Source organism: Rana temporaria, chromosome 1, assembly GCF_905171775.1.
Source record: "Rana temporaria chromosome 1, aRanTem1.1, whole genome shotgun sequence".
NCBI classification, from domain to species: domain Eukaryota; kingdom Metazoa; phylum Chordata; class Amphibia; order Anura; family Ranidae; genus Rana; species Rana temporaria.
Window position 1 is genome coordinate 183,729,128 of NC_053489.1, and position 1,028,288 is coordinate 184,757,415.

A 1,028,288-nucleotide genomic window follows, 5' to 3' on the forward strand; every position below is an offset into this window, starting at 1 on the left:
GTCCTCTTTCCTGTATAGGGAATATTTCTCAATACTGCCTAAGGATTGCTCACTAATCTGTGTGCATGATTCATAAGACATAGCAATATAAAATAAACGTGTTAGTTCTGCAACATACTATGTAAGATGAAAGTATAACTAATGGCAAAACTTTTTATTTTATTTATTTATTTTCGTTTTGTCAATAGGAACGCCCACTCCCGCGGGATTCCCTACCCGGAAGCCACGGTGAATTCCACGGCTAAATGCTATCTACCGGAAAAAAAAAAAAAGGTCAGTGTCATTTTATATGCAGAACTGAGCTGGATGTAGTGTTAGAATTTTTTTATAGGGTGAACCTTCACTTTAAGTTTTTATTGCAGTCCGTACCCCCGTTTAGGAGATTCGCCCTCTATACTTGTCCTGTTTACCATTATCATTGAAAGTGAAAGTAAGAAAATCCCACATTTTGGGTTGTCCCCAGAAAAGTAATAGAGAGGAAATCCTCCAATGGGGACACTAGTTCTGGTGAATTGGGGGTCCCCAAGGAATTCACTTAATTTCAAGGGATTTCCTCTCACTTCCTGTTTGGCTCTGGGACAGGAAGTGAAGGAAATTCACCAAAATGGGACACAGATGTCCAAAAAAATCTGACAAGGGTTATAACCCTCTCTTGCTCTATCCAAAATGAAAAAAATAAATAAAAATTGCCTATACAGTAAAACCATGGATTATGAGTATTATTTGTTCCAGAAACATGCTTGTAATCCAAAGCACTTGTATATCAAAGCGAATTTCCCCTTAAGAAATAGTGGAAACTCAAATGATTCGTTCCTCGACCATTTAGTCATAGGTCCTTCAGTTTATAGTCCATATAAAAATTTTATAGCAATGTGATAGGTTGTGTAACCAAAAAATGTCCATCCACAAGGGGGTTAGAAGCAAAATCCAGCAGGAGCTACATAGTATAAAAGAGAAGAGAGGCGCCTCTAAGTGTAGCAATATGTTGTACCTTCATTAAATGTAACCATATTGCTACACTTAGAGGCGTCTCTCTTCTCTTTTATACTCAGTTGTGACATGAAGCTACTCTTATATCAAGACATCGCTTGTATATCAAGGCAAAATGTATTTCAGGATTTTGCTTGTCCTGCAAAACGCTCTCAATCCAAGTTACTCTCAAACCAAGGTTTTATTGTGGTTCTACTTTAAAGTGCTAGTAAGTCAGATTGGACACTTCTACCTACAGGAAAGGTTATAATAAAGGAATTTCTCCTGGATGTGCACCGTTCAGGTGATATTTACTTGTGACGTCACCGGTACATGCGCGCTGAAAGAATGGCGTGCCGTAAACGGTAACTCCCACACGTGGACGTGACATCATCGCGGCTTAGCCCAAGAACCGGAGCCTGCAAACCCATAAAGGAAGACTGGGTGAAGTCCTGTCATCCTTTGTTTCAAGGTAAGTCCTTCCTAATGTGCTAGTATGCGATGGGGCCCCTCCTCTCCGACTCATTGAAATGCCCCTTGTTCCGTGACCCAGACATGATGTTACTGTTAGAGGACACCCTCTTAGTCGTATCTTATGTTAAAGGGGTTGTAAAAGGTACAATTTTTTTCCCCTAAATAGCTTCCTTTACCTTGGTGCAGTCCTCCTTCACTTACCTCATCCTTCCATTTTTCTTTTAAATGTCCTTATTTCTTCTGAGATATCCTCACTTCCTGTTCTTCTGTCTGTAACTTCACACAGTAATGCGAGGCTTTCTCCCTGGCGTGGAGTGTCGTGCTCGCCCCCCTCCCTTGGACTACAGGAGAGTCAGGACGCTCTCTACGTTGCAGATAGAGAAAGGAGCTGTGTGTTAGTGGACGTTCTGACTCTCCTGTAGTCCAAGGGAGGGGGCGAGCACGACACTCCACACCAGGGAGAAAGCCTTGCATTACTGTGTGGAGTTACAGACAGAAGAACAGGAAGTGAGGATTTTTCAGAAGAAATAAGGACATTTAAAAGCAAAATGGAAGGATGAGGTAAGTGAAGGAGGACTGCACTAAGGTAAAGGAAGCTATTTAGGAAAAGAAATTGTACCTTTACAACTCCTTCAAGTAGGTAGAGCTGCTGTTTTCTCTCTATCTACCTTTTTCTTTTGTTCCCTTTCTCCCCCCCCCCCCCCCCCGAAATGTCGGCGTTCTGCTTGCAGTGCATTGGAATACATTATTCTATGCACACTGTACAATTTAGGTTTGTTCAGGTACACCTATGCAGTTGGTTTGTCTCCCCCTTTCCACTTACATGACAATTGTGTGGGGATCGGTGGAGGACCTGGGTAGTTACAATTGATAATTTGTACCTAACCTCTTGTTGCATACAATATCAGCCAATTGTATTGGAATTGAATTGTTCAGTGGTGCTATTTTTACATGTATTCTTTGTGAACATATGTCTGGATATCATTGTTCCACTATTTGCAATTTGTATATATATTTTTTCTGTGTACAAACTTAATAAAATGTAATTATGAAAAAAAAAAAAAAGTGATTGTAAAGGTGCTTTTTAAAAAATAAAATAACAAAGATGTCATACTTACCTGATCTCCACAATGGTTTTGCACAGAGCAGCCCCAATCCTCCTTTTCTGGGGTCCCTGCAGTCATGTAAAAAGTCTTTTAGAACTTGTTGTGGACCCCCACCTGCAAAACACTTACCTGATTTCTCTCTTAATTCAACACTGTCCCCGCTGCAGTTCTTCACTTCCTTCTCTCCCTGCTCTCACAGGAGACACAGGAAGCAATGGGAGGCATTGGCTCCTGCTGCTGTCAGTCAAATCCTGTGAGGAGAAGGCGGGTTTGTGTGTGTCAACCCGTTTCTGGAGAGTGCCCGCACATGTCCCTATAGCACACAGCTTGAGGAGGTAATGGACCACTGCATAGAGCAGCTACGTATAAACCACTTTTTTTTTTTCTTTCCTTTATTTCCTTTTTTTTTTTAAAGTGTATTTTTGTGCGTGTACTCGAGAGAGGAGCCGGACTGCAGGAGTTGGGAGTAGGCAGGCCTCCCCCAGAGGCAATCTGCCACCTTTCTCCATGCCCCGGGTGGCAATGGCGGGTGTGTGAGGGGGTCCTCCCACACAGCCCGCCCTACCTGCTCCGCTTTGAAGCCCAACGGGGCAGAGGGACTCCCTATAAGGGAGTGAGAGGATCTAGCCCGCTCAACCAGCCCCGTTAGTCCTTCGCCTCTCTTTTTTTTAGAGACCGCGTGGTCAAAGTGCGTGCATGTTAACTCAATTTCGAGTGCGTGTGTAAGTGTGGTGTTTTTTTTTGTGGGAGGGGGGTGGGCGTACTAAGCGCAGGCTTACCTCGCATAGCACACCCACCAGGAGCCGGGCTGAGACCACCAGACTCAATTCACATGTAGCCGACACCGGGATCCTTTTTTTATTTTAACTTTAAAGATTTACAAGTATAATCCGTTCCAGGAGAATGCTTGTAATCCAAAGCACTCACATATCAAAGCGAGTTTCCCCTTAGAAGTCAATGGAAACAAAAATAATTTGTTCCACATTGACTTCAATGGCAAGCAATACCGCATGTGACCAGAGGTGGGAGGGGGGCGACGGAGAGACTCGGAAATACTCAGCGATCGTTCGGTTGTCCTAGGAAACCCCTGGAAAGGCTCGGGAACTGAGTATTTACGATCAGCTCCGATCTGCTTCGATTTGCTCCTGCACCCACCCCACCTCTGGCCAAATGCGGTACTGCACACCGCAGAGGCTTGAATCCTGCTACGTTTTGTGAGGCAACACTCGCAAACTGAGTCAGGATTTAAAAAAAAATGATTGCGCGTATTGAGAAACGCTTGTTTAACCGTGTTACTCGCAATGCGAGGTTCCACTGTATAGATATTTTTACATAGTTACACTGAGCCAGCTTGGACCAATGTACTAGGCATATATCATACATTTTGAACTTTTCTTTAACAAATAACATACAGTATGTTTTCTCTCATTTGAGTCTTTTTGAAACATGGTGTATTTAACTCCATGTCAACATCCATGGAAATATTGTTAAAATGTACCTGTAATGTAATGGTACCTACAAATAATTTTCTCCTCCAGCAAGAAGGTTTGTTTGAAATAAACCAATATTCTACTTTACACTAGAAACTAAAAATAATTGTTGTCAGCATATAGCCATGGTTCTACGCATGGCTCCACGCCAAAAAGGTCAACACAGCTGCTGACATGAAGAACAATTCAAACTGAACCCTTCACAGGAAACATCAACCCTGACCTTTCCCCAGAAGACAGGAATGTTGTATAATGGAAATTGATACATCGGGAAGGAAAAAATATTAGCCATGAATCAGCAAAGCTCCATTATATGCTCACCTCCTACACAAAAGAAAAAAAAATCAATGAAGACTGGAAAATTATCCCCATAATAGCTAATTCACACATAGCGCAGTGACAGGTGTTTTACTCAGGGCTTTTTATCAGCAGGAACGTGGGGGAACGCAGTTCCGGCACCTCTAGCTCTGAATGTATGTAATGGCAAGGGGGGCTGGGGTGTACTGGAGGGTCTATTAATGCTGGCTTCTGGGGGATCTATTGTTGCTGGAAGGGATCTATTTTTACAGGGGTAGAGTCTATTGTTGCTGGGGAGGTCAGTTGTCGCTGGTAGAGAAATTACTTGGCACCAAAAATTGATACTTGGTTCTGAATCCATTACTGAGAGGTGGGTAGGGGGTGGAACCAAGGAATGGTGCCCAGAGGTGGTTAGGGAGTGGAACCAAGGAATGGTGCTCGGAGGTGGTTAGGGAGTGGAACCAAGGAATGGTGCTCGGAGGTGGTTAGGGAGTGGAACCAAGGAATGGTGCTTGGAGGTGGTTAGGGAGTGGAACCAAGGAATAGTGCTTGGAGGTGGGTAGGGAGTGGAACCAAGGAATGGTGCTCGGAGGTGGTTAGGGAGTGGAACCAAAGAATGGTGCTTGGAGATTGGTAGGGAGTGGAACCAAGGAATGGTGCTCATAGGTGGGTAGGGAGTGGAACCAAGGAATTGTGCTCGGAGGTGGGTAGGGAGTGGAACCAAGGAATGGTGCTTGGAGATTGGTAGGGAGTGGAACCAAGGAATGGTGCTTGGAGATTGGTAGGGAGTGGAACCAAGGAATGGTACTCATAGGTGGGTAGGGAGTGGAACCAAGGAATGGTGCTCGGAGGTGGGTAGGGAGTGGAACCAAGGAATGGTGCTCGGAGGTGGGTAGGGAGTGGAACCAAGGAATGGTGCTTGGAGGTTGGTAGGGGGTGGAACCAAGGAATGGTGCTCATAGGTGGGTAGGGAGTGGAACCAAGGAATGGTGCTCAGAGGTAAGTAGAGGGTTGGAACCAATGAATGGTGCTCGGAGGTGGGTAAGGGGTGGACACAACAGGTGACACGGAAGTAGGGAGTTCCTGCACCTATTCTCCAAGAAAAAAAGCCCTGGTTTTACTGCATTGTGATTGCATGTCACTGCAAGTACACACAGAAAACAATTGTGTCCCATTCACACTGCAACGCAGCCCGGATTGCTCTGTACAGAATCGCATTGGCACTGTACAGCATTACAGTACATTACGCTGCTGTACAGCCGCATGAATGAAGTGTAGTTTTGTACACTTCAAATAAAGTTTGTACAAAAAAAGGGAGCTGTGTGTGATGCGCTGAATCAAGCACCACACCGTTCCCCACTGCAGTTGGGAACAGACAGCTGCTGAAGAGGTAAAGCACTCTGGCAGCTGTCCATTCCTGTATGATTATAGCCTTTAAGAGAACTATCACCTGACTATACAAAAACTAAAGGTCAGCAACTACAAGTTGTTGATTTTTAAAGGGTAAGTAATTCCAGCATTTCATATTCCTGATATGTGCCTGCTGTACTTTAATGAAACAGTATCCTGCTTCTTTGTATTGCTTGCTTTTTGTGAAATCCCTGGTGATCCTGCCAGTCACTCTGCTTTCCCATTAAAAACTGACCAAACTAGGCAGGAGAGCAAAGCATGGTCAGTTCTCTAGCTATGCCGAGAACTCAGTCTGTTCTCCTCCAATGAGCAGACTTGTCCTGATACACCCTCTGTACAGCCATGCACTGGGAAGACCAGTGTGCTGTTGCTGCTTCTCCTTCCCTAGCTCTTACGCAGCTGACAAAATAAGTTCTGTGATCACTTAGATAAAAAAGCTATTTATAATGGCCCGGATTCACATACATCGGCGCATATTTATGCTGCCGTAGCGTATCTCTTTTACGCTATGCCGGTGCAGCGCACAGAGGCAAGCACTGGATTCACAAAGCACTTGCTCCCACTCGCTCTTAAAGATACGCTGGGTTTCCTCGGCGTAAGCCAGCGTAGGTGGAAGTGGGCGTGAGCCATGCTAATGAGGCGTGACCCCGTGCAAATGATGGGCCAAGCGCCATAGAAGTACTTAAAATAAATGGCGCATTCGCCGTCCTGTGGCCGCATCCCAGTGCGCATGCTCAGAATCCCATCGAAACGACTGCCTAAGATACGTCGAATCACTGCCTACAACGTGAACGTAGCCTAGTCATATTCACGTACAACGTAAACGACAAAAGATACGACGGCTTGTGTTCCCTGGTCCATACCTTTGCATGAGTTGCGCCTCCTATATGGGGAATAACTTTACGCCGGACGTACGACTTACGCAAACCGCGTATATTATGCGCCGGGCGCAACTACGTTCGTGAATCGGCGTATCTCCTTCATTTGCATATGTGCATAGAAAATCAATGGGAGCGGCAAATGCGCCCAGCGTAAATATGCGCCCACGATACGACGGCATAGTCAAGTTACGTTGATCGTAGGAAGCCTATTTTTAGGCGTATCTCAGATTGTGGGCACGGCGCACAGATATGACGGCGCATAGTTACACTTACGCGGCATATCTCGAGATACGTCGGCGTAAGTGCTTTGTGAATCCGGGCCAATGTTTTTATATCTCTAAACAAATGTTAATTTCTATTTTAAACTGAATAGGTTATTTTACATGGTGAGGATTTACATATACAGTACTTTAATCACTTCAGCCCCTGAAGATTTGGTTGCTCAATAACCGGGCCATTTTTTGCGAAACCGCACTGCGTTGCTTTAACTGACAATTGCACGGTCGTGCGACACTGTACCCAAACAAAATTGAGGTCCTTTTTTCCCCACAAATAGAGCATTCTTTTGGTGGTATTTGATCATCTCTGCCTTTTTTTATTTTTTTAGCGCTATAAACAAAAAAGAGCGACAATTTTGAAAAAAACATAATATTTTGTACTTTTTGCTATAAAAAATATCCCATTAAAAAAAAAAAAAGCTATTTTTTTTCTCAGTTTAGGCCGATATGTATTCTACATATTTTTGGCATAAGCCTATGTTGATTGGTTTGAGGAAAAGTTATAGGGCAAGATCCACCTACTGATACGCCGGCGTACTTTCAAATTTCCCGCGTGGTATCTTTGGTTTGAATCCTCAAACCAAGATACGACGGCATCTGGGTTCGATCCGACAGGCGTACGGCTTCGTACGCCTTCGGATCTTAGATGCAATACTTTGGCGTCCGCTGGGTGGAGTTCTCGTCGTTTTCCGTGTCGAGTATGCAAATTAGCTATTTCCGACGATCCACGAACGTACGCGCGGCCGTCGCATTCTCTTACGTCGTCTCTAGTCGGCTTTTTCTGGCGTATAGTTAAAGCTGCTGTTTTGCGGCGTATAGTTAAACCTGGCATGTTAAGTATGGCCGTCGTTCCCGCGTTTAATTTTAATTTTTTTTTTCGTTTGTGTAAGTCGTCCGTGAATCGGGATGGACGTAATTTACGTCCACGTCCAAAAAAATTACGTCCTTGCGACGTCATTTAGCGCAATGCACGGCGGGAAATTTAGGGACGGCGCATGCACAGTTCGTTTGGCGCGGGGACGCGTTTCATTTAAATGAAACACGCCCCCTACCCGCCCAATTTGAAATCCACGCCCTTACGCCGCGAGAGATAGACTACGCCCCCGTAACTTGCAGCGCAAATTCTTTGTGGATTCAAAGCTGCCAAAAGTAAGTTACAGCGGCGTAGCGTATCTCACATACACTGCGCCCATCTAATTGTATGTGGATCTGCCCCATAGCGTCTACAAAATAGGGGATAGATTTATAGCATTTTTATTATAATTATTTTTTTTACTAGTAATGGTGGTGATCTTTATTCGGGACTGCGACAATATGGTGGACAGATCGGACACTTTTGACACATTCTTGTGACCATTGACAATTATACAGCGATCAGTGCTATAAAAATGCACTGTGTAAATGTCACTCGCAGGAAATGGGTTCACACTAGGAGGCGATCAAGGGGTTATTGTGTTCCCTAGTGCGTGTTCTAACTGTGGGGGGGAGGGGACTGACTATAGGAAATGACAGATTGTGGTTCCTAGCTAGTAGGAACTCACGATCTGCCTCTCCTCACAGAACAGGGATTTGTGTGTTTACACATACACACGTCCCTATTCTGCCTCTCGTGCCCGGGATCGCGCGCGGCCAGCTTAAAGAAGACAACGTACAGCTGCGACAGCTCGCGGGATTTGCCGACCTGCGCAGAATAATGACGGCAGCTTGTCGGCAAGCGGTCTTGCACACACTGGATTCTTCACAAGGCTTCTGATCTTCTGCGATTCCATCTTGCATTCAGGAGTAGGCCGTCACTTTAGGATCACTCACAGCCACCCCCTTCTGCGCCATGTGTGATATTACAGACTGCAGGGAGACGGGTCCATAGCTTCTGGATATGTCTGACGTGTAATCCAAGAGGCTGCGGGTACATACCCCTTTAATAGCACAATTTACTTTGTTTTACAGTTGTTACTATATAGTTGTGTATATATACAACTGTAGCCAAAAGTTTTGAGAATTACACAAATATTATTTTTCATAAAGTCTGCTGCCTCAGTTTGTATAATGGCAATTTGCATACATTCCAGAATGTTATGACGAGTGATCAGATGAGTGATCATAACAAACTTAATCCCATAAAAAAACAATTCCACTGCATTGGTAAAGAAGGCCTCACGATGCCCACAAAAGTCCAGCAAACGCCAGGACCCACTCCTACAGTTGATTCAGCTGTGGGATCGGGGCACCACCAGCGCAGAGCTGCTCAGGAATTGCAGTAGGCAGGTGTGAGGGCATCTGGACGCACAGTGAGGTGAAAACTTTTGAAGGGTGGCCTGGTGTCAAGAAGGGCAGAAAATAAGTCACTTCTCTCCAGGAAAAGCATCAAGGAACAGGTACAAGGATTGCACTGCTGAGGACTGGGCTAAAGTAATTTTCTCTGATGAATCCCCTTTCCGATTGTTTGGGGCATCCAGATAAAACCTTGTCTGGAGAAGAAAAGTTGAGTGCTACCATCAGTCCTGTGTCATGCCAACAGTAAAGCATCCTGAGACCATTCATGTGTGGAGTTGCTTCTCAGCCAAGGGAATGGGTTCACTCACAATTTTGCCTAAGAACACAGCCATGAATAAAGAATGGTACAAAAACATCCATCAAGAGCAACTTCTCCCAACCATCCAAGAACAGTTTAGTGACGAACAATGCCTTTTCCAGCATGGTGGAGCACCTTGCCGTAATGCAAAAGTGATCACTAAGTGGCTTGGGAAACAAAACATCAAAACTTTGGGTCCATGGCCAGGAACTTCCCATGAGCAGGAACTTCCCATACCTTAACCACTTCCCACCCGGCCTATAGCCGATTTACGTCCGGGAAGTGGTTTTGAAATCCTGACTGGACGTTCCAGAACGTCCTGCAGGATTTCATGCCGCGCGCGCCGATCGGTGATGCGGGGTGTCAGTCTGACACCCTGCATCTCCGATCTCGGTAAAGAGCCTCCGGCGGAGACTCTTTACCACGTGATCAGCCGTGTTCAATCACGGCTGCTCACGATGTAAACAGGAAGAGCCGTTGATGGCTCTTCCTCACTCGCGTCTGACAGACGCGAGTAAAGGAGAGCCGATCGGCCGCTCTCCTGACAGGAGGGGTTCGCGCTGATTGTTTATCAGCGCAGCCCCCCCTCGGATAGCCACACTGGACCACCAGGGAAGCCCACCCTGGACCACCAGGGTGGGCCAAACAAAAAAATAAAAGGCTGAAAAAATAAATAAAAAAGCATTTAAAAAAAAATGCCAATCAGTGCCCACAAATGGGCACTGACTGGCAACATGAGAATCAGTGCTGCCCCACAGTGTCCATCAGTGCCACCCCACAGTGTCCATCAGTGCCACCCCACAGTGTCCATCAGTGCCACCCCACAGTGCCCATCCATGCCCAGTGCCCACCTATCAGTGCCCATCTGTGCCACCCATAAGTATCCATCAGTGCCACCCATAAGTGCCGCCCATGAGTGCCCATCTGTGACGCCCATGAGTGCCCAGTGCCGCCCATGAGTGCCCATCAGTGCCACCTATGTGTGGCCATCAGTGCCACCTATGTGTGCCCATCAGTGCCGCCTATGTGTGCCCATCTGTGCCGCCTATGTGTGCCCATCAGTGCTGCCTATGAGTGCCCATCAGTGGCGCATACCAGCGCCACCAATCAGTGCCATCTCATCTGTGCCCATCAGTACTACCTCATCGATGTCCATCAGTGCCATCTCATCGGTGCCCATCAGTGCCGCCATATCAGTGCCCGTAATTGAAAGAGAAAACTTACTTATTTACAAAAAAATTAACAGAAAAAATAAAAACGTAATTTTTTTTCAACATTTTCAGTCTTTTTTTAGTTGTTGCACAGACGTGATCAAATACCACCAAAAGAAATCTCTATTTGTGGGGAAAAAAGGACGCCAATTTTGTTTGGGTACAGTGTAGCATGACCGCGCAATTGTCATTCAAAGTGCAACAGTGCTGAAAGCTGAAAATTGGCTTGGGCGGGAAGGTGCGTAAGTGCCTGGTATGGAAGTGGTTAAAGTGATTGTAAGGCTTCATTTCCACTGGCGTTTTTACAGCCACCTTTGTTAGCCTTTTTTACAGCTTAAAAACGCCTGTCCATGTTTATTTTGTAAAAAAAACATTTTTTTTGTGAGCTGCAGCTTTAAAAATGCCGCGGTAGCGTTTTTGAGCGTTTTTGAGGGTTTTTTCGCGCGTTTTTGAGCGTTTTTTAACGTCTGGCGTTTTTACAGCTCTACTCTGGAGCTTCAGAACGCCCTGGTCCTGCGTTTTTTTTACAGCTCATGATGCCATAGAATAACATGGACAGGCGTTTTTAAGCTGTAAAAAACGCTCAGAAAAGTGGCTGTAAAAACGCCAGTGGAAATGAAGCCTAAAGGCAGAAGTTTTTTTTATCTTAACCACTTCCATACCGGGCCTATTTTGGCACTTCTCTCCTACATGCATAAATCATAATTTTTTTGTTAAAAAATTACTCAGAACCCCCAAACACTATATATGTTTTTTTAGCAAACACCCTAGGGAATAAAATGCCGGCCATTGCAACTTTTTATCTTGCACAGTATTTGCGCAAAAAAATTTCAAACGCTTTTTTTTTGGGGAAAAAAACAGTTTTGTGAATTAAAAAATAACAAAACAGTAAAGTTAGCCCAATTTTGTATAATGTGAAAGATGAAGTTACGCAGAGTAAATAGATACCTAACATGTCACGATTTAAAATTGCGCACACTCATGGAATGGCGCCAAACGTCAGTACTTAAAAATCTCCATAGGCGTCGCTTATTTTTTTTTTACAAGTTACAAATTTAGAGTTACAGAGTAGGTCTAGTGCTAGAATTGTTGCTGGCGCTGGTTTGAACGGCGTTTACATATTTGGGCGGGACTTACGCGTGTGTTCGCTTCTAAACGCGAGCTACCGGGGATAGGGGCGTTTAAAATTTTATTTTTTATAATTTTATTTTTTATTTTACTCGATTTCTTTTATTTTCACACTTTTTTTGTAATTTTTTTTTTTTTGATCACTTTTATTCCTATTACAAGGAATGTAAACATCCCTTGTAATAGGAATGTTTGTGACAGGTACTCTTTATGGAGAGATGCAGGGTCAATAAGACCCCACATCTCTCCTCCAGGCTGGAAAGCATTAGATCGTGAAAAAAAATTCACGGATCTAATGCTTTCAGCCACGAATGCGGCTGTGTTTACATTCCAGGACCTGGGCGTGACGTCATAACATCGCGCCCGGGCCTCCCACAATCATAGAGATGACTGGTGACCATCTGGTCACCAGTCTACTCTATGGTTTCCATCGGACGCCGGCGGATCGTTTCTCCGGGTCTCCGATGGCAAAGGAGAGCCCGGAGAAGCACCGGATGGCGGCGGGTGGGGGGGGCGTCTATAAGAACGATCAAGTGGCGGAACCGCCGCTATGATCTTTCTTATGGTGCAGGGATTCGCCGGCTGAAGAGATGGATATCTAAAAGATGCCTGTAGCTGCAGGCATCATTCAGATATCCCCACTGAAAGTCCAGGACGTCATATGACGTCTTTGGGCGGGAAGTGGTTAATGTATTCTATGCATTAAGAGAAAAAGCCCTCTGTGTGCAGCAGCCCTCCTAATACTTACCTGAGGTCCATTTAGATTCAGCGATGTTGCAGCAGTGTCTCGGCTACCCGGAGCTCCCCTTCTCATTGGCTGAGACAGTAGTGCGGCGCCATTGGCCCCCGCTGCTGTCAATCAAATTCAGTCAGCCAATAAATAGAGAAAAGGGGTGGGGCTGGGCTGTGGCTCTGTGTCTGAATGGATACAGGGAGCTGTGGCTCGGCTTGGATGCCTGCTTGCTGTGGGGGCACTCAACAGGAGGGAGGGGCCAGACGCACCGAACAGTGACCCCGAGAAGAGAAGGATCTGGGCTGCTCTGTGCAAAACCATTTCACAGAGTAGTTAAAGCGGTGGTTCACCCTTAATAACAACAATCTACCATTAAATCAAGCATAGTAGCGTGAGCTACAGTATGCCTTTATTTATTTTTTTGGCGCCGTACTCACTGTTTAATGCCATAGTGAAGTTTCAGACTCCCCGCGGGGAATGGGCGTTCCTATGGAGAGGGACGATGATTGACAGCCGGCAATAGCGCGTCGCGCTTTTCCGGAAATAGCCGGAGTAGGTCTCGGCTCTTCACGGCGCTATACGGCGCCTGCGCACAGACTAGGCGCAGGCGCCGTGAAGAGCCAAGTCCTATTTTGGCTATTTCCGGAGAAGCGTGACGCGCCATAGCCGGCCGTCAATCATCTTCCCTATGCATAGGAACGTCTAAAAGTCTAAAACGTCACTACGGGATTAAACTGTGAGTACGGGGCCAAAAAATAAAATAAAGGCATACTGTAGCTCGCGCTACTATGCTTGATTTAATGCTAGAAAAAAAAAAAAATTTAGGGTGAACCCCCTCTTTAAGTATAACATGTTTGATAATTTTAACAAAAAAAAAAGACTTTACGATCACTTTAATCCCAGTAAGAACTTAAGTGAAGGGTGAAAAAAAAGAAAATAGACAAATTCTGACAAACTCCAAGCATTGATTATACAAGAATGGGTTGCCATCAGTGAGGATGTGGCCCAGAAGTTGTTTGACAGCATGCCAGGGTGAATTGTAGAGGTCTTGAAAAAGAAGGGTCAACACCCTTTACCCAACACCAATCAGTTCCTATCAAAGCACTATGCCCTAAACAAAGGTGGACATGTGGTGGGATGGGTAGGGATACTTCAGCCCAGCAGGGCCGGTCAGGTGTGCACTGAGACCACCTAATGCCGACACAGGAGAGGAGATTAGGCACGATTTTGAGGTGTCTTCGATTTTTTGTCAAATAATCCACAAAATATATTAAATTGGGAATCGCATACCTCAAAACAATATATTGGATTTGACAGATAACTTTTTCGAAAAGAGTAACCTATGTGAACATATCTCCTGGATATGCCACAAAATATCTGTAAATTAAATAGACATGTAGCGTCTATGTACTTTACAGTACTGGTGCTAGCTAAATTTATGTGTAGATCAGAGTGTAGTTAAACTCTGATCCAGATAGTTAGTGGCAAAATGCGGTCTCTGTCTCAGCTTGGATGTGCTGTGAGTCCATTCTGCTGTACTGGGGTGTTCTTCCAGCCCCGGTGCTGCAGGTGGCAGCAGTGGAGTCGAGGTTTGGGTGCTCTTCCCAGCAGCCAATCACGGGGGTTTGTCTCCGCTGTGCATGCTGGGGAGGGATATTTATGGGGCAGACACCATTGGTTCTGGGTTCTTCTTCGTCGAGTGTGGCACCCACCTTTAGGGTGGCCAGTCCACGGCGCCCTGTCGCTATGCCTACATGGCCGGGGCGTGCGTGCCACGCGGTGTTCCTGGTTACGGGGCCATGCTGACCTGGAGCATCTGAACAGCGACGGGGACCCAGTGAGTGAGTGAGTGGGTTCCCATTCTTGACGATCCCAAGCTGTACTGTTGTTCGGTGGGGAGTCCGTCTGAGGAGCGCCATTGAGAGGCTGGCGGTCCAAAAGGGCCTGGATAAACCACCGAGGATCAAGGTAGCCGGACACCGAGGGATTGATCACCTTGTCACCAGGGCGGCAAGTTAAAGGAGATCCAGACGTAACTCAATTAAGGAGGGATATCTCCAATAATTCAACCCAGAGGGGACCTGTGGCAGAGGTATCTTCTGAGGCTCTTTGAGGAGGGTCTGTGGCAGAGACTTATCCTACAATTGTCCGAGTGATACTCCAGCTGCCAGGTCAGTGAGAGCGGTCTGTCCGGGTACACTAAACCCACTCCGGCGGGAGTGGTGAAAAGGAGTGTTACATTTGGGAGCAGGACTGTTTCCTATCATTACGCCTGAATCTGCTATTCTCCTATCTTCTTCAGCTATCAGCTTTACTTTCCTCATCACAAGTTTACTGTTTTTATCCGGCTGGGTAATAAAGATCACAGCAAAGAGCACCTGTCTGGACATTCCTTCACTTCTACTGCATGCAATACGCATCATTCACCCTCACCCCTAGGAATTTTGGAGGAGCCATGAGGTAACACGCCGCCCAAAAATCCAGCAGCTCCAATGGGGGTAATGCTACAGACATATAGGCAGTATGCTGGGATTTAAAGCGGGGGTTCACCCTATAAAATAAAAAAAAAATTTTTTTCTTCTAGCCTAAAATTCGGCATTGTAGCGCGAGCTACAGTATGCCGGTCTTAATTTTTTTATCGCCATACTCACAGTGTAATCGTACATAGTAGATTCCGACTGCCCACGGGGATTGGGCATTCCAATCCAGACGGAAGGTGATTGACGGCCGGCTCTGGCGCGTCACGCTTCTCCGGAAATAGCCGAAATAGGCTTGGCTCTTCACGGCGCCTGCGCATAGTCTGTGCGCAGGCGCCGTGAAGAGCCGAGACCTACTCCGGCTGTCTTCGGGGAGCGTGACGTGCCAGAGCCGGCCGTCAATCACCCTCCCTCTTGAAAGGAACGCCCATTCCCCGCGGGCAGTCAGAATCTACTATGTACGATTACACTGTGAGTACGGCGATAAAAAAATTAAGACCGGCATACTGTAGCTCGCGCTACAATGCCGAATTGTATGCTAAAATGTTGTTCTGCAGGGTGAACCACCGCTTTAAATCATTGCCAATGATAATCAACAGGTATATTTATACAGTATAGTAGAAAAACATAAGATGCAGCATGTTTATTTAAAAAGATCTATGGAGTAATCCAAGTATGAATGTATAATGCTAGCCTAATCGAAAGGCTAGAATGCAAAAAAAAGTAATACAATTTGATGGTGCACAGTTCCCAACTAAAAGGGAATATTGAGTAATATTGAGTAGTTCCCACCAAAACGGCCTTGACCTGTCGAGGCATGGACTCCACTAGACCTCTGAAGGTATACTGTGGTATCTGGCACCCATTCCAGAACCTTTTAAGTCCTACAGATTCCAAGGTGGACCTCCAGCACATCCCACAGATGCTCAATTGAATTGAGATCTGGAGAATTTGGAGACCAAGTCAAAACGTCAAACTAGTTGTGTTCCTCAAACCATTCTTGAATCATTTTTGCAGATTGAAAGGGAGCATTATCCCACTGAAAGAGCCCACTGTCATCAGGGACTACCGTTTTCATGAAGGGATATACTTGGTCCACAACAATATTTAGGTGGGTGGTACATGTCAGAGTGACATCCACATGAATGGCAGGAACAAGGTTTACAAGGAGAGCATTGCCCAAAGCATCACACTGCCTCTGCTGCTTTGCCTTTCTCCCACACTGCATCCTGGTGCCATCTCTTCCTCAGGTGAGCAAAGCGCGCACACCCCTCTATCCACATGATGTATAAGAAAATGTGATTCATCAGACCAGGCCACCTTCTTCCATTTCTCCATGGTCCAGTTTTGATGCTCACATGCTTATTGTATGCACTTTTGGCTGTGGACACGGATCAACATTGACACCCTTACTGATCTGTGGTTATACAGCCTCATACACAACAAACTGTGATGAACATTTTCTCTGCTTTCAACACATCAACTTCATGGACAACATGTTTATTTTCTGCTTAATATATCCTTTTGACTTTCAGATGCCATTGTGAGGAGAAAATCAATGTTATTCACTTAAAGCGGGGGTTCACCCAAAAAAAAATTTTTTTAACATTACATTCAGCCGAGTTGTCAAAATGACAATCGGCTGTTTTTTTTTATTTTATCCTCGTACATACCGTATTTTCACTGCCGCTTCCGGGTATGTCTTCTGCGGCACTGAGCGTTCCTAATTGATTGACAGGCTTCCGACCGGCGCATACAGTGCGTCACGAGTTGCCGAAAGAAGCCGGACTGCAAGTCGGCTCTATACGGCGCCTGCGCACCGACGTTCGGCTTCTTTCGGCAACTCGTGACGCGCTGTATGCGACGGTCGGAAGCCTGTCAATCAATTAGGAACGCCCAGTCCCGCAGAAGACATACCCGGAAGCGCCGGTGAAAATACGGTATGTATGAGGATAGAATAAAAAAAAACAGCCGATTGTCATTCTGACAACTCGGCTGAATGTAATGTTAAAAACATTTTTTTGGGGTGAACCCCCGCTTTAACCTGTCAGTGGTTATAACGTTATGGCTGATCTGTAATTTTTCGTCTTTGGACTTCCTCTTCATACTGCCTCCCAGACATACTGCCTGATTCCAGATATGTGGATGCCCCTTGTGATTCCGGGGACTTATGAAGTCACGCCTGAGTTTCCACTATGTGTGAGCTGGTGTTTAGATCTATAATTTTAAGTGCAGCTGTTCCCAGTGCCACACACACAGAAAGAGCTAGAGGGACAAAAAGCCAAAGCATCCTCCTACACAATGGTGATTGACAGTCAGACAGATAGTCCTTCTCGGGAATGGCTGCACATAAGATTGCAGTTCCGAATAGGAACACTCACGTAGTGGAGACTTCGGCAGAATCCCATAGGTGCTGGCAGGCACAGATGGCACCCACATATCTGGAGTTGGGCAGCACAACGGTGTGGGCAGTATGAAGAGGAAGCTCAGAGGAGAAAATTTATAACACCAACTGAGCATATAAGATCTGCTATAAGCGGTTCATTTAGCATAAAATACAAAAGGTGTACAGAAGTAAAAGTTTAACATTTGACAAGTACCGAATGTCGTATTTGCATTGTCCCAAAAACTGATGACCTCCTAGAAATTTAACCCATTTTTAGGCCCTAAAAATGGGTGAAATTCAGACAATGGTGTGAAAAATAAAATATATTTAATTCACTGCACGGATGTTCTATGGGTGAAACACCTTAATGTAGACAAAGGCAAGAAGAGAGAGGACAATGGGCAGACTAATTCAAGCTGACAGGAAGTCCACAACAAATAACCAATGCACAAAGGCATCTCTGAGTGCCCATTGTGAAAAACCTTGAGGACTTGTGCACAATGGATTTGCAGCGTAATTTCAAGTGCAAAAGCAGACACAGACAAGAGAAAATACTTTATTTTCAAGAAGACCTGTTTACACCAAGGACTGTGTTGCAGTGGATAAAGCCGCATACACACTACTAGTTTTTTTTTTTCATTTAGAAAAAAACTGACAGTTTAGGTCAGAGCCACTGTTCTAATTATGCAATGTTAGTACAGCGATGTCCCCTGCTGTTATATTGTGTATGGACAGGGGGAAGCCCCCCCCCCCACCTCCAGAACACTCCGGCCAGCAGACCTTTTTTCGGTCATGCCCCCTCAACAGAAGCTGGCCCGGCTGCAGTACACACAGGCTGAATGTTGACCAGTTTCTATTGAACTAACCTATGCCACCCAACATTCTGCCCGTGTGTATTGGGCTTAAGCCCTGTATGCTTTATTATATTTTGCACTGAGCTGCAGTTTGCCATTCAAGTCAATTTAAAGAAACCATATACAGCACATTTATCAAGCAACGTGCATTAGAGCATTCATTTGTGGTGTGAAACCAAAATGATGCACAACCATGAGGGCCTCCAATAAAGGGGTAGAACCGGCTGTTCTATACCAGGCCCAGGTCCCATCAGTTTAACAGGGGGTCCTGAGGAAGGGAGGAGGACTCTTCAAATATATTTGACTGCATGATTAGTAGTCCCACCAGCCGTGGCCCACAGTCATTAAAAAACAGTTCCCTGGGCACAATCAGTTCAGCAGCAGGGGTCATGGGCAGGGAGTGGGCTATTTACTCATTTTCAAAAGCAAGCAAAGTAATCTTCTGTGCTGTAACTCCCCACAATTAAGTTAAAGTTATGGCCTCTTCTATATCAAATTGTCAGGACAGAACTATGCATTGCATACTACCACATTATGTGAAGCTTACCTTAGAACAAAGCCCTTCAAGCGGTGAGCTGTCACCACTGACATGGCTTCCATCTTCACCCATCTTCCTTCCAGGTTTGTTGACTCCAGCTGTGAGACTAGCCAGAGCCGCGATAACGTCACTTCTACCGTTTACGGCACAGGACTTTGAAGGAACAGCCCGGGTGGCCGTTCCTTCAGAGCGCATGCGCCGGTGATGTCACCGGCTGCAAGTACAATATATAGCTCCTAAAAGGTGCATGTTTAGGAGATATTTACAGTACCTATAGGTTAGGCTTACCTATAGATAAAAGTCATGTATGGGAGTTTATTCCCACTTTAAGTTAACTGTTGGGAGCTTCAGCACAGAGGATTACTTTGCCCGATCCCCAAAATAAGTATATAGTCTCCTCTCTATCCCTGACCCCTGTAGCTGAACCAATGAGACACAGGGAACTTTTTTTAATTGCTTAAAAGGCCATAGCTGATGGGATTACTGTGCAAGTGCAACAAGGTATTTAAAGGCAGGAACTGACAGGCAGGCTATATGAAGCCCCACGACTTCTATTGGTGGCCATCGCTATGGAGATGGGACTGTGGCCTAGGCTACACTACACAACAGTAGTCTTCTTTCTGCTTAACTACAGGCATTCAAGGTTACTCACTTGTTGTCAGTACTTACAGCTTGACAGTCCCCTTACTGCATCACTAGTGGGGGAAGGGGGGTGTACTGAACCCAGGGACAAAAAAAACAACAACATGCACTCTGCATGGGCTTCACACGTGCACTTAACTTATATCTTGAACTTCCGTACCTCTGTACAGGATGGGGAACCTCTGCAGTATAATTCACTCCCAATGCTATGGTAGGCAGACCGCTGGCAGAAGGGGTGCCAACAACAGTCTATCCACAGGCTGCTTGGTAAACTTCTGTTACTCTAGGTGACCACTCTTCCTTCATATTACTCCATTCCACACCGTCATCTTCATACCCCAACATGTTAAGACCCACATGTTAGGCTATATGTGCCGTTACTTTCAATACACCTTTAATAACTTCAGACCAGTAATGGACAATGTTTCAATACTTTTACCATTCCACAGTCCAATGTACATGTATGTATGTCACTACTGCTAACTACAGGCTTGTGTGCTGCCCCGGCTTACCTGTAAAAGTGTAGGCCAGTAATCATAGCCTTTAAGAGGCTCTCCAACGCAAGTGAAAGTCCTTGGGAGCCATACTCCAAGTTGAAAAGTCTGTACATGTGGAAAGCAAAGCATGACATCCTGCTGCTTTGGGTCTCATCCTCTGTTTCAATCTCTTACAGGCCTCACAACCCATACTTGCGCTAGAACTTTCTACCAAAGGCTCCACCCGGGGAAGGAACTCTGAGCCGAACCACTGACTCAATTTATATCTCACTGGACAAGGGGTTTGGGTCCAGACAAAAAACCCGCCGAAAAGACCAAGAAACTTGGCATGCCATTAATTCCTACCCTCCTGGCCAGGACAACACCTTACTAACAGTTCCAACCAGCTCATATACAGACTACATCATTTAGTGTATACGGTTTATGATACTGTGTTCATCACTTGGATACAAGGGTGCTAGACTTTATTTTAATCGTCAAACAGTTGTCAAGCATGAGTAAATTTGATCACTTTGTCACTTGTTTATGAAATAAGCAACTATTTTTTTTTTTTTTTATATATAGAATTTATTTAGCACTAAGAGTTTTATTAAAGCAGAGCTACACTGTATCTGAGCACCACAATCTAAAAACGCAATTTAATTTATTTTTAATATGCAAAGAAAACTCACCCATCCATTCACATCTATGCTTTATTTTACTAAGAGATCAGTTTGAAAAACACCCCTAGCATTTCTGGTCCTGGCCATCTTGAGTAAGGGCAGATGATTCATGTAGCCTTTTCTTCTTGGAATCGATCGGCCCTTAACTCAGGCATGCAGGCAAGAGGGCATGCTTAGCTGAGAAAGCCCCTCCTCCTGAAGACTCTTGGGATATTCAACGTCATTTGCCTAGGCCTGGAAGATAGCAAGCAACTTAAAAAAAAAAGTTTTAAAGTTTAAATACAAGTAAATAGGATATGCCTTCCTATCTATTTCCTAATGCTAGCACCATAAGGATTAAAATAGTCAGTGTTGAATGTTCTGCTTTAAGCGCTTTAAAAGGGAGACAGTAAAGTTACAATGCAATACAAAGCAGGAGGGCTCAGGGGTCCCTGCTCATAAGAGCTTACAATGTAAAGTATGTGAATTCAGTTGCTAGCTAGAAGCAGCATAAGCTTCACTAAAGAGTTTTCAGAAATTGCCTAAAGGCAAACATAGTAAGAGATAGTCAAAAATTAGGGCAGGGAGTTGCAGAGGATCTGGAGAAGTCCTGGAGGCGACCATGGGAGGAGATGACAAGAAAGCTAGAGTGCAGGAGGTCCTTGGTGGAGCGAAGTGGACAGTTTGGTTGATATTTTGTGTTGAGATTAGTAATGTAGCTGAGGGCAGAGTTGTGAATGGTTTTGGGAGTTGTTATGATTCTAGAAAATTCTGTGGATGCTGCTGTAAAGAGCACTGACCACAACTCATCTGATGTCACAATAAGCTGTCACCTTCATATTATTACTCACAGCACATTGCCATGTCACATGAAGCAGCTACTCCTAACCAAGACAGAAATACTAACATGATGCAAGCACTGACTCTATGGATGCACATAGTGGAAAAGAAGACCCCATTCTTAACTCAGCTACTGTACATTTATAGGTGACTGGCTGCCAAATCTTAATTTAGCAGATGCCAGTATGCACATAGTTTTAAAAAGAGCTAATGTATATATCCTATATACCATTTAAGGCCTTATATTCATGGATGATAAAGGGCTGAAATTATGTCCAGGGTAAAAATCTGGGTTGTTTTCCCATGCCCGAGGAGCTGCAGTTGGCGCGTGAGTCTGCCATTCAAGCAAATGAATGTACACATCTGTACACTTGTAAATGTTGATACCTCTATGCATCTGCATTTACTCACACAAGAACATAAGAGGAAACTTTCCTAAAGGGAAATGTATGCATTTGGAAAACACATCATATGCATAGGTAAACGCCAATGCGCAGAAGCATTAGCATTTACAAGGGCAGCCTGTACGCTGAACCTGCAGCTCTCCAGCTACAGGAAAATGGAAAGCAATGTGGCACCATATCCATTTGTAGGTGGGTGGTCAGGTGGCAGTAAAATTACACATCACCCACCTGTTAATACCACCTCCTGGCTACCCGTGTGAAAGTAGCCTTACAGCAAACCTATTCAGAGGAAAACACGGGTTGACATTGCCCGCCTACCGTCTTCTAAAAAAGTGGATCGTCATTCTGCCATGTTGATCCTTTAGTATTACCTAAATAGGTATGCAGATCAGTTAGGTCAGAAGTCATTAATTTTCATGCAATTATTGCCAGTGGCTATAGCCGCTAGCAATAATCATTTCTCGTGGCCAGAATGGCTCCCTGCCAAAAGCTCCATAGTAGGGATTACCCCATCAACACAATGTTGACCCGTTTTTGTAGGAAAGAAAATCGCTCCATCTATTGCCAACTTTAAAGTATAGAAGAAACTGGGTTAGCATATGCTAAACAAATATACAAGAACCAAACAAATATTTGCTTTACACTGCCCATTTAATGAAAACTTGTAGAGCGTAATAAAGAAGCTGAGTTTGCTAAACTCTTTTTAAAAATGCAATTTGCCAGGACAGCATTCCATAGAGACAGCTGTGTGTGGCTTCTCATGAAAAGTAACTTGGAACATTTTTTGTTGGGAAGAATACATACTTGAATTTGTCAGATGTTAGTAAATGTAAAACATTAGAATTGGAAACACTGTACAAAAACACAATTTGTCTGGCTTGCTCTGTCTTTGATATGTAGCACACTTCTAGCATTGGACACTGGGCAAAGTTAGATTTTGGCTTCTTCTGTAGTCAAGGGAGCAGTGATTGTTCTTTTCTGTTCAGGGTTTCACAGGCTGGGAGTTTGTTCTAGAAGCTTCTTCCAGAGGTAGGGAGAAGCTTCTAGAACATAGGGAGGGAGATTAAAATTACCCACCCGAATATTTATCATGGCCTGGCTTATCCATTGAGAGGAGTGTCTAGAAGATGATTGGGGAGGCGATAACTAGTCTGAAGCCCTGAAAAGATTGTTCTCTCTCCCAGGATTCTAAGGCTTATGGCCCATACACACAATCTGAAAAATCGGGCTAAAAATTCTGCTTTCGACACAATGACTAGTATGGAGCTTTCGAGAGCCAATCACGACAGTTCATCCGATATTATTTTAATGGACATGTACGAAAAATGTTCTCGTATGATACCAGATCGTACGATTTTCATTTAATCAGTACAGTTGTCATCTGAAAATACAGTACAAATACACTACAACACATTACATCACTTCCGATTCTTTATTCTGTCGTACAAGAGTTTTCGTAACTTTAGTAAACTCTTCAGGTTCGATATACGACTAGCATGTAAAAAAAAAATTGACGATCTGTCGTCCAATTTTTGGATCGTGTGTACGGGGCATTAGGGGAGCTGCTGCTTTTCTGAGATAGACTGTGTAGCTGTTCTTGAGGCCTCAGCGGTGTCAAGGCTGGGAGCCTGGACTGATCTTCCGAGGAGCTAGCTGATGGATTTAACCATAAGGCAATGGGTCTGGGGAAGAATTGTTTCATTTACAGGACCATGTTTGATGGAAGCTGAGCAACTGTCCTGGGGACTTGTAAGTAACTACCCTGAACGGATTCCTGGTGACTGTATGCTTTTGGGATATAATGGCTCTCACAGGGTCTCCAAGTACTGGCTGTTCCCCTGTCCTCAGCAGTATCCTGGAGTGTGAGCCTAGAAAAGAGTGTCCTCTTGTTATTGTGCAGCTTTTTGGAATATCCAATGTCCAAACCCCTCTTTGGTTTAAAGTGGATGTAAACCCACATTCATTCTTTCTAAACTACTGCCATAGTGGTTATCTATAAGGAAATACATGCCTCCTGCATGTATCCTTACCTGTCAAATGTCTCCTCTCTGTCTGTCATGACACAAAAAACTGCAGATTCTGTGGGTGAGTCGGTTGTTCAGACTTTAGTGGGTGGAGTCATAATGTCAGTAGACTCCCAGCCCACCTCTACACCCCCCTTGTCAACACTTATTTTCTCCTGTGAATTTCTTACACTGAGCTTCTTCTATGAGCACTAACGTCCAGTCAAAACCCAGAAAAGTCAACACATGACTTCAGCATGCCCAGTCATGCTGAGGTGTTGAGCAGCCAATCTTGGGAGAGCTGTAGAAGAAAGGCGGAGGGGATCTGAAGTATACAGAATATCTATCAGGCTCCTGCATGAGATATGCAAGGAGGAGGGGATCTGAAGTATACAGAAGGGGCCAGATTCAAGAAGCACTTGCGCCCGCGCAACCATAGGTTGCGCGGCGCAAGGGCTTACTTGCTCCGGTGTAACGAGTGCTCCTGATTCAGGAACCTCGTTACACCGACTGCAGCCTAGGATGTGACAGACATAAGCCTCCTTATGCCTTCACATCCCAGGCTGCATTCTTGCGTTGGCCGCTAGGGGGCGCGGCCATTGTGATCGGCGTATAGTATGCAAATTGCATACTACCACCGATTCACAAAAGTTGCGCGGGCCCTGCGCACGCAAGGTACGGAGTTTCCGTACGGCGACTTTAGCATAAGGCTGCTCCTGCTAATAGCAGGCGCAACCAATGCTAAAGTATGGCTGCGCTTCCCGCTCGTGAAATTTAAATTTCACGTCGTTTACGTAAGTGAACCGTGAATGGTGCTGGACGCCATTCACGTTCACTTAGAAGCAAATGACGTCCTTGCGACGTCATTTGCCGCAATGCACGTCGGGAAAGTTTCCCGACGGAGCATGCGCTGTTCGCTCGGCGCGGGAGCGCGTCTAATTTAAATGATTCCCGCCCCCGGCGGGATCATTTACATTAGGCGCCCTTACGCAGGGCTATTTAGCATATCGCCCGCGCAATTTACGGAGCAACTGCTCCGTGAATCACGGGCATTTCAAAATATTTGCGTGGGCGCAGAGAAAAATCTTTGCTCTTTGCCCATCAGGCTCCTGCATGAGATATGTAAATCACCTGTCACTCATAGCGGGGGGGGGCAGGTTCTTGAAGAACTGACTACTATTTCTTTATCGTACATCACGGGACACAGAGCGGCATATTCATTACTATGTGGGTTATATGGAGTACCTTCAGGTGATGGACACTGGCAATCTCAAACAGGAAATGCCCCTCCCTATATAACCCCCTCCCATAGGAGGAGTACCTCAGTTTTTACGCCAGTGTCTTAGGTGTTGGTCATGGTTTAGCTCGCCTCCACATCCTTGGGATTAGGTGGGCTAACCGGTTCTGTCCAAAGGCCTCAGCGCTAAAGTGGTCAGTAACCGGACCCCAAACCAAAGGGGTATAGCCCATAATGCTTTTCTTTTTAGAGAGCTGGACCCTGGGCCCAGAACTTAGAAACCTTTGGGGGCCTAATGTTTCTGTTGCCAGAGTGCTATATGGGCCCAGGACAGTGGATCCTTCATAGGAACCCAGGGCCTGAAGGTCAATGCCCCACGGAGATGGGGGAAGATTGGGCCTCTTGCTTTGCAAAGTCCTGCGGCATGGAGCAGGTAAGTGAGGGGAAACTTGCGGAACTTGGTTCTTAGCAGGTTTTTCTGGGGGGTTCACAGGGGACATGCCTAAAGTTATGCGCTGCATCTGGCAAAGTAAGTCACATATCTTAAAGATAGGATGGCTCTATGTGTATTCCCCATAAAAGGTGAACTCCCTGGTAGTATTGTAACATTGAGAAAGAAGCCTGTGTGTGTGTGTGTGTGTAAAGAGAGCTGTGCTTACCTGCAAAGCCTCCAGGCGATTGCTGCCATGGTTTTTCCTCCTAGCCTGGAGACAGGACAAACTGCCTCCTCGTGTGGTCTCCTTCCCCCCAACCCGCCCCCCCCCCGCCGGCGGGCGCGTCCCCGTGATATGGGCGCAATTTCGCGCCGTTAGCTGAGGGGGGAAGGGCGGGCCAGCATGTTAAAGGAAGGGGCGGCCCTTCCATTTGTTCCCAGCTCAGTGTATGCTGGAACTGAGAGAGGAAGAGACCAGAGCGGCAGCACGGGGCGCCGAGGACACACAGTGGCCGAAACAGATATTACAGTCTTCAATAAGACTGTCCTGGAGCCTAGAGTTAGGCTGTTCTTTTCTATCTCAGCAGTTTTTTGGCAATACTACTAAGGGGGACAGAATGTTTTTTCTCTCTTGGGTTTGAAAAAAAAAAAACCATTAAAGGGAAAGAAGGCATTTTTTATCCCCCAAACGGGTTTTTGGGCAATAACTATTTATAGTTCCAAACACCGATAAGTTAGCGGGCGTACCTCGGTATTGTACCATGGCGTCTGGTTCAGAGGGTACAAGAGGTGGGGATTCCCCCAGAGAGTCTGAGGTCTCGGACAAAGTTATGCCGCTGCTTTCCCGAGAGGGAGCCTTGATGGGACCATCGGGATCTGGGGCTGGAGCTGGCACGGGTCAGTCCAACCCTAGGGTGGTCACGGACGAGGTACTGTCCACCTCCTTAAAGGAGATGGAAAAAAGAATGGAAAAGATGATAGCCAAGGCTATGCGGGGCAGAAAACGGAATAGATCTCCGTCGCCCGAGCGTGGACCCTCAGAGGAGGAGGTCCTTTCCGCAGGGGAATTGGACGACCTCTTGGACAAGGACCAAGCAGGTTCGGGGATCGAGGATCCGGATACAGGGGAGTCTGGGGCAGCCTCCCAAGGGGAGAGCTGGTGGGTTCAAGCCTTAACGGACTTGGTCCATAGTGCATTCAACTTGCCAGTACCAGATCTCCAAGTATCGACTGTTTCAGCTTTGGGCTCACTAAAGGCGCCTCAAAACAACGCAGTTTTTCCGATCCATCCTCTGCTAGAGGAAGTTATGTTCCAAGATTGGACCAAGCCAGATAGAATCTTTTTACCACCTAAAAGATTCTCTGCCTTATATCCTATGGAAGATACATTTTCCAAGAGCTGGGCAACCCCGGCGGTGGACGCAGCCATCTCATGTGTTAACAAATCTTTAACATGCCCTGTAGAAAACATACAGGTGTTCAAGGATCCGGTTGATAAACGCTTGGAAGCACTACTTAAAAGCTCCTTCACTACTGCAGGGGCAGTAGTGCAGCCAGCTGTGGCTGCGATTGGGGTTGCACAAGCATTATCGGATCAAACTAAGCAGATGCTTAAACTTATTCCTGCCCAGCAGGCAGAAGAATTTTCGGATGTCCCTAGGGCCATACGCTTTACGGTAGATGCGATTAAGGATTCTATCCAGCAAGCGTCACGTTTATCGTTATCCCTTATCCCTTATCCCTTATCCATATGAGAAGACTCTTATGGTTAAAGAGCTGGGAGGCCGAGCCCCCATGCAAGAAGCTCCTGGTAGGGAGGACGACTCTTCAGAGAAGACCTGGATAAATACATTCAGACCATTTCAAGCGGCAAAAGTACTCTTTTGCCAACCAAGAAAAAATTTCAGGGGCCTGCGTTTAAACGACAGCACTCCCCTGGGCAGGGGCCCTCTAATGCCAAACAGTATCGACGGCCTCCTGCAAGATCAAACTAACTTCAACAACAAATCGCAGGGACAGGCCGCTAGAGGCAAGAAGCAGTGGTTTCGCAAACCAGCAAAACCAGCCCCCAAGCCGACCTTATGAAGGGGCGCCCCCACCCACGAGGGTGGGGGGAAGGCTGCGTCTCTTTTCAGAGGTTTGGGAAGCCAGCATTCCCGACAGATGGGTACGGTCTTCCGTGGCTACGGGCTACAAACTAGACTTCCTAAAGTTTCCTCCTCCTCATTTCCAGGAGTCAAGGGTTCCAAACGATCCGGAGAAGGGAGCCGCATTAAATCATCTACTCTCCCAGGAAGTAATAGTAGAGGTACCAGTCCTAGAACAAGGGCTGGGTTTCTACTCCAACCTATTCATCATCCCAAAATCCAACGGAGATGTCAGGCCAATTTTGGACCTAAAGATGGTAAATGCATACCTAAAGGTCCGCTCATTTCGGATGGAATCCGTGCGGTCAGCAGCTGCCACACTCCAGAAGGACGACTTCATGGCATCCATAGACATAAAGGATGCCTACCTTCATGTTCCAATTTATCAGCCACATCAAAGATTTCTACGCTTTATGGTGGCTTCACGTCATTTCCAATTCGTGGCGCTTCCCTTTGGGTTGGCTACGCCCCCCCGGGTGTTCACGAAGGTCCTAGCTCCAATCCTAGCCAGGCTAAGGATCCAAGGGGTCACGATCCTAGCGTACCTGGACGACCTCCTAGTCATAGATCACTCGTCTCCTGGCTTGGAACGAGCAGTGGCCCTCACGGTCCAGTACCTCGAGAGGTTCGGCTGGGTCCTAAATCGAGAAAAGTCAGCATTCCAGCCCACAAGGCAGTTGGAATATCTCGGCATGAGGTTAGACACAGAACAACAAAGGGTGTTTCTACCTCTGATAAAGGTCAAAGCCATCAAGGTTTTAATCCTACTGGTTCTAAGCAAGAAAGAACCGACTATTCGCCTATGTATGCGGTTACTAGGCAAGATGGTGGCCACATTCGAGGCGGTACCGTACGCCCAGAGCCACACTCGCATCCTGCAGGCAGCCATCCTGTCAGCATGGAGCAGGAGGCCACAGGCCTTAGATATCCCTTTGCCGCTCTCATCAAGAGTCCGACAAAGTCTATGTTGGTGGTTAGACCCTCAGAATCTAGTGAAGGGGAAGTCTTTCAGCCCAGTGGCTTGGAAGATAGTAACCACGGACGCCAGCCTGACGGGCTGGGGAGCAATTTTGGATGGTTGCACTCGCCAGGGTACTTGGGCAAAGCCAGAGAGGCAGTTGCCCATCAACATCTTGGAGCTCAGAGCTGCTCGACTAGCACTCAGGGCTTGGACGTCCAAATTGCAGGGGTTCCCGGTGAGAATTCAATCAGACAATGCCACGGCCGTGGCATACATAAATCACCAAGGGGGAACCAAGAGTCAAGCCACTCAGAGAGAGGTGAGCTTGATTCTCCTGTGGGCAGAGGCTCATGTGCCCTGCATATCGGCAATATTTATTCCAGGAGTGGACAACCTTCAGGCGGACTTCTTAAGTCGCCAGACTCTGTTGCCGGGGGAATGGTCTCTACATCCACAAATCTTTCAAGCACTCTGCCAAAGATGGGGAGTGCCGGATGTGGATGTCATGGCATCGAGACTCAACAAGAAGCTAGACAGGTTCATATCCCGCTCAAGGGATCCGATGGCCTGCGGAACCGATGCGCTGGTTTGCCCTTAGCATCAGTTCAAACTTCTTTATGTATTTCCCCCGCTCCAGTTACTACCCCGCCTGCTGCGCAGGATCAGGGTGGAGCACATACCAGTCATCCTGGTAGCTCCAGCATGGCCCAGAAGGGCATGGTATTCACTAATCCTGAAGATGGTAGTGGGAGACCCTTGGACTCTTCCTCTACGGCCAGACCTGCTATCGCAAGGTCCGATCCTCCACCCTGCCTTACGGCATCTAAATTTGACGGCCTGGAGGCTGAATCCCTGATTCTCAGGGGTAGAGGTCTGTCTCAAAAAGTAATCTCTACCCTAATCAGAGCCAGGAAACCGGTCTCTAGGGTGATTTATTACAGGGTCTGGAAGGCCTATGTAGGCTGGTGTGAGTCCAAGCGATGGCTTTCTCGCAAGTTTACCATCGATAGAGTATTAAGTTTTCTCCAGCTAGGAGTGGACAAAGGACTGGCATTAAGCACAATCAAAGGACAGATTTCAGCTTTGTCAGTGTGGTTTCAGCGGCCGCTGGCCACCCACTCGCTAGTTAAGACCTTCCTTCAAGGGGTCTTACGTATTAATCCTCCAGTTAAATCCCCGCTTTGTCCGTGGGATTTAAATCTTGTTCTGTCAAGTTTACAGAAACAACCTTTTGAGCCGTTGGCTGAAATTCCTTTGGTTTTACTGACAAGGAAGTTAGTATTTTTGGTCGCCATAGTTTCCGCCAGAAGAGTATCGGAACTGGCAGCCTTATCCTGTAAGGAACCATATCTTATTTTACATAAGGACAAGGTCGTTCTCCGCCCTCATCCTTCCTTCCTACCGAAGGTTATATCCAGTTTTCATCTAAACCAGGATTTGGTATTACCATCCTTCTTTCCTAAACCTACTTCCAGAAAGGAAGGGTTGCTGCATACCTTGGATATTGTCAGGGCCATGAAGGCCTATCTTAAAGCTACAGAGAAGATCCGGAAAACAGATGTGTTGTTCATTTTACCGGATGGGCCCAAGAAGGGGCAGGCAGCTGCAAAATCCACCATCTCGAGGTGGATTAAACAGTTAATCACTCAGGCCTACGGCTTGAAGGGGTTGCCTCCTCCGTTATCATTAAAGGCTCATTCTACTAGGGCCATGGGCGCCTCCTGGGCAGCACACCACCAGATCTCTATGGCTCAAGTTTGCAAGGCGGCAACCTGGTCTTCTGTCCACACGTTTACAAAATTCTACCAGTTGGACGTAAGAAGGAATACTGATACAGCCTTTGGGCAGGCAGTGCTGCAGGCTGCAGTTTGAGACCCTCGGATTCCGGGGGGCTCCCCTTTGAGTTAAATTTAAAATTATTTTTTCTCAACTAAGTTGGATTTATTATGATTTGAGTATATCTCTAAATTAAATCCTTTTGTCTTTGGAAGATGTTCTCCCTCCCCTCATTGTAAGCATTGCTTTGGGACATCCCACATAGTAATGAATATGCCGCTCTGTGTCCCGTGATGTACGATAAAGAAAAAGAGATTTTTAATACAGCTTACCTGTAAAATCTTTTTCTTGAAGTACATCACGGGACACAGAGCTCCCACCCCTCTTATGGGGACCATTTTGGGAGGCATACTGCTTGCTACAAAACTGAGGTACTCCTCCTATGGGAGGGGGTTATATAGGGAGGGGCATTTCCTGTTTGAGATTGCCAGTGTCCATCACCTGAAGGTACTCCATATAACCCACATAGTAATGAATATGCCGCTCTGTGTCCCGTGATGTACTTCAAGAAAAAGATTTTACAGGTAAGCTGTATTAAAAATCTATTTTTCTCTGTCTGTACATTTTTATCTCACTGAAAAAAAAAGAGGACTGCTCAGAGCTGGATTAACTCTTCGTAGCAAGACTGGGCACAAATTACATGAAATCCTATACTGTACAAGGTGCAAGCCTTAATTCATTTTTTTTCCCGGTTACTATTAGGGTAGAACCAGCCATTACCAGTGGCTCCTACAAGGGAAGCGCTACAAATACATTGAGACACCGACCTGGAACAAGCACACAAATCAAGAAAGTTAAGACTTCTAGGGCCGGATTCAGAAAGCACTTATGCCGATGTATCTTCTGATACGCCGTGTAAGTGCACGGATGCGCCGTCGTATCTCTGCTCCTAATTCTTAATACAAGATACGCCTGAATTTTGGCAACATCCGACCGACGTAAGTCTCCTACGCCGTCGTATCTTGGGCGCATATTTACGCTGGCCGCAAGGGGCGCTTCCATTGATTTACGCGTCAAATATGTAAATGAGCGAGATACGCCGACTCACGAACGTACTTACGCCCGTCGCAGTAATCTACGCCGTTTACGTAAGGCGTACGTCCGGCGTAAAGTTAAGCCTCATAAAGCAGGTGTAAGTCATGTTAGGGTATGGACCAGGGAACAGCCGTCGTATTTTACGTTGTTTACGTAAGTCGTACGTGAATGGGGCTGGGCGTAGGTTACGTTCACGTCATAGGCATTGAGCCGTCGGTCGTATCTTAGGGAGTATATGCGACGTGATTCTAAACATGCGCCGTTCGGCCCTTCATTTACATGGGGTCACGCTTCATTTTAATAGATCACGCCCACTACCTTCCTACTTTGAATTAGGCGGGCTTACGCCGGCCAATTTACATTACGCCGGCGCAACAAAGGGAGCAAGTGCTTTGTGAATACTGTTCTTGCCTCTCTATGTTACGTTGGCGTAGCGCATATGAGATGCGCTACGCCGCTCTAAAGATGCGCCGATCTACGTGAATCCCGGCCCTAATCTGCATACTTGTTCAGTCAGTCACATACAAAGTACTACTTGACCAGCATGACGGCTGGACAACTAGAAGTTACAGATGGGAGCGACAACAGCCTCCATAAATCCTCATTACAGGTTTCCTTCATAGGAACTGTGGTCACTTTAAAACTTCTAAACCAACAAAAAAGTGCTTCACTACTGGCCTATAATTACAATGGGTGGCCTGACTGGCCAGTAGTCAGATGGTGCAGTCCCAGACTCGATCACATACGATTTGCAGACCACCACAAGTCTCTATGCACAAACATGTAACAGTACGTAAAGGTCCCCTAGGTGCATACCTTGCAGCACTAGGGTCCTGTCACGTCACCTGTGGCCAGGTGACAAGTGCACCCCATTGGGGTCAGGGATGCACCTCAGGGTAGTGAACTCTATAGCCAACTGCTGCTATCAGAGAGGGAGCGTGAACCCAAGATCGCCCAGGGCGCAGAGTCTAAGACCCAGCTTTGTGTTCACCAGAGCCTCTAGTGGTAAGGATGGCCTTCGCCGCAGCTGGATCCAGGTCGAGACCCCTGGGATCCCCTAGGTCACACTCCGCAGAGAGAGAGAGGGTAAGCAGCAAGCAGGACAAATGGAAGTGATGGGTAAGCCGAGGTCAGGGCAACAGGCAGACAGGGTAACCGAGGGACAGGCAAAAGGTCAAGGGCACAGGCAAACAGAAGAAGTCAGGGACGAGCCAAAAACGGTACACAGGGAGGTAATCGTAGCACACTGCAGACAGGAACTTAAGCAAACAACACTGTTGAACAGCACTGCAGGCCTGTAGTGCAACAGTTAACAGACTTCCTGGGATGGCCTGGGTGGGGCCATACAGGAAGTAGAGGAGATAAGGTAACCAGAACAGAGTCAGGCCTCCTCTTAATGGACAGATGGAAACAGGTAAGCTGCCAGACTATTGCATATCCATGACAGGTCCTTGGTTTGAATCTCAGCCAGGAAACTACCTGCATATTCCATCAGTGCTTGCGTTAATTCCTTTGGGTATGCTGGTTTTCCACTCACACTTGAAAAGACATGCTAGTAGGTCAATTGGCCCTGCTACAGTATGTGTATGTACGCATGTCATATGGGGACCTTAAATGGTAAGCTTCTTGAAGGCAGGACTAATGTTAATGTACAATATGTAAAAGCATTCCATAAATTGTCAAAGCTACATAAATACCTGTAATAAATAAAATGATTGCTGCTAGTTCCATAGTTGAAAAATGAACACAGGTTCACTTTAATAATGCAGCAATTTATGTATGTGTTATAGGTAAATTTTCATACGCATACTCATAACACACACACACACACACACACACACACACATACTAAATATGCTTTATTAAAATAGTAATAAATAAATAAATATTTTTTCTGCTTGATGTACATAACTTTTATAGGATTATATTTACATTTTTGTTCTAATGGTTTTGCATATTTTTAATAATAGGTGATTCTGGGGATGTCCTCTATTAATGGTGTTGTTGAGTGAATGCATTTCATTTGTCTTATCTCTGAAATTTATAAAAACATTAAAACATGCCCATTGGTCTGCTGTTTATTTCATTATCCAGTCAAAGACTAGTGAACGAACAAGACCTTTAACATTACTTGTTTACAGAAGAAAACAATCAGTATCTCTCTCTCTCTCAAAAAAAAAAAAAAGAAAAGAAAAAGAAAAAGATCCCATTTAAACAGGTTTCCATATACTGTATGGATTTCACCTGTGTGTTGAAGGTAAAGTTAATAGCCTGTTTTTGGATGTAAGAGAGTACCTTTACAGCAGTTTTCTAATGCTCTACAGAAACCCTAAAATATGGATCACTCTGAGGCTGGGTTCACACTATACTACACGACAGCAGTACTACTTTCAACCTACTTTGCTCTACGACATCTGTCCTACATTGGTCCTACTTTCATGAACAGGATACTACTTTGATCCGACTTTGTGATAGTCTGACTTGTTCTTTGACCAATCAAAACAACCCCAGAGTGAGATAAATTCCTTTTACTGCTGCTGTAATCACATGTCAGATGTCAAAAGTCGGATGGTTAGGACAAGGCTCCTACTTTGGTCCGACTTCAATGATATTCAATGGGCTGAAGTAGGATCAATGTAGGACCAAAGTAGTACAGGGAGCATTTTCAAAGTTGGACCGACTTGTGTAGGACCAGTTAAGACAGCTCTCATAGGGATTGATTTTCACACATCATGTTACATGAGCTCACAATGTAGGAGCGTTTGTCGGACCCAGCCTAATAAGCAAAACCAGATTTAATTTAGAAGCGTGGCCTTGCGTCCTCTCATTTCATCTATAGGTAGAGGGAGGAGTGCCACTGATTCTACCTAACTGCTGCCTTCCCAAATATAGTCTATAATTGCACATTAGAGGTTATAGGGCTCCAAGGGCAGTTTTGAAGAATGCTATACCAGTGCCTGCTGTTGCATCCAACTGACAGTTTTGTAACTTTGACTTCAGTAAAGGTAAACTTAAAAGTAGTTGTAAACCCTTACATATACCCAGTGAAGTGATTACCCTCAGGTGATACAGAGATTAAAACAAATCCCCCTACATAAGTTGTACTTGTTCTGGACTTTCTACAGATGTAGAGAAGACAAGACTAAAGTCTTGTCTTCTCTACATCCGTAGAAAGCCCAGAATTTAAAAAGCTTGTATGAGCTGTCAGAAAAAAAGGGGGCATAGAGCTGAAGTTACAATCTGCAGAGCTCAGTGAGGATGGCCCTGAGATCTGATTGGAGTAAAGCGACACACCCCCTTCAAACAGCAACAGGACTGAGGTGGTCAACCACAGGCTGTGTGCCGACGCTCTCGTTTGTGTCATCCTTTTCCTCTTGGTGTCAGGAAAACTTGTCAAAAGTGACTTATGCGGATAGCTGAGGAACAAAGCAGCAAACAGAATTGACACTTAGTGCTCTTAATTAAGACAAGTACACACTATAGAGGGATATGCTTTGTTTTCATTTCATGTCTGAGGTGTACAACCACTATAAAGTGTTACTAAAAACTCTGTTACCTGCCCCCCTCTTTCTAGGTAAGGCATGCCATCAGCCACTAATGTGATTACACTTGTTTAAAAAAAAAAGAACTAGTTGCTTTTTTTTTCTCTGGTCACGTGATTGCTCTTCCTACTTTAGCTGTAGAATGGCCTGGGGGTGGGTGGAGGAGCTGAGCCACAGAAGGTCATATGTCCTGTGATGTCGCTTTAGTTATCAAACTCCCTTTCCTTCCAGGCCGTTCAGAGGAGAGTATGCTGCCAATCAAGCTTAGGGGGTAGATTATATCCCTGACTGCCACTGCACTCTGCTCTGAATGGCCTATAATACCTAAATGGTAGCTCTGCCCACTGTAATAGCTCCACCTCCAATTGGGTAGGGATGAGAACAGTGATCACGTGCCCCCTAGTAAATAAGCCGTGCATAGTAATACACATTTTGCTTGCTTAGCCAAAAAAGGGGAGCATGCACACATTGGAAGCAACGATCTACAAGCTCATAGAGCCTGCAGATCATTGCCACTTGGAAGGAGGAAACCGTAGTAATGCCAGAATTACTTGGCAACTGCTCTTAAAGGAAACAATTCTATTAAAGCCAGCAACACACATAGGTAATAAATGTATTTAGGAAGATTTCTAGAGAGGATAGAGGAGGAGAGATTTTATATAAAAAATTGTTTTAGAATCACTTTGAAAGGCTGATTTTAGACTCTGTCCTGGTTCAGATAGTGTACATATTAACCTTCAAGAAAAAGTGTTGCTAAAAATTTCTGAAAATAAATCAAGCGTTGCATTTCATAATATTTTTTTTTTTAATACTGGCCTTTGGTTCGGTTTAAACAGGTAAAATGTTACAATATAGCAGTAATAATGGGTTGTACATAAAGAATACAAAATGTTTAATAAAGGATTGATATATGCTTAAGAACCGTAAGAATAGTACAACATCTCCGCTGCAATCTTTTGTACAAATAAAAGACTCTATGGTGACACATATGAATAATACCCAATGTGACAAGTTTCTTCATTCATCACAAGAGTGCGAGTGTTTAACAATAGGAGTAAAGTAAAAGGTCGAAGTCTGTTAAGAAAAGAGAAACAAAATATTTTATAATATATATATATATATATATATATATATATATATATATATATATATATAAATATAAAACACACACACACGACAAATGTATATATACACATGTCAGTATAATAAGACTAATCTGGCCCCAAGATCAAATATAGGCATGGCTTACCTTTCAATGTCTTCTCAAGTATCCATGGAGCTACAAATACCAGGAAAACGCTAGTATGTACATTTTAACACTTCCTAGTGCTATCAAAAGCTTGCCCGTGCCCTCTTTCCTCTTTATAATGGCAGATCACTATGATTGGCGGCCAAACTGGTCAATAGAGGGACCTGGGATGGAAGAGCTGCTCTAAACACTTCAAGAAGTGTTACAATTTGCATATTAGCCTGCCTTGGACTTGAAGCTTCTACAATGTTCAAGAAGACATAAAGGGCCAAATTCTCAAAAAACTTGCCTAACTTAACTTTCAGCAGTTAAGTTACACAGGCGTTAAATTTCTACCTAAGTGCCCGATCCACAAAGCACTTACCTAGAAATTACACGCCGTGTAACCTAAGTGCCTCCGTCGCAAGGCGGTCGTCTGATCGAGGGGGCGATTCCTATTTAAATGAGGCGCGCTCCCGCGCCGGACGTTCGGCGCATGCGTGTGACGTAATTTTTCCCGACGTGCATCGCGCGAACGTACTTTACGCCAGGCTTTGTGGATCGCGACGGGACAATAAAGTTGCGTCGGGTAAAAAAAAAAAATACGCGCCGGGAAAAAAAATTCGAAATTTAAAAAAAAACGCGGCGAACGAAAAAAAGGTTTGTTTTTACAAGGTCTAAACAGTTTAGGCCTTGTAAAAGCATCCCTAATTTTACGCATGCAAAACGTAACTTACGCAGAAAACACAAAGCTAAAAAGCTTTGTGGATCTGCCTAAGTACTCATTTGCATACGCAAAGCGGCATTTCGACTCGAAATGCCCCCAGCGGCAGATGCGGTACTGCATCTTAAGATCTGACAGTGTAAGTGTCTTACAGATGTCAGATCTGCTGCCTATCTTTGGAAAAATCCTTCTGAGGATCGTTTCCAAAGATAGCCACAGGGATACGCAGGCTGAACAGCAGTTCCGCCTGCGTATCTCCTTTGAAGATTTGGCCCAAAAATCCAAACAGCATTACTAGATAAAAGAACTGTTTTAGTGAAATAGTAGACGCAGGTGCGCAAGACAAGCAACGGCAAGAGAAATGCAGAGTCCGACACACCCCCTCCTCCCTCTGAATTTCTTTTCCTACAGGTACTCCTTTCCATAGGGGACAGAACTGTAAAATAAAATTCTAATGATAGATCTTCTATAAAAGTCAAACATTGCACATAATGTGACCTTTCAGAAACCTACCTAACCCTGTTTCCTAAGACATTATAACTACCCAAATACATGTATTAGTTGGTTACAGGTATTTTTAATGCTCACAGAAAAGTGCTGGATCAAATGCAGTTTAAATAAAATATATAGGCAGTGATTGTGGCATCAGAAAGTTCTGCACCAAAATCATGAAAGTTGTATATGCGCAACAGTTTTACATTCTTTCTCTACGACTGCATTAAATAAAGAATACTGCCATATCACTGGATATCCATATCAGTATATTAGGCTAATAAGACATATTCCATATTGGAGTTAATTTTGTCACATGTGCAAGTACTGCGTTTCAGCCAAAAGTCTGTCTGGGACAAAATTTGGTCACGTTTCATATGCATCGGACAGTTATACGAAACTGTCGCAAGTTGCACCATTTATTACAGGATAGTGAGACCAATTTCTAATGAGCGTCTACTACACTCTTTATGAATTCCAGGGACAGAATCACCTAGACTTTGACATGGGTATATGATCTATTTTGCTTCCCAAAATCTTACCATGTGCTATCAGAATTCTTATGTTTAGTGACAATACAGTCCGTCTCTTGGATATTTGCTTGGTGTGGGCGTTCTGCTTTATACTGCATCAAAATTAGAGACAATATTATAGACAAGAGCAATAAACAGTAATAATTCATTTCCCTACCCTCTGCTTAAACCATTCCACATATACAACAGTTGCCCTGTACTGTATACACTTGGTGTTCTATAGTTTCCTTTCATTTGAAATGCAACAAGCTGAAATAAAGTATATTTGTGGTGAGATGACTACAAAAAAATACCACATGCACTGTCCACCAAGAAAATTATTATTTATGTCCACCCAAACCAAATGTTTTTTTTTTTTTTCTAGTGTGTAGTTTCAATATACATACTGCCCTTTTTAAATCCCTTTTTATCAATTTATTTGCCTTGCTTTCAGTAGCAGACTTATTAAAACTGGCCCCAATTTTGTAGACGCTGTAACTTTTGCGCAAACCAATATTTTTTAACGTAAAAAATGTAGAAGAATACGTATCGGCCTAAACTGAGGATGTTTTTTTATATGTTTTTGGGGGATATTTATTATAGCAAAAAGTAAAAAAAGGATTTATACTACTCACCTATCCTGATGTGTACAACAGCATATCTTGTTGTTTACATTAAATTGTACAAGATTGCCCCAGAATTGTAAAAAAAATTTTTTTTTTAAATTACCACACATGAGTACATCATTTATTGCTAGCACACCTTATAAAGCCCCCCCCAAAAAAAGTGTGGTTTGCATTTAGGTTTTTAGGGGTCAGTTTTTCCATAGCAGGTTTCATACTTAATTCTGAGGGGCCCTCTAGTGCCAGAAAGCTAAAAACACAAAAATTACTTTAACATAGCATGGGGGTAAAATAAGTAGTTTGGGTTTCAATGTCTACATCCAGAAAAAGTGAACGCTATAGAAAAAAAAATTGTTTGCCATTTTTGACTTACCAGCTGGCTGGAGTTACAGTATGGGGTAGAAAGCAGACTACCAAGCTCAATATCTGCAACAAGCTGTCGAGACTCCACTAACAAACGCTGCAGTTTCATAGTTGGTGAGCACATATTTTGCTATGAAGGAACAATAATAAACACAATCAGTAATATTCTTTACCATAAAGTAATGCTTAAAGCTGAACCCCAGGTATGGTTCTTATTGCATAATTCCATTGGTCCAACTTCCATACCTGTGAGACCTCTGTGGAAGCAGAGAATCACTGTCGTGGCAAATACTACAGTGATCACTGCTGCCAAGTCCTGTGCCAAGTGGCTGCCCTTCTGCATACTGAACATGGGGTGGTTGCTACTCAGAGGTATGGTGAATAAATCATGCTCACTATCTCGGTCCAATGAGAGAACAACTTGTATTCATTATAAATAAATACAAAAAAATACAAGGTATTCTGTAAAAGATTGCTGGGCTGAGCGACCTCTTGAACATCGTGGGAGAGCAGCGTAAATAAGAAAGTAGAACACAGGAAGGGTGAATCAAGCTGGGATTCCAACCAGGTTTTTCTAAAGATTTCATCTTGGCGATAGAGAAATACTATAAGGTGTTCCTTTTTCATGGTCTCATTGATTCTGTGGTTGGAGGGGGGTGTTTCCACAGGGCTAGAATGCAAGCCTGTGCAGAATTCAGTAAATAGATCAATAATGAATTGATATATTTCTTAGTGAAGAAAGAGTGACCATGCAGTAGAAAAGTTTTTGGGCTGTTACTTAATAAGTTTATGACACCAAGTTTTTTTCCCAAAAATTGCTCAAAAATGGGGCACTCTCACAATGCAAGTAGTAGTTTGCATCTCCAACACACGGGGGGGGCATTGTGGGTACATTGTGTGGAAGGGATCTGGAGTCATAAGATCGGAATGCCCGACTTCACCTCTTGGAATTGAGATTCTCCTAAAGAGATGGGTGGCAGTGGGTAGGGGGAACATTATAGTAACAATTGCAATTTATGGCATTTTAGCCCAGCGAAGGTGGCAATAAACCATTTCCTGCAGTATTAAGGTGCAAAATTAGGAGGAAACGTAGTTCATTAAGCCAGTCAATCTATACAACACAAAACAATAAAGAGTATTCAGCACTGGGAATTTTTTTTATAATAATACAAAAGGATTTGCAAGCCAGCACTCAGGATAAATTCATATAAAACGTCCTAAAAAATCAAGTAAAAAAATAGTGAAGCGCAAAAAATATTAAACAATATGTGAGAAAAAATTGGAACATTTTGCCCCTCCAGGCCCGGTTGGAAAAGGGCAATCCAGTCTAAAAAGAAAAAAACAAGGAGGAACCAGGGTGGGGGGGGGGGGGGGGGGGACGAGCCCAAAAGGCAAAGGCCATAATGGGTACAGGGATTTTCAACCTGAGTGGCGTCCCTCTCTCAGACAACGAGACACGTGTGCTCGACAAAGGTTTAAAATTCGCCCCTATCCGAAACCTTAATAAATTTCAAACGTATGTTAAATGTTCAAAAGTATGTTCGAGGTTTGAATATGAAAAAATATTTTCTTTCAGATCCTATACAGAGAAACTTTTCTACATCTATCTCTAAACATTCCAATCTAAGGAATAAATCTGTCTTTAATCCTCAATGCAATGACACCAGGCATCTTGATGTGTTTAAAAATATGGGCCCAGATTCAAGAAGCACTTGCGCCCGCGCAACCATAGGTTGCGCGGCGCAAGGGCTTACTTGCTCCGGTGTAACGAGTGCTCCTGATTCAGGAACCTCGTTACACCGACTGCAGCCTAGGATGTGACAGACATAAGCCTCCTTATGCCTTCACATCCCAGGCTGCATTCTTGCGTTGGCCGCTAGGGGGCGCGGCCATTGTGATCGGCGTATAGTATGCAAATTGCATAATACCACCGATTCACAAAAGTTGCGCGGGCCCTGGGCACGCAAGGTACGGAGTTTCCGTACGGCAACTTTAGCGCAAGGTTGCTCCTGCTAATAGCAGGGGCAGCCAATGCTAAAGTATAGCTGCGCTTCCCGCTCGTGAAATTTAAATTTCACGTTGGTTACGTAAGTGATTCGTGAATGGCGCTGGACGCCATTCACGTTCACTTAGAAGCAAATGACGTCCTTGCGACGTCATTTGCCGCAATGCACGTCGGGAAAGTTTCCCGACGGAGCATGCGCTGTTCGCTCGGCGCGGGAGCGCGCCTAATTTAAATGATTCCCGCCCCCGGCGGGATCATTTACATTAGGCGCCCTTACGCAGGGCTAATTAGCATTGCGCCCGCGCAATTTACGGAGCTAATGCTCCGTGAATCGCGGGCAAAACGAAATATGTGCGTGGGCGCAGAGAAAAATCTTTGCTCTTTGCCCACGCAAATATTGCCCCGATCTACCTGAATCTGGGCCATGGTGTGTAGTGTGACCTTGAAGGTCTTCAGATCAAAAAGGTCAGGGATTCACAACACATCCGACGAGGGATTATGACATTGGAAAGGCACAATGACATAGTTATTTGGCCTGCAGACAAAGAGGGGGGGGGGGTTAGTGGTCCTCAGTAAGGTCTATTATCATGAAGAGATGAATAGACTTCTGAGTGATCGCAACACTTACCTATTATTGACAGGTGATCCTATGGTGAATTTTAAAAAGGAGTTGCACTCTTTAATAGAGGTAGGCAAAAGTAAAGGGATCCTTAATGATAAGGAGGTGGCTTATTTGGACCCGTTTTATTGTCGTACACCTATTATATATTTTTTGCCCAAATTACATAAGGATTCAGAACGGCCACCCGGCCGTCCAATTGTCAATGGAATTGACTCAGTAACATCACGGTTGGGTCAGTACCTGGATTTTTTCTTGCAACCATTGGTATGTAAGATGGAAGCATACCTTCGGGATACCAAACAAATTATCCAGATACTTGACACCTTACCCTGCACATCAAATACAATTTGGATTACTGCGGATGTCGGATCTTTATATACAATCATTGATCATGAAGCGGCTCTAGCTTCAGTCTTATGGGCATTAGAAGCTACTGATTTAAGCAGTCAACATGTTCAGTTTCTGTTGGATGGTCTTAGGTTCTGTCTCCTAAAAAAATATTTTTGGTTCAACAGGGATTTCTACTTGCAGCGGTGTGGTGTGGCAATGGGCGCCCGTTTTGCTCCCAGTGTGGCCAATTTATTTATGGCCCACCGGTAGGAAGATGTGGTTTTCCAACATCGGCCACTGCAACTTCTCTGTTATAAGAGATATATTGATGATCTGGTGATGGTATGGGAAGGCGATAAGCCCAGTCTACAGTTGTTTATGAACAGACTCAATGGTAACAACAGGAATATTGTCCTCACCTGGACGGTGGCCTATGACCAGATCACATTTTTAGATCTTGAGATTTTTAAAAAAGATCATAAGCTGCATACTAGAAATCATTTCAAAGCCACGGATCGTAATGGCTATATACCCCTTACAAGTTGCCATAAAAAACTATGGCTGTGTAATATCCCGAGAGGACAGTTTGTTAGACTCCGCAGGAACTGTACATTGGAATCAGATTTCCTTCTGCAGTCACAAGTGTTGGCCAATAAGTTCAAATTAAAGGGGTACTCAGTCTTCTATTGACCAGGAGATTGAGAAAGTAAGGGTCATGGATAGGAGCGATATTGTAGCGGATAAAGTATTGAACCCTACTAATAAGGAAGTTACCAGTAGCTATAAGATGGTGTTGGATTTTAGCATTCAACATAAAAAATTTGAGAAGATTGTGGCTAAGCATTGGCCTATTCTCAAGGGGGATGGAATTTTGGGCCCTGTTCTTCCTGACCACCCTCAGTTTATTTATCGAAAGGCACCTTCCCTTCGGGACTGCTTAGCCCTGGGGCGATTGATCCACCTACTACAGCTCAGCCAAAACTTTTCAGTTTTTTGTCAGGCTTTTATGCCTGTGGTCGTTGTGCGACATGTAAACATGCTAAAAGTAATATTAAAAAAAACGCAAATCTTTTTGCTCCTCTGTTACACAGATTGAATATCCGATTAAACAGCTGATTACATGCACCACTGTTGGTGTGGTGTATATGCTCGAATGCGAATGTGGCCTGCAATATGTGGGGCGCACTTCTCGTGCGCTCCATGTTCGTGTGGGAGAACACATTAGCAACATCAAAAGAGGGGTCAAAACTCATAGTGTCTCCCAACATTTCAGGAAATACCACCAACAAAATCCAAAAGGCCTGAAATTTTGGGGGATCGAGAAAGTTTCTAAGCCCTGACAGGTGGGGAACATTTTATCCGCCAATTGAGTCGTCGCAAATCCTATTGGATTTTCAAAACCAAGGTTTCATCACCCACAGGCTTAAACGTAGAATTTGATCTTAATTGTTTTATTTCCAATAGATAAATATTATTTGTTTTTTATTTATATTTTTATTAGTTTTTATCATTTTATGTTAATTTGTTATTAATTTATGTACCTGTATATTTTATGGTTTTTATATAAGTGTACAATTTGCATTTAAGGTGATCGTGGATGACGTCTCTTTTTAAATTTAATTAATAATTAATCTTATTAATTTTTGCAAATAGATTTCTTGCAATGAAGGGGTTAATATATCATTTTCCCCCTTTCTGTGTTTTTGCACAGAGGTGCTTTGTTAATTGTGATTTTAAAAAACAGGGCAGTGTGTTGTTTTGATGGGGTTCTCCCTCCCCTGTTATTTACATATATATGCCTTTATTTTTAAAATAATCCTTTTAAAGGTAATATAGAACAAAGTCTTTCTTAATGCAGACAGTGATCAGTCTGCATTTACTGCGCCTCTGTTTAATAGATTTTTCCTTTGCAGGTGCATCGTGGCAATCCCATTCTTACCAATCTGTGCCCTTGCTGCTTGTTGTGATGCAGTTCTGCTATGAGCCGTGAGTGGCTGCGTTCTTCGGGTGGTCCAAATGGCCGGTGTGGTGGTTGCCATGACATTGCACTTGCTATTTATACCATTATCAGCAGGACGTCGGCGTATCTCCCTGCCCCACGCTGAGGAAGTCCCGCCCACGGGACGTAACGCGTACGAGGGGAGGAGCTACACATGACGTCACCCGCGATCGCCACAATTTACACTCGTCCATAATATATGCCTGTCAGCTGGCACTCGGCATAGAGTGCCCTTACATGTGAGTGCTTTTAATGTTTAATTTTAATAAAAAACTGTTTCTACTGAGAGCATTAGATCTCTCTCTTCTTTGTCCCCTATGTTGGAACATTGCTGCTGTTTATGGGCTACTTGTTGATGCTTATGGAGCTGTCAAGCAACTTCTTGATTCACATTACCAGGACCTTGTGATTGATTTATATGCTCAGTGACCTTCTAAAGGTTAAGTCCTTGAGGTGAGAGGCCATCTTCATTCATGGTGGAGGACATCTATTTGGTCACTTATACATACCTGCACCACGTGATTGAAAAGCATTTGGATTTCTCTTTTTCACATTCACTTATGGACTTTTCTTCTTTAATTTTTTCTCACATATTGTTTAATATCTTTTGCGCTGCACTATTTTTTTACTGTAATCTATACAACACACAGTGATGCTGTGGGGGATCACTATTTTATTTATATATAATATATATATATATATATATATATATATATATAAATCTTGAGTAGTTGCAGCCTCCTTTTCAGTTTGACTGGTTTAGCTGCAAGTTACATCTTTAGCTGCAGGAGTTAAAGTGTAGAAAAAAGAAGAAAGAAGAAGTCCATTTAGTTCAACTAATGGAAAAAGATAAATAGAAATCTCAAACCCAGAGTCAATCCAGAGGAAGGCAAAAAAAAACACTTATCCTATCCTGTTTAATATTATTTCTTGATCAAACATAAAAGTAGTCTGTCTGACTGCAGGATACAGCACTTTCTCTTACACTCAAGTTTCATTAATATAAAAGAAAAAAAAAAAATCTTGCTATTATAAATGTCCTTTACATGTCAGAACTATGAAACTATCAGTTTATTTATGGGCTATTATAAACAATTTGTATGGCCTTCATTCCTCTTTAATCAGAAAAGGTACCTATGAAACTTTAGTTAGATAACCCGATAAGACTCTGGAAAACATACCTGCATACGCACATTAGGTCCCTATCTGGAATAATTTAGTGGTTTGATTTTGCATGATCATATCATGAATTTGGCAACCAAGTAAACAAAGGAAGTAAATGATTAACAATAAACTACATGATGCACAAGATAGTAAAGTAGAAATACTAAAATTAGGTGACCTGGCAATAATAAAAGCATTTCATCTTTAAACTGGATTTAGAACCATGACACACAGATAGTTATCGGCTAGTAATGTGCCACTCGTAACATTCTGTGAGTCCTCATTTGTTTATCACACACATAAATTACAGGGCACTTTACAAGGATAAACAAGGTCAAGGCAACTGGTTGTATGCACAGAAGGGCAGTGCCACCAACAGATGGCTGTGAAGCACGTGCAACCACATAAAAAACATGGAAACAATATAGGAAGCTCACCATCAGGATTTGAGAGTCGGTCAGAGTCACCTGATGGGTACAAAGTCTGCTGCTTTGCATAACCTGGTTTATGCATACTAGTACTACAGAATCACCATTTGTTTAATCTTTTCATTTCTAATAAATCTGTATTTTACTGCATCACTTTAGTGGCTCCACTTCCTGAGAAACTTCACTATCGATGCCAAATAGAAGCTAGTGTCCTTTTAGCAATTGAATGCTATGGTTCCTACATTACTATTGTGTCCTGTAGTGGCGTAGGGGGTGGCTGGAGGAACCGCAGCACATGGCTGGTGATCCCAGAAGTGTGAGATTCAAAAGGATTCTTCCAGCAGTGACTTCTCTGCAATATTGGAGCAACTGGCCATGTGAGAAACAGGAGAGGCCAGTAATAAATATTTTCTTTGCAGTGAGCACATTGTTGACTATTCTTATTTTAGCGACAGAGTCACTCTAAAGCAGAGGTCTCATATTTTATAAAAAGGGTAGTATTCAGGGACTTGTTTGTGACTTCCCCCATATACAGGGTAGGTTTAAGTCCAATGCATGACTTGTGGGATGTATTTTTGAATCTCGAAAATGCACTAAGAGTAAATTGTCCTTATCCCACTGCATGAATTGGCTCCAAACCAAATAGGCTGCAGCTGTGTACACAAGCTCTGCACCCCTAAGGCTAGGTTTACACTGATGCAAATTGGATAGGGATTTCCCCCCATCCAATTCGCATGACAGGTGACTCTGACCGACTCTCAACGGAGCCGATTCACATATCTCTGGGGCGGCCGCAGAGCGGATTGCAGAAGGGTGCTGTGCGTCTTTGGTTCCATTTCAGGTCCGAATTCAGGCCCAATTCGTCCCTGAAATGGAGAACAGGGACAAACAGTTACACACCGGACCTCTGCTGTAAGCTGTGGCCAAAGACAGTGTGAACCCAGCCTAAGGTGTTCTTACACCTGTCCTGAGGAAGTGGCCACTTTGATACCACAAAAATGCATTGTGATCGGCTGACATGCATTATACTGCAATTTGATGTGCATCAACATTTGCCTTAACAAATGTAGTGGCATCAGTTTTAATGCACTTCCTTTTATGTACAAAAGAACATAGGTGTGAATACGCCCTTAATCTGCATTTTTAAAAATTTTGGGAATTTCAACAATCAATGATATTTCATGCACACTCCAAAATACTGACTTGCCATTTCAAAGGTCCTGAGTCTTTAAGGCTTGACTGCATCAATGGAGCCTTTAGGTCTGATAAGATGTTGTAATGGACGCTTTGAGGGTTTCCAATGAACTCCTCTCTTTCATCAGAGACCAAAGAACTGAGGTTCAATGGACCACTGCTTGGGGAAGAAAAATGGTAGTGTCATGTCCACAATATTCTTCAAAGACTAACTGAATACAAAGCAAACAACAGCTTAAATTTTCCTTAAAAACGGTCTTTTTTTCTTAACTGTCCAGTAATGACTACAGGCATAAAACTCAATAGAAGCTGCATCACATTTTCAGTGTACAGCTTATCTGATGTACAGGTAAACTGTCAAAAATGTATTCTAAAAAAACATCAGCATAAAAAGGTTCCTGAATCTTAACCTACTGACTTTGAAATATATGTAACAATGTTCAATACAATAAAGATAATGGAAAATTCTTTATATATATGTACATACACATACACACACACAGGTGAAACTCGAAAAATTTGAATATCGTGCAAAAGTTCATGTATTTCACTAATGCAACTTAAAATGTGAAACTAGTATATGAGATATTTCAAGCCGTGGTTTGTCATAATTGTGATAATTATGGCTTACAGCTCATGAAAACCCCAAATCCACAATCTCAGAAAAATAGAATTGAGTGAAAAGGTGCAATATTCTAGGCTCAAAGTGTCCCACTCTAAACAGCTAATTAAGCCATAACACCTGCAAAGGGTTCCTGAGCCTTTAAATGGTCTCTCAGTCTGGTTCAGTAGGAATCACAATCATGGGAAAGACTGCTGACTTGACAGTTGTGCAGAAAACCATCATTGACACCGTCCATAAGGAGGGAAAGCCTCAAAAAGGTATTTGCAAAAGAAGTTGGGTGTTCCCGAAGTGCTGTATCAAAGAACATTAATAGAAAGTCATGTGGAAGTGAAAAGAAAAAGGTGCACAAGCAGCAGGGATGACCGCAGCCTGGAGAGGAATGTCAGGAAAAAGCCATTCAAAAGTGTTGGGGACTTTCACAAGGAGTGGACTGAGGCTGGAGTCAGTGCATCAAGAGCTTCCTCACACAGACAGATCCTGGACATGGGCTTCAAATATCATATTCCTCTTGTCAAGCCACTCCTGAACAACAAACAACGTCAGAAGCGTCTTACCTGGGCTAAAGAAAAACAGACCTGGTCTGTTGCTCAGTGGTCCAAAGTCCTCTTTTCTGATGAGAGCAAATTTTGCATCTCATTTGGAAACCAAGGACCCCGAGTATGAAGGAAGAGTGGAGAGGCACACACTGCAAGATGCTTGAAGTCCAGTGTGAAGTTTCCACAGTCTGTGTTGATTTGGGGAGCCATGTCATCTGCTGGTGTTGGTCCACTGTGCTTCATTAAGTCCAGGGTCAACGCAGCCGTTTACTAGGAGATTTTGGAGCACTTCATGTTTCCTTCCACAGATGAGCTCTATGGAGATGCTGACTTCATTTTCCAGCAGGACTTGGCACCTGACCACACTGCCAAAAGCACCAAAACCTGGTTCAATGACCGTGGGATTACTGTGCTTGATTGGCCAGCAAGTTCGCCTGACCTAAACCCCTTAGAGAATCTATGGGGCATTGCCAAGAGAAGGATGAGAGACATGAGACCGAACAATGCAGAAGAGCTGAAGGCCCCTATTGAAGCATCCTGGTCTTCAATAACACCTCAGCAGTGCCGCAGGTTGATTAGCTTCCATGACACGCCGCATTGAGGCAGTAATTGCTGCAAAAGGGGCCCAAACCAAGTACTGAGTACATATGCATGCTTCTACTTTTAAGAGGTCCGATATTGTTCTATGTACAATCCTTGTTTTATTGATTGCATTGCATTCAATTTTCTGAGATTGTGGATTTGGGGTTTTCATGAGCTGTAAGCCATAATCATCACAATTATGACAAATCACGGCTTGAACTGTCTTGCTTTACATGTAATGAGTCTATCTCATAGATTAGTTTCACCTTTTAAGCTGCATTAGTGAAAAAAAAGAACTTTTGCACGATATTCTAATTTTTCGAGTTTCACATATATATATATATATGGGTAAGAAATAAGAGGCGCTAGCACATATGTGTATACATAACAATAAAAAAGTGACCATTAAAGTGATGAGTGAATATCAAAAAATGTTGACAAAAATTAATCAAACAATCAAATAAATTCAATTATAAGTGACAGCCCCCAATTGGGGAAACACATATAAATGTGAATGGATAATTGATTATCGTGCAAAAAAAGTCCATAAGTGAAGTAGATGAGTGACAGATACTTGAAGGATGATGCAACTTGATTATTTAAAGATTTCCACCTTCACCAAAGCAAGATAAATCACCAAAAGTGCTCATGGATGGCACCTTACCGCAAGTTGTTGACCACTTTAACTAAAAAGAGGTCAAATTGGGCATAAGTAAAGATCAGATTCCAGGCTATATTCTTGTAGTCTTGATACCGCCACACTCCACACCACATGAAGCATTCAGAAAAGAAAGAAAATCGCCATAGAATAATACCGTTTATTTCGAATTAAAACAAAAGAACAACGCCAAATGGCCTCTTACTTGAAGGGGTGCCTTGCCCCAGCACTGAGGTTGAAGGCGTTGTAGTGAGTGGAAGGAGAGAAGTGATCCCACACCAGCGATGGAGCCTGCAGAGCCGCGTATAACGTGCGTTCCAGCTCTCTAGGAAGGAGAGCCAGCGGGACCAGGAAGTACGTCAGTCGTGCGTGACCTGTACGCCTCGACGTACGTTTTCGTGATTGCCACGTCGTCAGGAAGCGTTTATATATTTATATATATATATATATATATATATATATACATATATATTGCAATAGTAAGAGTCCCGGTCACAATAAAAAGGGAGCAAAAATGGACACAGAGTCTGCATGTCAGCGGACTGCAGAACTACACAGCATAGTTTTAAAAACGGAGAAAACTGTTTTGGCAGCTTTCTCCTGGTTTTTCTAAGTTCGGATGGGGCTGTGTAGTTTGTAGATCCTGCAGAGACTTGGGCGGAATGGGATCTCCAACCCTGTGTCCAGGTCTTGTGAACAACCAATATAATGAGGGACTGGTGAGAGCAGGTGGAGAGGAAGGTGGAGTGTGTGCAGCTGGCTGCTGTTTCAACACACTGTGTGTGGAAAGCTGTCTGCCCTGGATGACTACATCCCTGGTGTGGGGGGGACTTCGTGCCTGGCGGACTGGGAAGGCTGGTAGACCTGAGGTGGCTAGTGAGTCCAAGGCGGCTGGAGGAAGTCTGGAAGACAGTGAGCTGGAGAATCCTGTTGAGGCCAGGACTGGGCCAGGTATAGCAGGTACTGCAAGGCTGAGTGAGCCTGGGAGCCAGAAGGCTTGGTATTTTTCTTTCTATGAACATTACTGGAGAAGAACCCCTGCGTGGGAATCCTGTGTGTGAACTGTTTATTTTTGCCCTTTAAATAAAAAATGGGCTGCCATGCCCTCAAACCTAACATCTGACTGCTGTGGACTCGCTGAAAAACGCATTTACCATTGAGTTAAACCCCCCAATGTTTAATATATATATATATATATATATATATATATATATATATATATATATATATATATATATATATATATATATATATATACACACACATACACACACACACACACACATATACATATATATATATATATACACATATATATATATATATACACACACACACACACACACACACACACACACACACACACAGAAGTCGATTTACTAAAGGCAAATATACTGTGCACTTCAAATGCTTTTGATCTAGATCAGAGGGGAAGCTCTGCTGATTTCTATCATCCAAACATGTACAAGCAAAAGTGCTGTTTTTTTATTTTCCTTGCATCGGATTGTGATTGTGTATTCTTTGCAAAGTGAATCTTTACCTCCTTTACTAAGCTCTGGAACAAGCGCACTTTCAGTGCACAGTATATTTGCCCTTAGTAAATCAACCACATTGTATATACAAAATTATTCAAATGACTAGACGTGTTGTATATACAGTTGGGCTCAAAAGTTTGCATACCCTGGCAGAAGTTGTGAAATTTCAGCATGAATATTGAAAATATGACTGATCATGCCAAAAACTGTCATTTAAGGATAATGATCACATTTACCATTACCATTTTTTGGATCCTTTTTAAATCATAACAGAAATCACCCAAATGGCTCTGATAAAAAAAAGTTTATATACAGTGGAAAATTTGGCCTTGGTACAGACATAGAAGGTGGCACATCAGGAACAAAGATTGTCTCTGGACAGCCGCACTCTGAACAAATTGTAGCCTTTTATTAAAAGAAGGACAGCACTACAAGTCACAGCAAAATAAAATAAAACCCGTCTGCTGACGCGTTTCGCACTGAAACTAGTGCTTAGTCATAGAAGGTGGCACACCCAGGTTAAAATGGCAAGGTTAATTTTCACACATTTGTGGCTTTTTAAATCACAATTAGTGTCTGTGTACAAATAGTCAATGAGTTTGTTAGCTCTCACTTGGATGCCCTAAGCAGGCTAGACACTGCACCATGAGGAGGTAGAAAAAAAACAGTCAAAAGACCTGCTTAACAAAGTAATGGAACTTTATAAACTTTATAAAGATGGACAAAAATATAAAAAAAGATACCCAAAGCCTTTAATATGCCAGTCAGTACAGTTTAATCCCTTATAAAGAAGTGGGGCATCTTTTGATACCAAGCCAAGGTAGATCAAGAAAGATTGCAGTCACAAGTGCAAAAAGTAAAACCCACAGGTAAACCTCAGGAGAAATACAGGCTGCTCTGGAAAAAGATGATGTGGTTATTTTTAGGGAGCACAATTCATCGATACTTGAAAACAAAACAAAAAAAGAGCTGCATGGTTGAGCTGCCAGAAGGAAGCCTTTGCTGCACCAATGCCACAAAAAAGCCCAATGAGGCGTGTAATGGTGTTGTTGGGCATATTGTAACCAGGCTTTTTTGTGGAACTTGTGCAGAAAAGGCTTCTTTCTGGCAACTTGACCATGCAGCTCTTTTTTGTTCATCGCATTGTGCTCCTTAAAAGCAACCACGCCATCTTTTTCAAGGGCAGCCTGTATTTTTTCTTTGTATCCCAAACAATTCCTGTGGCAGTTGTGGCTGAAATATTTCTTGATCTACCTGACAATGGCTTGGTATGAAGAGATCCCTAAATGTTCCACTTCGTATTAAATGATTGACTGGCATATTCAAGGATTTGGATATCTTTTTATATCCTTTTCCATCTTTGTAAAGTTTCATTACCTTGTTACGCAGGTCTTTTGACTGTTCTTTTCTGCTCCACATGGCTTAGTATCTAGTCTGCTTAGTGCATCCATGTGAGAGCTAACAAATCTATTGACTATTTATACACAGACACTAATTGCGATTTAAAAAGCCACAAATGTGGGAAACTAACCTTTAATAGCCATTTCAACTTGTGTGTGTGCCACCTTCTGTGTTTGTACCAAGGCCAAACATTCCAGGATATGTAAACTTTTAATCAGGCCTTTTGGGTGATTTCTGTTATTATGATTTTAAAAGGAGACAAAAAACGATATGATAATAAATAAATGGCTTTAGGTGATAACTATCCTTGAATAAAAGATAGTTTTTTTTTTTTTGCATGATTAGTCATATTTTTAATATAAATACCAAACTTTCACAATTTCTGCCAAAGTATGCAATATTTTAAGAACAACTGTAAAAGTAACAATAGAGTAAAAAAAAATGTACAGTATTGACCATAAACATTCAAAGTCTGGTGTTCAACTAAGCCAACCTATATAGTTTTCTTAAAAAAAAAAAAAACACCACAACACACCATCTGTCTAACAATAATAGTACAATTGAAGTATGCAGGAAACAAACTCCTTGGCCTCTCCTCTTTGTTCATTTTGCCAGGTTAAATTCAACAGGACACATATCTGCCGCTTTGAATGTGTATTGCAAATAGGAAGCTATGGACTTTTCCCACAAGCTTCTGCAAATACATTTAGATCCAACCCCTTTCCTAAAAAAAATAATAAACAGACGTATTTAATTGGTTGTTTTGCATGTTTTGCAAGAACAACCTGTATGCTGCTATAGCTGATTTCCTTGTGAAAATGTTCTAGTTGCCTGAAGGTCATAGTGGTCCTTTGGCATCAGTATTTTCATAGTCAATAACCTGAACAAATATGCAGATCCGGTATTCCGATTTCACTCTGTGTCACATGCTTTATCTTTGTTCTGGGTCGGTGCCTGGAAGTACCAAAGCAACAGCCAGACAATACTATTACAGTTTTTTTTTCCCCCACAAATTGTTATAGTTATCTATATTGGCAAATACTTGATATAGCATTTATTGCAGTTTGTGTCAGACACTGTAGCAAGTCTTTAATGCCTGCAATACACCAGAAAGTTTACAGTATGTTGGAGACAGGGTCTCTTTGACCAAATGTAAATGTTCTACATCTAGTCATTAGTGAATGAAAGTATTCACTATAGTGCTGAAGCGCAGTGAGAGAGGAAGAGTGTGCTCATACCGGACCCACTTATTTTGCCCATTTACAGAAACTGAGGTGGACTGTGCACAATTGTTATGGTGTATAACTGAGGCAACTAAGGGATATTACTTACCTGGCATCTGCGTCTGTCTGTGTTTTCTCATTGGATTCCAAATTCAGATGAAGAAATTGTAAATCATGGTGCTGCTTCATGTAAATCTTTAACAAGATGAAAATCCATATGTAGCCAATATAAAAGCAATTGCCTTTCTGCTTCTATTTAAAATTTAAAGTGAAACGGTCAGGTACAAAATGTGTAAGCCAACAGCCCTGGTAAAAAATGCAAGCCCTAGGTCAGTTCATTGACATCTGTTGGGGCCCATTTTCTAGATGCAGGTCATATCTTGTCTGTAAACTGGGATTAAGCCCAGCCCCTTGTCATTCAACTGTCAAACTGATCTACAGTATCTGATGGAGGCTGGGGGTTTAGCGGCTCCAAATCCGAGAATTTATTTTCTTGCAGCCCAATTGCAGCAAATTGCACAGTGGAATGCTGAGGCCTCAGCTACTGCCTCATATCGCTTAGTTTCTCTTGTGTTTCAGGGACGCCCACCGCTGCTTGCCCTGGAGGGAATATCGGGGGGGTTGTTTTTTCCAGCATGCCCGCTATTGTGCTGTTGCTCAAAGTGTTGGACTGTCAAGACGGTAATGGGGGCTTCGTCCCTCACTAAATATACACCTATTTGGGGTAATGACGGCTCCCCTAGTTATTGACCCTGCAGGGCTTTTGGCGGGGGGAATGAGAGAGTTCTTACTCTCATAGATATATGAGAAGGGTTCACTTAAATCATTTAAACCCTAGGTGGTTATCTGTTTTTGTAGCTCCACCATGCTTTACATCAGGGGACTCAAACTGGTGGCCCTCTAGTTGTTGCAAAACTACAAGTCCTATAAGGCATTGCAAGGCTGACAGTTACAAGCATGACTCCCACAGGCAGAGGCATGATGGGACGTGTAGTTTCAAAACAGCTGGAGGGCCGCCATTTTTAGAACCCCTGCTTTACAAACTCCATTTTCTTCTTCCTGTTTGCTTTTCCTCAGTCCCAGTGTTAGATAGAGCAGTTCAAGTATTCCCCACTAAGGGTCTCATCTCCGGTACCTACTCGGCTCTATTAGAGAGCATGTTTCATAAATTTACATTTTCCCACCAGGGCCTAGTGGGAACAGGATATTGGGCCCATTTCTAACAATACTTAAGGAAGGGATTCTTAGGGTACTTCCTTCTGTGTCTATTTCGCCTTCGCACAGACTCCGACTTTTGTTTTTACAATGGGTCTATAGGACCCCGGAATTTCTGTGTGCTATTGGCTTAAGAGCCGATTCATCTTGCCCTAGATGTGGTAATCCTGGGTCCCCGATACACTTATTATGACTTTGCCCAAAACCCCAGAGCTACTGGGCGGAGGTTGTGAGCACACTTAATATGATTTTAGGTGTGGATCATCCAGTGGATCCTTTTGTATGTCTATTGGACTATATTGACTCTTCAGTGTATAAGCCAACAAAATTGATTACGGTTATGCATGCCCTATTTTTGGCTCGAAGACAAATAGCCCTAATGTGGACCTCCCATAATCCTCCGACCATATCCTATTGGATTTTTGATCTTAACAAGTGCATTTCCAATGAGCGACATATCTTCTGTCTTAGGAATTTATATAAGAAATTTGACTGAATTTGGTCACCGTGGTTAGCCCATATGAGTCCAGTATTGAGCTAGGTTATAGGTTTTTTTTTAACCGCTTGCGACCAGCCGCTTCATTTTTACGGCGGCAGGTGGGCTCTGCTGGGCGAGATCACGTAATATTACGTCATCTCGCGAGCAGCCAATAGGGGCGCACGCCGCCGGAGGTGCGTTCGCCCCTGACGCCGATCACTGGGCAACGATCACCGCCAGGCACCCACGATCGCTCGTTACAGAGCGAGAACCGGGAGCTGTGTGTGTCAATAAACGCTTATTGCGATTTTTTTTACGAAAAATATGTAGACGAATACGTATCGGCCTAAACTGAGGAAAACAATTTTTTTTTATATATTTTTGGGGGATATTTATTACAGCAAAAAGTAAAAAATATTATTTTTTTTCAAAAATTGTCGCTCTATTTTTGTTTATAGCGCAAAAACTAAAAACCGCAGAGGTGATCAAATACCACCAAAAGAAAGCTCTATTTGTGGTGAAAAAAGGACGCCAATTTTGTTTGGGAGCCACGTCGCACAACCGCGCAATTGTCAGTCAAATCGACACAGTGCCGAATCGCAAAAAGTTGCCTGGTCTTTCACCAGCAATATGGTCCGGGGCTTAAGTGGTTATATGTGGTTATATGGCTGTTTTTTCCTTCGCTATGGGTTTTTTGAGATATGATACCGTTTTTTTTTGCAAAGCCACTATGTGTCACATACACTAAGGCAGTGGTCATCAACCCTGCCCTACAGGGCCCACTAACAGGCCAGGTTTTATGTATTACCATGGGGAGAAGAGGTCTAGAATACTGCAATCACTGAGCAGCAAATTATATCACCTGTGATGTATTTCAGTTATCTTGCAGACCTGGCCTGTTAGTGGGCCCTGTAGGGCAGGGTTGATGACCACTGCACTAAGGTATTGGGATGGTAGGGTGGAATTGGCATCAGGAAGAGTCAAAATTAATTTAGAATCCAAGGAGCTGTATGAAGCTTGAGCTCAAAGTCCAGGGTCCTCAAAAAGGTATGAGGCAAATGATCTAAAGAAAGTGTAGGTATTTTAAGCAAGTCTGTCATGAGATATGCATGGGGGCTGTCATTAAGTTAAAAGAGTCAGAAATCCTTATTTGTTTTCACATTCCAAGTCAGTTATTAATACAGTACAGAAATAAGGCGGCCAGTGTGACAGACAAGCAGCTATCATCTTCAGACGTTGAAGTTAGAAAGGACAACCTCCATTTTTCTCAAAGAACATCGGAAGGTGACTGTACTTTACCAGAAATTTTAGTTTATACACTTTGGTGACACGACAGGTTCACTTTATGTAGAAAGAAAGAACAGTGAGGTAAATAACATTCAGATAAACAGGAGTTGTGAATGGCTGCAATGGCTTACTGAACATTGATCTATGCGATATTAAGTAATAAAATACTGGGTCCTCAGCACCCACAGCAGATGGTTTCCAGACACTTGCTCTCCCTAATCACCGCCCGGTACAATTTATAAGCTGTATAACTGATATCTGGAGACAGGTGGTCAAGAAATGTTTAAAAAGCAAACAGATGACTCATTGGACTTAAAGGTAACTTTACCAATTAAACTGCTGTTTAAAAGAAAAATAGATCGGTTTGAGATTATAAAAAAAAAAAAAAGTGATCTATATGTGATCCGTGATCTCATATCCTTACCTGCCGCAGGTTTTGCAGCTCTATGTCTGCTCTGTCTTGTTTTGATTTTGCCAACTGAAGAAGTTGATCTTTTCGCTTTTCTCTTTCAGCTATAACAAGAACAAATGATGCCGACTGTAAACATCAATTTCAGTGATTACATTCATGAAAACATTCATATACAGCATACTGTGTGCTGCAGTTACTGAGATAAAAGCTATGAGAATCATCAGTGCTACAGAAGAGATGGCTCATTTGTCTATTACTGGAAAGCTTTAGGGCGGATTCACACCAGCAGCTGCGCTAACCATACAGTTGCTGGTGTGCGCTGAGAGGACACGGTACTAAAGCACCATTTATGGCAAATGTCACCATTTGCTTTTTTCTTGTTAGAACTGTCACCATTGACATTTCATTTAGTGTGTTATAAGGGAAAAACTTTTGCGCTACTATGTTCTAATAAACCATCAACCTCCAGTGAATATAGTGAAAATATTTTTTTTTTTAATATAGACCGCAGTAAAAAAAAGCACAGTAAAAAGCTATGGGAGTAGTCCTTTGAGGGGCATTTATATAAGAAGTGCCATTCCTTGGAGCGAGCCGTTTCCTCTATATGTGGAATTACCCAAGATGTTTTGATGCCAAGTTTTGGACGTGGTTCTTAGTCTTCGCCTGGAACCTGGATGCCTTTACAGATCCATCAGCAGGATTCCTTATCTGACTTTCTGATGAGCCTTGTTTGACCCTTGGGTCATTGTTGGAGGTGAGCGGCCAATTCATAAATTTCGATGTTTGGATAGATGTTTTAGCTGTTTTTTCTTCTATCAAGTTATCTCTATGAGATTTTTGCCTTTATATGAACTAACTCCTACCATTGGGCTTTAGTTGGACTTATTTGGAAACATTTATTTATTTATTTGTATGTTTGGATACTCATCATATTTTTTCTTTGAGTATATTACTTTATGGCACATTATTGAATAAGCGCACCATTCCCATCTTATTCTTTTACATTTCATTTAGGTTCTATTCACACAGCAGTGTTGGGATACCGTGGTTTCTGCTGCTGCCTGCTGCACCGAAAAAGTACTTTTTATCAGCTCACACCACTGCAGTGGTGTGAACTGACACCAGAGGAAACAAGGCATTTGCCTTCTTTGCATTGGGATTGTGCTGGGCAAGGCTGGCAAGTACATCCCAACCCAAATGCTGTGAATGAGCCCTTTCTCATTAAAGCGGTAGTAAACCCCTTTTTTTTCCTGGAACCTGCAAGGTAAAGCCATAATGTGCTAGTATGCAACTTTATGTATGCATATGCACATCTACATGCCTATATGTGTGTATATGCAAGGGCTTTATGGAACATTTTGATCAGGATCTATCAACAAGATCCGGAGTATAAACATTAGGAAATTATTATGTCCGTGTGCAAGAGGCTTGACAGTTACTTGACTTCAGAGTGATGTGAGGTGTGCTCTTTGCATTTGAATACAAAGAAAATATATATATATAAAAAAATACAAGCCAATGGATCTTATGCCATGCTGTACTCTACCACACTGGAGGTAAAATGTTAACAAACTGTGCTCCTGATACCCAATTAATGATATCTGACATCTGGGGTAAACGGCTCAATAAACTTGACCATTAAAGTGCATCTAAACCCTCAAAGTCACAAATGTGATATATTGCAGCTTACTAGTCCTTGGTGTGGTGGCTGCATGTGTTTGTTTTTTTAAAGCCTTTACCTGGTAATTCAGTAAATATCACAGGACCTGTTCCTAGATGGCCATGTCGCTCCTCCGCAATCTATGGAGGGAGTCATGGTTGTCTCCCTAGGCTGCTCCCCTGATATGGACTATATTTCGTCATCTCGATTGAATCTATTGGTAGTTTACAGAACATAGCTAGTAAGGAAGATATTCTGTGCAGCTCACAGGAATTGACAAGGACACTGCTTTTCTGGAAATATTAACAAGTAATTTTTGTATTTGCTGAAACAGTTTCTAACTTGGGGAAAAAAAGGAAGGAAGGAAGGAAGGAAAAAGAAAACGAATGCAGACATCACATGTAAGCACTGTAAGCTGCAATATCTTGCATTTTTGTTGATTTTAGTTAGCCTTTAAGGATGGTGCCATGTTAAAATGTTTGTAGATTTCTGGGAAAACATGTGCAGAGATTAGAACTCAAGCCAAGTTAACATGTGTTATGCCTATGCAAAGAAAAGCTCTACTTTAAAATGCAAAGAAGTTATTAACAGAGTTCCTCAGGAACCATTTGGCGTCCTCCAGCATCCTCTGAAAACTGAAATAACAGCTCTGAGTGAACTGTTTGTTTATGCTGATTGCATTTTATGATCAGCGGTTTTGGTATAAGTGAGCTTTGGAATTGGCGATCAGCAAAACGAACATACTTATGGAAGAGGCTCACAAATTATTTATTTGTCTTTTTTATTCTTTGTTACTTTTTATTTAAATAAATACACTGACCTGCAAAGACCAGTTCAGCCTGTAAGTAGACACCTTCCTGTTTTAGGCGGATGATATCTTCCCTCTGCTCATTGTTTTCCACTGTCTTCTGGCTCAGGTCATCTTAAATGGACAAGTACAATTATTCTTACATGGTGAAGACAGTTCAAATTGAAAAACTGCAGTGAAGTTTATTCATAGAAGACAACATTCAATGGACATGGGTGCTGATGGGTAGTATAAAACAAGCCCCAGATACAACCCAGCATGCATAGCACAACTAACTGCATATATCAGAAGTTGATGAGTTATCGTAGAATTCAGAATCTCAGCTTTCAAATCAACAACTTTTAGGAGCCAGGGAATACTGTATATTTATACTACCTGGCTACTGTATTTGCCCAATCCCAGTCTAATCTTTTCTTTAACACCATCGGCACAAAGTACAGCACCATGATTTAATAAACAAATGGGTTTCGTTGTTTTCCCTAAAGGAAAATGTATTAGAAGAAATGATCTAATGTAAGGAAAAAAAAAAAGGGATTTGTTACCCATTGTAGGTATACAAGTTATAAAAAGAATTCCTATAATAGAAAATATTTGCCTTTTAGCTTATAAACTTCAGTCTTCAGCCCTTTTAGCTTGGGAGCGAGATCTCTTGCTTCCCTCATAAGCGTAGTTTCCCTATGTCGGGTCTTGCGTAATTCTGCCTCTAAATCCCTAAATCGAGATGTAAACTCTCCAATGTGTTCAGTTGCTTCTGTGATGTCTTTATCCTGCAATAAACAGGGACAGAACAACACATATTAATATTTGGCAAATTATATATATATATATATATATATATATATTACACACACACACACGCTATTTATTAATGAAGGAGTTGTACATAATACTGTAGGTTTCTCAATGTTTATTTCATCCTCACTTTTAGTATTAAAAAAAAAAAAACTACCAAGCTGTAAGGTCATAGGTGATGAAAAATCAAAGCCTTCAGTTTTGATCAGGGCTCTCAAGGTTGACCATTGTCCCAGGTTACAGACTAATGCTAGCTAGAGAAATGTTATACATTATGTACCTTCAACTTTAATAAAGTGGAAAGCTCTTCTTCTTGGGCCTGTAGTTGCCCAACTTGTGCTGATAACTTCAAGACCGATTCGCTCAAGCGTCGATTTTTACCCTAAAAAAAGAATAAAGGGGAGGGGGGTGTAAATATTTGTGGAACTGACACCATTTTTTTATATTCAGTCTAACACTTCCTGGTTCAGCCTTACTACTTCCTGGATCAGTTCCATGCCAATTGGATAGAGATGCTAATCCAATTCATTTTCTAGTGAGCAGGCAAGAGCAGAAATACCAAGGGAAACATTGCTAAACCTAAGAGCCATGCTACATTGCCCAAACAGGTTGCTAAGGACAACCAGGAATTGAGGAGATTGCTCACCTGTTTCCACTGCATTTCTCCCTCACAGACAGAAATACTGCAGAATCTTCTTCATCAGCCATAGAGAAATGCAGCGGAAACAGATGAGTATTTCTCTGGCTTCTATAGCGATAGGATTTCAACTTTGACATGAGGGTATAGGTATCCTGGCTGGGTCTAAACTGATGGCCAGTTTGCTACTTTTGACCACTTTCGATCCACACATTCAGCTACAGTACTTTGGGACAACTGGTGTAAACTGAAGGCAGGGCAGATGAATGTAGACATGAGTGGAGAAGTATGTTCTAAGGTCCAAACAGCAGAATTTTCTTTTGATGAAAAGACTGATCTCCAAAACCAACAACCCAGAATCAGGGCCGTCTTTAATGTTGATTGGACGCTGGGCAAACATTTTCTTGGGGCCCCCATATGCAATTTTGCTCTCCACCTGCTCTGAGACATACAATAAATATCAGCTAGACTTAAAATCAGTTTACTGTATCAGATCAGGCAGGGATTGCGATTGGTTGCCAGAGGTTACAGCATATCACTACCCCTTACTGACTGGTTGCTAGAGGTTACAGCACACATTACGGGTCATTGATTAGTTGCTAGAGGTTACAGCACATGATTTCTTCTTGTTCCCATTTACATATGAATGCTGCTGTTATTTGCATATGAACGACCGTTATTTACATGTAAACACAGGGTCTGCAGGCGAGTTATCTGTACACAATAGGGAAGAGCTGGGCAGCATTAGCAACACTTCACACTGAGAGATATCAGGACACAGCAAAGGACTAAAACTTCAAGGGACTTAAAAACTGAGATAGTTGGCAAGTATGAGGCAGCTGCTTTGGGCCCCACAACAATGACAGGGCCCTGGGCAGCTTCCCCTTTTGCCCTGCCTTAAAGTTGGCCCTGCCCAGAATCATTTCAGGCACAGCTATAAAATATAAAATAGGGAGGAGGATAAGAATTTGCATAAAAAAGTCATTTTTTTTTATTCCTTAACACTTGTATGAAAAGGGTTGTTTTCCTAACTATACATATGCGTTACATTATAACTTAGATGCAAACAGTGCTTCATACATTTATCCAAGATGCCAAAGCAAAAAAAGGACACCCCTCATGCAGGTAGGATCTGCATCTCTGTCCTACACCTGGCTTTGCCATAGTAGTGAACAATTGGCTCAGCAGAGTATGTGCGATATCACTGCAGATAAACAGGGCAAAAAAAATAAAAAAACACACACTTTTCTCTGGGGTGGAACAATAGTGATCAGAGCAAATGTCTAAAATTGCCCAAGTAATGTGATTATAACCCAATATATGGTTAAATATAAAATATACTAGAAAACACCTGTTGAAATTCCAAGGTGGTAAGTGGTCGTGCACTCCTAACACGCAAGCAAACATGTAAAGAGAAACAATCCCTGTGCTGCTGCAAAAGAAAAACCTTCATGCTCAGCGGATATATAAACCAAGAAGTACCACAGGATGAGACCATATTGATAGGCAACCCATGGACATGAAACATATTTAACCATACAGGTAAAAGAGTCTGCAGCTTTATTCCGCATTAAATGAATCTGTCAGGGCTGGCTCCTGCTATTTAGCTATTTTCTTTCAATGCTCAAAAGTTGCTCAGCTGTTGGTTAATTACCAGCCACTCATTGTTACCACAGTGATCTACCTGGTTACCATTAACCTGCCTCATTTGTCCAGCCTACAGCCAGCTTTTTGCTATTTAAACAGCTTAGCTTATTTCCTCCTTGCCCTTGCGTGGTCTATGATCTCCAGTGCATTCCTTCCGGTGTATGACTTGGCCTTGCTGACTTCCCTCTGATGCCCGTTCATGACTTTTGCCCCTCATTAAGCTGACCTCTGATTTCCTGACCAGGCATCCAAACCCTGGCTTCCGTTTTTGTTTTCAATTTCCTTTTTTTATTGTTTTATCTGGCTTCCGTTTTTGACTACATTCCTGAACTGTGTTATTTTTGCCATTAAAGGTGTGATTTTAACTACACTCTGTCTGGTTTATGGTTTCTGAAAATCCAGGTGTAGTATGAAAAAAATACAGGCCTTACACATTTCGGCATGTAGCCTTGAACATAACCATCATTTGGATTAAGGCTACACACTGAAATGCGCAAGCCTGTATTATTTTGTACTATACCTGAATTAATAAATTAAATTGCAAGATCGAGCTGCTGGCTTTTACCTTTATGGTTAAATATGTCTCAAGTCTATGAGTTGCCTAGATATATTACTAAACATATATTTTAGTTGGATATATGGTCTTACCCTATGGTACTTGGTTTATCTGCTGAGCGTCAAGCTTTTTTTTTTTGCAGCAGCACAACAAGTGTTTCTCTTTACATTACATGCCAATAGGTAGATTCACAAAGAGTTAGGCCGGCTTATCTACAGATAAGCCGACCTAACTCTGAATCTAAGCCGGCCTATGTTTAAGTGTATTCTCAAACAGAGATACACTCAAACATACCTAAGATAGAATGGCGCAAGCCAGCCTATCTTAGGTTGCAATGTTTCTTTTTGCCGCTAGATGGCGCTTCCATTGCGGCCGGCCTAGATTATGTAAATGAGGGGATACGCCGATTCCCGACGATTTACGAGCGTACGCCGGGCCTACACCGTCGATTTACGTCGTTTCCGTACGCGATAGGCCGCCTAAAGTTATTCCACCTATGAGGTGGAATAACAATGTTTAGTATGGCCGCCGTTCCCGCCGCGAGGTTCGAATTTTTTACGTCGTTTGCGCAAGTCGTCCGCGAATCGGGATTTACGTCGTTTACGTACGCGTCGAAATCAATAGGCCCGTACCGCCTACTTGCGCACTGGGAAATGTAGTCGCCCGGCTCATGCGCAGTGTAAAAAACATCAAAAAACGTGAGGTCAAGCCTCATTTCAATACTACACGCCCCCCTCCCAGTCATTTGAATTAGGCACGCTTACGCCCGCTCGTTTTAGGCTACGGCGTGGAAAATTTGAAGGTAAGTAGTTTGAGAATCACTTCTAACCTAAATAATTTTCGGTGGTGTAGCCTAAAAAGAGTAGGCTAGGCCGTCCTAATTTTAGGTGCCCCTACGTGAATCTACCCACAAATATTTTACCTCCAAGTCCTGGCAATGATTTTTGGCTTCTGTTGCTATGAGAGAAATGTCCTGAAGTTGCTGCTGGGTGTTTTCCAAATTTGTCCTGCGATCCTGGTGTTGACCTTCCAGAACATTTATCCTTTTGGTTAATGATTTGATTACGTTGTTCCTTTTCTGCAGATCATCTAATAATTAAACATACTTATCTCATTACTGCTACCATCAACATGTAATTTTCTAGCAATGTCTAAAATCAGCTCAGGACATGTGAAATTGTGGAGCCTCTAATGTAAACCTCGAACATCTCTGATGGGCTATTCAAGTTTTACTTAGTAAAAGTATGCAGAAGTTACAAGAGAAAAAAAAACACCAAAGATTAGGGCAAATATTATGATATCATCAGTGGCACTGACGCCAAACTAGTTCTAAATGGATTCCTTAACACATTTACAGAGCTTAAAAAAATCAGTGTTTACTGTGCATTTCTCCATACTATTTCCTCATATTCTAAACAGATGATTTTAAGAATAACTGTCATTTTTAAATATTTAAAATACATTCAAGTTTTTTTTTTTTTTAATACGGACAGAGGTTTGTTTGGAGAGATGTGTGTGTAAACGCAGATGCAGAAGCCATTGGCGTTTACCCAAGTACAGCCATGTACAGCCGCTCACTTGTACTGGCGACTGTACACAACCTGTGTGGCTCCCTGGGTGCCAGAAAACGTTTGGTATTTTACGCCTTAGCAGTGACAGGCAGATGCACAGATTTGACCAATTGATCTTTTTCCCTGGGTTACTGTTGGAGCATGAAGATTGTAGCTGTGTCCCATAGGGCCCTTTCACACGGGACGGATCCATGATTATCCGCCCCGTGAACCTCTGCTTGCTCAGCGGGGATAGTGCCGCTGATCCCCGCTGAGTATATTGTGGAATCAGGACCTACTCCTTCCCGCTAGCGATCCTTTTAGTGATAACTGAAGACATTGCCAGGACAAGGTCATCTAGAGCCCAGGGCGAACATGTCAAACTGCACCCCCCTCAAGATGTGTGAGCATTATGTGTCAGCAAAAATCCCCCCACAAAGACTCTGAGCATTAATCTGCATGATTACCCCTAAGCATAAATTCCCTCTCCTCCCAGTAAAAACCTGCCCCCTGCTGAGATCCATCCTTTCAACACAAATCTTTGCCCCCAATCTCCTAAATCCTCCCAGCTCAAATGCCCCCCCCCCTCCAAAAAAAATAAAATAAAAACGCCCCTCCTAGCACACATCATCTACACCTAAAAAAATTCCTGATATTCCCACATCTCCCCCCAATTAAAATCCTCCCTCCCAACATAAACCCCCCTAAATCACTACTCTTAGCACCCCCTCCACAAAATGTCCCTTTCTAGAACAATACATAGCCCCTGCCACCCCCCAAATTCCCCCTTTCAACACAAATCCTTCCCTCAATCTTCTTATGGTGCCCCCCACCTCACATGATACCACAGTGCCCAGGGCAACATCCCCTCCTGCCCACCCCTTGTCCCGGCCCTGACTGAAGATCTACATTGTGGCATCAGGAACTCCTCCTTCCTGCTAGCGATACCTCTAGTGATAACTAAAGATCTATATATTGGAATCAGAACCTCCTCCTTCCAGCTAGCGATGCCTCTAATGATAACTAAAGATCTATATATTGGAATCAGAACCTCCTCCTTCCAGCTAGCGATGCCTCTAGTGATACAGTAACTAAAGATCTGTATATTGGAATTAGGACCTCCTCTTTCCTGCTAGCGATACAGTAACTAAAGATCTATATATTGGAATCAGAACCTCTCTCCTACTAGCGATACCTCTAGTGATAACTAAAGATCTATATATTGGAATCAGGACCTCTCTCCTGCTAGCGATACCTCTAGTGATAACTAAAGATCTATATATTGGAATCAGGACCTCTCTCCTGCTAGCGATACCTCTAGTGATAACTAAAGATCTATATATTGGAATCAGGACCTCTCTCCTGCTAGCGATACCTCTAGTGATAACTAAAGATCTATATATTGGAATTAGGACCTCCTCTTTCCTGCTAGCGATACCTCTAGTGATACAGTAACTAAACATCTATATATTGGAATCAGGACCTCTCTCCTGCTAGCGATACCTCCAGTGATAACTAAAGATCTATATATTGGAATCAGGACCTCTCTCCTGCTAGCGATACCTCTAGTGATAACTAAAGATCTATATATTGGAATTAGGACCTCCTCTTTCCTGCTAGCGATACCTCTAGTGATACAGTAACTAAAGATCTATATATTGGAATCAGGACCTCTCTCCTGCTAGCGATACCTCTAGTGATAACTAAAGATCTATATATTGGAATTAGGACCTCCTCTTTCCTGCTAGCGATACCTCTAGTGATACAGTAACTAAAGATCTATATATTGGAATCAGGACCTCTCTCCTGCTAGCGATACCTCTAGTGATAACTAAAGATCTATATATTGGAATCAGGACCTCTCTCCTGCTAGCGATACCTCTAGTGATAACTAAAGATCTATATATTGGAATTAGGACCTCCTCTTTCCTGCTAGCAATAACTAAAGATCTATATATTGGAATCAGGACCTCTCTCCTGCTAGCAATAACTAAACATCTATATATTGGAATCAGGACCTCTCTCCTGCTAGCGATCCTTCTGGTGATACACCAACATTTTATTTTCTCTTTCTCTTCTGTAAGGCGACAATGCTTTCTCACTTTAAAATAATCTGAGAACCTCCAACTTCTGCACCAGTTATTTTGTATATGCCTACAGATATTAATTTGACGACTTGAGTTGTATTGGAATAATGCTTATGGCTGTTGACATTGACTAAATCAGCTAGGGGTAAAAAATAAAATGTACAACAACCTACTTTCTAGTCTGGCACACTTTTGCTCCAGTGTAAGAATTTTTTGTCGATCATTTTGCCAAGCAAGCAGCTGCCTTTGTTGCAGTGAAACAATATCATTGAGCTCTTTATCTCGATCCTTAAGCTCAGCAATCAGCAACTGCAGTTCGTTTTTTTGTTTCTGGATAGTAGAATTTTCCAGATCTGTGGATAAGAACTTTAGGAAACATAAAATAAAATAATCAGTAAATCTAAAGTAGTTATGGAGGATATATTTTGATGCCCATGTAGTGAATAGTAAGTATGACCCAGCTATGAGTCAAACAAAGTAATGTGTTCTTACATATACAGTATATGAAGGGTTTAAAGGGCCAGTCTACCTCTAAAGTTCAGTGAACCGATTCAGTGTTAAAATGTATTTCTACATTTGCAGTCACATTTAAGGAACCCCCACTATATGTTCATGTGCTCCTACATACCTAAAATAATGGGGGGGGGGGGGGGGACAACACCACACACATGAAAATATGGATCAAGATTTATTTACCATCCACCATCCACTTTTAGATCTGCCTCACCAACTAAATATTGAGGCCTTGGGTTCCCTACACATTGTCCTTCTTTTTACTCCTTTGGGTAAAGAAGGCCCAATATTTTCAAACCCTTCTCATCTCCCAAGACCCCCCCCCCCCCCCACACACACACACACGTTTTACAGGCGTATGATGTGTTTTTTTTTATTTATTTTTTTGTATGAGAGGAGCTATTGGACAGAAAAAAATGCATGTTAATGCATCTAAAGCACTAGCCTTGCTTAAAGGGCCAGGAGGCAGCGGCAGGAAGGTGTTAATATTCTGGCCAATCTAGTAAACAAAAGGCACCATGCGCTTGATGCGCCTAAACATGTTTGGAAAAACATGACTTAGGCCCCTTTCACACGACTCTTCCTGGACATCAGCGTCGCATGAAAAGTCGTACCCCATGAATCCCAATGATAACCATTCATATCTGTGCGACTTCAAATTAGTCCCAGTACTACTTTGGTATGACTTTGATGCGATTTGAGGTCCATAGACTTCAAATTTACACATGCATTCCCCGAAATCATGGTCAAATCGTGGCTGCAAAATCACAGTAAAATTGTGCGACTTTCAAGTCCCGCGGCGGTATGAAAGGGGCCTAAGGAGAGTTTTTGAAGCTTAGTAGTTACAGCAGAGTTTGAATAACTTTCAGTTGATCAGTTATTCTGTACAAAAGCAGGTTCTTCACACTCTGGCCCAGATTCTTGTACACTGGGCGTATCTTTGCGGCGGCGTAACGTATCCGATTTACGTTACCCTGCCGCAAGTTTTTCAGGCAAGTGCTTTATTCACAAAGCACTTGCCTGTAAAGTTCCAGCGGTGTAGCGTAAATCACCCGGGGGAATTCAAATTCGGCGGGTAGGGGGCGTGTATCATTTAAATGAAGCGCGTCCCAGCGCCGAACGAACTGCGCATGCGCCGTCTGTAAAATATCCCAGTGTGCATTGCTCCAAATGACGTCGCAAGGACGTCATTGGTTTCTACGTGAACGTAAATGACGTCCAGCCCCATTCACGGACGACTTACGCAAATGACGTAGCTTTTTAAAATTTAGACGCGGGAACGACAGCCATACTTAACATTGGCTGCGCCTCATATAGCAGGGGCAACTTTACGCCAGTAAAAGCCTAACGTAAACGTCGTAACTTTACTGCGTCGGCCGCGCGTACGTTCGGGAATTCACGTATCTAGCTAATTTGCATACTCAACGCGGAATTCGACGGAAGCGCCACCTAGCGGGCAAAAAAAAATTTCAGTTACGATCCGACGGCGTAAGAGACTTACGCCTGTCGGATCTAATGGATATCTATGCGTAACTGATTCTAAGAATCAGTCGCATAGATACGACGGGTCAGATTAGGACTTACGAGGGCGTACATGGCGATGCGCCGTAGTAAGTCCTTTAAGAATCTGGGTCTCTGTGTTTAGAATACTTAGTATGCGTTTTATTTTTCGGCAAACAAAGAAGTTGTTTAAAATATATATATATATATATATATATATATATATATATATATATATATATATATATATATATATACACACACACACACACACACATATACACACACACTGAATACTGCTGAATAGGTTCAGATTCACTTCCCAAGAACAAGAATGCATCCTGAAGACAGAGTGTCAGACTCCATCTTAGACAGATACTTTTCTTCTAGACTTCTAATTCAGAACAAACTAAAGGATTTTTTTCCCCCTAAATAGCTTCCTTTACCTTAGTGCAGTCCTCCTTCACTTACCTCATCCTTCCATTTTGCTTTTAAATGTCCTTATTTCTTCTGAGAAATCCTCACTTAATGCAAGGCTTTCTTCCTGGTGTGGAGAACGCCTCTTGAGGGGGGAGGGGGCGAGCAGGAGTGTCAGGACGCCCACTAACAAACAGCTTCTTTCTCTATCTTTAAAGTAGAGAGTGTCCTGACTTGCCTGCTCGCCCCCTCCCCCCTCAAGAGCTTTTCTCCACACCAGGGAGAAAGCCTCCCATTATGGTGTGTAGTTACAGACAGAAGAACAGGAATTCAAGATTTCTCAGAAGAAATAAGGACATTTAAAAGCAAAATCGAAGAATGAGGTAAGTGAAAGAGGACTGCACTAAGGTAAAGTAAGCTATTTAGGAAAAAAAAAAATATTTTCCTTTACAACCTCTTTAACCACTTTAAAACCACACGCCGTCATATGACGTCCAAAAAGGGGATCTGTTATCCCGGGTGGACTTCATATGACGTCCTGTACTTTGTGCGGAGATATCTGAATGATGCCTGCACCTAGAGGCATAATTCAGATATAATTTTCTTCCAGCGGCGATCCTGCGCCCCGTAAGAACGATGATAGCGGCCGCTTGATCGTTCTTATAGGTGGTGGGAGGGGACACCCCCCCTCCCGCCGCCATCCGGTGCTTCTCCGGGCTCTCCCGTCCCATCGGGGGCCCGGAGAGATAAATCGCCGTCCGCTGGATGTGCAGCAAAGAGATGACTGGTGACCAGATGGTACCCGTAAGTAAACAAACCGCAATTGCGGCTAGTAAGAATGAGATCTGTGAATTTTTCTTCATGATCTCATTCTTTCCAGCCTGGAGGAGAGATGTGGGGTCTTATTGCCCCCGCATCTCTCCTTAAAGAGGACCTGTCACACACTATTCCTATTACAAGGGATGTAAAAAAAAAAAAGTGTAAAAAAAATGAATAAGCAAAATAAAAAATAAATAAATATAAAATATTAAAACGCCCCTGTCCCCGGTAGCTCACGCTCAGAAGCGAGTCCCGCCCATGTATGTAAACGTCGTTCAAACCACACATGTGAGGTGTCGCCACGTGCGTTAGAGCGTGTGCAACAATTTTAGCACTAGACCTCCTATGTAACTCTAAACTGGTAACCTGTAAAAAATTTAAAGTGTCGCCTATGGAGATTTTTAAGTAACAAAATTTGGCGCCATTCCATGAGTGTGCGCAATTTTAAAGCATGACATGTTAGGTATCTGTTTACTCGGCGTAACATCATCTTTCATATTTTACAAAAAAATTGGGCTAACTTTACTGTTTTGTTATTTTTTAATTCATGAAACCATTTTTTTTTTTACAAAAAAAAGGCGTTTGAAAAATGATTGCACAAATCCTGTGCAAGATAAAAAGTTGCAATGACCGCCATTTTATTCCCTACGATGTCTGCTTAAAAAAAATATATATAATGTTTGGGGGTTCTGAGTAAATTTCTAGCAAAAGAATGATGATTTGTACATGTAGGAGAGAAGTGCCAGAATAGGCCCGGTATGGAGGTGGGTTTTAAAGCCCTGTATTGAAGTGGTTAAACAAAGGCATGCAGCCGCTCAGGGCCATACACATGCCATAGCAATTTACCATATGGCAAAAATTAAAGAAAGGGGTCTCATTCGGTGGGTGGTACTGCGGTTGAGCGTGACCAATTCACGTTATGGGGCCATGCCAAACAGGTGCAATGCGCATGGTTGTGGCACGGTGGGTCACCATTTCCAGGGTTAAAACAGGTTGTGAAGGTGACAAATCAGCCGTCAAACACTTTTGAAAAGTAATCCATTGCAAATTGCTTTTCAGGGGGTGGCAAGGGCTGTTGCATGTGAGAATGAGCCCTAACATGTGAGACACTCCTGTGTATCCGAATAACTGTCTGTACCTTTGGCGATGAAAGATCCGAGAGGTTCATAGGGCTCTTTGATGGTCACTTCCTCAGATAATGATACAGCTGTGGATGTATAGGAAAAAGCAGCATTAACACAGCAACAGTAAATAGGGATTTGGTTGTCCCATAAAATCTACACATACTTTTTTCACTTTAACAGCAGAGAAAATAGCAGGATGTGCCATCAGAGACTTTTCTAGACCCGGTCCAGGTCTAGCAATGCCCGTGCTTTGGACTCCTCTCAGTGGGCCAGATTCAGAAAGAGATACGACTGTGTATCTCCTGATACGCCATCGTATCTCTGAGTTCCGACGGTCGTATCCATCGACTGATTCAGAGAATCAGTTACGCATAGATATCCCTAAGATCCGCCAGGTGCAAGTGTTTTACACCGTCAGATCTTAGGCTGCAATTCCAGGCTGGCTGCTAGGTGGCGCTTCCGTATTTTTACGCAAGGAATATGCAAATGAGGATTTACGCCGATTCAGAAACGAACGACCACCCGACGCTTTTTTTTTTTGCGTTCGGCTTTTTCCGGCGTATAGTTACCCCTGCTATACGAGGGGTAGCTAATGTTAAGTATGGCCGTCGTTCCCTCGCCGAGTTTTGAAATTTTAAGTTGTTTGCGTAAGTCGTTCGCGAATACGGCTGGACGTAATTTACGTTCACGTCGAAACCAATGACGTCCTTGCATTACAGCAATGCACACTGGGATATTTTACGGACGGCGCATGCGCCGTTCAAACAAAACGTAAAAAATGCGGGGTCAACACAAATTTAAATAAAACACGCCCCCTACATCCCCATTTGAATTACGCGGCCTTACGCCGCAACACATACGCTACGCCGCCGTAACTAGGGGCGCAAGTTCTTTCTGAATAAAGAACTCGCGCCCAAAGTTAGAGCGGCGTAACGTATCTCAGATACGTTACGCGGGGCGGACAGATACGCCAATGTATCTGAATCCAGCCCAGTATCTCCTTATACTAGATAAGGGCCTGTTACAGCTGATCAGTCTTATTGTAGTTTATGGTGGCCGGAGCCTTAGAACAGATACTAGGTAAAGCCTGGTACACACGGGCCGAATGTCAGACGCCATTGGCCAATTCTACAGAATCTGGCTAAACATCCGGCTTCTGTCGAACAGGCATGCTAGAAAAACAGCTGCCGATCGCAATCCAATCAGTGCTGCAAACCAATAGCTACAATCACTGACTGGCGTGTTCTGGTGGGGGCACGCCTCCTGTCAGAGCACAGTAGCTCAGCGGTGGAGGTTGCTCTACTAACATTGCATGGTTAGTACAGTGAGCTCCTCCGTTTTTTTCACGTTCAACCTGTTTAGAGAGCTAGAGGGTTGTAACAGCAGGACTGGCATTGTGTACTATTTGGGGCATTCAGACTTACGTGAATACTGTCATGAATGCCATGAGGGGTAAACCATTGCGGATTTCTTTTTGAAAATGAGTGTTGTCTACCTGTTATGCTAACCCACTGGCTTCAGTACATTCTGAGACCCCATACACACTATTAGATTTTCTGTAGATTTTTGTCTTCAGATTTACCAAAACCATATAATATGAGGTCAAACCTTAAAGTGGAGGTTCACCCTATAAAAAAATTCTAACACTACATCCAGCACCGTGCTGCATATAAAATGACACTGACCTTTATTTAATTTTTTTGCCGTCGATATCGTTTAGCCGTGGAATTCACCGCGGCTTCCGGGTAGGGAATCCCGTGGGAGTGGGCGTTTCTATTGTCATGCCAATTGATTGACATGCTAAACGACGGCGCACACAGCGCGTCACAACTTCCCGAAAGAAGCTCGGGTCGGCTTGGCTCTATTCGGCGCCGGTACGCAGGCGCCGAATAGAGTCGAGCCGACCCAAGCTTCCTTCGGGAAGTCGTGACGCGCTGTGTGCGCCGTCGTTTAGCATGTCAATCAATTGGCATGACAATAGGAACGCCCACTCCCGCGGGATTCCCTACCCGGAAGCCGCGGTGAATTCCACGGCTAAACGATATCTACGGCAAAAAATAAATAAAGGTCAGTGTCATTTTATATGCAGCACGGTGCTGGATGTAGTGTTAGAAATGTTTTATAGGGTGAACCTCCACTTTAAGCGTTTTAATTTGTATGCAATCAGGCAGGCCCTTGCACTACATGGTTTTGGTAAATCTGAAGACAAAAATCTGCAGAAAATCTAATAGTGTGTATGGGGCTTAAAGCTTCGTACACACGATCCGAATTGTTGGTCAACCAAGCGTCTGATCATTGTCAAAAGGGCGTGTGCCAGGATCTTGTCTTGCATACTAACGGTACACAATTGTTGATCAACAAACACGAACGTAGTGACGTACTACAAGAAATTTCAGCTCTTAAACGCCATCCTTTGGGCCCCTTCTGCTAATTTCGTATTTGGTGAGCATTGATTCCGAGCATGCGTGTTTGTACTTTTGACTTTGTGTGACGGATATGTGTACTAGAGGTAGACCGATATGGGTTTTTCTCTGGCCGATACCGATGCCGATATTTAGAATTTGGGGCGGCCGATGGCCGATATATGATGCCGATTTTTGCGGCCGATGTTTTAGGCCGATTTTTTTATTTTTTGGCAGGTGGCGCTAATTGGCACTGGCAGATTGCACTGGATGGAACCAATTGGCAAAAGCAGATGGCACTGATTGGCAGGTGGCACTGAATGGCACTGGCAGGTGGCACTGGTTGGCACGTGGCACTAAGGTGGCAGGTGGCACTAATTGGCACTGGCAGGTGGCACTAATTGGCACTGGCAGGTGGCACTAATTGGCACTGGCAGGTGGCACTAATTGGCATGTGGCACTGGATGGTACTGGCAGGTGGCACTAATTGGCAATAGTTAGCACTGGCAGATGGCACTGGTTGGCACTGGCAGGTGGCACTAATTGGCAGGTGGCACTGGATGGCACTGGCAGGTGGCACTAATTGGCAGGTGGCACTGGATGGCCTTGGCAGGTGGCACTGGATGGCCTTGGCAGATGGCACTGGATGGCACTGGCAGATGGCACTGGGTGGCATTGGCAGGTGGCACTGGCAGGTGGCACTGGATGGCATTGGCACTGGCAGGTGGCACTGGATGGCACTAGATGGCATTAGCAGGTGGCACTGGATGGTATTGGCAGGTGGCACTGGATGGCGTTGCCACTGGCAGGTGGCACTGGATGGCATTGACAGGTGGCACTGGATGGCATTAACAGATGGCACTAATTGGCATTGGCAGGTGGCACTAGTTGGAATGGCATTGGCAGGTGGCACTGGATGGCATTGGCAGGTGGCACTGGCTGGTTGGCATTAGCAGATGGCACTGGCAGGTTTCACAGCACATAATGTAGCGGATAATGTGTGAAACTCTCTATACAGTTTCACAACTGCTGCAGAGAGAAAGAGGAGCTCAGATTCATTGCGATGTTGAAGGTGGGCGGGACCCGGGTTGGGCGGGGCTCAGCTGTCCACCAGCCAATGGGATGAGATCATTGGCTGGATAGCTGCTGAGTCCCGCCCACCCCGGGTCCCGCCCACCTTCAACATCGCAACGAATCTGAGCTCCTCTTTCTCTCTGCAGCAGTTGTGAAACTGTATGAAGAGAGAGTTTCACACATTCAGCTACATTATGTGCTGTGAAACTGTGAGAGCAGAGAGATAGAGGAGCTCAGATTCATCGTGATGTTGGAGGTGGGCGGGACCCGGGGTGGGCGGGACCCAGCAGCTATCCAGCCAATGATCTCATCCCATTGGCTGGTGTTGGACAGCTGAGTCCCGCCCACCCCGGGTCCCGCCCACCCCGACATCAGTCCGACAGCTCCATTCTCCTTCACACACACGGCACTGCTCTGCAGACAGTGTAGAGAAGGGAGGGGGAACCCCATGTTCCTCCTTCCTTCTCCACACTCTGCTGATGCAGATCTGCTAAATATCGGCCACATTTGGATAATAATCGGCCGATGCCGATTTCTCCAAAATGACTGAATATCGGCCCGATATATCGGCCGGCCGATATATCGGTCGACCTCTAATGTGTACTGACCCAAAAAAATCAGACATCAAACCGTTGTCAGACAAAATGTACTAGCCTGTCATCCAACATTTGTTGGCGGAAAATTGGACAACAATTGTCAAAAGGAGCGTACTAACGGTAATATTTTAGGACAGCAGTCTGTCAACAGACAATCCCCTGCCAACAATCGGATTGTGTGTACGAGGTTTAGGTCTCTGACCTGGAACAAACACGCAAATTAGGTAAGTTGGACAAAAAAGTTCGAATTTTTATCTTAGGGTTCATTTAGTCAATGGAAGCACCGATGTGGGGGGGGGGGGGTGAATGTGTTAAAGCTGAGTTCAATCCATGTTTTAGTTTATTAAAAGTCAGCAGCTACAAAAAGCATAGCTTCTGACTTTTAATAAACGGACACTTACCTGCCCCACGGTCCAGCAAAGTGGCCTGCCCGGAGGCTCGCTCCTCGACGCCGTCATCGTAACTGTGGGCACCCGGCCGTGACAGCTTACGGCTTCACCTGGCCGAAAAAAGGAAGGAAGTGGGACAGCAAGAGGTTACACACTCCCCCCCCAAAAAATGACATGCCAAACGTGGCATGTCAGGGGGTGAGGAGTGATTAAAGCAGAAGTTCCACTTTTGGGTGGAACTCCGCTTTAAGTTTACCATACACAGACAGATTTTCTTTTATTTAGCCCATAGGGAGAAAAAAATGATTTTTTGTACTCACCGTAAAATCCTTTTCTCTGTCACAGCTTCCTTAAATCTTGACTTGTGGGTTATGTTCCGTCTATTAGGAGAGGACTAGGCAGACGTGTTAGATATTTAAATACATGTAACTTTAACAGAGTTGAACAGCCCCGCCCAGGGGGCGGTCCCTCCGGTCATAACCCCTCACCCTGCAGCCAGCAGCTCAGTTCGTCAAAAAGCAGTAGAAACTTCACCCCAAACAAGCAGAGCTCCTCAACGGAGGAGGTGCTACCTCAAACAGCCGCCTGCAAAACCTTGCGGCCGAAGGAAGCATATGAAGATGCATTCACATCAACCTTGTAAAATTTGGAGAAAGTGTGAACAGACGACCAAGTCGCCGCCTTACACACCTGTGAGACATTTGATGTCGGAAAGCCCAGGAGGCACCAATTGCCCTGGTCGAATGCGCCGTGACAGGGAAGGGGGGCGCCCGCCCCTTAAGAGCATAGGCCTGTATGACGGTCTGCCTGATTCACAGAGAAATGGTGGCCGACGAGACCGCCAGGCCCTTCTGCGGACCAGACACCGCCACAAACAGGGAGCCGTAGCAGACAGGTACACCCGCCAAAGTATGTAACGCAGCCTCTCTGGGATTCTGACGGCCGAGGACCCAAGAAAGGAAGTACAATGTCCTCATTTAGGTGAAAAGCTGAAACCACCTTCGGAAGAAAAGAAGGCTGCGGGCATGACACCACCTTATCCTTATGGAGGTCCAAGTATTGTGACTTGCAAGACAAGTCCGCCAACTCAGAAATTCGTCTGACAGATGTAATGGCCACTAGAAAGGCCACTTTCTGAGATAGTGTCAAGAGAGGAATTTCTCTGATGTTCTCAAAAGGAGGTTCCTGAAGAGCCGAAAGCACCAGATTCAAGTCCCATGGAGGATGTGGTGGTCTAATTGGGGGGATCACATGTCGAACCCCTTGCACAAACGTACCCACCAGTGAATGGGTCGCCAAGGGACATTGAAAGAAAACAGCCAAGGCTGAAATCTGCCCCTTAATGGTGCTTAAGACAAATTTCTGATCCACTCCGCGCTGTAAAAACAGCAGGACCCTGGAAACCAAATATGCCCGTGGACGCCACTCCATCTCCTCTCACATAGAGATGTAGGCCTTCCAAGTGCGATGGTAGACCTTCCGAGAAGATGACTTTCGTGCCCTCAGCATGGTTGAAATGACCGAATCCGACAGACCTCGGTCCCTTAGTACCTGTCTTTCAATAGCCATGCCGTTAAAGCCAGCGACTGTAAAGCAGCATGAAGTATGGGACCTTGAGACAGAAGGTCCTCCCGTATTGGCAGCTGCCAGGGCGCATCCGCCACTAGATGCACGAGGTCCGCGTACCAGGAACGCCGGGGGCCAATCCGGAGTGATTAGAACCACCGGGTTCCCCTCGGCCTCTACTCTGTGGAGCACACGAGGAAGCAACTTCAGTGGGGGAAAGGCATAAATTAGCCGATACCGACCCCACGGGGCCACCAACGCGCCTGCCCAGGGATCTTTGGACCTGGCCACGAACCTCGACACCTTGCGATTGAGTCCAGAAGCCAGGAGATCCACGTCCAGCATGCCTCACCTCCGGCAAAGGAGTTGAAGCACCTCCAGATGGAACGACCATTCCCCTTGGTCCAGCATCTGGCGACTTAGATAGTCCGCCTGCCAGTTTTCTACACCCAGAATGTAAACGGCCGATAGAGCCGGCACGCTCCTTTCCGCCCACTGCAGGATGTGAGTGACCTCCGACGCCGCAGCCGAGCTCCATGTTCCTCCCTGATGGTTGACATAAGCCACCGCCGTGGCATGTCCGACTGGATCCTGATTGGACGCCCTTGTAGCCTCTGCGACCACGAGGAGAGACACAGCCTGATCGCTTGAAGTTCTGGTACATTAATCAGCAGGCAGGATTCGTCCGGAGTACAGCGACCCTGGGCCGACAGGACTCCCCAGACTCTCCCCCAACCTGTGAGGCTGGCGTTCATCGTAATCACAGTCCACTGGAAGGGAAGGAGCAACTTCCCGGAAGTGAAGAGCCGGGAATCTCAGCCACCAAATCAGAGAGGCCCTGACCAGGTGACTTACCTGAATCTGACGATCCAGAGACAATGGAGATTTGTTCCATTTGGCCAGGATCTCCTTCTGCAAGACTCGAGTGTGGAATTGAGCTTTTGGTACTGCCTCGAAGGAGGCTACCATGAGGCCCAGGACTCGCATGCAAAAACGGAGAGACGACCATTTGGGGGACTTTAACAACTTCACCACAGTCTGGAATGTCTGAAACTTCTCCAAGGGAAGGAAGACTCTTGCCTCTGAGGATTCCAGAATCAAACCTAGGTACTCCAGACGTTGAGTCGGTACCAATACCGACTTCTGAATGTTTAACACCCAACCAAATTCCCAGAGGGTCTGACTGGCTATAAACACGTCCTCCTCTAATTCTGAGCCAGAAGCCGCACTCAGAAAAAGATCGTCCAAGTAGCCAACGACAGCAATGCCTCGCTGTCTAAGCAAAGCCAGAATCGGGGCGAGCACCTTGGTGAAAACTCTTGGTGCTGACGCTAGGCCAAGGGGAAGAGCCACAAATTGATAGTGGTGTTCGCCTCTCGCAAAGCGCAGGAACCTCTGATGCCTGGTGCAGATGGGGACATGCAAGTATGTGTCCTTGATGTCCAAGGACGCCAGAAAATGGAGTGCAGCAACCACTGAACGAATTGATTCCAAACCCTGAACTTTCGAACCTTTACAAAGGCATTGAGGGCCTTGAGGTCCAAGATTGGATGGACTCCGTCCCTCTTTGGGACCACAAACAGATTCGAGTAGAATCCCTGAAACCTTTATTGCAGTGGCACAGGTAAAATTACCCCGCACCTCAGCAAGTCTTGCACTGCCCCCATTAAGGCAGTCTGACAAATCGGAGGGTCCCAGCTTATGGCGCGGCTCCTTCCCCTTAGTTGACTGAGGGAGAAGCGTGCTCTTACCTCCAGTGACATCCTTAATAATGTCGTCCAGCATTTCAGCCAAATCCGATACAATCAGATGCAATACCACGGCAGATACAGAGGCCCTGGAAATTAAAGGGGCCGCATCCAGGGTTGCATCACAGACATACACAAGTCCCTGTACCAACTGGTCGGCCAGTCTCACGCATTCAGGAGGAAGATGATGTTCCCCCACTGTCTGGTGCAAGATTTTAGCCCATTCAGTGAGTGCCTTGAGACACCAAAGTCGCAGCCAATATAGGCTGCAAAGCTGACCCCAGCATGGTGAACATGGAGCGGCTCACCGATTCGGACCTCCTATCAGTGGGGTCCTTAAATGCAGGGGTCCCCTCCACCAGGAGAGTGGTTACTTTATTTAACCGAGAGACCGGGGGATCAACGACCAGGGGAGAAGCCCATTTCTTTAAAAGGCTCTCCTCGAAAGGATAACGGACCGCCAAGCGCTGAGGCACCACAAAGGCCTTCTGCGGCCGTTCCCATTCCTTATCAATGAACTTATCAAAGTAAGATACATAAGGAAAAACGTACCCCTCCGTGGAAGTCTCAGCTGTATCCTCCAGCTTGAGAGAGTCCCTCACTGCATTGATAAGAGCACTCACAAGTGCCCTGTCTTGCTCTGACCCGAACGAGGGGTCCTCCTCACCAGGGAGGTCCTGGTCTGCATCCTCTGACACCCCAGAACCGGGGTCCTGTGCCGCAGCCAGGCCCGACTCTGAGTAAGAGCATTCCCCTGAAGATGGCTGAGGGAGGGGGCACTTTTTATCCCCCTTACGGCCGCACGCCGCTTCCACCCTGGCAACAAAGGACTCCAGGACTGCCGACAAGGTATCCATGGGAACCGCAGGTGCAGGGGCACCGGTTGTTGCCTCTGGAGTGTTTGGGGAAGAAAGGCCAGTTACTGACTCCACAATGCCCACTGACAGCAAGAAGGGCCACCCTTCTTGCTGCACAGACCGGGGGGGGGGGGGTTACCCAGGAGACTCACCACCCAGCAAGAGACCATTCAGCGCTGCCTGCTGCCTTGCTTCCGCACACAGTGTATGACAGAAAACCTCCTGTGAGGTGAATTGTGCTGCTCGCGCCGTTTAGAAAGCCAGCCAGCGCTAGAGGCCAAAACCCACTCCATAATGGCAGCCAGACGCCTCAGAAAACAGAAGGCGGACCACAAGAAAATGGTCGCCCGCAACGCCAACCTGCGTCACAGCGTGGCCGCGGAAAAATCGCTGCCAATGAAAAAAACAATGCAAACAGCAGCATAGTAAAAAAATGTGTCGGTGCGACCAAAATGGTGACAAAAGGCCGCCATGTGGACGAGAAGGCCACGGCTGAGGCTTCTAACGCCACAGACCCCCCCTCCCAACAGAAAGCTGGCCCCAACACCTCCATGGTCCCCAACCGGGACCTGGAGACCACCCACAGGCATATCCCGGTCACAGCAAGGCAGGAGGAGAAAAGTGACAGAGGGCAGGGAAAGGGAGGACAGAAGAACCCCTTAATCCTAGGAATGCCCAGCTGTTCCATCCTGCCGAGGCAGAAGGAACCGTATTTACCCGTTTTTGCATGACTGAGACAACAGCAGCCCAGTCATATGTGGACCCCGGAGCATGTAGCCCACCGGCCACCCCTGGATCCATGGGGTATGTCGTGGCCGACCCAGTGCATAGCTAAGGTCTGCTCACGCTCGATGGCCGGACTGGGGAGACTACAAGGATCTATAAAATCCAGCCTGTCACCCAGCCGGCAGTTGATAGAAGATTTCTCAAAAATAAAATAAGAAAAAAAAATTCTTCAGGACCTTGGGACCAAAGGGAGCCAGGTCCTACTCCTCTACTAGGCAGACAAAAAACTGAGCTGCAGGGTGAGGGGTTATGACCAGAGGGACCGCCCCCTGGGTGGGGCTGTTCAACTCTGTTAAAGTTACATGTATTTAAATATCTAACATGTCTGCCTAGTCCTCTCCTAATAGATGGAACATAACCCACAAGTCAAGATTTAAGGAAGCTGTGTTCGTCCACGGACGAAAAGAGAAAATGTATTGATTCAGTGTGGATGGTGAAATCTCCACTGCCGCCTACCGTATTAATCAGCCACGGCATCGATCATTTTCCACTTTCCAGTCAGTTATTAAATGTACTTTTGTTGCTTTCAGTGCCACACACAGCTTTCAAGAATGTCTGCCGAATCAGCCAAAATACAAGCTGTGGATTGCCCTGCAAGTACAAAAGTTGATTTAAAAATGAATTGAATTGGGTGGAAAATGAACGTCCGTCTATGGCCAGCCATAATGCACGTTTATCATTTATAAAGCGTAAGCAGTCCAGTGACATTGGAAAACCTCTCTGACACACAGACTTGTTTTGTTACCTTACTACAGGAAGCAGCAGCATACTCCTCTGCTGTGGAACTTGTCTTGTGGTAAGCCATACAAACTAGCCTGTATTAGGAAAAGCACAAAACTTGTCTAATTATGGCTGATGACGGCTGGGGTCAAGCTCTCTCTGCTTAACTGGATCTAGAAGCAGCTTAGAGATCTGCTCTGCAGCAAAACAGACATCTGCAATCAATACTCACTCTGAGTTTCTGAGATCTTCATTACATCAAATTCCAGCCAGCACTATTCAAGAAGGCGAGTAGGCGGGGTTATGAATGCCATAGACACACTGAACAGCTACTGTCCACTAGAGGCTGATCTACATTTACTAATATAGCAGACTACAGGAAAATGGTGGCTTTATTATTATTCAGGATTTATATAGTGCCAACAGTGTTTGCAGCGCTTTACAATATAAAGGGGGCAGTACAGTTACAATACAGTTTAATACAGAAGGAATAGAAGGGCCCTGCTCATGGAGCTTACAGACACAAGAGATTACAAAAAAGCGCATGCAGTAAACTATGAAAATAACAAAGTCCAAAGTACCAGTCCTATAAGCTTAAAGGGGTGGTTCACCCTAAAAACTACTTTTTTATTATTACACTGGCCCCCCACATTACAATACGATTAAGGCTATTTGTTTTTTTTTTATGCTGTACATACCTTTGTACAGCATATTCACCCGTGGCTTCCGGGTTGCGAGTCCCGCGAGAGTGGGCGTTCCTAACATGTCTGTGATTGACGTTTTGACCAAAAACGAGCTCCCCCGTCGCGTAAGCCGCGTCACGGTTGGCGAAAGGAGCCGAACGGCGAGTCAGCGCTATACTGCGCATGCGCAATGCCGTTTGGCTCCTTTCGCCAATCGGGGGGAGCTCGTTTTTGGTCAACGCCTGCGCAGCGACGTTCGGCTTCTTTCGGAAAGTCGTGACGTGCAGTATGCGTCGGTCGGAGGAACGTCAATCAACTAGGAACACCCAGTCCAGCAAGAATCATACCCGGAAGCCGAGGGATGAAACGGCGATAACGAGGTATGTACGAAAAAAAAAAAAACCCAGCATACCCACAGTGTAATCAGTCTTCTCAATGTATTGTTAGAAAAAATTTTTTGGGTGAACCTCCACTTTAATGCTTACCTGTCCCGCAGCATAAGTCAGCGAATTGCATTGCAGATCTAAGCGTGCTGAAGAATGTTTAGCATTCCACACTTCCTGGAGTGCTGCATGCCGGTGTTTTAACAATATGGGTACCCTATCAGATAGTGCCCGGCCTAGACTGCGCATGCGCAATTGGAGATCACGTAAATCTCAGAGAATGAACATCTGTTCCATCAGCTGTAGTTGGAGCATGCGCAGTTAACACGCCGCTCGCTCTATCAGATAGGGAAACCATCAAGATTGAACAGCGCTGGCCGTGCTCAAATACAGCAAGGGGCAGATGTTTTTTTCTAAGGGGCGGGTGTATTATACTTATCCACACCGCTCGCTGATAGAACAGCGCAGGCCGCGCTCACTCAATACAGCAAGGGGCGGATGGTTTTATCAAAGGGGCGAATATGATTGTAAGAGGCCGCGCTCACTGAATAAGCATAATACACCCGCCCCTTAGAAAAAAACATCCACCTCTTGCTGTATTTGAGCGCGGGCAGCGCTGTTCTATCTTGATGGGTCCCCCATCTGATAGAGCGAGTGGCGTGGATAAGCATCGGGAACGAGCGGTGTGTTAACTGCGCATGCTCCAACTACAGCTGATGAAACAGATGTTCATTCTCAGAGATTTCCGTGATCTCCGATTTGCGCAGTCCAGGCCGGGCACTATCTGATAGGGGGCCCATAATGATAGGACACCGGCGTCCCTCACTGTGCTCTCTGGTCATACCTCCCAACTGTCCCTCTCTCCTTCTCAGTTGTCCCTCATCCCTCATTTTGGACAGATGGCTTATATAATAAATGCAATGTTTAACTCTTTAATCAAAAGTGTTAGGCCTGATTCACACCTATGCATTTTTAGTGCTTTTTGCAGATTTGCACTACAGAACGTGTTCCATAGGAAACCATGTTAAATGGACTGCAGTGCAAATCTAAAAATGCATAGGTGGGAATCAGGCCTTACACGTCACTAAACCTATTATATACAAACCTTCTTAGCATTCCTTCAGATGGGAGCTGACATTAGGGTTGCCACCTCATCCCTTTAAACCCGAACACATGAATTACACAGGTTCTAAGGAAAATGTTATGCATATACGGCACCAAGAAGTTTAATTATCATCTTAATCAGCCACAGAACCTGTGTAATTCATATTTGTTCGGATTTAAAGGGATGAGGTGGTAACCCTAGCTGACACCTGTCCAGCGTGCAAGCCACCTTTGTTATTGCATCTCTGTCCACCCCACGCTGTACACACAGCCTATAGAGATGGATGCAGATGCAGGGACCGCACGTACATAGTCGTTTGCCAATATTTGACATGCATGCAAAAGAGGGTGCACGGATCTGAACGCAACTGTGCGTGCGTCCTGCACACATGGAAAACCTTAACATATGGCTGTGTCCATGCAGTCGCTGCATCTGCATTAACCTCTATAGGCTGCCTGCAGGCTACTTGGGGCACATGTAGGTGCAATAACAAAGGCAGCCTACACACAGGACAGGGTGTCAGCACCTGTCTGAATGAACCCTTATTATCACATTATTGTTTCAAAAGGCCATTAAGCGGGTGAGAAGGGATTTACCCATTTGCCCTAGGTGTTGCAGAGAGGACAGTCCTATTCTTGTGATATGGTGATGTCCCAAACTATTCCATTATTGGAAGCATGGGACTGACACCATCTCAACTGTACACATGGTCAAGGTTCTCTTAGATCCTAAAGTCTGCCTGTCGGGAGCTGTGGACAAGGAAATTTTCACTCCCTGATTAATATTGCTGTGCTTAGGCTTTTACAATATCTCACAAAAGTCACCATAGCCCTCACATTTTTGTAAACATTTTATTATATCTTTTCATGTGACAACACTGAAGAAATGACACTTTGTTACAATGTAAAGTAGTGAGTGTACAGCTTGTATAACAGTGTAAATTTGCTGTCCCCTCAAAATAACTCAACACACAGCCATCAATGTCTAAACCGCTGGCAACAAAAGCGAGTACACCCCTAAGTAAAAATGTCCAAATTGGGCCCAATTAGCCATTTTCCCTTATCAATGTCATGGGACTCAATAGCTTTACAAGGTTTCAGGTGTGAATGGGAAGCAGGTTTTTTAAATTTGGTGTTATCGCTCTCACTCTCTCATACATGGCACCTCAGGGCAAAAAACTCTCTGAGTATCTGAAAAAAAGAATTGTTGCTTTATATAAAGATGACCTATAGGCTATAAGAAGAGTGCCAAAACCATAAATTGAGCTGCAGCACAGTGGCCAAGACCATATAGCGGTTTAACAGGACAGGTTCTACTCAGAACAGGCCTTGCCATGGTCGACCAAAGAAGTTATGAAAAAAATGTATGCTGCAAGAAAAAACCCTGGTACATATATATGTACTGTAAAAAAGAGGAAGAAATTGCTGAGGTGGCTTATTCTTTTTCTGTTGGCCTCTCTCAATGGTGGGTGAGGGAGACTAAACTTACCTTTTTGTATTCTGCTTTTTTTTCCTTTTTTTATGTGTTATGGGACTTGACTATGTAATTTAGTGCCAATCTGTTATCTTTAAGTTTTCAAAATATGATACCATTTATTGGTTCTTAAAGGTTCGGGAGATTTGGCCCCACAGGTTATGTCATTTGCCATACTATGTTGACTTTGTGTACCGCTTAAATGTATGTTCTGGGTTCCTTATCTGCCATGTTTCTTATATTGAGTTTCTGATGATCAAAAAAGGCCAATACTTGATGGAAAAAAAGCAATGGGTGGGTTTAGTCAATCATTTTTTGCTTATTAGGTCTTCATGGGCATGCTACTGGTGGCATGGCAAGAGATGTGTCTTTTGCCTACACACATTGTACTAAAGCAGTGGTTATGAACTTATGAGATCAAGGGGGTTGTCAGAAACTGTATACTTAATAGAGAAAACAAGTGGGAGGATGGAGTAGTATCTGGCGGATACTGGGAGACGTTGGTTAAGTGGTGCATGAAGGACAAATGTCTATATATGTATGATGTACATTTGAACGGTTCTAATATCTGCTTGTACATTGGAAATTGTTGTTTATTTACTTGTTCAATAAACACCTTATTCACTTTATTCTTACAGGAGCTAAGCTTACAATCGCAAAAAATTGGAAAAAACATAAGCCCTCTTTCTTGGAAGCCAAAAAATTAAATCTCTTGGATAATGACTGAAGAAAAGTTAGCTAGCATTTTGAATGATACGGTTTTAAAATTTGAAACGATCTGGGGACCTTGGGCCAGATATATAGGTATTTATCTTACTCAGGATGCCTCTCCGATTCCCGCAAACACTGTAAATTAGGTATATAGCTTGTCTTATCCCCTTTCCTCCCTCTCTTCTTTGTCCCTTTTTTTTCTCTCCGACTTTTTTCCGCTTTCTTTTTATTTTTCTCCCCTTCTTTAGGGCAGCCTAGTGATGTTTTGAAGGGGATTTATCCTTATTATTATATAGATAATTTTTAGGGTTAGAAATAATAACCTTTGATTTTAGATATTAACCACTTGCTTACTGGGCACATAAACCCCCTTCGTTCCCAGGCGAAATTTCAGCTTACGGCACTGCGTCGCTTAACTGACATTTGCGCGGTCGTGCGACGTGGCTCCCAAAAACAATTGACGTCCTTTTTTCCCCACAAATAGAGCTTTATTTTGGTGGTATTTGATCACCTCTGTGGTTTTTATTTTTTGCACTATAAACAAAAAAAGAGCGACAATTTTAAAAAAATATATATTTTTTTTACTTGTTGCTATAATAAATATCCCAATTTCTTTTTTAAAAAAACTATTTTTTTTCTCAGTTAAGGCCGATACGTATTTTTCGGCATATTCTTGTAAAAAAAAAAAAAAATCGCAATAAGCGACTGGTTTGCGCAAAAGTTATAGCGCCTACAAAATAGGGGACAGAATTATGATTTTTTTTTATTATTTTTTTTTTTACTAGTAATGGCGGCGATCTGCGATTTTTATTGGGACTGCGACGTTATGGCGGACACATCGGACACTTTTGACACAAATTTGGCGCCATTCACATTTATACAGCGATCAGTGCTATAAAAATGCACTAATTACTGTATAAATGTGACTGGCAGTGAAGGGGTTAACACTAGGGGGTGAGGAAGGGGTTAAATGTGTATCCTAGGTGTGTTCTAACTGTGTGGGGGGAGGGGGGTGACTGGGGGAGGTGACCGATGCTGTGTCCCTATGTACAAGAGACACAGATCGGTCTCCTCTCCTCTGACAGCACGTGGAGCTCCACGTCCCTGCTGTCTTACCGACGATCGCGTGTACCCGGCGGACATCGCGGCCACCAGGTACACGTGATGCGCCGGGACAGTGTTTACCCGCTGCGCGCCCCCCAGAGGCGCGCGCGGGTAATGCTTTTAAATGACGTCCAAAGACGTCCAGTTGGCACTTGAGAGCCGCGCTGTTGACCTCTTTTGTCAATAGCGCGGGTCTCAAGTGGTTAAGGCCTGTTTATTTTAATCTAGCAACATAGGGTTTGGTTCAGAGTGTAATTCAGTATGTCGAAAGGATTCCGCTCCTGGTGCAGTTTGAACCCGATAGGGGCACCAGAAGATTATAAGTATCCTTATTTCTATTTAGTTCGATTATATAAGGATTTCTTTCTCTCTCTTACATCAATATATATATATATATATATATATATTTTTTTTTTTTTTTTTTTTTCATTGTTTAACTATTAATACTAACATATTTATTTACAATGTATGATTTTTTTTTCTCTCCTTCTCAAATCTGAAGGGGGGAGATTTGCTATCCCCCTCTCTCTGAAAGTCTTTTTTAGTTCCTGCTGACATTTACTAGGCTATGTCCATATTGATACGTATTGTGATTTATTGTAATTTTTTTTATTTCTGAAAATAAAATAATTTGAAAGAAAAAAAAATAGAGAAAATAAGACTCAGAGTGTGACTATGCTACATTTCTGTCTGGGCATATGCAGAAGACAATACAAAAGTCGGAGCATGTTACTTGAGGCTAGTGGGTGCTGGAAGCATGGATTCCAATGGGGTTTTCTTTTTTTTAAAGCATGTATGAATATTTGCTTTTGTCACACCGATTCTCCTCCTGGCCATTCAGGAAGCGATCTTATTGGTCTAGGACAGTGATGGCAAACTTTGGCACCCCAGATGTTTTGGAACTACATTTCCCATGATGCTCTTGCACTCTGCAGTGTAGTTGAGCATCATGGGAAATGTAGATCCAAAACATCTGGGGTGCCAAGGTTCACCATCACTGGTCTAGGAGAAGGAGACACACAGCCGCCATGATGCTGGAGATGCAGGGAAAACCTGACTGACTGACCCACCAGCCACCACTGTAAGATGGAGGGGGCATCCTCCAACTTGTCAGTCTGGGGGCAGCACAGGGTAAATGAGTCCACGACTGGGGGGTGTGGGTGTGCGCGGTGTGGGCTGGAGCTACGGAGGGGGTCAGGTCCTTCTGCCGCCCCTCGACCGATGGAACACCAGCCGCCACTGGTCTGAGGGTTGCACACCATATACCAAAGGGTGGCAGACTGGGCACAAGGATACTAAAGGCAGCCCCTAGTTCTCATGTCATAAAGTTGGAAGACATGTCTGTGGTTTCCTCTGTTGTCTTTGACACATTTGTGACATATGAGCCAGCAAAAGGAAGGACAGAACGCAGCCAGGTACTAGGCTCCAACACATCTTTCAGCAAGCTTAAAGCGGAGTTCCTGCCACAATTTCACTTTTTAAATATAAATACCCCTGTAATACACAAGCTTAATGTATTCTAGTAAAGTTAGTCTGTAAACTAAGGTCCGTTTTGTTAGGTTGTTACAGCATTTAGACACTTTATAAAATAGAAATTGACTGGGGCCATCTTAAGTGTGGGCATCATGAAGCCAGACTGTATGACTTCCTGGTTTTCAGCCTTGCAGATCTCGCACATGCTCAGTGCTGCACAAGCAGTGTCAGATCAGGTTTCAGCACCTGTGCTGTCCAAGTCACATGATTCTTTGAGACTGGGGAGTGCACAGACTCCTGGAAAGTTACACCCACTACATTCCCAGGAGTCTGTGCGGTGTAGGTTAGGAAGCATTAAGCACCTAGGTGCAGGAAGTGGGAAGATTAACTATTCTGCCTAGCAACAACACTTTGAAGGCATCTAAAAAAAATGTTTTTTTTCATAAAGGACTAATGACATTTTTTTTAAAACTACTGATGTAATGTTATATTTATGGGTGGAACTCCACTTTAAGCTGGCCATACACAGAGAATTTGTCAGCATCCTTCTACCATAAAAGTGTTGACCAAACAGTGCCTACATCCAATCGCATGCAGCCACTGTTTGAGCATTATAATAGCTGTGGGTGGTGGTTTTTAGAATACAATATCTGGCAGAGGAGATGCGCTTATCCACATCAATTAGCATGGGTGGGGGCAATCGATAGAACGCAGCATACAATATGCCCCCAACTGCCCATCTAAATCTGACCTAAGGGTGCACTTTTAGACTCAAGCACATCAGCCAAAAAAATCTTCTTATTTGTAGAATTGCCTTTGGATTTAGTTAAGTATTGCACAGTGAATCATAGCCTCAAAAGATCTGTGACAGCAGCAGAAAAACTACTCGCACATACAAGGAATGTTTTTTTTTTCTCACCCCAAAAAAACTGAGTAGATTTCACCTGTGGTCAGAGAATGCAGCCTGCAGTGTCAATGTTGTGTATGTGCTCCTAAACTACTATTTTCTAGTAATGTGAATCGAAGCTGCAATATCAAGACATGCCAGCAGATGGAGACCGTGCTTTTTCAACATGTCTTTTTCCATCTCCTGGGTCTTCTCTAGTCTTAAAGCTGAATTGAACCTAAAAAAACAAAAATGCTTACAGATAGGATTTTTATGACAGAAGAGACCCTAATGGTCTCTTCTTTTATAGCTGCTTCTCCCTGCCTGTTAACGTATACACTGAGCCGGGCATGCGCATATCAACATACATTTACGACACCGCTCTGTGCAATGAAGATTTGACTCCAGTGCGCAGTGATGTCATTGTGGCCGAGCAAAGTTTCCACAATCCAAAGCAAGAGAAGATGGAAGCGCCCGTGACCAATAGGAGTTCTTCTTGGGTCCCCTGCTGGCGCTCCTGGCTTCTACCCCCGCCAAGTGCACCCCATAGGAAGCTGCTTTCAATGGGGCAGTCATGCGTGCTTGATCCCCGAGCCAAGCCTGGTTCAACCCTGCCCCTCCACTGACAGGTTTTGACTGACAGCAGCAGGAGCCAATGTTTCCCACTGCTCTCAGCCAAGCCTGTCAGAGCCAGGAGAGGGTAGAAGAGCTGCTGCAGATGTGCACAGTGCTGGACACAGATCAGTTTCAGGCAAGTATTTAAGGGGGAATCCAATACTAAAAGTTTTTTTACCTTGATGCAGAGAATGCATTAAGGTACAAAAAAAATGTACCTTTAGAACTGCTTTAAAGTTGAATTCCAGGCATATATAAAAAAAACACTAAATAGTGCAGTTTTGTATTCAATTACAAAATTGGTAATTGTATATTTATGTGCAACTAGTTTTAAATACCAGAATTCAACTTTGTGTTAATCTTTTGTGTGTCCCTGTACAGTCACGGAGAGGAAGTACCAATAAGGCACTGATAAGAGGAGAGAGCAGTTTACTGAGCTGATCAAACTGCTGCTGCCCTTTCTCTGACCAATTATAGGCAGTAGGCAGAGGTGGCCAGACTGAATTTCATAACTTCCACGTCAACAACGCATAAGGGCCCAATAACCCCATTGTGAATTAATACATGCACAAGTAAAACCTTGGATTGCGAGCATAATTTGTTCCAGAAACATGCTTGTAATCCAAAGCACTTGTATACCAAAGCGATTTTCCTCATAAGAAATAATGGAAACTCAAATGATTCATTCCACAACCATTAAGTCATAGGTCCTTCAGTTTATAGTCCATATAATAGGATTACAGCAACGCGATAGATTGCGTAACCATAAAATGTCCATCCACAAAGGGATTAGATACAACATCCAGCATGAGCTACAGGGCATTAAAGAGAAGTGTAGCAATATGTTGCTAAATGTTGTTGTAACAGGATGATGTACTTTATTAAATGTAACCATATTGCTACACTTGGAGGAGCCTCTCTTCTCTTTTATACTCGGTTGTGATGTGACGCTACTTGGATATCCAGACATCGCTTGTATATCAAGTCAAAATGTATTAAAAATGTTGCTCGTCTTGCAAAACGCTCTCAAACCAAGGTTTTACTGTACTAGGAAGAGTGCCTGTACCATTTCTGGTAATGCATTGGACACACAAATTATGTGAGCAGACTGCAGTTCCTCTTTAAAGTATTTTTGTGCAGCAATCCCACCTCCCTTTTCTAGTATGTATATATATATGTGTATATATATATATATATATATATATATATATATATATATATATATATATATATATATATATATATATATTTTTTTTTTTAAATAAAAACAGCCTTAACTTGGTAAATGGATCACAGCTTTCCCACTTTATCCAGGATGTTGCAGAGCCATAAATCTGCAAACCTCAAAAATATTCCCCCTACCCTGCCAAAAAAATTATCAGTGTACTTAATGGCTCAAAAACCTTTTCCTTGACCAAAAATTAACCTGGCCATAGAAGGATCAATATTCAGCCATTTAGGGATTGGCTGAATTTCAATTCATCTATGGCCGTTCCCACACGACAGTTTTCATACTAACAATGGACTTCCAAAAAATCAGCAGCTGCCACCAATTGGCTACAGTGTTAATCATTGTTCTGACAGGGGAAGAGTCCCTGCTGTCAGAATTCAATAGCACAGTGGGGAGTATTCATCCATCTACCTTGCTTGTGTGGATGGGAGAATCTGTTCAGTTTATTTTCAATCAGCTTGCCAGCTGATTGAAAAATACCCATCTATTTGGAATTTTCCATTACAGTGACAATGTTCCCCAGAACAAATATGGTGAATCTCCCAGCAGAGCACAAAAAACAAAGGTTCCTTTATTCTGAAGACTGTCATGTCCTGTGGTTAAACTTTTACACATAGGGGGTTTCTTTCCTATATCATCAATTTGCAACTCATTCCTGATTGCAGAAAGCACATAAATTGTAAAACAGGCTTTGGAGATCTGGTAGCATTCCGCATGGTAACTTGCCCTCACCCTGTCCGACAAACTTTCAAAATCAAGAAAAAAAACAAAAAAAAAATTGAATTTTTTTCACAAGCCCCTGCAGCTGCATAGAGGGTTCATCATGTTAGCACAATACTTCTGTCCCTGGGATTTTGATTTTAAAGATCCAGCTTACAGAGGCGGTGAAAGTACCAGGAGTCCCAATAGTATTAATATCTTCAAAGAGAACTCACTGCGCTCAATCCAAGTGGATCCAATGTAAGTGTGAGTGTGGTGGTGCTATGGTTGAGACTCCTGCCTGTCATCAGATGCAACTGTATATAAACTCATCCTGGAGCTGTGCAATACACTTTATTGGCTTTGACTAAGGCCTTCTTTAGCTGAAACACATTAGCACTGCTGTATCAGATGTTTTTTTCTCAGTTTTCCAATAAAGTGGATTGTACAGCATCAGGACAAGGGCTGACTTTTATAAACCATTCCTGTTAATGGTTCAAACTCATGGTGGCCTCCAGCCATCTAGCAGAGTGCAGACTATGGAATTTTCTTTGCCGTTGCTCTACCTTGTATGGAAAGTAGTCCAAAAGAAAGAAGCTGCCAGCACATGCCAGAAAGTATGTGCACCCAAATATCAATCTGTTGTGGTGCAAGTTTTTTTTATATTGATGGAGTAAACGTTTGGTAAATAGATGCTAAGCCTTCCAGTTTCTCTGAAGACTTCAATAGAGTGGCCACCAGTTCCCAATCCTGCAGAATGGTTCTAACCCACCAGAAATTCCGGCAGCTGTGCTTTTACTCAACGCCCGCTGCTGGTTGATTTACAGTCTGACTAGTTACCAGCTGAGACTGGGACCTCTTGTAGCTTGTCACTTTGGTGACCTGTGACATGTAGCGGAATAGTAAATATATTGGCAGGATACACCGGTTTTAAAACTAAAAAAATTGCTGTGGCAATGCTGTTGACAGGCTACACATATATGCAACTCAAAATTCTCTGCACCGCTTATAGAATTGGAAAACAGATCCACTGCTGCAGTTCAGGCATACCGCCAATCAGTTTGTCACATCCCCATCTCACTGCTGTAGTCTTCAGGGCCTTGTAAGAATCCCACTGATGGGCCCAACGTGGACACCTGAAGGACAACAGCTTTTTTTATTTTATTTTTTATTACTTGGGTGATTAGCTAGAGGGATGTTTTTGTCCCAGGTTAATTTAAAAAAACAGTAGAGGAGAGAAAAAAAAATAAAAATAAAACATATGAATGTCAAAGACAAATAATAAAAAATAAATGATGTCATCTATTTAAAGTGATGTTTCATCTTCTCTCAGATCTGCACCAATAAATGAAGCAGACATTACGCAGTAATGACCAAAACCATTTTTATTAATCTAAACACATATCATGCGCTTGCATGAAGGAACTTGGTTACCTTAACTTCAGCATTTAAAAATAAAAACCAAAGGGTTGCTTTCTACAGTGGGGCAGATGCCATGAACGGGATAGTAACGTTTGACTGAGGACACATAAAGCTCTTTGAATCCTCGCTCACTTTGGCTATATTGTCTAGAATGTAACAGGCACGATGTTAGATCACTTCTTTACTTCTCCAAGGTCATCAATGCTTTCGTCGTCAACCTGTCAAGAGAAAGGGGGTTTTCATCACCTTACCAAATAGAGATTGTGACAGAGCTTTTCACCATTTAGACCGGGTTCACACCTATGCAAATTGGATGCAGTTTCCCTGCATCCAATACGCATAGCAGGAGAATGTGACTGGCTCTCTATGGAGCCGGTTCACATATCTCCGGGGTGGCTGTGGAGCAGCATGCACAGAAATGCTGTGCGTCTTTGGCTCTGTTTCAGGGCCGAATTCAGGAAAGATTTAGCCCCGATTCGTCCCTGAAACTGAGAACAGGGATGCACAGCGTTCCTGTGCAATCCGCAGCTGTTTCCAGTGTGAACTGAACCTTACAGACGACATTGAAAACATGTCCACATGCCTCACCACTTCAGAGAAAAAGCATTCAATTTGCACAGCTAGGCTGTGATATGCCAAACAACCCTATCAGTGGGAGGGGATGTCTGAAACAGGGCGTACCCCCCAATCTACATATTCAACAGGATCCATGCACAGGTTTAACACCAATTCACTGGCAGAGGATAACTTCAAAATGTATCATTTCAAGAATAAATGCTGTAGTGAAGACCATATGCTGCCTTTGTGGTTGTGTAGTAAGGCGAACCTGGATTGTGCCAACTTGGTAGAGGCAGGGCTTTAATTTCTCAAGCTAGAGCTGCCACCCACCCTGATGGCTGGTAATCTGGTGATTGATGGAGGAACAGTCAAGAAGCACCAGGAAAGGTTTAGGAAACATGAATGCACAAAGTAGATGAAGCAGGGAAGTGCTGGCACTTCAGCTTTCTCTTCAGCTACACTACACTACAGACATTGCCAAATATCACTCCAAATCGTATGAGATTTGAAGTCAGAGGCAGCAGTGCCTTAGATATTCTCACACTGCAAATATACAGCTATGAAGGTAAAGAGTACATAGGCATAGAATAAACATTGCTATTTTTCAGGAGCAAGTCAAGACAAAATGTCAAAGACATTTTTCTGTTCCTTTCCTACAAGAGAACACGTTTTTTTTTTTTTTTAATTCATGCAAAATAACAAAGCACCCTTTTTACACTGCCTTATTAATGGCTCATGTACATAGGTTTTATTTGGAGGTGGGCCATCTTTCTTCCCCATAAAAGAAACTGTGAACGCAAAAGCAACACACAAGAACTTGATTAACTAAATGATAAAAGTAAAGTAATTCTAAAGGTTGTAATAAAAAATTCGGTTTTACTTAGCTGCTTTGTGCAATAGTTTTCCACAGAGCAACTCCAATCCTCTTCTTTTTGGGTCCCCTGGCGGTCCCGACTCCTCCCCCCTGCCAAGTGCCCCCAATAGCAAGCCTCTTGCAGCACTCCTGTGATTGGAAATTGTCCTCTCACACACACAGAGCCACTCGACCTTGCCCTCTTCTTTATTGGGTCACTGGCTGTGACTGAAAGCAGCAAGAGCCAATGGCTCCCGCTGCTGTGTGAGCCAATGAGGGGACAGAGACCCAGGAGAGCCATTGCTCTCATGAACACTGCTAGATTGAGATGGGGCTCAGGAAAATATAAAGGGAGGCTGGAGGGGTAGCTGCACCCAGAAAGATGATTACCTTCATGCATAGAATGCATTAACCACTTAAGGACCGGACCAATATGCTGCCTAAAGACCCAAGGGGTTTTTACAGTTCGGGCTCGCTTTAACAGACAATTGCGCGGTCGTGCGACGTGGGTCCCAAACAAAATTGGCGTCCTTTTTTCCCCACAAATAGAGCTTTCTTTTTGTGGTATTTGATCACCTCTGCGTTTTTTATTTTTTGCGCTATAAACAAAAATAGAGCGTCAATTTTGAAAAAAATTCAATATTTTTAACTTTTTGCTATAATAAATATCCCCCAAAAACATATAAAAAAATTTTTTTTCCTCAGTTTAGGCCGATACGTATTCTTCTACCTATTTTTGGTAAAAAAAAAAATCGCAATAATCATTTATCGCGTTTACAAAATAGGGGATAGTTTTATTGCATTTTTTTTTTTTTTTTACTACTAATGGCGGCGATCAGCGATTTTTTCGTGACTGACATTATGGTGGACACTTCGGACAATTTTGACACATTTTTAGGACCATTGTCGTTTTCACAGCAAAAAATGCATTTAAATTGCATTCTTTATTGTGAAAATGACAGTTGCAGTTTGGGAGTTAAACACAGGGGGCGCTGTAACATTTAGTGTTCACTTTGTGTGTATTTACAACTGAATGGGGGTGTGGCTGTAGGACTGACATCATCGATCGAGTCTCTCTAATAAAAGGGATCACTCGATCGATGCGCCGCAATAGTGAAGCACGGGGAAGCCGTGTTTACATACGGCTCTCCCCGTTCTTCAGCTCCGGGGCGGCTATAAACGAATAGCCGCGCCGTCGTCCCGGATCGCTCCCCGAGGCTTACCGACCGCCGCATGTATCGGGGGGGGTCCCGATCGGACCCCCGACCCACGTCAAGCAGAGGACGTACATGTGCCTGTTCGTGCCATTCTGCTGACGTAAATGTACATGAGTAGGTCGGCAAGTGGTTAAAGGAAAAAACCTTCTGCCTCTAGAACCACTTTAAAGGAAGTCTAATGCAAGTCAAAACACCCGATTCTGATCTGTATGAATTACCTCTGGCCACTTTTCTTGTATTACATCGATAATATCATCTGTGAAGTCTCCCTGAATGATGATTTCGTCCTCCCCAGTCACTGAGGCACCACAGGAGAATTTCTGAGCAAAGAATCTTTGTGCTTCCTTGAGATCAATTTCTGTACAAAAAAAGAAAAAGGTTAGTGAATCTGTAGAATAGTCAGCAATAGCATATAAGATATACATCAGCTCTACAGAACTTTATACTTACCAAACGTGGCTAAACCGCATACCCTTGTCACATATTTTTTCTTTGCTCTAGGGATTTTAGCTATCGTAACCTTCTGTGGTACAGTTTTCTTCTTCTGTTTAATTTGTCCTCTGCCACCTGCACAGTTGTGAAACAGAAGGTTATATAGTCTTTTTGGTTATAGTTAGTAGATCATCCCTTTAATGAGAGGGGGTATATGATATAATGGTTACACAGGGTTTGGGGGCACGATGTCTGAACCGACAAACCTCACTTTTTCAGAATAAGTCAGCCCCAAAATATCGAATTCTATATTGTTTTTCCTAACAAAACCTACACTAAGGGGCTCGATTATAACTAGGGCTGAAACAACGAATCGATTATGAAAATAGTTGACAACTATTTTCATAATCTATCGGCAATGCGATTAGTTTGCCTGCATACAGAATGCATTATTTGTTTACATATCAGGAAATACAGTGTAGCACAGCACAGCACACCATCCATGTCAGTTAGTGCCTGAGAACTTGTTAATGTGAAGAGCAATGCCTCATGGGACATGTAGTCCTGGGCAGGAAGTGAGTGGCTCTAAAGGCAGAAGTTTTTTTCCCTTGCTATGGGTGTAATCTATATTACACTTTGCAGCTTGCTATTGAGGCAAGTATAACGTTTGTTTAAAAAAAAAAAAAAAAATTACTTTAACCACTTAACCCCCGGACCATATTACTGGTCAATGACCGGGCCACTTTTTGCGATTTTGGCACTGCGTCGCTTTAACTGACAATTGCGCGGTCGTGCGACGTGGCTCCCAAACAAAATTGGCGTCCTTTTTTTCCCCCACAAATACAGCTTTCTTTTGGTGGTATTTTATCACCTCTGCGGTTTTTAGTTTTTGCGCTATAAACAAAAATAGAGCGACAATTCTGAAAAATGTAATTTTTTTACTTTTTGCTATAATAAATATCCCCCAAAAATATATAAAAAAAAAACCAATTTATTTTTCTCAGTTTAGGCCGATACGTATTCGTCTACATATATTTTTTACAAAAATCGCAATAAGCGTTTGATTGGTTTGCGCAAAAGTTATAGGGCCAGATTCTCAAAGGAGATACGACAGCGTACCTCCAGATACGCCGTCGTATCTCTGAGTCTGGGCGGTCATATCTAAGCGCCTGATTCTTAGAATCAGTTACGCATAGATTTCTATTAGATCCGACTGGCGTAAGTCTGTTACGCCGTCGGATCTTAACTGCATATTTACGCTGGCCGCTAAGGGCGTGTACGCTGATTTACGCCTAGAAATATGTAAATCAGCTAGATACGCAAATTCATGAACGTACGCCCGGCCGACGCAGTACAGTTACGCCGTTTACGTTAGGCTTTTCCCGGCGTAAAGTTACCCCTGCTATATGGTGGCGTACCAATGTTAAGTATGGAAGTCGTTCCCGCGTCGAATTTTGAATATTTTACGTCGTTTGCGCAAGTCGTCCGTGAATGAGGCTGGACGTCATTTACGTTCGCGTCGAAACCAATACGTCCTTGCAGCATACTTTGGAGCAATGCACACTGGGAAATTCCTCGGACGGCGCATGCGCCGTTCGTGAAAAACGTCGGGTCACAAGTTATTTACATAAAACACGCCCCCCTGTTCCAAATTTGAATTAGGCGGGCTTACGCCGGCCTATTTACGCTACGCCGCCGCAACTTACGGAGCAAGTTCTTTGAGAATACAGCACTTGCCCGTCTAAGTTGCGGAGGCGTAACGTAAATCGGATATGTTACACCCGTGCAAAGATACGCCGAGCTATGAGAATCTGGCCCATAGCGTTTACAAAATAGGGGATAGTTTTATGGCATTTTTCTTAATATTTAATTTTTTACTAGTAATGGCGGCGATCAGCAATTTTTTTTGGTACTGCAACATTATGGCGGACAAAAAAGGAAAAAAAAATTCCTTTAGTGACCCTTTAACATGATTTACAGTCATTGCATAGTGTAGGAACTAATTAAACAGATTAGGTAGGCCCTTGTACTATATTGCTGTGAATAAGTATAGTATTCGAAAGATCAAAACTGAAAGAAAATCTGACTTTGTTTGGCCTTTTCTAGAGGTGCAAGAAACTAGCCTTAAAAGAATCCTTTATACTTATTTATTAAGTTTCAACTAAATAACCACAAACATGGCAAAAAAAAAAAAAGTATAAAATGACTGCAAACAGGAAAAAAAAATGTTTTTTAGAGAAAAGCTCTCACTGAATGATGCGCAATGACAAATTTGCGACCAAATGACAAATTTAGAACATTTTACCTCGTTTTTGTTTTTTCTTCTCCTCTTCCTCACCAGATAGCCCTAGGCCCTCACCAACAAATTCCTGTTTAGGAGAACTACCTTTAAATCAAACAAAAATACAGATAATACAGGGGGAAAAAAAAAACAGATTCAAGCACTTTTTTTCTACTGTGTCATGATTAAAAACCACATCAATATGCATCATTGCACATAAATTAACATTTGTTCTTCAAGCTCACCAAAGTATTGAACGCACATTTCAGTGTAATATAAAAATTCAAAACCAAAGTTTATAAAACCATGCTGTTAAAACCAGCGACCGAGAAGCAGAATGGAATAGGAAATCTGGTCTGTCTGGAAGAGGCCAAGGCTTGTCCGCCAGAAGTCCAAGTATCGCTGCGTACCATATTCTTCTGGGTCAATCAGGCATGATGGGAATCGCCAGAGCCATTTCCCTTCTCTTGTGCAGCAGTCTAGGAAGGATCTTCGTTGGAGGGAAGGAATAAACCAACTTGAATTGAGTCCAAAGGCTAGATGATCTCTGGTCTTGGCTACAAATTTGTTAAAGCGGTAGTAAACCCTGCTTGGTGATCATAAGGCTTACACCTGTAGGTATATAAAGGAATATCTCCTATACGTGCACCATTTAGGAGATATTCACCCTGCTTGCAGCCAGTTACGTCACTGGCACATGTGCTCTGAAGGTCTGACATACCGTGTCGGACCTTCAGAGCTTTGTGCCGGAACTGCATGGGAGTGATGTCATTGTGGCTCTGGCCAAACACATAGCCGGAGCACGTGAACCTGGAAGAAAGACCAGGGAAAGATGTCAGCCCTCAGCAGGTGACAGTACAGTGCTGGAGGGCTTCCTTCCAAGGTAAGCATTTCATAACGTGCTAGTATGCGATGCATACTAGCACATTATGCCACTGCCGTGCAGATGTCCCCCCAACAGCCACAGTTTACACCCACTTTAAGCTTGGTGTTCAATCTAGAGGCCAAGATATCCACACATCTGGCTTTCCCCACCTTTGACAGAGAATTTGAAAGATCTCTGGGTGTAGAGACTACCTAACCCCCCCCCCAGGTTTAAATATTGATGGTTTAGAAAGTTCACCTGCTAATGGTCTATTTAAAGGATGTGGATGGCTGAAAGCTGGAATGCGAGTTTCTGCCCAGAAGAGTATCAGACTTGTTACTCATAGGGCAGCTTGACCTCTGAGGACACTTTGATGTTTACGGAGGCCACTGCTATGGCATGGTTGATAATCTAAAAAGTCTCTCAGTTTCAGAATGTTCATGGGATGTTTCGACTCCTGTAAGGACAAGTACCCTGGACAGTCAGAGAATTGCAAATTCTGCCTCAGCCTACAAGCCCGACATCTGCCGTTGCCACCTTCCAGGGCGTGTAAAAGAAAAAAAAGACTTTCCCAACTCCAGAGCAGGATTGGAGATCTACCATGTCACGAAGAGCTTTGGCTGCACAGAAGCATTGGGCAATCTGAAGAATAGATTTGTTTGCTCCACATTGTTGTTATGTTGGTTGGAAGGGGTCTGGAGTGAAATTAAGACAAAAGGAACGGTCTGAAATTAGTCTAGTATCAAGCCCAGAACTTAGGGGTACCCTTTTGACCTGAGTGTCCTTGTGTGTGATCTTGGGGACCCACCTTTCAGCTAAGAAAAAAAATAATTCTGGGATGTGTTCCAGGTTAGACCCATGTACACCAGACTGTGAAAGGGCTGGAAAGCAGACTTGAAAAAGTTGATTGTACAGCCAAGGGTTTTATGGAATTGAATAGACCTTTAGACAGTAGCAGCCAAGTTTGTAAATCCTTTAGTGAGAAGTTGCCCAGGTAACTGACTGTCCTGGGTTCGCATAAGAGTCGGAAGTGGCGCAAGAACTTCTGTGAACACTCAAGGTGCAGCGGAGAGCCCAAATGGTAGGGTTACAAATTAAAGGTGTTGGTACCCCTCAGCAAAAAAACAGAGGCGATGCCAGGTAAACATGTGAATGTGTAGATAGGAAGCTTGTATGTCTAACTGATGCCAGAAATTCCACTTGTCTGAGAGAAGCAATGACAGATGTTGGTTTTAGAAATTTCCAGTCTAGTATGGTACGGATGCTGCAATTTTGTTTTGGGTGTGAACAGGCTAAGAGCCCATTCACACAGGGATGACTTGGGATCCGACGAAGTCGCCCCAAGTCGAGCTGTTGAGAAAAGCAATGGAAGTGAATGGAGCCGTGCTAATGTACACTACTGAAGTGGCTCCGACCTCAGGAAATGTTCTTGTACTACTTCAATCCGACTTCTAGGCGACTTGTAGGCAACTTGTACCCATTGATTTCAATGGAAGTCGCCTCAGAAGTCGGATCACTGTCTTAACAGAAGCAACAATACAGGAAGAGAACATACATTTCTCAGGCAAACCTCTCCCCCTCCTTCCCACAGAGCCGATTCTTGTTTGGCCACTGAAAAGCCTCCTGTCCTGGAGGCAACTTGAAGTTGCCTTGTAAGTTGCCTTATGTTGTGCTGTGATTCATACTCAAGTCGTGTCCAAGTTGCCTCCCAAAGTCATGCTGGAAGTCGTGTTGCCCCTGTGTGAATGGGCTCTTAAATAGAAACCATGAAAATGTTCTTCTGAAGAAAAATGACAACTACCCTGTACCCAAAGCTGGAAGACAAACCCCAACTCCAGGCCGTCTGCTACAGCTTGATATGTCTTTACTGTATTTATTATTTTTCTGTGTCTGAGTGCAACATTCTGTACTATAAGCTTTTTCAAGCTGGTTAGAGGCTGATTGCAGTATCATTTAGGGTTGTCCCGATACTTTTTTAGGACTGAGTACGAGTACCGATACTTTTTTTTAAATGTGTCTCCATATGCAGCCATGTCCCCCCACAGATGCAGCCATGTCCCCCCCCATATCCAGCCATGTCCCCCCCCCCATATCCAGCCATTGTCTCCCCCCATGCAGCAATGTCTCCCCCCATATGCAACCATTGTCTACCCCCATATGCAACCATTGTCTACCCCCATATGCAACCATTGTCTACCCCCATATGCAACCATTGTCTACCCCCATATGCAACCATTGTCTACCCCCATATGCAACCATTGTCTACCCCCATATGCAACCATTGTCTACCCCCATATGCAACCATTGTCTCCCCCCATATCCAGCCATTGTCTCCCCCCATATCCAGCCATTGTCTCCCCCCATATCCAGCCATTGTCTCCCCCCATATCCAGCCATTGTCTCCCCCCATATCCAGCCATTGTCTCCCCCCATATCCAGCCATTGTCTCCCCCCATATCCAGCCATTGTCTTCCCCCATATCCAGCCATTGTCTTCCCCCATATCCAGCCATTGTCTTCCCCCATATCCAGCCATTGTCTTCCCCCATATCCAGCCATTGTCTTCCCCCATATCCAGCCATTGTCTTCCCCCATATCCAGCCATTGTCTTCCCCCATATCCAGCCATTGTCTTCCCCCATATCCAGCCATTGTCTTCCCCCATATCCAGCCATTGTCTTCCCCCATATCCAGCCATTGTCTTCCCCCATATCCAGCCATTGTCTTCCCCCATATCCAGCCATCGTCTTCCCCCATATCCAGCCATCGTCTCCCCCCATATCCAGCCATCGTCTCCCCCCATTATCCAGCCACTGTCTCCCCCCATTATCCAGCCACTGTCTCCCCCCATTATCCAGCCACTGTCTCCCCCCATTATCCAGCCACTGTCTCCCCCCATATGCAGCCATGTCGCCCATATCCAGCCATTGTCTCCCCCCATGCAGCATTGTCTCCCCCCATATCCAGCCATTGTCTCCCCCCATATCCAGCCATTGTCTCCCCCCATATCCAGCCATTGTCTCCCCCCATATACAGCCATTGTATTCTATTTCGGTATCAGGGGTATTTGCGGGAGTACGAGTACTCCCGCAAATACTCGTAATCGGTCCCGATACCGATACTAGTATCGGGACAACCCTAGTATCATTTAATGGAATTCCGGTGTATATCAAAATAAGGTTGTCTTTATTAATAGCCCTATCTGAAATATACCCAATTATGATCAGATCATGAAAGGTCCTTTCATAGATTAGATAGAACAGCTATATTACATTCAATTACGAACAGATCATGAAATGTATATTTATACGCCGTAAAGTTCATGTTGACTATTTGGAGGCACCAGCTCAGCTGTGTATATCAAATGTGTAGGCTGTCATCGTATTATCTTAGCTGCTGGATGATTGATAACTGTCATTTAAAATTTCACTTTCATAACCAATAGGTCATTATGGTCCAGATCTCGGCATTACAGATTTTGTTTGATTTTTATTTGCGCACCCGATTTTGGGTGGACTGATGCTGTATTGTTTCCGTTTTTTTTTTTCCTATGGTTTGCAAGATCTGCTCTTGTTAAACAATGGCAAAAGATTTCATAAAAAAAGAATGAGCAAAACAAAAACAAACAAAAAAAAAAAATTGTGAAATTAGTAATGACAGAAAACTTCTGTTTCCCCAAGGCTGACATCCCAAATCAAGCAGGAAACCGACTAATTCATTTGTGGTGCTGCCATTTCTGTAACTAGCAGATTTCTCAAATACATTCTTGAGAGATGTAATGAAGCATATACATGGAAATCTCACCTAATGTAAGTTTTGAAAACTCGTTTGGGAAATTCTTTTCAAGCCACTGTCTGCACTTTGGTACATCTGGCATGTATTCACAGTACTACAAAACAAGAGAGATACAAAAAAAAGTGCATCAGACATTAAAGTGAACAAACTATTTTTTCTCAAAAACGCTGTATAAAGAATGTGGAAGAATATCCAAGAAGAGTTGATTGCCATTGCAGGTCATCAAATATACTACATTTTCGACTGGAAATCATTTGACACCACACAAAGTATTGGATGAACAGTGTGTTTCAATAGGAATACATTAACATAATGCCTTAATTTCGAAATCCAACCGATAGACAAATCCCCAGAGGAGTAACAATAGGGAAGAGGACTGTTATAATGTTAGGCCCCGTACACACGGCCGAGGAACTCGACGTGCCAAGCACGTCGAGTTCCTCGTCGAGTTCTGGGATGAAGCCGCCGAGGAGCTCGGCGGGCCGCCTTCTCCCATAGAACAACGAGAAAATAGAGAACATGTTCTCTATTTTCTCGACGAGCTCCTCGGCGGCTCCATCGAGCCAAAAGTGTACAGACGACAGAGTTTCTCGGCAGAATCCGGGTTTTGACCGAGTTTCTCTGTGAATTCTGCCGAGAAACTCTGTCGTGTGTACGAGGCCTCAGAGGTTTTGCGAAAAATAATTTCCATTTATATGTGATGGAGGAGGGGGGGAGTTGTTCACCGATTTACACAGCTTTTCTTAAAGCGGAGGGCCGCCAAATGTTTTTTTTTTTTTTAAAGTCAGCAGCTACAAAAACTTTCAAAATAAGGACACTTACCTGTCCAGGGCACCCGTGATGTGGGCACCCTAGGCCGACCCCCGTCGCTCGGTCCTTGGATGCTGCCGCCGCCATCTTCGGTAAGGGAATCAGGAAGTGAAGCCTTGCGCTGCGCAATCCAAATGGTCCCTGTTGTCTCCCAGAAGACGGCGGGGGAGTGACGCAGAATCTGCGGGGGTCTATGCCCGGAAGAGGGTGCAAATACCTGTATTATACAGGTATCTGCACCCCCTACCCCCTGAAAGTTGCCAAATGTGACACCGGAGGGGGGGTGTAGGGTTCCGAAAAGCGCAAGTTTCATTTTTGTGTGGACCTCCGCTTTAAACATGGCTATGATTAAAGTGATTGTAAAGTCAGCAGCCCCCCTAATACTTACATGAGCCCCCTCTAGATCCAGCGATATAATCGGCTGGCAGGGACTCCCCTTCTTATTGGCTGAGACAGCAGCGTGGCATTAGTGGTTCCCACTGCTGTCAAAGTCAGTCAGCCAATGAGGAGAGAAAGGGGACAGGGCCAGGTCACAGATCCATGTCTGAAAGGACACAGGGAGCTGTGGCTCAGCTGACCCATAGCAAGGTGCTTGCTGTGGGGACACTCAAGGAGAGGGAAGAACCAGGAGCACTGAAGAGAGACCCAAGAAGAGGAGGATCCAGGCAGCTCTGAGCAAAGACACTGCACAGAGCAGGTAAGTATAACAGACAGGAAGGAAGAAAGAAAGCTTTACAAACACTCTAAGGCTACACGGCAAAAAGCGTGAGCCTTGCATTTTGTACCACAACTGGATTAATAAATGTATTCATTGCAGAAGATCGAGCTGTCGGCTTTCTTTTATCTACATCTTTCCCTAAACACCCCTAATACACCAACGAAGCCCAACAAAGGTAAACTACAGGATATTTTTTATAATCTAAACAGGGCTTCAGATTAAGGTTGAACTTTAGAGGAAAAAAAATTCTAGCAGCAAGGCTTTCATTGCAGGAGAGACTACTGTATGCATGTAGGTCTTTGCAATAAATCCTGAATCTGTTGCTGTCACATACATAGGCATCAATTAAACTAAAATTTAGCCCCTAAAAGAAATCTTCTACTGAACTGAATATCAAAGATTGAGGCAAATGCCTAACCTACAGAAACTTATACTGAATATAAACTGACACGGACAGTACACTTTTTTTTTCCAACCAAAGTTGAAAGTATAATATCTACCGTACTTGTAATTACTAGGGTTGTCCCGATACCACTTTTTTAAGACCGAGTACAAGTACCGATACTTTTTTTCCAAGTACTCGCCGATACCGAATACCGATACTTTTTTTTTCAATGTCATGTGGCAGTTTGACAGATGGGGACTGATACGTGGCACTGACAGGTGGCTGGCACTGATAGGCACTAATAGGTGGCTGGCACTGATAGGTGGCACTTGTGGGCACTGAGAGATGGCACTAATTGCACTGATAGGTGGCACTTGTGGGCACTGATTGCACTGACAGGTAGCTGGCACTGAAATACTGCGAAAAATTACACTGAATTTATAAAAAAAATAAAAAATGCTGCAACGCCTATCTTGGTACATCCTGCACTCCGCTGCAGCAAGCAGCAGCATACATCTTGTTACACCCAGCCTATATAGACAAGATGTATGCTGCTGCTTACTGCAGCGGAGTGCAGGGTGTACCAACATGAGTGTAGGGACGTTCAGCTGTTGACATGTTACACAGACCCCTCCCCCTACAGTGCAGACCCCCCTACAAAACAGACCTCCTCCTTACAATATAGACCCTCCCTTACAATACAGACCCCCCCTACAATAGACACCACCCCTACAATAAAGACACCCCCCCTCCTACAATACAGATCCCCCCCCCCACTTCAGACCCATAATGTTGTGCACCCCGGCTGCTCAGATGACCAGCAGGTGGCATGGCGGTGACAGGGAAGCAGTGACACACAGGCTGAAGCCTGGCTTTGCGGGGGGGGGGGGGGGGGGGCCGTCACACCTGGGACCCAGCCGTGGCTCTGACAAATCTCGGCTGTGACTGTCTCACAGTCACACAGCCGAGCAGACCGCAGCCGCCTCCCCCTCCTCTGTGTAAACTACAAGTGCTGTTCGCCGTGCACAGCACTTGTAGTATACACAGAGGAGGGGGAGGCAGCTGCGGTCTGCTCGGCTTTGTGACAGTCACATATTGGCAGGCTAGTGCAGTATAGTGGTTGGCTACAGCAGTTTGGTGGCTGGCTAAGGCAGTATAGTGGCAGGCGAGGGCAGTATAGTGGCAGGCTAGGGCAGTATAGTGGCAGGCTAGGGCAGTATAGTGGCAGGCTAGGGCAGTATAGTGGCAGGCTAGGGCAGTATAGTGGCAGGCTAGGGCAGTATAGTGGCAGGCTAGGGCAGTATAGTGGCAGGCTAGGGCAGTATAGTGGCAGGCTAGGGCAGTATAGTGGCAGGCTAGGGCAGTATAGTGGCAGGCTAGGGCAGTATAGTGGCAGGCTAGGGCAGTATAGTGGCAGGCTAGGGCAGTATAGTGGCAGGTTAGGGCAGTATAGTGGCAGGTTAGGGCAGGCTAGGGCAGTATAGTGGCAGGCTGGGGCAATATAGTGGCAGGTTTGGATAGTGGCAGTCTGGGGAAATATAGTGGCAGTTTAAAGCAGTATAGTGGCAGAATGGGGCAATATAGTGGTTGGTTAAAGCAGTATAGTGGAAGGTTAGGGTGATATAGCTAGGGATGGTGATGAAGACTTCTGGGCTGCTGTGTGCACTCATCCCCTTTTCCCTTCTTCAGCTGCCAGATCAACCTGAGTAAAGGAGTCTGTGGGAGGAGTCAGCCACACCTCCGACCAACTGCGGCTGCCTTGGTAGCTAGTGAAGATCCCAGAGGGACAACCTAAACGTATTAGATGACAGGGGAGAGGTACAGCTTCTTTAGGGTAGGAGATCACAGCCGCGCTGGACTGACTCGGGGGGGTCCGTCGTCACACCCGGGACCCAGCCGCTGCTCTGACAAATCTGTCTCACAGTCACCTCCCCCTCATCTGTGTATACTACAAGTGCTGTGCGCCGTGCACAGCACTTGTAGTATACACAGAGGAGGGGAAGGCAGCTGCGGTATGCTCGGCTGTGAGACTGTCACAGCCGAGATTTGTCAGAGCAGCGGCTGGGTCCCGGGTGTGACAACGGACCCCCCCCGTCAGTCCAGCGCGGCTGTGACGACGGACCCCCCCCCCTCCGGAAAGCCAGGCTTCAGCCTGTGTGTCACTGCCTCCGTGTCACCGCCATGCTGCCCGCTGTCTCCACGCTGTCCTCTTCAGTCGCACCGGCCCGACACCCCCCCCAGCGTGTGCTGCCCGCCCCCTCTACAGCAAAACTCCGCCTGCACTCCCCCCGCCCTCTCCTGCCTTCCCCAGACACTGACTCCTCTCCAGCCACTCTACATAAAAAAAAAAGTATCGGGGAAGCATCGGGAGCATTTGCGCGAGTACGAGTACTCGCGCAAATGCTCTGTATCGGTCCCGATACCGATACTAGTATCGGTATCGGGACAACCCTAGTAATTACCCTATTGTTTCTCTCATTTGGGGATGAAGTGGCTACCCAAAAGATTGTCAATTTACTAGTGTTTAATGGATTACCAATTTAAAGCAGAAGGTCACCTAGAAGGGAAAGCTCTGCTTTTCTGCCTCTCCGCCTCCCACCTCTACTTTTGGCACATTATATATATATTTTTTTCCCTGGCAGTGGGTACCCGATTTTAACAGGCACTGGCACCCATTTCCACTTGGATCTCCTAGGTCAGGGATATGCAATTAGCGGACCTCCAGCTGTTGCAGAACTACAATTCCCATGAGGCATAGCAAGACTCTGACAGCCACAAGCATGACACCCAGAGACAGAGGCATGGTGGGACTTGTAGTTTTGTAACAGCTGGAGGACCGCTAATTGCTTATCCCTGTCCTAGGTGATAAAAGCAGAAGTCCCCCCTCCCTTCCTGGCTCTAGCCTCTGGGACACGGCACAGGTCTAAGGCTGCAGAACCATTTACAAAGAGCAGTGCGACTCATGCATACGCAGTGAGAAGCGGGCTGTGAGGCCTGCAAAGAGTCACAGCCGGCTTCCACACACTAAAGATGTCGGGGACCCAAAACCCAGTCAAGAACTGGCCCGGGTGAGGATGGCACTGAATACCTGGACATGCAAGTATCCTTTTATTTTTTTGTAATTCAAGCTTTTATTATCAAACAAAATACAGTTGACAATCACCACATATAGCAGGTATACATTGCAAAGAACAAATCGCATGAATGCATATGGTCAAAAAAGGAAAATGACTACAACAGAGAGAGAACAGCTGTAGATACACCGGCCTAGCACAGCGAAGAGGTAAGCGGTCAAGGGCTCAGGGCCTAGATAATGGCAAAGTGTACAGCTTTATAAGTATCTCAACCATAATACATATAACCGAGAGCTAACTGCAGTGCATAATATTCTACACAGATGATAGTAATAATATATTTTGTAGCGGCATGGGAAGCAAGGCAACCCAGTGGGGGGGAGGGTCCAAACACGGGGCAACCGAGAAAGTAATGCTCAACAGGATATGCTCCGTATCTGACTAAATTGCCCATGTTTGGACAAATGTGGCGGGGTGAGGAGGAGGAAAAGCATAGGGAAGGGGCCCAGGGGGAATAGGGTGGGTGAGAGGGGAAAAGGAGAAGAGCAAGAACAGCAGGGTCAGGTAAGTGAGGAAGGCAGGATAGAACAGAACACTCCGACCGGGAGACGGTGAGCGCCTACCAGGCTCAGACAGACTGCGCCACCTCCTGGAGGTAAGCGTCTGTATATTTGAAGTGGTGCCAAGGTCTCCAGGTCTCCCGAAAGGCCTCCTCCCTGTTATGCAGGCTGGCAGTGAGATCTTCCAAGTATCCTTTTATTAAGTCAGCGGCTATAGTATTTGAAGCTGCTGACTTTTTTTTCCCCCTCACACCTGCTTTATTACCACACTGTCCGAGGAATTCATAAAGAGTCTACGACACTTTAGAATTCTGGCATGCCACAATACGACAAATGTTAGAGCAGGAGATCAGTACATGAATGTGGAGGCGCACTGTGGCTAGTGTCCGTATGCTCCTGCACCTCCTGGGGGTGGAATTTTGTATCAGGGTTGGTAGAGCCTGATGAGGTTTCCCAGACACCAGTAAAAGTGTGAGCAGAGAGTTTTGGGGTATACCTAATGAGTAGCATAATAGGTATTAACATATGTATATACATCTTGCATATGTGCATGATTTTTTTACATTTCATTTTTTTTTTACACTTTATTTTATTACAAGAGGGTTGAAATGCCTTATGTCACAATATATCTAATATAAGTCTGGCAGAAGTGATCAGATTGGTTTACAGACGTATAAAATCACATCCATTTTCATGGAAAAAAAATAAATAAAAACACAATAGCTACACAATTCATGTCATTAAACGTTCCTTTCGAGTCTGCAGCAGCGTAATGTTCTGTAAAATTTATTGCAATATGGCAAACTGGATTTTGTTCAGGACAAGCAGTCATTCGCTAGGATCAAGCACTGTTACATCAAAAGTGATGTCACCATTATCCTGGGTCGCCGACACCAGTCAATTCAGTGCATGCTGCGATAGAGGAAGGAGCAACAACGGAATACTGCTAATCTTAGTATGGGAGGGGGTCCTTTACATAGACATGGTCACTTTGCCATGAATAGGAAAGCTGTCTCTTTAAATTCTGCAACATTAGGACATAGGGATGTTCACATTCTGTACTGTTAGAACTTTACTATAACCCCCACCAGAAAATCATTTAGCTTACCTCTGTTGGCAATGAACACACTGTAAAGAAAAAAACAAAAATAATGTAAGTTAAACAGTTTTTTTTTTTCCCCTTTTTTAGTAGACAAGGAAATATAAAGATCTAAAAATAAAAAAGTAGAACAAATCTTTTTTTTTCCCTCTTATGTAGTGACATCACCTTAATAGTGATCACTGCTTATCTTACCACTCTTTATTCCTAAGTCCTGACTGGGTGAGAATGTTGGAGTCAGAAGGAAAAAAAATGTAATATAAGAAACAGAGGGGGGGGGGGGGGGGTTGGAGCATGTCTGCAGGTCCACTTTAGGCTGTATAAGACCCCTTTCACACTGAGCCTCCCATAGCATCGGCGGTAAAACGCAGCTATTTTTACTGCCGGCGCTATGGGTGGATTTGCGGTGCATTTCGGCCACTAGCAGGGCGCTTTTAACCCCTGCTAGTGGCCGAGAAAGGGTTAAAACCGGACGCAATGCGCTGCGGGCGGTATAGCTGCGCTGTCCCATTGATTTCAATGGGCGGAAGCAGTGGAAGAGCAGTAAACACACCGCTCCAGAGATGCGGCTAGCGGGACTTTTTTTTACTGTCCTGCTAGCACAACGAGCAGCTGTTTGAGGGCGGATTGCAGGGGCTATTTTTTAACGCTATAGCGCCTGCAATAAGCCCTCAGTGTAAAAGTGGTCTTAAGGCTTAAGTTTGAAATAACTGAGCTGCAAACCCACCCTGACAGATGTTACTCTTTTCTTTTAATACAATGCAATGTATGTAGGTGCATTGCTATAGTGTGTTTAGGTGCTATTCAAAATGAATGACACCACAATGCATGCACTAGATGAGGGCATCTCAACTAGGGCTCCAGGGGTTGCTAGCGGATCCTTGAGCAAAGAGCAATCTCTGCCTCCCAGACAAGTTCCCACTGACACCACTGATTTTTTGCCATCTGTAAAAGGGATAATTCTTCCCAATTACCACAGGTGTAAGGTGCATTCTTTCCACTGATCATCACACTAATGTATCATGAGATGTACCGTATTTATCAGCGTATAACACGCACTTTTTTCCTCTGAAAACAGAGGGTAAACAGTGCTTGCGTGTTATACGCCGATATCATGTTTTACCAATAGGGGCGGGGATTGGGCGGTCCACCCCAGGAACCACCCATTGGGGGGGGGGGGGTTGTCAGGCCAGCCATCCCGCATACCCTCGTCCTGGAACAACCCTCCCTGCAGAGTCTGAAGTTGAGAAAAAAAAAAGTCACTTGCCAGCCCTTTCCACAGCGCTCCTCCTGTGTCAGTGTCATTGTAAAACAAAGCTTGTAAATATCTTTATAGCTCCGTTTTTTCTGGCTGCGCTCCTCCTCCTCCTCTGAGTGTAGCTTTTCTTGGAAGAGGAGAGCAGTCACATGACCATCTGTGTAACATCAGAGGAGAGCAGTCATGTGATCAGGTTAGTGAAAAAAAACAGAGCTATTGAGGAATATGGAAGCTTCAGTTTGCAATAGGAGTGACACAGGGGGAGCAGTGTGGAAGGGGCTGACAGTGATTTTTTTACTTAACTGTAGAGAATGCTGGCAGCACTGTCCCAGGAGACTGGGGGTCTCCTGGGAGTGCAGTGGGGCTGTGTACTAGATGGGGGGGGGGGGGGGGGAATGTGTACTGGACGGGAGGGGATGTATAATGAATGGGGAGGCTGTGTACTGGATGAGGGGCCGTGTAATGGATGGGGGGGGATGTGTAATGGATGGGGGGGGATGTGTAATGGATGGGGGGGGTGTGTAATGGATGGGGGGGGGTGTGTAATGGATGGGGGGGGGATGTGTAATGGATGGGGGGGGATGTGTAATGGATGGGGGGGATGTGTAATGGATGGGGGGGATGTGTAATGGATGGGGGGGGGTGTGTAATGGATGGGGGGGGATGTGTAATGGATGGGGGGGGATGTGTAATGGATGGGGGGGGATGTGTAATGGATGGGGGGGGATGTGTAATGGATGGGGGGGCTGAAAACATTTTTTCCTTAAACTCCCCTCTTAAAATTGGGATAAAATATAGTAATTTTTAGCAGGGTTTCCCAGAGATCCGAAAAGTTATTTCAAAAGGTCCCTCTGTTGAAAAAAGGCTGCACTAGATGTTAGTGTAAAAATAACTATCATGAAACCAATGTGCTGTCAGGAACATGTTACACCCTAAATAGAGATGGAACATGTTCTAAAGGCGAACTTTATAAAAGTATTTCCATATTCCCAACAAGCATTAAAACAAGACTTCTTGATAGTTATAGCAAAATGTGCACTATTACTTTGTGGCCCTGCTATGGGTATAAACATAAAATAATGCACACAAATACATTTTTGACAGATACCCTGTCCTAACTTACGTTGAAGGTACGGGGTACATCAGAAGTTCAACCCTCCTCCTCCCTTGCTGCCAGGCCAGTAGGGACCCGGCCGCGAAGCCGCAAGGCTTCACTGCTGGGCTCCCCTACTGGCAATGGCATCGGCACCACCCGACATCACAGGATTCCAGGACAGGTAAGTGTCCCAATATTAAAAGTCATTCCAGCCAATACGCCACTTAATTTCTCTTTTCCTTTTCTTACTTTCTCTTCATCCCTTTCTCTCTATTTTCCCATTCGCCCCTGTTGATAAATTATAAAATGCTCACGATGTGGTTTTCTGTGACCTATGGCCCTTTGTTTGTTCTTGTTATGTTTTTTGTATACTTTTGCCGCCGTATACACATTATTCCTCTCCCCTTGTTTTTATTCTGTACCCGTATACGTTTTGATGTTTATATGCAGAAAGTATGAATAAAAATATATTCAACCTAAAAGTGAAGGGGCTGCAATGAACCTCAAAGGCAAAAAACATGTGTTGTGAAGATGTTGAAGGGTGCAATTTACAAAGAATAGCACAGCACCAATGCTCATAAAAGGCATTTTACCACAAAGGCCTGGTGCAAACAAGCCATAAAGTCGTTTCCTATCAGTTCCTAAAAGCTCAGAAACACCTGGCATTTGTTTACATTAGAGGGCTGGCAGTCTGCTTCAGTGCCTTAGTGAATTTTAGAGACAAATCTCTCCACAATGCCTAATGATACGGAGGTGAATGAGGGCATGTTTAATGTTTGTTTAGAATATGGAAATACTTTAGTGTGCAAAGACTGGGCACAGGTTGCTTACGTTGCCCTCAACACATAAAAACATGTTAACACAACAATTAATTTGGGTGATCAGGGGCCTATTTGCTTGATTCCAAACAATAACCAGCTTTGCGCACACAAGAAAAATGATAGCACAGCCAGCCAAGTTCATACCTCCACAATAAAGAACTTTCATTGGATAATCCCCATCCACCTTGGGAATTCTAGATTCTCCCTTGAAATCCGAATGTGGCTCTGGATTCTCAGTTGCTGTATTAGCCATCTCAGAGATCCTGAAAAACAAGTCATTGCATTTCAATTTTATATTAACATGTATTATGACAATATTGCCCGGTAATGTTTTTGTAAATGCATTATATGTCTGTTACTAAAATCATACATTTGTATGAGGCTGGGTGTATAAGAGGGATTTTTGTCTGCGAGATCATGCTACACATATAATTGCATGTAGCAGTAACTGATTACATACATTTTGAGTATTGTGTGATCATGAGGGATTTATCCCTTCTACACACAATTCATTTTTTTCCTAGGAGCAGCAATCTGTATGTTTTTTTGTTTTTTTTTAACTATAATTTTAGGTTTTTGGCCAAGTGCATCCTTGGTACCAAAATGTCCTCTAGTCCAGCCTGTCTTTTACACTACCCCCCATCATTATGCAGGCTGGGCTCACAGTGCTTCAGTCCTTAAAGAAGTCACCAAGTCAGGTTGACGACTGCAAGAAAACTGTATGCTTAAAAGGGGTTATAAACCCCTTAGGGTTTTTCACTGCAGCATCCCCCCCCCCCACAAGACCTCCCCCTTTTTCTTACCTGAACCCCTCTCATTCAAGCAATGAGCACAAGCCCAGCAGCTGCAATCGCTGTCTCAGGTCCTCAATGGATAGATTGATAGCAGCAGGAGCTGCTGTCAGATCCATTGACACGAGAGACAGGGCCGAGTCCTGCTGTCTGTGTCAATGGACGCAGCAGCGAGACTCTGGAGCACGCCCGCATGAGTGCCACCATGAAAGCGGGTACCTGAGGTGGCACTCAAGAAGAGGAGAAGCCAGGAGTGCTGTGGGGGGACCCCAGAAAAGGAGAACCGGGGCCACATTTGTTATAAAAAATATAATTAAAAAAAAACCTTTACAATCACTTCATGTATTAAACACCTGGGGGCACTTTGGGGCTGGGTGGCTGAAATGCCTATAGATCTCCTTTCTCATGGTACCCCAAACATTACCATGTATTGTGGGGTGCACATTAGAATTTTTTTTTACATCTTTGTGTGTTGGCGGCCCATTTATTGACAGTGTAAATGGGCCCTTCATGTGGAAAATTCTGCGTGTGATTATTGGACACCAGCATGCTGGGACTACTAGTCCTACAACATGTGGATGGCTGTATATGTCCATCTTGTAGTCACTAGGGACAAGTGGCAGCAGCACAGGGTCTCCCAGGCCTTCCTATGAGCACATGCTGATTGGCAGTATATGCCCAATCACTGGCAGGCCTCAGTATGTACACGATGCCCTTTACACATGCCAGGCCCGATGATGCTGTGTGGGATGTCTAGGTGGGCTCCTATACCAGTGACAGCACATAAAGCTCGCTCCCCTCCTCCAGGACTGTCATCTACATGTACCGCCTGCTGCCATTCATAGTCTTTACTATCCATTACCCAAGAAGCCAGGCGCCACCGTCCGCTCAGCCCTACGATCCCGTTCACATGCAGATCACCGCCCCGTCCCCACGCCGGGGAAGCCGTCAAATGCTGCTTCTCCACAGCTCTCGCCACTTCCGTCGCCGTGACAAGCGCTTGCTCCAATATCAGCTTACTTCCGGTCGCCATCTTGGTACACCCAGGAGAACAGAGAAAACACAGAATTATCGGTTCAGTGAAGTGGTTGATTAGTAGAGTGCAATGTTAAAACTACAATCTCTGGCACCCTGCAAATTTATATATACTGTGTGTATTTTATTTATATATATATATATATATATATACATATATATATATATATACATATATATATATTTATCTATATATTTATTGTTAATTTTTTAGCAGTCTGGTCATAGTCTGTATTCCAGTTTTGTGAGATAGGAGAGAGAGAGAGATGCTGCTTAGCACCAATTCTGTTGGTAAAGGGCACACCCCCGTTTTAACAACCCTGAAGGCTGAGCCCTGGTTCACATTGATGCGATTTGGCATGTCGAATCGGCGGCAATTGCCGGTGTATTGTGACAGTTTGCTGCCTATCCTAGAATTTTTCCGGAAGTCACGTGGCGGCCAACTGCGCATGCGCGATGCGTTCCAAACGCAAAAGCGGTGCGTTTCAATGCATTCACAACAGTGCACACCAGTGAAACCTCGGTCGGCATCCAGGCTCTTTCCTTAACATCCCCGTGGATTGGAGGATGTTAAAAAAAGAGCCAGGAGGCCGAGCAAGCGGAGCGAGCCGTCCGAGCGAAGCGAGGACGTGAGGCCGACCGGCCACTTTCCTCTAAATCCACGTCGCCCTGAATGCCGGGTTCGCGGGCGTGTACTGTCGAAAATCCATTGGAACGCATCGCACTTGCGTTTGAAACGCATTGCGCATGCGCAGTTCGCCGCCACGTGACTTACACAGCATTCTAGGATAGGCAGCAAACTGTGACACTACACCGGCATTAGCAGCGTCCGAATTGCCAAAAGTAGTTCCTGTACTACTTTCAGGGCCGTCTTTACCGCAGGGCAAATGGGGCAGGTGCCCTGGGCCCTGTCACTGTTGGGGGCCCAAAGCAACCCCCTTTTTTTTTTTAGGGGTCCGGAGGCCCCCAGGGGCCCAGAGGACCCCAGGGCCCCAGATGGCAACCCCCCTTTTTTTTATTTATTTTTAAATAAAAAAAAAAATTATATATTTTTATTAACCTCTTGCCGACCGCGCTATAGCAAAAATACTGCTACAGCGCGGTCGAGTTACTGTGACAGGATGTCCCTGGGACGTCCTCGTGCACTTCCGCGTTTGCGCGTCCCCTGGGGCGCGCTCGCGGAAGTGTCCGTGCTCGCCGGGTCTAGAAGACCCGGCGCATCACGGATCACGGTAAATTGCCGCGAATCGCGGCTGTTTACCACGTGATCGCTCCGTCAAATGACGGAGCGATCACTTGTAAACAAACCGGCGTCATTTGATGACGCCGGTTCCTCCCTCTCCTCTCTGTACCGTTTGGTACAGTGCGAGAGGAGAGGAGAGGAGGGGGGGGAGCGCGGGGTGTCAGCAGCTGCTGTGGGCTGGATCTGTGACAACTGCAGTCACAGATCCAGCCATCCCTCCCTGCGCAATACTCTGCAGTACCATCAACACTCTGCAATACCCCATACTCTGCCATCCCTCCCTGCGCAATACTCTGCAGTACCATCAATACTCTGCAATACCCCATACTCTGCCATCCCTCCCTGCGCAATACTCTGCAGTACCATCAATACTCTGCCATCCCTCCCTGCGCAATACTCTGCCATACACCATACTCTGCCATCCCTCCCTGCGCAATACTCTGCAATACCCCAATACTCTGCAATACCCAAATACTCCGCAATACCCCAATACTCCGCATATATAATGTTTTGGGGTTCTATGTAATTTTCTAGCAAATAAATTGTGATTTTTCCATGTAGGAGAGAAATGTCAGAATTGGCCTGGGTGCTCCAGAACGCCTGATGGCGCTCCCTGCATGTTGGGCCTCTGTATGTGGCCACGCTGTGTAAAAGTTGCACACATGGGGTATCGCCATACTCGGGAGGAATAGCAGAATGTGTTTTGGGGTGTCATTCGTGGTATGCATATGCTGTGTGTGAGAAATAACCTGCGAATATGACAGAAACAAGTTATTTTTTTTTTTTTTTACAGAATTTTCGGTCGTTTTTCTTTTATAGCGCAAAAAATAAAAAACCCAGAGGTGATCTAATACCACCAAAAGAAAGCTCTATTTGTGTGAAAAAAAGGACAAAAATTTCAAATGGGTACAATGTTGTATGACGGAGTAATTGTCATTCAAATTGTGAGAGCACCGAAAGCTGAAAATTGGTCTGGTCAGGAAGGGGGTTTAAGTGCCCAGTGGTCAAGAGGTTAAAGGGACAATTTTTTAATATATTTTTATTTTATTTTTTATTAAAGGGCCATTTTTTTTTAGAGGTCTGGGGGTCCCCAGGGGCCCATAGTTCCCCAGGGCCCCGGATGACAACCCCCCTTTTTTTATTAAAAAAAATATTTTAGATATATATATATATATATATATATATATATATATATAAATGTTTATTATTATTATTATAGGACCCAGAGGTCCCCAGGGCCCCGGATGGCAACCCCCCTTTTTTTTATAAAAAACATTTTTTTTATATATTTTATTTCTTTTTTTTCTTTTTATATATATATATATATATATATATATATATATATATATATATATATCTTTTTTTATTAAAGGGCTCAGAGGTCCCCATGTGGCAAACACCCTTTATCTTTTTTATAAATGTTTATTTTTTTATTTTTGTTTATATATTTTTTTTATTTATTTTTTATTTAAGGGCCCAGAGGTCCCCATGGCCCTGGATGGCAACCCCCCCTTTTTTTTTATAAATGTTTCTTTATATATATTTTTTATTAAAGGGCCAAGAGGTCCCGGATGGCAACCGCCTTTTTTTTGTAATTTATTTTTATTAAAAAAAAATATTAAAGGGCCCAGAGGTCCCCAGGGCCCCAGATGGCAACCCCCTTTTTAAAATATATTTTTTATATATATATTTTATTTCTTTTTTTCTTTTTATTAAAGGGCCCAGAGGTCCCCAGGGCCCCGGATGGCTACACCCCTTTTTTATATATATTTTTCTTTATTTCTTTCTTTATTTCTTTTTTGTAAAGGGCCCCCCGCTTCTAAATTTGCGGCAGCCCCCCCCCCCTTCTCAATTTCAGGCGGCAGCACCCCCATCCCGGTTCTCTGCTCCAGGGGGCCCATGCCTGAAGTGTAAGTGGCCCCATAATTCCTGATGGCGGCCCTGCCTCCCGTTAAGCCCCTGTGCTGCCCACAAATCAGGCTGAAAATCATCAGCGGCACGCAGCCAGTGACAGTACTGCTTCCCTTCCCAGTGTTTTAAAATGTACAGCACCCCTGGCTTCCCTTTAGACGCACACTTCTCCCTTCCTGCCACTGGGTGCTGCTTGCATATAAAAGTGAATTAGAATGTGATTTTATAACATCCCCAGTTTGCTCTTCCTGAGGCTGACTTCTTCATGTCCTGCTCCTCAAGGTATGTCACTGTTTGCTAATCTATATTGTAAATAGAAGTTTTCTGTAGAGTGTGCCCAAAGTCTTTATAATATTTGATGATTCACTGCAGGTCTGGTCAGTGTTTTAAAAAGTTCCTCTATTTTACACATGGCATGGCATGGGGTCACAGCACCGTCTGTCCATTCTGCTTTAGCACCATGGGACCCCATGCCATGCCATGTGTAAAATAGAGGAACTCTTTAAATCACAGACCAGACCTGCAGTCCAGGCTGAGTAAAGTCTCAGAGTACATGACATTACTGTCTGTATTTAACTGCTTGATGGGCTTATTTTGGGCCTGGCTGGTTCACATGTATGTGTTTTGGCGGCCCACATTTGCGCAGGCACAGCAGCCCATTCATTTGAATGGGCCGCCATGCCTGCGTTTCCTGCAAAGAAAAGCGCATGCCTCATGTAATAGGCTGCGCACACGGCACGCCTATGCCCATCAAGCACTGAAATACAGCACTGTCTGTCCATTCTGCTGTCTGCTGTGACTTATCTGCAGTTCCCGCACTGTCAAACTTGCTGCATTTTTAGATGTTTAGGTCACGCTTTTAAAAACACAGTGCGTTTGTGTGTGCAAGAACTGCAGGTAAGTAGCATGGTGCAAAAGCAGAATGGATTTCAAGGCAACTGTATTTTTAAAATGCTGAATGCACCTTTTTTCTGCAGGAAACAAAGGCATGGCAGCCCATTCAAATCAATGGGCTGCTGTACCTGCACAAATGAGGACCGCCAAAACATACATGTGAACCAGCCAGGCCCAAAATAAGCTGGAGGGGGGCCCAAAAAAAATGTTTGCCCTGGGCCCAAACCATATTAAAGACGGCCCTGACTACTTTTGGCGATTTTGGGGTGCGATTTCCATTGACATTCGTGCAGAAACCCGTGCAGATGTCTCTGAAATCGCCCCCAAAGGAGTCAATTAAATTGTGCACGTTCAGCTGAAATCAATGTTGTACTGAGCAAAAAATGAATGTTGTACCCACTGCCCGGGTTCTCATGTGCATTTAAAGCGGGGGTTCACCCTTAGAGGGCACTTTTTCCCCTTAGATTCCTGCTCGTTTTCTCTAGGGGAATCGGCTATTTGTTTTAAAATATGTGCAGTACTTACCCGTTTACGAGATGCATCCTCTCCGTCGCTTCCGGGTATGGGTCTTCGGGAGCGGGCGTTCCTTCTTGATTGACAGTCTTCCGAGAGGCTTCCGACGGTCGCATCCATCGCGTCACGATTTTCCGAAAGGAGCCGAACGTCGGTGCGCAGGCGCAGTATAGAGCCGCACCGACGTTCGGCTTCTTTCGGCTACGAGTTACGCGATGGATGCGACCGTCGGAAGCCTCTCGGAAGACTGTCAATCAAGAAGGAACGCGCCCGCTCCCGAAGACCCATACCCGGAAGCGACGGAAGAAGATGCATCTCGAAAACGGGTAAGTACTGCTCATATTTTAATACAAATAGCCGATTCCCCTAGACCGAACGAGCAGGAATCTAAGGGGAGAAAAAAAAAAATTTAATAAATGGGTGAACTCCCGCTTTAAGAACGAAAAAAGGGGTGTTCCCCCTAGCAAGGGGGACATTTATAAGGATAAAGCAATAACAACTTCACCCAACACACCCTCCACACTCAATTGTCGGGGGTCTGCTGCTGCTGCGGACTTTGGTAGCAAGCGATGAAGGTGGAAAAACAATCCAGCATTTGGGTTTAGAAATCAAGTCAACCGGACTTTTGCCAACCTCCTGGGCTCCAGTTGACACACATTGAAGTTTGTGACAGTCAGAAGTTACTGTAGGAAGTCAACATTGTTTAGCACAATGAGTCATTTGGTGTGATGCCTCGATTACAGCCGGAGGAATATACTGTATACTACAGCAAATACCAGTCCAGGGGATCGCCCCATATGTGCATTTAACCTAACTAGCGATGGTTGGTCCAGTCCAAGGGGTGAGTGCACATCTATAAGGGGTGCACCCTATCTCAGCACCTAAGTAGCATGGAACTTTCCATCAATTTTATAAGCACCAGCACTTTATTTGGGACTCTGATATTTTCATGACTGTTCCAATTTTTCCAAGCACAAGCACTTTTAGGCCAGGTTCACACCTATGCGAATTGAGTGCGGCTTAAACCGCATCTAATTCGCAGGACATTTCAAAATACATTGTTTTCAATGAGGCTGGTTCACATTTGTGCGATGCATCCGCACTGCGTATTGCCTCCAAACCGCGTGCGTTTTTTATGTCTTGCGGTGCGGTTCAGGTGCGAATTCAGTCCCATTATCTTCTATGGGTACGCAGCTGAATTCGCAGATGTGTTCATTTCTCTTCAGTATTTGTCTCATTCAGTTCAATACACTTCCCCCCTCCCCTCTCCCAGGTCTCCAAATTCGCACCTGATCTGCAACTAAAATGCAGTTGATCTGCAGAACACCTTATAGAGAAATTCGCAAAGACAACAGAGCTCCAAAACGCAACGCACTAGTGTGAACCTGGCCTCACACTGGGGATTTTGTATCAGTGTTTTGCTTTTCAGTGATTTATCTGTTTATTTTAAAAATGTTATATAGCATATATTGCGGTTTTTCTCTCTCTCATTGATGAGGCTGCACTGATGGGCACTGGTGAGACGACACTGATGAGGGGGCACTAATATGCCGCACTGACGGACACTGATAGGTGGCACTGATGAGCACTGATAGGCAGCACTGATGGGCAGTGAAAGGCAGGACTGATGAGCAGGCACTGAAAGGCAGCACTGACTTGCATCACTAATGGGAACAGATTGGCATCACTAATTGGCACAAATTTGCATCACTTCTGGGCACAGATTGACATCAATTCTGGGCACTGTTGGGGCTACACTAATAATCAGGGCACTGATGATCAGTGCCCTAATTATCTGTACAGTCTTCCCTGTGAGGAGATGCCACTGGTCGGCGCTCCTCCCCTCACACTCTGTCGGTGTGAGGCGAGGAGAGCCCATTACCGGAACTTCCTTGTTTACATGTGATCAGCTGTGAGCTCTTTACTGAGATTTGGGTCGTGGGGACACAGCATGTGATCGCTGTACTGCACACCCCCTTCGGGCATGCAGTGAGACTCCCAGAGCGAGAGAGGATTTCACCCGCTGTCATTTGTCTATACGGCAGAATATAGTTAACCACTTAAGACCCGGACCTTTAGGCAGCTAAAGGACCCGGCCAGTTTTTGCGATTCGGCACTGCGTTGCTTTAACTGAAAATTGCGCGGTCGTGCGACGTGGCTCCCAAACAAAATTGGCGTCCTTTTTTCCCCACAAATAGAGCTTTCTTTTGGTGGTATTTGATCACCTCTACGGTTTTTATTTTTTGCGCTATAAACAAAAATAGAGCGACAATTTAGAAAAAAATGCAATATTTTTTACTTTTTGCTATAATAAATATCCCCCCAAAAATATATAAAAAAAAATGTTTTCCTCAGTTTAGGCCAATAGGTATTCTTCTACCTATTTTTGGTTTAAAAAAAAGAGCAATAAGCGTTTATCGGTTGGTTTGCGCAAAATTTATAGCGTTTACAAAATAGGGGATAGTTTTATTGCATTTTTATAAAAAAAAAATTTTTTTACTACTAATGGCGGCGATCAGCGATTTTTTTCATGATTGCGACATAATGGCGGACACTTTGGACAATTTTGACACATTTTTGGGACCATTGTCATTTTCACAGCAAAAAATGCATTTAAAATGCATTGTTTACTGTGAAAATAGCAAATGCAGTTTGGGAGTTAACCACAAGGGGGCGCTGAAGGGGTTATGTATGATTTTATCTGTGTTTCTAACTGTAGGTGGGTGTGGCTGTAGGAGTGACGTCATTGATTGTGGTTCCCTATAAAAGGGAACACACGATCGATGACGGCGCCACAGTGAAGAACGGGGAAGCTGTGTTTACACACAGCTCTCCCCGCTCTTCAGCTCCGGGGGCCGATCGCGGGACTCCAGCGGCGATCGGGTCCGCGGGTCCCGCGGTCACGGAGCTTCGGACCGAGTCGCGGGAGCCCGGCTGGGCACTTAAAGAGGATGTACCTGTACATGCTTGTGCCCAGCTGTGCCATTCTGCCGATGTGTATGTGCAGGAGGCGGTCCTTAAGCGGTTAAAGTGGACAATTTGACAATTGGTTTCAACCAAAGAGAGCAAAAATCAATGTTGAATCTAATGGGAACAAGTATATTTCTAATTGTTGAATTCTCTTCCAGCCAAGAAGGACTGGGGTTTATTTACTAAAGCTGGAGTGTGTAAAATCAGTCTCACTTCTGCAGAGAAACCAATCAGCTTCTAACCTCAGCTTCTTCAATTAAGCTTTGGCAATGAAACCTGGAAGCTGATTGGTTTCTATGCTTGTTCAAAATCTTATTAAAAAAGATTGATCAAAATTAAAAAAAAAATTCTACGAAAATCAAAATATTGACATAGTACTCAAACGAAAAGTCATTCAAAATGATTCTCCTTCAATGTGAAGCTGTTCCCTGGAATACTTCCTCTTTGCTACTAAATATCAAGAAGCTCAACAGAGGAAAACCACATTATTTACAATTAATAACCAAGAAATATCACAAAGAAATTTTCAAAGCCAAAAAATATAATTTTTCTAATATCATCGCAAAAGCCCTGAACTGCCCCCGCAAACTCTTTAATTTAGTCGCTCAGTCCATGAACCCAGCCTGCCTAGAGGCTTCGAATTGTGAATCACAAGAGTTTTGCAACGAATTATCGGATTATTTCATTAACAAAATTGAAAAAATCTGTGAAATTATTCAGCAAAATAGAACCTCCACCAAGCCTATCTCCATCGACACCACCAAAATATCAGTACTCTGCGAGACAGCACAGCGCCTAATGTTATCATCCCCACCAAACTGTTGAAAGAATGTGCCGATATTGTGGCACCAGCTATCACGCATCTCATAAACCAATCATTCAAGGAAGGCATGGTGCCGACCATACTGAAACAAGGCATAATCAAACCAATTCTAAAAAAAAACACCCTTGACGCCAAAGACCCAAACCATCGTCGACCCATAACAGGCCTAAACATCTTCTCCAAGGTAATGGAGAAAGCAGTTGTACAACAGCTACAACATCATTTAGACACCCACAAATTACTCGATCCGTTTCAATCGGGTTTCCGTCCGGGTCACGGAACAGAAACAGCACTTCTCAAAATATGGGATGACGCTCTTGAAGCAGCAGACGAAAGAGAATCTTGTCTTCTGGTACTGTTGGACCTAAGCGCAGCATTTGACACTGTAGACCACAAATTATTGCTGACTCGCCTAGCTGAAGTAGCTAGAGTTTTAGACTCGGATTTACCCTGGTTCTCCTCCTTCGTGGAACATGTAAGATATTTCAAAGGTGAACTTATCCTTTAACGCATTCTATGTATTAAGGTAAAAATCTTTTAATAGTAGCTCCCCTGCAGCCCCCCTAAATATTTATGTGAGCCTGATCTCGATACAGAAGCAGCAGCTCTTCTCCCCTCTCTCTGTCCTTATGCCTCGTTGTACGTCACCGCGTTTTTGACGGTCGGAATTGGGTGTGTCCGTGTGTATGCAAGGCAGCTTGAACGGAATTCCGTCGAAAAAAAAACAGTCAAAGTTTAATTCCGACAGAAACTCAGATCGTGTGTACAGGGCATAACAGTGAAAACCTGTGAGCAGGGGGGTGGGGCCGAGCTGGGCTGTGTGTCTGAATATAAATAAGTTAAAAACGGTGCAGCGCAATAAATGTAGTCCATAAACTGAATGAAGAAACAATGATGGAACACCCTGTGATTTGCAGGAAATCTTCAGGCGATAAGATTGTGACTCAACATGACATGTCCTCCATCATTATAAGAAATGCATTCTTATCACAGGGCTCAAAATTTCAAGCCCTGAGCTTCTAGCCAGGCCTCAAGTGTTACTCGCCACCAGTTGCCTCACCTAACCCATACACTGCCCCGCCCCTAATTCCGCCCCTAAAAACGCCCTTGTAGATTATCTCTTGGAATGACACTGTTAAATGTTTTATGCCGAATCAAGTTACACAATTAAATATTACAAACAACTACTTTAACAAAATGGGACAGGGCACTGAGCCAGACCAGAGGGACAGGCCACTGGGGCAAACCAGAGGGACAGAGCACTTGGGCAAACCAGAGGGACATGGCACTGGGGCAAACCAGAGGGACATGGCACTGGGGCAAACCAGAGGGACATGGCAATGGGGCAAACCAGAGGGACATGGCACTGGGGCAAACCAGAGGGACATGGCATTGGGGCAAACCAGAGGGATATGGCACTGGGGCAAACCAGAGGGATATGGCACTGGGGCAAACCAGAGGGACATGGCACTGGGGCAAACCAGAGGGATATGGCACTGGGGCAAACCAGAGGGATATGGCACTGGGGCAAACCAGAGGGATATGGCACTGGGGCAAACCAGAGGGACATGGACTTTTTTACTTCTGCAAATATTGCTCTCCCTCTTCTTATGTACAAGACTCCCTCCTCCTCCTCTGCCTTCTCTCTAGAACCAGATCTTTTCCCCCATTCTCTTGCTGTCTCCCCTGCAACCCCCATCCATCCTCCTCTCTCTCTCCCTCTCCTATTCTACCCACTCTCATAATCAGGAGCCCCTGTGTGCGGCTCCACACTTGCATGTCCCCACTTCCCCCTTTCATTGTCGGGCAGTGAGGAGAGGAGCTGCAGCACAGCGGGAGGGAGTACAATCCAGCACCGAGATTCACACACCTGCATAGCCATTGACACCACAACACAGCGCACACTGATACCGCACAGCATACTGCCGCTCTCTTGTCAGGGCAACTCTTGGTGAGCGCTGTGCTGCACTGCCTACCTGGGACACCCAGAGTGGTGATAATCGCAGTGCTCCAGCTCACTTGTTCCTTCCTGCTCTCTACTCTCCAGCTACATTGGTCAGGTTGGGAAGCCAGGCTCAGAGAGGTCATACTACCAGGTCCCATGGCTTAACGAGAATTGTAAGGAGAGCACCTGTGTACTGCTCTTTTCCTGGGCACACACCTTTCCTCTTCGGCCGCTAATCGCAGCGTGGCTCTAAGTGTAGGCACAGATTGGACTGTTGGTCATGCAGAACTGTTATCACTCGCCCCCAGCTTAAATCCACTCGCCAAATGCTAGCAGGCGAGTGGAAATTTTGAGGGCTGCTTATCAGATCAGGTGGACCTTTGGCACTTCACGAGATTAAATCTAAGATAGAATACATGATGCTGGATGAATGGCGATATCTACAGCTATCATTATTCATACCGCAACCTCTGCTACAACTTTGTTTAACTGAAAGTTCTAGGGGTAACATCTCTAAAATTTACAGATTTCTGCTGAAAGGAGATGAGCCGGAAACGCTAAAATATATAAAAAAATGGGAAAGAGAACTAGGAGTCCCAAGGGGGAAAACGACAGTAGGAAGGATACTTAACCTGACCCATACCTCGGCAGTTGACGTAAGGACAGCCGAGATGAATTTTAAATGTATTACGGGTTGGTATGCTACCCCAGACAAAACTAGTAAATTCAGTGAAGGGCTGTCAGCGGAATGTTGGAGAGGGTGTGCTGCAAGGGGAACGATGGCCCACCTATGGTGGGTCTGTCCGAAAATAAAAAACTACTGGAAAAAAATCCTGGCATTGATTAAGGTTATAACCAAGAAAGAGATAGAAGAGGACCCATGGGTTGTTCTTTTCCATGGGGGAGAAGAGACACTAAAAGAATATAAAAGTTCCCTGACTCCCCATCTGCTCAATGCAGCCAAGCGATTGATACCGAAGAAATGGAGGGAGGTGGAAAGCCCACAAGTTTGAGAGTGGATGGACTCCGTTGAGGACACATATAGGAGGGAGGAGTTGAAGTACGGGGCGGAGGAGGACTAGGTGGGTTCCAGGGACAGTTGGGTGATTTGGAAAGATTTTAAAAAAACTTGGAGTTTTGCAGAGAATCTGAGAGAACAATGAGAGATACAGATTTAATAAGGTCTAATTCTGCAAATGTGGAATCACGAGATGGTGGGGTGAGGGGGGGGATTGGTGGGGGGGGGGGGCTTGTAACGCAGGCTTAACTTTTCTTATCTTTGGCTGCTTATGGTTATATACTTTCTTTAAAAAAAAAAACTAATATAAAAAAAAAAAAGGCATATAAAATGTATTTAAAAGAATATATCTTTCCGCATATGATGCTAAACTTCTTTGGAGATGATGGGGGTCCATCTTCCATGAGAAAGTCACCAAGAGTGTTAAGTCTGAGCAAAAAAAAAAGAAAAAAAAAAAAAAGATCAGGTGGACCATTGACTGAACAAATGGTCAAAAACGCTTGTTTCCCACCACAGGGGAGATGGTATTGATGGGAGGAATCCAGCAGGTGGCATGCAGACATCAATAGGTAATAGATCGTGGATGGAATAAAGATAAAACACAATCTAAGTGTAAACTGGTAATTTATTCCAACAAGTATAAAACATCCAAAACAGGCACAGCGGGCAGATAAAAACAGCAGGAATGGTAAAAAAAATGAAGGTCACCTTACCTCATTGGTCACCTTACCATTAGACACCTTTCCCAGCATGAACCACCTTACACCCCCCCCCCCCCCCATCATTAGACCCCCTCTTTAGCATTGGGCCATTCATTTCTATTCATCCTAGCTCAGCTGCGGTGCATAGAAACAGGGGGGCAGATCCACAAAGATCTGCCCCCGCGTATCTGCTACGCCGCCGTAACTTACTTTTTTGGGTTTGAATCCTGGAAGAATTTGCGCCGTAAGTTACGGCGGCGTAGTGTATCTCTCGCGGCGTAACGGTGCCCAATTCAAATCGGCGAGTAGGGGGGCGTGTTTCATTTAAATGAAGCGCATCCCCACGCCGAACGAACTGCACATGCGCCGTCCCTAAATTTCCCACCGTGCATTGCGCTAAATGATGTCGCAAGGACGTCATTGGTTTTGACGTGGACGTAAATTAGGTCCAGCCCGATTCACGGACGACTTACGCAAACAAATTTTTTTTTTTAAATGATACGCGGGAACGACGGCCATACTTAACATTGAGTACGCTACCAAACAGCAGCTTTAACTATACGCCGGAAAAAGCCGACTAGAGACGACGTAAAAGAATGCGCCGGCCGCTCGTACGTTCGTGGATCGTCGGAAATAGCTAATTTGCATACTCAACGCGGATTACGACGTGAACGCCACCCAGCGGACGCCGAAGTATTGCATCTTAGATCCGAAGGTGTACGAAGACGTACACCTGTCGGATCTAACCCAGATGCCGTCGTATCTTGTTTTGAGGATTCAAAACAAAGATACGACGCGGGAAATTTGAATACTCGCTTTGTGGATCTGCCCCAATAAATGTAGAAATATATTAATTGCATCATAAAAATGTGCAAGAAATATAAAAAAAAATCAAGCTTCTTAAAATGGTATTTCGTTTTTTAAATAACAAACATGTCATACCAACCCACTCTGTGCAGTGGTTTTGCACAGAGCAGCCCTGATCCTCTTCTTCTTGGGTCCCCCGCCCACACTCCTGGCTCCTCCCCCTTGACCAGTGCCCCAATAGCAAGCTGCTTACTATAGGGGCACTGGTGCGTACTCGCTCCCGAGCCCTGCTGTATACGTCCATAAGACACATAGGGGGTTATTTACGAAAGGCAAATCCACTTTGCACTGCAAGTGCATTTGAAAGTGTATTTGGAAGTGCAGTTGCTCTAAATCTAAGGGGTAGATTTGAAATGAGGGGAAGCTCTGCTGATTTTATCATTCAATCATGTGCAAGCTAAAATGCTGTTTTTTTATTTTCCTTGCATGTCCCCCTCGGATCTACAGCGACTTTACTTCCAAAGTGGATTTGCCTTTAGTAAATAACCCCCATAGAGTGGCAGCTTTGCCCTGGCCCTGTCCCCTCCCCCCCCCCCCCTGCGCTCTCTCCTCACTGACACTAACTGGCTGTAATTGACAACAGTGGAAACCAATGGCTTTCGCTGCTGTCTCAGGGATTTCCGGAACAGCCGAGACTCTTGTGCACATCACAGGATTGAGTTTTTTTTTCACTTTATGGAATGTCACTGTGTGATATTCTAATCATTTCTATGTATGGTTGAGCAATCGCACATAAAAATGCAAGCTTGCACAGAGACCTACGGAGCGGTGAGGAGATTTTTCGCAGCTGTGGGGAAGTGTGAATGGGGCACAAAGAAATCCATTGTTTTCTGTGTGCCCTTGGAGAGAGCTGCATTATTCTTATGCAGAAAAGCGTAGCCTTCTGCTATAATGTGAGCAAGCCCTCAATCACACAATTAATGTTTTATAAATGGACCCCTAGGAGTCCAAGCTACTGAAATAAAATGAATTAGCTCCTAAAAAAAAAACGAGACCAAGCTGCTGAAATAAGACAATGTGCCAACTGTAATGAGCACTACAAAAACATTAAGAGACCAAACTACTGAAATAAGATTGACTTATGCCGCGTACACACGATCGGAATTTTCAACAACAAATGTTCGATGTGAGCTTTTGGTCGGATATTCCGACCATGTGTATGCTCCATCGGACATTTGCTGTCGGAATTTCCGACAACAAATGTTTGAGAGCTGGTTCTCAACTTTTCCGTCAACAAAAGTACTTGTCGGAAATTCTGATCGTATGTATGCAATTCCGACACACAAAAATCCTACGGACGCTCGGAATCAATTCGACGAACGCTCGGAATCATTAAACTTAATTTTTCTCAGCTCGTCGTAGTGTTGTACGTGACCGCATTCTTGACGTTCAGAATTTCCGACATTTGTGTGACCGTGTGTATGCAACAAACAAAGTTTGAGCCAACATTCCATCGGAAAAGAATCCACGGTTTTGTTGTTGGAAATTCCGATCGTGTGTACGCGGCATTAGACTTTATTGCTCTCCCTCTATTTTGCCACCCCATCTGGAGCCTGTGTTAACAGTGGAAAAATGTAGCTGCACAAAATACAAGTGCAATGTAATTAAAGAAAAGAGAAAATTCTGAGGGACACCAAGACAGTTGGACAGGAGGTTTGCACAGAGATGTGACTGAATGGGGGACAGTGACTTTTTCTATGACTTGACACATTTTAAATCAGTATGATCGCAAAATAATACATAATTTGTTAATTGATGACTCTGTTTTCTTTTAGGTTGAAGGTTAGCTTTACCTTTGTAGGAAAACAATTACAAATAAAAGATAATATAGCATATACATTTGTTACTGAAGCCGTATTTATTTGAATGGTATTAAAAATGTACATGTTCATCCGCTGACACCCGCGATCTCAAAGGGACCAATGTATGTCCCTTTTTCATCCGCACAAGGATGGATGAAAAAGCGGACATACGGTCCGCAGGTGTGAAAGGGGCCTAAGACAAAATAACAAGCTGTGGAAGAATTTTGTGTATCAGTTTTTATTGAAAGCATTGTTAATCTTCATGTTTTCATGCTATATGTAGGCCATTCTGTAAATTCTACATAGATGGCATTGTGTACATCTTCAGTTTTCCATGTTATGTAAGGGTGAAACCAGTAGAAGTCTTGTCAGAATGCCTGCTGTTTCTAATTCTTTGTACAACATAATAAAGTACATTTAAGGTAAAAGTTAACAGTTGTAGAATAAAGAGGGTTACAGGGTACATGAAGATAAAAGAGGGGGGGGGGGGCAAAAGGACTATTACGGTACTGATACAAAAATAAGAATGAAAATATAAATTTAAAACAAAAAAAAACAGAAAAGGGTACAGAAATAAAATGGTGACAACCAAATACAACACCAATATAGAGGTCCCCAATGGGGGAACAGAAAAATGGGTTGGAGGTTATAACGGTCTCAACTAGTTTCGTCGGGAGCATATCTAAAAATAATTGAACAGTCAATCAATGATTAAGTTAAAAAACAACAACAATATATAAATGGGGGACACTGGGCTGAGCTGCTTACCTAAAAAGATCCCGCAGAGTGAGGACAGCGGGCGTAACCAGACAGGGTCCCGTGTGGTAGCCATGGGGGACACATATGTAAGGAGACCTACTTGTCTATTATTAGTGGGAATGCTTTAATAAGCATTCCCAGTATTGATATTCGTTTTTTATTATTCTTCTTCTTAATTAGTGGGAATGCTTTAATAAGCATTCCCAGTATTGATATTCGTTTTTTATTATTCTTCTTCTTAATTTTAATTAGTGGGAATGCTTTAATAAGCATTCCCAGTATTGATATTCGTTTTTTATTATTAGTGGGAATGCTTTAATAAGCATTCCCAGTATTGATATTCGTTTTTTATTATTCTTCTTCTTAATTAGTGGGAATGCTTTAATAAGCATTCCCAGTATTGATATTCGTTTTTTATTAGTGGGAATGCTTTAATAAGCATTCCCAGTATTGATATTCGTTTTTTATTATTCTTCTTCTTAATTAGTGGGAATGCTTTAATAAGCATTCCCAGTATTGATATTCGTTTTTTATTATTAGTGGGAATGCTTTAATAAGCATTCCCAGTATTGATATTCGTTTTTTATTATTCTTAATTTTAATTTTAATTTTATTATTCCGTACGTTTTTTGGCTCTGCGTAACTTCTGCATACTTTCAGCTATTGAGACCATTCAACTTTTAAAATGTTCGTCTCATTCAGCTAACGATGGGACTTCTTCAAGTTTTTTTGTACTATTTATACTTTTTAAAATATTAAGCTTTTAGACACTTTTTTTTAACATTGAAGTCAATGAGAACATCCTTTTTCCTGCTTCAAAACACACGTTCTGCCAAAAGTTTCAGCTCCTTCATACTTTCACTTACAGACACCAAACAAACTTTAAAGCGGTCACAAAATATTCAGCTATCCAAACATGACTTTTTAGATTGATATCTTATACGGTTTTTGTGAAAACGCAATTTACGTTTAGTGATTTTTTTATCGGTTATAATGTAATCCTATGGAGCAGGTTTAGAGTGTGTCATGTGACCTTTAGAGTGGAGATCTTTGAAAACAAAAATTATCTTTAAAAAAAGGGCGAACAAATTGCTCTCACGCCCACAAGATCTACTTGTCATACACAATTTATATATCAAAACGTAGGTATGCTTGTCTGGTTTCAGGCAATGTGATCAGTTTTGCGATAGGCATTTGACTTTTAGTTCCAGGAGCTTCTAAAGGACAAGTGCCTCAAACGCCCTCCCATTGACCGTCATGTTAAAAAGTCTAAAAAAAATTCCTGCAAACACACAAAGACGCTCTTTTCTAAATCGCTGGCATGGCCACAATTTTAAGTTTATCAACATAAATTTCATATCGATGCGTTCACAAGGGCCGTGTCTTTCAAACGGTGAAGTCGCTGTATCGATCGCATGTACGGTTGTGGATTTATTACGTTTTGTTTGGAGGCGTAATTAATGTATTGGTCTGTGAATTAAAAGGCGTTTGTAATGGAATTTCTTTCCATAAATAGCTTTCTACCTCAGTGCAATATTCCTCCTCACTGACCTGGGGGGAGGAGAAACCTCTTGAGGGGGGAGGGGCGACCAGGAAGTCAGGATACTCTCTACTTTGCAGATAGAGAAAGGAGCTGTGTGTCCTAAAGATAGTGTAGTGGTTATGGTGAATGGCTTTGGTGCGGGCTCAGCTATTCAGCATTCCCACTCGCATTTTCCTCAGGGAATGCATTTTCTAGTTTTAATTTTATTCCGTACGTTTTTTGGCTCTGCGTAACTTCTGCATACTTTCAGCTATTGAGACCATTTAACTTTTAAAATGTTCGTCTCATTCAGCTAACGATGGGACTTCTTCAAGTTTTTTTGTACTATTTATACTTTTTAAAATATTAAGCTTTTAGACACTTTTTTTTAACATTGAAGTCAATGAGAACATCCTTTTTCCTGCTTCAAAACACACGTTCTGCCAAAAGTTTCAGCTCCTTCATACTTTCACTTACAGACACCAAACAAACTTTAAAGCGGTCACAAAATATTCAGCTATCCAAACATGACTTTTCAGATTGATATCTTTTACGGTTTTTGTGAAAACGCAATTTACGTTTAGCGATTTTTTCAGAAAATGGAATCGGTTATAATGTAACCCTATGGAAGGGATTTAGAGTGTGTCATGTGACCTTTAGAGTGGAGATCTTTGAAAACAAAAATTATCTTTAAAAAAAGGGCGAACAAATTGCTCTCACGCCCACAAGATCTACTTGTCATACACAATTTATATATCAAAACGTAGGTATGCTTGTCTGGTTTCAGGCAATGTGATCAGTTTTGTGATACGTATTTTAGTTTTAGTTCCAGGAGCTTCTAAAGGACAAGAGCGACAAAACCACTCTCATTGACCGTCATGTTAAAAATTTTAAAAATGTTCCTGCAAAACACACAAAGACGCTCTTTTCTAAATCGCTGGCATGGCCACAATTTTAAGTTTATCAACATAAATTTCATATCGATGCGTTCACAAGGGCCGTGTCTTTTAAACGGTGAAGTCGCTGTATCGATCGCATGTACGGTTGTGGATTTATTACGTTTTGTTTGAAGGCGTAATTCATGTATTGGTCTGTGAATTAAAAGGCGTTTGTAATGGAATTTCTTTCCATAAATAGCTTTCCTTACCTCAGTGCAATATTCCTCCTCACTGACCTGGGGGAGGGGAAACCTCTTGAGGGGGGAGGGGCGACCAGGAAGTCAGCATACTCTCTACTTTGCAGATAGAGAAAGGAGCTGTGTGTCCTAAAGATAGTGTAGTGGTTATGGTGAATGGCTTTGGTGCGGGCTCAGCTATTCAGCATTCCCACTCGCATTTTCCTCAGGAAATGCATTTTCTAGTTCTTCTTCTTCTTAATTTTAATTTTAATTTTATTATTCCGTACGTTTTTTGGCTCTGCGTAACTTCTGCATACTTTGAGCTATTGAGACCATTCAACTATTAAAATGTTCGTCTCGTTCAGCTAACGATGGGACTTCTTCAAGTTTTTTTGTACTATTTATACTTTTTAAAATATTAAGCTTTTAGACACTTTTTTTTAACATTGAAGTCAATGAGAACATGCTTTTTACCGCTTCAAAACACACGTTCTGCCAAAAGTTTCAGCTCCTTCATACTTTCACTTACAGACACCAAACAAACTTTAAAGCGGTCACAAAATATTCAGCTATCCAAACATGACTTTTTAGATTGATATCTTATACGGTTTTTGTGAAAACGCAATTTACGTTTAGTGATTTTTTTATCGGTTATAATGTAATCCTATGGAGCAGGTTTAGAGTGTGTCATGTGACCTTTAGAGTGGAGATCTTTGAAAACAAAAATTATCTTTAAAAAAAGGGCGAACAAATTGCTCTCACGCCCACAAGATCTACTTGTCATACACAATTTATATATCAAAACGTAGGTATGCTTGTCTGGTTTCAGGCAATGTGATCAGTTTTGCGATAGGCATTTGACTTTTAGTTCCAGGAGCTTCTAAAGGACAAGTGCCTCAAACGCCCTCCCATTGACCGTCATGTTAAAAAGTCTAAAAAAAATTCCTGCAAACACACAAAGACGCTCTTTTCTAAATCGCTGGCATGGCCACAATTTTAAGTTTATCAACATAAATTTCATATCGCTGCGTTCACAAGGCCCGTGTCTTTCAAACGGTGAAGTCGCTGTATCGATCGCATGTACGGTTGTGGATTTATTACGTTTTGTTTGGAGGCGTAATTAATGTATTGGTCTGTGAATTAAAAGGCGTTTGTAATGGAATTTCTTTCCATAAATAGCTTTCTACCTCAGTGCAATATTCCTCCTCACTGACCTGGGGGGAGGGGAAACCTCTTGAGGGGGGAGGGGCGACCAGGAAGTCAGGATACTCTCTACTTTGCAGATAGAGAAAGGAGCTGTGTGTCCTAAAGATACTGTAGTGGTTATGGTGAATGGCTTTGGTGCGGGCTCAGCAATTCAGCATTCCCACTCGCATTTTCCTCAGGGAATGCATTTTCTAGTTTTAATTTAAATTTTATTCCGTACGTTTTTTGGCTCTGCGTAACTTCTGCATACTTTCAGCTATTGAGACCATTTAACTTTTAAAATGTTCGTCTCATTCAGCTAACGATGGGACTTCTTCAAGTTTTTTTGTACTATTTATACTTTTTAAAATATTAAGCTTTTAGACACTTTTTTTTAACATTGAAGTCAATGAGAACATCCTTTTTCCTGCTTCAAAACACACGTTCTGCCAAAAGTTTCAGCTCCTTCATACTTTCACTTACAGACACCAAACAAACTTTAAAGCGGTCACAAAATATTCAGCTATCCAAACATGACTTTTCAGATTGATATCTTTTACGGTTTTTGTGAAAACGCAATTTACGTTTAGCGATTTTTTCAGAAAATGGAATCGGTTATAATGTAACCCTATGGAAGGGATTTAGAGTGTGTCATGTGACCTTTACAGTGGAGATCTTTGAAAACAAAAATTATCTTTAAAAAAAGGGCGAACAAATTGCTCTCACGCCCACAAGATCTACTTGTCATACACAATTTATATATCAAAACGTAGGTATGCTTGTCTGGTTTCAGGCAATGTGATCAGTTTTGTGATACGTATTTTAGTTTTAGTTCCAGGAGCTTCTAAAGGACAAGAGCGACAAAACCACTCTCATTGACCGTCATGTTAAAAATTTTAAAAATGTTCCTGCAAAACACACAAAGACGCTCTTTTCTAAATCGCTGGCATGGCCACAATTTTAAGTTTATCAACATAAATTTCATATCGATGCGTTCACAAGGGCTGTGTCTTTCAAACGGTGAAGTCGCTGTATCGATCGCATGTAGGGTTGTGGATTTATTACGTTTTGTTTGAAGGCGTAATTCATGTATTGGTCTGTGAATTAAAAGGCGTTTGTAATGGAATTTCTTTCCATAAATAGCTTTCTACCTCAGTGCAATATTCCTCCTCACTGACCTGGGGGGAGGGGAAACCTCTTGAGGGGGGAGGGGCGACCAGGAAGTCAGCATACTCTCTACTTTGCAGATAGAGAAAGGAGCTGTGTGTCCTAAAGATAGTGTAGTGGTTATGGTGAATGGCTTTGGTGCGGGCTCAGCTATTAAGCATTCCCACTCGCATTTTCCTCAGGAAATGCATTTTCTAGTTATTCTTAATTTTAATTTTAATTTTATTCCGTACGTTTTTTGGCTCTGCGTAACTTCTGCATACTTTCAGCTATTGAGACCATTCAACTTTTAAAATGTTCATCTCGTTCAGCTAACGATGGGACTTCTTCAAGTTTTTTTGTACTATTTATACTTTTTAAAATATTAAGCTTTTAGACGCTTTTTTTTAACATTGAAGTCAATGAGAACATCCTTTTTCCTGCTTCAAAACACACGTTCTGCCAAAAGTTTCAGCTCCTTCATACTTTCACTTACAGACACCAAACAAACTTTAAAGCGGTCACAAAATATTCAGCTATCCAAACATGACTTTTCAGATTGATATCTTTTACGGTTTTTGTGAAAACGCAATTTACGTTTAGCGATTTTTTCAGAAAATGGAATCGGTTATAATGTAACCCTATGGAAGGGATTTAGAGTGTGTCATGTGACCTTTACAGTGGAGATCTTTGAAAACAAAAATTATCTTTAAAAAAAGGGCGAACAAATTGCTCTCACGCCCACAAGATCTACTTGTCATACACAATTTATATATCAAAACGTAGGTATGCTTGTCTGGTTTCAGGCAATGTGATCAGTTTTGTGATACGTATTTTAGTTTTAGTTCCAGGAGCTTCTAAAGGACAAGAGCGACAAAACCACTCTCATTGACCGTCATGTTAAAAATTTTAAAAATTTTCCTGCAAAACACACAAAGACGCTCTTTTCTAAATCGCTGGCATGGCCACAATTTTAAGTTTATCAACATAAATTTCATATCGATGCGTTCACAAGGGCCGTGTCTTTCAAACGGTGAAGTCGCTGTATCGATCGCATGTACGGTTGTGGATTTATTACGTTTTGTTTGGAGGCGTAATTAATGTATTGGTCTGTGAATTAAAAGGCGTTTGTAATGGAATTTCTTTCCATAAATAGCTTTCTACCTCAGTGCAATATTCCTCCTCACTGACCTGGGGGGAGGGGAAACCTCTTGAGGGGGGAGGGGCGACCAGGAAGTCAGGATACTCTCTACTTTGCAGATAGAGAAAGGAGCTGTGTGTCCTAAAGATAGTGTAGTGGTTATGGTGAATGGCTTTGGTGCGGGCTCAGCAATTCAGCATTCCCACTCGCATTTTCCTCAGGGAATGCATTTTCTAGTTCTTCTTCTTAATTTTAATTTTATTCCGTACGTTTTTTGGCTCTGCGTAACTTCTGCATACTTTCAGCTATTGAGACCATTCAACTTTTAAAATGTTCATCTCGTTCAGCTAACGATGGGACTTCTTCAAGTTTTTTTGTACTATTTATACTTTTTAAAATATTAAGCTTTTAGACACTTTTTTTTAACATTGAAGTCAATGAGAACATGCTTTTTACCGCTTCAAAACACACGTTCTGCCAAAAGTTTCAGCTCCTTCATACTTTCACTTACAGACACCAAACAAACTTTAAAGCGGTCACAAAATATTCAGCTATCCAAACATGACTTTTCAGATTGATATCTTTTACGTTTTTTGTGAAAACGCAATTTACGTTTAGCGATTTTTTCAGAAAATGGTATCGGTTATAATGTAACCCTATGGAAGGGATTTAGAGTGTGTCATGTGACCTTTACAGTGGAGATCTTTGAAAACAAAAATTATCTTTAAAAAAAGGGCGAACAAATTGCTCTCACGCCCACAAGATCTACTTGTCATACACAATTTATATATCAAAACGTAGGTATGCTTGTCTGGTTTCAGGCAATGTGATCAGTTTTGTGATACGTATTTTAGTTTTAGTTCCAGGAGCTTCTAAAGGACAAGAGCGACAAAACCACTCTCATTGACCGTCATGTTAAAAATTTTAAAAATGTTCCTGCAAAACACACAAAGACGCTCTTTTCTAAATCGCTGGCATGGCCACAATTTTAAGTTTATCAACATAAATTTCATATCGATGCGTTCACAAGGGCCGTGTCTTTCAAACGGTGAAGTCGCTGTATCGATCGCATGTACGGTTGTGGATTTATTACGTTTTGTTTGAAGGCGTAATTCATGTATTGGTCTGTGAATTAAAAGGCGTTTGTAATGGAATTTCTTTCCATAAATAGCTTTCTACCTCAGTGCAATATTCCTCCTCACTGACCTGGGGGAGGGGAAACCTCTTGAGGGGGGAGGGGCGACCAGGAAGTCAGCATACTCTCTACTTTGCAGATAGAGAAAGGAGCTGTGTGTCCTAAAGATAGTGTAGTGGTTATGGTGAATGGCTTTGGTGCGGGCTCAGCTATTCAGCATTCCCACTCGCATTTTCCTCAGGAAATGCATTTTCTAGTTTTAATTTTAATTTTATTCCGTACGTTTTTTGGCTCTGCGTAACTTCTGCATACTTTCAGCTATTGAGACCATTTAACTTTTAAAATGTTCGTCTCATTCAGCTAACGATGGGACTTCTTCAAGTTTTTTTGTACTATTTATACTTTTTAAAATATTAAGCTTTTAGACACTTTTTTTTAACATTGAAGTCAATGAGAACATCCTTTTTCCTGCTTCAAAACACACGTTCTGCCAAAAGTTTCAGCTCCTTCATACTTTCACTTACAGACACCAAACAAACTTTAAAGCGGTCACAAAATATTCAGCTATCCAAACATGACTTTTTAGATTGATATCTTATACGGTTTTTGTGAAAACGCAATTTACGTTTAGTGATTTTTTTATCGGTTATAATGTAATCCTATGGAGCAGGTTTAGAGTGTGTCATGTGACCTTTAGAGTGGAGATCTTTGAAAACAAAAATTATCTTTAAAAAAAGGGCGAACAAATTGCTCTCACGCCCACAAGATCTACTTGTCATACACAATTTATATATCAAAACGTAGGTATGCTTGTCTGGTTTCAGGCAATGTGATCAGTTTTGCGATAGGCATTTGACTTTTAGTTCCAGGAGCTTCTAAAGGACAAGTGCCTCAAACGCCCTCCCATTGACCATCATGTTAAAAAGTCTAAAAAAAAATCCTGCAAACACACAAAGACGCTCTTTTCTAAATCGCTGGCATGGCCACAATTTTAAGTTTATCAACATAAATTTCATATCGATGCGTTCACAAGGGCCGTGTCTTTCAAACGGTGAAGTCGCTGTATCGATCGCATGTACGGTTGTGGATTTATTACGTTTTGTTTGGAGGCGTAATTCATGTATTGGTCTGTGAATTAAAAGGCGTTTGTAATGGAATTTCTTTCCATAAATAGCTTTCTACCTCAGTGCAATATTCCTCCTCACTGACCTGGGGGGAGGAGAAACCTCTTGAGGGGGGAGGGGCGACCAGGAAGTCAGGATACTCTCTACTTTGCAGATAGAGAAAGGAGCTGTGTGTCCTAAAGATAGTGTAGTGGTTATGGTGAATGGCTTTGGTGCGGGCTCAGCAATTCAGCATTCCCACTCGCATTTTCCTCAGGGAATGCATTTTCTAGTTAGTGGGAATGCTTTAATAAGCATTCCCAGTATTGATATTCGTTTTTTATTATTAGTGGGAATGCTTTAATAAGCATTCCCAGTATTGATATTCGTTTTTTATTATTCTTAATTTTAATTTTATTCCGTACGTTTTTTGGCTCTGCGTAACTTCTGCATACTTTCAGCTATTGAGACCATTTAACTTTTAAAATGTTCGTCTCATTCAGCTAACGATGGGACTTCTTCAAGTTTTTTTGTACTATTTATACTTTTTAAAATATTAAGCTTTTAGACACTTTTTTTTAACATTGAAGTCAATGAGAACATCCTTTTTCCTGCTTCAAAACACACGTTCTGCCAAAAGTTTCAGCTCCTTCATACTTTCACTTACAGACACCAAACAAACTTTAAAGCGGTCACAAAATATTCAGCTATCCAAACATGACTTTTCAGATTGATATCTTTTACGGTTTTTGTGAAAACGCAATTTACGTTTAGTGATTTTTTTATCGGTTATAATGTAATCCTATGGAGCAGGTTTAGAGTGTGTCATGTGACCGTTAGAGTGGAGATCTTTGAAAACAAAAATTATCTTTAAAAAAAGGGCGAACAAATTGCTCTCACGCCCACAAGATCTACTTGTCATACACAATTTATATATCAAAACGTAGGTATGCTTGTCTGGTTTCAGGCAATGTGATCAGTTTTGTGATACGTATTTTAGTTTTAGTTCCAGGAGCTTCTAAAGGACAAGAGTCATGTTAAAAAGTCTAAAAAATGTTTCTGCAAAACACACAAAGACGCTCTTTTCTAAATCGCTGACATGGCCACATTTTTAAGTTTATCAACATAAATTTCATATCGATGCGTTCACAAGGGCCGTGTCTTTCAAACGGTGAAGTCGCTGTATCGATCGCATGTACGGTTGTGGATTTATTACGTTTTGTTTGGAGGCGTAATTAATGTATTGGTCTGTGAATTAAAAGGCGTTTGTAATGGAATTTCTTTCCATAAATAGCTTTCTTCCTCAGTGCAATATTCCTCCTCACTGACCTGGGGGGAGGGGAAACCTCTTGAGGGGGGAGGGGCGACCAGGAAGTCAGGATACTCTCTACTTTGCAGATAGAGAAAGGAGCTGTGTGTCCTAAAGATAGTGTAGTGGTTATGGTGAATGGCTTTGGTGCGGGCTCAGCAATTCAGCATTCCCACTCGCATTTTCCTCAGGGAATGCATTTTCTAGTTCTTAATTTTAATTTTAATTTTATTATTCCGTACGTTTTTTGGCTCTGCGTAACTTCTGCATACTTTCAGCTATTGAGACCATTCAACTTTTAAAATGTTCATCTCGTTCAGCTAACGATGGGACTTCTTCAAGTTTTTTTGTACTATTTATACTTTTTAAAATATTAAGCTTTTAGACACTTTTTTTTAACATTGAAGTCAATGAGAACATCCTTTTTCCTGCTTCAAAACACACGTTCTGCCAAAAGTTTCAGCTCCTTCATACTTTCACTTACAGACACCAAACAAACTTTAAAGCGGTCACAAAATATTCAGCTATCCAAACATGACTTTTTAGATTGATATCTTATACGGTTTTTGTGAAAACGCAATTTACGTTTAGTGATTTTTTTATCGGTTATAATGTAATCCTATGGAGCAGGTTTAGAGTGTGTCATGTGACCTTTAGAGTGGAGATCTTTGAAAACAAAAATTATCTTTAAAAAAAGGGCGAACAAATTGCTCTCACGCCCACAAGATCTACTTGTCATACACAATTTATATATCAAAACGTAGGTATGCTTGTCTGGTTTCGGGCAATGTGATCAGTTTTGCGATAGGCATTTGACTTTTAGTTCCAGGAGCTTCTAAAGGACAAGTGCCTCAAACGCCCTCCCATTGACCGTCATGTTAAAAAGTCTAAAAAAAATTCCTGCAAAACACACAAAGACGCTCTTTTCTAAATCGCTGACATGGCCACATTTTTAAGTTTATCAACATAAATTTCATATCGATGCGTTCACAAAAGCCTTGTGTTTCAAATGGTGTAGTCGCTGTATCGATCGCATGTACGGTTGTGGATTTATTACGTTTTGTTTGAAGGCTACGATAACTGATTTTGCGTGTGGATGAAAGCGTTTCTAATGGTATTTTGATTCCCTAAATAGCTTTCCTTACCTCAGTGCAGTCCTCCTCCCCCACCTCATGTGGAGAAAGCCTCTTGAGGGGGGAGGGGGGAGGGGCGACCAGGCAAGTCAGGACACTCTCTATATTGCAGATAGAGAAAGGAGCTGTGTGATATTAGGCTTTATAAGTACTGAAGGAACACTGCTTGTATGTCCTAAATATACTGTAGTGGTTATGGTGAATGGCTTTGGTGCGGGCTCAGCAATTCAGCTATTCAGCATTCCCACTCGCATTTTCCTCAGGAAATGCATTGTCTAGTTTTAATTTTAATTTTATTCCGTACGTTTTTTGGCTCTGCGTAACTTCTGCATACTTTCAGCTATTGAGACCATTTAACTTTTAAAATGTTCGTCTCATTCAGCTAACGATGGGACTTCTTCAAGTTTTTTTGTACTATTTATACTTTTTAAAATATTAAGCTTTTAGACACTTTTTTTTAACATTGAAGTCAATGAGAACATCCTTTTTCCTGCTTCAAAACACACGTTCTGCCAAAAGTTTCAGCTCCTTCATACTTTCACTTACAGACACCAAACAAACTTTAAAGCGGTCACAAAATATTCAGCTATCCAAACATGACTTTTTAGATTGATATCTTATACGGTTTTTGTGAAAACGCAATTTACGTTTAGTGATTTTTTTATCGGTTATAATGCAATCCTATGGAGCAGGTTTAGAGTGTGTCATGTGACCTTTAGAGTGGAGATCTTTGAAAACAAAAATTATCTTTAAAAAAAGGGCGAACAAATTGCTCTCACGCCCACAAGATCTACTTGTCATACACAATTTATATATCAAAACGTAGGTATGCTTGTCTGGTTTCAGGCAATGTGATCAGTTTTGCGATAGGCATTTGACTTTTAGTTCCAGGAGCTTCTAAAGGACAAGTGCCTCAAACGCCCTCCCATTGACCGTCATGTTAAAAAGTCAAAAAAAAATTCCTGCAAACACACAAAGACGCTCTTTTCTAAATCGCTGGCATGGCCACAATTTTAAGTTTATCAACATAAATTTCATATCGATGCGTTCACAAGGGCCGTGTCTTTCAAACGGTGAAGTCGCTGTATCGATCGCATGTACGGTTGTGGATTTATTACGTTTTGTTTGGAGGCGTAATTAATGTATTGGTCTGTGAATTAAAAGGCGTTTGTAATGGAATTTCTTTCCATAAATAGCTTTCTACCTCAGTGCAATATTCCTCCTCACTGACCTGGGGGGAGGAGAAACCTCTTGAGGGGGGAGGGGCGACCAGGAAGTCAGGATACTCTCTACTTTGCAGATAGAGAAAGGAGCTGTGTGTCCTAAAGATAGTGTAGTGGTTATGGTGAATGGCTTTGGTGCGGGCTCAGCAATTCAGCATTCCCACTCGCATTTTCCTCAGGGAATGCATTTTCTAGTTTTAATTTTAATTTTAATTTTATTCCGTACGTTTTTTGGCTCTGCGTAACTTCTGCATACTTTCAGCTATTGAGACCATTTAACTTTTAAAATGTTCGTCTCATTCAGCTAACGATGGGACTTCTTCAAGTTTTTTTGTACTATTTATACTTTTTAAAATATTAAGCTTTTAGACACTTTTTTTTAACATTGAAGTCAATGAGAACATCCTTTTTCCTGCTTCAAAACACACGTTCTGCCAAAAGTTTCAGCTCCTTCATACTTTCACTTACAGACACCAAACAAACTTTAAAGCGGTCACAAAATATTCAGCTATCCAAACATGACTTTTCAGATTGATATCTTTTACGGTTTTTGTGAAAACGCAATTTACGTTTAGCGATTTTTTCAGAAAATGGAATCGGTTATAATGTAACCCTATGGAAGGGATTTAGAGTGTGTCATGTGACCTTTACAGTGGAGATCTTTGAAAACAAAAATTATCTTTAAAAAAAGGGCGAACAAATTGCTCTCACGCCCACAAGATCTACTTGTCATACACAATTTATATATCAAAACGTAGGTATGCTTGTCTGGTTTCAGGCAATGTGATCAGTTTTGTGATACGTATTTTAGTTTTAGTTCCAGGAGCTTCTAAAGGACAAGAGCGACAAAACAACTCTCATTGACCGTCATGTTAAAAATTTTAAAAATTTTCCTGCAAAACACACAAAGACGCTCTTTTCTAAATCGCTGGCATGGCCACAATTTTAAGTTTATCAACATAAATTTCATATCGATGCGTTCACAAGGGCTGTGTCTTTCAAACGGTGAAGTCGCTGTATCGATCGCATGTACGGTTGTGGATTTATTACGTTTTGTTTGAAGGCGTAATTCATGTATTGGTCTGTGAATTAAAAGGCGTTTGTAATGGAATTTCTTTCCATAAATAGCTTTCTACCTCAGTGCAATATTCCTCCTCACTGACCTGGGGGGAGGGGAAACCTCTTGAGGGGGGAGGGGCGACCAGGAAGTCAGCATACTCTCTACTTTGCAGATAGAGAAAGGAGCTGTGTGTCCTAAAGATACTGTAGTGGTTATGGTGAATGGCTTTGGTGCGGGCTCAGCAATTCAGCATTCCCACTCGCATTTTCCTCAGGGAATGCATTTTCTAGTATGGAATATAAGAATATATTAATTAACATCTTGGGGGCCAAACCTGGAGCAATGGGGATGTGTAACACGCGTGATCACTACATATTGGTGATAAAAAGGTTAAGAAGGTGAATGTGGGGATGGGAGTAAAACAAGGAACGAGAAAGGAGAGGCAGGGGAAAAGGGGGGGATGTAGGGGATGGGTACGGTGTGGGGGGGAGGGAAGGAGGGGCAGGGGCTAGGAAAACAGGGAAGGATGGGGAAAGGGAAGGAGCGAAGGTGGAGAAAATCAAAATAATAATGAGGATGATAAAAAGGATAAAAAAGATAAAGGGGTACCTGGATGGCAAGGAAGGTGGTAATAGAGAGGAGGGTCCCGGGAGCAGGAGCCCAAATGTAGCACATGTTGAGATACATGTGAACTCGGCAAAAAGATATAAGGTGAGTATGTGTAATGAGGGGGACCACTCATGGCCCCAAGGTGGCATCAGGGTAATGATGCTAACCAGTGATGCCTAGTGAGGGAAAAAAAGGAAAGGGGGGGTGTGTGAATGGTAGTAGAATGTACCAAGGATCAAAGCAGGCTAGAGGTAAAGAGGCGGGGCTAGAAAAGGACTTACTGTGGGCTGGATAGAGCCGCAACAATCCCGGGATCCAGCCGGTAGCGCTGGGAGCAGGGAGGTCCTATTTATGTGTCCTACATCCGGCGCTGCTGACCCACACAGGCAGAAGCCGCGTCGCAGCGTCGCCGGGAAGAGCCGTGCGCATGACATCAGTGCGGGAATTCGCACATACGCCATGCACCAGTGTCACAGATGTGAGGGAAGAGGCCCGCGCTAGGACACTTAACAGGTGAGGTGCAGCTCCAGGAGTAGAGCTGTGATCCAATTATTATATACTTAAATCTTAAGGATGATGGTACCTTTCATTATAGTATCTATATATTTTACCCCAGAGGCTCTCATTCATAGGGTACATGAAGAGTTCCATACTTGTATAAAAACATCCTGGTACAGTTATAGCCTTATTGTGTTACCTTGCTATTGCTTCTTGACTGAATTCAATAAAGAATTCTGTTGTAAAATTGACTATTTTATTGTGTCTGTTCATGTTTAACCACTTCAGTCTCGGAAGAATTTACCCCCTTTCTGACAAGAGCACTTTTTGCGATTGCACTCTGAATTGTGAGGTAAGGCAATCCTGTAATTGCATTGCACGCCACAACAAGAGTGGAGGGGAAGCCATTGTTTTGGATATCTTGAAGTGATTTCCATGCAGCACCGTAAGGAAGTGTTTGACTTACTAAAAGTGGGTGGAAGAACCCTTCCTGGGGGAATGTTTGGATTGCTGATAACCAAGGTGATGTTGATGGAGGTTTACAGAAGAATTATGGAAGGTGTATTAGTTTGGCAAAGCACCTTGAGCATATTACTTAACAATGGGCATGATTTGAGCTGAGGAGGGATAGCTTCTCCTAGTCAAGGTCAATTTTTAAGTTGTGCTAACAATATTAACCACTTCCATACAGGGCTTTTATACACACCTCCATACCGGGCCTATTCTGGCACTTCTCTCCTACATGTACAAATCATAATTTTTTTGCTAGAAAATTACGCAGAACCCCCAAACATTATATATGTTTTTTTAGCAGACACCCTAGGGAATAAAACTACGGTCATTGAAACGTTTTATCTTGCACGGTATTTGCGCAATAATTTTTCAAACGCCTTTTTTTTGGGAACGTCATTTTACAATGGGCCGGTATTGAAGTGGTTAACAGATGGTTCTAATTGGATCCATCTCTTTGAGTGTTGTTTGCTCCAGTTTACAACAGAGGGTTTGGAAATCCTATAGCCCCTTTGTTTACCTTTGTGAGTAAGATATCATTCAATCTGTGGGCCTTTTGGGTCTATAAACATTGACAGAACACTCTCTAGATTGTATTTAAGAAGGAAAAATCTATCTCTAAGGCCGCGTACACACGGTCGATCCATCCGATGAGAATGGTCCAACGGACCGTTTTCATCGGTTCACCACTGAAGCAGACCGATGGTCTGATGTGCGTACACACCATCAGTTCAAAAAACGAACGTATCAGAACGCAGTGACGTAAAACACAACGACGTGCTGAAAAAAACGAAGTTCAATGCTTCCAAGCATGCGTCGACTTGATTCTGAGCATGCACGGGTTTTGAACCGATGCTTTTGTGTATTAACCATCGGTTTTGACCGATGGTCAGCCGTCCATCGGTTAAATTTTAAAGCAAGTTCTCTAATTTTTGTCCGAAGGACAACAGACCGATGGGCCGTACACACGGTCGGTTTGGACCGATGAAACTGGACTTCAGGCCGTTTTCATCGGATTGGACCGACCGTGTGTACGTGGCCTAAGAAGAATATAATTGAAATGTTAGGTTTATATACTGCCTTCAGATATCTGCTGGTTGCGCTCTTACTAATCTGATCTTCTGATGTGATCTTATTTTACATGCTTACAACTTGTTATCTTCACATAACAGCTTTGGTGTTAAAAACCACCTTGCTATTTTATAATTGAAACTAGGAAGTCCTTGCTTTGAGAAACAAATGTTCTGGCTAAACCTACATATTTCTGGCAGAAATAATTATGCAATATATTGTGAAGAGTATTGTGACACACGTGAACTTTAATGGCATCCCCAACTTAGTCCGTAGGGTTCAATATTGAGTTGTACCACCCTTTGCAGCTATAACAGCTTCAACTCTTCTGGGAATACTGTCCACAAGGTTTAGGAGTGTGTCTATGGGAATGTTTGACCATTCTTCCAGAAGCGCATTTGTGAGGTCAGGCACTGATGTTGGACAAGAAGGCCTGGCTTGCAATCTCCGCTCTAATTCATCCTAAAGGTGTTCTCTCAGGTTGAGGTTTGGACTCTGTGCAGGCCATTCAAGTTCCTCCACCCCCAACTCGCTCATCCACCTTGCTTTTTGCACTGGTGTGCAGTCATATTGGAACAGGGAGGGGCCATCCCCAAACTGTTCCCACAAAGTTGGGAGCATGAAATTGTCCAAAATGTCTTGGTATGCTGACGCCTTGGGAGTACCCCTCACTGGAACTAAGGGGCCGAGCCCAAACCCCGGAAAAACAACCCCACACTATTACTATTCTCCCCTCCACCAAATAATTTGGACCACTGCACAAAGCAAGGTCCATAAAGACATAGATGAGCGAGTTTGGGGTGGAGGAACTTGACAGTCCTAACCTCAACCCGATAGAACACCTTTGGGATGAATTAGAGCTGAGTCAGTTGAAGCTGTAATAGCTGTAAAGGGTGGGTCAACTCAACGATGAACCCTACGGACTAAGACTGGGATGCCAAAAAAGGTAATGTGCATGTAAAGGTTTCACTTCCTACTACTCTGACTTATACCGTTCCCGCCAGGATTACACTGACGACTCCCTTTGGGACTATATTGACATTATAGAGCTCCCTATTTTGTCTGACACTGCCCGACAACAACGAGATGCTCCCCTGATGTTAGAGGAGCTTCAGGTGGCGATGGGTATGTTCCCCAACTCCAAGGGGAGGATGGAATCCCGATAGAGGTGTATAAGCAATATGGGGAACAATTATTGCCTAGACTGTTGGGAGTGTTTAATGAAGCCAAGTCAACCGGGTGCCTACCTCTTGCAGTTTTATTACTTCCAACTCCAACATGCAGTCAGGGCCCAAGTGGATGGGGGCGAATGGGTACAGAGTCCCACGCCAATTTTTAACTACATGAGAGGTGTAACCTCATTTAAAGGCTTAATTTCCTGCAGTTACTCTATGCTCCTCAGTAAATTCCTTCCTGACAATACGGCAGGCATTATATCAAAGTGGGAGAGGGACGTCAGAGCATTTGAGGAGGAACAATGGGAAGAGGCCCTTTTGGCAGTTCCCCTGTGTTCTCTTAATGTGGGATATCTCAGCTATACATATTGCTGTGTGTGCACTACACACTGGCTAGACTTGTAAAAATGGGAGTGCGAGAGGACCCTTCCTGTACTAGATGCATGAGGGACCATGGTGACCTGATCCACATGTTGTAGCGGTGCCCCAAAATGCATCTTTACTGGAAGGAGGTCTTGGATACTATTAACTGTGTATTTCAGGCGCAGCTTGCTGCACACCCTAAGTTGTGCCTGTTGGGAATTATTGACAATATCCCGGAGGAGGATCCTGTTAGGTTGGGGATAGCAAGAGCTCTTTTCCAGTCGAGGAAACGTATTCTGCGGCACTGGAAGTCGGAGGAACCCCCCGCGGTGAGGGAATGATAAAATCACATGGGCGACACTATTAGATTGGAGAAATACATATATCAACATAGAGGGAGTGTGACAAAATTTGAAAAGATTTGGGCAAGATGGTTGGAGGTTCCGGGTTTAGCCGCAGTTGATCTGATTATGGATCGTCTGCTTGTGTAAGGACCAAGTCATGGGTGGGGGAGGGAATATGGCACCCGGGATGACCCCCCCGTATGGTGGTCTTTTGTCCTGTGGTGGGACTCCTGTTTTCAAAAGTCTTGGTTATTATACTTTGGGCTGATTTCAACTACTGTGTATTTCTATTTCCTTCCAAGTATGTGTGATACCCTTTTTGATGCATTGTCAGAACTACATTTTCGGTGTAAACGTACACGGTTAAGTGTCTTTACCTAGAAGGTGTACTCTGTGTGAGGTGTTTTTTGTATGTCTCTTGTTCTTTTAATAAACGTCTATTTGATTTAAAAGAAAAAGGCTTCACTTCCTGATTCCCTTACTGAAGATGGCGGCGCCTCCTCCAGAGAGCCGAGGGAGATATCGGCTTTGCGTGCCGACATCGTGGGCGCCCAGGACAGGTAAGAGTCCTTATTTTAAAAGTCAGCAGCTGCAGTATTTGTAGCTGCTGACTTTAAAAAAAAATTGGCAGAGCTCCGCTTTAAATTGGTTGAATAGGTAAAAAGTGAGAACACTTTCACTGTTAATATGATTTTAAAGATTATGTTTTTATTTTTCAATGGCTCCGCTGCTCTTACTGAGTCCATTGAGGAGGGAGAGAGCAGCATCTCTGCTGTCATGCACAGCGCTGAACCTACTGTGGATCGGGCTCAGGTAAGTATGAGAGTAGGATGCTGGTTGAGTATCAATGCTTAGGGAGGATTTGAAGGCTATACTGCCTTCAGATATGTGCTGGTTGCGCTCTTACTAATCTGATCTTCTGATCTGATCTTATTTTACATTCTTACAACTTGTTATCTTCACATAGCAGCTTTGGTGTTAAAAACCACATTGCTATTTACCTGTTAAAATATTTAAAAGGTATTGGCAGAATTTACCCTTATCTGATATTTTGGTTTCTGATTTCCTTAAATTGGTTGCACAGTTAAAAATTGGGAACACTTTCACTGTTAATATGATATTAAAAGTTCTGTTTTTTTTTTTTCAGTGGCTCCTGCTGGTTTTGCCTCGTCCAGAGAGGAGGGAAAAAGCAGCGCCGCTGCTGTCATGCACAGTGCTGGACTGAGATCGGGTTTAGGTAAGTATAAGGGTGGGATGCTGGTTGAGTATCAATGCTGAGGGAGAATCTGAAGGTGGGGATGGAATAGTGTTGGCTGAAAGAAGGGAGGACGAAGGTAGAAAAGTAGGGGACGTCTTTATCCCAAGGGAAATAGTAGTTTCTGCGTTGGAGTCAGGGGCGGACCAACCATTCAGGGACTCAGGCACTGCCCAAAGGCCCCATGCCACTAGGGGGGCCCCATCAGGGTTGCCAGCCTTTTTACAAAAATCCCAAGATTATAGCTGACCCGCCTCTCCAGTACCCTTTCAGTGTGTATGTGTATACTGTGTGTGTGTGTATTCTGTGTGTATATTGTGTGTGCATATTGTGTGTCTGTGTGTATACTGTGTATGTATACTATATGCGTGTGTATACTGTGTGGCCCCATAATATATTGCCCGGGGGCCCCATAATCTCCTATTGCCCGGGGGTCCCATTAGTTGTCAGTCCGCCCCTGGTTGGAGTGCAAAAGGGAAATGCTGTGTGACTGGCTGTGCAGCAGTGAGAACTAGCGACTCCCCAGGGGGCAATTCTAAATTTCTGTACTAAATCTGCTCTAAAATGTAAATGCTAGCAAAATCTTTCTCTATGAGGAATATACAGTAATTGAAATATTGCAATCGGATATGAGCTGGTTGCATTCCTACTAATCTAATCTTCTGATCCGATCTCATTTTACATGTGCGGTTCGTAATGAGCAAACAGCTTATCTTGACAGCTTTTTTAAGGTGTTAAAAAACGTACTATTTTAGTTGAAATTGGGAAGTCCTTTCTTTGAAAAACAAAATGTTCTGTTTCATTCTGGCTACATCTAGACATTTCTGGCAGATTATATTTACTCTTTTGACAGGCGATTGAACCTGTCCTCTGTGCAGGGCCGATGTGTGTACAAGGGACGTACAGTCAGGGGAGGCAGGTGAGGCAGACCCATGAACATAAAAAAAAAAAAAAACAACTGAGCCTTGAGCGTCGAAGTTCAGTGACCTGGGATCACAGCTGAAGTCCCACCCCACCACTGGTCAAAATATAGGTCCAGAGATACAGGGCTTCTTGTGCAGCCTGTCAGAAGCTACAGTACATACAGAGCGGCCAGTTTAAATGCAAGCTGTCACACTCTGTTTGCAGCAGACTGAGAGGATGAGCTCACAGTGCTTCTCACTTCTTGTCAGAAGCACTGAGCTTAATGGACAGCTTGGAGCCTTGGACCAATGGTAAAGCACCATTGAAACAAGCTGTCCAATAAAAATGTAAATAAAAATTAATGCTGCGATGCGCGAACAGTTGATCAAAAAGATACTGGTATAGCCAACATAAATATTGAAACATAAAAGGCTGACATGTACGTAATATCTATAATAATATTAATGATCAATTAGTTCAAGTGAATATAAAGATTAAATAAAATAAAGTGACATGTGCATGCATAAGCCTCCGTGTAGAGCACACAGACAAAGTCCAAGAGAAGAATCAATGCAGTTCAATCTCCGTGCAATATGATGCAGATCACAGAAAAGTGTTGAAAGTATCCAGGAACCGTGTCAGCACGCCGCTCCTCCCTACGCCGTTTCGTCTAATAGCAGACTTCCTCCAGTGCCCCTGAAGGAAGTCTGCTATTAGACGAAACGGCGTAGGGAGGAGCGGCGTGCTGACGTCACCATTTGTCTCCTCGCTGCCATCCGGAAGGACGAGCGGTATGAGAGAGCCGGCCGGCTAAATACATATACAAAACGCCTACTGTTTTCTACCCAAATGTGAGTTCAACCGTTACTGTTATAATAAATCGTATGCATTGCAATACTGCTCTATATTTGGCTCTTTTCCTTTCTTTTAATATTATAGATATTACGTACATGTCAGCCTTTTATGTTTCAATATTTATGTTGGCTATACCAGTATCTTTTTGATCAACTGTTCGCGCAGCGCAGCATTAATTTTATTTACATTTCTATTGTGTTCTTTCTGACATTTATATTGCTGCAGCAGCATTTGGTTCTTATTAGATTTAATTATCTTGGGAGATCGGTGTGATTATCTACACCCATCCCACACTTACTTTGATCAGCGCAGTATTTTTTCCATATACACTTTGTCCAATAAAAATGCTGCAGTGGAGGCACTCCTCTCACTGCAGTGTCATAGAAGGGGAGATGTGTCTAAAAGACTACGGCCCGGATTCACAAAGCACTTGCGCCGACGTATCTCGAGATACGCCGCGTAAGTGCAAATATGCGCTGTCGTATCTGTGCGCCTGACTCAGAAACTAAGATACGCCTGAAAATAGGCTTCATCTGACCAACGTAACATGCCTACGCCGGCGTAGAGTGGGGGCATATTTACGCTGGTCGTATTTGGCGCTCCCATTGATTTTCTATTCACATATGCAAATGAAGGAGATACGACGATTCACGAAGGTACGTACGTCCGACGCAGTGCGCGTAAACTCATACGTCCGGCGCAAAGTTATGCCCCATAAAAGAGGTGTAACTCAGCAGCATCCATGCAAAGGGAACACAAGCCGACGTATTTTACGTAGTTTACGTAGGACGTGAATATGACTAGGCATAGGTTACGTTCACGCCGTAGGCAGTGATCCGGCGTATCTTAGGGAGTAGTTCGGACGTGATTCTGAGCATGCGCACTGGGATGCGTCCACGGGACGGCGCATGCGCAGTTGGCAATTGGTATCTGTCTGGCGCTCGGCCCATCATTTGCATGGGGTCACGCCTCATTTGCATGGCTCACGCCCACTTCCACATACGCCGGCTTACGCCTAGGAAACCCAGCGCAATTTTGGCAGCACTGGCTTTGTGAATCCAGTGCTTGCCTCTCTGCGCTGCGTCGGCGTAGCGTAAAGGAGATACGCTACAGCGGCATAAATATGCGCCGCTGTATGTGAATCTGGGCCAAAATGCTCCCTTCCAGCCCAGCCCTCTAAACTAGAGGGTAAAAGCATGGGTTTATGGGTTAATGATTTACCCATAATCCCATGTTTTTCTCACACAGTTAGGTGGGAGAATGAGAATCTGCTGCCTGCTGAAAATGCAATGTTTTAACCACTTAAGACCCGGGTAAAGGACCAGGCCCCTTTTTGCGATTCGGCACTGCGTCACTTTAACTGACAATTGCGCGGTCGTGCGACGTGGCTCCCAAACAAAATTGGTGTACTTTTATTTTGCCACAAATAGAGCTTTCTTTTTGGTGGTATTTGATCACCTCTGCGGTTTTTATTTTTTGCGCTATAAACAAAAATAGAGCGACAATTTTGAAAAAAAATCAATATTTTTTACTTTTTGCTATAATAAATATCCCCCAAAAATATATAAAAAAACGTATTTTTTTCCTCAGTTTAGGCCGATACGTGTTCTTACCTATTTTTGGTAAATAAAATCGCAATAAACGTTTATCGATTGGTTTGCGCAAAATTTATAGCGTTTACAAAATAGGGGATAGTTTTATTGCATTTTTATTAATATATTTTTTTTTTACTACTAATGGCGGCGATCAGCGATTTTTTTCATGACTACGACATTATGGCGGACACATCGGACAATTTTGACACATTTTTGGGACTATTGTCATTTAAACAGCAACAAGTGCTATAAAAATGCATTGTTTACTGTGAAAATTACAATTGCAGTTTGGGAGTTAACCACTAGGGGGCGCTGAAGGGGTTAAGTGTGACCTCGTATGTGTTTCTAACTAGGGGGGCGGGGCTGGACGTGTGACATCATTGATCGCCTTTCCCTATATCAGGGAACAGACGATCAATGACAGCGCCACTGTGAAGAACGGGGAAGGTGTGTTTACACACACCTCTCCCCGTTCTTCAGCTCCTGTGAACGATCGCGGGACTCCGGCGGCGATCGGGTCCACAGGGTCCCGCGGTCACGGAGCTTCAGACGGCTGGGCACCATTCTGCCGACGTATATCGGCGTTAGGCGGTCCTTAAATGGTTAATCAAGCTAAATCATATATTATTATGCTATATGTTATAACAATATAATTTAATATTTATCTACTTACTGGGAAATTACTGGTTGGAAGTTATAACTTCAAACTTCAGTAATTTTCCGTTAAGCCACCTGCTTAAAGGGTCACTAAATGATTATTTTTTTTAAATAACAAACATGTTATACTTACCTCCACTGTGCAGTTCGTTTTGCACAGAGTGCCCCTGATCCACGTCTTCTGGGTCCCTCGGCGGCTGTCTCTGGTCCTCCCCGCAATTAGTAACCACAGTCATGCGAGAGCTCGCATGGTGGTCACTAATTGCGGGCGCACTCCCGTAAAAAACAGCGAGCGTCCGTAGCCACTCACTGTATCACTCGGCACCGCCCCTCAGCGCGCCGTGTCACTGGATGTGATTGTCAGCAGCGCCAGCTATTGGCTGCGCTGCTCTCAATCCATCCGCTCTAGCCAATCAGCGGCCAGGCGGAGCGGCAAAGAGGATATCGGGGCCGCGCGGGACTTTCGAGGGGTCAGGTAAGTAAAACGGGGGCTCGGGGGGGGGGGGGGGGCCGGCAGCAGCAGATGTTTTTTCACCTTAATGCATAGATTGCATTAAGGTGAAAAAACATTTTTCTTTACAACTCCTTTAAGTACAGTTTTTGAAAATATAGTAAATTACCTTAAAAACAATATATAATAATTATTTGTATATTATTTACTTAATAATTAACCCCTTGCCACCCAGGCCCATTCTGACACTTCTCTCCTACATGTAAAAATCATCATTTTTTTGGTAGAAAATTACTCAGAACCCCCAAACATTATATATATATATATATATATATATATATATATATATATATATATATATATATATATATATTTAGCAGACACCCTATGGAATAAAATGGTGGAATAAAATGGTGGTCTTTGCAACTTTTGATGTTACGGTATTTGCGCAGCAATTTATTCCAACTTGTTTTTTTAAATCTCCATAGGCGACACTTTACATTTTTTTTTGTGGGGGTTTGGTTGCCACAGAAAGACAGTGTAGTCTACGGAGATACATTAAAGGGGTTGTAAAGGTAAACGTTTTTTCACCTTAATGAATTCTATGCATTAAGGTGAAAAAACATCCAACAATAAGGGCCCCCCCAGCCCCCCCGTTATACTTGCCTAACCCCTCGAAAGTCACGCGCTCGCCACCGACATCCTCTTCACCGTTGAGCCTGGCCGTTGATTGGCTACAGTGGATGGATTGAAAGCAACGCAGCCATTGGCTGGTGGTGCTGTCAATCACATCCAATGACGCAGCGCTCTGGGGGGAGGGGCCGAGTGATGCAGTTGGCGGCTATGGCCGCCGCTGTATCACAGGAGCACGCCCGCAATAACTCAATTAGGTATGTGGTTGTTTAAAGCACATGCACAGACTCATTAGGTAAGGCAAGTAATAAGTACCATATTTATCGGTGTATAACACGCACAGTTGTATAACACGCACCCTAACTTTAAGAGGAAAGTTTCAGGAAAAAACTTTCCACTACCATACCGCTCACTGTTACCATGCCGCCAGGCCCGGACTGGGACAAAAAATAGGCCCAGGCATTCTAAGCTGAGCAGCACATTTTTTTTTAAAACCAAATTACCAATAATGGCAACCGGTTTCTCTATGTATTTTAGTTATATTTAGCCTGCTTCAGTCACTGTAACTGACTGTGGATCTAATACAATCTAATACGATCTAATGCCCTACGTTAAAGACGGCCCTGGGAAGGGGGGGTATATATATATATAGTCGAACTGCATTGCTGGTTTAAAATCGTGCGGTAACGCAGTCCGACATCGAGGGGGGGTGGGGGGCGATTTGACAGACATCAGTGCGGGTTCATGCACAGATGTCTATTCAAATCGCCCCCGAAGTCGGCAAAAGTAGTACAGGAACTACGCAAAGTCGGCGTCGCACTGATTCAGACAGTACTATTGCCGGCAATACCCTCCAATTTGGCATGCGATTTGACATGTCAAATCGGCCCAATGTGAACGTGGGCTCAATTCAGGACACCTTTTGGGCACAAGAACTGTTCACACAATGTCTAACTGATGCCATCACTTTGACTTCTTCCACACTGATGTGCTAAAAATAGTGCCTGAAAGGTTCCTCTCAAACTTCCCCAGTATGCTTTCACACTGTGGCGATCCGCTTGCAGGACGAGAAAAAAGTCCTGCTACCATCATCTTTGGGATGGTTTGGATACACTACTCCCAAAACGCCCTGCCCATTTAAATGAATGGGCAGCTCTTACGAAGCGCCTGCAAAGCGATTCGGCAGCGCCGCTTTTCGGGTGCTTTTAACCCCTTCTTTGGGGTTAAAAGCGCCCCCCCTACCGCCCGCAAAGTAGCGCTGCTGTGCCGGTAAAGCGCCGCTAAAACAAGCGGCGCTTTAACGCTACCACGGGGTTGTCTAGGTGTGAAAGGGGTCCTTCAAACTTTGTTCAGCATCACTCACATTGTGTAAGACCTCTTTCATACTGAAGCGCTTTACAGGCGTTTTTTCACTAAAAATAGCGCCTGTAAACTGCCTCTTCTGTGTTTTCACACTGGAGTGGTGCACTTGCAGGATGGGAAAAAAGTCCTGCAAGCAGCATCCTTGGAGAGGTACGTGAGCGGTGTATACACTGCTCCTCTACCACCCCTGCCCATTAAAATTAATGGGTACCGCTTTCAAAGCACCATAAAAGCACTTTGAAAGCAGCATTAAAAAGCAGACGCTTTTAACCCCTACTGGGGGGTTAAAAGTACCTGCTAGTGGCGCCAAAGGGCTGCTATAAGGCTACTTTCACACTGAGGCATTTTGCAGGCGCTAAGCCTGCAAAGCGCCCTGAAAGAGCGGCTCCTTTCACTCCAATGTGAAAGCCCGAGTGCTTTCACACTGGAGCGGTGCGTTGGCAGGACAGTAAAAAAAGTCTTGCAAGCCGCATCTTTGAGGCACTGTAGGAGCGGCCCTGCCCATTGAAATCAATGGGCAGCGCCGCCAAAGTGCCTGCAAAGCACCTCAGGAGTGGCGCTTTGCGGGTGCTTTTAATCCTTTATTCGGCCGCTGGCTGGGGTTAAAAGCACCCCGCTAGCGACCAAAAAGCGCAGCAAAAATGACAGTAAAGTGCAGCTAAAAATAGCAGCGTTTTACCGCCGGCGCCTCAGTGTGAAAGTAGCCTAACAGCGGTAAAGCGCCGCTTAAACTAGCAGCACTATACTGTTAGTGACCCCTTTCACACAAGACTCAGCATGCTTTTATTATGAATAGTTTAACATTGACAGGCATTATAAAAAAATAAAACATTGGTAGCCAAGATACAGAAAAAAGAAAATTGACAGGCAAGATACAAAAAATAAATAAAAAATACATTGACAGGCAAAATGCAAAAAAATACTTTGGCAGTCAAGATACAGAAACAAAATGACAGGCAAGATGCAAACAAATAAATAAATACATTGGCAGCCAAGATACAAAAAAACTAATAAAAACACATTGGCAGGCAAAAAACAAAACAAAAAAAAACACTGGTAGGCTGGCATAGTGTCACTTACCTTTCCCAGCAGTCCAGCACATTTTACGACATCAGGCAGAGGAGGCCTCCTCCAGCTCCTCCCCCTTCACGGTCACATGACCTGTCCTCTTTATTTCCTCCTTCTGAGCTAAATAGATTCAGAAGGCTGGCTGGACGGCCGCGGAGGTGGCCGTGGAGCCAGCCGTAGTGAGCGGCACCGGCAAAAGGAGCAGCCCAGCTCGCTGCCTTCAGAGTAGGGAGTGGGACCCTGGCTGGCAGATAGAAATGCGGCTGTCGGCCGCGAAATCGGCCACGGGGCCTGCCGCGGATCCGACCGCGGAGTTTGCCGCGAATCCGACTGCAGAGTTTGCCTCAGCTGAGAGGACTGGGGGAGGGGAGATGTGACATGCCGCAGCCCACCGGGCATATGCCCGGTATGCCCTATGGCCAGTCCGGGCCTGCATGCCGCTCATCGACTGCTGCTACCATACCGTTCACTGAGTGACACTACCATACTGCTCCCACGCATCTAGCAAATGCACATGTGCTTGCGCCTGCTAAAATGCATGGTACCACAGTATGATTTTAAGAATTGTGCTAGCACCTTTTTTGCTTGTTTCATGCGCAATGCGCGGGAATGCACAAAACAGTGTGCATGTGCCTCGGACACACACCTCCTGGTGTGCCCTGAGATTGTGCGGAATTCTAAAGAGTGCCTTGACCAAAAAAAAGGTTGAAAAACACTGCACTCTGTATCAGGAGTTGTGGATATAGTCATTTGTATTAGGGGTTCCCTGATACTAGAATGTTTTTTCAAGGGTTCCTCTGCATTGAAAAAGTTGAGAAAGGATGATCTATCGCCTTACAAAGCCCTCAAAAGAATACCTTTGAATGGGCAATTTTGGAAGCAGCAGGGAGTAATCTTTAGAAATGGGCTCGGACGTGTTCGGGATACTAGTCCTAACCCACGTGCCCGATCCCGCCAGGAAGCCGACATTGCACACCACTAATCACAGGCTGTGAGACATTTCCCGATCTATACAGCTGCTGACCGGCAAATGTCTCACTGCCTGTGATTAGCATTGTGCAGTGTCGGCTTTCTGGTGAGATCTGGGCAGGTGGGTTGGGACTCGGATCCATAACACGCCCAAGCCCAATCCTACACATTAGGCTCCACATTTTCTTTAAGCCCAGGTTCACACCTATGCGAATTGAGTGTGGCTTAAACCGCATCCAATTCGTAGAACATTTCTAAATACATTGTTTTAAATAAGGCTGGTTAACATATGTGTTAACATATGTGCGATGCATTCGCACTGCGCATTGCTTTTCTAGGCATTGCGGTGCGGCTCAGGTGCGAATTCAGGCCCATTATCTTCTATGGGTACGCATCTGATTCGCACATGTGTTCAGTTCTCATTAGGATTTCTCTCATTCAACTCAATACACTTCCCCCTCCCCCTCCCTCTCCCAGGTTTGCAGCTAAAAACGGAGATGATCTGCTGAACAGTTTTCTTATCTCTTTGCAGAGATAACAGAGCTGGAATCCAACCTAAGAGAAGAGGAAATTCCTAATTCTGATCCAGCAACAGAACTGGCTGCTTCATATACCTATGGCCACTTCAGTTCATATCACTTTAGAACTCTTCTAATGGCAGGTGAGCTGACACCTATAGAGGTGATTGGCCAAGAGTTAAGCTGGCCATACAGTATACCATTTTCTTGTTCAATTTCCTTTAGATTTAACTTCAACTGTGTAGTACAAAAGCCTGCCTGAGTGCATACAAATTCAAAGTGTTTAGGTTTGACCTCATATTATATGGTTTTGGTAAATCTAAAGGAAAATTGTACAAGAAAATTGTATAGTGTATGGCCAGTCTTAGACGGTGTAGCAGGCTGCTACCAGAACATGCTGCCGCTGCATCAGGGACACAGAGTGGTGGAGTAGCGGACATGTCACTGACTGGTTTGGCCTCCTTAACGTTGGGGAGAATGCCACAGTCGCTGACTGGTGTCACCACCTGGTCATTAGGGAGAATGCCACACTCGCTGACAGGTGCGTTAAGGTAAGTTTTCAATCTGTGAAAAATTGCATGGTGTGGCTGCTGATTACATGCACATTAGTGTCAGCATGTGGAAGCTATCATATCTGTCAGACAGGGATCGGTTTGTGTGTGATTATGTGTGTGTGGGTGTGTAGGGCAAGGAGTCTAGCTTTCAGGATAGCTTGAGGAATCACAGAAGTATGTGGTAATAGACAGTCCTTGGAGAACGCCAGATTGTATGAAACATTTGTATCTGCCTGTTTGTATTGGGGCAGCTAGATTTGGGTAAATTGCCCTCTAGCAGTGACCAGTGATTTTGCAGACTATAACTGTTTCCCAGTACTGTTTTTTTTTTTTTTTTTTTTCTCTTCATTCCAGCAAACAAGGATTTTGCTCAAGTTAACATGTCATGGGCATGATTGCTTGGCACTTAAACTCCTGGTATTATATTATTGCTGACAGATTAAAGAGGAGGTTCAGTCTGTAAAAATAAATAAAAGTAAGCTGCTACAAATCCTAAAGCTGATACATTTTAATAAATTGACATGTAGCACTTACCCCCAAAGGAGCTGCTAGTATTTCGGGCGGCATTTTACCTCTATTTTCTCGCTGTCCAGGGTAGTAGAAGAGAGTTGAAAAAGTTCAGACTTCACACTTCTTTTCTAAGATTTATTTGCAGAACTTGGTTAGAAAAAAATAAGTTGTTGGAGGGGTGGAAGGGTAAATAGGTAGGTAGGTTCAGGTGCATAATCTCAATTAGGAAACACTCCTGTTTCCAGCAAACAGTTCTCGTCGCCACTCTAGCCAAAGTGGGCATTGCTCACCTGGATAGGTCCCTCTCACTGGCCTAGCAGCCGGAATGGCGCACGGAATAAAGTCCAATAAAGTCTCTGCCTCAGACCTTCCTTTATGAGGAGACACTTTTGGTCCAGAATCCCCTGACACAGGATTTAGCACCCGGATCTCTCCAGATTAACTTCTGTAGAACTTAGATCTGAGAGGCAATCACCATCAAGCCTCTCAGTGTATGGTGCATCCTTCAATTACGTTTCCAGGCCTTCTCCCAAGATACTAGCTTCTTGCATGGTCCTCTCCAGGATAGGTCCTCCCCTGGCTTCCTTCATCAAGCGGCTTCTTCCCTCCAGGACAGACAGCACAGGATCACCTTGAAAGTGCTACTGGGCATACTTAGATAGACCAAAACCCCGGACCAACATGGTCCCGGAGCCAGGATTCTGGAGCACGCACCCCTGACCAGGCGGGCCACAAGGTGGTGGGATGACAGACCGACGACCCCGGTCCAATGGCACGGTCTGCCCCTTAAGTACCCCTCCCCAGCATGCACAGCGGGACGATCACTCCCCTGATTGGCTGCTGAGGGGGACACCCAATACACCCTGACTCTGCTGCTGCCACCCTTGGCCTGGAATGGTAATAGCACTCCCAGGCGAACAATGGTGGTTACTCCCAGCACAGCCATGGCTGGAACAGAGGCTAAATTTCCCATAATCATATCTGTCAAAGTTAATTAACAACTCAGACCCCCTCTAAATTTTAAGCAGTGCCTGTTAGACAGGAGCAGGCCGCTACAGATACTTACCTGTCCAAGAATCCAGCACCGTTTTTCACTAGCCTCCAGGTACTTGGCGCCAGTATCCTAACTGTGGGTAGCCGGCTGTGTGGCTTTCAGCTTTGCAGCCGGCTGCCCACTGTGCATGCATGAGCTGTGCTGCACTTTGTGAATGGTCCTGTAGTCTCCTGGGATCTGTGATGTGTCTCAGAAGACTGCTGGGTGGGAGGGGGGGACTTCCGCTTGGATCGACTAGGCGATCCGAGTAGAAGAAATTGAAGAGTGCCTTCGCGCTAATAAGGATCCTTAATTGACGATAACCCAAAACAAAAATGGGGTGCAGCAAAACCTAATCGTGTTTACAAAACACAAGTGCAGAAATAATATAAAAGTAGGGGTTCTGCGCAAACCAACACACTGACGTGATAAGTGACAATGGTGAACCACTAATAAGTGTAAATAATAAAAATAAAAATATATTTAAAAAATATTAATAATAGAAACTATACGAACAATATTGTTTAAAAGAGCAGAGCTCAATCCATGTGAAATCAATAAAGTTCAAAAAAGTCCCAATAGTAATGTGCCAAGCTGCCAGATGAGAATAAAAGTGTAGCTGAGCTTCCACTAGGCGGATGGTTGACAGAAGTATGATCAAATCCCTCACCAGGCTCCCAGAACTCTTACCTCAAAACAAGAGATATAGGGCATCAACGAGATCCTTAGTGTCAATCCTCTGTTAGTAACCGCAAGAGTCTTCCCTCTAAGCAATCGCTACTGCAGCGTCTCCTCGGCCAATCTCTAATAATACTCCGAGCGGGGGGAGAGAGAGAGAGAGAACACAAAGGCTCCAATAGTGACGTATAGTAAAACTCAGGGGGAAGTTTATTAGAAAAACCTGTGCTTACATGGAACAATTTAAAATCGTGCAGTAATAAACGAGCGGCGTCCTCAGCGCCTGCTTACGTCACTCCAGGTGTACGTCCGTCCAATCCCTACACGTTACGACACGGGGGTCACGTGTCTTCGTCTGGGATCCGAGTGGAAGTGTGAGAGGGTACCTGTCACAACTAGGTACCCGCTCCCAGTGGCGTATCTAGGGTATGGCAGCCATTCCAAGTGCCATGGGCGCCATATGAAGGGGGCGCTGATGAGTGGCTGGGCAGCAAGGCACTTACCAGTGTCTGAGGCTCTCTTCTTCCCTCCTCCCGAGCATAGGCAGGGTCTCCTTTTCAGCACCTTTGCTAATGGATAATGGCAGCGCTATCCCTGCTGCGTTCAGCCACAGCCCTCCCCGGTTCTCCCAGGCTCTCCCATTCTATCTGGTCGGATTAAAACAGAAAAAGAAATACCGCGCTATGACACTAGAAAAATTTCTAACTAAGCTGCAACAACACAGTGTCATACAAACACAATACAAGTAGGGAGAAAGAGAAGTTGCGCTATTAAAATAAATTAAACTAAACAATCAATTGATAAAAAGAAGAATGGTATATAAAATTGAAAAGGCCCCAAAATTCAAAAGGAGATAGGACACATGAATGTAGGTTGTAAATTCAGTCCTTGTGTATCTATGAAGATATATATAAATGAGTTCATCAAATGTTGAATATAAGTTCATAGGGTGAAAGCATATGTGATGACCAACACCACTAAAATAAGTAAAAAAGGATGGAGGCTTACCAGATGGCAAGCAATAAAAACTTGCGGCTGCAAACCCCAGCCAGGGCCTTTTGATGATCCTCGCAGGGGGATAAGAGGAGATGGATGCTGAGACTTCCTAAAACGAATCCGCAGGATTGCAGCGTGTCACAAGAAAAACTCAATGGTGAAGTACAACAGGACCAGCACATAAAGGATTAAATGTGACTCAAGGGTCCACCACCACCAAACACCCTATAGATGGGAGGCTTACCAGAGCATAGTGCAGTACAAGCATGCGGCTAAACCCCTAGCCAGGGCCTTTGGGATCCTGAGCAGTAGTGATATATCCTAAGATCCTCCGGTACAGTGTGGTCAGTAGATACATAAAAAGAATGATATTGCCCACATGGTGAAGTACGTTGACATAGTTGCTTTAATAGTAAAAAAAATTACACTTACAGAACGAAGATAAAAACAGATAGAAGCCGGCCGGCTCAATCGAACGCCCGTCCACTCGGAACGAAAAAACGTCTTGCGTCAGCACGCTACCTTCCCGATGCACGTTTCGTCATAAATTGACGTCATCTGGGGCACGGGCGACGTGCTGACACTTCACATATAAATATACTCTAGCTAGAACCAAGCCTCGATCTGAGTCACGGGCTAAATGACCGCCCATGGTGGCCGCACTGGAACACAAAGCAAAAGAGCAAAACAGTAGAGGACTTTAACAAAACAAAAATTCAAAGGCCATCTTGTGGTCAAAAAAGTGAATGACGGTCTGAGCCCAATGTGTATGAAACACATTAAGCTATACCGAAAAAATTGTTATAATATATGGGAGAAAGAATTGGTCACCTTAAGCGAAAATTTTTCCTATATAGTCAGCAAAAAACCGAACACAATAAATATATGTTAGCTAAGAAAAAATGTTTGTGAGACATATGAAAAATAAGAATAATTATTGAAAATTTGGCTTATAATATTTAAATAACCAAATTTTAAAATAAATATAAGTGATAAGATGCATGAATTAAATGCAATTTATAATGCATAAGAGTAATCAGTTATGCACTATGTGAATAAGAAATGTGAATACATAAAAAAGTGTATTTTAAATATAATAAAAATAAAATAAAACATGGTGCTCCAAGAAGAAAAAGGGGAAATGAACATAAAAAATGTATATATAGAAAAAATATATATACAAAAGTAATATATATATAATATAAATATATATAAAAATTGTTATACAGTATGGTACTGACCCAATACTGTACCGTAAAAGAAATAAGGCCAATTAATTTTTTTAAAATTAGTGGGAGGCGGAGAAATTAGATTGAACTTAAGAATAGGTGATATTGTAATCCATCAATAGGCAGAAAAGCTCCTCACCCCTGTCTGACCAAGAACAGATATATAAAAAAAAGGCATAAAGGCCCCTAAAAGGCCAGCATGTGAGTCACCCCGTCACTCAGATCGAGTTCACAAATAACAGGGTAAACTAAAAATAAAAACAAACAATGACAGTATCATTAAAAGGTAAATTAAGAATTGTCAATAAAAGCGTTAACGTCAACCTCTATATTGAGTCCAAAAGGGGTATAACTTTTAATTTTGTGGATCCACTGCATTTCGGATTTGGAGATGCTCCTCACTAGTGGACTACCACGCCAGTGGGGGGCATATCTATCGATCCCCAAGATTGTTTTTGAGGGGTCCCTATTGTGAACCAAACGATAATGTTTTGATACCGAGTGGTTCAAAAAACCTGCTAGAATGTTGGTGATGTGTTCGTTAAGTCTCACTGAGAGAGCTCTCTTGGTTCTGCCCACATACTGGAGCCCACAGGGGCATTGAAGTAGGTAGACCACCCCTTCGGTCGCACACATAATGAAAGGTTTAATGGTGTGCTGTTCACCTGTGACCGTGGAGACAAATTGGTGCGTTCTTCTGTGAATGCAACCACTAAGGGAACACACCCGACATTTCCTACACTGGTAAAAACCAGTAAATGAGTTGAGGAAAGTAGTTTTAATAACAGGTGGCTCGAGAACATTGGGGGCCAATTTGTGTCTCAAGGCCGAACCACCCTTAAAGATCACCTGTGGGTTATCTGGTAAGACAGGGCCCAAAATTGGGTCATTCTTAAGGATGTGCCAATGTTTTTTTAAGAGTTTTTTAACACTGAAATGCTGGGTGGAAAAAGTGGTGACAAAAGGAACAACAGGCAACCTACTGTTATCACGTGGTTTAGTCCTCAATAGATCAGTCCTGTCAATACCCTTGACCTCATCTAATGTGGATGTAAGGGTACCCTGATCATAACCTTTTTCCAAAAATCTATTCATCAAAATAGCAGATTGCTCCAAAAAATCTGACTCGTTGGAACAATTGCGTTTAATACGCAAAAACTGGCTTTTTGGCACCGATTTCAGCCAAGAGTCATGATGGCAGCTGTCCGTGGGGATGTAAGAGTTTCTATCCGTACCCTTAAAAAAAGTGCTCGTACAGAAACCATCCCCTTGAACTGAAATTGTGAGATCTAGAAAATTGATGCTAGATTGACTTGCCTCGAAATTAAGGTGGATGCCTCTCTCGTTATTATTGAGAAATGACATAAAGGATTGAAGCTCTGCAAGAGGACCATCCCATAGGAGGAGGATGTCGTCAATGTACCTGGCCCACAGCTTGAGCTGGGGTTGACGGCAAACATAGACGACATCCTCCTCCCATATGGCCATAAACAAGTTGGCCAGGCTGGGGGCATATTTGGCCCCCATCGCCACGCCCCTGTCTTGCCGGTAAAACTGGTTTTGAAACCAGAAATAATTTCTAGTCGCAGCAAAATGCAATAACTCAAGTATAAAAAAAATGTGTTCATCAAAAAGACCAGAGTCCCGTCGAAGATAATATTCTACTGCTGATAAACCTAAATCGTGGGGAATCACCGTATAAAGTGACGTTACGTCAGCAGTAACAAGCCACATATTTTGAGAAGGTTTGAGGCTAGATAATAGATTAATGACATGCCGTGAGTCCTTTAAATGAGAAGGCATCTTGGAAACTAATGGCTGTAGGAAAAAATCTATATACCTGCCCACCCGGGATGTGAGGGAATCTATCCCACTCACAATAGGATGTCCCGGGGGGCAGGTAAGATGTTTGTGGATTTTCGGTAAATAATAAATAACTGGTGTTCTTGGAGCCTTGGGTATAAGGTAAAGTTTCTCTTTTTTATTAAGAATACCCTCCTTGTAGCCCTTAGAAATGAGTTTACCAAGCTGGTGGAGGTAAGAATTTTTAGGATCACACGCTAAAGGAGTATAGGTGTCTCTATCTCCTAATATTCTGTCCATCTCAGCCAAATAGTCGGTCCTATTAAGGACTACTATGCCCCCCCCTTATCAGCGGGCCTAATGACAATCTGTTTGTTGTCACACAGAGAGTCAAGGCCAGCTTTAAGGGTATGGTTAGATTGTGTTTTTTTGATAGGAAGACGATCTAAGTCCCTGAGGACAGTGTCCCTAAAGACTTTAATGGATGGGGCCGTACCCCCAGGGGGGTTGTACAAAGATGCATTAGAAAGACCTGTATGCTTAAAATCAGTGGCAACCAATTGATTCTGGACAATAGGGTTGGAAAGCATATACCTTTTGATGTTAAGCTTACGTATAAACTTATATGTATCCATGTAAGTTTCGAATTTGTTTAGTTTGCGTGGTAATACAAACTTCAAACCCTTGTCCAAAATTGATTGTTCAGCCTTATTGAGGGTTACAGTGCTAAGATTGAAAATGCCAGAAGGTGTTAGACTTTTTGCCTCTTTAAGTCGTAACCTTCTTCCCCCTCTGACTCCTCTATGGGGTCTCTGGCTCGTTTGATGCCCTGACTGGGTTTGTGAAAACCCCACTGCTGGGGATCCTGACCATAAGAACCAGGCCCACAATATGGATATTGGCCATTAGGGGGAGGTACCTGAGATGATGAATTGGCCCCCCTCGAATTGCCATGATAAGGGGTGATCTCCTTAGCATAGACATCAGTAGGGCCATCTCTGTCACGGAGGGGGTAAAATCTGTTTTGAATATCTAACTGATATTCAGTATCCCTATGAGCCATGGGAGGTGGTTCAAAGTGGGTGGGACCAGTAACATACCCATAGGGGGGAGGGTATGGGAAAGGCACACCCCGATAAGGTGGTATATAAGGTGGCGGAACACCCATAGGTGGTCGGATTGGCAGTGTAACGGACCTATGAACTATTCTGCCTACAGAGGACTGCATGACTTGTTACTGAGCTCAAAGGGTTAATTGTAGAGTGACTTTTTCACTGCTAAATGCTAATTGACGCTCTGTTGTGTATTACCAGTTAACAGCCTCCTGTCAGGTGTATGCTAACGTGATGATCTGTGAGTATGTATTGTTCTAAAGGTTAATTGAATTCTATTGAGAAAGGAATGTGCCCGGCCAGGTCATGTTAAGTGGATCTCGGTGCCGAAACGTCTAGAGACTGATTGATTCAAGGAGATGTCATTATTTCAAAGCATGTGTATTGAAGCCCCCCCTGTGTGAGGGGGGGGGGCGGAGAGTGTCATTGTCCCTGTAAGTTGTTGTAACCACATATAAGCAAAGTTAAATGTGCCAATAAAGTCAGTCTTGTTTGACCCTTCAACACGCAGCCTTGTCTCGTTCTTGATGGGGGACCCTCTCTCTCTCTGGATCTTCGGGATGGAATGATACCGGTTTTACTTGCATATCGCACTTTGCCAGGGAAAAGGACGTCTCCAACAGCTGATACCCTCTCACTAGCCCGGGTAGCCGTTACATTGGTTGGCAGCAGCGGGATGGTCCTTTTATCCAAAGAGCAAGTGCTGAATGGAGTCGCAGTACGCCAGGCTGAAAAGATCCACACTAAAAGATTTATTAGAGAGTCGTGATAGGAGCGCCAGCAACAGACCACGGAGGGAGCTGATAGCTGACCTGCTGGAGCTGGACGAAATGGATGGATCTATGGAAGGAACGGAGCCCCTTGCACCGGTCAGCGAAGAAGATGTAATTACTGGGATTGTACAGCGGAGATTATCCTTGTATCCAGAAACGTCCGTGGAACTAATCAACCAGCTGTTCCGGGAAGCAAGGGAAGAGATACAAACTAAGAGGGGACAAGAACTGGAACTGGTAACAGCGAGACAGCCCATTACACATGCAGTTCCTACCCCCCCACCCGCGGCTACAGGAAAGAAAATACCGTTCACTGCATTTAAAGCTTTTGTAGAAAGTGAGGAGGAAATCGATGGATATTTGGCGGACTTTGAGAGGCAGTGCTCACTACACCAGGTACCACCAGACCAATGGGTCACTATTTTGTCGGGGAAATTGTCGGGCAAAGCCAATGAAGCCTTTCGGGCTCTCGCTCCAGAGGATATTTTACAATATCAGCAAGTTAAAAAGGCGCTGCTAACCCGATATGCCGTAACGCCAGAAGCCTACCGCCGGCGCCTCCGGGAGTCCAAGAAGAAGGCTGTGGACTCCCACATGGAATGGGCCAACCAGTTACAAAGGGTGGCATCCCTTTGGGTCCAAGGGTGCAAGGCCAACACCAGGGAGGAAGTATTGCAGCTGTTCCTAATGGAACATTTCTTCCAAGACCTGGCCGCAGACATACAAGACTGGGTACGAGATCGCCGTCCCGCTAACTTAAACGAGGCGGCTCGGCTAGCAGATGAGTACGCGGAGACAAGGAAAGTAAGCCAGGGTACTACGCGGCTGGCTCAGAAGGTAGAACCGCGTACTCCAACCGTCACCCCACGCCCAGAGTTTCGGGCTCCAGTCCCACCACGTCCTCAGGGGCCTAGCAACTACCCCCAGGATTCGCCTAGGGTGACGTGCCATCACTGCAGCGACACGGGACATATTGCTCGTTATTGCCCTTTGAGAGCTACAGATAACAACTGGAGACGCACAACACCCAACACAGAGGTCACTCCATCACGTCCCTCTGCGGCCCACTGCCTGGAGACCGAGGGGGGCCCTGAGGAATGTCTGGGAATTTGGTATGAGGCAGACCCAATACAAGCTGCCTCTCCGGATAACCGTCAGCATCACCGTCAGGAGGTACGGGTGAATGGACAAGTAGCACAAGGTCTAAGAGATTCCGGGACTACTATCACTCTGATTCAAAAACATCTGGTAAAGCCAGAGAACGTGTCCACTCGCACAGTTGCCGTCCGGGTCGCAGGGGGTGCTGTATTTCGCGTACCCACCGCCCGGGTGCACTTAGACTGGGGAGCCGGGTCAGGAAAGACCACAGTTGGTATCATGGACAACCTACCTGCCGAGGTGGTGCTGGGCAATGACATTGGCCCTCTGACTTCGGCTTATTTACCTACACCTGCTGCTGCTTGTCCCGTGATCACCACCCGCGTTGCTGGAATCATCCCGCTTGCTGCTGAGAACCGGGTAAGACTACCTTCCCCAACATGTACTGTAGATCCGGCACAATATCACAGTCTAAAATGGGAATGTGACAAGTTGGCCAGTGAGAAATCAGAGATGCAACGACACTATGTCATGTATTATGAGATGTCCCGTGGCTTGAACATTGAAATGCACAAACAGGCGGAAATTGTCAAAAGATTAAATGGGATTTGCATCCAGGTGGTGCCGTATCTGTCCCAAGAGCATCAGCAACAGGTTTTGGGAGCCATTGAGAGAGCAAAGCAAGTGACTGTTCCAGAATTGAATTCCATTATTCACCTTCACCATCAGCTACCGACCTGGTAAGCCAATGGGAAGGCCGACGGACTGAACTTTTACCTTAACAGCAGACCGGACATCCCCAAGTTGACCCGAAAAGGATCAATCCGGGTCTGCCGGAGTGTTCCACAAAAGGGGAGTAGTGTAACGGACCTATGAACTATTCTGCCTACAGAGGACTGCATGACTTGTTACTGAGCTCAAAGGGTTAATTGTAGAGTGACTTTTTCACTGCTAAATGCTAATTGACGCTCTGTTGTGTATTACCAGTTAACAGCCTCCTGTCAGGTGTATGCTAACGTGATGATCTGTGAGTGTGTATTGTTCTAAAGGTTAATTGAATTCTATTGAGAAAGGAATGTGCCCGGCCAGGTCATGTTAAGTGGATCTCGGTGCCGGAACGTCTAGAGACTGATTCAAGGAGATGTCATTATTTCAAAGCATGTGTATTGAAGCCCCCCCCTGTGTAAGGAGGGGGGGGGGGCGGAGAGTGTCATTGTCCCTGTAAGTTGTTGTAACCACATATAAGCGAAGTTAAATGTGCCAATAAAGTCTTGTTTGACCCTTCAACACGCAGCCTCGTCTCGTTCTTGATGGGGGACCCTCTCTCTCTCTGGATCTTGGGGATGGAATGATACCGGTTTTACTTGCATATCGCACTTTGCCAGGGAAAAGGACGTCTCCAACGGCTGATACCCTCTCACTAGCCCGGGTAGCCGTTACAGGCAGCGCACAAAGAAGACAGAGGAACATCAGTTTATCCCTCTCCTCTGTGAAAACTGAGGCCTTAAGTGATGAAGATTTTATCACTTCCAGTATTGGTTCTGCATTTACCTGGCCCTGGAGGGCAGAGGAGGGATCAGGGGTCTAATAAACCCCAGATTTCTCCATAAAGAGGATATGTCACTACCCAAGATATCACAAGGGATGATAAATATTACTACTTTTGTTAGCTGTTTTTTTTGTTAAGGTTATCTGAAAGATGGGTTTCAAATGTTTCGACAGGGGAGCAGTTTCAGTGCTTGCCATAGGCGCTATTTTCACTAGATACGCCTCTGCCCGCTCCCCACCTCCAAAATGATATTCCAAGATAGGCTGAGGAGGACAGGAGGATGTCTTCAAGTAGAACTTCCCCTTTTGGATGGAGCTCCACTTTACATCACAAGCAAAGCATTTTTTTTCTTTTCTTTCTTATTTATAAAGTTCAGGACTAAAAAATACAATAAAAATATTTTAGTCAGGTGTAGCACAACCCTCGAAGGAGCTACTGGTTTAGATTTGGGCCTGCACTCTGCCTGTCAACCCCCCTAAATTTGTCTTGATCCCCCCTTGGCACAAATGGACAATAATGTGATTGTGGACACCGAATGGTCACACACAAGATATGGCTTAACCAGTGATAAGGTGTTTACAAAAGAATAGAACAATGGTTATGCAAAGAACATTAATTACATACAGCTCTCTGCAATTGTCACTGGAATACAGCTGATTCAGAATATCTCTGAAATTGTACCCAAATGACTTGATCTAAGTGAGAGTATGGTGGAGGAATCTCTCAATGCAATGACATCAGCACTGGGACACCTCTCCACCAGGTGTCGCATAAAACAGCAAAAACCACAATGCAATGCAAGCAGTTATATAAAAGAAACACATAGACTCCCAACTGTATGGCTCCCCCTAGTGGACAGTTCAACTGGTGTGTGTCCTGTAGTAACGACTTGTAGGAATGGAGAAACAGTTGGCTGTTCCTTTAAGAGTCAGTTAAGCTTCTGCTAGCTTCGTTGGTGCACTTATTTATTTGTATTCCAATAACAGGGTGGAAGAAAAGGCAAACACTTGATTCACACTACGTAGCAGTAAAACTGAACACTAATTTTCCCAAGGCATTGTATCGCTCTCAAGAGGCAGTGTGTCCCTGCTTGCGGTGCTGCAGACGCCAGCAAACAGAAGAGAAATCTATGAAAGTCACACTCCTGCGAGTCAGTTAACTATGTTGATGGGCATGTGCCCGCTCACCAAACAAGGCCTCGCTTCGCTGGTTTTCCTCAGTCCAGAACTTTCCTTCAGTGATCAGTCTTTCTGTAGCGTGGGGCCCCTGGTCCTCCGCACGGCCGCTCCCTGGAGACCGGTGAAGAGATGTCTCCAATGCAATGTGAGTTTCACCCGATCTCTCTTCGGTTTTGTCAGCGAAATTGTTCACAAGGATCCCTCTCAGGCTATCTGTCCTCTCCAAGGGTAGGCCCAGGCTTCTCAGACCTAGGCGCACTTACAGCAGGCCTCAATGCAGGCCTCCTGTTGGCTGGAAGGTGGCGTCCCGAGAGAGCGGGCTGAGTCCCACTTGTCTTAAATAATCCCTCCCATCAGGCTGTGCGTGGCGTATTGCACCTTGGTAGTACAGTGGTCTTGTGGGTATTGTAGTCTCAATTCTGCCCACATCAATATGGTCTCTGTCTTTGATACCACAATGCCCATAATGCTTTGTCCATGAATAACTAGACCAAACAAGCTTTAATACTCTTAGCATGTAACAAACACCAGAGGGAGCCAACTTCTATTAAACACAAATTGAAGTTCGTTAATATGCTTGTAATGGTAATACCTTGCTACGCAGGTAAACATGAAAGTATGACAAACAAATATTTCATATTTATCATTTTAAGCCAGCAGTTATAACTCTTGGCTCTCTATCAGGCTAAACTTTACTGATTTCCTGGGGATTTTTTTTTTTTCCTAGAGCTTAATAATTCAATCTCTGATTAAAAGATTGTGTAGCGCCATGCTCCCATTGAGTAGGCACTATATGTTAAATTCTAGTTGCCTGAGCTGTAGTTTAGCTCAGAATGTTTATGCTAAATTGTTGGTTCTGTTTCAGTTCAGCTGGGTTGCACAATTTCCCCCTTGACGGTAGGCGTCGCTGTTACCACAGGTCAAGGTTGGAAAGGCAGCAGGCTGGATGCATTGGGTATCTCTTTCCCAGAAGCAGCTCAGGGGGCGTGATCAACCCGCTGTGCATTCTGGGGAGGGGTACTTAAGGGTCAGACGCAGTTTTGGCGGGGTTTGTTTCCCGATCCTGACCTGATGGCCCTCCTGGCCTCAGCGATGTGTGAGCTGTTTTGTAGCCTCTGGGGCCGGCTGGCCGGAGGTCTCGCAACTGAGAGTAGGCCCAGGAGTTTCTGGGGCCTACTAATCCAGGGATGGTCCTTCGCTACCTTACCTACGAAAGGAAGTTGAACCAGTGGGATTCAATTGAAGGACGTACCCGGGCAAAGTTACCTCACTGTGCTGCTGGCCTGGCTGAAAGATTCTTGGCACGTGAGTCGTTTACTTTATTGGAACTATACAAAGTGTGCGACTGGTTACGTGATCTTATGGCAGAAGATCGTGGGACGGCCTGACAACACTTATCAAGTCTGCAGCAGAGACTTTGATGAGCTTCGCACCAGCTGCTAGGCCGGTGAGAGTAGGCCTATCTGGTGGTTGCTGAAATCTAGTGTGGAGCTGAGTTAATCCTCTGGATCTAAGTTGTACCCGTGATCCGCAAAGCAAAGGTATCTGAGTCTTTCCCCATCCCTCTACCCCTCTGTTGGAGAACTTTGTTCAATAAAACCTTGAAAGAGACTTTGTGTTTGGTGCAGACATTCTTGTGAACAACTCTTCAAGGAGAACCTCTGAAACGAGCGTATGGAACAGTAAGGTAACGGCAGGCCCAAATCTAAACCAGCAGCTCCTTCGGGGTAGTGCTACAATTGCCTTCCCCATTCTATCACGATACAGACTTTGAATTGGAGAGAGAGGTTCTACTGTGCTCTCTTTTGGAAAACCCAAAATGGTCTGTGAAACCAGTACGAAATGTATTTGTAACTAATACATAATTTTTTAAAGAAAAATTTACTAAAAACCATAACAGTTATGTTTAGTTATATGATTGGCCTGATTGGTCAAACTCTGTATGAATATGAAGACCAGAGGAGGGGTGTGGTTTTCTAAGCTCTAAATGGCTAGTCCAGTGCCTGACGATTTAGAACCTGGGAAAAGATGGAAGTGACTGTGACAGCACTATTAATATGCTTTGGTAATGTTATATGGGCTGTGGGTGTGAATGTGTCCTTCACATTCACATTCTTCCACCCACAGCCCATTTAAGCGTATAGTTTACCCAATTATTTTGGTGATATACATGGATTGTTAGAGGTAATAAATTAATCCACGCAATGGAAACAGAAAATATATTGCCAGTATGGTTCCAGTGAAAGAATTATAAATATAAATGTGTGTGTGGTTTGACGCCCAGCCAGGAATTTTATAAAGCAGCTGCCTCTATGTGTTTATTCCACTTAGGTGGAATAATGGATGAATAAATTAGGAAGTAGAAATGGCGCTACCTTATTAAAATCATAAATATTGGTGAGAAAAAATTAATAGTGATATTAATAAATAAATAAATATAAAATACAAAATAATTAAATAAGCAATATTCCAATACGTGCAATGATATTAGGTAAATGACAATTAAAATGAAAAATATTAGTTAATAAAGACTTAAATCCAATTGTGAACAAGTGAATACTATATATACGAAAGTCCATATGTGACTGTAATCTCTGTATCAAGGTGCTGAGTTTCAAAAAGTGCCTCGTGCCGAGTGCAGTAGTGTTAGCGTATTCCACACAGTGACCCCTCCAGCTGTGCTCTTATGTGGCCCGCCGCCCGCACTCACCAGATCTTCCACCCCCTCTTGGAGTGAAAAGCTTTCACAGTGTATGCCCCTGTGCGGCACTCTGGCAATATTTCATTCCCCTGTGTTTCCAGTGTTTAGCTCGTATATAAGAGAGTAGGAATCCCAATAGTGTGATACCGTTTAAAAAAATGTTCCTTTATTAGTAAAACTAGGTACTCACATTTAGGCAAAATTCAGCAAAGCATTTAAAAAAAGCAATTTTCGGAAGTGTGTCGTGACGTTGTGTCTGTTTGCTCGACCGGTTTCGTCCACCTGACGTCATCTGGAGCGCCCAGAAACACCACCAGGAACACAGGGAGACGAAATATTGCCAGAGTGCCGCACAGGGGCATACACTGTGAAAGCTTTTCACCCTAAGAGGGAGTGGAAGATCTGGTGAGTGCGGGCCACATAAGAGCACAGCTGGAGGGGTCACTGTGTGGAATACGCTAACAGTACTGCACAGGGCACTTGGCATGAGGCACTTTTTGAAACTCAGCACCTTGATAAGGAGATTACAGTCGCATATGGACTTTCATATATATAGTATTCACTTGTGCACAATTGGATTTAAGTCATTATGAATTAATATTTTTTAATTTTAATTGTCATTTACCTAATATCACTTTTATTGCACGTATTGGAAGATTGCTTATTTAATTATTTTTTATTTTATATTTATTTATTTATTTATTTATTAATATCACTTTTAATCTGTATTTGACTATATGTTGTCTTTTATTGATTTTGTATTTATAAAACTTGATATATTTTTCCATATATTTGTTTATACATTTTCAATTTACCTTAAATTAAAGTGGAGGTTGACCCTAAAACAATTATCTAACATTACATCCAGCATACTAACGACATGTACAGTATGCTGGTATTTATTTATTTTTTTGCTGTACATACCGTTATATTGTTATTTTCCCCCCGGCTTCCGGGCTCTGATTCCCGCAGGACTGGGCGTTCCAATTGAGAGGTTAGATGATTGACGTCTGATGAAAAACTTCCCATGGCGCATAAGGCGCGTCACCAGTTTTCCGTAAATAGCCGATCTGCGAGTCGGCTCTATGCGGCGCTATACGGCGCTTGCGCCCGGCGTGTAGAGCTGACTGCGCAGGCGCCATATAGAGCCGACTCGCAGGTCGGCTATTTATGGAAAACTGGTGAAGCGCCTTATGCGCCATGGGAAGTTTTTCACCAGACGTCAATCATCTAACCTCTGAAAAGGAACGCCCAGTCCCGCGGGAATCAGAACCTGGAAGCCGGGGGGAAAATAACAATATAACCGGTTTGTACGGAAAAAAATAAAAATAAAAATACCAGCATACTTTACATGTCGTTAGTATGCTGGATGTAATGTTAGATAATTGTTTTAGGGTGAACCTCCACTTTAACCTGTACCGAGATAGTCCAATTGGGGTGTCTTGGTTGGGGACGAAGCTCCAATTTTCTATATCTTAGTGCTTCTGATTGTCATGGGGGCTTTGTTGGCACTGCTGGCTGTCTTCTTTGCTTCTGGGCTGGTAAGGACATTTTAGCCTGTACGCATTGAAAGTGTATGATTTGAGCAATTGGCATGATACCACATGCAATCCATTCATTCACCCAGCCCCCTAGCATGCCCAGCTGAAGGGGAGGAAGAGAGAGCCAGGCTATGGGTGGCAAGTGACACACTACATCTGGTAGCAGGTGACGGTGGCAAGTGACACACTACATCTGGTGGCAGTGACGGTGGCAAGTGACAAGCTGCATCTGGTGGCAGGTGATGGGGGCACGCTGCATCTGGTGGCAAGTGACAAGCTCAGGGTTCCCACTGATTCTGCATTATGGTGAGTTGAACTATTTTATTATATACAGTATTAAAATGTAGTTATAGAAATAATGTGAGTCAATCATCCTGACACCATATAAAGCATGGTGTCGGGGTTATTTAAGTGCTAACATGTCCTTTGGAAGGATTATTTCATTTTCCTTGATCAGTGTTAGAAATTTTGAAAGAGCCAACAGGAGCTGCAGACTTTTACTGCTTGCAAGTTCTTTATTTATTTGGTTCCAAATCCCTACATTGCTAAGTAGTAGAGCTGTGATTAAAGTGATTGTTATGGTTTTTTTTTGTGTGTGTGTGTGTGTTTTTTATTTAATACTTACCTCCCCTGTGCAAGGGTTTTTGCACAGAACAGCCCGGATTCTCCTCTTCTGGGGTGCCCTGGTGGTGCTCCTGGCTCCTCCTCTTCATTGGGTGGCATCTGTGTGGACGTGCTCAAAAGTTTATTGACACAGACTGCAGGACTCTGCCCCACTCCCGGCTCCCGTGTCACTAGATTTGATTGACAGCAGCGGGAGCCAATGGCTCCTGATGCTATCAATCTATCCAATGAGGGGCTCAAGGGGGCAGCTGCAGCATTAAAGTTTTTTTCACCTTAATGCGTGGAATGCATTAAGATTAAAAACCATAAAACAATCCCTTTAATGCTGGTAAAATTCAGGATGTGGTTGGGCATGCTTGCAGTTTAGATATCTTTAAACTCAAAATTTTAGAATTACCAGTGATAAACTGTTGAGCATTATCCTCAGGTGTTGTGCCATTGACTTGCCATAGAAGCATTTATAAAGGGGAGAAGTTAGTAAGATGACCACACCCATGTGGGGGCGCTAGAAATATTTCTGCACCCAGGCGTCTGTGACCCTAGGTTCGGCCCTGCATGTCGGCACAAGAGGCGGACACTGCAGGAGAGGAGCTGACCAGCTGATGTCCAACAGAAAACAGCTGGAAGAGGGATGAGCTTTCTGCTGTGAGCAGAGACCCCATGTTGGAAGAGGCATCTCTGGAGGCACTACTGACTCTGAGAGAAAGTAAGTGCCAGTGCCACTGATCCCAACCCTACATCTGCCTGACTGAACCCCCCTCACATCTGCCAGGCTGATAGTCACTGACTGAACCCCCCCCCCCACCACCATCACCACTGCCTTTGACTGAAGCCCCTGCCCCACCACCACTGCCTCAGACTAAACCCCCCTCTCCCTACCACCACTGCCTGGGACGGAACCCCCCCCCCCCCCTCACCACCTCCACTGTTGCATTTAAATCTGACTTCCAAATACAATTACAGTTTTAATTGTCTTGATATAAAATAATGGATGTGGGGGCCTTTTGGCGGGCATAATTTTTTTTCCGTATATTTGCATGTAGTATGCTTTAAATACAAAAATTAAGCACACTTACAAAGAGAAGAAAACATCCTACTACAGAAAGCTTAACCAAAGTCCAGCTCATTACATAATTTCCATGTTTATAAAAGCACATAAGCGCGATATATCAATATTTGACCAAAGAAAGAAAGAGAATGGATATATTGGATTGTTCTTTGCTTCTGTGTCTAATTAAAGAAAACTATAGAAACAGCTGCTAAATGGGTGATAAAACTCACAAAGGAAAGGATGCATGAAAAGAACATGAGGATGGCTGGGCTTTTAAGAAAAAATAGCCTAGTCATAAAGAACACATAAACACGTTTTTATACTGCATATGCAGCTAATGTACAAAATCTGTTGAAACAGCAAGGTTTATATATTAGTACACCTTCTAACCCAGTTCGACAATGATGTGCCCATGCAGAATACCTGGACATCAGAAATGTAAGAAAAATGTAATAATCTTTTTCTTTCAGCTATAGTAGATTCAGCATCAGACATGTTTCGTTCACAAAGTCTATTGCCCCATACACACGATCGGTTTTCCCGTTGGAAAAAGTCAGATGAGAGCTTTTGGTCGGGAATTCTGTTGGAAAAAGAAAGAGAGCAGGTTCTCTTTTTTCCCCATCAGGAAAAAATCAGATCGGAATTTCCTATCGTGTGTACAAATTTCTATGCGCAAAATTCCGACGCATGTTTGCAAACAAATCGACGCATGCTCAGAATCTTAGAACTTAATTTTCTTGGCTCGTCGTACTCTTTTACTTCACTGCGTTCTTGGCACTCAAAAGTTCACTGAAGACAAGCTTGAGTGGAATTCCGTCGGAAAAAACATCCGTTTTTTTTCCGACGGGAAAACTGCTCGTGTGTACGGGACATAAGGCTGTATTTACACATGATTCCGCCTGCAATTTCAAATGGCTGCAAAATGCGTTTGCATATGCGATGTCATTACTTCTAACGGCATCCCAATCGCGCTGCAATTTTGCAGCGATTGTCGTGTGATCAATCGCACTGCAATCGCAATGCTTGTCACTCAAAAAGTAACATGAGCTGTTTTTGGGTGACAGAGCTGCGCTTTGCGATTTACCACATGCCAATCGCGGAAAAATCGCAGCGCAATTGGGGTGCAATTAGAAGTAATGGCGATCATGTGTGGATGCAGCCTTAGTAACGTGTAATGCCGCGTACAGACAATCGGACATTCCGACAACAAAACAGTGGATACATTTCCGACGGATGTTGGCTCAAACTTGTCTTGCATACACACGGTCACACAATTGTTGTCGGAAATTCCGAACGTCAAGAACGCGGTGACGTACAACACTACGACGAGCCGAAAAAAATGAAGTTCAATGATTCCGAGCATGCGTAGAATTTTTGTGCGTTGAATTGTGTACACACAGTCGGAATTTCCGACAACAACTTTTGTTGTCAGAAAATTTGAGAACCAGCTCTCAAATTTTTGTTGTCGGAAATTCCAACAGCAAATGTCCGATGGAGCCTACACATGGTCGGATTTTCCGACAAGCTCACATCAACCATTTGTTGTCCGAAATTCCGACCGTGTGTGTCCGTGGCATAAGTGTTCACATCCATTCAAATTCATGTAGCTATATTGGACAGGAAAATTCTGCATTTGACAGGAAAAGGCTGCCCTTGACCTGTTGTACTTGCATTTCAAATTCACCTTAATAGAACATGCTGGGGGGAAACATAAAGGCATCCTGTGTCATTATAATAGCATGACTGGCGTGTGCCACATTATTAACCACTTAAGAACCAAGCCCCTTTCTGAGATTTGGTGGTTTTTTTTGCTAGAAAATTAGTTAGAACCCTCAAACATTTTATATATATATATATATATATATATATATATATATATATATATACACACACACACATATTTTTTTTTCTAACATCCTAGTGAATAAAATGTCTATCACTGCAAAACTTTTTGTCACACCGTATTTGCGCATCGGTCTTACAAGTGCACTTTTTTTTGAAAAAATACACTTTTTTGAATTAAAAAATAAGACAACAGTAAAGTTAGCCCAATTTTTTTTATATTGTGAAAGACGATGTTACCCCCAAGTAAATTGATACCCAACATGTCACGCTTCAAAATTGCGTCCTTTCGTGGAATGGTGACAAACTTTTACCCTTAAAAATCTTCATAGGCGTCCGTGAATGGGGCTGGACGCCATTTACGTGCCCGACGAAACCAATGACATCCTTGCGACGTCATTTAGCGCAATGCACGCTGGGAAAATTTCCGGACGGCGCATGCGCTGTTCAAAACTTGCGGCGGATCTTAAATCAGATAGGTTACGCGGATCTAAAGATCCGCTAACCTATGTGAATCTGGCCCTATAACATTTGCACAAACCAATCAATATACGCTTATTGCAATTTATTTTTTACCAAAAATATGCAGAAGAATACATATTGGCCTGATAAGGGAAATTTGTTTTGTTTTACATCTTTTGTGGGCGGGGGGGATAATTATTATAGCAAAAAGTAAAAAATGTAGTTTTTTTTTTTTTCAAACTTGTCAGTCTTTTTTTGTTTAGAGTGCAAAAAAATAAAACCACAGAGGTGATCAAATACTGCCAAAAGGAAAAGCTATATTTGTGGATAAAAAAAAAGACGTCAATTTTGTTTGGGTACAACGTCGCACGTCCGCGCAATTGTCAGTTAAAGTGTCACAGTGCCATATCAGAAAAAATGGCCTGGTCATTAAGGGGGCAAATTTTTCGATCTTTAAGTGGTTAAAAAATGTACAAAGCACAAACAAACACATTTGTTTGTACAAATCACAAACAAATGTTTGTATTTATATGCAAAATGTTTTTTTAGCATATTTTGTATTCTTTTAATATTATCATTGTCTGCCTCTAGCACGTGCAGTCATTGTGCCATAGCTCCAAACTGTCCCTGATTTCGAGGGACTGTTCCTGATTTGGAGCAATGTCCCTCTGTCCCTTATTTCTCCTCATTTGTCCCTCATTTTGATCTGATCTTTATAGTTGTATAGTAACAACTATATGCACTTGTTATCTATCAAAAAGTGTTTTCCAGCGCTAAACCTTTCATCCAATTTCTAAATTGCTGCATTTGTAAATTCCAAAAGGAAATATAAAGGTATAGTAGTGGTATATAAAGAACTTGAGGGTTTAACCAATTTTGTTTTTTTGTACAATTTTCCTTTAACCACTTCCATACTGGGCACTTAAACACCCTCCTGACCAGACCAATTTTCAGCTTTCAGGGCTCTCACACTTTGAATGACAATTACTCAGTCATGCAACACTGTACCCAAATGATTTTTTTGGCCTTTTTTCCCACAAATAGAGCTTTCTTTTGGTGGTATTTGATCACCTCTGGGTTTTTTATTTTTTGCGCTATTAATGAAAAAAGACCGAAAATTTAGAAAAAAAAAGTTTTTTTCTTAGTTTCTGTGATAAAATTTTACAAATTATTAATTTTTCTTCATACATTTTGGCCACAATTTATACTGCTACATGTCTTTGATAAAAATAACCCCAATTTTTTGGAAATTATTTGGTCTGTGTGAAAGTTTTAGAGTCTACAAGCTATAGTGCAAATCATAATAAATTATCACATATGATCACACCTGATGTACTGAAGGCCTATCTCATTTCTTGAGACCCTAACAAGCCAGGAAAGTACAAATGCCCCCCAAATAACCCCTTTTTGGAAAGTAGACATTCCAATGTATTTAGTAAGAGGCATGGTGAGTTATTTGAAGTTGTAATTTTTTCCCAAAACACTTTGCAAAATTAAGATTTTTATTTTTTATTTAAAAAATTTCTCAAAAGTGTCATTGTAATAGCTTATTTCTCTCACATGGCATGTGCATGCCACAAATGACACCCCAAAATACATTCTGCTACTCCTCCTGAGTAAAACGATACCCCATGTGTGAGACTTGTTCACTGCCTGGCCACATACAGAGGCCCAACCTGCAGGGAGCGCCATCAGGGGTTTTAGGAGCATAAATTGCACATCTAACTAGTTGACAACCTATTACAATTTTGAAGGCCCTGGAACACCAGGACAATGGAATTGCCCACAAAATGACCCCATTTTGGAAAGCTAACACCCTAACGTATAATCTATGAGGCATAATGAGTCTTTTGAACGGTTCATTTTTTTCCAGAAGTTTTTGGAATATGTGGAAAAAAAAATAAAACGCATTTTTTTTTACACAAAGTTGTCCATTGATAAGATATTTCCAACACATAGCATGTACATAGCAAAAATGACACCCCAATATACATTCTGCTACTCATCCTGAGTAAAACGATACCCCATGTGTGAGACTTTTTCACTGCCTGGCCACATACAGATGCCCAACATGCAGGGAGCGCCATCAGGGGTTTTAGGAGCATAAATTGCACATCTAACTAGTTGACAACCTATTACACTTTTGAAGGCCCTGGAACACCAGGACAATGGAATTACCCACAAAATGACCCAATTTTGGAAAGCTAACACCCCAATGTATAATCTATGAGGCATAATGAGTCTTTTGAACGGTTCATTTTTTTCCAGAAGTTTTTGGAATATGTGGAAAAAAAATGAAAATGCATTTTTTTTACACAAAGTTGTCCATTGATAAGATATTTCCAACACATAGCATGTACATAGCAAAAATGACACCCCAAAATACATTCTACTACTCCTCCTGAGTAAAACGATACCCCATGTGTGAGACTTCTACACAGCCTGACCACATATAGAGATCCAACATGCAAGGAACACCGTCAGGTGTTCCAGAGACACATAGCATGCACATACCAAGAATTACACCCCAAAATACATTATGCTGAGCAAAGCGTAAACAAAAGATTACCTGTGGTAATAGTAGCACAGTTCTACACAGCAGGATAGCACTGGTCCAGGCAGCAGGCAGGGACTTGGTCAGCAACGGCATACACAATTGTCCAGGCAGGGATACTGCAGGTGGTCAGTTCATGCAACAGGCAAAGGCATGATGGCATAGGTCCTACAGGCAGCAGACAGAAGGAGGGCCTCGTTCAGGACAGAATGGGGACAGGGGTAGAGGCTTCTCCCACCCAAATCTCTTTGAAGCCTCCGGGCAACCAGACCCTAATCTAGGATGAAAAAACAAAAAAATAGTTTTCTTCATCTAGAAAAACGTTTCTGGAGCCCCTCACATATGTGAGACCCCTGTGTTGAATCCCACTAGTTAAGTAGCAGGGTACAAGATCAGTCCATGAGGCAGGCAAAAACATGGTCAAACAGTCTGAGGTCAGTTCCAGATCAGGCAGAGGCATTACAGAATCGTTACGCAGAAGAATGGTCGAAAAACAGTCCAGGGTCAATTCCAGATCAGGCAGAGGCATTACAGAATCGTTGGGCAGAAGAATGGTCGAAAAACAGTCCAGGGTCAATTCCACATCAGGCAGAGATATTACAAAATCATTAGGCAGAAGCGTGGTCCAATAACAAGCGGGGGGCAGTTACAAAGCAGGCAGTGGCATAAGGGGTGTGAAGGCAGGAACGGAGGATTACGTTTACCATACTAAACTAATACTTTAGTTTAGTATGGTAACGTTTAAAACAGTCAGTTACACAGAGGCCTGGTTGTGAAGGACACTCGGCACAATAATAAACTGTGTCTCATCTGACTCCTCCACTGGCACACACTTTACATTTTTTTGAGCTCGTCGGCCTGATGCTGTGGGAGGGACCTTATCCGGGAAGTGCCGTTCGGAGAGCCGACTTAGAACATCTGATCGGATGTTTTGGGGTAGGTTAGTCGGGAATATCAGGGTAGTGGTAATTTCCTCCAGGTAGCCAAGGAAGGGTAGGGGGTTTTGGGTGGACTTGCGGTAAATAATATGGGAGTTGTAGACGGCCAAATGAAAAAAATAAATTGCTACCTTTTGGTACGTGCGTCTTGTGGCAAGGTATGGTTCCAACATTTGATCATTTAAGTCGACTCCCCCCATGAACGAATTGTAGTCCCGAATGCAGGTGGGCTTTTGGATGATGGTGCCACGCCTTCTGCGAGTTTCAACAAAAGAATTGTTGTGGATGGAGGACAACATATATACGTCTCTTCTGTCCCTCCACTTCACTGCCAGAACCTCCTTGTTGCGCACACTTGCCGATTCCCCTTTCTTCAGCTTTGTATTCACAAGGCTTTGAGGAAAGCCTTTCCGGTTCTTTCTGGCGGTGCCACATGCTGGCGTCTTCTTCCGGTGCAGGTTGTGGAACAGGGGAAGAGACGTATAAAAGTTGTCCACGTACAGGTGGTATCCTTTATCCAGGAGGGGGTTGATGAGTTGCCAGACAACTTTCCCACTTGATCCCAAGTAGTCTGGGCAATCGGGGGGATTCAGCTGGGTGGCTCGTTCACAAAGTTTATAAACCTTCACCCCATAGCGGGCCCTTTTGCTGGGTATAAACTGTTTGATTTTAAGTCGGCCACAAAATTTTACTAGGGACTCGTCGACACATATGTTTTGTTCCGGGGTATATATTTGGGGGAATAATTCCGAAAAATAATCTAATAAGGGGCGAATTTTGAAAAGCATGTCAAAATTTGGGTCATTTCGGGGAAGGCACTGGGTATTATCATTGAAGTGGAGGAACCTCATGTTTATAAAATATCGGGATCTGGGCATTGTTGCGGAGAAAATTGGCATGTGGTAAATGGGGCGTTTTGACCAAAAGGAATGTTTTTCATTTTTTGGGTTGAGTCCCATGCAAAAAGTGAGGCCTAAAAAAATCATGAACTCATCCACTGTAAGGTCTCTCCACTGGAAGGGACGGGCATAAGACGATGTGGGATTGTTGGTGATAAATTGTTGGGCATATAAGTTGCACTGGGCCACAATGCTAGATAGCAGTTCCTCAGGGAAAAATAAATCGAAAAAATTAATTGGGGAAAAATTGGCCGTGTTTACCTGGACTCCTGGCTGGGCAGTGAAAGGGGGAATGTTGGCTTCTCCGGAATTTGGAGGAAGCCACAGGGGGTACTGAAGGGCATAGGGAAGGCTGGCATGGGTCCTTGGCCTTTGTTGCTGAGGTACTGCGGTGCTGGTGGATGGCAATTCGGTATAGGTGGATGGCACTTCGGTGCTGGTGGATGGCACGACGGTACTGGTGGATGGCACTTCAGTATTGGTGGATGGCATGTCGGTGCTGGTGGATGGCATGTCGGTGCTGGTGGATGCCACTGCCTCCTCACCAGAGCGCCTTCTTTTGGCGGGCTGACCATCTTCCCCCTCTGAGCCTGTCGCTGTTCCACTGGTGTAGACTGGCTCATAGTCTACGTCCGAATCCGAATGGTTATCAGAAAAAGAGAGCTCCCCATTGCTCTCGTCAGGTGCAGAAAGAATCTGATATGCCTCCTGTGCGGAATAACGACGTTTTGACATTGCTGGCGACTTCACAGGTGTGTGTGTGGCACAGATGTGCACTGAGGTGGCACAGATGGGCACTGAGGAGGTGTTACAGATGGGCCCTCATCACAGGTGGGTACAGGCGGTACTGATGGCACAGTCGGTACTGATGGCACAGGCGGTACTGATGGCACAGGTGGTACTGTGGCACGGGCGGTACTGTGGCACGGGTGGTACTGTGGCACGGGCGGTACTGATGGCACAGGCAGTACTGATGGCACAGGCGGTACTGATGGCACAGGCGGTACTGGTGGCGCAGGCGGGCACAGGTGGTACTGTGGCACGGTGGCACGGGCGGTACTGTGGCACGGGCGGTACTGTGGCACGGGCTGTACTGGTGGCACAGGTGGTACTTGTGGCACAGGTGGTACCAGGTGGGTACAGGTGGGCACTGATTGGGCACTGATGGGCACTTTTACACTGTAACTTTTCACTTTTACAATTTGTAGCAAACTCACAGCTTTCTCTCTCCTCACACGCGGTGTCTGTGTGAGGAGAGAGAGACGGCAATGAGAGATGATCTCATATGTTTACATTTGAGATCATCCGTCATTGGCTGTCCAGATCGCGCTGTAAATAGCCGCTGTGATTGGCTATTTACCGCGATCTGTGTTCGGCTGTGTCCAGGGGACACGGCCAGCACAGTAGTTCCCTGCTGCGCGCTCGTGAGCGCACTCGGGGAACGAGCAAAGGGGCAGCCGTAAAAAGACGGCCTGTTAGAGATTCAGAGCCGCGCTGTGGCCGTACAAAGTCGTACGGCCGTCAGCTAGTGGTTAAGGGGGCGTGGTAAAGGGTCCTAGTTCTGCATACTTTTGCTGATAGTTGTCCCTCATTTCCATCTCAAAAAGTTGGGAGGTATTATTTTGCATATGTCAAATATGATGAATATGAAAGCAAGCAGCACTGTTAGTACACATTGATTTACTAGGGAGTGTCGTGATAACTATGGAGTAGGGTTGCCACCTGTCCAGTATTCACCTGGACAGCTCGGGTTTGAAATCATGCATCCGGGTTTCAGACTGCCTGAAACCCAGACACATGATTCAAACTGGACTATGGCTTCTCAGCAAGGTTGCTGGCTGCAGTTGTCTAAGCTGAGAGTGTCTGTTACACTCTCTTTCACACTGCCCAAAGCCAGCACTAACAACCCCCCCAAAACACACACAGATGGGAGCAGAGTGAGGGCTTGATGTGCACCTCTTCCTCCTGCCCCTACCCCTCTGTGTCTGCCCACACTCCAATCTACGGCGCTGTGCTTCAGAAAAGGAACGTGCGGGCCAGAAATTTGAAGTCCAGCAGCCTCAGATACATCTGGATGAGAGGTTCGGACTGCCAAAAGGCGAGTGAGCTCACAATCCATCCCTGTCTGTGACTGACGTCTCCCCCCTTCTCTCTCTTGCCTCTGAGTGAGTACACTAAGTTAAAGCTGGGTTCTCAGAGCACCCCTTACATCAGAGTTCCCCTTTACACCAGAGGCCACGGTGTTCCCAATACATCAGAGTCCTCTCCATACATCAGAGTTCTCAGTGTTTCCCCCTAAATCAGGGTTCCCAGAGCATCCCATATGTTAGAGTTCCCAGTATTCTCCTGTACACCAGAGTCCCTCCTTAAAGTGAAAGGGAACTCTGGGATTTCAGATGTAAAAGGGGAACTCTGATGTAAAGGGGACTCTTATTATTAACTTATTAACATTGTTATTAACTTATTAACATATGATTAGAAATGCTATTTAATAGCAAAATATATGTATAGTTTATAGTATTATAAAAAAAATGCTGTGTGCCGCTAAAGTGTTCGGGGTTGACTTAACCACTTGAGACCCGCGCTATAGACAAAAGACGTCCACAGCGCGGCTCTCAAGTGCCAAGTGGACGTCTTTGGACGTCATTTAAAGTGCATTACCCACACGCGCCACTGGGGGGCGCGCATCGGGTAAACACTGTCCCGGCGCATCGCTGAAGAGCCGATGCGTGTACCTGGCGGCCGCGATGTCTGCCGGGTACACGCGATCGGCGGGAACACAGCAGGGACATGGAGCTCTGTGTATAAACACAGAGCTCCACGTGCTGTCAGAGGAGAGGAGACCGATCTGTGTCCCTTGTACATAGGGACACAGCATCGGTCACCTCCCCCAGTCACCCCCCTCCCCCCACACAGTTAGAACACACCCAGGATACACATTTAACCCCTTCCTCACCCCCTAGTGTTAACCCCTTCCCTGCCAGTCACATTTATACAGTAATTAGTGCATTTTTATAGCACTGATCGCTGTATAAATGTGAATGGTCCCAAATTTGTGTCAAAAGTTTCCGATATGTCTGCCGCAATATCGCAGTCCCAATAAAAATCGCAGATCGCCGCCATTACTAGTAAAAAAAAAAAATAATAAAAAAAAATCATAATTCTGTTCCCCATTTTGTAGGCGCTATAACTTTTGCGCAAACCAGTCGCTTATTGCGATTTTTTTTTTTTTACAAAAATACGTAGAAAAATACGTATCGGCCTTAACTGAGAAAAAAAATATATATATATTTTTAAATTGGGATATTTATTATAGCAACAAATAAAAAAATATATATATATTTTTTTAAATTGTCGCTCTTTTTTTGTTTATAGCGCAAAAAATAAAAACCGCAGAGGTGATCAAATACCACCAAAATAAAGCTCTATTTGTGGGGGAAAAAGGACGTCAATTTTGTTTGGGAGCTACGTCGCACGACCGCGCAAATGTCAGTTAAAGCGACGCAGTGCCGGAAGCTGAAATTTCGCCTGGGCACGAAGGGGGTTTATGTGCCCAGTAAGCAAGTGGTTAAAGAAAAGGTGCCAACCCTTCTATAGAGTTCATGTTTTTTTTTCATCTGATCAGGTGTGTTAATTGTTTGCTAAGTGATATGAATTTGTGGAGTGTTTACACTATGTGTTAGACTACAAATCTCCAGAGTATGTACTTGCACTGTTTCTATGAAATGCTCTCCCCTGTTTTGAAAAACTTGTGCCACAGCCAGCACCATTATCAGTACATCTAAATAGCTTTGGCACCAGAGTGTGAGAACTGACATTGTAACATAGAGACACTAAATTTAGAAGTCTAATCACTTCCAGGATCCAGGGAATCACAAAGCATGCAGAAAACCAGCTCAGTTCACTCTTCAGTTTTTCCTCTTTATACAACTTCCTGTTCTTCTGGCAGAACAGACAGCTTATGGTTCCTATCTATCATAAACACATAAGATAAGAAGGTTTATACAATGGTACTGGATGGATTGCAGTCATACCACAACCAGAGCAACTTCACCTGCTGCTTCTTTGAGGACCCTCTACTCTCCTACTTGCTTCCTCCAATTCTGATCATCATCTTTGTTTTGGGATCATTATTTAATGGCGTTGCTTTGTGGGCCTTTTGTTTTCACATTAAGACTTGGAAATCTAGCACGGTCTATCTCTTCAACCTGTCAGTGGCGGATTTCTTGCTCATAATCTGCTTGCCCTTCAGAACAGACTATTACTTGAAGAAGAAAATCTGGCTCTATGAAGATGTCCCATGCAGGGTGATGCTCTTCATGTTTGCGATGAACAGGGCAGGAAGCATCTTTTTTCTTACGCTAGTTGGCTTGGATCGATACTTTAAAGTTGTCTACCCACATCATAAAATAAACTCCATGTCCATCAAAGCCGCTGTGGTTACTGCCTGTGCTGTATGGCTTGTAGCTATCTCAGTGACTGCCTTCATTCTCACTAAAGACCATACTGGTGGGATCATGTCCAAGGAAGCATACTGTGACAGCTTTATTGTGTGTCCTGCAGACTCTTGGTGGCATGATCTCCTTTTTATTATTGAGTTTTTCCTTCCTCTGTGCATCGTCCTGTTCTGTTCTTACAGCATTATCTGGAAGCTCAGAAAGAGAAACTTGGACAGAGACACCAAGATTGCAAAAGCTGTCAAATGTATCTCACTTGTTGGGGTGATGTTCTTTGTATGTTTCCTACCAAGTGTGTCCTCCAGGATTGAAATCTTAAGACTCAAAGCATCCCTACAGGGAAATAGCTGTAGCATCTACAGAACTGTAGAGACTGCTTTCTTCATTACTTTGTGTTTCACATACATGAACAGTGTGTGCAATCCTTTGATTTACTACTTCTCTAGTCCTTCAATGAGAACTTTTTATTTGCAGATTCTATTAAAATTTAGAATATACTCTAAATGTTCCTGTCCAAAATCATGTGTATGCTTCTAAGGACAAATAGACAGCTATGGACCTATCCTAACACCAGCAGCGTTTCGTTTATAGGCGTTTTTCGTTTTTGGATATTTAAAAGAAAAAAAATGTTTCTAAACGCAAACGCGGCAAAACGCTTCTAAACGCGGCAAACCGGACGTTTTAAATGTGGGTTACTATCTTAATAATTTAGGAGCAGTTGTAAAAACGTGCCCTGTACATGGAGCCTTAAACTGTTATGGATAGGGCATATGATCTAAGAAGGTCATTACCTCAAATGTATTTTTTATTATGGGAGGAAATGCTGGTTGGATATAGATTGAAACCATAAAGAAAATGTAAACAAATATTCAAGAATGCATTATACAGTAGTGTCTTCTTTGTTACAGTGCATATTGTTACAGGTTTACGCTGTATGTACATATATATTGAGTCTTTGTTTGATTATAAAGCATATCTAAACCCAAAACAAAAATACATATAGGGCCAGATTCACAGAGGAGATACGACGGCGTATCTCCTGATACACCCTCGTATCTCCTGTCCTATCTATGCGGCTGATTCATAGAATCAGTTACGCATAGATAGCCCTAAGATCCGACAGGTGTAATTGACTTACACTGTCGGATCTTAGGATGCAATACCTCGGCCGCCGCTGGGTGGAGCTTGCGTCGTTTTCCTGCGTCTGGTATGCTAATGAGCATTTACGGCAATCCACGACGGTTTTCGCGTTCGTTACGTCGTCGCTAGTAATTTTTTCCCGTCGCAAATTTACACCTGCTTTAACATGACTTAACTTTAGTCGAACCATGTTAAAGTATGGCCGTCGTTTCCGGGTCGAATTTAAATTTTTTTTTTTTTGGCGTAAGACGTCCGGGAATACGAATGGATGCTACGCACGTCGCCGTTCTAAAAAATGACGTCACATTGCGCAAAGCACGGCGGGAATTTCTAAACTGAGCATGCGCAGTACGTCAGGCGAGGGGGCGCGCCTAATTTAAATGGTACCCGCCCCATGTTTACGATACACCGCCGCAAGTTTACAGTAAGTAAGTGCTTTGTGGATCAGGCACTTACACTGAAAACTTGCGGCGGTGTAACGTAAACGGGTTATGTTACACGGCCGCAATTATTCGTCAATCTGGCCCATAATGTATATTTTGCAACTTACCAATACTTAGATATGGTGGTTGCATTAGTTTTCTATTCTTATGTTATTTTTATTTTTCCTTTTACTATCACTTTGTTATTCAGCCAGTAACATGTTTCCTGTCTTAGTTATTCCCCTCTCCACGTAGAAGCAGTGTAGCACTTTTTAAGCAGTAACAGAAACATATTTTTTTCTTTTGGGATAACATGCTGCCACAACATCAGAAAATTGTTAAGCTGCGATATATATTCTTTGTTTTGGGTTTAGAAACACTTTAAGGATTTATAATTATTTTTTAAGGCCCAGATTCACGTAGAAGATACGACGGCGTATCTCCAGATACGACGGCGTATCTCCAGATACGCCGTCGTATCTCTGAGCGAGAGGCGTTGTATCTTGGCGCCTGATTCAAAGAATCAGATACGCCAGAATTTCTCTAAGATACGACCAGCGTAAGTCTCCTACGCCGTCGTATCTTAACTGCATATTTACGCTGGCTGCTAGGGGCGTGTACGCTGATTTACGCCTAGAATATGTAAATCAGCTAGATATGCCTATTCACGAACGTACGCCCGGCCGTCGCAGTACAGATACGCCATTTACGTTAGGCTTTTTCCGGCGTAAAGTTACCCCTGCTATATGAGGCGCAGCCAATGTTAAGTATGGACATCGGGCCAGCGTTGAATTTTCCGTCGATTACGTCGTTTGCGTAAGTCGTTCGCGAATAGGGCTGTGCGTCATTTACGTTCACGTCGAAAGCATTGGCTTTTTGCGGGTTAATTTGGAGCATGCGCACTGGGATACTTTCACGGAAGGCGCATGCGCCGTTCGTAAAAAGCATCATTTACGTGTGGTCACAATAAATTAACATAAAACACGCCTACATGTTCCATATTTGAATTAGGTGGGCTTACGCCGGCCTATTTACGCTACGCCGCCGCAACTTTGCTTTGTGAATACTGCACTTGCCTGTCAAAGTTGCGGAGGCGTAGCGTAAATAGGATACGTTACGCCCGCTCACAAATACGCGCTCCTTACATGAATCTGGGCCTAAATGTCTGGAATGACTTGTGGAGTGTTTCTACGAAGTATGCAAGCGCAATTATGTCTTTTACACGCGGTCAGAATTTCCAACAACAAATATTCGGTGTGAGCTTTTCGTCGGATATTCCGACCGTGTGTATGCTCCATCGGACATTTGCTGTCGGAATTTCCGACAACAAAAATTTGAGTGCTGGTTCTCAATTTTTCCGACAGCAAAAGTTCTTGTCGGAAATTCCGATCGCCTGTATGCAATTCCGACGCACAAAAATCCTATGCATGCTCGGAATCAATTCGATGCATGTTCGGAATCATTGAACTTAATTTTTCTCGGCTCGTCGTAGTGTTGTACGTCACTGTGTTCTTGACGTTCGGAATTTCCAACAACATTTGTGTGACTTGTGTGTATGCAAGACAAGTTTGAGCCAACATTCCGTCGAAAAAAAAAATCCACGGTTTTGTTGTCGGAATTGCCGATCGTGTGTATGCGGCATTAGGCTGGATTCACATCTATGCATTCTTTAGTGCTTTTTGCATTTTGCAGATTTTCACTACAGAACGTGTTCCATAGGAAACAATGGTAAATGGACTGCAGTGCAAATCTGCAAAATGCACTAAAAATGCATATGTGTGAATGCAGCCTTAGTGGCTCCCCTCTCCATGTAGAAGCAGTGTAGCTATCACTCTTTAAGCAGTAACAGAAACGTTTTTTTTATTTTCGGATAACATGATGCCACGACATCATAAAAATGTTAAGCTGCAAAATATATATTTTTTGTTTTGGGTTTAGAAACACTTTAAGGGTTTATAATTATATTTTAAATGGCTGGAATGACTTGTGGAGTGTTTCTACGAAGTATGCAAATGCTTTTAGAAATTTTGAAATTAAAATCAAATTCATAGTATTAAATGGCTGCTAGATAAAATAATAAAAAAAATTAGGACTGTTGATTTTATTTAAACGCAAATGGTCAGAATAGAAATATGGGAGCTGCCATGATTGATTTGTCTTTTGTTTACCTGTTGGGCCATTGACCTGGAACGAGCATTTGTATGTCTGGTGGTTCACCTGATGTGTTTATACTGGTACCTGGTCAGAAACTTTAAAGAGGGGGTTCACCCTATACATTTTTTTTTCTAGCATTAAATTAAGCATAGTAGCACGAGCTACAGTATGCCTTTATTTTCATTTTTTTGCCCCGTACTCACTGTTTAATCCTATAGTGAAGATTCCGACTCCCCGCGGGCAATGGGCGTTCCTATCCAGAGGGAAGATGATTGACGGCCGGCTCTGGCGCGTCACGCTTCTCCGGAAATAGCCGAAATAGGACTTGGCTCTTCACGGCGCCTGCGCATAGTCTGTGCGCAGGCGCCGTATAGCGCAGTGAAGAGCCAAGACCTACTCCGGCTATCTTCGGGGAGCGTGACGTGCCATAGCCGGCCGTCAATCATCCTCCCTATGGATAGGAACGCCCATTCCCCGCGGGGAGTCGGAATCTTCACTATAGGATTAAACAGTGAGTACGGGGCAAAATAAATAAATAAAGGCATACTGTAGCTCGCGCTACTATGTTTAATTTAATGCTAGAATGTTGTTACTGAGGGTGAACCACCGCTTTAAGTACAGGAGTCATGTGTGTTCTTACTTGAATTTTGGTGTGCTTTGTGTATTTCCTCCAGATCTGTGCAGTATTCCATTGTAAAATTTTTCCTATGTGCAGGAGCCTCCTGTAAAAAAATACCAATCACTGCTGCTCTCTACTTGTGCAGGGTGACTGATATTGACTCCGCCCCTCCTGTAGTTTTCTGTAGTGGGTGGACCTGCTGGGCCCCTCCCACACCTCTGCTCTCTGCTCAGTGATGATGGATGTTGGTGATAAGTTTGCAAAGTAATATCAGGGTTTGCAAAGGTATTTGGTGCACAGAAATTGGATTTATATTCTCTGTGGCTATTGAGGAATATATTTAACCACTTCAGCCCACGGAAGGATTTACCCCCTTCCTGACCAGGCCATTTTTTGCGATATGGCACTGTGCCGCTTTAACTGACAATTGCGCGGTCGTGCAAAGTTGTACCCAAACAAAATGTATATCCTTTTTTTCCCACAAATAGAGATTTCTTTTGGTGCTATTTGATCACCTCTGTGGTTTTTATTTTTTGCGCTATAAACAAAAGAAAAGAGAAAATTTTGAAAAAAAAAACACAATATTTTTTACTTTTTGCTATAATAAATATCCCAATTTAAAAAAAGAAATCTTCATCAGTTTAGGCCGATATATTTTCTTCTACATATTTTTGGTAAAAAAAAAACGCAATAAGCGTATATTGATTGGTTTGCGCAAAAGTTGTAGCGTCTACAAAATAGGGGATAGATTTATGGGATTTTTATTATAATTTTTTTTTACTAGTAATGACGGCAAGAGGGTTCTTTACTGTAAGAGCGGCAAGGATATGCAATTCCCTTCCACATTCAGTTGTCTCAGTGGGGAGCATCGATAGTTAAAAAAACTTAGATAAGCACCTGAACGACCGCAACATACAGGGATATACAATGTAATACTGACATATAATCACACACATAGGTTGGACTTGGTGGATTTGTTTCTTTTTTTAACCTCACCTACTATGTAACTATGTATGTAGCCCCAACTATTTTTGTCTCCATAACTCTGTATGTAACCACAGATTTTCTGAGGATTTAGAATCCCTCAAATCCTTCTGTCTCTTCATGTAATCCCAGACAGACTCAATGATGTTGGAGGCCAAACCGTCACATTCATGACTCCTTGTTCTTTACGCTGAAGATAGTTTTTAATGATATTGGCTGTATCTTTGGGGTTGTTGTCCTGCTACAGAATACATTTAGGACCACTCACACTCTGATGGTATGTATGGCATGATGGCTAAGAAGCTGCCTGTATTTTTCAGCATTAAAGCGGTTGTAAACCCGCATATACATTTTTTTTTTTTTACACCTGCAAGGCAAAAGCTGTAATGAGCTAGTATGCACCGCATATTAGCTCATTATGAAATACTTACCTCGGAACGAGGTGTAGGGAACTTACCTGGTCCACGCCGAGCCAAGCGTGTCTTCCGGTATTGCCGCTCCAGAGCTGTGATTGGCTGGAGCGGCGATGATGTCTCTCCCGCGCATGCGCGCGGGAGATTTCATTCCGGCGTGCCGGCCCATCAGCCGAGGACCCCCCCTGCGCATGCGCCGCTGCAATCAGCGGCGCATTGCGCCGTACAGCACAGGTTTAGGAGATATTATTTATACCTACAGGTAAGCCTTATTATAGGCTTACCTGTAGGCAAAAGTCAAAAATGTGGGTTTACAACCACTTTAAGGACCATAGGTCGGCCATGGAAACTTAATGCAGATGAAAGACATGTCATTATTACTTCCCTTGAACATAGGAAGATGTCCAGCAGTGCCATCAGCACAGAACTGGCAGAAACCAGTGGGATCCAGGTACACCCATCTAATGTCTAGAGAAGTCTGGCCAAAAATGCGTACAGCATTGAAATAAGGCTTAGTGACTTAACTATGCATGAAAACATAGGAACCATGGTGCAAAAAAATGGTAGCAGGTACTCTGGACTGATGAGTCAAAATCTGAAATATTTGGCTGTAGAAGGAGTCAATTTGTTTGCAAAGGGCTAAAGTGTGGTATAATCATAAGTGAAGCATGGTGGAGGTTCCTTGCAAGTTTGGGGCTGCATTTTTGCAAATTGAGTCACAGATGTGGTCAGGATAAATGGTGTCCTCAATGCTGAGAAATACACAGATACTTATCCATAATACGATACCATCAATGACCCCAAACATACAGCCAATGTCATTAAGAACTATCTTCAGTAGGGATGAGCCGAACACCCCCCTGTTCGGTTCGCACTAGAACTTGCGAACACATCAAATGTTCGTGTGAACTTTAGAACCCCGTTAAAGTCTATGGGACGCAAACATTTGAAATCTAAAGTGCTATTTTTAAAGGCTAATATGCAAGTTATTGTCCTAAAAAGTGTTTGGGGACCTGGGTCCTGTCCCAGGGGACATGTATCAATGCAAAAAAAGTTTTAAAAACTGACATTTTTTCGGGAACAGTGAATTTAATAATGCTAAAAGTGAAATATTACTTTAAATTTCGTACCTAGGGGGGGTGTAAAGTTAGCATGTGAAATATCGCATGTTTGTCGTACTTAGAACTGTCCCTGCACAAAGTGTCATTTCTGAAAGGAAAAAAAGTCATTTAAAACCGGATTTGCGGTAATGAATTGTCGGCTCGAGAGAATTCATTCATAAAAAAATTAAAAAAAGCGTGGGGGTCCCCCCAAATTCAATTACCAGGCCCTTCAGGTCTGTTATGGATATTAAGGGGAACCCCGCCGTCAATTTAAAAAAAAAATACGTGGGGTTCCCCCCAAATATCCATTACAGACCCTTCAGGTCTGGTGTGGATTTTAAGGGGAACTCCACCCCAATGTTTTTAAAAAAATGGTGTGGAGTTCCCCCAAAAATCCACACCAGACCCCTTATCCGAGCACGTTAACCTGGCCAGCCGCAGAAAAGAGGGGGGGACAGAGTGTGCCCCCCCCCCTCTCCTGAACCGTACCAGGCCATATGCCCTCAACATGGGGAGGATGTCCCTATGTTGATGGGGACAAGGGCCTCATCCCCACAACCCTTGCCCGGTGGTTGTGGGGGTCTGCAGGCGGGGGGCTTATCAGAATCTGGAAGACCCCTTTAACAAAGGGGACCCCCAGATCCTGCCCCCCCATGTAAATTGGTAATGGGGTACATTGTACCCCTACCATTTCACGAAGGAAGTGTAAATAGTTGTAAAAAACACACACACACCATAGAAAAAAGTCCTTTATTAATAAAAAAGAAAAAAAAATCCAGCGGTGGTAATCTACTCTCCGGTCCAGCGTAAGTCCCGGCTCCCTGCTCCAATGTTGTCTGTATCCAGCGACGGGTGATCTCCTCTCCGGTCCAGCGATGAGAAGATCGTCCAGGATCCAGGGCAGCATCGCTGGCCTCCTCTCTCCGCCGGACACAGCCCGGCGAATGACGCGGCTGGAGCTTTGACATTTCTTATATCGTCCCCCTCTGACGCACCCTCTGCTACGTCACTGGGGAAGTCCAGGCTTCCCCCATTGCGTCAGAGGGGGCGGGGTCATGTGACGTTGACCCCGCCTCACAAATATAAGAAATGTCAAAGCTCCAGCCGCGTCATTCGCCGGGCTGTGTCCGGCAGATAGAGGAGGCCGGCGATGGATAGCGCACATCTCATAGTGCAGTGAGAAAGATTTAAAAATGAAAAACAATAAAATATTACACTTACAAACAATGAGAAAGGGGATGTGGTGGGAAGCAGGATACTGGAGTGTGATGTCCGTGCAAGGAACGTCTGACTCCTTCTGGCCACAGACTGGGGAGAAGCATTGGCTGCTGCTGGTTATACCGATGCGGTAGGAAAAGATGACAGGAGCCGCCAGGGTCCAGGAATCGTCCAGAAAACCACCTGTAGTACAATGCAATGTGTGTGCGTACTTACTTGTTTTTTTGTTATATAGCTATTTATGCATATATATTTGAATGTCTAAAATGCTAAGTAGCAGCAGGCATAATGGAGTGTAAGTGTAGAGCAGCATCGCCGGCCTCCTCTCTCCGCCGAACACAGCCCGGCAAAAGACGTGGCTGGAGCTTTGACATTTCTTATATTTGTGAGGCGGGGCCACTGTCACGTGACCCCGCCCCCTCTGAAGCAATAGGGGAAGCCTGGACTTCCCCAGTGACGTAGCAGAGGGTGCGTCAGAGGGGGACGAGGTCACCTGACGGTGGCCCCGCCTCACAAATATAAGAAATGTCAAAGCTCCAGCCGCGTCATTCGCCGGGCTGTGTCCGGCGGAGAGAGGAGGCCGGCGATGCTGCTTTGGGTCCCGGACAATCTTCTCATCGCTGGACCGGAGAAGAGATCACCCGTCGCTGGATACAGACAACGTTGGAGCAGGGAGCCGGGACCGAGTAGATTACCACCGCTAGATTTTTTTTCTTTTTATTTATTAATAAAGGACTTTTTTCTATGGTGTGTGTGTGTTTTTTACAACTATTTACACTTCCTTCGTGAAATGGTAGGGGTACAATGTACCCCAATACCAATTCACATGGGGGGGCCAGGATCTGGGGGTCCCCTTTGTTAAAGGGGTCTTCCAGATTCTGATAAGCCCCCCGCCCGCAGACCCCCACAACCACCGGGCAAGGGTTGTGGGGATGAGGCCCTTGTCCCCATCAACATAGGGTTATCCTCCCCATGTTGAAGGCATGTGGCCTGGTACGGTTCAGGAGAGGGGGGCCGCACTCTGTCCCCCCCTCTTTTCTGCGGCCGGCCAGGTCAACGTGCTCGGATAAGGGGTCTGGTGTGGATTTTTGGGGGAACTCCACACCATTTTTTTTTTAATTTGGGGTGGAGTTCCCCTTAAAATCCACACCAGACCTGAAGGGTCTGGAATGGACATTTGGGGGGAACCCCACATCATTTTTTTTAAATTGACGGCGGGGTTCCCCTTAATATCCATACCAGACCTGAAGGGCCTGGTAATTGAATTTGGGGGTACCCCCACGCTTTTTTTTTTTATGAATGAATTCTCTCTGAATTGCCGGAGCCGACAATTCATTATAGCCGCAAGTCCGGTTTTAAATGACTTTTTTTCTTTCAGAACTGACACTTTGTGCAGGGACAGTTCTAAGTACGGGAAACATGCGCTATTTCACATGCTAACTTTACACCCCCCCTAGGTACGAAATTTGAAGTAATATTTCACTTTTATTGTTTTACTTTCAGCATTATTAAATTCACTGCTCCCGAAAAAACAGCCGTTTTTTAAAACTTTTTTTTGCATTGATACATGTCCCCTGGGACAGGACCCAGGTCCCCAAACACTTTTTAGGACAATAACTTTCATATTAGCCTTTAAAATTAGCACTTTAGATTTCTCCCATAGACTTTAAAGGAGTTCTCTGACCTAAAACTTTTAACCCCCGCTGTGCCCGGGCTGTAAAACTATACAAAATAAACTTTCACTTACCTGCCTACGATCCCCCGTTGTTCCGATATCGCCGTCCCGTTCTCCGGTCCCGGTCTCTTCCGCTTCCTGCGTGTCGGTGACTCATAGTGCGCTCAGCCTATCAGCGGCCGCAGCAATGTCCCGTCGCGGCCGCTGATAGGCTGAGCGCACTATGAGTCACCGACACGTAGGAAGCGGAAGAGACCGGGACCGGAGAACGGGACGGCGATATCGGAACAACGGGGGATCGTAGGCAGGTAAGTGAAAGTTTATTTTGTATAGTTTTACAGCCCGGGCACAGCGGGGGTTAAAAGTTTTAGGTCAGAGAACTCCTTTAACAGGGTGTTTCGCGACTTTTCGAATTTGCCACGAACACCCCAAATTGTTCGTTGTTCGCCGAACAGACAATGTTCGAGTCGAAGCTCATCCCTAATCTTCAGCATAGGAAGAACAAAGGATCCTGGAAGTGTTGGTTTGGCCCCCACAGAACAATACTGTGAAACAAGGTATTTAAGAATGAAAAAGTAAAATTAGGAAATGCCGATCAGTTACCAATTTATAGCATCATAAGCAGAGCTTTTTTTCTCAGAAAATAGGTGCAGGAACTCAACCACGACCGGTTCAGATTTCACAAACAGTAGAAGGGTCTTAAAGGGGCATTAAATACCAGAATTGCATTACATACAGGGTGCAGAGTTCAGGGGGTTACAAAGCTGTCACTTGTAAACACAGAAACCAGACTTCTGTGTTTACAAGTGATTGTGGTGAGCCGACACCAAAGGGTCTGAGGAAGAGGTGGTGGAACTGAGTTCCCCCAAGTTCCCCCTGAAAAAAAGCCCTGATCATAAGTACATCTCTGGGTCTCCCTATGACTATATCCTACCCCTTTTTTTGTTAACTGCCAGTGATAGAACTATGCCCACCTGTATGTTTAAGTTAAGTTCCAAGTTTGGCTGACCATATGCTAATACATTTTCAAATTAATATTTGTACGAACATTTAATATGAATATTCAATATGAAAATTCTCAGTACATTCCAGAACTTGAAAAATGTCATTCAAAAGTACTTCAAAATGTCTTTGCTTTTAACAATCGATTTTGGAATGAATGGACTTTAGTGAACAAAAACTACTGACGCTATTAAAAATGTGCTCCTTCCAGTATGCTTCTTTAGATTTTCTGATTAACGTGGTTAAAAATTAACAATTTGATTCCCACTAAAAATAAAAAAAAATCGAATGAAAGCTCTTATTTATTTATTTATTACTATTTATTTGGGAAGCGCGCATATACCACCGGTCGGTGGTGCCAAAGCGCTTTGTGACAAAATAGCCCGGATGTTCTGGCGTGGGGAGCATAATTAAAAGAGAAGGGAGAAGAAAAAAAAAAGAAATCAGCGAAGAAAAATTGGCCTAGGATTGAAATGCTTGGCAGAATAGCCAGGTCTTCAGCTTCTTCCTGAACGCATATAGGCTTCGGGAGATGCGAATGTTAAGCGGGATTTGGTTCCAGAGAGTCGCCCCCGCGGAGCCAATCCGTTTTCCTCCTATAGAAATTAGCCTGTCAATATTGCCAATGAGTAGAGCTTTGTCGGCTGAGCGAAAGACAGCGTCTAGGTATATAGTGTAGAGTCAGATCTGATAGGAACTGTGGGCCCAGCTGGTGGTAGCCCCTGTAGATCAGACAGAGGATTTTAAAATTGACCCGTTTTGTAACAGGGAGCCAGTGAAGTTCTTGGAGCACAGGGCTGATATGGTCTTGCTTTTGGAGATTGTAGATAAGCCTGGCTGCTTGATTCTGCACCAGCTGCAGTTTCTTAGACCATTTCATTGGAATGCCTAGTAGGACTCCATTTAAAAAGTCAAGGCGAGAAATAATTAGTGCCTGGACTAAGTCTTTCCTCTGGTCTTGGGTCAGGAGATGTTTTGCCTTGCGGATAAGTCGTAGAAAATGGGAGGCTCTCGAAACCGATTGTCTAACCTGGGGAATCATACTTAGTTTTTCGTCCAGGATAACCCCCAGGACCGTCACCTTATCTTTCGGATTAGGTGTCAAGCCCAACTCAGTGGGCCAATTTTGAAGAAAGTCAGTCTTGCCTTTTCCAACTATCATGACCTCCGTTTTGTTACCATTGAGGCACAGTTTGTTGATGGTCATCCAGTGGTAAATGTCGCGCAGACAATTGGCCAATCTTAAGGGCATGTCAGGGTAAGTTAGATCATCGGCTACCAACTGGACGTCGTCCGCGTACAAATGGAACCAGAGACCATGTTTAGCAATAATGTCGGGTAAAGGCCTAAGATAAATGTTGAAGAGAATGGGGGACAGGGCTGATCCCTGAGGGACCCCATTCTCCACTGTGGTAATCGGGGATAGAAAAGAGCCCATCTTAACTTGGTGGGTGCGAGCTGTTAAAAAATCACGGAACCAAGCAAGGGCGGTATCTCCCAGCCCGAAAGAGGACTCGAGTCTGGAAAGCAGGATGGAGTGATCCACGGTGTCAAAGGCTGCAGACAGGTCGAGCAGCACCAGGGCTGCCGACCCGCCCGCATCCACCACGTTAAGGAGCTTCTCTCGAGTGGACAAAGCTACCAGCTCGGTTCCCCTCCCAGGGCAGAAGCCCGACTGTAGATCATGGAAGAGCAGGCCATCCTCACAATGAGTTTGAAGCTGGAGAAGAGCCACTCTTTCGATAACTCTAGCTAAAAAATGAGAAGCTGAAATGGGTCGGAAGTTGTTAGTGTCGGTCGAGTCCAAGCCGGCTTTTTTTAGAAGTGGAGTCAGAAAGCCGTGTTTTAGAGTTGTTGGAACAATCCCATGTTGGAGTGAACGGTTGACGTAAATCATCAATAATGGTGTATAAGTTCTCCTGGATGAGCCAAGCAGGGCAGACTTCTCCGGGGTAGTAAGTAGTTTTTAATTTCAAAATCAAGGCTTCCAGGTCGTGGGTCTTTACCAATTCGAAACTAAGAAGTTTTTTTGGGCAGTGATTCGTGTTAAGAGGGGCTTGAGTGGGGAGGCCTGAAGAGTTGTTGGTACATTGCGTGAGGAGTCTTGATACTTTGCTCGAGAATCCCAACGAGATGTTGTTACATAGCTCTTGGGATGGCACAATGTGTGGCTGGAATCTTTTAGGGGCACAAAGTTCCTTCATAACTTTGAACAATTCAGATTGCTTGTTGTTTGCGTTCCTAATCTGTGTCTGGAGGAACGTTCGTTTTGCTGAACGAATACTTTTAGCATAGCTTTTACTAACAATTTTATATGCCGCAAGATCTTTGGTAGATCTGGTTTTAAGCCATTTTCTTTCTTGACGACGGCAGATGGTTTTATTGAGATGGAGAGAGTCGTTATACCAGGGTCTAGATTTTGTAAGTCTAGGTCTGTTTTTATGGATAGTCAGAGGAGCTAGGATGTTAAGTGTAGTAGTTAGTTTTTGTTCGAATAGTGAAATAGCCTTTTCCAGCGAGTTTGTGTCCCGTTCTGAGTCGTCCAGCGTGGCTTCTTTGCGGTCCAGGCGGGTTGACAAAACGTGCTGTTTTTGATAAGTTCGGGAAAATGAATTTGTGGTAATCTTTTTCAGATTTCGACTAGGGGGGCCTGAAGTCATTGTTTTTTTTGACATAGGGGAGCGTGGGACAAATTTGGGAAATTTGCAGCTCACCATTTTATGGTCAGACCAGGGGATGTCGGTGATAGTAAGATCCTCATAGGTGCAGTTTAATGTGAATAAGACGTCGAGCTGATGGCCTTTGTTATGTGTGGGTCCATTGACGAGTTGGGAAAAACCAAGTTCCGTCATATCCTGTAGAAGGAGGTTGGCGTTGGAGGCCGAGGGACAATCCAGCCAATAGTTTAGATCGCCTTGGACTATAATCCTGTCGGCCAGGGTTAGTGCCTGTAGAATGTAGGCGTTGAAGTCTGCAATAAAAGTGGCATCTCCTAAACCTGGAGGGTGGTAAATGGTAAGGAGGAGGACACTGTTGTTGTTATCGATCAGGCATCGGGTAGCCAGCGCTTCAAAGGAGGAAGCATAGGGGATGGACAGTTCGGTACATGCAATGGATTGGTCGAAAATGACTGCGACCCCACCACCCCTGCGGGAGCCTGGGCGGTTTTTAGTGATAATGTTGTAACCCTCTGGTAGCATGTCATCCAAAAGGGCCGGGTAGTCGGCTTTGAACCATGTTTCGGTGATAGATATAATATGAGGATGCAACCGAGAAACTAAAGATTCTATGTCGTGTCGGTTTTTCCCGGCTGATCGTACGTTAAGGTGTGCTAGATGTAAGAGATCGACTGATTTTGGGATGACTCTCCGGTTACTTGTTTGTGTCATAGTGGGGCATTTAACTTTCCCTATGCCTTCAGAGGCACAGAGGGTGGAGATGTGCAAGGGTAGTAGGGTCATGTGATTATTCAACAATCGTAGTTGACTAAAGTCATAATGCAATTTACCTTTGTGTATCTTGGTTACGCAACAGGATGGTGGCTGTAAGTCCTGGCAAGGTGCCCCGAGAGCAGTATAAGCAGTATAGTGGGCTGAAGGCTGTACCGGCTGGGCCCGGAGGGGCACAGAGGGGCTCGCCTCTGGCGAGCCTCCGGCACGCCTGGCGCGCGCGGCACGTCGGCGCCATTTTATGGGCGGGAGCCGAGTCCTGATTGGCAGGCGTCCTAGTTGCCTCTTCACATGCACAGCGCTGCCACCAAGGGAGACGCAGCGGCAGCTGGGGGAGACCAGGAGAAAGCTGGGGTGAAATAGCAGCAGATGTCAGCAGGAAACAGAAATCTTTTAAAACAGGAGTCCAGCACAGCAGGTAAAAAGTCACTGTTTGTCAGGAGGGCGTCGGCGCCATTTTATGGGCGGGAGCCGAGTCCTGATTGGCAGGCGTCCTAGTTGCCTCTTCACATGCACAGCGCTGCCACCAAGGGAGACGCAGCGGCAGCTGGGGGAGACCAGGAGAAAGCTGGGGTGAAATAGCAGCAGATGTCAGCAGGAAACAGAAATCTTTTAAAACAGGAGTCCAGCACAGCAGGTAAAAAGTCACTGTTTGTCAGGAGGGCGTCGGCGCCATTTTATGGGCGGGAGCCGAGTCCTGATTGGCAGGCGTCCTAGTTGCCTCTTCACATGTACAGATCCCATGAGGATCGGTACACGTCTCATCCGCTTGCTCAGCAGGGATCGCTCCGTTGATCCCCCCTGAGTCAGCAGATGACAGGGCGGTCCCCGTACACTGTGCAGGAACCGCCCTGTCAGATCTCCACTCTCTCCTATGGGGGGATTGGATGAACACGGACCGCCTGTCCGTGTTCATCCAATCCGCTCTGCAGACGGATGGAAAAATAGGATTTTCCTCCGTCTGCAAAATCGGACCATAGCGGGGAGGAACATGGATCCCCATGCAAACACCCTTCGATTTGTGTATGGTGTTAGAGCCAAATATCCACTTAGTAAAGTATCAATTATGGATGGAGGGAATCTTATCAGCCTTAAAGTGAGTCTCCTGAAGAAAAAGAATCTGAACTTTCAATTTATGCATACTTTACAAAATCTGGGATCTTTTCTCTGGTGAGTTATAGCCTCTGACATTTAAAGCTGGCCATAGATGGATTGAAGTTCATTCAGTCCATCGATGGTTACTCTCGCTTGACCCACAACAATCTAGTCATCAACTTTTGTCAAACAGAATGTTGGAAAATCTTGTAATGTATTCAGACAGGGGAGGAGTCATCTCGATTGTGCGGATGATGAAATCTGTTCATTTTCAATTAGCGCGCCGGCTGATAAAAAAAAAAAAACAATCCATCTATGTCCAGCCAAAACAGCAAATCTAAATCTTACCCATTTAACTAGCCAAAAACAAAAATAAAGATATTTTACAGGTCCAATGGGGAGCTATCTCCACCCCCCCTCAAAAAAAGGGAGGATGGGATAGGGAAGCAAATATAGATAAGACAAAAATAAGAAAGGAAGTGGACAGCATGTCCATATTAAAGTCAACAAAAGCAAAAAAAAAAAAAAAACAGTGACCAACAATAGTAGACGGAATAAAAACCTCAAAAAAACTCAAAGGGGTTCATCACCAGACCTCTCTAAAAGTGTCCTCACAGGCCTAGGCACAAGTGCACAGCCTACAGGGGAATAAAGGTTGTACATGGCTTGGGTATAACAACCGAGGTCCCTTCTGCCCACCCCTTGTCCCAGCCCTGGCTACAGACACTTGCCTGATGTAATTGACACCTTCACTCATGTCAAAGCCAGTAAATACTTTTAATACTTTGCTTTATTACTTGATTTGGGAGTCCATTGCCAGCCTCTATCTGTATAAATTGTGGTTTAGGTTTAGAATCACTTTAAGCAAGAACACAATAAATTGTATTTCAAGCTAAAAAAAAAAAAAATCCTATGCTTTACAGCTATCTAGAACTTCATTAGAGAGATTTTCTCTGACTTTCTGTACTGGTGACAACAGTTTACCAAACAGGAAGTGAAGGAAATCTGCAACAGGGACACAGATAGAAATAAAAATCTGACAGGAGTTCTAGCCTTCCCCTACTCTACAAAAGATAATAGGATTTTTGTACTCACTGATAAATGTTTTCCCTTAAAGGGGTTGTAAAGGTTCATGTTTTCTCACCTTCACCTTTACTTACCTGAGCCACTTTACCTGCTTGGCTCATCCCCGGCATCCTCTTCTCCACAGAGTCTCGGCGTTGATTGGATAAATTGATAGCAGCGCAGTCATTGGCTCCTGCTGCCAATCAAATCTAATTACGCGGCCGCCGGGGGGCGGGATCGAGTCATACATTTGGCATCTATGGACGCTGAGTGTATGACACGGGAGTGTACCTGCAAGGTAACCCCTCGGGAGAGAGCTTCCCAGAGGAGATTAGCTATTGTGGGTAGGAGCCGAGAGAGCCGCCGTGGGACCCCAGAAGAGGACAATCGGGGCCACTCTGTGAAAAATGAACTGCACAGTGGAGGTAAGTATGACAAGTTTTTTTTTTTTTTTTTTTTTAAAACAACGAACCTTTAGTACCACTTTAAGTCCATTGAGAAACCAAGAAAGTTATACACCTTCAGGTTACATGGTCACCTATAGGAAGATCAGACACTGTGAAACAAAAAAACTGCACGCCAGTCCAGGATAACCACTCCCACCACCAGAAAGTCTCAGTTTTTCTAGCAAAGCAGTACTGAGAGCCTGACCATAAGTACAGAATCGTAAGACCTGTGTCCTTCAATAGATTCTAAGAAAAGCATTTTTCGGTAAGTACAAAAATATCATTTTCTTTCTCTAAGGGGTTGGCAACAGCAAACAAATGCTAACAAGCCTACTAAATACAAAAGAAATGGTAGTTCATGAGGGACACATGTCTGGCAGTGACCAAAGTCACTGTAGGTGGGCAGCAGGAATGGACCAAAGAGTGGAGCTCTATGTATCTCTTTGCATCTTTAGTAGATTTCTGCAGTCTAGGAGAACTAGTAGATCCATTGTGAATCACCTTTATTAAGGTAGGCATTCACAGTATGTACAGTACTGACAGAAATATAGGATAAATGCTGATTAAAAATAAAGTGAAAAAGTACTGGTATATCACACACACAGACTATATGAAAGAATAAATAAAATAAAAATACTTTTATCTATTAGCCCTCAGCTTCCAAAAAATGCGTTGCATTCCATCACAAACCTGTGTAAAGGCTTATTAAAATGTGGATTTTTTTCTGCATCCATCGTAATACCATCAAGAAGGAAAAATGGTATGTTCCAAAATGAAAGCTGATTTTTAACTTTGTGCCTCGTAAAGTTTCACTGTAGTCTTAAGACTTTGAATATATTCCTGCAATAAATGACTGTGCTGCATAAATTATGCAAATAAAAGTTGTGCTAATTTTTTTTCCCCGTTTATCTAAATGAAGATCTACACAATAAACATATATGCACCCAAATTTGCAACCAAATTAAAGTGAAGCTAAACTTACTGTTCCTTCAAGGACCCTGTCCCTCTCTGGCACCCGCATGTTCTTCTGGGGGCCGGTCTTTGGACGTCGACATGACATCACTCCGGCGCATGCGCGGGAGTCAGTCATCCCCTTACACAGGGACTGTGTCGGCAATGCAAATTGAGCTATGTATTCAGGTGTATTTTAATAAAAAAGGAGACATTGCATGTCTCTTCTGTAGTAAGGAGCCTGCCTGCTCACAGTTTGTGTCAGCAGAACTTTAGTTCCCCAGTAAAACCATATATGTTCTTGACAAGAATTGTCCCACAACGGATGCTAATACACAAAAGGGGAAATGTGAGAGAAAATGTGTGTTTTAATAAATGCACAACAAAATATTTGGCATGGTGGTAATTGGCCAATTTAGATATGTAATCACTGAAGATTGGTATCTTTTATATAAAAATCTCCTAGCTGCAGTCAGACTTTAGTTATTGTTCTGTGTGTATCTTCCTTTTATCTGTACAGGGAAGACATCATATCTTGAAACTCTTTGAACAAGCAAGAAAGGCTGGACAATGATGGAAAGTTACATTGGGGACTGCCAAAACAGTAGCAACTGCACTTGCTGCACATTTGAGGACCCTCTTCTCTCCAACATACTTCCTTCCGTTCTGATCATAATCTTTGTGTTTGGGACAGTACTGAATGGCTTTGCTTTGTGGGGCTTTTGCTTTTACATTAAAGAATGGAAGTCTAGCACGGTCTATCTCTTCAACCTGTCAGTAGCAGATTTCCTGCTCATGATTTGCCTACCCTTTAGGACAGACTATTACTTGAGGAACATGACCTGGATCCATGGAGATATCCCCTGTCGGCTGATGCTATTTATGCTTGCTATGAACAGGACAGGAAGCATCTTCTTTTTAACTCTAGTAGCTACAGATCGCTATATTCGAGTTGTTTATCCTTATAGTAAAATCAACTTCATACCAACTAAGCTTGCGGCTGTTATTGCCTCTGCTGTTTGGCTTGTTACAATATTATTGACTGCCTCCATTCTCACAAAAGTCTATACTGGAAGGGACATGTCAACAAAAGCATACTGTGACAGCTTTATGGTGTGTCCTGCAGACTCACGTTGGCGTGATATTCTCTTCATCTTCAATTTTTTTTTGCCACTTTGCATTGTTCTTTTCTGTACTGGTTGTATCATCTGGAGGCTCAGACAACGAAACTTGGACAAAAATGTAAGAATTAGGAAAGCTGTAAAATGTATCATGCTGGTTGGGATGGTGTTCCTCATATGCTACTTGCCAAGCGTGTCAACCCGGATTGAAGTCTTAAGGATCCAGGCTTCTTCAGAAAGAAAGAAATGCAGTGTCTACAGAACCATTGATAATGCATTTTACATTACAATTTGCTTCACGTACATAAATAGTATGTGTAATCCTTTGGTGTATTATTTTTCTAATCCTTCACTCAGAAAATTCTATTTAAAAATTCTGCAATGCTCAAGCCAAACAGAGTCAGAAACAGAAACAGGACCAAACGACAATAATACCAGCATGACTCCAAGCAACAACCGGCTCTAGTAGCACACATGGCCACCTTATAGATGCAGTAATGATTAATTAAAGCGGAGGTTCACCCAAAAATCCACTTTTTGACATTAGCTGTAGCATACTGCTAACATCTGCAGTATGCTGTTTTTTTTTTTTTTTTAACTTGTACTTATCGTTATATGAGCCCTTGTTTTCCGGCTCCGATTGATTGATTGATTGATTTAATGGATTTATAATGTGCCAAATACTGACCCGTCAGGGCAGTGTCCCCCGAGCGGGGAATCCTGCGGGGAATGGGCGTTTCTAAGCGAAGAGGAGTTGATTGACGGCTGCTAAGGCGCGTCTTGGCCTCTGTTTAATCTTCAACTGCCATGATGCTGCACATGTGATCAGTTATGACACCAGCCATTGGATGGTTTGACAGTTTGGTTGAGAGCACAACCAATGTGACAGTTAGCATTCCCGGCATGCCAGGAATGTAACTGCTTTTTCAAACTGTTAAATTGATGGGTTTACTTCCGCTTTAAGGATGCTGGAAAGTTCATTTTGAGGGTGAACCTCCGCTTTAAGTCACATACTGTACTATGCATAAATAAATTGTCAACAATGCTTTGTGTTCAGGAAGCTACTTTGTCTTTATGGTGCTTTAAATATTTACTTATTTTCACACAGTTGCTAGATGCAGAAGATTAATTATTATAATGCTTCTAACATGATAACCCGTTTCTATTTAAGCATAGAATATTATTACCCAATTATCCTTTACCACAAATTCTGTGCTATGCTTATTTTTTTTTTACCTATAATGCTGATTAATTGCTGTTTTTTGTTTTACCTAAAATTTTAATTAAAGATTTAAGCAAAGCCTCTCACATCCTCTACTTACCAGGTCATCTAACCACTAGAACCTAGATTGTGTCTTCTATATTTCATGATTCTATCATGCCTGACGAGGCAGTGGCCCCTATCACTTGATTGCTGTACATAGCACGGAAATTAGTTACACAAAAATGGATGTCCCCTAGCCTCCCCCCACAGTACGGAGTGGTAAAACCAAGTCAGCACTGTTAACTTCCTAAAGATATTGACATAAAAAATTGTTTTAGAGAATTCAAGAAATTATGGAACCCCTGGAGTAGCTCCGTTCCATTTGACCGCAGCTAGCTTACTCCCCTTATGAGTGTCAGGTTGTACCCGACAATTATGATCTTAAAATCAACATACTTGGGCAGGCATACAGTGCTTCTAGATATTAAAAGAGGAAAGTTTTTGTTTTATTATTTGGAACAACTTTCCATCTTTATTTAGAAAGCACATAAAAATTGTAATGGCAAGACTAATGTTTGATATCCTAAGATGATCTGTGTGATGTGTTCATATCCGTATGCTTACTAACTGTTATTAATGTCTTGTTCGATAAAGTCACTGTATAATCAAGTCAAGCTTTATTGTCATTCTACCAGGGCTCAAGTCCTGCGGGAACGTGTGGGAACGGCCACTTTTTTCACAGCAGGAACTCAGTTCCCTTTGCAGGACTAGAGCAGCCAAGAGCAGCCGAGCCAATCCTTCACTAAGCGGCGATGCCCAGCTCTAGTCACTGTCAGGGGCAGGCGAACCTTAGTAATCCTTTATGTTACTGGCAGCTTCCTGTATATGGATTCATCAGGTAGTGTGCGGGTATTCAGTCACTTTCTCAATGCCGCAATGTCTCCTGGGAGCTTTTGTCATTGTTCCCAGGAGACATTGTGGAGGTCTGCCGCAAGTTATTGCGGGATTTAGAAAGAACTTGCGGTTTAGTAATTATGTATATCAGCGTATCATTTTTTTTTTTTTGGTGGGGGAGTGGATCTTGGGTGGGAGTTCCCACACTTTTTTCCCCAGGACTTGACCCCTGCATTCTACTACACATATGGTAGAACTAAATATCACATCTCACAGGGCCACGGTACTACATACAAAGTAAACATAATTATAAATATACAAAGAATAAAACACAGCAAAGAACTTAAAATACAACAAAAATTATAAACCTATACACATCTGGGAACTACATAACTGTACACATAGGGCCAGATTCAAAATGGACTTACGACGACATATCTCCACGTACGCCGTCGTAAGTCCGAATCCGAGCCGTCGTATCTATGCGCCTGATTCATAGAATCATTTACGCATAGATTTGGGCAAGATACGAGCGGCGTAAATCTCCTACGCCGTCGTATCTTGGGTGCAATATTTACGCTGGCCGCAAGGGGCGCTTTCTTAGATTTACGCGTCGAATATGTAAATACGCCGATTCACGAACGTACTTGCGCCCGCTACGCCGTTTACATTAGGCTTACGTCCGGCGTAAAGTTACCCCTGCTATATGAGGCGCAGCCAATGCAAAGTGGACGGCGGCACAAGCGTATCTTCTTACGTTGTTTACGTAAGTCGTACATGAATGGGGCTGTGCGTAGGTTACGTTCACGTCACAGGCATTGAGCCGGCGTAAGGTAGGGAAAAAATTAGATGTGATACTGAGCATGCGCGCGCATGCACCGTTCTTTAAGCGCGTCATTTACGTGGGGGTCACGATTGATTTACATAAAACACGCGCACCTCTTCCACATTTGAATTAGGCGGGCTTACGCCGGCCAATTTACGCTACGCCGCGGCAACTTACGGAGCAAGTGCTTTGTGAATACTGCACTTGCCCGTCTAGGTTGCAGAGTCGTAGCGTAAATAGGATACGCTATGCCGGAACAAAGATACGCGCTCCTACGTGAATCTGGCCCATACTGTGTATTTCTAAGAGTCTTTTCAGCAGCAAGTGGTTATAAAAGTGTCTAGTGCATATTCAAGAATAAAAAGGATGGGAAGTGGGTAAAAAAGAGGGGAAGTGTTAATCAATAACTTTGGTTTTATTTGTTCCGCATTGCTCATGCGGTTGTATGTCAAAAGCAAAAAGATAAATAAAAAAATATCTTCTTTAAAGTGGATGTAAACCCACTCTCATCCTTTCTAAACTACTGCCATAGTGCTGATCTATAAGGATATAGATGCCTCCTGCATGTATCCTTACCTGTCAAATGTTTCCCCTCTGTCTGTTATATAAACTGAAAAACTGCAGATTCTGGGGGTGGATCTGTTGTCTGGAGCTCTGTGGGTGGAGTCGTGATGTCAGTAGACTCCCGTTCTCCTCTACACTCCCCTTGTCAAAGCTTAAAGTGGATGTAAACCCACTCTCATCCTTTCTAAATTACGGCCTTAGTGCTGATCTATAAGGATATACAGTACAGACCAAAAGTTTGGACACACCTTCTCATTCAAAGAGTTTTCTTTATTTTCATGACTATGAAAATTGTAGATTCACACTGAAGGCATCAAAACTAAATATAAAAATAAATAAAATATATTTCATATTCTAGGTTCTTCAAAGTAGCCACCTTTTGCTTTCATTACTGCTTGGCACACTCTTGGCATTCTCTTCATGAGCTTCAAGAGGTAGTTACCTGGCACAGCACCCCATCAATCTCCTTCTTGGTCAAATAGCCCTTACACAGCCTGGAGGTGTGTTTGGGGTCGTTGTCCTGTTGAAAAATAAATGATGGTCCAACTAAACGCAATCCGGATGGAATAGCATGCCGCTGCAAGATGATGTGGTAGCCATGCTGGTTCAGTATGCCTTCAATTTTGATTAAATCCCCAACAGTGTCACCAGCAAAGCACCCCCACACCATCACACCTCCTCCTCCATGCTTCACGGTGGGAACCAGGCATGTATAGGTAGATTCACACACATTGGCCTAACTTTAGGGCGGCCTAGCCTAGCCTGTTTAGGCTACACCGCCGTAAATTAGTTAGGCTAGTAGTGATTCACAATCTACTTACCTGCTAATCTACGGCGGCGTAGCCTAAAACGAGCGGGCGTAAGGGCGCCTAATTCAAATTGCTTGGAGGGGGGCGTGTTGTATGGAAATGAGGCTTGACCTCATGTTTTTTGACGTTTTTTGACACTGCGCATGCGCCGGGCGACTACATTTCCCAGTACGCATTGCGGCTAAGTACGCCGTACGGGCCTATTGATTTTGACGTGGACGTAAACGACGTAACTCCCGATTCGCGGACGACTTACGCAAACAACGCAAAAATTTTGTACCTCGCGGCGGGAATGGCAGCCATACTTTAACATTGTTATTCCACCTCATAGGTGGAATAACTTTTGGCCGCCTAAGGCCTTACGGAAACAACGTAATTCGACGGCATAGGCCTGGCGTACGTTCGTGAATCGGCGTATCCCCTCATTTACATAATCTACGCCGGCCGCAATGGAACCGCCATCTAGCGGCCATCTGAAACATCGCAAGCTAAGATAGAACGGCGCAAGCCGGCCTATCTTAGCTTTGTTTAAGTGTATCTCTGTTTGAGCATACGCTTAAACAAACGCCGGCGTAGATTCAGAGTTAGGTCGGCTTATCTACTGATAAGCCGGCTTAACTCCTTGTGAATCTACCTAGTAGAGTCCATCCGTTCACCTTTTCTGCTTCGCACAAAGACACAGGGGTTGGAACCAAAGGTCTCAAGTTTGGACTCATCAGACCAAAGCACAGATTTCCACTGGTCTAATGTCCATTCCTTGTGTTCTTTAGCCCAAACAAGTGTCTTCTGCTTGTTGCCGTGTGGCAGTGGTTTCCTAGCAGATATTCTACCATGAAGGCCTGATTCACACAGTCTTCTCTTAACAGTTCTAGAGATGTGTCTGCTGCAAAAGGTGGCTACTTTGAAGAACCTAGAATATGAAATATATTTTCAGTTGTTTCACACTTTTTTGTTATGTATAATTCCACATGTGTTAATTCATAGTTTTGATGCCTTCAGTGTGAATCTACAATTTTCATCGTCATGAAAATAAAGAAAACTCTTTAATTGAGAAGGTGTGTCCAAACTTTTGGTCTGTACTGTACATGCCTCCTGCATGTATCCTTACCTGTCAAATGTCTCCCCTCTGTCTTTTATATAAACTGAAAAACTGCAGATTCTGGGGGTGGATCTGTTGTCTGGAAATCGGTGGGTGGAGTCGTGATGTCAGTAGACTCCCTGCCCACCTCCTGTGTATTCCTTACACTAAATTCTGCTATGATCACTAACATCCAGTCAAAATCCAGAAAAATAACCACATGACTTCACAAAAGGAGTGTGGGTGGGAATTAAAAAATAATGCCTGTCTCCAAGCTAGTGCATGAGATATGTAAATAACCTGTCACTCACAGCAAGGGGGTGGAACGGACTGAGTTTTTTTTTCTGTAAGTCCGTTTTATTTCACTGAATAATAAAAGAGAATTGCTCAGAGCTGTATTAACTCTGTGTGGCAAGACTGGGCATAGATGATAGGAAATCTTATACTGTACATTGTGACTTAAAAATAAATAAATACAAAATCGGGTTTACATCCACTTTAAAGATTCGAACAATGTGATTTTGTAAAGAGCAATGAAGTCTTCTATGGAAAAAGTGAAAAAAAGTGCGCTTATCTATAACAGTCAAAAAACAGCTGCAAACTCAAGATGTTTATACAAACAAAAAATACTATGAAAAAAGGAGTGGAGTTGCGCTAAAAATGTGTGACTTATCAAAAAATAGTGATCACTATAAAGTCCCAAGGAAAAGAAGAAAAATCTTCTTTAAACAAATGTAAACTGTGTGAAAGTTCTGTGAATAATCAAATTTCATATGAAATCACAACGTGAAGAGATATCTGGATCACTGCTCCCTGTAATTGCTGACCCTTACCAGATTTTCAGATCCAAAAGGATCAAGCCAAGCAAGTAGCCAAACACCTGGGCTGCACAGGAGATCAGAATCTTGATAAGGTCTTCCCAGCAGTCCGTCAGTGGAACATCCAGAAAGCAAACAAAAAATAAAACTAGATAGTGTGATATTGTCTGGTAATCACACACAAATACTCCCCCTGTGACTGGCAGACGGACAGTGTGACATGCAAACCACCACCAAAATACACACTGACCCTTACCAGAGCCCTAGGTATAGATAGATCAAAACCACAAGGGGGATATGGGCAGCCAATGGAAAAAATCTTCTCCCAACACAATCCTCGGATTCACCAAGATACACCAGGCAATCAGCAGTCATGGAGAAGAAAACTCACAATAGTGTGATAACGCTTAAGGCATTTATTAAGCAAAAACGTAGCACACTTACATAGGTAACTTTAAAAACAGCAAAAAGGATCCGGCCGGTAGTAGAACGTGTAGTCCTCAAATCTCGGTGACGTCAGTACGTCTGGGAGGAGACTAGACGAGATTTGAGGACTACACGTTCTACTACCGGCCGGATCCTTTTTGCTGTTTTTAAAGTTACCTATGTAAGTGTGCTACGTTTTTGCTTAATAAATGCCTTAAGCGTTATCACACTATTGTGAGTTTTCTTCTCCATGACTGCTGATTGCCTGGTGTATCTTGGTGAATCCGAGGATTGTGTTGGGAGAAGATTTTTTCCATTGGCTGCCCATATCCCCCTTGTGGTTTTGATCTATCTATACCTAGGGCTCTGGTAAGGGTCAGTGTGTATTTTGGTGGTGGTTTGCATGTCACACTGTCCGTCTGCCAGTCACAGGGGGAGTATTTGTGTGTGATTACCAGACAATATCACACTATCTAGTTTTATTTTTTGTTTGCTTTCTGGATGTTCCACTGACGGACTGCTGGGAAGACCTTATCAAGATTCTGATCTCCTGTGCAGCCCAGGTGTTTGGCTACTTGCTTGGCTTGATCCTTTTGGATCTGAAAATCTGGTAAGGGTCAGCAATTACAGGGAGCAGTGATCCAGATATCTCTTCACGTTGTGATTTCATATGAAATTTGATTATTCACAGAACTTTCACACAGTTTACGTTTGTTTAAAGAAGATTTTTCTTCTTTTCCTTGGGACTTTATAGTGATCACTATTTTTTGATAAGTCACACATTTTTAGCGCAACTCCACTCCTTTTTTCAATGAAGTCTTCTACCAGTATCAGCTTATTTATTGCTCATTTTGTTATGGATGTGAAGCTTTGACATACCAAAATATGTCTATCCAGCCTAACCCTTAAAACTACAAGTGATTTTGAGGTTTCTCCACCGCATTCATGTCATTCTTATGACTTTGAGGCTTTGTTCACATCAGTGTGACCTGCGTTCTGCGAGTATGGCATACCATTCATTTCAAGACGCTGCCCTACCCATAGAAGCGTGGGTAAAGAGGTCCTGGACCCCTTTTTTTTAAAGTCGCGCTGCATGGAATTGCACCATGTGGTTTTATTGTAACACAGGCATTTTGCCAATACATGGAGGTATTCTTAAAAGAGTTGTAAAGAAAAAAAAAATGTCACCTTAATGCAATCTATGCATTAAGGTGAAAAAACATCTGGTGCTGCCAGTCCCCCCCCCCCCCCCGAGCCCCTGCTATACTTACCTGACCCCTCAAAAGTCCTGCGCGGTCCCAAGATCCTCTTCGCCGCTCAGCCTGGCCGCTGATTGGCTAGAACAGATGTATTGAGAGCAGTGCAGCCATTGGCTGGCGCAGCTGTCAATCACATCCAGTGACGCGGTGCACCGAGGGGGCGGGGCTGAGTGATACTGCGAGCAGCTCGCTGTATCACGGGAGCACGCCCGCAATTACTCACCACCATGCGAGCTCTCGCATGACTGTGGTCAGTACTTGCGGGGAGGACCAGAGACAGCCGCCGAGGGACCCCAGAAGTCGTGGATCGGGGCCACTCTGTGCAAAACGAACTGCACAGTGGAGGTAAGTATAACATGTTTGTTATTTTAAAGGAACATTTTTTTTCCTTTAATAACCCTTTAAGAATTAATGACACCCCTGCATGTCTGCTAAAGAGCAGCATGTTTTGCCTGTGGGTCAGGAACGAATGTGATTTTGTGAGCGTTCCTGACCCGCACAAGTGTGAACCTAGCCTTAAACATTGATGTGATACTATTAACACAGTTGTTTTGTTACATACAGAGTACAGAATAATGTTCACAGCATTATAGGAAATTTGTGGTGAGCAAGAGACATGCTCATTTCTGGAAGTGAGCAACAGTCTATCTTTAGAGACAAACTTTGTGCAGTGTGTGGTATTACAGTAAAGGCAAGCCGGCTTCCCACATTAAAGATACTGATGCCAGGAAACTGGAGACTAGGGAAGAATTAGCCCAGGTAAGGATGGTGCTGGAATTTTGATACAGGATTAACATAGAATAAAAAAATGATAATAAAAACATTAATGTGCATTTAAATACCCCCTACTGAGTGTGGAACTGCATAAGATTTTTTTGTAATCCTATTAATTATAATGAATATACCATTTTAAATTCCAACCTCCATGCACATTAGTTCATTATCTTATGTTTTTGTAATTTGTAGTGGGCATGAGCACCCTTAGGAGATAAATGTGATCCTGTAAAAGGGCTGGTGTTACCCGAGGAAAAGAAACAGAAAAAGGCTGTTCTAATCACTACATAAGCAGACAGCATTGACAGTAAGGCCCCGTACACACGACCGAACATTTCTGCTGAAACTGGTCCGCGGACCAGTTTCAGCAGACATGTTCGGTCGTGTGTACGGCCGATCGGACAGGATTCCAGCGTACATTTGCCCGCCAGACCGTTTTCGAGCGGACAAATGTTTCTAAACTTGCTTAGAAACATGCCCGCTGGAATCCTGTCCATCGGACATGTTTGGTCGTCTGTACAGACTTACCGTACAAGTCCGAGCGGCCGCCATCCCTCGCATGTGTCGAATGACTTCGACGCATGCGTGGAAGCATTGACCTTTCAGCGTCGCGCACGTCGCCGCGTCATCGTCGCGGCGACGGCGCGAACACGTCACCGCGCTGTCTGTCCGCGCGGATTGTCTCTCATTTCTGTATGATGCTGTGTACAGCCATCATACAGAAATCTCCGGGCGGGCATGTCCGCTGAAAACGGTACGGCGGACCGTTTTCAGCGGACATGTTTACCCGTGTGTACAAGGCCTTAGAAGAATTCGAGAATATGACGTGCTGCCGGACTTAAATCTTTTGCCCATCGAAAGGAAGCATTAGCTGAATTTGATGACTAAACCTTGGTAGCTATTCCACAAAACCCACATCTCTTCCAAAAAGGGGAGAAAAACTCCACTGAGAAATCCATGTGAGATTAGACAAAAAGAGCACCAGCCAGTAATATTATGAATCTATAATTTATTGTGGATAGGATTGAAACAATAGGTAGATAAAAAAAGCGCCAATGTGTTTTAGGGGCTCAACAATTCACCAGGGTTGAAACAAAAGACTCTTGATAATTATAAAATTCATGATTATAATAAAGAAGTGTATATAAAAAAATTATTGATATATAATAAAGTTAAACATAAATAATTTCAAACATCTGTACCAATAGGGCACCGGAAAATAAGAGAAAATCTAAAAACACATAAATTCAGGGCTGTACCGTAAAAGGACTACGTTTAAAGGAACACTAAAGTTAAGTTTTTTTGTAAAATAACATACATGTCATACTTACCTCCACTGTGCAGCTCGTTTTGCACAAAGTGTCACCGAACCCTGTCTTCTGGGGTCCCTCTGCGGCTGTCTCGGCTCCTCCTCGCAAGAGCTTTCCACCTTCATGCGAGCGAGCTCGCATGGTGGAAAGCTTTTGCGGGCGCGCTCCTGTGGTACAGCGAGGCCCTGAGGTTTTCTTTTTCTTTTGGGTTTCACATGTTGAAGAGAAAACTGAATGAAGGAAAGACGCAATTTTGAAAATATAGCTTTATTTGGACCCATGTTCCCCAGGGGGTCAAATAATCTGGTGAGAATCAAATTTATTAACTTTAAGGCGACAAGTCCACAGGATAACTGCACTTTAAAGTGGAGGTTCCATCAAAAAAACAATTTTGCTTTAAACTCTAGCTTACGACTAAAAAATAATTATTATTTTTTTACTCATCTGGAAATGCCTGTTGCTATGCGGTCCCACGAAATCTGCCTTTGAAACCACCTAGGATTCTGACATCATCTCCCTCTAATGCTCCTGGGAATTGTGTGTCATCAATTCCCAGGATGCAGTGCGCTGTCCAATTATCACTCCCCATCCAAGACTTCCAGGAAGTAAGGGCCAGATTCACAAAGCAGATGCGCCGACTTAACTCGAGATACGCGGCGTAATTGAAATTTGCGCCGCGCGTATTTTTGCGCCTGATCCTCAAAACAAGATATGCCTGAAATTCCGTTTTTTCCGTCCTACCTAAAATAATTACACCGGCGCTTCTTCGCACGCAAAATATGATAGATTACGCCCTGTGCGCTTCTGTTAGTTTCCCGGCGGGAAGTTACACTTTATAAAAAGTGCCCTAATTTTACACCAGCCGTGTAAAGGTCAGCTACAGCAACACCATTAAGGAAGAGCTGAGCACACACACTTGCCAGACTACAATCTGTCTGCCAACATGCCAGGGCCATCCATGATCATAACTGCACTAGTGACTTTAGAGGCGCTAAGAAGGAGGAGGGAACGGAGGATGAGGAGGGCACAGGAGAGGATCTACCGCAGACGCCTAGATGTGTTTGGCATGGCTGCTTCTGAGGTGTATCGCAACTTCAGATTCAACCGTGAAGCCATCCTGGAAATAACCATAATCCTGCAGGACGATCTCACCAGCCCAACACAACGCTCACATGCAGTGCAGCCACTGATCAAGGTACTGGCAACACTGCATTTCCTTGCCACTGGCTCTTTTCAGCGCACAAGTGGAGGTGTGGCTGGGATGTCACAATCCTCCATTAGCAGATGTGTGCACTAGGATGTCCCTGCAATCCTCAGACGCATGGCCAATCAATTCATCAAACCCTCCCAGGAGGTCCAGCGAATGAACACAATAACCGATTTTTTCCAAATTGCAGGATTCCCATGCACCATCGGGCCATTGATTGCACACATGTGGCACTACAGCCCCCCCATGAGACAGAGCACATGTACCGCAATAGGAAGCACTGGCATTCAATCAATGTACAGGTGATAGTGGATGCCAAATGCCTCATATGGCACGTCTGTGCCAAATTCCCATGATCCAGCCATGACAGCTACATATTCCGTCACAGCAACATCTCCAGAGAATTGGAACAGAACGTGTATGGGGACAGCTGGCTGGTTGGTGAGTGACATGGGTGTCAGGTATGACTGTCCCCCCCCATGATGCAGACATCACGAGGGGCACATGCATGACTAACATCCTCCTGTCTTTTCCCTTCCAGGTGACTCTGCATATGCACTGGGACCCCATCTTATGACTCCATACCGGAATCCACAAACCCCAGGAGAAGAAAGATACAATGCTGCACACATACTTACCCGTGGAGTTGTGGAACGCACATTTGGCCTCCTGAAGTCATGTTTCCGATGCCTGGATAAGTCTGGGGGGACCCTGTTGTATTCCCCAAACTGCGTGTGCCAGATCATCGGGGGCATGTTGCATTCTGCACAACTTCGCAGTGAGAAGGGGCCTGGAGATTGACATACGTGATGACCTGACCCCCGAACCAGACAATCCCCCCCTAACCCAGGGTACCCCCTCTTCTGAGGGAACAGCAGCCAGGAGACGCCTCGCAGAAGGCATCTTTGCACAGTAAACACACACATTAAACATGTCACAATGAGAATGCATGAATGCACACCACTGTGGTCCCTAGCACAGACACATCACATGCACATCTAATTGGATTAGATCCAAGTACCCCCCCAATGGTACTTGGGAGCAGTAACGCCACGCCACGGCTCCAATTATGTCACTGTGCATTCATACACCATTCATGGACCTGGGATCACTTCTCCCTGGTCCTGGGGATCCCTACTCCACCAAAACTGAGGGTGACACCCTTATTTAATCAGGAATGTCACCCCCACATTCACACATCATTCACACACATTAAACAAATCATAAGTACAGTATAAAAAAAAAAAATATCAAAAGTACCCTGCAAAATTAACGGCAGCGGCGTAAGCTACGCCTGGGCCGCCCACGGGCACGGGCACGGCCAACCAGAGGAGCCTCCTAGGGGGGGGGTGTGAGCAGGGTAAGGAGGATCATCCTGGGGGGGTGGGTGAGCAGGGGAAGGAGGATAATCCTGGGGGGGTGGGTGAGCACGGGAAGGAGGAGCCTCCCCTGGTGACTGTCCTCCTGCTGGCCTGCCCTCCAAGGCCACTGCTATCCTGGTCAGACAGATTGTGAGGGCAGCCGCATTGGCCTGGCCAGCCCGGGTATTGTCCTGGAAAGCATGGGTCAGGGCACTCACCTCCTGGGCCACGCCTGTTGTGGCGGTCTGCAGGTCACAAATGCATGTGATGACCGCCAAGGAGTTTGTGGCCACATCAGTGAGTGACTCCTTAATTGTACCCAGGCTGGCCTCCATCTGGCTCAGAGTCTCTTTGATCTGAGCCAGATTGTGGGTCTGACGGGCATTGTCCCTCTGCAGACTGCCCGGCAGACGCTTGGCCACCCCCCTGGCCTCATGGGTCGCCATCCTGCCTGCAGCCGTGTCTTGTGGCCTGGGAGGAGGGGAGAGAGAGACCCTTGTGGGTTGAGGCCTGTTGGGGGAGGAGTGGGAGGGGCTACCCCTGATGGTGGCCTGACTGCTGCCAGCCTCAGGGGTAGCCTCACGGGTCAACAAATCCGATGCCAAAAGGACTTGCCTGGCAATCTCCATATCTTCATCCTCCACCCCCTGATCCTCCTCCCCCTCAACCTCCTCATGAGGGGAGGTGTGGCCACTCCCCTCCCCTGGGGACTCCTGCCATTCTTGGGACTCCTCAGCAGCCTCTTGTCCTGGGGATGGTGCAGCCTGGCCTGATGGCCCAGCAACCTCCTGGCCTGATGGGCCAGCAATCTCCTGGCCTGATGGCCCAGCAACCTCCTGGCCATCTGTGGAGGACACAAAACATTCACAGGTTGGAGGATCCACACACTTCGCACATCTTCCCTTCCCCCACCCACACATGCTAATCACCAGATAGAAAAAGCCAAAACTTACCTGTCCTCACAGGAGAATCTGATTGATAGCCAGGCAGGCCCACCACCTGCCGTGGGTGGAAACACCGGGCCACTGCCCATTCCTCCTCACTCAGCCTGAAGGGGCAGGGTGCGCCTCCTCCAGTGCCCCTGCCATGGGCATTGATCTTGGCCATCTTCTCACGGACCAGGCTCTTAAGATCGTTGATCTTCTTTTGTATCCCACAGGGGGTCCTCGTCTCCCCCCCCCCGCCGCATTGATCTGATCCGTAATTTTCTGGATGATCTCCTTCCTCCTGGCCGGGGGGGGTGTTCCGGCTCTCAGGGCCATGTAAATAACGCCCATATTGGGCGATGCCCCGAGCAAGAATCTGCTTCTCGATGCTGGAAAAATTGAGCTTCCTGCGCTTTGGTGCCATAATACCCACCACTCAGCACCAACAAAAAACAAACACAACAAACAAACAAAAATACTCACACAACAAACAAACAAAAATACTCACACAACAAACACAAAAATCAAACCACACAAGCAGACAGCTACTACAAATTCAAAAACAAACTCCGAAAAAACAAACAGAAAAAAAACTCAGAAAAAAACAATCAGCAAAAAACAAACACGGAAAAAAACAAACAGAAAATACAATCAGAAAAAACACACAACTACTACACTCTTCTACTCCTCCAAATCTTTTAACTAACACGAAACTCACCAACACACACCAACAGACGACAGAGCAGAAGCAACTTGCTCTAGGAAAGGGGAACACAGGGATGTACTTTTGCAAGGGAAGTGTGTTTGTCTGGGGCTTTTTAAACACAGGGCGATTCTCAAACTAAGTACACTTGGCCTTTTTCCTATCTCACTGATTGCGCCGAGCCAAGTTCTGCACATGCCCAGTGAGGTGCTGATTCGTGAGCGCATGCGCAGTACGGACGGCCCTTCATTTGCATGGGGTCACGGCTCATTACAATGGAGCACGCCCACTTCCTTCCCACTTGCAATAATTCCGCCTTACGCCTCGGGATTTAAGTTACGCTTGCGCAATTTGGGCCGCAAATGCGCTGTGGATACAGCACTTACGACAAAAAATTAAGGCGCCGTAACTTAAATGACATACGATTTGAGTAACTTAATTTGCGCCGCTGGTTGTGAATCTGGCCCTAAGTGCCTGTAGGCTTCACATTGCCCACAAGCAAAATGACAACGGTGTAGATATAGTTTTATAAACTATCTTTTTTGAATATCTAGATTTATATTATAAAAACGCAGGATGAAAGGACATACGTTTAAAAAATGCTAATTGTGGTTGGAACTCCGCTTTAACTTGGAACTTTTAAGTGCTGGTTGAAACCATACATTGGAGTTGATTTACTAAAACTGAGAGTGCAAAATCTGGTGCAGATTTGCATGGTAGGCAATCAGCTACTAACTTAAGCTTGTCCAATTAAACTTTGACAATTAAACCTGGAAGCTGGTTGCTTTCTATGCAGAGCTTCACCAGATTTTGCACTCTCCAGTTTTAGTAAATAAACCCCATTGCGTATCTGCCCAAAGAATGACTCCATCTATGCACTGAAAAATACCAAGATCCCTTGCATAGTTGTTTGAGTGTGCATAAGAATGTGATTGATCACACATCCGCAAAGACACTAGAAATCTAGAAATCTTTGCTGGTGCAAGAAACACACACAGGAGTGTGAGCTTGCAATTTTGTGTAGTGAACTTTGTATGTGCACTCCACCAGAGAAAGTGGCATAGCTCACAGAATGATAATAATAGGCCCACACCATTTATCAGATTATAATACTAGAGTCTACACACTAAAAGGATGAAACAAGTAATAAGTCAATAATCCAATAAAAGTCACACATTCCCAATACGGCAGCTGCCAGATGGCTGCATCCACAGCTATGCTCCTATGTAGAAATTATGACGATCTGTCTATTAAGTACATACACCTGCAATTATAGGACATCTGTACAGTACCATAAAGCACTTTCTTGTACATGATTTATAGAGCAAATATGGCACAAGTTTTCCGTATCATATCTTTAGAACAATATTTACTGTACTAAGCACACAGCATCGATGAACATTTATATATTTTGTTGTTAATGTGCTTTTAGTAAAGCACCCTATAAGGTTTGCATATTCTACTAAGCATATGCATTTCTCAGGAACTGCAAAGATTACAATGTGATATTGTTTTGTTAGGAAGATTGATAATGACAGCGACAAAAAGAAAGAATAAAAATGTTTTGTCTTTTGATTTCCGCTATAGACTAAAATAAACCATTACTCTTCCTAATGCCATTTATGTGAAATGAAATGGTTACCCGGAGCACTGACAAATATTTACTGTTAGTTGTTCACTTACTGTTTTTACTTGGCTTGTAAATAGTGCAATGGCAAAGAAATGGAATATAGGAGTCTTTGAAGTTGATTTACTAAAAAGCAAATAAAGCTGTTAGTTTAGCAAAATACATTTTCTTTAGCTTAGTAAATGAGGTAAAGCTCTTCTGACATTGTTATCCAATCAGGGCCGGCCTTAGGTGTTCAGGTGCCCTGTGCGAGCTAACCCTGTGGCGCCCCCCCCCCCATCTTCACCCCTCGCCCCCTGGTCACCTAAACATACACAAAGAGGAAAAAAATATTTGTAACAAATAATTTGTTTTAATTTAACTTTACATTACACAGCACCCTGCACCTCTGGACCCCTTTACATTACACAGCACCCTGCACCTCTGGACCCCTTTACATTACACAGCACCCTGCACCCCTTTACATTACACAGTACCCTGCATCTCTGGATCCCTTTACATTACACAGCACCCTGCATCTCTGGACCCCTTTACATTACACAGCACCCTGGACCCCTTTACATTACACAGCACCCTGGACCCCTTTACATTACACAGCACCGTGCACCTCTGGACCCCTTTACATTACACAGCACCCTGCATCTCTGGACCCCTTTACATTACACAGCACCCTGCACCCATTTACATTACACAGCGCCCTGCACCCCTTTACATTACACAACACCCTGCATCTCTGGACCCCTTTATATTACACAGCACCCTACATCTCTGGACCCTTTACATTACACAGCACCCTGCACCCCTTTACATTACACAGCACCCTGCATCTCTGGACCCCTTTACATTACACAGCACCCTGCATCACTGGACCCCTTTACATTACACAGCACCCTGCAGCTCTGGACACCCTGCATGTTACACAGACCCCCCTTCAGTGCAGACCCCCTTCAGTGTATCCACCCCTTCAATGCAGACCCCCCCATTCAGTGCAGACCCCCTTTAGTGTAGCCCCCTGTTCAGAGTAGCCCCCCCATTCAGTGTCGCATCCTCCCGTTCAGTGTAGCCCCCCTTGTTCAGTGCAGCCCCCCCGTTCAGTGTAGCCCCCCTGTTTAGTGTAGCCCCCCCTGTTCAGTGTAGCCCCCCCTCGTTCAGTGTAGCCCCCCCTCGTTCAGTGCAGCCCCCCATTCAGTGTAGCCCCCCCTGTTCAGTGAAGCCCCCCCTGTTCAGTGAAGCCCCCCTGTTCAGTATAGCCCCCCTCGTTCAGTGTAGCCCCCCTCGTTCAGTGCAGCCCCCCTTCAGTACCTCAGATCAGCACGGCAGCACATGCACAGCAGGTCCCCTCCCCCTGTTTACACATAAACAGAGAGGAGGGGGAGGCGGCTTCACTCGGCTGTGCAACATCCAAGATCGCACAGACAGGAAGCCCGTGGCCGCAAGAGGAGGGGATTGTAGGTCCAGCGGTGTAGCCACTGTAGCTAGCTCGCCTCTCCCTGCCTGTGCCAGTGTGCCGCTGCCTAAACCCGGGTTCCACCGCGGGTGTAATACAATCGCGGGGGGGGATGCCGTGTGGTATCAGGGGGCGGCTCGCCTCCCCCCTTAGTATGCCTCTTTGGATGGGCACCCCTGTTGCCTATGACGCCCTGTGCGGCCGCACACCCCAAAGGCCGGCCCTGCATCCAATCATGTGTGTGACAAACGCGGTGCCAGACCCCAGACGCTTTCACCAACGTGTGACAAATGGCTGGTCAAACTCACACCATACAGACACATGGTGATGACACTCTCATCCTGAACAAAGATTTTCCAGCTCATGGGACCACATCCTACAAGCCAGCAGAGTGCTCAACACTGGGTTTAATCAACAACTTGCCGACCGTCCCATAGCAGATTTACCACGGTGCGCAGGATCACATATATATATATATATATATATACGGGATTCTGCACTTCTGGGTGATTTTACACAGCGGGAGCAAAACAGTGGGTACTGCGGCCCCGTTGATTGTAAAGGAAACACTGACAGAATGCCAGTCTGCCTATGTAAACTGCAGATTGCTGTTCTGTCAGTACATAAGGCATGGATCCTGTGTGGCTGTAAAGCAGGAAAAACGATCCATGCCTTCCAGTAGTAAAAGCACCTTTCCCATTACACTAAAACATTAGCTAATCACACAGTTAATACTTTGATTGCCTCTGACGTTAACCCATTCCCTGTAAGTGTCATTAGTACAGTGACAGTGCATACCTTTAGCACTGATCACTGCAATAATATCACTGGTCCCCAAAAAAGTGTCAAAATTGTCAGGTGTCCGATTTGTCCGCTGCAATATCGCAGTCCCGCTTTAAGTCGCTAATCGCCGCCATTACTAGTAAAAAATTTAATAAAAATAAATAAATTGCCATAGTTTGTAGACGCTATGTTTGCGCAAACTGACCAATATACACTTATTGTGATTTTTTTTTACCAAAAATATGTAGCAGAATACATATTGCCTCAAATTGATGAAGATCTTTTAGTTTTTTTAAATTTTTGGATTGGATGTGCTTTAGAGCAGAAGTAAAAAATATTGTTTTCTTTTGTTAAGTTGTCAGTCGTTGGTTTATAGCGCAAAAAATAAAAGGTGCAGAGGTGATCAAATACCACCAAATGAAAGCTCCATTTGTGGGCACAAAGGACATAAATGTTATTTGGGTAAAGTTATGCACGACCATGCAAGTAACGAGGTCAGGCCAGGAAGGAGGGCAAATCTTCCAGAGGTCAAGTGGTTAACTAGGAAGTTAACCCGTTACACCGCCACCAGGTATTAGTGGTAATAACTGACCAGAATATCTGCAATAACACTTATAACTTTTAATAAATGTCTTTAACCACTTCATCAACCCCCGTACCATTTTACTGGTCAATGACCGGGCCCCTTTTTGCGATTCGGCACTGTGTCGATTTAACTGACAATTGCGCGGTCGTGTGGCTCCCAAAACAAAATTGCGTCCTTTTTCCCCCACAAATAGAGCTTTCTTTTGGTGGTATTTGATCACCTCTGCGGTTTTTATTGTTTGCGCTATTAACAAAAATAGAGCGACAATTTTGAAAGAAAAATGAATATTTTTTACTTTTTGCTGTAATAAATATCCCCAAAAATATATAAAAAAATAGGATTTTATGCTCACCGTAAAATCTCTTTCTCTGAGTTCATGGACGGACACAGCCTTAATCTTGACTTAGTGGGTATTAGCCTTCCTTTAGGACAGTGGTCTCAAAGTACCGGCCCGCGGGCCATTTGCGGCCCACAAACTGGTTGAAAATGGCCCGCAGGCAGGGCGGGGGGGGGTGCCGCAGAAGTGGGGGGAGTAGATTTCCTTCACATGCAGAGTAGCGCAGGAAGCGTCCCTGTCATAAGTTCACTTCTCAGTCTCACGCTGCGGCTGCTCCCCGCCCCCTGGCGCCCCCCTCTCTTCTCGTCCAATCACATTTGCTTGTGATATCACCTGGGATGGACGAGAAGATAGGGGGGGGGCGCCGGGGGGCGAGGAGCAGCCGCAGCGTGAGACTGAGAAGTGAACTTATGACAGACGCTTCCTGCGCTACTCTGCATGTGAAGAAAAAAACACAAGTAAACGCTGACATGTGCCGTGATTGTGCCCTGATTGTGCCCCATGAACCCTGAATGTGCCCCATGTACCCTGAATGTGCACTAATTGTGCCCCCATGTACCCTGATTGTGCCCCCATGTACCCCGATTGTGCCTCCATGTGCCCCATGTACCCCAATTGTGCCCCCATGTACCCCGTTTGTGCCCCATGTACTCTGATTGTGCGCCATGTACCCTGATTGTGCCCCATGTACCCTGATTGTGCCCCATGTACCCTGATTGTGCCCCATGTACCCTGATTGTGCCGACATGTGCCCCATTTTCCCCCGATTGTGCCCCCATGTACCCCGATTGTGCCCCATGTACCCCGATTGTGCCCCATCTACCCTGATTGTGAAGTCATGTGCCCCATGTACCCTGATTGTACCCTCATATGTCCCATGTACCCTGATGTGCCCCATGTACCGTGGATGTGCCCCATGTACCGTGGATGTGCCCCATGCACCCTGATGTGCCTTAATGTGCCCCATGCACCCTGATGTGCCTTAATGTGCCCCATGTACCCTGATGTGCCTTAATGTGCCCCATGTACCCTGATGTTCCTTAATGCGCCCCATGTACCCTGATGTGCCCCATGTGCTCTGATGCGCCCCATGTACCCTGATGTGCCCCATGTGCTCTGATGCGCCGCATGTACCCTGATGTGCCCCATGTGCTCTGATGTGCCCCATGTACCCTGATGTGGCTGATGTGCCGCATGTACCCTGACGTGCTCCGATTGTGCCCCATGTGCTCTGACGTGCCCCATGTACCCCATGTACCCTGATGTGCTGGGCTCTGTACCCTGATGTGCTGTGTCCTGTGCCCTGTACCCTGATGTGCTATGCCCTGATATGCCATGTGCCTTGTCCTGATGTGCCATGCCCTGTACCCTGATGTGGCCTGTTGTGCTGTGCCCTGATGTGCTGTGCCCTGATGTGCGCTGTGCCCTGTACCCTGATGTGCGCTGTGCCCTGTACCCTGATGTGCGCTGTGCCCTGATGTCCTGGGCTCTGTACCCTGATGTGCTGGGCTCTGTACCCTGATGTACTGGGCTCTGTGCCCTGATGTGCTGTGCCCTGATGGTGAGTGGTCAGTGTGTAGTGTAGTGGTCAGTGGGGTGTGTAGTGGTCATTGTGTAGTGTAGTGGCGAGTGTGTAGTGTAGTGGTGAGTGTGTAGTGTAGTGGTGAGTGTGTAGTGTAGTGTTCAGTGTGTATTGTTCAGTGGTCAGTGTGTAGTGTGCAATGTAGTGGTCAGTGTGTAGTGTGCAGTGTATTGGTCAGGGTTAATAATGCATCCACTGACACCAGTGCTGGGGGGTAAAAATGCGTCCGCTCACACCAGTGCTGGGGGTTAATAATGCGTTCGCTGACACCAGTACTGTTGGTTTTGAAGTTTGAAAGTTTGTATGCTGCCCCCCATGGCATATGAAAACTTGTCTTGTGGCCCTCAGGTAATTTGAGTTTGAGACCCCTGCTTTAGGAGTTGACTAGGCAGAAACTTATATTAAAGGTTAACTTATCATACACAACCTATAGCCCCGCCCAGGGGGCGGGCCCTCTGTGTATAACCCCTCTCTCTGCATCTCGCAGATCAGTTCGTCAAAAAGTAGTACAAACATAAAAAGGAGGGGAGGGTGCTGTGTCCGTCCATGAACTCAGAGAAAGAGATTTTACGGTGAACATAAAATCCTATTTTCTCTTTCGTTCATGGACGGACACAGCCTTAATTTTGACTTAGTGGGACGTCCCAAAGCAGTGTTAAAATGAGGGGTGGGAACAGCAAAAAAAATTTACTTCACCCCAAAACAGAGTTGTAACTCTAAACAGCCGCCTGCAAAACTTTGCGGCCGAAGAAGCATCCGAAGATGCACTCACATCAACTTGTAAAGTTTAGTGAAAGTGTGACCGGGCGACCAGGTCGCCGCCTTACACACCTGGGAAACAGACACTTGATGTCAGAAACCCCAAGAGGCACCATTGCCCTGGTCGAATGCATCGTGATAGAGAGGCGCCCGACCCTTTATGGCGTAAGCCTAATCAGGATCTGTCGGGTCCACCTCGAAATGGTGGCCGATGAGACCGCTGGGCCCTTCTTGGGACAAGCCATCGAAACAAACAATGGGGTGGATTCAGCAAGCAATTACGCCTGCGTATCCATAGATACGCAGCGTAATTGCTAAGTAGCGCCGGTGTATCGACTTTCTGTATTCAGAAAGCTTGATACGCCGACTGTAGCCCAAGATATGACTGGCATAAGGCTCTTATGCCGTCGTATCTTAGGCTGCATTCTTACGCTGGCCGCTAGGTGGCGTTCCCGTAGTGGTCAGCGTAGAGTATGCAAATTGCATACTCACGCCGATTCACAAATGTACGCGCGCCCAGCGTTCGAGTTTTACGTCGTTTGCGTACGGCACTTCCGTCGTAAGGCTACTCCTGCTATTAGGAGGCGCAGCCAATGGTAAGTATGGATGTCGTTCCCGCGTTTTTCGAAATTTACGTCGTTTGCGTAAGTGGATCGTGAATGGCGCTGGACGCCATTTACATTCACGTCAAAGCAAATGACGTGAACGCAGCATGCGCAGTACGTTCGGCGCGGGAACGCGCCTAATTTAAATGATCCACGCCCCCTACGGGATCATTTAAATTACGCGCGCTTACGCCGGCCCCTTTTACGAAACGCCGCCGCAAATTACGGAGCAAATGCTTCGTGAATGAAGCGTAGCTCCAGGAATTTACGGAGGCGTAGCGTTAAAACGGTACGCTGCGCCGCCGTAGTAGTGCGCGCCCCTACCTGAATCTACCCCAGTGAGTCTGAACTCCGGAACGGAGCAGTAACAGACAAGTATATTCTCGGAGCTCGGACAACGTCCGAGGAATGCCACGTCGTCTCCTTAGGATTCGATGGATGAGGACACAAGTATGGCAGTACAATGTCTTCCTTGAGATGGAAGGTCGAAATGACCTTAGGAAGAATCTAAGGCTGCAAATGCAGCACCATCTTATCCTTGTGGAAGATCAGATAGGGAGCCTTTCATGACAAGGCTGCCAACGTGTCAACAAGGGAACTTCCCTAATGTTCTCAACAGTGGTTCTGAGGCCCCTAGAGGTCATGGCGTTAAGCCATTGACTGTAAAGCAGGATGACCTATGGGACCTTGCGACAGCAGATCCTCTCATAGCGGTAGACGCCAAGGTGCGTCTGCTATTCAAATCCCCACGGAGGTAGTGGAGGACGAACCGGAGGGGCCACCTGCCGAACCCCCTGTAGAAATGTTCTCACTAGAGAGTGAGTCGCCAGGGGTCGCTGAAAGAAAACAGCCAGGGCAGATATCTATCCCTTAACCAAATAAGTCCGTGGATTCCACTTCATTTCCTCGCAAAGGGCTAAGTAAGCTCTCCAAGCGATAATAAATCCTCCTAAAGGATAACTTCCTAGCCTTCCTTATGGTAGGAATCACAGAATCCGACAGGCCCTGGTCTCTTAGTACCTGGCTTTCAATAGCTATGCCGTTAAGCCAGCGACTGTAAAGCAGGATGCAGTATGGGACCTTATGACAGCAGGTCCTCTGTCATCGGTAGACGCCAAGGGACTTCTGCTACTAGCCGCACTAGGTCAATCCGGAGCAATTAGGATCATAGGAATCCGGTCTGACCAGGTGGCTCATCCGGATCTGATAATCCAGGGATGATGGGCACTTGTCCCATCTGGACAGAATTTTCCTTCTGTAGCACTCATGTGTGAGATAGCGTCTATGGTACCGCCTCGAAGGAGGCCACCATGAGGCCCGGGACTCACATGCAAAGCGGAGTGACGACCCTTCTGGGATGTCAACTACCCCACCGCAGCCCGAAGGTCTGCAACTTTTCCACAGGGAAGCAAACCTTTGCCTTTGAGGAGTCCAGAATCAATCCCAGATACACTAGGCGTTGAGTCGTTACCATTACTGACTTTTGAACAGTGAGTCTGAACTCCGGAATGGAGCAGTAACAGACAAGTATATTCTCGGAGCTCAGACAGCGTCCGAGGAATGCCACGTCGTGTCCTAAGGAAGAATCTAAGGCTGTTAACGCAGCACCATCTTATTCTTGTGGAAGATCAGATAGGGAGCCTTTCATGACAAGGCTGCCAGCTCAGAACCCGTCTTAGCTGACATAACAGCCACTAAAAGGACCACTTTCTGAGAAGTGTCAACAAGGGAACTTCCCTAATGTTCTCAACAGTGGTTCTGAGGCACCTAGAGGTCATGGCGTTAAGCCATTGACTGTAAAGCAGGATGACCTATGGGACCTTGCGACAGCAGATCCTCTCATAGCGGTAGACGCCAAGGTGCGTCTGCTATTCAAATCCCCACAGAGGTAGTGGAGGACGAACCGGAGGGGCCACCTGCCGAACCCCCTGTAGAAATGTTCTCACTAGAGAGTGAGTCGCCAGGGGTCGCTGAAAGAAAACAGCCAGGGCAGATATCTGTCCCTTAACTAAATAAGTCCGTGGATTCCACTTAATTTCCTCGCAAAGGGCTAAGTAAGCTCTCCAAGTGCGATAATAAATCCTCCTAAAGGATAACTTCCTAGCCTTCCTTATGGTAGGAATCACAGAATCCGGCAGGCCCCGGTCTCTTAGTACCTGGATTTCAATAGCTATGCCGTTAAGCCAGCGACTGTAAAGCAGGATGCAGTATGGGACCTTATGACAGCAGGTCCTCTCTCATCGGTAGACGCCAAGGGACGTCTGCTACTAGCCGCACTAGATCGGCGTACCAAGGACGCCAAGGCCAATCCGGAGCAATTAGGATCATAGGAATCCTGTCTGCCTCCACTCTGCGAAGCAGAAGAGGCAGGAGCTTTAGAGGAGGGAAGGCATAGATTAGCCGGTACCATAGGTGTGCGCAGCCTATTGCATTAGGGTGTGCACCCCAAAACGCAAATACACTTGTGTGAGTCTGTGTGTACAGACACACACATGCTTCTAATAATGATTGCTGAGTATTTTATTTGTGCAGGCTTCAGTGTTATGTACAGAGTGCAGGGTTTAGGGGTGCGTTACAGAGTGCAGGGTTTAGGGGTGCATTACATACACAGTTCAGGGTGCAATAAGTACAGAGTGCAGGATTCAGGGCACGTTACGTACAGAGAGCAAGGTTCAGGGTGCATTATGTACAGAGTGCAGGGTTCACCATGCCATGGGAATGCCATGTTTCAGCTAAAAGAAGCCCGGAGTGATGGGATACAGTGCACTGTGTGCAGCCATGCATAATGCAGTCATAGCACCTGTGAACATCATTATGATAATGGTCACGTGTCTCACTGTAGTACTATACACATGTTGGAGACGAACCAGAAAAAAAAAAGTTTACCTTGATGCCCACTTGCAAGCCTGCCACTTTTGCTGCAGCTGAATGTGACAGGTACAATATTTTTTGCTGGGATGCAAAGCATCATAACTGCAGTTGCCTTTGCAGCATGGGGGTGGCAAAAACAGTTAAACAGGTGGTTGGGCTTCAGTTTTAACACACACACACACACACACACCTATGCATCCCAGCAAAAACTATCCTCCCTGTTGCATTCAGTGGGCACTGCTGCCTGTTGAATGTGACCCATTTAAGTGCAGCCTCTGATCAGTGTATTCTGCCAGTGTACATTGTCCTGGTGTGAGGATTCCTCCATGCACTTTTTCCTGTGGATGAAGAAATCTATTGATTTTTTTCAGCCTGCTGAAAAAAATAAAAAAATAAATCTTCTTTGGCCCCTTAAAGGACTGCAAAGAATGTAGCAGGCTAAAGAACAATTCAAAGAAATAAAAAGTACCTGGGATGTAAAGGGTGTCAGGCAGACAGTCAGCACGTGGAATGACAAAATATGTTAGCAGGGGCTGCAGGATGTGTGCCGTGGGGGAGAGAGCAGAAAGAAACAGAAGAATGGGAAAGGAGAGGGGGATCAGTGTGAGGCTGTCTGAACTACTGCATGATCTTACCTGCAAGTACTCCAGTGGGGCAGGCCGCAGGAGAAGCATTTGAAACTCCCAGTTCGGCCCCCTCGAGTCCACATCACTGCGTACAAACCAGTGGCTGTCTGGGTCAGACATCCCTCCCCCGTGCACTGCTGGCCGGAGATGTAAAGTGAGATGTCAGGCACCACAGAACTGTATCTCTCTGCTGCCGCGGCTGCCTGCACACGGTGCACAGTTAGGGCAAAACTGCAGGGATGCAGGGCGGGCGCCGGGCTGTGAGAGATGATGTCATCTCTCTGCTCTCTCACCCCTCTGATCCCTGATTGGCCAGTAGCTGCTCACACACTGTCACCGGTCCGAGCCGCACAGCTGCTCAACAACGGAGCCGATTGCCGGCTCTCTCACGCGCTGAGCCGCCCGACGACTCTCTCACTCACAAGCCTGTCCCTGGGTGTGCCTGGGCATTAGGGTGTGCCCAGGCACACCCCGTGCGCACGCCTACGGCCGGTACTGACTCCACGGCACCACTAACGCATCTGTCGCGTCCAGCCATGAGTTTCCTGACTGGCCACAAACCTCAATACCTTCCGATTGAGTCGAGCCGCCAGGAGATCTACGTCTGGTGTTCCCCATCTTGGGCAAAGGAGCTGAAACACCTCCGGGTGCAGAGACCATTCTCCTTGGTCCAGCATCTGGCAACACAGGTAGTCCGCCTGCCAGTTTTCCACACCCGTAATGTATATGGCCGACAGTGCCAGTATGCTCCTTTCTGCCCCCCGTAGGATGTGAGCGACTTCGACTTTGATGCTGCAGCTGAGCTACTTGTTCCTCCTCAGGGTCCGGAGGTCCCCAGGGGCCCGGAGGCCTACAGGGCCCCAGGTGGCAACTCTCCTTTTTTTATTTATTTTTTATAAAAAAAAATAATAATTTTTAATATATATTTTTTTTTATTAAATGACCAATTTTTTTTTTTTTTTAGAGGTCCGGACGTCCCCCGTATGGCAACCCCCCTTTTTTTATTTATTTTTTATAAAAAAAAAAAATCGAATATATTTTTATTTTATTTTTTATTAAAGGGCCAATTTTTATTTTTTTTAGGGGTACAGAGGGCCCGGAGATCCCCAGGGCCCTGGATGGCAACCTCCCACCCTTTTGTTTTTTTATAAATGTTTATTTTATTTTTTTTATATATTTTTTTATTTATTTTTATTAAAGGGCCCAGAGGTTTCTTTTTTATTATTATTATTATTATTATTAAAGGGTCCAAAGGTCCCGGATGGCAACCCCCCTTTTTTGTAATTTATTTTTATATAAAAAAAAAAAAATTGTGTATGTATATGTATATATATATATATATATATATATATTGTTTTTTATTATTATCTCTGCTCCAGGGGGCCCATGCCTGAAGCTGTGTAAGGGGCCCAATAATTCCTGATGGCTGCCCTGTTCCTCCTTGATGATTGACATATGCCACCGCCGTGGCGTTGTCCGACTGGATCCTGACTGGATGCCCTCGTAGCCTCTCAGACCATGTGGAAAGGCACAGCCTGATCGCCCGAAGTTCCAGGACCTTGATCAGTAAATGGGAATCCTCTGGAGCCCAGCAAACCCTGGGTCGACTAAACCCCCCAGACTCCCCACCGGTAAGGCTGGCGTCCGTCGTGATGACTATCCAGTGATAAGGAAGGAACGACTTCCCGGACAGAAGTGCCGGTGAGGTCAGCCACCACACCAGGGAGGGCCTGACCAGGTGGCTCACCCAGGTTTGGTAATCAAGGGATGATGGGCACTTGTCCCATCTGGACATCATTTTCCTTCTGTAGCACTCACGTGTGAGATAGCGCCTATGGTACCGTCTCGAAGGAGGCCACCACTAGGCCCGGGACTCACATGCAAAGCGGAGTGACGACCCTTCTGGGATGTCAAATACCGCAGCCCGAAGGTCTGCAACTTTTCCACAGGGAAGCAAACCTTTGCCTCTGAGGAGTCCAGAATCAATCCCAAATACACTAGGCGTTGAGTCGTTACCATTACTGACTTTTGAATGTTCAGTAGCCACCCAAGTGTCTGAGGGTCTCATGTTATAGACACGCTCACCTCAAATTCTGAGGTTGAAGCGGCCCTCAGAAGCAGGTCATCCAAGTAGCCCACGACAGCGATGCCACGTTGTCTTAGTAGGGCGAGAATTAGGGCAATCACCGTGGTGAACACCCTTGGTGCCAATATCAGGGCAAAGGGGAGAACCACAAATTAATAGTGGTCTTCCCCGACCGTAAAGCGCAGAAGTTTCTGATGCTTTGTGCATATGGGGATATGCAGATAGGCATCCCTGATGTTAAAGGATGCCAGAAAGTCCCCCGGCTGGAGGGTAGTAACGACAGAGCGGATTGATGCCATCCGGAATCCTTTTACCATCGCGAAGCCCTGAGGTCCAGGATAGAACGAACGCCCTCCTTCTTTGGTACAATGAACAGATTGGAGTAAAACCCCTGAAACTGATCCTGTACTAGGACAGGGATAACCACCCCGCGTTCCAGCGGGTCCGATGAGCCGGTAGTAGCTGGAATGTTGGAGGGAAAAAAATCTGTTTGGTGGGCAAGATAGAGGCTCTATCTTGTACCCTGATGAGACTACCTTGCAAACCCACCGGTCGGGGACCCGAGATGTCCACCGGGTCGCGAATTCGCAAAGACGTCCCCCCACCTGAGGGATGGGTGGAGGCGCACCTTGTTAACGAGTTTGTTGGGTTTGCGAAACCAGGGACGTCTCTGTCCCTGAACAGGTGCTTTATTGGCCTGTGGTTTTCTTCCCGCAGCGCTGGGAGGGCGAAAAAAACACTTGGGTGCGGTAAAGAAGGGCCCCTGTCACCGACGTGGCTCCTTCCCCTTATAGGTCTGTGGGAGCAAGGTGCTCTTACCTCCTGTGGCATCCTTAATAATGTCATCCAGGCAAGCTCCAAAGAGTCTGTCGCTTTTAAAGGGCAGGTCCATTAGGGCCTTCTTGGAAGTTTGGTCCGCCGACCAATTCTTCAACCACAGTAGACGGCGTAACAACACAGCCTGAGCAGAGGCTCTGGCCAGCAGAGGAATAGTGTCCAAGGCTGATTCACACACAAATTTTAGGCCCTGTACCAGTTGTTCTGCTAGGGCTACCTCGTGGGTGGAAGCGTGATGTGTTTGTAACCCATTGAGCAGTAACTTTGCCCACTCTGTGAGTGTCTGGGACACCAGCGCCCCAACTATGGTTGGGCGTAACGCTGAACCTACTACAGTGTATAGGTTACGGGATATCGACTCTGCCTTCTTATCTGCCGGGTCCTTGAAGGCAGGAGCCCCCTCCACCGGAAGGGTGGTAAGCTTGTTTAGTCTGGACACAGGACTATGGGGGGCGAGGTCCATTTCTTTAAGAAACTCTCCTCCAGTGGGTAACGTACCGCTAGGTTTTTAGGTACAAAAAAGTTTTTTGTAGTCTGTCCCATTCCTTGTATAAAAGTTTGTCTAAATAAGACACACAAGGGAACACTTTAGCAGTGCGGGTCGCCTTACGGAACCCAAAGGGGACCGGCGCTTCTGTTGCTTCTACAGACCCCTCTATTTTTAGGATATCTCACACTGCGGTGATAAGGTCACTCACCACAGCCTTCTCGCGAGCTGACCTGGGTCCAGAGTCATCCTTACTGTCTGGCCATTCTAGGTCTGCACCGTCAGATACCTCAGAGTCAGGGTCCTGAATGGTAGCTAGACCTGGCTCCGTATCTGAGTTGTCCCCAGAAGATGGGGGGTGCTTTCTAGACCCCATTCTTCCACGCGCTGATTCCACCTTGGCAACAAAGGCATCTAGGATTGCCAACATAGCATCCACCGATACATCGGGTACAGGGGCATCAATTGCCAGCTGAGGTGTTTCAGGGAAAGAAACGTCTGTTTCTGACGCCATGCTGCCCACACGCTTGACACAGGGATTCCAAGCAAGGTGGACAACCCACCCTCCTAACTGCAGCAGAGATGAGGGGTACCCCCCCCAGAGGACTCACCACCCTGGAACCAGCAGTGCAGTGCCGTTTAGCTGAGCTGCTTCTTTTCCGCTGAATATAACTGTCAGTCTGCTATCTACAAGGCTGCTGTCCTTATCAGCTTGTTTGCTAGTCAGCAACGTGTGTCTGTTTGGCTGCTGATTTATAAGATGGCCGCCGCTTAGGCACTAGAGGTCTAGCATACTGAGGCCCCAAAAGCATGACCGCCAGTGCTGTAATACTAGCATAAGCTACAAAAAAATGGCCGCCAAGTGTGACGCTAGAGGCCCCAGTTTCATGGAGAAATGCTGCCGGAGTATAGCCGTTCTAAGCGCCCTTCTTGGGGCGCACCGTGCAGGCCGCTGAGCGGCCGGGAGATGCGGTACAGTCCCCCCTTGGGCGCCGTGTGAGCAACACCTCCAGCGCTGGGCGGCTACAAGAAAATGTATATAGACCCCAGAAGTATGGCCGCCGAGCTCTGAGTAGAGACCAACAGTGGCTAAAGAGAAAATGGACGCAAGGTATACAAACAATGCAGCATGGTCACAGAAAAAATGGTCGCCAGACACACAGCAGCAGAATCTCTTATGCAGCTCTCTACATTGAAAGAGGGAAGCAGCAGCTGACAACATGGACACAAGTAAGCAATATCTATGCACTTATACTTTATATTGGTTCTCAGGTGGAGCTCCCCAGGGCAACCCCCACTTCAGCAGTCTAGGGAGGAGGGAAGGGGGAAGGAGGGGAGAAGGGAAATATAGAGCCCTTTACTCACCTCTCCAGGGATGCCCAGCTCTGTTTTCTTGCCGAAGCAAGGTAGTAGTACTTACCCTCCTGTGGTTTTATGCTGGAGCTGTTTTATGCACTTATGCACTGAACAGTGCATCTTCCGCATGGTAACAGAGATGACTGTCGGCCAGGCTACTGCGACTCGGCCCTGTAGACTGGTCTTTATGCAAGCCCTGGAGCGCATTGCTCACCGGCCACCTGTAGAGCGACGGTCATGTCGTGGACAACCCAGCGCGCAGCTACGGTCGGCACACACTCGATGGCCGAAATTGGGAAGAATACAAGGATCTAGGATCCAGCCTGTCACCCAGTCGGCAGTTAATCTTAGATCGCAGGAAAAAAATAAAAAATAAAAATCCAGAATCTTGAACTAACAGCCTTTAAGCCATGGGCCTGAAGGGAGCCATGTCTTCTCCTGAAAAATTATCTGCGAGATGCAGAGAGGGGTTATACCCAGAGGACCCGCCCCCTGGGCGGAGCTATAGGGTGTGTATGATAAGTTAACCTTTTATATAAGTTTCTGCCTAGTCAACTCCTAAAGGAAGGCTAGTACCCAAGATTAAGGCTGCGTCCGTCCATGAACGAAAGAGAAAACATTTTTTTTCCTCAGTTTAGGGCAATACATATTCTTCTACATATTTTTTGAAAAAAAAATCGCAATAAGCATTTATTGATTGGTTTGCGCAAAAGTTATAGCGTCTTACCAAATAGGGGATAGTTTTATGGCATTTTTATGAATATTGGGGCAAATCCACAAAAAACCTGCCTAACTTAACTTTTAGCAGTTAAGTTACACTGGCAGAAAATTTATACCTAAGTGCCCGATCCACAAAGCACTTACCTAGAAATTTTCGGCTGTGTAACTTAAGTGCCTCCGTCGCAAGGCGGTCTTCTCATCCAGGGGGCGATGACAATTTAAATGAGGTGCGCTCCCGCGCCGGACGTTCTGCGCATGCGTGTGACGTCATTTTTCCCGACGGGCAGCGCGCAAAATTACGTTACGTCGGGCTTTGTGGATTGCGATGGGACAATAAAGTTGCGTCGGGTAAAAAAAAAGTTACGCGGCGAAAAATAAAATTTGAAATTTAAAAAAAATAGCGGCGATCGAAAAAAAGGTATGTTTTTACAAGGTGTAAACAGTTTACACCTTGTAAAAGCATCCCTAATTTTACGCATGCAAAACGTAACTTACGCAGAAAACACAAAGCTAAAAAGCTTTGTGGATCTGCCTAAGTACTCATTTGCATACGCAAAGCAGCATTTCGACTCGAAATGCCCCCAGCGGCGGATGCGGTACTGCATCTTAAGATCTGACAGTGTAAGTGTCTTACAGATGTCAGATCTTATGCCTATCTTTGGAAAAATCCTTCTGTGGATCAGTTCCAAAGATAGGCACAGGGATACGCAGGCTGAACAGCAGTTCCGCCTGCGTATCTCTTTTGAGGATTTGGCCCATTTTTTTTTACTAGTAATGGCGGCGATCATCGATTTTTATCGTTACTGCAACTTTATGGCGGACACTTTTGACACATTTTTGGGACCATTGGCATTTTTTATAGCGATCAGTGCTATAAACACTTGTTCACTTACTTTCTAATCTTTTGACTTCACAGAGCAATCCGCACACACGGTCAAGCGTATCGGGCGTGTGTGACAGGAGCAGTCAGGCTGAGCATAGTGGTGGAGTAGGACGTTTCTCTCGAGTCTGCTCTCACCCAGGGACCAGATAGACAGTCAGGCAGACAGGTAGGCAGGTTCCTCCTAACCCCTGCTGCATGTAACAACTACAGCTCCCAGGACTAGGACCAGCTACTCTTATTCCTCCCCTGGGCCCCCTCTTTTCTCCGCAGACACCATCTCCAGGGAGTCTAACAGGTAAGCCCCTGTTCTCAGGGCTATCCACCTCCCCTGGGACTGTTGGCAACCGTCCTTTTCAGGACAAGCCGCTGCAACGGCCTAATCACTGCGGCTCACCCCCTCTCCTTTACCCCCACATTGCCATCCCTATTCGAGGCATCCCCCCCACTACCTCCCCGCCTCAGTTTCTGTCGTTTCCCAGACATCCGCGCCAGCCTGTGGAGATTCGCGGCGGCCGCGTTCTAGGAAAGACCGCTGCTTCACTCGCGGCCTAGCGGCGCGCCGCTTCTCACACCCAGCAATCACCTCCAAACTGCCCAGAAACCCCCCCCCCACCCCAGGAGGACCCCATCTTCTCCCAGTTACCAATCCAGCCTTCCCCTGCATCACCGATCCACCCAGCTGACAGACCCCAGCCTGGGTCCTGCTTCTTGATCGGCGGCCATCTTGGTACACCCCAGCAACGAGGGTATCTCTCACCCCCACTCCCTCCTTCACAACCCAAAATAGCACTTGATCCAGGGTTCGTCCGATCGCCCTTCAGGGGTCAGGAAGGATTTTTTTCCCCTGCCGCAGCATATTGGCACAGCACGGCCAGGTTTTTTTTTGCCTTCCTCTGGACCAAGCAGGGAGAGAGGATTCAGTGAATCTTCCCTCTATCGCCATTGAAAACCTCCCCCCCCCCCCGGTGTTTGGCGACTATGGTTAATCTGCGATATTCTGCAGAAACCATTTGGGGTCTGAGGCGATTTGCCGCAATACTACCAGCCATCACCAAAAAAGCCCTAAGAATTGAGCAACTACTGAGAATCGATCGACGATCGATTGTCAAAAATTTCAGCCATTTACCCCAGCCTAAGCAAATATCATGTGCCTTGATCAACACAAGATCGGCAGTAAAACACAGACTAGAAATCTATGATTTCATCCTACAATACGATTTAGACTACCTCTATTACAGAAAGCTGGCTCACAGCCGACTGTAACACCATTCTAGGAGAACTGGTGCCAGAAAACTATCGTATTATAACTGAAACAGAGTGGGGCAAAGAGGAGGAGGCCTGGCGGTGATCCACAAGATTCACTAAACCAGTCCTTCAAAACCCTCTTCCATTCATGGAAACCCTGACTCTGCAACTGCAAACAAATCCCCAGGAGACCGTCCGTATTCTACTCTCTATTCTACTCTCTAATCGCAGCTTCTGCCATCATTGACGGAGTTTATCTCCACTTATACCCTTAACAGCAAACAACTTTTGCTGCTCGGGGATTTCAACCTATGGGCCAACTCCTCACAAGATCCCGTTGCCGACGCCTGTATTGACCACCTGGAAGGATTAGGGCTACAGCAAATAGTATGTGGGCCCACACATGCTTCAGGTCACACGCTCGATCTTATTTTCAGACAAGATCTGGAAATAAACATTTTGGAAAATGAACCGTTGCCATGGACAGATCACCATGCAATTAAATTCATAATTACCAAAATCCCCCCCCCTTAACAAAAACATCAAAGCCAGTGACAACACACTGGACTAGATCTCAGAAGAAGCTCCATTCGGAACTCTTCAAAACCACATTAGGGAATAAAATAAAAACAATCCAACCACATCAAACGGCCTCAGAAACACTGGATGCCATAAACACAGCCCTATTACAATCAGCCAACTTAATAGCGCCAAAACGCAAAACCTGCATCCAGAAAAACAACTCCGGCTGGTTTAACAACCAGCTGTCGTTACTGAAGCAAGAGCGCAGAAGGGCGGAAGCCGCCTGGAAAAGAAGCTCTTCAGAGGAAAACCTCACCATCTACAAGGCAATAACAAGAAAATACCACAAAAAAATCTTCAATGCCAAGAAAAATTACTTTTCCAAGGCCATCACCAACGCCATAAACCGCCCCCGCGAACTCTTCAAGCTGGTCACTCAGACCATGAATCCAGGCTGTCTTGAAGCCCCCAATTCAGATACCCAAGAATTCTGCAATGAATTATCAGATTACTTCATTAACAAAATTGAGAGAATCCGAGAAAGCATTCAGCAAAACAATACCCCCCTCAACCCCCCCTGCTATCGTTCACACAATACCCATAGAAATTCACCACAATCAACAAAATTCACTCTGGAACCCATCCCCATCGATGCCACTAAAAATATCATCGGTACTTTGCGAAACAGCACAGCGCCAAATGATATTATCCCCACCAAACTGCTGAAGGAATGTGCCGACATCCTGGCACCTCCTATCACGCAGCTTATAAACCAGTCATTCAAGGAAGGCATAGTGCCCTCCCAGTTGAAAGAAGGCACAATCCAACCCATCTTGAAGTAACCCACCCTAGACCCCAAGGACCCAATTCCCCGCCGTACCATAACAGGCCTAAACGTTCTCTCCAAGGTAATGGAGAAAGTAGTGGTACAACAGCTGCAACAGCATCTAGATACCCATAATCTACTTGATCCATTTCAATCGGGTTTCCGTCCCGGACACGGGACAGAAACAACATTGCTCAAAATATGGGACGACGCTCTCGAGGCCGCAGACGAAGGAGAATCTTGTCTTCAGGTTCTGTTGGACCTAAGCGCAGCTTTCGACACTGTAGACCACAAACTATTACTGACTCGGCTAGCTGAAGTAGCCAAAGTCGCAGAAGGTGATTTATCTTGGTTCTCCTCCTTTTTGGAAAACCGATCACAAATAGTGAAATTGGGACCTTTCACTTCTGAAAAACGCACAGTGTCATGCGGAGTCCCTCAGGGGTCCCCTCTGTCACCGTTGCTGTTCAACATCTATCTTCGCCCTCTCTTTGAAATCATCAGTAGCCAAAAACTGCTTTATCACTCATATGCAGACGACACGCAACTGTATTTCCGCATTTGCAACAAAAAGGATCATCATCTCAGTCTAGAGACATGTCTCTCTTTGATAGAAAACTGGATGACAAAGAGTTATCTTAAACTCAACGGTGCGAAAACAGAACTTCTCCTGTTTCACGCCAAGCGTATGAATCAACTTGCAACAACTTGGACACCCCCGCCCATTCTGGGCCAAATTATCACCCCTAGCTCCAAAGTCAAAAGTCTTGGGGTCATTTTCGACACCTACATGACAATGGATGCACAAATAGGGTCAGTAGTCAGCGGATCCCACCATCTGATGCGCCTACTACGCAGACCTATTCCTTTTATTCCTAAAGAAGACATAGCAGTCATGGTGGGAACAATTGTGAACTCCAGACTGGACTATGCAAATGCCCTTTACCTCGGACTCCCAAAGTACCAAATCGCTCGTCTGCAAGTCGTTCAGAATACGGCCGCAAGACTTGTGACTGGGAAAAAACCCTGGGAATCAATCTCACCTTCACTGAGATCCCTTCATTGGTTGCCAGTAAAAGACAGAATTGCTTTTAAAGCACTCTGTCTAACGCATAAATGTATCCATGGGAAGGCTCCCCATTATCTATGCGAAAAAATAAAAGCTCACAACCCCAATCGCATTCTGCGATCCACCAACCAAAGTCTGCTCCAGATACCGAAAGCCAATTGCAAGTCCAAAGGAGAAAGAAGATTTGCGCTCCAAGGTCCCAGACTATGAAACGCTTTACCAACCAGCATTCGGTTGGAGGAAAACCACTCAGCCTTCAGGAGAATGATCAAAACTCATCTCTTTTGATATCAAAGGAGACAGGAACAACAAGCGCCCAGAGGCGATTTGGTTCGCATTTGCCGCGCTATATAAGTTTTTCATTCATTCATTCATTATGTTGTTGATTCCACACTTATTATTTTTTATTCATTCACCACATCTTTATGGTTTTAACATACTCACAGACATAATAATTGTAGGACAACCAGTTACATTAACACTGTACATAATTAGTACCCCCTTTTGGCCCTAATTCAAGTTACAGCCAGTTTTATAAAATTACAATTTATTTCAGCATGAGGGTGGGGATAATTGATAATCTTTCTTATAAAATGTGCTGTTTATGTCCATCACTGGTGACTGTGCTGTGTGAGGAAGTGGAAAGAGCAGATGCACAGGGAAGTGAATAGCAAAAACCCACCACTGAGTAATCGCTAAAACCAGTGAGGGTGGGAGGTCTGTGGGTCAGTAATAGTGAACTGCAATAAGCATAAATTAAATATTAACAAAATATACACTATAATTAAATTAAATAGTGAACATCACAAACATGAGAAGCATGTAAATCCAAACAGCTTAGTTGATGTGAATGGTGCCAGAAAGTTCAAATATAACACAATCCAGGTGGAGTCCCAGAAATCCCAGAAGAGGGAAGATGTGGGACCGTAATAGGTAAAAAAGGCAAATGACACAAATAAAGTCTTAAAACCCACCACTGAGTAATCGCTAAAACCAGTGAGGGTGGGAGGTCTGTGGGTCAGTAATAGTGAACTGCAATAAGCATAAATTAAATATTAACATACACTATAATTAAATTAAATAGTGAACATCACAAACATGAGAAGCATGTAAATCCAAACAGCTTAGTTGATGTGAATGGTGCCAGAAAGTTCAAATATAACACAATCCAGGTGGAGTCCCAGAAATCCCAGAAGAGGGAAGATGTGGGACCGTAATAGGTAAAAAAGGCAAATGACACAAATAAAGTCTTAAAACCCACCACTGAGTAATCGCTAAAACCAGTGGGGGTGGGAGGTAAGTGGGTCAGTAATGGTGAACAGCAATAGGCATAAATTAACATACACTATAATTAAATTAAATAGTGAACGTCACAAACATGAGAAGCATGTAAATCCAAACAGCTTAGTTGATGTGAATGGTGCCAGAAAGTTCAAATACAGTATAACACAATCCAAATGGAGTCCCAGAAGTCCCAGAAGAGGGAAGATGTGGGACCGTAATTAGGTAAAAAAGTCAAATAACACAAATAAAGTCTTGAAGTGCACTGTGAACGATAATAGAGGCCCAAGGGGGTATCCCGTGGTAGAAGAGCAGACTTCGGTGCGCACACCTTTAGTGGTGTAAAAGGCTCACCTCCAGGCCATAGCACGGACAGCCTAAAACCAATTAAACACTGTATGTTCACAGGCTCAGCAGGGTAGAGGTGACATCAAAATCTCCACATCAAATGGTCATGTTGAAAGTGAAAGACAAGGGCAGATATGGCATAATACTGTGACTGCAGGTATGGAAGATAATATATCACATGCATGTGCACTCACATGGAGGCCTATAGCAGTGGGCCTATCTCCTACAAACGGCGAGTCCGTGCGATCCGTCTTGATAGGTGCACTTCCTCTATCTTTCGTTACCACCTAGGCATTCACTGGGTGTTGGGTGCTCGGAGGGGTATGTAAACAAAAAACAAGAGGGAGGCAATGGTGCAGCTCCGCATAAAAGGTTTAATATAAAAGAAAGGGTAAAAAAAACTCACATTTCCAGTGGTAAGGTGTTTCCAAACAAAATGAGGGCCGTGCTCGTGTTCCTCCCGTTAGGATGTGTGGGGTCTGGTACTTCCTGTCCCTACGCGTGGCGTCACGTCACATGACTTCATCAGGGGATGGGTAATAGGTGTACCAGTGGGTCTTAAATAGGCCGTTGAAGTGTCTGCTACTAAGGGCGTCCGTCGGCCATTTTGTTGGAGCCCAATGTAATGTATGTAGCCGCCGCCACACATTCTCAAACATCTACAGATAAGCAGAGGTATGGCTGGCAGGCGGGAGATACAAACAGAGTGTAGCGGCTCTTAATCAGAAAAGACTTAAAAACAGTAATGGTGTACATTAAAACAAGGGAGATATAATGGACATGTGGAGATACATAAAAAGGGGCGGGGGGAAGAGGGGGGACGTGTGAGTCAAAGGCTGGATGGCTAACCAGCCGGGACAACGATTACAAGGTTTATGGAGAGATGTATTAGAGACGAAGAGACTAAACGGTGAAGACATTTTTAATCTGACTGATGCACCACTGACAGAAGAAGAGTTGGCAGTGCTTGATAAAGGTCTCAAGTACGCCCTAGTAAAAAATTTAGATAAATTTCAAACATACATCAATATTCAAAGATATGTCAGGAAACTGAATATCAAGAAATACATGCTGGAAAAACCTCTGTACACTAGAATTAGGGAAGAAAACTCAGTGGTACACAGCAATCTGAGGAACAAGTCCACGTTCAACCCCAAAATTAAAGACAATAAGCACACAGAAGTCTTTAAAAACTTGGTAACAGAAGAATTGAGAAACTTAAAAGTAAGAAAAATGGAAAACCCTAAACAAATAAAAATAGGTATAAAGAAACTCACTAAAAGAAAGAACCCATGAATAAGTCAAGTGGCTATTGACGATACGCGTGGGGGAGAAGCCGAGTGACGCGATCGACGGTCGAATCCGTCCTTCTGAGGAGATCGTAGCACTGAGTGGCGTTCAATGACTGATTGCAGTTGAGCCTGTTTACCATCGAGGTTCCTTGAGTGCAATCATTGTATTGCAGGGTTCATTTCCCATTTTATTACGTTATTTGCACCATATATCTTTCTTTTCTCCTTATGAGCGGCTGATATCCTGTGTTTAATCGGGGAGTCCAGAAGGGAAAGGTTTTTTTGCTATAATGACAGCTGCACACCAGAGGACTGTGGATCTCACACCTGTCTCCTATTAGCCTATGTACTGAACTGTGTTTTTTCCATGAACTATTTTTGCTGGTTCTATTAGAACTTTTTCACATTATAGTTTTTTAGTGGTTTTTGTTTATCTTTTGCACATATACCTCCCTGATTTGAGGTGTATGGGGTTCTTATTTATGTATATGGTATATATATATGTATGCAATTTTTTACTTGATTATCAGCGCAACACAATATTTTCTTATTTATTCACTTTGGTTTTGTGCACCTCACGTGTCTGCAGCTTATCTTTAGTATTTTATATGGTTTTAGTAATACCGCTGTAGTACCTTTTTACACACTAAAAGAAAGGACCTCGTTATCAGACCTTCCGACAAAGGTGGAGGGATTGTCTTGCTGACCACCACACAATACGACCAAGGTATGACTAACATTTTGGAAGATGAAAACACATACAGCAAATTATCTGGCAATCCAATCTTTAAATGGAAAAAGGGCTTGGAACAGGTGGTGCATCTGGGACTGAAGAAAGGTATCCTGGACAAGAGGGAAGCAAAATACCTGATCCCAGAGGCTTGTAAAACACCGATCATATATGCATTACCTAAGATGCATAAAGACAAGACCAATCCGCCCTTTAGACCCATAGTGAACGGCATAGAATCTATCACAGCGCGATTGGGCCAATATATCGATAAAGTCCTCCAACCAGCCGTTCAGGCAACAACAGCCTATCTTAAAGATACGAAGGAGATGCTTAAGCTGTTAGAAGGAAGACAAGACACCGGTCCTATACTGATGGCCACTGCCGACGTGTCGACTTTATATACGATCATACACCACTATCTCGCATGTGAAGCCACCAAATGGGGACTGCGCCAATACACAAAATCACCATGCATGCAGAGGAAATTTATCGTTAAAAGCCTGGACTTTTGCCTGAAACATAGCCATTTCTGGTACAAACAACAGTACTATCAACAAAACACTGGCGTAGCCATGGGGGCTAAATTCGCCCCCAGTGTGGCAGGGCTTTTTATGTCCAAATGGGAGGCAGAATCTGTTTTCTCCGAGCAACCAACAGAATTGTTGGTATACAAAAGGTATATAGATGATATCTTTATTGTATGGAGGGGAGAGCAGTGTCAACTTATCTCGTTCTTGGAAAAATTGAACAGCAACTCTAAGAACATAGGGCCATATTCTCCTAGATTTCCCGCGGGCGGCGCGTAAGCCATTTACACTCCGCCGCCCCAACCTACAGGAGCAAGTGCTGTATTCCCCAAACACTTGCTCCGTAGTTTGGGGCGGCGGAGTGTAAATGGCCCGGTGTAGCCACGCGTATCTATTGAGCGCGCCCCCGATTCTAACGAACTGCGCATGCGCCGGGCTTAAAATAGCCCAGTGCGCATGCTCCAGTTCTCGGCGTAAAACGTCAATGACGCCGACGTGTGCGTCATTGACGTAAAGTCGTATTCAAGAACGACTTAGGGAAACGACATAGCCGACGGAAAAACACGACGCGGACCCGACGCCATACTTAACATGGCCTACGTGGGACTTGCGTAAACTTACCCCTCATATAGCAGGGGTAAGGTTACGCTTACACAAACGATGTTATCGATGGTTACGCGACGCGAATTCGTTCAGGAATCGGCGTATCAGGCTCATTTGCATAAACAAATGAGACCTGAACGTAAACGCCATCTAGCGGCGGGCGGAGTAATTACATTTAAGATCCGACAGTGTAAGTGACTTACACATGGCGGATCTTAAGTGTATCTATGCGAAAATTATTCTAAGAATCAGTCGCATAGATACACGGGCCAAAAAAGAGAGATACGATGGAGTATCCTGAGATACTCCATCGTATCCTTACTCAGAATATGGCCCATAGTTCTTTCATGGCAGATAGAAGAAAAGCAGATCTCTTTTTTGGATCTAGAGATCTCTCATATTAACGATCAATATGCCACGAAAACTTATTTTAAAAGCGTTGACCGGAACAGCTATCTCCCAATCACTAGTTGCCATCACAGAAATTGGCTGTTCAACATACCCAAGGGCCAGTTGTTAAGACTCAGGCGAAACTGTACGAACACAGAAGATTTCCAGGTGCAAGCCACAATGATTGGTGAAAGGTTCTCCCAAAAGGGGTATGAAGAGAAATTCATCCAGGATAACATTGAAGAGGCCACTAGAATACCCAGGAGCAAGCTTCTAGAAGAAAAACAAAAATTCACTAATAGACCAGATGTTGTCCCTGTGATTTTAGATCATAACGTCCACTATAGTAAAATTGAAAAGATCTTCACGTGCCACTGGCACATCCTAAAAGCGGACAACAAACTTAAAGATGTTTTGCCAGAAAAAACTAAATTTATTTATAAACGTGCCCCCACACTCCGGGACCAACTGGTCAAGAATGTGATAGATCCCCCCAAGAAACAATTCACTTTCTTTTCGGGGAAAGGATTTTATCCCTGCAAGAAATGCTACGCATGTCTCCGTACTAAAAGACCAAACGAAAAGAAATCTACATTCCAATCAACCAGCAATGGCTCACAGTACGAAATCAAAGACTTTATTGGGTGTAACACAGAGGGTGCCGTATATGCACTAGAATGCAGTTGCGGCCTTCAATATGTGGGTCGCACAAAAAGGCCCCTTAAAATACGTATCAAGGAACATGTAGTTAACATCCAGAAAGGCTTTGACAAGCATAGCGTATCTAAACATTTCGATGCAGTCCATAATAGAGATCCATCACACTTGAAGTTTTGGGGGATTGCCCCTTATAACAGGCCATGGAGAGGTGGACACAAAGTGAGATCTTTGAGCCAGTTAGAATCTAAATACATTTACAACATGGACACTTTTGCCCCTAGAGGTCTTAATATAGAATTTGATTTGAACTGCTTCCTGAATGACTTCTAGCCCCTCCCTCTCCCCCACTCTGATAACGACACAGACATGGCCCCTTAATGTACCTATTTCTCACTATGTTCGTTTCTCTATACACAGACACATGTTGCTGTTGTTATTAGTTACCATGTTTGTTTGCTCTGGATATGTCACTCCCAGGTTGAATGTGTGTGTTCTGGTACCTCTATATCAGTAGGGGCTTCATATTATATGGCCCCAATTAGGTACTTCGCTGACACATCCTATATATATGTATTTTTATATATATATTTTTATATATTTTATATTTTTTTATATACTCCTTCACCCGTGTCTCTGATCCATTACAGGTAGTTTCTTTCTACCATTGACTAGCTGCCAATTCAATTCCACTCGCTGCTCTACAGCTGCACACATTCAGCTGACTGTGTGCTTATCAGTAATACATCTCTCCATAAACCTTGTAATCGTTGTCCCGGCTGGTTAGCCATCCAGCCTTTGACTCACACGTCCCCCTCTTCCCCCCGCCCCTTTTTATGTATCTCCACATGTCCATTATATCTCCCTTGTTTTAATGTACACCATTACTGTTTTTAAGTCTTTTCTGATTAAGAGCTGCTACACTCTGTTTGTATCTCCCGCCTGCCAGCCATACCTCTGCTTATCTGTAGATGTTTGAGAATGTGTGGCGGCGGCTACATACATTACATTGGGCTCCAACAAAATGGCAGACGGACGCCCTTAGTAGCAGACACTTCAACGGCCTATTTAAGACCCACTGGTACACCTATTACCCATCCCCTGATGAAGTCATGTGACGTGACGCCACGCGTAGGGACAGGAAGTACCAGACCCCACACATCCTAACGGGAGGAACACGAGCACGGCGCTCGTTTTGTTTGGAAACACCTTAGCACTGGAAATGTGAGTTTTTTTTTACCCTTTCTTTTATATTAAACCTTTTATGCGGAGCTGCACCATTGCCTCCCTCTTGTTTTTTGTTTACATACCCCTCCGAGCACCCAACACCCAGTGGATGCCTAGGTGGTAACGAAAGATAGAGGAAGTGCACCTATCAAGACGGATTGCACGAACTCGCCGTTCGTAGGAGATAGGCCCACTGCTATAGGCCTCCATGTGAGTGCACGTGCATGTGATATATTATCTTCCATACCTGCAGTCACAGTATTATGCCATATCTGCCCTTGTCTTTCACTTTCAACATGACCATTTGATGTGGAGATTTTGATGTCACCTCTACCCTGCTGAGCCTGTGAACATACAGTGTTTAATTGGTTTTAGGCTGTCCGTGCTATGGCCTGGAGGTGAGCCTTTTACACCACTAGAGGTGTGCGCACCGAAGTCTGTTCTTCTACCACGGGATACCCCCTTGGGCCTCTATTATCGTTCACAGTGCACTTCAAGACTTTATTTGTGTTATTTGACTTTTTTACCTAATTACGGTCCCACATCTTCCCTCTTCTGGGACTTCTGGGACTCCATTTGGATTGTGTTATATTTGAACTTTCTGGCACCATTCACATCAACTAAGCTGTTTGGATTTACATGCTTCTCATGTTTGTGACGTTCACTATTTAATTTAATTATAGTGTTAATATCTAATTTATGCTTATTGTTGTTCACCATTACTGACTCACAGACCTCCCACCCCCACTGGTTTTAGCGATTACTCAGTGGTGGGTTTTAAGACTTTATTTGTGTTATTTGACTTTTTTACCTTATTACGGTCCCACATCTTCCCACTTCTGGGACTCCACCTGGATTGTGTTATATTTGAACTTTCTGGCACCATTTACATCAACTAAGCTGTTTGGATTTACATGCTTCTCATGTTTGTGATGTTCACTATTTAATTTAATTATAGTGTATGTTAATATTTAATTTATGCTTATTGCAGTTCACTATTACTGACCCACAGACCTCCCACCCTCACTGGTTTTAGCAATTACTCAGTGGTGGGTTTTTGCTATTCACTTCCCTGTGCATCTGCTCTTTCCACTTCCTCACACAGCGCAGTCACCATCATTTATTTCAGTCACACATTTCTGGCCAGGACCGGTTCCAGGTAACTGCAGCAGTGCCCCCCCCCCCCCATAGTATTTAGCACCGATAGCGCAAGATCCCTTCCAATCTATGTCCATCACTGTCCCACATTTTACTTACTCAATTACTCTCTGCATTCTATTACAGGTGTTGCCCCTCTCTTGCCCCTCTGAAGGTCCACACGTGTGACCCCCTGTAAGCCCCTTCTTTAGGTTGGTCCTCGCCTGTAGGGAGAGGGGAGGGGGGGGACACCACATGAGGTTTTCCGGACAATTGCATACTTTATTCCTGGTTACATGTCACGCCATGATTTTTTTGAGCGGTAAATATCCTCACATTATTTGTATTTCATCTATGTCATCTATGTCCATTCTTTGTTGGAACCATAATATATTGTTTTGTAATTTCTGATATATCTTACCAGAGTACACATCCCCTGAAGAAGACCGTGATGGTCGAAACGCATCAGGATACTCATATGGAAGCCAATATAACCATGGCACATACTGTTACTGCGTCATATTGTTGATCATATCATAACTGTTTATACACTTTTGCAATCTTTTGTAACCAGAACTTACCCTTTCTAACTACTTATATGTTTTTTACCTATTGTATAATAAAAGGCAAGATTTTATACAATTCTACTTTCTTAATGTTATACACTATGTTGCTAGAAAAAACCCTGGGGGAACTTTTCCATGTTTGTTTTTGCAATTTTTGGGGTGTGCGGCCCTTGGACTCTCACTATATGCGTTTTTTCCAGTTCTACTAGCTCATTATGTCTCACTTACCTGAGATCAAAGCCCCCGATGTCCTCCTCGTTCCCCTCCGCCACCATGTACCCTTTTTGGACTGTGGGAGCAGTGTGCTCTTACCTCCTGTAGCATCTTTAATTATGTTATCCAGGGAAGTTCCAAAAAGTCTGACGCCCTTAAAGGGCAAGTCGATCAGGGCTTTCTTGGAAGATTGGTTGGCGGACCAACTCTTTAACCAAAGTAGACGGTGTAACATCACCGCCTGACTTGAAGCTCTGGCCAGCAGAGGAATAGTGTCCAAGGCTGATTCACAAATGAATTTTAGGCCTTGTACTAGTTGGTCAGCTGGGGCTACCTTGTTCGAGGAAGCCCGACGTGCTTGTAACCCATTGAGCAGCATCTTTGCCCATTCCGTGAGTGTCTGAGACACCAGGACCCCAACTATGGTTGGGCGTGCCGCCGAACCCACTACCGTGCTCAGGTTGCGGGTGTTCGCCTCATCCTTCTTGTCCGCAGGGTCTTTGAAGGAGGGAGCCCCCTCCACTGGTATGGTGGTTGGCTTGTTTAATCTGGACACAGGAGGGTCCACTATCGGAGGCGAGGTCCATCTTTTCAAGAAACTCTCTTCAAGAGGGTAACGCACAGCTAGATTTTTAGGGACTGAAAAAACCTTCTGTGGTTTATCCCACTCCTTGTATAAAAGTTTGTCTAAATAAGACACACAAGGAGACACTTTAGCAGTGCGGATTGCCCTACGGAACCCAAAGGGGACCGGCGCGTCTGCCGCTTCTGCAGACCTCTCTATTTTTTTAGTATCTTGCACTGCGGTGATAGGTCACTAGAGCCCTATTGCATGCTGACCTGGGTCTGAGATCGTTCTCACTGTCTGGGCGATCTTGGTCCGCATTGTCAGATACCTCAGAGCCAGGGTCATGAGCGCTAGCTGGACCCGGCTCCACATCTGAGTTGTCCCCAGAAGATGACGGGGGAGCTTTCTAGCCCCCGTTCTCCCACGCAATGCTTCCACCTTGGCCACAAAGGCTTCTAGGATTGCCGACATAGCATCCACCGATACATTGGGTGCAGGGGCATCAATTGCCAGCTCAGGTGTCTCGGGAGAAAAAGCATCTGCTTCTGACGCCATGCTGTCCACACACCTGATACAGGGACTCCCCTCCTAGCTGCAGCAGTGACAAGGGGTTCCCCCCAGAGGACTCACCACCCAGGAATCTTACTACTTGTAAAATTTCCTCACAAAAAAAAAATAATCAAATAAAACAACATAAAATTAAAACCAAAGAACCACCTTTTTGTATATTTTGTTTCAATGTTAGTGAAATTTCCTCACAAAAAAAAATCTAAATAAAACATAAAATTAAAACCAAAGAACCACCTTTTTGTAGATTTGGTTTCAATGTTAGTGAAATTTCCTCACAAAGAAAAAAAAAATCAAATAAAACAACATAAAATTAAAACCAAAGAACCACCTTTTTTGTAGATTTGGTTTCAATTTCATGTTGTTTTATTTGATTTTTTTTTTCTTTGTGAGGAAATTTCACTAACATTGAAACCAAATCTACAAAAAGGTGGTTCTTTGGTTTTAATTTTATGTTTTATTTAGATTTTTTTTGTGAGGAAATTTCACTAACATTGAAACCAAATATACAAAAAGGTGGTTCTTTGGTTTTAATTTTATGTTGTTTTATTTGATTATTTTTTTTTTGTGAGGAAATTTTACAAGTAGTAAGATTCTCATTATTGTTAGTTCAGTACAAACGGTGGAAGTTTACTACTGAAACGAATATCTTGCATTTTTGGTTTATTTTTTTTTATTTGATTTTTGGGTTAGTTCAGTTTTTACTGAATTGAGTGTTACACAGTGTAAACACTCCTCTATTTACCTTTACTGCTATTGAAAGCTTAGAGGTGTTCATCCTAATTGATCCTTGGGGGCTTCTATTGTTCCCTTTGTCTATTATTCAGACAAGGTAGGCACAATGCTCTGTTAAGGATAATTAGTTTTACACTCTAATCTAAAAAAAAAAAAAAAAAAAAAAAAATGTGTTAGAGACAGCTGAAAATATTGTTTTTATTTTAAACTGTATTTTTGGGGAATTTATTTCATTTTTTTTTTTTTTTTCTCTGCTTCTTTCTCCTTTACTGTAAATGACTTTATAGTAGAGGGGAACAATTAATTTAATTCAGATCACAAATTGTGCATACTAGCTGTTCATAATGGATGCCTGGCTGGAAAATTTTGTAGCAAAGTTTACTCTTAAACAGGAGAAAAATGATTTTGCCTGTGATACTAAAGTATTGGAAGAACAAGCAAAAGCAACCAAAAATAACAAAAAACTTAAAAATTTAGCCTTAGCAGCCATGTTTGCTGCTTGCATGTCTTTGAATGCTAAAATAAAGAAATTGGAAGGTATAGTCTGTAATAAAAATATTACAATTTCTGAAAGAGAAAAGGAGAATACAGCTTTAAAAAGCAAAGTACAATCCTTATCTACCCTTAATCAAATACTTAATGCCTCACAGGAGGAAAATTTAAAAAATTACAAATTGTCCCAAAAAGACGTGGTACAATATAAAAGCATGCTAATTAAAGTTGAAACTGAACTGGACCATGTAACTATTGCAAACAAAGTGTTGCAAGTTCAGTTACATGAACCTAACAAAGGAAAATTTAAAGTACAGGATGTGGCTAGCATACGAGAACACAGTAATACCTGTGCCTTTGAAATTGAGGAAGATATGGATCCTAGTTCGATTTCTCCTGTGGCGATGGGAGAAATCGCAAAGCCACAGGAAAATCGAGAAGGTCCCATTGTCATAGACTCACCAGACCATGGGGACCAGCTATCCAGAAATGAGGAGAAGGACAAGCTCCCCAGCATGGGTACTCCCCAGATCTTATCTTCCAATAAAGGAAATCAAACATTTTTAGGGTTTGATAGTGAAGGGAATGAGATGATTTCCAAGGTATACCCCATTCAACCGGTAAAAATCATTATGAATATGGCTGATGTCATTAGCAAAATTAGATCTTGTGAACACAATACTTCACATGTAACCATGAGAGATATTTTAACTGATTTTTCTTCTACTAAGAATCTTTTTCAGTACAATGACAATTTGCTTATAGCCACATGTGACAAAGAAAAGCATTTGCGGCTATTGGAGGAACTCCGACGGATCCTAGGAAAAACGGGACAGAAATGTAATCCCATTATTGGCCAAGCACAATTGTCGCAGGAATCTGTGTCTTTTCTGGGGATTACAGTGGCAGCAAACGGTAGTAAGATAGCCACGGAGAAGGTAAAAATCATCCTACACTTCCCTCTAACAGTGAGTATGCCCAATCTCAGATCTTTCCTAGGAGTGGTAAATTATTTGTGGGATATCATCCCTGATGGGGCGCATAAGTCCGCACCACTGTATGTTTGGGGGAAAAATAATACCCGTTGGCACGGAACTGAGCGACACACCAATCCAGTGCAGAAGCTTTAGCGCAAGCGCCAGTATTAGCCAACCCAGAGTACCAACTGCCCTTTCACATTGAGACTGCCATATCAGAGACAGCCCTGTCAGCTGTTCAGGCACAGGAAATTCAGGGGCAACAAAGACCCATATTATATGCTTCTAGAGCATTATCTCCTGTGGAAATGAAGTACTCTCTATGTGAAAAACACCTTCTTGACACGTTGTGGGCAGTTAAATACTACACATACATCATAGGACTTAACACAGTCATTCGGCACACCCTCTCTAAGTTTCTACTCACAGACAGAGTGGAAGATGACAATGTATTCAATGCCAGACAGGCCCATTGGGCTCTGTTGCTCCAAAATCAAGACATTAAAGTCAAACAAACAAATATTCTTTCCGCTAGGGCTCAGGGCCTCCTTTACCAAGGAATACCACATGAATGTGCTATCACTCCACAATCAGCGGCACAACACTTCTCTAGACCTTTGTCAGCAAATGAAAAGGTCCCGGAAAAGGCAGTCCCAATTTTCACAGATGGATCATGTTTTTACGTGGAGGGTTCCCCACATGCAGGATTGGGAATATATATTATCGATCCGCATGCAAAGACCCAAACATCAATCTTTCGGTCATGTCAAGTCAAATCAGCACAATTCACTGAGATGGCTGTGATTGCTCATGCCCTAGAAATGATGAAAGGGGATCAAGAAATTGTTTTATACACAGATTCTGCGTGGGTCTGTAAGGCTCTTACAGTATTTCTGCCCTTCTGGCACACCCACCAGTACATGTCCTCAGATGGGTCTCCACGTAAACACGTATTCCTGGTGAAATATATTGTGACATTGGTGCAAAAGTTGCCAGTCAAAACATGGGGGTGCAAAGTAAAAGTTCATACAGGCACTGCCCCATACTGGGAACAAAATGACGTAGCAGATTGCTTGGCCAAACAAGGAGCACAAGGGGGGGAGATCTGGGAAATTCCTTTGAATTTACTGGACTCAGTTTTGTGCCCCATTGTTTGTGCCTTCACAAAATTCTGCAACTAAATGTTTTGCTTTCTTCCCTTTTAGAGCCATGAAGTCGATGTGGATTGTGATCCTGCTCCATCTGATCGGACATACCAAAAGAGAGAAGACTGGACCACTCATCAGCGTGATCGTTGACCAGAATCCGGTCCACTGTCTAGAGGGGGAATCCGTCGTATTGCCTGAGGCCATTGTAGGGACTGCAGGGAAGCAAGTTTATTGGTGGAGTCCCATTGATAATAATCTAGTCTGGATTAATGGCGTTGCTGGGAATATCACGGACTACCAGAACAGAGTCATGAGTTTTCACAACGGATCTTTATTGATTCAAGAGACACGGTTGAGGGATGCCGGAGAGTGGAAATATTCTTTTGTTATCTCCATCCCCTTGTCCAGCAACACTCATGCATCCACTCTTCAGTACGTCCCAGGGAAAATTACCTTGCAGGTGTCCCCAAAGACTAACACCCCTACTCCTACAATTTTGTCCAAAAATACAGCTGCAATCCCCTATTACAAACCAACCTCCTTGGAATGCCCAACACTGCAAGAGGAACCACCTAGTGGCCTAACGGAAACCTCAATCCCTGGAATATTGTTTAATAACTTTAAGTTTATTCATGTGCAGGTGGTACTTAATTTGTCCCAGTGGAACATGGCCGAATTCAGCTCATGTGCCCGGACAAATGTATCTTTGTTTTACTCTTCCTTGCTAGTAGATTTTTTGCCTCCCATGCAAGCGAACTCAGGATCCATTTGCAGAACCAAACCTTTCTCCCCACAGGGGCATTTTCAGATCCAGAAAGGTAAAGGGCACGGACAGCATACTAGCATCCAACCCAGAACTTTGTGAAACTGACATGTCAATTTGGAACCAAGCCGATTTGACAGCGATTCGCCGGCATATTGGAAATGGTGAACAGGAAAAAGGTTCGGCAAGTGCTGAAACCAGTTCTGCAGGGTGTTGAGGGGCTTGCAGGGGAGGAAAAGTTTTTGTTATTTTGTTTTTTTTACGGTTTATAACATAAAGCTAGAGAGGATGGTATGGGCCAAGAGGTAATATGCACTGCGTAGGGAAATTTTATCTTAAAAGACACAGATCTTACACAATGGTATTGTACTCACACTAATACTAGTGGTGGAATGAATGTACATTTTGGAGACAAGTGCAAACCTTTGCCAGTTTCCACAATTCGAAGTATAGGGATAGTGACACCACACCCAAATAGAGGGCCATTTGCTTGCAAGAAAAGCCAGGTCACTGTGCACCTACCGTGACCTAATGTACATATCCTTCACAATGTCGCTGCCCGTGTTCCATCCACAAGAGGACTACTTTAACACAATGGCGTCTATACACTCCCTCGGATACCTCGAGAATGACGTGTACAAGGAAAGGCTGCACCTCCCCGAAATGCTCATTCAAGTTCAAGGGCGATGGAAAAGCACCGCATACTGCACTGTCAAAGACAATAGATACTTATGCCATTGTGATGTGTTTGAAATGGACACTCCAGTCTGTGGTCTAAACAATGACCCGGATCCCACAGCCAACGTAGCAAGGGACCCCCAACTGGAAAGGCCACGCCAACCACCTCAAGAAACCATTCCAAGTGAAATGGAGGCTAACTGCCCAGTGAAGTTGTCAAAATGGAGAACACCAAGCACAAGGGTCACCTACCACATCTATGGACTGTACGGTGTCGTTACCAATCACCAGACATTTCTCTATGGGGGTCAGTCGTGTCCAATACCCTATCCAAATTTTTGCTTCATTCCACATGAGTACAGTACTATTGGGCAAACTATAGAAACCCCCATACCAGTGTTGACATAAGACTATATCATTGAGAGTACCCCTGAGGTCCCAGATCCTAGCACATACATACCCCATGTTGATGTAAAAATGTATACTTTGTCAGTAAACCTCCACAATCAAATTAGTAATGATATGGTGAAAACAGAGGAAAGGTTGAATGAATGTTTACATGATGGGGATTTTAGCTTAGTCACCACTAGGACCTGGATGGAAATCGGAATAAAAGGTCTTCTCATATTGCAATGTGGGGTATTGATTTTCATGAGGCATGGTGATATATCTTGGCCGACTTCTAAAAATGGAAGAGGGAGAAACTTAACATTCTAATGGAGATTAGACATAAACGATTACTCACTTAAAGTGTGGCCTAGTCTCGTCTGTCTCAACTGGCCACAAGGGGTCATCTGTTGCCTGGGGTGAATCGTTAATGTCTAATCGCCATAATTGTACATAGATATAAATATATATTACGATAATTATAGATATGTCGTGGGGGAGAATTTCTGATAATTTAACTAGGCTGACAGTTAGAGCCTGAATATATCTAATTAGCACTCTCCGTATTTGATATGCATGATTGCTTTGTGAGAAGGTGGCCGGAGACGACCAGTCTACTACATCTTTTGAGATACAAAGCAAGTCAGGAAGAAATCTCAGTGGGAAAGGTAGACAATATGGTGTCACCTGGAAAAAACTGTACTCTTCCATGAATAGACCGGAAATTAACAAGCTAGAGGTAATTACTTCAAACCTATGCATAGCTAATAGATAAAAGGAAGTTGCCCATATTTGGAAAGGCAATTTTAGCCAATCAGAAGTGACATCTGGATTATAAATTCAGGGGGGTCTCATCAATAGAATTGGAGAGAGAGGATGAGATCTTCCCGGGCACGGGATGTCAGTAGAGGCATGTCTGTAGCAAGGTAACATCAGAATCTATCTTCTCCCCTGCACTTATCATATATCTTTGTCATAATTTGTTAGGTGTGATATTTTAGTGTGATGTACTTACTTTATATTTGCAAACTAACTTTTACTCCCTTAGTTTAAATACGGTATCTGTATGCAGTGTATTAGATAGCTAATATCTTTTCTCTAAATAAATGTGTGTTGTGTTAAAGCTGTTCACTCTAGTCACAGAACTCTCTTATTTTAACCATATATCATATATGCGAGATACTAAATCTTAAATATACAATATAAAAGCAACACAACCTTTGGAAGGAATGATGGCTGCGGCCGCAGCACCACCTTATCCTCATGGATGACCAAGTAAGGAGCCTTGCAAGACAAGGCTGCCAGTTCAGATACCCGTCTAACCAAAGTAATTGCCACCAGAAGAACCACCTTCTGGGACAGAGTCAACAAACGAATCTTCCGAATGTCCTCAAACGGAGCTTCTTGGAGCACCGAAAGAACTAAGTTCAGGTCCCATGGAGGCAGTGGAGGACATACAGGAGGGGCCACATGCCGAACCCCCTGCACAAACGTACGCACCAGGGAGTGCGCTGCCAATGGTCGCTGAAAGTAGACAGCTAGAGCCAAGATCTGACTCTTAACCATACTTAAGGCGAGAGCCTGATCCACTCCACGCTGTAAAAACAGCAGAATCCGGGACATCACATATGTACGGGGGGGTGCCACTTCATCTCTTCACACATTGAGATGTAGGCCTTCCACGTACGATGGTAAATCTTTCGTGAAGTGGACTTCCGTGCTCGTAGCATGGTAGAGATCACCGAGCACGACAGATCATAAGCTCAATAATGGCATGCAATGCCAAGCTGCGGTTTCCAAAGCGAGCAAAGTCCTTTCTTGTATTAAGAAAGGTATGGACTCCAGAGAGAGAGATATCATTTTGCCCCTGTAGAAATCATTAGTAAGACCTCATCTGGAATATGCAGTCAGTTTTGGGCCCCAGTTCTCAAAAAGGATATCGGAGAACTGGAGAAAGTGCAGAGAAGGGCAACCAAACTGATAAGAGGAATGGAGGATCTCAGCTATGAGAAAAGATTATAGGAACTGAATGAGACTGAATGAGAATAAGGGGGGATATGATCAACATGTACAAATATATAAGGGGTCCATATAGTGAACTTGGTGTTGAGTTATTCACTTAACGGTCAACACTGAGGACAAGGGGGGCACTCTTTACGTCTAGAGGAAAAGAGATTTCATCTCCAAATACGGAAAGGTTTCTTCACAGTAAGAGCTGTGAAAATGTGTAACAGACTCCCTCCAGACGTGGTTCTGGCCAGCTCAGTAGATTGATTTAAGAAAGGCCTGGATTCTTTCCTAAATGTACAGAATATAACTGAGTACTAACATTTATAGGTAAAGTTGATCCAGGGTAAATCCGATTGCCTCTCAGGGGATCAGGAAGGAATTTTTTTCCCCTGCTGTAGCAAATTGGATCATGCTCTGCTGGGGTTTTTTGCCTTCCTCTGGATCAACTGGGTATGGAGTTGGGTGTATGGGATTGTATTGTGTTTTTTATTTTGTTTGTTTATTTATTTTTTTGTGGTTGAACTAGATGGACTTGTGTCTTTTTTCAACCTGACTATGTAACTATGTAACCTCGGTCCTTCAACACCTGGCTCTCAACAGCCACGCCGTTAAAGCCAGCGACTGTAAAGCAGGGTGAAAGATCGGACCCTGCGACAGAAGATCTTCTCTCAGGGGTAGACGCCAAGGGATGCCTGCCACCAGACGCACCAGGTCTGCGTACTAGGGACGGCGCGGCCAATCCGGAGTGGTCAGGATTGTTGGTATCCCCTCGGCTTCCACCCTGCGCAGCAGGCGAGGAAGAAGCTGCAGAGGAGGGAAGGCATATATTAGGCGATAGTGACCCCAAGGCGCCACCAACGCATCCGCCCACGGGTCCCTTGACCTGGTCACGAATCGTGACACATTCCGATTGAGACGGGACGCTAGAAGGTCCACGTCTGGAGTGCCCCATTTTTGGCACAGGCTCTGAAACACTTCCGGGTGTAGCAACCATCAACCTTGGTCTAGATTTTGGCGACTTAGGTAATCGGCTTGCCAGTTCAGCACCCCCGGAATGTACACCGCCGACAGAGCCGGAACGTAACTTTCGGCCCACCAGAGGAAGTGCGCGACTTCCGTCGCTGCAGCCGAGCTTTGTGTGCCCCCCTGATGATTGACGTATGCCACGGCCATGGCGTTGTCGGACTGGATCCAGACCGGTCGGCCTTGCAGACCCAGAGACCACTTGGAGAGACACAACTTGATCGCTCGAAGCTCCAGTACATTGATTGGAAGGCGGGACTCCTCCTGAGTCCAGCACCCTGGGCTGACTGGACACCCCAGACACCCCCCCCAGCCGCATAGGCTGGCATCCGTTGTGATCACTATCCAATGGCACGGCAGAAACAATTTTCCGGTCCGAAGCACCGGGGATGTCAGCCACCACACTAGGGAGGACTTGACCAGTCGACTCACCCGAATCTGGTAATTCAGAGACGAAGGAAGTTTGTTCCAACGTGACAGAATCTCTTTCTGCAACACTCGAGTGTGGAATTGGGCATACGGAACTGCCTCGAAAGAGGCTACCATCAGACCCAGCACCCTCATGCAAAAGCGAAGCGACGCCCATTTCTGGGTCGCCAACCGTTGCACTGCAGATTCTGCAGTTTTTCCATTGGGAGAAAAACTCTCGCCTCTGAGGAATCCAGGACCAACCCTAGATATTCCAGCCGCTGAGACGGTACCAGTACTGACTTCTGCATATTCAGCAGCCAACCGAATTCTTGGAGGGTCTGACAGGTTATAGACACGTCCTCTTCTAACTCTGAGCTTGAGGAAGCTCTCAGAAGAAGGTTGTCCAGGTATCCCACGATAGCGATCCCATGCTGCCGTAGCAGGGCCAGAATTGGGGCGAGCACCTTGGTGAAAACCCTTGGTGCTGAGGCCAGGCCGAACGGGAGGGCCACAAATTGAAAGTGGTCCTCCCGACCGCAAAGCACAGAAACCTCTGGTGTTTTGCGCATATTGGGATATGCAGGTACGCGTCCTTGATATCCAAGGACGCTAGGAAATCCCCCTGATGGAGCGCTGCTATTACTGAGCGAATCGACTCCATCCTGAATCTTTGCACTTTGACAAAGCAATTGAGGGCCTTGAGGTACAGGATTGGACGGATCCCATCCTTCTTGGGGACTACAAACAGATTGGAGTAAAACCCCTGAAACCGTTCCGTTGAGGGAACCGGCACAATCACTTCCCTGGCCAGCCCCTGACAGATCCTTCAGGCGACATGGAGGAAGCCGGAGGTTGGAGGGAAAAAATCTGTTTGGTGGACAAGAGAGAAATTCTATCTTGTACCCCGAGGAAACTACTTTGCAAACCCAACGGTCGGAAAGAAGAGACCTCCACCGAGTCGTGAATTTGTGAAGCCGGCCCCCCAGCCGAGATGCAGGCGGGGCAGACCTTAAGGCGGAGGCAGGCTTGTTGGGCTTGCGGAACCAGGTGCGCTTTTGCCCTTCAGCGGACGACTTAGCACCCTGGAAACGTTTTCCTGCCACGCTTGGCGGGCGAAAAAAAACGCTTGGGGGTAGTAAAGGAGGGCCCTTGCTTCCGGCGAGGCTCCTTACCCTTCCCAGATTGAGGGAGCAGAGTGCTCTTACCGCCTGTGGCATCTTTTATGATATCATCCAGGGACGCCCCAAAAAAAGCTGTTCACTCTTAAAGGGTAAGTCAACCAGGGACTTTTTAGAAAACTGGTCTGCAGACCAACACTTTAGCCACACAAGGCAGCGCAGTACCACCGCGTAGGCGGAGGCCCTGGAGAGCAAGGAGCGTATTCAGGGCCGACTAACAGACACATTTTGGGCCTTGCACCAACTGGTCGGCCAGGTCCACAGAGAGCTCAGAAGCATTCTGCGCCTCCAGCTCCTGCACCAGGGCCTTAGCCCGTTCGGTGAGTGTCTGTGACCCGCACCGCAGTGATAAGAGCTCCAACAAATTCCTTATCATGCTTAGACCCTGAAGCAGAGTCATCCTCACTGTCCGTGTGGGCCAAGTCTGCATCATCTGACATGACAGAACCAGGGCCAGATGCAATAGCAGGGCCTGATTCCGTGTCAGAGACATCCCCAGAAGCAGGCGCAGGGAGGGTGCGCTTTTTACCCCCCTTCTGGCCACTTGCCGCTTCAATCCTGGCAACAAACGCCTCCAGGACTGCCGTCATAGCATCCATCGAGGCCGCAGGAGCACTAAGGGTTAATTCTGGCATGGTCGGGGTAGAAGCCTCTGGTTCAGACTCCATGCTGACCCACCTGTATATGCCACCTTAGTACTGCAGAAAAAAAACGTGACCCAGCGGTCACCCTCCTGGCTGTCACAGAGAGCAGGGCACCCCCAGGGGACTCACCACCCGAGAACAGGCTGTACTGGTGAGGCAAAGGGATACTACTTACCCATCCTGCAAACACCGGCTGGAGGCATTCCAGACAGACCAACGTCCGCAGGTAGATACGGTATGGCTGTCGGCCCGGTACACTGTAACACAGCCATAGAGACCGGTCATATGTGTGTCCTGTAGCATAAAGCTCACCGGCCGCCCCTGGAGTAACGGGGCATGTTGTGGAAGAGAAACACCCTGGTTATGATGGGGGTAAAATCTCCCGGAGGTCTAGTGGTTACATTTAATAATTTCAGAGCATGTGGCTGGTCACCAGCCTTTGGTATAGTTTGTTGGTAGAGTTTGTGCCGAGACTCATTTGGTAACCATGTCGGCTCTGGGCTGTCTACATCTCTTCCTGGATCATCAGCACCTTGTACCGCTTTCAATGTATCATTTGCCAATTTCCTATCTCCCCTTTTGTAGCAGAATATTCTCTCCATGGTAAAAGCTGGAACTTTGGAGACATGCCCTGTAGGTTTATGCTGTTCATATCATCGCTCAGTAGAATAGGAATAATTTTTTTCTTGTCAGCTATGGTGGTAAACATGACTGTCCATCCTCACTTCAGAATTAATAGGATTATGTTAACCCCTGGTGGTCCATGGTCGCATTTATACTCTGGACTGTTATAATATGACTGTCTGCCTATCTTAGATTTACTTCCTATTTAGTAATAGGAGAGACAAATAAATCACCCGGTGAGATCTTTAACTTGAACTGGGACTAAAGTTATAATCAGCTTGCATTATGTGTTGTCATCCAACTAATCATTCCCCTCATATTGCTCTGCACATGCTGCATTGTAAGACAGCTACAATTTTGTAAGGATAACTGAATCATTACATTCATGATATTGGTTGATTTTTTTGTTTATCTTCTGTTTCCTTCCATGTACTGGTACAGTTTTGACTATCATTGTTGTCACAGCCAAACATTTAGCAATGCGCTGGCTATATGAAACACCAAAGCCTTGCGTTTGCAGCAACTCTCATTACCAGTGTGACAAACCCATTGTCAATTTACATATCAAGTCTTTGCTTAAAAATAAAAGCCTAAACGGTGCCTGTAACTGTACAGAAAAAAAAAACCAAAAGGTACAAACAAGTACTGTTGAAGACTTCTGTGTTTGTCATGTTGCCAAGAGGACAAGTTCAGCACTGATGCAAAGAGAGATGTAGTTTTATGAGCGTTTGTGAAGCAACTAGGAAGGAAAACATTGGGGGAAGGGAGGACTTGGCACACTTTTCATTGACATGTTTAACTAATAAAGTCACGGTGCAGTACAATATGTGTGCTTTTTTCCCCTGAGCATTCTACAATTTTAAGTCCAGCCAGGGTTGCATTCGTATAATTAACCTAAATTTTAGGTTCAATAGGTTTTTATTGTCTTGGCAAAACAAAATACACAGAGATATGACAAAGTGCGAACCAGTAGGCACACTGGTGTAATAAGCTTGGATTGTATAATTGTTAACAATGTGTCCTAGATAGTATACATGAATACGTCGAAGACATGTCAATACCATTTGAATCAGTGTATGAAACTTGTGGCGTTCCATACGTGGTTCCTGCCAGCCCAGACACCCCAGTGGGAGCAAAACCGTGTCTTATGGGCTGGGGATACCGTCTTAAGTGTTGTTTACGTTAATGTAAGGTTTATCATCGACCCATTAATAGGGAAGTGTGTGGAAACCAGTATCCAGTACTTCTGGGTGCACAAATATAGGTATACATTTATGACAATTTGCATGGCATTGAGTAGTGCCTGTGTTCACAGGTAGAGAATTAGAATACTTGTATTTCCAAAATGAAGTAACGTTCAACCGAGTTGAAGGTGTAGATAAGAGAGAGGAAGGTAGCAAGAAAAGAGGAGAGACATAAAAAGGGAAGAGAGTATAGATGAGAGAAGGGGAGAGGTGGGGGTGTGGGGAGACAGCAAGCACCGCTCAAAAGGGATGACACAAATAGGGTTTCTAAGTGTTATTGTGGTTGGGCTCATGGGGGATTTTTATCGCCGAGATTCTATGTTTCAATTTCTCAGACGTGGAGTAATGCCTCCAAATGTCCAGGTGTTAGAGAATTTGTCCCATTTATCCAAGGCTTTGGCATGCATCTCCTTCATAAGCATGATATTTTTGATCTCACTTACCCATTCTAAAAGGGATGGGGGGGGGTGGTTTTCCAGTGTCTAGGAATTAATTGCCTACCTGCACTGAGAAAAAAAATTCAAGAGGCTAGCCTTCTGGGCTTTTATTGAGCCAGGGAGTAAAGATAGTAGGGCAATGGAGGGGGAGGGCGTTAGTGGTTTATCATACATTTCGGTGTAGATTTGAAAAATCTGTACCCAGAACGGGCAGATCTCTGTGCATTCCCACCAAATGTGGAGGTAGGTGCCTTTCTCAGAGTGACATCTCCAGCAGACGTCGGTGGCAGAGGGAAACATGACCTTAATATTAGTTGGAACTCTATACCACCTGGATACCAGCTTGAGATAGGTGACTTATGAGTAAATAGAAAGGCCTTGTGCCAGTCCTCATCCGATATGCCTATCCCTAGCTTCCCTGACCAGGCTTTGGTAAACTTAGGTAGGGTACCATGTGTATGATCAAGGATCAGACTATTAACCTAAGTTTTGTATACAATACATACACACAGAGATATGGAGACTCAGTTGGAAATCATTGTACCTTTATTCCAACCACCTGCTAATTATAAATGAATGAATGAGATACTTTTGACAACCAATCTTTATTGAAACCGATTTAAGAGATAAACATATAAAACCTTATAACAAACAAACATAAAACTTATTCCGCTGTGTAAAATAAAGCTTCTTTGAAATAATACAAGTGACTATGCTGTTTGTCAAACAATTCTAGTAAATGATGTATAACGTACAACGAGATTACAAACAAAAAATGTATATGGAGAAAAGCTTACATACACACAATCTATCCATGGGAAGGTGCACGTACAAGCATTAAAACCTGGAATAATAAACTTCATATTAAGTGATGCCTTGATTTTTTTTTTTTTTTTTAATGATTTTTTGTAACATTTTTCATGGACAGCAAACCACAGAAATAATATCCTGGCTCCACTGTTGTGCTTATTGAAAACACATATTTTTAAGACGTTTGGTCCCGTAGAAAAGTCTGTAGAAAAAAAAAAAAAGTTATTGTAAATAAATTACCACTTAATTCCATAGTATAATCGGGCAATAACAAAAGCAAGTATAATTCTGGCATTAGAAAATAAATATAGGTATTAACTGTGCAGTAAACAAACTCTTAGCTTTGTCCATATATACAATGGCAAGAAAAAAAGTATGTGATATGGCTTTCTGCACAAATTGGTCATAAAAATGTGATCTGATCTTCATCTAAGGGCCCTTTCACACGTGGCGGATCAGTAATGATCCGCCCCATGAACCTTCGTTTGCTCAGCGGGGATCGCTGATCGCAAGCAGGAAGTGTGGAGATCACAGCAGAACTACAGCAACTTCAAAGCAAAAACGAACAATGAGGACATGAAACCAGGACTGCAGTAAGGTAAAGGAAGCTATTTAGCTAAAAAAATATTTACCTTTAGTGATCCTTTAAGTTCTCCTGCAAAAAGTCTTGATAAACTTGGGAATTCATTTTTCCTTTCATGATAGCAATCCATCCAGGCCCTGACGCAGAAAAGCAGCCCCAAACCATGATGCCCCCACCACCATACTTCACAGTTGGGGTGAGGTTTTGATGTTGGTGTGATGTGCCTCTTTTTCTCCACACATAGTGTTGTGTGTTTCTTCCAAACTCAACTGTAAACATGCAGAAATGTTTTTTGGACAGCAGTGGCTTACTCTGTGGTATCCTCCCATGAAATCCATTCTTGTTTAGTGTTTTACATATCGTAGATTCGCTAACAGGGATGTTAGCATATGCCAGAGACGTTTGTAAGTCTTTAGCTGACACTCTAGGATTCTTCTTCACCTCATTGAGCAGTCTGCGCTGTGCTCTTGCAGTCATCTTTACAGGACGGCCCCTCCTAGGGAGAGTAGCAGCAGTGCTGAACTTTCTCCATTTATAGACAATTTGTCTTACCGTGGACTGAGGAACAGCAAGGCTTTTGGAGATACTTTTATAACCATTTCCAGCTTTATGCAAGTCAACAATTCTTAATCGTAGGTCTTCTGAGAGCTCTTGTGCGAGGCATCATTCACATCAGGAAATGCTTCTTGTGAAAAGCAAACCCAGAACTGGTGTATGTTTTTATAGGGCAGGGCAGCTGTAACCAACACCTCCAATCTCATCTCACTGATTGGACTCCAGTTGGCTGACACCTCACTTGCACTGTGAATGTTTACATGGTGTGTTCAATAAAAACATGGTAACATTTAATTATTTGTGTGTCATTAGTTGTGATTGTCTATTGTTATGACTAAAATGAAGATTAGATCACATTTTATGACCAATTTGTGCAGAAATCCATATCATTCCAAAAGGGTTCACATACTTTTCTTGCAACTAATATATATATATATAAAATAATACCCTTGCTATTAGGGTTGTCCCGATACCACTTTAAGACCGAGTACAAGTACCGATACTTTTTTCCAAGTACTCGCCGATAACGAATACCGATACTAATTTTTCAATGTCATGTGGCAGTTTGACAGATGGGGACTGATAGGTGGCACTGACAGGTGGCTGGCACTCATAGGTGGCACTTATGGGCACTGACTGGCGCTGATGGGCACTAATAGGTGGCACTAATTGCACTGATAGGTGGCACTTGTGGGCACTGATAGGTGGCACTTGTGGGCACTGATAGGTGACTGGCATGCTGCAAAAAATGACACTGAATTTATAAAAATAAATGCTGCAACGCCCATCTTGGTGCACCATGCACTCCGCTGCAGCAAGCAGCAGCAGACATCTTGTTACACCCAGCCCATATAGCTCAGGCTGGGTGTAACAAGATGTCTGCTGCTGCTTACTGCAGCGGAGTGCAGGGTGTACCAAGATGAGTGTTACACAGACCCCTCCCCCTACAGTGCAGACCCCCCTCCCCCTACAATACAGACCTCCCCCTTACAATATAGACCCCCCCAACAATACAGATCCCCGCTACAATAAAGACACACCCCCCTCCTACAATACAGACCCCCCCCCCCACCCGTAATGCTGTAGGCATGGCTGTGACAGGGAGGCAGTGACACACAGACTGAAGCCTGGCTCACAGCACTGGTATCGGGACAACCCTACTTGCTATAGATGTAGGCCATTTATGTACTTCATGAAGCCTGTCTGCAAAAATGACCAGAGAGGACATATCCTTGTCCTGCTTTGTTGCCAGGACTTTGCTAAGAGACTCGCATCCATTACAGCTCACCTCCACCATCACAGGCGTGATCACGCTCTCAAATGCTGAGCTCAGAGCTACTGCATGAGGGGAGAGAAAACGCATGTGAGAAGGTCAGAGAAGCAGCTTGTTCCTGTGATGTGGAGGTGAGCAGTAACAGCTGTGAGTCCCTTAGCAAAGTCCTAGCAACAAGGAAGGATGGAATAATGCAATCTCTGGGAGTTTGTTTTTTAGTTAGGCTTCATGAGGTAAGTAAATAGCCTACACCTATAGCAAGAAAATTAATAAACTTTGGACAAAATTGCACACTTTGTCATCTACAGACGGCCCTTATCTGAGTAGGCAGTGTTTTGGTAAAAGGTGAACTATGGCTTCAACTGTCATACCTTCACAAGGTCCAGGGATGTTGCATCTCTTGGGTAAGGTTTTCCACGACGATATAGGCATTCTATTACAAGTTCGGCAGCATCATCTAAACTAAAAAAAAAAACAAAAAAACGTATAAGCCACAAACATCATCATTTTCATTCTTCACTTAGGCTTTCCAGAAGGCATATATTTCATTATTGGTGTTCAGTATGGAATGTTCTTTCATTTCAGAAATACACGCAGTGGCAAAACTTTAGGGGTTGCTGCCGTCGCATTTGCGACTGGGCTCTTCCCCCAAGACCCGGCATCTCCCCCTGCACCTCTGGCTGGCCGTTTAGAGTGCAGTGTGGAGAGGTGGAAGGCAGCGATCGGCAGCTCTAGGGTGCCTGTGTGGGCGGTGGGATCTCCCTGGGGCTTGTAGTACTCTCTCTGGTGTCAGTGTATAAAGTGGAGAAGAGAGGGGCCTCTGACCCAGGCAGGTATTAGTATCACTTTCACTCTGCTTGTACACTGTTGCAGTCAGCTGTTTGGGGACCCTGATGTAAGAGGGGGATCTCTGGGGACCTTAATGTAAGGAGTGGATCTCTGGGGACCCTGAGGTAAGTAGGGAGGCTCTCTGATGTGAGGACGGGCTCTCTGGGGACCCTGATGTAAGGAGGGGCTCTCTGGGGACCCTGATGTAAGGAGGGGATGTCTGGGGACCCTGATGTAAGGAGGGGGGCTCTCTGGGGACCCTGATGTAAAGAGGGGGGCTCTCTGGGGACCCTGATGTAAGAAGGGGGGGTCTCTGGGGACCCTGATGTAAGGAGGGGGCTCTCTGGGGACCCTGATGTAAGGAGGGGGCTCTCTGGGGACCCTGATGTAAGTAGGGGGGCTCCCTGGGGACCCTGATGTAAGGAGGGGGGCTCTCTGGGGACCCTGATGTAAGGAGGGAGGCTCTCTGGGGACCCTGAGGTAAGTAGGGAGGCTCTCTGGGGACCCTGAGGTAAGTAGGGAGGCTCTCTGAGGATCCTGATGTGAGGAGGGGCTCTCTGGGGACCCTGATGTAAGGAGGGGGGCTCTCTGGGGACCCTGATGTAAGGAGGGGGGCTCTCTGGGGACCCTGATGTAAGGAGGGGGGCTCTCTGGGGACCCTGATGTAAGGAGGGGGGCTCTCTGGGGACCCTGATGTAAGGAGGGGGGCTCCCTGGGGACCCTGATGTAAGGAGGGGGGCTCTCTGGGGACCCTGATGTAAGGAGGGAGGCTCTCTGGGGACCCTGAGGTAAGTAGGGAGGCTCTCTGGGGACCCTGAGGTAAGTAGGGAGGCTCTCTGAGGATCCTGATGTGAGGAGGGGCTCTCTGGGGACCCTGATGTAAGGAGGGGGGCTCTCTGGGGACCCTGATGTAAGGAGGGGGGCTCTCTGGGGACCCTGATGTAAGGAGGGGGGCTCTCTGGGGACCCTGATGTAAGGAGGGGGGCTCTCTGGGGACCCTGATGTAAGGAGGGGGCTCTCTGGGGACCCTGATGTAAGGAGGGAGGCTCTCTGGGGACCCTGAGGTAAGTAGGGAGGCTCTCTGGGGAGCCTGAGGTAAGTAGGGAGGCTCTGTGAGGAGGGGCTCTCTGGGGACCCTGATGTGAGGAGGGGCTCTCTGGGGACCCTGGTGTAAGGAGGGGCTCTCTGGGGACCCTGGTGTAAGGAGGGGGGCTCTCTGGGGACCCTGGTGTAAGGAGGGGCTCTCTGGGGACCCTGGTGTAAGGAGGGGGGCTCTCTGGGGACCCTGGTGTAAGGAGGGGGGCTCTCTGGGGACCCTGGTGTAAGGAGGGGGCTCTCTGGGGACCCTGGTGTAAGGAGGGGGGCTCTCTGGGGACCCTGATGTAAGGAGGGGGGCTCTCTGGGGACCCTGATGTAAGGAGGGGGGCTCTCTGGGGACCCTGATGTAAGGAGGGGATCTCTGGGGACCTTGATGTAAGTAGGGAGGCTCTCTGGGGACCCTTACTGTCTGGTTTACTCGGCTGTCAATGGCGCCGGTTTTAAAAAAATAAACATTAAGAATCACAGTTTTTGGCGATCTGAATACTTTGAAGTGCAAAGGAGGGGTTTGGGGTCTTTTAGACCCCCGATCCCTCCGTAAATTCCTTGTGACAGCAATAAAAGTGATCATTTTTTTTTTTAAAAAACCACAATGTAAAAAAATAAAAAAATAAAACAAATTCTTTATCGTACACCACAGGACACAGAGCCTCTATTCATTACATAGTGGGTTGTATGGTCACCAGAGGTGATTGAACACTGGCACAACCAATGAAGACAAGTTCCCCTCCATATAACCCCTCCCCTAAGGGAAGTACCTCAGTTTTTTCGCCAGTGTCTAAGGTGTTGGCGAGTAGGATGTGCTGAAGGAAGCTCTGCCAAAGAAGCCCTTGGAGGGTAAAAGAGCTACACTCTCGGGTCCAAAGACGTCTAAAATTTTACACCAAAACTGGATGGTATCCAGGCCCCATGGACAAGGTGTTGCCTGTAATGTCTCTCTTCGGAGGACTGGGCTCTAGGGTCCAGCACCTTCACTCTATACGCTTAAAGTCCTGGCAGAGTCTTTTACAAGGCCCAGGGAAGAGGCTTCCCTTAAGTATGAACCCATATCCCTGAAGGTTGGCACACACACCCCGCCATGACGGGGGAAGATTGGTTCTGCTTGGCAGAAAACCTGCGGCAGGGACAAGGTAAGCCAGGAAAGAGTCCTACATTTTTAACTTAAGGACCTTTCCTAATTTTGGAGTAGGTGTCATATTTTCGGCCACCACTGGGCGGAGTAAAGAGCAGAGTTCCACTCACCATGCTCCAGAACAGTGTCAGTTCTCCAGACAAGCACACTCCTTCCGCTGCCAAGCTCTGCCTGGGACGGATGTCTTCCCCCTCCTTTCAGGCAAGTGTCAGGAGGCTTTTCCCTCATGCCTGAGCTCATGAGTGTGCATGGGTGCGCACACGGGCATGCCATTTCCCTATGGCTAATCATACAGGAAGTAATTTAAAAGGAGCCTCACAGGCCTGGAGCTTCCTTGATGGCAGAAAGCAGCATAAGGACACGTAAGATCCCCATGTGGTTGGCTGAGCACTCCCATAGACAGACATCTACTCTAGCATGAACCTGTGTGTTATTAATTGCATACTTATATGTAGATTGCTAAACTAGCACAGTAGTATATGCATTTTTTTGGTACCTTGGCTTTGCTTGGCAATAGGTCTTCCCAAAGAAGAATTTCTGGGACTAAAAACAAAAAAGCATCGCCGCCTGAGACAGGGGGCTCTAGCCGTGCCTGCTCGGTACCTTCCTCTCCTGTAATACCTGACGCACCTATACAGGATGAGCCATTACCTCTATCAGGAGTAGCAGCCTCTTCTGTGGTGCCGATGCCTGCATATGTCACTGAGGACACTTTGGCAACAGCCCTGAACAACTTAGAAGGGAGAATCGCTGTGTTAATTGCAAAGTCCTCACAAAAGGACAAAAAGCAAAGCAGATCTCCTTCTGTTGTTTTGGATCTCCTTTCAGAGAAATCTGAGAAGGATGAGGCCCCATCAGGGGATGAAAACTCAGAGGGATCAGTAATATCAGAAGAACCTTTTTCTGATTTCCAGGTTCTAAAGTTACAGGTGCAGAGTTATGATGAAGCAGTACGCTTTACATTCAGATTACCCTCTGCTGAATTGACTATCTAAGTTCATTAAAATCCCCGCTGGCTGCTTGTGCCTTTCCGATCCATCCTTTATTGGAGAATCTGATTTACGCAGACTGGAAACACCTAGATAAGCGTTTTTCTCCTCCAAGGAAGTTTGAAGTTCTTTATCCTATGAAGGACAAGTTTACCAAGAAGTGGAGTCTACCTTCTGTGGATGCAGCTATTTCTTGTGTAAATAAAAGCCCAACTTGTCCGGTGGACAATGCCCAGGTATTTAAAGATCCTTCTGAGAAGAAGTTGGAATCTTTATTAAGGTCTTCCTTTCTCCTGACGGGCGCAGTAACCCAGCCTGCTGTAGCGACAGTTGGTATGTGTCAGGTCTTAAAGGACCAGGTGAAACAGGGGTTGAAAGAACTGCCTCCGGAGAAGATCACATTTTGGGAGAATATGCCTAGGGCCTTAGGTTTCACAGTGGATGCCATTATTGATTCTATCCAACAGGCATCTCACCTTACGCTCCAGCTGGTGCATATGCACAGGATTCTTTGGCTAAAGCATTTGTCAGCAGAAGCTACATGCAAAATACTTTTGGCCAGTTTCCCTTTCCATGGTGAACGCTTCTTTGTGGATGATTTGGAAAAACATATCCAAAAGATATCGAGCGGTAAAACTACCCTTTTGCCAGAGAAGAAGAAAAACAAGCGTCCTTGTTTTAAACGTTCTATCTCACCGACTCCTGGAAGATCTGCCTCCAGCCAGTGGCGACTGCATTTTCAGCCAGCCACAAAGACTAAAGAAAACCAGGCTCAGAAGAACAAGAAACCGTGGGGTTCAAAAGCGAACAAGCAAAACCCCACAGCCTTTTTATGAAGAGGCGCCCCCGCTCGGTCGAGTGGGGGGGGGTTGCGGCTTCGGCAGTTTTCAGCGGCAAGGCAGACAGAGATTCAGGATCATTTCCGCAGTATCCCTAAGGTACAAGCTGGAATTTCGAGAGATCCCTCCTTACCGGTTCCGAAGTTCAAGGCTCTCCATTAAAAAGAAAATCCTTCTTCAAAGGATTGGATCACTTAAGGTCTCAAGGGGTAAATCAGGGAAGTACTCCTAAAGGAGCAGGGTTTAGGTTTTTACTCACACCTCTTTGTGGTTCCAAAATCAAATGGAGACGCGAGACCCATCCTGGATCTAAGATCTCTGAATCGGCTTCTGAACATTCGCCATTTCCGAATGGAAACTATCCAATCTGTGGTCGCCACCCTACAAGGCAGAGAATTCTTGGTGACGATAGACATCAAAGACGCATACCTACATGTGCCCATCTATCCCGCTCACCAAAAATTCCTAAGGTTTGCGGTAGAAGATCGCCACTTCAAGTTTGTGGCTCTGCCCTTTGGTTTGGCAACCGCCCCCCAAGTATTTACAAAGGTTATGGCTCCTCTGTTGGCAAAGCTGAGGGCATGGGGCATAGCAGTGGCGGGGGGTGGCAGGATTAGATCACGCAGTGCTCAATACAGTAAAATACTTAGAGCATTTAGGATGGATCATAAACCTACAGAAATCCTCCCTGCAAGCCCAAAGAAGGGTAGAGTATCTGGGCATGATCATAGACACAACCCAAAGCAGAGTATTCCTGGCAGAGCCAAAGATTAAGTCTTTAAGAGAATTGATCTATAAGGTCAGGGTGAAAAAAGGAACATCAATCCGCCTCTGAGGTTATTAGGGTAGATGGTGGCCTCCTTCAAGGCTGTTCCTTATGCCCAGTTTCATTCGAGACTACTGTAGAGCAATATTCTAGCTGCTTGGAACAGGAAAAGCCAAGCTCTGGATTTACCCATGCGCCCATCTCCGCAGGTGCGACAAAGCTTCAGTTGGTGGTTAAAGACCAAGGGCCATATTCTCATAGAAGTTACGATGGAGTATCTCAGGATACTCCATCGTATCTCCCTTTTTTGGCCCGTGTATCTATGCGACTGATTCTTAGAATCATTTTCGCATAGATACACTTAAGATCCGCCATCTGTAAGTCACTTACACTGGCGGATCTTAAATGTAATGACGCCGGCCGCCGCTAGATGGCATTTACGTGAAGGACTCATTTGCGTATGCAAATGATCCTTCTACGCCGATTCCCGAACGAGTTCGCGTCGCGTAACCGTCGCTAACGTCGTTTGCGTAAGCGGAAACTTACTCCTGCTATATGAGGAGTAAGTTTCCGCAAGTCCCACGTAGGCCATGTTACGGATGGCGTCGGGTCCGCGTCGTGTTTTTTCGTCGGGTACGTCATTTCCGTAAGTCGTTCTTGAATACGACTTTACGTCAATGACGCACACGTCGGCGTCATTGACGTTTTCCGCCGAGAACTGGAGCATGCGCACTGGGCTTTTTGAAGCCCGGCGCATGCGCAGTTCATTAGAATCGGGGCGCGCTTAATTTGAATACAAGCCGCCCCCTTGGAGATCCGCCAGGCTACGACGGGGCATTTACACTCCGCCGTCCCAACTTACGGAGCAAGTGTTTGGGGAATACAACACTTGCTCCTGTAAGTTGGGACAGCGGAGTGTAAGTGCCTTAAGCGCAGCCCGCGAATTTTTAGAGAGAATATGGGCCCAAGAACTTGTGGAAAGGAAGGTCCTTTCTCCCAGTCATCTGGAAGGTGGTGTCTACGGATGCCAGTCGGTTAGGCTGGGGAGCAGTGTTAGAAGAAGCTTCAGCCCAGGGTACCTGGGCCAAATCTGAAGAGAGCCTGACCATCAACATACTGGAGAATCTGGCAGTATACTTAGCCCTTAGAACCTAGACATACAGGTTAAAGGGTCACCCTGTTCAGATTCAATCCGACAATGCTACTGCAGTAGCCAAAGAGGCACCCGGAGTCGGGATGCCCAGTAGGTGAATCGGAATTTGACATGGAACATGTCTTTCTGCAATCATCATTCCAGGGGTAGAGAACTGGCAAGCGGACTAAGTCGCCAGCAACTGTCTTCAGGAGAGTGGTCTCTCCACAAAGATGTCTTTCAGGCAATATGCCAGAGATGGGGATCCCGGATGTAGACCTGCTAGCATCCAGGCTCAACAGGAAGTTGGACAACTTTGTGTGCAGGACGAGAGATCCGTTGGTTTACGGAACAGATGCTCTGATAATTCCTTGGGATCAGATTTCACTGGTCTATGCATTCCCTCCGATCCCTCTCTTACAGAGATTGCTGTGCAAGATCAAGAAGGAGGAAATACCAGTACTCCTAGTGGCCCCGAATTGGCCCAGGAGACCCTGGTACGCCGAGATCATAAATTGGCGGTAGGAACGTGGCGTAGTGGGTTCTTCCACTACGTCACAATCTGCTGTCACAGGGTCCAGTGTTCCATCCTTCCTTACAGAAGCTAAATTTGACGGTCTGACTACTGGGACCTACATCTTAAAGAAACAAGGCCTCTCAGGTCCAGTTCTTGCTACACTCATTAACGCTAGAAAGCCAGCCACCTGTCTTTTCTACTACAGTCTGGAAGGCATAGGATTCTCGCCTTTTGCCAATTAGGAGTGGATATCAAATTAGCCCCGAGTACCATCAAGGGTCAAATATCAGTCTTTTTTCAGAGACCTTTGGCATCTCATTCCCTAGTCCGGGCATTCATTCAGGGAGTACTGCGGATAAACCTACCTAATCAAGCCTCCCTTATGTCCCTGGGATTTGAACTTAGTATTGTCAGTCTTGCAAAAGCAGCCTTTTGAAACTATCCGCCATATTTCTGATTCTTTTGAGCAGGAAATTGGCCTTTTTGATTGCTATTCCTTCGGCTAGAAGAGTATTAGAATTAGCAGCTCTTTCTTACAAAAGAGCCTTATTTAGGTTGTCACAAGGACAACATTGTACTACGCCCCCATCCTACCTTTATTCCAAAGGTGGTATCGGCATTTCATTTAAATCAAAACATCGTTTTGCTTTCCCTTTTTCCTGAGCCTGGGTCAGCGGGGGAAAAGTTATTGCACTCTCTAGATGTAGTAAAAGTTTATCTGCAGGCAACTACCCAGATACGCAAAACAGATGTTTTGTTTATTGTGCCAGATGGTCCCAGGAAGGGCCAAGCGGCATCAAAATCCACCATTTCTAGGTGTAATTATTCAAGCTTATGGTTTAACAAGAATCCTCCCTTTTCAGTTAAGGCGCACTCTACCAGGGCAATAAGTGCTTCATGGGCAGTGCATCACCAGGCTTAGATGGCTCAGATCTGTAAAGCTGCTACTTGGTCTTCAGTCCATACATTTACCAAATTCTATCAAGTAGATGTGAAAGGACATGAGGATGCTGCCTTTGGGTGTAGTGTGCTGCAGGCAGCAGTATAGGGCATTTTGTCCGTAAGAGGCCTGCTTGATCTGTGTCTCCCACCCTTCATTGAGCATTGCTCTGGGATGTCCCACTATGGAATAAATAGAGGCTCTATGTCCCATGGTGTACGATAAAGAAAATAGGATTTTTAATAACAGCTTACCTGTAAAATCCTTTTCTTGGAGCACACCACAGGACACAGAGGTCCCCCCTTCTTATGGGAACCTTACTGCTTTGCTACAAAACTGAGGTACTTTCCTCAGGGGAGGGGTTATATGGAGGGGAACTTGTCTTCATTGGTTGTGCCAGTGTCCAATCACCTCTGGTGACCATACAACCCACTATGTAATGAAAAGAGGCTCTGTGTCCCATGGTGTACTCCAAGAAAAGGATTTTACAAGTAAGCCGTTATTAAAAATCCTTTTTTTTTTTTAAAGCGCCCGTCCCCGCGAGCTTGCGCAGCAAAGAAAATGCATACGCAAGTTGCCCCTGCATATGTAAACAGTGTTTAAATCGCACATGTGAGATATCGCCACAATAGTCAGAGCGAGAGAAATAATTCTAGCACTAGACGTCCTCAGTAACTCTAACCTGGTAACCGTTATTTTTTTTAAAGCTTCACCTATGGAAATTTTTAGGTACCGTCGTTTGTCGCCATTCCACGAGTGTGCGCAAAAAAAAACACTCACCTGTCCCACAATCCAGCAATGTGGCCACCCAAACCCTCCATTCTCTCCCCCGCCTGTCCAAGGCGCTGGCAATACTACTGTGGGCATCCGGCTGTAAAGGGTTCACAGCCGGGTGCGTATGTCTCACTGCGCCATCCTGTGATGTGTCCCAGAAGATTGCAGAGAGGAAGGGCGGCCCAAGCAGAAGTGGGAGCTTGTCAGAAATCATGATGCATCGCGTAATCAAATTGAATCGTTGGCCAGATAATCGTAATCTAATCAAATCGTGAGACCAGTGAATATGCGCACCTCTACCGCAAAGTATTACTTTATCTGCACACTTCTTAACACACTCTAATGAAAACCAGTGCAATCTAATACAACATTAGGAGTTCGCAAGTAAACTATGCCCACTCTTAAATTATATAATCATACTTAAAGAGGTTGTAAAGGTAAAAAAAAAAAATCCCTAAATAGCTTCCTTTACCATAGTGCAGTCCTCCTTCACTTACCTCATCCTTCGATTTTGCTTTTAAATGTCCTTATTTCTTCTGAGAAATGCTCACTTCCTGTTCTTCGGTCTGTAACTACACACAGTAATGCAAGGCTTTCTCCCTGGTGTAGAGAAAGCCTCTTGAGGGGGCGAGCAGGCAAGTCAGGACACTCTACTTTGCAGATAGAGAAAGGAGCTGTGTGTTAGTGGGCGTCCTGACACTCCTGCTCACACCCTCTCCCCTCAAGAGGCTTTCTCCACTCCAGGGAGAAAGCCTTGCATTACTGTGTGTAGTTACAGACAGAAGAACAGGAAGTGAGCATTTCTCAGAAGAAATAAGGGCATTTAAAAGCAAAATCGAAGGATGAGGTAAGTGAAGGAGGACTGCACTAAGGTAAAGGAAGCTATTTAGGGGATTTTTTTTTTACCTTTACAACCTCTTTAATCTCATTCTCCCCTCATTATAATTTTGCTTTGCTTAATGTTACAGCTAATCTCGTACTTTTCTTTTCTCAAAAACTCTATTCCTTTTACGCTTTCCTCTTTACTCTCATTTTACCCATGCTACTGATCTCAATCCTGCCTTTTTCCATATTTAAGACTAATATTACACAGCTTCCACCAACAAAAATCATGAAGTGCTCCCCAATTAAACACTTTGCCACCATTTTCAGCTTCATCAGGGCGTGACATGCTTCTTTGAAAGTGCACTGTGCAAATATACAAAGTACCAGTCACTAACCAAGCTGTACTATTCAATTTCCCTGGAGACTAGGCTCTTGCTATGCTGTCTGGCAGGAGTGTTGGGACCACAAGGCAGGCTGATTAGAATTAATAATCATTTGGCAAGCAGAGCAGTTCACATATATGTATTCACACTCTGTATTTAGCGGTTTGCCTGGAATTCAGCTTTAAAATTCGTTTGAAAAAGATACATTTTGACAAGAAATATGTATATTTATGTTATTATAAGAGGAATGTTATGCTGGCAGCATTTTATGTTACAGGATTTTAGCAACTTACCAGTTCCTGTTCAGCAGATAATCTGCCAGGTCTTTTACACGGTTAGAATTAATTGCCTCAGTTTTTAGCACATTGTAGCATTTTGTTTTCACAAACTTTTCAAGCTGTTTCCTCTTAATCACACTGTCCAAAATTAAAGCCTTTATCTGCAAGACAAGAAACCATAAAAACATTTGTGGATAGGATGCCAATGAAAACGTAAGTTCATGCTCTCATCTTAGTCTGCTCACCCCAGGGATAGTGAGAGCAGGACGCTCTCAAACGAGTCGGCTCTCCCCAGGGATAGTGCAGCCAGGCAGGGTCCACCACACCCCCCTAGCCAATTGATCCAGGGTTGCACCGATCGCCGTTAAGGGGTCAGGAAGGAATTTTTTCCCCCGATCGCTGCAGATTGGCACAGCACGCCGGGGGTTTTTCGCCTTCCTCTGGACCAATCGGGGAGAGAAGACTCAACGAGTGACGGCTCACTTGGACAGTCTTCCACCCATCACGTCCGGCGTCTCGCGGCTCTTCCCGCATCCGCGCCAGACCAGGCCTCATTCGCGGCCGCCGCAATTAGGAAAGACTGATGACAATGTGACTGGCGACAATGGCTAATCTGCGATACTCTGCGCACTCTATTCGGGGTCTGAGACAATTCGCAACAGCATTACCAGCCGTCACCAAAAAGGCCTTAAAAATAGAGCAACTTTTGAGATTCGATCGACGATCGACCATCAAAAATTTTAACTATTTAACCCAGCTCGAGCACATATCATGTGCTTTGATCAACACAAGATCGGCAGTAAAACACCGATTAGAAATCCACGATTTCTTACTACAAAACGATCTAGACTGCCTCTTTATTACAGAAAGCTGGCTCTCAGACGACTGCAACACCATTCTCGGAGAATTGGTGCCAGAAAACTATCGCATTATAACGGAAAACAGAATAGGGCAAAGAGGAGGAGGCCTGGCGGTGATCCACAAGAATCGCATTACAATCACTAAGCCAGCCCTTCAAAATCCTCTTCCATTCATGGAAACCCTTACTCTTCAACTTCAAACTTCCCCCCAGGAGACTGTTCACATTCTCCTCTGCTATAGGCCACCTGGGCCAAAATCGCAGTTTTTGCCATCATTAACGGAGTTTATATCCACTTATACCCTTAACAGCAAACACCTTTTGCTGCTCGGGGACTTTAATCTGTGGGCCAACTCCGCACAGGATCCCATTGCGGACGCCTGCATTGATCACCTGGAGGGATTAGGGCTACAGCAACTTATATGCGGGCCAACACATGCTTCAGGTCACACACTCGACCTAATTTTCAGACAAAATCTGAAAATAAGCATTTTAGAAAATGAACCATTGCCATGGACAGACCACCATGCAATTAATTTCATAATCTCCAAAATTCCCCCAGTGATAAAAGCACCCAAGCCGGTGACAATACACTGGGCTAGATCTCAGAAGAAGCTCCATTCGGAACTCTTCAAATCTACCTTGGGAAACAGAATCAAAACAATCCATCCACATCAAACAGCCGCAGATACACTGGACGCCATAAACGCAGCCCTGCTACAGTCAGCCGATTTAGTAGCACCGAAACGCAAAGCCTGCATTCGAAAAAGAAAGTCCGGCTGGTTCAACAACCAGCTGTCGCTTCTGAAGCAAGAGCGCAGAAGGGCGGAAGCCGCCTGGAAAAGAAGTCCTGCAGAGGATAACCTCATCATCTACAAGGCAATAACAACACGATATCATAAAGAAATCTTCAAAGCCAAGAAACATCATTTTTCTTTGGCGATTAACAGCGCCCTAAACCGCCCCCGCGAACTCTTCAAGATGGTCACCCAGACCATGAACCCAGGATGTCTTGAAGTCCCCAACTCAGACACCCAAGAGTTCTGCAATGAACTATCGGATTTCTTCATCAACAAAATTGAAAGAATCCGGGAAAGCATCATGCAAAACAATACCCCCCTCAACCCCACCGTCAATCAACCACAAAACACCCACAGAAACGCTCTACAATCAACAAAGTTCACTCTGGAACCGATCTCCATCGATACCACAAAAAATATCATTGGTGCTTTGCGGAACAGCACATCGCCCAATGATATCATCCCCACCAAACTGCTGAAGGAATGTGCCGACATCCTGGCACCACCCATCACACAGCTTATAAACCAGTCATTTAAGGAAGGCACAGTGCCATCCCTGTTGAAAGAGGGCACAATCCAGCCCATCTTGAAAAAACCTAACCTGGATCCCAAGGACCCAACTCACCGCCGTCCCATAACAGGCCTTAATGTTCTCTCCAAGATAATGGAGAAAGTAGTGGTACAACAGCTGCAACAGCATCTAGATACCCACAATCTACTGGATCCATTACAATCAGGCTTCCGTCCCGGACACGGGACAGAAACGGCCTTACTCAAAATATGGGACGATGCCCTCGAGGCCGCAGACGAAGGAGAATCTTGTCTCCTGGTTCTGCTGGACCTAAGCGCAGCCTTTGACACGGTAGACCACAAACTGTTACTGATGCGACTAGCCAAGGTAGCAGAAGTCGCAGAAGGTGATTTACCATGGTTTTCTTCCTTTCTTGAAAACCGATCACAAACAGTTAAATTGGGTTGTTTCACGTCGGAAAAGCGCACGGTGTCATGTGGAGTCCCCCAAGGATCCCCCCTGTCACCGGTGCTTTTCAACATCTATCTTCGCCCTCTCTTTGATATTATCAGTAGCCAAGAACTACTCTATCACTCTTATGCAGACGATACGCAACTGTATTTTCGCATCTGCAACAAAAAGGATCATCATCTCAGTTTAGAGAAATGTCTCTCTTTGATAGAAAACTGGATGACTAAGAGTTATCTTAAACTCAACAGTTCAAAAACAGAACTCCTTATGTTTCACGCCAGCCGAAAGAGTCAACTGGCAACAACCTGGACACCCCCGCCCATTCTGGGCCAAATCATCACCCCTAGCTCCAAAGTCAAAAGTCTCGGGGTCATCTTCGACACCTTCATGACAATGGACGCACAAATAGGGTCAGTAGTCAGCGGAGCGCACCATCTGTTGCGCCTACTACGCAGACTTATTCCATTTATCCCCAAAGAAGACGTAGCAGTCGTGGTGGGAACAATCGTGAATTCCAGACTGGACTATGCAAATGCCCTTTACCTCGGACTCCCAAAGTACCAAATCTCTCGTCTGCAAGTCGTACAGAATACGGCCGCCAGACTTGTGACTGGGAAAAAAAAATGGGAATCAATCTCACCTTCGTTGAGAACCCTTCACTGGCTGCCAGTAAAAGACAGAATTGCATTTAAAGCACTCTGCCTGACACATAAGTGCATCCATGGGAAGGCTCCGCAATATCTTTGCGACAAGATAGAACCTCACAATTCGAATCGCGTTCTGCGATCCACCGACCAAAATCTGGTCAGGGTACCAAAAACCAAATACAAGTCCAAAGGAGAAAGAAGGTTTGCTTTTCAGGGTCCTAGACTATGGAACGCTTTACCAACCAGCATTCGGTTGGAGGAAAACCACCTGACTTTCAGAAGACGAATCAAAACTCTGCTCTTTTGATGACATGAGACACGAACAACTAGCGCCCAGAAGCGATTCAGTTCGCATGCGCCGCGCTTTATAAGTTTTTCATTCATTCATTCATTCATTCATTCATGCATGGTACTTCGGGCCGAATCTAGCCAGTCTGATGTGGGGTGCAGTAAAAAAAAAAAAAAAAAAAAAGTTACACGGGCAGAGGATAGGAGGTCAACAGGGGAGTGTACAGGGGGTGAACAGAGGATGTATATGTTCTTAACCACTTAAGCCCCGGACCAATATGCAGCCTAAAGACCCAAGGTGTTTTTACAGTTCGGGACTGCGTCGCTTTAACAGACAATTGCGTGGTCGTGCGACGTGGCTCCCAAACAAAATTGGCGTCCTTTTTTCCCCACAAATAGAGCTTTCTTTTGGTGGTATTTGATCACATCTGCGGTTTTTAGTTTTTGCGCTATAAACAAAAATAGAGCGACAATTTTGAAAAAAATTCAATATTTTTTACTTTTTGCTATAATAAATATCCCCAAAAAACATATATAAAAACATTTTTTTCCCTCAGTTTAGGCCGATACGTATTCTTCTACATATTTTTAGTAAAAAAAATCACAATAAGCGTTTATCGATTGGTTTGCGCAAAATTTATAGCGTTTACAAAATAGGGGATAGTTTTATTGCATTTTTATTAATTTTTTTTTTTTACTACTAATGGCGGCGATCAGCAATTTTTTTCGTGACTGCGACATTATGGCGGACACTTCGGACAATTTTGACACATTTTTGGGACCATTGTCATTTTCACAGCAAAAAATGCATTTAAATTGCATTCTTTATTGTGAAAATGACAGTTGCAGTTTGGGAGTTAACCACAGGTGGCGCTGTAGGAGTTAGGGTGCACCTAGTATGTGTTTACAACTGTAGGGGGGTGTGGCTGTAGGAATGACGTCATCGATCGTGTCTTCCCTATAAAGGGAATGACGCGATCGATGCGCCGACACAGTGAAGCACGGGGAAGCCGTGTTTACACACGGCTCTCCCCGTTCTTCAGCTCCGGGGAGCGATCGCGACGGAGCGGCTATAAACAAATAGCCGCGCCGTGGTCACGGATCGCTCCCCGAGCGGACCCGACCTCCGCATGTAGCGGGGGGGGGGGGTCCCGATCGGACCCCCCACCCGCTAATAGGCGAGGACATACATGTACGCCCATGTGCCTGTACGTGCCATATTGTGGACGTATATGTACATGCGGGGGTCGGGAACTGGTTAAAGAAAAAAAAAATAACACTTTGGTTATTCACTGCATCCGAGCATTACATACATGCATTGGAACATACATTAAACAGTGTTCATTGTCAGGTGTCTCCTGTAGTTATTTAGCATGAGAATTACAGTACTAGGTAATACACCTGCACTAATATAAAGTCACCTGGAGGGTGTACATGACATAGGTCCAGTGCATCAAAAGGGCTCATTATCCAACGTGTGGTCTGCTTGATGTAAGGATTAGGGAGCTGGCCGGCCAGCCATCTGCCTCATATGTTCTGAAAGGCTTTGGTTCGTTTACGAACCTCAAATGTAAGTTTATACAGAGGTATCGAGTCATTAAATGCCCAAAAGGCAGTTCTTGGGGTGAAGAACAATCGGAAGGCCCAGTGCCTGTGAAATAAAGGACCCTACTTCTTCCCAGAAGGTCTGGACTAGTGAGCAGGCTCAGAAACAATGTAGAAAATCTGCCTCCTGGCCACACCCTCAAAACAGTCAGCAGCATATTATGTGGATATAAGTTTAGCGGGGTCGAGGTGTCGCAGTATTTTCTCTAGTTGTACCACTGTGGGGTCATCTAGGGAGCCAAACTGGGCACGAATGGCGTGACAGAGTTGGTAGTATAAGAATATGTATGAACGCGGTAAATCAAAGTATTCTCGCAATTGTTGAAAAGACTTAAACCCCTGTGCATCATAAAGGTGACATAAGTATTTAATCCCCCTGGAGTACCATCACTGTGGATCAGGTATGAAACTACATATTACAGTGCCACAACAGTCTCACAGACACAAATAAACCTCAGGACAATAGAAAAACACTTTTTTAATCAAAAGGTTTCCATTACACGTGTTTTTATGCACACAAAAAGGATATCTTTTTATCTTAGGCACCGACTGAACTACAATCCATTTATGGGCTTGGCTGGTTGCATAGAAGTCGATCTACTAATTGACTTCTGTATAACCAGCCTTAGGTAAAATTTACACTCAACCAGCAGCAATTGGTGTATTCTGATGGCAGGGAAGTCTCCCCACTGTCAGAACACAATACCTCAGCGGGAGTGATTCCCCATCCACCTTGAATGTGTAGATGAGGGAATCAGCTTTTTGTTTGTTCAACCTGCCTTACTGAACCGACCTTAAGGCTGGGTTCACACTAGTGTGAATTGGATGCAGGTTTCCCCGCATGCAACTTGCATGACAGAAGATTGTGACCGGCTCTCTATGGAGCCAGTTCACATTCCTCTGGGGCAGGTGTGGAGTGGATTGCGCAGAGGTCTCGTGCATCTTTGGCTCTGTTTCAGAGAGAACAGGGACACACCGGACCCCTGCTGCGAGCCGCATCTGGCTTAGATGTGAACACAGCCTAAAGAAGAAAAAAAACAGCAACTGTTGAGGCAATGGACAGCATAATGCATAGAGTGCAGGGATCATGAGTAAGTAAAAAACAAAACACCATATGGAGTACAGCAATAAGGATGAGTGCCACATTTACATAAGAGTCCTCCCTTAGATTAAAGTCCCCAGCTTTCCCACCTTATATCAGTGTCTCCAAAGTCCCAACTTATATCAGTGTCTCCAAAGTCCCAACTTATATCAGTGTCCCCAGAGTTGTGCCCCCTTACATCCGAATCCAGCAGAGTGCCCCCTTACATCCGAATAAAGCACAGTGCCCCCTTACATCAGAGTTCAGTTGCCCCCAAGTGCTAACTGGACATGACATTATCTGGGAAAGTGTGTGAAGCTCCTGGAAGAACAGGGGGGAGGATACAGATGGAGGAGAGAAGTGAGGGAGATGGGGAGAGTTCAGTGAGCGGCTCTCTCACCCCAGACCAGTATCTGCAGGCTCAGGCAGAGGCATCAATCTTGCAGCCAGGATGATCTGCTGTACTTCAAATCTCCCATCTACACATCCTCTTTCTCAGGCACAGGCTGCACTTGGGGAATTGCACCACCCCAGATCTACCCATTCTAACACTCTCAGAATATGATATAATCCTTAAAAAAATAAGTGTACGTTTACAGATATTTTGAAGAATATGTGAACATACAGTGTCCAACACTTACTCCACTTTTGTTGAGAAAAAAACACTGCCCTCTGGGTAGTCTATGTACAATGCAAGGACTGTAACAAACTTTTTTGCAGATTCCCAAATTTTGTTATTCTGAGAAAATCCCTGTGTGTGTCCATATGGTAAGTAAATCTAATGGTAGTAGTTTTATAATTATCAATCAGCTGCTGCATCTGCAGGGCTCTAATAAGTAAAATTGCAGGGTCTGCATCCCTTTAGATTAGGAATGCACAGATATATCGGTGGCCGATTCATATCGGCCGAAAATAGCCATTTTGGGTCCATGCCGAAACACATTTAAAATTGCCGATAATGACCGCCCTCCGTGGGCGGTACCATTTCGTATAGGAGGGGGCGCAGTTCTCATACACATGCAGCCGCCAGACCAGTATACAGAGCGCGGGCAGCGGCAGTGTACAAATTGTGTGCCGACTGCGCTCCACCGGAGTTACCTCCTAGCTCCATTGCCTGTATTTTTTACTCCCCATATGGGGGAGTCTCGTGGTGCAGTCCAGCGGCGTGACGTTGCGGCCGGAGGCGAGGGAGGACTCGGAGCGCTGGGCAGGGAGCTGTGTCGGAGCTGCCTGTGACACAGAGACTAGTCACACTCACGAGGAGCCTGCCTAGGAGGAACCAGTGTGCTGCTAAAAAAGTAAGCAGAACAGAAGAACCTGTTAGAAGTTAGAACTTGGATAGAACAAACAAAATGGCTGGATTGGGGGGGGGGGGGTTAATACTGACTGAGGTGACCAGCACTTTCTTAATGAAAAAATGGCAGATAAAAAAAAATGTTTGTGTGTTATTGAGCCATGCTTGCCTTCTCTGACTACCAAAAAAAACCCATCAATTGCAGCCTCACTGTGCCATCACACGCAGCCACTGTGCCCATCAAACGCAGCCACTGTGCCCATCAAACGCAGCCACTGTGCCCAAACGCAGCCACTGTGCCCATCAAATGCAGCCACTGTGCCATCACACGTCGCCACTGTGCCCATTCAAAAAAATTGTAATAGGGGGAAAAAAAAAGAAAAGTAATTTTCGGTTTGATTTTTTTTTTTGGTTTCGTTTCGGTTCTGAAATTTCCATTTCGGTGCACCCCTACTTTAGATTTGAATTCCTAAAGAGTATCTCATCAAAAATGTAATTTTTGTTGCAGGGGATGCATAATTTTTGATTTGTATCTTAGTGCAGACTTCTGAGAAACTTGGTGAAAGGCATTTTTAAAAACATTCAATTAAAATATGACTTGTGTAAGCAGTAAAGCATGCTTTGGAACCCAAGGTGTTTATCCTGCGCGAAACTGTTTTATCCCATCTTGTCTGATCCTCCCCTAGTTCCACAGTCCCCAATCCATCTGTTGGGGGTACTCTAGCAACACACACCAACCTGAGAATGTGTAGAGTTTTGGGGGGGGGGGGGTGCATGTGATCTGCACAGGACCAATCAGCACTGTCCAGAGGCAGGGCCGTCTTACTGAGCGGGCACCCCTGGGCACAGCCGGGGGGCCCCATGTTCAGCTGGGGCCCCATCAGAGCCAGACAAATAGCACTAGCCGGGGGAGATGCAGACTGTCGGTTGGTGTGCTCGGGACTAAGAAATTAGTACTGGGAAAGTCTGCTGTGGTATGGCCGACTTCAATGGGACAGTGTAGCTGTCAAATTCTGCCTCTGATGTCGGGGATGGGCGGGACAATCAGGTGTCCCGCCCCCTTCGTCAGGCAAACTGTCTCCCCACACACAGAGTGCCTCCTTGACCCAGCCCACCACAGAGGGGAACCCTGCTCCTCCTCCCTTCTCTGACCATTAGAGCAGCACCCTGCCGTCCTCTTGACTCCGCCCACCACAGAGCGCCATCCTGCCCCTCCCTGACCCCACTCACCACAGAGGGGAATCCTGCTCCTCCCTTTACCGAATCGCAGAACGGCACCCTGCCCTTCGTCCTGACTCCGCCCACAGAGCAGTGGGGTCCGGTGATCTCGCTGCTGATCAGCGGGATGAACGCCAGGGCCCCCAGAAGGGCCAAGAGTAGTTTGGCGATGGTCCAGAGGCCCCCTGTGGTGCGAGCCAGATCCTCTCCCTGCAGTCTCTGAACCCCAGGTGCTGGCAGCAGTGGAGTATGCTATAAGGGGGAACATCATCACCAAAGTCAGAAGATCGAGAGAGAGCTGCAGAGGGTGAGTGGCTGCAACTACCATGATGACAGGGGGACTACAACTACCAGGGGGACTACAACTACCAGCATGACAGGGGGACTACAACTACCAGGGGGACTACAACTACCAGCATGGCAGGGGGACCACAACTACCAGGGGGACTACAACTACCAGCATGACAGGGGGACTACAACTACCAGCATGACAGGGGGACTACAACTACCAGCATGACAGGGGGACTACATCTACCAGGGGGACTACAACTACCAGCATGGCAGGGGGACTACAACTACCAGGGGGACTACAACTACAAGCATGACAGGGGGACTACATCTACCAGGGGGACTACAACTACAAGCATGACAGGGGGACATCTACCAGGGGGACTACAACTACAAGCATGACAGGGGGACTACATCTACCAGGGGGACTACAACTACAAGCATGACAGGGGGACTACATCTACCAGGGGGACTACAACTACAAGCATGACAGGGGGACTACATCTACCAGGGGGACTACAACTACAAGCATGACAAGGGGACTACATCTACCAGCATGACACGCTGTAAATTAGATATATTGTACTTTCATTCTTGAGAGTAAATTGGGGCAACCTTGTAGGGGCCCCATAGCATCACTTTGCCCAGGGGCCCATCATGCTATTAAGATGGCCCTGTCCAGAGGGTCAGGGGTAATGCAGCTTCATAGGACAGTCAGGAGAATGAAAACTCCTCCTACAAGCTTTAACCAGCGCTCAGCCAGACACTGATAGAAGTCACAAGATGGCTATAAAACCACTGATGAGAACTGGTATTTAGCAGTTTATATTTACTAAAATAATTGCATTTCCGTGTGGAGACCAGATATAGTGAATGTAGGGTCCTGGGTTTAACAACACTTTAACACGGAACTTTACCTATAACAACTTGATACAAAAACAATGTTCTGCAGCTAACACACATTCCACATTAACCAATTCAGCCCCGGAAGAATTTTCCCTTCCTGGCCAGGCCATATTTTGCGATTCGGCACTGCATTGCTTTAACTGACAATTGCGCAGTCGTGTGATGTTGTACCAAAACAAAATTTATGTCATTTTTTCCCCACAAATAGATTTCTTTCTTTAGGTGGTATTTGATCACCTCTTCGGTTTTCATTTTTTTGCGCTATAAATCAAAAAAGTGCGAAAATGTTGAAAAAAATAAATAAAAATATTTTGTACTTTTTGCTATAATAAATACATCTAAAAAAAAAATCTCCATCAGTTTAGGCCGATATATGTTATTCTACATATTTTTGATAAAGAATTTTTTTTTATAAAAAAATAAAAAAAAATTGCAAGAAGCTTATATTGATTGGTTTGGGCAAAAGGTATAGCGTCTACAAAATAGGGGATAGATTTATGTCATTTTTCCTATTTTTTTTTCTTACTAGTAATGGCAGTGATCTGCGATTTTTAACAGGACTGCGACATTACGTCAGACAGATCGGACACATTTGACACTAAAAATAGCCACGGATTACTGTATAAATGTCACTGGCAGATAAGGGGTTAACACCAGGGGGCAATCAAGAGGTTAACCATGTTCCCTAGGTGTGATGGGACTGACTGGGGTAGGAGACTGAGCGGTGTTCCTATTTAGTATGAACATGCGATCTGTGTCCTATCCCCTGAGAGAACCAGGATTTGTGTGTTTACGCACACGCGTTCTGTCGTGAGCTATTGCAGGTGCCCGGAGGACAATAAAAAGATGAAGACTGAAGAAAGGTGTCCTGGAAGAAAGGGGATGGTGTGACAAGAAAGAGGTGTGCCTAATGAGTACAGTTCTTAATACCTCCACTGTTATGGTATGCACGAAAGGTGGGAAAGAAATCATGAAGCCACAAGTAGTAATAGACTACAACACCACCATAGGAGGTGTCGAAAGAGCTGACCAAGCAATGGCATTCAATCCAGAAATGAGGAAACAGCAAAAAAAGATCTTCGGGCATCTTGAGCAATGCCTACATTCTGCTCAAAAAGAGAATGACAAGCCTGTATTTCATTCTGACCTCATTTGGAAAGTTGCCGAACGTATCTTTGTGAACCACCAATCACCATCAATGGCTGTGAATAGAGCTGGCTGTTGTGCGGTTTGCGTTGACGACCAGTCAGGAGTTCCAGGTTGACACTTCATGGACTACATCCCACGAGTCAGTACCTACAAGGATGTGCTTGGTTTGTTGCTAGAAACGAAATGAGTGGGGGAGCACTTGCAGCAGCACTTCAGGTAGAAGAAGGAACTCTGGAGGAAACTAAAGTAAAAAACAGAAGGCGCTTCTAAGTGCAGTATTAATTCATAAAAAGCGGTTAAAACACTTACCATGTAGTAGATCAAATGAGCATCTCAGTCAACACAATAGGCATCCTGTAGAGTCCTTCGCCTCTAGGGGGAGGGAGAGCTGGCCCGGAGGTGTGACAGGAGAGGGAAAAGCAAGGAAGCAAGATAGTCGATGGACTTCCGGAACTACACTGGAACGTACAGGCCGGAGCTGATGTCAAGGGCCGGTAACGCGTTTCGGAGCATGAGCAAATCACTGCTTTATCAGACCTATGCGTATATGTGTGTATGGAATCGGCTTTTATGCAGCCAGAGGGAGGGGTGAACAGGAGGGGGATGGACTAAATGGGAGGTCTAATTAGTAAGCTCTGCCGGTCTATGTGCACAGAGCCAGCAATGGATCTGAAAGCATATATTACAAAGCCAGCAGTCAGAATGCATTGTTATATCTAATTATACCAAAAGAGCAAAGGAATTGTTTGCTATGCAAGACTGTGCTTCCTTTTCAGTCATACTTGTAACTGTCAGCCTTTCAATGCTTCATGGGACTTGTAGTTTAGCAATAGCTGGGGGGCCACCAGTTTGAGCCCCTGCCCTACACAAATAAGCACTAAGGAATGAGTGGTAATGGGTCTTTGGAAAAGAACTGCCAAGGCCAAAATCTGACCTTGATGGTACCTTGATGGTACTCTGGGCCAAATTTTTGTCCACACAATTTGAGAAAAGCCAAAAGGCATCCTACAGCATACTTGTGAGGGTGAAATGTATTTGCCTCACACAACGTAAAATAAGGCTGCTTTCACATTGCAGCGTCGAGCCGCGGTGACGGTATAGCCGCGCTATTTGTAGCGTGGCTATACCATCGTGTTTACCGTGATATTCGGGCACTAGCGGTGAAGTTTTAACCCCCGCTAGCGGCTGAAAAAGGGTTAATACCGCCCGCATTGCGGGCGGTATTACCGCGCTTTCCCATTGATTTCAATGGGAAGGCGCGGTATAGGAGCGGTGAACACACCGCTCCTATACCGCGGTAAAGATGCGGCTAGCAGGACTTTTGGAGCGTTCCTGCTAGCGCACCGCTTCAGTGTGAAAGCCTTCGGGCTTTCACATTGAAGACTACAGGGCATGATTTTTCATGCGGTATAGCAGCGCTATTTTTAGCGCTGTACCGCATGAAAAACGCCCCAATGTGAAAGGGGCCTAAGACTTCCAAGTCAGATAGTAAATCTTAGCCCTAAGAAGCAAAGGAATAACTGACTCCCCTGTCTCTCAAAACCCTGGCTTCAACAGTCAAGCTATTACATCAAAGTAAGCAACTGTTAATCAGGATGGAATATCGCAATCTGTTATGGGATGTCAGATTGATCCAGCAGAGTCCATGCCTCATCCACTAACAAGTTTACATTGGAATACCATGTATTTTTTTTGGGCCAAGCTGAAGAGATCAATATTACACCTTTGGGTGAAGGCCCCACTCCTGCAGATTCAGGCGTTGCATGCTGAGAAAGTCCATCCGCCAATTTTCATGCCAGGAATGTGTACTGCAGACAGGAAGGGAACATGACTTTTGGCCAAAGCAAAAATAAGATCCATTTTCTCCTGAGCAGTGCAACTTCTGATTTTTCCCTCAGGTTGATGTATGCAACTGACATGTCATTGTCCAACTGATACGGAAGACCTCCTAGTTGTACCAATGTAGAAGAGAACTAGTCAAATTTTCTCTCAACTACAGGATGTGGATTTCCTCTCCTTCGAAGGCCAAGTGCCCTGAACAGAGAGCTTCGCCAGTACTTCTACTGATCAGAATGATTTTTTTTTTTTATTTTTTTTTTATGGATTCAAGGAATGAAGTGTGAAAGACTTGGAAATCACAGCTGTTAGACTCAAGTCACTAGGCTGCACACCAACTTATCTACAACCTCCCTGGTCCAAACAGCCATAAAGTCTAGAAATCTTACCCCACCTGAGTGAGTGGGGGGTGCTTCTTCCTTGGAAGGAGGACAGTTCAGTGGGTTTTGAAGTTTATGGCTTCTTGCAGAATTCTTTGTTGGGCTTAGACTTAGAAACAGAGGCCTGAGATGGATGGAAGGAATGCTTCTTGGAGGTAGGAGGAGGAGTAGATTTCTGCACCACCGACTTTGCCTTCTTTTTGAGCAGTAACAGGGTACTCCTAACCACAGTTACTTTTTGGATGTAATCATTCAAGGCAGGACCAAAACAAGGCCACTCAACCCAGTTTTTTTTTAGAAAGAAGCTCCATTGACCAACACAACCAAAGGATCATGCACATACATACAGATACAGTATCTCACAAAAGTGAGTACACACACCCCTCACATTTTTGTAAATATTTTATATCTTTTTATGTAACACTGAATAAATTCAACTTTGCTACAATGCAAAGTAGTTAGTGTACAGCTTGTATAACGGTCTACATTTGCTGTCCCCTCAAAATAACTTAAACATACACCCATTGATGTCTAAATTGCTGGCAACAAAAGTGAGTACACCCCTAAGTGAAAATGTCCGAAATTGGGACCCAATTAGCCATTTTCCCTCCCCAATGTCATGTGATGCGTTAGTGTTACAAGGTCTCATGTGTGGATGGGGAGCCAGTGTGTTAAATTTGGTGTTGTCACTCTCACTCTCTCATACTGGTCACTGGAAGTTCAACATGGCACCTCATGACAAAGAAGAATTGTTGCTCTACATAAAAATGGCCTAGGCTCTAAGAAGATTGCTAAGACCCTGAAATTGAGCTGCAGCACTGTGGCCAAGACCATACAGCGGTTTACCAGGACAGGTTTCACTCATAACAGGCCTAGCCACGGTCCATCAAAGAAGTTAAGTGCACATGCTCAACGTCATATCAGACCCTTTAGGTAGGACTAACAAGGAAGGATTGGGGGTGCTGAGGCAACGGCCACAACCCCAAACCGGTAACCTTTCGGGTACACGATTTTAGGAGTGGCAATTTCAGGTTGGTCTTAACCAATTTTGCCAGGAAACCTACAAGTCTGACACACATTTGGGCCTTGGGTCTCTAGGAGTAAATTCCTACTCCGAAAAGCTGGAGTTATTACCCGATAACTCCTTTCCCAGGAATCCTCCAGGATTTTCACATTAGAGATGGGCTCCACCTCCTGCAGGAAAACACAAGCACACACAAGTTTAAAAAGGCCGCCCTAGGCTAACCTTTCAGTTGTATAAAGATTGCCTTGCTGCCAAATACTAATGTTGATATATTTAACTTAATGTCTTCAATTAGTAAGGGTGGGGGGTCCACCGTCCTGGAGGATTCCTGGAAAAAGAGTCATCAGGTAATAACTCTAGCTTTCCCAAGTCATCCTCCAGGACGTCACATGAGACCACAAAGATTCATACCTATGGTGGGACTACCGCCTACAGAACCTTTCGACCAAAGGTCAGATCTTGGGCGGAGACCAAATCGATCCTGTAGTGTTTCACAAAGGTGGAATCACTGGACCAGATGGCTGTTTGGCAGATTTGCTCGATGGCGTCCCCAGTTTTTTCTGTCCAGGAAGTAGCAATCGAGCGTGTGGAGTGAGCTTTGCCTTGCCTTGGTTTTGTTTTGAGTGGTGTAAGCTACTTTTAGCGCTGACCTGATCCATCTACCTATGAAATTTTTGGATGCTGGCCTTCCTTTATAAATGCCCCCAAATAACAAAAAGGTTTGGGGCTTTCCTAAATGGTTTAGTGCAGCCCTCAAAATTTCCACTCGCCTACTAGCATTTGGCGAGTGGAGTTAAGCTGGGGGCGAGTGATGACAAGGCTGCATGACCAATCTCCCTCCAATCTGTGCCTACACTTAGAGTCCCGATGAGATTGGCGGCCGAAGAGGAAAGGTGCATGCTCGGGAAAAGTAGTCTGTTGAGCCGCGCACAGGCAGAGCAGTACACAGGTGCTCTCCTTAGAAATTCTCATTAAGCCATGGGACCTAACAGTATGACCTCTCTGAGCCTGCCCCCCTCCCCCGGCCCCGACCAATGTAGCTGGAGAGCAGAAAGTAATGAGTGAGGTGGAGGATTGCAAAAATTACCACTCCGGTGAAGCGCTCACTGAAAGTTGCCCTGACATGAGAGCGGCAGCCTTCTAGTTTGTGCAGTTTTCTTCTCCTTGTGCTCTATGTAAGTGTCCAACAGTTTAGCCTGAGCACTGTGAACAGACTGGTCTCAATGTGTGCTGTGCGCTGTCAGTGTGCGCTGTGCTATGGTGTCAATGGCTGTGCAGTTGTGTGGATCTCAGCGCTGGATTGTACTCCCTCCCGCTGTGCTGCAGCTCCTCTCTGCCAGCCTGAATAAAAGGGGGAAGTGGGGACATGCAAGCGTGGAGCCGCACACACAGGCTCCTGATGATGAGATGAATGGGAGAGAGAGGATGGATGGGAGTTGCAGAGGAGACAGCAAGAGAATGGGCAAGAGACCCAGTTCTAGTGCCCTGTCCCTCTGGTCTGCCCCCAGTGCCCTGTCCCATTTTGTTAAAGTTGTTGTTGGTAATATTTAATTTTGTAACTTGATTCTGCATAAAACATTGTCATTCCATGAGATAATCAACGAGGGCGTGTTTACGGGTGAAATTATGCGCAGGGCAGTGTATGAATTAGGTGGGGCAACTGGTGGCGAGTAACTCTTGAGGCCTGGCTAGTAGCTCAGGACTTGAAATTTTGAGCCCTGGTTTAGTGGCATCCAGATAGTGGAAAACACACCTCCTAACGTTCAAAGTTGCAAACAATTCCTCCCCTTGGTTAGATGGGTCCTGGCAGAAGGATAGTAATATGACCTCTTGTGTCCGGTGGAATGCTGAAGCAACTTTGGGGTGGAACAACGGGTCTGTCCTGAGGACTCGTTTATCTGAAAGATTGTGAAAAACGAGTCTGAAGTTCGCTTACCCGAATAGCTGATGTGATAGCAACTAACGAGACTACTTTGAATGTCAGGCATTTCAATGAAATGTCCGAGAGTAGCTCAAAGGGGTGTTGGGTTAGCACTTTGAGCGTGCTTACTGCTGAGCCGGCTTCTGACCCTTCGAGAAGAAAATCCAGCACCGTGCCCACGTCCCTGTTTTTGGGTAGCATATTTTCTGCGTACCACTCCCAGACATTCCTGTATATCTTCCTGGTTATTGATTTTCTGCTTTTTAGGAGTGTCTTCACTACTTTAGGAGAGAGCCCCTTGTTCAGTAAAAGGCGTAGTTCAAGATCTACACTGTCAATTTCCAAGTTTGAAGATGTGGGTGGCAATCCCCCGACTGCAGTAGAAGGTTGTCTTGTTTCGGTAAGATCCAAGGGTCTTCTACTTTTGCCATCTTTTTGTCCTAAACCACAATCTCTTTAGCCAAAAGGGTGCCAATACTTTCTCCATATGAATTTTCCTGATCGTCCTCGGAAGACACTGTACCGAAGGAAAAGCGTACCCTAGACTGAACTTCCATGGGAACCCCAGGGAATCTAACTCTCTTTTCAGAGAAAAGTACTCAGTCACTTTTTTTTTTTTTTTTGCCGGGGTGAAAAGATAGACCTCAAGAAGGCCCCAAGCATTGAAAAAATCTTGTGGTTCAGTTCTCATTCTGCTGCGTCCAGCTATGTTCGGCTCAGGAGATGCGCTAGGGTATTGTATGTTCCCTTGATTCGCACGCTGTTAAAAATAGCAACTGATAGCAACTGAGCTTCTGCCTATGAGAGAAGGTTGTGTGCTTTCCTCAAAAGGAGTCTCAACCTTGTGCCCCCTTGGTGGTTGATATATGCCACGTAGTGGCATTGTCCAACAAAATCTGGATATGCTTTCCCACTACTGACTCCTGGAAGGCCAGTAGCGCTTTTAGCACCGCCGTCAGTTCTTTTAGGTTGGAGGAGACTTCTGACATCTCTGGTTCCCAAGTTCCTTGTCTGACCTGTTGCCCTATATGAGCCCCCCATTCAGATGAACTTGCGTCTGTGGTAACTCTAATTTGAATCAAGGGGGAGCCACATTTTGCCCTTCGCCAGGTAGCCCCTCTTTATCCACCATGCCAATGACCTCCTCATGATTCTGGGAAAGGGAATCACTTCCTCCAAAGATTTCACATTTCCATCCCAATTGTTTAAGAGCTGGCACTAGAAAGCTCTCATGTGTATCTGGCCCCATTGACCGCCAAAATTGAGGCCGACATGAGCCCCAACAGGGACATTATGCCTCTTCTTGTCCCTTAACTTGAGGCTATCAATTGTTCCACCGCGTTGACTAGTTTGGCTACCTTGTCCTCTGGTAGTATGATCTTCTGTGTTGTCATGTCTATTATGTAGCCCAGGAACTCTCGGCGAGGGAATTCTCTTTGACTTCTCTAGATTGATTTGCCATCCCAGCTTGGTGAGCAAATGCTTGGTTGTTTGTAGGCTTGTGAGAACTTCCTTTTGTGTTTGACCGTATAGCAAGAAGTCCTTCAGATATGGTACAATCTGTACCCTCCTCAATCTGCCATAATTTTGTTTAATATCAGCGGGGCTTATGAAATGTCCAACGAGAGAGCTTGATACTGAAATTTTCGAGTTTACTTCCCTTCCTTAATGGCGAATCTCAAAAATGTTTGATGGCCTGGGTGAATCGAGACATAAAAGGTTGGTTTTCTTTTAGGTCGAGGGTTACTAGGAAAGTTGCTTCTGGGAGTAGTGAACTTACCGATAAGATTGAAAAAAATCACAGAGTGCGAATCCTCTAAATGGGACTTTAAATTGGGTGGCTGATAAACCTTATTAAAAATATTATTTTAATGTTGTTCCAAAGGGATAAAAATACCACTATATGACAATTAGGAGAACTTGTTGCATGAGCAAAAACACAGAACACAATGCACAACTGACAGTTGTGGATAAGTGGATAAGTTGCAACAATACATTAACCAATTCTATCGGCATGAATCTGACAATAGGAACCCAACGTTTTAAGGTTATAAAGCAGGGGTCCTCAAACTTTTTAAACAGGGAGCCAGTTCACGGTCCCTCAGACTGTTGGGGGGCCGGACTGTAGTTTGAAAGAAAATATAAACAAATACCTTTGAACACTGCACATATTTTTTTTTGTAGTGCACAAAAAACAGTTAATCAACATATACTAATAAGTTTTTCACATAATCCCTTCATCACAGACTCCCCCCCTCCCCATCACAGATCCCCCCATCACAGACTCCTCTCCATGAAAGACTCCCCCCAATCACAAAGCTCCCCATCAAAGATCTCTCCCATTACAAAGCCCCCCCATCACAGATCCACCAATCATAAAGCTCCACCACAGATCCCCCCAATCACAGACTCCTTCCGCATCACAGATGCCCTCATATCACAGAGTCCCCCCATCACAGATCAAAACATAGATTATAAAAGCATACCAAGTATCAATTCATTGTCCCGTGCCTAGAGACATATTCTGCATATATTATGTATATTTAAATATATATTATATGGAGTACTGACCATAAACTTATTTTGTGCATGTTTATAAGCATCTGTGGTATCGATTAAACAAGGGAAGTGGAAAGAGGTGATCAGGCAAGGCCCCCGCAGTGGGCAACACCGTGAGCAAAATTTTATATCAGTTAGGGGAAAACACCTACCCAAGTATATCTTACTGTCCAAAAAAAAAAGGCACAGAAAGAAGATGGTATAAGTACCAACGTCAGTGGGGAGGTGATTGCAAGAAAGCAAAAAGCTGAATCTCCTCAACACGGATAATCCGTGTCTGTTGCAATTCTGGGTAAAGAAATATGCAGAGAAAGAAGGGGGGATGAAGGCTTGTGATGTCCTTACAAATCCAAAAGAGATACCAATAGATGGCTATATCTTCACTCACCTCTCTGTGATGGACGCTCATCATATGTGGCTTGTTGTTGACAGGGATAATGGTCTCTCCCATTCGGAAACCTCAGATGAAAAACCCTCCAGGAAGGGCCTAAATTATATGACCCCATTCAATCCTGGAGGTTTGGTGGCATGGAGTCTACATATCCACCTCTGTTCAGATTGTAATAAAAGTTTGTTTAAATCAACCTCCTCTCATCCCTGTGTGTGTACGGTCCAAAATGAGGAAGGATGTTTTGGGGAACCTTCCACCATGAAAGTCGGTCACATGCCTCCCCAATGGAAGGCTGGGGTTGCAAGCCTTCACGGAGAGAATATGGCGATAGGCACGCTGCCAGAATTGTATGGTCTTCCCTATGTAAAAGCACAGGAGAAGATGCACAAACAAAAGGCAGTTGGCGTAATATATATATTTTTAATACACATAATATATGCAGAATATGTCTCTAGGCATGGGACAATGAATTGATACACGGTATGCTTTTATAATCTATGTTTTCTCCTTTTGTTTCTATTCAGATATAAGTGTTGCTCCAACACAACTACCTACCCCTGAAGAGGTTTACCCTTTATAACCTTAAAACGTTGGGTTCCTATTGTCAGATTCATGTCGATAGAATTGGTCAATGTATTTTTGCAACTTACCCACAACTATCATTTGTGCATTGTGTTCTGTGTTTTTGCTCATGCAACAAGTTCTCCTAATTGTCATACAGTGGTATTTTTATCCCATTTTTATCTCTTTGGAACAACATTAAAATAATATTTTTTGAACACTATTGTCTATGAAGTTTATCAGCCACCCAATTTAAAGTCCCAATTAGAGGATTCACACTCTGATTTTTTTCTATACCATATAGGGATATGGGTTAGCTGACCTCTTATATTCATACAGGGGAAACACCACTCTTCAATATCGAGAAGATTGTCTCCATTTTGAACTTCCTGTAGGATTGACTTGTTTAGATTTTTCAGGTTAAGAATTAGGCAGTGTCTGCCAGAGGATTTTGTCCTCAGAAACACATGGGAGTAGAATCCCAATGTGCGATGACCCGGGTATATCTCGGTTATCACTTTTTCCTTCAGAAAATTCCTGATTGCTCCCTTCAAGGGTATGCTTTGCTGTGAGAAGGCTGGAACCTTTGTGGTTTGGAACTTTGTCAGGGGATTCGATGTAAACTCTATTTTGTATACCTGCCCTATTTGCAGGATGAAATGGTTTGTGCAGAATGCTTGCCAATGAGGAAGAAATTGTATTAGTCTCCCTCACACCATGCTGCTGGCGTCATTGAGGTTTATTAGAAGATGCTGAGCTGGGAAACAAGACTTTGTTTTCCCTTTATTCTTATTGAAGACCCATCTTTGCAGAGGCTGTGGTTTTGTTTTTTGTCTGGGCTTTTTGCCCTTTGTTTTGATTTTTTGAAGGAAAATCCCTTGGTTTTACCTCTCTAAAACTTTCTCAAGTTCAGAACCAAATAGTAAACTGCCATCAAAAGGTATAATGCAGAATTTATTTTAGATGCGTAGTCTCCCTCCCGGGTCTTTAACCACAGGGCCCTTCTGGCCACATTGACTAGGCTTGAGGAGGGTGCAGAATTTCTTACCGCTTCCGCTGAAGCGTCGGCCATGTATGCTTCCGCTGAAGCGTCGACCATGTATGCTACCCCATTTTCTATTAGTAGAAGGGAGTCCAATGCTTTCTCTATCCCCGGGACCTTGTCCAGGTGTCCCTAGAGTTGTTTCAGCCAAAATGTCACGTTTCTGGCCATGCACGTATTAGCTACTTTGGGCTGAAACCCCGCTGCCGCTGTTTCATATGCTCCGTGCAGTGTGACATCCATTTTTTCCATCAGGTCCTTTAGCTGACCCATGTCTTCAAATGAATGGTCAGATTTTTTTGACACTTTGGTCAAGGATGCGTCCAGTTTTAAGCATTTGGTGATAACACTTTGCTGATCATTAAATGGAAACCTTGTCTTCAGGGCTTTTGGGGAAAACAGTTTGTTAACCACTTCAGCCCCGGAGGATATGGCTGCCAAATGACTGGGTCACTTTTTGCGATTTGGCACTGCGTCACTTTAACTGACAATTGCTCAGGCTCCCAAACAAAATTCACGTTATTTGTTCCCCACAAATAGAGCTTTCTTTTGGTGGTATTCGATCACCTCTGCGTTTTTTATTTTTTGCGCTGCAAACAAAAACAGAGCGACAATTTTGAAAAAAAAAATATATATATTATTTACTTTTTGCTAGAATAAATATCCCCAAAAAACTATATACTATATTTATTGGCGTATAACACTCAATTTTTTACCCTGAAAATTGAGGGTAAACTGTGCCTGCGTGTTATAGGCAGGGGGCTGTGGAAAGTTTTTTTTGCCAAAACTTCCCTCTTAAAGTTAGGGTGCGTGTTATATGCCTGTGTGTGTTATACACCGATAAATACGGTATATAAAAACATTTTTTTGTCCGTTTAGGCTGATACATATTCTTCTACATATTTTTGGTAAAAAAAAAAAAGCAAAAAAAACGCAATAAGCGTATATTGATTGGTTTGCACAAAAGTTATAGCGTCTACAAAATAAGGGGGTAGTTTTATGGCATTTCTATTAATATTTTTTTTTACTAGTAATGGCAGCGATCAGCGATTTTTATTGCGACTGCGACATTATGACGGACACATCGGACACTTTTGAGGCTATTTTGGTACCATTCACATTTATACAACGATCAGTGCTATAAAAACACACGGATTACTGTATAAATGTGACTGGCAGGGAAGGGCTTAACCACTACAAGGCTAGGAAGGGGTTAAGTGTGTCCTAGGGAGTGATTCTAACTGTAGGGGCGGGGCTTACTTTGACACGACACTGATCACTGCTCCAGATGAGAGGGAGCAAATGATCAGTGTCCTGTCACTAGGCAGAACGGGGAGATGCCTTGTTTACACTGGCCTCTCCCCGTTCTGTAGCTCTGTGACCCGATCGCAGGCACGTCAAGGAGCTTCCGCGCCCACACGGTACGAAATTCAAAGTAACGTATATATACATTACTTTGCGCAGACGTGCCATTCTGCCGACGTAAATGTACAGGAGCCGGTCGGCAAGTGGTTAATAGACTGATGGATCAGAAACAATCTTTGTTTAATTTCCTGAAGCCCTCTATACAGCCTCTCCCGTACCCTAGTCAGCGGCCTGAGTTTCTTGAATTTCTTCCACCCTTATATAAATTGCTTTTAAGAGCTTCTACGTTTCTTCTGCCTGAAAAAGATTTTTGGAAATTTTCTGCGCCTCGGTCGTGCCCGACACATCAATCGGAGCAATCCTTCTTTCTCTGAAAAATCGAAATGTGGTTAGGGGGGGTGGGTTCTTCAGTTTTTCTTTCTGCCGTGTGATCTTGGGGTTCTGAGATGAGGTGGATTGTCATTCCTCCCCTTTCATCTCGTCAATGGCCATTCGCAGTGATGATTTAAGCATAGACGTCATCTCTTTTTTTTTTTAAATCGAGGAGGTCCTTCGCCAGAGGCATTGTCTCCTCATTAAAGATTTTCTTAATGCATCTGTGGCAAAGCAATTTATCCTCTGCAGCCCAAAACCCAGGAGTCAGCCCTATCCATTGACACCTGGGTTTTGGGCTGCAGAGGAGACAACAGCAGAAAAAGAAAGAGAGGCAGCCCTGGGGTACCGCGTCTGCCCCTGTGGCCAAACTCCCCCCCCACTGCCTGTCCAATTCTGCTATGGGGTATTGATCCCCCCTGCTTACTGTTTGATAGCTGGGGCCTTGCTCCACAGCCTCTGGTACGAGGCCTTAATCCTCTGCCATATGGACCACTTGGAGGGGAAAGAGCATGCCATTGTACCTAGTGGGTGCTTTAAAATTACATCAAAGGCCCAGACTGCCTCTGCCAGGCCCTCCGGAATGACCACCGCTATTTGCGGCCGTGTTTTCTCTTTCTAAATATGGCCGCCTGACCACTTCCTGTGGCTTCGCCATCTTGCCGACATAATTTCTGCCACCATGATGACCGAATGGACACACCGAGAGACAGAAAAGGGGTGTGTTGGCGTGCTGCGGAGGGAAAGAAGACAAACTCCTGCCCGAGTCTGCCCAATGGCAAGAGCAATCTGGGGGAAATGCAGCCTGGAACAGGGTCTCCTGGTCACCGCACAGTAACTGTTCCTCTGGGCTCTTCCCCCATTATATGCTTAATATAATGTAAGGGTGGGGGAGGGCAGGACCCCCCTCTTTTATCCACATACCTGTTCGTAGGGGTGTTCAGGGGGGTTCTGGGTCATTCGGAGTTAGCAGGGGATCCTTTACTCCTTGTGTCCTCCTTCCCTCCCAAGATACCCATGATTAACTGCCTCGCCAGCTTAAACACAGGGGGAGTGAAGAAGGTATTCAGGGACGCCTGCTGATTTTTGCCGGACGCAGGAAACACAAGAACGGAAGGGGTAGCCTAGGGTGGCTTTTTTTTTAACTTGTGTGTGCTTGTGTTTCCTGCATTAGGTGGAGCCTCTCTTTCATGTGACCATCCTGGAGGATAACTTGAGGCTGAACAGTTCTTTCCCCTCTACTTATTTTTAGGCAAGATTACTGGATATCCCCACAAGTCCATTGCAGGGTCTGGGTACTACTCTTCTTGGCCCTAGGGCTGTAAGCAACAGAACGGGACAGAACCAGCCTCATGTTCTGAAAAGGGAATGTTTGAACAATACTAAGAAAAGGAGCCGTTGCTCCAGGTGTATGATGATAACCTGAGATGGAATATCTCGTAGTGACGGCCCTGGCACGCCTCCGCGGGAAACCTGTAAGAAAAGAAATGGCTGCACATCCAGGAATTCCAATTGCCTCTTATTGTTCAAAGTGATAACACCAAAGACACCAACACGGGGTCACGTAGACGCGTTTCACACAAACATCTTGTGCCTAATCATTAGTAATGATTAGGCACAAGATGTTTGTGTGAGACGCGTCTACGTGACCTTGTGTTGGTGTCTTTGGTGCCATCACTTTGAACAATAAAAGGCAATCGGAAATTTCTGGATGTGCAGCCATTTCTTTTCTTACACATTTGAACAATACTAGCTTGGGAAAAATGTAATTATGCAGAGACTGCCCATATAGGACTAGCACCTAATACACTAGCAAAAAACGGAGGTTGTGCCCAACTAGGAGGGGGGGGGGGGGGTTACGGTCTTTTTTGCCAAATGTCCAATCACCTGAAGGTGGCTGCATAACCTATTGTAATCGATAGAAACATGCCCTGTGATGCACAATAGGGAAATATAGATTTTATCCACACAGTGTGGTTTAGGCCTTGTTCATATGGGCGTGTGTGGGGGCTGTGCACCAACACTCGCATGGCTGCCAAAACTGGGAGCGGCAGCTCTATCCAGCAGCCGCTGTGTGCCAACTGACATGAATGAAGCATGACCATTGCATGGGTGTATACTTTAGTATGCCCATGTAAATGAGACCTTACTTGTTTACCATACTTAATTCAGATTGCCGGTATAATGTTTTATTGATAAAGCAAAAGAAAATGTATAAAATTAAAAAAAAGCCAACATCTTATATGACCCACCTGTGATGCAATGCCTGCCACTTCCCCAGTGTTCATGCAGTCTACTACTTGAAGCAAAACCGTTTCTGGATTGCAAGCATTAAGAAAACCCTGGCAAAAAATTAATAAAAACATGAATGCAAATACAGTATACTTCGCACTAGCTAAATATCAAATATAGCATTTTCAGAATACATTGTGATGGATCTAAAGTCTGCACTTTGTAATTTACTACTTACTAGTTACCAAGTCCTTAACCGCCAACTGCATATATAGTGTGGGAGGGAAGCCCGGCTGTGCAAAATCACGTACCAGTATGTGATTTTTTGCACTTAGTGTAGGGGGGCATGCGTGCTGCCGTAGTGCCGCTCCCGCTGTGATTGGACACAGCAAAAGTCAATCAGCAGGTCTGTGGAGACAGAGCAGTGGTGTACCTATGTAACAAGACAAATCGTGGGCAGAATAGCCGCGATTCTGCCCACGATTTGCAAACACCCAGGTGTGAATGACAAGTCGCACATTGCAGATGCCATTCATTTGAATGGCACCTAAAATCATGGTATGACTCTGCTGTGATAAAACACGCTGCAATCGTGGCAAACTACATCGCGTGAAGCTTGTCGGCCCAAAAAAGTTCAGGAGCTTTTTTTGGTCACCATGCTTCACTGGAATGCGATCTGTTGTGATTGCAGGGCAACTTATGCAACAATCGTGGCAGAACCGCACCACGTTTTTAGGGGCCATTCAAATTAATGGCATTTGAAATGTGCGTTATGCAATTTGTCATTCACACCTGAGCACGTTTGGAAATTCCGGGCAGAATCACAGCAATTCTGCCTGCGATTGAAAACGCTCATGTGTGAATGCAGCCTAAAACATAGGAGGAGTTAATTCTGCTTTAGGGCTGTCAGCAGATGGGCCTCTACAAAACTGGCAGTGCCTAAAAATAGAGAGCAACTGAGCATGTGCAGAGCAGGGGGAAACAGTGTATTACTGAATTTTAAACAGTATAGGCACTTATTTTTATTGTTTACATAGCTATACCAGCAAAAGGTGCCAATCTGACATGATCTAGCAGGACTTAAAGTCGAAGTTAACTTTTTACTTATAGTTAAGCCTATAATAATGCTTACCTATAGGTAGTGTAAATACCTCCTAAGCTGTTTTCCTGTTTAGGAGATATTTACTGTAAAAAGCAGCATACTAGCACATTATGACATTACCTTGCAGGTTCCAAAAAAAAAAAAAAAAAAAGATAAAAGGCTGGCGGTTTACAACTGCTTTCAATTTCTGACTAAAGTTCCACTTTAAAATTTGCATTAAATGTATTCTTACCTGAATCTGTTGCTCTCTTTTATCAGCATGTGGAATTAACAAGAGACAGCCTAAAGTAAATGCTGGTAAATCAATGTGTGCATACTGCCTAGCAATTCCTAAAAGGTCCAGATCAGCTAGTACAGGGCACCTGAACAAACAGAAAGCAATCATTAAGAAAAAAAAAAATGTATATGAAACAAATATCTCTGTGCTGAATTTGTATTTCTCCTTTGTATAGAATTAATAATCTGCAGCACAAAGAACATTCTCTATATATGGATCTTTAAACTCACTTTAAGAGCACTAGGAAAGACTGGTAGCACTCAGCAAGCTGTGAAGGGCTTGGCGGGCAAGAGGCTAAAAAAGAAAAAATATATAAATTCTGTACTAGCAAAACATAAAACCAATTGAGAATATCAAAATATTATTTGATTTACAAACCACAAGCAAATGGTGCCAGAATAACACTGCGCCACGCTCTACTGAAGTTTGGTACCTGTAAAAGAAAAAAAAAAATAGAACCACCTATTATATGCACCTACTAATATGCCAATGATCAAGGGATATGTACTTTTGGGAGTACTGAAAACTGATCTGTGTAAACACATAATAAACTCTCCACAACATAACAAATCCTCAGATTGAAGCAAGTTATAGGATATAAAATATTTGAACTATACAATTCTCATATTTTAAGCTGAAGGTTTATGTACTGTATATGGGTAATTTTTAGCAGAACTGTGTCAGATAATGCTGTAAACTGTTGCAGTGTAATCTGTGCATCTGTCAGTGTATATAGGTGCTTGTAGTTAGCATCACTCATAAGCTTGTCCAACTGGATTATACTGACAGGATATTGACTGTAGGATTTTATAGACGTCCTTTTATTTTTTCCTAACCACTTCAGTCCCAGGCCCCGTACTCACGACCAAACATGTCTGCTGAAACTGGTCCGCGGACCAGTTTCAGCAGACATGTATGGCCGTGTGTAGGCCCGAGCGGACCATTTTCGGGCGGATCGGACAGGTTTCCAGCGGACAACTGTTTCCTGGACTTGCTTTAAAACAGTCCGCTGGAAACCTGTCCGCCCGGACATGTACGGTCGTCTGTACAGACCTACCGTACATGTCCTGCCGCCCGCCATCCCTCGCATGCGTCGAATGACTTCGACGCATGCGTGGAAGCCTTTTAAAGGCAGGCCGCCCACGTCGCCGCGTCATTGTCGCGGCAACACCGCGTCATTGTCGCGGCGACACCGCGGACACGCCCCGCATATTGTTTACGCGCGGACCTCTGTTCGATGGTGTGTACGGCCATCGAACAGAAGTCCCCGGGCAGTCATGTCCGATGAAAACAGTCCGCGGACCGGTTTCATCGGACATGTCTGCTCGTGAGTACTCGGCCCCAGAGTCATTTTAAAATGTTTTGCTTATGTTTAAAAAGTAATTTTAGGCCTGAAGATTAGTTAAAACCCCCAAATTACATTACCCTATATTTTCCATAGCCAATGCTTTAAAAGCTCCTACAGGTCATCAGTTTAGGGTTAAACTCCTGTGATGTTTTTTGGATAACATGTTCTCTTTAATGCCTAAACTTTCCACAAATGAAACAAGTTTCTTCCATTTAGGGACCTGCAAGTGACATTTTGTTTTTGAAGTGAAGACAGTTTCACAGCTTCCCGTATTACAGTACTTTCAAAAGAAAGCCAACAGTTGGCTTAACCGGTTCCTGACCAGCTCATGCAGATATATTGCAGCAGAATGGCTCTACTGGGCGAAATCCCGTACATATACGGCTTTGCACAGGAGAGCCACCAGAGGGCGTGCGATTGCCGCTGGCCATGTGCGATCGTGTGCACGAGCCCAAGCATGGAAATTTGTGTGTGTAAACACACAAATCCCTGCGCATGCCCCGTCCTTCAAAACTCCCATGGTGCATTGCTCCAAATGACGCCGCAAGGACGTCATTGTTTTCGAAGTGAACGTAAATGGCGTCCAGCCCCATTCATGGACGACTTAGGCAAACAACGTAAAATTTTCAAAATTATACGCGGGAACGACGGCCATACTTTTTTTTGAATCAAAAAGGTTTTTATTGCTCACACAACAAACAAACAATAGATGCATGACATTTTACACTCAGTATGCAAACAAACATGTCGTGGATAATGCACGTCAACCATCAAATGCACTTCATGAAATCATAGTATACGATCAATACAACATCATAACCAACTGGACACCAATCCCTGGGCTCCTGACCCCGCCCACACTCCCATCCCCTCTCCCTCCATTCAACCTCCCAAGTAACCAGGCTGGGGACCCTGCGAGTTGTTCCCTGTCCCTACATCCCCCCAAGTAACCTTGCTTGAACTAGCTCCAAGGGGCTCAGCCCCGGTGTTGTGTCCATGGGTCCCATAGTTTGAAGAATTTTCCTGCGTTACCCCTGTGCTGATAAATGTATTTTTCCATCAATAGTGTCCTGCCCATATGCTGTACCCAGATCTTGACCGATGGGGGCTCCCTCGACTTCCAGTGTATGAGAATGAGTTTTCTCGCCTGAAACAAAGCCCTGGCAAACGCCACTCTAGTGACTTCCTCCGCTATCACCCCCTCCAAAACGCCCTAGGCAGCAAAGTGGGTCCAGTGAGACACTGGTCTGGAACACAGAGTTTAGGGTCGCCAGGACCTCTGACCAGTACCTGTGCAGTTTGGGACAACGCCAGAGCAGATGGATCAGATCACCCTGGGCCGCCCTGCACCGTCCACACAGCGGGTCCGGGGCACGGCCCATTCTGAAGAGTCTGACCGGAGTGTAGTGCACCTTGAGTAAAATGTAGAGCTGAGATACCCTTTGCGACACATTTAGCGAGCAGGCATTCACTGCCTGTAGGGCTTCCTCCCACAGTTCCCCCTCAATAGGCCCCAAGTCTGTCTCCCACTGTTCTGCCACCCTCATAGGGTGCCCCTCCAGGAATGATGACAGGAGCATGTTGTAGCATTGCGAGATCATGCCCTTGGTATCCTGCGCGTGAAACACCGCGCGGAAGACCGGTGTGGGGGACTGGACCCACTCAACCACTGCCCCCTGAGCTCTCACTGCGTGCTGCAGCTGTAGGTAGTAGAACTGCATAGTGTGTGGCAGGTTAAATCTGGTTTGCAATTCATTGAAGGGAAGTAAGGCCCCCCCTCTAAAGACATGTTTAAGATGCGTGACCCCAAAGGAGCTCCACCTGTGACCCTGCTCAATTTTAGCCAGCTCCTCATAGGAGTCATTCCCCCAAATAGGACTAAACTCAGTGAACCCGGCTACATCTTGGAGCTGCTTAGCCTTGTTCCACACCTTCTGAACAAGAGCATATGTGGGCATACGCTTATTAGGTTTTTGGAATTTGCAGGCCTCCAGCCCCTCTGATATCGTGGCTGCCCCCGATCACCGCAGCATAAGTTTAGCCGCCGGGGCCTCGGGTTGCGCTCCATCGGTTCCTATCGAGTGTTGGAGTTGAGCTGCCAGGTAATATATCCAGGGATTGGGTAGAGCTAGCCCTCCCCCTCCTTCGGGCGCTGCAGCTGTTCTAGTTTAATCCTGGGAGTTTTGGTATGCCACAACAGTTGCCTGAAAAGAGAGTTAACCACTCTGAATATTTTCAGGGTAACTACCATGGGTGTGTTATGCAGGAGATACAGCAATTGAGGCATCAGTATAATTTTGATAAGGTTAGTTTTACCTGTCAAGGACATTCTTAGTCTATTCCAAATTTGGATTTTATCTCTGAATTTAGACAGTAGGGGGTACACATTTAATTTACAGTAATCCGTTATTGTGGGGGATATCCAGACCCCCAGATACTTAAAAGATGACACTACGGGCATGGGGCACGCAGAACCACCCCCCGACGCGGGCGCCTCGTCTAGAAACATCAGGGCCGACTTGGTCCAATTAATCGTGAGACCCGAAAAACGGCCAAAATCTGTAATAATGGCCATGACCTGCTGCAGGGATCCCTCCGCGTCCTCCAAGAAGAGAAGCATGTCATCGGCGTATAGCATGATTTTCTCATGCATGTCACCATATCTAAACCCCCGGATCGCCTCGCAGCCCCTCACCAGGACCGCATGGGGCTCGATAGCCAAGGCAAAAAGCAGGGGGGACAGGGGACATCCCTGTCTGGTCCCCCTGCCCAGAGCAAAAGCCTGAGACATCCTATCCGCCATGCGTATGGCCGCCTTTGGTGTGGCATACAGGAGCCGAACCCACTCCAGGAACCAAGGGCCGAAGCTGAATTTAGCCAGTACCGCCCAAAGGTACCGCCAGCCGACACGGTCGAAGGCCTTATTGGCATCAAGCGACAACAGTGCCCTACTGCCAACGGAGACCGAGGGGGTCTGCATATTCAAGTATAGTCGTCGGAGGTTCGTCGCCGTGGATTTACGTGGCATGAATCCTGCCTGGTCAGAATGTATAATGGACGGGATGATTTTGTTCACGCGCATGGCCAGAACTTTCGCAAGTATTTTGACGTCACTTTGCAAGAGAGAAATGGGTCTATACGACCAGGGATCCAATGGATCCTTGCCCGCCTTCAGTAATAAAATAATGTTTGCCCTCGTCATGGAGGGAGGCAGGGCCCCCGAGTCAAGCGAGGCGTTAAACACCTCAAGCAACTTGGGCAGCACCGCCCCCCCGTATTGAGTATACACCTCCATTGGCAAACCGTCATATCCCGGGGGTTTACATGTGGGGAAAGAGGCTACTGCCTCTCCCAGCTCCTCCAGAGTCAGCGGTTTCTCCAGCTCTATCCTTGCCTTATCATTCAGGGTCGGGAGAGCTATCGCATCCATATAGTGCTGCAGCTCCCCATCCGTGAAATCGTCCCGTGATTTGTACAGTTCTGAGTAAAAAGCAGCCAGCTCTGTCAAAATCAGCTCTGGTTCGTTCACCAGCCGTCCCTGCACATCTCGGATCGCTCCTATGGCAGGGGACGTCTGCTGCTACCGAGCAATTCTGGCCAACAAACGGCCCGTCTTCTCCCCCTCCTCATAATAGGCCTGCTGGGTAAAGAACCGCTTTTTCTCCGCGGTGGAGGATCTCAGCCGGTCCAGGGAATCCTGGGCCGACATCCATGCCTCCCTCACGGCCTCCGAGGGGTCAACAACATACGTCAGTTCTAACTGTCTCACCTGATCCTCCACCCGCTCTAAGAGAGCCGACGAGTTGTGTTTTATGGACGCAATTTCCTCAATAAATGTCCCCCGCAAACATGCCTTGAAGGCATCCCAGCCCAGGGCCCTCTCCGCCCCCGCCCAATTATCTAAGAAGTATTGTTCTATCCGGCGTGCGACATGGTCATGGGAAGTTAACAGTTTCAACCAGAAGGCGTTTAATTTCCAAGGTGCCTTGGGCAGAGAGGACACCGGGCGTGTGACCAGGTGAGCCACCAGCGGAGAGTGGTCAGAGACCCCCCTCGGGAAGTATTCCACCCTGGGAACCATATGGAGAACCTGAGGGGACCCAACACACATATCTATACGGGACAGCGAGCCATGCGTTTTAGAGAAGCATGAGAACTGTTTGGTCATAGGGAATCTAGCTCTCCAGACATCCAGCCACCCCACCTCCCCCAACAATCTGCTCAGAGCTATCCCTCTACTCCCCTGGGGTATCCTGGCTGGTGGGTGTCTATCCTCCCTCGGGTCCATACATGCATTAAAGTCCCCCATGATCATTACAGGGACATCCGGCTTATCACCCAAATATGACAATAGGAGCTGCAACCCCTCCCTCGAGAAAGGGGGGGGGGAATATACACAAAAGCGAGAATCATGGTTACTGTAAATAATTTGCAATATAGAAAAACATATCTACCAAGCATGTCAACCGCATCTATTTCCTGGTAGGCCAAGGATCCGTGTATCAGCACACTCACCCCCCTCGAATATGAGGTGTGGGTGGAGTGGTATGCCTTGCCCACCCAGGAAAATCCCAGACAACCAACTGTGTCTTTAGTAAGGTGCGTTTCTTGTAACCCCACAATGGCAGGGAGACATTTTTTCAAACTAGAACGTATCATAGTTCGTTTCAGCGGGTCATGCACACCGCGCACATTCCAAGTCACTATCGGGGTGGTGGCCATGGCTGAATCAGACAATAATTACCGTCCGAAGCACGAGGCCTCAGGGTCATCACCAGTTGGCGGGGCCCGAGCAGGGACCGGTTCAGGTCCAGTAAGCAACCATACATCAAGTGGTGTAGTTCTGTGAGCAGTGCATCAAAAATAGTCAACAAAAAATAATTAAACATACGTGTCCACCCCTCGGCCCCGTCCGGGGCAGAGGTGGGTCTCCTCCACTGTGTGGATTCAGCATTCCTCGTGTGCCAACTGGGCACCAAACAACAGAGGTATACTCCCCCAGCCGGGGGTCATCCTTGGTATCAGATAGCACATAGGTGCCGGCCCCCCCCCCCTGTAGCATAGAGTCCAGTGGGGGTGTACTTCAGCTTCCGAAGCTCTTAAATAACGCTAACAAAGCAAAATCAGGTAAAGTTCCGGCTTGCAGGTAACAACTGAACTAGCCTGCGGCGAACATAGTGGCCATATAGGAGCACAGTCAGGGCCTCAATCACCTCTGTCCTCCTCCCGGCGTCTCCTCAGGTCCTGTTCATTGTGATCCAGCCACTGTGCGGCCTCCGCGGCCGACTCAAAGAATGTAGCTTGGCCCCTCACCGTGACCCGTAGCTTAGCTAGAAACAGCATTGCGTAGTTGACTTGGATCCTCTGTAGGCGCTTCTTAACTTCCATAAACTTGGCTCTCTTGCGTTGCACCTCTGCTGAGAAGTCCGGGTAAAACGATACTCTGGCTCCGTTGTAGTGTACCGTTCCCCTTTCCCTGGCCAGCCTCAGGATTGTTTCCCTGTCCAGATAATTCAGGAGTCTGGCAAGCATGGATCTGGGGGGGCTGCCAGGGGGAAGGGGTCTGGGAGGCGTGCAGTGCGCCCGCTCTACTGCAAACAGCGTGGAAAATGCCTCCTTGCCAAACGTGTCTTGGAGCCAGGTCTCAATGAATGTAGTGGGGTCCCTACCTTCCACCTTCTCAGGGAGGCCCACTATGCGGACGTTGTACCTTCTCAGGCGGTTCTCAATGTCGTCCGTTTTCGCGGTGGCCTGTGCGGACTGCTGCAGTGCGGACCTGGTGTCCCTGGGTAAGGGGTGGGAGTGCATCCTCAATCTCACTAATGCGACCCTCCACAGCCGTGGTCCTCTCCCTGATCTTCTGGAGGTCATGGCGCATGAGGGACACCGTTTCAGTGAGCTCCCCAAACTGTACCTTCAGGCCATCCACCGAGGCAGTGACCGAGGTCGTGCACTTCTGCACCGCCCGGAGGATTTCGCTAAGTGTGGGTTGCGGGGCATCCTCCTGTAACTCCCCAAATATGTCCTGCATTGTGTCTGAGGAGCTCCCGAGCGGCGGCGTGTCGTCCATGGCAGAATCGCCATTTTGACCCTGCACTCTCTGTGCCCATGTCAGCTGCGTAGGAGCCGGGGAGCTAGTAGAGCCTTGCAGCCTTTGAGTGTAATAGAGCATGTCCTTGGGGGGTTCTTTCCCCTGGTGTTTAGCCGCTTTGGATGTCTTACCGCCAGCCTCCGTGTGTTTGTCAGGTCCGCGCGCTGCCCTCTGCTGCTGAGGGACCCCGGCTCCATCTTGGATGTCCATGGCCGAAACGGCTGCGGCTCCCTTCTCGGGTTTACGGGTCATCCGGACCCTCACCGACCGTCCAGTCACCCACCGCTAAGGTCTGTAGAGTGTGCTGCCTCGAGTGGACCGGTCGCCTACGTCGGTATTCGCCGGACAAAGGATCGTTATAGGATCAGTAGCGGGAGCTTCGTGAAGTGCGACTGTTCACATGCCCGTCCAGGCCACGCCCCCACGACGGCCATACTTAACATTGAGTACGCCACCAGATAGCAGCTTTAACTATACGCCGGAAAAAGCCGAACGGAAACGACGTAAAAAATGTGACGGCCCCGCGTACGTTCGTCGGAAATAGCTAATTTGCATACTCGACGCGGAAACGCCACCTAGCGGCCCCGGGAAATTGCATTTAAGATCCGACGGCGTATCCGTGTCGGATCTAACACAGATGCCGTCGTATCTTGTTTTGTGGATAACAAAACAAAGATACGCAAAATTTGAAATTACACGGCGTATCAAGAGATACGCCGGTGTAATTTCTTTGAGGATCTGCCCCATCGTCATTACTAAGTGGGTTATATTCCACCTTCAGGTGCTGGACACTGGTGTAATCAATCAGAACAGGAAGTCCCCCACCCTATATAACCCCTCCCATACGGGAGTACCTCAATTTGTGTAGCAAAGCAATAAGTGTCCCAATATCCCCAGACAAGAGGGGCGGGAACTCTGTGTCCCGTGATGTACTCCAAGAAAAGGATTTTACAGGTAAGCTGCTATAAAAATCCTATTTTCTTTATCGTACATCACGGGACACAGAGTCTTAATCATTACTATGTGGGATGTCCAAAAGCAATGCTTACTGAGGGGAGGGAGACACCAACAACGCAGACCGCCATCAGACATGAGGACCTCTAATGCTGCCTGCAGCATATTGTGCCAAAAAAATGCTGCATCCTCCTGCCGTCTTGCGCTCATCAGATAGGGATTAGTGAACGTAAACACAAACGACCAAGTTGCGGCCTACCAAATCTGAGTCATAAAGGCTTGGTAATGCACCCCGCATGAAGTGCTTACTATCCTGGTAGGGTGCATCCCAAAAGAAACAGGGGGAAGCCCTCTTTTTAAACAAAAGCCTGAATAACCACCTGATGAATCTATATTTGACAATAGTTGAATTAGACGCTGCCTGCCCTTTGCTGGGGCCTCCTGGTAGGGTAACAACATCAGTCTTCAGTATCCGAGCAGCTGCTTCAGATAGAGTAAGAGAGCTCAAGACTTAACGAGAGAGCGTGTAGCCATTTTAATAGCTGATCTGAACACTGTGCGGTTATAGTGAGGGGTGCTAAAATTAAATAATGGTTAATATATCACAATACATTCAAATTGATACACAGTATAACCATATACCCAAATCTATGTGAATATATATACAGATGCAAACAGTAAATATGTAAGTGAAAAGGTGCCAAATAATATATATTACAAATAAAATAAAAAAGTCCAGCAAAAGAGCAATCAGTGCAAAGATCCAATATTGGATCAAGTCCAAGTGCAATTACAAATAGTGCGATGCAGGATTGCAGGAATAAAGTGCAAATGCAAAGTGCTTGTAAATCTTCAGACAAAGTGCGATAAAGGAGTGATCCACCTTCACCTATGGGTCACCAGAGTAATAATGGATGGCTCCTTACCACATGATGTTGACCAGATTAATTAAAATATGGTCAATAAGGCTTAGTGTTGGTATGAATCAGCAGGCTCTCTTTAGGTTCCGGTGTTAGCGATTGCAGCAGATGGTGTACATGTTGCTGGTGCCCGTGTCCCGGGACAGAGGCTGTGGGTTTTGTAGGAATATTAAAACAAGATAGAGATGGCCACGTTCTGGTCTGCTAGCGTGCGTTCCACCGCTAGCTGTCCATCAACCAGCGAGACCGGAAGTGCGTGGCTGTGCATGCGTGCCCGGATACCGCCTGATCTGAACACTGCCCGCCCACATCTAGGGTCTTCTGGCAGCAAAACAAAACGTTAGGTTTCTATATCTGAAAACCTTCAGATAGATTTTTAACTGCTCTCATCTCTACTAAGAGAAAAGCAATACCCTTTCCTTCCGCGGACCAAGGTCTTGAAAAAAGGAAGGCAGGAATATCTTGGATTAAAATGAACACTAGATCCTTCTAGTAAATAAGGTTTGGGTGAGTATTTAACATCACCCTTCTTGTGAAAATAATTAAGTATGGCTCTATACAAAGAAAGTTGCCAATACTTTCTTGCGGATGCAACCGCAACCAAGAACACCAATTCCCTCTTTAGAAGGATGAAGGGAATTATGGTGCATCAGCCCAAGGTGCCGACCCTGTAAGCTGCCAAAACTAGATCCAATCTTCCGAGCCCAAGGGTGACCTAACTGGCAAACTTATACACGTCACCCCTTGTATAACGGCCCGGGTCAAGAGTGCGACACAAGCGACCCTTGAAAATATTGACAAGGCCGAGATCGGATCCTTGATGGAACTTAAGGCTAGCTCCATGTCCTTTCCAATGTAGGAAGGCAAGAATTTTACCTATGACATACTACCAAGGATGCCACCCCTTGGTTTCACACCAGGAACATGGGCCTTCCAGATCCTAGGATATCTGGTCCTGGAGGCCAGCTGTCCTGTATGAATCAAGGTAATGGCCGCTGATTCTGAACACCCGATCCTCAAGAATGCGGGCTATAACAGCCAGACCATTAATACCCACGTATGCAAGACAGGATGTAACCCTGCAAAGCAGGCCTGGACAAGCTGTAAGGGACCCTGGGTCCTCTACTACCAACTCTGCTGTCCCTGCACAGTAAGGTCGTATGGGCTATGCCGGAGCAATTAGGCCAGCTTCCGTTCTCCTCTGATGTAGCATGGAAGCCATGAAAGTCACAGGACTGGGGGGAGAGACACATAAACCAGTGACAACTGGTCCCCCAGGATCACTTAACATCTGTCCCATATGGGGGTGGATCCCTTGTTCTCAACACACAGCTGTTCAATCCCTTGTTGAACCTGGACGTCAATACCCTTTATGCACAGGGTACTGTTTCTGTGACATTTGGTCAGCAAAAAAGTCGGGGTGTAGAGGTCAATCTCCCGGACATACTTCTTGCATTCATGAAATGACAATTGTCAAAATAGGCAAGGGCCAAGCTCCTCCCTGGTAAACCAAGTAAACCACTAGAGAGGCATTGTCAGATTGTATTCTGACAGAACAAACCTGTAACCTAAAGATTCAGGACCTTAAGTAAAATGCTCCATCAGTAGCTCTAGAAAGCTGACGGATAAGGCTCACTTGGAGCTTGACCACCTCCCCTGGGCCGTGGTCTCTTCCAGTGAACGGGTATGAAGGATCTTCCCTTCTGCCAAACATTTAGTTAAGAACCATTTACTGAAATTCCAGTATATCCCTGGGACCAGACTCCTTGGATAATGCAAGGTTAGGATCCACTCGTTCCAGGCCGACAGAATAATGTTTATATCAGCCTTGCATAAAACTTAGCATAGGGAACTGTCTTGAATGAAGCCGGCATATTCCCTAGCACCTTGAGCAAAAGGTAAAATGTAAGGAACGGTTCCTTGCCGTGAACACATAGACCAGCTTTTTTATAGCGATGATCCTGTCTGAGGCCAAAAACTCTACCTTTTTGGGCTATTCTTGTCAATGAAAGAATGTCCTTCTAGACTGGGATCCTAACCCAGGAGTTCCAGATACTTAACCAGGCTGGACTCCCCTAAGTCCTGCTTCGGTATGCCATTACTGCTATACCCTGGGCCTTCAGACCTGCTAGAGGCGGGCTCTAGCACCCTATTAACCCAGGCACGAAGGTTAACCTAAGGGTTAAGCCACCAACTGGAGACAGTGCCGATCCCCTGCGAAATGCAGACAACCTCTGCAGTCCCATGTAAATAAACACATATGCAAATGGCTCCCCATATGTGCATGTGGCAAGCTTTAAAGCCATATGCCTCTATGGAAGCGTGTGCTCATGGAGGCGTGTGATCATGGAAGCATGAATTAATACAAAATATGTTTTAGGCAAAACACATAAAAAAGGGGCGTGCTGTATACACGCATACATATAGCATGTGAGCTATGAACAAGTCTCTTGTGCTCTGAACGTGTTATGCAGCATTGTGCAACATGTACCCCTGCAGACACATGTTCCTATGTAAGCCCAAGGAATCCTGTATAATTAAGGAAACCCAATTATCATGCCTCATTAGGCAACCACGCAAAATCTAGGCAAACATGCATCCTTATGCGATTCAGCATTTTTCATGCGATCAAACATCTTATGCATTTTTAGCACCCCTGTGCGGACAAGTACCCTTGTGTGACCAAGGACTCTTGTATGACGAGCACCCCTGTGCGATCCAGCATCTTTATGCAATCAAGCATTTTATGCGATTTTAGGCATTTCTGCTGACACAACCTCTCTGTGTGACCAACTATGCCTGGGTAATCCAGGAATCAGGTTATCAGGTAACCATGTGTGATCCCGCATCTTTATGCTACCTTAGGCATTCCTGTGGAAACAAGCCTCTTTATGTGACCAAATATCCTTGGGTAATCAAGGACTCGGGTTACCATGTGTGATCCCGCATCTTTAAGCACTTAAGCACTTTTATGCGATTTTAGGCATTCCTGTGGAAACAAGCCTCTCTGTGTGACCAAATATCCTTGGATAATCAAGGCTTCGGGTTATCAGGTAACCATGTATGATCCAGCCTCCTTATGCATTTAAACATTTTAATGCGATTTTAGGCACATTGATGTGATTAACCATCTTAATGTGACCATGTAAAATCATACCAACAAAAAACATGTATTTTTATGTGATCAACAATAAAACATGCTGTTACTTGTTTTTACCCCACATGCATTGTGATTATTCCAAACTCATTGCAAACATGCAGACTGGTAAAAGAGGCAGTTATGCTCTGCAGATGTGCGTCTCCGCAACCTGCAACGTTAGCCATGTGCACCAGCAACTGTACATCCCCCAGTTGTGCATTTGGTTAGCCTGAAGCCAACACCAGGATGAGGACCTTATGAAGACAGAAGCTCTGGCCGTCTAGGCTGAGGGAAGTTATATGCAGCTTGATTCTCTGAAAAGACTGCAGCTGCAACCAGAGCTTGTGGGGCTTCCGACAGCTTCTCCTCATCAGGCACCTGTTACCTGTCCTCTGGTAGTGAACCTTCATCCTCAGGTCTTTCAATCTTCCTATTTGAGGATTTGAAGCAGGGAAAGGGGCACACCCTGTTTTCTGCTTGTGAGATGCTATGAATATAGCAGTTAACCTCTTAAAGACCCAAAAAAAGCAATGCAACAAAACATATGCAGAGTGACTGCAATGTTGGGGGAGGCTGCAATGTCTAACAGGGCTGATAGCTCATTCTGTGAGCGGTCTTAAGTCTCTACAGGGGAGGATAGTATCATGCAAGCATAATAAATGGTGACCAGATTCAGGTGGCGATACCCCTTATATTCCTACCCCTAAACCCTCTTTTACGGGGAGACAAAAAAGCCCTAAGCCAAAAGCAGAGGAACTTAACCCTCGTGCATCAACAGCTGAACTTAGTCTAGCAAAATAATGCCTGCTCATCTGGACAGCTAGATGCTGAGTAGGCGTCTTAGATGAATCTGTATCCAATTCACACGAGGTGCTTACGTGCCCCAAGCTACTTTGTCCCCCTGGCTTTACAGAGCTCTGACGTCTGGGCCTTTTGAAGGGGCCGCCCTGCGTTTGCACAATGCCCCTCTTCGCGCACATGCGCGTAGGAAATGCGGGGGAGAGAGGGATCCCCCAAGGAGCGCCGTGGACCCGGACTACGAGGAACCCCCCCATTGTGGCAGAGTCTGAAGCGGAGGAAGTAAGCCGCACCATAGATCAGCTAACCTTGAGCTTCCATTCCTGGAAAGCATAGTAAGCGAAACACCAGGCATGTCTTCTTACTGCCCTTAGAGGTGGAAAACAGATAAGACATGCAGCTACTCATGACAAGGGGTACCAGCCCTCTCCAGGGGAGATCTATGGGTTCTACAGCCATCCTGTCTCAACAGACATAGTGGTCTCTTTGCCCAGGCACACCTGCATTATAGGCAAGACCCAATAGCCCCTCAGGAGAGGACTAGGACCCGCTAGGGGAGGTATATGGGTGCCAGAGCCATCCTGTCTCAAAAGACATAGTGGTTAAGTTGCCCATGCATAGAAGCATAAAAATAGGCGAGACCCATAGTCCCCTACATGGAAGACCCACCGACGGACCAAGTCCCGTAGGTACCTCCGCTTACCTTTCCACGCTGCAGGGTATTGCAAAGCAAGAAGCACAGCCTTCACCCCTCACCGCGGGCTTCGTCTCAGACCTTCAGGGACTGGGGTCCATAGCAGGTCACCTCTCCCCTGGACCTATATAGCACCCTGGCAACAGAAAAAAACATTTGGTCTTTGGTATCGACCAATGTTCTAGAACCCAGGGTCCAGCTCTCAGAGAGAAGCATTATAGGCAAAACCTTGTTCTTCGTACCAAGGTCCGGGTACCGTCCACTTTGGCTATGAAGCACCTTGGACGGATCCGGATTTTATGGAGGCTTCTTAAATCCAGCATGGATCCCTCCAGTGAAGCTTCTCAGAGCACATGTTCATTCGTGACCAACACCTTAAAAAAGGTGAAAAAACTGAGGTACTCCCAGTATGGGAAGGGAACTTCCTGTTCTAATTGATTACACCAGTGTCCAGCACCTGAAGGTGGAATATAACCCACTTAGTAATGACTAAGACTCTGTGTCCTGTGATGTACGATAAAGAAATATTTATTGTTTTCAAAATTGTCGCTCTTTTTTTGTTTATAGTGCAAACAATTAAAAACCACAGAGGTGATCAAATACCACCAACAGAAAGCTCTATTTGTGGGGGGAAAAAAAGGATGCAAATTTTGTTTGGGTACAGCATTGCATGACCACGCAATTGTCGGTTAAATTGATGCAGTGCCAAATTGTAAAAAGTGCTCTGGTCAGGAATTTTTCAGATGAATCTTCTGTTGAATTACACCACAGTCGCCGCAAATATTGCAGGAGACCTACTGGAACCCGCATGGAGCCGATATTTATCCAGAAAACAGTGAAGTTTGGTGGAGGCAAAATCATGGTCTGGGGTTACATCCAGTATGGGGGGAGTGCGAGGGATCTGCAGGGTGGAAGGCAACATCAATAATCTAAAATACCAAGAAATCTTAGCTACCTCTTATTCCAAACCATAAAAAAGGCCAAATTTTGCAGTAGGATGGTGCTCCATCGCATACTTCCATCTCCACATCAAAGTTCCTTAAGGCGAAGAAGATCAAGATGCTCCAGGATTGGCCAGCCCAGTCACCAGACATGAACATCATTGAGCATATGTGGTGTAGGATGAAAGAGGAAGCATGGAAGACGAAACCAAAGAATATTGATGAACTCTGGGAGGCATGCAAGACTGTTTTCTTTGCTATTCCTGATGACTTCATCAATAAATTGTATGAATCCTTGCCAAACCGCATGGATGCTGTCCTTCAAGCTCATGGAAGTCATACAAGATATTAAATTTGGATCTCACAGCACCACTACTTAATTTGCTGACATATTTTTGGATTTTCAGTAAAGTTGTTCAATTTCTGTATAGGCGACAAAACTTTTGTGTTGCCAAAATGACCTTTCTGTCTTGATTAAATGATAAATCTTTTTTCAGTGAAACCAATTTGTTTCAGTGCATTAAACATCATTTGGGAGGGCTTTAGCTTTTCATATGAGCCTTTTCTAACACCAATTGATTAATTAAAAGTCAGGTTAATAGCAGGAGTTTCTACAAAATAAAGAAGCGACAAGACTTTTGTCAGGGACTGTGTGTGTATATATATATATATATATATATATATATATATATATATATACACATACCGTACTATAAATATATTATAAACTGTTCAAGGGGCATATTTCTTGAGTCCCTGGAGCACCAGTCCACTGGAAACGCTCACAAAATTACCCCATTTTGGAAAGCAAGGAGCTGGGACAGGTACAGCCACAATCAGGGTTGGCTTACATTGGTTAGTGTGGTGACACTGCGACAAATATGGCACTATTGAGGAACATTGATGCTGGCATACACTGATGTGGTTCCACTGGTACTGCTGTGGCTGTGATCAGGGACACTAACTGATGTGGTGGTGATTAGGACAATATGACTGGCGTGGCAGTGATCAGGAACACTGAGTGGAGCGGTGCGAATAAGGGACACTAACTGGCAGCACTGGTCTGGTGACATTGTACTGCTGTGGTGGTGATCAGACATAACGTCTGGCAGCACTGACATACAGTGATATCAGAGCAGTCAGCCATTGTACCCGATCACCACCACAGCAGTACGATGTCACCATAGCGATCTGCACTTGTTCTGGTGACAGTATGCAAAAAAATTAATACATTTCTTTTTTTACATACTGCTACCAAAGCGTCACTATACTACCTTGGGGGGGGGGGGGGGTGGGTGTGTTGATCGTGACTTTTTAGAATACACCAAGATTGCTTATTACAGTGATGATCACTGTATAAGCAATAATTTCTTGTGTGTTTGGCGTCCAATCATGATGCCAGTTTTTACTGCTATGAACCGAGCACAGCAGTCAAAGATTGTGCCAACTTGCACCCCTGGGGGGATGTACCCGTACGTCCTTCCAGAAGCATGCCCCTGGGGGGTGCAGTGGCATGATCTGTGACAGCTGTGTTCGGCTAACTAGGACTGGTGTGGCCACTACGCTTGTCCAGCCTGGTCACTGTGCATAAGCAGTTTATTTTTTTTTGCATAGAGAGGAGAGGAAATTGAACACGTGTCAGGTTTTTATTGTAGTCTGTGTCCCCATTTGAGACATTCACTCTCTATAATTGATCCGTTTAGTGAAGTGAAAGTAAATGAAAATCCCCAATTCTGAGTTGTCCTCAGAACAGGAATACAGGGGAAATCTTCCAACAGGGATACTAGTTTTGGTGACAATCGGGGATTCCCTAATTTTGGAAGGATTTCCTGTCACTTCCAGTTTTGGCTACAGGGCAGAAAGTGAAAGGAAATCACCACAATGGGACTTCAACAGCATAACATTTTTTACAGGTGTTATAACCCTCCCTTACCCTATCCAAAATGAAAAAAAAAAAAAAGTTTTACCTTTAGTTCCCATTAAGTTGTGCAGAATCCTATTACTCAGTTCTGCCTGGCCCCTTCATAATCAACAATCAATAAGCTGCTCTTTTTCTAGCCACAAAATACACTAAGTGAAAAACCTAATACCCAGTGTTGTTTTTACAAGGTTGTTCTAAAAATATATATTCTATATATTTTTTTTTCATATTAGTCATGAGTAGTATACATACCTCCCATAGGCAGTGAATACAAGTTATGGCTATTAACACCTTTCTCAGGTAAGTCATCTAAATATAAACAAATAAAAAAGGTAAAATTGTAAAAAGTGAGAGCAGTCCAAGAGATGTTCATAGATTTTAAAGCTGTAAAATATAGAAGTACTTCTTTGTTAAACCTAAACTCCAGGATTACCTACATTTTCAACATAAAAGATCCCTTGCCCGTTTGCCACACAAATGTTTAGAAATGATACCAATAGTTGAATGCCCAGCCTCTTCAAAAATTCCATTTATTACAGGATGCAGGGAGGAGTGATGAATGACCAATGCTCTAAGTTACCTGACCAGAGGGGGGGGGGGGTTTGTGGGAAGTGACAAGGGAGTTGTGTTATCCTCAAACTGCCCACAAAGCCATCCACCAGGGGCCTGGCAGTATACAGCATCTGCCCCTGCAAAGTTTAGGTTTGGCAGTGTCTCACAAAAAGTGGTTATCTGTGGCCGAGGTGCAGTTGAGCAAGACTGAAGCGTGTAATTTGCATTAATTTCATATCAAATTAGATGGTTGCAGAAAAGCAGAAAGGTATCCACTAAAAGGATTCACCTTCTCTGAGGACTATAGTAGGTTTTACCTGACTGCTTGCTTTGCGCAAGGCGACATAGCCAGCTGTATAAAACAGAAGCAAGAAGCCAGGAGCTTTGGCTCTCCTACAGTATCTTAATGGCTTGATGGAAATTATAAGTGTTCTTTTCCTAGTGAGTATTAGCAGGCTAACCCCGCAAAGCTTACTGATTCTCAAATTAGTCGGCTACTTTTTTTTTACACACAATACTATTTGAAGAAGACTTAAGGCTCATATACACTAAGAAAAATCGGGCGAACATTTTTGTCCAAATAATTTTCGTATGATTTTTGCTTTCGACAGCAGATTTTGACTTTTCGTACGGAAATTACTGAAGGTACAAACTCCAAACATTTTCTCAGATGGGAACAGAATGAATGATTTTTGCTTAATTTGTACCGTTTTCATATAGATTTTCGTACAAATAAAAATCACAATCAGAAACCACAAAAAAAAAAAAAAAAAAAAGCCTTTGTCGTACGAGAATTTTCATTCATCGGTTCCGATTTGCTGTGAAACATCGAGAGAAATCAGACGAACATTCGCCCGATTTTCTTATAGTGTGTACCCTACTTTCCAGTACAGGTTAGTTTCAAGAAAACACAATATTCAGAAGCTTTGCTTACCATGTTAAATCCAAGTAACTTTTGTAATAGTCCGCTCCAGAGCTGAGGATCATAAACTTGATATTCCAAACTGAGCTCTGTTACCAATCTCACTGCCTGAATCATAAAGAGAAAATATTAAACTTACATTTTCTGAAGTTCTTAAAAAAAAAAAGAAGTTCAAATATAAATTCTCTTGCTACTTAAAGAGAAAAAGGTCTGACTTGTAAAGTAAGACCCCTTGCACACTGAAGTAAAAAAAATGTTGAGTTGTTTGCCGATCTGAAATTAGATGCATTGTTTTCTATGGGACATAGCACACAGCTGAGTAAAGATCAGGAATACAGCGTAGTAAAGAGTGGCAAAACAAAAAATAGGATTTTTGTACTCACCGTAAAATCCATTTCTCTGAGTTCATGGACGGACATAGCAGCATTTTACCTTAGGGTTATATCCGCTTCCTTCCAGGAGAGTTTAGGCAGAAAAAAAGCACTTTAAGTGTTAACAACACTTTCCTTAGTGCAGCTCCTCCCAGGGGGCGTGGCCCCCCGGGTATAACCCACACCCTGCTCTAGCAGCCTCAGTTCGTAACAAGCAGTACAAACAAAAGGAGGGGTGGGTGCTGTGTCCGTCCATGAACTCAGAGAAATGGATTTTACGGTGAGTACAAAAATCCTATTTTCTCTTCCGTTCATGGACGGACACAGCAGCCTTTGACCTTAGGGACGTCCCCAAGCAGTGTCAAAAATTGGAGGAACTCCAATCTTAAACTGTAACACCTTGCGGCCGAAAGAGGCATCAGAAGATGCACTCACGTCCACCTTGTAAACTTTGAAAAGCGTGGACCGACGACCAGGTCGCCGCCTTACACACCTGTAACACAGAGGCTTGAGGTCGGAAAGCCCAAGAGGCACCGATCGCCCTGGTCGAACGCGCCGTAACATGAAAGGGAGGCGCCCGCCCCTTTAGGGCATAGGCCTGAAGCACAACCTGATGGATCCACAGTGAGTCCGACTTCCGGAACGGAGCCGTAGCAGATAAACACACACAAAGAGCCCGAACCACATCCAGGGAATGTAAAGTGGTCTCCTTCGGCTGAGGACATAAGGATGGAAGAACAATGTCCACATTGATGTGAAAGGCCGAAACGACAACGACCTTTGGGAGAAAAGAAGGCTGCGGTCACAGCACCACCTCATCCTCATGGATGACTAAGTAGGGAGCCTTGCGGGACAAGGCCGCCAGTTCAGACACCCGTCTGATCGAGGTAATAGCAACCAGAAAAGAACACTTTTTGTGACAGAATCAACAAAGGGATCTTCTGAACGTCCTCACAAGGGAGCATCTTGAAGCACTGAGAGGACCAAATCCAAGTCCCATGGGAGCAGTGGAGGGCGCACAGGAGGGGCCACATGCCGCACCCCCTCCACAAACGAGCGCACCAAGGGGACGCTGGCAATGGTCGCTGAAAGTAAACGGCCAGAGCTGAAATCTGACTCATAACCGCACTCAAGGCGAGAGCCTGATCCACTCCCCGCTGTAAAAACAGCAGAATCCGGGACACCCCGTATGTACAGGGGTGCCACTTCATCTCTTCACATATAGAGACGCAGGTCTTCCACGTACGATGGGAAATCCTACGTGAAGTATACTTCCGTGCACACAGCATGGTAGAAACCACCGAGCCTGACAGGCCCCGGTCCCACAACACCTGGCTCTCAACAGCCAAGCCGTTAAAGCCAGCGACTGTAAAAAAGGATGGAAGATCGGACCCTGCGACAGAAGATCTTCTCTCAGGGGTAGACGCCAGGGGCGTCTGCCATCAGATGCACCAGGTCCGCTATCAGGAGCGGTGCGGCCAGCCTGGAGCGAACAGGATTGTCTGAATCCCTACGGCTTCCACTCTGCGCAGCAGGCGAGGAAGAAGCTTCAGAGGAGGGAAGGCATAAATAGGCGATAGCGACCCCAAGGCGCCACCAACGCGTCTACCCACGGGTCCTTCGACCTGGCCACGAACCGTGGCACCTTCCGATAGAGACGGGACGCTAGAAGGTCCACGTCTGGAATGCCCCACTTTTGGCACAGGCTGTGAAACACCTCCGGGTGAAGTGACCATTCTCCTTGGTCCAGCTTTTGGCGACTCAGGTAGTCGACCTGCCAATTCTGAAAACCCCCGGAATGTACACGTCCGACAGAACCGGAACGGACCTTTTCGGCCCACCGAAGGATGTGCGCGACCTTCGTCGCTGCAGCTGAACTCCGTGTGCCCCCCTGATGGTTGACGTACGCCACGGCCGTGGTGTTGTCGGACTTGATCCTGACCGGTCGGCCCTGCAGATCCAGGGACCACCTTGGCGCACAAAAAAAACGCTTGGGGGTAGAAAAGGAGGGCCCTTGCTTACGGCGAGGCTCCTTGCCCTTCCCAGACTGAGGAAGCAGCGTGCTCTTACCACCCGTGGCATCCTTAATGATGTCATCCAGGGATGACCCTTTTTTGAGGACTGGTCCGCAGACCAGCATTTCAGCCACACAAGGCGGCGCAATACCACCGCATAGGCGGAGGCCCTGGAAAGCAAGACGAGCGTATCCAGAACCGAACCGAGCGTATCCAGAACCGACTCACAGACGAACCAACCGTTCAGCCAGGTCCTTACAGGTCTCGGAAGCATCTTGTGCCTCCAGCTCCTGCAGCAGGAGCTTCGCCCTTTCAGTCAGAGTCTGTGACACTAGAGTCCCAGCCAAAACCAGCATCACCGCAAACCCACTACAGTGAATAGGGAGCGGGCCACAGCCTCCACTCTCCTATCAGCAGGGTCCTTAAAAGGCAGGAGCCCCTTCCACATAACGTGGTGGCTTTGCTCAATCTGGACACTGGAAAGTCCACAGAAGGAGGAGAGACCCAGTCTTTTATAAAGTCCTCCTCAAAGCAAAAACTTTCTGCGGCGTATCCCATTCCTTGTACAATAAATTGTCCAAATAAGGAACACAAGGAAACACATATGTAGTGCGCGGCGGTTTGCGGAACCCCAAAGGGGACCGGCACATCAAACCTCTCTGAGTTTCACGCACCGCAGAAATAATAGCTCCAACAAATTCCTTGTCAGTAGTTGACCCTGAAACAGAGTCATCCTCACTGTCCGCGTGGGTCAACCCTGCATCCTCTGACACTACAGAACCAGAGGCAGGGGCAATAGCCGGGCATGGTTCTGTGTCAGAGGCATCCCCAGAAGCAAGCTCAGGGAGGGGGCGCTTTTTACCCCTCATCCGGGCACCAGTTGCTTCAAATCTGGCGAGGAAAAAAAAAAAAACCCAGGGCAGCCGACATTGCCTCAACAGATGTGGGGCATCAAGGGTACCTGGCTCAGGCTCCATAGTGCCCCACCGCTGTGTCACCCCACTGCAAAGCAGAAACCACCCACGGTCACCTCCCGGCCGTTACACAGAGTATGGAGGCCTCCAGGGAACTCACCACCCCGCCCGGTGCAGCGCGAGCTGAGAGAGAGAGAGAGAGAGAGAGAGAGAGAGAGACTTGTAAAGCGCAACACATGCAAACTGAATCGCCTATGGGCGCTGTATCCATTTCATGGGTAAGGAACCCCTTGACCTCAGAAGAGATGGGTTTTAATCTTTCTCCTGAAGGCCAAGTGGTCCGACTCCAGTCGGAAAAAAAATCTTCGATCTCCTTTGGACTTGTATCTGGCCTTGGGTATCTGGAGGAGGTTTTGATTGGTGGATCGCAGAATGCGATTGGGGTTATGGGCTTTTATTTTTTTGCATAGATATTGGGGGGCGCTGCCTTGAATACACTTATGTATTAGGCAGAGTGCCTTGAAAGTGATTCTGTCTTTTACTGGCAACCAATGAAGGGATCTCAGTGAAGGTGAGATTGATTCCCATGGTTTTTTCCCAGTCACTAGTCGAGCGGACGTATTTTGAACGACTTGCAGACGCGTGATTTGGTATTTGGGGAGTCCTAGATAGAGGGCATTTGCGTAGTCGAGTCTGGAATTGATGATTGTTCCCACCACGACTGCAATGTCCTCTTTCGGGATAAAGGGCGTGAGTCTGCGTAGTAGGCGCAGCAGATGGTGGGATCCGCTGACTACTGACCCTATTTGTGCATCCATTGTCATGTAGGTATCGAAAATGACTTAGAGTAAGGCATTTCTCTAGTCCAAGAGAATGATCCTTTTTGTTGCAGATGCGGAAATGCAGTTGTGTGTCGTCTGCATAGGAGTGGTAAAGTAACTTCTGGTTACTGATGATTTCAAAGAGAGGGCGAAGATAGATATTAAAATATACGGGCGATAAGGGAGATCCCTGAGGGACTCCGCATGACACCGTACGTTTTTCAGAAGTGAAAGACCCCAGTTTCACTATTTGTGATCGGTTTTCCAAGAAGGAGGAGAACCAGGGTAAAACACATTCAGCGACTCCAGCTACTTCAGCTAGCCTAGCCAGTAGTAGTCTGTGGTCTACAGTGTCAAAAGGCGTGCTTAGGTCCAGCAGTATCAGGAGACAAGATTCTCCTTAGTCTGCGGCCTCTAGAGCGTCATCTCATATTTTGAGCAGCGTAGTTTATGTTCCGTGACCCGGACAGAAGCCTGATTGAAACGGATCGAGTAATTTATGGGTGTCTAAATGCAGTTGCAGCTGTTGTACAACTACTTTCTCCATTAACTTGGAGAAGACATTTAGAGCCATTATGGGCCTCCGGTTGTTTGGGTCTTTGGGGTCGAGGGTAGCTTTTTTTAGAATTGGTTTTATTGTACCTTGTTTTAGCAAGGTGGGCACCATGCCCTCCTTGAATGATTGGTTAATGAGCTGCGTGATAGCTGGTGCCAGTATATCGGCACTTTCTTTCAGCAGTTTAGTGGGGATGATATCATTGGGTGCTGTGCTATTACGCAGAGTCCCGATGATGTTTTTAGTGGCATTGATGGAAATGGGTTTTAGAGTGAATTTTGGTGATTGCGGCGGATTTATGTGGGTATTAGGTTTGTGATTTGGGGTGGAGTTGGTGACGGTTCCATTTTGCTGAATACTTTCACGTATTTTTTCAATTTTATTAATGAAATAATCCGATAATTCGTTGCAAAATTTTAGTGAATCAGAATTGGGGGCCTCTAAACAAGCTGGATTCATAGAGTGACCAGCTTGAGGAGTTCTCGGGGGCGGTTAAGGGCAATTGCGATGATGTTGGAGAAATGATTTTTTTTGGCCGTGAAGATTTCTTTGTGATATTTCTTTGTTATTATCTTGTAAATGGTGTGATTTTTATCTGAAGAGCACCTTTTCCACGCAGCTTCTGCTCTTCTACGCTCTTGCTTTAGCAACGTCAGCTGGTCATTGAACCAGCTGGAGTTGTTTTTCCGGATGCAAGTTTTGCGTTTTGGTGCTACTAAGTCAGCTGACTGTAGTAGCGCCTTGTTGATGGCGTCAAGTGTTTCTGTGGCTGTTTGTTTTTGTTGGGTTGTTTTTATTTTGTTCCCTAGTGTTGTTTTGAAGAGTTCCGAGTGGAGCTTCTTCTGAGATCTAGTCCAGTGAGTTGTCACCGGTTTTGTCGTTTTTTTTTGGGCTGGCATTTTTGGTGATTGTGAATTTGATGGCATGGTGATCGGTCCATGGTTGCGGCTCATTTCCCAGGACGTCAATTTCCAAATCTTGTTTGAAAATGAGATCGAGCGTATGGCCTGAGGCATGAGTGGGGCCTTGTATTAGTTGCTGCAGACCTAATCGTTCCAGATGTTCGATGCAGGAGTCGGCTACGGGGTCCAGAGGTTGAAATCCCCAAGCACCAAAAGGTGTTTGATGTTTAGGGTATATGTGGAGATGAATTCCGTCAATGATGTGAGAAGGTGCGTTTTTGGGCCTGGTGGTCTATAGCAAAGTAGCATATGGACCGTATCTTGGGGATTTGTTTGCAGCTGCAGAGTGAGGGTTTCCATGAATGGAAGCGAGTTTTGAAGGACTGGTTTGGTGATCGAGAGGTGTGTCTTGTGGATCACCGCCAGGCCCCCCCTCTTTGCCCCACTCTGTTTTGCATTTGAATGCGATCATTTGCTGGCACCAATTCTGTTAGAATGGTGTTGCAGTCGGCTGTCAGCCAGCTTTCAGTGATGAAGAGGCAGTCCAGATCGTGTTGAAGGATGAAATCATAGATTTCTTGTCGGTGTTTTACTGCCGATCTTGTGTTGACCAAAGCGCATATTATGCGCTTGGGCTGGGGTACCTGCGCGTAGTTTTTGACTGTTGATCGTTGATTGATTCTCAACAGTCGCTTATTCCTTAGAGCTTTTTTGGTGACAACTGGGAGTATAGAGGCAAATGGTTTTAGTTCCCGGATGGTTTCTGCAGAGTATTTTAGGTAACCCATGGTCGCAGAAAAAAAACGCAGGGAAGTAATGTTGATTGGGGGGGTCTTATATGGTGATGGGTGGAAGACTGTCCAAGTGAGCCGTCACTCGTTGAGTCTTCTCTCCCCGATTGGTCCAGAGGAAGGCGAAAAACCCCAGGCGTGCTGTGTCAATCTGCAGCGATCGGGGAAAAAAATTCCTTCCTGACCCCTTAACGGGCGATCGGTGCAACCCTGGATCAATTGCCTAGGGGGGTGTGGGGGGGGAGTCCTGTTTTTTTGTGCTGTGTCTGCAGCAGCTGAGAGCTGGGAGGACCCTGCCTGGCTGCACTATCCCTGGGGAGAGCCGACTATCCCTGGGGAGAGGAGTCTGAAGCATGCTGAGAAGCCAGCCGCGCTGCTGTCTGTTCCCTCAAAGAGATTCGCGGTCTTCCTGAGCGCTAAAACGGCCACACGAGGCCAAACGAAATCAAAGATGGCCGCCGTATAGCAAAAAAATGCCATAGGACCACAGGAAAATGGCCACCGAGCCATATAAAGCGCGGCAAAATGGTGGCCGTTGAGCATTAAAAAAGACAGTGACACAGCATTACAGTGCAGCACACACAAAAGACCCTGCAGTGAACACACACAGCCCCCGCTACACACAGGCCCCGATGTAATAAAGAGACCCCTGAAAGCCCCCCCCCCTCACAGCCGCTACCCAAAAGGGAAAGGAGGGAGAGGAATTAAGGGAGAGAGGAAAGCAGGGCAAACCCTCAGTCGACCTCCCAGGGGAAAATTCCAGCCATACCACCTTACCTGAGCAAGGGGCCACTACTTACCCGTCCTGCGACCACCGGCTGGAGATATCACAGACAGAACCAACGTCCGCATAAAACGGCATGGCTGTCGGCCAGACACACTGTGACAAATCCATAAAGGCCGGTCATATGTGTGCCCTAGAACAAAATGTTCCCCGGCCGCCCCTGGAGCAAAGGGGCCTGTCGTGGACGACCCAGAGCTGAGCTGAGGGCCGGCACACGCTCGATGGCCGAACATGGGGGGACTACAAGAGTCAAGACCCAGCCTGTCACCCAGTCAGCTGTTGATAGAAGAATCACAGGATTCAAAAATGCAGGAACAAAATATTAAAAAGCGAAAAAAAAAAAAAAAAAATATCGCAAGAAAAAAATCTCCAGAGTACAGGACTCCAGAGTGCCTGTCGTTAGGCAGAGAAAAACTGAGGCTGCTAGAGCAGGGTGTGGGTTATACCCAGGGGGCCACGCCCCCTGGGAGGAGCTGCACTAAGGAAAGTGTTAACACTTAAAGTGCTTTTTTTCTGCCTAAACTCTCCTGGAAGGAAGCGGATATAACCCTAAGGTCAAAGGCTGCTGTGTCCGTCCATGAACGGAAGAGAAATAAATAAGGTTTCATTTGATTGCAGTAATTTAAATCACATATTCGTGTTTACTCATCTATAAGCATATTTACCTGAGTATACATGAGTATATTACAATCCTGACAATGAAGAAGAATTTTACTCATCTATACGCTTACACACAAGAATTCGGATACAGTCAAGTTATATTGCCACATACAGGATTGGACACAGTATAAAGATAACAATGTCCCTGCGCATCTGATGAAGTCCAGTGGGTGTAATGTATAAGGCGGAGCTGAGGGCGGTGACATCACATAAGAAAGGGTTTCCCAGTGGGAGGGATGCGATTACAGGTTCTGCTGACATTACCAAAGGTACATTGGATGTTAAGCGGAGGAGTGTATACTGCAGAGAAACATTTTTTTAAAGCATGCTTATGCAAGTTTATTTTTTATTTTATTTTTATAAATATTAAAGTAGAAAGCACTATGATCTGATACAAAACTACCTGGTGGTTAACACATGAGGGGAACAAACTAGTATGACTTTGTATTAAACTGGAGTGGGGAGAATCTGTGCTAAACAATCTGGTGGATCAATCCCTGAGAGGAACAAACAAGTCTACTGTGTATGGAGCTGGAAGTGAGGAGAGTCTGTGCTAAACAATCAGGAGGATTAATCACTGAGGGGAACAAGTGAGACCAACCTGCTGTACAGTAAGACCCCTACTCACGAATAAGATCCGTTCTGGGAGCTTGTTCATAAGTATAACAAAGATCAGTGCTTACAGGCAAAGGCTGTGAGCACTGATCAGTGTGTTCTGGCAGGGAAAGTCACAATACCACAGCTAGGGAGATCACTGCACCAATATTGCTTGTGTTGGCACAGCGATCTGTCAGGTTTTTTTTCATTCAGCCCGCTTGATTGAACGAAAAAAAAAAAAGAAACACAACTGTGCAAACATATGTTTGCATCTTTGAAAGTTCACAACTCAAAAGGTTCATATGTTGGGGACTTACTGTAATTTAAATGGTCTAATGCCCCTTTCATACAGGGTGTAATCTGTACAAGCAGATACACCTGCTCAGCGGGGGATCTCTCTGCTGATCAGGTGGATGACAGATTCATGTCCGCTCCGCTATGCAGAGCAGACACAGCCTGCTGTTCTCTATAGGGCGGTCGGATGGAAACTGACTGCACGCTTGTTTCTATCCAATTGTCATCCGATCCTATTCGCCCACCGCATGACAAAACGTAGTACAGTATATGCCCATCCATCTGTTTTTAGTGGAGCGGATGCCAGTGGATATAAGAACAAATGGTGGCTTGGAAAACAGACAGGAGGACCTGATCGGTTCACTGGTGTGAAAGAAGCCTAACTCTTAAGGTAATCACACATCTGCTAGCACATATGGACGAAGATATACACATTTAAAGTGTGGACTAACACTGCAATGAATCTTTGGGGATATATGGTAAAGATTTTTCTATAATTGATCAATGTTGGGGTACCGACAGCCTCATTTCTTGAGGCCCTGATGCCAGGACAGTACAGATACCCCCCAAATAACTTTTTGGAATGTAGACGCCTCACGATATTTAGTAAGAGGCATGGTGAGTTTTTTTTAAGTTTTAATTTTTTTGTCACAATTTTTGGGAAAACGAAGTTGAACATACATTTTCCCCCCCCCACAATTTATTTTTTATTTTCTACATAGCGTCACCATCACCATAATACCAGGGACACTGACTGGTGACAATAATATATATATATTTATATATACCGTATTTATCGGCGTATACGCGCACTTTTTTGCCCTGAAAATCAGGGCAAAATCGTGGGTGCGCGGTATACGCCGACACCCGCGCCGAGTTTGAATACTGCGCCGACATATACCGAGCGCAGTACACTCGTGTATTGTCGGGCAGTCTCGGGTCCTCTCGCGCTGACGTCCTGGACGTACAGGACGTCAGCGCGAGAGTTGCCGAGCCGGCCCGACGATACACGAGTGTACTGCGCTCTGTATATGTCGGCGCAGTATTCAAACTCAGCGCGGAAACGAGCGGGGAGGACGCCGCAGAAGGACGCCGGACCCGACGAAGAGGACACCCGAAGCCGCAGACGGACGCGACGAGGCCGCCGATGGACGCCGCGCAAGACACCAAAACTAAGTACAAAAAAACTTTTTTCCACAGGAATTCGGGGCAACTTTAGGGGTGCACGCTATACCCCGATAAATACGGTATACACACACACACAAACAGTGAATTCTTCTGGAACGGATTATGGTCGTAATCCAAGGTTCCACTGTGTTATATATACATATACACACACACACTGGCACCCTTACTTTTTAATTTTTTTATAAATGATATAGGGTCCGGGATTAAAAGTACAATTTCTGTCTTTGCAGACGACACCAAGCTATGCAGTGGAATAACGTCCTTACATAAATACATATTACATTTAACAAATTATTATTTTTTTACATTCTGTCACCAGAGCAGTACAGCGCCACCTCTGGGGAAGCAATCAGGGTTTTGGAATGTGCCTGTAATGTAAAAAACATTTTGACTTTAGAACCACTTTAAGGTGGAATTCACTAAATGTAGAAAGAAAACGGGTGACGGAGGCCTTACAAATATGTAAAACAGACACCTGATGTTCAAAGGCCTAGGAGATGTACACAGACCTAGTAAAGTGCACCCTTACAAGAAAGGGTTGAAAGCCTGAACAATGACCTGTCTTTATCCTCCTTGCTATGGTGGAACGAGATCCAGGCAGCCTCCTGCAAGAGCCTCCCAGGAGGACAAAGAGGTAATTGAATTGCTTGAAAGAAGCTGTAGCTGAAAGATAAACCTGCATGAACCAAATCTATAACAGTGGAGAGACACCTCCCTGGGAAAGAAGGATGGGCAGAGATTTGGGTGGAGATTTGAGCTGAAACCAAACATTCATTTACTTCACACCGGAATTGAATACAGTGTGTGGCGATACTTGCATGCTATATACACTATATGTTTATTATGTGTTCCTATTCACAAAGTATGAGAAAAGAAAAAAGGGGTTCCCCTGGGTGGACTTTTTAGGCATTGATAGTATTCCAAATATACAGGATATTGAGAGTAAAAAAATATTTTTTATTCACAATTATACATATTTATCAAAAAAATCAAATATTGAATTAAAATATACAGTTCCAATGATTGTCACCATATAAGTAAATACATGAAAAACCTTCTTTGCACCCGATGCATTTCGGGGTAACCTTCTTCAGGGGTGTGTAGAGAAGGACAATTAGTTCATCCAAGCATAAAAATACATACAGTTAATTACATGCATTTAGAACATTATTATTAAATATATACAAAAAGTTTTCTTTATATGTGATGTATATACATGTAATCATTCACTTACGTATTAGAAATGTAGAAGGATGATGAATATTTAATTGGATACTAGGGCTGTGGAAATGGACTATTAATTCATCGATTAATCTTTAATTTTTTTGATCGATCAAAATTATTTTGATTGGTACTCACCTCTCCGCCGGCTTCCGGGCTTTCAGGGAGTTCCCTCGGAGATCCGGTGACATCACGGACACCGGCGGGGCTTGCCGTGTCCATCTGAAGGGCTCCTTTGCTGTGCCTTCATATCTGCATGCCGGGGGGACCTTACTATCTGCCACACACAAGGGCTGTTACACTTCCCTCTATCAACCTGGGATTCTACAGCCATGTTTTTATGACTGCTTTTTCTACCGTTTTTAGCCCTATTGGGGTACAATCTATTATTTCTATTATCTTATATTTTTAGGGATCTCCATCCCAGTCCCAGTATATCTCTTCTGGTTGATCCATCTGCTTCTCGATCTTTGGAAAAATTTCTCCCTAACGGGATGAACACCTGTTCCATATAAATATCCGTCTCAAACTTGCATTAATTGTATATTCTGATACCCATTTCTTGCTTGACTGGCAACCTCATTAATTGAATCTAGTGTGCCGTTTACATTTTCAATTCTTTTAAAAAATCGTATCCAATGAAATATTCATCATCCTTCTAAATTTATATTATATGTAAGTGAATGATTACATGTATATACATCACATATAAAGAAAACTTTTTGTATATATATATATATATATATATATATATATATATATATATATTTTTTACTCTGAATATCCTGTATATTTGGAATACTATTAGTGCCTTAAAAGTCCACCCAGGGGAACCCCTTTTTTCTTTTCTCATATATACTGGATGTGGCACAAGCATACATTTGCCATTCACCCCCCTTTCTATTCACAAAGTATAGATTAACTGCTTTAAGACTGTTCATAGTACTTTTACATGAATGTGCTATAGCCTGTTCCAGGTAATGCCACGTACACACGATCGGTTCATCCGATGAAAACGGACCGATGGATTTTTTTCATCAGATATCCGATGAAGCTGACTTTCATCAGTCTTGCCTACACACCATCAGTTAAAAATCCGATCGTGTCCAACGCGGTGACGTAAAACACGACGACGTGCTGAGAAAAATGAAGTTCAATGCTTACGAGCATGCGTCGACTTGATTCTGAGCATGCATGGATTTTTGACCGATGGATTTCCCCACAGACTATCGTTTTTTTTCAAACGGTTTTTTAACCATTAAAATTTTTTAAAACAGGTTCTATTTTTTTTTCACCAATGGGAAAAAAAAACGATGGGGCCCACACACGATCGGTTCGTCCGATGAAAACGGTCCATCGGACCGTTTTCATCAGACGAACCGATCGTGTGTACAGGGCATTAGGGGCGTGCAGCACGGTGTCGCTATGCGATTACATGATCACAAGGTTATCAAATAACAGCTGTGAGTGGCCCACAGCTATCACATGGTACCTGGGCAAATCATAGCACCCTGTACTTTGTGATTATCTGTAGCCAATCACTTATCACTAGTAATCACAGCTGTCAAAAATATAACCCATTCATGACAGTTCAAAACATTGCTGTTACAGTGATAATCACAGTAACCACAATTGAATTGTAAAAAATTCCATGATCGCCCCCAGGGAGAGTTTTTTTTTTTTAACATAATGGTCACCAATCAGTATCCCTGATCACCGTCACACCAGTCCTATGATGCTGTACTGCACTGGTAAACTTATGCAAAAAGAAATTGTGAAAAAAAAAAGACATTTTATTTAATTTCTTAATTTTCCACAAAATTGTGACAAAAACAAAAAAACATCACTACTAAATACCTTGGACGGTCTACTTTTCAAAAACAAGTAATTTAACCGCTTTCAGAATGCCCACCACATAAAAACTGCGGCAGGGCAGCCCGGCTGCACAAAATCACGTACCTGTACACGCAGTGTAGGGGGGGCACACGCGCCACTCCCGCTGTGTTTGAAAAACAGCAGAAGCCAATCAGCGGCCACCGATGATCGTTCAGTGGAGAGATGGAGTAGCGGTCTGCCTATGTAAACAAGGCAAACCGCTGATCTGTCAGGGAGCAAAAGAGAGATCATGTGTTTCGCTGAAACATGGATCTCTTTTCCTCCAGTGTATCCACCCCCAACACAGTTAGAAAAGCACCTCCTTTGGACACACTTAACCCCTTTGATCGTCCCTGGTGTTAACCTCTTCCCTGCTGCTGTCATTTATACAGTTATCAATGCATTTTTTTTTAAAGACTGATCATTGTATTGGTGTCACTGGCCCCCAAAAAGTGTCACTTAGTGTCCAATTAAGTCTGCAGCAAATTGCTGACCACCACCATTACTAGTAAAAAAAACTACAAAAATGGCATAAATCGATATACATTTATTGGGATTTTGTTTACCAAAATATGTAGCAGAATACATATTGGCCTAAACTGATGAAGAAATTTGACTTTTTACTTTTTTTTTTTTAATTGGAAATGTTTTATAGCAGAAAGTAAAACAACATTTTTTTATTCCAAATTGTCGGTGTTTATAATGCAAAAATAAAAAACGGCAGCGTTGATCAAATACCACCAAAAGAAAGCTCTATTTGTGGGGGGGAAAAAAGGACATACATTTTATTTGGGTAAAGTGTCGCACAACCGCGCAATTGTCAGTTTAACCACTTAAGGACCGCCTAACGCCGATATACGTCGGCAGAATGGCACGGCTGGGCACAATCACGTACCTGTACGTGATTGTTAAATGCCCTGCCGTGGGTCGCGGGCGCGCGCCCGTGGCCACAGGACCCGATCGCTGCCGAAATCCCGCGATCGGTCCCTGGAGCTGAACGGGGAGAGGTGTGTGTAAACACACCTTCCCCGTTCTTCACAGTGGCGCTGTCATTGATCGTCTGTTCCCTGATATGTTACACGTCCAGCCCCGCCCCCCTACAGTTAGAAACACATATGGAGGTCACACTTAACCCATTCAGCGCCCCCTAGTGGTTAACTCCCAAACTGCAATTGTCATTTTCACAGTAGACAATGCATTTTTATAGCATTTTTTGCTTTGAAAATGACAATGGTCCCAAAAATGTGACAAAATTGCCCGATGTGTCACAGTCACGAAAAAAAATCGCTGATCGCTGCCATTAGTAGAAGTAAAAAAAAATTATTAATAAAAATGCAATAAAAAGATCCCCTATATTATAAACGCTATAAATTTTGCGCAAACCAATCGATAAATGCTTATTGCGATTTTTTTTTACCAAAAATATGTAGAATACATATCGGCCTAAACTGAGGAAAAAAATAAGTTTTTTTAAAATATATTTTTGGGGGATATTTATTATAGCAAAAAGTAAATATTTTTTTTTCAAAAATGTCGCTCTATTTTTGTTTATGGAGCAAAAAAGAAAAACCGCAGAGGTGATCAAATACCACCAAAAGAAAAGCTCTATTTGTGGGGAAAAAAAGGACGCCAATTTTGTTTGGGAGCCACGTCGCACGACCGCGCAATTGTCAGTTAAAGTGACGCAGTGCCGAATCGCCAAAAGGGGCCTGATCCTTTACCTGCATATTGGTCCAGGTCTTTTTTTTTTTTTTTTTTTTTTTTTATTTACTTCAGACTCCACCTCATAGAGTGTGCATTTACATGCTCATGTTCTGCGTACCAGCCCATTGCATCTCTATTTCGGTTTTGCATCATTAGTGTCTCTGTTTCTTATGCAAGTTGTTTTTGTTTTCCCTCTTTTATGTTTTTTTTTTTTTTTTTTTTTTTTTTTTTTTTTTTATTAAGTATATATATGTATAATTTTCTTGAATACATTTTTAACTTCTTTTGCTAGACGTATACAAAAGTTTTTCCCTTAATACTTCACCCCCCTTACCCGTCCCTCCTCCCCCCTCCTATCTCACCAAAACAATCTCCTTATGCCTCTACTTCTCTCTGATTTTTCTATAGTGGCCTTAAATATCTTCTCTTAACTTTTCTGCGTAACTCCACGATTTCTTGAAAGTTCTCCAATTTTCCCATTTCATATTTTGTAATATGTTATTGCCCTCCATGTCCTCCTGCAGTTCTTCCATTTTATACGTTTCTTCAACCGCATCGATCCATTCCCAGATCGATGGGCATTCCACCTCTTGCCAGCCCCTTGGAATTAATCTTTTGGCAGCATTCAGTAGGTGTGGTACTAGCGATTTTTTATAACTTTTAATGCCTTCTTCCCCCCCATGGAACAGGACAACCCAAGGGTCCATCTTTATCTTTTTCTTTGTAATCTCTTCGACGCAGGCCAATATTTTTTCCCAGTACCTCCTTATCTTAGGGCATCCCCACCACAGGTGTGCCATATTTCCTGGTGAACCGCAGCCCCTCCAGCACTCTCCAGTTTGTCCCTCTTTGAACTTTTTTAATTTGTCTGGTGTCATGTACCATCCAGCTATGCATTTAAAACACATCTCTGCTGTGCGGCTATCTACCGCGGAGGAGTGTGTCAGGGTCAGTATTTTCTCTATTGTGATCCTATCCCGATGTGTTCCTAGTTCCCTTTCCCATTTTTTAATGAATGGGGGTATGTTCTGCTCTTCCATCTTCAGTAACATCTTATATAGTCCCGAGGTAGATCCTCTGGCGTTTTTTGTAGAGCATATTTTTTCCAATTCCAATAACTGATCTCCCGACCTCAGTGGGTGTGGAAGGTCTTGGATAAAATGGTTTAGTTGCCGATATCTCCATTCATTAATTTCCAGGAAAGAGTTTCTTAATTTCAGCTCCTGTAGTGTTAAAATGTGCCCTTCTTTCATTATATCCCTTAATTGTATAGTGTCCATTTTAATCCAATTTCCCCCCACTTGTGTTTTACCTGGTGCAAAATAATCATTATTCTTTAGTGATATAAGGGGTGAATTGTACTCTTTCACAATTTTTTTATAGACCGTGTCCCAAACTTTAAGTGCATTTTTAGTTATCTCGTGTGCGTTTTTATCTATTGTCCTAAATTGGGGAGGGTTCCAAATTATCTTATCTAACCTTGCCTGTGATAATTCATTTTCTACACTAACCCACCTTTTTTCTTTACTAGCTCTGGCCCACTCCACCACTCTTGTTAATATCACCGCCTCATAATATCTCTTGACATCGGGGACCGCTAATCCGCCCTTTTTTTTTGGTTGTTTTAGGGTCTGAAGTGCTATCCTGTGTTTCTTATTTCTCCATATATAATTCATTATTAATTTTCTAAGGGCCGAGAGAAATGTCCCGGGGAGGGCAATGGGGATCATCTGGAATTTATATAAAATTTTTGGTAGAATAACCATTTTGCAGAAATTAATTCGTCCTAACCATGATATTGCCCTGTTTTCCACCCTTTTTGTTTCTGTCTTAATTTCATTTAATAAGGGGATAAAATTTATCGTATACATCTCCCTAGTAGATTTTGCTAGCCGTATTCCTAGGTATTTAAGTTCTTTAACCCAAGCAAATTTGTACTTCGTTTTTAGGAGTTGCTCTTCTATCTTGCTTATGTTTATACTCATAATCTCCGTTTTTGTGATGTTTAATTTAAAGTTTGAGATTTCTCCGTATTCGCTACATAGGTTTAGAAGGTTTGGGATTGATGTTTTGGGTTCCATTAAATAGAAGAGGACGTCGTCTGCAAAAGCTGCAAGTTTATGTTCTTCCTCTCCTATTTTAACCCCTTTTATTTTTTGAGAGTTTCTGATCCTAGCCAGCAGGGGTTCCAATGCGAGCACGAACAGTAATGGCGATAGAGGGCACCCTTGCCTTGTACCGTTTCTCATTAAGAAGGTTTGAGAGAGACTTCCATTTATTTTTATTTTGGCCGTGGGGGACCTGTAGAGGGTGCCAATCCACTCCATCATCCTCTGTCCAAACCCCATTTCCTTCAGGGTGAGCAACATGAGTCCCCAGTCTACCCTGTCAAACGCTTTTTCTGCGTCTATCGACAGGAGTAGGCCTGGGGACCTCGCCGCCTTCATTTTCCGGAGGATTAACAGTGTTCTAACCCCATTGTCTCTCCCCTCTCTTCCCTGGATAAAACCCGTCTGGTCCGGGTACACCAATTTCGCCATTTCCTGTTTAACTCTCCCGGCCAATACCTTTGCAAATAGTTTTAAATCTGTATTGAGCAGAGATATCGGCCGGTATCCTGAACAATTTCCGATGTCCTTCCCTTCCTTAGGGATAACGGTGATAGTTGCCTCTGATGCCTCTTTACTTAGTTCGTACTCCTTTCCAAGCCCATTAAAGTACTGGCATAGCCTTGGCAGAAGTATCTCCTTAAATTTTTTGTAATACATTACTGTAAAGCCGTCTGGCCCCGGGCTTTTACCTGAGGCAGAGCTTGATAATGCTACTTTAATTTCGTTTTCCGTTATTTGCCTGTCCATCCCCTCTGCGTCTATTTGACTGACTTTTGATAACCTTGCTTCTTCTAAAAATGCTGAGATTTTATTGTCTTTCTCCCCTTTTTGCCAGTTTTTTTGTTCTACTGAGTATAATTTTTCGTAGTATAATCTAAATGTTTCAGCAATATCTTTTGTTGTGTGCAAGACCTCTCCTTTTTCGTTTTGGATTTTATCTATATAGTTCCTTGATTTCTTTTTTTGTACCATCCGAGCCAGATGTTTGCTTGTTTTATTTCCCCACCTATATCTCTCCCTTGCCACTAAGTTAAATTCCCTTCTTGTTTCCCGATCGATAAGTTCTTTAAGTTCGTTCCGCTTATTAACTAGGTCCAAATAAATATCTCGTTGTTTACCATTTTTCTTATGTGTTAGTTCTAAATTGAAGATCTCCTCTACTAATTTTTCCTTTTTACTGTTCATTTCTTTTTTCCTCCTTGCCCCTTCGGAGATTAACACCCCTCTAATCACCGCCTTATGGGCATCCCATAATGTTGCTGCCGAAATTTCATCTGTCTTATTTATCTTAAAATATTCCTCTAATTCTTTTTTAACCCTCATTAAACTTTTCTCTTCTATTAGTAGTTTCTCATTTAGTCTCCAATTTAGATAGGTCCTTTGATTGCCTATGATATTTATGGATATGCTAATTGGAGCATGATCGGAAATCGTCATGGTCTCTATTTTTGTCTCGACTACCGCATCTAACATTCTATGCTCAATGAAAATGTGATCGATCCGGGAGTAGCTCTCGTGTACATGGGAGTAAAATGTATAATCTTGTTTGCTTGGGTTAAAGATCCTCCATGTGTCTACTAATTGACTTCTATGTAGACTACCCTTTACCTTTCTTAATTGCCTTTCTTGAGTTTCTAATGTCTGATGTGTTTTATCGGCCTTTGTGTCCATACAGAAGTTTAAATCTCCTCCCAATATTATCTTTCCCCTACTGAAGTCTTTTAGTTTCCCCAGGATTCCCTGGAGGTATTTCATCGGGGAGGTATTCGGTGCATATATGTTTACAAGAGTATATTCCTCCTCCTCTAGTTTTCCCCTTAAAAAGAGGAATCTCCCTTCTGGGTCTGTCAATCGGTCTGTTAACACAAACCTAATCCCCTTAGCTATCCCGATTGCTACCCCTCTGGCCCTTTTAGTGATGGTGTCACCATAGTACCATGTGGGGAAGTCAGGGGAATATAGCTTTATGTTTGATCCTAATGTAAGATGGGTTTCTTGTAGGAGGACTACATCTGATCTATACCTCTTTAGTTCCTTTAGTACCTTATGCCTCTTTGATGGACTATTGAGGCCTTTTACGTTATAAGATAGGCATTTAATTACCGGCATCTTGATTGTTGGTTACAGTTTCTTCCGATTGTTTTGGTGAGATAGGATATCTTCCCCCCTCCCTCCCTTCCCTCCCCCTCCCTTCTTCCCTTCCTTCCCCCCTCCCCCCACCCTCCTCCCCCCCCCCTCCTCCCACCCCCCCGTTTGATCTCATCCCGTCCCCCTCTTTCCTCCCCCCCTCCCACCCTCCCAATTGGCCTTTTAAAGACCTCTGAACCAATTACCCTTCCTTGGTTCAGTTCGCTCTGGGTGAGGTTTAGGATTTTTCCTCCACCCCCCCCCCTTTAGAGAGAGGGGGTGGAGGACTAGCTGCAATCATCCTCTCCGTATCCGCCCGATGCCCAAAAAACAAAAAGAAACAAAAACACAGGGGAGGTACGTCCTCAAAGGAGGACTCCAGAGAGGCATGTTGCAGTTTAAATCGGGACCGGGTGGACAGAGAGGGAGAGGGGGGGATCCCTGAAAAGGAAAACCCCCTCCCTCCCTCCCATCCCCCCCTACACCCATCCCGGCAAGTCGGGGACCGGAATATCCAATTTCCTGCAAAATTCACTTAAATCCTCTGGAAATCTCAAGATCGCTGTTCTTCCCTCTCTAGTCCCAATTAAACACGCAGGGAATCCCCAGTTGTATTTAATATTTAGATCAATCAACTGTTTTAGGAGTGGTTTTAACAACCATCTCCTCGCCAAGGTTTCTGGGGCCACATCGGTAAAGATCCGGATTTCTACCCCTTCGAAAACTATCGGGGGTTGCCCCCTCAGTTTTTTCCATATTTCTTCTTTATCTTCATAGAATCGAAACCTTATTATGACATCTCTTGTTAGCTCGGATGGTGCTCTTTTCGGATTTCCCACACGATGTACCCTTTCGATCATGATAGGATTGTCTGCTGTTCTTTTCAGTACAGGCTTAAATATCATCTGCATTATTACCCTGAGATCCTCCCCCCTCTTCTCTGGTATTGATTTTATCCTCAGATTTTGTCTGCGGTTTCTGTTTTCCTGGTCTTCTAATTTATAAAGGATAAGCCTCTGTTGTGATTGAATCTGATCGATCTGAATTTTTAGTACATTTGATTCTTGGGCTTGTTTCTCAATTTGCTCCTCTGCTGATTCTATTCTGACGAGCATGTAACCCAAATCTGTCCGCAAGTTCTGTATTTCCCCCTTTATCGCATTTTCCAGCTTTAGCAACATCTCTGCCATTTCACCCTTTGAGGGGGACTGTGCGTCTATCCTACTGCTTTCCAGTCCGCTACCCATAGGCACCTCCTCTCTTGATTCCAGAGAGATTTCTCCGGAGATTTCACTCTGGGGCTTCTTATTTTCATTCTTTTTTATTTTGTTACCTTGTTGTTGCTTTGTTGTCCCCTGAGCTCCGAGAGCCTGCGGGCTTTCTCCACTGGTCACGAAGGGCCTTATTGAGCTTGTAGCTGTTATATTTCTTGGGGTAGTGGGGGGGCCCCCCTTTGTTGATCTACTTATCATTCTACTCATGTTGGATTCTTTCCTCCTGATTCTCTTCCCCAGCTTGACCCTTTGTTTCCAAAAAGAAAGGAAAACCAGGACTTAATATTGATGTGATAACACGTGTAGCCTGCAGGGCGGGGAGGGGTGAAAGGCGTCTAGGCAAAAAAAAAAAAAAAGGGAAAAAAAAAATTTTCTTCCTTTTTTTAAATGTTTGAATTTCTTTTCTGGTTTTGACCCGAGTTCCAATCTATTTGTGGTCCTGAACAAATTTTCAGATCGGTTTTCAGGATTTTTACTTTTCTCCTTTGTTTTACCTCCCTCTTTTCCTCAATGATTTTCCTCCCCTTTTCAAGTGTTTAACCGTGGTTTTGAAATATCACCCAGTATACTTCAAAAAGTATATTTATCTAGGTCTGCTAGGAGCATAGTCTATGAGGCCTGGGGTAGTGTGAGACTTTTGAGGGGGCGGAGGGGGGTCCAGACCGTGGGGCTCCCAAGGACACCCCCTCAGAAAGGAAAAAAAAAAAAAAAGGAGGGGGTGCGAATAGGAAAAACGGAGGGGTAGGCCCTGCTGAGTACAGGTATTGAGATCGTGTATTTATGTAAAATTACAGTATTGCCTGTTAACTGACTTTTCCCACTTATGATGTATTTTGCTCTGTTTAGCCAGTTAGGTTCAGTCTGTCAGTTAAAGTGTCCCTGTCTACCCCTCTAATCAGGGTCACTCTAGACATGCGGCTGTTTGTCCTTAGGTTCCCACTCCCCCAGTTATTGGGTCCTCCTGATCAGGTATTGTAGAGAGTCCTATGTACCGTCAGATCTTATAAGGCTTTTTTCTCAGTACAACCAATGACCTTATTTCACTCTCATGAAGGACATGACCTATCCAACTGAGAGAAGACAAGTAAAATGTAGGATACAAAACAGAAAAAAGGGAAGCTTTACAGAGCTTTACAAATCGACCAAGTGTATCTCTCTTAGCACAGCGCCTTATGTCCACAGAAGTTGCCGCTTACCATCCTTCCGAATCTTCTGCAACATAGTTTTAAGCATTTTTCCTCGTTTTTTAAAGAGTAAAGGAAAAAGAAAAATACCTTGCGTCCTGTATCCACTGGGGGAGGGGGGAGGGTGCAGGCTTTTCCTTTGGAGCTCAGCGTGCCGCCAGCTCCATATACTCACATGTGTGGGTGTGCATTTGAACGGAGATGTTGTGGGCGGTGGGCGCTATCCTCCCAATACACAGCCCGCTCCGTTCCGCTTGCAGTGTCCCCCTGGCTTACCGTCCGAGACCCGACTTCCCGCTGCGGCACTGCAGAGCATATGAGACAGCGCCGACAGCGCTCTCAGTGCGGCACGGCGGGGGGGATCCCGGCGGCTCCGTGGGATGTCGGTAGGAAGCAACGTGCGGCGGGTGCATGGAGGGCATCCACTCTCTCACATGCTACGATCCGTCCTGTCTCCTGTTTCTTCCATGCTCCTTCCTCCTCACCCAAGAGCGCGACTCACGTCCTCACGTGCGCGCGCACGACATGACCTGTGAGCCCTATTGGTCCAGGTCTTAAGTGGTTAAGCAACGCAATGCCGTATCGCCATGAAGTGTGCAAAACCTTCCGGACCTGAAGCGGTTAACCGTCTCACGCAGATTTACTACGGCAGAATGTCTCTTCTGCCGTACATATACGGCTTAGCCCAGGAGAGCCACTAGAGGGTGCGCGAGGGCCACTGGAGGCGCTTACCCACTGCAGAGCGGGGGGACCTGTCTGCCGCAACGTTGCAATACCGCAAAAAAATAAATAAATCTTTCACATAGTTTGTAGACGCTATAACTTTTGCGCAATTCAATCAATATACGCTTAATGTGATTTTTCTTACCAAAAAATATGTAGAAGAATAATATCGGCCTAAACTGAAGACATTTTTATTTATTTTTAAAAAATTGGGGGATATTTATTACAGCAAAAAGATCTTTTTTTTTTTTAATTGTCGCTCTTTTTTTGTTTATAGCGCAAAAAATAAAAAACACAGAGGTGATCAAATACCACCAAAAGAAAGCTCTATTTGTGGGGGGGAAAAAAAGGATGTCAATTTTGTTTGGGTACAACATTGCACGACCATGCAATTGTCAGTTAAAGTGACGCATAGAAAAAAATGGCCCGGTCATTGAGCAGCCAAATCTTCTGGGGCTGAAGTGTGGTTAAAAAACAAAAACAGGGAATATGGTGCTTACTAAACTAAATAATTAAAAAAAAATAGCAATATAAATAATTTGCATCAATGAGTCCTGTATAAATATGTGCAAGCAATTAGTGTGCAGATATTGCCAATGACAAATATAAAGGAACAATTGCAAATAAATAGTGCAAACAGCAAAAATGTGCAAATCACAATTGTGCAAAAACAACAAATAAAGTGCAAATGACAATCCGGAACTTCCAATAAAGTGAATGTGCAAAGAACTCTCTGTGCGAACAATAGTTCAATGAGGTGAGAGGCTGGGGCAAATATTGTCACGTACACTGGATGGTGGAGATCTGCTGGAGAGTGGCACCTGTACTTTATGCTGGATGAACTTTACTGCACGTTTGGATTTATAATCACAATTGGATTGCACGGTGTATGTGAGCAGTCCATATACATTGAACTATTGTTCGCACAGAGAATTATTTGCACATTCACTTTATTGGAAGTTCCGGATTGTGATTTGCACAATTGTGATTTGCAAATTTTTTCCATTTATTTGCACTATTTACTTGCAATTGTTTATTTATATTTGTCACTGGCAATTTCTGCACATTTATTGCTTGCACATATTTATACAAGACTCAGTAATGCAAATTATTTATATTGGTATTGTTTATAATGATTTAGTTTAGTAAGCACCATATTCCCTATTTTTACATTTCTATTTAGTGTGAGAACGCCTTTATGTTAGCAGCTACTTGTTTAGTGTTAGTTTTTGCTTCACCCTTGTGGTTTGCGCATTAGTATCCCTTGTACAGATAAAAAAAAAAGAGCACTTAAAAAAAATAAAAACAGAACTATTTTCAATAAATGGAATAAAAAAACAAAACAAAAATCAAACTTCTAATCTTTATGATTGTCAATAGAGGTGATACAGGCTTCTTAACTTATATTGTACATCCATTTTACATTTTCATTGACCCAGGGTTAGCATCTGGGAACATGGTACAATGTAGAGTCAATGGGTACAGTTCATAAGGGGCTCATATTCCATCATTTACCATCAGACTTACCCTTGCTTCATGGCTGTGGTTCTTCCAGAGGCCTTTAATCATGCCCTCTTTGGGACTGCTGTGAAATGATTCGATGGTATATGGTATGTTCAAGATTTCAAACTCTGACAGGTAAATGCAGCATTTCAGATAATACCTTAAGAGAATTTAATAGCAAAGTGATTAAACAATACAAAAAAAATTAACTCCTACTTGCAAGTCAGAGTAGTACAGTGGGTATAAAAAAGGATCACCCTCCTTTAAAATGATGGCATTTTGTTGCTTTGCAGCCCAAAATGAAGACAGACACTGTTTTTATTTTATCCAGCTGTATTTACTAAGTGCAACTTAAAACATCCAAGTGAAAGATGGAACACCAACATGTCAGAAAAAAATCCAAAGATTCAAAAACAGAAACACTGAGTTGGAAAAAGGATCACCCCCTCATGTCAGTATTTAGTTGGACCACATTTTGCTTTAATTACAGCCTGTAGTCTGTTTTGCTATGTGGTTCAGTTAAATTTGATGGTGACCGTTTGTGGACTGCAGTCTTCAAGTTATTCCACAGATTTTCAATAGGGTTTAAGCCTTGGCTCTGACTAAGCCATACAAGGACATTCACCATTTTCTCCTTCAACCATTGTGTGGCCATTGTGGCTGTGTGCTTTGGGTCATTGTCATGTTGAAAGGTAAACGTTCTTCCCATTGACAACTTTCTGGCAGAAGGCAGCAGATATTCCTCAAGTATTTGAAGATATTTTGCCCCAACTATTTATCTTCTATCCTGACAAGAGTTCCAGTCCCTGCTGCAGAGAAACACCCTCATAACAGGATATTACCACCTCCATGCTTTACTGTAGAAATTGTTTTATTTGGATGGTGAGCTGTACTGGATTTCTGCCAGATATATCGTTTGGTGTTGAGGCCAAATAATTCAGTCTCATCTGGGTGATCTTTTCCAACTCCATGATTCTGTTTTTGATTAAAAAAAAAAATTAAATGCAGAAAAGATAAAAACAAAAAAAATCTGTGTCTGTCTTCATTTCAAGCTGCAAATCAACAAAATGTGATTATTTTAAAGGTGGAGGGTGATTATTTTCTATACCCACTGTATAGGTTTAGACTTATGTACTGTAGGATGATCCCCAATTATATGAACAGAAAATCTGTAATGACAAATACTGAGGTCATCGATGTTGACCTGCTTCTTTCTGAAAAGGCTAGATCCCTGGCTTCTGGTTGTAATACATTCTGAGACACTGCTACTTGTTCGATGTTAGTGAAACAAATTGCTCTGGGGTAACTAGATCAACATGACAGGCAGGGAACTAGTACAGAACAGAAGAGATTTGCAATTGCAGCTGCCATACATTCTCAGGGTAGGGAAACCCACATTACAATAAGAAAAAATTGCGCTTATCCAGAGAAATGGTTAATGCATATAAATTAATATAACGCAAGACAAAAGGATATATAGACCAAGGGGAAAATATATATATGGAAGGGAAGGCAGCGGTTTCTAGTGCCTAGGCACAAAATGTATGAACTAGAGAAAAGGAGGGGTTAAAACTGCGCCATAGCACCCAGACTCATGAATTATAAAGTCAATTGGAAAAATCAGGGTTTGGAAAAAAGAAAGTCTATAAAATTTTCCAGGGTTTCCACGGTACTGATGTGTGGAATAGTGGATCCCACCCAGATGGTCCACAATTTTTCCGTATGTAACTTAGTTGCCAGAGTCATGAGCTGCTTACCAGATCATAGACTTAAATCAGCGGTCGACTGTGACCCAGCCGCGGCCTTTGAGGAAAGCAGGGGGGGGGGGGAACCCACTTCCTAGATGTATCAATCTCTCCCCTGAGATACAGAGTTATAAGCGACGGTCCACCGTGATAAACAGCACTCAAAGTGTGAAATCCCACCACCGGTAATAGGAGCAGCTTACCAGAACTTCAATCATAAACCACAGTCGGCTGTGACCCAGCCGCGGCCTTTGGGGAGATCCCACTCCCTAGATGGAAGCACCACTTGCACCCTCGGTAATATAGAATGGTGTCACCGCACAAAAAAGGGAAACAGCAGACATAGCATAATTCCGTGGGATAGGGTATTTAATAAAACCATAAAACAATAAAAGGTTTACTCACATTTGGAGAAAAACACAAGGAGCATTTAAATTTGCCGGCCGGCATGTATCAGAGCAATGCCCGTATACCAAACGTGATGACATCACCGCACGTCCTCCCAGACGCGTTTCGTCATTGGACGTTATCAATGGGATAGGGCGTTGCGGTGCGTCATCCTATTAATAGGCTCAGAACCCGCCCTGAGGTGTGAGCGACTATACAGCAGACGCCATCTTGGTCGTGGGCAAACATGCCCATACCTGACTAACCTCTAACTGAACCCACTTAGATGAATGAACAAATACGTGAGCGGTGTTATACTTAGTGAAAAGAAGCATAATTGAATCAAAAGTAAAAAATAGGTAGGCAGTTGGCTGCGATCGGGTACTCTCGCACCAAACTCCTGAACAGCATTAAGATCTAAATTACAAGCCCACGCTATGCGCCGTGGCAATACCTATATCCTCATATCGGAATACAGTGCCATCTAATGGTGGCTTCACAATAGTGCACCAAAATTTCAAATGAACGAAAAAAAGGGGAAAAGGAATTTCTTAAGGAAATCCTCATATACATCAATCCAAAATGAAGCTCACAGGAGACCGATAGCTGCCAATCCCCGGAGTCACCGTGGAAGAATTATTAAAAGTGTGATATAATATACAGTGTATATACCAGTGAACATATTATTAAAGTATTATTAAAGTATTAATGAGTGCCAAAAAATTCTCTTAAGTGAATAAAAAATTCTTTTGGAAAGGATAAGACTACAAGACTAATGGAACACCTATAGTCCGCCTCATCAAATGCGTGACATTATCAAAATATGCATAACAATGTATTAATATTATGCCTTATAAAAGTGAATGCAAAAAGCATGTGTCAAAAATGGACATGTACGAGTAAATGACCTTAAAAAAGAAAAAAGAAAAAGGTGTTTAGAAAATGACATCGAAAAAAGGGAAAAATAAACTCCAATATTTAAAAAAAAGGGGGAAAGTCGAAAAGGGAAAGGAATCCTGGTTGATGGGGGGTGTGACACCACCTCCCAAAGACGACTAAAAAGTTTCAACCAGATCAATATCCATAATTAATAAAAAATATGAAATACCCTATATTTAGAACTTTTAGCTCTGTACTAGTCCCATGAAAGTATAAACAGGCGTCTGCTGGGGGTCTTACACACCCCACCGTGGGTTTAACAACTCAAACAGTGTGCATTCGACTATATACATAGATCAAGAAACAGACAGCAATTGAACAGTAAACAATACCTGGAGAAGCCTAAAAGGAATTCAAACTAAGCGTTGTTAATGAATGCATTAACGTCTGTCTCTATGTTCAGACCGTAGGGGGCGTATGTCTTAAGCCGGTATATCCAGCTCATTTCCATCTTTGAGATGGACCTGACCAGATGGCTCCCCCTCCAATGGGGTTTGTATTTGTCTATTCCTAGGAATAATGTATTTGCTGGGTTTTTGTCATGTTTGAGCAGGTAATGCTTCGAAACAGAATGGTTTCTAAATCCACTTAAGATGTTGGTTATGTGCTCGTTAAGCCGGATTTGGAGACTCCGCTTAGTACGGCCCACATATTGTAGGCCACAAGGGCACTGCAATAAATAGACGACCCCTGTGGAGGCACAAGTTATACATGGTTTAATGGTGTGCTCCTGACCTGTAGCCGTAGAGTTAAAGGTGGTGGTACGTCTCTGTGAGCAGGAATTGAGAGTGCAGACTCTACACTTCCTGCATTTATAATAGCCCGTAAGTTGTTAAAAAAATCCCATGCCTCCAGTGGGGGGATTGAGGACATTAGGGGCTAATTGGGACCTTAACGATTGGGCCCCTCTAAAGATAACTCTAGGTTTAGCTGGAAGAACTTCCTTTAGTACATTGTCATTGAGCGCCAAATGCCAATGTTTGCTAATGAGTTGTTTAATATTTTTGTGTTGGACTGAAAAGTTTGTAATAAAAGGCACGTCCTTAGGGAAACCGTCCCCTTGTACAGTAACCTTATCAGTCAAGAGGTTAGCTCTATTCGTATTCAAAACCCCTTCTCTGGCCTCCAGTAATGAATCCAGGGGGTAACCTTTCTCCAAGAATCTACTCGTCAGGACCTCAGCTTGATCTGTAAAGTCAGCAATGTGACTACAGTTTCGCCTAAGTCTGAGGTACTGACTCTTTGGTACTCCAGCTATCCAAGGTTTATAATGGCAGCTGTCGGTGGGTATACCCACCGACAGCTGCCATTATAAACCTTGGATAGCTGGAGTACCAAAGAGTCAGTACCTCAGACTTAGGCGAAACTGTAGTCACATTGCTGACTTTACAGATCAAGCTGAGGTCCTGACGAGTAGATTCTTGGAGAAAGGTTACCCCCTGGATTCATTACTGGAGGCCAGAGAAGGGGTTTTGAATACGAATAGAGCTAACCTCTTGACTGATAAGGTTACTGTACAAGGGGACGGTTTCCCTAAGGACGTGCCTTTTATTACAAACTTTTCAGTCCAACACAAAAATATTAAACAACTCATTAGCAAACATTGGCATTTGGCGCTCAATGACAATGTACTAAAGGAAGTTCTTCCAGCTAAACCTAGAGTTATCTTTAGAGGGGCCCAATCGTTAAGGTCCCAATTAGCCCCTAATGTCCTCAATCCCCCCACTGGAGGCATGGGATTTTTTTAACAACTTACGGGCTATTATAAATGCAGGAAGTGTAGAGTCTGCACTCTCAATTCCTGCTCACAGAGACGTACCACCACCTTTAACTCTACGGCTACAGGTCAGGAGCACACCATTAAACCATGTATAACTTGTGCCTCCACAGGGGTCGTCTATTTATTGCAGTGCCCTTGTGGCCTACAATATGTGGGCCGTACTAAGCGGAGTCTCCAAATCCGGCTTAACGAGCACATAACCAACATCTTAAGTGGATTTAGAAACCATTCTGTTTCGAAGCATTACCTGCTCAAACATGACAAAAACCCAGCAAATACATTATTCCTAGGAATAGACAAATACAAACCCCATTGGAGGGGGAGCCATCTGGTCAGGTCCATCTCAAAGATGGAAATGAGCTGGATATACCGGCTTAAGACATACGCCCCCTACGGTCTGAACATAGAGACAGACGTTAATGCATTCATTAACAACGCTTAGTTTGAATTCCTTTTAGGCTTCTCCAGGTATTGTTTACTGTTCAATTGCTGTCTGTTTCTTGATCTATGTATATAGTCGAATGCACACTGTTTGAGTTGTTAAACCCACGGTGGGGTGTGTAAGACCCCCAGCAGACGCCTGTTTATACTTTCATGGGACTAGTACAGAGCTAAAAGTTCTAAATATAGGGTATTTCATATTTTTTATTAATTATGGATATTGATCTGGTTGAAACTTTTTAGTCGTCTTTGGGAGGTGGTGTCACACCCCCCATCAACCAGGATTCCTTTCCCTTTTCGACTTTCCCCCTTTTTTTTAAATATTGGAGTTTATTTTTCCCTTTTTTCGATGTCATTTTCTAAACACCTTTTTCTTTTTTCTTTTTTAAGGTCATTTACTCGTACATGTCCATTTTTGACACATGCTTTTTGCATTCACTTTTATAAGGCATAATATTAATACATTGTTATGCATATTTTGATAATGTCACGCATTTGATGAGGCGGACTATAGGTGTTCCATTAGTCTTGTAGTCTTATCCTTTCCAAAAGAATTTTTTATTCACTTAAGAGAATTTTTTGGCACTCATTAATACTTTAATAATACTTTAATAATATGTTCACTGGTATATACACTGTATATTATATCACACTTTTAATAATTCTTCCACGGTGACTCCGGAGATTGTCAGCTATCGGTCTCCTGTGAGCTTCATTTTGGATTGATGTATATGAGGATTTCCTTAAGAAATTCCTTTTCCCCTTTTTTTCGTTCATTTGAAATTTTGGTGCACTATTGTGAAGCCACCATTAGATGGCACTGTATTCCGATATGAGGATATAGGTATTGCCACGGCGCATAGCGTGGGCTTGTAATTTAGATCTTAATGCTGTTCAGGAGTTTGGTGCGAGAGTACCCGATCGCAGCCAACTGCCTACCTATTTTTTACTTTTGATTCAATTATGCTTCTTTTCACTAAGTATAACACCGCTCACGTATTTGTTCATTCATCTAAGTGGGTTCAGTTAGAGGCTAGTCAGGTATGGGCATGTTTGCCCACGACCAAGATGGCGTCTGCTGTATAGTCGCTCACACCTCAGGGCGGGTTCTGAGCCTATTAATAGGATGACGCACCGCAACGCCCTATCCCATTGATAACGTCCAATGACGAAACGCGTCTGGGAGGACGTGCGGTGACGTCATCACGTTTGGTATACGGGCATTGCTCTGATACATGCCGGCCGGCAAATTTAAATGCTCCTTGTGTTTTTCTCCAAATGTGAGTAAACCTTTTATTGTTTTATGGTTTTATTAAATACCCTATCCCACGGAATTATGCTATGTCTGCTGTTTCCCTTTTTTGTGCGGTGACACCATTCTATATTACCGAGGGTGCAAGTGGTGCTTCCATCTAGGGAGTGGGATCTCCCCAAAGGCCGCGGCTGGGTCACAGCCGACTGTGGTTTATGATTGAAGTTCTGGTAAGCTGCTCCTATTACCGGTGGTGGGATTTCACACTTTGAGTGCTGTTTATCACGGTGGACCGTCGCTTATAACTCTGTATCTCAGGGGAGAGATTGATACATCTAGGAAGTGGGTTCCCCCCCCCTGCTTTCCTCAAAGGCCGCGGCTGGGTCACAGTCGACCGCTGATTTAAGTCTATGATCTGGTAAGCAGCTCATGACTCTGGCAACTAAGTTACATACGGAAAAATTGTGGACCATCTGGGTGGGATCCACTATTCCACACATCAGTACCGTGGAAACCCTGGAAAATTTTATAGACTTTCTTTTTTCCAAACCCTGATTTTTCCAATTGACTTTATAATTCATGAGTCTGGGTGCTATGGCGCAGTTTTAACCCCTCCTTTTCTCAGGGAAACCCACATCATGCTTTTTTTTTCAGTACAGCTTACCATCCAAATAACACCAAACCTACAGTAAAGCAGGGAGGTGGTAATATCCGGTTATGGGGGTGTTTCTCTGCAGCAGGGACTGGTTGGTTCTGCCCTCCCCCCCCTAAAAAAAGCACCTTGTCCCCATGCTGATGGGGACAAGGGCCTCTTTCTGACAACTCTGGGCTATGGGTGTCTGCGGGAAGGGGGCTTAATCATGTTGTGCTTTTTAAGGTAATTTTTACCCGCACAGTAATTTACTTTGAATTCTTTTATAATGAAGATATTTTTAAATACAAGACAATCTATATGACCTAGTCTGTAATATGAAACATATTCACGGAGACGTATGATCATACAAAATAGCTAATTTATTGGTAGACAAAGTATGAATATTTACATGAAATTAAAATACCAGTTGCGTTATGTGAAGGATATGCTTCAGTGTAATTCTCCCTGCTCGTTATGCTGTGTGTGTGTTAGAGGTAAAAAGGATTCATGTGTTACAGCCTGTTGAAATGTTAATGTCCCTCCCCCAGCCAGCCCTATGTTAAAGGGTAATTGATCTATTGTGTTGTGTGAAGAAGCCCTGTGGTTACTGTTTACTATGATTAGAAGGGGCTCATGTTAATTATTCTGATTGCTTCATTGTGGTAATTACCTCTTCTATATGCGGGGCCAAGCTGTCTAGATAACGTATTCTGTTACAACTAGTAATTACCTTCACTGATGTCATTATCTAAAGAAATGTGTTTACATGGTCGGCTCCGAAGTGTCTGCCTATAATCTGTATGGAAGCCCCCACTGTGAGGGGGGGCGGAGATTGTCGTTGTAACAGTTTTGTAACGACATACAAGCTGTGTGTTGTACCATTAAAGCTGTCTTGTTCCAGCAGTAAGCGCTGACTCATGTGTGGCTTATTGGGCGATTCCAGGAATATTTCTCCTCGTGAAATATTGGGGTGATTTGCTTTTATGGGAAGAAGGGAATGCTTGACGAGGATATTATTCTAATTCCGTCACACGTTACATTAACGACTTGAAAATCAATAAAATACCCCCAAAATGGGCATGCAATACCTTTGATTTGTGTCATGGTAAGTTCTCAAGATAACTTTATGTAAATGACAATGAAACAAAAGCGTCTATTTCACATGCCCAACCATTACTATACTGCAGGTAAGTAAGTGGTTAACAATGTGAAATATATTGAACCATTGTTTTATCAGCAAAATTAGGACTATGTAAAAATAAAAATATAATAAAAATTGTACTCTTTAAGGAAAATTTACAAGTTATTGATAATGAGAACAAACCATAACTACAGGATATTCAATACTTCAATATTTCAACATTTCTAGGGAACAACAATAGATTTCAGATAAAATCAAAAATGACAGAGTTACCACTTCCAAAAATGGCTATTTCCTACTGGCAAGTGCCCAGAGCTAAAATCGTTGCAGTCTTCATGCATTGTGCAAGTGTGCCCCCTTCCCATTGGAGTCAGTCCTCCCTGCATCATACTTCAGTCATTGCTTCATTCCTGCTCTCATGGGGTGCTCCTATTGATGGGGTCTTCTTTCATTCATCCCCTGGGCTCCCTCCCCCAGGCTGATCGATTGATCTTTTCCTATGGGCTTTCCCTCTTTATATCGATTAGAACAATAGGACTATAAAGATTATACCATGTTCTGCCTATTCAATACGTGTCCTCCACTCATAGGTTCGTGGCACATATGGGAGTTCCTGTCAAGACGTGTCTGGTTTCTATTGGCTGACAGCTTAATAATAATTAACTTGTTCTCTGGGCTTTGAGAACTTCAAGTAATATCACTTCCAACCAGTAGGTGTCTCACCTTTATTGTGAGATCATCTATTCGTTAATATTTATTTTTTTGGGGAAACTATCTATATATGTATACATATATATATCTATATATACCTATACACATACACATTCTGGTAACTCTACATTTCATAAAAATACAATTAGTACATTGTTGCGTTCCATATAACATGCTTATTTATATTCCTGTATAACCGTATATTTCCCAAAACATTCTTTCCAATCATGCACAGGTTTATATCTCAATCAATGCAAAATAATTATTAATGTGGATACATGAATCATTTTGATATGTGTTTGATGAATATGTGTTACAGATTAATTCACATTTTTATAATCACAATGTGATATCTTTCATAATGCTGATTAGCTTCTTTTAAAATACACTTCTATTTATAAAACAAATTTCTCGTATAATTCTTTCTTCTAACAAAGTTCTAACTTGACGGATATATTTCCCTCGGTCCTAAGATGTCATTGATAATCTAAACATTATTTCCTATTTATTTCATATCAATATATATTCTTTTAATACCATGTGTATTAATACTGCAAGTCAAATTCGTATATTGATTTGTGAGGACTGGACTTTAAACTGTCTCTTAATTAAGGCAGGATACTAAGACTAGCTGTGTAAACAGTTTCTCTTCTTAGAGACTCTTCGCTGGTCAACATGGTCCATTGTGTTAGGACGGTTAAAGCTAACACTAGTGTCCATTGAAACCACCTCACAATGGGGTTATCTTGTCACTTGAAATTAGTTCAAACATCTTGCTTGTTGAGAAAGCCATTTCATTGTTTTTGAACTCTCTGTTTGAGAGCAGGGGTTGTAAAAATTAGCAGATGGCTAATGTATTGGGAACTTGGTCAAATATGTGCCAAGGGTCTTTCCACTCCAATGACTGAAAGGCTTTCATATACAATCCTTTACCTCAAATTTGAGGCTTAATGGGCTTTTCATATTTTTGCTGAAAAATATTGAATTATTTGTATTATTTTCGCAATAAAACGCACGACAATCAGAATATGGAAACACTTTTTAACAAGGGGGCTCCCAGATCTCCCCCCCATGTGAATGAGTATGGGGTATGCTGGGTTAGTGACGTCACAAGGGGGCGGTGCCACCAGGTAACAGTGTCTGTGGGGGTTATCCACAAAAGGGATACGCCGGCGTATCTACTGATACGCCGTCGTATCCCTGTTTCTATCTATGGAACTGATCCACAGAATCAGTTAACCACAGATAGGCAGAAGATCCGACATGTGTAATTGAATTAAACTGTCGGATCTTAAGGATGCAATTCTAGGCCGGCCGCTAGGTGGCGAGGCCATTGCGGCCGGCCTAGAATATGCAAATGAACACTTACGGCGATCCACGAACGCTCCGACGGGCCCGTCGCGCTAAATCTACGTCGTTTACGTCGAGTTACGCCGTGTAAAAATAGGGCTAAGTCCTATTTGACTAAGCCCTATTAAGTATGGCCGTTGTTCCCGCGTCGAAATTTTAAACTCTACGTCGTTTGCGTAAGACGTCTGTGAATGGCGCTGGACGTCGGAGCGACGTCTGTTAGCGCAATGCACGTCGGGTAAGTTACCCGACGGAGCATGCGCAGTACGTCTGGCGCGGGAGCGCGCCTAATTTAAATGGGACTCGCCCCATTAGATTCGGCACGCCTTGAGCCGGACACATTTAAGTTACACCACCGCAAATTTCAAGGTAAGTGCTTTGTGGATCGGGCACTTAGGTAGACATGTTGCGGCGGTGTAACTTAAATCGGAAGATTTAAGTTACGCCGGATATTTGTGGATCTGGCCCTGTGTTTTTATTTCTATTTCTCTTTGACACTTTTTTGGTGAATGGCTGAATACAAATTCACATGGGGGGTCTGGGGGCCCCTTGTTAAAGGGGGCTTTACTATTCCTATAAGCCCAGGGTTGTGGGGAAGAGGCCCTCGTCTCCATCAACATGGGGGACAAGATGCATTGATGTGGGGGGAGACGAGCAGGTGGTTTGGGGGGGGGGGCTGTCTCCCCCCACCTTTCTGGCCTACCAGGCTGCATGCTCGGGTAAGGGTCTGGTATGAATATTTTTTTTGGGGGGCCCTATGCCATTAAAAAATAAAATTTAACATTTTTCTATTGGCAGCAATGTTTTTTTTATTTAGCTATCAATGGAGAAGCCTGTTGACAACCGATGACTCATCTGTTGTCAAGGACGCTGCAGCCAGCTTCCCGACCGCTCCTCAACAACCATCTATTCACTGGGCAGAGCTTTGCCCAATCAGGGCACAATTGGGGCTTAGAATGCACTGTGCATTGTTGGACGATCGGCAGGCGAACATCCCGCCAAGCGCCACGCAAATTCGGGTGTTCACCAAACGGGTAAACAGGCAATGTTCTGGGCGAACTCTTGCTTGGCTCAAACTGTTCACCCAACTCACAAGCTGTAGTAGATCAGTTTTATTTCCATAGACTGAGAAATCATAAGAGTAATAGTAAAATAGCAGCTGCAACTTGAAAAGTATTTATTAAAAGTCCATCTAAATACAACACAATTCAAAAAGTACATTCAGATGCCACAATCAATCAGAACAAGCGCTTAGTATTCAAATGCAACAATTTTCTAAAATGTAGACAATCACAGAAGATAAAATACAGGATCTGTGTTACAAACTACTTACTTTACTTGGTCCATAGGTTTTTTGACAAGCGACACGACAGTCTCTGTGTCAGCTAAATGAATCAAGCACTGTAAAGCTCTACTTCTATGTGCAAATGTCAGTTTGTTTTCACCAATAGGCTGTTAAAAGAGAAAGCTTCAATAACAAGGTTTCAGGCATAATATATAAAAAGTTATATGCAAACATTGTCAAACACCATGTAGTGAACCAACTATTTGAAAAGATCCAGATCAATGACCCTTGCCAACAGTACTGGAAACAAAGGGAAAGTATTTGTAAACACCCAAGTAAAAGCAAAAAAATAAGTTAAAGTGGTTGTAAATAATAGAGGTAAAAATAATGGAATCCAACCTGGGGTGTATTATTTATATTCCAAACCTCTGATACGTCTGTATAAGACGGGATACCTCCCAATAGACAATGTGTAACAGGTAAAGAGAAGGGGAGGTGGATGAGACAGAAGTCTCAAATAATGTCTTTGAGGGAGAATCAACAACAGGGTCAAATGGAATAAGGACAAAAACTTTATTGATGAATACATACACAGTTCAATATATAGAAGTCCAACTGGGGTGGTACAAAGGCCTCCCGAGTGGGACCCGTTCCGCCAATGTAGAGATATCTAAAAAAACTACATACAAAATGACAACGTTGTATAATTAAAAAATTGCTATGAGACAGACCAACCGCTACTGACTGAGAATGAACACCTGTGTGATCAGATGTCCAATATATGGAGATAAATTCACAAACAACAGGAGAGCCCCCCTGGGAGACCAATTGTGTCAGCCATCAGAGGTCCTTTAGAAAGAGTTGGCAAGTCTATAGACTGATAGTCGGATTAAAGAATCGGTTGTATCACTGCCATCTTATGTCCATGATACCGGAGTCGTTCTGAATAAAATCTTTGACCTGGTGCTCCCTGAAGGGGCTCTCCTGGTGGGTATTGACGTAGAATCTTTATATACGTCGATACCACATGAATGGGGCATACTGGCTGTACATCACTTTTTAGACCAACAGTTTCCAACTATGGGAGCACAAAATGAATTTGTCCTCGAGCTGCTGGAATTAGCTTTAAAGAATAGTTTCTTTCAATTCTACAAATCAATTTTTTCAGCAATTCTGTGGCACATCAATGGGAGCCCCCTGGGCTCCAGCATACGCGCGCCTCCATCTGGGATGGTGGGAGGAAGATACCGTCTATGCCTCGTCGATGTACCTTGGCCACGCCCACGCCTGGCTAAGGTACATCGACGATATCCTGATGGTGTGGACGGGCACTGAGGCATCACTTACTGAATTTATGGATGAACTCGGGAACAATACCCGTAACATCAGACTCACCTATGTGGCAGACCTCCCCTTCTCTTTAAAGTGGTTGTAAACCTCAGACATGAAATCTGAACAAAGCACATAGGATTTCCTGGTAGAGGGCTGCTCTGACTTCGGACTTGATAAAACACAGTGGACCAACACCAGCAGACAACATGGCTCCCCAAATCATCATGGACTGTGGGAGATTTTGCATTTCATTTGGAAATCAAGGTCCCAGAGCCTGGAAGAAGAGAGTGGAGAGACATAGGCCCAGATTCTCAAAGAGCTTACGACGGCGCAGCGCCATGTACGCCGTCGTAAGTCCCAATCTGGGCCGTCGTATCTATGCGACTGATTCTTAGAATCAGTTATGCATAGATACCCATTAGATCCGACAGGCGTAAGTCTCTTACGCCGTCGGATCTTAACTGCAATTTTTTTTTTGCCCGCTAGATGGCGCTTCCGTCGATTTCCCCGTCGAGTATGCAAATTAGCTAGATACGCAAATTCCCGAACGTACGCTTGTGAATAAAGCACTTGCCTGAAAAACTTGCGGCGGCGTAACGTAAATCAGATACGTTACGCCCGCCCATTTTTACGCAGATCTACGAGAATCTGCCCCATAGAATCCAAGTTGCATGAGGTCCAGTGTGAAGTTTCCACAGTCTGCAATGATTTGGGGAGCCATGTCCTCTGCTGGTGTTGGTCCAATGTGTTTTATCAAGTCCAAAGTCAGCGCAGCCCTCTACCAGGAAATTCTAGAGCACTTTACGAGTCCCTCTGCTGACCAGCTTTATGTAAATGCCAATTTCATTTTGCAGCAGAACTTGGCACCTGGCCACACTGCCATAAGTACCAAAACTTGGTTGAATTATGGTATTACTGTGCATGATTCAACCCAGTGGGTTGAATGAAAAACGTTACCTCCGGTTACCTCTGGTTCGGAGCCGCTGTACTAACTAGCTGAAGCTCAAGTGGTTATAGTGCTTTAATGTGCAAACCGGTAAATACAATAATTTTTTTTAATGTATTTATTTACAGTTTTGCACATTAATTCTTGTTTTTTACACAAGATATTGTGAGAAAGTTTGTATATTAGCGCTGCTCTTTTTTGTTTCTATATTGTACACCAAAGTATTGCGCCAGCAGTTTCCTTTTTTTTTAGGCTTTAGTGCGATAATTATTTTTTTTATTCTATAGTAAATTATTGCGTTTAAAAGATCAGTTATTCGTAAGCAGTTGAAAAGTAATTTTTTTTCCTTTCTTTCTCCATCTGTTCATAAATAATAATAATGAATCAAATTAAATCACTTACAGAAGTAGTAGAAATTGCAATTGTATACAGCATTCTTGAACTGTAATCCATATGGTATGGCTGGAGAAGATATAGAACTCTGTAAATAAAAATATTTAATACACCGTTTTAAATTACTAGGAAACCAGCATGATCTGTAATGCTATACCGATTCAGTGCATTTGTAGTATAAGGGAGTGACCTAGAATATAGGAAATGTTATTGGGGGAGCAACTTTGGAATATTTTTGCCACTCTATAAAATCAAAAGCAATGATCAACTTAAATTTAGGACGTCTATAGAAATAGTAAAAAATTATAGAACACAGCATTATAAGTACTGCACTACAAGCTTTACACTGCTAGAAGTCAGAAGACTGCTATAACTGCTGATGGAAAAAAAAAAAGGCATTTAGCAGTTTATATTTACTAAAACTATTGCTTTTCTATGTTCTGTGTACTGTGGGAGACCAGATATAGTGAATGCAGGGCCCTGGGTTTAGTAACACTTTAAAACTATTAATTTCTCTTTGTTCTTTTGCCTGCATTTTTTTCACCCGCTGACTGTGCAACCTTATGATATGTACTTGGGTTGAGCAATATATTTATGTACAGTGATGAAAATAAGTATTTGAACACCCTGCTATTTTGCAAGTTCTCCCACTTGGAAATAATGGAGGGGTCTGAAATTGTTATCGTAGGTGCATGTCCACTGTGAGAGACATAATCAAAAAAAAAAATCCAGAAATCACAATGTATGATTTTTTTAAACTATTTATTTGTATGATACAGCTGCAAATAAGTATTTGAACACCTGAGAAAAACAATGTTAATATTTGGTACATTAGCCTTTGTTTGCAATTGCAGAGGTCAAACGTTTCTTGTAGTTTTTCACCAGGTTTGCACACACTGGAGGAGGGATTTTGGCCCACTCCTCCACACAGATCTTCTCTAGATCAGTCAGGTTTCTGGGCTGTCGCTGAGAAACACGGAGTTTGAGCTCCCTCCAAAGATTCTCTATTGGGTTTAGGTCTGGAGACTGGCTAGGCCACGCCAGAACCTTGATATGCTTCTTACAGAGCCACTCCTTGGTTATCCTGGCTGTGTGCTTCGGGTCATTGTCATGTTGGAAGACCCAGCCTCGACCCATCTTCAAAGCTCTAACTGAGGGAAGGAGGTTGTTGCCCAAAATCTCGCAATACATGGCCCCGGTCATCCTCTCCTTAATACAGTGCAGTCGCCCTGTCCCATGTGCAGAAAAACACCACCAAAGCATGATGCTACCACCCCCATGCTTCACAGTAGGGGTGGTGTTCTTGGGATGGTACTCATCATTCTTCTTCCTCCAAACACGGTTAGTGGAATTATGACCAAAAAGTTCTATTTTGGTCTCATCTGACCACATGACTTTCTCCCATGACTCCTCTGGATCATCCAAATGGTCATTGGCAAACTTAAGACGGGCCTTGACATGTGCTGGTTTAAGCAGGGGAACCTTCCGTGCCATGCATGATTTCAAACCATGACGTCTTAGTGTATTACCAACAGTAACCGTGGAAACGGTGGTCCCAGCTCTTTTCAGGTCATTGACCAGCTCCTCCCGTGTAGTCCTGGGCTGATTTCTCACCTTTCGTAGGATCATTGAGACCCCACGAGGTGAGATTTTGCATGGAGCCCCAGTCGAGGGAGATTGACAGTCATGTTTAGCTTCTTCCATTTTCTAATGATTGCTCCAACAGTGGACCTTTTTTCACCAAGCTGCTTGGCAATTTCCCCGTAGCCCTTTCCAGCCTTGTGGAGGTGTACAATTTTGTCTCTAGTGTCTTTGGACAGCTCTTTGATGTTGGCCATGTTAGTAGTTCGATTCTTACTGATTGTATGGGGTGGACAGGTGTCTTTATGCAGCTAATGACCTCAAACAGGTGCATCTAATTTAGGATAATAAATGGAGTGGAGGTGGACATTTTAAAGGCAGACTAACAGGTCTTTGAGGGTCAGAATTCTAGCTGATAGACAGGTGTTCAAATACTTATTTGCAGCTGTATCATACAAATAAATAGTTAAAAAATCATAAATTGTGATTTCTGGAAATTCTTTTTTTGATTATGTCTCTCACAGTGGACATGCACCTACGATGACAATTTCAGACCCCTCCATGATTTCCAAGTGGGAGAACTTGCAAAATAGCAGGGTGTTGAAATACTTATTTTCCTCACTGTATGTATATAGACTACTCCTTTTAGGGTTTGCTGTTGTGTTATATGGAACTTTACGCAACTAATCCTCTAGCTTCTATATCCAGTGACTTTGTCATTCAGGGCCTGATCCTCAAAAGGGATACGCCGGCGTATCTACTGATACGCCGTCGTATCCCTGTTTTTATCTATGGAACTGATCCACAGAATCAGTTTCACATAGATAGGCAGAAGATCTGACATGTGTAAGGGACTTACACTGTCGGATCTTAGGATGCAGTACCGCAGCCGGGGGCATTTATCGTCGAAATGCCGCTTCGGGTATGCAAATTAGCACTTACGGAGATCCACGAAGCTTTTACGCTTCGTTTTTTCTCCGTAAGTATTAGTTTGCCATCGCAATATTAGGGCTGCTTTTACAAGGCCTAAACTGTTTACACCTTGTAAAAGTAGACCCTTCTATCCCGCGTCGCTGTCTTTTTTTTTTAAAATTTTTTTTTTCCCGCCGCAACTCGTTTTTTTTTTACGCCCGTCGCGATTCTCAAAACTCGGCGCAACGTAAAACCGCGCAAAGCACGTTCGGAAAATGACGTCGGGAGCATGCGCAGTACGTCCGGCGCGGGAGCGCGCCTAATTTAAATGGGACTCGCCCCATTAAATTAGGAACGCCTTGCGCCGGACGGATTTAAGTTACACCGCTCAAAATTTCTAGGTAAGTGCTTTGTGGATCGGGCACTTAGGTAGAGATTTTGCGGCGGTGTAACTTAAACGGGAAAAAATATGTTGCGCCGGGTTTTTGTGGATTAGGCCCTAAGTTCCTACATTTTGACCTGAATCTTTTCTTCAGTATATACCTCAACTTTGCTTTATATTAGTCTGCTGCCTTGACCACTATGTTGTGACTAAATACTTCTGTTCGTTTCTTATAGAATGTCACTCTGCTGATCAATTCTTTACGTTATGTTTTGTGAATGATCACCAGATGAGGAAGTCCAAAATCACCAAACTGTCCTCTACGAAATCCATGCTTCCTTGCAAGTGTCTCCGGTGAGAATAAGGTGGCCATTGGGATCTTTTCCACATATGAAATCCTTACTTTTCTAAGACAGTTGCTCAAGTCCTGAAATCCCCCAGTTGCTTTAGGATGCTCATAACAATACATCAACTGTACCGTTTTATTATGAGTTATCTCAGTGAAAAATAGCAGATTGAACCACATTGCCATACAACATACCTACTGAGGTCTTCATCTCCTTGTACATCACCAAATACATCTTTGTCTTTCTAGAAAAAGAAGATGACCAATATTAGTTAACAAATCAAGTTTAAACAAATAGAAGAAGCAGTCCGTATGTAGCTTCAATATGCCAGTGAAACAACTCATTGTTCCTTATGTTGACAACTAAGCAAATATAACCAACTACAAATACATATATTTTACCTCTATATTTCTATCTATAGAATGTCATGGCTGGCATTATGGTAATAAAAGTACACATTGACACAAATGCATTCCATGCATTTAGGTGAAAAAACATCCGACGATTAGCGGCCCCCCCAGCCCCCCGTTTACTTACCTGAGCCCTCAAAAGTCTTGCGTTGTGAACGCGCTGACTTCTCGGCTCATTCATTGTATGATTGATGGCAGCGCAGCCATTGGCTTCCGCTGCGGTCAATCAAATCAATAGCGTGGCGCGCCGGGGGCGGGGCCGAGTGATACAGTGACGCAAGCTGAAGTTAGAAGCCGATTGGTTACTATGCACAGGTGTACCAGTTTTAGTAAATCTCCCACATTGTATACTCTAAGTAAAAAAGCTATCTTTCTGTGTGGGGGAAGTTGCATGCATACACAAATTACAATTCAGGCAGTATACTTTACCTGCCATTTTTCTCCCTGTACAGCTCTTGGGACCTTTTATACATCGTCCCCTGTATCCAGCTCCAAGAACCCCTCCATGTTCAGCTGCTAGAACCTCTCGCCATTCTACCCTGTGTCCTCAGACCTCTCACCCTTCCTCACAGTGTGCAACTCTAATGCCGCGTACACACGATCGGAATTTCCGATGAAAAGAGTCAGATGGAAAAAAAAAAATCGATAGGAAATTCCTATCATCTGTGTGCAACTCCAACGGAGAAAAACCCCATGCATGCTCAGAATCAAGTCGACGCATGCTCGGAAGCATTGAACTTCTTTTTTCTCGGCTCGTCGTAGTGTTTTACGTCACCGCGTTTTGGACGGTCGTAATTTGGTCTGACAGTTTGTATGCAAGACAGTGTGTATGCAAGACAGCGTAAACGTAATTCCGATGAAAAATTCCATCGGATTTTAGGCCATCGGAAATTACGATCGTGAGTACGGGGCATTAGACTACTCCTCTGAAGCACCTTTCAAGCACTGCATCCCCCTCTGTGTGCAACTTTTCACATCTCTCAGTCCTTCCCAAACATTTTAGCTTCTGGGATCTCAAAGCGTAGCTCCTTTGACCTTTATCTCTTCTCGTAAGCAGCTCTACAGTCCTCTCCCTATCCACCAGTATGTTCAGCCCCAGAGACTGCTTTTCCTGTCTCTGCAGCACCACTGGTAATTTCCACCTTCTCCGTGTACTGTAGTTCAACAGTTTCTTCCTTATGTCTTCTGAGAACCTCCACCATTCTTCTCGTGTATAGCAGTGCAAACTGATTCGGCAACCCACTCTCTAGGTACCTCTACCACTCTCCTCCTGTATATCTCAGTCTTGGCTGACTCACTTTTTCAGTGCCTCTTTCCGCCCAAGTGTTTTATCGCTTTCCGTTCTTGTATTTGTCTAATACATGCCTCCTCTCTTTACTACCATAAGTGCAACTCCCTTATATTCTTCCCACTTCTCTTGTTGCAGTTTCATTTCTCCTAATAAACTTGTGCCACTCCTCCTCTATGCTTCTCCTATTAAACAAAGCTGAAGACACGTTATTTGGTGCCCCGAACAGCAACAGAGCTTTGCCACCTCTCCTGAACTACTGAAAGAAAAAAATCAGATTCCTGCTCTTCACTTCGCATACTTTGATTATGGCTTACTGCGTCTAAAACCCATGTACACCCCGTCAGAACATTGCAGAAAAAAATATCGCTTTCGAGACAATCGTACGATAATCTAAACCAGGGGTCATAAACTCAAATTACCTGAGGGCCACAAGACAAGTTTTCATATCCCATGGGGGGCTGCATACAAACTTTCAAACTTCAAAAACAACAGTACTGGTGTCAGCGAACGCATTATTAACCCCCAGCACTGGTGTGAGCGGACGCATTTTTAACCCCCAGCACTGGTGTGAGCGGACGCATTTTTACCCCCCAGCACTGGTGTCAGTGGATGCATTATTAACCCTGACCACTACACTGCACACTACACACTGACCACTACATTGCACACTACACACTGACCACTACACACTGACCACTGAACAATACACACTGACCACTACACTACACACTCGCCACTACACTACACAATGACCACTACACACCCCACTGACCACTACACTACACACTGACCACTCACCATCAGGGCACAGCACATCAGGGCACAGAGCCCAGTACATCAGGGTACAGAGCCCAGCATATCAGGGTACAGAGCCCAGGACATCAGGGCACAGCGCACATCAGGGCACAGCGCACATCAGGGTACAGGGCACAGCGCACATCAGGGCACATCAGGGTACAGGGCATGGCACATCAGGACAAGGCACATGGCATATCAGGGCATAGCACATCAGGGTACAGGGCACAGGACACAGAGCCCAGCACATCAGGGTACATGGGGCACATCAGGGTACATGGGGCACAATCGGGGCACATCAGGGTACATGCGGCACATCAGCCACATCAGGGTACATGGGGCACATCAGAGCACATGGGGCACATCAGGGTACATGCGGCGCATCAGAGCACATGGGGCACATCAGGGTACATGGGGCGCATCAGAGCACATGGGGCGCATCAGGGTACATGGGGCGCATTAAGGCACATCAGGGTACATGGGGCGCATTAAGGCACATCAGGGTACATGGGGCACATTAAGGCACATCAGGGTGCATGGGGCACGTACATGGGGCACATCAGGGTACATGGGACATATGAGGGCACAATCAGGGTACAATCGGGGTACATGGTGGCACAATCGGGGTACATGGTGGCACAATCGGGGCACATGGGGGCACAATCAGGGTACATGGGGCACAATCAGGGTACATGGGGCACAATCAGGGTACATGGGGCACAATCAGGGTACATGGGGCACAATCGGGGTACATGGGGCACAATTGGGGTACATGGGGCACAATCGGGGTACATGGGGGCACAATTAGTGCATATTCAGGGTACAGGGGGCACAATCAGGGCACATGTCAGCGTTTACTTGTGTTTTTTTTCTTCACATGCAGAGTAGCGCAGGAAGCGTCTGTCATAAGTTCACTTCTCAGTCTCACGCTGCGGCTGCTCCTCGCCCCCCGGCGGCCCCCCCCTATCTTCTTGTCCATCCCAGGTGATATCACAAGCAAATGTGATTGGACGAGAAGAGAGGGGGGGCGCCGGGGGGCGGGGAGCAGCCGCAGCGTGAGACTGAGAAGTGAACTTATGACAGACGCTTCCTGCGCTACTCTGCATGTGAAGGAAATCTACTCCCCCCACTTCCGCGGCACCCCCCTGCCCTGCGGCCATTTTTAACCAGTCCGCGGGCCGCAAATGGCCCGTGGGCCGGTACTTTGAGACCACTGATCTAAACGTTAGTACACAGCTGTCGTACAAAAATTGTCCAAAGAGACAAGCACAACAATGTTTCTCGTACAATATCAGATGTACAATTTTCTTTTTATCAGTACAGTTTTCATCTAAAATACATTACAACACATCACTTAGTAACTTATTCCTTTTTGATATGGAGATTTGCATCCAAAAAAAAAAATATGGAAGATCATTTATCCAATAATCTCATCGTATGTACTAGGCTTTAAGTTTCTTGTTCTTCTGTTGCTATTTGGTAGCTGTTGCTCCCCATTGTTCACTGTAATCTTGCTTTCCCTCGCAACCAAAACAATCATAATGGAGTACAGAATGCAAATTACATGCAATCCAGTGCCTGAAAGTCATGTCCAGGCTAGGCTCACAATGCCTAGCTCAGCAAGTTCTGGATGCGGTACAGTCCAAAGCCCGGACTGAGAGCGACTGTGGCAAAGATCAGCAAATCAAAGGAGAAACTCCAGCAACAGTGTAGACAAAAGATCATACTGAAGAAATAGAGCAAAGCAGAAAAAAATGTGCTAGTGAAAAATTAGTATTAAAAACAGCAGAGCTGAAAAAAAATACATGCATCTTCCCAGAACACCAGCAAATAATTAGGCAAGCTGGTAGAAGTAGGAGAGGTAAGAAGAAAGATTGGCTGTGCCTAATCCCTCGGATAAAGAACTTGTGCTAAAGGGTGACTAAAAGCCGACCCCCCCCCTTCCTGACCCCCCTCCTTTCCCTCGGATAAAGAACTTGTGCTAAAGGGTGACGGGACGTGTGAGAGGTACCGTTAGCCCTGCACGGAGGAATACCTGGTGAAGGTGTAGCGGCGGTGTGAGAGACTCCCGCAGCATCTCTCCCCCTGGGGTATAAGGTTGGGACAGTAGAGATAGTTGATTTCTCTGGTTATTGGAGAATAGAAGCTATAACATCTTGGTCTTAAAGGCTGATAGGTAAATAATAGAAGGATGAGAAGTAACTAATGTAATTTTTAAATAGATCTCAATTAGCGGGACTTAATTCACTTGATTCTATTTTATGTTAGATTGAAGGTTTTATATTGGATATTTTAAAGTTGTGCCTGTTGGTATTTTATTATTTGATTATTTAATTGTGTGTTATAAGGTGTAAACTTTTGTGATATGGCACAAGACAGAGTGTTAGCTGTATCATTAATTTGTTACTCTTTTGAATATTTAACAAGGTTAAATAAGTGCTATTCCTTAAACGATCGCACTAAGGAAAAAATTATAAAATACAATATTATGCGTAGTTCTATAAGGAATAATGGTGATTACGGGTCGGAACCTACATATCCTCACCCAGTAGTACAGGACAAAAGGATACCCCAGGATACATCAGGAAAAAAGACGGAGATTTTAAAGGCAGGTCTTATAAATGTCCGCTCAGCTATAAAAAATGCAGCGGCCATTTATGATTTAATAGTTGAGCAAAAATTGGACCTACTTGCCATGACGGAGACGTGGTTTTCGGCTGCTTCTCCCCCACGGCTGGATGAATTAGTTCCAGGGGGATATAAAATAGTGAAGTGTGATCCCCAGTTTAAAAGGGGAGGAGGTATAGCCCTTATTTTTAGAGCGATATTTGACTTTGAGGTCGTGAACTGCACAGAAATTTATACTTCACTAGAAAGCTTAGCTTTAAGGTGGAAGAAAAGTCCGGAAGAGACCGTTGGCCTCACTATCATATATCATCCTCCGAGTACGAATGCAACTGTCTTAAAGGATATTACAGAATTGTTATCAGCCTCAGTGTTGCAGTTTCCCAAGTCTTTAATTGTGGGAGACTTCAATATGTGGGCAGATGATATTAGCAATACAGAAGTTCAGCAACTTCTTTGTTATGCTAATAGCCTGGGTTATACAGAGGAAGTGAGTAAACCCACCCATAGGGCTGGGCACACTTTGGATTGGATACTACATAATGGCTGTGTAACCAGGATGGACCCACCGCTAGAGGTGGCTTGGAGTGACCATTTCTTTATAGGCTTTAAAATAGTGGGTAATGTAAAGAAAAAACCCCCTCATATACCTAATAGAGTTGTTAAACCATTGCTTACACGCAATTACTCAAATGTGTCCGCAGATGCTTTCTCTAGAATATTTCTAGAGAATGCAGATATCAGGGTATTTAAAAAAATACATACCGTTGAGGATAAAATAGAAGCATTTAATTCAGCAATAATAAAAACTTTAGATCTTTTGGCCCCAAAAAAACAGAGTCAAAATATAAGATCCCCAACAAATAATCCGCTCTGGTTTAATCAAAATACTTGCATGTTAAAATGGAGTTGCAGAGCGTTAGAAAAAATATGGAGGAAAGACCCTAACTCCTGTACTAGAGAGGCATATAGAGCGGCGTTGAAAATATATAAAGCTGAAATAAAAAAAGCCAAAAGAACATATTTAACAGAGAAAATTAGGTTGGCGGAAAACAAGGCCGCAGAATTATTTAAAGTCACCAACACTCTTGCAAATCCAATTTGTTTAGATACTAAGGAAGAACTCTCTCCAGAATTAAGTGAGAAATTAGCAGAGTATTTTAAGCAAAAAATAATAGACATAAGAAATAATATACCTGACTCTTGTTATACAGAAAGTTTTCCTGTATATAAAGGGGTACGTTTTACCTGTTTTTCGGTGGTAACTAGTGTAGAGATACTGACTATTCTCAAATCGCTTAGAGCTTCGTCGTCAGCGCTTGACCCCTGTATTGCGCAGCTGGTGAAGGACTCGGCGGTTACCTTGGCACCATTTATAGCAGACATTATTAATATGTCCTTCACTATTGGAACAGTGCCAAGTATTTTGAAACAGGCGGTTATAATCCCCTTGTTGAAGAAGGCTAACGTGCCACGGTCCGATCTAAGTAATAACCGACCTATTTCGACCTTGCCTTTCCTAGCTAAAATAATGGAGAGAGCTGTTGTGTGGCAACTTCAACCGCACTTGGAGTCCAATGATATTTTTGATGAATATCAGTCTGGATTCCGCCCTGGTAGAGGCACAGAGACCACCCTGATTAAAGTTAAGGATGACTGCCTATGGGCCATGGATAGCGATGAGGCTTCAGCATTAATATTGCTGGATCTGTCGGCTGCATTTGATACTGTAGATCATGCAAGACTTTTGGAAAGGCTGGTGTCTGTGGCCGGGTTTGAGGACATGGCATTGACATGGATGGCCTCATTCCTGCAGAATAGAACTCAGAGGGTAAGACTAGGGACGTATTATTCATCTAATAGCTCCTTATCCTGCGGGGTTCCTCAGGGTTCTGCGCTATCGCCGATATTATTTAATATCTACATAAGGCCACAACTATATATCATCCGGCGTCATAATCTTAGCTTTCACGTGTATGCAGATGATACGCAAATCTATTTTAAGCTACCTAAAAATGAGGAAGTTCAGGTAGATTTGGCATCCTGCCTGGAAGAAATACAGTCCTGGATGGGAGCCAATTATTTAAAACTTAATGGCTCAAAAACAGAATGTATTATTATCAGTAATCAGAGCAAAACCAGTGTGACCGATTTTCCTTCTTGGCCGGTTTCGTTTATGCCATCCCCGACCCTGGCTACCCAGGTTCGGAACTTGGGGATCATTGTGGATTCCAAATTGTCACTGAAGGCGCAGGTAAATCAGGTGGTAAGCGCATGTTATTACCAACTGAAACTCCTGCGCTCTACATTGCATTTCATTGACGAGGTGGATAAAGTCCAAGTGATCAATGCTTTTATTGGTAGTCGGCTGGACTATTGTAACGCGTTATACATGGGGTGTCCAAAAACCCTTCTGCATAAGCTTCAACTGATCCAAAACGCTGCAGCTAGGTTATTAACGGGTGTGGGTCGTCGGGACCATATTACACCATCTCTAAAAGCCCTGCATTGGCTACCGGTGGCTGAGCGGGTCTTGTTCAAAGTGGGTTGTATCGTCCATAAAGCCATCCATAAGATAGGCCCAGGGTATCTGCAAGAAAAATTTACCTGTTACGTTCCCAACAGATCACCGAGATCTGCTGATCAGGCCAATCTGACTGTCCCTAAATTTAGAAGAACTAAATGTGGAGGGAGGACGTTGGATGCGCAGGGCTCAATATTCTGGAATTCTTTACCTCTATATATAAGACGTGAGAAGGATCTATTGAAATTTAGGACGTTTTTAAAAACTTTCCTATTTGTTCAAGTGTATGGCCCTAATTAGGGTAAGATAGTAGTATTAGTATGGTATTTTAGCTTTTTTAAATGTTATGATGTGATTTTATATTGTTATCTTATAGTAATGAGATATGTGTTCTGTATTTTATATGTTGGTTCTATGAGCGCATCGAGGCCTGCTGGTAATGACTGCGCTCCCAATAAGCATTTTAAATAAATAAATAAATAAATGCTTAGGGCCCTTTCACACGGGGCGGATCAGTAATGATCCGCCTCTGTGTGTCTGTAAGTTCAGCGGGGATCGCTCCGTATATCCCCGCTGAGCCGGCGGCTGACAGGGCGGTCCCCGCACACTGTGCAGGGACCGCCCCTGTCTTTTCTCCGCTCTCCCCTATGGGGGGAATTGGATGAACACGGACCGTGTGTCCGTGTTCATCCGATCCGATGACGGAAGAAAAAAATTGGATTTTTGTACTCACCGTAAAATCCATTTCTCGGAGTTCATGGACGGACACAGTAGCTTTGACCTTAGGGTTATGTACCTTTTTTTTAGGAGAGACTAGGCAGAAAAAAACAGCACTTTTAGTGTTAAAAACACTTTCCAGTACAGCACCGCCCATGGGGGCGTGTCCCCCAGGTACATCCCACTCTCTGGAAGCATCCAGCCTCAGTTCGTAGACAAGCAGTACAAACAAAGGAGGGGTGGGTGCTGTGTCCGTCCATGAACTCAGAGAAATGAATTTTATGGCAAGTACAAAAATCCTATTTTCTCTTTCGTTCATGGACGGACACAGCAGCTTTGACCTTAGGGACGTCCCCAAGCAGTGTCAAAAATTTTGAGGGGTGGGAAAAAAAAAACACACAGCAAACCAGATTTCACCCCAAACAAACCAGAGTTCCTCAACGGAGGAACTTCAACCTTAAACCTTGAGACACGAACAACTAGCGCCCAGAAGCGATTCAGTTCGCATGCGCCGCGCTTTATAAGTTTTTCATTCATTCATTCATTCAAACTGCCACCTGTAAAACCTTGCGGCCAAAGGAGGCATCCGAAGATGCACTCACATCCACCTTATAAAATTTTGTGAAGGTGTGGATTGACGACAAGGTAGCCGCCTTACAAATCTGTAAGACAGACGCTTGGTGATGGAAAGCCCAAGAGGCACCAATCGCCCTGGTCGAATGCGCCGTGACCTGAAAGGGAGGCGCCTGTCCCTTTAGGGCATAGGACTGGAGCATGACTTGTCTGATCCACCTAGAAATGGTGGCCGACGAGACCGCTAGAGCTTTTTTAGGACCAGCCACCGACACGAACAGTGAGTCCGACCTCCGAAACGGAGCCGTAGCAGACAAGTACACCCGTAGGGCTCGAACCACATCCAAGGAATGTAAAGTGGTCTCCTTCGGGTTTTTCGGCTGATGGCATAAGGATGGAAGAACAATGTCCTCATTAATATGAAAGGCCGAAACAACCTTTGGAAGGAATGATGGCTGCGGTCTCAGCACCACCTTATCCTTATGGATGACTAAGTAGGGAGCCTTGCAAGACAAGGCCGCCAGTTCCGATACTCGTCTGACCGAGGTATTTGATACCAGAAAAACCACCTTCTGAGACAGAGTCAACAAGGGGATCTCCCGAATGTCCTCAAACGGAGCTTCTTGAAGCACCGAAAGAACTAAATTCAAGTCCCATGGAGGTAGCGGAGGACGCACAGGAGGGGCCACATGCCGGACCCCCTGCACAAACGTACGCACCAGAGAGTGCGACGCCAAGGGTCGTTGAAAGTAGACAGCTAGAGCCGAGATCTGACTCTTCACCGTACTCATGGCTAGAGCCTGATCCACTCCACGCTGTAAAAACAGCAAAATTCGGGACACCACGTATGTACGGGGGTGCCATTTCATCTCTTCACACATAGAGATGTAGGCCTTCCACGTACGATGGCAAATATTTTGTGAAGTAGACTTCCGTGCCCGTAGCATGGTAGAAATCACCGGGCCCGACAGGCCTCGGTCCTTCAACACCTGGCTCTCAACAGCCACGCCGTCAAAGCCAGCGACTGTAAAGCAGGGTGAAAGATAGGACCTTGTGACAGCAGGTCTTCTCTCAGGGGTAGACGCCAAGGAACGTCTGCCACCAGCCGCACCAGGTCCGCATACCAGGGACAGCACGGCCAATCCGGGGCGATCAGGATTGTTGGTATCCACTCGGCTTCCACCCTGCGAAGGCGTATATTAGGCGGTAGTGACCCCAAGGCCATACCAGCGTGTCTGATGTGTCCGCCCACGGGTCCCTCGATCTGGTCACAAATCGTGACACCTTCCGATTGAGACGGGACGCTAGAATGTCCACGTCTGGAGTGCCCCATTTCGGGCACAGAGTCTGAAACACCTCCGGGTGTAGCGACCATTCTCCTTGGTCTAGCTTTTGGCGACTTAGATAGTCGGCTTGCCAATTCAGCACCCCCGGAATGTACACCGCCGACAGAGCTGGAACGTAGCTTTCGGCCCACCGGAGGATGTGCGCGACTTCCGTCGCCGAGCTTCGTGTGCCCCCTTGATGATTGACGTATGCCACGGCCGTGGCGTTGCCGGACTGGATTCTGACCGGTAGGCCTTGTAGGCCCAGAGACCACTTGAAGAGACACAACTTGATCGCTCGGAGCTCCAGTACATTGATCGGAAGACAGGACTCCTGAGTCCAACGCCCCTGGGCTGACTGGACACCCCAGACACCCCCCCAGCCAGAGAGGCTGGCATCCGTTGTGATCACTGTCCAGTGACACGGCAGAAACAACTTTCCGTTCCCGATTACCGGAGATGTCAGCCATCATACTAGGGAGGACTTGGTCAGTCGACTCACCCGAATCTGGTAATCCAGAGACGGAAGCTTGTTCCATCGTGACAGAATCTCCTTCTGTAACACTCGAGTGTGGAATTGGGCATACGGGACTGCCTCGAAAGAGGCCACCATCAGACCCAGTACTCTCATGCAAAAGCGAAGTGACACCCATTTCTGGGTCACCAACCGCTGCACCGCAGAGTGCAGAGTCTGCAGCTTTTCTGCTGGGAGGAAAACTTTTGCCTCTGAAGAATCCAGGACAAACCCCAGATACTCCAGCCGCTGAGATGGTACTAGTACTGACTTCTGTATATTCAGTAGCCAACCGAACTCCCGAAGGGTCTGACAGGTGATAGACACGTCCTCTTCTAACTCTGAGCTTGAGGAAGCTCTCAGAGGAAGGTCATCCAGGTATCCCACGATAGCGATCCCGCGCTGCCGCAGCAGGGCTAGAATCGGGGCGAGCACTTTGGTAAATACCCGAGGTGCCGAGGCCAGGCCGAACGGGAGGGCCACAAATTGAAAGTTGTCCTCTCTGATCGCAAAACACAGAAATCTCTGGAGTTTTGCACATATGGGGATATGCAGGTACGCGTCCTTGATGTCCAAGGACGCTAGGAAATCCCCCTGATGGAGCGCCGCTATTACTGAGCGTATCGACTCCATCCTGAAGTCGCAGAGCCCCCCCCAGGTGGACCCCCACCTCACAGCCGTCACCCAGAAACGGGGAAGGAGGGAGAGGAACGGGAGAGAGGAAAGCAGGGCAGACCCTCAGTCGACCTCCCCAGGAATGCACCAGCCGAAATCACCCCGTTGAAGCAAGGGGACACTACTTACCCGTCCTGCGACCACCGGCTGGAGGCATTCCAGACAGAACCAATGTCCACATGCGGCATGGCTGTCGGCCCGGCACACTGTGACACAGCCATAAAGACCGGTCATATGTGCGCCCTGGAACATGTAGTTCACCGGCCGCCTCTGGAGCAACGGGGCATGTTGTGGACGGCCTAGTGAAAGACCGGCACACGCTCGATGGCCGAACATGGGATGAGTACAAGGATTCAAAATCCAGCCTGTCACCCAGTCGGCAGTTGATAGCGATCCCAGGATCCAAAAAGCAGGAACAAAAAAATAAATTAAGGCGAAAAAATCGCACAAAAACTCCAGAGCACAGGACTCCAGAAAAAGGCCAAGCTCTCCTGACGCTAGGTAGATGAAAACTGAGGCTGGATGCTTCCAGAGAGTGGGATGTACCCAGGGGACACGCCCCCATGGGCGGTGCTGTACTGGAAAGTTTTTTAACACTAAAAGTGCTGTTTTTTTCTGCCTAGTCTCTCCTAGAGACAAGGTACATAACCCTAAGGTCAAAGCTGCTGTGTCCGTCCATGAACGAAAGAGAAAAAAGGGGTTTCTTCCGTCTGCAAAATTGGATCTTTGGGGAGGCGGGTGATTACGGGTGTCAGCGGATGTTTATCCGCTGACACCCGCAATCACATAGAGACCAATGTATGTCCCTTTTTCATCCGCAAACGGATGGATGAAAAAGCAGACATACGATCCGCACGTGTGAAAGGGCCCTTAGAGCAGGTGGGAAATATGGGGAGATTTTGGTTAAATCTGCTTGAATGCTGTTAAAACATCCTGCAGTAATTTGAACAGATTTAACAGAAAGTCCTGGAAGGTTGAGACTCAAGAGAGTATGTTGGGCTAAAAAAAAGGATTGAGAAGTCCACTAGTATAGAACTTATCTAAAACACTCCCTCCCAGAAGGTCGTGCTACATGGGAGTCTACAGTTTTTATGCAAGCAATAAGGAGACCACAGAGAAAAGATGGGAGAAACCTGTGCCCTGTACTTCAAGATTTAGAATATACAGGTATGTCCACAATTTTATTATCTTAATAGTACAGGACACAGGAATTCATTCTTTGACAATTGCATGTCCCCAAGCAATAACTTTAGGTTTGGGAAACAATGTGCTGAAATGATAGCAATAGGCTCAAACAGCCACCTGGCAAACCAACTGTTTTAAAAAGGAAGATGTGGCACATAACAATCCTGATCCTTCCTAAGGTAAATTGTAAAATGTTTGACATGTCATCAGGCTGGAAGTAGAATAACAATCAAACACAAGGGGAGGAAGAGCCCCAGGGATACAAGAATCAGCTTCCAGGATATTTGGCCCCAATGTAACTTTTAAAAAGAAAAAGACTGAAGAAGAAATTAGGGCGGGCCAAGACAGAACTAGGACTGCCAGGGGCAAACAGAGAAAGAAGGCAACTTCTTGCAATGAGAGTGCACAGGAAATGCAAAAACCAAGGTGTCAGGAAAAGTCGATTGAACAAGTTTGAACCAAGACTTGCAGGGTAGCAGGGCTAGGTGTTTGGTGATTTTAAAAATAAGTTGTTGCAGAATGAGAAAATAGAAAGTTCTGGGATGAGGTTCCCCATTGTCACACTGGGTAAGAATTACTACACATGATAGATTGCAGAGCATAAAAAAAAAAACCTGCCTTTCACAGCCTGTCAAATAAAGGAAGGGCATATCAGGGCTCAGGGTAGAGTTTGAGGGTTGTATGCCAGGAAGATATGCAGTATTGCAATAAGGAGTAAGGGCTTGGTTCACACCATAAAAACGCACTCTAGATCCGTTCCGGATGTGTTTCTGCATGTGTGTTTGCAAAATGTTTTTGGCGCGTTTCCGGATGCATTCCAGGTGCTTTTTTCCCCCCACTTTACTGGGGACTGGTGCGTGTTTGCTGCGTTCTAGTGCATTTTTGCTCTAATACAACCAATCCATTTTTGATGTTCAAATTCATATTCTGTTAATTACGAGCCAGTTCTAAGTAGTGGAACACTGACAGACTCAGGAGGAGGAAGATATTCTGCCTGCCAAAACAAAGACGTTGTGGTGAGGAGGTAGTGCCATCCACCAGCACCGCAGTGCCATCCACCAGCACCACAGTACCTCAGCAAGAAAGGCCAAGTACCAGTGGGGTCTCACCTCAGCCCCAAAGGGTTAGGACCCATTCTAGAACAAAAAAAGCAGCGCTCTATGGGGAAAGTCATAAAAATTTATAGTCAAAAAATGGAAATAACATTGGAAATGACACACAATGATATATAAAACTCATGTATCTTAAAAATAATAATTAGTCCAAAATGAGAGCCACTGAGGGGAGTCCTGTGATGGAAAGGTTAAAATCAACACCAGTGTCTCTCACTGATTCCGCTGTAGGAATGGTACAATACTTCACCCCAAAACGGATGAAAGACCGCTAGTGGAGTGGCTACAGAAGGTACCTGTGATGGTCAGATGGCCCGCAGTAACCGATGTAAACGGCATATGATGGAAGTCCCGGGTGACAGGAACGTACCAGCATGGGGGCAAGCCTCCGCAAGAGATCACACAAGCACCGCCGCAGTGTTACGGGGCGGACGAACCTCAGCAGGAAGCCAGTGGCACAGCAGCGCTGGCGTGTAGGATGGTCACGTGCAGCGTCACAGGGGGAGAAGCGGTGATAGGCTCAGACTCGCTCTGATGACGCGACAGCAATACAACCAATCAGAAGTGCAACCACGGGCGTCAATAGTAACTGTAGCAGAGCGGAATGGAGCCGACATACATGAACAGGACTCAAAACAGATGGCGGTCAGATGGATGCAGACAGAGCCGTGACTGACATGTTTCGCGTTCCAAACGCTTTATCAAAGTTAGAAAAAAATGTAAGGTGTGTACCAGTGGAGGAGTCAGAAGAAACATCTTATTATTTATTGTCCCCAGTGTCCTTCCCAACCAAGCCTCTGTATAGGAGACTGTTTCCGCCGCTACCATACTTCAGTAAATTATTAGTGAAGTATGGTAAACGTAATCCTCCGTTCCTGCCATTTACCTTCACACCGCTTATGCCACTGCCATCTCCGTAAGTGACCATGGCTTGTTCGACCACGCTTCTGCACATACCTCTGCCTGATCTGGAACTGACCCTGGACTGTTTGACCATGTTTTTTTGCCTGCCTCTTGGACTGATCTTGTACCATGCTACTGGACTAATGGGATTTATAACACAGGGGTCTCACATATGTAAGGGGCTCCAGAATTTTTTTTCTGGATGAAGAAAACGTTTTTTTTTAGATTAGGGTCTGGAGACTCCTAGGCTTCAAATAGATTTGGGTGGGAGAACCCCTGTCCCACATTCTGTCCTGAACAAGGCCCTACTTCTGCCTGCTGCCTGTAGGACTTACTGCCATCATGCCTCTGCCTGTTGCACTGGCCACCCCACATGGACCATGTTCCTGCCTACTACCACAACCAATATTTTGGCACTGCTGACAATATCTCTGCCTGCACCGACCCTGGACTGTATATAGACAGTATCCCTGCCTGCTGCCTGTACAGACTATGGACATTATTCCTGCCTGTTTAATTGTGTTTACTGTTGCTAAGTCCCCCTGCCTGCTGCCTGGACCAATGCTATCCTCCTGTGGACCACTGCGCTACTAAAACCACAGGTAATCTTCTGTTTACCCTTTGCTTAGCATAATGTATTTTGGGGTGTAATTCTTGGTATGTGCATGCTTTGTGTCCCTAGAAGGTGTTCCTTGCATGTTGGGTCTATGGATGTGGCCAGGCTGTGTAAAAGTTTCACACGTGGTATCGTCATACTCAAAAGGAGTAGCAGAATGTATTTTGGGGTGTCATTTTTGCTATGTATATGCTATGTGTTGGAAATATCTTATAAATGGACAACTTAGTGTAAAAGAAAATGCATTGTCATTTTTTTTCCCAAAAACTTCTGGAAAAAAAAATTAACGATCCAAAAGACTCATTATGTCTCAGATTATACATTGGGGTGTTTGCTTTCCAAAATGAAGTCATTTTGTGGGCGTTTGAATTGTCCTTGTGCTCCAGGGCCTTCAAAAATGTAATAGGTGGTTGAGAAATGAGATGTGTAATTTATGCTCCTAGAATGCCTGAAGGTGCTCCCTGCATGTTGGGCCTCTGTATTCGGCTAGGCCAGGGGTATGCAATTAGTGGACCTCCAGCTGTTGAAAAACTACAAGTCCCATCATGCCTCTGGGTGTCATCCTTGTGGCTGTCAGAGTCTTGCTTTGCATCATGGGACTTGTAGTTCTGCAACAGCTGAAGGTCCGCTAATTGCAAATCCCTGGGCTAGGCTGTGAAGTCCTACACATGTGGTATCGCCATACTCAGGAGGAGTAGCAGAATGTATTTTTTCATATGTGGTATGCACATGCCATGTGCCATTACAATGGCAATTATGTAAAAAAACGTAATTTTGCCAAGAATTGTGGGAAAAAATTACAACTTAAAAAAACTCACCATGCCTCTTACTAAATACCTTGGAAAGTCTACTTTCCAAAAAGGGGGCATCTGTACTTCAAATGCACAGCGATATGGAGAGACCTCTAATGTCGCAGCATGGACATCGCTGCTAAACCTGTGCATCCTTTAACCACTTCTACACCAAGGACGTCATAGGACATCCTCGACTTTATGCAGTGATATCTGAATAATGCCTGCAGCTACAGGCATCATTCAGATATCATTGTTTGCAGCCGGCGATTCTGCGCACTAAAAGAACAAATCATAGTGGCAGTTCCGCCGCTTGATCATTCTTATAGGTGGCGAGAGGGGACGTCCCCCCCTCCTGCGGCCATCCGGTGCTTCTCCGGGCTCTCCCATGCCATTGAGGGACCGGAGAACGAATCGTCAGGCGCCTATTCACAATGATAGAGATTATCTCTATGACCGTCGGAGGCCTGGGTGTAACGACGTGATGTCACGCCCGGATACCCGGAAGTAAACAAAGCCACAATCACGGTTGAAAGCACGAGTTTTGAGAATTTTTTTTCCCGATCCCATGCTTTCCAGCCTGGAGGAGAGATGTGGGGTCTTATCGACCCCGCATCTCTCCAAAAAGAGGACCTGTCACAATATATTCCTATTACAAGGGATGTTTACATTCCTTGTAATAGGAATAAAAGTGATCAAAAAAATAAAATGTAAAAAAAAGTGTAAAAAAAAATAAAAAAAACATTTTAAAACGCCCCTGTCCCCGGTAGCGCACGCTCAGAAGTGAACACGCATGTAAGTCCCGCCCATGTATGTAAACACCAGTCAAACCCCCACATGTGAGGTATTGCCGTGTGCGTTAGAGCAAGTGCAACAATTCTAGCACTAGACCTCCTATGCAACTCGAAAATAGTAACCTGTTAAAAAAAATTAAAGCGTCGCCTATGGAGATTTTTAAGGACCCAAGTTTATCGCCATTCCATGATTGTGCGCAATTTTAAAGTGTGACAGGTTAGGTATCTTTTTACTTGGCGTAACATCTTTCACATTATACAAAAAAATTGGGTTAACTTTACTGTTTTGTTATTTTTAAGTCATGAAACTCTTCCAAAAAAAGGCGTTTGAAAAATTATTGCGCAAATACCGTGCGAGATAAAAAGTTGCAATGACCGCCATTTTATTCCGTAGGGTGTCTGCTTAAAAAAAAAGGGATTTTTAATACAGCTTACCTGTAAAATCCTTTTCTTGGAGTACATCACGGGACACAGAGCAGCATATTCATTACTATGTGGGTTATATGGAGTACCTTCAGGTGATGGACACTGGCAATCTTAAACAGGAAATGCCCCTCCCTATATAACCCCCTCCCATAGGAGGAGTACCTCAGTTTTGTAGCAAGCAGTATGCCTCCCAAAATGGTCCCCAAAAGAGGGGTGGGAGCTCTGTGTCCCGTGATGTACTCCAAGAAAAGGATTTTACAGGTAAGCTGTATTAAAAAACCCTTTTTCTTTATCGTACATCACGGGACACAGAGCAGCATATTCATTACTATGTGGGATGTCCCAAAGCAATGCTTACAATGAGGGGAGGGAGAACATCTCCAAGACAAAAGGATTTAATTTAGAGGTATACTCAAATCATAATAAATCCAACTTAGTTGAGAAAAATAATTTTAAATATTAAATTTAACTCAAAAGGGAGCCCCCGGAATCCGAGGGTCTCAAACTGCAGCCTGCAGTACTGCCTGCCCAAAGGCTGTATCCGTATTCCTTCTTACGTCCAACTGGTAGAATTTTGTAAACGTGTGGACAGAAGACCAGGTTGCCGCCTTGCAGACTTGAGCCATAGGGATCTGGTGGTGTGCTGCCCAGGAGGCGCCCATGGCCCTAGTAGAATGAGCCTTTAATGATAACGGAGGAGGCAACCCTTTCAAGCCGTAAGCCTGAGTGATTAACTGCTTAATCCATCTAGAGATGGTGGACTTTGCAGCTGCCTGCCCCTTCTTGGGCCCATCCGGTAAAATGAACAACACATCTGTTTTCCGGATCTTCTCTGTAGCTTTAAGATAGGCCTTCATGGCCCTGACAATATCCAAGGTATGCAGCAACCCTTCCTTTCTGGAAGTAGGTTTAGGAAAGAAGGATGGTAATACCAAATCCTGGTTTAGATGAAAACTGGATATAACCTTTGGTAGGAAGGAAGGATGAGGGCGGAGAACGACCTTGTCCTTATGAAAAATAAGATATGGTTCCTTACAGGATAAGGCGGCCAGTTCCGACACTCTTCTGGCGGAAACCATGGCGACCAAAAATACTAACTTCCTTGTCAGTAAAACCAAAGGAATTTCAGCCAACGGCTCAAAAGGTTGTTTCTGTAAACTTGACAGAACAAGATTTAAATCCCACGGACAAAGCGGGGATTTAACTGGAGGATTAATACGTAAGACCGCCTGAATGAAGGTCTTAACTAGCGAGTGGGTGGCCAGCGGCCGCTGAAACCACACTGACAAAGCCGAAATCTGTCCTCTGATTGTGCTTAATGCCAGTCCTTTATCCACTCCTAGCTGGAGAAAACGTAATACTCTATCGATGGTAAATTTGCGAGAAAGCCATCGCTTGGACTCACACCAGCCTACATAGGCCTTCCAGACCCTGTAATAAATCACCCTAGAGACCGGTTTCCTGGCTCTGATTAGGGTAGAGATTACTTTCTGAGACAGACCTCTACCCCTGAGAATCAGGGATTCAGCTTCCAGGCCGTCAAACTTAGATGCCGTAAGGCAGGGTGGAGGATCGGACCTTGCGATAGCAGGTCTGGCCGTAGAGGAAGAGTCCAAGGGTCTCCCACTACCATCTTTAGGATTAGTGAATACCATGCCCTTCTGGGCCATGCTGGAGCTACCAGGATGACTGGTATGTGCTCCACCCTGATCCTGCGCAGCAGGCGAGGTAGTAACTGGATCGGGGGAAAAGCATAAAGAAGTTTGAACTGATGCCAAGGGCAAACCAGCGCATCGGTTCCGCAGGCCATCGGATCCCTTGAGCGGGATATGAACCTGTCTAGCTTCTTGTTGAGTCTCGATGCCATGACATCCACGTCCGGCACTCCCCATCTTTGGCAGAGTGCTTGAAAGATCTGTGGATGTAGAGACCATTCCCCCGGCAACAGAGTCTGGCGACGAAGTCCGCCTGAAGATTGTCCACTCCTGGAATGAATATTGCCGATATGCAGGGCACATGAGCCTCTGCCCATAGGAGAATCAAGCTCACCTCTCTCTGAGCGGCTTGAATCTTGGTTCCCCCTTGGTGATTTATGTATGCCACGGCCGTGGCATTGTCTGATTGAATTCTCACCGGGAACCCCTGCAATTTGGACGTCCAAGCCCTGAGGGCTAGTCGAGCAGCTCTGAGCTCCAAGATGTTGATGGGCAACTGCCTCTCTGGCTTTGCCCAAGTACCTTGGCGAGTGCAACCATCCAAAATTGCTCCCCAGCCCGTCAGGCTGGCGTCTGTGGTTACTATCTTCCAAGCCACTGGGCTGAAAGACTTCCCCTTCACTAGATTCTGAGGGTCTAACCACCAACACAGACTTTGTCGGACTCTTATAGAGAGCGGCAAAGGGATATCCAAGGCCTGTGGCCTCCTGCTCCATGCTGACAGGATGGCTGCCTGCAGGATGCGAGTGTGGCTCTGGGCGTACGGTACCGCCTCGAATGTGGCCACCATCTTGCCTAGTAACCGCATATATAGGCGAATAGTTGGTTCGCTTTTGCTTAGAACCAGTAGGATTAATTCCTTGAAGGCTTTGACCTTCATCAGAGGTAGAAACACTCTTTGTTGTTTTGTGTCTAACCTCATGCCGAGATATTCCAACTGCCTTGTGGGCTGGAATGCTGACTTGTCTCGATTTAGGACCCAGCCGAACCTCTCGAGGTATTGGACCGTGAGGGCCACTGCTCGTTCCAAGCCAGGAGACGAGTGATCTATGACTAGGAGGTCGTCCAGGTACGCTAGGATCGTGACCCCTTGGATCCTTAGCTTGGCTAGGACCTTCGTGAACACCCGGGGGGCCGTAGCCAACCCGAAGGGAAGCGCCACGAACTGGAAATGACGCGAAGCCACCATAAAGCGTAGATATCTTTGATGTGGCTGATAAATTGGGACATGAAGGTAGGCATCCTTTATGTCTATGGAAGCCATGAAGTCGTCCTTTTGGAGTGTGGTAGCTGCTGACCGCACGGATTCCATCCGAAATGAGCGGACCTTTAGGTATGCATTTACCATCTTTAGGCCCAAAATTGGCCTGACATCTCCATTGGACTTTGGGACGATGAATAGGTTGGAGTAGAAACCCAGCCCTTGCTCTAGGACTGGTACGTCTATTATTACTTCCTGGGAGAGTAGGTGATTTAATGCCGTCATTAATGCGGCTCCCTTCTCCGGATCGTTTGGAATCCTTGACTCCTGGAAATGAGGAGGCGGAAACCTTAGGAAGTCTAATTTGTAGCCCGTGGCCACGGAAGACCGTACCCACTTGTCGGGAATGCTGGCTTCCCAAATCTCTGAAAAGAGACGCAGCCTTCCCCCCACCTTCGTGGGTGGGGGCGCCCCTTCATAAGGTCGGCTTGGGGGCTGGCTTTGCTGGTTTGCGAAACCACTGCCTCTTGCCTCTAGCAGCCTGGCCCTGCGATCTGCTATTGAAGTTAAAGTTTGATCTTGCAGGAGGCCGTCGATACTGTTTGGCATTAGAGGGCCCCTGCCCAGGGGAGTGCTGTCGTTTAAACGCAGGCCCCTGAAACTTCTTCTTGGTTGGCAAAAGAGTACTTTTGCCGCTTGAAATAGTCTGAATGTATTTATCCAGGTCTTCTCCGAAGAGTCGTCCTCCATGGAAGGGAAACCCTACCAGGAGCTTCTTGCATGGGGGCTCTGCCTCCCAGCTCTTTAACCATAAGAGTCTTCTCATATGGATAAGGGATAACGATAAACGTGACGCTTGCTGGATAGAATCCTTAAATCGCATCTACCGTAAAGCGTATGGCCCTAGGGACATCCGAAAATTCTTCTGCCTGCTGGGCAGGAATAAGTTTAAGCATCTGCTTAGCTTGATCCGATAATGCTTGTGCAACCCCAATCGCAGCCACAGCTGGCTGCACTACTGCCCCTGCAGTAGTGAAGGAGTTTTTAAGTAGTGCTTCCAAGCGTTTATCAACCGGATCCTTGAACACCTGTATGTTTTCTACAGGGCATGTTAAAGACTTGTTAACACATGAGATGGCTGCGTCCACCGAAGGGGTTGCCCATCTCTTGGAAAATTTATCTTCCATAGGATACAAGGCAGAGAATCTTTTAGGTGGTAAAAAGACTCTGTCTGGTTTGATCCAATCTTGGAACAAAAACTTCCTCTAGTAGAGGATGGATCGGAAAAACTGCGTTGTTTTGAGGCGCCCTTAGTGAGCCCAAAGCTGAAACAGTCGATACCTGGAGATCTGGTGTTGGCAAGTTGAAAGCACTATGGACCAAGTCCGTTAAGGCTTGAACCCAACAGCTCTCCTTTTGGGAGACTGTCCCAGACTCCTCTGTATCCGAATCCTCGATCCCCGAACCTGCTTGGTCCTTGTCCAAGAGGTTTTCCAATTCTTCTGCAGAAAGGACCTCCTCCTCAGAGGGTCCATGCTCGGGCGACGGAGATCTATTCCGTTTCTTGCCCCGCAGAGCCATGGTTATCATCTTTTCCATTCTTTTTTCCATCTCCTTTAATGAGGTGGACAATACCTCGTCCGTGACCATCCTAGGGTTGGACTGACCCGAGCCAGCTCCAGCCCCAGATCCCGATGGCCCCAAGGCTCCCTCTCGGGAAAGCAGCGGCATAATTTTTTCCGAGACCTCAGATTCTCTGGGGGAATCCCCACCTCTTGTACCCTCTGACCCGGATGCCATGGTACAATACCGAGGTACGCCCGCTAACTTGTCGGTGTTTGGAACTATAACAATTATTGTCCAAAAACCCGTTTGGGGGAAAAAATGCCTTCTCTCCCTTTGATGGATTTTCTCTTTTTTTTTTTTTTTTAAACCCAAGAAAGAAAAAACATTCTGTCCCCCTTAGTAGTATTGCCAAAAAAATGCCGAGATGAAAAAGAACAGCCTATTTCTAGGCTAGACAGTCTTATGAAGACTGTAATATCTTTTTTGGCCACTGTGTGTCCTCGGCGCCCCGTGCTGCCGCTCTGGTCTCTTCCTCCTCAGTTCCAGCATAAACTGAGCTGATGGAACGAAAGGAAGGGCCGCCCCTTCCTTAAACCAACTGACCCGCCCTTCCCCCCTCAGCTAACGGCGCGAAATTGCGCTCATAAAAACGGGGGCGCGCGCGCGCGACCGCCGAGGGGGGGGGGGGGGTGGGGGGAAGGGAGCCCACGAGGAGGCCAGCGTTTGCCTGTCATCCAGGCTAGGAGGAAGAAACCCATGCAGCATCGCCTGGAGGCTTGCAGGTAAGCACAGCTCTCTAACACACACACACACAGCCACTCAATGCTTCAATACTACTAGGGAGGTCACCTCTTATGGGGAAATAACACATAAAGCCATCCTATCATTAAGATATGTCACTTACTTTGCCAGATGCAGCGCATAACTTTAGGCATGTCCCCTGTGACCCCCCAGAAAAACCTGCTAAGAACCAAGTTCCGCAAGTTTCCCCTCACTTACCTGCTCCATGCCGCAGGACTTTGCCAAGCAAGAGGCCCAATCTTCCCCCATCTCCGTGGGGCTGTCTAGACCTTCAGGCCCTGGGTTCCTATGAAGGATCCACTGTCCTGGGCCCATATAGCACTCTGGCAACAGAAACATTAGGCCCCCAAAGGTTTCTAAGTTCTGGGCCCAGGGTCCAGCTCTCTAAAAAGAGAAGCATTATGGGCTATACCCCAAGGGTTTGGGGTCCGGTTACTGACCACTTTAGCGCTGAGGCCTTTGGACAGAACCGGTTAGCTCACCTAATCCCAAGGATGCGGAGGCAAGCTAAACCATGACCAACACCTAAGACACTGGCGTAAAAACTGAGGTACTCCTCCTATGGGAGGGGGTTATATAGGGAGGGGCATTTCCTGTTTGAGATTGATAGTGTCCATCACCTGAAGGTACTCCATATAACCCACATAGTAATGAATATGCTGCTCTGTGTCCCGTGATGTACGATAAAGAAATATATAATATAAAAAGGAAAGGAGAGAAGAAGTGCCAGAATAGGCCCGGTGCTGAAGTGGTTAAAGTAGAACTAAACCATTTTGGATAGAACAAAGGAGGGTTATAATTTTTTTTTTCGCCATCTGTGTCCCATTGCAGGTATTTCCCTTTACTTCCTGTCCAATAGCCTAATAGGAAGTAGGAGAAAATCCCTGCAAATTAAGGGAATTCCTTGGGGACCCACAGGTCACCAGAACTAGTGTTCCCGTTGGAAGATTCCCCCTCTCTTTTTGTGGCGACAACCCAAAATTTGGGATTTTCTTTTACTTTCACTTTCAATGATAATGGTAAACAGGACACATAGAAAGGGTGAATCTCCTTAATGGAGGACACAGACAGACATAAAAACTGACAGGGGGTCTCTAATCCCTCTCCACTCTATACAAAAATGAGAGAAAAAAAAAAACAAATAACAAAAGTTTTGCCTTTAGCAATACTTTAAAAGCACATCAAAAGTTATTATAATATAAACTGCACCTAATCAATAAAAAAAAAAAAAAAATCAGGGCCTTTGGAAAAGAAGATACTTGTACTTACTACAGCTTGTGGCAGGGTAGTTGGACACAACCATTTGTCAAGGAGAAGGTCTCGAATTTTGCTCATGCTCAAGTTATTCACTTCAGCTATTTGCTTTGCTGCGGTATGTATGTCTAGAGAAATGAAAAAATGTTCTTAGGTTTAAGAAAATAGTTTGTGATGGTATTTAAAATGTTTATGCTCCTCAAGAAAGACTTTTTTCAAAGTGCTCCTTTCAAAATCTTGCAAAGTAAAAATCTAAAGAGATTTCATTACTTAGAAACATGTACAAACATAACACTAATACACAATGACTGAAAATATAGATACAGATATTTGAAGATCATCATCTACCATATTTGCAAGGACTTATTGCTCACCAAGGATTGTTTCACACTAAGCACTGATTGCACTTTAAAATATTTTATATATAATTTTTTTATAATTGTATGTATAATATGTATGTATGTATAATATGATTTAAACACCTTGTGACCACATCACAGAATTTTAAGCACAAATCATATCCAAGATTACAAATGTTCTTTATTTGGTGAGACAGCGCTGGTTATATATACTTATACACTAATCAATATAATACTATGGTATGTTATAATATCTACTCTTAAGCAGAGCATTAAAGCAGAGTTCCACCCAAAAGTGCAACATCCACTTTAAGGCCTCCTCCCCGGGGTACCCAATTTTGACAGGTACCTACTCCCACTTCCATTCCGGTTGCCATAGGCGATCGGAGGTGGAAGTTACCCCTCCGAAGTCTGAGAAGCCGCAATCTGTTACAGCCGGGTGCCCATAGTGAAGATGCCCGTGCCACTGAGGTAGGACACAGGGAGAGCACCGCTGGATTGTGGGACAGATGAGTGGCTGTTTTTTTTTAAAAGTCAGCAGCAACAAAAACTGTATCTGCTGAGTTTTAAAAAACAAAAATATGACAGGAACTCGGCTTTAGGTAGAAAAGGTTTAATATGGATACTTGATTAGTCAGACCTGGATAATCTCTGCCTGTTGGATTTCGTATCCTTTCTTCCACACTGCTGTGCTCATATAGCGAAACTATGAGATTGGCCGGTATACCAATCTGTTTCAAAAAGTCAGGCATATTTAGTTTGTGTGTTATCAGAACATTTTCTGTGGCTGACCGCTGGTATTGCACAGTGAGCTTCTTTATTAGCACTTCTGCTCTTTCATGAGCCTCCACCTTAAAAGGTTCCAAAAAAAAGAAGAAAAGAAACAAAATAAAATATATATATATACACATAAACGTATTCACAAACCATCTTTCAAAAGCAGTATGGTTACTATTTGTCATTGATTTAGTTTTTTGTTAATCTGCTCAGTTTTTTAGTTGTACACATAATCTTGAATTTGCCTTATTTGCGGTCTGCTACAAATTATTGCATTGCTACCATGTGTTACGGTAGCTTAAACTAAATAAATGTAAATGGTTAAATTGATATGCAGGGAAACATATGAACAAATTAAGTACTGGTATTATATTTTATTATTAACCTAGGCAGGTAATTTTTCCTGCAGATGGGGCAAAATATCCGAAGCAAAATTTTAGCCTGAAAATGAAAGTTAAAAATAATTTTTAAAACAGAGTCAGCTTTTGCAATATTCACCTTCAATCCAGAGATTTAACGTACAGTATTTCTTTCTGTAGCTATATGTCCTTAGTCTGAATGCCTGCATTAACCCCATTTTTTTTACCTCATGTTGTCCTAGTCCCAACCCCAGCCTCTGACTGTAGATTAAAAGGAGAAGTAATTCAGCAATGAGCTCATCTCCTGTCACTCTGCCGTCTCCCCCATAAGCATGTTCCTGGGCAGAAAGCCATTAAATTCAGGTATTTACAATGATTACATGAGTTGAAATAATTTCTATATTCATTTGTGCTAGGTTAGCTTAGTTGGCCTGTATTTTAAACAGATTCACTTATCAATATTTGATATTCCTATATTGCAGATTTTCATATACAAGGTGTAAAATGTTATGAAAGGACCCTCTCCCGTGCTTTGACAACTAGTAGGGGATCTTCCCCTCACCCCCACTAGCTGTCCACATTTTTTTTTTAATCTAGCAAAAACTGAGTGGAAAGCTACAGGTCCTGAAAGCCTTAGCGTCTGTCGGCGTGTAGTTTTCAATGAACTACCATGGTGCTGTGCTAGTTCATTGATTCTTCCTGTCAGGGTGCATTGGCTTGCTCGTACAAGGTAAAAAGCAAGCAGATACACCGATGAGTCTGCAGAAGACCTGCATAGCATCAGTGATCTGCGATTGCTGGTGCAATTAAAAAAAAATAAAAAAAATGCACTTTTTTCCCCTTCCTGCAAAAAAATGTGCATTTATTATTTTTTGTAAAAAGGTGAACTTATCTTTAAGAATGGATATCAGTGGATTTCAGACCTCTATCCAATTTTTTGTCCTTGGTGTAATCCCATTATATGTGTAAGAGCATGTCAGTACTATTTGGAGCTGAGAGCACCAGCAGGGGACCCCAGAAGAGGTCTGTGGCTGCTCTGTGGAATACCATTGCACAGAGCAGGCAAGTATAACACGAATGATTGTTATTTTGTAAAAATAAATTAAGCTTTACAACCTCAGCTGAAGGAATGTCTGATTGTCTTGTCTTTCAAGTACTGAAAGGATTTAATGTTCTCAAAATGTGTGAAGATTGTGGCTTTTTTGTAGGCTGGGGAGAAAGGGGGGGGGGGGGGCAATTTAAAATCATTGTTTACAAAAAGTAGAATGAGATCAGGCCAATGGAAAATATCACATTGTCACAGTCCTTAAAGCGGAGTTCCGGCCACAATTTCACTTTTTAAATATAAGTACCCCTGTAATACACAAGCTTAATGTATTCTAGTAAAGTTAGTCTGTAAACTAAGGTCCGTTTTGTTAGGTTGTTACAGCATTTAGACACTTTATAAAATAGAAATTGACTGGGGCCATCTTAAGTGTGGGCATCATGAAGCCAGACTGTATGACTTCCTGGATTTCAGCCTTGCAGATCTCGCACATGCTGTAATAGGTTTCAGATCAGGTTTCAGCACCTGTACTGTCCAAGTCACATGATTCTTTGAGACTGGGGAGTGCACAGACTCCTGGAAAGTTACACCCACTACATTCCCAGGAGTCTGTGCGGTGTAGGTTAGGAAGCTTAAGCACCTTTGAAGGCATCTAAAAAAAAAAAATGTTTTCTTAAAGGACTAATGACATTTTTTTAAAACTACTGATGTAATGTTATATTTATGGGTGGAACTCCACTTTAAGAGACTGTAGCAAAGCTGGATCAGTGCTATGGTGGGGCGTTGTTTTCTAATATTTGGGGGAGCCATATTAGGTTATAGATAGAGATCAGATGACTTTCAGGCCTTGTACACACCACCCAACATGTCCGATGAAAACGGTCCGCGATCGGACATGTCCGCTGGGACAGAATACGCGGTGGTGACGATGATGATGCGGCGACGTGCGCGCACCAGGAAGTTCAATGCTTCCACGCATGCGTCAAATCACTTCGACGCATGCGTGGGATTTTGGGCCAGCGGACATGTCCGATGAGTCGTACTGACCATCGGACATGTCCGACGGACAGGCTTCCAGCGGACATGTTTCCTAGCATGCTAAGAAACTTTTGTCCGCTGGAAACCTGTACACTAGGCCGGAAAACTGTCCGGCAGGCTCGACACACGGTCGGACATGTCCGCGGACCAGTTCAGCAGACATGTTCGGTCGTGTGTAGGAGGCCTCAGCTGTGTTAAGGTGGGATTATAAGGGTAACCCAGAAGTTTTGTGAAGAGAAATTCTTCACAAAAGAATTTTGAGGGGCTGTCCATGCTACTATGAATTATTTACTTAGGTGAGGCACACTCAGTCCAGCCCAGGTGCAGCATACAGCAAGGCATTGGTATGTATTGGCGGTGCGATTGTAAACAGGAGTACAGCATATAGGTGTATGCAAAAAGCAGGCTGTCTGCTGCATCTGGGCTGCTTCGGTGAAGGTAATATGGCAGGCTTAGCCATAATGTGTTCAAGAGCCCTAAGTGGCATAATTCAAAACATAAAAGAAATAGATAGAGATTTAACAGGGCGAAAGCTAAAAATCTTCATTTAAATATTTGTGTGTGTTAGCTTCTAATTGGTCTCTGTTATGGCTACATAATGTATATATAAGAATAACATTAAAGTGAACAGCCTGCTGGCAGGACACCACGATCTACATTTTAAGTTCCATGTATCAGGGAAACTCATTGGAAATGGAAAAAATAGGATTTTTGTACTCACCTGTAATCCATTTCTCTGAGTTTATGGACGGACACAGCAGCAATTGACCTTAGGGTTTATCTTCCTTCCTTTCAGGAGAGACTAGGCAGAAAAAACAGCTTTTCAAGTGTTAAAACACTTCTCAGTATAGCTCCTCCCAGGGGGCGGGGCCCCGGGTATATCCCTCACTCTGCCTCAGCAGCCCCAGTTTGTAACAAGCAGTACAAACAAAGGAGGGGAGGGTGCTGTGTCCATCCATGAATTCAGAGAAATGGATTTTACGGCGAGTACAAAAATCCTATTTTATCTTCCATTTATGGACGGACACAGCAGCAATTGACCTTAGGGACGTCCCCGAAGAGTGTCAAAAAAATTTGAGGGGTGGGAAAAAACACAGCAAATTAAGCTTCACCCCAAACAAACCAGAGTGCCTCAATGGAGTAACTTCAACCTTAAACAGCCGCCTGCAAAAAATTGCGGCCAAAGGAGGCATCCGAAGATGCACTCACATCCACCTTGCAAAACTTGAAAAGGTGTGGGTTGACGACCAGGTCGCTGTCTTGCACACCTGTAAAACAGACGCTTGGTCGAATGCGCCGTAACCAGAAAGGGAGGCACCCGCCCCTTTTAGGGCATAGGCCTGGAGCACGGCCTGTCTGCTCCACCTGAAAAATGGAGGCAGACGACCGCCAGACCTATATTAGGACCAGTCACTGACACGAACAGTGAGTCCGATCTCCGGAACAAAGCCGTAGCAGACAAGTACGCCCGTAGGGCTCGCACCACGTCCAAGGAAAGCAACGTGGCCTCCTTCGAGTTCTCCGGCTGAGGACATATAAAACAATGTCCTCATTAATGTGAAAAGCCGAAACAACCTTCGAAAGGAACGATGGCTGCGGCCGCAGGACCACCTTATCCTTGTGGATGACCAAGTAAAAGAGCCTTGCAAGACAAGGCTGCCAGATCCCAAACTCGTCTGACCGAAGGAATGGCTACAAGGAAGACCACCTTCTGGGACAGAGTCAGAGGAATATTCCGAATGTCCTCAATCGGAGCCCTTTTGAAGCACAGAGAGGGCCAAATTCAAGTCCCATGGAGGCAGTGGAGGACGCACAGGAGGGGCCACATGTCTGACCTCCTGTACAAACGTATGCACCAGGGAGTGCGTCGCCAACGGCCGCTGAAAATAAACAAACAGCCAAGGCCGAAATTTGACCCATAACTGTACTTAAGGCGAGAGCCTGATCCACTCCCCGCTGTAGGAACAGCAGAATCTGGGACAGCACGTATGTGGGGGGGTGCCACATCATCTCTGCACACGTAGAGATGTAGGCCTTCAACGTACAATAGCAAACCCTACGTGAAGTAGACTTCTGTGCAAGTAGCATGGTAGAGATCTCCGAGTCCGACGGACCTCGGTCCGTCAGCACCTGGCTCCCAACAGCCATGCCGTTAAAGCCAGCGACTGTAAAGCAGGGTGAGAAAAATCGGACCCTGCGACAGAAGATCTACTCTCAGGGGTAGAAGCCAAAAGACGTCTGCCACCAGACCCGCGTACCAGGAACGGCGCAGCCAATCCGGAGCGACCAGGATTGTTGGTAACCCCTCCGCTTCCACTCTGCGCAACAGGCGAGGGAGAAGCTCCAGAGGAGGGAAGGCAAAGACGAGGCGATAGTGACCCCACGGTGCCACCAACGCGTCTGACGCGTCCGCCGAAGGGTCTCTTGACCTGGCCAAAAAACGTGACATCTTCCGATTGAGACGGGACGCCAGAAGGTCCACGCCTGGAGTGCCCCATTTTTGGCACAACTCTAAAACACTTCCGGGTGCAACGACCATTCTACCTGGTCCAGTGTTTGGCGACTTAGGTAGTCGGCTTGTCAACTCTGCACCCCCAGAATGCACACGGCCGACAGAGCCAGAACGTACCTTGTGGCTCACCAGAGAATGTGTGCAACCTCCGCCGCCGCGGCCGAGCTCCGCGTGCCCCCTTGATGGCAGACATACGCCACGGCCGAAGCATTGTCGGACTGGATCCTGACCGAACGGTCCTGCAGACCCAGAGACCACTTGAAGAGCCACAGCCTGATTGCCCGGAGCTCCAGGACATTGATTGGCAGACGGGACTCCACCTGAGCCCAGTGCCCCTGGGCTGACTGGACACTCCAGAACGCCCCCAGCCGAAGAGGCTGGCATCCGTCGTGACCACTGTCCGATAGCACGGCAGGAATAATTTCCTGGTCCGAAGTACCGGAGATGTCAGCCACCACACTTGGGAGGACCTGACCAGGCGACTCACCCAAATCTGGTAATCCAGAGACGAAGGGAGCTTGTCCCAACGTGACAGAATCTCTTTCTGTAACACTCGGGTGTGGAATTGGGCATACGGAAACGCCTCGAAAGAGGCTACCATGGGACCCAGAATTCTCTTGCAAAAGCGAAGCGAGGACCACATCTGGGTCGCTAACCGCTGCACCGCAGATTGCAGTGTCTGGAGTTCTTCCGTCGGGAGAAAAACTCGCTTCTGAGGAATCGAAGACCAACCCCAGGTATTCTAGTCGCTGAGACGGTACCAACATTGACTTCTGGACATTCAGTAGCCACCTGAATCTTTTGGAGGGGCTGGCAGGTAATGGACCATCCTCTCCTAAGACTGAGCTTAAAGAAGATCTCAGGAGAAGGTCGTCCAGGTATTCCACAATAGCGATTCCGCGCTGCCTTAGCAGGGCCATAATCGGAGCGATCACCATTGTGAAAACTTGTGGTGCTGAAGCCAGGCCGAAGGCCACAAACTGAAAATGGTCCTCTTCGACCGCAAAACGCAGAAAACTCTGGTGTTTTGCGCGTATGGGAATATGCAGGTACACGTCCTGAGTACCCAAGGACGCCCCAAAGTCCCCCTGATGGAGAGCCGCCACTACAGAGCGAACAATTTCACCCTGAACCTTTGCACTTTGACAAAGGAGTTAAGGGCCTTAAGGTCCAGGATTGGACGGACCCCTTCCTTTTTTGGGGACTACAGACAGATTGGAGTAAAAACCCCTGAAACCATTCCCTTGAAGGAACCGGTATAATCACTCCCCTGACCAGCCCCTGACAAGGCCACCCGGCGTACCGGAGGAAGCTGGTAGGAAAATCTGTTTGGTGGACAAGAGAGAAACTCTATCTTGTACCCCAAGGAAATTACCTCGCAAACCCAGCGGTCGGAAAGAGGGATCTCCACCGAGCCGCGCATCCGCAAAGTCGGCCCCCCACGAGTGTCTGGCGGGGGCAGACCTACATGCAGAAGCAGGCTTGTTGGGCTTGCGGTACCAGGTGCGCTTTTGATCTACAGCGGGCGCCTTAGCACCCTGGAAAACGTTTTCCTGACGCACCTGGGGGGGCAGAAAAAAAAACGCTTGGGGGAGGTAAAGGAGGGACCCTGCTTATGACGAGGCTCCTTACCCTTCCCAGATTGTGGGTGCAGAGTGCTCTTACCCCCTGTAGCATCTATAAAGATGTCATCCAGGGACGCCCCAAAAAGTCGTGCACCCTTCAAGGGTAAGTCCCCTAAGGACCTTTTAGAGGTTTGGTCCGCAGACCAACACTTTAGCCACCCAAGGTGGCATAGTACCACCGCGGAGGCCCTGGAGAGCAAGAGGAGCGTATCCAGGGCCAATTCACAGACAAACTGCAGGCCCAGCACTAACTGGTCAGCCAGGCCCACACAGAGTTTAGGAGCATTATGCGCCTCCAGCTCCTGCAGCAGGGACTTTGCCTGCTCGGTAATTGTTTGACACTAGAGCTCCGGCCAAAACCGGTCTCACTGCCGACCCCACTACTGTGAACATGGAGCGGGCCACAGCCTCAGCTCTCCTATCTGCGGGGTCCATAAAGGCGGGAGCCCCTTCCACAGGCAACGTGGTAGACTTGTTCAGTCTGGACACAGGGGGGTCCGCTGACGGAGGACTTATTTTTTTTTAAAGTCTTCCTCAAGAGGATAACGGACCGCAAAGTATTTTGGTACATCAAAAACTTTCTGCGGCCGATCCCATTCCTTGTATAATATTTTGTCCAGGTATGGAACACAAGGAAACACTTTTGCGGTGCGGGGCAGCGTGCGGAACCCAAAAGGAACCGGCATCTCTGATGTCTCAGCCGTCCTCAAGTTTTTGAGTATCCTGCACCGCAGTGATAAGAGCTCCAACAAAACGCCTTATCAAGCGCTGAAGCAGAGTCATTCTCACTGACCGTGTGGGCTAAGCCTGCAACATCTGACATGACAGAACCACAGCCAGCAGCAGGGTCTGGTTCCGTGTCAGAGCCGTCCCCAGAAGCAGGCGCAGGGAGGGGGTTTTTACCCCCCTTCTGGCCACTTGTCTCTTCAATCCTGGCGATAAACGCCTAAGGGACTGCCGTATGGGCTCTACAGAGACCGCAGGGTGACTAAGGGGGCAGAGACCCACAGGTCACCCTCCCGGCCACAAAACAGAGAGCAGGGGACCCCCAGGTAACTCACCACCCGGCCAGGCTGTAGTGCTGCTGAAGCGCTGTCCGCTCTGCGCGGTCCCTCAGGAAGCAATTCGCGGGCTGCAAAATGGCGGCCATACACGTGTTTAAAGCAACAGTGACACAGCAGAAAACACAGCCCCGCACACACAGCAACTCCAGTACAAATTAATAAGAAGGGAGAATCTGCTGCTCCAGGTGAGCACACCTGAGCAATCAATGTCCTCTCAGAAACAGGTGAGAGCCTGCAATGCATGAGGCAAAAATTGAAGGCAGGGTATGGACAGCCGCACACCAATGAATCTTAAAAAAGTAAGCCTTGAATGGTGAAAAAGGAAAGGCACTACAAAAAATTAATAGCACCACACAGCAGCACAGCCCCCATAGTGACAGAGCCCCAGGCGGACCCCCCCCCCTTACACCCGCCACCCAGCATGGGGAAGGAGGGAGAGAAAGGGAGAGAGGAAAGCAGGGCGGACCCTCATTTGACCTCCCCAGCAAAGCACAAGCCATACCACCTTGCCAGGGCAAGGGGCCACTACTTACCCGTCCTGCGACCACCGGCTGGAGGCATTCTGGACAGAACCAACGTCCTCTAAACAGCATGGCTGTCGGCCAGACACACTGTGACAAAGCCATAGAGACCGGTCATATGTGTGCCCTGAAACATGTAGTTCCCCGGCCACCCCTGGAGCAACGGGGCATGTCGTGGACGACCTCGTGCTGAGGGCCGGCACACGCTCGATGGCCGAGCATAGGGGGACTACAAGGATCAAGATCCAGCCTGTCACCCAGTCAGCAGTTGATAGTAGATCTCAGGATCAAAAAATGCATGAACAAAGCAAAATAAAAGCGGAAAAAAAAAAAAAAAAATCGCAAGAAATTGCAGAGTACATGGACTCCAGCAAGGCCATGTCTACTCCTGACGCTAGGCAGAAAAAAACTGGGGCTGCTGAGGCAGAGTGAGGGATATACCCAGGGGCCCCACCCCCTGGGAGGAGCTATACTGAGAAGTGTTTTAACACTTGAAGTGCTGTTTTTTCTGCCTAGTCTCTCCTGAAAGGAAGGATGATAAACCCTAAGGTCAATTGCTGCTGTGTCCGTCCATGTACGGAAGAGAAATATGAACTACACTAAATACCAATAGTCTTTATTCCAATAAGCACAAAACCTTAAAAATTTCCAGGTTGTGGGTATATGAAGTATTATTTAGTCCACACATGGCACATGCTTTTCTCTTTTAAAGTCCTTATGCAGATTAGCCAAAATATGAGTAAAGTTTAATGTGTGTTCATTTAACACCAGGATGATGTAGTTAGTAATATATATTATTAAAATTTAAAACGTGGTCCACATAATGTTTGCACTGTATAGGACAATCAAACGACACATTAGTAAACATAGATCCTGGGCCTTGTAATTTTCTAATTCTGTCTGTAAAAGCAACTCTATGTTAGAGTCGGTTCACACTGCAGCGGCACGACTTTGGGGGCGACTCTGCAAGTCGTCCCGAGGACAACTTCAGAGGCGATTTGCAAAACGACTTCTGTATAGAAGTCAATGCAGGTCGCCCCGAGCCGCCGCCGAAGTCGTACAGGAACCTTTTTCTAAGTCGGAGCGACTTGCGTCGCTCCTATTAGAACGGTTCCATTGCATTCAATGGGACGCGACTCGTCAGGCCGCTGAGCCGCCTGACATGTCGCCTCAGTGTGAACCGGGTCTTAGCCTAAATGCCCATGCACACAAAGGTGTTTACAGAAGTATTTGAAAAAGGAGAGTTTACAGATAGAACCCCCTCACCAAGCTTTTAAGCAGAAAAACATGTGTAAATGTGTCTGAATGCACATAAATGTGTGTATGTGGATGAATTTATGCTATTTGCCAGAAAAAAATGCTGCTTATTTTCATTAGTCCATGTGACCATTTTTTTTTAAAGTAAATCACACACATAAAACACAGATAGGTAAAATGCAATGAAAACAATTACTTTATAGTTATATTATTCAATTACAATATTGCATTACCTTAGGAGATGTGTTTCTTTTCCAGTTTTCAGCCAAATGTAAGCAAAATTTTAATGCGTGAATTTTATCAGGCCCTAAAACAAAATCACAAATTAAGAACATGAAAACTACCGCCTTAAGTCTAGTACAAATGGGCCAAATGTCGAGCGAAATCAACCAGTTCAATAAAAACCATTCGACATTTGGCCCACTTCTGTGAAGACGAGCACGCTGGAAAACTAGCAGCCGACCCGCTTCCTATTAGCCAGTGGCTGAACGTGCCGACCAGAGTGTTCTGGGGGGGGGGGGGGGGTGTGGGGGTGGCAGAACACAACAGCTCAGCAGGGGAGATTGCTGTACTAACATTGGATTGTTAATACAGCGGCTCCAATTTGATCTGTACGTTTTCTTTCCATCAACCCGCTGGGTTGAATGAACGAAAAAAACAAAAAAAACAAAAACTAGTAGTGTGTACTAGGCTTTACTTGTACATATACATAGACTGATATAAGCTACATACCTGTTGGAAGCTCTTGTGCAATTCTGTGAGCTATAGCTGCAGCCCACTCTGGGTTACTAATAGACTGAAGGTATGACTGAATAGTAAGCACAGTCTTTGCAGTTTCTTTGTTAATAAGGGAAGCGCATTCATTATTTTTAAGTTTGAGTGCTTTGGGTCGTAAACTTTTCTCAAACACATGCTTGACAGCGGTCATATACAAAGTGTCCAGTGAAACCTAAAATTTTAAAAAGTCACAAATAAAGAACATTAGCCAAGAATGACAGTTTATCTTAAAACAGAGTTCCACCCCCTCAGCAAACATTTTTAAGTCAGCAGCTACACATACTGTAGCTTTTAATATTAGGAAACTAGGCTGTCCTGGAATTCAGCAATAACGGCATCCCAGCCGATGTTTTCATCGGCTCTCAGGTGCCGTCGCTGCCATTCGTTGCAAGGGAAACCGGCAGTGAAGCCTTTTAAACCAAAGCTTCCACTTTTGGCTGGAACTCACACTTTAAGCAAGTTTATCGGTTTGCAAAGTTTACATTCCAGAAACCAACTCAATGCTATGTTTACATTAAGTTTTAAAGCAGGACCTTATAAGATGTTAGCCTATACATTAACCAGACAATGCTGGTTAAGTTGAGACCAGTTTGCATAGACTTTAAAATTATTCTATGTAAAGTAGATATGGATACAATCTATATGACTTATGGAAAAAACTTTTTCTAGTAGAGAAAAAAACACTGCGCAGAATAAACCAAATAATAAAATAATATAAATCAGTGCTGCCAAGTACCAAAAAATTGTAGATACAAAATTTTAAAGATAAGTGAAAAAGAAAAGGTACAGCGCAAAAAATAAAAAATGAAAAAAATAATAATAAAATAAAATAAAAAATGTGAATTGAAAACCTGCACGGGAAGCGCAGGTTTATATAGGGGGTAATAAGATAATTGATTGAACACTGAAAACCAATCAACTAAATGTGATCAAGGATAAAAGAATAATATATAAAAATTAAACCAATACATTTTGACATATCATTGAAAAATTCTTATAAAAGTGCCAAGGTGAATTTCACAAACCAATGTGCAAAAAAATAAGAATCAAAAAAAGTCTTTTGTGATACTAAAAGAAAAAAAGGTCCATAGGTGATAATCAAATGAAGCGCTGTTTCTATAATATTCTAGACGTGACACCAGACATATCCTGAACAGACTCTCCACCAGAAAAAGGACACCCAGGTGTTGAGGTAATGTAGTCTGCTTACCACACTGTATGACCGCTACAGCGATCGGAATAAGCTCAGGTAAAGGGTCTCCCACTGAGACTAGATGGTAAGGAATCCTGAATGGGTCCTGTGCTGTTGCCTCAAGAATCCAGCTCAGAGGGAAAAGATACAAAAAACATCCCCCATAGCGTGATATACCGTATTTATCGGCGTATACCGCGCACTATTTTGCCCTGAAAATCAGGGCAAAATCGTGGGTGCGCGATATACGCCGATACCCGCTTTCCCGCCACGAGTTTGAATACTGCGCCCGCATATAGCGAGCGCAGTACACTCGTGAATCTTCGGGCAGTCTCGGCGCCTCTCGTACTGACGTCCTGACGTCCTGAGCGTACAGGACGTCAGTGCGAGAGGCGCCCGAGCCTGCCCGAAGACTCACGAGTGTACTGCGCTCGCTATATGCGGGCGCAGTATTCAAAGTCGTGGCGGGAAACGAGCGGGAGGACGCCGCAGAAGGACGCCGGACCCGCCGAAGATGGACACCGGACCCGCCGAAGATGGACACCGGACCCGCCGAAGATGGACGCCCGACCCGCCGAAGATGGACGCCCGACCCGCCGAAGATGGACGCCCGACCCGCCGAAGAGGACACCCGACGAGGCCGCAGAAGGACGCCGGACCCGACGAGGCCGCAGAAGGACGCCGGACCCGACGAGGCCGCAGATGGACGCCGCGCAAGACACCAAAACTGTAAGTACAAAAAAACAAAAAATCTTTTTTTCCCACAGGATTGGGGGCCACTTTGGGGGTGCGCGGTATACGCCAGAGCGCGTTATACCGCGATAAATACGGTAGTTTCAACTGGCAATATTTATTATAGCTGTAAAACTGAGTACACTCACATTTTGGGTTTAAAATATCATGCACATAGGAACCAGAGCGACTGGCTGCAACATCGAATCTCGGCGTCTCCTCCACACGTTCTCCCGCTGTCTCTGCTCGTGTAGTTGGACGTGATGATGTCAGAACGCTAGCCACGCCTACGCGTTTCGTCACAGATTGACGTCTTCGGGGATTGGCAGCTATAATAAAAATTATTCCGATCGCTGTAGCGGTCATACAGTGTGGTAAGCAGACTACATTACCTCAACACCTGGGTGTCCTTTTTCTGGTGGAGAGTCTGTTCAGGATATGTCTGGTGTCACGTCTAGAATATTATAGAAACAACGCTTCATTTGATTATCACCTATGGACCTTTTTTTCTTTTAGTATCACAAAAGACTTTTTTTGATTCTTATTTTTTTGCACATTGGTTTGTGAAATTCACCTTGGCACTTTTATAAGAATTTTTCAACGATATGTCAAAATTTATTGGTTTAATTTTTATATATTATTCTTTTATCCTTGATCACATTTAGTTGATTGGTTTTCAGTGTTCAATCAATTATCTTATTACCCCCTATATAAACCTGCGCTTCCCGTGCAGGTTTTCAATTCACATTTTTTATTTTATTATTATTTTTTTCATTTTTTATTTTTTGCGCTGTACCGTTTCTTTTTCACTAATCTATATGACTTGCCAAACACATATTCAAAGGCATAATGATTTTTGGTTTATAGGTGGCAATATTTATTTCTCAGTATTTTACAATGGTGGTATGATTACAGTTTTGAATATTCAAAGTACAGCTCATCTAAGATGAAATCAGGAAAAAGAAAAAGAGAAGGAAAAAGAAAAAGAAAAAGAGAAGGAAAAAGAAAAAGAGAAGGAAAAAGAAAAAGAAAAAGAGAAGGAAAAAGAAAAAGAAAAAGAGAAGGAAAAAGAAAAAGAAAAAAGAGAAGGAAAAAGAAAAAGAAAAAAGAGAAGGAAAAAGAAAAAGAAAAAAGAAAAGGAAAAAGAAAAAGAAAAAAGAAAAGGAAAAAGAAAAAGAGAAGGAAAAAGAAAAAGAAAAAAGAAGAAAGAAGAAAGAAGAAAGAAGAAGAAGAAGAAGAAGAAGAAGAAGAAGAAGAAGAAGAAGAAGAAGAAGAAGAAGAAAACAGCCAGCCTCTTCTAAACTTCATTTAGCTCTCATCTTGCAAATGTTGACTGAAAAACTGACCCTACTATTATTACCCCCCCCCACCAAACATACATGCTAGTTTAAAACTTTGTGAACTCTCACCTTCATGTGTTTGGAGATGAGAAGCAATGACGGGAAGGACTCTTCACTTAGTTCAGCAGCTAGAACAATAGTGGATCATGACAGACAAAAAAATAAAAATAAATGTCAAAATGTTTTTACTGCATTCCTAATGGCCCATATAAATGATCCGAAAATCGTACGAAAGATACCGTTTTCAAAGAGATCATACGATAATCAGATCGTTGGTACAGAGCTTTCAAAAGCCAATCACGACAGTTCGTCCAATATCATCTGATCGGACAAACATGAAAAACTTTCTCGAATGATACCAGAATGTACGATTTTCGTTTAATCGGTACATGTGTCGTTTGAAAATACAATACAAATACACAACATGTGCCATCACTTCCAATTTTTTATTCTGTTGTATGCAAATTTTCATAACTTTAGTAACCTTGCCATTTTCAAAGTGCGACTAGCATGCAAAAAAATAAATAAATGCAGTCTGTCATCCGATTTTTAGATTGTGTGTACAGGCCATAAGTTAATGTAATTCCATTATTTACAAAAATGTGAATTTGTAATACATAAATATACAAAATCCCTCATTCTAGCACACCGTACCCTTCAATAATAAATGTTGTCTATAAATAATAAATGTTTTGGACACACGTAGAAAGCATAAATGAGTAAAGCTCTTAAAGCGGAGGTTCCCCCATAGCCAACACCTTTTCCCCTTAGATTCCTGCTCGTTTTGTCTAGGGGAATCGGCAATTTGTTTTAAAATATGATCCGTACTTACCCGTTTTCGAGATGCATCTTCTCCGCCGCTTCCGGGTATGGGCTGCGGGACTGGGCGTTCCTTCTTGATTGACAGTCTTCCGACGGTCGCATCCATCGCGTCACGATTTTCCGAAAGAAGCCGAACGTCGGTGCGCAGGCGCAGTATAGAGCCGCACCGACGTTCGGCTTCTTTCGGCTACGAGTGACGCGATGGATGCGACCGTCGGAAGCCTCTCGGAAGACTGTAAATCAAGAAGGAACGCCCGCTCCCGAAGACCCATACCCGGAAGCGACGGAGACGATGCATCTCGAAAACGGGTAAGTACTGCTCATATTTTAAAACAAATAGCCGATTCCCCTAGACAAAACGAGCAGGAATCTAAGGGGAGAAGAGAAAAAAAAAAAAAGAATTGGGTGAACTCCCGCTTTAATGTGGACTTTCTTTTGCTTATGAAGGGATCATAATTAACCTGCAAAAATATATAGGGATTTTAAAGCGGTAGTAAAGTCCACTTTGTCATTTTTACCTACAGTTAAGCCTATAAGGCTTACCTGCAGGTAAAATATATGTCTCCTAAACAGTGCCCTGGATGCAGATGGGGACATCACCAGCGCATGCGCTTTGAAGATTTGGCATACTGCGCTGGACCTTCAGAGCTTTGTGCCGGAACAGAGGGCTCCCGCGTGCAGAAAGACCGGGACAAGATATCAGCCACTGAAGGGCTTAACTCAAGGTAAGAAATTACCTTAGGCCGCGTACACACGATCGGTCTATCCGATGAGAACGGTTCGAAGGACCGTTCTCATCGGTTAACCGATGAAGCTGACTCATGGTCTGATGTGCCTACACACCATCAGTTAAAAAAACGATTGTGACGTAAAACACAACGACGTGCTGAAAAAAACGAAGTTCAATGCTTCCAAGCATGCGTCGACTTGATTCTGAGCATGCGCGGGTTTTTAACAGATGCTTTTGCATACTAACGATCGGTTTTGACCTATTGGTTATCAGTCCATCGGTTACATTTTAAAGCAAGTTCTCATTTTTTTGACCGAAGGTTAACTGACCGATGGGGCCCACACACGATCGGTTTGGACCGATGAAAAGTCCGTTTTCATCAGTTTTGACTGATCGTGTGTACGCGGCCTTACAGGTGTTTTTTTTTCTTTAAACTGCCATGGTTTATTACCATTTTAACAACTGCCCATGGCATAAGTCCCATGGTCTGCATTATCCCCCATGAAATCAGCAGATCTTTTGTTTGCTGGTAAATACTAGCATTTGTTTGAGCCATAAAGCATTTACAGTATTGTACACCATCTTTTAGCCTTAATTATTCATTTCCTGCTACAGTAATGGGATGTGGCATCGAGACAGGAGGAAGTGCCAATCCAGTATTGGCTACCGTTTGGGTAACATAGCCCGCCATTTTGGTCCTCTTCAGCTGGCTGCCTCTTCCATGTTTAGGCAGCCAGGTCTGTGCTGGGCCTGCCCTCCTGCCACCCAGCTGCTCTGAGTTCCTGGTGCTGCAACCCCCTAGGAGATTTGCCACCAGTAACCCAGGTGGCTGCAGGACCAAGGATAATGTAATTCTGGCCTAGGCCAGATGAGAAATGAAGAAAAAGGATTTTTTGTTCTCACCGTAAAAACCTTTTCTCTAAAGTCCATGGACGGACACAGCTTCCTTATATTCTTGACTGTAGGGTTATGTTTCGCCTATCAGGAGAGGACTTTAAATGGTTAAAACATGAAATCTTTAGCAAAGCTGAACAGCCCCGCCCAGGGGGGTGGTTCCTCTGGTCATAACCCCTCTAACTGCAGTGAGCAGCTCATTTAGTCAAAAAGCAGTACAAACCTAAAAAGGAGGGGTTGGTGCCGTGTCCGTCCATGGACTTCAGAGAAAAAGATTTTACGGTAAGTACAAAAAATCCTATTTTCTCTTTTGTCCATGGACGGAAACAGCTTTCCTATATTCTTGACTTTAGGGACGTCCCCATGCAGTGTCAAAAAAACGAGGGGTGGGAACAGAAATCAAAAGACAAACTTCACCCCCAACACACCAGTGTTCAACGGAGTTGCAACCTTTAAACAGCCGCCTGCAAAACTTTGCGGCTGAAGCAAGCATCCGAAGATGCACTTATATCAACCTTGTAAAACTTAGTAAAGGTGTGAACGGACGACCAGGTCACCGCCTTGAACACCATTGAGACAGACGCTTGATGTCGGAAAGCCCAGGAAGCACCAATTGCCCTGGTCGAATGCGCTGTGACAGGAAAGGGAGGTGCCTTTCAGGGCGTAAACGAGACCGCCAGGCCTTTCTTTGGACCAGACACCGACACAAACAGTGAGTCTGACCTCCAAAACGAAGCCGTCGCAGACAGATACACCTGCAAAGCATGTACCACGTCTAGTGAATGTAACGCAGGCTCCTTGGGATGCGACGGCCGAGGACACAAAGATGTAAGTAGAATGTCCTCATTTAGATGAAAAGCCAAAACCACCTTCGGAAGAAACGAAGGCTGCACGCGTAGCAACGCTTTATCCCTATGAAGGACCAAGTAAGGGGACAAGTAGGGGGACTTGCAAGACAAGGGCGCCAACTCGCAAACCTGTTTGACAGATGTAATGGCCACTAGAAAGGCAACTTTCTGGGAGAGTGTCAGGAGAGGAATCTCTCTGATGTTCTCAAAGGGGGGTTCCTGAAGTGCCGAGAGCACCAGATTCAAATCCCACGGAGGTAGTGGTGGTCTAACCGGAGGAGCCACATGTTAAGCCCCTTGAACAAAAGTGCTCACTAGTGAGTGAGTCACCAAGGGTCCTTGAAAGAAAACAGTCAAGGCTGAAATGTACCCCTTAATAGTGCCTAAGGCAAGTTTCTGATCCACACCACACTGCAAAAACAGCTTGTTCCTAGAAACTGAATATGTACGTGGATGCCACCTCATCTCTTCGCACATACAGATGTAAGCCTTCCACGTGCGATGGTAAATCTTCAGAGAAGATGATTTCCGTGCCCTCAGCATGGCGGAAAATTACCGAATCCGATAGGCCTCGGTCCTTTAGCACCTGGCTTTCAACAGCCACGCCGTTAAAGCCAGCGACTGTAAAGCAGGATAAAGAATGGGACCTTGTGACAGAAGGTGTTCTCGCAACGGCAGTCGCCAAGGAGCATCCGCCACTAGTCTTACCAGGGACGCCAAGGCCAATTTGGGGCAAATAGGATCATCGGGATCCCTTCGGCCTCCGCTCTGAAGCAGACGAGGAAGCAGTTTCAGCAGGGGAAAGGCATAAATCAGCCGATACTGTCCCCAGGGGGCTAACACATCTGTCGTGTCTGCCCAAGGATCTCTTGACCTGGCCACAAACCTCAACACCTTTCGATTGAGTCAAGAAGCCAGGAGATCTACGTCCGGCTCGCCCCATCTCAGGCAAAGGAAGTGAAATACATCCGGGTGTAGTGACCATTCTCCTTGGTCCAGCATCTGGCGACTGAGGTAGTCCGCTTTCCAGTTGTCTACTCCCGGAATGTATAAGGCCAATAGAGCTGGTATATGCTCCTCTCTGCCCACCGCAAGATGTGAGCGACCTCTGAAGCTGCAGCCAAGCTTCTTGTTCCTCCTTGATGGTTTACATGCGCCACCGCCGTGGCGTTGTCCAACTGGATCCTGATCGGATGCCCCTGTAGCCTCTGTGACCATGTGGAGAGGCACTGCCTGATCGGCCGGAGTTCCAGAACACTGATCGGCAGGCCATGATGGCGATTCCTCTCTTTCTCAGCAAGGCCAGAATCGGGGCAAGCACCTTGGTGAAAACTCTTGACGACGACACCAGGCCAAAGGGGAGAGACACAAATTGATAATGGTCTTCCCCCACTGCAAAGAGCAGGAACCTCTGGTGCCTGACGAAAACGGGGACATGCAAGTATGCGTCCTTGATGTACAAGGACGCCAGAAAATCCCCCACAGAGCGAACAGATTCCATCCTGAACTTCTACAAAGGCATTCAGAGCCTTGAGGTCCAGGATTGGACGGACTCTGTCCTTCGGGACCACAAAAAGATTCAAATAGAAATCCTAAAACCTTTCCTACAGCAGCACAGGTATGATCACCCCGCACTTCAGCAAGTGCCGTACTGCCCCTCTTAGGGCGTCCCGACAAGCCGGAAGAAGAGGAAGGTTTGAGGGAAAGAATCTGTTTGGTGGACAAGAGAGAAACTATCTTGTATCCTGATGAAACCACTTCGAAAACCCACTGGCCAGAAACCAGGGAGGTCCACCGAGCTGCAAACTCGCAAAGACGTCCCCCCACCCGGAGGTCGGGTGGGTGCAAACCTTCATGCAGTAGCAGATTTGTTTGCAGGCTTGTTTGGCCTGTGAACCCAGGGACGCTTTTGTCCCTCAGCTGGTCCCTTGTCGGCCTGGGAACGCCTACCTGCAGGCCCCCGACTGACGAAAATACAGCTTCTGCGCAGAAAATTAGGGTCCCGGCTTACGGCATGGCTCCTTACCCTTTCTGGACTGAGGGAGGAGTGTGCTCTTACCTCCCGTGACATGCTTAAACACTTGACAACCGAGGACGTCATATGACGTACTCGACTTTGTGCGGCATCATTCAGATATCATCGTCTTCACCTGGCGATTCTCTGCACGACAAGAACGATCAAAGCGACAGTTCCGCCACTTGATCGTTCTTATAGGCAGCAGGAAAGGAAGTCCCCCCCTCCTGCCGCCATCCGGTGCTTCTCCTGGCTCTCCCGTGACATCGGGGGCCCGGAGAACGAATCGGTCGTCGCCGGCTCACGACGATAGAGAATTCCTGGAGACCAGGTGGTCACCAGTCATCTCTATGACCGTTGGGTACCCAGAAGTAAACAAAGCCGCAATCGCGGCTGTCGGCATGGGATCTCATGCTTGTAAGCCTGGAGGAGAGATGTGTGGTCTTATTGACCCCACATCTCTCCATAAAGAGGACCTGTCACAGTGATTCCTATTACAAGGGATGTTTACATTCCTTGTAATAGGAATAAAAGTGATCACATTTTTTTTTTTTAAAGTGTAAAAAAAACAAAAATAAAACATTTTTTTACTTATAAAACATCCCTGTCCCCGGTAGCTCGCACTCAGAAGCGAACACGCATGTAAGTTCTGCCCACATATGTAAACACCGTTCAAACCCCACATGTGAGGTATTGTCGCGTGTGTTAGAGCGTGTGCAACAATTCTAGCACTAGACCTCCTCTGTAACTCGAAAATAGTAACCTGTAAAAAAATTTAAAGCGTCGCCTATGGAGATTTTTAAGTACCGAAGTTTGGCGCCATTCCATGGGTGTGCGCAATTTTAAAGTGTGACATATTAGGTATCTATTTACTCGGCGGAACATCATCTTTCACATTATACAAAAAAATTGGGCTAACTTTACGGTTTTATTTTTTAATTCATGAAACCAAAAAAAGGCGTTTGAAAAATGATTGCGCAAATACCGTGCGAGATAAAAAGTTGCAATGACCGCCTATTTATTCCCTAGGGTGTCTGCTAAAAATATAAATATAATGTTTGGGGGTTCTGATAAATTTTCTAGCAAAAAATTTGTGATTTTTACATGAAGGAGAGAAGTGCCAAAACAGGCCCGGTGGGTAAGTGGTTAATGATGTCATCCAGTGAGGCTCCAAATAGCCTCCTTTCCCGGAAGGGCAAATCCACCAGGGCCTTCTTGGAAGTGTGGTCCACGGAGCAACACTTTAGCCAGATCAGGCGCCGCAAAACAACCGCGGATACCAAGACTCTGGAAATCAAAGGAGCTGCATCCAGGGCTGCATCGCAGACATATTTGAGGCCATGCACTAACTGGTCAGCTATTTCCTTGCAGCCCGGGGGAGCATGATGCTCCTCCAATTACCACTGCAATAATTTTGCCCACTCAATGTCTGCGACACTAGCGATGTGGCCAAAATGGACCGCAATGCTGATCCCAGCATGGTGAACATGGACCGATCCCAGTGCCTCAGACCTCCTATCAGCAGGGTCCTTAAATGCAGGGGTCCCCTCTACCGGAATCGTGGTTACTCGGTTACCGGGGGTCCACAATCGGGGGAGATGCCCATTTTTTCAGCAGGCTCTCCTCAAAAGGGTAACGTACCGCCATGCGCTTAGGGACTGAAAAGACCCTCTGCGGTCGCTCCCATTCCTTGTCTATAAACTTATCAAAATAAGTCACATAAGGAAACACCTTAGCAGTGAGGGTCGGCTTGTGGGACCCAAAAGGGACCGACACCTCAGCAGATGCCCCAGCCGCATCCTCCAACTTAGGAGTGTCCCGCACTGCGGTGATAAGTGCTCCAATGAGTGCCTTGTCCTTCACTGACCCGAACGTGGAGTCACCCTCACTGTCCGAATGGTCCTGGTCCGCATCCTCTGATAACTCAGAACCGGGGCCCTGGGGCACAGCCAGGCCCAGGTCCGAGTCAGAGCTATTCCCAGAAGAAGGTGAGGGGGCGTTTTTTACCCCCCTTGCGCCCACCCTGGCAACAAATGTTTCCAGGACCGCCGACAAAGCGTCCACAGGAACCGCAGGTGCACCGATTGCTACCACCGGAATGTCTGAGGAAGAAACGCCAGCTTCTGACACCATGCTGACCCGCTTTGTGACAGTCTCAGGGACTACAGTCAAGGGCAAAGTATACTTAAAACAAGGTGCCCACACCCTCCTTGCTGCCACTGACCAGGGGACTCACCGCCCTGACAAGAACTGCTCAGCGCCACGTCCCGCTCTCTCTCTAAACACAGAGTGTGTCTGGGTGTCTGAGGTAAACTGTGCTGTTCGCGCCGTTCAGGAAGTCATTGCAGCACTAAAGGCCAAAACCAAAACCCACACAAAGATGTGGCCGCCCGCTGTGCATATCTGCGCCACAGCGCGGCTACAAGAAAATGGGCGCCAGTCATTTTTACAATAATAGCAGTGCAGCTACAAGAAAATGGTGCAGTTTCAAAAGAAAAACGGCACCGAGGGAAAATTAGGTGGACGAGTGGCCCCCGAGCGGAAGCACCCCCCACACAGAAAGCAGACTCAAACACCCCTGCAGCCCCCAGCCACCGGAGAAAGAAAAAAACGGTACCCCTGGTCAGTAACAGCAGGCCAATGCATTGGGAGGAGGGAAGGGACGGGGGGAGAGGAAAGCGAGGACAAAAGACCACCTAATCGACCCCCCCTAGGAAAGCCCAGCTGATCCATCCTGCCGAGACAAAAGGAAAAGTACTTACCCGTCCCTGCAAGGACTGCTGGCGCGTTCCCAACAGACCCACTTCCGAACAGTACGGAGTAGCCGACGGCCACGGCTCGCTGTGACTCAGACAGCAGTAGCCCGGTCATATGCGAGCCCCAGAACGTTCGCTCACCGGCCACCCCTGGAGCAAAACGGGGTATGTCGTGGCCAGCCCAGCGCGTGGCTAAGACCTGCTCACTCTCGATGGCCAGACTGGGGAGACTACCAGGATCTATATTATCCAGCCTGTCACTCAGCCGGCAGTTGATAAAAGATCTCAGGATCAAAAAAAAAATAATAAAAAATTCTGTGGGCACAATGGGAGCCAGGTCCTTCTCCTCTACTAGTCAGAAAAAAAACTGAGCTGCTCACTGCAGTGAGAGGGGTTATGACCAGTGGGGCTGTTCAGCATTGCTAAAGATTACATGTTTTAACCATTAACATGTCTTCCTAGTCCTCTCCTGATAGACGAAACATAACCCTACAGTAAAGAATTTAAGAAAGAGAAATATATTTATAAATATACTGTTTATACATATTCCCGCTTTAAAGCTTAACTCTGGCCAAAACATTGTCCAGATACAAGAGCCTAATGTATTCCTACATCAATCTCCACACCCTTTGTGTATTTATTATACAGTGGTGCAGTAACCAAGCATGAAACTACTGTATTTTACCTCTGTTATTTTCTTGTGCAGGGTGACTGGTCTTGTATTTGCCCCACTCCTGCAGGAAACTGCAAGCAGCCTGAAGAGAGGACCTACTGGTTCCCACCCACATGCTATATACTGTATGCAGCACAGTAATATCTAGATTTGTAAATATATTTGGAAAACAAAATGGGTTTATCTCCACTGTAACAAATGAAAAATATATTTAAATGAGTTTTTTGCATCAAATTTAGCTTGATATTACTTTAATTATTGATATTAAGAGTTGTGTAGACTGGCTAATGCCGAACAGAAAGGCATGGATGACAACATTTCTATGGCACTGCAAGCATGTAGTAGGTGACACATGGACAGCTTTTTCTTCTTATCCATTGTTAGAAACAGAAAGTCTTAAACCTTGAACTTCATCACATGATTTCTTCAATCAGGACTGTTCTTTAGCTTTCTGTTAGGGTTTTCCCTTGAACTTGCAGTTATCCGACGCAGTTGAATTCAGTCTGGCTTTGGACTGTATGGCACCTGGACCATATTTGACTGAACATTGCAGGCGTAGCTTGGACATGAACTTCAAAGCATAGGGTTTCTTGTGAGACACATTACAGATTCCATTTTGGTTAAGTTGGCTACAAGGCTACAAGTTTGCTAGCACTACCCTGTCTCAGGAGACTCACTTCGTAAATAGACTGGTTACACCCTCATTTTATCAGTTATTGGCCACCATTATTCCAAGTTTCCGGCAGGATTTTTTTATGGAATGGGTTAATGCTGTGGGACAGAATGCTGATGTCATCTGCTGGGGGTATCGCAAGAGTATTTTATTTTCTGCCGTATATCGGCAAGGAAGCATATCCCCCTACTGCTGTTCCTGTTGCAAACCATTGCACATGAAACTTTGATCTGTTCCTGCTGCCCAACTCAGACTTTTGTCGCTTTAGGCCATCCGACCCTGCGGTCATCGACCCTACACCTGCTACCAGCTGTTTTAATTTGCGAGTACTTGAGGTTTTGCCTTGAGTACTTGAGGTGGTGCCCTCAGAACACTTTCCACTAAGAGCTTAGTAACTCGCCCGTGTTGCGGCACTGCCCATTAATTTCAATGGGCAGGGCGTTTTGGGAGCGGTTTATACACCGCTCCAAAGATGCTGCTTGTAGAACCTTTTTTCCTGCGGAAACTTGAGAGGCACTTTTCAGGTGCTATTTTGCCTGAAAAGCACATTCAGTGCAAAAGATATGCTCGCAGCAATGTCGCAGTCCCCCTATAAATCGCTGATCGCCGCCATTAATAGTATAAAAATATAAAAAGTCCATAAATCTACCCCATAGTTTGCAGACGATAGAACGTTTGCGCAAACCAATCAATATACACTTATTGGGATTTTTTTTGCCAAAAACGTGTAGCAGAATACATATTGGCCTAAACTAATTAAGAAAATAGGAATTTTGTATTCACCGTAAAACCCATTTCTCTGAGTTCATGGACAGACACAGCAGCATTGACCTTAGGGTTATATACATTTCCTTTCAGGAGAGACTAGGCAGAAAAAACAGCACTTTAAGTGTTAAAAACACTTCTCTTAGTACAGCACCTCCCAGGGGGCGTGTCCCCCGGGTACATCCTACTCTCTGGAACATCCAGCCTCAGTTCGTAGACAAGCAGTACAAACAAAGGAGGGGTGGTGGTGTGTCCGTCCATGAACTCAGAGAAATGGATTTTACGGTGAGTACAAAAATACTATTTTCTCTTCCGTTCATGGATGGACACAGCAGCATTGACCTTAGGGACGTCTCCAAGCAGTGTCAATTTTTTTTTCGAGGGGTGGGAAAAAAAAAACACAGCAAACCAGGTTTCACCCCAAACAAACCAGAGTTCCTCAACAAAGGAACTTCAACCTTAAACTGCCGCCTGTAAAACCTTGCGGCCAAAGGAGGCATCTAAAGATACACTCACATCCACCTTGTAACATTTTGAGAAGGTGTGGATTGATGACCAGGTCGCCGCCTTACATACCTGCAAGACAGATGCTTGATGGCGGAAAGCCCAAGAGGCACCAATCGCCCTGGTTGAATGCGCCGTAACCTGAAAGGGAGGCGCCCGCCCCTTTAGGGCATAGGTCTGGAGCACGACATGTCTGATCCACCTAGAAATGGCGGCCGACGAGACCGCCAGACCTTTTTTAGGACCAGTCACTGACACGAACAGTGAGTCCGACCTCCGAAACGGATCCGTAGCAGACAAGTACACCCGTAGGGCCCGAACCACGTCCAAGGAATGCAAAGTGGCCTCCTTCGGGTTCTTCGGACGAGGACATAAGGATGGCAAAATGATGTCCTCATTAATGTGAAAAGCCGAAACAACCTTTGGAAGGAATGATGGCTGCGGCCGCAGCACCACCTTATCCTTGTGGATGACCAGGTAAGGGGCTTTGCAGGACAAGGCCGCCAGTTCAGATACTCGTCTGACCGAGGTAATTGCTACCAGAAAAAACACCTTCTGGGACAGAGTCAACAAAGGAATCTTCTGAATGTCCTCAAACGGAGCTTCTTGAAGCACCGAAAGAACTAAATTCAAGTCCCATGGAGGCAGTGGAGGACGCACAGGAGGGGCCACATGCCGGACCCCTGCACAAAGGTACGCACCAAGGAGTGCACCGCCAAGGGTCGCTGAAAGTAGAGAGCTAGAGCCGAAATCTGACTCCTAACCGTACTCAAGGCGAGAGCCTGATCCACACTACGCTGTAAGAACAGCAGAATCCGGGACATCACGTATGTACGGGGGTGCCATTTCATCTCCTCACACATAGAGATGTAGGCCTTCCACGTACAATGGTAAATCTTTCATGAAGTGGACTTCCATGCTTGTAGCATGGTAGAGATCACGAGCCTGACAGACCTCGGTCCTTCAACACCTGGCTCTCCACAGCCACCCTGTTAAAGCCAGCGACTGTAAAGCAGGGTGAAAGATAGGACGCTGCGACAGAAGGTCTTCTCTCAGGCGTAGACGCCAAGGGACGTCTGCCACCAGACGCACCAGGCCTGTGTACCAGGGACGGCGCGGCCAATCCGGAGCGATCAGGATTGTCGCTATCCCCTCGGCTTCTACTCTGCGCAGCAGGTGAGGAAGAAGCTTCAGCGGAGGGAAGGCGTATATTAGGTGATAGTGACCCCATGGCGCCACCAACACGTCTGACGCGTCCGCCCACGGGTCCCTCGAACCTGGTCACGAACCGTGACACCTTCCGATTGAGACGGGACGCTAGAAGGTCCACGTCTGGAGTGCCCCATTTTTGGCGCAGACTCTAAAACACCTTCGGGTGTAGTGACCATTCTCCTTGGTCTAGCTTTTGGCGACTTAGGTAGTCGGCTTGCCAGTTCAGCACCTCCAGAATGTACACCGCCGACAGAGCCGGAACGTAACTTTCGGCCCACCGGAGGATGTGCGTGACTTCCGTCACTGCAGCCGAGCTTCGTGTGCCCCCCTGATGATTGACGTACGGCACGGCCGTGGCGTTGTCGGACTGGATTCTGACCGGTCGGCCTTGCAGACCCAGAGACCACTTGGAGAGACAACTTGATAGCTCGGAGCTCCAGTACATTGATTGGAAGACGGGACTCCTCCTGAGTCCAGCGCCCCTGGGCTGTCTGGACACCACAGACACCCCCCCAGCCGGAGAGGCTGGCATCCATCGTGATCACTGTCCAATGACACGGCAGAAAAGATTTTCTGGCCCGAAGTACCGGAGGTGTCAGCCACCACACTAGGGAGGACTTGACCAGTCGACTCACCCGAATCTGGTAATCCAGAGACGAAGGAAGCTTGTTCCAACGTAACAGAATCTCTTTCTGCAACACTCGGGTGTGGAATTGGGCATACGGAACTGCCTCAAACGAGGCCACCATCAGACCCAGCACTCTCATGCAAAAGCGAAGCGACGCCCATTTCTGGGTCGCCAACCGCTGCACCGCAGTATCCAGTGTCTGTAGTTTTTCCGTTGGGAGAAAAACTCTCGTCTCTGAGGAATCCAGGACCAACCCCAGATATTCCAGCCTCTGCGACGTTACCAGTACTGACTTCTGGATATTCAGCAGCCAACCGAATTCTCGGAGGGTCTGACAGGTGATAGACACGTTCTCTTCTAACTCTAAGCTTGAGGAAGCTCTCAGAAGAAGATTGTCCAGGTATCCCACGATAGCGATCCCGCGCTGCCGCAGCAGGGCCAGAATCGGGGCGAGCACCTTGGTGAAAACCCGGGGTGGTGAGGCCAGGCCCAACGGGAGGGCCACAAATTGAAAGTGGAGCCACCCTGCCGAGGCAAGGGGATACTACTTACCCATCCTGCGACCACCGGCTGGAGGTATTCCAGACAGACCCAACGTCCGCAGGTAGATACGGCATGGCTGTCGGCCCGGCACACTGTGACACGGCCATAGAGACCGGTAATATGTGTGCCCTGTAGCATGTAGCTCACCGGCCGCCCCTGGAGCAACAGGACATGTTGTGGACGGCCTAGCTAAAGGCCGGCACATGCTCGATGGCCGAATGGGGGGACTACAAGGATCAAGATCCAGCCTGTCACCCAGTCGGCAGTTGATAGTAGATCCCAGGATCCAAAAATGCAGGAAAAAAATAAAATAAAGGCAAAAAAAAAAAATCGCAAAAAATCTCCAGAGCACATGGGCTCCAGAAGGGCCATGTCTTCTCCTATCGCTAATATACAAAAACAAATCTCCTGCGCTCTGGTATTTTCGGGAAGTGCTATGAGGTGGTGCAGTTCAATTAAAAGTTATCCTCTAGAGCAGGGATATGCAATTAGCGGACCTCCAGCTGTTGCAGAACTATAAGTCCCATGAGGCATAGCAAGACTCTGACAGCCACAAGCATGACACCCAGAGGCAGAGGCATGATGGGAATTGTAGTTTTGCAACATCTGGAGGTCCGCTAATTGCATATCCCTGCTCTAGAGTCTTGCAGCCCTCCTCAGAATCGTGGGAATTCATAGAACTATAAAGGAGAAAAAAAGAGAGCGGAGGGCGCACCGACCTAGTGTGATACTGATAAAATAAATGTATTCAAATATTAAAATCAATAGTTATACGAATAATCGTTTGAACCAACAGTCAATATTACAGCTGACGCGTTTCAGGGGCGTACCCCTTTCTTCAGAGCTAAGTGGTCTGCAGTGCTCTGAAGAAACTGTACTGCAGACCAATTAGCTCTGAAGAAAGGGGTACGCCCCTGAAACGCGTCAGCTGTAATATTGACTGTTGGTTCAAACGATTATTCGCGTTCCACTGATGTTGCTGGACATCTGCTGCACTCATTTTAAAGCCTGATTTTAACTCCAATTTTGTGAGTATAACTATTGATTTTAATATTTGAATAAATTTATTTTATCAGTATCACACTAGGTCGGTGCGCCCTCCGCTCTCTTTTTTTCTCCTATCGCTAGGCAGAAAAAAACTGAGGCTGGATGTTCCAGAGTGGGATTTACCCGGGGACACGCCCCCTGGGAGGTGCTGTACTGAGAAGTGTTTTTAACACTTAAAGTGCTGTTTTTTCTGCCTAGTCTCTCCTGAAAGGAAAGGTATATAACCCTAAGGTCAATGCTGCTGTGTCCGTCCATGAACGGAAGAGAAATTAGATTTTTTATAGGATGTGTTTTATAGCAGAAAGTAATTATTTATATATATGTGTGTGTGTGTGTGTGTGTGTAACGGGAGGGCCCGTGGGACCCAGAAGCGCTTAGAAAGTATGAGATACTCCTGTTTCAGCTTCACCGATGCCTCTTATGTGTAGATCACCCTGTGTCTCTAATAGGGGCACAGGGTGAATGAGAACCCCACTATGGTCTGTGCTAGTCACATTTAACCACTTAAGCCCCGGACCTTTAGGCAGCTTAATGCCCAGGCCAGGTTTTGCGATTCGGCACTGCGTCACTTTAACAGACAATTGCGCGGTCGTGCGACTTGGCTCCCAAACAAATCGGACCCCCGACCTGCGGAAAGGCAAGGACGTACATGTACGCCCATTTGCCTGTACGTGCCATATTGTGGACGTACATATACATGCGGCCGTCGGGAAGTGGTTAATGCGGTATAGATATTGTATATATACTGTGTGTTGACTGATGTGTACTATTAAGCTTGCTGTGGTAATTAAGTCTGCTACTGTGATGTAAATCAACCTAGGATGGCTCCTAAGAACCTTTCCCTGGTGTTATGCTAATTGACACTGTATTGTGTGAATTTCTATTGATGATAAATGTGTCTACTAAAAGATGTGTATTGAGGGGGGCTCGTTAGTAACCATTGTATGATGTTGTGGGCGGAGTGTGTCATTGTCCATTTGATTACTGCAAGTATTCTTTTTGGTGTATATAAGAGCCTGCCTTCTCAATAAAGATTGGCTAGTCCTGTTGAACCAGAGAACAGAGCTGTGTCTCGTTTCTGGGGGGGAAATCCGTATGGTTCGTGTCGCCGGATTGTGGAGTGTCGATAAGCTGTCTTGGGTTCGGAATGGAATATCTTAAACGGCGTTAACCCCTGTCCCATTTGGGGTTCCGTTACAATATATATATATATATATATATATATATATATATATATATATATATATATTTTTTTTTTTGTTTTAATTGTTGGTCTTTTTGTTTATAGCACAAAAAATAAAAACCGCAGAGGTAATCAAATACCACTAAAAGAAAGCTCTATTTGTGGGGGGGAAAAAGGACATTAATTTTATTTGGGTACAGTGTCACACGACCACGCAATTGTCAGTTAAAGCAAAGCAGTGCAGTATCACAAAAAATGGCCTGGTCAGGAAGAGGGGAGCTGAAGTGGTTAAACAAAATTCCAAAAAATTAAAGTCCTATTTATTTAAGCCCACTGTGCTCGTGCAGGTGCTCAGTATAGTAGTTATACTTTGGTGCGTTTCCATCCTAATTTCCTCCTCCACATCCCACCTACAACAAGAAACCATGCCTAGATGTCAGGAAAACAAGCCCACCCAGCTGGCTAACAGCCGCCACGCCCAAAAAGTGTATGTGTGTGTGTTGTGCTTGAGAGAGGAAATGCAGAGGACCGGGGACAGGGAGAGCCCAGCCTGCGGTACGCTGGACCTCTGCTTCATAGAATTGAAATAGTAATTCTGATTGTTCCAGGTGAATGTGGTATGCCAACATGGTAAGACTTCTAGCAGAAGCACCATGGGTCCTGCCAGGCCATCCAGCACTACTGTATTAAAAAACTATTTACCATCCTGCTTTTCGGTCAGTGGGTTTAACATCATGACTGTTGAGGGCCATGTTCTAAAGAACAGGGGAATCTCCGAGTCTTTAATTACTAAAATGAAGGCTAAGAATTCCACTTATTATAAGGTCTATCATTGGACTTGAGAGGCATATGTCACTAGGTGCGAGAGTCTAGGGGTTCTCCGTGGGATGAATGATCTCCTGCTTGCAGTTGGGTCTGGATTAACATTTGAGTCTCAGCATCAAGCGCCTGAACTTTCCATTCTAATAAAGAGACCATTGGCCTCTCACTTTTTGATGAAGACCTTTTTTCAAGGGAGTGTCCCATGCAACTTCCCCTGTCTGTTCCTCCATGACATCTGAATTGTGTTCTCTCTGCACTTCAGAAGCCAGCACTTAAACCCATTGGAGACATTTCTCTCGGCCACAAGGCGATTTTGGTCTTTGGTTCAAATGTTCTCTAGGTTCTACCAGGTAGATATCTCTCCCTCATCTGCTAGCTTCCGTGTAAGGGCCTTCAGATGACTCTTAACTGCAGACACCCCCAGATTTCTATTGTTTACCTTGTATTTCACCCCTCAGACTGCTTTTGGATGTCCTGAAGGTTTAACACTTCCTGTGAGCCATAATGGACAAGAAAGAAAATAGGATTTTTGTACTCACTGTAAAATGCTTGCCTTGGATTCTATTGAGGGACACATTATGATTATGCTCTCATTATTGTTTTGCTATAACGTTGGCATGCTGGTAGTAGGAGGGGTTATTCCCTGGTCTGGCGTACAGTTTGTCAGTGTACAATCCTCCTACAGTGGCAGTATAACCTGGAAGTTTAAGAGTTCATGTTTCCCTCAAACTCCAAGAAAAATAATTTAACAGACAAGTACAAAACAAGGAGTGTCTCTTTATAGTATAATGAGAAAGAAATTCAACGTTAAAGTATAAAGCAAGCTTAACTTTATAGCCCATATCTACGGTGTAGGTTGCTATAATGTTTAACTTTTTGAGCTTACAATAAAAATTTGGTTTAAAAGGGAATATTGAGAGGTTAAAATTAAGTGGATGGAGGATGCGGCTTGCTATGATTAAACATTTTAACAAAAATTTTGTATTTATTTATTCACATGAATACTTGCAACTTACATATGATGGCCCAGAAGCTTGAGGCGGTTGTGAAGAAAAGCAAATGGAAGGGTAGTCTAGTGTGTGCAGTACTGGACATTGAAATACCATGCTCCAGTATGTACTGGTGCTCTATATCACCAGGAGGAGAAATCCTCTTGTAAGATTTAAGAAGATTGATCAAATTTAAAGCCTGCAAGTAAAAATTCCAAAATATTAAAAAAACATATTCAACAACTAGGAAATACACAGAAACAGCCAAGCTCTGTATGTTTTTAATAGATGCTGAATAAGATAGGGAAAAGCCCTCAGACACAAAAACAATGACAGATGTAATCAAACAAAAAAATAAAATCTGTGTTTTTTAATATTCTAAAGTAAAAAGCTAAAATATCATGAATATGCCATTATAGCATAATTTATTCAAATTGAAATAATACATAAGTATATCACAACAGAATAACATAGCGCTGTTAGAACATCGAAATGCCACCTACAAATCAGATCAATATTACCGCAGTAATATGACTATATAAATTAAACACTAAACATTTCGAAATCTGGAACTGGGACCACTGAGGTTACTCTACCTGACTAAGTTGGATATTGGTATTCTTTTCATCTGCAGCCATTATAACTTGCAAGGCCGCCTCAATAGTTTCATAGTCATAGGGATCCATCTGAAAGAGATTATGAAGTGGACACAAGGAAACAATTAAGTGATTTATGATGCCAGATCAACACATGAAATTATAATTTGCATCACCACAGAGTGGGACTGTGGATACGAAAACAAAAAAAACAGTGCCACGTCCCGATATATCAGATTGAAAAATTAGAATGGCAGATGATGGACTTTTTAGGCATAATATAGTTAAAACATGTATAAATTTATTGGAGGAGAAACAAAATTAATTAAAAAAGCATATACATAACAATAATTGCCATTGCTAGAAAGGCCTAAGAACACAAAGGGACATAACACAACACAAGTAAAGATAAGGAAGGAAGGCGGAGAATATACTGAAATTCAAAGGGCACAGCTAATTTCGCTGGAATCGAATTCTTTCATTGCTTCATACGGAACAATCAATGGTTAGACAAGTCCTCTAATAAGCAAGCAACTATTGCAGCGGTCGTTATATAACTGAGCCAAAGAAGCAAACTAGTCTCAACAGAATAGTTGCAGGTATTACCACTGATTAGGGAGACTGACCAAACACAAAGGAGGTATTATCCACAAAAGGTGACAATATCCATGCAAGCATAGGATTGTCCACCTGTAGTGACAGTCTCGATGGTAAAATGTGAATTTCCCATACTTGTATTTAACGTGGACATAATATATTTGTTGAGTAAAAACTTCAGCTACAACACTGCCCAAATTGGGGACACAAGGGGATATACAGTGACATTTTAATATATACCGGTATATACTATATAAAAAGATTAGCTTTGAGGGCTCAACTACTAGAGACTCTGAAATATTTATTTGTATGCAGAAAACAGCAACAACCTAAAGCAAACCTGTCACAAAAAATACTAGGCAGCCATTCCTGGACACCTTTTAAAAATAAGACGCATCAGCATGATGGCAAGGCAAATTGGCTTTCTAAAGAATTGGTCAACAATGACAGCCTCTACATTTTTCCCATGGCAAAAAAAAAAAAAACCCTCTTTTGCCTCGATGTGCATTGTCGAGTTAACCACTTGAGGACAGCTGCACGCAGATATACATCTGCAGAATGTCACGGCTGGGCACAAGGGCGTACATGTACGTCCCCTTTAAGAGCCCAGCCGTGGGTTGCGCAGCACCGGCAGTGTGCTCGTGACCCGGTCCTCTCCTTCGTGACCGTCCCCCGCAGTGTCCTGCGATCAAGTCACAGAGAGGAAGAACGGGGAGAGGCAAGTGTAAACAAAGCTCTCCCCGTGCGTCCTAGTGTGGCTGTGACTGATCGTCCGTTCCCCGTCTTAGGGAACGACGATCAGTGACGTCACATGCTAAGCAACGCCCCCCACAGTAAGAAACACACATTAGGGCACACTTAACCCCTACAGCGCCCCCTCTTGGTTAACCCCTTCACTGCCAGTTTCATTTTTACAGTAACCAGTGCATTTTTATAGCACTGTTCGCTGTAAAAATGACAATGTCCCAAAATAGTGTCAAAAGTGTCTGATGTGTCAGCCATAATGTCGCAGTCACGATAAAAATCGCTGATCGCCGCCATTACAAGTAAAAACTTTTTTTTTTTTTAAAAACAATAAAACTATCCCCTATTTGGTAGACGCTATACATTTTGCGCAAACCAAACGCTTATTGTGATTTTTACCAAAAATATGTAGAAGAATACGCATCGGAATAAACTGAGGAAAAAAAAAAAGTTTTTTTATATATTTTTTGGGGATATTTATTATAGCAAAAAGTAAAAAAAATATTGCATTTTTTTCAAAATTGTCGCTCTATTTTCGTTTATAGCACAAAAAATAAAAACCGAGGAGATTAAATACCACCAAAAGAAAGCTCTATTTGTGCGAAAAAAAGGTTGAGAATTCTGTTTGGGAGCCACGTCGCACGGCCGCGCAATTGTCAGTTAAAACCACGCAGCGCCGAATCGCAAAAAGTGGCCAGGTCTTTAAGCTGCATAATGGTCCGGTCCTTAAGTGGTTAAAGAAAACCTGTACTAAAAAGTAACACATAAGCTGCCATTTCTAACCTACTTCTCAAAACATTCATTACCTAGCCGTATCTGGGCTCCAGTATTTTCTGGGTATTGATCTGACCCAAAACAAGCATGAAGCAATTCAAGGCAAAACTCCTAACCTGTATACAATCATTGGCCAACTTTATTAGTACACCTTACTATTACCGGGAAGGACCCCCTTAATTCTTGGTGGCATAGATTCAACAAGGTGAGATACGAAGAGAGGAAATGGATAGCCGCACTCTAATAACCGAAAAGGTTGTCTTTTTATTCAAACGAACAGCAAATACATCACTTCACAAGGTCACAGCAAAGGAACAGCCGACGCGTTTCGCACTGAGCTAGTGCTTAATCATGGCTAGTGTGCAAACTGGACTGTTTAACCTATATATAAGAAATAAAGGTGAGCATGTGACTCCCATCACCAAATGGCCGGGAGGAATCTGTAATTGAAAGACCCCCCCCCCCCACACCAGATCTGTGCATACTAAAACTTATACGTGTGAACACACCTTAATCAACACAAATTCTCTGATCCCTCACAAAACTTCTTTTGCATATATAGAGTGAAAATAAAAAGTATATATGTGTATACATAACACAATCATCATGTAAAACAGAAACACCCTATACAATAAAAAGTTGTGCATAGTACATAAACATAAACATTATGTGTGTAGTGATCTAAACATAACATAGGCATGTGTATATATAGAGATATATATGTCAGAAGACACCCATATGTGGGTGTATCCCGCTATATGCCTCTCTATCATAAATATATATGTGAACAGTGAAAATATATATGTGATATCTTGATATTTGTCCATCAACCATACCTATCAGAAGTGAACAGTCTCCAAACCAAGAACCAATAAGCATATATAGAACGCACTATAGTGCATAAATATATAGATATGTATACTAGCTCATGCATGTTAAGTGTAGAGCTAGAACGCACTATAGTGCGTAAGTGTGTAGAATTGTATGCATATAGCTAGTGCGTTGCAAGCACTAGAATGGCTCTAGTATCTGGGATCCCGGGTTTTTTACGGGACACTCAGCAGCTCCTTCAGAAATTTGACGAGTTTTCCTGGGATGCCAAATATAGATGGATCAGCTGCGATGTGGTCAGCTTATACTCTTGTATCCCACACCATTTGGGTCTCTTGGCTGTTAGTCACTTTTTACAAGAGTCAGGTAGATTCTCCCTGGCCCTACAGGAGTTCATTATTTTGTCCCTGGAATACCTGCTTACTCACAATTTTTTCATGTTTGATGGGGACTATTACCTATTGCCAATCTCTACATGGGATGGTGGGAGAGGTCCCGCATCTTTGGATGTGATAGCCCCCGTCGCCTGGATACGTTTTTTTTCTGCCGCTACATAGATGATTTACTTTTCATCAGGTCCGATGAGTCTGCCAGTCTTGAGTCATGGTTGTCATATTTTAATGACAACACCCTCAACTTACGTTTTACCGGCAACCTGCAACCAATCACCATTGATTTTCTGGATGTCAGGCTCACCGGCACTGATGGCTCTATCACTACAAGTCTATTCAGAAAAGACACGGCGGGCAATGCCCTATTGCGTGGGGATTCTTCCCATCCCCAGCATACAATTAAAGGTATTCCTTTTGGGCAATTTCCCAGGCTCAAACGACTATGTAGCAAGCCAGAGGACTTCACATGTGAATCCCGGGATATGGCACTCAGATTCAAAGCTAGGGAGTACCCTACCAAAATCATCAACAAGGCGCTACATAGAGTTGAGTCTATTCCCAGACCCTCTCTGCTTGTTTTCGACCAAGGTCAATCGAGACAATTGGTTGACGTTTAAAGGTACCTTCAAATGCGGTATAGGGGGTTGTAGATACTGCAAATACATCACCCCAGGTCCTTCGGTGCATTCTCATTCATGTAATAAAGATAGTGACATCAAGCAGTTCATCAACTGCAACACAATGTACCTAGTGTATGTCATCACCTGCGACATGTGTCACGTTCAATATGTGGGTCGCACGATCAGGAGGCTAAAGGATCGACTTTGTGATCATCTCTATGATATAGAGAAAGATCACAACACCAATGTAGCTAGGCATTGGAACCTAGTGCACTTTAAGGACACGTCCAGTCTTCATATACAGGGCATGGAAAAAATCATTTGTCCTGTGAGAGGTGGAGATAAGTTCAGGATGTTGTGCAGACGCGAGGTCTTTTGGATATTTTTTTTAAACACCAGGATTCCTAAGGGGTTAAACTTCCACTCTATATATACACATGCCTATGTTATGTTTAGATCACTACACACATAATGTTTATGTACTATGCACAACTTTTTATTGTATAGGGTGTTTCTGTTTTACATGATGATTATGTTATGTATACACATATATACTTTTTATTTTCACTCTATATATGCAAAAGAAGTTTTGTGAGGGATCAGAGAATTTGTGTTGATTAAGGTGTGCTCTCACATATGTGTTTTAGTATGCACAAGTGAGCTGTGACTCCCATCTGTTGTGGGGGGGGGGGAGTCTTTCAATTACAGATTCCTCCCGGCCATTTGGTGATGGGAGTCACATGCTCACCTTTATTTCTTATATATAGGTTAAACAGTCCAGTTTGCACACTAGCCATGATTAAGCACTAGCTCAGTGCGAAACGCGTCGGCTGTTCCCCTGTTCCTTTGCTGTGACCTTGTGAAGTGATGTATTTGCTGTTCGTTTGAATAAAAAGACAACCTTTTTGGTTATTGGAGTGCGGCTATCCATTTCCTCTCTTCGTATCTCATGCATGGTCAGTGCATTGCCATCACCCACGGTATCCTGAGTCAGTCTACTCTACATAGCGACCCACCTGGAGCGGTGATCCTCTTTTTTTCTCTAGATTCAACAAGGTGTTGGAAACATTCCTCAGATTTTGGTCCATATTGACAGGATAGCATCACGCAGTTGCTGCAGATATGTCAGCTGCACATCCATGATGCAAATCTCCCATTCCACCACATCCCAAAGGTGCTCTACTGGAATGAGAGATCTGGTGACTGTGGAGGCCATTGGAGTACAGTGAACCCATGGTCATGTTTAAGAAACCAGTTTGAGATGATCTGAGCTTTGTGTCATGGTGCATTATCCTGCTGGAAATTAGTCTTCAGAAGATGGTTACACTGTAGTCATAAAGGGATGAACTTGGTTAGCAATAAAACTTAGGCAGGGCCTAGTGTTTAAACCAGGGGTCTCCAAACTTTTGAAACAAAGGGCCAGTTTACGGTCCTTCAGACATTAGGGGGGCCGGACTGTGATCACTGGGCGTAGAACAGGTCCTAATGTCAGTGGGGAAAAAACAATGCCCTTTCTTTGGTGTCAGTGGAAGCAATTGTGCCCCTTTGTTGATGTCATTGGGAGGAATAGAGCCCCATCATTGGTGTCATAGGAAAGAATTGGGCTCCATCATTGGTGTCATCGGGCCCCATTGTTGGTGCCAATGGTAGAAATTGGGCCCCATCGTTGGTGTCATTGGGAGGGATTATGCCCCACAGTTAGTATCAGTGGATGAAATGGTGCCCCAAGGGCCAGATAAATGCAAGCAATCTGGCCCCCGGGCCGCAGTTTGGAGACCACTGGTTTAAACGATGCTAAATTGGTACAAAGAGGCCCAAGGTGTGCCAAGAAAATATCCCCAACAGTATTACACCAACCTGAACCATTGATACAAGGCAGGATGGATCCATGCTTTCATGTTGTTTACGCCAAATTCTGACCCTACCATCTGAATGTTGCACAACTTTGCATCTGAAGTGTCATATCTAGGGGGCAGAGTCACCGTCATAGAAGCTAAAATGGGAGAAGTGACATCTTCCTTCAACAGATTGGTGGATGCACAGGGGGAAGAAGCAGAGGACAGAGTGGATGAAGGCCAAAATAGCAGATTTGGAAGACCGTTCCAGGAAGAACAATTTAAAAATAAGAGGCATACCAGAATCCGTCCCAGAATCTGCACTAAAAGATTACTTCACACAGCTACTCTCCGCTTTCTTCCCTGATACCCCCCAAGGGGAGCTGAGTGTTGATACACCACCTGCCAAAACCGCCGCATCTATCGGACACTATACCAAGAGACACTATTGTCCGCACAATTTTTTTTTTTTTTTTCATGTAAAAGAAAAACTTCTATGCGCCACAAGGAAGCCTTATGCCACCCTGGCTTTCTTTGCGGATTTATCTACATACACCATGTTACAAAAGCAAGAATCTATCCACCATCACTAAACCACTCGGAACCACCAAATTCAATATAAGTGGGGTCACTCGGTTAAACTAATCATCACTAAGGACAATAAGTCCTTCCCTGTCCGCAACTTGGACGAAGGCCTCTCACTAGTGTGCCAATGGTACACCTTGGAACCGCTGGAACAACGCCAATTTAACATCTATAACACAATCATCTCACCATGCCGATCAAAATCACGTCCTTAGGGGGCGTGGCCGTGACATGAACGTGTGAGGATGTGTGTTGGAAGAGCTCCGTGAACCCACTGCTACTACTGCACCCATTTCTGGGGGGATTTCAGCTCTGGACTATGCCATCCAGAAGGCGGACGTCCCTGCAGCCCCAGCGGACTCCTCAGACCCGATCCGGCTCCCTGGATTTGGACTTTCAAGATGGCACCGACTGGTAAACACTGCGTACACGTGCGGCCTCCCCTATCTCCTTTTCACGGCTTCCATCTCCCTCGCTCCTTCCCCCTGCCTCACCTGCTAGCTCAGCCAGCTCTATACCCCCAACAATGGGGATGTCATGGGGGACACGATCTTCGGGCCCACATCCTCGCCCTTCATCCTAAAAAGCTGACTGAGAACTGTTTGCCATTAGGGTTAAGAAGACCTTTAGGCAGGACATTGAGGCCCTGCAGGCAGACACTGCGCACATTGGGGGTAGAGTGGAGGACTTGGAGGCACAATGGGAAGTTATCAGGCCTGCCCTGCAAGCTCTCCATGAACGTTGTAAGATACAGGACCGCCGGACTAACTCCTTGATTGACCAGATGGATGACTTTAAGAACAAAAGTCGGAGGCGTGGCTTAGCTGGGGATGTAGACGGTCGCACGTCCTGTGAGCTCCACCGATCATCCGCTCGATTATCCTGCTGACAAGCCGCTCGTGGCTTATTTTTGGTCCCGCTACATACCTTGACTCTCCTGGCTGCTACAGCTACCCTCGACGGTACCGGATCGGGCATAGATAAGATGTCCCGGCGCAATCCACAAGGCCGCACAGCTCCGGACCACGTGATCCAAGATGGCGGCGCCGCGCAGTCGGCGAAAGAGAAATACAGGGCTGCTGCTCAGAAGGTGTTCTCCCCGATCAGCACCCGCGAGCTCCTGGAGGTCCCTGGGGATGGCGGAGATAACCACAGCGGGTCCCAATCCGACGCTGACGACACTGTGCCCCTGGAGGACCCATCCGCGCCAGTGCTGCCATGGAAAGCAGTGAGTACATCACCAGGGTCTCATGTGCTGGATGCGGTGGAGGCCTCAGGCCCGGACGGGCCTGAACCCACACTAAGGGACATTTTTGCAGCAATCACGGCCTGCAATGCCTCAGTGACACACCTGGCATCAGAACTTAAGGGGGTGAAGGCTGAAATGACATACATGCGCCAGGACATGCAGAAGCTGCGGGATCGCACTACTGATGTTGAGGGCCGTGTTAGTGTACTGGAGGATGACTTAGCCCCTATGCAGAGGGAGGTACATGCCCAGCAACTGATGGTCGCTAAACATGCGGCAAAAATCGATGAACTCGAAAATAGGATGCGCCGCAATAATGTTAGAGCCATTGGGATACCGGAAAGAATGGAGGGAAAGAATCCGGTGGCATTCATAGAGCAATGGCTGACAGAGAAATTCGGAAAAGACTCTTTTTCAAATATGTTTGCGGTGGAACGCGCACACCGTGTCCCTCTGAGGCCTTTACCCCCTGGGAACCCGCCCAGGGCCTTTCTATTTAAACTACTACACTACAGGGACAGGGATGTCATCCTGTCTAAGGCACGCACCCTGGGGGATGTTTTAGTTATGGACAACTCCAAGATATCCTTGTTTCCGGACTTTTCAGCGGAGGTGCAAAAGCAGCGCGCTCAATTTAATGATGTCAAGAAGCGGCTGCGCTTCCTGGAATTGCAGTATGCCATGCTTTATCCTGCTAAGCTCCGTGTGGTAGCTAGTAATGAAGTGCACTTTTTTGAGACCTGCCCAAGCCATGCAATGGATGGATAGAGAGGAGCGCTCTTTGCGTGAAGATTTGGGGAGAAGACGCAGAAATGAGTAACCGCCACCTGCCTCACTTACAAGCACCAGTTACATTGTCTAACAGCGGGACAGGAAAGATGTCTTATTTCAAGCTCCTTCCAAGGCGGAGAACTGTTTCCACAGGAGGTGTTTGTACTGTTTGAACATGTTTGGTTCTACACTGAAAAAAGATCCGCTGAATGCGGATGCCCTTGAGCTGGCTAGTGAACTTTGCCCCCTAGAACTGAGTCCCTCGTGGACAAGAAGGCTCATTGACTGTTTTTCATTATTTTTTGTTCCTTTGCTAAATTTTTTGAGCTTGATAATGGTCCTTTTGGACGATATGTCTACAGTCTGCTTAACCTTTGCTTCCACAGGTTGTGCCCAATGCGCCTGGACTGAGTCATTAGGGAGACTTCCTCCCGTGTTTAGTGCTCTCCACAGTGTTAGAAATGTGATTTTCTCCTCTCTACCTGGTTACTATTATTATTTTTTTTTGTTCTGTCCCGACCGGGACGGAATGGTTTTTCTTTTATTTTCTGTAAGACTGTCCTGGTCTATTGATTTGAAGTGCATTTATGTGGTGCTTGCTACAGATGATTTTACACTTAAGACATGGCAGTACAGATTGTGTTAACTAGCTGGAATGTAAGAGGTTTGGGTGACAAGGTGAAACGCCTGGCAGTAGGTCATGTACTTAAACGTCTGGGCTCCTCAGTAGTTTGCCTTCAGGAGACGCATATTCTCCCAGGTCAGGAATCTCCGTTCTCCTCTAGGCTGTATAGCAACCAGTACCACTCTGCTTTTTCATCGTATGCCAGAGGGGTCAGCACACTTATTGGCATAAATGTCCCGTTTACTTTTACCTCCTCTCTAATAGACCCTGGAGGTCGTTTTGTTTTTTTGCACTGTACCCTAAATGGCATACCATGTATTATAGCCAACATATACATACCGCCCCCTTTTTCGGCGGAGGTTCTCAAGACCCTGGCCACCTTCTTGTCACGTCACCCGGGTGTCCCTGCTCTCGTAGTGGGGGACTTCAACAATTTTTTGTGTGCTGACCTTGATGAGTTTTCTCCTGGGGCGCGGGCAGCCACACCAAGAGGGAGCCAGACGCCTTTTGCTCGGCTTCTGCAGGAGCTGGGGTTAAGAGATGTCTGGAGGCTCGCTCACCCACAGGAGAGATGTTACTCATGCCACTCCGCCTCGCATAGGGGCCTTTCTAGAATTGATCTGGGCCTGGGTAACAGTGAGATGCTTCCCCTGGTCTCGTCCGTAAAGTATGAGGCCAGGACTGTCTCTGACCACTCGCCTCTATGTATTGAGATATTGGCGTCTGGAATCTCTAAGCGCACTTGCTGGAGGCTTAATCCATTTTGGATGTCGCTGTTCCCAGCCCCTGATCCTATTCATACTGAACTAGTGAGTTTTGTTAGGGTTAACAGGAATTTCACGGGCCTGGGTGTCCTCTGGGATGCTCTTAAGGCCTTTCGGAGGGGCCAGTTTATCAGATCTATTAACTCCATTAAAACGGGGACGAGGTCTTGGGAACAATTTGTGCTTCGGGAGGCTGAGAGGGCTGAGTCAGCTTATGTGGACTCCCCCCTCTGAGCATACCGAAAGGGCATGGAATGAGGCTCAGAATATGGTTAAACATGTGACTATGACCAGGGCGGAGAATAAAAGATTTTTCCTTCAACAGAAGTACTTTGAGGACGGGGAGGGCACGGGTCATATGCTGGCTATGATGGTGAGAACACAAAGGGGCTCGCCACATATAGAGTCAATTACTAACGCCTCGGGGTCACTGGTTTCATCCCATGCGGATGTTCTGTCCACATTTAAAGATTTCTATGCTGATGTGTATTCCTCTAAAGTCTCACCTACAACTGGGGAGATTACCTCCTTTTTGGATCAGTGTCACCTCCCGCGTTTGTCGGCCGCAGATGTGGCGCAATTGAATGCGCCGCTCACGACTGATGAAATACTGGAGGCATTGGCGCTTTCCTCTCCTGGCAAGTCTCCGGGCTCGGAAGGCTTGCTGGCGGAGGTATATGGGCGCTACTCTGATGGCCTGATACCTCTTTTGAAAGAAGTGTTTGTAGATGCGTTTGATCGGGGATCCCTGCCCCAATCCATGAATGAGGCCATAATAGTTCTGCTACTGAAGCCTGGTAAGGACGCCCAGAGTGCTGACTCCTATAGACCTATATCACTACTGACAACAGACGTTAAATTATTGGCTAGGGTGTTGGCCACCAGGCTAGCTAAAGTAATAACTAAACTAATCCATACAGACCAGTCAGGTTTTATTCCTTCTCGGTCGACAGCCCTTAACATCAGGCGCCTTTTTCTCAATTTACAGATACCTGCTGATAATGAAGGCCAGAGGGCGATCCTGTCATTAGACGCTGCCAAAGCCTTTGACAGCGTCGAATGGCCCTATTTATGGGAGGTCCTGGGACGCTTTGGACTGGGCGACAGTTTTATTAGGTGGGTACGGCTGCTTTATGCTGCCCCCACGGCTAGGCTTCGAGTGAATGGGGACCTTACGGACCCCTTTCCTCTCTACAGAGGCACAAGGCAGGGGTGTCCTTTATCGCCCCTGCTTTTTGCACTGGCCCTCGAGCCGTTGGCGGCGCAGATACGGTCCTCCCCTGCGATAGTTGGTTTTGAGAGAGGTGAGCAGATAGAGAAGATTTCCCTTTACGCAGACGATACTTTGTTGTATCTGGGAGATGTGGATACATCTCTTACGGCAGCTATGGAATTGATCCAACGGTTTGGCTCCTTGTCGGGGTTCTCGATAAATTGGGGTAAATCCGTTATTTTACCTGTGGATGGTCCGGTCGCCTCTCTACCGGAGGCGGCGGGGTCATTACAGGTGGTGGAATCTTTTAAGTACTTGGGGGTTCAGGTGTCAGTTAACCCACAGAAATATCTGGAGGAGAATTTGTTGCAATTTGGTGTAAACTCCCGTTATCAGTAATCGGTAGGATAAATTTAATAAAAATGGTGTGGGGCCCCCAACTTCTATATATTATGCACAACTCCCCTCAGTGGATACCTCGTCGTTGGTTCACCCGGATAGACTCTCTATTTAGATCACTGATTTGGAAAAAAAAAGTGGCCCGTATTAGATTGTCCACGTTACAATATGATAAAGCTCAGGGAGGAGCGGCTGTCCCTAATCCTAAGTTTTATTTTTTGGCTTCTCAATTGCAGCATCTGTGTGGCATGGGGCGGGCCAATGATAGTGACTCAATTGATACTCTATTGCGAGTGGGTTCAGGGAGTGCATCGGTCTTGGCGAATTACAAAATGAATTTAGTCTACCTAGACAACAATTCTATAGGTATCTGCAACTCAGGCACGCCCTTCAGACCCAGGGGCGGGTGTCAGTTCTCCAATTATCTAGTCACAGGCTACTAACAGATGTATTCTCTGGCACGGAAAGAAAGGGTATGATATCCCATGTATACTCCTCCCTATTGTCGTCTGTGCAGAACTTAGCAACTCTGCCATGCAGGAGAGGGTGGACAGAGGATCTGGGGGACATTGATGGCGAGACCTGGGAAACTTGTTTACAGGCTGGCCCTCTCACCTCTGTCTCGCAGTCACACAGGTCGTCTCACCTGTTCCTGCTACACAGGGTTTACCGTACACCTATTCAACTGTTTCGGTGGGGAAGGCGGGACTCTTCCTTGTGTCCCAAGCTATGTGAGGAGGAGGGGTCGCTTATTCACCTGATGTGGCGCTGTCCCAAGCTACATCGGTTCTGGAGGAGTGTCACAGAGGTTATTTCCTCAGTGTTCCAAGTTAGGGTCCCACTGGACCCCATAGTATGCATACTAGGTGCCGTGGATGAAGAGGTATACCCTCCACCTATTAATATTGCAGTGATCAGGCTCTTATACCTAGCAAGGAAACAGATAGCTAGATTCTGGTTGTCCCCGCACGTCCCGACTAAGAAACAATGGATTGATCAAGTAAACCTTATTATTGTGAGAGAACATTATACATATCAGCATAGAAATGCCCCCAAGAAATTTAACTCCATTTGGCAGCCCTGGCTGGAAACGCCTGGACTAGCACCTCCGAGATTGGTTATGACTCGGCTGCTGCAGATGTAGTCGATATTGTCTTCTCGAGTACAAAACATAAAATCATAAACCATGTATGACTAAGTCAAAGAATGTATAAAATCTGCTGGCGGGGGCGTGACCGGATGTAGGAGTGGAGACGTGCAGTGTGTGAGGGAGATGTGAGGCATGGAGAGAGGTGTGTGTCTCCCATGGTCTATCCAACGCCTAAATATGCAGCTTCAACCTCCTGCCTAAAGCCCTCGCTCTATCCAGCTAAATTCTGATATTGATGTTGATACACCCGGTTAATACACTGCCAGCCTGAATCTGCGGTCAAGTTTTACACCATCTGCTATGAGCGTGTTAGTGGCAATGGTCTGACCTGAGTCTGTGAGGCATCAAGGCAGCTTACTGTGGAGGAAGGAACTCGAGGATTGCCAAAATCTGCCCCATTTGTTTCACCTACTTTGCTGTGCGGGCGCTGTGCTGGAGCGGGTGATAAGGTGTCCCCCTTGTTCTAAGCTGAGAGTCACCGGCGGTCCCACGGAGCCCCGTAGGGTCTGTTGTAGACTCACTCCCCCCGGAGAGCGTGATTGGAGGATTGCGGTCAGCTGACGGGGACACGTGACCGGCTTAGCGAATCGCGGCGTGCCGAGGCTGACGGCCGGAGGAACCAGCTGTAGCGGCTAGTGGAGGCCCCCTGTATCCTCGGAGGAGCCGAAGAGAGCGTAAACCTGCATGAGGACAGGGGCCCGCAGCGCAGAGAGCAAGAGCGGTTTGTGAGCCACAGCTGTGCAGGGGGTCACCGCAGTGACATCAAGATATCAAGACAGCTGAATTGAACTGATTTTTACAGCAGAATTGAAAAGACTCTGAAGCTGAGGGAAGACAACACTCAGAGGCGCAGTGAGTAAGGCACTGTTTTTCTTTGTATATACACTGCACAGGACTGTGTACCAGCAAAAAAAATGGGGACTTAATTGAACTGTACTATAAATCTGCACTCTGCACTTCACCTCCTTCCTACAGTATAGGGAAGTGGGAGTGAAGGAACTGTCGCGGTGGTATTATTGGAGAGAAAGGAATAATAATTAGAAGTTTTTTTACCAGCGGCTTGCTACTTTTCCCCTCTACTTGATAAAACTCTGGCTGTTACTGTGCTGTCATCCCCCTACTGATATTGGTGATATCCTCAGTATTACCCATTCTGAAATAGAGCGCGGGGAAAATTGTTTCCTATGGACTTCTCGTAAATGATTGTAAATTCTTTTTGTAAAGAAATTGAGAGACTACCAGGAAACAACTGGTAAATAGGCAAAATATCGTTCCGATCTGTGGTCAGCCCGCTTGGAGTTCCTTGAGCCCCAGTGCTGTAAAGCCCCAGTGCTGTAAAGCTGTAGGGGTAACATCGCCTGATTTATAGACCCTGTCCACTGCCGTTTTCCAGATTACTCTTTGCTTGCTTGGAGACTGGTAAAGCTTATAAGGTCACAATGTCAGGGCCACAAGCTCTTCGGTCAGCCAAGGATAAAGATAAGGGGAATCAAGCCTCTGCAGCAACCGCTAAACTGGAAAAATATTTTCATACAGCAGATCATACACCTGTTAAGACAGGATCATCAGCCCCGGTAAAAACAACAGACAGGAAGAGCCAGGGACAAACAGCGACCACTACAATGAAAAGCACAAGTGGTAAAAGCACAGCCGTAGCCAATAAAGAGGTGGAGACAGAACCAGCGTCAAATCCCCCTCCCATTACAAATACTCCTACGCTAGGCGATGTGTTCCTTGTGGTTAATGCTTGTAAACAGACACTAGGGGAACTATGTGAGCAAATGAAAGGTATTAAAGAAGAGCTGGTAGCAGTTCGACAGGAACTTCAAAAAACAAATGAGAGGTTAACGGAGGCAGAGGGAAGGATATCCCAAATAGAGGATGAGTTATACCCAGTAAAAGAAGAGGTTAAAATAATGAAACAACAAATGAGCAAATTTGATGAGAAGATGGATGACATAGAAAACAGGCTACGCAGGGATAATGTGCGTCTAGTGGGTCTACCAGAAAAATGTGAGGGGACCAACCCAACAGAGTTCCTGGAAAATTGGTTCATAAAATTATTTGGGAGAGAGTGCTTCACACAACAGTTCTCGATAGAAAGAGCACACAGAGTCCCGGCTAAACCTCCCCCTTCTGGCGGACACCCACGGTCAATGCTAATGAAATTCCTGAATTACAAAGATAAAGTAACACTGCTGAGAAAGAGTAGAGAAGCAGGGAATATTTTTTATGAAGGTCATAGGGTCTCACTATACCCTGATTTCTCACCTTCTCTACAGAAGCGGAGGGCAAACTTCGTCGATGTTAAACGCAAGATGCAGAAATTTGAACTCTCCTATGCCCTACTATATCCAGCAAGGCTACGTGTAGCAGCACTGGATAGGACTTTTTTCTTTGACACCCCAGAAAATGCAACGGCATGGCTGGAGGACAAAAAGGATCAGCTTTCAACAAAAGGGAGGGACACTTGAGAAGGGAATATGGGAAGGAGGGGAAGTTAATTTAAACAAAGTTATAGAGGTGATGGGTAGAGGGGGACATACACCACATGAGGGAGGAGAATGGTTTTGGAATGTAATGTAAAGGTATTTGACATGTGGAATGAATGGGGGGAGGGAGGAGGTGAATGGGGGGGAGGGGGAGTTGGGAGGGGGATGGGGGAAAGTATGGTAGTGAAAGGATTGGGGACGAATGGACCGATCACAAAAAAAGCCCCGGGGGATTACCTAGGAAGGTGGAGGAGGGAGTGGGGAGGAGGGAGGGAGAATTGGAGGGCGGGTGGGAGGGGGGGCAAGGTATTATTGAGGGTTATCTCAGAAAACATAGCTGGATTTGAACACAGGGTGGGTAAAGCATCTACAGGTATTATTGGGGGTTATCTTAGAAAATATAGAAGAGGTTTAAATATAGCAAGGGTAAAGCATATGTGTGTATGTGTACGTGTATATATATACGGATAGACAGTGCACATGGATGGGGTCCCTCAAGGGAAGAGAAAAACTTTAAAACACGTTTTTTTTTCTATCTTATTATTTTCTATATTTTTTCTTTTTCTTTTTTTTCTCTCTTTTTATTCATTATTGAGGAAAAAAGAGAAAAAAGTTTTCCTTTTTGAAGATAGAATACACAAGTAAATTAAGAAATGATAGTATAGTTACACAGACGCCACACAAGTGCACGATAAAAAAATGTTTGACTAAAATAAGTATTAAAAGTGGGGAAGTCATAGGGCTATATCCTCTGAAAATGAAACAAAATAGGAGCACACGTGCACAGATAGAAATTCCCTTTTTTTTTTTTTTCCCCCTATAAGATGTTATGTTGTAGTGATATGGTAGTGACGGGTGTTTCTTTAGGAAGCCTTCGGCTTTATAGATTTCACGTTTTGTTGTTTTCTTTTTCTTTATACGGATGGTTTCTATGCAATCTAGAGAGTTGAGAATTGGATCCTGGAATGTCCGTGGATTGGGCACTCCAGTTAAGAGAGCTGCTGTATTTGATATGCTGGATATATATGAGGTAGGACTGATCTGTCTGCAGGAGACACACTACACCAAAGAAATTAAGAAACAAGTCCAGAGCAAGAAATTTCAATATCAATACCACTCAGTACACACCTCCTATTCAAGGGGAGTGTCTGTTATGGTTAAAAGAGGAGTGATGTTTACCTGTAGACAGATCAGTATTGATGAAGAGGGGCGGTACATTTTTCTTTATTGTGTAATTGAGAACAAGGAATATGTCTTAGCAAACATATATATCCCACCGCCATTTAAGTTGGAAATTATGTATAAACTAATGAATTTTATGATAGATAAGTCGGGTATCCCAGTCATAGTAGTGGGAGATTTTAACGAGGTTATAAATAAAGACAGGGATAGATTCCCAAGGGGAAACGAATCAAATATTTCCGAGAGCCGATTGTCTCAGTTTCTACAGGAAGCAGGACTGTTTGATGTCTGGAGAGAGAGAAATCCAGAGGCTTTACAATACTCTTGTTGCTCTAGCTCCTACAATACACTCTCAAGGATAGATCTCGTATTAGGTAACATAGAAGCATCTCAAGTCATAAAAGGTATTGAATACCAGCCTAGAGGGGTATCAGACCACTCATTGGTAACAATAACTATGCGTTTAGAGACAAAGAGGTCTAATCCGATATGGAAAATCAGCCCACTGTGGTTCGAATTGATAGGGAAACCAGAGGAGATATTAGATAAATTAAAAGAGTTTATAGAGATTAACGAAGGAACCGCAACACCAGATGTAGTCTGGGATGCGTTGAAAGCATTCCTTAGGGGTTTATGCATTCAACAAGTGGCAAAAACAAAAAAAGCATCAAAAGATTGGGAAAAAAGGATAAGAGATGAACTAGTGAATGCCGAAAGGGAATATATCGAAGACCCAACATTAGATAAGCAAAGAATTTGGCTGCATAAGCAACAAGATTATAAAAACATAATGATAAGAAAATCAGAGAATAAGAAATTGTTCCAGAAGCAAGTTGCATTTGGGGAAGGGGAAAATGTTGGGAGAATGCTGGCTCACGTAGTGAGAACTAACTCCTCCCCATCCACAATAACTGCTATTAAAAAACTGAGCGGAGGAATATTTACCCGTGTGTCAGAAATAACAGATACATTTAGAGAATACTATGACAAGCTATATAAATCGCAGGGTGCTGTGGGAGCGGAGGAGTTGGAACTCTTTTTTAAAAACTTAGAGATACCAATTCTAACTGAGATAGAAAAAAAGCAAATGGAGGCCCCATTAACTCTTGAAGAGATACAAAGTGCAGTGGCAGAAATGGCAAACCAGAAATCACCCGGACCAGATGGGCTCCCTGTGGAAACCTATAAATACTATGGGAAAATACTACTCCCGGAACTCCTTAAAGTGTTGAATTGGTCATGGAGGGAGGGGAAATTGCCCACCTCGATGACCGAAGCAACAATAATAGTTCTACATAAGGATGGGAAAGACCCGCTAGAGACCACTTCTTATAGACCCATCTCCCTTCTATGCGCAGATGCCAAAATATTGGCTAAAATAATGGCGACCAGGCTAAATAAAATCATAACAAGACTAATACATCGAGACCAAACTGGGTTTATACCGGGAAGATCGACTAGCATGAACATCAGGAGGGTATTTCTTAATATACAAACACCAACAGAGAACAAAGGTACAAGAGCAGTAATGTCCTTAGATGTAGCAAAAGCTTTTGATAGCGTGGAATGGGAGTATATGTGGCACACATTAGAAGTTTTTGGGTTTGGCCCAGTGTTTATTAGGTGGATTAAAACGCTCTATAACGGTCCCAGTGCGAGAATTAGGGTCAATAACGATTATTCAGGTAAGATTCAGTTAGAGAGGGGTACGAGGCAGGGGTGCCCACTGTCACCCCTACTATTTGCGCTGGTAATGGAACCACTGGCCATTGCAATAAGGGCAGACACAAAAATGGAGGGATTCGTGAGGCCGACAGGGGAGGAGAGAATCGCACTCTATGCGGATGATGTTCTCCTCTTCCTCGGGGACACAAATCAATCCATTAAACAAGCAATGACTATATTTAGAGATTTTGGGAAACTATCAGGATTGGTAATAAACTGGGAGAAATCAGCATTAATGCCGATAGATCCAACAGAGAGTCAAACTTCAGTTGAAATCCCCCAGATGAAGAAAGTGGAGATAATGAAATATTTAGGAATATTCATAACAAGCGATCCCAATAAATACATAAAGTATAATTTAGTACCCCTTTTGTCTAAATTTAAAAAGAAAACCCAAATATGGCGGTATCTACCCCTATCAGTGGCAGGGAGATGTAATTTGATTAAAATGCTGTGGATGCCCCAATTATTGTACATATTGCATAATACACCAACATGGATAGATAAGAAGTGGTTCAGGAAAATAGATACATCGTTCAGAGAACTAATCTGGAAAGGGGGTCAATCTAGAATCAAGTTGCAAACACTGCAATTACCTATACGAGAGGGAGGAATGGCAGTACCCCACCCACAATGCTATTTCTTGGCAGCACAGCTGCAGCACATAGGGGTGAGAACTGAATCAGGAGGGGATACAAATTTGGGATTGATGTTTGTAGGGGCACCCCATAAGACAGCGGTGGAGGTACTGGAGGCCAATTCCTTTACTAATAGAATCCCAACGGTTAAGATGGCCCTCAAAGTGTGGAAAGCAGTAAAGATACTAGGAGGACAGGAAGGAATGACAGAAAACGCACCACTCTGGGATAATAGGAATCTCCAGGAACTGGAGTCAGTAGGGAAAATTAATGAATGGGCAGACAAGGGGATTACTAGATTGGCACAGTTATATGAAGGAAGAACTATAAAAACATTTGCCACAATCAGAAAAGATTATGATGTACCTAAACATACATTTTATAGATACCTCCAAATCAGACATGCTCTAGATGTTCAGTTTAATAGAGTAGGGCCAACATGGGTTAAGACCCCTGTCCTTCAGAAACTGAATAACTGGAGTAAGATGAAGGGATTTATCTCTGAGGCATACTCATACATATGCAAGGAGAGCATTGAAGGCCCAGAAAAACTTAAAAGTAGAGTAAAATGGGAGGAAGACCTAGGGATTATAAGAGAGGATCAATGGAGGAAGGTATTGGAAAGAGGACACTCGGCTACAGTCTCACCAGCACAGAGATTTTCCTTCCTGATGCTGATACATAGGACATATTACACACCTAAGAAATTATTTAAATTCGGATTGAGAGTGGATGCAGGATGCCCCAGGTGCCAAGAAACAGGAGATTTATTGCATATGATATGGAAGTGCCCGAAACTGTTCAGGTATTGGAGGGGGATACTGGACATCATTAGCAAGATATATAAAATAAAGTTGGAGATGAACCCCAGATTATGTATTTTGGGTCTAGGGGAAGAAATAAGTAGAATGACCAGCACATCAAAAGCAGTGTTGAGATGCTGCTTTCAGGCAAGAAAGCTAATAGCTCAGAGGTGGCAAGCAGCGAACCCTCCATCAGTAAAGGAATGGACTAACGTAGTCACTGAGACAATCTGGAAGGAGAAGGTTATCTATACCAGGAGAGGGAATATCAGGGAGTTTTGTAAAATGTGGAACCCTTGGTTGGAAGAAATGAGATACCCAGTGTGAAAGAAAACCTAATAAAGCGGATGATTAGAGCAGGGAGGGGGGAGGGGAGGGAGGGAAAAGGGTAAAATAAAAGGGGGAATATAGAAGAAAAAAAAAAAAAAAAAAGATAGTGAAGATCTAAATAATTCTGTTTAGATATTTTATGTTATTCATTTTTATTGATAGTAAATTCTAACGTAAACTATACAATCTGTATCCTTGTATGAGACACTAATGTATTTATCTATTAAATGTGTAATCAATAAAAACTTTTGAAATAAAAAAAAAAAAAAAAAGAATGTATAAAATCTAGACCATGATTGAGGTACGCATCTGTGGGGATTTTATACTGTGGTCAGGAGAATTTATGTAAGGTTGGGCAAGGACTCTGAATGTTTGAGCAGACTGTGGAATGCAGACTTTCAGTTTCAGCCCGTTGGCCTAGTGTGTGTTAGTGTTGGGGGGAGAGGCGGTTTCTCACCTGCCCGGCATGGTTCAAACTCCTTTAATGGCGGAATTTGGTTTAGGTAACCTCCTGGTGCCTCTGTTCTGGCATGCGTAAAGTATAATTCTTTTTGTAACAATACTATTTTGTAACTTTCTTGTATGCCGACATATATTTCTGTACCGTACTTATATTTTTGGCACAATAAACCATTTTACTGATTAAAAAAAAAAAAGAACAGAAGTCGCAGAGTTAATATCTGCATCAGAAGTATGCCTGAGGCGGCCGGTCCCAGGGACATAATACCCTCACTACAAGGCCTTTTTAAAAAGGTTCTTAGCCGTGCTGCGCCTGGCCATATTGAGATTGATCGTGCTCATAGGGCCCTCTGTCCGCCTTTGGACGATCTGGATAAGCCACAGGACATTTGCAAGCTGCACAAGTATTCCCTGAAAGAACGCATAATGTCTCAAGTCAGGGGTGTCTGCCACATGGACTTTGATGGCGCGCAGCTGTCCATTTTTCAGGATCTCTCCAGGCGCACCCTGATGCAACCCCGGGCCCTTAAACCGCTACTTGAGGCTCTGCTGGATGCTAAGCGAACCTACAGGTGGGGCTTCCCGTTTCACTTGTTGGTGACCAAGGATGGCCGTCAGGTTATTTTGCGCAACAGAGATGAACTGCTGCAGTTCTTGCAACACCAACTATTGATGACCCAGACTGGAGGTCCTGTCCGGAGATCCCTCTCCCTGGACGGCCACAGCCTTGGCGCTCCGCCCGTCGTAGGGGCCAAAACAGGTGCAGGACTGGCGAAGTCCCTCATCGGGCTGACTCGCCTTCTTCTCAACATCCCCCCTCTCAAAGGAGATCCTGAGGACGCATGTGAACTGCCTGATTAAATTTCTTTGTTTCTGTTAACAGGGTCCACCTCCACCCTCCTCAGGGTGTTGGTTAGAAGTTGCTTTATACTGCTGCTGTGGTAACTATACATTGGGCTGGCAAATATTTGGTGTCGGTATGCCCTTCATGTGGTGCAGGGGTGGTTCTTTCTGGTGGGCTCGCACCTAGTGTTGTGCCACTTCCCTCACATAGGTCAACTCTTCGGAGTTATGTCCTGAGTTTGGGACCCAGCGCTACTTGCTGACCTCCATCCTCCCTTTGGCCAGATGGCCGGGTGGAGGTGCCCGACTAGTAGTGGTCGGATATCTTGGGAGGCCCTTGTGGCGACTTCCCTGCTGACTAGGTTATATGATCTGATGTTTTTTTGTTTTCTTGGTTTTTAGGTTTGTTTTTTATCTTCTCAGCACTTCTTGACTCATGAATCACTCACCTGCAGGTATCTTCTCCCTCCTGGGAGGATTCCTAACATTAAGGGTATCAGCATTGGGCCGCAGGAACACAAACTTTCTGCAGTTCGAGAATGGAACCAGACAGAGGTGCCCATTGTCCCCTCTCATTTTCGCCCTCACCTTGGAGCCACTGCTCAATCGGAGTCGCGCCAATCCCAACATTAAGGGTATCGGCATTGGGCCGCAGGAACACAAACTTTCTGCATATGCGGATGATGTCTTGTTTTATGTGGCTGACCCGTTGATCTTTCTCCCCAATATCATGAACAAATTACAGACCTTTGGCTCTGTTCCTAACTTTAAAAATCAATTACACCAAGTCGGAGATCCTGTCCTTGAATATCTCCCCGAGCTTGCGTACATGGTTGCAATCCTCTTTCTCCTTCCCCTGGTGCAGTACTCACCTGAAATACATGGGGGTTAATCTCACCCACCTATGCTCTCAACTGTATAATGGTAATTACGCCCAGCTACTAAGCATTATAAAATCAGATTTACATAGGTGGGATAGGGAGACTTTTTCATGGATGGGCCGAGTCAGTGTGTTAAAGATGAATGTGCCATCTCGCATTTTGCTTTACCTACAAATGGCACCGATGTCTTTACCCAGGTCTTTTTTTTTTCGAGCCTTAACAGTATGTTCCTAAAATATATCTGGCAGGGGGGAGTTCCCAGATTGGCGCTTCGCACCTTACAGAGACCTAAGCGGCCTTGGCATCCCAGATATCCGCAAGTATTACAAGGCGATCGCCCTGCAGCGGATATTGTATTGGCACCATGGGGTAACCACTAAGGTGTGGGTTTCATTAGAAAAGTTTTTGGCAGGTCGCAACCTATCCCATGACCCCAGGCATATAGAGATTTGTCAGCCTATGTCTCCCCAGTGACGGCTCATGCTTTAAAGTTATGGGATACTCTGAATAGCTCAGGACAGCTTGCCCCTCTTTACTCCCTGCTGGCACCCTTGGGAGGCTTCCCATGGTTTGCCCCGGGGATACACCCGTCTTTTTTACACACCTGGATGGCAGATGTTGAGGTGAGATGCAGCAGGTTCTTCCAAGACCAGGGACTGATCCCGTTGGAGGCACTTAGAGGCCAATATGGCGGATTCCGTTAGATGGATGGAGATATGGGCAACTTTGCGCATGGTCTACCTTAAGCCATACGCTCCCCCACCACAGCCACCCCTTTTGAGAAGCTGTGAATGTCTGCCAATCCAATCCCGCACTCAATATCTGTCCTCTATGAGCTGTTGCTGAGGCGAGGTCCCCTGGGGAAACCCATATACATTCGGGAGTGGGGAAGAAATTTAAAACATGAGTTTACCGACACGCAACGTGATCAATTATACCGCCTTACTCACTCTAGCTCTGTTGATACGAAAATGAAGGAGAACGGGTTTAAGGTACTAACTAGATGGTACAGGGTCCCCACTAAACTTGCAAAAATGTACCCAACCTCCTCGGCCGCTTGATGGCGGGAGTGTGGGCAAAGGGGTTCCTTTTTACACATATGGTGGGACTGCCCTAAGCTGAGGCCTTATTGGCAAGATATTAGAACCCAAATAAACGGTATTCTGGACATAGACCTGCCTGACTCTCCAATGAGCTTTCTCCTGCATGTCCCAGCCATTACAATCGATTTATTTGTAGGTGTAGGGGACAAGCAACTCCTCCAAGATGCCACTGAAACTGACATTTAGCCCATAACAGGGTCAGACCATGCACCTGTTTCACTGACTCTTGGGGACAAACTTACACATTCCAGCTTTACCAATTGGAGGAATGACCCGCATCTAATGGCAATTCCCAGCAATACAGCTCTCATTCAAAGCTGTATGAAGGAATATTTTGAGTTAAATGAATCTTCAGTCTCAAACCCTTCTATTGTATGGTCAGCCCATAAGGCATATATACGTGGCACGCTCAATAAGTTGAGCTCCCAAACCAAACGCCAAAGGACACAGCAGCTAACAGAACTACTAGACAGCAAAACTAAATTAGAACTTATAAACAAAACCAATCCTACGCCAACAATTAGTGATGAAATATTTCAAGCCAGAAATGACCTAAGGTCCTTGCTTTATGCCAAACATGCTAAATTGATGCTGAAACTACGTACCACTTTTTACACAGCTGGGAACAAAGACGGCAAGCTTTTAGCTAACCAAATCAAAGAAGAGCTAAACACGGGATTCCCTACATTATTCACCCCACTAGTGGAGACAAACTATACCACCAGGACATTTCAAAAGCCTTTCAAGCATATTATCAAGCATTATACAACCTTACAGATGACCCCACAACAACACAACCCACAGAGGCCAACATTAAATCTTTCCTAGACCAACTGAAACGCCCCAAAACTATCTCCTGAACAACTTACGTCTCTAAACAGTCCATTCACTACCACCAAAATCACTCAGACCATACAGACACTCCCCTCTGGTAAAGCCCCTGGCCCAGATGGATTTTCGGCCAAATATTACAAATTGTTTGACACCACTATAGCTCCACATTTATGTCAGTTGTTCAACGCTGCTGTGTCCTCAGGCACCTTTCCTGATGAAATGCTTTCTGCAAACATGGTGACCTTGCCTAAACCAGGGAGGGAGATGGTTACCCCATCCAATTTTTGCCCCATCTCTCTACTAAATACAGACCTCAAAGACTAGCTCCAATTATGCCCCACCTCATACAGTACATCCAGACCAGGTCGGCTTTACCATGGGTAGACAAGCGCCTGATGCAACCCGTAAAATAACAAATCTCCTCCATTACGCTGAGAGCAATAACATCCCATCTCGGTTCATAACATTAGACGCAGAAAAAGCATTCGATAGGATCCACTGGGGCTATATGAATTGTACTCTAAATTAATTTGGCTTCAAAGGCAATATTCTATCAGCCATGTTAGCCCTATATTCACAACCCTCAGCCCGGGTCCTCTCAGATGGTACCTTTTCTGACCCATTCCCCAGCACTAATGGCACCAGACAAGGATGCCCCCTCTCCCTAATAACACATTTAATGTTATCCTATGTGTCCATGCACACAATCACATTTTTTGGCATTTTAAAGCAGTTGGGTTTATGTCCGTTTTTTCAGACGCAAAATTTTGGGTTCAGAAGCGTTTTATTTTTGCGTTTTAAACTTTGGGAGGGTCTACAATGTCTTTGAGATAAGCGCTGACAGCCGCAAGCGCGGTAAAACGCTGCAAAACGCTGCGCAATTCGCGGCAAAAACGGGCGTTTTGAAAGCCGTTTTTTGCCTTTAAAAACGTGAGTTTAGAGGTGTTTGTAATTGCTTCTCGTGTGCATGGGGCCTAACAGACCCTGCTTCCTCTCTGGTTCAGGTACAGAAAATCTGGACTGTCGAACTCTTCTACAAGGTAAATGAGTTCAAGTCAAATGTCCTGAGTGTAATGGTATCTGATGCTACTAAGCCTTGTCTAAAAGCAATAGCCCCCTATAAATGGGTGCCCACTTCCATGCCTTACTTGGGAATTAATCTGACTACCCCATCCTCCAATTTGTATACATACAACTACATTCCCTTTCTGTAGATCTGTTAGAAATACCTTCAAATGATTAGCAGACAATATCTCTCCTGGGCGGGTAGAATGGCGGCCTTCAAAATGCTTACTTTACCTAAACTTCTTTATCTGTACAGAGCCTTACCTATTGTTCCACCCGTGACATTTTCCGCCACCCTCAAAAGAACACTGTGCTCCTTTATTTGGCAAGATAGGAAACCCCGTTGTCCATACACCTCCATCATTAAAACACAAATCGGTAGGTGGAATGGGATTCCCTGACGTAAATGACTATCATACGGCAGTGATTCTTGACCAAATCAGACACTGGTTCACACCCTCCTGCAATAAACAATGGCAGCACATCGAACAATCGTTCATAGCTGAGGGCAAACTGAGCTCTCTCCTCCTAGCCCAGTCCTTCCCTAATAAAACCAAGTAAGTGAGACATCCCATGATTTTAGCTGCTGTCGCAGCATGGAAAACTTTAGCCTCCAACTTCCCATCACTAGACTGTGACCAAATCATACCCATTCCGATAGAAAGCCTCAAATTCCTCATACCAGACTTTTCCCTAAAACACTGGTCCCACATCAGGCACCAACCAATCACCTTGCTACTACACAACAAACTCCTCCTAACATTTCCGGATCTACAAAAAAACACATAACATACCTCTACAGGGAGCGTACACACACACACACACAAGCAAATATCATCCTACTTACAAAAAAAAAAAACCTCTACCCCATGAACTAAGCTACCACATAAAGTATGGTCCTTCTGGACATCTACCTCCCTCAAAGCTAAAGGGATAACTCTCATCTATAACGCCCCACATAACAAAGACCAGTTTGCCAAAACATCAACATATAAAAGGTGGGAAAGAGACCTACAAATCACATTTTCTGATCTCCAGTGGTGCAAAGCTATTCACTACAACCCGAAAACCTCCAAATGCATCACCTATTTCGCAAAAACTCCATCATAGATGGTACCTTAACCCAGTACAACGATATAAATTTGCAAATATAGATGACTATCTCTGTTGGAAAGGTTGCTCCTCTAAAGGTTCCCTACTTCACATCCTTTGGGAATGCCCACAAATTTACCCATTCTGCAAAGAGGTTTTCAGCTTCATCTCAGACATAACGAGGCACAAATCCAATCCCTCTCCATCGCTAGCAATTCTTAGCCTAGGAATAGACTCTTACCCAAAAGAGTTCAGAACTCTAGTAATGCATATATTATTTGCAGCTAGATTGCTCATTATGCGCAAGTGGAGATGCTCCCTAACCCCATCTATTACAGATGTCCGATCTCAACTTACTTGAGTTAAAGAATTTGAATTTAGCTCCGCCCTATACATAAATACTGTTACAAAATGCAATAACGCCTGAAAACCCTGGCTTCAAACTCAAACAACATAAGTCAACCACAATAGAATACAGGGTTATAAGTGAAAAAATAACCAACAACAATTTCGTTGTTGATTTACTTGCCAATTTCATTACGACTCAAGGTTCTCTGGACTGTAATTCCTAGTTGATAATGTTCTTTAATATTGTTTTACCACTACCTGATGTTCATTACTCCTTTATTTTTCAATATCTGACATTCCAAATTAGACCATATCCAACGCAAATTAAAAATTAGGCGTATTGTCCCCCCCATAGAACACAGTTAGTTCCCAGATAGGGTGTTCGGGGGATGTGGACAATACAAAGCACCAGCTGCATACCATTACATGTTATAGTCAGTTCAAATAAGCTTGTTACCATCACTGTAACCGTTATTGTATCTCACTGTAATATGTCTACTATATCAGACAACGTTCAACCTCTTGCATATGTATGTATTGTCACTGAAAACAAAAGAAAAACACTTTTAAAGAAAAAAAAAAAAACTAGAACAGCATATTCTTTTGCAACACTAAGATTTTTGAAAGATGTTATGTGGAAAACATATATTTTATAGTTGGGTATACTACACAATAGGCGAATTAGGAATAAATGGCAGTGTTTACCCTGCGTAGTATACCGTAAGACTATAAGAACGGTGTTATTTAGAAAATATTACATTTATGGCTTGGCATAGGTGATTTAGAAAAGAAATGGCACTTTACCTGTAAGAAAGTTGGTACTTGGAACAGATATATATTTTATGGTTTGGCATATAACAGATGGCTTATAAATAAATGGCAGAGTTTACCTTATGCAGTATACCCGTAAGACTAATAACTAGATCTTCTGTGCTATTTAGCAGAGGAATTATCGCTTTTGCTTTAGTCACAAGCTGAGCATGCTGTTCAGAATCTCTTGCACAATCTTCACGGCTGTGTTTCCAGCTTGAACCAGACAGAAGCAGCGTTTCTATGTAAAGTTGGAGTGCAGCATCGCTATCCAACATAAATGTGCTTAAAAAAAAAAAAAAGTTTTAAGAAATGACTGTACATTCAAATAACTGTGGGCAAAGCAGCTCTTAAAAAGTAGCTATTTACTTGCAGTATTTAAGTATAAGTTCTGTATCCACATTTGAATTTTGAACTAATGTTGAAATAAGCTCTTTCTTCTGTTGTGGTCCTTGTCGGAAGGCAGACTGGAAAGATATCTGTAATATAAATAATCTGAATTAGAGTAATGAAAACAGCATTTATTATAAAGTAGATCTACAGTACACAAACTGCTTTATTCTAGGGCTGTGCAAATTAACTTTTAATTAATCGATTAATCTTTAATTTTTTTGATTGATGAAAATCTTTTTGATCGATTAAAATTCTTTTGATTGGTACTCACCTCTCCGCCGGCTTCTGGGCCTTCAGGGAGTTCCGTCGGAGATCCAGTAACGTCACGGACACCGGGGCGGCTTGCAGTGTCCATCTGAAGGGCTCCTTTGCTGTGCCTTGTACACTTCCCTCTATCACTTCCCTCTATCAACCTGGGATTCTACAACCATCCACTGGGAGTTGTGATAGTTCCCATCATGGGACATCTACATGCCGACGGAATGATGTTAACCTCTCCTCATCTGGATTCAGCAGTGGTATCGTTGTACACATTTTTATACCAGTATCATACTTAGCTACATGTTTTTATGACTTCTTTTGGTACCGTTTGGTATTACTCGCACCATTTTTACAGATTATGTAGCTACATCGATTTTATCTCCAAGGAGATCAGCTAAAAGTAGTTGGATCTGTATGTGCGTTATAATTAATCGAAATTAGTCGATTAATCGATTAAAAAAACAAACGATTAATCGAACAGAAAAATGTTGATCAGTAACAGCCATATCTTATTCAATAAATAGCACAAATAAAGAAGCAAAGTGCAAATTCTTCAGAGCAGCAAAGCTAAACCTTTCCCGCACAGCCCCATCGTCCCTTAATGGTTTTGCTGTCACAGTGGCCAGGTGAATGGGAACCCATCCCACCCGCTCCCAATCATCGCTAGAGTATAAGTGTTAATTGGGGAGCAAGGAGGGAAAAAAGCTGCAGTTAATTATAGGGTTTAGGTCTGCTTGAGGACTTTAGTTATTAGTACACAAGTTCTGCTACCACCTTCAAATGAATGGACACTGGGCAGAAAAAACAAACAAAAAACCCCCTCCCAGCTCAGCAAAGCTTTTTGTAACAAGGGACACAAGCCACTGGGGAGGGATCACTGTGATATACTCCAAGAAAATAAGATTACAGGTAAACCAAAAATGACAATTACTTCATTGTACATTTAAACAGGAGGTATTAGTCATTACAGGACACAGGAGGTATTAGACATTACTGAACGTGATGTCCTAAAACAATGAATCTGAGGGGTGAGCAACACAGCAACAAGGCCAGCAAGCCCAAATCCCCAAACAGAAATGAAAGCCAGTTGCAAGACCCTTCGCTCAAAACTGGCAGCGACAAAAAGGCAAATAAGTCAACCTGGTAGAACATTGTAAACCTGTGAAGAGAAGTCAGGGTAGCAGCAGTACAACATTGAACAAAAGAAGCTTGATGCTGAATGGTCCAGGAAGCACTGATACTTCTAGGCGAATAGAACTTTACCAGGGAAGAAGGAACTTCGCCCTTGATCTCATAAGCCTAGAGATGTGAGCGGACAATCCACCTGAAAATAGTAGATTTAGAAGCAGCCTGACCTATATGATGTCCCTCAAGCAGAACAGGGAATCAGACAAAACGGAACTGTAGACTTCATATAGACTGCAAACAGCTTGGACGAAAAGCACCTTCTCTTTTAGGCCCCTTTCACACGGACAGATAGAATGGTTCTTTTAGGATTTTCTAGTTTTCTACTGCAGCTAAAAGCACACAATGCGATTTTGTTACATGCGGTTTGGTGCGAATAGAAAAAATAGAATGGAATGTGTCCAGGTGCGATGTACCGCAGCTATATGCACATAACCGCAGGTAATCAGTCTTTTTTTGTCAACTGCGGATAGTGGCGAGAGAAAGAAAAAAAAGAAGAACAGGAAGCACATCATAATAAAATAAAAATAAAAAAGGGTTGCTATGGGAATGACTACCACAGCTAAACGCAATGTACAAATGCAATTAATCGCAGTGCCTGGAGCCTTGACTCTCATAAAACATTTTACATGCTTAACCACTTAAGGACCCCTTCACGCTGATATACATCAGCAGAATGGCACATCAACGTATAGGTACGTTGTCCTTTAAGCCCAGCCGTGGGATCCATGATAGTATTCAAAGCCAAAGACATCTCCAGACCAGACAGCTAGAGTCTGTTCTATGACATACTTTAAGATGGAACAGATTTCAAACCAAGTGAAATAAACCATCCAAATATGAATGGTACACCTTCCAGAGAATTGACTTTCTAGCCCTGTAAAGGTGAGAAATTATAGAGTCTGAAAATCCCCCGTCTCTCAGGACCTGGGCTCCAAATAGCCACGCTGTCAAAGCCAGCGACCATAAAACAGGATGGAATATCTGACCCTGAGATAGCCGGTCTGGCCAATCTGAAAAAAAAAGCCTACAGCTTGGTTGCCAAGAGGTCTACGATGCTTGCATACTTCGTTCTTTTTGACCAGGTAAGTGCAATACGGATCATCGGGACACCCTCCACCTTTATTCTGAGTAACAGGTGAAGGAGTTGAGAAGCGGAGTAAAGGCAAAGATCAGAGGAAACTAAACCCAGAGAGTCACCAGTGCATTAATTGCAATGGCCAGAGGAACCCTAGTGTGGAACACAAACTCATCCATCATTCTGAAAGCCCAAGTATCCATGTCTGGTGCCCCCCACCACAGACAAATCACTGCAAACCCCTCCAGGAGAAGGGCCCATTCCTTTGGATTCAGTTCTTAACAACTATAAAAAATCTGCCTAGCAATCTTCTACGCCAGATAGCAAAGATGGCTCGAAACATGAAGTTATGCCAATGACAAAAATAAGTTTGCTTCTTCCTGAGCAGCACTACTTAATTTCCTTCCTTAATGGTTGGTGTATGCTACCACAGTGCATTGCCTGACTTCACCCTTACAGGGAGACCCTGAATGCAGACAGACCAATGTAAGTGCCAGCCCTATCTACCCAAAGTACAGGATGTTGATTGTTGATCAAGAACTTACAATTCATTGCAAGGAAGGATTTCCATGCATCCAGCATCTAAGTGTATATCCACCATTTCAGAGCAACTCTAGTCCTGGGAGTCAAATGCATTGGCTGATCCATGGACTCCCGACACTTGTCCCATATGGCCAGGATATTCAGTTTCAGAGCTCTCAAACGGAGCAAGTTATCCAGATATTCCACAGTGGGACTTCCCTTTAGGAGTGGGACACCCTGGGAGTCATTGATAGTAACGCCACAAACGTCTAATGGTGCATCTCCACTGTAAGCACTGGTTGGTACGGTCAAAAAACGTAGATGTGTAGACAGACATCCTTTATGTCAACTGATGCCAGGGAATTCCCCTGACAATAGGAAGCAATCGTCAACCAGAAAAACATCATCCTGAATTTATTTGATGTTCAGGAAGTTGTCAAGACCTTTAAGCCCCGTACACACGGTCGGATTTTCGGCCAACCAACTTCAAAATCCGGCACTTTTCTAATTTCTCCGACCGTGTGTACGTTTCATCGGACCAACTTTTTTGGCTTCAATCGGACAAAAAGTTGGGTCTGTGAACGGACCAACTTTCTGTTCTGAAAAGTCCGATTGTGCAAAGTGCGACCGTGTGTACAGAAAACCATCGGATTTTTCAAAAAAAGCTAAATGCGCATGCCCCGAAATAAAGAGCACCCGGAAGCCAGCTGTCTAGTAAAACTAGCGTTCGTATTTGAAAATGCTCATTCGTCACGCGGCAAGTTTCGAAATCTCAAATAGCAGCGCATATTCTATTTTTCTTTAGAATGTCCTAATATGTACATCTGCTCAACTGGTGATACGGACGGATTAAAAACAAATGTATTTACTTTGGATTAGTGTATTTTCTGGATATGAATCCAGCCTTTTTTTTCTTATTTATTTGAAATGCAAAACCAATAAATATCCCCAATTCTTTATGCTGTGCAAAGTAATAACTACCCTATTTATGTCCCTTCAATTTTAGCAAAGGGCCTGCCTACTCACAAACTTACATTTGACTTTCCACACATAATGCACAAGTTTTTAGCATCATCATTTTATTTAGCAAAAAATGGGAAAAATAATAACAGATCCAAATACAAAACAACAGGAAGGCAGCAATTGAAGAACTGGTTGAGTTGGCAAAGCCTCTGTACCCCAGGGCATACATAAATTAGGTTATAATCTCCAAACTTGGGGACCTGAGCATTAACTAAAATATAAGGAGCCCAAGAAGATTGTGGTCTCCAAAAGATGGGGAGCAGCAGCAGCAGACATATTTGTGCCCAGGCTGTGGTACTTCAACAGGCTGATATTTCAGCATACCAAACTGGCCAACACTCTCCACACTTCACACCTCATCAGCTGAAGCGTTATAATTTTTAACACTCACACCACAATACCAAAAACAATAATATCTAAAAAATAAAGATTTTATGCCATAATTCGAGCATTTTTTCTTAAGCCAAACCAAACAAAACATACTCAACTACAAATAATAGCAAAAATATGTTCAAAATCATAGATATTTAAAGATAAATTAGTATCCCCTAAAATCGGGGCTCGGAGTTGGCCACTGACCCCCATGCTGCTGTGGTGGGTTGGCTTGCTGGGGTGGGTTGGCTTGCTGGGGTGGGTTGGCTTGCTGGGGTGGGTGGGCTTGCTGGGGTGGGTGGGCTTGCTGGGGTGGGTAGGTTGGCTGGGGTGGGTAGTTTGGCTGGTGTGGCTCGGCTTGCTGGGGTGGGTGGGATTGCTGGGGTGGGTAGGTTGGCTGGGGTGGGTAGGTTGGCTGGGGTGGGTAGGTTGGCTGGTGTGGCTCGGCTTGCTGGGGTGGGTGGGATTGCTGGGGTGGGTAGGTTGGCTGGTGTGGCTCGGCTTGCTGGGGTGGGTAGGTTGGCTGGTGTGGGTAGGTTGGCTGGGGTGGGTAGGTTGGCTGGTGTGGGTAGGCAGGCTGGTGTGGGTAGGTTGGCTGGTGTGGGTAGGCTGGGTGTGCTTGGAAGCTTGTCTGTTGTTGGTAGGCCTGTTGTACATTGGCTGGAGGTGTGTGATCTATATCACAGACATGTGAAATAGGGGTTAGCTCCCGTTTCCTGGCCTTGCTAAGGAGCTGGACCATGATCCCCTCACATAGCTCCCTTTGATCGGCATCAATCTCCCGTAGTTTGTTTGCTATAAAACAGCCAAACCCTTCTGCACTATCGGGTGCTGTGGTGATGACCGATGTGGCCCTACTTAGAAAATCAGCCGTGGCATCATCCAGATGTTGCCTCTTCTTGGCCCTTTTCCTAGGAGGGTTCAGTGTAGGGATTCTACATTGTGTGGACTGTCTGCTGGGCCCAGCCTCTTCTTGGCTGGCAACGTCCTGTGTCTGAAAAAGGAGCATCATTTTATTTTCTTGCCATCATAACAACACATTAACATCATAGTCAGGGGCGTACCTAGAGCATTTTGCACCCGGGGCAGATCCAATATCTGGCCCCCCCCCCCCCCCCACACGTTAAAATGTACAAACACCCCACTGTGCCCCCTGCATACCTCTGCATCCTTCAATATCATTTTTTTACTACTGCGTACCCCTCTCCACAACTGCACGTCTGGACCCCTTTACATTACCCAGCACCCTACACCTCTGGTCATGTCACCCCCCTAGCAACGCCACTGATCATAGTATATCTGAATGCACATATTTTCAGGAATACTATACCTGTGTCAAGCTGAGCTCCTCCTCCTCCTCCTCCTCCTCCTCCTCATCCTGAGTTGGTTCAGCCTCAGTATCTGTGGCCTCTGCTGATGCGGATGCAAGTGTGGACAGATGTTTTCTTGGCTCTGTTTGGTCCTTTAAAAACATCAGGCTGCTGAAGTACCATAGCTTGGGCACATAAACATCATCTGCTGCCGCTCCCGATCTTTTTGAACACTCAATCTTCTTGAGCTCCCTCTTAAAAGTGCTCCTCAGGCCCCCAATTTTTGCTTTTATTTGGGTCTCGTTGGCCCTGGGGTACACAGTCTTTGCTTCTGCCACCAGTTCATCAATTGCTGCCTGCCTTTTATTTTTATTGGAGTAGTCTTTATTGGTGACCTGCCACAGACATGTGTGTGATCTATAGAGATCAATAAAAGCAGTGATGAATGCTTTGGAATTAAGCTTTCCACCCTTTGCTTTCGGCATTATTTGGATGAGATATCTGCAATAAAGGATACAATACGACCAATAAGTGCTTGCTGTAACTTCCTAACCTGCTTATACAATCTCTGTTTGCTCTAAGCTAAATCATGCAGTAACCACTAGTGTCCCAATGTATTCACCTACCTTCGTTCCGCGTAGACCTTCGGCTGCACGTAGAGTCGTTCCGTTAGGTTCGTGCATGCGTCCGTGACATCGAGCGCTCGTTCTTGATTTATATAGCCTACGCATGCGTGAAGCTTCGCTCTACGTGCGTCATGACGCTGGGGCGGGACCACAATCCTTTTTCTTCATGCGACATTCTGGGATGTGTGAGGGAGAATGTGATGGCGGAACCCACGAAAACGAATAGGCCCCGCAGTGGAGGCGTTTATAGAAAACACAAGGCCACCCCCATGAGCAAGGGGGAGATGGTGGAGATGGTTCGCATCTTTGAGAAGTACGATTACGATTGTAAACTTGAAAATTATGATAGGCCCAACAGCCATAAAGACTGGGTTCTGGAGAAGGTCCTCGCGGTATTGGAAGGAGATTATGGTATCCAACGAACGAAAGACCAAATCCGCAAACGATGGTCAGATTTGAAGCACAGAGAGCAAGAAAATTTAGAAGCCATTCACCGCACCATTATCAAAAGAAGTAAGTACATGTAATTTGAGAATTATTTGTCTGTACATTATAGATGGATGAAATTTAATGATTTAGTTTTCTGGTGGGGCCTACAGAAGAAGTTAATGGAAGTTTAAAAGCAGTTCATTAAAATTGTAAAGTTTTTATTATGTCTTGGCTACTTTTGGCAAATCCTTAATATACTGTATTCTAATTTTTTCAACAGGACAAAGGCACAGAGAAAGACACCACAGGGGACAAAGGGAGGCTTCCCTTGGCCGGGCTCCAACAGGGGAGAGAACAGGGGAGACAACAGGCCCCAAATCTGCCCCAAAACGTAAGTTAATAAAAATGCTTATGTGCTTTTGCCAGTGACAGGGGTGTTTATAGATAGGACAAACGCCATGGTGTCAGGACTGAACTTAAGGGGTACATTACACTTTATGTTAGATGCGTGGCTCATCACTGACCATTAATGACGCATTTACAGGGTAGAGATGGGTAGAGGAGAGTCCCTGGGGATCAGAGTCACACAGAGTCACGCCTGCTAGATTTCACATCATATAAACCATATTGCCATAGCAAACAAGAGTGATGGGTGCCATCTGCCTGAGTTGTTTAATGTGGCCTAGATATAGACATGTCTTCATAGATTTTATATGACATCATACTCCTGTTCCCTAGCATAGCGTTTATTGTAATAATGCATAGTGTAGTACACTAGTGTGGCGCAAACTGGTTCACCAGGGCAAGGTTGGTGGACTTTAAAAGCAGCACATGTGATTATGTTAATATCATTTAATTTTGGCAACGATTCATAGATGATTTATTCTTTCATTTTAGAGGATTGTGAGTGTGCTCAACACCAACCTTTGCAGGATTTGGAGGATAGTGCCGGACCCAGCAAAGAGCCACCAGTCGACAGCACATCCCCAGACACCAGATATGCTGAGGGTGAAGGAGTGCAAGAAATGCAAGATGAGCCTTCGGAGGTTGTTGTTTGCCACAGTAAGTTTTTGGAACATGTGCCTTGCAAAATCAACACCTGTTTTTTTTTTCTAGGTCCACACCACACACGCCTACACCACAATAGCAAATTATTTAGTGTATTCAAAATTTGAGCATGTAGAAGGGAGAGGTGGCAGTGGTGTTTAGGTAGATGCATTTGAAGACACATGGATATGCACCTGGCCCAAGATTTACAGAGTATTATCTGTAGTGTGTACATTCACTAGTAGTGTAGGTGTATTATGAAGATGAAAAAGGTTGTTAGGACTAATTGAGTGTCTAGGTTTAGGTAAGTATTTCAATAAAATAGACCCCATTGTAACATTTTGGTTTATTTTGGGATTGCCTCAGTCACTTCACCATCAAACACATACTAAATTTTTGTCTTTTTCCAAGGCCACCAACTACCAGGATGCACTATTGGTCGGATCAGTGCTGATATGCTGCAGGCAATGACAGAGCTGGAAAATCTCAAGGAGGCTGCCACTGGTGTTCAGAGACGAATCCGGGATTATTACGACCTGTTAGCAAAATTTTAGTTTTTTTCTATCGTTGTTTTATAATTACAAATGTTCCCTCGTGTTCAAGGTTTTATCATGGAAATATTTGTAATTAGCCTTGTTTGCACATGCTCAGTTTGTGATAATTGAAAGAATTTGCACTAATTCTATTTGCACTACGCACATTTTGTAAAATCTGAGTTTTTTCTACAAAAAAAAGTGTTAATGGTAGGTCATTACCACAAAATGACTATCTTTATGTGTGATTTCAGGGTCTCAGCTGAGTGTTTATCCACTCTTCTTCTCCTGGTGCCTACAAATGTCATTTTGTTATATTTTAAGGGCTTGACCTTAAAATCATACAAAAATGCACATATAGAAATGCCCAATGTATCGAGGCCAAAAGTGGAACAACTTGTCATTCTGACCCTGGGATTGCACCAGGAGAAGGAGAGTTGGTAAAGACTGTGCTAAGGGTCAGTTCACATCAGACGCAGTTCCATTCATTTTGGTGTGCATTTTTGTATGCGACAAAGATGCAGGCACAGGGTTTGACATGCACTCCATTATGGTTCCGGTCGGCTCTAGCTCACAACATGGTAGTCCGTTTCCGGTGATAAGGCTAACTACATGTTGTGAGCTACAGCCAACCACAACCCACGGGGCGCATGGAGACCACTGTGCATGCATTTTTGCCACACCCAAAAATGGAACACAGAATGAACAAAAGTGCATCTGGACAGACATTTACATTGCTAATTTTTTTTTTGTTGCGTGAAGAAAGCTGAAAAAGGAAAAATTTTTATGTAAAAAAGTTTGCTATGTCTAGGGCTGAGTTTGAAAAGATGCATGTTTAGCATTTTACCCAAAAAATACACAATTGTGTTATTCCTGAACTAACAATGTTTTTTGATTTTGTAAACTGCCAAAAAGTGACATTGGATTGTGCAGGATTGAACAAATATATTTTTGGAAACATTTTGTGGATTATTATTTATCTGATCACTACTACCAGTATATTTGCATATGGAAAAGGTGTGTATCAGAAACAAAAAGGCATAATAATAATACACATAGCTGTTTGTAACTTTAGAAAGGCTAATTAAACATTTGGTTGTTCTAAAATATTTAATGGTAATCACAGCAACATTTCATTAATCAGTAAAATAATAGTAATAAACAAACATAACAGCATCTTGGAAACGAATTTAAGGTTTTCAAAAGGAACATCCTAAAGGTTCACAAAAAACTAAAGGACATCTTGCTGCCAAGGCACTGCCCCTCTACCCACAAAATACTCCATATATTGCTCCCGCACCAGACGGGCATTCTGGGAGGAGACAGCAGGTCGAGTTTGTTGCAGGGCTGGCATCACTGCATCTTCAGCTGGACGTCCACCTGAGGGGTCATCAGTATGCCCGGAACCTATGTAGTTAGCAGCATTCCTCCGTAGAAAATTATGGAGGATGCAGCAGCACAAAACAACATGATTTAGTTTGTATTCCGCCAAGTGAATGGCAGTCAGAAAAAGCCTAAAACGACATGACAAAATGCCAAAGGCGTTTTCAACCACCCTTCTGGCACGAGATAGTCTGTAGTTATATATCCGTTGCTCACGAGTGAGGTTCCTCATTGGAAAGGGCTTCAAAAGATGTTCCCCAAGAGCAAACGCCTCATCTGCCACAAATACAAAGTTGAGGCCCTCCACGTTGTCCTGCGCAGGTGGCAAATGTAAGGTGCCAGACGTAAGACGCTGATAGAATTCGGTATGAGCCATGACACCTCCATCAGAATGACGACCATTCATACCGACATCTACATATAAAAACTCATAATTTGCTGAAACAATAGCAAGCAAAACTATGCTGTTAAAGCCCTTATAATTATAAAAAAAAGAGCCTGAGGCCGGTGGAGGAACAATTCGGACATGTTTGCCATCAATGGCACCCCCACAGTTGGGAAAATTCCACTGATTGGCAAACTGGGCTGCAACATCCTGCCATTCCTCACGGTTTGAAGGAAACTGTGGAGTGAAGCAAAGAAAAATTAGTTAAGACTTGAGCAGAAAATATTATCAGCATTTTGAAAACATACATTATAGGGGCAAGAGAACACTAAAATATATCAAAACATTTGTGGAATAACAATTAAGAAGCAGAGCAAATAATATGCTTCATGACTCCCTCTGGTGGCAGATTAAATACATTTTGTGTAGATAATGTTAAATGCTTAAAGCTTGGCAAGTGGTAAGAACTCTCTCCTTTGCCATGGGACCAATATGGTGAACCAAGGAAGGATCAGGTTGCAACCGACTTGGGTTTTTGTGACTGTCACACCAGAGGGTAGACAATAACATAATATATACAAATAAGACAAAGTACTAATAAAATATTTTGGAGAAATCATGAAGTGTATCAAATGTGAAAACAAAGAAAAAAACTTACCCGAATATAGTCCTTCTGCAGGACTTGAATAATGGCACAGCAAGTGTCCGGAATTATGTGTCCCAGAGCCTGGGGAGAGATCCCAGTAGTAAACTTTATGTCCTGTAGATTTCTCCCTGTCGCCAAATATCGCAAAGTGGCTATGAGCCGTTGCTCTGCAGGAATAGCAGGCCTCATACAGGTGTCCTTCTTGCTAATATATGGGGACAGCAAGTTTAGAAGACGCTGGAAGCAGGCATCGGACATCCGAAGATAGTTCCGAAAATCATTCGGATTATTTTCCTGCAGCTCCCTCAGCAATGCCATATGTGAAAATTGGTCCCGATGAAGCAACCAATTTTTGGTCCAAACAGTCCTCCTCTTCCTGGTCCTGGTCCGGGCTTGAGCAATAGCCAGAACTCCAAGACCATAAATAGCCCGTTCTCTCGCTGGATTCCGCAACATCTCGTTATCGAGCGAACGCACGCAAAGTAACGAGCAAAAAGGCACGAAAATGGAAATCGGGAAAGCACTCACACGAAACGTAAACTAACTATATAGTAGCTGATGGAACGCAACGCGGGACGTACGAAACTTGAACTTCCTCTTTGAATCGCGTGGCCGTACGTTAAAACGTCACTACGTTCGTGTTGGTTGAGGAAAAAGTCCGAGTGTGTGTATGCTATGGGTGTGATCGGACAAATCAATTAAGTCAAAAATCCAAGGGAAATTTTGTTGGATGTCCGACCGTGTGTACGAGCCTTTAGTGTAGTACTAAACCCAAAAACAAAAATGTAATAGATTGCAGCGTACCATTTGTAAGCTGCAATATATTACATTGCAGCTTACCAGTCGTAAAGCAGACATCTTTGAACAGCAGCATTGTCAGTCTGCGAAGTGGGTAGTGTTAGATTGGCAGATTTAGATGGACTTAACAATATAAATCTGAACTGCAGCTGACACTTTATAAGCAGTTACACCAAACAGTTACTTCTTTTTAGAGATAAAGGTTTTACACAAGTAAATCAAAGGTGATCACTGTAAGCTCCCATCAGTGTTAAATGGTTTGTCTCAACCCTCTAAATCAGGGAGTGCTCAACTCGTTACCCTCTGATGTTGCCCGCAATTTCAAACACGGGAAGCGCATCATCGGGGTCACCAACCCGTTGATCGCAATCTGAGCTCGCTGACCCACCACCCCAGAGCAACAGAGTGAAGTCAGCCAGCAGCAGAGGGAGCAGGATATGCGGATGCTTCCTCTGTAGTGCCGGCTCCTGTCCCAGGCAGCGTGTTTTCAAGTGCACTATATAAAAATGTTAGGATCCATTAGGCCGCTTTCACTGATTTGTGGGTGCACAAAGTGCATATGCGGCTTTTCTGCAGGTTACTGCACTAAACCATAGACTTTTCATTATATTCTGCAGGTGTGGTATACTTTCTGAGCGTACCAAAACTCCTGAATACAGCAGTGAAAGCCCTGGTGTCCCTGCTAGTCCCTCTGCTATCCTATTAATAAATGACCACACTAAGCAGGAAAACACACTCTGGTCAGTTCTCTAGCCATGCTGGGAACTCAGCCTGCTCTCCCCCAATGATCAGACTGGTCCGGACACGGAAATATCCGATAAAAAAAATTCCGTCAGACTTTTTTTATCTGAAATTCCGATCGTGTGTACAAGGCATTAGGCAAATATTCTGTGGACTGATGAGACAAAACTTTTACTTTTTGGAAGGTGTACGTCCCGTTACATCTGGCATAAAACGAATACAGCATTGCATAACAAGATCATCATACCAACAGTCAGACATGGTGGCGGTATCGTGATGGTCTGTGGCTGCTTTACAGCTTCAGGACCTGATTGACTTACCATAATTGATGGAACCCTGAATTCTGAGCTCTACCAAAAAATCCTAAAGGAAAATGTCCGGCCATCAGTTTGTGACCTCAAGCTTAATTGCACTTGGGTTATGCAGCATGACAATGATCCAAAACACAACAGCAAGTCCATCTCCAAATACCGTATTTATCGGGGTATAGCGCACTCCCGCGTATAGCGCGCACCCCTAAAGTTGCCCCCATTCCTGTGGAAAAAAATTGTTTTTTGTACTTACAGTTTTGGTGTCTTGCGCGGCGTCCATCGGCGAATCCGGCGTCCGTCTGCGGCTTCGGGTGTCCTCTTCGTCGGGTCCGGCGTCCTCCCCGCTCGTTTCCCGTGCCGAGTTTTGAATACTGTGCCAGCATATACCAAGCGCAGTACACTTGGGCAGGCTCGGCAACTGTCGCGCTCACGTCCTGTACGTCCAGGACGTGAGCACGGAAGAAGCCGAGACTGGCCGACTATACCCGAGTGTACTGCGCTCGGTATATGTCGGCGCAGTATTCAAAACTCGGCGCGGGAAAGCGGGTATCGGCGTATATGGCGCACCCACGATTTTGCCCTGATTTTCAGGGCAAAAAAGTGCGCGATATACGCCGATAAATACGGTAGTTCAAATAAAGCTAAATTTAGGTTTTGGAGTGGCCAAGTCAAAGACTGGACTTAAAACCAATTAAGATGCTGTATAATGACCTTACACAGGCTGTTCATGCTGGAAAACCCTCCAATGTGACTGAATTAACCACTTAAGCCCTGGACCTTTAGGCAGCTTAATGCCCAGGCCAGGTTTTGCGATTCGGCACTGCGTCGCTTTGACAATTGCGCGGTCGTGCGACGTGGCTCCCAAACAAAATTGACGTCCCTTTTTCCCCACAAATAGAGCTTTCTTTTGGTGGTATTTGATCACCTCTGCGGTTTTTATTTTTTGCGCTATTAACAAAAATAAAGCGAGAATTTTGAAAAAAAATCAATATTTTTTACTTTTTGTTATAATAAATATCCCCCAAAAACACATATATATATATATATATATATATATATATATATATATATATAAAAAAAAAATTTCCATCAGTTTAGGCCGATACGTATTCTTCGACCTATTTTTAGTAAAAAAAATCGCAATAAGCGTTTATCGATTGGTTTGCGCAAAATTTATAGCGTTTACAAAATAGGGGATAGTTTTAATGCATTTTTATTAATTATTTTTTTCACTACTAATGGCGGCGATCAGCGATTTTTTTCATGACTGCGACATTATGGCGGACACTTTGGACAATTTTGACACATTTTTGGGACCATTGTCATTTTCACAGCAAAAAATGCATTTAAATTGCATTGTTTATTGTGAAAATGACAGTTGCAGTTTGGGAGTTGACCACAGGGGGCGCTGTAGGAGTTAGGGTACACCTAGTGTGTGTTTACAACTGTAGGGGGGTGTGGCTGTAGGACTGACGTCATCGATCGAGTCTCCCTTATATAAGGGATCACTCGATCGATACGCCGCCACAGTGAAGCACGGGGAAGCCGTGTTTACACACGGCTCTCCCCGTTCTTCAGCTCCGGGGAGCGATCGCGTCGGAGCGGCTATAAACAAATAGCCGCGCCGTCGTCCCGGATCGCTCCCCGAGGGAGCCCGACCGCCGCATGTAGCGGGGGGGGGTCCCGATTGGACCCCCGACCCGCGGAAAGGCAAGAACGTACATGTAAGCCCATTTGCCTGTACGTGCCATATTGTGGACGTACATATACATGCGGCTGTCGGGAAGTGATTAAAATAGTTCTGTAAAGAAGAGTGGGCCAAAATTGCTGCACAACAATGTGAAACACTCATTGCCCGTTTCAGCAAACGCTTGATTGCAATTGTTGCCGCCAAGGGTGCCACAAACAGTTATTAGGTTTAGGGGGCAATTACTTTTTCGCATAAAGCCAGGCAGGTTTGGACAGCTTTTTTTGCCTTAATAAATGAAACTCTTAAAAACTGCATTTTGTATTAACTTGGGTTATCTTTGTGTAATTTTAAAATTTGTTTGAGGATCCGAGTCATTTAACTGCTTCCCGACTATCGTACAACGATATACGTCGCCAGAATGGCACGGGCAGGCAGAAGGAGGTATATATACGGCCCCTTTAAGAATCGGCATTGTGGGGGCGCACAAGCTCCATGAGCCAAAACCACGAGTCCCGCGGACTCGATGTCTATGGGTATACCCACGATCGTCTCACGGTGAGGAAGAAAGGGGAAATGCTGATGTAAACATTCCCATATTCTTCCTAGTGACAAGGACATGATCACAGCTTCCTGTAATCGGAAGCGGTGAGCAGTGTCATGTCACACATAGCCCATCACCCCTACAGTTAGAAGCACTCCCTAGGAAACACTTAACCCCTTCAGCGCCACCTAGTGGTTTACCCCTTCACTGCCAGTGTCATTTTTAAGGTAACCAGTGCATTTTTATAGCACTGATCGCTGTAAAAATGACAATGGTCCCAAAAATGTTTCAAGAGTGTCCGATGTGTCTGCCATAAAGTCGCAGTCACGATAAAAATCGCATTACTGTCATTACTAGTAAAAATAAAACTATTAATAAAAATGCCATAAAACTATCCCCTATTTTGTAGATGCTATAACTTTTGCGCAAACCAATCAATATACGCTTATTGTGATTTTTTTTACCAAAAATATGTAGAATACGTATCGGCCTAAACAGTGAAAAAAAAGTTTCTTTATAGATTTTTTTAAATTGTCACTTTATTTTTGTTTATAGCGCAAAAAATAAAAACAGCAGAGGTGATCAAATACCACCAAAAGAAAGCTCTATTTGCGGGGGGAAAAAGGAATTCAAAATTGTTTGGGAGCCACGTCGCACGACAGCGCAATTGTGAGTTAAAGCGACGCAGTGCTGAATCGCAAAAAGTGCTCTGGTCTTTGGGCAGCGAAATTTTTTAGGGCTGAAGTGGTTAAGTGTGACAAATATGCAAAAACAAATCCAGAAAGGGGGCAAATACTTTTTCACACAACTGTATACACACACACACGCTTTGCCTTTTCGTTTCAATTTTAAACTGAAGTGGTTGTTTTACAAGGTGATCGTTTACAATCACTTTATTCCCGCCCCCCCCCCCCCGTCCCTCTAGTTTCACCTAGTGATCTGGCCAGTAACACCACCTGTATTAGAGAGTGCCTACACTATGGATCAATGAGCACAGGGTCTCCCTTGGACAGCAGCATTGAAGCTGAACTCCAGCCCACACTTTAAAAGTGGTTATCTGTCAGTGGAAAATGGCTTGTCTCATGGCTGCAATAGCTACATTTGTGAGATATCTTGTACTTTTGAAAAAAAAACAGACCTACTGGTTAGATCACCAGAGGAAAATAGAGCAAAGCAATCCTAAAAAATAAAATGAATGCAGCCATCACATCACAATATATTATAAACATTTGCTTTTGGGTTTAATACTGCTTTAAGAAAATTAGATGTGGGATTTAATTTGGAAACCAAGGCTGGTTGCTTATGAAAGGAACTCCTCTTGGACTCCGAAGTAGTTGTTGGCTTCTGATCCGTTACCTTTGCCTTGCTCTTAGGAGGCAAGTGAGCACTCTTCTTCACAATCACCTTGTGGATGCAAGCGTCCAAAGATGGTCCGAATAATCGTGTCCACCCTCAAAGGGCAGACTCTCAATGTACTTCTTGCAAAGTCGTTCCACCAATAAACACTTAAGCCTTCTCATATGGACAGACATAGTACCCACTCTTATTTCTGTAGCTGCCAAATGGCAGGATCTTCCAAATCAGAGTCCCTGAAATGGAGCCTCTGCTTTTCTCAGGCCTAAAGAGCCTGGCACGCTCCTACAGCTGCCACCGCAAGCTGCAGAGCTGCTCCCACTGGGACCTCATCCATCGGGACTGCCAGAGCCTTATTTAAATAGGAAATAGCAAAGTCAAGAGCCAACAAATACCATTTCCTGTCGATTTTTTTTACACAGGGTACTGACGAGAAAAACAAAAAGGAGGGGGGATAAAATGTGTCTTAAAGACAGAATAGAAAAAAAAAAAAAAAAAAGGAGACCATGTATGAACTTAAATTAAGTTCTATTGTGAGGGAACTGTCGGTGCATTCATATGTGAGGGAAAGGAAATAAAAACCAGACTGAGCTCAACCTCAGTGTAAAAATTATATATGCAATGTATCCTTAAATAGATGTGTTATAAAGGGACCTAGTAAAGTAGTCTGACACATGTAACAATATAGAAAACAACTTTAACACCAATAATCCAAGTGTAGCACTACCCCCGAAAGAGCTGCTGGTTTGATTTGGGCGGCACGTTACCTCTATCTCTGCCGTCTAGGGTACTGGATGAGAGCTGCAATAAAGTCAATGTCAACGTCTTTTCTGTGTTTTTATTACCCAACGGGGTAAAATTGTAAAATCAGTAGAAGATGAAGGGATAGTAGAAATGGAAGACGACAGGTTCAGGTGTAACTGATTACGGAAACAGTCCTGCTTCCTACGACAACTTTCTTCACCACTCTAGCCAGAGTGGGTATAGTGCATCTGGATAGGCCTCTCTCACCAGCCTAGCAGCCAGAGTGTCACTCGAATAGCTTTAGGATGAAGTCCCTGCCACAAACCCTCCAAAAGGTGGAGATAGCTTCGGTCTCAAATCCTTCTCAACTGGATTCAACTGGATTCTCCTTCCGATAGCTTTAAAGGGTTTGTAAAGGATTTTTTTTATCTTAATAGCTTCCTTTACCTTAATGCATTGCTGTTTTCACTCTCAAGTTGCTGTAATTCTTCTCTGATCTCCACACTTCCTGGTTGTCTGTTTCCTGATAACCACAGTAATGGGAGCTTTCTCTCTGTGGTCACTAATCAAGGAGGTGTGATTACTGTGTGTCTAAAACCCCACAGCACCAATCAGTTTCGTTTTCCAAACCATCACTGCCCTGTATTGGCTCTGCGGCTCTGTACAGCACAGAGGCAGGAAACAACATGCAAAAACGTAACTAGAAACTGCAGGTACATTATATGATTGATTGTTATCTATTTTTAATAATTTTTAAAAGGAATCAGTTAACTATTATGTCTCTATACCCTGTAAACATCTTGTCACATCTTATCTGCAACAGGGCAATCAATGATTTCTGTCATTGTATTTTTTAATCATTTTGTTTTCGTGTATTTATATTAAATTTTGATACTTTTCTATATATGTTTCTATGTTACATTATTAGCTCACCTATTTCTGACACGAAACACCACAAAAAGTCCTACACTACTGACATGGTTTCATTACCTACTCAGTGCGTTTTTCGCTTTATATTTTATACCCTGTAAACCGTCATTTCAGCAAAAAAAAATGTTTTCCTTTACAACTCCTTTAAGTATATCAGGAACTGATAGGTGACCGACGTCCAGCCTTTCAGAGTGAAACATGTCCTTCGATGAGCGGGTAGGCCTCTCCTGGGACCCCAGCCTCATATGCTCGGTATCCCCCAGAAAGGTTCCTCATCGGTCGGCTTCCTCCCATTGGACGGACAGCACAGGACCCTTTCAAATTGGGGACCCAGTCGACTTACTGGGTCCACAAGGCAGATGAATTTGCTCCGGACCAATGTGTTCCTGAAGCCAGGAACACGGCAGCATGCACCCCGGCTAGGAGGGCCACATACGGGGGTGGTGGGACGACTGCCCAGCTCGAGGGCGGGAACACGACGACCCTGAACCAATGGTGTCTGCCCTTTAAATACCCCTCCCCAGCACAGCCTGATTGGCTGCCAGGGAGAAATATCCAACTACACCTGACCCTACTGCTGCCACCTGTCGGTCTGGGGGGGGGACCAACCCCACAAACAACGACAGTATGCACAGACAGTACAGTCAAAGCTGGAGCAGAGGCTCTACATTTAAACCAAATAAACATGATCAGAGCCACTTAACTCTCTGACCACCTCTAAATTTACAATAGCACCGGCTCTGAAAGTAGCCAGGCGCTACATAAGCAATACAAAATCCACTACCCAAAAAAGAAATCATGATTGGCCAATTATTAAAAACACATGCATGGCAGCTGTATGGAAGTTATGTAAACATACCAACTCTCCCCAAAAATGCAGTTTTAACCTAATGCTTTTGGGGATTCTTAGAAAAGCATCCTTTTGTAGAATATATTCCAGGACTGGTTTAATGTTGAATTTTATTCCAAGTCCATTAGAAGATCTTCTCATGGGTGTACAGAAATCCAAACCACATAGACAATACCGCCCCCGTATGGCCAGTAGTATTATAATTCCTTTGGGGTGCCCTCTCTTTTTTGGCAATTAGATAGACACAGGAGAACTCCTCCAACTGTGTGGTATGTAATTCATCATTGTCCAATGTGGGAGCAGTCAGTTTAAATCAAAGGAGAATGTCCACGCCATATATCACTCAAATAGAAAAAGTGTACTTAGCCATCCATGTGGTTCTTAAAAAAAACAAGCTGTAACAAATGGTAGTTTACAAGTCCAAATTCCAGAGAGATCTTATTCCTAGAAGGAGGAGATAAGGGAGGAGGTATCCCAGAAGCTGGCAACATGGGAGCAAGGCTGAAAGCCTAGCTGGCTTCGCTGGTCACGCTGGCTGCTTCAGAGGCAATTGTCACCCATCCAAGTCTATATCCAGAGAGATCTTAGTCCCTTAGAAGAATGGAAGCGATAGCGGAGGAGGTATCCCATACCCAGGCAACATGGGAGCAGAACTGGAAGCCTGACCGGTCATAGCTATGACTAAGCACTGTTGAGAGTGTGAAACGTGTCAGCTTTTTTATCCTGTACCCTGCTGTGGTTTCTACTTTTGTTATGTTGCACAATAAAGGCGTTTTTATTGGAGTGCGGCTGTCCAGACCTTCCCTCTTCTAATTGCTATATGCTTTCGCCTGCACCTGATGCTTCCACCTTGAGGAGAGTGCCATTTCCACACATCCACCTGGAGCGGTGATCCCTTTTACCGGCAGAATGATACTAATGGGGGCCCCACATAGCACCGTAGTGGAGACATTAGAATCAGACACTTTTCCCCTCAGATGTCCAACAATAAAGATGGTTAGTAAAATATGGCAGGTAGCTAAGGCACCAATGGGGTATAAAGGGGCAATAGAATACACTCCCCTATGGAATAATAAATATCTGTATGAAGTACAGGGTATAGAGAGGGAGTGGGAGCGGCAGAGCATCAATTAGCCCATCTGTACGAGGGCAGTACTTTGATATAATTTACAGATCTAAGGAGAGAATTCAATATACCAAACAATTCATTTTACAAGTATTTACAGATCAGGCACGCTTTACAGGACAGTTTAAGACTTAAAGGGGTAGTTCACCCTAAAAACTACTTTTTTTTATTACACAGGCCCCCCACATTACAATACGATTAAGGCTATTATTATTTTTTTGATGCTGTACATACCTTTGTACAGCATTATTCACCCTTGGCTTCCGGCTTGCGAGTCCCGCGGGAGTGGGCGTTCCTAACATGTCTGTGATTGACGTTTTGACCAAAAACGAGCTCCCCCCCGTCGCGTAAGCCACGTCAGGTTGGCGAAAGGAGCCGAACGGCGAGTCGGCGCTATACTGCGCATGACCATTCGGCTCCTTTCGCCAATCGTGACGCGGCTTACGTGACGGGGGGGGAGCTCGTTTTTGGTCAAAACTTCAATCACAGACATGTTAGGAACGCCCACTCCCGCGGGACTCGCAAGCCAGAAGCCACGGGTGAATATGCTGTACAAAGGTATGTACAGCATCAAAAAAATAATAATAGCCTTAATCATATTGTAATGTGGGGGGCCAGTGTAATAATAATAAAAAAGTAGTTTTTAGGGTGAACCACCCCTTTAAGTAATAGAATGGAGTAAGATCCCTATCCTTCAAAAAAGAATTAAACCAGGTAAATCTAAAGGAAGGATTTCAGAGTTATATGCTCAACTAGGTGGTAAGATCATAAGTGGGGTAGGGTCTTCTAAAAGCAGAGCAGGATGGGAGGGAGAGGTGGGGGAAATAACTGTGGAACAGTGTGACAGGATATAGGAACTGGGGCCATTGGTGTTGGTTTCCCCCTCACCGAAAGTATCTCATCTATTCTTGGTGCATAGACTATTACACGCCTAGGGGGCTGTTTAGGTTTGGCTGGAGACCAGATAAGTGTCCTAGGTGTCAGGAGACAGGAGATCTTATCCATATGATGTGGAAACGCCCAAAGCTGTTTCGGTACTGGGCAGAGATACTGGATATAATAAACAAAACATTTGGGACCACATTAGAATTAGGAGGGTGTGTCTGTTGGGATGTATGGAGGAAAATAGAGTGCCTACAGGCACTATAGCTGTAGTGTTGAGATGCTTTCTCCAAGCGAGAAAATAAATTGCACAAAATTGGCAGGCACAGAGGCCTCTTCAGCTGAAGTATGGGTCAAGACTGTAAATGCGACAGTATGGAGGGAAAAGGTGGTACTTACTAGATGTTGCAATTATAATAAGTTTGTGAAGATGTGGGTCAATTACCTCTCTGCTAATGTTGCTCTCCCATAACATTGATTTCCCCTTAATCCTTGTGAACTGTTGGATCAATAAACCCCTCTGGTGCTGTATCTGTGTTAAATTACAAATTCTTTTAATTTGAGGAACACCTCTTCAGAATTCCCTATGAATTCCAGCCACTATGGGCTGATTTTCCACTCTATCAGAGAATTTTTACCCCCTATGTTCATCGTCCGCACCAGTGGTGAGTGGTCCGACACACCCCAGCTTCCCAGAGCCATATCTATTCTGGAGTGTAAAATAAGAGCTTGAGAAACAGGAATATTGCCGCGCCTGTGGGTTTCGTATTCTCCAAATGTCACACAAGCCCATCTCCTCTAGGAATTGACATAGCCGACCCTCTGCTATTCTGTCCGGCCACGTCCCTGGTGGGAATCTATCTAAGCTCTTATCCAAAACCTTGTTAAAATCACCTACCACTATAACTGGAGTGTCTACCTTATCCATCACAAATTCCATCAATCTATACAGAATCTCAAATTTAAAAGGGGGGGGGGGGGCTATATAAAGGTTTGCCAACACGTATAATCTATTCTCTATTGAGCAGTGCAAAAAAACATAGCAGCCCTTTTCGTCTATACTGCTCCCCCTGCAGGAGAAAGACACTCCTCTATTGACCATTATTGCTCACCCCCCTCAAATAGGAGGAGTAGACTGAATGGTATTGGGATTGAAATTTCCTACTTCGAAATAGTGTCCCTTGTCAAGTGTGTCTCTTGCAGGCAGAGCAGTCCCACCCCATACTTCTCCAGCATAGAAAAAAACGTGGCTCTCTTGATTAAAACCCCAACCCTCTGACATTCCAGGAGCCTATATTAAACGTTCTAGACTGCACGGAAAAATACCATAAGGAAAAAAAAAAAGAGCAAAACTAAAAAGAAACAACTTAATAGTAGAAAACCCAGTACCAACTGAAAAAATAGAGGAAAGGCCAACCCATTAATATTGCTCTCCACATCCCACCCACCAAGTTACCCTTTAGTCGTGACTGCTCCCCCCCCAGCCCCCTCCCTATTTGTAGTGTTTGTAATGTTGGTGTTTGTAGTATTGCCCTCTTTCCCACCCCCCTTCCCATATCTAGCTAGGCTTACCCTAGGGGCTTCACCCTTTGCCTGCTTCACATGCCAACCCATCCACCCATGCCAGTCTAGTGATATGTGCAATTTTTTTATTCTCCCCTCCTCTCCCTCCCTTGATTAATAGCCAATATAGAAAACCTGCACCCCTCCTGCACAAAAGTTTCCCTAAACCATTCCTCCAAAAACACTATAGGGTTGGAAACTGCACTCCGCTCTGGAATGCCTACCACCCTCAAGTTGTTCCTGCCAAGCGTATTTTGCGTTTCATCCACCTTTGCCACGTGTATGCCCATTTGACCCTTCATTACTTTAATTTCTTGTTTTAGCGGATAAAAATCATTCTCCACCACACTTATAGGAATCCTATAGTAGTCCTTTCCACTTTTTTTGCAATTCACGACCCATTAAGAGTAATTCCTCCTCAATTCCCTTTAGCTGGTCACCAAGACAAGTTATTGAGCATTTGCAAGCATTGAGAGCATACAGTACATCTCTCAATGTCGGCTCTTCCTCTAGTGTGGAGCCAGCATCAGGGGTTATCACAGATACAGTTCCCGATATTTCTCCCACTGGCCCCTTTTTACTCACTGTTTTGGTACCAGGTGGAATTGTTGGATTTGTTGGTGTTTGGCCGTGGCCATGGCTCTTTCTGTCCGAGAAGAATCCCACCTGAGCTTTTGCCTGCACTTGTACCTGTTGGCTTCCTTTAGCTGGCGAAAGTGCCAAGGTGTGGGAAACCGCTCCAGTTTAGCTGCTACTGCTGCCGTCTGGTTCCCCTTATCTTTCGCTGACCATGTTTGGGCACCATCCTGGAGCAGCTTTTCCTCTCCTCCTTGACAAAGGATTGTTCCAGCACGTGGCTTTAGGGGCATTAGGTTCTCCTGCAGTGGCTTCCCACGTCTCCTGCAGGGCTTTGGTGGAACCCCCTTCACGCCACTCCAGCTCCGGCTTGTCTCCCCACTCTAAGGCGCTCAAATGCCATTCGAGCGTAGTCTCGCAAGATCTCGCGCTGCTCCATGCACGGCTGCTACCACGGCCTCAGCTCTCCCCTGAGCAAGCTAAGGGGGTGATGATAACATACACAGGCCTGCTTCCACCTCCACTCCAGGGCTCCGATGCACGGTTCAGCGCTCCCGATCCCACAGGCAAAATAACCAACCTCCAGGCGCATCAGGGTGAAATGGGGATGGAGCAGGGGAGAGACACCTCAACTACACCCGCTCACTCCAGCATCCGGTCACACCCCTCCAGTGGTCTCCAGATATGTTGGACCAAGGCAAAGGTCCTCCTGTGTCTCTCTAATTGCTAACAAAGGGAGGGCAGAAGATTCCATGCTATAAAGCTGCACAAGTGGAATATGTGATGACAGGGCACCTATCCCTGTGAGTTTTCCAGTTATATCTGACATACGATACACATGCCATTATTTACTGACTTCATGTTGTTTATATAGGGGTTGGTCTTACACAGGACACCCTCATGGATTTTAAATGCCATTAACCACATGTATGGGCCCATTACATAATTTACACAAAGGCTGTCATGCTACAGCCCAAAGGAATTATAATACTACTAGCCATATGGGGGCGATCTTGTCCATATGTGGTTTGGATTTCTGTACACCCATGAGAAGATCTTGCTAATGGATTTAGAATATATTCCAGAACTGGTTTAACGTTTAATTTTATTCCATCAAAGGATCCTCTTTTCTAGGAATCCCCAAAAGCATTAAGTTGTAAGCCATACATTATAACATCACAATAGGGAGGAGATAACTTTATGTTTTTGATCTAGTCTATGTAGAGTGAACTGTGCTCCAGGCTGGATCCAGGTCAGACTGACAGTCTAAAGTCCCAATGTGTGTCAACATGCAGCCGTTGACAAGCTGCACATAAAACGCCTGCTCACAACGAGGACCCTCTGATCACAGGGAGACTCAGCCTGGGTGCACACCCACGTGGTCATAGGGTAGAGACAGCTAATGTCCAAAACTTGGGTCACTATGACAACATGTTTCAGAGGGCGTAGCCTCCTTCGGGTCCCTCCTCCTTGGTGAAAACTTTGGATCCCTAAAAAAAAACTTTTTTTATTGCATGGGACTAATCTTTTTTGGAGCTCATACACTTATAAATACATGTTAATACTCTATTTATTTTCTTCCCCCTTTTTGGGTTTACATAACTTCCCTGCAGCTGCCATGGTTGTGTTTTTAATAATTGGCCAATTATGATTTTATTTTAGGCAGTGGGTTTTGTATTGCTTAGATTATTGGCATGTGTCAGACTACTTCACTAGGTCCCCTTATAATACATTGCAGATATATTTCTTATATTGAGGTTGCACTCAGTCTGTTTTATTTCACTTTACTGATGAGAAAAACATTTAAGTGGCGTAAAAACACTTCCTGCACTGGAAAGGACTCGGGAAAATTCAGGAATTTTTGATGGCTGCCAGGACCCAAAGATAAGAACTCTAGGGGAAGAAGATTCAGATAATGAAAACTTATGGTTGATGTGACGCATTCGCCAGGAAGCCTGTAGCATTCTCTTTTTGAGACAACCCTCGACCTTGAGATACCTCCTTAGAGGACTCATCTACAGAGGACTCATCTACAGAGGACCCCTGCTCCTCAATAGCTTCCACCACTTCCTCCTCCTCCTCCAGTGGAACTTCCTCTGATGCCTTATCCTCCTGTAAATGGGGAAGGGGGAAGGAGAGCACCCTTGTTTGCATGCCAGGCTAGTGAGAACACCCAAGAGTTTATCTCACAGTCTACAAATAGCTACAGAGAATTACTCAATGAGGATTGTGCCCCGAATCAGTGGAGATACTATATGTGAACAGGGATTGAGAGCCAATCTGACCCATAGGAGAGATATTGCTTCTCCCAACCTCTCTGCGTGTGAGAACTCAGTGCTTGATAAGGGATGATAAAATTGACAGTACCTCCCAAATATTCACGTGCCCCCCTGAAGTCAGCTTGGTTAGTGGTTGTGGAAGGCAGGATGGCCGAGATATCAGGCGAATGCTGTTTAGTGTGAGCAAAGTATTCCAATAGAAGTGAAGCACAAAATAGCCGACTGGCACTCCCTTCTTTACAAATAACGTGGTGTTTTATTAGTTGAAAGGAGAAGTGACATACAGAATACATAACAGTACATCTTGTGCAGGTGAAGCAAGTAAAATACAGGAGTCAATGCATATAGTGAACATTGGAAGTACAGTGCAGATAACATCACAATACCATTATGCAGTCAAAAGAACATAGGAACACGGGGGCCAGCCGGTCACACATTCAGGATTCACTTTCGGGCCAGGGGGGGGATCAGCAAGCTCAGTCAGGCAGGGCATTGCAGGTAGCAGCATTCTTCACCCAGTCACCCCACACCTTGTCATATTTGGCCGGGCAGCCTCTATGGGCATAGATTTTCTTTTTATACGGTAGCACAGAATTAACTGCGACCATCCACTCCTGGAGAGACAGGGGTATGGCCCGAAGCCATTTACGAGCTATTAGAAATCTTGCCGCAAATAGCGACTCTTGGAGGAATACTTTATGGTATTTATCAGAGTCTGGGTCCGGGAACACCCCCAGCAAACATTGTTTAGGGCACAGCGTCAGGGGAGACCCCATCTCTTCATGAATGAATTTCACAATCTGTGACCAGTAACCCCGTATTACCGGGCAGGACCGCATAAGGTGAAAAAAGGTACTGGAGGGGCTATCACACCTGGGACACAACGGGTTGTACCCAGGTTTGTATTTGGCCAGATGGGCGGGGGTTAGATATGACTTGTGTAAAATATATAGGTGCGTAAGACGGTCCGACAGCCTGGGCGAGACCTCCTTGGTAGCATCCAAAGCGTCCTCCCACTCGTCATCCTCCAGCTCCCCCACATCCCCAGACAAGCGATCTTTAAGTTTATAGGCCAAAACAGCGGCGTAGGGCCGGAGAAGAGAGTCGTACAATATCGAGATTAACTTACGGGAGTCTCGTCCTGTTATGGTGCGAAGAACCTCAAGTCGTCCAACACCTGGGGGTGTACCCCCAAACTGGGCATGGAGGGCATGACGGAGCTGGAGGTAGCGAAAGTGCATGGAATTGGGTAGGCTAAATTCATCTTTAAGCTGTTGAAATGACTTTAAAATAGTGCCGTGGTACATGTCGGATAGGTATCTCACCCCCGGTCAAGCCAGAGAACCCGGTCTGGAATGGATAGCAACTCGCTCAAGCCTGGGTTGTCCCACAGGGGGGTATAAGAGTGAGTAGTCGGTGCCCTCAATTTGCGACCCACCACCTCCCAGATGTTGCAGTGATGGTAGAGCAAGCCCTTGCGGCTACCCAACGCCCAAGCACCCCCCAGGTCCCTAAAGAGGACCTGGAAGGGGTGAGTGAGCCCGGGAGCGCGATGGGAGCACAGTAGTGCGAGGTAGCGACCCCGGTCGTGTTTGTCCAAGTAAAAGAAGTGGCATAACTGTGCCGCCAGATAATAAAAATTGAAGTCGGGCAATGCAGCTCCTCCCAACTCAGTGGGGTTTTTCAACGCCTGCCAGGAGAGCTTATGTCGGGATGAGCCCCACACGAACAAATTGAGGATTGATTCGATGGCCTTAAAATTTTTAAGGGGAAGGTAGACTGGGGAATGCCACAAAACATACAGGAATTTGGGGAGGAGGACCATCTTGATTAAGTTCACTCGGCCCATCAGGGAGCAGACACTCCAAATGGTAATGATCACAGCAGAGTCCAGAAGGACACCTGCGACTAAGGGGACGATTAATCGCTGGAGAACCAGCAATAGTGCAAGAGGTGAGGCCCTCAGTCCTTGAACTCCAGGATAGCATCCATAAGGGGAAAACAAGGATATGGAAGTGTGAGTTCTCGTCCCAGGTACCAGCACAGGGGGGCAGCTCGCCAACTAAAAGCAAGCAGGTAGGGCATCAATGTAATTTCCTCAGCGTAGCGTCCAGGGGGGAGCAGAGGGAGAGAAAGGAGGTGGAAGTCAGGGAGGACATAGCCGGGATGGGGCACAGGCAGAGCAGGAGGAAAAGGGAGGGGGAAGAGCGGGGATGCAGATGTGGGGCGCACGGTGGGTAAAAAGGGTCTCGGGTAAGGGATAGTGGGCACAGTACCTGAGAGCGATGCAAACTCGAGACCCAGGGTATTAAAAGGAGAGTCTCGTTCCCCCGTAACCTCCGGCCGCAATCCAGATAGTGGCATCACTGGGCCTGCGCAAGTTGTCTGGGTGGCGTCGCGCATTTTCCAGCCAAAGACAGCCTTAGGAGTATCAAAAAAGTGTGTGTTCGGTCCTCACCGACGACCCGGGGACCTAGCTGGAAAGAGCATGGCATAGGAGTAGTGGCGAATCCTGAGCTGGTGCTTGGCCTCAGTAAAGAGGGCCCTCTTCTTCTGAACATCCGCAGACAAATCCGGGAAAACCTTGAGCTCGGTATTCTTGAAGGGGATGTTTTCCTTCAGTCTGGTTGAGGCGGAGTACAGTATCGCGGTCTCGGACATAAAGCAGCTTGGCTATGAGGGTACGTGGTGGGCCGCCCGGAGGGGGAGGCTTGGCAGCCAGTCTGTGGGCCCTTTCCACCACAAAGGATGAGGAAAATTCGGCCCGGTCAAACGTGGACACCAGCAGGTTTTCCAGAAATGTCGGCGGTTTTCCATGTCGTCCTGCTTCGCCAGGACCATGGTAAACCGGTGTTGAATGCGTTCTGTCGCAACCTGTAATGGCGGTAGCTCATCCTCCACGTGGCCAACGCGGGTCTCCGCCTCCGTAACCCGGTCTCCAAGCTTCTGCAGGTCCTGTCTGATGAGAGAGACATCCACCTTTACCTCCTCAATTTTACAGGTCAGGCAGCTCTTGCAGTCCGAAATGGCCTCCAGTACCCGCGCTGTGTTGTCAGCTGCCGAATCCGCGGAGCAGAAGGGCCGGCGCCATCTTCCTCCACAGCCTCCTTGTCTGGGAGCCGGAATTTAGCGAGTTTAGCGATCGCGTCTGAGGATTTTTTCGCCGGCGACATGTTCCCCACAAGTGAGGGGTTTAGTACACCCAAGATTAAGCGTTTTATCAGGCAAAATAAGCCCCAGGATAGTCAAGTACGGATTCTGGGCGAGCGGAGCTCCCACGAAACACTCCTCACACCATGCCGTCCAGGCCACGCCCCCCCGCACTCCCTTCTTAAACACTGCCCCAGCTTATACATTACCCCATAAGAGGAAAACCCATGTTCGAATGCCATCTTAGGCTCTAAACGCAACACACACAGAAGGTGGCGATAACCAGTTTGCGCTGCAAAGCCTATTAGGACAAAACTTCACCCATCACCATGGGCCCTCGACCTGTAGAGCACCCTGTCAGCAAGATCACTGGGTACGTTGTACATCGGAGATAGCTGCCCACAAGGTCCAGCACCAAATGGCAGACATTACAGGCCATCTCCGCTCCTTTACACTCCGGTTTGTAGTAATGACTGACCCAGGTAGGGCCTACCTCTGCCCGGATATGGGTGTTAGGAACAGGCTCAAAAATAACTATTCCCCCCAAAAAATCAGGGTTACTTACCAGTAACATCCCTTTTCCAGGAGTCTCTCAGGACAGCCACCGTAGAGAGACACAGGCTCCTCCCCTCTCAGGAAACACCGCCTTCCAATCAAATTTTTAAACCTCATCCTCCCTCCAGCTCCTCAGTTTTTCCAGAGAACAATGCAATGGAAGGGCTCTCGCGCTATTGATGTTCTAAACCTGGGGGGCACTGCTGCAGTTACCTGAAATTGGTCCTAGCCAGAAGTGAAAGCAAATGAGATAAGTGATAATAACTGCGCTGTGTGGGTATGGAGGGATAGGGCAAAAAACAAAAAAGCGAAACAAAACAGTGATCAATAAGTCCCACCAATTGGGCGGGGAGAGCTCTACAAGCAGTGTGCAATCTGAACTGTGAAGGTGGGTGGTCTGGAAACGGTTAACACTATGCAGCAGAATCCTTATGAGGAAATAAAATAAACATGGAAGTGAATAAACATGGTTATCAAAATAAATGTCCAGGATTGGTACTAAGGACCAAATGGTGAGTGATCCCAACACATAATAAAGGGTAAATATCCAGTGAAATCAGGTGCAAATAAAGGTCTCGCATCCAAAAAGCATATATTTAAAGGTGCAGTCCTCGATAGCTGTGAGTGATAAGTGATGAGAAACCAGGAAATCCAATATTTCAGAGAAGAGCAAGCTTCGGTGCGCACACCTCTAGTGGTATAGAATGCTCACCTCAAGGCCATAGCATGGATAGCCTGGATACCACTCAAGGTATACTCAAAGATCCAGCAGGATGAGGGCTAGATGTAGTCTCCACATTAAAAGACCATATTGGAAGAAACAAGAAAAAGAGGAAGATATGGCGTAATACTGGAAGCAAGGATCTAAAAAACGATCAATCACATGCACATGCACTCACATGGAGGCCATGAGCAGTGGGCCTATCTCCTACGAACGGCGAGTTCATGCGACCCAGTCTGTGATCTTGATTGTATGCTGATCCTCTCTCTTTGGCCTCCACCTAAACGTCCACGGATACTGGCACTTAAAATGCTCAGCAAGTATAGATGGGCAAAGAGAGAAGAAGGCACATAGTACAGCTCCGCTTCAAAAAGTATTTAATATAAAAACATATAAAAAACTCACATTTAAAATGTCAGAAATATCCAAACAAAACGAGCAGCAAGCTCATATCTCTCCCTTCAGAGTGTGTGAGGTCTAGTACTTCCTGTCCCTAGGCGTGGCGTCATGTCACATGACTTCATCAGGGGATCCCTGATGAAGTCATGTGACATGACGCCACGCCTACTATGTGCCTTCTTCTCTCTTTGCCCATCTATACTTGCTGAGCATTTTAAATGCCAGTATCCGTGGACGTTTAGGTGGAGGCCAAAGAGAGAGGATCAGCATACAATCAAGATCACAGACTGGGTCGCACTAACGCGCCGTTCGTAGGAGTTAGGCCCACTGCTCATGGCCTCCATGTGAGTGCATGTGATTGATCGTTTTTTAAATCCTTGCTTCCAGTATTACGCCATATCTTCCTCTTTTTCTTGTTTCTTCCAATATGGTCTTTTAATGTGGAGACTACATCTAGCCCTCATCCTGCTGGATCTTTGAGTATACCTTGAGTGGTATCCAGGCTATCCATGCTATGGCCTTGAGGTGAGCATTCTATACCACTAGAGGTGTGCGCACCGAAGCTTGCTCTTCTCTGAAATATTGGATTTCCTGGTTTTTCATCACTTATCACTCACAGCTTTCGAGGACTGCACCTTTAAATATATGCTTTTTGGATGCGAGACTTTTATTTGCACTTGATTTCACTGGATATTTACCCTTTATTATGTGTTGGGATCACTCACCATTTGGTCCTTAGTACCAATCCTGGACATTTATTTTGATAACCATGTTTATTCACTTCCATGTTTATTTTATTTCCTCATAAGGATTCTGCTGCATAGTGTTAACCGTTTCCAGACCACCCACCTTCACAGTTCAGATTGCACACTGCTTGTAGAGTTCACCCCGCCAAATTGGTGGGGCATATTGATCACCGTTTTGTTTCGCTTTTTTGTTTTTTGCCCTATCCCTCCATACCCACACAGCGCAGTTATTATTACTTATCTCAGTTTTTCCAGAGTACCTCCGGCCAGCTGGGGAGACACAAGAACACATCATAAAAAAAAACAATATTTCATCTTACCTGACGGCCTCGTATGATGAGTTTCCAGAGATATCCACAAAAAACGGGTGGGTACCGGTGCTGTCCTGAAAGACTCCTGGAAAAGGGATGTTACCGGTAAGTAACCCCGATTTTCCCTGTTCGTCTTTCAGGACAGCCACCGTAGAGAGGATAAGCGAGCACCTTACCCTAGGATGGGACTGAAAAGGGGGGGTTTAGAGCTGCGCCATAGCACCCGGACTCAGTATGATCAATAGTCCATATATAGTATTGGTTCTCTGCAGGGACTGGTTCGATGGAAAGAAAGTCTATGGTGCTACCAAAATAGGCATAAATCTGCTACACATGGACTATTTCAATCACCACCGTGATATCACAGCACACTTTACTCTTCCGTGAGAGCCCACCACCAGTTGATACAAGCAGCTTACCAGATGGGCTGCATAAAACAGCAGTCGGCTATAACCCAGCAGCGGCCTTTGGGGAGAGATCTCACTCCCTGGATCGGAATCCACACCTTAGCTCAGCAGACTTGACAGCAAACCACCGTACGATCATGCGTAAAAATGGCAAACATAGTGTAATTCCGCAAAGGACTTTTAATTAAAATAGACAGTAAAAAATGTACTCATATTTCAGAGAAATAAATAAGCATTTAAAAGCGTTTTGTTGCCGGCCGGCGAACACATGAACGGAGCCCTTCCTCCTGAGCGTGATGACGTCACTGCACGTCCTCCCAGACGCGTTTCGTCATTGGACGTTGTCAATGGGATGACGGGTGGGACTACTGCCTGTAGTACTTTACGCCCAAAAGCCTGATCTTTGGCTGAAAGCAGGTCCAGTCTGTAGTGTTTCACGAATGTCGAGAAACTGGACCACGTTGCAGCTTTACAAATCTGCTCCGGGGAAGCACCAGCGCACTCTGCTTGAGAAGCCGCCACTGCCCTGGTGGAGTGTGCCCTGATACCTTCTGGAGGCTCCATCCCCCTTGATACATAGGCCTGAACAATAGCTAATCTTAACCACCTGGCTATTGTGTGTTTAGAGGCTCTAGACTCCTTCTTGGACCCCGAAAATAAAACAAAAAAGGAGTTAGACTTTCTGAACCGACTAGTGCTACTTAAGTACTGAAGGACGCACCTTCTGACGTCCAAGTTATGAAACATGCATTCCTGTTTCCGCACAGGATTCGAACAGAATGAAGGCAAAGTAATTTCTTGGCTTCTATGAAAACTAGAAGATACCTTCGGTAAGAAGGACGGATCTGTTTTGAAGACCACAGGATCCGAAAAAAACTGAAAAAATGGAGCCCTAATAGAAAGGGCTTCAAGTTCACTCCACTCTTCTAGCTGTGGTTATCGCGACTAGAAACACAGTCTTGAGTGTGATCACCTTTAAAGTACAGCTTTCTAATGGCACAAACGGTTCTCCTGTGAAGGCCTGTAAGACCAAGGAGAGATCCCATACCGGGAAATTGGGGGCTCTAACTGGTCTCCTTCTACTTAAGGTTTTAAAGAACCTAGCTACCCATGGATCAGTTGCCAACTGCTTTTTCAGAAAGACACTTAACGCTGAAACCTGACCCTTCAGAGTGCCAATGGCCAGGCCCTTATCTGCCCCAGACTGCAAAAATTCTAACACAGCCACCGGGCTATGAACATTGAAAGAGCTTTCTAAGCAGCAGTTATTAAATCGCCTCCATACTTTTAAGTAGATGGCTTGCGTTTCCCTCTTTCTGCAACTTAGAAGAGTTGTTATTAAACGTTCCAAGAAGCCTTTGCCCCTTAGCAGCTCTTCTTCAGAAGCCAAGCTGCTAGATTCCATTGGACAACAGATTGGACCCTGAGCAAGAAGATTTCCCCGGATTGGCAGAATCCAGGTAGGCTCCACTGACAAGCCCTTCAGGATGGAAAACCATGGCCTTTTGGGCCAATGAGGCGCAATCAGGATAAGTGTTGTACTCTCCCCCTGCAGTTTTCTCAAGACTGCCGGAATCAGAACCGGAGGGGGGAAGGCATAACACCTGGAGAATTGCCAGGTGTGAGCCAGAGCATCCACCCCTAGAGCTCCGTCCCACCTGTTCAGGGACAAAAAGAGTTGTGTCTTGGCTTTTTCCCTTGAGGCAAATAGATCCCCCTCTGGCATTCCCCACCTTTGAGTGATCATTTCGAAAACCTCTTGGTTCAGCACCCAGTCGCCCTCCCTCAGCTTTTTCCTGCTGAGGAAGTCCGCAACCTTATTCTGTTCCCCCTTCAGTTGAACTGCCTAAAGAGACAGAACATTGGCCTCCGCCCACCTGAGAATGGATTCTGTCAGATCCCACAAGGATCAGCTCCTGGTGCCCTCCTGTTTGTTGACATAGGCTACCACGGAGGAGTTGTCTGACTGGGCCCGTACATGCTGGTCCTGAAGCTCCCTTTGAAAGGCTCTGAGGGCTAAATCTATTGCCTTCAGTTCCCTCCAATTCGAGGATCTCCTTGAGTCCTCTTTCTTCCAGGTACCCTGCACCAGATGGGAATTTAGGAGTGCTCCCCACCATGTGCCACTGGCATCCGTCGTTACGGTCCTGGATATTGGTAAGATCAACTCCAGACCCTGTAACAGGTTCGCCCCCTTCCTCCACCACCAGAGGGCCCTCTTGACCTAAACCGGTACCGATATTAGGGAGTCCAGAGACCCTGGGTTGTGGTCCCAGACACTCAAGATGTACAGCTGTAGGGGACGAAAATGCAACCCTGCCCACTGCACCGCCAGAAGTGTGGACGTCAGCAGACCCAAGGCTGACATGGCTTTCCTTATTGAGAGCTGAGAGCTGCCCTGAAGGAGCAACATTGCCTTGTCTACCTTCTGGACTTTTTCTGCTGGAAGAAAAAACATCCGCTTGGTTGAGCCCAATACGTAACCCAGGAAGGTGACCCTTTGTGAGGGCGTCAGACTGGATTTCTCCAGGTTCAAGAGCCAGCCCAGGCTCTCCAAGCTATCCCTTGCCATCTGAAGGTCCTGGGATAGCTGTACCGGGGAAGATGCGAACAACAGGTCGTCCAGGTACACCACCACTGAGATGCCTTTGAGACGAAGGAACACCAGGACCTCCACCATTACCTTGGTGAAGATGCGGGGGGAAGAGGAGGGCCCGAAGGGAAGAGCTTTGAACTGTAGGCGAAGCGCCCCTTCCTTGGATCTTACTGCCAACCTGAGAAACTTCTGATGGCCCTCCGCTTTGGGGATGTGTAGATAGGCATCCTTCAGGTCTATTGATGCCATAAAACAGTTCGGAGGGAGAAGTGTCTTTACAGAGTAAATTGAGTCCATCCGGAATCTTTTCTATGTGACTAAGACATTCAGGGGCTTCAAATTCAGTACAGTCTGAATTTTCCGGAAGGTTTGCAGACCACAAAAATTTGGGAGTAGAAGCCCCTGCATGTCTCCTCTGTTGGGACCCGAACCACCACCTCTTGATCCTCCAACTCCTGAAGGGAGGAAAGAAGAGCCGATGATTTCTCTGTAGACTTTGGCAGTTCGGTGACCAGAAGTCTGAATGGGGGGGGGGGATTTGAGAATTCCAACTTGTATCCTCGCCTTATGATCCCTAGCACAAACTGAATGCTGGTGATCATTTCCCATTTTGGAAAGGGCCCCCAACCTTCCTCCCACTTTGACTCTGTGGCTTTTGGGGCTGTTCAGGAGGGCGAAAAATCGTCCACAACCTTTGCTCTTCTGCCCCCAAAACTTCTACTTCCCTTTTGGTTTCGTGGCTTCCACCTTCTTTTGAGACCAAAATTTTCTTTTGGCCTGCCCCCCAAACTTTTTCTTAATGAGGAAGGCCTTTTTCTTGTCGGCTGTTCGGTCTAGAACAGCCTCCAAACCTGGCCCGAACAGCAGATCTCCTGTAAGGGGGATACCGCACAGCTTAACTTTAGAAGCGCCATCCCCTTGCCACGTCTTGAGCCATAAGGCCCTCCTTGCCGAATTGGACAAGGCTGCGGACCTTGCAGACATACGCACAGACTCTGCAGATGCGTCCGCTAAATACGCCACACCATTTAGTAGCGTTGGGAAAGAAGATAATATAGTTTCTTTGGGCGTCCCTGCCTCAATGTGTGCCTTAATCTGTGTGAGCCAATGCTCCAGATTGCAAGCTACCACTGGCTCCTCCTCAGCGTCCTCTCTGAAGTCCCCTGGCTTTTCCCTGCTCACGGAGGGAAGTACCACTGGACTAGGTGGAACAATCTGTTAGGCTGGATAAGGGCTGCTCTGGGGCAATTAAAAACTAGCAAAAAGATCCTTAAATGATTGAAAAGTATTAGAAAGCTCTTTCACGGATGCTGCTAGGTCAGAACCGTGCTCTGCTTCTCTCTCTCCAATTAGCCCCTAAATGCATTGTTTGCAAAGTGCCTTGTTCCAGTTTTCCCCCAAGGAAATTCTACAGGAGGGACACCACTTCTTGGAATTGTGGGCCGATTTCTCTGTGGATTTCTGCAGAAAAACACAGACAAGAGCAGAGGGTAAGCATGAGTGAGAGCCCACCAGCGCTGTAACAGATAACCACCAGGAGTGCTCCCCCCAGGACCAACCACCACCAGGGTCCCAGATACACCTCCTAAACTCCCCGACCACCAGAAGAAAAAAGCACCAGTGAAGCGGTTAGGAATATAGTAAGGGAACACCACCCTACGGTTCCCCTTACCTTAGAGTGGCTGGTGCTGTTGTCATCCGGAGGTGCGCGCAAAGTCTCTACTTCCGATATCTCCCCTGAGGATTGTGGTCGCAAAACGCCGAAAAGAGCCGTCTCTACGGCTGCAAGGAAAGGCCGCACCAGCCCAGCGTTTGGTCCTTATACATCTGCTGCGTCTGGGACCGAAAGACGCGTATCCGGCGGAAGTGCCTGCTCCTCCCGGAACTGACGTGACTCGGCAAAAATTCTCCCCAGAAACGCAGAGGAACGCCAACACGGCAAGTACCCCAGGTATGTAGCTCACTAGCTAACTGGGTTGCCGTAAAGGGTCTGAGGAATGGAAAGACCGGCTCCCCCCCCTCAGAAATACTGGCCTCAGCCTCCCCAGCTGCCTGGCCCTTGGTCCCCAGCGGTGTCTCCCTGCCGGAGAAAACACCATAAATGGAGGAGCTGGAGGGAGGATGAGGTTTAAATATTTGATTGGAAGGCAGTGTTTCCTGAGAGGAGAGGAGCCTGTGTCTCTCTACGGTGGCTGTCCTGAAAGACAAACAGGGAAAAAGATCTCCGGAGAGCATTTATCACCTTTAGACACTAGCACAAAATAAAGACTTAGCTGAGCTGGGGGGGGGGGGGGGAGCTATGCCTGGGTGGGGATTCCTGGCTTATTTTTTCTGGCCAGCGTCCATTTACCTGAAGGTAGCAGCATAACCCATACAGTAATGACTACCACCTCTTTTGTGTCCAGTGTTGTGCCATAAAGAAAGGTACATTTTTACAGTAACAAACATCCAGTTGGATTTGGACATAAGACATATCTAAACAACTGTTCAAACAGCTGTGCATCTGAGGGACAATACATGCAAATGTATGACACCAAACTTGGGACAATTATAAAGTCATTGTTTGCCTGTATAATTGAATCAGTTAGCTTATGTGTTGTTGGTGATTAATGTCCATTTGAATAGCAAGAATTCCTGAAAGAAATCACCAATTTGAGATTTGAATGAAAGGAATAAAGAGTAAAACGTTTTTCATTTGATTTTTGGAAGCAATGTGTTTTGTCTTCCAAAGGTGATCTGTAGAATAACTATAGTTCATAACCTAAAATCATTATATAATTATTAAATGGAAAAACTTACTCCAAAGCTACCGAGCTCGGTACCCCATACAGCATCAGTTACAAGCTCTTGAAATTTCTCTCTTTCTTCATTTTCTTGACATATAAAAGCAAGCTGGGCTCCAACGATTGCTACTGCCTGCACATGACATTTGTTAGTGAAGTACTTTCAATAGAGAAAAAAAAAATATTACAAGTATTGTAAATTATCTGGAACATACCAGAACCTTGTTGTAGTTTTGCCATGTATTGTTTATGACATCCCACAACTTTGTGAAAACGTCTGTCTTGGGTAGAAGTGTGCAATAACCCAGCGCAAGGTTGCAGTCCACTAAACGGCAATTGAAAACCTGTAGACAAAAATAAATAACTAAAAATCAATCAATCATAAGTAGCATAAAAAGTAGAAAGCTTGTGCCTAAGAAAAGCTTTTTCAGCAGTCAAGCAAAACCTGTCTGTTTACAGACATATCAAGCAATTCTGATGCCCAAGGAACTTTGAAACAATTGACCAAGTGTGGGCCTTAGGCAGGCCCACAGTGTATGCAATTTTCTTTCCTTCCACCATGGGTGGAAGGAAAGGAAAGTGCTTGACACCCCCCATTAATATAGTCAGTGTTGATGGGGGAATCTCTTCTGTAGCGCCATTTTGTTCTGCCAGCGGGAAGCCTTACCTTCCAGCAGAACACAATGATTAGTGTTGCCAACTATACCTGACAGGCTGGTTGTATACAAGTCGATCGACAGATCCAGGGTGCCATACACGACTTGATCCAAGATGACTGCCTACTAAATGGTCAAATTTACACTGAAAGCTCTAGAAAAAAACCTCCCAAACTAACCAGTGGGGTAGAACTGATCGTCTACAACATTATTTCCTGAATGGTCACTACAGTCTAGCCTGAAATAAAGCCAGTTTGAGGGATGTCTGCTCTTTTCACAAATACACTTGGCTACACTGTTAATGCTTTTGGAGCGCATTTTTGATTGTTTTTTTTTGTTTACCTATGGCCACCCTCCCTGATGGCACCAGAAAAAAAAAAAGCTTCAATAAAAATATAAACTCAAAGTACTTTAAATCACAATATAAATCCTAGCAACACAATCTGACTACAATTTTCTTATTGGCAATGGGTATTGAACACACTTTTTTTAATACATTTTGGCCCAGTGACCGCCTTAAATCGGAGTTCCACCCAAAAGTGGAACTTCCGCTTTAAGCACTCCTCGCCCCGTTACATGCCACATTTGGCATGCCATTTTTTTGGGGGGGGAGTGGGGGCTTCGGTAGGAGTGGGACTTCCTGTCCCACTTCCACCCAGGGGCCGCCTAGGCGACTCCTCCTCTCGCCTTATTCAGCCCCTCCCTTTAGGCGATCTCCTGGGACACGCGACAGGTCCCAGAAGATCGCCTGTCCACTCACAGAGTGACTCGCGCATGCGCAGTGAGTGCCCGGCCGTAAAGCCGAAAGCTGTCACAGCCGGGTGCCAAAACTATGAATGGAGACGCTGGCGGAGAGAGGAGTGGAGCTCCGGGCGGCCGCGTCGATAGACCGTGGAGCAGGTAAGTGTCCGTTTATTAAAAGTCAGCAGCTACACTTTTTGTAGCTGCTGACTTTTAATAAACAGTAATAGGGCTGCACCTAACGATTATTTTTATAATCGATTAGTTGGTCGATTATTGTTTAAATTAATCGGATAATAGCCTTAAAAAAAAAAAAAAAAAAAAAAAGAATATTTGTTGTTGGGCAAATTACAAAACACAAATTGCCGCAAAAACACATTACATGCTTTTCTGTTAAAAAGTTAGTATGGAAAATTGTTTGGAAACAACTGCGCTAAGGTTAAAGGTTTAGGATTAATAAGCAGCAATTAAATTGTGTATAAACAAAGTAAATATTAGAAAAGAAAGAATAATTGCGCTAAACCAAAAAGTGAATTGATATCAAACAAAACAAATTGGGCATATGCCCGAGTGTGTGTGCTAAAAAATTCCTCAATTAACACTCTAAATGTGAACACTTCTATAAGTCGCATGTAGTCAGGGGGCCCAACGCCACCTGGCCCTGCTGGGTATTGTAGTGCAAACCCAATGAATAAATACCACAAAATTAAGTGATAACGTGACAGTAAGTCAAAGTAAATTAACAATAGTAAACCACGTAGTGGTAAAAATTAGTCCGTGTAATTAATTTATATTGTGCTGTGATAAGTCCATGTAACCAGGAAGACACCCGTGAAAGCTTCAAGAATGTTGTTGTAAACACCCGACGTGAATCCACCACCAATCGTGCAGCTGCTTACCAGAAATCAAGGTCCTGCCGGACCACTATCAACATATCTTTCAACCATAGATGACAACTCCGCAGTCAGTCCTCCACTTGCGCTGAGACCATGCCGTACTCAAATGATTGATGAAAAACACAAAACAAAGCTCCACATAGCATAAAATCCGGGTGATTTATTAAAACCAAAGTAAAAACAGGTATACAACTCACATTTGGGGTGAAATAACAAGCGTTTGGCCTGTAACGCCGGCCGGACGTATCCAGGAACAAACAGCCACTCGGGTACCCCGAGACGAAGTGATTTCTCACGAAACGCGTCGGGTGGAGTGAGTGACGTGTGGACGCCATCCCCTTCATTTCTCCAACGAGTGGCTGTTTGTTCCTGGATACGTCCGGCCGGCGTTACAGGCCAAACGCTTGTTATTTCAACCCAAATGTGAGTTGTATACCTGTTTTTACTTTGGTTTTAATAAATCACCTGGATTTTATGCTATGTGGAGCTTTGTTTTGTGTTTTTCATCAATCATTTGAGTACGGCATGGTCTCAGCGCAAGTGGAGGACTGACTGCGGAGTTGTCATCTATGGTTGAAAGATATGTTGATAGTGGTCCGGCAGGACCTTGATTTCTGGTAAGCAGCTGCACGATTGGTGGTGGATTCACGTCGGGTGTTTACAACAACATTCTTGAAGCTTTCACGGGTGTCTTCCTGGTTACATGGACTTATCACAGCACAATATAAATTAATTACACGGACTAATTTTTACCACTACGTGGTTTACTATTGTTAATTTACTTTGACTTACTGTCACGTTATCACTTAATTTTGTGGTATTTATTCATTGGGTTTGCACTACAATACCCAGCAGGGCCAGGTGGCGTCGGGCCCCCTGACTACATGCGACTTATAGAAGTGTTCACATTTAGAGTGTTAATTGAGGAATTTTTTAGCACACACACTCGGGCATATGCCCAATTTGTTTTGTTTGATATCAATTCACTTTTTGGTTTAGCGCAATTATTCTTTCTTTTCTAATATTTTCTGTTAAAAAGTCTTGCCCTTCCCAAATACGAAGCAGCTGAAAAAAAATCATGGATGTAAACGTGTCCCATAGGAAAACATGTAAATGAACTATAGTGTGTTTCTGCAAAAAGCACCAAAAAACAGAGGTGTGAACCCAGGCCTGAGATGTTTAGTAACATAATGGGGTTAAAAAAAAAACATTTTTACTGTGGGACAGTGAAAGTAATATTTACAGCAGCGATTTCCTTTTTTGTACTATAAAGGGCTAATTTTTTTTTTTTAACTCCATTATTTTACTGGCCGATTAATCGATTATGAAAATTGTAATCGATTAATTTCATAATCGATTAGTTGTCGATCGATTAGTCGTTTCGGCCCTAAACAGTAAAAGGCTGGAACTCCGCTTTAACAAAGTTTTTCAGGGATTTGTCAAGAAGGCTCTCCCACAACAGTTGAAAATTAGGATTATTTTTATGTGCATAGTTCTAACTATCCTATTTGCTGTATGTACACGTTTTTATTGTCATTGTGAGCTACTATTAAAATGTAACAATAAATGGATGAGTGTATATCTGTTATCAGTTTGGGTTACTTTATTGTTATACAGCTTTGACAATAATACAATCATCCCTAACAAAAAAAGAAAGAGCACTGGTGCTCTGCAGGCCGACAACTGAGCATGAAAGGCCATCACAAAGTAGAGCTGCACAGTTCTGGCCAAATGAGAATCACAATTTTTTTGCTTAGAATAAAGATCACGATCCTTGCGATGTAAAATCTTTCACATTACAGGCATACCCCGCTTTACGGACACTCACTTTACGTACACTCGCGAGTACGGACATGCCCGCGAGTGTACGTAAAGTGTCTCACAAGTACAAATATTACCCACGCCGTGCACCTACATTAGACGTTACTGAAGTTCTGAGCACTTAGCCTGCCTAGTTCCAGTGTGCTCTTTCTGTATCCTGGCTGCCTCCCCACCTCCGGTGACATCACATCCCCTCCGTGTTTTTTCAGGCTTCCTTGTCGGCCACAGAATGCCATCCAGCCTCTCAATAGCACTGTCCTTTGTGCACAGCGCGATGTCCACAGTCCGGGGGATGGATTGGAGCGCCCCCCCTCCTTGCATCAGATGAGCTTATTTACATGTGAGTGTTCCCCTGATGCCCCCACTAAAGCCCCTGGCACCCCCACTACAGCCTAGAAGTGAAAAAAGGCATTGCTTCACTTTAAGTACATTTTCGTTTTACATCCATGCTCTGGTCCCGTTGTGTACTTAAAAGTGGGGTATGCCTGTATACAAAAACATTTGGGCTAACTTTACGGTTATTTTTTTTTAATTCATCAAAGTCATTTTTCCCCCATTTCCCCCCCCCAAAAAACTGCACTTGAAAGACAGCTGCGCAGATACAGTGTGACATAAAATATTGCAACAATCACCATTTTATTCTCTAGGGTCTCTACACAAATTATATATATATATATATATATATATATATATATATATGTTTGGGGGTTCCAAGTAATTTTCTAGCAAAAATAATAAAAAAAAAATTTTAACCGCTTAACGACCGCCGCATGTACATATACGTCGGCAAAATTGCACGGACAGACAGAACGACGTGCCCGCACGTCGCTGCCTTTCCATGGATCGGGACCCCCCCCCCCCCCGGTACATGCGGCGGTCGGTAAGCCTCAGGGAGCGATCAGGGATGAGGGCGCGGCTATTCGTTTCCAGACGCCCCCTCGCGATCGCTCCCTGGAGCTGAAGAACGGCTTCCTTGTGCTTCACTGTGGCGGAGCATCGATCGTGTCATCCCTTTTATAGGGAGACACAACCGATGACGTCAGACCTACAGCCACACCCCCCTACAGTTGTAAACACACACTAGGTGAAGCACAACTCCTTCAGCGCCCCCTGTGGTTAACTCCCAAACTGCAACTGTCATTTTCACAATAAACAATGCGATTTAAATGCATTTTTTGCTGTGAAAATGACAATGGTCCCAAAAATGTGTCAAAATTGTCCGAAGTGTTCGCCATAATGTCGCAGTCACGAAAAAAATCGCTGATCGACGCCATTAGTAGTAAAAAAAAAAAATGCAATAAAACTATCCCCTATTTTGTAAACGCTAAAAAATTTGCGCAAACCAATCGATAAACGCTTATTGCGATTTTTTTTTTTTACCAAAAATAGGTAGAAGAATACGTATCGGCCTAAACTGAGGGAAAAAAAAAATGTTATATATGTTTTTGGGGGATATTTATTATAGCAAAAAGTAAAAAATTATGAATTTTTTTTAAAAAAATTTGCTCTATTTTTGTTTATAGCGCAAAAAATAAAAACCGCAGAGGTGATCAAATACCACCAAAAGAAAGCTCTATTTGTGGGAAAAAAAGGACGTCAATTTTGTTTGGGAGCCACGTCGCACGACTGCGCAATTGTCAGTTAAAGCGACGCAGTGCCGAATCGCAAAACCTGGCCTGGGCATTTAGCTGCCTAAAGGTCCGGGGCTTAAGTGGTTAACTTGAAACCAACAAATGTAAGAAAAAGGTTTAGTGTTTAATTGGTTAAACTTTCCTCATTTACACAATGAAGTGTATTCCTTTGATGTAAAAGGACAAACTGTTACAATGTTTTTTTTTTTTTTTAATCAGATTGTTTTTTTTTTATTGAAATTCAAACATAGAAAACAGACTTTTTTTTCCCTTTCTTTAAAATGCGTTGCAAAATTTATTGCGAAACAGGATTTACATATCTTTGACTACACAGACAAGTCAATACAATACATTTATATTTTTCAGCACTACATTTGGCGCTTCCATTATATCCAAGCATCAAATATCCTCTTCATATGTTTTTCTATCCTACTTGAAAACACAGGTAGCTCCCTCCCTTCTCCCCTGCCCATTCTAAGCCAGCATATTAGCCACTACAACTCTGTCTCCAAGGGTTCTTTTTTTCGCCAGCCGCAATGGCGCTAAACCTGGGGTATCCAACCAGGGACCCCATATATTCTCAAACTTCCCCGGTCTACCCCGATGCTTATACGTAAGTTGTTCCCTGACGAGAGAATCATTTACCGATATAATCCACTCTGTATGTGTGGGGGCCGTTGCGGACAACCATTTCCTGGCAATAAGTTTCCTGGCCAAAAACAAAGCCCTTAGAATAGCAATAGAGGTGTGTGGCGTATACAGTTCTTCATCTAACCACCCCAGCAGACAAAGTTTAGGGTCTATAGCCAGTTGAAGATTCCATATGCTATTGACAGTGGCCACCACCGCAGCCCAATAGCGATGCAGCTTCGGACACCTCCACAGCATATGCACCAGATTCCCATTGTCCACTAGACAGCGGGGGCAAAGTGGGTCATCTCTTCTGCGCCATTTGTGCAACTTTTCAGGTGTACGATATGTACAGTGAATAATAAAAAGCTGGGTTAGCTGCTGAGTTGATGACAGCGTTACTTTGAGAACATTACCCAGTATTGCATTCCACTCCTCATCAGAAATAAATCCTATGTCGTCCCCCCAGCCATCTCTACACTTCAAAGTCATCGCCTTAGAGACGTGACCAAGAAGGGAGCTATATAAGGATGAAATTTGTCCTTTCCTGGAGGGCGCCATAGTTAACTTCGTAAGCATTACCGGTTTGGTGAGCTCCCATGTGGACGTTGTAGCCTGCGTCAAAATAGCGTGTCGTAGTTGTAAGTACTGAAAAAAGGACGTATTGGGCAAATCAAATTCCGCACGCAGGGACTGGAAATCAGTGAGTACACCACCACAGTATAATTGTGAAATATACTTTACTCCTAGTTTGTTAAGTTATAGGCAATTACTATTCTTCCATATACGTGACCAACTAGTGTATCCCGTGTATTGCAGATGCTGTTTAGTTTTATTCCAAATCTTATCGATAAGTATAAATGTGGGGTACTGGTCCAGCGCCCCCAGTTCCCCCGCCTCTATACATTCCACCAAGTTATCTCCAGTTACCTGTGTACACACTATATTTCTAATGGGGTCCGAGGGCTCTGGACACAACCATCCTGCCAGGTGTTGTAGCTGTGCCGCAACAAAATAATAAAATGGGTTCGGTACTGCTAGGCCTCCCGAATCCTTCATCTCCTGTAAACTTTCTGATTTAATTCTTGGGACCCGTTTCCTCCATATTAATGCACGGTATATGGTTATTACATCTCTTAAATACTTGGGCAGGAATCCAGGTGGGGGCATCGTGAAGCACATAGAGTAACAGAGTTCCAGATCATTTTGATCAAGTTACATCGCCCGACAACGGACAGCGGCAACCTGTTCCAGCTAGTCGTTTTTTCCTGAAATTTTTTAAGGACGGGTTCCACATTCAACTTAATATATTGATCTAAATTAGGATGGACCATAATACCTAAATACTTAAATTTATCCACCACTTTAATCTGTTCAGCAATCTGCGGTAAAGGTCCCAGTAGCGGACTCAGTGGAAGAAGAGTAGACTTATCCCAGTTAATTTTAAAACCGGAAAAAGTTCCAAAGGTGTGAACCAGATCCATAAGATGGGTCAGAGATGCAGACATGTCACCCAGAAACAACAGCGCATCGTCTGCATATAATGCCAACTTATCTTCTAGTTCTCCCCGCCTAAACCCCTGTATATCTAAGTTCCTCCTTATAGCTGCCACCAGGGCGTGTTACAATGTTTAGACTTGGTTCCACTGCTAAAGAATGTTGTGATACTTGGCAGACTGCCCAGATTTATTTTTTCCTTTGTTTTGACGGCTGTGCCTTCAGCAGAGCAGAGAATTCTCTGCATAGAAAGATCAGGAAATACTTTGTCAAGTTCGCAACGGGGGAAAAAATTGCGATAAAGATTCTAGACGATTAATCATGCAGCTCTATCACAAAGGATGACCATTTTGGATATTTGGAGTATAATATCATTTAGCTCAAACACAATAAAATGGGGCTACATGCATAAGCTCCAGCTGGAGGACAGAAGGATCCATTAGGTAAGATCAAAGATTAAACCAAATCATCTTAAGATCTGGCAGATGGATGTTGTCACATTAGCAGGTTGCAGGGCAACCCTTGCAGGGGAAAATAAGGCCTCAAAAATTCAAGCCTTTTATCCACCAGGTCTACAGTAAAAGCCCTTTCACAGTGAGCCGTGGGCAGCGTTAGCGGTAAAGCGCCACTAGTTTAGCGGCACTATTCGGCCACTAGGAGGGCAATCTTAACCCCTGCTAGCGGCCAAAAAAAGGGTTAAATGCGTCAGTGTAGCACTGCTGCCAAAGCACTTTGCAGGTGATTTGGCAGTGGTGCCAGTTGTTCACAAACCCCACGTGCAGAGCCCGCCAGGAAGTCAGCCCTGCGCTAATCACAGACAGCGAGACATTTCCCGATCTCTGCAGCCGCGCATAGGGACAATGTCTCACTGCCTGTGATTAGCGCAGCGCTGACATCCTGGCAGGCTCTGCACGTGGGGTTAGTGAACATGCCGGAGCTCATCCGTACTCAAGACATGAAAGATTTAGAGATGATAGAAAGTGAGTCAGGGCATTAGAAAATGGGTGGGGGAAGAAATACAGTAATGGCCCCTGTATTAACACATAAAGGTATTCATCATATCTGACAGCTTCAATATAGGAAGATTCTAGTAGACTTTGTCATTACCAGCATCAAGTGTTTTGTGCTTTCTTATTTCTCAAAATACCATTTTTGGCTTTCAATATGAAAATATTAAGATACATTTGCTGTGCATCTCTCAAACTCCCAAAACAAGTAGGTGTGGGTTCAGCAAAATAGGCTTCCCCAGAACATGCACCTCTTCCATAAGATACCTCTCTCACTCCGTAGAGGACTTATTTAGGTTTGATATGCTGTTATTAAAATACCCACTAAGCAATCTTTGATTGTATCTCACACTATTATACCACGTGCATTAAATTTACTTTTGAAAAAACTCAAGGAATCTTCAGGCCTAGGGTGTTCAGCGATAGAGATGGTCAGTGCAGAATATATTCTAGAGCAGTGGTCATCAACCCTGTCCTGCAGGGCCCACTAACAGGCCAGGTTTGCAAGATAACTGAAATACATCACAGCTGATATAATTTTCTCCTCATTGATTGCAGTATTCTAGACTGCATCTCCCCAAGATAATACATAAAACCTGGTCTGTTAGTGGGCCCTGCAGGACAGGGTTGATGACCACTGTTCTAGAGGGTAGTATTGGGGGAATTAGAGGTAGGTTGACTAAAGCATATAAACCTGTAGTATAGTAATAAGTCCTATTTGCAACCTCGGAACACCCAATAAGACGACAGTATGTGGCCGGTCTAAACTACATGGCATGTTCACCAATGCCAGGAGCCTGGTAGACAAGATGGGAGAACTAGGGATACTGTTGTACGAGGAGGATTCCGATTTTGTGGGAATTTCCGAGACTTGGTTAAACAGCTCTCATGATTGGCTGATAATCATTCACAGGTATTCCCTTTATCGCAGTGATAGGGAGGGTACAAAAGGGGGAGGGGGTATGCCTGTATATCAAGAATAATGTACAAGTGAATGTGAGAGATGACATCCCTAAGGGAGCTAGGGAGGTGGTGGAATTCTTATGGGTAGTGCTCCAAAGGGACGAAACTAAGGGGAAAGTAATACTCAGAGTATGATATAGGCCCCCCGAACACGAGGAAGGAGGGAGAGATGGACCTCCTATCACAATTTGGATTAGCGACAAGGATGGGAAGTGTCATCATAATGGGGGATTTTAATTATCCACACATAGACTGGACAGAAAAAAAAAAGAAACATAAGGGGAATACAAAGACACTGAATTTCAAAAGAGCCAACTTCCCTAAATTACAAACCTGGCTAGAAGACATTAATTGGGATAAAATCCTAAAAACAAAGAACACAGAGGAGAGACTTGTTTGCTTTAAGAGCATATTAAATAAGGGCATTAGCCAGTGCATCCAATTGGGAAATTAATTGAAAAGAGAGAATAAAAGTCCTGGGTGGTTTAACTCCAATGTAAAAATGCATATAAAAGCAAAGGAGAAAGCCTTCAAAAATTACAAGGCTGAGAGATCATCATCATTCAAACTCTACAAAGAATGCAACAAGAAATAAGGGTGCAATTAGGGCGGCTAAGATAGAACACGAAAGACACACAGCAGTGGAGGAGAGCAAAAAAAATTCCAAGAAATTCTTTAGGTATATAAAACAGTAAAAGAGGGTGGACAGACTATATTGGCCTCAAAGAATGAGGAAGGGAATCTGGTTACAAAGGATGGTGAGATGGCAAAGGTATTGAATTTATTCTTCTCCTCAATCAACACGAGGAAGCACCCTCATGATGGCTAACAGGGGACAGAATTAGAAATATACTTGGAAAATGTAACATTAATAAGTCACCGGCACCAGGTGGCTTGCACCCGAGGGTCCTTAGGGAACTCAGTCAAGTAATTGCCAGACCATTGTTCCTAATTTTTACTGACAGTCTACTGACTGGAATGGTACAAGTCGATTGGAGAAAAGCCAATGTAGTACCAATATTTAAAAAAGGGCCAAAATACACCCCAGTTAGCCTAACATCAATAGTATGCAAGCTGTTGGGAGGAGATGATAAGGGAATATATACAAGATTTTAGTAATGAAAACGGTATCATTAGCAGTAATCAGCATGGATTCATGAAGAATCGTTCTTGACAAACCAATCTATTAACCTTCTATGAGGAGGTGAGCTACCGTCTAGCTAAAAGAAAGGCACACATGGACCATAGGGTGAGTACATGGATTGAAAACTGTCTACAAGGGCGAGTTCAGAGGGCAATGATAAATGGGGAGTACTCGGAATGGTCAGGGGTGGAAAGTGGGCTCCCCCAAGGTTCTGTCCTGGGACCAATCCCATTTAATTTGTTCACAAACGACCTGGAGGATGGGGTAAACAGTTCAATCTCTGTCTTTGCGGACATTACCAAGCTAAGCAGGGCAATAACATCTCAGCAGGATGTGTAAACCTTGCAAGTAGATCTGAACAAATTAATGGGATGGGCAACTACATGGCAAAAGTAAACATCCCTTGTAATAGGAATGGTTTGTGACAGGTCCTCTTTATGGAGAGATGTGGAGTCAACAAGACTCTACATCTCTCCTCCAGGCTGGAAAGCATAAGATCAAAAATAATCTCATGCTTACCAGCCGCGGTCGCTGCTTTGTTTACAACCGTGGTGTCAACGTTGTGCCTGGCCCTCCGATGGTCAGAGATGACCGGAAATCTCTATGGTTGTCATCCGGCAGCGCCCGATTCTTCCTCAGGGTCCCCGATGGCATGGAAGAGCCTGGAGAAGCTTTACAGGTTGTCACTGGAGTCCTCTTCCCCTCCTCCATGATGACATCACAGAGCTGGAAGGGGGGCATGGCTTGACGCCTGGTGAGAATGGCCGCATAGGGAGAGTGAGCCTCGCTTTCCCTTACCGCAGCACGCTTAGCTACACAGCCGCACACTGATCCATGATGATTCATGCTGACCCCCGCTGATCCTCCCCGCTGACCCCCGCTTATTCCACCGAGCCTCCCGCACAGCTGATGTTCTTACCCTTTTGGTCTGCTTGAGCGCTGCTCTGAGCTGTGGATCCGCCGCTTCTGTCTGCCGTAGGAGTGGCAGTGATTGTAGCCAGACAAAGCGCCGATGCGGCTTAGACTCTGTACTTACACAGCCCGCACTGTCTGCACCACCAGGAATCCTATCTGGGACCCGTGGAGACGCCTGCAGAGATTGCAGGGGGGGGGGGTACTATAGTTGGCTTCACTGATCCCTCGGACCCATGCCGATGTCTGCAGACCCCGCTGACCTCCCTCCTGAGGTATTTCTAAAAAACACAGCTTGGACACAGTGTTGACCCTTTCAGTTCCAGATTCAGATCCATTGTAATGCTCCTTTGTAATGCTGAACACTGAATGCTGAATACTATAACTGACTGTTAATATTAATGATTATCTCTGTTCCTGAATGTGCATCTCCTTTTGATAGTGTCTGATAGTGTATAGACGCTGAAGGGTATAGTCTTTGATAAACTCTGATAGCGCATAGATGCGGCTCAGCTCAGTTCGGCTTAGATATTACTCAGCAGATATTACTCAGACACTGCCTGGTCGATTATTTGGATTTATACAGACGCAGAGATCTTTTGTGGATTCATCCAGATTCACCGGAATTCTGCATAGCATAGCATTGCCTTAATATAGCACACTACTGGTCAGTGGCGGCTGGTGCTCAAAATTTTTGGGGGGGCGCAAACAAACTGAAAAAAAAAAACATCAATTGCAGCCAGTGAGCCCATCAAACACAGCTACTGTGCCCATCAATTGCCACCACTGTGCCATCAAACACAGCTACTGTGCCCATCAATTGCCAGTACTGTGCCATGAAACGCAGCCACTGTGCCATGAAACGCAGCCACTGTGCCATGAAACGCAGCCACTGTGCCATGAAACGCAGCCACTGTGCCATCAATTGCAGCCACTGTGCCCATCAAATGTAGCCACTGTGCCCATCAAATGTAGCCACTGTACTCATCAATTGCTGCCACTGTGCCCATCAACTGCCGCCATTGTGCCCATCAATTGCCGCCAGTGTGCGGAGAGGAGGTTCAGTGTTAGGAAAGCGAATATTCATTCGCTTTTCTAACACAAAGCTGAGTGAACTGTGAGCGCCCAGCATGGCGCCCGCTGTTAACCTTTTTTGGACGCTTATTAGAGCCTATGGCTCTAATCAGGTGCTTCCAAAAAATACCCTGCCGCTGTAATTCAGGCTCCCGGCACCTGAATAGGGGGTGGCAGCGGCGACCATAGATAGATTGCTGCAATGCATGAATCTATCTATGGGGTGGCAGGAGAGAGGGGGTGGCACCCGTGTACCCCTTATGGATGCACCGCAATTGAATTGGGCAATGTTTAATTGCTACGCCCTACCTGAGTATTGTTGCTGACCATGTCAATCCCTTTAGGACTACAGTGTACCCACATTCTGATGGCTCCTTCCAGCAGGATAATGCACCTTATCACAAAGCTCAAATCATCTCACCACTGGTTTCTAGAACATGACAATGAGATCACTGTACTCCAATGGCTTCCGCAGTCACCAAATCTTAATCCAATAGAGCACCTTTAGGATGGTGTGGAAAGGCAGATTCACATCATGGATGTGCAGCCGATAAACCTGCAGCAACTGCGTGATGTTATCATGTCACTATGGACCAAAACATCTGAGGAACGTTTCCAACATCTTGTTGAATCTATGCCATGAAGAATTAAGGCAGTTCTGAAAGCAAAAGGGGGGTCCAACCCGGTACTAGAAAAGTGTACCTAATAAAGTGGCCGGTGAGTGTATATTGCACTACAGCCAGCATAAGCCACCATTATTTTGGAGTTCTAGTCATTTAGATATAGTGTTATAGTATAAAGGTAGAGCCGATAACAGTATTTAAAAAATATCACTTCTTACATATGGAGACATGAACATGATATCTCATTTCATAACTTGTTTCTACTTTACTGAGGAATGTCTTCCGTCTGTCCCCAGATCTTGAATTGGATCTGTGGGTTAACCACTATCCAAAAACAGCAATGTGGTCTATTCCCACAGCATCCATGCATGTATCCATTGCCTAGAATCCACAGGATCTTGGCTCAGAACCTAAGCTGGGCTGCTTGTTTTAAATAAAATGGTTTTCTATAAGTAAAATTAATATGCTTACCGCACAATGAAACAGCAGATTAGGAAGGGACATGAAGAAAACAGGAAAACATTTATTTTGCTTTGTACAGAATGTAAAATGAGCACAAAGGTGGTAAACAAGGTATGAACAGCAGTATGTATGTATCATAACCCCCCCCCCCCCTGCATTTCCTGTAGTTATGACCCGGGCTGCCTCATGGCTTGATAAACGTCTGCTATAAAAAAAAAAATGTCTGTGCTTCAGATGTGGAAAGGTGACCATTGAAGAAAATCTGTCACAGCCCACCCTCCCCCCTCCATACAGCTCTGCAGCAGCTGAGAAAAGTGAGCAGAGGTGGGGGGGGGGCAGGGTCACGGCAGGACACAGTACTACTCAGCTGAGTGCTGACTGGAACAGCCACTCGGTTTGCCGCTCTGAAGAGGAGTCCGAGGAGGGGGAAGCATCATTCCGGGAGAGAGAGAGAGAGACATGCAGGGAGGGGGAGCAAATAGTGAAGGTCAGCTGTTGCAATCCAGTCTCCGATCTCTGCACTCACCTGGTGCTCTGCTCTGGTCCACTGTGCCAGCTCTGCTCTGTATGTGTCCATTCGCTGCATGTGATCCGCTCCCCGCCTCACACTCAAAGGTCCCGGACAGTTGCAGTTACGTCTCTGCACTCCTGCTCCACAAGTTGAGCCAGCCGGGAAACCAGAAGTGACGCAGCAGTGACGAAAAAGCACCGCCCAATCACCCTCCGGTCCTGACTCCCGGCCAATAAAAAAAGACAGGACAGGAGCCAGGGACAAATCAGCGGAGAGTGGGAGTGTGTTCGGGCGCACAGCTTGCGCCCTGCACACGCCCTAAACACGGGAAAATCAGCTTCCCAGCTTGCAATCAGCTGATTACAAGCTGGGAAGCTTCCCATAGACTGTCGGGCCGCCACTGGTACTAGTACACTACTGGTACCATTTTTTTTTTTTTTACGACCTCAGTGTATTGTGTACCGCATGTACATTGTATAGATCCGTGTTGACCACTGTAAATTGTCGACTGCCGCCTACAGCCTGCCAGACCATTCGTTTTGTCGCCGACTGATCCCTGTTGCGTCACATAACTACCCAAAATTATACAAAAATTAGACCCTATATATAGATACTAATATCTATATTATGGTAAAAATTAATTCATCTTCGGTTCCACGATCACAGAGTATCCCGGACATGTTCAGATCCCGTTCAACTGCTCGCAACGCAGACGCCTCCGGCGCTGTAGCTAGCTCAGGCGCCCTGGATACCCCAGGCACTTCGAGTGGCTGTGATAGTCCTGACCTTCCTAAGATGGCGCCAGAAGAGCATGAACATGCCCAAGACCAGGAGGAGGAATACGAAGACTCACAAGCTGTGTTGGACGAAACGGTGAGACAGTACCCCCCCCCCCCCAATCATTTGCTGACCCACGCTGATATGAAAGTGTTTGTGGACGATATTAAGCATACTTTTGTCTCGGCTATTACTGAACTTAAAGCTGATATGATGGTGCTCAATGAGAAGGCTCGTACAGCCGAATGCCAGGGTCAGAAAAGAGACATTGCAATCTCTCGGTTGGAGTCAATCTCAAATGCTCATACTGCACAATTAATCGCCATAAACCGACATATGGAAGATTTAGAAAACAGGGGGAGGAGACATAATATCAGGATTAGGGGGGTACCCGAATCAGTTATTCCCGAGCAAATTAGCCCAACCCTGTCCTCGATTTTTAATAATTTTTTGGGGGGTAAACCAGCAGATACTGTGATTGATTTTGATAGAGCCCATCGGGCACTTCGCTCGCGTCCGAGTGAATCAGCACCTCCTAGGGATATTATTTGCTGTATTCAGAATTATAAGCTCAAGGAAGAAATTATGGCACACGCACGCCAAAATGATTAGATTCTCTTTAATGAACATAAGATCTCCCTATTTCAAGATCTTTCACCAATTACTTTGGGCAATCGAAGAGCCTTGCGCCCTTTACTGGAAATTCTTAGAGAACAAAATCTCACTTACAGATGGAAGTTTCCCTTTGCCCTCTCAGTCATTGTGGACGGAGTACCTCATACCCTGAAGACCCCAGATGATCTACTGTTATTTTGTGAAGCTCTTAATCTACCTTTGGTGGATCTACCTGATTGGTATAAGGAATTCAGGTACTCACAAGACCCCTCAGACACTCTTAGCCTACCAGCTATACAGCAATCAACCCTGACTAAACAGACATTGAAGAAGGGGAAAACTCAAAAGCCTCAGGGTGGTGGCCCAGAAAGACTGGCCCCAGTGACCAGAAGCACGAGGGCAAGAGAACATAATTAGGAGATTCCCTGCCCTTATCAAGGACTCTTAATAATGGGCTAACTCCCCCTTTCATTTTTTTTTCTCTACTGTTTTTTCTTCCCCCCCATTGGGGGATGCCGTAGATGAAGCAGGGTTTGTCTTTTTCTACCTTTTTGTTCTTCCGTATCAATTCATGTTTTCATACGATATAACCATAGTAAGTGAGGGTTTGCCCCTTTTTTTTTCACGGACATTGGGGCAGACATTTGACCGGGGGCTGGACTGTTTACCCCCCTTTTTTCTTTTTTTTCCATTTGTTTTGAGGGACTGGGGTATTATGCAAGACTTCGGGTCAGTGTTTGCTGTTTGTGTTTTTTTGTTGCTGTTTTTCTCCCATTTTATTAGGGTGCTGCAGGTGGGAGTAGCTGGTCTCTTACTTTTGTTTTTTTTGTAATAAATATACTTTGGTTTTTTTTGACCATCTCAAGGATTTTTCCCATGCACCCCACATTGTGTCTATTCCGGATACCACTCAAGGCTATTTCACTCTGCCTGTGTATTACGGGCCAGACACAAATAAGGAGCCCCTCTGCAGAGGAGTGCTCGTTCAGTTTAGGTGTACCTATTTTGCCTGTAGTTTCAGGAAACTTTCTCTCTTTTTTTTTTCTCCTTTTCGCTCTTCCCTGTTCTTCTTTCCCCTCGGGTTGGCTGGCATTGTGCTAAAATGGCCTATTCTTCTTTGGGCAAACATCCTACCCTAATCTCTCATAATCTAAGGGGCCTTAATATTCCAGAAAAGAGGATAGCCTTTTTAAGAGAATTGAAAAAGGTTCAACCTGTTTTTGTATTCATTCAGGAGACACATTTCCAGTCCTCGTCTGTGCCTAGATTATTTAACAGACACTTTCCTGAGGTATACCATGCGCCAAATTCTAAGTCTAAGTCTAAAGGTGTGTCCATTCTGTTGCATAAAAATGCACATTTTAAAGTAGTTCAGCAACACATAGACCCCATGGGACGATTTTTGTTCCTAAAGGGACTGTGGCATAATAAAGAGGTCACATTGGCAAATGCTTATTTTCCTAATTCAGGCCATCTTGCATTTTGCCGTCATTTAATAGACGAATTAAAGGGCTTTGCCTCAGGTTGCATTATTTTGGGGGGGGGGGGGAGATTTTAATATCCCTCTGTCACCCCTACTGGACACTTCAAATGGCAGGTCTAGCATCTCATATGCTATCATAAAGAAAATTAAATCACAACTGAATTCTTTGGCCTTGGTTGACGCTTGGCGCCTGGTATACCCAAAGGATAGAGACTTTACATACTACTCTGCGCTGCATAAAAAGCATTCCCGTATAGACTATGTGTTTATTTCGCAATGTGACCTTCCATTGCTTCAGACAGCCAGTATCCCTTTCAGACCACTGTCCGGTATCGATCTCCCTTTTAGAAACAGATAGACCCCCTAGATCATACAGTTGGCGGCTAAATTCCACCTTACTGACGGACCCCTCTACCTGTCAACAAATCCATAAGGCAATTAAATTATACTTTCAACTTGACACAGACGAGATGTCACCATTGACAGTCTGGGAGGCCCATAAGAGCGTGCTACAGGGCGAACTTATGCGCCTTGGTTCCATTAAGAAAAGAGAAGCTGAAAAAGTGATCTTGGCACTGGCGGAAAAAAATAGCGTTTTTGTAAAGTCAACATAAACAGTCACTTATGGAAACGCAATTGGTGGAATTGTCAAAGACTCGGGAAAAACTCAACTCTATACTCAATCTTAAAGCAAGACATATTCTCTATTTTAAGAAAGGCTTTCACTATGAACATGGATATAAATGTGGCAAATTCCTTGCAAAAGCCCTTAAATCAATCACCCATGCGCATTCTATTTTGTCTATTAAGACCCCGGAGGGCCAACTTGTACAAAAAACGGACCAGATCGCGTCACAATTCCATGCCTTTTATACAAAGCTGTACAACCTCCCTGCGGCACATAAACCCGCGGAGGTTGGGGGAAATAGAGAATCCGTCTTGCGAGAATATATTGAGAAGAGTGGTATGCCTACCTCATCTTCGGCTGAGAGTGATTCTTTGGAATCGCCGATTTCCGAAGAATTGCTTGGGGCAATAAGGACTTTAAAATCGGGCAAGAGCCCAGGCCCGGACGGGTTTACGGCTCATTACTATAAAACCTTTATAGATATGCTGAAAACCCCCCTACTCCGAGCTCTAGAATATATACGTACCTCATCATCAGCCTCGACCTCCTTTACGACGGCATATGTAACCTTGATTCCTAAACCAGCCAAAGACCTCACTGACTGTACAAGTTATAGGCCGATCTCATTGCTGAATCTTGACCTATAAATACTGGCTAAAATACTGGCGGCCAGACTGACATCCTTCCTTCCAAAACTTATAGGTCCAAAGCAAGTAGGATTCATGCCGGGGAGGGAAGCGCGGGACAATGTCATAAAAGCCCTTAATTTGGTTCATTACGCACATACCCGGGGAATCGAGAGCCTTCTCCTATCAACTGATGCGGAGAAGGCTTTTCATTGTGTGTCTTGGGACTATCTGTTTGCTACTTGTAGACATATAGGGCTAGGACCGCACATGATGGCGTGGATAGCCGCTTTATATTACAAACCACGGGCTCAGCTGAACATAAATAATGGTAAAAGGCAGGGATGTCCTCTTTCCCCTCTTTTATTTATTCTATCATTAGAACCTTTTATTTGCACTGTTAATGCAAATTCAGAAATACAAGGCTTTTTGATAGGGGAGCGAGAATACAAAATAGCAGCATATGCGGATGATCTTTTATTTTTTCAAACACGGCCCCTGGTCTCAATCCCGAACCTCTCCAAAGCCTTTAAAATGTTTAGCCATATTTCCAATATGAAAATCAATTATTCTAAGTCAAAAGATCTTAATCTCACATTGCCCACTGACGCCTTAAAAAGCGCACGTGGCTCCAGTTTGTTTAAGTGGGTAACCTCATCTATCACCTATCTAGGAATAAAACTTGCGGCAAGATTTAGGGATATTTATAACATTAATTTTCCCCCTTTGTTAAACAAAATTCAAGTAGATTTTAAAGGTTGGATCTCTAGACCCTTCTCCTGGTTTGGCAGAGCTGCTATCCTGAAGATGGTAATTTTACCTAGAATTTTATATCACTTCCATACCCTACCCATTCCACTCCCAGGTTTTTTCTTTTAACGACTTCAATCTATTATACGCACGTTTATTTGGAAGGGACAAAAACCTAGGATAAAGCTGGATACGCTTACAAAACCTAAGGAAGAGGGGGGGTATAGGTCTACCTGATTTTAAACGTCATCATTCCGGGGATACATATAGCTAGAATTTTGGACTGGAATTGTCACAGGGGACAGAAAGATTGCGTCACACTGGAGGAAGCGTCCTCCACATTTCATCTTAGATTCCTACCCTGGATCCCATGGGCGAAGTTGCTGCAGAGCCTGCGGCAGCATCCTTTGGTGGGGACTACGCTTAGAGTTTTTCACACGATCATGAAGTATCATAAATTGTCCTCATCTCCCGGCCCGCTTACCCCCATTATCCGAAACCCAGACTTTTTGCCCGGGATGGATCTGCACGTTTCTGCACCCACTGACCATTTAACACCCCTTTTAATGATACATTGTGTAGAAGATAACACACTAAAACATTTTGAGTCCTTAAAACGAGAACTGGACTCTCAGAATCCACTTTCATTTAGGACCTACCGCCAGCTGCAGCCAGCTGCTAATTACACACAGGTCTCCCAGATAAAAAAAAACAGTTCTTTAGATCGATAACTCCTTTTGAACAAACCTGCCTGGCTGGAGCTCCGGTACCTAGAGCCACCTCACTGGCGTACTCATGGCTTCAACTAGACAGGGGGAATATAGCATCTGGAATACGAGTACAATGGGAGAAGGCCCTGAAAATAAGGATTACTGAGAAGCAGTGGAAACGTGCCTGTGTTTTCGCCCATAAGTGTTCCATTGGCACAAAAATACAGGAAACATCTCATAAGCTTTTAACACAATGGTATGCCACGCAGAGGCGTCCCTAGGGGGGGCAAGAGGGGGCCCTGACCCCCCCAACATCATGCTGTGCCCCACCATGTGCCCCCCCCAAAAAAAATAATTATTTTTATTTTTTTGCAATTTTTGTATTTTGCTCCCCCTCCCTGTGCTCGCCGACACTGCATAATGCGAGCGCTCACACAACCAGATATTCTAGCCTGGGCCGTGTTTAAGTGTGTGCACTGCAGACTGCAGTACACTGTAATCACTGAACTACATTATCTCCATCCCTTCTGTCCCCCCGATCTGTCTCCCTCCCCCTCTCCTGTTCTTTCAAAACATTCACAATTTACTTTCACTTTCAGTTAGGCAGATAATATACGGTGCAATTTTCTTTCCTGCATCCACAGATTGCAGGAAAGAAACTTGCATGATTCCCCCATCAACAGACAGTGGTGACAGGGGAATATCCCTCCTGCCCAGCAATTATATTCTCCCGACAAACAGTGATTATCACCAGTGGCTATACAGCAACCACTAGTGATAATTATAAGAGAATCTGCTCATTAATGGTTCAAATCTCAGCCAGTTCCTGCTGAACCAGCTGAGATTTAAACTGTCTATGGCTGGTCTTAGCTCTTAGGCAGCCCATACATTGATTAGCACTGTGGAGTGTCGGCTTCCTGGCGGGATTGGGCATGTGGGATTTCAAACACACCCGAGCCCATCTCTATTGGTTGTAGACAGTTGAGCTCCCTGCAGGTTGCTTAGCAGCAGTGGACCCTTCTCTGACATGCTGATCGGGATGCAATCCAGGTGATGCTCTTAGTCAAATCCTAGTCATAAATATCAGTGATTTTATTGATCAAAGACCACACTTTACAGGCATAGAGCCCACATGGCTGCTGATCATACGGTTGATTATATTTATGTGGTTGTACTCGATGCTAATAAATACTGTGTTTATTAGATCTGATTGGGAGCATCACCTGGATCACATGCCGATCAGCATGTCAACAGAGAAGGTTATACAGCATTACTGCTGCTAGGTGACCAGCTGGGGGCTCGGCTCTCTATAACCAATAGTGCCAGCCTTCCCCTGCATGCACCCATAATGTCACCAGCACTAGATCCTAATAGACTGCCGCCGCTGCCAAGGAGACAGACGCCAGACCAGCTCTGTAAATAGCAGGGACAGGACAGCTGGGGAACCCTAGAGTGGCAGAACACCAGGGCCCGGTGGCAAGACAACCTTTGCAACCCTGATAGTTCTCCCACTGCTTTGGACCCTTATATTTTCTTGGTGTGCTGGTGACATCTCTTGTTTTCTGCCACCCTGGGGGTCCCCAGTATAGTAGGAAGGGAGCTCACTGCAGAACATGTGAAAGGGCCCATAGTGGGATAAAGGGCCCCAGGATATATATATATATATATATATATATATATATATATATATATATATATATATATATATATATATATATATATATATATATTAGTGCTGTCAAGCGATTATAATTTTTAATCGCGATTAATCGCATTAATGTCATAGTTAACTCACGATTAATCGCGCGATTAAGGAGGTTCACCCTTTAAAACATTTTTTTTTTGTTTTCTTATTTATTTTTATTTTTTTTATAATATTAAATTGTTTTTTTATTTTTTTAAATTTTGATCACTTTTATTGCTGTCACAAGGAATGTAAACATCCCTTGTGACAGCAATAGGTGGTGACAGGTACTCTTTATGGAGGGATCGGGGGTCTAAAAGACCTCCGAGCCCTCCTTTGCACTTCAAAGTATTCAGATCGCCGAAAACGGCGATTCTGAATACTGTGTACTTTTTTAAATCCGGCGCCATTGGCAGCCGAGAAACCCGGAAGTGACGTCATGACGCCGCTTCCGTGGTTTCAATGCGGAGACTGAATCAAAGCCGCTTACGGCTTAGTGTCAGTCTCCAACCTGGACACAGAAGGCGGCGGATCTAGGATCGGGTCTCCCGGTGGGACGGGAGGCCCGGTCAGAGCGGTGAAAGGCGGCGGGAGGGGGGGGGATGTCCCCTCCCGCTCCTCCGGCATAACAACCGAGCGGCTTTTAGCCGCATCGGTTGTTATGTTTGGATAGGCGATCGCCCGCTCTAAACAACGGTACCGGGATGATGCCTGCGGCTGCAGGCATCATCCCGGTATAACCCCCGAACGCCGCCACGTTAAACGCGCGATAAAAAAATTGACGGCGTTAACATGGGTTTGCGTTAACACCGTTAATAGCGCGTTTAACTGACAGCACTAATATATATATAATTGCATTTTATAGTTGGCCCCCCTACTTTTGTCCCTGTCCCCCCATGTGCCCCCCCTAAATATGAAAGCTGGAGATGCCACTGATGCCACGCCGGATAAGATTAAAAAATGGTACCCGTTGACATCAGATCTTTGCTTGAGATGTGAGCAAGACCAGGGAACTACTATCCATATTTGGTGGGAGTGCCCTCGTCTGAGACCCTTTTGGGATAAGGTGGTCGAGTTGATCAGGGTCATTGCGGATACTACAATCTCTCTCACTTCTGCATGTTGCCTACTACATATTGCAGACTGCTCATGGCAGCATTATAAAAAATCACTCACTAGACATCTGCTGAAGGCAGCGAAAGTTTTGATCCCCAGACACTGGAAATCGAGGGATACTCCTATCCCCGAATGGCTCAGCGCCATAGAAAAGATCTACGAAATGGAGGAAACTGTAGCTATCGCCAGGGAATCGACTAAAAAATTTAACCCGATGTGGTCACCTTGGGTGGCGTTTAGGCATTCGGACCAATACCTGCAATTAGAAATGAGATGAGATTGCCATTGTGACTCTGGTCCTTTCTTTTCCACTCTCCCTGGTAATTTAAGATGGGCCGTTTTGCACAGTGTCAGCTTTCCCCCCTATCCCCTCCCCCCCTTTCCTTTTTTTTATTTTTATCCCTTCCCCCTTTTTTTTTTCTCTTTCTCTCTCTTCCTTCCCTTTTTTTTTCTTTGCCTTTTCTCTAATTTTCTTCTTAGTATTAGTTAGTAGCTGGCAATATCCTAGGTGTGATGTGCCCTGTGCTATCTTTAGTTATAAGATAAAAAGTTGCTTATTTTCAGAGTATGTATTGTCAGGTTTTGACTATGTGTCTGTGTGCGGTACTCATGTACCCTGGTTGTATTCTGTACTCTGACTCTTTTCTTTTCTATTTCAAAATAAAAACGTATTTCTCAGAGAGGGGATATGATTTCAATTTACAAATACCATACTGGTGACCCCACAATAGGGATACAACTTTATTTTTCGTACATCACGGAACACAGAGCTGCATAGCAATAACTATGTGGGTATATAGGCCACCTTCAGGTGATCGACACTGGCACACCCAAGACAGGAAGTCCCCTCCTCTATATAACCCCTCCCATACAGGGATTACCTTAGTTTTTCCACCAGTGTCTAAGGTGTTGGTCCCTGTTACAGAAGTGATTTGATGAGCTCTGCTGGAGGATCCTCTGGGATCAAGCAAGCTTTTCAAACCGGACCCATCTAAAGTGCCATGAAGGCCAAAGTGGATGGTACCCGGGCCTCGGAAAGGAAGAGCGAGGTTTTTCCTTTAACTCTTCTCTTAAAAAGAGCTGGACCCAGGATACCAGTGCTTTGGTTATGTACCAGATACCAAAGTTTTTGTTCTGGCTGGGTGCGATACAGGTCTAGGGGAGTGGAAGCCTTATTAAAGGAACCTGGTTTCTGAAGGTCATTGGCATAGCCCGCTGTGATGGGTGAAGATTGGGTCCGACTGTTTTTATCAGCAGAATCCTGCGGCGGGAGAGGTAAGTGAAGATTCCTAAGGAACTTATGGATTTCTTCTTTTTAGTAAAGTGTCATGCCTATTTTTCACCACTAGAGGGTGTGAAAGCAACATACCTGGTCCATATCTTCAGGGTGTCGCTGGGTCAGCAAGCATGTCTGCAGGCTTCCTCCTGGGTACAGTCTAGCCATTTTGGGGATGTTAAGCAGAGGATTTTTGGTGGTACAGCAGGCTGTGGATGCTGTCTCTCCTCCCTCGGCAGCAGCACCCTCCCGATTTCAGCATAGCTATGCACGCTTCTTTCCTACCCCCCTTCGGGGGTCCTGGAAGGTTTATCTCCATCCTACATGGTTAAGGAGATATTTTCACAAAAACGGGCACCAATGTCTACGGCGCAGGTGCACTGAGCCTACCGTTTTTGTGAATGAAAATTCAGCATTAAACCCGAATTTACCACGCATGCGCAAGGATCGGCCGGTCCCACGCGCGAGTGATGTATGCTATGCATACTAGCTCATTATGACTTTCTCTTGCAGGGTTTAAAAAAAATAAAAAAATGTTATGAGGGTTTACTTCCACTTTAAGTTGCCCTTAACAGAATAGGCTGAAAGGCCTATTTCTTCCTTGGGTTATTTAAAAGCCCCGCAGGCCATGCATGCCTTTCCTGTCCATCTTTTATTGGAACAGCTTATATGAGAACTGGGATGATCCAGAGAAGCTTTTTCTTCCTCCTAAGAAATTCTCTGTTCTTTATCCCATGGAAGAGAAAATCACCAAAAGGTGGAGTGTGCCAGCAGTTGACGCTGCCATCTCCTGTGTGAATAAAAGTCTAACTTGTCCGGGGGACAATGTTCAGATGTTCAAAGAGCCAACAGATAAAGGGCTGGAATCTTTGCTGAAAACCTTTCTCTGTGGCAGGTGCTGTAGCTCAGCCTGCAGTGGCAGTGGTAGGCATTTGTCAATCCCCAAGAGATCAACTAAAGCCGGTACTTAGGTTTGTTCCTACTCGGCAACACAGAGACTTAGCCGATCTGCCAAGGGCGTTATGTTCTGCATTTGACGCTATTAAGGTTTATATTCATCAGGCCTTGCGCCTTACGCTCCTGTTGGTGCATATGCGTAAAATCCTGTGGCAGAAAAATTGGTCAGCCGAGGCACCATGCAAGAAGCTTTTGGCTTGTTTTTCGTTTCACAGAGAACGATTGTTCAAAATGATTTGGACAAATACATCCAAGAGATTTCTAGTGGAAAGAGTACTCTTTTACCAGTTAAAAGAAGGAGTAGGTGTCCTTCTTTCAAATGGTCTTCCTATCTAGCGCCAGGGACACCATCCTCTAGGCAGTCACGACGGCCTCCAAGCGTTCCCAAAGATCCAGTAAAGAGAAGGTCTCTCTCTCTCTGGCATTAGACCGGTTGTTGTCTCATGGGGTGATCATAAAGATTCCCGCGAAGGAGCACGAGTTGGGGTTTAATTAAAATCTATTCACGGTGCCAAAGCCAAATGGGGATGTCAGACCTATACTAGAACTCAAAGGTCTAAATCAATTCCTAAATATCCGCTCTTTTCGCTTGGAGTCTATCCGGTCGGTAGTCTCTACCCTCAAAGATGCATATCTGCATGTGCCTATTTTCCCAGCTCACCAGGGATTCCTGCGGTTCAAAGTAGAGCAGCAACATTATCAGTTTGTAGCCTTGCCCTTGGGTCTAGCTACTGCACCATGGGTGTTAAAGGTTCTGGTCCCACTCCTAGCCGGGCTTAGGGTAGAACAGTAATAGCATACCTGGACGATCTTCTGCTGGTAGATCAGTCGGTAGCCCGCTTGAACCAGGGTGTGCTTAGCACAGTCAAGTACCTGGAGTACTTGGGTTGGATTCTCAATCTAGAGAAATCATCCCTACGACCAGTGAAGAGGCTGAAGTAATTAGGTCTGGTTATAGATATAGACCAGAGAAAAGTATTTTTGGCCCAGGCCAAGGTCAGCTCTATAAGAGAACTGGTCCAGGTGATCAAGATGATGAAAGCTCCCTCCATTCGCCTTTGCATGAGGTTGTTAGGGAAGATGGTGGCTTCATTTAAAGCTGTTCCATATGCCCAATTTCTCTCAAGACTGTTGCAAAACAGTATCCTCTCCGCCTAGAACAAGAAGATTCAAGCTCTAGACTTCCCAATGTGTCTCACCCCAAGGGTGCGTCAGAGCCTCAGTTGGTGGTGGATGCCCAGAAATCTGCACAAGGGGAAGTCTTTCATTCCGGTTATTTGGAAGGCGGTAACAACAGATGCCAGCCTTTCAGGTTTGGGAGCAGTCATGGGAGAGAGGACTGTTCAGGGCAGTTGGTCCGAAGCAGAGAAGACTTTACCCATCAACAGCCTAGAGATCTGCATGGTACGCTTGGCTCTGAGGGCCTGGACGTGCAGGTTGAAGGGTTACCCTTTCAGGATTAAGTCGGACAATGCCAGAGCAGTGGCCTATATCAATCACCAAGGGGGCACCAGGAGTCACACAGCCCAGAGAGAGGTGAACCAGATCCTGGCATGGGCAGAGAGGCATTTTCCTTGCATATCTGTTGTCTTCATTCCAGATATAGAGCATTGGCAGGCGGACTTCTTGAGTCGCCAGCAGTTGTCCCTGGGGGAGTGGTCTCTTCACCTCATCTTCCTCACCATATGTCAGAGATGGGGGACCCCGAACGTAGATCTGCGGGCGTCCAGGTTCAACAAGGTGAACAACTTTGTGTCAACGTATGCATTGGTAACTCCTTGGAATCCGTTTTCACTGATCTTTGCGGTCTCCCCAGTTCAGCTGTTACCGCGACTTCTTTGCAGGGTCAAGGTGGAAGGAAAGCCGGTGGTTCTGGTAGCCCCGGCATGGCCCAGAAGGTCCTGGTACGCAGAAATTGTAAAGATGGCTGTAGGAGATCCATGGACCCTTCCATCTCATCCAGACCTGCTCTTGCAGGGTCCAATATGTCACCCTTCCTTACAATCTCTAAACTTAACGGTTTGGCTATTGAATCCCACATGCAAAGGAATCGGGGGATTTCTGGATTGGTAGCTTCTACCCTGATTAACACAAGGAAGCCGGCTTCCAGGAGTCATATATTATAGAGTATGGAAGGCATATGTGTTTTGGTGCGAAGCCACGGGTTGGCATCCTAGAAAGTATGTCATAGGTAGAATTCTTGATGAGTAATGCAGCGCATAAGAGATAAAATCAAGTTAAAGAGGATGGCGTCTCCTCGAATCCTCCTCCGTCTGCTTCAAACGCCGTTGTCACGTGTCTCCGTATAGCGTGATGACGTCACCCAGCTAAGCCACACCTACGCGTTTCGTCACAAGTAGGACATCTTCGGGGATAGGCTGCTGGGCGTACGTCATCAACATCATCATCAACATGTTCCTTATGTAGCCCTAGCCGCCACGATAGGTAAGGGCAAATAGACAGGGACAGTGGGAAAAAGTAACGAAGCGTCCACGTATTAGCGTGCGACGCACATGGAGTAGAGCAGACTATAGAGGATTGTATGCAGTTAACCGCCATCTTGTGGATGAATGAGAGAAAGCACGTGTAACGGATAATAAGCATACGTTGCAGTGCATAAATGATCAAATGCATATACATCATAAAATTAGACATTATGAAATAAGTACATATTCCATTAATTAAGGAGACATACTTAAAAGCATTTAAAAATAGTAAAATCATCCCTAAAACTGTAAAAAATAGAGAATAATAAAAAATGGGTAAACAATTGTTAAAAACGGGACAATATCTATGCGTTATTAACCACTTGACCACTGGGCACCTAAACCCCCTTCCTAACCAGATCAATTTTCAGCTTTCGGTGCTCTCACAATTTGAATGACAATTACTCAGTCATACAACATTGTGCCCATCTGAAATTTTTGTCCTTTTTTTCCCACAAATAGAGCTTTCTTTTGGTGGTATTTGATCACCTCTGGGTTTTTTATTTTTTGCGCTATAAAAGAAAAAACACTGAAAATTCTGTAAAAAAAAAAAAAAATCTTGTTTCTGTCATATTGCAGAGTATTGGGGGGTTATTGCAGAGTATGGGGAGGGGGGGGGGGGTTACTGCAGAGTATGGAGGGGGGTTACTGCAGAGTATGGGGGGTTATTGCAGAGAATGGGGGGGGGGGTTATCGCAGAGTATGGGGGGGTTATCGCAGAGTGTGGGGGGGTTATCGCAGAGTGTGGGGGGGTTATCGCAGAGTATGGGGGGGTTATCGCAGAGTATTGCTGGTATTGCACAGGGAGGGATGGATGGCTGGATCTGTGACTGCATTTGTCACAGATCCCACCACAGCAGCTGCTGCTGCCACCCGCTCTCCCCCCTCTCCTCTCACACTGTACCGATCGGTACAGAGAGGAGAGGGAGGAACCGACGCCGGTTTGTTTACAAGTGATCGCTCCAGGGGGCGCGCGAGAGGAGGATTCTGGGAGGACGTCCCTGGGACGTCCTCCCAGAATAACTCCACCGCGCTGTAGATGTGTTTTGTCTATAGCGCGGTGGTAAAGAGGTTAAGGAAACAATTGATGTCCCAATCGACATTTAACCCGTATGGCATATAGGATTTCATATTGAAAATCCATCGGGTCTCTAGTTTAGAGATATAACGGCGGACTTTATTAGTGCCCCTCCAGTGTGGGCATAGTTTTTCTATGGGTAGAAAGAGAGACAGTTTTAAAGAATCAGACGCAATTGCACCTCATTCGATGATTATCATCAACAGGCCCAAACCTTAAAAATGAGATTCTTGGACAAGGGCTATAAAGAGGCTTGTTAGCACTTTAGACAGGGGGCAACTTCTGGCTCAAAACAAACCATGATCAATAATAATGATTTTTTTGGTTTTGCTATGATCACCGGGTACTCAGACCAACATTTTTCGGTGAAGATTTAAAAAAAGCACTGGAGTATCCTCAAGAATGACCGTATTCTAGGCCCTATTATCCCTGATAAACCATCAGTGATTTTTAGGGGTGCACCTTCATTGCGCCTAAAGATCGCTCCCAATGTGATCGTTCCCCCTAATGTTATACATTTCTTTCAAGATATGAAGGGGGTTTACCCCTGTCGTAGGTGTAATATTTGCAAGATAAATGCATTTCAGGGGCGTAAACTTGTGTCATTTCAGTCGACTCAGACTCAAAAAACATATAATATTGACTCTTATTACCTGTTCCAGCGACCATGTGGTATATCTCATACAATGTCCCTGTAAAAAACAATATATTGGCCGGACAAAAAGAGCTCTAAATATTAGACTGAACGAACATGTGGGCAATGTAGGAAGGGGTTTTCCCAAGCACAATCTGTCTAAACATTTTGCCAAACATCATGCTAAAAACACTAAAGGGACCCTCTTTCTACCCATAGAAAAACTATGCCCACACTGGAGGGGCACTAATAAAGTCCATTCCATCTCTAAACTAGAGACCCGATAGATTTTCAATATGAAATCCTATATGCCATACGGGTTGAATGTCGATTCCTTAACGCATAGATATTGTCCCGTTTGTTACAATTTTTTACCCATTTTTTATTATTCTCTATTTTATATATTTTTTTTTATAGTTTTAGGGATGATTTTACTATTTTTAAATGCTTTTAAGTATGTCTCCTTAATTAATGGAATATGTACTTATTTCATAATGTCTAATTTTATGATGTACAGTCCTGATCAAAAGTTTAAGACCACTTGAAAAATGGCAAAAATCATATTTTACATTGTTGGATCTTAACAAGGTTCCAAGTAGAGCTTCAACATGCAACAAGAAGAAATGAGAGTGAGACAAAACATTTTTTGAACATTCAATTTAATGAAAACAACGAATAAACTGAAACAGGCTGTTTTTCAGCTGATCAAAAGTTTAGGACCACACCTCCAAAAAAAAACTATACCCCCCCAAAACAGAAATCCAACATCCAAACATGAACTCAGTAATGAGTAGCTCCGCCGTTATTGTTGATCACTTCAAAAATTTGTTTCGGCATGCTTGATGCAAGCGTTTCCATGAGGCGAGTGGGAAAATTTCTCCAAGTGGTGAAGACAGCTGCACAAAGGCCATCTACTGTCTGGAACTGTTGTCCATTTTTGTAAACTTCCCTTGCCATCCATCCCCAAAGGTTCTCAATTAAATTTAGATCAGGGGAACACGCAGGATGGGCCACAGGAGTGATGTTATTCTCCTGGAAGAAGTCCCTTGTCCTGCGGGCACTGTGTACTGTAGCGTTGTCCTGTTGTAAAAACCCAGTCGTTACCACACAGACGAGGGCCCTCAGTCATGAGGAATGCTCTCTGCAACATCTGGACATAGCCAGCGGCTGTTTGACGCCCCTGCACTTCCTGAAGCTCCATTGTTCCACTGAAGGAAAAAGCACCCAGACCATTATGGCGCCCCCTCCACTGTGGCGCGTAGAAAACATCTCAGGTGGGATCTGCTTGTCATGCCAGTAAAGTTGGAAACCATCAGGACCATCAAGGTTACATTTTTTCTCATCAGAGAATAAAACTTTCTTCCACCTTTGAATGTCCCATGTTTGGTGCTCTCTTGCAAAGTCCAAACGAGCTGTTCTGTGGCGTTCAATGAGACAAGGTTTTTGAAGACTTTTTTTGTTTTTGAAGCCCTTCAGTCTCAGATGCCGTCTGATGGTTATGGGGCTGCAGTCAGCACCAGTAAGGGCCTTAATTTGGGTCGAGGATCGTCCAGTGTCTTGACGGACAGCCAATTGGATCCTCCGGCTCAGTGCTGGTGACATTTTTTGGGGTCTTCCACTTGATCTTTTTGTTCCATAACCCAAAGGATCATTTAAGAAATTCCAAATGACTGTCTTACTGCGTCCCACCTCAGCAGCGATGGCGCGCTGTGAGAGACCCTGCTTATGCAGTTCAGCAACCCGACCACGTTCAAAAGGAGTTTTTTTGCCTTTGCCATCACAACGTGTGGCTACCTGACAGAAAATGACAATGATTCCACATCTTTGCACAGATTTAGCCTTTTAAAGGCATGTGGTCCTAAACTTTTGATCAGCTGAAAAACGGCCTGTTTCAGTTTAATCGTTATTTTTAATTAATTGAATGCTCAAAAAATGTTTTGTCTCACTCTCATTTCTTCTTGTTGCATGTTGAAGCTCTACTTGGAACCTTGTTAAGATCCAACAATGTAAAATATTATTTTTTTTGCCATTTTTCAAGTGGTCTTAAACTTTTGATCAGGACTGTATATGCATTTGATCATTTATGCACTGCAACGTATTTTTGTGACATAAGTATGGCGTCTCTCCTTGTTTTTCTCCTCCGTTACTGCTTATAATCCGTTACACGTGCTTTCTCTCATTCATTCACAAGAGGGCAGTTATCTGCATACAATTCTCTATAGTATGCTCTACTCCATGTGCGTCGCACGCTAATACGTGGACGTATATACACACAATTTTCTACTCAACAACTTTTCAAGTTTTTTTGTTGCCACTTAGTATTTCACCTTATTAGTTTGCAATTGAACTTTTTTTGGTGGTCATTTATTTTATAGCGCTGTACTATCTTGTGTTTTTAGTTTCTTGTTTACTGTGGTATTTAGTAATTAGTACTGGCTGCTTATTCACAGTTTCACGTGTTCACTCAAATTTTTACATTCACGCTAGCGCAGTGTTTTTTTTTCACATAGGTAGAATTCTTGCCTTTCTACAATTGGGCTTGGAAATGAAGCTGGCCTTAAGTACTATCAAAGGTCAGGTCTCGGTCTTGTCGGTATTGTTTCAGAGACCGCTGGCTACGCATTTGTTGATTCGGCCCTTTATACAGGGGGTAATGCGGATCAATCCACCAGTTAAATCACTCTTTCTTGTAAAGAGCTGTATTTAATTATTCATAAGGATAAGGTGGTGTTGCGCCCTCATCCAACCTTTCTACCAAAAGTGGTGTCAGGTTTTCATTTGAACCAAAATGTGGTTCTCCCTTAATGTTTTCCAGAACCTAGTTCTGCAGAAGAGAAGTCATTACATTCTTTGGATGTAGTGAAAGCAGTTAAGGTTTATCTGAAGGCTACTGCTCAGATTCGGAAAACGGATGTTTTGTTTGTGCTGCCGGAAGGGCCCAGGAAGGGAAAGGCAGCATCGAAATCTATTTCCAAGTGGATTCGGCAAGTTATTGTTCAGGCATATGGTTTAAAAGGTATATATATGTGTAGTATTACTTCTATGAATTCATTTAGATTCAGGTGTTGCCTATTTTTATTGCCAAGGCAGGTGTGTTGCCTTCAACCATCTCCCTTGAAGATGGACTGAAAAGAGTATTACTTTACTGAGAGGGTGCGAAGAAATAATTTTATGCGATTATGGACTCTGTTCAACAAGCATCTTACTTGAATCTCCTGTAGGTACACATGCACAGGTGCCTTTGGCTAGAACATTGGGAGGCAGAGGCTTCCTGCAATAAATACTTGGCAGCGTTCCCCTTTGGGGGGAGAACGCCCATTTGGGGATGACCTGGATAAATACATCCAAAACATTACCGGAGGCAAGTCTACTCTAATGCCGGTTAAGAAGAAGAGTAAGCGTCCCTCTCAGTCTCCAGGCAGTAGCGACGGCCGCCCCAGTCTAACAATAGGGGAAAGGCCCAGAGCCAAGCCCAAGAGCAGAAAAGAACTTGGGCTTCAAGGTCTAAACAGACCCCCAAAACTTCCCTATGAAGGGATGCCCCCGCTCGGCCAAGTGGGGGGAAGGCTGCTGCATTTTGCAAACGCCTGGCAGAATGAGGTTCAGGACAAGTGGGTCATGGCCACAGTGTCCTCAGGCTACAAGCTAGAGTTCAGAGAACTTCCGCCACCCCGTTTTCTGAGATCAAGAATTGCCAAAGATCCAGAAAAAAATAAGGCCTTTACTGTTGGCCTTAGAACACCTGTTGTCCCAAGGGGTAATCATAGAGTTAGCCCCAGAGGATCAGAGGTCAGGATTCTATTCAAACCTGTTTACGGTTCCAAAACCAAACAGGAATTTCAGACCTATCCTAGATCAGAAAAGTCTGAATCAGTTTCTGAACATTTACTCCTTCCGCGTGGAGTCTGTCCGTTAAGTTGTTACCACCCTTCAGGGAGGAGAATTCTTGGCATCAATAGACATCAAAGATGCATATCTACATGTGCCAATATTGCCCGCTCACCAAAGATTTCTAAGGTTTGAGGTGGATCATTGCCACGTTCAGTTTGTGGCCCTTACTTTCGGGCTAGCTACAGCACCTCAAGTGTTCACAAAAATACTGGCCCCGGCCATAGCAAGGCTAAGGGCATGAGGCATAGCAGTAACAGCCTACCTGGACGATCTGTTAATCATAGATCAGTCCGCCGCACGCTTGGGCCACAATGTGCACAGCACAGTGGAATATTTAGAGTACCTAGGCTGGGTTCTCAATCTGAAAAAATCTTCCTTGCAGCCTCAAAAAAGGCTAGAGTACTTGGGCATGATTATAGACACGTCCCTAAGCAAGGTATTACTTCCCAAGCCGAATGCAAAAGCCATAGAGACTTGGTCCAAGTGGTAAAGGCAAAAAGAAGTCTGTCTATGCATGAGATTATTGGGAAAGATGGTAGCCTCATTCGAGGCTGTCCCTTTCGCCCAGTTTCACTCAAGACCGTTACAGGGTGAAATTCTGTCTGCTTGGAACAAAGATGTTCAGGGACTGGATCTTCCTATGATCTTATCTTCAGTGGTTCGCCAGAGCCTCAATTGGTGGTTGCTCCTCAAAATCTGTCAGAAGGAAAATCCTTCACTCCATTTACCTGGAAAGTGGTGACCACAGACGCCAGCCCCAGGGGAAGATGTCCGGGGCTGAAATCTCCTAACCATTAACATTCTGGAGATTTGGGCAATTCATTTGGCCCTGAAAGTTTGGTCTTCATTCTAGGGGTAGAAAATTGGCAGATGGATTTTTTTAAGCCACCAGCAACTGAGTCCAGGAGAATGGTCTCTACCCCCCGACATGTTTCAAATCATAAGAAATGGGGAACTCCAGATGTAGACCTGTTGGCTTCCAGGTTCAATGCAAAACTGGACAGCTTTGTGTCAAGAACAAGAGATCCTTATGCGCAATGTCAGATGCTTTGACAATCTAATGGGATCACTATTCCCGATTTATGCACTCCCTCCAGTTCCGCTTCTCCCACGATTTCTTTAGAGTCAAGAAGGAAGGAAAGTCTGATTTTGGTCACCCGGCTTGACCCAGGAGACCCTGGTACGCAGGAGTTGTAAGGATGGCAGTAGGAAGACCTTGGGTTCTTCCATTACGCCCAGACCGACTATCGCAGGCTCCAATATTCCATCCTGCCTTACAAATTCGAAATTCGACGGTCTGGCTGTTGCAACCCACATTCTGAGAAAACGTGGGCTCTCAGGGCCAGTCCTATCCACTCTGGTTAATGCTAGGAAGCAGGCCTCCATGCTCATCTACTACAGAATCTGGAAGGCATATATTTCCTGGTGTGAACCCAGAAAATGGCATCCTAGAAAGTTCGCCATTAATAGGATTATTGCCTTTCTACAGTTGGCCTTAAATATGAAGTTGGCCTTGAGTACTATCAAGGGCCAAATCTCGGCTTTGTTAGTATTTTTTCAAAGACTTTTTTTCCCTCATTCCCTAGTCCGGGCCTTTGTTCAGGGTGCACTGCGGTTGAATCTGCCGATTAAGTCTGCTGTGTTCCCATGGGATTTGAATTTGGTGTTGTCTGTTTTACAGAAGCTACCTTTAGAACCTTTACACCAGGTTTCTCTAAGTCTGTTGACACAGAAACTGTTTTTTCTTGTAGCCATATCCTCAGCTAGGAGGGTATCGGAATTGGCAGCTCTTTCGTGTAAAGAACCGTATATGATTATGCATGAGGACAGGTTGGTGCTGCGACCTCACCCAAATTTCTTACCCAAGGTGGTTTCAGGTTTTCATCTGAACCAAAATGTAGTCCTACTGTCTTTTTCCAGATCCGCAATCTGCGGAGGAAGAGAGTCTACACTCTCTAGATGTTGTAAGAGCGGTAAAGGTTTATCTGCAAGCTACGGCTCAGATAAGGAAGACAGATTGTCTATTCATTCTGCCACAAGGCCCAAAGAAGGGCCAGGCAGCATCAAAATCCACTATTGCAAAGTGGATTCAAAGAGCCATTATTTAGGCCTATGGTTTAGAAAAGATCCCTCCTTTTCAGGTGAAAGCGCACTCGACTAGAGCAGTTGTTGCTTCATGGGCAGTGCATCACCAATTTGCCAGTGTCCAACCACATGTTGTGACTACATAACCCATTAAGTAATTTAGCCTCTGTATCCCATGATGAATTCCCAAGAAAAGGATTTTACAGGTAAGCTGTATTAAAAATCCTATTTTCTTTCTTTTAATGTTCGATGTGTTAATGTAAAAAAATAGTTACTCATTTGATTTAGTTAGAGGTGTCAATCCATTTACAGAGATGACACATAGCTAGACAGATACATAGACAAAGATAAATAGATGGATGGATAGATAGATAGATGAGGCATTTGCTCCTAATATGTACTTTGCACCAAAAAAATGAAAACGTAATTCTCCATTTATAGTTTCTATTTTCTATGTTTCAGAGGTAAACGATTTATTAGCGGATTTTAATGTCCTGCAAAATGACATTTAAATTAAATCATACTTTTGCTTCCAGGTATGAAATGATCTATTTTGTGCCTGAATAAAAATGTCTTTAAAAAGAACAACAGTACTAAATAAAGTCAGCTTTTGTAAGGTGCATGAAAGCAAAAAAGCTTAAAACAGAAGGCTGGCCACATCTAAAATATCACATAACTGGTAGCAACTTTTACATTCCATCTAGTCTCTTTAACCACTTGCTTACTGGGCACATACAGTATACCCCCTTCCTGCCCAGGCAAAATTTCAGCTTTCAGCACTGCGTTGCTTTAAATTAAAATTGCGCGGTAGTGCGACGTGCCTCCCAAACAAAATTTACGTCCTTTTTTTCCCACAAATAGAGCTTTCTTTTGGCGGTATTTGATCACCTCTGCGGTTTTTATTTTTTGCGCTATAAACAAAAAAAAGAGCGACAATTTTGAAAAAAAAACACAATATTTTTTACTTTTTGCTATAATAAATATCCCATTTTTAAAAAAAAAAACAATTTTTTTTAGGGCTGTGGAAATTAACTATTAATTCATCGATTAATCTTTAATTTTTTTGATCGATCAAAATTCTTTTGATTGGTACTCACCTCTACGCCGGCTTCCGGGCACCTATTCCCATCGAGCGCTGCCTTTGTGTGTTTTTTGTATCCTGCTATCCATTTTTCCAGTTGGTAACTGCACTGGGAATCAGCCTGCAAGGAGATCAGCTAAAAGTAGTTGGATCTGTATGTGCGTTATAATAAATCGAAATTAGTCGATTAATCGATTAAAAAAAAAACGATTAATCGAACACAAAAATTTAAATCGGGTAACAGCCCTAATTTTTTTTTCTCAGTTTAGGCCGATATGTATTCTACATATTTTTGGTAAAAAAAATCAAAAAAATCGCAATAAGCGTATAGTGATTGGTTTGCGCAAAAGTTATAGTGGCTACAAAATAGGGGATAGAATTCTGACATTTTTTTTATTATTTTTTTTTTACTAGCAATACGGCAATATTATGGCGGACACATTTTTGGGACCATTCACATTAATACAGCGAACAGCGCTATAAAAACGCACCGATTACTGTATAAATATGACTGACAGGGAAGGGGTTACCACTAGGGGGCGAAGAAGGGGGTTAAATGTGGATCCTGGGAGTGATTCTTACTGTGGGGGGAGGGGACTGACTGGGGGAGGTGACCGATGCTGTGTCCCTATGTACAAGGGACACAGCATCAGTCTCCTCTCCCTGACAGGATGTGGAGCTCTGTGTTTACACACAGAGCTCCACGTCCCTGCTCTAAAACTGCCGATCGCGGGTACCTGGCCGCCCGGCACGCGCATCGGCATTGCGGTGACGCGTTGGGCGCGTAAAAAGACGGCCTCCCGGATTTATAGAGCCACCTGGAGGCTGTCTTTTTACTATGGCCCGGGTCTGAAGTAGTTAAAAGGGTTGTAAAGGTAAAAAAAATAAAAAAAATCCCTAAATAGCTTCCTTTACCTTAGTGCAGTCCTCCTTCACTTACCTCATCCTTCGATTTTGCTTTTAAAGGTCCTTATTTCTTCTGAGAAATCCTCACTTCCTGTTCTTCTGTATGTAACTACACACAGTAATGCAAGGCTTTCTCCCTGGTGTGGAGAAAGCTTCTTGAGGGGGGAGGGGGGCGAGCAGGCAAGTCAGGACACTCTCTACTTTGCAGATAGAGAAAAGGAGCTGTGTGTTAGTGGCTGTCCTGACACTCCTGCTCGCCCCGTCCCCCCTCAAGAGGCTTTCTCCACACCAGGGAGAAATCCTCGCATTACTGTGTGTAGTCACAGACAAAAGAACAGGAAGTGAGGATTTCTCAGAAGAAATAAGGACATTTAAAAGAAAAATCGAAGGATGAGGTAAGTGAAGGAGGACTGCACTAAGGTAAATTAAGCTATTTAGGGAATTTTTTTTTTTTACCTTTATAACCCCTTTAACAAACTTATGAAAAAGTACCAGAAGATAAACTTCAAGCCTGGACATTCAGATTTCCATATGTTTTATCAATTTGACCAGACAAGTACAGAAAACACCAGCTGACCTGCTTTACAAAAGCAGACTTAATTTAGTACTATTGTTCTATCATATCATCTTTATTCAGACGTGAGTAATTTACCTAAACGCAAACACTTAAAGCAGAGTTCCACCCAAAAATGGAACTTCTGCTTTAAGTACAGGTGACCCTCTGACATGTCACATTTGGCATGTTATTTTTTTGGGGGAGGAGTGGGTAACCTATTTTTACAGGCACCCAGCTCCCACTTCCTTCCCTGGCTCCACAGTGCCGGAAGGCAGATCACCTCTCTTCCCTCCATACAATCTTCTAGGACATGCCCACAGTTAGAAAGCGCTTTGGAGAGGAGAGGGAGAGGAGCTAGGCTTCCTGCATCTGCATCGCTGGGCCGTGGGACAGGCGAGTGTCTGATTATTTTTTGTAGCTGCTGACTTTTAAATGGGTGGAACCCATGCTTTAAGTATGATTTCATTTTCTGTTGTAGGCTGACAACACACTGAATGTGTCATCGCTTCTCAATAATTTTTTTCTAAACTGAATTGATTCCCCATCCACATCTTTAAAACATATTGTTCTATAGTTCAAGATAAGAGCTGGTTTGTCTTAAGATAACAGGGGATAAGTGAACAACATACAGGACAGCTCTACAATTCTGACATGTTCTACAGATGTAACAAAATCCTCATCAATGGTATATATTATTGATGAAAAAAGGAGCAAACAAGAGTAGTTATGTAATTATTGATAGTTTACATCAGTAATATGCAATTAGCGCACCTCCAGCTATTGAAAAACTACAAGTCCCATCATGCCTCTGGGTGTCATGCTTGTAGCTGTCAGAGTCTTGCTATGCCTCATGGGATTTGTAGTTCTGCAACAGCTGGAGGTCCACTAATTGCATATCCCTGGTTTACATAAAGGGCATACATACCCTTCAACTATAATGGGGGCGGCACTCAGATCTCTGAAATCTGAAAACAAGCTAAGTAAGTGCATGGAGTACTAGTGCTGCATATGCTTGGTCAACTTGCATAGTATTTAGAAAGAAGTAAATAATCTATAAGAGCCATGTTAATTATGTCCTTACACATGGGATGAAGAGTAATGCTATTGAGCATTCATTTTCTTTAATGGAAAGATCTTTATATTCTTAACACTAAAGATTTCCTTTGCATGAAATCTTCCTTGTATCAGTAAAAGAGGAATATTCACTGCAACAAAATTCTCTTAAGGCTATAAATAGTGAGGAAATTGTAGATACCGTTTAAATTTCCGAGTTAATTTGCTCATTAAGTTCATTCCAAAGTTATTACCAAAGTCAGCTTTGTTTGTTATGCTTATACTCAGAGCTTTCTGATTGCTGCTAATGCTTCTTAAATGATGGATAAAACCATCCAATTGTTCTGAATTGAGCGGGGATTCTCCTTTAACAGATTGGCATATGGGAGCTAAACATCCCCAAGTGCTCAGTCTGTGTTTAAGTTGATTTTGGGTCCCTGACTGTAGCGGTTATGATGTCTTTATATACTACCAGAACAGTTAGTGCTTCATGGGCAGTGCATCACCAAGCCTCCATGATTCAGATCTGCAAGGCCGCAACCTGGTCTTCAGTACATAGATTCACTAAATTCTATCAGTTGGTTGTTAAAAGGCACAAAGGATATCTCCTTTGGGCGCAGTATGCTGCAGTATAGGTCCTCACGTCTGATAGCGCCCTACTTTGGTATCTCCCTCCCCTCATATGGCATTGCTTTGGAACATTCCACATAGTTATTACTATGCAGCTATGTGTCCTGTGATGTATGAAAAAGAAAAACAGGATTTTTATAACAGCTTACCTGTAAAATCCTTTTCTTCGAGTACATTATGGGATACAGAGCTCCCACCCCTCTTTTTGGGATACATATTGCTTTGCTACAAAAACTGAGGTACTCTATGTATGGGAGGGGTTATATAGGAGAGGGGACTTCCTATCTTGGGTGTTCCAGTGTCCATCACCTGAAGGTGGCCTATATACCAACATAGTTATTACTATGCAGCTCTGTGTCTCGTGATGTTCTCCAAGAAAATCATTTTAGAGGTAAGCTGTTATAAAAATCCTATTTTGCGGCGAAAGGGAGTTTAACAAGACACGTTGCCACTCATTAAAATAAGAAAAGAGGTTTAACCTTAAACTGCTGTGACGGTATGCGAAGTGCGATACATGATCATAGGTACATTTCACCTCACATACGTTCTATTATGAGAGACTGAACCGGAATCCGGTCCGGGTTTTACAGCCTCTGGGCCTGGCTAGGGTTCCGGTCTGGATGTTTGGGTCAACTGGAGTCCACAATCAGCTGGACTTTAAAAGACCAGGAAGAGAGCACAACAGGGCTCTGGCTTGAGACTCAGGAAGGGACCTGAGTGAGGGGAGCGCTGAATGTTGGACTAAAAAGAGGTTTGCTTTACTGCATGTTTTGTGGGTGACGGGGGCCAGCCCTGCACTCTATAGAGAGGAGACTATTTGTTTAGTTAGCGCCAGACGGCAAGGATTTAACTTATTGTTTTGTTTATTTTTAACTTGCAAACCATTTATAAATAAAACCTGGCATCCGCCAGACTTAAAAAGTAAGTGCCTGCTTGCGGACTATCATTCAGAAAAGGTGATCCCCACGAGCTAATCTCCCACACGTGGTGGAGAATGCGGGCACTTTTCTGAAAATGGAAGAAATGTTAAAGGCCCTGCTACAGGCCAATGCAGCCCAGCGGGAAACCAACCGCCAAGTCGCAGAGGGCGCTGCAGCACAACACGCTGCCCAGCAGGAGATGAAGCGACAGTTCGCCGAAGCTCTGGTGGAACTGAAAAAGGGGTCCGCACCTCCGGTGTTAGCGGAACCAAAGATTGTACGTGCCTTCTACCACCTGCAAAAGATGACACCGGCGGATGATGTTGAGGCGTACATGGCAACTTTCGAGAGAGTTGCTGACCGCGAAGGATGGCCAAAAGAGCAGTGGGCGGGACTCTTGGCCCCATTCCTAACAGGAGAACCCCAAAAGGCCTATTTTGACCTAGAACCAGATAAGGCCCAGGACTGAGATTTTAAAGACAGAAATACTCGCACGCTTGGGTGTCACCATGGCAGTCCGGGCCCAGCGTGTGCATCAGTGGTCCTATTCCAGCAACAAGCCACCCCGGTCACAAATGTTTGACCTGGTCCACCTCTCCAGGAAGTGGTTGCAGCCAGAGACTCTGACCAGCCCTCAGATTGTGGAGCGTGTGGTAATGGACCGGTACCTGCGTGTGCTCCCTGCTGCCCTGAGAAAGTGGGTCGGACAGGGGGACCCCAACACTGCACCCCAATGTTGATAGGGTAAGACGCATTTCTCTGTTTGCACAGGTCGCATGTGTTGCGACAGGTCAGAGATTTTACTCAAAAGTGTCAAGTGAGACCAGTTAGAGTCACAGGGTGGAATTTTCAACTGTTAGAAAGTTTAAAGTAACAAAGGTTAGGGTAGTGAGCCATATGCAAAGAAGGGCATTTCAGTATGCTGTGTCTCTAAATTTCAGCTAGAGTCTCTGGCAGGGTTGAGAGCAAAGCATTTCAAACTATTTGCGACTTTATTGGTACACTGCTGCCAGATTAGTAGGCTCGGTTGACGGGCCTGTACGTTTCTTGTTTGTTTCCCATACCGCAGCACTGCCTTTACAAATCGGCTACGGGTGCCAACACATTATTAACCACTTAAGCCCCGGACCAATATGCAGCTTAATGCCCAGAGGTGTTTTTACAATTTGGCACTGCGCTGCTTTAACTGGTAATTGCGCAGTCATGCAATGTTGTACCGAAACAAAACTTGCGTCCTTTTCTTCCCACAAATAGAGCTTTCTTTTGATGGTATTTGATTGCCTCTGCGATTTTTATTTTTTGCGATATAAACGGAAAAAGACCGTAATTTTGAAAAAAAAATGATTTTTCTTAAAACAAAAAGTAAAAAATATCGAATAAACTAAATTTTAGTCAAACATTTAGGCCAAAATGTATTCAGCCACGTCTTTAGTAAAAAAAAATCGCAATAAGCGTATATTTATTGGTTTTCGCAAAAGTTATAGCGTCTACAAACTAGGGTACATTTTCTGGAATTTACACAGCTTTTATTTTATGACTGCCTATCTCATTTCTTGAGGTTCTAAAAAGGCAGGGCAGTAAAAAAAAAAACCAAATGACCCCATTTTGGAAAGTAGACACCCCAAGGAAACTGCTGAGAGGCATGTTGAGTCCATTGAATATTTTTTTTTTTGTCCCAAGTGATTGAATAATGACAAAAAAAAAAATCAGTTCGTCATATTCCCGCAATTTGTGTCAAAATATTAAATATTCCATGGACTTGACATGCCTCTCAGTAAATAGCTTGGGTGTCTTCTTTCCAAAATGGGGTCATTTGGGGGGGTTTTGTGCTATTTTGGCATTTCATGGCCTTCGAAACCTTGATAGGTAGCGAGGAGTGAAATCAAAAATTTGTGCCCTTAGAAATGCTGAAGGCGGTGCCTGGTTTTTGGGGCCCCGTACGCGGCTAGGCTCCCAAAAAGTCCCAATCATGTGGTATCCCCGTATTCAGGAGAAGCAGCAGAATGTATTTTGGGTGTAATTCCACATATGCCCATGGCATGTGTGAGAAATATATAATTTAGTGACAACGTTTTGTAAATTTTTTTTTTTTTGGTCATTATTCAATCACTTGGGGCCAAAAAATTAAATATTCCATGGACTCAACATGCCTCTCAGAAAATAGCTTGGGGTGTCTTCTTTCCAAAATGGGGTCATTTGGGGGGGGTTGTGTGCCATCTTGGCATTTTATGGCCTTCAAAACAGTAATAGGTAGTGATAGCTAGTGAGGAGGGAAATCAAAATTGTATGCCGTTAGAAATCTTGAAGGCGGTGCTTGGTTTTCGGGGCCCCGTATGCGGCTAGGCTCACAAAAAGTCCCACACATGTGGTATCCCCGTACTCAGGAGAAGCAGCAGAATGTATTTTGGGGTGCGATTCCACATATAACCATGGCATGTGTGAGCAATATATCATTTAGTGACAACTTTGTGCAAAAAAAAATCAGTTTGTCATATTCTCGCAACTTGTGTCAATATAAAATATTCCATGGACTCGACATGCCTATCAGCAAATAGGTTGGGGTGTCTACTTTCCAAAATGGGGTCATTTGGTTTTTTTTTGTGCCATTTTGGCATTTTATGGCCTTCGAAACTGTGATAGGTAGTGAGGAGTGAAATCAAAAATTTACACCCTTAGAAAGCCTGAAGGCGGTGATTGGTTTTTGGGGTCCCGTACACGGCTAGGCTCCCAAAAAGTCTCACACATGTGGTATCCCCGTACTCAGGAGAAGCAGCAGAATGTATTTTGGGGTGTAATTTCACATATGCCCATGGCATGTTTGAGCAATATATCATTTAGTGACAACTTTACGCAAAAAAAAAAAAAAAAAAAAATTATTTTCCCCGCAACTTGGGTCAAAATATTAAATATTCTATGGACTCGAGATGCCTCTCAGCAAATAGCTTGGGGTGTCTACTTTCCAAAATGGGGTCATTTGGGGGGGTTTTGAATTGTCCTGGCATTTTATGCACAACATTTAGAAGCTTATGACACACATCACCCACTCTTCTAACCACTTGAAGAAAAAGCCCTTTCTGACACTGTTTACATAAAAACATTTTTTTTTTTTGCAAGAAAGTTAAGTTAAACCCCCAAACATTATATATTTTTTTAAAGCAAAGGCCCTTCAGATTAAAATGGTGGGTGTTGCAATTTTTTTTCCACACAGTATTTGCGCAGCGTTTTTTCAAACGCATTTTTTGGGGAGAAAATACTTTTTTTTATTTTAAAGCACTAAAACACACTATATTGCCCAAATTATTGATGAAATAAAAATGATGATCTTAGGCCGAGTACATGGATACCAAACACGACATACTTTAAAATTGCGCACAAACGCGCAGTGGCGACAAACTACATACATTTTTAAAAGCCTTTAAAAGCCTTTTCAGGTTACTACATTAGATTTACAGAGGCTAAAATGACTGCCCTCGATCTGCCCTTCGCGGTGATACCTCACATGCATGGTGCAATTGCTGTTTACATATGACTCCAGACCGACGCTTGCGTTCGCCTTTGCGCAAGAGCAGGGGGGGGGACATGGATGCTTATTTTTTTATATATTTATTTCGCTTTTTTTTATTGTATTTGTAAACTGTTCCTTCCATTTTATTTATTTTTTACCATTTTTATTGTTATCTCAGGGAATGAAAATATCCCTTATGATAGCAATAGTTAGTGACAGGTACTCTTTTTTAAAAAAAAAATGATTATGAATATTAGACCCTAGATCTTTCCTCTGCCCTCAAAGCATCTGACCACACCAAGATCGGTGTGATAAAATGCTTTCCCATTTTCCCAATGGTGCTGTTTATATCCGGGGGGGGGGGGGACATTCCCTCCCACTGAATGTAAAAGCAGTCTAGAGGCTAATTAGCCGCTAGGACTGCTTTTACATGAAAGCCGACCGCTGGCTGAAAAGAATGATACCAAGATGATGCCTAAAACCCGCAGGCATCATTCTGGTATAACCATTCAAATTCCAGCAACATACCAGTACGTTGATGGTTCTTGTTGGACATGTATTGTAATCTTTTTTTTCATGCAGCCTGTTGGCTGAACGAAAAAAAGATTGATCGGTGGGTATGCCCACCATTAGAATACCTCCCTTCATCCACCCACTTCTAATGATGGGCATACATGCACCATTTATATATGCCGAAGCATGGGGGCATCCTCCCGCAAAAAAGTTATGCCGCGTACACACGGTTGGACTTTTCTATGCCGTGTACACATGGTCAGACTTTTCCACGGGAAAGCCTCCGTAGGAATGTCAACCGTACGTACGCGGCATTAGGAGCAAAATCGCTCCTCCGCCCCTAATGCCCCCATGCTTCGGCATATATGCTCTTTTTTTTTTTTTTTTTTTTTTTAGGGGGACCCTGATGTAAAGGGGGACAGTGGACACTGATGTAAAAGGGGGTTGTGACGTGAAGGGGGAGCTGAGCACAGTGATGAAAACAGGGTGCTAAGATATGAAGGGTAGGCTGAAGACACCGATGTATAGGGGGGGTGGGGGCTGTGATGTAAAGGTGGATTAACTGTGGTGGTGAAATCACCTCCTACAGCGTTGGAGTCGCGGCTTTCTATATCGTGGGAGCAAACGCTGTTGCTGTCACGCTAAATAAATCCGCGCTGCAACTGAATGGCGTACCTGCTAAGCAAATGATGGTTAACATTAAAACAAAGTAACATTACAGCACAACAGTAAGATCATACCATACCTGCAAAGCAAATACCAAAAAAAAAACATAGTAAAAAATAAAACATTTAACGCAACATGTACCTAATATATATATATGCCAAAGCATGGGGGCATCCTCCCGCAAAAAAGTTATGCCGCGTACACACGGTCAGACTTTTCCACGGGCAAGCCTCCGTCGGAATTTCGACCGTATGTACGCAGCATAAAAAGTTATGCCGCATACACACGGTCAGACTTTTCCACGGGCAAGCCTCCGTAGGGATGTCGACCGTATATACGCGGCATTAGGAGCAAAATTGCTCCTCCGCCCCTAATGCCCCCATGCTTCGGCATATATGCTCTTTTTTTAACTGTGGTGGTGAAATCACCTCCTACAGCACTGGAGTCGCGGCTTTATATATCGTGGGAGCAAACGCTGTTGCTGTCAAGATAAATAAGTCCGCGCAACAGCTGAATGGCGTACCTGAAAACAGTAAAGTAAATTACATACCTGAAAAGCAAGCATGAAAAAACATAACAATAAAACTTTGCAGAACAGAATACAGTAAAAAAGAGCAGAACAATAGAGAGAGAATAGAGAGGGAGAGAACAATAAAACGACAACTATTTTTGTTTTTTTATTTTATATTTTTTTTGTGTTTTTATTTTTTACTTTTTTTTTAACACTTTTTTTTGTAACTGTAACTGTTGAACTTTCCGGATCCAGGTTTGGGTCTCTCAAAATGCGATGGCATCTTGGGAGACCCTGTGTAAGTGTGCCTAGCCTGTGAAATGTTTTACCCTACGCTAATACTTCACTCGTGTGTGGAAGCGTTCAAAACATTCACCAATACAAAGACCAGGATCGGCAGGACATTTGGGACAATAATAACGGGTGTCACGCCTAAATCCGCGCTTGGTACAGACTCGACATTTTCTTTGGGGTTTTTTTTGGGTAGGGGTACTCTCGAGGGCATACAAAAAATGCCTCTCATGCAGTCGGCTTACTGCATTTGGTTGGGGTTGGTGAGGTACAGTACCACCTGGATACAGGAGTTCTGTGATGATATCCCTCTGGAATTGAAGGAAGGATCCATTCTGTCCTGAAGCTTTGTATAAGACAAAAGCATTCAGTAGAGTCAATTGAAATAAATGTAGAGACACTTTTTTGTACCAGCGTCTCGCGTGAAGGGTGGTAAGAACGAAAACATTCCTATTGTCCCGCCACTTCACAGTGAGCACATTTTTACATCTGTAGCAGGCTCTCGCCCCCAGCCTAAGACGGGCATCTACAAGCCGCTGGGGAAAGCCCCGGCGATTAGGTCGCACAGTGCCACATGCTCCAATCTGATGATCAAACAAGTGACTAAAAAGTGGCACGCTGCTGTAAAAATTGTCCACATACAAGTGGTACCCCTTTCCGAATAAGGGTGACACCAAGTCCCAAACGATCTTGCCAGTGCTCCCCATGTAATCTGGGCATCCTTCCGGCTCTACCTCACTATCTTTGCCCTCATAAACCCTAAAGCTCCATGTGTAGCCCGTTGCCCTGTCACAGAGCTTATAGAGCTTGACCCCGTATCTGGCTTGCTTGCTGGGAAGGAACTGTTTGAAAGACAAGCGGCCAGAAAATTTAATCAGGGACTCATCAACGCATACAACCTGCTGGGGATTAAACAAGGCTACATAACGTTCGTTGAAATGGTTTATGAGGGGCCGAATTTTGTAGAGCCGGTCATATTCAGGGTCTCCACGTGGACGACAAAGTGCATTGTCACTGAAATGCAGGAACTGCAGGATCGCCTCGTATCGATTCCTGGCCATGTGAGCAGAGAACACGGACATATGGTCAATGGGATGTGTGGACCAATACATCCGCAACTTCGGAAATTGGTGTATGCCCATGTTGAGGGTAAGGCCCAGAAAGGTCTTAAATTCGGAAACCTCAAGAGGTTTCCATTCTTTGGCAAGGAGAGACTGGGGATTATCGGCGATGTAGGTACCAGCATATAAATTAGTCTGGTCCACAATAGATCTATAGAGATCTTCCGTGAAATACAGCGAATAAAAAATCAAGTGGCATAAAATTTGCTGTATCCACCCGAATACCGGGTTGGCCAGTGAATGGGGGAAGTACGGGTGCTGCAGAAGTGGTGGGGACTCAATCAGGATAGGCGAATTCTACAGGAAGGGCACTATGGGCACGACGGGCCTGTCTCTGTCTTCTTCTTGGTGGCAGCGGGACACTACTTGTGCTTGCCACCTCGCCAGCTTGAACTGCACTTATGGGACTCGCCACGTCACCACGTCTTACTGCAGTGCTGGATGAACGACCAGGGTGTACTAGGCCGCTGGTGCTTGCCAATCCACCAGAAGGAATAGCGGCGCTAGTACTTCTCTGCTCCATACAAGGGTCCTGCGGTTCTTGCTGCTCAACAACATCAGAACGGGGTCGGGTACGCCTGGCCTTAGCAGGGACCTCAACTTCGTCGTCAGAGCTATCCGACATGGAGTCGCTGTCGTAAACGGGTTCATATTCTGAGCCAGATTCTGACAGATGCGTGACCTCCTCTTCACTATCTGTCAAGCTCATGAACAAGTAGGCCTGTTCATCAGTGTACGTTCGCTTTGCCATTTTGGACTAAATTTAGTCGTACACTGGTGATGATTCACAGGTAAAAAAAGCACCTGACTATAGAAAAGCAAATGTAGAAAACGCTTAAAAAAAAACTGTTACGAACGCAGGGATCAGGCCTGTCTCTGCGAACGCTGCAGTTATGTGTGTTGTGTTTTTGAAGTGACAGTGATGGATCGATACTGCACTTGGGTGGGGTGGGCTGGGCAGAGGGGGAAAACGCAGGTGCTAGCAGGTATCTGGGCTGATTCCGTTTAACAATGCATTTTGGGTACCCTAAACTGCTGGGTACGCTAGTATAGATCTAATCAGATATCGATCCGTTCAGATACTATACCACTAAGGGGGGTGTATGCTTTGCGAGTGGGTGTAAGCGGTACTGGCACTAACCTAACGCTGCCTGGGGTGAAGCAGACCCTGACTGACGCTAAAATGTAATTTATATCACCCGCCGGGCGATCAGGGGGTTAAACCTTTATTGGGTTATATACGGCGGGTGCCCCGATGCTATAAACAGCAAACTAACTAACAAGCGTCAACCGTAACACTTACACGGTGATCACTGGTGAAAGGGTTAACTAGGGGGCAATCAGGGGGTTAAAACCTTTATTAGTTAATACATGGGGGTACCTGACGCTTTCTAAAAGCCTGGCTAACCTAAAATAACAAAATAACTAACTGGCTAACCCGCGTCACCAGTGACACTTATACAGTGATCACTGGTGAAAGGGTTAACGCTAGGGGCAATCAGGGGTTAAAACCTTTATTTATGGGGGTACCTAACGCTATATAAACCTGGCGGCGAACCTAAAAAAAAAACTAGCTACCTAGTGACACTAATACAGCGATCAGAGAACCGATCGCTTAGTGACACTGGCAATAGGGGGTGAAAGGGTTAATTAGGGTGGTGATCAAGGGGTTAAACCTTTATTAGGGGGGGGTAGGGGGTCTAAAGCTAATGTCCCTAACACTTTTTTCTGTCACAAATGACACTAATTGCAGTGATCAGAAAATAAATGATCACTGCAATAGTGACACTGTGACAGTTGGCTGGGGGGGGGGTGATCAGCGGTGACTGGGGGGGGGGGGGGTTGTGTGCCTATGTGTAACGTGTCAGTGTTGTGTTTGGTGCAACTCACGTTACAGATGTCCTCTCTCCTCTGGATCCAGACGAAAAAGACCCACACGAGGAGAGAGGACATCACTTCCCCTTCCTGTGTTTACACTTAACACAGAAAGGGGCTGAGCAGGACGCCCATTGACTGGGAGCAATCGAGAGGGGGTGGCTGGAATCGAATAGCCGCCCCTTCATCCCGGATCGCTCGCAACCACTTACCGACCGCCGCACGGAGCGGGGTGGGGGGGGGTGGACCCCCGACCCGCGAATAGGCAAGGACGTATATATACGCCCATCTGCCTGTCCGTGCCATTTTGCGGACGTATATAGTCGTGCGGCGGGCGTTAAGTGGTTAATGGCACCCCGAATGCAGATTGCAAATGCAGTGCATTGTACCGCAGTGTTTTGAAAATTAGTGCATACACTTCTTTTTTGCGATCCAGTGTGATTTGTAACCCGTTCAAATGAATGGGCTGCAGAAATGCGCCTCACTGAATCGCACAGGAATGGCGTTCCTGTGCGATTCAGGTGTGAGCCAGCCCTTAGTCATGATAAATATGCTGAAAAGCAAGCCCTAAGCACCAGTCTCCCAAGTACACTGGAGGGTGGAGAGTAAAGAGAAAATATGGTTCCAAAGCCTTACATGCTGATTACAAGCAAATACAGTGGGGATAGAAAGTTTGGGCACCCCAGGTAAAAATTTGTATTAATGTGCATAACAAAGCCAAGGAAAGATGGAAAAATCTCCAAAAAGGCATCAAATTACAGATTAGACATTCTTATAATATGTCAGAAAAAGTTAGATTTTATTTCCATCATTTACACTTTCAAAATTACAGAAAACAAAAAAATGGCGTCTGCAAAAGTTTGGGCACCCTGCAGAATTTATAGCATGCACTGCCCCCTTTGTTTTTTTGGTTCCCATCGCCGCTGCAGTACAGACCAGGACAACACTATATGCCTGCATGAGGACATCTCGTCGTCTCCGGGATCCCCGCGGATGAATTCCCTTTCAATCTTGTTATGCTTCTACCCACACCAGTATTGTGAGTAGGTTATCTACATGTTGTAACTTTTTTCCAATATTAAATTCACCTGCTACGCTTAGAAGGCGCTGCATTGTGTCTTTTCTTTCTCTTTCCCCTTTGCAAAGCCGAGACCTGCCAGTGTCATGGATTGTTCTCAATCATCGTCTGGGAGGACCAGGTGATGTCAATCTCAAAGGTTTTAAATGCCCAGACTCATCTGACCTTGCCCCAAACAATCAGCACCATGGGTTCTTCTAAGCAGTTGTCTAGAAAACTGAAACTGAAAAAAGTGGACGCTCACAAAGCTGGAGAAGGCTAAAAGAAGATAGCAAAGCGTTTTCAGATGTTAATATCCTCTGTTTGAAATGTAATTAAGAAATGGCAGTCATCAGGAACAGTGGAAGTTAAAGCAAGATCTGGAAGACCAAGAAAAATGCCAGACAGAACAGCTCGCAGGATTGTGAGAAAAGCAATTCAAAGCCCACGTTTGACTGCACGATCCCTCCAGAAAGATCTGGCAGACACTGGAGTTGTGGTACACTATTCCACTATAAAGAGATACTTGTACAAATATGGTCTTCATGGAAGAGAGTCATCAGAAGAAAACCTCTTCTACGTCCTCACCACAAAAATCAGCGTTTGAACTTTGCAAATGAACATATAGACAAGCCTGATGCATTTTGGAAACAAGTTCTGAGGACCGATGAGGTTAAAATATAACTTTTTGGCCGGAATGAGCAAAGATACGTTTGGAGAAGCAAGGGCACAGAATTTAATGAAAAGAACCTCTGTCCAACTGTTAAGCATGGGGGTGGATCAATCATGCTTTGGGGTTGTATTGCAGCCAGTGGCACAGGGAACATTTCACGAGTAGAAGGAAAAATAGATTCAATAAAGTTTCAGCAAATTTTGGATGGTAAATTGATGCCATCTGTGAAAAACTGAAGTTAAAGAGAGGATGGCTTCTACAAATGGATAATGATCCTAAACACACCTCAAAATCCACGGGGGATTACATCAATAGGTGTAAACTGAAGGTTTTGCCATGGCCTTCACAATCTCCTGACCTCAACATAATAGAAAATCTATGGATAGACCTTAAAAGAGCAGTGCTTGACAGACAGCCCAGAAGTCTCAAAGAACTGGAAGACTTGTAAGGAAGAATGGGCAAAGATACCTCAAAAAAGAATTGAAAGACGCTTGGCTGGCTACAAAAAGCGTTTACAAGCTGTGATACTTGCCAAAGGGGGCAGTACAAGATATTAACTCTGCAGGGTGCCCAAACTTTTGCAGACGCCATTTTTTTGTTTTCTGTAATTTTAAAAGTGTAAATGATGGAAATAAAATCTAACTGTTTTTTGACATATTATAAGAATGTCCAATCTGTAATTTGATGCCTTTTGGAGATTATTCCATCTTTCCTTGGCTTCGATATGCACATTAATACAAATTTTTACCTGGGGTGCCCAAACATTCGATCCCCACTGTATGTGCAGGGAGAGCGTGAAACAGTGTTTGTCTACATTTATTTATTTATTTAAATGCTTATTGGGAGCGCAGTCATTACCTGAAGGCCTCGATGCGCTCACATTGGCTGGCAAACCAAGCTTCACAACATACTAGGGGCTTTTTAGAGAACCCGGGCTAGTAAATTGGGGCATAGCTGCTGCATGCAGCTCCAAGTCTAGGCATATGCAGACAAAGTTAACTAGGACACAGATATCATCCTTAAATTTAGGAGTTATCGGTATATTGGCAGATTAGCAGTCTTCCTGTACTAACTCCTTTAATAAAGATAAGGTACAAACTTCCTCATGCTGTAGCCCCAGGGAGAAGGCATTGAAGCAAGCTTGTGGACCCTTCTACTGAGTCAGCTATCATGGTTGCAATTTTTCCCCATAAACTCAGATTTAGTTGCAAAGAATTCCTTCCCAGATAAAACCAAAGGAAGGAGTTAAAAGGTGACTGAATAGTGCTGAGGCTCAGGCTGTCAGTTTTCTTAGGACACTAGCAAAAAAACTCGGGCCTGGTATGAATAGGGGGTTATACTGGGCTGTTTGCCAGTATCCAATCGCTTGAAGGCAGCTGCATACACCAATGTTCCTGAAGATTTCACCCTTTGCTTCTAAATGTAAAAGTAAGAAACGAGATTATGACATATCTATATATATCTATCTATCTATCTATATATATATATATATAAAAAAATAAAAAAAAGCATTATACCAGTCTTCTTACCTTGTGTAATAACGCCATAGATGTATCCTTAATCAAAGTTTTGGTTTTCTCTCCAAGTATTGAAATAAATGTTTTGGTTTCTGCCATTATCTTTTCATCGTGCAACTAGAAAAGAAAATAACGGTTATGAATATTAAGCACAAGTCTTGAGTCACTGCTTTCCATTTCATGGATAACTATGGATAGCGACTAGTGAATAATGAGCATCCCTACAAAGCAGCCCATTCCCCAACATCTCAACTAGTAGGGGATGAGTGTGAGAATTTATCAGTATAGGGGTTGGACTGAAGTTCAAGCACTGAAACACAATGGCTCTAATAAAGCATAAGTTCAAAAGTAAACCTTTATCAATGCGCACATTTTGTTGATTTTTTCTGAAGAACAATGAAATTTAAACAACGAGTGAACAAAGAAGCTACATTTTTTCTGACTATTCAAAACCCGCAATGTTAGCAAGGCCTCAGAACAGGTTTCGAGATCTTAGCATAATGGCATACAAAATTATATCTAGGGCTGCAACTAACAATTATTTTCATAATTAGTTGGTTGATTTTTTTTTTTTTTTTATCGGACTAATCAAAAGTAGCAGGAAGGAACACCCACTATTACGAGTCTGCTCTCACTCGTAGGATCACCAGGAGGAATCAATTGTCATTTGCCCTCTGTTCTGCTTGCAGTGAGGTTTGAAGCACCTGCTGCCAGAGGAAGGTTAGGTAGTCCAGCCAGCGATATTCCAGCCTCCTACATACAGCCGGACATCCAGTAGGACTCTGCACCCCCAGCGCGGACTCCTAACTCTCACTCCTAGGGCCAGACAGGCAGGGGTCTCCTCAGCCAGGATCCAGGACAGCTACTCTTCCTCCACCTTTGGCCTCCCTCTTTCCTCCCCAACATCATCAAGGTAAGGCCTTTTTTCGTTCAGGCCTATCCACCTCCCCTTGGGCTAATTCGCGACCGTCCTTTTCAGGATAAGCCGCGGCCCAACAAAGGGGATGATAACGGATAGATCTTCCATCCCCCACACTCCCTGCCGCGATCGGGGCATGCCCGCTGCCTCCATTCCTCAATCCCACCTCGGCCTGAACAATTCTGCGGCAAGCTTGCGGCGACCGCATTTAGAAAAAAAATTCCGCGGCCTAGCGGTGCACCGCACTTGCTCCTCACAAACCCCCTCAAACTTCACTAAACCACCCCTGCCCCTGGAGGATCTCTACCATCGCCCCTTGGTGCCCCAGAGCCCCCTCCTCCCTACAACCGGGCCTCACCCAGCTGCACAGCCCCCGGCTCGGGCCTAGCCCCGTCGGTAGCCATGTTGCTACACCCCAGCAACTGTGATATTGCTGGGACATAGCCCCACTCCCCTTCCCCAGCCCTAAAGCTGGGATTTGGCTCCCACCCCCACATCCTCAGGTCCAACAGCTCCAATTCCAGGGTCCGCCACCATTTAGTGTTTGATCCAGGGCTCCCCGATCGCCCTTGTGGGATCAGGAAGGAATTTTTTTCCCCGGTCACGGCAGATTGGCATAGCACGGCCAGGGTTTTTTCGCCTTCCTCTGGATCAAACGGGGAGGAAGATTTGCCGAGGTGATCTGCGATTTGGAAATCGCCCTTCCCATCATCATTGAATACCTCCCCGATCAATTATCACTTTCCCCGGCGTTTTTCTGCGATTATGTCTAATCTGAGATACTCTGCAGAAATCATTTGGGGTCTAAAGCCATTCGCCTCAATATTACCAGCCGTCACCAAAAAAGCGACCGTCCTTTTCAGGATAAGCCGCGGCCCAACAAAGGGGATGATAACGGATAGATCTTCCATCCCCCACACTCCCTGCCGCGATCGGGGCATGCCCGCTGCCTCCATTCCTCAATCCCACCTCGGCCTGAACAATTCTGCGGCAAGCTTGCGGCGACCGCATTTAGAAAAAAAATTCCGCGGCCTAGCGGTGCACCGCACTTGCTCCTCACAAACCCCCTCAAACTTCACTAAACCACCCCTGCCCCTGGAGGATCTCTACCATCGCCCCTTGGTGCCCCAGAGCCCCCTCCTCCCTACAACCGGGCCTCACCCAGCTGCACAGCCCCCGGCTCGGGCCTAGCCCCGTCGGTAGCCATGTTGCTACACCCCAGCAACTGTGATATTGCTGGGACATAGCCCCACTCCCCTTCCCCAGCCCTAAAGCTGGGATTTGGCTCCCACCCCCACATCCTCAGGTCCAACAGCTCCAATTCCAGGGTCCGCCACCATTTAGTGTTTGATCCAGGGCTCCCCGATCGCCCTTGTGGGATCAGGAAGGAATTTTTTTCCCCGGTCACGGCAGATTGGCATAGCACGGCCAGGGTTTTTTCGCCTTCCTCTGGATCAAACGGGGAGGAAGATTTGCCGAGGTGATCTGCGATTTGGAAATCGCCCTTCCCATCATCATTGAATACCTCCCCGATCAATTATCACTTTCCCCGGCGTTTTTCTGCGATTATGTCTAATCTGAGATACTCTGCAGAAATCATTTGGGGTCTAAAGCCATTCGCCTCAATATTACCAGCCGTCACCAAAAAAGCTCTAAGGAATGAGCAACTGTTAAGAATCAATCGACGATCGACAGTCAAAAATTACACGCATTTACCCCAACCTAAGCACATATCATGCGCTTTGGTCAATACAAGGTCAGCAGTAAAACACTGACAAGAAATTCATGATTTCATTCTACAAAACGATTTAGACTGCCTTTTTATCCCAGAAAGCTGGCTCACAGCTGACTAACGCCATTCTAGGACAATTGGTGCCAGAGAATTATCGGATTCTAACAGAAAACAGAGTGGGGCAAGGAGGAGAAGGCCTGGCGGTGATCCACAAGACTCACCTCTCGATCACTAAACCAGGCCTTCAGGACTCACTTCCATTTATGGAAACCCTCACTCTGCAACTGCAAACAAATCCCCAGGACACTGTTCACATACTCCTGTGCTATAGACCACCGGGTCCAAAAACGCACCTGCCCATGTCATTGACACAGTTCATCTCCACCTATACCCTAAACACCAAACATCTCCTGCTGCTCGGGGATTTTACCTCTGGGCCAACTCCTCACAGGACCCCGTCGCCAACGCCTGCATTGACCACTTGAAAGGATTAGGTCTGCAGCAACTAGTATGTGGGCCCACACATGCTTCAGGTCACACGCTCAATCTAATTTTCAGACAAGATCTGGAAATCAATATTCTGGAAAATGAGCCGCAACCATGGACTGATCACCATGCCATTAAATTCACAATCAACAAACGCCCCCTCAAAAAAACGGTAAAAACGGTGACAACACACTGGACTAGATCTCAGAAGAAGCTCCACTCGGAACTCTTCAAAACTACATTAGGGAACAAAATAAAAACAATCCAACTACATCAAACCACAGAAACTCCGACTTCGTAGCGCCAAAACGCACAACGTGCATCCGGAAAAACAACTCCAGCTGGTTTAACGACCAGCTGTCTTTGCTAAAGCAAAAGCGCAGAAGAGCAGAAGCAGCCTGGAAAAGAAGCTCTTCAGAGGAAAACCACACCATTTATAAGATAATAACCAAAAAATACCATAAAGAAATCTATTGCCAAAAAAAAAAAAAAAATTCCAACATTATCACCAATGCCCTAAACCGCCCCCGTGAACTCTTCAATCTAGTTACCAAGACCATGAACCCAGTCTGTCTAGAAGCCCCTAATTCCGATTCACAAGAATTTTGCAACGAATTATCGGATTATTTCATCAACAAAATTGAAAGAATCCGTGAAAGTATTCAGCAAAATACAACCTCCATCTACCTCCCCCCCCTAAATCACAAACCTAATACCCACATAATTCCGCCACAATCACCTAACTTCACTCTAAAGCCCATTTCCATCGAGGCCACTAAAAATATCATTAGGACTCTGCGAAATAGCACAGCGCCCAATGATATCACTCCCACCAAACTGCTGAAAGAATGTGCCGATATTTTGGCTCCAGCTATCATGCAGCTCATAAACCAGTCATTCAAGGAGGGTGTGGTGCCACCCTTGCGGAAACAAGGTATAATCAAACCAATTCTAAAAAAGAAACCCCCTGGACCCCAAAGACCCTAACCAACATCGCCCCATAACAGGCCTAAATGTCTTCTCCAAGGTAATGGAGAAAGAAGTTGTACAACAGCTACAACATCACTTAGACACCCATAAATTACTTGACCAATTCCAGTCCGGTTTCCGTTCCGGTCACGTGACAGAAACAGCACTGCTCAAAATATGGGATGACGCTCTAGAGGCCGCAGACAAAGGAGAATCTTGTCTTCTAGTACTGCTGGACCTAAGCGCAGCTTTTGATACGGTAGACCACAAATTATTGCTGACACGGCTAGTTGAAGTAGCCGGAGTTGCGGAATGTGATTTATCGTGGTTCTCCTCCTCCTTGGAACACCGATCACAAATAGTGAAATTGGGCCCTTTCACTTCTGTAAAATGCATGGTGTTACTTTACCACTCTTATGCAGATGACACACAACTATATTTTCGCATCTGCAACAAAAAGGATCATTATCTCGGACTAGAGAAATGCCTTTCTTTGATAGAAAAGTGGATGACAAAGAGTTACCTTAAACTCAGTGGCTCAAAAACAGAACTTCTCCTGTTTCAGGCCAATCGGAAGATTCATCCCGCAACAACATTGACGCCCCGCCCATTCTGGGTCAATTCATCACCACCAGCACCAAAGTCAAAAGTTATCTTCGACACCTACATGACAATGGATGCACAAATAGGGTCAGTAGTCAGCGGATCGCACCATCTGCTGCGCCTGCTACGTAGACTCACTCCCTTTATCCCAAAAAAAAGACATAGCAGTCGTAGTGGGGACACTTAACTTCAGACTTGACTATGCAAATGCCCTCCATCTTGGATTCCCAAAATACCAAATCACTTGTCTGCAAGTCGTTTAAATTACGGCCGCTCGACTTGTGACTGGGAAAAAAACCATAGGAATCAATCTCACCTTCGTTGAGATCCCTTCATTGGTTGCACGTAAAAGACAGAATCACTTTCAAAGCACTCTGTCCAAGGCATAAGTGTATTCTGGGAAATGCCCCCCAATATCTATGCGAGAAACTAAAAGCTCACAACACCAATCGCATTCTGCGATCCACCAACCAAAATCTACTCCAGATACCCAAAGCCAGATACAAGTCCAAAGGAGAACGAAGATTTGCGGTCCAAGGACCCAGACTATGGAACGCTCTACCAACCACCATCCGATTGGAGGTAAACCACCTGGCCTTCAGGAGAAAGATCAAGACCCATCTCTTCTGAGGGCCCAGGGAATGGATACCAAGTGCCCAGAGGCGATTCAGTTCGCATGTGTTGCGCTATACACGTTTCTCACTCACTCAAAACAAACTAAAACAAAGTTTGGTGTAATTGAGTTATTACGTAAAGTTTAAAAAAAATAAAAAATAAATATTTTCTTGAATATTTATATGAAATGGTAAATATAAATAAGAAGCTATCCGATTAGGGGGACAAAATATCTAATCCACTCTGAGAATTTAAAGAGATTTGTATACTATTTGGTTGAATCTGGTACAGATAATCAGACTCTGAGATAAAAAAAAAAAAAATTTAAAGAGGAAAAAAAAAAGAAGACCTTAACCACTTCCCGCCCGGTCCATAGGGGATTTACGTCCGGGAAGTGGTTCTGAAATCCTGACTGGACGTCTATGGACGTCCTGCAGGATTTCATGCCCCGCGCTGCGATGCGGCGGAGGATCTTTACCAAGTGATCAGCCGTGTCCAACCACGGCTGATCACGATGTAAACAGGAAGAGCCGTTGATGGCTCTTCCTCACTCGCGTCTGATAGACACGAGTAGAGGAGAGCTGATCGGCGGCTCTCCTGACAGGGGGTTCGCGCTGATTGTTCATCAGCGCAGCCCCCCTTCGGATCGCCACACTGGACCACCAGGGAAGGGCAAAAAAAAAAAGCAGTAAATAAAATAAAAAAATGCCAATCAGTGCCCACAAATGGGCACTGACTGGCAACATGGATACATCAGTGCCACCCCACAGTGTCCATCAGTGCCACCCCACAGTGTCCACCTATCAGTGCCCATCTGTGCCACCAAGTACCAATCAGTGCCACCCATAAGTGCCGCCCATGAGTGCCCATCAGTACTACCTCATCGATGTCCATCAGTGCCATCTCATCGGTGCCCATCAGTGCGGCCATATCAGTGCGGCACTGATGATTGGCTTGGGCGGGAAGGTGCGTAAGTGCCTGGTATGGAAGTGGTTGACCACTTCCATACCAGGCAATTACGCACCTTCCTGCCCAAGCCAATTTTCAGCTTTCAGCGCTGTCGCAATTTGAATGAAAATTGCGCGGTCATGCTACACTGTACCCAAACAATTTTTTTATCATTTTGTTCCCACAAATAGAGCGTTCTTTTGGTGGTATTTGATCACCTCTGCGATTTTTATTTTTTGCGCAACAAAAAAAAGACTGAAAATTTTGAAAAAAAGGTATTTATTTTTTTCTGTTAATTTTTTTGTAAATAAGTTTTCTTCTTCAATTACAGGCACTGATGGGCACCGATGAGGTGGCACTGACAGGCGGTGCTGGTATGCGGCACTGATGGGCACTCATAGGCGGCACTGGGCATGGATGGGTACTGAGAGGTGGCACTGATGGACACTGAGGGGTGGCACTGATGGCATTGCTGGGCATCACTTTTATCCCATATTATGCAAGTCAGTGCCCATGTTGCCAGTCAGTGCCCATTTGTGAGCACTGAGTGGCATCTATTGTTCTTTTTTTTCCCTGTTTTTATATTGTTGCCCTCTTCCCTGGTGATCCAGTGTGGGCTTCCCTGGTGGTCCAGTGTGGGCATCAGCGCGATCGGCTCTCCTCTACTCGCATCTGTCAGACGCGAGTGAGGAAGAGCCGATCAACGGCTCTTCCTGTTTACATTGTGATCAGCCGTGATTGGACACGGCTGATCACTGATCTGCCGGAGGCTCTTTACCGAGATCAGAGATACAGGGTGTCAGATTGACACTCCGCATCACCGATCGTCGTGCTGCGCATGCCCCCATGGGCGTGCGCCGGCATGTTATCCTGCAGGACGTCAATAGACATCCAGTCAGGATTTCACAACCACTTCCCGGACGTCAATTGACTATTGACCGGGTGGGAAGTGGTTAACCACTTCAGCCCCGGAAGGTTTTACCCCCTTAATGACCAGAGTACTTTTTGCGAATTGCCACTGCGCTGCTTTAACTGGGTCATGCAATGCTGTACCCAAACAAAATGTGCATCTTTTTCTCCCACAAATAGAGCTTTCTTTTGGTGGTAATGATCACCTCAATGATTTTAATTTTTTTTTGCAATAAAAATATCCAACAAAAAAAAATGTTTTCATACATTTAGGCCAAAATGTATTCAGACGCACGTCTTGGGTACAAAAAATAAATAAAAAAATTCAATAAGCGTATATTTATTGGTTTGCGCAACATTTATAGCGTCTACAAACTATGGTACATTTACTGGAATTTACGCAGCTTTTAGTTTATGACTGCCTATTTAATTTCTTGAGGTGCTAAAATGGCAGTAAAAAAACTCTCCAAATTACCCTTTTTGAAAAGTAGACACCCCAAGGAGTTTGCTGAGAGGCATGTTAAGCCCATTAAATAATAGGATTTTTATAACAACTTGCCTATAAAATCTTTTTCTTGGAGTACATCACGGAACACAGAGCAGCTATAGTAATTACTATGTGGTTTATATGCCACCTATTAGGTGAATGGACACTGGAGCACTCAAAAAGACAGGAAGTCCTCCTCTATATAACCCTTCCCACACAGGGAGTACCTCAGTTTTTGTAGCAAAAAATAAAAATAAATTATATATATATATATATATATATATATATATATATATATATATATATAAAAAGATTGGGGTGATCAGACTCCAGCGGTAGGTGCGTTTTTAGTGAGTACGCCAGTCCAGAACTGAATTTTTAAGGGCCTGGTAGCCCACTTTTATTTAAAAGCACAAAAGTTCACAAATACATCAACAGCCCTCACAGGGGGGTTCCACCATTACTGTATCTTGCATACTTAACACTTTAGCCTCCTGGCTTTCATTTTTGCCATCCGGCTGTTTCAGGCCTTTAGCCTAGGCCTTAGGTTTGCTCCTCACAACAGAGTTTCCTTGAGGTAAGCTCTTAAGCTCTCTCCTAGCATATTCCTGACCAGCGCCTTGCTGCTCAATCATCAATGACATTGACTTCCTGCAGACATGCATACTCTGGCTGCACCCATGCAGCCTCTGACTCCTCTCAGAGGGATGGGAGTTCACGTGACTCCCAGGCACAGGCTTCCTGTCTGTTGGGTGGGGCCCTAAGCCATAGTCAGGTCAGAACTAAATAGCCCAACACACAGCTGTGCAATCAGGATGTCTTTCTCTACAAAATCTGACGTAAACCAACACTCTTTAAAGTTGCACAGGGTCCCACCGCCACAATATATATCCCCCAATAAGAGGGGAGGGACCTCTGTGTCCCGTGATGTACAAGGATTTTACAGGTAAGACGTTATAAAAATCCTATTTTCTTTAATCGTACATCACGGGACACAGAGCAGCCATAGTAATTACTATGTGGGATGTCCCGAAGCAATGCCATCTGAGGGGAGGGAGACACAAATCAAAGCAGATCGCCATCAGACGTGAGGACCTATACTGCTGCCTGCAGTACACTGCGCTCAAAGGGGGCATCCTCTTGCCATCTTACATCCACCTGATAGAATTGTTTTAATGTATGCACTGACGACCAAGTAGCGGCGGTGCAAATATGAGTCAGAGGCTTGGTGATGCACTGCCTATGAAGCACTGACTGCCCTGGTAGAGTGTGCTTTAACTTGAAAAGACAGAACCCTTCTTTTCAAACCACAAGCCTGAATAATAACCTGACAAATCCATTTTGAATAGTTGATTTAGACGCTGCCTGCCTTTTTCTGGGGCCTTCTGGCAGCTCAAACCATCTGCTGCGCCTACTACGCAGACTTATTCCATTTATCCCCAAAGAGGACATAGCAGTCGTGGTGGGAACAATTGTGAACTCCAGATTGGACTATGCTAATGCCCTTTACCTGGGACTCCCAAAGTACCAAATCGCTCGCCTGCAAGTCATACAAAATACGGCCGCCAGACTTGTGACTGGGAAAAAAACATGGGAATCAATTTCACCTTCGCTGAGAACCCTTCACTGGTTGCCAGTAAAGGACAGAATTGCTTTTAAAGCACTCTGTCTGACACATAAGTGCATCCATGGGAAGGCTCCGCAATATCTTTGCGACAAGATAAAAGCTCACAACGCCAATCGCATTCTGCGATCCACCAACCAAAATCTGCTTCAGATACCCAAAGCCAAATTCAAGTCCAAAGGAGAAAGAAGATTTGCGCTCCAAGGTCCCAGACTATGGAATTCTTTACCAACCAGCATTCGGTTGGAGGAAAACCACCTGACCTTCAGAAGAAAGATCAAAACTCATCTCTTTTGATATCAAGAGAGACAGGAACAACGAGCGCCCAGAGGCGATTTAGTTTGCATGTGCTGCGCTATATAAGTTTTTCATTCATTCATTCAAACAAAACATCAGTTTTCCGTATCTGATCTGTTGCTTTCAGATAGGCCTTGACTGCTCTCATTACATCTAGAGAATGGAACAATTTTTCATCTGCAGAACGAGGTTCTGGAAAAAAGGAAGGCAGGGAGGCATCCTGATTCAGATGAAAACCTGACACTACTTTAGGCAGAAAGGTTGGGTGAGAATGCAACACCACCTTGTTCTTATGAATAATTAAGTATGGCTCTTTACAAGAAAAAACAGCAGCCAATTCTGATACCCTTCTTGCAGGGGAACTAAGAACACCAATTTCCGTGTCAAAAGAAGCAAAGGAATATTGCGATTTGGCTTGTTAAACCGACAAAACTAAATTCAAATCCCTTGGGCACAAGGGTGTTTTAACTGGTGGAGTTATATATGTTACCCCTTGTATAAAAGCCATGATCAAAGAATGAGAAGCAAGTGGCAGAGATTGTACTCAAGGCTAGCTTCATTTTTTTTTTTTTTTTTTAAACCTTTTTTATTTGAATACAAAATAATAATACATTATACAATTGTAGTAGTGCATAATACTGTTATGATACACAACTCAAATAAATCCACTAATCATGCAAATGCATACCATCATGTGTCCCCTCTAACCTGTGGGTACCATCCAAAACACTACTACAAAACTGGGAAAAAAAAAAGAAATAAAATAAAAATATGGACAAAAAAAAAAAAAAAAAAAGGAAAATCCGCCTAAACTCTCTCCATTGTCCCGCATTCCCACTCTCTCCCCTTCGTGTTCAAACTATCATCTGTAATATTAATCCTTACCCCCCTCCCTAGAGTCCAAAAAGGATTTCCAGGAGGTCCAAATTCTTAAATATCTTTCCTTTTGGTGTTGTGCTGTCTGTACTAATTCTTCTAATTTACTGATTTATTTTACTTTGTTTATCCACATCTCTATTGTGGGTGGAGATGGTGACTTCCACTTCTTTGTTATGCACGCTTTTGCGGCATCTAATAGATGACCTAAGCTTGTCTCCCTATACGATTTCTCTTGGATTTGATTCACGTGTAGAAGGTAAAATTCTGGGTCTTCCGGTATCTCATATTCTGAACAGGTCTGAAGTACCCTTTTAATCTCCAGCCAAAAGCTCCTTAACAGGGGACAATCCCAAAATATATGTAACATCGTCCCTTTACTGCCTTGACACCTCCAACATTTGTCTGACACCTCTGGAAAGATTTTGTTTAATCTCTTTGGTGTCCTATACCACCTCGCAAAAATCTTATAATTTGTCTCTTGTGTCCTTGCACATATTGATGTTTTATACGTTCGTTTGTACATACGTTGTCGCTGATCCATACTAAATACCCTTTTTAATTCCTGTTCCCAATCCTGGACACACTTCAAAGGGTGGTTCCCTGACTGTGCAAGTAGTTCATAGCTTATTGAGAGAGTATGTTTTAAAATTCCCCTCTCGCTACACATTTTCTCAAATCTCATGAGTGGTCTTTCGAAAACCCCCGGATTTGGTAGTGTGTTCAGGAAGTGGACCATCTGGAGTGCATTCCAAAACTTTAGACGAAATCCGCCCTCTTGTTCCATCAATTCAGCTATTGTGAGCCATCTTCCCCTTCGAATATAGTTCACTACCTGTCTACATTCCCCCTCCCTTAGGTGTTGAAAAGCTCCATCTTCATATCCCAAGGGAAAGAGGGGGTTCCCCATTACTGGATATAATGGGGAAGTCCTGGGATCCATACCCATCATGGAGAAAGCTATTACACATATCTTCACTGTGTTTCCCAGTATCAGGTTTTTGTTAATTTCTTTGGGTAATGAGGCATACCACCATGGTGCCCTTTCTAATGGCATTTTAGATTGGGACTGTTCGATTTGTACCCAAAGTTTAGTATCTAGCTAGCTTCATTTTTACCCCCAACTGTAGGAAGGCAAGAATTCTACCTATGAGATACTTCCTAGGATGCCATCTTTTGGTTTCACACCAGGAAACATAGGACCTCCAGACTCTATAATAAATGGTCCTGGAAGCTGGCTTCCTTGAATTAATCAGGGTAGTTACTACTGAAACTGAAATCCCCCGACTCTTTAGAATGTGGGCTTCAACAGCCAAACCGTTAAGTAAGGCAGGATGGAATACCAGTCCTTGGCGAAAGCAGGTCTGGACGAGATGGAAGAGTCCACGGATCCCCTAGGATCTTCTGGGCTATGCCGGGGCTACTAGAATTACTGGCTTCCCTTTCTTCTTGATCCTGCGAAGAAGCCGTGGTAGCAGCTGAACTGGGGGAGGGGAAATGCATAAATCTGCGAAAACTGATCCCACGGAGTCACTAACGCATCTGTCCCATGCGCAAGTGGATTTCTTGTCACAAAGCTGTCCAACTTCTTGTTGAACCTGCACGCCAATAGATCTATGTCCGGGGTACCCCATTTTTGGTATATGGCCAGAAAAATTTTGGGATGTAGAGACCATTCTCCCGGGAATAACTTGACGGCTCAAGAAATCCGTCTGCCAATTCTCCACCTCTGGAATGAAGACTGTCGTTAGGAATGGTACATAATCCTCTGCCTAAGTCAGAACATGGTTCACCTCCTTCTGGGCTGCGTGACTTCTGGTGCCCCCTTGGTGATTGATATAGGCCACTGCCGTGGCATTGTTGGATTGTATTCTGACATGACAATTCCGCAACCTGGATGTCCAGGCCATTAGAGCCAGACGTGCCACCCAAAATTCTAGGATATTGATGGGCTCTGACCACTTCCCTTGGACAATGGTCTCTTCCAGGACTGCTCCCCAGCCCCATAGGCTGGCATCTGTAGTTACCACCCCAACTGGTATGAAGGAAGGATTTTACATTCTTCAAATTTTTGGTTATTAATCACCAACTGAAACTCTGGCGTACCCTTGGGGCCAGATTCATTGGATAATCCAATGCTTGGGTCTTCTTGTTCAAAGCAGACAGAATACTGTTTTGCAACCGTCGAATGAAACTGGGCATAAAGAACCGCTTCAAATGAAGCCACCATTTTCCCTAGCAACCTCATGCAAAGGCGAATGGAAAGACCCTTCCTTGCCCTGACCAGCTGGGACAAATCTTTTATAGCAAAAATACTCTCTTGGGCTGTGTCTATAACCAAAGGAAGTATAGGAGAGACATTGCTGGAAGTGACAGCAGAGGAGATCTCCTCAAACTACTGACATTCATTGAGAACCAATTTTGGGATCCAGTCTTATCACATGAGTTGCTGCATTGGTACCATTACTGATCGGAGGTCACGGTGTTCAACCAAGATTCTCCCAGTTTCTTCACCTCTTTTTGTTTTATAGAGTCTATTACACGCCAAAGAGGCTGTATGAGTTTGGTAGGAAAGAAGACGACAAATGTCCCAGATGCCAAAAGACAGGGGACTTAATACATATGCTGTGGAGGTGCCCAAAATTGTACAAGTATTGGGGTAGAGTAATAGAGATCATAAACACTACTTTTGGGATAAACTTGGAGCTGGAGGCATTGGTCTGTCTACTGGGATGTATAGAAGAGAGACTCGAGTCAAAAGGCAGAAGGGTAGCAGCTATAAGGTGTCTGTTCCAAGCCAGAAAGCTGATTGCACAAAAGTGGCAGTCAGAGAAAGCGCCAACGTCAAGGGAATGGGAAAACGTAATAAATGCCACAGTATGGAAAGAAAAGGTAACACTAAGCAGACAAGGCAACTTTAACAAATTTAAAACAATGTGGGAGCCCTGGTTGAGAAGAATGGGATGTCCACCATAAGGAGAACTGGGGAAATAAGAGAGGTCAACGGGGCAGACCAGGGGTAATAAAAAAAAAAAAAAAAAGATGAGGTAAAAGAGTGCGGGTTAGGAACTCCCAGGGGATGTAAATACATTATATGCTAAAAAGTGCCAAGAGTAAAGTAGAACTTAAAACGGCCAAGGTGGGTAAAGAAATATTTAAATAATTAGGGGGGTGGGAAGGGGTAAAGGTACAAGGAGTAACATAAATTGTAAACATAGTAGTGCACTATACATGGATATACGTTATGTAAAATGATTTTTAATGTGTATCTTTTTTTTTGTATGGAAGAAAACGAATAAAGAATACTTGAATAAAAAAATAAAAATAAAAAAAAGATTCTCCCAGTTTCTGTTATTGTGGTTTATTCCATACATGCCTGTTTAGATTCACGGAGACATATATCCCCCTGAGTCCATCCTTTCCGGTAAGCTCACAATTCTATCGGTGGTGGGTTATGACAATTTATAGAAGTCACGATTTTTTGTTATTCAAGAAACACTTAGAAATTGTTTCCTTTCTTCTTTTTTTATTCATTTTTGGCACTTGGTGGACTATTCAACTTTTACATCAATTTCCCATTTTTTTTTTCATTTATGGACTTTAACATATAATCCATTTGCACTATAACCTAGTCACTGTTATTTTGTGTTATTTGTTTACTATATACAATGTTTGATATCACTATTTTCATTGTTTAAAGCGGGGGTTCACCCTAAAAACGATTTTCTAACATTACATCCAGCTCACTCTCTACATTGACAGTATGCCGTTTGTTTTTTTGCTGTACATACCTCGTACAGCTATTTTCTTCCCCGGTTTCCGGGTAGGGCCTCCCGCGGGAGTGGGCGTTCCTATCCAGCAGGTGATTGACGTGATGACAAAAACGACCTCCCCCCGTCGCATAAGGAGCTATACGTCGCCTGCGCACCGACGTTCGGCTTCTTTCAGCAACTCGTGACGCTCCTTATGCGACGGGGGAGGTCGTTTTTGTCATCACGTCAATCACCTGCTGGATAGGAACGCCCACTCCCGCGGGAGGCCCTACCCGGAAGCCGGGGAAGAAAATAGCTGTACGAGGTATGTACAGCAAAAAAACAAAAAACAAACAAACTGCATACTGTCAATGTAGAGAGTGAGCTGGATGTAATGTTAGAAAATCGTTTTTAGGGTGAACCCCCGCTTTAAGCGATACACATACAAACCCATTTGTTTTTTTTACTGTGGAAGCGCGACTAGGATCCTAAAAACCCCGATCGCAGCGCCCTTGCGCTCCCCCTGCTGTATTCCCCCTTTTACTTTGCGCAAAAACACAAAAAGCAGAGGTTCCAACACAGTGCATCTACTGCCGAGCTCTAGTCGAGCAAATGAATATTATGCCGCTATAAATGCTCAGCCTGATGCTGAGTAGACATGCCTTAAGAATGCCTGTATCAAACACCCATACAGCTTACATGCCCTTGTATGCTCTGTGTCCCTCCATCAGCCACCAGACTCTTTCAGAGTGAAAAGCTTTAAAGCCAGTAAGCCTTGCGCCTGCGCCGTGTATTACGTGCACGCCTTTTACACATGCACGCTGGCCGCGCCTTAGCCACGGCTCAGAAATGCCTCAACTATTTTTTTAAAAGGAGGCGATTCCTGCACGTGGACAGGTCGGTCCCATGGTGGGGACGACGAGGGACATTCATCTGGGGGATTCCTGACCACTGCAGGAGGCAGACGGTTCCCCAAACCCCTACTGGTGGCCGTCAGAGCGGAGTAAGGAGCAATGCTGTTCCAAAAGAAGCATTTGCCGACACTGAGCATAAAACTGGGGAAGCATGGAAATGTTAAGACACCAGGTATGTTACACTTTACACCCTCTAGTGTTAAAACACAGGCATGAAATTGTCTACTCAAAAAAGAAGTCCATGAGTGAACAATTATGCGTTCCTTAGGATCTTCTTACCATTCCTGCCACAGGATACTGCTGGAAATCACAGGCAGACCCAATCTTCACCCATCACAGGGGGCCGTGTAATGACAGAACTTCAAGGACCGGGTCCCCCTTCTAAATGGGGTCCACTCCCTTGGACCTGTACATCACTCTGCCAGAGCAACCTTTGGTTTAGTTATGTGACCAAGGCACTGGATCCCAGGGTCCAGCCCTCAACAGAGAAGCATTACAGGCAGGAAACCTCGCTCTTCTTTCTCTAGCCTCGGGTACCATCCATCTTGGCCCCTTTCTGGCACTTTGAATGGATCAGATTGCATAGCCCCTTGATCCTAAGCTCTTCTTAGCACTTCATTAACCGTGACCAACACCTTAGACATTGGCAAAAAAACTGAGGTACTCACTGTGTGGGAGGGGTTATATAGAGGGGGACTTCCTGTCTTTTGAGTGCACCAGTGTCCATTCACCTATAGGTGGCGTATAACCCACATAGTAATTACTATGGCTGCTTTGTGTTCCGTGATGTACAATAAAGACATATTTTTTTTTTGCCACAAGTGATTGAAAAATGACAAAAATAAAAACATTTGTGTACATAAAGATGTCACTTAAATGGTATATTGCTCAAACATGCCATGGGTATATGTGAAATGACACCCGAAAATACAATGCTTCTCCTGAGTACGGGGATACCACACGTGAGACTTTGAGAGCCTAGCCGCGTACAGGGCCTCAAAATTCAATCACCACCTTCAGGCTTTCTAAGGGCGTAAATTGTCGATTTCACTCCTCACTACCTATCACAGTTTTGGAGGCGATGAAAAGTAAAGATAGCACAACCCCCCCCCCCCCTCATGACCCCTTTTCGGAAAGTAGACACCCCAAGCTATTTGTTAAGAGGCATGTTGAGTATTTTTCCAGCTCTTGCTTTTTTGTCACAAACTTTTGAAAACTGAAAAAAAAAATAAAACATTCCTTTTTTTTCTTCATTTTCCAAAACAAATAAGAGCTGCAAAATACTTACCACGCCTCTTGGCACATACCTTGGAGTGTCTAGAACAGGGGTCTCAAAGTACCGGCCCGCGGACCGGTTTTAAATGGCCCGCGGGTGCCGCGGAAGTGTAGATCGAGGTGCATGAAGAGTAGCCTAGGAAGCGTCTGTCATAAGTTCACTTGTCTCTCATGTCACACTGCTACTCCCCGGCGGCCCCTCCTCTCTTCTCGTCCATCCCCATTTGCTTGTGACATCATCTGAGATGGACGAGAAGAGAGGGGGGGCTGCCGGGGAGTAGCATCGTGACATGAGAGACAAGTGAACTTATGACAGACGCTTCTTGCGCTACTCTGCCTTTGAAGAAAACAACAAGTAAATGCGGACCTGTGCTCTGGTGTGCTCTCATGTGCCCTGATTGTGCCCCATGTACCCTCATGTACCCTGATGTGCTGGGCTCTGTACATCAGGGTACCCTGTGCCCTGTACCCTGATGTGCCCTGTCCTGATGTGCTGTGCCCCATGTGCCCTATGTTCCCTGATTGTGCCCTGGTGTGCTCGTATGTGCCCCATGTGCCCTGATATGCCCCATGTGCTCTGATTGTGCCCTGATGTGGCCCATGTACCCTGATGTGCCATGGGGCACATGAGAGCACATCAGGGCACAATCAGGGAACATGGGGCAAACCAGGGAACATGGGGCACACCAGGGAACATGGGGCACATGAGAGCACATCAGGGCACAGCACATCAGGACAGGGCACATGGCACAATAGGGTACAGGACATGGCACATAAGGGCACAGCACATCAGGACAGGGCACATGGCACATCAGGGTACAGGGCACATGAAACAGCACATCAGGGTACAAAGCCCAGCACATCAGGGCACATGGCACATCAGGGTACAGGGCACATGAAACAGCACATCAGGGTACAAAGCCCAGCACATCAGGGTACATGGGGTACCCTGATGTGCTGGGCTTTGTACCCTGATGTGCTGTTTCATGTGCCCTGTACCCTGATGTGCCATGTGCCCTGTCCTGATGTGCTGTGCCCTGATGTGCTATGTCCTGTACCCCGATGTGCCATGTGCCCTGTCCTGATGTGCTCTCATGTGCCCTGATATGCCCCATGTGCCCTGATGTGCTGTGATTGTGCCCCATTTAGCCTGATGTGGCCCATGTACCCTGATGTGCCCCATGTACCCTGATGTGCCCCATGTACCCTGATGTGCCCCATGTACCCTGATGTGCCCCATGTACCCTGATGTGCTGGGCTTTGTACCCTGATGTGCTGTTTCATGTGCCCTGTACCCTAATGTGCCATGTCCTGATGTGCTGTGCCCTGATGTGCCATGTCCTGCACTGTGCCATGTCCTGATATGCCCTGCCCTGATGTACCGTGCACCCTGATGTGGCCTGTTGTGCTGTACCCCTATGTGCTGTGCTCTGATGTGCCCTGTACCCTGATGTGCTGGGCTTTGTACCCTGATGTGCGCTGTGCCCTGTGCCCTGATGTGCTGTACCCTGATGGTGAGTGGTCAGTGTGTAGTGTAGTGGTCAGTGTGCAGTGTAGTGGTCAGTGTTAATAATGCGTTCGCTGACACCAGTACCGTTTTTGAAGTTTGAAAGTTTGCATGCGGCCCCCCATGGGATATGGAAACTTGTCTTGTGGCCCTCAGGTAATTTGAGTTTGAGACCCCTGGTCTAGAAGAACAATAAAACAACCATTTTCGGCTTTTTTTATTCTATGTTTTACCCCTTTTTTTTTTACACTTTTAATATACGAAAGTCACACGACAACTTTCTTGGGGTAGGGGTATCAGACAGGATATCTGGAAAATGCCTCTCATGCAGGCAGCTGTGATGATCTCTTCCTGGAATTTTAGGAAGGATCCACTTCCTGATGCTTTGTATAGTACAGAAGCTTTGAACAAAGCCAATTGGAATAGGTATATAGACACTTTTTTGTACCAGCATCTGGCCTTATGGTCAATTAAGTACGGTCAGAGGCGTTGCTAGGGGGGTGCGGTCCGCACCCGGTTGACACCCACTAGAGGGGTGACACCATCCCGACATTGAGCATTTTTTTTAGCTGACATGTGGGGGGCGGGGCACACTGGGGGGTGTCAGGCCGAGCGCCGCGGTACAAGAGGAGGGGGGGTTGCGGGGTGACACAGCGGCACCATCCATCCCCTCCTCTCACAGCCACGGGCTGTTAGCGGTGCTCGGCACACAGGCACAGCCGAGTGAAGCCGCTGCCGCCTCCCCCTCCTCTCTGTGTGTACAGAGGGGGAGGGGCCCTTCTGTCCATGTGCCGTGACCATCGGCGTGGCTGCGATGATCTAAGGTACTGAATGGGGAGGGGGGGGGGGTGTTTGCACTGAGGGGGGGTTTGTACTAATGGGGTATTTGCACTGGGGGGGGTTTCACTAAGGGGGGGGGTTTCACTAAGGGGGGTGTCTGCACTGAGGGGGTGTCTGTGTAACATGCAGGGGTCCAGAGGTGTAGGCGGCTGTGTAATGTAAAAGGGGTGCAGTGATGCAGGGTGCTGTGTAATGTAAAGGGGTCCAGTGATGCAGGGTACTTTGTGATTTTAAAGGGGTCCAGTGATGCAGGTTGCTGTGTAATGTAAAGAGGTGCAGGGTGCTGTGTAATGTAAAGGGGTCCAGAGGTGCAGGGGGCTATGTGATGTAAAGGGGTCCAGAGGTGCAGGGGGCTGTGTAATGTAAAGGGGTCCAGTGGTGTAGGGTGCTGTGTAATGTAAAGGGGTGCAGAGGGCTGTGTAGTGTAAAAGGGTCCAGAGGTGCAGGGGGCTATGTGATGTAAAAGGGGTGCAGTGCTGCAGGGTGCTGTGTAATGTAAAATGGGGGCAGTGATGCAGGGTGCTGTGTAATGTAAAAGGGGTGCAGTGATGCAGGGTGCTGTGTAATGTAAAAGGGTCCAGAGGTGCAGGGGGCTATGAGATGTAAAGGGGTCCAGTGATGCAGAATGCTTTGTAATTATAAAGGGGTGCAGTGATGCAGGGTACTGTGTAATTTTAAAGGGGGACAGTGATGCAGGGGGCTGTGTAATGTAAAATGGGGGCAGTGATGCAGGGTGCTGTGTAATGTAAAAGGGGTGCAGTGATGCAGGGTGCTGTGTAATGTAAAAGGGTCCAGAGGTGCAGGGGGCTATGAGATGTAAAGGGGTCCAGTGATGCAGAATGCTTTGTAATTATAAAGGGGTGCAGTGATGCAGGGTACTGTGTAATTTTAAAGGGGTCCAGTGATGCAGGGGGCTGTGTAATGTAAAGAGGTGCAGGGTGCTGTGTAATGTAAAGAGGTCCAGAGGTGCAGGGGGCTATGTGATGTAAAGGTGTCCAGAGGTGCAGGGGGCTGTGTAATGTAAAGGGGTCTAGTGATGCAGGGTGCTGTGTAATGTAAAGGGGTCTAGTGATGCAGGGTGCTGTGTAATGTAAAGGGGTCCAGAGGTGCAGGGTGCTGTGTAATGTAAAGGGGTGCAGAGGGCTGTGTAGTGTAAAAGAATGTAAAGAGGTGCAGAGGTGCAGGCGGCTGTGTAATGTAAAGGGGTCCAGAGGTGCAGTTGTGGAGAGGGGTACACACTAGTAACAAAGAGATATTGAAGGATGCAGAGGTATGCAGGGGCACAGTGGGGTGTTTTTACATTTTAACGTGGGGGGGGTGCCAGATATTGGATCTGCCCCAGGTGTGTAATGCTCTAGGTACGCCCCTGGCCTATAGGCTCCTGATATGTGAATTCCGGTCCTGGAGAAAGAGAGGTGGGGGGAGGGGACAAAGAAAAATGGGGAGAAAGAAGAAGGGATAGAACGAACAAGAAAGATGGATAGGGAGAGAGAGAAAAGGGGAAGAAAGGAGAACAGAGAGCAAACAGTAGGGTAAAAAATATTTGGAAACGGTTATTGGGTGGGGGTGGGGGGGGTGACACCATATTTTACCGCACCAGGTGACACCAACCCTAGTGACGCCACTGAGTACGGTGTCAAGCTTGTATAAAAAGTTGTCCACATATAAATGGTACCCCTTTTAGAATAAGGGCGACATCGAGTCCCAAACAATCTTGCCGCTGCTCCCTATGTAGTCTGGCCAGTCAGGGGGCTCCACTTTACCATCTTTTCCCTCGTAAAGCAGGAAATAATATGTATAGCCTGTTGCCATGTCACATACAGTGGGAAGAACAAGTATTCGATACACTGCCGATTTAGAAAAAAAATTCTACTTGCAAAGCATATAGAGGTCTGTAATTTTTATCATAGGTACTCAACTGTATTCAGAAAATCACATTGTATGATTTTTAAGTAATTAATTTGCATTTTATTGCATGACATAAGTATTTGATACATCAGAAAAGCAGAACTTAATATTTGGTACAGAAACCTTGTTTGCAATTACAGAGATCATACATTTCCTGTAGTTCTTGACCAGGTTGCATACACTGCAGCAGAGATTTTGGCCCATTCCTCCATACAGAGCTTCTCCAGATCCTTCAGGTTACAGGGCTGTCGCTGGGCAATACAGACTTTCAGCTCCCTCAAAAGATTTTCTATTGGGTTCAGGTCTGGAGACTGGCTAGGTCAGTTCAGGTCAGTGGCTAGGCTCCTTATTATGGAGCCACTCCTTAGTTAGCCCTGGCTGTGTGTTTTGGGTTGTTGTCATGCTGGAAGACCCAGCCACGACCCACCTTCAATGTTCTTACTGAGGGAAGGAGGTTGTTGGCCAAGATCTCGCGATACATAGCCCCATCCATCCTTCCCTCAATACGGTGCAGTCGTCCTGACCCCTTTGCAGAAAAGAATCCTCAAAGAATAATGTTTTCACCTTCATACTTCACGGTTGGGATGATTTTCTTCGGGTTGTACTCATCCTTCTTCCTCCAAACACAGCGAGTGGAGTTAAGACCGAAAAAACGGAGTTAGACTTACCGGTAACTCTTTTTTTTAGGGGTGTTCAAGGACAGCCTCTGAGATGTATGGCTCCTCCCTCCGGGACAGGAAACACATGTACCAAACGTATAAAAGGTGGTCCTCCAGGCCTCTTCCTCAGTTTAACCAAGAATTCCTGGAAGGCTCTAAAAAGACATAACACACCAACACAACGTCAGTACATATCACCGACTCCAGTTAATAATTTCAATACCGGGAGGGAAACCAGGCTGTCCTGGAAGACTCTTAGAAAAAGAGTTACCAGTAAGTCCAACTCCGGTTTTTCCCTTTCGTCTTCCAGGACAGCCTCTGACATGAGCAAGAAACTTACTTTGTCAGGGCGGGATCACTGCCTGGAGGACCTTTCGTCCAAATGTCTATTCCTTTTCAGACATCAGATCAAGACGATAATGTTTGGCAAATGTAGAGTAACTGGACCATGTTGCTGCCTTGCAGATCTCTTCCGGCGAGGCTCCAGCCCTCTCTGCCCATGAACTTGAGACTGCCCTAGTCGAGTGTGCCTTAAAGGGGTTGTAAAGGAATTTTTTTTATTAAAAATAGCTTCATTTACCTTAGTGCAGTCCTCCTTCACTTACCTCATCCTTCGATTTTGCTTTTAAATGTCCTTATTTCTTCTGAGAATTGCTCACTTCCTGTTCTGTCTGTAACTCACCACCGTAATGCGAGGCTTTCTTCCTGGTGTGGAGAACGCCTCTTGAGGGGGGAGGGGGCGAGCAGGAGTGTCAGGACGCCCACTAACACACAGCTCCTTTCTCTATCTGCAAAGTAGAGTGTCCTGACTTGCCTGCTCGCCCCCTCCCCCCTCAAGAGGCTTTCTCAACACCAGGGAGAAAGCCTCGCATTATGGTGGCGAGTTACAGACAGAAGAACAGGAAGTGAGCATTTTTTTTTGAAGAAATAAGGACATTTAAATACAGGAAGGATGAGGTAAGTGAAGGAGGACTGCACTAAGGTAAAGGAAGCTATTTAGGGAAAAAATGTTTTTCCTTTACAACCCCTTTAACTAATGAAGCCTGTACTCCTAACTCATAAGCTTCTACAATTGCCATTCTAATCCATCTGGCCTTATACCCTTTGCGGGCCCCCGCAAATTTAACGAAAAGTGAGTCTGATTTTCTGAAGCTACTGGTGACTTCTAAATAAACGAACATCTAACAAGTTCAGAGATGCTTCCTTTACGTCCGAGGTAGAACAAAAAGTCGACGCTACCTTCCCCTCTGTCAGTCGTCCATTTAAAAAGGCACACAGAACTCGCTGGCAGATTTTCTGAGTCGTCAACAGGTAAGGCAGGACGAGATTGTGCAAGAATGGGGACAGCCGGAGGTCGACCTTTTCGCCTCGGAGAAGAACAAGAAGGTAGCTCAGTTTTTCTCGGTTCATCCACGGGATCAGGCCAGAGGAATAGACGCGTTGACCAGCCCTTGGCAATTCAATCTCTGCTATGCCTTCCCTCCAGTGAGATTGATTGAAGCGGTCCTTCAAAAGCTTCTGACAGAGGGGACAGACCTCATTTTGAGGCAGCGGTTGCATATTTGAACAAGCAAGGGGGGACCAGAAGTCCTGCTCTACAAAGCATAGCCAACAGAATCCTATCCTGGGCAGAAGTGAACCTGTGCCGTATCTCTGAATTCACTCTGACTGCCCCCTGAGGTATTTTTGGAATTCTGGATGAATTGGGATGTGTAAATAAGCATCCCTGAGATCTATCGTAGCCATGTGACATCCTGGGAACAGTAGCATTGACACTGTAAAGATCGACTCCATCCTGAACCGTTTGTATTTCACAAACCTGCTCAGGGGCCAAAAGTTCAGGATTAACCTGAACTTTACCGATGGCTTCTTTACCACAAACACATGGGAGTACATTCCTTGTCCTTGCTCCTTCTGGGGCACCTGAACCAGAACTCTCTAATCCACTAAGTCCCCCAGCGACAAACTTAGGGCCTCTGCTTTCTCTGTCTCTGGGCAGTTATGTAACCAGAAAATTTAAAGGGGGCATAGACTCGAACTCCAATTTGTACCCGTTTTTTATTATGTCCAATATGAACGTGCTTTAAGTCGACATGGTCCATCGTGGGAGGAACTGCCCTAGTCTTCCTCCCACCGGGACACAAGAGTCACTGAGTTTATGGGGTGGTTTGAGGAGGATTAAATAAGATTCCTCCCTTCCGCGCCCCTTGTGACCCGCCTATTGCTTTTTGGGTTGTCCCTCCTTTTGCTGGTTCTGTTGCCTGGGACCTCAAAAAAAAAAAGTTTCTCTTCCCACTTTTTCTCGGGAAATGCCTTTTTCCTATCTTGTGTCCATTCAAGCGCCTCGTGTAGGCCGGGTCCAAACAGGTGGTCCCCTGAAAAGGGTAACCCACAAAGTTTTAACTTTGAGGCGGCATCACCTGTCCAGGTCTTTAGCCACACCGCTCTTCTGGCTGTATTCACCAGAGCAGCTGACCTGGCTGCAAAATTTTACGGATTCTTCTGAAGCATCTGCCAGAAATCCGACTGCTTTGAATAATAGCGGGAAAGATTTTAAAAGTTCTTGCCTAGGAGTACCCGCCGAGATGTGCGCTTGAAGTTGAGTGAGCAAACACTCTAAATTTCTAGCCACACAAGTAGCTGCAAGAGCTGGTTTCAAACCTATGGAAGAGGCATCCCAGGCCCTCTTTAGCAGCAAATCCCCCCTCTTATCCATCGGATCCTTGAGGGAACCAAGATCATCAAAAGTCAGATCTGTCTTTTTGAGACTTTGGCTAAAGGCGCATCTATTTTGGGAACTTTATTCCAGGGGTGAGACGCATCCGCTTCAAATGAGAATCTGCGCTTGAGGCTACCCGAGAAGAAAGGTCTCCTTTCAGGCTATTCCCACTCCAGCAGAATCGAATCAAAGATTTGTGAACAGGAAAAATCCTGGTTTTACTTCATTTTTACTTTCATTTAATATTTTACTTATAATTTCAAAAATGAAGAAAACATGGTTTTATCCATCTGGAAAATGTCACTACTTCCAAAGACACATTTCATTTGGTACCCCTTTCCCCCCCTCTCCTTATGTGTACGGCCTTCATACGTTCTGTGCATATATATATATATATATATATATATATATATTTATTTACATATATATTTTTTATTGCCCTTGTTGGGCTTTTCCACAGCACATGGTAATGGACCTCTATACATATACACATACACTGAGGGAGGTGATACATCCCTTTAGTGATGTACCTTTCGAAATTCTGTCTATTCTTTTACTTATTACTTTTTTCCAACACCACACACTACTGGGCACCTTTGCATTTATGTAATCTTTTACCGGTTCATTATTAGTTTTATGACACCTTTTATACATATATATATTTTACACATATATTTGTGTATATATACCCATGTATACTTTTCACATTTTATACATACTTATTAATATAACACAATAATCACAATTTTTTCTATCATAATATATATTGCAATTGGTTCCTTGCTCACATCATTCTGTCCTTGCTTTAAATATAAGTGACATCACATGCTTCGATTATATGGGCTTGTCGGTCTTTATTTAGCACATGCTTATAATACATTTTCATTAATCATCAACTCACTTTCTTTATTCACATTTATATTTACACCACATCCCTGTCATACCTCAGCTTTTAATATGTTTTTGATTACTATTTATATTTTTACATAATTATGTGTTGCCTTTTTGGTCACATTTATTATTGTCCACACTTGTATTTACAGATTTGTTTCACTTTGCAAGCCAGTTTGTTTCATGTGTGCTTTTTTTCACCTATGCCTTTTCTCCCCACCCCCCCGCATGTGTGTTGGATACTGGCTAATTGCTGTAGTCAATCACATGCTGGGTGGGTCCAATTAAGCATAGATTTCTGTGTGTATATGTATACCTGTTATTTTTTATTTCATCTATAGCTATGATTAAGCATTGACACTCAATGCGAAACGCGTCAGCTGTTTATCCCACTGTGTGCTGATACCTGTAGTGCATTTTTTCCTGTACCCAATAAAGGGCACGTCTTTTTTCAAGTTACTGGAGTGCGGCTGTCCATATCCTTATTGTTTTTGCACATCCTGTGCATTGCCAGCACCCATCTGCTTCTGAGTGGACATCAATTACCTTAGTGAGCTCACCTGGAGCGGCAGCTCTCTTACCTGTCTGGTTTTACTTGCACTAGACCCCTGGTACATTAGGTCGTGCTTTGAGAGTTGAACCTGTTCCTCACGTATCTCCAACGTGTCATAGATTGCTTTTAGCAAGTCCCCCACATCATTCAAAGACCATTTATATATGGATGCCCTGGAGGAATCTTCCTCTCCCTCTGAATCAGATGCTGATCCTGCCTGAGAGGATACAACCGACCTGGGAGCCCTCTCCCTATCTTCTTCCTCTTCCTGTAATAAGGAAGGCATACTAGATGCTCTAGGTAGGGATGAAGAGGGACCCTGCATCATATCCATTAGCCCCTTAAACTACTGGAATGTGGATGCAATCTCATCTTTCACGGAAGATAGTATCTTGTGACAAGCTGTCACAGAATCATCCTTTACCAAGCTTCTGATACATTCTGGACACAATGGTTTATCCTAACTGGAGCCCAACTTTGTCCCACATACGGCACACTTCTTTCTAGGTGGCTGCATCGGAGTCCTGTCGTGGGCTTTAACCTGTAAGTCAAACAGAGAAACAACCCCAGTCACTTCACAGCCCTGCGCCTACCACCACTGTGCATGGCAAACCTAGATAGTGCCTGACCCATCACCACAGGTTCCCCACCCAGTGAGGGCAATTGGGCCTATAGCCCTAACCTCCCAGTGTAAGCTATAGTCTGCTCTCACCACGCTTACCTGAGAGGCACCGGAGCCTGTAGAACCGGAGTCCGATTGTGCCGCTGCACCCTCCATGGTCCTCGGTGGTTGCACAGTCTCTCTGGCCCTGTCCACGACACTACGTTCCTGTTAGTCACCGCTGCGCCACAGAAAAACGCAATGCTGTTTAACGGCGCCCCAGGATGACGCGGTTCCTCCAGAAGCCTCGTCACTTCTTCTAGGTGGAACGCAGAAGCACTTCCCCGCGCTAACCGGAAGTCCTCCGACAACCGCACGGCTGATTCGGCGTCTCTCACCTCCTCACCGCCGGCCCAGACTTAGGGTAAGCACAGCATGGAGCGGAATCTGCAGCCATCCAGGGTCCTGCTCTCTTTGAGCAATAACGGTAGCAGTGACTCAGTCACTTTCTCTTCCCCATAGGACAGAGTGGCGCTGCAGAAAAACAAGGTTTACCCAGGGGCTCTCCCAGGACAGCCCTGAGATAAAGAGCTTCCCAACACTGTTTCTTCATGTGCTCCTTCCCGTCCGGCAGGAAACACAAAAAAGGAGGCGGCGGCCTGGAGGACCACCTTTTATACGTTTGGTACATGTGTTTCCTGTCCCGGAGGGAGGAGCCATACATCTCAGAGGCTGTCCTGGAAGACGAAAGGGGAAAGCTTTATTTTTGTCTCATCAGACATGACCTTCTCCCATTCCTCCTCTGGATCATCCAGATAGTCATTGGTAAACTTCAGACGGGCTTGGAGATGCGTTGGCTTGAGCAGGGGAACCTTACGTGCGCTTCAGGATTTTAATCCATGATGGCGTAGTGTGTTACTAATGGTTTTCTTTGAGACTGTGGTCCCAGCTCTATTTACGTCATTGACCAGATCCTGCCGTGTAGTTCTGGGCTGATCCCTCACCTTCCTCATGATCATTGATGCCCCAGACCGAGGGAGATTGACCGTCATCTTGAACTTTTTCCATTTTCTAATAATTGCGCCAACAGTTGATGCCTTCTCACCAAAACTGCTTGCCTATTGTCCTTTAGCCCATCCAAGCCTTGTGCAGGTCTACAATTGTATCCCTGATGTCCTTACACAGCTCTCTGGTCTTGGCCATTGTGGAGAGGTTGGACTCAGTGTGTGGACAGGTGTCTTCTATACAGGTAACGAGTTCAAACAGGTGCAGTTAATACAGGTAATGAGTGGAGAACAGGAAGGCTTCTTTAAAAAAAAAAAAAAAAAACAGGTCTGTGAGAGCTGCAATTCTTACTGGTTGGTAGGTGATCAAATACTTATGTCATACAATTAAATGCAAATTATTTAAAAATCATACAATGATTTTCTGAAATGTTTTTTGGATTCCGTCTCTCACAGTTGAAGAGTACATATGATAAAAAATACAGACCTCTACATGCTTTATAAATAGGAAAACCTGCAAAATCGGCAGTGCATCAAATACTTGTTCTCCCCACTGTCGGATCCCATATCTGGCACGCTTGCTGGGGAAAAACAGTTTGAAAACAAGGTGACCAGAAAATGTAATCAGTGACTCATCAACGCAGACATCTTTATCGGGGATAAACAAGGCTGCAAATTGTTTGTTGAAGTGGTTTATGAGGGGTCAAATTTTTGGAGCCGATCATTTTCAAAGTCACCCCAAGGACAACAGTCACTGTCGTGGAAGTGTATGAACCACAAGATTTGCGCATATCTAGTCCTGGCCATGGCAGCAGAGAACACGGGCATATAATGAATTGGGTCAGTGGACCAATATGACCGCAACTCACTCTTTTTAGTAATGCCCATGAGGAGGGATAGGCCCAGAAAGGTCTTAAATTCGGGAACCCTTGTAGGGTGCCTCCTGAATTCTGGGCTGGCCAGTGAACGGGGGAAGTGCGAGCGCTGCAGAAGTGGTGGGCTGCCAAATAATAATTTGCAAGCGCATCAGGAAGGGCACTATGAGCTCTACAGGCCTGTGTTCGAATGTGCTACCCACTGCACCAGCTTGAACTTCACTTATGGACCTTGCCACATCACCAAGTGTTACTGCAGAGCGGGTTTGTCTATGACCAGGATGTACTAGTCCACTGGTGCTTGCCAGTTCACCAGAAGGTTGAGCGACACTAGTACTGACACTTTGCTGCATACGAGAACCATGCAATTGTTGTGCCTCAGCAACAGAAGAACGGGGTTGGGTACACATGACCTTAGCAGGGACCTCTACTCTGTCGTCAGAGCCATCTGTCAGGGTGCAGCTGCTCTCTACAGGTTGCATATTGAGCCTGAATTGGATTCGGACAGTGAAGCATCCGCTGCGCTCTCATCTTTCATGATCAGAGTGAGTGAGTGAAAAATTTATATAGCACTACACATGCGAACTGAATCGCCTCTGGGCGCTTGTTTGAGCACTTCTCCCTTGAGCTCAGAAGAGGTGGGTTTTGATCTTTCTCCTAAAGGCCAAGTGGTTCTCCTCCAAACGAATGGAGGTTGGCAAAGTGTTCCAAAGTCGAGGGCCTTGGACAGCAAATCTTCTTTCTCCTTTGGACTTGTATCTGGTTTTGGGGATTTGGAGTAAATTTTGGTTGGAGGGTCGCAGAGCGCGATTGGGGTTGTAGGCTTTTATTTTGTCGCATAGGTATTGGGGGGCATTTCCCCAAATACATTTATGCGTTAGACAGAGTGCTTTGAAAGTGAAGGGGAGATTGATTCCCACGCGCGGCCGTGTTCTGAACGACCTGCAGGCGCGTGATTTGGTACTTTGGCAGTCCGAGATAGAGGGCATTTGCATAGTCCAGCCTGGAGTTAACAATTGTTCCCACCACGACTGCTATGTCTTCTTTAGGAATAAATGGGATTAGTCTGCGTAATAAGCGTAGCAGATGGTGTGATCCGCTGACTACTGACCCTATTTGTGCATCCATTGTCATGTGGGTGTCAAAGAAAATCCTGAGACTTTTGACTTTGGTGCTAGGGGTGATGATTTTTCCTAGAATGGGCGGAGGTGTCCAGGTTGTTGCCAGTTGATTCTTCCGATTGGCGTGAAACAGGAGAAGTTCTGTTTTTGAGCCGTTGAGTTTAAGAGAACTCTTTGTCATCCAGTTCTCTATCAAAGAGAGACATTTCTCTAGATTGAGATGGTGATCCTTTTTGTTGCAGATACGAAAATACAATTGTGTGTCCTCCACATAGGAATGGTAGAGCAGCTTTTGGCTGCTGATAATTTCAAAAAGAGGGCCAAGATAGATATTAAACAGCACCGGCGACAGAGGTGATCCTTGAGGGACTCCGCATGACACCGTGCGTTTTTCAGAAGTGAATGGTCCCAGTTTCACTACTTGTGATCGGTTTTCCAAAAAGGAGGAGAACCAGGGTAAGTCACATTCCGCGATCTTGGCTACTTCAGCTAGCCGAATAAGCAATAGTTTGTGGTCAACCGTATCAAAAGCTGCGCTAAGGTCCAACAGTACTAGAAGACAAGGTTCTCCTTCGTCTGCGGCCTCAAGAGCATCATCCCATATTTTGAGCAATGCTGTTTCTGTTCCATGCCCTGGACGGAAACCTGATTGAAAAGGATCGAGCAAATTATGGGTGTCTAAATGCTGTTGCAGCTGTTGTACCACCACTTTCTCCATTACCTTGGAGAAAACGTTCAGGCCTGTTATGAGACGACGATGTTCAGGGTCTTTGGGGTCAAGGGTGGGTTTCTTTAAGATGGGTTTGATTATCCCTGGTTTCAACAGGGAGGGCACTATGCCTTCCCTGAATGACTGGTTAATCAGCTGCTTGATGGGTGGTGCCAAAATATCAGCAGGTCAGTATCAGTATCCTGTAGGCCTCTTCACTAGTGTACCTTTTGTTTCACATTTTGGCCACTAAACCTACAGGTACCTAGTGTGACTTACAGGTAAAAAAGCACCTGGTTGTCGAGGATGGTTTGAACCGCTACAAGACAAACTGCTAGTGCTAGCAGAGATCAGGCGTGACTGTGCGAAAGCTGCAGTTTGGTTTGCAGTGTATTGGAATTGATAGTGATCCACTCATCCTTCACTTTGGGTGGGCAGGGCGGAGGGGCTAAATGCAGGTTCTGGCAGGTGTTTAGGCTGATCCCGCTAACGCTGTGTTTTTGTAAACACTATATTATTGGAGACACTAGTATAGTTCTGATCAGATCAAATAAATTGATCCGTTCAGACACTATAATAGTAATGGAAGTATATAGAGAGTGTGTGTGCGCGCACGTGTTTCTGGCAATCAAAGGGTTAAAAGCGGACATTACCCGTGACACTAAAACAGTTATCAGAAAAAAGATCTGTACACTATACAAATGACACTGACAGGGAGTGGAAGGGTTAACTGGTGGGTGATGAGGGGGTTAAAACTTTATTAGGGAATATGTGGCGGGACCCCAACAGTATACAAGACTGACGCTGATGCTAACTAGCAGCACTTGTGACCAGGGGCGTAGATAGGGGGGGGGGGTCAGGGGTGTTTAGACCCCCCAGAGTATCCTGGCAAAATGCCCAGACAGTGTCCCTGCCGTTTAGCCTCAGCATCAGCACAGTAGAAGCAATCAGAGTTTCGGAGTGCAGCAGGCAACCCCCTTTCTATTTTTTGAAGCATCATATGACACAGCCGAAGGAAGAATGGGGATGCAGACGTTTTCCTGCTTCTGTGCCTTGCTGAATCCGAGGTCTGGTAAGTGGGGAGGCATAATTTTTTAGTTTTGGGAATGAGGGAGTGAGAATTCCAGCCTGGGGTTGTTTCTTTTGGGTGGGGGGGGATTAAGGAAAGGGGGTGCATTTGCTTTTGGAGAATGGGGGAGTGTCTTGTAGTTTACAGGTGGTGGTTAATGGCAAGGATTTGCTTCTGGGAGGGGAGTTTGATTGGATAAAGGGAGATTTTCTTCATAATTGGGAATCTTTGCTGGGGGAGAGGGTATTGACTGAGGGAGATATTTTTGCTTTGGGGGGGGGGGGATCAGTTTAGAGACACAGGGGTTTAATTTTTGGAGGGAGATTTGAGGGAGGGAGATATTTTATTGTGGGAATCTGCTTGGGGAGGGAGTGGGGCATTTTTTTCCCATTTAAATATATATATATATATATATATATATATATATATATATATTTTATTATACTTACCTAGGTGGATGGAGCATCAATCCAGTGTAGCATCTGTCCCCAGCTGCTTCTAAGAACAACATAGCGATAAAAGATCACTCAGTTCTCAGCCTTTAGTGAGCAGAGTGGTGACTGACAGTCCCTGGCTCTGCCCCCCCTCGCCCATGCTCACTGGAATGCCAGGCTGTGGAGGGGGCAGGAGCAGCTGGCTCAGGGTCTCAGCTGCTCACTGAGTGAACTGCTGGTCCAGGCATCTGGGTGAATCCTGACTTTAAAATGAGGAACTTTCCACAGCCTCAACCTGCTGAACGATGTCAGCTGACAGCGGGCTAAAGCTGGCTGTTGGATAAAAATGGGTCACAAAAGTGCAGAACGAACTGCACTCCTCCCCAGGAGAAGTACAACCAAGCGGTATGTCGTTCCATCAGAACGCATGCACTGGTAACATTACCGGCTGCTTTCCATGTGAATATCTCCTAAACACATGTTTAGGAGATATTCACTGTACCTATAGGTAAGTTTTATTATAGGCTTACTTCTAGGTTCAAGTTCAAAAGCTGGGCTTACTACAGTTTAAGACTGAAAAAAGCCAACCATATTGGCCAGGAGCAACCGTCCTGTGGTAGGCAGTGCACAATACAATATATATATATATATATATATATATATATATATATATATATATATATATATATATATATATATATATATATATATATATATTTATTATACGGTATACATTTTATAAATCTCTTAAACTGTGTGCCAAGAAATTTTATGAAAAGTTTTAAGGTCTAAATAAAATCATCACTGAATTTACTGCCTACCACAATATGTTGCCTCTTGCACAGTAAGGTGAACTAAAAATCCAGTCTTGAATCTCATTTATACATCCTACATGACCATGGTGCAGCAAGTATACTACAAATACCTGCACCCGGGATCTCAGATGTTCCAATATCTGCTCAGCCTTGTACACCTAAGTGACGGGCTGCTGTAAACATGTTTTCACATGTATCTGCACATCCAGTGGTTACCTGCAGGTAGGGATACATTTTTGCCCTTGGATAAAATCTCTCTGCATCCAGGGTCAGCAGGTAAGCACTGTGACCCACGGTTTGTTAGTGTGTCGCTCAGGCTCAATCGATGTGGGGAGTAATGTAGTAATGTAGATACCGAATGTGCTGCAGGAGTGCCGGCAAGGGATGGAGCTCATCCCAGCTCCTGTAGTCACTGAAGGGAAGAGAGAAAAAAAACATCCCTGGTGCCGTACATCCACGGGGTCCTATGGTAATGTAGTAGTGATGGTATCAGACTACCTCAGCACGGTTCTCGCCAGGCCACACACCAATGTGTTTTGCTTTGTCCCCCAGAGCTTAAACATGGGGACCACAGGATGTGCAGATACATGTTAACAGCAGTGGCTCTTTTCAACCCATCAGGCTGAGCAGCTGACAAAAATTGGAAAATGTGGGATCCTGGCTGTAGCTATTCGTGGTATATTTGCCATTCCATGGCCATTTATAACATTTGAATGAGATCTAAAGCTTCACACGGTGAGTTTTTTATTTTTTATTTCAACCCAGTGGGCTAAACAAAAATAAACTAGGGAGCTTGGGAGCTCGCTGTACTAATGAGTACACTACTGCACCAGAACTACGTGCATTGCGTTCTATTCAGTTGAATAGGGATAACTTTTGCTCCGCTGCATTGCAAAGCCTCATGGCCTCACTCTGCTCACATGTATTTTTACCATACCTCCCCCAACATAAAAGTGTAAAATGATGCCTTTGATCTTGAAAGGCTTGAAAGACCTGAACCCCCCAGGAAAAAAAAAAAAAAATTGACGGCCCTGCCCGTGACACTAATACAGTGATCAGAAAAAAAATCTGTACACTATACTGACACTGACAGGGAGTGAAAGGGTTAACTGGGGGTGATAAGAGGGTTAAACCTTTATTAGGAAATATAAGGCGGGTCCCCCTAACCCATCTGGGACTAACGCGACCTACCACTAAGGCTTCTTGCACACTACAGCTTGTTTTTTTACTGAGCTAAAATACAGCCTATTCATTGTAATGTGCCTATGCACACAGGTGCGTAAACAAGCGCCGTTTATTCTTCAGTAAAGAAAAATAGAAAAATCAGCAGTTTTGGTCAATAAATAACTCCTATATGTGCGCAAATTTGCATGATTTCACCTAAATGTGCGCTAATGGCCATTGTTTACAATCTGCAGAAGGAGAGAATAGGTTTGTGGGAAAATGCAAGCAATTGCGCAAAAATACATAAAATAAAAACGTCTGAAAAAGTGCTCAAACAGGAGTATCCTGTGCAAGAGGCCCAACTGTGCTTCATGCTGTTTAGTGTCACATGTGACACCAATACAATGATCAGTAAATAATCTGAACACTTTACCTCGGTTACACTGACAAGTAAAAGGGTTAACGGGGGTAATTCTGGGGCAATCAGGGGGTGAAAAATAGTATTTTTGTACTCACCGTAAAATCCATTTCTCCGAGTTCATGAACGGACACCGCAGCATTGACCTTAGGGTTATATATCCTTCCTTTCAGGAGAGACTTAGGCAGAAAAAACAGCACTTCAAGTGTTAAAACACTTCTTTCAGTACAGCACCTCCCACGGGGCGGGTCCCCCGGGTACATGATGCAGCCCCAGTTCGTAAAACAAGCAGTACAAACAAAGGAGGGGTGGGTGCTGTGTCCGTCCATGAACTCAGAGAAATGGATTTTACGGTGAGTACAAAAATCCTATTTTCTCTTCCGTTCATGGACGGACACAGCAGCATTGACCTTAGGGACATCCCCAAGCAGTGTCAAAAAATTTCGAGGGGTGGGAAAAAACACCGCAAACCAAGCTTCACCCCAAACAAACCAGAGTTCCTCAACGGAGGAACTTCAACCTTAAACTGCAGCCTGTAAAACCTTGCGGCCAAAGGAGGCATCCCAAGATGCACCCACATTCACCTTGTAACATTTTGGGAAAATGTAGATTGACGACCAGGTCGCTGCCTTACACACCTGTAACACAGACGCTTGATGGCGGAAAGCCCAAGAGGCACCAATCGCCCTGGTCGAATGCGCCGTAACCTGAAAGGGAGGCGCCCGCCCCTTTAGGGCATAAGCCTGGAGCACGACCTGTCTGATCCACCTAGAAATGGTGGCCGACGAGACCGCCAGACCCTTCTTAGGACCAGTTACCGACACAAACAGTGAGTCCGACTTCCGAAACGGAGCCATAGCAGACAAGTACACCCGTAGGGCCCGAACCACGTCCAAGGAATGCAAAGTGGCCTCCTTCCGGTTTTTCGGCCGAGGACATAAGGATGGCAAAACAATGTCCTCATTAATGTGAAAAGCCGAAACAACCTTTGGAAGGAATGACGGCTGCGGCCGCAGCACCACCTTATCCTTATGGATGACCAAGTAAGGAGCCTTGCAGGACAAGGCCGCCAGTTCAGATACCCGTCTGACCGAGGTAATTGCAACCAGAAAAAACACCTTCTGGGACAGAGTCAACAAGGGAATCTCCCGAATGTCTTCAAACGGAGCCTCTCGAAGCACCGAAATAACTAAATTCAAGTACCATGGAAGCAGTAGAGGGCGCACAGGAGGGACCACATGCCGAACCCCCTGCACAAACGTACGCACCAGGGAGTGTGCCGCCAAGGGTCGCTGAAAGTAGACAGCTAGAGCTGAAATCTGACTCTTAACCGTACTTAAGGCGAGAGCCTGATCCACTCCACGCTGTAAGAACAGCAGAATCCGGGACATCACGTATGTACGGGGGGTGCCATTTCATCTCTTCACACAGAGATGTAGGCCTTGCGATGGTAAATCTTTCGTTAAGTAGACTTCCGTGCTCGCAGCATGGTAGAGACCACAAGTCCGACAGGCCTCGATCCTTCAGCACCTGGCTCTCAACAGCCACGCCTTTAAAGCCGGCCACTGTAAAGCAGGGTGAAAGATCGGACCCTGCGACAGAAGATCTTCTCTCAGGGGTAGACGCCAAGGGACGTCTGCCACCAGACGCACCAGGTCCGTGTACCAGGGACGGCGCGGCCAATCCGGAGTGATCAGGATTGTTGGTATCCCCTCGGCTTCCACTCTGCGCAGCAGGTGAGGAAGAAGAGATAGTGACCCCATGGTGCCACCAACACGTCTGACGCATCCGCCCACGGATCCCTTGACCTGGCCACGAACCGTGACACCTTCCGATTGAGACGAAACGCCAGAAGGTCCACATCTGGAGTTCCCCATTTTTGGCACAGGCTCTGAAACACCTCCGGGTGTAGCAACCATTCTCCTTGGTCTAGCGTTTGGCAACTTAGGTAGTCGGCTTGCCAGTTCAGCACCCCCGGAATGTACACGGCCAACAGAGCCGGAACGTACCTTTCGGGCCCACCGGAGGATGTGCGCGACTTCCGTCGCTGCAGCCGAGCTTCGTTTACCCCCCTGATGATTGACGTACACCACGACCGTGGCGTTGTCGGACTGGATCCTGACCGGTCGGTCCGGTCAGAAAGAAGAGACCTCCACCGAGCCGCGAATTCGGCCCCCCACCCGAGATGCGGGCGGGGCAGACCTTCATGCAGAGGCAGGCTTGTCCGCAGGCTTGTTGGGCTTGCGGTACCAGGGGCGCTTTTGCCCTTCTGCGGGAGCCTTAGCACCCTGAAAACGTTTTCCTGCCGCACTTGGCGGGCAAAAAAAAACGCTTGGGGGTAGTAAAGGAGGGCCCTTGATTCCGGCGAGGCTCCTTACCCTTCCCAGATTGCGGGAGCAGAGTGCTCTTACCGTTTGTGGCATCCTTTATGATATCATCCAGGGACTCCCCAAAAAGCCGTTCACCCTTAAAGTGTAAGTCCACCAAGGCCTTTTTTGAAGACTGGTCCGCAGACCAACACTTCAGCCACATGAGGCGGCGTAGCACCACCACGTAGGCGGAGGCCCTGGAGAACAAATCCAGGGCCGACTAACAGACAAACTTTAGGCCCTGAACCAACTGGTCCACACAGGTCTCAGAGACATTCTGCGCCTCCAGCTCCTGCAGCAAGGACTTTGCCCGTTCGGTAAGTGTCTGCGACACCAGAGCCCCGGCCAAAACCGGTCTCACCGTCGACCACACCACTGTGAACATGGAGCGGGCCACAGCCTCAGTTCTCCTATCTGTGGGGTCCTTAAAAGCGGGAGCCCCTTCCACAGGTAACGTGGTAGCCTTGTTCAGTCTGGAAACAGGGGGGTCCACTGACGGAGGAGATATCCTTTTGAGGAGGATTTCCTAAAAAAGTGGGTAACGGACCACAAAGAATTTTGGAACAGCAAAAACTTTCTGCGGCCGATCCCATTCCTTGTACAACAATTTGTCCAGATATGGAACACAAGGAAACCCTTTCGCTTGCGGAACCCAAAAGGGACCGGCATGTCTGATGCCTCCGCCAAATCCTCAAGTTTCTGAGTATCCCGCACCGCAGTGATAAGAGCTCCAACAAATTCCTTATCATGCGCTGACCCTGAAGCAGAGTCATCCTCACTGTCCGTGTGGGCTAAGCCTGCATCATCTGACATGAAGGAACCAGGGTCAGACGCAGAAGCAGGGCCTGATTCCGTGTCAGAGACATCCCAAGAAGTCAGAGGGAGGGGGCGCTTTTTACCCCCCTTCTGGCCACTCGCCGCTTCAATCCTGGCAACAAACGCCTCAAGGGCTGCCGTCATAGCATCCACTGAGGCCACAGGAACAGGGGCACTAAGGGTTAACTCTGGCATGCTTAGGGTAGAAGCTTCCGGTTCGGACGCCATGCTGACCCACTGTATATGCCGTCCTTGTACTGCAAGGCAGGGACCCACAGGCCACCCTCCCGGCCGCAACAGAGAGCAGGGGACTCCCCAGAGGACTCACTACCCGACCAGGCTGTAGCGCTAAGGAGACGCTGAGAACGCTGCCCGTGCTGTGCCGTCCCTCAGGAAGAGTGCTGAGAGCTTTTGGCGCCGTTAATCTGGTCACTAGAGGCCAAAACTTTTCCATGATGGCCGCCGACATGCAGAAAAAAACAGCATGCGGACTACAAGAAAATGTCCGTCGAGTCAATAGAGGCGCGTCACCGGCAAAATGACGGCCATACACATGTTTTAAAAATACAGTGACAAACACAGCAGAACACAGTAAAAGCACCAGACCCTGCAAGCCCCCCCCCCCCCCCCAGCACACACGGCATCATACAGGACAGGAACATAGCACCCCACAGCAACACAGCCCCCCGGCAGTATTGGTGCCCCCAGGGACCCCCCACCTCACAGCCGCCACCCAGGAAACGGGGAAGGAGGGAGAGAGGAAAGCAGGGCGGACCCTCAATCGACCTCCCCAGGAATGCATCAGCCGAACCACCATGCCAAGGCAAGGGGATACTACTTACCTGTCCCGCGACCACCGGCTGGAGGCATTCCAGACAGAACCAACGTCCGCTTACGGCATGGCTGTCGGCCCGGCACACTGTGACACGGCCATAGAGACCGGTCATATGTGTGCCCTGGAGCATGTCGCTCACCGGCCACCCCTGCAGCACGGGTAATGTCGTGGACGGCCCAGAGCATAGCTAAAGGCCAGCACACGCTCGATGGCCGAACATGGGGGGCTACAAGGATCGAGGATCCAGCCTGTCACCCAGTCGGCAGTTGATTGTAGATCCCAGGATCCAAAAAATGCAGGAAAAATAAAATAAAAGCGAAAAAAATCGCCTTAAAACCTCCAGAGCACATGGGCCCAGAGGAGCCATGTCTTCTAACATTAGGCAGAAAAAACTGGGGCTGCATCATGCAGAGAGTGGGATGTACCCGGGGGACCCGCCCCCTGGGAGGTGCTGTACTGAAAGAAGTGTTTTAACACTTGAAGTGCTGTTTTTTCTGCCTAAGTCTCTCCTGAAAGGAAGGATATATAACCCTAAGGTCAATGCTGCTGTGTCCGTCCATGAACGGAAGTGAAAATGTGCCTGTGTGTCCTGGTGTCAGTGTAGTGCTTCTTTACTGTTGGGTGCTTTCTCCTCGCATGCTGGAACCGAAAGGGCTCCAGGCGGGGAGATTGCATCACTTCCCGTGCCTGTATTTACATTACACAGGCACAGGATGTTCTGTCATTCACCAGAACCGATCAGCAGGTCCAGACCAGAAATCATTGGCCTGTACCTAAAGACTGATCGGTTCTGTAACAAATCCGATTGCCGCAGGGACGTTGTTTTGTGCAGCCGGACTGCCCCGCCGCAGTATATGTATGGTGGGCAGTCCGGAACTGGTTAAGCACGGTTTGCAGATTTTCAGACAGGACTGTAATATAATATTGTGCATGACAGACTCCCTTGTCATAGGCAGGTAGCTTGATACAAGCTACCTGCGCCAGCTGTCACCAAGACATTTAGTAGGAGCAGCATGCTTTTTATATCATCTGTCATGATGGGGTTAAAAAAAAAAACATAAGAAAAATATCCCTTTCTAGTACAAAAAGAGCAGATAATAATTACTATAAGAGCTTAATTTATACCGTGTATTAATGTCACTGGTGATGTCAGTAGCAGTTAGTCAGTTCCCCCCAGCCTTTCACGGAAACCAATCAATATATACTTATTGTCATTATTTTCAAAAACTTAAAACTAAAATAAAAAACTGTGATTTTAACAAAAACTTTTTTTTTTTACTGGATATATTATATAGCAGAAAGTAAAAAAATGTGGATGTTTTTTTCAACCATAGTTTTTCATAATTTCTGTTTTTTTGGAGATCAATTACCACCAAAACAAAACTCTATTTGTGTAAACAAATATATATAAAATTGTGTTTGGACACATTGTTGCATGACTGAGCAATTACCAGTTAAAGTAGCGCAGTGCCAAATAGCAGGAAGAATTTGGCTGGAGTCAAGCTTTTATTTAAATGTATCACTAAACCTGGTCACTACAGGCCTAAAATGAAATGTCTTCTAAGTTAACCAGTTGAGATCCGCGCTATGGTCGAAAGACGTCCACAGCGCGTCTCTCAACTGCCGGGTGGACGTCCTGCTGTTGTTGTTCCCCGTGCGCGCCGCTGGGGGCGCGCAGCGGGGAAACAACATGCCGGGCGCATAGCTCGGGAGCCGTTGCGAGTGCCTGGCGGCCGCGATGTCCGCGAGACACTCGCGATCGTCGGTAAACACAGCAGGACGTGGAGCTCTGTGTGTAAACACAGAGCTCCACGTGCTGTGAGGGAGAGAGGAGACCGATGCTGTGTCTCTTTACATAGAGACACAGCATCGGTCACCTCCCCCAGTCAGTCCCCTCCCCCCACACAGTAAGAACACAATGAGGGAATACATTTAACCCCTTCCTCACCCCCTAGTGTTAACCCCTTCACTGCCAGTCACATTTATACAGTAATTAGTGCATTTTTATAGCACTGATCGCTGTATAAATGTGAATGGTCCCAAAAGTGTCCGATACGTCCGTCGCAATATCGCAGCCTTGACAAAAAAAATCGCAAATCGCCGTCATTACTAGTAAAAAAAAAAAAAAAACATAAATCTATCCCCCATTTCGTAGGCACTATAACTTTTGCGCAAACCAGTCGCTTATTGCGATTATTTTTTTTTTTTTTACAAAAATACGTCGAAAAATACGTATCGGCCTTAACTGAGAAAAAAAAAAGTTTTTTTTAAAAAAAATTGGGATATTTATTATAGCAACAAGTAAAAAAAATATATTTTTTTTTAAATTGTCGCTCTTTTTTTGTTTATAGCGCAAAAAATAAAAACCGCAGAGGTGATCAAATACCACCAAAATAAAGCTCTATTTGTGGGGAAAAAAGGACGCCAATTTTGTTCGGGAGCCACGTCGCACGACCGCGCACTGTGTTCTTCTGCCAGCGGGGAACTTTCCCTGTCTGCAGACTACAAGAATCAGTGTTGCTGGCGGTAAAACCCAGATGTTGCTGGGAAAAACCCAGAAGTTTGGTTATACACAAGTTGATCGCCCTTTAGCTGAACTGGCTACATTTTCGAGTGATATATGGTGGGCTTAATACATTTCACAAAATGACTGTTTGTAGCTGAATAATTGGTAGCGCTATATATAATTATTATATGTTGTCTTTTTAAATGACTACTAAGGATAAAGGTCATACATTGGTTAACACGGAAAACATGTATTTCACCCAACAGTAATAAATGAACAATTTAATGCATCATGAATCCTTCACAAAGCGACCATACCTTTGTACTTAAATTATCATCTATATAATTTGAAACGCTGTGCTGTAAACATGTACCAAATGCTCTTGTTATGAGCTTCAAGGTCAGTTCACATTGACTGCATTCTTGTAAATTTTCCAGTAATGCAACAATAGGAGTTTTAGCAGGAAGCAGCATGTTTTCTCCTGTAAAAAATAAAAGGAAGAGACTGGTCATAAAATAACATTAACAGTAGTCTCATGCACCATTACTATTGTCTGTATATTAATGTACTTTATTTTTTAGCAAAGTATGAAGTGCACAAATAAACCAGTAGATATTAAAAATACTGTTACATAAACCCACACTAATAAGAAATTCAAGATAAAAATAAAAAACACTTAGCGGGTTGTAGGATGATCTACAATGTAGAGAAACTGGTCATTGAAGACTGTTTGGAAACCAACACTTCTAGAAATGTTGCATTCCTGATTCCCCATTGTTTACCCTCCCTACAACGCCTACATCACTACTGTGCCCTATAGAGACATAGCGGGGCAGGCAAGTGGTACCGCGATTGCAACGGAGACCAGAAACTTTACACTGTCGGAAGTGTCTGATTCTGAAGATTCTTCAGCTGCAGATAGCAGATAGGGCAGCAAGAATGGTTAGTACCCAAGTTCTTTACAGGTACAGCTTTATTTTAAACACTAGTTTTAGCAACATAACCGTTTAAATATGAATAATCTGTTTCCAAATGATGGATATACACTGTAGGATCTTAAAGCGGAGTTCCACCCAAAACTGGAACTTCTGCTTTTCCGGTTCCTCCCCCCCCTCCGCTGTCACATTTGGCACCTTTCAGGGGGTGGGGGGAAGCAGATACCTGTCTAATACAGGTATTTTTCTCCCACTTCCGGGCATAGATACCCAAGCCACCCATGGGTATCTACACCACTTCCGGGCCCCCCCCGCTGTCTTCTGGGAGACGCACAGGTCCCAGAAGACAGCAGGTACCAGTGGGATTGCGCAGCACAAGTCGCGCATGAAGGGAACCAGGAAGTGAAGCCGGTTGGCAATCATATGCAGCACACCCCTTTGTGTAAAGCAGGGGTTGGCAACCAGTCAATTGTGAGCTACCTGCAGGCGACAGGTAGCTTGTGAAGACATCTCTGCTTTACCGACCCAGCCTTTTCTACAGAGCGGCGCAGGCAGACACTTGGCCAAACCTAGCCTGCGGGACAGCCCTCGCCCCCTGCATATGATTGGCTGGGGTGCAGGGAAAGCCTCCGGAACAGCTTAGGCGGGTTTGGGCTCTTGTATGAACACGCCCAAGCTCTTTCCCTGAGCCCTGCAAATATTGAGCTCATCCCCACCGCCTCAACTCCTCTCCGATCCATCAAGGTTGCTTTTGAGTGGAGGGCTGGTGGAGATCAGTGGCAGAATATGCTGCTTCCCTGTGCTACTTTGCATCTGGTAACAAATTCCGCATCCTCCTGACCCCACAGTACTATTCCCTCCTGGTCCCCAATATCATACTCTTCTGAAACCATAATACCATGCCCTCCTGACATCCCAGCCCTCCTGATACCCCAGTACCAAATCCTCATGATCCCTGCTTTCCCAGTGCTTTGCCCTCCTACCCCCCACCCCCGCATCTTACTCTTCTGACCCCCCAATTACCCTCCTGACACCCCAGTATACCTTCCTGACCCCCCAAGTTCTGTGCCCTACTGACCTCCCCAATACCATACCCCCCAGATCCCTCTGTATTATGCCCTCCTAAACCCCCAGTACCATGCGCTCCTGACCCCCTGCCACATGACCTCCTGACTCCCTAGTACTGTGTCCCCCCCCCCCGATCCTCGGCCTTGTTGATTCCTATACACCGATTTTCATACTTCTGACCTCTGTATACTGCCCCACCTACAACTGATCTATGTACACTGATTGACATATTACTGACCTCTGCGCCCTGCCCCACTTCCTACCGACCTCTGCGCCCTGCCCCACTTCCTACCGACCTCTGCGCCCTGCCCCACTTCCTACCGACCTCTGCGCCCTGCCCCACTTCCTACCGACCTCTGCGCCCTGCCCCACTTCCTACCGACCTCTGCGCCCTGCCCCACTTCCTACCGACCTCTGCGCCCTGCCCCACTTCCTACCGACCTCTGCGCGCTGCCCTACCGACCTCTGCCCCACTTCCTACCGACCTCTGCGCGCTGCCCTACCGACCTCTGCCCTACTTCCTACCGACCTCTGCGTGCTGCCCTACTTCCTACCGACCTCTGCGCGCTGCCCTACTTCCTACCGACCTCTGCGCGCTGCCCTACTTCCTACCGACCTCTGCGCGCTGCCCTACTGACCGCTGCCCTACTGACCTCTGCACGCTGCCCTACTGACCTCTGCACGTTGCCCTACTGACCTCTGCACGCTGCCCTACTGACCTCTGCACGCTGCCCTACTTCCTACCGACCTCTGCGCGCTGCCCTACTTCCTACCGACCTCTGCGCGCTGCCCTACTTCCTACCGACCTCTGCGCGCTGCCCTACTGACCGCTGCCCTACTGACCTCTGCACGTTGCCCTACTGACCTCTGCGCGCTGCCCTACCGACCTCTGCGCGCTGCCCTACCGACCTCTGCGCGCTGCCCTACCGACCTCTGCGCGCTGCCCTACCGACCTCTGCGCGCTGCCCTACCGACCTCTGCGCCCTGCCGTACTTCCTACCGACCTCTGCGCCCTGCCGTACTTCCTACCGACCTCTGCGCCCTGCCGTACTTCCTACCGACCTCTGCGCCCTGCCGTACTTCCTACCGACCTCTGCGCCCTGCCGTACTTCCTACCGACCTCTGCGCCCTGCCGTACTTCCTACCGACCTCTGACCGCTGCCCTACTGACCGCTGCCCTACTGACCTCTGCCCTACTGACCTCTGCACGCTGCCCTACTGACCTCTGCACGCTGCCCTACTGACCTCTGCACGCTGCCCTACTGACCTCTGCACGCTGCCCTACATACTACTGACCGCTGCCCTACATACTACTGACCTATGTACACCAAAAAGGAAAACTCTACGCTCCTGAAAGTTCACCAATTGTAAATCCACTTAATGTTTGTGAAGAAAAAAACTGCATACATTAACACTTTAATTTTCGGAAGATCCAGTCCTTTATATGGTTAAAAAAGGGAAAGTTTCCACAATGTACACAATATAATAAAAAAGTATAAAAAAACTTTCCAAATGTCTGCATCAGACCAGCACCCTCTTCAGACTTCAAATGGTTAAAGCTTGCGGTTTTAGTTTGTGGGCTGTCTAGCAAGACATCATTAGTGCAAATGGTGAGCACATTACATTACCCAGCCAGATGTAAACATCGATCGAATGTCCTTCTCCTGGCTGATGTAACAATGTCCGGGATCCTAGGCTCTCTCCTATGCGGGTCTGGAAGCTTCACAGACCCGATAAATGTGACTGCGGGAGACACAGCGTGGATCAGCCTATCAGAAAGGACGCTCTCCCTGGGTGAACATGCAAGCGTCCCACGTCTGAGACGCTGTCTCAGTAAACCAGCTGTACTGCAGGGAGAAGTTTAGGCGCCCTCCAGTGGGCAAAATGCAGTATGCGCTTGTTGAAAAATCAACAGCGTTGCATGGCGATTAAAATAATCGGATATAAAAGTTCTTATGCATGAATAGGATCTTCCATCATAAAAGGGGGATATTAAGAGGGGTCCTAGACAACGCGTTTCGCCCTTACAAGAGCTTTGTCACAGTCCAGGACTGTGACAAAGCTCTTGTAAGGGCGAAACGCGTCGTCTAGGACCCCTCTTAATATCCCCATTTTATGATGGAAGATCCTATTCATGCATAAGAACTTTTATATCCGATTATTTTAATCGCCATGCAACACTGTTGATTTTTCAACAAGCGCATACTGCATTTTGCCCACTGGAGGGCGCCTAAACTTCTCCCTGCAGTACAGCTGGTTTACTGAGACAGCGTCTCAGACGTGGGACGCTTGCATGTTCACCCAGGGAGAGCGTCCTTTCTGATAGGCTGATCCACGCTGTGTCTCCCGCAGTCACATTTATCGGGTCTGTGAAGCTTCCAGACCCGCATAGGAGAGAGCCTAGGATCCCGGACATTGTTACATCAGCCAGGAGAAGGACATTCGATCGATGTTTACATCTGGCTGGGTAATGTACTGTGCTCACCATTTGCACTAATGATGTCTTGCTAGACAGCCCACAAACTAAAACCGCAAGCTTTAACCATTTGAAGTCTGAAGAGGGTGCTGGTCTGATGCAGACATTTGGAAAGTTTTTTTTATACTTTTTTATTATATTGTGTACATTGTGGAAACTTTCCCTTTTTTAACCATATAAAGGACTGGATCTTCCGAAAATTAAAGTGTTAATGTATGTTTTTTTCTTCACAAACATTAAGTGGATTTACAATTGGTGAACTTTCAGGAGCGCAGAGTTTTCCTTTTTGGTGTATTTGTGGTACTTCAGGGTATCTGGATCTCTGCAGCACGGACTGTTCTCAGCCCATACGAGGGTTTCAAGTATTTCATGGGATATTAGTTATTTCCCATTGAGCGCCAGTGATTTTTTTGTATCAATACTACTGACCTCTGCACGCTGCCCTACATACTACTGACCTCTGCCCTACATACTACTGACCTCTGCACGCTGCCCTACATACTACTGACCTCTGCACGCTGCCCTACATACTACTGACCTCTGCACGCTGCCCTACATACTACTGACCCCTGGACACTTTGCCAACTGTTAACCCCTGGACACTGCCCTACATACTACTTACACTAGCCAAAAATCAGAGCAGATAGCTGGGCCCCAAAACTAGTCGAGCAAATCAATCTGCAGTACCAAATGTTCTGCCTTATAGTGGACTCCGGCATTAGCCATGTGGGGGTGAAAAGACATGAAAAAATTATTTTTTCATGAAAGTGAATTCCGGCTTTTTTACTGAAGTGAAATCTTAAAAGGTAGGCCAAGTTCACATTTCTACAGCAACATTAGTTTTCTTCATTCCTCTTTTTATTGGGGCTTGCTAGTGATTTTTTATTATTTTTTTTAAAGAAAAGGGTGCCACACCCCAGTGATCTTTGATCTCTTCCATGTTATCCAAGTAGATAACCACCACTCAAAGGTTGCCTACCCCTAGTGTAAAGCCTCAACCCAAGTGTGTTGCCGATAGAACATAGTTGCGATGTCAAAGTTATAGCTGTAACTAAAATATATGAACTGCTCATAACACATAACATCGCCGGTTCATACATATCCCCTTGAGTCGTTTTAGGTTCCTTTTTACATTTTTAAATCGATCTTCAGTTTACACTTTAGTTCAGATAAAATTTACATCTGTTTTGCATCCATTTTTTCAGGTTTTGCAGAAACCAATTATAGGTGACAAAAGTATAAAAAAAAAAAAAAATTCTTCCATAAAGACAGACAAATTGAATTGATTGCCTATAGATATACATTGTAGTTCAGTCTAGATCAGTCTGAAAAACTGACAGACCGATCTAAACTGAACACCTTTGTGAAAGGGCCCTCATCTTGCTGGAAGCTGAAATTTAAATACAAATGGCTATTTAAAAGAGAACCTGTGACCAGAATACATACACTAAAGCATTTACATATTTTAAACATGCAGTAATAGTACTTTTTTCTCTATTGCACCAAAATCTTGGTAGCTTGCCAGCTACCTAATGTAAACACACAGCAGGGATTTCTAAGGCCTACTTCACATGAACAGCAGGCTTGCTTTTCAGAGGCCGTTTAGACATGATTTACAGGAGTTATTCTAATTACAAGGAGGACTTGAAATACTGTACAGCAACCTTGTGGCAGGCAAGCATTAATGGGTGAATATAGCAGGTGGTGCCGCTTGAGAAACTCGACATTGTGAATTCTACAATTTAAACAGATCGATGCCACCACCAAGCCACATCGTAGACATGCTTCTCTCTTCCCCTTCAATATGGGGAAGGTAGCATTCATATATTGTAACACAGAGCACTGGAACAGGAAGGCATGAAGCAATATTTTCTCAAAGCGAAAGGTAAGGCATTTCTTAGCAAAAGTCGGTGACATATCATAACATGCAGGAGTCCAGAACTATAAAAGGACAACACAGAATAAGGCTTCAAATGAGCCTTAATCAAGCATGATGTGTACTGAGATTTTAAGTTAACAGCTGATCTAGTAGGCTTGATATCTACCTACCCGAGAACAGCGGAAGATTTACTAAAACTGGTAAACACAGAATCTGGTGGAAGTGTGCGTGTTAACCAATCAGCTTCAAGGTTTTATTGGCAAAGCTTAAGCGCTGGCCAACCAGCCACCGCAGTTATACTGTGGGAGGTTGGCACAGCTGTGCAAATCGCTGTAGCTATACGTCGGCTCTTTAAGACGCTATAGCAGGAGCGTGCAGCGTGTCCCCAGGGCTGATGCGCGTTGCCGGCGGGCGTGATGTCAGCCAGGCACTCGTGGTCGCTCCTGACAGAACAAGAACGGGGGTTTGTGTTGGTAAACACACAAATCCCGGTTCTGTCAGGGGAGTAGAGACAGATTGTGTGTTCCTACTAAATAGGAACAACGATCTGTCTCCTCCCCTCACAGTTAGAAACACACTTAACCCCTTGATCTCCCCCCCCCCCCTAGTGTTAATACCTTCCCTGCCAGTGACAAGTGACATTTATACAGTAATCAGTGGCTATTTTTAGCTTCCCATCTGTCCGCCACAATGTTGCAGTCCTGATGAAAATTGCAGATCGCTGCCATTACTAGTAATAATAATAAAAATGACATATCTATCCCCCATTTTGTAGACCCTATAACTTTTGCGCAAACCAATCAATATACGATTATTGCAATTTTTTTAACCAAAAATATTTAGAAGAATACATATCGGCCTAAACTGATGAAGAAATGTGTTTGTTTACTTTTTTGGGGGGATTTTTATTATAGCAAAAAGTACAAAGTATTGTGTTTTTTGTTTTTTTTTAAATTGTCGCTCTTTTTTTGTTTATAGCGCAAAAAATAAAAACCACAGAGGTGATCAAATACTACCAAAAGAAAGCTCTAATTGTAGGAGAAAAAAAAAGGACATAAATTTTGCTTGGGTACAACGACGCAGTGCCGTATTGCAAAAAATGGCCTGGTCAGGAAGGTGACAAATCCGTCCAGGGGTGAAGTGGTTAAATGAACAAGAAGGTTTGAAGTTAAAAGACAATTGGTTACTATGCACAGCTGCACCAGATTCTGCGTGCACCAATTTTAGTAATTGTCCCCGAATGTGTATTTAAAATAGGTTTTGCTTTGATGAAGCAGCGCAAGTTAAATAGTCATCTCAAAGTAACATTATATAATATATTGAATATGCGTTTTCCCCACAATACCTTTAGTGCATGAACAGGTAGCCAGATTAGCACAATCCAAAGGATACATCTTTTTACCTGTAAAACAGTACAATTTGAAGGATTAAGCAGTTTCATAAGACTAAATTGGATCCCAAATTAGTAGTGTGAATTAAAATAGTGTTAGAAAAATTGGTTGGAGATCAATGCTCACTATTAATAACCACCATACTGGGTGTGCAGTATACCCGTGTGGTGTCCCAAAATTTGCAGACTAACCAGTAATGGGTGCGGTCTCTCTGTGCCTAAATACTATAGAAAGAGAGAGAGAGAGAGAGAGAGAGAAGGGTTATAGGAGAAAGATTCCCACTGTGAAGAGACATAGGTGGACCATGCTGCTTAAGAAGGGATACATTTTATTGCCAGAGTTATGGCTAAAGCCATCAGCCAAAATCCCCCTTTTTTTTCCAGCCCGCAGCTGGCTCCCTCATGAAAGGGGTCCGAACAGCTCATTAGTCGCTGGATCGCTTTCAGAAGTACCTAACCCCCCGCCCCCCCCCCCCCCCCCCCCCGCCGGTGTTTCTCTGTACCACCTCTGTGACCGAGAAACGATCCAACGGTGCGGCCGGCTGATCACAGAGGTGAAGAGAGACCAGATTGACTATGATCGCCTCCAAGGCCTGGGAGGACTGGAGCGACGTCATGTCACTCCCAGTCTACGGCAAAAGTAAACAACTTTTTTTTTTACTTTAAAGCAAAAAAGTTTAAACTTTACTTTTGGATCTTTTGCTTTTAAAAGGAGATATTTGAGGTCTTTCTGACCAAATATTTCTCCATAAAGAAAACCTGTTATCCTTATTTCTATTACAAGGGACAGTGTAAAAAAAAAAATATAAATAAGAAAACAAAATGTAAACCACCCCCATCCCTCCATGCTCACGCACAGAAGTGAATGCATATGTAAGTCGCGCATGCATATGTAAACGGTGTTCTCACCACATACATGATGTATTGCCGTGAACGTTAGAGAGAGAGCAATAATTCTAGCACTAGACCTCCTCTGTAACTCTCAACAGATGAGCTGTAACATTTTAATTGCTGCCTATGGAGATTTTTATATAATGTTGTTTGTCACCATTCCACAAGCATGCACAATTTTAAAACATGACATGTTAGGTGTCAATTTACTTGGCGTAAGATCATCTTTCATATTTTATAAAAATAATTGTGTGCGTATGTTTTTTTCTTATTTATTAAAGTGTATTTTTTTATTGCATTTGAAAAATTGCTGCATAAGTATCGTGTGACATAAATTATATATAATATGTTTGGGGATTATAGGTAATTTTCTTGCAAAAAAAAAAAAAAAACATAAGTGCCAGAAAAGGTTTGATCTTCAGACATATTACCAGCTGTGCTTGGAACAAAAGCTGTAGCTAAATTATAAGCAACTGGCAAAACCACCAAGGAATCCAGGACAATTCCATCTTCACTGAAGAATTCTTCATAGGTCCACTCTTTGTAATGATCTCGGTCACCTCCAAAACTGGCATTCTGTATAAGATAACATGCTTCTGAAACGCTATATATTATATATGCACACACAAACAAAAGTTTATACACTCACATTAGACAGTACTGATAAGGAGATGACCCTGCATATGCCCTCATTAAAAAGGAGTTCCAGCCACCTGCGAAAAAAAATAAAAAAGTCAGCAGCTACAAAAACTGTAGCTGCGGACCTAAAAAAACAGCCACTCATCTGTCACACGATCCAGCGGTGTGCTCAACCCAGTTGGTCTCACCTGCTGTCTACGACGGTCCCTGGTGCCGGCATCTTCACTACAAGTACCCGGCTGTGACAGCTTGTGGCTTCACAGCCAGGTGCCCACCGCACATTCGGGAGTCACGCTGCACATTATGATTGGTGGATGCAGTCTTCTGGGACCTCTCAATCGCGGCGCTCGGAACAAAAGCAGGTACCTGCTCCCCCCCCCCCCCCCCGGCTCCTTAAAAGTGATAACTGTACAAGAGGAGCAGGGAACAAGTTCTTGAAGCGGAACTTCCCCTTTTGGGTGGAGCTCCGCTTTAAGTATTTGTCTCCTTGTTAGTAGTATGGTTGTGCTTTGAAACCAAACATACAAATTGAAATATTGACTTTGATGATGGACCTAAAGAACAGAAGTGACAAGGTTTAACAGGTTTGACTGTATGGTATGGGATGTGTCAGTTGTGTGCCCAAGTGAATGACGCCCCCCCCCCCCCACCCCACTCAGGAGTGCGCTGAGAACTCCGCAAATCTAGGATGTCTAGGACACTGGCAGTAGGTAAACTGTGTAACCAGCATATGAACTAAGCTTTTGATATTACATAGGACACTTACTAGCAGTACTTAAACGTGGTATTGTCACCGATGACTTAAAAGGGCATAGCTGAACGAAATAAGGAAAACAAAAATTGGGTTTTTCTATTTGCCATAATATACGCTTTTGGAAGTCCATTGAGGGACATATACAATCTGCAATCCTCAAGTTATACTACTGCTACAGAGTGGACAGTACTACCATGCCTCAGTTTATAGCAAAGCGGTACCAAAAGCATGATTAAAAACACAGAGGGGTGGGACTCTAAAGGATTTTACCGAGGAGATAAATCCCATTTTGCTTCTTGTCCACTGAGGGGCACAGGCAGTCTTAGTCCAATTGAGGGGGTGGGCACAAAAGCAAAACAAAATGTTAGTTAATATTGTGCTAAAGCCACCTGCTCCACAACCAAGGGATCAACACTACATAGTACTTTATAGGGATTTTGACAAGTCAGACAAGATTTGACAAAGCAAAGTCAAAGCCAGAATTGGGTACAAGACTAGATCCACTAGTAAGAACAGAGTTCTGGAAAATGCTTCCAATCACTTATCAGTTGGGTCAATAAAAGCAGGCGCATTCTCAACTGGTATACAAGTCGTCTTGTTAAGGTGAGACAGAGCCAGATCTGTGTTGGAATAGACTACTTTTGAACAAAATCTTCACAAAGACAAAAAACATTTATAGGGGAAAACATGAGGCTGCTTCCAATCTTCAAAGGAAACAGTTGGAAAAGAAGCTTGCAAAGGGAATATCTTTTCATTGAAATCACCGGAAATTGTATCCCTTAACTTGGGAGTAATAGTAGTAGACAAATTTCTCAGGGGTAAGCTGATCAGTCAAAGATTGAGCAAATCAGAATTTGACATAATGCAAAAAATCTAGCATACTCCATACAGTTACTAGACCCAAATATAAAAGGGTGCTGTGATGAATGAAATGGTGGATCGGGCCGTCAAAACATTCATCCCATTACAAGATATGAAACCAGCACACTATGTTCAAAAAAAATAACAGGACAACGAAAGAGTAATTTTGTCTCAGCTGGCCAATACAAGAGCATTGAAAGCTTTATACAAGTCGTATGGTATGAAATGCTTCAATCTGATGGCTAGTCCAAACCATTTTAGGCAAAGTTCAAGCCCTGACAATTTTTTAGATAAATCTTATATCAACAGTAGTTTGTCAAATAGACGGATCTCAGAAAAAATAATAAAATAAACTGCAAATTTCCTGTGCACAGAATGTCCTAAAACAACCGTTATTTATCGATTCTCCAAGATCAATGAGGGTTTCCATCCATTAAAATTTTGACCAATTGTTGTGGGAACCGAATTGGCTATTCAGCCACTTGCCAAGTTGCTGGACAGACACTTAAAAAACTTTATGTTCATGAACTCTCAGCATTTACTGCATCTATAAAAGACTAATGATTTCTTACAGGTCTTGCATGGAATAAAGGATTCAGGGCCTAACGCAATGCTTGCCAGTGCTCCTTCTATAGCTCCAAACCAAACTCTAGTGGCCTTAAAGCAGTTTAGCATTTATTGGTCTCGAATCTGACTCATGGCCCCCTAGCTGGTTTTTAATGGGGTGTCTTTAGCTGCTTCTTAAAAAAAAAAATATATATATATATATATATATATATATATATATATATATATATATATATATATAGATAGTGAAACTTTGGGGGTTCTTTAGCTCTGCGAGATTAAGTGCGTAAACCGTAACAGTGAACAAAAGGGTTTTTATTTGTGACCAAACGAAAAACACAACGCTTTCTTCAGCACACAGATAAAACATCAAAGAAAAAGTCCTGCTTGTCTCCAGCATAAATGAAAAAGTTTTCCTTCAGCACAGCAGATAAAGCAAAAAAAAAAAAAAAGGCACATATGGTTTTAGGCAGAACTTCCAATCCTTCTCAGCAGTGCACAGCTTTTGCAGACAGGTCCACTCCCATACTCCTCCACACCCTCTATCCGCACTTCCTGTCCTTTACGCTGACTTCCTGGATGTTCTTAACCCGCTGTGTGCCTGAAAGCCAGGGGTCAGAAGAGGAGGCTCTTTCCCTCCCTAATGTCACTTTAGAGCCTCTGAGATTCCAGGCCCCAAATGACATTAAGGACAGAGGACTGTAAGCCCGTCCTCTGGATCAACTTTTAATTTGCCGGAATTTCTCACCCCCTCTGGGTGACCTCCTGAACCCTACACCACTGCCTTAAAGGGACCACACTCCAAAAATTGGCGCAACATAGCGTCCATCCAGGACCCAACCCTGGCGTCCCGTACAAAATTATAATATATATATATATATATATATATATATATATATATATATATATATATACACACACATTTCTTGAGAATACGGTGTTAAAGCAGGTTCATGGGATAGCCATGAGCAGCTCTGTTGCCTCATCCTTTCCTGATCTCTCTATGGGATATCTGTGTCAAATATTTACACCTTTCAGTGTATAGCTGGTACTCTGTCAAGACTATAGTAGAGATGCACTGATAACAGCTTCCTGATCTGGGAGGGGACTGTACCAGTTTTCAGATTTTTCTAATGCTTTCTTTCCAGATCTCAATTCAGCTTAAAATACTCATCCTCCCATATTACACTTTCCGACATGTAGGTACTCAACTCAACAGAAAGTATTGTACATCTGTTTTCTAAACCCACTGACTGCATGCAACACATGGTTTCAATTCAAAAGTGCTCACCCATGTCATTTGACTGAGGGTTTAGCAGTCTTCTCAGTTTTTTGAGTGTTATGAGAATCTACTCTGACAGGATTTTGAGAAACAAATTTAAAATATGTTTCTGTAATTGAAGAGTAGGGGTTGTCCTGTTTGTACAGAAATTTAATAACGCCTCAATCTATATTAAAGTGGTGGTGATAACAGAAATATCTAAATAGCTGATGGATCTCTACAATCCAGGGTGAAAAATCTGCCACCATTTGCTTACAAATCCAACAGAACAATTTGCATATCGTTGATGCAAACTGACCCTGATGAACAAGTAAAAGTGGTAAGTGCTTATGTTTTAAAACAGGACAGGGTTCTATGGTATACATTGCAAAATATGGAGCCAGCCTGGGAGCAAGTTTGTTGCCTCTCTGATCAGAGTACAGCTGCATAATTTGGGTCATAATCTTCACGATAGTGGTAAAAACGTTCAGCAGAAGGGGCAGAGGACCCAGTCACACCTCACAGATTTAAGGATGACTCAAAGTACAGTAGAGGCCAACTGCAGAGGATAGCTTGACTGCACACTTCAGCACCATCAGTAGGCGTGATGCAAGCTGCCCCAGACCATTAGAAGTGGAGCTGTGGGCACCCAATACAGCAAGACTGTCTCCCCTATGATGTGAATTAGACATGTTGCGAGTGCAGCGTGGATAGGCAATATACAGGCTCAGGGTAAGGGACAAAGCCTCAAGTACTCACAAAGCCCAGACAGCAGGCAGTAGGTTGAGGGTCAGATAGTCTAAGGTAATCAGTCACCGAAGGCTAGAAAGAACGGATCAAAGTCCCATGTGGATCCTTGCAACAAGGAGCAGCAACAAGGAGATGCTGTATGGCGGGAAAGAACATTTAGTGCATGTGGATGACCCTCCACCCAGTGACTGGCTTCAGCACTCAATCCCACAGTATTAACCCCTTCAATGGCAAATCCGTCAGGAAACGGAAAGTAATGGCGATCAGTGATCAATAAAAATTAGGGAGTCTTCAGAGACAAAGCAAGTGCACAGGCAATGGCAGTAGCGCAAGACCAGGAAAGTGCTCATTAGCCAATTTAACCAGAACAGAGTCTGTAAAGCATCCGACGCAGAACCCAGTGCTCTAAAGTCACTTTCATGGCTAGCCTCACAAAGTCCGGTACAGTGGGGTACAGTTGCAGTACAGCCCAAAAAGCAAGGCTAAAGATCACCATGCTGGTTTGTTGCAAATCAAAGTGAAAACCTCCAGCAGTGGCGTAGAGAAGACTTGATTGAAGAAAAAATAAGAAAAAAGTGCTTGAAAAATCAACAGTTTGACTTCAAAACCACAGAGTGGAAGAGAAAATGTCACCTGCTAGGACAGTCCAATCCTTTTGTAGGCAGCAGTATAACCTGAATGTTTAAGACTGTGTCCCTCAACAAATTAGAAAGAGAAAAAAGTTTTAGTGTTATATAGGTACATAAGATGTAGCTCTAACATTATTTTAGTAAGGGCCCCATGTTGAAATTAGACAAAGTGTTACAAACAAGGCAGCAATCTAGTCTATCTATGACAAAGTATTACTATGACTCAACATCTGTTAAAATGGCTGACTAGCATAAAAGCGCATGTGATTGTGTAACTCCCTGCACTTTTCAACGCGAATGCTAATGACACATCTCTCAATTCTATTCACAAATAAGGAAAGGCTTCTGAATGGTAATATGGATGCAGCGAAATTTCGGCTGCCAAAACATATCGGGCAAAAATTGTGTTTTCGGCACTTTGCCAAAAGAGAAATATTGCCGATAATGGCAAAGAAAATTGCGCATGCGCAGTAGAGGTGGGAGAACCAGCGGATGTCGTCACTCGTGTGGGTGGGATGCCTGTTCCTTGTGGTTTAGACGCTGGACTCGTGAGCATGCTTGCGGTTGAGACTCTGGAGTTGGAAGCACTTTCCCCCGCAGACACTCCTCGTGGTTGAGAGACGCAGTTGGGACTCGTGAGCCGGCTGCATACAAGAGTGGGCTCTGTCCCTCCTGGATGTCTACCCTTACTACTATTTGCCGGTGAGCATTGCCGCTTTTCTCTTACTTAAACGAACAATCCAACTAGTACTATAGTACTGAAATGAGATTTATTTTTAATAGCAGTTCAAACGTGTATTACCGGCCTGTTAGTTTAGTAGTAGTAGTGGTAGAACCAACTAAATATACTACTGCAGCATCTTTCCAATAGCAGACAGTTCAAACATGCATTACTTGGCCTTTTTTAACAGTGCAGCTCTCTTGCCATGCAAGGTAGTAGTTAATGTCTGCACTGCAGTACATCTGACTTGTACCGAAAAGATTTTATATTTAACAAATTAAATTTGATTTTAAATTGATTGCATGCTATTTGTTTGCGTTTGAGATATTCAGTAGAATACTGTATATATTATTTTTTGCGTACCGTCATGTTTAAAAAATTAATGAGCTTGTTGTCAGTGTAGTATAACTTATGCCGCGTACACACGGTCGTTTTTCTGCATGAAAAAAAACTAAGTTTTTTAAAAACGTCATTTAAAATTATCGTCTGGGCTTCACATCGTTTTTCGGCTTCTGAAAAACGACCAAAAAAAAAATTCGAACATGCTGCATATTTTAACGTCGTTTTTCGGGTTGTAAAAAATGATCGTGTGTGGGCTAAAACTACGTTTTAAACCCGCGCATGCCCAGAAGCGAGTTATGAGATGGGAGCGCTCGTTCTGGTAGAACTACCATTCATAATGAAGTAAGCACATTCATCACGCTGTAACAGACAAAAAAGCGAAAATCGTCTTTTACTAACAAGGAATCAGCTAAAAGCAGCCCAAAGGCGAAGAGAACTTCCCCTTCAGAGTGCCCTCGTACGTGTTGTACGTCACCGTGCTTTGTTCATCATTTTTCAAAAACGATGGTGTGTGGGCAACATCGTTTTTAAAGATGAAGTTGGAAAAACTTTGCTTTTTGGACATGCTGAAAACGACGTTTTTTTCCATGCCGAAAAACGACCGTGTGTACGCGGCATTATACTAGTGACCGACAAAAAGCGTATGAATTTTTTTAACCACTTCCGGATCACCCACTGTATATATACACGCCGGCACTTTAAAGATGAATTTCTCTGTTATGGCAGCAGCTGTTGCCATAACCCAGGTATACATCTTTTCAGTGAGCGGTCCTATTTACAATAACCGTGGTCTCTGCAGCGGATTTGCCACAAGATCACTGTTATCGGCGATGGGAGAGGACCCCCCCGCCACTCTCCCACGGCCTCCGCCACTTACCGGAGCTGGCGGCAGCGGCAGAGGCGATCAGGTCGTGTCACGCCAGTGGTATGGAGATGAGTGAGTGGATGATTGCCCCCATCTATCTCCATACCAAAGCAGGGCGTAAGCAACGTCAAAACGTCACTTCCGCCCATAGCTCTTAAAGGGCCATTTTTTATATTGCATTTTAGTCCAATTATGAGATCTGAGGTCTTGTTGACCCCAGATCTCATATTTAAGAGGACCTGTCATACTTTTTTCTATTACAAAGGATGTTTACTTGTAATAGGAATAAAAGGGAATAAAAGTGACCCACATTTATTTTTTTAAAAGTGTCAAATTAAATAAAGTAAAATAAATAAGATATTTTTTTTTCAAGCGCCCGGTCCTGACAAGCGTGCGCGCAGAAGCACACGCATACGTGAGCAGCACTCGCATATGAAGACTGTTCAAACCATACAAGTGTATTGTTGCGATCGTTCGAGTGAGAGCAATAATTCTAGCCTTAGACCTCCTCTGTAAATCTAAACATACAACCTGTATAATTATTTAAACGTTGACTATGGAACTTTTTAAGGGTCAAAGTTTGTCGCCATTCCATGAGCGGGCGCAACTTTGAAGCGTGACATGTATCAATTTACTCAGCGTAACCTTATCTTTCACACTGTTGTGTTTTTTTTCCTTAAAAAAAAGTACGCTTGTAAGACCGCTGCGCAAATACGATGTGAAAGTATTGCAATGACCGTCATTTTATTCTCTAGGGTGTTAGAAAAAAAGTAATTTTCTAGCAAAAAAATAATTGTGGTTAACCACTTCAATACAGGGAATTTTCACCCCCTTCCTGCCCAGACCAATTTTTCGTGTGACGTGGCTCCCAAACAAAATGAACGTCCTTTTTTCCCCCACAAATAGAGCATTCTTTCGGTGCTATTTGATCACCTCTGAGGCTTTTATTTTTTGCGCTATAAACAAAAGAAGAGCGACAATTTTGAAAAAAACACAATGGGCTAGATTCACATACCTTTGGGCGGGCGTAGCGTATCTCCTATACACTACGCCACCGTAACTTTGAGAGGCGAGTATGGTATTCTCAAAGATTTTGCCTCTAAAGTTACGGCGGTGTAGCGTATTAGGGCCGGCGTAAGCTCGCCTAATTCAAATGTTGAAGCTGTGGGCGTGTTTTATTTATATTAAGTGTGACCCCACGTAAATGACGTTTCGATCGAACGGCGCATGCGCCGTCCGTGGACGTATCCCAGTGCGCATGCTCCAAATGACGTTGGCAAATCGTCAATGCTTTAGACGTGAACGTAAATTACGGCCAGCCCCATTCACGGACGAGTTATGCAAACGACGTAAAATTTGAAAAATTTTACGCGGTTCCGACATCCATACTTAACATTGGCTGCGCCATCTTTTTGGTGGTTTATCTTTACGCCTGAAAACCCCTTATGTAAACGGCGTATCTTTACTGCGACGGCCGGGTGTACTTTCGTGAATAGGCGTATCTAGCTGATTTACATATTCTAGGCGTAAATCGGCGTACAGGCCCCTAGCGGCCAGTGTAAATATGCAGTTAAGATACGACGGCGTAGGAGACTTACGACGGCCGTATCTTAGCAACATTTAAGCGTATCTCAGTTTGAGCATACGCTTTAAGTTGCGACTGCGCGGATTCGGACTTACGGCGGCGTATCTACTGATATGCCCGTAGTAAGTCTACCTGAATCTGGCCCAATATCTTTTACTTTTTGATTTAATAAATATCATAATTTTATTTTTTTTTACTTTTTTTTTCCTCAGTTTAGAACGATACGTATTCTTCTACATATTTTTGGTAAAAAAAAAAAAAAAACGCAATAAGCGTATTTGATCGGTTTGCGCAAAAGTTCTAGCATCTACAAAATAGGGAATAGAATTATGGCATTTTTCTTTATTTTTTTTACTAGTAATGGCGGCGATCTGCGATTTTTATTGTGACCGTGACACTTTTGACACATTTTTGGGACCATTCACATTTACTTAGCGATTAGTGCTATAAAACTGCACTGATTACTGTGTAAATGTGACTGCCAGGGAAGGGGTTAACACTAGGGGGCGCTGAAGGGGTTAAATATGTTCCCTAAAGTGTGTTCTAACTGTAGGGGGAGGGGGACTCACAAGGGGAGGAGATCGATGTGTGTTCCTCTGTACTGGGAACACACATCGGTCTCCTCACCGCTGACAGGACATGGATCTGTGTGTTTACACACACAAACAGATCCATGGTCCTGCCGAGATTGCGGGCAATCGCAGATGTCCGGTGGACATCGCGGCTGCCGGGCACGTGCACCAGGTCCAGAGCAATGCGGCCTAGCTGCCCGGGAATGCAAGGACGTCATATGACGTCCACTCTGAAGGAGGAAGGGTTTCCGCCGACGTCATTTTACAATGACTCGGTAGGGTAGGTGAAAAACATGATAGTATGCAATATATAGTTACTACTTACTAGTATACTACTGAGTACTGAATATCTCAAAACAAATAGCATGCAATCAATTTCAAATCAAATTTAACCAGTTCAATTTATGCTCTTTGGTACAAGTCAGATGTACTGCAGACATAACTACCTTGCAAGGCAAGAGAGTTTCACGGTAAAAAAAAAAAAAAAAAGATTGGTTAGGTTTATTTTTATAGCTGCCTGAGGTTTAGCTTTTAAAATTGATTTCCTGTCGCATCATGGCAGCATACACCTTTGGGTTGTGGCTCCGCCTCCACAACCTGATAGGACCGCATAGCTATTAAACCCAGAGAGGGCCCCCACCTAGGTATTCTTTTTTCCTCACCTGATCAGGGCTGGAATCGCAAGGTATCCCTTACCGTTTATCGACCCAGCCAGGTTCAGCCTCTCCTGGGTGGAAGTCCTTCCTGTACAGCCTCTAAATGAGATATATGGTTGGAGCCCCATTTTGGTGGTGCAGGCTTCTCAAAGAAATCTTTAAAAAAGCTTTGACTTAAGTGACAGCGTCTCCTTTTGCTTTTACTTCCTTTCTCTGTGTTATGGGCATTTGCCAGTACCAAGATGGCTGCAGCAGTGCAAGTTCTCTGAGCTTGAGAGGCAGGAAGTGATGCAGCCTTTGTGTTTCCTGGCTAGAGCTTTCCAGGATGGTGATTAGAGGTCGACCGATATGGGTTTTTCGCTGGCCGATGCCGATATTTAGAAATCGGGGCGGCCGATGGGCGATATATGATGCCGATTTTTGCGGCCGATATTTTAGGCCGTTTTTTTTATTTTTTTTGGTGCCACTGGTTCGTGGCACTGGATGTCACCAATTGGCATTGGAAGATGGCACTAGCAGAAGGTACTGATTGGCAGGTGGCACTTATTGGCACTGGCAGGTTGCACTGGATGGCACTGAAAGATGATACTAGCAGATGGCACTGATTGGCAGGTGGCACTAATTCATACTGACAGGTGGCACTGATTGGCAGATGGCACTGGCAAGTGGCACTGACTGGCAGGTGGCACTAATTGGCACTGGATGGCAATAGTTAGCACTGGCAGATGGCACTGGTTGGCATTGGCAGGTGGCACTGATGGCTTTAGTTGGCACTGGAAGGTGGCACTGGATGGTGGCACTGGTATTGGCACTGGATAGAAGGTGGCACTAATTGGCACTGGATAGAAGGTGGTATTGGCACTGGCAGGTGGCACTGGTGCAAAAAAAAAAAAAATTGTGACACCACCCTCAGTACAGACCCCCTCTCCCTCCAGTATAGACACCCACCCCCCTCCTCAATACAGACATGATGATGCAGATGTACACACCATCGGCTGTACAGCATAACATGTCTATGCACAGTACACATGTCAGTACACAGGTCAGAGTGAATCAAGACGATGCATGTCTAAGCCTTGCACAGCCTCCTGTGAATGTATAAAATCATGTGTTGTGTGCTTTTATATCTGCTGTACACATCCATTGGACATTGTACGTCCAGAGTTCAGCTGTGTTGCAGATCTTTGTTTTGTATGACATGCTAGAGCTCAGTGAGGGATTAGGCAATCAATGTAGGTAAACACAAGCATGCACGATAATTGGCCAATAGACAGGAGCGAGCACGGGCTCCTCCTCCTCTGTGGGTGTAAACAGAGAGGAGGGCCGCCGCGCTGGGTGTACCAAGATGGCCGCGGCCTCCGGAGCTAGGCCGAAGCCGCGGCCTTTCCTGATGCTGTGACCGTGGCGGCAATCCGCGGATTGCCGCCGCGGTCACAGCATCAGGAAAGGCCGCGGCTTCGGCCTAGCTCCGGAGCCGTGGCACCGCTAGTGGCCATGTTAAATATCGGCCAAATTTGGACAAAAATCGGCCGATTTCTCCAAAACGGCCGATATATCGGTCGACCTCTAATGGTGATCTGATCATGCTCAGGCACTGATATCATCACTAATGGGAAAATATGAGTTCTAAATGGTTTCACTGCATTATTGGCAGCAAATGGTAGAGATCTCTACTCATACATGCTGGATTCTTATGTGGTCATTGTTTACAGGTATGTTTTCACCTTTTATGGCATTTACCTGGGTTTTTCCTATCTCCTTCTCAGTGTTGCTCTAAAATCATTGTGCTCTTTATGACATTCACCTGAACTCTACTTATCTCCTTCTCAATGCTCGCTCTGGGATCACTGTGTTGGGCTCAGTTTCCACTAGTGCGACTTGCCACTGCAAAATCACATTATAAGCCGTACCCCATGATTTCCAATGAGTAACGTTCATATCTGTGTCCATAGACCCCAAGAATGCACAGGCATTGCTTCAAGTTGCATCAAATTTGCAGAAAAATCATGCGACTTTCAGGTCATAATAGTGGAGACTTAGCGTTATGCTGTTTTTCATTTCAGTCTGCTGCTTTGCTCTGTTTGTAGGGAAACACTGTCCAGTCAGACCACCCATTGCTTTTAGGTATAGGGATTAGGTAAGTAGTGAAGATTGAGAAAAGGAGAGCTGTGGGGAAATCCACGCATGCTCAGAATCAAGTCGATGCATGCTCGGAAGCATTGAACTTCATTTTTCTCTGCGCGTCGTTGTGTTTTACGTCACCGCTTTGGACACGATCGGATTTTTAACTGATGGTGTGTAGGCAAGACTGATGAAAGTCAGCTTCATCGGATATCTGATGAAAAAATCCATCGGTCCGTTTTCATCAGATGAACCGATCGTGTGTACGTGGCATAAGTTTCCAGTCCACAATACATCACATCACCTATAGCCTAGGACAACTTGCCTCTTCCTTAGATCGAGAGCTTCTTGAAACACCTTAGCCTGTTGTTGGGTTTTCCAGTTGTCCCACTCCCATTATGCGATGTGAATGATAATGTGGGGGCTGGAAGCTGATGTTTTACTTTGACAACAAGCTTTGATACAACTGACCTGACGGCTTAGTAGTATGTAGCCTGTGCGCCCTCTGTCTTGTTTTATGGTTCCTATATTTTTTAACAATATAAACAGTGCAAATACCGTACGACTACTCAAACATAGAGGCTCTTAGTCTTTGGCATTTTTATTATATGCCTGTTTTTTGTTTTTATTTTATTTTATTTTTGTATTATTAATTATTGTGCAATGTACACTGCAGGATATGTACAGTACTGTTACTGTGAGTTTCCTCATTTAATTTTGTATTTTTATTTGATTTTTATTTAAAAAAACACTAGGGCTAGTGTACTTTTCATTTTGGGTATCGGCACCAAAATTTCCATTTGGTGCACCCCTAATGCTTCTAATTGTTAAATATTGCAAAAACAGCAATTTTACTTTCAGATAAAATGGTTAAAATATATATATATATATATATATATATATATTATTTGGAAAGTTGGAACTGCTCACTCAGCTAAGGGACATCATTTGTTGAATGTAATGTAGGACACATTATTGAGTCAAATTGTGAAAGCCCCAACTAGATATATTGCTATTCAGGGCCTACTAATTACAAGTAACACAGAACTGAATGCAGATGTGGAAGTGAGGGATTGGCTTCACTTCCTGTTTTTCTTACTACAGATGCCGGCGCCTGCACCGAGGCCGATTGATGAATTGGCTAGGGGTGCCAACATTGTGGGATCCCTGGACAGGTAAGTGACCTTGTATTAAAAATCAGCAGCTACAGTATTTGTAGCTACAGACTTTTAATTATTTTAATTATATATATATATATATATATATATATATATATATATATATATATATATATATATATATATATATATATATATATATATATATATATATATATTTTAGGCTGGAACTCCTCTTTAGGAGGGGATACGATAACAATATACAAATTATTTGATGGTGACAAGCACTGGGAGGAAACTTTTTAATCTTGGGTCTCTAAAGAAGACAAGTGGCCACACAATGAAGTTGGTCAAGAAACGGTTCAATTTTAAACTGCGTACATGGTTCTTTACGGTTAGATGTGTTTCTTAGCAAGTGTGTTGTACAGGGATATGGAAATTGGTCGCCTCACACACACACACATTCTCGGGCTGAACTTGAGGGACCTGGTGTCTTTATTCAACCTTACAAACTATGTAACAAAATGATCACTCAAAAAATACATTGCTGAATGTCTTTGATATGTTGTGTCTGCTGTGATGCTCAGCTACCTTCTTCTGACCAAATTAAAGTGGAGTTCCACCCATAAATATAACATTACATCAGTAGTTTTAAAAAAATGTCATTAGTCCTTTAAGAAAACAATTTTTTTTTTTAGATGCCTTCAAAGTGTTGTTGCTAGGCAGAATAGTTAATCTTCCCTCTTCCTGCACCTAGGTGCTTAAGCTTCCTAACCTACACCGCACAGACTCCTGGGAATGTAGTGGGTGTAACTTTCCAGGAGTCTGTGCACTCCCCTGTGCACTCCCCAGTCTCGAAGAATCATGTGACTTGGACAGCACAGGTGCTGAAACCTGATCTGAAACCTATTACCCTGCTTGTGCAGCACTGAGCATGTGCGAGATCTGCAAGGCTGAAATCCAGGAAGTCATACAGTCTGGCTTCATGATGCCCACACTTAAGATGGCCCCAGTCAATTTCTATTTTATAAAGTGTCTAAATGCTGTAACAACCTAACAAAACGAACCTTAGTTTACAGACTAACTGTAGTAGAATACATTAAGCTTGTGTATTACAGGGGTATTTATATTTAAAAAGTGAAATTGTGGTCGGAACTCCGCTTTAAGAATCATGTTACAATATAGTAAAATATATGTGTCAATTCCTAACTGTACTATAGCCAAGCAGAAAGCCATATACAGTAAAACCTTGGTTTGAGAGCCTTTTGCAAGACCAACAATTTTTTGTTATTTTGACTTGATATACAAATGATGTCTTGATATACAAGTAGTACAGGAGATGGTCAGAGGCCCCTTTCACACTGGGCATGGGAGGTGCTAAAAATTGCGCCACTATACCGTCATATTTACCGCGATATTCGGCTGCTAGCGGTGCGGTTTTTAACCCCCGTTAGCGGCGGGAAAAGGGTTAATACCGCGGTTTCCCATTGATTTCAATGGAAATGAGCGGTAAACACCCGTTCCTATACCGCTCCAAAGATGTGGCTAGTAGGACTTTTGGAGCGTTCCTGCTAGCGCACCGGTTCAGCGTGAAAGCCTTTGGGCTTTCACACTGAAGACTGCAGGGCACGATTTTTTCAAGCGGTATAGCAGCGCTATTTTTTGCGCTAAACGGGGCCTTAGTGTAGCAAAATGGCTACATTTAATGAAAGTACAACATTTTGCAACTCATATGATTGATGCCTAAATCAGGCATCTCCAAGTATGCAGGCATCCTGGGTAAAGCTGTCCACATAGACCACATAGACCATCTCCCCCCATTGACGTCGACCCATCCACGCTGTGCTCCGGTTCAATCACTCTACTGCAGGGTAGTCATCCTGGTCACGATTGCAGACTGACAGCGGTGACAGCCGGCAGTGGGGGGGATGGTCTATGAGGACAGCTTTACCCCTGGATGCCTGCATACTTAGATGGGCCTCTTTTAATTATCAACCATGTGGGTTGCTAAATGTTGTAACTTCAATAAATGTAACCATATTGCTACACTTAGAAATCGCCCCTCTCCCGTTTTAATACTCTGTAACTTTTGCTTCTAATCCCCTTGTGGAGGCTGCAATTTGTGGATGGACATTTTATGGTTACACAATCACATTGCTATAATCTTTGTGTACAGACTTTAAACTGAAGGACTTATGAATCAATGGTTGTGGAGCGAATCATTTGAGCTTCCATTATTTCTTATTGGGAAATTTGCTTTGATATTCAAGTGCGTTGGATTACAAGCATGTTTCTGGAACGAATTATGCTCACAATCCAAGGTTTTACTGTACAAAGTTTTAAATGGCTGCCAACAAGAGAGTTCAATATAAATGAAGTAAAAAGTCTCCTACACCTGTATAAACCCATTTAACTTCCATCAAGAGTTTTGTATTTTGTAGCATGTGTGTTCTACCCAGGATTCATTAAAAAATCAACATGGAGCTTAAGTATTTACTGTAGGTACAAGAACACCGATTAAGGATTCTTAGATTTCCAGACCTAAATTTGAATCAGTTATGTTAACATGCTGGTTTCCATACAAATAAATCTGCTTGGATGGTAAGATGGAGAGGCACAGTGAGAACCTTTACGGTTCACTTACAAAACCGATGAGGCTTTATAAAGAATACTATACCGTAAGGAAATGCACAACACTCACTTTGGTAATAAATCCATAATCTTCAATATGACATTGTCTGTAAAGTTCCACAGCAATATGTGTATATTTACAAAGTTCCAAAGCATCCAGCAAGAGATCTGTGAGGTAAAAAAAAAAAAAGAAGAAGAAACAAATGGTGTCATGTTTAGGCCAGTTTTGTCATGCAGTGTAATTGAAACTCCTATTTTAGATTTTCATCTTCTTACTATTATTATTATTATTATAAGTGAATCAAGTGATTGTAAAAGGCAGAAGTCTTTTTTATTTTAATGAATTCTATGCATCTGTGTGCAGAAGCCCCCCTCAGCCCCTCTAATACTTACCTAAACCCCATCTAGATCTAGCTATGTTGTAAGAATGTCTCAGCTGCCCGGGACTCCCCTTCTCATTGGCTAAGACAGCAGCGCGGTGCCATTGGCTCCCGCTGCTGTCAAAGTCAGCCAATGAGGAGAAAGGGCATGTGCTGTTGCTCTGTGTCCGATTGGGCGTTGTGGCTCGGCTCAGGTGCCCCACACAACAAGCTGCCTGCTGTGGGGGCACTTTTCAGGAGAAAGGGACCAGGAGCACCAAAGAGGGACCCAAGAAGAGGCAAATCTGGGCTGCTCTGGGCAAAACCATTACACAGAGCAGGTAAGTATGTTTGTTATTTTTAACGAAGAAAAAAAACGAGAATTTAGTATCACATTAGATTCAATACAATAATACACATGTCAGATACAAGAGCAGTGGGCTGAATCTGGCCCTCCAGGCCATTTCATGTGGCCTTCGCACCTTTTTCTGCAGCTGCTGCACCCCCTTCATGTTCACCCCCACCTTGTCTCACCAATTGGCAGCACAGAGTAGAACAGAACTCCTCCGCTAGATCCCAGCTTTTGTGTGCAGCTGCAGAGAGGGCCTCATCATTAGTTTGCAGCAGAAAGGTGGACAGAACTCTTACTACAGATCCTGTGCCTCTCTGTGCAGCCCCAGCAGCCCCTCTTCAACAAACTCCCACCGCCAGACTCAGGCAGCTGTCCTTCTCTGGTCCTGCTCCAGACCCAGTACTTTCTGCTTCTCTGCTCCTACGCCAGCAGATAAGTGGGGTGCACTGTAATGTAAGGGAGGTTTGAGGAGTCTTGGCCTCTGAAAGCAGGGGGGGGGGGGGCCCCTGACATCTCATCTAAAGGAGGGGGGGGGGGGGTGCTCTCAGGACATCTATAATCCTGATGAGGCCCGCAATGAAATGGAGTTTGACTCTCCTGCAACAACAACACATTTTTAAAACTGGCAATATAAACAGGTGATTAGGTAACTGCAATTAAAAGTTTTTTTTGTGTATGTATATATATATATATATATATAAATATAACAAACAAAAAAAAACAACAAGTTATCCTTACCTTCTCTGTGCAATGATTTTTCAAAGAGCGACCCGATCCTCCTTTTCTGGGTCCCCCAGCGGCACTCCTGGCTCCTCCTCTTCTCGAGTGCCCCCTCGGAGAGCCACTTTTCAAGGGGGCACTCGTGCGGGCGCGCTCCTGAGTCTTGCTGCTGTGTCCACCGACACAGACAGCAGGTCTCGGTTCCACCCACTGGATCCTATGTCACTGGATTTGATTGGCAGCAGCAGAAACCAATGGCTCCTGTTGCAATCAATCTATCCAATATGGACCAGAGACAGTGGCTAGAGCTGCTGTGCTCGTCCCCGTTGCTGGAACGATCGGCTCAGGTAAGAAAAAAAGGTGGGGTTTGGGGGGGTGCTGCAGCACAGAAGGTTTTTCACCTTAATGCATAACGATGAAAAACCCTCAAGGTTGACAACCCCTTTTATCAAAAACATATTAGCTGCCATGTTTTTTATACACTGTGACCTTTTTCACAGAGGCGACAAGAAAAAAAAAATCCTTGCTCCAGGCAACTCTTTTTTCTTTCCTAGCGTTTACTGCCTGTTGCACATGAGTGGCACAGTGTAAAACTCTGGTTCTATTCCAGAAAGAAGGTGCTGGACCCAAAAGTAACAGAGCAGATGAAAGTGTCAAGAGACAGATTAGCGACTGGCATTGTGGAGCTGTCAGCACTTCAGGAGAGCAAGTCTGGAAAAATTTGTAATTAGGCCATGTATACTTTCTTATTATGTCAAGAGTTTCCTACCTTCAGCCATGCTACAAAGCTGAAAGGCAGGCACATACAAATACACTGTCACTGACAATGTTACTGTAGAGGAGAGTGCAGGGCCGATCCTAGGCAGGGTGCACAGGGTGCTTTGCACCCAAGCGCCTGCAGAGGTGGGGGCGCCGAAGTGGCAGAGTTCTCCCCTCCCTCCTCTCCTTGTTTGTGTCTGTCCAGAACTAGTGTTCTGAGCATAGGTGTATGTCCGTCCAGAACACATGTGTCTCTGACCATCTCCTGTACTATGTCTGTAGTCTCTGACCATCTCCTGTACTATGTCTGTAGTCTCTGACCATCTCATGTACTGTGTCTTCAGTCTCTGACCATCTCCTGTACCATGTCTCCAGTCTCTGATCATCTCCTGTACCGTATCTGCTGTCTCTGACCATCCCCTGTACCATGTCTCCAGTCTCTGACCATCTCCTGTACTATGTCTGTAGTCTCTGACCATCTCCTGTACTATGTCTGTAGTCTCTGACCATCTCCTGTACTATAGCAAAAATAGAGTGCAACACAAGGCCTAGTAGCACAACTCAGCGCCTTAATATGCGATACAATACGATGTCTGATTAAAATCAGTCAAAATGTAGGTCATATGGGACAACTTAATATCTCAATATGTCAAACAATTAAATCTCAAACTATGTTATCGTGTTCAAAGGACAGAACAAACTAATAACTGTGTGACCAGCAGCTATTTAAATACAATGTCAATTGACACCGTAGCAAAACTTGTATAAAAGATCAAATATACAGAACAATATAGTTCGAAATGAAAAACAGCGCTAAATATTGGTTATAATGTCCAATTACATAAAGTGCATTCGTTAGGTGCCGGTTTGTAAATCTTAAATGTGCAGATAGTCCATAGTAGATCCTACACCTTTTTCCCAGACAAGTCACCACGCGTGGGGCACACTCCCCTTTGGGGTATTCACTCACCAGAAGGATAGAAAATATGGGCACTGAAAGGTATCTTTACACAGGATCTTCCGTTCCAAGATGGGGGTCAGTGAGGTTAAAACTCCATGTAAAAATACAAAAGGATGCCAAACATAGTGTGAACCCGTTTAATTTGTAAATAAAATAAAGCAGTCCCCTCACAGAAGGATCCCCGCTCTCAATGCACGTACCGTACAGTAGATGACAATACACATGTTAGGAAAGTGTGAGTAGGTTCCGACCGGTGTCCGTATCCCCAGAGATTCAATCTACTATGGACTATCTGCACATTTAAGATTTACAAACCGGCACCTAACGAATGCACTTTATGTAATTGGACATTATAACCAATATTTAGCGCTGTTTTTCATTTCGAACTATATTGTTCTGTATATTTGATCTTTTATACAAATCTCCTGTACTATGTCTGTAGTTTCTGACCATCTCCTGTACCATGACTCCAGTCTCTGACCATCTCCTTTACTATGTTTTCAGTCTCTGACCATATCCTGTATTATGTCTGCAGTCTCTGATCGTCTCCTGTACTAAGTCTGCAGTCTCTGACCATCTCCTGTATCATGTCTGTATCATGTCTGGGGGTCTTTCTAACAGACTCTCTAAAAGAAGCCCTCTCTGTGTCCATCGGAGAGCCCCCCCTTCAGGTCCCAATAAAGTACTCTGCTTCTCTTCCTTGTATTTTGTTTATTGTTAAGAGATCATGTAAGGATCCCAGGGTAATGAAGACTTTGTGGGGGAGCATCTATGTGGTTAATTCGTTGCCATAGAAATATGTGTAAATGGGAGGAGTTAGTAAAATCACCACGCCCATGTGGGGGGCGCCAAAAAATATTTCTGCACCCAGGTGCCTGTGACCCCAGGATCGGCCCTGGGAGAGTGGTAGGGGCATTTACTTAGACACTGTCACTACATGGGAAAAATGAGTTTTAAGAACTTTATTGGTATAACAACCTTCTGTAATGCTATACTTCTGCACTATATTAGTCAAACAGAGAGGCAGGGCCAGCAGTAAAAAAGCTCTGCGGAGTACACCTGCTGACAGGAAAAGACAATGCCGTTTCATTGTCTACTCAGCAGGCAGAGGTTAAATTCCTGACCTAGGTGTTCTGCCACTACAGTCTAGAAGTGTTCTCCAACCTTGGAACACTATTTCATCCACACATAATCACTCCCAATGACACCAATTATGGGGCCCAATTCCTCCCTATGACACCAATAACGAAAGTTTGGAGATCCCTGGTATAAAACAAGGACCTAGCCGTGTCATCTTTCAGGTCTTCCCAAACCATATGACTGGCTAAACAGAATTGCAAATCCTTCAGAAAGAAGAGCAGTTCACATAAACATACTTCTGTGTATTAAGCTACATAATCAGCTTTAAAGTGCTTTCTGTGGCCATCTAAGGGAAACTTAGATGGCCACATCTAAGTTTTTTTTTTTTTTTTTTTAAGGAGAGTAAAGCCCTGGCAGTTTTTTATTGCTGTATATGTTCCTGCTGAAGATTTTCTCACATCCCTTCTTAAGGCTTGGTTCACACCTATGAAGTTTGCTTTTGATCAGTTTCTGCAGTTCTTTGTGGTTAATTTTGCGTTCTTGCACCACGTCCGATACATTTTTTTGTGTTCTTTATGCATTTTTTCTGCTTTTTTTTGGGTCAATTTGTTGTTGGGGAGGGATACAAATGAAAAAACGCACTTCATACTCTTCTGCAGCTTCTCCATTGAAGACTATTAAACCAAAAACGCACCGGCCCTGACCCTTTTCAAAAATGCAGCGGCTGAAAAAAGCATAGATGTGAATGTATCCCATAGAAAACCATGTTAAATGGACTATAGTGCGTTTCTGCAAAAAGCAATAAAAAACGCATAGGTGTGAACAGAGCTTAAGAGTTTGTCACCATGACAGGAAGTAAGGCAACATTTTCCATAAGTGTGGCACAGCTAGTAATAAAAACATGGCAAATTCTAATCTTTAACCACTCAATCCACACAAAAAAAAAAAAGAAAAAAAAAGAAGAGGGCTGCAGTTACACATTAGGTCTTAAAGTGTTTGCAAACCCTCACAGATACCAAGTGAATGGACTAGCCTTTGGTGATACACAGAGATTAAACACATTCTCTTCTTTTTTTTTTTTTTTTAAAGCCTATGGCGTATGTAACACACCCAAAAAACTCCGGTGCACAAAAAATGTGCACACAGAGAGTGTTCACAAAAACGGGCAGACGGGTGCAACGTCAAGTGGTCCTCCTGTGAAGAAGAGACCCAAAACCCTGATCCCCCAGGGCGTTAAGCTCCAGACGGTGACTGAGGTACTGTGGTCCGAGCAACCGAAGCCGACACGGACCCAACTTCCTCGGAGGGACTGCCGAAACAGAACCCTCCCAGTACTAGGTGGGGCTCCCCCGATGGGAGACCCCATGAGAGCAGGCAGACTAAGCCAGAAGGCCATGTCCACCCACTCCCAAGACGTTCAGGGCTGGCCCGAGGACCGGCACCCTAATAGTCACACAGTGAACAAAACGTGCACAAACAAAAATAAGACAAAAACGTGACAAACATAGGCTTAAATAAAAGAAAGTGGGGGAAAGGGATAGTGAAGAGGAGAGTGAAAGAAGTGGTCATTGTGTTCAACAATGACCAGGCCCTCCGGCCAGGAATAAAAAATTCCTCCGGTCCTAGCCAAAAGGCCCAGCCCAGGAGGCAAGTGCTAAAAAAAGCGTGTATCTGGTGCAGTGACCGTGGACAGTGACAGTGGTATCTTTAAATCAAAGTGTCCCTCACACACAGTGATTCTCAGATACCCCCCCGACTGGCCAGTGCAGCCCTCCACCCCTGCCAGATAGAGAGCCCTTCAAGGTTTTCTTGGGGAGAGCTGCCGCTCCAGTTAGCAGCCTCCACCAATACTAGCCTTTCCAGACCACCCGTCAACCCAGCGGATTTGCATGGTCCTGCCCCGTCTCATCCCAGGGCATTACCAGCTCCTCCAACCGGATCGCTGACCAAGATAGCACTTACACCAGCCGGCCAGAAGGCCAGACTAGAACTCGGCAAAAAGACCAGACCAAGTGCACCCTTCCAGATGGCTCAGACTCGACCATTGGCCGGCCCCCAGTATCTATCGGGCAGCTCGGCATAGCCCCTGCTGAAACCACCCTTCCAGGTGCAATGACGTCATTGGATTGCATCCACCCTCCCAACGGAGGTGCTTCAGCGCTCCTCTGACAACTGATAAGAACAGATACTACACTTGATCTTGGCCAAAAGGCCAAGAAGCGCCAGGGAAGACACCACGATCAGCACAGCCGGAGTGCAATGGCCGAGCCTCGCCCTGGGAGAACCACCTTCATGATCATGGTGTCTCCCCTGCCAGGTAAGTATTCTCTTCTCTATGTGCAATGAAAACACAGAAATTATACAAAATCTCTGAGCTTTGAAAAGCAGGGGGTGGTGAGCTGAAGCTACACTCTGAAGAGCTCAGTGAGAGGAGCTCTGACAGCTGATTGGAGGCAAGGGACACACCACCTCACCCCTGTCAACTTTTTTCTCTTCTCTTGGTGTCAGAAAAACTTGTCAGAAGTGTCTCATACAGATAGCAGAGAAATGAGGCAGCAGAAACAAATGACACTTAGTGCCCTGGGTTGAGCCAAGTACACACTATAGAGGGATATGCTTTGTTCTTACTTCATGTGTGAGGTTTAAAACCACTTTAAAGATAAACTCTTGTCCCATTTAAAAATAGTATTTTTGTACTCAACTTAAAATACATTTCTTGGTGGTAAATAGGAGACAATTGAAACCTTTCACCTTGGTGTTATACGGACACTGTTTTGTAGCAAAGCAGTGCTAAGTGCAAGATCATAAGCATAGACCTGCCCCCCCCCCCCAAAAAAAAAATGAATCCTAGAAAGGAATTTTACGTTGAGTACAAAAATAGTAAATTTTCTCCTATCATTTGAGGGACACAAGGATTTTAAAACCTTTGGGATGTTCAAAAAGCAGTCCAACTGAGCAAACAAGCATTAACAGAGTCAAGAAAACACAACAGGTAACTGGGGATTCCCTGCAGCTCAAGGAGTTGCCTTTAGGACCTTATACCCAAAGCTGGAAAGTGAGGTAGCAACAACCATCTGATAAAAATGTAGACATGTAAACAGAAGAAGGTGGAAGCCTTGAAAATCTGAGACATGCCAAGACGACACTGCTCCTGAAACACGTGTCCTCACAGCAACTCGTTATGCAAGTTGTGGAAGCGACCTATGATTCACCCTGTCAGAGGAACGACCTATGATTCACCCTGTCAGAGGAACACCTTTCCTCAGAGCCCTGAAAAGGACTGGCAGATGCCAGGGACCAGAGTGCTTTGTTTTGCAAGCTTGCTGGTAAACAGTGCGGAAGAAGAAATCTACTAGGGTTTACCAGGTGGTTGTCTCTAGCCAGGACTATAGCCATAGATATGTGACAGCCTGTGAAAGGCACACACCTTTGCTGGGGTCATGTGAATGCATATTGTTTTTTAAAATTTGTTAAATAAAAGTCTTTATTGTACCAGTGTTGAATTTGCCTTTTGCAATAACAAAAACAAAACATGCATAGTCACCTCTTTGGCTACAGCATTGGTGTGATGGTGCAGCTGTCCTCCACAGGCTCTACCACCGAGAACTGAGCTCTGATCTCACAGCTCTCGGTCTTCCCAGAACAGAGAGTGGGGGCTGTTCAGTCACCCCTCTCTGCAGCGCCAAGCTGAAGAGCGGGATGTGAGTGGCTGGCTCAGGTTCTCAGTGGCACACTGTGAGGTTGAGCAAGCTGCCGAACAGGTGATATGCAAATGTAATTAATGATCTGGGAAAACCTGCTTCTGTAGGTTAACTGGAGAGACCTCTGGCATTTCCAAAATCTAGCCTGAATCTGCTAGTATCTGTTAATAGAACATTTTCCAATTCAAGGGGAAAAAAGCAGAAAGATGAGACACTTATTCACTTTTCTATGTGCCTAGAGTCTATTTTGCCCGCAAGGGTAATATTCAACAACAGCCGCAACATATCTGCCATTACCATGCAATACCTTAGTAGATGCAAGCCCACTTCGCTAATCTTTACCTGGACTGCTTATCGTGACTGCCTGACAAGATAGCTGAAGAGTGATGGCAGGCAAATTCATTCCAGGAGGTATTACCATTGGAGTATTTGCTTCCAACATTTGGCACAATTTCTGAGAAACAAGGAAAAGTAACTTTCCAGTCTGAGAATTACAATGATGTTCATATAGATCCCTAAAAAAAGAGAAAATAATGTAGTGAATGCCACAACTTTGTTCTGGACGGTAGCAAGAAGTGTACAACATAAATCACTTTCCACTGTACCGACAGATCTGCAAAGACTTATCAACCTTTCCAGCTGACAGAGCTCTCAGGGCTAGTTCTGCACCTAGCTCTTGTTCTGAGACTTGTAGAAGCAAGGCAAGTCTGTATAACCTGGACTCTGTTGATGGCACCTTGGAATGATGGTTAGTATTCGGAATCTGTTCTGTTGTCTTTTCAGATTTAGACATGGACCTGGTAGTCTCATAAGCAATAATATGCTCTTCTCTAAGATGAGACAGAAAAGATCGGTTTTCATACTCATCCAGTGAAAGGAATATGTCAAAATCTTCCTGTAATAGGAAAAATAACACGTTATTAAATGGCTACATATTTAAGGACAAAGCATTCACAAAAAGATTCTCTCTTCTGCATTATTGTCACCTAATAAGCTTAAATCATGTTGTAGAATTAGTGTATATTATTTTACAATCCATCCAATTAAAAAGGGTTACTAAACCCAGTAATATGAAAATAGGTCATGCGCACCCCACAGCTTATAAATATTTTTTTTACATTAAAATACTGCCGCTATATAACTTTTTGGATGATCTGTATACCACTGTTACATAACTGCACAGTTTCTCCAGTGCAGAGAGGTCAAGTAGGAGGAGATTTCCACTACAGCCTGTATACACGCTCACATGTGTGATGTCAATATCATGTGACCTGGCTAGCTCTGAGAACAAGTTAAAGTTCTCTCCAGCATAAAAACACACAAATGAGCATGTGCAGGTCGGCTACCATGCCTGTGTTAACTGGCCTTCCCCAGATAGACAGTGCAGGAGGGGGAGGATCTATGCATACAGGATGAAACTGCCTTTTTACACAATGAGGAGAATTACCCCATAAGTTCCACAGTGAGTATAACAAGCATGCTATGCTGCATAAACAGACAGTTTTTATTTAGTTACACTTTAATTAGGCAAAAAGGTGTATTTGTGATAAATATCACATGACTCCAATCCTTTTTTTTATCAAAATAAGTATAACACAGTTACTAATGTTACAAAATGAACAATACTTGATTTATTAGCAGCACTGTTCAAAATATGGCAAATACTGTTTGTTTTTTAAAATCCGTATTCCCAAGGAGCTGGTGTGTTCCCTCCAAGAAAACCAATAAAATAGGTTACCAAAATATTATAACATATTGACCTAGAATTATAACATACCAGTATATAATATAACTTAATACGATATACCACGCCTTACCTGTAAACTAGAGATTGCTTCAAACATTTTTAAATTGGTTTCAAAAATCTCTCTTTTTAAAAGATCTATAAAAAAAAAAAAAACTTATGAAAATGTTCAACGATTTTAATAACTACACACTGTAAACAGGTGAATCTTTCTTTCCTTTCAGTTATGCAAAATGTATATTAGCTGGGTGAATAGCGCTGTATCTGCTAGAGGTTTATTGTATTAAGCCCCATACACACTACTGGATTTTCTGCAGATTTTTGTCTTCAGATTTACCAAAACCATGTAGTGCAAGGGCCTGTCTGATTGCATACAAATTTAAACTTTTAAGGTTTGACCTCATATTACATGGTTTTGGTAAATCTCAAGACAAAAGTCAGCAGAAAATCTAATAGTGTGTATGGGGCTTAACTGTCAAACTGCTTTTTGCCTCTTGTGGCAGCAATTGTCAAAAATGTATTCGGTACACCTTTTGGGTTTCCGCAGAGCAGGTTTGCAGCTTCATCTTATTACAGTGAAATACTCATTTGGTTTTCAAGTCCGCTCTACAGACAAACCATTAACCAAAACATTTGTGAACAGCCTATATCAAAGGTGTCAAACTGGTGGCCCTCCAGCTGTTGCAGAACTACAAAGACCCATCATGCCTCTACCTGTAAGAGTCATGCGATCCACTAGGGTTCACAGCTCCCATCACCATACAAGTGCAAACTTTGCTAAGACGGTTATCAGAGACTACCAAGTATTCTGACTTTTTGCTACCAACTGACAAGCACTCAAAATTGTTTTCCTGGAATCAAGCTCTAAATGCTTTACATGGGATTCACATACCACATTGCTACATTTCGGATTCCCTAGCTGCAAGTCAGAGAAAGGAGATTCACATTTTCTCAATTTCACCCATAGTAGCGGTTTTCTACCTCAGAGTGACTCCTGTCATCAGACACATGTTGGGTTTCTTTTTGGCAACAAGTTGACACCTAAGCTCAAGCATACAATTCTTAGGCTTACTCTTTGTGGGACTGTAATAGCTGTGGAAACAGACTGCATGAACTGGACATTCAGGTAGATGTCAAATTCTACAAAGACAGTTGTTCTGTGCGACATATACAGCCAAGCGCTTCTACGTCTAAATCAGCAGACGAGCAGAATTAGGAAATCCTCCAAGTCTGCGCAATGGCACATCTTTCCCACCAGGCCAGTGTTCTGCCTTTTCAGATTCTTCCTGGTCAAGAGATTCTGCTGGATCATGAAGAAGAAACGACTACAGACTTCTTCAGTCTCCAAGACCCTGACAAGGGCCCATGGATTAATCCAAAATTACTAATTGGACACTTCTTCCTGCACAAGGACAAACAAGAAAGGTGAAAAAACGGACTGGCCTCTGGTACTCACTCCTAGTCATATTGGCAAGGTAATGTAAACACTCCCTTCAGACCTATCACTGAACTTGTACTGCTCTTGGCCTTAGGGAACAAAACGTTGCTTTTATGCACTTGACAACGAGATCTCACTAGCTCTCTGCTCTGCATAACCCCCCCCCCCCCCCGTGCTCACTGGAGCACAGGGCTGTGCAGTGGGTGGGACCGGCCAGCTCAGGATCTCAATGGTTCGCTGAAAGGCTGAGTCGGGTGCCGGTCCAGGCATGTGGGTGGATCCCGACCATATGGCCATGATCTTTCCCAAGCCTGGAACAGCTCTGACGTCAGCCGAAAGCGGCTTTAGCCTGTCAGCTGAAAACGGGTCACAGAAGTGCAAAAGGAACTGCACTCCTGTGATCCACAGAAGTACAGCCAAAACGAGCTTTGGCTGCACTTCTTTAATAGTATCCTAAAGTTTGTTGCACTATATGCTTGTTTTCCCTTTTACTTGTTTATTTGTATTTTCATAACCGTCAGGCAGTTATTAAGCACTTTAGCCTCGGACCATTTTGCTGGTCAAAGGCCGGGCCACTTTGTGCGATTCTGCACAGCATCGATTTAACTGACAAATGCGCGCTGGTGAGACGTGGCTCCCAAACAAAAATGTACATCCTTTTTTTCTCCCACAAATAGAGCTTTCTTTTGGTGATATTTGATCACCTCTGCGGTTTTTATTTTTTGCGCTATAAACAGAAATAGAGCGACAATTTGGAAAAAATTCAATATTTTTTACTTTTTGCTATAAATATCCCCCAAAATTATATATATATATATATATATATATATATATATATATATATATATATATATATATATATATATATATATATATATAAAAAAAAAAAAATAATTCTTCCTCAGTTTTGGCCAGGGTTTGACAAATTTGCTTGGAATCTAGGAGCCAGCTAAAAAAGTTAGGAGCCAGAAAACGCGCCCCGTCCTGACGAGCTTGCGCGCAGAAGCTAATACATACGTGAGATTTTAAAGGGTAAAAAGGGATTTTAAAGGGTAAAAGTTTGTCGGCATTCCACGAGCGGACGCAATTTGGAAGCGTGACATGTTGGGTATGAATTTACTCAGCGTAACATTATCTTTCATATTATTACAAAAAATGGGGAAAACTTTACTGTTGTCTTATTTTTTTATTAAAAAAAGTGTAATTTTTTCCCCAAAAAGTGCGCTTGTAAGACCGCTGCGCAAATACGGCGTGACAGAAAGTATTGCAACGATCGCCATTTTATTCTCTAGGGTGTTAGGATAAAAAATATATATAATGTTTGGGGGTTCTAATTAGAGGGAAGAAGATGGCAGTGAAAATAGTGAAAAATAGTGAAAAATTACTTTAGAATTGCTGTTTAACTTGTAATACCAACGGCCACCACCAGATGGCGCCAGCTTACACATCTGGTGGTAATAACTTGTAATACCAACGGCTCACCACCAGATGGCGCCAGCTCTAAATAAAAAATATATATTTTTTGCCCCCCTTCCAAGCCAAGTCGCCAGGACCCTATTTCTAGTCGCCATGGCGACCGGGATTTGTCGATCCCTGGTTTTGGCCGATATGTATTCTTCTACATATTTTTGTTGAAAAAAAAAAAAAAAAAAAATCGCAATAAGCGTTTATTGATCGTTTGCGCAAAAGTTATAGCGTCTACAAAATAGGGGATAGTTTTATGTCATTTTTATAAATTTTTTTTTTTTACTAGTAATGGCGGCGATCAGCGATTTTTATCGTGACTGCAACATTATGGGACACATCGGACACTTTTGACACATTTTTGGGACCATTGTAATTTTTACAGCGATCAGTGCTATAAAAATGCACTGATAGCTTTGAAATTGACACTGACAGTGAAGGCGTTGTAGGGGTTAAGTGTGCCCTAGTGAGTGATTCTTACTGCAGGGGGATGGGCTGTGTGTGACAAGACAGTGACCACCGCTTCAGATTACAGGAAGCGGTGAGCACCGTCATTGTCACTAGGCAGAGCGGGGAGATGCTTGTTTACATCAGCATCTCCCTGTTCTTCCTCACCATGAGACGATCGCGGGTATCCCCGCGGCGATCAAGTCCGCGGGACCCGCGTTCGGGCTCACGGAGCTTGTGATCTTAAAGGGGACATACTGGTACGTCCTTCTGCCTGTCCGTGCCATGCTGTCGACGTATATATAGTCGCGTGCTGGTCGGAAAGCAGTTAAAGCGGGGGTTCACCCCCAAAAAAAATTCTTAACATTACATTCAGCCGAGTTGTCAGAATGACATTAGGCTGTTTTTTTTTTTTTTTGCCGTACATACCGTATTCTCACCGAAAGAAGCCGAATGTCCGCGCGCAGGCGCCGTATAGAGCCGACTCGCAGTCCGGCTTCTTTCGGCAACTTGTGACGCGCTGTATGCGCCAGTCGGAAGGATGTCAATCAATTAGGACTGCCCAGTCCCGCAGATTACATACCCGGAAGTGGCGGTGAAAATACGGTATGTACGGCAATAAAATAAAAAAAAACAGCCTAATGTCATTCTGACAACTCGGCTGAATGTAATGTTAAAAACATTTTTGGGGGTGAACCCCCGCTTTAAGACAAGGCTTTTTCAGAAATTTTTTGCTTACAAGTTTAAATTTGTATTTCTTGTTAGAAAACTACTTAGAACCCCCAAACATTATATATTTTTTATTTTGCAGAAACCTAGAAAATAAAATTGCAATATTTTATGTCACACCGTATTTGCGCAGCGGTCTTTCAAACGCAAACGTCTGGTGCTTTTCTTCACAGGAAGTAGAGAACTCTTCCCTTCAGAATTTTTTTGGATATATTTGTCCAAATGATCACCAAATAAACATTCCACATGAAAAGAGAAACCTGCCAATAACTTTTTACAAAGTAGCTCGGCTGACCAGTTCTTAAGCCATAAAAGTCTGTGCATATGTACAGACAAGCGAGCAAAATGAGAAACCTGCTGTATGTAATCCTTTTTAAAAAGGCGTCAACAGCAAAACACAGCTTTGAGGAATATTTGTCTTACTTTCAGGAAGATCATCCTCCTGGATAGGCCTATATGGCAATTTGACCTCATCCTTTACGGACTAGCAAATACCAATTGCTGCAACAGCTGGCTGAATAGCTGAACTGGCCAAAGAAAAGGAAGACTTTAATAATAACTCCAATTTCTTGTCAACAGGGTCTTTTAAGCCATGTGCGTTATCTACCGGAGAAGTTAAGTTCTTGTTCAAGGCTGGGTTCACAACTATGCAAATTGAATGCGATTTTCCCCGCATTCAATTGGCATAGCAGGGGAATGTGACTGGCTCTCTATGGAGCCGGTTCACATATCTCCGCAGCGGGTCCGGTGCGGTGTGCCGGAAAAACGTGTGCTTTTTTGGTGCATTTCAGGTTCGACTTCAGGCCAAAATTAGGGCTGAAATCGGACCTGAACCAGCACACACCGGACCCCTGCTGCGAGCCACATGCGGGGACGGTGTGAACCCGGCCTAAAGGAAGAGACTGCTGCATCTACAGCTGGCATGCTTCATTTTTTAACAAACTTTTCATCCATGGGATATGAAAGGGAAAACCTCCTAAGAGGAACAAAATCCTGTCAGGATGTTCCCAATCAGCATAGACCGCCAGTTCCAGCAGGGGGTGTAGGGGGCCTCAGGGAACGCAAGAGGACCAGGGGGGCTCAGTCACCTCTGCTTTTTATATTATTTTTTTTAGAGGCAACTTAAAGGTTAGTTAGGATGAAAGCCTCTGCGACAGTATATCATTTTGTTCAGATTGCTCAAAAGTGGACTCATTTGTCAGGTTCTCCACATTATCCTGAGCTTTTAGCTCTTCCCCATTCTCAACCCATTCCTGCTCCAAACTAGGAGGCTCCAGGGAGGGGGATCTGCCACCCTGCGGAATGGATGCAATCATGCCAGCAATCCCGCGCTCTAACCCGGCTAGGGCTGAGGAAAGTTCATCCTTAGTGCTAAAGGGTGAAGCAGCAGTGTTAACTGTAGGCTCAATCCCAAATAGGCACAGCGGCTCAGATTGCCCGGAAGCCTCTGGTCCTTCAGGGGACACAACACCAGGGATATGATTAGGTTCATCAGGAACTACTGACATAGGTGTGCCCTTCCCTGTAGTGTTAGTCCCACTCATCTTTTTTGAAGACATTTAATAGCCACAAAAAGGGAGTACTTGGGTGTAGTATTAAAACACCTCAGAAGGGAGACCCTTTAATCACTTAAGGACCGAGCCTCTTTTTCAGTTTTGTTTACAGGTTTAAAGTTTTTTGCTAGAAAATTACTTAGAACCCCCAAACATTATAAATATTGTTTCCAACACTCTATAGAATAAAATGGCGGTCGTTGCAATACTTGGTCAAATGTGCCGTAACCGGCTAGGGGGGCGCCCGCCCCTTAAGAGCATAGGCCTGTATGACGGTCTGTCTGATCCACGGAGAAATGGTGGCCGACAAGACCGCCAGGCCCTTTTGTGGACCAGACACCAACACAAAAAGTGAGTCAGATCTTCGAAACGGAGCCGTAGCAAACAGGTACACCCGCAAAGCACGTACCACGTCTAGGATGAAGCGCAACCTCTTTAGGATGCGCTGGCCTAGGACATAAGGATGGAAGTACAATGTCCTCATTCAGGTGAAAGGCCGAAACCTCCTTCGGGAGAAAAGAAGGTTGCGGGAGCAACACCGCCTTATCCTTATGGAGGATCAAATATGGCGTCTTGCAAGACAAGGCCGCCAACTCAGAAACCCTTCTGACAGAAGTAATGGCCACCAAAAAGTCCACTTTCTGAGAGAGTGTCAAGAGAGGAATCTCTCTGATGTTTTCAAAGGGAGGTTCCTGAAGAACCGAGAGGACCAGATTCAAATCTCATGGAGGAAGAGGAAGTTTAAGAGGGGGAAGTATATGACGAACCCCCTGCACAAAGGTACAGAGAATGGCCCGCCAAAAGCCGCTGAAAGAACACAGCCAAAGCTGAAATCTGTCCCTTAATGGTGCTTAAGGCAAGCACTCCACGCTGTAAAAACAGCAGGACCCTGGAAACCGAATACGTTCATGGACGCCACCCCATCTCTTTGCACAAAGAGATGTAGGCCTTCCAGGTGTGATGGTAGATCTTCCTGGAAGAAGACTTCCGAGCCCTCAGCATGGTTGAGATGACCGAGTCGGAAAGACTCAAGGTGGGAAAGGCATCAATTAGCAGATACTGACCCCACGGGTCCACCAACGCATCTGCCCAGGGATCCCTGGACCTGGCCACGAACCTCGACACCTTACGGTTGAGGCGAGAGGCCAGGAGATCCACGTCCGGTGTGCCCCACCTCCTGAAAAGGAGTTGAAACATCTCCGGATGCAATGACCATTCCCCCTGGTCCAGCATCTGGCGACTCAGTTTTCTACGTCCGGAATGTAGACGGCCGACATGTGACATGTGAGCGACCTCGGACGCAGCAGCCGAGCTCTGTGTTCCCCCCTGATGGTTGATATAAGCCACCGCTGTGGCGTTGTCCGACTGAATCCTGATTGGGCGACCTTGCAACCTCCTCAACCACGATGAGAGGCATAGCCTAATCGGAGTTCTAGGACACCGATTGGTAGACGGGATTCCATTAGAGTCCAGCGACCCTGGGCCGACTGGACCCCCCAGACGCCCCCCTACCCGTGAGGCTGGTTTCCATCGTAATCACCGTCCACTGGAAGGGAAGAAACGACTTCCCGGACCGAAGAGCCGGGAATCTCAGCCACCAATTCAGAGAGACTGACTAGGTGGCTTACCTGAATCTGACGAACCAGAGACAAAGGAGATTTGTTCCACTTGGACAGCATCTCATTCTGCAAAACACGAGTGTGGAACTGGGCATACGGTACCCAGGACTCGCATGCAAAAATGGAGAGACGACCATTTGCGAGATGCCAACACCGTCACTGCAGACTGAAGAGTCTGCAATTTCTCCAGGGGAAGAGGAGTCGGAACCAGGATCAACTTCTGAATGTCCAACACCCACCCGAATTTTTGGAGGGTCTGGCTGGCTATAAACACATCCACCTCCAATTCTGAGCCAGAAGCTGCTCTCAGAAGGTCGTCTAAGTAGCCCACGATGGCAATGCCTTGCTGTCACAACAAAGCTAGGATGGGTGCGAGCACCGTGGTGAAAACTCTTGGTGCTGATGCTAGACCAAAGGGAAGGGCCACAAACTGATAGTGGTCCTCCCCTATTGCGAAGTGCAGAAACCCCTGGTGACTTGCGCAAATTGGGACATGCAAGTATGCGTCCTTGATGTCCAAGGATGCCAGAAAGTCCCCCGGATGGAGCGCAGCTACCACCGAACGAATGGATTTCATGCGGAACATCCTTACTCTCACAAAGGCATTTAGGGCTTTGAGGTCCAAAATAGTCCTTCTTCGGGACCACAAATGGATTCAAATAAAATCCCTGAAACCTCTTGTCCTGCGGAACGGGTAAAATTACTCTGCAACTTAGCAAGTCCTGCACTGCCCCCAACAGGGCAGACCGATGAGCCGGAAGGAGAGGGAGACTTGAGGGAAAGAGTCTGTAACCCCGAAGACATCACCTCGCAGAACCACTGGTCGGAGAGCAGGGAGGTCCACCGAGCTGTGAACCTGCAAAGACGTCCCCCCACCCAGGAGTCGGGCGGGGGCAAGACTTCATGCATTGGCGGGTTTTGGTGCTGGCTTGTTCGGCTTACGCACCCAGGGACGTTTCTGTCCCCCAGCAGAGCCTGTGTCTGCCTGGGAGGGTTTACCCGTGGGCCCGGACTGACGAAAATACCGCGTCTGAGTGGGAAAAGAAGGACCCGACTTACGGCGGGGCTCCTTCCCCTTGGTGGACTGAGGGAGGAGAGTGCTCTTATCCCCAGTGACATCCTTGATAATGTCATCCAGCGAGGAACCAAAAAGCCTCCCATCTTTGAAGGGTAAATCTGCCAGGGCTTTTTTAGATGCTTGGTCAGCAGACCAACATTTCAGCCAAATCAGGCGGCGCAAAACCACCGCCGAAACAGAAGCTCTGGATATCAAGGGGGCTATCAGTGAGTGTCTGAGACACCAGGGTTGCGGCCACATGGAGCAGGTCAGTGCCTCGGACCTCATAACAGTATGATCCTTGAAGGCAGGGGTCCCTTCTATAGGGAGAGTGGTCACCTTATTTAACCGGGCAACCGGGGGGTCCACTACCGGAGGAGAAGCCCATTTTTTCCAAGAGGCTCTCCTCAAAGGGGTACCGAACCGCCAGGTGCTGAGGAACTACAAAAGACTTCTGCTGCTTTTCCCATTCCTTAACAATGAATTTGTCAATGAAGGATGCATAAGGAAAAACCTTCACAGAGCAGTCTGATTTGTGTGACCCAAAAAAGACAGAGCCCTCAGAGGATGCCTCAGCTGCACTATCCAGCTTAACCACTTAAGGACCGGACCAATATGCTGCCTAAAGACCCAAGGTGTTTTTACAATTTGGCACTGCGCTGCTTTAACTGGTAATTGCGTGGTCATGCAATGTTGTACCGAAACGAAATTTGCGTCCTTTTCTTCCCACAAATAGAGCTTTCTTTTGATGGTATTTGAGTGCCTCTGCGATTTTTATTTTTTGCGATATAAACGGAAAAAGACCGTAAATTTTGAAAAAAAATGATTTTTCTTATAACAAAGTAAAAAATATTGAATAAACTAAATTTTAGTCAAACATTTAGACCAAAATGTATTTAGCCACATGTCTTTAGTAAAAAAAAAAAATCGCAATAAGCGTATATTTATTGGTTTTCGCAAAAATTATAGCGTCTACAAACTAGGGTACATTTTCTGGAATTTACACAGCTTTTATTTTATGACTGCCTATCTCATTTCTTGAGGTGCTAAAATGGCAGGGCAGTACAAAACCCTCCAAATGACCCCATTTTGAAAAATAGACACCCCAAGGAAACTGCTAAGAGGCATGTTGAGTCCATTAAATATTTTTTTTGTCCCAAGTGATTGAATAATGACAAAAAAAAAAAAAATTACAAAAAGTTGTCACTAAATGACATATTGCTCACACATGCCATGGTTATATGTGGAATTGCACCCCAAAATACATTCTGCTGCTTCTCCTGAGTACGGAGATACCACATGTTTGGGACTTTTTGGGAGCCTAGCCACGTACGGGACCCCGAAAACCAAGCACCGCCTTCAGCATTTCTAAGGGCGCAAATTTTTGATTTCACTCCTCACTACCTATCACAGTTTCGAAGGCCATAAAATGCCAAAATAGCACAAAACCCCCCAAATGACCCCATTTTGGAAAGTAGACACCCCAAGCTATTTGCTGAGCAGCATGTCGAGTCCATGGAATATTTTATATTTTGACACAAGTTGCGGGAATATGACAAACTGATTTTTTTTTTGCACAAAGTTGTCACTAAATGATATATTTCTCACACATGCCATAGTTATATGTGGAATTGCTCCCCAAAATACATTATGCTGCTTCTACGGAGTACAGGGATACCACATGTGTGGGACTTTTTGGGAGCCTAGCCGCGTACGGGGCCCCGAAAACCAAGCACCACCTTTAAGATTTCTAAGGGCATACATTTTTGATTTCACTCCTCACTACCTATCACAGTTTTGAAGGCCATAAAATGCCAAGATGGCACACAACCCCCCCAAATGACCCCATTTTGGAAAGAAGACACCCCAAACTATTTGCTGAGAGGCATGTTGAGTCCATGGAATATTTCATTTTTTTTCCCCAAGTGATTGAATAATGACCAAAAAAAATTATTGACAAAACGTTAGCCGCGTACGGGACCCCGAAATCCAATCACCACCTTCAAGATTTTTAAGGACATACATTTTTGATTTCACACACACAAATCTTGAAGGCGTGATTGGTTTTTGGGGTCCCGTACGCGGCTAGGCTCCCAAAAAGTCCCACACATTTGGTATCCCCGTACTCAGGAGAAGCAGCAGAATGTATTTTGGGGTGCAATTCCACATATAACCATGGCATGTGTGAGAAATATATCATTTAGTGACAACGTTTTGTAATTTTTATTTATTTTTTTTGGTCATTATTCAATCACTTGGGGCAAAAAAATTAAATATTCCATTGACTCAACATGCCTCTCAGCAAATAGCTTGGGGTGTCTTCTTTCCAAAATGGGGTCATTTTGGGGGGGGGGGGGGTTGTGTACCATCTTGGCATTTTATGGACTTCAAAACTATGATAGGTAGTGAGGAGTGAAAACATAAATGTATGCCCTTAGAAATCTTGAAGGCGGTGCTTGGATTTCGGGGCCCCGTACGCGGCTAGGCTCCCAAAAAGTCCCACACATGTGGTATCCCTGTACTCAGGAGAAGCAGCAGAATGTATTTTGGGGTGCAATTCTACATATAACCATGGCATGTGTGACCAATATATCATTTAGTGACAACTTTGTGCAAAAAAAAAAATCAGTTTGTCATATTCCCGCAACTTGTGTCAAAATATAAAATATTCCATGGACTCGACATGCCTCTCAGCAAATAGGTTGGGGTGTCTACTTTTCAAAATGGGGTCATTTGGGGTTTTTTTGTGCTATTTTGGCATTTTATGGCCTTCGAAACTGTGATAGGTAGTGAGGAGTGAAATCAAAAATTTACACCCTTAGAAAGCCTGAAGGCGGTGATTGGTTTTTGGGGTCCCGTACGCGGCTAGGCTCCCAAAAAGTCTCACACATGTGGTATCCCTGTACTCAGGAGAAGCAGCAGAATGTATTTTGGGGTGTAATTCCACATATGGGGGGAGTATGCTTTGCGCGTGGGTGCAAGCGTTACTGGCACTAACTAGCTACCTAGCGGCACCAGCGACACTAATACAGCGATCAGAAAAACGATCGCTTAGTGACGCTGGCAATAGGGGGTGAAAGGGTTAACTCTAGGGGCAATTAGGGGTTAAAACCTTTTTTAGAAAATAAATGGGGGTACCCAACGCTATAAAAACCTGGCGGGCGAACCTCAAAAAATAACTAGCTACCTAGCAGCACTAAGGCCCCATACACACGAGGAGACATGTCCGATGAAAACGGTCCGCGGACCGTTTTCATCGGACATGTCTCCTGGGAGCTTTTGGTCTGATGTGTGTACACACCATCAGACCAAAATCCCAGCGGACAGAGAACGCAATGACGTAGAAGACACCGACGTTCTCAAACACGGAAGTGCAATGCTTCCACGCATGCGTCTTATCAATTCGACGCATGCGTGGGATTTCGGGACGCTGGTTACACGTCATAACCAGCGGACATGTCCGATTAGGTGTACTAACCGACGGACATGTTTCCAGCGGACAAGTTTCTTAGCTTGCTAAGAAACTTTTGTCCGCTGGAAACCTGTCCGCTAGGCCGTACACAAGGTCGGACATGTCCGCGGAAACTGGTCCTAACTGGACCTAATACAGCGATCAGAAAAACGATCGCTTAGTGACGCTGGCAATAGGGGGTGAAAGGGTTAACTCTAGGGGCAATCAGGGGTTAAAACCTTTATTAGAAAATGTATGGGGGTACCTAACGCTATAAAAACCTGGCGGGCGAACCTCAAAAAATAACTAGCTACCTAGCGGCACTAGCGACACTAATACAGCGATCAGAAAAACGATCGCTTAGTGACGCTGGCAATAGGGGGTGAAAGGGTTAACTCTAGGGGCAATTAGGGGTTAAAACATTTTTTAGAAAATAAATGGGGGTACCTAACGCTATAAAAACCTGACGGGCGAACCTCAAAAAATAACTAGCTACCTAGCGGCACTAAGGCCCCGTACACACGAGGAGACATGTCCGATGAAAACGGTCCGCGGACCGTTTTCATCGGACATGTCTCCTGGGAGCTTTTGGTCTGATGTGTGTACACACCATCAGACTAAAATCCCTGCGGACAGAGAACGCGGTGACGTAGAAGACAGCGACGTTCTCAAACACGGAAGTGCAATGCTTCCACGCATGCGTCGAATCAATCTGACGCATGCGCAAGATTTCGGGACGCTGGTTACACGTCATAACCAGCGGACATGTCCGATTAGGTGTACTAACCATCGGACATGTCCGACGGACATGTTTCCAGCGGACAAGTTTCTTAGCTTGCTAAGAAACTTTTGTCTGCTGAAAACCTGTCCGCTAGGCCGTACACGCGGTCGGACTGGTCCGCGGACCAGTTTCAGCGGACATGTTCGACCGTGTGTACGCGGCCTAATACAGCGATCAGAAAAACGATCGCTTAGTGAGGCTGGCAATAGGGGGTGAAAACCTTTATTAGAAAATGTATGGGGGTACCTAACGCTATAAAAACCTGGCGGGTGAACCTCAAAAAATAATTAGCTACCTAGCGGCACTAAGGCCCCGTACACACAAGGAGACATGTCCGATGAAAACGGTCCGCGGACCGTTTTCATCGGACATGTCTCCTGGGAGCTTTTGGTCTGATGTGTGTACACACCATCAGACTAAAATCCCCGCGGACAGAGAACGCGGTGACGTAGAAGACACAGACGTTCTCAAACACGGAAGTGCAATGCTTCCACGCATGCGTCGAATCAATTTGACGTATGCGCAAGATTTCGGGACGCTGGTTACATGTCATGACCAGCGGACATGTGCGATTAGGTGTACTAACCGACGGACATGTTTCCAGCGGACAAGTTTTTTAGCTTGCTAATAAACCTTTGTCCGCTGGAAGCCTGTCCGCTAGGCCATACACGCGGTCGGACATGTCCGCGGAAACTGGTCCGCGGACCAGTTTCAGCGGACATGTTCGACCGTGTGTACGCGGCCTAATACAGCGATCAGAAAAACGATCGCTTAGTGACGCTGGCAATAGGGGGTGAAAGGGTTAACGCTAGGGGCAATCAGGGGTTAAAACCTTTATTAGAAAATGTATGGGGGTACCTAACGCTATAAAAACCTGGCGGGCGAACCTCAAAAAATAACTAGCTACCTAGCGGCACTAGCGACTAATACAGCGATCAGAAAAATGATCGCTTAGTGACGCTGGCAATAGGGGGTGAAAGGGTTAACTCTAGGGGCAATCAGGGGTTAAAACCTTTATTAGAAAATGTATGGGGGTACCTAATAAAGGTTTTAACCCCTGATTGCCCCTAGAGTTAACCCTTTCAGTAAATAAATGATCACTGCTATTTAGTGACAGTGTGACAGGGGGGGTGATCGGGGGGGGGGGGGGGGGATTTGTGTGCCTATGTGTACAGGTGTCGGTGTAGTGCTTGTGTACTCACTGTGGGTTGTCTCCGCTCCTCCGCCGGATGAAAATACCGGCGGGAGGAGCGGTGACATCACTTCTTCCTCTGCCTGTGTTTACAGTTCAGGCAGAGGAGTGCGGAGGAGGAAGCGAAATGGCTGGGGAGCGATCGCGAAGGGGCGGACAAAAACGAACCGCCGCCCCCTCATCCCGGATTGCTCCCAGAGCCGGAGCACCAGATGCCACCTCTGGCATGTTTGGGGAAGAAGAAACAGATACTGACTCCATAACCAGACAGCTCTCAGGGACCTATGCAAGACCTGTATTAAGCCCACCCTCCTTGCTGCACTGACCGGGGGCTACCCAGCGGACTCACCAACCCAGGAGACTGTTCAGCGCCGCTGCCTGCCCTCAGAACACAGCGTGTGAGAGGGTAAAGCTGTGAGGTAAAAATCACTGTGAGGAGATCTGTGCTGCGCGCTGTAGAAGCCAGCACTAGAGGCCAAAACCACATCCAAAATGGCAGCCGGACACCTCAGATAGAGCACGGCCACAAGAAAATGGCCAACCGCAATAGTAAGCTGTGCCATAGCGCGACCACAACAAAATGGCCGCCAATGGGATTTCACAATGTAAACAGCAGACCTCAAAAAATGGTGCCGGCGCCGCCAAAATGGCGGCAAACGCCGCAACGTGGATGAGAAGGCTTAATGGGGCCTTTCAGAGTCAAACACACCCCCACATAAATACACAAGCACAGACACCCCACAGTCCCCCGGGGGAAAAAAGGAGCCCCCCCCACAGGACCACCCCGGCAGCATAGGGAAACATGACAGAGAGCAGAGAATAAGTAAACTCCAGGCATGTAGTGTTGTGGTTGGGATTCGAACCAGCGACTCTTATTACTGTTGGGCGAAAGTGCTACCCACTACACCACTGTGCTGCCCCAAATAAAATAAACAAAGGGCCCAATCTTCACCCTTCACAGCGGGTTCCTGTCACCTTAAGACCTTCAAGGACAGGGTACTCTTTTTATGTTTAGGGTCCACTCCCTTGGACCTGTACAGCACCCTGCAGGAATGCCTTAGCGATGTAGTGTGCAGGATTCAACTTTGCAGGGTCCAGCGCCCGGAGGTCGCATTACAGGAAAAACCTTGCAGGATCTTGAGTCTTCTTTGCAAGGCTCGGATACCATTTAACTAAGCATATAAAGCCTGTGTCAAATGGATCCGATCGGTCAATCCCTTGACTCATTTAGGACCCGCTTGTGGGACTAATGACCTGGAGTTCAGAGAGCTCAAACAAACTGTACCATCCACCTTGCAGACACTGGTTAAAAACATAAGTACTTCCTGTATGGGAGGGGTTATATAGGGGATCACTTCCTGTCTAAAGACATTTGGTCTACCAGTGTCCATTCACCTGGAGATGGAGTATAACCCAGAAAGTAATGAATATTAGCCCATGTGTCCCATGACGCATGAAAAAGAAAGCCAATATTCCTTTTCACCGCTTTACCAATTCTATATCAAGTTTACTGACTCTTATCGCATTGCCCAAGTGTTCAGCGTGCAATTAAGACATTAAGGATTCTAAGTGTTTGGCAAGTTCACCTATCTAACGAAGACTGTCTGCGGGGATGGTCTCTGCTATATTCAGGTCAGACATAAAGGTCTCAGGATAGAAACAGTCACTATTACAACATATACAAGAATACCTACAAACATTAAAAATTTGCAAATGATTTGTCCATGAACACTAATAGCACAACACACCTTTAATGCTGCACAAATTGAATTTGAGTATGTCCACTAGTATTCTTGCAATTCTTTTCTGATCTTCCTTGAACTGAAACAAATTTTCACAACAAAACAAAACAAAACATTATAAGCAGAAAAACGTTTCGCCGTACAATTATTGAATGTTAGAGTCAAAATTGCTAAATGATTTTAACTCGAATGTGGTCCTCATATACAAAACACTAATTGTGGCAGGGAACTTCGGATGAAAGCTGGAGAAGAAAGATTCGGTGAAATTAAACCCGTAAAAAAAATAAAAAATAATCAATCTTAAAATAATTGTTAACATATACTGATATAGACACCTCTTAATACAGGATGTATTGCTTAGTTTCAGAAATGATTTACCCGTTTTACAAGGTTAAAATGTCCTGCCATGTGACCATACATCTTCTTCCTGACAGTGTGGGGTTCAAGAAGCAGGGTGTGATTGAGAGGGGGTGTGTGCCAGAGGCAGGCTGTGATAGGTTGGGGGTGTGGTGGCTAAACAAACTACCCAACACCAGCATAGGTGCCTGCACAGTGTCCAGCAACTCTAAAAGACCAGTTAACGCATGAAAACTGACCACGCTAACACAGATCAGCATCTGTGCTTTTGTTCCTGCCCCAAATAACAATGAAAAATTATATAAACAACAAACTGGGGATGTGTGTTCTCCTCTGTGCAGGACGCAGAGAACACAAAAACTAAGGGGCAGCTGGTGGGTGGCCTTTTTAAACATTTGTGTGTTTATTCCTAAACCAGACAAAGATACAGATTCATATCGACCCATTTCCCTGCTAAACACAGATGTAAAACTTCAATATTAATAAAAGAGGTTGGATTGAAAAAAAAAAAAATGTACAGCGGAACATTGGAATACGAGCATAATCCGTTCCAGTAGAATGCTTGTAATCCAAAGTTCTCACATATCAAAGAGAGTTTAACCCATAGAAGTCAATGGAAACAAAGATTATTTGTTCCACATAGACTTTTATCGCATGCAATACCACATGTGGCCAGAGGTGGAGGGTGTCAGAGAGACTCGGAAATACTCAGAGACCGCTCGAATGCACTCGGAAACACTCAAGAAATTAGTATTTCCGAGCCGTTCTGAGTGTCACCGGCGCCCCCACACCTCAGGCCAAATGCGGTACTGCACATCACAGACGCTTAAATCTTGCTCTTACATTAACAGAGTTGGACAGCCCCGCCCATGGGGCGGTCCCTCCAGACATAACCCTCCTCACTGTAGCATGCAGCCTCAGTTCGTAACAAGCAGTACAAACCTACAAAGGAGGGGGGAGCTGTGTCCGTCCATGAACTTCAGAGAAAAGGATTTTACGGCGAGTACAAAAAAATCCTATTTTCTGTTATCGTCCATGGACGGACACAGCTCCTTAAATCTTGACAAGTGGGACGTCCCCAAGCACTTTAAACAGCCGCCGGCAAAAACTAGCGGCTGAAAAAAACATCATAAGATGCACTCACAGCAACCATGTAAATTCTGGAAAAAACGTGAACGGACGAGCAAGTCGCGGCCTCGCACACCTGCGAGACCGACACATGATGTCGGGAAAAAAACACAGGAAGCACCAATTGCCCTGGTCGAAAGTGCCGTGACCGGAAAGGGGGGCCGCCCCTTAGGAGCATAGGCCTGTATGACGGCCTGCCTGATCCACCGAGAAATGGTGGTCGACGAGACCGCCAGGCCCTTTTGTGGACCAGACACCGACACAAAAGAGAGTCAGAAGCTCCGAAACTGAGCCGTAGTAGGCTGGTATACCCGCAAAGCGTGTACCATGCCTAAAGTATGCAAGGCCGAAACCTCCTTCGGAAGAAGGGAAGGTCGAGGGTGCACCATCACCTAATCCTTATGGAGGATCAAGCATGGCGGCTTGCAAGACAAGACCACCAACTCAGAAACCCCTCTAACAGAGGTAAAGGCCACTAAATGGACCACCTTCTGAGATAGTGTCAAGAGAAAATCTCTCTGATGTTTCCAAAGGAAGGTTCCTGAAGAACCGAGAGCACCAGAGTCAAAACTCGTGGGGGGAAGAGATGGGCCAAGAGGGGAAAGTATATGACAAACCCCCTGCACACAAAAAAGGGGACCCACCAGGGAACGGGCCGCAAAAAGGCCACTGAAAGAACACAGCCAAGGCTGAAATCTCTGCCCCCCAAACGGTGCTTTAAGCAATTTTTACATCCACTCCAAGCTTTAAAAACAGCAGGACCCTGGACACAGAGTACGTCCGTGGACGTCAATCCATCCCTTCGCATCAAGAGAGGTGCGACGGTAGATCCTCCGGAAGAAGACTACGGTGCCCTCAGTATTGTTGAGATGACTGAGTCAGACAGACCCCGGTCACCTAAAGTCTGGCTTCCAATAACCATGTTGAGCAAGTCAGTGACTGTACAACAGGAGGAAGTATGGGACCTCGGGACAGAGGAACCTCCTGCCCTGGCAACCGCCAGGGTACCTCCGCTACCAGGCGCCCGATATCAGCGTACCAAGGACGCCGAGGTCAATCTGGAGCGATTAGAATCATTGGGATCTCCTCAGCCTCCACTCTGTGGCCGAGGAAGCAACAACCATGGAGGAACGGCAAAAAGTCGCCGATACAAACCCCACAGGGCCACCAGCGCGACTGACGCGTCTGTACCAGATCACTAGACCTGGCCACTAACTTTAACACCCTTGCAGCGGAGGCGAGCGGCCAGGAGATCCATGCCCTGTGAGGCTCACCTCCTGCAAGGGAGCCAAAACACCCCAAGCACAAAGACCAGTCGCCCTGGTCCAGCATCTGGCGACTCCTGCCGGTGTACCTGATGGAAGACCGAAGCCACTGCCATGGCGTTGTCCGGCTGAAACCAGATTGGTCGACCATGAGGAGATCGTCTAAAATAGTAGATCGACAATGAACAGTAGACAGCACCTGGTATTCCCAGGCGGTCTCCCACCCAGGAACTAGCCAGGCCCGACCCTGGGTAGCTACCGAGACCAGACACATTCAGGGAGGTGTGGCCGTAGGTCCACGCAAGTCCAGTTTTGTGAACCCCTCAGGTTCACAACCCGTGAGCTGGCATCCGTCGTAAACACCGACCACTGGAAGGAAGAAACAACTTCCCGGACCGAAGAGTCTGGGATCTCTGTCACCAACTCAGAGAGACTCGGACTAGGTGGCGCACCGGAATCTGATGATTTCAGAGACGAGAGATTTTTACCACCTGGACAGTATTTCCCCTGGAAAACCAGGGTGTGGAACTGGGTATACAGTACCGCCTTAAAGGAGGCTACCCACAGGCCCCAAACCAGCAGGCCCCTGGAGAGAAGACCGATTGCGTGATGCCAATACCTTCACCGCAGACTGAAGAGTCTGTAATTTCTCCAGGGGAAGAAGGACCTTTGCCACCGAGGAGTCTGGTCAACACTAGATACTCCAACGCTGAGTCAGAACCTAGCATGCCCAGGATTTGAACCCTGGGTCGAACACATGGAGGGCAGGCTTGCTGCCACTGAGCTACACCTTCTGGCCTAAACGTTTAACACCCACCCAAATCTTCTGAGGGTCTGAATGGGAATAACCCATCCACTAGGTTGGAGACAGAAGCTGCTCTCAGAAGAAACAAGTAGCCAATGAGGCAAATCCTCGCTGTCTCAACAAAGTTAGGATAAGTGCGAGCTCCTAGCTGAAAACCCATGGTGCTGACGCCAGATCAAAAGAGAGGGCCACAGGCTGACAAGAGACCCTCTCTCATCACGAAGCACAGAGAAAAAAAAAACACTGACATGCGCAAAACGGGACACGCATGTATGTGTCCTTGATGTCCAAGGACGTCAGGACATCCCCCGGATGGAGCGCAGCTACCACCGAACAAATGGATTCCATGCGGAACTACCCGACTTTCATAAAGGTATTCAGGGCCTGAGGCCCATAGAAAACCCCAAAACTCTCGTCCTGCTGGAAATTACCCCGCAACTTAGCAAATCCCACACTGCCCAAGGAAGATCGATGTGGCCCGGGAGAGGAAGACACAAAGGAAAGAACTTTGTTCTGTGGATAGGAGGAAACCCTATCTAGTACTCCGAAGAGACCACCTCGCAGACCCACTGGTCGGAGAGCAGGGAGGTTTCACCGAATTGTGAACTTGCAATCCGCCCCTCCCACCTAGAGACAGGGAGGGAAGGCTACATACATTGGCAGGATTTGGGTGCCGGCGTGATCGGCTTACACACCCAGGGACGGATTAGTCCCCCAGGTGGGACTTTGATGACCTGGGAGGGTTGCCCCTAAATAATACACACCCATAGTGTGTATGTATATTATGTAGGTGTATGCACACATGCCTTTGGAGGAAACCGGAGTACCCAGAGGAAACCCACGCAGACACAGGGAGCGACAATGCAAGCTCCAGGCAGATTGGTGTCATTGTCCGGATTCGAACCAATGACTCTCTTGCTGCCAAGTAATGGAGTTAAGCACTACACCACCGTGTGCATAAAACCATTCTGAAACAGAAGCCCTGGATAACAAGGGCGCAGCATTCAATGAAGCATCACAGACCTATATGAGGCCCTGGACCAGCTGGTCCTCTAGCCTAATAACCTCAGGAGAGAGTCGGTGCTCCTCCTCTGGTGCAAAATGCTCACTCCGTGAGTTGTATACAGCACTAGGGGTCAGGACTACTCCAAGATGGCTGCCGAGCATTCAGAACGCGGCCACAGGAAAATGGCCGGCTCAATGTAAGCTGCGCCATAGTGCGGCTACGACAAAATGGCCGCCAATGGGAGTTTTCAATGTGATTGAAAAACCTCCCAAAAAATGGCGCAAGCGCCGACTGAGACCCCAGAGTAGTGGCCACAATAGGCTGCAAGCCAGACCCCAGCATGGTAAACATGGAACGGGTCAGTACTTCGGATCTTCTATCACTCAGATCCATAGAAGCGGGGGTTCCCAACCCATCGAAGCAGGAGGGACTGTACTTACTCGTCCAAGCGAGGACTCGCTGACGCATTCCTGACAGAACTACAACCGCAAAGGAGGTAGCCGTTGGACTGGTCCACTGTGAGTGAGACAACACCACAGCCCAGTCATATGTGGACCTCGGAGCAAAGCTCACCCGCCACCCCAGGAGTCATGGGGTATGGTGTGGCAGACCCAGCCTCTTTGCAAAGGTGTGTCCACGCTTGCTGATCGGACTGAGTAGACTACAAGGATCTATATTATCCAGCCTGTCTCTCAGCCGACAGTTGAAAGAAGATTCAAGAAAAAGTAAAATAAAAATTTCTCCTCAGGGCGCTGGGCCAAAAGGGAGCCAAACGTCCTTCTCCTTGCTAGGCAGAACGAAACTGAGGCTGCATGCTACAGTGAGGAGGGTTATGTCTGGAGGGACCGCCCCCTGGGCGGGGCTGTTCAACTCTGTTAATGTAACATGTTTCTGCCTAGTCCTCTCCTGTAAACAGGGAACATAACCCACTTGTCAAGATTTGTGGAGCTGTGTCCGTCCATGGACGATAAGAGAAATAAAAATTGCTCGTATTGCGAAATGCTCGTTAACCGCGTTACTCGCAATCCATCGTGTTTCCTGCAGGATGTGGCAACTATCTCTCTCATGTAACCATCCTGGAGGATGACTTGGGAAAAGGTGACTGGCAGGATCAACCAGGTACTTCAGGAAGAAAATAGGTGCATAAAAATACACATATGTGAGCATACATTTTAGGGTAACATACACTGTAACAAACCACAACAATTTGCTGCAAATTCTGCTATAGATTGATGTCAGAGAGATGACCTAAAAAGTTAAATATATCCTTTAACCATACCTCCTCAGAAGTGCCTGGGCTCTCCTGCAATGCTATTCTTGCCCACAGAGACAGACGCTCAACTGTTATTTCTGCTTCAGATGGAGAAATTGACTTTAAAAGATTCAAGCATTCATCACCCTGTGGATGCAAATGCAATAATTTTCAAAGAAAGAAAAATAAATATCTACAAAAATGTCAAATATAAAGAGCAAAACGCCAACAATGAAGACTTGTTTACATTTTATCATTAGTGGGAATGCTTTAATAAGCATTCCCAATATTGATATCCGTAAATTTATTATTCTTCTTTTTATCCTTTATTCCGTAAGTTTTTTGGCTCTGCGTAACTTCTGCATACTTTCAGCGATTGAGACCATTCAACGTTTAAATTGTTTATCTTGTCCAGCTAACGATGGGACTTCAAGTTTTTTTGTACTATTTATACTTTTTAAAATATTAAGCTTTTAGACACTTTTTTTTAACATTGAAGTCAATGAGAACATGCTTTTTACCGCTTAAAATCTCATGTGCTGCCAAAAGTTTCAGCTCCTTCATACTTTCACTTACAGACACCAAACAAACTTTAAAACGGTCACAAAATATTCAGCTATCTGGCTACGACTTTTCAGATTGATATCTTTTACGTTTTTTGTGAAAAAGCAATTTACGTTTAGTGAATTTTTCAGAAAATGTTATCGCTTATAATGTGTTCCTATGGAGCTGCTTTAGAGTGGGTCATGTGATCATTAGAGCACAGATCATTAAAAAAAAATTATCTTTAAAAAGATCTACTTGTCATACACAATTTATATATCAAAACGTAGGTATTTTTGTCTGGTTTCAGGCAATGTGGTCAGTTTTGTGATAGGCATTTTACTTTTAGTTCCTGGAGCTTTTCTAAATCGCTGACATGGCCACATTTTTAAGCTTATCAACATAAATTTCATATTGATGCGTTTACAAGGGCCGTGTCTTTCAAACGGTGAAGTCGTTGTATCAATCGCATGTACGGTTGTGGATTTATTAAGGTTTGTTTGAAGGCTTATTTCATGTATTTGGTGTGTGAATTAAAGGCATTTGTAATGGTATTTCTTTACCGCAGTGCAATATTCCTCCTCACTGACCTGGGGGGGGGGGGGGGAGAAAACCTCTTGAGGGGGAGGGGCAACCAGGAAGTCAGGACACTCTCTACTTTGCAGATAGAGAAAGGAGCTGTGTGTCCTAAAGATAGTGTAGTGGTTATTGTTAATGGCTTTGGTGCGGGCTCAGCAATTCAGCTATTCAGCATTCCCACGCATTTTCCTCAGGAAATGCATTTTCTAGTTACTAATGATCTTTTTCTGCCATAAAAATAAAAAACTGTTTATTTCCATTTTTATATTTAATATATAAATATATTTTATATTTTTTTTATAACGTCTCCTAAAGATTCTAGTGCGTGAAACAACTTCCTTTAATAAACACTCATTCCACCAAATTGGATTACTATGGGAAAAAAAAATCTGAGTAGCGTGATTTTTACATCAGTTATAGATAGTTGTATGTGTATATGGAATGGGGCTGGTGCCCCCGGTGTTGCCTTAGCGCATAAACTTAAAGGGATACTAAAGGTTTGTTTTTTAAATAACAAAACACATCATACTTACCTCCACTGTGCAGTTCATTTTGCACAGAGTGGCCCCGATCCACCTGTTCTGAGGTCCCACGGCGGCATTAAGGTGAAAAAACATGTAGGTTTACAACCCCTTCAAACCTGCATTTGCTCCATCTTGAGGAATAGTGTTCTAGTAAGTAAAACGGTAATGTTTCCCTGTCTGAAATAACGATTGAAGATTACAGTAATCGCTATACAGTTAGAAAGTGTGCGGCTTCCAACCTGTTATTGAGCATGCAATGCCCAAAATTGCGCATTTAACTAAAACATATCATGCATGTTGAAACCATTATCCTTTTGCAGAATGAACGATGACCGTATTTATCAAACACCATTTTTTAGTCTATGGCTAGTCTTCTAGATTTAAGTCAATTTATTTTTTATTTAAAGTGGATGTAAACCCTCCATACACCCAGCGAAGTGAACAGCCTCAGATGATACACAAGGATGAACCAAATCTCCCTACATTGGTTTTACATGTATATCTGCTGTCTTCACATGTATATACTGTTTAGAATGTTCAGATGTGTTAGGAGATTTTCTCTTCCTGTTTAACACAGTGCGATGTCTGGGCATACAGCCAACATAGCTAAAATTGCTGATTGGAGGAAAGGCACACACCCCATCTCCACATAGGCAGAGACTTGCATAGGTGTTTTGTAACAGGGCAAGCCCCCTGCTAATCTCCAACCTACCCTGACAGAAATTTTAGGCTGCTTTTATCTGATGTGTCGGGAGAATTTGTCAGGAGTTAATCAGGCTGATAACAGAGGAACTGTTCAGGAGAGAGCTATGGGACTTGGCTCCTTGAAGAGAGATAACAAAACACTGCAGATATATGTGCCCAGCTCAAATTTCATGAATCGGATTTACATCCACGCTGTATAGTCAAAATTATGGCCCAGGTGGGACCACTCTAGTTCTGGGAGGACTTCATATGACATACTCCCTTTCTTGTCGCGCATGTGGGCCCTCAGGGGCGCATGGCGATCGGTGGTTAGCTCTGTCCATAGGACACAGCACATCACTGATCGGGGAAAAGAGCCATTGACATCGGCTCTTTACAACGTGACCGTCTGTGTCCAATCAAAGCTGATTACAATGTAAACACACTTGCCAGTTATCAGCATTCCTTTCCACACACTGTTACAGCATGAGGAGAGTAGAGAGCCGGTAACCAGCTGGTGTGAAAGGGGACATCTGCACCGATAAGCAGGGCACTGATCATCAGTGTCTTGATCATTGCCAACCTGTGTTGCCAATCAGTGCCAATCAATGGCAGCACTGATTGGCAGCAATTAGTACCTCCTATCAGGGCGCCTATGAGTGCCTCATCAGCACAGCCTAACACCAGTAAAAGAAAACCAAAATTTGTGGCCTTTTTTTGGTTTAGCAAAAAATAAAAAACCCAGTTGTGATTAAATACCACCAAAAAAGTGCGACAGCTCTGAAAATTGGCCTGGGCAGGAAGGGGGTAAAAGTGTCCAGTAGGCAAGTGGTTAAAGCATTTAACGCCTTTTGTTTCTTTAAAATAATAAACATGTCATACTTACCTGCTCTGTGCAATGGTTATGCACAGAGCAGCCCCGTTCCTCCTTTTCTCGGGTCTCCTGCAGGCACTTCTGGCCCCTACCCCTTGCCTAATGCCTTCAGAGCAAGCCGCATGCTCTGGGGGTACTCATGCATGCTCACTGCCCAGCTGCCTCGGTGCGTCTATGGGACACACAGAGTGTGGCTCACTAGCACCCCCTCCACACTGGCTATGACTGACAGCAGTGGGAGTCACTGTATCAGACTTAAGTATTGGGGGGCTGCACCCTGAAAGTTTTGTATCTTCATGTACAGCATAAAGGTAAAAAAAAACCTTCAGCCTTTAAAACCACTTTAAAGTTGGGGATTTAATTAGCTGAGGAAAACGTGTATGCGATATTTATATAACTAAAACCCATATATAAAAACCCATATATAAAATATCAAAACAATTGAGCCCTAAGACCCCTTTTTTTTGAACGCCGGATTTTCTACCAGCCTTACACTCAATCACGTTTGGGCCCTGGTATAAACAAGAACATAGAAGAATTGCTCAAGTACTCCAGACAGATTCACTATCATTGGTAATTTCCCATCGACTAAGACCTCTCAGAACCCTGCGCAGTGGTTGCAGAGACATCAAGCCTTATGCTATATACGATCAATCCCATCGAAACAAGATTTCTATGCTGAACCAACTGCATTTGAATCTTTGCTGCTGCAAGAAGAACCAATATCACACTCAATTTCTATAATATACTCTATCCTTTTGCTTTCAATCCATTTAGATCTCCCCCCGTTCACGCGGAAGTGGGAGAAAGAACTCCAAGAGAATATAGCTTTACCTGACTGGCAAAAAAGTTTTATTTTGACTCATAAAACCTCAATAGATACAAAATCACAAGAAAAGGCATATAAGCTGGTGAGTAGATGGTATAGGTGCCCTTCTATAATGCATCAAATCAATCAAGATATACCTGACATCTGTTGGCGTTGTCATGAGGCAAAAGGTAGCATGATACATGTCTGGTGGGATTGCCCGCCGGTGAGAAGGTTCTGGAAACAAATTTTTGATTTATATGGAAAATTGGAGGATACAGTAATTTGCGCATCACCCAGAGTGGCTCTCCTAAACATGACCCCAGGCCCCTTAAAAAAGGCAAGAGAGGAGGTGCTTGGTCACTTCATTTCAGCAGCTAGAGTAGTTATATCCTCGATATTGGAAGACAAGGTCAGTACTAGGGATGTCCCGATACCGATACTAGTATCGGTATCGGGACCGATACCGAGCATTTCCCGAGTACTTGTACTCGGGGAAATGCTCCCGATGCTTCACCCGATACTTGGGCGGGCAGGCAGGGGAGTTGCAAATCTTCTCTCCCCCCGTGCTGTTGACTTCCCCTGTCCGTGCTGCTCTCTCACCTCCCCCTGTCCGTTAGTGCCGTTCTCTCTCCTCCCCCCGTCCGTCCGTCCGTGCCGCTCTCTCTCCTTCCCTTCCCCCGTCCGTGTCGTTCTCTCCCCGCCCCCCCCCCCGTCCGTGCAGTTCTTTCCTCCTTCCCCCCCCCCCCGTCCGTGCAGTTCTTTCCTCCTCCCCCCCACCTGTCCGTCCGTGCAGTTCTTTCCTCCCCCCCCCCCCCCCCCTGTCCGTGCAGTTCTTTCCTCCTCCCCCCCCCCCCCTGTCCGTCCGTGCAGTTCTTTCCTCCTCCCCCCCCGTCCGTCCGTGCAGTTCTTTCCTCCTTCCCCCCGTCCGTCCGTCCGTGCAGTTCTTTCCTCCTTCCCCCCCCGTCCGTCCGTGCAGTTCTTTCCTCCTTCCCCCCCCGTCCGTCCGTCCGTGCAGTTCTTTCCTCCTTCCCCCCCCCCGTCTGTCCGTGCAGTTATTTCCTCCTTCCCCCCCCCCCGTCCGTGCAGTTCTTTCCTCCTTCCCCCCCCCCCCCGTCTGTCCGTGCAGTTATTTCCTCCTTCCCCCCCCCGTCCGTCCGTCCGTCCGTGCATCTCTCCGTCAGTCCGTGCAGTTTTTTTTGCAGTGCCGCTCTCCCCCCTCAATCTGTCAGGGGGGAGAGCGGAGGTAGGAGCCGCTAAGCCCGGCTCCTACCATTTCTGAATGAACAGAGTCGGTGGTCACCGACTCTGTCCATTCATATAACTGAGCATCGTAACCTCCTGTGTTTACGATGCTTCAGTTTATGAATGGAGGAGCTTCCCTCCATTCATTTCAGCTGAAGCTGCTGAGAAAGGGACTGGGGAATCTGTTTCCCTAGTCCCTTTCTCTGTCTTAAAGGGGAGATGCCAGAGGTCTGTTAAGACCCCTGAAATCTCACCAAAGCCCCCCAACAGGGCTGATTAAAAAAAAAAAAAATTGCAATAAATATTAAAAAATAAATAAAAATAAAATGTAAATAAATAAATAAATAAAAAAAACACACTGACAATTCACCCCCCCCCTAAAAAAATAAATAAATAAAAAAATCACTGTAAAAAAAAAAAAAAAAAAAAAAAAAATAGTGAAAAAAAAAAAAATACTGTCACATGACATTTAAAAAAAGTATCGGTATTCGGTATCGGCGAGTACTTGAAAAAAAGTATCGGTACTTGTACTCGGTCTCAAAAAAGTGGTATCGGGACAACCCTAGTCAGTACCTTCCCTGGGGGAATGGACAAAGGAATTGGATCGCTCTAGAGACTTGGAAAGCCTATTGGCCCGGGAAACGGGAAGGGAAGAGCGGTTCTTCCATACTTGGTCTGCATGGTCTGAGTTTCGAAAATCAGATGAATTCCCAATCTGGGTTAAAGGGAACCTTAAAGAGGGGTAGCCATGGTGGTGGGATTATGGCTGTTTGGTTATATTCCCTTTCTTTTTCTCCCTTTTTATTTTCTCCTGGTTTTTTTTCTCTCTTCCCCTTGCCCCCCCCTTTTTTTTTCTTCTCTATCCTTTTTCCCTTTTTTTTTTTTCTTCTGTGTGTTTGTTTGCTTGATGTTTCAGTTAAGATTGTATGTATTACGTATTTCTGTATGTTTAGTCGGTACGACCATAGTATTAATGTAAGTATATTTGGGAACTAGTAAAAATTCAATAAAATGCAGATTGATTCAAAAATATATTTTTTTTACATAATGGAGAGCGATTAGAACACCTGTCAGGTATTTTTTTTCTGTCTATGCCCCCGTTAAGGAGATTCACTTCCCCCATTTAGCATTATTTGGAAAGCAAAAAAAACTAGTTTAGACGCCGAGTTTAGAGGCACTTAAAGCGCCAAACGCTTCTAAGGCTTTATGTACAAGGGACGTTTTTACAACTGCTCCTGAATGATTTAACTTGACAGATAGTAACCCATGTTAAAAAGTCAGTTTTTGATGCGTTTACATACCGGGTTAAGTGGCGTTTTGCCACGTTTGCGTTTAGAAGCGTTAAAAAAATAAATATATTTTTTAAATGGTCAAAAACGCCTATAAACGAAACACTGCTAAAACGCAGGTTAGCGCGTTTAGCCACGTTTGACATCTGAAACGGAAATCTTCGGCGTCTGAACCAATTTTTTTGCTTTCAAAGAAACGCTGTTAAACACATCTGCCTAAAAACGGCAATAAAGAGACTGTGTACATGGTCACATAGGATAACATTGAATGAGTTCAGGGGCAGTTGAAAAAAGCGTCCAAATGCCTCTAAACATACGTTTAGCAGCATCCTGTGTACATGGGGCCTTAATGTGGCTAAACTAGGCTAGGCTAGGTTGTAAAAATGTCCCGTGTACATTAAGCCTTAAGCCCTGTACACATGATCGGTTTTGTCTGATGAAAACAGACCGATGGACCGTTTTAATCGGACAAACCGATCGTGTGTGGGCCCCATCGGTTTGTTTTCCATCGGTGAAAAAAATAGAACGTGTTTTAAAATTTTCCTATGGATAAAAAAACGATCGTCTGTGTGGAAGTCCATCGATCAAAAAATCAACGCATACTCAGAATCAAGTCGACGCATGCTCGGAAGCATTGAACTTAATTTTTCTCAGCACGTCGTAGTGTTTTACGTCACCGCTTTGGACACGCTCGGATTTTTGACCGATGGTGTGTAGGCAAGACTGATGAAAGTCAGCTTCATCGGATATCCGACGAAAAAATCCATCGGATTAGATTCCATCAGATATCCGATCGTGTGTACAGGGCTTTAGAATCCAATTCTAACAAAGAAATGTGTGTATAGATGAAACATTGATGTTTTTGCTGGTAAACAGTATTTTCTATTCAAATTGTACCTCCTCAAATCTACTCTTTTGACAACTTGGTTATGAAAACTAAAATCTGCAAGTAACGGTGGAGTACAATGTATTTTAAATATAATTAGTAATATTAGTAAAAACAGAATACATACCCTGTTCATATAAATTAGCTGCACAAGCCTAAATATGTACACCTCTACTGTGGGCAGCTGATATGCTTTAGCAATTTTCAAAGCATCTTCCAAAGATGAAGGGGAATCTTGCTTTAGGATGTATTTAATTAAACCCTTTGATAAAAGAATAATATATATTATTTTGGACAGAAAACAAAAAAGTTAATTTGAAGACAGTTTACTGCAGGACTTAAATTACTTGCTCACCATTATATTTTTGTCATGTGGAAAGTTAAATGCCCTGATCCCATAACCACGCAAAAGGTTGTTCATTTCCATAAGTCGGTAGCTTTCCTGCAGTAACTTTACCCTAACAGGAATAAATTAAATACAATTAAAATATAAAAAAAGCATAGGCAAAATAAACAAAAACATACCAAGTACATCTCTGCAGCACAACTAAAACATTTTGTTTCTTTAAAAAATACAGAAAAATACCCATAGTTTTAACCTGACAGAACTTTAAAGTGTAAGTTCACCTTTACAGAAAATCTGTAAGTTGAATTTACACTGGAATCAAAGCTGTCGATCTCCTGCACTGACACATCGTAAAATCGCTTTACTGGTCCAGGGATTTAAAATTCTCCTCTTCTCTAGCGCCGCCGGGACAGGCTATGCGGGTTCTGATTGGTTGGCACCGATCAATCAGAATGCCTCCTATATGTACCACTACAAGGTACGTTTAGGAGATTAAGCTGCGGGGGATATCTGATCTCCGGACCAGTAAAGCAGCTTTACCCTGTGTCAGTGATCAATGGCTTCAGGTACAGCAGAACCGAGTGTGATAGGGTCCAGTGTAGGTTTACCTTCGAGATTATTCTGTAAAAGTTGAGCTTACCACTTATTGAGCTCCTATTTTCTGACAAACAGACAACACTGTCAGAATCCTGAAATCCCAATCAGTATTGTCAGCTCTACAAAAGACTCCAAAAAAATAGGGAAACAAACAGCAGGAAAATAGTACACCGCTACCACGGAGTGTATGCAAAAATAGTACATCTATTTTTCTTTATATCGAAAACGGAAAACAAACTTATTTCCACATGAACACGAATATATGTAAATCAACATGTGTGGATATATCACACACCAAGATAACTACCCAGTGAAAATACTGACTAAAGAACATTGACGGAAAAAATGGGCTCATTTGCAAAAATCCATGGGAAACATTAAATTACATTAGATATGGCAGATTTTTCAGTGAGAAGGGAGTCTTTATCCAATTGTAACAGAAGGCAAATCAAATCCTGTAACATGTTGATTTGTAACTGATCATCTCACTATTAGGCCGGCCATAAATTATACAATTTCCTTTTACAATTTTCCTTTAGATTTACCAAAACCATATGATATGGAGGTCAAACTTAAACACTTTCAATTTGTATGCAATCAGGCGGGCCCTTGCACTATGACTATGTATTCTAGCAGCGTGAGAGTCTCTCAGTATGATATGCATATGACATGCTTAGTGCTCTGATCTTGCGCTACACAGTGAATAATCGCCCCCATTATGTTTGCAACCTCTATATTTTCCTCATTATTTTATATCTTTCTGCTTACTATTTTCTATGTACTGTAACTCCAGCCAATGTTGATGTCTGGAAGCTAAATCATATAAACGTTGCAAGGGATTGTATGCTTCCACCAAGTTGGGGAGGTGAGAAGTTGGGAGGGAAGGAAAATGCCAGATCCCTTGATCAGAGCATTGGGAATGTTGGCACCCTTGTGCACATGTTATTTACTTGGAATGATCTTTAATGAGCACTTGCCATTTATGCACCATGTATGTTTAGTTATGTGACTGGTAGAACCAAATCAGCATGTGTACTGCATGTAAAATGTATGGTTATTTGCATGCTGATCCTGAGACCCTACTTTGATAGAGATGATACCCTGCGGATACTTGCACATAGATTATACCTCTTAGCAGTATGGCAGATGTTAAATTCCTACTATGGAATGTGCAGGGAATGCGGGATAAAAATAGGATTTTTGTACTCACCGTAAAAACCATTTCTCTGAGTTCATGGACGGACACAGCAGCATTGACCTTAGGGTTATATATCTGTCACGGAAGCATGAATCAGACGTACAACAACAGATAAATGAAATAGGAAGGCTTTATTAAAAACCAAACAGCAAGGTTAAAGTCCAAACAGATGATCAAACAGTCAGCAGAGTCTTCCACCGGAGCCAGGGTCGATAGCCAGGAAGGAGAGTCAGCCAAGCCGGAGTCCGTAAAAAAGAGAGAGGTGGTGAAACGAAGCCGAGGATCAGGAGCCAGAAGGATCGTCCGTGGGAGCCGGGTCGGTAACCAAGAGCAGCAGCACAATCTCAGGAGCATGTGTATACAAGAGGCCCAAGCAAGGAAATGCAGCAACAGCCCTCATATATATATGCAAGGCATCCAGCTCCTCCCAGTGGGAAGGAGGAGCCGCAGGGTGTGGTAAGTTATAAGAACCCCAGGAAGCAATATGGCCGCCAGCACATGTCAGTGATAAGAAGCCTGCAAGGAGGTAAGACCATGACAGTACCTCCCCCTCAAGGGCCCCTCCTCCGCGGCACAAAAAACGGTTTCTGGGGGAAGCGCGTGTGGAAGGCTCGGAGCAAGACAGGAGCATGGACATCGGCGGAGGGAGCCCAGGAACGCTCCTCTGGACCATAACCACGCCAGTGGACCAAAAACTGCGTCCAGGATATCGCTCACCTCATATTCCTCATGATCGCCCACCTGGACCGGACGAGGCCGAGGAACCGAGGAGGTGAAGCGATTGCACACCAGTGGTTTCAACAGGGAAACGTGAAACACATTGGAGACCCGCATGCCAGGTGGGAGCGCAAGGGCATAGGCAACCGGGTTTACCCTGCGAAGCACTCAAGAAGGGACCAACAAAGCGAGGAGCCAGCTTAGGAGTGGGCACTCGAAGGTTGAGGTTGCAAGTGGACAACCATACACGGTCTCCGACCTGGTAGGAAGGAGCAGGCGCCCGTCTGCGATCAGCCTGGAGTTTCTGGCGCTGCGCAGAGACCTCGAGGGACCTCTGGATCTGTACCCAAGAAGCACGTAGAGCGGAAAGGTGATCCTCCACAGCCGGAATATCTTGGGGAGAGAATGACTCCGATAACACGGCAGGTTGGAACCCATAAATGGCCATGAAGGGAGACGTCCCAGGGGAAGAGTTAACCGCCGTGTTCCTGGCAAACTCAGCCCATGGCAGAAGGTCAACCCAATTGTCTTGATGATCGGAGACATAGCAACGAAGAAATTGCTCCAGGGGCTGATTGGACCGTTCTGCGGCCCCATTGGACTGAGGGTGGTAGGCCGAGGAGAAGGAGAGTCGAATCCCCAACTGGGAGCAAAAGGCGCGCCAGAACCTGGACACAAACTGACTTCCCCGATCCGACACCATCTCCTTGGGCAAACCGTGCAACCGGAAGACCTCCCTGGCGAAAACCGTGGCCAACTCTTGTGCAGAGGGTAATTTCTTGAGAGGAACACAGTGGCACGTTTTGGAAAACCGATCTACAATCATGAGAATGACCGTATGGCCTCGGGATGCAGGAAGGTCCACAATGAAGTCCATCCCAAGGTGTGACCATGGGCGCTCCCCAGTGGCAATGGGTTGTAGAAGGCCCAACGGAAGGTGCCGAGGAGACTTACTCTGGGCACAAACAGAGCATGCCGCTACATATGCGGCAATGTCAGAACGTAGAGAAGGCCACCAGAACAAACGTGAAAAAGCCCAGGACAGCCGATTCTTTCCAGGATGCCCCGCGGTCTTGGAGTTATGGTAGGTTCGCAACAACCGGGTGCGAAACTCCTCAGGCACGAAACATCTGCCGTTGGGTCTCCCAGAGGGAGCACCAGATTGGGCCGCCAAAATATGCTCTCCAAGGGGAGAGGTCAGGCTGGTGCGAATGGCGGCCAGGATCTGATTTGGAGGTATGACCGAAAGTCGGTATCGATTCCTCCCTGGACAGCTCGGAGTATTGACGTGATAAGGCATCTGCCCTGACGTTCTTGGAACCGGGTAAATAGGAGACCACATAATTAAAACGTGACAGGAACAGAGCCCATCTGGCCTGACGGGGTCAATCTCTTAGCCTCAGAAAGGCAAGTCAGATTCTTGTGGTCAGTCAGGATGAGAACCGGAACCACCGAACCCTCGAGCAAGTGCCTCCACTCTTTGAGAGCCTGCACGTTGGCCAACAACTCTGTCACCAATCTGGTAGTTGCACTCTGCGGGAGACAGTTTCCGGGAGTAAAACCCACAGGGAAGCAGAGGACCCTCTGGTGTCCGACGCTGAGACAGAAGGGCGCCTACTCCCGTCTCAGACGCATCCACCTCGAGAACAAAGGGCAACCCAGGGTTGGGATGAGACAGTATTGGAGCCGACACAAAGGCAGATTTTAGAGCCTCAAAAGCCCGGATGGCCTCGGCCGGCCAGACATGGGAATTACTGCCCTTCCTGGTCAGATCCGTGAGAGGCTTGGCCAGCATGGAGAAGTCCCTGATGAACTTCCGATAATAATTGGCGAAGCCCAAAAAGCGATGCAGGGAACGAAGACCACTGGGCTGGGGCCACTGTAAGACTGCCGAAACCTTCTCAGGGTCCATGGAGAACCCCTCCGCGGAAATGATGTAACCTAAGAAGGTTACCTGGGACCGGTGAAATTCGCATTTCTCAAGCTTACCGAAAAGCTTGTTCTCTCGTAACCGTTGCAACACTCGCTTGACATCCAGAATGTGGGCCTCCAAGGATTCAGAATATACCAAGATGTCATCCAAATAGACCACCACACACTGCTGCAACAGGTCACGGAAAACATCGTTGATAAATTCCTGAAAGACTGCGGGCGCATTGCACAACCCAAAAGGCATAACCAGGGATTCATAATGACCGGTCCTGGTGTTGAACGTGGTCTTCCACTCGTCACCAGCCTTGATCCTTACAAGGTTATATGCCGCCCTCAGGTCGAGTTTGGTATAGACCGTGGCCCCCTTCAGGCGATCAAACAACTCGGAAATCAACGGAATCGGGTATGCGTTCTTGATCGTGATGCGATTTAGGCCCCTATAGTCGATGCAAGGCCTCAATTCTCCGCCCTTCTTTTTTACAAAGAAAAATCCAGCCCCTGCCGGGGATGAGGATTTGCGAATGTGCCCACGGGAAAGCGCCTCCTTCACGTACTCCTCCATGGCCTCATTCTCCGCAACCGACAGTGGATAGACCCTGCCACGAGGAGGAACGGCACCAGGTTGTATATCTATGGCACAATCGTAAGGGCGATGCGGGGGTAGGAACCCAGCGTCGTCACCGAGCCCCCGGCCCAGGAGAGAACAACGGTGATCAGTGGTTTATCAGCACGGAAAACCGGGGACGAAGAGACTCCACCCAAGATCTGACACCGACAGGATCTCAGGTGCGAGCGTTTCCCGGACGGTTCGGACATGCCAACCGAAAGTGCCCACTGAGACCACAGTACATGCATCGGCCCTCGCGTCTCCGGGATGCCCTCTCCCCCTCGGACAGGCGAGCAAACCCCAGCTGCATGGGTTCACCCCCAGGTAAGTCAACCCCAGGAGGCGTGGGAGGAGAGGGAGGCACGGGTGGGACAGCAAACGTAGGCGCCAATCTGTTAGGAGGCCTCCGCAGGCTCTCCTTAAAGGAAGGTCTCTCCCGGAGTCTGGTGTCAATCAATATCAGGAAAGAAATAAGAGCCTCGAGCTCCACTGGTAGGTCCTTAGCCGCAACCTCATCCTTCAAGGCATCCGAGAGACCATGGGAGAAAGCAGCGACCAGAGCCTCATTATTCCAGCCCACCTCTGCTGTCAGGGTACGAAACTCAATGGCGTATTCGGCTACCGATCGTGAACCCTGTCTGACGGACATAAGGAGCTTCGCAGCAGAGACCGAGCGAGCCGGTACATCGAACACCTTCCGAAGAGAAGCAACAAAACCGGAAAACTCGGCAACCACCGGATTGTTGTTCTCCCATAAGGGACTTGCCCAGGCCAAGGCCTTGTCCGAGAGCAGCGAGATCAGGAAGCCCACCTTCGATCTCTCAGTGGGAAAGGCATGTGGCAGCAACTCGAAATAAATGCCCACTTGGTTAAGGAAACCTCGGCACTGAGTTGGCTCTCCCCCAAAGCGCTGCGGAAGGGGGGCAGAGCAGGTCATACCCCGAGACACCGCAGGCGCAACAACAGGTGTCAGGTTAGACTCTGGCGCAACAACCGGAGCGGCAGTAGGAGCTGACCCAGGAGCGACAACCGGCCTATCGGCAATGGGAGCGAGATGAGCCGTGCGTGCAAGCAGGGTTTGCAACGCCTGAGCGAACTGACCCAGCAGGTGATCCTGCTGATCCAGTCTGGCAACCAGCATGGGTAGCGAAGGTGGCCCTGTACCGTCAGAATTCATGGCTTGGGCCTAATGTCACGGAAGCATGAATCAGACATACAACAGATAAATGAAATACGAAGGCTTTATTAAAAACCAAACAGCAAGGTTAAAGGCCAAACAAATGATCAGTCAGCAGAGTCTTCCACCGGAGCCAGGGTCGATAGCCAGGAATGAGAGTCAGCCAAGCTGGAGTCCGTAACAAGAGAGAGGTGGTGAAACGAAGCCGAGAATCAGGAGCCAGAAGGATCGTCCGTGGGAGCCGGGTCGAGAACCAAGAGCAGCAGCACAATCTCAGGAGCATGTGTATACAAGAGGCCCAAGCAAGAAATGCAGCAACAGCCCTCATATATATATGCAAGGCATCCAGCTCCTCCCAGTGGGAAGGAGGAGCCGCAGGGTGGGGTAAGTTATAAAAACCCCAGGAAGCAATATGGCCGCCAGCACATGTCAGTGATAAGAAGCCTGCAAGGAGGTAAGACAATGACAATATCCTTCCTTTCAGGAGAGACTAGGCAGAAAAAACAGCACTTCAAGTGTTAAAACACTTCTCTCAGTACAGCGCCTCCCAGGGGGCGGGTCCCCCGGGTACATCCCACTCTCTGGAACATGCAGCCTCAGTTCGTAAACAAGCAGTACAAACAAAGGAGGGGTGGGTGCCGTGTCCGTCTATGAACTCAGAGAAATGGATTTTACAGTGAGTACAAAAATCCTATTTTCTCTTGCGTTCATGGACGGACACAGCCTTCTTTGACAGTAGGGACGTCTCAAAGCAGTGTCAAATTTTCGAGGGGTGGGAAAATAACACAGCAAAACAGGTTACACCCCAAACAAAACTGGAGTTGCTCAACGGAGAAACTCCAACCATAAACTGCCGCCTGTAACACCTGCGGCCGAAGGAGGCATCAGAAGATGCACACACATCCACCTTGTAAAACTTTGAAAAAATGTGGATCGACGACCAGGTCGCTGCCATACACCCCTGTAACACAGAGGCATGATGCCGGAAAACCCAAGAGGCACAGATCGCCCTGGTCGAATGCGTCGTAACCCGAAAGGGAGGCGCCCGCCCCTTCAGGGCATAGGCCTGAAGCACAATCCGTCGGATCCACCCAGAAATGGTGGCCAATGAGACTACCAGGCCCTCTTGTAGGACCAGCCACCGACACAAACAGTGAGTCCGACTTCCGGAACGGAATCGTAGCAGATAAGTACACTCGTAGGGCCCGAACCACATCCAGATGATGTAAAATGGCCTCCCCCTTGCATTTCGGCCGAGGACATAAGGATGGAAGAACAATCAAACATCAATGTGAAAAGCTGAAAACGACCTTGGGGAGAAAAGACGGCTGCGGCCGCAGCACCACCTCATCCTTAAAGATGACCAAGTAGGGAGCCTTGCAAGAAAAGGCCGCCAGTTCAGACAGACATTCGTCTGATCAATGTAATTGCTACCAGAAAAAAAAATCACCTTTAGTGACAGTCACCAAAAACCTCCCGAATGTCCTCAAAGGGAGCATCCAGAAGAACCGAAAGGACTAAATTCAAGTCCCATGGGGGTAGTGGAGGGCACACCGGAGGGGCCACATGCCAGACCCCCCGAACAGACGTACGCACTAAGGAGTGCGACGCCAAGGCTCATCGGAAGAAAAAACAGCCAGAGCAGAAAACTGACTCTTAACCGTACTTAAGGCGAGAGCCTGATCCACTCCCTGCTGTAAAAAACAGCAGAACCCTGTACACCACGTATGTACGAGGGTGCCAGTACATCTCCTCACACTCAGAGAAGTAGGCCTTCCACGTAGATGTAAATCCTACGTGAGGTAGACTTCCGTGCAGGCAGCACGGTAGAGACCAGCGAGCCCAATAGGCCTCGGACCTTTAGTCCGAGGCTCTCAACAGCTACGCCGCTAAAGCCAGTGGCTGTAAAACAGGGTGGAAGATCGGACCCTGTAACAGAAGATCAACCCCCAGGGGAAGACGCTAGGGGGCGTCTGCCACCAGACGCACCTGGTCCGCGTACCAGGAGCGACCAATCTGGGGTAATCAGGATTGATAGAATCCCTTCGGCTTCCACTCTGCGCAGCAGGCGAGGAAGAAACCACCGAGGAGGAAAGGTGTAAATTAGGCGATAGTGACCCCAAGGAGCCACCAACGCGCCTGACGCGTCCGCCCACGGGTCCATTGACCTGGCCACGATCGTGGCACCTCCCGGTTGAGGCGGGACGCTAGAAGGTCCACGCCTGGAGTGCCCCACTTTCGGCACAGACTCCGAAACCCCTGCGGGTGGAGAGACCACTCACCTTGGTCTAGCGCAGTCCGACTCAGGAAGTCGGCTTGCCAATTCCGAACTCCCGGAATGTACACGGCCGATAGAGCCGGAACGGACCTTTCGGCCCACCAAAGGATGTGCGCGACCCTCGTCGCTGCAACAGAACTCCGTGTGCCTCCTTGATGAGCGATGTACGCCACGGCGTTGTCGGACAGGGTCCTGACCGGTCGGCCCTGTAGAGGGACCACCAGGCAAGGCAAAGCTTGATCCAGAACATCGATCAGTAGGTGGGATTCCACCTGAGCCCAGCGCCCCTGGGCTGACTGGGTGCCCCAAAAGCCCTTCCCCAACCGGAGAGGCTGGCATTCGTCGCGACCACTGTCCAGTGACATGGCAAAAACGACTTCCCGGCCCGAAGCACCGGAGACGTCAGCCACCACACCAGGGAAGACTTGACCGGTTGACTGAACTGAATTTGGGAATCCAGAGATGACGGAAGCTTGTCCCAACGTGACAGCAGTTCCCACCGTAGCATCCTGGCGTTGAACTGGGCATACGGAACCGCCTCGAAAGAGGCCACCGTCAGACCCAGAACCCTCATGCAGAATCGCAGAGATGACCACTTCTAGGTCGACAACTGCTGCCCAGCAGATTGCAGAGTCTGAATTTTTTCCGTTAGGAGAAAAAAACTCCCGCCCCGGCGGAATCCAGGACTAGTCCCAGGAATTCCAGTTCCTGAGACGGAATCAACACTGACTTCTGGACAATACAGAAGCCAGCCAAACTCCTGGAGAGTCTGACACGTGATAGACACGGCTCCACTATTCAGAGCTCGAAGAGGCTCGTAGGAGAATGTCGTCCAGACATCCCATGATAACAAACACCCGCTATAACAGCCGGGCCAGTATCGGGATGAGCACCCCGGTGAAAACCCGTGGTGTCGACACCAAGTCGAGCGGGAGGGCCACAAAATGAAAATGGTCCTCCCTGACCGCAAAGCCCAGAATCTCTGGTGCTTAGAGCATATGGGAACATGCAGGTACACATTCATAATATCCAAGGACGCCAGAAAATCACCATCCTGAAATTTTGCACTTTGACAAAAAACAAACGAGGGCCTTGAGGCCCAGGATTGGACGGACCCCGTCCTCCTTGGGGACTACAAACAGATTGGAGTAATACCCCTGAGACCGTTCCATCGAGGGAACTGGCACAATCACTCCCCCGACCAGAAGATCCTGGACAGCCCCTGACAGAGTCAACCGGCGAACCGGAGGAAGCCAGAGGTTGGAGGGGAAAAATTCTGTTAGGTAGCCAAGAGAGAAAATCTATCTTGCACCGCGAGAAAACAACTTCGCAAATCCAACGGTCGGAAAGAAGAGGCCGCAAAGTCACAAAGCCGGCCCCCCACCCGAAACGGGTGGGGGCAGACCTACATGCGGAAGCCGTACTGTACGCAGGCCCGTCAGGCACACGGTACCAGGCGCGCCACAGCCCCGCAGCGGGGGCCTTAGCGCCCTGCAAATATCCCCGCCGTGCTGGGCGCACAAACCGCTCAGGAGAGGAGGGCTCTCGCTGACGGCGAGGCTCCTTGCCCTTCCTAGACAGTGGAAGAAGCGTGCTCTTACTACCCGTGGCATCCATAGGGGTGCCATCCCGGGAGGCACAAAAAGCCGCCCACCCTTAAGGGGGTAAGTCCACCAAGGACCCTTTTGAGGATTGGTCCGCAGACCAGCATGTTCGCCACCCGAGGCGGCGCAAACAACCCCGCGGAGGCCCTGGAAAGCAAGGGGAGCGCATCCAGGACCGACTCACAGACGAACTACAGACCCCGAACCAATTGTTCAGCTAGGTACTTACAGGGCTCAGCAGCATCTTGTGCCCCCAGCTCCTGTAGCAGGAGCTTCGCCCTTTTAGTCAGAGTCTGTGACAATAGAGACCCAGCCAAGACTGGTCTCAGCGGGGTCCCCAAAGGCGGGAGCCCCTTCCACGGACAACGTGGCGGCTTTGCTCCATCCGGACACTGGAGGGTCCACAGGAGAAGAGACCCACCTTCTTACAAAGGGGTCGCAAAGCATTCAGGGACTGCAAAAAAAAAAAAAAACGGAGTTAGGCTTACCGGTAACTCTTTTTCCAGGAGTCTTCCAGGACAGCCCTGAGATGTAGCTCCTCCCTCCGGGACAGGAAACACAATCACCCCCAATCATAAAAGGCAGTCCTCCAGGCCTCCTCCTCAGTTCATCCAAGAATTCCTGAAGGGCTCTGAAAGACATAATCTACTAACACACCGTCAGTACATACATCCACTTCCAGTTAATAATATAAACACCGGGTGGGAAGCCAGGCTGTCCTGGAAGACTCCTGGAAAAAGAGTTACCGGTAAGCCTAACTCCGGTTTTACCCTTTCGTCTTCCAGGACAGCCCTGAGATGATTGACAAGAAACTTACTTATCAGGGTGGGGTTACTGCTTGGAGGACCCTTCTACCAAATGCCTGATCCTTCTCAGACATCAAGTCCAGGCGATAGTGTTTGGCGAAAGTAGTATAACTTGACCACGTTGCCGCCTTACAAATCTCTTCTGGTGAGGCACCGGCCCTCTCAGCCCAAGAATTCGAAACCGCTCTAGTCGAGTGTGCTTTAACAAAAGGGGCTTGTACGCCCTCTAACTCATAAGCCTTTCCTATTGCCATTCTGATCCATCTGGCAATGGAAGATTTAGATGCTTTCTGCCCCTTCTTACTTCCCGCAAAATTTACAAAAAGGGAATCAGTCTTCCTAAACTCTTTGGAAGCTTCTAAATAAATTAAAAGGCACCTCCTAACATCTAATAAGTTTAGGGATGCTCCCTCTGAGCCTGAGGCAGAACGCAAAGAAGGAAGGACAATGTCCTGTGTCCTATGAAACTTGGACACAACTTTTGGGAGAAAACTGGGGTCTGTTTTCAAAATAATTCTATCCTCAAAAATTAACAAAAATGGCTCCAAAATTGAAAGAGCCTGTAGCTCACTCACCCGTCTGGCTGAGGTCACTGCTACCAAAAGTACTGTCTTAAGTGTAACCCATTTCAAGATGGATTCCTCCAGAGGTTCAAAAGGTTTGCCTGAAAGTGCCCTGAGAACCGACGAAAGGTCCCAAGAAGGACAGGTTGATACCCTCACTGGCCTCGATCTTGATAAGGCCTTGAAAAAACTTTTAATGAATGGATTCTGCTGTAGGGAACACTGCAAGAAGACACTAAAAGCTGCTACCTGTACCTTTAAGGTACTTGGGGAGAGCCCCAGATCTACCCCAGCCTGCAAGAATTCCAAAATAGCTGTAATCCCTGGATACTCTAACCCTTGTTCTCTCAACCATGAGCAAAATCTCTTCCAGAATTTAGCGTAAATTGCTCTTGTAACTGGCTTTCTGCACTGCAACAAGGTGTTTATTACCCTCTCTGAGAAACCCTGTGCCCTCAACAATTGTTCCTCAGATACCACGCAGTTAGGCTTAATCTGTCTACCTGCGGGTGCAGAATTGGACCTTGCGAAATCAGATCCCTCCGGATTGGAAGGGGAAACTGAGGGAGAATGCTCAGCTCCTTCAGAATTGCGAACCAAGGCCTCCTTGGCCAATAAGGCGTGATTAAAATTAAAGCGGATCTCCACTCTAAAGTGGAGTCCCGCTGATCGGCACCCTCCCCCCCTCCGGTGTCACATTTGACACCTTTCAGGGGGGAGGGGGGTGCAGACACCTGTCTACAGACAGGTATCTGCACCCATTTCCGGCCCTACGATACGGGCAAAGGACGGGTTTTTTTTCCCCTTCCCGTCCGTCCCCCGTTGTATGCTGGGAACACTCGGCTCCCAGCACACAGCGGGAGCCAATCGGCGGGCGCAGCGCGACTCGCGCATGCGCCGTAGGGAACCGGGCAGTGAAGCCGGAGCGCTTCACTTCCTGGTTCCCTCACCGTGGATGGAGGGGGGAGCAGCAGGGTGACGAGCGATCGGCTCGTCATCTGCTGCGATCACCGCTGGACTCCAGGACAGGTAAGTGTCCTTATATTAAAAGTCAGCAGCTGCAGTATCTGTAGCTGCTGGCTTTTAATATATTTGTTTAGTGGCACATCCGCTTTAAGTCTGTTTTTTCCGACCGAAACTTCTGAAGTACTGCCGCAATCATTCTTACTGGGGGGAAGGCGTAGCAGATGTTGAACCTCCAAGGACCGGAAAAGGCGTCTATCCTCAAGGCCTGGTCTCTTGGATGTATTGAGAAGAATTGGGTTACTTTCCTGTTCTTTTCCGAGGCAAAAAGGTCTATTTCCGGGAGACCCCACCTCTGTGTTATCTGAGAGAATACTTCCCCGTTTAGGGACCACTCGTCCTGTCTCACTGGCTGGCGACTTAAATAATCTGCCAGAGAATTTTGAGTACCCTTTAGGTGGACTGCTGTTAGTGAAGACAAGTTGGTCTCCGCCCAGGAGAGGATTTTGTTGGATATCTCCTGAAGAGCAGGACTTCTTGTCCCTCCCTGCTTGTTCAAGTACGCGACCGCAGCCGCGTTGTCCGAGCGAACTTGCAGGTGACGTCCTACCAACCTTCCTTGGAATGACTCGATCGTCCTTAGAATTGCTAAAAGCTCTCTTTGGTTGGAAGACCGATTTGCCTCCACTGGAGACCATGCTCCCTGGGCCACTGCTTCCTCCAGGTGGGCTCCCCAGCCCCAAGCACTGGCGTCCGTGGTCACCACTACGTCCACAGGGAAGGACCAGTCTAGACCTTTGTCCAGATTGTGATGCACTCGCCACCACCACAATGTCCTCTTTACTCTGGCTGAGATTGGGATCTGTGACTCTAAATCCTGGCTCTGACCACTCCAGAGACGAAGCATAAGTTCCTGATGATATCTTGCCCAAGGAACTGCTGGGAAACAAGATGTCATGAATCCCAGTACCCTCATTACTTCTCTGACCGAAGTCCACTGACTGGACTGTAAGAGGGCTACCGCTTGATCCACTTTGGCAATCTTTTCGTCGGGGAGATAAATCTTTCTCTCTACCGACAAGATCTTGTACCCTAGGTACACGACCTCCTGGGACGGCACCAACTGTGACTTTTCCCGGTTGATTATCCATCCGAGTGAGGAGAGAAAACCTTGAGCTATCTGTAGATCCTTCTCTAACTGCTGAGACGATCCTGCCACAAACAGTAGATCGTCCAGATATGGGATTACTGTGATGGCTTGGTCCCTGAGAGGGGCAAGAGCCTCTGCCAGAACCTTGGTGAAGATTCTCTGTGACGCGGATAGCCCAAAGGGAAGGGCTTGGAACTGATAGTGTTGAATCCCTAAACTCATCCTTACTGCCACCCTGAGGAATCTCTGGTAGTCTGGATGAATAGGGATGTGCAGGTAAGCATCCCTGAGATCCAGGGTGGCCATGAAACACCCCGGGAAGAGACATCTTGTTACCGTAAAAATCGACTCCATTCTGAACCTTTTGTACTTTACAAATTTGTTCAAGGGCCGGAGGTTCAAGATCATCCTGAACTTCCCTGATGGTTTTTTTACTATAAAGACATGGGAATATACTCCCTGTCCCTGCTCTTCCAGGGGTACCGGAATTAAGACCCTCTGGTCTACCAGCTCTCACAGAGACAGCATGAGAGCTTCTGCCTTTGCTTTTTCCCGGGGTGGCTGAGTCACCCTGAAGCTCAGGTGAGGCAGTGATGCAAACTCCAGCTTGTATCCGTTCTTTATTAGGTCTAGTATGAACGGGCTTGAGGTTGCCTTGGTCCATTGTGGGAGGAACTGCCCCAACCTCCCTCCCACGGGGACACAAGAGTCACTGCGGCTTTGGGGTGGGTTGAGGAGGATTGAATAGGATTCCTCCTCTACCACGACCCTTGTGACCTGCCCAGTGTTTCTTGGGTTGGCCTTCTTTCTTCTGGTTCTGCCAAAAGACTGATCCCTTGAAGCCACGAAAAAAACTCTTTCCCTCTGTTTTTTTCTTCTTCTCAGGAAAGGCTTTCTTCCTGTCCTGAGTTCGTTCCAAAGCCTCTTGGAGGCCGGATCCGAAAAGGTGGTCTCCTGAAAACGGTAGACCACACAATTTCAGCTTTGAGGCGGCATCGCCGGTCCAAGTTTTCAGCCATACTGATCTTCTGGCTGCATTAACAAGAGCTGCTGACCTGGCAGCCAACTTTACCGACTCCTCTGAGGCATCAGCTAAAAATCCTACTGCCTTGAGTAGGAGTGGAAAGGATTTCAGAAGCTCCTGTCTGGAGGTACCGGCCAAGATGTGTGCCTGCAACTGGGTGAGCCAACACTCCAAGTTTCTAGCGACACAAGTAGCTGCGAGAGCTGGCTTTAAACTGATCGAAGAGGTGTCCCAAGCTCTTTTCAACAGCAGGTCCCCCCTTTTGTCCATTGGGTCCCTAAGGGAACCTAGATCGTCAAAGGCCAAATCTGTCTTTCTGGAAACTTTGGCTAAAGGGGCATCCAATCTAGGAACCTTGTTCCAAGGATGAGACATATCTGAATCAAATAGAAACCTTTGTTTGAGGCTGCCTGAGAAAAAGGGTCTTCTTTCAGGTTGTTCCCATTCTCGCAGAATCATATCGATCAAAGATTTATGAACAGGAAAAACTTTGGTTCTGGTCGCATTCCCTTGATACATAAGGTCATGCTTTGAGAGCTGAACCTGTTCCTCTTGGATATCTAAAGTATCATAGATAGCATTTAGAAGATCCCCAACATCATCCAATGACAATTTGTATCTGGCCGCCCTGGAGGAATCCTCTTCTCCCTCTGAATCAGATGCTGAACCTGCCTGAGAGGAAACAACTGATCTGGGAGTTCTCTCCCTACCCTCCTCCTCCTCCTCCTGAACTTGCAAGGAGGGAACACTAGAGGCCCTGGGTAGGGACGGGGCTGGACCCTGCATCCTGTCTAACAGTCCTTTAAATGACTGAAACGTGGACGCAATTTCATCTTTAACTGATGACAAAATTTGGTGACAAGTGGTTACTGAATTCTCCTTAACCAAACTATTGACACAATCAGGACATAAAGGCTTATCCCAGTTAGAACTTAGCTTTGTCCCGCATACAGCACATTTCTTTCTAGGAGGCTGGTTCTTATCATGGGCCTTAACCTGTTAAGAAAAAACAACACAGTGGACCACATTACAACCAGCTAAACCTGCATTCACCACTGTGAAAAGGTTCCTAGAAGGTGCCAAACCCTCCACCAAACAGGCTCACCACCTAGGGGGGGTATTTGGGGCTAAAAATCCCCTACCTAACAGAGTAAGCCATGTGCCATCACCAGGCCTTACCTGAGAGGTACCGGTGCTTGCTGGACCAGGATTGGGAATAGCCGCTGCTGCGTCCATGGTTCCTGTGTTTTTCGTTCAGGCTCTCTGAACAAACACTGGCGCCGGGTTCCTTCAAGTCACCTCCGCGCCCTTTTTCGAAGTAGGAACGATACTTCCGGGCGCCCCCTGATGACGCGCTTCCGCCGAGATCTCACTCCTCTCTTTGGAACGCACGGTCTCCGCCCCCCTCGTCGGATCCTGGAAGCGGCCGTACGCGGATTCGATGGCGTCTCTCGCCCTCTCAGCCACGGCCATCCATGATCCTTTCCAGGGGACTGGATCCCGCCGTCAACGGGGTCCGACTCTCGCCGAGCTCACGGCGGAGGGGACTTCAGCCACGCTCTCTACCCCTAGGGCCAGAGGAGTGCTGAAGGCAAAGAGGAAAATAAGGTAGGTTCGCTCCACATAAAATAAACAACACGTTCCCTGATGTGCTTTTCCCTCCCGTCCGGAAACACAAAAAACTGAGGAGGAGGCCTGGAGGACCGCCTTTTATGATTGGGGGTGATTGTGTTTCCTGTCCCGGAGGGAGGAGCTACATCTCAGGGCTGTCCTGGAAGACGAAAGGGTAAAACATTCTGCGGTGTAACATAAAATGTCCAAATAAGGAACACATTTGTAGTGCACTGCGGTTTGCGGAACCCAAAAGGGACCGGTACATCTGGTACCTCCGCCAAAACCTCAAACCGTTTAGTTTCAGGCGTATGCAAGGCAGGCACACCACCACTGACCTATAAGCTCTAACCGCAGAAAATAAGAGCTCCAATAAAATCCTTGTCCGCGTGGGTTAAGCCCGCATCCTCTGACACCACAGAACCAGAGCCAGACGCAATAGCCGGGCATGGCCAGTGTCAGAGGCATCCCCAGAAGCAGGCTCAGGGAGGGGGCGCTTTTTTACCCCCCAACCAGGCACTAGCTGCTTCAGACCAGATGAGAAAAAAACTCCCTCAACAGATGTGGCAGGGGGAGGGGCATCAAGGGTTAACTCAGGCCTTATTCGGGAGGACAGAACCCAGTACAGGCTCCATAGCATCCCACCGCCGTGTCACCCAAACTGCTAAGCAGAGAACCACCCACGGTCACCTCCCGGCTGTTTTACCGAGCATGAGGGCCCCCAGGGAACTCACCACCCGCCTGGTGCATTGCGCGGAGAGGAGCCTGATGATGTGCTGAGAAGCCGGCTGCGCTGCTGACTGTCCCCACGGAGAGATTTGCGGTCTCTCCGAGCGCTAAAACGGCCACACAAGGCCAAAATGAAAATTAAAGATGGCCACCGTAATGCAAAAAAAATGCCAAGGACCACAAGAAAATGGCCACCAAGCTATACAAGGCGCGACTACGGCAAAATGGCGGCCGTTGCGCATTTTTTTTTTTTAAAGAACAGACACAGCCAGCAGCCACAGCAGCACAGTAAAAAAGCACACAAGACCCGCAGTGAACACACACAGCCCCAGCTAACCACAGCCCCCGGTGCAATAAAGAGACCCCGGAAAAGCCCCCCTCACAGCCGCTACCCAAAAGAGAAGGAAGGAGAGGAATAAGGGAGAGAGGAAAGCAGGGCGAACCCTCAGTCGACCTCCCCTGGGAAAATTCCAGCCAGACCACTTACCTGAGCAAGGGGCCACTACTTACCCGTCCTGCGACCACCGGCTGGAGGTATCCCAGACAGAACCAACGTCCGGCATGGCTGTCGGCCAGACACACTGTGACAAAGCCATAAAAGACCGGTCATATGTGTGCCCTAGAACCGAAGTTCCCCGGCCGCCCCTGGAGCAACGGGGCCTGTCGTGGACGTCCCAAAGCTGAGCTAAGGGCCGGCACACGCTCGATGGCCGAACATGGGGGGACTACAAGAGTCGAGGACCCAGCATGTCACCCAGTCGGCTGTTGATAGAAGAATCACAGGATTCAAAAATGCAGGAACAAAAAAATAAAAAGCGAAAAAAATCGCAAGAAAAAAAACCTCCAGAGTACAGGACTCTAGAAGGGCCTGACTCTCCTGTTAGGCAGGAACAAACTGAGGCTGCTGGAGCTGGGTGTGGGTTATACCCGGGGGGCCACGCCCCCTGGGAGGAGCTGCACTGAGGTTTGTGTTTGTTAACAATTTAAGTGCTTTTTTTCTGCCTAAACTCTCCTAGTGAAAGCGGATATAACCCCTACTGTCAAAAAAGGCTGTGTCCGTCTATGAACGGAAGAGAAAAGTGGGTGATTCTCAAACAGTTGAACATACTGTTGTTAGGCAATTGGAATTGCGCCATAATTTGGTTGGCGGACTGAAGTGTGCTGTCCACATAAAGGTCCGATTGGCTTGTGATACCTTGGTCAGTCATACCCTTGACCGTCAAATTTGGGATTTTTGGCTTCAAGTAACGTCAGGGGTAGCGCAAAGTCGATGTCTTGGACATCCTGTTGTGTGTGTTCTAGAAGGAACCTCCAGGCCCTTACTGATGTCTGTACAGAGGGGGGTAAAATGGTCAGGTCCCATGGTACGCACCTGTTGCTTAGCAGTAGGAGCTTCAGATCATTAGTCGGTGATGCTGCTGATCCAATTTCTACCCATAGAGGTTTGTCAGAGTCATGGAATCAGTGTTTGATTTGGTCTAGACGCACCGCCCATAGGTAATCATGGATGTCCGCTAGGCCCGCTCCACCCACTCGTCTATGCCATATTTAATTGTTCCGGGAGAACCTAGCCCTTTTACCATTCCATATATATCTCCAACAGAGCTTCGTGAGACACTTGAGATAATGTTGGTGTATGTGAATCGGTAAGGTGCGGAATATATACAATATTTGCGGCAAAATTAACATTTTGTAAGCAGAGATTCTACCCATCCAAGACACTTCTTTTTTAGACATATCTCTAAAGTTTGGTTTCCAGTTTGGTTACCAACGGGGACAGGTTAGCTCTGGCAAGTGTCGATATCGTATTCGTAAGCATTATACCCAAATATGTGAGCTTACCCGGGCTCCATGAATAGGGTAGTTGGGATTGCAAAATAAGTTTTGTGCGGGGTTGCACACCTAAGTCCAAGATCAGAGATTTGGTGACATTTTGTAATAGGATATCTCCCCAAAGGATGTTCGTACATTGTGAGCTTCTTTTAGGGATGTAGATGGGTTAGATAAAAGCAGTATGACATCAACTGCGAATAGATTGATGGTATGCTTGCCAGAGCCAAACTGAAAGCCCGTAATCCCAGGATTCGACCTGATGGCTTCAGCCAGCGGTACTATCAGGTTGAATATGGACGGAGACAGAGGGCACCCCTGTCTTGTACCATTCCTAATTGTGAATGGCCTGGAGAGGAATCCTGAGGAGTACACCTGTGCAGAGGGACATGAATAGAGGGCTAAAATAGCTCTCAAGATAGGACCCTGAAAACCAAATGTGTTCAAAACCATTTCCATATAAGTCCAGTAAACTTGGTCAAACGCCTTCTCTGCGTCAATGGATAACAACAGAGAAGGCGTCCGGGTCGTCTCAGTGTGGTGTATCACATTAATAATACGTCTAGTGGCATCGGAGGTTTGTCTCCCCCTCACAAAGCCCATCTGGTCTCTCTAAACAAGTAGTGGGATGATGTGCGTCAGTCTTGTGGCTAAAACTTTTGCGTAGACCTTGACATCTGTATTGAGGAGGGATATAGGCCTAAAGTTAGCTGGAGTGTAAGGGGTCTTGCCCAGTTCTGGTAGCGTCACTATATGGGCCCTCAACATTTCCTGGGGTAACGATGCAGATCTTGCAAATTCGTTAGAGACTGTTGACATTTGGGGCGCTAGGATCTTTTTAAATGTCTTAAAATATTCATTAGAGAACCCGTCATGACCCAGGGATTTACCTGTGGGGAGGGAGTGTATAGTTTTTTCTATCTCTTGGGCCGTGATTGGCGAATTAAGTTCTTCAAGCAGTTGCATAGACAGGGAGGGAAGATGTATTTTATGTAGGAATGTTTAGATCTTGTCTACGTTAGGTTGTGGGGTGTCGTTATCGTCACGTAAGTTGTATAGAGAACTGTAATAATCCGCGAATTGGTCAGCTATGTCCTTGGGGTTCGTGATTTTATGTGAAGAGGTCAGACTCAGTAAGTAAGCTATTCTAGATATTGTGCGTGCAGCTTTTAGTTCGCAAGGTATTTACCTGCCCTATTTGCATTGGAGTAGTAATTGAGCCGCAGGCGCCTCAAATGTCTGTCGTATTGTTGTGTCAAAAGCTTCCTAAGTCTCTCTCTGAGGGATTGCAGTTTAGTGGCCAAAGAGGCCGGGGGGGACTTTTTATTTTGCGATTCAGTAGTACGTAAATCCGAAAGGACAGTTTGGAATTGTTGGGACTGTTTTTTTTTTCTCAATCGCTCCAAGCTGTATGAGGATGCCTCTCGAAAAGGCTTTATGTGCATTCCACATGACACAGGGATCCTCTACAGATTCATAGTTGATCAGAAAATAGTTGGTCAGATGCTGTGTGATGGATTTCTGATAGTGTGGGATTTGGATGATTTTGGGGTTACAGCGCCAGATGGGTGAGGAGGAAGAGACTTCCCTCTCTGCAATCGACAGTGATATGGCAGCGTGGTCTGACCACGTGATGTCATGGATTTAGACTGCTTTCATGTTTTGCAGCAACCATTTGTCCGTTAGAAACATGTCTATGCGGGAATATGAACCGTGCCTGTTGGAGAAAAAGGTGTAGTCACGCTCATTCGCGTGGAGGCACCTCCATGCATCAAATAGTTCCTCGGAGTAAAGCAGTGGTTGGAGTGTCAGTGCGCCTTTTGCTTTGCCTGAGGAAGTATCCAACAACGAGTCAGAGGTGACATTGAAGTCCCCGCACACTAAGAGGTTTCCATATGTCATGGAATTCGCTTTCTTAAGGACTTTCCGTATGAAGCGCAATTGGTGTGAGTTCGGGGCATACAGCGTGACAATTGTGTATGGCTTGGAATTGATGTCGCCAGAGACTATCACGTACCTGCCTCTATCATCTATAACCACTTCCTTGGGTTGGAAAGCAAGCAAGTTTTTAAATGCCAGTAGAACTCCGCCGCTCTTGGTACTGGGGTTGGAGGCCATATAAGTAGTTGGGAATTCCCATTGCTTACAGTATGGGGCTTTGTCCGCTAGGAAGTGCGTTTCTTGTACGCATAGTATGTCCGCTCCTGACTTACAGGCCTCTTTCCACATGGAGAACCGCTTTGCGGGGTGGTTAAGGCCCCTAGCATTAAGTGAGAGGTACTCACATTTCTTTTGAGGGACATTCTTCGTGCTACCATGTTGGACGGCGAGGTACACGGTTTCCTGTACACATCGGTCCCGCCCCCTGGGAGGTGCTGTACTGAGAGAAGTGTTTTAACACGTGAAGAGCTGTTTTTTCTGCCTCCTCAAAGGAAGGATATATACCCCTAAGGTCAATGCTGCCGTGTCCGTCCATGAACGGAAGAGAAATCCAACATACTGCTGTATTGGACTATCTCATGGGTCAGAAAGCAGATATCATCGCCTTGGTAGAAACACATTTCACGGGTCATTTAACAGGCAGCCTTGAAACGCCCCTGGGTGGGGTGGGCATACCATAGCACTCATACCAACATGTCTAGGGGGGTTACAGTGCTAGTTGCTGAATCTACTCCTTTTGAACTGGTGTCTGTGGTGTCGGATCAGCAGGGTAGATACCTCTTTATGCATGCCACTGTGGGGGATGCCCCTATATTGATTCTAGGTAGCTACATGTCTCCTCCTTACAGGTCAGATGTGGCGACGGAGGGCCTTGCTTACATGGCACAGTACTCATCGCTACCAGTGGTGTGGCTAGGGGACTTAAAAAATACAATGACCCCGACACTAGATCGCCCCGTGCGGGCTGACCCTGGACCGAGCGAGCCATTACACACTATGTCGTACGCTGCCCCCAGGATCCTGTCAGACCATTCCCCATGCTGGCTGACGGTGTCTCTTTGAGTTGCCTCCCCAGCACGATTGTGGAGACTTAATCCCCATTAGTTGTCGGTCCTCACAGACCATGATTCCATAGCAAGAGAATTGCTCTTTTTTGATAGACTGCAGGGGCCCTACACCCTCAATTCACACTGGGATGACTTTAAAGCGCATGCCCGCAGGCTATTATCCGTCAGAATAAATAGACGTAAACGTGATTCTACTACTATACTTCATGTAACCTCTGACAAACTTTCGAGACTTGGAAGCCGCATATTCTGCCAACCCAACCCCTGAAAATCTTAATGGAATCAAACTCCAGTCACGTATGCTTACGCAACTGCACGCGGAGAAAGCTGTTTTTTTTTTTTTTCTGCAAGCAGAGAGTGTATGAGCAGGGGGAGAGAGCGGGGAAACTGCTGGCCTATCTGGCTCATTTGGAGGATAAACCTCCGGTTGTGGTTTCGCTTAATGACCCTGATGGAAGTAGTATTACCGACCAGAGTTAGTATGTATGTATATATGTATGTATGTATGTATGTATGTATGTATGTATGTATGTATGTGTATATATATATATATATATATATATATATATATATATATATTATACACACACACACACACACATATATTAAGCAGAAGACACATAGAAAACACAATAAAATCACAGTAGCAAAGCACTTAAAATAGATATATGAATATATCCTTTGCAAGCACAACACCCCCCCCTCCCTCAGTTTTCACCTCCACTTCCTCCCCACCCTTTTTTTTTTTATCTTCTCTTTTTTTTTGCCCGCCCCTTTTTGTTTTTTGTTCCTTTTACCCCTCCTCCCCCCTTCTTTTTTTTTTTTACATTTTGAGGAATCGAAGAAACCACCATTCAGTAAAGAAAATCATTAAAAAGGTGTATGTAAGTGTCAATTAAATCTTAAGTGTTAGATGTTATATGGAATTGGAATACTTAATAAAGAGAAATATAACAAAAAAAGTATTACTGACCCGAGTCAAGTTGTAGCTAAATTTCAGCAATTCTATAGTACCCTCTATAAGTCTCAGGGAACCTACACACATGGGGAACTGCAGTCCAGTCCAATTTGGCCACCATTCAGTTTCCTCGGCTTAACCAAGAGCAGGCTAAACTTTTAGATGCGCCCATTACGGCACATGACATTGCTGAGGCGATTGCTCAATTGGCCAAATCTAAAGCACCGTGAAAGGGGGGACTCCTTTTGGAATTTTATGATACATACTCCGATATACTTATTCACAAGCTAAAGACCCTGTATCAATCTATCTTTAATACAAACATACTCACTGAATCTATGCAGGAAGCCCAAATTATAGTACTCCCCAAATCTGGTAAGGACCCTCACTACCCTGAATCTTATCGGCCAATTTCTTTACTGCAGGTGGATATTAAAATCTTAGCTAAAATATTAGCAACTAGGTTGAATGCTGCCATATTGTCACTTATTCACTTAGATCAAACGGGGTTCATGCCGGGCAAGAACACCGCCATGAACATTAGACGATTGTACATGAATATTCAGGCGCGACATGATAACTCGGGAACCAGGGTGGTGGTGGCGCTGGATATGGCCAAAGCCTTTGATTCAGTTGAGTGGCCATACCTGTGGGAATGGCTACATAACTATGGCTCTTGACCGCATTTCATAAAGTGGGTGCAACTCCTATACCAGACTCCCAAGGTGAGAATCTTTGTCAATGGATGGCTCTCGGAGCGGATTCCTCTAGAGAGGGGTACTCGTCAGGGATGTCCCCTCTCTCCTTTGCTATATGCCTTGGGCACTGAACCACTGGCTATTGCCATTAGAGCAAACCCTGATATTCACGGTTTGCGTTGGGGTAACACAGTTAAGCTAGGCCTATACGCAGATGACACTATCCTATACCTGGCAGACCAGGGGCCAACACTGCAAACTGCGCTACGACTTATTGAACAAATGGGTGGCTTTTCGGGACTGCACATTAATTGGGACAAGTCCAAAATTCTCCCCATAGATGTCCCCCCCCCCTATGGAGACCCCTCCACTGCCACTCTCTAGAGAGTGTCCAGGATTAGAGACCTTGGGAGTTGAGGTCACCAGGAGTTTGACAGACTATACACCTCTGAATGTGGCACCGCTTTTTGACATGATCAAACTCAAAAACGCAAACGTGGGCTAGATTAACCTTAGGGGTGATGGGGCGCATAAATATTCGATTTTTATATATATATAATTGTACATTCCCATAAAAATGTTCTAACAAATGGAAGCTATTCTGAATTCATTTGTTTGGGGGAATGGTAGACACAAACTTACTTGGCACATTTTAAAGAACCCAACGGATATGGGAGGTGTTTCCCTCCCGGATCTCCATGAGTATTACTTGGCCTCTATACCACTTCAATACCTCGGAACTTCAACGCTATAGGTCTTTAGTTTGCAACAAACCCAAGCACCCGATGCATACGCCCCTTTAGGCTATCCTCGGTGGGAAACACAGAAACAGGCCTTAAGGCATAACTCATGGATGTTAAAGCATCACCAACAGATTTGGGAAATATCCCTTAAAAAACAGAATGTTGGGAAATGTTATTCTCATGCCCCATTGTGGCTTAACAGCCATATGCCAGAGCTAGCAGAGATCCCTGACTCGGTGGTATGGGCAAGACACAGAATAATATACTTACACCAAGTCCTATCAAACCCAGGGCTCAAAACAGTTTCAGGCACTTAGAGAGGAATTTTCGCTCCCACAGCACTTATTTAAATACCTGCAGCTCTGTCATGCACTTCAAACCCAGCTGCCATCTCTGGAGGTAGAGACGGAACCCCCATCGGTGCTAGATATTGTTTTGGGGAGTGAACCCCCCAAGCTTATTTTGCACCTGTACCGCACCATCAGACATTGGGGTACAGTAGCCGTTACTCAGAAGGCCAAGACTGCCTGGGAACAGGACGTAGGCCCAATAGAAGACGCAGACTGGGACGAAATACTTGATGGGACCAAGACTACTTCACCTAAACTGTCAGACAGACTGACACAACTTTACATTGTTCACAGAGCCCACCTAACACCGCTGAGAATGACCAAATTCCAACACACGCCCAATCCGACCTGTCGTCTTTGTCAGTCCACGATTGGCACGTTTTACCATCTCATTTGGAGTTGTCCAAATATTCAGACTTACTGGACGCAAGTTGTCTGCTTTCTGCATGACAATATGGGATCCCCTGTGGTACTTGACCCTAAGATGTGTATAAAGGTGGATAATAATCTCACAATTTTCATATTTGAAACATTATTTTTAGCTTGTAAAATGATCGCCCAGAGATGGATGCAGGATTTGCCCCCCACTCTACAGATGTGGGAAAAGGCTGTTGATGACACTTTGCCATTCAAGAAGCTGATTTACACACACAGGGGCTCTACACACAAAAGTATTCCAAGGATTGGGACAGATGGCTAGAGGATGGAGATACGTGTCTGATTCTGCCTTACCAGGAGGTTGTTCTACATTAAAATGCTCCTTTGTCCTCTTGAACATGTGAATGTATGACTAGCGGTATCTGGGTAAACAAAATGAGCACGCATTTCACCATATGAAACTATTTTTATTGACGAAAGTGCTTGACTGTCTTGTAATGTGTGCTTTGAATTAATAAAGTTTGTTTTTCCAAGTAAAGAAAAAAAAAAAAAAAACACTTGTATTTAAATATCTAACATGTCTGCCTAGTCCTCTCCTGATAGACGGAACATAACCCACAAGTCAAGATTTAAGGAAGCTGTGTCCGTCCATGGACGAAAAAAGAGAAAAATTGTTTTTATATATCTTTGGGGGATATTTATTATACCAAAAAGTAAAAAATATTGCTTTTTTTTTCAAAATTATCACAAAAAATGTAAATCTGCAGAGGTGATCAAATAACACCAAAAAAAAGCTCTATTTGTGGGGAAAAAAAGGACGTCAATTTTGTTCGGGAGCCACTTTGCACTACTGTCAGTTAAAGCGACGCTGGTCATTAGCCAGCCAAATGGTCCGGGGCTTAAGTGGTTAAAGCGAAAAGGACTGTCAGTGAGTTAACAGCGGGTCAGAGGAGGAGCCGCTGTGGGACAGAGATGACGGCTGCTTTTCAAAAATGAGGTTTTAAATCAAGTTGATTTAAAATCAAGCCTTTTTACTAATGATTTAATATCTACTTGATTTATCAAATCAACCAACAGCTATTCAAGAAATGGCAGAGAGATTTGCCCAAGCTGTCCAGGGAAGACTGGGATGCAGGGATCCAGCAGTACATTCCATTGATGATTTCAGCCCGAGATAGACTGGTGCAAATAAAATTAATTCATTGAGTATATTACACCCCCCCAGAGATAGTCTATAATCTACCGGGCCTCACAAGCAGATTATCAGGACTCAAGTACTCACCGAGGCCGAGATGCTGAGGGCGGCTCACCTTTACGACCTAGCTCGCCCGCCTCCCTGAGTTGAGACAGGAGGCAGAGGCACAAGGAGTTACCAATGCCAGCGGAGTAGCGGAACTGGATGGCGACTGTTGCAGGGCGGCAGCCAAGGTAGGAGCCAGCAGCGCGGCTAACGGTGAACGGCACCAGAGACAGGAGACTGATGGAGGCTGGTCCGGGATGCGGGTCAATGCGGGAGGAAATACGGGTAAATAGCACAGGGGAACAGCAACAGGAATTCAGACAAGCTGAAGATAAACCAGCAACCTGTCTAAAGACAGGGGCTGGTTTAAATAGGGCGGTCGTCCCTCTGATTGGCCCAGAGAAGGTGCGAACCCGTGCATGCGCCGGGCCGCCGCACCGCGCACGCGCCTAACGCGCCCAGGTATGCGCCAAAGCGCCGATCTACCGCGCATGCGCGCCGCACAGGGGCCAGCAGAGCTGGGACCCTGACACAGATTGTCCCAAGTGTCAAACGGAGGTAGGGAATTTTATTTATATGGTGTGGTCCTGTCCTCGCAATCTGGACTTTATGATAGAGGTGGTCGCTGACAAACAATTTTGGAGTGGTGAAGATCTCTTTGGACCCTTAAATTTTACTGTTGGGTATAATTGATAACTTACAGGCCTCCACACATCAAAAGTGGTTTATATTTTATACAAAATATTATGCTAGAAAGAAGATCCTTTTAAAGTGGAAACTCGCTGAGCCTCCAACAGCGGCGGCTTGGAGATCGCTGGTTAACACAGTCCTTCCCCTCTACCATCTTACTAACATGGGGCATAATTGCCCTAAGAAGTTTGACAAAAGTTGGACAACGTGGGTTGAGGACAGGAGCCTTAAATTTGAAGATTAAAAGCTCCGTTCAGGCTTTAGGAAACAGATTTTAACATTTAATTTACCTTTGACTGTGTCAACTTCCCTGCTCACCATTCTATTTTGTATACTTTGCATGTATTGCACAGTGCACTAATAATGTTATGATTAAATGTTTTCATTCTCTTGAGTCTTGATTAGAAATTAGCCTGTCTATGTAATGTTCCTTGTTACCATAAAAGTACAATTTTAATATTAAAGGCAGTTTTTTTATTTATTTTTTAAACAAACATGTTATACTTTTTTGCTTTGTGCAGTGGTTTTGCACAAGGAAGTCCCGATTCTCCTCTTCTTGGGTCCCCTGCTGCGCTCCAGGCTCCTCCCCCCCTGCCAAGTGCCCACAGAGCAAGCAGCTTGCAATAGGGGCTCCCGAGCCGCTGCTCTGCGTGTCCACTCACACAGAGAGATGTTGCTCAGCCCAGACCCCTCTCTCCACAATGGCTTACTGGCTGTGCTTGACAATGGCTCCTGCTGCTGTCTCATCCAATGAGCGAGAGTCCTCAGAGCTGAGGCACTCCAGCACATCGCTGGAGGAAGATCGGACTTGGGTAAATATAAGGGGGACTGGGGGAGCTGCTACGCACAGGCTTTTTACCTTAATTCATGGAATGCATAAAGACAAAAAGACTTGAGCCTTTACAACCATTTTAATGTGATACCTACGTAATCGTGTGTATAAAAATTCCTTAAAATTGCACCGAATAAACAGAACAGTTTTTGTAAAAAATGCCAAGTGTATCTTTTTGTGTCTGTTCTCTGCTGCAGTAATAGGTATTATTTTTGGAACCAGTAATCAATTTGAGGATAGGAGTTGAACAAGTGGGTTGGGAACACACGAGATTATGCATACATTCCCGACCTGCACATATGTAAACCTAGACTTATTGTCCAGTTTAGATATTTTTAAATATATAGTAATAATATACATTTAAAATGATAATACTGATGAAAGCTAAAATGGTGAAGAAAATATGATGCAAAAGGGAATGAATATTCTTTACTTACTTGGGATGATCCATCTCTAGATGTTGTTTGACAAGCTGCTCTACTGCATCACTCCATGGAACCACAGCGCCATACATTATTTGAAGGACAGCATCAAATATTAACTGTAAATAAAATGTATAAAAATTCATTAAAAAGTAGGTTAACCCCTTCCCGCCGAGCGTACGGACATATGCGGCCTCGGCTTTCCGGGGTTATACCGGGATGATAACCGCGCATCTGCAGGCATCATCCTGGTGTCATTTTGTAGAGCCGGCAATTGGCTATCCAGGAATAACAAACTATGTGGCTAAAAGCTGCTTGGTTGTTATCCCGGAGGAGCGGGAGGGGACACCCCCCCTCCCGCCGCCCTTACCGGGCCTTCCGTCCCACCGGGACACCTGATCATCGATGCATCACCTCCCTCCATAAAGAGTACCTGTCACCACTTATTACTGTCACAAGGGATGTTTTACTTTATTTTTTTAAACACAATTTTCTAGTATAAAAATAAATAAAATAAATAAGAAAAGATATATATTTTTCTTAAAGCGTCCCTGGCCCAGCGAGCTCGCGCAGCAAAGAAAACACATACGAAAGTCGTGTCCGCATATGTAAACGATATTCAAATCACACATGTGAGGTATCGCCGCAATCGTCAGAGCGAGAGCAATAATTCTAGCCGCAGACCTCCTCTGTAACTCTAACCTGGTAACCGCAAAACAAAATTAAATCGTCGCCTATGGAGATTTTTAGGTACCGTAGTCTGTCGCCATTCCACGAGTGCGTGCAATTATAAAAGCATGACGTTTGGCATCTATTTACTCGGAGTAACATCATCTTTCACATTACACAAAAAAATTGGGCCAACTTTACTTTTTTTTATTAATTCATGAAAATAGGATTTTTGTACTCACCGTAAAATCCATTTCTCTGAGTTCATGGACGGACACAGCAATTGACCTTAGGGGTTTATCATCCTTCCTTTCAGGAGAGACTAGGCAGAAAAAACAGCACTTCAAGTGCTAAAACACTTCTCAGTAAAGCTCCTCCCAGGGGGCGGGGCCCCTGGGTATATCCCTCACTCTGCCTCAGCAGCCCCAGTTCGTAACAAGCAGTACAAACAAAGGAGGGGTGGGTGCTGTGTCCGTCCATGAACTCCGAGAAATGGATTTTACGGTGAGTACAAAAATCCTATTTTCTCTTCCGTTCATGGACGGACACAGCAGCAATTAACCTTAGGGACGTCCCCAAGCAGTGCCAAAAAAAATCGAGGGGTGGGTAAAAACACAGCAAATTAAGCTTCACCCCAAACAAACCAGAGTGCCTCAATGGAGGAACTTCAACCTTAAACAGCCACCTACAAAAACTTGCGGCCAAAAGAGACATCCGAAGATGCTCTCAGATCCACCTTGCAAAACTTGAAAAGGTGTAGATTGACGGCCAGGTCGCTGTCTTACACACCTGTAAAACAGACGCTTGCTGGCGGAAAGTCCAAAAGGGATCAATTGCCGTGGTCGAATGCGCCGTAACCAGAAAGGGAGGCGCCCGCCCCTTTTAGGGCATAGGCCTGGAGCACGACCTGTCTGCTCCACCTAAAAAATGGAGGCCGGCGACCGCCAGACCTTTTTTAGGACCCGTCACTGACACGGAACAGTGAGTCCCATCTCCGGAACGGAGCCGTAGCAGACAATTATGCCCGTAGGGCTCGCACCATGGCCAAGGAAAGTAATGTGGCCTCCTTCGAGTTCTGTGGCTGAGGACATAAAGATAGTAAAACCAATGTCCTCATTAATGTGAAAAGCCGAAACAACCTTCGAAAGGAACGATGGCTGCGGCCGCAGCACCACCTTACCCTTGTGTAAAAGAGCCTTGTAAGACAAGGGCGCCAGATCCCAAACTCGTTTGACCGAAGGAATGGCTATGAGGAAGACCACCTTCTGGGACAGAGTCAACAGAGGAATCTCCCGAATGTCCTCAATCGGAGCCCTTTTGAAGCACAGAGAGGGCCAAATTTAAGTCCCATGGAGGCAGTGGAGGACGCACAGGAGGGGCCACATGCCTGACCCCCTGTACAAACGTACGCACCAGGGAGTGCGTCGCCAACAGCCACTGAAAATAAACAGCCAAGGCCGAAATCGGACCCATAACCATATTTAAGGCGAGAGCCTGATCCACTCCACGCTGTAGGAACAGCAGAATCCGGGACAGCACGTATGTGCGGGGGTGCCATTTCATCTCTGCACACGTAGAGATGTAGGCCTTCCACATACGATGGCAAACCCTGCGTGAAGTAGACTTCCGTGCAAGTAGCATGGTAGAGATCTCCGAGTCCGACGGACCTCAGTCCTTCAGCACCTGGATCCCAACAGCCATGCCGTTACAGCCAGCGACTGTAAAGCAGGGTGAGAAAAATCGGACCCTGCGACAGAAGATCTACTCTCAGGGGTAGAAGCCAAGGGACGCGTACCAGGAACGGGACGGCCTATCCGGAGCAACCAGGATTGTTGGTAACCCCTCCGCTTCAACTCTGCGCAACAGGCGAGGGAGAAGCTCCAGAGGAGGGAAGGCGTAGACTAGGCGATAATGACCCCACGGTGCCACCAACGTGTCTGCCGAAGGGTCTCTTGACCTGGCCACAAAACATGACATCTTCTGATTGAGACGGAACGCCAGAAGGTCCACGCCTGGAGTGCCCCATTTTTGGCACAACTCTGAAACACTTCCGGGTGCAACGACCATTCTCCCTGGTCCAGTGTTTGGCGACTTAGGTAGTCGGCTTGTCAACTCTGCACCCCCAGAATGCACACAGCTGACAGAGCCGGAACGTACCTTGTGACTCACCAGAGAATGTGTGCAACCTCCGCCGCCGCGGCCGAGCTCCGCGTGCCCCCTTGATGGCAGACAACGCCACGGCTGAGGCGTTGTCGGACTGGATCCTGACCGAACGGTCCTGCAGACCCAGAGACCACATGGAGAGCCGCAGCCTGATAGCCCGGAGCTCCAGGACATTGTTTGGCAGACGGGACTCCACCTGAGTCCAGCGCCCCTGGGCTGACTGGACACTCCAGAACGCCCCCAGCCAAAGAGGCTGGCATCCGTCGTGACCACTGTCCGATAGAACGGCAGGAAAAATTTCCTGGTCCGAAGTACCGGAGATGTCAGCCACCACACTAGGGAGGACCTGACCAGGCGACTCACCCAAATCTGGTAATCCAGAGACGAAGGGAGCTTGTCCCAACGTGACAGAATCTCTTTCTGCAACACTCGGATGTGGAATTGGGCATACGGAAACGCCTCGAAAGAGGCTACCATGGGACCCAGAATTCTCTTGCAGAAGCGAAGCGAGGACCACATCTGGGTCGCTAACCGCTGCACCGCAGATTGCAGTGTCTGGAGTTCTTCCGTCGGGAGAAAAACTCGCTTCTGAGGAATCGAGGACCAACCCCAGGTATTCCAGTCGCTAAGACAGTACCAACATTGACTTCTGGACATTCAGTAGCCATCTGAATCTTTTGGAGGGGCTGGCAGGTGATGGACCATCCTCTCCTTAGACTGAGCTTAAAAAAGCTCTCAGGAGAAGGTCGTCCAGGTATCCCACAATAGCGATTCTGCGCTGCCTTAGCAGGGCCAGAATCGGAGCGATTACCATTGTGAAAACTCGTGGTGCCGAGGCCAGGCCGAAGGGGAGGGCCACAAACTGAAAATGGTCCTCTTCGACCGGAAAACCTCTGGTGTTTTGCGCGTATGGGAATATGCAGGTACGCGTCCTGAGTACCCAAGGACGCCCCAAAGTCCCCGATGGAGAGCCGCCACTACAGAGCGAACAACTCCATCCTGAACCTTTGCACTTTGACAAAGGAGTTAAGGGCCTTGATGTCCAGGATTGGACGGACCCCCTCCTCCTTTGGGGACTACAAACAGTTTGAAATAAAAACCCCTGAAACCGTTCCCTTGAAGGAACCGGTATAATCACTCCCCTGACCAGCAGATCCTGACCAGCCCCTGACAGGGCCACCCGGCGTACCGGAGGAAGCTGGAGGCTGGAAGGAAAAATCTGTTTGGTGGACAAGAGAAACTCTATCATGTACCCCAAGGAAATTACCTCGCAAAGCAGCGTTCGGAAAGAGGGATCTCCACCGCGCATCCGCAAAGTCGGCCCCCCACCCGAGTGTCTGGCGGGGGCAGATCTACATGCAGAAGCAGGCTTGTCCGCGGGCTTGTTGGGCTTGCGGCACCAGGTGCGCTTTTGATCTACAGCGGGCGCCTTAGCACCCTGGAAAATGATTTCCTGCTGCACCTGGGGGGGGGGGGGGGGGGAGAAAAACGCTTGGGGGAGGTAAAGGAGGGACCCTGCTTATGACGTGGCTCCTTACCCTTCCCAGATTGTGGGAGCAGAGTGCTCTTACCCCCTGTAGCATCTATAATGAGGTCATCCAGGGACGCCCCAAAAGTTCGTACACCCTTCAAGGGTAAGTCCCCTAAGGACCTTTTAGAGGTTTGGTCCGCAGACCAACACTTTAGCCACGCAAGGTGGCATAGTACCACCGCGTAGGCGGAGGCCCTGGAGAGCAAGAGGAGCGTATCCAGGGCCAATTCACAGACAAACTGCAGGCCCTGCACCAACTTGACAGCCAGGCCCACACAGAGCTCAGGAGCATTATGCGCCTCCAGCTCCTGCAGCAGAGACGTTGAGTGCTCGGTAATTGTCTGTGACACCAGAGCCCCCGGACAAAACCGTTCTCACTGCCGACCCCACTACTGTGAACATGGAGCGGGCCACAGCCTCAGCTCTCCTATCTGTGGGGTCCATAAAGGCGGGAGCCCCTTCCACAGGTAACGTGGTAGACTTGTTCAGTCTGGACACAGGGGGGTCCGCTGACGGATGTTTTTTTTTTTTTTTTTTAAGTCTTCCTCAAGAGAATAACGGACCGCGAAGTATTTTGGTACATCAAAAACTTTCTGCGGCCGATCCCATTCCTTGTATAATATTTTGTCCAGGTAAGGAACACAAGGAAACACTTTTGCGGTGCTGGGCGACGTGCGGAACCCAAAAGGGACCGGCATCTCTGATGTCTCCGTCGTCCTCAAGTTTTTGAGTATCCCACACTGCAGTGATAAGAGCTCCAACAAAACGCCTCATCAAGCGATGACCCTGAAGCAGAGTCATCCTCACTGGCCGTGTGGGCTAAGCCTGCAACATCTGACATGACAGAACCAGAGCCAGCAGCAGGGTCTGTTCCGTGTCAGAGCCTTCCCCAGAAGCAGGCGCAGGGAGGGGGTTTTTACCCCCCTTCTGGCCGCTTGTCACTTCAATCCTGGCGATAAACGCCTAAGGGACTGCCGTATGGGCTCTACAGAGACCGCAGGGGCACTAAGGGTTAACTCAGGCATGGTTGGGGTAGAAGCCTCTGTTCAGACTCCATGTTGACCCACCGCTATGCCGCCCTAGTACTGCAAGGCAGAGATCCACAGGTCACCCTCCCGGCCGCAAAACAGAGAGCAGGGGACCCCCAGGTAACTCACCACCCGGCCAGGCTGTAGTGCTGCTGAAGCGTTGAGAGTGCTGCCCGCTCTGCGCCGTCCCTCAGGAAGCAATTCGCGGGCTGCAAAATGGCGGCCATACACGTGTTTAAAGCAACAGTGACACAGCAGAAAACACAGCCTAGCACACACAGCAACAGTACAACAAATTAATAAGGGAGAAGCTGCTGCTCCAGGTGAGCACACCTGAGCAATCAATGTCCTCTCAGAAAAAGGTGGGTGCCTGCAATGCATGAGGCAAAAACTTCAAGGCAGGGTATGGACAGCCGCACACCAATGAATCTTAAAAAAGTAAGCCTTTAATGGTGAAAAAGGAAAGGCACTACAAAAAATTAATAGCACCACACAGCAGCACAGCCCCCATAGTGACAGAGCCCCAGGCAGACCCCCCCCCCCCCCTTACAGCCGCCACCCAGCATGGGGAAGGAGGAAGAGGAAGGGAGAGAGGAAAGCAGGGCGGACCCTCATTCGACCTCCCAAGGAAAGCACCAGCCATACCACCTTGCCAGGGCAAGGGGCCACTACTTACCCGTCCTGCGACCACCGGCTGGAGGCATTCCGGGCAGATCCAACGTCCGCTAAACAGCATGCCTGTCGGCCAGACATACTGTGAACAAAGGCATAGAGACCGGTCATATGTGTGCCCTGGAACATGTAGTTCCCTGGCCACCCCTGGAGCAACGAGGCATGTCGTGGACGATCTTGAGCTAAGCTGAGGGCCGGCACACGCTCGATGGCCGAGCATGGGGGGACTACAAGGATCAAGATCCAGCCCGTCACCCAGTCGGCAGTTGATAGTAGATCTCAAGATCAAAAAATGCAGGAACAAAACAAAATAAAAGTGAAAAAAATAAAAATCGCAAAAAAATTGCAGAGTACATGGACTCCAGCAAGGCCAGGTCTACTCCTGAAGCTAGGCAGAAAAAAACTGGGGCTGCTGAGGCAGAGTGATCACATAAAATAAACAAGCTTTTTGTACTGAATGGGATTGATAAATTGACCTTAGTACAACCAGCCTACCCATAGATGGATCGAGTCTTGGGTCGGTCCCTGCTGAACTGGCAGAGATTCGATTAGTCTATGGCCGGCTTAAGGTCAGACAAAGATAGCTTTCTAACGGGTAGAAAAAAGGAGCCTGCATTACCAAATGCACCATATTTAAGTCCGACAGCAACACTGGAGAGTGTCTAGGAGTGAAAATATGAGCAATCCCTTGTACCTTCACCAGGAGTAAGAAGCCAACAACCATAAAAAAAAAAAGAAGAAGAATACCCAGATCTGATATCTGGCCCGTGATTGTATTCCAGACCAAATGCAGGTCCAAACCCCAACTGTAGAAAAACCAGGAGACGTTTTCCATGGAATACTAGCGAGGACTACAGCTTATCACCGTATCTGTAAGGTAAGCCTTACAGATACGGTGATAGAGAGAGGACAATTTTCTGGTACTGAAAAGCTTAGAGCTGACAGATTTAACCAGGTGTCAATCTTTCAGGACTTGGGCTTGGGCTTCAACATCCAAGTTTTCAAAAGGAGCATCCAAGAAACAGGGTGGAACACTCGACACTGAGACAAGAGATCCAAGCAGCCTTGGAACATCCGCCTGAAGCCAGAGTATGTCAGTGTACCATCAGATAGCTGAATCAACCTCAGGGACCACACTTTTTTTTGCGAAACAAATCCTCTATAGGGCATTGTTGAGCAAAGCATTTTGGCAGGGCATACACATTTTTTCAAGATGCAGCCTGTTGCCATACAGTGCATCCTCCGATAGGGAGCACACAGCAAAAGTTTTAGAGAGCGTACATTTTTAGGGGAACCTATACTGGTATCTTGAGGTGGCAGGCATGTCCACACCTCATCAATCAACACTAAAAACGTCCCTGGGGTTTGGTGATAAATTCACAGAAAGGGGCTGTTCCAGGAAAGAACCTATGATCCAGAGGAAGCAGCCTTCAAGCCCCCCTCTTCTTTCTCATCTGCCCCACTACCCTCCTCCGTGTAAGAGACCCCAGCCAGAGATGCATCAAAAACAGACTTTGGGGAAATGGAGGTGGCAGGGATCATTTACATTCCTAATGGCCCACGGACTATGGGAGAAATTAACCACCTAAGGACCGGAAGGATTTTCCCCCTTAATGGCCAGGCCATTTTTTGGGATACGGCACTGCGCTATTTTAACTGACGATCGCGCAACACTGTACTCAAACAAAATTGACGTCCTTGTTGTCCCACAAATGGAGCTTTATTTTGGTGGAATTTGATCACCTCTGCGTTTTTTTTGCGCTATAAACAAACGTTTTGCTATAATACATATCCAAAAAAACAAACAAAAAAAAAAAAAAACACAAATTTAGAACTCTTTCACACTGACAGCACAGGGACGTCAGCGGTAAAACGCCGCTAGGTTTAGCGGCACGTTGCCATTGTTTCAGAGGTGCTTTTCGGAAACACTTAACCCCTGCTAGCGGCCGAATAAAGAGTTAACAGCACTCACAAAGCACCACTGCCGAGCTGCTTTGGCGACACTGCCCATTGGATTTCAAAAGCGTCTCAAAGAAGCTGCTTGCAGAACTTTTTTTGGCATTCTGCAAGAGCAGCTCCCCAGTGTGAAAGCACTTGGACTTCCACTTTATGGGGGAAAAAACACAACTAAACATTTTCTATATAAAAATAAGGAAAATAGATGGGTTTACTTACATCTGTATCTGTCATACACCCAATAACAGCCATTGCCTTTGCCTCCCATGCAGTTTCAAACAGTGATACAGAGCGAGAACTGCAGCGCTCCAACATATCCTAAAATACAACAAATATAGGTGAATTTCTGAAACTCCACTCCGAAATATTTGTATGTATGTGTTCATGGTTTACAGGTGGAAATCAAAAATCAAGAAAATGCAGCAAAGAATACACATACTACAATTCCTGTATTATTTTTCTCAGTATGTTCCTCAATTATGCTGCGAATAATAATAAAAAGGCTGACTTGCAGGAATGAGAGTCGCACAACTATCAAGTGAAAAAACGGTCTGTTCTGTGTCTACAGTGACTTCTTCCCAATGCCTACTTGTCACTCGGGACCAGGCATTGCTGACATCAAGCCATCACTGTCCGATTTAAATGGCGTGCCAGCCTGCTCTGCCGACTCCTACTGACTCTGCAGGGCACCCTACATTACCAGGGAAAGTGCCTTGAAAAATTATTCCTACCCCTAAAAAAAAAATCCAAATTTTGTTATGTTACAACCAAAAACGTAAATGTATTTTGTTGTGATTTTATGTGATAGACCAACACTGGCACACAATTGTGAAGTGGAAGGAAAATGATGAATGGTTTTCAATTTTTTTTTACAAATAAATGTGAAAAGTGTGGCATGCATTCATATTCAGCCCCTCTGAGTCAATACTTTGTAGAACCACCTTCCGCTGCAATTACAGCTGCAAGTCTTTTTGGGGATGTCTCTACCAGCTTTGCACATCTAGAGTGAAATTTTTGCCCATTCTTTGCAAAATTGCTCAAGCTCTTTCAGATTGGATGTAGACCGCCTGTGAACAGCAATTCACAAGTCTCTCAATTGAATTTAGGTCGGAACTTTGACTGGGACAATCTAACACATGAATATGCATTGATCTAAACCAGGGGTCTCCAAACTTTATAAAGAAAGGGCCAGCTTACTGTCCTTCAGACTTTAGGGGAGCCAAACTGTGCCCACTGGGAGTAAACAATGCCTGATCTTTGGTATTAAGGAGAGAAATAGTTGGTGTCAGTGGGAGGAATAGTTCCCCATTGTTGGTGTCAGTGGAAGTAGTGCCCCGAAAGGCAATCAAAGGGCCACATCTGGCCCCAGGGACACAGTTTGGAGACCACTGATCTAAACCATTCCATTGTAGTTATGGATATATGTTTAGGGTCATTGTCCTGCTGGAAGGTGAACCACCGCCCCAGTCTCTACCAGGTTTTCTTTTAAGATTGACCTGTATTTGGCGCCATTCATCTTCCCATCAACTCTGAGCAGCTCTCCTGTCCCTGCTGAAGAAAAGCATTCCCACAGCATGATGCCACCACCATGTTTAATGGTGGGGGTGGTGTGTTCAGGGTGATGTGCAGTGTTCGTTTTTCACCACACATAGCGGTTTTTCTTACAAAGTTCAATTTTGGTCTCATCTGACCAGAGCACCTTCTTCCACATGGTTGCTGTGTCCCCCACATGGCTTCTCACAAACTGCAAATGGGACTTATAATGGCTTTCTTTCAACAATGGCTTTCTACTTGCCACTCTTCCATAAAGGGCAGAATTTTGGAATGCATGACTAATAGTTGTCCTGTGGACAGATACTCCCACCTGAGCTGTGGATCTCTGCAGCTCATCCAGAGTTACCATGGGGCTCTTGGCTGCTTCTCTGATTAATGCTCTACTTGTCCGGCCTGTCAGTTTAGGTGGACGGCCATGTCTTGATCGGTTTGCAATTGTGCCATACTCTTTAAATTTTCAGATGATGGCTTGAACAGTGCTCCATGAGATGTTCAAAGCTTGCGATTTTTTTTTTTTTTTTTTATAACCTTACCCTGCTTTACACTTCTCCACAACTTTATTTGTGTGCGTTTCTTGGCCTTCATGATGCAGTTTGTTCACTAAGGTTCTCTAAAAAAAAACTCTGAGGGCTTCTCAGAACAGCCCTATCTATACTGAGATTAAATTACACACATGTGGACTCTATTTACTAAGTGACTTCTGAAGGCAATTGGTTCCACTCGACTTTAAACGAGAAGTATGGGTTTGTATTTTTGTAGAATCATACTTACCTCGGTGGACGCTGCATCTGCACGGTGAACCGGGCGATCGAACATCACTGATCAATCAGTTCTGACATCTCCCCAAGCAAAGAGCTGTAGACTGTCAGTCACAGCTCTCTGCTCTTCTCCCTAATCGCTCACTAGAGCTCTGAGCTGTGGAGGGGCAGATTTGCCATCTCAGGCTCTTAGCGGCTCGCCGAGAGGCTGAGAGGGGCGCTTTAACTGACAATTGCGTGGTCGTGCGACGTGGCTCCCAAACAAAATTGGCGTCCTTTTTTCCCCACAAATAGAGCTTTCTTTTGGTGCCATTTGATCACCTCTGCGGTTTTTATTTTTTGCGCTATAAACAAAAAAAGCGCCAATTTTGAAAAAAAAAATCAATATTTTTTACTTTTTGCTACAATAAATATCCCCCAAAAACATAAAAAAAAATGTCCTCAGTTTAGGCCGATACGTATTCTTCTACCGATTTTTGGTAAAAAAAATTGCAATAAGCGTTTATTGGTTGGTTTGCGCAAAATGTATAGCGTTTACAAAATAGGGGATAGTTTTATTGCATTTTTATAAAAAAAACATTTTTTTTTACTACTAATGGCGGTGATCAGCGATTTTTTTCGTGACTACGACATTATGGCGGACACAAATTTTTGGGACCATTGTCATTTTCACAGCAAAAAATGCATTTAAAATGCATTGTTTATTGTGAAAATGACAATTGCAGTTTGGGAGTTAACCACAGGGGGCGCTAATGGGGTTATGTGTGACCTGAAGTGTGTTTACAACTGTAGGGGGTGTGGCTGTAGGTGTGATGTCATCAATTGTGTCCCCCTATAAAAAGGGTTTACACGATCGATGAAGCCGCCACAGTGAAGAACGGGGAAGCTGTGTTTACACACAGCTCTCCCCGTTCTTCAGCTCCGGGGACCGATCGCGGGACTCCAGCGGCGATCGGGTCCACGAGTCCCACGGCCGTGGTCAGGTACGTGATTGTGCCCAGCGGTGCCATTCTGCCGACGTATATCGGCGTTAGGCGGTCCTTAAGTGGTTAAAATGTATAGTTTCAAAGTTGGTCACGTTGAAAAATAAAAACACAAGTCCATCTAGTTCACCCAATATACTTTTCTAGGTCTGAGACTGACTGTATATTTATGTCAAACAGGCAACTAAAACTTTATAGGGGAGATAATAGCAGACTGCATTTATCCGATAATAATTTCCTTTCTATCTTGAAAGAAATGCATTTTAATTTTTTTTTGTCAGGAAACTGCATCAGGCCCGGACTGGCCATAGGGCACACCAAGCATTTTCCCGGTGGACTGCAATCTGGACAGGAACAACACAGACAGCGGTCGCCGCTCAACTCCCGCCATGCCTGCGTCTCTTCTTCCTGCTCTCCCACGCCGCCAACAATATCATCCCATCAGCAGAGCAGGGGGCGGGAGGAGCTGGAGATCTGCATAGAGAGTGTGAGTCTTTTCATATTACCAAGCGGTAATCACTTGCTTGTAATCTAATTCAGATCTGCAGCTCCTCCCGTCCCCTGCCGATAGGATGACATGGTCGGTGGGGCAGGAGACACTGGACAGGAAATACAGGCTGAATCCTGCCCTTGCCCTAAGAAAGGTAGGGCTGTTCAAGGGTGGCAGAGTAAAAGGGTGCTATGTGATTAAAGAGAAAAGGAGGGTGCAAGACTGCAAGGGGCTTCATTATAAAGTGGACGGCACTGCAACCATTACAGTGCCCATTTACAGTGCAGTCCACTGTATATCACAGTGCCCCTTTACATTACAGTGCGGAGGACCGATTCTGTGAATATCCTGTCTGGCTCTACTACCTCCCGGCTTTGCCTCTCCTTCCTCACTTGCACTTGGTCAGCATCTCTGCATGCAAGCACAGATGGGGATCCCAGTGCAGCTCAATACATAATGCCCCAACACACACTGCATCTACATAAACCTTGTCCCTGCCATGAGTGCAAGGCAGGCAGGTTTCTGTGGGAGCTGCTGAGAGGAAAATTGTCCTTGTAAACACAGAAGCCATCTATATTTACAAGTGACAGTGGTAAGCAGGGAGCGGAGGGTGGGAGATGGAGGAACGGAGTTCAAACATGTTCCAGCTGAAAAATATTAAAAGCCAGCAGCTACAAATACTGCAGCTGCTGACTTTTAATATCAGCACACTTACCTGTCCTGGAGTCCAGCGCCGTCCGCAGCAGAGGACGAGCGATCGCTCGTCACTCTGCTGCCCCCCCCGCCATCCTCGGTGAGGGAACCAGGAAGTGAAGCGCTCTGGCTTCACTGCCCGGTTTCCTACGGCGCATGCGCAAGTCGCGCTGCTCCGTCTGACTGGCTCCCGCTGTGTTCCGGGAGCCGAGTGTTCCCAGAACACAACGAAGGGGGGACTAACGCTCTGCCCGCAGTCTACCCGCAGACTGTGTGGCCGGAAGTGGGTGCAAATACCTGCCCCCCCCCCCCTCCCCCCTGAAAGGTGTCAAATGTGACACCGGGGGGAGGGGGAGGGTTCCGATCAGCGGGAGTTCCACTTTAGGGTGGAGCTACGCTTTAAGGCTGTGTTTTTGACACATGTCGTCTAAGAGAAAAAAAAATAAGCATTTTTCATTAGTAATTTGAATTACCTTGATGTACTGAAGTAGAAGTTCTTCTTCTAATAGGTTATGCTGATGCATATAGGGCCTAATAACCTTTTCTAAAGTGGATGGAATAAGCTCAGGAGCCAAGACTTTATCCAACATGCGGAAAACGATTGTAGTTGTAGTCTCCTAAAATGTCAAGAGTAGTATCAAAGATCATGGAAAGTAAAAAACTGCAACAACTGCAACTGCAACAACTTACCTTTTCAAAATCAGAAAGGGCAAGCCTGCAGTTATATTTCCTATACAGTTCCACCAACTCCTGGAGGCTGGTGACAAGCTTCATCAACTGCTGAACTTCCTCACAGTCACAGTCTTCTTTCTTCAATAAAAAAAGAAACAACAAACTCTAATGTTATGCTTGATTTAAAAAAAAAAAAAAAAAGGATTTTTTGTACTCACCGTAAAATCCCTTTCTCTGTCATCCATGGACGGACACAGCTCCTTAAATCTTGACAAGTGGGTTATGTACCTGTTCACAGGAGAGGACTAGGCAGAAACATGTTAGATAATTAAATACATGTTACATTAACAGAGTTGAACAGCCCCGCCCAGGGTGCGGTCCCTCCGGACATAACCCTCCTCCCTGCAGTGTAAGCAGCCTCAGTTCGTAACAAGTAGTACAAACCTAAAAAGGAGGGGTGGGTGCTGTGTCCGTCCATGGACGACAGAGAAAAGGATTTTGCGGCGAGTACAAAAAAAATCCTATTTTCTCTTATCGTCCATGGACGGACACAGCTCCTTAAATCTTGACAAGTAGGACGTCCCCAGGCAGTGTCAAAAACAAGGGGTGAGTATCAGTATCAGTAAAACCAATTTAACTTCACCCCAAAACAAGCAAAGCTCCTCAATGCCTCGCTGTCTCAGCAAAGCTAGAATCGGTGCAAGCACCTTGGTGAAAACCCTTGGTGCCTAAGCTAGACCAAAAGGAAAGGCCACAAACCGATAGTGGTCCTCCCCTATCGCGAAGCGCAGAAACCCCTGGTGACTTGCGCAAATTGGGACATGCAAGGACGTTAGAAAGTCCCCCGGATGGAGCGCTGCTACCACCAAACGAATAGATTCCATGCAGAACTTTCTTACTCTCACAAAAGACATTTAGGGCTTTGAGGTCCAAAATTGGACGGACCACGTCCTTCTTCTGGACCATAAAACGGATTTGAATAAAATCCCCGAAACCTCTCGTCCTGCGGGATGGGTAAAATTACCCCGCAGCTTAGCAAGTCCTACACTGCCCCTAGCAGGGCAGACCGACGAGCCGGAAGGAGACCCACTGGTCCGAGAGCAGGGAGGTTCACCGAGCTGTGAACCTGCGAAGCCGTCCCCCTACCCATGAGTCGGGCAGGGGTAAGGCTACATACATTTGCGGGTTTGGGTGCCGGCGTTTTCAGGTTACGCACCCAGGGACGTTTCCGTCCCCCAGCTGAGCCCTTGTCGGCCTGGGAGGGTTTACCCATGGGCCCCGACTGACGAAGAATACCGCTTCAGGGCGAGGAATGAAGGACCTGGCTCACAGCGCAGCTCCTTTCCCCAGCGAGGTACAAAAAAACATCCCACCCCTGAAGGGTAAATCAGCCAGGGCTTTTTTAGATGCTTGGTCAGCAGACAACATTAATAAGCGCACTGACAATTGCCCTGTCACTGACCCAAGTGAGGAGTCCTCCTCACAAGGAAGGTCCTGGTCCACTTTCACAGACACCACAGAACCAGGGACGTGACAGCCAGGTCCTGGTCTGAGTCAGAGCAGTCCCCATGGGATGGTGGGGGGGGAGGGGACACTTTTCAAGCCCCCCACACGCCGCTCCAACAAAGTGTCCATGAACCGCAGGTGCAGGAGCCCCAGCTGCCACCTCTGGCATGTCTTGGGGAGAAAGAACCAGACACTGACTCCATCCAGAGAGTTCTCAGGGACCCATTTCAGACCTGAATAAAGCCCACCCTCCTTGCTGTGCTGACCGGGGGTTACCCAGGGGACTCACTAATGATAGGAGGGGACCGGTCAGAGCCGCTGCCTACCCTCAGAACACAGCGTGTGTGTGAGGAGAAACGCTGTGAGGTAAAGCTGTGATCAAAAATCATGAGATCTGTGCTGCGCGCTGTACAAGCCTAGCACTAAAGGCCAAAACCACCTCCAAAATGCCCGCTGGACACCACAGATAGAGCAGGAAACGGCCACAGTAAAATGGCCAACTGCAATAGTAAGCTGTGCTATATCGCGACCACAACAAAATGGCCGCCAATGGGAATTCACAATGGTAACAGCAGGCTACAAAAAAATGGCGGCAAAACGCTGCGACGTGGATGAGAAGGCCTAATGAGGCTTTTCTGAAGCAAACACACCCCCAAAGAAAACCACAGGCCCAGATACCCCACAGTCACCTGGTGGGAAAATGAGCCCCCCCACAGGTCCACACCGGCAGCAATAGAACAGCAGAGGGAAATATGACAGAGAGCAGGGAAGGGAGGACCCCCGAACCCCAGGAATGCTCAGCCGTACCGACCCACCGAAGCGGGAAGGACTAAACTTACCCGTCCACTGATGCATTCCTGTCAGGCATACACCGCGCAGGAGTAGCTGTCGGCCCGGTCCACTGAGAGTGAGACAATACCACAGCCCAGTCATATGTGGAGCCTGGAGCCAAAGCTCACCGGCTACCCCAGAAGCCATGGGGTATGTCGTGAGAGATCCAGCCTCTTTGCAAAGGTGTGCTCACGCTCACTGGCCGGACTGAGGAGACTACAAGGATATATATATATATATCCAGCCTGTCTCTCAGCCGACAGTTGATAGAAGATTCTTCAAAAATAAAATAAAAAAAATAAAAAAATAAAATTCCAAAGGGCGCTGGGCCCAAAGGGAGCCATACGTCCTTCTCCTTTGCTAGGCAGAAAGAAACTGAGGCTGCATACTGCAGGGAGTAGGGTTATGTCCGGAGGGACCGCCCCTGGGTGGAGCTGTTCAACTCTGTTAACATAACATGAAATTATCCAACATGTTTCTGCCTAGTCCTCTTCTGTAAACAGGAACATAACCCACTTGCCAAGATTTAAGGAGCTGTGTCCGTCCATGGATAATAAGAGAAATTTTGTTTTCAAAAAAGATACAATGCAAGAAGGGCCTGTTGACACTGCCCACACACTTAACCAGGGTAGTTTATTGTGTGGGCAGCCACCGGCGGTGTGATGCAAGTTTCAGCTCATCTTTTTATGGCAATTTTACTTGAAGAGCACAGTGCGTTGTGCTGCAAAAAAAAAATGCAACAGCTTAATACACCACCTCTCCAGGCTGCACTGCAGTGTGAATGGGGTATGCAAAAAACAATTGTGCCTAGCAGTGACTGGTATTCGTCCAGTGCAGGAATACGTCAGTCATAGCACTATACGTGAACAGGCCCCAACCGTCTAAACCCAATGTCTGCCGAGATAGGTTTATAAATGCCATTGTAAACAAGGGGTTAAAGCAAGCGCTTAGGTTTCAGGTGGAAGTAGGGCTGTTACTGATTAAAATTTTCGCGTTCGATTAATCTTTTTTTTTTTTTAAATTGATTAATCGACTAATTTCGATTAATTATAAACGCACATACAGATCCAACTACTTTTAGCTGATCTCCTTGCATTGCAACTCTGCATTAGTCAGTGGTAAATGTGGTATACACTATATACAATCACCCGACACTAGTTAGTTTCCACAATCCATAACTTAACTTCACAGTTCACACAAATATGTTTTAAATTCAAATTGTAGCACTGACGTAAGTAATTTTTTCTTATTAAACTTTAAGAAAAACACAAAGAATTGTCTGCACAAAACTGCTTAGGACAGGAAAAATAGGATTTGTTGTACTCACCGTAAAATCCTTTTCTCTGAAGTCCATGGACGGACACAGCTCCTTAAATCTTGACAAGTGGGTTATGTTCCCTGTTTACAGGAGAGGACTAGGCAGAAACATGTTAAATAGTTAAATACATGTTACATTAACAGAGTTGAACAGCCCCGCCCAGGGGGCGGTCCCTCCAGACATAACCCTCCTCACTGCAGCTTGCAGCCTCAGTTCGTAACAAGCAGTACAAACCTAAAAAGGAGGGGTGGGAGCTGTGTCCGTCCATGGACTTCAGAGAAAAGGATTTTACGGTGAGTACAAAAAATCCTATTTTCTCTTATCGTCCATGGACGGACACAGCTCCTTAAATCTTGACAAGTGGGACGTCCCCAAGCAGTGTCAAAAAACGAGGGGTGGGAAATATATCAGTAAAAACAATTTTAACTTCACCCCAAAACAAGCAGAGCTCCTCAACGGAGGAGGTGAAACTTTAAACAGCCGCCGGCAAAAACTAGCGGCTGAAAAAAAACATAAGATGCACTCACAGCAACCATGTAAATTCTGGAAAAAGCGTGAACGGACGAGCAAATCGCCGCCTCGCACACCTGTGAGACCGACGCATGATGTCGAAAAAAAAAAAAAAAAAAAAACCCAGGAAGCACCAATTGCCCTGGTCGAAAGTGCCGTGACCGGAAAGGGGGGCCCGCCCCTTAGGAGCATAGGCCTGTATGACGGCCTGCCTGATCCACCGAGAAATGGTGGTCGACGAGACCGACAGGCCCTTTTGTGGACCAGACACCGACACAAAAGAGAGGCAGAAGCTCCGAAATGGAGCCGTAGTAGGCTGGTATACCCGCAAAGCGTGTACCACGCCTAAAGTATGAAAGGCCGAAACCTCCTACGGAAGAAGGGAAGGTCGCGGGCGCACCATCACCTAATCCTTATGGGGGATCAAGCATGGCGGCTTGCAAGACAAGACCGCCAACTCAGAAACCCCTCTAACAGAGGTAAAGGCCACTAAAGGGGCCACCTTCTGAGATAGTGTCAAGAGAAAATCTCTCTGATGTTTCCAAAAGGAAGGTTCCTGAAGAACCGAGAGCACCAGAGTCAAAACACATGGGGGAAGAGATGGGCCAAGAGGGGAAAGTATATGACAAACCCCTTGCACACAAAAAAAGGGGACCCACCAGGGAACGGGCCGCAAAAAGGCCACTAAAAGAACACAGCCAAGGCTGAAATCTGCCCCCAAACGGTGCTTTAAGCAATTTTTAGATTCAATCCAAGCTTTAAAAACAGCAGGACCCTGGACACCGAGAGTACGCCCGTGGACGTCACTCCATCCCTTCGCACCAAGAGAAGTGCGACGGTAGATCCTCCGGAAGAAGACTACGGTGCCCTGTTGAGATGACCGAGTCAGACAGACCCTGGTCACCTAAAGTCTGGCTTCCAATAACCATGTAGAGCAAGTCAGTGACTGTACAACAGGAGGAAGTATGGGACCTTGAGACAGGAACCTCCTGACCTGGCAATCGCCAGGGTGCCTCTGTTACCAGGCACCCGATATCAGCGTACCAAGGACGCCGAGGTCAATCTGGAGCGATTAGAATCATCGGGATCTCCTCAGCATCCACTCTGTGGAGCGGCCGAGGAAGCAACTACCATGGAGGAATGGCAAAAAATCACCGATACAGACAACACAGGGCCACCAGCGCGACTGACACGTCTGTAGAGGATCACTAGACCTGGCCACTAACTTTGACACCCTTGCGGCGGAGACAAGCTGCCAGGAGATCCATGCCATGTGAGGCTCACCTCCTGCAAGGGAGCCGAAACACCCCAAGCACAAAAACCAGTCGCCCTGGTCCAGCATCTGGCGACTCCAGTAGTCCGCCTGCCGGCATACCTGATGGTAGACTGAAGCCACGGCCGTGGCGTTGTCCGGCTGAAACCAGATCGGTCGACCACAAGGAGAAGCATAGCCTGATCGCCTAAAATAGTGGGACAATGAACAGTAGACAGCACCTGGTATTCCCAGGCGGTCTCCCACCAGGCACTAGCCAGGCCCAACCCTGGGTAGCTACCGAGACCAGACACATTCAAGGAGGTGTGGTCATAGGTCCACGCAAGTCCAGCGACTCAGGGCCGACTGGACCCCCCAGTTTTGTGAACCTCCCGGTTCACAACCCGTGAGCTGGCATCCGTCGTAAACACCGACCACTGGAAGGAAGGAACAACTTCCCGGACCGAAGAGTCGGGAATCTCTGTCACCAACTCAGAGAGACTGACTAGGTGGCGCACAGGAATCTAATGATTTCAGAGACAAGAGATTTTTACCACCTGGACAGTAGTTCCCCTGGAAAACCGGGGTGTGGAACTGGGCATACAGTACCACCTTGAAGGAGGCTACCCACAGACCCCGAACCAGCAGGCGCCCGGAGAGAAGGCTGATTGCGTGATGCCAATACCTTCACCGCAGACTGAAGAGTCTGCAATTTCTCCAGGGGAAGAAGGACCTTTGCCACTGAGGAGTCTGGATCAACACTAGATACTCCAACGCTGAGTCGGAACCTAGCATGCCCATGATTTGAACCCTGGGTCGCACGCATGGAGGGCAGGCTTGCTGCCACTGAGCTACACTTTCTGGCCTAAACGTTTAACATCCACCCGAATCTTCGGAGGGTCTGAATGGGAATAACCCATCCACTAGGTCGGAGACAGAAGCTGCTCTCAGAAGAAAGTCGTCCAAGTAGCCAATGAGGCAAAGCCTCGCTGTCCCAACAAAATTCAAATAAGTGCGAGCTCCTAGCTGAAAACCCATGGTGCTGACGCCAGATCAAAAGGGAGGGCCACAGGCTGACAGAGACCCTTCTCTCATCACGAAGCACAGAAAAAAAAACACTGACATTTGCAAAACGGGACATGCATGTATGCGTCCCTGATGTCCGAGGACGTCAGGACATCCCCCGGATGAAGCGCAGCTGCCACCGAACAAATGGATTCCATGCGGAACTACCCGACGTTCAAAGGTATTTAGGGCCTGAGGCCCATAGAAAACCCCAAAACTCTCGTCCTGCAGGAAAGGTAAAATTACCTCGCAGTTTAGCAAATCCCACACTGCCCAAGGCAGACCGACGGGCCGGGAGAGGAAGACACAAGGACAGAACTTTGTTCTGTGGATAGGAGGAAACCCTATCTAGTACTCCGAAGAGACCACCTCGCAGACCCACTAGTCGGAGAGCAGGGAGGTTTCACTGAATTGTGAACCTGCAAGCCGCCCCTCCCACCTAGAGACAGGGAGGGAAGGCTATATACATTGGCAGGATTTGGGTGCCGGCGTGATCGGCTTATGCACCCAGGGACAGATTAGTCCCCCAGCTGGGCCTTTGACGGCCTGGGAGGGTTGCCCCTAAATAATACACACACATATAGTGTGTATGTATATTATGTAGGTGTATGCACACATGTCTTTGGAGGAAACCGGAGTACCCGGAGGAAACCCACGCAGACACAGGGAGCGACAATGCAAGCTCCAGGCAGATTGGCGTCAGTTTTCGGATTCAAACCAATGACTCTTTTGCTGCCAAGTAATGGAGTTAAGCACTACACCACCGTGTGCATAAACCATTCTGAAACAGACGCCCTGGATAACAAGGGCGCAGCATTCAATGAAGCATCACAGACCTATATGAGGCCCTGGACCAGCTGGTCCGCTAGGCTAATAACCTCAGGAGAGAGTCGGTGCTCCTCCACTGTCTGGTGCAAAATGCTCACTCTGTGAGTTGTATACAGCACTAGGGGTCAGGACTACTCCAGGATGGCCGCCGAGCGTTCAGAACGCGGCCACAGGAAAATGGCCGGCACAATGTAAGCTGCGCCATAGCGCGGCTACGACAAAATGGGCGCCAATGGGAGTTTTCAATGTAATTGAAAAACCTCCAAAAAAATGGCGCCAGCGTCGACTGAGACCCCAGTGTAGTGGCCACAATAGGCCCGCAAGCCAGACCCCAGCATGGTAAACATGGAACGGGTCAGTACTTCGGATCTTCTATCAGTCAGATCCATAGAAGCAAGGGTTCCCGCCCAGCGGTGAGGGACTACAAAAGCCCTCAGCGGCTTTTCTCATTCCGCATCTCAGAAATTATCAAAGAAGGGCACAGAAGGAAAAAACCTACACAGCGGTCTGATTTGTGTGATCCAAAAAAGACCGAGCCCTCGGCGGAAACCCAGCTGCACTATGCAGCTTAGGAGAGTCCCTTGCAGCAGTAAAAAGCGCACCCATAAATGCCTTATTCTGCCTTTTTTTTTTTTTTTTTTTAACTAGGTACCTGGTCCATGGCTCCATAACAGAGCATTCCCCAGGGGATAACGGGGGAAGGGGGAAACTCTTTTACCGCCCGCCCGCAGTCCACCCCCACCCTGGCACAAACTGTGTCCAGGACTAACAATAAAAACTCTGTGGGAATCCCAGGTGCTAACACCTGCTGCCACCACCAGCATGTGGGGAAGGACACAGATACTGACTCCAATATTTACATAGTGTGTATTATAATATGCACACCTGTCCATACAAATAGACAAAAGCTCCTAGAGCCCTATTCAGGGCCTCTCACCCACTTGCTGCGCTGACCAGGGGTAACCAGGGGACTCCCTCAGGAGGAGACTGCCCAGTGCTGTCTGTGAGAGGAAAAGAACCGTGAGGTAACTTTTGCAGGGACCTGTGTTTAAACAGGAAAAGCCTCCTAGGGCTGTTTTATTTAAGGATAAGACACAGATACAGCATAAAAAGCAAAACCGTTACAGGTGTCACCAATCAGTCAGCGTCTGCTGAAGTATAATCATAAACATCTGTGCTCATCACAGGGCTTTTTACCTCACAGGAAAGCCCAATACAAAAAAGAAAAAACACAGGCCAGATAACACAGTCCCCTCAGGAAGGCCCCCTCCCCCCTGACAGCGGCAATGTTAGCAATGCAGCAAGGGAAAGGAGCAGGGAAGTAAGGGGAAGGGACCCCCGAACCCCAGGAGTGCCCAGCGGTACCAACCCACCGAAGCAGGAGGGACTGTACTTACCCGTCCAAGCGAGGACTCGCTGACGCATTCCTGACAGAACTACAACCGAAATGGAGGTAGCTGTCGGCCCGGTCCACTGTGAGTGAGGCAACACCACAGCCCAGTCATATGTGGACCTCGGAGCAAAGCTCACCGGCCACCCCAGGAGTCATGGGGTATGGCGTGGCAGACCAAGCCTCTTTGCAAAGGTGTGCCCACGCTTGCTGGTCGGACTGAGTAGACTACAAGGATCTATATTATCCAGCCTGTCTCTCAGCCGACAGTTGAAAGAAGATTCTTCAAGAAAAAGTAAAGTAAAATAAAATAAAATAAAATAAAATAAAATTTCTCCTCAGGGCGCTGGGCCCAAAGGGAGCCATACGTCCTTCTCCTTTGCTAGGCAGAACGAAACTGAGGCTGCAAGCTGCAGTGAGGAGGGTTATGTCTGGAGGGACCGCCCCCTGGGCGGGGCTGTTAAATACATGTTACATTAACAGAGTTGAACTATTTAACATGTTTCTGCCTAGTCCTCTCCTGTAAACAGGGAACATAACCCACTTGTCAAGATTTAAGGAGCTGTGTCCGTCCATGGACGATAAGAGAAATTATGGTTATTTTTGCCCCCTTCCCCTGATGGAGCCGGATGCATCCTCCTGCTCCACAGATGCAAAAGGTACCAATGGGTGCAGTTTGCTCGCATCCAGCAGGGTAAGTCTCACTTTCCAGGCTGTGCGGTGACGTCAAGAATTTTGATCGATCAAAAGAATTTCGATCGATCAAAAAAGTTAAAGATTAATCGAGGAATTAATCTTTAATTTCCCCAGCCCTAGTTAGAAGTGATCCAGGCAGATTTATAGCCGCCTGGTTACTTTTTTTTTTTGGAGCATATTTATGGGGCTCTGAAGGCGTGTTGCCCTTCCTAGTCTCCACCAGCAACACCCCAAGTGGTTCTCAGGCTCTCCCATTTCTCTGGGGAGCCTGAGCTGTAAAAAACTGCACCTGCTGTGACAGTAGGTGATCAGTAACATCCGTTTTCCAAGCTTTCCTGCGATTACTGAAACTGGAAGCAATGTGTATTACCTGGCCTCCAGTTTCAGAGCTGCCATTCCTACGTAACTGAGGCTTCAGCTAATCAAGCACAAAGTGTATTTGATTAGTTGCATTGGAGGACAGGGGACACATTGGGGGTCCAAACTATTATCCAAGAAATTGAAGTGGTTGAAACACTCATATATACCCAGTAAAGTGACTAGCATCTGGTGATACAGACAAAAATCCTTCTACATAAGTTATACCCGTTTATCTGCAGCAATTTTTTTTGTAGATCGTTCTAAAATGTTTCCAGCTCCAGCAGCAGGTGGTGGAGATCTTAAGTCTCACAGTGCAGATTTCACTGAGGGGAGATCTGATCCCCAATTGGAGGGAAGAGCCACCCCCCCCCCTTACATAGAAACATTAACATGCAAAGCTGTGGATATCAGTCACAGGTTGTGTACTGCAGATCTCTGCATGATCCCTTGGTGTTAGGAAAAGCTGTCAGAACTGATTTGTAGTGATAACAGAGGACTGAGGCAGCAGAAAGAAATCACACGTCATGCTTTGGATAGGAGGTAAGCACACAGTATAGAAGGATGCGCTTTTGATGCTATTTTATGTCCAATGTTTTCAACCAAAAAAAACAAACACACATTTTAATAAAAATGTGCCTTTGCATGCAGTTCTAGGCACCGGGCATACAAGTTTCTTACCCCCTTTAGCGCCTTTTTTTTTCTGGGAAAACATAAGTTCAATGTTTAATTTTTACCCGATGCTTGCAAGGGTAGAGAGACCCCCAGATCTCTCCATAAAGGAGGATCTGCCATGCTTGATGGTTATCACAAGGGATGTGATAAAAAAATTTTTTAAAAGGGACAGTGTAAGAAAAAAGAAAATTGTTAATGTTTGGGGGTTCTATGTAGGAGAAAAGTGTCAGAATAGGCCTGGTCCTTAAGTGGTTAACAGAGCAGAGACTGGAGCTTGATTGACTGTTGAGCATCTAGTTGTACTTAACACCCAAGTGCTTACATGAGGTAACCTGAAGAAATTTTTATTTTTGTTTGTTTTTTCCTCATTAGGACTGGCACCTCATTTACTCACTAAGTAGATGCGCTACTGCTGTGCGTTGGGCGAGCCTGACACTCCACTTTCCTGAAGAGCACCCAGATGTTTCTAAAAGCACTTTATTAAAACAAGTAGATTGGGACTTCAATGTAGTCCCTAGGACAAGTAATCTTTTTAAAAAAATCTACACCAAGGTATGTGTCTCTATGTATATTTTATTTACCCTGTATTATGCATAAAAACAAAACAAAAAACAAACAAATAAAATAAAAACAAATAGTAATACAAAAAGTGCAAGCCACTAAAAAAAAAAAAAATCACAGAAAATACAAGTGTCCACTTATGATTAGTTAACCATACAGATGAGTAATATCTCCCAACAGGGAATAAATGTACTCAATGGATTGTACAGTATTATTTTTTAATCTCAATAATATCTGTCCTAAGCTTTCTTTACACAAAAGGGACTGTTTAGAATGCTTGAAGCCATCTCCATCTGAATAAATAACCATAACTTGTACCATTTATATTTCTTGTCATTGATTTTCGTGTTGACTGTCATATACTAGAGCTGCACGATTCTGGCCAAAATGAGAATCACAATTTTTTTGCTTAGAATGAAGATCACGATTTTCTCACGATTCTCACAGCGTAAAATCTTTTACATTTATACAAAAAAAAAATGGGCTAACTTTACTGGCTATTTTTTTTGAAAATTCATTAAAGTAATTTTTTCCAAAAAAATTGCATTTAAAAAGTCTGCTGCGCAAATACAGTGCAACATAAAATATTGCAAAAACCCCCATTTTATTCTCTAGGGTCTCTACTAAAAAATTATATAATGTTTGGGGGTTCCAAGACCTCTTTCACATTGAGGCGTGGAGCCGCGGTGACGGTATAGCCACGCTATTTGTAGCGCGGCTATACCGTCGTATTTACCGCGATATTCGGGCGCTAGCGGTGAGGTTTTAACCCCCGCTAGCGGCCGAAAAAGGGTTAATACCGCGCTTTCCCATTGATTTCAATGGGAAGGAGCAGTATAGGAGCGGTGAACACACCGCTCCTATACCACGGTAAAGATGCGGCTAGCAGGACTTTTGGAGCGCTCCTGCTAGCGCACCGCTTCAATGTGAAAGCCTTCGGGCTTTCACATTGAAACACTACAGGGCAGGTTTTTTCATGCGGTATAGCAGCGCTATTTTTAGCGCTGTACCGCATGAAAAACGCCTCAATGTGAAAGGGGCCTAAGTAATTTTCTAGCAAATAAAAAAATTATTTTAACTTGAAAAGAGCGGTCAGAAAAAGGTTTGGTGTTTAAGTGGTTAAACGTTCCTAATTTACATACGGAAGTTTATTCCTTTGATGTGATACAATGTTATCTTAAACTTTCCACTGATAAAAAATGTTTTCAAAACTTGGCAGATTGCCCAGACTGTGGGGCAGATCCACAAAGATCTGCCCCGGCGCACCGTATCTGAGATACGCTACGCCGCCGTACCTTACTGCAGTTTGGTTCGAATCCATAAAGATTTTGTGCCGTAAGTTACAGGGGCGTAGTCTATCTCTTGCGGCGTAACGGCGCCTAATTAAAATCGGCGAGCAGGGGGGCGTGTTACATTTAAATGAAGCGCGTCCCCGCGCCGAACGAACTGCGCATGTGCCGTCCCTAAATTTCCTGCCGTGCATTGCGCTAAATGACGTCGCAAGGACGTCATTGTTTTAAAGTGGACGTAAATTACGCCGCAGCTGTAACTATACGCCGAAAAAAGCCGACTAGAGACGACGTAAAAAAATGCGATGGCCGCTCATACGTTTGTGGATCGTCGGAAATAGCTAATTTGCATACTCGACGCGGAAAACTAAGTGAACGCCACCCAGCGGACGCCGAAAAATTGCATCTTAGGTCCGAAGAGGTACGCCTGTCGGATCTAACCCAGATGCCGTCGTATCTTGTTTTGAGGATTCAAAACAAAGATACGACGCAGGAAATTTGAAAGTACGCCGGCGTATCAGTAGATACGCCGGCGTACTCGCTTTGTGGATCTGCCCCTTTGACTTTTGGCTGAGAGCAGACAGGAAATTCTTTGCATACCAAAGTGCAGAGAGAAAATTATTTTCATGTCAAAGATCGTGAAACCCTGTGTCAAGAATTGCAACGGGAAAAAGATCGCGATAACGATTCTTGACAATTAATCGTGCAGCTCTATCATATACTACATCATTGTTCCTTACTTTTTTAGAAAATCTTGTAATATCATATCTGTAGGAATAGCAGACTATGTATTCAGCCAAGGAGACCAGAACTTACCAAACTTATGTAGGCAGCCTCTAGCCTCATACGTTCGTATAGGGGAAATTCTTGATTTATTAGTCCCTGCCTCTGAATACGTTTTGAAGAATCACAGTACTCCCACTAAATACAGTAGCTATAAATTTTGCACAAAAAAACAGTAAATGTAAAAATAGAATTTTTGTACTCACCCTAAAATCCTTTCCTCTGTCGTCCATTGATGGACACAGCTCCTTTAGTCTTGACAAGTGGGTTATGTTCCGTCTATTAGGAGAGGACTAGGCAGACATGTTTGTTAAAGTTACATGTATTTAAATATCTGAGTTGAACAGCCACACCCAGGGGGCTGTCCCTCCGGTCACAACCCCTCACCCTGCAGTCAGCAGCTTAGTTGGTCAAAAAGCAGTACAAACCTAAAAAGGAGGGGTGGGTGCTGTGTCCGTCCATGGACGACAGAGAAAATGATTTTACGGCGAATACAAAAAAATCCTATTTTCTCTTTTCTTCCATGGACGGACACAGCTCCTTAAATCTTGACAAGTGGGACATCCCCAAGCAGTGTCAAAAAAACGAGGGGCGGGAACAGAAACCTAACTTCACCCCAAACAAACAGAGGAGGTGCAATCTCAAATAGCCGCCTGCAAAACCTTGCGGCCAAAGGAAGCATCCGAAGATGTATTCACATCAACCTTTTAAAATATGGATAAGGTGTGAACGGACGACCAAGTCGCCACCTTACACACCTGTGAGACAGCCGCTTGATGTCGGAAAGCCCAGGAGGCACCAATTGCCCTGGTTGAATATGCCGTGACAGGCAAGGGGGGCGCCCGCCCCTTAAGGGCGTAGGCCTGGATGACGGTCTGCCGATCCACGTGAAATGGTGGCCAGGGAGACCGCCAGGCCCTTCTGCGGACCAGACACCGCCACAAACAGCGAGTCCGACCTCCGGAGCGGAGCCGTAGCAGAAAGGTACACCCGTAGAGAGCAAGTACCACGTCCAAGGTATGTAGCGCAGCCTCTTTGGGATGCGACGGTCGAGGACACAAGGACGGAAATACAATGTCCTCATTCAGGTGAAAAGCTGAAACTACATTCGGAAGAAGGCTGCAGGCACAGCACCGCTTTATCCTTGTGGAGGACCAAGTATGGTGACTTCTAAGACAAGGCCGCCAACTCAGAAACACGTCTGACAGATGTAATGGCCACTAGAAAAGCCAGCTTCTGAGATAGCGTCGAGAGGAATTTCTCTGATGTTCTCAAAAGCAGGATCCTGAAGAGCCAAGAGCACCATATTCAAATCCTATGGAGGAAGCTGTGGTCTTATCGGGGGAATCACATGTCAAGCCCCCTGTACAAACGTACCCACCAGTGAATGGGTCGCCAAGGGTCGTTAAAAGAAAACAGCCAGGGCTGAAATTTGTCCCTCAATGGTGCTTAAAGCGGGGGTTCACCCTATAAAAAAAAAAAAAAAAAAAAAAATTCCTCTAGCATAAAATTAGGCATAGTAGCGCGAGCTACAGTATGCCTGTATTTATTTTTTTAGCCCGGTACTCACTGTGCAATCGTATATTGAAGATTCCGACTCCCCGCGGGGAATGGGCGTTCCTATCCAGAGGAAAGGTGATTGACGGCCGGGTCTCTGGCACGTCACGCTTCTCCGGAAATAGCCGAAATAGGACTTGGCTCTTCACGGCGCCTGCGCATAGTCTGTGCGCAGGCGCCGTATAGCGCCGCGAAGACCCGAGACCTACTCCTGCTGTCTTCGGGGAGCGTGACTTGCCAGAGCCGGCCGTCAATCACCTTCCCTCTGGATAGGAACGCACATTCCCCGCGAGGAGTCGGAATCTTCAATATACGATTGCACAGTGAGTACGGGGCAAAACAAATAAATACAGGCATACTGTAGCTCGCGCTACTATCCCGAATGTTATGCTAAAATGTTGTTATTGAGGGTGAACCACCGCTTTAAGGCAAGTTTCTGATGCACTCCACGCTGTAAAAAGCAGGACCCTGGAAACGAATATGCCCGTGGACGCCACTCCATCTCCTCGCACATAGAGATTTAGGCCTTCCAAGTGCGATGATAGATCTTCCGGAAAGAAGACTTCCATGCCCTCAGCATAGTTGAAATTACCGAATCCGACAGACCTCGGTCCCTTAGTACCTGGCTTTCAATAGCCATGCTGTTAAAGTCAGCGACTGTAAAGCAGGATGAAGTGGGACCTTGAGACAGAAGGTCCTCCCTCATTGGCAGCCGCCATGGGGCATCTGACACCAGGCGCACGAGGTCGGCGTACAAGGGACGCCGGGGCCAATCTGGAGTGATGAGAATCACTGGGATCCCCTCGGTCTCCACGACGAGTAAGCAACTTCAGTGGGGGGACGGGGACTCATAAATGAGCCGATATTGACCCCATGGGGCCGCCAACGCGTCTGATGCATCTGCCCAGGGATCTCTGGACCTGGCCACAAACCTCGACAACTGGAGTCGAGAACCCAGGAGATCCACGTCCAGTGAGCCCCACCTCCGGCAAAGGAGTTGAAACACCGCCGATGCAACGACCATTCCACTTGGTCCAGCATCTGGCGACTTGGGTAGTCCGCCTGCCAGTTTTCTACACCCGGAATGTAAACGGCCGATAGAGCCGGCACGCTTCTTTCCGCCCACCTTAGGATGTGATGGTTGACATAAGTCACGCCCTTGAAGCCCCTGCGACCACTCGAGGAGACACAGCCTGATCGCCCGAAGTTCCAGGCAGTAGGGAATCTTCAGGGGCCCAGTGGCCCTGAGCCGACTGAACCCCCCAGACTTCCCCACAACCGGTCAGGCTGGCATCCATCGTGATCACAGTCCAATGGGGGGGGGGGGTCGACGACTTCCCAGACTGAAGAGGCGGGGATCTCAGCCACCAACTCTGACGATCCAGAGACAACGGAGATTTGTTCCATTTGGACAGGATCTCCTGCAAGACTCGAGTGTGGAATTGGGCAAACGGTACTGCCTCGAAGGAGGCTACTATTAGGCCCAGAACTCGCATGCAAAAACGGAGAGACGACCCTTTGAATGAATGAATGAATAACTTGTATAGCGCAACGCATGCGAACTGAATCGCCTCTGGGCGCTTTTTCCAGCCAGTATCTGCTTGGCTGGTGCGGTCATTTTTACCCCGTAGGATCATGACACGCTAGGGACACACAGTCATACACACATATATACTGGGCCAATTTGGACGAGATCCAATTTACCTACCAGCATGCCTTTGCGGGATGCTAACAATTTCACCACCGACTGGAGTGTCTGCAACTTCTCCAAAGGAAGGAAGACCTTCGCCTCGGGAGTCCGTAATTAATCCTAGGTACTCCAGACGTTGAGTCAGTACCAAGACCGACTTCTGAATGTTCAGCACCCAAATTCCCGGAGGTTCTGACTGGCTATAGACACGTCCTCCTCTAATTCTGAGCCAGAAGAAACTCTCAGAAAGAGATCGTCCAAGTAGCTCACAACAGCAATGCTTCGCTGTCTCAGCCAAACCAAGAATCGGGGCGAGCACCTTGGTGAAAACTCTTGGTGCTGACGCTATGCCAAAGGGAAGAGCCACAAACTGATAGTGGTCTTCACCGATCGCAAAGCGCAGAAACCTCTGATGCCTGGCGCAGATGGGGACATGCAATTATGCGTCCTTGATGTCCAGGGATGCCAGAAAGTCCCCCGGATGGAGGGCAGCAACCGAACTGATTCCATCTGGAACTTTCGCACCCTCACAAAGGATTGAGGGCCTTGAGGTCCAAGATTGGACGGACACCATCCTGTTTTTGGGACTACAAGCAGATTCGAATAGAATCCCTGAAACCGTTCCTCCAGTGGCACAGGTAAAATTACCCCGCACCTGAGCAAGTCTTGTACTGCTCCCATTAAGGCAGCAGCCCCCCCCCCCCCGAGGATGCTCACACTGGACCACCAGGGATGCCACTGGACCACCAGGGATGCAAAACACAGGTATGCCACCCTAGACCACCAGGGTGGCATCACTGATTGGCATCCATTAGTACAACACATACATTAGTGCCACCTATCAGTGCCCATCCGTGCCGCCTATCCGTTCCCATCCGTGGGCGCCTATCCGTTCCCATCCGTGGCGCCTATCCGTGCCCATCCGTGGCGTCTATCAGTGCCGCCTCATCAGTGCCCATCAGTGAAGGAGAAAACCGTACTTATTACAATGTTTTATAACATAACCGTTATTGCAGAAAATAAAAATCCCAGAGGTGATCAAATAGAATAATAGAGAAAGCTCCATTTGTGGGAACAAAATGATAAAAATGTAGTTTGGGTACAGTGTAGCATGATCGCGCAATTGTCATTCAAAGTGCAACAGCACTGAAAGCTAAAAATTTGTCTGGGCGGGAAGGTGTATAAGTGCCCTGTATGGAAGTGGTTAATAGTCATCCAGCGAGGTACCAAAAAGCCTCCCACCCATGAAAGGCAAATCTGTCAGCGTTTTCTTGGAAGCTTGGTCAGCTGACCAGCATTCCAGACAAATCAGGTGGTGCAAAACTACTGCAGATACAGAGGCTCTGGAGATCAAAGGGGCCGCATGCAGAGTGGCATCACAGACATACACAAGGCCCTGTACCAACTGGTCGGCCAGCCTCACACACTCAGGGGGAAGCTGATGCTCCTCCACTGTCTGGCGCAAAATCTTTGCCCATTCAGTTAGTGTCTGAGACACCAAAGTTGCAGCCAAGATAGGCTGCAACGCAGACCCAAGCATGGTGAACATGGAATGACTCACCGCTTCGGACCTTCTATTAGTAGGGTCCTTAAAGGCAGGGGTCCCCTCTACCGGGAGAGTGGTTACTTTATTTAGCAGAGAGACTGGGGGGTCCACGACCAGAGGAGAGGTCCATTTTTTCAAAAGGATAACGGACCACCATGCGCTGAGGGACCACAAAGGACTTCCCATTCCTTATCTATGAACTTATCAAAGAAAGTAACATAAGGAAAAACAGAGCACACAATCATTTTTTACAACCCCAAAAACGACATTGTTTAAAACAACGTTAAAAAATGCAGCATGTTCGATTTTTTTTTTACGTTTTTCCAGAACCTGAAAAATGATGTGAAGCCCACACACGATCATTTTAAATGACGTTTTTGAAAAACAACGTTTATTTCATGCTGAAAAATGATCGTGTGTACGCGGCATTAGAATCTCCCTCTCAAACACCATGCCGTCAGGGGGAAAAAGCCCGGATCGGGATGCAACACTGGTCTCTGGGAGAGAAGATCGCATCTGGACGGTAGATGCAAGGGAGGAGCCATCAACCACCTCCACAGGGTGGGGAACCATGCTCGCTTTGGCCACCAGGGAGCGATCAGAATAAGGCATCCTTTTGATCGGTATAGCTTCTGCAGTACCCGGGGAATGAGTGCCAGGGGAGGGAATGCATATGCCAAGGTGAACTCCCATTTCTGTGCTAGGGCATCTATCCCGTAGGCGTTCATCTCTCTGGTGAGAGAGAAGTATTTTTGGACTTTCCTGTTCTTCTTGCAGGCAAATAAGTATATTTCTGCTTTGCCAAAGTGTTGGCTTACCAGAGAAAACCTTGTTGTTCAGCTCCCACTCTCCCTGATGAATGGGCTGTCTGCTGAGGAAGTCTGCCTGAATGTTGAGGGACCCTCTTACATGTACTGCCAAAACTGAGAGAATGTTGTTCTCCACATCCTCCAGCATCTCCTGGGTCAGTTTCATCAGCCTGCTGGACCTTGTTTCCCCCCTGATGATTTAGGTAGGACACAGCTACTGCATTGTCTGAGAAGATCTGTACTTCCCTTCCTAGGACCTGGTCTTTGAAAAAGTTTAGAGCTTTTCCAACCGCTAACAGTTCCCTGAAATTGGAGGAAGCTTTGCTCTGCTCCCGGTCCCAAGGGCCCTGGGCGAAGATATCTCCTATATGAGCTCCCCAGGCGCTTGCGTCTGTAGTCAGAATCAATGGTTTCTGTTGGGTCCAGGATCGACCTTCTGAAAGGTTGTCTGCATTGAGCCACCAGTCTAGGGAGTCCCTTGCCTCTTCTAAAAGGGACACTTATGTCCAGGAATTCTCTTCTCCCATCCCAGGAGGAGAGAAGGAATCCCTGGAGTCTCTGGGAATGAAACTGGGCCCAGTGAACCGCTGGGATCCAGGATGACATAAGCCCCAGCACTCTCATCATGGTCCTTAGAGAGACCTCTTTGGTACCAAGTAGAGCGGAAACTGCTCTTTGTATTTTGGTGATCTTTTCTTGGGGTAGAAAGATCCTTTGGTTCACTGAGTGCACCCGGTACCCTAGGAACACCTTGGATTGTGCAGGATCTAGGGAGGATTTTTCTTTGCTGACCAGCCACTCTAGATATTCTAGTGTGGACAACACCTTGTCTCGGTCTGTCTGGAGCTGTTCCAAGACCGGACTGAAAATCAGCATGTCGTCCAAATTTGGGATCAAGGCTATACCCTGGAGGTGTAGGAATGACACCACCTCGGCCAGAATTTTGGTAAAAATTCTTGGACTGGCCGCTAGGCCGAAGGGGAGAGCCTTGAACTGCCAGTGTCGGACCCCCAGCCTCGTCTGCACTGCAAACCTCAGGAATTTCTGATAATTCGGGGAAATGGGAACATGCAGGTAAGCATCCTTTAGATCCAAAGTAATCATAAAGACCCCTTCTTGGAGGTGTCTTCTGACTGAGTAAATGCTCTCCATCCTGAATTTTTTGTAAACCAGATATCGGTTTAGTTTCCGTAGATTTATAATCAGCCGGAACTTTCCGGATGGTTTTAGTACCACAAATATGTGGGAGTAAAACCCCTGGCCGATTTGATCTCTTGGGACAGGAGTGATGACCTGCTGTTCCGCTAGTTGCTGGACACTCTCCAAAAGGCCCCTTGCTTTTGATGGATCTTTGGGGAGATGAGTCAGAATAAAGTTTTCTTGCCTTTACCGAATCCCCACTTTTTATTAGGTTCCTTCTTTCCCTTGAAAGTTTTTTTGAAGGGGGGCCTCGAAAAAATTTCTTGCCTTTATCTTTTTTGGATTTAGCAGGGAATTTTTTGCCCTTTTCTGTGGAACGAGCTAGAACTTGCTCTAAATCCGAACCAAAGAGCATGGATCCCTCAAAGGGAAACCCGCAAAGACGAGACTTGAATGTGAAATCCCCATCCCACGTCTTTACCCAAATAGCTCTTCTAGCCGAATTCAGAAGGGCTGCTGACTTGGCAGTTGTTATCACTGTCTCCACTGTAAATCTACGTGGCCACTGCCTTACTGACCAATTCCAGAGAATCTAATTTTGAGCCACATGGTCTATCAACCTATGGACGCATGAGTTTGCATTTCTGGCGACACAGGCGGCATCATTGGCGTCCCAAGCCCTACGAAGTAAGGTTTATGATTTCTTATCTATCGGATCCCGGATGTTCCCGGAATCTTCGAAGGACAGATCCGAACATTTGGATACCTGAGCTAACGAAGCATCCAGACGCGGAACTTTAAAAAAATCTGTTTTCTTCCTCCATTTTAAAGGGACACCTACGTTTACAGATTTTAAGTTTTAAAACCTTGCGCTCAGGTTCCTTCCACTCTCTTAAAATGATATCTTTAAGGGATTGGTGTACTGGAAAAGACTTGGCCTGCATCTTTGCCAGTCCCCTGTACAGTCTGTCCTGCGCTGAGACCCGAGTAGGTGGTGGCTGAAAATCCTCAGAGGCATAAATAGCCCAGAGGAGATCCTCCATGCCCTCCGCTGCAAAGAGGTGTCCCCCAGGTCAGGCCTCAGAGACTATCCTGGTCTACCATGCTAAATGCTCAGGGTACTTTGTGGGGGGAAAGGGAATAGGGCCACCCCAAACGCTCTTTCCCCCCTCCCCACTAGCCGAGTCACTCACCCCCTGCTGTCTGGGTTGCTCCGTCCTTCTCCATCCCCTTGCAGTTGCTCCACCACCGGAGGTATCGCTTGGGTAGGTGGAGCACACCGGATCGTGGACCCCCGCTCCGACACCGCTCCCGGTTTGAATATGCCGCGCGACCGGCGCCATTTTGCCATGGTCCGGCGCGCAGGAAGTGTTTCACTGCCATCCTGTGGGAAACACAATCAATAACTGAGGGACAGAGGGAAGAGTGGGGCCTTTTAAACTCTGTTGTTGATTGTGTTTCCTGTCAGGGGAGACCGTCATCTCAGGCGTGCCGTCCTGGAAGATGACTGGAGAAAATTCAATAGAGAAAAGCAGGCACACTAAAAATGGTGCTGGAAAAATGGCGCCTGAGCACCGCGATGTGGACAGCCCCTGGGCGGGGCTGTTCAACTCTGTTAAAGTTACATGTATTTAAATAACTAACATGTCTTATATAAGCATCCTACGTCGGCTGTCAAGCTTGGAGGGGGGCTGTCACAGCCCTTCCCTCTGTCCAGGGGCACGCGGCAGGGTTGCCCTCTCTCTCCGGCCCTTTTCGCCATTGTGATGGAGCCGCTGGCGGAGGCCCTACGCACCTCCCTGCACATCAGGGGCCTGCGCGTCGGCTGGCTGGAGGAGAGGGTCGCCCTGTATGCGGACGACCTCCTTCTCTTCCTCAACGATGCAGACTCCTCACTCACGGGGGCATTGCAGATCCTGAACTCCTTCTCAGCTGTCACAGGCCTCAGGGTTAACTGGTCTAAATCTCTTTTGTTCCCTATAGACCCCGCAGCCCGCACCACCGCCCCCTCCGATATACCCCTACAATGGGTTGAGAGCTTCAAATACCTTGGAGTGGTGATCTCGAGGCAGGCTTCAGATTTTTTGCCCCTAAATCTATCCCCTGTGGTTCGGGAGACACGGCTGAGACTGAAGGCATGGGAGTCACTCCCCTTATCATTGCTCGGTCGGATAAATCTCATAAAAATGAAAATCCTGCCCAAATTTATTTACTTACTCCGTCAGTCTCCGCAGTGGATTCCTAAATCCTTTTTCACCCGGCTGCATAGCCTCTTCGCCTCCTTTATCTGGGGGACCCAGTCCCCCAGGTACGGATGATCAACGTTAACACGCCCGTCCTCCCAGGGAGGACTGGCGTGCCCTGACCTACATAAATATTTCCTGGCCGCCCAACTAGTTACAGCGGCCTGGTGGCTTACTCCCGATACGACAAACCCTGCCACCATGGTTGAGGTGGCGGTGGTAAAATCGTTAGAAGCGCTGAAATTTTTTCTTTTTCGCGGTCCCAAGGCCCCATACTCATTGACCCCCTCCATGCGCACCACGATTCGTGCTTGGGGGGCGGGACTTAGGATTGAAAGATACCCTAAACATGCACTCTCTCCAGCTGCCCCCTTATGGTTGAACCCCACCATTGAGCACATTTACAAATTGCCTGAACCCCATGCTTGGACCAAATTTGGTGTAAAAACAGTGGCCCAGGTGGTCTCCAGTCAGTCTCTGGCCCCACTCCCCAAACTGATTTCGGACTTCAACATCCCGCGGAGTTATTTTTTTAGATATTTACAGCTCTCCCATGCCTTCGGTCATCAATTCTCCAGTTCTCCTCCTCAGATCGTCCAGTCCTCCTTAGAGACCCTCCTCAGGTCAGGGTGTGCAGACAAACCCACCTCGCGACTGTACTCTCACTTAATAATGACCTCCCTCCCTACTCTGGAAAAACTCAGAAACAAATGGCTACACGACATTCCTGACTTTGACAATGACGATTGGGACGACATATGGGACTTCCCTTTCAGATCCCTGGTCTCCCTGAGAGACCGACTAATACAGTTCAAGATGGCTCACCGCGCATACATTACACCGCACAGGTTGCACAAAATGAACCCCGCCTCCCCCCCGGGGTGTTGGCGTTGTGGTACAGTACCAGGTGACTTTAACCACATTTTTTGGACCTGCCCAGCCATTGTTGATTACTGGAAGGAGATATTACAGGTCATTACGGAGGTCACCACTATATCGCTTCAACCCTCCATGGCAGTGTGTATACTAGGTCTCATAGAACAACTGATTCCCACTGTGGCAGGTCGCACTCTGGTCGGGTTGCTTCTCTTTTATGCCCGCAAGGCCATAGCCCTTAGCTGGCGTAAACCTACTCCTTCTCCTCTCTCCCTGTGGAAGCAATTGGTCAACAACAGCCTGCCTCTTTACAAAGATTGCTATGCTAATAGGGGTTGCCCTCAAAAATATGATAAGGTTTGGTCCAAATGGCTGGCGGATCCTTCCACAGCCGCAGACCCAAACTCCACTTAATTCTTTGTTCCCCGATGTTGTATAGGATCCTACGACTTTAATGTATCGCGTGTCTCTGAGCTACAGGGGCTTTTTGTCCCCCCCCCCCTTTTTTTTTTTTTTTGCCCGGAGTTGTCCTTCTACCCGTGAACAATGGCCCGCTGAGACCATTGTGATGACTTGAGCTCCCCACCTTATTTTATGTAACCAGATTGCTTCAAATCATATTTCGGTATGTACCTTAGCCAATTTTTGTCATGACCAATGTCTGTTGTTTTCTTCGTTCTGTTGAATGTTTTAAAATTCAATAAACAGATTTACAAAAAAAAAAAAAAAAAATAATAACCAACATGTCTGCCTAGTTCTCTAATAGACGGAACATAATCCACTTGTCAAGACTAAGGGAGCTGTGTCCGTCCATGGACGAAAAGAAAAAAGATGTTTTGAGCAGACGGGCATATCCGAGTCCATTAGTATCTTTATAGATGTACAAGAAATTTATATGAGGAAGGGAATTCTTATGTTCTATAGTAAAATAATCAGTAATATAACCTTTGTTTCAAATTGCTTTGGTGTCCACCATAAAAGCAGAGCAGATACATTTATATATAATCAAAAAGGAGTAATACAAACTGTGGAGTTTTACTCACCAGAGGGATCCAAAGCCAAGAAGAGGCAATGCCAAGCTCTGCTGGATTTTTTGATGTAAAATATACTTCTGCCATTTCATAACCGTTTTCTGGCCAGTTGGCCTTTAAAAAACAGAATTTTGGAAAGACAACAGCTTTAATTCATTTGAGAGGAAGGGTTTTTTAGTTTTAAAATGTTCATACAAACTGCCAACCTGTCTTTAAATATAGTGCAAGGGAAATACGGAGCATGAGAGCAGGGCTTAGCACTGGGTTCTGGTTTACCACACAAATGCAGTACAAAAACCAAAAACCTCTGAAAACCAAAGACAAGCTTAAAATGTAAGTTCACCTTGGTCGAAAATCTGTAAGGTAAACTTACACTGGACCCCCTCACCCCATCCCACCAACCTGGAGTCCAGCGATCCCTCACACTGACAGCTCATATCGCCGCTGTACTGGTCCAGGGATTCGACCAATTAGAATGCGCCTAAATGTACCTCCTGACGAGGTACGTTTTGGAGTTTAAGATGTGGGGGGTTTCTGAACCCGGGATCAGTGTAGGGCGTCCTATGTAAGCTCACCCTACAGGTTTTTTTTTTTGTAAAGGTGAACTTACCCTTTTAAGCAGAAATTTACTCATAACAACTTGTTAAGAAAACACAAATAAAGTTCTTTAGCAAGGAACACGTACATTACATTTTAGACTCACTTTATCAGTTAGTTCTAGAGACCGTGCTCTATGTTCCAGCCATTTTGCAATAATTTTCTACAGGGGAAATAATCAACAATTTAGTACAATTTTATGCCAGTGTTTAAAAGATTTAAAAAAATTATCAACAAAAACCCCTACCCACATCACCCTACTGTCACCTCCTGTTTATTGTGTGCTAAATTTGATCATCTATCACATGGTGAAGTTCTACTTTCACTGTAGGAATTCCACTCCTAATCTTTTCCCAGCAAGATCCCACCTCCAACATACAGTTGGTGTTTTTCTAACGTATCCCTCGGCCAGCACACACACAATTTCTAGTAGAAGTAATCGGATTGCCCATCAGTAAACAGCCGGGTGAAGGAAAGAAGGAAGGACGGAAAAAAAAAAGTATAATCTATGACTTGCTTTAATATCGTATTTCCACTGCCCCCGATTCAAAAGTAATATCAACTGCCCCTCAAACATTCTCTGACAACATTGCCCTGCACCATCTCCTAGGTTCACAGACTTCATGACACAGTCCCTGCCAATAAGCTGCTTTAATTTTCGTGTCTCTATTCCAATGAAACATTCCTCCTGTTTACAGTCCACGGTACTACTGACATTTCTAGACAACCTCTACCGTCCTGGAATAACCAGATTCAATTTTAGCAGGCCAATTTCATGGACGCCGATGCTGACCTTTATTCCCCCCAGTAAAAAAAAAAAAACTCTGGGGTGGATTTACTAAAACTGGGGAATGCAACATCAGGTGCAGCTCTGCAAAGAAACCAACCAGTTTCCTTTTTTTGCTAAAGCCTAAAATAGAAGTACAGTGGAACCTCGGATTACAAGCAAAATCCGTTCCAGAAGAATGCTCGTAATCCAAAGTACTCGCCTATCAAAGCAAGTTTCCCCATTTAAGTCAATAGAAATTAAAAAAATTAGTTCCGCATTGACTTCAATGGCATGCAATACCGCATGCGGCCAGAGGCGGGGTGCGCCGGAGAGCCTCGGAAATGACCGAAAAGGCCCGAGGACACCTCGGCAAGACTTTGTTCCAGAGATTTGCCGAGGTCAGCCGAGCTGTCCTTGGGCCTTTCCGTGCATTTCCGAAAAAGCGCCCATCGCCTGCGATCGGTGCCGCACGGCTCTGGGGCCCCCCACCTCAGGCCAAACGCGGTATTGCAAACCACTTTGGCCTGACTTGTGCTCGCGTTGTGAGACAACACTCGCAAACAAAGTTACGATTTTTAAAAATACGGTGCTCGTATTGTGAAACGCTCGTTAACCACGTTACTCGCGATCCGAAGTTCCACTGTATAGCCAATGCTTTTTTTTTTTTGCCGTACTACCCCTATGGATCACAGAAGTGCACTGCTGTGACCCATTTACAACCTCCAGCAGGGTAAAGCCCGCTGTTAGCTGCCCTCACAGAGCTGATCCAGGCTCTAAAAGGATCCTGATTAGCTGCTCGGGATCCACAAAGATGCCTGGACCAGCAGCTTGCTCGGCCTCTCAGAGCCGCTGAGAGCCCAAACCAGCCACCCATCCCCTCCACAGCTCCTAGCGGATCGGATGCTGCACCCACCTAGGCAAGTATATATGTGTATTTATTTTATTCCCAAACTTTTTTTTGTAACTTTGTTACATCACCTTACCCATTGCCAATTAATTTTGAGAATTCTAGATAAAGATCTGTAAAGTTTGCTTAAAGGTTTGAAATGTATGGAAGGGTTTCTCAACACAAAAAAAGGAGTTTACCTCTAAGCAATGGTTCTGTAACATAACATATTACTATGAAAGACTCAATAACATACGTGTCCTTTTGGCACAATTCTTCTCACAAATGGAACCAATATGTTTTTAAACCAGAGGCACAATTCTTGTGAAGGGATATTTGCAGGAATTATGCTAAGAAGCTTTTCAAGAAACTTCTCATCAAATTTGCTTTCAAATTCTGCCTATGGGAAAAAAAAAAAAAAAAAAAAAAAAATTTATTCCAGGTACTTATATAGCGCCGTCAATTTGCACAGCGATATACATTGTACATTCACATCAGTCCTTACCCTCAAGGAGCATTCAACCCAAGTTAAGTGCCTCTCCTACTTACTGCAACACTAGCTGAGCTGTCGAGGTTACATTCCCTCGAAATTACAGGGCATAGCATTATTACTCATGCTACTTTTCATTCCTGAAATTCAACTTTAGAGCCCACCTTTACCTTGTTGAGGTTCAGTAACCTTTTTTTAGTGGCAACCCTACGCACTTGTGTTGCACTGCAATGCACGGTAACACAATTTTCTTCTTTCTATGTTTAAACCATGGAGGAAAGGGACAAAACCCACTCATGCTTTCTATAGTTTGTAAACCTACTGGAAAGGACTCCCATAATGACGTAATGTGGGGACACACATACTTCAGAAAAATTGAGACAGGTTAGAACATTTATCAGATTATTGATGTCTGTCTTCCTATCTCAGTGACAGCTCCCTTATTTCTTTACCTTGAATTCTGACTAGCAATTGGAGCTGAAAGCACATACATTATTTTATAAATAAACAGCAAGAAACTGCTACAAGGAGTTGACAAATTTAAAGGAGGATTTAATCTTTTGCAAAAACAAATAAATGCACTCATGCGGCGAAAAGCAAAAGCGTGCGTTTATAATCTTTGTTTTCGTTGATGCCTGCTAAAAAGTACAATGTTGATCAGTGAATCGTGGGTGCAATGTTCTGACTCCAGAGGATTCTTCCTACAACACAGGTCTGTACCATGGTCTGGACCTTCAATTATGGAGCTGAAGCAAGTATCAATAGACTACAAGTGAGGTGACGTCAATGGACTTGGGCTTCACTGAACTCCAAATCCCTCTGCAAGGGTCTTTTCATTTACAAATCTGACAGGAGCCAGCTGGCAGCAGAAACCTGAGATTCTGTAACGAATGAGGGAAATGGGTGGGTGGAGGGGGGGAGCTGCAGATGTAAATATGGGAGTAACATGAAACATGATTATTAGGATGGACTTGGCTTTTAAATATAGTTACATTAAATACTGCAATCTAGTTTACCTGATGTCTCAGCCACAGGTACTGTGCACACGACAAATTTACTTCCTCCAATTGATAGAAGATGTCTTTTAGCACATCACTGTTGTTTAAAAACTCTATCCATGCAATTCCACTTAAGCAAGGAAGAAAAACAAAAAACAGTAAAGCTAAATGCTGCCCTTTTATTATGCATCTATAGTCTAAGGTCCAAATACTAACCTGAATTTATCTGGTCCAAAAGCACCATAAAAACTAGCCAATCTGGCCTGTGCTCTTAGTACCTAAAATGTTTAATAATAATATAAGAACATCTCAATGAATCGCTACATAAATACAATTTACTATAAAATATCCAAATCATTACATCGATGATGGAAATGGGAATATCATCTGAAGTTACTGGTAAAGCCTTGTCCTCCCTTTTCTGAATCTGAAAGGAAGAAAAAGATTCAGCTACCAGAGTGAAAAAAAATGTAATCAAGTCCATGTACTTTTTTTTCAAACTCGCTTTATTGGATAAAAAAGGAAAAAATATACATGTTACACAAATGCAAGAACATCTCAATAGTCAAAATCTTGTCCAACGACAAGGCATATACAGAAAATAGACAAATGGGAAGTACTGTAACAAGTATACACAGTACTTTTGATCTTTTTTCAAATATTCAAATGAAGTATAAATCTATTTTTTATATGTCTTCGCGGGAATAGTCGAAACATGCAGCAAGAAAAAGGCAGACTTCTTAGGAATCTCATAGTCAATAACTTTGTGTGTGATATGCTGTACTTCTTTCCAGAAGTGTGTCATCTTAGGCCAAGACCAGAATATGTGGAGCAATATTCCCTCTCCCTTCTGGCCCCACCAACAGTGATCAGCATCATTGGGGTAAAATTTATGTAACATCCGAGGAGTATTACACCACCTCGTCAAAATCTTAAAGTTTGTTTCCTGAATGTTTGTACAGATAGGTGATTTTAATGAGAACCTAATAATGTTTTGTTGTTGGTTTAGACCCCATTCACACCTGGGCGTTTTGTAGCTTGAAGTCTGAAGCAACAAAACGCTGGAGGGGAAAAAAATCTATTATTCTCTATGGAGATGGTTCACATCTCCACTACAAAACGCCTGAAGCCAGAAGTTCAAAAACGCCTGAAGCTCAAACAAGTTCGGGATTTTTTTTTAGGCAGATTTGGGCGTTTTTCTGTTTTTAACATTGGTGACCCTAGACCTGTCCAAATTTGCGACAAAAAGCGGTAAAAAAACACTGCAAAAATCGCGGCAAAAACCGCCGCAAATATCGCAACAAAACGTGGTAAAAAACGCTGCAAAAATGCGATTTAGGTCCACTTCCCATTTACTTATACAGGGTAGATAGGGTTGTCTGGGGGGAGAAATAAATAAATTAAATTATAGGTCTGAACAGTATTTCTCAAAAGTAGTCAAATATCTACCGAACCCTTGCGGACTTGCTAAAGAGCAAAATAAATGATGACGTTGAAGAGCATTCCAAAATGTTAGCCAGGAGGGAACTGTGTCCTCCATTAAAGATGTCATAGTAGGCCAGTGTTTTGCAGCCAGAAATTGGGAAGCCTGAAAACGATCGGCTTGGCGTAGGGCCCGAAAAAACACTGGTCATGAAGGCCTGGAAAAAAGTTTGACAGGATTGGGAATAAGGGTGAATGTTTAGTAAAAAATTATGCTTGTGTAAAGAGGTGCCAGCATATACAGACGGTGGGTCCTAATAGAGGGTGTGACTTTAAGGCAGGCAGGAGAGCATCATAGCACCACAGAGCACTCTTCAATGAAATATCTGTTTGAGCTTGTTCAATTTGTGCCCATAGTTTGGCGGTGTAGTGACGACGCCAATCTACAAGTCTACCTAGATGTACTGCCTGGTGGCATTTCAAGACATCTGGAAGTGCCTGCCAACCTTTTTGTGATGCATCTTCAGACCTGTCACGTAACTCCCGGCCGCTCTAATACTCCGATCCAGGGCTACAGCAGGAGGAGCTGAGATCTCCCTCCGACGCTGTATGGTCATGTCACTGGCAAGCTGGCCACTCAGCCCCTTCCACTGTAGCCCTGGATCGAAATAGGAGAATGTCCGGGAGTCACGTGAGCGGCCTGAAGATGCATCACAAAAAGGTATTTAGAGACTTTGTTTCTAACAATTACACAGTGCAGGATGGCAGCTTAAAAGAGGGGCTGGCAACAATTTTTTTTACATTTTGTTTTTTTTTACCAACAGCATCGGGGGGGGTTGTTAGGACAGAGACGCAGACTCGCGAGCTGACAGGCAGGGAGGGGAGAGTGGAGATGAGAGCTGCAGATGACAAAGGCATGTAAACTGACCACGGTGTCAGGGCTCAGCAGTCATTATAAACCTTGGTCAGTTTACAGGGGGGAGAGCAGAAACAGGTAGGATCAGCCAGGTTTTTTAGAACTTCCAGAGGGGAAGGTTAGACAGCACAAGCACTGTGCTATTTAACCTGCTATTACAAGCAAACAGGATCTCCCTTTTTTATTGTATTTTTTTTGGTTGCAAACATTTTAACGCGGAGGTCCACCCCCGAAATATTTTTTTTTTAAATCCAGCAGCTACAAATACTGCAGCTGCTGCCTTTTAAAAAATGGACACTTACCTCTCCAGCGTGCCCGCGATGTCGGCAGACGAGGCTGAGCAATCGCACGGTCCTCCGATGCTGCTGCCGCCGCCGCCATGGTCGGTGAGGCCTTGCGGGTTCCTTGCCCGGTTCCTTACTGCACATGCGCGAGAAACGTGGCACACCGTCACTGGTCCCGGCTCTCTCCTGGGAACACTGTATTTCCCCAGGAGACAGCAGGGGGGATGGGAAGTGGTGTAGACTCCCCCCTGAAAGGTGCCAACTGTGTCACCAGAGGGGGGGGTTCCGAAAAGCAGAAGTTCAATTTTTGGGTGGAACTCCGCTTTAACCACTTAAGGACCCGCTCATGTACATATACGTCGGTACTTTAAAGATGGATATCTCGGTAACGGCAGCAGCTGCCGCCACAACCGAGATATCCATCTTTTCTTTGAGCGGTCCTGTAAACGATAACTGTGGTCTCCGCTGCGAATTCGCCGCGATATCACCGCTATCGGCGGTGGGAGAGGGCCGCCGATAACCGGAGCCGTCAGCAGCGGCGGAGGCGATCGGGTCCTGTCCCCTGCTCGGCTGTGATACGAGTGAGGGCAAGATGGCCCCCACTCGTCTCCATAGCATAGCAGGGCGGAAGCGTCGTCAAAACGTCACTTCCCCCCATGTTTCTTAAAGTGAAATTTTCTTTTTCTTTTTTTTTTGCACTTTAGTCTAAATATGGGATCGGAGGTCTTTTTGACCCCAGATCTCATATTTAAGAGGACCTGTCATGCTTTTTTCTATTACAAGGGATGTTTACATTCCTCGTAATAGGAATAAAAGTGACCGTTGTTTTTATTTTTTTTTAGTGTAAAAATGAATAAAATAAATAAAAATAAATAAGAAAACAAAGATTATTATTTTTTTTTTTAAAGTGCCCCGTCCCAACGAGCTCGCACGCAGAAGCAAACGCATACATGAGTAGCGCCCGCATATGAAAACGGTGTTCAAACCGCACAAGTGAGGTATCACCGCGATTGTTAGAAAGCGAGCAATAATTCTAGCCCTAGACCTTCTCTAACTCAAAATATACAACCTATAGAATTTTTTAAACGTCGCCTATGGAGATTTTTAAGGTAAAAAGTTTGACGCCATTTCACGAGCAGGCGCAATTTTGAAGCGTGACATGTTGGGTATCATTTTACTCGGCGCAACATTATCTTTCACAATATAAAAAAAAAATGGGCCAACTTAACTGTTGTCTTATTTTTTAATTGAAAAAGTGATTTTTTCCCCAAAAAGTGCGCTTGTAAGACCACTGGGCAAATACGGTGCGACAAAAAGTATCGCAACGAACGCCATTTTATTCTCTAGGGTGTTAGAAAAAATATATATATAATGTTTGGGGTTTTAAGTAATTTTCTAGCAAAAAAACCTGGTTTAAGCTTGTAAACACCAAATCTGAAAAACAGGCAAGGTCCTTAAGTGGTTAAAGCGGTTGTATACCCGCAAAAAATAGGATTTTTGTACTCACCGTAAAATCCATTTCTCTGGGTTCATGGACGGACACAGCAGCAATTGACCTTAGGGTTATATCCGCTTCCTTCAGGAGAGTTTAGGCAGAAACAAAGCACTTTAAGTGTGAACAACACTTTCCTGAGTGCAGCTCCTCCCAGGGGGCGTGGTTCCCCAGGTATAACACACACCCTGCTCTAGCAGCTTCCAGTTCGTAACAAGCAGTACAAACAAAGGAGGGGTGGGTGCTGTGTCCGTCCATGAACTCCGAGAAATGGATTTTACGGTGAGTACAAAAATCCTATTTTCTCTTCCGTTCATGGACGGACACAGCAGCAATTGACCTTAGTGACATCCCCAAGCAGTGTCAAAAAAATTCGAGGGGTGGGAAAAAACACTGCAAATTAAGCTTCACCCCAAACAAACCAGAGTGCCTCAATGGAGGAACTTCAACCTTAAACAGCTGCCTGCAAAAACTTGCGGCCAAAGGAGGCATCCGAAGATGCACTCACATCCACCTTGCAAAACTTGAAAAGGTGTGGGTTGACGACCAGGTCGCTGTCTTACACACCTGTAAAACAGACGCTTGATGGCGGAAAGTCCAAGAGGGATCAATCGCCCTGGTCGAATGCGCCGTAACCAAAAAGGGAGGCGCCCGCGCCTTTTAGGGCATAGGCCTGGAGCACAACCCGTCTGCTCCACCTGAAAAATGGAGGCCAACGACCACCAGACCTTTTTTAGGACCAGTCACTAACACGAACAGTGAGTCCGATCTCCGGAACGGAGCCATAGCAGACAAGTACACCCGTAGGGCTCGCACCACGTCCAAGGAAAGTAACGTGGCCTCCTTCGAGTTCTCAGGCTGAGGACATAAGCATAGTAAACCCAATGTCCTCATTAATGTGAAAAGCCGAAACAACCTTTGAAAGGAACGATGGCTGCGGCCGCAGCACCACCTTACCCTTGTGTAAAAGAGCCTTGTAAGACAAGGGCGCCAGATCCCAAACTCGTCTGACCGAAGGAATGGCTGCAAGGAAGACCACCTTCTGGGACAGAGTCAACAGAGGAATCTCCCGAGTGTCCTCAATCGGAGCCCTTTGAAGCACAGAGAGGGCCGAATTCAAGTCCCACGGAGGCAGTGGAGGACGCACAGGAGGGGCCACATGCCTGACCCCCTGTACAAACGTACGCACTAGGGAGTGCGTCGCCAACGGCCGCTGAAAATAAACAGCCAAGGCTGAAATCTGACCCATAACCGTACTTAAGGCGAGAGCCTGATCCACTCCACGCTGTAAGAACAGCAAAATCCGGGACAGCACGTATGTGCGGGGGTGCCATTTTACATCTGCACACGTAGAGATGTAGGCCTTCCACGTACGATGGCAAACCCTACATGAAGTAAACTTCTGTGCAAGTAGCATGGTAGAGATCTCAGAGTCCGAAGGACCTCGGTCCTTCAGCACCTGGCTCCCAACAGCCATGCCGTTAAAGCCAGCGACTGTAAAGCAGGGTGAGAAAAATCAGACCCTGCGACAGAAGATCTACTCTCAGGGGTAGAAGCCAAGGGACGTCTGCCACCAGACGCACCAGGTCCCCGTACCAGGAACGGCGCGGCCAATCCGGAGCGACCAGGATTGTTGATAACCCCTCCGCTTCCACTCTGCGCAACAGGCGAGGGAGAAGCTCCAGAGGAGGGAAAGCGTAGACTAGGCGATAGTGACCCCACGGTGCCACCAAAGCGTCTGACGCGTCCGCCGAAGGGTCTCTTGACCTGGACACAAAACGTGACATCTTCCGATTGAGACGGGACGCCAGAAGGTCCACGCCTGGAGTGCCCCTCTGAACCTTTTCCGGGTGCAACGACCATTCTCCCTGGTCCAGTGTTTGGCGACTTAGGTAGTCGGCTTGTCAACTCTGCACCCCCAGAATGCACACGGCCGACAGAGCCGGAACGTACCTTGTGGCTCACCAGAGAATGTGTGCAACCTCTGCCGCTGTGGCTGAGCTTCGCGTGCCCCCTTGATGGCAGACATACGCCACGGCCGAGGTGTTGTCGGACTGGATCCTGACCGAACGGTCCTGCAGACCCAGAGACCACTTGGGAGAGCCGCAGCCTGATAGCCCGGAGCTCCAGGACATTGATTGGCAGACGGGACTCCACCGCCCCTGGGCTGACTGGACACTCCAGAACGCCCCCAGCCGGAGAGGCTGGCATCCGTCGTAACCACTGTCCGATAGCACGGCAGGAATAATTTCCTAATCCGAAGCACCGGAGATGTCAGCCACCACACTAGGGAGGACCTGACCAGGCGACTCACCCAAATCTGGTAATCCAGAGACGAAGGGAGCTTGTCCCAACGTGACAGAATCTCTTTCTGGAACACTCGAGTGTGAAATTGGGCATACGGAAACGCCTCGAAAGAGGCTACCATGGGACCCAGAATTCTCTTGCAAATGCGAAGCGAGGACCACATCTGGGTCGCTAACCGCTGCACCGCAGATTGCAGTATCTGGAGTTCTTCCTTCGAGAGAAAAACTCGCTTCTGAGGAATCGAGGACCAACCCCAGGTATTCCAGTCGCTGAGAAGGTACCAACATTGACTTCTGGACATTCAGTAGCCACCTGAATCTTTTGGAGGGGCTGGCAGGTGATGGACCATCCTCTCCTAAGACTGAGCTTAAAAAAGCTCTCAGGAGAAGGTCGTCCAGGTATCCTACAAAAGCGATTCCGCGCTGCCTTAGCAGGGCCAGAATCTGAGCGATCACCATTGTGAAAACTTGTGGTGCTGAAGCCAGGCCGAAGGCCACAAACTGAAAATGGTCCTCTTCGACCGCAAAACGCAGAAAACTCTGGTGTTTTGCGCGTATGGGAATATGCAGGTACACGTCCTGAGTACCCAAGGACGCCCCAAAGTCCCCCTGATGGAGAGCCGCCACTACAGAGCGAACAATTTCACCCTGAACCTTTGCACTTTGACAAAGGAGTTAAGGGCCTTAAGGTCCAGGATTGGACGGACCCCTTCCTTTTTTGGGGACTACAAACAGATTGGAGTAAAAACCCCTGAAACCGTTCCCTTGAAGGAACCGGTATAATCACTCCCCTGACCAGCAGATCCTGACCAGCCCCTGACAGGGCCACCCGGCGTACCGGAGGAAGCTGGAAGGAAAAATCTGTTTGGTGGACAAGAGAGAAACTATCTTGTACCCCGAGGACATTACCTCGCAAACCCAGCAAAACCGGTCTCACTGCCGACCCCACTACTGTAAACATGGAGCGGGCCACAGCCTCAGCTCTCCTATCTCCGCAGATAGGAGAGCTGAGGCTGTGGTCCGCTGAACCCATAAAGGCAGGAGCCCCTTCCACAGGCAACGTGGTAGACTTGTTCAGTCTGGACACAGGGGGGTCCGCTGACGGAGGTTTTTTTTTTTTTTTTAAGTCTTCATCAAGAGGATAACGGACCGCAAAGTATTTTGGTACATCAAAAACTTTCTGCGGCCGATCCCATTCCTTGTATAATATTTTGTCCAGGTATGGAACACAAGGAAACACTTTTGCGGTGCGGGGCAGCGTGCGGAACCCAAAAGGAACCGGCATCTCTGATGTCTCAGCCGTCCTCAAGTTTTTGAGTATCCCGCACCGCATAAGAGCTCCAACAAAACGCCTTATCAAGAGCTGACCCTGAAGCAGAGTCATTCTCACTGACCGTGTGGGCTAAGCCTGCAACATCTGACATGACAGAACCACAGCCAGCAGCAGGGTCTGGTTCCGTGTCAGAGCCGTCCCTAGAAGCAGGCGCAGGGAGGGGGTTTTTACCCCCCTTCTGGCCACTTGTCTCTTCAATCCTGGCGATAAACGCCTAAGGGACTGCCGTATGGGCTCTACAGAGACCGCAGGGGGACTAAGGGGGCAGAGACCCACAGGTCACCCTCCCGGCCACAAAACAGAGAGCAGGGGACCCCCAAGTAACTCACCACCCGGCCAGGCTGTAGTGCTGCTGAAGCGCTGTCAGCTCTGCGCGGTCCCTCAGGAAGCAATTCGCGGGCTGCAAAATGGCGGTCATACACGTGTTTAAAGCAACAGTGACACAGCAGAAAACACAGCCCAGCACGCACAGCAACTCCAGTACAACAAATTAATAGGAAGGGAGAAGCTGCTGCTCCAGGTGAGCACACCTGAGCAATCACTGTCCTCTCAGAAACAGGTGGGTGCCTGCAATGCATGATGTAAAAACTTGAAGGCAGGGTATGGACAGCCGTACACCAATGAATCTTAAAAAAGTAAGCCTTTAATGGTGAAAAAGGAAAGGCACTACAAAAAATTAATAGCACCACACAGCAGCACAGCCCCCGTAGTGACAGAGTGACAGAGCCCCAGGCACCCCCCCCCCCCCTTACAGCCATCACCCAGCATGGGAAAAGAGGGAGAGGAAGGGAGAGAGGAAAGCAGGGCGGACCCTCATTCGACCTCCCCAGGAAGGCACCAGCCATACCACCTTGCCAGGGCAAGGGGCCACTACATACCCGTCCTGCGACCACCGGCTGGAGGCATTCCGGACAGAACCAACGTCCGCTAAACGGCATGGCTGTCGGCCAGACACACTGTGACAAAGGCATAGAGACCGGTCATATGTGTGCCCTAGAACATGTAGTTCCCCGGCCACCACTGGAGCCACGGGGCATGTCGTGGACGACCCAGTGCCGAGGGCCGGCACATGCTCGATGGCCGAGCATGGGGGGACTACAAGGATCAAGATCCAGCCTGTCGCCCAGTCGGCAGTTGATAGTTTGATCTCAGGATCAAAAAATGCAGGAACAAAATAATAAAAAGCGAGAAAATCGCAAGAAAAATATTTCTCCAGAGTACAGGGACTCCAGAGGGACTCCAGAGTGACTGACCTCTCCTCTCCTGCTAGAGCAGGGTGTGGGTTATACCCGGGGGAAACAACCCCCTGGGAGGAGCTGCACTCAGGAAAGTGTTGTTAACACTTAAAGTGCTTTGTTTCTGCCTAAACTCTCCTGAAGGAAGCGGATATAACCCTAAGGTCAATTGCTGCTGTGTCCGTCCGTGAACGGAAGAGAAATTTTTTTTTTACACCTGAAAGGCAAAAGGCATAATGAGCTAGTATGCACCGCATACTAGCTCATTATGAAATACTTAACTTGGAACTAAGTGTGGAGAACTTACCTGGTCCACGCCAAGCGGGATGTCATCTTGCCTCGTCGTGTCTTCCGGGTATCGCCGTTCCGGCGCTGTGATTGGCTGGATCGGCGATGTCGTCACTCCTGCACATGCGCGAGACTTTATTCCGGCAAGGACCGGCGGCGAGGGGAATATCTCCTAAACCGTACAGGTTTAGGAGATATTCTTTATACCTACAGGTAAGCCTTATTATAGGCTTACCTGTAGGTAAAAGTGGTAGTAAAGAGTTTACCACCACTTTAAGTAACCCACAGCTTATATGGTTGTGATAGTCTACTGAACTGAATTACCCTCTTTTCAATAATCGTGTAAATGTTTAGCCTATGTCTGAAAGTATAATTATTGCATAAATAGCTCATTGGCAGACAATAAGAGATGATCGGGCAGGGTCTCTGAATATTTGCACCACGGGGATGTCACTTTTCATGAAGATTAATTTAAATGTTTGCAGTACATTCTGTGTACGATGCATTTAAAAAGACAACAACCTGCCACACAATCGCATTTATAAACAATTACGTTGCACATTCTTCACTAAACAGCACTTAAAGCGGTTGTAAACCCGCATGAAAAAAACATTTTTTTTCCCCTCCTGTAAGGGAAAAGTCATAATGAGCCAATATGCACCGCATATTAGCTCATTATGAAATACTTACCCCGGAACGAGGTGCGTAGCACTTACCTGGTTCACGCCGAGCGAGATTTCATCTTGCCTCGGCGTGTCTTCCGGGTATCGCTGGTCCAGCGCTGTGATTGGCTGGAGCGGCGATGACGTCACTTGTGCGCGGGAGATTTAAAACTCGGCAAGGTCCGGCGGCTGCCGGTCCTTTCGCCGTAGATCCCCCCTGCGCATGCGCAGTGGCGCATTGCGAGGGGAATATCTCCTAAACCGTGCAGGTTTAGGAGATATTCTCCTTACCTACAGGTAAGCCTTGTTATAGGCTTACCTGTAGGTAAAAGTAGAAAAAGTGGGTTTACAACCACTTTAATACCAAACATGGCAAAGTGAAACTTACATCTGTGCCTATGCATGAGTACCACCACCATCAGGAGTACAAAAAAAAAGAAAAATAGATAAAAAAAAAAAATAATAATAACACATGGCCAGCCAATTTCAATTGAGCAAATGCAAACAAAATGTAAACTTCTAGACTTTTCTTGTAAACAATGTACTACAATACAGAAAGAGAAACCATGACTTACCCTGGTTTTTGCATAACTCAGCATATCAAAGGCTGTTTCATAAGTAGGCCAGGGGGCATTAACACAGTATTCAGTCACAAAGTTGTCATCCTGAATGCATAAAATAAATAATATGTTAATAAATATTGGACAGGCAGATGGCATCATACAATTTAGAGAAGACAGCATACCTTTATTTTTACTAGACTGTCTTTGGCTTCATCCACAAGCTCCTGCCAGAGAGACTGTCCATAACTTCCAATGGATGTGGATGCCATTTTCTCCAGTATGGTGTTGACTTTTACTTTATACACAAGCTGCTCAAAAGATTAATCTGTTTTAATACAACATTCTAGCAAATGGCATTTGTGGTAATAAACACAACAAGGGGTATATTCATGAAAAGCATCAACAAAATAAAACCTAGCACATCTCGTTCAATATCATGTGCCAAAACATAATTAATTAAATAACATCCTGTTCCTTAACCACTTCAATACCGGGCTTTTATACACACACCTCATTACCGGGCCTATTCTGGCACTTCTGTCCTACATGTAAAAATCATCATTCTTTTGCTAGAAAATTACGCAGAACCCCCAAATATTATATATGTTTTTTTTAGCAGACACCCTAGGGAATAAAACGACGGTCATAGCAACGTTTTATCTTGCACGGTATTCGCGCAATAATTTTTCAAACGCCCTTTTTTTGGAAAAAAAATTGTTTCATGAATTAAAAAAATAAAAAAACAGAAAAGTTAGCCCAATTTTTTTGTATAATGTGAAAGATTATGTTACACCGAGTAAATAGATACCTAACATGTCACGCTTTAAAATTGCGCATACTCATGGAATGGCGCCAAACTTCAGTACTTAAAAATCTCCATAGGCAACGCTTTAATTTTTTTTTTACAGGTTACCAGTTTAGATTTACAGAGGAGATCTAGTTCTAGATTTGTTGCTGGCACTCTAACGCACGCGGCGATAACTCACATATGTGGTTTAAACGGTGTTCACATATGTCGGCGGGACTTACGTGTGCGTTCGCTACTGCGCGCGAGCTACCGGGGACAGGGGCGTTTTCATTTTATTTTTTATTCTTTTATTTATTTAATTTATTTTACTTAATTTTTTCTTTTTTACACTTCTTTTCTAATTTTTTTATTTTTTTATTACTTTTCTTCCTATTACAAGGAATGTAAACATCCCTTGTAATAGGAAATGTGTGTGACAGGTCCTCTTTATGGAGAGATGCGGGGTCAATAAGACCCTGCATCTCTCCTCCAGGCTGGAAACCATGAGATCGGTGAAAAAAAATTCACCGATCTCATGAATACTGCTGCTTACTAGCCGCAATTGCGGCTTTGTTTACTTACAGGGACCCGGGCGTGACGTCATCACATCGTGCCCGGGTCCTTCGACAGTCATAGAGATGACTGGTGACCAGATCACATGAGCGATTACTTGCATACAGCCGCTATTGGCTACAGGAGCGGTCAGCCTCCCATTGCTTTCAATCGCAACTAATTGCCAGTTGGCTGTCCCACGTGTAAACATGAACAGCCCCATTCACAAGTGTGAATAGGGCCTTAGACCTTACTTGATTACAGGTCAAAGAGAATTTTTTAAGCAGACTTTTCTTGTGCATTTCCCTCCACTTTTCACAGTCTTTTCCTTTTCTTATACCTCAGGCTATGAATTCAAAAATAAAACAAATTTCCACAGACTAATATTGTTACATCTCCTGAATGTAACTTGCATATATTGTTGCTACAATCACCGCCAGATACAACCACATATTTTAACACACAGCACAGTACTGCTGCAGATCAGCGAAGGATGTGAAAGCCGGTGTTCTGTCAAAGTGCCCAGTTATCGAATAGTGCCCGGGATCAAAACTGTGCTGCGTCGCAGAACAGCTGAGTTTACGATTCATGTAGGTGAGGGGCGGATATTTACTTGAAGGGGTTGGATTTTTTCAAAGATGGGCAGTGCTGGGGGCGGAGTTTTTATCGATGCTTGAATCCTGCTTGTTTTACGAGACAACACTCGCAAACCAAGTAAGGATTTTTTTTAAAATAATAGCTCGTATTGCGAAACACTAGTTAACCGCGTTACTTGTAATCCAAGGTTCCACTGTGTTACGGGTGAGGAAATAAATCACAGCATCAACACATCGCGATTGGGGTGTCCCTGATGCGGCATCGATGCTGCAACCAGAATCATCGATTGGCAGGTGCCGCCATCCCGACTTGCCCCGTTATTCCTGGGAGATCGCTCCGAGTGTATAGTTGATAACATAACAGCTTTTTAATAAATCCCATGTTACAATCCATTAAGTGGGATATTGATCTGGTCAGTTAAAGGAGTTGTAAAGGTAGAAGTTTTTATTTTATCTTAATGCATTCTATGCATTTAAATGAAAAACCTTCTGTGTAGCAGCCACCCCCCCCCCCCCCCCGATTACTTACCTGAGCCCCATCTCTCTCCAACGATGTCCAAAAATGTCCTCCCGATTGCCTGAGATACAGCAGCGGCGCCATTGGTTCCAGCGGTTGTCAATAAAAGTCAGTCAGTCAGTCAGGGGAGAGAGGGGGCGGAGCTCTGTGTCTGAATGGACACACGGAGCTGTGACTGCTCCAGTGGCCCCATAGGAAGCTGCTGACTGTGGGGAAACTTGATAGAAGGGAGTAGCCACAAGCAGCAAAGCGGGACCCAAGAAGAGGAGGATCCGGTCTGCTCTGTGCAAAACCAACTGCACAGAGGAGGCAAGTATAACATGTTTGACTTAATTTAAGTAGCAGTGGGGTTGTTAATCAGTTTTAGCTGCTTATGTGTTAAGGAAATTAACAACAAGTGCACTAGAAAGGCAAAGGCAAAACAGGAATGGTTATACAGGTGGAGGCCAGTGACATTTTTGTTCTCATCTTTTCTGACTGTTTTTCACTGAGCAGATTCCAGGAGACAGACAGTTACTCTAAAGCCTCGTACACACAATCAGTCCATCCGATGAAAACGGTCTGAAGGACAGTTGTCTTAGGTTAACCGATGAAGCTGACTGATGGTCCTTCGCGCCTACACACCATCAGTTAAAAAAACGATCGTGTCAGAACGCAGTGACGTAAAACACAATGACGTGCTGAAAAAAACAAAGTTCAATGCTTCCAAGCATGCGTCGACTTGATTCTGAGCATGCGTGGGTTTTTAACCGATGGTTTTGCATACCAACAATCGGTTTTGACCTATCGGTTAGCAATCCATTGGTTAAATTTTAAAGCAAGTTTGCTTTTTTTTTAACCGAAGGTTAAATAACCTATGACGCACACACACGATCGGTTTGGACCGATGAAGAGTCCATCAGACCGTTTTCATCAGTTTAACCCATTGTGTGTACGAGCCTTAAGAGAGCTGGACAGAGCCGTAGAAAGTCCTTAACCCATCAGCAGGACCAGTATCTGCTTCTTTGTGCAAGGAGGAACAGGATGAGCACTGCCAGAGCCCTACAAAATTACCTCCAGCAGGCCACTGGTGTGCATGTCTGACCAATCAATCAGAAAAATACTTCATGAGGGTGGCCTGACATCCTCTAATGGCCTCTGTGCTCACTATCCGGCACCATGGAGCTCGATTGGCATTTGCCATTAAAAACACCAGAATTGTCAAGTCTGCCACAATATCAATATATTGATTTCAAGCTATGTTCAAGATGAAGGAATTACTGAGATTATACCTCAACATCCAGTCCAAACTGTATTGCAAACTTCTCCGCTTCCTCAAATTTAAGCTTGTGAAGTAATCGACTTAACCTGGTAAAAAGGAATGAACAGATGAGTAGAGAAGATCCATAACACCTCTGTAACCATGTCATTTACATAATATACCTGTTTTCTGGTAAAGCTTCAGTTAGACATCTCAGTGCAAGCCCACTGACCAGGCCCCCAGATGACCTAAATATGCAATAAAGAATAGTCTTAAAAACAAAAAACAAAACAAAAACACATATCTAGTTATTTACTTGGATGGACCAAACATACCCCTCGTGGTCATCATATATTCCTTCTAGAAGATATATTGTATCCTATTAGAGATAGAAGCATTTCGTTTCAGATATATAAACATTTTCAACAAAATAATAATCATCCTTTACCAAGGGAGCAATAATTCATCTCTTGCCATTTTAAAGCAGAAAAGTAGGTATGTAAATGCAGAATGACAGGCATTCAAAGCCAATGCACTACTGCGTGGCAGTGAGCTCTTCCATCTTTTCATAGATTGTTGAAAACTAAAAAGGAAGTTGGGACTCCTCCATGAAGCCAATGGCAATTCAACAAGGCAATACATACATAATGACTTAATGAGTTTATTGGCATAAAGAGGGTATAAAATCGCACTCAGTATGTAATACATTAAAAGTCAATACATATACATAAGTGTTGAACTTATCGGTATCTATATATATTTTTTTACAGATTAACGGATGCATCTATTCCTGATGAAGTGTCTTTACACAAAACGCATTGCTAGGATGCAACCTTGTTCTAGTATGAATAGAGATTATATATATATATATATATATATATATATATATATATATATATACAGTGAGGAAAATAAGTATTTGAACACCCTGCTATTTTGCAAGTTCTCCCACTTGGAAATCATGGAGGGGTCTGAAATTGTTATCGTAGGTGCATGTCCACTGTGAGAGACATAATCAAAAAAAAATAATCCAGAAATCACAATGTATGATTTTTTTAACTATTTATTTGTATGATACAGCTGCAAATAAGTATTTGAACACCTGAGAAAATCAATGTTAATATTTGGTACAGTAGCCTTTGTTTGCAATTACAGAGGTCAAACGTTTCTTGTAGTTTTTCACCAGCTTTGCACACACTGGAGGAGGGATTTTGGCCCACTCCTCCACACAGATCTTCTCTAGATCAGTCAGGTTTCTGGGCTGTCGCTGAGAAACACGGAGTTTGAGCTTCCTTCAAAGATTCTCTATTGGGTTTAGGTCTGGAGACTGGCTAGGCCACGCCAGAACCTTGATATGCTTCTTACAGAGCCACTCCTTGGTTATCCTGGCTGTGTGCTTCGGGTCATTGTCATGTTGGAAGACCCAGCCTCGACCCATCTTCAAAGCTCTAACTGAGGGAAGGAGGTTGTTGCCCAAAATCTCGCAATACATGGCCCCGGTCATACTCTCCTTAATACAGTGCAGTCGCCCTGTCCCATGTGCATAAAAACACCCCCAAAGCATGATGCTACCACCCCCATGCTTCACAGTAGGGATGGTGTTCTTGGGATGGTACTCATCATTCTTCTTCCTCCAAACACGGTTAGTGGAATTATGACCAAAAAGTTCTATTTTGGTCTCATCTGACCACATGACTTTCTCCCATGACTCCTCTGGATCATCCAAATGGTCATTGGCAAACTTAAGACGGGCCTTGACATGTGCTGGTTTAAGCAGGGGAACCTTCCGTGCCATGCATGATTTCAAACCATGACGTCTTAGTGTATTACCAACAGTAACCTTGGAAACGGTGGTCCCAGCTCTTTTCAGGTCATTGACCAGCTCCTCCCGTGTAGTCCTGGGCTGATTTCTCACCTTTCTTAGGATCATTGAGACCCCACGAGGTGAGATTTTGCATGGAGCCCCAGTCCGAGGGAGATTGACAGTCATGTTTAGCTTCTTCCATTTTCTAATGATTGCTCCAACAGTGGATCTTTTTTCACCAAGCTGCTTGGCAATTTCCCCGTAGCCCTTTCCAGCCTTGTGGAGGTGTACAATTTTGTCTCTAGTGTCTTTGGACAGCTCTTTGGTCTTGGCCATGTTAGTAGTTGGATTCTTACTGATTGTATGGGGTGGACAGGTGTCTTTATGCAGCTAATGACCTCAAACAGGTGCATCTAATTTAGGATAATAAATGGAGTGGAGGTGGACATTTTAAAGGCAGACTAACAGGTCTTTGAGGGTCAGAATTCTAGCTGATAGACAGGTGTTCAAATACTTATTTGCAGCTGTATCATACAAATAAATAGTTAAAAAATCATAAATTGTGATTTTTGGATTTTTTTTTTGATTATGTCTCTCACAGTGGACATGCACCTACGATGACAATTTCAGACCCCTCCATGATTTCCAAGTGGGAGAACTTGCAAAATAGCAGGGTGTTCAAATACTTATTTTCCTCACTGTATATATATATATATATATATATATATATATATATATATATATATATATATATATATATATATATATATATATATATATATATATATATATATATATATATATATATATATATATATATATATATATATATATATATATATATAAAAAATATCAGAATGTATCCGAAGATAGTACTGATCCAAGCGCTCTATGGATATAGTGTGATATCTGAGATATGTGAAGTGGTAGTTTTTGGCAGAATAGCAGCTATTATAAAAGAAATGCTAGAAATGAGGAAAGGTGTCTCTATATGGAAACACTAACAGCGCTCAGGTAAAAGAAAAAAATCTAAAATTACCCCTCTGCTTATGGTGATAGATAATCACCCTTGGTGAGAGCAATTGTCACTCCAAATCAATCATATACCATGAGTGAAAAAGAAGAGCACAAAACCTCACTGAAATGATAATGGTTGAAATTGCAAAAGAAACGATGATACAAAGTCCATTTACCAAAAAAACTCATTAGCATAAAAAAGTCTCTAAAATCATTGTAATTCCTGTGCGTTGTTATACTCCTGAAGTGTCCACACAAAGATCTTCACATACAGGTCTCCCTTAGGAGTTCTACTCACCAGATGCCTATGGTGTAATCAGCCTTGAGAACTCCTGTGATCCTGCTGGGCTCCTTCAAATGGTATGCCTAGGATGTATCCTGGAAGACTCTAAATATCTTTCCTCCTATTACCAGCGTCTCTCGGTGGAGTGGATGGGTAATCAAGGGCAGAGTATGATCATGGAAAATAAGCATAGGAAAGGAACATAGTGTGATATTGCTTTTTATTCAAACCAAGCCCCTCACAAAATGTTATGCTTACAATGTAATAGAAAAATACAGGCACATCAGATGTTAGGACTATTAACTCACGTAGCTATGTTGCTTGTCAGCTCAGCTCCAGCTGACAAGTTGCTCGTTCTATACAACTGCTTCAGAGGGCGTACTACGCCCTCTGAAGACGGGAACCAATCCCAAAACGCGTCAGGGCGTGGCTACACAACGAGTCTACACCCATACAGACAGCAGTTGTATAGAACGAGCAACTTGTCAGCTGGAGCTGAGCTGACAAGCAACATAGCTACGTGAGCTAATAGTCCTAACATCTGATGTGCCTGTATTTTTCTATTACATTGTAAGCATAACATTTTGTGAGGGGCTTGGTTTGAATAAAAAGCAATATCACACTATGTTCCTTTCCTATGCTTATTTTCCATGATCATACTCTGCCCTTGATTACCCATCCACTCCACCGAGAGACGCTGGTAATAGGAGGAAAGATATTTAGAGTCTTCCAGGATACATCCTAGGCATACCATTTGAAGGAGCCCAGCAGGATCACAGGAGTTCTCAAGGCTGATTACACCATAGGCATCTGGTGAGTAGAACTCCTAAGGGAGACCTGTATGTGAAGATCTTTGTGTGGACACTTCAGGAGTATAACAACGCACAGGAATTACAATGATTTTAGAGACTTTTTTATGCTAATGAGTTTTTTTGGTAAATGGACTTTGTATCATCGTTTCTTTTGCAATTTCAACCATTATTTCAGTGAGGTTTTGTGCTCTTCTTTTTCACTCATGGTATATGATTGATTTGGAGTGACAACTGCTCTCACCAAGGGTAATTATCTATCACCATAAGCAGAGGGGTAATTTTAGATTTTTTTCTTTTACCTGAGCGCTGTTAGTGTTTCCATATAGAGACACCTTTCCTCATTATATATATATATATATATATATATATATATATATATATATATATATATTACACCTGGATTATATATTATATGTATTGACTTTTATTGTATTACATACCAAGTGCGATTTTATACCCTTTTTATGCCAATAAACTCATCAAGTCATTATATATGTATTGCCTTGTTCAATTGGCATTTGCCTCATATAAAAGCGCCACTTCCTTTTTAGTTTTCATTGATCCAGGGATGGAGGCACATATTACCATATGTAGGCCTCATTCAAAGTCCCATTTTTTCCCCTTGCCCTTTCTATGTATATTCATTAAGGATGGAGGCTTCTGGCTATACCAATGTACAGTTCTTTCCATTTACATATTACTACTTGCATGCCTTGTGTGGCTGATGGAATTAATCTGCATGCACAGGACGTGCAGTGGTGTACGTTTTTAACTTTTCACCCCTCCTTGCTAATTTGGCAGCCATGGCCTGCAGCTGTGTGTTCTGCACTTGTAGGGCCGCCCGGCCGCCTGTTACCAAGGAGCTGCAATGCGTGTCTGGTGCCCTCCCCCTTCCCTCTGCATTAGGGGATGGGTGAGTGGGTGGGATTGCTCGCTACACATCGGTGTCACGCTTGACGCTTCATGCCGGGCATCATGACGTCACGACGTATGCGCCATTGCACGCTCTTGCTGATATATAGGGGGAGTGTTCCTTGGCGCCATCACAGACGCCTCTTCTCCTCTATCACGCCCTGCGTGACACTGGAAGTTATCCGCGAGTGGATGGGACGCTCCAAACACCTTCTATTTGTTATGCCTTTGCACCATTGGCCACGCTACACTTTCTGTGCAACTTGAAGTTTGAGACTGGTTCACATCATGTATCTGTCTTGGCATTTTTGAACCTTTTCTTGTTGTGCACCATTCTTTGCTGGTTTATTCATTACCTTGGTTGGTTATATAATTTTCATATATACTTTTTACCCCTAGACTCACTCATTTGGTTTGGCTCCAGTTCTTAATGGCATACCTCCATCATCCTTCACTATCTTCAACCATTTTTCTCCCCCCACTGGTTATCTGGCACTTGCTTGGCTTACGTCATCATTACCACATCAGAGTTCTTCATAGTATACCCCCCTTTTTTACAGACTCCTTTGGAGCCCTATTCTGTGGTACCACATACACTATATGGAGAATCCAATATCTTGGGGACCTTGTGTTTGGGCGTTCGCCTCATGCGTGGTTTAGCTTCCACGACAGACATACCCCAGCGGTTCCTTTCAAGTGCAGTATCACATACCCCTGTCTTCCAGTAAGTAATTAAAATTATATATTTTTTTATCCCCCTTCCTTTGATGCTGGAGTTCTCACCAGAACGGGATATATATTTATTTTTTAGATTAACAGATGCATCTATTCCTGATGAAGTGTCTTGTATTGCTCATTTAAAGTCCCATTTCCCCCCCCCCCCCCCCCCCCTGACCTTTCTATGTATTTTCATAGATTGGAGTGGGCCCCAGGAAGGTAATTTTCACCTACACAACATTTACAACATACACGTTTGAAGAGGAAAGAAAATACATTATTAAACTCACCATTGTGATGCCAATTTGAACAAGACTGGAAACATCAGATACTTCAATAGAATACAAATGGTGCATTGTGGGCAAGGAATAAACCGCCAAGTTTCTCATCTGTGCAAAAAAAAATGTAAAGAAGTGAAGTTGATGGGCAGAGATGGCAGCATATCCTCCTCCATGAGGAGAAGCATAACTGGCTACATGGGGCAGTAATATGCCATTTTTCTTTACATCCTTTTTATATATACCCCAGATGTACAGTAGGTGGGACATATCCCCTAAGGGACTATATAGAGGGGCACCAACATTTTGATCACACCAGTTGCCGTTAAAACCACAGATGGGGTCGCTGGGTTGGAGCCGCTTAAGAATTATGCGAGTTGGCAGCAATGTACATTTGGTCTACTCTTTATGGATAGCTGTTTACATATTGTATCTGCTCTATGCTTGTCCCTGGGGTAGACATTTAATAGTATGCCCTATAAGGCAAATTTATTATATAATCACCAACGGAATTTTTTTTTTTTTAATATATCCCAGGATATGTTATTGATCTCATTCATTAGGTACAGTCAGGTCCATAAATATTGGGACATGGACACAAGTCTAATCTTTTTGGCTCTATACTACACCACCACAATGGATTTGAAATGAAACTAACAAGATGTGCTTTAACTGCAGACTTTCAGCTTTAATTTGAGGGTATTAACATCCAAATCGGGTGAACGGTGTAGGAATTACAACAGTTTGTATATCTGCCTCCCACTTTTTAAAAAAGGGACCAAAAGTATTGGGACAGATTAACAAATATAAATCAAGCTTTCACTTTTTAATACTTGGTTGAAAATCCTTTACAGTCAATTACAGCCTGAAGTCTGGAACGCATAGACATCACCAGACGTTGGGTTTCATCCCTGGTGATGCTCTGCCAGGGCTCTACTGCAACTGTCTTCATTACCTGCTTGTTCTTGGGGCATTTTTCCTTCAGCAAGTGAAATGCATGCTCAATCGGATTCAGGTCAGGTGAATGACTTGGTCATTGCATAACATTCCACTTCTTTCCCTTAAAAAACTCTTTGGTTGCTTTTGCAGTATGCTTTGGGTCATTATCCATCTGCACTGTGAAGCGCCGTCCAAAGAGTTCTGAAGAATTTGGCTGAATATGATCAGATAATATTGCCCGAAAAACACTTCAGAATTCATCCTGCTGCTTTTGCCCACGCCACGACACTACCACCACCATGCTTCACTGATGAGGTGGTATACTTTGGATCATGAGCAGTTCCTTTCCTTCCCCATACTCTTCTCTTCTCATCACTCTGGTACAAGTTGATCTTGGTCTCATCTGTCCATAGGATGATGTTCCAGAACTGTGAAGGCTTTTTTAGATGTTGTTTGGCAAACTCTAATCTGGTCTTCCTGTTTTTGAGGCTCACCAATGGTTTACATCTTGTGTTGAACCCTCTGTATTCACTCTGGTGAAGTCTTCTCTTGATTGTTAACTTTGACACAGATACACCTACCTCCTGGAGAGTGTTCTTGATCTGGCCAACTGTTGTGAAGGGTGTTTTCTTTACCAGGGAAATAATTTTTCGGTTATCCACCACAGTTGTTTTCCGTGGTCTTCCTGGTCTTTTGGTGTTGCTGAGCTCACCGGTGCGCTCTTTCTTTTTAAGGATGTTCCAAACAGTTGATTTGGCCACACCTAATGTTTTTGCCATCCCTCTGATGGGTTTGTTTTGTTTTTTTCAGCCCAATGATGTCTTGCTTTACTTATAGTGACAGCTCTTTGGATCTCATATTGAGAGTTGACAGCAACAGATTCCAAATGCAAATGGCACACTTGAAATGAACTCTGGGCCTTTTATCTATATATATCTGACATTTATTAGGTTCGTCGGGTGTTATGTGCCTGGAAATTATTTCGACATACACATATATAAGGGAGATAATAATAATTATACAACGATATACGTATTGGAATGCTCACATTGTTATACGTGTGCATTTTTCACTCGCACACCATTCTTATTACGATCCATTACAACATATTTCATTATACTTCATCACATCTACATTCATACCCTTTTGTGTTTTAATGTTATAACTCCATAATAGTTTTAATGTCACAATATTAGTGCCACTTAATTGGCCTTTTACATGTTTTACATAAAACACAAAAACTAAAATATATAAAATATAAATAACATTTATTCACACATCACATTTACGCCTTTTATTTCACTCTTTATTACATCACACTAGAAATATTTTTAATGTTTTCATTTTTTTTTTATGTATTTTAGGTGGTAACTGGTCATATATATACCCCCGAAGGAGCCGCTAATTAGTTTGGGATCGGCTTACTGAGTTACCTTCTTGGCTTGGTTTTGGGGTGACATCTGTGAGTGTAGGTGAAGAGCAAGTGTCCAGACACAGAATGATTTTCAATGCTTTATTCCAAGGCCCAACATGGCCAACATCAACATGGCACACAATAGAGAAAGGTTGATGAGCGTAGAGAAACTTTAGTATCAGGCCTTGGATATGAAAAAGAGCAAGCCTGCTCTTAGCAATAGTGTAACTCAATTCTTCGCCACCCCTATCAGGGTGGGTAAAGTGCCCCCGGACAGGCGATCATCACATGCCTGGCAGCCGGAGCGCCACTTAAAGATCACTGGGAGGAACAGGCCTATAGCACTCAGAGCCTCTGGTACAGGCTTTATCAATTTGAGGTATGTGAGATCAGGATGAGTGAATCCTCCCAGTCAATTCAGATTTTTGTGTCACCAACTGACAGCTTAAAGGGTCACTAAAGGAACATTTTTTTTGCTGAAATGACTGTTTACAGGGTATAGAGACATAATAGTTAACTGATTCCTTTTAAAAATGATTAAAAATAGATAGAACCCAATCATTTAATGTGCCTGCAGTTTAGTTTAGTTTTTGCTGTTGCTTCCTGGTTCTCTGATGTACAGAGCCAGAGAGCCAATAGATGGCAGTGAAGGTTTTGCAAAACGAAACTGGATTGGTGCCGAGGGGTTTTAATCACACCTCCTTGATTAGTCAACACAGTGAGAAATCTCCCAGTACTGTGGCGATCAGGAAACAGACAACCAGGAAGTGTCCGGAACAGAGAGGAATTACAGCAACATCAAAGCAAAAACGAACAATGAGGACATGAAACCAGGACTGCAGTAAGGTAAAGGAAGCTATTCAGCTAAAAAAAAAAAATTCCTTTAGTGACCCTTTAAGCATACCTGCTGTTCTAGGTTCTCCTTGAGCCGATCCCCCATCGCACAGCTTCCAGCTTAGGATCCTTACAGCAGAAGGTTGTGACCCAGCAAGTCGCTGGGGCCACTCTCAATATTAGGGTGATGCTCCGCATGGTGCGTAACCTCAGTGAAGCAGGCTACAGTGGCGGGGCCCATGGATGCGCGTACCCTGAAGGTGGATACCGCACCTGGAACTGGGGCCCCGCACAGAACAGCGAACAATGGCGGTTGCCAAAGATACATCCCCCCCCAAGCATGCCCAAGGAGTGCAGAACTCCTCTGATTGGCTGCTGGGGAAGGTGGGTCAGTCAGAACCCCTCTAGCGCCACCTGCTGCCCGGGGGTGATAACGCACCCCCGGAGTGCAGACTGACCTATAGGAAAGATTCCGAAATTGGCAACAACCCAAATTTCCACAAATTATGAATAGAAGTAAACTAATCCTCCCATTCCCCACTAGTTTTAGTGTAACACCCATACTAAAAGTAAGGGGGCGCCACACACACACACACACACACACACACATACATATATATATATATATATATATATATATATATACACACACATACACACACACATACATACACACATACATACACATCACCCAATAATTTTTATTAGTTCCTGGAGGCGAACAAGATTCACTAGTACTTTTTTCACTGCTCAATTTCCACTTTCATTTTCATCCCCTACACATTATGCATTTTTACTATAAAATCGCATCACAAAGGGCATTTTTATTTATTTATTAGTTAATGGGTGTGTATACACTATTATAACAGTAGTCTTATCACTGGATACACACATCTATCTAATTTAATCTAATTTAATTTAATTTAATTTAATGCATTTTTTTTATACGGTTCCACTATATTTACAGATAGATTCATATCGTTTCAACCACTTCATTTATATCTTTTTTTTAAATATGAACTACATTTTTTTATCTATATGAATTGTTTATACATTTTCCAATAATCCAGACATTCCGGGGTTAAATCTCAGTGATCTCTGAGACCTATTCACACACAGACGATTGTGGTTAGGGATTTAGATCTGGCAACCCCATTGGTTAATTAGTTTTGACCTATCAGGGGTTAGCATTGATCACATGTCTTTGAAAGTTTGCTATATATTAGATGTGAGGTTTTATAATTGTCAGCTATGATTAAGCACTAATTTATAGTGCGAAACGCGTCAGTTTTTTACTCCCGTGTAGTGTGCTGTGACTTGTACTGCATTTTTCCTTTTTTAAATAAAGACAACCATCAAGGTTTTTTGGAGTGCGGCTGTCCATACTTTCTTTTTCCATTTGTTGCCTTTTATCTGCTCCTTGTAAATGCAGATAGAGAAAGGAGCTGTGTGTTTGTTGGCGTCCTGACAGCCTCTTGAGGGGGGGGGGGGTGAGCAGGAGTGTCAGGATGCCCACTAACACACAGCTCCTTATCTGCAAAGTAGAGAGTGTCCTGACTTGCCTGCTCGCCCCCTCAAGAGGCTTTCTTTCACCCCAGGAAGAAAGTCTTGCATTACGGTGGTGAGTTACAGACAGAAGAACAGGAAGTGAGCATTTCTTAGAAGAAATAAAGACATTTAAAAGCAAAATCAAAGGACGAGGTAAGTGAAGGAGGACTGCATTAAGGTAAAGGAAGCCATTTAGGGAAAAAAATTGTTTCCTTTACAACCCCTTTAAAGCACATTTTGTTTATGTCATTTCAAATCCATTATGGTGGTGTATAGAGCCAATAAGGTTAGAATTGTGTCGATGTCCCAATATTTATGGACCTGACTGTACCTTTGATTGTGAGATCTGATACATGGGGGGGGCTGATGTAGGAGGGTGAAAGGGTAAGAGGAGGGCATTACTGTGGGAGGGTGAAGGGAAACTGAGGTAGACACTGCTGTGGGGATGTGTGCTGTGAACGGGGTCAGAGGACACTACTGTTGGGGGGAGGCTGTTAATGTGAAGGGGAGTTGAGGACATGGAATGAATGAAGGAACACTATTGTGAAGAAGGGGAACTGAGATGTGAAGTGTAGGGCTATCTTGTAATGGGGGAATTGTGATATTTAGGTGGGACTGAGAACACTGATGTAGGAATGGAACCGACATATAAGAGGAGGGGGGCTGTGATGTAAGGGATCTCAGTCATCATATAAACAAGTGATTCGGACCTCTGCAGCAAGATCATTTTTCTGACGACACGTCTGAATTTTAATTCAATACACCTGCTTTATGTGTATGGTTAGACCTGAAGGTCAAACACAGCCTTGATGTAGGTTGTGAAAACCTATAGATGTCCTCGGCTGCTCCGGCCACTGGGGGGGGCGCGCGTGCGCCGCATCACTGCGGTGCCTGTTACACAGACAAGGACGTGGATCTGTGTGTGTAAACACACAGATCCACGTCCTGTCAGGGAGAGGAGACCGATGCTGTGTCCCTTGTACATAGGCACATAGATCGGTCACCTCCCCTAGTCAGTCCCCTTCTCCCACAGTTAGAATCACTAACCAGGGCACACATTTAACCCCTTCCTCGCCCCTAGTGTTAACCCCTTCCCTGCCAATCACATTTATACAGTAATCGGTGCATATTTATAGCACTGATCGCTATATAAAATGTGAATGGTCCCAAAAATGTGTCAAAAGTGTCCGATGTCTCCGCCATAATGTCACAGTCCCAATAAAAATTGCCTAGTGTGGTCTATATGATCACTGTGGTGCATGTGCTGCAGTCTTGACAGAAGATTGGCTGGTATATGCTACATGTGTTAACATCATTACATAACCAAGTCCAAGGTATTATAAAGAATGTAAAACTGCGATATGTGGATATTTGGCTATTTTATTGTAGATACTGTATACCCATGCCCCCAAAGATATTATTCGCAAATGCTTTGAGTATGTCCCGGTCATGCGATACATACAAAGACATCAAGCGTAAAAATGCTTTTGTGCTCCCTTCTGGGTTACATTTGGGTATTACAAATATTCCACTATATATGAGAAACTGCTACGTACAAAATGTCAGCCACAATGTTGTTTTTTGTTGTATTTTATGATGTTGTAATAAAATTATAGGTTTTGTGAAATAATGTTAAAGACACCTGTGGAAATGGTTTTGGTTTTTATAATCAGCAGGAAAAATGGCATCTGCTTCATGTTCTAAAGTTAGAAAATTTGTGCAAGCATGTTCTTTTTTTAGCGGGGAGCTACTTCAGACAGCTTTCCTTCCCCCTCACTCCTTGCAACCTTTGAGGACACGTCACACGTTCACAAAACGCAGCGTGGCAGCATAGTTACTACCCAAAGCTAGCATGCCAGCGCTGGAAACATACCCAGGCTAGTTGTTCACTAGCTTTCGTGAGGATGGCGCTGGACTCCAGGACAGGTAAAGTGTCCTTTTAATAAGATTCAGCAGGTACAGGATTTGAAATTCAATTTGTGATGTGGGTAGCTTCATAAAAACTATAGAAAACAATATTAAAATAGACAAATTCTGGGTAATAGATGTCACACCTGTGGCACAAAGCAATAAAAAAACATCTAAATCTACTTCATGTAAAATTTAGCAATTACCTGTTTATCATTTGGCACTGTTAAAACTATAAGCTTAAGGTTAGTGTCTGTTCGCCTGCAAAAAGAAAAAACACATGCTCTATAGTAATTTTGCATTTCACACAACAAAAATGAATTAAAATCAGTTGAAATAAGTTTTGGAAATACCGTGTAACTGAAGATGAATCTCCTTCTGTTGTTAAAAGAAAGTCCGATATGTGAAAGGAAGGCCAATCCCATACTAAAACCAGAGTATACACATCCCATACACTCAGAATGCCCTAAAAGTGAAATATGTATTACAACTTGCTGAACCAGAGTTTAATCTGTAAACACAAGGAAAGGTGGACTGCCACAAACATTTTTCTTATTAAGAAATATGTCTAGCGCCTTCCGGAACGCCGAGGGAACCATTGCGACCAAGACACCATCATCTTGGGGAGAGGGAGGTGGACACTGCACCAAATTATCCAACCCTCATTAATTATAAAAGACATTATATAAACACCAGGCTGCATAGGGATCAATGCGTGACCCCTTGTATAACCTGGATGAATGTTCCCCATAAAGACATGGCTCAATGCAAGTACAGAATCTCCTCCTATGCAGGATTAACCAGATTGTTTTTACCTTAATTGCCATAAGTCAGCTGTAACTAATATAGTATACTGAATTAAAATGTATATCCAGTATTATTTGGCTCTTTTCTCTGTCCATAGAGCACTTACCTTTCATGCATAATTGCAGTCAGGTCTTACACTTTATCGTTATTGATGATTCACATTCACCCAAACCAACACTTAAAGCAGAGTTCCGCCAAAAAAAAAAAAAAAAAAAAATGAAATAAAAAGCCAGCAGCTACAAATATTGCAGCTGCCGATTTTTAATATATGGACACTTACCTGTCCTGGGCGCCCACGATGTCGGCACCCAAAACTGATCTGTCCCTCAGCTCTCGGGTGGAGGCGCCACCATCTTGCATGGGGACCCCCACGCCGTTTTTTCTGCGTAGGGGGTTCCCCTTGAAATCCATACCAGACCTAAGGGCCTGGTATGCTCTTGGAGGGGAAACCCATGCCGGATTTTTATTTAACATTTGGCGTGGAGTTCCCCTGTGGGAGGGAGGGGTTTGCCTTAGAACAGGTTCACACTGGGGCAACTTCCTGTAAAGTTGCCTCACTGAACGGGGATCCGACTTGGAGGTGACTTCCATTGAAATCAATGGGTACAAGTCGCCTACAAGTCAGATTGAAATAGTACAGGAACCTTTTGTCAAGTCAGAGCGACTGCAGTAGTGTGCATTAAGACGGCTCCATTCACCTACATCCATTTCTTCATGCAGTGCGACTAGGGGTGACCTATAGTCGGACCTGTGTGAATGGGCTCTTAGAATTGAGTGGAAAGTAAATAATTTACCTTAAAGCGGAGTTCCACCCAAACATTGAACTTCTGCTTTTTGTAATTCCCCGCCCCCCCCCCCTCCGTTGCCACATTTGGCACCTTTCAGGGGGGAGGAGGGAGAAGATACCTTTGAAATACAGGTATTTGCTCCCACTTCCGGGCATAGGTGACCTACGCCATGTCCGGCACCTACTCCGTCCGTCCCCCATTGTCTTCTGGGAGACACACAGGTCCCAGTGGGATTGCGCAGCGCGACTCACGCATGGGCAGTAGGGAACCAGGAAGTGAAGCCGCAAGGCCCCCCAAGTCGGAAGAAGACCCCCGAAGTCGGAAGGGAGAAGACCGGGCCCCCGCTAGTAAAAGAGCTGAAAGAAGATAGCCGAGGTGCCCAGCAGAAGGGAGAAAGAACCGGAGAAGTCGGAAGATCCCCAAAGTCGGAAGAAGACACCCGGAGCTGCCTAATAAAATTATTTTAAAAACCTGTCTTGTGTGTTTTTATTCTTGACACTTTTTACCTCCCAGGTGAAGGGGTAGGGGTACGATGTACCCCATACTTATTCACATAGGGTGGGGGGCCGGGATCTGGGGGTCCCCTTATTAAAGGGGGCTCCCAGATTCCGATAAGCCCCCCGCCCGCAGACCCCGACAACCAACGGCCAGGGTTGTCGGGAAGAGGCCCTTGTCCCCATCAACATCGGGACAAGGTGCTTTGGGGTGGCGGGCCGCAGGGCACCCCCCTGCCCCAAAGCATGCACGGCTTCCTGACCGGCCGGTTTGCATGCTCGGATAAGGGTCTGGGTATGGATTTGGGGGGGACCCCTACAACGTTTTTTCAGCGTAGAGGGTTCCCCTTGAAATCCATACCAGACCTAAGGACCTGGTATGCTCTTGGAGGGGGAACCCATGCCGTTTTTTTTATTTAATTTTGCATGAAGTTCCCCCTCCTGCAGGCGACTTTAAGTCGCGTTGTAAGTCGCGCTGAAGTCACGCTGCGATTCATACTCAAGTCGTGTTAGGTTCGGTTCTGGTTCCGTTGTTGCCTAGGCTGGACCTTGGACAGGTTGGATGCCCCCTCACCGGTCGTTCAATTAGAGACACAGACGTGGTATGTTGTATCAATGATTGCAAATTGCTTATATTTTTCACAATACTTATACAGATACAGATGTTCCTCTTTCCACAAGTTTCATTCTTACAAGTTTCAGAAAATTGAGGAACAATTTACAAACTTCAGAGGATTGCGGAACAAGTTACTTGCACACAGAATGCCTGTGCCGGAACTAGCCGTCTAACACATAATCTATTTGTATCTATGACAAAAACCACAACGCTTAAATGTTAGAAAAACAAGAATAAAAGCACATATTATATTATCTCTAAGAGACCTATGTTATATAAAATGGAACCTTAAATCTAAAAATGGAGTAACTAATGTTTCATATAATATTCCATTATTTCACATTCCTTACAAGTCGTGTCTAAGTTGCCTCCCAAAGTCGCGCTGGAAGTCGTGCTGCCCCTGTGTGAATGGGCTCTAATTCAGAGTTTATTATGGTTGCATAGAGATGTTTATATAATACTTTTTGTCATTAATCAGTTGGTTGATCTCATCCACTTAAAATTTTTGTTTTTTAAATTTCCTACTAGCACAGTGGTGTGTCATTATCAATTATAATAACATTTTCAACACTCCACCATTTACACAGTCCCCCACACACAGCTCAATAAAACACATGACAAAATGCTAAAAAATTAAAATAAAAAAATCTTCGCAAAAACATGGTAATCTATAACTTAATATGAAAAAAAAAAAAAAAAACATTTCTTGCATGCCAAAAACAATACAATTTCAAAACGTTCATTGAAATAATAGTAATAAAAAAAAAAAAAAAAACAGAGCGCGTCAAACTAATGAGTACTAAATAAGCACTATTTTTTTATTACATGTGTTTTTTAGAAATGGTGAAAACACTACAATACCTCAAATTGTAAGTAAATGCAAAAAAAAAAAAAAAAAAAAGAAGAAGAACATAGGTTCACAGTGTTTGGTGTGTGTTACAGCAAGCATGGTAATGCACACATATAGGTCTGAATGAGCTCATATCATTGTTCTTTCCTACTTAACTGCAGCACATAGATGTAAAACAGCCACATATGAAATAGGATTTTTGTACTCACCGTGAAATCCATTTCTCTGAGTTCATGGACGGACACAGCAGCATTGACCTTAGGGTTATCGTATTTATCGGGGTATTGCGTGCTCCGGTGTATAGCGCGCACCCCTAAAGTGGACCCGCATTCCTGTGGAAAAAAGATTTTTTTGTACTTACAGTTTTGGTGTCTTTCGCTGCGTCCATCGTCGGCCTCGTCGGGTCCGTCTGCGGCTTCGGGTGTCCTCTTCGTCGGGTCCGGCGTCCTTCTGCGGCGTCCTCCCCGCTTTCCCGCGCCGAGTTTGAATACTGCGCCGGCATATACCGAGTGCAGTACACTCGTGTATAGTCGGGCAGGCTCGGCTACTCTCGCGCTCACGTCCTGTACGTCCAGGACGTGAGCGCGAGAGGAGCCGAGACTGCCCGACTATACGCGAGTGTACTGCGCTCGGTATATGCCGGCGCAGTATTCAAACTCGGCGCGGGTATCGGCGTATATCGCGCACCCACGATTTTCAGGGCAAAAAAAGTGCGAGGTATACGCCGATAAATACGGTATATACCTTCCTTTCAGGAGAGACAAGGCAGAAAAAACATCACTTCAAGTGTTAAAACAAAGAAGAGGATTAGAGGAAAAAGATTGGGGAATGATCTAAGAGAAGATCAGAAAACACTTCTTTTAGTACAGCACCTCCCAGGGGACGGGTCCCCCGGGTACATCCCACTCTCTGCACATGCAGCCCCAGTTCGTAAACAAGCAGTACAAACAAAGGAGGGGTGGGTGCTGTGTCCGTCAGAGAAATGGATTTTACGGTGAGTACAAAAATTCTATTTTCTCTTCCGTTCATGGACAGACACAGCAGCATTGACCTTAGCAACGGAGGAACTTCAACCTTAAACTGCCGCCTGTAAAACCATGCGGCCAAAGGAGGCATCCGAAGATGCACTCACATCCACCTTGTAAAATTTTGAAAAGGTGTGGATGGACGACCAGGTCGCTGCCTTACACACCTGTAAAAACAGACGCTTGATGGCGGAAAGCCCAAGAGGCACCAATCACCATGGTCAAATGCGCCGTAACCTGAAAGGGAGGCGCCCGCCCCTTTAGGGCATAAGCCTGGAGCACGACCTGTCTGATCCACCTAGAAATGGTGGACGACGAGACCGCCAGACCTTTCTTAGGACCAGTTAACGACACGAACAGTGAGTCCGACTTCCGAAACGGAGCCGTAGCAGACAAGTACACCCGTAGGGCCGAACCACGTCCAAGGAATGCAAAGTGGCCTCCTTCGGGTTTTTCGGCCGAGGTCATAAGGATGGCAAAACAATGTCCTCATTAATGTGAAAAGCCGAAACAACCTTTGGAAGGAATGACGGCTGCGGCCGCACCACCGTATCCTTATGGATAACCAAGTAAGGAGCCTTGCAGGACAAGGCCGCCAGTTCAGATACAAAGCAGGGTGAAAGATCGGACCCTGCGACAGAAGATCTTCTCTCAGGGGTACACGCCAAGGGGCGTCTGCCACCAGATGCACCAGGTCCGCGTACCAGGGACGGCGTGGCCAATCCGGAGCGATCAGGATTGTCGGTATCCCCTCGGCTTCCACTCTGCTCAGCAGGCGAGGAAGCAAACAGAACACAGTAAAAGCACCAGGCCCGGACAGAAAAATAGCACCCCACAGCAGCACAGCCCCCCGGCAGTAACGGAGCCCCCAGGGACCCCCCACCTCACGGCCACCACCCAGAAAACGGGGAAGGAGGGAGAGGAAGGGAGAGAGGAAAGCAGGGCAGACCCTCAATCGACCTCCCCAGGAATGCACCAGCCGAACCACCATGCCAAGGCAAGGGGATACTACTTACCCGTCCTGCATCCACCGGCTGGAGGCATTCCAGACAGAACCAACGTCCGCTTGCGGCATGGCTGTCGGCCCGGCACACTGTGACACGGCCATAGAGACCGGTCATATGTGTGCCCTGGAGCATGTCGCTCACCGGCCACCCCTGGAGCACGGGGAATGTCGTGGACGGCCCAGCGCATAGCTAAAGGCCGGCACACGCTCGATGGCCGAACATGGGGGGACTAAAAGGATCGAGGATCCAGCCTGTCACCCAGTCGGCAGTTGATTGTAGATCCCAGGATCCAAAAAATGCAGGAAAAATAAAATAAAAGCGAAAAAAATCGTCTAAAAACCTCCAGAGCACATGGGCCCCCGAGGAGCCATGTAGAGAGTGGGATGTACCCGGGGGACCCGCCCCCTGGGAGGTGCTGTACTGAAAGAAGTGTTTTAACACTTGAAATGCTGTTTTTTCTGCCCAAGTCTCTCCTGAAAGGAAGGTATATAACCCAAGGTCAATGCTGCTGTGTCCGTCCATGAACGGAAGAGAAAATGGGATTTTAACTTGAAATGCATTTGCATGCAGTAAACTACATGGGGTTTAGTGCATGAAAATTTGAAAAAGTGTCAATAGACCTATTCACATTTTTCATGCAGCAATACTGCATTACACTCACTAAAAATGCATTACAGGTAGAAATTCTAGATTTTCCTATGTGAATGGTTCTCATGAATGACCAGTCCTCAGAAGGGATGTGCTGGAACTGGAGAGAGTCCAAAGAAGGGCAACAAAATTAATAAGGGGCCTGGACGACCTCAATTAAAAAGAACAAATACAAGCACAAAATGTATTCACCCTGGAGAAGAGACGCTTGAGAGGGGACATGATAGCGATTTACAAATACCTCAATAGTGATCCCAGCATAGGAAATAAACTATTCAATCTCGGAGTGTAAAAGGACACAAGGCCACACAATGATATTGGAGGAGACACTATTTAACCTTAACATATTTAATGCACATGTTGTGCAGGCGTAGGTAGGAATGTTTACTATACCTTTAATATAATAACTAGAGTGCCCACTTACATGCTCATCCAGAACAAACAACAGGTTGTCCAAAATCTGTAGTTTCTTTGCACCTTAACATTAAAGGAATATAAACATCAGAAGCAATGCAACATTATGTGGCTTTAATATTTAAACAAAAAAACTGAATATTAATAAGTAGTACTGATAATTAGTGAGTGTAATTTTACCTTGGATCATACTACAATCAGCAAGAGTTTGGACAGCAAGATGTTTTTTCACAGGATCCATTTTCCACTTTGAGAGAGCATAATCACCTCTTCCCTAGTGTGAACACAAACAAAAGCGACATTAACCCATACCTTTTTCACATTCATTTTCTATAAAGCAGTTGTCGGGATTGCATGAGGGAACAGTATCTAATCTGAGGCAATGATAGGTCTTATACTGCAATTTTCATCAGAAGTTCATTCCTTGCAACTCTAATGCCACGTACACATGATCGGACATTCTAACAAAACAGGGGATTTTTTTCTGACGGATTGTTCGCGCAAACTTGTCCTGCATACACACGATCACACAAATGTTGTCACACAAACGTCAAGAACACCGTCACGTACAACACTACGATGAGCTGAGAAAAATTAAGTACAATGATTCCGAGCATGCGTCAAATTGATTCCGAGAATGCGTAGGATTTTTGTGCGTCGGCATTGCATACAGACGATCGAAATTTCCGACAAGAACGTTTGTTGTCGGAAAAATTGAGAACCAGCTCTCAAACATTTGTCGGCGGAAATTCCGACCGCAATTGTCTGATGGAGCATACACACGGTCGGAATATCAAACCAAAATCTCAAATCAAACATTTGGTGTCGAAAATTCCGACCGTGTGTACGCCGCATAACACTGTCTAATATATATATTATATATAAAAAAAAAACACCTGAAGGGTACGTTTATTTTTTTAATCCAGTGTTAGCACAAAACAAGTCATGTATTCACTCTAAGCAACCTGGGTTCCAAAACCCCAGCATTTTCTAGTATGAGCACTTTGCTAACTTAAAAAAATTAATAAAAAATAACTAAGCCCAAATTCTGCCTGGCCCCTTACTATATGCAAGTAGCTGACATAACAGTAAGGAGTGAATGTGACTACAAAACCAGAAATCTAGGTCAAGATATCAAGGAAAATACGAACAGACAGCACTGAATTAGGTACTTCCTTCACTTACTTTTTTTTCTGCTTTGCCTTAGGTATAGATTACATTAAAAAAAAATTATATGGAGCGAACAAGCAGCAAAACCGCAGAATACATGAAAAATAAATGAAGGGGTGACAACAATACAAACAATACACTTGTAGGAAGACATGGTGGCGAAAGAATGAAATCATTTAAAAGAAAAAGACAACAACAACAAGGAGTACAAACAACTTAGAGAAACGAAAAATCAGCAGAACGAGAAAATAAACTGTTACAGGGGTGAACTATGAAAGGAAATCAGTTTTTGATGCTAAAGGATTTGTACAGTGTGTTACAAACTTGCTTACCCCAACAATTAGTTGAGTATCACTTGTCAAATCCCCAATGACTAAATTCAAACAGCTTTCAGTGTGATACTTCTCTGTAGATGTAAAACAAGTCTTGAGCTTTCCTTCCAACTGTTGAATGAATACACATGACAGTAAATACAGACCTTAACAGAATGATTATTAGGATTGCTGAGCCGTGTCAGAAAAAAGAATTACCTCCTTTGCAGAACTGAAGTCCATTTTCTCCACGGCTGTAAAAAAGAAATATGTTTAGTCAATTCAATGTTTTTTTTGTTTTGTTTTTTGTTTTTTAAACAAAAATATGAAACAAGTGTGTAAATCAGCAAGTTGACTGTCATATGGAAGACATCCATAGCATTTATATATGCTCAATATCTGACATATTTGTGGTTAGATAGTTCTTCCTATAGATTATCTGACCACATTACTGTTTATTATTGATTATCTTGTATTTATGTGATTGTACTTTGTTCTTTTTATTTAAAATATATCAAAAACTATTGAAAAACAAAAAATAAATCAGTAGCATAATTGACCCATCAAGTTTCATTAAATGATATCATGTTTTGAGGATTTTAAGTAATCTTCAGGCTTAAAATTATATTTTTAAATACGTGTAAAAAAAAAACGGCAAAAATGACTCTGGCAGCGAATAGGTTGATACCGGTTCAAATATGCAGCTTGTGGATGTAAAGGGGGGGAAAATTTTATTTTTTTACTTTAGTGGTATAAAACTCAAAAATTTTAGTTACGCTTACCGGTAACAACTTTTCCAGTAGTCTTTCAGGACAGCCACAATTGAGAGATCGGCTCCTCCTCAGGAAACACTGCGCCAGCACATAAATTCTCACTTCCCCCTGCCAGACCTCAATTTTTTTTTTAAGATCACCTCCGGTCAGCTGGGGAGACACAAGAACACATTAATAACCTACTATAATATATCATTATCATGTTGCATTCCGGTCTATGAGACTTCCCAATTTTTCGGGTGGGTAACTAGGGCTGTCCTGAAAGACTACTGGAAAAGACGTTACCGGTAAGCGTAACTCTAATTTTCCTTTCGTCTTTCAGGACAGCCACAATCGAGAGGATAAGTGAGTACTTACCAACTAGGGTGGGACTACGGCTTGCAGAACCTTTCGCCCAAAGTCTTGCTCACCTGCCGACACCACTCTGTAGTGTTTTATGAAAGTGGCATAGCTGGACCATGTTGCTGCCTTGCATATCTGTTCTGGCGTTGCTCCAGCCTTTTCTGCCTGAGAAGCTGCCAAAGCTTGGGTAGAGTGTGCCTTTATTCCTGTAGGGATCTCTTTGCCAGCCAAAGTATATGCCTGCCCAATGGTTACTCTGTGCCATCTGGCAATCGTGCGTCGAGACGCTTTGTATCCTTTTCTGGCTCCAGAAAAAATAAACAATGAGTCTGACTTTCTAAATGCTTTTGTCAGCTCTAGGTAGTGCAGGATGCATCTCCTGACATCCAACGTATTAAACCGTAACTCCCCTTCACCTTAAGGGGTTAGGACAAAAGGAAGGTAGAACTACTTCCTGACTTCTGTGACATTTCGAAGTCACCTTGGGTAAAAATGCTGGATCGGTCTTAAAAACGACCGATCTGGAAAAATAACGCAAAAAAGGGGTCTAACAGACAAGGCTTTTTTCTCGCTGACCCTCCTAGCAGTGGTCACTGCAACCAAAAATATTGTTTTTAAAAGGTCTTTTCATTTAGCAGACACTTGTCTAAAGGCTAAAAAGGAGTACCCGTGAGGGTCTGCAACACTAAAAACAGGTCCAAACTGGGGAAGGGTGGGCCCTGAGTTGGTCTCTGTCTAGATAGAGCCCTGGAAAATCTGACTACCCAAGGGTTGGTGGCCAGAGGTTTTTCTAAATATGCACCGAGTGCTGAAACCTGACCTTTGAGGGTACTTACGGAAAGTCCCTTATCTGCTCCACACTGTAGGAATTCTAGAATGGCTGTGGTGCTCTGCACCGAACAGGAACATCCTACGCACCACTTGTTAAAGCAAAGCCAAACCTTCCTGTAAATTCTGTGAGTCTCCTTTTTAATGCTATTAAGGAGGGTGGCAATTAATCCTTCTGAATACCCATTGGAATTTAGTATGGCCTAAGTAGCCACGCCGCTAGCTTCCACTTGTGTACTTGTGGGCAGAGGACTGGACCCTGTGAGAGGAGATCCTCTCAAGGTGGTAGGAATAAGGGAGGTTCTACAGCCAGCTGTTTGAGGACCGAGAACCATGCCCTCTTGGGCCAATGAGATGCCACTAGGATCAGGGAAGTGTTTTCCTTTTGAAACTTCCTCAGAACTGCGGGTAATAATACCGGTGGCGGGAATGCTTAACACATTCTGAACTGCCAGTTTTGGGTCAGTGAGTCTACCCCCCGTGCTCCCTCTCCTCTGTTTAGAGAGAAAAAAACAGGGGGCTTTCGTGTTTTCTTTTGAGGCGAAGAGGTCCACCTCCGGTGGTCCCCATCTCTTGGTCAAGAGACAGAAGAACTCCTGATTGAGGGCTAGACCAACTGCCCTCAGCTCCTTCCAATTGGACGATCTGTTTAGTTCTTCGCACTTCCAGATGCCCTGTGCTGGAAGGGATCCAGGTGTGCCCCCCAGCCTTTGCCACTTGCGTCTGTGGTTACCACCCGAGATACCGGGAGAAGCCACAGATGTCCCTGAGACAGGTTTTAGACCTTCTTCCACCACCAGAGGGATCTTTTTACCCGATCTGGTACCTGGACTAAGGTGTCTAGGACATTTAGACTGTGATCCCACACCTTTAGAATGAAGGCCTGCAGGGGGCGAAAGTGTAGACCTGCCCATTGGGCTGCTGGGAGGGTAGACGTCAACAGCCCTAGTGTTGACATCAAGGAACTTATCAAGACCTGTTGACTGCCCTGGAGGGAGGCCACTGCTCTGTCCAGTTTTAAGACCTTCTCCATTGGGAGAAACACTCTTAATAGGAGTTGGGTCCAACAAGTACCCCAGGTAGGTGATACGCTGTAATGGGATCAGGCTGGATTTCTCCAAGTTCAGTAGCCACCCTAGGTCTGTTAGGACCTTTTTTGTAATTTCCAGGTCTCTGGATAGCTACTCTGGAGATGCTGCAAAAAGAAGCAGGTCGTCCAGATAAGCTATAATGGACACTCCCTGGAGTCGCAGAAACGCCACGGGTTCTGCCAAGACTTTGGTAAATATACAGGGCGATGAGGATAGCCCGAATGGCAGAGCTTGGAACTGTAGATGTACTATTGTTTCATCTAGGTCTACCGCTAGTCGCAGAAAGCTCTGAGAACTTTCTGCGATCTGGACGTGTAGGTACGCGTCTCTGAGGTCCAGAGATACCATTAAGCAGTTGTGGGGGAGAAGGGCTCCCACAGTAAATATTGAGTCCATGCGGAATCTTTTGTACGCAATGGATCTGTTCAGAGGCTTTAAATTCAGAATTAATCTGAATTTTCCTGATGGTTTCTTCACAACGAAAATGTTTGAATAAAATCCCTTCCCTTCCTCCGCCTCTGGAACTCTGGACTACACTTTGATCCTCCAGTTCCCTTAAGGCCCCCCAACAAGGCTTCGGATTTTCCCTGCCTTTAGGTGGCTGTGTGACCAGGTATCTCTGGGGGGGTGGGCTTGCAAATTTCAGATGGTATCCCCTTCTTATGACTCCCAGGATGAACCGGTTGGGGGAAATTGCCTCCCACTGTGGGAGAAAGGCCCCCAGTCTTCCTCCCACCTTGACTGGGGAGTCATGGGTTTTTAGGGGGCTGCTCAGGAGGGCGAAAAATCGCCCCTCCTCTGCCCCTGCCCTTAGGGGTACAAGCTTTTTTTTTCTGCCCTTCAGGCTTGGAAGAGCCCTTTTGTCTTTGCGGACGAAACCCCTTTCTTGTCTGCATCAGGGCCTTCCGTTTGGGAGCAAAGGACTTATTTTTGTCTGCCGTGCGGTCTAGAACAATTTCTAGACCTGGGCCAAAGAGTAGGTCTCCTGTGAGGGGTATCACACATAGCTTGGTTTTAGAGGCGCTGTCACCTGGCCAAGTTTTGAGTCAGAGGGCTCTTTTGGCAGAGTTAGCCAGGGCTGCCGACCTGGCCGACATGCGGACTAATTCCACCGAGGCATCTGCTAGGAACGCAATTCCTCGTAGGATCGTAGGGGAGGAGGAAACGATAGTTTCCTTAGCCGTTCCTGCCTCAATGTGCTCCTGTATTTTGGAGAGGCAATGCTCTAAGTTGCAGGCCACATCTAACAGGCAGTTCTGGCTTTAGATTCCCAATTGTAGAGTCCCATGTCTTTTTCAAGAGGGAATACATCAGTTTGTCCATGACATCGGCCAAGGTTCCCATGTCCTCAAACGCTAAATCGGTGTTTCTGGAAACCTGGGAGAAGGCCGCGTATAATTTGGGGGTCTTGTTCCAAATAGACGTGGGATCATCCAAAAAGGGGAATCTCCTTTTTAGGGATCTAGAAAAAAAAAGGTTTCCTTTCGGGATACTGCCATTCCTTTTTAATTGTGTCAATCAGTACCCCGTGTACTGGGAAGACCTTTTTCTTCTGTCCCCCGGACCCTTGTACATTTGGTCATGGAGGGTGTCATGGACCTTGCCTTGCAGTGCTGGAATGTTTCTACTTGAAATCCTAATTTATGTATATCAGAAGATGGGACATTACTGACAGTTCATTGCAGGAGATACTGGACACATTACAAGTGGTTTAGTTGTCCTGACTAGGTCAATAGACAATGACCCTTCGATGCTTAGCTCAGACTATTGAAATGCTAAGTGGAACCAGCGTGTGAAATACCTTTTATTGTGTTCTGCAGGTTAAGAGCGGGTGTCAGAGACAACACGTCTCTAGGAGATAATTACCTCCACTAAATGACTTTTAGAATGTGTGTTTGAAGATGTATGTGTTTACGCTAAAAGACTTTGTATTGTTCTAAAGGTCAGAAGCCTCCTGTCAGGAGCATTGAATTAGCATTCTATTGTCTAAAGGAATGTAACCTCTCAGAGGTAATTAAGTAGACCGGGTTATTGTGTACATTGATTACCCCCTGGGGCTTCTGTCTCAATACACAAGTCTTTCTATCCAAGCTATTGGACCAATCCCTGTTGACTATTTCAAGTCCTCATTTGCATGGTCAAGGAGGACCTGAGTGAAGACTGCATATACTTTACAATTGACCAATAGGAAAGCGGTTGTTGGGGGTGGGATGTTCCAAATTCTGTATAAAAGTGTGCTGTGTACTTGAAAATAAAGAGTCCTGTTTGAACATACATACAGCCTGCCTGGTGTGTGTTCTTAATGGGTCTGAACGGCACATAGCTGTAGTTTGGATCCCGGAACCTTGGATGACTGGACCATCAGACGTTGCAATCTGCAAGCTGACTCACTGGTAGCAGAGGAGTGTCGGGAGAGCAGGACCTGGGCGAGCAAGGGGTCCCGTCACAGAGGGTTAGAGGTTTCTTATCGGCCTGAATGCAGAGGGTCGTGTAAATTGTCCCCAAGAGGTCCTCTACCTCATCCAGGGACAATTTATATCTGGAGGGTTTCCTGGACTCCCCGTCCCGGTCCTTCTCCTTCTGACCCCTCCTGGGAATCAGAGGTGGCACTATCTGGAATTGTATGCTCCACCTGGGAAGGACCTGCAGGATCATCTGCCGTAACTGTAGTAGCAGGTGCAGAGCCCTGAGCCTGTGGCTGGTTTGTAACCTGGGTGGGTACAGTAAGAAGCTGCAACATTTCAAAAAGAGATTTGAAAGATGAAAAGGTGGATGAGAGTTCCTTAACTGAGGCTGCTAATCCAGACTCCTGTTCCAACTTCCTTTCCCGGACTAAGGTCTGTATTTGTTTGCACTATAAACAAAAATAGAGCGACAATTTTGAAAAAAAAATGCAATATTTTTTACTTTTTGCTATAATAAATATCCCCCAAAAATATATAAAAACAAATTTTCCCTCAGTTTAGGCCGATACGTATTCTTCTACCTATTTTTGGTAAAAAATAAAAATCGCAATAAGCGTTTATCGGCTGGTTTGCGCAAAATTTATAGCGTCTACAAAATAGGGGATAGTTTTATTGCCTTTTTAATCCTTTTTTTTTTTTACTACTAATGGTGGCAATCAGCGATTTTTTTCGTGACTGCGACATTATGGCGGACACTTCGGACAATTTTAACCATTGTCATTTTCACAGCAAAAAATGCATTTAAAATGCATTGTTTACTGTGAAAATGACAATTGCAGTTTGGGAGTTAACCACAAGGGGGCGCTGAAGGGATTATGTATGACCTCATCTGTGTTTCTAACTGTAGGGGGGTGTGGCTGGAGGTGTGATGTCATTGATTGTGGTTCCCTATATAAGGGAACACACGATCAATGACAGCGCCACAGTGAAGAACGGGGAAGCTATGTTTACACACAGCTCTCCCCGTTCTTCAGCTCCGGGGACCGATCGCGGGACTCCAGCGGCGATCGGGTCTGCGGGTCCCACGGTCACGGAGCTTCGGACCGGGTCGCGGGCACGGGCCCACGACTGGGCACTTAAAGAGGACGTACCTGTACGTGCTTTTGCCCAGCTGTGCCATTCTGCCGACGTATATGTGCAGGAGGCGGTCCTTAAGTGGTTAAAGATGGTTACAACCCTGGGAGTGCGCTAGCCCACTATAAAATGCAGGGACTAGGGCCCCCCCCCCGACCACCCAGGGGGTTTGCCTCCCCCTAGATTGAACCATACATGGGGGGGGGGGGGGCAATCCTAAGATAGAGAGGACCCTTCCCCAGGGTGCTCTTACCTTAGGCAGGCTGGAGGTAGTATCCACTGTCTGGACTTTCTCCAGAGATGCAGCCAACATGACTGCAGGTGCCTGCTTGCTACAGAGTCTCACCTCGCCTGTGCGAGTTCCCGACTCTCACCAGCATGCGCACGGCCCCCTATCCGCTCCGCGACCCGGAAGTCGCGGGTCAAAGGGGAAGCATCCGCCGGAGATGACGTCACACGCCGTCCGGCCTGCCTGGTTCAAAAAAGAAAAATGCGGCCTGTACAATGTACAGGGCAAGCTAAGCTGCTTCCCCTGCTGCGGCCCTGTGGACGCGATGGGGGTCCCCCACAACCTACTGCCTCGACGAGGATGGGGTGGCTTAAAGCGGCGGGTAAGTACCACACCTCTAGTACCCTGGAAGCCCCGGCTTTCGTTTCAGGTAGCTGAATGGCCTCAGGCCCCTGACTGTCCGCCTGGTTCCTCTGCACAGTGTCTCCCCACCGGAGAAAACACTAACAACTGAGGTCTGGCAGGGGGAAGTGAGAATTTATGTGCTGGCGCAGTGTTTCCTATGGAAGAGGAGGAGCCTATCTCTCAATTGTGGCTGTCCTGAAAGACGAAAGGGGAAAATCTAACATATAGCAGTTTATCAAACTGCATATCCCAGAGCTCACACTGTCTGCATTCGGGGTCTTGTCCCCACACCCACACGGATATCAGAATGGGAACAGCAGCTATGCCTGTGCAGCCATTGCATTCCAATTGACATAAATGGGACTGCCTATACAGGGATGCACGCAACACCTGCGCATCCCTGTGCGGGAAAACATGGGTGTACACTTTAGAATGCCACATGTATGTGCTTTAGTAGCAATTTAGCAGGAATCTTGTAAGTCATGTTGTTTTTATGTGCACTTTTAAAAGATTTTAGTGAATCTTTCGTGAAAATAGCGATATGATGAACATTTGCACAATTATTGCGGGGCCTAAAAAATTATTAGCACTATTTTTATTTTAGAAGTCATGTAAAAAGGGTTGCAAGGCTCCTACACTGCAGAGTTCAAACCTGGGAGCAGAGTCAGGAGTTCATCCTTCAGGAATTTCATTTATTGTTTTTTCATAACTAAGAGGTTCTGGAGAGTAAACCGTTTTGTTAGAAATTGACCAATAAGGTCTGTACAAACTGTTCACCCAAAAGACAATTGTCCAGGTATCCCATTATGGAGGTGCCTTTTGAATGAAACAGGGCAAGAACAGCAACTATCACCTTGCAGAAGACCCAAGGTGCAGTGGCTATACCTAAGGAAGGGCAACTGATGTCCAGAAGGGACAGAAAATCCCCAGATGAAAGGAAGCAAGGACTGACCTGGAAGATTTAAATTTGTGCACTCAAAAGAAACCACTGAGCATATTTAGATCCAGAATGGATATTTTGCTTTGGGATTGGTGAACAGGTTTGAGTAGACTATCTGAAAACTTTGCCATTTGGGGACAATTTATTTGTTGCAACAAAGTAGCCTTGATGTGCTTGGCTTTGCAGAGACTTTGGCAGATTAAAGCGGTTGTAAACCCTCCTATCTTTTTCAGCCAAGGAAGCTGCCATCTTGGCCTTTGTTCAATCTTCAGCTGCCATGAAGCTGCACATGTGATCAGTTATGACACCAGCCATTGGATGGTTTGACAGTTTGGTTGAGAGCACAACCAATGTGCAGTTAGCATTCCCGGCATGCCGGGAATGTTAACAGTTTTTTTAAGTGTTACATCGATGGGTTTACTTCCGCTTTAAATAACAAAAAGTAGAGTGAAAATGGAGCTTGAAATTCTAGCTTACAGCCACTGAACACAATGTTCTGTGTCCATGTGTCCAAGATGCTTTCAGTTCAGATTCCAACACGATTTTGGAAAAATATGAGAATACATTTTTTTGCTTAGAATAAAGATCACTATTTTCTCACGATTCTCGCAGCATAACATCTTTCACAATATATAAAAAAAATTGGGCTAACTTTATTGTTTCGTTTTTTTTAATTCATTGAAGAATATTTTTCCCTAAAAAATTGCTTTTAAAAGACCGCTGCGCAAATACAGTGTGACATAGAACTTTGCAACAATCTCCATTTTATTCTCTAGGGTCTTATATTGTGTGTGTGTGTGTGTGTATGTGTGTGTGTGTATGTGTGTATGTGTGTATGTGTGTATGTGTGTATGTGTGTATGTGTGTATGTGTGTATGTGTGTATGTGTGTATGTGTATATATATATATATATATATATTTTTTTTTTTTTTTTTTTTTATTAAAAATAGAAAATGTAATAAATAAAATATATAAATGTTTGGGCGTGCCAAGTAATTTTCTAGAAAAATATACAGATTTTGACTTGTAAGCAACAAATGTCAGAAAAAGGTTTAGTCTGTAAGGCTCGGTTCACACTGGTGCACTGTCTGACATCGGATGCGATGCACACCACACTGCAAATCACATGCGCGGTCTGTGCGATGCGAACTCAGCCATACAGATTGCATGGCTGAACTTTCATTGTATTCGGACCAAACTCGCACAGGACACTTTATGGCCCGCACCAGAATCGTATCCCATGGGTGTGCACATCTATGCGATCCAATTCCTGTCCGTATTGACAGTTCGCATTGCGATATGCAAACGGATTTGGGGGTGTCATTAACGTTCCATTGACACTCCCAACGGTTCACATATGGCAGTGTGTACTGTCTGCGAGTTGGGTACGATGCGGAAACCTGCAGTGAATTTGTGGGGTCCTCGCATTGCACCAATGTGAACCGAGCCCAAGTGGTTAAACTGACCTAATTTACAGTTAAAATGCAATCAACCCTTCCAGCCACATGGCCACTCACTGCAACTTAAAGTGGAGATACGACAACATTTTTTTTTTTTTTTTTTGTCAGCAGCTATAAACACTGCAGCTGCTGACTTTTAATATATAGACACTTACCTGTCCAGGGTGCCCTCAATGTCGGCACCGGAAGCTGATCTGTCCCTCGACTCTCAGGTGCTGCCGCCGCCATCTTCGGTAAGAGAATCAGGAAGTGAAGCCTTGCAGCTTCACTTCCTGGTTCCCTACTACGCATGCGCAAGTCACGCTGCACGATCTGAATGGTCCCTGCTGTCAACTGGGACCTGTGCGTCTCCCAAAAGACAGTGGGGGGGGGGGCCCGAGGAGGCACCAGACAGGTATCTGCTCCCCCCATCCCCCTGAAAGGTGCCAAATGTGACACCGGGGGGGTTTTCCAAAAAGCGGAAGTTCCATTTTTGGGTTGAACTCCGCTTTAAAGGTGTTGCTCCATGACAAGTGACGAACCAATGAATGAAGTGTTGATCACTGCATATGTCTAAATAGAGTGCATTTAAAGGACCTACAAATTAAGTTTGTACAATAATAAAAAAAAAAAAAAAAAAGAGAAGAAGAAGGTGTGTGATGCACTGAATTGCACACCACACCACCAGCACAGTAAGGAACAGCCAGCTGCTGGAGCATTAAAGGGGTTGTAAAGGTTTGTTTATATTTTCTAAATAGGTTCCTTTAAAGTAGAGGTTCACCCTAAAAACGATTTTTTAGCATTAGCGCCAGCATAGTAAGGGCATATACTTTCGGCAGTTTTTTTTTTTTTCTCCGTACTTACCTTTATATTCTGATTTGGTCCAGGGCTTCCGCGTTCTGATGACTCCGGGACTGGGCGTTTCTATCCCTGCCTCAGGGTTTCGATGACTGCGGAACTGGGCGTTCCTATCCTTCGGTTCGATGATTGACGGCTTGTGAAACAGGTGACCTGACGCACAACGAGCGTCACCAGATTTCCGGAAATAGCCGAGCTACGATTTCCCGACATCTGGTGACGCGCGTTGTGCGACAGGTCACCTGTTTCACAAGCCGTCAATCATCCAACGGAAGGATAGGAACACCCAGTCCCGCAGTCATCGGAACCCGGAAGCCCTGGACAAAAACTGAATATAAAGATATGTACAGAGGGAAAAAAAATAAAATGCCGAAAGTAAATGCCCTTACTATGCTGGCTCTAATGTGTGCAATATTAAAAAAAAATTTGGGGTGAACCCCCGCTTTAAGCTAGTGCATTGTTGGTTCACTTGCCTTTTCCTTCGATTTCCCTTCTAAATGTTTTTTTTTCTTTGTCTGAATTTCTCACTTCCTGTTCCTCCTCAGTAAGCTTGCCCCCATCATCCAAGCCGTTCTGTCTGGGGGTTAGTCAGCGTGCTCGCCCCCTCCCTTGGGACTACATGCCTGCAGGGAGAACATTCACAGCGTCTCCCCGCAGGGGTGTAGTGCCAAGGGAGGGGGCGAGCACGCTGACTAACCCCCAGACAGAACGGCTTGGATGATGGGGGCAAGCTTACTGAGGAGGAACAGGAAGTGAGAAATTCAGACAAAGAAAAAAAACATTTAGAAGGGAAATCAAAGGAAAAGGTAAGTGAACCAACAATGCATTAGATTAAAGGAACCTATTTAGAAAATAAAAAACAAAACCTTTACAACCCACTCTGACAGCTGTCTGTTCTTGTGTGAACCCAGCCTTACTGTTGTTTCTTGAAGGCCTGGTGGATTTAGAGTAAACTTCAGCCGCTAGGTGGTTAGGTAAAGTGGCTGTAAACCTCTGATATGAACAAAGAATATCCCTCTATAGTGTGTACTTGTCTCAATCCAAAGCATTAAGTGTCGTTTCTGTTTGCTGCCCTGTTCCTCTGCTATCTGCATGGGTCACTTCTGACAAGAGTAAAAAGGTGACAGGGGAGGGAGCTCCAGCATACAGCCTGTTATGGACAGCCTCAGCTCTCTTCCATGTGTGAAGGGGTGTGTCCCTTCCCTCCAATCAGCTCCCAGAGCTCCCCTAATTTCAGCCCCCTTCCTGAAAGCTCAGACAAGCTAGGTATACAATTCTGCGCTTTGAATAGCTATAGAGAAGAGATGGCTGCAGCTAACTCCAGTTAAACTGATGGAACATATGTAGGAGAATTTGTTTGATTGCTGTGCATCACCTGAAGCCAGTCACTTCACTGGGTATATGTAAGGGTTTACAACCACTTTAACTCTGTTGCTGTTTAGCATTTGACAATATGAGCTGTATTACAAGCTTTTACATTTTACTTAATATTAGGGGTCTGTCTAACTGCATTATCATTTTTTTCCAGAAAAAGTTAGATAAATCCTACTCTGTATTTGTTACATGTTCTGATTAATATAAAACATATCGGTAACTTCATAATTGCTGCTGATCTTAAAATGCCCTTTTGCTGAAAACTCCAGGACTGAAAAATCCTACTTGGCATACTTTTCTCTGTAATGTTTATAAGGGGGATGGGGAGTTAATGTTTACCATAATTATGCTGCTGTAATGTGCTGGCAGATCCCATTATCAGCTATAAACTAAATTTGAACACTGTCTGAACACAGGGAGTTACAACCTGGATTTCTTACATTGCATGATAATGAGGTAAATTGTGCACGTCTTTACTCTGTGTGGAGACAAACTCGGTATGTACTTTGCAACCCGTTTCAAACAGCCCTCTAAATGTTTTTGTTTTTTGTTTGTTTTTTTAAACTATCCTGTGTAAATGGACACAAACATAGTGGGTTTTTCTCAAATTTAAGGCAAAAATGGAAATACCAGCATCCTACATCAAGTTGTGGAAGGTCAGCCTCAACCAATAGGCACACAGAGTTTGTCCTGCACTTTTATTTAGCAAGGTAAAACATATAGTTCAATGCAGAAGAGCTTTGTAGAGCAAGTCCAAACAACTGACTAATTGGTAAGGTCTGACAAACAGCTCTAATGTGGATCTAGGACTGAAGGCTTTATTCCACCCAAAGCACTACAAAGCCTCTGGGCTCAAGAACTCAGATCAGAACTTAGGCTGCATGCACACCTGAGCGTATAGTTTTTGGTTGTGCGTATTTACACGTATTCGTGCGTTTGCATTCAGCGTTGTCCGACGTTTTTGAACTTCAACGTTTTTTATTTTAGCCAATAGGAAAAATGATCATCTCTTTCATCACTTGTTGCTATATTTCTAGATTTTTTTATCTTCTGCCTGGGTGAAATGTTCTATTTCACAGAACAGATTAAAGCGACAAAACGCCCGTAGAAACGCTCATTGTCACGCTAGACGCTTGAATCGAGCGTTTCCATTACTTTCTATGGGAATACAAAACGTTCTAAACACGCCCAAATCCGCCCAATTTGCGCGACCAAAAAGGGTCCGGAACTTGTTTGAGCTTCAGGCGTTGGGCTTCAGGAGTTTTGGAGTGGAGATGTGAACCATCTCCATAGAGAAAAATGTATTTTTTCCCCTCTAGAGTTTTGGAGCTTCGTGCTTCAGGCGACAAAACGCTCAGGTGTGAATGCAGCCTAAAGATCTGACCCTGGAGCCCGCCATCATGTGATTGTGTACGTGAGAAACCTAGGTGACATGTATATAGCATCCACAATCCTGGAAGCCAATCACTCACAAAATTTGGTTTAGAGAAAGCCTGTTGGTTGCACCCATTACCAATTCCACCCAGCTTATTGTAATGACCCACACTTTGGGTGTACTCTGTGGCAACATACATACAAGCTTATTAGGCAGAATCCAGCATTCTGGGCATACGTCCCTGAACACACATGGTCCTAAGCGCAAGTACTACTCAGTACAATGTCTAGCTGTCAATGCTGCAAATTTCAGCCTGTCAGATTTTGAGGCTGCTTGGGCTGGACACTGCACCTGGGTTCTCAAAAACCTCAGGAGCCTACAGAAGCCAAACTACATTTTTGCATGAGGCCTTATGCCTTGATATCTTGTGCTGCTTCTTTTATGCCAGGCAAGGTGATACCATGAAAAATGTAAGTTTCTGCTGTGACTAGTGGATTACCATCACAGTCTGGACCTCTTAAAAAAAAAAAAAAAAACAAACACACACACACACACACAAAAACAAAAAAGACACAAACACAACCTGACCTTGGAAATTTTCACTGACCCCAAACAAGCACTCAAGTTAGTCAAAACACACAAACTTCACATTAAGAGTCATTGAATCCAATAAAGGAATAAATACCTAGGTATTAAAAAGACTGTATATTTTTGCAGTTAACTGTTGATGCCTTCAAAACAAATTGCCGTGTCATATATATTACAATATAAGGTGTTTACATCTTTAACATACCATCATTTATCCTTGCAAGATGAAAGTACATTATACAGTAGATGCCTCCATTTGTCAAAAGGAACATGTGATACACACCTGGAGAACAACATTTAGTAAATCAAAGGTGTAATACAAAAATGTACAATGTGTAAGAAAACAAGAGGTAACGTGAAAATGAGATTAGTAAAATTAGTATAATTTTGATGTGCCGATTGTGATCATGTAATTAAGTGATCATATAAAATATATATGTCTGCCCTCCACAAGAGAATACAATGCCATGCCTGTTGAACACATAATCTTATCTTTAGTTTAAGAATTTCTACCTAAATTGTTATGGATTATCAAAAAGACTTAAGCAAGCCATACACTAAGCAATTTTCTTGAAGGAAAAAAAATTGCTTGATCCCTCACCAACACAGTCAGAGAATCCTTCCTGCAGTGCTATTGTGTTCTGCCAATGTGGAATATTTCCCCACCAGAAGAAAAAAAAAAAAATCACTGCTGGGGCCTATAGCCACTGGAAAAAAAAAAAAAAACACACACACGCCGACAGGTGGCAGTACTGAAGCCGATAAAAGGATCGACTTGAGGCTTTAGTCATCATTGTGTAGTCTCAGTTCATTGATAGGGAGTGCTGGGAAGATGTCCATCGCTGCACCTACGTACAGCATACTTAAACAAGAGGTGTAGGAAATCACCAAGCTAAACCCAGCACAATGTACCTATACAACGAGAGCCAGTGGATATTTTTTTTCCCCAATATAATACATTTGTTATATATTTGATCATATATCCTTATATTTCTTTACAACAAAACTCTTTTCTATTTTTACATTTCAAACTAAAACAAGGAAATTTGAAAATGACAGTAATAAATTATAAACATTATAAGTAGCAAATATTCTACAATAAGCCAAAAATATAGCAACCTTCATCTGAAGTATCTTTTTCTATAAGTAATTTTTTAAAGGTTTGTCCACCATCTTTTACACAACTTTGTACCATAGCCTAAACAAGAATAGAAACAAAAAAATACAATTAGGGAAAAGCAATATTGATGCCACCATTATTTACAAACATTGTTTGAAAAACAAAAAAGTAATTTATATGAATATAATGATGCACAATTGCATTTTTTGGGTCACAGATTGCCTTGAATGGTCGCAGCTGTTACCATTTATTCATCCTTTGTTTGTTTTTTCACTCCATGTGACACATAGTAGCGCTTTAGTATCTTTTTTTTTTTTACACATATATATTATATATACACACACAATCTACAGACTAGCAAAGTAAATTTGTTAAGGGAAATTTCAGTGCCAAAAGACCTGTACATTTCAGTACAAGACCATTTGTCTCCCAAAAATCCTAGATTCTCGAGACCGATTATCAACAAAATTCAGCAATTATTTGAGACCTGGGCAAATCTAAATATTACAGATTTTTCACAATAGCTCAGACAAATTACACAGTGCTTTACATAAATTGTACAATAATTGTGCCATTAAGGAGCTTACAGTCCTAGGTCGCTACCTCACATGCATACATACACATACTAAGGGGCAATTTTAGAGTCAGAGTCAGGTAACCTACCAGCAGTGGGAGGAAGTCAGAGTACCTGGAGGAAACCGACACAAGCACAGGAGGAACATGCAAACTCCATGCACCCAATGCTGCAAGGCAGAACGCTAACCACACAGCCCTTGTATTTACCAAAAAGATTTGACTTCATAGTTAGGATCTAGCACTTAGACCTGCTACATGCAGTTATCTCCAATGTTTTCAGGTACCATATTTATCTGACTGAGCTGACAGCATTCCCCTGCCAGCTATGTGGGAAGTCCCAGATCCCCTTTGTGCCCATGTAGCTTAACTGTGGAGCTATCTGCATTTAACTATTTTATTTTTGTCTATCAGACCTGACACGATGCGGCTTACTAGGCTGATCGGGTTTGATGCTGTGCATTGGCCGCCAGCCTCGGTACGCTGTCACACACAAGGAAGCTGTGATGCGCTCTGCACGTCTCCCTCCTGACCCCCCTCCCGCCCTCAGGACGGGGTGGACCTTGGGGCACTGGGCGGCGTCCACAGCGCATCAACGTCACGCTCACGTGGTCCGCGTCTGACGTCATCCTGACGTCAGGACGCCAATCGCGGGGATTCCATCTAGCCGGTCACAGCTGATGGGGATCACCTCTTTCGGGTGCGAACTCCTCCCGCCCCGTCATTAGGCCCTCCCAGCCCAGATCCGGCTAGCGTGACGTCGGTGTGCGCCTCTGATCAGCCGCACGCTGGGACCAGGGGGTATTTATAGGCCGTGTTTTCACAGCCTGTTTTAACATCCATGGGATGATGCCACACCATTGAGGGACTCCTGAAACGGGTTGTTCCACACCCAGGTAAAAACCTTTTTGCTAGTTTGGCTTGTCACCACCAGACCTACAGTCTGGTATATGCTGTCTCACTATATATATATATATATATATATATATATATATATATATATATATATATATATATCCCTGGCATTCTCCCTCCGCTGACCACCTGTTCGGCTTTATACCCCTGTTTGTGGCCATTTGTCCACCTGAAACTCTCCAGCCCTGCACCCCAGCTTCCGGGACTGACACCTCCGCCGTGGCTACGGCTCAGCATTATGCTCTCTCCCTTGATCCACACCATTTTTTAGGTATGTAAAACTAGGACCACTAATCATGTTCCCCTTTTTATGCTCAAGTCACTGTATACTAATATACTATCTAATCCTCCAGATTTGGAAGCATCAGCCCCTGATGAGTGCATTCAGCACGAAACGCGTCGGGCCAATCAAGGATGCTACTCCATTCCATATCTGAGTTACCAGCCACTACCATCTACAACTTTTACCTTATGTCTTTTAATCGCATGGTGTCATCTAAGGAAATTGGTGTATCTAGCTCCCTCACTCATGGGAAGCTGTGTTTTTTGTTTTTCATACTATATTGTATTAATTATTGATGGCATTAAATGTCCCTGTATCAATGGTTCATATGCAAACCCATATGTCATGAAGTTCCTGGTTGACATTATTATGTATCTCTATTGTCCTTTATTGTTATGTCTACATGCTCAGCCCCTGCGATTCTGAGAGTATACTACACCTTGTTTTGCATGTCAATAAACATGTTTTCCTTCTTTGCACTCCCACCCTGTCTCGAACCTCATTCAAAGTCCCAACTCCCTTGTTCTATATTTATCGGCGTATACCGCGCACTTTTTTCCCCTTAAAATAAGGGGAAAATAGTGGGTACGCGATATACGCCGATATCGCGCCTAGTTTGAATGCCTGCGCCGACATATACCGAGCGCAGTACACTCGCGTACATTCGGCCAGGCTCGGCTTCACTCGTGCTCATGCAGAAACGTCACAGAGCGTGAGCACGAGCGATGCCGAGCCTGGCCGAATATAGCCAAGTGTACTGCACTCAGTATGTCGGCGGAGTCGTTCAAACTGAGCGCGGGAAGCGGCGATTCGACGGGGAGACAGCACGGGAGAACCCGGGAGGACACCACCAAAGCCGCAAACGGACGCCAGACCCGACAAGGCCGCCACGCAAGACACCAAAACTAAGTACTAAAATGTTTTTTTACAGGAATTTCGGGTCCACATTAGGGGTGCGCGCTATACGCCGGAGCGCACAATACCCCGATAAATACGGTATATAGTGTTGGGTGGAGAAAAAGGGTATGGGGGTGGGTGAAAGCCGAGTGTTGAGGGGAGCTATTCCGATAACCACTCCCTTACACCCTATTGACTGTCGGTTTCTTGTCACTCTAGCAAGCATGTGGAACAGAGATCCAACAATAAAAGCAGAACACTTCACACACATTACACTGTTAGGCACATATTTAACACACTCGCCCACCCTAGATCAGGGTGGATAATGATAAAAAAAAATATATATATATATATATTTTTTAGATTTTTATTACATTTATTTTAATAAAATGTTTTTGGAGTAAAAATCATTCTATTTAACCACCTAAGGACTGCCACAACGATACGTCGACAGAATGGCATGGCTGGGCACAAGGGCGTACATGCAAGTCCCCTTTAAGAACCCAGCAGTGGGTCGCGAGCGCGCCTGCGCACTCACGACCCGGTCCAAAGCTCCGTGACCACGGACCCGATCGCCGCCAGTGTCCCGCGATCGGGTCACAGGAGCTGAAGAACAGGGAGAGGTGAGTGTAAACAAACCTTCCCCGTTCTTCTCTGTGGCCTGTCATAGGGAACGATGATCGGTGACGTCACATGTCCAGCCACACCCCCCTACAGTAAGAAACACACAATAGGACACACTTAACCCCTTAGCGCCCCCCTAGTGGTTAACCCCTTCACTACCACTGCCATTGCCATTTTCACAGTAATCAGTGCATTTTTATAACACCTTTCGTTGGTCCCAAAAATGTATCAGAAGTGTCTGATGTGTCTGCCATAATGTCGCAGTCACGAAATAAAAAATAAAAATAAAATTTCGCTGATCGCCGCCATTACTAGAAGAAAAAAAAAATGTATAAAAATGCCATAAAACTATCCCATATTTTGTAAACGCTATAACTTTTGCGCAAACCAATCGATAAACACTTATTGCGATTTTTTTTTTACCAAAAATATGTATAAGAATACGCATCGGCCTAAACTGAGGAATAAAAATGTTTATATTTTTGGGGAAATTTATTATGGCAAAAAGTAAAAAATATTGCATGTTTTTTTAAATTGTCGCTCTATTTTTGTTTATAGCGCAAAAACTAAAAACCGCAGATGTGATCAAATACCACCAGAAGAAAGCTCCATTTGTGGGAAAAAAAGGACACCAATTTTGTTTGGGAGCCACGTTGCACGACTGCGCAATTGTCAGTTAAAGCGACGCAGCACCAAATCGAAAAAAGGGGCCAGGTCCTTTACCTGTATAATGGTCTTAAGTGGTTAAGATACATTAATAATTTTTTTTTTAACAAGAAATTCAGCGGGTTAAATGCATGTAACATTTAAGTTATACTGCTATGTTACTGCCTGCCAACCTGTTGCTCCAGTGTGCGCATGTGTGTAAATATATTTTGTGACAGTGGTGCGCGTTGTCACAGTGTCAGAAGGATTAGATGTCCCCCGAGTTCTCACTTATGCGAAGAATCCAAACACAAAGACAAGCCTATGCCGCTCCAGATGAGAGCAACCCTTCCCCTAACAATTAGGTGCAGGTCCAGTCCGCGGTCTGGATAGCCAAAGAAACATGTGAAAGTTGACCGCACTCCAAAGTACAGAGGAATAAAATTGTAGCTTTATTGCAAATTTAAATCCAGAAAGATGAAAATCGATAATAAGCTCTACTGTGTCTGTATCAATGTCATCTTTATGGATTTAAATTTGCAATAAAGCTACAATTGTATTCCTCTATACTTTGGAGTGTGGTCAACTTTCACATGTTTCTTTGGTTCTCACTTATACAGCTTATGGGGCTTTGGGATGTCCATTTTGAGTGGAGAAAAATGGGTTGGGCAGCTTTCTCCAGGATTAATAACTCCTGGATTGGGTCCACTGGAATAAGCATCCTGATTTGGCCAGCAGAATACACAAAAAGTTCTAACACCTTCTTCTTCACTAATCCAAATATTTTCTTCTACCATGAAAATTGATTTTAAAAAATAAATATATAAATAAGGGCGCAGATTCAATGAACAGAAAAAGGATGATAATTACAATAACCAAAACAATATAATTCAGCATTAAAAAAGGAACACGTTCAAGTTCAACATTTATTTTAGTTTTACTATTAAAAATCTTTCCATTAACCCCTGAAACCAAAAGGTAGACTTAACAAATTTACCTTTGTAATCAAGATCTGTCTAGATATCACATGAATAAGATGAACATTGCCATTTCTCTCTCCAACAAGGAGAAACTGTCCTTCATGACAAACGCCCACAACATCTACTTCTGTATCTGTAAAAATAAAACAAAAGTGGATTATTTTTTTCAAATTTTAGTTTAAAATATAGTGTAACTGCACTGAAGATGTACCGTATTTATCGGCGTATACCGTGCACTTTTTTGCCCTGAAAATCAGGGCAAAATCGTGGGTGCGCGATATACGCCGATACCCGCGCTTAGTTTGAATGCCTGCGCCGACATATACCGAGCGCAGTACACTCGGGTACATTCGGCCAGGCTCGGCTTCGCTCGTAGTCACGCTATGCGTGAGAAGCCGAGCGTGGCCGAATAGACCCGAGTGTACTGCGCTCGGTATATGTCGGCGGAGGATTCAAACTGAGCGCAGGAAGCGGGGATTCGACACGGAGACAGCGCGGGAGAAGCCGGGAGGACACCACCGAGGCCGCAGACGGATGCCGGGCAAGACACCAAAACTGTAAGTAGTAAAATGTAATAAAATGTTTTTTTACAGGATTTTAGGGTCAACATTAGGGGTGCGCGCTATACGCCGGAGCGTGCAATACCCCGATAATTACGGTAGTTATACTTTTATGAAGGCTGGAAGGAAAGACGTGAACATGAGGTTTTCTTGGATTGTCTGTTAAAGAAGATGCTTATTGATTTGTTTTTTCTTTGGGATACAAACATCAGATACATTATTTACTTGTAATGGTTTGCTCTCCCATGCCCTGTAGACGGCTGCTCCATGCAAAAAGCCTTCCTTCTTGCTGCCAGATAGTGCCCAGAGCAGCAATCTTCTGGTGCTGCAGAAGTTAATAGCAGCAGCTGCGATTGTGAAGGATTTGTGCAACTCATCCACCCCTTTCTGCTCCCTCCTCCATTCACAGAACTCAATATTATTGTCCCACAATGCAACTTCAGCTTTAAGCCCAGGTTCACACTGACAGCGGGAATGAAATCATGCGAGTTCAGTTGAACTTGCACAATTTCATTCCTGCGTGTCAGTCCCAAATTCGGGGGCGATTTCGGAGACATCTGTGCAGGGTTTCTACACAATGTCTATTGAAATTGCAACCCGAAGTCGACAAAAGTAGTACAGAAGCTACTTTTGGGAATCAGTGCCTAATCGCACCAATTCGGAACGTGCCACAACCGGCAATAGCCGCCGATTTGGCATGCGATTTGACATTTCAAATCGCTGCAATGTGAACCAGGGCTAAATGATCACTTTCAATGCCATCCAGTAGATATGAGTAGTCAGCAAATGTTCAGACCATCCGCAAGGGCTTTTCTGTGGTTTGCAGTAATGTGGAGCATTTAGCTTTTCCATTGCAGTATTTACAGGCGATACTGGAAAAATGTGAATATCGTGCAAAAATAGGATTTTTGTACTCACCGTAAAATCCATTTCTCTGAGTTAATGGACGGACACAGCAGCAATTGACCGTAGGGTATTATCCTCCCTTTTAGGAGATTGACTAGGCAGAAAAACAGCATGTTAAAGCGGGGGTTCACCCTAAAAAAAAAAAAAATCTTTGTCTACCATGCCATCCAGCATTACTAGCGTCAGCTACAGTATGCCTTTAATTTTAATTTTTTTCGCTGTACTCACAGTTTAATCCATTAGTTTAGTTTCAGACTCCCGCGGGGAGTAGGCGTTCCTATGAAGAGTGGAATATGATTGATGGCCGGCTATGGCGCGTCACGCGTTCCGAAAATAGGCGAAATAGGACTCGGCTCTTCACGGCGCCAGCGCAGTCAGCTCCTAGTCTGTGCGCAGGCGCCATATAGCGCCGTGAAGAGCCGAGTCCTACTCCGGCTATTTTCGGAACGCGTGACGCGCCATAGCCAGCCGTCAATCATGTTCCCCTCTTCATAGGAACGCCTTTCCCCGCGGGAGTCTGAAACGAAACGAATGGATTCAAGTGAGTACAGCGCAAAAAAAAATAAAAGGCATACTGTAGCTGATGCTAGTATGCTGGATGGCATGGTAGAAAGTTGTTTTTTAGGGTGAACCTCTGCTTTAAGTGTTAAACACTCCACACAGTACAGTACCTCCTAGGGGGCGGGTCCCCCGAGTACATCCCTCTCTCTGCATCATGCAGCCTCAGTTCGTAAAAACAAGCAGTACAAACAAATGAGGGGTGGGTGCGGTGTCCATCCATGAACTCAGAGAAATTTTACGGTGAGTACAAAAATCCTATTTTCTCTTCCGTTCATGGACGGACACAGCAGCAATTGACCTTAGGGACGTCCCCAAGCAGTGTCAAAAATCGAGGGGTGGGAAAACACACAGCAAACCAAACTTCACCCCAAACAAACCAGAGTTCCTCAACGGAGGAACTTCAACCTTAAACAGCCGCCTGTAAAACATTGCGGCCAAAGGAGGCACCCGAAGATGCACTCACATCCACCTTGTAAAATTTTGAGGTGTGGATTGACGACCAGGTCGCTGTCTTACACACCTGTAAAACAGACGCTTGATGGCGGAAAGCCCAAGAGGCACCAATCGCCCTGGTCGAATGCGCCGTAACCGGGAAAGGGGGGCGCCCGCCCCTTTAGGGCATAGGCCTGAAGCACGACCTGTCTGATCCACCTAGAAATGGATGGACAACGAGACTGCCAGACCCTTCTTAGCACGAGTTACCGACACTAACAGTGAATCCGACCTCCGAAAACAGAGCCGCAGCAGACAGGTACACCCGTAGGGCTCGAACCATATCCAAGGAATGTAACATGGCCTCCTTTGGGTTCGTCGGCCGAGGACATAAGGATGGAAGAACAATGTCCTCATTAATGTGAAAGGCCGAAACAACCTTAGGAAGGGATGACGGCTGCGGCACCACCTTATCCTTGTGGATCACCAATAAGGGGCCTTGCAAGACAAGGCCGTCAATTCAGAAACCAGTCTGACCGAAGTAATCGACACCAGAAAGACCACCTTCTGGGAAAGAGTCAGTAAAGGGACTTCCCTAATTTCCTCAAACGGAGGCTTTTGAAGCACCGAGAGAACTAAATTCAAGTCCCATGGAGGCAGTGGAGGCCGCACAGGAGGGGCCACATGTCGAACCCCCTGCACAAACGTACGCACCAGAGAGTGGGCCGCCAAGGATCGCTGAAAGTAAACAGCCAAGGCCGAAATCTGACACTTAACCGTACTTAAGGCGAGAGCCTGATCCACTCCACGCTGTAAGAACAGCAGAATCCGGGACAACACGTATGTACGAGGGTGCCAATTCATCTCCTCACACAGAGATGTAAGCCTTCCATGTACGATGGTAAATCTTCCGGGAAGTAGACTTCCGCGCCGCAGCATGGTATAGATCACCGAGTCTGACAGGCCTCGATCCTTCAGCACCTGGCTCTCAACAGCCACGCCGTTAAAGCCAACAACTGTAAAGCAGGATGAAAGACAGGGCCCTGTGACAGGAGATCCTCTCGCAGAGGCAGGCACCAAAGAACGTCTGCCACCAGGCGCACCAGATCTGCGTACCATGGGCGGTGAGGCCAATCCGGAGCGATCAGGATTGTTGGTATCCCCTCGGCTTCCACTCTGCGCAGCAAAAAATTGGGTAGTGGCGCTGAAAAAACAATAGAAAAAGAGTGGCTAACAATGAATCTTTGTGCAAAGAAAGGAACCTCCTAGATGTAGATAAACATAGAATAATAATAAATGGATAAAACCTTAAAATTGGGCTGGAACATGAATATGATAAGAGATGCAGTCCTTGAAGAAAGCAGATGGTATCAGTCCATAATCCGGGGCAAAGCCTTCACAGGTTGGGGAGATAAAAGCAAAACTCCAATACGCAAAAGAGAGAAAGAGAAGGCGCCTCCAGGTTAGTGAACATAAAAACTTTAATCATATAAAGGTGCAGCATCCACTTACAGTGAAGTAGTAGGAAAATGGCATGTGTTACAAAGTCCCTTAGGTGGCGTCTTGCCGCGCTCGATGGTTGAGATAGCCTGTGTCCTGTCCAACGAACCTGCAGTGAAGTCCAGCCGGTCTGCTGCAGCGTTGTGGATGGGATTAGGGGGAAACGTAGGCCGCGGTGACGTCACTGGGATGCGACGACGTTTCAGAGCCGGCGCTTGCGAATGACAGAGCACGCTCCTTTTTCAAGCATAGGAGCTATGGGGTACTACATGCCTTTTATGGATAAAGAGTGTCTGCCATCTAGTGGCGAAGGACCAGAATTGATCCTTTTTGTTAAGATAGCCAACACATAACTTAACCATATGGAGTAAATGGAAACAGATATATATGAATATAGATTATAAACATAATATATAAAATGCACAAGTAAGATAATATGGAGTCATTCATAGGTCACTATGAGAATAAAATGTATAATAAAAATTATGTTAGAATTGAGTAAAATTAATAGGGGATTTTTTGGGTTAGAATTAAAATAGAGGATTAATGAAATGAAAGAATAAAATATATATACATATACACTATATATATATATATATATATTATATATATATATTATATATATATATATATATATATATATATATATATATATATATATATATAGAGAGAGAGAGAGAGAGAGAGAGAGAAGATAATGTAAATAAAAAATGGGATTTAGATAAAGTTGTAATACTGGAGATGACAAAAAAGATTAAAATAAAATAAAAAGCAAGTATACATAAAAATAATTATTATATATAGAATATAGGATACATATATGGTAGCCATGTATATATGGGTAAATGATAATATGTACACACATATATACATGTGAACATTAATGTGCATGGAAAGAAAGAAAGAAAGGGGGGGGGGTATTTAGTTAGGATATATGGTTAATGATAGAAGATAATCTGTATATGGGTTGCAACAAAGTGAATGAATCTTACTAGTTTTGTCATTTTAGACTCAAAATGGGGTTAGGCTTATAGTTAGAGATAACAAAAATCGGTTAAAGAAGGGTGGATATTTCGAGTATTTCGTTTAACCCCCCAGGTGAGAGGGTATCCAAAGTATATATCCAGAACGTTTCACGTTCACATAGCTTATAGAACCTCTCTGCTTCTGTCAGATTTTTAGGCATTTGTTCTATCACCCAGATCTGTAGGCCTTCAGTGGACCCTTTTTGACATTTTGCAAAGTGTTGGGGAACACTATGCTTATCTATCCCTCCTTCTATTTTCCTTCGGTGCTGTCCAAATCTTTGCCTGAGGGGACGAATAGTACGTCCTACATACAGGAGTTGACAAGGACAGCGGAGGCAATAGACCACATGATCAGAAGAGCAGTTATAGAACTCGCCAAACGTATATGTTTTGCCCTTTCCAAAAAAACTCTTCTGACCATGCTGTACGAAAGCACACATCAAAGCCTTTTTGCATTGGAACATGCCTAGTAATGGAATTAGGCAAAGATCTTGCCTTATATTGGAGGCAATAGGCTTGAGTTTACTTGGGGCGATTTTGTTTTTGATATTGGGTGCTCTCTTGTATGTTATTGTAGGGAATTTGGGAAGGACTGATTTTAAATGTATGTCTTCCAAAAGAATGGGCCAATGTTTTTTTAGAATTTGTTCCATTTTTTTATGGTCATGATGAAATCTTGTGGTGAATCGTACTGAGTGATCTGAGATATTGTTTTTTACATTATGTTTTATTGGCTCTTTTTGATATTGGGTATGGGCTTCTTTGATTAAGGAGTCTGGATAACCTTTATCTTGTAATTTTTTGGTGAGTGACTTTGCTTGTTCTTCGAAATCTACTATACTGGTGCAGTTTCGTCGAAGATGACAGAACTGGCCCCTTGGGATATTGTTTTTCCATTTGGAATAATGACAACTTTTGTAATGTAGAAGTGAATTCCCTGCGGTAGGTTTAGTATAATTTCTAGCATGAATGGTGTTTTCTATATGAAATAGTTCTAGGCCAAGGAAGGCCAATTTATCAGGATCAGTGATGTAAGTGAAGCTGAGGCCATATGGATTATCATTACAATGATCCACAAAAGCTTTGCTGTCCTTATTAGTACCACTCCATATAATGATGATATCATCTATATATCTTGCGTAAATAGCAAGATATCTAGAATGAGGGTTATTATTGAGGATATGTCTTTCCTCCCACAAGCCCATTGCCAAGTTGGCATACGAAGGAGCAAAATTTGCTCCCATGGCTGTCCCTTTGGTTTGTAGGTAGAACAGGTCATCAAATACAAAATAATTGTGGGTAAGGCAAAACTCCGTACACTCTAATATAAAGAATGCCTGCCTGCTGTTCATACAGGGGTCCTTAAATAAAAAATGTCTCAGAGCAGAAATTCCAAAAATATGGGGGATAGATGTATACAAAGAGCTCACGTCTAGTGACATCCATATATAGTCGTCATTCCAGGAATATGGTTTTAACAATTCTAATAGGTGAGTCCCATCTCTAATATAGGAAGGAAGGGCTTGTGCTATGGGTTGTAGAAATGAGTCTATGTATTTTGATAGGCCCGAGGTGATCCTGTCCATGGCGGCTATGATGGGCCTGCCAGGGGGATCGGTCAAGCTTTTATGAATTTTGGGTATGTGATAAAAATATGGAATGCGGTAAAAGTCTTCGATAAGGAAAGAAACCTCAGATTTATCCAAAATCTGTAGACTGGTGGCATGTCGGATTAGCATATTTAATTCTATTTTGTATTCTGGGAGGGGGTCTTTGGTTAACTTCTTATAAGTTGATTGGTCGGCGAGTAGACGATTAGCTTCCTTTACATAGTCTTCCCGGTTTTGTATGACTATACCTCCGCCTTTATCTGCCGTTTTTATTATAAGGCTGTCATTTTTAGATAACATTGACAAAGCCTTTTTTTCTAAAGGGGGCAGGTGACCTAGATCAGAAGAACAAGAAGAAGATTGTGCACATAGTCTTTTAACATCAGCAAAGACCATATTGTAAAAGGTTGTAAGGTGTGGGCCCTTAGACCGATACGGATAAAATGAAGACTTTGTTTTTAAGGTAGAATGTGCTACAGGTGGTGAGGTATGAGAGTATTGTGTAAAGTTTTCAAAATTGTCATGTGTGCTCTCGCTATATAGTTCCTCCAGTATATTTAGAATATCACCTTCGGACTCGTAGCTGTAGCACACAGACTCTAATATTTTTGGGGAAACTAAATTAGTCACAGGAGCTAGATTAGACTCAATACCTTTTTTATTCTGTATTTAAAAAAAATGTTTTAAAGGTGAGATTTCTTATATACTTGTTGAGGTCTTTAAACAGCAGATAGGGATCTGGTTTATAAGAAGGAGCGAAATTCAAACCTCTGCTAAGCAGGGCAATTTCTTCGGACGACAGGATATGACTGGAGAGGTTGATGATTTTAACAGTTTTTGAGATCTGGGGCAGTTCTCTTTTATGTTTGTTTCTTCCCCCTCTACAGCCTCTCCGTCTCGTTTTCTTTTTTGTGGAGCTGCTGGGGAGGGGTTCATTACTAAAAAAGAGGCCTGTGAACGTGAATCATGACATAAGTCTAAGGGAAGTTGGGAACCAAAAATAAGAGGACTGGTATTAATGGAAGGACAGGAAGTTGATGCAATTTGAGTATCAAAGGAACTGGAAGAACATACAGCTTGATTAATAGAGGGGTGAGTACTGTTTTTTGCCTCATGGGTGTCGTATGTGACACCCTTTCTGATGAACTAATTGTAGGGATTGGTGTTGCCATGGAAATAGAAGTACTAAGCTTACGTCTATTATAAAATTTCTGTAAATCAACAAAGAGTTTGGAACGAGGAGTATGGTGATGGTCATCTATTTTTGCTTTAGGGGCCTTTTTTTGTTGTTTATTGTTGGAATTGTTGATAGAATCAAAAGATTTTGTTTTTTGATCTCTATAGAGTGAAGATTTAGGGGCTGGATGAATAACTAAGGAGAGTAGGGATGGGATTTTTTGGACGTCTGACTTGTGGGTTGGCTCATTGGTGGCTGATGAGCCAGTATGTGGTTGTTGTAGTTTCGGGCCAAGTCTTTGTTGTAGAGACTGTTCTGGTTTTAGCATCCACGTGAATACTCTATTGTTTGTGTAATCATTCAAATCGCGTCTGAATTTTCCAAGTTTGTTATCAATAATAATATCTTCTTCTCTTTTAGTGTTCTTATGCAAAATGTCTAGCCAAGCTTTTGGTACTGTGTTGGTTAGTTCTTGAATTTCACTAATTAGGATTTTTACTGAATCGGAAAGTGATTGAAACTTTTTAGTCCTATGTCCGACCAGAATGTCGATCCATTTTGCTGTCCCAAATTCTGAGATACCTTGCCATTCTTTTAGTTGGTCAGGTTGTAGAAAGGAACAGCTTTTTAGAATTCTTAAACCACGTGGGGAAATTCTGTTCTCTAAATACTTGTGCAGAAAATATCTATCCCACCACTGTAGGTTCGTGGAGTGTATTAATCTCTCTAATTTCTTAAAATTTACCACATAGTGTATATCTCATGTTTTTATTGAGTGTTGCACCAGTGCTAAACAGAGAAGGCAATAGGCTATATAAGCTGTCTAGGGTTTGGTATCTTAGGGCCCATGGCAAAAAAGACATATTTAGCAAAAGATTTAATTAGTTGGGCACCTGGCAAATGCTACATTTATGCATATAGAATAGTAATAATGAATCGTTATTTATGGAAAAAATGGGGAAAAGGAAAAAGAAAAGAATAATAATAGTATATGTGTGTATATATATATATATATATATATATGTATAAAATAGTGTCAAACTGTGACATACGACTCTACAGTTTAGGATGTTTTATGCCTAATTTAAGCTATTTAAGCTCATATGCTCAGAATCTATGGAGGGTAAGGTATTTTTTATATACAGAGGATTCAATGCAATCGATAAAATAGCCACACAAAATCACTGGTTATCTACAGCCAGCTGGGGAGCTTCAAACATATGCATACAAAAAACTGGGTAGTGGCGCTGAAAAAACAATAGAAAAAGAGTGGCTAACAATGAATCTTTGTGCAAAGAAAGGAACCTCCTAGATGTAGATAAATATAGAACAATAATAAATGGATAAAACCTTTAAAATTGGGCTGGAACATGAATATGATAAGAGAGATGCAGTCCTTGGAGAAAGCAGATGGTATCCGTCCATAATCCGGGGCAAAGCCTTCACAGGTTGGGGAGATAAAAGCAAAACTCCAATATGCAAAAGAGAGAAAGAGAAGGCGCCTCCAGGTTAGTGAACATAAAAACTTTAATCATATAAAGGTGCAGCATCCACTTACAGTGAAGTAGTAGGAAAACGGCATGTGTTACAAAGTCCCTTAGGTGGATGCTGCACCTTTTATATGATTAAAGTTTTTATGTTCACTAACCCCTTTAGAAAACATGAGATATACACTATGTGGTAAATTTAAGAAATTAGAGAGATTAATACACTCCACGAACCTACAGTGATGGGATAGATATTTTCTGCACAAGTATTTAGAGAACAGAATTTCCCCACGTGGTTTAAGAATTCTAAAAAGCTGTTCCTTTCTACAACCTGACCAACTAAAAGAATGGCAAGGTATCTCAGAATTTGGGACAGCAAAATGGATCGACATTCTGGTCGGACATAGGACTAAAAAGTTTCAATCACTTTCCGATTCAGTAAAAATCCTAATTAGTGAAATTCAAGAACTAACCAACACAGTACCAAAAACTTGGCTAGACATTTTGCATAAGAACACTAAAAGAGAAGAAGATATTATTATTGATAACAAACTTGGAAAATTCAGACGCGATTTGAATGATTACACAAACAATAGAGTATTCACGTGGATGCTAAAACCAGAACAGTCTCTACAACAAAGACTTGGCCCGAAACTACAACAACCACATACTGGCTCATCAGCCACCAATGAGCCAACCCACAAGTCAGACGTCCAAAAAATCCCATCCCTACTCTCCTTAGTTATTCATCCAGCCCCTAAATCTTCACTCTATAGAGATCAAAAAACAAAATCTTTTGATTCTATCAACAATTCCAACAATAAACAACAAAAAAAGGCCCCTAAAGCAAAAATAGATGACCATCACCATACTCCTCGTTCCAAACTCTTTGTTGATTTACAGAAATTTTATAATAGACGTAAGCTTAGTACTTCTATTTCCATGGCAACACCAATCCCTACAATTAGTTCATCAGAAAGGGTGTCACATACGACACCCATGAGGCAAAAAACAGTACTCACCCCTCTATTAATCAAGCTGTATGTTCTTCCAGTTCCTTTGATACTCAAATTGCATCAACTTCCTGTCCTTCCATTAATACCAGTCCTCTTATTTTTGGTTCCCAACTTCCCTTAGACTTATGTCATGATTCACGTTCACAGGCCTCTTTTTTAGTAATGAACCCCTCCCCAGCAGCTCCACAAAAAAGAAAACGAGACGGAGAGGCTGTAGAGGGGGAAGAAACAAACATAAAAGAGAACTGCCCCAGATCTCAAAAACTGTTAAAATCATCAACCTCTCCAGTCATATCCTGTCGTCCGAAGAAATTGCCCTGCTTAGCAGAGGTTTGAATTTCGCTCCTTCTTATAAACCAGATCCCTATCTGCTGTTTAAAGACCTCAACAAGTATATAAGAAATCTCACCTTTAAAACATTTTTTTTAAATACAGAATAAAAAAGGTATTGAGTCTAATCTAGCTCCTGTGACTAATTTAGTTTCCCCAAAAATATTAGAGTCTGTGTGCTACAGCTACGAGTCCGAAGGTGATATTCTAAATATACTGGAGGAACTATATAGCGAGAGCACACATGACAATTTTGAAAACTTTACACAATACTCTCATACCTCACCACCTGTAGCACATTCTACCTTAAAAACAAAGTCTTCATTTTATCCGTATCGGTCTAAGGGCCCACACCTTACAACCTTTTACAATATGGTCTTTGCTGATGTTAAAAGACTATGTGCACAATCTTCTTCTTGTTCTTCTGATCTAGGTCACCTGCCCCCTTTAGAAAAAAAGGCTTTGTCAATGTTATCTAAAAATGACAGCCTTATAATAAAAACGGCAGATAAAGGCGGAGGTATAGTCATACAAAACCGGGAAGACTATGTAAAGGAAGCTAATCGTCTACTCGCCGACCAATCAACTTATAAGAAGTTAACCAAAGACCCCCTCCCAGAATACAAAATAGAATTAAATATGCTAATCCGACATGCCACCAGTCTACAGATTTTGGATAAATCTGAGGTTTCTTTCCTTATCAAAGACTTTTACCGCATTCCATATTTTTATCACATACCCAAAACCGATCCCCCTGGCAGGCCCATCGTAGCCGCCATGGACAGGATCACCTCGGGCCTATCAAAATACATAGACTCATTTCTACAACCCATAGCACAAGCCCTTCCTTCCTATATTAGAGATGGGACTCACCTATTAGAATTGTTAAAACCATATTCCTGGAATGACGACTATATATGGATGTCACTAGACGTGAGCTCTTTGTATACATCTATCCCCCATATTTTTGGAATTTCTGCTCTGAGACATTTTTTATTTAAGGACCCCTGTATGAACAGCAGGCAGGCATCCTTTATATTAGAGTGTACGGAGTTTTGCCTTACCCACAATTATTTTGTATTTGATGACCAGTTCTACCTACAAACCAAAGGGACAGCCATGGGAGCAAATTTTGCTCCTTCGTATGCCAACTTGGCAATGGGCTTGTGGGAGGAAAGACATATCCTCAATAATAACCCTCATTCTAGATATCTTGCTATTTACGCAAGATATATAGATGATATCATCATTATATGGAGTGGTACTAATAAGGACAGCAAAGCTTTTGTGGATCATTGTAATGATAATCCATATGGCCTCAGCTTCACTTACATCACTGATCCTGATAAATTGGCCTTCCTTGGCCTAGAACTATTTCATATAGAAAACACCATTCATGCTAGAAATTATACTAAACCTACCGCAGGGAATTCACTTCTACATTACAAAAGTTGTCATTATTCCAAATGGAAAAACAATATCCCAAGGGGCCAGTTCTGTCATCTTCGACGAAACTGCACCAGTATAGTAGATTTCGAAGAACAAGCAAAGTCACTCACCAAAAAATTACAAGATAAAGGTTATCCAGACTCCTTAATCAAAGAAGCCCATACCCAATATCAAAAAGAGCCAATAAAACATAATGTAAAAAACAATATCTCAGATCACTCAGTACGATTCACCACAAGATTTCATCATGACCATAAAAAAATGGAACAAATTCTAAAAAAACATTGGCCCATTCTTTTGGAAGACATACATTTAAAATCAGTCCTTCCCAAATTCCCTACAATAACATACAAGAGAGCACCCAATATCAAAAACAAAATCGCCCCAAGTAAACTCAAGCCTATTGCCTCCAATATAAGGCAAGATCTTTGCCTAATTCCATTACTAGGCATGTTCCAATGCAAAAAGGCTTTGTGTAAGATGTGTGCTTTCGTACAGCATGGTCAGAAGAGTTTTTTTGGAAAGGGCAAAACATATACGTTTGGCGAGTTCTATAACTGCTCTTCTGATCATGTGGTCTATTGCCTCCGCTGTCCTTGTCAACTCCTGTATGTAGGACGTACTATTCGTCCCCTCAGGCAAAGATTTGGACAGCACCGAAGGAAAATAGAAGGAGGGATAGATAAGCATAGTGTTCCCCAACACTTTGCAAAATGTCAAAAAGGGTCCACTGAAGGCCTACAGATCTGGGTGATGGAACAAATGCCTAACAATCTGACAGAAGCAGAGAGGTTCTATAAGCTATGTGAACGTGAAACGTTCTGGATATATACTTTGGATACCCTCTCACCTGGGGGGTTAAACGAAATACTCGAAATATCCACCCTTCTTTAACCGATTTTTGTTATCTCCAACTATAAGCCTAACCCCATTTTGAGTCTAAAATGACAAAACTAGTAAGATTCATTCACTTTGTTGCAACCCATATACAGATTATCTTCTATCATTAACCATATATCCAAACTAAATACCCCCCCCCCCTTTCTTTCCTTCTAAAAAAAACGTACAACATTTAGAGTACTGACAGAACACTTATTCAACGATCATATCTGTCGAACCACATGCACATTAATGTTCACATGTATATATGTGTGTACATATTATCATTTACCATATATACATGGCTACCATATATGTATCCTATATTCTATATATGATTAAAGTTTTTATGTTCACTAACCTGGAGGGGCCTTCACCTTCTCTCTTTTCCACTCTGCGCAGCAGACGAGGAAGAAGCTTCAGAGGAGGGAAGGCGTAGATTAGGCGATAGTGACCCCACGGCGCCTCCAACGCGTTCGCCCACGGGTCTCTTGACTGGTCTCTCTTCCGATTGAGACGGGACGCCAGAAGATCCACGTCTGGAGTGCCCCATTTCAGACACAGATTCTGAAACACATCCGGGTGTAGCGACCATTTTCCTTGGTCTAGCGTTTGGCGACTTAAGTAGTCCGCCTGCCAGTTCTGGACCCCCGGAATGTACACGGCCGACAGAGCCGGAACGTACCTTTCGGCCCACCGGAGGATGTACATGACTTCCGCCGCTGCAGCCGAGCTCCGTGTGCCCCTTTGATGATTGACATACGCCACCGTTGTGGCGTTGTCGGACTGGATCCTGACCGATCGACCCTGCAGACCCAGCGACCACTTGGAGAGGCACAGCCTGATCGCCCGGAGTTCCAGGACATTGATTGGCAGACGGGACTCCTCCCGAGTCCAACGCCCATGGGCTGACTGGACACCCCAGACACCCCCCCCCAGCCGGAGAGACTGGCATCCGTCGTGACCACCGTCCAATGGCATGGCAGAAACGATTTCTCAGCCCGAAGTACCGGAGACGTCAGCCACCACACTAGGGAGGACCTGACCAGGCGACTCACCCGGATCTGGTAATCCAGAGACGAAGGGAGCTTGTCCCAATGCGACAGAATTTCTCTCTGTAACACTCGAGTGTGGAATTGAGCATACGGAACCGCCTCGAACGAGGCCACCATCTGACCCAGAACCCGCATGCAAAAGCGAAGCGGCGACCACTTCTGGGTCACCAACCGCTGCACCGCTGATTGCAGTTTCTGTAGTTTTTCCGTTGGGAGGAAAACCCTCGCTTCTGAGGAGTCCAGGACCAACCCCAGGTATTCCAGCCGATGAGACGGAAAAAACACTGACTTCTGGACATTCAATAGCCAACCGAATTCTCGGAGGGTCTGACAGGTGATGGACACATCCTCTTCTAATTCTTAGCTTCAAGAAGCTCTCAGAAGAAGGTCGTCCAGGTATCCTACAATAGCGATCCCACGCTGCCTCAGCAGGGCCAGAATCGGAGCGAGCACCTTGGTGAAAACCCGTGGTGCCGAGGCCAGGCCGAACAGAAGGGCCACAAATTGAAAGTGGTCCTCTCCGACCGCAAAACACAGAAATCTCTGGTGTTTTGCGCATATGGGGATATGCAGGTACGTGTCCTTGATATCCAAGAATGCTAGGAAATCCCCCTGATGGAGCGCTGCCACTACTGAGCGAGTCGACTCCATCCTGAATTTTTGCACCTCGACAAAACAATTGAGGGCCTTGAGGTCCAGGATTGAACGGACCCCATCCTTCTTGGGGACTACAAACAGATTGGAGTAAAACCCCTGAAACCGTTCCGTTGAGGGAACCGGTACAATCACTCCCCTGACCAGCAGATCCTGGACAGCCCCTGATAGAGCCTTCCGGCGTTCGAGGAAGCTGGAGTTTGGAAGGAAAAAAATCTGTTTGGTGGACAAGAGAGAAACTATCTTATACCCCGAGGAAACTACTTCGCAAATCCATCGGTCGGAAAGAAGAGACCTCCACCGACCCGTGAATTCGCGAAGCCGGCCCCCCACCCGAAATGCGGGCAGGGGCAGACCCTCATGCAGAGGCAGGTTTGTTGTACCAGGTGCGCTTTTGCCCTTCAACGGGCTCCTTAGCACCCTGAAAACGTTTCCTGCCGCACTTGGCGGGTGAAAAAACGCTTGGGGGTAGTAAAGGAGGGCCCTTGCTTACGGCGAGGCTCCTTACCCTTTCCAGATTGCGGGAGCAGAGTGCTCTTACCGCCTGTGGCATCTTTTATGATGTTATTCAGGGACGCCCCAAAAAGCCGTTCACCCTTAAAGGGTAAGTCCACCAAGGCCTTTTTAGAAGACTGGTCCGCAGACCAACACTTCAGCCACACAAGGCGGCGTAGTACCACCGCGGAGGCCCTGGAGAGCAAGGGGAGCGTATCCAGGGCCGACTCAGACAAACTTTAGGCCCTGCATCAAATGGTCGGCCAGGTCCACACAGGCCTCAGGGGCATTATGCGCCTCCAGCTCCTGCAGCAAGGACTTTGCCTGTTCGGTAAGTGTCTGCGACACCAGAGCCCCGGCCAGGACCGGTCTCACTGCCAACCCCACCACTGTGAACATGGAGCGGGCCATAGCCTCAGCTCTCCCATCTGCGGGGTCCTTAAAAGCGGGAGCCCCTTCCACAGGCAACGTGGTAGCCTTGTTCAGTCTGGACACAGGGGGGTCCACAGACGGAGGAGATACCATTTTGAGGAGGATTTCCTAAAAAAGTGGATAACGGGCCGCAAAGTATTTTGGAACAGCAAAAACCTTCTGCGGCCAATACCATTCCTTGTACAACAGTTTGTCCAGATATGGAACACAAGGAAAACACTTTTGCGGTGCGGGGTGGCTTGCGGAACCCAAAAGGGACCGGCGTCTGATGCCTCCGCCGAATCCTTAAGTTTCTGAGTATCCCGCACCGCAGTGATAAGAGCTCCAACAAACGCCTCATCATGCGCTGACCCTGAAGCAGAGTCATCCTCACTGTCCGTGTGGGCTAAGCCTGCATCATCGGATATGACGGAACCAGGGCCAGACGCAGTAGCAGGGCCTGATTCCGTGTCAGAGACATCCCCCGAAAAAGGCGTAGGGAGGGGGCGCTTTTTACCCCCCTTCTGGCCACTCACCGCTTCAATGCTGGCAACAAACGCCTCAAGGACTGCCATCATAGCATCCACCGAGACCGCAGGAACAGGGGCACTAAGGGTTAACTCTGGCATGCTTGGGGTAGAAGCCTCCGGTTCGGACGCCATGCTGACCCACCGTAAATGCCACCCTTGTACTGCAAGGCAGGACCCACAGGCCACCCTCCCGGCCGCAATAGAGAGCAGGGGACCCCCCAGAGGACTCACCACCCGACCAGGCTGTAGTGCTGAGAAGCTGAAAACGCTGCCCGTGCTGTGCCGTCCCTCAGGAAGTGTGCCGAGAGCATTGGCGCCGTTATTCTGGTCACTAGAGGCCAAACCCTTTCCGAGATGGCCGCCGACATGCAGAAAACCAACGTTAGACCTACCGGTAACGGTATTTCTATGAACCTTCCAGGACGGCACCCGAGAGATGATGGCTCCTCCTGCAGGAAACACAATCACATGACAGTTTAAAAGGCCCCGCCCTTCCCCTTGCTCCTCAGTATGCAATAGAGTAATCCTGAACTGGTTCACAAGGGACGTAGTCCTTATAGGTACTTACCTTTTTTCCCCTCCACATAGGGTGGGAAGTAGGCCTGCCGTCCTGGAAGGTTCATAGAAATACCGTTACCGGTAGGTCTAACGTTGGTTTTCTCTTACCACCTTCCAGGACGGCACCCGAGAGGATAATAGAGTAATAAACACAGGCCTACCTTCAGGGTGGGACCACAGCTTGTAGCACCTTTCGACCAAAGGCTAAGTCTTGCTGTGACAACATTTCCACACGGTAGTGCTTCAGGAATGTATGATGGCTGGACCAGGTGGCCGCACTGCGGATTTGTTCCCAGGAGGCCCCTGCTTTCTCAGCCCAGGAAGTTGCTATGGCTCTGGTAGAGTGAGCCTTGATCTTTTTGGGAGCTGTTGCTCCAGTACATACATAGGCTTTGGATATTGCTTCTCTAATCCATCTTGAGACTGAGGCTTTTGATGCCTGCAGTCCCTTCCTGGGCCCAGCGTGTAGAACTAGTAGGTGGTTAGATCTTCTAAAACTTTTAGTTCTCTCTAAATAAACGAGAAGACACCTTCTCACGTCTAACAAATGAAATTTCTTTTCTTTTTCGTTCTTTGGTTCAGAACAAAAGGACGGCAATATTATGTCTTGCGTCCTATGAAATAGGGATGCCACCTTCGGCAGGTACAGGGGGTCTGCTCTGAGGGTGATCCTATCTGGCTGTACCCTCAGGAAGGGTTCTTTCATGGATAGCGCCTGCAAATCCCCTACCCTCCTGGCCGAAGTAATGGCTAACAAAAAAGTCAATTTTAAGGTTAGAAACTTAAGGGGAACCTCTTCCAGAGGTTCGAATGGGTGTATAGATAACGCCTCTAACACCCTAGTTAAGTCCCAAGGCGGACAATTATATTTTTGGACTGGAGAAAATCTTTCTCTAGCTAACAAAAAACGTTTTATAAGGTCCTCTTTCGCCAATCTTTTATCCAGATAGACTGAAAGAGCCGTTATTTGGACCCGAAGGGTACTAACTTTTAATCCTAAATCTACCCCATCCTGGAGGAAGTCCAGGATAACCGGGATAGAAGTTGAAGCTACCTGTCTTTCCTTACACCAGGAACAGAAGGTCTTCCATACCTTTTGGTAAATCTTTTGAGTTACTGGTTTTCTGCTCATGAGAAGGGTATCTATGACCCTCTCTGAGCAGCCTTTGCGTTCTAGAATCTGGCGCTCACTAACCAGGCTGCTAGCTGGAAGAATTCCGGCTTTGGATGGAGTACTGGGCCCTGCCTGAGGAGATCTGCCCTGTACGGGAGCTTCAGAGGCTCCACCCTCGCCATGGCTCTTAGGTTTGCGAACCAAGTTCTTTTTGGCCACCATGGTGCTATTAGAAGAATCTGGCCTGGAGACCTGCTGAGTTTCTGAAGAACTCGCGGAATGAGCGCTACCGGCGGGAAGGCATAAGCCAGCCCGAAGCGCCAGGTCTGGGATAGCGCATCCAGACCTTCCGACTGTAGTTCCCAGGAAATCGAGAAATACCTTTCTACCTTCCTGTTTAGTCTGTTGGCAAACAAGTCTATTTCCGGTTCCCCGAAATACTGGACTAGGTGTTGAAACACCTCTGGGTTCAGTTCCCATTCCTCCTCCCTCAGCTTGTGACGGCTGAGGAAGTCTGCTTCTATATTGCTCGTCCCCTTTATGTATATGGCTGAGATAGAGAGTACTCTTTCTTCTGCCCAGGTTAGGATTTCCCTGGAAAGTTCTAGTAGGGGACTGGACCTGGTCCCTCCCTGGCGACCTAGGTACGCTACTACTGTAGAGTTGTCTGAGCTTACTTGGACTTCTCTGCCTCTGATGTCTTCCTGGAAGGCCATTAAGGCTTCCCCCACTGCTTTGAGTTCTCTGTAGTTGGATGACCTGCGAGCTAGTGAGCTGTCCCATTGCCCCTGCGCTTTTTTCCCTTCCAGGTGGGCACCCCACCCCCAGGAACTGGCATCCGTGGTAACCTTCACTGGGTTCCACTGAGCCCATGGTCGCCCTCCCCTCAGGTTTTGGGGAGATGTCCACCACTCCAGGGAGGACAGAACCTGGGGGGTGAGCAGTATATCCTGATCTAAGGACTCTTTCCTTTTGTCCCATGAGGACAGGAAGAAGAAGTGAAATGTCCTGGCATGAAGCTGAGCCCAAACCACTGCTGGGATGCTTGCTGACATCAGGCCTAAAACTCTCAGAACATTCCGTCTGGAGAGTTTGGGGTTTTTGATAAGGTTCCCAACTGCTGAGGCTAGTTTTAAAACTTTTTCTTCTGGTAAGAAGAGTCTCTGCTGCCTGGTGTCCACTACATATCCCAGGAAGGTCTTGACCTGTTCTGGTTTGAGGGAGGATTTTTCTATGTTGATTATCCACCCTAGGCTCTCTAGGAGTGCCATTGCTTTGTTGGCATCCAGCGTGACTTGGGCGGCTGATTTTCCTGAAATCAGCAAGTCGTCTAAATAAGGTATAAGGGATATGCCCTGAAGGTGCAGGTATGCCACCGCTTCTGCTAGGATTTTTGTAAAAATCCTTGGGCTGGAGGTTAGCCCGAATGGTAGTGCTCTGAACTGCCAGTGGAAGGTTTCTCCTTCCACCACGACCGCAAACCTCAGATATACCTGGTGATCCACGTGGATTGGCACGTGGAGATAGGCATCTTTGAGATCTAGGGTCACCAAGAAGGCCTCCTTCATGAGGTTCTTTCTTACCGAATAAATACTTTCCATAGTAAACTTTTTGTATTCCAGAAACTTGTTCAGGTTTCTCAAGTTTACTATTAGACGGTATTTCCCGGAGGGTTTTCGTACTACGAAAATATGGGAATAAAATCCCTGGTACTGCTGAGCTTTTGGTACTGGTACTACCACTAGTTGTTTGGCTAAGTCCTGTATGCCCTCCAAGAGGGCAGACCTTTTCAGGGTATCCCTGGGAAGGTGAGTAATGGTGATCATGGTGGGGGGTGTAGCCAGAAATTCTAGGCGATAGCCTTTTTGAATCATTTGGCAGATGTAATGACTGTTCGAAATTCTCTCCCATAGGGGGAGGAATTGAGATAGTCGACCCCCCACTCTGACTACGTCGTCACTTGGACGGTTTGTCGCTGGGTTTTGGAGGAGGGAAAAGGAGGTTGTTCTTCCTGTTCCCTTTGCCAAAGTTCCAACGCCTAAAAGGTTCCTTTTTGGCTTTCTGTCTACCCTGCCCCTGGGGGCCTCGAAAAGTTTTCTTGAAACCTTCTTTTTTGGGTTTAACTGGGAATTTTTTACCTTTTTCTGATGACCTAGCCAGGACATCATCCAGGTCTTTCCCAAACAACAGGGAACCTTGAAAGGGGATGCCACAGAGTTTTCCCTTGGATGTAGCATCTCCTTCCCAGGCCTTGATCCAAACTGCCCTCCTAGTAGAGTTAATGAGGGCTGCTGTCTTGGCTGCTGCCCTTGCGGATTCCGTAGCTGCATCTGCTAGGTAAGCAATCGCCTTCCTTACCACTGTAAGTGACTCAACTACCTCCTCCGCCTCCGAATTCTGGGCGAGGTGGTCGGTGAGTGTCTCTACCCAAACATCTGTATTCCTAGCTACACATGCTGCTGCTAAGGCTGGGCTTAGTGCTGCCGCATTGGCCTCCCAGGCTTTCCTAAGGAGAGACTCTGCTCTACGGTCCATCACATCCTTGATGTTACCTGTATCCTCAAAGGAGAGATCAGACAATTTAGTGACTTGCGACAAAGCCGCATCAAGTCTAGGAAGCTTAAAAAAAGACTTCCTCATCTTCCTGGGAGAAGGGGAACCTTCTTTTCCAGGTTTTTTGTTTGATTATTCTCCTTTCAGGGTCTCTCCACTCCTGAAGGACTAGCTCCTTGAGGGATTTGTGCAGGGGGAATACTTTAGATTGAGCGTCACTCAGGCCCCTATAAACTTTATCCTGCGCTGAGGTAGGTTTAGGGGTCTCAGGAATTTCCTCTGTGGCGTAGATAGCCTGGAGGAGACTCTCTAGATCTTCTACAGCAAAGAGGTGTTTTCTTGGACGTGTGTCCTCCTGAGACTGACTAATGGAGTCTCCATCTACCTCCCCTGAGCTGTGCCTAGACCTAGGTAGACTGGCTACCTCACTCTCTTCACCATCTGCCTCCCCCAAAGGGGGATTTTGTGAAGGTGTAAAGAAAACACTTGGGCCCTTAGAAAAGGGGGTCTCCTGAGAAGAAGTGCCTTCCTTAGGGGTAAGTTCCTCTGTTTCAGTCTGTGCCGACTGCCCGGCTGCCTCCCGAAAGGCTTTAACTGTTGCTAACATTTCTGTTTGCATGGATGAGAGAAAACTCATCATGGCAGCAGCCTCCTTTCCCGCCAGTATATTAATACATTTGTAGCAGAAAGGTTTTGTGTAGGACTTGGGGAGCTTCTCTCTACAATTCCCACATTTTTTAGAGGAACTATGCCCTGTAGCGGAGGGAGACTGAGCTGAGGCCTCCTGGGGTCCGCTGGGGGTTTCTGAAAGACATGAAATATACATTTAAATTGTCTTTTTTCCCCCCAAGACTGCTGGCTGTACTGGGGAGGGGAGGAAGTGGACGAGAAGGGACCAGATCCTGCTCCGGTCGTTCCCTAAAAGTTTGGGAACTCTCACCACTTCCCCCCTCCCTTTCCAGGGGGATTGGTACTTACCGCCCCCCGACCTGGATCTGCCAGCGGTCGTGTCGGTCTTTCCGTCCTCTTCCATGAGGAGGGTGACTCGGTCCTGGCTGTCGGTACTCCTGTACTGGTCACCGCAAGCCGACCCGTCCACCACCCACGCTGTCTCCTCGCTCCACTGGGAACTTCCGGGTTACGCCGTCCAGAACCGCCCACTTCCTGTGATGCAGTTCCTGTCTCAGAATGAGGCCTGGAGCGCGGCGTTTTTGCGTCTGGAGACCCGGGAAAACGGCGATTCGAATGGTGGTGGATTTGATAGCACGCAGTGATGGCTCACCTCCCCGCAGCTCAGAGCACTGGTGCTTCCATAGGGCGACCTGTGAGTTTGGACCGAAGTCTACAGGTAAGTTCAGCCCTCCCCGGCCTCCCTTAAAACCTGTCTCACAGGGGTACCTTCGACCCTCCCCGGTCTCTAGGTTTCCATAAACAAAACAAACGTGTCGCTGTGTTGGAGAAACACAATCAATACTGAGGAGCAAGGGGAAGGGCGGGGCCTTTTAAACTGTCATGTGATTGTGTTTCCTGCAGGAGGAGCCATCATCTCTCGGGTGCCGTCCTGGAAGGTGGTAAGAGAAAAACAGCATGCGGGCTACAAGAAAATGGCCACCGATTCAATAGAAGCGCGTCACCGTCAAAATGGCGGCCATACACGTGTTTTAAAAAATAGTAACAAAAAAAAAAAAACAAAAAAAGAAGAGCACAGCAAATGCACCAGACCCTGCAAGTCCCTCCCAGTACACACGGCGTCATAAAGACAAAAAATAGCACCTCACAGCAGTGCAGCCCCCTGGTAGTAACGGAGCCCCCCAGGCAGACCCCCCACCTCACGGCCGCCACCCAGAATGCGGGGAAGGAGGGAGAGAGGAAAGCAGGGCGGACCCTCGATCGACCTCCCCAGGAATGCACCAGGCGAACCACCATGCCAAGGCAAGGGGATACTACTTACCCATCCTGCGACCATCGGCTGGAGGCATTCCAGAAAGACCCAACGTCCGCAGCAAATACAGCATGGCTGTCGGCCCGGCACACTGTGACACAGCCAGAGAGACCGGGCATATGTGAGCCTTGTAGCATATAGCTCACCGGCCAACCCTGGAGCAACGGGGCATGTCGTGGATGGCCCAGCGGGTAGCTAAAGGCCGGCACACGCTCGATGGCCGAACATGGGGGAACTATAAGGATAACAGATCCAGCCTGTCACCCAGTCGGCAGTTGATTGTAGATCCCAGGATCCAAAAATGCAGGAAAAATAAAAGCGACAAAATCGCAGAAAAAAAACCTCCAGAGCACATGGGCCCAGAGGAGCCATGTCTTCTCCTATCGCTAGGCAAAAAAAAAAAAAACTGGAGCTGACTGATGCAGAGAGTGGGATATACCCGGGGGACCCGCCCACTGGGAGGTGCTGTACTGAGAGAAGTATTTTAACACTTTAAGTGCTGTTTTTTCTGCCTAGTCTCTCCTGAAAGGAAGGATATATAACCCTAAGGTGATTGCTGCGGTGTACGTCCATGAACGGAAGAGAAATTAAGTCAGCATCCCCATAGAGCTCATCTGTGGAAGGAAGCATGAAGTGCTCCAAAATCTCCTGGTAGACGGCTGCGTTGACCTGGACTTAATGAAGCACAGTGGACCAACACCAGCAGATGATATGGCTCCCCAAATCAACACAGACTGTGGAAACTTCACACTGGACTTCAAGCATCTTACAGTGTGTGCCTCTCCATTCTTCATCCATACTCTGGGTTTCCAAAAGAGATGCAAAATTTGCTCTCATCAGAAAAGAGGACTTTGGACCACTGAGCAACAGACCAGGTCCATTTTTCTTTAGCCCAGGTAAGACGCTTCTGACGTTGTTTGTTGTTCAGGAGTTTTCACCATGCCTGCAAATGTTTTAAAATGCTTGCCTAAATAGTGACTGGGGAATTCATAAAGGGTCAGAGCGCAGCACAGAAAAAGGCAGCGATTGCTCCCAACTCATGTACCTTTTACATGATTTGTTGATACTGGCAATGTGGTTAGTGTCCTTACTGGACACTCCTTCCCCAGTGCACCACCCTCCCTGGTCATTGTACCCGTCAGGTCTGTTTTACTTTTGATTGACAGTTCACGATAGCTGGTATTTAGTCCAATAGTGGCTTTGAAATCTGCCCACTGGCATGAGCTGTCAATCACAAGCAAGGTGGGCCCGAGTTTCCCCATCAGGTCAGCCTTGCCTGCAACTGCCGGCAGATACACAGAACAGTGGGTAGAATCTAAACGTAAGAAAAATATAAATTGCGCTACCTCAACCACCCTTCTTGCCATTCACAAGCGTATACAAGTGGGTGATATAAGTGGAAGGCTGGCTGCTATGTCAGGAGCGACCTATATTGGCCACTAAGGTGCAGCATGCAGCCACCTCAAAATCCCACACCAGTGATGGTGATTTACAAGTGAAAACCAAAAACAAAAGAAACAAACAAAAACACTTGGATCAAAAAAACGTTAACTAAATATAAACTTTGCTACGAATGAGTTAATAGTCCAAAATATTAACAGCAGAAAGTCCGTTAGATAGCAGGTAGTATGTCAAACACCCGTGCATCTGTGCCACATTACAGATTAGTTGTGAACGTGTCCAAAGGAAAACGTTATATCTCCTCCACCAGACTTATAGATTGGCCTCTTACCAAATTCCCACGATCCCTTATGACAGGGGATCAGAAACAGCATATAATAGGTCCCAATCTCGCAGTTTCAGATATGCAGTCCTGTTGGATCTCGTTCTCCAAGAAATTCAGCGAATGTCAATGCCCACCATGTAAAAAACAGTGCATTAAATATGTAGAAATGTATTTAAAAATACATTTGCAAGAAGGGTGGTTGAGGTAGCGCGATTTATATTTTTCTCATGTTTATCTCTTGTAGTTATTGTTTACACGGTAATTGCAGCACCTGGAGGGATTAGACTGTGACCACGTTGCAGTTCTCTATTCCCTTTTTTCTCACCTTTTGGTATTTTTTAGTGCAGTTTCTTTCCATTTTTCCAGAATCTAAAAGTGTTATTGGGCTGAATAGCGGCACAGGAATCCACCCATTGCCAATCACAGGCAGAGCAGACCTGATGGGGAATCTAGTCTCTCAGAGTTCCCCATCAGGCATAGTGACAGAATCTAAAAATGGCGGTAGTAAGAACTACATGAATCTAGTACAAGTTTCAGTACTTGTACCAAAACTGATGCAAGGCTTTTATGAATTAGGCACAGGCCAATTTAATAGATCCATACCACCAGACAAATCTTGTTACTGTGTTATTTAACTACCCTGTATAATGTTTTAGTCCATTCCTTTAAGTGGTGCAGTTTTCATAATGAAGTTTTAGAACACCCATCTATTGTTTTTTTAGTTTAATCTGATTTTATTGAACAAAAACATATGGAAAGATTAACATATACAGAAAAGGAAGCAAATGTCTACTTTGATAAATATAAAGAAGAAAAATAAAAAGTACTGTTGATTGTATGGGAAGCAAAAGATACAGGGTACCAATGCTGGCGATGGGCTCCAACAATGACACCGTATGAAACTTAATTGTGAGGGGGGGGGGGGGGGCATCAAGAAGTATAATGCAGCACTGTTACTCTCTCAAACATAAGATGCTGAAGGAATCTCAAGCTGTTATAAATGAACATTGTTATTGACACTAGGAATTGATACCAGGCCCCCGAATACTATACACCTAAAACGGATTAAAAACCCAGATGGAAAAGAAAAAGAGCTTATGGGAGCAAGGAAATAAAAAAGAATATAAATAGATAAATGCACTCCAAAGCGGTCACGGGGTATCTGCAGAGCCACCTTCAGCCCAAGCCAGGAACTCAGAGTAGTACCGGAACATGGACCATGAGGTCAAGGTGATGGAAAACCGTTCCTCCAGTCCAGCTTTCTGAGCCAACAGACATTCCAGATCTCTTATACGGTCCACATAAAATCGCCCAATCCCCAAGGGAAGCATAGTCGTCAATCTCCAATGGCAGGGAGTAACTACCCTAGCCGCAGCCAGGAAATGTCAGAGGATGTCTTTCTTTACAGAATCAGGCGAGGGCTGGATACTATTTTTATTTTTTTTAAGCATGCATCAACTGTACAAGGACCAAGGAACTAAAGTGCTTAATTTTAATTGGGTTATTCTTAACTTTATACTTTTTTTTTGGTTTGCGTTACAGAATGCATTTGATTGCTGTTCACAATCCTTGGTACTTACCAAACTGTAACTGGAGCTGAAGAGACTGACAAATGCTATCAAGCAGGCATACAGATTTGTCAGCAACAATTACACATCCCTCATTTGAACTGTAGGCAAATAGTTTTGGATTGACAATCACCTTGGAAAAAAAAAAATATATATATATTATGTTTTTAAATATAGTAAAGTTGCATGTTGAAAAGTACAGAGATCAGTACAATTATACATAAGACCTTACTGAACAAAAAAAGCACCACCATCTGTCAGGCTGACAATGACACAAATTCTAAAATATAGTCAGACGTTCAAAAAATGTGTTTGCTTTACATTCAGTTTCAAGGGACTATCTATCCTGTGGTACCTTAGCCGCCTGCAAGTATTGATTCCTCTATTGACTGTACCATCTGAAATGCCTCCTCTTAGCACCTCTGTAGTTTAGACAGCAGGCTCTGTGAAAAATATGACACAGCTATGCATATTCACAGGGAATAGTAAATGTGTCACAGAATTCAAAGAAGTAAACGTGTAGATTCTTGAGAAAGTGTGTTTACTAACTTCAAGGTCATCCAGATTATTAGAAGTAAACTAGAAATGTTTAAAATATGATGTGGAATTGAATATATGATTTTTCATGGTTGACCATAGATTATAACCCCCGTCAGATTTTTTTTTTATTGCCATCTGTGTACCATTGCAGAAATTTCCCTTTACTTCCTGTCCCATAGCCAAACAGGAAGTGAGAGGAACCCCTGCATATTAGGGTAATTCCTTGGGGACCCCTAGGTCACCTGAACTAGTGTCCCCATTGGAAGACTTCCCCTCTATTACTACTTTCAAAGATAATTAGGGCTACAACTAACGATTATTTTCATAATCGATTAGTTGGCCGATTATTGTTTCGATTAACCACTTCCATACCAGGCACCTTTCCGCCCAAGCCAATTTTCAGCTTTCAGCACTGTCGCACTTTGAATGGCAATTGTGCGGTCATGCTACACTGTACCCAAACAAAATTGGTGTCCTTTCTTTCCCACAAATAGAGCTTTCTTTTGGTGGTATTTGATCACCTCTGCAATTTTTTTTTTGCGCAACTAAAAAAAAAAAAAAAAAAAAAAGACTGAAAAAGTTTTTTTTTTCTGTTAATTTTTTTGTAAATAAGTAAGTTTTCGCTTTCAATTACGGGCACTGATATGGCGGCACTGATGGGCACCGATGAGGTAGTACTGATGGGCACGATGAGGTGGCACTGATTGGCGGCGCTGGTATGCGGCACTGATGGGCACTCATAGGCGGCACTTGGCACTCATGGGCGGCACAGATGGGCACTCATGGGCAGCACTTATGGGTGGCACTGATGGGTACTTATGGGTGGCACAGATGGGCACTGATAGGTGGGCACTGTGGGGTGGCACTGATGGACACTGGGGTGGCACTGATGCATCCATGTTGCCAGTCAGTGCCCATTTGTGGGCACCGATTGGCATTTTTTTTTTTACTGCCTTTTTTATTTTATTTTACTGATTTTTTTTTTTGACCCCCCTTTTTTTTGCCCTTCCCTGGTGGTCCAGTGTGGGCTTCCCTGGCGGTCCAGTGTGGCGATCCGAGGGGGGGCTGCGCTGATAAACAAACAATCAGCGCGAACCCCCCCCTGTCAGGAGAGCCGCCGATCGGCTCTCCTCTACTCGCGTCTGTCAGACGCGAGTGAGAAAGAGCCATCAACGGCTCTTCCCGTTTACATCGCAGGCGCGCGCGGCATGAAATCCTGCAGGACGTCCAGTCAGGATGGTGTAACCACTTCCCGGACGTAAATTTCCCATTGAACGGGCGGGAAGTGGTTAATCGGATAACGGCCTTAAAAAAATAAAAATTTGCATTTCAAAGTGTTTTTGGGCAGATTACAAAACACAAATTGCCGCAAAAACACATTACATGCTTTTCTGCAGCTACTCCATTGAAGTATATTGAACCTAATAAAAAATAAAAATAGCACCGTTTTGAGTTAAAAAGTCCTAGCCCTTTCCAAATACGCAGCAGCTGAAAAAAAATCATGGATGTGAACGTGTCCCATACGAAACCATGTAAATGAACTGTAGTGTGTTTCTGCAAAAAAGCACCAGGCCTGAGATGTTTAGTAACATAATGGGGTTAAAAAAACAAAAATAAGTACAAAAAGAGCAAATAATTGCTACTGTAAGGGGTTCATTTTTTTACTATGGAACAGTGAAAGTAATATTTACAGTAGCGATTTGCTTTTTTGTACTATAAATGGCTAATTTTAGTTTTTTTAACCCCATTATGTTACCGGCCGATTAATCGATTATGAAAATTGTAATCGATTAATTTCATAATCGATTAGTTATTTTGGCCCTAAAGATAATGGTGAACAGGACAAATAGAGAGTGGGGAATCTTTGTAACGGGGTACAGACAATCTCTCTCCACTCTATCAAAAGAAAAAGAAAAAAAAAAAATGGAAGAAGTTTTAACTTTAGAATAAAATGACTTCTGTGTGCAGAAGCCCCCCTAACACTTACCCGAGTTCCCTCTCTGTCCAGCAATGTCGAAAAGTGTCTCAGCCATCCGAGATTCTCCTTCCTGATAAGCTGAGACACAGCAGAAGCGCCATTGGCTCCCACTGCTGTCAAAGTCAGCTAGCCAATCAGGGGAGAGAGGGGCAGGGCTCCATGTCTAAATGGACACAGAGCTGAGACTCAGCTTGGGTGCCCCCATAGCAAGCTGCTTGCTGTGGGGGCACTGAACAGGAGGGAGGGGCCAGGATCACAGAAAAGGGACCCGAGAAGAGAAGGATACGGGCTGCTCTGTGCAAATCCACTGCAACAGAGCAGGTAAGTAGAACATGTTTATTATCTATTTTTTTTTAGGCTTAAATTAAGAATTTATCTATAAATACTTTTCTCAAACACCTTGTTTATGCTAAAGATTTGACTACCAACTAAATCAATATTTGAAAGCACTAAAGATTATTAATACTTGCATTGACATTCATATTATTTGATACTTTTTATGTACAAGTTCATGACACCACCCATTAAAGGTAGATTGCGATGTATATATAAATATAAGCGAGCCATAGTGTGTTAGATTTCCCCCATCCACAATAAACAGTGAAGATGGACAAATCTGCAATTCTGCAGTGCCAGCTTTTGTATGCCAACAGCTGTCATGGGTAGAATACTCAAAACAGTGGCTGCCTCCACTGTTCCTATAAAAACCCTACTGCTTTACTTTCCAGATTGCAAGAGGTCATGTGGGAGGATGCCAACAAGGCCTTTCACGGTTCGAACTGCAGTCGGGTATCAGAAAACAGACAAGAATTAACTCCGTGTATGGCCAGCTTTAGTAATTGTTTAGATTCACAGTTACTTACATCTATTACAATAAACAAAGATGGCAGAATATGTTTAGACTTGATATTATATATGCCTTTTGCAAAAGAGAGTGTGTTACCTTTTCAGTTGATGCAATTTTAAGTAGCGTGTCCACTTGATATAAAGAGGTGCCACTTTCATGCCGTGAATCAATGTTCAAACGGCAGCTTCCAGTGTCATCACTTGCTAAAATTTCAATATCATTCCACATATTGATGGCAGGGTTTGCTGTAAATATAAAATTGATGATCACCACACATTAAGAGAGTCTGCGACACCAACAAATGTTATTTGTATTTAAATCTGCATCAGGGTAGGTGGCACTTCATGGAAACAACTGAAAAATCAACAAGGAAAGGCTTTAAAGCGGTAGTAAACTCTGTCACCCAAATCAATATAACCAGTACACAAAAGCTTATTGCATCGTTTTGCCCAATTAATTATCCCCCCCTCTGATTTTCTAACTATTTTGCAGCTAATTTTGTGTTTTAGGCTTCCTATCTGAAGCCAGCACCATGTTTTCTGTTGTTCTCCGCATCTATACTGAGTGTTACTTACTTCCACCCTTCCTTGCAGTAATGATCGAAATCTCACGCATGCACGCTATGGGTGATGTACTGTCTCTCCTCTATGCTTGTGCTGTGATCAGCGCTGATGTTTACACCCCCCTTGTGATTTGGCAAGTCACATTCAGAAAAGTGTGAACAGGGTTTGCAACGCCATAGAGAGTGGGTGACACTTTCTGGATAGAGCGATGGCACAGCGTCCTGTGAAACGCTGCAGATATGCGCATGCACCAGTGATGTCAATCAAATGAACAGTGCTAGATTTCTACACAATGGTAAAAGGTTAGGCAGAACGTAAACACAATGCCATGTACATGGTTTATAGAGATTGTAATGCAGGAAAGTCAGAATGGAAAGTTTACCACCACTTGAAAAATGAAAATTCCCAAGTACAGTCTGGAAGCGCTATATTATCAATCTGTTAATTGGATTTAAATCAGCAATCAGCAAAGTGTATAACATGAGTATAACCTAAAACTCAGCCTGGAATAATAATGTGTGTGTGTACAATATGTGCGTACAATGCCCCCGAAATTGTGACTTGGACAAAATATATATACATATACACACACACACACACACACACACACACACACACACACACACACACACACAGTGGGGATCGAAAGTTTGGGCACCCCAGGTAAAAATTTGTATTAATGTGCATAACGAAGCCAAGGAAAGGTGGAAAAATCTCCAAAAGGCATCAGATTAGACATTCTTATATGTCCAAAAAAGTTAGATTTTATTTCCATCATTTAAACTTTCAAAATTAAGGAAAACAAAAAAATGCCGTCTGCAAAAGTTTGGACACCCTGCAGAATTTATAGCATGCACTGCCCCCTTTGCAAAGCTGAGACCTGCCAGTGTCATGGATTGTTCTCAATCATCGTCTGGGAAGACCAGGTGATGTCAATCTCAAAGGTTTTATATGCCCAGACTCATCTGACCTTGCCCCAACAATCAGCACCATGGGTTCTTCTAAGCAGTGGTCTAGAAAACTAAAACTGAAACTAGTTGACGCTCACAAAGCTGGAGAAGGCTATAAGAAGATAGCAAAGCGTTTTCAGATGTCAATATCCTCTGTTCGGAATGTAATTAAGAAATGGCAGTCATCAGGAACAGTGGAAGTTAAAGCAAGATCTGGAAGACCAAGAAAAATATCAGACAGAACAGCTTGCAGGATTGTGAGAAAAGCAATTCAAAACCCACGTTTGACTGCATGATCCCTCCAGAAAGATCTGGCAGACACTGGAGTTGTAGCGGGAGTTCACCCGAAAAACAATTTTTAACATTAGATTGAGGCTCATTTTGTCAAGGGGAATCGGGTGTTTTTTTTTTAAATCGAAGCAGTACTTAACGTTTTAGAGAGCGATCTTCTCCGCCGCTTCCGGGTATGGTCTTCGGGACTGGGCGTTCCAATTTGATTGACAGGCTTCCGACGGTCGCATACATCGCGTCACGAGTAGCCGAAAGAAGCCGAAAGTCGGTGCGGCTCTATACAGCGCCTGCGCACCGACGTTCGGCTACTTTCGGAAAATCGTGACGCGATGTATGCGACCGTCGGAAGGCTGTCCGAAGCTGGTCAATCAAATAGGAAAGCCCAGTCCCGCAGCCCATACCCGGAAGCGGCGGAGAAGATCAATCTCTAAAACGGTAAGTACTGCTTCCCCTTGACAAAATGAGCCTCAATCTAATGTTAAAAATTGAGTTTTTGGGTGAACCTCCACTTTGTGGTACACTATTCCACTATAAAGAGATACTTGTACAAATATGGTCTTCATGGAAGAGTCATCAGAAGAAAACCTCGTCCACGTCCTTACCACAAAAATCAGCGTTTGAACTTTGCAAATGAACATATAGACAAGCCTGATGCATTTTGGAAACAAGTTCTGAGGACCGATGAGGTTAAAATATAACTTTTTTAGCCGGAATGAGCAAAGGTACGTTTGGAGAAGAAAGGGCACAGAATTTAATGAAAAGAACCTCTGTCCAACTGTTAATCATGGGGGTGGATCAATCATGCTTTGGGGTTGTATTGCAGCCAGTGGCACAGGGAACAATTCACGAGTAGAAGGAAAAATTGATTCAATAAAATTTCAGCAAATTTTGGATGGTAACTTGATGCCATCTGTGAAAAAGCTGAAGTTAAAGAGAGGATGGATTCTACAAATGGATAATGATCGTAAACACACCTCAAAATCCACGGGGGATTACATCAAGAGGCGTAAACTGAAGGTTTTGCCATGGCCTTCACAATCTCCTGACCTCAACATAATTGAAAATCTATGGATAGACCTTAAAAGAGCAGTGCGTGACAGACAGCCCAGAAATCTCAAAGAACTGGAAGACTTTTGTAAGGAAGAATGGGCAAAGATACCTCAAACAAGAATTGAAAGACTCTTGGCTGGCTACAAAAAGCGTTTACAAGCTGTGATACTTGCCAAAGGGGGCAGTACAAGATATTAACTCTGCAGGGTGCCCAAACTTTTGCAGACACCATTTTTTTGCTTTCTGTAATTTTGAAAGTGTAAATGATGGAAATAAAATCTAACTTTTTGTTGACATATTATAAGAATGTCTAATCTGTAATTTGATGCCTTTTGGAGATTTTTCCATCTTTCCTTGGCTTCGTTATGCACATTAATACAAATTTTTACCTGGGGTGCCCAAACTTTCGATCCTCACTGTATATAACAGGAGATGTGTCACTGATGATACCAGCATCCATTGTGGTTCAGCTTGTTCTCAGGCTTCCCATAGGCAGTATAAAGTACATAGCAGGCATATCTGAGCATGATCCCATTTTAAAGTGCTGACAGTCTCAGGGTTTCAGTTCACCACTACCATTTTCATGCCAAGCTGACACAGTGGGGTAGATTTACTAAAACTGGTGCACTCAGAATCTGATGCAGCTCTGCATGGTAGCCAATCGGCTTATAACCTCAGCTTGTTCAATTAAAGGGGTTGTAAAAGTAAAAACAAACAAAAAAAAAATCCCTAAATAGCTTCCTTTACCTTAGTGCAGTCCTCCTTCACTTACCTCATCCTTCCATTTTGCTTTTAAATGTCCTTATTTCTTCTGAGAAATCCTCACTTCCTGTTCTTCTGTCTGTAACTCCACACAGTAATGCAAGGCTTTCTCCCTGGTGTGGAGAAAGCCTCTTGAGGGGGCGAGCAGGCAAGTCAGGACGCCCACTAACGCACAGCTCCTTTCTCTATCTGCAAAGTAGAGAGTGTCCTGACACTCCTGCTCGCCCCCTCCCCCCTCAAGAGGCTTTCTCCACACCAGGGAGAAAGCCTTGCATTACTGTGTGGAGTTACAGACAGAAGAACAGGAAGTGAGGATTTCTCAGAAGAAATAAGGACATTTAACCACTTCCATACCGGGCTTTAAAACCCACCTCCTTCCCGGGCCTATTCTGGCACTTCTTTCCTACATGTACAAATCCTCATTCTTTTGCTAGAAAATTACTCAGAACCCCCAAACATTATATATGTTTTTTAGCAGACACCCTAGGGAATAAAATGGCGGTCATTGCAACTTTTTATCTTGCACCGTATTTGCGCAATAATTTTTTAAACGGCTTTTTTTTGTAAAAAAAACGGTTTCATAAATTAAAAAATAACAAAACAGTAACGTTAGCCCAATTTTTTGGTAAAATATGAAAGATGATGTTACGCCGAGTAACTAGATACCTAACATGTCACGCTTTAAAATTGCGTACACTCATGGAATGGCGCCAAACTTCGTTACTTAAAAATCTCCATAGGCGACACTTTAAAATTTTTACAGGTTGCCAGTTTAGAGTTACAGAGGAGGTCTAGTGCTAGAATTGTTGCACACGCTCTAACGCACGCGGCGACACCTCACATGTGTGGTTTGAACGACGTTTACATACGTGGGCGGGACTTACGTGTGCGTACGCTTCTGAGCGCGAGCTACCGGGGACAGGGGCATTTTAATTTTTTTATTATTATTTTTTCTTTTTTATTTTACTTATTTCTTTATTTTTTACACTTTTTTTTTTTCAATCGCTTTTATTCCTATTACAAGGAATGTAAACATCCCTTGTAATAGGAATGTGCATGACAGGTCCTCTTTAAGGAGAGATGCAGGGTCAATAAGACCCCACATCTCTCCTGCAGGCTGGAAAGAATGAGATCGTGAAAAAAAATTCACAGATCTCATTCAAACTAGCCGCAATTGCGGTTTGTTTACTTACGGGGACCCGGGCGTGACGTCATCACATCGCGCCCGGGCCTCCGACGGTCATAGAGATGACTGGTGACCAGATGGTCACCAGTCTTCTCTATGGCAAACATCCGGCGGACGGCGATCATCTCTCCGGGCCCCCGGTGGGACGGGAGAGCCCGGAGAAGCACCGGATGGCGGCGGGAGGGGGGGGGATGTCCCCTCCCGCCGCCTGTAAGAACGATCTAGCGGCGGAACCGCCGCTATGATCGTTCTTACGGTGCGCAGGATCGCCGCCGCTAAAAAATGATATCTCAATGATGCCTCCGGGTGCAGGCATCATTGAGATATCCCCCCGCAAAGCCCATCACGTCATATGACGTCCACCCAGGATAACAGGTCCCCGTTTTGGACGTCATATGACGGCGTGCGGGTGTCAAGTGGTTAAAAGCAAAATCGAAGGATGAGGTAAGTGAAGGAGGACTGCACTAAGGCAGGGCTCGACAAAATCCGGGGGGGCCAGGTCGCAATTACGACAAGAAATTGTGACCTGGCGCCCGCCGGTAATTGAGGCCGCGGCTTTGCGGCCTACAAGGCCGCAAAGCCACAGCCTCAGTTACCGGCCGTCACGGGCCCGCCGATCGCAGCAGGAGCGATCGTGGCGGCCCGCGGCGGCCGGGAATTGTTGCCGCGGCCTTGTGAAGTGCCAAGCTTCCTTCTGTGACCTGCGCCATCTGGTGGTGGCTGTTGGCATTACAAGTAAAACAGCAGTTCTAATTTTTCACTGCCATCTCCTTCCCTCTAATTAGAACCCCCAAACATTATATATATATTTTTTATTCTAACACCCTAGAGAATAAAATGGCGATCGTTGCAATACTTTGTCACGCCGTATTTGTGCAGTGGCATTACAAGCGCATTTTTGGGGGAAAAAATACACTTTTTTTTCAATAAAAAATAAGACAACAGTAACGTTAGCCCAATTTTTTTTTATATTGTGAAAGATAATGTTACACTTTAAAATTGCGTCCGCTCGTGGAATGTCGACAAACTTTTACCTTTTAAAATCTCCATATGCAATGTTTAAAAAATTCTACAGGTTGCAGGTTTTGAGTTACAGAGGAGGTCTAGAGCTAGAATTATTGCTCTCGCTCTAACGATCGTGGCAATACCTCACATGTGTGGTTTGAATACCGTTTACATATGCCGGTCCTACTCACGTATGTATTCGCTTCTGCGCGCAAGCTCGTCGGGACGGGGTACGTTTTCTGGCTCCTAACTTTTTTAGCTGGCTTCTAGATTCCAAGCAAATTTGTCAAACCCTGCACTAAGGTAAAGGAAGCTATTTAGGGGAAACATTTTTTTTACCTTTACAAACCCTTTAAGCTTTGGTAAAAAAAGTGAGACCGATTTTGCACTCTCCAGTGTTCGTAAATAAACCCCAGTGTGAACTGCACACCAATCTAATGAAATACTGCTGTATAATGAGCTGCAGGGTGGATTTGATTTAAATCAAGACCATTTAATACACAATATAAAATCAGGATCAGGATGATCAGCGTTTTCCAAAAAAATAAAATTATTATTATTAAGATTCTGGTACAAAGCATTGCAAATTTATTTAAGACCGGGTTCACACTGTCGCCGCATTCGGCACACAGCAGGCGTTCGGTGCGTGCTGGTTCACCGGTTCTAACCTGAAAAGCACCAAAAAAGGAACGTGTTTTTCCAGTACACCACACCGGACCCGCTGCAGAGATATGGCCAAAAGCCAGTCACATTCTCCTGCTATGCGAATTGAATGCGGGGGGAAACGTGCATTCAATTTTCATAGGTGTGAACCCGGGCTAAAAATGACATAAAGTATTTTTTTTTTCAAAAGTTGTGCTTTTTTAATGCATCACTAAAAAAATTAACAAACAAAAAAAAAAATTAATACTGTAATGAGTATTGGAAAATTGGATTTTTGACTTGCCTATAAAATCCATTTCTTGAAGGAGTACATTACAGGACAGAGAGCATGTTCCTGAGCCCTTATGCTGCCACTGGCAATAAGACAGGAAATCCCCTCCTAGGCATAACCCCTCCCTGGTAGGCAGGGCTTCAGTTTTGAAGCAAGCCATAAACCACAAGACAGAGGGGTGCATATCAGTGTCCTGTGGTGTGTTCCAAGAAATGGAGTTCAGAGGTAAGCCAAAAATCCAATTTTCTTTATTGTACATCATGGGACACACATCTGGGGTTCTATCTTACAATGTTCTCTCAAGTGGAGAGATGGGACTTTGAATGAGGCCATAGACATGGTGGAGGTGCATGAATCAAAGTGCATATTTATTAATCATAGAAATGTAAAAAGCATGTCAATAACAAAAACAACATAGAAAAGGACATTATAATTAGGGTTGTCCCGATACCACTTTTTTGAGACCGAGTACAAGTACCGATTCTTTTTTTCAAGTACTCGCCGATACCGATACTTTTTTTTTATGTCATGTGACAGTATTTTAATTTATTTTTTATATTTCTTTAGGGGGGAGGTGGATTGTCAGTGTGTTTTTTTTTTTATTTACATTTTTTTTTTTATCATTTATTGCAATTTTTTTTTTTTTTTTTTTAATCAGCCCTGTTGGGGTTCTTGGTGGGATTATCAGGGGTCTTAACAGACCTCTGACTTCTCCCCTTTAAGACAGAGAAAGGCACCAAGGACACAGATTCCCCAGTCCCTTTCTCAGCAGCCTCAGCTAAAATGAATGGAGAGAAGCTCGTCTCCATTCATAAAACAGGAGCATCGTAATCACAGGTTACAATGCTCAGTTATGTGAATGGACAGAGTCAGCGATCACTGTACATTCGGAAAAGGTAGGAGCTGGGTTAAGTGGCTCCTACCTCCGGCAGGGTGGAGAAGATGGCATGGAAGGGGCAGCACACAGAGCACGAAGGGGGGGGGGAGAAGGCAGCACGGGGGGGGGGGGGGGGGGGGAGGCAGCACGGGGGGGGGGGAGGCAGCACGGGGGGGGGGGAAAGAAGGCAGCACTGGGGGGGGGCAACACAGGGGGGGGGAGAAGGCAACACGGGGAAGACTTGCAACTCCCCTGCCGCACCGATCACCCTGACTGCCCAGGTATCGGGTGAAGCATCGGAGCATTTCCCCAAATGCTCGGTATCCGTACCGATTTCAGTATCAGGACATCCCTAATTAGAATAAACATCATTCCATAATTGTTCGCACACCCATATGTGTGTGTGTGTACTGCATGGTTTGACAAATTTGTTTGGAATCTAGGAGCCAGCTAAAAAAGTTAGGAGCCAGAAACCCCCGTCCTGACGAGCTCGCGCACAGAAGCAAACACAGAGATTTCAAAGGGTAAAAGTTTGTCGGCATTCCACGAGCAGACGCAATTTTTTATTCTCTAGGGTGTTAGAATAAAAAATATATATAATGTTTGGGGGTTCTAATTAGAGGGATGGAGATGGCAGTGAAAATAGAGAAAAAATTACACACATTAGAATTGCTGTTTAGTTAAACAATGTAATGCCATGTAATGTCATGTAATGTAATATAATGCCATGTAATGCAATGCAATGTAATGTAATGTCAACGGCCACCACCAGATGGCGCCAGCTCACAGAAGGAAGAGCTTGGGACTTCTCAATTACCGGCCGCCGCGGCCTCAATTACCGGCCGCCGCGGCCTCAATTACCGGCCGCCGCGGCCTCAATTACCGGCCGCCGCGGCGGGGGAGGTGAAAACACAGGATCCTGTGCCTCCGTGCGCCCCCACCTCCTCCGCCGCGGTGGCCGGTAATTGAGGCCGCAGGTTCGCGGCCTTGGAGGCCGCAAATCCGCATACATCCGTACATTTTACAGGGGACCCCAGGTCGCGTGTATGGTAATACAAACAGCTGGGCTTAGCGAGATATGGGCAGCCTGATAAGGGTCATCTCCACAATCCAATTCTCCAATGGTGATGATCACATGTACATGAAAAGAGACAAAGGGATGCCTCAATCGTGTAAAACCTTTTAAAATTTTATTGTAGAGTAATCATATGTATAAACAGACCTGTCAGTTGGGAAATCCTTGAGCAGTCCAGGGGGTGACGCCAGTGTGTCGCCCTAAGTGACTGCTCAAGGATTTCCCAACTGACAGGTCTGTCTGTCTGTATCCGGCCGGTACAGCAGACTCAAGGCTTCTTTTTTACTGCAAAAGTGTGAGTTTTTATACATATGATTACTCTACAATAAAATTTTAAAAGGTTTTACACAATCGAGGCATCCCTCTGTCTCTTTTCATGTACATGTGATCATCGCCATTGGAGAATTGGATTGTGGAGATGACCCTTATCAGGCTGCCCATATCTCGCTAAGCCCAACTGTTTGTATTACCATACACACGACCTGGGGTCCTCTGTAATAAGGGACCAACGAGACCTGGTAAGCAGATCGTGTGCTTTTTCAGTGGAGGTCTCTTTATGTTGGATTGTCCCTCAATATCAATACCATATATGTACATCACTCAAGACCCCACCATTTAGGATTTTTTCACATGGGTGGAGGAGGATTTGTTTTTCTTCCCTTTTTTCTATAGACAATTTTGTTTCATCCAATTTTTTGTTTTTTCTTGATTGTTTGATTTATGGGCCCTCTCTTTTTGGAAAGTACCTGGCTTCTAATTTATGAGGACTCATATAACTTTTTATCACGTGGCACAAGGACTTCTATATGTTTTTGGGAAACAATCACTGTTTATTCCTTATTTACATATGTGAATGTTTATTTGTTAATTGCCATATCATTTATGCACACCGTTTATGAGGTTTAGCAAGATTCTTTCTTTTTTACATTTGTTCACTGTTTATATTACGCAGCGAATCGCAGCTTAACATTTTTGTATCACAGCAAACGTTCACTTATCCGTTTTTACGGTCTTGTTATATTAGCGCAGTTTTCACCACATTATTTTCATCTTAAAGCGGGAGTTCACCCATAAATGTATTTTTACCCTTAGATGGATGCTCATTTAGTCTAGGGGAATTGGCTAGTTGTTTTAAAATCCGAGCAGTACTTACCGTTGTAGAGGGCGATCTTCTCCGCCGCTTCCGGGTATGGGTCTTTGGGACTGGGCGTTCCTTCTTGATTGACAGGCTTCCGAAAGGCTTCCGACGGTCGCATCCATCGCGTCACGAGTAGCCGAAAGTTCGGCTACTTTCGGAAAATCGTGACGCGATGGATGCGACCGTCGGAAGCCTGTCGGAAGACTGTCAATCAAGAAGGAACGCCCAGTCCCGCAGCCCATACCCGGAAGCGGCGGAGAAGATCGCTCTCTAAAAAGGCAAGTACAGCTTTGATTTTAAAAAAAAATAGCGGATTCCCCTAGACAAAATGAGCAGGAATGGTAAAAGTTGTATGTCCGGGTGAACCCCCGCTTTAATCATTACATATTGGGTTGTACGGGTCACCAGAGGTAATTGGACACTGGCACAACCAATGAGAACAAGTTCCCCTCCATATAACCCCTCCCATACAGGAAGTACCTTAGTTTTTGTAGCAAAGCAGTAAGGATCCCATAGAAGGGGGGACCTCTGTGTCCCATGGTGATCCAATCCTCGGAAGGATTCTCTCTTTACTGGATCTTTGGAGACCTTTGAACTTCAGAACCGATAAAGGTGGGGTCTCTCGAAATTCCAGCTTGTACCCTAGGGATTTGCTTGTTCGGTCTTTTCCCCCACTGCTTCTTGTTTTTCTGGGCCTGGCTTTGGTCTTCAGCCTTTGAGGCTGGCTGAGAATGCCAATCGCCACTGCCTGGAGGCAGATGTTCCGTGAGCCGGGGAGAGAGAGCGCTTAAAACAAGAGCGCTTGTTTTTCTTCTTCTCCAGGAATAGAGTAGTCTTGCCGCTTGATATCCTTTGGATATATCTTTCCAAATCATCCCCAAAGAGGCGTTCGCCATGGAAGGGAAAACTGGCCAAAAGCTTTTTGCATGGGGCTTCCGCTGACCAATGCTTTAGCCAAAGAATTCTGCGCATATGCACCAGCTGGAGTGCAAGGCGAGATGTTTGTTGAATAGAATCTCTAATGGCATCCACTATGAACCATAAGGCTAGAGGTCGACCGATATGGCTTTTTCTCTGGCCGATGCTGATATTTAGAAATCGGGGCGGCCGAAGCTGCGGCCTTTCCTAATGCTGTGACCGCGACAACTCCGGAGCCGTGGCAGCGCTAGCGGCCATGTTAAATATCGGCCTAATTTGGATAAAAATTGGCCGATGCGGATTTCTCCAAAACGGCCAAAAAACGGACGATATATCGGTCGACCTCTACATAAGGCCCTAGGCATATTCTCCCAAAATGTGATCTGCTCCGGAGGCAGATCTTTCAGCCCCTGTTTCACCTGAACCTTTAAGACCTGACACATACCAACTGCCGCCACAGCAGGTTGCGTCACTGCGCCTACCAGGAGAAAGGAAGACTTTAGTAAAGATTCCAACTTTTTCTCAGAAGGATCTTTAAATACCTGGACATTGTCCACCGGACAAGTTAAACTTTTATTTACACAAGAAATAGCTGCATCCACTGAAGGCAGACTCCACTTCTTGGTAAACTTCTCCTCCATGGTATAAAGAACTTCAAACTTCCTAGGAAGAGAGAAATGCCTATCTGGATGTTTCCAGTCTGCGTAAATCAGATTCTCCAACTAGAAAATGCATATCCTGCAGAAAATGCTGAATAGCTAAGCCCACACCAAAGCCATTCACCATAACCACTACACTATCTTTAGGACATACAAGCAGTGTTCCTTCAGTACTTATTAGGCCCCTTTCAGACGGACGGCTGTTTTGCCGAAGTAAAAAGCACTACCAATGTTTTGTGAAATTCAAGGCTCCAGGCATTGCGATTAGCTGCATTTGCACATTGCGCTTACATGCGTTTAATTGCGGCCGCGTTTAGCTGCGGTATTCATTTCCATAGCAACCCTTTTTATTTTTTGGGATTATGATGTGCTTCCTGGTGTTCTTTTTTTTTTTCAACGCTGCTATCCGCAGTTGACAAAAAAGGCGGATTACCTGCGGTTATGTGCATATAGCTGCTCTACATCGCACCTGGACGCATTCAATTCTATTTTTTCTATTTGCACCAAACCGCATGTAACGAAATCGCACGTAAACGCTGTGTGTGAATGGGGCCATAGGAAAACATAGTGTGCTTTTAGCTGCGGTAGAAAAATAGAAAATCCGCAGCTAAAAGCACCATTCTATCCGTCCGTCTGAAAAGGGCCTTAAAGCGTATGTCCGCTGAAAAAAAAAAACATTAAAAGCCAGCAGCTACAAATACTGCAGCTGCTGACTTTTAATATTAGGACACTTACAGTGCCTTGCGAAAGTATTCGGCCCCCTTGAACTTTGCGACCCTTTTGCCACATTTCAGACTTCAAACATAAAGATATAAAACTGTCATTTGTTTTGAAGAACCAACAAGTGGGACACAATCATGAGTGGAATGAAATTTATTGGATATTTCGAACTTTAACAAATAAAAAACTTAAAAATTGGGCGTGCAAAATTATTCAGTTTAGTTTCAGTGCAGCAAACTCTCTCCAGAAGTTCAGTGAGGATCTCTGAATGATCCAATGTTGACCTAAATGACTAATGATGATAAATAGAATCCACCTGTGTGTAATCAAGTCTCAGTATAAATGCACCTGCACTGTGATAGTCTCAGAGGTCCGTTAAGGCTGGGTTCACACTACTACACTACTTTCATCCTACTTTGCTCTGCTACATTGGTCCTACATTTATCCTACATTGGTCCTACATCCATCCTACTTTCATGAACAGGATACTACTTTGGTCCGACTTCAATGATATTCAATGGGCCTGAAGTAGGATCAATGTAGGACCAAAAGTAGTACAGGGAGCATTTTCAAAGTCGGACCGACTTGTGTAGGACACTACAAGACGCTCTCATAGGGAAACATTGAACACAGAGCAAAGTAGGATGAAAGTAGTGTAGTAGTGTGAACCCAGCCTTAACCACTTAAAGTGGTTGTAAACCCACTTTTTTTAATTTTACCTACAGGTAAGCCTATAACAAGGCTTACCTGTAGGTAAGGAGAATAGCTCCTAAACCTACATTGTTTAGGAGATATTCCCCTCGCAATGCGCCGCTGATTGCAGCGGCGCATGCGCAGGGGGGGGGGATCTACGGCGAAAGGACCGGCAGCCGCGCGCGAGTGACGTCATCGCCGCTCCAGCCAATCACAGCGCTGGAGCGGCGATACCCGGAAGACACGCCGGCAGACCTTGCCGAATTTAAATCTCACGCACGCGCGGGAGTGACGTCATCGCCGCTCCAGCCAATCACAGCGCTGGAGCGGCGATACCCGGAAGACACGCCGAGTCAAGATGATATCTCGCTCGGCGTGGACCAGGTAAGTTCTACGCACCTCGTTCCGAGGTAAGTATTTCATAATGAGCAAATACGCGGTGCATATTAGCTCATTATGACTTTTGCCTTGCAGGAGAAAAAAATAATAATTTTGATGCGGGTTTACAACCGCTTTAAGGACAGAAGGTGTTTTTCAGATTTGGTGTTTACAAGACTAAAACAGGTTTTTTTTGCTAGAAAATTACTTAAAACCCCCAAACATTATTTTTTTTCTAACACCCTAGAGAATAAAATGGCGGTCATTGCAATATTTTTTGTCACACCGTATTTGCACAGCGGTCTTACAAGCGCACTTTTTGGGGAAAAATTTCACTTTGAATAAAAAAATAAGACAACAATAAATTTGGCCCACTTTTTTTATATATTGTGAAAGATAATGTTACGCCGAGTAAAATGATACCCAACATGTCACGCTTAAAAATTGCGCCCGCTTGCGGCACGGCGTCAAACTTTTACCCTTAAAAATCTCGATAGGCGCCGTTCATTCTATAGGTTGCATTTTTTGAGCTACAGAGGAGGTCTAGGGCTAGAATTATTGCTCTCGCTCTAACGATCGCAGCGATACCTCACTTGTGTGGTTTGAACACCGTTTTCATATGCGGGCGCTACTCGCATATGCGTTCGCTTCTGCGAGCTCATCGGAACGGGGAGCTTTAAAAAAAAATGTTTTGGTTTCTTATTTTTATTTTATAATTTTTTACATTGAAATAAAAAAAATGTATCACTTTTATTCCTATTACAAGGAATGTAAACATCCCTTGTAATAGAAAAAAGTATGACAGGTCCTCTTAAATATGAGATCTGGGGTCAAAAAGACCTCAGATCTCATATTTAGACTTAAATGCAAAAAAAAAAAAATTACAACAAAAAAAATTCTCTTTAAGACGCATGGGTGGTACTGACGTTTTGACATCACTTCCGCCCAGCAATGCTATGGGGACGGGTGGGGGCCATCTTGCCCTCACTCACAACCCTTACACAGCACGTGAAAGGAGCCGATCGCCTCCGCAATTACCGACGGCTCTGGTAAGCGGCGGAGGGTGCAGGAGAGCGGCAGGGCCCTTCTCCCGCCACCGATAACGACGATCTTGCGCCGAATCTGCCGCGGAGACCGCTATTATCGTTGACAGAACCGCTCACTGAAGAGATGGATATCTCGGTTGTGGCAGCAGCTGCTGCCGTTACCGAGATATCCATCTTTAAAAACAGGACGTATATTTATAGTGGGCGGTCGTTAAGTAGTTAAAGCGCAGAGAGCATCATGAAGAACAAGGAACACACCAGGCAGGTCCAAGATACTGTTGTGGAGAAGTTTAAAGCCGGATTTGGATACAAAAAGATTTCCCAAGCTTTAAACATCCCAAGGAGCACTGTGCAAGCGATAATATTGAAATGGAAGGAGTATCAGACCACTGCAAATCTACGAAGACCTGGCCGTCCCTCTAAACTTTTAGCTCATACAAGGAGAAGACTGATCAGAGATGCAGCCAAGAGGCCCATGATCACTCTGGATGAACTGCAGAGATCTACAGCTGAGGTGGGAGACTCTGTCCATAGGACAACAATCAGTCGTATACTGAACAAATCTGGCCTTTATGGAAGAGTGGCAAGAAGAAAGCCATTTCTTAAAGATATCCATAAAAAGTGTGGCTTAAAGTTTGCCACAAGCCACCTGGGAGACACACCAAACATGTGGAAGAAGGTGCTCTGGTCAGATGAAACCAAAATCGAACTTTTTGGCAACAATGCAAAACGTTATGTTTGGCGTAAAAGCAACACAGCTCATCACCCTGAACACACCATCCCCACTGTGAAACATGGTGGTGGCAGCATCATGGTTTGGGCCTGCTTTTCTTCAGCAGGGACAGGGAAGATGGTTAAAATTGATGGGAAGATGGATGGAGCCAAATACAGGACCATTCTGGAAGAAAACCTGATGGAGTCTGCAAAAGACCTGAGACTGGGACAGAGATTTGTCTTCCAACAAGACAATGATCCAAAACATAAAGCAAAATCTACAATGGAATGGTTCACAAATAAACATATCCAGGTGTTAGAATGGCCAAGTCAAAGTCCAGATCTGAATCCAATCGAGAATCTGTGGAAAGAACTGAAAACTGCTGTTCACAAACGCTCTCCATCCAACCTCACTGAGCTTGAGCGGTTTTGCAAGGAGGAATGGGCAAAAATTTCAGTTTCTCGATGTGCAAAACTGATAGAGACATACCCCAAGTGACTTACAGCTGTAATCGCAGCAAAAGGTGGCGCTACAATGTATTAACTTAAGGGGGCTGAATAATTTTGCACGTCCAATTTTTCAGTTTTTTATTTGTTAAAAAAGTTTGAAATATCCAATAAATTTCATTCCACTTCATGATTGTGTCCCACTTGTTGTTGATTCTTCCAAAAAAATTACAGTTTTATATCTTTATGTTTGAAGCCTGAAATGTGGCAAAAGGTCGCAAAGTTCAAGGGGGCCGAATACTTTCGCAAGGCACTGTACCTGTCCTGGAGTCCAGCGCCGTCCGCAGCAGAGGACGAGCGATCGCTCGTCACTCTGCTGCCCCCCCCCCCCCGCCATCCTCGGTGAGGGAACCAGGAAGTGAAGTGCTCCGGCTTCACTGCCCGGTTACCTACGGCGCATACGCGAGTCACGCTACGCCTGCCGATTGGCTCCTGCTGTGTACTGGGAGCCGAGTGTTCCCAGAACACAACGGGGGGGACGTCATGCCCGCAGTCTGCCCAAGACTGTGTGGCCATAAGTGAGTGAAAAATACCAGTTACACTTACCGGTAGCTGGTTTTCTGTAAGTCTTACAGGACGGCACCTTGAGAGTAGACTGGCTCCACCTGACAGGAAACACAATCAGAAAGAGGTTTAAAAACCCCACCCCTCCCCATGCACCTCAGTTCGTGATAAAGTAACCACCATTAGAGCACGGGAAATAGTATATAAAAATACAAACCATAATGAAGTCATCAGGGTGGGAAGTAGGCCTGCCGTCCTGTAAGACTTACAGAAAACCAGCTACCGGTAAGTGTAACTGGTATTTTCTCAAGTCGTCTTCCAGGACGGCACCTTGAGAGATGAGCAAGTAACCCTCAGGCCTACCTTAGGGCGGGACAACTGCCTGCAGGACCCTTCTGCCAAACGTCAAGTCTTGGGGTGACAGAAGTTCCACTCGGTAGTGTTTGAGAAAAGTGTTCTGGCTTGACCACGTTGCTGATCTACAGATCTGTTCCACTGAAACTCCTGCTCTCTCTGCCCAGGAGGTTGCTATTGATCTTGTGGAATGTGCCTTGACTTTAGGTACTGTCTTGCCAGCTTTAGTGTATGCTAATGAAATTGCCTGTCTTATCCACCTAGATATAGAGGCTCTAGATGCTTGGCAACCCTTTTTCTGTCCTGAAAAATTAACTAGCAGGTGAGACGAGCGTCTGAACTTGCTCACCCTTTCCAAATAAATTAACAGCGTCTTACATCCAAACAATGAAAGGTGTTTTCCCTCTCATTCTGTGGGTTTGCGCAAAACGAAGGAAGAATAATTTCTTGTGATCTGTGAAATTTCGTTGCCACTTTAGGCAGGTACAGGGGGTCCTGGCTTAGCACCACCCTGTCCTCAAATAGACGGAAAAAAGGCTCTTTGATTGAGAGCGCTTGCATGTCCCCTATTCTTTTGGCCGTAGTGATAGCTAGAAGAAAATAAAATTTAAACGTCAACAGCCTAAACGGAATGCTGTCTAACGGTTTGAACCGGGGCTTAGATACTTTAAGGTACTTTAGCAGCTTCTTTTCAGGCTCAGCCCATTCCCTCAGAACTATATCTTTAAGTGACTGATGTACTGGGATGACTTTTGGCTGGGGTTTAGCTAGACCCTGATACATTCTGTCTTGTGCCGATACCAGCTCCGCTGGCTGCTGGATCCCCTCAGAGGCATAGACAGCAGCCAGCAGACCCCCCATGTCATCAGCGGAAAACAATTATTTGCCTGACCTGGCATCCTCGTCCTCATCCTCAGTCTGGCTATCAACCAGACCTTCTTCCGGAGCCTCCGAGTCCTCGGAGTCTGACAGAAGAGACTCCCTAGACCTCGTAACCTGTGGCCATGGGATGGATGAGCTCTCTTGCGAGGAGGGCCCAGCTGCTAGGTGATCAGGTTCCCTGTTCCTTAAGGTGTCCTGAAATTCCCTAAGTGTGGAAAGCATTTGAGACTGGACCGACAGAAACTCCTTCATGATCTGAGAAGTTTCCTTCCCAGTGAGCTTTTGGATGCATTTATCACAAAAGGGCTTGGAGTAGTCTGCAGCCAGCTTAATGCTACAATTACCACATCTCTTAGTCTTGGAAGTGTGTTTTGATGGGATACTAGAAGCTTCCCCCTGGGCAGTAACCTCCTCCCCTGTGAGGGGAAAAACACCAAAAATTAGTCAATATCCAAGAGGGAAGGGGGGGGGGACCCAGTCCAATGTGCCCCCCCCTCCGAGGTTTAAGGCAGACTCACCCCTGGCGGTTTCCTCTGCAGCAGCGGCAGACGATGGTCGGTCCTCACGCTCCATAGCGCAATCGTTCAGGCGCCACTCTCTTCCCTGCTGCAGGTCCGTGAGCAGTGAGGTGCCGATGGCGGCCGCCATCTTGGTGAAGACCTGAAGCGGAAGTGCGTCATCACCGCGCGCCGCATGCGACGCGGCGTCGAATGCTGGCTCCATTCAGCAATGCCTCTGGGAGGACAGCACTCGGAGCTCACGCTGAGGGGAAGCATCTATACCCGGCACAGCAGGTAGGGAGATATGCTCGGAAGAGAGGGAACTTGGCCATTTGGAGTACTGGGGTAGCCACTATCCCAGGGGACTCCTACAAGGGGGGGTTTCCAGATGTTCTTCAGCTTCTACCCCCCCCCTCCCCCCACAAACACGGGGAGACCCCCCGGGACAGGCATTACACCTTACTGAACTAAAAGCCTCACAGGACCCACCGCTCAGTACCCGGGAGGGGGACCACCAGCCCCAGGCCTTAGGTCTTTAGCTGAAAATAAAAAAACGTTTCGCTGGGGGAAACACAATCAAGAACCGAGGTGCACGGGGAGGGGCGGGGTTTTAAAACCTTTTTCTGATTGTGTTTCCTGTCAGGTGGAGCCAGTCTACTCTCAAGGTGCCGTCCTGGAAGACGACTTGAGAAATACCTGTCTTTAGACAGGTATCTGCACCCCCTTCCCCCTGAAAGGTGTCAAATGTGACACCGAAGGGGGGGGGTTTCCGATCAGTGGGAGTTCCACTTTAGGGTGGAGCTCCGCTTTAAGCCTCTCTTTCATCATTAATCCCCACACCTAATGAGTGAGAGAACCCTTTAAAAAAGCCTTAATAAATCCACAACAGTACATGCTATCGAAACAGCGACTTCATAGTTAACCACTTGCCGACCGCAGCATGTATATGTACGTCCACAGAAAGGCACGTACAGGCAGATGGGCGTACATGTACGTCCCCGCCTTTCCGCGGGTCAGGAGTCCGATCGGGACCCCCCCCCCCCCGCTACATGCGGCGGTCGGATACCTGCGGGGAGCGATCCGGGACGACGGCGCGGCTATTCGTTTATAGCCGCTCCGTCGCGATCGCTCCCCGGAGCTGAAGAACGGGGAGAGCCGTATGTAAACACGGCTTCCCCGTGCTTCACTGTGGCGGCTGCATCGATCGAGTGATCCCTTTTATAGGGAGACTCGATCGATGACGTCAGTCCTACAGCCACACACCCCTACAGTTGTAAACACACACTAGGTGAACACTAACTCCTACAGCGCCACCTGTGGTTAACTCCCAAACTGCAACTGTCATTTTCACAATAAACAATGCAATGCAGAGGAAGTGTGCTTGTCCTATGGATCTGACACTTTTTCTGAATGAGGTGAGAAAACTCAGCTCTTCACTCCCTCTAGTGGTCACTTTAGAGAAGACACCCCTCAAAATTTTGAAAAAGGTCCTCAAGATAAATCTTTCGGCTCCTTTTTCACTTACCTTAAAGAGGAGTTCCACCCAAATTTGGAACTTCCTCTTAACCCACTCCTCTCCCCCTTACATGCCACATTTGGCATGTAATTTTTTTGGGGGGGGGAGTGGGGGCTTCAGCACGAGTGGGACTTCCTGTCCCACTTCCTCCTTCCTGTAGGCGACTAAGCTTAATCGCCTTCAGGAAGTGGCTGCTGTAGGCGATCGCCTAGGACACGTCACAGGTCCTAGGCGATCTCCTGGCCAATTACACGGCGCGGCGCCGGGCCGCGCGCGCATGCGCAGTCTCGCGCATGCGCAGTGGGTGCCCGGCCGTGAAGCCGAAAGCTGTCACGGCCGGGTGCCCACACTGAAAATGAAGACGCCGGCCGGGGAGGGGGGGAGAGGAGCGGAGCCCCGGCCGGCGCGTCGCTGGAGCGCTGGAGCAGGTAAGTGCCTGTTTATTAAAAGCCAGCAGCTACACTTTTTGTTGCTGCTGACTTTTAATAAACATACAAATGGCTGGAACTCCCCTTTAATCCCTGCCGCAGGTTTTTCTGCTGAAATATTTTCAGACAGTACCAATCTTCACCCCTTTTGGCAGGCTTTGTGTGCCAACCTTCAGGGATACAAGTTTCCTATTTAAAGGAGACTTCCCCCCTGGGCCTTGGAAAAGACTCTGACCAGAACCTTAAAGCGGTAGTAAACCCGCTGTCTTTTTTTTTTTTTAAACCTGAAAAGAAAAAGCCATAATGAGCTAGTATGCACCGCATACTAGCTCATTATGAAATACTTACCTCGGAACGAGGTGAGAGGAACTTACCTGGTCCACGCCGAGGGAGATGTCATCTTTCCTCGGTGTGTCTTCCGGGTATCACCACTCCAGTGCTGTGATTGGCTGGAGCGGCGATGTCGTCACTCCTGCGCATGCACGCGGGAGATTTCTCCCCGTCAAGGTCCGGCGGCTGCCGGGCCTTTAGCCGAGGATCTCCGCTGCGCCGCTGCTGTCAGCGGCGCATTGCAGGGGGAATATCTCCTAAACCTTACAGGTATAGGAGATATTCTTTATACCTACAGGTAAGGCTAATAATAGGCTTACCTGTAGGTTAAAGTGGTAGTACAGAGTTTACTACCACTTTAAGTCTTAATACAAAAAGTGCCGGACACCAGAGCCCAGTCTTCCGAAGAGAGACATTACAGGCAACGCCTCTTGCAAGAGGCCCGGATCCATTCCAGTTTTGGCATAGCTTCATAGCCTCTTGGATGAATCCCAAAAAACGCATAGGTCCTTGGCCCCAAAGGGTCTATTTTAGCAGAGCTTCCTTAGCACTTCTCCACGCGTCCTACACCTTAGATACTGGCGAAAAAACGGAGGTACTTCCCGGATTGGAGGGGCTATATGGAGGTGAACTGACTCTGGTTGCGCCAGTGTCCAATCACCTCTGGTGAGCATATAACCCATTATGTAAAGACAGTCTCTGTGTCCCGTGGTGTAGGATAAAGAAAGGGATACTTTAAATATCTCCTAAACGAGCACCGTTTAGGAGATATTTGCTGTAAACTGTGCCGATTATGTCATCGGCGCATGCGCCGTGAAGAAGTGGCCACTTGTCCTGTTTTCTCAATAAAAGTGCCGTAACTGGCGGCTCCCACTGCAGTGACGTCACGCGACTCCGGCAAGTCACAGAGCGGGAGTGTGTGGCCCCAAAAGGAAGAGGGGCGAATATAGATGCGGCCTGCAGCGGGGCTCAACGTAACTAATATAAAAAGCTGGAAACAGGCACTAAAATCACAGCAACGGAACCTAGGACAGCTGACGTGTTTAACATTAACTTTAGGGTTTACTCATAGCTGATCAGACTGCATGGTACTGTGGAAACTTGCATTTTGGTGGATTCAAATGCAGTGCCAATGAACAATGTCGATACATGCACAGCATGGCTCAGGATCAAGTCTGCAACTGTGTCACCCTGAGAAGCAGCTTCCTATGGTGGCATACAGAGGCGAGGATAAGCCATTACAGATAGCCCTAAATAGACACGTTTGTTATTTTTTTTTTTTAAATAGAACTTTTAGGTTTGGTTCACACATATGCAATGCGAGAACCTGTGCTATTCCAGTATGTCCCCGCATTGCATGTCACCCGCTGGCGGTTCACACTGCCCTACACGAACCGCTGCGGTTGTCAATAGAATAGATACTTGGTGGGAGGAGTTGGGTCACGTAACGTTGCCAAGCTCGACAGTCGGCCATCACACTGGATGGAAACATTGTTCGTTTTTATTGGATTGAAATCCGCTTTTTACTACGTTGTTTGAGTATTCTTAATAAATGTACTTGTCAGTAATACTGCGCAATTACGTTTTTTGTTACCCATTTACATGATGTCCTGATGTGATGAGAGTCTGTCTAAGAAGGATCTTATTGGTGTTCATGCAATCTATCTCCCCGTGTGTAGGGTGAAATCTAAGTGTGTTTGACTGCTTTTGATCAAGTAGTCCACTCATTGGGGTACGAGTCAGTGGGGGTTATTTACGAAAGGCAAATCCATTTTGCAAGTGCACTTGGAAGTGCAGTCGCTGTAAATCTGAGGGGTAGATCTGAAATGAGGGGAAGCTCTGCTGATTTATTATCCAATCATGTGCAAGCTAAAATGCCGTTTATTTTCCTTGCATGTTCCCATTTGGATCTACAGCGACTGCACTTCCAAGTGTAGTTTGCACTTCTAGTGCAAAGTGGATTTGTCTTTCGTAAATAACCCCCAGGGTGAACCTTTCCTATTTGGTGACGGATTCTTCCCAAAACTTTCCTTTGTGTGAACCTACACCTATTGGATGTTTTTTTATTTGAGTTGTCATATAACATTTTTATTAATTCTTAGCGCTGCACTTTGTGATTTCTACAATAATCATATAGTGCATATCGCAGTGCGAACGGTCAAATGGTGCAAAATCGGATTAGATAGGCGTGAATATCCATACAATCTGATTCCAGTGCGGACCAAAAAAAAGGGTACTGCAAAAGTGGTTGTAAACCCTCTCTGACATGTTTTACCTACAGTTAAGCCTAGATTAAGTCCCCTTTCACACGGGGCGGATCAGTAATGATCCGCCTCCGTATGCTCAGCGGGGATCGCTCCGTTGATCCCCGCTGAGCCGGCGCATGACAGTCGGTCCCCGCACACTGTGCAGGGACCGCCCTGTCTTTTCTCTGCTCTCCCCTATGGGGGGGGGGGGGGGGGGAAATCGGATGAACACGGATTGTATGTCCATGTTCATCTGATCCGATCCGCAGACAGAAGGAAAAATAGGGTTTTCTTCCGTCTGCAAAATCGGATCTTTGTGGAGGCGGACGAGATCAGGTGTCGGCATATTTTCATCCACTGACACCCACGATCTCATAGGGATCAATGCATGTCCCTTTTTCATCCGCAAACGGATGGATGAAAAAGCAGACATACGGTCCCGCACGTGTGAAAGGGGCCTAAGGCTTACCTGTAGGTGTTTGCAATATCACCTAAATGGTTTAGGAGATATTTGCCACAAAGAATGTGCCGTAGACAACGGAGCAGGCGCACTGAGAACACCGCTTTTCTGAATGGATAATGCCAGATTTGACGGCTCCCGCGTGCATGCGCGGAGTGACGTCATTGCTGTTCCTGAGGGGCTATACCCGGAAGTAATCTCCGGGAGAGAAGTTTGCGGCCGGAGGGGGAGCCGAGGATGGCTTTGCTCTAAGTTAAATATTGGTAAAAAGATGAGGGATGGACAGCCGCACTCCAAACCAAACAGGTTGTCTTTATTCAAATCAACAGCAAGAACACAGCAGATCACAGCAATAGGAACAGGAGAATACCGACGTTTCGCACTGGCTTCAGTGCTTATTCATGGCTTTGCTCTAAGTTAAGTAATGCATAATTAGCTAGTTTGCTAGTCATACTAGCTCATTATGCCTTTGTCTTGCAGGGTTTTTTTTTTATTTTTTTAAAGTTTGGGGTTTACAAGCACTTTAAAGTATATTGTATTTGTACTGTCTATCCTCAAAAGCCATTCATAAACTGTCAATAAATTCTGTATAATAATAATAATATTTGCATGGCTGAATTCACATCACATGTGATCTGCACAGCAATACGGTGCAAATTACATGCAATGCCTGTCATCACATATGCGTGAACTGAGCCTTACAATGACTTTAATGGCACCAACGCATGTCTCAAAAAGGCGGCGTGTTCACGTTAGGGTTGCCACCTCATCCCTTTAAACCTGAACACATATTAAAGGGGTTGTAAAGGTTTGTTTTTTATTTTCTAATTAGGTTCCTTTAAGCTAGTGCATTGTTGGCTCACTTACCTTTTCCTTTAATTTCCCTTCTAAATGTTTTTTTCTTTGTCTGAATTTCTCACTTCCAGTTTCTCCTCAGTAAACTTTCCCCCATCATCCGAGACGTTCTGGCTGGGGGTTAGTCAGCCAGAACAGCTTACTGAGGAAGAACAGGAAGTGAGAAATTCAGTAAAAGAAAAAAAAAACATTTAGAAGGGAAATCGAAGGAAAAGGTAAGTGGAGACATTTCACGATCTCTGCAGCCGAGCATCGGGACAATGTCTCTTTGCCTGTGATTAGCGCAGCGCCGTGCAGACTTCCTGGCGGGCTCTGCATGTGGAGTCTGCTAACACACCGGAGCTCATCCCTACTCTCAAGTCTTACTCTCCAGGCCCAGCTACTACGGGGTGGGGAGCGGAGGAAGATCACTCCACCAGGGAAGGCAAGGACATAAGCAGGCAGGCAGTTGGTCAGGATTTGAGCCAAGGCAGAAGAACATGCAAGCAGAGCTGAATGGGCATGCGCCCGAAACTGAAGAAATGGTCCCTCTGCTCTGACCAGCACATGATCATCAGAAAGGGAAACCGATAATGAAACAAATACACCCCCTAAGATAGTAAGAGCAGCAGAACAGGGGGTGTAATTCAGGTTTAGTTTTTTTTTTATTCTGCAGACCGTCTTTGAAATTGCCCCAGCCCCTGTTTAAATTCAATCTGGGGATAAAACCGGGGACAGACTTGGTCCAGGCACAGTGTCCTCAATCCAGGGACTGTCCTCCCAGGGATGTCTGGTCACCCTAGTGTAAATGGGCTTTCGGGGTGTCTCCACTCTGGATGAAGGAGCAATGGAGACAACCTTTGGCCAGCAGCATTGTGAAGTTCCTCCTTATAACAAGTAAAAGTCAGCTGTAACCTAAGAAAACACTAGACATGCATTGTTTTAGAAGCAGCTAGAGAAGACAGGTCGGCTCAGTGAGACTCTATAAGACATACACACCGCTGTCTGTCAGCCAGTCCTCCTCCTCACACACCGAGCTGTCCGGGACACTTCCTCAATCGAATTTGGCGGGACGGACTTAGTGACGCAAGCGGCGTTTCCCAGCATGCTGTGCGCGGCGGCCGCTTCCTTTGTGCCTTTTCGGATGGCTCTGTGAGCCCCGCCCGCTCCTGTGGATTGTGTACGACGTTGGGTGTGTGTGGGGTTACCGCACGGCTGGCTATTAGAATTCAGTAACGCGGAGAGGACGCGGCTTCGCCTAAGTGATGGCGGTAAGTAGTTTGCTCGGAGCTGTGGTCTTTTCTGGAGTGTGTGTGAGAAAGCGAGAAAATGGCGTCGCGGATTCTCCATGACTAGTGCGGCCTAGGCGCTCCTCCGCCGCCCCGACCCTTCCTTCGTCGTATTGCTTTGTCTTCCAGCCTGTGTCAGGCGGAGTAGCAATGTACAGGGCTGAGGCTCGGTCACAGGCCGATGCATGTTCTATGTCTAGAAAACAATTACGTTCCTACGGCTACAATAATATTACAGTGATGGTAACCATTTTAGTGACCCAGATAGGAATATAAGACCCAGACAGTACTCCTAAATGGCGATCAGTATACAGCCAGAGACAATGATTCCGGCCTGGTGGGTGATGATGGAATAAAGAAGCAGTGACATTGTGATCTCTGTGTACATATCCTACCAGGAGGATTCTCTCTCCACAACGGCGATCCTCCCACGTAAACACAACTCTACAAACCCCCAAAACGTCAACATTTTCCTCCCATCTGTGATCTGAAACGTGCTTTTCCCATGTGAGAGCTGCCAAGTGTTGTCACTTTCCGTTTAGTCAATCACGGTCACGGCTAGGACCATTTATAACCACTTCCATACCAGGCCATGTGTATTTTCTTTGCTAGAAATTTTAGTTTAAAGCCGGGGTTCACCCGAAAAACACATTTTTAACATTAGATTGAGGCTAATTGTGGGAAGCACAATCAGGTGTGTGTTTTTTTTTTTTTTTTTTTTTAAATCAATGCAGTACTTACCGTTTTAGAGATAGATGTTCTGCGCGGCTTCTGGGTATGGTCTGCGGGACTGTGCGTTCTTATTTGATTGACAGCCTTCCGACCGTCGCATACAGCGCGTCATGAGTTGCCGAAAGAAGCCGAACGTGCGGCTCTATACGGCGCCTGCGCACCGATGTTCGGCTACTTTCGGCAACTCGTGACGCGCTGTATGCGACGGTCGGAAGGCTGTCAATCAAATAGGAATGCCCAGTCCCGCAGACCATACCCGGAAGCCGCGGAGAACATCTATCTCTAAAACGGTATGTACTGCATTGATTTTTAAAAAAACACCCGATTGTGCTTCCCACAATTAGCCTCAATCTAATGTTAAAACATTTTTTTTCGGGTGAACCCCCGCTTTAAACTCCCAAACATTGTAAATATATTTTGCAGAGACCCTAGCGAATAAAATGGTGATTGTTGCAATTTCTGTCACATGGTATTTGGGCAGTATTTTTTTTGGAGAAAAAAAGAAATCGAATGGGAGAAAAAAAACAAAACTATTTGCCCAACTTTTTTTGTTTTAAAGTGGGTGTAAACCCTCACATATACTAAGTGAAGTGAACAGCCTCAGATGATACACAGAGAAGAAACAAATCTCCCTACATAAGTTTTACATCTATATCTTATCAGTATTATGAGCAGGGCTCTCTGATTCCTCTTCCAACAAATTGTAATGTAACTGCCTTATTTTGTTAAGCACTGCGCAAACTGTTGGCACTATATAAATCCTGTATTACAGTATACTGTTTAGAAAGTGCAGGTCCTATTAAGAGATTTTCTCTTCCTGGTTAGCACTATAGTAAAGCCTGGGCATACAGCCAGGACAGTTGATTGGATGAAAGGCACACACCCCCTATCTTCATAGGTAGAGACTTAGAGCTCTGTTTGTTGAATCGTTTAGTGCTCTGCTAATCTATAGCATCCTCCCCAAAAAAACAAAACTCTGGCCATCATATGTGACAGAGAACTTGTCAGGAGTTATCAGGCTGATAACAGAATAAAGCTAGGGGACTTGGGACTTTGAAGAGAGAAAACAAAAAACAGCAGATATAAGTGCCAGATTTCTTGAATTGGGTTGGTGGTCTCTGCTGCTTACCGGAGCTGTCAGTAGAGGTGGAGACGATCAGATCCCTTTCCCCTTTGAGGCATGAAGTCGAGTGAAGGAAAGATGGCCCCCACTCGGCCTCCATAGCATTGTATGGCAGAACCGTCACTTCCGCCCAATGGGCTTAAAGGGGATTTTTTTTATAAATTTTGTGTTGCTTTTAAGTGTAAATGTGAGATCTTAGGTCTAAATCTCACATTAAAGCGGGGTTCCAACCACAATTGGCATTTTTTAAATGTATGTCCTTTCATCTTGCGTTTTTTATAATGAAAATCCGATCACTTACTATTTTTACTATTTTAAAATCTGCCGCCGCTCCGGATAGTTATGCAAAAAAGATCGTTTATAAAACTTTGTCCACACCGTTGTCATTTTGCTTCTGGGCATTGTGAAGCCCACAAGCACTTACTTCCTGGAAGTCTTGGCTGGGAAGTGATAATTGGGTAGCGCACTGCATCCTAGGAAATGATGACACACATTTCCCAGGAGCATTAGAGGGAGATGATGTCAGAATCCTAGGTGATTCCAAAGGCAGATTTCATGGGACTGCATAGCAACAGGTATTTCCAGATGAGTACAGTTTTTTTTTTTTTTTTTTTTTTAGGTCCAATGAGCACAATAATGAAAAAAACATTTTGGGATGGAAACTCCACTTTAAAAGGTCCTGTCATGATTTATTTTTCTATTACAAGGGATGTTTACTTAAAAATGTCATACTTGCCTCCGCTGTGCAGTTCGTTTTGCACAGAGTGGCCCCGACCGTCCTCTTCTGGGGTCCCACGGCAATTCTCGCGGCTCCTCCCCGCAAGAGCTAACCCCCTCTGGGAAGCTCTCTCCTGAGGGGGTTACCTTGCGGGCGGCCATAGTTACACCGAATAAATAGATGCCTAACATGTTGCGCTTTAAAATTAACCACTTGCCGCCCGCCAATGACAGATTGACGGCGGCAAAGTGTTGTAGAATCCTGACTGGACGTTATATGACGTCCTCAGGATTCTGAGCCGCTGCGCACCCCCGTGGGCGCGCATCGCAGCGATCGTTGTTGCAGGGTGTCACTCTGACACCCCCGCAACACCGATCTCGGTAAAGAGTCTCTCACGGAGACTCTTTACCACGTGATCAGCCGTGTCCAACCACGGCTGATCACGATGTAAACAGGAAGAGCCGTTGATGGCTCTCCTGACAGGGGGGGTTCGCGCTGATTATCAGCGCAGCCCCCCCTCGGATCGCCACACTGGACCACCAGGGAAGCCCACCCTGGACCAGGGAAGGGCAAAAAAAAAAGATGCCAATCAGTGCCCACAAATGGGCACTGATTGGCACACATGGGTAAATCAGTGCCACCCACAGTGTCCATCAGTGCCACCCCACAGTGCCCATCAGTGCCGCCTATGTGTGCCCATCAGTCTTGCCTATGTGTGCCCATCAGTGCCGCATACCAGCGCCGCCAATCAGTACCACCCCACAGTGTCCATCAGTGCCACCCCACAGTGCCCATCCATGCCCAGTGCCCATCAGTGCCGCCTATGTGTGCCCATCAGTCTTGCCTATGTGTGCCCATCAGCGCCGCCAATCAGTACTACCTCATTGATGTCCATCAGTGCCATCTCATCGGTGCCCATCAGTGCCGCCATATCAGTGCCCGTAATTGAAAGAGAAAACTTACTTATTTACAAAAAAAATTACAGAAAAAAATAAAAACGTATTTTTTTTCCCAAAATTTTCAGTCTTTTTTTAGTTGCACAAAAAAGAAAATCGCAGAGATGATCAAATACCACCAAAAGAAAGCTCTATTTGTGGGGAAAAAAGGACGCCAATTTTGTTTGGGTACAGCGTAGCATGACCGCGCAATTGCCATTCAAAGTGCGACAGTGCTGAAAGCTGAAAATTGGCTTGGGCGTGAAGGTGCGTAAGTGCCCTGTATGAAAGTGGTTAAATACACTCATGGAATGGCCCCAAACTTCTGTACTTAAAAATCTCCGTAGGCTACACTTTATTTTTTTACAGGTTACCCGTTTAGAGTTAGAGGAGGTCTTGTGCTAGAATTATTACTCTCGCTCTAACGTTCGCAGCAATACCTTACATGTGTGGTACGAATTCCATTTACATATGCATGCGTAACTTGCGTATACCTTCACTTCTGTGTGCGAACACGAGGGGACAAGGGTATTTTAACTTTTTTTATTCGTTTTTTTACACTTTTTTTTTTTTTTTTCTATTACAATAAATGTAAACATCCCTTGTAATAGGAATACAGAGACCCCAGATAACCCCTCTACCCTGGAAAGCATGAGAACAAACAAACATTGATCTCTGCTTTCCAGGCTAAAAAAAAAACTGGTACATCTGTCAGTGCGAGAAGTGACGTCATGATGTCACATCCAGCCTCCCAGGGTCATAGTAAATGAAAGGGATCTATGAATTTAGGAAGGGTGGATGATTGAAATGTCTCTACCTTCATTAGCTGCTGAGTCTGCAGCCAAAGGTGTACACACGCCACAGCAGGAATTAAGCCCCTTGTTGCTTTTGGTAGTTGCTACCTACCGCCTGCCAATCACAACTCATTCAAGTAAATGGGGCCACTCTGCAAGTGTCCCACAATTGCATGCTTCTGCTGGGTCCAAGGGGTTAAAACAGGTGATGAGAAAGCAACACAATGCTGCCTGCTCTAACCCCTTGTTTGTTGTACAAGGTTGCAGAGCAGCCTCATTCACTTGAATAGGTCATACTTGGCAGGTGCTACACCCACCAACCATGACAGGGCGTATAACTTCTGCTGCCATGTGTAAATCCCAGCCACTGCAGCTAAAGGGTGTGTGGTTGGGGCAGAAGTGATAAAAACACATCTTAAAGCGGATCTCCACCCTCAATACAGCTGCAGCTCCATATTCATACTGCTCCTAAACAATGATGAATCGGCTATTTTCATTAAATTTAGTATTCGTGTACCTTATTAATTAGCCAGGCTTCCGGTCTGCCCCTCCTCGGGTTTCCGACGGGTTTTCTCCAGTTTCCTGTGCCGCGCTGTGTCTGCTGGGAGACAGTCTCAGAGCTCCCTAATTACAATATTCCAGATGGGGATGTCAGTCAGTTCGGCCAATCAGTACTGTGAAGGGCGGGGTTTATTGTAGAGTGCTGGAGGAGCAGCTCTATTTTTCTCTGTTAGAAAACATCGCGCGACTTCGCTCACACCGCCGGTCACCATAGCGAGTGCGAATGCACGAGATCGAGCAGTGGATGCTGGGACAGCATCCACCGCAAATAGGAAGTGCCTGCCTATGGGAATTCAACGCCCATAGCTAAGATGGCAACGGCAGGAAAACACAGATTATAACTATTTATTGGGGACAATATTACAGCGGAGCGGCGGGGGAACACCAGAAACGTGAGTTTAGCACAGCAGTGCTATTACACATTTAAAAAAAAACTATTTTGCGTGGGAGATCCGCTTTAACTATGGAGTTTTATCACACTCCAAACTGCAAATGTAAATGAACCCTTACTGTTTTGAGCCTTGAGCTTTCACACTGATGTGCTGTGGTTTACCTGCATCGCATTGCATCTGCAACTTTGACATAGAATTCTGCAGATGTGGTGCACTAAAGTTCCTGCATTTGCAAAGTGCACCAAACCCACAGGATATAATGGAAGTCTATGACTAAGTGCAGCAAACCCCCACAAAAGAGGGAACGGGTTAAAGGGTCACTAAAGGAAAAACATTTTTTTCGCTAAATAGCTTCCTTTACCTTACTGCAGTCCTGGTTTCATGTCCTCATTGTTCGTTTTTGCTTTGATGTTGCTGTAATTCCTCTCTGTTCTGGACACTTCCTGGTTGTCTGTTTCCTGATCACCACAGTACTGGGAGATTTATCACTGTGGTGACTAATCAAGGAGGTGTGTCTAAAACCCCTCAGCACCAATCCAGTTTCGTTTTGCAAAACCTTCACTGCTCTCTATTGGCTCTCTGGCTCTGTACCAGGAAACAACAGCAAAAACGAAACTAAACTGTAGTTACATTATATGATTGGTTTTTATCTATTTTTAATCATTTTTAAAAGGAATCGGTTAACTATTATGTCTCTATACCCTGTAAACAGTCATTTCAGCAAAAAATTTTTTCCTTTAGTGACCCTTTAAGTGGCTGTTGCTCCCTACTATAGCTCCAACTTTTTTTTTTTTTTTAGCCAGAAAAAACAATATACAATACAGAAAATCCACCCTGTTCCGATACACAGAAGATACTAACAGCAATTCTGCTTTCATGAACAATCCACATAATCCGTATAAGCTCACGTACTAGTAGGCACAGTTGTGATGGGCATAAAAAGATAAACATATATTAGCCACACTTTCTGGAATTAGACCCGTCTTCAAGATAGCGTCTGTAATCACACAGTACAAGTTTCCCCGTCCTCCAGCCACCTGTTCCAAACACTGGCAAACTTCTGTGGGCGCCTCCTATGAATATAGATCATTTTCCTATATGGAAGGACCGCGTTTATTTCCTTCTTCCAGTCTCTCAATGATGGGGCCGCCGCCTGAAGCCAGGCCTTGGCCACTACCTTTTTGGCTGGGAACAGTGACTCGTATATAAATATAGCCTGGTACTTATCTACCTCTATGTCTGGCAATAGACCCAGCAGACAAAGCTTCGGGTCCATTCCCACCGGAGATCCCATATTGTCATGTAGAAATCGTGTCTCTTGTAACCAGTAAGCCTGCATGTCCGAACATTGCCACAACGGATGATAGAAAGTGTCTTCCACCAACGAGCACATGGGGCACAAGGGGCTTCTTGTAGATTGAAACTTCGCCAGTCTCTGGGGTGTAAGGTATGCCTGGTGAAGTATATACAGTTGTGACAGTCTATCCGATAATTTAGGGGATGCAGTCTTAACCCCCTCCAGAATTTCTCCCCAATCTGTTAACTCAATAGGTCCCACGTCCCGTTCCCACTGTATCTTTGCTGTCTGGGACACCCTATTTATCCTGCGCTGTCTGATAACGTAATATATGTTAGATATGGGTTTGGTTGATTCTGCTCCAAAGATAACGTCAAGCACCGGTGGAGTACTAAGATCCACAGTGACGATGGTCATCTGTTTCCTAATCGCATGCAAATACCGAAACAATAAATGCTGCGGAAGAGTAAATTCTTCCTTTAGCACCGAGAAGGGCTTAACTCCGCTCTCCGTCAGAATCTGAGACAGATACAGCACCCCGTTTGAAGCCCAAATCTGTGGATCAGGTACTGTATTCAACTCTGGCAGGCCGCCACTGACCCACAGTGGAGTGTGTGAGTGAATGTGTGTTCGGTCCTGCTTTTTAAGTGCTATATCCCAGACTTTTTGATGGTGCTGTAGCATTCCGGCCCCAAAGTGTGGTGCCCTGCATCCTCCCTGTCCCTTCCTAAACACCGCCTGACTAGGAGTGTGAAAAAGCAGATCCAGGTTTGTTACATACCAGTGATCTATATCTCTGTGATTCAATCTTGTTATAGTAATATAGGTGGAAGAGTTGCTCCGCTATATAGTAATCCTGAACATCCAGAAGGGAACAACCCCCCTCCAGTGTGGGATTCTTAAGTATATGCCAGGCCAATTTATGCCGACCCGAATTTAGTATTGCTTCCATCTGTTTGAATACTTTCAAGGGAATATACAAGGGAGCGTGCCAAATCATATATTACATTTTGGGTAGTAATATCATTTTCACTAAATTGATTCTGCCCATTACCCCCAGTGGTAACCTCAACCAGGCCTGGGTTCTGGATTTAATAATTGCAAACAGGGGATCTATATTGAGAACAACGTAATCCTGCAAGTTCCTAGTGACTCTCAATTTTAGATTTGTCCCAATTAATCCTCAGGCCCGAGAACCGGTCTACCTCCTCAATAATATTCAATGCCGCCCGCAGCGATGGACCCTGATCCGCCAAGTACAGGACCGTATAGTCCGCATACAGCCCCCATCTTTTCCCATGTATCAGCTTTTCTAAGGCCTACCACCTCCAGGTCAAAGATGGAGTGAAATAGGGCCTTAAGTCTAGGGACTAACAACTCAGAGTATGTAGTGTAGAACTCCAAGGGCAAACCATCCAGCCCCGGAGCCTTAGATTTGGCCAGCTGTGACACCGCCGTATCTATGTCCTGAGTGGTGATGGGAGCCTCCAGTACTCTCGACTGTTCTGAGTTCAACCGAGGGAATTGTAACGTATGTAGGTATGCTTGAATCTCTTGTGGCAGGTGTTGGCACTGGGACCTATATAGTTCTCCATAAAATCTCCTAAACCTGTCTGCTACCCGTGGGGGGGGTCAGTGATAACTGAGCCATCCAGCTCTACCAAGGAAACCACCACTGGGGGTCTGTCCTCCAGATGCGCCAAATATGCCAGCATCTTCCCTGCCTTCTCGCCATGTTCATACACCCTCGTTTTACAGAAGAATACACGTTGTTTAGCTTTCTCTAAGTGTAATTGTGCGACTATCCTAGACTGCAGCTTCACCCTGGTGAGGTTTTCCAGGGAGGGCTGAGCATTGTATGCCTCCTCCAAATCCTGTAGGGTATCTTTTGACATGCTTACCACAACTTTTGAAGATGTTTTAAGCCCATTTATCCTAGTGTCCAACACTCTACGTGCGTGAAGTTTGAACTCGTCCCATTGGGAGTTAATTAAGGCGGAGTCCCCTCAGGAAGGAAGGAAAAACTGCAGCTCCCTTGCTACACTATCATGATCCGTCAAGGCAGTTAACCAGTAAGGATTGAGTCTCCACACCCTTTTAGGGGTCTTCCCCAAAAGGGTTAGCTGTGCCCAACATGGGGAATGATCCGACAGGGCCCTAGGTGCAAACCCAGCCCCAACCACCTTTTGGCAGCAGTAAAGTAGATACTATTATGTAGTCTATTCTTGACACAGTGGCATAACTCGTCGAATGACATGTATAAGCCCTAGTCACAGGGTTCCTGTGTCTCCAAACATCCACCAGGGCAAACTCCTGCAACAAGCGGCTCAACCTGGTCTGTCTGGGCACCCCCGGCCGCACGAGCCGGGCGGTCCAATAAGGGATTTATAGTCATATTGAAATCTCCCATCCACACAGCAGGAACTGTCGGATGCCTAGCCATAAAAGCCCGTCCAGCCGTAACAACCTCCGAACTGTATGGGGGGGGGGATATAACACACAATCTGCACAATAGGTATTCTCCCAATATATGCATGTATAAACAGATATTTCCCCTGCTGGTCCGACTCCAATGCAATCAGCTCGGATGGGGTGGCTTTAGTCACCAACAACGACACTCCTCTAAAGAAGCTGGTGTGTTTGCTGTGGTATGCCCAACCAATCCAGGGGCGTTTCAGAGCAGCCTGCAAGTGACCAGTAACCTGCGTCTCTGTCAATGCGATTACATTAGCTTTCTGCGACTTTAAATATACGAGAGCTGCTGTACACTAAATTTTGTCTCTCGCACCTCTGACTTTTCAGGTCAGAAATTGAATTGATGTCATGGTAGTAGCAGGCGGAAATTTATGAGCCAGACCAGCAGGTTTCACACTTTACAAATTAGTTGCCACATCTTCCGCATCACAGATAGTGTCTCATACAACATCTATTAATGAAAGCCCCATCACATCTCTATAGCAAATTAAGCATTGTCCTAACCTGTTCGAGTCACTATAGCTCCAACTTTACAAGTCCATTTGCAATGTACTCTGATGCTCTGGAATGGTGGGTCCACAAGCCAAACCACAATCTACCAGTCCACTGCCTGCGATCTTATTACCCCCGGTCTGCATTCATCTCTGTGATGGGGACAATTACCACACACTCCACTCTCTGACATCTAAATTGCAGATAGCCTTCTGACTTTCCTGAGTGGTCAGCCAGACAGTTTTTTTTCAGCAGGTTAACAGTGACAATTCCAGTATTATTGTCATAACTGGTTTATTTTGCTTATATAAATGAGCCTGTGTTGAGGGTCAAATTTTTTTATTCAAACCGTTAATATGTGTGTATTTTTCAGTCGAGTGATACAGATCGAGATGAAGGTTCCCCGGATAGCTGCTCACCCACATTAGAAAAGCGAATGGAAGAATGTGATCCATCAAAGTCCCCTACAACTTACAGACAATTTTCAAGATCCCGTTCACGTTCGAGAGAACATAAACGGAAGGGTGGTAAGTGTTGGGTCTTTCCTGTTTTTTGGGGTTCTTGTAATTTTGACAGTCAAATCCCCTATTGCTTACCATATCACTTTACAATTTTGCAGCTAATGAAGGGAAGAAACATCGGAGTCGAAGCAGGAGCAAAGAGGTAATTAATACTTTGTAGTGTACATTGACTAATTTATATAACTTTGTTTAAATTGGGGGTTATTTTACCCTATGGTAAGTAAGTACCGAAGTATTTAAAACGGAAAAAAAACATTGAACATTTCACTATATTATTGTGTATGGTGCACAATACATTGTCATTCTATTTAACTGCGATTATTACATCTTCAGCAGTATCTAAATTCATTTTAAACTCTGCTGTTAAAGCATAATCTAGTTAAGCAGCACAATTCATGGACTCACTACATTGACATTTTTGAGTACCGGTATATTCTGGTGCAAGGTTTTGCATATTTCGTGTTTTTGCCCTACCCATTTATAATATAGCTGCTCGTGTCTCTGTAAAACTTGTTGCTGAGGAGTAGTGCACTGGTGATACTGCAAGTTTGAATAATATTCTAACCATATTTGGTGATCACTTGTGATAGGAAGCATTGATATAAAATTGATTATTGTGCCTAGACCACATGATAACTTTTCTATAATGAATCATACTCAGCGTGCTAAAGCACGAAGAGACTGAACTGAAGACGCTGCTGACTCATAGCAAAAAAATAAGCCTACTCCATGATAAGGTAACTATCAGTCATTCAACCTCCTATTTGACTTGTACAATAATTGAAATACATTGTTTAAGGATAATATTTTAACGTAAGTGTTTTATGTTAAAAGTGAAATCTATTTTCCTCAAGCTATTAGTCTTAACAGGTGTCATTCATTAAGACAGAGTTGGTTGTCCAAAGCTAGATTTCTCTTAAGATATGTGGATAATTGGGCATGGACATAAATACACTGCTAATTTGATATGAAACAGAGCAAAGCTTTGTCACAGCCATCTTGGAGAAAGAAAACTTAACCTTTTTAAGATGGACTTGTCTTTTAGCTAATATTTGTGAAAATAAAAATACAACCACAATAACTGTTATTCCAGTGTGTTACAGTACCCACCACTCGTCTGTTTACCCTTATTGGTTTTCTACCATTAGTATGGCGCTCTTCCCTTTCTTTCAAATGGTGTCATCTACAGCTCTGTGCTTTGCTTCAGGCGGAAATATAATTGTTATATGAAACAAGGAAGATTGTTGAGGTATGATTTGTTCCCCAGTAGATTTTGACTTTGCAAAACCTGACTGGAAGCACAATTCCTCCAAATTGTATTTTGTTAAATAACAAAACATATATATTTGTTATAGTGCATATTAACCAGTAGGTTCTCAGCAGATTGCTGAGAGCCAGGTGCCAGTCCAGAGCCTGGATCAGGTCATTGGCAACGGGCTAAAGAATAAGTCATAGGCGTGCAGGACTGCACTCCTGTGATTTGGCTATACTTCTTTATTCTTTCTTTACTTTTTGTATGGATGTAACATCCATGGAGTTTTCTTCCCTCACTAAGATTTTAAAAGTTAAACTCCAGGCACCAACCAGTCTAACCACAGTGATGTGCAAAGCACAACTTATAGGCATAGAAAAATGTGAAGAACAAAATGTAATTTACCTCTCTAAAATATGAGATGCATAATGCATTTCAGCCACTGTAAAATTTATATTCAGATTTGTGTAAGGGCATTAACCAGTTCCCGACCCCCGCATGTACATATACGTCCACAATATGGCACGTACAGGCACATGGGCGTACATGTACGTCCTCGCCTATTAGCGGGTGGGGGGTCCGATCGGGACCCCCCCCCCCCGCTACATGCGGAGGTTGGGTCCGCTCGGGGAGCGATCCGGGGGCGCGGCTATTTGTTTATAGCCGCTCCGTCGCGATCGCTCCCCGGAGCTGAAGAACAGGGAGAGCCGTGTGTAAACACGGCTTCCCCGTGCTTCACTGTGTCGGCGCATCGATCGCGTCATTCCCTTTATAGGGAAGACACGATCGATGACGTCATTCCTACAGCCACACCCCCCTACAGTTGTAAACACATACTAGGTGCACCCTAACTCCTACAGCGCCACCTGTGGTTAACTCCCAAACTGCAACTGTCATTTTCACAATAAAGAATGCAGTCACGAAAAAAATCGCTGATCGCCGCCATTAGTAGTAAAAAAAAAAAAAAATAATAAAAATGCAATAAAACTATCCCCTATTTTGTAAACGCTATAAATTTTGCGCAAACCAATCGATAAACGCTTATTGCGATTTTTTTTTTTACTAAAAATAGGTAGAAGAATACATATCGGCCTAAACTGAGGAAAAAAAATGTTTTTATATATGTTTTTGGGGGATATTTATTACAGCAAAAAGTAAAAAATATTGCATTTTTTTCAAAATTGTCGCTCTATTTTTGTTTATAGCGCAAAAACTAAAAACCGCAGATGTGATCAAATACCACCAAAAGAAAGCTCTATTTGTGGGGAAAAAAGGACGCCAATTTTGTTTGGGAGCCACGTCGCACGACCGCGCAATTGTCTGTTAAAGCGACGCAGTCCCGAACTGTAAAAACACCTTGGGTCTTTAGGCTGCATATTGGTCCGGGGCTTAACTGGTTAAAAATGGACATACATGTTATGTTCTGCCTTTTCCTGACATTTTCTCAGCTGCTTCTGCAGCTAACTAATTATACATGCGTGCATGGTTCTAAACCAACTAAGCGAGTAGCCATAACTTTTTGACCATTCAGAGGTAAAGTGTAATGACATAGATTATCTTGTTACAATGGCATCTGAAAGTGGGCAGCACGTTGATATGAAGTTGAAGTAAGTTGAAAGTAGAAAAAATGGGCAGGCATAAGGATTTGAGTGACTTTGACAAGGGCCAAATTGTAATGGCTAGATGTACTGAGTCAGAGCATCTGTAAAACTACAGCTCTTGTGGGGTGTTCAGTTTGCAGTGGTCAGGAACGACCAAATGTGTTCAAAAGAAGGAATTTGGTGAACCATCGACAGAAGAGCATCTGTAGCTCAAATATCTGAAATTGTTGCTGGTTTTATTTCAGTTTACCAAATGATAATGGAAAGCAGGTTGGTATCGCACTATATTGGCCTTCTTCACCACTTAAGAACCGGCTCACGTACATATACGTCGGCAATTTAAAGATGAATATCTCGGTAATGGCAGCAGCTGCTGCCACAACCGAGATATCTATCTTTTCCGTGGCCGGTCCTGTAAACCATAATGGTGGTCTCCGGCGGATTCGCCGCGAGATCCCGTTATTGACGGCGTCGGTAGCAGCGGAGGCGATCGGGTCCTTCTTGCTGCTTGCCATGGATACGAGTGAGGGCAAGATGGCCCCCACCCGTCTCCAGAGCAGGGCGGAAGCAACGTCAAAACGTCACTTTTGCCCATGCGTCTTAAAGGCACATTTTTTTTTGTTATTTTTTCAAATGACAAATTATTTTATTTTTTTAATTGCATTTTAGTGTAAATATGAGATCTGAGGTCTTTTTGACTCCAGATCTCATATTTAAGAGGACCTGTCATGCTTTTTTCTATTACAAGGGATGTTTACATTCCTTGTAATAGGAATAAAAGTGACCCATTTTATTTTATTATTTTTTAAAACAGTGTAAAATTTATTTAAAATCAAGAAAAAAAAAAAAAATCTTTTTTAAAACGTCCTGACTAGCTCGCGTGCAGAAGCGAACGCATACGTGAGTAGCGCCCACATATAAAAACGATGTTAAAACCGCACAAGTGTGGTATCGCCGCAATCGTTAGAGCGAGAGAAATAATTCTAGCCCTAGACCTCCTCTGTAACTCAAAAGATGCAACCTATTGAGATTTTTAAGGGTAAAAGTTTGACGCCATTCCACGAGCGGGCGCAATTTTGAAGAGTAACATGTTTGGTATCATTTTACTCGGCGTAACATTATCTTTCACACTATACATTTTTTTTTTGTTTAACCTTACGGATGTCTTATTTTTTTAATTAAAAACAGTGAATTTTTTCCCAAAAAAAAGTGCGCTTGTAAGACCGCTGCGCAAATACGGTGTGACAAAGTATTGCAATGACCGCCATTTTATTCTCTAGGGTGTTAGAACCCCCTAACATTATATATATTTTTTTTTTCTAAGTAATTTTCTAGCAAAAAAAAAACTGTTTTAAACTTGTAAAAACTGAGTCTGAAAAACAGGCTCAGTCCTTAAGTGATTAAACTAAACCGGTGTTTGGAGAAAAATAGGGGCTGTAACTGTTTGGCCTATTTTTCTAAAAGTGCTAATCATTTAACTTCACCATCAACACAGTCAGTGTTTGATGGGGGAATCCCTCCCACGTATCTGTTCTTCCAGTGTGGGGGGCGATTGGAAGATCACGGATTTTAGCCATACCCAATGGCAATTCTTGCATGAAAAATTTGACAGGCTGATTGTACCCAAGTTGATCTCTCGATCAACTTGGGTACAATCAGCCTTGCCCATACATTGTTCGAAATCTGGACCTGTTCAGCAGGGAACAGACAAAATTTGAACGGTCTCTGGCCGGTTTTAGAAGCACCATTGCATACAATTCAGTTTACTAAAAGAGGAATGGTACTACTGCGCTACCATATATAAAACAAAAAGTGGAAAAAACAGCAAAAAATATCAAATAATAGGAGCTGCGTATCTATTAGGTGAACAAAACCAAATTAATATGAAATGAATAAGTGATAGCGCTAGTATTAACTAGTGCTGAGTGAGTACAGTGTGAATGTTAGTAATATAAATCATACACAGTGAGTATAAATAGCAACACTTATGAAAATTACTACTAAGTCCAATGAGATGTTGAAATGAGTTCCTTATGGGTTAAAACCCATATGCAGCCCTATGGTAATCAGCTGGCGTTTCCTCCTCAATGCTTCTCATTAGACAGACAACGACCTTTCCCATTAAAAGATCCAAGCAGAAAAACTCCAATATAAAGGAAAAAAGAAAAAGAAAGAGGACAAGCCTCATAGTACAATACTGTATAGTAAAGGACAATGGACAAGAGACTACACCGACGGTAATGAACTCACAAAACCGCCGACTAAGTCACGTGCCTAGTGACGGACCGCGTGGGGGAGGAGCCTATGTTGACGGGACTACGATCCTAGTGAGGAGACCATCACACTGAGCGGCAATCTATCTCAGAGCCTGTGTTAATCGGCGGTTTTGTGAGTTCATTACCGTCGGTGTAGTCTCTTGTCCATTGTCCTTTACTATACAGTATTGTACTATGAGGCTTGTCCTCTTTCTTTTTCTTTTTTCCTTTATATTGGAGTTTTTCTGCTTGGATCTTTTAATGGGAAAGGTCGTTGTCTGTCTAATGAGAAGCATTGAGGAGGAAACGCCAGCTGATTACCATAGGGCTGCATATGGGTTTTAACCCATAAGGAACTCATTTCAACATCTCATTGGACTTAGTAGTAATTTTCATAAGTGTTGCTATTTATACTCACTGTGTATGATTTATATTACTAACATTCACACTGTACTCACTCAGCACTAGTTAATACTAGCGCTATCACTTATTCATTTCAATTCAGTTTACTAACTGATAAAAAAAATCGGTTTCGGATTGACACTGTATTAGCTGCCTTAAAGCGGCGTTCCACCCAGAAATATAACTTCCACAGATTGAAAAAAAATTCAAAATCCAATTGGCACAGAAAGTGAGGTGAAATCTTCTGAACAGGGGCACAGACAGCAAAACAAATGTTACAGGGTTGTTAACCCTTCCCTATGATATCCAAAAAGCTTAAAAATTGTTTTTTGGGCTGGAGCTACACTTAAAAAGTGTACATGTTCCGACTTACAAACAGATTCAACTTAAGAAAAAACCTACAGTCCCTATCTTGTTTGTAACCCGGGGACCCCCTGTAATTGCCTGGTTGTTAATCTGGGGGGTCACTGAACTGTAATATGATGAAGGCTCTTCACAAGTTAGAAAGCTTCAACTTTGAACGTATTCTGGACTAGTGAGAGGGCCAGTTTAGCAGCTAAGGAATTCAAATTTTTAAAAGAGACAGTGGCAATGATGGCCTGCATGGTTTGAAGTTTTTCAGCCTCCATAAATTTCTATCACAGGGAAAAAACAGAATGGAGTCTTTGTCAGTGTCCTCTGCATTTCTAGTCTAATAATGGCAGCTGTGCTAAGAAAAATACAGGGGCTGCTATTGCTCACTTTATTTTGAGTGCTAGCTATCTTGCAGCCAATACTGGTCCTGTTGATTTGAGTGCCTTAATTATTGAAGATATTAAATTGGTAAGATGCCCAGGCAATTGGGGTTTTCAAAAGCAGCATTCTACAGTGGGAGCCTCTATTTGTCCCAGCCTACTTTTCCCTAGAGACAATGTCACCTTGTCATTGTAGGACAATATGAGTGTCCATGCAATCTCTTGCCTCTCCATCCTCCTCTGCAGCCAGCACTGAAATGACTGGTGTCGACCACTCAAAAGCCCCATTATAAGACAGTGCTCAAGCCTAACATTTTGTCTGCTAGAAACAAACACTGTCTTGGAGTGGGGGAGATCACATGCTACTATGTACTTAAAGGGGCTGTGGATGGCTGTGAGGCGAATGGAGGGGGTCAGTTTGCTGATAAGGAGAGGGGGGTGGTTTTTGCAGAGACATTGTCACTTTGCCCTGCATGGGCAAGAGGATAGTGTCTCGTTAAAGAAAGACATGCAGCAGTCTTATTTAGGTGAGCAACGTCTTGTAGAAATACATGGGAATACATGAAGCCTAGGAATATGTGTTCGTTCAATTAACTTCAGGACAGCGTATGAGATATAGGCACCAAACACTGTTAAAATGGTCAGTTTCTCTTCCGTTCATGGACGGACACAGCAGCATTGACACATAGAGATGTAGGTCTTCCACATACAATTGTAAATCTTTCATGAAGTAGACTTCCATGCTCGCAGTATGGTAGAGACCACCGAGCCCGACAGGCTTCGATCCTTCAGCACCTGACTCTCAACAGCCACGCCGTTAAAGCCAGCGACTGTAAAGCAGGGTGAAAGATCGGGCCCTGCGACAGAAGATCTTCTCTATGGGGTAGACGCCAAGGGACGTCTGCCACCAGACACACCAGGTCTGCTTACCAGGGACGGCGCGGCCAATCCAGAGCGATTAGGATTGTTGGTATCCCCTCGGCTTCCACTCTGCGCAGTAAGCGAGGAAGAAGCTTCAGAGAAGTGAAGGCGTAGATTAGGCGATAGTTACCCCATGGTGCCACCAACGCGTCTGACGCGTCCGCCCACGGATCCCTTGACCTGGCCACGAACCATGCCACCTTCCGAATGTGACGGGACGCCAGAAGGTCCACGTCTGGAGTGCCCCATTTTTGGCACAAGCTCTGAAACACCTCCGGGTGTAGCGACCATTCTCCTTGCTCTAGCGTTTGGCGACTTAGGTAGTCGGCTTGCCAGTTCAGCACCCCCGGAATGTACACGGCCGACAGAGCCGGAACGTACCTTTCGAGCCACCGGAGGATGTGCGCGACTTCCGTCGCTGCACCTGAGCTCCGTGTGCCCCCCCTGATGATTGGCGTATGCCACGGCCGTGGCGTTGTTGGACTGGATCCTGACCGGTCGGTCCTGTAGACCCCGAGACTACTTGGAGAAACACAACTTGATTGCTCGGAGCTCCAGTACATTGATTGGTAGACATCCCCAGAAGAAGTCAGAGGGAGGGGCGCTTTTTACCCCCCTTCTGGCCACTCACCGCTTCAATCCTGGCAACAAACACCTCAAGGACTGCCGTCATGGCATCCACTGAGGCCGCAGGAACAGGGGCACTAAGGGTTAACTCTGGCATGCTTAGGGTAGAAACTTCCGTTTCGGACCCATGCTGACCCACCGTATATGCCGCCCTTGTACTGCAAGGAAGGACCCACAGGTCACCCTCCCGACCGCAACAGAGAGCAGGGGACTCCCCAGAGGACTCACCACCCCACCAGGCAGCTACTGAGAAGCTGAGAAAGCTGCCCGTGCTGTGCCGTCTCTCAGGAAGAGTGCTGAGAGCTTTTGGCGCCGTTATTCTGGTTACTAAAGGCCAAAACTTTTCCAAGCTGGCCGCCGACATGCCGAAAAACCGCATGCGGACTACAAGAAAATGGCCACCGAGTCAATAGAGGTGCGTCAGCGGCAAAATGGCGGCCATACACGTGTTTTAAAAATACAGCGACAAACACAGCAGAACACAGAAAAAGCACCAGGCCCTGCAGCCCCCCCCCAGCACACAGCATCACACCGGACAGAAAAATAGCACCCCACAGCAGCGCAGCCCCCCGGTAGTAACTGAGCCCCCAGGGACCCCCCACCTCACGGCTGCCACCCAGAAAACAGGGAAAGGAGGGAGAGAGAGGAAAGCAGGGCAGACCCTCAATCGACCTCCCCAGGAATGCACCAGCCGAACCACCAAGGCAAGGGGATACTACTTACCCATCCTGCGACCACCGGCTGGAGGCATTCAAGACAGAACCAACGTCCGCTTACGGCATGGCTGTCGGCCCGGCACACTGTGACACGGCCATAGAGACCGGTCATATGTGTGCCCTGGAGCATGTCGCTCAACGGCCAGTGCCACCCTATGAGCACGGGAAATGTCGTGGACGGCCCAGCGTATAGCTAAAGGCCGGCACACGCTCGATGGCCGAACATGGGGGGACTACAGGGATCAAGGATCCAGCCTGTCACCCAGTCGGCAGTTGATTGTAGATCCCAGGATCCAAAAAAATGCAGAAAAAATAAAAGCGAAAAATCGCCTAACAACCTCCAGAGCACATGGGCCCCGAGGAGTGTTTTAACACTTGAAGTGCTGTTTTTTCTGCCTAGTCTTTCCTGAAAGGAAGGCATATAACCCTAAGATCAATGCTGCTGTGTCCGTCCATGAACTCAGAGAAATAGATTTTACGGTGAGTTCAAAAATCCTGTTTTTCCTGTTACTGGGTTTTGATGATTTTATTTTGGTCAACATCCAAGTGCTATCTTTGTAAGTGTGAAAGTGGTGCAACTATATCACAGAGTTTAATCAGATTTTATTGCACGAGCATGCATGTTGTGTGTTTATATTGCTTGCTGAGACCAATTAATTGCTCCAATATAAGACTAGTATTTTTAGCATTGTCAAATTTATATCTAGTTCAGGTGAAGGAAAATAGATGGTAATACATTTTGGGTCTCTAAGAAGAATATATTCCTCCTTCGTAATTGGGTACACGCTCTGATCAAAGCAAAGTCTTGTAATTTTATTTTTTATTTTTTTGGATTTAAAAGGAGATATCTCCGAAAAATGTTGTCAACTGCTATGTAAACATAAATCAGGACACACCTCCCACTGTCACTTCAATTTATCAGGCCTGTTTTTTTTCAGGAAAATTGAGAAATTCTGAGAGAACTCTTTTTGTAAGTCTGGGTATAGAATTTGGGAGTTGGTATTGACTGCTTTTGAAGGTGGAAGCTCTGGGTTCATTCTTCCGTTTACTACTTGTTTGATCTTGAACAAGAAAGGGGCTAATGAAAATCTAAAACATCTGTTTTCTAAAATGCTTATTTTAGACCAGCTACTCACTAGGTAAGATGACAACCCCTGAGCCTGCACCTTTCAACTCTAGTCAGTGGTGGCAACTTCATACTATCATTTCGACCATTTCAGTATAGTTTGACACATTACTGCATGTCAGCAGACAGGACTTCAAATCAAAATGTGTTCTTGCAGCAGGCTTTTCTAAGTAAATAGTTGCTTCAGGAGGGTTTTGGACCTTAGCTTTTTTGCATGGAAGGGGGTCCCAAGCATATGGTAGTTCCAATTTTCCTAGAAATGCCTTCAACTTACTGAAGTTTTCTCTATGGTTTCTATTAGTAATTCAGACAGTAGAAATCCAAAGCTTTGAAGGCTTGGTTTAGGACTTATTTTTGTCACTAAGGTCACAAAAGTTACTTCACAGCCTATGTCACTCGTTTGACATTTATACTAACTCTCTTTGTTGCACTATTTTCCTGAAAGAACCAACTTCTTCTTAAAACAGGGTCGAAGACATGGGTCCAAAGACAAATCTTCAAAGAAGCATCGCTCTGATGACATTGACAAAGATCATTCAGAAAAAGTCAGGGAGCGACTTAATTCATCAGAAAATGGAGAAGAGAGACATCGTCGCAAGGATCGGAAGACATCTAGGGGCAGAAGTTATTCCAGGTCTCGGTCGCGTGAAAGGTATCATTCTTTCTACTTTATAACCATTCAGCACATTTATTGTCAGAAATGTTCCATGTTGCAGCCATGGTGTCAATTTTAGTTCTTTCTAGTCAACAAATAATGTAGAGCAGAGAAATAGAGTTGGAAAAGTCTTCCGACTTGCCAGTAATAGATGTTTATACTTATATTTTTATCTTCAACACTTGTATGTGGATGTTAAGAGTAATCTGTATTGAGAAAAATATTAGTTGCCGTGATTCACCCCTTTCAAAAAAAATAAAAAATGATGTTCCAGGCGTCATCGTAGTAGGAGTCGTGACAGGAAAAAATCCCGATCAAGGAGCAGAGAAAGGAAGCGACGACCCCGATCACGCTCAGGATCCAGATCCAAACACCGTCATAGAAGCAAAAGCCGGTAAGTCTTGTGTGCTAAGCAATTTTTTTTCCTGTATAAATTTAGTTATTTACAGTATTACATAAGTGTTTGTGTGTTATGTTTAATCTCAGTTTATTAACCACCTCCACTCCGGAAGCTTTAACCCCCTTGACAAGCAGTGCATTTTGTGCTATACTACAATACTGTACGCAAAATAAATTTGTATACATCACAAACACAGCTTTTATATGGTAGTATTTGATCACCACTTTTGTCTTTTTTTCCTTTGCTTTTTTTTTTTTAATGATCAGTCTTTTTTCATATCGCCAAAAAAAAAAATTTACTTTTTTTTTTTTTTTTTTCTTCTGGGGCCCTTAAAGCAGAACTCTGGGATCGGCCCTACACAAAACACTAAACCGTTATTACATTTGTGGCATTCCTTACCATTGAAGTCCTCTCTGTAATTCAGAAGATGCAGCATCTATTCTGCCGAAGAGGAGCTGCTGTTACAACAGGGATTACATCATATGCTCTCCTCTGTCTACACTATAATCAAACTATGCTTCCTATAATGCTTTGGGAATAGCAGAAAATGTTGGAGGGTCAACTAGGCCTCCTGTCCTGTGCATCCTAAATGTGAACAAGCCCACTTCAACATAAATAACACCCCCTCATGCTGCACCCAGTCATACTATCTGGTAAAACTTGGCAGGATAGGTTACAGCCTTATAAATGCAAAGCATGTTTGTGCTCTCCCCACCCAGCCACAACAGGAGATAAGCATATTGCCTTTACTTGCTTTATGTAATTACCAAACTGTAGAACCATGCTCATAATTATATATTTTACCCACTATTCTTTGCTGTAATTCAGTACTATAAATAATCCTCCTCATGCTGTAGCTTTGAGATATATGAGCACATCCCTAGCCGCAACACAGAAAGAGCTGGGTCATGCTGCCTTACATCAGCATGTGGCACAAGTAAATTTTGACATGAGAAAAAAACAAAGTGTAGCACTAACTTACCAATCAATGACACAATAATGGTGGAACCCTCTAATGTATGGAAATCTCAATAGTCTTCCATGTGATATGTAACGTCACATATAATACACATCCAACTGAAAATAAGACCTAAAATTACTGCAAACTTTTCAGGGATGGTGGAAAACCCTCCAACACATTTGGCAGTGGATGGTGTCAGTAAAGCGGAGGAGGATGGTCAGTGCAGCATAACAGTGCAGCCTCACCGGTTCCCATCAGTGCAACAGGGATAGTTTAACACCAGCGGGATGACAGAGTGGGGCTCTCCTGCTGTGACAGATCTTGTACGTGAAACGTCGATCGCTGTGAAGTCCCTCCTCCTGGACTGGCATTGGACCAGTGTGCTGTCTGTCACAATGCCGGTTCAGGAGGGGGTGTCTCCTAAGGACAGGTGACTGGGGGGAGCAGTGAGTGCTTGGGGAGCGGAGGAGAGCAGCACCACCATCATGGGCGTTACAGGTTGGGGGGTCTGTGATTCCTCCGCCCACTACAGCAAGTAGGGACAGAATTACAAATCCCTGCTTGCTGGAGAGAATTACAAATGGGCTGTCCCAAGACCCTGAGCTGGGGGAATAGGAGGAATAGCAGCCACCCGTCTTGCAAACAGGAAATCACAATGCTTTTACTTCAAAATCATTAGGCTATTACAGAGAAACTACTGAGCTAAGAAGAAGATGGATGGCATAGTTGGTGACGGTAGGAGATTGGCAACAAGGACATCCAGCTTGCCCAAACTCATATTTTTTCACATCCTTTATTACAATATGTTTCTCTATATAGCGACTAAATATTTCCAAAAGGCTAATGAGGGGGCTTATGTTTTTTTTTTCTCCCCATTTCGGTACTATTGCTTTTCTTGCAAAGAAAAGCAACAGACTTACCTGTGTTCTGTTTGCCCTAGTGGAGATAGTATTCCCTACCAGACCCAAAAGATAGATCCCTGCATCCTGTTCTAAAGCAACTGGAGTAACTGTAGCGATTACCTTCATAACCTCTCTCCAAAATACCTGTATATTAAAGGGTCACTAAAGGATTTTTTTTTTAGCTAAATAGCTTCCTTTACCTTACTGCAGTCCTGGTTTCATGTCCTCATTGCTAGTTTTTGCTCTGATGTTGCTGTAATACTACTCTGTTCTGGACACTTCCTGGTTGTCTGGCTCCTTATGAAAAAAGTCATGGGAGAGTTTAGTTTCGTTTTCCTAGCCATGACTCTCTATGGCACTGTCCAGCACAGAGGCATAAAATAGCATGCAAAGACTAAACTAGTTTCAGTTTCATTTTTGCATCTAAGAGGCACATTATATGATTGATTTTTATCTATTTTTAATCGTTTTTAAAAGGAATCGGTTAACTATTATGTCTCTATACCCTGTAAACAGTAATTTCAGCAAAAACAATTTTTTCCTTTTAGTGATCCTTTAAATCTTCTGTTTTTTAATGTTTGAGATATATTGCCCTCTCAAAAGAATTGCACTTTCTTAAAAGAATCTCAAACAATATCTAACAACGATGATCCAGCATTGTTTTCTGCCATCTCTGGGTACGACACCACTTCTTTTTATATAGGCGGTAGAAAAACAAGAATATACTCCTTTTTGTGGGTTTCTCCATCTCCAAATTTCTATTACACCTGTCGCCTGTGCCCAATTGTATAGATCAGCTGAATACTGCTTGGGAAGCTTCGATCTGTCTAAATCTGGGGATAGAATAGCGTTAGTCTACAATGAATAGTCATTTTGCTGGAAAATGTTGGATTATATTCTCTAGTATTACATTTAGTATTTCAACGGAAGAAGGGGGAGGAATATAAATTGCTGCTATGACATACTCTTTTATTGCCCTAGCGTAGATGATGTATTTTGCCTGTAAATCCATATATACCTTCTCTTTTAAGCCAGAAAGAGATTTATTGGTTAACACTGACATTCCTCTCGCATAGGAGGAGTCGGAAGCATGATAAGCTTTTTGAATCCAAGTTTTATTTTTTTGTCTTTTGTTTCCCTCCCACTAGATGTGTCTCCTGAAGTAAAATCAACTGTGGATTATATTTTTTTCATATATTGAAACATTAATGCTCCTTTTTAAAATTAGAATTTAACCCTCGAACATTCCATGATAATATAGACCAGGGCTCAATTTCAAGTCCTGAACTATTAGCCAGGCCGCAAGGGTTACTCGCCACCAGTTGTCCCACCCAGCCCGTCCGCCCCTAAACACGCTCTCATAAAATGACACTCAAATGTATTATGCAGAATTAAGATTTTAAATTTTGACAAATGTATCCATGCCCACCAATGCAGGCTGCGTGTGCCCACCAATGCAGGCTGCGTGTTTCCACCAATGCAGCCGTGTGCCCAGTGCCCACCAATGCTGTCTTGTCTCCACCATGCAGCCATGTGCCCAGTAATGCAGTCTTGTGTCCACCTTGCAGCCTACCTGTGAAGCCGAGGAGAGCCGCCCAGGTGTTTAGAGCGCAGTGGGCGGGGAACACGCTGATAACAGCTTTCATTTTAATAGCCGTGTTCCCGCTGCGCAACGTCATATACAGCCCCGCCCTCTGGCCGGGAAACTTTGATAGACAGATCACCTGTCTAATCCCAGTGACGGGTGATCCGTCAATCAATGTACCGGGACCAGGGGGCGGGGCTGTATCTAAAAGCGAGTGACGGGGAACACGGCTATTGAAATGAAAGCTGTTATCACTGTGTTCCCCCCACTGCGCTCTGAACACCTGGGCGTCTCTCTCTCTCTCTCTCTCTCTCTCTCTCTCTCTCTCTCTCTCTCTCTCTCTCTCTCTCTCTCTCTCTCTCTCTCTCTCTCTCTCTCTCTCTCTCTCTCCCCCCTCCCGTGATCAATGGGAGAAGGACTCCCATTGGACACAGGCTGGCGGCTCGCCCCCCCCGACTCCCAGGCAGCCCTTCCTCACTGGCCCGCAAAATGCGAGCAGACTAGTGGATTTTTTGAGGGCTGTTATAGATTAACAACTATTTTCACCTGACATAAGTAGTGAAATGGACAAACCGCTCCAAACTGACCTGAGCCGTGTGGCTCTTAATTTTTTTTTTTATATATAAAAAATCATCGGGGCAACAACACCACACCATCTCTAAACGCATTGTTTTCCAATTTTCGGAATAACAAATGTTGGATGATAGACTAGTAACTTTTTGGTCACAAAAAAGTCGAAAGTACAAACACGCATGCGCGGAATCAATGAACGGCTGGGAAGAGTTCAGTCTTGTAAACTACCGTTCGTAATCTAGAATTAACATTTGTGATGTGGCAATTGATGAAATGTCAAAATTCTCATCTTTAATGGGATAATAATGAAGCTGCTTTGCAGTTATGCCAAACGTGTTTTAAAAGCCATTTGTTTTGTAGAATATGAAAATCACGAATCGACGCTCATCAAACTTCTACGAACACCAAATTAACAGAAGGGGCCCAAAGGGTGGCGCTTGAAAAACGTCCTCTTTATACTCTCGTAGTACGTCACTACATTCGTGTTTGTCCAATGACAAATTGCGTAATGTTGGTATGCAAGACAAGATCCTGACACACACCCTTTTGACAAAAAACGTAAGCTCGGTCGTCCAACAGACCATGTGTACGAGGATTTAGACACCAAACGTCTACACCTCCCTTCCACCCCACCTTGTCCTTTTCCACTCCCCTACTTACTCTGTAACCTCATCCATCCATGGGTGGGAGCAAAAAGGACCTCTTCCTTACCCTTAACCTCACTGACTATAGCTTCTATTCTATACCCAGTAGAAAAAAATACAGCCCAATATGTGTAAACCTTTCACCTAAATTGTGGCTTTCTAACGAACCGTATGAGACGTATTTAAAGCGGAGTTCCACCCAAAAATGTAACTTCCAGTGTTACATTTGGCACCTTTCAGGCATGAGGAGGGAGCAGATACCTGTGTAAACCAGGTATTTGCTCTCGCTTGCATATGTCGCATCCGTTCCGGTGCCTTATCCGTCTCCCCCAGCGCTGTCTTCTGGAAGATGCACACGGGGACCAGTACGATCGCGCAGCTCTACTCGCGTAAGGCTTCACTTCCTGATTCCCTTACCAAAGATGGCGGCAGTACCAGAGCGCGAGATCGGCTTCGGGCTCAGGACAGGTAAGGTGTCCATATATTAAAATTCAGCAGCTACAGTATTTGTAGCTGCTGACTTTTTTTTTTTTTGGCGGAACTCCACTTTGAGTCAACATTATACCTGTATACTTTAAGTCTTCTATTAAATTATAAATATAATCGTACTTCCCTATACTAATTTTTGTAAAAGGAAGGGGGGGGGGGGGGCAAGCCCTCTCTTCCTGGGAAAAATACCAAATTCTCCTCCAATCCCCCTCCCCACCCTTGCGAGGGCGAGAAGGGATGGAATGGCCCCAATCTCCTTCCCACCCCTCCTCCCTCATCCAATATACTGAAATAAATCCTTACCCCTCCCTCTCCATTAACTTGTTAGCAGTAGGAGTAGTTTTGTCATATTCATATTGCAAATCTGGGCTTGTCCTGGCTGTTGTCAATATATGATCTTGGTCTCTATAATAAGAAGTGGGGGGGGACTTTGGCGATCGAAAAGGAGATTCTATGTGCTCTCTCAAGTGCAAATGTTGCAGACATATTGGTAAATCCCAGTAATTTCTCTGAGAATTCAACTGGTTCATCTCCCTCCACTTGCACTGGAAGGCCTATAAACCGGGTAGTATTTCTCTGCAAGTGGCTTTCTGTGTCGATTGCTTTATCCTGTAAAACACTGATTTGTCTTATCAAAATATGCAGTTCTCTGTTATCTGTTTTTAGTTTGTCTTCTACCTTTGAAACACTGACTTTGATCTATTGTAATCCTTTGCTTGACTTTATCAAACTCATGCCTCATTATATTAATATCTACTGCCAGTGCATCAATTTTAATTGAGAGTCTCACTGCATATTTTATTAGCTGCCATAATGTCCTTACCAGAGGGAGCCAGCTCCACCTCTCTGTCGACTACCATTTTGTCCCTTCTGATACTCCAACTTGGGGGGGGGATTTCACAACTGACTTAACTGCTGTCTTAGCTGCCATTGAAGTGGGAGAGGAACAGGGAGTAACAGTCTGGGCTTTAACCCCACACCTGGCTTACTTGGGGCCATCCAGACCTGCTGTTCGGAAAACCTCAACTTTCAGACAATTTCTGGCTGTATAGCAAGTTCCATGTTCTCTCCACCTCTCCTTCTGCAGCCTTCCACGCACTCTTCCCCCCCCTCCCTCCTCTGGAGCAGCCTACCGTGTCCTCCACAGACCTCTCTCCTCCCGCTTCCACATGAGGGCTCTTCCACTCAACGTAGCTACGCTCCCACTATCTGGCCGAGGGACATCCGGGGACCGTCCACTGCCTGCCCGTCATTCAATCTCTGCTGAGCAAAGGAAGTCAGCTGGAACTATCACGAGATTAGAGCACCACGTCCGCCCGCTCTCACATCCTCCGACAAATCAATGTAACGCAGCAATGTTTTCAACTGTCACGAATGGGTTGCGTTCATTACAGCCGTGATTACTAATGATCTTTGGCTACAGCTAATCACATGGTGCTTTGATTGGCCCAGTTATCATGTGATAGCTGTCAGTCAATTGCAGCATAGGAAACAACTGTTATAAATGAATTCATAACAGCTTTGATGACATTGTGATTTTGTTATTGTATAGTGACTGCCCACATGTGACCAGGCTGCAGCATGCTACACACCCATGTGATTTGTGAATAGTTTAGACAAGCAGAGAAGGGGGGGGGGGGGGGGCTTGAAAAAGGTCAGGTACCCACACCAGTGGCCGATACAGCACCTTATTTGTTTATATTATTGCCAACTGTTTTCCCCAAGGGAGAAAAAGAAGAGACCTGAAAAACCAAGGAGGCATAGTAGGAGTCGAAGTCGGACACCACCCAGCCCACCAACCTTTAGAGGGAGAAATACAGCTATGGATGCCCAAGAAGCTTTGGCTAGAAGGTAATACTTCCCCTTTACACTAATTATTGGTTTTTGCCAGTGTGTACTTTATCAAGACGGTCTTCATTTGCCATTTTTTCATAAATTGTTATATACTTGTAAGATAAGCACATTGGCTTTACTAATGTAAGGCTTGGTTCACATGTATGCAAATTGGATGTTTTTTTTGTTTTTTGATCACATCCAATTCGCATAACATGCAAATGTGACTGGCTTTAACGCGTACGGTTTTGAAAAGGTTCCTGTGCGTTTTTAGGTCTGGTTCAGGTGCAAATTCACACTTAAATTGCACCTGAACTGGTGAATAGAAAAACTCCAGACTGCAAGCCGCATATGTGTGACCACAACCTGTACAGTATAATATGGCCCACTTGAATCTGAAGAGTGTTTTGCAATGAGCATTGTTTAGTGTGGTAAATACATTTCCCCCAAAGATTAATTATACACCTTCCAATATAGTGCTAGTGATTTAATGGCACACTCACGGATTAGCAAAATGCAAATAAACATTTCCTTAAATTACAGATATGGTAGCCTTTGCATTCCATTTCCATTCCAGTTCTAAGTAGTGCATGGCTGCAGTTTAGCGTTTTGATGTTCTATGGATCAATTTGTAAGGCCAATCGCTGTGAAAAAATGTTTTTTATTTTTTTATGGTGTTTGAATCATAACTCAGTTTCTTTTAAACTGTACCTTCCAAATTTGGAGGAAATTCCAAAGGCTTATTATAACACACTTGGTGAATTCTTTTGTCTTTGTTTTCAACTTAAGTTGTTCCATCAATACTTTTTCTACATCATTTAGCACTGTGCAATTATTTTGTAGAACATTTTTTATATACTATTTTTATCCTTTTCAGGTTAGAAAGGGCAAAAAAACTACAGGAACAGCGTGAAAAAGAATTGGTTGAAAAGCAGAAACAGCAAGAAAGTACAGTGGGTGAGAAAGGTACCGTGAACGACTAAATATTGAAATATTGTATTTACATTTACTAGTATGTTAACTACGTCCCAGACCAATTTTGACATTTTTCTCCTTCATTTAAAAATTTGACTTGGGTTATATATATAACCTATCAGTGCCACCTATTAATGCCCTTTAGTGCCACCTGTTTCACCTCTCAGTGTCGCCTTATCGGTGCCCATCAGTGCAGCCTCATCAGCGTACATCCATGAAGGAGAAAAATTATCTGTTTGCAAAATTTTATAAAAAAAAATAAAACGCTTTTGTATTTCATTTACAAAAAATAAAACCGCCATGGTAATCAAATACCACCATAAGAAAGCTCTATTTGTGGGGGGGGAATGATAAATTAAATTTGGGTACAGTGTTGTATGACCATGCAATTTGTCATTCAAAGGTTAAGAGCGCTGTAAGCTGAAAATTGGTCTGGGCAGGAGGGGGGGTTTAATTGCCCAGTAAGCAAGTGGTTAAAGAACCTGTCATGCTTATGTCTATTACAAGGGATGTTTACATTCTTTGTAATGGGAATAAAAGTGAAAAAAAAAATTCAATCTAAGGGACTGTAACGCACTCAGAAGCAAACGCATACGTAAGTCACGCCCACATACGAAAACGGTGTTAAAAACCACACGTGTTAAGTATTGCTGTGATTGTTTGAGCAAAAGCAATAATTCTACCAGTAGACCACCTAATTCTAAACCAGTAATCTGTAAAAAAAATGTAAAATATCTTTTTAACCACTTCCGGACAAGGCCATTTTTTGGGATACGGCACTGCATTATTTTAACTGACAATTGCGTGGTCTTGCGATGCTGTGCCCAAATAAAATTGATGTTCTCTTTCGTTCATGGATGGACACAGCAGCAATTGACCTTGGGGTATTATCCTTCCTTTTAGGAGATTGACTAGGCAGAAAAACGGCATGTTAAGTGTTAAAACACTCCGCACAGTACCTCCCAGGGGGCGGTTCCCCTGGGTACATCCCCCATTCTCTGTTCTGCAGCCCCAGTTTCTGCAGGAGATGACATGGCTCCTCTGGGCCCATATGCTCTGGGGATTTTTCTTTTGCAATTTTCTTGCTTTTCTTTTTTGTTTTTCCTGCATTTTTGGATCCTGAGATCTACAATCAACTGCCGACTGGGTGACAGGCTGGATCCTTGTAGTCCCCCCAAGTTCGGCCATCGAGCGTGTGCCGGCCTTTTGCTCCCCGCTGGGCCGTCCACGACATGCCCCGTTGCTCCAGGGGTGGCCGGTGAGCTATACACACCAGGGCACACATTTGACCGGGCTCTATGTCCGTGTCACAGTGTGCCGGGCCGACAGCCATGGCGTAACTGCGCGGACGTTGGTTCTGGGATGCCTCCAGCCGCTGGTCGCAGAACGGATAAGTAGCAGTCCCCTTGCTTTGGCGGGGTGGTGCGGCTGGTGCATTCCTGGGTGGGGCGATTGGGGGTCCGCCCTGCTTTCCTCTCTCCCTCCTTCCCTGCGCTCTGGGTGGTCGGCCGTGAGGTGGGGGGTCCGCCTGGGGGGCTCCATCCTGTGGCTGGGGGCTGTGTCTGCTATCGAGGGTGCTGTTTTTATTGCCATGGGGGGGGGCCTGCTGTGTGTTTTTCACTGTGTGATTGTGTTTTTACTGTGCATCGCGGCCACCATTTTGGTGGCGCCAGGCGCCTTTATTAGAGTTCAGCGGCCATTTTCTTGTAGCCCACATGCTCTTTTTGCATGTCTGTAGCCATTTTGGATGTTTTTTTTTCCTCTAGTGGCTAGAATAACGTCGCGAACGGCTCCAGCACACTTCCTAAGGGACGGCCCAGCACGGACAGTGCTCTGGGGCAGACAGCAGCAGTACAGCCTGGTCGGGTGGTGAGTCCTCTGGGGGGGTCCCCTGTTCTCTGCTGCGGCCGGGAGGGTGGCCTGTGGATCTTGCCTTGCAGTCCAAGGGCGGCTATTGGGTGGGTCAGCATGGCGTCCAAACAGGATGCTTCTCCCCCAGACATGCCGGAGTTAACCCTTAGTGCCCCTGTACCTGCGGCCTCTGTGGATGCTATGACGGCAGTCCTAGAGGCGTTTGTTGCCAGGATGGAAGCGGCGCGTGGCCAGAGGGGCGGTAAAAAGCGCCCCCTCCCCCTGCCTTCTTCTGGGGATGCCTCTCCACGTGGGTATGTGCCGGAGCATGATGGGACTGTGAGGCCTATATAAGTCGGATGCAAACCGCTCACCTGTCATTGCAGCGAGAAGAGCCGTCGGGTCAACTTCGGAAGAAGGGAGAAGAAGATGACGTCACAGAAGAGCCGGGCTGGCCGCCTGCTAGTAACTAACACACGAAGATAGCAGCGGCCAGCCCTGAAGGAGAAAGCACCGGAGAGCGGAGAGAAGAACCGGTGTGCACCGAGTCAACAGCGGAGAGCGGCGAAGATGGGAGAAGCCCCCCCCCCCCCCGGAGAGCGGAAGAAGAAGCCCCCCCTGCTAAAAGAGCTAAAGAAGACAGACCAATAAATTATTTTAAAACCCCTGTGTCGTGTGTTTATTAACTTTAACACTTTGCCTCCAGGTGAATGGGTAGGGGTACGATGTACCCCATATCCATTCACTTAGGGTGGGGGGCCCCCTTATTTGAGGGGGCTCCCAGATTTCGATAAGCCCCTGCCCGCAGACCCCGACAACCAACGGCCAGGGTTGTCGGAAAGAGGCCCTGTCCTTATCAACATGGAGACAGGGTGCTCTGGGGTGGAGGGGCCCCGCAGTGTTCCCCCCCCCCCCTGCCCCAGAGCACCCAACCCCCCCCCCCCCATGTTGAGGGCATGCGGCCTGGTACGGCTCAGGAGGGGGGGGGGGGGCGCTCGCTTGTCCCCACTCCTTTCCTGGCCGGCCGGGTAGCGTGCTTTGGATATGGGTCTGGATTGTAGGGGGATCCCCTACGTCGGTTTTTCCGCGTAGGGGGGGGGGGGGGTCTCCTTACAACCCATACCAGACCTAAGGGCCTGGTATGCTCCTGGGGGGGAACCCATGTCGGTTTTTTATTTAAAAATTGGCGTGGAGTTCTCCCCCTCAGGAATGCATACCAAACGCCTGCTAGAATTGGCGGGAATCCAAGTCGGATTTCCCGTCGCTTCTATGACGGCTTTGTCTCCATCGCAGCAAGCCAGCTCGGCGCTGGCTCCCACGATGGGGCTCGTAGGTGGTCAATCTCGCCGAGAAAGGGAGCGAGATTGACACAATATCGCGGTCACCTACTGTACCATGTAAACAGTCATTTCAGCAAAAACATTTTTTTCTTTTAGTGACCCTTTAGTACGATTTAAGGGTCAGATTTCGGCCCGGGCTGTTTTATTTCAGCGACCTTTGGCGGCGCACTCTCTGGTGCGTACGTTTGTACAGGGGGTTCGACATGTGACCCCTCCTGTGCGTCCTCCATGGGACTTGAATTTTAGTCCTCTTGGTGCTTCAACAGTCTCCATTTGAGGACATTCGGAAAATCCCTTTACTGACTCTTTCCCAGAAGGTGGTTTTTCTGGTGGCAATTACATCGGTCAGACGGGTTTCTGAATTGGCGGCCTTGTCTTGCAAGGCCCCTTACTTGGTCATCCACACGGATAAGGTGGTGCTGCGGCCGCAGCTGTCATTCCTTTTTAAGGTTGTTTTGGCCTTTCACATTAATGAGGACATTGTTCTTCCACCCTTGTGTCCTCGGCCGGCGAACCAAAAGGAGGCTGCGTTGCATTTCTTGGACGTGGTTCGAGCCCTACAGGTGTACCTATCTGCTACGGCTCCGTTTCGGAGGTCGGATTCACTGTTCGTGTCTGTAAATGGTCCCAAGAAGGGTCTGGCGGTCTCCATGAACGAAAGAGAAAATAGGATTTTTGTATTCACCGTAAAATCCATTTCTCTGAGTTCATGGACGGACACAGCACCCACCCCTCCTTTGTTTGTACTGCTTGTTTACGAATTGAGGCTGCAGAACAGAGAATGGGGGATGTACCCGGGGGAACCGCCCCCTGGGAGGTACTGTGCTGTGTGCAGTGTTTAACACTTAACATGCTGCTTTTCTGCCTAGTCAATCTCCTAAAAGGGAGGATAATACCCTAAGGTCAATTGCTGCTGTGTCCGGAATGGATTTTACGAAGAGGAGTACAAAAATCCAATTTTTTTCCCCCACAAATAGAGCTTTCTTTTGGTGGTATTTGATCACCTCTGCGGTTTTTCTTATTGTTTGCGCTGTAAACAAAGACCAACACTTTTGAGGGGGGAAAAAAATATTTTTTACTTTTTGCTAAAAAACGTACCCAATACAATAAAAAAATAAAATAAACAATTTAGGCCAATATGTATTCTGTTACATATTTTTGGTCCGTCTCTCCTCTGAACGATCGGTGGGTCCGCTGCCACCAGACCTGCTGATTGTCTCCCGCCCTCCTAGATTGCGTGCACAAAATCGCACGATTCCACCCATGACCAAAGCCTGGTTTGCCTTGCGGTAGATATGCACCTGTGTATAAGGCATGACAGATCCTCTTTATGGAGACATCTGGGGTCTATAAGACCCCCGGATCTCCCCTCCACACTGGAAAAGCATGAAAAAATAAATGTCAGTGTTTACATGTGCCAGAAGCAGAAGTGACGTCACTCCCAGCCTCCCAGAACCATAGTGATGTCCATGGCCAGCTATGTGATAACCCTGTGGCATCACCGGATTGGATACCGTGCTCCTCGGTGTCTGTAAAAGAAAACGCCTTTTACAAACCCTTTAAATATAGTTAAAATACAGGTGGTTCTCAAAAAATTAGCATATTGTGATAAAGTTCATTATTTTCTGTAATGTACTGATAAACATTAGACTTTCATATATTTTAGATTCATTACACACAACTGAAGTAGTCAAGCCTTTTTATTGTTTTAATATTGATGATTTTGGCATACAGCTCATGAAAACCCAAAATTCCTATCTCAAAAAATTAGCATATTTCATCCGACTAATAAAAGAAAAGTGTTTTTAATAATAAAAAAGTCAACCTTCAAATAATTATGTTCAGTTATGCACTCAATACTTGGTCGGGAATCCTTTTGCAGAAATGACTTCTTCAATGCGGCGTGGCATGGAGGCAATCAGCCTGTGGCACTGCTGAGGTGTTATGGAGGCCCAGGATGCTTCGATAGCGGCCTTAAGCTCATCCAGAGTGCTGGGTCTTGCGTCTCTCAATTTTCTCTTCCCAATATCCCACAGATTCTCTATGGGATTCAGGTCAGGAGAGTTGGCAGGCCAATTGAGCACAGTAATACCATGGTCAGTAAACCATTTACCAGTGGTTTTGGCACTGTGAGCAGGTGCCAGGTCATGCTGAAAAATGAAATCTTCATCTCCATAAAGCTTTTCAGCAGATGGAAGCATGAAGTGCTCCAAAATCTCCTGATAGCTAGCTGCATTCACCCTGCCCTTGATAAAACACAGTGGACCAACACCAGCAGCTGACATGGCACCCCAGACCATCACTGACTGTGGGTACTTCAGGCATTTTGGCATTTCCCTCTCCCCAGTCTTCCTCCAGACTCTGGCACCTTGATTACCAAATGACATGCAAAATTTGCTTTCACCCGAAAAAAGTACTTTGGACCACTGAGCAACAGTCCAGTGTTGCTTCTCTGTAGCCCAGGTCAGGCGCTTCTGCCGCTGTTTCTGGTTCAAAAGTGGCTTGACCTGGGGAATGCGGCACCTGTAGCCCATTTCCTGTACACGGTGGCTTTGGATGTTTCTACTCCAGACTCAGTCCACTGCTTCCGCAGGTCCCCCAAGGTCTGGAATTGTTCCTTCTCCACAATCTTCCTCAGGGTCCGGTCACCTCTTCTCGTTGTGCAGCGTTTTCTGCACACCTTTTCCTTCCCACAGACTTCCCACTGAGGTGCCTTGATACAGCACTCTGGGAACAGCCTATTCGTTCAGAAATTTCTTTCTGTGTCTTACCCTCTTGCTTGAGGGTGTCAATGATGGCCTTCTGGACAGCAGTCAGGTCGGCAGTCTTACCCATGATTGCGGTTTGGAGTAATGAACCAGGCTGGGAGTTTTTAAAAGCCTCAGGAATCTTTTGTAGGCGTTTAGAGTTAATTAGTTGATTCAGATGATTAGGTTAAGAGCTTGTTTAGAGAACCTTTTCATGATATGCTAGTTTTTTGAGGTAGGAATTTTGGGTTTTCATGAGCTTTATGCCAAAATCATCAATATTAAAACAATAAAAAGGCTTGAACTACTTCAGTTGTGTGTAATGAATCTAAAATATATGAAAGTCTAATGTGTATCAGTACATTACAGAAAATAATGAACTTTATCACAATATGCAAATTTTTTGAGAACCACCTGTATAACATATATGTGCACTTGTCTGTCCAAATTGCCCACTTGTCTGTCCAAATTGCTAGCCTTGCTGCTCACATGCTTAAATGAAAAAGGTTATACCATGGCTTGAAAAAGATTTGTAACAATCACATTATTATTATTTTTTTTCCCTGCAGTTGCTGCAGCAGGCGGTGGATCAGTTATCAATGTAGCTGCTTTGTTGGCCTCAGGAACACAGGTCACTCCTCAAATTGCAATGGCAGCACAAATGGCTGCTTTACAGGCAAAGGCATTGGCAGAGACTGGCATTTGCGTTCCTACCTATTATAATCCAGCAGCTGTAAATCCTATGAAGTTTGCAGAGCAAGAAAAGAAGAGAAAGAGGCTTTGGCAAGGCAAAAAGGAAGGGGTAAGATCATTTTTACATGGTTATTCAAATACAGGGCAACTACACTCACCACCACTTTATTGAGTACACCTTGCTAGTATCGGGTTCGACTCCTTTTGCATTTAGAACTGCCTTTAAAGCGGAGTTCCGGCCACAATTTCACTTTTTAAATATAAATACCCCTGTAATACACAAGCTTAATGTATTCTAGTAAAGTTAGTCTGTAAACTAAGGTCCGTTTTGTTAGGTTGTTACAGCATTGTTACACTTTATAAAATAGAAATTGACTGGGGCCATCTTAAGTGTGGGCATCATGAAGCCAGACTGTATGACTTCCTGGATTTCAGCCTTGCAGATCTTGCACATGCTCAGTGCTGCACAAGCAGTGTCAGATCAGGTTTCAGATCAGGTTTCAGCACCTGTGCTGTCCAAGTCACATGACTCTTTGAGACTGGGGAGTGCACAGACGCCTGGAAAGTTACACCCACTACATTCCCAGGAGTCTGTGCGGTGTAGGTTAGGAAGCATTAAGCACCTAGGTGCAGGAAGTGGGAATATTAACTATTCTGCCTAGCAACAACACTTTGAAGGCATCTAAAAAAAAAAAAAAATTCGTAAAGGACTAATGATTTTTTTTTAAAACTACTGATGTAATGTTATATTGATGGGTGGAACTCCACTTTAATTCTTTGTGGCATAGATTCAGTAAGGTGTTGGAAACATTCCTCAGATTTTGGTTCATATTGACATGATCGCATTATGCGGTTGCTGCAGAGTTGTCGGCTGCACATCCATGATGCAAATCTTCCATTCCACCACATCCCAAAGGTGCTCTATTGGGTTGAGATCTGGTGACTGTGGAGGACATAGGAGTACAGTGACCTCATTGTCATGTACAAGAAACCAGTTTGAGATGATTTGAGCTTTGTGACATGGTGCATTATCCTGCTGGAAGTAGCCATCAGAAGATGGACATGGTCAAAAACAATACTCGGGTAAGCCATGGCATTTAAAACGATGCTCAATTGGTACAAAGTGCCTCAAGAAAATACCCTCCACACCATCACCACCAGCAGCCTGAACCATTGATACAAGGCAGAATGTGTGTAAAAATCCCAGTAGAATTTTATTATAATTTTTTTTTTTTTTTTTTTTTTACAAATTCGGACCAGCCCGTCTGACACCAACAATCATGCCACGTTCAAAGTCACTTAAAGCAAAGTTCCATTCATTTTTAAGTTTATTAAAAGTCGGCAGGTACAAAAAGTGTAGCTGCCGACTTTCAATACTCACCTGTCCCACGGCCCAGTGATGCGGCTGCCCGAAGCCTCGCTCCTCTCTGCGGCGCCATCATTGCAAGTGTGGACACCCAGATGTGACAGTTTGCGGCTTCACAGCAGGATTCGCATGTGCGAGTCGCACTGCACCTTCTCGTTGGCCAGACAATCTTCTGTGACATGTCCCAGGAGATTAGAGGGAGAGAGGCGGAGTTGCCTAGGTGGCTGAGCGGAAGTGGGAGCTGGGTACCTGTCAAAACTTGCAGGGCAATACTTGTGTATTCTAGCATCCATGCCTGCATTAACCAGAACTACACTAGCCAACACTTGGACACTGTTCATTAATTGCACCCCTGGCTGCACGCTGCAGTTAACTCTGCCAGCTGCTGTCTTTGGCCCCTTTCACACTGGGCGGTAAAGCGCCGCTACCGCCAATTTCACGGCGCCATTCGGCCAATAGCGGGGTAGTTTTACCCCCCACTAGCGGCCGAGAAAGGGTTAAAACCGCCCGCAATGCGCCTCTGCAGAGGCGCATTGCCGGCAGTATAGCTGCGGTGTCCCATTGATTTCAATGGGCAGGAGCGGAAATGCACACACCGCTCCAAAGATGTGGCTAGCAGAACTTTTTTTTTTTTTACCGTCCTGCTAGCGCACCGCTCCAGTTTGAAAGTCCTTGGGCTTTCACACTGGAGAGACAGCAGCGGCTGTTAAGGGTAGGTTTGCAGGTGCTATTTTTAGCTTAATAGCGCCTGCAAACCGCTTCAGTGTAAAAGGTGTCTCTGATACGCCCTGTAGCGCTAGATCTGTGGTGGGCAGAACCACAGCACGTAGTGAGGAATGTGGCATCTGAAACCTCTTGAAGAATCCAATATCTACATCACACACACACACAGTACAGTGACAGGCATTTTATTGCCTTGTAAAACACCTGTCACCAAAGGTTACACAGAAAACAAATGTCTTTTTTGTGTCCCATTTACACTGCAGAGCTGCACTGCAGTGTGCATGCAATAAAATTCAGCATGCTGCATTTTTTTTTTTCGCATCGTGCTTTACAAAACTGAAAGACACTGTACAGTAGCGCAACGCATTGTGCTGCTGTACAGCGACATGAATGAAGTGTGTTTGTACACTTCAAATAAAAAAAACAAAAAGCGGCGCTGCGTGTGAGTCACTCACCACACTGTCCCCTACTGCAGTCAGGAACAAACTGCTCCTGGAAAGGTAAAGCATTCTGGCAGCTGTCCATTCTAGTGTGATGTCACCCTGAAGATTGAAGTCCCTGTCTGCCAGACAGCTAAGGCCCCTTTCGCACTTGTGGGACTTGGATCTGCAAAGTCGCATGATAAGTCGTTTTCCAATGAGTACCATTCTTATCTGTGCAACTTCAAAGTAGTCCCTGTACTACTTTGGTCCAATTTTAATTAAAGTTGCATCAAAATCACATGATTTTCAGGTCGCACAAGTGTGAAAGGGGCCTAAGCAGTATCCATTTTTTACAATCGAATTTTTAGTTTTTATTTGCTGTGGATTCAATATGTGGTTTTTAGTACTGTTGGGTTGTGTTTCTATGACAGAATGTTTTGCCTGATTAGTATTATATTTAGCACAAAACTAACTGGTAACGTTTGAGCAATAAAGAAGAACTTTGCAATGATGCATTTTTTTTTTTTTTTTTTTTTTTATGAGGTTTGTGTATGGATGTTTGCTTAAGATTAAGGGTATATTTTTTTAAGCTTCACATTTTATTATTTTTAGGATAAATCTGTGTCGGCAGAAATCTGGGAAAAGCTAAATTTTGGAAACAAAGACCAAAATGTTAAATTTAGAAAACTCATGGGAATAAAGGTGAGTAATTTCATACTAACTTTTAAGTTGAATAAATTTTTTTTTTTTTTTTTTTTTTTTTTTTTTTTGAGGGGTGGGTGGGGAGTATCTTTTAGGTAATAAGCAAGCTATTATATATAGAGTATTTGTATAACAGAAGTATGCCCCATTCTCCATTTAATTTAAATGAACTTTTTGTGTCAATGGCTTTTTGAAGCGTTCTAGAAGGATAATGGCTGCAGCCTTGATACTAGTACCATTTTTTTTGTTATTAAACGCTGGCAATCGGCATCCCTGTAAAAGTGATCCAGGAGGCTTTCCGGTCACCTGATCACTTTTACAGTGCTGCAGCATTCTCCCACTGTCGTTACTGGGCTCTCCTTTTCCACTGTGGACCACAGTAAGGGCTTATTCACTCGTGAGTTTATAAAGAACGACGCAATGCTCATTAACTTAGTGCCCATAGCATTTATAATGTGTTTTTTTACGTGTTGAAAAAGCTTCAAAATGGCCATAAAAGATTTTTTTTCTAGTGGGAAATGCTTTAACCAGTTCAGCCCCGGAATATGGCTTTCTTTTGGTGGTATTTGATCACCTCTGCGTTTTGTTTTGTTTTTTTGTTTGTTTTTTGATGGTCCTATAAATAAGTAGAGCGACAATTTTGGGAGGGAAAAACAATATTTTTTACTTTCTGCTATAAAACCTAAACCTAATATTTTTTTTTTTTTTTAAATCGAATTTCTTTATGGATTTAGGCCAATATGTATTCAGCTATATCATTTTAGTAAAATAATTCATTAGTAAAACATTGCAGCGGACAAATTGGACATCTAACAGACACTTGACACTTTTTTGGGGGGGGCGAGTGACACTAATACAGTGATCAGTGCTAAAAAAAAATATGCATGGTTATTGTACTGGCGGAGAAGGGGTTTACATCAGGGGCAAGTAAAGGGTTAAATGTGTTCCTGGCTGGTGCTTGCTAACTGTGTGGGGGTTGCGCTGACCGGATGAAGACTGAGATCAGTGTTCCTTCTTGGCAGGAACAAAAGATCTCCATCTTCTCCCCTGTCAGAATGAAAAAAAAAAAGAATTCCCTGCAAGGCAATGTCATAATGTTTAGGAGATATTCACAGTACCTACAGGTAAACTGCCTTATAGGCTTACCTGTAGGCATAAGTGATATAACAGAGTTTACTACCACATTTTCTCTTCCGTTCATGGACGGACACAGCATCCTTTGACAGTAGGGTTATATCCGCTTCCTTTAGGAGAGTTTAGGCAAAAAAAAAAGCACTTTTAAGTTTTAACACATTCCTCAGTGCAGCTCCTCCCAGGGGGTGTGGCCCCCCGGCTATAACCCACACCCTGCACTATGAAGCCTAAGTTTTTCTCTGCCTAACGACAGGAGAGGTCAGGCACTTCTGGAGTCCTGTACTCTGGAGATTTTTTCCTGCGATTTTTTTTTTTTTTTCTCCTCGCTTTTTATTATTTTGTTCTTGCATTTTGAATCCTGTGATTCTTCTATCAACAGCCGACTGGGAGACAGGCTGGGTCTTGACTCTTGTAGTCGCCCAATGTTCGGCCATCGAGCTTGTGCTGGCCCTTAGCTCAGCTTTGGGACGTCCACGACAGGCCCCGTTGCTCCAGGGGCGGCCGGGGAACATCTTGTTCTAGGGCACACGTATGACCGGTCTTTTATGGCTTTGTCACAGTGTGTCTGGCCGACAGCCATGCCGTTTAGCGGACGTTGGATTTGTCTGGGATACCTCCAGCCGGTGGTCGCAGGACGGGTAAGTAGTGGCCCCTTGCTCAGGTAAGTGGTCTGGCTGGAATTTTCCCCTGGGAGGTCGACAGAGGGCTTGCCCTGCTTTCCTCTCTCCCTTATTTCCTCTCCCTCCTTTCCAATTTGGGTAGCGGCTGTGAGGGTTTTTTTTCTGGGGTCTCTGATACACCTGGACCTGTGTGCGTAGCGGGGGCTGAGTGTGTTCACTGCAGGGGCCTGTGTGTGTTCACTACAGGGCCTTTTTATGGCTGTGGTGTGAATTTTGTGTTATGCTGTGTCACTGTCTTTTTAAATGCGCAACGGCCGCCATTTTGCCGGAGTCCCGCTTTATATAGCTCGGCGGCCATTTTCTTGTGGTCCTGTGCCGTTTTTCACATTCGGCGGCTGTCTTGAAATTTGTTTGGCCTCGTGTGGCCGCTTTAGCGCTGCAGGAAAGACCGCGAATCTGCCTGAGGGACAGGTGCAGCCGGCTTCTCAGCACAACTTAGGCTCCTCTCAGACCGCGCTGCACCGGGTGAGGTGGTGAGTTTCCCTGGGGCCCCCCCATACTCTAACGGCCAGGAGGTGACCGTGGGTATTTCTGCTTTGCAGATAGGTGACACAGCGGGGGGGCATTATGGAGTCTGGAGGTACTTCTTCCCCTGTAAGCCTGAGTTAACCCTTGCTGCCCCTCCCCCTGCTACATCTGCTATGGCAATGTCGGCATGTTTTTTTTTCTCACCAGGTTTGAAGCGACTGGTGGCCGGATGGGGGGGTATATTGGCGCCCCCCTTGCTGGCCTGCTTCTGGGGATATCTCTGACACTCTGTATTGTCAGATGATGCGGGCTTAACCCCACACGCACAGTGAGAGCGACTCTGATCAGGGTCGGTTACTGATTGAAATAGTTGGAGCTATTTTTTCTGCAGGCGTGATACTCAGTTCTTGAGGATGGGGCGGGGGCACCTGCTGTGCCAGTCCTTTTTGGGTCCCGCAAAACTGCCACGCACTGACAATGTTTTCCTTGTGTTCCTTTTTTGGGACAGTTCTACAAGGAATGGGATACGCCGCAGACAGTTTTTGCATTGCGACCCGTTATCCCTTTGTGGAGGACCTTTTTAGTAAAGTGGGTCTCTCCTCCGTCCATGGACCATACCGTGTCCAGGTTGAGCTAACCACCATGTGGATGGGGCTCCTGCATTTGAGGACCCCGCGGATGGGAGAATGGAGGCTGTGGCCCGCTCCATCTTCGCGGTAGGGGGTTCGGCTGTGAGACCGGTTTTGGCCGGGGCTCTGGTGTCACGGACGTTTTTTTGCTGCAGGAGCTGGAGGCTTCCGAGACCTGCAAGGACATGCCTGAACAATTAGTTCTGGGTCTAAAATTTGTTTGTAAGTCGGTCCTGGTTACGCTCTTGCTTCCCAGGGCTTCCGCCTATGTGGTGGTACTGCGCCGCCTTGTGTGGCTGAAGTGCTGGTCTACGGACTAATCCTCAAAGAAGGCCTTGGTGGATTTGTCCCTTAAGGGTGAACAGTCTTTTGGGGCATCCCTGTATGGCATCATTAAGGATGCCACGGGTGGTAAGAGCACACTGTCCCCAGAGTCTGGGAAGGGCTAGGGGCCTCGCCATGAGCAAGGGCCCTCCTTTACTACACCCAAGCGTTTTTTTCGCCCGCCCTGTGCAGTGGGGGAAGGTTTGCAAGGTGCTAAGACCCCCGCTGCGGGGCAGTAGCGCACCTGGTACCGCAAGCCCAACAAGTCTGCGCACATACCTGCTTCCGCCTGAAGGTCTGCCCCCGCCCATGTCTCGGGTGGGGGACCGGCTTCGCGAATTTGCGGCTCGGTGAGGTCTCTCCTCTCCGACCGTTGGGGTGGCGAAGTAGTTTCCTCGGGGTACAAGATAGTTTCTCTCTTGTCTACCAAACAGGTTTTTTCCCTCCAACTTCTGGCTTCCTCCGGTACGCCAGTTGGCTCTGTCAGGGGCTGTCCAGGATCTTCTGGTCGGGGGAGTGATTGTGCCAGTTCCCTCGATGGAACGGTCTCAGGGGTTTTACTCCACTCTGTTTGTAGTCCCCAAGGACGGGGTCCGTCCCATCCTTGTCCTCGGGGCCCCCGTTTGTTATTGTCAAAATGCAAAAATTCAGGATGGTGTCGATTCGCTCGGTAATAGCGGCACTCCATCAGGGGCGTCCTTGGATGTCATGAACGCGTACCTGCATGTTCCCATATGCTCAAAGCACCAGAGATTTCTGCGCTTTGCGGTCGGGGAGGACCATTTTCAATTTGTGGCCCTCCCGTTCGGCTTGGTATCGGCACCACAGGTTTTCACCAAGGTGCTCCTCCCGATACTGGCCCTGCTGTGACAGCGGGGGTTTGTTATCGTGGGATATCTGGACGACATTCTTCTACGAGCTTCTTCGGACTCAAAATTAGTAGAGGACGTGTCTATCACGTGTCAGACTCTCCAAGAGTCCGGCTGGCTTCTGTATTGTCCAGAAGTCAGTGTTGATTCAGTCTCAGGGACTGGAATACCTGGGACTAGTCCTGGATTCCGCCGAGGCGAGCGTTTTTCTCCTAACGGAGAAACTTCAGACTCTGCAGTGCAGCAGTTGTCGACCCAGAAGTGGTCTTCTCTGCGATTCTGCATGAGGGTTCTGGGTCTGATTGTGGCCTCTTTCGAGGCGGTTACGTATGCCCAATTCCACACCAGGGTGCTATAGAGGGAACTGCTGTCATGTTGGGACAAGCTCCCGTCATCTCTGGATTACCAGATTCAACCGACGTTCGGTGACGCGCTGTATGCGGCCGTCGGAAGGCTGTCAATCAAATTGGAATGCCCAGTCCCGAAGATCATACCCGGAAGCCACGGAGAACATCTATCTCTAAAACGGTAAGTACTACATTGATTTAAAAAAAAAAAAACACCCGATTCTGCTTTGCCTTAATTTAGCCTCAATCTAATGTTAAAAAAAAAAAAAAAAAATTCGGGTGAACTCCCGCTTTAAGTACGGTTAGGAGTCAGATTTCTGCTCTGGATTTTTACTTTCAGCGACCCTTGGCGTCGCACTCCTTGGTGCGTACGTTTGTTCCAGGGGTCTGGCATGTGGCCCCTCCGGTGCGCCCTCCACTACCCCCATGGGACTTGAATTTAGTCCTTTCGGTGCTCCAGGATGCTCCCTTTGAGGACATTCGGGAGGTTTTTTGTTGACTGTCACAAAAGGTAATTTTTTTCTGGTAGCTTTTACCTCGACCAGACAAGTGTCTGTCTGAACTGGCGGCCTTGTCTTGCAGGGCTCCCTACTTGGGTCATCCATGAGGATGAGGTGGTGCTGCGGTCACAGCCGTATCTTCTCCCCAAGGTCGTTCCGGCTTTTCACATTAATGTGGACATTGTTCTTCCATCCTTATGTCCTCAGCCGAAATGCCAGGTGGAGGCCACTTTACATCCTCTGGATGTGGTTCGGGCCCTACGAGTGTACTTATCTGCTACGATTCTGTTCCGGAAGTTGGACTCACTGTTCGTGTCGGTGGCTGGTCCTACAAGAGGGCCTGGCAGTCTCGTCGGCCACCATTTCTAGGTGGATCCAACTGATTGTGCTTCAGGCCTATGCCCTGAAGGGGCGGGCGCCTCCCTTTCGGGTTACGGCGCATTCGACCAGGGCGATCGGGGCCTCTTGGGCTTTCCGGCATCATGCCTCTGTGTTACAGGGGTGTAAGGCAGCGACCTTGTCGTCGATCCACACTTTTTCAAAGTTTTACAAGGTGGATGTGTGTGCATCTTCTGATGCCTCCTTCGGCCGCAGGTGTTACAGGCGGCAGCTTATGGTTGGAGTTCCTCCGTTGAGCAACTCCGGTTTTGTTTGGGGTGTAACCTGGTTTGCTGTGTTGTTTTCCCACCCCTCAAAATTTTTTGACACTGCTTGTGTCCGTCCATGAATGGAAGAGAAAATTGGATTTTTGTACTCACCGTAAAATCCATTTCTCTGAGTTCATGGACGGACACAGCACCCACCCCTCCTCCTTTGTTTGTACTGCTTGTTACGAACTGATGCTGCTAGAGCAGGGTGTGGGTTATACACGGGGGGCCACGCCCCCTGGGAGGAGCTGCACTGAGGAATGTGTTAACACTTAAAGTGCTTTTTTTCTGCCTAAACTCTTCTAAAGGAAGCTGATATAACCCTACTGTCAAAGAATGCTGTGTCCGTCCATGAACTCAGAGAAATGGATTTACGGTGAGTACAAAAATCCTATTTTTAGAGTACAGCGGCCTGTGTCCGTGTCGACTGTGCATCAGCAGAGCAGACATGGACCTGTCACTTGCCTGCTCTGTGGGGATCAGTGGAGAGAAGATTCCCTGCTCAACGGACAGATACGCTGGCTGACTTAACGTGTGAAAGTCCCATAGCCTATTCTAAAGCCCCATACACACAGTCAGACTTTTTGACAACAAGTTTCTAAATTCCCAGGTTTTATAAAAAAAAAAAAAATCCAACCGTGTGTACGCTCCATCGGACAAACTTTTTCGGTTTTCATCGGACATAAGTTTGCTCTGCAAACGGACAAACTTTCCGGCAACAAAAGTCCTATGGTGCAAAGTCCTGCCATGTGTACAGAAATCCATCGGACTTAAGTCCAAACACGCATGCTCAGAACCAATGCAAAAGATCAGACAACAATACAGAAGTTGACCAAAGGGTGGCAGTAAAGAGCTGAAAAACCATGTGATTTTTTTGAAAGTTTGCTGAAAAAGTTCTGCCGTGTGTATGCATACCAAGTTCACGGCCAACACCCTTCAAACAAAAATCGACGGAAAAGTATGTTTGAAGTCCGATCGTGTGTATGAGGCTTTGGGGGGGGGGGGGGTCTACCTAGATGCCCTCTGTATAGCATGTGCCTGAGATTTATGGTTCCTTGGTAAATTGAGGATTAACAGATATACATGCACTTTGCAAGCATTATAAGCCTGGTCGTTTTGCCAGTTTTCTTATTAATCAAGAGCCCCGCCTCTGGTGAGTGATAACTATTATGCCTTTCTGCTGAAGCAGTATTCCTTTGATCTATGCTTACAGTCAATGTGTTAACCATTCATATTTTTTTTAGAATGAAGAAGAAGAAGCTGGCCCTAGCAAATTAGGCATGGAAAGTTTCAAAACCCTAAAGCAACAAGAAGAGGTTTTTCGAAACCTGGATGCTCAGTATGAGATGGCAAGATCACAGACTCACACCCAGAGAGGCATGGGCTTGGGTTTTTCATCAATGCGTGGCATGGACATGGTTTGAATAAGAAGAAAGAGATGTATCACTTCTGCTACTCTGGACTTCTCACCTGTCCTTGTAACCAAAAAGCTAGAACTCTAGCTTGCATGGATGTTGCATTGACTTTAACTTATTAAAAAAAATCATTTTTGTAAATATCAGTGATACTGGTGTTAGTGTTGACACATGACAATTTTCATTAAACTGCAATAGTAAGATCTTTGAATTTAAACTTTTTTGGGGGGGGGGGGCATTCAAAAGTGTATGACTTTAAAGGTATGGTCATCAATGTTTTGTGTGCTTGTCACATCGAAGTAAGCAGGTCTGATCCCACTGGTAAAGCTGAACTTCGGGATAACCCTTTTCTAAATACAAGAGACGTGTGTATTCTCACTTGAATCCGGTTGTACTTTCTATGTATGTTCCAGATCTGTGCAATAATTTAGTGTAAAATCTGTGCAGAAGCTTCTTGTAATAAAGATTGGTCACTGCTGATCCCTCTCCTTTTGCCGGGTAACTTGGCTTGTATCACCTCTTGTAGTTTCCTACAGGCAGCCTGTAGCAGGAGGATCTGCTCTCTGCACAGGCTACGTGCTTCCCAGTGATGAAATCGTTGCTATTTTTAAAAGGTAATAATTGAATTTGCAAAGACACAGACTGGATCGATATCCTTTGTGACTATTGAGGAATGTTTAAAGTTTTTGTTCTTGTAGTTCAGTTTTAAATGTATACACATGTTGTGAATTTTTCCATAACAATCCCTCAAGTCATTCTGGAGATTTTTTTTTTTTTTTTTTTACCATAAGTTTACATTCTTTTGTTCCCTGTGTTTTTTTTGCGCTCTAATAGCACATGTTTGAATATGTATTCTGGACTGCAGTGGCAAAAAAATATGGCTATTGTCGTTTTTTTTTTTTTTTTTTTTTTTTTTTAATATAAAGATCTACATACTTTATACCATCATTTTTGCACAGATGTTTTTTAGCCAAGCTCTTGTTGGTTATAGCTCATTATCACTGACTGTAGATGCTAATTGTCCATGCATTCTACTGTTGTAATATACTTAATGGACAATAAAAGATTGTTGTAGAATAAAAAAGAACTCCTACTAATGTAGTTTTCACCCTTGTGTCTTTTTTCTATTTTGTGATACTAACTGGTAAAAGACAAAACATTTGCTTACTGCCTGTATTCTCAGTGTGAATATTTGACAGTTTGACCTGTAGTCGGGATATAAAGATTTAAAGCTGTATTAAACCTAAAAACCAACCCTTATTCTGTTTCAGCTTACCAATTCTTATATGGGGTGTAATCCAATGTGCAGCGCTTAAAACAAAATGGAAAATGAGTCCCAATAAACAATATGTATATAAAGTCCTATAAATTCATCAATGAAAATGAAGATGTAGAACCTCCACCAAAGTTTCAGTGTGCAGATTCAGAAAAAGGCACACCACACCACCGTGCAAACAAACTGCTTACCAGAACAATAGTGTATCGGCATGTAATCGGATAACGTGCAGGTCAGTGGCCTTCGCACTTCCAACGGACTGTGCAGGTGAAAACGGTTATCCCCAGGCAGCATTAATGATGGAATGGCATCACAAATATCATGAAGGTCCAAAAGCGTACATTGCGTTCATCAGCAGATATAGTCATAAAATGCTGAGAGGAAACCACAATAGTGAAGCCCGTAGGTAAAACCAATATGCAATTTATTGTATGGTACTTACAAGCAGGCAGGTATAAAAGGTATCAAAGAATATAAAACTCCACGGCTCCTAGCGTACTTGTGTGTCGGTCAGCCTTGCATGTTTCATCCCATAGGATATCTTCAGAGGCGTGGCCTAAGACACAAGCACGCTCATATATATGCAAAAAATACAAGCCATCCGGGCCCATGATAGGCCCCCATAGCATCACAAACAGCTGTGCACCATAAGCAACATCATCCATCTCCTCCTGCACATGCCCAGTGCAATCAGGAAGGTGGATGATCTGAATAAAAGTGCCCCTAAATGATAATGGCAGTGAATGCACTGCTTCCTCCCACTAACCTGGTGGTCAGGGATCAAGGAACTGTCATCCAATACCCCTTCCGGGGTGCTGAGATCACGGCCATACTCGCGCATGCGCACTGATGCAATTACAACCATATGGAGGAACCAATGTGTTCCAGCGTCGTCCCCGGTGGGACAAAATTAAGTGGCACTCACCCGGAAACGGCGCAACAACACCAACGGTGGCCAAATGTGGAACAGCATCAGCATGCAATATCTGGGTCACAGAATAAAACTCTGTGACACCAGAAAAATAAGTAATAGCTTGCGGAATTACCCATGTATTAAAGCAACATATTATTACATTTGACAAAATATAAAATAGCAGGACAATAAAAACAAAAACAGCATATGGCAGCATAAATTTACATGTAGGCAAATGACATTAGTCAGACAGGAGGATAAAAGGAGGCTCATGACACCTACAAACGGCAAAATTGATGATCTTAATACCGCTATAAAAGAATTACTAAAATGTCATTTTAATTGCAAATAAAAATGAATTTTTTTTAAAAAAATATAAAAAAAAAAAAAAAAAATCATAAAAAATAAAGGGCATAATTTAGCTATTGGTGATAAAACAATTTTATATCCCAATCGACGTTAAGGCCGAAAGGGGTATAACATTTTAGGTCGTAAATCCAGCGAGTCTTGAGTTTGGAGATCTCGCGTGGATGAACTACCTCGCCAATGAGGATTGAATCGGTCAATAGCTATGAAAATGGTTCCCTTAGGATTCCTTTTATGGCGCTCCAAATAGTGTCTGGACACTGTGTTTCAAAAAACCTTTTCTAATGTTTGCGATATGTTCATTGACCCGAACATGCATGGCACGTGTAGTGCGGTCTACATATTGGTAGCCACAAGGGCAAATAGACCACATTACAAGAAGAGCAGGTAATGAAAGTGTTAATGTCATAAACTCTGCCCGTGGTGTGCGATTTGAATTGACATATTTTTCTACGTCTGTCTTTATTGATAGCACAAATATTACAATTATGGCAAGGGTAATAACCCTTGGATTTTTGAAAGAATGACACACTATTGGGAGCATCCAAAATGTTAGGAGCTAATTGAAGTCTAGGTGGAGGAACCCCTCTAAAAACAACCTGTGGTCGTTCTGGAAGGACTGGACCCAAGACTTTCATTTTTTAGGACGCCCCAGTGTTTAATCAAAATGTTTTTAATTTCCAAATGTTGTTGCGAAAAAGTGGTGACCATGGAGAAATTAAAGTTGGTCTCGTTGGAAGGTGTCTTCTTTTTAGTCTGGAGAACTAAAGCTCGATCCATGTCACCCACTTCAGTGCCATAATGTAATTCTCCTTCCATTCCATACCTTCAAAGGCACGGATGACCTGTGCCGAGTCCTTAATATATGAGTGGCAGACACCAAGGGCTGCAAAAAAAAACATCTATATATTTACCGTCTCGCGAGGTAATGGAATCCAACCCGCTGATAATGGGTCTACCCGGAGGATTGTTTGAATTCTTATGTACCTTCGGTAGAAAGTACATAATGGGTTTTTTTGGAGCTAAGGGAACTAAATATTATTTTTCATTAAGTAAATTAGTACGATGACCCTTATTAACAAGGCCAACTAGTTCCTTTTTATATTTGAAAACAGGATCGTGATTCAGCGTTATGTATGTATGTATGTATCGGTGTCAGGATCCTATTAATCTCAGAGATGTAGGAACTTTTATCCATCACCACTATACCACCACCCTTATCCGCAGGGCGGATGATGATGTCCTTACGCTGTTTCAAAGACTCCAATCCCTCACGGAAACGGCAATCACGATAACCTCTTTTTGATTTTAAGTTCATCAATGTCTTTCAACACTAATTCCTTAAAAACAGAAACAGACGGTGGAATAAACCCAGGAGGGTTGAAGAGAGAGGTATTAGAGAGGCCCGAATGTCTAACCTCACTTGCCTCACCTCACTTGCCTCACCACTACTAGTGGCAACCGTTTTGGACAAAAAATATCTTTTGATATTTATTTTCCTAATATATTTTTGTACATCAATGAAGGCCCCAAATTTGCTGAAAGGTTTATCTAGAGCAAACTTGAGCCCATGATCAAGCACAAACTTCATTATTGGAGAGTGGTGTTGCTGAGATTAAAAATCCCAGCTTCCCTTTCTTGTGGAAAAAAAAATCCCAGCTTCCCTTACACTCTTCGCCTTTTTGGATCGATTTCTCCTCTCCCCTCTGGTCCCTCTCCTTGTTCTTCCCCCTCCTTTTTTTGGTTCCCTGTGGGACCTTGGGGGAAAAAAAAAGAAGAGGACGATGTGGATGGGCCAGGATGATAAGGGGGTCCTTGATAGTATTGTTGGGGCCTTCTAGGTGGATAATGACCTGGACTGTCGCAACCTGACCATCCATCCATCCATCCCAACCGGGGTAGGGATGGATGGATGGATGTTGAACAATATAACAATCGTCATATTCTTGTTCCTCATAATCATCACGATAGGATCCCAAAGGACCAAATTGTGCGTGGGAACATCATCCCGTGTGTCACAATGGAAACGATCCTGATACGTATGATGATTAGAGGCCGAAACCATTCCCCTTGTTAAAGGGGAGTCTGGGTGGGAATATTTGTTCACTTTTATTTTCACTTGTATAGATTTTTAATATTTGCTGCACACTTCTCCCTTAATATGGACATATTTGATTTTCGTAATTCACGTTCTTTGAACTTTAAAGGAAAAATAATAGTTAACAAAAACATAATAGTTAACTGATTTCCTTTTTAAAAACGATTAAAAATAGATAAAAATCAATCATATAATGTACCTGTAGTTTCAGTTTCGTTTTTCCATGTTATCCTGCCTCTGTGCTGTATAGAGCCATAGAGAAGTGATGGTTTGGAAAACGAAACTAGAAGCTCCCAGTACTGTGGTCATCAGGAAACAGACAACCAGGAAGTGTCCAGAACAGAGCAGAATTACAGCAACATCAAAGCAAAAACGAACAATGAGGACATGAAACCAGGACTGCAGTGTAAGGTAAAGGAAGCTATTTAGCTAAAAAAAAAAAATTCCTTTAGTGACCCTTTAAGGATGTTTTCAATAATGCGGAGGTTCAACAGAATTTAGATATAGGTGGTCTTTTTACCCAGTTGAAAAACCTGATGACCTTTGAAAGTTCATGGATACTGGGACATTGCTTTCCTAGAAAAATATCTGGATGAAAGCATGGTTCCCAGGAGCCTGAGATTCGAGATCACCCCGCAGGAAGATGAGACTGACATTCTGGGATGGTTTAAATACTTTAATGATGTGGGTTTGGATTTATTGCGGTTTCTGATCGCTAGAAAGAGATGCAAATTAACCAAGCTTGACGAAGAAATATCTTAAAGGAGTTAAAGGATTCAGAAGAGTATAAAACTAAGTCTGACAATCTCAAAAAGGTTCTTGAAAAAGAGGATCTTGACCAAAAAATTTAAAATAATTTTGTGAGAGATTTTGAGGACTACAAATCTGGTCAGGTGTTTAAATGGCAGGTCAATAGGTTAGTCTCTGCTGAAGGAGGAGCAGAACCCCCTCTTAGGCCTGCTGCACCTATCGGAGCCTCTGTTCCCTCTGCGTCTCAAGGTAATCGCAGAGAAAATAATCAAGGTAACACACCTAGGGGAGGTTGGCGAAGGGTTCCTAATAAGAAGCCCTACCCACCCAGACCCCCCTTTAACAAGGGGAATGGTTTTGGTAATCGGGCCTCTAATCATCATATGTATCAGAATCGTTTCCATCGTGACACACGGAAAGATGTTCCCACGCACAATCAATTTGGTCCTTTTGGGATCCTATCGTGATGGTTTATGAGGAACAAGAATATGACGATTTTTCAACATCCATCCCTCCCTACCCCAGGGAATGTGCGTTCAGAATATGGACGATCAGGTTGGGACAGTCCAGGTCATTATCCACCTAGAAGGCCCCAACAATACTATCAAGGACCCCCTTATTATCCTGGCCCATCCACATCATCCTCTTCTTTTCTTTTTTTTTTTTCCCAAGGTCCCACAGGGAACCAAAAAAAGAGGGGGAGAACAAGTAGAGGGACCAGAGGGGGGAGGAGAAATCGATCCAAAAAGGCGAAAAGTGTAAGGGAAGCTGGGATTTTTTAATCTCGGCAACACCACACTCTCCGATAATGAAAAGTTTGTGCTCGATCATGGGCTTAAGTTTGCTCTAGATAAACCTTTTAGCAAATTTGGGGCCTTCATTGATGTACAAAGATATATTAGGAAAATAAATATCAAAAGATATTTTTTGTCCAAAACGGTTGCCACTAGTAGAGGTTAGACATTCGGGGCCTCTCTTCAACCCTCCTGGGTTTATTCCACCGTCTGTTTCTGTTTTTAAGGAATTAGTGTTGAAAGACATTGATAAACTTCAAATCAAAAGAGGTTATCGTGATTCCCGTTTCCGTGAGGGATTGGAGTCTTTGAAACAGCGTAAGGACATCATCATCCGTCCTGGTGGTAAAGTGGTGATGGATAAAAGTTCCTACATCTCTGAGACGCTGAATCACGATCCTGTTTTCAAATATAAAAAGGAACTAGTTGGCCTTGTTAATAAGGGTCATCGTACTAATTTACTTAATGAAAAAGAATATTTAGTTCCCTTAGCTCCAAAAAAACCCATTATGTACTTTCTACCGAAGGTACATAAGAATTCAAACAATCCTCCGGGTAGACCCATTATCAGCGGGTTGGATTCCATTACCTCGCGAGACGGTAAATATATAGATGTTTTTTTTGCAGCGTTTGGTGTCTGCCACTCCGTCATATATTAAGGACTCGGCACAGGTCATCCGTGCCTTTTGAAGGTATGGAATGGAAGGAGATTTACATTATGGCCACCGCTGATGTGCCCTCCTTGTACACAATCATTTCCCACAGACATGGTTTAGAGGCGGTTGAATTCTACCTTGGAAGGGATTCTAATTTGATTCACTCCCAACAAGAATTTGTTTTGGATCTCCTTAAATATGCAATGACCCATAACTATTTTTGGTTCGGAGGGGTACATTATTTGCAAAATAGAGGGGTTGCAGTGGGCGCAAAATTTGCGCCCAGCATGGCCAATTGATTTATGGCCAAATGGGAGGAGGATGTCGTCTATTCTGACAGAAGGCCTGAAATGGTCTTCTGGGGCAGATATATAGACGACATCCTCCTCCTATGGGAAGGTGATCTCACATCGCTAACCTTGTATTTGCAACAATTCAACATGAATCAGCTGGGGATCGTATTGGAATTTGAGATCAATACTAGTAAGATTAATTTCTTAGATCTCACCATACAAATTAAAGATGGTGTATTTAATCTGTCTACCTTCTTCAAAACAACTGACAGGAATGGCTATATTGGGCAGGGGGGCTGTCATCACCCCTCCTGGCTCAAGTCGGTGCCCAAAAGCCAATTCCTTCGTTTGAGAAGAAATTGTACCCTCAGACGATTTCTTCTCACAGGCTAACATCCTGAGGGAGAGATTCGTCAAAAAGGGTTATTCAGTTAATGAGCTGAATGCAACAATCACTGAAGTGGGGTGACATGGATCGAGCGTTAGTTCTCTAGACTAAAAAGAAGACACCTTCCAACGAGACCAACTTTAATTTCTCCATGGTCACCACTTTTTCGCAACATTTGGACATTAAAAAAAATTTGACCAAACACTGGGGCGTCCTAAAAAATGACAAAATCTTGGGTCCAGTCCTTCCAGAACGACCACAGGTTGTTTTTAGAGGGGTTCCTCCACTTAGACTTCAATTAGCTCCTAACATTTTGGATGCTCCCAATAGAGTGTCATTCTTTCAAAAATCCAAGGGTTATTACCCTTGCCATAATTGTAATGTTTGTGCTATCAAAAAAGACAGACGTAGAAAAATATGTCAATTCAAATCGCACACCATGGGCAGAGTTTATGACATTAACACTTTCATTACCTGCTCTTCTTGTAATGTGGTCTATTTGTTGATTTGCCCTTGTGGCTTCCAATATGTAGGCCGCACTACACGTGCCATGCATGTTTGGGTCAAAGAACATATCGCAAACATTAGAAAAGGTTTTTTGAAACACACAGTGTCCAGACACTATTTGGAGCACCATAAAATAAATCCTAAGGGAACCATTTTCATAGCTATTGACCGATTCAATCCTCATTGGCGAGGTAGTTCATCCACGCGAGAGATCTCCAAATTCGAGACTCGCTGGATTTAAGACCTAAAATGTTATACCCCTTTCGGCCTGGACATCGATTGGGATATAAATTGTTTTATCACTAATAGCTAAATTATGCCCCTTTATTTTTTAAGATTTTGTATGTTCTATTTATATTTATATTTTTAATTTTTATTTTATTTTATATTTTCATATTTCTAATTTTATTTTTATTTATTTACACATTTTTTCCCTTAATTTTTTTTTTTTTTTAATTACATTTTAGTTCATTCTTTTATAGCGGTATTAAGATCATCAATTTTGAAGTTTGTAGGTGTCATGAGCCTCCTTTTATCCTCCTGTCTGACTAATGTCATTTGCCTACATGTAAATTTATGCTGCCATATGCTGTTTCTGTTTTTATTGTCCTGCTATTTTATATTTTGTCAAATGTAATAATATGTTGCTTTAATACATGGGTAATTCCGCAATCTATTACTTTTTTTCTGGTGTCAGTTTTATTTTGTGACCCAGATATTGCTTGCTGATGCTGTTCCACATTTGGCCACCGTTGGTGTTTTTGCGCCATTTCCGGATGAGTGCCACTTAATTTTGTCCCACCGGGGAAGATGCTGGAACACGTTGGTTTCTCCATTTAGTTGTAATTGCATCGGTGCGCGAGCGCGTCTGTGCACTATTGCGCATGCGCGAGTACGGCCGTGATCTCGGGCCCCCCGGAAGGGGTATTGGATGACAGTTCCTTGATCCCTGACCACCAGGTTAGTGGGAGGAAGCAGTGCATTCACTGCCATTATCATTTAGGGGCACTTTTATTCAGATCATCCACCTTCCTTTATTGCACTGGGAATGTGTGGGAGGAGATGGATGATGCTGCTTATGGTGCACAGCTGTTTGTGATGCTATGGGGGCCTATCATGGGCCCGGATGGCTTGTATTTTTTGCATATATACAGGGAGTGCAGAATTATTAGGCAAATTAGTATTTTGACCACATCATCTTTATGCATGTTGTCTTACTCCAAGCTGTATAGGCTCGAAAGCCTACTACCAATTAAGCATATTAGGTGATGTGCATCTCTGTAATGAGAAGGTGTGTGGTCTAATGACATCAACACCCTATATCAGGTGTGGATAATTATTAGTCAACTTCCTTTCCTTTGGCAAAATGGGTCAAAAGAAGGACTTGACAGGCTCAGAAAAGTCAAAAATAGTGAGATATCTTGCAGAGGGATGCCGCACTCTTAAAATTGCAAAGCTTCTGAAGCGTGATCATCGAACAATCAAGCGTTTCATAATAGTCAACAGGGTCGCAAGAAGCGTGTGGAAAAACCAAGGCGCAAAATAACTGCCCATGAACTGAGAAAAGTCAAGCGTGCAGCTGCCAAGATGCCACTTGCCACCAGTTTGGCCATATTTCAGAGCTGCAACATCACTGGAGTGCCCAAAAGCACAAGGTGTGCAATACTCAGAGACATGGCCAAGGTAAGAAAGGCTGAAAGACGACCACCACTGAACAAGACACACAAGCTGAAACGTCAAGACTGGGCCAAGGAATATCTCAAGACTGATTTTTCTAAGGTTTTATGGACTGATGAAATGAGAGTGAGTCTTGATGGGCCAGATGGATGGGCCCGTGGCTGGATTGGTAAAGGGCAGAGAGCTCCAGTCCGACTCAGACGCCAGCAAGGTGGAGGTGGAGTACTGGTTTGGGCTGGTATCATCAAAGATGAGCTTGTGGGGCCTTTTCGGGTTGAGGATGGAGTCAAGCTCAACTCCCAGTCCTACTGCCAGTTTCTGAAAGACACCTTCTTCAAGCAGTGGTACAGGAAGAAGTCTGCATCCTTCAAGAAAAACATGATTTTCATGCAGGACAATGCTCCATCACACGCGTCCAAGTACTCCACAGCGTGGCTGGCAAGAAAGGGTATAAAAGAAGAAAAACTAATGACATGGCCTCCTTGTTCACCTGATCTGAACCCCATTGAGAACCTGTGGTTCATCATCAAATGTGAGATTTACAAGGAGGGAAAACAGTACACCTCTCTGAACAGTGTCTGGGAGGCTGTGGTTGCTGCTGCACGCAATGTTGATGGTGAACAGATCAAAACACTGACCGAATCCATGGATGGCAGGCTTTTGAGTGTCCTTGCAAAGAAAGGTGGCTATATTGGTCACTGATTTGTTTTTGTTTTGTTTTTGAATGTCAGAAATGTATATTTGTGAATGTTGAGATGTTATATTGGTTTCACTGGTAAAAATAAATAATTGAAATGGGTATATATTTTTTTTTGTTAAGTTGCCTAATAATTATGCACAGTAATAGTCATCCTGCACACACAGATATCCCCCTAAAATAGCTAAAACTAAAAACAAACTAAAAACTACTTCCAAAAATATTCAGCTTTGATATTAATGAGTTATTGGGTTCATTGAGAACATGGTTGTTGTTCAATAATAAAATTAATCCTCAAAAATACAACTTGCCTAATAATTCTGCACTCCCTGTATATGAGCGTGCTTGTGTCTTAGGCCACGTCTCTGAAGATATCCTATGGGATGAAACATGTAAGACTGACCGACACACAAGTATGCTAGGAGCCGTGGAGTTTTTATATTCTTTGATGCCTTTTATACTTGCCTGTTTTTAACCACTTAAGGACCGGACCAATATGCTGCTAAATGACCCAAGGGGTTTTTACAATTCGGCACTGCGTCGCTTTAACAGACAATTGCACGGTCGTGCGACGTGGCTCCCAAACAAAATTGGCGTCCTTTTTTCCCCACAAATAGAGCTTTCTTTTGGTGGTATTTGATCACCTCTGCGGTTTTTATTTTTTTCGCTATAAACAAAAATAGAGCGACAATTTTGAAAAAAATGCAATATTTTTTTACTTTTTTCTATAATAAATATCGCCCAAAAACATATATAACATTTTTTTCTCAGTTTAGGCTGATACGTATTCTTCTACCTATTTTTGGTAAAAAAAAATCGCAATAAGCGTTTATCGATTGGTTTGCGCAAAATTTATAGTGTTTACAAAATAGGGGATAGTTTTATTATTATTTTTTTTACTACTAATGGCGGCGATCAGCGATTTTTTTCGTGACTGCGACATTATGGTGGACACTTCGGACAATTTTGACACATTTTTGGGACCATTGTCATTTTCACAGCAAAAAATGCATTTAAATTGCATTGTTTATTGTGAAAATGACAGTTGCAGTTTGGGAGTTAACCACAGGGGGTGCTGTAGGAGTTAGGGTTCACCTAGTGTGTGTTTACAACTGTAGGGGGGTGTGGCTGTAGGTCTGACATCATCGATCGAGTCTCCCTATAAAAGGGATCACTGGATAGATGCAGCCGCCACAGTGAAGCACGGGGAAGCCGTGTTTACACACGGCTCTCCCCGTTCTTCAGCTCCGGGGAGCGATCGCGAGGGGGCGGCTAAACTAAACGAATAGCCGCGCCCTTGTCCCGGATCGCCACGGGAACCGCCGCATGTACGGGGGGGGGGGGTCCCGATCGGACCCCGACCCACGTCTAGGCAGGCACGTACAGGTACGTTGATGTGCCTGTCCGTGCCATTCTGCCGACGTAAATGTACATGCGGCGGTCCGGAAGTGGTTAAGTACCATACAATAAAATTGCATATTGGTTTTACCTACGAGCTTCACTATTGCCGTTTCCTCTCTGCATTTTATGACTATATATCTGCTGATGAACGCAATGTACGCTTTTGGACCTTCATGATATTTGTGATGCCATTCTATCATATTTGTGATGCCATTCCATCATTAATGCTGCCTGGGGATAACCGTTTTCACCTGCACAGTCCGTTGGAAGTGCGAAGGCCACTGACCTGCACGTTATCTGATTATATGCCGATACACTATTGTTCTGGTAAGCAGTTTGTTTGCACGGTGGTGTGGTGTGCCTTTTTTCCGAATCTGCACACTGGAACTTTGGTGGAGGTTCTACATCTTAATTTTCATTGATGAATTTATATTTTGAGCACTTTATATACACATTGTTTATTGGGACTCATTTTCCATTTGTATACACATTGTTTATTGGGACTCATTTTCCATTTGTTTTAAGCGCTGCACATTGGATTATATTGTTATTGTTTGCTTATCTACAAACTGTGCTGGCTGCGTTATAGTTTTTTCATCAGTTAGCGCAGATATTTGTTCACTTTTATTTTCTCTTATATGGGGTGGCTGCATTGCTTTTCTTTTTAGGCTTTCCTATATTTTCATCTGGTGATCCAGCTAGTAAGTCTGTTTTTTACCAGAACAAACTCCCCTGCAAATGTAGCCATTAGTGTTGAGACAAACAATTTCCCTCCGTCATCTTCCAGACCAGCCCTTGAGAGATTGAGCTCCTCCCGCCAATAAGGGAACATGTTGCCCAATCTTTAAAGGCAGTCCTTCAGGCACATCGTCCGTTTTTGTGTTTTCTCTGTCTGAATGAGAAATGTTGCCATGGGCACCCTTTGCTGGAGTGCTTCATCCGGGTCACGAGAGGGCCGGCTGGGGGGTGAGGAATAATGTGCATTCTTACCAGAAAAGCTACTTGATGAAGGAGGTTGGCATGACAGGCGATCCTATTCCCCTCCTCCCTCTGCGCCCAGGCTGGGACAAAGACAGTGTTGCTTCAGGGCATCGCTACTGGGGTTAGGATGAGCACCACACAACCTAACGATTCAGGGGGATGAGTTAGATGACATACCGTCAGCACAATCTCCAAGGGAGACCAATGCTAACGGGACACAGGCACCTGGGGTGTCCTGAGTGTCTGACTGTTTTGGGTACTATGTATTACCTAGCAGTATGGGGGCACCACCATGGTGGGGAGGTTATGTATTATGTTTCTTTTGGAAGGCGAAGCCACTTAAAGAACCTAAGTCTATTCCCAAAAAGCATTGTGCCAAATGTGGAATGAAGATGCTTTCGGATAGCACAAAGCCGCTTTGTAAATCAAGTTTCTCCCAGCTATTGAGGAAGGAGGCGGATACCCTTTACACAAACCTGTAAAGGAAGAAATTACTTGTGCGTTTTAATAAACTTATCACAGACGTTAAAGCTGCTTCTGCTCCCATCAGTTAGCCTTCACCTATAGCTTCTCCCAAGATCAGTAGTTCCAGGTCTCGGGTCTATTTAGGAGAGAGGGAAGTGAGCTTTGAAACCAGTGACGCTGATGCATCAAGTTCAGATTCGGAGCAGCAAGAGAGTAGATAAGAGGGGAAAAAAGGGCCCTCAAGTTTAAATTTTCCCTGGATGATCTTTAAAGCGGATGTCCGCAAAAAAAAAATATTAAAAGCCAGCAGCTACAAATACTGCAGCTGCTGACTTTTAATATTAGGACACTTACCTGTCCTGGAGTCCAGCAGAGGACGAGCAATCGCTCGTCACTCTGCCTGCTCCCCCCGCCATTCTCGGTGAGGGAACCAGGAAGTGAAGCGCTCCGGCTTCACTGCCCGGTTCCCTACGGCGCATGCGTGAGTCGCGCTACGCCTGCTGATTGGCTCCCGCTGTGTTCTGGGAGCCGAGTGTTCCCAGAACACAACGGGGGGGGGGGGGACAGGAGGCGACGTCATGCCCGCAGTTTACCCGAGACTGTGTGGCCGGAAGTGGGTGCAAATACCTGTCTTTAGACAGGTATCTGCACCCCCCTCCCCCCTGAAAGGTGTCAAATGTGACACCGGAGGGGGGGAGGGTTCCGATCAGTAGACATGTGCACAGCAAAAATGTTCGTTTATTTCTGTTTCGTTTCTGTTCGTTTATCGTGATTCGTAACAAGTCGTAATTTCGTAAGACGTTAGTTATCGTATTCGTACTCTTTAGTATTTTCGTAACACTCTTTTTTCCGTTTCCGTTTTTTTCTGTTATTTTCGTTGTTTTGCTATTCCTATTTACAATATATTTTCCATCATGCCGCATTCGGAGTTCCACTTTAGGGTGGAGCTCCACTTTAAGCCTAGGTTCACACTTGTGTGATGCACAATTCCAGTACCTGTTCCCACATTGCATCTCTCCCGCAGGCAGTTCACACTGCCTTCTATGAACCGCTGTGGATGTCAATACAATTTTAATGACGCCCTACAGATCGCAGTGCGAACTGTGGATTCTGACAGGCATAGCAATGCTCAGACATCGCACGTGATCGGGTATTGAGGAAGAAAAAAGTAAACTTTCCAAACCTCCTCTTCTACAAAAGAAGACCAAGCTGTTCCCAGTACACAAGGGGATGTGGTGCTTAACCATTTCAATACAGGGCACTTACACCCCTCTTCCTGCCCAGACCAATTTTCAGTGCTCGCACTTTGAATGACAATTACTCAGTCATGCAACACTGTACCCAAACAAAATTTTAATCAGTTTGTTTTCACGCAAATAGAGCTTTCTTTTGGTGGTATTTAATCACCACTGGGTTTTTTTATTTTTTAACCATTATAAGATAAAAGTGAAAATTTAGAAACACTTTTTTTTGTTGTTTCTATTCAAACTTTGGCAAATACTGTATTGGCGTATAACACTCACTTTTTGACCCTGAAAATAGAGGGTAAACTGCCTGCATGTTATACGCAGGGGGCTGTGGAAAGTCCCCCCCCTGAAACTTCCCTCTTAAAGTTAGGGTGCATGTTATATGCCGATAAATACAATAAGTAATTTTTATTCATAAATTTGGGCCAACATTTATACTGCTACATAGCTTTGGGAAAAAATAACCCAAATTGGTGGATATTATTTAATCTGCATTAAAGTTAGTCTACAAGCTATGGTGCAAATCACTAAAAATTGATCACACCTGATGTACTGATGGCCTTTCTGATTTCTTGAGGCCCTGACATGTCAGAACAGTACAAATACCCCCAAATGACCCCTTTTTGAAAAGTAGACAGTCCAATGTGTTTATTAAGAGGCATGGTGAGATTTTTTTTTAAGTTGCAATTTTTTCCCACAATTCCTGGGGAAAATGCAAGATTTTTTTTTTTTTTTTTTTTTTTTTTTTTACACACAATTGTCATAAGTTATTTTTCACACACACTAACTAGGTTTATACTTCCAATTACACCCCAAAATGTGTGAGACTCTTTCCACTGAATGTCCACATAGAGAGGTCCAACATGCAAGAAGTGACGTCAGGTGTTCTAGGAGCATAAATTAGACATCTACCGTATATACTCGAGTATAAGCTGAGTTTTTCAGCCCATTTTTAAGGCTGAAAAACTCCCCCCTCGGCTTATACTCGAGTGATCCCATACCTTTCGTTACTAAAACAGCGTGTCTCCCGCTGTGTAATGCAGTCTGTTCGGCTGTCCATTGTAAGAAAGCTCTGTCTGTGATAGGCAGAACACTAATATAGTTTCCCAGCATCGTATGAGTGTTCCTCTATCACAGATGAGGAGGAGGTGGGGCTTTGTTTCAGTAGATGGCGGAAGAGACTGCATTACACAGCAGGAGACACACTTTTTTCGTAATGAAAGGTACGGCTACAACTGGGCACAAAATGAAGGGAGAATACTGAAGATCCCTACCTCTCCAGGTGGAGGGCTCCTGGATGGAGGTAAATCCTCTGCTGCAGGAGTGCCATGATGCGGTGATGTGAGGTATGTCATTCTGCTTAATTTTATTACCTTTTTATTTGTCTGTGATACAGGCTGCATCTTACTTGTGATGGTTCTCTAGATCAAACAGATCCCAGTATGCGTTTGAGTTCCATAGCAACTTGGGGTGGAATGAAGGCACCTGCCTGAATGCATGTTATCTATTTGAAGTGTAACTCTACTTTTGGTAAAAAAGCAAAACAATGCTGCATCTGTCCCCCGCCGTCTCTACTCTGAGAACCAAGCCATCGAACATCGAGAGGAGAGCTGCTGACTGTCAATCAGTGTCTCTCCTCTCTGCTCCTCCACGCTCATTGGAGCGCTGAGCTGTGGAGGGGCAGGGAGCGGCCCGCTGAGACAGCCATCAGTCAAGGCAGCTGGCAGATCCAGACTTCGGAAATGTCAGTATGATGCGCTGCCTCAATTGATGGCAGTGATGTCAGCGGAGAGCGGACTTCAGACTGCTATCTGGAGAAAACGGGTCACAGGAGTGCAAAACGAAGCTCAGGCTGCACTTTTCCTTTAACTACTTGCCGACCAGCCGCTGCAGTTATACAGCGGCTGGTGCAAGATCACGTAGCTATACGTCATCTCGCCTTTCAGCCCCGTTCCCGGCGCGCGGGCCCGGCAGGCGCGATCGCTCGTTACAGAGCGAGAACCGGAGCTGTGTGTGTAAACACACAGCTCCCGGACCTGTCAGGGGGGGGGAAAGGACCTCTCGCCTGTTCATACAATGTATGAACAGCGATTTGTCATTTCCCCAAGTCAGTCCCACCCCCCCTTCAGTTAGAACACACCCAGGGTACATACTTAACCCCTTCCTCGCCCCCTAGTGTTAACCCCTTCCCTGCCAGTGGCATTTTTATAGTAATAAATGCATTTTTTATAGCACTGATCGCTATAAAAATGCCACGGGTTCCAAAAATGTGTCAGAAGTGTCCACCATAATGTCGCAGTACCGATAAAAATCGCTGATCGCTGCCATTACTAGTAAAAAAAAAATATTTATAAAAATGCCTTAAAACTATCCCCTATTTTGTAAACGCTATAACTTTTGCGCAAACCAATCAATAAACGCTTATCTTGTTTTTTTTTTTTTTTTTACGAAAAATATGTAGAATCGGCTTAAACTGAGGAAAAAAATGTTTTTTTTATATATTTTTGGGGGATATTTATTATAGCAAAAAGTAAAAAATATTAATTTTTTTCAAAATTGTCGCTCTATTTTTGTTTATAGCGCAAAAACTAAAAACCATAGAGGTGATCAAATACCACCAAAATAAAAAAAGAAAGCTCTATTTGTGGGGAAAAAAAGGACGCCAATTTTGTTTGGGAGCCATGTCGCACGACCGTGCAATTGTCAGTTAAAGCGACGCAGTGCCGAATCGCAAAAAGTGGCCCGGTCATTGAGCAGCAATATGGTCCGGGGCTGAAGTGGTTAAGCACCTGGTGAAATATCAAAGCTCTGGACTGGAAAGCTGCTAGGGTCAGCCTCCCTTTAGCAGTAAAAAGATAGTCACCGCTCCAATAGGGTATGTGGATGAATCTGTATCCTCTCAGAGAAACCCAGGTTCCGGCAATGCACGAAGCAATAGTAGTAGACGTTTCGCACTACAGTCAGTGCTTACTCATAGCTCTATGAGTAAGCACTGATTGTAGTGCGAAACGTCAGCTGTATGCCCCTGTCTTTGCTGTGATGTGTGGTGTTTGATAACTTTTATCAATAAAAGGCAACCAAGAAGGTTTTTCCAGAGTGCGGCTGTCCAGACATTTCTTTCTACTATCCCTTTAGCAGTAGATAACCCCCCTTAGAGGGTAGTTATCAAACAAGCTATTGTATTGAATTTGTTTTGAAGTACTATTCTCAGGGTAATAAAGCTGGTAAACTACTGGCTAACCAGCTACGTCAATGCCAAAATAACAATAAAATTGACAAATTATTTCACCACAAAACAAAGCAATATACAACCCCCAAGAAATCGCTTATACCTTTTCAGAATACTATGAATCCCTATATAATCTTAAAGATGATCAAAATACCCCACAACCTACTCCCCAAAACATTTGACTATTTTTAAAAAAAATCCTACCAAAAATAGACCGGGAAGATTAAAATCTGATAAACAATCAGTGCAGACCCCCCCCCCCCCTGTCAGGAGAGCCGCCGATCGGTTGTGTCTGTTAGATACGAGTGAGGAAATACCGACAAATGGCTCTTCCTGTTTACATTGTGATTAGTCGTGATTGGACACGGCTGATCACGTGGTAAAGAGCCTCCATCAGACTCCTTACTGACACGCCGCACCACCAATTGTTGCGATGCGACACAGTTATCCTTCTGGACGTCATATAACGCCGTCAGGATAACTGAACCACCGCCCAGGCGTCATGCTGCTATAGGCCGGGCAGGAAGTGGTTAAACAACCCAAGAGCCTCTAACTACCTAAAGAATAGTGATATTTGATATACCAAGACTATTAATACCATATATATCCTCCTTCTCATCCCTATTAATTTAAATACTTGGTAACCAGGTCCCGCTTACAGTTAGATCTCACTCAGGGGGCAAGTTATCAAAATTCAACTATTGTATGTTACCCTTTTAACTCATTGTTAGTTCTTGAAATGTTTGTTGTACTATGATCGATGCAGTATGATAAGCAGCACCAAATAATTGTAATCCTTTTTGTTGGAAATTAAGTTGTCAAAACCTAATAAAAATTTAGTTAAAAAAAAAAGTTGACAAATAAATATATAAATAATTGTTTTGAACTGCTTATTAGTCTGAAGGGCTATACTTTGAAGTAGATGGGTAACTTTTAATATCTTAAGTTACCAGATGACTTGCTCAGTATCCCAGTTTGTTAGGGATTTATTTTTATTTTTTTACTGAGACTGGTCCTTGTGCAGCAGGCAGTAAGAATGTGTATGGTTACCACCATGTATTTTTTACTGCCAGTTTGCTACAAAGCCATTTGCTTATTTTCCTAAGCCATGAGTGTCACTTCTTCCTGGTAGCCAATCATTGCAAAGAAGGTAAGGGGACCTTTCAGGTGTATGGGAAACAAACTGGGCTCTTGCCTTGTAGTCCTTCCGGTTTGGCAGACATCAAGTACTGATAAGGCAGCACTGATGAGGAATGATGATGAGGAACTAATAGGCAGCACTGATGAGGAGGCACTGGCAGGCTTTATTGCTGGGTACTGATTGGCATGTACAATGGGAACTGATTTGGCAACCCTGATGTCAATAATCAACCAGCACAGACCCCCCCCCCCCCCCCCGCTGTCAGGAAAGCCGCCGATCGGCTCTCCTCTACTCGTATCTGTCAGACGCGAGTGCGGGAAAAGCCGATACACGGCTTTTCCTGTTTACACCGTGATCAGATGTGATTGGACACAGCTGATCGTGTGGTAAAGAGCCTCCATCAAAGGGTTATCCTGATCACGTCATATGACGTTCGATCAGGATAACGCAACTAATTTGCCGACATCATATTGTTAAACGGAAGCCGTGCACGATGTTCTGATGTCACTCTGGCCTCTGCATTCAAAAAAACGTCGCCGCCTCGGCTGGGAAGCGTTGATCGTTTATTTATTTATTTTAGGCTTCCCAGCCTAGTGGTGAGATGTGGGGTCCTATTGACCCCATATCTCATGGTAAAGAGGTCCTGTCATATTCCTATTACAAGGGAGGTTTACATTCCTTCTAATGGGAATAAGCGATCAAATTTTTTTTTTTTTAAAGTGTCAAAATAAAAACATTTAAGTAAAATTAACAATAAAAACAATATTTGTGCCCCTGGCCCTGTGTGCTCGCACGCAGAAGCGAACGCATATGTAAGTCCCGCCCACATATGAAAACTGTGTTCAAACCACACATGTGAGGTGTCGCCGCAAACGTTAGAGCAAGAGCAATAATTCTAGCCCTAGACCTCCAACTCAAAAAATGTAACCTGTAAATAAAATGAAAGCGTCGCCTATGGGGATTTTTAGGTACAGAAGTTTGGCTCCATTGCACGAGCGTGTGCAATTTTGAAGCGTGACATGTTAGGCATCCATTTACTCGGCGTAACTTCATCTTTAAATATATATTAAATTAAACAATATATAATATAAATAATAATATATATTAAATAATAAATTGGGCCAACTTTACGTTTTTTTTTTAAAGCATGAATCTGTTTTTTTAGCGTTTAAAAATTGCTGCGCAAATAAAGTGCGAGATAAAAAAATTGCAATGACCGCCATTGCATTCTCTGGGGTCTCTGCTAAAAAAAGAAACATTGTGACCCGGATTCACGTAGAAGCGCGCATCTTTGTGCGGGCGTAACGTAACCTACTTTCATGCGCCGTCCGTGAAAGTATCCCAGTGCGCATGCTCCAAATTAACCCGCAAGAAGCCAATGCTTTCGACGTGAACGTAAATGACGCACAGCCCTATTCGCGAATGACTTACGCAAACGAGGTAAAACGTGAAAATTTTTACGCTGTTCCGTCCATACTTAACATTGCTACGCCTCATATAGCAGGGGTAACTTTACGCCAGGAAAAGCCTAACGTAAACAGCGTATCTGTACTGCGTCGGCCAGAGGTACATTCGTGAATTGGCGTATCTAGCTAATTTACATATTTCTAGGCGTAAATCAGCGTACACGCCCCTAGCGGCCAGCGTAAATATGCAGTTAAGATACGACGGCGTAGGAGACTTACGCTGGTCATATCTTATACAAATTCTGGCGAATCTGATTCTTTGAATCAGGCGCCAAGATACGACGGCTCAGACTCAGAGATACGAGGGCGTATCTGGAGATACGCCGGCGTATCTCCTACGAGAATCTGGGCCTATATTTTTATATATATATATATATATATATATATATATATATATATATATATATATATATATATTAGTCTGTTTGGGGGGTTCTATGTAATTTTCTAGCAAAAATTTGATTTTTACATGTAGGAGCGAAGTGTCAGAATTGGCCTGGATGCAACGTGGTTAAGGTCAACCCTCGAACAAACCTCCATCCAATGCTCAGAGTCTAAAATCTCTACACTCAAAAAACAAGAAGGACTCCTGTGGCAAGCAGATAACATTTTTTTTTGACCGAGGGAGCCAGACTCCAGGTCCTCAAGACCTTCCATGATCACCAGCTTGCTGGTCATTTCAGGGTCCATAAGACATCTGAGCCGATTCAACAATCCTACTGGTGGCCCAACCTGAGGCAAGACTGCAAGGACTATGTGGGTTCCTGTACAACCTGTACCTAAAATAAAGGAAGTTGCACGCAAGCTTGGGGTCTGTTAAGACCATTGCGACTCCCAGATCACCCTTGGAAGATGCTATCCATAGACTCTACAGTGGAATAATCCCCTTCCGAAGGTTTTTCCAATATCCTGGTAGTGGTTTATTGCTGGTTGAAGATGGCCCACTTTCTGCCCCTACCTGGTGGGTACTCCCTCGGCCATTGAGACAGCATGACAGGACCTCTTAAATATGATATTCACACTAAAATGCAATAAAAAATAAAATGTAATTTAACCACTTGTCCACCGGGCCTATTCTCGCACTTCTCTCATTCATGTAAAAATCTAATTTTTTGTTGCTAGAAAATTAATCTGAACCCCCAAACATTATATATTTATTTTTTTAGCAGACACCCTAGGGAATAAAATGGCGGTCATTGCAACTTTTTTTCCTCGCACGGTATTTGCGCAATAATATCGTGAAAGATGATGTTGCGCTGAGTAAATAGATACCTAACATGACACGCTTTAAAATTGCGCACACTCATGGAATGGCGCCAAACTTCGGTACTTTAAAATCTCCATAGGCGACGCTTTAATTTTTTTTTTTTTTTTACAGGTTACTATTTTCGAGTTACAGAGGAGGTCTAGTGCTAGAATTGTTGCACACGCTCTAACGCACGCGACGATACCTCACATGTGGTGTTTGAATGGCGTTTACATATGTGGGCGGGGCATACATGCATGTTCGCTTCTAAAGGGGACAGGGGCTTTTTAAAAAAAAAAAAAAAAATGTATTTTATTTTACTTAATTTTTTTTATTTTTAGACTTTTTTTTTGATCACTTTTATTCCTATTACAAGGAATGTAAACATCCCTTGTAATAGGAATCACTGTGACAGGTCCTCGTTATGGAGAGATGTGGGGTCAATAAGACCCCACATCTCTCCTCTAGGCTTGAAAGCATGAGATCGTGAAAAAAAATTCACCGATCTTATGCCGACAGCTGCAAATGCAGCTTTGTTTACTTCCGGGGTACCTGGGCGTGACGTCACAACGTCGCGCCCGGGCCTCCGACGGTCATAGAGAGGAAATCTCTATCTTCGTGAGCCGGCGCCGGCCGATTCGTTCTCCAGGCCCCCGATGGCACGGGAGAGCCCGGAGAAGCATCGGATGGCAAGAATGATCAAGCGGCGGAACTGCCGATATGATCGTTCTTATGGTGCACAGAATCGCCGGCAGAAGACGATGATATCTGAATGATGCCTGTAGCTGCAGGCATCATTCAGATATCACCACACAAAGTCGAGGACATCATATGATGTCCTCGGTTGGCAAGTGGTTAAAAAAAATAATAATAATATGTCTCTTTAGGAGCTATGGGCGGAAGTGACCTTTTGACTTTGCTTCCGCCCTGCAATAGTATGAAAACGGGTGGGGGCCATCTTTACCTCACACGTCTCCATACCAAGCCAGGGAGCTGACCCAATCGCCTCCGCCACTAGCGACGGCTTCCGGTAAGCGGTGGAGGGCCGTGGAAACCGGCGGGGAGGGCCCCTTTCCTGCCACCAATAAAAGAAAAGCTGCAGCTGTACCCCAGTGATAGCAAATGAGAATTCCCCCCTTATCACAAAGGAATTACAAGAAGGTGCCCCAGAAGTAGCAGAGATACAAGATAAGTAGAGGGAGTTAGAACCTCAAGGAAAAAACTGACCAATGGGATAAATTGCATAAATTAGTAAATATGACACATAGGTACTGTGTCCAGACAATAAATGAAATATACTGTACAAAGCCTAGGCAAAGCCATTCAGGTGGATTAGTGCATGTATCATGCAACATTATTATACCATATAATAATAAAAAAAAAAAAATCAAGAAGAGTTTATTATTGTTCATTATTTATTTTTTTATTAAAATTTAACAAATATAGTGATTTACATATATTTACATTACAGCAATAAATCATTCACGATTACAGTGTTTTATTCCAGGCTTTACGTATTCTGTTCCATGGACCTCCTAGGACTGCGGCACTTATAAAGAAGAAAGCTAGGATCATACCTTTGGCTAGCGTTAGATGGTAGGGCTCCCCTAAAATCAGACATAACCATCAGTTAGTTTTTTCATTTCTTTTATTCTTGTCTCAAGAGACTGGTCTTACTAGTCTCAGAATTATACATTCATTTGGCCTGTCCTGGAAAAGCATCTTCACAACCTTTGTCGGACACGTGTAGCTATGCTGTGGTCATAGGTATATAAAATTACATTGTGCAACAAAAATAAAAAATGAATGCAGCTCCAAAAAATAAATACAAACACATGCAGATTGTTATTAAATGTCATTTAAATTACCAAAGCTGTTTGTTAGCCATCACTAGTGGATTCTAATGCAGAGAATATTTACTCTTGTGATGATTAAAAGGCAGTAACAAAATTGTAATTGTGGAACAGAAAAACTTCATCCAGTCTTTTCAGTTTACTGCTTGCTCTATCTAGAGCAGGGGTCTCAAACTCAAATTACCTGAGGGCCACAAGACAAGTTTTCATATCCCATGGGGGGCCGCATGCAAACTTCAAAAACAACAGTACTGGTGTCAGCGAACAAATTATTAACCCCCAGCACTGGTGTCAGCGAGCGCATTATTACCACCAGCACTGGTGTAAGCCAGGGTTTGACAAATTTGCTTGGAATCTAGGAGCCAGAAAACGCACCCCGTCCCGACGAGCTTGCGCGCAGAAGCGAACACATACGTGAGCAGCGCCCGCATATGTAAACGGTGTTCAAACCACACATGTGAGGTATCGCCGCGATTGGTAGAGTGAGAGCAATAATTCTAGCTCCTCTGTAACTTAAAGCATGCAACCTGTAGATTTTTTAAAACGTCGCCTATGAAGATTTTAAAGGGTAAAAAAGTTTGTCGGCATTCCACAAGCGGACACAATTTTGAAGCGTGACATGTTGGGTATGAATTTACTCGGCGTAACATTATCTTTCATAATATTAAAAAAAATGGGGATAACTTTACTGTTGTCTTATTTTTTAATTAAAAAAAGTGTATTTTTTTCCCAAAAAAGTGCGCTTGTAAGACCGCTGCGCAAATACGGCGTAACAGAAAGTATTGTAACGATCGCTATTTTATTCTCTAGGGTGTTGGGATAAAAAATATATATATAATGTTTGGGGGTTCTAATTAGAGGGAAGAATATGGCAGTGAAAATAGTGTAAAATGACATTAGAATTGTTGTTTAACTTGTAATGCTTAACTTGTAATACCAACGGCCACCACCAGATGGCGCCAGCTCACATCTGGTGGTAATAACTTGTAATACCAACGGCTCACCACCAGATGGCTCCAGCTCAAAAAAAAAAAAAAAAAAAATTTTTTTTTTTTTTTTTTGCTCCCCTCACTTCCACCCTGCCTGCGGGCCATTTATAACTGGTCCGCGGGCCGCAAATGGCCCGCGGGCCGGTACTTTGAGACCACTTTGAGATTTCCAGTGACCAGATGGTCACCTCTATGACTGTCGGAGGCCGAGGTGCGAATTTATGACATCGCGTCCAGGCCGCGAATGTAAACAAAGCCGGGATCACGGCTGCCAGAATCGATGAACGATCTTATGCTTTCCAGCCTGGAGGAGAGGTGTGAGGTCTTATTGACCTCACATCTCTCTATAAAGAGGACCTGTCACAATAGATTCCTATTACAAGGGATGTTTACATTCCTTGTAATAGGAATAAAAGTAAAACAAATGTAAAAAAGATAGTGTAAAAATAAAAAAAAATTCAGTACAATTATTTTTTTTAAATGCCCCTCTCCCTGGTAGCTTGCACTCAGAAGCGAACACACACGCAAGTCCCGCCCACTAGCACTAGACATTCTCTGTAACTCTAAACTGGTAACCTTTAAAAAAAAAAAATGAAAGCGTTGCCTATGGAGATTTAAGTACCGAAGTTTGGCACCATTCCATTTGTTCGAATTTTAAAAGTGTGAGACGTTGGGTATCTATTTACTCAGCGTAACATCATCTTTCACATTATACAAAAAATTGGGCTATCTTTACAGTTTTGTTATTTTTTAATTCATGAAACTGTTTTTTTTCCCCAAAAAAAGGCGTTTGGAAAACGATTGCGCAAATACCGTGCAAGATATTAAGTTGCAACGACCGCCATTTTATTCCCTAGGGTGTCTGCTAAAAAAAACATATATAAATGTTTGGGGGTTCCGAGTAATTTTCTAGCAAAAAAAAATAATGATTTTTACATGTAAGAGAGCAGGTTAAAATTCTTGTATAAGAAAAATATAAATCAAACCTAATCAGCCAGTAAATTATGTGGCAGCAAATAAAAAAAAACATGAAGCATGTAGATATGGTTAAAAGGTTGTCATTGTTCAAACATTATACAGTTATAAAATATAAAAATGTATATATAGGGTGAATTTATAGAATTATTTTTGGTGCATGATGTGGTGGTTGTGCAACTCTTCTGGAATTTCAATGCACCACAATGGCTTGAGTTTACAAAGAATTGTGCAAAAACACCCAGAAAATGGAAACTCCATGGGCAAAAATGCCTGATTATTGAGAGTGATGATAGGAAAATGGCCAAGCTTGTTCACACTGAAAGCTAATCCATAACTGCTCAAACAATACTCTGTACAAGTGCATGATGACATCGCTGAACACAGAGCGCATGTCAAATTTTGAAAAGTTTGGGCTTTAGCGGCAGAATTGTACAGAGGGCTTAGTTTTTCTCTGCTAAAACGTGAAAATTAGGCTACAATGGACCCCATTTAGACAACTAAAAGGTAACTAAACCTGAAAACAAAAAAATATTATATTGCAGCTTACCAGTCTTCAAATGAAGTTGCTGCAGTAGTTTTTCCAGAACTTTTTCAGCAAGTTCAGAAAACACCAGTGGATCTTGCTATAAATGCAAGGCCATTTCTTGTGATATGAGCTGGAAGTGTTATCTTTCATTTGTAAACCACACTCTCCATGTAATGAAGATGAGCAAAGGCAAATGTTTAAAATCTAGCCTGGGTGGCAACCAGAGCTACCTCCATAGATACAATGGAGAAGTTAGTTTAGCTACTCGGGGACAAGATGTGTGGTATAAGCAGAATTACCAGGTGAAAACAAAGGAAGAAAAATAGTGTGGGCACCCAGCCGTGACAGCTTTCGGCTTCATGGCCGGGCACTCACTGCGCATGCGCTCCAAGAATGGACAGGCGATCTCCTGGGACCTGTCACGTGCCCCTGGAGATCGCCTAAAGAGAGGGGCCGCCTAAGGCGAGAAACGAAGACGCCGAGGCGGTCCCTGGGTGGAAGGAGGAAGTGGGACAGGAAGTCCCACTCCTACCGAAGCCCCCACTCCCCCCCCCCCCAAAAAAAAAAAAATTACATGTAAGGGGGTGAGGAGTGCTTAAAGCGGAAGTTCCACTTTTGGGTGGAACTCCGCTTTAAAGATTAGGACAACGCTGTCTTTTCAGGTTTATATAGATTTCTGCAATATTGTACATGCAGGTGGTAAATTTAGCCATAGCCATAGCCATAGCCATAGATTATTAGAATTTATATGCTGTCCTGTCTTGTACTAATGGTTCAGGCTAATGGTGGTTGGGAAGGGTAGACACCTCTATTCCCAAACTCCTGTCACAAAGAACCTGAGATGTGTTGCTCTTTACTAGATAGTGGCATCTTTATTAGGTACTGCTAAGTATACAGAATAAGGGTGTGCAAAAAAAAAAAAAGAAGATTATAGTAACATGGCAAAAATAAGGCATACAAATGTTAATTCTGATCTTCATATAAAACAGCATTCTTTCAGCATTGCCTGGAAAATGTTATAATTAAAATTTCCAGTAATGCTTTACTTTATATTTGTACTTTTTATTCATTTATTTTTGACGAAATAGCTTTTTACTTCTAATAAAAAACACAACCGTTTTTCGGGTTCTAAAAAATGACGTTTTAAGGGTCTAGAAAAAACTAAGTTTTTTCAACCCGATCATTAAAAACGGCCTGGCCTACACACGATCGTGAAAAAGAAAAATGCTCTAGCAAAGCGTGGTGACGTACAACACGTACGATGGCACTATAAAGGGGAAGTTCCATTCGGATGGCGCCACCCTTGGGGCTGCTTTTGCTGATTTTGTGTGAGTAAAAGACGATTCGCGATTTTCTGTCTGTTACAGCGCGATTAATGTGCTTACATTACGAACGCTAGTTTTACCAGAACGAGCGCTCCCGTCTCATAACTTGCTTCTGAGCATGCGCGGTTTTTTCACGTCGTTAAAGCCCACACACGACCATTTTTTACGACCTTAAAAGCGACAACGTTAAAAATGTCGTGAAAAAATAGAGCATGTTCGACATTTTTAATAGCCATTTTTTAGAACGTGAAAAGTGCTCTGGAGCCCACACACGATCGTTTTTAATGACATTAAAAAAAAAAAAAAAAAAAAAAACTTGATTTTTTAGAACCCGAAAAACGGTCGTGTGTACGCGGCATAAGATTTTGTAGGTTTACAAGAAAAAAAAAAAAAAGGAAAAAACAAAAAGCAACAAGAGAAAAGGGAAAATAAAATACGAGAAAGACAGTAGCCATATATTTACGGCCACGAGCACCATTCAAAGTTAAAAGAATGTTATACAGGAAATATATTTATATGTTTTTTTTTTCTGTTTTTATTTAAAGGTAAAACTATAAAAAGTGGATCTGGATAACTGTGCAGGCTCAGGTAGAGAAAATAGTTTATTCTATACCTGTGTAGTATTTGGTAAATGGATAGGCAAGTTGCTGCCAGCACACGTCATTCTTCTCACAGTTATATTCTGTGTAATTTGTTTGGAATCTGAAAGTATCAGAGAAGTTATTAACACCGACTTGACAACAAGATAAGAATAGGACTGGAATGTAAAATTACATTATTGAATAAGGGACAGGGAAAATAATACATTCTGTGTTAAACTATATTATAATCCTGCATTTGACTCCTATTGTGCAGTATGTCTGACAGGTATATCACCAGGCAAAAATAATATTTTTAAGGGAAAAAGGGAATGGGAAGACGCAAGTAAAGTCACTAGTTTGCTAGGTATCCTAAATAGAGGATACTTATGTAAGGTCATCCGATGAATAGCGGTGCTGTTACTGTAACCTTATTGAGCATAGAATAAATAAATGAAATGGATGAGTTGGGGGATGGGAATTAGTTTAAGGAAAAACTATAGAATTTAGATAAGAGGGTTACTATTAGTAGCAGTAATTGACCATGAGACTTGATTAGAAATATATCAAAATATTAGATTTATTTAGCACTATTCGTGCAATTAAAAAGTTATCAGATATAAAATCTAATTGGTATTTAAAGTTCCTGTACACATGTAACAAGACAGACAAGACTAACAAAGACTACAATTAACGGCGCCCGTCTGCGCACGCTGAAAGTTCACACATCAGTAACATGCATCATAGGCAGGGCTTTTTTTCAGGGGGAACTTGGGGGAACTCAGTTCCACCACCTTTGGCTCAGACCCTTTGGTGCCTGCTCATCACAATCACTTGTAAACACAGAAGTCTGGTTTCTGTGTTCACAAGTGACAGCTCTGCACTCTGTATGTAACCCCCCTGAACTCTGCACTCTGTATGTAACGCAATCCTGGTATTTAATGCCCCTTTAAGACCCTTCTACTGTTTGTGAAATCTGAACGGGGTCGTGGTTGAGTTCCTGCACCTATTTTCTGAGAAAAAAAGCTCTGATCATAGGAGTGCGACAATTTTTAAATAGCCCGGTCATGAATCATGGGGACTATATGTTAGGTGATCATATGTGGGAAGCCAAAAAGGTCTCACCACGTTAATGACACTATAATGTCGAATTGATGCATTACCTGGTGGGTGAACCTGTGGTTAGGGAGATAGGGAGAGGGGGGAAGTGTGTGGTGTACCTTGTGTTTGTCAATACCCAGAATTGTTTGAAAATATAGTACAATGTTATTTACAAATTTGATGAAAGTCCATAAATAGTTTTAAGCCAAAAAATGATGGATTTGATACTGGATAGCTGTTGAAAGTTCTGGCTGTATTAGTATCATGTAAATAAAAAATGACAATGATACTTTGTTGGTATACTTGGTATAAATTAAATAACCAGTATCAATATTGGTTGATCAAGCAAGAAGATCTTATAAGTATTGCTAGGAGTATCCGTTGGATTTTCGTTTGTAAATTGATTTCTGGTAATACAATAGTATTGTTAGTATCGTTTAAATGACAGGCAACAAATCAGGCATCATAGGGAACTGCTGTCCATAGCGTATATTGAGGTATCAGTACAATTATACTGCTTGCTGTTATATTTCCATTCGTTACCTTAACATAGATGCAATTTGGTCTTTGATCATCCGATCTTATATAGGTAAAATTACCGACCTGTGTTTGTTGTTCATCTAGTTTGTAACGACATCCATGGCTATATTGTAGCAAGTTTACCAGCAGGATTCAATTGGTCCGGATGGTCATTGCTGACCTTGATGCACTGATTGCGGTGATTCCCCGAGATGTTTTTTTCTCTCAGTGTGTTATTGAGGAGGCTGCACAGTAGGCACTGGATGACATGTGTGCTTTGAAGCAAACTTGCAGATAGTTTGTCTGTCGCAGGACGTCTCCTCGGTTCATCGGCTTGTAAGCTGTTCTTTCAAAAAAGCCGTTCCCTCGTTCTCCCGTCAGCCGGCTGAACACCGGTATAGGCGTAGCGGGCGTCGAGCTGTGACGTCGACGCGTTTCGCCGTGCTTAGTGGCGTAGCTTCTTCCTGGACGTGCTGCACAATTAGTCAATGGGTGTTTTATGTTGATGTCTTGATTGGTGTCAAGCTACAATGGCGATCATTCTCAAGTTTGTGTCAATGATTAGCGCAATGCGATACACCAATGTGAAGGAACTTTGGATTTTAGATGGGACAGTCTATAGTGTAGATTTGCACTACTGAATCGAAGTTATGAATGTCTGGTATGTAGCCGTCAGTGCTGACTATGTTATCAGACATTATCATTTTTAAACGGTAGTTTTTTTCTTCTTCAAAAAAATATATAAAAGTATATATATGATAAAAAAAAATCTTTAAAGATATTACCCTATTTCTCCGCAAGGTCTTTTATCGATCCTTGTTCTCGAAAGATAGCATTGTAGTCGATAAATCTGAATCAATACAACCAGATGACCAACGTGCACTCGACATGCTAAACTCATTATTGGATGAGAACCAGTCATCTGATGATGAACCATCCCAAAACGATCAGACGGCCAAATCTGACTATAAGATCACTACGAATGCCAACACTATCTAAAAATCGATGGCTACAGATGTTTCTGGACATGGTGCAAAGTGACCTTGAAAAAATTGATTGGAGTAAAAAATCTAGCGATAATCTAACTGCTAATGAAAGACAGGCCTTACATGAGTTAGAGTCTAATAAAAACATAGTCATAAAAAATAGTGACAAAGGTGGCAACGTGGTAATTCTTACCCAAGAACAATACGAACGCGAAGCAAAGCGACTATTGAGCGATACCTCAACCTATACGAAACTAGACCATAACCCATTGCCTCTAGTCGTCTCTAATTTAAATTATAAACTCCTACTAGCTAGGGACGAAGGACTGCTTACCAATAAGGAATACAATTACCTAAGTGTACAAAATTACAATATACCAACATTTTATATCATACCAAAGATCCACAAGGATCTTAGAGAGCCACCAGGTAGACCTATTGTCTCCGCTTGTCAGGGACCTCTTGAGTGCACAGGAAAATATCTTGATGGACTACTTAAAGAGATGGTTAACAACTTACCATCATTTGTCCAGGATACACAGCATGTACTGGCAAAGCTCCAGGACCTCAGTGTTGAACCAATACCGCCAAGTACACTTCTTGTTAGTGTCGATGTGGAATCATTGTATACCTCGATACCACATGAAATAGGAATTACGGCGGTACAGACTTTTTTGGATGAAACCTATCCATCGGCAGGCCCTCAAAATGAGTTCATCACCGAGATGCTGGAGTTTGCTCTGAACAATAACAACTTCCAATTCATGAGCACATATTAATCGCCAAATAAGAGGCACGTCCATGGGCGCAGCATGGGCACCCGCTTACGCTTGCCTGCACTTGGGGCTCTGGGAGGCAGAGGACGTTTACACGACGTCGATGTACCGCCGCCATGTACTTACCTGGTGGCGGTACATCGACGATGTGCTCATGCTGTGGCGAGGCACTACTGAACAGCTTCGGCTGTTCATGTGTGAACTGAATGATAATCAACGCAATATACGCTTGACATACACCTCGCACACACATGAATTGTCGTTCCTCGATTTGAAAATCAGATTAGAGGAGGGACAAATTAATACCAGCACCTACCGCAAGGACACAGCCGCGAACACGCTGCTCCATGCCACAAGCCACCATCCCGCCTCGCTCAAAAATGGCATTCCAATAGGACAATTTCTGCGCATCAAGCGCAATTGCTCCAAACCAAGCGATTACTATCGCGAAAGTCAGGACCTTTACAATAGATTCCGAGAACGTGGGTACTCACACAGACAAATAAAAAATGCCCGCAAAAAAGCAGCAAATAGGGAGCGTAATGAATTACTTACAATTAAAAGTGATCCAACAGACAAATTACCCCAAAACTCCATTCAACCTATACGGATTATTACTCCTTTTGGAATACAGTGGGAGGAAGTAAGAACTGTCCTCGAAAAACATTGGGGCATTCTAACCAATGCCCCACTACTGGCAAAAATAGTGAGTGACAAACCAAAGCTCGTGGCACGCAGAGCCCAAAACATTGGCGATAGGCTAATTAGATCAGAATACATACGGGTCCCTGATCCCACATGGCTTACAAATTACCCTCGTTCCCATGGTATGTTCCCCTGCACCAAGTGCCACATTTGCCCATATGTCGATCGAACGTCCAGATTCGAGGACTCTATGGGAGAGAAATCTTTTGAGATTAAGGGCCTAATTAATTGCCTTACGGAACGTGTGATCTATATGATCACATGCCCTTGTAATAAAATTTACATTGGGAAAACGAAACGTCCTCTGAAGATACGAATTGGCGAGCATTTGAGGGAAATAAATGAGAAAGAAAAAATTCCAGAAAAGCCCCTATCAAAACACTTCGCCCAATTCCATAACCGCGATTCGCGAGGACTAACAGTAAAAGGCATTTACCAGCTAAAATTATCGAGCCGACGTGGTGACTTTGACAAAATATTGTTACAAAAAGAAAAACTCTGGATTTATCGTTTAAAATCGCTCATGCCGGCCGGCTTAAACACAGAATTAAATTTACAGGTCTTCTTAAATCCATAGTTCATCAACTATAAGCCTGCTTAAAACTAAAAACGTAACATCTAATTACTTCCTTGCGAAATCTGAATAATGTCCAAATTTACCGGTCATCCAATGATCCAGTTGACACTATTTCTTAAGTATCATAACAATAGTTCCTTCTAGTTCCTTTTCTAAAAGATAGTACAAACAACTGCACTATCTCACTCTATGTCTATTTGTTTCTTGGTGTTTATTTCCTATTGTATCTCCTAACACTAACACTCATTAACAAGATAATCATCTTTACCAACACAATAGTTTCTATTTTGCGCCTTACAATTAACAACTTTATCGTCTATTTTTACTTTTGTTTTTGCTTCATCTCCAGTAAGAACTATAATAAAGAGTCAAGATACTATATTCCTTAACTTTTGCTTCAGTACGATATTTAAGGCACAATTTATCATTTATTTTTTATTATCATATATATACTTTTATATATTTTTTGGAAGAAGAAAAAAACTACCGTTTAAAAATGATAATGTCTGATAACATAGTCAGCACTGACGGCTACATACCAGACATTCATAACTTCGATTCAGTAGTGCAAATCTACACTATAGACTGTCCCATCTAAAATCCAAAGTTCCTTCACATTGGTGTATCGCATTGCGATAATCATTGACACAAACTTGAGAATGATCGCCATTGTAGCTTGACACCAATCAAGACATCAACATAAAACACCCATTGACTAATTGTGCAGCACGTCCAGGAAGAAGCTACGCCACTAAGCACGGCGAAACGCGTCGACGTCACAGCTCGACGCCCGCTACGCCTATACCGGCGTTCAGCCGGCTGACGGGAGAACGAGGGAACGGCTTTTTTGAAAGAACAGCTTACAAGCCGATGAACCGAGGAGACGTCCTGCGACAGACAAACTATCTGCAAGTTTGCTTCAAAGCACACATGTCATCCAGTGCCTACTGTGCAGCCTCCTCAATAACACACTGAGAGAAAAAAACATCTCGGGGAATCACCGCAATCAGTGCATCAAGGTCAGCAATGACCATCCGGACCAATTGAATCCTGCTGGTAAACTTGCTACAATATAGCCATGGATGTCGTTACAAACTAGATGAACAACAAACACAGGTCGGTAATTTTACCTATATAAGATCGGATGATCAAAGACCAAATTGCATCTATGTTAAGGTAACGAATGGAAATATAACAGCAAGCAGTATAATTGTACTGATACCTCAATATACGCTATGGACAGCAGTTCCCTATGATGCCTGATTTGTTGCCTGTCATTTAAACGATACTAACAATACTATTGTATTACCCAGGGGCGTACCTAGAACATTTGGCACCCGGGGCGGATCCAATATCTGGCACCCCCCCCCCCCCCGGTAAAATGTAAAAAACACCCCACTGTGCCCCCTGCATCCTTCAATATCTCTTTGTCACTACTGTGTACCCCCTCTCCACAACTGCACCACGGGACCCCTTTACATTTCACAGCACTCTGGACCCCTTTACATTACACTGCACTTCTGGACCCGTTTACATTACACAGCACCCTGCATCTCTGGACCCCTTACATTACACAGCACCCTGCATCACTGGACCCCTTTACATTACACAGCACCCTGCACCTCTGGACCCCTTTACATTACACATCACCTCTGGACCCCTTTACAACAGCACCTCTGGACCCCTTTACATTACACATCACCTCTGGACCCCTTTACATTACACAGCACTTCTGGACCCCCTTACATTACACACCACCCTGCACCTCTGGACCCCCTTACATTACACAGCACCCTGCACCTCTGGACCCCTTTACATTACACAGCACCCTGCACCTCTGGACCCCTTTACATTACACAGCACCCTGTATCTCTGGACCCCTTTACATTACACAGCACCCTGCATCTCTGGACCCCTTACATTACACAGCACCCTGCACCTCTGGACCCCTTTACATTACACAGCACCCTGCACCTCTGGACCCCTTTACATTACACAGCACCCTGTATCTCTGGACCCCTTTACATTACACAGCACCCTGCATCTCTGGACCCCTTACATTACACAGCACCCTGCACCTCTTTACATTAAACAGCACCCTGCACCTCTGGACCCCTTTACATTACACAGCACCCTGCACCTCTGGACCCCTTTACATTACACAGCACCCTGCATCTCTGGACCCCTTTAAATTACACAGCACCCTGAATCTCTGGACCCCTTACATTACACAGCACCCTGCAACTCTGGACCCCTTTACATTACACTGCACTTCTGGACCCCTTTACATTACACAGCACCCTGCATCTCTGGACCCCTTTAAATTACACAGCACCCTGCACCTCTGGACCCCTTTACATTACACAGCATCCTGCACCTCTGGAGCCCTTACATTACACAGCACCCTGCATCTCTGGACCCCTTACATTACACACCACCCTGCACCTCTGGACCCCTTTACATTACACTGCACCTCTGGACCCCTTTACATTGCACAGCATCCTGCACCTCTGGACCCCTTACAGAATACAGAACCCCCTCAGAATACAGAATCCCCCCTCATATACAGAACCACCCCCTACAATACAGAACCCCCCCCACAATACAGAACCCCCCCTATACAGATACCACCCGCCTACAATACAGAACACCCCCCCCCCCCAGAATACAGAACCCCCCCCCCCAGAATACAGAACCCCCCCCTATACAGATACCACCCCCCTACAATACAGAACTCCCCCCACACAATACAGAACCCCCCCACAATACAGAACCCCCCCTATAAAGATACCACCCGCCTACAATACAGAACACCCCCCCCCCCCCAGAATACAGAACCCCCCCTATACAGATACCACCCCCTACAATACAGAACTCCCCCCACACAATACAGAACCCCCCAGAATACAGAACCCCCCTCATATACAGAACCCCCCTCCCCATACAGATACCACCCCCTACAATACAGAACACCCCCCCCCCCACAATACAGAACCCCTCTCATATACAGAAACCACCCCTACAATACAGAACATCCCCCCCCCACAATACAGAACCACCCCAGAATACAGAATCCCCCCTCATATACAGAACCACCCCCTACAATACAGAACACCCCCCCCCCCCTCAGAATACAGAACCCCCTATACAGATACCACCCCCTATAATACAGAACACCCCCCCCCCACAATACAGAACCCCCCCAGAATACAGAACCCCCCCTATACAGATACCACCCCCTATAATACAGAACACCCCCCCCCACAATACAGAACCCCCCCAGAATACAGAACCCCCCCTATACAGATACCACCCCCCTACAATACAGAACTCCACCTCCTACAATACAGAACACCCCCCCCCCCACAATACAGAACCCCCCCCAGATATACAGAACCCCCCCCTACAATACAGAACATCCCCCCCCCCAATACATACAGAACCCCCCCAGAATACAGAACCCCCCCTCATGTACAGCACACCCCCCCCCTCATATACAGAACACCCCCCCCCACAATACAGAACCCCCCCAGATATACAGAACCCCCCCAGATATACAGAACCCCCCCTCCTATACAGATACCACCCCCTACAATACAGAACATCCCCCCCCCCCAATACATACAGAACCCCCCCCCCAGAATACAGAACCCCCCCTCATGTACAGCACACCCCCCCCCTCATATACAGAACACCCCCCCCCCCTTACAATAGTGCACACACCCCCCTTGCCTTCAGACCCATAATGCCGTCAGACAGATGATCATCAGCGCGCCGCGTGTTACACTGTCTACACACACAGGCAGCACAGCACAGGGGGAGGCGGCTGCAGCTTCACGCTCCTCGGCTGTGTGACTGTCAGTGTCAGACAGTCACAGCCGTATCTATCAGAGCCGCGGGCGCTGCGCTGCCACAGAGAAAGGGATAATTGCGGTCCCGGGTATGGGTACGGCTCGCACGAGTCACACCCCCCCCCTGAAAAGCCACGCTTCAGCTGTGTCTAGCGCTGCCTCCCTGTTACCGTGCGACGCGCCATCATCATGCCGCACGCTAAGTAGTCCTCTTCATTCGCGGAGGGGGTTGCGTTGGCCTGACACCCCCCCAGTGTGTGGCACCCGGTGCGGCCCGCCCCCTCCGCCCCATGCTTAGTACGCCTCTGGTATTACCAGAAATCAATTTACAAACGAAAATCCAACGGATACTCCTAGCAATACTTATAAGATCTTCTTGCTTGATCAACCAATATTGATACTGGTTATTTAATTTATACCAAGTATACCAACAAAGTATCATTGTCATTTTTTATTTACATGATACTAATACAGCCAGAACTTTCAACAGCTATCCAGTATCAAATCCATCATTTTTTGGCTTAAAACTATTTATGGACTTTCATCAAATTTGTAAATAACATTGTACTATATTTTCAAACAATTCTGGGTATTGACAAACACAAGGTACACCACACACTTCCCCCCTCTCCCTATCTCCCTAACCACAGGTTCACCCACCAGGTAATGCATCAATTCGACATTATAGTGTCATTAACGTGGTGAGACCTTTTTGGCTTCCCACATATGATCACCTAATATATAGTCCCCATGATTCATGACCGGGCTATTTAAAAATTGTCACACTCCTATGATGCATGTTACTGATGTGTGAACTTTCAGCGTGCGCAGACGGGCGCCGTTAATTGTAGTCTTTGTTAGTCTTGTCTGTCTTGTTACATGTGTACAGGAACTTTAAATACCAATTAGATTTTATATCTGATAACTTTTTAATTGCACGAATAGTGCTAAATAAATCTAATATTTTGATATATTTCTAATCAAGTCTCATGGTCAATTACTGCTACTAACAGTAACCCTCTTATCTAAATTCTATAGTTTTTCCTTAAACTAATTCCCATCCCCCAACTCATCCATTTCATTTATTTATATCACCAGGCAACTGCTATAAGGAAAAAAAAAAAAATAGTAAGGAAACGTTCCAACCACCATTGTTTCCTCAGTAACATTGTTATGCAGGTCTTACGCCGACAGTTTGCTTTTTGTTCAAGAAACAAAAAAACTATTTCTAGGAGGATCATTGGTCAAAAATCAAACCAGGGATGACATTTTCACAGTGTATGGTCAGCTTTAGCCTCCTGATTGCATGCAGCTGCTGTTTTGCTGAAATTTTCCAGCAGAGTCAGTGGTCAAAAGTCATGCCAAGGATGACATTCGCACAGTGTTTAGCCTCCCGATTGTGGCTCTGCAACCCCTCTCATCTACATGCACAAACTTATACAGAGGAATTCAGTTAAATGACACACTTCTGCTGGTAGTTGCGGGGGTTCCGCGGTCCGGATGTTTTTTTTTTTTTTTTGTTAATTTAACTCTTGTGCTGTTCTTTAACTGTTCTTGTACTCACATGTTTCATGTTCCTAGTGGCCCGCATTCTCCCTCGGCATGAAATATCTCTTTATAAAAATCTCTTCTGGCCGTTTCCATTTTGCTTGTGGGCAGCGTGAAGCGCCACAAGCAAATGCTTCCGGGATGCGGTGAATCCCGCGAGATTTCGTGAGTCTGCCTTATGACTCGTCTCTTGGGAAGCATGACGCTGTGCTCCCAGGCGACATTGCGATCTAGTCCCAGAAAACACTGGGGCGCTTGGAAACAAAATGACACGCCCACTCCTGCGGGAGAGATACCCAGAAGTGCCTGGTATTGTCTTGCTGAATCAAGGTATTGGAATCATTTTAAAAATGAGCGATAGCGGAATTAACGTAGTTATTGTGTCGTCTTAATAAGCTGAAGTTTCTATTGAGGGTGAACTTCTGCTTTAAGAACTACCTGATCCTAATTAGACATTTGCACCAGTGTCAGGAACATTAATGCCACTATAAGGCTTCATTTCCACTGGCGTTTTTACAGCCACTGTTGTTAGGCTTTTTTACAGCTTAAAAACGCCTGTCCATGTTTATTTTGTAAAAAAAAAAAAAAAAAAAAAACGCGTTTTCGCGCGTTTGAGCGTTTAACGTCTGGCGTTTTTACAGCTCTACTCTGGAGCTTCAGAACGCCCTGGTCCTGCGTTTTTTTTACAGCTCAAAAACGCCTATGCCATTTGCCATAGAATAACATGGACAGGCGTTTTTAAGCTGTAAAAAACGCTCAGAAAAGTGGCTGTAAAAACGCCAGTGGAAATGAAGCCTAAGAATCTGATTCTTAAACAATTACCAACAGTTTGCAGGTGAGGAAACTGGCAGTGCTCATCACCAGCTCTGGGCTGGCGTACCAAGGTATGCCATTCATCAGAGTGGGGCATGTTGCAATGTCCATATTTGGGAAATGACTGGTCACGAGGTAGGTGGAATTGAGACATTTGTTCTCCATCAGGGATGCCTTTCTTTTGACTGATAGCACATAGTAGTGGGCAGTTTTAAAAGCTACTATTGGTCTGTATAGCAGTCATGGATTCACTGGACACTTCTGTATGTCAATCAAAAGTAAAGTCAACCCGACAAGGAACTATTTTCTTAGGTCCCCCATCAGGCTCTGGCCACCCCTAATGCATAACTTATCACCATGTGCTTATCGGTGTGCCAGGCGTAGTGGGCAGGGAGGAAGTGCACTGAGGCATTACTGTCCAGTATAGACACTCCAACCTCAGCACGAGCACCGACATATTCACGTACATGTCTCTGACAGGTATATGAATCGGGTACAAACACTGCCACTTTCGGTGCAGCACCCTGACAAAAAAAAATCTAAAGGGTGTCTACCCCCCAATGACTTCACCATAAAGACTTTAAGCCAGCCTTTCAAGTTTAACAGGTTTTCTGCAGTGCTCAGCAGGCAGCACAAACAATGATCCCCTCAAGTCTAAAAGCAGCATATTGGCAGCTTTTCAGCTGAAACAAACTTTCCTGCCCCATGGTTATTCAATAAGATGCTGTTCAGAGGGCTAGAAGATAAAATTGGGGAGAGCATCAGTGCATTTACAGCTCTCAGACTTGCTTTTGTTTGTACCATATTCCTTATTTACCTTGTGATAGTTGGAAGTGGCTGAGCTGGGACTTGGATGAACTGCACAGAGCTTGTGAGTGGCAGAGACACATTACAGGCAGATACACACTCCACATTAATAGTTGAGAAACTAAAAAAAAAGGAATAAAATAAGTACAGATCAAATAAAACACATTAAAACCACAGTGTTTACATTAAAGTGGTTCCAACGTCAGAAGGTTTCTTATCTAATACTTACACAAGCCCCATCTCGATCAAGCGATGTTGCACGAGAGTCTCGGCTGTTTGGGACTCTCCCTCCTCATTGGCTGAGACATCAGTGGGGTGCCACTGGCTCCCGCTGCTGGTAATCAAAGTCAGTGAGCCAATGAGGAAAGAGGGGGACTGTGTGTCTGAATGGACACACAGAGCAGCAGCTTGGCTTGAGTGCCCAAATAGGAAGCCGCTTGCTGTGGGGGCAGGAGGGCCGGCAAGGGACCCGAGAAGAGGAGGATTCGAGATGCTCTGTGCAAAACCACTGCACAGAACATGTAAGCAGAACGTGTCCCCCCCCCCCCATTTAAAAATAACAGAGAGGAGTTTAGTATCACTTTAATTTAAATCAGGGTGTGGACAAGAGACCAGAAAACACACACACAAAAAAAAAAAAAAAAACACAGGCAAAGGGAGGTCAAATCCACCTTATTCAGAGCAGTGCACAGTGGTTGATATTACCTGACTTTGGCTGCCAAAATCTCTTCCTGTGGAATTCCTTCCACTGCGCCTGTCACAGCTGTAATGATCTCAATGTTCACGTTCGATGGTACCTTTAAACACATTACATTTTCTGCAGCACAGTTCCCTGTACATGTAGTATTGGGTAGCACATCTAGACAAAAATCAGATCGCTTGGTTAATTTACACCACCTATCCCCCTATATCATACTATATTTTAAAACAAATATAACCATAAATAGCAAATAGTTAAGTAATAAATTCATTAATTTATAAGTGCAGCATAATTGGACAGTGGAGATGAAGCCCATAGCAACCAAAGAAAGAAAGAAAGAAAGGGTTCTAGTCATTACCAATCAACAACTGTCTCCTCCTTGTCAGTGTGCACATACCTATAGATCATGGGTCTTCAAACTACGGCCTTCCAGTTGTTCAGGAACTACAATTCCCATCATGCCTAGTCATGTCTGTGAATGTCAGTGTGTTACAATGACTCATGGGATGTGTAGTTCTACAACAGCTGGAGGGCCGTAGTTTGAGGATCCCTGCTATAGATAGTGCACATGCATTAACAAATTTTTCTCAGCCACATTGCATAACTGGAGACCACTACAAAATCGCATAAAGCCCCTATCTGCAGAAAGGAAAAATTCTCTTTTGCAGTGGGGCTACCCCTGCACTGCAGTGTTAAATGCTCATTTATGTCCAGGGGGCCACAAAAAGTAGTTTCACTTACCTGATCCTCTGCTCCCTTCAACTACCAGAGCTCTACTCTACTCCCCTATGCTCAAGCAGTGGACTGTTCCTCTGAGATGGGCTCTGCATTGAACTTGATGGACCTGGACATGTCACTACTGGAACATAGGGAAGAAGAAGCTGTGGGGTCTTACAGCCTGTGGGCATCAAGGATCGGACCTTTTCCCTTTCCATGGAGTTCAAATTTTGAACTAATAAATTGATTTTCTTTTCTATGGCAAGCCTACATTAGACTGAGTACACCAGCTTTACAAAAAAATAAATAAAAAATATATGCCAATATCACTCAATGAAAGGATTATTTTTTTAACACTATCAAAAAAACAACTTTGATCTTGCATTACATTTATGGATAATTAACTAGAAATACTTTCCAGCATTAGGAAATACTAAAATGCTTTCAATATAAAAAGAGCAAAACACACAGGGTTTCATTTGTAAAAACTTTCTAATGCCAAATGCCGACATCCAGTGGCGGCTGGTGTAAATTTTTTTTTTTTGGGGAGGGGGGCGACAAACACAATGCCACCCCCCCGTCGGTGGGTCAGTAGCACTCACCCCCATCACCGGCAGCTTCCCCCTGCTCGGCGGCCTCCCATTCTTCTGCTCTCCATCACCAGCGTCTTCCCATTCTCCTGCTTTCCACAATGGTGGCTTCCGTTTCCTCCCTCCTCCTCGGCGGCCAATCTGAAGTCTTCTCTTTTCGGCCAATCGGAAAACGGGTCTCACACCCGCTTCCGATTGCCTGGATTGAGGATCAGTGTTTTTACAGCGAATATTCATTTACTTTTTAACACACCTGGGTGGGCTCTGGTCGCATGCTCTGCGAACCGAGCCCACCCTATTTTGAAGCCTATTAGAGCCTCCAAAAAAAAAAAAAAAAAAGGGGGCCGGATGCATTAATAGGGGGTGGCTACTGTGGCCATAGATAGATTCATGCTATGCATGAATCTATCCATTATGCATATAGGGGAGTCACCTGGAGAGAGGGGGCGGTGCCCGGGTGCCCCTAATGGATGGACAGCCACCGCCAAATAAAACCCAGCTGACACTCGGCCAGTGTGTATGGAAGCCATTCGGCCGAATTCTGTTGGACGAGCCTGCTGAAAAACCAGCAGCCGACTGATAGCTCAGCAGGGGAGGTCGCTGTACCAACATTGGATTGTTAGTACATCGGCTTTGACCTGAGCTGTCAGTTTTTTTTTCCATTCAACCTGCTAGAATGAAGGAAAATAAATAAATAGTGTGAACTAGGCTTTACTTTAGATCATATATAATGCTTTTAAGGGAAAACAATTAGGAAACTTTAAATCGAAACTGATACAAACAAAGCAGCAGATTACATAATGAAATATTTTTGTGAAAAAAATAATAATATATAAATAGATTCACAATAGTTCCACAATACTCACATATTATAGATACCCATTCACTAGGGTCGCCGACATTTGAGTTTCCTCTCATGGCAATGTAATTGACTGTAACCAGTGATTGCAGGAACTGTAGTGTTTTCTCCCTGCAATAAAGACACTTCATTCAATTAATGACACTTGAAGCTTTTACATACTTCTAAATTTTGGTACATGACTAGTGTAACTCTGGGCTGTACAAATCAAGCTACTACATTTTAACCCTGCCTCGGTGCTTCCAGGCTCCAGCTGTCACCAGCCCTGGAGCGCACACTACTCCAATCCGATTAGGCTATAGCACACGCTGCCGCTGTACAGGACAGGCCGGGAGGGAGAGTGGCCTCTACTAAAGGAGGTGACATGGCGGGGTCACATGACTTCGTATAGGAATCACGTATAGGCAGAGGCTCAGAGAGGGAGAGACAGATAGATCACTGATCATAGAGGCGGCGGTGTGTATGGGATGTGTGCTTCTGTTCCTTTGGGACACAGTCCTCCAGTGCTGCGCTGCCCCTCTGACACCATTTACTTACGGACAGGGTGGATGACACCTGTGTTAGTTACATGCTGCAGACAGAGGCACCCCCTGCATACAGTCACCCTTGCACTGAAAACCTACATAGCGCGGAAACTGGTGGGAGACAGAGTAGGGAAACCAGTGGCCTGGGCGCCCTAGGTCGCAGTGAGCCCTAGGTGGCTGCCTAGCTGTAGCATCGGCCCTGTCACTGAGTACACCAGAGTGAGAGCAATAGTGCTAGGGCCATTATTCACAGTTAACTCCAAACAGATGACCCATAAAGGCTTTTAAATCCTCGCCTATAGACAATTTTCATTAAATTACATTTTTGCCAAAATGAGGCAGTATATTGGCTTTTGCAATTATATCATGTAACATAAACAAATTGCACATACCATCATTTTATTTTTCAGGGTCCCCGATTTAAGAAAATTATATAATATTAGGGGGTTTAACTAATACTCAGGCCTAAAATGTGCATTTTTACATGTGTACAAAAAAAAAAAGAAGAACTGTAAAAAAATGGCACTGGCAGTGAAATCCTAAATTATTCATAGCAACTTATTTGTTACTTTATCATCTCATGGTTGAACAGGATGGACGTTTTATGGTTGAACTGGATGGACTTTTTTCAACCCAACAATGTAACTACGTCTAATTTTTTGCTAAAAAATGTATGTAAAAAAATAAAAAAATAAATGCTTTTTAAATAGGAGAGTAAGGAGATTAAAAACAGAGAGAGAGACAATCATTTCACTAGAGCGGAAGTGAGGAAAAATTTACAATGGACACAAGCAAATAAAAATCTTTACAAAACAAGACGCACAGCAATTTTTTTCTTGCAATACTGTTCAATGCCTATTTAATACTTTACAGTATTGTTTGCAGGGGAATACAGTTGTAAAGTTGTAGTACAATTGAAAAGCAATCTCACACCTCAGCTGAGTGCAGCTTTCACTGACAACTTTAAAGAGGCATCCAGAAAATAGATTTTGTCCAAATAAGACAGGTGTCGATGTAGCTGTGGAACACAAACCTTCCCCAACTGAAAAAAAAAATCAAAGTTATTTGTAATAAAAACTGCTAATACAGTATAGTTTTATATAAAAGAAAACCTGAACTCAGAACAAATAAACTCTTTGGTAAACAACCTCTCTGCAACAACAATGGAGACGTTTTTTTTTTTCAAAGTGCAACTAAACCCAGGACCCTGCATTCCCCAAATCTGGTCTCCCACTTCTATAAGTGTCTGGTTAAAACTTTTAGGAGGAGTTTTCATTCTTCCCCGATTGTCCTATGAGGCTGCAGGACCTCCCTGACACTCTGTCTGTAAAGTGCAGATTGGCCCTGTGTTAAATCACATGCACTCTCCCAAGCAAAAAAAAAAAAAAAAAAACTTGCAAGTGTAGAGTGCCCCCAAGGTTCTGTTCTATCAGGAGATGGTTTAGGGACAGTGGAAGAAGGGGAGGATCAGAGAAGACAGGATCAAACAGCCTTTTTACACAATGTAGAGGTTTAACTCCTTAGGTTCCACAGTGAATATAACAAGCATGCTTTACTGCATATACAGATTGGTTTTACTGCTGTGGGTTTAGTAACACTAAGGAACTCTATGATTTCAGTTCCCGAGATTGTGTCCCTTCCCTCAGCATTCCTCTTGCCTTTGCTTGTCTCAGGAAGTGTTCATAGCCGAGAAAAGCTGCAGCTATGAACCAACTGTCTCCTTTAAAGCTGTTGTCAGATCAGCCATGGCAGGAGGAGAAGGGGCAGGCCAGTACTCATAACTATGGTATAGAAAACACTACGGTTAGAAAGTACATGTAGTATTTTGTTCTGTGTTTCCAAGTGCTTTCTAATTGTAGTTATGAATACTGGCCTGCCCCCTCTCCTCTTGCAATGGCAGATCCAACAACAGCTTTGAAGGAGACAGTTGGTTCATAGCTACAGCTTGGTACATGTAGCACTTTGACACATAGGGGACAGTAAAACAAAAATTCTAAATGATAGATCTTCTTTAAGCTGTAGGAGGTTTTATCCCTTTTTATTCATTTTGTAAAAATACACCACAGTTTACCAGGCTTCCAGACGTTCAGGGTCCTTTTAGTGAAAGGAGTACTTCCATTAGCAACTATGACTGGCTTTCCAACTTGGTAACCTGCAAGAGAAAGAAATAAACTTGGCAGATATACCGGTAATGTGTTTAGATGGCAAGGTTGCAACATCCCATCTTTTTTTTTTTAGAGAGATTCCCAAAACTTTGACATTTTTTTCTCAGCTTTATAACCACGAAATCCTAATTAAAAAAAAAAAAAGAAAGGAAACTCCATATTTATAAAATGCTTATATTGTGTACTTTGTGAATGTAATACCTAGCAAGTAACTGGTGAATGTTTAAAGTACTAAATGGCAAAACAAAGGGCCAGATCCACAAAAGGGATACGCCGGCGTATCTACTGATACGCCGTCGTATCCCTGTTTCTATCTATGCGACTGATTCACAGAATCAGTTTCACATAGATATTCCTAAGATCCGGCAGGTGTAATAGTTTTACACTGTCGGATCTTAGGATGCAGTACCACGGCCGCCGCTGGGGGCATTTCTCGTCGAAATTCCGCTTCGGGTATGCAAATTAGTACTTACGGAGATCCACAAAGCGGTTTCCCTTCGTGAAGTCTCCGTAAATTGTTAGTTTGCAAACGCAAAGATAGGGTACCTTTTACAAAGTGTAAAGTTAGTACACCTTGTAAAAGTATACCCTTCTTTCTCGCGACGCTGTCAAATTTTTTTTTTTTCCCGCCGCATCTTTTTTTTCCCTGACGCAACTTTTTTTACCCAGCGCGATTGACAAAACTCGGCGCAACGGAACTTCGCGCAAAGCACGTCGGGAAAATCGTGTCGGGAGCATGCGCAGTACGTCTCGCCCCATTAGATTGGGCACGCCTTGCGCCGGATGGATTTAAGTTACACCGCTGAAAATTTCTAGGTAAGTGCTTTGTGGATCGGGCACTTAGGTAGAGATTTTGCGGCGGTGTAACTTAAATAGGAAAAGTTAAGTTACGGCCGCTCGTTGTGGATCTGGCCCAAAATACTTTGAGGGATAGTTCACCTTTACCACAAAAACTGCCTATGCAGATAAAGGGCATCTGTAGACAAAAACAAAGGGCCAGATTCACAAAAGAGATACGACGGCGTATCTCCTGATACGCTGTCGTATCTCTGTTTCTATCTATGCGACTGATTCATAGATATTCCTAAGATCCGACAGGTGTAATTGTTTTACACTGTCGGATCTTAGGATGCAGTACCGTGGCCGCCGCTGGTGGGAGTTTGCGTCGTAAACCAGCGTCGGGTATGCAAATTAGGAGTTACGGCGGATCCACGACGGATTTTCGCGTTCGCTACGTCGCCGCTAGTCTAGTTTCCCGTCGCAAAGTTAGTCGTTTTTTTTGGTGCCCTAACTTTAGTCAGCAAGTGTATTGCTGTCTAAAGTATGGCCGTCGTTCCCGCGTCGAAATTCAAAATTTAACTTCGTTTGCGTAAGCCGTCCGGGAATACGGAAGTACGCTACGCGCGTCGCCGTTCGAAAAAAAGTACGTCACTTCGCGCAAAGCACGGCGGGAGTTAGGAAACGGAGCATGTGCAGTAGGTCCGGCGCGGGCGCGCGCCTAATTTAAATGTTAGCCGGCCATTCGATTTGGCCCGCCTTGCGCCGGACGCATTTACGATACACCGCCGCAAGTTTCCAGGTAAGTGCTTTGTGGATCGAGCACTAAACCTGAAAACTTACGGCGGTGTAACTTAAATGGCTTAAGTTTCCAAAGGCGCAATTGTACGTGAATCTGGCCCAAACTGTGCAGCTCTGACTAAAGTTGCATAAAGCCCTATAGGTGTAGGCCATTTACATACCTTATGAAACCTGACTGGAATACTCCTGCAATGTTGCTAGGTACTCCCATGACGTTGCTAAGTGAGGCCTAGTCATCACTGCTCACCTCCACCATCATATGAGCTCTAAAGGGCTGAGCTCAGAGCTACTGCATCAGGGGAGAGAGAGAGAGTATGCGAGGGGGTTTGAATCAGAGAAAGAGCTCACTCCTGTGATGGTGGAGGTGGGCAGTGATGACTAGGCCTCAATTGGCAACATCCTGGGAGCATTCCAGTCATGTGTTGGGTGGTTTGTAAATTACCTACACCTATAGCAAGGGTATTATTCATCTTTAGTCAGAGCTGCACAGTTTGTTTTAATCTACAAACATCCCATAGGCATCTACATAGGCAGTTTTTTTTTGTGTATAGGTGAACTATCCTTTTAACTGGATATAAAAAAAAAGCAGAAAGTCATTACACTTTCCCACATGGTCAGCCTCGAACACCAGGTACAGTATTATTCATGACAATAGGGTACAGCAAGTGTATAGGCTTCTGCACTGCCGACATGTGCTTGCCAGAACTGGGGAAGGTGAGCACTGTAGAAAGATGCACCCCTCTCAAAGCTCTAAGGCCCCATTCACACCTGAGCATAGCGTTTTCAGGCAGAAAGTCACACGATTTTACCGCAATTTTTGCAGCGGTTTTTACCACGATTTTGAACAGGTCAAAATCGCAAAAGGCAATTTGAAGCTTCTGGCTTCAGGCGTTTTGGAGTGGAGATGTGAACCATCTCCATAGAGAATAATTGTTTTTTTTTTTCCCCCTCCAGTGTTTTGTAGTTTCAGGCTTCAAGCTACAAAACGCTCAGGTGTGAATGTGGTCTCAATCCGATGACAGGGCCAGGGATCTTCAGCACCCGTAGTGACATTACTGCTCTAATACCATACTTTGTAATAATGAAACGGGTAAAGCAAATGTCATAAAATATGCCCCACCGATCTCTTTGTGTACAGTACATATACAGTAAACAGCTAAGACTAGACTGACTAGTTATCCACAGCTGAAAAAAAAAAAAAAAAAAGCAAAGGCTTGGTAGAAAAATTCTCACATTATAGAATATGAAACTATATAATACTGTATATTGTAAAATGTGACAAAGTGTGTTTATTTCTTTGAGAACATTTTACCTGGGTTGCCAGAGAGAACAGTTGATGTGCTATTGCTGGTGAGAAATGTAGCTGTAAATTGCTGTGATAACTTTGCTGTGGAAAGAAAATTGGAAAAAACAAAAAAACTTAATACTACCCTGGCTAACATAATCATAACTTCTTACATTTTTAAACCTGAAGTCACAAGTTTCCCCTTAATCCATCCACGCTACTATAGAGATACCATGATACCAGGCTTCCCTTGCAGGAGAAATACATCTTATCAAGGGTATCGAAGGGGAGTTGCATCTAAGGTGAGGTACCTGCAGACATTAGAGAAGGTTTCCCTCGCTAGAAGTTTTCAATCGGATTGGGAAATGTTTAAAATGTTTCGGGCTCTTCTATGACCCTGGCAATTGTTACCGTTTCCCTTGTGATAACCGGTCCTTGCAGCATTATGGTGGTTATGACTAAGGCCTCATAGGCTAAACCGCGTCAACTGATTTTACCTGCTTTTATACACTGTGGCTTTTCAATAAAATGAAGATTCTTTAAGAGTAACAACCGGTGTGCAGATCATCCTTCCTACATCATTTTACTCATCCAGCGACTGGATCGAGCACCCGGGAGCTCTGCCATCAATGTGTTGTATGGGTAAGTAGCACTGATTTTTGTGTTCAAGTCTATGCTTTCTACCCTGTAAAAGAAAAGATGCCTATACTTACCTATTCTAAAGTCGCTCCAATTCAGTCCACACCGAAGCACTGGCTTTAGTGTGGAGGAAGGACAGCTGACAATGGATGTGCCATAGTAAGCCTACGGGTGATGTGATTGCCCAGGCTCTGCAGACATTGTCGCTGCTCTCTCTACAATGGCTTGGCTGCTGGAGAGATTATGGGACCAGACCGGAGAGACTTCAGAATAGGCAAGTACAGACATCTTTCCTTTTACAGTGTATATACAATAGGCTTAGAATGGGGGTGAAAGTAGATTTATATTGTGATAAGAGTGGCGCTGGTCCGCACATCAACCCCCAATATCCTCCATATAAAGGTCAAATAATCCAAAAAAATATATATATCAAATATTACATATATAATAAACAAATTATGTGCAAAATATGAATAAAGTGCTAGTGCATTCAAAAGTGCAATCCGATACAAAAGTGCTTATATGATAATCCATAAAAATGCTCCAAAAAACAAAAATAAATGGGACGAATAATGTGTAAAGTTCAAAAAATATTTCAAACTTCTAAAACGTCCTTGCATATAAATGCCCAAGTGCTCCACACAGTGTGAATCCTTTACTGCTCTCACTAAAATGGACCGATATGCTGGTAAGATTATAGACCAGCAAACAAACCACAGTCTTTACAAATGATCACCAACTCCCCTTCATCACATATTTATGGTCAGGTTCCCCTTTCCAAGATCACAGCATACAATGTGGGAAAATAAAGAGGAGGAAGGAGGCTCCCATAACGTAAAAAAACGTCTAACAGGCTTGTTAAAAGAATGCATATATTCCACTCACATTTGCAGAGTGCCTACCCGGCACTGGGGAGTAACATGCTCAGCTGTTAAGAGCCGTTCACTTCTGGACCTGTCATACGCCATGAGTGTGAGCCGGCATACGCAATGTCATCAGCATCCTCGCCCCCGCCCTACGTATGTTTCTTAATTTGACGTCTTCAAGGAGCCACTCTTTGAAGACGTTAGTGGTGGAGCACATGGGCATTTATATGCAAAGACGTTTTGGATCTCACTTCACAAGTTTGAAATATTTTTTGAACTTTTTACACAGTATTCATCCATTTTTAATTTTTTTTGAGAATTTGTATGGATTATTATATAAGCACGTTAGTAACATTGCACAATTGTATTAAATTACACTTTTGAATGCACTAGCACTTTCATATTCTACATATCATTTTTTTATCATATATGTGATATTAGATATAGATAGATAGATAGAGATATTATATTGTGGCAGAGCAAGGCTCTGTCCCTATAGAAATGGTGTTGAAATGGACACAGAGTCTGCATATAGCCAGATTAAAGAGCTACAGAGCGTAGATTTGAAACAGATCTTCCTATTTCTGGAAGGGGCTCTTTAGTTTGGAGATTCTTCAGAGATATGGGTGGGACAGGATCTCCAACCCTGTGTCCAGATCTTATAGACAGCCTGCAGGGTGTGTGCCCAGGTGCACACAGCTCATATAATGAAGGGCTGGGGAGACCAGAAATGAGAGGAAGGTGGAGTTGGAGTGGCTGCTAGTAAGTGTCTCTGTGTGAAGATATATGCTGTGTGCATGAAGAAGTTCAAAGCTGTGTGCGCCCAAGGAGCCTAAAGCTGTGTGCATTAAGGGACTTCAAGCTGTGTGCGTTTAAGAAGCCCAAAGCTGTGTGTGTCCAAGACTGCGAGACTGGAAGATCTGGTGGTTTAAGATACCAGTACCTATAGCAGCAGTGCTGTTGAAGAGTAGCCAGGTGGGCTGGTATTTTCAGTTATCTCTGAACATCGTTTAAACCCCTGCGTGGAATTCCTGAGTGGACTTTTGTTTTTTTCTCATTTAATAAACGTGGGCTACCAGGCCCTTAATGATATATACAAAATATGATGATGTTACCTCCCTTGAGATTTTCATGTCAGAACTTAATTGTAACGAACGTAATATCAAACTAACCTTCACACATGATAAAGAATCCATCACTTTCTTGGACCTCAAGATAAGTGTTGGTGATCAGACTCTGACAACTAAGACATTTCGGAAAGATACAGCGGCGAATACTTTATTGAGGGCGGATAGCTATCATCCAAAGAAACTGAAAGACGGGATACCCATAGGCTAATTTCTTCGAATTAAAAGAAATTGCTCTAACCCCAAGGACTACAGAGATGAGTGACACTCTTTATCTCAGATTTAGAGAAAGAGGCTACTCTCATAGACAACTCCGCAGAGCAAAAAGTAAAGCAGGGAACCGTGATCGTACGGGTAATTACCCAATTTGATACACAGTGGGAGTCCGTGAGAACGATCCTAAAAAACACTGGGCTGTATTAACCAATACCCCAGGTCTGGCCAAAATAGTCGGACCAGCTCCACTTATGACGGCCAAAAGAGCAAAAAACCTTGGAGACATTATGGTACATTCTGAGTTCACGAGATCAGTGGAAGGGAACTGGCTTTCAAACTTTTCAAGAAGCAAGGGCATGTTCCCTTGTGGACATTGTCAGCTCTGCCCATACGTGGATAGAACCGATACTTTCCACGACTCTAAGAATGAACATAGTTACAAAATTAAAGATTTGGTCAACTGTGCTTCGTCTAGAGTTATATACATGTTAACCTGCCCCTGCGACAAGATGTATATTGGTAAAACCAAACGTCAGCTCAGAGTAAGACTTGGAGAACATATGCAGGAAATAAAGGAAAAGCATCCTGAAAGACCTCTAGCTAAACATTTTGCACTTTTTCATGATGATAAACTGAACGGTATATATTCTCTCAATCTCCCCCTAAGAAGAGTGGACTTTGATCAAATTCTCCTTCAGAAGGAGAAAATGTGGATATATCGCCTCAATTCTCTCATTCCACAAGGGTTAAATAATGAACTCAATCTACAACCCTTTTTACCAAATCGGATTTGTTTTGATCTGATTGATCAATTAATATATATTCCTCCCCAAATATGTCCTCCGAGTATATCTCTAACTCTGGAATGATATTTATGTAAAGATATGTCACTATTTGGGCAATTATGTAGTCCAGTTAGGTATGTGGCAATACGTCTAGAACACACCCACCCTAATTGCATATGCAACTTTTACTATTTAGTAATAGAGGTATTGCTCAATGCCCTTTGGAGCCTGCATGCCCTTAAGTCTATCATCTATTTGACTTATTCCTGGTTCATTTCATTCTAAGTAAATTAATGCCCAGATGTCATTATCTACTGTATACCTGGAACCCGATTCCTCTTTTGAATTTTGATTTTTGTAATTGTTGGACTTTTTGATCTTTAATCTAAATCTTTTTTTAAATGATATACATATATATGACCTATTTTAGTCAATGTAGATAATAGCTGTATGTCTGACTCGTCTGGTCTCTGTATCTGTAGTTTTTGTCTGTCTTATTTGTTATTTCTTCCTCCACTGCACTATTCTTCTTTTCATTGCATAGATATTTTCTCAAAGATACCTACTAGTAAGAGTATTGATACACTGATAGATAGATATTTCTATATGTGATACCTTATTCTATTACTCAAATTCGGATGATGTTATTGGAGAAGTCGTTATCCTGGAGCGAGCACCTGTGCTAAACATACACATTCTTTCTAATTTCTTTTCTCTAATTAAAATCAATCAAGAAGGCTTTCAGGGAAGCACACTATAAAGAGGGAATCCCTGTACCCAGTCACTACATCCAGATGAAGCAACGCATTACCCTGCGAAACTAGTCAACGTCATATCCGGCTGTCACGCAACATCACGCTTGCACGATTCCTCCATAGAGACGCCGAGCCCCAAGGAGACGAAACCACTAGATGCTTTATAGACGGAGACAAGTAATGGAGTGGTCTCCCACAGAGTAAGCCATCCGTGTCTTGATTCGGGATTAACAACCTTGCTGTTTGACCCGTTTTGGACTGGCTTTGATCATCTCATCCATCCACTCTGCAGCATATCAGCTATTAGCCGCCCTGTCGGTTTACACATATGGAGCACATCCGCAATCATTGAATTGTGCTATAGACAATACATGGTCATGAACTTCCATATGATACTAATCACTGGAAGCAACACGACTCTCAATGGGTGAAATGTCCGGAATACTTCAGGAGTGATAACGTACTATCCATGAGACTGTGTCTTATTTGAAGTATTGTTTGCTGATCAACTTGCTGCACTCGTAGGAGTTTGATGACACCAGCCTAGGAAATAGAATCAATGCTAATTACTGTAACTGGTTCTCTTTTTTCCACGGATCCCCATGAAAAATTATTTCAGATATTCTGCAAATGCAATTTGGAACTTACATAGTACATCATTTTTAGTTCCCCTCCATGGCTGCAGTCAAATACTGTCTTCTCTTACCTTATTTTCCTCCTTATCTGTAGTGGCTCGAGCCTCCAGGAGGTCAGGGAGGTTACCTTATCTCTTCACTATACAGCTTTGCTGTTTTTTCGGGATTTCCCGCAGCAAGAGATAGACATCCTCCCTTAGCCACCTGACGTCCGGACTGTCTTTAACTGTTTTATGTCATGTTCATTGTCCTTTACGTGTATGTCTCTGTGATGACCTGCCACACGCCTCTATTGGCTCAGGCTTCACAGCATTGTTTTTAAGACCCTCATTATATATATCCTTTCACCTACCATGTTTTGTTTAATAAAATATTTATATTTTTGATAACTTCCTTAGTCAGTGTGTTCCTAATAGTCCCTCTTGTTTTCAATCACCTTGATTCGAATATTTTGTGTATGTGCAGTTAGGGATTGAACCACATTCATGGTATCCATCAATAGCCTCTGTTTTTCTACTTTACCTTAATGATATATGCCTGTTTGGTGTGGACTCACTACAAGAAAACGCATCTGCCACGAGAGCTAACAATCCCCTATGTCACTAATATATATATATATATATATATATATATATATATATATATATATATATTTTTTTTTTTATTATTTGCACTTTATATTAAGGATATTGGGGGTTAAAGCGCGGACCAGCACCACTCTTATTACAATATAGGTTTTGTTTCTTGTCATTTGCAATAACTAAAGTAGCAGCTGTCCATTAGGGCACATATCTGCGACACCGTTATTGTAAAATATTGGAAGTAGATTTTAGCTTAGTTTTGACTGGAATTCCACTTTAATCCTAACTTGGATGCTTGTAGAATGATCTGTCCTTAGAAAGATCTGTCAGCAGGCAAACATTACATACGCAGCTGACTGTCATTTAATAGCTGCAAACAGCATTACCAGATGGCAAACTTAAACAGTGGTCAGTTTTCATATCCTTGGATTTCCCATCAAAGGACACCATACAAAAAAAATGTCAGCATCAACATAATGTGGATAATGATACATTACCTTGATGAGTCAAGCTTATGTTAGCAGTAACGATGGAGACTTGTATTTCCTTTATCACGCTGGCATTCCAAATGAACGTGTAATCTGCTGATACAATCACATTACACTGTACAGCTTGGGGCAGGACAGCTCCTACAAAAGGCAAGAAGCATTGCAGTCTATTTTAATACTAAAAGATTAATCAAAATCAAAAATCAAGATACACGATTTTAGTTAAACATACCTGTATTAGCAATGTCCACACTTGTGTTCCGACTTTGTACTGTCAGAATGACAGAACCTGAAAAAAAAATATGAGTATGACTAGGGTCAGCAGACATACTTCTCAGGAAAAACAAATAGCCCTTACAATCGAGTGATCCATCAAAAAACTGGATATTAGAGAAATGATTTTAGGACTGACCTCCATTCCCAGGGTTAACCTGTACGTTCAAGTCAACTGTGAGAAGATCTGAACACGCAGTTATATCAGTAACACATGTAACATTGAAATCTTGTAAGTAAGCTACAGGTGCAGCATTCACACATTGCCCAATGGTAGATTTCTGGAAAAAATAATGTTTGAAGAATGAATATATACATGTATATGCTTTCAAAAGCCAAAAGAACAGGGGATATCCATAAAAGCAATCTGGGTGGCCCAGAGCCCAGATGATTTTAATATAAAATGACTTAAACTGTAAGTCAAGTACGTAGAGTGCAAGAAAACCTGGATAGGTCAACATGGAACTCTAGCTAAAGAGTGTTTTTTTTTTTTTTTTTTTCGTTTTCATTTTGTTTAGAGTGGTAAAGAATTAGAAACTGGTGGATTATTTTTATAGGAGTTTTTTTTAAAGAAAAACACCATGCAAATATACAGATACCATATACTTATGTTCTTTGGGGGAGAAAGCCAAGGTTTAATGTGTGCTACAACACAGTCGTCAACATATTAAAAAATTCACAGGCCGGTTAGTCAAGTCATTTACCTCCCAGTATATCACAGTCAGTTACTGGAGTTGCAAGAGGTAAACCTCATCTACACAGCCATTAAACACATTAGAGATTGAATATGTCCACCCATCCATGTCTATGGTAAGTTATGCATCCTTATAGCCCCCAATCTCTCTCTCTATTTTAAATCTGCGCCGGCGTATCTTTACGCCGATTCTCCAAGGCAGATAAGTCGAAAATCTAGGCTTTCTCCGCCGACGTAACTTGAATGCGGCGGCGTATAATTGTGTGCATTTTTACGCTGGCCGCTAGGGGCGCTTCCGTTGTTTTCGGCGTAGAATATGCAAATGACCTAGCTACGCCCATTTACAAACGTACGTACGGCGCAATTTTTTTACGTTAGGCGTAAGGTTACTCCTGCTATTAAGAGGCGCAGCCAATGTTAAGTATGAACGTCGTTCCCGCTTCGAAATTTGAATTTTTTACGTCGTTTGCGTAAGTTGTTCGCGAATAGGGCTGGACTTAATTTACGTTCACGTCGAAACCAATACGTCGTTGCGGCGTACTTGGGAGCAATGCACACTGGGATATGTACACGGACGACGCATGCGCCGTTCTTACAAAACGTCAATCACGTCAGGTCATCATAGATTACCATAAAACACGCCCCCCCTTCCAGATTTGAATTACGCGCGCTTACGCCGGCCCCATTTACGCTACGCCGCCGCAACTTACAGAGCAAGTGCTTTGTGAATACTGCACTTGCTTCGTAAGTTGCGGCGGCGTAGCGTAAACACGATACGCTGCGCCGCCGTAACTATGCGCGCCCCTACCTGAATCTAGCCCTTATTGTTTTCTACTTTAGTTGTTCTTCGCTTGGTTGACACTTGGTGATTGCTATCCAAGAATGTATTGAGGAATTGTACTTACCCATGCATTAAACATGGATTATGCTTTGTATTGTGTAACAATTTCAATAAAACCTTATTAAAAAAAGTGAACATTGCAAACTCCACCCAAATCTGAAAAATCAGTTTTGTTCACTTTTTAGAAGAAAAATAAGAAATGCTAATTTTTTTTGAAGGTAAAAAAAAAAAAAAAATGCATAATTTTTTTCTGAAGCCTGTAAAGCATTCCACCAGCAATCCGCAGATCACAGGTGCCATGCAGGTCTCCTCCAGATCCGTCAGAGTGTCTGTGTGCCCCTACCTCCCATATGGGCAAGCAGATACAATCTGACACGAAGCATCCATGAACTACCATGGCGCTCCACAGCGCATTAATAGTTTATTGAGAAATACAAGCCCACAGCCGCAAAGGATATCGGGGCTTGTAGTTCATTCAAACACAGAGCCGTGTGAATGAATATCACAGCCATGTGGGCAAGCCCCATGAATTTTTCTCTTCATACTAATTCCAGTAATCTTTACTCTGCCCAGAGCCGCACAGCCTTGCATCAGAGAGTATCCCTGCCAGGTCCTCTTTGGCTTGTGCAGGTAGTCAGTGGGCTCAAGCTGCCTGCATGGTTTGATTTTCCCCATAGGAAAGAAAGAAAGGGCTGCAGTGCGCATGCATAGGATAAAGAAGACCTGGCAAGGATGCTTTCTGAAACAAGGTGGTGTAGCTACAGGCAGGGCTGCATAATAAGCTTGCTGGATCAAGAACAAAAGTATGGTAAGTATTTCTTCATATGTACTACACATAGGGTAGGTGAGGTCATTCCTTTAAGGACAAGTTAAAGTTAGACCATTTACAGTAATTAGGACTGTTGCTGTGTGTTTAAAATAACACATTAACATTTGATGTGATAAAAGCAGCCTATTCATCTTAAACGGGCTACCATATGCACCACGTGGCCCAAAAATCTGACCTGCTGCATATTTCATGGTGCACTGCAGCATATCACTACGCTTTGTGGTTTTTGGTTCATGCAGAACACAGTGCCCAAAAGGCCACTTCCAGCATTTCCCCGTCAACGTCCAGTTTAGCAAGGTCTACATGCGATACGCGAAAGCCAGACTGAGGGCAACCGCACAGCCAGGATAACTGCAATTGTAGAGACACAGCTACAGCACTGATTTAGAAAAGAGTCTTCATTGAATAAAAAAAAAAAAAAAAACACTCCTGTCCATTCTCCTGGGATAGATATTAGCAATAAAAACCAAAGGGATCCTGGTAGTGGGAGGGGTTATCCAGGACTGGCTGGCAATTTTTTCCCAGTGTAGTATGAAGGCAGCAGTATTACCTGAAGGTTAAAGACTTCCTGGGTTTCTCATTGAATACAAAAAATAAAAAAATGCATTCTCCTCATTAAGATTTAAGGAAGTGAAACAGGTGTGACCAAGCTGCTACCTCCTGATAGAGGTCATCCACATTCGGTCATGTTCTGGTACTTCGCAGTGCGATTTGCGTCAATACAAAAAAAAAAAAAAAAAGAATCACATGCAATTTGAAAAGGAATGCGGTGCGATTACTATCCGAATCGCTTGCAATTTCCCCCACTGCTTGTGTGTGTGCGCGCGAGAATAGAAAGTGATTAACGCGCCATCTAAAAAAAAAAAAATTGAACTCACAGTAGATATCTGGCCATATGCAAAATAATCTACATAAGTATCTCGGTCCACTGATGATAGCAAATCAGGGCCGCTGGAGGTGCTCACAGGGCTGGAGGAAAAGTTCTGGGACCCTATGGGTATAGGGCGGAAGTGATGTCAGCTTGAGGGCAAACGGTCTGTACATCTCCAGCCCTGTGAGCATCTATGTAGATTATTTTGCATGTGGCTAGATATATACTGCGAGTTCGAACATGATTTTTAAAATGCCCACTAGATGGCACTTTAATCCCATTCTATGTACATGCACGCACGCACACATGAGCAGAGGGGGGAAATCACATGCGATTTAGACAGGAATCGCACCACATTCCTGTTCAAATCGCATTTGATTCTTTGCAGTGCGATTTGTGCACATTCAATTTATATTGGCGCAAATATTACTGCAAAGTTTCCGTACCGGGAGCATTTGGGCGAGTACAGATACTCATGCAAATGCTTGGTATTGGCACCGATATCAGTGGAGCTCTAGTATTTAGAATATATTTATACAAATGGACAGTCCACTTACCTGTGGGATGGTAAAATATTCACTGAATCCATTCTGTGTTATTAAAATGGGATTCCCTTCTTTATAACCACTAATTGCTGCCTGAACAATGGACTGAAAGCTTAGATTGAAAAATGGAGTCTGGGAAGGGCTTCTGTATACAAGGAAGAGAAATAAATGAATGTTAAATGCACTGTGTATAATAAAACCTATCACATCGAACCAAAATAGCTTTTAAAATGTAAAACTACTAATATTTACTTGAATGCAAGAAAATATCGATGTTCTTTGGCTTCTGATATGACCAGAACATTACTTTTCAATACAAAAGAAAAGTGGAAGGAAAGTCAGAAACCCAACTAAGCTTAAATTCTCTTCCATCCCTATTTTAAGCCTCTTATATCAAAGCGAAGTTTGAAGCGCAGTTTAGAAAGGATGATATCAATGGTGGTGCGGAGGATGGTCTACAGTATGTGGACAGCTTTTCCCCCGGATGCCTGCATACTTAGATGTGTCTCTTTTAATCAGCAATCACGTTAGTTGCTTGTTGTACCTTTATTAAATGTAACCATATTGTTTCACACAAGCCTCGTACACACGACCGGTTTTCCCGGCAGGAAAACTGCCAAGAGAGCATTTGGACGGGAATCCCGGACGTGTGTATGCTCCCTAGCAGTTTGCCCGACAGGAAAACTGCACAGGAAAAATAGAGAACCTGCTCTCTATTTTCCCGTCGGGATTCCCGGCAGAGTGTTTCCTGCCAAGAAAACCAGTCGTCTGTATGCTTACCTGTTCCATTGGAAACCTGCGCATGCTCGAAAGGGTTTGACGCATGAGCGGTAGCATACACATTTATTTTTTGACTGTAAAGGCGGTAGCATACACATTTAGTGTAGCAAGATGGCGGCGATGGCATTGAATGCGACGAGCGCCAGCTCGTTCTTTTGAATGGCCATCTGTATGCAACACAAGCTTGCCAGGAATCCAGTCAGGAAAACCAACGTTTTTTTCCCTGACAGGATTCCCGGCCGTGTGTACAGGACTTTAGAGGCGCCTCTCTTCTCTTCTATACTCAGTTGTGACATGACGCTACTCTTATATGAAGACACCACACTTTTTTATCAAGTCAAAATTTATATAAAAAAAATAATATTTGCTTGTCTTGCAAAACGCTCTCAAACCAAGTTACTCTCAATCCAAGGTTTTACTGTATCAATATTTGGTGTGCCCACCATTGCTTTTAAGTCAGCATCAATTCTCCCAGGTATACTTGCACACTGTTAAGGATTTTGCAGGCATATGGTCAAGTGCACAATTACACCAAACAAGTGCTAATGATCAACAAGATCACACGTGTGCTAAAATATATCCATTAAATCAGAAGAGAATCAGCTGTGTCCAATAATTAAACTAGGTGAGGAAAAGGCATGCTCTGCTAACAAGTTGAGATTGTGGAAGACCGTTCAGTGTAAAAAAGAAAAAAGGAAACACACAAACACATTTGCAAGACGGAGTACAGAAGGAAAATACGGGAGGAGGATTGAGTGGCTCTATGATGCTTAAGCTTTTTTTTTATATAACAATTTTTACACTCATCTTAAAAAAAAATATATTAAAATATCATATAATGAAATGTGCACACTAATGGATGCTTACATAGTGTTTCCCTGATAGAAATAGCCAAGAAATGGAGAGTTATCAATGGAGGACTGAACACACAGAAATGGAAACCAGTCTGGCGCACGATTCTTTTCCTGGACGCTACAAAGCTGGTCAAATGGTGGAGAAACATTGCCACCAAAAACTCCAGAGTAACAGGAACCATTAAAAAGTGCTATCATGCTGGAGCTGCATTCCTAGAAGAACATAAGACAAAACATATCTTGTTAATAGTGCTTTCAAAGTAAAGAAATTTAACTATTGATACAAAGAGTGTGAAAATGGGACCCCGGACAGAATTCCAAGAATTTGGGGCAAGTATCGCTAACTTGTATTGATTATAAAACATACCTTAAATAAAATACTTTAGAATTAAACCCTTGTCTTATGGACTATACTTATTACCCTGCCCCATGCACCCTGCCCATGCGTATATAGACCATATCTGGGACCATCAATCTTTTCTACCAGAGCCATATCTTATGAGTACCATGGTCTGACCCTATCATACTGTACAATATTGCAACAAACCTCGCACAAGGCCCCATGAGACCACCTAGCCACTTACTGACACGTTGCTAGCTCACCTAGATATTCCAGAAAAAATAATAATACTGTATATACTCGAGTATAAGCCGACCCGAATATAAGCCAAGGAACCTAAATTTTACCACAAAAAAAAAAAAAAAATCGGAAAACGTATTGACTCGGGTATAAGCCTAGGGTGTCCATCTGTCTCACTATGCCCATTACTAGACTTATGTTTAACATGGGAGTCTATGGAAGGGGTGCCCAGCTTTGAGAGAAAAAAAAAAGAAAAAGAAGAAGGGGTGCTGCCCGGCCATAGGTCCCCCAGACAGCAAACTTTGTACACTCGTAAAGGAGAACTGGGGCTATATGTGTTTGAGGTCCCTACGGGTCCGGAAAACCTACGGTCGGCCTGTACTGAGTCCCCAAAGTCACCGGAGAAATTACCGTTTACCATGGGAGTCTATGGAAGGGGTGTCCAGCTTTGAAAAATCGGTGCTCCCCGGCCAACAAACTTTGCACACTTGTAGGAGGAAGAGTGGAGCTACATGTGTGTCAAGTTTGAGGTCCCTACGGCCGGCCAGTACAGGGTCCCCAAAGTCCGGGAGATCAGGCGCAAAAAGGCGACTTGAGTATAAGCCGAGGGGGGGAATTTTCAGCGCCAAAAAATGTGCTGAAAAACTTGGCTTATACTCGAGTATATACAGTAATTTACTACTACAGGATATATACATATATCTTAAGCCATAAGGACTCTGGGGTAGATCCACAAAGAAAGTACGCCGGCGTATCTATTGATACGCTGGCGTAATTTTAAAATTCCTGCGTCGTATCTTTGTTTTGAATCCTCAAAACAAGATACGACGGCATCTGGGTTAGATCCGACAGGCGTACGTCTTCGTACGCCTTCGGATCTTAGATGCAATTTTTCGACATCCGCTAGGTGGCGTTCCCGTCGTAATCCGCGTCGAGTATGCAAATTAGCCATTTCCGACGATCCACGAACATACGAGCGGCCATCGCATTTTTTTAACGTCGTTTCCGTTCGGCTTTTTCCGGCGTATAGTTAAAGCTGCTATCTGGTGGCGTACTCAATGTTAAGTATGGCCGTCGTTCCCGCGTATAATTTTGAAAATTTTACGTCGTTTGCGTAAGTCGTCTGTGAATGGGGCTGGACGCCATTTACGTACACGTCAAAAACAATGACGTCCTAGCGACGTCATTTGGAGCAATGCACCCTGGGAGTTTTGACGGACGGGGCATGCGCAGTTCGTTCGGCGCGGGGACGCGCTTAATTTAAATGAAACACGCCCCCCACCCGCCGAATCTGAATTCCGCGCCCTTACGCCGCCGAAACTTACGGCGCAAATTCTTTCAGGATTCAAAGAAAAGAAAAGCAAGTTACAGTGGCGTAGCGTATCTCACATACGCTGCGCCCACGCAGATGTATGTGGATCTGCCCCTTTGTCTCTTTGTCGGCCATGATGTGGAAAGCATACAGTGTGGTCCTTAGGAGTCACTTGATCCAGATTACCTCTCAAAAGAAAGAGGACAGAGGAATAAACGCACACTGTAAATCAAAGCAGAACCGGAGCAAGTCTCGCCATTAAACAAAAGTAACCCAACACCACACACTCACAACCACTTAGATAAGATCAGGGCAGAACTGAATCTATGCCCAACGGACATTGTGGAAAAACAACTGTGCTGGGCGAAACAAAAGATTTTACACACAAAGTAATAAAACCAACATTAGGCTAGCTAAAAGCGATGCTTTGAACAGAACACACCCCATTACTCTTTGAACAAGCCAGAGCAGACTCACCAGCAATCCTGTCCAAATACTTTTTGAATTCCAACGCCAGCTAGCCTAACTTTATGCACTGCATGCTCCCTTCCCTGTTGGAAGAGCGGAAGAATTCTTCCAACGTTTTCAATTCCCCACCATCTTGGAAGAATACAGAACCACACTTTACTGACATCACAGAGGCGGAGGTTCTTGCAGCTACAAATTAATAAGAAAGCAAAACCAGGCAGTTATGCCTCACTTTTCTATATAAAAAAACTCTGGTCACTCAGATTTCACATACAGATGGGACTTTCAACTACCTTCAGAATGATAACGTATTTCTCTTAAAGACCTGAAGGCCAATGTAGTTGTGCTACCTAAACCCAGGGCTTTTTTTCAGGGGGAACTTGGGGGAACTGAGTTCCACCACCTTTGGCTCAGATGCTTTGGTGCCTGCTCACCACAATCACTTGTAAACACAGAAGTCTGGTTTCTGTGTTTACACGTGACAGCTCTGCACTCTGTGTGTAACCCCCCTGAACTCTGCACCCTGTATGTAATGCAATCCTGGTATTTAATGCCCCTTTAATACCCTTCTACTGTTTGTGAAATCTGAACGGGGTCGTGGTTGAGTTCCTGCACCTATTTTCTGAGAAAAAAAGCTCTGCCTAAACCTAACCTAGACCTTTCATGGTTCAGCTATAGACCCATCTCACTGCTAAATACTGATGCAAAGCTCTTAGCTAAAAATTGTCGCCGCCAAAATAAACATAATCTTACATATACTGAAATCACAAAGATCATGCAAACTTCATATTTTCCATGACAAGTTACAACATGTAGCATAATACAGCTCATCCATTCCACCAGATGCAGATCTCTGAAGTCCAGATTGCTCTGCCTAGATGTTTTTTGACATATTGTTGTGGCAATACATGTTTTCTGCACAAGTGGGGCTTCAGGGAAGAGTTTCTAGCATAGATTGCAGCCCTATGGGCTAAAGCCTCAGCATCGCCAAAATAAGCAGGCTTTGGTTCTTAGCCTTTCCTTATTTTTCAAGGCATTCCAACCCCCTTCATCTTGGCCCCTAGAGCCTCTCGCCGTTGCAATCTGAGCAAACACAAATGCCTAATGGTTTTTTGTTTTGTTTTTCAACCCAGCAGGTTGAATGACAGAAAACTGACAGCTCCAGTCGTAGCCGCTGTACTAACGGTCTGATATTAGTACATCAATCTCCCCCGCTGAGCTGTTGTGTTCTAACAGCGGGGTGGCCAGTGACTGAAAGCGCTGACCGGGAGCTGGTCGGCTGTTGGTTTTCCAGCATATTTGTCCGGCTTCTGCCGAAAGGGCTCACATACACACGGGCCAAATGTTTAATAAATGGTTTAATAAAAACCGTCCGAAGTTTCTCGACATTAGGCCTGTGTGTAGGGGGCTTTAGCAGATTATATCTTACTGAATATATACACTACACACAGTTCTCTACCAAACCTCTTTAGCACCATTTTAGAGTTTGTGGCAATTTCAGGACTTTGATTAAACAAAACCAAGTTCAAAGCATTAAATATCACGCAATCAGGAAGAATGATCACTTCACTTGGCCCTCATCCTTACCTTTCTTATGCATCAATAACACCTCCTCATTTGACTCCCTATATAAAGCAAACTATTCACCCTGATTTAAAGGCCAAGTTCACCTTATTTTCTTAATTCCAGCTCCCTTATGTAGCAATATGGCATTAACCACTTAAGGACCGGACCAATATGCTGCCTAAAGACCCAAGGGGTTTTTACAGTTCGGCACTGCGTCGCTTTAACAGACAATTGCGCGGTCGTGCGACGTGGCTCCCAAACAAAATTGGCGTCCTTTTTCCCCCACAAATAGAGCTTTCTCTTGGTCGTATTTGATCACCTCTGCGGTTTTTATTTTTTGCGCTATAAACAAAAATAGAGCGACAATTTTAAAAAAAATTCTATATTTTTTACTTTTTGCTATAATCGTTTATCGGTTGGTTTGCGCAAAATTTATAGCGTTTACAAAATAGGGGATAGTTTTATTGCATTTTTATTTTTTTTACTACTAATGGCGGCGATCAGCGATTTTTTTTCGTGACTGCGACATTATGGCGGACAATTTTGACACATTTTTGGGACCATTGTCATTTTCACAGCAAAAAATGCATTTAAATTGCATTCTTTATTGTGAAAATGACAGTTGCAGTTTGGGAGTTAACCACAGGGGGCGCTGTAGGAGTTAGGAGTGTAGGAGTGTGTGTTTACAACTGTAGGGGGGTGTGGCTGTAGGACAGACATCATCGATCGAGTCTCCCTATATAAGGGATCACTCGATCGATGCAGCCGCCACATCGAAGCACGGGGAAGCCGTGTTTACATACGGCTCTCCCCGTTCTTCAGCTCCGGGGAGCGATCGCGACGGAGCGGCTATAAACGAATAGCCGCGCCGTCATCCCGGATCGCTCCCCGCAGGAATCCGACCGCCGCATGAATCCGACCCCGCAGGAATCCGACCCGCGGAAAGGCAGGGACGTACAGGTACGCCAATGTGCCTGTACGTGCCATTCTGCCGACGTATATCTACATGCGGTGGTCAGGAAGCGGTTAAGGCAAGCAAGGAAGGAGGTGACAAGGAAGCTAGAGAGCAGGAGGTCTTGGGAGAACCAAAGAGAGCGGTTTTGGTTGATATTTTGGGACTAGGTTAGCGATGTAGCTGGGGGCATGGCTTTGTAAGTTGTTGTTAGTACTTTGAATTTTATTCTTTGGGTGAGCGGAAGCCAATGGAGGGATTGGCAGGGAGGAATAGCGGACACTGAACAGTTGGCAAGGTGGGCGAGTCTGGCAGCAGCATTCATGATGGAGTGAAGGGGGATTTCCTATGTAAAGGTAATCCAATGAGGAGGGAGGTGCAGTAGTTAAGGTGAGAGATAACCAGGGAGTCAAATTAGAAGCTTTGTGGTGTCATTCGTTAAAAAGGGCAATATTCTGGAGAGGTTGAGGTATTTGGACAGGGATTGGATGTGGGGCCAACTACAAAAATATATAATACAACGGCGCTTGACTGCATAAACTCCTACCTGATCACAGCAGCAGAGAATGTCACATGCTCCAGCTGTCAGGTTACATGGGCACGATCCTAGAGGTTGGTACACTTGATTGGGTATCACAGTTTCATTATCTGTGAACAAAAACAAAACATTTTCGCTTTAATGCTAAATGTACATAATTTATACCATGCAAAAACCTCTGTTAAAGTAGAACTATAGGCAAAACTTGTTTTTTTCCCCCCATTTAGGATAGAGTAATCAGGATTTTTTTTGTTTTTTTCTGTTGGTTAAGCAAATCAAAAGCAAGCCAGAAGCAAATTGCATTTGACTTGACTGATGTAATTATATATATATATATATATATATATATATATGACCCTCGCCTACATCACAAGCAGAAGAGACCACTAGATTACAAACAAAATGGACAAAATCAACTGGTGCATTACAACAATAACATTAAAAACTTAAGAAATGAGCGGGTAGGCTGTACTCCCTGTATGCATTTTAAAGTGTAATTTTTATTTTTGACCTTTTTCTACATTTGCATTTCGCCTGTAGAAGCAACTCAATATTATCCAATGTGTCCATGCACACTAGGATGTTTAGAGGCATAAGTATTTTGTAAAGGCTTAGGCATTTTACCTTCTTGCATTCTATGCATGAAGGTAAAAAACCTTGTCTGCTGCATGTGTTTCCTCAGCCCCCCCCTTTATACTAACCCAAGCCCGATCCATCGACATGCACGAAAGCAGCTTTGCTAGGTCTGTTTCGTATCAGTGCACAGATTGATAACAGGGGGTGCCATTGGCTCCCGCTGCTGTCAATCAAATTCTAAGACAAGCGAGAGTGGCCAAGCCGCCCTGTCTGTGTCAATGTCGGCTTGGGAACGAGCCTGCATGAGTGCCCCCAGGGGAAATGGCTTCCCCTGGGGGCACTTGCTGGAGAAGGAGCCAGGAGAACCATCGAGGACCCCAGAAGAGGAGGATCGGGACTGCTCTGTTTAATACCATTTTACAGAGCAGGCAAGTATAACATGTTTGTTATTTTAAAGGGAAAAAAAATCTGAAGGTTTAATGTAGTTTTAAGCTCAGTGTTTAGAGGCAAAAAAAAAAAAAAAAAAAACACACCTGAGCTAACGGCTCCTAAACGCTTGTACAAAAATGCTATATTTCAGCCATTTTTATTAAGCACAGTGTAGGTGGACCCTATATACTGTATCTATCCTAAAAATGACAATCGTATACATTGTTTACCAAGTATTCCTATAAAGGCACTGTGGAATAAGTTTACATCCAACTGATTTGTGTAAAAACAATTGCAGTGGCGGAAATGAGAATAAGATTCAGTTCAGTGTTAACACACTATCAGATTTTTCAACGGGAATTGTGTGATTACAGGCTGTTGTCCGAAAACGGACAATTGTTGTTGAATTTTCCAAAAACAAATGTAGGATACCATGCTTTAAAATTTTCAGACAACAAATGTGTGTTGTCGGATTATCTGATTTGTGTGTACACAAGTCCGTCAGAAAAAAATCCAAAGTACAAAGACGCATGCTTACCATTGCAATAGCAGAAGTTGCCCAAAGGGTGGCGCTAAAGAGCTGAAAACCACGTAGTTTCGTGTTTGTTGGCTTACAATTATTTGCCGTTTGTATGCAATAAATACAGCAAGGTACATCGCTAAAACAAATAAACCGTGACAAACCTAATAAGAGAACATAGGTATAATATACATATGTATCAAGATGCATTCAAAGCAACTGGTGAAAAAAGAAAAATGCTTAAAAATGAATATATAATCCCACATTGGTGATTGGATCAATAAACCATAAAGAAATCCTTATAGTGTAATTCATATCGGGGCACAAAGTTGAATATTGTGAGAAAGGGATCTTCTTCCACCAATAGAATACCCAAATAGTGGTATTGTAGTCTCCTTACCAAAGATAGATGACCGCTATCACAGCGGTCTCTCTAGGCACAGGGGTTTTAAAGTCTCCCAAAGGACTCACTGTAGATGGTTGGTAGGCTCAAGGTGGTTTCTTAATGTCTAAAAGATGGAAAACAAAAAGAGACTCCATAGCATAATACTGCTTAAAGCGGGGGCTCCGCGGTCCTGATGTTTTTTTTTTTTTGGTTCCTTAACCGCTTTATACCCGCACGCCGTCAAATGACGGCGGGCGGAATCCCCTATTGTTCTGACAGGACATCATATGACGTCCTGTCATTTAAAGCCTCTAGGGGGCGCGTGCGCGAGCACCCGTCACGTTACTGGGAACACAATGCGCGTGCCCAGTAACTGAGCAGGACCGTGGATCTCTGTGTGTAAACACAGAGATCCACGTCCTGTCAGGGAGAGGAGACCGATGCTGTGTCCCTTGTACATAGGGACACAGATCGGTCACTTCCCCCAGTCACCCCCCTCCCCCTACAGTTAGAACACTGACTAGGCTACACATTAAACCCCTTCCCCGCCCCCTAGTGGTTAACCCCTTCCCTGCCAGTCACATTTATACAGTAATCAATGCATATTTATAGCACTGTTCACTGTATAAAATGTGAATGGTCCCAAAAATGTGTCAAAAGTGTCCGATGTGTCCGCAGTCCCGAAAAAAAGATAGCCGCCATTCCTAGTAAAAAATAAATCATAATTATGTCCCCTATTTTGTAGGCAATATAACTTTTGCGCAAACCAGTCACTATACGGTTATTGCGATTTTATTAATTTTTTTACCAAAAATATGTAGAGGAATACGTATCGGCCTAAACTGAGATAAATATATATATTTTTTTTTAAATGGGATATTTATTATAGCAAAAAAAAGGGATTTTTGTACTCACCGTAAAATCCATTTCTCTGAGTTCATAGACGGACACAGCATCCTTTGACCTTAGGGTTATGTTCTTCCTACCAGGAGATTTTAGGCAGAATTCTTACAGCACTTAAGGTGTTAAAACTTTCCTTCATGCCGCTCCTCCCAGGGGGCGTGGCTCCCCCAGGCATAACCCACACCCTGCTCCAGCAGCTTCAGTTCGTAACAAGCAGTACAAACCAAGGAGGGGTGGGTGCTGTGTCCGTCTATGAACTCAGAGAAATGGATTTTACGGTGAGTACAAAAATCCCTTTTTCTCTTTCGTTCATAGACGGACACAGCATCCTTTGACCTTAGGGACGTCCCCAAGCAGTGTCAAAAAAACGAGGGGTGGGAAAAATAACACAGCAAACAACAGGTTACACCCCAAACAAAACCGGAGTTACTCAACGGAGGAACTCCAACCTTAAACTGCCGCCTGTAACACCCTGCGGCCGAATGAGGCATCAGAAGATGCACTCACATCCACCTTATAAAACTTTGAAAAAGTGTGGACCGACGACCAGGTCGCAGCCTTACACACCTGTAACACAGAGGCTTGGTGTCGGAAAGCCCAGGAGGCTCCAATCGCCCTGGTCGAATGCGCCGTGACCCGAAAGGGAGGCGCCCGCCCCTTCAGGGCGTAGGCCTGAAGCACAACCTGTCGGATCCACCTGGAAATGGTGGCCGACGAGACTGCCAGGCCCTTACTGGGACCGGACACAGACACGAACAGCGAGTCCGACTTCCGGAACGGAGCTGTCGCCGACAAGTAAACTCGAAGGGCCCGAACCACATCCAGAGAATGTAAAACGGCTTCCTTCGGGTTCTTCGGCTGAGGACATAATGATGGAACAACAATGTCCTCGTTAATGTGAAAGGCCGAAACGACCTTCGGAAGAAAAGAAGGTCGCGGGCGCAGCACCGCCTTATCCTGATGGATGACCAAGTAGGGGGCCTTGCAAGACAAGGCCGCCAGTTCAGACACTCGTCTGATAGAGGTAATAGCTACCAGAAAGACCACCTTCTGCGACAAAGTCAGCAAGGGGATCTCCCGAATGTCCTCAAAGGGGGCACGCTGAAGCGCCGAGAGGACCAAGTTCAAGTCCCAAGAAGGTAGCGGAAGGCGCACCGGGGGGGCCACATGCCGGACCCCCTGCACAAACGTGCGAACCAAAGAGTGCGCTGCCACGGGACGCTGAAAATAAACAGCCAGAGCAGAAATCTGACTCTTGATCGTGCTCAAGGCAAGAGCCTGGTCCACTCCCCGCTGTAGGAACAGCAGGATCCGGGACACCACGTAAGTACGGGGGTGCCACTTCATCTCCTCACACATAGAGATGTATGCTTTCCATGTACGATGATACATTTTTCGAGAAGTGGACTTCCGTGCACGCATTATGGTAGAGATTACCGGGCCCGACAGGCCCCGGTCCTTCAGTACCTGGTTCTCAACAGCCACGCCGTTAAAGCCAGTGACCGTAAAGCAGGATGGAAGATCGGGCCCTGAGACAGGAGATCTTCCCTCAGAGGCAGGCGCCAGGGGGCGTCTGCCACCAGACGTACCAGGTCCGCGTACCAAGAGCGACGCGGTCAATCTGGGGCGATCAGGATCGTTGGAATCCCTTCGGCTTCCACCCTGCGCAGCAGGCGGTGTAGGAGCCTTAGAGGAGGGAAGGCGTAAATCAGGTGATATTGACCCCAGGGAGCCACTAACGCTTCTGACGCGTCTGCCCACGGGTCCCTTGACCTGGCCACAAACCGTGGTACCTTCCGATTGAGACGGGACGCCAGAAGGTCCACGTCTGGAGTGCCCCATTTTTGGCACAGGATCTGAAACACCTCCGGGTGGAGAGACCACTCCCCTTGATCCAGAGTCGTGCGACTTAGGAAGTCGGCTTGCCAATTCAGAACTCCCGGAATGTATACCGCTGACAGGGCCGGAACGGACCTTTCGGCCCACCGAAGTATGTGAGCGACCTCCGTCGCCGCGGCCGAGCTCCTTGTGCCGCCCTGATGATTGACGTACGCCACGGCCGTGGCGTTGTCGGACTGGATCCTGACAGGACGGCCCTGCAGCTCCAGGGACCACCTGACAAGGCACAGCTTGATCGCTCGGAGCTCCAGGATATTGATCGGCAGGCGGGACTCCTCCTGAGTCCAGCGCCCCTGGGCTGACTGGGTGCCCCAGACGCCCCCCCAGCCGAAGAGGCTGGCATGCGTCGTGACCACTGTCCAGCGGCACGGAAGAAAAGACTTCCCGGACCGAAGCACCGGAGACGTCAGCCACCATGCCAGGGAAGACTTGGCCAGATGGCTCAACCGAATCTGGCGATCCAGAGAAGATGGGACTCTGTCCCATCGTGACAGAATCTCCTTCTGTAGTACCCTGGTGTGGAATTGGGCATACGGAACCGCCTCGAAGGAGGCCACCATCAGACCCAGAACCCGCATGCAGAAGCGAAGAGACGACCATTTCTGGGTCGACAACTGTCTCACTGCAGATTGCAGAGTCCGCAGTTTTTCCGATGGGAGGAACACTTTTGCCTCCCCCGAATCCAAAACCAGCCCCAGGTGTTCCAGCCTCTGGGACGGAACCAACACTGATTTTTTGAGATTCAGAAGCCAGCTGAACTCCTGCAGAGTCCGACACGTGATGGACACGTCCTCCTCTAACTCTGAGCTTGAAGAAGCTCTCAGGAGAAGGTCGTCCAGGTATCCCACGATAGCGATCCCTCGTTGCCTTAGCAAGGCCAGGATCGGGGCGAGCACCTTGGTGAACACCCGTGGTGCCGACGCCAGCCCGAACGGGAGGGCCACGAATTGATAGTGGTCCTCCCCGATCGCAAAACGCAGATACCTTTGGTGGCTTGTGCAAACGGGGACATGCAGGTATGCGTCCATGATGTCCAAGGACGCCATGAAGTCCCCCTGGTGGAGGGCCGCTATGATAGAACGGACCGACTCCATCCTGAATCGCTGCACCTTGACAAAGGAGTTGAGGGCCTTTAGGTCCAGGACAGGGCGAACCCCTCCCTTCTTGGGAACCACGAACAGATTGAAGTAGAACCCCCGAAACCGTTCCAGCGAGGGAACCGGCACAACCACCCCTCTGTCCAGAAGATCCTGGACAGCCCCGGACAGGGCTAGCCGACGATCCGGAGGAAGCTGGAGGTTGGATGGAAAAAATCTGTTTGGGGGACAAGAGAGGAACTCTATCTTGTACCCCGAGGCGACCACCTCGCAAACCCAACGGTCGGTCAGAAGAGAATTCCACCGATCCGCGAAGTCGTGAAGCCGTCCCCCCACCCGAGACCCGGGCGGGGGCAGACCTTCATGCGGAAGCAGGCTTGTCCGCAGGCTTGTTTGGTTTGTTAAACCAGGGGCGCTTACGCCCGGCAGCAGGGGTTTTTGCCCCTTGCGGACCTTTTCCAGCCGCGCTGGGCGCACGAAAAAACCGCTTAGGGGTAGTAAAAGTAGGACCTTGCTTGCGGCGAGGTTCCTTACCCTTCCCCGACTGAGGGAGCAAGGTGCTCTTACCTCCAGTGGCATCCTTAATGATGTCATCCAGGGATGCCCCAAAGAGCCGTCCGCCCTTAAAGGGCAAATCCACCAAGGCCTTTTTTCGAAGACTGGTCAGCCGACCAGCACTTCAGCCATATAAGGCGGCGCAGAACCACTGCGTAGACAGAAGCCCTGGAAAGCAAAGGAATCGAATCCATAGCCGCCTCACAGAGAAACTTCTGACCCTGAATCAACTGCTCAGCCAGGTCCCTAGAGGACTCGGAAGCACCTTGGACCTCCAGATCCTGCAGCAGGAGCTTCGCCCTTTCAGTTAGCGTCTGAGCAACCAGGGCTCCGGCCAGAGCCGGCCTTACCGCCGAACCCACCACCGAGAACAGGGAGCGGGCCACGGCCTCCACTCTCCTATCAGCGGGGTCCTTGAAAGCAGGAGCCCCCTCCACAGGCAACGTAGTAGCCTTACTCAGTCTGGACACAGGAGGGTCCACCGACGGAGGAGTGACCCACTTTTTTAAAAAGTCCTCCTCCAGGGGGTAACGGGTAGCAAAGCTTTTAGGAACAGTAAAAGCCTTTTGCGGTGTATCCCATTCCTTATACAACAAATTGTCCAAATAAGGAACACAAGGGAATACCTTAGCGGTACGCGGTGGTTTGCGGAATCCAAAAGGGACTGACACCGCTGGTGTCTCCGCCACATCCTCTAAATGAAGAGTCTCACGTACCGCAGTAATAAGAGCTCCAACAAATTCCTTGTCAGCAGACTCCGCAGCAGAGTCATCCTCGCTGTCCATGTGGGTTAAGCACATCAGACATGACAGAACCAGAAGCAGCAACAGCGTTATCAGATTCTGCGTCAGAGATATCCCCAGAAACAGCCTCCGGGGGGGGGGCGCTTTTTACCCCCCAACCGAGCACTGGCAGCTTCAAACCTGGTGAGAAAAGATTCCAGGACAGCCGACACCGATTCAACAGATGTGGCAGGGGAAGGGGCGCTAAGGGTTAATTCCGGCATTGTGAGGAATGAGGGGCCTGATTCAGGCTCCATATTGCAGCTGCCGTGTCACCCCCACTGCCAATGGCAGGAAAAAAGTCCCCCACAGGTCACCTCCCGGCCGCTAGAGCACAGTCTGGGGCCCCCTGAGACTCACCACCCCCCTGGTACAGCGCGGTCTGAAGGACAAGTGTGTGCTGAGGAGAAGCTGCAGCGCTGCGTCTGTCCCCTCAGAGGATTCGCGGTCTTTTTTCCCCGCCGAAACGGCCACTAGAGGCCGAACTAGTGCTGAAAACGGCGCTGGCCACAAGAAAATGGCCGCCAAATAATACAAGCGCGGCTCCGGCAAAATGGCCGCCATTGCGCAGTTTTAAAAAGACAGTGTACCCAAAAAAGACAGTACACCAAAACAGCACACAGCACACACAAAAATGCCCAGAATGACCACCACAGTCCCCTGCAGCAACACAGAACAGCCCCAGCCATACCCGAGTGAAAAAATATGAGCCCCAGGGAAAAAAAAACCCTGCACAGCCGTCACCCAAAGGGGGAAGGAGGGAGAGGAATAAGGGAGAGAGGAAAGCAGGGAAAAACCCTCAGTCGACCTCCCAAGGGAAAACATTCCAGCCAGACCACTTACCTGAGTAAGGGGCCACTACTTACCTGTCCTGCGACTACCCGGCTGGAGGTATCCCAGACAGACCAACGTCCGCGAACGGCATGGTTGTCAGCCAGACACACTGTGACAAGGCCATAGAGACCGGTCATATGTGTGCCCTAGAACCGAAGTTCCCCGGCCGCCCCTGGAGCAATGGGGCCTGTCGTGGACGTCCCAAAGCGGAGCTGAGGGCCGGCACACGCTCGAAGGCCGAACCTGGGGGGACTACAAGGGTCGAGGACCCAGCCTGTCACCCAGTCGGCTGTTGATAGAAGAATCGCAGGATTCAAAAATAAAATAAAAAAGCGAGGAAAAAACTTGCAAGATGCAAAAAAAAAAAAATTTGCAAGAAAAAACTCCAGAGTCCAGGACTCCAGAGAGAGCCTGACTCTCCTGACGGTTAGGCAGAAACAAACTGAAGCTGCTGGAGCAGGGTGTGGGTTATGCCTGGGGGAGCCACGCCCCCTGGGAGGAGCGGCATGAAGGAAAGTTTTAACACCTTAAGTGCTGTAAGAATTCTGCCTAAAATCTCCTGGTAGGAAGAACATAACCCTAAGGTCAAAGGATGCTGTGTCCGTCTATGAACGAAAGAGAAATATTGTGTTTTTTTAAAAAATGTACGCTCTTTCTTTGTTTATAGCCCAAAAAATAAAAACCGCACAGGCGATCAAATACCACCAAAAGAAAGCTCTATTTGTGGGGAAAAAAGGATGTCAATTTTGTTTGGGAGCCATGTCGCACGACCGCGCAATTGTCAGTTAAAGGGACGCAGTGCCGTAAGCTAAAATTTCGTCTGGGCAGGAAGGGGGTGTATGTGCACAGTAGGCAAGTGGTTAAACTCTTGTAATGTTAAAAAAATAGTACTCACTTCTTTAATGTCGCTACTGCCCCGCAATCTCCGTCAGCATAAAATGTGACTCTATAAAATGTTCTTCAGGCCGTTTCCATTTTGCTTGTGGGCAGCGTGAAGCCCACATGCAAATGCTTCCGGGAAGCGGTGAATGCGGATGTCCCAGCATTCAGCGCTGTATCCCCCGCATGAGCAGTGTTGACGACGAGCAGCGCCGTCAACACTTCTCCGTTGCCATCACAACGGCCGGCGTAATGAAAAGGTCACGCCCCGTTGTGAACAACAAATTAAATGGCGGAATTCGATCCGCCCTCATCACGTGACCTGCTTCATGGGTCACGTGACCTGCTTCATGGGTCACGTGACCTGCTTCATGGGTCACGTGACCTGCTTCATGGGTCACGTGACCTGCTTCATGGGTCACGTGACCTGCTTCATGGGTCACGTGACCTGCTTCATGGGTCACGTGATGAGTGAAATCCCGCGATATTCACAGAATATGCCTTATGACTCGTCTCCTGGGAAGCATGACGCTGTGCTCCCAGAAGACATGGCGATCCAGTCCCAGAAAACACTGGGGCGCTAGCGAAATGAATGACACGCCTACTCCCGCGGGAGGAATACCCAGAAGTGCCTGGTATTCTCAGCTGAATAAAAAGGTACTGAAATTTATTTATTTTTTGATAGCGGACTTAACATGCAGTTATTGTGGCGGTCTTAATAAGATGCATTTTCTATTGAGGGTGATCTCCGCTTTAACAAAGTTTAATCTGCCAAAAATATTGCACTTACAGTGAAGCTGTTTAAAATTTGCGGTGGATATGGCATGAAGGGACGCGGCGTCTCCTCGAGGCTTCTCCTGTCTGCTAAGCTCTGTGTCAGTGTGACTCTGTGTAAAGAGGCGTGATGACGTTGCGGCCAGCTGATACAAAGTCATCACGCCTCTTTATAGGTGTGGTCAGCTGATACGGCGTCATCACGCCTCTTTACAGGTGTGGCCAGCTGATACGACGTCATCACGCCTCTTTACAGGTGTGGCCAGCTGACACAACGTCATCACGCCTCTTTACAGGTGTGGCCAGCTGATACGACGTCATCACGCCTCTTTACACAGAGTCACACTGACACAGAGCTTAGCAGACAGGAGAAGCCTCGGGGAGACGCAGCGTCCCTTCATGCCATATCCACCCCAAATTTTAAACAGCTTCACTGTAAGTGCAATACTTTTGGCAGATTAAACTTTGTTAAGCAGTATTATGCTATGGAGTCTCTTTTTGTTTTCCATCCTTTTAGACATTAAGAAACCACCTTGAGCCTACCAACCATCTACAGTGGGTCCTTTGGGAGACTTTAAAACCCCTGTGCCTAGAGAGACCGCTGTGATAGCGGTCATCTATCTTTGGTAAGGAGACTACAATACCACTATTTGGGTATTCTATTGGTGGAAGAAGATCCCTTTCTCACAATATTCAACTTTGTGCCCCGATATGAATTACACTATAAGGATTTCTTTATGGTTTATTGATCCAATCACCAATGTGGGACTATATATTCATTTTTAAAGCATTTTTCTTTTTTCACCAGTTGCTTTGAATGCATCTTAATACATATGTATATTATACCTATGTTCTCTTATTAGGTTTGTCACGGTTTATTTGTTTTAGCACTGTACCTTGCTGTATTTATTGTGTAAAATTTGGTATTCTAATTTTTTGGTACCGTGTTTCCCTGAAAATAAGACCGGGTCTTATATACATTTTTTGCAACAAAAGACACAGTAGGGCTTATTTTCGGGGTAGGTCTTACCATGTAATGTGCTGTCTTCTCTCCCCCACTCTGTCCCTGCCTGACAGGAATCCCCAGTGTGAACGGAGTTAAAATGCTTGTAAAATCCTATAATCCACTCTATTACAGTATTGTATAATGTACAATGTGTGTTTCTGTAATATAATTGTGCCAAATGCCTTCGCTATAGCACCGCTCTGCACTTCTGTGACCTGCCGAAGCTCTCTTCCCCTGCATTTAAATTACAGAAACACACACATTGTACATTATATTCTACTGTAATAGAGTGGATTATAGGATTTTACAAGCATTTTAAACTAGGGCTTATTTTCGGGGTAGGGCTTATATTGCAGCCCTCCTGGAAAATAACGCTAGGTCTTATTTTCGGGAAAACACCGTACTAGCAGCTGCACATCCCACCATCACTGAGGATTTTTCCATTCATTTTTTTTAAATTTTTACATTTTTCTAGCGCAGTGTTTTTTCCTTTTTTTTTCTTTTTTCTATTGTCGTTTGTATGCAATACAAGTTCACGGCCAATGCCCTTCAGAAAAAAAGTCATAGGCCCAGATTCAGAAATATTAGCGTATCTTTCTGCGGGCGTAGGGCATCTCATATTTGCTACGCCGTCGTAACTCAGTCAGGCGAGTAGTGTATTCTGAAAGATCTTACGCCCGAAGTTTCGGCGGCGTAGCGTATATGGGCGGGCGTAATTCAAATGTGGATGATGTGGGCGTGTTTTATTTAAATTACTTGTGACCCCACGTAATTGACGTTTCTTACGAACGGCGCATGCGCCGTCCTTGAACGTTTCCAAGTGCACATGCTCCAAATTACGCCGCAAACTGTCAATGCTTTTGACGTGAACGTAACTTACGTACAGCCCTATTCGCGAACGACTTACGCAAACGACGTATAATATGACGCTGTTCGTACGTTTCCGACGTCCATACCCAACATGACTTACCCCTGCTTTATGAGGGTTAACTTTACGCCGGAAAAAGCCTTACGTAAACGACGTAAAAAAATGCGCCGGGCGTATGTACGTTTGTGAATCGGCGTATCTACCCAATTTGCATATTCCTTGCGTAAATTTACGGAAGCGCCACCTAGCGGCCAGCGTAAATATGCAACTAAGATACGACGGCGTAAGAGGCTTACGCCAGTCGGATCTTACCAAAATTACGGCGTATCTTGTTTTCTGAATACAGAAAAAAAGATAAGCCGGCGCATTCCCAGAAGTTACGCGTGGTATCAATAGATACGCCAGCGTAACTTCGTTCTGAATCCGGGCCATAGGCTTTGTCCGATGGAAATCCGATCGTGTGTACGAGACTTTAGTCATTACTGATGTTGTCCCCGAATAGTACGCATACAGAAAATAATGGACATGTTTGTTTCACCCCATTACCTGATACAAGCCCTATAAAAGTGGTGTTGATATAAATTTCAGCATGGATTAGTAGACTGCTGATGGGAGCATTATTCTCACAAGCTGTAACTTGAAGTGTTTCCACAATACACAGATTCTCTGTGCAGCAATTTGTTTCATTGATGGTACAGAGAGTAAGATTCTTCTGTGATGTCACTGTGACTTTAAATACATTCTGCCAGAAATAAGCAAAAATGTCAGTATTATTAACAATGTTCATTTTTATTTGACAAATTTCTTTAGATCACAGATATTAAATGTGGCAAGAAACCCAAAAGCAAACATTTTATATATTGCAGCTTACAATCCTTAAATGCGATGGCTGGATTCCGTTGTTTTTTTTTTTTAAGCTTTTTTTTAGCACCCCCCCTTTCACTTTCACACTTCCTGTCTTAAAGCGGAGTTCCACCCAAAAAAACAACTACGGTACACCCCGGCACAAGCAGAACACTATCACCAAGTTAAATAGCCACATCAAAAAAATATTATAGTGTAAATCCCGTAGATTTTCGTTTTTAGCTACCAATTTCCGGGCTTTCCCTCCCGGGCTTTCCCTCCAATGTGGAACGCTGTTGTTCTATCGAGCTGGTTCCGCTGTTCCATCAAGCTGGTTCTGCTATCGGATAGGTTCCCAGTATGGTCTGCGCAGGCGCAATTGAATCCGACGGAAATCCCAGAGTATGAACAGTTCGTCAGCTGGAGCTGCCGCTCGTCGCTCATTGGTTATACATGCTGCTCATTGGTTATACACGAAGCTCGCTCGTTCTATACAGCCAATGCTTTTCTCATAGGGGCGGTGTTCCATCAATATGGTTCCATGATGGATAGTGCTTTATGATGGGCGGATGGGGCGAATGCTTTTCTCACAGGGGTGGTGTTCTATCGATACGACTACTCGCCGTAAACACTGCGCAGGCGCGAGATACAGCGGTGAATGCTGGGAGATTAGCATTCACCGCTTCCAGCAAATGATTGCTTGTGGGCTTCACAATACCCACAAGCAAAATGGAAACTGTCAGGAACCGATTTTAAAAGTTCTTATTTGCCATGAAAACGGACAGGGGATATTTGAAGACACCAAACAAGTGAGTTTAATTTTGTATTGTGAAACCCCATTGAATGCACCAAAAAAAAAAAAAAAAATGCCGCAGAACCTCCGCTTTAAGGAGTCTCCACACTGGATGGAGGAGCAACAGAGACGCCTTTGGACAACAGCACAGTTATCCTGGGAAGAAGCTTGTGTTAGTTAGCTGTACTAGCAGATTTAGATGGACTTGACTAACAAATGAATGCATTTTAAGCAGATACAAGAAACTGTTATTTTTCCTTTTTTGGAATAAAGGTTTTACATAAATGTGACCATTTGAAGCACCCCTGTCAGTGTTGAAATAGAACTTAAAGGAGCTGTGGTGGCTCAACGCGATTGGCACTGCGCTGACAAGCCATTCACCTCTGCAGCTAGGGGTTCGGATCCCGGTCTCGGCTACATGTGAATTGAGTTTGGTGGTCTCAGCCCGGCTCCCGGTGGGTGTGCTATGCGAGGTAAGCCTGCGCTTAGTACGCCCACCCCCCCTCTCACAAAAACCACCACACTTACACGCACTCGAAATTGGGTTAACATGCACGCACTTTGACCACGCGGTCTCTAAAAAGAGGCTGGTTGAGCGGGCAAATCCTCTCACTCCCTTACAGGGAGTCCCTCTGCCCCGTTGGTCTTCAAAGCAGAGCAGGTAGGGCGGGCTGTGTGGGAGGACCCCCTCACACACCCGCCATTGCCACCCGGGGCATGGAGAAAGGTGGCAGATTGCCTCTGGGGGAGGCCTGCCTACTCCCAACTCCTGCAGTCTGGCTCCTCTCTCGAGTACACGCACAAAATACAATTTATAAAAGAACAAAAAAAAAAAGAAAATAGAACTTAAGGCAAAACTTATTTTTTCATTTTGGATAGAGCAAGGGAGGATTATAACCCCTGTCAAATATTTTTTCCACCATCTGTGTCCCATTATGGAGATTTACCCTCCTCACTTCCAAACAGGAAGTGAAGGAAAATCAAATTAAAGGATATGTAAACGGTTAGATTTAAAATAAAAATAACAAACATGTCATACTTACCTCCTCTGTACAGTTGGTTTTGCACATAGTGGCCTGATCCTCCAGATCTGGGGTCCCTTATTGGCGCTCCTCCTCTTCTCGAGTGCCCCGTTAAAGAGTCGCTGACCCACATTGATACAGACAGCAGGACTCTGTCCCGCTCTCCCCCCCCCCCCCCCCATCTCCTGCATCATTGGATTCGATTGGCAGCAGCGGAAGCGAATGGCTGCGGTGCAATCAATCTATCCAATCGGGACCTGATACACAGGCTGCAGCTGGAAAGACCGGGTTAGGTAAGTAAAAGGGGGGCTCCTGAATCACAGAAGGTTTTTCCACTTAATGCATTAAGGTGAAAAATATTGAGGGTTTACAACCCATTTAGGGAATCTCTTGAGCCCCTTCCCAGGTCACCAGGACCCCTTAGGAAGATTTCCCCTCTATTACTTTCCCGGGGACAACCCAAAATTTGGGATTTTCTTTTCCTTTCAATGAAAATGGTAAACATGACAAATAGAGAGGATGCATCTCCCGAATGGGGACACAGACAGGTGTTCTAATCCTTCTCTACTCTATCCAAAACAAATTAAAAAAAAAACTGCCACTTTTGCTGCACCGCTTGGTCTATTATAGGGAGTTGAAAAATTACAGACTTACTGGCCGGATCCGCAGCTGAAAAAATAAATAAAGCCTAAACACAAAAAAACATAAAAAAAAAAAAAAAAATGCTGCCGCCACATCTAAGGATTGGTAATTTAATAAACAAGAATATAAGCGCAAGACGCTTACCCCGACTTGTTCATTCCCCGACTTAGTTGGGGTAGGCGGTACACTTTGGTGGGGGTAGGTCAGCGATGCCCTGTGACGACTGGGAACCCGCCTTCTGACCATTGACCTCTGGGGGAGGTCCCTGACAGCAAATATCATTTGTACAAAGTTTTTTGAATTTATTTTACTCACAGTTTGTGTCCCAACAGAAGTTGAAGCCCAGCTGTCTATATTATTATTCCCACTGCAACTTTCCACAGGTGCAGAAACTACAATTACAAAGAAAAAGGAAAGCTTAAGTGTTATGTAGATGTTCTTGTAAGTAAACGGGGCTAGAAGAATATGTATTTGTTTTAATACAGAGGAGACAACATTCAACTTACTGGTATCTGTAATGACAGCAAGGGATAAATTGACAGAAGATGCATTTGTAACGAGGTATGTAGTTACTTCAGGTCCGGACATAAATATTGTAGAAGGAAAGAAACCTGAAAGGCAGATCATCCGAATTAGGAAAGCACCTAGAATCTGTGCAAATCACATTATTATTTACATTTGAGAAGAAATCTTTAAAGATTTAAATGAGATCATGCTTATGCCATTAGCAGCATAGGGCTAGATTCACGTAGAATCGCGTAACTTTGTGCGGGCGTAACGTATCCTATTTACGTTATGCCTCCGCAACTTTTACAGGCAAGTGCCGTATTCTCAAAAAAAAGTTGCGGCGGCGTATCGTAAATAGGCCGGAGTAAGCCCGTCTAATTCAAATTGTGAAGAGGTGGGCGTGTGTTATGTAAAACAGGCTTGACCCGACGTGATTGACGTTTTTCCCGAACGGCGCATGCGCCGGCCGTGGAATTTCCCAGTGTGCATTGCTCCAAAGTACGCCGCAAGGACGTCATTGGTTTTGACGTCCAGCCCCATTCACGGACGACTTACGCAAACGACTTAACTTTTTCAAATTTCGACGCGGGAACGACGGCCATACTTAACATTGGTATGTCGCACTTACGCCACCATATAGCAGGGGTAACTATACGCTGGGAAAAGCCTAACGTAAACAGCGTAACTGTACTGCGTCGGCTGGGCGTACGTTCGTGAATTTGCGTATCTTGCTGATTTACATATTTCGACGCGTAAATCAGCATACACGCCCCTAGCGGTCAGCGTAAAAATGCAGTTACGATCCGACGGAGTAAGAGACTTACGCCTGTCGGATCTAATAGATATCTATGCGTAACTGATTCTAAGACTCAGGCGCATAGATACGACCGGCCGGACGCAGAGATACGACGGCGTATCTGGAGATACACCGTCATATCTCCTCTAAGAATCTGGCCCATAGTTGCTAACTTTATAAACACAAATTCTAGACAAAGTTAAAGGGGTTGTAAAGGTACAATTTGTTCCCCCTAAATAGCTTCCTTTACCTTAGTGCAGTCCTCCTTCACTTACCTCATCCATCCATTTTGCTTTTAAATGACACGACACTCCACACCAGGGAGAAAGCCTTGCATTACTGTGTGGAGTTACAGACAGAAGAACAGGAAGTGAGGATTTCTCAGAAGAAATAAAGGACATTTTAAAAGCAAAATGGAAGGATGAGGTAAGTGAAGGAGGACTGCACTAAGGTAAAGGAAGTTATTTAGGGAAAAAAAATTGTACCTTTACAACACCTTTAAGGCTAGGATCACACTTATGTGGTACTGGAAACTTTGCGATTCATGCGCATTTCTTACACCTCATGCAAATCATACTGCTCCTGTGATCCGCTGTGGGTGTAAGCCTAAAGTGGATATAAACACGATTCATTAAAATTTGAGCTGGGCACATACAGTATATCAGCAGTGTTTTCTTATCTCTCTCCAGAGCACTGAGTGCCCTCTGTTATCAGCCTGATAACTTCTGACAAATTCACAGACACAGGAGATAAAAGCAGCCTGAAATTTGTGTCGTGGGAGGTTGCTATTAAAAGATTAGCAGAGAGCTTGACTTGTCAGAGCACAGCTCTGCACATTCCTTCCATTCTTTGCCTATATGGAGAGCAGGTGTGTGCCTTTCCTCCAATCAGCTGTCTTGGCTGTATGCCAAAAATCCCCTACCAATGCTGAACAGATAGAGAAAATTTCTAACATGATCTGCACTTTCTAAAGGATATATAAAAAGATGAAGACAGCAGATATACATGTAAAACTTACATAGGGAGATTTGTTTCATCTCTGTGTATCATCTGAGGCTGTTCACTTTACTGAGTATATGTGAGGGTTTACATCCACTTTAAACAGACACGCCAAATGCAAGTGACAAATGCAGTGCGCTTGGTTGGCACCAGATCACATGGTACAAAACAACCATGGGATCCGATTACAGTGTGGTTCCAAAAATGAAATGGGCATAAATTGCACTGCACTGAATCACAGGTGAATTGAACAAGAATGTGGTGCAGTTCCTGTACTATTCACATGCATTTCAGAATGTAAACAAAGCTGTCCTCACTCCCCTTCGCCTCTCTATCCGGCGTCACCCACTATGCTGGTCTGGGGCTCGCAGATGGGCAAGCAGAGCCCAGGATACATAGCAGGAAGGGTGCGCACAGGGTGTGTGGAGCATTTGGGCGCAAATTCCAAACTGCTGGTCGCCATGGCGACCTGGCACTTGGGGTTTGTCAAGCCCTGTTCTAAAGTCAAACGTTTTTTTTTTACCTTACTGCATTCTTTGAATTAAGGTAAAAAATATTCCACTAGCTGTTTGTCTCCCCCACCCTCCCAAAACATTTGCTTGAGTCCTGTATTGATCTAGCGCTATGCCTGGCTGCAATTCTTCTCTCCTCTCTTCCTCCTCTCACAGCATAAATGAGAGCAGTGGAAGCCATTGGCTCCTGCTGCTAACAGTCAAATCCTATGAGGAAGGACCGTGGGGCATAAACACACACAGCTCTGTTCAGGTATCAACACACACAGCCCAGCATTGGAGCCCTCTCAAGCACATGGCTTGCTGAGGAGGCAATTGGAGAAAAGGAGTCAAGAGCAGGGACTGCTCTGTGCAGTATCATTGGGGAAGATCAGGTAAATATAAACCTCTGTTTGATTTTATTAATAGTAAAATAAAAATTACATTAGAACAGCTTAAAATGATACATAGGGGATACTTTCCTCTATTTCTTAAAAATAAATAATACGCAATAAAGGTTTTTTGAACATCAGAAAACCCCAGTGCTATTAGATCTAAGCGGAATTTTATCATACTTCTAAACCCATTACTAGACAGATTACCTGTTTTAGCCAAGAAGATAGGGGTAGGAAATTGGAGGAATGCACGGTTTACCTTACGTTGTGCCTTTAAGGCGTATACTTGTCATGCTGTACACGCAGGTTTTCTTTTGATATTAGACATTTTATGATAGTAGACATTTTACAACTAAACTGTGACTGTTTAAGCTACATTTATCGCTGCGTGCTCGCTCCTGAGCCGCTGCTCTATGCATCCATAAGACACATGTAGGTAGATTCAGTAAGAGTTAGGCCGGCTTATCAGTAGATAAGCTGACCTAACTCAGAATCTACGCCGACTTATGTTTAAGTGTATTCTCAATCAGAGATACACTTAAACATATCTAAGATACGACGGCTTGCGCCGTCCTATCTTAGGTTGCAATATTTTGGATGGCCGCTAGGTGGCGCTTCCATTGCGGTCGGCGTAGAATATGTAAATTAGTAGATACGCGATTCGCGAACGTACGCCCGGCCGACGCAGTACTTTTACGCCGTTTACGTTAGAGATAGGCCGCCTAAAGTTAGAGCTAGGCCCTAGTTGGAATAGTAATGTTAAGTATGGCCGCCGTTCCCGCGTCGAAATTCGAAATGTTTACGTCGTTTGCGCAAGTCGTCCTTGAATCGGGATTTACGTCGTTTACATCCACGTCGAAATCAATAGGCCCCTGCAGCGTACTTAGCCGCAATGCACACTGGGAAATGTAGCCTCATGCGCAGTTAAAGGAAAATGTCAAAAACGTAAGGTCAAGTCCATTATCATAAAACACGCCCCCTTACACACATTTGAATTAGGCGCCCTTACGCCAGCCTGCTTTAGGCTACGCCGCCGTAACTTAGCAGGCAAGTACATTGTGAATCATGTACTTGCCTCGCTAACTTACGGCGGCGTAGCTTAAATGCCTTAAGCTACGCCGCCGCAAAGTTGCGGCAACGTACCTGAATCTAGGCAATAGAGCCCCGACTGACAGCAATGGGCTCCCGCTGCTGTCTTAGCCAATGAGAAGGGGGGAGTCCCTATACAGCCAAAGCTATTGTGAACATTGCTGGATCAGAGGGGCTCAGTTAAGGATTGGGGGGGGGGCAAGGGGGAGCCACTGTACACAGAATGTTTTTTTACCTTCATGCATAGTAAAAAATCTTCTGCCTTTAGAACCACTTAAAATTAGCTTTGCAGTAAGATCCTAACTATATCTAAATCTCCTCCCACCCCTATTCTGAGCCTATTCTGTCTACCTACCCTGTAAAAGGGAAGATGTCTATACTTCCCTAGTTTGAGGGGCGCTCTGGTTTGGTCCGGTTCCCAGCGCTGACAATGGCTGCCCCCCCATAGTAAGCCTAATGGCCTGTACACACGATCCGAATATCATACAACTTTTTCCGCTTAATAGTCGCATGTAAAAATTGAATAGGGTAATAAAGTCACAAAAATTCTCGTACGACAGAAAAAAAAAAAAGATCGGAAGTGATGTCATCATGTGTTGTAATGTATATTTATTGTATTTTCGGACGACAACTATACTGAGTAAATGAAAATCGTACGATCTGGAATTGTAGGAGGAACATTTTCATGCTGGTCCGATCGAATGATATCAGATGAACTGTTGTGATCGGCTCTCGACTGTAGCGTACACATGATCCGAAAATCGTACGATTCTTCCTCGGATGACCGCTCTCGTCCGATATTCGGATCGTGTGTACGGGCCATAAGGGTGATGTCATTGTCCAGGTTCTGCAGCAGGTGATCTATCTCTCCTGGAGAGATCATGTGACCGAACTGGAGACCCTCAGAATAGGTAAGTATAAACGGCTTTCTTTTACATGGTAGCTAGAATAGGCTTAGCATGGGGGTGAAATCAGATTTAGGTATAGTTAGGATTTGACTGGAATGCTACAGTAACTCTAAACTTTTTTTAAAGCATCCCTATGGTAATTTTGAGGTACCGTAGTTTGACGCCATTCCACGAGCGCATGCAATTTTAAAGCATGATATCTTAAGTATCTATTTACTCACGTAACATCACCTTTCACAAACAAATTGGAGTAACTATTGTGATTCGTTTTTTTTTTATTTTTTTTATTAAAGTGTATCATTTAAAAAAAAAAAAAAAAAAGTGTTTGGAAGACAGCTGCACAATTACGCTGTGACAAATATTGCAACAATTGCCATTTTATTCGCTAGGGTCTCTGCTATATATATCTATAGAAAGTTTGGGGGTTCCGAGTAATTTTATTGCCAAAAAATACTAATTTAATTTAAACATAAAGTTCCAGAAAAGGCCTGGTCAGCAAGTGGTTAAGATGATGGAGAGGGCCAGGAAGAAGCTCCTCTAGGCTCTGTGCATAATGATTGCCAATGTTTTTTTATGGGATCCGTTCACACCTGTGAGACAGTCTGCTTTTGGAACATAGATCTGTGTGCATGTACTGGTGCATACTGTGTACAGACATATCTTGTAACTGCAGTCTATGGGTTGCACCTTCTACAGGGGGGGGCCCAGGACACTTTGTACAGGGGGGGGGGCAGGACACTTTGTACGGGGGGAGGGCCAGGACACTTTGTACGGGGGGAGGGCCAGGACACTTTGTACGGGGGGAGGCCCAGGACACTTTGTACGGGGGGAGGCCCAGGACACTTTGTACGGGGGGGGGCCCGGGACACTTTGTACGGGGGGGGGGGGGCGGGACACTTTGTACGGGGGGGGGGGGGCGGGACACTTTGTACGGGGGGGGGGGGCCGGGACACTTTGTACGGGGGGGGGGGCCCGGGACACTTTGTACGGGGGGGAGGCCCGGGACACTTTGTACGGGGGGGAGGCCCAGGACACTTTGTACGGGGGGGGAGGCCCAGGACACTTTGTCGGGGGGGGGCCCGGGACACTTTGTGGGGGGGGGGGCCGGGGACACTTTGTCGGGGGGGGGGCCCGGGACACTTTGTCGGGGGGGGGCCGGGACACTTTGTACGGGGGGGGGCCCAGGACACTTTGTACGGGGGGGGGGGGCCCAGGACACTTTGTATGGGGGGGCCCCCAGGACACTTTGTACGGGGGGGCCAGGACACTGTGTACGGGGGGGGGGGCCAGGACACTGTGTACGGGGGGGGGGGCCAGGACACTGTGTACGGGGGGGGGGGGCCAGGACACTGTGTACGGGGGGGGCCCCCAGGACACTTTGTACGGGGGGGCCCCCAGGACACTTTGTACGGGGGGGCCCCCAGGACACTTTGTACGGGGGGGCCCCCAGGACACTTTGTACGGGGGGGCCCCCAGGACACTTTGTACGGGGGAGGCCCCCAGGACACTTTGTACGGGGGGAGGCCCAGGACACTTTGTACGGGGGGGGGGGGCCCAGGACACTTTGTACGGGGGGGGGGGGGGGCCCAGGACACTTTGTACGGGGGGGGGGGGGGGGCCCAGGACACTTTGTACGGGGGGGGGCCCAGGACACTTTGTACGGGGGGGGGGGCCCAGGACACTTTGTACGGGGGGGGGGGCCCAGGACACTTTGTACGGGGGGGAGGCCCAGGACACTTTGTACGGGGGGGAGGCCCAGGACACTTTGTACGGGGGGGAGGCCCAGGACACTTTGTACGGGGGGGAGGCCCAGGACACTTTGTACGGGGGGGAGGCCCAGGACACTTTGTACGGGGGGGAGGCCCAGGACACTTTGTACGGGGGGGAGGCCCAGGACACTTTGTACGGGGGGGAGGCCCAGGACACTTTGTACGGGGGGGAGGCCCAGGACACTTTGTACGGGGGGGAGGCCCAGGACACTTTGTACGGGGGGGAGGCCCAGGACACTTTGTACGGGGGGAGGCCCAGGACACTGTGTACGGGGGGGAGGCCCAGGACACTGTGTACGGGGGGGCCCCCAGGACACTGTGTACGGGGGGGGGGGGGCCCAGGACACTTTGTACGGGGGGGGGGGCCCAGGACACTTTGTACGGGGGAGGCCCAGGACACTTTGTACGGGGGGGCCCCCAGGACACTGTGTACGGGGGGGGGGGCCAGGACACTGTGTACGGGGGGGGCCTCCAGGACACTTTGTACGGGGGGGGGGGGCCCCAGGACACTTTGTACGGGGGGAGGCCCAGGACACTTTGTACGGGGGAGGCCCAGGACACTTTGTACGGGGGGGGGGCCAGGACACTGTGTACGGGGGGGGCCTCCAGGACACTTTGTACGGGGGGCCCCCTGGACACTTTGTACGGGGGGGGGCCCCCAGGACACTTTGTACGGGGGGGGCCCCCAGGACACTTTGTACGGGGGGGGCCCCCAGGACACTTTGTACGGGGGGGGGGCCCCAGGACACTTTGTACGGGGGGGGGCCCCAGGACACTTTGTACGAGGGGGGCTCCCAGGACGCTTTGTACGGGGGGGGGCCCCCAGGACACTTTGTACGGGGGGGGGCCCCCAGGACACTTTGTACGGGGGGGGGGCCCCCAGGACACTTTGTACGGGGGGGGGGGGCCCCCAGGACGCTTTGTACGGGGGGGGGCCCCCAGGACGCTTTGTACGGGGGGGGGGGCCCCCAGGACACTTTGTACGGGGGGGGGGGGGCCCCAGGACACTTTGTAGGGGGGGGGGGCCCCCAGGACACTTTGTACGGGGGGGGGGGGCCCCCAGGACACTTTGTACGGGGGGAGGCCCAGGACACTTTGTACGGGGGGAGGCCCAGGACACTTTGTACGGGGGGGGGGGCCCCCAGGACACTTTGTACGGGGGGAGGCCCAGGACACTTTGTACGGGGGGGGGGCCCAGGACACTTTGTACGGGGGGGGGGGGCCCAGGACACTTTGTACGGGGGGGGGGCCCAGGACACTGTGTACGGGGGGGGCCCCAGGACACTTTGTACGGGGGGGCCCCCAGGACACTTTGTACGGGGGGGCCCCCAGGACACTTTGTACGGGGGGGCCCCCAGGACACTTTGTACGGGGGAGGCCCCCAGGACACTTTGTACGGGGGAGGCCCCCAGGACACTTTGTACGGGGGGAGGCCCAGGACACTTTGTACGGGGGGGGGGGGCCCAGGACACTTTGTACGGGGGGGGGGGGGGGGGGGGGCCCAGGACACTTTGTACGGGGGGGGGGCCCAGGACACTTTGTACGGGGGGGAGGCCCAGGACACTTTGTACGGGGGGGAGGCCCAGGACACTTTGTACGGGGGGGAGGCCCAGGACACTTTGTACGGGGGGGGAGGCCCAGGACACTTTGTACGGGGGGGAGGCCCAGGACACTTTGTACGGGGGGGAGGCCCAGGACACTTTGTACGGGGGGGAGGCCCAGGACACTTTGTACGGGGGGGGGGCCCCCAGGACACTTTGTACGGGGGGGGGGGGGCCCCCAGGACACTTTGTACGGGGGGGGGGGCCCCAGGACACTTTGTACGGGGGGGGGGGGGGCCCCCAGGACACTTTGTACGGGGGGGGGGGCCCCCAGGACACTTTGTACGGGGGGGGGGGGGCCCCCAGGACACTTTGTACGGGGGGAGGCCCAGGACACTTTGTACGGGGGGAGGCCCAGGACACTTTGTACGGGGGGGGGGGCCCCCAGGACACTTTGTACGGGGGGGGGGCCCAGGACACTTTGTACGGGGGGGGGGGGCCCAGGACACTTTGTACGGGGGGGGGGGGCCCAGGACACTGTGTACGGGGGGGCCCCCAGGACACTTTGTACGGGGGGGCCCCCAGGACACTTTGTACGGGGGGGCCCCCAGGACACTTTGTACGGGGGGGCCCCCAGGACACTTTGTACGGGGGAGGCCCCCAGGACACTTTGTACGGGGGGGGGGGGCCCAGGACACTTTGTACGGGGGGGGGGGGGGGGGCCCAGGACACTTTGTACGGGGGGGGGGGCCCAGGACACTTTGTACGGGGGGGAGGCCCAGGACACTTTGTACGGGGGGGAGGCCCAGGACACTTTGTACGGGGGGGAGGCCCAGGACACTTTGTACGGGGGGGAGGCCCAGGACACTTTGTACGGGGGGGAGGCCCAGGACACTTTGTACGGGGGGGAGGCCCAGGACACTTTGTACGGGGGGGAGGCCCAGGACACTTTGTACGGGGGGGAGGCCCAGGACACTTTGTACGGGGGGAGGCCCAGGACACTTTGTACGGGGGGAGGCCCAGGACACTGTGTACGGGGGGAGGCCCAGGACACTGTGTACGGGGGGGCCCCCAGGACACTGTGTACGGGGGGGGGGCCCAGGACACTTTGTACGGGGGGGGGGGGGGCCCAGGACACTTTGTACGGGGGGAGGCCCAGGACACTTTGTACGGGGGAGGCCCAGGACACTTTGTACGGGGGGGCCCCCAGGACACTGTGTACGGGGGGGGGGCCAGGACACTGTGTACGGGGGGGGCCTCCAGGACACTTTGTACGGGGGGGGGGGGGGGCCCAGGACACTTTGTACGGGGGGAGGCCCAGGACACTTTGTACGGGGGAGGCCCAGGACACTTTGTACGGGGGGGGGCCCCCAGGACACTTTGTACGGGGGGGGGGCCCCCAGGACACTTTGTACGGGGGAGGCCCAGGACACTTTGTACGGGGGGGGGGGGCCCAGGACACTTTGTACGGGAGGGCCCAGGACACTTTGTACGGGGGAGGCCCAGGACACTTTGTACGGGGGAGGCCCAGGACACTTTGTACGGGGGGAGGCCCAGGACACTTTGTACGGGGGGGGGGGGGGCCCAGGACACTTTGTACGGGGGGGGGGGGCCAGGACACTTTGTACGGGGGAGGCCCAGGACACTTTGTACGGGGGAGGCCCAGGACACTTTGTACGGGGAGGGCCCAGGACACTTTGTACGGGGGAGGCCCAGGACACTTTGTACGGGGGGAGGCCCAGGACACTTTGTACGGGGGGAGGCCCAGGACACTTTGTACGGGGGGAGGCCCAGGACACTTTGTACGGGGGGGGGGGGGGCCCAGGACACTTTGTACGGGGGGGGGGCCAGGACACTTTGTACGGGGGGGGGGGGGAGGCCCAGGACACTTTGTACGGGGGGGGGAGGCCCAGGACACTTTGTACGGGGGGGGCCCAGGACACTTTGTACCGGGGGGGCCCAGGACACTTTGTACGGGGGAGGCCCAGGACACTTTGTACGGGGAGGGCCCAGGACACTTTGTACGGGGAGGGCCCAGGACACTTTGTACGGGGGAGGCCCAGGACACTTTGTACGGGGGGAGGCCCAGGACACTTTGTACGGGGGGAGGCCCAGGACACTTTGTACGGGGGGGGGGGGGCCCAGGACACTTTGTACGGGGGGGGGGCCAGGACACTTTGTACGGGGGGGGGGGAGGCCCAGGACACTTTGTACGGGGGGGGGAGGCCCAGGACACTTTGTACGGGGGGGGCCCAGGACACTTTGTACGGGGGGGGGCCCAGGACACTTTGTACGGGGGGGGGGGGCCCAGGACACTTTGTACGGGGGGGGGGGGCCCAGGACACTTTGTACGGGGGGGGGGGGCCCCAGGACACTTTGTACGGGGGGGGGGCCCAGGACACTTTGTACGGGGGGGGCCCCCAGGACACTGTGTACGGGGGGGCCCCCAGGACACTTTGTACGGGGGGGGGGGGCCCAGGACACTTTGTACGGGGGGGGAGGCCCAGGACACTTTGTACGGGGGGGGCCCCCAGGACACTGTGTACGGGGGGGCCCCCAGGACACTTTGTACGGGGGGGGGGGGCCCAGGACACTTTGTACGGGGGGGGAGGCCCAGGACACTTTGTACGGGGGGGGCCCCCCAGGACACTGTGTACGGGGGGGCCCCCAGGACACTTTGTACGGGGGGGGGGGGCCCAGGACACTTTGTACGGGGGGGAGGCCCAGGACACTTTGTACGGGGGGGGCCCCCAGGACACTGTGTACGGGGGGGCCCCCAGGACACTTTGTACGGGGGGGGGGCCCAGGACACTTTGTACGGGGGGGGGGGCCCAGGACACTTTGTACGGGGGGGGGGCCCAGGACACTTTGTACGGGGGGGGGGCCCAGGACACTTTGTACGGGGGGGGGGGCCAGGACACTTTGTACGGGGGGGGGGCCCAGGACACTTTGTACGGGGGGGGGCCCAGGACACTTTGTACGGGGGGGGGGCCCAGGACACTTTGTACGGGGGGGGGCCCAGGACACTTTGTACGGGGGGGGGGCCCAGGACACTTTGTACGGGGGGGGGGGCTAAGGACACTTTGTACGGGGGGGGGGGGCCCAGGACACTTTGTACGGGGGGGGGGGGGCCCAGGACACTTTGTACGGGGGGGGGGGGGGGCCCAGGACACTTTGTACAGAATGCATGAAAACACACATCAATCGGCATAGATGCAAAGTGTGCCTCCAGCCTTACTTTGCATACATTGCACTTATACTTAATACAGTCAGACCCTCCTATCAATGTGAACCTAAATCAGAGAGGAGCACAGGAGAAGCCTTGGTGGCTGACAAAGGTCGGAGTTGGCACCTTGTGGGGTCTGATCTCGGGCATTCCCCCATATCCCACCTGGCAGTGCTGGCCTACACTAAGCGTCAGGCCGCAATAAGGGAAGAGCAGCTATCCTTATTCCTCACCTGAGATGATCTGGCCTTCTGTGCCAGCTGTCAGCACCGCCACCACCATGCCTATGACAAGTAGCCCTGGAGCCCCCGGGCCCGCCATCCCTCTGTTCTTCGCACACTCGGGTTGCTAAGAAGCCATGTCAATGAGAGCGTTGCGTTCCACAGTAACCATGGCCCCATCCACCAATCACTCCGAGAGCCTGAGTCACGTTGGTGGGTCCCTACAGCCAGCTAACGATCTGCCCTCTAGAAGCCCATCCCCCAGGGCGGGCCGTCTATTCAGCCTATCAGCGGAAGGCTGGCCATCCCGGAAGTGCTGTGTGTAGAGTGAGCCGTGGAGAGGAAGCGACGTGGAGTGTAGTGGAGATTTTATCTGTGACACAAGAGCCCGGCCCGGAGCGGCGGACACACACCATGGGCTCTCTGTTCCGGAGTGATCCTATGTGCCTGGCACAGCTATTCCTACAGGCCGGCTCGGCCTATGATTGTGTCAGCGAGCTGGGAGAGATGGGGCTGGCAGAGTTCAGGGATGTGAGTATTCGCTGCCTTATTTGTTTTCTGACTTCTAGTCTGCTTCTATGTTCCAGGAGGGAATGGTGATCGTCCATAGTGACAGGTGTATGGAGCCTTCTATTGGTGATCGTCCATAGTGACAGGTGTATGGAGCCTTCTATTGGTAATGGGTGATCGTCCATAGTGACAGGTGTATGGAGCCTTCTATTGGTAATGGGTGATCGTCCATAGTGACAGGTGTATGGAGCCTCCCATTGGTAATGGCGATCGTCCATAGTGACAGGTGTATGGAGCCTTCTATTGGTATTCGTCCATAGTGACAGGTGTATGGAGCCTTCTATTGGTAATGGCGATCATTCATAGTGACAGGTGTATGGAGCCTTCTATTGGTAATGGCGATCATTCATAGTGACAGGTGTATGGAGCCTTCTATTGGTGATCGTCCATAGTGACAGGTGTATGGAGCCTTCTATTGGTGATCGTCCATAGTGACAGGTGTATGGAGCCTTCTATTGGTGATCGTCCATAGTGACAGGTGTATGGAGCCTTCCATTGGTAATGGTGATCGTCCATAGTGACAGCTGTATGGAGCCTTCCATTGGTAATGGCGATCGTCCATAGTGACAGGTGTATGAAGCCTTCTATTGGTAATGGGTGATCGTCCATAGTGACAGGTGTATGGAGCCTTCCATTGGTAATGGCGATCGTCCATAGTGACAGGTGTATGGAGCCTCCCATTGGTAATGGTGATCGTCCATAGTGACATGTGTATGGAGCCTTCTATTGGTAATGGCGATCGTCCATAGTGACAGGAGTATGGAGCTTCTATTGGTAATGGTGATCGTCCATAGTGACAGGTGTATGGAGCCTTCTATTGGTAATGGCGATCGTCCATAGTGACAGGTGTATGGAGCCTTCTATTGGTAATGGGTGATCGTCCATAGTGACAGGAGTATGGAGCTTCTATTGGTAATGGCGATCGTCCATAGTGACAGGTGTATGGAGCCTTCTATTGGTAATGGCGATCGTCCATAGTGACAGGTGTATGGAGCCTTCTATTGGTAATCGTCCATAGTGACAGGTGTATGGAGCCTTCTATTGGTAATGGGTGATCGTCCATAGTGACAGGTGTATGGAGCCTTCTATTGGTAATGGGTGATCGTCCATAGTGACAGGTGTATGGAGCCTTCTATTGGTAATGGGTGATCGTCCATAGTGACAGGTGTATGGAGCCTTCCATTCATCAGCTAGCACTTCCATTGATAATGATGACATCCTTAGAGACGGATATATGGAGCCTTCCATTCATCAGCTGGCACTTCCACTGAGCAGTTCACTGTTTGCTTGGGTTGGGTGGGTGTGATATCTACATTTACCATTATTTACAGTGAAGAACAAATCTTTTAAGGGGAACTCTATCCGAGTAATGTCAGTACTAAACAGAATACAAAATGTTCTGTGAATGGACAAGGGCGGGGAGGGCAAATGACAAATCCCTGCAGTGATGGAAGTTGGGTGCTGAAGAAGTTTTAAACAATATAGTGAATGGATTAAGCTGGCCTTACATTTTACAATTTTCTTATTTTATTTCCTTCAGATTTACTATGTAGTGCAAGGGCCTACCTGATTGCATACAAATAGAAAGTGTTTTGGTTTGACCTCATGGTTTTGGTAAATCTAAAGGAAAATTGTATAATGTATGGCAAGGTTTGGTACCCACCTCCCCTGGATATGGACAGAATGCTGCTAGCCTGATAATAGTATATGGAAAAGGAAAGTTTTTCTCCCAAGGGCCTATGCGCAGCTTAAAGAATTAAATAATTGTTTGTAGAGCTGCACAATTAATCGTTAAAAAAATCTTGATCTCGATTCAACCCCCCTGACGATCTCCAATGCAGAGTTTGCCGATTCTTTTGTATAACTGGAGAGTAGAGAGACTTAAAAGAGTTGTAAAGGAAAACATTTTTTTGCCTAAAATTAATGTCTGAAAGGTAGACAGACAGAATAGTGTAATGATTCTGTTAAAAAACTAGTAAATACCTATTAAATTCCTTCATCTATATCACCTCCGGCATTCTAGTTTCTGTTCTCTCATTTCACTTCCTGGTTTGCATCGCTTGTTCATGTAAGAACTACATTTCCCAGTATGCATTGCGGCACACCCATAGTAGAGAGCGTCCTGCCGCACAGATGTAGTTCCCAGGAGGGGGTGAGCACGTTACTGACCACCGCAGTAAAGCCTCCCATCACGGTGGTCAGTAAAATCAGACAAGCAGGAAGTGAACAGAACAGAGAAGAAATAGAGCAACTTCTGAGCAAAAACGAACAATGAGGAAGTGAAAAGAGGAATGTCTGCAGGTAAAGCATGCTTATTATGAAAAAAAAAAAAAAATCATTTACAACCCCTTTAACCACTTCAATACCGGGCTTTTATACACACCTCCATACCGGGCCTATTCTGGCACTTCTCTCCTACATGTACAAATCACCATTCTTTTGCTAGAAAATTACGCAGAACCCCCAAACATTATATATGTTTTTTTAGCAGACACCCTAGGGAATAAAACAACGGTCATTGAAACGTTTTATCTTGCACGGTATTTGCGCAATAATTTTTCAAACGCCTTTTTTTTTTGGAAAAAAATAACAAAACAGTAAAGTTAGCCCAATTTTTTTATAAAATATGAAAGATGATATTACACCGAGTAAATAGATACCTAACATGTCACGCTTTAAAATTGCGCACACTCATGGAATGGCGCCAAACTTCGGTACTTAAAAATCCCCATAGGCAATGCCTTGAATTTTTTTACAGGTTACCAGTTTAGATTTACAGAGGAGGTCTAGTGCTAGAATTGTTGCTGGCACTCTAACGCACGCGGCGATACCTCACATATGTGGTTTAAACGGCGTTTACATATGTCGGCGGGACTTGCGTGTGCATTCACTTCTGCGCGCGAGCTACTGGGGACAGGGGCGTTAAAAATATATATATATATTTTTTTTTTACATATTTATTTTTTTACACTTTTTTTTTTTTATTATTATCACTTTTATTCCTATTACAAGGAATGTAAACATCCCTTGTAATAGGAATGTGTGTGACAGGTACTCTTTATGGAGAGATGCGGGGTCAATAAGACCCCACATCTCTCCTCCAGGCTGGAAAGCATGAAATCGGTGAAAAAAAATTCACCGATCTCATGCTTGCTGTTGCTTAGCAGCCGCAATCGCGGCTTTTTTTACTTACGGGGACCTGGGTGTGAGGTCATCACAAAGCGCCCGTGTCCTCCGATGGTCATAGAGATGACTGGTGACCATCTTGTCACCAGTCATTTCTATGCTTCCTGCCAGCGCCGGACGATTCGTTCTCCGGGCCCCCGATGGCACGGGAGAGCCCGGAGAAGCACTGGGAGGGGGGGGGGATGTCCCCTCCCGCCGCCTATAAGAACGATCAAGCGGCGGAACCGCCGCTATGATCGATCTCATGTTGCACAGAATCGCCGGCAGAAGAGAAGGATATCTGAATGATGCCTCTAGCTGCAGGCATCATTCAGATATCCCCCCACAAAGCCCAGGACGTCATATGTCGTCCAGACTTGTAGTTCTCAATGAAACACAGATGTGGTGATCACCGTATTCATAGGCCATTGACACTTCAACACCCAACTGAAAGTCTGTTCCTCTGTAAAGGCATAGGGCCGGAGGAAACGTCTGTAGGAGCCCTTTCATTGTGCCCACAATCCCCTGATCGCAGGTGCGAGGTTTTGCAGGCTCCTGTAGAAAAAAATAAATAAATGCACATTTTTTTCAGCAAATATACGTGCATTTCTTGTTTTTCTCTAGAAGGTGGACTGAGCCTTTAAACACAGGCACTATAAACATTTTACCCCCATTAGAAGAGGTAACTTTTTTTCCCTTTTAGATATCTTGATCTTTGTGGCTGCTGACTTTTAACCACTTAAGCCCCGGACCAAAATGCAGGTTAAGGACCAGGCCCCTTTTTGCGATTCGGCACTGCATCGCTTTAACTGACAATTGCGCGGTCGTGCGACGTGGCTCCCAAACAAAATTAGCGTCCTATTTTTCCCACAAATAGAGCTTTCTTTTGGTGGTATTTGATCACCTCTGCGGTTTTTATTTTTTGTGCTATAAACAAAAATAGAGCGACAATTTTGAAAAAAATGCAATATTTTTTTACTTTTTGCTATAATAAATATCCCCCAAAAATATATATATAAAAAAAAAAATTTCCTCAGTTTAGGCCGATACGTATTCTTCTACATATTTTTGGTAAAAAAAATAGCAATAAGCGTTTATCGGTTGGTTTGCGCAAAATTGATAGCGTTTACAAAATAGGAGATAGTTTTATTGCATTTTTATAAAAAAAAAATTTTTTACTACTAATGGCGGCAATCAGTGGTGACTGCGACATTATGGCAGACACTTCGGACAATTTTGACACATTTTTGGAACCGTTGTCATTTTCACATTGCAGTTTGGGAGTTAACCACAGGGGGCGCTGAAGGGTTTATGTTTCACCTAGTGTGTGTTTACAACTGTAGGGGGGGTGTGGCTGTAGGAGTGACGTCATCGATTGTGTCTCCCTATAAAGGGGATGACACGATCGATGCAGCCGCCACAGTGAAGCACGGCGATCGGGTCCGCGGTCCCAGAGCTTTGGACCGGGTCGCGGGCGCGTGCCCACGATCCACGGCTGGGTAGATGTACAGGATGTGCCGGTACGTCCATCTGCCCACCCGTGCCATTCTGCCGACGTATATTTACAGGCGGCGGTCCTTAAGTGGTTAAGTTAAGGACACTTGCCTGTCCAGGGAGCCTGCAATGGCGGCACCTCAGGCGATTCTATTTTTTTAATCGTGTCACGGGTGCTGCCACTGCCATTCCTTGTGAGGGAAATCGTCAGTTAAGCCTTGCGGCTTCACAGCTGGTTTTCTACCAGCAGTGGGGGGGACGTTGCTGATGCGAGGTCTCCCATAAGTGGGGATGGGTACCTGCTCCCCCATCCCCAGCAAAAGGTGCCAAATGTGGCAGCTGAGGGGGAAGAAAGCAAACAAGCAGAGCTCCACTTTTAGCTTCCAAGTAGAAATTAAGTATGTATTTTTTTTATATATATATATATATTTAAAAAAAAAAATTGTTGTGAGTAGAAATAAATAAGAATTCAAGAGAGGACTAGGACACAGGTGTGTGTGTGTGTATATGTAATATAATATAATATAATATCAAATTTTTTTTTTTTTTTTTTTTACATTTTGGAAAAAGGCTCCATTCATGCTTGTGTGACTTGTCATGCAACTTTGGACACTTAGGGGCAGATTCACAGAGCAAGTACGCCGGCGTATCTTCAAATTTCCCACGTCGTATCTTTTAGTTTGAACCAAGATACGACGGCTTCTGGGTTCGATCCGACAGGCGTACGGCTTCGTACGCCTTCGGATCGTAGGTGCAATACTTCGGCGCCCGCTGGGTGGAGTTTGCGACGTTTTCCGCGTCGGGTATGCAAATTAGCGATTTACGACGATCCACGAACGTACGCGCGGCCGTCGCATTTTCTAACGTCGTCTGTAGTTGGCTTTTTCCAGCGTATAGTTAAAGCTGGTATTTTGTGGCGTATAGATAGACTTGCCATGTTAAAGTATGGCCGTCGTTCCCGCGTCAAAATCTGATTTTTTTTTTTCGTAAGTCGTCCGTGAATAGGGATGGACGTAAGTCACATCTAAGTTAAAAAAATGACGCCCTAGCGACGTCATTTAGCGCAATGCATGGCGGGAAATTTTGTGACGACGCATGCGCAGTTCAATCGGCGCGGGGACGCCAATTTGAATTCTGCCGCCAGAAATACACTACGCCGCCGTAACTTACGGCGCAAATTCTTCCTGGATTCGACTTAGAGCCAGGTAAGATACGGCGGCGTAGCGTATCTCTGATACGCTGCGCCTTTCTAAATCTATGTGAATCTGGCCCATAATGTCACGTCACAAGGCGGAGAACATGTATTTCAATGGAAGCCCTTCAAATCTATGAAACTTTCAGTTGCAATGAATTGCAAAATGTTCCTGCGCTACTTTGCAACCTGAGTGCCAAAGACTGCAATGTAAACACTCAAAAGTCAACAGTTTTCCCGACTGCAGAGACCCATCCAGTCACACGTCTGTCTTTGACCCCTGCCAAAGTCACATCAAAGTGGCAATGAAAGTTGCATGTTTTTGGAGTCGCACAAGTGTGAATGGAGCCTAAGGGATGGTTATAACCGCTATCAGTGTTTTTTTTTTTTTCATCTGTGTCCCAGTGGGGAGCTTTCCCTTTTACTTCCTGTCCTATAGTCACAATAAGAAGTGAGAAGAAATGTTTCCAAAGTTGTCATCAGAGCTGGCATCCCTATTGGAAGATTTTGCCTTTATTCCTGTTCTGGTAACCAATCAAAATTTGGGATGTTAATGGGGTAAATCTTACTAAAAGGGACACAGACAGCCATAAAAACCGGACGGTTTTAACCCCTCCCGACTCTATCCTAAACAAAACAAAACGTCTTTCCTTTAGTTATACTTTAACCTCTTGACCACTGGGCACTTAAACCCCCTTCCTGACCAGACCAATTTTCAGCTTTCGGTGCTCTCACAATTTGAATGACAATTACTCCGTCATACAACATTGTACCCATTTGAAATTTTTGTCCTTTTTTTCACACAAATAGAGCTTTCTTTTGGTGGTATTAGATCACCTCTGGGTTTTTTATTTTTTGCGCTATAAAAGAAAAACGACCGAAAATTCTGTAAAAAAAAAACAAACAAACTTGTTTCTGTCATATTCGCAGGTTATTTCTCACACACAGCATATGCATACCACGAATGACACCCCAAAACACATTCTGCTATTCCTCCCGAGTATGGCGATACCCCATGTGTGCAACTTTTACACGGCGTGGCCACATAGAGAGGCCCAACATGCAGGGAGCGCCATCAGGCGTTCTGGAGCACCCAGGCCAATTCTGACATTTCTCTCCTACATGGAAAAATCACAATTTATTTGCTAGAAAACTACATAGAACCCCAAAACATTATATATGCGGAGTATTGGGGTATTGCGGAGTATTTGGGTATTGCAGAGTATTGGGGTATTGGGGGTATTGCAGAGTATTGGGGTATTGCGGAGTATTGCAGAGTATTTGGGTATTGCAGAGTATCGCGCAGGGTATTGCAGAGTATGGGGGTATTGCAGAGTATGGGGGTATTGCAGAGTATGGGGGTATTGCAGAGTATGGGGGTATTGCAGAGTATGGGGGTATTGCAGAGTATGGGGGTATGGCAGAGTATGGGGGTATGGCAGAGTATGGGGGTATGGCGGAGTATGGGGGTATGGCGGAGTATGGGGGTATGGCGGAGTATGGGGGTATGGCGGGGTATGGGGGTATGGCGGGGTATGGGGGTATGGCGGGGTATGGCGGGGTATGGGGGGGGGGTATGCAGAGTATGGGGGGGTATGCAGAGTATGGGGGGGTATGGCGGGGTATGGCGGGGGTATGCAGAGTATGGGGGGGTATGGCGGGGTATGGCGGGGGTATGCAGAGTATGGGGGGGTATGGCGGGGGTATGCAGAGTATGGGGGGGTATGGCGGGGGTATGCAGAGTATGGGGGGGTATGGCGGGGTATGGGGGGGTATGCAGAGTATGGCGGGGTATGGCGGGGTATGGCGGGGGTATGGCAGAGTATGGGGGGGTATGGCAAAGTATGGGGGGGTATGGCAGAGTATGGGGGGGTATGGCAGAGTATGGGGGGGTATGGCAGAGTATGGGGGGGTATTGCAGAGTATTGCTGAGCTGGGAGGGATGGCTGGATCTGTGACTGCAGTTGTCACAGATCCAGCCACAGCACTGCTGACACCCCGCGCTCCCCCCCCTCCTCCTCTCGCACTGTACCGAACGGTACAGAGAGGAGAGGGAGGAACCGGCGTCATCAAATGACGCCGGTTTGTTTACAAGTGATCGCTCCGTCATTTGACGGAGCGATCACGTGGTAAACAGCCGCGATTCGCGGCAATTTACTGTGATCCGTGATGCGCCGGGTCTTCTAGACCCGGCGAGCACGGACACTTCCGCGAGCGCGCCCCAGGGGACGCGCAAACGCGGAAGTGCACGAGGACGTCCCAGGGACGTCCTGTCACAATAACTCGACCGCGCTGTAGCAGTATTTCTGCTATGGCGCGGTCGGCAAAAGGTTAATTAACGCCCGCCGTAAAGACAAATGACAGTGGGCGGGATGCTCTGTTTGTTCTGGGACAATGTCATATGACGTCGCCCCAGTCTGTCCAATCGGAGCCAGTCACATGTAAACAAGGAAATGCCATTTATCGACTCTCATCGCCTTACACCGATGGAGTGTGAGGAGAGCCGATCGGTGGCATCTCCTCACAGGGATGCCCATAAAGGCTGCCTTTCAGTGACATCTGCATATCAGTGCAGCCTCATCAGCACACATCAGCGAAAGAGAAAAATTACTTATTTACACAATTTTATGACAAACTAACAAAAACTTTTTTTTTTCTTTTTTCTGAATTTTCGTTTTTTTTTTTGCCAAAAATGAAAAACCCAGCAGTGATTAAATACCACCAAAAGAAAGCTGTTTTTGTTTTTTGTTTTTTTAAATCATTTGGGTACAGTGTAGCATGACCGGGCAAATGTCATTCAAAGTGTGACAGTGCTGAAAGCTGAAAATTAGTAAAGGCATTTCACAGTTTAAATGGGTACCAAGGAGCTGACATATCGCCTTCCAGCCACCTTTCAACTGTTAATAAGTGATTTATCACACATTGCTTTTCAGAGAGGTGACAAGGGGTGCTGCTAGTGTTATCAAGCCCTTAGAGCGCTCTTCACTCCTTTTCCTGTCCTGACACAAATTCATGACATTTTTTTACAACAGAGCTACAAATGGCAATGCAAACCTGACAGACTCTAACCCTCCTATGCAGTTGTAAAAAAAAAAAAAAAAGACTCTCTTGTAGTTGTATAGAAATTCCATCTGGATTGTATTATTGTGCGTTTACAAGAGAGTGCATTTCCTCTCCTGTCTTGCCTGTCTAGTCAGAACAGGAAGAGACAAGAAATATACTCCGTGGGGCACTTGCAACATTTTAAACTTACTGACTCAGTCCAAAAGGAACTCTTTTTCTGCAGGTTTATTTTTACATGTTGCTAAGTGAGAAAATATGATACAGTACATACCAAAGTAATAGAAAAATTATATTTACCTTTTAGTGTAATATGTATCTACTGTGTAACTATATAAGGAACTATTTCAACATCGGTCCAGGCCAGCTGAGAAGTCTTATCACAGCTACAGCTGGATGTATGTGAAATGCCACCTTAATGACCAGGCCATTTTTTGGGGGGCTATATACTAAAGACCAATTTTTTTTATTTATTTTTTACTTTTCTGCTATAATGTTTATCCCCAAAAAAATAAAAAAATAAAATGAATGAATTCATCAATTTAGGCCGATTATATATTCTTCTACATTATGTTAGTTAAAAATACCACAATAGGCATATATATTTTTTTTTTTTGCAAAATGTCTACAAACTATTGGCTAGATTTAGATTTAGATTTTTTTTTTTATTGTCTTCACTGTTTTTTTTACCTTTTGGGACTGCCGCAGACAAATCTGACCCCAAATGACACTTTTTGGACCAGTGACACTTCTACATCAGTGCTAAAAAAAAAAAAAAAAAAAAATGCACTGATCAATGTAAAAATTACGCTGGGGTTAAAAGTAGGGGGCGATCAAGGGGTTAAGTGTGTTCCCTGGGTGTGTTCTAACTGGCAGGTACATGACTGGGAGCAGTAGATCACTGTCATGTCACTAGGCAGAACGGAGAATCTCTTTGTTTACATCTGCCTCTCCTCACCCACCACGATCGTGGGTAACGGGCAGACATCGAGCTGACCTCTTTCATGTGTACATCTAAAAAGAAGAAAAAAAAAAACGATAGCTCCTCCTTTAAAGCAGGGGTTCACCCGAATTTTTTTTTTTTTAACATTAGTTTGAGGCTAATTGTGGGAAGCAGAATCGGGTGTTTTTTTTTTTTTTTTTAATTAATGCAGTACTTGCCGTTTTAGAGATCGATGTTCTCCGCCGCTTCCGGGTATGATCTTCGGGACTGGGCGTTCCTATTTGATTAACAGCCTTCCGACGGTCGCATACAGTCTGTCACGAGTTGCCGAACGTCGGTGCGGCTCTATACGGCGCCTGCGCACCAACGTTCGGCTAGTTTCGGGAACTGGTGACGCGCTGTATGCAACCGTCGGAAGGCTGTCAATCAAATAGGAACGTCCAGTCCCGCAGCCCATACCCGGAAGCCGCGGAGAACATCTATCTCTAAAACGGTAAGTACTGCATTGATTTAAAAAAAAAAAACACCCGATTCTGCTTCACATAATTCGCCTCAATCTAATGTTAAAAATTGATTTTTTGGGTGAACCTCCGCTTTAATTCTTATTTGAAACTATCCCAAACCCCAATTTAAATGACTAATCTAGGGGTCAGACTGGTTCGCCTAGAACTCATCTTGCACTGCTCGTTTCAATAAGAACATTTCAGAACAGGGAAGATGTCCGCGACTTGTGTTCGTGAACCGAAGCGGAGTTCACTTCCCGAAGCAATTTTTTGTGAACTCTTCTGTTCGTGAACCGAGTTCTTCATGAACTAAAGCGTTTGTTAACCAATATATCACTGTATTTTATGTCCTACAGTTACAAAATTCTAAAGTGTTTTAAATATATGTAAACTGGAACAATAAGCTTTTCTGACTTTGCTTTATTACCCGCTTCCCGCCCAGCCGCCGTCGTTATACTGTTGCAAAGCGGCTCTTTCCCACAAATCGCTGTAGCTGTATGCCGCTGCGTGAACTGGCTTTTGTAGGCGTGCGCTCCCGTTGTCCAGCAGGGGATCCAATCAGCGGGTCTGTCAGACTCGATGTCCGCCGGCCACCCGCGATCGTTCCCTGCAGTGACAGAATGGGCGTCTGCCTGTGTAAACAAGGCAGATCTCTGTTCTGGCAAGGGAGATCACACAGATCACGTCTTTCTGCTATGCAGGCAGACGGATCTCTTTTTCCCCAGTCACACAGTCCTCCATACAGTTGAACACAAACAGGGAACACATTTAACCCCTTGATTGACCCTGATGTTAACCCCTTCCTTGCCAGTGTCATTAGTACAATAACAGTGCATATTTTTAGCACTAATTACTGTAAGAATGTCACTGGTTTCCAAAAAAGTGTCACATTTAATTTAGGTGTCCGATCTGTTCGTCGCAATGTCGGAGTCCCGCTAAAAATCACTGATCGCCGGCATTTTTTATTTTTTTGCCAAAAATATGTAGCAGAATACATATCTGCCTAAACTGATGAATACATTTCGTTTTTTTTTTTTTTGATAAACTGCATTATTTTAAAATAAATTGTACTTTGGTTTAGGCCCCTTTCACATGGACGGACCGTTCAGGTCCGCCTGTCAGTTTTGACGGCGGACCTGAACGGCCACTTCATGCATCTCTATGGAGCGTTGGATGTCAGCGGAGACATGTCCGCTGACATCTGACCCGATCCGGTCCACTAAAAACAGACGTTTGGGGATACGTCCCCATCCGTTCCTGGCGGATCGGGTAAGATCTGATGAAAACGGACATGCTGTCCGTTTTCATCAGATCGCTCCATAGGAGACAGCGACGGAGTCCGCCTAGTGTGAATGGAGCCTAAGATAAAACCTTAAAGTGATACTAAACACACATTGTTTAATGTAGATTGTACCTTCTATTTCTGTAGGTCGGGGGTCAGCAACCTGTAGATCGAGGATAGGTTACTGGTAGGTCACGGTCTGGGTTTGGTCACCCGCCATCCTAAAGCAGCAAACAGAATGCAATGTAGAGGGACTACTTTTAAAGTTGGAGCTGTTGTAGGGAGCAAGAGCTGCATAAGCCTATTTCTCCTCTGTAGTGCTGTGTGCACATGTGGCAGCAGATGTTATACGCCCTGTCATGGTTGGTGGGTGTAGCACCTGCCAAGCATGACCCATTCAAGTGAATGAGGCTGCTCTGCAACCTTATGCAGTGCAGCAAACAAGGGGTTAAAGCAGGCAGTGCTGTGTTTTCTCTCCACCTGCTTTAACCCCTTGGACCTCACAGAAGCATGCGCTTGCAGAGTGGCCCCATTTACTTAAATAGGTAGTGATTGGCAGGTGGTAGCACCAATCAAAAGCAAGAGGGTGATTTATTCCTGCTGCGACATCTGTACACCTAGGGCTGCTGCCTTAACAGCTAAAGGAGGTGAGGATTGGGGGCTGTAAACTCAATCGTAGGGTTTTTTCACACCTGAGCGTAGCATTTTTATGGCCAGAAAGTCACTCGATTTTTATACAGGTCAAAAGGTCACCAACGTAAAAAACCTTTACCTACCTAAATGTTTTTTCCAAAACGACTTTAGGCGTTTTGGAGCTTCTGGCTTCAGCCGTTTTGGAGTAGAGACGCAAACCATCTCCATAGAGAATAATTGATTTCCCCCCAGGCTTCAAGCTCCAAAACACTCAGGTGTGAATGGGGCCTTAGGCCGCGTACACACGGTCGGTCCATCCGATGAGAACCGTTCTCCATCGGTTAACCGATGAAGCTGACTGATGGTCTGATGTGCCTACACACCATCAGTTAAAAAACGATCGAGTCCAACGCGGTGATGTAAAACACAACGACATGCAGAGAAAAATTAAGTTCAATGCTTCCAAGCATGCGTCGACTTGATTCTGAGCATGCGTGGGTTTGTAACCGATGCTTTTGCATACTAACCGTCGGTTTTGACCTATCAGTTAAGCGTCCATCGGTTCAATTTTAAAGCAAGTTCTAACATTTTTGACCGAAGGATAACAGACTGATGGGACCCACACACGATCGGTTTGGACCAACGAAAAGGTCCTTCAGTCCATTTTCATCGGTTTGGACCGACCGTGTGTACGCGGCCTAAGGGTGCCGATCTGGAATGCAACTGAGGACTTATTCACAAGTGCAGAATGCTTAATAGATGTATAAACTAAGTTTGGAAGAAAAAAAACTGGACATCTTCTTTTGAAAAAAAAAAGAAGTTTATTGAAGAGCAGTACAGTACAATTTAATGCCACCAGAACATCCTGGGGCAGAGTGAAATACACACAATACATAGTAAGTATTTGACATAGATTAACAACCGTCACTCAATATAAAATCGGTTACCCTACCTACCTAACTAACTAACGATCCTGTAGAAGCAGGAAATCCATCTCTTAAACTCACCGTTGGAAAAAAATGGATGACTTGTTTAAGCTGCCATGAATTAATCTTTAATAACATATTGAAATACTTCAATAAATGACCTTAGATTGTGTGTTTGGTTCTCTTTCCTTATAACCGCGCAAAAAGTAGTAAGAAAATGGCAGCACACCTGTGTTGCCGGCCTCAGCGGTTTGCAGCAGGCAATCGCTGAATGTGTTCTAAAAATATACAATATGATGATGGATGTTTTCTGCATGTGCTTGCATTGCTTGTGTATTCTAAACACATTTTAAATCTATTTTAACAGCTGAACCCTCATGTGAGTGCCTTTCAGAAAAGATTTGTTGGTGAAGTAAAGAAGTGTGAAGAGTTGGAAAGAATATTAGGTGGGTAGTGAAAATATCCATGTTTGGGTTTTGTGATATGCATGCACTACCGCTTTCTTTGTTTCGTGCTTTATATATCTTGGATGGGTTTGGCAACTGCATACTTGTACCTGGTCAGACATAAGCTATTAGATGTTATGATTTGCATCTAAAAGGGATCTGAACTATGAAAGCTGTATTCAAAAAGCAAAGTCACTAGCATTGCCTGCGGGCTAATTGTAGCTGATCATTTCTCTATTACTAGCTTTACCAAGCCTTGTTCTGTGTTGTTCGAAAGAAAAGAGCTGAAGTTACACTCTAAAGAACTCATTGAGGAGAGCTCTGAGGGCTGATTGGAGCGAAGGGACACACCACCTGCACACAGCAACAGAGCTGAGGCTGTCAATCAGCTGGAGCTCCCTCCCCTGTCACCATTTTTCTCATGGTGTCAGGAAAACTTGTTAGAAGTGAATGATGTTTATAGCAAAGGAACGACACAGCAGACAGAAATGATACTTAAAGCGGGGGTTCACCCGTACATAACACATTTTCCCCTTAGCTTCATGCTCGTTTTGTCTAGGGGAATCGGCTAGTTGTTTTAAAATATGAGCCGTACTTACCGTTTACGAGATGCATCTTCTCCGCCGCTTCCGTGTATGGGCTGCGGGACTGGGCGTTCCTATTTTGATTGACAGTCTTCCGAGAGGCTTCCGACGGTCGCATCCATCGCGTCACGATTTTCCGAAAGAAGCCGAACGTCAGTGCGCAGGCGCAGTATAGAGCCGCACCGACTTTCGGCTACTAGTGACGCGATGGATGCCACCGTCGGAAGCCTCTCGGAAGACTGTCAATCAAGAAGGAACGCCCGCTCCCGAAGACCCATACCCGGAAGCGACGGAGAAGATGCATCTCGTAAACGGTAAGTACAGCTCATATTTTAAAACAACTAGCCGATTCCCCTAGCCAAAACGAGCATCCATCTAAGGGGAAAAGATAAAAAAAAAACATCATTGGGTGAACTCCCGCTTTAATGGTTTCAATTGAGACAAGCACACACTAGAGGGGTAGGCTTTAATCCAATTTCATGTCTAAGGTTTACATTCAGTTTGAAGACCTGGATTCTTAACCTTCCCTATGCGCTCCAAAACTAGAAAATACTTTTTTGGCTTGAGTTACATTTTATGATGTGTTCAGATAGGATTATATTGTTTTTTGTTTAGTTTTTTCTTGTAATGTGTCTAAAGCTACACAGGGAGAAGGCTTCCAGTTTATACCAGTGACAGCAGACCATTTCCACTTTGTAGAGGAATTTGTGCTGTGTCACATGAAAGTAATCTTCTACATAAAACAAAGTGCAAATGTCTAGCTTGTTACATTTAGTAAAGGGATCGCTATGTGCTAATGTTTTTCCTGCTGGAAATCACATGTTTAGTCCTATCTTCTATGACACGCGTATGTTCCGTTATCATTAAAACACATAGCAACCTCACCAAAGCAATTATAGAATAAAGTATTCCAAATATAATCATTTTCAGAAGCAAATTTATGTTAAGCGTTGGAAAGATTTATTGCTGTTTTATTAACTAAATGGCTTATAGCTAGATGGATGCACTATGGACTATGCACTATGGATGAACTATATTTTCCCCCTGTCCTCATCTGTGATTTTTAAAAATAATGTAATAATAATAATATTTTTTTTGGATCTTTTGCAAATGTGTTTTGCTGCCATTTCTTACTTGTACCCAACTTGCTGTGTGTTTTTTGTTTTTTCATTTTATTTTTAATTAAAAAAAAAATTGTATGTGTGTGTGTGTGTGTGTGTGTGTGTATATATATATATATAACATATAATTTTTTTTATAATCTGTTTTTCTTATAAAACTCCTGGTCTGCCTAATCTTCATTTTTCAAGCCCTTATGCATTGAGAAAAGAGAATTATCTGAATATGTAATTGCTACTAAAGCCAAGGTATGCAACAGTGTTAAATAGAGGAGCCCCTGTTATAGGTTACCTAGTATATGTTTACATTTTTTTTTATAAATGTGACTTTTTTGTTTTCTGCTTCCTATTTTAAAATGTGTTGCCTGGGAGAAAGCCAATCTTCACATTAGCTGTAGTTTTTTTGTTCTTCTTTACATCTGCTGCACATCCAATAAAAAGTCACTTCTCTTTAGATGGTCTTATGGTGTAAACTCCAGCCCATGGTGGCACCAGAATTACCACCATTTTATTATGCTGCCACCCAGTGGTGTATTTAGGTTTTGTGCCGCCCTAGGCCTGACTAAACTCGTGAACCCCCTAATTTAAATATGACCCACCCCCTTCCTGTCAAGGCCACACCCCTTTCTGTTTAAGACCCACCCTGACATTTTCGAGTGGGGACACTAGTTCTCAATGCCTGGGTGGGGGGAATAGATTCTCTTTAATTTGCATAGATTTCCTATCACTTCCTGTTTGGCTATGGGGCAGAAAGTGAAGGGAAATCTCTGCAATGGGACAGGGATGGTAAAAAAAAAATAAACTGACATGGGCTATAACCCTCCCTTACTCTATCCAAAATGAAAAAAAAAAAGGTGTTGCCTATAGTTCTACTTCAAGCACAAATTTCTGATAATTTTATGGAGAGGACTAAGAAGATATAACCATGCCAATGGTACAGCAGAAACCATATAGCTCAGTGAGGAAGGTTTGTGGTCCAGGATAATAGGACAGTCAAAATTAGAAACAGCTTGCGTTACACCAACAGTGTAGCACAAGCCAGCGGGGACACTTTCCGTGCTGCCCCCCTGCAAAGTGCCCTAGGCCTGGGCCTTGTTGGCCTAGGCCAGTATACAGCATTGGTGCCACCACCACAGAACAGGGGAACTGTTGGTCATTGTGAGCAACATTTCAGTACTTTTTAAAGTAAAGCTCATTGTCAAAAGACTTAAAAAAAAAAAAAAAAAAAGCTTGGCTTGGCTTGGCTTGGCTTCTACTTTTTAACCACTTCAATACAGGGCTTTTATACCACCTCCATACCGGGCCTATTCTGGCACTTCTTTCCTACATGTAAAAATCATCATTCTTTTGCTAGAAAATTACGCAGAACCCCCAAACATATATGTTTTTTTAGCAGACACCCTAGGGAATAAAACAACGGTCATTGCAACGTTTTATCTTGCACGGTATTTGCGCAATCATTTTTCAAACACCCTTTTTTTTGGAAAAAAAATTGTTTCATGAATTAAAAAAATAACAAACCAGTAACGTTAGCCCAATTTTTTTGTATTATGTGAAAGATTATGTTACACCGAGTAAATGGATACCAAACATGTGACGCTTTAATTATGCGCACACTCGTGAAATGGCGCCAAACTTTGGTACCTAAAAATCTCCATAGGCAATGCTTTAATTTAATTTATTTTTACAGGTTACCAGTTTAGATTTACTTACAGGGACCCGGGCGTGACGTCATCACATCGCGCCCGGGTCCTCCGGCGGTCATAGAGATGACTGGTGACCATCTGGTCACCAGTGATCTCTATGCTTCCTGCCGACACCGGACGATTCATTCTCTGGGCCCCCGAAGGCAGGGGAGAGCCCGGAGAAGCACCGGATGGCGGCGGCGGGGGGGGGGGGATGTCCCCTCCCGCCGCCTGTAATAACGATCAAGCGGCAGAACCGCGGCTATGGTCATTCTTATGTCGTGCAGAATCGCCGGCTGAACAAGAGGATATCTAGATGATGCCTCTGGCTGCAGGCATCATTCAGATATTCACCCGCAAAGCCCAGGACGTCATTTGACGTCCACCCAGGATGGGAGATCCCATCTGTGGACGTCAAATGACAATGGGCCGGTATTGAAGTGGTTAAAATCCTCCCTCATTCCATTTTGCGAAATAAAGGAGTTTGCAGTTGCATTCGATCTTCGAATGTGTAATGCCTGTAGTTGACCTTGAGGGGATTTAGTTCTGTCCCTTTTTTTTTTTTTTTTTTTACATTTGTTGTATTATGCAAATTTCAGTGTAATAAAAAAAAAATATATATATATATAATATTTTTTTTTTTATGTAGATATAAAAATTTAGGGCCCCTACCCCCCCTATATTCACTAGCGCCTACAGTCTAGGGGACACACATTAAGGGGAAAATAAAATGAACTGTTTTAATATGATTTTCAAATACTTGTACTGTATCTACAATATTCTTTGCAAATGTCACTTTGTTGCATCACCTACTTAATGTGCGTACTGTATATCCTATTGTATTGTTATTTACCCTCAATAAAATCTATTCTGGAAAAAAAAAAAATTTAGGGCCCACCAAATGTTGGTGTAGTGTGGTTTATCGCCATTTATATTGGAAAACTTTGATTAAAGAATGCATTCAAAAAATAAATACTATAAAGGCTATTGTGAATAAGACGCTGAGCTCCTTCATTTATGTTTATGCTTCACCCTTTGAATGTACTTGTTCATTTTCATAACAGGGTACCTGGTTTTGGAAATCAAGAAATCGGACATTCCAGTTCCAGAAGGAAATATGTTGCCAGCAGCCCCCCTTCCAAAACATGTGCTAGAAATTCAGGTAACTCTCACGAGATTGCGTCGCATGCATTTATTTGTAAGCATCACAGGACCTATTGCAAGAAAAGGCATAGGTAAATTGCACCCCATCATTTCCTCAAATAAAAGTACTTTAATGAATTTAAAACATTGCAAACACTATATACAGTGTGTTTGTATGTATACAGTTCGGTCCATGTATATTTGGACACGCGCACAATTTTAGTTTTTGTCAGGTATTTGCCAAAACCTATTCATGCTATACTTGTATAATGGATATGGACTGAAAGTGCACACTCTTAGGTTTAATTTGAGGGTATGTACATCCAAATCAGAGGAAGGATTTAGGAATTGCAGCTTTTAAAGGAGGATTCCACCGACACTTTTTTTTTTTTTTTTTTTTAAAGTCAGCAGCTACTAACCGTGTAGCTGCTGACTTTTAATAAGAACACTTTCCTGTCCTAGTCGCCCGCGATGTCGGTTCCCCCCCGATGGCGATTGCTGGTGATCGCTCGGTCCTGGTGCCTCTATCCTTACTAAGGGAAACAGGTGGTGAAGCCTTGCGCCTTCACTGCCCGTTTCCTACTGTGTGTGTGCGACTCGCACGGCGCTTTGTGAATGGGCGGCTGCCTCCTGGGATACACACAGTTCCCAGAAGGCAGCGCGACTCATTCACAAGAAGACAAAGCGTCGTAGGATGAGCCTTAAGACCCTCCGCGGTGGAAAAAGAGGCAGAAGAGCTACTTCTGCATAGCAACCGCCCTTTCAGGTGAGTATAACATAATTATTATTATTTTTTTTAAAGATTTTTAGGATTAAAAAAAAAATCAAAAACCTGGTGGAACTCCACTTTAAGAATAGCCACCCCCCCCCCCCTTTCAAGGGACCAAAAGTAATTGGACTATTTAAATCAAAACCTGTTTCATGGCCAGGTGTGGGTTACTTCTTTTTGTTATTTCTTCATAAGTTAAGCAGGTAAAAGGTCTGGAGTTGATTCTAAAGCCTGGTACACACGATCCGATTTTACACGGACTGAGCATTGGCCATGAACTTGTCTTGCATACAAACTGTAAAGAATTGTCGGCCAACAAACACAAAACAACATGGTTTTTCAGCTCTTTAGCGCCACCCTTTGGGCAACTTCTGCTAATGTTGTGTTATGGTTAGCATTGCTTCTGAGCATGCGTAATTGTACTACTTCTGTACACACAATCGAATAATCAGACAGCACAGATTTGTTGTCGGAAAATTCTAAAGCATGCTATCCAACATTTGTTGGCGGAAAATCCGACAACAATTGTCCGATGGAGCATACAAACGGTCGGATTTTCCGACAACAGTCTGTCATCACACAAGTCCCGTTGGAAAATCTGATCGTGTGTACGGGCCTTTAGTGCGATATTTGGAATCTATTGCTGTGAACCTACATCATGCGTTCAAAGGAGCTGTCCATGCAAGTGAAACAGACCAGTGTAAGGCTTCAAAAACAAAATAAATAGATGGCAGCAAAATGAGGAGTGGCCAAATTAACAGTTTGGTACATTCCGAGTAAAAAAGAATGCACTGGTGAGCTCAGCAACACAAAAAGGCTTGGATGTCCACGGAAGACAACGGTGGTGAATAATTGCAGGATCCTCTCTATGGTAAAGAAGAACCCATTCACAACATCCAGAAAATTGTAGGACACTCTCCAGGAGGTGGGTGTATCATTGTCAAAGTCTACAATCAAGAGAAGACCTCACAAGAGCAAATATAGAGAGTTTACCACAAGTTGCAAACCATTCATAAGCCGAAGTATAGAAAAGCCAGATTAGACTGCCAAAAAACAGCTGGAAAGGCTTTTTTTTGGATGGATGAAAGGAAGATTAATCTGTACCAGAATGACAGGAAGAAAAAGGTGTGGAGAAGGCTTGGAACAGCTCATGATCCCAAGCACACAACATCATCTGTAAAACGTGGTAGAGGCAGTGTGATGGCATGGGCATGCATGGCTTCCAGTGGCACTGGGTCATTTAATGTTTATTGATGTGACAAACAACCAGATGAATTCTGCAGTGTATAGAGATATACTGTCAGCCCAGATTCAGCCCAATGCAGCAAAGTTGATTGGACAGCACGTCACAGTACAGAAGGACAATGATCCAAAACGCACTGCAAAAGCAACCCAGGAGCTTTTGAAGGAAAATAAGTGGAATATTCTGCAATGGCCGAGTCAATCACCTGAAAATTTGGGTACTGTGTATAAAATGGTTGCAGTTCCTAAAATTTGTACTTGATATTTATGTTCATCTCCTTGAATTAAATCTGAAAATCTGCAATTTTATTCTGGTGGCATACAGAGCCAAAAGTATGAAAATTGTGCCTGTGTTCAAATACCCGTGTTTCCCCGAAAATAAGCCTGGGTCTTATATTAATTTTGGCAACAAAAGACCCAGTAGGGCTTATTTTCGGGCTAGGTCTTATAACGTGCTGCTTCTCGTCCTCCCTGTCAGGAAGCCTCAGTTTGAACAAAGTTAAAATGCCAAAATCCTGTTACAGCTGTTACAGTAGCACACAATACATTACATACATACATACATACATACATGTGTGTACCCCTGCAATCCAATGGTGCCAAACGCCTCGGCTCTGCTTTCCTCCACCTCTCCCAGCCCCCCCCTTCCGCAGCTTTCTGAGCAGGGAAGAGAGCACCCCGGCATGTAACAAAAGAAAGATCTGTAGCATTTTAGTGCTTAAAGCGGAGGTTCACCCTCAAAATGAACTTTCCAGCATCCTTAAAGCGAAAGTAAACCCATCAATTTAACAGTTTGAAAAAGCAGTTACATTCCTGGCATGCCGGGAATGCTAACTGTCACATTGGTTGTGCTCTCAAGCAAACTGTCAAACCATCCAATGGCTGGTGTCATAACTGATCACATGTACAGCACATGGCAGTTGAAGATTAAACAGAGGCCAAGACGCGCCTTAGCAGCCGTCAATCAACTCCTCTTCGCTTAGAAACGCCCATTCCCCGCAGGATTCCCCGCTCAGAGCCGGAAAACAAGGGCTCATATAACGATAAGTACAAGTAAAAAAAAAAAAACGCATACTGCAGATGTTAGCAGTATGCTACAGCTAATGTCAAAAAGTGGATTTTTGGGTGAACCTCCGCTTTAAGTCTGTATGGATCACGTGAGTTAAATACGATATCTTGTGGAGACAGGAGTATCGGTATGCACACAGTGTAACATGTTGATTTAGTGCTGAGCCTCTGCACTGAGACGACTGTACCTTCCGTGACTGCAGAGAAAGGAGGGGCCCCGAGATCCCCCGCCGACAGCCGGGAGAAAGAGGAGGAGACTGTAACGCCACTGGCGTTATTCTATACAACAGGAGCGCAGCCTTACCTCTCTCCCTCGGCTGCGCTCCTCTCTCAACTCTGGCCGCGTCACTTCCGCCGCGCCACTGTTTGCGTTCCACGCTGGAACGCGGAAGTGCGCTCCAGCGTGCTGCGCTGTTTCCCGCGCCCGGCGGCTATTTAAATCGCCACTAATGACGGCAGGGGGTTCCACTATTCTGTTGGACCCCTGCCGTCACCTGAAGCAACTGGAGACTCCCCAGAGAACCTGCTCCAGCATCCAGACTCTCCCCATCCACCATTGGGACCTGCACTACCGCTCCAGGCATCAGTCCAACCCCCCTTCAGGCTGCAGCTCTACAGGCATTCCTAACCAGCCCATGTCCACTGGCAACAGGGAGGATTCCTTCTGAATAATCTGCAGCAAGGCACTCAGTCTACAACCTTCTCTTGTGAAGACAGCAGTACCGCAAGTATCCTTTTCTTTCCATGCTAATAGCACTCTAGGTGTATTTAGCTGTACCCTAAAAGGAACTCTGCATATTTATAGTTAACCTTACCTGACTTACGGACATTGGGATTGAATACTCATCGCTATGGTTGCTAATAGCAATGTTACTTGATTCACTAGCACTGTACTGAACCAGAGACTATATTTTTCTTACTTCTAATAAGAACATACACTACCTGCTCATTCACATACCTTTGATATTATTGATTGGTACATAACATAGGCTTATGAGGCAATAAGCACCTTGATTACTTTGGAATTCTATATGAGGTTGTGATGAATAAAACCATTAACTCTTTATTAAGTTAATAGAGTGACTGTTGGTTCGTACCTGAGAAACCTCCGCACCTGAGATCCAATTAACACAATTATATCAGGACAGGATCATTACATAATAGTGGAACCTAAAAAATTAAATGGATCCAGCGGAACTCGCAAACCACTTAGTGGGACTGTCACAACGAGTGGACACTCTCACTGGTAATTTGAATGACCTCCGGTTAGAAAATGAGGTCCTCCGAAATCAAAATTTTGCTCAGCCTAGGGAACGACCTGAACCCAAGGTCTGCCCCCCGGAAAAATTTTCAGGTGACAGAAAATATTTCCGTCAATTTATTAGTTCATGTCGTTTAATGTTTGATTTACGGCCCAGGACTTACTATTCTGACAGAGTTAAAATTCTGACTCTCATATCATACTTAAAAGGAGAACCTAGAGTTTGGGCCGACGCCTATGTGGAAGAACATGGCGATCTCTTGGGTGCCTTCAATACCTTCATAGATGAGATGTCTCTCCTCTACGAGGACCCTAACAAACAACTCACAGCGGAGAATACCATCAGGAATTTGAAACAAGGAAAAAGACATGTAGAGGATTATATCTCAGAATTTAAATGCTGGTGCCGAGAAACTTTATGGACTGATATTGCCCTTAGGAATCAATTTCGTATAGGGTTGTCTGAGTCTGTGAAAGATGAGCTTGCTCGAGTTGAGATTCCTGCTTCTTTAGAAGATCTAATGCACCTTTCCCTCTCTATTGATCGCCGTCTCAGAGAAAGGAAGGCTGAACGTGCTAACTTGTATCAACCAACACCATTTAGGAGATCCAGGTCCCCCCCAAAAGAGGTACCTATGGAAGTCAGCACAATCAGAGGTCCATTGACCCCAGCTGAAAGACAAAGGCGAAGAACCCACAATCTCTGTCTATACTGCTCCGCCCCTGACCATATGGTGGCTAATTGCCCAATCCTAAAGAATAAGACTGAAGGTAATAATTTTAACCTTAATAGATCTTATGTAGCTAGTACCACAACACGCTCCACTAACCAATATATCTTTCTCACCCTTACTTTACAGTGGGACCAAGATAGGACCACCATTGACGCAATGATCGACACTGGTGCATGTGGCAATTTCATTGACTTAGGTTGTGTTAACTCAAATAAAATTCCTTTTGTTTCAAAGCAAACTCCTTTGTCTGTCACTTTCATTGACGGATCTATCTCCTCTTTTGGTCCAGTGCAATCTCAAACTGCACCACTCTTGGTTACTTGTGGTAATGCACACACTGAAACCCTTGTTTTTGATATCATCCCATCACCCTTATTCCCAATAGTTTTAGGATTACCTTGGTTACACCTCCATCAACCAACCTTCCAATGGTCCAACACTTCACTCAGTTTAAACTCTACTTACTGTAAAAATACTTGTTATCCCATTTTCAATATCCTTTTAACTACTGTGAACTGCGACGGTCTTCCAACTTATTTACTGGACTTCTCCGATGTATTTAGTAAAACCAATGCAGAAATACTCCCACCTCATAGAATTTATGATTGTCCTATTGATCTAATCCCAGACGCTCCAATCCCCACCGCACGTATTTATCCACTCTCACAGCCTGAACTCGTTAACCTCAAGGATTATCTTGATGATAACCTTAGAAAGGGTTTTATAAGACCTTCTACTTCCCCGGCTAGTGCAGCCATGTTCTTTGTAAAGAATAAAGATGGTTCACTCAGACCTATAATCGATTATCGATCATTGAACAACGTCACAATAAAAAATCGCTACCCATTGCCACTTATTCCAGAACTTATAGAACGGCTACAGACTTCCAAGATCTTTACAAAACTAGACCTCAGAGGTGCTTACAATCTAATCAGAATCCGTCCCGGGGACGAGTGGAAAACTGCATTCAAAACCCGTTATGGTTTATTTGAGTATTTGGTAATGCCTTTTGGTTTGTGTAATGCACCAGCAACTTTCCAACGGTTTATTAACGACATTTTTCGTGATTTACTAGACATCTGTGTTGTAATATACCTAGACGACATCCTGATTTACTCTGATACTCTTGAAGAACACACTAAGCATGTAAGATGGGTCTTGGGTAGACTCAGAACACATTGCCTTTACGTTAAGCTTGAAAAATGTGTTTTTAGTCAGTCCAGTATTTCATTTCTCGGGTATCAAATTACTCCAGAAGGAATACAGATGGATTCTTCAAAGGTTGATTGTATTCTTTCCTGGCCAATCCCCCATTCTAGGAAAGCATTGCAACGCTTTCTTGGTTTCTCAAATTACTACCGAAAATTCATTAGAAACTTCTCACAGATTGTCAAACCCCTGAATACATTAACAAGCAAAAATACACTCTTCAAATGGACAAATGAAGCTCAAAGGTCATTTGATTCACTCAAATTATCTTACACTACTGCTCCGATCCTACAACTACCTAATCCCTCATTTCATTTTACTTTAGAAGTCGATGCTTCACATTTCGCTTTAGGCGCAGTGCTTTCCCAACAACAAAACTTGTCTGAACCTCTACATCCAGTGGCCTTCTATTCTAGAACTTTAACGTCCGCAGAGAAAAACTACTCAATTGGAGAGAAAGAACTCCTTGCAATTAGAGATGCTTTAGCCAATTGGAGACATCTTCTAGAGGGATCCACACATCCGATCACCATACTAACAGATCATAGAAATCTACAACATTTAAAGGTCTGTAAAACCTTGTCCGCCCGTCAAGTCAGGTGGAGTTTATTCTTTGACCGATTTGATTTCTATATTTCTTATAGACCAGGTACACAAAATTTAAAGGCAGATTCTTTATCTCGCATGTATGAAGATCACACTACTGAAACTCCACCACACTCTATCATACCTTCAAATCGCTTCATTGGCTTAACCACTTCTTTCAAACAACTACTCTCCCAGTCTATTCCTACAGATGCATCTGACTTACCCAAAGGAGTCCTAAAGCAATCAGATGGATTATATACCTACAACAAGAAATTATATGTTCCTCCAAAATTACAATTGCTACTACTGAAACAACTACATGATTCTCCATTAGCTGGTCACCCTGGAATTACTAAAACAATACATCTTGTAAAAAGACATTACTGGTGGCCCCATTTAGCTAAGATGGTCCAAGAATATGTTAATTCCTGCGAAACTTGTGCCAGCAACAAACTCTCAAGAAAACCTCCATTTGGTCTTCTAGCATCCATACCAATACCCAATAGACCTTGGGAGGTTGTGTCAATGGATTTTATAGTCGATCTTCCAAGATCAAATGGTGCAAATACCATTATGGTCACTGTTGACCTACTAACAAAGATGGCACACTTCATTCCTTTAAAAAATCTACCAACCTCTCTTGAGACAGCAACAACTTTCATCAGTAATGTTCTCAAACTGCATGGTTTACCTTCTCAGATTATCTCAGACCGTGGATCCCAATTCATCTCCAAATTCTGGAAGGCTCTGTGTAATGCATTAAAGATTGATCATCGGATGTCTACTGCCTACCATCCCCAAACAAATGGACAGACGGAACGCATCAACCAGATCTTGGAACAATATTTGCGTTGTTATTGTACCCATCTTCAGGATGACTGGTATCAACTACTTCCCCACGCAGAGTTCGCATATAATAATGCTACCAGCTCTTCATCCCAATTCTCACCATTTTTTGCCAACTATGGTTTTCACCCAAACAACTTACCAAGCTCCTTCCTCTCAAACAATGTACCTGCAGTAGACCAATATCTCACTATTCTAAAGAACACACTTCCTATTTTACGTTCAAATTTAGAAGCTGCTCAGTCACGACAAAAACGTAATTATGATCTTCACAGATCAGTACCTCCTTCCTATAAAATTGGTGATTTAGTATGGCTTTCTACTAGAAATTTACGCTTAAATCTACCTTCGAAAAAGTTGGGTCGTCAATTCATTGGCCCCTACCCCATCTCTCATGTCATCAATTCAAATGCAGTAAAACTACAGTTACCTCCTGATTGGAAAATCCATCCTGTTTTTCATGTTTCTTTGATTAAGCCATACGTACCCAACCCATTCTCTAACAGGGTTTCACGTCCTCCTCCTCCAGTAGAAATCATGGGTGAGACTGAATACGAGATTGAAAAGATTTTAGACTCTAGAAAAAGAGGTTCTCTCATTCAATATCTAATACGATGGAAAGGCTACTCTCAACTTGAAGATTCTTGGGAAAATAGTTCTCACCTTCATGCTCCCCGTCTTATCAGACAATTTCATCGAAGGTATCCTACTCGTCCATCACCTAATATTGTCACTGGTGGTGCCCCCTTGAGGAGGGGAGTATGTAACGCCACTGGCGTTATTCTATACAACAGGAGCGCAGCCTTACCTCTCTCCCTCGGCTGCGCTCCTCTCTCAACTCTGGCCGCGTCACTTCCGCCGCGCCACTGTTTGCGTTCCACGCTGGAACGCGGAAGTGCGCTCCAGCGTGCTGCGCTGTTTCCCGCGCCCGGCGGCTATTTAAATTGCCACTAATGACGGCAGGGGGTTCCACTATTCTGTTGGACCCCTGCCGTCACCTGAAGCAACTGGAGACTCCCCAGAGAACCTGCTCCAGCATCCAGACTCTCCCCATCCACCATTGGGACCTGCACTACCGCTCCAGGCATCAGTCCAACCCCCCTTCAGGCTGCAGCTCTACAGGCATTCCTAACCAGCCCATGTCCACTGGCAACAGGGAGGATTCCTTCTGAATAATCTGCAGCAAGGCACTCAGTCTACAACCTTCTCTTGTGAAGACAGCAGTACCGCAAGTATCCTTTTCTTTCCATGCTAATAGCACTCTAGGTGTATTTAGCTGTACCCTAAAAGGAACTCTGCATATTTATAGTTAACCTTACCTGACTTACGGACATTGGGATTGAATACTCATCGCTATGGTTGCTAATAGCAATGTTACTTGATTCACTAGCACTGTACTGAACCAGAGACTATATTTTTCTTACTTCTAATAAGAACATACACTACCTGCTCATTCACATACCTTTGATATTATTGATTGGTACATAACATAGGCTTATGAGGCAATAAGCACCTTGATTACTTTGGAATTCTATATGAGGTTGTGATGAATAAAACCATTAACTCTTTATTAAGTTAATAGAGTGACTGTTGGTTCGTACCTGAGAAACCTCCGCACCTGAGATCCAATTAACACAATTATATCAGGACAGGATCATTAGAGACCAGCAGGGAGATGGGCTGAGTGCCGCTCTGTAACAAAGGCACCTGACACTGCTGCCGTAGATCAAAGAGACACATACACAGCACACTGCCATATCAGAGAGGATTATAGGAGTACACACGCACCTCAAACTAGGGCTTATTTTCGGGGTAGGGCTTATACTGCAGCCCTCCTGGAAAATAGCACTAGGTCTTACTTTCGGGAAAACACGGTATATATGGACCTAACTTTGTGTGTGTGTGTGTATATGTATGTGTATATATGTGTATGTGTGTGTGTGTGAGAGAGAGAGAGAGATCTGTCATTGTGTAGTATCTGTATTTTTTTTAACTCTATAATTGCCATCTCTTAAATGTTCTTTCATTTCAGCTTGTAATTAACCTACTCAATATCTTAATAGCCTTTGCGTTATAGGTGTTAATCATAAGAACTCAAAGAAAAAACCTTTTGCATTCCCAGCAGAGTGTAGACTGTATAAGGGAGAAGCGGATTAGGAGCTAATGAGTTGTGCTGCAGTGATGGGAGGCGAGGCCATTTATTGCACATAAGACATGCAACTGTAACTGCCTGTTCTCAGTCTTCTTTAAAATGTACCCTGGGCTACACATGTTCAAATCAGGGTACATTCTTGGCATGGTGTAACCACAACGTTTCGTCATCCCATGCAAGCCAACAAAAACAACCAAAGAAAAAACACTTGGAAAAAAGCAAGGGTGAATCTGGTGGAGGTTCTTGTGTATGTTGGAGTGGAGGTGATATGGTGGTATTTTTGGCTTTAGTACTGCTTTATTATGTTAATAAAACCTAAGTGCAGCCAAACTTATTAACCCTAAAAATCAGCACAAGGGACATAACTTAGTCAGTAGGATGTGTCACTTGTGCTCATAGCTCTTCTTTTGTTAGGTGAAATTTTCCTCTGTCCATGCCCCTGATCCACCCCCACCACTGTAATCTTCCTTTGTGGCAGGGGCTTATAGAAACACAAACTCTGGTACCGTTTGCCCAAGTCTAGCCGCTGGGGAGGTGATGGAGAATTTAAAGCCAAAAATACTCCTCTCCAGTGCGGTGGGGGTTAATGGAACTTAAGAGTGCCCCACTATGGCCAGTTGGCCACCCTTTCCAATCATCTCCACTGTTCATAGAAGCGGTACAGTTACTACAGTGTCTATGAATGCAAATTGATCAATGCAGGACAAGCGGATGATTTGATAGGGCTGCTTCTCCATTCATTGTTTTCTATTCATAGAAGTTGACGTATGACTATGAATGGCAGAGTTGGGCAGAAAGGACATGCATAGACGGGCACTCTTGATGAGAACCTGTGAAAGCTCCTTAGTTCTTTTAAACCTCACCGCACTGGAAATTTGTATTTTTGGCTTTAATCCTCTGTCGTCTGCCCAGTGGCTAGACTTGGGCAACATGTACCAGGGTTTCTTGTAAAAGGACTTAAAACCTGCCATTCGCCCAATTAAAGATTCCGCTTTGATTGCCATTTGTACACAAATCCTTCTGCATCAGGGTTCGCTCTAGAGGAGTCATCCGTAAGTCACGCTTTCATTAAAGTACTTTACTGTTTATAGTAAAATTAATAGCTGATGGTCTTGTTTACAAATGCAGAGCAGAACATTGATTTAAGGGAAGGGTTTTATTAAAGGAGTTGGAAAGGCAGAAGCTTCTTTATCTTCATGCGTTTTATGCATGAACATAAAAAACCTTCTGTGTGCAGCAGCCCACCTCAGCCCCCCCTAGTACTTACCTGATCTCCAGCTCTATCCAACCATGTCCATGACTGCCTCAGCCATCTAGGACTCCCCTCCTCATTGGCTGAGACACAGCAGCGACACCTTTGACTCCTGATGCTGTCAATCAAGTTAGTTAGCCAATGAGGAGAGATGGTGCAGGGCCGAACCGCAGCTCTGTGTCTTAATGGATACACGGAGCTGCAGCTCAGCTCGGGTGCCCCCATAGCAAGCTGCTAAGGGAGGGAGAAGAAGAGGAGGATCCAGGCTGCTCTGTGAAAAACCAACCGCACAGAGCAGGTAAGTATAACATGTTTGTTGTTTTTACTGAAAAAACAAAGAGCCTTTAAAATCGCTTTAATCATTAACATGCTTCTTACCCTACTACATATTCTGTCTTCTAGGAACAGTTGCAGAAACTAGAATCTGAATTAAGGGAAGTAAATAAGAACAAAGAAAAGTTACAAAAAAACCTCCAGGAATTAACCGAGTATACACACATGCTGAGAGTAACCAGGGACTTTGTGCAGAAATCATCCGAGGTATTCATATATTAATATGCTATTCTGTTCAGCCTTTTGCTAACTTTAACTTATTAAAGGGCAACCCCACTTTAATAGAAACATTTGCAGTCAAAATAACTAAACCTTTCGTTTCTGTGAAGGTCTAACGGAACTATGTGAGCTGCCACATGCGCTCATCAAGAGTGCTTGACTATGCAAACCTTTCTATTCAGCTCCTTCATTCATATAATCCTGTGCTACTGCTCCTCCACTCCCAGGGTATTTACAAAGGCCCTAGCACCTCTTCTTGCCCTTCATAGAACTCGGAGCATCCAAGTCAGCAACTCTCTAGGCGATCTTCTCCAGGACACACACTCACAGGATGGTTCCGATGCTCCAGGTTTGGTTGGGTGGTCAGTTAAAAAAAAAAAAAAAGACACTTCCAGGAAGTTGGGGGGGGGGGGGGTTAAATGACCCAGTGCTAATATTACTTTTAACATACAATAAATGAAAAATAATAATGTCAGTCACCTTTTTTTAAGTGGTTGTAAATTCTAGGTATTAAGGTAAATTACATTCTATGTGTAGCAGCACCCCTAATACTTACTTACCTGAACTCCATCTCGATCCAGTGGCTCTCCTGGGTCCATTCCTCCTTATTGGCCGACACAGTAGTGGGAGCAATTTACTCTGTCAATCGCAGACGGTGAGCCAATAAGAGGGGAGGGGCCGAGCCACGCTCCAGGTGTGAATGGAGACACAGAGCAGGGGCTTGGGAGCAAGCCTCCTTGGATGCCGCCATAGCAAGCTGTTTCCTTTGAGGGCAATCAGCAGGAGGAAGGGGCCCGGAGAGCTAGTGGGTGACCAGAGAAGAGGAGGATCAGGGCTGCTCTGTACAAAACTACTGCAATAGAGTAGGCAAGTATGACTCATCACTGTACCCAGCCTGCTGCCAGTACCATGTAACCAATCAAAGCAGGTCACATGACAGACGTAAACAAGGGATGGCTTCCTTTTTAAGCCATCCGTTGAGTATAATTGTGTTGCTAGCTGTGATTGGACATCACATGGTACAGATTGGGCCAATCACAGCCCATCTGTGCCATGTGATCAGCTGTTGCGAATCACAGCTTATCATGACAAAACAAAGTCAATTTATTTCAGTAAAATGTTTGTTTATAGCACATAGTGCTATGTGTAAATAAGGAAAAAAATCCTGATCACTACCCCAAAGTAGTACAATGCCACTATGGTAACATTACTGTATATTGCTCTGGTCAAAGTGTGTTTTTACAAAAAATATTAAATATAATAAAATGTAAAATATTTTTTTTGGCATACTATTAGTATCCCTTATCACCGCCACGCCAGTTATAGAACGCCATACTGCACTGGTGACAGTATTTAAGAAATAAAAAAATATAACTTTGAAAATCTCTTAATGCCTCTTACTAAATATCTTGGACTGTCTACATTCCAAAACGGATCATTTTGACGGATTGATTCTGTACCGTGCTGACATTTTTGGGCCTCAAGAAATTAGATGGGCCCTCGGTACATCAGGATTGATCAGTTTTTCAGATCTATACAATAGTTTGTGGACTGTGTAACTTTCCTACAGACTAAATATACACTGATTTGGGTGATGTTTACCAAAGAAATGTAGCAGAATAAATGTTGTCCGAAATTTATTAAGAACAATTGCCGTATTTTCCGGCGTATAAGACGACCCGGCGTATAAGACGACCCCCTAATTTTCCAGGAAAAAAATTGATTTTGGGATATACTCACTGTATAAGACTACCCCCTTCTTACTGTCTTTCTGGAAGATGAGGGGGAGCCAGAACCGCTGACAGGAACAGGCTTTTTCAAATCTCACTGTGCCATTACATTCCTCACTGTGCCATTACATTACATGCCCAGACTGTGCCATTACATTCCTCACTGTACCATTACATTACATGCCCAGACTGTGCCATTACATTACTCACTGTGCCATTACATTACATGCCCAGACTGTGCCATTACATTCCTCACTGTGCCATTACATTACATGCCCAGACTGTGCCATTACATTACTCACTGTGCCATTACATTACTCACTGTGCCATTATATTACATGCCCAGACTGTGCCACTGTGCCATTACATGCCCCCACATTGCCATTACATGCCCCCACATTGCCATTACATGCCCCCACATTGCCACTGTGCCATTACATGCCCCCACATTGCCATCACTTGCCCCTCTCTTTGCCATTGTGCCATTACATGCCCCCACATTGCCATTGTGCCATTACATGCCCCCACATTGCCATCACTTGCCCCCACTGTGCCTGAACTTGTTGCCCCCCCATTGCAATAACACTCACTTTTTTTCCCAGCGCTGACAGTCTCCCATGCTGCGATCGCGAATGATTTCAAAGCCGCGCCTTCACTGCAGAGTGTTCTGTGATAGGAGGAAGAAAAATCTTCCCAGCAGCGCCTCTGTTATGTTTTCCGCCTATCACGGACGTCTTCTCATCTCGTCCGAGGATGAGAAGGCATCTGTGATAGGAGGAACAAAGAACAGAGGCGCTGCTGGGAAGATTTTTCTTCCTCCTATCACAGAACACTCTGCAGTGAAGGCGCGGCTTTGAAATCCTTCACGATCGCGATCGCAGCATGGGAGACTCAGCGCTGGGGAAAAAAAGTGAGTCCTGAGACCGTACCCGGCGTATAAGACGACCCCCGACTTTGGATGCATGTTTTTGCATCCAGAAAGTCGTCTTATACGCCGGAAAATACGGTATTTATTTGCTAAACCAACGAAAAATGACAGAAAATTTTGAAATTTTTTGCAAAGAATAAAAAATCCCAGTGTCAATTAACCACTTCAATACAGGACATTTTCACCCTCTTCCTGCCCAGACCAATTTTTAGTTTTCAGCGATGTTGCACTTTAAATGACAACTGCACGGTCATACAACGCTGTACCCAAATTAATCTGTAGGGTTTTTTTTACGCCACAAATAGAGCTTTCCTTTGGTATTTGATCACCTCTGCGGTTTTTATTTTTTGCTCTTTTAAAAAAAATAAGAGCGACAATTTAGGGAAAAAAAACAATATTTTTTACCTTTTTTTTTTATTTAATAAATATCCTTTTTTTTTTTGATTTTTTTTTGTATTTATTTTTTTACTAGTAATGGTGGCGATCTACGATTTTTTTATTGTGACCGTGACATTGCGACGGACATATCGGACACTTGTGACACATTTTTGGGATCATTCACATTTATACAGTGATTGGTGCTATGAAACTGCACTGAGTACTGTTTAAATGTGAATGGCAGGGAAGGGGTTAACACTAGGGGGCTATCAAGGGGTTAAATATGTTCCCTAGTGAGTTATTCTAACTGTAGGGGGAGGGGACTCGCAAGATGAGAAGACCGATCTGTGTTCCTCTGTACTGGGAACACACATCGGTCTTCTCACCTCTGCCAGGACGTGGATCTGTGTGTTTACACACACAGATCCACGGTCCTGCCATGATCACGTGCAATCGCAGGTGCGGCACACGCACCGGGTCCCGAGCGATGCGGCAGGCGTGTGCCCCCCTATATGGCCGGGAAGCCCAGGACGTCATATGACGTCCACCCAGGATGGGAGATGGGTGGGTATTGAAGTGGTTAAATACCACCAAATCTCTATATGTGTGAACAAAATGGTAAAAATGTAGTTTGGGTACAGTGTTGCAAGACCGCGCAATTGTCAAAGTGTGACAGAGCTGAAAATTTGCCTCGGCAGTAAAAATGCCCGGTATTAAAGTGGTTAAAGTGTCCAAACAATCAATTGTGTGCCGTTCATATCCTTGTGAAAACGGTACAGATATTCAAATCCTTTGCAGATTGCAGTGCATATTACATGTGCTCCCCAACATGGAAATGCATTCACCTTCTAGGATTGGCCTAAACAAACCTTTTATTAGACAGGTCAAAATAGGCTTATGTCGTTTCCCAATTCCTATGAACCGCAGATCTGCCCGTAGGTAATTCAGCATTCCTCATGAGCAACATGAGAGGTTCCCAGGCAGGTCACTGCGCCCTCAATAGGAGATTCAATGTTTCACAAGGAGCGAAAATGAGCCACATAGTGTAAAAACTTACAACCAGTTTATTAAAGGATTCAAATCTACTTACATGGAATAAGTTTTGCAGTGCATGTATCAGAAAGCAGATGGTCCATAAGAAGTAAAACTTCATAAGGTGCAGTGATACTAATCAATGTCCAGACACAGACTCTCCTTCTTCACACAGATGAATTAAAGCTCCTTAACCTGTAATCACTGCCCAGGCTTAAACTCATAAAGGACTGTGTAATCGAGCAGAAACCTGGTGTTCAGCGCCAATCCTGCCCTATATGGTAGGGCATGCCAACTTCATCAGAGGCTAAGACGGGCCATTTATGCATATACTGAATGAATTTTGAAGGAAAGAAAATTGCTTGATTCGCCCATTAACACAGTCAGTGTTGATGGGGGAATCCCGCCCGCAGCACTGTTATGTTCTGCTGGTGAGGAGTGCAGGGAGACTTTCCCACCAGCAGAATACAGTGTTCACTGCTGGTGGCTATAACCTCCAGCAGAGATCAGGTGAAAAAAAAACTGGTTGTACTGTAGTCTATTGGTGGATCACCTTTGGTACAGCCAGCCTGCTCATAGTCTGATCGAAATTCAGCAGGTTCAATCCATCCATGACTTAGTGATATTAACGCTTCCATTTTTTTTTTAATTAAAATAACATGTCATATTTACCTGCTCTGTGCAGTGAGTTTACACAGAGCAGACTGATCCCTCCTCCTCTTGGACCCCTTGCCAAGTGCTCCCATAGAAAATTCTTTGCTTTACTCAAAGTGCATTTTTAAAAAATAAAAATACAATTTTATTTTTTTTTCATTCGTTTTACAGTCTTTTCCTGGGCTGTTTCATAAATGCTTGATTTTTTTTTTTTAATTTATTTTTTTTATGCTTTTTTGGAACCAACCAAATATATGAAACAGAATTTTAATTGAAAGGGTTTTAAATGGCTGAAATCCTTTTGTGGTACCTGCAAGTACATGTGTTAATGCTCAGATTGGATACTAGGTCCAGTCTGTACCATGTTATCTCCACCATGATCTCGACTTTCCTCAAGTACTTGAAACCCCCTCAGTACACTAAGCCATGTCCCTGCTTATCAGCTGGTAAATGCCAGGACCTCTATTGGCTGCTAAATGGGGGCACCAGTGCCAGGTGAAGGGTTGTTTCAAAGAACAAATATAATGTCCTGTCACCCATTTGCTAGCCACAATGAAATGAAATCACATTTGGCCTTTTTGCATTTTATTTCCTCATTCTCATGAAGATTTGTGTGTTTTTTTGTTTTTCAGTCTGAAACCTCTTCACAAGCCATTTATGAGGAGTTCCCTGCTTTGGAAAAGGATTCCTTAATGGACTATACTTGTATGCAGAGACTTGGAGCAAAACTGGGGTGAGTAATAGTCATGATGATCATGAACCCTTCTTCTGTCAGGTTCATGAGACATAAGCTTGCAATTCTGGTATTTTGCTGGTTACTGCTGACACATTTTAAAGGTATGTGAATCATTAGAAATTTTTTACACACTGATGCCCTTTTTTTTTGTTTTTGTGCAAATTCTTTTTATTTGCTTATATAGAAACAGAAATGCATGCATAATGGCTCCGTTTTGTATTTCCTGTCTCAAAAGTATACAGTAGAACAACTTCCAAAAACCATACTTTGCTTTTCTCAAAGCACGTAAAGTAACTATAAGAACCATACACCATAGTAATTGCTCGGTACACAACATGGAGTGTATGGCAGTGGGTAGTATGTGCAGGGAGAGGAGTGCGGTCTGTATGGCGGTGGGTAGTATGTACAGGGAGAGGAGTGTGAAGTGTATGGCAGTCAGTAGCATGTGCAGGCAGAGGAGTGTGCAGTGTATGTCGTTTTGATAGTATCTGCAGGGAGAGGGGTACTGAATGTATGGCAGTGAGTAGCATGTGCAGGGAAGAGGAGTGTGGATTGTATGTCGGTGGGTAGTATGTGCAGGGGGAGGGGTAGAGAGTGTATGGAGGTAGGTAGTATGTGCAAGAAGAGAAGTGCGAAGTGTATGGTGGTGGGTTGTATGTGCAGGTGATGAGTGTATTACGGTTGGTAGTATGTGTACTTGGTGATGGGTGCAGCTGTAGTGCCTGACACGTCTCATCCATGGGTGTAGTGCACCCAGGGATGATATTCCACTGGCTCAGAGGTAGATAACACATTGACCAGTATACAACAAATATTGCTCTTCCTATTTCCAGTACAGACTCCTCCCCTTAATGACCCCAATACAGACTTTTCTCTGCTCCTGATTCTCTCTAGTCTAAAGAGATTGTATAGCAGGACATGCTGTGTATGACTTGCTTCTTAGAGCCCACTGTCTGCGACAAATCCTCTGTTCTGAGTGCCTTTTTTTTTTTTTTTTTGTCAGCATGCAAATGGATGATTGAGTCAAGGAGGAGCCATTAGTGAGCTATGGATCAAATACATTCATGGTCATCCCCTCCCCTCCATTCCTGGGCTGCTGACCTGCTGTCTACGCAAAGTTCTGGGCAGACTGCACACAGACATTCTCTCCTTATCTCCACAGACACCATTCAGCACCGCTGCTGATAAAATAAACCGCTTACTGCTCCAAGCAAATACCTGCAATAGTTTGACGCAACAGAGGAAATCTTTCTTCACATACTTGGTATGCAGGTAACAGATGCAGATCACAAAGCATCCAACCTAAGTCTGTGAAGGAAGACGTTGTCTTCTGTGTCCAGTTATAACACATAGTACAGGGGCACCAATGAGCAGTGAGCACTCACACTACTGACTTGCTGTGAGTATACAACATGGTACCACCAACCAATTTCCGCCCCCTTGAGTTTCTAAGCTTCCGGAACTAATCCTAGCATCGGAAAATGTGGCTTTAGCTGCCTCCGCTTGTGACCTGAAAATAAAATAAAAACCCACCTTTTGGGCCCCTCTGATTGAAATCATGCAGCCCAACAAAATGTTATGAACCATTGTCCATGTGTACAGTGTGTGTGGGCACAGTTGGCCCCCCTACCCTGAGGGGCCCCGTGTTCACTGCAAACCCTGCACCCATTTATGATACGCAGCTGCACTCAAGTTGTATTTTCACATTCACTTCCATTCAGTGGTATGCTTAAGCTTGGTTAGAATATTGAACATCAAGGTAGCACTTCCCAATGTACTTCCCTGTAATTATGTGCTTAAACAATATCCTTATTCTCAAATAATCCATACCAATCCACTACTTGACCCAGTAATCTTTTTCATGAAAATGTTTCTTACTGTGTTTTTCTGCCTCATTGTTTGGAGTAAGATGCCGAAGCTTTAATTTCCCCCTCACTTCTGTTTGGAACCAGCTGTGCATGTTAGTTGTGGTCACGTGCACTGCTCTCTGCATACTGCGCTCTGCACACTTCTCTCTGTACTCTCCAAATCCTATACTCCATATGCCCTAGTCCACCCCAGGAGCAAGTAAGAGAGTGGCTATGTTCCGCATACAGTGGGACCAAGGCGAATGAACATGGCTACCTTCCTTTATATAAGTCAGATCACATCAGGAAAAAAAAGGAATCTGGTGGAGACTAGGAGCAATAGAAAGTACTTTTTGTAGTTAAGAATAAATACTTGAGTAAAATATTTATATAAAAAAAATAATTGCAGCTAAATTAGCATAAACATGCAGTCCAATATAGATTTGTATCCTTGCCTTATGGGTGGCACTTGGTGAAATTGTAATCCTCTCTCCATATATGGGTCAAAAAGTTGCAGCCCAGTCTTTGGCTGTGCCAGAGAATAATATCGGAATATCAAGGTATGTTGCATCTATTTATTAAAGGATAAGTTCACCTTTAGTGACATGTTACATGTTGCACCTGTATTTAAGGTGTAAAAGGTTACCAAAGAGCACCTGCCTGTGCCCCTTCAATCCACTGCTATGACATTGGACGGGGAATCTTTTTTCCGCACCCACTGTCACAATTTAACCACTTCCCGACCGCCGCATGTATATGTACGTCCACAGAATGGCACGTACAGGCAAATGGGCGTACAGGTACGTCCTTGTCTTCTAGCGGGTGGGGGATCCGATCGGGACCCCCCCCGCTACATGCGGCAGTCGGATACCCGCGGGGAGCGATCCGGGACAATGGTGCGGCTATTCGTTTATAGCCGCTCCGACGCGATCGCTCCCTGGAGCTGAAGAACGGGGAGAGCCGTATGTAAACACGGCTTCCCCGTGCTTCACTATGGCGCTGCATCGATCGAGTGATCCCTTTTATAGGGAGACTCGATCGATGATGTCAGTCCTACAGCCACACCCCCCTACAGTTGTAAACACACACTAAGTGAACACTAACTCCTACAGCGCCCACTGTGATTGACTCCCAAACTGCAACTGTCATTTTCACAATAAACAATGCAATTTAAATGCATTTTTTGCTGTGAAAATGACAATGGTCCCAAAAATGTGTCAAAATTGTCCGAAGTGTCTGCCATAATGTCGCAGTCACGAAAAAAATCGCTGATCGCCGCCATTAGTAGTAAAAAAAATAATAATAATAAAAATGCAATAAAACTATCCCCTATTTTGTAAACGCTATAAATTTTGCGTAAACCAATCGATAAACGCCTATTGCGATTTTTTTTTTACCAAAAATCGGTAGAAGAATACGTATCGGCCTAAACTGAGGGAAAAAAATTTTTTATATGTTTTTGGGGGATATTTATTATAGCAAAAAGTTAAAAATATTGATTTTTTTTCAAAATTGTCGCTCTATTTTTGTTTATAGCGCAAAAAATAAAAACCGCAGAGGTGATCAAATACCACCAAAAGAAAGCTCTATTTGTGGGGAAAAAAGGACGCCAATTTTGTTTGGGAGCCACGTCGCACGACCGCGCAATTGTCTGTTAAAGCGACGCAGTGCCGAATCGCAAAACCTGGCCTGGGCATTTAGCTGCCTAAAGGTCCGGGGCTTAAGTGGTTAAAAACAATGTGGCCTTTGCAGACTCGGCCACGTCATTCATTAACAGAGTTCTGTGAAAGTGATCTGCATCAGAAGTCCAGGTCCATCCTTCTAAAGACATTTGCCACAAAGATGATCTGAGTCTTCCATGTTGAATGATGTCCAGCATCACTTAAACTGGATAACAGAGTAAAGGCTGTAAGTGAAGAGCATCATAGAATGCATAAAGATAAAAAAAAAAAAAAACCTTCTGACTTTACAATCACTTTAATGCTTGCATCAGACGAGTAAAGGATTCTATAATATTGGTGTAGCACTACCACCACAGGGGCCACTGGTAACTGGCTCTTCTACATCTCTACAGCCAGGAAACCCGCATTCTCCACTTGCATCCAAACACAAGTCAATCCCTTGGCTTTGTTTTTGTTTTTATTAGAGGTAACAACTTGGATGGGGTGAAGGGGTAAATGGGATGCCCAACTTTAATCAAAGAACAAAAACCAGTGACAACTTCCTCCCTATGTACAAGGTTTTGAATGGCCCTCTTTTCCAGACATTGACTGGCTCTGACTAATAATAATGCAAAAGCCCCCTTAAAGCAGAACTTCAGAAATTTTTGCATCTTTCCATCTATTAAATCCTCTGCCCTTGTTTTAACTTTGGATAGTAAAACATTTTCTTTCTGACAGTAAATACCTTATACAGCCTACTTCCTGTTTCTTGTCTGGTAAAAAGCCTAGGCTTATAACATCATGCATAGCTCACTCTCGTGAGAGTTTGCCAGGAAGGGAGGGGGGGTGAGTCATAAGAGGGCGAATGAGAGCTGCAGAGTGCCGCTGTGTGTAAATCCAGGAAGTTAAAATGGTTGCAGCCAGACTCTGTAGAGGGAGAGTTCTGCAGCAAAGTGGTGCATGCAAAGTGGTTGCAGGGAAGCTTCAGAATGGCAAAGATGTTTTTATTACAAATTATTTGAGCAGACTGCAGTTCCACTTTAAGGAGTAGGAACTCGGCCCACATGGCTGCTTCTTCACCAGCCCACCCATCTGCTACTGAAGATCTTCCAGGGCAAGGGAAAGGAAAGATTAAGGCACAGCGCTGTCTTCCAGGAAGGCTTGCTTAGGCAGTCTTTCCTCTTGTAAGTCCCTGAATGTGCTGAAGTACTCACACTGTCCTCCTTGTTCCCGATGATTCTTGGGTAAGATTGCTTTCAAACTGCACTGCTGTCAGGATCCTCCCAAGCCAGCTCACTGACAGTCTCCTCAGCACTCAATCTGCCACCCAACACATCTGCTGCTACGGCTTCTCCATATTTATGGACTGGCTCAGCCATCATGCCAGGCAAACTGCCATGGGATTGTCCAAACTAAGTATGCAGATAAACCTTCCTGTCCTCCACCCTCCAGCTTCTAGAAATGTATCCAAACTTCCAGAACCAGGGGGAGGCACCAGAGACCTGCCTGTATGAGTCATCCAGCCTGACCTGCAATAAACTCTTGACACCGATTCAAAATGCGTTTTACCGTTGGTCAATAAATTTGCCTACACTATTCTAGTAGCACACTGGAGTGTGCTGACTGAACCAAGAATACAATAGGAATGTGGCTGCTGCATATGGGCCCACAGTTGTGAGGTGAAGATAGGCTGCTGTTGCAGCAATCCAGTGATGTAAAATATCTGTGCAGTGTTGGCAGCTCTACACATGCTCAATTTTCAGTGCTTCTCTACGCTGAGCATTTCCTCCCTATCACATCTGAGCAGCCCATGTGACTATAGAGTCACACATGTATGGGCATATACACAGTTGTAAATTTATACACTGATTAGTGCATTTTATATATTTTTTATTTTTTTTTGGATTGATCACTGTATTGGTGTCACTTGGGATCAGATTTGTCTGCCACAATGTCGCAGTCCCGCTAAAAATCACAGCTTGCCGCCATTACCAATAAAAACAATAACAAATTAAATAAAAGTTCCTAAATCTATCCCATAGCTTGTAGATGCTATAACTTTTTTGCGCAAACCAATCGATAGACGCTTATTGCTTATTTTTTGGTAAAAAAAAAATGTAGAAGAATGCAAATTGTCCTAAACTGTTAAATACGTTTTTTTTCTTCTACTTTCTTTCTTTCTTTCTTTCTTTCTTTCTTTCTTTCTTTCTTTCTTTCTTTCTTTCTTTCTTTCTTTCTTTCTTTCTTTCTTTCTTTCTTTCTTTCTTTCTTTCTTTCTTTCTTTCTTTCTTTCTTTCTTTTCTTTTTTTTTTTTTTTTTTTTTTTTTTTTTTCTATTTATTTATTTTTTTCTTGTCAGTCTTTTTCTTGTTTATAGGGCAAACTATAAAAACTGCAGAGGTGATCAAATACCACCAAAAGAAAGCTCTATTTGTGGTAAAAAAAAAGGACCTCAATTTTGTTTGGGTACAATGTCACACGACAGCACAATTGTCGGTTAAAGCAATGCAGTGCCGTATAGGAAAAAAAAAATGCCTTGTTGTTAAGAGGTAAATTCTTCTGGGGCTAAAGTGGTTAAGCAAAAAAAGGGGCATCGTGACCCAATGGATTTATACCCCTTCCTCACTGTTTGTGTTCACTGTAAAATGTTTTGCTGAAGCTTGCCTTGCATTTTGTATTTACTACATACAGTACAGTGAGATCATAGTAGGAACTATGTTTACAAACTATCATTTCACTTTTTTCTTTTGGCAGGTTTGTTTCTGGGCTAGTTCACTGTACCAAACTTGAATCTTTTCAAAAGATGTTGTGGAGGGTTTGCAAAGGCTACACCATTTTCACTTACAAGGAGCTTGATGTGTTTCTGTATGATCCTGAAACTGTGAGTAGGTCCTTCCCTTTATTCTAACAACTAGCTAGGTGGTAATTCTAACACTTTATAAAAAAAACAGTTCAGCTTATATTAGAAATACAAGGGAAAACATTTATTTATACATATAAAAAACATTATAAATGCTTCCCCACCCCACCCTCCCCTTTTTTTTTGTTAAAGGTGATCACATAACTTTCGTTCTCGACTGCATAAAGAGCTCAGGAAATTGAAACGGCAGTACACTGATCTTCCTAGTTAATGGCTGGGCGGGATGTCAGCACAAGTCTGATCATTGGAGGAAAGTAGGCTGAGTTATCAGCACAGCCAGAAATCTGACTACGCTGTGCTCTTCTGCCTAGTGTGGTCGGTTTTTAATACAAAATAGAAGTATTGATTAGCCACTGTGAACACCGCTCCTGCATAGACTTGGTAAATGGAATGAAATAGGATAGTAAATACTAGCCTGAACACATGACTGGTTGGCCTATCTGTCAACACTTGGACAAAACATTCAGTTTCTAAATCATAAAGTAGGTGACTTGCTGGTGTTTGCTGCTAGGATTCAACACCTTTTTGTGTATTATCTCGTCGAGTATGGAAGAGGGATGTTAAATGAAACTGCCAAAGGTTATTGTGGAGGGAACCTATAGTACTTTGCAAAAAATTGTAGTAGCTAGAGTAGGTAATATTCAAGTCCAATTAAAGCAATTAACATATACACTTACAATGTGTGTGTGTGTGCACACACTCACTATATTGGCGGTGCATTACCATGCCAGGGTCTAAATAGAGGCCATAACTCAGGATTCTCAACCAAATGGGTTGAGGGGCTCCAGGGGGTTTGCTTGATGCAGAGGAAATTGGCTTTTCAGTTTCCTCATGGTTTTGTAAAGTCCATTTTGGGACCTGGAACCTGAAGATTTCTTGGAGATCTGGGTGGGATGATATTTGGTCAGGTGTGTGCTGGGCTTTTTGTAAAGACCAGACCATGGATCTGGGCTCCACTCCAGCAGGCAGAGGAGGGTTTCATGTGGGAGCCAAAGCAACAAGGGGCTGCAAATTGTGTGCACAGAGTGTGTATGAAGACTGTCTTCATATGTGGGACAAAAGGGCCTAAAAGTTAAGGCCAGAGCAGGAGTGCTGCATGTACTGTATAAGCCTACAGGCTGAATGGGTATTTCTTTGGATGGAAATGCTAAAAATTCCCCAGTGAGGGGAAACTCCTCTATTTTCTATTCCTAAAAGTTTGTTAAATTGGACAAGAAAATCCCTCAAAAGGCTAAAAGCGAGCGACTGTGTACGTATGTATATAATATAATTATATATATATATATATATATATATATATATATATATATATATATAATCTATCTCTATAATTATGGTATCATTTTGTGGTCATATCTTAAAGCAGAGGTCCGGCGACTTCTCTTCTCGCAAGTGTCTGTTTATTGACTTTTAGTGTTTATTAAAAGGCTGGAACTCCTCTTTAAAGTGTTATTATAAGGTTTAATTTTGATACAGGACAACTTATTTAAAAAAAAATTCTTTCCCGTTTTTTAAAGGAAGAGCCAACAAAGTGGTTTGTGTTTCTAATTTCTTACTGGGGAGAACAGATTGGACAGAAAGTGAAAAAAATCTGTGACTGGTGAGTGTTCTGTAGAGACATTTGCATCATTTTTTTCAACTTTTACAGTAAAGATGCTGTGATATTTTTTTTCCTGCAGTAAGACAACCTACACACCTCTCCCACTATCCCAGTGCCTGAAACTTGGGCAATGCATGTTTACAATTTACATTTGAACGGACAACCTTAATGCTGTATGTTCAGTAATGTACAAATCAATGTTCATCTGTATCGCCATTTTTCATTGTAAAACGAATAAAATTATTGAAACAAAACATTTTAAATTTGAAAGGCTGTTACTTTGATAACTGTACCCTAGCCTAAGTTCCCAGTTTTTTGCTAGTGTCCTAAGGTGAATCCTACCTGTGACAGCATCAAAGAAGTAGAAGAATTTTGAGTTACTTGTAAATTCAGTATCTTTTGGATATCACTACAGAACATAAACAGTATTCATAGACCTTGGATTATAGTCTGTTACCTTCAGGTGATGGAATCTGGCAGGCTTTTTAGGACATGCCACCTGGGCGTCCCCCCTATAAAACCTACCCCACTCTGTGAGTCGTCAGTTTTTGTTTTTTTGTTGGTGTCCTAAGGTGATGGACCTCCATTATAATGAAATCATTCTTGGCTCAACTAGTTTATTATTTTACTTCACATTCTTCAATCAGTTCCTCACTGTCTTCTAATGCAACAATGGAGGCAGTGCATTTGGATTGGTGCAACCACTGTAAAATCTTGGGAGCTGTACCCAGATCCCACAACTTATGTAGATGGCCTGTAATATACTTCAGCACTGGATTATGCTTTGGCACTAACCTCAGCACTTGGTGAAATGCATGTAGCGTGCTATACAGGTGCAGGGCCATGAATCTATTCCTATGAAACCCAGACTCTGAAGACTCCTCTTGGGGGTATGCTCACAATCATGGCCTATACCTGGCTTTATATAGGAACCAGCAACACAGTTAAGACCGTTGCCTTGTTTATTGGATCACTACTGTAGCCTCATAGCACCTGAGAGGCATGTCTCTATTACTTGGCCAAAACCAGGCTCAAAAGAACCTGTGGCAAAAGCTTACACTCTGCTGAAGGCCTGCAAAACACTCAATCTGCTTAGAGTGATGATACTTCCCTTGCACCTGAACGGGACCTTATTTGAACACCAGTCTCTATATCCAATTATAGCGTTATCCCAGGCACTCTGCAAATGACCTGCTTGACTAATTAGTCTTTTCTCCAACTATCTCACAATTTCTCAGACAACTAACTGCTTTAATACGGCTATCACTGTCCTGAGCTCAAAGGCGCCAGGCTCCTTCTCTGCTCCCATGGTGACTACCAGGGTTTAGAAGGCAAAATAGCTCCTCTAGAGAATGCAGATATTAAGGGGGGAGAGGACCCATAAGCAGTTTTAGAGGAGGTCGTGGAAGAATTTTCACCCCCAGGCTCCTATACTTCTGATCTAATGGCTTTACACAATTTGCTTCCCAAAGCTGATCTATTAATTTCTGCTGTGAGCAAAATCCTCAGAATTGTCACACTTGGTTCTCCTGTGCGCTCACCATGACCCCTTATCTACTAATTGACCTGCTTATGTCTAAAAAGACATTCCCTATTAATGATCAAATGGAATGAGCAATTTATGATTATTGGGCCATTCCTGAAAAGATTATCACCCCTCTGAGAATCATTGCTAAACTTTGGACTGTTGCTGTGGTAGACACTGCTGTTTCAGCCTTAAACAAGCATCTTTCTATACCCATTGAAGATGTCCTTTCATATAAAGATTTTGCTCCTAAAGGCTCTCTCTCAGGCCCAGCTTTGCAACCAGCTTTTGCTGAAGCTGCCTATAAAACAAACCTCACACATATGCCCTTTGAAGGAGAACATCTCTTTGGTGAGGCACTTATGTCACAAGAGGAAAAGCCCTGCTTCCACAGCAGAAGGTTACAAAAGTGGTGATGTCTGTTAGTTTTCATGTCTCTTGGTCACTGACGTCCCAGAACGGTGTGTTTTTAATTGTTAATTTCAATTGGGGTACAAAGTTTCAAACTCTACCCCTTCTCTGCTCCACTCTCTCAAATCAACCAACCAAAATCTGCTTAAGGACAGTTACATTTCTGCTCTCAACCATCTCTTGTCCCAGGGATTGGTCCTTCCGGTAGTAGGACAAGTTCAGAGGTTTCCATTCAAAGCTGTTCACAGTACCAAAACCCAAAGGGGGTAATATGTCTTATGCTGGATCTAAAGTCCCTAAACAAGTACCAACTAGTTCCAAAGTTTCTTTAAGATGCTTATCTGCATATTCACATTTGCGCACCTCATCAGCTCTTTTTGCACTTTGCAGTAGGAGATGATAATTTCCAGTTTGTTACACTGACCTTTTGGCCTTTCTCTGCTTCCAAAGTATTTACAGAGGTTCTTGCACCCCTTCTTCCCCTCTTAAGAACTCCGGGACATTCAGGTGATAGGGTATCTGGACGACCTTCTTCTGAAGGTCTCATTACCCTTCCAGCTATCTGCAATATTCCATGTGACTATTGAGATATTTCAAACTTTCTGTTGTGTAATCAACTTTAAAGCTGGTCTTTCTTGGATCTCAGGCCTTGAGGTTAAAGAGTCTTTATGAGAGTGTCCTTGCGTGTTTTGGGCCCTATGGTGGCCTCTTTCGAAGGCTATGCCATGCACCCAATTTTATTCAAGCCTCTCCAATACAACCTCTTGTTGGCACAGAACAAACCTGCATCCTCTCTCGACCTGAGCATGCTTCTATTCAGCTAAGCAAGGAATTCTCTAGCTTTGTGAATTTGCAACCCAGTCTTGGCTGTGGGGAAGTTGTTCCACCATACCACTGGAAGGTGATAACCAATGCCAGTCTCTCAGGCTGGGGATACTAGGAAGGAGTGTTAATCTCTCACAGTACAGGGAACATGTCTCCAGAGGAAGCCAAGCTCTACATCACGATTATGGTGCTTAAAGTGATAAAAATGGCTGAGGACCACTGAACACCTGATTAGGGTCAATCGGACAATACCACTGCTGTGGCCTACATAAATCACCAAGGGGGCACCAAGAGTCATGCAGTCTTGAAGGAAGCAAGCCTGATCATCTCATGGACAGAAAAACACTGTTTAGTGATCTATGCTCTCCCTAATGTTCTCCTGGATCCCAGGAGTGGACAGTTGAAATTGTTTGTGTATTGGATGCTCTGATAATGTCCTAGACTCATTTCAGACTAATGCATGTCATTCCTCTAGTGAGAATTCTGCCTGGATTGCTCTACAAAATAAAGCAAAAGAAGAAACCGGTGATTCTTTTTTGCACCAAACTGGCCCAGAACAACCTGGTACACAGACTCGGACTGCTACTAGGAGACCGAACCCTGGCCCCTTCCAAACAAGCCAGATTTCCTTTCTCAGGGCTCCCTGTTTACTTCTGCTTCTCAGTCACTGGCTGTCATGGCAAGGGGTCTTCAACTCTGTCATTCCCACATTGCTAAAAGGAAAGAGCCACTTCCTGAAAGATCTACTATCGTACCTGGAAAATACTTTCGACTGGTGTCGACACAACCATTTCAATCCCAGAGATTCCGCTGTGCCTCACATTCTGGCCTTTCTAACTGGGGATTTGACCAGAATTTATCTCTAACCACGTCAGCCCCGGGAAGATTTACCCCCTTCCTGACCAGAGCAATTTTTGTGATTCTGTACTGCGTGGCTTTAGCTGAAAATTGCGCGTTCATGTGTCATTGTACCCTAACAAAATGTACGCCCTTTTCCCCCCCAAAAAATAGAGCTTTCTTTCTTTTAGTGGTATTCGATCACCTCTGCGTTTTTTTCTTTTTTTTTTTCTTTTTTTTTTGCGCTATAAACCAAAGAGCAACAATTTTGAAAAGAAAAAAGCAAATGATTAAAAAAATTGCAATAAGTGTACATTGATTGGTTTGCGCAAAAGTTATAGCATCTACAAAATAGGAGATCTATATCAATTATTATTATTATTATTATTATTATTATTATTATTATTATTGTAAATAATAATAATTTTTTTTAACTAGTAATGGTGGCGATCTATGTGGTGTGTGTTTGTTTTTTTTGTTTTTTTTCATTCAGGACTGTGACATTATGGCGCACACATCGGACCCTTTTGATACTATTTTTGGGACCATTGTCCTTTTTTTCAGCAATCAAAGCTACAATCGCCACTGATTACTGTATAAATGACACTGGCAGGGAAGGGGTTAAACACTAGGGGGCGATCAAGGGGTTAAGTGTGTTTTAGGGAGTGATTCTAACTGTGAGAGGGATGGGCTCACTACAACATGACAAATCACTGCTCCTGATGACAGGGAGCAAGTAGATCCCTGTCATTTTGCTGGCAGAACAGGGAAATGCTTTGTTTACATAGGCATCTCCCTATTCTGCCTCTCCTCGCCGCAATCGCGGGCAGCCGGTGAACAGTTTGCGGGGGCCCATGGGCACGTGCGCCCGATGGTCGGTAAATTCAAAGGTTCGTACAGGTGCGCCCATTTGCCTGCCTGTGCCATTCTGCCGACGTATATGTGTGTGTGCGGCAATCGGCAAGTGGTTAAAGTGGTTGTAACCCTTTAAAAAAAAAAAAGAATCCGGTCCTTTTTAAAGCATGAATAACAGCACAGTCCATGTGCTGTGTAAATTTTCCCTTTTGTATCATCTAAAATACCTGGCTGATCTTGCCTGGTTCAGCCCTCCCCTGTTTACTGACCACTGTTTATCATGGCTGCTGAGCTGTGATACCGTGGTCAGTTTGATAGGATGAATCTCCCTAACAGGGACACAGACAGCAATAAAAAACGTGAAAAAACTGAAGAAATTACACTTTTCTACAATGTAAAGTAGTGCACAGCTTGTATAATATATATATATTGTGTGTGTGTGTGTATATATTGTATATTTAAAAATTATATATATATATATATATATATATATATATATATATATATATATATATATATATATATATATATATATAATTTTTAATTATTGCCCATTAAGTGATAACCATACGGATACATGAATCTAGTGTTTGCAGCTGCTGTACACAAGTGCTATTCACCTCAAAAAAAAATTATACATATAAATACAGCGCTCACAAAATATTCAATTTGATATTTGAAACAAAATTAAAAATGTCCATGTGCATTGTGCAAAAGTGCTCCAGTTCTTAAAGTGCAGTTGTGCTCCAAACTTCAAGGTGCGCCACACACCCCCTCCACAGTTGTGTGCACATGCTCAGCGTCTTATCCAGAGGTTGTCTTTGGTAAATAGACTTATGAGTGCTGCCAGCATTGCTGCAGAGGTTGAAGGGGTGGGGAGTCGGCACACTTTATCAAATTGGTCTGCGTGGCTGTCGTCCCAGAAAGAAGCCTCTCCTAAAGATGATGCACAAGAAAGCCCGCAAGCAGTTTGCTGAAGACAAGAAAAACTAAGGACATGGATTACTAAAACCATGTCGTGTGATCTAATGAGACCAAGATAAACTTTTTCTGTTCAGATGGTGTGAAGTGTGTGTGGCGGCAACCGGGTGAGGAGTACAAAGACAAGTGTATCTTGCCTACAGTCAAGCATGGTGGTGGGAGTGTCATGGTCTAGGGCAGCGTGAGTGCATTTCACTGAGGGAAACATGAATGGCAGCATGTACTGACATACTGAAGCAGAGCATGACCCCCCTCCCTTCGCAGACTGGGCTGCAGGGCTGTTTTCCAACATAATGACCCCAAACACACCTCCAAGGTGACCACTGCCTTGCTAAAGAAGGTGAGGATAAAGATGGACAGTAACACCCCCCAGAATAAATAAATCTATACTCCAAAGGCCCTGGACAGAGGGTGGTCTAGCCTCTCTATCTATATCTTCAGAAATATTTATTTGCTGCACTACTATCGCACGCCCATAACTGGATAGCCTCAGACGATACCAATGTTGCTGTAGTCCTTGAGGCCGCACACCTCGGTTCCTACCAGGCGCTGAGAAATGCTTTATATAGGGGTGTCAAGGCCCCCTTTCCTCCCACACTTTCCATGAAAGCGGTGATCATTGCTTGGCAACTATTGGTATGTAAACAACAAGGGGACCCTCGCACTAGATCTCCGGACAACCCCCTGTGGTTAAACCCACATTTATCAGACTTTCTGACTGTCCCGGACCCAGGGTTCTGTGCTGCTAGAGGTATCAAAAACTGGAGCATATCTGTATTAGTGACTCCCTTCTATTCTTTGATTCCTTTAAGGAGTAATTTGGGCTTACTAATCCCCAATTCTTTCGATTTCTTCAAATTTGCCACATCCTTCGCTACCCAATATGGATCCACCCCAGTGTTTTTCCTTCAGTCCAACCTTGAATCCACATTAGGGGATGTCCCTCTGGTCAAACCCACCTCTACCATCTATAAAACGTTTTTACCCTCATTTTGGTCTGGAGGATTTGTTCTCTAAGTGGCAGGGCGAGGTCCCTGATCTGGATTCGGAAGACGCCTGGGAGTATCCTTTTTTACAACTTATCTCTGTCAGAGATCGATTGATGCAATTTAAAATGATTCACAGGGTTTATTTGTCACCCCAAATATTATCCTAAATTTCCCCAAATTCCTCCAACTGTTTGGAAGTGTGGTATAGCAGATGCTGACTTCAACCATATGATATGGTCCTGTCTCAGGATTCAGTCCTTTTGGACAGAGGTCACAAAATTCATTGAAACTCTGCTCATGATCCATATTCCCCTGAATGTGTCAATCTGCTTGCTGGGTCTGGTGGGCTCCTGGCGACTCCTATTATTTTTATGCTAGGAAGGCTTTATTAATAAAATGGGAACAACCAGAGGTACCCACTTTGAATTCATGGAAATCATTGATCAACTCAGCGGTTCCATTATACAAAATGGCCTATCTTGACAGATGCTGCCCAGCTAATTTTGACAAAATGTGGCACGTGTGGTTAGAATCGGACATCACAAACGCAACACAATAGGATCTGGAGCCCTTCTGTTTACTTTAACTAAATGTCTTGTAGCGGTGAAGACCTACAGTAATTCTGTTTGTTATCTGAAGCTACACCTAGATGCGTTGTCCTCAACCTCAGCATCTCTCCCTGAAGTGGTCACCTGAAGTATAAGATCCATTATCCTTCCCTGTATCCCTCCAATTTGATGACACGAGTAGTTTTAAGTGTGTAGTTGTTTCAATAGATACATGGTAATAGTCCTATAGGTTCTAATATATGTTGTTTAAGCTGGTGTATGCCCAGAGGCTTTATTATGTAACCCCTTTTTATTGAGTTTTCGTGTAAAAAAAAAAATGATTTTCAAAAAAGATGGACTGGCCAAGCATGTCTCCAGACCTAAACCCTATTGAGCATCTGTGGGGAATGCTTAAACAGAAGGTGTAGCAGTGCAAGGTCTCTAACATCCACCAGCTCTGTGATGTCATCAAGAGGACTCCAGTGGAAACCTGTGAAGCTCTGGTGAACTCCATGCCCAAGAGGGTTAAGGCAGTGCTGGAAAATTATGGTGGACACACACAATGTTGACAATTTGGGCCCAAGTTGGACATTTTCACTTAGTGATGTGCTCACTTTTGTTGCCATTGGTTTAGACATTAATAGCTGTGTGTTAAGTTATTTTGAGGGGACGGCAAATTTACACTGTTATACAAGCTGAACACTCACTACTTTACATTGTAGCAAAGTGTCATTTCTTCAGTGTTGTCACATGAAAAGAACTAACATATTTACAAAAATGTGTGGGGGTGTACTCACTTTTCTGAGATACTGTATATAATTACTGGACTTCTATATTGCTGTTCCATGTATTTTTTCAACTCTATATCAATAGAAACAAAGCTCCTAAAACACAGACACACGTTGAGAGGGATATTTATGTTCAAATGACAAAATACATGGCTAATGGGTATATATGTGTCCTGCTTTACCTGCCAGAGGACTTGTAATTTTTTCAACTAAACTGCCATTTCCTAGGTCTCACTGGACAGAGGTAATGATGATGGTTCACTTTCAAATGTGGAAGGTGGCGAGTGTCATAGGAGGCTGAAATGCTTACAGCATGGGTCCTAATCTATGACCCTCCAGTTGTATAGGAACTAAAATTCCCATCATGCTTAGTCATGTTGGTGTGTCCCAATGCCTCATGGGATGTGTAGTTCTACAACAGCTGGAGGGCCGTAGTTTGAGGTTCCCTGGCTTACAGGATAAGTTCACCTTTGGGAACATGTTGCACCCATTTTTATGGTTGAACATGTAACTTGTTTCCAATGCTGCCGGCGCTGTGTAAATGTTTCCCTCTTTTCCCTTGCTTTACCTCCGTAAAAAAATGTGCATTTATTATTTTTTTTCTAAAAATTGAACTTATCCTTTAAGAAACTCTCACCTGTCTGGCTGTGTACCGTTGGAAAATACCATATTTATCTTCATATAACGCGCCCCGGCGTATAGCGCCCAACCCAAACCTAGAAGGAAAATTCCTGGAAAAAAAAAGAAATACTTAGTTTGGATGCCCCTCGTCGGTGTCTTGCCCGGCGTCCATCGGCGGCCTTGTCCGGTCCGGCATCCTTCTGCAGCCATCGTGGTGTCCTACCCGCTGTGTTTTTCAGCCGATCCCTGCTTCCCGCGCTGTGTTTGAACCACTCCGCCGACATATACCGAGCGCAGTACACTCGGGTATACTCGGGCAGGCTCGGCTCCTCTCGCGTAAAGGACGTACAGGACGCAGAGGACGTGACCGCGAGCGGAGCCGAGCCTGCCCGAGTATACCCGAGTGTACTGCGCTCGGTATATGTCGGCGGAGTGGTTCAAACACAGCACGGGGATCGGCGTATAACGCGCACCCACGATTTCCCCCTGATTTTGAGGGGAAACAAGTGCGCGTTATACGCCAATAAATATGGTAGATACAAACCATAAGGCTGGTAGTACAGAAATGCAATCCTGTTGGCAGGTAAAACTGTAAGGGCCCATTACTGTAACAAGAGTTAATGCTCCATACACCCATTGGAGCATTATACTGCCTGTTGGTTTTTAGTATTGCCCCAATGCATATGTTTTGCTGGTGAGAAATATATTACCTGCACACCTTCAAGTGATACTAAAGTCTATGTTGTTTAAAAAAAAAAAAAAAATATGTCATACTTGCCTGTAGTTGCCTCCATGCAGTTTGTTTTGCACAGAGCAGCCCAGATTTTCCTCTTCTCGGGTCCCTTTTTTGGTGCTCCTGGCCCCTCTCACCGGTTGATATAAGGTTCAATGGCTACATGTGCGGGTGACTTGGCTGCCTTTACACAACGCATGTTGATGCCAATATATAAAATGCGTTAGACGCCCCACAATGCACTGGTTTGGTTTAAATGGGCCCTCAACGTATGTATTGTTTTAAACTGATTGAATCCACATTGCATATCTAAAATGTTTTCTATAAACAACTAATATATTCCATTTTAACAACATTCGCATTTCAGTCAAAACCATTGTTTGCTGCTGAGAGATGCATTAAATCACCTAAACATTTAGTGTAACATTGCTTTTTTGCTATTGCATTACAGTTACCATTGTCACGTGTATCCATACCCAAACTCTTCTGAGGAACGACAAGAGATAATATCCGGATTGAACACAAGAATTCAAGACTTGCAGGCGGTAAGCTGAGCTAAGAACTCCACCTGTCCTCATGTACATAACATAGATGGGTGTGAGGTTCATAGTCCTCGGAACAATGTAACAGATAATACTAAAGCACCCCCCCCCCCCCATTTTTCTTTTGGTTAACCATGGTGGAGTGGACTCTGCCTCAACCAATAAGAGTAAGGCTTGTATTCATTGACCAAAATACAACGCTTCTCCTGAGTGGTGGAGGGTGCGGGAACAAGTAACTATCTATGGGGAAGCCGCTGGTACATCCATCATCCATCGTATGCAGCATAGGCCACATGGGGGTGACATCTGAAAAGTTTGTTTAAGCCAGGCTGGCCCGAAGAGTTTAGATTCATGTCTGGAGTTCTTTAATGCGATTTTTTTTTTTTTTTTTTTTTTTTTTTTTTAAGTTCGTATTTCTGATAAAGTGGTACATAATTAGTTGCTAGTAGCAAAAAAAAAAAAACATATTGTAGGTGAAATAAAGCCTTCTGCAATTACAATCATTGACCTATATTAGTTAGCACTGTCAGAAATGCAGGTACCTTGTGAAGAAAAATTGTTGAAGTTGCGTTTACAGCTAACCAGTGATCATTAAATATATAGAATTTATCTGTAAATTATCCTGAATAAAAAAAATATGCAAAAAACATACTTTTTTTTTTAAATTTATTTTTTTAATGCACCTTAGGAACATGGAGCATTCTTAACGTGTGTGGCTGTAATTATCCCAAACCAACATAAACATAAGACCAGAAAAGTATTATGGATAATATACATTTTATCATAACATACAATACCAACATTTTATAAGTAGAACACCCCAAACCTAAACATTTTCCGCTATGTAATTAATTAAAATTAAATGACATTGTTGTCATCTCCCTCCCTCCACTGCACACATGGCTAAATGCATATATGTTTTTTAGTCTGGTTAATTCCAATCGTGAAATAACATTTTTATTTTTGTAGTCATCGCTTATACCTTTTCTTGTCCTACGTTTTTTGAAATGTTGGGTATCACCATTTTTTGCCCTTCATTTCTATCTAAGGCAACAACCTCATGCTTACATTATCAGTCAAGCAGGTGGGAGAATGGATGGACAGCCGCACTCCAAAAAGTCTTGTTGAAAAAAGACGTGCTCTTTATTGTAAAAAGGAAAAAATGCACAGCACACAACAGCATACAGTGGGATAGACAGCTGACGCGTTTCGCATTAACAACTAATGCTTAGTCATAGCTTAGCTATGACTAAGCATTAGTTGTTAATGCGAAACGCGTCAGCTGTCTATCCCACTGTATGCTGTTGTGTGCTGTGCATTTTTTCCTTTTTACAATAAAGAGCACGTCTTTTTTCAACAAGACTTTTTGGAGTGCGGCTGTCCATCCATTCTCCCACCTGCTTAATTCTATGCATTGCCAGCACCCGTGTGATTCCTGAGTGGACATTGATTACCTGCCTGTGCTCACCTGGAGCGGCGGTCTCCCTACCTATCCTTACATTATCAGTCCTTGAAAGACTGAAAGTCAGTATTGCAGAAAAAGCTTTTTTTTTTTTTTTTTTTTTTAATGTAGTTGTTCTTTTTTTAATAGGCTATTCAATATTTTTGGCTGGGGTTCTGTTTTAATAACCTACCCCCGATCCTGGTGCTTATACTTGCCCTCTCTTTGCTTCCCTGCCATGCAATGTACAATATTGGGTACCTAAAGTGTTCCTAAACCCACAACCGTAAAATCACTATACTCACTGTGGAACCTAAGGGGTTAACCTTCTGCTTTGTTTAAAAAGGCAGTTTGATACAGGCTTCTCTGATCCTCCCCTCCTTCCACTGTCCCCTGATGATTTCCTGATAACACAGAGCTGATGAAGGCACTCTACACATGCTCAGTTTGATGAGTATTGCTAGAGAGGTTTTTTTTTTCTTGGAAGAGTGCATGTGATCAGCATAGGGCCAATCGGCACTGTCCAGACAGTCATGGGTTCTACAGCCTCAAAGGGCAGTCGGAAAACCCCTACAAGCTTTAACCAGTGCTTGGCTGGACAATGATAGAAGTTACAAGACTGCTATATACTGCTGATAAGAGAGGGTATTTAGCATTTTATTTTTAATAAAACTATTGCGATTTCATGCTCTGTGTACTGTGGGAGACCAGATATAGGGATTTCAGGGTTCTGGGTTTAGTAACACTTTACGTTAGGAAGGAGACATACAAGACTGTCCTTGTTTCCATGACTGCGGTGCTGTGTGCTTAACCAGCAGAAGAGAAGGATCTTAGCCCTGTGAAAGCTGTTACCAAATCAATATGGATCTAACATGGGGCCTTTTCTCCCTTGTTTCAGCACATTGACAATAGACAAATTTCCCTTTAGGGCATGGGTGCCCAACCAGTGGCCCGCAAAGCCCTCTGATGTGGCCCGCGACCTCCTGCTCTGGGATGGCAAGCGCAGATCGCGGGTTGCCAACCTGCCATCCCAGAGCATCAGTTTTGTAAATGGAGCCAGCATTAGAGGAAGCAAGCGGCTGCGGAGCAAAGCCGCATAAGCCAATGCTTTTTTTATAGCGCCGCTCATGTCACAAGCAGAGTGATGCAAAATGCGCTCTGCCTGGGACAGCAATAGCCGGTGATACCTGAATGGAAGACTGTTATTAAAGGTAAGTTTATTACTAACATCACAGTGTATATTTGGGCATATCTGTTATGCAGATGTTACTGGGCTGCTTTTAAACTTTTCAGGAAGGGTAAGCTGCACTGTGCCATAGGCTTCTGTTATTACCTGCAGGTTTGGTGCGCTTTCAGAAAGTGCAACACACCTGCAGGATATAATAGAGGTCTATGGCAAAGTGCAGCTGACCCACAGGAAAGCCGCAGGTGCACTGCTGTACACCCACAGTGCATCATCGTGAAAGCAGCCTTATGCCCCTTTCGCACCATTGGTCTGACCCAATCGGACCCTCCTTTCACCTCGATGGAGCAGCAGATGTAAATGGACTTGTGTTCATTTACATCTGCCTACCTTCAATTCAATCCGCTAAAAAAAACAGAAGGGGATCCGTCCCTTTCCGTCTGATCATATGGGAGTGCCCATAGAGTAGAGTGGGCTGTGTCCACTCTGCATATGCAGCGTGGACACAGACCTGTCATCTGCCCGCTCGGCTCATTGTGGCCCGCGACCGATTACCAAGTTAATTAAGTGGCCCTCGCTCTTCAAAAGGTTGGGCACCCCTGCTTTAGGGCTTTTAAAATCTTAATGGACATCAATATGAATTTCTTAAGTATATATTCTGTTCCTTGTAGGTGATCTCCCAAACTGAGGAATATCTCAAACAAGTTCTCTACAAGGCATCAGAGTCCATCTTCAAGTGGGTTATTCAAGTCAAAAAAATGAAAGCTGTATACCATGTGCTGAATTTATGCAGTTTTGATGTCACCAACAAATGTCTGATTGCTGAAGTATGGTGTCCTGTAGCCGATCTTCAAACCCTGAGACATGCACTTGAGGAAGGCTCAGTAAGTCCTTTTAATTGTTGTGATCTTTTTTTTTTTGCACTTTATTGCATAGTTTTTATGTCATATTTTTTATCTGTACTATTCATATTAACATGAAGTGTGGGTTTTCATGATTCAGTTAGTGTTAAACTGTACAGGGAGTGCAGAATTATTAGGCAAATTAGTATTTTGACCACATCATCCTCTTTATGCATGTTGTCTTACTCCAAGCTGTATAGGCTCGAAAGCCTACTACCAATTAAGCATATTAGGTGATGTGCATCTCTGTAATGAGAAGGGGTGTGGTCTAATGACATCAACACCCTATATCAGGTGTGCATAATTATTAGTCAACTTCCTTTCCTTTGGCAAAATGGGTCAAAAGAAGGACTTGACAGGCTCAGAAAAGTCAAAAATAGTGAGATATCTTGAAGAGGGATGCAGCACTCTTAAAATTGCAAAGCTTCTGAAGCGTGATCATCGAACAATCAAGCGTTTCATTCAAAATAGTCAACAGGGTCGCAAGAAGCGTGTGGAAAAACCAAGGCGCAAAATAACTGCCCATGAACTGAGAAAAGTCAAGCGTGCAGCTGCCAAGATGCCACTTGCCACCAGTTTGGCCATATTTCAGAGCTGCAACATCACTGGAGTGCCCAAAAGCACAAGGTGTGCAATACTCAGAGACATGGCCAAGGTAAGAAAGGCTGAAAGACGACGACCACTGAACAAGACACACAAGCTGAAACGTCAAGACTGGGCCAAGAAATATCTCAAGACTGATTTTTCTAAGGTTTTATGGACTGATGAAATGAGAGTGAGTCTTGATGGGCCCGTGGCTGGATTGGTAAAGGGCAGAGAGCTCCAGTCCGACTCAGACGCCAGCAAGGTGGAGGTGGAGTACTGGTTTGGGCTGGTATCATCAAAGATGAGCTTGTGGGGCCTTTTCGGGTTGAGGATGGAGTCAAGCTCAACTCCCAGTCCTACTGCCAGTTTCTGGAAGACACCTTCTTCAAGCAGTGGTACAGGAAGAAGTCTGCATCCTTCAAGAAAAACATGATTTTCATGCAGGACAATGCTCCATCACACGCGTCCAAGTACTCCACAGCGTGGCTGGCAAGAAAGGGTATAAAAGAAGAAAAACTAATGACATGGCCTCCTTGTTCACCTGATCTGAACCCCATTGAGAACCTGTGGTCCATCATCAAATGTGAGATTTACAAGGAGGGAAAACAGTACACCTCTCTGAACAGTGTCTGGGAGGCTGTGGTTGCTGCTGCACGCAATGTTGATGGTGAACAGATCAAAATACTGACAGAATCCATGGATGGCAGGCTTTTGAGTGTCCTTGCAAAGAAAGGTGGCTATATTGGTCACTGAGTTTTGTTTTTGAATGTCAGAAATGTATATTTGTGAATGTTGAGATGTTATATTGGTTTCACTGGTAAAAATAAATAATTGAAATGGGTATATATTTTTTTTTTGTTAAGTTGCCTAATAATTATGCACAGTAATAGTCACCTGCACACACAGATATCCCCCTAAAATAGCTAAAACTAAAAACAAACTAAAAACTACTTCCAAAAATATTCAGCTTTGATATTAATGAGTTTTTTGGGTTCATTGAGAACATGGTTGTTGTTCAATAATAAAATTAATCCTCAAAAATACAACTTGCCTAATAATTCTGCACTCCCTGTACAGTGGGCTGTATAAGTATGTATGGCAAGATTTTTCATGTGTATTTGTTTAGTTTGAGAGATCTGCTGGAACTGTAACCATCACCAACCCAACAAAATGTTTGTATTTTATTGCACTTTGTATGCAGTGACATAATGTTGTCTACATTCAGTGTAGAGACACAGAGTAGGTGCTGAGGAAGTCTTCTGCTGTAAATAGCTAGAGTAATTAATGGAAACTTTTTTTCAAGGCTGCTTTCACACTGAAAGCGCTGCTCATTTTAGCTGTGCTTTTTGTCTGCCAGCGGGGTGCTTTTTACCCAAAAAATGTGCAAAGAGTCCCGTTTTGCGGCGCTTTGAAAGCAATGCCCATTCATTTCAATGGGCTGGCGTTTATCGTTTTTTATTCCACCCAATTTTTCTAGGTATGACTGGATCAGTTATATTCCTAAACTGTATAATCAGGTGGTAATACCCTCTTGTGAATGTTCAAGAATAGTGCATGGGTTCATTACATGTCCTACAAACAGGCATGAGTAGATCTTCCTGCTGTATGCTCAGAAAAGCAGGGATGATCTGACAGGGAATGTCGGGACACCGGCTTGATAATTATAGACCCTGGGTTATGGGCTGGTACCTTCAGGTGCTTGGACACTTGCAAAGCCCCCTGTATCTACCCTGCCATTGTTCCTCATCTAATATACCCAATAGACAGATGCACGGATCACATGGCACAAGGACCGAGATCATTTTGAACAGTATATCTATCACTTGTTACCAGTATACATCAATAACAGGGCATAGCCACATAACGTAAATAAAGGTAAGACTGATGTGCCATGTGTAATTGAATAAGTTAAAATAAATAAAATGAATAAATTGTTATTAATAACCAGTGAAATGGTTAAATGGGAGGTACGTGCTTCCTCCCAGTCCTCGTCCAACAGTGTTTGCCATTTATTGCGAACCTCCAGAGGCTTTGTGTTAAGTAAGGTAGCCAAAAAAAAAACTGTTCGATTTACCGGTAACGGTATTTCCAAGAACCTTCCAGAACAGCTACTTGAGAGATGATTGGCTCCGCCCTCTAATGGAAAAAAATTGGATACAATTTAAAAGGGCCCTCCCTTCCCTCTGACCCTGAGTTGTTAGAAGATCAAGTAAACCTCCACCAAAAGTGTACTCGACAGAGGAAAAAAAAAACAGAAACTCATAAAAACACCACCACCAGGTAAACCAGGTCGACCAGTGAAAAAACAGAATAGGGTGGGAATATATAGATGCTGTCCCGGAAGGTTCCTGGAAATACCGTTACTGGTAAGTCTAATGGGGGTTTCCCCCCCTCACCTTCCAGGACAGCTCCTTTGAGAGGATAAGCAAGATTCTAGATTTTAGGGAGGGACGACAGCCTGAAGCACTTTCCTACCAAAGGAGAGGTCCTTGCTGGAAAGCATCTGAACTCTAATGTTTGACAAATGCAAGAGAGGAAGACCAGATGGCAGCTTTAGAAAATTCTTTAAATGATGTTAGAGCTGGGCGATTTTTCTCCCCAAAAAAATCGGCAATAAAAAAAAAAAAAACTTGATTCACGATTCTAATCGATTTTTTTTTTATTTTTTTTTTATTGACACCGTGCCAGTCCTGAGAAGCTGCGGGCAGGTGTTTTTAGGAGAGCCCGCGGCTTCGGCCTATTACGCAGCGTCCAGCCTTGCAGACTAGGCCGAAGCCGTGGTCTTGCCTAAAAACTCCTGCCCGCTGATCCTCAGGACCGGCGCGGTGTCAAAAAAAATGGTGAAAAAAAATAAAAAATCGATTTGCTGAAAATCTGAATCGATTTGACCTTCCAACTCGATTTACGATTCAAATCGATTTTTTCCCCAGCCCTACATGATGCTCCCGCTCTTTCTGCCCACGACGTGGCCATGGATCTCGTTGAATGCCAATCACAGTTACCATACCTAAGAAAACAAAAAACATGTTGGTGCTCCTGGAGGGTCTGGAAACGCAAAACAACTGATGCCGCCTACACACAACCGTTTTTCATGACGAGAAAAATGCAATTTTTGGTCATTTGAAAACGACCGTGTGTAGGCTCCAGAGCATTTTTCTTGTTGTGAAAAATGGGCATTAAAAATTTAGAACATGCTATAATTTTTCTCGTTGTTTTTCACGTCGTGAAAAACGGTCGTGTGTAGGCTCTAACGACGGTGAAAAAAACGTGCATGCTGAGAAGCAAGTTATGAGACGGGAGCACTCGTTCTGGTAAAACTAGCATTTGTAATGGAGATGGCACATTTGTCACGCTATAACAGACTGAAAAGCGCAAATGGTCTCTAACCAAACTTTTACTAACACTAAATTAGCAAAAGCAGCCCAAAGGGTGGCGCCATCCGAATGGAACTTCCCCTTTTTATAGTGCCGTTGTACGTTACCGCGCTTTGCTCGACCTTTTTTTTTTTTTTTTTCACGATCGTGTGTATGCAAGGCAGGCTTGACAAGAATCACATAGAGAAAAACGTTGTTTTTTTCATGACATTAAAAACGGTTGTGTGTGCATTAGGGTCAGAGGAAAGGGAGGGGCCTTTTAAATTGTATCTGATTTGTGTTTCCTGTAGAGGGCGGAGCCAATCATTTCTCAAGTAGCTGTCCTGGAAGGTGAGAGGGGAAATGGGAGTTAACTGTAGAAATTAAACCCTTAGGGCCCTGTTACCTTAACACCCCAATCATGGGATCATGGGCGGTGCAAGGACTTTTGCCAACTAAGGGAAAAGGTGCATTTTGCCACCGTCCCCCCCCCCCCCCTGCCCCTGGCGTGTGTGTGTGTGTGTGTGTGTGTGTGCGTGCGCGCGCGCGCACACACACACACACACACACACACACACACACACACACATATTCTATAAAATGCAATGCAGAATACCAGTAGTTACAGATGACTACAAATCCCAGCCATGATACATTATACAGGCTGCTTAATATATTATTGCAGGGATTTGGTGTTTTTTTTAAACTGGAAAACTTTAAAACAGTCCCCCCTTACCTGTTTCTGAAGCCTTGTAAGTCGCGGCGGCGGCTCTGCGGGTGTGTATCCGGCCTGGTGAGCGCAGCGTGGACTCGTTTTTAAGATGCCGCCTGCAGCGACAGCCCACACACACTGCTGCTCCCCAGGCCAAACCACCCCCCTCCATTAATACAGACCCCCCCTGAGGACAAACCTCTCCCTCCATTAGTACAGACTCCATCCCCCCCCCCCATTAGTACAGACCCCCCCCCCCTCCATTGGTACAGACTCTTCCCCCCCTCCATTGGTGCAGACTCTCCCCCCTCCATTGGTACAAACTCTCCTCCCCTCCATTGGTACAGCCCCCCCTCCATGAGTACAGCTTCTCCCCCTTCATTAGTACAGACTCCCTTAATTAGTTCATACATCAGTACAGACACACCCCCCCCCCCCCTTCATTAGTTCATACACAGTTAAGACATACGAGTAGCAGAGAATCTGTTGGCAGATGGACAGCTTTCTGATCCCCTCCAGAAGTACAGACCCCCCCTCCCCTCGCACTCCATTAGTACAGTACAAACCCCACCCGGGCGGCAGCTGGAGAGGACAGTGTGGAGCCGCGCCGCCCGGGTGGAGAAGAAGATGCTGACATGGACGGTGACTGGTGGAGAGAGCGGCTGTGGTGTCCAGAGAGACGCCGACAAGGAGAGGAGGAGGGAGGGGAGCAGTGAGCACTCTGGCACATCGCTGTGGCGCCTAGGTGAACTGCACCCTGCGCAGCTGTCTCAAGTCAGTCGGTCGGTCCTTCAGTTTTCCGCCCTGTTCCCGCGCTGGCGCCGTAAGGCAAGTGCCATTGTTGCCTTGCGCTAGCGCCGGCCCTGCATGGGATAGTCTGAGAACTTGGTGCTATTAACTCCAAATTGACCAGTAAAAAGCCGCACGGTTAGAGGGGTTAATAGTTTCTCTGTAAATCCAGGAAGGAAGACATAACCGTCCCTGTGTTAAATGCTATATTTTAACTACTAGTGATCATATAGATGGTATTCACTGCAGGATCTTTAAATCCTTGTGCTTACGCTCCCATAATTACCTGGGCTATCTTCTGTTGCTGTGTTGCATGCTAGTTTACTGCAGTCCATACATCGATTTAGCATGGACAGTATTCATAAGAGCATACCAATTAATTTGCAAAAAAAAACGTGTTTTGTGTAAAATCTGATATGTTCACGAACTTCCCCTTCTTAAAATGGAAGTAAGAAAAATATATGCTGACTATTACAAGCTGGGCCATAATAGTGCGAAGCATATCTTCCTTCCAAGTGATCATCTTCTAAATTCATATAATCATCTGCACTGTATAAAGTCATGACACTCTTCTATTATCTTCCAGAGAAAGAGTGGAGCTTCTATACCTTCTTTCATCAATCGTATCCCTACCAATGACACACCTCCAACATTAGTCCGAACAAACAAATTCACCTCTGGCTTTCAGAACATTGTAGATGCCTATGGAGTTGGAACGTATGGAGAAGTGAATCCAGGTTATTTATATATGAACTTTTAACTCTGTTTAAATCCCAACTCTAAGTTTATTCCCCTAACAGCGGTGACCCTTTCCCTGTAGTTCTCCTCTGTAATGTATGTATGTATGTTTTGGTGTTGGTGTTGTGTGTGTTTGTTTTTTTTTGTTTTTTTTTTTTATAACTTACCTTTTTTCCCAGAGATATTGATTGAAGGTACATTGCAGTCACAACTTTCTTTTTTTTTCCCCTCTCTTATACTATATATTTTTATAAAAATTAAGCCTGCAGTTGTTCTTTAGAGACAAATGAAAAATATTGTATTCTGACAGCTGTAGTGCATGTAATGGAAGCATCCATTTATTTTATTTAAAAGGCCACTAATAAAAAAAAAAAAATCTTGACCATTGAGGTACTGACATATTGGTGACCCGTATACAAAAAACATGGAGCACCGCTCTAAGCACTGGAAAACGTCCCCCTGCAGTCCAAAGCATAGTTTGGGTGCCAACATTCAAACAGGCTCATCCAAGCTAGCAGAAAAAGATCGGAAACCCAGCCACTATATAGGGAGGTGAAGATACTACTTCAGCCTGAACTCCTCATTGTTATGCTGCTATGACATGTTTTGCCCTGTAAATCTGGGACTAAACCTCGTGGGTGGGGCACAACATGTCAGAGGAGCATAGCCTGGAGGAGTTCAGGCTAAAGCTGTAGCTGTACCTTTGCCCCCATGGGCTTTCACACTGGAGCGGTGCTCTAGCAGGATGGTAAAAAAAGGTCCTGCTAGCAGCATCTTTGGAGTGGTGAAGGAGCTGTGTGTTTACTGCTCCTTCACCGCTCCTGCCCATTGAAATGAATGGGCACTGCAGCTATACTGCCAGCAAAGCTCTGCTGCAGCGGCGCTTTACGGGTGGTTTTAACCCTTTTCCGGACGCTAGTGGGGGTTAAAAGTGCTGCTAGCGGGCAAATGGCGCAGTGAAATTGACGATAAAGCGCTGCTAAAAATAGCGGCGCTTTACCGCCGATGCACCCACCACCCCAGTGTGAAAGGGGCCTAACTAAAATCTAGTGGAACCAATTGCCTTCAGTAGTCACCTAATTGCTAAATATAGTCCACCTGTGTGTAATTTAATCTCAGTATAAATACAGCTGTTCTGTGAAGCCCCCAGAGGTTTGTTAGAGAACATTGGTCTGCATGAAAATATAAAGACACCGAATACATGCATTACATTTATTAACCTAGTGCAGTTATTGTAATCCATGGTTGCATCTCTCCAATTGTTGGTGACCTTTCTGATTTTTATTTTTTATTTTTTTTCCTTTTTCTTGCAGCTCCCTATACTATCATCACATTTCCTTTCCTATTTGCTGTTATGTTTGGAGATTTTGGACATGGATTTTTAATGGCTCTGTTTGCTTTTTTTTTGATTCTCTATGAAAACAAATTTCAGCGAACTCAAGATGAAGTAAGCAAGATTTTATTTTCCTTGTCGTTCACTTTTTAATTCGCTCCCTGTTGCATTTTTTTTTTTTTTTTTGTACTTACTTTTTATATACTTTTATTTCAAATAACAGAGAAAATACTGCATATAACCATTTTTTAGGTCATGCTCATTTCTGAATTATCTATATACCCTATATTACCAAAAGTATTGGGATGCATGCCTTTCCATACACATGAAATTTAATGGCATCCCAGTCTTAGTCCACAGGTGTCAATATTGAGTGGGCCCACCCTTTTCAGCTATAACGGCTTCATCTGTGAAGACTGTGCACAAGGTTTAGGAGTGCGTCTATGGCAGGGTTTGACAAATTAGCTTGGAATCTAGGAGCCAGCTAAAAAAGTTAGGAGCCAGAAAACGCACCCCGTCCTGACGATCTTGCGTGCAGAAGCGAACACATACGTGAGCAGCGCCCGCATATGTAAACGGTGTTCAAACCACACATGTGAGGTATTGCAGCGATTGGTAGAGCGAGAGCAATAATTCTAGCCCTAGCTCTCCTCTATAACTCAAAACATGCAACCTATGAAGATTTTAAAGGGTAAAAGTTTGTCGGCATTCCACGAGCGGACGCAATTTTGAAGCGTGAATTTACTCGGCGTAACATTATCTTTCATAATATTAAAGAAAATGGGGATAACTTTACTGTTGTCTTATTTTTTTTATTAAAAAAAGTGTAATTTTTTTCCCAAAAAAAGTGCGCTTGTAAGACCGCTGCGCAAATACGGCGTGAAAGAAAGTATTGCAACGATCGCCATTTTATTCTCTAGGGTGTTGGGATAAAAAATATATATAATGTTTGGGTGTTCTAATTAGGGGTGCAAAGGATCACAGTTGATCCGTGATCCGAACGGGTCACCCCCTTCGGATCGGAACACACTGTGATCCGCGGATTGCCACGGCTCCGGAGCTAGGCCGAAGCCGCAGCCTTTCCTAATGTTATGGCCGCAGCTTCGGCCTACCTCTGGAGCCGCGACCATAACGCTAGGAAAGGCCGCGGCTTCGGCCTAGCTCCGGAGCCGCCGCTGTAACATTAGGAAAGACCGCGGCTTCGGCCTAGCTCCGGAGCCACGGCCATCTTGGTACACCCGGCGGCGGCCCTCCTCTGTTTACACCCACAGAGGAGGAGCCCGCACTCGTGGGACACGCCGCTCGTCTGTCGGTACTAGCTGGGGGGGTCACTGTCCTGAGAAGGGGGATCACTGTCCAGAGAAGGGGGGGGTCACTGTCCTGAGAAGGGGGGGGGGTCACTGTCCTGAGAAGGGGGGGGGTCACTGCTGTACTGAGAAGGGGGGGGGGTCACTGCTGTACTGAGAAGGGGGGGGTCACTGCTGTACTGAGAAGGGGGGGGTCACTGCTGTACTGAGAAGGGGGGGGGTCACTGTACTAAGAGGAGGGGGGGTCTCTGTACTAAGAGGAGGGGGGTGTCTGCACCGAGGGGGTACTATAGTTGGTGGGGGGGGGGGGAGATTTTTTTTTTTTTTTTTTTTTTTGGCGATCCGAAAAATGATCCGATCCGTGAGTTTTTTGATCCATTGCACCCCTACTTCTAATTAGAGGGAAGAAGATGGCAGTGAAAAATTACATTAGAATGGCTGTTTAACCAACAGCCACCACCAGATGGCGCCAGCTCACACAAGGAAGAGCTGGGGACTTTGAAAAAAAAAAAATTTTTTGCCCACCTTCCAAGCCAAGTCGCCAGGATGCTATTTCTAGTCGCCATGGTGACCCGGATTTGTCAAGCCCTGGTCTATGGGAATGCTTCACCATTCTTCCAGAAGCACATTTGTGAGGTCAGGCATTGAAGTTGGACAAGAAGGCCAGTCTCCGCTCGAATTCATCCCAAATGTGTTCTATTGGGTAGAGGTCAGGACTCTGTGCAGGCCAGTCATGTTCCTTTATGCCAAATTCGCTCATCCATCTCTTTATGGACCTTGTTTGTTCACTGATGTGTCATGTTGGAACAGGAAGGGGCCATCCCCAAACTGCTCCCAAAAAGTTGGGAGCATGAAATTATTATAAAAGATTTGTTGGTATGCTGATGCCTTAAGAGTTCCCTTCACTGGAACTAAGGGGCCAAGCCAAACCCCTGAAAAACAACCCCACACCATAACACTCTCCCTTCCACCAAATGATTTTGGACCGGTGCACAATGTCCATAAAGACATGGGTGAGCGAGTTTGGGGTGGAGGAACTTAACTGGTCTTTACCTCAACCCGATAGAGCATCTTTGGGAGGAATTAGAGTGGAGACTGTGAGCCAGGCCTTCTCGTCCAACGTTCTGACCTCACAAATGCGCTTTGGAAGAATGGTCAATCATTCCCATAGACACACTCTCTTAAACCTTGTGGACAGCCTTCCCAGAAGAGTTGAAGCTGTTATAGCTTGAAAGGGGTGGGCCAACTCAATATTGAACCCTATAGACCAGGGGTCTCCAAACTTTTTAAACAAAGGGCCAGTTTATTGTCCTTTAGACTTTAGGAGGGCCGGATTGTGGCCAGCAAAAAATGTCAGCATCAATGAGAAAAAATATGGCCTCAGAATTGGTGGTCATTAGGGGAGGGGTAGTGCCCCTATTAATAGGAGGAATAGTATCCCATCAGTGGAAGAAAGAGTGCCCTATTGTTGCTGTCAGTTGAAGGAATAGTGCCCCAAGGGCCGTATAGAAGCTAGCAAAGGGCCACATCTGGCCCTCGGGCCGCAGTTTGGAGACCCCTGCTATAGACTAAGACTTGAAGGCCATTAAAGTTCATGTGCGTGTAAATTCTGGCTTCCCAATACTTTTGGAATTAGAATGTATTTTATTCCTGACCCCACACACTCTTCACAAGATTCATTATTAACTATGTAGTGTGGGGCCTAGATAAATAACCCATTGACAATATTATCTTTGGTTAGGTAGCAACTAACTCTAAAATGTATCTTTTGAGATCAAATCTGAAGCAAAATCTGACCATATGCCAGTGTCACAGGCAGCTTAATGAACCAGATTCAAGCTTCCACAAGTGATTTAATATGCACTTTGTTCTTAAATCTTTTTGTGGGTTGAAAACATGCCACATTGTGTGGATTGAGTGGTGTTAGCCATGCACATTTGTCTTTGTGAAACGACTCAAACCCTCCCACGTGCTACCTCTACAACAGGGGTGCCCAACCTTTTTTAGTGTGAGGGCCACTTAAGCGACTCTGTAACCCGTCGTGGGCCACAATAAATGGAGCGGGCAGATAGCAGGTCGGATTAGAAGTAGGACACAAGTCGGTTTACATCTGCCACTCCTTAGAGGTGAATGGAGGGTCCAATTGGGTCAGACTGACCATGTGAAAGGGGCCCAAGGCTGCTTTCACACTGATGCGCTGTGGTTTACCAACGCAGTGTACCTTTTGGCTTTCCTGCACTTTTCAATAGACTTCTAATATATTCTGCAGGTTTGGTGCACTTTGAGAAAGCTCACCGAACTTGCAGGTAATAACAGAAGTGTATGGCTCAATGCAGGTAACCCGCAGGTGCGCTGCTCTGCAACTGTGGGTCAATTTGAAAGCAGCCCAGTAACCACTACAGAACAGATATGCCCATATATACACTGTGATTTTAGTAATAAACTGACCTTTTAATAACAGTATTCTATTCCATCCCAGAGTAGGAGGTCGCGGGCCACTGGTTGGGCACCCCTGCTCTACAACATGGATGCTAATAATTCTGTCGTCTAAGACAGACTAAGAACTGAACAGACTCCTTAACATAACGCAGTGTACATAGGACAGCACTGAATATCTAATCTGATCAATAAGAGAAGTTCATTGTTATGCCGCGTACACACAACCGTTTTTTGGGTTCTAAAAAAATCATTTTTTTTTTTTTAATGTCATTAAAAACGATCGTGTGTGGGCTCCAGAGCTTTTTCACAATCTAAAAAATGGCCATTAAAAATTTCGAACATGCTCTATTTTTTCACTAAGTTTTTAACGTTGTAGTTTTTAAGGTTGTAAAAAATGGTCGTGTGTGGGCTTTAACGACGTGAAAAACCCGCGCATGCCCAGAATCAAGTTATGAGACGGGAGCGCTCGTTCTGGTAAAACTAGCGTTCGTAATGGAGTAAGCACATTAATCACGCTGTAACAGACAGAAAAGCGTGAATCGTCTTTTACTCAAACGCAATCGGCAAAAGCAGCCCCAAGGGTGGCGCCATCCGCATGGAACTTCCCCTTTATAGTGCCGTCGTACGTGTTGTACGTCACCGCGCTTTGCTAGAGCATTTTTGTTGCACGATCGTGTGTAGGCATGGCCGTTTTAATGATCAAGTTGAAAAAAAACTATGCCTGTTTATGAAGTCGAGAACTTCAGTTCTTAGAGGGAGGACAGAGGAGTTTTTCAGATTACAGTGCAGCAAAATTGAAAAGAGCATGTAATGACATGTATAGACACATAACTAATTAAATATATATCTCTTGGTATATAATATATATCAAATCTAAGAGAGAGAGAGATATATATATCCTCTAATCGCACCAGACGCTTTACCTCTGAGCTGGTGAATGAGGAGAGAGGGGCGGATCCAAACTGCGGCTCAGTGGCTGAATAGACACACATAGCAGTGGACCAGCTCAGGCGCCCCCATAGCAAGCTGCTTGCTGTGGGGGCACTCGGCAGGAGGGAGGGGCCATGAGCGTCGGCAAGGAACCCGAGAAGAGGATCTGGGCTGCTATGTGCAAAACCACTGCACAGAGGAGGTAAGTATAACATGTTGTTTTTAAACAAAATTAGACTTTAGTATCACTTTAATAGAGGAATTCTAAGCAAAATTGGACTCTGTGGTGAACTCAAGATTGCCCTTCCCTGAATTTTTTTTTTGGAAAGGCCCAATATAAAAATGTAACCAACATGTCTACAGGTATGTATTGAAGACAAGCCACAGTCAAAGCAGGGGCAGGTCAGGTAGTGCAGACAAGGTCATGTACTGCAAAAACTACATTCTACTACTTATCACTGTCTGCCACAGTGATAAAGCCCTTAGTGACCAAATTTCTATTTGCAGAGCTTGTGTCCAGCATATTGCTGTCTCCTGCAAAATGAGGATGAGCCAAATAATGCATGGGACCGACAGAACTCTTATCCTTTGAATTCTCAAATATCTAGGTTTTCCTTGAGTATACTGCATATTGTTGTCATGCAAGATCCTATATAAAATATAACATTTTCTTCCGGAGACTTCTCTTCTCTTTTGTTAAATGTTTCAGAATATATACACACACTAAAGAGTAGTTTATAGGATTTTTCATTGATTCAACAGATTATGAAGACGTTTTTTGAAGGACGATACATTATTTTGCTTATGGGGATTTTTTCGGTTTACACTGGGCTTATCTACAATGACTGCTTCTCAAAGTCAGTGAACATATTTGGGTATAGCTGGAATCCTTCTGTGATGTATAAGTGAGTATATTGTTATGAATGTATATTGTTAAAACAACATTTCCAGTAATTGTAAATTTAAAGAACAAGTTTATGCAGCACATGTAGACACAGCCAAAACAAAACAGGGTAGTAGGCTCCTTTCACACGGGCGGACCTGAACGGGCGCTCTATGGAACGTCCAATGTCAGCGGTTACCATGTCCCCTGACATCTGATCCGCTAAAATCAGACGTATGGCGATACGTCGCCATTTGTCCTGGCGGATCGGGTGAGATCTGATAAACGGACATGTTGTCCGTTTTTCGTCCGATCACTCCAAAGCAAACAGCGGAGCTCGAAAAAGCCCCTCCCCGCTCAGTGAGCAGAGAGGGACCTGTCATCCGCCGGCTTAGCCGAGATCAACAGGGAGATCTGCCGCTGAGCTGGCAGACCGCTGCAATGAATTCGCCCTGTGTGGAAGGGACCTTTTTTATTGTATGTAATATTATAATATGTATGCGTGTTTAATTTACAGCATATAGCATTTTTTATTATGTATGCATGTTCACAGAATATTCAAACAGTAGTTGTTCCTTTTACCCCAGTGTAAAATGTGCTCAGTTTGGGATGTCTGGATTCCACTGAAGGGTGACTAATTCTAAGGGTTGGATTTATTTACAGTAGGGATAACATTATATTACAATTACAGATGAGGAAATGGGATAGGGGGAAATGGACAGGGAAAAAAAGGGGGAAGGGGGCTGTGTTCACTATCATACACACATCCTCACTGAATCTCTCAGGTCAGGGTCCTTTTTATCCAGACTTGAGACCCACACCCCAGATGGGGATGGGGTTGGTAATCACAGTCATTGTAAGACAGTTGAACCAAAAGTCATAAAAAGTTTCTTCCTCTCCCTGGCTCAACTTTCAGTTCCTTTGAGAAGATAATCACACGGATGTCAATCCAATTCATCACCCTTCAAGCACCATGCATGCCAGGTGTGAGGGGGCAGTTGAATATCCTCAGGAGTCCCACTGGTTAGAGAATGACCTTGTGCATTGTTCTAGCCCTGTTTACTACAGGCTGGCTATGAACAGCCATTTGCCTCACATCAAAGTCCTTTCAAAGCTATGTTGTACAAGCCATATTGTTCTCATGTCCCATCTGTATTATTTTATTTTTTCCAGTATTACACCCAGGAAAGATTTCATTTCGAACCGGTATTTGACTCTAGATCCTAATGTACCTGGAGTTTTTCTTGGAGTTTATCCCTTTGGAATCGACCCAGTAAGTGACTTGTGCTTTTGTATGTATACTTTGTTTATTTCTACTCTGTTCTTGGTTTTCAAGTTTACAGTGCCTTGAAATTATTCATACCCCTTCAAATATTTCAAATTTTATCATGTTACAACCGTAAATATAAATGTATTTTATTGGAATTTTATGTGCTAGACCAACACAAAGTGGCACATATTTGACGATGAAGGAAAATGATAAATGGCTTTCAACTTATTTATTTTTTTTACAAATAAATATGTCAAAAGTGTGGCGTGCATTTGTATTCAGCCCCCCTGAGTCAATGCTTTGTAGAACCACCTTCTGCTGCAATTTAAAGCTGTGAGTCTTTTTGGGCATGTCTCCACCAGCTTTGCATATCTAGAGTGACATTTTTGCCCATTCTTCTTTGCAAAATAGCACAAGATCTGTCATATTGGATGGAGAGCATTTTTGAACAGCAATTTTTTAAGTCTTGCCACAGATTCTCAATTGGATTTAGGTCTGGACTTTGGGCCATTATAACACATGAATATGCTTTAATCTATACCAGGGGTCTCCAAACTGCGGCCCAAGGACCAGATGTGGCTCTTTGCTAGCCTTTATCCAGCCCTTGAGGAACTATTCCTTCTACTGACAACAACAAGGGGGCACTATTTCTTCCACTGATATCAATGATGGGATACTATTCCCATTACTAATAGGGGCACTACTACTTCTCCTACTGACCACCAACCTTAAGGCCATATTCATTCTCACTGATGCTGGGCCCAGGGCATATTCTGCCCCCACTGGCTACAATCCAGCCCTCCTAAAGTCTGAGGAACCATAAACTGGCCCTTGGTTTGAATAGTTTGGATTGCCTTGTATTTGGCTCCATCCATCTTCCCATCCACTCTGACCAGCTTCCCTGTCCCTGCTGAAGAAAAGCATCTCCACAACATGATGCTGCCACCACCAAGTTTCACAGTGGGGATGGTGTGTTCAGGGTAATGTGCAGTGTTGGTTTTCTGCTACACATAGCGTTTTGCTTTTAGTCCAAAAAGTTAAATTTTGGTTTCATCTGACCAGAGCACCTTGTTCCACATGTTTGTGTCCCCCACATGGCTTCTCGCAAACTGAAAACGGGACTTCTTATGGCTTTCTTCTTGTAATTCTTCCATAAAGGCCAGATTTGTGGAGTGCACGACGAATAGTTGTCATGTGCACAGATTCTCCCACCTGAGCTGTGTATATCTGCAGCTCCTCCAGAGTTACCATGGGAATCTTGGCTGTTTCTCTGATTAATGCCCTCCTTCCCCAGCCTGTCCATTTATATCAGACCTGGGCAAACTACGGCCCGGCGGACCTTTTAATCCGGGCAGTGTTGCCAATAGGGTTGTCCCGATACCAGTATCGGGACCGATACGGAGTATTAGCGGGAGTACTCGTACTCCCGCTAATACCCCGATACTAAAATAGAATACTTCCCTGTCCCGCCCCCCCCCGCCGCCGCCGCCGCCGCCGCCACGTTAATCACCGCGGCGGGGAACATTACAGACAGCGTTCGTTTGAACAGCCGTTTTCCCTGCCGCGCATAGACACTCCCCCCTTGGACGGATCTGTCCAATCGCGAGCAAGGGGGAGTCGCATACACTCCCCCTTGCTCTCGATTGGACAGATCCGTCCAAGGGGGAGTGTCTATGCGCAGCGGGGAAAACAGCTGTTCAAACGAACCCTGCCTGTAATGTTCCCCGCCGCGGTGATAACAGTAGGTACGGGGGACAATGGCTGCTGTTCGGGGGACAATGGCTGCTGTACGGGGGACAATGGCTGCTGTACGGGGGACAATGGCTGCATTTGGGGACACATTTAAAAAAAAGTATCGGTATTCGGTATCGGCGAGTACATAAAAAAAAGTATCGTTACTTGTACTCGGTCCTAAAAAAGTGGTATCGGGACAACCCTAGTTGCCAACCGTCCGTAGAATTACGGAC

The 1,028,288-nt window shown here is 44.8% G+C and overlaps 8 protein-coding genes and 1 non-coding gene across 16 annotated transcripts in view; 4 read left to right on the plus strand and 5 right to left on the minus strand.

The window, feature by feature from the left end:
- Positions 1–35,803: 35,803 nt before the first annotated feature.
- Positions 35,804–81,222, minus strand: CCDC62 (coiled-coil domain containing 62). Of its 6 annotated transcripts, XM_040347326.1 has the most exons (14): positions 81,139–81,182; positions 80,932–81,001; positions 70,783–70,851; positions 66,569–66,761; positions 63,681–63,847; positions 60,199–60,300; positions 59,722–59,893; positions 59,139–59,240; positions 56,671–56,759; positions 53,376–53,461; positions 46,716–46,866; positions 38,975–39,094; positions 38,009–38,091; positions 37,253–37,410 (listed from the first exon to the last, which is right to left on the minus strand). In XM_040347326.1, the coding sequence occupies exons 3-14, from the start codon at positions 70,810–70,812 to the stop codon at positions 37,380–37,382; spliced, it is 1,326 nt and encodes a 441-aa protein (XP_040203260.1). In that variant the 5' UTR covers positions 70,813–70,851; positions 80,932–81,001; positions 81,139–81,182; the 3' UTR covers positions 37,253–37,379. The 6 variants fall into 6 exon arrangements, with proteins under 6 accessions (XP_040203262.1, XP_040203260.1, XP_040203261.1 ...); XM_040347328.1 differs by lacking the exons at positions 37,253–37,410; positions 80,932–81,001 and adding an exon at positions 35,804–36,096 and having other exon boundaries at positions 81,139–81,222; XM_040347327.1 differs by lacking the exon at positions 80,932–81,001 and having other exon boundaries at positions 46,716–46,863; positions 81,139–81,222.
- Positions 81,223–92,636: 11,414 nt separating this feature from the next.
- Positions 92,637–114,289, minus strand: DENR (density regulated re-initiation and release factor). Its single transcript, XM_040347331.1, has 8 exons — positions 114,165–114,289; positions 112,656–112,774; positions 109,346–109,365; positions 102,700–102,784; positions 98,057–98,137; positions 95,770–95,886; positions 95,538–95,677; positions 92,637–92,909 (listed from the first exon to the last, which is right to left on the minus strand). The coding sequence occupies exons 2-8, from the start codon at positions 112,762–112,764 to the stop codon at positions 92,865–92,867; spliced, it is 597 nt and encodes a 198-aa protein (XP_040203265.1). The 5' UTR covers positions 112,765–112,774; positions 114,165–114,289; the 3' UTR covers positions 92,637–92,864.
- Positions 114,290–186,544: 72,255 nt separating this feature from the next.
- On the plus strand, positions 186,545–187,914 carry LOC120924839 (hydroxycarboxylic acid receptor 2-like). The gene has a single exon (XM_040335836.1). It carries the CDS (start codon positions 186,826–186,828, stop codon positions 187,810–187,812), a length of 987 nt encoding a protein of 328 aa, XP_040191770.1. The 5' UTR covers positions 186,545–186,825; the 3' UTR covers positions 187,813–187,914.
- A 17,615-nt stretch (positions 187,915–205,529) lies between these two features.
- On the plus strand, positions 205,530–206,699 carry LOC120924840 (hydroxycarboxylic acid receptor 2-like). The gene has a single exon (XM_040335837.1). The coding sequence runs from the start codon at positions 205,582–205,584 to the stop codon at positions 206,596–206,598; it is 1,017 nt and encodes a 338-aa protein (XP_040191771.1). The 5' UTR covers positions 205,530–205,581; the 3' UTR covers positions 206,599–206,699.
- Positions 206,700–264,991: 58,292 nt separating this feature from the next.
- Positions 264,992–817,286, minus strand: KNTC1 (kinetochore associated 1). Its single transcript, XM_040347334.1, has 64 exons — positions 817,177–817,286; positions 792,754–792,902; positions 789,305–789,425; positions 763,769–763,884; positions 758,834–758,912; positions 757,920–757,997; positions 744,153–744,187; positions 743,955–744,065; positions 742,633–742,726; positions 742,463–742,515; positions 736,157–736,269; positions 736,010–736,064; positions 729,173–729,271; positions 723,673–723,716; positions 723,520–723,585; positions 723,369–723,444; positions 719,828–719,953; positions 719,658–719,747; positions 709,506–709,571; positions 709,361–709,422; positions 709,163–709,274; positions 707,913–708,056; positions 706,108–706,164; positions 705,417–705,518; positions 681,470–681,589; positions 681,253–681,396; positions 676,521–676,619; positions 668,298–668,401; positions 640,187–640,289; positions 639,959–640,093; positions 632,427–632,546; positions 626,593–626,665; positions 611,187–611,251; positions 609,975–610,264; positions 609,712–609,884; positions 601,508–601,605; positions 585,797–585,941; positions 584,430–584,486; positions 577,044–577,207; positions 536,520–536,624; positions 484,484–484,612; positions 484,285–484,401; positions 447,393–447,502; positions 447,104–447,308; positions 419,870–419,959; positions 419,301–419,472; positions 402,240–402,298; positions 398,862–399,078; positions 398,363–398,436; positions 388,572–388,782; positions 387,588–387,700; positions 363,954–364,003; positions 360,547–360,625; positions 357,915–358,033; positions 346,226–346,361; positions 322,599–322,694; positions 321,365–321,421; positions 304,685–304,739; positions 304,537–304,600; positions 304,262–304,391; positions 302,948–303,037; positions 278,143–278,288; positions 267,998–268,088; positions 264,992–265,417 (listed from the first exon to the last, which is right to left on the minus strand). Exons 2-64 carry the CDS (start codon positions 792,883–792,885, stop codon positions 265,391–265,393), a joined length of 6,663 nt encoding a protein of 2,220 aa, XP_040203268.1. The 5' UTR covers positions 792,886–792,902; positions 817,177–817,286; the 3' UTR covers positions 264,992–265,390.
- On the minus strand, positions 607,823–607,993 carry LOC120925635. The gene has a single exon (XR_005746861.1). It is a non-coding gene; the product is annotated as a U1 spliceosomal RNA (small nuclear RNA).
- Positions 817,287–817,311: 25 nt separating the features above from the next.
- Positions 817,312–864,111, plus strand: RSRC2 (arginine and serine rich coiled-coil 2). 2 transcript variants are annotated; one of them, XM_040347332.1, is made up of 10 exons: positions 817,312–817,448; positions 827,359–827,512; positions 827,605–827,648; positions 837,608–837,792; positions 838,070–838,189; positions 845,075–845,200; positions 846,060–846,148; positions 852,665–852,897; positions 855,912–856,001; positions 862,844–864,111. In XM_040347332.1, the coding sequence occupies exons 1-10, from the start codon at positions 817,443–817,445 to the stop codon at positions 863,021–863,023; spliced, it is 1,227 nt and encodes a 408-aa protein (XP_040203266.1). In that variant the 5' UTR covers positions 817,312–817,442; the 3' UTR covers positions 863,024–864,111. The 2 variants fall into 2 exon arrangements, with proteins under 2 accessions (XP_040203266.1, XP_040203267.1); XM_040347333.1 differs by lacking the exons at positions 817,312–817,448; positions 827,359–827,512; positions 827,605–827,648 and adding an exon at positions 828,173–828,243 and having other exon boundaries at positions 837,586–837,792.
- A 21,897-nt stretch (positions 864,112–886,008) lies between these two features.
- On the minus strand, positions 886,009–955,143 carry TCTN2 (tectonic family member 2). Of its 2 annotated transcripts, XM_040347336.1 has the most exons (18): positions 954,912–955,140; positions 943,464–943,568; positions 943,273–943,349; positions 940,204–940,399; positions 928,160–928,260; positions 922,748–922,947; positions 921,113–921,245; positions 917,460–917,601; positions 917,280–917,336; positions 917,057–917,188; positions 910,983–911,057; positions 907,999–908,079; positions 906,861–906,969; positions 905,411–905,514; positions 903,243–903,396; positions 902,548–902,658; positions 890,890–890,978; positions 886,009–886,212 (listed from the first exon to the last, which is right to left on the minus strand). In XM_040347336.1, the coding sequence occupies exons 1-18, from the start codon at positions 954,997–954,999 to the stop codon at positions 886,094–886,096; spliced, it is 2,073 nt and encodes a 690-aa protein (XP_040203270.1). In that variant the 5' UTR covers positions 955,000–955,140; the 3' UTR covers positions 886,009–886,093. The 2 variants fall into 2 exon arrangements, with proteins under 2 accessions (XP_040203270.1, XP_040203271.1); XM_040347337.1 differs by lacking the exon at positions 890,890–890,978 and having other exon boundaries at positions 886,032–886,212; positions 954,912–955,143.
- Positions 955,144–955,191: 48 nt separating this feature from the next.
- ATP6V0A2 (ATPase H+ transporting V0 subunit a2) overlaps positions 955,192–1,028,288 on the plus strand; it is a 96,890-nt gene continuing 23,793 nt past the window's right edge. The window contains exons 1-13 of the mRNA XM_040347335.1: positions 955,192–955,430; positions 969,035–969,113; positions 973,565–973,662; positions 985,167–985,304; positions 990,671–990,771; positions 997,036–997,162; positions 998,719–998,801; positions 1,008,366–1,008,459; positions 1,011,752–1,011,964; positions 1,018,008–1,018,158; positions 1,019,473–1,019,606; positions 1,024,931–1,025,073; positions 1,026,225–1,026,324. Coding sequence (XP_040203269.1) covers positions 955,314–955,430; positions 969,035–969,113; positions 973,565–973,662; positions 985,167–985,304; positions 990,671–990,771; positions 997,036–997,162; positions 998,719–998,801; positions 1,008,366–1,008,459; positions 1,011,752–1,011,964; positions 1,018,008–1,018,158; positions 1,019,473–1,019,606; positions 1,024,931–1,025,073; positions 1,026,225–1,026,324 — 1,578 coding nt within the window. The 5' untranslated portion in view covers positions 955,192–955,313. The remainder of the gene's footprint in view (positions 955,431–969,034; positions 969,114–973,564; positions 973,663–985,166; positions 985,305–990,670; positions 990,772–997,035; positions 997,163–998,718; positions 998,802–1,008,365; positions 1,008,460–1,011,751; positions 1,011,965–1,018,007; positions 1,018,159–1,019,472; positions 1,019,607–1,024,930; positions 1,025,074–1,026,224; positions 1,026,325–1,028,288) is intronic.

Excerpts from the sequence above, each read along its gene's own strand:
- CCDC62 (XM_040347325.1), bottom strand. The coding sequence starts at position 70,812 with ATGAACCTCTCGGATCTTTCATCGCCAAAG. Across the intron at positions 63,848-66,568 it reads AAAGTGTGCCAGACTAGAAA|ATGATCTGCAGAAAAGGAAC; the intron begins GTAGGTTGTTGT and ends TTTAATTATTAG. Across the intron at positions 38,092-38,974 it reads ACTGTAACTCCAGCCAGCTG|TATAAAGCAGAACGCCCACA; the intron begins GTAAGTCAAAAA and ends ATTTTGATGCAG.
- DENR (XM_040347331.1), bottom strand. The coding sequence starts at position 112,764 with ATGGCTAATACAGCAACTGAGAATCCAGAGCCACATTCGGATTTCAAG. Across the intron at positions 102,785-109,345 it reads TGTGTTCATTGCCAACAGAG|TACTGTGAATACATGCCAGA; the intron begins GTAAGCTAAATG and ends CTTGTTTTGTAG. Across the intron at positions 95,678-95,769 it reads ATGCGGTTTAGCCACGTTTG|AAATTGATCTCAAGGAAGCA; the intron begins GTAAGTATAAAG and ends TTTTTTGTACAG.
- LOC120924839 (XM_040335836.1), top strand. The coding sequence starts at position 186,826 with ATGGTACTGGATGGATTGCAGTCATACCACAACCAGAGCAACTTCACC.
- LOC120924840 (XM_040335837.1), top strand. The coding sequence starts at position 205,582 with ATGATGGAAAGTTACATTGGGGACTGCCAAAACAGTAGCAACTGCACT.
- KNTC1 (XM_040347334.1), bottom strand. The coding sequence starts at position 792,885 with ATGTGGAATGATATTGAAATTTTAGCAAGTGATGACACTGGAAGCTGC. Across the intron at positions 387,701-388,571 it reads AACAGGCAGAGATTATCCAG|ACATACATACCGCAGCAAAG; the intron begins GTCTGACTAATC and ends TCATTTCTCTAG. Across the intron at positions 278,289-302,947 it reads TGGCAGGCATTGCATCACAG|ATAAAGGCTTTAATTTTGGA; the intron begins GTGGGTCATATA and ends CTTGTCTTGCAG.
- RSRC2 (XM_040347332.1), top strand. Across the intron at positions 845,201-846,059 it reads CAAGAAGCTTTGGCTAGAAG|GTTAGAAAGGGCAAAAAAAC; the intron begins GTAATACTTCCC and ends TATCCTTTTCAG. Across the intron at positions 856,002-862,843 it reads GAAAACTCATGGGAATAAAG|AATGAAGAAGAAGAAGCTGG; the intron begins GTGAGTAATTTC and ends TATTTTTTTTAG.
- TCTN2 (XM_040347336.1), bottom strand. The coding sequence starts at position 954,999 with ATGGCGGGCCCGGGGGCTCCAGGGCTACTTGTCATAGGCATGGTGGTG. Across the intron at positions 921,246-922,747 it reads TTCTATCAGGGAAACACTAT|AAGCCCTTCCCAGACTCCAT; the intron begins GTAAGCATCCAT and ends CCTTGTATACAG. Across the intron at positions 911,058-917,056 it reads CATAAGCTTGACTCATCAAG|CAAAGTTATCACAGCAATTT; the intron begins GTAATGTATCAT and ends TTCTTTCCACAG.